The sequence below is a fragment of the Strix uralensis genome, chromosome 15 (assembly GCF_047716275.1).
Source record: "Strix uralensis isolate ZFMK-TIS-50842 chromosome 15, bStrUra1, whole genome shotgun sequence".
Taxonomy (NCBI): Eukaryota; Metazoa; Chordata; class Aves; order Strigiformes; family Strigidae; genus Strix; species Strix uralensis.
Window position 1 is genome coordinate 12,941,680 of NC_133986.1, and position 1,119,992 is coordinate 14,061,671.

The window sequence follows — 1,119,992 nt, forward strand, 5'->3', positions numbered from 1 at the left end:
TGCAGGACGCAGCAAGCAGCTGGGCACCGAGAGGGGCAGAGGAGGAACGGGGGTGGCAGAGCACTGGACTGGGCAAGCGGAGCTCAGCACGGGTACCTGCCTGCTCTGCGGGGCGGTACTGGGCTTGCCACTCCTTCAGGCGAGGGTGAAGGGCAGCTTTCTTGCCTCCTCCGCGATATCTGCCCACTGCCAGGCAGAGGCAGCTCCCTCCCAAGGCAGGCGGGAGCCCCACACGGAAGTCAAGTCGCTGCTGGGTTCACATGAGACCTCAGGCGAAGAAGCTGGGGAAGGAAACCCACACTCTGCGAGAAACCCCAGGAGCCTCGCGGCTCGTTCCGCCTGCAGCCTCAGCTTCCCTGCCTGCCGGCAGACAGCTCTGGGATCTGCCCGGGGGAGCCGAAGCAGAGAGCGGGAAAGAGAAAGGCTCTGCACGTCACCATGCAGGTAGGAAACAGAAACCGCTCAGCTGGTTCCGAGAGGTTGTTTTTCAGCACCTCTGAGACACCTGTAGCTGGGAAACGAGGGCCACACTAAGCTCCGATCTCTACTGCTCTGTGCTGTCAGCCTTTAAGGGACTCAAAAAGCAGGACAGAACTGCTGTTCCTCAGTCCAGCTGGCAATCTCACGCCTCCCGTGAGTGCGCGCCGGGGCAGCGCTGAGCCCACGCACCAGCCCGAGGGGCAGTGGGGTCACACGCGGCCCTGGGTTCTGCTACCAGAGTTCAGAGGTGCCGGAGCATGGATCAGAGGAGGATGGTTTGGACTGAGACCAGCTCTTTACCTTATATAGGCCCAGGAAAAGGCACTGTGAATAGCAGCGGAGGTGACAGCCCCGGAGGTTTCGGGAGCACTTGAAATAAAGCAAGGGGAGAGGGGGAGCTGTGAAGTTTTGTTTCTCTAGCTTGAAAGAAAAGATGCAGTTTTCTTTTAGTCAAAAAGCCAGGCAAACACTCTAACATCGGGGCGGGTACTGAATATCCAGGTGTACCGTCTGCCTGTTCACTTAAAGATTGTCCCATTTCTTAGCAAACTCTTAAGTAAGGTGGAAGTGCTCTAAGGGACATGTTCGTAAGAAAAATCCCCAAGATAAAAGTAATTTGATCATCTCAGCGTGAGTGATAGGAACCACCCAAACCCTCCCCAGTCCACAATTAGAAAGGAAAACAAGGATGCTTGATCCTATTCGGGTCCTTCGACTGAGTTACTGATGCAGGTGACTGCACCCCCAGCCCGAGGGTGCTGTCACCATTCTCTGAAGGACCCAGTGGCCCGCGCAGGGCAGCGGGTTACCCAGGGACAAGGACCCACCGGCACAGCTGGAGAGAAACCAGACACGCTTTAGGGTACACAAACCCTTTTAGCATTGACATTCCTGCTTTCGTCCTGCCGGTTACTTCTCCTACACCTTTGCAAGCTTCTCTCCAACCCTGCTCCAGCCACAGGGCAGGAAGACCGAAACAGGCACCGTCCTTGAGAGCAGGGATTAGAGTCCAGGGTTTATAGAGCCGTTTCAGAGCCAAGGTGGCCTCACTGGCACGCAGGGCTGATCGACTGCCTTGTGCTGCCAGCGCAGAGCAGCTACAGACAGTGTCGCTGGTCCCCTGGATGAAAAAAAGTAGGTGTGGGAGGAGTAGTGATCTAAAGTCCCTGCCCTCTGCAGCCGTCCCTGCGTACAAGCCACATCTGGCTCCAAGAGTGGGCTGGGCTCCCGCCCAACGGTCCGGGTAGCCAAGGCTCAGAGCCGCCTTCGCCTTGCGAGGCCGCTGGCAGCCACCGGCACGAACCAAACCTGCTGAAACGCTGCTCGTCTGTCACCATGGGCTGGCAAATCCCCTGCCTCTGCTGAATACAATTTTTTATCCGTTACCTCTCCAGAGGTGGGTACTGGGAATTGCCTGTGCTAATCTGCAAATAATCCACAAATTCCTCCCTGTTTCTCAGCCCTACCCGGTGCCTGCAGAGCAGGTACTGGTGGTAAATCACGTTGCTATGGGAACGCAGAGAAAAGCCGGACCCCGCTACCACGACATCATTATTGCCTAGAGAGCGGCCTGAGGAGCATCCCCACCGAGTCTTAGGACTTGACTGCAAAATTAGAAAGCAGCCGGTCCCTCCTGGGATTAAAATCAGCACTTGCTGTTTCAGGAACATGGAGAAGCAGGGACAGGGTCTGGCTGCGTCGGGTCTGGGTGAGCCGCAGTGTTTTGACTGGGAGTGCTGGTGGAGGAAGGATGCTGTGCTGGAGCTCTGCAGGCTCAGCCCCGGGGCTCTCCCCACAGGCACAGGCAGGGGCTGGGAGCACCCTCGGGGATCTGGGGGTACGGTTCCCACCACGCCAGCCTGGTGGCTGAGGAGGTGCCAGCGTCGATCCGTGCTGGCATCGGAGCCTCAGCGGGATCTGAGAGTCCAGAGAGGGGCCGTGGGCTGGGCGCAGGGAGAGCTGCGGGAGACCCCTGGGGAGACCCACCCAAGCCAAAACCCACTTCTCCATCCCCAAAGCCTGTGTAGAGCTTTGGCAGAGCAGATGACAGCACTGTAACCCTCGCTCTACGTCTTGACCTAATTTGGGCTAGCTTTTAGCAGGGAGAAGTTCTGGTTCTCATGGCAACAGCACCTCGGGGAGGGGAGAATATCCCTCTTCTCAAACCGTCTCTCTTTGGCTGTCTGCTGGTCAGTCTCCTCATGGATCCTTTGCTCCAGGTGAAGCCTGGGCCCTCGCTCCATGTGAGGGAGGAGATGGCAGAGCGTCTCAGCCCTTTCCTCATCCCTCCTGCTCCCACGACCTCATTCTTCCATGGAAGTTTGGGATCTAGATCTTACATCAGGGCACGGTTGCGCCACCACCATGCTGCTCCCCAGATTGCAGCTGGATGAACTGGTCTGGCTGGCCGCTCTTTCAGGACCCGACGTCTTTGGTGGCAACACCGACTGACGATATCCCCATCCCCTGGCAGCTCCTTCCCGCCTGTGTGCCGCGTCACCGTGCCCTTGGGAGCAGCGGTGTAACTGTTTGTGGGGCTGCACCGTGAGTCACATCAGAGAACTGCAAAAAAAACCCAAAACAAAACAAAAAATGCTGGGTTTAAGATGTAATCCTGCCCTTGTCACAGCACGGCCCGCAGAGCGTGTCTTTATCAAAATCACTGCGTGATTTTGAACCTGGGATCCGAAGCCTGGCATGCTCTTGCCAATCAATCTGTTAAAGGACTGGATGGACCAATCCCCTCTGCCTAGGAGGGGACCGTGGCTGCAAACCCAGGCTGAGCTCACACTCAGGAAGCCGGGCGAGAGGACAGGGACAAAGTGGTTTAGAAGCCGACGTGCCCACCGGGTCCAGGCCACCCAAGGGTGCTCGCTGCAGTGTCCTTCGGCGGCGGGGCACCCTGGGCCAGGACACGGCACTGGGCAGAGGACAGCTGCTGCTGCAGCGCTGCTTGATTTCCTTCCCACAGCACCAGCACCGCACCACTTGGCTGTCTGAGCTTAATTAGGCTTAAAGAGTGAAGGCAAGGCACGGCATTCGCCCCACGCAGCCTCTGTCTTCAGAGCCGGTAGCACACGGGTGGGAGCAGGCAGGAGCCAAGTGGCAGCAGCTCACCGTCCCCCTCCGTCCCCTGGCCACAGGCTGAGGAAGCCGAGGTGCTTTCCAAGAACTCATTTTTCACCCGCTTTGCTGCAGTGTTGTGCAAGGCTCCGATAGTCCATGCCCCGCTCTCCCTTCACTGGAATTTAAACCTACCTTCCCCACCCTTGCCAAAAAGCCAACAGTGTCCTAATCTGAAAGGAACAACTAAAGAGGGGAAAAGGTTGATTAAAGATTGTAAAAACCACTGTAGCGTGGAGAGTTGAGTGTTGACACTCATCCAGTACCAGTGTCAGGGCAGCAGGTGAAACAAGAAGGACCAAAGTCCAGAACAGAGGGAGGGTTTTGTTTTTCCCTCCCATCCGGCTCCTCTGCAACCCCAAGGTGCCATAAATGCTGGACACTCGGTGAGTTCAAGAGGAGGCTGCACACCCCCCCAGAGCCCCAGCCCCTCCACGAGCCCAGCACACGAAGCTGTGTTTGGCTGGGGAAACCCAGAGAGCAGGAGCGCAGGGGAGAGGGTCTCAGACAGGGCTGCTCCTCCCCTCCTGCCTGGGCATCGTGGCTGCAGGGAGCGGAGCGTTGGGCCGGGTGGGTCTCGATCTGACCTTGTAAAGCAGTTTTATCCACCCAAGCATCACTCACCCACACTCCCCGCTTGCAGCGGGGCCGCTCCATCCTGATGCCCCAGCGGGTTCTGGGCCAGGGCACCGCGGTGCCGTCCAAGCGTTGGCGGGGAGAGGTTCGCTCCGTGCCTGGGAGCTCCCAGGGAGCCTGCTGAAGCCTTTGCTGGGTTTCTCTTCCACAGGATGAAATTCTGTTGACTCCCTGGAGGGATTTTCCTGTCGAAGACACGGACCCATTCACCCCCCCGGTAGGCTTTGCTCTCTCTGCACTCCCAGCCCAGCTCAGAGAGGGGAGCGGGGCAGTGTCAAGGCAGCAGCTGCCTCAGTTTCCCCATCCCCATTCTGCTCACTCCCAGTTTCCAGGGTCCCTCTACACAGTCACAATGATTGTCCAAACCTCTGAGAAACTGGAGCTGAGAGGGAGAGCTCTCAGCTTGCCACCCCCTTAAATTCCTGGTGTTTTCTGTGGGCAGGATGAAGAGAAGTGGGATTTCGTCCTGGTAAGTGACATCCACGAAGTGGGCAGTGAGAAGGAGATCAAGAGGAAGAAGTTCCTGGATGAACTGAGCAAGAAGGGGTTCACCATCAAGGTGAGGGGCTGTAGGAGGAGAAGGCAGCAGGCACTTGGCTTCCTTGTGGTATCCAGGATCGAAGTTTGGGCTCTTGCACCCCAGGGGATGGGAGAGGCCTGAGCCATTGAGCTGATCATCACATCAGGGCTGGAAAATAAACCACTCGCTCAACCAGGGGAGACTCCAGCGCTGGGACTCACGCAGCCCCTGGCCCCCGCGGCTCTGCCCCCTTCCCTGGCTCTGCCATCGTTGTTCTAACAGCCCTTCTCTTCAACCCACTAGAAAATTGAGGACAAGAAGCTATTTTATGGAGTCCGTGCCCCAAAACAGATCTTCCGGAAATACCAGTGGCTCCTGAGGAACCCCGACAGCCGGCTGCAGAGCCCCGATGTCCATCATGACATACCAGTGACCACCAGGTGGGTGCTGGGCCGGGCTACTGACTTCCAGCACCTTGCACTCCGCTTTCTCCACCCAGCATCCACTTTCCAGCCCAGCTCAGAGCTGTGCCAGGCTCTTCTTTTCCCACAGAAGGCCACCTCCACCTCCCATTTGCCAGCTTCCCACTGTCCACAGCCAGCTCCCCATTTCTTCTCCGCTTCCTTCCCTGGATTTTGGTGCACACCTCTTCCCTTCCCTCCCCTGTTTCCCAACACAAGTCTGTATCCTCAGAGCAGCCATTAACCCTGGTTTCTCCTTGCCCAGGATACGGATCGTGAACTTCATCCTGCAGAACACGATGACGCCCGACCTCGGTAAGGGCCCGGGGCCCACGGCGGTGATGCTCAACCTGGATCTGCAGCCAGGCTCCTGCCCCAGGGCGGGCACGGGCACCCCCAGCTGCCTCTGCCCCCCAGGAGGATGCAGAGGGGAAAAGAGCCAGGGTGCAGCTCCAACCAGTAAACCTGCTGCTGCCTCCAGAGGCTGGGAGACTGGGCCTGCAGGAACAAGCAGCAGCTCCCTCTCCCCACACCCCTGGCCTCAGCTGCCCACCACCACTCCCCCGCATCCCCAGAAGAGCTCACCCGTCCCTGGGCAGTGGGGTGCTGGCTCACTAGCTCCCCTAAGGACCTGCCTACCTGGCTTGCTCCCAGAGCCAGCCGTGACGCAGCCTGGGGCAGAGTAGCACAGCTGCAAGGATTAGTGCTGATCCCTTTTGAACAGCTCAGCCTCTCCCAGGTGGTTTGGGATTTTTTTGCCCCCCTCAAAGGCTCCAGAAAAGGTTTGGGGTGATTCTGCCTGACAGGGAGCACATGTAGCGAGAGCAAAGCTCCACTAATCCTCCCCCTTCTGCTGTGCTACCAGAGAAGCTGCATGACCTGGTGAAGAAGAAGGTCTTTGAGACAACGTTTCCCTTGCATGAGGTGAGGCCAAGCCCACGGGTGCCTGGGAGGAAAAGCCACGAGAGGCAGAGGAGCAGGATGGGGTGGGGAGACCTTTGGGTAACGGGGAGTGCACCGAGACCTCTCTGGGTGAGGGGTGTGAGCGCGTCCCGACGGCAGCCTGAGAGCTGGGCTGGGGATTAAGGTCACCCTAATATTCCTGTATCCAACCGACTTCTCTGCTCTCCAGAAAGAAGAGTTGAGGGAATTCCTGAAGGAGAAATGGGCTCGCTGGAGAGTTATATTTTGCAAACAGCCAATTGAGAAGATCAGGTAACACAGGCAGAAGAGGCACGGCAGATCCTTCTAACCACAAGGTCCCGCCTGAAACCAGAGCGCTTTATGCCCTTTGCCAGGCTCCTCTGTTTTCTTTGAAATCATTAGTTTGAACCTGGCTCTTTTTGCAAGCATTAGGCTGCTTCTGAAGCCTGCAGAGTTCTTGGCCTAAGGGGTATCCCTGTGGCACCGAGCTCCATCTGCTAATTTTGCAGTATGGAACAACCCCCACATCCGCAGGGTTTTTAATTAGCCCGTTTCATTTTCAGCCTGTTGTTCCCACGTTCAAAGGGAAGGTGAGCGGGGAACAGAGCAGCGGCGCAGCACACCCAGCCTGGGGCAGAACTCGGGGCAGTGAAGGCAGCAAGGGGCTCTGTAACCACATTAAAACCGGGGGAAGAGCACAACTCTTGTTCTGGAGGGGGAAGAAAACGAACTCTCCATTTCAGGGGAAGGAGGGCAAAAAGAACGTGCTACTTCATAAAGTTGCCAGTAGGCTCTGTTGGGGAGGTGAGATGTTAAATGGAGACGTGCTCCCCTTCCTTAAACGTTCATTGCGGTTCACACATTGCGGCACTGGGGGCTCTTGATGCCTCCATGGTGCAAGAGGTCAGACAACTCCCCCTTTCTAAGGGCAATGCATCATGACTTGTGTCACAGAAGGATTAAGGGGCCAAGTATAAAACTGGGGGGGTGGGGAGAGTGTTGGGAGTTTTGTTTGCTTTAAACAAAGGCCAGGGAGCACATCACCACCTTTGCTGGTAGGAAGTTAATTCCTCTGGAATACAGGGGGGGAGGCAGGCCCATTAGTTCGTAGTTCCCATCATTTCTCACCGGTGCCTCCAACCCTCTTCCCCACACCACAAAATCCAAGATACTGATGCTGTAAGAATGAGACCCGAAAGCATTGCAGGGAGATAGCTGAGCCCGGAAGGAGAAATTGCTCTGGTCTGAGGAACATTGCACCTCGCAGCCCCCTCATCTTCCTCAAGCCCAGCGTTTCTAGAATTGTTCTGTAGGCACTGAGGTGGAAGAGCATTTTCTAGTGACCCCTGATAACGTGGTCCCTTCCACTGGCCACAAACCATGTCTCACCTTTCCTTCTAGGTGCTATTTTGGCGAGAAGGTGGCCTTGTACTTTGCCTGGCTGGGCTGGTACACCTACCTGCTGGGATTCGCTGCGGTGGCCGGGCTGGTGGTCTTCGTGGCTGGGATTACTGTGTTTAATTCCAGCCAGGTGAGGTAAGGCAGCTGGGGATGCCGAAGTCCCATTCGCGAGCCTTCGCTACGTGTGTGGCTTTGAGCCAGTTACTCCCCTTGGCTTCCCTCTATGCCTTTCTCTCTAGCAAGGAGATCTGTGAAGCCAATAACACCATCATGTGCCCACTCTGCGACCAGAAGTGCCCGTTCTGGCTCCTCTCCGACACCTGCACCTACGCCAAGGTAGGCGAGCCCCTTCCCAAGAGAGGCTGCAGCCCCCCGTCGCGGGGGGGAGAGGGCAGCAGGAGGAGCGCTGAGCACTGACGCCTCTCCCCAGACCCCAAGGTGCCACAGCTCCCACATCCCGCTGCCCCCATCACTCTTCCTTCATCCATTCCAGGTCACTCACATGATTGACAACGAGGGGACGGTTGTCTTTGCCATGTTCATGGCTATCTGGGGTAGGTGTCACAGAGTCACAGAATCATCGCGGTTGGAAAAGACCTTGAAGATCATCCAGTCCAACCATGAACCTCACCCTGACTGTTCCCAACTCCACCAGATCCCTCAGCGCTGGGTCAACCCCACTCTTCAACCCCTCCAGGGATGGGGACTCCACCCCTGCCCTGGGCAGCCCATTCCAACGCCCAACAACCCCTTCTGCAAAGAAATACTTCCTAAGAGCCAGTCTGACCCTGCCCTGGCGCAGCTTGAGGCCATTCCCTCTTGTCCTGTCGCTTGTTCCTTGGTTCAGGAGACTCATCCCCCCTCTCTGCACCCTCCTTTCAGGGAGTTGGAGAGGGCGATGAGGTCTCCCCTCAGCCTCCTCTTCTTGTGTCAATGTCTTGGTGCCAAGCACACGCAGCCTGGGCAAGGGAGCAGCCCGCTGTGGCTTAGGGGGAGAGTAGGTGGAGGAAAGTGGGACAGTGACACAGCTTCACCATTCAGGGTCTTTTTAGTCCTTATGTCCTCTTCTCCCAGGGCCATCAGTTCACCTTGCAGACAAGGCAAGGAACAAAATCACCCCAGCAATTTCCTTCAGCTCCCCAAACACTCCTTACCTGCCCTGCCTGAAAGCTTTTACTCCTTCACCCACCACAACCTCCTGCAAAGCACCCAAGGGCCTCTCTAGCCAGGCTTTTCTGGCAGCTGCCTGTAAATGGGGGCAGCTGCGGGACGGAGGGACCATCAGATCCCTCATTAACCTCCCGGCATTGCTGCTCAATCTCTCAGCTGCTGTGGAACGAGCACCAGAGCCCACTGGGCTCGGGGATGGTGTGAACCCACCCCAGCAGAATCCCCCACAGTCATCCCCGAGTGTCCCAGCGCTCTCCTTCCCCCCACAGCCACCGTGTTCCTGGAGCTGTGGAAGAGGCAGAGAGCCACCGTGGTCACGGACTGGGACCTGTACAGGTGGGACGAGGAAGAGGTGAGAACGTCATTGTTCCTGCTTAGTGCTTCCCTTCTCGGGGCAGGACTGAGCTGGACCCACAGAAAACACACGTCACAGGGAGCCCCTTGCCCGGCTCGATCTCTGTAGCTGTAAACATCTAATGGAGACACTTAAACAAACAGCAAAGCCAACACCTGACAGTCCTGGGAGAGTCCTGGGAGAGATGGAGCCCTTCAGAGAGTTAAGCAGATGCTAGCCACTTCTCTGCAGTGCTAGTCACCTCTCCACTGCACAAGGGCTTGGACTCGGTCAGGATTGGCCACGCTGTTGCGAGTTGGGTTGGGTGTTCATTCCTGTCCTTTTCTGGTACTGCTCATCTCACATCGACAAAACGACCACTGGGCTTTCCACTGCCTGGGTGCAGATCTGCTGGATCCTTTCTTTCTCTTTTTTTAATTTTTTTTTTTTATTTTTAAGGAGGAGCTGGCTCTGGAGCTGATCAACAACCTGCAGCACGAACCCCGGCAGTACCAGCACTCCTACTTCCGCAGCACCATCATACTCCTCTTGGTCCTGGTGATGGTACGTGCCAGGGTGACCACAGCAGGATCTGGTTTAAGGGCACACAGGCTTTGCTCCTTCCCTCCCTACTCTGCTGCAAGAACAGCACCTTCGAGTGTCCATTGCTGTAGTCAAGGCAGGCCCCAGGTTGTTCAGGCAGGTCCATGCCCATCACAAGGATCCGGGGGCCTCCCTACGCTCGCTGGGCCGGTGGGAGAGGCTGACCAGGCTCTGGGGATCTGGGTTGATGGCCCTGCTCCTGCAGCGGAAGGCAGTGAGGAGCACGGCAGGAACACAGAGGGTAGGAAGAGGCAAACCCTTGATGCCCTTGCTCCTCCCTGTGGGCCAGTGGAGTGAGTCTAGACGAGTAGTTCAGAGACATCCACCCCGTGAACCCCCCACCCTCAGCTGGAGAGCACTGGCTTGCATCTGGGGTCGTGTCCAGATGAGCTCTGGGGTTTGCCGGGCTGGTGGTCCTCAGGCAGGATGGAGCATGTGCCCCCCACGCATGGCTTCTCCCCAGCCCGCCGTCTCCTCCGCAGATCGCCGTGCTGATCGGCATCGCCCACGCGCTCGTCATTTACCGGGTGATAGTGACGGCTCTCTTCACCCAGAGCAACTTCGACTTCCTCCGCGAGCAGGCCAACACAATGGCAGTGATGACGGGGGCCGTGCTGCACTACATCACCATTGTCATCATGACCAAGGTGCGGAGTGAGACGCAGGGCGGGCAGCGGGTCTTCTTGCTTTTCCACCATCAACCCTCCCCTCTCGCTTCATCCTGCAGGTCAACAGGCACGTGGCCCTCTTCCTCTGTGACCTGGGTAAGGGAAACAGGGGGCACCCACAGCGCCCAGCATCCCCCTGGCCCTTGAATGCAGCCACCTCCCGGCCCCTCCCCACCCTTCACCCTCACAGAGCACCCACTAGGCAGCTCTCGCTGTGCAGGTCCCCATGGGAGGCCAGCAGCCCCCCAACACACAGGCTCACCCCGTGCCACCAGTCAGCTGTCCCCTGGCCACATCGTGCTTTGGAGGGGCAATCACGCTGTAGGGCTGAGGCCCAGCATGAGCAGGAAGCCACCACAGCTGCAGGAGAGCTTACGACGTGGTTTTCCTCCCAGATGAAGGGCCCCTTCTCCCCCAGCTCATGGCTCTGAGGGACCTCCCTGCCTAGCTGGGCTCAGCTCCATCCAAGGGCTCGGGTGAAGGGCAGGGAAGGCTCCGCAAGAGTCAAGGACGCCCTTCCAACCTTCAAAGAGCTGTTGTGGTGTCTGCAGGAGAGCGGGGCAAGGTCCCACTGCTCTGTGACCAAGCCCTTGGGCCTTGCTCCCTTCTCCAGAGAAACCACGGACCTTCTCCCAGCGCGAGAACAACTTCACCGTGAAGATCTTCACCTTCCAGTTCTTCACCAACTTCTCTTCGCTCATCTACATTGCCTTTTTCCTGGGACGGTGAGTGGTGGCTGGGAGCCCAAGGGGAACCGAGGTTTGGGCCGACTCTCCCCAGGCTCTAGGGACAACCCAGTCGCTCCACGCTCCCCACCAGGCACAGGGACCCCATTGAGGACCTCAGGAGGGCCGTGACTCTTCCCTGTGGGCATGGTGGGCAGGGGAAGACCCTTGCCTCTCTACCGGTGCCCCAAGGATGACGTACCTGGGTGTTCACCCAAGGGGGGTCAGCAGTGGGGCTCAACGGGTATCACCGTTGTTGCTTCCCTACTCAGGATCAACGGCCACCCAGGGAACTACGTGCGCGTCGCTGGCAAGTGGAGGCTGGAGGAGGTGAGGGACTCACCGCAGAGATCCCCAACCCCACACCACAGCTCCTACACTTCCTTTTCCTACGGCCCAGCACGGCTCTGGGAATCTCAACTTCCTCCTGTGGTACCTGCCGTGGTCAAACAGCCCCTCGGGCCAGGCCACCCCACTTGCAGGGCACAACTCCTCCCTCTTGTCCCTTGGCAGTGCCACCCCAGCGGCTGCATCACCGACCTCTTCATCCAGATGGCCACCATTATGCTGCTCAAGCAGACCCTCAGCAATGTCGTGGAGTACCTCGTCCCGTAAGCTTTCCTCCAGCCTGTGCGGTGCTCTCCGGTGCTCCTGTGCGTTCAGGACAGCTTCCCAGCTCTTGGAGAGTAACCCTGGTCTTTGGGCCAAGATTCCCTCCTCTTTCCTCCTCCGCTCCCAGGGTTGCCACTGGCAGGGTTCGGCCCTGCTGTCACCGCAGGCGCCGTATGAGTCGCCCCCTCCCCTTGCAGCTGGGTGTGCTACAAGCTACGCAAGAAGCAGCAGCGCCCCAAGAAGAGAAGCGTGATGTTAGGAGAGGAGGAGGAGGCCGAGGACCCCTGCAAAAGGCATTGGCTGAGCAACTACCAACTCAATGAGGTCAACGTCTTCAGCTTGTTCGATGAGTTCTTGGAGATGGGTATGTAGGGCAGGGGGCGGCATGAGGAGGGATGGGGGTGCAGAGCTGCGGGTGCTCCTTGGTTGGAGAGCACCTGGTACTGGGGAGCCCACATGTAGGCAGGGGAGAGCTCCGAGACCCAGCTCCATGCCCGGCCCTGCTCCGGGAGCTCTGGCACACCGAGGAGATCATTCCCAAACCCAGGGAGAGCAGACAGTGGTGCTGGCCTTGGGCCCTTGCCTCGGACCTCCCTCTCCCCCCAGGAGAGTCACCACGACGGCTGCGGCCCCGGGGCGGTCCCTCTGCCCGTCTGGCCCAACCCTGTCGGACCCCACAGATCCCCCTCTCCAGCAATCCTGTGGGGTCCCCCAGACAGGTCTGTCTCCCCCTTTCCCCCCTGCAAAGCCCCTCTGACACAAGCCACAAAGCAGGACAAACCCAGAGAGCAGTCAGGACCCGGTGGGACGTCCTCTCTGCGGTGGCTTCACACCAGCACCCAGTGTTTTCCCCCCCTCCCAGTGATCCAGTACAGCTTCACCACCATTTTTGTTGCCGCCTTCCCCCTCGCCCCGCTGCTGGCGTTCTGCAACAACCTCTTTGAGATCCACCTGGACGCTATCAAGATGATGCGGCTGCGCCGGCGCATGGTGCCCAGGAAGGCCAACGACATTGGTGAGATGGGGCCCGAGGAGCCCCCTCCATGCTGCCCGTGCGAGCAGTGCCAGTGTTCAGCCCCTTCCCCAGGGGGGAGCCCTCAAGCGTCCCTTTGCCAGGGACTGGGATCGCTTTGCTGCTGAGGCCGGGGAGCACGGGGAGAGCTGGGGGCTGGGGAAGGAGGAGCAATTTCAGACCTTGTAGAGGCTGAGGGGCAGCCCGGAGGCCTCCTTCCTCGGCCTCTTCTGGCCATGGCAAACCCAGCCTTGAGCTGGGGGCTGCAGGGAGCTGCTGAGGGGGCTCACGCGCCGCTGCTCTCCTGCAGGAATCTGGCTGCAGGTCCTGGAGGCCATCGGCATCCTGGCTGTCATCGGGAACGGGCTGGTGATCGCCATCACGTCCGACTTCATTCCCGTGCAGGTCTACAAGTACACGTACAGCCCCTGCATGATGAAAAACACCACTGGCGTGGAGTGAGTGCTGCCAGGCAGCCGCTCGCAGCTCTGCCTGCACTGCCCCTGCCTGCACTGGCCCTGCCTGCAGCGTCCCTGTCTGCCTCAGGGCTGCCAGGGCAGAAGCTCAAGGCAGTCGAGCGGTCCCCCACAGTGGGGTGGGGGGAAAGGGGAGCAGGGGAGGGTTTTCCAGATGGCTCAGCTGGCCTCCCGCTGGCATCATCCCAGTGGTGGGTGAACTGGGAGCCCTGAGGGGACAGAGCACCACACAGCGTTGGAGAGCTGCAGGACTGCGCTCTCCTGCCCTCCCCCTTTTCCTCCAAGCCTCAGCTCACTGGCGGAGTTCAGTCCAGCTGGACAGAAGTCTCAGAGATGCTCATTTCCCCCCGGCTTTGTGAAAATGGGCAGCTGGGGAGGGGAGGGAGAGCCCCACAGAGCTGCTGGCTTCCCCAAAACGGGAGGCTACAGCCTGTGCTCAGCCATACTGCCAGTCACCTGAGAATCCACACCCCAGGGAAACAGTAGAAACAAAAGCTGCAGGCAGACGGGCTTTGTAGCCATCAGAGGCTTTGAGTGCCCTAGAAGACACAAGAGCTGCAGCTTTCGGTTGGGGCGTGCCACAGCCCCACAGTGAGGCCACGGACCAGGAACTCCCCCCTTCGCCAAGCTGATCCTTCCCCCCCGCAGCTGCTCCACCGGCTACATCAACCACAGCCTCTCTGTCTTCCGCATCCGGGACTTCGAGCCCTACACGAAGGTGTCTGAAATGCTGCCGGACTTTGTCAGGGACGAGATCAAGGAGTGCAGGTAAGAGCAGCCCACGGTTGTTGCTCAGTAGCACGCCAATCCCCTGCCCCCAGCCCCTCACCGTGCTGCCCAGCCTGCAGCAGGGCAAGTGGCAGAGCAGAAGCTGCCAGGGCTCCGCGGGGACCCCATGGAGGGAGCTGAGGTGGGATGAGCTGCTGGGGCTCCCCGGGGACCCCACGGAGAGAGCCGAGGCAGGACATGATGCCCGGCACAGGGGAGCAGGGCTGGCACCGATGGGGCTGTGCCGCAGGTACCGGGATTACAGGAACGCTGATGACTACGGCTACACGGTCCAGTTCTGGCACATCTTCGCAGCCCGGCTCGCCTTCCTCATCCTCTTTGAGGTGAGGCGGGGGGAGGCTGGGGCAAGTGGTAGGGGCAGAGGGAAATGGGCCGGGTCCATGCCACTCACATGGGCCACGTTAACGGCCCGGGGGCCACTCACTGCCTGCAGTGGTTGCCTTTGCTTTCCGCAGCACGTGGCTCTGTGTGTCAAGCTGATCGCAGCCTGGTACATCCCCGATGTCCCCCAGTCAGTTAAGAACCAATTTCTGCACAGAAAACACAACAACCTTCGGAAAGAGCTGAGGTAGGTGATGCCCCTGAGGGTGCCGGGGCTGCCGTGCTCCAGCAGACCTGCCCGGCCGTCCCCGAGCCCCTCAACCAGGAGAACCCCTCCCACCACCTGGCCGTGGCTCCTGCCCTCGGGGCAGCTCCTCGTCCCCCTTCCCAGGGTCCTTCTCCCCCGGCTTTCAGCCCAGCCTCTACTACCTGGGCCCTACAGCAGAAAATGTTTTTTGAGGTGAGCTGCCTTACCCACAAATGAGGGCGTGTCTCCCCCAGGCTGTGGCTACGCTCACTCGCCCAGGTGCCTGGATTTTAGGGACTCGAGTCCCACCCGAGGCAATTCAATGCTAGTACTCACCAGAGTAAGGGTCTGCTTGGCTTTGGCTTTTTCTTCAGAAAAAGAAAAGCTCCAAGTTAAAACAAGGAGAAATTTTGCCCAAATTTTCCATTTAAACTTTGTTTAAAAAAAATATAAAGTATTTCAGCTGGAAACAGAACCAATGTAGCCGAAAGCCACAAGCTGGGGCCTCCACAGGCTGAGCCCTGCACGCAGGAGGGCTCGGTCTGTCCCTCTTCACTGCCACCTTGTCCCAGCTGCCACCCCAAACCCCAGGCAAGAGCGGAGGGAGCGGGGCGCGGGAAGCCCCATGCTGCCATGGTGCAGCGGGCGCTGCCTGCCCGCTGACGCAGGGGTTGCCCACCCACAGGGATTGCCCACAAACAGCACGTCACTCTTTATTTCTTTTTGGCAAAAGGCCCCGTTCCCACCCGGAATATTCCTCCGCACCTCCCTGTTACTTCCCAATTCAGACAGTTCCCCAACGCCCCTGTCCTTTCTCCCCCAGCATGATGGAGTACTCCACCGAGGTCTAGCCGCCGCTCACCAAGGGAATGAGAAACATGGACTCGAGCCCCCCTGCCCCGCCTGGCAGTGCTGTGGGCGTGGGAGGAACCGCGGCAGCACGGCCCCCGGAGATGGGCCACGTGTCCTGGCTGTGAGCGAGTGTGGACTTGAGCTGTGGGAAGCCACAACGTGATGGTGGCAGGAGCGGGACGCTTCCCAACCCGCATGGCCGCAAGGAGGAAGGAGGTTGTGGCAGAGGTGGGGACGGTCCTTCCCAGCGCACCGAGGTGCTGGGGGAGAGCTCTGGCACCAGGACAAACCAGGGCGCAGCATCCAGCCGCTGCCGGATGCTGGTCTGCAGGAGACAACCCAGCTTCCTCGTCAGTCACTGCCCTAACGTGCCACTCGGCATCACAGCAAAAGCCAGTCACCTCGTCCCAGGTTCCCTCTCCAGCTCTTTTTTTGTACTCTGGCCCCTTTCTCCTCTGCCTTCCGTGACCTCCCTGCTCCTGCACCGCTGAGAAACTTGAGTCCTTCCTCTTTCACCGCAGCCAGCACAATCCTCCCCTCGGTGCCAGCACCGCAAATCTGCTGTTTCCATGGACACTGACAAAAATGAAGTTTGTAGCCTGACTGGGTTTTGCTCGGTCAAGCCTCTGCCCCAAGCACAGCCAACAGTTGTGCCTGGCTCAACCACCACAAGCAAAATGGTAAATAAACGTAACACCCGCGCGGACACAAGCAGCCAGATCACCAGCTGCCATTGAGTCACTGAATTCACACTGGTACCATCTCTGCCTCCCTCCTCTGCCTCACCCAAAGAAATTGTCCCCCTGAACCCTTTTTTCTCCTAATGTGGGTGGTCAGACAAGGCTGGAGCTGAAGCGTCTGCGCGTAGCCCGGGGCCAGGGCTGAGGGCGGGTGCTGGCTGGGGAGATGCTTAAAAGTTGTTGGTGCTTTGGTCACGCTCAGTGGAAAAAACACCTGTGAAACGTGCTGGGGTAACAGAAATACTCACCCACAGACAATCCCGAGCGACAGAGCTAGAAGTGTTCTCTTGCTCCAGAACACCACCTGCAAGCCTAAACCCCAACCCCGCCAGCCTGATGCTTCCCCACCCCTTCCCTTCCACCCTCCAGCGCCAGGGGGCTGCCCCCTGCTCCCCGTGGGGTGGGGGGAGCTTTGTCTGTGGCCGAGCACCAGGGTCACCTCTCCCATGACTGGTGCCACAGCCGGCACCGGGCCTTTGGGAATATACGCACGTTCCCAGACTCCTGCCTTCGCTCCGCCTCCAGCGGTTCGTTCACCCACTCAAGGCAGAGTTATTTGTGCTGAAGGAACAAAGTCTCCATCCATTGCTGCCCAGAAACGATAATGTGCCCTCAAACAGTGCAGAAACAGCCCTTCGATGACCGTGAGGTTCCCCACGTGTTACGTCAGGCCCACGCAGCCTCGTGGAGCTGCATTTGCAAATGTACACGGATAAAGCTTTTCTGCTCATTTTCCCCCATTTCAGCTAATGAGGAAGGCAATAGCGCAGGGCCCCTGACCGCAGCTTGGTTCCCCACTTCCTTATGGACCTTGTAAACTCCAGGGCAAACCCCCTAGAGCATTCCAAAACTTTTTCTTTATAAGAACTGGAAACTTTTAACCAGTTTTCATTTAACCTTGAGCTCCACCCTTTCACTCCCTCCTTTGTAAAGTGGCAACAGGCGCCTTCCCGTGCTGGAGGTGAACTGTGGGGATAAACCGAAGCAGACATGGGAGCTGCAGGGGTGCCACCGCGTGAACGTGCGCGTGTGCGCCTGTAACAGCCCGATGCAGCTGCCCCGCGCACTCAGAGAGACGCAGACGAGCCAACAGGAGCACCACAGGTCAGGAACAGCTACTTCATTAGGGCTGATTTGTCCTATTCTGTAATTAAAAGCCAGGCTGGCCCAAGTCCCTGCCGCAGCTAGAGCCACACCGCCGCACAGAGTCTGCGCAGTGACGCTTCTTCCCGTAATTAAACCGTCTCTCGCTGAACGAAGCGCCGCGAGCGCGATGTGTGTTGTGCGAGGCCACACCATGCTCAGCTGGACGGGGCAGAGCAGCTGTGCACCGGGAGAGTCCTCGGCCCCGGCTTCGCCGTGAAGAGCCAGCGCCCACCAGACCGGCCCCCCTTTAGTTGGGACTAAAGGCCTGTGAAAGGGAGCACCGCATCCTGTTCAATATTCACATCCCGGGGACTTGGAATCAAACCCTGGCTTCATACTCTACCCACAGCCTTGGAACAGAGTCACGGGCAGCTCTAAGGAGCTTCAATTTAATTAGCTACAAGCTGTTAGATGCATCGAGAATTGGCTATTAGTGAGGGCTGTGCCCCGTGGCCGAGGCCGGCGCAGGCAGCGGGTGACTCTCCCCGAGCCAGTTCTGCAAACTCAGCCTCAAAACTTCACCCCCAAGAGCGTGGAAAGCCGCTGTCTCACGGAACAGAACCAAGCTGTGCTCTCAGCCCTCCAGCTTGTTCTGTCCTTCCACCACTGCCACCAAAACCACCTCCGCTCGTTCTCGCTTTTAACTTACCTACCCACAGGAATGACCCCGAGGGACAAGAAAGGTCTTATCAGCTCCCAGTTCACTACCAAACCACCTCCTGCCCTTGCTGCTCCCAGGACCTGGCCTTGTTCCTGGGGATCCTTCATCACCCCACAAAGCCAACAGGTTTACGCTGGCTTTCACGGCCCGTGCGCTGACGTGACCGTGGTCTGTGGAGGACGGAGAAGCCCTCCCCGAACGAGCTGCCTAAATAGCTGCTGCCCTGGACACGCAGGCAGCTGCCTCACCAGAGGGCACAGGACCAAGGGGCCGTTCCCAGAGCACCAGCCCTCCAGCACCGCTCCCACTATCCCTTTTCCCCCCCTGCAACAGGTCAACAGTACCAATATTTTACATAATAACCAAGAAGGATTTGGAGTCAGGAGTGTTTCTCCTTGTGAATAGTCCCACAGACCTACCTGTGACCTGTACCTGTGGGGGGGAGTGTGTATATATGTATATATATAAAAAATACATACGTACACTTCACCCGGGGACAACAGGCCCCACGAGATGAACATTGGCTGTACACAAGCCACAGTGCACTTTGCCAGCACTTGCCTCCCTCACCCCCAGGACAGAAGCTTTTCCCTCAGGGGGTGTAGGAGGCCCCGGCATCCCCCATTTCCATGCCTGGGGTGAAGCCCAGCAGTGGCCTGGGACAGGCGGAGAGGGCTTGGCTAAAAAAAATAAAAATAAATGAATAATTAGAAGTGAAAACACACCAGGCAAGGCAGCGAGGAGGAGGGGGTAGACCTGTCATCCATATGCCTTGCCCCGTCCCAGTGGCGCATGGCCGTGTTCAGCCCCTGCCGACAGCACCGTTCCTTCGGGGAGGGCTACTCTTTTTTGTTTGCAAAAGGGAGGTTAGAATTGGGTTTTTTTTCCAAGTCAGGGATTGTGGAAAGCTGAAGGAACCCTCCCAAGCGGCCGTTCCACCACCTCAGCCTCAGCAGGGAGGCGTGAAAGCTGCTGCTGCTGAGGCTGGCGAAGGCACCAGGGCGCTGACCCCACCCCCGAGCCTCCAACCCTGCTTGAGCCGGCACCTCGCAGGAGGAAAACAGCCTCTTTTCTTCCCTTTTTGGCCCCAAAGCACACGCTGGCCGCTGTCTGTGCTGCTGGGTGGCTGTGGGTCGGATGGGTGCTTCCCTCACGCCGGCCGAGGCTGGTCACGGTGCCAGGCGGTGCTGCCACAAACACAGCCCGTGCCCGGGGCGTGCCGGGCCTCTCATCGCCTCCTCGCTAATTATTCCAAGCGATCACCTTGCGGCCGTGGCTGCGCCCGGTTCCCCGCGGCCAGCCCAGACCGAGGAACCACCCGCGGTACCAGCTTCAATTTCCAAAGAGGCCTCTAAAACCACAGAGGGGAAGGAAACGGGCGGGAGACCCCAAGACGCCCGCGGGCACAGCCGCCAGCTGTCCGGCCTCCCCCCACCTCCCTCCACAAACAAATCTTCACGAAGCCCGAGAAAATCGAGTTTGCTGGTGCTCAGCAAACCATTCCCTGGAACGCAGGCTCTCCCCCAGCAGACTCCTGAACCCCCCAGCACACTCCAGCACAGGCCCCTGGCTGCCGCCGTGGCTCCGGGAGCTGGTATTACCGGTGGCGGCGGGCACTGGGTGCGGGTTTCGTCTTGCCCCGACACCTCCGTGGGCTCTTCCAGCCCTGGAGAGCCGGGAGGTTTCCTCCTCAGCCCCGGGAGCCTCATGCAACCAGCATGCGCCCAGCTCCCCGGAGCTGCTGGGCCAGCAGGCTGGGTGGGTTGCCTTCTTTTTTTCCTCTTTTTTTTTTCTTTTCCCCTCCCCTAAAGCCAGATTTAGTTTTTTTTTTTTAATTTCCCTGCAGGTTCAGGTGGAGACGGAGGTGGAGCAGCGGGAGGGAGGGACGGCCAACCCCTCCCGCAAGCCTGGCGCCCGGCGATTGGGGCAGCGGGAGCTCCCGGCGACGGGCAGGGGCTGAACCGGGGAGGGGGAAAAGTAAATAAATTATTTAAAAAAAAAAAAAAGAGAACAAACAAGCACTGATCTGGCAGGTCCAGTCGGCTGGAGCGGCGCACAGGGGAGGCGACGGGCAGGAAGCCTGCGGCCGGGGCGCTGGGGGAAGCTCCGCAGGTAAATGCAGCTCCCCTCCGCTTCCCTCCCCGCGGCGATGCCGCCCCAGCCGGGCTCAGCCGGGCTTCTCCCTCTTGCCCCACGCCCTGCGTTCTCCTCCCGCTCTTTGGCCGGGCTTAGACGCAGCCCTGCAGCTCCCTGGCCGCCGCGTCTGCCCACCCCGCTGCCCTGCGCCGGGGGTGTCGCAGCCCCACCATCGCCTGCCCTGCAGGGTCCTCTGCTGTGCCCCAAACCCGGGTGTCCCCACCCCGAGACGTAGGAAACGGGAGCATGCTGCTGCCCGTTACCCCGCGCTCCTCGCGGTCACCAGCCCTGACACCCGGTGACCCTTTGGGCATCCACTGCCGTTTCGTGCCCGAGAGCCAAGGGGCCCGGCTGGCTGCGCCTCTCCTTTGGGGCCTCCCGAGCCCTCTGGCCAGTCCTGTCTCGTTGGGCCTTCCTTATTTCTGACCACCAGAGTGAAACCATTCTGGAGTGACCCACCGGGCAGGGCCAAGTGGAGCCAGAGCATCCCCACCAGACAGAAAAACCTCGCTCCACCCCGGTACAGCGTCTCCCATCCCCTTCCCCGTGCAAAAACCGGGTGGGCTGGTTCACCTCCGTCCCTGGTCCCCGAGAAACCCAGTTAATCCGTCAGGAGTAAAGCGCTTTCCAGCTGCTCAGAGCATGTTCCGCTTAAGCGTCCCTCGCGTACCTTGACCCCCAGCCTCACCCCAGCCTGGCACCAGGGCTGCTGTGCCCAAGGGGAGCAACGTGCCTCCATCCCTGCTCAGAGCGGGGCAGCGCTGCAGCCCCCCCTTCCCGTTCACAGCAGCAGAGACGCGGGTTCTCCAGCGACGAGCCTGGCGTCAGCAGCCCTGCTCTTACTCAAAACCAGTTTGCGACCAAGAGCCATGAAGCTCTGGGGCAAAGAGGCAGCTGAGAGGGGTTTTAATCCCTCCTGGCCCCACAGTTACACTGGGTGTGTTTACAGTCGCACTGCCTCGCAGAAACCCCGGCAACATGACGTCCTCATCATTCCTACCCCAGCCCCAGCGGACACATCGCCCGCACCGGGGGCTCTGCGGGCGTCTGGGGTCGGAGCAGCGCGGCCCCGCTGCCGGGCTCTGCTTCGCCGTTTGCTCCCGGTGCCCCTTTGCGTGGCTGCGATTATCAGCGGAGCACGGGGTGTCCTCCCCGGGCCCCCTCTTCCCACGGGGCTATTGCCACGATGCCCGCCGGGGCCGGTCCCCCCCGATGCCCCCGGTCCCCGCGCACCATCCTGCCCGCTTGGCTTCGCTCAATGCCGCGAGAGGTCACGCGATGGGAAGCTCCTGTTTCTATAAATAAACCGCCCCGCTGTTTAATGAGCAATTTCAACGGGCACACGCCAGGCTGGAAGCGACGCTGCAGCCAAGACAGGGTGTTGGTAGCACAAGGAGGGTCCTGCTGAGCGCCCCCCATGCAGCCACGGGGGCACCTCACCACGGTCTCATGGGGAAGTATCGCACACCCCACGGCTGAGCTACAACTGTGGCTCGTTACCCCTCGCTGGCCTCTGGTTTGAGCCAAAGCTGTGTTTTTAACATCCTGCAGCCCCTGGTTGGTCATTAATCACCTCCTGCCTGTAAATTCACGGTCAGGAAAGCCAGGCTGTGAGTCGGCATGGGGAGGGCAGGTGACGCAGTGACCACCAAGCCGTGGCCAGGACCTGGCTTTGGCTTTACCCCAGAGCAGCACCCACCGCCCCGCAGCCCGAATCGCTGCAGGGAGCGATGGGGCTGCCAAGGTGCTCCCTGCGCCAGCCCGGCCCGGAGCACCCAGAGCTTATGGAGCCATTTCTGGTCTATCCCAGGCCCGGCCCGCCCTGCAGCGGCGGCCAGTGGACTTTGCCCCGCGGAAGACGCCGTGCCACGGGGGCCCTCCTGGCACGGGTGGCCTGTCGGGGATGCCGGCAGCTCCCCCATGCATCGCCTGAGCACACTATGGCAGGTAGGCTGCAAAACCAACACTTTCACCCCTTTTCAGGTGGGAAGGACCCCCCCCGCCCCGGCAGGCACAGCCTGGGGTCTGGCTCGCTGCTCCAGCTTTGCCTCATAGGGCAGGCGAGGGTCCATCCCAGCCCCGAAAACCGGCTTGGCCTGTTGCAAAACAGCCGCAAGCGCCGCTGGCTGCCAGACCCCCATGGCAGAGCTTGTTTTTCCGGGGAAGCCAGGATGGCTACAACTGTTGCCCGCCCAGCTGGGAGCTGGCTCAGCTTTCCCATCCAAAACCCCCTTCCTGCTGTGCCCCCAGACCTTTGCAGCGTTGCCCCCGAAATCCTCGTCCCGGCCGCTAACGAGACGCTGGAGCTGGCGCTGGGGAGCCGGGTAGCGCTGAACTGCACCGTGCGATGGGCAGCTGCCGAGCGCTGTGAGCCTGTCCCTGCCTGGACCAAAGACGGGCAGTGGCTGGGCAGTGGGAGCAGCCAGGACACTGCCTGGTAAGGAGCCTGCCCTGGGCTCTGTCTGTCTGTCTGTCTGTCGGGGTGGGTTGCCACACGGCCCAACCCACGGCGGCCCCGTCTCCCCCCAGGTTTGCCCAAAACGCCTCGGAGCAGCTCCTCGCCAGCATCCTGCAGCTCAACCTCACACACGACGCCGACTTTGGGGTGTTTGCCTGCTGGGTCGGCAACACCACAGCCACCTTTACCCTGCGGCGAGTGGGTAGGGACACGCTGGGGACAGGAGGGACACCTCCAAGGAGGGGCTGCTTGCCTCGGGCAGGAACCGCAGCCCCACAGGGACCATTGAGGCGGGTTTTAGGGGCATCGCCGCCTCTCCCTGGGCAGTGCAGCAGGGTGCCAGCCTACACCAAACCCAGCAAACCTGGGTCAGGGCCACCGGCCACGCTCACCGTGTCTCCGCTGTCCTTGCAGAGGTGGCAGGGCACATGCCCGCGGTGCTGGCAGCCCTCCTGGTCCTGGCGCTCCTGGTGCTGCTGGCTGGGCTCTATGTCCGATGCCGCCTGAGCGTCCTCCTCTGGTACCGGAACCGCTATGGCGAGCTGGAGATCAACGGTGAGCTGCTGGGGAAGGGCACGGAGGTGATGGCCCCCTCCCCAGGCTGGGGGCTCACCCAGGCCTAGAGCCCTCCCCAGCATCACACCCCCTTCTCCACGGCTCTCCCCAGACGGGAAGCTGTATGACGCCTACATCTCCCACGCCACCACCCCTGATGACCGAAAGTTTGTCCACTTCATCGTGAAGCCACAGCTGGAGAACCGCTACGGCTACAAGCTCTTCCTGGATGAGCAAACCATCCTGCCCAACTCAGGTGGGTGCCAGCCCTGCGCGGGGTCGGGCAGAGGGGCCGTGCCAGCACCCAGGGGCTTGAAATCCCTTTGCCTGCAGAGCCGTCAGCCGACCTGATCATGAACGTGAGCCGGTGCCGGCGTCTCATCGTGGTCCTCTCCGTCGCATACCTGGAGCAAGACTGGTGCAACAGCAGCTTCAGGTAGGAGCGGCGCCTGCCTGCTCTGGCGGGAGAGGGGCTGGCGGGGCCTTCGCCCTACTGCCACGTGCCTGTCTCACAGGGAAGGGCTCTGGAGGCTGCTGGAACTTTCCAAGAAACCCATCTTCATCGTCTTTGAGAGCCAGTACCGGGAAATCACCCACCCTGCTATCAGCCTGCTGAAGCAGCACCGCAGTGCCGTCACCTTGCTGGTGTGGCGAGCCAGCTCCATGGTGAGAGCCGAGCAGGGCCCTGTCCCCCTGGCACCCTCCTTTCCATCCCCAGTGCCACGCTTTGTGTCAGCCTCCCCGCAACGCTCTGGGGCTGCTCCCTGTGCTTCAGTGCTCCTAAAAAGCAGGTTGGGACGCTTATCTTTTAGAGGCAATTTCAAAAAAACACCCAACCACAACAGCTGTAGATCTGGGTGATCAATCCCCGGACTTGCACTGTCAGGAGCCCTGTGACACTCCGGGGCCTCCCCAAGCTGAGGCACCGGCATGAAGCCTCAGCTCTCACGGTGAAGCTTTGGCCTGTGGCTGCTCCGGCCATTTCAGGGCCAGGCAGGAGCTGGAGCCCTCCGGAGCGTTGCGGCCGGTCGGGCCGGTTTCTCAGCGGGCATGCTGCCACGCCGGGAGCGCAGCCCTCGCCTTGGCTGGGCTTCCAGCGCTGGGAGGGGTGAGCCGAGCCTCACACAGCCTTCGGCAGCCCCGTGCGGGGCCGGGCTCAGCTCTGGGCTTGTCCCAACGTGGCCCATCTCCTCCCTGCCCCACACAGACCCCGTCCTCCGACTTCTGGAAGGAGCTGTGCCTGGCGCTGCCCCGCAAAGTGGCCTTCCAGGGGACAGTGGGGGACCCGCAGACCCAGCTGCAGGAGGACAAGGACCCCATGCTGATCCTGCACAGCAGCTACCTGGACAGCGGTGGAGACCCCCACCCCGACGGGGACCTTGGAACAGGTCTTTGGCCCCTGCTGCTTCTCCCTGGGGCAGGGGGGGCAGACGTGGACTGGAGGGCACCTCTGGGCTCTGCTTCACCCTCCCGTGCCAGGCGGGCTGGGCTTAGCCCCCTCCCCACCACCTAAAACCCCTCTCCCCGCTCCTCCCAGGCCTCCGAGGGTGCGTTTTCAGAAGCCCCCTGCCTCCCCGCATCGGCGGTCCCAGTGCTCCCACGGCAGAAGAGCTGCAGCTGAGGGAGGGCCAGAGGCCAGAGCTCGACATCTCGGACCTGGGATCGCGTAACTACGGCGCCCGCACTGACTTCTACTGCCTGGTGACAGAGGACGACATCTGAGTGGGGCCGCCGGCCAGCCAAGGCGGCGTCCCCCTTCCCTGCAGGGCCGCACCGACCCGGGTCACGGCCGGAGGAGCCAGGGCTTTGCGATGGGACTCAATGCAAGGTCCCAGGGAAAGGCAGGAGCCAGCTCCTTCCAGCAGCACGGGGAGCACCAGATCCAGGGGACACCCCTGCCCGCAGTGCCTGGGCACCCCTGGGTGCTGGGCTCCCCTCCTTCGCTGCGGGCACAGGGACGTTTTTCGTGTGCTGGGATGGGCGATGCTCTCCAAGAAGCGCTGTGCCCAGTCCCGGCGACTCAGGACTGGGAAACGCCCAAAGGGAGCGGCCGCGGCACCTTCTCTCCTGTGGCAATAAAATGCTGCTGCACCCAGCAGGTCTCTTCCCTCTGCGGGGACACGGGTGCCACCGGCAGATCTCCCCACGGTGGACAGCACCGAGCTGTGTCCCCTCCCACGAGGAGCAACGCCCGGCCGCGGCGAGCAGGGTGGCACCGTGGGGTGAGCTCAGCCCCACGCCGGTGTCCCGCGGGGAGCTCTCCCCACCCCATGTGCCAGCCGAGCGCAGGGGCAAGCAGGCACCATTCAAGGGCTTTATTTCAGGGGTACACTGGGCTCGGGGAGCTGGTACACGGAGAGCTGGGGAGACAAACACACCGTGACCCCCCTGCCCGGCCTCCTCCACCCCCCACCCCTGTACCTATTCTACCTCGTTTCCCAAACGGGGCGTGCTATGCCCCCCCCAAGCACAGGGTCTCCCCACCCAGCCCCAAACCCGCCAGCAGACCAACCAAAGCCACCCCGCAGCCTACTCGCACGCCCCGGCCTGGCCGTCACCTCGCCAGGGAGAGCCTTGGACCCGCTGCCCGGCCAGGACCGGCCGCACCGGGCACTGAGGGCATCTCCCCACCCTGCGGGGAGACGCCACCCGGTAAACACTGGCTGGCCCGGCCCCAATCCTGCTTACACAGCACCGGCCAGGCCCAGCCCTGAGCGCAGCAGCCGGCAAGGAGCAACAGCGGCGGCATGGGGACAGTCCCCACGGGGCGTACGAGGTGGCTCGGAGGACTCCCGGCTTCTTGCAGCGAGGGCACGAGCCGCCTCAGTCACAGCACCCCCACCCCTGGCAAAGGGGGGACGCGGCTCCGCGCCGCTGGTGCAGCCTCCCAGCTCCCTATAGCCACGGTGCCACCCCATAAAAATCTGGGAAAGCCCCTGAGCTCTGCGAAGCCCCGTCCACACCCAGCCAGGGCAGCGCCTGCGTAACCCATGGCACGTCCCACACCAGCTCCCTCCCAGCCCCCAGCGTGCAGCGACTGGGGGAGCTGCGATGGGGTGCCCCCAGAAGCCCCCCTCCCCACCAGCATCGCTTTGCAGGACACCCCCCCCCCCCCCCCCAAGCCCTCCAGCTCCTGCCCCTCCGCTGAGACAAGCTGAGCTTTGCCTCTGACTCCCCAGGAGCAGGAAGGGTCCCTAGGGGCTGAGCACCTCCGGGTGCCGCGGGGCAGACCCCCACTAACCGGGGTGCCAGCGGGGCCCCGCAGCAGAGCCAAAAGCAGTCGCTGCATTTAAGGCTGCGGCGGGAGGGAGGACAAGTGTCCCCCCATCCGGGAATGGGGGATGGGGAGGCGAGGGACACGGCGGGGACTATGCTACGGAGCGGGGGTCCGGCGGCGAGCAGCCCCCCCGGAGGAATGTCCTGGCGGGGAGTCGGGGCTGGGCAGTCCGGCAGGCGGGGGGTGTCCTCACAGGCCGAGGAAGTCCTCCTTCCGGTAGCCCTTCTGCCAGGAGACAGGCCACTGTCACCTCTCCCGCCCAGGGACAGCAGGAACACCAACACCAACCCCGTGCCAGCACCAGCACGGCCAGGCTGTCCCCACGCCGGGCCCGTGGCCGTCCCCACCCCATTGGCGCAGATGCCACCACAGTGGCAGCGCTCTGGGGATGTTCCCACCCCTTCAGGAGGGGGGAGACGTGGAGTTGGGGCCCGTTCTCTGCCCAGAAGTGTTTGGGTGGTGTGGCTTTCTGGGGTGAAACCCCCAGCCTGGAGTCCCTTGGGATCCACCCATAGGATCCAGCGCAGGGTCCCGCCGGCCGGAGCGGGTGCTGGGCAGTGGTACGTACCGTCTTGAAGTCCCGGTGGAGCTTGGTGTACTGCCACATGTTGCCCAGGAGGCTGGCTGCGGCTCTGGAGGACTTCTCGTTGTCCGAGCTGGGACACAGACAGGACGCAATGAGCTTTGGGTACCGCTGGGCAGGGGACAGTGCCCACGGCTCAAGGACACCACCCCGGGAGGGCCCCAAGGGGCTCAGGACTTCACACCAGTGGGAAGAGGAGGAAGACTAAAAGCTGGAGCCCACCATAGTGGGCAGGGTGGCAAACACTGCTGGCAGAGGAGCTGAAAACACCCAGATGGGAAGGAGGAGGCTGCAGTGATGGGCAACCCCCTGGTGGGGTGTCTGAAGAGGTAGCAAGGGGCTGGTTGGTGGCCATGAGGCCACTCTGAGCTGGTCTGGGGACTCCCAGCACCAAGTCTGGGGAAGGGAGACTGGTTGTGACCCTCTTCCACCCCACCGGGCCAGGGGAGGAAGGGCAGAGCAGGACTGGACCCCAGGTCTGAGCTGGGACAGCAGAGCAGCTCCCACCTGTCCCTTCTCTTCTTGATGTAGAAAAGCTTCCGGAGACCGTCAAAGTAGACGATGTCACGGGCGGCCATGGGGCTCTCCACCACCAGGTTGTTGAGGACCGCAATGATGTTCACGATGACATCGGCGGGCGGCGCCTTGTCCCCGACACTCCCCGGCAGCTTCTCGATCAAGTGACTGACCACCTTGGTGGCTGGTGGGCAAAGGCAGCGTGTCAGGGCTGGTGGCCAGACCCAGGGGACATGCGGCAGCCTAGGGACGAGGCCTGCAGCCTCCTGGGGCCAAGAAGGGGACAGAGGGTCCAGCCAAGAGCCTGAGGGGCAGCACCAGGGACTACTTCAAGCCCTTTGCTCTGTGGAGTCTCTGCTGAGACTCCTCAGCACCTGCGCGAGGAGTTGGGGGACGAGGACAAAGCCGAGTGAGACGGTGGGGTTGGAGGCAGAGCACAGCGTGGGGAGGTTCAGTTATGGGGGACGGCCTGGCCACGCGCATGGGGAAAGTGCTGAGACGCTGCTGGAGGCCGGACCGAGGAGGGGAAGGGTGAAGGGTGTCCCCCAGGCTACCCTCACAGTCATGGCCCTGCCCAGCACTCACACATCTCGTCCTTGTTGCGGGCGTGGCGGGACAGGTTGCGGATGAGCCCCGTCAGGGAGCGCAGCTGGTGGTGGTCAGCGGTGCGGACGCGGTCCAGCACGGGGTTCAGGATGCGCTCCTGCTCCAGCGCCAGCCGGCTCAGCACGCCCGCCCACTGCCAAGACAAACACCCGCTGCGGACCCGCTGGCTGCTGCCACCTCCCACCCCACCCTCCTTTTCCTCCTCCTCCTGCTCAGCGCGGTGACCCGTGCCCAGGTGGTGAGCAGCGCGATGGCCACCTCCCCCACCCAGGAAATGGTGGCATGTCCCCTCCCCGGGCACGGCGATGACCAAGCGGGTGGGACGGGGCAAGCCCTAAGGGCCAGCGGCCGTTCCCCTCGCGTGCCCTCACCCTGCGGTCCCCCGCGGTGATGTTCTGCAGGGCGCCCGAGGCCGCCTCCGTGGTGTGCTTGTTGAGCTCACAGCGCTGCAGCAGCCGGTTGTAGATGCCCACGATCTGCGGGTTCCAGAGCCACTCCATGCCCTTGGGGTCCTTGGAGACCTCCGTGAAGGTGACGATGTCTGCGTTCAGGTAGTGCTGCAGAGAGGGGGGTGGGCCTGTCAGACTCGCAGGGGATGGCCCCACTGCGGCGTCTCTTGCTGCCCGTGTCCCCTTTTCCCTCAACCGTGGGGCAGCTCCAGGCTGGCAGGGACCTGGCAGGTCCCCCCCTGGCTGCGTTGCACCCCGTGGCATGGGAAAGTGAGGGTTTGGCACCCTGATTCACGCCACACACCTGATTCACCCTCCGCTGAGCTCACCCATGTGTCCCACCCATCAGCCGAGGCTGGCGTCCACCTCCACCCCAGTGTCACCTGCACCGCCGGCCGCTTCCCCGTGCCAACCCCGCCCTGATGAGGCGGCCGCTGCGGTGCCCACCGCCTCCCCACCTCTGACCTCGCGTGCTTTCTTGCTCTGGGGGCTGAAGCAGCCCACCAGCTCCCCCGTCACCACGCTGCTGTTGTTCCTCCTGTGGCCCTCCAGGCGCTGGAGGGAGGACGGGGGCATCTCGTCGTACAGGCGGTAGGAGAGGTTGCGCAGGACGCAAACGGCATTCTCCACGCTCTGGGGGGGTGGGGGGAGACAGGACACGAGGGGATCAGTCCTTGTGCCACCTGCCAGGGTGTCTCCAGCTGGCACGTCCCCTGGGGCATGATCACATGGGGCTCCACGACCAGAGTCACCCCAATGGCACCAGTGGTGCCCCACTGCACCCAGTGAGCCCAGAGGGAGCCAGACTGGTTTTCCCACCATCACAAGACGGCCAGGCGGGAGGGAGCAGGCCCCCGTCAGAGGGTACCCAAACCTGCCAGCTCCCAGGGCTCACCTTGTCCTCTGACTTGCCCACTTCCAGGGAGCTGTTCACATAGTGGATCATGGAGTCCACCAGCCCATGGCACTCGCGCATCTTCTGCCGGGTCTGCTGGCTGGCAGAGCTGAGATTCCTGCACGGGGAATGTGGGTCTGTCACAGCGAGAAGGGGCTTCCCCACAGCTACCCCCCTCCTGCCGCTGGGCACCACCGTGGGGAGGGCGGCAAATACCTCTCCCATGGGGCTGACCCAGCTTTGCCTTGACACGCGAGCCCTGCAAGGAACAGGGACCCCAGAAACCAGCCCTGGAGCCCTCGTTCCTTGAGCAGACAGCGCAGACGGGGTCTCTTCCCCCACCCAAAAGTTAACCCGCAGCAGGAGGAGCGGATCCAGCCCAGAGCAGGTACCTGAGGAAGCCTGTGGAGTTGTAGAAGATCTCCGCCTCTGAGGGGTTCTGCTGGATGACACCTGAGCCCCCCAGCCCGGAGAGGGGGACCAGGACCAGGTCCGTGAGCTGCTCCAGCGTGTCCCGGGCCAGGCGATCCTTCAGGTTGTCACTGGAGGAGAGATTCCACAGGATCCCTGCACAGAGAGGGACCCTCAGTCCCAGGTAGGGCTGGAGAGTGCGTCCCCCCCGACTCAGCGCCCCACGGGCTCACACCAACCACCTGCAGCCAGGAGCGGCCGTGGGGTGGGACAGGTGACAGTGACACAAAGAGGCCCTCCCCATGAAGTGTCAGCCCAGCTTTACTCCTGGCTGGGGGCACCACGTGCCACCCCCAAGGGAGGAGGACCCCCACCCGCCCCTGCCCTCGTCCCCAACCTGTGACGTTCTTGCGGAGCTCGTCGTCGGGCTCCCGCAGCGTCCGCATCAGCTCGTATATGCCGTTCTCCTCCACCAGCGCCAGCTTGTTCTCAGCATTGTCGTAGATGAGGTTGCGCATGGCTCCCGTGGCATGGCGCTGCACCTCCTGGTTGGGGCTGTTGAACAGCTTCACCAGCTTGGGCATGGCCTGGAGGCTGCGGGCCTGGGAGGGGAGAGCCCGGCGCGTTGGGACGCCCGGCCGCACTCCCGTTCATCCGGGAGTGGGCTCCCTCCGGCCCCTCCACCCTCGCCAGGGTGCCCCACCCCACAGAGGGGCCGGGGACAGCCCCTTCTCCCTCAGCTCCTGGGAGCTCACCTGCTTCTTGGCGTTGCTGTCGCTGTAGCATTTGTGCTGGAGGTAGGCAGCGCCCAGGACCTGCAGGTTGGGGTCGCTGGCTATCAGGTATTTCACCGCCGAGGGCAGGTCGATGTCGTCGAACCTGGAAGCCGCAGGTAGGTGAGGAAGAGCCCCAGCAGAGCATCCTACAGTGGTCCTCCACCCCTGCACCCCGCATCTCGGAGGGGACGTGGCAACCCGCCCCCTCCCCACTATGCACCTGGGGCCAGGGACCCCAGACCCAGCCAAACGGGCACTTTCTACCCTCGTGTCTCAGGATGTTCCCACAAGAGGATCTCAGGCCCCACGCAGGACACACCAGGAGGCCGACCCATGCCACGGTCCATCCCCATGGGGCCAAACCATGCCACCATCTCCCCCCTCCTCCCACAGCCCTCGCAGCGGTGCAGCGCCAGGCTGGAGAGACAGAGGGTTTGCCCTCATCCAGCCAAGCAACTGAGGTGGGAACGAGGGCTGAGCCGGCGCCGTCAGCACTCACCCGCCCGACGGGTGGCCGAGCAGCGTGCTGTGCCCATTGTACATCTCTGCGGCACGCTGGTCCTGGAGGTGGTGGCTGGACTCGGCCAGGCTGCGCACCGAGGGCGCGCGGGAGCTGTGCTCCACCATCCCCATGTACGAGCTTGCGAGACCCGCCGGCGGGGCCGCCTGGATGCTGCCGAAGGAGCCGGTGCTCAGCCGCGACCGGTTGTTGCTCTGGAAGCGCTGGAGCGTGCGCATGGCAGGCGCCCGGATGGTGCGGCTCTGGGTCACCTCACCGCCCTCCAGCCAGTCGGATGCGGGCTTGGCAGTGGAGCCGGCGCTCATCTGCCTCTCAAAGGTGTAAGAGCGGGTAAAGCCACCGTTGCCTTGGCTTTTGTAGAGGGAACGGTGACCCACGGGCTCCAGCTGCTCCGAGATGACACTGTAGCGGTCGTCCGCCATGGTGGGGGGCTGGAGCGGCCCGTCGGCCAGCCGCAGAGAGCGCAGCGAGAGGGTGTCGAAGTTCTGCCGGGACCGGTAGTTGCGCTCGTGGAAGGAGCTGGGCCGTGGCGAGGTGGTGGTGGTGGTCTGCGACAGGGCATAGCTGGCGCCATAGCCCCGGCCCTTTGCCAGGCCCCCGTTGCTGATGGTTGCCATCCGCTTGTGCGGGGTGAGGTCGACCGCCGAGCGCGAGGACCAGCTGCTGCCCTTCAGGGTGCCAAAATCCTTCTTGGCCAGCGGCTGATACAGCTGCGGGGGGGCAGGGGGGGTTAGGGGTTGCCCATGAGCCCATCCCTCCATCCCCACCCCAGGGAGTGGGAAGGATGGAGCCGAGAGCCTCCCTTGGCACAACCAAAGCTACAGCCGGCAACCAGGTGTCCACCAGATCCCCAGCAATGCGCGCTGGCGCAGGGCGGGGGCTGAACCCCCCCGGTACATACCGAGGCTTTGGGGTCCAAGCCATTGCTCTGGGAGCGGGAGCTGAAGGAGGAGCGCAGGGTTGTGCCGTACTGACCACCTGCGGGATGGAGACAGGGGGTTGGCACGTGCGATGCGGGGCAAAGGAGTGGCCTTGGGGACCGACTCATCCCGGGGGGACCTGCTCGAGGAGCCCCCAGGACCGAGGGGGACGAGGGAGGGGGAGGACGCTGTCTTTGCCTGCCTGCTGGCAGCAGGGAGCAGGAGAGGTGGCAGCAGTGCCGAGCGGCGGCCTCCCACCTTCCATCGCACCCCAACGGCGAGGGGACTAGTCGCCACCTTGGCGGGGACGCAGCAGCTCAGCCCAGTCCCCTTGGCTGGAGCTGGATCGGCAGGGCCAGGCATCCCCCCACCCAACCAAAGCCCGTCGCGGCTCCATCACCCCAGGGACCCCGCGCCGCACCCCGCGCTTCCCTCCCGCCCTGCCACCGCCCAGGGCCGCCGGCAGCGACGGGGAGGGGGACGCTGCCAGCCCCGGCGGTGACAGGAGCGTGACTCACGCCCACGCCCGGGGCAGCCCTCGGGGTGCTGAGGGGGGGTCTCCCCCCACTGCCCAGGTCCCCCAGCACCTTGGATTATGGGGGGGCTCGGCGGGACCCCGCGCCGGAGCCGGGTGAAGCGGCAGGGCGGAGGCCGCGAGCGCAGACGTTAAATGGAGGAGCTTGGAGCCCGGCCAGCGGCGCTGCTCAAAGGCTGGGGGGGGACGGGGGATGGGAAAAACCTCCCTCCCCAGCCCAAAATAGGGACCCCCCGCAGCGTAAACCCCCCCAAGGGGCAGGTGGGGAAACTGAGGCACGACCCCTGAGTGGGGTGAAATGAGCCCTCGCTGGGGCCATGCCGTCCCCATCCCCGGTGCCAGGGGGTTCGGTTGGGCTGGGGGGGGCCACCCCCTGAGCCAGGGCATGAGCCGAAGCGCGGTGCCAGCCAAGGGTCTCCCGCCTCCCGCTCCAATGCCTGCACCCTGGGAATGGTGCGGTCTGGGGGGGGATGCCCGAGGGGGGCGTTTTCTCCCACCTCTGCTGCCGTCGGCGTGGTCGGGGGCGTCGTGGCGGGCGGGCGCCTGCCCCCTCAGCATCATGCGGATGCGGACCTGCTCCTGGACGCGGGCGCTGCGCTGGGCCTCGGCCGTCTCCCGGCTGCGGCCGTCCAGCTGCCGGTCAGAGGGCAAGGCCAGCGAGCAGACGCCGGCCTCGGGCTGCAGGGCCGACAGCAGGAAGGTGTTAGTCTCCTGCATGGCGGCGGCGAGGCGAGGGGGAGGCCGAGGCGAGGCGGAGGCCAAGGCGAGCCAGGCCGCCCTGCGCAGGTGAGCGCGGCCGCCGCTTCCCTGAGCCCTGGGGAGGCACCGGGCCCGCCCCGCCGCCGCCACGCCTCGGCGGGAAGGACGGGGCCGCGCTGGGCCCCCCGCCTCCCTTCGCCGCCACCGTCACCGCCCCAGGGTGACCTCGCAGGGACGAGGGCGCGAGAGGTCGTACGTGGGGGAGAGACAGACCCCCCCCACCCTCGGGCAGCCTCCCCCTGGACCCCCAGGCCCCTGGGCAGCCCCACCAGTAACACCCAGACCTACCCACGGCCACTTTGGAGAGCCCCGGACCCCCCCATGGCCCCACCAGCAACACCCAGACCCCCATATTGTCCCTAGAGCAAGCCCCGGACCCCCACGTTGTCCTTCCAACGAGATCAAGACCCCTGGGCAACCTCCCTGGAGAGCCCCGGACCCCCACATTCTCCTTCCACTTCTCCAACCTCTCTGGAGAGCCCCGGACCCCCAGGCAAGCTCCCTAGAGAGCCCTAGACCCCCACATTCTCCTTTCATTTCTCCAACCTCCCTGGAGAGCCCCGGGCACCCACATTGTCTCTCCAACAAGCTCAAGAACCCACAGGCACCGTCCCTGGAGTGCCGCAGACCCCCCCATGGCCTCCCAGGAGAGCCCTGGACCCCTGGGCAACCTCTCTGGAGAGCCCCAGAGCCCCACATTGTCCCTCTGACAAGCCCCAGACCCCCGGGCAAGCTCCCCAGGCAGGTCCGGGCCCCCCCATGGCCCCACCAGCAAGCCCCAGGCAGCCTTCCCAGAGACCCCAGACCCCTGGGCCACCTTCTAGGAGAAGCCCAGCCCCCCCGGCAGCCCCAACACTGACCCCAGCCCCCGGGGCTGCCCACCACTGCAGCTAGCAAACCCCTCCGGCACGGGGGGCCAGCCCGCCCAAGGGCCAGAGCAGGGGCTAATTGGCAGTAATTACTGGCCTGGCCGTCCCTGCTTTGCTTTTCAAATCAGCCAGGGAATTAAAAAACAACAATAATAAAAAAAAAAAAAAAAAAGGGGTGGCTCAACTCCGGCAGGCCCAGCGGTGATGAATGCAGGGTGACTCAGCCGCTGCCATCACACAGGTACTAATTAGGCTCACCCCACCCTCCGAGCTGCCCCAGCCGACCCCAGCATGGCCGGGGTGGGGGACACCACATCCCGCCCCCCCCCCCCCAGCCTGGTGCGCTCAGGAACAGCTCCCGAAATCCCCACGGTGTTGTTTTACGCTGCCCTCCCTCAGCCCCTGACTCGCTAACAGAGCTGCTCACTCCTGAACAGAGTTGTGCCTGTTCTCAGCCACGCCCAGGCGCTGAGGCTCTGCCCCTGCTCATGGGCGCGGGGCGTTTGCCCGGCGGCTCCGGCACGGAGCAGCGGCCGGAGAAGCTTTGGCCGTTTGAAGGCGAGCGTGGCAACGCGGCCGCGGCCCGGCAGCGAGCCGGGGCTCAGCGCTTGGCGTCACCGCTCCGCACCCGCCCAGCAGAAGCGGCATGGGCTTTGCCGGCCAGGGCTGACGACACCCGGCGATGACAACGCTGGGACGGCTTTTGCGCTTTGCTGGGAGGGGGAAAAGGGCGGCTGCCCCCCAGGAATGTGCCGCCGTCAGCAGGAGCAGCAGCTGATGCCGGGGTGCGGTGGCAAGAGCCGCAGCAGGTGTTTTGGGGTGACAGTCCCCACTTGGGTGGCGTCCCCAGACCCCAGCGGGCTGCAAACCCCGGTGACACCATGGACTAGTGCAAGGGGGGACCCCCCCAAGCTCTGGGGGTGTCCAGGGACTTCACAGGTTTAGCGGAGGCCCCCACTTTACTTAGGGGTGTCACACCGGACCCTTTCAGGGTACAGCACCCAGGGATAACCCCAAGGGCCCCCCTGCTCTTCTCCCACCTCGGCACCACCCACGCGGGGAGCGTCAGCGGGTGCACCGAGTTTGGCAGAGCTCAGCGGGGCGCTCCCAACCCTCCAAGCCCAGATGAATCACGGGTTCCCCCCCGGGAACAGGCGGGGAGGGCGGTTCACTCCCCACGCAAGCTGCTGCCTGCCCACCGTCCCCGTGCCAGGTACCTGGGGCTTGGGGACAGCCCTGGAAGCCCCTTGGTCCCCAGGGGACAATGGGGCTCCAGGGATGGCCCCGAGCCCACTGGTAGCCCCCTTCCCCCAGCCCCTGCCGTGACACCGCCCTGCGGCTTCAAGATGGAAACTGGGGGGTCTCAGAGGGGTTGGGGGGGGGGGGGTGTTGAGGCAGGTTTGAAGCCAAAAGCAGCAGCGCTGACCTCATAAAGCGGCTCGTTAATAGGGGAAAGTGCTGGATGGGAGTGGGGATGCACTGGGATGCTTAAAAAGCAGCAAATTGGCACCAAAAAAAATATATTTGGAAAAAAATTGGGGGATTCCCGAGGGGATCCAGCCATGGTCAGGTTAAATAAACTCAGTCTGGGAGTCCCTAAAGGTGTCACTGACCCCCCAGCCCGGAGGCACCCACATCCCATCCTCCGTGGGGTGACGGAGCCACGTCCCTAGGGAGACGCCCCGCTCCTGGGTGCACGCTGTGCTCCCCCCCCCACCAGGTGCCTGTCCCCAAAACCAGGTCCCCAGGGGAGCCCGCGGCTGGCGCTGCCATCGGCGTCTCAAGCAGGGAGTGGCCAAGACGGCACCGCGCAGCCCGGCCACAGCGCACGTGTGCCAGGAGCAGCCACGCTGGGGAAACTGAGGCATGGGGAGAGGAGGGACAAAGGCCGAAGCTGGCCGGGAGCAGGCAGCACCCACCCTGTCCCTGCCGCCTGGCACACGAGGACTGGCAGCAGGACGGGTGCCACCGGCTTCCCCCAGGGACCCGCGTCAGGGATGGCCACGCCGAGGGGTGCGGGATGGGCTGGCACGTACCTTGTTGGGTGGCCCCAGAGGGCCGTTGCCCTGCAGCATCCTCCCGGGCAGGCGGGTGCACCCCTGGGTGCTACGCGGGTGCCGGGCGCCCCGGCACGGGGTGGGCGCTGCCGTCTGCGGCGGGCGTGGGGCTGCAGCGCGGGCCCGCCCCGGGACCTGACCCAACCAGTCTCTTCGCCGTTGTTTTTGCATGTGCGCTCCAAACCCCACGCTCGCCTCGCGGCCAAGTTTGAGCTTCTTGGGGCTCGTGGCAGCTCCCCAAAAAGCCTCAATACAGCCGGGGGGCCTGGGGGGCCCGGCTGCCCCATCACAGGCAGCGGCGCCGCATCTCCGCTGCTGTCATGATGGTCCAAAAAGTCACCATCAGTCCCCACCACCACCACGACCGTGACCCGACACATCCCCTCGAGCCCCCCCAGCACAGAGCAGCTGGGAATGCGACACAGAGGGTTGGGGGATGCTGAAAGGAGAAGATGGAGGGGAGGCAGAGCCTGGGGGGGGGGGGGGGGGGGGCACGGTTTTTGGGGCGCAGGGGTCTCCCCCGGGGGCTCCCAGGGAGCGTGTTTGTGTGCGTGGGATGGAGAAGGAGCCCTTTGAAGCCAGATAAGGAGAGGGAGCGTTTGAAACGGGCCAAACCAGTTTGGGGGCCATCGCTTCCACCGGCACAGCAGTCCGGGCTCCACACCGCACCCAGCGCTTGCTGGGGGCTGCCAAGAGGTGACCCCCCCCCCAGCAAAACCCGGCATAGGGCCGGAGATGGTCCAGGACCCTCCACCTGGCCACCACTGTCACACTTGGCCTGTTCTCAGCCCAGAGGTGTCAGTGAGGCTCCCGCGCTCCCCCTCTGCCGACCCCTCCCTTGGCCCCACGGCCGGGCCCCCACTGCCCCAAACAAGCCCCAGCACCTTGGCAGCAGCCCCTCGGGGCAGGACAAACTGCCTGGCCAGTACCTCACCCCAGCACTGGGGCTGCTCCTCCAGGATTGGGGACCTGCCTGCACCCCGCTGTCACTTGGGGCTCCGACGCCTGGCCCAGGAGCGGCTCCCTGTGACCTCAGCGCAGCACAGCCACAGAAACAAAACCCTCCAGCGTTTTGCTGCTGGCCCTACCCCGAGCAGGCACCATTGCCTGGCTCCAAATTGTCCCCAGCAGGGCTGGACCAGTGTCCCCAGTGGGGATGGCACTGGTGGCACCGGTCCCTTCCAGCATCAGCAGCAGGGCTGGATTCAGCGGCTCCCGCTTCGATGCCGGTGCCTGTGGGAGCTCTCCTGGCTGGGAAGAGGCTGGAAAGGTTGTGCCTAAGGAAAAGCGGCTTTGGGGCTCCCACTGCTGGCCCGGGGGCCACGGGGCCACCCGCCCTGCCCAGGACTCCTCAGCCCAGGGGCCAACTTCGGGCGCAGCGGGCAGAGCCCTCGCCCACAACAAAGCGCTTCCAAAGCGCTGGGAAAAGCCGGCAGCGGGGCAAGGAGAGGAGCCCGCGAGGGCCAGCACGGAGAGAAAAACCCGCTCCCTGCCGCGACCGTCCCCTCCCGGCAAATCCTGGGGCCAGAAGTACCAAATTGGGGATAAAAAGCCCCCAGAACCCCAGCTGGGGGCTGTTTTCCGATGGCAAGCAGGTTGCTGAGCCCACCACCCCAGTCCTCACCCCAAAACTCAGCAGAGGCTCAGACAGAGCCCGGGGGATTTGGATGAGGGATAAAAAAACTTGGTGGGGGGGGAGACTCCGGGGCTGTTTCAGCTCTCCCAGGGGTGCTTACAGTTGTTGAACCTCACGGTGGTCACGGCCCGGGGGATTTGCAGGGCCAGGGTGACCCGGCTGAGGAGCAGAAGGAGCTGGCAGCAGCCGGGCCCGAGGCCAAGCGGGTTTGCCGGAGCCCGGGAGGTGCCGCGTGCGGCTGGGCACGTCCACGGGGTGACGGCGGGCAAAGAGCCTGGGCAGCCACGGCCGCCCCGCCAGCCAGCGTGCGAGGGCGCACGGGAGCCAGCGCAGCTGCTCGTGGGTCTCCCCACGGCTCACCAGCCCCGGGGGCACTGGGGTGAGCCCCCCACGCAGCAGCCGGAGCCCAGGCACAAGGCGGAGGCTCAGCACCCTCCCTGCAAGCCAGGGCATGCACCAAAAACACGGCTGCTGCCTCCTCCTCCTCCTCCTCCTCACTGCACAAAACAGCAAAGGGGCCCGTTGCAAGGCCGCTGCTGCCCGCTGAAGACAGCGGATCCCTGCCCCGTGCCCTCCTCCCCCTCCTGCCTGGGGGTGTCTGACCTTCCCCCGCAGCACCAGCCAGGCTCAGCCCGACACTTCCACACACAGTCACACTTCCACACACAGTCGCTGCGAGCTCCCCGCAAGCCCAGGGCAAGGCTCCCCCTTTCCAGGGCTCCCGGCGCCTCCCCGGGCATTAGACACGGCAGTCACAACTCCGAGTGGGCAAATGTGTCCCCCCCCAAGCCAGTGCAGCCACCCTGAGGGGACTGGGGGGGCGAGGGACAGAGGCCATCCCTGCCGAGGCATGAGGGTGACAGAGGGGAGGGAAATCCCAGCCAAGACATTAATTTTATTTTTTAAGAATAAAAAAAAACCCAAAACAGACAAAACTTCCTGAAAACAGCTTCCTACCTCATAATTTCACAGAAATTAGCTTGGAAACGTCATTCGCTCTCTCCCCTTGCTCCCGTACCTCCTCCAGGCTCTGCCCTTTCCCCTCCCCACCCAGCCCCCCCGGGCACAGGCAGCACCAGCTGGTCATGCCGAGGGGCTCTGGCCCCCACCCCGAGGAGCCAAAACCTCCCTTCCCCTCCACGGCAGATCCCAGGGAGGGGAACAGGAGGGTTTGGGCAGCCCCAGTGGGCTCGTACCCCTCTCCTCACCCCTGTGGGTACTGGTACCCCCCAAAAAAGCTCAGCTCTCCAGCCTGGTGCAGTGACAAGGCACTGGGCATTTTGGGGGCGGGGGGGGTGACCCAGCAGAGTCAGCGCCGGCTGTGAGCTCGGGTACCACTTCTCTACCGCCGGCACCAGCCCGGCACAGCCCCTCGGGACCCACTGGCGCTGGGAACCAGTCTGGAGGCTTTAACCCCTCCCGACAGCAGGGTGCCCACCGTCCCGGCGCTAATGAGTTAATAAATTCATTTCTGACTAAGAAATTAGACCCTTAAGAAAAAAATCACCACCCGCTTTTGCCCTCCCCCGCCCCCCCCCCCCCCCCCCCACCAAAATAACCACGGTTCGTTTACGGGTGACCTCCGTGCCGGCACCGAGGCGTGTCGGTGGAGGCCAGGGCGCAGCGGGGGCCGGTGGTGACCTGCCTCCGGCGGGCGCAGGGGGGTCGGGGGCTTCGGGCCAGGCTGGGGGTGCTGCTAGTCCTTGGGTGGCTTCTTGCTGCGGGCGTTCCACATGCCGCGCTTGGAGTGGTAGTAATGGTAAAAGTTCCTGAGACGCAAGCGCTCCACCTCCAGCCCACTCTGAAGGACCCTGCAGCCAGATGGACGGACGGACAGACGCTCAGGTGAGGGAGGACGGGGCAGGTGGATGCGGCCCCCCACCAAAGGGAGGCTTTGCCCCCTCGCCACCACATCGCCCCAGACTTGAGCCAGCCCGGTGGAGGGGAGAGTGCTTTTCCCTGGGGGGATGCACCCAAGTCAGCGTGGCCAGCCCTGCCGGGGGATGGGGGGCTGTCAGGACCCCCTGTCTCACCTGTCCAGGAGCTCCCAGTCCTCCCCGCCCCAGCGGTCTCTGAACTCCTCCGTGTTCATCCCTCCCACACGGTCAAAGTCCGACTTGTAGATGCCGAAGAGGCCGAAGCCGTTCACCTCCCAGTAGCCTGGAGGGGGGAGAGCAATGAGGCGAGGGGTGTGGGGGGACCCCAAATCCCCAGGCCGTCACCTCTGCGCTCTCCCTGCTGCCTGGAAACCACAGAAATGCCCCATCCCAGCCCCTCTTCCCCCCCTCCTGGGTCTGTCCCTGTCACTGCCACTGTGGGGATGCACCGGGTGACAGCCCGTTTTTGGGGAGCATCACACCCAGCGTGCCTCAAGCTCCCCTGGGCTTGAATCCCACCTTTCCGCAGCAAAACCAACCCATCCTCCCCAAGCATCCCACCACAACCCAGCACAGTGGCTGCCTCCGGGCAGGTGGGGGACATTTTCCAGGCGGAGGGGAAGGGAGGGCGCTCACCGTTGGGCTCCCGCGGGGAGCTGCCGCAGCTCAGCCTCATGACGATGGGCGCGTAGGCCAGCTTCCCCTCCACGCAGTGCTTCCGGATGCTGTCCAGGATATTGGGGGGGAAATGGATGTGCAGGTCGCAGAGGAAGACGATGCTGTGCCCGTCCTGCGGGAGGGGGACAGACAAGGGGGAAGATCAGGGCAAAAAGTTGCACGGAGGCGAGAGCTGGTTCTGTTCCCCGGCTCACCTCGACTGTGTCCACGCCAGCCTGCAGCCCGGCCGAGCGCTCAAAGTTCCCCATGCGCCGCAGGTACTGGTAGCTGAGGACAGAGGACGGGGGGTTAGGGCTGGTGACCGAAAGGGACACGGCCACGAGCGGGACAGGGACCATCAGCGAGGAGAGGGGACTCTCAGGTGCCGACAACTCATGCCAAGGGTCCCCCTGCAGAGAGGAGGTTCCTGCATCCCCAACTCCTTTGCATGGAAAACAAGTTTAAACCCCTAAAAAGGAGGAGGCAAGGGGCAGCGAGGCAGAGACCCGGGCTGGGCTGGGGAAGGAGCGTGGGTCATGTGAGCAGCACCACGACAGCCTGTCCCACCAGGAGCAGCCCCACAGAGCCCCCCGCAGCCTCTGGGGAGCGGGGTGGGACCCGGAGCTCGCACGGGGGGTTACCGGGGCAGTCGGGCATCCTGCAGGGCTTTCTCAACATCCATGTCGTCGCTGTCGAAGTCCACCAGGATGACGTTGAAGTTGGTGTCCTTCGTAGCCCCGTAGAGGCGGGCCATGTCCGAGATGAACTGCTGGACCCAGCGGGCTTGGTTCTTCACTGCCAGACACAGCCACAAACATCCCTCAGGCTCGCCACGGGGGGCCCAAGAGCACCCCCCTCTCCAACCAACACCCCTTCTGAGGAGACGTGACCACCTCAGCAGCTTACAAGAAGCGATAACCCCCTTGGGCCAGCTCAGAGCATGCAAAGGGGTTGCCTTCCTCCTGCCGGAGGATGCTGAGGGCAGAGGGAGCAGCGGAGACCCCAGGGAGTCACGTCCTGCCGTCACCTACCGGGCACCACGAAGTGCACCATGACGTCCTGCTTCCAGCTGAGCCGCAGCGGCCGGCACAGGACGGGTTTCCCATAGAGGATGCTCCAGGTGCTCGGCTGGGGCTCGGTGGCCCCCAGAGCCGGCCCGTCGGGGTTGGCCTCAGCACTGTCGTCCTGCTTGCCCTGGTGCAGGAGGACGTAGACGTACTCGGAGAGCCGCACCGTCCGCTGGCCCCGCTCCGCCAGCTCCAGCTCCAGCAGGTAGCGATTCCCCCGCGCCGTGTCCCGACGCTTCTCCACGTTGACGATCCTCAGGAGGGTGTAGATGCTACAGGGAAAGGAGAAGCACTCGAACACACCAGCTCCACTCCCTGCAGCTCCCCTGCTCGCGGGGTTGGCCCCAACCCACCATCCAGCTCACCCGGCCCCAGGGAGGGCGAAGGCACCCCCTGCCCGCGCCCCGCTCCCTCCCTACCCTCCGTTCTTCTCGTTGAGCTTCTCCATGTACTGTGCCACCACGTCGACGACCTCGCTCTCACTCAGCTGCAGGTTGCCCGACACGTTGCAGCGCAGATCGTTCCAGTCAGAGCGCAGGAGCTCGAAGTCCACCGAGCTGACGCTGAACGTCCTCTGCCAGTTGATGGAGTCCTCCAGCCAGCTCTGCTGCAGCTCCCCGGTCTCGTAGCTGTAGTCTGACACCTCTTCTTCCTCCTCCTCCTCTTCCTCCTGGCCCTTTCCCTCCTCCCGCTGGGACGCCGTTGTCTCTGACATCTTCAGAAAGGATGTCACCCGCGGCCCCTCCGAGCGGGCCACCTCAGAGGAGTTGTAAGCAGCGGTGGCCGCTGTCCTGCTCGGGGCAGGAGTCGTGTCCTCGTGGGTCTCCCTGCTGAAGAGCCCTTCAGTCCCCAGGGCGAGGAGGCTGGGCAGCGCCCTCCGCTCAGTGCCCAGCTTGGGCGGCCGTTCCCACCTCCTGCCACCCGTACGGGCACTCTTCCGCCTGGCAGCATCCTTCTCCTTGGAGAGGTTGCTCAGGAGCCAGGGGCTGCGGCGGCCAGGGACGGCACGGAGCTTGCTGGAGGCCATGGGGTACTTCTGAGGGGTCCTGGAGCGCAGGTGGACTTTCTTCAGAGGCTTTGGGTAAAGGAAGATGCCGGGGAAGGCCGGCTCCTGTGCCGGGACTTTGCGCTTCCCTGGCTGCAGCCTGGTCACGTAAACCTTCTCCTGGGCTTTCCGGGGCTTCTTCTCCTCCCTGGGTGCTGCAGCCTTGCTGGGACCCGGCGTTCTGGCTTTGCCGCCAAAGATGGGAACGGAGAGGTGGGGTTGGAGGCTCAGGGCCCCAGCGTGCTTCGAAGTCACCAGCAGCCCCAGCTCATCCTCCTCACCCTCGCCAGGATCCTGGGGTAACCAACTGAGCACCCGCCCACGGACCTGCTCTGGCACAGGGCCCGCGTCTTCCTCCCCACGGAGGTCCTGGAGGGCAGCCGCTGGGCTGGCGCTGGCCCGGTGAGACGTGTCCCGTCCTCCCGGCTGCCCAGGCGTGCCCGCTTCCTCCCGGGCCTGGCCCTGCTTGCGGCGAAAGCTGTAATAGTCCAGGTCGTCTCCGTAATCCCCAGTGACCGGCGGGGTCTCTTTCCCTCTGGCTCCGGGTACCGGCCCGAAGCTCTTCTCCTTGACTTCGGGAGGTGGGTCTGTGGGCTCAGGGCTGTCCACTCCTTCCTCCTCCTCCTCATCCTCGAGGAAGTCTAGGGAGTAAAGGCAGAGATAAACACCCCAAGGGTCCCAGCCGCTGGGCAAAGCCCCTGCAGTGTGCTGGCCCAAGGCGAGGGGGCAAAGCTTGTCTGCAGCAAGAGATGAACCTGTGAGAGGCCTCTGGGCGAGGGGGCCCGGGAGCTGGCGGGCACTGAGCGATGCTCAGTGGGGCTGGCAGCTCAGGCTCTGCCCGTTAACCCCCCCAAACCTTGGCCGCATCTCGGCACCACTCATATTGCATCCGGGAGCAAGCCCAGCCTGCCAGGGCTCTGCCAGGCTGCGAGGCGACAGCAAGGCAGGCGCCACACAACCAGCTCCTGCGCATCCCTGGGAGCGTCCCCCGACGCCGTGGACAGCCCCCCAACTCCACGCTGCGTTCAGCCGCATCCTGCTGCCCCCTGACCAAGCCAACCCGGGAGATACAGGTGCTCAAGAAGCAGGGAGGGTGAATCCCAACCCCAGCATCCCGCAGCGCTTTGTGGCGGAGCCAAGCAGGATGGGCGCCCACGGAGCGCACGGGACTGCTCTGAGCAAGCTGCTCCATGCAGCCCTGCCCTGCTCGAGCCCCCCGGCACTGCCAGAGGCATCCCGGAGCCGCATCTGCGAGGGGCTGGGCTGGCATGGGAGGACACGGGGTGCTCAGCCCCATGCCACGCTGACGAGAGACGCCCAAAGAGCCGCCAGCGGGCAGCGGTGACTCACTGTCTGGGTTGAGAAAGAGAAACGCTCGCTGGCGCGGATCCTCCTCCTCTTCATCCATCTTCATGTACTTATAAAAACCAAACCTGGGAGATGGAGAGGGAAGATGAGGTCCTGGAGATACGGGAGGGATGGGTGCGCGAGGGGACATGCTCGTGCACATGCGAGCTGGCGCAGGAACGTCCCTGGCCGCGGCGCGGGCACCCGGGCACAGCCTGGCTCTGAAGGGAGCCAGGATTCCCAAAATCTGGGAGCGCTGCCAGCCCTCAGGCTGCCGCTGCCAGAGAGATGGGAAAAGAGCTGTCCTGGAGGTGGCCCTTCCACAGGGGACGGAGCTCGGGGGACACACAGCTGAGGGTGCCCCATCTCAGCACCGCTCCTCCAGCTCTTGGAGCACCCTGTTGACATCAGCCCCCTCCATGTGCCACCCCCGAACACCGGCCCCCCAACACTTACTTCTCCAGGTAGAGGGGGGACTCTCTGTAGAAGCACTTGTTCTCCGTCTCCATGTGAGTGAGGCGTGTGAAGTCATTGGGGTACACAAACGAGAGGTAGACCTGGGGAGACGACCACGCCGCTGTCACCGCGGCGCAGAGCGGGCTTGCTCCGAGGAAGTACGGGCTGGCGGGGCTAGAAGCCCTGGACCCAAGGCCCTCAACAGCAAGGTGACCCCCAAACACCCCGCAGGGCTTTTAACCCAAATCTTTTCAGGTCATGATGGGGAAGCTCAGCCTGATGCTCCATCAAGGGATGTTTTCTCCTGGATTTGAACCAGGTGTAACCATCCCTGCCCCGGGGTGAGGGCAAAGCGTTCGGCTTGGCCGCGTCTCCCAAGGGAGTGTGGCCCTGTCCCCATCCCGGGGACACTTACGAATTGCAGGCCCTGGTAGCGGGCGATGGGAAAGTCCTTCACCACGTAGGTAGGGCTGTAGGCACAGGGCACCAGCACATTCTCCACTCGCGAGGCCTCAATCGCAGGCGCTGAGGAGAAGCAGCCGCAGCTCAGCCCCAGGCCGTGCCCCGCCACCCCTGTAGCTCAACCCATGTTATAGTTTGTAGCCAAACCACCCCACCTTGTCGCCCCACAGACCCCAGCAGAGATTCCCTCCAGCCAGGAGATGGGCAGAAGGCAGGAGGGATGCGCTGGGTGCCCGTGACAGCCAGGTCCTGCCTTCTGCCTCCCCCAAAACCCCACAGAGATGCGCGAGGGCCCGGTCCCAGCCACTTACTGAGGAAGAAGGTGTCCCTGGGGTCAGACTTCAGCATGTCAGCCCCGTGCTCATCCCGCTGTGCCTCCCAGAGGTAGCTCCCGCTGTGGCTGGCCAAGGTCTGCGGGATGTGCTCCACGTGGTTCATCTTCAGGGACGACTCATCTGCAGAAGGCCAGGACAAGGGCTGAACCCCGCGGGCCTCCTGTCCCAGGAGCATCCTCCAAGGTGGCACCTCCCAACCTCTCTGTCTCTCCCACCAAGAGGGCTCAGATTGTGGATTCTTCCTGCTCCCAGGGGAACAAGGGAAGCCGATGTGTTTGCACGAGGGCAAAGCCAGCTCCGCCCGCCCTCTCACACACTTGCAGACCCCCATGACTAATCAGTCTAATGATCATTGCCATCAGCTAATGAGGACAAGGGTACAGCTGATCTTAGCCAGGCAGCCCCAGCTCCCATTACAGCATCACTCACCAAAGACAAGGGGTGGGAACGCTCCAGGGCTTTAACTCCCAAGGACACAGGAATTAAACCGTGAATGTTTGTCCCCGAAGAGGTGCAGGTAAATGCAACGTGAGCTGGTTTTGCCTCCTATTCAGGGCGAGGGTGGCGTGTCGTCCTTGGCTATCAACCAGCCCCCAGACCTCCCCGAGGGAGGTCACCTCACTCTGGTCACCTTGGCCATGCTTGGAGCTGCCTGCTCTGAGCACCCAAGGGTGCTCCCTCCCTCTCCAGGGAGCCCTGCCTGCAGCAGAGCTGCGGGGAAGCAGGCAGGTCCTGAAGCAAGCAGGAACCCCCTTCCCAAGCCCCAGATTCTCTTGCTTGTGGCAGAGAAGGGCTCCCCAAACACCTCCACGCAGCTGCAGAGGTTGGGCCGCAACCTCCGGCAAAGCCCGGAGAAAGGGAAGGAACGAGGATGCTCTGCACGTGGCCGGCGTCCCCCAGGCGGCAGGGATGGGCTCCCCACAAGGGACATGGCTTCGCCCCAGGGCTGCTGCCAGGGTCCAGGGGAGCCAGGGAGCAGGAAAGTGAAGCAGAAAGAGCCGGCAATGATGGATAGCAGTTGGGGGTGGAATTTATTTGCACGTCATCCATCTCACGGGCACCTGCATCGATACCAGCAATACCCCTCCATCCCTCTTCTCCCTGTTGATCCCCGGCTGCTGCCTATCCCCTCCCGCCTCATTGACACCTTCCAGGGCATGTTTGATAACCAGCCCTCCAGCGCATCAACCACCGGGGCAGGACCCATGTATCAAGCCCTTTCTCGCTGCCAGGAAAGGGGCAGGAAGCAGAAGATCTATAGATTTAATTAAACCTTGCACCATCCATCCCTGCTTACACAACAGCTCCTCGTAACTCAGGGCCAGGCCAGAGCCTCCGTGATCTCATTAGCAGGGACGAGGCCGGAGCACCCAGAGCGCCGCGATTCCGTGGCGTCGCCTCCGCAGCCCGTTTTTAAGAAGGTCGCAGCACTCTCCCGGAATCGCCCCTACCCCTGCAGCCCCTCGCCTCCTTCCCTACAGCCAGCAGAAGCTCTAGGGGGGGTTGAGAGGCTGAGACCTTCCCCCAGGATCTGATTTCCCAGGCTCTGGTGCTGTCTCTCCCCGGCTGCACCAATACGTACAGCCCCCTCGCCGCAGCAGCCCACAGGCACGCGAGGCCCTTACCTGTGTACAGAGAGATGTAGGAGGAGTCGATCACTTCGAACTTCAAGCTGGGGAGGAAAACTCGCCACTGGAAAAAAAGATAAAAGGAGATGGAGATTGAGTGGGAGGGTGGCAGGGGTCCAAGATGCAGCTGCCCAACCCCAGGCACCCTTGGACGGGTCCTCCCCATCCTCAGCTCCCAGAAACTTCTCTGCACTGATCCCAGCCCCAACCCTGCGGGAGGGAAACAAGGGAGAGGATTAATCCTGCCCCAGCAGAGACCCAGGCCCATCTCCTGCTCTCACGCGAGGCCGTCGAGGATTAGCAGGCACTCGCTGTGTGGTGGGAGAGGGGGAGGCTCCCACCGGCGCTCCCCTCTCAGCACCAGGGTGCTCCCGGGACAGCCCCAGCCCCAGCCCTGCATCGGCAGCGTCACGGGAGGCAGCTCAGCCGCGGGGCGGCCGTGCAGGGCAGGGGCGACACCGGGGCATGGGGCAGCTTCTCCACACACCCCCCTCCAACCTCGGGGAACAGCGCAGGGTGGCCACGGCACCCCTCGAGGGCCTGAGCCAAAGCCGAGGCGCATGGAGCCCTACAACCCCCCTCTCCCCCCGGTGAACAGCCGTTAGCAGCAGTTTGCCCTCACGGGCAGGGGTGCAGCGCCCAACCAACCATGAGCACTTTAAAAGCACATCTCGAGCCTTTGTCCAGACAAGCCCTTAAATACCCACAGGGAGAGACACATCAGGGTCCTGCTTTTTTGTTGTTGCTGTTTCTTTATGAACATCTGAAAGGCTTCCCTCCCTACAGCAAAAAAAATGTCTGCCCCCCTCTATTTGTTTTTCACAGCAGAAATGCAGATCTTATCGGGATGGAGGAGATGGAGCCCTGGGAGGGCGAGGCTGAGCGAGGGGGAGGAGAGCGCCAGCGAGGAAGGGGTGTTGTCAGCCTCCCTGAAGCCTTGCTGGCACAAGTTCGACTCCAGTGATTAATGACTGCTTGGGAGAAAGGAAACCTTTGCTAATGAGCCAACACCTTCCCCTCCCAGAGACAGCCCGAGCTCCTGACACACACACTCCAGGCTTTGCCAGGGCTGTGCAGCCAAGGCAGGCAAGTTCAGATTTGAAATTCCTGGTATCTCGAAGCGGGAAAAGGAGAAAGGGCCCCACTCCATCACCCCGGCCACCTCTCCCAGCACCAACCCTGGGACACGAGCCGGCCAGGCGGGCTGCCGTTGGAGATGAGCCCCGGCTCCATCGCAGTGACACTGGCTTGTCCCCGCTGCAGACGGAGCCACCGGCAGCCAGGAATCGTGGCTTTGCTCCAGGATAAAGCGTTTTAACACGCACTGGGAAAAGCCCCGGCGTCGGCTCTTGACAGGCCAAGCCTTGAAAGGAGCCCGGGGTGGGGACATTTACTCACGCCAACTTCCACGTGGTCTGAACCTCGGTCGTCTTGTTTGTGGAGCAGCTCGAAGTAGTAGCGTCTGGAGGACATGAGGCTGCACAGGAGGGGAGGAAGCCGGTTAGAAATCATTGCTGAGCCAACTGCTGCCGCTGCCGGGGCGATGGGAGCCCCCATGCCAGAGGAGTCGTCTCGGGACACCCTCTCTTTCTTGCTCCCCTGTGGCTAACCCTTCCCAGGGCAGGGAGACGGGCAGCGCGGGGTGGGCACCTGCTCCCCCCCCACTGCTGAGAAGCTTCGTGAGATCAGGGGGATCCCCCGTTCCCACCTCATCCTCTGCAGAGGTGGCTGCGGCCCCCAACACCTTCAAGCCATGGACCAGGGGCACATTTGTCTGAGCTCCTGTCGCGCCCAGACCCCACGTGCCGCTTGGGCAGAGAGCATGGCTGGGGAGGAGGAGCTGGCCAGAGCCAGCGTGCAGCCAGCAGCTCTGTCTCCTGCCTCCAGCCACCCGGGATGGGCAGCAAGAGCAAGGACACGCTTACCGGAGGGGCTTGGAGACTTGTGAGCTGAATTTGGTGAACTCTCCCGGCGCCGTCCACTCGGTGCCCAGCTGGGGGAAGGAAGAAGGGGCGTGTGTGAGCACCAGGGACAGTGGGGGTGAAGCAGGCCCGAGGACCAGACCCCACCAGGCCGTGGGATCTCTCCTCCACCTCCATCGGGCACTACGCCGGGCTGCAGAAAGGCTCTTCAGGCAGGAGGACATCCCGGGAGCTCCACCCCAGGGCTGCTTGTCCCCAGCTGGTGGCACTCCTGCCACAAGAACTTGTCACTGGCCAACAACACTGCGATCCCAGAAATGCACGGCTGCGATGATGGTTTCCCATTATAGGGGTTAACGCCAGGGAAATCCAGGAGCAAGTGTTAAAACTCCTATTCTGGGACATAAGCTGGTCTTTGGTAGCTACAACTAGGATGGGACCAAGGGGCAGACGGTCCTTCAGAAGCCAAACCAGGCCTGGCCAGGGGCAGAGATGGCACTGGGCCGAAGTAGCCCAGCATCTCCCATGGGGGCAAAGCAGCAGGAAAGTTGCCTCTGGCAAAGACACACACAGACCCCGCACGCTCCCCTGCAGCAGAGGTAGAATTTGTGGTGGCTGAAGAGCACGCACAGGTCTGAAACATCGTTAATTGAGCACCAGGGATCCCCAGAAGGCACTCGGGATGGTTATCGGCATGCTGGGAGCAGGGAGCGAGGCAGCCCGGAGCATCCCTGGGGCGGGAAAGGCAAAGGGCGGAGGACGAGGGCTCGTACCTTGCCCACGAACGCAGCCAGCCGGGAGTTGGAGGGACTGTCGTCAGAGCTGAGCCAGAACTCCGAGTTGTCATCTGATGCCACAGAAAACTGGAAATCCCCTGCGGAGAGCAAAGGAGAAGGTCACTGCAGCGGGACGCAGCAGCGCCGGTGGCGTGGGCCCAGCCCCAGTGCCCCGTTGTGAGGTGGGGAAACAGGGGTGGGTGGGCAGAGGTGATGGGGCCGCCCCAGACCCTGCATCCTGGCTCTGCCCTGGATGGGAGTGGGGCTTCGCCTCCCTCCGAAGCAACCAGGAAAAAGGGTCTTGGCTCCAGAAGCACCCTCCTCCCTGGGAGCCAGGGGTTTGGGGACTGTCCCTAATTGCCCTCCTGTCCTCGGGTGGCCCAAGCAGGGGGAAGGAGGCAGCTTCTCCACGTTGCTGCAGGGGGAGAAGAGGCCAGGCTCCATCACTCACCATCCTTGAAGGGGTGGATGTAGCCAAAAATCCTCAGCCCGTAGTTCTTCCACTTGGGTGACACAGCCAGCTTCTTCACTGTGGTGCGGGTCTGCGGAGGAGAGACACAGACGTAGAGGCATGAGCAGTTCGTGCCCAGGCTCATGCCTGGCACCAAAATCCCCCAGCCCACCTCCTCCTTGTTATCCCAGGGTCCCGTGCCCCTGGCACCAGAGGGGACACAGAGGGCCCATCACCACCCACCTCTCCATCCATCCCTGCTCTGCTGGGCATTTCCTGCCCTAAACCAAACCAAAAACAAGAGGGAATGGCCTCAAGCTGCGCCAGGGCAAGGTCAGACTGGCTCTTAGGAAGTATTTCTTTGCAGAAGGGGTTGTTGGGCGTTGGAATGGGCTGCCCAGGGCAGGGGTGGAGTCCCCATCCCTGAAGGGGTTTAAGAGTGGGGTTGACCCAGCACTGAGGGGTCTGGTGGAGTTGAGAACGGTCAGGGTAAGGTTCATGGTTGGACTGGATGATCTTCAAGGGCTTTTCCAACCGCGATGATTCTGGGATTCTGTGAAAAAGCTTGCAGGCAAAGTCTTGAGGACCAAGCCCACAGCCAGTGGAGATCCAGCAGCGCCCAGAGAGGGACGAGCAGACCCTCCCTCTGACCCACCACCATCAGGCTGGGACTCACGTGGGGAAAGAGTGGAAAATGGAGGTTCTTCCTCAGGTGCCTCACGGCCCCTCCGCACCAGTCTTCGAAGACGTGCAAGTTTGCCTTCCCTTTGTACTGTGGGATGAGAGAGGGCGATGAGCAGGTGTCCTCCTCGTGTCCCCCCTTGCCCCCCCAGGACAGTGTGAGGGCAGGTGAAACACGGGCACGTTGGCCCCAGGACGGCTGGTGGAGCGGGGAGAACAGCTCTAGGTGGCTTTGGAGCCCAGCACACTACAGGGACGTGGGCTGCGGGCTCCCCAGAGCAGGGCTGGGCCACCTCCTCCTCCACCCTCCCCGTGCTGCTTCCTGCCACCCACCTGCTCGTTCCAGGGCAAAGCCTGCTTGGTCAGGTTGAGCTTGGGCTGCGTGGTGGCTCGGCTGGAGCGTTGGCCTCTGGAAAACCACCCGTCCAAGTCCTGCCCATCGTTCTGCCAGGGAAGCAGGAGGGAGAGAGGAGAGATGGGGGGATCGGGGCCAGCCCAGCTGCGCTTGCAGGAGGTCTCCCTAGATCTAAATGTCTCATTTTGGATGTCAAGCATTGCCAAACCAAGACAAAAGCTTTCAAGGCTAATGGCAAAGGAAAGCAGGGGAGCAGGAGGCAGAAGAATATTGGCAAGGTGTCCTGGGGAGCAGTTTCAAAATGTTCCAGCTAAACTAATTTCCCTTCCTCTGCTGAGGAGAGAAACTTCTCCAAAACAGTGAGTTTTCTGTTCATCCGAAATGTTCAACTGGTCTGATGGGCTACTGGAAGTGGATTCTTTTGGGCTCCATCTCCAAAAAAGCAGAAGCAATCTCTATGTCCGCTCCTGGGCAGAGGAAGAGGGATGTTCCCCCACTCCCTCTCTTCCTTTGAAGGGGATTAGATTAATCCAATCACTCGTCTCCCGCAATTTAGAGAGATTAGGTGAGCGTTCACCTGCCCCCAGCTTGCTGAAAAGACGATGGGTGGCAAGGAAGAGCCGGGCACTCCTGGAGCCCAGAGCATCTCCCTCTTCCTCCACATTGGCACCCGTAGGCAGAGCGGAGCGGGACCGTGCCACCCCTGGGCATTGCCCCAAGTCTGCCATCACGTCCCCAGGCGCGCGGGTGGAGGAGGCACAAGGGACCAGCCAGCACGTGGGGCAGGAAGAGCCACCAGCCCTCTCCAAAGTGACTGCTGAGCTGCCACCCCATCCTTCCCCGGGACGATGGGAAGCTGCGCCTGTCATGCGGGGCCCTGGCTGGTGTCACAGCCCATGGTCACACTCAGCACCCATCCTCTCCAGGGATGGGGCCGAGGGGACACGGATGTCCCTGCCACCTCTCTCAGAGGAAGTCCCCGCCATCGCCCCCCACGGCAGGGAAGGACCATGGCACCCCTGAAGAGCAGAGCCGACCCTCCGAGCACAGAGCCCGGCTCCGGGGCCAGGCGAGAGCCGCAGCATCAACAAAGCGCAGCCCGTTAGGATGCACAGCACCAAAGAAACAATTAGCCAACTTTGCCTAAATGAACTCATTAGCGTCGCAGAGTAGGGGAGCGGTGCCCTCGAAAGACCTTATTAGGGAGGTGGCGTAATTGTGCCATGCTTGTTGGAAGGATTCACCCTCCTCCCGGGGAAAGCCGAGATGCTGTTCCTGCCGTCCTCACCCAGCACCAGCCCGGGCTTTCTCCGAGCACCTCGTTTTCCTCCTTTGTCCGTCTGTCCCTTATAAACGAGGAGCTGGGAGAGATCAGCGCGGGGGTTGTCCCTTCTCGCCTGTCCCCCGCCAGCCAGGCACCACCAGCCTCTCCCCATCCCTATTTCTCACGGCCTGATTGCTGCCAAGTCTGACGCCCGCTCTCCTTCCCGGCACGTGCCTCTCCACCCCAGCACCTGGAAGAGCCTCTGTCGCTCCGCCGAGAGGGACTGGGACGAGTCTCCATCCCACAGGTGCAACAGGTGGAGGGGACGAGCCACCGGCACCCTGCCCTGCCCCAGAGAGAAAGGACCGGCTGTGCCGACGAGATCTGCAGGTGGGAGCTCACCAGGAGGAAAGTTTTCTGTCTCCTTTTTTGAAGCAGTGTTTTTTCGCTCCGGTTTGCGGAGTCCCTCTGAGCCGGGCTGTTTGCTTTCAAACTGGAGTGAACTTTTCCCCCGCCCGCCCCAACAGAGGAGACTATTCACAGCCCAGCTCCCCGCAGCTGGGAACGGGGGGGTGGGTTATTTGCTGAAGGTGAGGACAAACTGGCCTTTTAATTGCAGAGCTGGGGGTGCTGCAGATGTGCAGCAGCCACAAAAGACAAGGGGCAGGGCGAGGCATGACAAGATGGGTGCCGAGGGGGCTCCAGCACAGGAACTCAGTGCTTCTCCCCTTCTCCAGACACAAACACCCACACTCCAAGTACCGGGGCTGGGGAACAGCCCAAGCAATGCCCACCCTGACAGCAAGGCGTTGCCACAGGGCCGTGCAGCAGTTTGGCAGTGACCCGCTGCTGGAACGGGCAGGGGACACCCCACGGCTTCCTACCCCCGGCACCCGCCTGCCCTGCTCCAAAGCCTCATGGTGACAACACGTTGAACGGGGGACAGCAGGGTGTGGAATGAGGGCTCAGTGACAACAGGGTGTCCTCGTGGCTACGATGCCAAGTGTCTTGGCAAGGAGAGATTCTCTCTCCAGCTTCTGCTTGGAGCCCCCACCTGGGGCACACTGGGTCCAGTTTGGGGCTCTCCAGGGCAGGCCAGACAGACAGAGGTTGGCATGAGGACACAGAGGTGGCTTTGCCCAGCAAAACGGGACCTTATCGCTGAGACAGCTCCGTGACAGGAGCAGGGAAGACAATGCCAGGCCCCTCTCAGAGGAGCACAGCGACGGGGCAAGAGGCACAACACTAAAAGTTTCAGCATGATATCTGGGATTTTGTTTAGCCACCACGAGGGTGGCTGAGCAGAAGGGAGAGGTTGTGCCCTCTCCATCCTTGGGTCTGCTCAGCAGGACCAGGCCTGGTGCTGGGAGGGGACTCGGAGCAGTGACCTGCACAGGGCCCTTCCCACCCGCCCGCGCTCCGGCTCTCATTACCATCAGCTCCTCCTCATGGCTCTCGCTGGACTCCTCGGCTTTCCTCCGCCGCGCCGATGCCCGGGCCACCGCCGGCCGCCTGACGGGATCGGTCACCTCCCCCAGCCTCTCGCCATCTGCGAGGGGAGCAGGAAAAGGAGTGAGACCACAGCTACCCGCCACGTCCTCCCCGTCCCAACACCACCCCTCTTTTGGGGACACCCCCTCACCCCGGCACGGGGAAGGGCTGGTGCTGCCAGCAGGGAGGGACACGGGACGGCAGCAAGGGGCTCTGGCTGCGAATCCCCTCGTTACATCTGTACTAAGCAGCCTGCAGCAGCTCATCAGCACCAGGTTTAACTACACCCCCCGCAGCCCAGCTCGCGGCCCTTTATGTAAGACACAGCCAGGATAAGCTCCCGTGGGATCCTGCTCCCCATCCAGCCGGGGGGACACAGCCCGGCTCTTCTACCCCCCTCCAGCTCTCCCGGGGCATCCCACAGCTCTGCCCAGAGCACACTGGCTCCGAGCCCCCCCGAACATATTCTCCCCAAACACATCTTCCCACCCCCCAACACCTTGCTAAAGGCACCATCACGAATCCCTCACCGACAGCCCCATCATGGGCGATGTCGTTACCGTGTGCTGCATTAATTACCCCCAACCTACGATCTCCCCTCTGCAGCTCACACCCATCTTCCTCGGGCTGCAAGAACAGGTTTATTTTAAACTGCCCTCGCTTCCCAGCATCAAAATAACCGACTTCCCCCAAAAGAACGGCGCAGACTTGGAAAATGTATTAGTTATTCCGGGGAGGGCACATCCCCTTTCTCTGCCTCCAAACTTTTCAGACAGGCGCCCCAAAACCCGATGGGACGGCGGGAGTTGGCGGTTCGGCCGTCGCTGCCGGCTCGGCGTTTCAAACGGGCATCGGGGAAGCCCAGCGCAACGCTGGAAGAGGCGGGTGTCTAAGAGCCACTGCCGCCACCTGTGAGTCCCCACCGCAGCTCGGGGTGCCCCCGGAGCTCCCCCCTCCCACGCCATTAGTATTCCAGCGGCCACGCAGCCGGCATCTCCTTGGAGATGGCAGCACAACTCCCACCCCCACCACGGGGACAGGAAATTAAGCTCTAAAGCCCCTTCTTCTGCTCTCAGCCATTCTTCGGCCCCTGGCAGCTCCGGCTCTCTCCTGGCAGCTCGCTGCCTCCCTCCAGCCACCCTCCTCCCCTCGCCCATCTTCATCCCGCGGCCCGAGGAGAGCGATGGGGAGCACGGCAGGGAGGAGCGGTGCCAGGGCCAGCGCTCCCCATCCCTCCCAGGGATGCTCCTGCCAGCACGGGCGGTCGAAATCAAACCTATCCTCGCTACACCAAGGCCGCGGATGCCGCTGCTCCGGCACGGAGGCAGGGGTCGGTGTTATTCCGTGCCCCCCCCGACGACGCTGACCTGTGGATGAATCACAGCCATGAGGAGGAGTTAAATGCTCCCAAGGCACCTGCCAAAGTGGGGGGGACACGCTGCAAGTCCTGGCCCCTGAATGGACTAACCCCCCGCTGCCAAGCCCTGCGTCCCGGCCAGCAAACTGAGCCAGCAGCAGCCCAGGCCACACCGCAGGGGGTAACAAAAGTGGTCACCCCTCCTCGCTCAGCCCTTATTTACCTCTGGGTGCCCCACCCGGGTTTGGGTCCCTGCTACAAGGCCCTGCGTAAACTGGAGCGAGGTTACGTGATATAAACTGGAGCAAAGGGGGGAAAAAGCCACGTGCTCCCCCCAGCGAGGCTGCGCAGGCTCTGTCCCAAAGCCGTGAGCCCCCGGCCCGCTCCCCAGCCCCAGGCCCCAGCACCATCCTCACCAAGGACCCGCTCAAGCTCAAGCCACCATAAAGGAGCAGGACAGGGCTTGTGCTCCCTACCCCGGTTTGCATCTAAACTAAATGCCACTGCTGCTCTGACAGGGTTTAAGTAATACCGAGGCTCAAAACCCGTGTGCCTTCAGCAAAACCCTCTCTCTTCTTGGCGGGGAGGCAAGTGCTCGCCCCGAGAGGCACCTGCATCCTGGGAGGAGCGAAAGCACCAGCAAAGCCCCGGAAAAAGGCTCCCAGGCTTCTGTGCTGATGTTTATTCCCCTGTAATTTAAATATTGGATAGGAAAGGCAAGGGCAGCCTTAGCCAAACACCCAACAGCTCAGCAGCCTGGGTGGGAAGTGGAAATAAATGTGGCCCTTGATAAGGGGAGGGCAAGGCCAGCACCTTGTGCCAATGAGCATCACTTTGCTCCCCCCCAGAAAATGGAGCCCCTTTGGTCTGAACCTCACCGCTGCAAGAGAGGGTGGCAGGAGAGGAAAAGGGAGAAAGCAGTGCAGGGAGGAAGGAGGGTTTCAGTCGTCATCCCCCCCGGCTCAGTTTCCTCCTGCGCATCCTCCCTGCACTCTCTGGCACCGGCCGTGGGCCATACCCAGCCCGGCAGCTCCCCCAGCACCCCCGGGATGCACAGCCAGCGCTGCCGCACCCAGTAATTCCGCTCACCTGCCTCTTTCCCTCTTTCAAGGGTCAGAAAGAGCCGCACAAAGGTGGGAAGCAGGGGTGAGAGGATGGGGGAAAGTCTGGAGGATGAGCAAGGGACCTGCTCACTCGGGGGCTGGTGTTCCTTGGGGGATGCTGGCAGGGAGGCACTCAGAGCTCTTCGCCCAGCGAACACGGGAGCGACGCTAACGCTTCCAGAGCAGCACAAGGAGGGGGCCGGAGGTGCCATCCCATGAATGTCTGAGTCCCAGCAGCCTCCAGCCAGCGAGTCAGAGCCAGGAGTGGTCCTCAGGATGAGGCTGGGGGTGCAAGGGAACAAGTTCCGACCCCATCGCCCAGTGCAGAGACCCGGGCAACGCCTCCCCTGGAGAGAAGAGTCTCCCCGTTATCACAGCCACAGAAACTCCCCCGTGCAGCCTCCCCCTCCGCCGGGAAGCACAGAGGGGCCTTTCACACAGCAGACTCCTGCCCCCCCGCCTTGCCCTCGGCTGACGGCGCGCAGCTCACTCGCCCCGAACACAGCCCCTTTCTTCGCTTGGGCGTCGGAGCCGGGATTTCTCCTGCAGCTTTCTGGACCCTTTCCAAACCCTCCAACGTGGTTAGAGATGCCCCTCACTTACGCTTCCTCCCGCATCTCCTAATTGCTCCTAAGGAGCCTCCCCTCCACAGCTGCTCGCTGCAAGCTCGCTCCGCTCTCACCCCATACCCAGACCAGGGGTAAACCCAGTGTGGGCCCAGCAAGCTGAGCTGCCTCGGCACGGAGCGGGGAAGCTCATGGGAGCATCCGCAAAAGGATCAGGGCTGGGATTCTCAAAATCCCCAGCTCCTGCCCTCCAGCTGGATGCTCAGCCCCAGTGAGCTCCAGCAGCTCCCCGGGGAGATGTGGGGTGGGATGGGCTGGGCTGGCCATCAGGCACCCACGGATGGAGCCACTGGAGAGGAACTGCCGGGATGGGACAGTGGTCGGGCAACACCTCGGCGCACTCTGCCCGGCTCCAGGTATGGCCACGACTCAGCTCCCCATCCCAGAGGTGCCCATATGAGGATGAAAACCCCCAAGCAGCAGTCGAGGACTCTGCAGGGACAGAGAGCGTTGGCTCGGCGGTGGGGAGGGTGCTGGAGGAGGCGGCAGCACCGCCCAGGACCTCAGAGGATCCTCCCATCCAGCACAAGTGCACGGTTAGAGTCCGACCCCGCGTGTCCTGGTGAGCGATGCTGAGCCCCGGGGGCTTCAGGGGTGAGAATCCTTCCCCTGGAGAAGCCTCCAGCAGCAGCACCAGACCCTCGGGACCCTTCGTCTCTCTTTTCCCTCTCAAAAGAGACCCCAAGGGGCACCAAGTGCCTGGGTCCAGCCAGTGAGAGGAGAAACAACCCCAGCCCCGAGTTCCCAAGCACATCGCTGGGTGAGATTCGAGGCATGGTCCCTGTACTATTTCCAACCCCCTTCCTACCAAACTGACGCTCCAGAGCAGACACATGGAGCCGCGCCCCGCTGAAATATAACCCTCTGCTGCCCATCCCCTGCCTGCCCCACACCTCCCTGCCCAAGCCCAGCTGCCTGCAAAGCTCCCAGCCCCAATAAAGACACAGGTGAGCTGGCCAGAACCGGGGAGGACTGAAAAAATTATGATATTCACACAAAAAAATCATGTCTGAGCTCAAACCCCCAAAATCTTGTCCTAAAAAAAAAAAACCCCACAATATTTAAGCTGCAATTTGGAAGTGCCCCATGGGGTCTCCCAGGAGCCATGGTTTGGTTTGCCAGGCCCCGTGTCGCCTCGGCCTTAGCCAGCCTCCCCCTCGGTGCGGCACAGCCCCGTGCCACAGGGGCACGCTGGTGACAGTGGCCTACAGTTCCCCACCAGCTACCCCAAGGAGCATACCGTGGCCAGAGCAATGGAAAAGGAGACGGCTGGGTTTAGCTCAGCGCTCCAAGAAATCCCCCCCGGGGTGCCCATCTGCTCTCCCGTCTTCCCATTCCTGCAGCAAAATCCGCACTGGCTGGGAGATGCCAAAGCAAAACCGGAGCTGCTGCCAGCCCAGCTGCGAGCTGCCTCACCACTGTCCATCCCTGCAGCACCAGTGGACTGGGCTGCAACAGGTTGCCAAAACCCTCCAGGTGTGTTCAGAGCTGCATCTTAACCTGGATCCCTACCCCTGGGGAAAAAGATGAGCTGGGAAGCAGCACCACCATCCACACACCGGGAACAGCCAGGAGAAACCCGACTGGAGCTTGGGGCACCCCCACCAACGCCAAGCCCTGTCCTCTAAACCAGAGCTGGGTTTTACTACTCACAGAAACACCATCCTAGGATTTGCTGCTCTGCTCAGCACCGCAGCACTGCCCCCAGCACACCCCCGAGCCCAGGTGATGGGTGAGGCATGGGCTGAGCACTGGCCCCAGGCGCAGGGTGGCTCTCCCTGCTCCGCGTGGGGAAGCAGACTGCCCGAGCAGCCAGCCCTGATGCTCAAAAAGATCAGGCAAAGCCTTCAGAGGCTGGAAAACCCAAGGCCTGGGTTAATTCCCTTAATTCCCACTGCCAGCTGCTGCAGGAAAACTTGGGACCAAGACAGGAGATTGCTGAGGGACCTTCATGGGCACATGCTGCTACCACGCCTTCCTCGGAGGATACAAACCCAAGAGGAAAGGCCAGGGAGGAGCTGGGATGGGATGGATGCCCTGCACCTCCATGCCACGGGGAAACGCTCAGGGACGGGCTGGAAACACCGGGACAACGGTCAGGATGCTGAGGACCAGGTTTCAGGCACGCTGAGTACCCTAAGTCTGAGCTGACATCCTCCACCCAAGCGAGGCTGCTCCTCATCTCTGAGCTCCTCCTGGATGCTTCTGAGCTCTCCAAACCCAGAGGAATGGGAGAGGGACAAAGCTTCTCCAGCACCCAGTCCAGCTACTCTGAGCCTGTCTGCACAGCTGGGAAACACTCCAAGTAAAGCAACCCTTGCCCATCCAGACCATCACATCCATCCCCTCCCTCCCCATGGAAAAAGAGAACTCAAATGCTACCAAACCAACGAGCCCACAAAGAAAGTGGGAGAAAAAAAGCAGCCCTTTGGGAAAAGCATGGTGGTGGAAAGAGAAGGGCCGGGGCCTCACTCATGGTGGCACGTTCAGCTATGACCGTGCCAAAGGGGAACACCAAGCCCGTGTTGGGAGGATGACAGTGAAAGAGGGATGAAGGCAGCGACTCGAGCTGGAAGACGTGCCGGGGATGCGGGAAGAGGGTGAGCAGCTCCGGGGGGACCATCCCAAGCACCTGCCGCAGGTTCAGGGAACAGAAAAGGAGAACAGCTCAACCCCGACACCTTCCCAGGGCGAGGACCGGGGCAGCTCAGGCTGACCTCTCCTCCTGTGCCCATCTTCAGTTAGTCCCAAACCACAAAGCAGGTCAGGATCAGGGGCAGAGTAATGCCCAGGGGGTGCCACCTCCGCAGGAGCCCGCAGGAGGGAGAAGTGCCCTCCCCAGGCTGCTCGTGCCCATCCTCGGACCCCAGAGAGCTGCAAATGCTCCTGCTGTCCCCTGCAACACGAGCGGCAGCATCCCTCCGGCCACGCAGGACCGCTCCACACCCCACGCCCCGGCACATCCTCCCAGAACGGGGCACAAAAGCGAGCCCACCCCCACCAAGGCTCAACCCCCCAAGGGCTGAACCTGCCGTGATAAGACTCAGGGAGCGGAATGAGCAGCAACGTGACGCCAGGTGACATTTAAACCCAGACACAGCTGCAGCAAAGGTGGCAGTGTCGGCGTTTTTATTAAACCCACCGGTTTAATTACCAACAGCCCAGCGCTCTCCAGCACAGACACAGCCTCCGAGTCAGGCGCCAGAGAAGAGAGGCATGAGCTGCTGCTTGGGAGGGGCCCAGATCTCCCCCATTTCCCCCATCTCACACCCCACGGTGCATCCATCAGCCTCCGGTCCCCAGCTGCTCCAGCATCGTTTCATTCCGCACCTGCTCGCAGCCCGAAGGTTTCGCTTCCTGGGCCGCAGCCTCTGGAGGAGGTTACTCACAGCCCGCGACGTGCCGGGAATCGGGCAGAATTCATTCCACCCTGAACATATTTCAGCCTCCACCTCACCCCGCAGACAGCCCATGGGGTTTATCAGTTCACCTGCCAGCTTTCCAACCCGTTCCAGCCAACATCTGGTTCACCTCCACCGGCCCCGGGTGCTTTTAACCTTTCCCTTCTCTTCAATTTGGCAGCGAATTCGGCTGAGCTCTACCCCTTTGCAGAGACCATCCGCTCCTGATTACCCTCACCCCCCAAATCCTCCTGCACATCTCACTCCTGCCGGTCAGCACTCGGCTCCCCCCATCTCCTCACCAGCCGAAATCCCCCCCATCCTGCCATTGCCAAGGCAACCACCCACCGATACCTCAGGGCAGCTGCTCACCCCCTCCCAAACTGCAGCTCTGGAGACACCGGCCATGGTTCGGAGAGGGGATGGAGGGGAAGGACAAAGCTCCCCAAACACCAACACCAAGAGCTCCTTGTGCTTGGGAAAAGCCTCTACCATGGGGCGTGGAAAACATTTCACCCTCCCCGAGCATCTCCAGACATACAGCGGCTACGCCTTCGGAGCAGAGAGCTTTCCTAATAAAAAAAATCCCTGCCCCGGCCCTCGCAGCTGTCACCTCCGGGCCAGGGGAAGCCGAGAGCGATGGCAGCGGCCAGGACGCATGTCACCCACAGAGACCACAAGGCCGGTAGAGAAATCCCGCAGAGCTGAGGGACCTGGCTTGGTCCCCCCGGGCTTCCCAGAGGCCCCTTCCATAGGGATCTGCCTTTTTCCCAGACACTGAGGCAGTGACCGGTGACCCCAGAGCCTCAACAGCTCTGCAGTTAAAGGAGACTTCAAAGGAAGCCCCAAGGGGAGGAAAACAGCGCAGGAAATTAACTGACAGCAAATGCCCACATTAAAGGGGATGGAGAATATTTTTTTATCAGGTTGTTTTATGTCTTTTTTTTTTATGCTTTAAAAAGGACTTAAGCTGCCAGGACTTGGAAGATCCCCCATGGCTGAGGAGAGATGAAGGGCTTTGCTCTCTTCTCCCGCCGCCACCGAGGTCCAGCGGGACCTGTTGCCCCCTCCCCGCACAGACACACGCATGTGCTGGAACCAGCCCCTCTGCCTGGGCTCCAGAGCAAGAAACGCGCCCGCAATGTCCCTTCCCTGGGGAGGGACCACGCAGCTCCCAGGAGGGCAAAGCAAAGGGCGAAGCATCCCCAGAAATAAAGCTACACCCCTGCTGCTGCTCCCTCCTGGGAGTATTTCGGGCAGAGGGAGCAGGACCCAGGGTCAGGGTTATAAAGCCCTTTTCCCCAGGCAGGGGGGCAGAGCCAGGCTCCCCCCACGCTCTGCCTTACTGGTCAATGTGGGCAAGAGGACCGGCTCCAGCACCACAGGGTCCCCACATGGTCACTCCAGCCCACCACGACCCCCAGACAGACGGTCAGAGCAGAGACAGGATCAGGCCCAGGCTCCTGCCCCCTCCCTCTCAGCGCCAGGGTGCATCACAGCCAGCCCCCAGCCCCCCCAAACCAGCAGCGAGCAGAGCTGCAGCACCCAGCAGCAGGAGGGCAGAGTTAAGGATAAATTACCCCGGCATAACCCATCTGTTTTCACTTCACTATCAAGCCCTGCGATTCCCCACCTCCCTTGGCTTCAAGGGACATTTTTGGGGGACCACACCCCCGATGCCAAGTGGGGGGGGGTCACAGCCAGGGGAGAGGTGCTGCCTCAGGGTGGTTCAAATCCAGTCGTGACTGTGAATAGCCAAATTTTTGCCTCTGAACAACCCAAAATAGGCACGTGCCAAATTTTTCCCATACTTCTCCCCCATCACCTGCCAAAAAGCCCCGAGATGCCCCCAGCCCCCCCAGCCAAAGGACAGGGCTCACTTGTCCTTCCGTCCATCCGCCTCCTTTTCCATCCGGCTCGCTCTTGGCAGGTCCGGCGCGGTGACAAAGAGCCGATTCAGGGGAGTGGGGCACCTGAGAGGAGCAGGGCAAGGAGCCCAGGGCAAACTGGGCCACAGCCCGGCAGGGAAGACAGGGGTTGCAGGGCTCCCACCTGGAGAAACAGCCCCAGTGACACCAAAATCAGCCCATCCCCCCTGCCCCAAACCTCCCTGTTGGGCAGCGGAGATGGGACCAGCCTTCCCCAGCACCGGGACCCCACGCAGAGGGGGTGTCCATCCAGGGAAAGCAGCCTTTTCTAGCAGGGGGAGGAGAGCGGGGCGATGCCGAGAAAGAAAAGCAGCCCCCAGCCTCCTCGCTAACCCTTCTGCCCTTCCTCTTCAAAGGGCTCCTTCTCATCCTCTTCCCTACCTGCTCCCGGTGTCCCTGACAAAAGGAACGAAACCCACCGTGGTTTGCAGCGTTTCAGCCTCCCAATTAAAATCAAAGGCTACATCACAACCGCCCTGTCCCAGAGAGACGTGTGATCCCCTGCAGTTCGCGGGAAACACGCCTGTGCATCATCCCAAACCTTCGCCCTCCTCCTCCTCCCCCTGCGCGAGACCCCGAAGGACAGTCCCCAGGGAGGGACAAGGCTCTGCGTGCAGCAATGGGCTGAGCCAAAGAGCACCCAACCCATCCCCACTTCTGCCTCAGAGCATTTTGGGGAGCCCCCTGGGACACGCAGAGGGGTGCCCCCCACTCCCACACGCCAGGTGAAGCTCACGAGGACGCGCGCAGCCAGACCCAGGCAGCGCCGCGCCCCGCGGGTGTCAACAACCTGGCTGGGTTTTCCTCCCCAGGCAGCTCTGCTTGAGCTGTGAATCGGCTTTCGCCTCCTCCAGCACGCGTCCTGCGCTCCCCCAGCCACCAAACCCTCCCGAAACCCTGCTCCCAGCACCGCTGCCCGTTCAGCGCCACCAATGCCCCTGCGAGATGGCTGCTGGGGCAGCAGGACCAGCCCCGCACCCCTGCTAAGAGCCATTTCAGATTTTTACTGTATTTTTTTTCCCCTTCTTCCTTTTCTTTCTTCTTTTTTTTCCATTCCACCTGGCACGCCAGCATTTCCACCCCATTGACTCGGAGCGGTTTCCAGCCGGGAGAACACCGTAATGGCCTCATTATTTCAGATGAGGAATCTGTGTGTTCAATTAGGCAGAGAAGGGTAATTATCTACTTGTAGAAGATAAGGAAAGGGGGGGTATTTTATCAGGGACACAGCACCACCACAGCTTCCAGCCAAGTCCCCAGATGCTCCAGCTCTGTGTGTGACACCAGCTGGGCCGAGGGGACACAGGTACCCCCCAAATAATCCCCCCACACCTTTGCTGTGCTCCCCAACACATGCCGACCCCACTGCCGCCACTCGGCCTGGTCCCCCCACACCCTACACCCCTCCAAGCTGCCGAAAGCCTCGTGCCCTGCACCTTCAGCCTCCAGAAGGTACCTCTGCTGGGCGACACTTCATTAAATGAGTAATTAACCTTTTTTTTTATACAACTTCTGCCAGGTGAGGCAAGCTGGGCAGCATCCTCAGCAGCAGGCAGACAGGTTCTGGCTCACAGTGTCCCCCCCCTCCCAGAAAAAAGTAATCTCCAAATCTCAGACACCTTTCAGCGCACAGCCCCCTGCGGTGGTGCTGAGGAGCCCTGCAGCCCCCCCAGGGACAAGTGTCCCCCCTGTCCCACACACCAGAGCCACCGGCAGACCCCAAGGATCAGAGAGGAGGATGGAGACGGGCCAGCCGGGAGGCCATGGTGACCCTCCCCTCCCACTCGCTCGCCCCAGCCCAGGGACACCCGCTAAGCCCGGGGGATATCAGCTACCGGCTGCTTTCCGGGAACACAGCGCACGCCACCAGCCGCACTCCCCCACCGGCTTGGGGGGTGTCTCCTGCAAAAGCTGGGAGATGGAGATGAGCAGCAGGACCCCCGTGGCCACGGGAAGGGAGTGTTTCCCCCAGCGTGGCACGAAGGTGGCTTCAATGCCAGCGAGGTGAAGGGGGAAAACATCTCTGGGTAGAGGGGGCTGCCCCAGAGCCCTCCTCCAGCACAGCTCTGCCTTTCAGCTCTCCCCACTCTCAGCCCCAAACCCTTCCCTCTCCCCCCAAGCTCTCGCACCAAGCTTTTTCTTGATTTTTTTTTTCCCCTCAGATTTTTTTTTTTTTGACTCCATTCGATATTTTTCCAACTAAACCAGCTCCCTGGCTCTCCCGCTCTGGCTCTCTGCTGAGTTGCAGCAGCAGGACAAGGGTGACTGAACCCCCTTCCCCAGCCTCCACCCAACCCCTCTCCATCACCCCACTTCCAAAAAGGCTCAGCAAGACCAAAACTCCAGCTTTGCTACACGCTCGCCCAGGCTTTAGGCATCAACTGGAAAATCCCAGTGCAAGAGGCAGCATCTCCCTGGAGTCTGGTCCCGGACAGCGGAGAGGGGCACGACCCAGCCCGGGCGAGGCCCAGCTTCCCCTGGGGAAGCACCCACCTTGCCACACCCCACGGGGCCAGAGGAGACCCCCATGCTCCCCATGGCATGGGGCAAACCCAAACCCCATCGCCGCACCAGTGGAAAACGCTGCCGGAGCGCTGAGCTGGCCCGGCACCTCCCAGGCTGCGATCCCCCCACACCATCCCCACCTCTATCCCCCCCTCCCGCGGACTCTCTTCTCCTCCAAAGCCCCCCCCCCCGGCTCGCAGCCACAGGGTTTCCCCAGACCGGGGCTGCGCATCCCCTCGCTGCTCCAGCAAACCCCACGGCCCCCTGATGGGCCGGCTGGGATGCAGAGCACGTAAGGAGGCGGTGGGGGAGAGCGGGAATAGGCACCCACCGCGTTCAGCACCCGAAAACACACCGGCATCGCTCCCTGCATCCCCCCCCCGGAGGGAAACCTCATCCCACCCTCGCACCACTGTGCCCCGACGCCCGGAGGGACCCCGACCCGCGGTGTTCACAGCCAGGCAGCCGCAGGGCCGGCGACCCCACACCACCTCCCCCCCGCTCGAGGCTGCTGGTCCCGAAAGAGGAAGGACTGAGCCCTCCTTAACACCAGGATAATTGCGGGGACGCGGGGCAGCCGCTGGCAGTTACTTCTGTAACTTGTGGCTTTTCCATTAAGCATGACCCTGCAGCAGAGAAAAGAAAACAAGCGGCGCAGCCTCCCCATAACCCCTCCTTTGAGGCGATGCACAAGCAGCCTCATTTCCTGCTTCTCTTATTAGCATTATCCCGATTTCACCGTAAGGCCCAGAAATTTGCAGGATCATGCTGCTGCTATGGTCGGAAACTTTGGGTTTGCCAGCTGAGAGGCTTCACCGGCCTCCAGAACTGCCCTGACCCGCTCGGGAAAGCCATTTCTTGCCTAAATACACACTAACTCTCAATTCTTTCTCATTTTTTTAGGACAAAAACCGCTAGGCGAGTTCAGTCCGACCAGAAATGTTACAGCTCAAGTTTCACCCAGCACATATTTCGTGTAGTTTTATGCCCCCGCGAGCAGGCCAACGAGGTCTGCAAGGGTAAAGCCAGGAGCGATTAAGCACGAAGCCAAAATCGCAGGGCGAGGGCTAGCACCTGCCCCTCCGGATTAGCCATCCCAGATGGCATCCTCGGGCGTCAGCCGAGGGCTGGAGGAGGAAGGATTTTTTTCGGGTAGAGAAGCACGGGCTGAGAAAGTGTTGGGAAAGGATGGGAGGGTTGGGTTGGCCCTTCCAGGCGGCGACGAGTGGCTATAAATGGCCTTCTTTGTCATCGCAGCCAGAGCGGCGGCGGAAAAACGAGGACGGAGCCGCTCGAGGCGGGGGGGGAAGGAAAAAACCCGCGACCGGTTTGGGGTCCCTCCTGGGTCTCCTCTGGTCACCCCGATCCCTGAAGGGGCGAGGCCGGGGCGCGGTGCCTGCGGTGGGGTCCCGCTCTCCCCAACCCCGCCCGGGCGCTGCAGGACCGACAGCCGCCGGTGGGATGGGGGGGGGCTGCCGCCACCCCGGGCCAGAGCGGAGCCGGGGAGGGGCGGGGGGGGATGCTCGGGACACCCGGCGTGGTGGCGGGCACCCGCCACCCTTTGGGGGGGACCCCAAACCCCACCGAGGGCTCGCACCGAGGGGTGATGGGGATCGGGGGTGCCCCCCGCTGCTACCCCGGCTCGGGGGGGGTATCTCCCGTGCTCCCCCTCCCGGTTACCTCTGCCGTAGGCGAAGGGGAGGCGCAGGGCGCGGCCCTGGCGCACCAGGCTGATGTGGAGGTAGGTGAACCAGACGGCGAAGGTGAGCAGCACCAGCAGCAGCAGCAGCTTCAGCTGCTTCCGGAGCTTCTTCACCGGGAGCCGCGGCATCCTGCCCCCCGCATCGCCCCCCCCGCCGCCGCCGCCGGCCTAGCCCCGGCCCATCGGGCCCCCCGCCCGCCCAGCCCGCTCGCTACGGGCCGGCTGCGAGGGCCGCGGGGCGGCGGCGCGGCTCGGCGCGGTGCCCCCCGCCCGCCCGGTGCATCGCCGCCGCCCCGTCGCGCCGGCACCCGCGGGTGGGGGAATGAATGAGCGGGGCCGCGGCGGGATGCGGAGGGGAGGGGGGGGGGTGTGCTGCGTTAGACCACACCCCCTCAGCCCGAGCGACGGCGCCTCCCGCCAATCGCGACGCGCCCAGCGCGGGCCCGCCGCCAATGGGCGTCCCGCGGGGGAGGAGCCCGCGGAGGCGCCGCGCGTCTCCACGCCAACGGGCCGGCATCCCCGCGCGGCGCCGCGGGCGAGCCCATGCGGGGCGCGGGGGGGGGCGTGAGCGTGTCCCCGTTCCCGGGCCTGCCCCTGCGCGGAGGGAGGGAGGGAAGGAGGGGCGGCGGCGGGGCGCAGGGGAAGGGCTCTCCGTGCCGCGGGCGGCCGGCGGGGCCGGCGGGACGGGTGACGCGGGTCTCGGCGGGCCGCCCCCCGACCTGTCCCCCCCGCGGCGGGGATGGTTCGTTCCCCCGCGGCCGCGGCAGGGGCTGCGGGCCCGGACCGGTCCGAGGGGGGGGCGGGAGGCGGGAACCCCCAAACTGGTGCGAGGATCCCCCCGATGCCCCTCGCTGGGTGCAGGGATCCCCGGGATCCCCCTCTCTGGGCACAGGGAGCCGGTGGGGGCTGAGGCCGCTTCTGCCGGCGGCGCCGTCTGGAAGCGCGAGGGCTGTAGCTTGCCCTGTGCAAAACCCACCAGTAATTAACAATAAGACTTAATTACGCTGACAGCGACCCAGGCCGGAGTCGCCTCGAAGGAGCCGCTCGTCAGGGCTGCTCCTCGGGGCCACGGTGCTCAGCCAGGCAGAGACCGGCCACAACTCATTTCACCAACCCACAGGCTGGTTTTTCCCTCTGCAGCGCAGCGGCGAAAACATCGGATTTTTCTTCTTTTCTCCTTTCCCGGTCCACAAGTTGAGGCAGCAGCTCCTCCTCGCTGCGGCTTGGGGCTGGGACAAAAACGTGAGAAATCAATTATTAGAGAAATAAGTACATTCACAGCTGGGAAAACTAGAGGGCACCAGTGCTCTGGTTTGTGTTTCCCTGCACTCAGCTTCCTTAAGGATGTGGAGGATTAATTAACCCCTAATTAAACCCAATTTAGACAAACAAGCAGGGAAAGCAGCAGATTGGGAAGCTCAGTCCTTGTTAGGAAGCGAACCTGCTGCAGGCTGGGGCGGCTGGGGCCTGCAGGGAGGAGGAGGAGGCTGGGACGAAGGGGAGCTCTGCACAAGGCTCTCCCAACAGATGTGGAAGATGCACATCTGGGGATATTAAGCCGTTATTTCCCCCAATTTTTGCACCTCTCCAGCAAAGGGAGCAGGCGAGGGGTTGGGGCACAGCTGGTTGCACAACTTTCGGCCAGGAGACCGAAGTTCAGCCTCTTCTCACCCCGCCAACGGCTCTGCGGGGGCCGGGGGGGTTTGGGAATGCTGGCTGGATGTCCCAAAAAGTTTGTGCCTGGCCCATGCCGACGGAGGAGCGAGGCTGGGACACAATGTCCAGCATTACAGGAGAAAATTTTCATGCCCATGGGGAGTCTGGGCCCAACCAGGGCACCCGGCGTGTGCAGGGCTCTGCACCCTTCAGTCAGCCAGGCCCAGGGCAACCTGGCAACCACCAGCACCCACGTTACCAGTCACTAGTCCCAGGCAAACTTTGCAAAGTGCCTCTCGTTCTGCAGCGTTCCCACGGCTCGTCGGTGGATCCTGGTGTCCTGGGGGCTGGACGATGCCAGGCGGGTTTCCAAGACGTGCCAGAGGGGCTGGGGTGCGGGGACCTTCGTTGACTCAGGGTGTCTTTATCCTTCATGGGCTGCTCGAAGCCTCCCAGGGGCAAAGTCCGTCTTTCCAGGAACAGGTTGTCCTTCCATTTGTTTTACTTAAGCATGAACAATCCCAGAGCTGCCAGTAAAATTTTATTACTTCCTTATATTACAGTGTATAATGTGAATTAAGATGTATTAACAAAGTTAATACACTGTCATACTATAAAGATTGGTCGGTATAATAGGGAGGGGGATTTTCGTAAGGGGGATGGTGCCCTTGGGGACCGCAGGTTTGTGCTTCCCTGCACTCAGCTTCCTTAAGGATGTGGAGGATTAATTAACTCCTAATTAAACCCAGTTTAGACAACCGAGCAGGGAAAGCAGCAGATCGGGACTTTCCACGCGTCCCAACCAATGTTCCCAACAAGTGGCACCTTCTGGCCTCACCCCGTATTTGTCGGAGAGGGTTTGGGTCCCTCCGCAAGAGCAGGTTTGTCCTGCCCGCTTGGGCCCTGTGATGGGGCCGCGCTGGAGGGGCTGGGGCTGGAGGGGACGAGCTCGCAGCCTGTCCCGGCCTTGCCTGAAGCTGCTCTCCCGCCCCAGCAGTGGGATTTCGCGAGCAGGCACAAGCCCGAGCCCTTCGCACGACATCCTGTGTCCCCCTGCCAGCAACGCGCTCGGTCCTGCCTTGATGACATTTCTGGGAACAAACCCAAAAAATGACGGGAGCGGCGATCCTTGCCGTGCCAAAGAGTCGATAATCCCGGCCAGGGCTGCTTCTGCCAAAAGCCTTTCTCCTCGATGGAGCTAGAAACTTCAGGGGCCGCGAAGCTGCGTCCCATCAGCCTCGACTGCCTGCACCCAAAACCCAAACTGCCGGCAGCGGGGAGCTGGGGCTTGGGGCTGAGAGCGGGGAGGGCAGGGGAGGGCACTTCCCAGTGCCATGCGGCAGGGACCTTATTTGGGGTTTCTTTGCCAAAAACCCCAAAACGCTCGTAGCTGACCCCAGACGGCCACCCCGGGAGGGGACAAAGGAGGGGACGAGAAAGGAGGGGACAAAGAAAAGGGAGCAAAGAAAAAAGGGGCAAAGAAGAAGGGGGCAAAGAAGGGGACGAGGAAAGAGGGGAACAAAGAAAGAAGTGGGGAAGAAGGGGACGGGGCACGACTTCCCTCGGCGCGCAGGGGGAGGGCGCGGAGCCTCTCCTCCCCGGGAAGGGGAGGGGGCCCGGACGGGGCGGCCCCAACCCCTCCCTCCCCGCCCCGTCCTCGGTCTCGGGGAAACGAAACCGTCCGCGGGTGCCCGGTGCCGCCGCCCCCCGCAGACCCCAGCCGGGATGTCGCGGTCGCTGGGGCCGGCGCTGCCGCCTTACGAGCCGCTGTCGGAGGGGCTGAACATGGAGGGGCTCCCGCCGAGCACCGTGGTGTCGGTGGAGGCGCCGCCGCCGCCCCCCCCCCGCGACCACCTCGCCTGGTCCCTCTGCACCACGCTGTACGCCAACGTCTGCTGCCTGGGCTTCCTGGCGCTCGTCTTCTCCGTGAAGGTGGGGGGTCCCACGGGGGCGGGAGAGGGGGGGAGGCAGCCCGGGGACCCCACTGAGCTCCCGACCCCAGGGACCCGTGGACGCCAGAGAGCCCCTAAAGTCGGGGAGTCCTGTGGACCCCGCAGAGCCCCCACCCCGGGTTGCCCCATGGACCCCACGGAGCCCCCGGAGCCCCCATGTCCAGGGAGACCCATGGACCCCATAGAGCCCCCAAGTCCAGGGAGACCCATGGACCCCACAGAGCCCCCGCAGGGCCTGCAGACCTCCCAAGCCCAGGGAGACCCGTGGACCCCATAGAGCCCCCACTCTGGGGTGTCCTATGGACCCCACAGAGCCCCCATGGAGCCCCCAGAGCCCCCAACCCCAGGGAGATCCATGGACCCCACAGAGCCCCAACCCTGGGGTGCTCAAAGCACCCCAGAGACCCCCCAACCCCAGGTAGCACTGTGGACCTCAGAGAGCCCCGCGCCCGAGGGTGCCCAATGGACCTCATAAAGCCCTCACTCCACAGACCCCTGGCCCCAGCTGGAAGCTCTGGAGAAGGCTGGGGTTTGGGGCAGCGGGGGCAGTTGGCACCCCAGAGTAGTGCTGGTGTTTTGGGGGGGCTCAGGCCTGCACAGCCCCTCCAGCACCTCCCACCCTGCTGCAGCCTGCAGCCCCTAGGGGGTCCCCCTGGGCTGGCCCTCCCCAACCCCACTGACTCTCCCCTCCACTCCCCCCCAGTCCAGGGACCGCAAAGTCCTTGGCGACTACAGCGGGGCACTGAGCTACGGCTCCACCGCCAAGTACCTGAACATCACTGCTCTGCTGCTAAACATCTTCCTCGTCATCCTCGTCATCGCCCTGATCGCTAGCGGCACCATCGTCGTGATGAACGTCTTCAACCAGGAGCGTCAGGCCTTCTTCAACCTGGACCATCAGTCCTTACCCGGCCCCACTTAGCCTTTCCCTTGCTCTGTGGGCCGAGCATCCCCCCCATGTCTGCTAGGAGCCCCTGTCACCCCTCAGAGCAGGGGGGGGTCGTCCTCTATGCGGCCCCCCGGAGCCGGCTGGCGTCCTGTACCGCTTTCCTCACTGCTACTACAGAGCCCTCTCCGATGGCCACCCTTGGTGGTGTCCCGGGAAGGGCCTGGAGCCGCCTCTCCCCTGGCACCAGCTGAGCACCCAAAAACTGGCCGTAGCAAGGGGAGGAATGTGCTTTTCCGCTTGCCGCTTCACTCTGATTTTGTAGCCCCAAGTGCCTGTAAGAATAATCCTAAGGGGAAGCACCTTGTTTGGAGAAAGCCTGGTTCATTCGAATAAAGTTTTCTTCCACTTTTGTCCCTGGCTCGGTTTCATTTTGGTAGGGGGTGATTCAGGGTCCCCCCACCCCAGCTTGGCCCACTGAGAAGCAGTGTCCACCCTCGGGATGCACCTGGAGAGGGAAATTGTCCCTCGACATGGAGCCTCGCGGAGAGGAGGCTCAAGGATGGGCCAGGCTCAGGGAACCTGGGCACTCGTGGGGAAGGGGCACCCACGTGGGGTGTGAAGCGCTTGTAAGGGTCACCCCAGGGATGCGGGTAGCACCTCACCTTTGCCAGGGTGTCACCAGGAGCCCCCCCATCCTCACCAACCCTCAGGAGAGGCGTAGGAGGAAGTGGAGCTGAGAGCAGGCTTGATTTTTGGGGTGGGGGGCTGTGCAAAGGGCTTGAGCGAGAGGAGCTCGAAGGTGGCTCTGTGCAGCCACGTGCGGGGCTGGGGGGGGGCCGGGAGAGGCTTCCCGAGGGAGGGGGAAGCTGGGGGGGTGCAGCTCCATCCCCAACGGCCTTGCTGCAGGACGGAGCCCTGCACCCCAGCCCTGAGAGACGGGGCAGCACTGGGGACACCAGCCAGGCAGGGCTGTGACCCCCACACACACACCCCGTCCCCCCCCCGAGCTGTTACAGCGTTGTGCCGGCTTTGGCTGGGAAAGAGTTAATTTTCCTCACAGCAGCTAGCACTGGGCTGCATTTTTGAGCTGCGGCTGGGATAACTCCGGGATGTTTAGTTCCTGCCAGCAGTGTTTACACAGCGTCGGGGGCTGCTCTGCCTCTCACCCCAGGGGGCTGGGGGGTGTCCCGATCCAATATCGAGGGAGGGTTCGATATGATCCCAAGAGCGAGATTAAGACACAAACGAGGTCAAATGCCGTATACCCAAACCAGGTTTTTATTACTAAAAAAAGTGAAGAGGGGTAGCGATAGGACAGAATGGAAGGAAAAGACAGAAATAAAGCAAGGATGTGGGATAGGGCTGCAAGAATAGTCACCACCATGGATCCAGCAGCGTCCCGTTGGTCCTCAGTCTTCAGTTCTTCGGTGGTGGGTGCACACGGATCTGGCTTCGATGGTAGATGCACACCGAGCAAAATTTTCTGATGCCTTTTTAAGCTCATCGTATCCACTGATCACCATATCTGCCCACCTTTAGTTTTTTTTTCTCTGGTCCCACAGGTTTTGTTGCATCTGGCTTCAGGGCAGGAACGTTTGCCTCTTATCAGTTCATTTGCCATGTATGCATGGGGCCTGGCCTACACAATAGAGCCACCAAATGGCTACAGGATGGGGCCAGCTCAGTACACATCCGCCCCTTTGAGGCTTGTCTAAAGGGTCTGGACAATGCAACTGCAAAGAAGTGGGGGGGTGCATCCTTCAAACAACACTCCCGCTTCTCTGGGCGACATCCCCAGACCAATTCACAGGCCGAAGCAGCTGGTCTTGGAGGTTTGCACAGACACAAGCAAGCTTTGAGACAGTCATAGGACATTTCAGTCTCTCACAGGGGGGCACAAGGAGCTGGGGGGGGGGAACACAGCCGACCTCAGCTGACCCAAGGGGTGTCCCAGACCATACGGCATCATGCTCAGTGTATAGAGCTGGGGGGGGGGGGAGCAGGAGGAAGAGGGGGCACGTTCAGAGCGATGGCGTTTGTCTTCCCAAGTCTCCGTTCTGTATGACGGAGCCCAGCTGTCCTGGGATGCAGAGGACCCGCCTGCCGTGGGATGGGGTGAACGAATCCCTCGGTCTGCTTTGCTTGCGTGCGTGGCTTTTGCTTTCCCTATTCGACTGTCTTTGTCTCAACCCACGAGTTCTCTCACTTTCACCCTCCCAATTCATTTCCCCACCCTGCCGGGGGGGCTGAGCTGAACTGGGGTTAAACCACGACAAGCACAGAGCCTCCAGGCCAGCCCCCTCTGCCCGGGGGCCAGGGCTGCGGGGGAAGCGGGCAGTGCTCCTCGTGCTGCCGGGGCTGCCGGCATGTGGCACCCTGCTACCCGGCTTTGGCCGCATCCGAAGTGACCCGGGCAAGACCCTGCAAAAATCCCGTCTGAAACCCGTTTGACAGAGCTTCAAGTATGCGCTTGGCCTTTCCCCAGCTCACTGGAAGCCTTCACGCTCCTTACCCTCGGCAGGCTCAGGTCCTCGGGGCTGAGGCCCCACAAGGATGGGAAGAAAAGCCTTTTTTTTTTCCTCCTCTCCCCAAGAACATCGGTCTCCTGCCAAGAAGCTGCGCTCTTGAGTAAGATGTCAGAAATCCCACCCGCGAAACACAACAGTTATTTGTTGCAGGATCCCTGGCACCGACCTCCTGGTGAATCATCTACTCCTCTGCGCTTCCCGTAAGAGCAAACAAGCGCACGCTCCCGGTGGCAAACGGGGCTGCTCACTGCCCGCCTGGCTCGCAGGCCAGCGACATGCCCACCGGCAGGATATGGGATCAAACACAATCTAGCTGCAGGGCTCGAGGAGTTTGTTTAAAAGGGCAGCAAACCCCGGCTCAAAAACATTGCCCCAAACGCTCAGGCTCTTGGCGGCTTCACTCGAGCGCTGGCAGCAGCCACGTCCGTTATCCGAGGGGTTGTCAGCGTGCCACGCTGGATCGTGCCCGCTCCCGCACGCTCCTTCCTTGTCCCACTTTCTCCCGACCCAGGAGCAGCATCCAGCCCTGTTCTGCCCAAGCACATCACTGCCCCGGGGGGGTTTTATGCCCATCTGGGCTGGCACAGGGGTGTGGGCTCACCATGCACCCCCCAGGAGCTCTTGCCCCCCTCCTCGATCAGCCAACATGTGCAAAAAATCCTGGGGCCTATTTTCATAAGGATGCTCTGCAGCCACAAACCCACCAGGGTGGCCCCAGGGCGATATCCCTGGACGGAGCAGGATGGAGTTGGAGAGGGAGAAGCAGCCCCTCACCCTCTGCATCGCCCCAAGACACCACCCCCCCCCCACCCCATGCCTCCCCAAAGGGCAATTGGGGTGTTTTGACACGGGGATGCCCCTCGGCGCCAGGTCCTGCTGAGTCCTGGGAGGGAGCCGGGAGGGACAATGGGGACAGGGTGGGCTTTGAAAGCAGAGAGAGCAAAGCCCTTTTTCTGGGGTAAATTCACCCAATTTGGGGGCTGCCACCCCACAGTGGGGAAGGGTAAGGCAGCAGCACTCCAAGGACACAAAGAGCCTGTTGCTGCTTTTACAGCAATTGCTTCAGGCTGTTGGCAAGTGGCCACAAAGCCTTTGAACTCCCGGCCACGCTGCCAGAAGCAAGCACTGAGCGAGCTGCTCTCAACCTACGGAACAAACCTCCCGCAGACCTGAAGGTCCCACATCCGCCTCGCAAACCCTTCCCCCCCGGGGTGCAAAAGTCACCCACCAGCCTGGTGTTTCGCTTTCCCTCACCCCCCCTCCAGCGCTTGGCCCAAAAACCATCGCCCGCTGCATCCCCTTAACTCTGCCCGGCCCCGCTCCGAGCACCCTTGGGGACCCAACTGCCTCCCCAGGGGCTGGGGGTGTGGGTGGGAGCGAGGCCGGGCAGAGGCACCCGTCTGGCAGCAGCAGTGCAGGTTGAACTTTGTCTCTCTGCTTTCTGACGTCTCGTTTGTTCAGGTTCAAGGGCAAATAAATGAAAAAGCTGGAAACGCAGGCGGGGAGGTGAGCTGGGGTCTGTGAGCCATCGGCTGCGTTCCCGCTTGTGCCAGGGGCTGCGGGAGATGGGATCCCTCAATGGACATTCGGAGCCGGTGGACGAGGAACCAAGCGGCTGCACTCGGTCCTTGGGGCTGCCGGTTGACCCTGGCCGGCATCTCAGCGCCGCGGGTCCCTCTGACTCCACACAAGCCGGAGAAGCAGGTGGTGCCCCACGGAGGGACCCCGGCACCCCAAAACGGGGAACCCTGCGCTGGGCTCCTGCAGGCAGCTTTGTCGGCAGCGTCGTGCATCGGGAGTTGGGGCTGGAGCATGAACAATCCCCCGGAAATCCCCTCTGAGCCCAAGCCCGCCTCCATCCTCCCCCTTACCCATCCCTGCTGCTCTCCCCACTTCCTGTGATTCCTTAAATATCACCAAGGCCTAATGAACCTCATTAACCTCAAGGACTGGCCCTGTGCCAATGGGAAAGTAGCTGAGGAAAAAAAAATATATATAATCTTTAATTTCCTGTAGGTTCCAGACAAGTGATATCAGGGGCTGGGACTTTCAGATCTGCACCCAAATTTCTGGTATGTCCAGAAAACCCACATGGCAGTGAGCGCAGGTGATGAACAGCTTTGTCCTTCTGGAACAAACCCTCCGCTCTTCCCACGTGGGGAAAACCCCATTTCTCAAAAACTATCAGGGCTGGGTTTCCTTTTATCAGCCTCTCACTCGGTCTCCTGGAGCCCAGCGCTAAACAGGAAGGATGTTGATGTTTCTAAAACCCCTGTAGTTTGTAGCTGTGTCTTGGTGGTTTTTTGAGTCAGATGATGGGTTTTACCACCTTGCTGCTTTCTTGAAGCTATTTTCTTTCTTTTTCCAGTCTCTCTTTGGCAGCTGCAAGACCTCATTGCAGCTGCAAGGCCTTGCTATGGATGCTGACCAAAGGGAGAAGCCCCTCGAAACCCACCGTGCAAACCCAGTGGACAGGGACCGAGCCCTTGGTGGTGGTTTGCAGATGGGGAGGGGGTTTGGGGGGGGCTGGTGGCCTCCTCCCCCACGGGTGACATGTCCCCACTGTCCCCCTGTGACAGGTCCCTGCTGCAACTGAGTAACCCCTGGGTGAGGCTCTGTCCTGACCTGCCCAGGGCAGGAATCACTTATCAGCCGGAGAGGGCAAAAAGCAACAAGGAACAGAGGAACAGGCAAGGCGCCCGCCCCACGGCATCGCCTGCCCCATGGGCATCCCCCTCCGATTGCCCCCCCAGCCATGCCCAGGGCTGCAGCTCTCCCCTGCCCCCCCCGGGGAGCCCACCCTGCCCAACAGCCCGTCCTCCAACAGACCCCATGCACCCGCCCTGGTGGCCTCTGTGGTGTCAGACGAGGGGGCCCCACCCCGGCAAACCCTTCCCCTCCCCTATAACTGCCCCAGTACCTGCGCCTCAGCTCCTCACTGGTGCTGGGCTGCCATGGAGAACTACCCCCCATCCACCAGCATCAACACGCAGCCCTATGGCAGGAACGGGGCAGGTTCCCCCGCCACCGCCTTCGGCCCCACCATCACCTCGTTTGTTCGGCCAGAGCCCGTCCCCAACCCCCAGGACTTTGTGCTCTGGTCCTTCTTCAACACCGTGTTCTTCAACGCCTTCTGCCTGGGCTTCATCGCACTCATCTTCTCTGTCAAGGTGAGGGTAGAGGTACCCCCATCCCACCGCTCCCCCGCCCGGCTCAGGGATCCCCACGCCAGGGCTGCCTAATCCCGTCTCTCCCTGTCCCCTCTTGTCCCACCTTGCCCCAAACTGCCTCAGTCCCCATCCTTCCCCCCACGCAATGCCCCCCCCACTCCCTCGGGCCACGTCCAGCCCCCCCTGCGCCGCTCTGCACCCAGCCGGGGGGTCGAGGGTCACCCACCCTCCTTCAGCACTTTGGGAGGGGGGGGCCTGGGCAGTGCGGCGGGTCGAGCTCTCCTCCTGTAGACCAAGCGAGCCCCAGACCATCTCCTGCGGGGGGATGAGGTGGGCAGCCAGCTCCCAGCCCCCTCCCACGGCACTGCCCAAACCATGGCGAGGCTTCGCCCTGCCCTGAGCTAACAAAGAGCTGCTCCCTGCACACTTTTTGCCTTTTTAATGGGCGCCCTGATCACCCCTCTGCCCCCCTCACCCGGAACCCACCCGCCTCGTGAGACGTGGGGCTCCTGCGGGACCTTTCTCCCCCACTCCCACGGGACAAGGGGGTGTCCCCAGGCACCTCCCGGTGCAGCCTGACCGAGAGAAGCCTCCTCAGCCTGAACCCGGGGGTGAGCTCACAGCAAATAAAGCTCCTGCCCCACCCTTCTCCTTGGAAATGTCGTGCTTTTGGGGTCTGGGAGGTGTTATTCCCTCCAGGCATCCCCACCTCGGGGGGCCGGGGCTACCCCATAACTCAGACGAGCAGCAGGAAAGGGGCCGGGGGAGGGGGTGCCTCCCGGGGGTTCTGGGGTGTCTAGAGGCGCTCCACACCCCTCCTGGCCTGCGTTATCTGCCCTCCCAGGCGGAGATGGCCACGGCGGGGAGGGGGACCCCCAGACTCTGCAGCCCTGCCGAGGAACCCGGGGCTCAGCGGGGGAGCAGGGGGGGTTCCACCTTTCCCTGCACCCGCCTGCCCCCCCATTTCGCCACCCTGAAACCACCCGCCAAGCTCACACCCGTCCCTGCCGCACCTCGGTGCCAGCTCCACCCACCTTCGCTGCCAAGGGGGGGGCTCTCCAAAGGGGAAATTTGGCTTTTGAGTCCCCAAAGTGCCCTTGAGTCCCCTCCTGAGTCCCCTGGAGCCCCCAAAGTCCCCTGGAATCCCCTCTGAGTCCCCAAAGCTGCCCCACACCCGTCAGCTAATGCTGGGGGTGCAGGGACACGGGTGACCGTGCCCGGGGAGGGGGCTGCGCCCCACGGAGGATCCCCGGGGGGGCGGGGGCTGCCCGGCCGCTCCGCCCGCGCTGGGAGGGGGCCCGGGCCGGCGCGGGGGGCGGTACGGGGTCGGTTTCCCTTCTCGGCGGGTTCGGTTTCGTTTCCCCGGCGCTCCCAGTCCCCGGCTCCCGGCCATGAAGCCGGAGGTCGCCATCCCGCTGCAGCCCCGCGGGCTGGGGGGGGCCCCCGCGGCCGGCCCCGCCGGGCAGCCCCGGGACTACGTGCTCTGGTCCTTCTTCAACGTCCTGCTGGGCTACGCGCTGGGCTACCTGGGCTGCCTCTGCTTCCCCGCGCTGATCTTCTCCATCAAGGTGGGGGAAGGGGGGAGGGGGGGCGCCCCGGGGACCCCCACCCGCCACCCTCGCTCCAGCCCGGCCCGTCCCCGCAGCCAGATCGTCCCGGGACCCCCCGCCCCGAGCCAGCTCAGCCCGGGACCCCCGACACGCCCCGATCCCCTCCCCGCCCCGGGACCCCCCGCCTGAGACCCCCTCGACCCAGCCCCCTCTGACGCTGGCCCCGCGCTGAGACACTGCCCCCCACCTCCTCCGCCTCGGGACCCCCCCCCCGACCCAGCCCCCTCCGACATCGTCCCGGGACCCCCCGATGCTCCCCCAGCCCCCTGCCCTAGCCTGCCCCAGATTTCCCATCCCGGGACCCCCAGATCCAGTCCCCCATCCCAGACCCCCCCCGATGCCACACTGCCCTGGGACCCCGCAATGCAGTGCCCCCCCTCCCCGATCCTGTCCCCCCCCCACGAGAGCTGGGGCTGCGGGTGGGGGGAGCAGGCAGTTCCCCAGGTCGGTGTGTCCCTGAGGTCCCAGCACCACCTCGCAGCCCCCAACTAGGTGCCCCCCCAGCTCTGAGCCCCCCATTTGCCCCCCCAGGCCCGTGACTGCAAGGTGCTGGGGGACCTGGAGGGCGCCCGTCGACATGGCACCCGTGCCAAGGTGTTGAACATCATCTGCTCCGTCCTGATGATCCTCACCGTGGTGACCCTCATCGTCATCGTCATCATCATCTTCACGTCTGTCACCACCTGACCGCCGCATGGCCGCCGACCTGTTGCTGCTACCCCGTGGGGTGCTTCTTCCTCCCCCCTCCTCTTCCTCCCAAAACGTCCCCGTTCTGGGCGCGTGGCGCAGGGGGGACGGGAGTGCAGCCCCGTCCCTTGGCTGCCGGCAGCCCTGGGTGTCCCAGCACAGCTGCCGTTGGGAGGGCACGGGTGGGCCGTGCTGGGACGCAGGGGACAGCCCCCCTCTTTCCTCTGCTTGCATGCCTTGGCAGGGAGCTGCTGGCTTCCAGGGAGCTGTGACACAACTATAGGTCACTGCTGCTGCAAATAAAGTTTTATCTTGTCATACCCCCTTGTCGGCCGCCTTATTCACAGCAGGGAAGGAGAAGCAGGTCCTTGCACATCTTCGGGGCAGCCTCCTCCTCCTCCTCCTCCTTCTCCTCCTCCTCCCTCTGCTGCCAGCTCCACAGCTCTCCACCTCCACCCCCGCCGCGGTGCAGAGCACTTCCAGCCCAGATCCCAGACAAGTTTCTTCCTAAAAGCTAAGGCACGGCAGAAGGCGGAAAGAAAAAAAAATCTCCATGTTTTTCTGGCTGTACGTACCCCATCCCGCCACACAGCCCCTTCTCCCACTTCCAGGGAACCCCGTAGAAGTAGCTCTTCCACATTTTGGTATTAAGTTCCCATTTAATGCATTATCCAGCGGCCCAAACATGCTGCAAATGAGGCATCTGCCCAGCCCAGCCCAGCCGGAGGGACTGGGCTGAAGGTGTTGAGCAGCGAGAGATCCTGGCACTGAGGGTCTGTCCCGGGTCAGCCCCTCGGGGTGACGGTCACTTGGTTTCAAGATCATCCCATGGCTCCATCCCAATGGTCCTCCCCGTGCGCTCGGCCTCTCCCCTGCTCACGCTGGAGCCGTCTGTGCTCCTCATCGCGGGAGGAAGGCTGGATATAAAAAGCCCATAGGCTCGCAAAACCCAAGTTTGTTTCTCCTAGCTCCCAGCCAAGCCTTTCTGATAACCACCGCCCGGGGAGGGCTGTAATTTCTTGGGTTTATATATAGAGGCGACGAGGTTGTGCCGGAGACGGGGACTATATAAAGGGGCCGCCCTGCCCCACGCCCCAGCCAGGCTGGTGGAGCTGCAGAGCCGCGGGGTGCCCCTCTCGGTGGCCATGGACACGTCCTACCCACGGGAGGACTACCCGTCCCACAAGCGGGAGCCGTCGCCCGCCGCCCGCGCATCCCCACCACCCCGCGACCACCTCGTCTGGTCCCTCTTCAACACCATCTACATGAACTTCTGCTGCCTCGGCTTCGTGGCGCTTGCCTTCTCCATCAAGGTACGGGCACTGAGCAGGGTGGGGGGAGTCAATGTTTGGGGTCACCTGGGAGCCCTCCCCATGGGCTGAACTTCCTGAGAGGACACGGAGCCTCTGAAATGGAGGTGCTGTCCTGGGGGGCACGGAGGCTCCCCCTCCCGGGAGCGCTGGGCTGGGGGATTAGAGCTGGTTGCAGGCGACGCCAGCTCCCTGTAAAGCCCCCACACTTTTCCTGCCACCTATTAACAAGGCTGAGACCCCCCTAGATAACCCCAGCCTCCCCCCTCCCTGGGGCTGTCACCACCTGAGGACCAACTGCTGCTCCCCAGAAGATGCTGGGGGGCCGTGGTGCCCCCACCCCCTCAGGGCAGGAGCAACTCCAGCTGGTCTGGACCAGGGTGGAAAGGTGGGGGCAAGCAAGGGCTGGAGCCAGCACGGCTCTGAAAGAAGCAGGAGGGGAAATCCCAGCAGCAGAGAAAGAAAGAGGAGCCAAAGGGGAGCAGGAGCCCGGGATGGACAGATGGATGGACGCCCTCTGGGCACTGCCCAGGGAACGAAATTGTGGGCTGCAGGGTGGCCAAAGCCACGTAGCCCGGCGGGGAGGAGGGAGCTGCGGGCGGCCCGGGCGCCGCTGCCCCGTCTCTCGGCTCTTACAGGCACGGGACCGGAAAGTGTCCGGGGACGTGGAAGCCGCTCGGCGCTTCAGCTCCAAGGCCAGGTGCTACAACGCCCTGGCCACAGCGGGGACCGTGGTGCTGCCGCTGCTGCTGGCCGCCCTGGTCATCACCGGCGTCCTCCACCTCTCCAAGCTCGCCCATGAGTCCGTCGGCTTCTTCACCTACCAGTTCAGCGGGAGTGACGACGAGGACAACTGACTAGTGGGCAAAGGGCTTGTAGAAACTCCCTTGCGTTGCTGGTGGCCCCCCCAAACAGACCACTGGTCCAGTGTAACCCACCGCTCAGGGCCACATCCACAAGCTTTCGTGGCCACGGGGCAGCACGGGGCTGGGGGGTGGCAGCCCCCAAAGCTTCTCCCACACGCTGCATCTCCCCTCACCCTCCCCTGCCTGGTCCAGCACCCCCAGCCCCGCTGTGCCTGACCCCGGCTCCTGGCCATGCTTCTCGGGGCAGCTCAATTATTTTTGTTCACCCTGGTTTCTTTTAACTCCCTCTATCCTGTGTGGAGCACGGCATCCCTCCAGCCTCGGTGATTACTATTTAAATCATTAAACCATTTCACACATGGTGAGTCTTCTGCGTGCGTGTGTGTAGCGCAGGCGGGTGCTAAGGGGACGATATAAATACGGCGTTTTCGCTCTGATCGTGCTCTTCGCAGGCAGGAGAAGTAATAATGTCTGTGACCTGTCGAGCCACTCAGCAAGTGAGGAGGGGAAAGAAGCAGGGAAGTTTCATGGCCTCGTGGGGATACGCTCCAGCAGAGTAGACATCATCCCCTCTAAGGGGAGCTGACTTGCAAACTCATTGCAGTAAAGCAGACACTTCCCAGCAGGTCCCCAGGCAAGGACAGAGGGGATGAGCGCAGGGTGCAACCCCCCTGCTCTGTGCTGGCCCTCCCCGTTGCCCTCTCCAGGCCAGAGCCGGCTCACTTCGGCAACTGGACTAAGAAGATCCCAGTTTTGGGCAGGGAGACTCCTTTTAGTGCCACCCCGGGCGTGGCTCAGAGCTGGGCTTTATCTCCATCCCCATCAAAACCCAAATCCAGGTGCAGCCCACAGGGCTGTTATGGGGGGCGAGGGGAGGGAGGGGTCCCTTTGTCCTGCTCTGCTGCCAAAAACGGCTGCTAATTAGGGGTTGGGTGACTTGAGGAGGCCTGAGGGAGAGCCAGCCTAATTACAGAGCTGGGGAGCCACTTCGCCTCCATCCCTAAGCGTTCCCACATGCTGCCTGGGGCAGGGAGCAGCCGCAAGGTTTTTTATAAACTCTGCAGGATTCGGCCGAGATTCCTGGGGTTTGCTTAGAGAGGACAGAGCCCGGGGGGGGCAGGGAACGCCTCCCACCTCCCTGGCTCTGACCCAGGTGTGTGCTAGCAAAGGCGTGGGGCCAGGAAATGACGCCCCACAACCCGCCCCAGCCTGAGGGATGCAGGAGGGGAATGTGCTGTGGGTGCAGAGCTGGGTGTGGGGGGTATCCTGCTCCCGGGGTGAGTACCGGGGCACAGCCCTTCCCCTTCCATCACCTGGGGCTTTTGAGGACATGGAAAACGCCTTAAGCAAACAGACAGCAGGTCTTGGCTCACCCTGAGGCTACTGAGCTGGAGGACTCTGCTCAGATCCCAGAAAAATTTGTCATCTGACGTAATATTAATGATAACTGATGCCTGGGCTTCCACTAGCCCTTCAAACATCAAGTTAGAAGGGCTTTAACTCCCAAACTGCTTGAAAAGAGAGATGATAACGTAGATAAGGGCTTAAAAACATGATAGGGATGTTATACGCTGAGTAACTCAAAAGAAAAGGAGCTGCATGCTGCGCTGAGAGGGCTAAAATGCTTTTGGCTGTGTATTTGGTGATCAATATTAGTGCCAAAATAATGCTCAGCTCCAGCCTTACTTCTGCCTATCCTGCCTGCTGCCCCACACGGCCTTTGCAGAGTTTCTCATTATGGGGATCAGCAGGATTCAGGGGGTCGCGGCTGCTCAGCCTATTGATCCCCCTCTTTTTGCTCAGTGGCAGGCAGGGGTGACATGGCGAAGCAGGGGTGGCTGAGCCCCCCCAGCCCTTTGAGCCCCCGGAATGAGGTGGGGGGCCAGGAGGATGCAAGAACCAAGCCAGAAGGTGCTGGAGGAGCTGGGAGTCAATGCAGGCAGGGGCTGGGCTAAGACCAGATCCATTCAGCTAGGGATGTCCCTCTAAGTGCATAAACAGGCGATGGGTGTTTAGAAAACTCGTTTAAAACAGTCGCTTTCAGGCTTGATTTCATCTCCTCTGCTAAGTGAGAGGTGTTGAAGGCGTGTGAACAGGAGTCAGCACGGACGAGGATGCTCAGCATCACCCAGGGAGCTGCTGAGTCCCAGAGGGTTTGTGGCCCAGCTGGGATCCCCCCTTCCACCCACCTCTACCTTGCCCCTCTGCCGACATCTGCTCTTCGACTTCTTTCTGCTGCTTCAGTGGGTAAAACCCAGATCAGCCAAGGTTTAAAATGTCTCAGCGGACGATCTCTGAATCCAGCCGGCTGCGGTGGGGAAAGAGACACTCTGCCCTGCAACAAAAGCCAACCCGTGTGAGATACGGGAATGGTTTCTCCCCAAATTGTCTTTATTTTAAGAAGCAGAGCAGGCGATGATACCACACCTTCACACAGGGGAAACCGCTGCCCCGACTCCTCCAGCACAGCTTCCAGGGGAGGTGCCCAAGGGTCCCGGGGAGACGCGGTCACTTTGATCCTGAGCTCTTCTTTGGTGATGGTGAACGTCAGTTTGTTGCCAAAGTAGGAGACGCCAGTGACTTTCAACTTGTTGACATCATCGGGAAAGGCTGGGTCGAAGCGGAGGCTGGACCTCGTGATCCTGGAAAGGCAGGAGCATGTCAGCAGTGGGAGCAGAGGGTGGCCCCAGAGGAAAGCAGCTCTGTGGGGTCGGCCACCTCCCCAGACCGTGCAGCCTCACAGTCCCGGGGCCCTCCTGCTGCTTCGGGGATCTGCGGGCAGGGGGAGTCCCTGGTGTATCCTGAGGATCTCCGGGCAAATCCCGAACACGCTGATGAAGCGCCTGGTGAAGAGCTACTCGAGCTGTGATTTCACAGCCCAGCACCCTAAGGTGTTCCTGTCACACTCCCAGTTCCTCAGCTGGGGTCTGCGGTTTCCATTAGGTTTAATTTTTAATTTTTTTTTAATAAAAGAAGAGAAAAAATATTTTTTTTTCTTCCAAGGCAGCTCAGTTCCCCACTCCGGTTCAGAGGTTGGCTTCAGCAGCAGCTATGTGGCAAAACTTTGGGAATGCCCTGTCCACGGTGGGATGGGGAACGGGGCACAGGACCTGGCAGAGGTGGCCAGGGACCCCGAGCAGGAATTGCCACTGAAACTGGGACTAAATGCCATGTACTGGAACTAAACTCCAGCCACACGAGGAGCTCAGAAGAGGGCTGGAGCTGGGAGTTTTAGGATGCAAGTCCAGCTTCAAGCCAAAATACCAGCAGCAAGTGTCTGCCCCCAGCTGCTGTTGCTTGGAAAGGTCTGTGACCCTGGTGAGATGGCAGGAGTTCACCTCACACCCGGTGCAGATGCTCCTGGATGTGCTGCTCACTAAATCATGAGACACGCCTGACCACTAGCACTGCCCCTCCCCTCTGTAATTTGCCATCTCAACAAAGATGCATCCGCACAGCCCAGTTTTCACTTTCCCTCTGGGCTGTGACCTTCAGAAACCCCCATCAGCTCCCACTCCCGCCAGTTTGAAGGGCTTTAAACTCAGCAGCACTATATGTGCTCCTTCACCGAAAGATAAAAGTCAAGCAAACAGCTTGAATCCTCCCTCCAAGCCCTCACCCAAAGTCAAACAGAGCCCATTTCTGAGTTCTGGCTTTGGATGAGAAAATACAGAGGTCACTGTTATCTCCTACTCAAATTTTGACACATGAGAGCTCTTGACCATCATCTCCAGTCTGTAGAGAGGGCTCAATGGTCTGGAGAGGGCTCAAGAGAGGCTGAAGAGACTGGAGAGCCTCAGCGGCAGGCCAACGCTCCGGCCAGGGTCTGTGGCTTACAACGGGCACGGCACGAGCAGCACGAGCACGGCCCTGAGGGCGGCATAAATGTCACCTCAACATCTGTGGAAATTTGGCTGGAGCCCCAAAGCCTGTGGCTTGAGCCTGTGCCGAGAGGGGCCCGACCTGACACACACGGGGCGTCTGAAGACCTTCAAGATTCGCAAAAGCTGAGATTAAGGTTTTCAGATGGGAATACAGTAGCTCACACCCAGCTCCACCAAGAAACTGGTAGGTTTCTCAGCAGCTTCTGGCCACACACAGAGAGTTAAAACACATAGTTAGTGCTCGGAGGTTTCGCTAGAAATCACAAGGCTTGTCAGTTTGATCCATCCTCAATTAAACTAAGAATACTCTCAAACTGTTGCTTCAGGATTGAAACCACCAGGCTGCTTTGGATACAAGACACAGCTTTGAAACTTTGAAATTATATGAACAGCTTAATGTTTTTTTGAAGATATTTTAATGCTGTGGCAATGCCAGCTGAGCACTTCCCTCACAGGGGCTTGCAGAGCCACACATGTGCAGCGGGCAGATTGCCTCCGGGGGGTGCAGAAGGTCCTTCCACACCACACCCAAAGGAGGGAGGATGATGTTACAGCTAAGCCAGAGAACAGACTTAGGGAATGACATTTACCTTCCCAAACACACAAACTCATTAAGTGACCCGGAGAGAGTCTCTTACTGGTTTATAATTTCTGATAACTCCACCCTGTTCTCCACCAGTGACTGGCTGCCCCCAGTACGCACAGTTCATCTGGGATCATTAATGTTCCTGTTTGTTTGTTACCTGCTGGGAGCTCTGGAGGATATTGTGGATGCTGCAAGCTCCTTTCTTTTTCACAAGTAAAACCACATTGCTCCAGCTAAACAGTAAGGTTTTGAGGGACAGTTAGCTGCCTAGAAATTTAACGTGCCATAACCCAGGTCTCACCTGAACCCTGTGTAGCCAAAGAGGACAGCTTGCAGGAATCCACCCATTCCTGTCAAGAAGTTCACAGCTCCTGATCCATCTGAGTTCTCCACCCAGATCTGCTCCAGCAAGAGAAAGAAATGACTCAACAGTTGCTTTTGGACCCTTCACACAGTTTCATGGGTTTGAATATGCTCATCCTCACCCCTCTCGCCTATCTGGGGCGCTGCAATGACCGTGCCCCGCTACCTGCCCCGGCGTGAGGCGGTGGGTGGACTCTGAGGTGTCTCGCAATACCACCGTCTCTGTTCCCTTTCCTGTCCCTGGCAGGCAGAAGGAAGCCCGGGGTGACCACGACACTGCCCCACAGCTTTGTGCTGCCTGGTAGGAAGCAGATGCTTCCTCACTGTCTCTTCTCCGCCTGCTTCCGAAGAGCAGAGTGTGCGAGCACCCAGCTCAGTATAACAGCAACCTCATGACCACGGGTCAGCAGAGGCTCCAGTCCAGCAGACGCCTCTTGGTGTGATGTTTGGGAACAGGAGAGACAGAACCAGGAGACGTTTGTCACAGGGAAGCACCCACGACACCCAGCTAACCTTGAAGGGCTCCATGATGTTGCTGAAACACTTGTTGAGTTGGCTCTGGGCTCTCTGCACCTCCTTTAGCTCCAGCCAGCCCACGGCAAACATGCTCTGCAGGAGAGGAAAACGGCCTTTCACCCACTGCTGTCTCCCCCAGGGGTGAAAACACAGCAACAGCTTCAGAGTGACACCACAGCTGCACCCTCCTGAGCCAGAGCAGACCTCTCTGGTGCACATCTCCAGCTCTGCACCGTCCTCACTCCCAGTTTAAAGCAGGTCTGACAGTCGTGCCGACGGATGGGGCCAGCAGCGACTCACTCAGATGGAAACCACCACCGCAGGCCTCACCCCTCTCCTTACCCAGGTCATGGCTGGCCCAGCCGTCTCCGTGACGGGTTCATACATCTCCAGGTCATTTCTCCGGACTTCAGAGCTCATGGGGTGCATCAGCGGGAACCCAAGCAAGACCACGTCAGCTTGTTTCACAGGCTCACCTGGGGAAAGGAGCGGGTCAGACCACGTGTGCCAGCTGGGGATAACTGCCAGAGTGAGTATTTACTCATACGGGGAACAAACCTGACTCACACAGAACCATAAACTCAGAACAACAAGCGCCATATCAACGGGGAGAAGGTACTGGAGCTGGAGGGAGGACAACTCGTTGCTGCCTTGCTAAAGGCAGACCAGAACAGCAGCTTATGGTGTGTCCTCAGTGCTGTGTCTGCTGGAATCTCTGTCGAGGACACTGGCACAGCCCTAACGTGGTGGCACCCAGACTGGTGCACTTCAGGTGCAAAGGAATAGCTCCCACCATCCCATAAAACCCAGATTAGCCTGCCCCTAACTGTGAGAAAAGGGGCACTCAGCTGGGCATGTGTGTCCACCAGAACCGGCCCCTTCACTTCCAGAGGGCCGGGGGCTGCTGGAAGGGCAACACATGGCACTTGACCTTGGAAAGAGAGACCCAACTGTCAGCAGTGGGTCCACAGCAACCACGCCATCTGCAGCCAGTACTAGAAGTCTCTTCCTACTCTCTGTGTTCCCAAATTTCCTAATTTTATGAATGCACTAATGAGAAACGATCCGCTAAGAGGCAGAAAAAATATCTACAAGCCAGGCTCTCCACACTGGCAACCCAACTGCTGCACCTGGAGAACGACGCTTAAGATCTTTATTTCAGCCAACCATTCCGCTGCTGTTTCTGTGTTTGAACCAGAGTCGCCACTTCTCGCAGGCTCACAAAGAGCGAGCAGTGGCCAATTCAAGGATCTGCTGCTGCCTTTCTGCTCACCTGGGATGTAACCGTCGTACTCGGGGTGATATTTCTTCTCCGCATCAAAGGGTACTTTGACTTTCTTGGCACAGTCCACCCACTCCTCTGGGACTGGGATCAAGAAGTCCCGAGCAACATCAGCTGCAAAATTTAAGCTGAAAAGAAGCAAGGAACAATGCTTTGTGTCAGGCATGGGTGCCCTTGACCCCCTCAGAGAGGGGAAAAGAAGAAAGGGAACAGAAAGAACTAATTGAGCCATAATGGCAAAGAAACAGCTACTCTGAAAGAATATGGGTCAAAGTTTAAGCTTGGGGTAACAGCTTTCATCGCTGGAGTTGGGAGTCCGTTCCTCTAGTTTTAGATGTCTCCAGCTGGCTAATTGCATAGACATCTCATAAAACACAGGGAGAGAAACCCTCCTGTGAAGTGAAACCCCTCTCAGTCTCGTGTGGACACCTGGCACAGGTTGGATGAACCACCGTGGGACCACCTACTTCTTCCCACTGACTGTAAAGGCAGAGACCAGCTCAGACAGAGGTGTGTGAGGAGAGGAAAGGTGTGTCCCATGCGGGAGCCCTGCCACGCTGCCAGGCAGAAAAGAAGAGAGATGGGCCAGTGCTTCAGCAAGGTACGTGCGTTACCTCCGCTGGGCCACGGCGTTGGTGTAAACAGAGTTATCAACCCGGTAATGATACTCATCTGGGGGCATGACACCTGAGGGGAGAGGAAGGGGACACTTCACACCGCAGCACACCCGAGGTCTGGCACGGCTTTGGGAACCCCTCCCGCTGCAGCGACGCCTGCCCACGCGGCGAGGTGTTGCCTCTGCTCTGGCAGGAGCCCACAGCCACCTCGGTGCAAGGCTCAGCAGAGGAGAACACAAATGGTGCTTGTTGTGAAGGAGAAACAACCCAGATTACAGATTTGGCTGATGGGCAGCAGGTGCCTCAACCTGAGGGCATCTCCCTCGCTTCACAGGCAAGGTGACCTTCAAGTCATTCATTCTTTCAAGTCATTCAGTCAAGTCAATCAAGTCATTAAAACATGAAAATAGACGTTTAAATGTGTGACTGCTCTGGGGGATTGGGGCTGTCTCCAAGGGTCTTCACACAAAGACCCAGCCTGGAGCAACCCCAGGGGCTTTTCCAGGTCTGATCACCCCAGTTCCATCGAGACCCCTCTGCTGTATCCCAGCCTTCTCCTCCTGACCCTCCTCCCACAAACACCTCTCCTTCACTTCTCCTTTCCTTCCTCAGTGCCCCCTTTCAGCAGCAGCCCATCAGCGGTAACTTGCACTCAACGTAACAAGCTTCAGCAGGATTGCTGCCTGCCAAGAGACCCCTTGCCCTGCCAGACACATCAGCGGTTGTACTTGTTTGGCACCAACAGCACCAGTTGTCCTTCAAGGAATTAAACTCCTGCAGGCTCCTGGAGGATTTAAATTCAGGTCTCTTAGAAAAGACTTAAAGAAAAATCCTTCCTCTCTAAAGCCCTCACACTCCATTTTCTCTAAGTGCCACAACAGCAGATCTGAAGGCACCTGCGCTTGTGGCATCAGCTTGTACCACCACGGAAGGAGAAATTTAGGTGTCCTGTGAGCAGCAAGGGGCTGAGAAAACAAACAACAGATACTGTGGCATCAGAAGAGAGCTGAGCATCCTGTCCCATGTTCACACGGACACAAACATTATCTGTGAGATATTCCAGAGGGCAGGGGTCTGAAGAACCTGTGTACTCCTATCCAGGCCTGGCTGGAGGGTCCCTGAGCCTCTGCTCACAAATCCCTTCCCTACAAACAGGTCTGGCTGTTGCAGAAGTACCTCTGATGTGGTAGCATTGCTCCTCCTCGCTCCACACCATCCTGCTGCACCAGTACTGAGCCACAGCCCCCACCAGCTTCCAGCCTCCATCCTCCCGGAACAGCTTTTGGTCCTGGAAGGAGCCAAAAGCAAAGAAAACCAGGGACATGAGGGAGACTCAACCAGACCCAAACTCAGCAGGAGGACAGGAGCTCTAAGGAGATGGATGTAGCAGGAGAAAAGGTCAGAAAACTGGCCTGGCTTGAGCCAACAGGATGCTGAGCCACCCACGAGGAGCAAGGACAGAGGAGGCAGGGCTGAAGAAGGAAGCCTGGGGGGCTACCAGCAATGCTGACGGGAGCAGACAACAGCAGAGCTTCTCTGGGAAGGGACAGTGACGGTCACCAGACGCCCCACAGGCCTTGCCACGGGGCCATCCAGGCAGCACGCTCTGCCGTTACCTGTGTGGTGCAGTAATACTGCTCAAAGGCCATCAAAACGTCCCCAGTGATATGGATTTCCTGGGCTCCGTAGATCTCTTCAGGGCAAACTTCCCGGCCAGTGGCTGCACTCTCCCACGGGAACTTCGCACCCTGCCAGGAGAAGGTGTTTGTGAGGCAGCGGAGCACAACACCTCGAGGTGGTCTCCCCAGCCCACCGCCTACGGGCATGAGGTCACAGCCCCTCACTAAAATTGGAGCCAGAGAGGCAGAGGAAGGTCCAGCTGCCCTCCTGCTGCACCGCCCTCAGTCCAACATCCCTGTCCCCACCTCGTAGCCCTGCTCCCGTGCGTTGCGTAAGGCTCCTTCCAGCGTGCGGATCCGGTACTCCAGGATGGCTCGGGCAGCTTCAGGATAAAACAGCAGAATGTTCGGGAACATCCAGGTGTCCTGGAGACATCCAAGCAAGGCAAGGCAGTGGGATTGGCTGGTGGGGAACACAAATGCTCCCACCAGTTTCACCCTTCAAGTCCGTCCCCATCCCAAATGCTCTGACTGTGATTTACTTAAAGGTGCTGTCCCGTGGGCTCATTAAAAGGGATAAATCCGCAAGGAACCACTCCTGCCCATGCCTGCTGCTCTCAGGTATCTCACCAGGATGAGATCAGCAGGACCCCCCATCACGCAAGAGAAGGGAGGCAGGAGTCCTCCAAAGCCAGAGGCTCTGGAGAAGGTCAAAACTACGTGCGTCACCAGGAAGAAAACACACAAGGTCCAGAGGACTGAAAAGCCCATGTCTGCTGAAAGACCGGACGAGGTTTAGCACAGGAGCCTCAGCACCACCCAGCAGTGTCTCCTGCTCACGCCACCGATAGCTATTTGGCTGCAGAGCTGTGCACCCGTTCAGCATGGCTGCTCTGAGAACAAAGCCACCCAGCCCAGCTGCCTGACTGAGTACACACCAAGCCTGTGTTTAAAAGTGGAATGTGCCCATCACAGGAAACACTTCCATTTTTTCAGTGGTTCAGCCACAACAGGGCTCGCCAATGCCACCAAAGCTGGGAGGAGAAGCACAGGTTTCAACTTGCTTTGATTTAAACAGCTAGAAGCTGGTGGCCGTGCTCTAAGCCAGTCACTGAAGCTCTCTTGGGGGAGCAACCTGAACTACCTTAGCCCCAGATCCCAGCTTGGGGAAGGGGGCTGCCCTGCAGTGGGGTCTCTCCCAGCCCCTCGCCCCCGTGCGCTATGCAGCAGCCCCAGGCATCTGGTTTTGACTTGGAAAATTTGCTTTTGAGTTAGAGGACAACGCAGAGGAGTGGCTCCAGGGATCGAGCTGGCTCTGGGTCACTCTTAGGGAAGGAGCAGGAGGATGCTCCCCAACACGAGGCTGGTGCCACGGTAACCCTGCGTGGGGGGAAGGAGGAGCCTCCCAGCAGCCTCCCGCCGAGCCTCCTCCATCCCGGTTGTGGCGCAAAGTCCTCAGCACAGCCTCCACCCACCTGGTCCCAGAAGACATGTCCCCAGTAGTCCTCGCCCCGAGTGCCGTTGGACAAGCCGCCAGGGCTGATGCCATGGAAGTGGAAGGCGGGGCTGCCGCGGGGCGGGATGGCGCTCAGCAGGTAGTAGAGGCAGCCATAGAGGGCCTGTCTCAAAGGCAGGGGCCCATCCAGGTCGAGGCAGCAGTCCCCCCACAGCGCGGCCCAGGCGCGGGTGTGCGAGGAGTGCAGGGAGCCAGCGGCGATGAGGGCCAGCCCTTCGCTGTAGCTCCTCTTCACCTCCTCCTCGCTCTCAGCCACAGCTGTCAGGAACTCCCAGGATCGCTCCCGCTCCTCCCCGCGCAATGTCAAGGCTTGCGGCACGGGAGTCCAGAGCATGTGAACTGTGGGGCGGGGCCCCCCCTCCACCTCGGGGACCCGTGTTTTCCCACAGACGTAGCTGTGGGAGATGGTGAGCAAGGGGGGAGGGAGAGCGGAGCGGGTGGGACTCGGTGCACGTCCACACGTACAGAGGGGACCCGCCAGCAGCTCAGCATCAGGCTCCCCTTCCCACCCAGGATGGAACCTCCCTCATCCCCGCACTTCAGCTCAGCTGCCATCCCACCCCCACAGCACGGGAGCCTGAAATTCATTACAACGATCCCCAGACCCAGCAAAGCATTTTTAGAGGCCACCTCCTCCAAACCACTACCTCCCCCAACTCATTGCTTCGTAATCACAGCTAGTCCCTGCCGCCTTCATTGCTCTTTTATGTGTAAGTCATAATTCTGGAGTTGCAACTAATAATAATCTTTCTATACTTAATTTTGGGTTTTTTTATACACCTGCCAGAAGCAGCAGATTCGCACAAGCCTCCCCACTACTTACCACTCCAGTCTAGCTCTAGCCTTACTTTGCAATTTATTTCCTAACGGTGAGCAGGGCAGCATGCAACAGCCCGTGAAGGATGTATTCAAGGCAAGGTCCCCCCCGTGATCCAGACTCACTGTGCTCCCTGGAAGTCCGGCCCTTGGTTCAGGTCCAAGTCCTGGCTCTCTGGCACGAAAGGACTCTGGAGCTGGACCGTGATGGGTTGGGTGGCGTGAGCCGCTCGCCGGATGGTGATGCTGAAGGCCATCAAGTGGACGAGGGAATGGTGAGCGTAGATCTGATGGGTGGCTGTGTAATCAGCGGCCTGAAGCACGTGGCTGAAGGTTCCTGTAAGCACAGCAAGTGCCGTCAGCCCTTTGGTCCTGATGTTCTGTCCTATCTACTGGTTCCTGCTGGCAAAGGAGCCACTTTTCCCAGGTCCAGATCCAAACACAGCTTTTGACCAGGCAACACTGTCACTGAATCTAGCTGAGCCGCTGAGGAGTGATTTGTGCTATAAAACATTCTATCAGGCTTCATGTTTAAGCAGCGTTTGCTGAGCCTGGCTCCAGCAGGGATTGAGATACAGTCTGAAAATCGCTCTTATTCTCACAAGAAAGGGGAATTTCCACTCGCCCCGACACAACTTCAGATGAACAACACCCGGCAGGTGAACAGAGAATGGGGAGAAGAAAGATGCGACCTCATGAGAGGCAGTGGGGGCAAAGAGACTTTTAACTTCTAGAAGAGGGTCATCAGCTAGAGGGAAGGAGCGATGGGTGCCTGAGATGGAGATCTGAAGGGAGGCAGCAGGACAGGGCGATTCCTGCCCCTGCTCTGCTGTTTACCCGTCCGGGTGTTCAAGGTGAAGGTCTCAGCCAGGCTCTCCGCACCGGGCACCGTCATCCTCACGCTGACGGGGCTGGGGATGTCGGCACGGTGCGTGTCTCCCGCTGCCCCGTTGTACACGCCGTTGACGTGGAGGATGTCCCGGTACACGCGGGTGCCCAGGTACGCGTTCGTCACTGTAGCCAGCAGCCGCGGGTCCGAGGGCAGGGAAGTGGAGGTGAACACGGCCGGGTCCTCTTCGCCATCAGCCATTTTTACCAACCCGAGCTGCAGAACAACACGAGAGTCAGGCCCGAGGGTTGAAGGGACAAAGTCAGGGCAGGCTGAGCACGGCTGTGCCAGACGCCAGCCGAAAGTGGGGGCCGCTCCTCTGTAACCTCCCCGCAATGCCCCAGGCAGCGGCAAAGCCAGCCGCTCGCCAGCCCCCAGCCCCATCGTGTTCCTGGGGTCTCTATTTCTTTTAGTCTCCCTTCTGATCACCACCAGTGCCTCTACCAGCAGTTTTCCTCCATCCCAGCTTTCCTCCCAATGCCTGGGAAGGGTCTCCTCGCCCGGGCTCATTTCCTGCTTCGCTGTTTCCCTTGTTCTCTCTTCGCTCTGGCCATCTCCCAGCCCAGCAAAGTGGCTCCTGCAGCTCACCGAAACCACAACAACTTACCGGTTTTGTCACTTCCCCAATTTTCCCCCCTTCTTCCTCTTCTGCTGCCCTCTCCGTGACAGGATCTCACCAGTTTCTCCCAATACAACACCACCACCTTCCTCTTCTTTCTTCCTCCCAACGCTATTCTGTGACACTATTAAATACTCTTCTGTGGTCTCAGCAGCTCCTCATCTCCCAGCTCACTGTACCCCTGTGCGCCCCCTCACTCTTGCATCTCTAGCTCAGCTTTGATTACTGGCTTGCTGGGGTAGGAGATTTTTATTTCATTTATATATAAAAAATATAAAAATATATATTTATATATAAACATATATATGAATACCTAATTATATATACACATACGAACAGCACATTACAAAAGGGAGCTGTAGCTGGCACCTGGCAATGCCAAGCACTAGAATAATCCAGAAATGACAGAGGAAGGCACTGAGCATCTCCCCACGTGGAGCTGGAGAGGCACCCGGGGCCACACGAGAGCTCACACGGCTCAGCCCCCAGAACCCCCCCGATAGCAGCCGGCTGCTGGCAGCTCGCGGCGTTGGCTCGGTTTCCCCACGCCAGGCAGTGCCTGAGATTGAACTGTGAGAAAAACCCTCGTCCTGCCTTCGGGCAAGTTAAAAACACCCCAACCCCAAAAGGGGTGCAGAAAGCGAGGAGGGTCGGTCTTGCCTGCGGTCTGTGGCTGAGGGCGAGCTCCGGCCGGGCGGGCAGAGGCTGCTGCAGGAGCTCCCAGGGGAAGGACGGAAGTTGCCCAACTGAGAAAGAAGGAAGGAAATCACTTTTTTCCCTCATGCCTAAAAAAAAAAAAAAAAAAAAAAAAATTTAATTAAATAAATCTTGACATGCAGGTGCTTGCCCAGACGAGCTCTTTGCCCTGGCGGGAGCGCAGAGGCCCCGGGGCCGCCGGGCGCTCCGGGGAAGGAGGAACCGAGAGGGAAAAACCCGTCTGCGATCTATGATTTCTCGCCCCGAAGGCGCCTGAGAAACGCAGCAGCGGCCGCGGAGCGGAGCTGCGGCTGCGGGGGGAGCAGCACAGCCCCGCAGCAGGACCGGCCCGCGACAGCCACCCCGTGTCCCCGGGCTGGCTCTCACCCTCCTCCTCCTCGCTCCCAGGGGGAACGGGGCCGGGCTCCGCCTTCGGGACGCTTTTCGCGGCTGCCCCGGCGCCCAGCCCCGGGCACCTCCGGCCGCTTCCCGAGCCCGAGGACAGAGGGAGCAGCGTTGTCACCAAGCTGCCCCCAGAGAGGGCCCGGTCACCTCCTGATACACGCAGAAACTCCCACCCTTGCCCGGCTGAGCTCGGCGCACCCCTCGGGCACAGCACCTCTGCCCAGCTCTGCCCTGGCGTGACCCTGCCCCAGCTCCTGCCCCGCCACCACCTGCTTCTCCCAAGAGACCCAGGAGAGCGGGACCCATGGGAGTCCTCGGGGCGGGTGGCACACGCACGTCCCCCGGCCATGGCAAAGGCTCAGGCTGTCGGTTTCCTTGCAGACCTTTTCAGAGCTGGCAAAGCTCCTGCTGCCTCGTGTCGCTGGCGAGCCGACAAGCAGATCCCAAAACTGTGGAATACAGCGGCCAAAATTCACCCCACATTGTGCCCTTCGGCAAAGGGAGATGACGGCCCCTCCGCAGACACTTTCAGTCCCCAAACACAGCAAGTTCAGAGCAGAGGGGTGAAAAACAAAAAACCAAAAGAGGAAATTACTGTGGATCTAAATGGATATTCCCGCTGAAGAGGCAGATGCTCCCTGCACGGCAGAGCCTGGCTGGACCCGTCCTGCTGCTGCAGACACCCAAGAGATGCCTTGGAGAAATCCTGAGGAGCAGCAGAGGGCAGAGCCCAACCACTGATACCTGCTCCCAGCTCTACTCCTTCCAGGTTCAAGGATCTAAACTCACACCTTGCCACAGCAAGTGTAATTTAGTCTCATCTTTAATCTTCACCACCGCCAGCTGGTCCAGACCAGGGCTGAGCCTATGGCAGAGGCACATCCAACCTGCCAGAGCAGGTGGCTCCCCCCATGTGCTTCAGAGACCTCCCCCAAGCCCCGGGCTGCCAGTGCCTCCTCCAGCAGCCGCCAGCACGCGGGGGAAGAGCATTTCTCTCCCCCAGCTGACCCAGGGGGCATGCACTCTGCTTCCTTTGCTTTAGTAAAAAATACTGAAATATTCTTTTTCAGAAAAGCCCTTTCTCACAGCAAGCCAAAACCTCCTCGAACTCTGCTGTAGCTCTTCCAAAGCAGCTGATCTTGCTGTGACCAGAATGGAGGGTTTCTGATGGCTTTTTTTTTTTTCCTTATTCATCTGCACAGTATGATTTTCCCCTGGATAAGTCAGGGCACAGACAAGTTTCTCTAAGAATTTCAGGGGAATCCGTTAACCATATCTGTTCTTTACCATCAGCTGTTTCTCCAGCTTCTCAAGGATTTTATTTGGTCCTTTTCTTTAGCTCCTGTTCAAAACAAAATTTGCAAGGCTTTACTCCTCAACAAGATTATTCTCCTATTCATAGAAAACACAACCAAGCCTTTCACAGCTGTCCCGGACCAACACGGCCACTCGTCACCCCTGTTAATCCCAGCAAGGCTCCCCAACACCAGCTTTCGCCACAGACACAAAGCCTGATCTACAGGAGCAAAAGAAGGTTTTCAGGAAGGGGCCCAGGCACAGGAATTCTTCCCCCTCCTTCACACCTGAAAACGCTGAACTTGGGAGGGTTGGTGGCCAGAGGGGATTCGAGACCCCTGCTTTGGTGCCAGCAAAGGCAGACTGGTGCGGCCGTGCTGCCGGCACACATGTGCTCTGCAGCTCTTGCTCAAGCAGCTCCCCCAGCAGACAGGCCCCTCTTTATCTCTTGGTCTGGACTAACAGAAACAGAGCTAGAACTGCTCACAGCCCGCAGGCAGCTGGGGCAAGACAGGGAGGGAGACGGTTGCTGCCTGGATGCTTCTTCCTGCCAAGGAAGAGAAAGAAGAGCTGCTCCCAACACCACACAGGTCGGTATTTCTACCACTAAAAGCAGCATAAAGAGGGACAGCGGAACAGGGGTTTGCTCCAGGAAATCAGCTAAGGCAACGGAGGAAGTAGGTCAGCGAGGGGGGTTTCCTGGAGGTCACTTGTTCCTTTCCCTTATCTCACAGAGGCAGATGTTTTGTGAAACTGCTCAAAAGAAAAATCTTTACCGTCAGAGGTTCTGCCAGCCCCCAGCTTTGTGTCTGCCGCACGGAGAGATGAGTGGCTGTCAGCTGGTTGGAAAAAGGCTCTGATGAGCGGGGAATCAAAGGGAAATCCTTTGGAATGTCAGCTGCAAGCAGCAGATATAAGATAAGAGGATTCTGTTCTTGCTTTTAAATTTCAGCAGTCATCTTTCATCAACAAATACGTGCTTGACCAGACACAGCCCACGCAGCCCATCATGCCATTATTAAGGTAAAAACCTGCACCTTCATGGGACAGTTGTTCTGGGAAAAGAGCTCTGACCTCCTTCTAAAGGCAAGACCCAATTTCATCCCACACAAGAGCCTGCTGTGACCAGGAAGCCCCAGGAGCTGCAAGGAGAATCAGGGAGAGGAAGGTGGCATTCCCAGCTCCAGAAGGAGAGCTCCGAGCAAGTCCGTACAAATCCCGGCAAACTTCCAGCAAAGCTGTTTTTAAGGGAGAGGAGGACACTGGGTTACTCAGCGAAGCAGGCACGTGTTGAAGTCGAGAGGGCACTGCCTGTGCCACCGACACACATCCATCCCCACACCAGAGGAACAAGACCTGGGCTCAAGGCTTTCAGCCACTTCTGCTCTCAGGTTGGGGCAAGTTGGAAGCTGCTTTTGCAAACTCCAGCCCAACTGGATCCAACACTGGCCACAGGTCTGGCAGCACCTCAGAGGGTCGGGGCTGACAGGCTGGACGGACAGACACCACCACGTACGGAGGGGCCACAAAGGAGATGGAGCAGCCATCACCACGGATGGGACGAGCAAGGCCCTGCTCGATCAGACAGAAGAGCAGACACCACATCTGCAACAGCTTAAAAAAATAGTACATTGTGTCTTGAGTGTTAGAAATTTTAAAAAGCCTGACAGAAAAGGTCTGCAATCCAGCAGAGCATCGCAGAGAGGTCCCACCTTGCTGGCTGGGGACGCTATTTTTGACCTTGGAGGCACAGGGAGTTGGGTGCTGTTGAGGAAAAACACACCAAATGCTTAAGGGAAGAAAAAAAAATTTAGTAGTGAGCAATTTGGGAAAACCTTGCCATTTAAGGGTTTCCCGCTGCCATGCCTTTGGGAGAGTGGCCGGCCCCGTGCCGAGGGGTGGCAGCAGCGTGGTGGCAGCGGGGGGGTGGCAGCGGGGACAGGCTGGGCAGCTGCAGAGAGAGCAGCACGCTCGCCCTGCCACCGCCATGCGGGGCTTTCAGGGGTGCTCCCGGCTGCTGGCCACCCTGCTGCAGACCCCACGCATCCCCCGGGCGCACGTCACCTCCAAGCCACCCGAACATCCAGTCTCTGCTGCTGTGAGTAGCTTGTGGGGGGGCTGAAAAGGGTGGGGAGGGCAACCTGCTCTCAGGGGACGCCCTGGTCCCCGACGGGTGCAAACCCCCCCTCTGCATTACAGCTAAGTTATTTTTGTTGGGAGTGAAAGCAAAAGGGGAGGGGGAAGAAAAAGGAGGAAAGGTGCCCCTGGAGCAGTGCAAGGTCCAGACTGCACCCCCACAGTGGGTGCTCCCCCCCCCCCCCCAGGCTCTTGCTTCCATTTTATTGTCTTTTCAATCCCTTTCGTAACCTTTGGGGCTTAAGGTACCTGCTGAGGAGCCCCTGCAGCCCAGGGGGAGGTTAAGCCACAGGGCAGCCTGGGGACCTCAGGGAGGGGGTGGCAGCACAAGGCACCCTGCCAGCACAGACAGACCTGGGCCCTGTCCCCCCCATCCCACTCACCCCACAGCGGGTGTCCCCACAGGCAAGGATGGAGTCTGCTGTCATCCTGTGGTGGTCCCTCCGTCCTTCTCCCTCTGGGGATAATCCCCACAAAAACAGGAGCCACTCCAGCCGTGGAAACTGTCCCGGGCTGGGTGAAATGGGCTTGGAAAAAAGAGCTTTTCACCAGAAATCCTGGCTGGGTTTCACCTCCTGCCCTTGCTTGTGGGGTTTATCCCCCGCTGCCTTTCCAAGGTGTGCACCAAAATGCTCCACGAGCCTGGAGACTCTTTTTCTAGACAAATAAATAAAAAGAAATAAAGGTGACAGCGCAAGGGGTTAAGTGCTGCCCTCATGCACCAGAAATATAAGAGGCTGCTGCTGGTTGCAATTCACACCTCAAAGTCATCTGAAAGTCAGGCCCAGCTGCTCTGGGAAACGCCATGGCCCAAACCTCGCTGCTGACTGAAGGTCACGAGTTGCTCTGATTTCCCAGAGAGTATCATGACAGAGAGACACGGAGTGATGGAGAGAAGCCAGCTCAGTCCGTCAGTGGTGGCAGCTGCTGTGCTTCCCCAGATCTCCGTGCCACGGCCCCAAGGAGCGTCCATCTGGCAGCTGTGGGGCTGCAAGGAACAGGGACAAGCGTGCCTGACCCATGGCGGTAGAACAGTCCCAGGAACGCCCCCCACTGCAGCCATCCCCCTAATTCTTCCAATTCTTCTCCTGCCGGCAGGAGCAAGCCCTCGCGTTCTCCGTGATGGCCGTGTGCTTCCTGGCGCCGGCAGCCTGGATCCTGGCGCACGTGGAGCACTACAAGAGCAGATCGGATTAACAAGCAGCAAGAACCACCTACACCCCGCTGGGAGCGGGCGTCTGAGCAAAGGCAAGACCACAGATCTTCGCCGGGGAGGAACCCTCTGAGTTCGTTCATTAAAATTCGCCTTAGCACTCAGCACAACGGCTTGTTGGTTTTGCTTCAGCCCCGCGCTCGCTCACAGGGGGAGGGATCTGTAACCAGCACGCTGCTTCCCCACCAGCTCGCAGCGTGCGTCCTGCTGCAGCTTTTACCTTGGGCGGCTGCAGCGAAGTACAGGGCAGGTACCAAGGAGCCACCCATGGCCCCAGAAGGAAGCAAAATCAAGTTAAATTCCCAGCAAGAAAACAAAGGCTGTGACGCTTGAAACGGGCCATGTCTGGGTGCCACAAACCTGATGTTTCTTCCTGCGTGAAGAACCTCTCCCCCGCCAAACACAGCACATTTCCTAAATGATCTGGGTTATCAGGGAAGCAGCAGCCAGCACTGGCTCCCACACAGGGAGGTTTGAGTAGCAAGTAATACTTCCAGATATATAAGTGTTCAAGGCCAGGTTGGATGGAGCTTTGGGCAACCTGGGCTAGTGGAAGGTGTCCCTGCACGGGGCAGGGGGTGGCACTGGATGGGCTTTAAGGTTCCTTCCAGCCCAAACCAGTCTGTGATATCTTGGAAAAACCTCCAAAACCACTGTCATCATTCACACTCACTTCAGTGAGCTGCCCAAGAGTTCACACAGGAGGCGGCCCTGCCCTCGGGACAGGAGGGCTCTGGGAACACTCCAAGGCTTTAGTGCCCTCCCAATGGTGCCAAACGCTTCCGGGGGTTTGATGCTCATCGACAGCAGCAGCAGCCGCCCCAGGTGAGCTTTGCCGCACGGCCAGCACTTCCTTCACTCCTAACATGCAGTGACAGGACACTACGAGGGAGATTGTACTTTTTAAAGCCTTTTTCCTGTCCTTAGCTATGAAATAAAGGAAACGTTTTCCTGATGAGAACACTCGCCTCTGCCACACGCTCTTCTGAAGTCAGTAACAGTGACATCAGGAATGAGCTCTGGGAGACAAGATGAAGCATAAACTGGGGGAAGTCAAATCAGACAACGCAGGAGCAGCAAACAGTGTGTTCAATGCACACACCAACAGCTGAACTAACACGGGCAGGGCAAAATCAAACTTACGGGCTGGACAGGGAAGAGGCAGGAATTCGGAATGAACAACTCCAAACCAGGGAGAAATTTAGGCCAGAACCGATTAGAGTGTCAGAAAGGCAGAGGGTGCCCACGTACAGGGCCTGACAATTTGATTTTTTTGTTGCTTTTAAAAAGCCTAAGTCTCCCTTGCCCGAGACATCTTTACACCTGCACAGCAGCCTGGTGTCAGTTTTCTTTTTTCCACTGCTGACTTAGTACCCTCAGAGCCAAGACAGCAAACAAGAAAAAGCAAAGTACACAAATTCCAGTAGTAGTTTGTTAGTGACGCCAGGGAATCGCAGTGATACAGCACACTTCACATTCGCTAGTGGCCATGGTAAATGATTATGCCAGTAGCTATAGTTACCATATGGGAACAATTGTGAGGTCAAGCAAGAACAAGCTTTGATCTCCAAACCTTAGAAAACAGGTGGAATGTCCTGGACCATCAAGAGAATGTCTGGGATTGTGTTGAGGATGAGTTATTTGACAACCTGGCAAAGGGACTAATCAATTAACTTGGCAATGAAACTAACTTTGGAGTATCCTGACAGTGAACTGCCTTCATTATAATACTAAAAAACACACCCCAGGTCAAAAAGCCCCCTGCCCAGGTTAAGACCCTTCCCCTGAGCACGTGTAGGAGTAGCACCATTATGTAAGCCGTATTATCGGTGTACGTTCATCACTAACCAATCAGTATCTAATAGGCATGTTTGGAAAGTACTAACCCCTGATTTTTGTGTATAAAAGCAGCACAAAAACCTGCTGGTGGTGTGCTTGATTTGTGGAAAAGTCCACCAAGCACTCAGGCCTGAATAAATACAGTGTCTCCTGAGCATGATAAGATGGGTTATTGCACACCAGGCACAAATCTGCTTTTTGGGTAACAAAAGTGGTAACTAGAGCTCTTGAGTCAGAGCAGTGACCAGACTGGTGCTGGGAAGCAGGAACTGGCCAGCTGCACTTCAAAAGCCCCTGACATCCTGAGGAATTCAGCCAGACAGGTGAACACGAGTGTTCAGTCTGAAGTCACTGTTCAGTCCCCGGGGCAGTTCCCTGTTAGTACCTGCAGTGGGGAGTTACGCATCCAAGCGGTCACTCGCAGGGAGCCCCCGTTCAGATCTGCACGTGTCAAACTCTCTGCGTGCACAGTTACCTTCCATCCCTATAAAGACATCACGGCACCAGTCAGGCAAAACAATTATGTAACAGACAGCTTTTAAAGAAGCAGTTGAGACAAAAGCAGAAAAAAATCTTGTTGTCTCAGGCCTCACTTTGGCCGTTCCAGTCAGCAAGGCTTACTCGACTTGGGAAGAGGAACTCGACAAGGAAGTACATACCAAGGTAGGACACACCAAGTAAATCACATACTAATCCCACTGGTGATTAACAGGCTGTTTAAGTCTCTGTTGTTCTTGGACAGAGGGTTTTTGTACCATGAAATTCAAAAGGAAGCCTATTTTTAAACAGATCAGAGGCTCAACCACACGTTATGAAGACAACAAACACAGAACTACAGAAAAGGGAAGGCAGAGAAGTTTATTCCAGCAATACTGCTGCACCTCACTTTAGCACAAAGTGTTCGTAAAAGACAACCACCCCCAAAAGTATATAAAAACACATCCACTAAACGGTAATCCTGGAGAAAACCCTTTGATGGAGTAAACACTCCCTCTACTGCAGATGAGGAGGAGGGGTTGTGGAGAAAGAGGGCAGAAGGAGAAAGATGGTTTGGGGAATGCTGCCTCTGGGCTGCTGCAGGGGCCAGGGGAGAGGCCGCTGGGGAAGGCCGTGCCCTCCCAAGCCGACACCGCTACGGAAACACCACATACGAGGGCCAGGCACCTCCTGTGTGTTTTCACAAAGGAGCCTTTGCTACCGCCCTACCCGAACGCGCAGCCAGCACCGCAGCCTCCGCCGGTCCCTTCACAGGACCGACCGACCCACCGCTGCAGAGCCTTCGTCCTCCTCTTCGAGAGCAGGACGGCAGCTCTCGCGGCCGGCGCCGCTCATGGTAGCGCGTAGGGAAATCTTGACTCCAAGCACCAAAGGGTTACACAGCAAAAGGCCACTTACTCCTGCGAACAAGCGTCAGAAAGCTGCTCCCCCCTCTGCCCACCCACCCCCCTCCAGTAGAACGCGGTACAGTCAGTGGTCGGAGCGCTGCTCGCCTCAGCTGCGGCAGGAATCGCTCTCCCGGGGCAGCACCAGGGCTCTAGGTGAGGATGTCATGGGCTTGGTGCTCCACCAGCATCTCCATGCTCCTCACGTCTGTGCACCAGAACTCCAGGCGGTCTTTCATTCCCTTGATCTGCAAGGCAAGCCCACAACCACCTTGGTGCCTCGACTACCGCAAACACCAACGCTCACAGACACTGGAAAGCCCAAACAACCTCTCAAAACCCCCTACCTCTAGAAAAGATGCTCCTCAGCATCTTCTACCATCAAAACAGCAGCGTTTAAACTTAAATGGCAACACAAAGGAACTGTTTGCAGTTCCATGTACTGATTTCTTTTTTTCCAGGTAAAGGCACCCTATAGAGTCTCCTAAAATGTTATCAGGATGAACCTGAGAAGCTCAGCACCTTTGTCTTTATCACCCCAAGCTCCTCTCTTCTCCAGACAAGCGTCCACCTACGACCCAGAAACACGATTTTGTCTCATGCATTTAGGCTGGAAGCAGCCACACAGATGTTCACGTCCTTCTGGAAAAGTCACAGCATTTGTGCTTCACGGTGGTTTCTGCAGCTTTCAGAAGAGAAGTGTCACCAATATCCTATTCTGTCTCCTGACGTGTTTGTACTTACTGCAGAACAGATGCAAAAGGCAGCACACCCCCAAGGTAGGAGCTACAGGCATCAGCGTAAGAAACAACGAAAAGGTGATACACTCCCTCGTCCCCTGAGCATCTTCGAGAAGCACCGAGGACACTAATTCTGACAGTGACCCTTCACAGTTCTTATTTTAACTCCCAGGCCGCCTTACAACAAAACAAGGTAGTACCGCCTTAATATCCAAGCTGGCCATTACCTGTTGTAAATCCAACACGCGTGGTTGTACCCACGTCATGTGCACCCTCTTATCGACTTCATCAATGCTGCCCTTCACCAGGCCCACCGAGAGTGCCTTCATCACCAGCAGTTCCACCTGAAAATAAAATAAATAATTCAGGGAAACAATGGAGAATCACCCAGTTTCCCCTGCAATGAATACCACGATTAGGAGGCTGAGAACTTGGCACTACGAAGAAGTTTTATTTGTTCAGCCTACAAGCGGCAGCTTGGGGATACCTCATCAGTCTTCCAGTACCTAAAAGGCAGTAACATGGAAGGTAAGAGGTACTATTTTCACAAGGAGGCACGGTGAAAGGACAAGAGACCACAGGCAGGATTTGCTTCAGCAGGGATTCCATCTGGATAACAGAAGAAAATTCCTCACCGTGAGAAAAATTAAACATCAGTGACATTTCCCCTCGCTGGAAATACTCAATCCAGCTTGGCAGGGCTCTGCATAACCTAATCCAAAGGCCTGCTTTCATAAGCAGGTGGGAACAGATGACCTACAGAGCTCTCTTCCAACTTCAGACTCTGACTAAGAACCTTCAAAAATTTATTTATCAAGAAATAGTAGCACCAAGCAGTTAATTCCTTCTTAAAAAAAGTTCTCCAAATGCACAAGAACAGGGGAGAACATTTCTACTTCAGGTTCACCTATAGGAGTCGGTCCCTCCAGACACTCTGAGAGCTTCAGAACTTCGCCATTAACGAGTTTGTCTAAACTGGAACTCACCTCATTCACAGTGACCTTGGCACTCTTAGCAATCTCTTCGAAAGTGAGCTGTCTGTGATTGGCCGGTCGGGTGAAAGTCATCTGAATTCACATAAACAAAACAAAGAAATAAATCCCCCAGTTTTAACTTCTTCCAACAGTGTGCAGAGCATCCTGCTGAGCTCTCAATCTGCAGTAGCAACTCCATTTCTCATATTTAATCAAAATACTTCAAAGAAAAATGTATTTATGTCACCAGCAAGGAGTCGTACCCCTCCCTTGCTGCAGCAAGCAGCAGATTTCCCCAGCAACATCATCATCTCCCAGTAAAGCTGAGCAGTCTGTGCTGAAACCTCTCAGTGCGTATCAAACCCCTGAGATAACACAGTACCTACAGGTGGTAAAACCCATGCACAGTAAAACACCAAGACATATACACACACATTAACATACACACGTATTGGTATGTGGCTGTGTATAAACATATGCTACACTTCAGATAACTCAATATTTAAATTTTTGAAAAAGATCCAGGGCCACGGAGGTTTCTATGCCAGCATGATTTGGTCACAGCAGAGCCAAAGCCTTCAAGTGACAGGAAAGAAATTGTTTAAACATTTAGGGTTACCCATCAGGGAAAGGATCTTCAGCCCTCAGGACACCAAGATTTTAGAAACCTTTGTCATACTGGAAGATACTTTAGGAGTTCCATTTCAGACACATCCTGAAGGCACAGAGCTTGCTCTCTCCCTCCCCACCTCCACATCGTGCCTGAAAGGGCACAGGAAGCTACAGACCGGTCCCCAGCCCAGGTTCTTCCCAGCAATATTTGCCTCTGACACCACCAGCAGGCAACAGCTGCAGGCAACTACTCACCCCCGGGAGGGACCGAACACACCCAGAGACCACGATATTTACCCGGGCTACCCCCACCAAGAGGCACTTGGGGCAGCCCCTCCCCATTTCCCACCTTCAACACATCACAGTTCTCACCTCCATAAGACACAACAGCTGAATCTTTTGCAGCAGAAGTGCTTCATTTGCAGCCAGATCTGGCTGTAAAATGATAAAATGGAATAAGTTTGTTCATTATTACCTTTTCTTTTTTCCCTCCGAGGGAGAACAGCATGCTACACACAGGAGTAAGCCACCTGGGGACCCACTACCTTCGTTTACGAGGGAGGAGGCTGCTACTTCCCACCCACTACCTGGTCACAGTTCTGTAAAACCACCTGTAAGAGCTGCAGAACGAAAGGCAGCGCCTCACATCAAAGGCCACAGCCTGGCACAAGCAGCCACATGAGTGGACCTGTAAATTACTGCAGTGCCAGTGATTTCTGGTACAGCCAGCGCAATTAATATCCAACAGAACTGTTTTCCTCAAACTGTGAGCACAAGGGGAAACCACTATTTCACAGTGGAAGCAGCTTAATCCTGGGAGCAAATGGCATCAAGGAAATGAAATCAGAGGTTATCTTCCCGTGCAGGGCTGCATTGTGTTTGCTTTGCCCCTGATCACGAGAGATTTCTCTTTACTTCTCTCCATCAGTCAGAGGGAAGCCAAAAGAAAACTAATGGTATGTATCAAGACAGAAGAAACATGACTGTGAGTCACCAGAGTCAGGCCCACAGCACCCAAGCGTCCTCTGTAAATACCGAGCCTAGGCCTTAAGCAAAACAGCAACTCATTTGCTCACCTGCTGACCCCACGCCGACTTCAGCGCCTGGAACGTCTCCACGTTCCCGCTGTTGAAGGCGTAAAGGGTGTCAATCAGCCACTGCCGATCGGTGCTCCGCAGGGACTCCAGCACAGGGTGCATGAGCTGCAGAAACCAGGCGGGACCACGTTAACCGCGTCAAATCCAGTCCTGGTCCTCAGTAGCTGAGGCAGCGCAGCACCAACTTACCAGCTCTCCGAAGTTATAAACACCTTCTCCCAGGAGCCCCGCCAGGCCCAGGGTAAAGGCTCTCTCCTGCTGCTCTGATACTGAAAAAAACAAAACAGAGAAAAAACCCAAAACAATATGAAGCAGCAGTCTAAGCCCCATCACCCCCTCCCCACCCTCCTCCCTGTGCCTGCATTAAATCCCTCCCAGCCCTCTTTCACATCCTCTCCCAAGCGTGACGTCCAGAAGGCTGCAGTGACCACCACAGTAGTACAGCGGGGCCACTTTCTGAACCCACAGGGAAGATTTTTGGGAAGTCAAAGCAGCTATCCCTTCTGGTGGGAGCACGTCCCCCCTCCCATCACCTCAAGGCAGCTTAGGAGCAGAATCCTACTCAGCCATTCCTCTTGGGGATTCCTCGTCTTTCTAGCTAGACCCTGGCTCAACCACAGCAGATTCAAAACAATGTTGAGAAAACCTGTTCTCTGCCAGGGCATTTATTTAGATTGAGATGATGGAACAGAGAATGAAAACTGGGGCTTTCTGTGCTTTGCAAAGGAGCGGTTACCCGGCAGATCTTTAACATCAATGCATCCCAGGAACCGCAGAGCGTCCTTATAGTACGAGGCGTGGTTCCCAATGGTCTGGTAGTACTTGCTGGAGAGGTCATAGAAGCGGCTGTGAACCGAGGTCACGCCCGGGAGATTGTTCAGCATCTCCTCAACCTCCTCAATGGTCTCCTAGAGGGTGAAAACCTGTTTGTTACAGACGAAGGTACAACCCCACAGGCACCTTCTCACCCAGCACCGCAGAGGTTACCGCGCGCTTGTGCGGGCCAGCAGTAACATCCACGGGGTAGTAAAGCAATGAGAGCTCAGCCAAAGCATCAGAAATAAAGCAATGGCATTCTCTTTCTACATAGTGGTTACATTAAATAAACAAATAACAACCTTGCTGCAATACTTTTATATATATATATACACACACACACGCTTTACATATACTTATACCCATCAAACCTTGTACTTGCTCTAAGAGACATCAAGCTGCACCGCATGACAAAAACCTCATCTTAGCTTTAAGAGACTGTTCTAAAACAGCCAAGAGCTGAAAACCCAACACGCTTCGCACCCGAGGCGACACACTACTTCAGCCCTCATCCGCAGCTCGCCACAAGCAGCACATACACCACTGAACTCAGGAGAGCCCCCGAGCTGGGGGCTGGGACACATCAAGCCATTGTCCCTCTCTCCCGAGCCGCGCGCTGGCAGCTGCGGTGATCAGCCACACGCAAGCAACAGCACCTCAAGGGCCACGCGCATCAGAATCTTACTGAAGCTTCAGAGGTTTGGCCGTAAGTGCTACACACATCTTTATGGCCTACAAGATGTAAAACAGAACTGCAGGTCTTCCTGGAAACCCCAGGAGCTGCACATTTATCATCTCCTCGTTCCAAAGAGGAGCACAGACGCAGGCCCGTCCGTGCTGCAGTACCTGCTGAGGTGTGTCCCAGCGCTCCAGAACGCCCCAAGGCGTGAACTGCCCAAGGCATCCCCTCACCTTGGTGACCTGCAGGTCTCCGATGTTCAGCTTGAGCGCCCCGATGGCAGTTTTACACAAGATGACGGCTTCGTCGCTGCTTTTTACCTGCAGGTACACAAAGAGACGAGTTTGGAGAGCGTTACCCTTGCGGCCAGCTGGGCTCCTCAAACCCAGACTGCGGTATTGCATTTCATTAACCTGTTCCTGCACTCAAATACAGAGCTGGTCACTGAGAAAAGGAGTCGGTACTCTCCAACACACACACAGCTGCCTCCATGCAGGCTCATATGTAAAATGATTCCTGGAGGTGAACTACTAAAAAGAGCAATTGCAAAAATACCTTTTCTCGAGTCTTTTCCAGAAAAGTAAGGGCCACATTGGGATCTGAAGTAGAGAAAAAAAAGCAGCAATATCAGGAATTCCCGTGGATCTAAATCTCAACCTAGAAATATATCCTTTTACTGGATTTGTGAAGGCTGGAATGTATTTTTCCTACAACACACCACCCAGCCTTCAAAAGGAGCTATATCACAGGCCAGGCTTTCTGCTCCCCAGCCGTTTCTCTAGCGAAGGAGTAGACTCGCTGCTCTAAGTAGCAGCAGTTATTTAAGCTCTCTGAGTTAGTTCTTTCCCTTTTCCATACACCAGAAAGACAACAGCTCGGCTGAAGATTTAGCTGTTAACTAGTTATATTTCACAGGCTTCAGTTGCTAAAAATACTGTAAGTAACTGGTAAGGACACTTACCTGTCATCTGTCTGACTACATGAAGAATGATCTCTACCAGGGACAAGGGGTTCACCCTAGAACAAAAGACTCACTGTCAGAACAGTCTCAGTCAACAGCAGTTACCTAGAAACTTGAAGGCAAACGAACTCACCTGTGCTCAAACTCACTGATGAAGTTCTCATAAAGCTGTAGGCACAAAGACACTGACAGTCAGTGCAAAAGGATATTCCGTTTCAGCTACAAAACTCACTTTTCACTGTGTTCCAATTCATGTTTCCACCAAAGCACTGGGCACCCAACACCGAAATGTCTGCACTGTACAGAATCCAGGAGCCCAAAATTGTTCATTTTAGATAATTCTATCTCTGCAGTCTGCTTCCAACTGCAAGGAGTGATTCAAGAAATGCACAGGCTGGCGGGTACTACAGCAAAACACCTGCCTGCTGCCTGTCCTCAGCTATCACTGTACAATAAGCACAGGCCAAAAGCTTTCAAGTTTCTCTCTGCACACATTCAGAAAAGAGACTGTCTCTAGAAACCCACCTCCCTTTCTCACAGAAATAACTGGTTCCTGGGAAAATGAATTTTAACATAACAACACAAAGTAGAGCAAAAATACATGATTACTTGTAGCATACAGAGAACATGGAACTCTGGACTGAGTATGTCGCTGCCTTCATAAACAGAAGCAGCTCCCAGAGGGGGTGGAATGACCCATTGACCACTCTGAAGCATTTGTGAGCACCTGACAACCCATCCTACACTTGTAGTTGTAAACTCCTTGTTACAAAAGGGAAAGAAAAAGGCTTCCCCTGCACCACCCCCCCAAAAAATAGTAAATTAAAGAATCATTTTGAAGCTTCTAAAACTGACACATTTCATTTCAGCAGAATTTTCACACACCAACCAATTCCTGCACGCTCATGTCTAGTGCATAAAGCCCAGAAAGCTGAATTCACCTAGTTTAATAATTCTCCACAGACAAGTCACAGCCTGCTTATTTTTCACTAGTACAGAAATACCGCCACTTGTCTTTGCTACAGCAAGATAAAACCTTTGGGATTAATTGAGCACCTCACCTTGATGAGTCCATCTCCTTGGGCAAAACAAGGGTCCTGAACAAAGTCCAAAACTTGCAGAGTCAGCTGGTGCCAGAGTCTTAGGAAACAAGAAGGTCATTCAATGAGTTCACACTTTACACCAGCTCCTCGACTCGTGCCCTGTCCAGCATTTCGCACGCGGAGCCTGTCGAGCTCGCCTGGCCCCATGGCTGCTGTGACTAATGACGGAGACAAATCAGAAAACCGGTGGCAGAGCCCCCCCCCGTCCGGGCGCTAACCTACGGCAAGCCCAAGGGAAGTAACACAGAAATCAGCTCCCCAGTTTTCCACAGCCACGTTCGCGCAGGCTGAACAATTGCTAAATTACGAGAAGGGCACCGGGAGCGGCCCGCCCAGGGAGGGCTCCTCAACCCGGCACCCCGCCCCGGCAGCTCCGCGCAGCCGGAGGGGGCCGTGGAACCCCCCTCTCCGCGGGACAGGCTGGGCCAGCGCACGCTCGGCCCAGGGAGGTGTGCGGAGCCCCAGGACGGCCGGGAGCCGGGCCGGCCCCGCCGAGGGCAGCGGCCGCCTCCCCGGGGCGGGTGTCACCACAGCAGCCCCCCACCCCCCGACTCACTTCTTGTTGTAGAGCTCCTCGAGGCGGTGCCACACGGCGGCCTGTCCCGGCCCCGAGCTCTGGCTCTGCTGCAGGAAGCCCGGCACGTCCTTCATGGCGGCGGGAGGGAGGGAGGGAAGGAAGGAAGGACGGAGCGAGAGAGAGGGCCGCGACCCGGCCGGCCCCGCGCTCGCGCCCGCCGGAAATGCACACTCACTTCCGGCGCCGCGCGGGGCACGCTGGGTACCGTGGGGCGCCGCGCGGGGCACGCTGGGTACCGTGGGGTTCCGCGGCGACGGCCCCTCCCGCCCCGCCCCGCCGTAGCCATGGCAACGCCTTACCCCCGGCCTTATCTCTCCCTCCCCAAACAAACACCCCCAAAATCCACGAAACGACCCAAAACAGGGGAGGGGGGGTGTGAGGCCGCGTCGCCGCCGGAGAGGCGGGCGCGCCTATTCGGGGCATTGCGGTAGCGGCGCGGCGGGAGCGCGGCCCCGGGCATGGAGCGGGGGGCGCGGCGCGGCGGCGGGCTGCTGGCGGCGGGTGAGGCCCGGCGGGCCGGGGAAGCGGGGCCGGGCCGCGGGAAGGGCCCTGAGGGCCCGCGGCTGCTCCCCGGCTCTCCCCCAGCGCCCCTCACTCGCTTTCTGCTTCCTCGCAGTATGGAGGAGCCTGTGGGAGCGCGGCCCCAGGGACGGCGGCGGCGGCCCGGGGGCCCCGGCCTGCCTCTCCCTTGGCTCCCGGGACGGCGAGGGGGCTGCGGGCACCGGAGCGCGGAGGTAGGGCTGTCTGGCTTTGCGCACCGCAGCCCGCCGGGCCTCTGCCCGCGGTGGAGGGCATCACCTCTCCCCTCTAAACGGGCAGCTGGGTCGCCATCTCTGCAGGCCAGAGCTGGCCGGGGAGCCCGAAGGGATGTACCGGAGCAATGTTAGTGTTTGCCAGGTCGTGACTTGAGTCCCCGGGAACCTGGGCTGGCGCGACAGAGCCACGTCCTCGTGTCGACCGCCCTGAGGCCGCAGCAGACGCTTACGCTCAGCAATTCCTGTTTGGGGGTTGGGTCCAGCAGCTCTCTCGGATTGTCTGGGGAGCAGCTGTTCCTCGGATGACCGTGACCCTGCTCAGCCCCGTCTGCACGCCCAGCTGACCCCTGATTTCTTTAGGCCTTTGATGTTTATTTCCCTGTGGAGCTCTGGCGGGGCAGAGCCTTTGGGGGAATGAGAGATGAAACTGTCCGTGCTAACCTGGGCAGCTGTCCCAGGGTGAGCGCATCGCCCTCTTAGAAACTTCTTGAAACCTGGGACATAGAAAAAAGTCGTCTGTATCCCGAGAGCAGTGTAAATGCCCCAATATTAGACTGGCTCTTAGGAAGTATTTCTTTGCAAATGGGGTTGTTGGGCGTTGGAATGGGCTGCCCAGGGCAGGGGTGGAGTCCCCATCCCTGGAGGGGTTTAAGAGTGGGGTTGACCCAGCGCTGAGGGATCTGGTGGAGTTGGGAACAGTCAGGGTGAGGTTCATGGTTGGACTGGATGATCTTCAAGGGCTTTTCCAACCCAGACGATTCTGTGATTCTCTAAATCAACAGACGTGTGGGTCCCAGCGCTGCTCTTCCCACAGCCCTACGTTCACCCTCTGTCCAGAAAAACTCTCAGAGCGGTACCAGTGATTTGGTATTTTTAGATCTGCATAAGAAAGCACAATGAAAAGTATCTACAGGGACATGGATTAGACTAACAGTTAAGCGTTCTCCTTGTTAAGTACTAGGACACGGTCTGGCCGCTTGAAGAGTGAAATTCTTGGGGTGGTTTTCTCTCCTGAGCGTCTTTCAGTCCCAGCCGCTGTCAGTACGCTGCCTGTCGTGCTGTCTCTCTGTTTCGAGCAGGATCCAAGGGACCAGGCCCTTCTCCCTGTCTGCTGCTGTCAGCGCCGTGCTGGGAACGGGCCGGTGGGGAGCTGGCGGCGGGGAGCAGCAGCTCACTCTGCAGGACGTGGCACAGCTGCTGCGGAAGCAGGAGTGTCGCCGAGTGGTGGTGATGGCCGGCGCTGGGATCAGCACCCCCAGCGGCATCCCAGATTTCAGGTGACACCTCCTTCGCTTCTTTGTCCTTTTTCAGTGCTGGGAGGGCTGAGATCTCCACCGTAGGTAACACCAGTGCCCACTACTCCTCTCACCCCTTGTTTCGTTCATCCGTGCCTGCGGATCCCCCTTCACCAGCCAAAGGCAGCCTGGCCTCACCAGTCGGACTTGGGGCCAGTCCTTGGCCCATGTCCTCACACCTGCTGCTTGATGCCGTGGCTACACTGGCTGCACTGCTTTGGCTACCAGAGAAGAGCCCAGGTGGCTGTGGCGGGGGCTTGAGACACTCGCAGCTGGAAGAGAGCATGGTCCTCCCCTTCCTGGGCCTGTGGGCAGCCCCCGCAGCCCGGGGAGCGCAGGGTGGCGGCGGAGCAGGTGCCGGAGGCAGGTTCTCCTGTGCTGGGGCGGCTTTGGCTGCTCTCCCAGACAGCACAAAGCAGCCAGGGAGAGCCCAGGGACCTGCCTTGGCCTGGCGCTGTGCAGGGTGGCACCTCTTCCTGCGTTCTGGCTGCCAGCCCCGCTCCCCTCTTTGCAGGTCCCCGGGGAGCGGCCTCTACAGCAACCTGGAGCAGTACGACATCCCTTACCCAGAAGCCATCTTTGAACTGATGTATTTCTGCGTCAACCCGAAGCCCTTTTTCACTCTGGCCAAGGAGCTCTACCCTGGCAACTACAGACCCAACTATGCCCACTATTTCCTGAGACTCCTGCACGACAAAGGGCTCCTCCTGCGCCTCTACACCCAGAATATCGACGGGCTGGAGAGAGGTGAGTTTTCTCTTCCCCATCTCCCAGCAGCCGAGCGCCGGGAGGAGATGAGAGCAAGAAGCAGAATAGGAGGCAGGAGCAGGGAAGCACCCAGCGAACGTGGGGTTTCTGGTTCAGTGGTCTCGTGCTGAGCCGGTCCCATCCCACGCACTGTGTCCCAGCTGCTGGGATCCCACCCGATAAACTGGTGGAAGCCCACGGCACCTTCGCCACCGCCACGTGCACGGTCTGTCGGAGGAAGTTCCCGGGAGAGGACTTGAGGGTGAGCGGTCGCAGCGGGGCATCGACGCGCGGAGCAGAACCTGTCGCAGGCCTGTTACGTCACCCTCGGGGCCGAGAGGTTTTATCGGAGGGGACCAGATCGGGGCTGGATGTTGCTGCGAGGACGCGTCGCGGTTCTGAGGCTGTTCATGTGGGTTTGTGCTGCCCTGTAACGAACGGTGCCGGGTGCTCTTGCTTCAGGGGGATGTCATGGCAGACAGGGTCCCTCGCTGTCCCGTCTGCACTGGGGTCATCAAACCCGACATTGTGTTCTTCGGTGAGGAGCTCCCGCAGCGCTTCTTCCTGCACATGACAGACTTCCCCACGGCAGACCTGCTTTTCGTCATCGGAACGTCCCTGGAGGTCTGGGACTGAGGGAAACCCCCACTCACGAGAGACACACGGAGAACAGGGCCCAAGGGGGCTCTGGGGAGAGAGAGAGGGGTTAGCAGAGAAGGCAAGAAACTGGGTTATTGGTAAAATTGGAGGCGGCAGGGTAAGAAATAAGGTGCATGCGCTCCGAGAGACCCTCTGCAACCCTGGGGGGCACGTGGCGAGCAGGAGTGACTGGTGAGAGCCGTAACCTGCTCAGAGCTGGGGCAGCTCAGCCCCGCGTGGCGGTTAGGAGCCCAGTGCGCGGTGGGTTCCTGCCTGCAGGGCCCCGCAGCCGGTGACCGTCTCTCCCTGTCCCTCAGGTCGAGCCCTTTGCCAGCCTGGCGGGAGCCGTCCGCAGCCCCGTGCCCCGAGTCCTGATCAACCGAGACCTCGTCGGACCCTTCGCCTGGCGGCAGCGCCGCAATGACATAGCCCAGCTGGGGGACGTGGTCCGCGGGGTCGAGAGGCTGGTGGAGCTGCTGGGCTGGACCGGGGAGATGCAAGCGCTGATCCGGAGGGAAGAGGCGAAGGTGGGAGGGGGGCTCCGAGCCCCCGCGCCTGGGCTCGCTGCGGGGAGTGGGGCTGCGCTGGCGGGGTTGGACTCGCACTACGGACGTGGCCGTGCTTGCGGCCTGCGTTCAGAGAAAGTGCCAAAGGTTAAAAAAAAACAACAAAGCCAAACCAAACAGCCCCTCAGAGCTATTCCCCAGGGAAGGTGCCACCAAGCAGAGGCTGAATGTTTCAGTGGTGCTGAAGGGGAGGACGCGGATCTGCCAGCCTCTGGTGAACATGGAAGAGGCCTGGCTTTGGGTTGAATGAGAGCAATTTAGGGCTTCTTCAAGCAGTGACCCACTCAATTACTGTAAAGCTTTCTGCTGATTCAGTCTGGCTTTTGGATTTGCTCCTAAACACACCGAAAAAGCCCTGTAGATGAAGGCAGTTTCCTGGAGCTGGAAGCGACCAACCATAAACCCCCCCCCGCCGTGACCTGTATCAGATTAACCCAGTACAACCCTGTAAGAGCCCAGGGCTCCCCTTTGCCCTTCCGCCACACAAGACATGGCGGTTCTCCTCTTCAGGCAGCACAGCCCCCAGAGCATGAGGAGACCAAAACCCCCCCAGCTGCTCCTCCGCTGAGCCCTGTATGCTGTTAACAGCCCATTAACATCAGTAATTGCTGAACTGAACCAAGGAGCTGAGCCCAGCAGCACCTTAGCACAGCTTTCCTCACTCTGGACTTTCACTTAATCGCTTTTGTTTCATTTCTAGTGTTTTTTCTGGTCACTGGGAGAAATAAGGGAGAGTGGTGATGGAAGGGAGGCTCTAATTGCACCGCAGTGGCCGGACACGCAACGAACAGCGGGCAGGAGGGAGGGTTCTTGCCCTAATTATTAACTAGACTTGCCTTTTTTTCCCCTGCTGATCACGTTTTTCCCTGTGCCCTTCTTGCATCTGTAACCTGAGATCTTCAGAAGGGAGAAATTGTAGGAGAGCAAGTTCTTAATTACTTTGAGTTCAGTGCTAATGTCAGTTATGCCATTACTTTGGACCTGCTGGGAAGATTTGCCATATTTGGCATCAAACACTTTTTGAATTATTTTTTTCTGAGTTGAAGCAGAAGTTGTAACTTGTGGGCTGGGCCCCCTCCTGCTGGCTGCAGCAGGGCTGAGATAAGGCCACAGTTGTATTTTTTAACAGGTACGCTGCCCCTACACGATGGCTTTGACCCAACAGAAAATCCAGCTTCGAGATTCCAATTTTAACATTCAGGTTGTTCTTATTTTCATCACATTATGGGGTAGGAATGAATAGGAATCAGTCTCTTGGTCAGGCTTTTAATTTTTCACCACAAGCCCTTTTGCACCTGCACGAGATCAGCCCTTGGTTTAACGCTCGCGTTGCCCTGACGTGCTGACGGGGAGAGCACGAAGAGCGCGGCGCTGGCCGAGCCAAGGGGGGCAGGAAGGTCCGAAACACCCTCGCAAACACCACGTGGTCTTTCTGTTTGCAGCTGGATGCAAAAGACAACTAGGAGAGCTGGCTGCCTGTGCTCCCGCCACCGGAGCTCCGCGGCCGGGGGCTCAGGGGCTCGTGCCAGCGCCTGACGAACCGTGCTCCGGCAGCTTTGTCCTCTGGGCCTCCCAGCAAGGTCGGGCCTAACCGGACAGCGGAGTGGGGCTTCCAGCCCCCCGCGCCAGGCGGAGCATCTGCTGGCTCCTCTCGCAGCTCCTCCTCGGATCTCCTCCCAGCCACGATCTTCCAGCTGCTCCAGACTTGGTGTTTATTCTTCAGACGGAATCTCTGCTCATCGGGGGACAAATGGTGCCATGGGGGGGCCACCCCCCCCTCCTGTTCAGGAACACCAGCTCAAGATGCTGGAAGAGTTTTGAATCAGTGTGGTGTTAATTATTTAATAATAAAGAGTTCTAATTCTTTTGCTGATGTCGCCTAAGGGGTTTTTCTGCAAACTTCACACTTTCCCCAGTGTTTGAACACATTCTGCCCCCTCCCCTCCCCACTCTTTCACCTGTTTTTTAATCTTTTTTCCCTTTTAACCCTACACAAGTGCCTTTCCTCCTCATAGATGCTGTCCCAGGGAGAGGCAGTGTCATCCTGTGCTCGCCCCAGACCTGCTTTGCATATCACAGGTGTCACAGAGCCTTCTCCCAGCAACAGAACACAAATTTCATTGCAACAGAACACGAATTTCATCGCTCCAGTGCCCAAATCTGGCCATGGGGACTGAAGCCACACCCAGGTGGCCCTGGCTGACCCATCTATTGATCATGGGAACTGCTCCAACAGCTGCCCTGGATCAGCACTGGCTCTAAACAAGCACAACAAGATGCAAAGCATTTTACACCACCATTCCCTTCCGGTTAATGCTAAACCACAGAAAACCCAAGCGAAGGGAATAAAAGCATTTGAGCACGCAGCTGTGTCTTAACAACACAACACTGGGATGCTGTTCTGGAGTTCTGTGCCTAAAAGCTTTTCCCAGGGCAAAGCTCTTCCCAGGGCAAACCCAGGGCAAACCTGCCCACTGGCTGTTTGCAGGATCAGAAGTGTTTGGCCCCAAAATCCAAGCAGCTGCAGGGACCCCACGGCAGCCCGGCACGGCTCCTGCCGACACTGCGGAAGGGTGCTGGGCACCTGAGCTGCTTCCCCGAGGAAAGGTTCTAGCTTAGCCCCAGTTTAATGTTATAATTTTACCTCCCAAATAAAACTGTAAAGTTCAGGGTGATCGGCGCAGAACCACATGCAGTCAGAAAAAGCCAAAGACCAGACCCATCGTGTTTGATCAATCACTGCCACGCGCCCATTTGTCAGGTTTTCTTTATTCTAGCATCACTTTTGCATTCCTACTTGTGATAGTAAGTTTTGAAACTCTGGTACATGAGACAAACTGGAAGATTTTCTTTAAAACAATTTTCTTTAAAAAGAAAAAAACAAAACAGAAAAAAAAAGACAAATCTAAGCCACAGCGAAGGACAGGACCAACACCAGCCCCCGGGCGCAGACAGAGCGGGCCTGTGGGGAAGCCAAGGCAGACGAGGCGGCAGCAGACAAAGAAGATTTTGGCCTTTCCTTTGGGAAGCGGGAGATGGGGAAAGGCTGATGCCAAAAAACTAAACTCCGTGGTAACAGGATCATCACGCAGGGCCGGAGACCTAGTATCGGGGCGTTGCCGACAGTCACCCCCGCGTCCCTCCCGCGGACGGAGCTTCACGCAAGGCTCCCCTGGCCTCCCCACAGCGCCCGCCGCAGCTCCCCCCACGCTCACGTACACACTCGCACGTCCAGGCGCTGGTTTTTGCGCGGGCACCGTCCCGCTCCCAGCCCTGCGCAGCACACACGTCTACAGCCACCTGCCGAGGACGTGGGGCACGTGACGCCGGGACACCCCGCAGATAATAACGGCTCCCCCCAACCCCGCAGCCCCCCGGGGAACCGCTCCCCCACTCGCAGCCACCTGCCCGCACGTACATGAGATGCTCCGCAGATTGCTGAGCCCTGATGGCGTGACAGGAAGATCCACCCCCACCACCCTTCTTCCCAAACATCGTATTTTTTTTTAAAAAAAAAAATCCTACTGGAAAGTCCTGGAAGCAATTTGGAGTAGGAAATCCTCAAGGCTGCTGACAGGAAAGGCCAAGGTGGAGCCAGGCGTGAGGACGCTCTGGGAGGAGCGGTGGTTGTGGAGCGGGAAAGGAGGCAGGAAGTTCCTTGGTGTGGACTGCAGGGGGTCCAGGCTGGATCCGGGTCCCCCAGGGAGTCCCAGCCCAGTACGGCCTCTGGGTGCAGCACCAGTTCCAGCGGGAGCTCCGCGGGGCCAGAGGCCTGGATCAGTCCAGCCCCAGGTCCGAGTCGGACGACGACCTCTCGTCAGCCACATCACGGACGGCGTTCTGCAGCGGGGCCAGGCTGCCGCTCGGCGTGATGCCCATGGGCTGGATCACCTGCTCTCTGCAACCAGGGAGCAAACACAGGCCTGCAGCCGGCAGCACGGGAACAGACGAGTGCCGCAGCAGAGCCCAGAGGCAGCAGAACTGCCGCTGAGAACCCCTCTAGAAGCGGGGACAGCTCTAGCCATAAAACCCCCAGCACGGGGAGCCCCTCTCGGTTCCCTGGAACAGGCTCAGTTTTGAGGCCTGTTCTGTGTGGTTTAGGGTTGCCAGAGGAGAGCCAGCACTGCCACCAGCATTTCTCCCTCTCCAACACACCGTGAAAACGCACGCGTGAAACACGCTGCCCTCGGCGGGGGCTGGACTCAGGAGAAAGGTTTGTGATAAACATCAATCACATATGCAGGCACTCATGCAGACATGAACACACATGATTTTCTAGTACCTGGACAATTTGTCAAACATGTTGACTAACTTCATGGCTTCGTACTCCTTCTGCTCTTCGGTCATCCCTTCCATGGGGTTGGGCAGTTTCTCCTCGACACGCCCCGTCACAGGGTTGATGCTGCAACAGCGAAGCCAGGGAAGAGGAGGGAGGTAAAGCAGTGGAGTGACAAAATGGCTGTTTAAAAAAAATCTTCTTTGCCTCTCCCGAGCAGAGGAACACAGCAGCGAGGCTGCTCATCGCTGATGCTCGTCTTGTTAGCCCCAAGCGCTGCCGCAGGGCAACGTGGCACTTCCTACCTCTTTCTCCACATGCCACACACCGTTGTCCCCCCTTACAAATCCCTCCCATTTCTTGGCATGAGCAACATCCCCATCCTGCTAACTCCACGGTGCAGTTTTAAACCAGATGCCCAAGGCCAGACACTTCTTCCCTTTCCTTAAGTCAGGGGGCAAAAAGCTAACACAGAAAAAAAACCCCAAACCCCCAACCTGCAGAGCACATTGAACAGGCCACTAGGAAGTACAGGACCCACAGCTGAGCACAGTCCTGGAGCTCTCCCCGCACACCCCCACCCTCCAGCTACCGCCACCCACGAGCAGGAAAGTTAAAGAACAAACAAATAAAGAGTCAGCTCGCTCCAGCAGCACGGGGCTCTGGGGATGGAGAGGAGTAACTGGCACTTCCCACCCACCCTCACCCCAGCGCAATAAAGGCCGGCTGCCGCTCCGAGGCGTGCGGGTGCCAGACAAGGGGGAAGGACACAGATCAGAGCTGCGGCCACGTGCACGCCAGAGTGGGTCTGGCTCTGCCTGAAGGAACACACTTTGCTCCAGAGCCTGTGCCCAGCTGTAGGGACCCAATATATGCACCGGTGACCGCCCACACCACGAGCAGCTCGGCCACAGAGGCATTTCACCCAAGGAATGGAGAGGGAGGAGCGGGACATCAGAAGCGAGGGTGAAACTGCTGAATAACGCCAAGGAAACATGCATGTGAAAGAGGACAAGAGAGGTGGCAGGGAGGGAGATGAAGAAAGGGACAGAGCAGGAGTGGGAAGGTGGTGCAGGAAGACAGGTGCTGCAGAGGGGGGGGAGCAGACTTCTTTACTTGGGCTTTGCCTCTTTGTACTCCTCAGTGTCCGTGTCTTCATCTTCCGAGTACTCCCCCTCTTCCCGACCACCAGCCATGAGGCCTCGTGCCGCCAGGAGCCCAGCCGCGTTCCCATAGCCCGTGTACTTCACGAACCGCGACACTGCCGGGAGATGGACAGAGAGACCACCCTATGCCTCCCCTCCTGTGCCTCCCCCGCTGCGCCTCCCCGCCAGCCCCAGCAGCAAGATCCACACGAGGCCACGGAGACGCAGCAAGGCCAGCACTTCACTGAGGTCACACAGGGAGCGAGGCTCCCGCGCTACGCGCCAGGGATGACACCCCAGGGTGGGGGTCTGAACACAGGCCGGGGTGTCCGCAGGGTGGGGGGTGTCCTCCTGCAAAGCCTCTCACTCACTGCCACGAGAGACAGCGGCTCCTTCCCACAGGCACCGGGATATCCCCGCTTTTCCCTGCTCAGCCCATCGGGCACAGGGAAGGCAGAAGCCTGGCTGCAGCAGTTGGCCCATTCCGCACTCCGGCTTGCCCAGAGGCCCAGCTCCAGGACTCCCTGTCACTGAAGCCCCCAGCAAGCCCCTGCAACTCACCGCTCTCCTTGCAGAGCACAAAGAGGAACTCCGCTGCGCAGTGCTTCACATCGGTGTCGATGTGGGTCATCAAACGCACCAGCTTGTTCCGCAGCGAGTTCCCCACCTCTGGCCGGTTCCTCACATCCCGGAGCGGTGGCAGCACCTACAAGGCCACAGCGAGGGGTGATCAGCGGAGCCGGAACAGCAACGGCAGGTCAGACAGGGGAAAACCTACGTCGTTTTACAAATCAGCCAAAACCAGTAAATCCACAGAGCGTGGGAGATGTGGGAAAAACACTGTGGGCACCAAAGGCCTCCACCACCCAAGTATCAGAACCTAGTAGAGAGATAGAGGAGGCCTGTCCGGAGGACGGTTTGCTGTTCTCCTCTCTCCTCAGTGCAGCACCATTCAACTTTCAGCTGGACTACAGCGTACCTTTGCCTTCAGGAACTTCCTCGTCTGGCGGTGGACACGGGCACTCTCCGTCAGCAGGTTCAGCACGGGGGTCAAACTCTCCTTCAGCTTGTGTCCCTGCAGAAGCGCCCACAGGACGAACACCCTGTTAGTCACACCGAGCTCAGCTCGGCTGGCCTGTGGCGGAGCACACGAGTACAGACCAGGGGAGCAGAGGGACCCCGGGGCTTTCCAGCCTCCGCTACGGGAATTTCAGCTCTGCTTCACTCCTCAAACCACATGGTTTTCTGAGCCCTGCTCTGTGGCACGGCAGCACTAGAAATACTTCTGTAGGGTAACCAGATAGAGAAGCGCAGCGGTAAAATTTAGAGGCCCTTTGGAACAATTCAAGACTGAAAACCACAGCCAGCTTGACAATGATGCACGTTCAGGCTTCCAGAAGCTGCCCAGCAGTTCACTCCAGCGCAACAATGTTTCAGTCACCCAGCTAATCACCTACTACCACCCGCCGTCCCCAAAGCAACGTCGCAGTCACCATCCCAGTCGACAGATGTTGTTTTAGTCCTACCAAGCACAAGTTTTGCCTCTGCTAAAAACTGCCCCTTCTGTAAAGGGCCATCTCCAAACTAACCATGCCTTGCCGTGCTCCTGGGGTGTCAGCACAGGGCTCTCCCAGGCCGCGCGCAGGCTGAAGGAAGGGCCTGCAGGGAGCTCATGGAAACGGGCAGTGAGGAACTCGCACAGCAGCCTCACAACTCACCCTGTCGAGGCGTCGCTCCAGGAAATCCAGCAGGATGCTGACCGCGTCCATGTTGACACCCATGTACTCAAGCGAGCCTGGCCGGACTTTTGGGGTCAGGAGGACATCCAGACACTTCAGGGGCAGGTTGCCCAAAAGGTTAACTGTATGACTAAACACGTAAAAAAAGAGAAGTGAACACACAGTGACAGATCTTTGTTCACAGTTCTTCACCAATCCAGAAATGAAGGCTCGTTACTAACTTCCAGGAGTGTGAGGACCCTGAGATCCACACTGTCTTTGGGCTGCATCCCAAGATCCTCACACACCACTAAAAGCAAGTAAATTAAACTGCTTTTTGGGGAGTTGAACCATTTTCTGGCAGTCCAAACAGACTTCAGTGACAACTGAGAAGCCATGGATCCTGACGCCGAGGCCAAGCAGGGCCAGCCTGGGTGGTCAGGTCTTTCTCCAGGGGCTCAGGGCGCCCCACTCCTCGCCCTGGCGCTCACAGCAATGATCGCTCAGGATTACTCCCAGCACTGTCATCCCAGGGACAGGATGGTGTCCCCTGCTCAGAGCTGACACCCCTGGGCCAATAATGCTCAGCCACATGACACAGGCAATTTCTCAGCAGGGCTCAAGAGACAGACAGTTAATTAAGGCCACCCCACTTAATTAAAGTACCAAGCATCTGCTCTGGCAGGCTGCCCGGGGGTGTGGCGGCACGACTGACAAGGCCTGACCAGGATATCGAATATGGCCCTCAGGGCGAGGCGGGCTGGGGGAAAACCCTTCCTGCTGCAGCACTTGTGGGGAGGGCAGGTCCGCCTCTGGATTCCAGCAGTGCCAGGAACCTGCGGGCCAAACCAAAGGCACCTGCTTGTCAGCAGTGAGCTTGACAACCACCAAAAAAGCAGAGGATGTTACTGCCAAGGTCAGGCAGGATCTGCCTCGGGAAGAGCTGTTTCTAGCGAAGATGGTGACCCAGTTATCTAACAGAGACCTGTGGAACTCCTCTGTCCGGTCCTCTCCATCTGCAGAGATCATAAGGCAGTGGCGCAGGAGGGCACCCAAGTGCCGGTACAAAGCAGCATCTTCCTGGCCCCAAAACAGAACATAGAACCTCGATCAGGAAGGGGGATCCTCCACATCCTGGAGCCCGCTGCCCCTGCAGCCCCCAGCCCCGTCCTCCCCACCAGCAGCCTGACAACCGACAGTTTCAGTGGAAGCAGCCCCCTGATTCTCCTTTTGAGGTCAACACCCAGCCTTCCCGCTGCCCAGTGCCCTTCTTCCCCTCCTCGAATACGCTGAGTCAAGGGCTGGAAGAGGCCCCAGAACTGGCCCGTGGGTTGGCCAGAGGTGTTCTCCATCACACCTCCCTATAACCTTGTCCAGAAGTTGAAAGCACCAGGCCACGCTCAGAAGTCGGTTATCTGGGGGCTCTGCTCTCGCGCAACAAATCAGGTCATTAAGAAGGAAAAATACCCAAATTTTAAGTTATAAGGCTCTAAAAGTCTTAAGGGTTAATGAGGCACTGGATAGAGGCAGTCCTCTAGGGAGGAACGTCCTTACACGTACCTGGGGGCTGCATGAGGGCCGTATGTAACACGAAGAAATGCACGTGGAGGAGAAAACCTGTAGTCAAAGCGCAGCCCGGAGACACGCAAAGGCAGTGGGGCAGGACACTCACCTCGTCCACCTCCCTCTTGCTGGAGTCAAAGGTGATATTGAAGAGCACTTTCAGGATCTCCATGGCTCGCTCCGTCTCCTGACGAGGCAAAGGTGGCAGAAGCCCCTCCTCAGCTGCAACTTCGTAGGGGTCCATCCACTTGACACCAAGGGTCAGCTCCAGGGTGTCCGTCATCAGGCTGACGCCCCGGAGCTCCTGGGCCAGCTGCTGCCGCACGTCCACCCTCAGCGCTGTCAGCAGGAACAGCAGACGCAGGTCGAAGAACTTGACCTCGTGAGGAAGGCTCCTCTCGTTGTACAGCTTGACGCGCTTGGCCAGGCCCACCACCAGCCGGGCCTCGGCTGTCAGCTCCTGGGCCCTAGGGCTGCTGAAGACAATGTTGCAGAGACATTTGAGGGATTCCAGGATTACATCCAAGTCTGGGACCTCCCGGATGAGCTCCTCTGAGTAATCAATGCCAGCATGCCTGGAGAGGGTCTTCAGGCCCTCCTTGGTGGTGAAGGGCTCAAGGCAGTGTTTGTCCCGTGACAGGATGCGGATGCTTTCCAAACACGTGACCTGGCAGGATGGCTGCAGCTCTCTTTCCAGGAACTTGATCAGTAGCTGGGCCATTTTCTGTGCGGTTGGAAACAAGGAATGCCTCGCACACTGACGCTTCACAGCGCTCCCCCCCTCCCGGTAACACTCTGCCCTGGAAGACACGAGGTCACCCAGAGATGGGTCTGCTAACGCCTCTGGTTCAGGCATGTGCTCGGGAAGTGTCGGGCTCCAGCATCTGATCCTGACCCAGTTTGAGCAAGGACACCCAGCAAGAAACAGAGAACGGCTGGGAGAGGGGACAGGGTGAGGGGACAGTGTGAACAGGCAACTGCTACTAGTGCGTATCTCAGCTCTGCCTGTGGTTAGGACGGTTGAGGTTAACACAGTTCACTAGACCGCTGCATCAAGCAAAGGGAGGGAGGGCAAAAACATCCCTTATGGCTTCACTGAGGAGCAACCACCAACGCAACAGCAGCTCTCTGCTCCTACCCAGAGCCTCGAGATTAGGCAGGCATCTGTTTTGGGTGCTCCAGAAACAGACCAAACAGGTTGAGAGATGTGCCAGAAAAATCGCCAAGGGAGGGCAGAAGGAGCTAAGCGAGGCGAGACAAGCACGTGATGCCCTAGGAAAGGAGGTGGAGAGACCTCAGGAGATTCAAATAAGCAGCATCTCTGGATCCTCATCTGGAGACCCACTAGCCCAGATCTTCAGGAGGTACAGACCGGCAGAGCTCCACTAACACCGATTCAGGAGAGCTGAAGATCTGACCCCTGGGGCTAACAGCACCGTGCGGGACAGCAAGCAACGAGGGGTGCGAGAGCAAAGGCAGCGCTTCACGCAGCGAGCACAGCCCACTTTGAACCACGCCTAGCAACACCAACAATCGCTGCAGAGACATCCACACCTCGGTGAGACCTAGCTACATCTCTCTAACGTAACGCCGTACCAGAGCACGTCTTGCCATGCATGTCACAGCAGCGAAGGAATCCCAGATTGCAAGGTTCACTGTCACTCGGTGTAACTGGCTTAACACAGCCTAATCGGTTATATTTCATAATAATAATAGAAGAACTGAAGGAAGGAATGAAGAAAAAAATGAATTTTAGTCCCTAATGTGAGGCTGGCAGAAGTGAACAAGCTTTAGCTCACCAAGCGTGCCCCACAATCACACCCTTGAGAAGTGAGAAAGTACAGTCATTCCTCTTCTCCTTCCACAGGAGGAGACAGACACAGGAGTTAAAGATACAGTCACAAGTAAAACCAAAGCCTCTGACTGACTCAGGTTGGAGGGATCTCGGAGCACGTGCCCAGGGCTAAACCTCCAGAAGAACCGAGCACCAGGAACCAGATGGTTACACTCAATCCATATTTCACAAGACACACCCCAAAAGTGGCAGACCCCAAGGCTGTGTCTGAATTCACGCCCTGTGTCCCAGCTCAAACAGCAAGTCAGTACAAGGCAGAGCTCAGATCTTGGGAGATCCCATCCTGTGCGTCAGGCTGGACCTGGAAAAACTTCGCACTAACATTAGCTGGGGCTCAGGCGAAGGAGGTCCTGTTCCCCACCCCGGCTGCCTTGTCCACACGCGCTGTGCTAACACAGGCATTAGTGCAATCAGCCAACGAATGGGACCACAAAACCGATACAGCTGGAAAATAACCCAGGAAAAAAAAAGTTATTCTTTAGGCCAGTCAGCCCACCAACCACGTGCAGCCGTGCAAAGGGCTGTCCTTGTGTGAAAGGACTGCAAGAGCAGAAACGCACAGGCAGGAGCGTCTCTTCCCATCAAGCGCCAGCTTACGCCAGCTTAAAGCATCTGCTAATTCCCAGCCTGTGCTGAACCTGGCAGCTGGCTCGCAGCAGAGCACTGACCTTCTGGGGCCCTGCACGCTGCCATGACCCTTGCCTAGCAGACCGGGCCACAAACATGAAGGATCATGCTTTTTGTACACCCATGGCTGAGCCTGTATCCATCACGGAACCCAGAGGGCTTGCTAACGCTGCAAGGATGCTGACCTGTATCCTAGAACACCAACTGCTGTTGGAAAAACTGGAGCCAGATGCTCTGAGAACACCATTCCCTAATTAAGTTAATGAAAAAACACTCATTTCTTTTCCCGTAGGAGCTGCCACCACCAAGCCCCACTGGACACGAGTACAGAGCAGCAGCAGATTTACTCATCTGACTAGAGGAAGAAAGCAAAGAGCCTACCTTCCTCTCTTCCCGCTCCTCATCGTCAAAGGTGAAGCACTGAGATTTCTGTGGGGCAAAACAAAAACAATCAAAATAAGTAATAGGTTAAAAAAAAAATCCACAAAACTGTTTCCCCCAACCAGGGGAGGGCCATTCAGCTGGAAAGGAGCAGGTCTAAAAACATCCAGCAAAAGCAAGCACATCGTCTCAAGAACAGTCCCCACCGGCACAGGGGCAGAGCATCGGCATGGCCGGGAGGGCCACAGCACTCAGGGGGGGCCGCGGTATTTGGGGGGTTTGTAAGAACCGGCGCAAGCTCCCGAGGAAGAAGATAAAAAGGAAAACTTCCCTGCCACTGGTTTTCACTTCAGTCCTGCCTTTTCTTTCCAACACTGTTCCCACCTCAGCAGCTCCAATTATGTGCTTCACAGGGAGGGGGAACGAATCTGGTTTGAAAAGCATGGAGAAGGACTACGCCACCAGGTCCAAAGTGCTTTCCTTGACCGAGGGCCCCACTGTTCCGCAGGCCCCTGCTTCTCTTTCCTCCTTGAAAAACATCCAGGATGAATATGGCCCATCGCCCTCTTCAGCTGGCTCTGCGGTGAAGGCTGAATGCCACAGGCCAAAGCTGGGCCCGTCTGATGACGGACTCATTTTTAAATACTGCAGCAGTAAAGTGGGTACTCATCACAATCCCAATATCCCATAATAGCCGGTAATTCCTCTGCTCAGTGACACCACCAAGCTGCGCCTACAAATTTCTCCTCTTGCTATTTCTTGTTCCCTTTCCTGACCAAAAGAAAGTACTGTCTCCTTGTTACTTGCCAACAGATCCCGGTGGTTATTCAGGCCACATTCTTTACCCACCAGAGACCTGATCTCTACAGCTCCACCACGTCCCTGTCCCTAACGAACAGTCCTGCTCTTTGTTCATGGGTGACATTTCTGTGTTTCTCACTATTCTGGCTGTTCCTCGATGGACAGTCTCCTTTCTGGCTACATCTGCTGCCAACGAACCAGGCACCACAGGAGCCCTGCTGAAAAGCGGCACTTCCCAGTGAATGATGCAACCCTCATTTATACCGAGAGAGCAGCTGGTCCGAGCTTTGAGAATGAAAACGTTTAAAATTTATAAAGCACTAATTATGTATTTATAGATACAGCTAAATCCATAGAGATATGCAGATATAACTGTATCATAATTCTCCCATCGTTTTCTTAGCGCTGTCAGCTGAGTTATGCTGCTTACACTTACGGAGCTGCTCGGTAATTAGTGTTACCACAATCAATCTCTCTTATACTCTGGAGTTATTCTTCTCTTGAGCAATCGCAGTTCACAGATATCCCACCTACAGGCCTGACCAGCTGAGCTCGTCTCAGCCCATTTATCACCTCACGAGTTGTGCAGTTGTCTAACTCTACCCGACTTCCCACCCAGCAAAGTCCGGGACTGACTGCACTGAGCTTCTGGAGACCACAGGTGCTCCCTGACTTGCTCACTCTGCAAACGCAGCCTCCCCTGCCGTTCACTGCCTTATTTATGTGCTGCCAATTCCTGCTGCTTAAAAGCAGGAGATACAGTTTGCAGATTAACTGTGTCACAGCCTTTCTGGCCCAGAACAAGGCGCAACAGACGGAGCAAAGCCGACAGGCTGCCTGAGAAAGCCCAGGCACGGCGGTGGGGCAGCCGAACCCCTGTGGGGCTGTGCCAGGGGCTGCCCTCTACGGCTGTAGCTCCCCGAGCTGGTCCCTGCACGGGCTGCAGCACCACGTCACGAGGCACTGGCGGTTCAGCCCTGGAACCGACGTGCTCCGCAGACAGCCACGCCACTTGTTCTTTCCCCATCGCACCCTCTTTGTGGGCTCCTGTAATCTCATTCGTGTATGCTCTTGCCATACCTGTGGTTTTGCTTTAGCTGTAGTTTATTCCTGGCAATCAAAAATTGACTGTGTCTGCAATAGTGAATTAAAACATATCCCCAGAAAAAGGACAGTACCGTCAATTTTTACAGTCAAAAATTATGGAAGGAAGTTGCTGAATTTGTCTGCAGTTTCATAATCCTCTTTGGTTGCCCCATTTCTTCTAGATGGGTTAGCAAAACCACTGACATTCTCACAAGTTTCCTACACTTGATACACTGACAAAGGATCCAGCTGGAGGAATTTGACAGAAAATATTGTGGTTTGATGCCTTGAGCTGGGTACACATCAACTTCTGCTTGCACTCTGCTTTTCTCCAGCACTTCACCTGCTGTGGGTGATGTTAATCCTGTGGACTGTCTTTAACACAGACCCGCTCCTTCTTAGCTAATATCTCCCCCGTTCCAAAACCAACTGCTGGAAAGAGTTGTGCACTCTCCCTCTTGCACACTCGTGGAAAGTATTCACAGGTTTTCCCCGCTGGCTTCCCACCTACTCCAGAATGGTGCAGAGTGAGTCACAGAGATCTGCAGGGCCAGCCCTACCCTGTGGAAACCCTCTGAAGGAAATTTCCCTGACAACCAGAGTCTACTTCAAAATGGACTTACCCCCACAGATAATCTTTTGACACTTTAAGGCTAGAAACTCTTCCATTCCTGCTTCCCAACTACTCTTTTTTTGATGTTCTATATTCATTACTCACTTCTTATTGTCAGCTTTCAGACCAGGCACCTGTATCAAATTCCAGCAGCTCCTCCTTGTCCACCTCTAATGATCTTTTACTTGCAAATCACGACAACCATTCCACCTGCAGCTCCTCCCCACATCTCAATTTTATCACCTCCAAACCTTGCCTTAACATAAAAGCTCCTCCTACTCAGTCTTCACACTGACGTTTATTTCCCTGCCAGGTTTTACTTAGGATCTGGATAGTAATAAAAAAAAAAAATCCCTTCTACATGTTTTACTTCCAGTATACGAAGGAACCAAGATAAAGAGAGGCTGCTTAGCTGCTTCCAAGCACAACAACAAGCCATAAACCATCTGCAAGTAAGAGATGAAGCAGTCTGTAACGCGCAGACAGACACGCTCAGAGGAGACAGACTGGGGACAGGCGGATGGCACAGAAATCCCCCAACACGGCAGCCTGCCCCCAGGCTGGTACACGGCAGCGGCTGATATCGGGCAGAGGTCTGATGCTCACTCACCTCCTGGTTGTAGACCTGAAGCACCTTCAGAATAGTGTCTTGCTCCCCGCTCTCCACGGTGGCTACCACAGTCCTGAGCTCCATTATCTCAACAGCTCAGCTACAGCAGGTGAAACAGGGAGGAAGGGGAGCGAGGAGGCTTCCAGGGCTGCTGGAGAACAGTGATGCAAAAGGACCTCGATGCACAAGGTCTGAGAGGGAGAGAGAAAGGGGTGAGGAAAGGAAAGAGGAGAAAAAAAACAAAACACAAAAAAACCCCAAGTGAGATTGCTCACGCCGTTGCATCCACAAAAGTAGAGCAGATGGATAACCCGAGTAGAACCAGCAGCCAGCTTCCTCTCCCTCCCTCTAATCCTCTTCTTCCTCTCTTTGCTTTTCAATGTTTAACATACGCCCTCCCAGTAAAGCACTTAGGGAGAACCTTCCCCCCACCCAGCTGGGGATTAACACAGAGCAGATAACAGCAGCTCCCTGAAATAGCTCTCTGCCTCCTCCTCCCCTGGCTGGCCTGATTTCTGTTACTGCACAGGAGGAAAAAAAAAAATATATATATCCAGAAACATTGCTGTGGAGTAGAAGGGGATGGAGAGGAAAGCCAGCCAGATAGGAAAGCATCCTCCTGGCTTAGGGTGGAGCTACCATTTAAGGTGGTAAAAAGAAAGAGATCGTCAGGATTTTGTTGCAGTCGCTGCTCCTCACGGTCAGTGCCCGAGACAGGCTGTGCATCAGATTAGGGCAGATACGCTGCCCAGGCGGTGAAAACGCACATACGGGGGCTGGCCAGCCTCCACGGCTCAAATCTTCATGTCATTACAGAAATTATGTGCCTCATGATAATAATGTAAATGAGCAGATGTGCACAGAGATGTGGATGATGAGATTATTTTAGACCCAGGCACAAGTTTAACAGCTTGTAGAGCCATGCAAGTCCACAGTGCTGGAAAGTAACTCCTAATGGTGGAAAATCTCGCAAATTTGAGTACATCTGGGAGCTCGTACATCAGTTTAGGCTCCGTGTAGCTACGTACCGTGTTCTGCATTATGACCAAGCACTGGTCACACCTAACTACAGGAAACCGTGCTGGCCCTGGGACCAGCTTCGGGAGAGGCCCTGGGAGCACCAGGTCACCCATCCCCTCCCGCCCCAACACCCCTGAAGAGGGGTTCGGTGGGATTGGGGGCAACTCCTACATTTTGGAAGCCAGAAAGCTGCGAGACCCGGCGGGTCGGTTCCCCGGGGCAGGCGGCACGGCGTCCCCAGCGCTGGGGCTGGGCTCCTCTCCGATTTTTTTTTGGGGGGGGGAAGCACAGATCGCAGCATTTGTCATAATCCCCCCCGACCTTTCCACACCCCCCCAGCTCCCTCCTCACACCGTTACCTCCTTCTCCCACCCTTTTTTGCACCTTTCTAAACCCATTCAAGCCCTTTTGGGGTTTTTTTTGGCCCAAAGTAGCCGGGCAAAGCGCTGGCGGTACCTGCGGCACGCAGTCCCTCGGAGACGGCCGAAGCGGGCCGGGGCCTTGGGGCTGGGGCCGGGCCCGACCCCGGCCCACCCGGGCGCCCTCCCGCCCTCCCTCCGGCCGCCGCCCGTCCCGCCCCGCCCCTCCGGCCCTGGGAGCCTCGGCCCCGCAGGGCAGGGCCGGCCCGGGGAGGCGGAGGCGGCCAGGCCCGGCCGCCGGCGGGGGAGAGGGGCGGCGGAGCTGGGGCGGGGAGGGAAGCGCCGTTACCTTCCTCTCCGCCGCCCCGGCTTCCTGCCTCATTTCCTGGCCCCGGCCCTCCCCCGGCGGTGCTCCGCGCCCGGGGGGCGGCAGCGGGGCCGGGCCGGGCCCAGCCTGGCGCGATAGCCCCGAGGGGTCCCGGTGCCCCCCGGGAGAGCGGCAGCCGCCGCCACCGCCTCAGGGCCCCGCGGAGCCCCGCCGCTGGGGGAGCGGGGAGGAGGGCGGCGGCCATTTTGTGGAGGCGGGGGCCGGCGCGGCTCCGCCCGGCGAGGCGGGGCCGGGGCCGCCATGGCGGAGTGGGGCCGAGGTGAGGGGCTGGAGGCGGCGACGGGGCCGGGTGGGGGGATCCCTCGCTGCCGCTGTTGCCCTTTTGGGGGGCGGGTGGGCGAGCGTCCCTGCCGCCGCTCGAGAAGGAAGCGGACGCTCCCGCCGCCGTTTGGGACCCGCCTCAGGCCTCCGGCCCGGCCTGGAGGGGGCGGGGAGCGACCCGTCTGCCCAGTGCCTCCGGGGAAGGCAAAGCCAGGGGAGCCCCGAAATGCCCGAGGGGGCGAAGTGCCCCGGGTTTGCTCGGTTTCACCCAAATTCCGTGCTGGGGCAGCGCTGGAGGCCTCACTGGGACACGAAGCTCCAGTGCTGCTGGGCGGTGGTGGCGGCTTGGGGTCGTGTTGGGGTCCGTTTGGGGAAAGTTTGGTGTGTTTTTGTCTAGAAGAGTTTCGGAGAGTTTCATGGTGCAAACCCCACGAGGCCGTAGGTGCGAGGAGGCAGCTGCAACAGCCTTCAACCAGCTCGCTCAGCCTCACCTGCCACGTTGGGTGAGCAACTGCTCCAGGACTTGCATCAGGCCGGGTAGAACTTACTCTCCTTTCTCTTCCCCCCAGGTCAGAGTCCAGGTGCTGTGGAGGATATGCTGGATGTGGAGAACAAGCGTATGGCAGACAGCCTGGCCAGCAAGGTCACCAGGCTGAAGTCGGTGAGTTGCTGGGTTCACGTCAGGTGCCACAGTGAAGGAAGGACGGAGCATCGGTTATCCAGGTTGTTCGTGCAGTGTCTTGCGGGAGAGGAAAGCGTGTGGTCAATACAGAGGCTTTCCTGTGTATTAATGGCTCTTAGTTGTTGATAATACCATGGTTAACTTTCACTTGTGAAATGCCAGGGATGGCCAGAGGTTCAGCAACATCATCTAATGGGAATGATGTGGTTTTCATGGCACTCAAGGAAGGAGTTTTAGGTGCAGAGAGAAACATAAAAGCTGCACAGAGGGTTATTGCTAAGCACACCTCCTCGGGAAAAAAGTCACAATAAAAAGGCAGGTAAATTAGTTTTGAAAAATGCACATGTCTCTGTAAGTGGTGTTCTTAAAGCTAGTTTTCTCCTACTAACATCAAATACTTTGATTTAGATCTTAATAGAAGTCAGTGACTTGCCTTGTAGAAGGGAAGGCTCTAAATTCCTGCTGTTGTGTCCCAGCGATCAAATGCTCCTGTCCTATATATGACAGTTTCAGGCAGTCAGGCTTTATTTTCAGAGCTGCAGAGCTGAAAAAGTTCAACAGCCTGAAACCAAAATGAGAATCTTGTTCCTTTACCAAACAAGCCTCTGTCTGTCTATGTGGGAGACGGGGAAGCAGGGGCTTGCTTTTCTAATGTGCATTTCAAATTTTACCAGCACGAGATGTGTCCTCTCTACGTTCCCAGTTCATTAATACTTGTTTCCTCCCTTAGCTGGCTCTGGATATTGACAAAGATGCTGACGAACAAAACCGTTACCTGGATGGCATGGTAAGGAACCAAGGGAATGGAAAAAGCATGACTTTTTTGTGCAGGCTCTCAGCAGTTACCTGAACTGTGAAAGTTTAATAGCAGTTCAAAGTTAACAGACAGAGTTAGATCCCAGTGGTCAGTTTGGCAAAGCAGGGAATGTAACTAAACCTGTTTCCAGTGGACTTCTTGATATATAAACATCGGATACTTAGCAGCTGCTGATATCACTCTGTCCAGATGGGCGACGCGGTTGGTATCTAGCATCAGGAAAGGCCGACGTGGGCCAGCACGCTTCAGAAATGCAGATGGCAATTACCTCCTTGCTGGGATTAAAGAGCTGCCTCCTGCAGCTGATGCTGGGAGATGGGCCTCGTCCTCAGCTACTCCTGTGGTGTTTGGTATTGCTGTATAAGTCTGTCAGGGTTGCTCACTGTAACACCTGAAACGCAGACTTGGTAGCACACTGATGTCTTTGGAAGGAGCAAAGCCGGTGCTCTGGGTCTGCTCAGGTCATCCGGTGCCCTGTTCTGTCATCTTCCAACACACAACACCCAATAAACCCAGAATCACTTTCCAGAGTAACCTGCCTCTTCAGATCTGGTTGCTGATGGAAAATCAGACTGCACTGGGGAAGGGCCAGAACAGCACATTCCTGCAGCAGAGGGGTTACCTGCTGAGGCCTCTCAGGAGAAAGGGAATTTGTTATCTAAGTTGTGAGAGGAAGGGAATCCAGCCCAGGGATTTGAGAAGCAGATTAGCACCACAACACCGGTGCTTGCAGAGCCTTTTCTGCATGTGCTGAGTGTTGGAGAGCTGGTGTGTGGAAGCGAGAGAAAAGATAATTGTAGGGTTGAAACCAGTTGAGTCAACCAGTGCTCAGCTTGGAAGCTTGATAACAGTGTGTGCTGCCAGTGTTGGAGTGTCTGAAATGGGTGTCTGCTCAGCCTGAAAATAGGAGAATGGAGGATCACAATAAAAGGTGTAATGATAGAAAAGCATAAAGGAGAAGCCCTCAATCAGCATGAAATTGTGCTTCTGTTACAGAGAAGGTTTTGAAGCATTTCAGGAGCAACATGAGCAGAAGCTCCGAGCAGTTTGTGGATAAGGAAAACAGACCAGAACTCAAAAGGAAAATGCCTGAACTGCATTAATTTAAAAATTGTTTGCCACCTTCTGGTGGAGTTGCACAGGCATGCTGTCCCACGCTGAAGGGAAAATAGAACTAATGACAGGAAATTGCAGGTTCTTCTGTGGTTGTGAGCCTGCCCTGGTGCACACTGATGGCACGAGCCTCATGTAGGGACGTTTCCTCTGAGTGAAGCATTCACTTGCAGAGTTGCTGTTCACAAGCTGTTCAGGCAGAACAAGCTGCATGGGTACAATGCAACAGTGCAGCAGCAGGTAGTTCCACCCTGTTTTTAAACAGGGGAGGCGGCTTGTTTTAAGTTTAGAACAGACCTTCCCCTGTCTTTTTTGTTTCCCTCTTTTGAGCGCGGTGGGAATGGTGCTGTGCCTGGAGCCTGAGCGCAGGAGGGGACAGACCTTCTGAGAGAGATGGCCAGCTGCTGTGCAGCCCCTGTGCAAATGTGCTGTAGCCAGGAAGTGGGAAATTCTTCAGGGATACCTTCATCTGTTTATAATGCCTCCATCTGAATTTTCTTTCCCATTCAGGATTCAGATTTTATGAGTGTGACTGGCCTGCTAACCGGCAGTGTGAAGCGTTTCTCCACCATGACACGGTCCGGGAGGGATAATCGCAAGTTGCTCTGTTCTGTTTCAGCAGGACTGATTGTTGTTTTCTTCATCCTCTACTATCTTGTGTCCAAAGCTGGGACTTGAGCTTGTTGTTCTGCAAGTTTTACAGAACAAACCCCACAACGATCAACAGACTTGTTCAACGCCTTTCTCGGTCTGCCCTTGGTGGAGACTCAGATGTTCCAGACAGACCTTGCAAAAAACTTTTCTCTCCACCAGCTTCTTGTCATTGTTCTGGCTGGTCTCAGACATCTCTTTATATAATGAGTATGTTTGATTCTAAACAGATTTTCATGTATAACACGATTTGATGTTGTTAAATGCTTATGCCTTTATCTCTTGCCTTGTCGTCCATGTCTTGCAGCCTGTTTTGTGTTACCTCCCTTACTGATACTCAGTACTAGGCTTGTGAGGAGATATGACTGAGAAATCCAGAAACTTGTTGATACTCAAAATTTGTTTGCTAAACCAGCCGAGCGTTGGAAGCTGTGGAGTTTAGGATGCCAGTTTATGACATTTGGAAGTATTAATATGTGATTTACATTCCAGCGTGGCCACTCAGCTGATACCTGGTCTCAGTTTCCCCTTGACTTGGAGACTTGTTGACATCATTGGTGTCCCTGGGTTGAAATCAAATCTGTACCATGTTGAAATGAAATTAGCAGTAGAGCGGGGCCCTCTTACTCTCTACTTGTTGCAGTGAAATGCTGCAGAGGAGCAAGACTATTTAAATGCTGGCTTGGTCGTCTTTATCATGCTGGGTAAAGCTGGGGGTGAACCCTGCAAGAAAGGAGGGCCAAAGTCCATAAGCCACCTTGACTTACACATGTGTAGTATCTCCCAGTACCTTCCCACGTGCTTGCAATACACTCCCTTAGACTGTTAAATCGGCGTGAAGAAAATCTGATGGGAAAAGGTCCAGTTGATTTCAGTTGTTACGGTACCCCAGTACTAGAGCACTTCAGGGAGATGTTGTGCAAATAAAAGCAGAGGTTGAGGTCAAGTGAAACTCCTGAACGGTGCTGTTGGGGTGGTGGTGGGAGGTCGAGGGAGGATTTGATCAGAGGGTTGATTTGTGTGTTTATTTATTTATTCATGTAGAAGGTAACCGAAGGAGCTCCTGCTTTGCCCTTCACAGTGTTTTGGGGATCGCAGGCTGCGGGTTGTGCGAGATGCGTGGCACAGCCCATCCCTACCAGTTCTGTTCCCAGGGCAGTTGTTTCCTGAAGGTGCAGCGTGTGCTGGGTTTCCTCTCCCGAGGGGTATGTGCAGCTCCGGGAGTGCGGCAGCCGGGAACTCCACCTTCCCTTTGCCCTCCCGGCCTTTCCTGGGGCTGCTCACGCCCCTCACGACCCCAGCTGTATTCTAACATAGCTGAATTATTTAAGTCTGCCTGTGATGGAAGTAGGAGATCTGCAGCTTTAAAAACACTGTGTCTGTTGGGAGAAAGAAAAAAAGAATTTAAAATAAAACGCTCTTTCTCTCTTCAGACAAAGCCCCACTGCCTGTTGTATAAACCTTTCCCTTTCCCAAGCAGCTGTATTTCATCTTGTCTCTTTTCTGTACCAACTGCTCATCTGTTCCGGTTTTCCTTGTTGGAAGTTTTTGCTGATTTGCTTCTCTTCCGGTAACAACCACCTCTGCAGGACTAAGGCATTCCTCCGCTGATTTTCCTGTCTTCCAACTCCAGCGACGGCTGGATGTTTCCTTTGGCCTCCCCCTTGTACCCATGAGGAATTCTTTGTGCTTGGACTAACCGGGGTCCAGATCTGTTAATGGACTGTGTTGTCCTTTGTTCCAGCTGTAGCAAACTGCTAACAAAATACTACCCTAACTGGATTAGGTGTGTTTTTTTCCACATTTGGGAAAAATGTACAGGGAAGACAAGTAGAAAGGAGGCAGCAATGACTTTCTTTGGTTCTTCTTGTTGCTGCTCTGGTAAGATGTGGCAGCTCCGAACTGTCTGTTTGGAAGAATGATGGGTGAATTGTTTTGATTTTCTGAAGCAGATGAGTTCTGATGAAAGGCCACTGGAACAGCCCGGCCTCCATAATGCTGGTGGTTCGGGTTTGCTTTTACTGTTGTAAATAAAGCTCTGGTTTTACAATTTTTTGCTCAAGTGGTTTTTTCCGTGTGCTTACATGCTAGCAAGGCTAAATACCAAGATCAAATCATGCCGTTGAACTGTAGAGAACCTTGGAGCCCAGTTTCAGCGTTACCCCAAGAAACAGCACGTCTTCAGTGACCTGAACCACGGGGCTGGGAGCGGGGCTGCCCTGGCTTGGGGGGAGCAGGTCTTCATCCTCTGCAAGATCTGCCCCTGCCGTTTCAGAAGATGACTCGTATTGGCTCTGGACGAGTGATACATCAGCCGTTTTGCTGCTTTAGTATCCAATATCTGATAATCTAGTCCTAATATTACAATGTTTTTTTCTGAGGCATAAAAATCAGAGAGAGCAGATCTTCCTCATGCACACCCCCCCAGCTCAAAGTGAACGTACAAAACATTTGGGGGTGTTTTTACTGAAGCGCTAACAAACCAAGAACTGGAACTCGGCTGTGAACCGTTGTTTTCAGCGCGGTTTTGCAGCACTGCCTGAAGGTGCATCCCCAGATCGTTACACAGAGTAACTCGCACTTCCCTTGCCTGCTCATACCACCGTTAACACGGTAGCTAGGATCACTGCAGCAAACGTAAAACAAATTATATGGTAATAATGGGACAAGATGAAATACCGGCAGTAACCGCTTTCTGAATCCATATGCCCATAGTTGTTTACTGGAATTAGTGGAATGCAGTTAATTGTCTGAAGAGGGGATTGCAGGTCTCGGGGAAACTGCAGGTGCCTGTGGCTGGATCAGCATCACCTAGAAGGGGAAAAAATGAGAAAAACCCCACAAAATGTGACCGTGGGGCCTTGTTCTCCAGCAGATCTGTCCTCAGCGAAGGCCGTCCGATAGAACAGGCAGATGTGAAGGCCGGAGAAAAGGAGTTTTGGGGCGTGTCAAAAATGTTTGTAGGCGGCCTCTGAAAGGGAAGATCTCGCGTTTGACAGAAGATGGAGGGACGTGCCCACGCCGCCTGGTGCCTCCGGCACCCCAGCATCCCCAGCATCCCGGGGCGCGGCCGCCATGACAGGCCGGGCGGTCGGTTGCCGTGGCAACGGGGACGCCTCGGCGGAAGTGACGCTCCGGGGAAGGGCCGGAAGTAGCGGGCGGGGGCGGAGGTGGCGGCGCGATGGCGGAGGTGGTGGCGGCGGGGAGCGGGGCTGGGGGCAGCCCTGAGGCTGGCGGCGGCGGCGGCGGCGGGTGGCGGCGTCCCCACGGGCCGCTCCAGCGGTACTACGGGCCGCCCGCGGCGGAGGCGACGGAGGCGGCCCCGGACCCCGCCGACATCAACGGGCCCCACTTCGACCCGGAAGTTTTCCTTACTAAGGTGACCTTTGACACCACAGTGACCTCTCCCCTCCCACCCCCTCGGGAGCCCCCGCCCGCAGACACCCCCGCAGACACCCCCAGATAGGGAGCTCCAGGGACCCCCGGGTCGGCCCCAAGGACCCTACAGCGCCCCCCCAGTTCCCTGTGGGACCCCTTTAAAAGGACCCTGGGGACCCCCTTAAGGGGCTTCTTAGGGGCGCCCCACGGACCCGGACGGAGGGACCCTCAGACCACCCCATGACTTTAAAGGGACCCCAAAAAGGGACTCCACGGGGACCCTATAGATCTTCCGTAGGGACTCTTTAGGAACACTGTATGTTTCTCTATGGGGACGGTATTGGGGCCCTCAGGACCAGTTGGGGGGGGGCGGGGGCAATTAGCACTCCTTGAGAGGGCAGTTAGGGCTCCTGGGGGGCAGCTGAGGATCCCAGGAGGCCCCCAGAGGGCAGAAGGAGGCTTTTGGGGGACATTTCCAGATTCCAGGAGGGACTCTGGGGGGGCATTTAGGGGCGTGGGGGTCAGTTACAGCTCAGAGGGGGGCAGTTGGCAATGCTGGAGGGGGGCAGATAGGGGTTCATGGGGGCAGCTGAGGAGCCCCAGAGCGTTGTAGAGGGCAGTGAGTACCCCAGGGAGGCAATTGGAGGCTGCAGGGGGTAAATCGGGGGACTGGGGGGGGGGCAATGGGGTGGGGGGCAGTTGTGCAACTGTTGCCCCCCTCCAGGTGCGCAGCGAGTGCCCCCTGGGGCAGTTGTTGGCCCGTGAGGCCGCGCTGGGGCGGGAGATCCGCGCCCTCGACAGCGACATGCAGACGCTGCTCTATGAGAACTACAACAAGTTCATCTCCGCCACTGGTGAGCGCCCGGCCGGGGGGACCCCGGCGTCTGTGTGGGACTGGGAGGGCCCCCAGGCAGCCGAGGGACCCCGGTGTCCGGTTCCTTCTCCCCAGACACCATCCGAAAGATGAAGGTCGATTTCCGGCGCATGGAGGCAGAGATGGACGATTTGGCTGCCAACATGGCTGCCATCAGCACCTCCAGCGCCCGCGTCAGCGCCGCGCTGCAGGACCGGCACCGCCGTGGCGCCCAGCTGGCTGGTACGGGGAGGGGGGGACCCTGGGTGGCAGAGCTGGGGGGTTGAGGTGAGGTCTTGAGGTTGAGGGAGGCTCTGGGGGTTAGATCTGGGGGGTTGGGGTCAGATCTTGAGGCTGGGGGAGGCCCTGGAGGTTAGATCTTGGGGTTGGGGGGGCAGATCTTGGGGTTGGGGGCCAGATCTTGGGGTTGGGGGGATCCTAGGGGTCAGATCTTATAGACAGGGGCAGGTTGAAGAGGGTTGGGGGAACCCTGGGGGACACATCTGGGAGTTATGGGGCAGAACTGGGGGTGTGGAGGGCAGATCATGGTGGGGAGGGCTGAGGAGCAGATTGAAGGGGGTGGGGAGACCCCAAGGGGGGCAGATCTGGGGGGTAGGGGCAGATCCGGGGTGTTGGTGGCAGGTAATGGGGCAGGGGGGGGCTGAGGGGCAGATCTGGGGGGTGGGTGGACCCTGGCGGGGGCAGATCCAGCTCCTAGCCCCACCCATATTTGCTACCCCCCCCCCCCCCCCCCCCAGTGGCTGGCCCTGCCCTGTGGGACCCCGCCCCTTTCTTGCCCCACCCCACCCCTTTCTTGCCTGCCCCTGACACCCCCGGCCCCCCCAGGGGTGCAGGCGCTGCTGCGGAAGCTGCAGTCCCTGGTGGAGGTGCCGGGGCGGCTGCGGCGCTGGGCGGCGCCGGGGGCGGAGCCTGCGCGGGCCCTGCGCTGCCATGCCCGCGCCCGCGCCGTGCTCCGCCACTACCGCCACCTCCCCTCCTTCCGTGCCATCGAGGACGAGAGCCACGCCATCATGGCCGACCTGGCCCAGCGCCTCCGCGCGCGCCTCCGGTGCGTTCACTCTGGAGCCTACTGACGGCAGCACTAGGAAAGGGGGTTTGGGGGGTGTTTACTCTGGAGCCTACTGATGATCTGGGAAACAGCCTGGAGCGGGGGTTCACTCTGGAGATTAATGATAGCCATTCCAGTAAACAGCCTTCTTGCAGGGGTGATGGTGGTTGTGGTATGTTAACTCTGAAACCTACTGATAACAGCTGCAGGAGACAGCTTTTCAAGGGGTCAGGGGTGTTAAATCTGGAGCCTAATAATAACAGCCCACAAGAAACATCATAGGGAGGAGGCATTTACCCTGGAGCATATTGATAGCAACCCCAGGAACCATCCCTTGCACAGAACACTCAGAGTAAGGGGGATGATTCTGACCGTTATTGAGAGCTTTTAAAAGGTTGCGTTATCTGGGGCTTTTCTCATGTGTTTATGGTAAAGGGATAGTTCTGGAGCCTGCTGAGGAGTTTTAGGGGGTTTTCACTATTTTTGTAAACTCTGGAACCTACTGATCATCTTTAGTGGGTTTTTTGTTCCTGTAACCACTGTTAACTTTGGAACATGCTGATGCCGTTAAGTATTATTTTTCCCCTTTGTCTTTTGAATAATTAGTGCTTACTCTGAAGCCTACTGATGGCTTCTACCGCTTATTCCGTGTCTTCTCACAGTGCCACTGCTCACCCCGGACCGTCCCACCACCCCCAAGTAACCCCCTCATTTCCCCCGCCCCAGGGATGACGCCTTGGACCCCAAGGAGCTCACTGAGTGTGTGGAGATGCTGTTGCAGCTGGAAGAGCCACCCGAGGAGCTGTGCGAGGAGTTCCTGAGCCACGCCGGTGCCCGCCTCGAGGCCGAGCTGGCCACACTGGAGGCCGAGCTTCCCCCGGCCGACGCCTCGGGCCCTGCCGCCACACCACCCCCCGCCTCCGACATCCTCGACTTCGTGGACCGCGGCAGCTCGGCCTTCGTGGGCAACCTGTGTCTGCTGGCGGCCTCGTACCGCAGCCTCTTCGAGGGGCGTCCCGGGGCGGGGGGCGGCCGCCTGGAAGCCTTCGCCGCCACCCTCACCACCCGCTACTTCGAGCTGCTGGAGCGGCGCCTGGCGCTGGAGCGGGGCCTGGGCGACACGTCGCTGCTGGTGCGGGCGCTCGACCGCTTCCACCGCCGCCTGCGCGCGCTGCTCGAGCTGCTGCCTGCGGCCGGCGCCCAGGCAGGAGCCGCGCTGGTGGCGCGGGCGGCGCGCGAGCGGGTGGATCGCTACCTGCGGGCGCTCCAGACCTTCTTCCTGGGCTGTCTGGGCGATGTGCGCCAGGCGCTGGCCGCCCCCCGACCCCCTGGTAAGGAGGGGCCTGGCCTGCCCGACCTGCTGGCCACGCTGGCCGCCTCCGTGCTCGGCCAGCTCAAGGCTGTCCTGGCCTACGTGCAGCTCTTCACCGCCAAGGACGTTGCCTTCGCCAGCCTGCCCTACTTCAAGGTGGGTTGGGGGCGGTGGGGGAGTTGTGTGGGGCGATGGGGGGCAGCTGGGGAGTTGTGTGGGGCAGTGGGGGGCAGTTGGGGGGGTGTGTGGGGCGATGGGGGGCAGTTGGGGGGGTGTGTGGGGCGATGGGCAGTTGGGGGGGTGTGTGGGGCAATGGGAGGCAGTTGGGAGAGTGCGTGGGGTGGTTGGGGAGATGCATGGGGTTACGTGGGGCAGTTGGGGGGGTGTGTGGGGTGATGGGGGCAGTTGGGGCGTTGTATGGGGCAGTTGGGTTGCGTGGGGCAGTTGGGGGGTCACTGGAGCAGTCTGGGGTTGGCCCCGGGAAGGCTGCAGGGTGCACAGGGCGGGGTGGGGGCCACTGGGGCAGTTTGGAGCTTGTACAGGGTAGTTTGCGTTTTTTTCGGGGCCTCAGGGTGGTATTTTTGGGGTGTAACCTCCCGTTTCTGGTGGCAGGGGGAGTTCTGCGTGGAGGCGGTGCGCGAAGGGCTGGTGGTGGCCTTCGTGCGCTGGCTGTGCCGCACCGCCCGGGGCTTCGCTGACGGCCCGGCAGAGCGGGGAGCCCCCGCCGCACCCCCAGCCCTGCTGCTGCTCCTTGCCCGCCTCTGCCTTGACTACGAGGCCACCACTGTCAGCTACATCCTCACTCTCACTGACGAGCAGTTTCCCCCCCAGGTGAGCCCCCAAAACCACCCCAATTGACCCCAAAATGGCCCTAAGGGGACCCTGGGTCCCCAGGATGTCACAGAATGGCGCTGCGTCCCTCTGCGTCCCAGCGTCCGTTTGGGACATGGTGGTGGGTACTGCAGTGTGGCAGCCTGGGGATCCTCCTTCCCTCTGTGTCCCCCAAAACATCCCTGAGTGGACCCAAAATGGTCTGATTGTCCTAAAAATAGCCCCAAGGGGGTCCCAAGTGGCCCTGTGGGACCTCAAATGGCCCCGAGTTCACCTGTGGCCCTGTGTCCACCCAGGACGTGGTGGTGGGGATGACGGTGTATGTGGAGGTGTCAGGATCTTCTCTGTGTGCCCCCAAGCGTCCCCGAGGGACCTCAAAATGTCCCCAAGTCCCTTCCTGTGCCCTGCTGTGACCCCATGTCCATCCAGGATGTGACCCTGGGGGTGGAGGCAGAAGGGTCCTTACCTGTGCCAGTGTCTCCCAAATGTCCCCAAGGACACCAAAATGTCCCCAAGGGGCTTCTGCATGTCCCCAAGTCCCCACAGATGCCCCAAGGAGATGGGGGTGGCACTGATGCTGCTGGGGGGGTGGCTGGACAGTGTCCCATGTGTCCCCTGATGTCCCTGTGCCTGCAGGACCTCAGAAGGTAGAGGCACATGGGGGTCCATCCCCACACGTCCCCTGTATCCCCAGGCCACCGGTGGTGATGATGCTGTAGGCAGAGGTGCAGGAGCTGTTCCTACATGTTCCCACACGTCTGTGTGTCCCTTTTCCCCCCTCTCCAGGACACGGGCCCGGCGGTGACACCGGGCCCAGCGCTGTGCGCTGAGGCGCGGGCGGCGGCGCAGCGGCTGCTCGACCACTACGTGCAGGTCCAGGGCGCCGCGGTGGCGCAGATGCTGCGGAAGAGCGTGGAGACGCGCGACTGGCTGGGCACCGTCGAGCCCCGCAACGTCCGCGCTGTCATGAAGCGCGTGGTCGAGGACATCACTGCCATCGACGTCCAGGTTGGGGCAGTGCCTGGACCCCAGAGGGGCTGGCGGGGGGTGGGCCTGAAGTCCTCCAGGGGGGTCCCCGATATCCCAGAGGGTCCCTGGAGAGGCCCTGAGGTCCCCTTAAGGTCCTTGAGGACTTTAGGAAGTCCCCAGAGGGCCTCTGCAGCAGTCCCTGAAGTCCCCCAGGGGGTCCCTGATGTCCCAGAGGGTCCCAGGGTGGGGGCTGAAGTCCCTGAAGGCTCAAGAGGGGATGCCCAAGGTCCCTGAGGATCTCTGGGTGTCCCAGAAGGGTTTGTGAGGGTCACAGAGGATTTGAGGGACCCTGGGTGGGTTCGGAGGGTGTTCCAGAGGGTGTTTTGAGTGGATTCTGGGACACCAGCACTGAGAGGGTGCGGTGCCACAGGTGGGGCAGCTCTTCGAGGAGGGGGTGCGGCGGGCGCAGAGCAGCGACTCGAGCCGGCGCGCCTTCTCCGTCTACAGCAGCTCACGGGCACCCGGGCGCTACGCCCCCAGCTACACCCCCAGGTCAGCCCTGTCACCCCTGTGCCCTCCGTGGTCACCCCCAGGGCCACCCTGTCACCCCCAGGGCTGCCCTGTCACCCCTGTGCTCCCTCTGTCACCCGTGCAGTAACCGCTACATCTTCCCCATGACCTTCTTCACATCCCTAGATTGTCCCAATGTTCCCTGATGGTCCCCATGTCCCCACCATCCCTGTGTTCTCCCCGACCGTCCCAGTACCCCCCAATGACCCCCGTGTGCCTTGTGTCCCACAATTGTCTCGTCTCCGTGTCCTTGACCGTCCCTGTGTTCCCTGACTGTCCCCACACCCACTGCCCATCCTCATGCTCCCTTTTGTGTCCCCAAACTCTCCCCACATCCCCTGACCATCTGTGTCCCCATCCCCGTGTCTTCTGACAGCCCCCATGTCCCTGTCCCCACATCCCCAGGCCTTGTTCCCCATACTTGCCTGTCCCTGTGTCCCTGACAGTCCTGCTGTTACCGTCCCCAGTGCCCCCATGGACACCCACCTGCTCAGCAACATCCAGAAGCTCTTCTCCGAGCGCATTGACATCTTCAGCCCTGTTGAGTTCAACAAGGTGAGGCCACAACGACATCCCCGTGTCCCCAAGAGCCCTAAATTCCCCATCTTCCCAGCTGTCCCGTGTCTCTGGTGTCCCCATGACCCAGCTGTTGGAGCCCAGGGGATCCCCAGCAGCCAGGGCAGGGCTGTCCCCTGTGTCCCTCTGTCCCACGTGTCCCATGTGTCCCCCTGTCCAGGCTCGGGAGTGGCAGCTAGGAGAAGGGTGTCCCTCATGTCACCCACATGCCCATGCTGACGGGACCTGGGGCCTCCCTGCATTTGGGACCCCCTGGTGTCCCCACACCCCATGTGTGGGGACTCGGGGGGGGATCCCTGGGGACTGGTGACCAGGATGAGTGTGTCCCAGGGGGCTGACGGCCTGGAGAGGGGTGTCCCCACCCCCCTGTGTGGATGGGATTGGGGGGACTGTTCCCACCCTGGGGGACATCCCTGTGCCCCAGGTGTCGGTGCTGACGGGGATCATCAAGATCAGCCTGAAGACGCTGCTGGAGTGCGTGCGGCTGCGGACGCTGGGGCGCTTCGGGCTGCAGCAGGTGCAGGTGGACGGGCACTACCTGCAGCTCTACCTGTGGCGCTTCGCTGCCGACGAGCGGGTGGTGCAGGGGCTGCTGGACGAGGTGGCCGCCAGCGCCGCCCACCGCTGCCTCGACCCCGTCCCCATGGAGCACAGTGTCGTCGAGCTCATCTGCGAGCGCGGGTAGGATGGGGGGACATGGCGGAGGGGGGAGAGACGTGTCTTAGGCCCTGTGACGTACCTGGGGACAGACATCTGCGCCTTGAGTCCCCACACATCCCTGGGGACACCCTGTGCGTCCTTCCCACTGCGGGGACGTCCCGTGTCCTCACACATGGCAGTGGGTGGCGACACCCCCTGTCCCCACACCGGGTCACCCTGTGTCATCACACCCACCCCCCCAACCGTGGTAACACCCCACGTTGTCCCCCCCACCCCAGTGACACCCCCAACATGTGTTGACACCCCAAGTTGTCCCTGTGGCCCCAGTGACACACCGTGTTCCCCCCACCTTGGTGACATCCCCTCGTGCCTGAGTCGGGACTATAAATAAATAAAATAGGTGTGAGCCATGCGTTATGTCCCCTGCCTGTGCTTGGGCTGGGGAGGGGACACAGCGGGGACAGATGCCTGGGGGGGCACAGGGGGGGTGTGGACGGGGGTCACTGAGGTGTCTGGGTCCCTTGGCCACCTGTGTCCCTGTGGGGAGGGAGCAGACCCGGCCCGTCGCAGAAGCACCCATCCTCTCCCTCCCGCCGAACCCTTGTACAAGCACCCAGGGCCTTGCAGAAGTGGGGGGCTGCCTCCCTGCACACCCCCACGGGCTGTGGGGTCTCAGCTGGGACCCACGAGGGGGTCCCGGGGTGCCCGGGGCTGAGGGAGGGGGTCAGGAGCGGGGCCGGGGGCACAGGTGAGGGGTTCGTGGTTGGGGAAGGGCTGAGCCAGGAAAAGGGATCCCCCGCTGCAGCGGGGGGGGGTCTGCCATCCCCATGTGGGGTAACCATGGCTACGGGCATAATTATTAACAGCTACTAGCAAATGTGAAATGCGCTGTATGGGGGGTTTGACCAAACCCATGTCCTCGGGCTGCCCTGGGCCGCAGGGGACAGCGTGGGGAGTCGGTGTCGGGGGGTCTCCCCAAGGAGAAGCAGGGGCAGCCCCGTGTCCCGCCTCAGCGGAGCCCCTCGGGCAACACAGCAGCAGCGGGACACACTGGGCAGGCGGCGGGTTGTGGTTTTATTTCCCCACTACCCAAATCAAGGGCAATTAATTACAGTCATTCCCCCCAGCTGAGTCTGTTCCGTCCATGGTTGTCTCCCCCCACGGGCTCGGTCTCCCCGGCTGAGGAACCCCACTTCCGAGGGGCTCACATGCCCTGACCGCCGGTTAAAACTCCTGCGGTTAACGGGGACGGTTTGAACAAAACTTACATCCAGCTCTAGGGGAGATAAAAGGATCAGAGAAAACCAGAAAAGAGTGGGAAAAGGTTTATTAAAAGCTGCTATTGCGAAGGAGGGATAAAAGCAAATGAAACCTGGGTTAACAGACTGCACGTTCGGTCTCTTGTGGTGCAAGAAGAAAATGTTAGAGCTTGTTCTTTTTTTCTAAAAAAGAAAAGAACCTTTGCTTCACTAATATTTAATATATGGATGGACACGGGCGCCCTCACCCTGGTCTGTAGGTCAGGACAGTCCTGTGTCACACGTGGGACACGAGGTGTCCTGGGGAGGAGCGGGAGCCCCACAGCCCGCAGCAGTTGAGAGCTTGTTTGTTTTCAGCCTGTTGCAATATATTACAGTTCACATCTGCCCAGTAGAGTGCATTTATGGTTTTTTATTTCTGATTTAGTGAGTTTTATTACCCAGTTTTAACTAAAATAACCCTGATAAAGTGCATAAAAGGCTTAAAAAGATCCCCACAGAGAAACTGCGGATTGCAGGTGGGCAAGAAGGGAATGGCAGAGCTCACACTTCTACCACAAGCTCTTTGTTAGCTCCCTGACGAGGTAAAAACTGTCATCGTCTGATAGGACCTGACAAGAAGTTGGCCAGAAAAACTTGGTTGTTAATGGCGAGTGTTGTGCCTTCTGATACTGACGGCAGCGGGGAGCCATCACAATTATCAAGACATTGTGGGAAGCTGACGACGTGTGGAGGCTGAAGAGGCATCAAGGATGACAGGGTATGGGAGGACAAAGAGGTGTGGGACAACAAAAAGTGTGAGAGACCAACAAGGTGTGGAGGCCAAAAAGGTGTGGGGAGAAGAAAAAGAAGTTGGGGAGGCTGAAGAGGTAGGTGTAAGGAGTCTTGAAATGGTGTGGAAGGATGACGAGGTGTAGGAGGCCGACGAGTTATAGAGGCCGTAGCACTGTGGGAGGCCAAAAAGTTTTGGGAGGCTGCAGAGGTGTGGGAGGCTGACAAGGTTTTGTGTCTAAAACCACTCTGAAGATGGAAGAGGTGTGGGAGGCCGAAGGGACTTGGAGAGGCCCATAATTTGTTGAGGCTGAAGAGGTGGGGGCACTGTGCACTCTCATCATCAGCTTTGCCACTTTTCCTGACTTTTTGTTTGTCCGCTGTCTAGTTCCGTACTGGCAGCAGTTTGTTGCAGAAAAAGGACACGATCCTTCCCTCACTCCTCACTGGATTTGTGGGTTCATGTGGACTCGGTGTATCTAGTAAGGTGATGCTGAAGAGAAGTGGTGGAGAAGCACTGGGCAAGATGTAGGAGGAGGCACTTCCCTGGGCGCTGGGAGGGGACACTGTCCCTTCTGGTCTCTGGGTCCCCTCCACAGAGGAGCAGCCGAGAGCTCTGGGGCGAGTTGTGGGACAGTTGTGCCGTCTGCCCACTTTTCCCCTGGCAATCACGGGGCATCCAGCTTGTTCTCAGGTTTTTACCGTAGTCAGTGCAGACACTGAGACGCTCCTTCTCCTCCTGGTCACCCTGTGCCTGCTGGGGGTGCTCTCAGGACCGTGAGCATGGTCCAGAGCGAGCTCTGTTCAGCTCAGTGAGTTTTGGATCCATTGCTCTCAGAACTGCCTCTTTTTTCAAAATGGTCAGTTGCTTTGGTTGAGGGCTTATTCCCTCGGGTCATTCAGGGTTCAGTTGCTGACCCCTGTGTGTGTTTGTGTTGTGTTGGGGGTGAGTCAGTGTATATAATAATGCTGTTGTTCAGACTTTATCAAAACAAACAGCATCTAGTCCTAACAACAACAAGGAGAAAAAAAAACCCTTTATTTATAAAAACAGAGGACAGAAATAATTTCAAAACATCAGCTGAATTTTATTTAGAACTTAGATGTTATCTCTAAAGAAATAAGATTTAAAATAGACTGGAAGGTGACAGGGTGTAGCACTCAGCACACTGAGTTTAGAAAAGCAGCCACCAGCATCCTGGTTTTCTCCATTTTTCAGGTTTGTGTTTTCCTGGAGGCTTTGGATATGAGAAGCTGGAAGTCATGGGGAAGTGTCAGCAGCTGGGTCAAGTATTTCACCAATTTAAGCCTCTGTCCGAACAACTTTCTGAAACAGAAAGAGCAGTGAGTGTGGCATGCCAAAAGAGCAAAGAGCCAAGCTTAGCTCTGGTACTTGGCCTAAACACCGAAGCGGTGACCTCTGGCAGAACTCGCTGAGGGCAAAGGCCGAGTCGCTCACCTGCGGGTGCTCGCCAGGTGCGAACGCTGGCAAAGAGCGAGTGTGTCACGTACCCCGAGTCTGATCTTGGCTCCGTCCCTAAAAACACACCTGCATGAAGCAGGCGCTGCTTCCGCGGGGGGAGTTAACATCGCCATAAATTCTAGCCAGCAAGAAACCGGTTGTAGAGACCAGCTATTGTGTAACCATCTCTCAAAGCATTTAGGAGCTTTGTGCTGGTGTGCAACCAAAGCTGAGGCCAAGGGGTGCTTAAGTTAAAGTATTTGGGTGCTCTTGGTCCAGAAGCTGGTACAAGGCTGCACGGTTCTAGACAGTTACGATCATAATAAAACGAGTGAGTTACCAGCAGATCGACGAGGGCCTTTACGTGCGCAGGAGAAAGCTCATCAATACATTCCTTTAACGCTCCCAAAGCGGCTCCGGTCACATCGTCGACGTTGTACTGAGAGATCAGCCCAGCGTAGACCTGTTCCGCGGAGCCTTCAAGCAGTGTCAGAAGAAAACTGGGGACAACGTCATGGGCAGAGCCAGCTCCTGCAGTGTGAGGGACAGAGTGGAGCCCAGCGAACAAACCTTTCACCCTTTAACCCCCTCCATCCCAGGAATGACATACACAGCACACTAGGATTTTGCTGAGCGTGTTCGCAGCTTTGCAGGCTTTTTTTTAAAGCTTTCAGAGCAATGGGGTGCCACTGCAGGATCTGCTCTGTTGCACAGGTCCCTTGGTGGAATCCCTCCATTCGTGGATAACCTTCTGCTTGCTGGTCCTCAGCCCCTCTCCCTGCTTCTTCTCAAGCTTTGTGGGATTTTTTTAATCTTTTCCATGCATCTTTGCTTCCTTACGTTATTCCCCGTTCTCTAAACAGATACCAAAAAACGATTCAACTCCCTTCTCTGAATATATTCGTGTGTTCATCACTTAGACTGTCTTATCAGTGTACAGCATATTCCTGATCACCCTGCTGCTTCTCTTACTCTAATTGCACAGAACTGTATCTTGGTTAATGACCTCAGAGGAATTACCCAGGCTGCGAGTGCTGAATTACATTGCCTCTGTTTTCATATGCATTTTCACCTTCCAAGTTTACTTCTTTCCCCGTATTTATTTTCTGTTTTCTGACGCTTTGGCAGCAGTGTTGCCTCAGATTAGGCACCTTTGTGGGCTCAAGGAGCCAAGCCTAGAGGTGCTGTTAGGTGATGGTCGTAGTTACCCGTCATTAACTAACAGAGTAATGTTGGGTTCGTTTTGCTGAAGGTTGAGTCTCCACATCTGCTCTCGCCCCTGGGAGCAGCAGGACAGATCCTCTAATCCAGGGCAGGTGCCTGTCCCGTGATGGGTTGTGTTGCCACCGACTGGCCCGACCCATCGCTTCGAAGCAGAGTCAGGGTGAGAACTCGAGCACTGGCCGTCGCATCGCAGAGACCAAATCTACTCGGATGAGCCCCGCTGTGAGTGGCCAAGTGAAAAAAGTCTGAGACCTTACATGAGCTGCTGTGATTAGTATTTTCTTGGAAGCCAGGTACCTAAATTTCCCTGTCGTCACCAGAAGTCTTTGGTGGGAATCAAGGGGGCATCATTCCTGCCAGCAGGGCTGCAGCACGCTCGCTGCAAATTTTAAACGAGGCATCAAGATGCCTTTCGGTTGCCTCCTAGAGTAGTTTCCACCAGGTGTTTTCATGGTACTCTGGGTAGTTCGAATACTTTGTGCAGAAGTTTAATGAGTTCACAGTTATTTAAAAAAAATATATATTTTGTTTTAATTGGCAAAACTTACCAAGGGAGCTGCAGAGCACCATGGTGATGAGCAGAGCAGCAGTCAGCTTCATCGCCGAGCGCCGCTTTCTGTCTGTGTGTGTGGAGCTGGGAGGGTCCGTGAGCGTCGGCTGCAGCTGGGCGCAGAAGGGCTGGGATATATCCGTGGGGAATTACGCAACGCGGCGCAGGAATGGGCCCGGCAGGTCACGCAGCTGCACTAGAATTGGACCCAGGTCATGCTTGTTTGTGAAGTGGACAGATGAGAAATGTGGGTGACCTCTGCTTTCGTGGCCGGCTGCCACACGAGCGTGGCGCTCCGCCGGGGAGGGTTCGCGCTGACATTGCTCGCGGGGTGCAGGGGTGGGTGCTCAGCACCAGGACTGAGATTGCTCTGTCCCATCAGGTGCAGAGCGGCAGAACCAGTCGCTGATAAATGCCATCGAGCCGTTTCGTCCAAGGCACTTTCAAGTTCATTTATTCCAGGCTTCTGACGTGATTTCATGCCGAACTGCTGCCACTTTTCTTGCATAATTATCCTTCTATTGTTTTCCCTGCTTCTCTTCTCTAATTCCAATTCTGCAGGGATTGACATGTCTTTATAAGCATCATGATCTGTGACCCGGAAAAAAAAATATATATATATATACATATATATATAAAAGCACAGGCTGACGCATGGATGAAAATAACCACGCATTAAGGAAGAACATTTTTAATAGCTTCTCCTATACAGCTTTTCAGCCAAGTGCACACTGTTGAGACAAGGAGAAATTGCCTCTGTAAACTCCAAACTGGCAGCTGAAGCAGATATGTTGATAATCTTTGGAATAATATCACAGTGCCACTCCTGAACTTAAAGTGAAGCATGTTTTTAAGGTCAAAATGAACAGGCTGTTGGCCAGCTGAAGCGGCGTTCAGCACAGCTGGATGATTCTTGAGTTGCAGAGCCAGCTCTGGTAGCTGGCAGGTGGGAAGGGCCGGGGGCCTCCTTCGCCTTTCCTCCCGTGTGGGGAAGGCCCAGCCGCTCTTCATCCTGCCCTGGGCTTCCCGGGGCTGGCAGAGCTCCTGGCGCACGTGTGGGCCCCTCTACAGCCCAAAGAGGGGTGGGGTAAGGAGCTTGGGAGAGTGAAGCTCAGATCCGTGGACGTTCCCAGTAGGATGCGTGGGCTATTACTGACTTTGTGGCGCCAAGTTCTGCTGAAATTACCTACTGAAATCTGAAATTACCCTGGCAGAAGGGAAGCAGTAATGGCAGTGCATGTCTTGGAACAAAATGAGACAGGAGAAAGAAAGCGTCTTCCTGTGGACATGGGGTGTCCTCCCTTCTGACTCCTCCTCTAGGAAAGAGCCTCCCCTGGAAATGTTGGGAGTTGCTTTCTGCAAAAGGAAGAGCTCTGCGTGATTACACGTGTGACGATCAACCCTCCTGGGGTCAGGATGTCATCTGATGGCTCTCGGGTAATAAGCAATGCTGCACACTCAGCATATCCCCGCTGTGAGAAAGGAGGAGGCGGTAGATCTTACAGGGCCACATCTTCAGCTGAAAAAATAGTGTATTGCAGCAAATAAAACGGGGGGAGGCTTTTCTGAATGATTCAGCCACCACGCATGTAAGTTATGACTGTAAAATGATATGACCACTCTATTGCAAAGACTACAAATTTTCTCCTATCTCCTTTCCCCCCACAAGCATCAGAAAAGCGTGCTTTACCTCTGAGATCTTCCATATTCCATGTGCAACCCACAGCATTTGAAAGAAACGCATCTCCTCTGCTGTACAGATGATCCCCTTCAGCATCCGTGCTGAACAGCTCTGCCGAGGTCTCCCCGTGGATTTGTCTGCGTAGTCTTGAGGAACTTTATATCTCAGGTTGTTATTTTGTCATTACACCTTGTTTTTAGCAAAGTCCATTGGCACTCGGGTAAAATGTGATGAAGTAGTGGAGGCACCTGAAAGATAACAGGTCCCCCACTTCCCTCTTAAAATGTTCGGTGGTTGTGGAGGGGTGTCCAGGGCCTCAAGGGATGGTTGGAGGATATAGTTTATTTTTAGATGGGTGTGAAGAACTACGTAAACTGTGAATACCTGTTGACCTTCATATAGGACTGTAAAAATATATTATTTTAGTTTTTTTATGATGTGAAGTTGATTGTCTAGGTGACTACAGTACTGAAATCTGAAATTACATTATAAAATTCCTTCCTGAAAATGTTCTCATTAGATTTTTGTGCCATTTTGGGGGCAGGTTGGCAGTAGAGGATTTCAAGTTGTAAGGGCTTAGAGAGCGTTAACAAAGTCTTGAGGTTCATTCTCCAGGGGCTTTTCCCTCTCCTGAGGTTGGGTGGGTGGCTGTTTCCCACCCACAGCCCCGGGGCTCCCTGCCGAGCAGAGGTGGGTACCCGGTGGGTGTCAGAGTGCTGCAGGCTGTAAGGAAGGGTGGCAGCCCGGCAGCTGGCAGAGGACCGCTACCTCCAGGGTGTGTAAAATTTAGGGACCGGTCCCGTGCTTTGGACAGGTGTGATCGGCTGCTGCTTACCTGGACTTCAGGTGTGACGCGCTGGGGACTCCCTGGCTGTCCTTGGGTGGACGCGCAGCTCGGGGGGGTTTGCAGAGGCTGCTCTGGGTGCTCTTCCCCTCAGGATCGGGTCTATTTGCTTGGGTTTATCTTTCTAATTTAAATTAGAAGACTGGGGGCTTCTCTGTTTTGCGCTCCAACACGTCTATGTGGCAGTCAGAAATTCCTAGGGTGCAGAAAAGCTCCTTCACGGGTTTTTGAGGGTGTTCAGAGACAGGAGTGAGCAAAGTGCCATTTGGGGTGGGCTGTGTGCTCTGGGTAATACACCAACGCGTTCCTCTGCAGCACGAGCGGACACCACGCAATCCTTGGGATGTTTTTATGTGTTGTAAATGTGGAATTTCTTGGCAGAGAATTCCAGAGAAGGGGAAAGGGGTTTTATTTTCCTTTTCGCTTAGGAAATGGCTCCTGTTTAGCCAGGAGCAAGCAGAGCCGCTGCGTAGGGCAGGACCGAGGGATCTTATCGGCCACTTGTCTTCAGTCTTCGTGCTTATTCATTATGCTTTAAAAGAAAAAAGTGTTTGACTGATGAAATAATAAACATGGTCTCAGAAGGCATCTGCCAGGGCTTGTACCTTTGGCTCTGCTCCCTCGCAGCATCACTGCTGGGGCAGCCAGCACAGGGCCACGCGCTGCCCCGTCCCCCCCAGCCCAGCTCCCCACCGCGCCGCGCTCAGGAGGTCCGGCCGCCTGAAACGGGACCCGGGCTCAGTCCGTGCTTCGGGCTGTGCCCCTTCAGTTTCTAAGCTGCAAGTTTAAGGAATTCAGTTTGAAGAGCTGTGGGGAGGTTTCACCACCAGCTGGCCTGGCAGGAGCTTCTCCCGATTTTTGCAGCCCTGGAGCGAATCCCACTGGGAGTGAACAACAAGAGTGCCCTTGAAAATGAGGTATTTTTTTCATGTTCTTCTGGTTTTAAACAAAGCATGTATATAATTCTGTTTTAAAAGAACATGAATTTCAGATTTGCCTCAATTAGTGACAAGCAGCTTAATGAGGTCTGTGATGAATGGGAGGGGAGTACATCCTTTCATGGCGAACGCATCCTGTTATTATCTTTGTGCTGGAACTATGGCACTAAATACCCCCATTCCGGTTGCAGGGACACAGCAGCGCGGTGGGGTGGCGGCGCTGCACACAACCCGCCTGGCTTTCGCGAGTTGAACCCGTCCTTATTCCAAGCACGAGCAATTCTCTGGGCACAGGCTGCCCGGGGAGCTTTCGGAGTCTCCTTCCTTGGGTTACCCACAACGCTCTCTTGTGTGACAAATGGTCCAAGAAAAGAGAGTGCTCAGCACTCACTTTGTAAAAATCCATCAGTTTTTCCTCGAGAATGATTCCTGTTTTCATTGTGCATAACTTAGTATAATTACATGACAACTGCAGTGGCATGGCACTTGTTCACCTGATAACTATAGAGGTTAATGTATATATGTTTCAGCAACTGCTTTTCTCGCGTGAGTTAGCCAGCTGGTAAGGATGATTGCAAAACAAATTACCAAATCCTACGTTTTAATAAGATTAGTAAACAAACACAGGTTTTTATTTTACTTTATTGTAATGAGAAACCAAAATTATTTTGAAATACGGTACCTGAAAAATACAGTACCATTGTAAATGTGGAGCTGAAAATGCATTGTTGGCATGGCAAAAAGATGGCTTTGTTGCATACAGTCTAGAACATTCTATTTTTTTGGTGGCAGATGTTGTTTAGTCTGAGAAAAAGCTCAAGGTTCTTGGTGCAGCTTTGGGAGAAGGGATGAAAGTACACAAAGAGCTGGGTTACCGCTGTCAGGCTGCGGCTGGAGCTGGGTCACGGGTCCGAGGTGCTTGTGGGTGAACCAGGTACTTCAGGCTGGATGCGATAAGATTCCCCTCGTCTCTACGCTGTGTGTGACAGAATCTGCGTCGTGACACAGTCGTGCCTGTGAACAGGGCCTGGACCACGTCAGAAACGTGCTCACATCTTTATGGCTGGTGGCTGCTCTCTTTGGAAGCTGGGCTGTAAGGTCCCGGAGCGGCAGTTGAGCACATCTGCGCTTGTTGGATTGAGAGGAGAGAGGTGGTGGAAGCACTGGCAAAACCCCAGCCTGGTCCTGTGCCTGCTAGGAAAGAAAAGGTAATTTGGGTGGTTTTACTGAGAGAGCACAAGGAAGCAAAGATCTAATCCAAAAGTAAAGGTCTAATCCAGCAGCTGGGTCTAATCTCCAGCCTGGAGAAGACTCCAGAGGGATCTTTCACAGCATATCTCAATACCTGCAGGGAGGGTGCAAAGACCACGGAGCTGTGGTGCCCAGTGGCAGCAGGCAGAGGCTGACACACAGGAGGGTCCCTCGGCATCAGGAAACCCCTTTTCCCCACTGGCACAGGGTGCTCAGAGCTTTTGGAGCTCCATCCCCGGAGATACTCAGAGGCTGCTGGTGATGGTCCTGTTGGACCCGCTGGCTCCCGGAGGCCCCTTCCCAGCTCAACCAGTCTGGGATTCAGTGGATCATTCCTGTGCTGGGTGCGTGGGTGCTCAGTGCTGCTGTTACTGAGGGGCTCAGTGCTCTCAAAAGGGGAGACTGCAAAAAAATCACATGTCCTATTCTCCATTACCCCCAAAAAAGAAGAAAGCTCCCCGTGAAAGATGTGTTTGCACAAAAATAAGCTTCTAGAGCCCCTAAAAAGACCCATCATGGCCCTGGAGACAGGAAACAGTATTTGGAAATATGTATCCCTTGGCAAGGACCGCTAATCTGGATTTTCGTTGTAAGCTACTTAATGTCGTTCAGGGATTTGTCTAAAAGCGTTTGTTTTAGTTTTCCTACTGCTGGCAATATTGTCAGCAATCAGGTCACTAGAATCCATTTTAATTAATACTAATATTTAATCCTGAATAATCAAAAGGTAAAGTCTGGGTCCAAACTGTATCGGCGAGACCCCTGTGTACTTTGGAGCGTGTCCTGTGGTGTGCCAGCTCAGGGAAAGCTGCCCTCTGCCCCGAGTGCACGGAGCTGACAAACTGAGGACCGTGAGAAGGGGAGGATGTGAAAACGATAGGATTTAGCATCTGCTTTCTCATACGGCCTTTCCTCTGTCCCAGCACAGTCCCCTGCAAGGACAGCAGGGGTTACCTGCTCACTTCTGGGCTGCTGCTGAGCTCCGTCCGTGCCGCTCCAGGCCAGTGCCGCGTTCCCCGGGGAGCATCCGACTGGGACAGGCAGGGTCTGCTGCCCCCGGGGCGAGGGGACGGGATGATGACAGCCAAGGGAAATGCTTGGCAGGGCTATAAATCACAAGCAGCACCTCGTGCTCCTCTGGCGTTCCTGTAGCCTTGGGTTTAGTCTTTACACCATGAATAAGTCTTGAGATTTAGTGACGATGTAGGTACAGATCTCTTGGGACACACGCGAGGCCTCCACGTCCACCTGACAGCTTCTCTGCCGTCTGCCCATTCCCCTCCCCTGCAGCACCATCAGCTCATGAAGCCACTGGGTCCTGCCAACGCCGCCACAGCTGTTTGCTGAGCACACCCCAGCCTCCCCACGGAGAAGCCAGGTCTCACTGCCGAGTCAGGGACAACCTGGAGAGTTCAGTAGCAGCTCTCCTTCTTCTTCTGCGGCTGGTAGAGAGGGAGGGTGGCAGGAAGGGATTGCGGCTGGAGGCAACAGTTATTTTCATGACTTCCTGGTATTAAGACACGGGTAAATTTTAACAAATTTGCTGTTGGAAACACTGTGGTTCATGAAAGTAGGTGATGAATGATATTTTGTTGGGTTGTGCCTCTTGGCCGTTGCAGGTTGGATAATCTAGAAAGCACGCAGATAAAAATATTAACTGCTTAATTCTCACTTATAATCCAGACATTGAAAGGTTTAGCCACTGGCTTGTCTTACAACAGATCAGCACAGAAGCTTCTGCAGCGCCTCTTCAGGGGCTTTCCTTCCTCATCTTTAGGGTGCCAGGTGGTTGGGCCAGGTCCCGATTCCTGCGCGCTCTCCCGCCTCAGGGCTGCGCAGCAGCATGGGCTGGGGAAAATGCAGCATGAAACCCTCTGTAAACGCATCTCTAGGGCATTTTGTTTTCATTTCTAGGAACTCTTCCTGCTTCTGCTTTGCAGAAGGGACCCTGGAACTAAAGCTGTTGTGTTTCAGTGGCAGCACAGAGGACGTCAGGAGCAGGACACAGCTCCAGACTCCGCCAGGTAAGGGGTTTATTTCCATGACAGCAAGGCCAGCCTGAGCTGAGCCTCCTGCACCCTTCCCACATTTCCTGTGCTTCCAGAACCATCCAAGCTACCTGGGAGGGGAAAGCAGACAGGCACATACCGCTCCTGCTCCCCCAGCCCCAAGGAGTATTTCTGGCAGTGTTGTTCGTACCAAACACAAAGCTAAACTTCATTGTGGTTTCCTTTTATTTTGTTCCCAGGTGCATGCCACTTTTACTCTTTTGCAACCATTTTGCACGCCGTTTTCTGGTATCCTGCAGGCTACTCCTCATCCACAGCAGCTCACAGGCTGCAAAATGCTGGTCCTGGGCTGTAGCCACAGACAACGACGTTAGTTGTGGGTTTGAGGCTGCATCTAGAAAGGAACTCTGAAGCCAAATCCCCTCCCGAGATCTCAGAGCTCAACCTTCCTGCAGGATGCAAGACCTACAGCTGCCTTATCAGTGAGTGATTTAGGCTAAAGGCACACAGAAAAAGGCTTAATAAACACAGTGTTCTCACGGCAAGAAGCTGCAGAATTAGGCTTGACCTGCCCCAGGGGGATGGTTGATGTGTTTGTTGTTCCAGGGTCAGTGCTTTGGGCAGCCGCCCGCCGCAGGAGGAAGGTGCTGCTGGCGCTGGGGAGTGGGAAGCTGCGAGCGGTTAGAGAAGCTGCTTTCACCAGCACAGGCAGTTTCCTCCCAGTGTCATTTCGATGGGGGGAGAGGAGGGACCCACGTTCAGGCCTTTGTGGAGAGTCCTCCCCCCAGATCTCCACTGACCCCCACGAGGGACACGGCCCCTAAGCCGGACTGCGGCTGCGCTCTCTCTTTGACACCCAGACAGGAACCAGGGCAGCTCCAATTTCTTCAGACGCTCCCGTTTCCCCCCACCACTGTGAATCCCCACCCTGGTTTGGCTGCCAGGCACCGGTTTGGTGCTGAGCAAGGAGCTACCCTGGCCAGGACTGTTCTCCTGGGCCACGGCCCCGTCCTCCCATGAAGGACCCAGAAAAGCATCAGCCACAAAAAACACAGTTGCAGGGCAGCCACATCTGCCAGATTTAATCCAAAGGATAAAGGATACTCAGAGGGTTAATGTAGCAAAGGGAACACCAGTGCAAGTCCTAAACGTAAACCAAACCTCAGCAAGGCTCTGGCTGGGATGCCAAGCTCTCATTGGGTGCTTAAAAGTGATTTTTAATAGTCCTATTTACTTGAAACTTGCTTTTCTTGCTAGATTTCCAGCACCTCTGGACCCAAAGAGGATTGGGATCCCACCTGAAACCAAACCTGGAGGAAAGGCTCTGAAAAGCTGCCCCTGGGCAGGAGACTCATCTGGGGCAGGACCTGTGGGGGGGGCAGCGTGAACTGGGAGTCCAGCCTGACCAGAAACAGGTGGGAGAGGCTGGGGAGAGGCTGCTGGGCAGGCAGAGTAACAGGAGAAATACCTGAATCAGGAGTGAAAATATCTTTCTTAAAATCTTGAGGTTGTAATTCCCTGGGATTTCTACTTGTGGTTTTTTGTTTGTGTGTTTTTAAATGCCAGTGCTGCAGTTGTGCTATGACTGAAGTTCTCGCGCCACCTGCTGGTGGCAAGTCCGAGTATTTTCTAGACTTGTACAAGTAGTGAATTACAGGGATGTAGGTTCCTTCAAGATGAATTCAGGTCATGTATTCCTCAGCAACATATCATCATGCCAGACTGTCCCTCTTCCCATTTCCAGAAACAGAAGGAAGAAAAACTAGTCAGCAAATTCTGCAGGGTTGCCAAACACAGATATTTTCCGCGGGAGTTACGAAGTTCTTACTCAACAGAACATTCCTGTCTTAAGGAAACAGTGCAAAAAGCAACTCAAAAGGACACATCCCAAAATACCGTAGATTTGTCTAATCAAAAGCTATGATGAATCCGTAAGAAGAGACCAGAGGAGATGATTTAACTCACTTTTATCAAATTCAGACATTCAAATAGCAATCAACTTTAAAGTTTTTTCCCATTTCAGCAAGCTTTCTTACAAAAAGGTTACGTTCACCCTAAGATACAAAACTCAATCTACAGAGCGTCTATCAAAGCACAGTCCCCTCGCAGATACAAACACGGACCAAAGCAGAGCATCTAGCAGTTATGTATTTAAATATAAAACCCCACGTCACTGTAAAGCCGTTCGCTTGCAAACAGTTCATGAACTACAGCACGAGGAAAGGTCGAAGCCTCCTCCCGCGCTGCAGAATCTCCGTACAGTGATTTCGAAGGACCGAGTTGTGTGTACACAAACGTGCTTTTCAGTCTCTTGCTTACTGAAATCGCAGCCACGAAACGCTCACCCGACTTTAAAACAAATCAAGCCGCAAGGAAAGATGAACCTGAGGTAAGAACCATGGGGGGTGTCTAATTTGCAGAAGCCAGACTTCCACAGCAACCTACAGAAACAAAAGTAACTGTTTCCCTTAAAATCTTCCAGTAAGTACTGTCCTACCGAGACCTCTCGCCATACAGGAGCCTGTCAGAGAAAACAAGTGTCTGTGCCATTTACGAGTCTGGTGTGGAAAGAATGTCTAAAACATCAAGTGCTCTTGGAAATTAAATTCTAAGCCGATATTTTGCTGTTCAGAGGGAACTGTTTTGGTAACAGCACATTTGACACTGTCTTACAGAATGTGTAGTGCGAAACAGGCCTAGAAATCAAACCAGCTTTGATGCTGAACAAAGGAAACGGCCAAGGGGAGAAAAGAGAAAGAGGGATGAAGTTTAAACTCATTCTTTCAATCCGGTCGATGCCACAGCCATGGAATTTAAATTAGAGAGACAAAATTCTACCAGAACCTTTGTACAATTTCTCTTAAAGCCTAGAACAAAGCTGCCTTCCACTACTCTGGGTATTCCTGGAGATAGGGTTACACCCAAGGTCACCTCCCTCTCTCCAGCACCTGAAGAAAGGTCGATAAAATTTGTGTTTTTCAGCCGGAGCTGCAGCACCATCAGCATCACCGCAGCTCACGCACACAACGGCACCGGGCGTTGGCATAAAGCGTGTTGCTGAAAAATGGAACAGTGAAGCCCCTTTGCAATTTGAGGAGATGACAAAGACCCCCCGCACTGATGTCAGGCTCCTGGGGAACGCCAGTGGCGCCCGTTCGGGTCTGACCGTGACACACGCGGTGGCCTCAGCGCTACGAGTCCTCTGGCTTCGGCCACGGACAGACGGACAGCTCCCAGCCCTGCCTGGGGAGGGGAGGGTCATACAGCTTTCAGGGATGCACTCTCCCAACCTAGAGGTCCGAATCTTTGCCAGCTTAAAGCTACGGTAAAAGGAAATGCATCGTTCTGAGGCGGTATCTCCCAAAAGCTTCCTGTTTTGCCTAACAGGGAGAAAATAAGCCCTGAAAGCAGAAAATGCAAGAGGCCCAGTAAGAGCTGACATTTATTCCACGCTAATACCTAAAGATTTACGGATACTGAACAACTCTTTTCTCACCTAGAGACAGAAGCGCACACCCCCTGCTCCGCAAGAAAGAGCCTCTGCCCACCTCAGTACTTCTTGAGGGTGTAGGGCAGAGCGAGCGCCGGCCTGGTGCCAGGGAAGGGCGGCGAGTTCCACACCGCAGAGCTCGTGCGCTTGAAGTAGCGCGGCTTGCTCTTGTAAAAGATGTCCTCCAGCTTGGGGCTTGCGATCACCCCGAAGAGCGCGTCAACGTTGGGAGGGTTGTAGTACTGGTGGGTTACAGCTTGGCTAAGCAGATTCCCTGGAGAAACAAGAGATTAAATTGGCATTAATTTTTTTTAATTGAAATTGCTGGTTTTGATTTTGAATTTCATTGAATTGATATTCAATTTGAAATTGAAGAGACTGTTTGTACACAGCGTGTCCCGGCTCTCCTCATCTCTAAACCCACTGAGATCGTAAATGGGAGAAATCCTGCAGGGTTTGGTGGTTTAAAGCACCTTGGTTAAGCCTAAAGATTCACTACAGATCGCTTGGAGCGCAAATATTGCATGTACTGAATTCTGGCCAGGAACTAGAGTAAGTTTGCAAGAGTCAAGGTGTCTCAGCTTTTCTTCCTGCAGCCTGTTAGTTTCCCCACAACTTTTTAGCTCCTCGGGGGTAGGTGGAATATGAAATCATGGAACTGAGCATTTCAGAACCAGAACAGCTGCCGGTCTGAAACCCGGCCCATGACATCTGGCATTACTTTGCTTTTTAAAGGCAAATCAGTGTCAAGCAGGCTCAAGGCACTAGTTCATAATCATTCCTTTTACACTAGCAAAATGACCCTAGCAGATCCATTAAAGCAGTTAAAAGCGTATTTTCTCCCCAATATTGTCACAAGAAGATCCCCAAGTGGTAGAGGAGCCTATGACTCGGCACAGCAGCGTGGCTGGAGGAGACCAGTACTTTTAGTAGTAGGAACTGGGCAAAATCTTACACCAGGTCTGACTATGGGTTGGAGCAAAGCTACAGCAGGGTGTGCTGGGGGCTCTCAGGCCGGACACGGGCCTGCTGACACGTACCGGTGGCCCAGGCAGGGATAGGCTTGCGAGGCTGGCTTTCGTCATCTGTAGAGTCATCGCTGTTCAGATCCAGCCCGTAGTTGTTTGGATTTGTCAGGGCGGGCTTGGGAACTTTTGGGGCCTGGGGAGTCATCTGGTATGAGCTGCAGGCAGGCGAGTTCTAGAAGACAAAGGTACCGGCAGGTGTCAGGCGCAGCAGCCAGAGGCCCAGTGGCCGGAATGCCCCAACATTCACCCCTCGCTTCACCGCACGGCTGCAAAGCCTCAACTTTGGCAGTTCCAAAGTTTTGACCCAAGAACTTGTCTCAAGTTCTAAAGTTTTGACACAATTCTGACTTTGCACTGCCTCCTCCTGTTTAATTATGCTGCTTAATTGGCTATGTACGACACGAACAAGCCAGCAATAGATGCATCTAACACACATGCAGCAGTTCCCTCTGATTCAAGCAAGGCTTAAATGCAGTTGTTACGTCCTCAAAGCTGGAGCAATGTGCTTTAAATACTCTACAGCCAAACTTCTGGGCTTGTTTAACAATATTAAACTGCTTATTACCACGTCGAGAACACACACACAACAGCTCAGGACAAGCTACTGTAATTTTTATGGGAACAGCATGACTGAGAAATGCAAGTGACAAAGAAAAACTGGGAACTGAAAATTTCCCCTTCCATGAAACATCTCTCTAGAGTTGGAAAGTTTTTCTTCCCCATAAGGCTGCCTTCATGGCTTGCGTCCATTAACTCATATTTCACTGTTCTTGCATTTAAAGATTAAAATATATAGCTCTGCAAGGAGATAAAGGTCCATACATTTGTTTTCAATGTTCATTCACCTGCACGTTTTCCTCAAGTTCTGTCAGCAGCGAGGCCCCAACACAAAACCATTACACAGGCTCTGCTGCCATCCCGTGGCTGCTCCCAACTTTGAACTTAAATAACACTATTTCAGCATCGCTCCTGCCCGGGAGGTTAATCCAGGATTTAAAGAGAAGCTCAGAAAGGCAAAGCAACTCCAACAGCCACTGCCTTTCCCTGGCGAGCAAACCCTGGCAAACACCTGCTGCTTCCCTTCCCTCCTTTCCACTCCCCAGGTCATTCCACCAGGAGTCAACCTCCAATAACAGGAAAAGTTTACAGAATCCCTTCATCATTGAAAGGGAACATAAAAAGCAGAGGGTAAAACTGCCCATTGTAACAGCATGTCATTGCTGGAATCGGCATTCTCTGATGTCATCCCTTAAAGTTTCACCAGAGAGAGCAGAATTACCTCTTTGTTTTCTAGGTGCTGGGTTTGGGCTATATCTTTAACCTTTTGTTCCTCTGGCAGTTTCTTCTGTTCTTGCTCCTGCCTCTTCACCTCTGCTAGCCTCTGCTCCTGCTGGCAAGCCGACATCACACAGGAATTAATCTCATGAACTAAACTATGCTGTTAATGCAGGGATCCACTTTTGATATGCAAAAAAATCTGAGCATCTAACTGCAAGCATTCGTTGCCTGTGATGCTAAAGAGCACTGAGCACAGTGCAGACAGTGAACAAATGCAGCAGTTCGAGCTTTCCTCGCAGTGGCACAAATCGACCTTCCCATTTAAGAGCATTAGTTGCCTTTCTCTACAAATGCAATGACCTCATGCTTTGAAAAGCTTGCTACTGACTATCTTCAGGATAGAAACATCAGAAACCAGCCAACCATCTGACTGGAAAAGCCTGTGCTACTGATCTCAGCCTCTTCTTACACTAAGAACTGTCTTTTTAGAGGCCAAGTCGTCCCACTGTACAGTAACCATCCCACACAGGTCACAAGAATCTCACCCTGCAAACGCTCAGTTCTTCCTACTGAACGTAGAGGAAACCAAGAGGCTGCTGACCCAAACAGCCGGCATCTAAAAGCAAGTGAAATAACCCCACCCGCTCAGTCGCTCCCAACAGGAACGGCTCCCGAAGCTGGCCCCACCAGCTGCAAGCAGCGCATACGTACGTCTGCCTTCCCCGTCTCCTTGGGGAGCTGTTCTTTAGCAGCCAGCGCGTCCTTCTGTGGGCAAGCGGCCTTCTCCTGCTGCTCGCGGAGCCTGAGAACCAAAGCAACAGACCGGTACTCTCAAATCCACCGGGGTACCCCCATCCAGCACCTGCCACAGCCCCCCCTTTCTCACAGCCTTTCAGGGCACTCCCCACCACACTCCCACCTCACCGAGCCCAGGATTTCTCCTCAGCAGCTTAGTACCCACAACAGTCGAGTCGTGCTGACAGCACAAAGTAGCTCTTCACTGCTTGAGCCTTTCACTAGTGCCCTCTGCTCCCGCTTCTCTTCAAAGTCCCACACAGAATTTACTACATAAATTGGATATTGTCTTACCTTTCTGCCTGGATTCTCTCCTGTTCCTTCTTCCTCTCCAACTCTCTCTCTGCAGCCAGCTGCTTCTCTCTCTCCTGTTCTGCCTGTCTCTGCTCCGCAATCTTCCTGGCACGTTCCTGCTCCTCTTCCTTCCTCTTCTGCATTAGCTCTTTGTGCCGACGTTCCTCCTCCTCCTGGTAAGCCCAACAAGGCAGTTACTCCCCTTACACCGAACCAGAACAGGCTCCAGAGTCAAGGAGCAGAAAGGCCCCATCTGACCCCAGTCCCTGGCACCTCCCGCCAGAGCAGGGGAGCAGCTCGGGGCTGCAGTCCTGGTGCCTCATCTCCAGCCACCTCAGCGCTGGCCCCTCCCTGCCCACACGGTACCCGAAGGGCTCTGGATCTCCAAGGGACAGGTTTAACTGAGGTTTAGGACTTGCCAACGCACAGATTACAGTTGTTAGTAAGAATCTGTCCAGCACCATGGAAGAACTGTGGGTCACAATCACCAAGAGCTGGCAGCGTATTGCAAGAGGACACAGGAAGCACCACACTGAGGAGAGCTTCAAAGATAAAGCCTCCCGCCACACCGATCCTGGCTGGGCTGGCTCGTGTCAGCACTCCCACGGGCTCCTCACTTACAAAGAGCAGCAAAGCGCGGCCACTCTAAATGCACTCAGGGTAAGAGGATGGGCTCCAGCACAGACCTGCTGCAGTGCTTTTTGTTTTCTAGCCTCTTCTTCGTGCCTGCGCCGGGCCTCTGCTTCTTCCATTTTCTTGGCAGCTGCTTTCTTTTTGATCTTCTCTTCTGCCAGCCTTTCTTCCCGCACCTACGGCACAGGCATAGCTAGCTGGATACCCACGTCTCAGGTGGGACAGTGCTCTGCACGTGAAATATCCTAGAGTAAGTCTCAAAGACACAGAGCTCCCTCCTCTCACAGGGCAAAAGCATCCTTTTTCGCCAGTGGGACCTGTGCTTTATTTTAAAAAGGTAATATTTAAGGAAATTACCTTCTTTTACACATCTCCACAGGAAGAGCTGATCCTGTTCTGGCCTTTACACATCTAATACCACAAAAACCATCAGATTATATTCTCAGAACCATGAAATAAGAAAATCAGATGGAGATGATTAAAGCAGACAAATGACTGCTGTGGTCACATGTGCAAATCATCCCAAAGACTCAGATACAAGAAAGGGTCTGGAGGAAGTACGTTTATTTTCACCTCTTCATCCATCAGTCAGATGGGAGAACAGCTTCGAGTAGATAAAGCCTCAGGGCCATTAGGCTGGCTTTATCTGCTTGAAGTTCTTCTCCCATCTGACAGAGCCCTAATAAAGCCCATTTAGATTCATAATTCTGGGAAATAAGGGGTTTATCTGCCATTTTCTGTAACCAAGAGAAAGGCGGTCACTCAGAATCGGCAAGTTTCTGGAAGGATCTTTATTCAACCGTTCTCCAGTTCACTCTCTAAATTTCAGCCCCTGTCTTTCTGCAAGGCACACTCATGTGGCATCATCCACCTCAACAGATTATTTATTCTCCCAGACAAACTCCACAGGTATATCGGGCCTTACCTTCTCGGTCTTCTCAAACAGAGCTATCTTCTGCTCAATGCGCCTTTTCCTCTCTTCCTCTATCTGCTCTGCCCGCTCCCGAGCTTGCAACACTTTGCGCAGACGCTCCTCACGCTTCCTGTAGGACACAGCCCAACCTGGTCATTGCAGTCCAGGCAGAGGATTCCTTACAACTCAAATACAAAGCCAGACACAGCTCCTGGGCACCATGAAATTCAATTAAGAAAATACACCATTCATTTAAACATCAGCAATTTTTTTAAGCTCCATCTGAGACAGAGGACTTAAGACGAAAAGCTGAAGAAGCACTCAGCTAGGTGAGTTACCTTTTATTTGCATTCTAGATAGATACTATGAGAACAAATACTGGCTTTGTGGTGTGAGAGCCAGCAGACAGGGATTTTTGCTGCGTGTATGGACTCTGCAAGATAAAAGACCCAGCCACAGGGACCTAGAGGTGCAGAGCACACAGGCTAGGCAGGGCAGAAAGCATATACTCACAGCTTTGCCTCTTCTAATCGCCGTTTCTTTTCTTCCTCCAGTTTTTGTTTTCTCAAGTGTTCAGCTTCTTGCTTTTTCCTCAGAGTCTCTAGCTTCTGTCTCTCCTTTTCCTGAAGTGGATTGAAATGTGATTGTACCCACCTATCAGGGCTTCCTTCTCCCTCGACCTGCTCACATTAAGGGCGGCACAGAGGTAACACCAGGGAACTGCAGCCAGCACCAGGGGACGGTAACAAGCTTGGGCCACCTGTGACATGGTCACAGATGTTTGGGAAGGAATGTGATGAAAAACGAGGCAGTGGTGTTAATCTTAGAGAGCAAGAGAAGAAGCTGGGAAGTTGAAACAGAAGCATCAGCTCCTGAAGCCCAGGCAGGTTCTGCAGAGATGGCGGGTGGACAGCACCATGATTTACGTTGGTAAAAAGAACCAAAAAAGCAGCGCTAATGCTCGGCATGATACTGACTTCCTGCGGTGAGAGCGGGGACAGATGGTGCTCCAGGAGACACCTCGCTGCTCCTCAGAGCTCCCGCCGGCACCTCCGCTTCCCGCGTAGCTCCAGCTCAGGGCAAACCACCCCCGTCCAGCCCGAGCGCTTACGGCCTGTCTCAGGCCCAGGCAGCCCCACACATCACGCAAATTCGGGCGCCTCTCTAACCCGCCCAGCTAACTCGGTCTGAGCACACTGACAATGAGGAGAGCAAGCTCCAGCCACCACAGCAAACAGGTTAAGACAAACTAATTTAATGCCAGATTTGATACTGCAGATGCCTAATTGTGACAGGCCTGGTCTCGGGACAAACCCATTGATAAGCATGGTGAAATAGTGAAGTGATAACCTTACGCTGGGCCCCACGTTGTACATGACTGGTGTTATTAGTATCCAAACTGGCTAATTTAAAACTAACGATTCTATCTTATTGCGCTGGTGCTATTTAGTTATGTCAGGCTCCACACAGAAGAAGTCCTGAGGGGAAGTGGGCCACACTGAAATGAGACCTAAAATATAACATTCAGTGAACTGACAGCGACAAAGGATGCATGAGCCAGAACACTTCTCATCATACCAGCTCCTTTGCCAACACAGGCACTAATGTCAGCAGGAACTCCAGTGAGACTGAAGCTCGAGGGCTTCACTGCTCCCCAACGACAGACCAACCCAGAGCACAGCAAGACTCCCTACACATCACAACCGTGACAGCTTTAAGCTATACAAAAGTTCTGATACAAGGTTGCTGGATATAAGCTAGATGCAGGAAAAACAGTTTCTGCAGTATGCCCTCCTCTCCCTGCCCAGCTCTCCTGCAAGTGAAAACAAGCCCTAGAACTACTGTATTCTGCAGGCACATTGCTGGGTTTCCCAAGTGTGAGCAGCCTGTGCTCACACACCAGCTCCCAGCGTGTCCCTGGGTGCCTCATGAAGCTACTGCGCCCTCATGTCGCAGCACGACTCCGGCACGGGACCTGCAGATGCTGATGGGAACCAGCTTTTCCTCGAGCACGGACTCCTCCGAGCCAAACACCAAATCTAAATGCCGATGAGGTAGAATTGAGGGCTACCCAAATCTAAATGCCAATGAAGTAGGAGCGAGGGTTGCCCAGCAGGGATATGGGTAGTATTCCTGCTGCAAGTCCAGCCAATGTAATTAAATGATCATGATTTATGACCAAACTCTCCTGTGTAAGCAGAACACAGGGAAAACCAACTGCCTTTGGAAATCTAGAAGCAGATCTCACATCCCATCTGCCCAAAGTACTGTCTGGGGTACAGGGGCTTACCGCTGTGACACTGGAACTTCGCTGGGGTTTGCCCTGGGCAGAAGCAGCCCCGCACACAGCAGAGCTGTGGTGTTTGTCTGCTGTGTGCCACCATCACACCCCCTGATAGCGATGCCCGTTAGATCTGGGCTCCGGCACACTCATCTCTCTGAACCAGCGGTCTCCTATTCAAGGCAGGCTCATGGTTCTTCCTGCTTCAAAGATCTGAAAAACCTCAGAACATCAGAAGCTTGGATTTAAGCTCAGATCTCACTCACTAGAAAGATCCCAGAATGGAGACTTTGGATGTGCAGACCTCAGTTACACATACACCTCAACTGCAGCATTCAAAATCCTCTTGATTTTCAGTTCCCAGTTTTCATTCCCAACTGTTACTTGCTAATACCACAGGGGAATGCTACAGTAATAAAGCTTAGGGTCCAAATTAGAACTCTTTAGGAAGCTGACTAATCACAGTTTTATTTAATTTATGTCAGTGTAAACAGCTTAAATTTACTTCTTAGTTTACTATGGGTTGAAAAGTTTCTTTTCCATCTGTGCTTTAACTTAGACGCTCACCAGAGCATCACATACTTGCATACAGCAGAGTCTCGTCTTACCTTGGGATCCGACTGGAGAGGAGTGTTGTACCGGATAAAAGATTTTATCACTCCGTTTCTCCCCACAGAGCTCGGCGTCATGAGGAGCTGGTTCTTCTGCACAGTGTGCAAAAACGTTTTGAAAGGACGTACAACCTGTAAGGGGAATGCCAAAAACGGTCCTCAGGAGCGTGAGTAAGAAGAGGTCTTGGTGAAGTTCACCAGGGTTACAAGGATCTTACTTTGCTGGCTGGAAAGACGGAGGATGGGGTCTGTCTTCTCGGAGGAGAAAGCCCTCCATCTTCTGCTTGCTGATGGTCATAGCGTTCGTCCACAGCTCTCTTGTAACTTGGCTTTCTCCTGTCAGAAGAATACAGTCCATCACACGTGGCAAACCCTCCCGATGGTCTCAAAGTCAGGTTTAAGAAAAGGTCATAAAGCTCTCCTAGCTGAAAAGATACTTCATTGCCTATGCACAAGTAGTTACCCAGTAACAGATTTCTCATGTGATAGAAGATACAAATTAAATCCTCTTTTTATAGAGGCAGAGAAAGCTTCCTGCAAAAGTTTCACAGTCACAGAACACTGAAGCCATTTAACAACATTTCAGCCTTGAACCTGCTTTGAACCAGAGGACAGATCTCCAGAGGCACCTTCCAGCTGGAATGATTCTACGAACATACCTGGCACTCTGGGGCGGCTCCTGGGTCTCCCCCTTATTTGAGTTGCTTTCTGAAAGAAAACAGTTACACAGTCAGTTCTAGCAGAAGAAAACTCCCTTCCAACACAGCTCTGAAAGCAGACAACAGATTTAGCAGCTCGCTAAAGAGCAAAAACCCTGCCATGAATTACACGCAGCAGGATCTTTCTTGCCTTCAGCAAGCAGCCACACAGCGCCAGTCGAACCCAGAAATAGAAAAGAAGGCAAAGCTGCCTGGTCTGCAGCACGCGGCTCGCTCTAACGCAGCGCCGTTGTGCTCAGCGGACACACCGCGACTGCTCGCTCAGGAAGGGGGTTGGACCAGGCCTCCCCCAACCCCCAGAACCCTCTGTCCTCATGCCACGCACTTCCCAGGGTGGGAAGTGACTCCAGCACAGAATCTCCTAACTGCTGATCTCTTGAAACAAATCCTCCCTTGTCAAAGATTAGAATAATCTTTCAAACTGGGCTCTCAAATTAACTAGCCAGTCTCTCAAACCTCCCAGTCAGCCTCCCAACAATGCGATGACTTTTTAAAATTTTGCCACAAAACCCCTCTGGAAGTTACCATTGTTGCTTGGCTCCTCTGGCTGTTCGTTTCTGCTGATGGTTCGAGAGCGAAGTGACATTCGCGGGCTTTGGGGATTCTGTAGGAAAAGCAAATGGGTTTCAGCACAATTCTCACACAGAAACAGCCAATTACTGTTTCAAATCGTGACATCATTCTGACAATGACACTGCAATACTGCCAGGGAATGCAGAACCACATGGCAGAAAGTATTGGAGCCAGTACTCAGAGGGAAGTCCTAACCTCCAGCTGAGAAAAATACCTCGGGACATATCTTGGGAAATTCCCTGGTGTCCTGTCATCACTAGAAGCACAGAGGTTCCCAGAACACGGGTATCTGCAATGAGGGACCGGCTGCTTAAACAGAACAAACTCATAAACTATTAAGGACAAAAGTGTTTCAAGTTGGAATCTGTTTATGCTTGCTGGACCCCCTTCACTGAGCAGTGATGAATGGGCAGCCTGGGAGACAGCAAAGACAAGCAGCCCATTTCCTTGATTTATGGGTTGGTTACGGATGCTGTTATTTGCCACCTTTGCACTTCCACTGGCACGGAATTGTTGAGATAATGGCTTTGGAGAGCAGGCAGCAGCCCGGCAGTCTGCACTCCGCTAGCAGGGCCAGTGTTAACTCCGCTCCCCGAGCCCGTGGAGGCTGGCAGGCACGGGGGAGATGGGAAGAGAATAAAGTATGGAAACTTTCTCCTCCCCAAATGTTTCTGTATGGTCTTACCCTAAGGCTGGGGACAGGAAGCATCTTGTAGCACGACAGAAGGATGTAGATCTAACGAATTCGAGAGCAGGGCTGCGAGGATCTGACCTTTGGGGAAGCACACGCGCAGAGGCACTGCCTGTGTGCCCCTACAGACATGCGTTCTCTGGGCCAAGGGGGCTGCTGCAGCACCACCCTCCACGCTGCTCACAGCTCCCAGAGGAAATCTCTGGCAGAAACCAAACCATGTTTGGTTTGCCAAGAAAAGTGCTGCTGGACGGACAGACAGATGGGGAGAGGGAACCTGGGCTAAGAGTGGTCCCACTCCCAGAGCAGCAGTAGGGGAACGAGAGGTGAGGGTCAGGGCAGATCACACACTACATGGACCAGCCTCTGTTTATAAATCCATCAGGGTACAGAAATAAGTCCTCCACTCGCAGATCTGCAGAGCAGTCCATTCCTCTCTTCTCCCCCTTTGCCCTTTAAGCTTTCTTACAGTTGTAACTCAGGCAAGCTAAAAATCCAGAGGCGGTAGAAAAAAGGAGTTTATTTGAACTTTTGCAGCTCCACTGACAAGCGCGGCCATAAAGGCATGTGTAAGCCTGTCCTTGTTTACAGAACTGCTCGAGGCACAGAGCTCTGCTCCATTAACTCAGCCTTAGCTCACTGAAAATTATTCTGGGCAAAACAGTGACATAATCCTGGGATTTCTTCCTCAGGAGGGCAGTGAGAATTGTGGAGGGATATGTTTTGACCTGGATGGTATTTATAAATTTCTGTGTTTGCCTTGAGACAAACTGACAAGCTTTGAATAATCTGCAGGACTAACAAAAAGGTCAAAAGAAGCTTTAAAAATACAGAAGTAGTAATAGTGTACAAACTCTGTACAACTGAAAAAACTTCCCTGAATTATAAGAAGGTTATTTATCTGTATAGATTCAGGACTGAATTTTCACACAACTGATCTCTATCAAGAGGCTGAGAAGCAAGAGCCGGCAGGACTCGGAACGCTAGCACTGGCATGCGTCAACCCATCACTTACATTTAAATATATTTATGCCAAGCAGCAGCAAGAATGCTGTTTTCTAGTCAAAGCTAGCCTTGCTCTGAAAGCATCTGAGATCGTAACACTGTACTGACAGAATACAGCTACCTGCATCCAAAATAAGCCTTGGGTCACCTTCCAAATAAAACTTTACTGGTTGTTGTTTTGCCGATTTTGGAACATAGTGATTAAACCAGACTCGCCAATCTCAGACTTTCTCTAGTCTGTGCATGGGAACCAGGGAGGGTAGGGACAAGCTCACACACCCACGCAGAGAGCTCTACACCTCCTCTAGCCAAGCAGCCCGTTGCCCAAATCCAGCAATCTGTGGCCAGAGCTCCCCGATTCCCCAGTAACAAATGAGAGTTGTGTTCAACACCTTCTGCTCACAAGTCCACACAAACGGAAACGCTTCTAATCTCTGCTCAAATCTTACCAACTTGGAGGGGGTACAAGATCCAGGAGGAGGCCTAGAAAAAACAAATAAAGGCAGCCGTCTTTAATAACATCAAGGAAACTGGGAAGCCATTCATTATCTGCAAGCAGTGCATTTTATACCAAGAATATCACTGTAAAAAAAAATCCTCCAAGCAGGATATTAAGGATAAAATAATATCTTAAAGTCATCTTACCCAATTTTGACAACTGTTTCTTCTTCCTCTGGCACCTCTCCAGAGCTGGAGGCTGCAGGAAAAGAAAAAAAATGCCAGAGCTGTAAGATAAGAGGTGCAGACCAAGGCTCTGAGGGAGTGAGGTTTACCCAAGACGGCTGCAGAGGCCTTTGCTCTGCCCTGTCAGTACTGCCACGTGCTGCTGCGAGCGAAGGCAGTTCAGTGCCCCCAAGCAGCACTGGAGGAAATGCTGCCTGCAACTTTAATGTAAGACAGCAGATGCTCTCAATTATAGATGAGCTCCAAGTGCTGTTCAACGAGCTCACATTAAGAGCAGCCAGGTCTGGGCTCAGCCTGGGCCGCAGCCAGCTGCCAGCAGGAGTTAGAGGCAGCGTTATTTACAGCACAAGCGCTGCTTCCCGCCAAGCATCCCCCAGCTCGGCAGTAGCCGGTTTTTAAGTACCACAGAGCCGGAAACTGCTGCTCATAATTAAGGCAGTGATGCAGCTTCAGCCTGGGCAGGGACACAGGGGCAGAGCGCAGAAGCTGAGAGAGCAGCTGCTCCCCTATTTCCACGCCGGTGTGGCCAAGGGAGCCCAGGCATGGGCGCTGTACGTGGCCAGTGCTGCAGGGACAGGGCAGACGCACTCTGCAGTCAATTAACACACTTCGAGTGTTAACGAGATCAACTGGAGCTGCCTGAAACATCACAGTTCCCCTCCTTAACCCAGAAATTTCGACTAGGCAGAAGAGCAGTTGTGTCAAATAGCACAGAGGGAAGAAGTAAAGCCTTCCTCAAACCCCCAAGTAATCCAGATCTGGACAATACTGACCAATCATTTAAACTGGGTAGATAAAGCTACTCCAGTGCCTCTTCAAAGTTACAGATGAAAAGACTTCCCTACAGTTTCATTTTTTACTGAGGGAGCCCTCAACGCTGTGCTTAAAAACTTACACAGCACTGCCCAGTACCTGTTACCAGCACAGGAAACCCTGGACTGGGGACTGCAGTGCTCTGGTTCTGGAAAAACATTCAACCAGAACAGTTAAATTGGTATGGAAAATACTACAGTGCTTGTCCAGGAATAACCTTCTACAGCAAAGAGGGCAACTCTTCAAGAAAAGCCAGTTTTATACAGCACAAACCCCACCAAACTACAACACTGCAGACTAACATGCTGTTATTTCAGCTGTACTAGTTCTCCCTTCAAACAAAAGAGCATGCTGTGCAAAAAAGCCAATCTCTCCTCAACACAAACGGCGTGGAAGAGGTTCTCTTGCATTTGAGGAGACATTTACTAGCCACTTTCCCTCAGCTTGAAAAACCAACGACGTTATATCCATCTCTGTGTTCTCCTGCCCCACATCCAACACCTGGATTGCGGTAGCACTGAAGAATATTTAAATCAGTTTGTCCTTCGCTGAAACCTGCCTCTACTGCAAACTGTAAAAGCCTGGAAGACTTTTAATAAGTTTACAAAGTTCAACCTCAAAATTCCCTTCTCAAAAGAGCTCTAGAACCAGCAGCCAGATGTTGTTTAAAGAGCAGTGGATTTGTGATGGCTACCTCATTTCCCAGAAAACAAGATGGCCTTTGTGAGAGCCCAAACCCTCCTTAGCAGCCGCCAGCAGCCACAACCCGCTCGCCAGCCTCCTCCTTCGCCTCGCGACCTGCCACCGCAGCTCGGAAGATGTTTGGGCTGTTCTCCAGAGGATTTACAAGGCCGAGACACAGGCCACGGACTAGCAGGTACCTGGGATTCTCTATTTGCGTAGGTCTCCAGAAAGCCAGTCAGAACATCTACGCTGAAGCGCAGGCGCCTGGCCAAGGAGGATCAGCTGTGGCACCCAGTTGAGGCACTAACCCCATAACACTGTTTTCCTTCAGTAGTGGATCAACAAAAAGAGCAGAAAAAGCGCAAAGCAAACCCATCTGGTGCCATTCAAACTTACCATCCACACGACTGGAGGACACGGATGACTTCCGAGCTGCCTTCCTCTTGGCCATTGCCCTGGTGACAGATTTCCGGATCATACTTTCCCTCTTGCTGGCCAGTGAGTATTTCTCTGCCAAGGAGGTTCTGCGAGTCATGGAAGTTTTGCCCATCAGGCTTCTGCGCACCGAACGCCGGCTCAGCCTCAAGCCTTTTGGAGTCCCTGGGCTGTCCCTTATGCGCTGGGGTGGCTCCTTGTCCAACCCCTCTTGTACCTGAGCAGAGTCATCTCCCTCCTCCAGCCTAGATTCCTCACTTAAAATGACTGTAGTATTAGCTGCCTTTGCTGCCTTCAGCTCCGCTGCAGCCTCACTTTCCCCTGCATCGCTTGCCTCAGGGGTGTGAGGAACCATCAGCTCAGCAGCTGCAGGCCCAGGCGGTGATTTGACAACCCTGCTCTGCCTGGGAGAGCCACCATCAGAGCTCAGGAGGATGGTGGTGGAGAGCTGCTCTGCAGGTCCGGGTGTGCTCTTCTGTAGATGTAGCTCGGCGTTAACACAACTGCTGACATCAATTTCCTCTAAGGAAACCTGCCCTTCTTCTTGCTGGGCCAAGGGGGTCTCAGGAACAACCTCCGAGCTTTTAGCAGACGTTACAGCTTGGGACCTTGTCACACGTTGAGGTGGAGACTGTTCTTTGGCCTCAGCCCTGCTTACTTCCAGCTTTTCTTTATTTTGGAGTCGTTGAGAGTATCGCATAGAGCTTACCAGTTTGAGACTGCTGTTCCTCCTTCTAGATAATCTAACAACAGAAACAGTGTGTCAGACTAGGACTGGATTCAGGAATAGACCAAAGTCCTTCCATGCAAAGGGGAATGTGCAGAAAAACAAAGTTAAAACACCTGGGATGAGCCTCTCTGAGAGCTCAATAGACACAGGGCTGCAGAAAGAGGCTAACACAGAAAGCAGCTAACAGACATAATCATTTTGGAGCAGAATAGATAGAGAACGAAGAAATGCAGCGATATAAAATGGAGGGGAGTGACAAACACTGAGCTTCCCATGAGCACCGCAGAGTGTTCAGCAGAGCGCCCGGCCGGACCTTTAACACGGGGGCGAAGGGGAGGCCTCAAGGACGCGCTCGGGGGGGGCCATTATCTTAGCGCGACTTTCACCAGCAGAGGTTTTCAGCCCCCCAAGAGCCGCCTCCCCCCTCCAGGCGCCGAGGGGACCCTCCCTGCTGCACCTTCGGCCGCCCCATCCCCTCCCAAGCGGCACTTCCCGGGTTCCAGCGCCCCGGCCTCCACCCCCTCACGGGCGGGCCTACCGCTTCCTGCCCGGCTCCAGGCTCTCCTCCTGCGGGCCGCAAAGCCGCTTCCTCCGCTGCCGGTTCTTCTGCGACGGCGTCTTGGGCATCAGCTGCGGCTCATCGCCGTAATGGCTGCGAGGGGACGGGGAGAGGCGGGGGGTCAGCGCGGGGAGCGGCCGGTAACGGCCCGGTGAGGGGAACCGTGTGTGTGGGGGGGTCGGTACCTGCTGAACACCCTGGCCGCCTCCTCGCGGATCTCCCTCAGCCACACCAGGTCGGTGTCGTCCACTTGCTGCAGGAACTCCGCCAGCCGCCGGTTACACACCACCGGCAGCTGCGCCGGTCCCGCCGCTGCCGCCATTTTCTCCTCAGCCGCCCCAGCCCCGACCAACCGCCCGCGCGCGCGCCCCCGGCCCGGCCCCGCTGCCCCGCCTGGAATTCAAACCTGGCGCCCGCCTTCCGCCCCGCCCACGTCACGGCCGCGCCAGCCTATCGCCGCCGCGCCTCCGCCCAGCCCGCCCTCCCCATTGGCTGCGAGGCGGCACGGGACAGCGCTCAAAATCGGCTCCGCTCTGCCCGCTCGTCTCTGTGGTCGCGGAGGACTCGGCTTGGAAGGCGGGGCTCCAGGGGGCAGGCAAATAGGCGGCGGGGTTTTAACGGGGGCAGCGATGGACGTGGGCAATGACCAATAAGAGACCCCACTCCGCGGGACGCGCGCTGTGATTGGTGGAGGCCGGGATGATTTCTGGGCGGGAGGGGAGGCTGCGCCTGTGAGGGTGCGGAGCGGCGACGAGGCAGGTCCTGGGGCTGAGCTGTTGTGGGCGGAGGGGCCTGGGCGCCCTTTGGGGCCGAGGCTCTGGATTTGTGCCTGCCCGGAGTGCAGCACTGCGGCTCAGCCTGCCCTCACCTCCTGCTCGGAGGCAGGAAGGGAGTCTGGTGCTTCCGCTCCCGCCCGTGGGGTGTCCTCGGGTGCCAGCCAGCCTCTATCTCTCCCTCTGCGTTTCAGGCAGGGCCATGGCGGAGGCCAGTGGTCCCGTGCGGCTGCTGGAGGTCTGCGGGCAGAGGCTCTCCCGATTCCTCCACGATGCCGAACACAAGCACTTGGTCTGGCTGCGGGAGGTGGAGGAGCAGGGCAGGAGGATGCTGGATAGGTAGGGGCTGCCCTCAGGGGAGAGCTCCCCATCCCTCAGGGAGCTGGGCTTAAGGTGCTTCCAGCCCCTGGAGCACAAGACCGGGTGTGCTCCCAGCTGCTGCTGGGCCTGTCCTGGGTGAGCCGTGGTGGGCGTTGGGTTTAGCAGCTGAGTGGCTGTGACCTGACACAGCTGTGTGGTCAGCAGCTTGCTGTGGGCCTCGCTGCCAGGTGGCTGGTGCACTTTGCTCCCTTGTTTCTCACCCAACACTCGTCCTTGTCAATGAGGGACCCTGATCTTGTGGGTAGTGTCGCTCTAGGCAGTGAGGGGAAGCAATCTCTGTCTTCTGCATTTGCCTGCCTAACAGCGATTTTGGGGCTGAACCTGAATTAATGCCCAAAACGCCATCACAGAGGAGACGTCCCAAGAAAAGGCGGTCCTCCTGCCTGAATGATGAAAATAAGGAGCCAAACAGGAGGAGGTAGGTCAGTTTGTTGTGGCTCTGCTGCACAGCCTTTAAGACGGAAACAAAATAGTAACTGTTTCCATGTACACAAGAGCATAAAGTAGCCACTTTATTTCCTGAGTTAGCAAATACATTTAAAAGGTCATGTCAGGATCAATCAATGTTTTGATTCTGGTGGAAGTTTGGGATAGAGTTGACTGGTGTCCTTCACTTTTTTTTCCTCTTCTCTGGTTAGAAACAACAATAAATATTCTATTTTCTTGTCTGTTTGGATTTGGGTTCTGTTTGATTTGATTTTGTGTCAGCATGATTTTTGGCCTGAGGTTGCTACTGGTGTTCACTCTCTAAACCTTTGTGCAGGTGCCTGAGAGATCCTGAGCATGGCGCTTGCTGCCAGGGATGTGCAGCAGCAGCGTGTCCGCAGCTGCTGTTTGAACTGTCGGGCAGGAAGGCTCAAAGGAATTAGCGGTGAAACTGAAGTGGAATTTCCAAGTGATTTGCTTAGAACCAACCATAATTGAGGGTTTTAAAACTAGTCCTAAGTAGACAACAGTTGCCTGCAAACAGATGCCAAGACAGGATGGTGTAGGGCATGATTTAATTGCATGTGTACTCAGGGATGGCTGTGATGTTAATTAACTTCCTCGATGCCGCTGCTTCTTGGTAGCTGACTGTCTGCTCTCATCTCATGGCCAGTGGCCAGGCGGTTAAGGTAGCCTTCCCCTCAGAGAGCGTGTGCTGCAAGCGGGGAGTCGGCACGCCTGTGGTGTGACCTAGACCTCATCACTGGGCACGCAGTCATTGACTGTTTATGCGTTAAGGCACTTAAATTCTGATAACCATGGTGAAAAACCCACAGAAATTGGACAGGAAGAGTTAGAACTAAAAGACTGTCATAAACCAGACATGGAGGATGGAGAGAACAGCAAGAATAGTAAGGAAGCGTGGGAAGTTCATGCGTGTGTGTGGTGAAGGAGGGCAGGAGAAGAAAATGTTGCAGATCTAAACAGGGAGAGCTCTTAAGGCATACTGTTAGTTTCAGGTAGCAGCTGGATTGCTCCCTTGAAGAAGTCCGGTCTTGCATGTATTTTTCCTCATTTAAACTTAGTTTTGAGAAAGATCTGCTGATGCGACAGAATGCCTGGGCGGGCGGTCAGTTGTCAACAGGAAGTTCGTGCTGCAGTTCAGCACGTTGTGCTCCATCCCGCAGGGTCAGGCCATTGTTCTTTTCCTTGCTCTGTTTTTCTCAGTATGTATTTTACAGCCCATTTCTTAGTGTATTGTTAATTGCACATTTCCCAGTTAATCTGTTTTTGCTAATTCTAGCAAAAAGTTCCTCTTCTTGCTGGAGGTCAGCACGAGGAGTTAAGAGGAGGCTGGAAGGAGGGCAGAGGGTATCAGCTTGAACACTGTCAGCAGGACAAGTCACTGCTCGCTGGTGGTTGTCACCAGGGGCTGTAGAACCTTGTTCCAACACCACAGGGGGTACCCTTAGCTGCCTTCTCGAACTGCTGCACACTTCCACATTAGCTCTCCGTTTCGTCTTTGCCTCCGATCTCCGCCCTTTACCTGGCTGCCTCTGGGTTGCTTTGGCATTGGAGCTGCTTCTCTCTGGACGGCCAAAGTTGCCCTCTGGTTTTGGACTTGCCCACCCCATCTCCTTGACTTGCAGATCAAGTGTGTGGCTCCATCCTCCCATGGCAAGTCACCTGATGCCCCGAGGAGGATTTTGCTGCCCGAGTTCCCCAAGCACCTGGGTAGTCGGTCAGGTTTAGCTGAAGCAATAGAGCGAGAGACCTGGTAATTTGTCTCTCAAATAACAGTAATTCAAAGAATCTGCAGGTCCTAACTACAGGTATTTTTTTGTTGCTTTCTTCCGGGTTACGCTGTCGGGTACCATGCGTGTGGCAGCATTGCTGTTTCCCAGCCTGTTCACAAAAAGTGCATTTAGAGCAGTGAATGTTTTCTCAGCACTTGGGTCCCTGCTCCCCCGTGCTCGGGGGATGTTTTATGCAGAGCAGCAGAGCCTCCTGCTTCTAGCTGGAATCTTGTAGATCTCTACAGGGGAGACTTCCACAGGGAGTTGATCGTGGACCCAAAATTGCTCTGTCTGTGGATGCCTGCGCTTTGCTCACGGCAAGCAGGAGTTGGTGGCACCGGTGTGACTTGGCTGTCCCCTGGCGTCACTCCGCCTGGGGCTGGGGGCCCTGGTGCCCCTGCTGCTACAGTTCCTGTCCATACGGTACAACCCTTATTCATGAGGCCCCCCAGCACGCCAGGCTGACGGCTGGGCTTGTGCAGTGAGGGTGTGTGCCCTGTGTTCCTGCCCATGGCACACAGGGGTAATGTCTGGCAAAAAAAACATCCTGCAGGCAGCGGGGAGCAGCAATTCCTAAATTGTTCCAGCTAGATCTGCCAGAGTGTGTCTGCGAGCTCTCAAGGTTCTGCTCCTGCATTTCACCACTGGATAGAGGTGTGTTGCGGGGGGGAATGGTGGAGAGAAGAAGCCTACAGGTTCACTTCAAAACTTGTTGTCTGTTTTTTTCCCTCTAAAAATCATTTGGGAATGGGAGACTTCTTCACAATTTCATTTAAAATTGTTTTTATTTAAGGTTGTCCAGAAGAAGAAGCAGCAGCAAGCCAGCATCTTCCAAGCCAAGTTTCCAAAGACGCTGCAGCAAAGAGCAGCCCCGGGATCCCAGCTGCCTGGGGGAAGGGGTGTCCGTGGCTGACGCTGCAGCAAGGCCTCAGGCCAGTGTCACAGCCCAGCGGCCGGCGGAGGCACAAGTTCCCATGGTGCAGGGGGGCTGTCAGGGCTGCCCTTGGGGAGCCAAGGATGGCAGCGATGCGGCAGGGGAGTGGTTGCCAGCAGGGGATGCAGCTGCTGAGCTGCACGGGGTGTCTTCTGTCGCTGGGATCCACGATGGCCAGACAGCAGGGGAGGAGGCCCCCAAAAGAGGAGCAAGTACCTCCACTCCCAAGGCTGCTAGAAAAGGGGATCCTGCCATGCTCCAAGGAGATCGGCCTCCTCAAGGCCTCGAAAAGGTGCTTTTCCAGGACTCTGACAGCAAAATCACTACAGCGACATCCAAAATGCGCCATTGCTCTGGACGCCGAAGCTTTGTGGGCGGCCCCCACAAGAGCCATCGGGCCTCCTTGGCAGAAAAATACTCGCTGGCCAGCAAAAGAGAGAGCATGATCCGGAGGTCGATCAGCAGGGCTGTGTCAAAGAAGGCAGCGGCGCGAGAATCGTCATCTGCCTCCAGCAGAGCGAGCTGTAAGTGTCTGTCAGCTGCCGGGTGTGTTCATTTGGCCAAATCAGCCTCTTGGCTTTGGTGTGGGGAGCAAGCGGCTGCAGAGCTGCTCATCTGTGTTGTCTGTGGCTTCTCTTGGTCTCCTCATCACGGGGGCCTTGTGGCTTCCACCTGTTTGGGGTGCGACCCTCAGGGCCTCACCTGCTGTTGGACCAGCCTCGGGCTGTGTTTTGCTGCAGCAGGTGAAGGAGTGTCAGCTGGGGCTCGGGCACAGGGGCTGGAGGCTGTGGATGGGCGAGAACCAGGAGTGAAAGGGAAGCCGTGGTCTGGCTGGTTCTAGCCACGGGTGTAGTCTGGCTGATCAAAAGAGACTATTGCAGTTCCTGGGGAGGGGCTTTAACTTGTGTGTCTGCTGCCAACTCATTAAAAAATCTACAGGAACTGAATGTCTCCACCTCTGAAATCTGGCTGCAATTGGCAGGGGAACTTAAATGCTTTTTGGGTGAAGACAGAGTGGCTGGACTGAGAACCAAACAGCACAACCATCAGAGGAAGCAAGGTTCAGAAATCCAGGCTATTCCTGGTAGCACCAAACTCTTCACATCCTCTGTTCCTGCTGCTCCGGGGAAGGTTTTGCTATTTGGACTTTCTCAAATCACTGCTTCTGAAGTCAGATTGGCTTCTAATAAAGCACTGAGGCCTTTGGTATTTAGTTTTGTCAGCTTTGAGTCACGCTGTATCTAGGCATTTGTTATAACACTTTCAGCTAAGTGGTGTTATGGGGGGAATGAAATCAGCCTAAATCCACCAGATCTCTGCATAAAACCGTGTGGGGAGGCAGGAGCTGGAGTCAATTGACTGGGAAACGCTGTCTCTGACACAGGCAGGAGCATGTTTGTGCAGCTGGAGCAGTCTGCAGGCAGAGGAGCTGCTGCCTCAGCTCTGCATCCCCAGCCTACACCAGTTTGTCAGTGACACTCGAGGGAGGTGGCAGCGCTGGTGTGGAAAGCTTAGATGAGCAATCGGCGTGTTCCCTGGGAGGAAAGCCTGCACAGGGACCTGAGCTCTACCACGCACACGCTGCTGCTCTTGGGAAGCCGCAGAATGAAACCCCCAAGCTAGCTTATGTTTTTCTCCTCCAGGTCAGAGCTCCTTGGAGGTTTTTGTGGAAGAAGATGTGACCAGCAGCATGAGGTGAGGCTGCCGTTCAGGAAGGAACCACAGAAAGCCCTGCAAGGGGGCTCTCTGGGTGGCTTTTATCATACAGGCACAGGGCTGGCTTTGTAAGGTGCTGTTTAGGTGACATTGTCACCTGGGGCAAGTTGAGATTTCAAAGCCTGTGCTGTTCAGGTGCAGCTCATCCTCTTCTGAGCCTGGTCAGAGCATGAGAGGTTGAGCCTGTGCTGTGAGGCCTGAGGCTGCTGGTGGCTCCTCTGCCTGCCAGTGCCTGGCACAAGGTGAATCGTGTCCTGGGCTTCCCGGCTGGTGCTCGCCCAGCTCTGCTCTGCCCCGGACGCTGCCCAGATCGGGCTGGCTCAGCCTGAGGCTCGCAGCTGCCTTTTTACTGGCTCCTGGAGTTTCTGCCGAAGGGGACGAAGCTCATCAGCCTGAGCTCAGCAGTGGAATGGTCCACTGGAAGAATTTGCAGCTCCCCTGCTGCATGGCCTGGTGGAAACAGGCTTCTGCCTCTGCTCAGGTTTATCTGCGCTTTCCCTGGGGCCCATATGCTGGCTCCATTGTGCTTTTATCACCTGTAACACCCTTCAGAGCATTGAAATAATTAAAATAACTCTTCTTTCACAGACCTGGACTGGAACTGAACCCCCCAAGTGAAAAGGTAAGCCCTAAGGAACAACCTACAAACTATCTGGACATCTTCTTGCCTGAGTTGACACCTTCTGCTGAGCGTTGCCCCAGGAGCAGGGAACGTGGCTGAGGATCTTTCTGTCAAGTCCCTTCAGGCTTGATAGTGCTGCTCATGTTGCTCTTGGGCAGGTCATGGAGCCAGGCGGCACGCCCAACTCGTGCCGGACAGAGACATTCTGTGCCTGGATAAGGCCTCTTTGAGGTGGAGCCTTGGGAGGGGCCCGGCCAACTTCCTGGGCAGCAGCAAACCTCTGTCAGCCAGGTGTGATGGCTGACCCTGTATTCATAGCCTGGCTGCTTCGAGGCACAGAAATTGGGAGGGCAGCTGATGTTAATGTGCTCTCCTCAGACACAGAGGCTGCGCACGTGATGAGCTGTCGTGAGCCTGAGGTGTTGGCAGGACGGAGGAACCTGTCCCCTTCCTTCAGCTGGGGAAAACATCGCGTGCGGTCGTGCTGCGACCTGGCCAGGCTGGGAAGAGCCCAGCAGAGATGGGGGTGGGCCCTGGGGCCCCCAGCATGCCAGGGTGCTCTGCTGCAGTGACTTCCCTGGCTTGTTGTGCTGTGAACCTACCGTAACAGCACCCAAAGTGCCTTGTGATCCTGTAGCCTGAAACACTTTACAGGGACTTGTCTTCAGTCAAGTGATTTGACAGGTTTCAAAACTGTGGTTTGAAAACCAGTGTCTCCAAAGTGTGTAGAATCTGCCTGTGGTGCTCCGGGTGCTTTGACTTTGGAGTCCAGGTTCATAAAGCTCCTGCTCTGGTGGGGAAGTGCTGAGAACTGCCCCTTCTGCAGCGGTGGCTGTTCCGTGAGCGGGCCCCTGTTACTCTGGTAGTCGGTGTCCCCGCAGTGTGGCTCTCGTCGAGGCGCAGGCCCTGGCCTAGCAGCTGAGCTGCAGTTGGAAGCAACTGTCTTTTTCAGGGCAGCAGGTCCCGGGCAGCCTCGTCCTTTGGAGCGACTGTTGTTGAACACTTGTTTCCTTTTCCTGCAGACTCCGGAAGATGTCCTCATTTCAAGCAGAAGCGTACAAGCTGCCAGCCCTCCTGCACAGCACTTGCCTCCTCCTGAGCAGCAGGCAGGGAACAAGGAAGGTAACTCTGAGTTGGTCTGCGTGAAGCCACACAGGGACCAGGGAGTCAGCGTGAGGGTTTGTGGAGAAAGTGGGACTTGTGTTGAAACGAAACCACCTCTGACCAGTCAAGGTAATTTTTCAGGTGAACTTGGGATCTCCTGAAGTGGTGAGACATGCAGTTAGATAAACTAGGACAGAAATGTGACCAAGCCTTCAGACAAATTCTGTCCTGTCCAACCTCGGTCTGCATAGTGAGTGGGGATACTCTGAAACGAGATTGCTTTCAGACCTGGCATCTTCCACACAGTGCAATGTTCTGTCAAAGCGCCTCGACATCCCTTTCCTCTGGGTTATGTGTGGATTTACAGGTCCTGTGCCTCAGAGCAAGGAGAGGGAGAGCCAGGCTCTCTGTTTATCCCCTGGGGGAGCTGTAGAATCCTGAGGGAAGAGTAGCTGGTGGCGTTTTGGTGAGAGGTTGTGCTTGTTCGGCAGGGTCTGTGCAGGTGTGTACCACAGCACGGTGTACCTACCCAACACCCATATCGCGGTGGCCATCCAGATCCCGGTGAGGTGTCACAGGGCTCAGAGCACACCAGAGCTGGAGACAAGAACTGTAGCCCTTGCCAGTGGTGCTGACGGCAGCTCTCTTCACAGGAAGCTGTGTCAATCCGAATGGCGAGACCCGGGATGAGACCCAGGAGCATCCCTCACGCATCTGGTACGAGACATTTGCAAGGAGGAGGAATGAGCCAGGGGTCTGGAAGAACTCAGGCCTGGCCTCTTCAGTAATTTGTTTTAAAAAGTTTTGGGTGTTTGTTTCCCTACCTTGCCCCCTGCCTTCCAGTGTAGCGTTGAAATAATCTTTGGCCAAATCTTGTCTCCTGGGAGGTCCTTGTGACTTCCTGAGCCTTGTTTGGGGCTGGGACCTAGGTCTGGCTTGGGAAGCAGATGCATGAGCGCCTGCACGAGGGTGCCCAGGACAGCGGTTTGATGCCTCACAGCTTAGATGTGCCTGAGGGGCTCTCGTGGTGGGCCGGGGTGGTCTCAGAGGGCAGCACGAGTAGGGACTGGCCTGTTTATCGTGTGCAAGTGTCTGGGATACCCGCCTTGTTTCCTCACTGCTTGTACTGCTGGCGTTTCACATGAGATTTCAGCTGCTTTTAGCTTTGCCCTCAGTCCCTGTCCTGGTTTTTCTGGGGTGAATTTGCTGTGGGTGGCGGATGGGCAGGGGAGTAGCAGTGACCCCCATTCTCACGCGGATGCTTAGCACCATGTGAGGGATCAGGATCTGCAGTCGCCCTTGGGGCTGCTGCTGTGTTGGGCCCTGACTGTGCAGGGAAGCGGTTCCCCCATCTGTCACTGGAATTGGGGGATGCGAGTGAAGTCCTTTCTGAAATGGGTAAATCTAAGCGTCCGAAGTATTTATAAAGCAGGTGAAACCCTGCCAGGGAGGTGAGCGGGGCTGGCTGGTTGCAAACACACAGGGGTTGTCTATCGTGTGCTATTAATACCAGATAGAACAAAGGCTTCTGCACACTGGGGCTCGGAGCGGAGGATGAGAGGGAGCGTGATGTTGTGCGTTACTGCTCTGGCGCTTGGCTGTTCCCTGCTGAGCTGCCGCTGCCTCCGCTGCCCTCGTGCCCACCACAGGGCCAGCCCCTGTCCTCCAGCAGCAGCCAGTGGGCTGAGGGAAGTGTGTAACGGTGGGTAAATGCTCCTGGCAAGACTGGGACCAACTCCTAATTAACTGATGGTCACCTAACGTGCCTCTTGTTAATGCCACCAGGACGAGAAACTATAAACAAGCGATGGGTGTCACCTGGAATGGGCAGCAGCCAGGGAGCCGTGCCCTCTCCCCTTTGGATGACAAGCACAAGAATTCTGCAAACCGGACTCCACCTTCCTCCTCTCCAGCTAGGACGGTGAGTGGGTGCTGTGGCCCTTTGCCTCCCTTTCCCTGGTGGGTACTGACTCCCTACGTCTTCTCCTCTTAGGTTGTTAGACCATTGAAAAACTTCCTGCAGGCTGTGCAGAGAAACCAGCTGCTGGCGAGCCCGGGGCCCACAGGACGTGTCATAAAGAACTTCATCAAGCGCAATACTTCCACCCGACCTGATCTGAAGGTGTGTCAGTGCCGCCTTCCCTCGCAGGGCTGGAGAAGGGGTTGGAGTCTGGGGGAGTGGCAGGAGGGACCCTTCGCTTAGAAAAGCATAAACATACTCCTAGTTCTGTCTGCGACTACAGACCAGCACAGGTCCTTGTCGCAAACTGGCCTCAGTTCCGCTTCAGCCTCCCCAGGGAAGGGAAGCTGCTCGGTGTTGCTTTGAATTGCCTGTCCACACATGCTGTTACTGGCCGGGGGCCTTTAGCACCAACCCTCAAACCTTCCTCATGCAGAGAAATCTCAGCTGCTGTAGCTGTAGTCAGCAGAAGCCCTTTATATTCTGGGACTGCTGAACCGTAGGAAAGTGGGAAGCTTTTCTCTTGGCAGTGGGACTCTGCCCTTGTCTTGTATAACTGCAGCTGCAGGGCTGACAGGCGGTGTGGGCTCTACTGCATACCCCCAACGGGTGTGTGTGCTGTGAAGGGGGGTGCTACTGTTACTTCCAAACCCTTAATCATGTTTTTTTGTCTCTTCTCAACAGGGAGACTTTGTTGTAAGTAACAAGGCCCTTAACCGTGGGGCTGGACCCTCTCCCCTCCCGCTGCTGTCCCTACAGCTCTGAGCACACGAGCACACTGGCCACACCGGCGCCAAGGGGCCGCGATCTCCCTTGCACGTGCATCCTGCTGGGGCTGGGAGCTGCGAGGAAGCCTTGGGGCCTGCGAGCTGGACTCGCGCTCTGCTGCTCCTGCCCGCGCTCCCAACTGCGGGGTAGGTAACGCTGTCCCAGGCCAGGAGCGTTTGCTGCAGCGGTTACCTACAGCAGGAGCATGCTGTTCCTTGCCTAAACATATTCTCTACAGCCGAAGGACTGCGGTGTTTCCGTGACTCTTCTGCCCATATTAGTTGAACAAGCATAGTTGCTAAACCGGTGTGTGGGTGAACGTGACTCTGACAGTGACTTCTTTGTTTAGCAGCCTGCCGGGCCTCCAGCTGCCTGTGCACCAGCAGCCTGGGGGCAGGAACAGGCCCCAGCAATCGGTACAGTCTGAACTCATCTCCCTTCAGGAGAAGGAGCGGCAGAGGCTGGAAAGCCTCAGGAAGAAGCAGGAGGCTGAGGAACAGAGGAAGAAGAAAGTGGAGGAGGAAAAGAGACGGCGGCAGGCAGAAATGAAGCAGTGAGTTGGGCCCCTTCCCTCCTGCTCTTTCCCTGGTCTAGCACCCGACGACCCCAGGGCCATTCCTGGCTGTACCCAGCTCTCTTGCTGCTGCTCTGCTGCTGGTGGCTCCTGGCAGTGAGAACCGCGCTGCTGCAAAGCACCTGCTGATGTCTGAGCTTCACCCAGAACTGAGCCGAGGCTGAGCTCAGCCAGAGCAAGTCAAGAAAATAACTGTTTTCCCCAATTAGCGTGGCAAGTCCCTGTTCCCCCAGCATCCCCTGCGCGAGAGCAGACAATGCTAACAAGCCCCTCTTGCACACACACTGCCCAGGAAGAGGGAAGAGCGTCTGAGGAAGGCCCTGCAGGCTCGGGAGCGAGTGGAACAAATGGAAGAGGAGAAGAAAAAACGGATGGAGCAGAGGATTTTACAGAATGACGAGAAGGTAAGGAGGCTGACCCAGCTTTGGGCCCCTCGGTACAGCGATGTGATCTTGGTGAGGCTGCAGACAGGCCGCTGGTGTGATCTGGGCGAGCACGGGGCTGCTGCTGGTGGTGACTAATCCGGTGGTGCGTAAGTCTGCACCAGACGCTGAAATTCTCCGTCTAACAAGAGGAGGCTTTTGTTCTCTGTACCTCTGCGGTGGTTCTAAGCACTCCTGTTGTGACATGCAGTGCTGTTGGTGCTCTGCGTTCAAGGAATGTGGCAGCACCCCTCAACTCGCCCTGCCGAGGAGGCAGCCCCGCAGCTGGCAGTGCCCTGGGAGCCAGCTGTTGGCCCAAAGCGTCACGGTTTTGCTCACAGGGAGTGGCAAAGGTGTGGAGAGAGAGAAGGGCGTATGAGGGGTACTCATCGCTAGGCTTGGCTCTGCCTGTATCTATCACGTTTGGTTTTCAAAGCCTCGTGCAGAGGGTGAGGAGCATGCCCTGATGGGCTGTTGATGGCTGTGTGCAGCCAGTGCTGCTGCTTTTGTCCAGCCGTGCAGGTTCTGTGGGGCTGGGGGAGGTGGTGCCTGGCTGAGCCTTTGGGAGGAGGATGGTTGCTTATTTTGAGGGTGGACTAAGTGACCTTTGGAAGGGGTCAGCCTTAGGAAACAAAGGAATCGTGCTCCTTCCAGCCTTTCCCAAAACCTGAGCAGCCAAAAGTGCCCCCAGCTCTGGCCAGCCCGCTGCTGCAGACACACCAGTGCTGCTGCTGGGACAGACACCCCAGGAGGGAGCCGTGTCTTGGGGGCTCGGACAGCTTTCACGCCCCGGCTCCTCCTGCTGGCGTCAGTCGGCAGCAGCACTGCAGGCACAGCAGAAACCAGCTGCTGGGTCCCCTTGTTCTGCCCGGGATCACTTACCAGATGGAGGCAGGATTTGGGTTGTGGTGTGGCCTTTGCTCCTTCCTCCTGTCAAATGATGGGCATCTCCACACGGGTGGTATAAATGGTGGTTGGTGCTATATGGTTGGACTAGATGATCTTCAAGGTCTTTTCCAACCTAGATGGTTCTGTGATTCTGTAAATCCAGTGCACGTGTGCTGCTTGCTGGGTGTTGGGCTCTCGGGCTCACTAGGACCTGGAGTATCCCAGGCTTCGGAGGCTGAGGTGTGTCCTTGGGGCTTCCTCAGGTGCACACCTCTCAAGGGCGGGAGGAGAAGGTGGCGGAGGAGCGGAGCAAGAAAAAGCTGTCGAAGAAGCACGGGGAAGCTGATGTGCAGAAGCAGAAAGGGCCAAGGCTGGTAAGAGCAACTCTAAGTCCCTCCTGCACGTAGAAGAGGAAAGGAGCAGCGGGGAACCCACGTGCTGTTCTGACTGGGGGGACAGGGAAGGGTCACTGCCACTCCTGCTGCGGGGATTTGGGGTTCATGCTGCAAGAGTTGGGTTTGAACATGAGGATACCTGTGGGGTGAGGGTGAGGTACAACTCGCACAGGCTGTCTCAGAGCATTTGCTTCATATCTTCCCACCTTTCCCCACTTGAGCTGCAGGGGTACAAGGGTTTTTTTCTTTCTTCTTCAGGAAAAAGATGAATTTGAGCCGCAAGAGCCGCTGCAGAGAAGGAGAGAAGATGGAGTGAAAGAAAAAGGAAAAGTCTTGGAACTGAAAAATCTTTTAGAGCAGCAACAGGTGGAAGAAGTGAAGGAGAGGTATTAGCTTGTTTCTATCCTGGAGGAGGGGACTTGGCAACAGGCACAGAGAAGCAGTAAATATAAATAGTATTGCTGAAATTGGGCAGTGGTGGGAGTGTCAGGCTGTCCCAAAGGTTTGGGATGCTGAAGCAAGAGGCTATAAGAACGCTGTGGGGGACAGGCAGACATGCTCTCTTCTATCACTAAATTATGACTTTTTTCCCCAGGGATCACAAACAGCGAGGGAAGGAGAAGGCCCCCCAGCCACAGCTGGAGTCAGTACTGTGCGCTGAGAAAAGCGTAAAGGTGGGGAGTTAAAGTGGTCTTGGAACTTTTCTGCTGTAAACCAGTGAGCCACAGGACACACAGACTTATTTTAAGATCAGACTTGTTTTCCAAGTGCTGTGATTAAAACAAGATTTTAACATTTGCTCTGTTATTTAGAGGAACAAATAAAACTGATGACAAGCCAACACCTTATTGTGAGGGTTTGGGGTCTGTGCACCCATGAGCTGGCTCTGTTGCTAAAGCCGGGCTTGGCTGTTCTCTTGTTAGCAGGTGAGCCTTCTCAGCCCTGTCACGAGGGGGATGGCAGCCATGCAATGGCCCTGGGAAGAGCACCTCCAAATGGCACCCACTGATACTTAATTGACTATGGAAATTAGTAAGAGATTTTATTTTTCCCTACTATGTTCACTCACTGTATTTGGAGGATGTGATCCCCATGACAAACTCCAGGTATCATATGGCTTCATATAACTTCATTTGCACTTACACAAAGAGCGGTATGGCTTAAAGTCAAGGCTCTTTGTCTCAAAATATCACAGTAACATTTTCCTTCCACTCTTTCTACTCTTAACATCACTCTTTCTTCTGCCTTCTTCATTAGTGAAAAATCAACCCCCCAAATGCTGCTCCTCTTAAGGATAAATTCCTCCTTCTGTATTTGCTCTTGCTGCTCTTACTCACTGGGTCCATGACATTCAAACTCCGATTTGTGCTATGTAATTTTAATGAAGGTTTAAATTCTTCATATGTTGCCAGCAACTGCGCTGGAGTGAGCCACAGCAAAGCTCCTCCAGATAAGAGAGAAGTTGAATATAATTCAAAGTGCTTGCAGCTCTTGCCCTCCCGTTAGCTCTTCCCTCCTGAGTAGTATGGGAGAAGAAATTCCTGGAAAAAGTGGTTGGGGTTGAAAAGGAGCTTAAGCAGTGAATTTTTTTTTCTCTATTAGGAGGAAGAGAGCCCAAAAGAGCTGCACCAGCTGCCTGGGCAGGAGACAAGAGCCAAGCAACCAGAATCCATTGCTGTGACTTCTAAGCCCTGGCTCAAAGTGGTAAAGGTGAGCGTGGGCTCTAGAGACCTTGTTGGTCTGGACCTGAGCAAAGACAGGAGTTGCTTTAGCTTTGAGTCTTGGGTTTGGGGGCGTTTTCTGCAGAAGACGACACAGAGGGACTGAGGATTTTTTTTTTTTGCAAGGGAAACATGGCTCTGTTCCAGAGACAGCCTGAACGTGAATGAAGAACGACTTAATTCTTGTGTCTTAACAGGAGGAAGACGGTCTGCAGGAGCCCCAGCAGCGGCTGGGAGAGGAGAAGAAAATGAAGCAGCTAAAAGCATGGACGGCTGCCTCTGGCACATGGCTGAGCAGAACGGTGAAGGTGAGTCCTGGCTCCAACAGAGCCCCCAGGTTACATGTTTGGGGTGTCCAGGGGGTTCCTGGGGTTTGGAGCCAGCCCGCAGATTTATTACCCATCAGTGTGGAGCAGGAAATGAAACCTGGGGTGTGGGTGGTTGTGGTTTAACAGGCACCTGTGCAGAGGACCGGGGTCTCTGTCGGCGGGGGTGCTTGGCCGAGAGCGCAGCACCGGGGGAACCTGAACGAAAACCAAGTGTTTTCTCTTGGAAAAGATGTTGGGAACGGCCACAGGATGGCAGCACGTCACGAGGCGCCGGCTCAGCGCCGCGACCGCCCGGTTCCGGCCTGCTTCTGTGCGGGAGCCTGGCTGGGCCGGGACTGCTTAAACCTGGTAACTGGAGAGGTGGGGAAGAAGCTGCTCAGAGTCGGACTCGAGTAGTGTCTCTGTCGGTTAAACCCCCGTCCTGGCTGACCGGCTCCCTGCTCCCTGCCGTGACTCACGGCAGAGCTCCAGAGAACCAAAACCGGATCCGCCATGAAGCCCGGGGAAGGGTGTGAGCGTGTGTGCAAAAGCCCAGCACTTAGACGTGCACGGTGTGTTCTTCTAAGGCTTCTCTACAAAAATCAGGAGGGGAAAAGGGTTAAAAGTAGTTCTCAGTCACCGAGCACAGTGACAGGTTTTGTGCCGATGCGTGCACGCTCCCGTAGCGCCGAGTCCTGCAGGATTAGGGTGTGGGTGGTCCCCGCCCCTGGCTGTGGAGCCCGGAGGTATCGCCGAGCTTCGGTGGGCCCCGGTCTGACCCGCAGCTTTGGTGCCTCATGGAGCCCTGGCTCTTGCCCCCCCGGGGCTTCCGGGCAGCTGGGAAGCTGCAGGGTGGGTGGGCAGCTGTTTCAGCTCCGCTGTTTGCAGTCCCTGCCACAGTGCGGCTTTTCAAAGTTTCAAAGTAAAGTTCAGTAATCAAAAAAAAAAAAAAATTTAGGCATTTCTGGGCTTTACTGAAAATCTCAACCCAAGTTACCTGTCAAGTCTGGGCATTACAGATGTCCAGCTAACGTGGAGGTGAAAGCCTTCCCACATGCAGGTCGGTGGCCTTTTTGGCTCCTGTTTTTTGAACTAGGGATGAAAATGAGCATGAATGGTGCCTCTGCTCTAGGAACTGAGCTGGCAGCTCTGGGTTCTGGCTGCCTCCCCTGCACAGTGAAGCTCCTCGCCCAGCACGTGGGATTGGGAACTCGCCTCTCCCCTCCTGCCCCACGCGAGGGGTCTGCCCCAGCCCCTCTGTGGCAGCATCCCGTGGGCTCCAGCCCAGGGCTCCAGCCCTGTCCCTTCGTGCCAGAGCCCTGCGGGGCCGGCGAGGGGCCGGGCTGCCTGTGGCTGGCGGTAGCCAGCCCCGCCAGACTGGGCCTGCAGCTCTGGCTGTCTCGCTTTCAGAAATCGATCTCCACACCCTACCTGGGGCTCCCGAAGGCTGCGGAGGGGTCCAGGTCCCCAGAGGTGGACAGAAATAACTACGGGATGGATCTGAACAGCGATGACTCCACAGACGATGAGAATGAACCTCGCAAGCCTGTCCCTGCCTGGGCGGACGGTAGGTGCCAAGTTTGGTTTGATTTCCTTTAATTCCTTCCCTGGGAAGCCGGAACTTTCCAGATTCGCTTGGTGCAGTCTCAGCTTCCCCAAAGCGCCACCCAGGAGCGGGTGAGGCTCCAGCTCTGCCGGCAGCTCCAGCTCCCGGGGGCTCGGGGGCTGGAGCCGCTTCCCTGGGGTGCTGGTGCGCTGCTGCTAAAGCCCGTGCGCATGCTTGGGATGGCGGGGGCTGCTGGGACGAGGCTGCAGGGTGCTCAAAGGGCACCTTAGGCAGAGCTCAGAAAGCTCATTTCTGGTACGGTTGATTCCGTAGGAGCTCAGCTTAACGAAGCCATTGTACACCAGTACTATCACCCGGTAAACATTGACCAGATCTTTGGGCTAATTCCAAGCCCTAAACTGGAGGATATTTTTGGCAAGAGCAAACCTCGATACTTCAAGCGCACGAGCTCGGCAGTTTGGCATTCCCCGCCTGGGACCAAACCTGCCTGTGGCACATCTTGCAGCTTCAAAAGCTGAGAACATGCAAAGCAACTTGTTTTATGATAATACAGTGTATTGGTTTGTTTTCTTAGTGTGTTTACAATTTTAAGTTTGCTTTTTGTACAAAAATGAAAATATTTAATAAAGACCTGTTGCAGTAAGGTCTCTGTGTCTCCACTTGCCCCCGCCGCGGTGGGATGGTGCTTCTGGATGGCTGATTGGAGACGCAGGGCTGTGGTTTCTGCAAGTGGAGATGCAGATGTTTGCAGACGTGATTTTGCACCATGACACGTCACCTCAGCCTGCCTCTGGAGCCTTATACGAGGGAGCTGTGAAATTGCTGCAGGGAAGATGAAATTTTTTTAATCAACCTGAGGGGGTAATTTTCATAACCCATTCTGTGCTGTATGTATGTATTTAACACTGCTGCTCTCTGCAAGTAGCCTTCCCTCAGGAATTCTTGTGACCTCTTGTTACTCTGAGCCAGAATCTTTTTCCTGCGGTTAAAAACATCTACTTGGACAGTTTAAGCCACATCTAAATGTCTTGTCACTGTTCTCTTCTAATAGAAAAATGAAGCCCAGGCTGAGTTCTTGGTCCTGTTTTTCTAGGAGACTTCAGCATACAGTCTCACTTGGGCAGGAGGCAGATTGATTTGGCAGTTGTGGCTCAAAGGGCAAGTGGTAAGTGATTTCCTTAGGACGGGGTTTTATTGCCTGCTGAGCGCTCCCTGCCCCTGCACACCCCAGGCATCTCGTGGCCATGGAGGTGGCCGGGGCTACTGGGGTGGCCGTGGAGGTGGCCAGGGCTGCATGGGGCAGCTGTGTGGCCCTGCTGTGGCTCACAGAGGCAGCCGGTGCAGCCTGCAGCATCTCCAGAGCACTTCAGCTCACGGAACCCCGCTGACAGTAGCGATGAGGAAGATGCTTAGAGAAGGGAAAGTCCCTGAGCCGAGCCAAGTCCCCCACTTGCCATAATAACCTTTCCTTCCTCTTTCTGCAGCCCTCCCATCTCAGGCTCTGCTCCCTAGCGCAGACGTGGCCCGCAGGGGAGCTCAGTCCTGCCTTAGGTGAGGGGAGGTGTTGCCTTGGGCAGGGCCATTTGCCCTCTCTGCCTGGGCAGGGCTGTGACCTGCCTCCAGGAGGAGGAGGAGGGTCCCTGGCCGGTGCAGCTCTGCACCTCAGGGGAAGTTTCAAGCTGGTCACAGTGGTTTTGTGGAGCTTTATGATGGGCTTGGAGGGTTTTGAGTAGTTCAGAAGAGTTTGCAAGTGTCTTAGTAGAAGAGTCTTGCAGGCAGTTAGAGCTTTTGATGGGTCTTCAGAGCTTTGAGCTCTGCAGAGCTGGTGCCAGCAGTTGAGCTGAGATTTGCAGAGGCACAGAGCAGCTCAGAGGGCGCGAGCAGAGCTCTACAGCAGCTCAAAGCTGCTCCTCATCTCTGTCCCGGCCACAGGATTGCCTCCCACCTCCTGGGCCCCCACAGCTTCTCTGTTCATCTTGGGCTCCCTTCCTGGCTGATGGATGTCTGGGGACTCTGGGTGCCTCTTGCTCTTCTGTCTGGTCCCCCTGAGCTCTCTGGGGTTATCTCAACGTCTTTCAGGCTCTCTTGGGTCCCTCCAGGATTTCAGTGTCTTTCAGGTCTTGCAGCCTCTCAGTAGTGTTGCCCAAAGGAGTAACTCATGAGCTATAAGCCACGCTTGACTTAGTTTTCACTGAAAGAGGCTGAGCCTGTTGGAGGGGAGATGCGCCCTTGGGGAGTGCTCTCGCCACTTCCCAATCCACGCATCAAGTTCTGAGGGCACTGAGAGTGCTCCCCAAAGGATCCAGCTGGTCCCATGGTCACCTCGGTGCCTTCCCCACCCCCCCCCACCCCTGCTCCCTGCCCAGCTGCACCCCACTCCTTTCTCTCAGGCAGGGTGCTGCAGAGCTCATTTCAGACTTTGTCTTTCTCAGATATGCTGGATGTTTTTTGGCCTTTGGCCCTCCTGGGTGGTTCTGCGCTTTCCAGGGCACTCTGGGCTCCCTTGGTTTCGCTCTCTGGGGCTTGCTTAGCATCACTTCAGCTCTCTTGAGATCTCCCAAGAGGTTTTTTCCCCCAGTTCCTCCAAGCTTTCTTGTATTCTCTTGACCCCTCTCACCAGGGGCTTTCTCAGGTGCTTTCAAGGTGGCCACGGCACCTCTGAGCTTAATCTCTGTGGACTGTCTGGGATGCTCTTGTGTTCCCCGTTTCCCCAGGCTCTCAGGCTATTTCAGGCTCCCCTGGTGTTCTGGGGCTCCCCTGAGCACAGGCTCCGGCTGTTCCCAGCCAGCTGGCTTCTGTCCCTCACTGTAATCCTCAAATTACCTCGTTAGACATCGCCAAGGAGGCAGCAGTTTCCGGACCCTGGTGGAGGATGGGAGCTGGAGGTCAGGCTCTCCACTGGGGCTGGTGCCTGGCTGCGGGAGGATTGAGGTCTGCTGGCAGGAGGGAGTGGGGGCTGCTAGTCAGTGTCATGCTCGGGGCTGAACAGGTTTTGCTGCTGCTTGTGCCAGCGCAGGGCTGAACCCGTCAAACCACAGGCGTGATGCTCGGGCGATGAGCAGGAATGTCCCCAGAGGGCCGCTGCCCAAACCCCAGCCACTGTCAGAGCGTTTCCAGGCCGGGGCCTGCAATCAGCAAAAGCTGTGATGTAGTTTTGGGGGATCTGATATTGGCTGGGCCAGGGACTTGCGAAGGCATCTGGGAGGTCTGATCCCCTGTGCAGCCACGGACCGCGCAGGGCCCGTGCTGCTGGCCCCAGGCTGGGTGCTGGCGCTTCCCAGTGCCTGGGGCAGGCAGCCACCGGTCCCACTGCCTGCAGGGCTCTGACGAGGCCTGTGCAGCACCGGGCAAGGGGACAGAGTGTGGTCCCAGGTGTCACCTCAGCAGACTCGGGGAGCTGGAGCTCAGCACTGGGGCTGAGAGACAGAATTGGGTCATGGGGGAGGAGATGCAGCACCATTCTTACCCCTGGCGAGAGCTGTGCTGGTCCCCAGAGCGACTGGGGAGTTTAAGCAGATCTGTGCTTCCTTAGCCCAACTCTGCTCAGCTGCGTAGCGATGCCCTGGGTACTGGGAGAGACAGCAGCATGCGGGGCTGCCAGCACCCCCGGGGCTGCCTGGGCCCTGCGAGGGGCAGGGGCATCGCTGCTGGCGCAGGAGTGAATGGAAATGTCACAGCATGAAGAGACTTCAGGGAGGAGATCTTTATTTAACGTGGGTGTAACACAAGCATCCTCCACAATAAATATGTGGCCAAAAAGGAGAGGGAGAATACTTTCTGGGAAACTCCAGGATGAGACAAATACAGAAACCCTCATCGATGTATGAATCACAGTGAATGAACCAGGGGTAGTGAATAAATATCTGCAGCCAAGGTGTGTTCGGGCACTCTCAACAGCGGGCACCAAACGCTCCAGTTTCAGATTCAGCCATTGCCTCGGCCCTGGCCCCTCCACCCCCCCCAGGCCCATGGAGGAGCGCCTGTCTGGGCCTGTGGTGCACAAACACGTCTCGGCTCTGGGTGGTGGTTCCTACACTCCTCAGAGCCTGGCCACGCCTCTTGAAAGGTGCTTTCAGCACTAAAAGGACCTCTCATAAATGGAAAGAACATCTCCCAGCCCCTCATCTCCTCTTAACACACGCTCAGGCGAGTCCTGCTCGTCAAATGTATCCTACGTACAGCTTGGGTTTTATTTCTTTGAGAGCACCCAGCTTCTGTAACGTCTCTTCGTTTAATCCAGATTTCTTTAGCCTTTGGAGAGGAGAAGGAAAGAGGTTAAATCTACTCAAGCTATTCGCTGTTGGCCATAACATTGCACAGCCAAAAAAAACAGACAAAAAGCAGCCTGTGGGGGGGGGTTCTGGTGTTGTCTGGCCTCTGTCCTACCCAGCTTTCTCTGCTTCAGCAAGCAGAGAGCGTGGGGGAGACTGAGGCTCAGGCTGGTCCATGGAGCCCTCTCAGGTGGGCCCAGGAGCAGCCGCAGCTTCACAGAAACCACTCTCCCACCTCCCAGGGCAGGCTGAGGCGGGGAGGCTCACAGCACACCTGGTCTGTCCCCGTCCCTGCAGGGAGCAGCCCCATGGCTGGAGCAGCCCCGCAGCCCCCAGTCCCTTACCACAGCCTCTGCAAGGCGCAGGTGGGGTGCCCAAGTGGCTCGCACAGCAGCTGCACGCCACCATCTCCCAGGTTGTTCTCGCTCAGGTCCAGGTGCTCCAAGCTCCGGCTGGTGCTGAGCACGGTGCAGAGATCCTGACAGCAGGCACCGGTCAGTTGGCACTTCCACAGGCTGCCGGGGAGGCGTTGGAGAGAGGAGATGTTTGGGCGTTTCACGCACAGGCCTTCAGAGCCAGAGACCTCGCTCACGCTGCCTGCACACCCTCCCCCCGGCTCCTCTGGGTGCCTGGAAATAAATTCCAGGGGGGATTGCTCCAGAGCCTTGCTCCAGGCTTCTTGTGAGGTCTCTGGCACTGGGTATCATCTTCCCAGGATGGGGAACATCCCTTAGATGGGCATGGGCAGGACTGGGCTTCCTCTTGACTGGGGTACCCCCTCATTATTTCTTACAACCACCAAACGCGATCAGGGTGGTTGTTAAGGAGCAAATGTCTATATATGCGCACCCGAAATGTGCTGGTGAATGGAATAACTGCAGCTGGGGCAGCGAGCATACTGCTGCTCCCCCTCGGAGGGCTTTAAATCCTAGTTATCTCATCTGGATGATAACAAATAATCTCATCTAGCTAACGAATAAATAATTTTCTATTTTTAAGCTGTTAGCACCCTGCCTATCGAGGCTCCTGGCACCCACCAGAAGGTGTCCAAGCTGCCCTGGGGAGGGATGGGGACCGGCTGTAGGAGACTCATCGGGGGAGCACAAGTGGGAGGCAGAGGGTCCCTGCAGAGAGCATCCTCCCGCCCCAAGAGCCCCGGCAGCCCCTCACCTCAGTGTCTGCAGCCGGCAGGCAGGATCCCGCAGGCCCTCGCTCAGCTGCCGCACACCACCATCCCTCAGCTCGTTGTCACCCAGGTGCAGCTCCCTCAGGCTGGGGCAGACGGGGAGCACCGCGGCGAGGGCCCCACAGCTCCCCTCCGTCAGCCGGCACTGCCACAGCCTGCGTGGGGCATGGCCGGAGAAGAGGGGCATCGTCATGGCCGCCTGCTGAGCTGCGGGGACTGTGCCCACAGCCCCCTCCACACTAACGGCACCTTTGTCCTGGGGCCGATGGGGAGGAGGACATTTCAGCAGAGAGAAACTGCCCCTGCTCTCAAGGTATCTCGCTTTTATATTTCCTCCCATATCTTGTAGCTTTTTCCTCTTTGACTCCTGTAGTTCCAGGGGTGGGCAGCACCCACAGCCCCCTGAAGGCACTGGCTAGTGGCGAGAGGGACCTGGAAGCTGCTGTCCGCCCCAGCAGAGCCACATCTCCCACCCGGGGCACTGCAGCCCCCTCCCCTGGGCTCAGCATCGCTGCTGGAGCTTAAAACTGCTGCCAGGCTGTAGGGCTGCACCGCCTGCCGCCCTCCTTCCTGGCTCCAGCGCTGTCCCGAGCGGCAGAGATGCTGCTCACCGCCCCGTTCACTCCCCTGCCCCCCGAGCCGAGCCCAGACCCCTTTTCCCGGGGGGCTGTGCAGGTGGGGGGATGTTGCCTGAGCCCTGGGAAATGCCACTGACTCCAGTTTTACCACCGCTGCTCTGCAGCCTCTCTGCAGTCTGTGCCTCTGCCTGGCTTTCTGCCACCTCTGTTTGTAGGGTGGCTGAGATGAGGCGTGTTTGTAGCCCCAAAGGAGAAGTGGGTAAAAAGCTCAAGTTTAAAAGCAGATGGGAAAACCAGAGCTGTCACAGTGGTGGTGGCCCTGCGGGTCATGGGAGGACAGCCAGCGCGCTGCTGCGTAGCCCAGGAGCACGTTATGTCCTTGGAGCGTGCGGCGGTAATTCTTTCTGGTTTTGACACTCCGCTTGCCAAGGCTCTTAGTGCCCACGCAGCGATGCCCCCGGCAGCCCCTCACCTCAGTGTCTGCAGCCGGCAGGCAGGATCCCGCAGGCCCTTGCTCAGCTGCCGCACACCGCCGTCCCCCAGCTCGTTGACACCCAGGTGCAGCTCCCTCAGGCTGGGGCAGACGGGGAGCACCGTGGCGAGGGCCCCGCAGCTCCCCTCCGTCAGCCGGCACTGCCACAGCCTGCGCGGGCGACAGTGCCGTGGCTAAGCCGGGCTCAGTGCTCTCCAAAAACCACCCGCTGCTCTTTGAGCCGGGGCAAGTGCTCAGGCTGTTTAATTAGAGCGGTTCGGGGGAGTGATGTGGCGCCGCAGGGGCAGAGCAGCCACCCGGCCGCAACCCCACCCGAAAGGCACCTACGGGGAGCAAAGCCCAACGCCCCATACCAGAGCTTCTGGACGCCACAGCTGGGCCCCGCCAGTGCCTCGCAGAGTGCCCGCACGCCGCCGTCCTCCACAGGGTTGTCACTCAGGTCCAGCTGGGCCAGGCTGGGCATCGCGCCCAGCACGGCGGCGAGGTCCCTGCAGCCGGCGGCTGTGAGGTTGCAGCAGCCCAACCTGCAGAAGAGATGGTGGTGAGGTTGCCCCGTTCCATCGCCCCTGGTCAGAGAGACCCGGCCAGTGCCCCCAGCTCGAGCCTGGGCACGGGGGTGGGTCCTGCAGAGGCTCTGGGGACACTGTTGGAAAAGGGAGGGGAACACCAGGGCCATCTCCCCATCCCTGGCCCTGAGCTGGCACGCCTGTAACTGCTGTTTGCTGCTCCTTGTTCAGCGTCCCTGGGTGTCGTGACGCTGAGAGCAGCTCAAATGTGCTCCCGAGCACAAACTGCAACCCAAATCTGCAAACTCTAAGGGACAAAATGCCGAAGTGCAGCCGCAAGTGGTTACCCGGCAGCAGCCCCGCTGTGCCGGGCGTGGGAATGGAGAGGTGAGGCGACCAGACAGCGTCCGCTCAGCCGGGGGGTAAAGGTCTGGGGGCAAACCACTAATATTGCTTGAGTGGGTGAGATCGATCTGCCTCACTCTTGAAGTTTCAGAGAGATTCCCTCTTTCAAACCTCGTTGTGCAGGCTGAATCTATACCAGGGGAAAATGCGGGAAATGGAAACACCCCCCAAAAAAAAATAAAACGGAGGGGAAAATGCAGACACCACTAAGGGATGGTTCATCCCCTTCCCAGAAATGCTCGGTGGGGTGAACCCAGTTCTGCAATTACATGTTTCTACATGGTGTGTGGCCAGCCCTGTCCCTGCCCGGGCACACAGGGACCCAAAAACTCCCACAGCAGCAGGGCAAGAGCCCGGGGAGAAGGTGCCTGAGGTGCACAGAGACACCCACAGACAAGCAAACAGCAGGGACAGTAGCACAGGCCTCTTCTCTAACTTCTCCATCTGGGCTCGGCACTGAAAATGAGCGCCCTCTCTTTCCTACAGTGTCCTAGTGGGGACTCATCCATTTAAAAATGTGGAACTAAATTATATTGATGGAAAAGGCAATAATACTTGTCACCCCTGTGACAAGTAGGTCTGTGATGCCTCAAGCTATCCTCAGCAACAGCAGCAGCAGTAAATGGGCCTTTCTTATTTCTTTTTTTTTTTTCTTCCCTCTTCCAGGCTCACAAGAAGAGACAAATGGTCCCGCAGCCTCCCAGTGCTGGCGACGTCCCTTACCGCAGCGTCTGCAGCGGGCAGGCGCCGCATCTCAGCCCCTCGCACAGCAGCTTCATGCCGCCGTCCCTCAGGTCCTCGTTCCCAGCCAGGTCCAGCTCCGTCAGGGAGGGTTTTACGCTGAGGATGGCGGCCAGAGCCCCACAGCAGGCGCCCGTGAGCTGACACCGATTGAACCTGCAAGAGAGATGCGGAGAGGAGCCACGGAGCCGCAGGGACGCACCAGCCGAGCCCTCCCTGACTCAGCCACCACAAGCCAGGTTGGTCTCCCTGGGCACCTCCCGGGAGCAGAAGAGCCCGTCCCGCCGTGCGGCGAGCCGTGGCGGCACGTGCTCATCCTCCCCATGCAGCGAGGAGACCCAGCCAGGCCGGCGGGGCTTTGCTTGCTTCCCCATTTCACCCGGCAGAGAGGAGCGATGTACCTCAGCCTCGTTAATTTACAGCCTGATTTTTCCAAGGCTTGACAAAGCAGATGGATGGGTGACTCCTTCCCCTCCTCTTGCTTCTCCCTGAAAACAAAGAGATGCATCCTATTACTATTCCTACTCCTAGCCTATTCCTATCCTACTCTATTCCTACTCCTATCCTATCCCTACTCCTATTCTAGTTCTAGTCTAGTCTAGTCTAGTCTATGTCCATGCTATCCTATTCCTATTCCTACTCCTACTCCATTCTACTCCTATCCTAGTCTATTCCTACTCCTAGCCTGTTCCTACCCTAGTCTTTTCCTACTCCTATCCTATTCTAATTCTAGTCTAGTCTAGTCTGTCTATGCTATCCTATTCCTATTCCTACTCCTACTCTATCCCTACTCCATTCTATTCCTATCCTACTCTATTCCCATCCTATTCCTATCCTATCCCTACTCCTACCCTATCCTATTCTAAGTCTAGTCTAGTCTAGTCTAGGTCTATGCTGTCCTACTCCCATCCCTGTTCCCACACTGCTCCTTGGCCACCGGCTGTGCCCCTCGGTCACACCGGTATCCCCTTGCCGGTGTCCCGGCATGGCGGGAGGACCGGCCTTGCCGTGGGCTCCTCGGCAGGGTCACGGCAGCTCTTTGAGCTCTGAGGGATTCACCGCTCTGCGGCTTGGGGCCTCACGCACCAACGCGCCTTCTTGGCCGGCTGCGGGTCCGCACAGTCCTCCGGGTCGTCCCGCAGAAAGGAGCAGTTCCCCAGGTCAAGCGACTCCAGCTTGGGGAAGTTTTTTACGCTGAAGGAAAGGACCATCTGATCGAAGCGGTTAAGGTTGAGCCCCTGTAGGTTCACCCCCATGAAAGAATCTAAGGCGGTCGCCACCAAACGCTCGTCCTGGGTCTCGTACAGACAGTGGCAGATCTCCAGCTCGCGGATCACGGCCGGCTCCTGCATCAGCAAAGCCAGGGCCGTTTTCTGGCTGTTCTGGAGCCACGCCAGTAATTCCTGCGTAATCCTGGGTGTGATTTTACACCCCGTCTTCTCCTCCAGCTCCCTCCTGCGGTCCTCATTTAAGAGCCCAAAGAGGAACCGTACGGTTAGCATCAGGTAGTTACTGGAGTTGCTGTAGCTCTCCAGCAGCTTCTTCACATCCCTGGAGGGACCAGTGGGGAGGTCCTGCGCCTCCCCTTCATCTTCCAGCAGGTAGAAGAGCGCCGCAAAAAACTCCTGGAAGCTGAGGTGGATGAAGCTGTAGGTGCTGACACAGGAGATGTCCCTCTGGAAGACGTGCTCGCTGAGGAGGAGTGGGAGGGCTTGTCGCTGGTCCAGCACATACCCATGCACCTCCTTCTCCTCAAAGAGGACCTTCTGCTTCCAGACACCATCGACTGCCAGGCAGCACAGACTCCTGAGCACCGTGGGCACGTCTGGCTTCAGCCGGCCTCTCAGAGACTGGAGCAGGGCAGAAAGGTAGAGGATGTAGATCCCCGTCGTCGTCTTCGGGCTTTGGGCGAGACCTCTTGTGCCGCTGAACTGCTTCTTCATGACGGTGCAGACGATCCAGCACACAATGGGCACCAGGCACATGGTGAAGAGTGCCTCGTTCCCTCTGACGAACTGGAAGACGGCAGCCGCCTGCTCTGCGTTGTTGAAAAACTTGTGAAAATATTCCTTCCTCTCCACCTCGGAAAACCCCACGATTTCAGCATAGCGCTCGCACTTCAGGAACCTGCTCAGTTTCCGCAGGGCGGCCGGCCTCGTGGTGATGAGCAGGGAGCTCTCAGGCAGGAACCTCCTGCGGAAGAGGCTGCTCAGAGTGATTTCCACTAGGCTCTTCTCCTTGGGCTGGGAGCACAGCTCAGGCTCAGGCAGGTGGAAGGAGAAGCGGAGCTCATCGAATCCGTCGATCACAAACAGGAGCTTCTCTGGCTGCTCCAGCACCTTGTCGAGCGGCAGAGAGCCGCTGGGACAGCACTGGGTGATGAGCTCGGCCATGCTGGCCTCTCTGGTGAGGAGGTTGCCCTCCCGGCAGTGGATGTAGAAGACGTAGTCAAACTTCGCAAACACCTTGTCAGACGCCCAGTCCAGCATGATCTTCCTGGCCGTCATCGTCTTGCCCATGCCCGCAGCTCCCACGAGCACAACCACCTTGGGGGTCCAGCCATCGGGGCCGGGATCAAAGAGGTCATCGACAGTGATGGAGGAGCTGGCTTGCTCCTTCATGATCTCCGCATGCCGCTGCCCCATGGCCATGATCTCGTGCTCCCGTTCCTCTTCGTCACGGTGCTTGTTGACAATCAGCAGCTTCGAGTACCTGCTCTCCAGGCTCACGCTGTCACCCACCCGGGCGTTTTGGTCCTTTATGTGGCTGTAGGCCTGGCATATGGCTTTTTTGTAATTCCTCTGGTAATCTGGAAGGGTGGGAGGCCTCTTCACGCACCTGCGGACCGCAGGGCAAGCCGCAGCAGAGCCCTCCCACGCTTCTCCCCGCCAGCAGCTACCTGGTGATGAGGAACCCAGCAGAGGAGCAGACCCCAGGGCAGGAAGAGAAAGGGGTGTTAGTGGGCAGCATCACTGAGCCTCTGACACCCCCAAAATCCTCTTCCACCTCCTCCTCCCTGGAGGAGCCCCCCACACCCTGCCACAGGGACCCCCAACCCACCGCCCTTTCCGTAGCATCCTCCTGGCCCCAACCACACACTCCTGCAGTCACAACCCCCAGGACACGGTGCCCGGGACCCTGCGAGATGCTGTACTCACCGGGGAGCTGCTTGGCCTTCCCACCTTTCTCCCTTTTTTCCTGGAGCTTGTCAGCAGCATTGAGGAGATGGATGTGCTTAAAGACAATTATTGCCACATCCAGGGCGTCCTCCCCGCCGTAGGAATTCATCATGAGGTTCTTCGTGTCGATCCAGTCAGCCTTTTCCAGCCGCCCCCAGGGGATGCAGCTCCTGCCTTGCAGGTCTCCATTCGCCAGCGTGTGCCGGAATTTTTTAAAGTTGATCTCGGAGAGATCTTCCAGGGCCTGGAGCAGCAGGTCCCCAGCAGTGTCCTGCGGGCCGCTGCTGCTCGGGGCGCTCTCCTTGCTGCCGCGCCCCCCCATGGGGAGAGCCCTGACACCTGGCTAATGCACGGCCCTGCGCCTGTGATGGGGGGACGAGGTTTGGGGAAAACATCCTGTAAGGAGCCTCCACGGCCCCGCAGCCCAGCCCCATCCCGGCGGGGATGTCTCTGCCCTGGGGGAGCTGTGCCCCCTGCTGCCCCCAGCCTCCCTACCCCGTGCCCCCAGCCAGGCACCACAGTCCTGCCTGCTGTACCCCTGCCTGCTCCCTGCCCAAACCATCCCCACCAGCACCAGCACAAGGAGCAGTGGGGCGGCAGTCCAGGGGCCACCAGAGCCTCACTAGAGCCACGTCCCACCATGCAAGCAGCATCCCTCCTGGGAGAGCTGTAGCCCACCAGGAGAAAAATGTCTCCACCGAGGGAGCCGTACCCCACCGGGAAAGCAGCGTCCCCACCAGCAGAGCCGTGTCCCCACCAGAAGTCAGTCAACCTACCAGGAGAACCGTGTCCCCACCAGCAGAGCGATGTCCTCACCAGAAAAGCAGTGGCCAGCCAGGAGATCAGTGTCCTGGCCAGGAGAGCTGTATCGCCACCAGGACACCCAGGTCCCCCCCAGCAGAACCAGTGTCCCCCGAGGGTCAGAGCGGGGCAGCCAGCCCTGCTGCGGAGCGAGGCTGCTCCAGCCCACCTGGGACCCACCATGCAGCACCACGGAGCCCGACAGGTTTGCAGGGACGGCCGGAGACCTTCATCGTCGGGGCAAAACCCAGCCGGTGAGCTGCACAAGCATTACGATTTCCTGTACGGGCAGAGCCTTGCTTTGAAAGCATGCCGCTGCTTCCTTCCCTCTCAGGTCAAAATTATCACATTTCATGACCTTTCTGCACCTCACTTACTTTCCCCTTCTCTTCTCATCTCTTCTTAGCACTGGCTCCTTCCTTCTCACGTGGCAGCCGAGGGTTGTGCTGAAGGAACGGAGACCCTGGTGCCCGGCGTGGCTGAGCCAGGTGGTGGGTTTTGCCACTTCTCCTTGAAATTCATCTTGCCGCAGAGCTGAACACACCCGTTCTGGTGTCCCACCCCCAGGGAAGGGTCTGGCCCACCAGCAGCCTCACCAGATGGTGGACGTGGCTCTGCTCCCCCCTGGGCAGCAGGAATGGGTCACAGCATGGGCTTTGGGGCCAAGCAAAAAGCTTCGAGAACTCAGGCTGCTGTAAGGGTGACAGACCTAAAGATAGGATCAGCCAGAGCTGCTGCCAGGGGAAGGAGCAGCCCTGATGGTGAAATTCGGGTTGAATTTGGGCTGCAACACCCCCCCAAACCGTTTGCAGGCTCCTGGCACTGAAAACAAGCCGTAAGCAAACAGCCGAGGGCAGCTTGGTCAGCCCATGGGTCGGGTCAGTGCAAAAACCTCTCGGGCAAATGCAGCCGGTGCATGGGGAGGGCATGGGTGGGCGGGCGAGTGGGGGCGAGGTGGCTGAGCCCCCCCCCCAGGAAATGCTTTTGTGGTCCCGAGTGAGGCACAGGCAGGAGCACACAGGCGTGAAGAAAAAAAAAAAACCACCCAACTCTTTCTGAGACTGAAACTGTAAAAGGGCCTGTGAAACAACTTTGTGGGAGGTCACGGTGTAGAGTGTGAGAAGAAACCAAGAGCAGGTTCTGCCCCACCTACAGCTCCTGCTGCTGTTAATGGTGTTCGCAGAAAAAAGGTGAAGTGTCCAGAGGGGAAGCTCCAGCCACTGCAGCCACAGCGTTGTCATGGCTTAAACCTGGCCGACTTAAACCACACAGCTGCTCGCTCCCACCCCCGGGAATAGGGAAGAGGGTTGGGAGGGGAAGGAGACTCGTAGGCTGAGATAAAAACAGTTTAATAATTGAAATAAAATTAAATTAATGATAATAATAGTAACAGTAGAAAATACAAAGGGGTAATGCACAGTGCGACTGCACACCACAGACTGACCTAAGCCCAGCCTGGTCCTGGCTAGTGATCCCAGAGAAGAGAGAATCCTGAAACCACCATCCCAGGAACCTGAGTGGAGCTTCCTGATCACCCCCCATCTATACATGGTGAAAAAACAGCCCTTGAGATAAACGGGCGAAGCCAGCAGCCGTGCAGATGCCTGCTTTCGAGAGACACAGAGGGGTGAGGAGTCTGCACGTCAGCCAAGTGTCAGGGACCAGCCCGAACTGTAACAGGCCCCTGTGTACAGGCGCTGGGGGAACACGGTGCGTGAGGCTGCGTGTCCAACCCGGGACCTACCACGTACGGGCAAAGCGGGTTCAGGTCCTTGCCCCAGGACGACAGCCAGAGACCACCAGAGACCCTTCCCCAGGTTTAGCAGCTTGCACAATGTATTAACATATGCATTAGATTGCCTGGAAATAGGTGGGTGCTTCTTGGAAATGACATGAATATTCATTTCTTTTAATGTATATAAGGAGTGTGCCTCGCGTGGTAAGAGGAACAATCCCCCATGCACCTAGCGCCTGCTCCCTAATGCTCAGCTGAGTGTTACAGAGTTCTGCATTTACCAGGTTTTGGTGACACACACTGAGCACAACGTTGTACAATATGGAATGTGCCAGTGGCCTGTCTGGGTCCGTTGCTCTGGCTCTGCTCCCTGCCAACTTCTTGTGCACCTGCACAGGCAGCACATGGGGACTTGGAAAGTCCTTGATTTCTTAGCAGCAGCTAAAAACATCAGTGCGTTATCAACATCCTTCTCGTAGCAAATCCTGTACTGAATGTGTAACACAGCACTATTCTGGCTACTAAGGAGGAAGGAAAAAAAACCTAGTTCTATCCCAGCCGAAACCAGGACACGTGTCCTGGGCAGCACGAAGACAAAGCAGACAAGAGCAAAACCTACTTGGCCGATGGCGAAGCCTTTCGAAGCTGTGTGGACGTGCCACGCTTGACTCAGAAAGGCACTTTGGGTTTGGGATTTCTACCAGCAGCTCGTGATTACAGGGTGTCAGCCAGAGGACAGAAGTATCTTGGGTGGAGAGACCCAAACCGACATCAGGCCAAGCCCCGTTGCTGCCGGGATCCCGGCGCGCTCCCGTTTCCCTGAGCTTTACCCATCTTACAGCGATGGCGGCCAGGCTGGGTTAGATTAGTGCAAACTCGAGCGTGGGGGGTTTTTTTAAAAAAGATAAGGGCTGGTCTAGTGTATTGAGAGTGATGCTGGGGAAGCTGAAAGCCCGTCTGATTTTATTGCTGCGGTGGCCAGCCGGCAGCAGCTGCGAAGGGCCGTGTCCCCAGCCTGGCGCGGTGCCGGCACGGCTGCCCTCAATCTGAACCTCCTGCCTGCCGTGGGCACATGGGGATGTGGTTTGGCGGGTGCTGCTTCCACCGGGGCGGGGACGGGGCCTCACCAGCAGCCCGAAACCAAACTGTGTCGTCCCACGCTGCAGTCCCAACTGCCAGCAGCCCCAGTCCTCCGGCAGAAGGTGAAACCCATGGGCGCGCTCGGCAGCGGGGGCCGGGAGAGGGCTCTGAGGTGCCCGAGCTTTTCCCGTTGCTCCCCATCACAGGAAGATGTACGCAGCCCTGTTTCATGCTGGGGCGCTGGCAGTGGAGGCAGATACAGTGAACCTCATTTTGTTTTGAGAGGCCGGAGGAGCAGCCCTGGGTGTCACCGCAGCCGACCTGCCTGTCTGGGGGCTGCGAGGGTGCTGTCCGGAAAGCGGGTTCCTCTCTTTCGGTCAGTAATCACACACTCAGGAGAGACATTACTTATTAATCTTAGGGTTGCGCAAGCCTCGGTGCTCAGTAGTTTCCTACAAATCAAGCACACCAACCGAACTTTTTGAGCTATATTTATAGACAAAACTTGGAGAGTTAGTAATTTGCCAGGTCCATCCTCTCTACAATGATTGGTCAGTAATTTACATACAATTATAATACTGTTGACACGATACTACTACGTGTGCTCAGGGGGTCTTCACTTGGGCAAGGGGCTTCTTGACCTACAGGTGTGATTTTTAATATTAGAATGAGGGAGTTCAGCGAAGGATACGCGGGCCTTACGTTTGCTTGCCAAGTTGGCAACGTACCCTCTGCAAGGTCTAACGGCGCCCGGATGTCCTTGCTCAAAGGCGGTGATCTCCTTGTCCTGCTGATTAGGGATGCTGGTTAGGAAAGATCATCTTTCTTGACCAGTTTGTGACCAACAGCTCTGACCACCCGTCAGAAGAGGGGATGTAACCGCTCCTCACCTTTCCTCCCCCTCTCCAAAGCCTGAGTGCACAGGGACTAAACGCAGGGGGCTATCAGATGCTGCCTGCCCTGACAGAGATAAAGCCCTGCCTATAAAGCAGATGTATCGAGCCAGGCTCCTCGGAGCCATCCCAGGCTCCTGGGGACCGGGGGGAGCCCGGCTGGTGGCTGCTGGCAAGTGGGGCCGGGCCTCGGCAAGCCAGCTGCGGGAGAGGGGGCTGCCTCACTGCCAACGGCCCCCCCAGAAAGGGGAGGGGGCAGAAAAATTGAAAAGGGAGGCTGGAAGCAAGCTTGGAGAAATCATCCAAAAAGCTGGCGCTCTCCCGCCTGCGTTTTTGTCCCAGAAATGCTGTTTTGGTGGGGCTGGGCTCTCGCAGGGGGGGTCTGTGGGTGAGCTGGTGGAGGGAAGCCCCCAGCTCCTTCTCACCCCGAAGCGGAGCGTCCTGACCCCGGCTCCGGGAGCGCGGGTGGCAGCTCCCCCAGGGACGATGCCTGGCCACCGCGGTGTCCCCAGGGCTGTGACCATGGGGTTTGGCGAAGGGGCCACCAGCCAAGCTCCGCTGTGGTGCAAACAAGCCCCGGTCGGGGTAATTGGCCAGCTTATTTGCTGCCAACGTAGCCCGAAATGCTGGGGGAGTGGAAAAAACCTCTGCACAAATAGATGCTGGGAAGAGATCTGCAGCCAGGCTTGGTCTTATCTCTAATTATGTGTCTGCCTGAGCTGCAGCTGGCTCCTGGGATGTCTGGCTGTATTCGGCTCCTGGAGTTTCCCTTGAAGCCTGCTGGGAGCCCGGGCTACAAGCAGCGCCAATTAATAGCCACCCTGGGGAGAGGCAGCCGCCGTGGCAGGGAGCGGCCGTCCCACGGGACGTGGGGAGCAAACAACCCCCTGGGCGATGCCGCTGAAACACCGGGATGGGGCCAGAGGTTTCAGCTGGGGAAAGGAGCAACCCCATGAAAACATCAGGAGAAAATTAAAACAAGGAAACCCCCCACCCCGAGTGCCGGCAGGCTGGGTTTTGAAAGTCCTTCCTTTTCAAAAATGCTGTAGCTGTGGTGTTGCAAAACATGGGCACCCTCGTGATCCAAAACGGCCGTTTCCACGGTCAAAAGCCAGCCGCGGGCAGGAGAGCAGCTTGCTAAAACCCGCTTCAGCCCCTCCCCACCCAAAAGGAGAAGAGAGGCAGAAATTTTCAGCTCGTGCAGAGCAAAACAACCAGCGTCAACCTGAGGCATTTTCCAGGTCTGCAAGCAGGAAAAAAAAGACCAGCAAACCACGTTTCAGCTTATAGCAGGCTGGAGGGGGGTTGTGTGCGGGTTCAGCAGGGTTTTCAGTGGAAATGCTGCAGCCAGCGCTGCTGCAGCCCCCGGGCCAGCGGGTCCCTGTGGCCTGGGTGTGCTGGGCTGAAAACACTCGGGTAATGTCGCGCCCACTTTGATCAGGGATGCCTTATTTTTCCACTCTGCCGATACGTAATTTGTTTCTGTTTTCAGAGGCCGGGAAACCCTGATTCACCCCATCCCACGGGGGATGCTTCCCAGGGCTGGGGGGTGCGGGGAGGGCTGGGGATGGGCCGAGCGCGTGGCGGGGGGTGGGATGCCACCCCTCTTCCCGCTCCATCCCACCCGGGTGCCTCCGACATTGGGGTGCGGGTCCCCCCTGGCCGGGGTGTCCCCGGGGCGGGGGCATTTCTACCCTCCGCCGTCTCCATCGCTCCGGCGGCTCTGCATCCCGCTCTCCTGTTGCTCAGAGATGTGGAGGCAGTTGCTAAGAGACACCGAAACGTCAGTATCTGGCCCTCAAGGAAAAAAAGAGAGAAAAAAAAAAAAAAAAGAGACAGAGAAAGAGAGAGACAAGGGAGGACGAGGAGGAGGAGGGGAGGAAGGAGGTGGGGAAAGACCTGCTCCCATTGCCAGGCTCGGCATCAGCCTTGGCCGCGGCTGCGGGAGCCGCTTGCCCAACTTGTCGGCCTTGGGGGCGAGGGCGGCCGCCCGGGGACCCCCCATCTCACCACCCCAGCCCCACGGCCGTGGGGAGCCCAGCTCCACTCATCCCCCCAGCTGGCGTGAGTACCCCGGGGGACCCCCGGCACTGCTGGAGGCATCGGGGGCCTGGGAAGAAGGGGGGTGGCCGTGGCGGCGGTGTCTGTCCCCCCGCCCCGGTAAGATGGGGCAGTGGGGCGAGGATGGAGCTGGGGAGGGCATGGGCGAGGGAGGAAGGAGCAAAGATGGGCAGGCGGCAGCGGGGGGCGAGAGGAGGCTGGGGGGGACCCCGGGTGGGTGCCGGGGGGGGTGCCACGGGAGAGGGCGGGGAGGGCATCCCCGGCACCGGGCTGAGCTGGCAGCAGCGGGGGCTGGCAGGGAGGTTGGGGAGTGGGCACCCCCCCGGCTCTGGCCACCGCCGGCTGGGTGAGCTGACCAAGGTCAGCAGGGCTGGGGGTTGGTTTTGGGCTGAAATCCCCAGGGCGTGGGGTTGGAGGAGTGGGGTGGCCCCATCACGGGTTGGGAGGGGGGCACGGGGAGGGAGCGGGTGCCCCACATGGCCACGAGCCGCGGCCCCCCCATCAGGGCGTGTGGCCAGCACGGCTTCCTCCCACCCCTCTTCCTCGCAGGCAGCCGAAAACGGCCCGACGCCGTCCCCACCGCCGCCCCGGGGCTCGTCGTGCCCCCGGCGGGGGGGATTGATCGTACCCCCCGAATGCCGCCGGCACGCCCGCCGCATCGCTCCGGTAGCTCGTTGCCCGGCCCCGCTCCCCACCGCCGCTGCCGGCAGCCCTCGGCCTGAGCGGGCGGGCGGGCGGCCCTTTCCCCGCGGTGTCATGGCCCCTGCCACCCCGTGAGGGTCCGGGCCTCCCCGCCGGCTGGGGCTTCGCCGCCGCCCCGCCATGCTGCTGGGCCCCTGGCTGGTGGCGGCGGCGGCGGCGGCGGTGGCAGCGGGCGCCGGGGCGGGCTGCCCGGTGCTGTGCACGTGCCGTGGGCAGGCGGTGGACTGCAGCGGGCAGCGGCTCTTCTCGGTGCCCCCCGAGCTGCCGCTGGACACCGGCAACCTCAGCCTGGCCCACAACCGCATCGCCAGCATCCCGCCGGGCTACCTGGCCTGCTACGGCCAGCTGCGGGCTCTCGACCTGCGCAACAACTCGCTGGCGGCGCTGCCGGCCGGGCTCTTCCTGGGCGCCCGGCGCTTGGCCCACCTCGACCTCAGCTACAACAACTTCAGCTCGGTGGCGGCCGACATGTTCCTGGAGGCCAGCGGGCTGCTGCGCCTCGACCTCAGCCACAACCCCGGCCTGCGGCGGGTGCACCCCCAGGCCTTCCGTGGGCTGGCGCAGCTGCGGGAGCTGGATCTCAGCTACGGGGGGCTGTCGGCCATCAGCCTGGATGCCCTGGAGGGGCTGCCGGGGCTGGTGGGCTTGCGCCTGGGGGGCAACCCCTGGGTGTGCGGCTGCGCCATGGAGCCCTTCCTCAAGTGGCTGCGGGGACGCATCCAGCGCTGCGCCTCGGGTAGGTCCCGCCTGTGTCCCCCCCTTGACACCCCTCTCGTTTTGGGGGGGGCAGCTGGCCCTGACACCACTCCCTCGGCAGATTCGCAGCTGGCCGAGTGCCGGGCCCCCCCTGAGGTGGCAGGAGCCCCCCTGCTCTCCCTGACGGAGGAGAGCTTCCAGGCCTGTCACCTCACCCTGACGCTGGACGACTATCTCTTCATCGCCTTCGTTGGCTTCGTTGTCTCCATCGCCTCGGTGGCCACCAACTTCCTGCTGGGCATCACCGCCAACTGCTGCCACCGCTGGAGCAAGGCCAGCGAGGACGAGGACGTTTAGGTACCGCCGACGTCGCCGACGTCCCCCCCGACCTGGCCACCCCCCCCGCGGGGACGCCGGACTGTGCCTTGTCCTCGTCCCCTCCCGCCGCCCCCCATGCTGGGGTAGCCCTCGAGACGCTGGCCCCACCGTGGCAGGGGAGACCCGGGGACGGATCCTCTTCCTTTTGCCCCAAAACGGGGAGTTTTTGCCCCAGCGGGCACTCTCCAGGATTGTCCCCCCCAGCACCATGAGCTTGGAACCCCCCATTCCCGCTACCCAGGGCCGGTGGAGGCAGTGGCACGGGGGCCCCACGGGAGCCTCCGCGCGGCTCCGGACAGTGGGGGCTGGGGGCTGCAGCAGGGAGCAAACCTCTCTCCTTGGGAGAGAGACCCCCAAAAATGGCCTTGGGGGACACCAGCCACCCTCCCTGGGGAAAACCAAGGAAATCCCCGCTTTCAGCCCAAAAGCAGCACTGGTGGAGCCCCACCGAATCCTGCCCATGCTCTCCTGCCTCCCCGAAAAGCCGCGGGGGGGCCAAGCCCAGGACCTGGTGCCTGCACCCAGCTCAGCACTGCCGCTCCCATGGGAGGGACCCGGGGGACGCCTGCGCCTTGCCGGTGACACCGGGCTGTGCTGGGACAGCACTGGCAGCGGGCCGAGCTGCGAGCATCTCCCTGGGGGGGCCCCTCCCGGCCACGTTTCGGTCCTTGCCTTTCTCTTCCAAAGTCTTGCGCAGGTTCGGGGCCAAACCGGGCACTGGGCATCGCCGGGGGACCCCCTCGCCTCGTCCCTGCTCGCCGATGTGGGATGGCTGGGAGGCGAAAGGAATGCCAAAAAAAAAAGACAAAAAAGAAAAAAAAAGACAAAAAAAAACAAAGCAAGCCAACGACCCCTCTGTCCGGCCAGGGCGGCCGCCATCCCCCGGGGCGTGTTTCACCCAGTCTTGGTGGCCAGTCCTGCGGCCAGCGTGCGGCAGCGGGGCTGAGGGGGCCCCGCACCCCCAGGAAGGGTCGGCCCGTGAGTTGTTTCATTTTCTTACCGCGTCCCGCCCTGCGTGGAGGCAGAGTGTAGATGTGGGTGCAGTTTAAAACCAAACCAACCACCAAAAAAAAGGCGAAAACAGGGAAAAATGAGGCAATGTGCTGGCTCGGTGATGCCACCCCCACCGCTGAGCATCTCCCGGGGCTGGGACCCCCAGAAGCACCGTGGAGGCAGCGGGTTGGGTGCAGGTGGCAGCGCCCCGGGGTTGCACCGGGGGTAAGACCCGGGGACGGGGCCTCGCCCTGGCTCCCGGGGCCGAGCTGCGGGGAGGCGGGGGGCCCCAGGACCGGCCACCCTGAGCTGTGACGAGATGGGCCTGCGCCCCCCGTCAGGCTGGACCCGCAGCAAGATGGCACCCACGGTGAGCTTGCACCCACGGTGAGCTTGCACCCCCATCGTGGCTGCACCCCAAGGCCCGTGCCCACAGGAGGGCAGCAGCCCCCAGCTCTGCGTCCCAGGATGGGGCACCTGGGCTCTTTTTCCTTTATTTTCCCTTTTTTTTTTTTTTTTTTCTTTTTGGTAAGTCTGAGACATCCCCCCCAGACACCCTCTGGACGCCGAGGACAAGACGCGTCCCTCCGTCGGCAGCTCCTGGCCGCACTGCAGGGCCAGCGGAGCAAGAGCGAACACGTCCCCAGTGCCCGGCTCTCTGGCCCGACCCGTTTTCTCTCTTTCCAAAGCAAAAATGGCCCGGTCCTCACGCTTCGCCCCGTCCCACTGCGGGGAGGGCAGGGACCCACCCTTGGGTGCAGGACTGCGCCAGCGTCTGCCCGGCCGGGCACAGTGATGTGTGTCCCCAGGACGGGTGGGTGTCCCCGTCCCCACGTCGCCGCCACCTCCTGCCCTGCAGCGAGCTGGGGAGCACCTGGCCATGGAGGTAGCCACCCTGCCCTCCCCCCCGGCTTCTCCTTCCCTTTGCCTCATCCTCATCCTCACTCTCATCCTCTTTTTCTTTTTTTTTTGTTTTCTTTTTCTTTTCTTTTTCTTTTTTTCTTTTTCTTTTATTGTTTCTCTATCCCTTTATCCCTTTCCTTTCCTTTCCTTTCCTTTCCTTTCCTTTCCTTTCCTTTCCTTTCCTTTCCTTTCCTTTCCTTTCCTTTCCTTTCCTTTCCTTTCCTTTCCTTTCCTTTCCTTTCCTTTCCTTTCCTTTCCTTTCCTTTCCTTTCCTTTCCTTTCCTTTCCTTTCCTTTCCTTTCCTTTCCTTTCCTTTCCTTTCCTTTTTTCCATTTTATTGACTGTTTTTTCTTTTCTTCTTTCTTTTCTCTCTTTTTTCTTTTCTTTTTTCCTTTTCCTTTTTTCTTTTCTTTTATTCTCTTCTGCTCTTCCCTCCTTCCATCCTTTCCCCCGCCCTCCACACTACCCCCAGCATGGGTGGGATGGGTGGGTGGGGAAGGCAAAGGGGGAAAAGCCAAATTCCCCCCCCCCAGGGTCTTTGTACAGAGCAACATTTTATAACCGCGGACTTTTGTAAAACAGCGAGCACTTTTTCAGAGCTGAACCTCAACAATAAAGAGCATCAGCGCAGCCCAGCTCGGGGCCGCACACGTGTGTGGCAGGGACACGTGTGTGCGGTGGGAACACGCGTGTGCGGCACGGACACACATGTGCAGCAGGACACGCGTGTGCGGGGCGGGGAGGGCGGTGGCCCACAACCTGCAGAAGGCATCAGTCGTGTTTTGCCCTCCCGGCGCTTCCTGTTATTCCTCCAGCAGCATCTCCCGGCCCCGGTGGGGCCCAGCTGCCGGCTGCCGGGTCACCGCCGTGTCACCTCGCTCCCCGGGACCCCCCTCCCGCCCCGGGGCCGTCGGGCGGGGGGACGCGGGGGCTCCTTCGCCTTTTGCGAGAGGTCGGGCAGCAGCTGTGCCGCGTCGGCGCCGGGGGTGGGGGGGGGGCGGGGGCAGCCCCCGCTGCCCACCCGCGTCACGGGCTGAGCCTGCTCGGCGCCATCCAGCTCACTGGCTGTTGGCAGCACCCGCCGCCACGGCCATGGGGTGCCCGGTGCCCCCCTGCACCCCCGGCGCTGCCCTGCCTGTCCCCCCAAACCGCTGCAGCCAGCCGATGTCCACCCACCCGTCCCTCCCGCCGTCCACCCATCCGTACGTCCTTCCACCCATCCACCCACCCGTCCTTCCAGACGTCCCTCCATCCCTCTATACCTGCACCCATCTTCCCCTCCGTCCCAACACTTGTCCGTCTGTCCATCCATCCACCCGTCCACATACTCTATCCCCACCTCCCTTCCCCAACCTCCCCCCATGACCCAAATTTTCCCTCCACCACCTTTTCCACCCCTTTTTCTCTGCCCTCCCTCCTCCCTCATCCCCTCCACAACCCAGGAGGATCACACCAGTGTGTGGGGACAACCGGACCCTCGGGGGTCCCACACCACAGCTCTTCCCCACCTTTCGCCCCTTGGCCGGCTGAAGGCCCTTGAACCTCGGGAAACACAGGAGAGAAAAAAAAGCCCAAACTCTCTTCTCCATTTCACCCAATTTTCTCTCTTTCAGCCCCCACCTCATCATTCACAGCCGACGCTCTCCCTCCCCAGAGCCCCCAGCACTTGCCACAACCACCTGATGCTTTTTCTTCTCTGAACACAGGGAGAATCAGCCCCCCAAGGGGTGTTGGGAGCCAAATTTTGGGTGGGCTGCCCAGGGCTTGGCGTGGTGGGGACACCCCTGAAACAGCCCCCGCTCCGTCGCCCGCTCCGAAAGCCGGCAGCTCTCACCCATTATTTTCTTGGCTATTTCTGAGCCGCAAGGTCTGTCGAAAGCTCCTCTGCGCGGCGAGGAAGCACAGCTTCAGCAAATCCACATTTTCCCAGCACAAATTAGAGCTGGACCCCCCTCCCCACCATGGCGCGGGGATGCGGGGTCCCCCCTCCGTTTGCTTTGGGGGGGATGTGTGAAGGCAGCCCAGAGCCGGGCTGTAAACAAGGAGGTCACTTCAAAGGGGACACCCGGGGACATCAGCCCGGCTTAGCACACCGCCAAATTATTTCGGCACCCCCCGGGTGGGATGCTGGGGGGGGGATTGAACCTCCTGCTTGGCCATTTGGTAGCTTGAAACAGCAGCTCGGGGCTGGGAGGCTCCCTGGGGTGCAGGGGAGCTGGCTCCTGCCACTGTCCCCATCCCCGCTGGCCGTGCTTCATCCATCACCCCGTGTCTCCCCGCTGCAGCCCCCCCACATTTTCGCTCCGACCAAAGGTCCTTGTGTGGAATATTCTCCTTTTTTTCCAGAGCCACATCCTTGCAGCACATGATTTGGGGACACACAGCCGTGCCCCACAGACCCCAGCCAGGCTTGAGTCTGCTGCAGCGAGCCAAAGCATCACTTCTTGGGGGTCGAGGATCCCAAGATTCACCCCAGGGGAGCACCCCCCTGCTCCCCGTCCTTCCCAGAGTTTCCCGAGGATGCTCCCAGTTTCAGCAGGGTCCCGCTCCCCATCCCCCTGTCCCATGGTCCTGGCTGTCCCCCCTCTATCTCCCCTCCTCATCTTTCCTCCACCGCACTGCCGCAGGAAGGCAACACCTTCCTTATCTCCTTCCGACGGGTGGTCCAGGCCCCCGCTGCCCCTTCCCTCCCCCCCGGCTCCGGCCTTGGTTTTTTTCTGAAGTGTCGCTGCATTTCCCCCCAGAGACTCCTCAGCTAAACATTTCCCTCCTGGAAGGGAAAGGGAAATCTCCAAGAGGCGGATAGAAAGTCGGCGGCTCCCGTCTCCGCTGGCAGCGAGCCCTGCAGCCATTTCCGTGCCGGCCGCCGTGCTGGGGAGGAAACCTCCCTCAGCAGCTCCCCGCCAAAAAACGGGGCCCCCGTCACCCCCTTCAGTGCTGGGTCATCTGGGGCTGGTGGTGGGATGGAGGGAGGGAAGGAGAGATGAAGGGATGGAGGGAGAGAGAGAGGAATAAATAGAGACGGATGGTTGGAGGGAGGGAGGGGAGGGAGGCTGGTGGGATGGAGGGAGAGAGAAAGGGAGGGACGGATGGATTGATGGATGGACAGATGGACTGGCAGATGGACAGACGGATGAGCAGCATCAAGGGGCCTCTCCAGGGCAAGCGAGCCCAGAAGGCACCTCGAATGTAAACATGCTTCTCTCCCAAAGTTCCCTTCAGGCCTTGGCAGTTTTTCCACCCCAGCTCCCTGCACCCCCCTGGCTCTTAGACCAAACCAGAACCCTGGGGAAACCCCCCAAAAATCCCCAGCCGGGGCGAGAAGAGCCACCACAGGCTCCCAACCCTCTGCCCCAGGCAGTTTAGCCAAACCACAGCCCCCACCAGCCACCTCCCGTTTAGTTCATTAAGACAAAAGACCGTTCCCGGGGAGGGATGACTCTGGCTGGGCTGGCTCCCAAAATCAGGTGGTGGCAAGCGGGAAGGTTAACGCAGCCCCCCCGACGGGAAGCTTCCCAAGGAACCCAGTAATGATGCCGCATCCTTTCCAAGCAGGAACAAAGGCCGAGGAGACAGGATAGTTCATCACCACTAAATGAAGGATGTAAATAACAAATAGGGGGAAGATTTATTTAGAGCAAAGCCTCAGGAAGCAGCGGGGGCCGGGGGGGGGAAATGGGAGAGGAGCCATTTGGTGGCTCATCAAAATCCCGGGGTAGCGTGGGCCGTTGTCCTGCCCGGCACCCAAAATCCCCCCGTCCAAACCCAAACAGTCCCTTGACCCCATCCGTTGGGTTTTGGGTGTTTAATAGCATCAGGGCCGCAGGGGTGAGTCACCCGGGGCTTGTTCTGGCCTCAGATAAGGAGGAGAAAAGCCCGAAAATGAGATTTGGTGAGACAGGGCGGCTGCCTGATGCAATCAGAGCTGCCGGGGTTGGGGGGGGGGGCTGGGGCAGGAGGTTGCCCACCCCATGGCGGGACACTCGGGGGGGGGGGGTTTGCACTATTTTGGTGTTAAAACAGCCACATCCCGGCACGCTGCGATGCTCGGGAGCATTGGGGTGGGAATTTTTGTGTTTCCCAAAGTGTGTGCTAGGGAAGAGACTGGGGAGGGTTTGCCCCGGGCTTGAGTCCCCAGCAGGTGCTGGGGGGGCCGGGGGGTACCCAGGAAGCGACACAGGCAGCCGCGGGGTACAGGGACACCCCATAGTGCACACACAGACACGTGCAACACCCCCCCACTCACGCACACCCTAAAACCCAGCCATACCCCCCCGCACACCTCCATGCCCCAACCCCACACCCTCCCAGCCCCCCAGAGGGAACTGCACACACCCTGCTCCTTTTTTAACCAAAATTCATTTATTTGTCACAAAATACAAAGCCCTGTGGGTGCCGGGGGGAGCCGCCCCTGCCCGAGCCCCCCAGGGGCTCCTCCCAGGGTCTGCCCAGCCCCTGCCTCAGTTTCCCCTTCCCGTGACCAGGGCTTTCCAGCGCGGGGGGGTGGGGGGTGGGGGGTGTCCCCAAAGCAAGCCAGGCTCTGGGGTGAGGAGGAGGTGGTGGGGTCCCCCCAAGGAGACCAGCTCGGGGGGCACCGGGGGTGGATCAGGGAGGAGGGGGGGTTAGGCGCGGAAGAGCGTCTCCTGGGTGGCGGGGTCCAGCTTTCCCCCCGGGACCGGCCCCCCCTTGCCGCCGGGGGGGTGGCTGTGCCCCGAGGAGTAGCTGGCGGAGCGCTCGGTGCCGGGGCCGGGGGTCCGGCAGCAGAGGAGGGCGGCGCAGGCGTGGCGGAAGCGGGGGTCGAAGAAGGCGTAGAGGAAGGGGTTGAGGCAGCTGTTGATGTAGGCGACGCTGGTGCAGTAGGGGTGGAGGTTGTTGAGGAAGGCGTGGAGGCCGCAGGACCACGGCAGCACCTCCAGGTCCATCAGGACGTAGAGGGTCTTGACCAGGTGGAAGGGCAACCAGCAGCCCCCGAAAGTGGCCACCAGCACCGTGATGATGGTGAGGAGGCGCTTGCGCTTGCGGGGCCCCTCGGCCCGCTCCCGGCGGAAGTGGCTGGCCACGGTGCGGGCAATGAAGAAGTAGCAGGTCAGCATGACGGCGAAGGGGGCCACGAAGCCCAGGGCGGTGGAGGAGAGCCCCAGCCCCACCTCCCAGGCGCCCTCCGTCCCCGGGGCGGCCAGGCCCCCATAGTCCATGTAGCAGGTGATCTTGGTGTCCCCGCCCAGGGCGGCCGCTCGCCGCAGCACCAGGGCCGGCAGGGCCAGCAGAGCTGCCAGCACCCACAGGGCCACCGTGGCCACCAGCCCGCTGACCCGCGAGCGCAGCTTGGCCGTGGCCAGGGGCCGGACGATGGCCAGGTAGCGGTCGAAGCTCAGCCCCGTCAGGCAGAAGACGCTGGCGTACATGTTGACAAAGACCAGGTAGCTGCTGACCTTGCAGGCGGCCGTGCCAAAGGGCCAGTGGTAGCCCAGCCAGGCGTAGGCGGCCCACAGCGGCAGGGTGGCCACGAAGGTGAGGTCGGCGGCGGCCAGGTTGGCGATGAAGGTGTCAGCTGAGCGCCGGCGGTCTCGGCCACCCTTGAAGATGGTCCAGAGGACCAGCCCGTTGCCCGCGGTGCCCAGCAGGAAGACCAGCAGGTAGATGGTGGGCAGCAGGGCCAGCGAGGGGCCCCACTCCGCGTACTCGCACTCCGTCTCGTTGTCCCCGTAGCTGTAGGCCTCCGCCGCCTCCTCCATCCCGCCGGCCGCTGGGCTGGGCTGGGCTCAGCTCAGCTCAGCTCAGCTCAGCTCATCCCGGGCTCACCGAGCTCCTCCGGCCCTCTGAGCCCGGCCCATGGAATCTCACCGTGTTACCTCCCCTTCCTTCTCCTCCTCCTCCTCCTCCGCCCTCCTCCGCGATGGGATGGGCAGGATGGATGGTCGGGGGGGAGCCCCCGTGGGAAATTTCACAGCTCCCCCTCCCCGCTCTCCATCTGGCCCCTTCCTGGGGGGTTTTACCACGCTCTCACCCAAGTGTCAAAGCGTCAACCCCCGAGATAACCCCCGTCCCCCCGCCGCGGGGCAGCTGCCTCCCGGGGGGTCCCGCTCACCCCCAGGCGCCCGGGCAGGGCTCCGCGGCCCCGCCAGCCCCCGTTTGCCTTCGGGATTTGCCGCGTTCGGCGTGTCGTGGCGGGGCGTCGCACATTGGGGTTTGCGCTTCGTGCGCTGAGCGTCACGTCGGCATTTCGCAGGGGGGGTGTCGTGCTGGCAGGGGCTGCAGCCCGCTTTTGGCTTTGGGGACTTTTGCATTTTGCTTCCAGGGTTTTGCATTTTCCAAACACTTGTGGCACCGGGAGGGTCCCAAATCGCCGGGCCCCTATTTTGAGCATGATATTCTGGGGAGATCTTTATGCATTTACCAAACCTCTGGGGAGGGGGAGCACCGAGACCCCCCCAGTCCACAAAAAGACTATTTTAAGGCACTTTCACCCGAAGGGCGATGAGGAGCCCTCGCTGCACCCCGGTTCTGCGCAGGCTTCGCCGCCTGGTAAAGGAGCCGAACGCAGCAACGCCTTCAGCTGAGCCATGAAAGAAGAAAAAAATTCACTGGCACCCCAAAAATAAAATATTGGGAGGGAGGAGGAGGAGAAGCTCCCTGCCACGGCGGGGCATGGCTGAGCCATGGGACAGGGTCGTCCCACCAGGGCTGAACTCTCGCAATTACGGCTTTGGGGAAAAACACCGGGGAAACTGAGCGGGACTTTGCAAAAAGTCTGAAAACCACGAGTGGGGGGGCCGGGAAAGCGCGGGGGGGGCCTGGGCTGGGCCGAGGAGTCGGAGGAGTGGCGGTGCCTTTTGCTGTCGGAACGGGAAAATCAGGAGAGGAAAGGGCTGGGAAGGCGGCAAAGGGCAAAACCCAAGCACCGGCGGTGGAGGAGCCGCGGGGGGCAGCGGGGCCGTTTTCCCGGCAAAGTGGTGTAAAGAAAGGGGGTGGTGGAGTGATTCAGTGGCTGAAGTGGTGGGGGGAAGCTCGAAGGGGTCTCCAAAATCAGAAAAAATGAGCAGTACGGGAGGGAGAGGGGCTGGGAAATGGGGGTGCGGGTCGGGGGGGCAGCGGGAGCCCCGGAGGGGTGGGCGCAGCTGCCACCAAACCAGCCCCCCCCCAACCCATCAGCGAACAGGCTGGAGATAACGAATAATAAAATATTCTAATGAGCTGGGACGGGCCATGGCAGAGGCACATGTTAACCCGCCCTAAGGCCAGCGGGTCTTTGAAGAATTGAAGTAAAAAGCTGCTACAAATTGAGGCGTGAACCCGACGGCTGCTGAACTAAGTTAAAACCCAAAGTTTGTTTAACGAAGGGATGGACCCCCCCCCACACCGAGCCTGACGAAGACGTTACTTAAGCTTATAAGCTAATAAATGGGATAAAATGGGGAAATAAAAGAAATGCTAATTAGACCCTGGGTATCGCCAGGAACTGCGACAAAGGGAGATGTTCCAGCCGGTTCCAGGATCACTATTAATAACGATTTCAGCTATTTTTGTCCCCCGTGGGTAGCGCCGGGGAACAGGTAACCCTTTCCAGGCCCGCTGTGGCCAGGCCTTGCCAAGGAGCCAGTGCTGGGGGGGGTGGAGGATCCCCCGTCCCCCCCTTGCCGCCCTGGCACCGGGGGCGGCTCCACTCATGCGCAGCCCTCGGTGCCCCCCGGGGGTCCTGGCGGGGTCCCCAGCTCCAGGGTGACCCCCGGGCTGGGTTTGCCATGGCCAGGGCAGAGGGGAGGGGTGGGTTGGGGGTGTTATCACCCACTGATAACAGACACTGTTATCTGTGATGTCAGGCAGCAGGAACGTGGCCAGGGGAAGCGGGGAGGGGGTTTTGGGGGGCTGGGGGCAGTGTGGGGCTCTGCAAGGAGCGCCTTTCCCCATGGGGCTGCCCTGGGCACCCCCAGCCCCATCCCTGGCAGCAGTGAGGGGCTCCAGGGACCATCACTCCTAATCCCTGGGCAGTAAATACCAAGGCCCGGTAGCCCGCGGCTCTGGTAGCCAGCAGCTCCCTGGGGAGGGGGGTGCAGAGCCAAGCCCAACGCCAGTCCCACCGAGGGAAGAGACCAAGATTTGGCTGCAGGGGGTCGAGATTTGGCGACTTCCTTAGCAGCCAGCTGGTGTTTGCTCATGCCACAACCCCTCAGACACATCTCTCATCCGGATCTCCCTCTTCTGTCAGGCCCTGCCGGGAAAAACAGCCCCGGGGTTCCCCTCTGGGGGGGGCACGGCCTGGCCATGATGGGTGTTGGCTGTTGGCCATTCGGTGTTGGCCATTCAGTGTTGGCTGTTGGCCCTTTGGTGTTGGTCGTTGGGTGTTGGCCATTGACAATTTGGTGTTGGCCATTCAGTGTTGGCCGTTGGCCATTGACAATTTGGTGTTGGCCATTCGGTGTTGGCCGTTGGCCATTTGGTGTTGGGTGTTGCCCATTGGCTGTTGGCCGTTGGGGACCAGCACAGCCGGTTCACACACATGGCCAGAGGCACACACGCACACACAGGCATGCAAGGGAAGCGTGCGAGGGGCTGCTGCTGCAGAGAGATGCTGGTGGAGGGGCAGGTACATACGGGGCGCAGCGCATGGCTGCGTCACCTGGGGGGGGCCCACGTGGGCCCACAATCACCACACGTGGAAGCGCACCCACGCTGCCCCTGCGCGTGTCTACCCACGGGGGGTCGGGGTGCATCCACGGAGGGTCGGCGTGCGCCTGTGGGGTGTTTCTGTCCCCCCTCACAGTCAGGCAGCACCCACGGGTGCCCCGGCAGGGCGGGGGGGGGGGGGGGGGGGGGGGCGGCCCCAGCCGCGGGCAGAGAGCTCCTCCTGCTGGCAGCGCCCGGGGAAGTGCATGCCCCCACCGTGGAGACCGAGAGAAGAGCCGGGACCCCCCCGAACCAACCAATGACGTTTTATTGTCCTGTCAAAGTGGCACCAAACTCCGTCTGAGGGCAAGGGGGAGGGAGGGGGGGGGGTCGCTGCCCACACCCCAGCCCGGGGACACATGGCCGAGGGGAGGGGGAAGGCTGGGGGGGGGCCCGTGGGCCGGGGAGGGGGGTGGCAGTGTTGGGGGGGGGGCGGAATACACGGGGACCCTGCGAGCATCGTACAAAGTGCATAGAGGTGTGTGAGCGGCCCCGGCGCGGGGAGGGGGCAGGGCCCGATCCTGGGGACAGACGCGGGCTGGAGAGCGAGCCTGGAAGAGACACAGTGGGGGGGGGGGGGTGAGGACCCCCCTGGGGTGACCCAGCCCCCCGCCATGCCCTGCCCCGGGCGCTGGGAGGGTCCCGCGTGGGTTGGGATCCATCCCTCCCCGCTCCCACACTCACCCCGCTCAAGGTTTCTTCTTCTTCAGCTTCAGCGCCTGCAGCCAGTGCGGGGGAGAGGCATCGGGCCTGGGAGGGGTCATCAGAGTGTCAGAAAGGGCCCCCCCAAAACACCCCCGCGGCCCAGACAGACCCCCGGGGGCACGGTCAAGAGGGGCCCCCCTGGCTGATCTCTGCTCCGAGGGGGATGCGGCCGGGCAGGCAGGGAGAGAGGGCAGGCAGGGAGAGCAGGGAGAATGGGGGGGGGGGGGCGCAAGCGGGGAGAGTGGGCAGGCAGGGAGAGCAGGCAGGCAGGGAGGCAGGGAGAGTGAGCAGGCAGGCAAGCAGGCAGCTGCCGCACCATCTGGGGCTTTAAGGGCTCCGTCCCAGGCAGTGTTTAGGGTGGAGCAGCCAGATTCTCCAGGCAACCCGCCCTGGGAAAGCCAGGCCCAGCAAAGCCTCCCCCCACGCCCAGCTCCAGCCAGGCCCAGCCCAGCCTCCTGCTGCCCACAACAGCCCCAGCGCCCCCCAAGACGCCTTTATGCCTCTGATGCACCCCCAAAACCCTCGTGCCTCTGGAAAACCCCACCTCAGAATGGCCCTGGCGGGGCACAGAACTGGGGAACAGCCCCCCAGCACCTCCCACCGCCTCAGCATCCTCCCCACAGCCACAGCTTCGGCCTTGTCTGTTGCCAAACCTGCCCACACACCCCCCCTGAGCCCGGCCCCGAGTGTCCCATGCCCCAACACTCACCCTGAGGACTTCTCCGGCTTGGGGGGCAGCACCAGGGGTTTCCCACTGGAGCCAGGGATCTTGCAGGACTTGGAGCGCTGCACGTGGGGGTCCTTGGGGGGGGCTGCCTTGGTGTCCCCCGGCGCCGCCCCCTCCTCGGCCGAGCGGTTTCGGACCCTCAGCTTGGCCTGGGTGCAGAGGAGTGGGGTCAGGGGGGCACGGGGTGCTCTGCCCTCCCCCAAACTCCCTCCCCACCTGCCTTTGGCCAACCCCCCCCAGTCCCAACCTGCCTCAGTTTCCCCTCCCCGCATCACTCCCTTGCTCGGGGCCCCACCTTGAGGGCAGATGCGTTGAGGCCGGGGAAAAGCGGCACCTTCACCCCCTTCCCCGAGGGGGACGCTCGTACCCGCCGGCTCTTGGGTTCTTCCACCGTCTCCTCGTCGGAGGACGCTGCTGGGCAGGCAGGACGGGGCTCTGCGGGGAGGACACGGGGTTCAGCGTCACCACGAGACCCCTCTGCCACGCAGAAACGGCCCCGCCACCCCTCTCCTCCCGTCACCACGTCCTGGGGGGGGCTCTGTCTCACCCGTGGAGTCCCGGAAGATCCAGCTGTCACCCTCCGAGGCTGCGTCGCGGCGGAGGGCCGGCGCCCGGTGCCGGCGCTTGCGGCCCAGGTTGGCCTTGCAGCGGTAGACGCTGCTGTCCAGGACCTCCGTGTCCTGTGGAGCCCACGGGGACAGGTCAGTGCCCAGCTCCGGAGACCCCCAGCACCCCCACCCCAGCCAGCATGCCCACAGACCACCCCACAACACCCCTGGGGGACCCCTTGGGGGCAGAGGGGAAAACCCCCACCCCCAGAGCAGGGAAGCCCACCCCAGACCCAGACCAGCACCCACGCGCCACACGAGGGGGCTGGAAGCGGCCCCCGCCCACTCACCTCCAGGAAGGTGAATTCCTGCCCGGCGCCGTCCAGGGGCCCCTCGGGCTGGGGGGCGTCCAGGGAGAGCCGCTCCTCCTCCCAGCTCGGTGGTCTCCCCCCGTCTGGGTGCTCTGAGGGGGCCCCTTCGCTCCCCGTGTCCAGCAGGGTCCCACCAGCAGCCTCTGGCGGCAGCAGGGAGGCCCCAGGGCTCGGCAGGGCAGCAGCCGGCTCGGGGGGGTCCCTCTCCTCCTCGGCGGGGCTGGGCGGCTCGCTCTGGGGGGGCTCCACAGCGTTGCCTGTCAGAGGGCTGGGGGCCGAGAGGCGGATGGTTCTGCTCGGGGAGACAAAGACAAGAGCCCGGAGTTGCACTGGGGTCACAGAACCCCTGCCCCTGCCCCCAGCCTCACCTCTGGCAGCCCCCAGGGGAAACTGAGGCACGGGGAGGGCAAACGCAGCTCCCACGAGGTCAGGGCAGGAGCCGGGTGCCCAGGACTCTCCCCCCTCTCCCAGGATGTCACGCCAAGGTGGGGGCACCTCTGGGAAGTTTCCCCAAAGCCCCATCGCAAAGGCTGGGGCAGAATCTGGGGGTGGGAAGGGCGAGGAGGCTGCCAGACAAATAGGGAACTGAGGCCAACTCCCCCCCTTGGGGCAGAGAAAGGGGTCGGGCCCCCCCAGGAGGGTCACCAGCCCCCCAGGAGGTGACCAAGGGGCCCCAAGGGGCAGGAGGAGGAGGATTGGAACCACCCAGGGTGCAGGAAGGCGCCGGCAGCAGGAAACCACACAGCATCCAGGGCAGGGGGTGGGGGCTCTCCGATGCCCCACACAGGTCGACCCAGCTGGGGCCTTCCCAAGGCCCATGGGGCTTTCGCTTCCCTCCTCCTGGGATCCTTCTTTTCAGGCAATTTGAGGGAATTTATCGGAAATTTATTTATTTGAGGGAATTTTTTTTTTGGGGGGGGGGGAATCCACAGCTCCACGAGTTTGGCTGAAATCAGGGTTCCCACATCCTGACGAACCGGTAATTGCACGGGGGTAATTCTGCCAGTTTTTGGGGGGGCCAAGGGAACGCCAGCACCCCCCCACATCGGAGGGAGGGTGCCCCAAAAGCATCATCCCCTCCTGGATCAGCTTGAGAGGGCAGATCCCGCTGGGACAAATCAAAACCCAGTCCCTCAAACCGTCCCCGCTGCGGCCGTGGGGCTGGCGGGGGACACAGCGGCTGGGGAAGGAGCTCTGGCAGCCCAGGGCCCACGCAACGGGCGAGGCACAGCAGGACAACACACACGGCGTCCCAAGCCCCCGCCGCAGCACGGCTCCCCTCACCAGCACCCTCCTTACCCATCGGCCGAGCTGCCGTCGCCTCCCAGGCTCTGCTCGCCGTCGCCGCAGTCCCGGCTGCGGGCCGCGCAGCGGGCGCCGAACGCGCTGGCCCACTCCCGGCGCTTGGCCTCGGCGTCGCGCAGCTCCGTGCTCCAGCCCGGCTCGCCCAGCCTGGCCTCCGGCGCCTGGCCCAAGTTGCCCACGGCAGGCAGGTTGCCCAGGCCTGGGCCCCAGCCGGTGGCCTCTGGGCTGCTGAAGGAAAGATCTCCGGGCCAGTCTCGCAGAGGCCTCCTCATGCCGGCCCAGGCCGCGGAGCCGTCGGTCGCCGCCACGGCGCTGCAGGGATCTGGTGCCCGCTCCGTCCCGATGGTGCCAAACTGGTTGTGGCGCTGGGCTCCCCCGAGCTCCCCAGCCCAGTCCCTGCTCTCGGTGGCGCTATGCTCCCGCCGGTCGGTGCTGCCCCAGCTGGGCTCCTGCGCCGGGGTGTCGGGGCCGCGGGGGCCAGGCGGGTCGTCTTCCCTGACGCCAAAGGCATCGGCCAACTCGGTTTGGCCAAGGCCGCGCTCCCCAGCCCAGCTCAGCTGGGCGGGACTAAACTCTCCATCCTCCTTGTGGGCGTTTGTAGAGCTGTACTCGCCGGCCCAGGCTGCTCTGCCGGGGCTGAACTCCCGCTCCTGAGTCTCCCCGTCCCTGGTGCCGTATCCATCATCCCAGGCCACTCTGCTGGGGCTGAACTCCCCGTCCCGGCTCTCCCCATCCCCGGTGCCATACTTGCTGGCCTCGGCCGCTCTGACAGGGCTGAACTCCCGGTCCTGGCTCTCCATGGCCCTGCTGTGGTAGTCGCTAGCCCAGGCAGGTCTGCTGGGGCTGAACTCCCGGTCCTGGCTCTCCATGTCACGGGCGCTGTACTCACCAGTCCAAACTGGTCTGCTGGGGCTGAACTCCCCGTCGTGGGGCTCATCCCTAGCGCTGAACCCATCATCCCAGGCAGGTCTGCTGGGGCTGAACTCCCGGTCCTGGCTCTCCATGTCCCTGGGGCTGTAGCTGCTGTCCCAGGCCGCTCTGCTGGGGCTGAAATCCTTCTCTGGGCTCCCAGTGTCCCCGGTGCTGGATCTGCCAGCCCAGCCCAGCGTAAAATCCTTCTCCTTGGTCTCAGCATCCCCGCTGCTGTATTTACTGGCCCAGTCTGGGCTGAGCTCCCCATCCTTCCCCTGCACGTTGCCGGTGCCGTACCCGCCAGCCCAGCTGAGCCGCCCGGAGCCCGGCCCCTTGTCCCGCCGCTGGCCATGCCCCACGCCGTAGCCACCGCTCCAGTCAGCCTCCCCGGCGCTGAGCTCCTCCCCGCCCGCACCACCCAAGCCGTAGCTCGTGCCCCACTTGGGTTTGCCGGCACCAAAGTCTCGATCCTGCCGGCAGCTCTCCCCTGTGCCGGGGGGTGCGGGCCAGTCGCCGCGGCCCAGCCTCATCTCCCCCGTCAGCTCCGTCCCTTCATAGTCGCTGCCCCAGTCCCTCCCGGCTGTGCTGAAGGGCCTGTCCTGCCGGTCCCCATCCCTGACACCATGGGCGCCGTCCCAGGTTGATTTGGTCCCGAATTCACAGTCCCGCTCTGTCTCACCGGGCCAGTCTCTCTCCCTGGGTGCAGCCTCGCGGGTCCAGTTGAAGGCGCCGGCCTGGGGAGGGTGGCCGATGCCAAACTCACTGCACAGATCCTTCCGTGACCAGCCCAGCAGGTCCTGGGGGAGAGGGGAGAAGGGGGAGAGGGGTTAGAGGGAATTCGAAGGGGGAGAGGGAATTCGAAGGGGGAGAGATGGGAGAGGGGGTTAGAGGTGGTTAGACAGAGGATAGGCGTTAGAGGGGGGAGAGGGAATTAGAGAGGAGAAATGGAATTAGAGGGGAGAGAGGGGATTAGAGAGGGGAGAGGGGTTAGAGGAGGGAATTAGAAGGGGGAGAGGGGGAGGGGGTTAGAAGGGGGACAGTGGGGAGAAGCAATTAAAGGGGGTCAGAGGGGGCAGCAGCCCCAGCCCAGGCAGCAGAGAGGAGACTTGGGGAGGAAAAGCTGGGGGGAAACACCCCGGGGTGCCGGGGGGACACAGCGCGAGCCGAGCCCCATCCCGGGCGGTGGCCAGATGCTGCCGCCTGCCCTCCCCTCCCCACCCCGGCACAGTGCGCTCCCGCTCGGCCCCGCCACGTCCCGTCCCACCGTCCGCCAGGTGCGGGGCCCAGCGCCACCCCGACACCGCAACCCCCCCTCACCTCTGGCCCCTCCGTGCCCGGAGAGGCGTGCCCCGCGGCATGGGCCCCCGGCGACGCCAGCAGCTCCGTCAGCCAGCCCGGGTCGGCGTGGGGGTCTGGGCCCCTCGAGGATACTTCGCTGTGGCCCGGCCCGCCGGGGCCTTGCAGGCTCGTGGGGCGGTTGCCCGCCGGCGCCCAGGCCGAGCCAGCCGGATCCTCCTCGGTGGGGAGGCCGGGCTGGGCGGGGGGCTCAGGCTCCATCACACAGAGAGGGGAGCGGGGCAGGGCGGCATCCCGCTCTGCCTCCTCTTCCTCCTCCTCCTCCTCCTCTGCCTCTCGCTGGGCCACGGGACCCCCCGGACATGGAGCCCCCTCTGCTTCCTGGCTGCTGGCCACCCCCTCGGATCCGCTGTCCCCCCGGGAGCACAGGGGGCTGGGGGAAGGATCCTCCTGGTCCGACTCGCCCTCTTCGGAGAGCCCTGAGTCGGCTGCCTCCCGGATGGGGGAGCGCGGGGGGGACGCTAGCCGCCGCGCCCCCCGCAAGGGGAACGTCCACTCGAAGGACTGGGAAAGGCTCCAGCCAGACTCACTGCCCAGGGATGGCTCTGAGAGGGGGTCCCCGGGCCGGGGCAGGGCGCTCAGCGAGCCCCCCAGCTCCCCCAAGCCCTGTCCCGTGGGCGGGGGCTGCAACACCCCCTCTGAAGAGCGCCGGAGCCCTGAGTCCCTGGAAGGGGGAGGAGGGCTGAAATCAGGACCCTCGGGGGACTGTGGGGACACTGGGGAGTCGTCGGGTCCCTCCGGGGAGCCAGGGGGACGGGAGGCTTTGGCAGGTGGCTCGGGGGCAGGGCTGGGGGGGCCCGGGTACTCGGGGGCAGCCTCAGGAGAGCCGGGGGGGCAGGTGACTCTGGGGGGCAGTTCAGGAGTGCCAGGGGGGCTGACAGTATCGGGGGACCCCTCCCCGGGAGTGTGGGGGGAGCCAGGGGAGCGGGACGCGCTGGGCCGGGGTTCAGCGAAGGAGGAGGAAGAGGAGGAGGAGGGAGCACCCGGGGCCTGGATGGAGGCGGCCGAGACCTCAGCTGGAGGCGGAGCAGGGGATGCAGGGGATTCAGGGGAGCCAGGGGCCGGGAGCTCAGGGGGGGCATCGGGAGAGCCGGGGGCCGAGGCAGAGGGCTCAGCCGGCTGGAAAGGAGCCCCTGGGGCAGGGGCCGGGCAGGCGGGGGGCCTCGGGGAGCCCGGGGGTCCGAGGGCGCCCGGCTGGAGAGAGGAGAGCTGTGGAAAGAGCCGGGGGGGGGGGGGGGGGGCATCACGTCACTCGAGAGGAACCTCCCAGGCATCCCCTGCTCCCGAATCGAAGCCCCCCCTCTCCCAGCCGAGGGTCCCTCAGGCCGGCCCCCCCACCTCAGGCCGCGGGCAGGAGGTGCCCACGCTTCCTGCCAGCGCCCGGCTGCTTCCTGCGTGACTCAGCCCGGGCGGCAACCGGTGGCCCCCGGCCCCAAGCCCCCTGCTGCTGCCCCCCTTGCGCGCCCACCCTCTGCCAGCGCGGAGACAGATGGAGAGGAGGAAATGAAGCAGGAGGAAGTAAAATCCAACCCCTCCCTAAGCCTGGACCCTCCCACCCCACCACGGGGCCAGGCACCCCCTGGCCAGCCGCACCCTGCCTGACGCTGTCAGGGTTTGTCCCCCTTGCCAGGGTGACCCAGTGCCTCCCTCACGGTGTCCCCAGGGCCCGGTGTCCCGGTCACCGCCCCCAGCGTGGCCAGGGGGGCCGAGGGGGGTTGGCGGGGAGCCCGAAAGGGCCTGCCCTGCCACATACCTGCCGGGTCACCAAACCCCGGCTGGTGACTCACGGCTGCTCCCTGCCCACGCCTCGGCAGCGGCGCTGGCACACGCCACCCCCTCCGAAATAACCTGGCCCCGCGCCCGGGCACCCAGCGCCGGGGGCAGGCAGCCCCCCCCGCCCCAAGGAGAAAGGAGAGACACGCACCCCGCAGAGAGGGAGCCCCGGAGGAGACAGGAGAGCCCCGAAGGAGAGAGCCCAGGAGTGGAGCTGCCGCGGCGCGGGAAGGCGAGGCGAGAACTCACATCACGGGGGGACGGTGGCCTCCGGCGTCCGCGGGGGTCCCCGGCACAGCTCGGGCCGGCTGGGGGGGAGCCGCTGTCGGAGAAAAATGGGGAAGCAGGGTGAATTCCCACCGCCCGGCCCCAAACCACCCGCTCTGGCCGCAGGATGGGGTCGGGCGAACCGCAAGAGGCCCTTCAACCACTGCAAAGCCGTGCCTGAAACCGGCACCGAGCTGCCTGGGCTGCAGAGGGGAGGGAGGCAAATCAGCTGCAATCCCCTTTCTGAGAAGTTTGCAGTCCTTCGGAGAGCGAGTTTCTCACACTCCGGTTTAAAATAGCCCCCGTCTCACTCTCCCGGAGGTGCCTGGCTCTCGGGAGCATGGCCAAGCGCTGGCTCTCACCCAGGACATCCTGCAGCCAGGAGTCCCACGGATTCACCCACGCCCACTGCCATGGCATGGCCCGCCAGGAAAAAATAAAAAAAACCAGCAAATATGGGGAAAAAAGGGGCATTTCCCAAGGGGAGCGACATCCCGCCCTGTTATTCCCAGCCCTGGGGACGGCCTGGCTCCCTTCCTGGCCCTCAGGGGCTGCAGGCGCAGAGGCAGCTCTGCCACCGGGACGTTCCTGCGGCCTGAGCCCAGACCTCAGCTCCGTTATTCCTGTCCCCGTGACGGCTCGGAGCGACACTCCCCATCCCCGCCGTCCCTCGCTGGGGTCGGTCCCCAGCCCCTCACCTCGTCTCGGCAACCGGGCATCCGTCGTCCTCCACTCCCAGCTTGTCCGCCACGGGTTGGGGTGCCTGGCGGGTTTCACTGGGGGGGGCTGCGTCCGCCTCCCCGCTGGGCCGCCTCCGGAAAGCGGTGAAGGTCTTGGAGCCGAAGCGAGAGGAGGGATCGGGGCAGAAGGGCGAGAGCCGCGCTCGGTCCGGGCTGCCCGGGCCCTCCCTGCTGTCCATTTTGGCAAGGATCTCCTCCACGGTGGTCCCTGGAAATCTCTCCGGTTTGGTCGCCACCGGCACCGGCGTTACCTTGAAGGGAGCCGGGCCCTTGCGGGAGGGGGTCGGAGGGGCAGGGGGCACCTCCTCGCCAGGGGGCAAGCCCAGGTCCTCGGTGGCTGCAACTAGAGGGGACGACAGCCCCTTCCCGTTGTGGGTCTCGGGTGACTTGAGGGTGAAGGAGGGGCGCCGGAGGGGCCCCCCCACGCTACCCCTGCCATAGGGCTGGGGCCCGGCCAGGCGGTTCATCTTCTCAGCGGAGGGCAGCTCCGGGCGCGGGTGCCGCGGCCCTGGCGGGGTGTGCGGCAGGGAAGGCTTGGCGGGCACGGCCGGCTTGGGCAGCACGCGGGGCTTGGGCCGGATGGGCGGCTTGGGGCGCGCGGTGCCTGTGGGGGGGGAGAAATACCGCGTTGGAGGAGCCCCGTGGCCCTACCGGGCTACCCCGGGCACCTGCCCGGCATCCCCAGGGGAGCTTTCCTAGCGCAGAGCAGACCGGCAAAGCCCCCCAGCACCCCAATTTCTCCCCCACTCTGGGACAGACCTTTCTCGGGGCTGCCGGCCGCCAGCCCGGCCCCCCCGGCACTGGGCAAGGTGGGGCGCAGGGGCTGCGGCTGGGAGGCCATGGTGAAAGCGGGGCCGGGGCTCGGCAGACACGGTGCAAGGTCAGCCCCTGGGGAGAGAAGAGGGAGGGGGGAGGGTTTCAGGGAGTGTCCCTTCGCCGGTGGGACCCAGCCCCGCTGCGCCGCGGCACCAACCTCCCAGCCCCACACCAACCCTCGCGTCCACCTGTGCAGCACAGCGTGCCAAACCACCGCCAACCCTCTCCCCGCCGGTACCACCCTTCGTACGCCTGCCCCGGCTCACCTGCGCCAACCGGGCACGGCGCAGGAATCCCAAACGCTGCGGCAAACCCCCCTCTGCCTGTACCCCCACGTACACGTCGGCGATCACGTGTACCCCGGCCTGACTCCCGCACACTGTGACCCCCCCAAACACCCTGCGCTTCCTCCTCTACCTGTACCGGCCCTCCTTGGCCTGTCCTCACACCCCAACACACACGTGTCACCCCCACCGACCTGTGCCGACCCCCCCAAACTCCAGTTTGCCCCACTGACCACCTCAGCCCCCCTCACTCCAGCACACCCGCCCCGTGTCAGCCCCCCGCAGCCCCGGAGGTGCCAGCCAGCCCCCCCTGACCCCCATGGGGCCGGGAGCACCCCCCAATACCCACCCACCCTCCGCTGGGGGGGCCGTGGGGTGCCCCACTCACCTTCCCCACAGCAGCCTCATGTCCGGGGCGGGTCGTGGACACGGGTGGGGAGGGGCGCAGGGCGGGCGGGGAGCGGGGGGGGGTGCCGTCCCCACGGGTCTCACGCTGCCGCCGCTCCCGTGACTCACCGGGGCTGCGGGGACAGGAAAAACCCGCTCGGTGCCTCCTCCCGGCCCTGCCCTCCCCTCCCCTCCTCCCCCCGCCTCGCTCCCTCCTGCCCCGCCGGGGTCCACCCCCCCACACACAGACAGGCCACCCCTTCCTTCCACGGGGGAACCGGCGTCACGGCCGCCCCAACCCCCATCTGGAAGCCATCGGGCCCGTTTCCCAACCCCTTGGCAGCCCCGGGACAGTGACGAGGCCCCGCTCCCCGCCCCGGGATGCGGGTCCGTCCCGTTGTGCCCCGTCACCCGCCCCAAGTCCTCCCCCGGCGGGGCCTACTCCCGTTGCCCCGGCAACGAAGGCCCCGCTCGAGTAGCTGGGTAGGCCGCAGCCCGCGGGGCCTAGGCCCGTCGCCGTGGCAACGGAGCCCCCCACTCGATTTTGGGGAAAGAGGGAAACCACCGGGCCCGCCGTTCCCGCCCGCGGGGCCCCGCGGCTTCGCCCCGGCGGCCACAGCGGGCCCGGAGGAGTGAAAAGGGGGGGAGAGGGGAGGGGAATTCCGGTTTCCCGCAGTCCCGGCCCAGCGGAGCGACCCCCGCTCACCCGCCGCCGCCGCCGCTGCTGCTGCATATTCATGAGCGCGCGCCCGCCCGCGCCCCCCCCCCCCCGCGCTGGCCACGCCCCTCCCCACCCCACCCCTCCGCCAACCAGCGAGAGCGGCGGGACAGAGCGGCCCCGGCGCCGCGTGGCCGGGCGGACCACAGAGAGGAGGGGGCCAGAGAGGCGCCGTGCCCCGCCCCTCTCCCCCTGGGTTTACCATAGAGAGGGCGCGGGAGGGGCTCCCACCGCTGCCCGACTGTTGGGGCGCTGGGGTTACCCGCCCCACCGACACCCCCCGCCCCTGCGCCAGGCCCAGCGCCGCCGGCCACTGCACCGCGGGACCTCCCTGACACCCCACTGCACTGTACAGCCGGTTCACAACACCCCAGGCTCTCCCCAGCTGACACCCCACCACAGCGCACAGCCGGCCCGCAGCACCCTGTGACCTCCCTGACACCCCACAACAGTGCACAGCCGGCCTGCAGCACCCTGTGACTTGACACCCCACAACAGCGCACAGCCGGCCTGCAGCACCCCATGACCTCCCTGACACCCCAGCACAGCGCACAGCCGGCCTGCAGCACCCCAGCTCTCCCCTGACTCCCACCCCGCTACAGCACACCCCGTCACCTCCCCTGCCCCACACCCCGCTGCAGCACACCGGCGGCTCGCGATACCCAGACCCTCCCCAGCTGACCCCCCACCGCGGCACACGGCGCCCTGCGACACCCCAGCTCCTCCGCGCTGGGCTGGTGGTGCCAGTAAGCAGCGGCGGGGGGTAGTGGTCAGGCTGGGCCTCGCCCTGTCCCGAGGGGCCGCAGGCAGGCCAGGAAGCGGCCGCCATCGCGGGGGGGGAAGCGGCGCTAATCGGATGAGGCCCCCGCGGTGGCGGCTGGGTGGGAGGAGGAGAAACCCCCAAATCGCATCAGGATCGAGCGAGGGGCTCCATTAGAGCGGGGGGGCGGGGGCTGCTAATGGACGCTGGGGAGTGAGCTCAGGCGCTGGCCCCGGTTCAAGGCAGCCGGCCCGGGGCCGCACTGCCGGGTGGGGGGGGGGCGGGAAGGAAGGGGGGGAGCCGGCCCCGCTCCCGCCCCAGCTCTGCACCCACACTCACGCCCTCGGTGGGTTTTTTTTATTCAATCGGAGTTGCCATGTGAACGGACCCAAAATACAAAAAAAAAAGAAAAATAAAATAACCAAACAAGGAAAGAAAAGAGACGGAAACAAACCCGAGTATTTAAAAAAAATAAATTGATGCGAAACAGGGCTGAGGTGGGACCAAGGCCCCTCCAGGGCCTCCTTCCTCCATGGGGTCCCGCTCCCCCTGCCAGGCACTGAGGGCTGGGGGAGCTGGGGGGCCCCGACCCCACTCCCCCCGCCCTGAGCACGGGGGCAGGAGGAGGGGAGGTGGTGGGTGGCGAGGCAGGGGGGGGAGCAGGCGAAGGCCAAGCCCCGGGTCCCTGCCGGGGGGCCGGGACACCCGCACCCCTCGCCGATCCGGGAACCAGCCTGGGGCCAGCTGGGGACGGGGCTAATCCGAGCCAGACGCCGATTCCTCCGAGCTGGGGGGCGGGCTGGCCACCCCCTCCTCCTCCGAGTCCTGTGGGCGGGGATGAGGTCAGGGCCGCGGGGATGAGGTCAGGGCCGCAGCTCCCCACCTCTCCCATGCCCCACAGTGGGGCCGGGGTGACAGCGGTGGCCTGGGGACGGCTGTAGCACACAGGCCACCCCCGCCCAGAGGGATGCGACCACGTCCCACACAGGAGGTACTGGAGGGTCCCAGCCCCTACAGGGACGGGATTGGGAGGGGGCCACCCTCTAGAGACAAGGGGAGCTGGGCCAGGAGACCCCCCGCCCACCACCAGCCCTCCCTACCTCCTTCTTGCTCTCCCCGGAGGAGCTCTCATCGCTGGAGACAAACTCTTTGCTCTTGAAGCTCTCACTCATGTTCTTAGCGGGGGACTTGGTGGAGGACAGAGACCTGGAGGTGGCGCTTTTCTTCTCCGCTTTCCCCTTCATCTGCTTCTCCTGTTTCTTCTTCTTCTTTTTCGACCTCTCCCTGGGCGGGTCGGGAGGCCGAGGAGCAGCGTTACCCCGCTGAAAGCCCCCCGGCCCCATCTCTGGCACCTTGGCGGAGCCAAGGACGCTCCTCACACCCACCCAGCCCTGCCAAGGCCCAGCACCGCCGTGGCGGGGAACACCCCGATTTTGGAGGGCGAAGCCCCCCCCGCCAGCCCTCCCCGCTCTGCGCACTCACGCCTTGGAGCTCTCCGACTTGCCGCCCACGCTGTACTCCTTCATGGCCTTCTCGTAGTCCCTCCTGGCATCTTCTGCCTTGCGATCCCATTCCTGCGGCAAGAGCACGAGGTCAGTGGGGCCGTGTGTCCCTCCCGCCCCACGCCAGCGCTCCCCCTGTGTCCCTCACGCCTCGGATCCAGCCCACGCTCACCCCGCAGCTCGCCAGCCCCAGGATGTCACCTCCCCCCGTCCCGTCTGCAGAGCACCCAGTTCCCGACACCAAGCAGGAGCCCCCCCAGGCCCAGGCTCAGCTCTCCCCACCAGCACGGTGACCCAAAGGCCCCAGGCCCCACCTCCTTCTTCTCCTTGGACATGGCCTTCCAGAGCTCCCCGGCCTTCTTGGACAGGTCTGTGATGCTGATGCCAGGGTGGTCTGACTTGATCTTCTCGCGGTTGGCGTTCAGCCAGAGCATGTAAGCTGACATCGGCCGCTTGGGCGCGTTGGGGTCCTTCCCCTTCTTGCTCTAGAAGGCAGAGAGCGGAGAGAACACAGGTGAAAATAGCGCTTCAGGATATGGCGTAGTTGAGAACGGTCAGCGTTAGGTTAATGGTTGGACTGGATGATCTTCAGGGTCTTTTCCAACCTGGATGACTCTTTGAAAAGCTGGCAGGGCACCACTCACCCAACACCCCAGGACCTGGGGCCACCCCAGGACCTGGGGCCAGGTCTCCGCTCGCCTCCCCCACCCCAGCAGCGCCGTCCAGTCACACCCACCACAGCTGTGAGGGCGGGTTGTTGGAGACGAATCCCCCAACAACCAAAGGGCCTGGCTGTTTGGCAGGGACTCCACTAACACCCACGTGTGGCAAAGCCAGGCCTGGACAACCGACCCAGGCAGGGCAGCGCCCAGCGAGGCGGCCGTGGCAGAGGGCCGAGGTGAAGCAGTCGAGGGGCTGTGACCTGCATCCCCCTGGTGCTGCTCCCCCGAGGGAGCGCGACCTCTCCACCGCCCCTCACCTCCAGCTGCTTCTTGCGGGGCTTGCGGTCTTTGACGATCTTGGCTTTCTTGGCTGGCTTCTTCTCATCACGGTCGCTGTCGCCGTCACCGCTGGAGGAGCTGGCCGAGGCATTGCTGTCAAACCTGCACAGAGGTACTCGGCTTCAGCGACAGCTCAAGACTCCCACCCCGAAAAGGTGAAGCACGAGGTGGGGGAGATGTAGCAACCGCAAGCGGGCAGCAAGACGCGCTCCCGAACTCTCCCAGCCCATAATAATTCGGAGCCTTCCTGAGCTGGAGCGGTTGTGTTTGCGCTTAACAGCTCTCGGGGGATTCTCCTTCCACGAACATGGCTCATCATTTTCTGACTTCCTGTAAGTTTTAGGCACCCACAAGGCCCCACGGCCCAGCGCCACCAGGACCCTCCTCCTCCCCTCGGCCCCAACCTGGCCCTTTGCACTGGGGCAGGGGCAGCCATCCTCACACCCCTCTCCCCCTCCTCAGGATTTTAGGGAGCCGTGTCCCATCCTCCCGCTGTTCTCCCTTGGCCAGCCCAGACAGCCGAGGCTCGTCCCCAAGCCGCCTGATCCCCCGACTGCCCTTTGCTGACCCCTTCCAGTTGGGTCATGTCGTTGGAACCGCGTGAGCCCAGAACCACACCCACGGTTTTTAAGCCCAAGGATTTATAAAGTGATACCGGCTGTGCCCGGAGGCGTTCACACAGCCCCACGTGACACCCCCAAACAGCACCTTCCAAAATCTGCCCCCAGTCAGACCCCTGCCCAGCCCCTACTCACTCTTCAGCCACGTCGTCATCCTCTTCTCCAGGGTTGAAGGACTCGTCTGGAAGGAGAGAGCGCAGGGGTCAGCTCAGAGCGAGGTGAGGACAGACAGGACTTACCCGAGAGGGGGAAAAGAACCAAGCACCCAGGACAGCCCCCCCAGCAGTCCCCCAGGCCCCCCTGGCCTCCACCCTCACCCGTCTCCTCCCCAGAGCCGTCGCTGCTGTCGTTGGCGTTCTCCTCCCGAATCTTGCCCTCCTCCTTCATCCTCTCCAAGTAGGCGTCATGTTGGTCCTCGTCAGAGTCAGCATATTCATCGTAGCTCTGCTTCATACCCTGCAGGACAGGAAGCATGAGAGCCGCTCCCCGTGGCCCCCCCCACCGGCACACACCCCCCCGGCTCTGGAAACTGCAACTCCTGGCATGCTCCTGGGCGGGCACAGCCCCCGACGCATGCACGGGTGGGGAGGACGGGACCCCCACCATGTCCCTCCTCCGCCCCGTCAGGGCTCTGGAGAGAGGGTAGAGAAGTTATGAGTTAGGGGGGGCCCCTCTCGCAAATCATGCCGGGGTTACTGGGTTTAGTCAGGGACCACCACGGCCATGCAGAGGAAACCTGCACCAGGAGGAGGAAGAGGAGAAAGAGAAAGGGATATCGCACGGACCTTTTTCCTCTACAAGGGCAAGGAGAGAAAAGAGAGGTGAAAAGAAAAAAAAAGGGGAAAAGCAGCAAAATTCTGGAGAGAAGACCGCCTGCAGCCCTCTCCCCAGGCCCCCGGCGGGGCGGCGGTTCCGGCCCCACTCCGCAGGTACCTCCTTGAGGCCTCGGTTCTTGATATTCAGCTTCTTGGCATTGACGAAGTCGAAGAGCTTCCCGTACTCCTCCCTGCGGGAGAAGCGGGGTGGTCAGGGGCTGGGTGGGGGGCAGCGGGCAACCAGGGGGGGGCCGCTGCACGCCCCGCACCCACCTCTCGATGCTGCTGAAGGTGTACTGCGTGCCCTGCTTGGTCTCGATCTCGAAGTCGAAGGAGCGGGTGGTGGTGGTGCCGCGGGCGAAGTTGACGAAGGAGATCTCGTCGAAGCGGATGTGCACGGGCGGCTTGTGCACGTAGATGAAGCCACGCTCCAGCGGATAGAGCAGCCCCGAGCTGGCCTTGTAGGAGCAGGTGATGCACTGGGCACCGGAGTGGCTGGAGGGAAACGCAGCCATCTGAGCCCCGCAGAGAGCAAACACCCCCCCTCCGCAGGACAGAGCAGCCCGGCAGCCACTCCCCGGCACGAAGCCCCTTCTCCCCAAATGCAGGAACAAGAGGGAAGGAGAGGGGCTGGTCCTGCTGCCAGGCAGGGACCTCAGAGAGCTGGGCTCAGACCACCACACCGGCAGCCCCTCCTGCCCAGGGAGGATGGGGCTTTGCTGCTCTCCCCAGCAGGGGGCTCGCGGGATGCCTCACCCCTGGAAGTTGCCAGGGACCGTGATCTTGCGGTTCACCAGCGCCTTCATGACCCGGCTGACCATCTCGTAGAGGGAGCCCGACATGTTCTTGGTGAGCCGCCCCTCGAAGCGCTTCTCCACCTCCTCCCTGCGCGGCCGAAGGAGAGGGCAGCCATGAGAGCAGGCACCCAGGAGGTTCGGTACCTCCCTCCTGGCTCCCCACAGCCCACCAGATCCAGGGAGGGCCTCGGGGACACAGCCTCAAACTCACTCGTTCATGTTGAGGGTGAGAGAAATGTCCTCATCCTTGGAGAAGAGCAGGATAAGGAAGTGGTAGCGGGTCTGGCCTTGCTTTATCGGGGGGTCCAGGCTGATCTGAAAAAGAGGAGAAAGCGAGGAGCTGAAATCCCCCAAGTCCACGGCCCTGGGGGAGGGAGGGCCCCTCGTCCCCTCCGCACCACAAAGAACATCTGCCGCTGGTCCTTGTGCGGGAGCAGGAAGAGGCGCAGCACGGTCGTGTAGGGGATCTTGTAGTCGAAGGTTTTGCCGTGGAGGTGCAGGAAGGTGGGGTAGATACGGATGTCGTAGCGCCCGCGAGGCGTGAGACACTGCAGCTCCCGGAAAATGCAGATGGCGTCTCCGGTGGCCTGGATCACGTCCGCCTTGGAGAGGACATTCTGAGCGAAGGCCTGCAAGGGAAGAGGGTTACGGGGTACCCAGGCACCTCCCTGCCTGACCCGCTGCACCCATGGCCCCCCGCTCACCTCCACGGGGTCCACACCATCCTCCTGGGTTGGGGGCACGTAGAATCGAACCTCCATGAGCGAGACCTCGGCGTCATCGTTCTGGTGGAACTCCAGGGTCACCTCATTCTTGCCCGTCGTGCACTGGGAGACGTTGCTGAGGGGGATCTCGAACACCGGCTGCTCCCCGATGTCGAAGGAGAGCAGCTGCCCTGCAGCGGCGGCAGCGGAGGCGCAGCCCGTCACCGCAGGCTCAGAGCCGCCGCGCGGCGAGGGGGGACCCCGAGGACACCACCAGCAAGCGGGTCACTGCCCGGGGCACCGTCCAGGTGCTGCCGGGAAACCGTCCCAGCCGCCAGCCCAGCCCCAGTGCCCCGCAGCCCCACAGGTTCCCATCCCCAGTAACGGCAGTGCCACGACTCACCTCCAAACCTCACTGTCCCCCAATTCCAACCCTTCACGCACAGGTCCTTCTCTGCCAGCTCCAGGCGATAGTGCGCCTTGAAGAAATCTGAGAGCTTATCAAATTCCTGGGCCAGGGTGAGAATGGGGGAACGTCTGTTAGAAACCACCACGCAGAGGCGGGTGCTGCCCAGAGCTCGGAACGGGGGTGCAGCCCTGCCCCGCACAAGGGAAACAGCAAACAAAAAGGGGGGTCGGAGCTGTTTTTGGGGGTTCAGCGCTGTCAGACGCGCAGGGAGCGCAGCTCAATGCGGGACAAGCACAAGCTGGCAAGAGAAGAGATGCCGGCCGGGGGCAAGGATGGGCCACGGAGGTGGGGGCTGGGGCACTCACCGATTCCCGGAAACCATCGTATTTGTAGACGTGGCCGTTCTTGGTGAGCAGCTTGAGGCCATGACCGAGCGCCACACGCCGCCACACGCCCTCGGCCAGCTCCGAGGCCTGGATGTTGTCCACCTTCCCCGTCTTGCTGTTCTTGAAGATGACGCCTTGGCGGCTCAGTCGCAGCCGCCCATCGTTCTGCCGGGAGAGGCAGGTGTGAGGTGGAGGAACAGCTCAATGACACTGACAGGCTCCGGAACAGGCAACCGCCGCCCTTTGGGCGCAACAGGCGGCTGCACAACCCCTCCAAGCGAAACAAAATGAGGCAACTTCCCCAACCGCCCACCAGCTTGAGTCCTCACCACCCCAGTTCAGGATTCAAGCAGCCACAAGACAGCCGCCCTCGGTCCCTCCACATCCCAAAAGCCAAAGGGTTAAAGGTGACCCAGAAAGACCACGAGCCCCCCCGGCCCGCTCCCCCGCGCTGCAACAGGCCGATGGCCAACAGGCAGCCCTCTGGCCGCAGCTCGGGCGGACGCAGCGGGCTGGCATCCCTTCTTCCCACTCCTGGAAGCATTCCCAACCGCAGCCTCGCTCGCTCTGCATCGGGCTGGCACTAAAAGTCCCCGTTGATGCTCCCCAATGCTTCAGCCCTGGAAACGCGGCGCCTCCGCTCCCCGTTCCGGGGCCAGATCAGCAAAACCATCACTGCCAGGACAAGGCGACGTTGGGGTGGGGGCAGTGCCCGGCTGGGAGAGCCAGCCTGGATGCCACGTGCCGCCCGCTGGGGCCCAAGCGGGGCTCCCCAGGGCCCATGCCCCCCCCCCAGCCCACTCACCATGGATCCCTTCACCTCCTGGTAAATCTCGTTGAACTCCAGTGTGTCGGCCATGGCGGCTGGGGGAGGCGGCGGCACCGGGGGATGGGGAGGGGAAGGAGGCCGAGCGCAGCGAGTGGTTCAGCGCCCCCCCAGCGCTCATGCCCCGGCCAGGGCAGAGGGGACGGACGGGGACAGCGGAGCTGCGGGGGGAGAGGAGGGTGAGTGGGGCTGGGCACGGCGGCCCCCCGGGGGAAGATGGCTTCCGCGGGGGGAGGCTCCGCCAGCACAGCCACGCCGACACCCCCGAAACCAAACCTCCGTCCCCCCAAACCCGCTCCCACCTCAGCCCCGCTCTCCTCTTCCCCGCCCCCCCGCCCCGCGGGACTCCACTGCCTCTGGGGGCGGCACCGACCCACTCGCGGGGGGCGACCCAGACCCCCCCGGGGCCCTCTTCTCCCCCCTCCCCAGATGGGCCGCAGCCCCACGGCCTTCCCCGGCGCCCTCCCCCCGGCTTCGGCGTGTGTGTCCCCCCGCCCCGCCCTCGGTCCCTCCAGCCCTGCCCTCCCCCTCCTCAGTGCCCCCCCGCACCCCAAACTCCCCCCCCCCCGCGCTCCCAGCCCCCAAATCCCCCCCGGCCTGAGCCCTCCCCCGGGGCCTAAAGGCCTCCCCCCCATCCCGGGCCTGTCGTTCCCCCTCCCCGGGACCCCAAACACCCCCCCCCCGGGCCCCGCGGCCCCCCCCGGCCCGGCCCCCCCCGCACCGCCGCCACTTTTCCCGCCTGCGCAACACGAACCTCGCGCGGAGCCTCCCCCCGCCGCCGCCGCCGCCGCCACCGCCGGAAGCCGCCCCCACTTCCGCCATAGAGAGGAGGCGCCGCTCTGGGCGCCACGGCGGGGCCATAGAGCGCCGGGAGGACTCCGGCTAGAGAGGACGCGGCGTCCCACGCCCGCCCCGCCATAGAGGTGGCGAAGGGGGGGGTTGGTGAGGGGCTAGAGCGGCCGCTCCTCCCGGCCCCCCCCCCCCCCCCCCCGGCGCGCTGCCTCTCCCGGTACCATAGAGAGGCGGGAGGCCTCCGGCCGGAGGGGCGCCCCCTACTGGGCAGCGCCGGGTGATCCCCGTGACGTCACCGCGAGGGGTTGGGGGGTGAGGGGGGGAAGCACCCCACAACTGAGACACCCCCCCCAAAACGGGGGCACGGAAAAAATGGGAGCGCCCCAAAAAGGAGGCGCCCCCAAACCCTGGGGGCTGCACACACGCCCCCCCATCAGCACCCACACAAACACCCCAGGGACCCCCCAAACCCGCCCCCCCTGCGCCCCAACCCGCGGCTGCCCCGGCCCCGCCCGCGTGCCCCGAGGCGGGAGCCCCGGCGGGGGGGGCCCCGCCCCAGGACCCCCCCGGACCCCCCATCCCCCCAGGAAGGGGGCGCGGCCCCTCCCTCCCCCGGGCGCTGCCTCCGCCCTGCCCCCGCCCTCCTCCCGCCCTGCCCGCACTACCCCCGCTGCCTGTACCCCTGCCTGCTCCCGCCGTGCCCACACCAGCCTCTGCTGCCTGTACCCCTGCCTGTGCCCCTGCCTGCTCCCGCCGTGCCCACATCGCCCCTCGCCGCCTGTACCCCTGCCTGTACCCCTGTCGACCCCCGCCCTGCCCGCACCACCCCTGGCTGCCTGTACCCCTGCCCGCCCTGCCCATGCCCCCCCCGCGCCCCAGCACCCGCTGGGTGACCGACTTCTTCTCCTACGAGACCACCAAGTCGGTGGTGGTGAAGAGCTGGGTGGTGGGGGCCGTCAACCGCGGCGTGCAGCTCCTCATCCTCGCTTACTTCGTCGGGTGAGACCCCCCCCCGGGGACCCCCCCACCCGCCGTCACCCCTCCTCGCCCAGGGCATCGCTTGGTGACGAGCGGGTGGCAGCGGGGTGACGGGGGGGGGCTGCCGCGAGGGATACCCGTGGGATGACAAGGGGAGTGGGGGGGTGACAGCGAGGGGACAGCCTGGACGGGGGGACAGGGCGGAGGGGGGGCGGCCGGGCCAGGAGCTGCGGGTGACAGTGCGGGTAATGGGGGCGGAGGAGAGACAGGCGAGGGGGTGACAAGTGTGTCAGCGCCGGGAACGTCAGGTGTGCCGACACGGGTGACACGACGGGGACAACCAGGGGAGCGCGTCGGTGCAGGTGACACGACGGGGACAGCCAGGGGAGCGTCTTGGTGCGGGTGACAAGCGTCTGTGGGTGACAAAGAGGGGCGGGAGCAGCAGCACGGCCTCGGCGGGTGACAGAGGGGGGGTCTCTGCACCCGGGTCCTCCCCGGGGGGTGACAGAGACCACCGGCAGGGCGCGGGGGGGTGACAAGCGCCTGTCGGAGGACCGACAGCCACTCGGGTGGGCAGACCCGGGTGCCCCAGGGCTCCGGCAGCTCCGGGGGTGACGGGGGGGGCGCAGTCAGGTCCCGTGGGGGGGGCGGGGGGATGACTGTCCCCACCCGCTGCGGGTGTCGTCCCAGCTGGGTGTTCCTCCATGAGAAAGCCTACCAGGTGCGGGACACCGTCATCGAGTCCTCGGTGGTGACCAAGGTCAAGGGCATCGGGCGCTACGCCGGCCGGGTGCTGGATACGGCCGACTACGTCACCCCCCACCAGGTGAGGGGGGGCCGGGTCCCTCCCCTGCCTCAGTTTCCCCTCCCGGATGGAGCGGGGGAGGGTGTCAGGGTGACGGTGACGTGTCCCCCCCCCAGGGCACGTCGGTGTTCGTGGTGGTCACTAAGCAGATCCTGACGGAGAACCAGGCGCAGGGCGTCTGCCCGGAGGTGCGGGGTGGGGCTGGGGGGTGCACCCCGGGCTGACACCCCCCCCCCGTGGCCCCCGCCCCGGCTCACCGCCCCCCCCCCCGCAGAGTGAAGCCGAGTACCGCTGCACGGCCGACCGCGACTGCCGGGGGAAGGGCCCCGCCACGGGCAGCGGTGAGGGGGGACCCCGCCCCGGGGCTGGGGGGGGGGCGGGGGGGTGCTGAGACCCCCCCGCGCTGATGGGCGCTCCGGCAGGGGTGCTGACGGGGCGCTGCGTCCCCTACAACGGGACCCTGCGCACCTGCGAGATCCGGGGCTGGTGCCCGCCCGAGGTGGACACCGTGGACGTGTGAGTGTGACCGGGGTGACACGGGGGGGCGGGGGCGCGTGTCACTCCACTCTGTGTCCCCAGGGACACCCCCCTCTCTTCCCCCCCCCCCCCCCCCCCCCGCTCCAGACCCGTCATGCTGGAGGCCGAGAACTTCACCCTCTTCATCAAGAACAGCATCCGCTTCCCGCTCTTCGGCTTCGAGAAGTGAGTGGTGCGGGGACACGGGGACACGGGGCCGGTGGCTGGCTGGTGGCCATGACCCCCCCACACCGTGTGTGTCCCCCCCCCCAGGGCCAACCTGCCGCCCCCCGGCAGCGGGGGGGAGCTGGGGCGGTGCCGGTTCCACCCCGAGCTGCAGCCCCTCTGCCCCATCCTGCGCCTGGGGGACGTGGTGCGCATGGCCGGGCAGGACTTCCCCACGCTGGCCGCCACCGTGAGCGGGGACACGGCGACACGGAGGGGGGCGCGGGGATGTGGGACAGGGGGTGGGGGACACGGGGATGTGGGGACACAGGGACACAAGACAGGGTGGGAGACACGGGGACACGGCAGGGGGGTGGGGGACAGGGGCTGGGGCACACGGGGACACGGTGGAGGGGCGGGTGGGGGGGTGCAGGTGCGTGGGACAGGGGGTGGGGCACACGAGGACATGGGACAGGGGATGGGGACACGGAGGTGTGGGATGTGGGGACACGGGGACACGGAGATGTGGGAGTGGGGACACGGGGACATAGACGGGGGTGGGGGACACGGTGGAGGGGCGGGCGGGGGGGCGCGGGGGCGTGGGACAGGGGGTGGGAGACACGGGGACATGGGACAGGGGGTGGGAGACACGGAGGTGTGGGATGTGGGGACACGGGGACATAGACAGGGGGTGGGCGACACGGGAATGTGAGACAGGGTGGGGGACATGGGGATGTGGGGACACAGGGATGTGGGACAGGGGATGGGGGACACAGGGATGTGAGGACACAGGGACACAAGATGGGGCGGGGGACACGGGACATGGGGACATGGGCAGAGGGTGGGGGACACGGAGATGTGGGATGGGGGACATGGGGACGTGAGACAGGGGATGTGAGCATGTGGGACAGGGGATGGGGGACACGGGACGTGAGGGAACAGGGATGTGGGACGTGGGGACACGGGGATGTGGGACTTGGGGCTGTGGTGGGGGGGCTGTGAGGACCCGGGGTGTGGGGCTGTGGGGCCGCGGAGCCGCGTGCGATGGCGGCTGACGCGGGGGGGGGCAGGGGGGGGTGCTGGGCATCAAGATCGGGTGGGTGTGTGACCTGGACCGCGCCTGGGAGCGCTGCCTGCCCCGCTACTCCTTCACCCGCCTGGACGGCCGCGCCCGCGCCCCCGCGCCCGCCCCCGGCTACAACTTCAGGTACGGCCCCACCGCCGCCCGGGGACACGCGTGTCACACGTGTGTGTCACACGCGTGTGCGCAGCCCGGCACGGCCCCACGTCCCCGCGCAGGCACGCCCGGTACTACCGCTGGCAGGACGGCACCGAGCGTCGCACCCTCACCAAGGCCTTCGGCATCCGCTTTGACGTCCTGGTGTACGGAAACGTAGGTGGGGGGCTCGGGGGGTCCCGGGGGGTCGGGGACGGGGGGGTGGGGACCCCCCCCACCAACGGGGGTCTCTGCACCCCCAGGCTGGGAAGTTCGGCATCATCCCCACCCTCATCAACACGGTGGCAGCTTTCACCTCCATCGGCGTGGTGAGTTGTGGCCGTTCTCAGCCCCTGTGTGGTGGCGTTTCCTGGGGGGGGGTGGGGGGGCTTGGGAGAGGCCCTGTGCACCCCACAAGTGTGGGGCGGGGGAGGGTCAGTGATACCCCATCATGACTGGGAGGAGGATGGAGGAAAACCACAGAGCCATGGGGCACGGGGACACAGCCAAGCCCCACAGTGACGGCAGCCTGGCTCCGGGAGGGGCTATGGGGCATCAGGGGGGTGCCCCATATTGCGGGGCCCCCCACCCCAACGCTGCCGCCCCCAGGGCACGGTGCTGTGCGACATCATCCTGCTCAACTTCCTGAAGGGAGCCGAGCACTACAAGGCCCGCAAATTCGAGGAGGTCAGTCAGGGGGACTGGGGGTGCCATGGGGCTGGGGGTGCCGTGGGGCTGGGGGTGCTGGGGGGCTGGGCGGTACGGGGGACGTGCAGGCAGGGCCCCTGCCCATCCCCGGTGCCCCGGCCGTGGGGCAGGGACTGACCCAGCGCCCACCCGCTGCCCCACAGGTGCCAGAGGTCGGGGTGCCCGCGCCCCCCGCCAGCCCCACGGCGTGTCCCCCCGCGGCGCTGGGGGGCTGCAGCCGAGACAAACACTCCACCGACTCGGGCACCTTCTCCCTCGGGCTGTAGTCCCGGGCGCCGTGGGGCAGCCCCCCCCGCCCGCCCCCCCTGCCCCCCCCTGCCAGCCCCGGGGTGCCCCAGCCCTGTCCCAGTGTCCCCAGTGCCCCCCCCCTCCCCGACCCAGGCGCCCAGCACTCCCCTCAGCCGTGGGGTCCCACCCCATGTCCCCCGGGTCCCCTCAGCTCCCACATCTCCGGCCGGGCGGGGGCTGGGGGCCCCCCAGGGCTGGGTGCTGCTTCCTGGGGCAGTGGGTGCTGTTGGGTGCCAGGGGTGACACCCCAAACCCCCCAGATGGGTGCTGGGGGCGAGTGGGCTGCTGGGGGCCACCCCTGTGTGACCCCCGTGACACCTCCCTGCTCCCAGCTGACCCCACGCTGGGGGGCCGCACCCCCCACCCCAATAAACCTTTGGCTCACAGCACTCGCCCGTCTCCAGCCTGGAGGGGGGGGTGAGGGGTGGTTGGGGGGGTCTGACGGGGAGGGTTGGGGGCGCGGGGGTAGAGGAGGGGGAGGTCAGGGCGATGCCACCGATTTGGGGTGTCCAGGGGGGCCAGTGTCAGGGCAGGGGACCCTGTGCCCCCCCCATTGCCCACACAAGGGCTGTGCAGGATACAAGGGGCACCCAACACCCCCCCCCCCGTGCACCCCTGGATGCCTCCCACCCCCCGTTACAGCCCCAGCACCCACGCCGGGGCCACCCCAGGACCCCCCACCCACCTGCCCAGGGCCCAGACACAGAGATGGGTGCTAAAAGCTGAAACTTTATTGAGATCCAGGGTGGGGGTGCTGCCCCCCTGCCGTGGGGCCGGCGGGGGCGACACAGCAGCAGGGGGGTGCCTGGGGGGGCCGCAGGGCTGGAGGGCACAGCGGGGGGGGCTGAGCCCCTCAGTACTCGCAGATGAAGGGCAGCCTCGTCTGGCAGTTCAGGCTTCTCCAGCGCCCGTCTGGGGGGGGGAAAGGAGAGGGGGGGGTCAGCCCTGGCTCCCAACAGCACCCAGCCCCCCAGGGACCAGCCCCCAGCCCCCCAGGGACCCGACCCAAGCCCCCGCTGCTGCCAGCCCCACCCCAGCCCCCCCGGGACCAGGCCTCCGCGTACCACCTTCCCATCTCAGGGTCCTCCCCCAGCATCCTCCCACCCACCCTCCCGCCCTCCCTGCACAACCCCCCCCCCAAGGCTCCGGGTGCCCCCCAAGGCGCTGGGCGCCGCCCCCCCCCGTGCCCCCCGCCACTGACCGTTGGTGCAGAGGGAGGTGCAGTAGCAGTGGAAGTGCAGGGGGTAGCCCGCCTGCCAGTTGGAATAGTTCCAGCAGCTCCGGTCCGTCCACTGGCACGACACCAGGGGGCCCTGCGGGGGGGGGGGGACAGGACGAGGCCATGGGGACACCCCCTGGCACCCAGCATGGGGAGCCTGGGGGGTGGCGGGGTGGGGGATGGGCTGGGACACCCAGGAACGGTCACTGGGACAGGGCTGGGACACCCAAGGTGAGCACTGGGGACACTGGGACAGTGCTGGGACACCCAGGATGGGCACTGGGGACAGGGGACAGGGCTGGGACACGCAGGAGTGGTCACTGGGACAGGGCTGGGACATCCAGGGTGGGTACTGGAGACACCGGGACAGGGCTGGCGGCGGGGGGGTCTCTTACCACGGGCTGGGTGATGGCCCCGATCCAGACCTGCCCGCTGTTGATGCAGAGCCGGGCCTGGTGCCACAGGCAGGAGTTCATGTGGCAGTTGTGGATGGACGCCAGCTGCCCGCGGTAGCAATGGGCACAGACACTCTGCGGAGGGGACGGACACCAGTCACGGGGATGCCCGGGTGGCAGGCGGTGTCCCCCGTGTCCCCCGACCCCCCCGGCCACCCCCTGCCCACCTGGGCAGACTGGAAGTCGTGGCAGCCTTTGACGACGATGTAGCGGAAAGTGGTGGCACCCAGCTGAGGAGGGACGCTGAGCTCCTGCGTCTCGCTCGCCAGCGGGCACCGCACAGTCTTCTCCTTCTCTTCCTCCCGCACCTCCAGCGCCGACGCCTCTGCCTCCGCCTTGGGCCTGGCAGGGCCTGGGGACACCGGCGGGTGTCACCGCGGGCACACGGGGCGCGGGGCAGCGGGGGTGTCCCCGCGGTGACCCCACGGAGTGGGCAGGGTGGGGGCACTCACAGGGGCGTCTGGCGGAGACCGATCCCAGCAGGGCCAGGATGAGGAGCAGGCAGGGCTGCATGGCGGGGCTGGGGACACCGGGGGGCTGGGGACAACGATGGGCTGGAGACAATGACGGGCTAGGGACAACGAGGGACCATGTCCCCAGCATCCCTCTGCCATCCCCAGCATCACCCCACCCTCCCCATGTCCCCTGTGCCACCCCGATGTCCCCAGTGTACCCCTGCCACCCATGGTGCCACCCTGTGCCCCATGCCCTCTACCACCCCCAGTGCCCCCCGCCCCTTCGTGCCCCCCGTGTCCCCGGTTCCTCACTGCCGTCCCCAGGGTTGCCCAAGTACCCTGTGCCACCCCGTCCCCCCCACGTCCCCCTGGCACCCCAGAGCCACCCGTGCCAGCCCCAGCGACACCCCCCCGGCCCCATCCCTGCTCCTCACCTGGGACGTGGGGGCTCTGCTCGCTGCAGGCTGGGGTGGCTCTGCCCGCTGCGCCCCTTATAGCGGTGACAGGGCCACGTATCCCCAACCGCAGCCTTGCGCCACCCCAGTCCCCACCCCACTGCAACACCCCCCCCACCAACCGCTAGGCACAGTGTGGGGGGACACCCGGGGGGACCCCGCCTGCACCCACCTGACCAGTGCACGGGGTGGGGGGTGCAGGGGGCAGCGGGAGGGGGGCGCAGGGGTTTGGGGTGCCTGGGGATAGGGGGTGGGGGCTGCGGGGGTTTGGGGGGCATGGGGCATGGGGATGGGGGGTGGGGTGCACGGGAGAGGGGTGCAGGGGGAACAGGGATGGGGCTACAGGGGTTTTGGGAGGCATGGGCATGGGGGCTGTGGGGGGTTTTGGGGTGCAGGGGGCAAGGGGGTGGGAGCCGCTGGGATCTGGGGTGCACAGGGTGGCCCTGGGAGGGGGCTGCTGGGTTGGGGAGTGCACGGACCTGGGGTGCAGGGGGTATGGGCATGGGGGCTGTGGGGTTTTGGGGTGCAGGGGGCCCCAGGATAGGGGCTGTAGGATTTTGGGGTGCAGAGGGCCCAGGGATGGGGGCTGCAGGATTTTGGGGTGCAGAGGGCCCAGGGATGGGGGCTGTGGGGGACGTGGGGTGCACGGGGCATGGGGATGGGGAGTGTGGGGTGCACAGGAGAGGGGTGCAGGGGACCCGGGGGAGGGGCTGTGGGGTGCTGAGCCGTGAGCCCCGTGGTGCCGGGGAGCTGGGGGGGTGCTGGCCACGGGGGGGCCAGGCCACGGGGGGGCCAGGCCGCGGGGGGCTGTGGGCCAACGGCCGGGCTGGACCCTGAGGGCCGCGGCCGTTGGGGAGGAAACGGCCCTTGGGCAAGCGCTGCCCGGCGGGAGATGGTATCAGCACCCCAACCGCCCCCCGCACCCCCAGCACCCCCCCACCCCCGGGACACGCTGAGCCCCACACCCCCACCCCCACAGACCCATCCCGGGGCCCCACGCACCCCCACAGCAGCCCCCACCCCGCAGCCCCGTGTCCCCATTGCTGGGCAGGGCACAGGCAGGGCCCCCCCAGGGTGCACACCACCCACCCCCCGGTGTCCCAGCAGTTGAGGGGCGGGGGCCAGGCGGGGGTGGTGCAAGGCTGTGGTGGGGACATGTGGCTCCGTCACCACTATAAGGGGGGCTGCAGGCAGAGCCCCCCCAGCCCCCAGGTGAGGAGCGGGACAGGGACAGGGACGGTGGTGGGGACTCAGCCCCCCGGGGACGGGGCTGGGGGCCGGGGGGGTGTCCCTGGGGCTGGCACGGGTGGCTCTGGGGTGCCAGGGGGATGTGGGGGGGACAGGGTGGCCCCAGGGATGGTGAAGGGACAGTGGAGACACGGGGGAGCAGACGGGCAGGGTGGGGGTGACATGGAGGGACAGTGGGGTGACAGAGGGATACAGGGACTGTGGGGGTGGCACAGGGGATGTGGGGAGGGTGGGGTAATGTTGGGGGTGGCAGAGGGGCACAAGGCACCTGGGGGTAGCTCCAGGGAGGCAGAAGGTGACTGGGGACATGGCATCTCCCAAGGGTGCCAGAGGGTGCCAGTGCCACCAGCCCCTCAGTGTCCCCAGCCCCCCGGTGTCCCCAGCCCCGCCATGCAGCCCTGCCTGCTCCTTGTCCTGGCCCTGCTGGGCTCCGTCTCCGCCAGCCGCCCCAGTGAGTGCCCCCTACCCTGCTCACCCTGTGGGGACACCACGGGGGCACCCCCCACCGCCCTGGGTCCCCCGGTGCCAGCCCTCACCCTGTCCCCAGGGCCAGCCCCCCTCCACCCCCAGGAGGTCCCTGCGAGCACGGCCAAGGAGGGACACAACTTTGTCTACACGGTGGTGAAAAAGTACCGCACCTACTCCAGTGCCAAGGTGAGGGGGACGTGGGTGCTGGTGGGTGGCGGTGGGTGGCAGTGGGTGCTGGTGGGTGCCCAGCCATGCCTTGTCCCGCAGTTGCACTGCCAGAAAGTGCTGCGGGGGCAGCTGGCCTCGGTGCACAGCGCTGCCCGCAACACGGAGCTGAAGAACCTGGCGCGCACCTACACCCATCATTCGGTCTGGATCGGGGCCGTCACCAAACGCAGGGTGAGGGGGGCCCGGACCCCGTCCCAGGGTGCTGGGAATGGGGCTGGGTGTGGGCTGCTGGGTGCTGGGTATGGGGTGCTGGTTCCCAGTGTGGGTGCAGGGGCTGGGGGCTGGTCATGAGGTGCAGGGGCTGGTGTTTGGGCTGCCAAAGGGGTGCTGCAGCCGGGTGCTGGGTATGGGGGCCTGGGCTGGTTTGGGGGGGGGCAAGGGGATGAGTTTGGGGTGCTGAGTATGGGGTGCAGGGGCTGGTTATGGGGTCCTGGGGCTAGTTATGGGGGGCGAGGGGCTGGTTATGGGGTGCTGGGGCAGGGTGCTGAGGTGCTGCTGTGGCAGGACGGGAAGTGGGGGTCGCAGTGGGAGGACACCAGCCCCTGGAACTACGCCAACTGGGCACCCACACATCCCCACCACATCTTGCCCACCTGCACCGCCCTCAGCACCCACGGTGAGAACACCCACACCCCACCCACCGCACCGGGGCACCCGGGCTCTGGGAGCCCTGGGGCGGGGGGCACAGGGCTACTGGGGACACTGGGAGGGGGCAGTGGGAGGGGGCACAGGGCTACTGGGAGTGGCACAAACCACTGGGGGCAATGGGAAGGGCATCACAGGAGGCACAGACCACTGGGAGCAATGGTAAGGGGCACTGGGAGGGGGCAGAGGGCTACTGGGGGCACTGGGAGGGGGTAGAGGGCCCTGAGGGGCACAGGGGACCACCCCATGGCCCTGACACTGGCCCCTGTGCCCAGATGGGCTCTGGAGAAGCAAGCCCTGCTTCCAGCTGCGCCCCTTCATCTGCCAGTACTGAGGACTCCTGGGGTGCTGCCATGGCCCCCCCCAGTCCCGGGGCACCCACAGGGGCCCTGTCCCCGACCCAGTAAACCAGAGATACCCTGAGGGGGTGTGTCCGTGTGTGCCGGGGGCCCATGGGGGCCCATGGGGAGGGATCGGGGCCCCCCAGCCCGGGGAGGCAGCGGGGTGCTCAACCCCACAGCAAACACTGGAGAAGCCCCAGGGGCCAGGGGCGCCAGGAGGGAGCAGCACAGCGAGCAGAGGGAGCGCTGGTGTTTATTCCCCCCCCAAACACGCCCCATCCCACCCACACAGCACCCCCGTCCCCAAGTCCAACAGAAAAATGGGGCGCGGCGGGTGCTGGGCTGGCACTGGCGGGCGTGGGGCTCAGTCGGGCACCTCGGGGGGGGCCTCGGCGCCGGGGGGGGCTGCGAGGGGGGTGCCGGCAGCCCCCAGCTCCTCGGCTCGCCGCCGGCACTCGCGGGCCACCACCACGGGGCTGACGAAGGCCACCAGCACCACGGCGATGAGCCCCACGTTCACCTGGGGGGGACGAGGAGTGTCAGGGCGCAGAGCCCGGGGTGGGGGTGGGGGGGGGAGTGCCCCCACCCTGCCGTGGGGCGGCTGTGGGGTGGACACTCACATAGAAGGGGTCCCCGTGGAGCGGCCCCCGCACCAGGGCGACGCAGGGGTACTGCAGCAGGGCCACCAGCGCCGACAGCGCCATGGCCAGCCCGTACAGCTTCCCGAAGTGCTGCGGGGGGAACCTGCCCCGACACCCCCGCGTCACCCCCGCGACCACCGCCTCACCCCGGACACCCCCACACCCTGATCCCCCAGCACTGCCACCACCCCCCACCAGCCCCACAACCCTGCCACCACCACCTGACACTTCCTCTCCATCCCCTGACCTCCCCAACCCTGCCACCGTGTCCCTGACCCCCCCAACCCTGCCACCACCCCTCTGCCACCCCCACCCCATCCCCTAACCCCCCCCAACTCTGCCACCGTGTCCCTGACACCCCCAACCTTGCTACCACTCCCTGACACCCCCTCCCTGGCCCCTGACCCCTCCCGACCCTGACATCCCCTCCCTGACCCTCCCCGAGCCTGCCACCATCCACCGCTGCCCCCTGACACCCCCACCCTGTCCCCTAACACCTCCACGATGGCCCTGCCACCCCCCCCGCCACCCTGACCCTGGCACCGTGGCGGGTGTCCCCCCCTGCGCCCCCCACTCACGCGATGGCCAGGAAGGCGGCGTTGCCCCCGTAGAGGAAGGATCGGCTGAGCACCTGCAGCGCGAAGGTGACGAACTGGACGGGCAGCACCGGCACGGCCGCGCACACGGAGAACAGCACGCACTGCGTCACCGTCACCGCCAGCGACAGCACGCAGGCCCGCAGGTCCGCCAGCGCCCCCGGGGGTCCTGCAGGCACCGGGGGACGGGGGGGTCAGCCTGGGGGCACCCCTCGGTGCCCCGTCCCCAGGGCACTGGCGGCAACCGCCCACCGGCCCCGCTGAGGGCACGGCGGGGGGACGGCGGCAGCACGGACGCTCCCCGGGGACACGCAGGACCCGGGGTGCAGGATTGGGGCAGGGGGGGTGTGGGGAGGGGAGGGGGCGTCTGGTTACCCTCAGGGCGGGGGGTCTTGCCGCGCTTGTGCCGGTCGAGGATGAGGCCGTTCCACGGGGCGCAGAGCACCCCGCAGAGCTGGGTGAAGGCGAAGGCGTTGGTGTAGGTGCTCACTGCGGGGAGACGGCGTCAGGGCGGGGCCGGGGGGGTCCCCGCCGCCCGTGTGTGTGTGTGTCCCCCGCGCCGCGGCCGTGCCATACCCAGGTGGGTGTCCCCGCGGGCCAGGTGGTGCAGGAGGGGGTTGAGGGTGCCGATGAAGAGGTAATGGCGCAGCTGCATGAGGGAGAGCCAGGCCACGTGCCAGGCGAAGAGCCTCGAGCGCACACAGGCCCCGAAGGGCACCACGGGGGGGTCCCGGCTGCCTGCGGGGGGGGGGGGGCGGGGTCAGGCTGGGGATATGCCCGCGCAGGCCCCACCCACCGCTGGCCACACCCCTGCCCACACCCATGTGGCCACGCCCCTTCACCTGCAAAGCCCAGCCCACCCTCTGGCCTTGTCCCTGCCCATCCTGGAGCCACGCCCCTTCATCTGCATAACCATGCCCACCCCCTTGTCCTGCCCACGTGTAGCCACGCCCATCCCATGGCCACACCCCCTTATCTGCATACCCACACCCACAGCCTGGCCTCGCCCATCCACCCTATCAGACCCTCCCGTCTACAGCTTGCCTCCGTGACCACGCCCACATGCCAATCACCAGCATAGCCACGCCCCCGAGAGAGCCCATCCCCACCAGCAAGACTCGCCCCCACAAGCCCCGCCCCCAGAACAAAGCCCCGCCCCCAGAACAAAGCCCCGCCCTGGCACCTCTGGGCTCCCGCGGCTCCAGCGGGGTCTCCTCGGGCCCGGCCTCCCCCGGCGGCCGCTTCTCCTCGTAGGTCCGGTACGACCGGGACCGGCCCGGGCAGCGCAGCCTGCGGCACCGCCCGGCGTCACCCCGCGACCCCGCCCGCGGGGCGGGACCCCCAACCACGGGATGGGACCCCCAACCACCCACCACGGGGTGGGACCCCCACCCATGAGATCCCCAACTGCGGGACGGGACGCACCCCACCACCATGGATGGGACCCCCAACCACCCACCCATGGGACAGCACCCCCACCCAGCATGGGATGGGACCCACCGTGGGCACCACCACCAGGACGGGCCCCCCCGCCCCCCCGCGGGGCGCAGAGCCCCCGTACCCGTAGTCGTAGTCCGGGGGCAGCGGGTAGGGGATGCGGGTGCGGGGCATGAGGAAGAGGGTGCGCAGCAGGTGCCAGGCGCTGCAGGCCGCCAGGAAGAGGAACATGGCGCGCAGGGACAGCCCGTGCTCGTACAGCACCTGGGGACAGCACGGGCACGGCTGTCACCACAGCGCCCGCGCCACTGCCCAGCCCAGGGACATGGCCCTGTCCCCACGTGTGGCCTCAGCTGTGGCCCAGCTGTGTCACTGCTGGGACCCAGCTGTGTCCCCTGGCTGTCCCCCCACCTGGAACCCAGCTGTGTCCCTGCTGTGACCCAACTGTCCCCCCAGCTGTGTCCCCAACTGTGTCCTTGCTGTGACCCATCTCTGTCCCCAGCTGTGACCCAACTATCCCCAGCCCCCCCCCGTGGTGCTTGGGACGGGGACAGGCCCCTGGGGCCACCCAGCACCACCCCCCCAGCACCACCACGTCCCCCCCCACCCTGCACCCACCTTGATGATGAGGAAGATGGCGGACGAGGAGTCAAAGGCCCCGTTGTAGAGGGTGATGATGATGGAGCGGTACTTCCCGAAGAGGTTGCCCACCTGGCACAGAGAGACCCCACACACACCGTCAGGGCCCCCCCAGCACCACGCAGGGTGCCCTGGCCAGCGGGTGGGGGTCAGGGTGCCTGGGACACTCACCTGCATGTTGGTGAGGATGAGGAGGATGCCGCCCACTGACAGCATGGACATGGCCGGGAAGAGCAGCACCGCCAGCTCTGGGGACAAGGGGGTCAGCAGTGACAACGGGGGGTCCCTGCCAGGTTCCCCCCCGGGGCTGGGCTCTCACCTGGGGTGGAGAAGGCGACGAGCAGGGTCCCGCCAGTGTAGAGGGAGCTGAGAGATGGGGACAGCAGTGACAACACGGGGATGGGGTCCTGGGGGGCAGCTGGCCCCCCCGTGCCCCCGCGCTGCTGTCACAGCGGCACTCAGCACCCCAATATCTCATGGGTGCCCCACGACCACCTGGCACCCCCAGGGCCAAGAGACGTGGGGGGCCCCTTTGGTTATGGGGTGCCCGGGGGACATTGGAGAGACCCCAGGCTGGGGGCAATGGGGGCCCCCAGGGCTGTGGGGGGCATGGGACACACTGGAGACATTTGGGGGCATGGGGAGACAGGTGCCAGGATGGGCTGTGCCACCCCAGCGCCCTGGGCTGACACGGGTGCCCCCCAGCTGCTGTGAGTGCCCCCCCCACCTCCGTGCACGCAGGGCCCTGCCTGCCCCACCCTGCCTGGCCACCTCGATAACCGCCCCGCTCTCGAAAACATCCCCAGCACCCCAACAATGAGCCCTCCCCCCCCTCCCCGGACAACGCCTGCCGGTGCTGCCCCCCCCGCGCCCACTCACATGGCGATGAGGCGGGCGACGGTGGTGCCGAAGCGGTCGAAGATGAAGCCCATGGGGAAAGTCATGAAGTTGTTCATGAAGGAGCCGATGGTGAAGACCAGGGAGAACTGCTCATCCTGCTGGCTGCAGCCTGCGGCCACCGCGGGGACACAGGGACACGGGGACGTAGCCATGGGGTCAGCGGGGACACAGGGACACAGGGACGTGGGCGTAGGGACACGGGGACATGGGGACGTGGTCATGGGGACAGCAGGGACATGGCCATGGGGACAGTGGGGATATGGGGACATGGGCATGGGGACAGTGGGGACACAGGGCACCACAGGGGCGTGAGCATGGGGACAGTTGGGACATGGCCATGGGGACAGTTGGGACACGAGCATGGGGACAGTGAGGACTTGGGGCACCACAGAGAAACAGGACACCAGGAATGTGGGCATGGGGACAGTTGGGACATGGCTGTGGGGACAGTGGGGACCTGCAGTGCCACAGGGCATCAGGACAGCAGGGATACAGGCATGGGGACAGTGGGGGCACAGGGACAGTGGGGGCACCACAGAGCATCAGGCAATGGGGACATGGGTGCCACTGGGGACAGGAAAAATCACTACCTGGGGCAGCAGGACGGGGGGGACAGGGGACACCACAGGGCACGGGGACAGGGGGGACCTGGGGACGAGGACAGCGGGAACCTGGGGCAGCACAGGGCACCAAGCAACAGGGACACGTGGCACCTCCGGCCACCAGCACCCCAGGACAGGAGCACGTGGGGACACCAGGCAGGGCCGGGGCCGCCACAGGGAGGGGGCCGGTGGCCAGCAGTGGCTGGTAGCCGGGGACCTACCGGGCAGCACAGTCATGTTGGGGCTGGGGGTGGCACTGGGCTGGCACAGGTCCCCGAAGTAGCCCAGGTCCTTGAGGACGAAGACGAGGGAGGCCCAGCCGAAGATGATGCCGCAGAAGGCGCCACACTCCAGCAGCCCCGAGAGGAGGGTCCCCAGGCGCTTGGCCACCCCTGCGCCCCCCCCCGCCATGTCGCCGGCCTGGGGCATCCCCGCTGTGCCTGCGGGGTGACAAACACCCCCCTGGTGACACCCCCCCGGCACCCAGAAAGGGGGGCTCAGGGGGTGCTGGTGGCCACCCGGGCAAAGGCCACCGTGGTCCCGGCTCGGCCCCTGCCCCCCCCCCCCCCGCACACACCAGGGCACAGGCAAGGACCGCGCTCGCAGCCGGGGCTCCGCACACGTGTGCACACGTGTTTACACACATGCACACGTGCTTACACACATGCACACACGCTCACACACACGCACACGTGCTCACATGCGTGCGCGGGCGCCGGCACCCCGCTGCACCCTGGCGTCCCCCCACCCACCTGCACGAGGCCAGGCCCTCCCGCCGTCACCACCGCCGCCGCGGAGTTTGGACCCTGGCACGGGGTGCCCGGGGTGAGCGGCGCACACCCGCACAGCGCACACGCGCAGGGCGCACACCCGCACGGCCCCCCGCGCTGATCTATCTCCTGGGAGCACCCACGGGCCCCCTCGGGGCTGTCGGAACCTGATAGTGGCTCGGCCCCCCCACCCCGCACCGTGCTGGGACCCCCCCGCGTCCCCCTTATCTGTGTGCGCCGGCTGTCCCTGGCACAGCCCCTGGGGACAATGGCACGCTGCCAGGCACCCTGCTATGGGCCCGGGGGACACCGGCACCCCCCCGGGGACACCAGAACCCCCCCGGGGCCTGGCGCAGCCACTGGGAACCTGGCAGAGCCTGCTGGGGGCCCTGGCACACTCCTTGGGGACCTGGCACAGCCCCTGGGGACACTGGCACACCCCTTGGGAACCTGGCACGTCCCCTGGGGACACTGGCACGTCCCTTGGGGACCTGGCACAGCCCCTGGGGATGTTGGCATGTGGCCGGGCATGCCAACACACCCCCTGGGGACAGTGACACACCCCCCGGGGCCCCAGCACACCCCTTGGGGACACTCTCACGTCCCCTGGGGACCCCGGCATGGCTCTTGGGGACACCATCACATCTTTGGGACCCTGCCCACACCCCCCCGGGGACTCCATTATACCCCCAGGGACCCTGGCGCACTGTTGGGGATCATGACGTGTCCCCTGGGGACCCCACTGGGGACACCGTCACCCTGCCGGGGCCCGTCACCCTCCTGGGGAGCTGCCACACCCAGGGGACACCCGAGCACCCCCTTTGTCCCCGTCAACCTCCAGCCCACGTGGCCGGGACCTCCTGTCCCTCAGTGTCACCGCCGTGACCCGCAGCCGGGCGCCACAGGCCTCGAGGCCGTGTGCCCTGCATCCCCCCACCCCACTCACCCGCCGGCACTCCGTGCCCCCCGCACCGAGCCCCCTGTCACCGTGTCCCCGTGTCCCCGTGTCACCGTCCCACAGCCTGTCCCTGTCCCTGGTGTAATGGCTGTTAATGAGGCCTCATTACGGCTGCCGCGGCTAAAGATTAACCCGCACGGGGGGGGGCCAGATCCCGGGGGGGCTGCGCCGGCTTTAGCCGCCCCGCGGAGGGGTCCCCTGAGACACCCTGTCCTTGCCTGGGGCACCCCGAGACACCGTCTGCGGGTGCCACTGGCCGCGGAGCCTGGCGAGCCCCAGCCACACTGGTGTCCCCGAGCCATACTGGTGTGTCCCAGCCTGGTGAGCCCCCCCCGCACTGGTGAGCGCCCCCCCGGCCTCGGGCCTCACTTCAGCTCCTCCAGCCCCGTTTGTTTTAATAATTAATCGTAACAAAGGCCAGTTCTTTCCTGTGGGGACTGCCTGGTCCCCCGCCAGCGTGTGGCTTCTCCAGAGGCTGCTCTGGGGCTGGGCTGTGGGTGCCCCGTGGGTTCCCCCCCTCGCCCCATCGCCCTCCCGTGTGGGGTGGGGGGTGCCCCTGGGGGGGGCAGTGCCAGCGCCCCACGGAGCGGGGTAGGGGCGGCGGTGTGGGGCAGGTGGGCAGCGGCGGCTGCCCCGGCCGTGGGGACTTTGCCCGTGCACGTGTGGTGGGGGCACGGGGGGGGGCACACACACGTGCCCCTGGGGGTGGGCAGCCGTGGGGCAGAGTCGTGACAGCGCCCAGAGCCTGCCCCACGCCACGGGGGCACCAGGGCACCCTGCAGGGCCCCAGGGCGCTCCGGGGGGCGGGGGGGGGGGGGTTAGGGCATGTGGTGGCAGAGGGACAAACGGTGGGAGGGGGAGAGGCACCCTCCGGCTCATCCCTGACCCACAGCCCCGGGGCTGATGCAGCTCCAGGGCCCAGCCTGCCACGCACCCCCCAGCACCCCCCAGCACCCCCATTGCGTCCACACAGCCCCCAGGATCACGGCCCCCGTCCCCCAGCGCCCCCACTCCCAGCCCCCGAGCCCTACGGCCCCCCCATTCTCAGCCCCACAGCCCCCACGGCCCCCCCACTCCAGCCCCACGTCCCCCAGCCCCACAGCCCCCAGCCCCAGTGTCCCCCCCCCCTCCCAGCCCCTCAGCCCCCAGCTCCACATCCCGCCGCTCCCCTCGGTGGGGGGGGGTGGGACCATCCGGGCCCCTCCGCTCCCGCCGGCTCCTCCCGCCGCATCCCGGTCGCTGCTCACCCGCATCCCGCGGCCCGGCGCGGCGGGGAGGGACCGGCGCAGCTCCCCGGCCCGCTGCCCCCGGTGCTCCCGGTGCCGCCGGTGCTCCCCGCCCCTCCGCGGCGGCGGGCGGAGCGGAGCGGAGCGGAGCGGCCCGGCCCGGACCCGCCCCCCGAGCGCGGCGGGGGGGGACGCGGGAGGCGGCCCCGGTGAAACGGCCCCGGGGGGGGTCACCCCGTGGGTCCGCCCCGGGAGGGGCTGTCCCGGCTGAGCCCTCCCCGCGGCACTGCCCGCCCCCGGGTGCGCCCCCCACGGGTCATCCCCCTGCCCCCCCCCGGTGCCACCTCTGGGTCGCCACCTTCTTACCTGCTGCCCTGGAGATCTTCTTCAGCTGGAGCCACCCCTCGGCCACCCTTCGGCCACCTTTGGGCCACTCTTGGGCCACCTTTGGGTCAACCTTGGGCCACCCTTTGGTCAGTCTTGGGCTAACTTTGAGTCACTCTTGGGTCACCTTTGTGCCAACCTTGGGTCACCTTTGAGCCACTTCTGAGCTACCCTTGGGCCAGCCTTGAGCCACCCCTGGGCCACTCTTGGGTCACTCTTGGGCCACCCTTGGGTCAACCTTGGGCCACCCTTTGGTCAGTCTTGAGTCACCCCTGGGCCACCTTTGGGTCAACTTTGGGCCCCCCTTGGGCCACCTTTGGGCCACCCTTTGGTCAGTCTTGGCTCACACTTGGGCCAACTTTGAGTCACCCTTGGGCCACATTTGGGCCAGCCTTTGGTCAACCTTGGGCCAGCCTTTGGTCAACCTTGGGCCAGTCTTTGGTCAACCTTGAGCCAGCCTTTGGTCAACCTTGGGCCAGTCTTTGGTCAACCTTGGGCCAGCCTTTGGTCAACCTTGGGCCAGTCTTTGGTCAACCTTGGGCCACCCTTGGGCCAAGTTTGAGTCACCCTTGGGTCAACCTTGGGTCACCCATGGACCACCCCTGGGCCACACCAGGCCTCATCCAGACCCTGCTGCCTGGTAGGTCCCTGGCTACCAGCCACCGCCAGCCACCAGCCCACCTCGTGCCACCCCCTGTGTGCCATCCTGCCGGTGCTCTGCCCACTCTCGCCTGCTGCTGTCCCTGCCCTGGGTGTTGTCACCTGCCTGGCCCCAGCACCCGCCCCACAGCCCCCCTGGCCCTGTGTCCTACCTGGGGCACCCCCTGGACCTCCCCTCACTCTCCCCTTGACTGCCCACCTCATGCCCGCTCCTCTGTCCATCCATCTGTCCTCCCGCCGCCCCATCTGTCCACCCGTCCATCCACCAGCGCTCGCAGCCACCCGTCCTGCCCCCACCCATCCCCACCCCTCCCGCCAGACGTTCATCTGCTCAGCCAGCCACCCATCTGTCTGTCCGTCACCCACCCATCTGTCCGTCACCCATCCACCCGTCTGTCCATCACCCATCCATCTGTCCATCACCCAGCCGTCTGTCCCCCTCCAACCACAACTCCATCCATCCCCGCACCCGTTCAGCTGTCCGTCTGTCCTGCCGCCCGCCACTCGCTGTGCCCCCACGTCCTGCCAGCCCTCCTGCCCTCACCTGCACATCCCTCCCCCTGTCCATCCGTCTGTCCGTCCGTCCTTCACTCATCCCGTCATGGACACCCACCACCCCCCTCTGCCCACCCTGGGCCTGGCCAGCGGCCTCAGGGCCCGTCCCCCATCCCCAGGCCCCACAGGGCGGGTGGGCGCAGGCACCCACGGGTGGGTACGTCCCCCCAGGACCCCCGGCATCTCCCACGGGGTGAGGGTCACCCCTTTCCCCACACACACAGAGCTCCGGGGGGTGCTCGCGGTGGTCGTGCTCGGGACGCGGGGGGCCCCGGTGGGGCGGGGAGCGGATGGCGGCCCCCCCTGAGTCAGCCCCGCGCCGCCCACGCCCCCACCCACGGGTGCCCGCCGCGCCTGCCGCGCCAGCTTGTGGTATTTCGCTCGCCGGGAGCCGCGCCGGAGACGGCGCCGCAAACACGCCGCCGGTGCCAGCTTGTGCCGCCGCAGCCTGGCGCGGCCACGCGTGCCCCCCCCCACCCCCCCCAGCCCCCACCCCACGTGGGCACCGGCGTGGGGGTCCGCTGCAAGGCGCCCACACCCCGCGGCCCCACGCGGGAGAGGGGGACACACGCTGTCCCGGGTGGGAGAGGCGCGATCGGCACCAAGGACAGCGCCGGGACCGCGGACAGCGCCGCTGTCCTGCGTGGGAGTGGAGCGGGCACCGCCCCCCCCCCGCCCAGCGCCCTCCCGGCGCTCCCCGGGGCTCCGGGCTCCCACCCGTGGGCACAGGCCACGCGGGGACCACGGCCCGTGGGCGGGAGGGAGAGACACCCCCCGCCGCGCCCCGCTCTCACTCTGCCCCCCACGCGAGCCCCGCGTCCCCAGTGGGGCCACCCACCGCCCAGCCCCGCGTCCCCCAGCGCGGGTTCCCTCGCCGTGGGTGCCGCGGCGCGTCCCCCTCTCCCCGCCGGGGGTCCCCCGTGGACCCCCCTCCCGCGTGGGGCGGGGCGGGCCGGCCCGGGAAGGGTTAAGCGGCGGGGCCGGCGGCGGGGGGCGGAGCGCGGCCGCCCCGGGATAAGGCGCGGCGCGGGGCAGGGCTCAGCCCCACCGGAGCCGCGGGCAGAGCCGTGCCGAGCCCACCCGTGCCCGCAGCCCACCCGTGCCATGCCCCGGGGCGGCGGCGGCGGCGGCGGCTGCTCCGGGCGGCGCGGCGGGGGTGAAGGGGGCGAGCAGCCCCCCCGGCACCGGCCATGAGCCCCGGGGCAGCGGGCAGCGCCTGAGCGGCCGCCCCGCCATGCGGCCCCCCACGGCTCGGGACCTGCCCCAAGGTAGGCGTGGGGACGGGCGGGGGGGCCCACGGGCGGACCCCCGGGGCGGGAGCGGGGGGGAGCCCGGTCCCGACTTGCGGTGCCCCGGGGCTCTTGGGGTGCCCGCGGCAGCGCGGCGTGTGGGTGCCCCGGGGTGCGTGGGGAGCCCGGTGCCCCCCCCCCCCCCAGCCCGGTGTGGGGGAGCAGCTCCGGGGCACCCCAGGGCGCGCCCCCCGCCACCCGTGGGGTGCTCGGGGCAGCTCCGGGGTGCGCAGCCCGGCGTGGGGGTGCCCCGGGACCCAGGGGGTGCCCGGTGCCAACCCAGCCCGGCGTGGGGGTGCCCCGCGCCCCGCGGGGTGCCCGGTGCAGCTCCAGGACTCACAGCCCCGGCGTGGGGGTGCCCCGCGCCCCACGGGGAGCCCGGGGTGCGCAGCCCGGGGGGGGGGAGCGGGCGCCCCACGACACACCCTGTGCACCACCGGGGTGCATCGCCCTGCGTGGGGGTACCCCGCGACCCGCGGGGTACCCGCTGCCACCCCAGGACCCCCAGCCCGGCGTGGGGGTGCCCCACGCCACACCCGGTGCACGCCCGGTGCAGAGGGGGCCCGGGTGGGCACCGCGGGCTCCGTGGGGGACCCACGAGCGTCGCGCCGGTTCCGGACCGGGACCTGGGCGGGGGAAGAAGGGGCGGGGGGGGGGGGGGCACGGGGCGGGGGGAAAAAACGGTGCCCGGGAACCGGTGACTTCAGCTCCCAACTGAGTCAGCCCGCGGCGAGGGGGAGTGACAGATGGGACGCGGGTGGGGGGCGCACGCCGGCACGGGGCGCCGGGGGAGGGGGGCGGCGCTGAGCAGCTGCGCCGGACGCCTCCGTGGGTGGGTGGGGGTGTGTCGTGTGTCCCCCCCCCTCCCCGTGGCGCACCGGGGAGGGGGGGGGGGCGCCACCGCGCCCCCTCCCCTCCCCCGGTACCGGCGCTGGGCGCATCCACGCATCCCCGGGCGTGGGGCCAGGCCGCCGGGCTGAATTATGGATGAGGCTCTCGGGTTGCAGGAGGAGGAGGAGGAGGGGGGGGTGGGCGGGGGGGAGGGGATGGACACGGAGGGGGGGTTGGGGCGGGGGGGAAGCGGCGCTGAACACCCGGAGCGGCGGCGGCGGCGGCGCGTGTCACCGGCGCGAGCGTCAGCCCGCGCCCACGCGCGCCCCGCCCCGCACGTGGCCGCGGCACGCGCGCACGTGGCACCGCCCCGTTGTCGGGGGGGGGGTGGGGGGTATGGACCCCCCCCCACTGGGGGGCGGGGGGTGTGTCCCGGGGGTGCGTGGCCACGTGGAGTGGGCACGGTCCCGGGGGGTCCCAGGGGAACGGCCCCCAGTGGGGTCGGTCGGTTCGGGGGGGGGGGCCCAGCGCTGTGGGGTGGGCTGGGTCCTGTGGGGCAGCAGGGCCCCGGGGGGGGGTTTGGGGAGCACAGCCCTGGGGGGCTGACGGGGTCCTGGGGGGCTCCCAGGGTGGGCATGGCCGGATGGGGTGGGCATGGTCCTGGGGGGCTCCTGGAGGTGTCCAACCCCATGGGGTGATCATGGCCTTGGGGCCCTCCTGGGGGGCCATGGCCCTATGGGGTGGTCATGGCCCCTGGGGGGCTCCTAGGAGTGTCCAACCATAGGGTGGTCATAGCCTTGAGGGGGTTCCTGGACCACCATGGCCCTATGGGGTGATCATGGCCTTGGGGCTCTCCTGGGGGGCCATGGCCTTATGGGGTGCTCATGGCCCTTGGGGGGCTCCTGGAGGTGTCCAACCCCATGGAGCAGTCATGGCTTTGGGGGAGTTCTTGGAGGACCATGGCCCCATGGAGTGCTCATGGCCCTTGGGGGGTTCTTGGGGTCCATGGCCCTATGGGTGGTCATGGCCTTGGGGTTCTCCTGGGGAGCCATGGCCCTATGGGGTGATCATGGCCCTTGGGGGGCTCCTGGGGGGCCATGGCCACGTGGGTGGTCAAGGCTTTGGGGGGGTTCCTGGGGCACCACAGCCCTATGGGTGGTCATGGCCTTGAGGTTCTCCTGGGGGGCCATGGCCCAGTGGGTGGTCACAGCCCTTGTGGTGCAGTTCCCAGGGCGCCCCGTGCCGCGGGGGTGGGGGCTGCCAGGGAGGGCCCTCCCGGGGCGGTGGGCGCGCGGGGCCGTGCGGGGGCAGCACCCCGGCCGATGCCCCGCGCTGACGCCCCGCTGTGCCCGCAGGCGGGCGCCTGGCGGCCCTGCTGCTGGCGGCGCTGGCGTGGGTGCCCGGCGGGGCGCCCGCCTGCCCCGCGCTCTGCACCTGCTACGTCTCGCCGCCCACCGTCAGCTGCCAGGCCAACAACTTCTCCTCGGTGCCCGCGGGGCTCCCGCCCGGCGCCCGCCGCCTCTTCCTGCAGAACAACGTCATCGGGGCGCTGCGGGCGGGCACCTTCGGGCCCAGCACCGTCACCCTCTGGCTCTACTCCAACAACATCTCCTCCATCCAGCCGGGCACCTTCCGACACCTGCCCGCCCTGGAGGAGCTCGACCTGGGTGACAACCCCCACCTCCGCGTCCTGGCCCCCGACACCTTCCACGGCCTCCGGCGCCTCCAGGCCCTGCACCTCTACCGGTGCCGGCTGGCCAGCCTGCCCAGCGGCATCTTCCGCGGCCTCCACAGCCTCCAGTACCTCTACCTGCAGGAGAACGGGCTGCTCTACCTCCAGGTCCGCCGCAGCCCCCGGGCTGCCCCGGCTCGGCCGTGGGGTGCCCAGGGGGGAGGCGCGTGAAGCGGGGCGGTGGGGGAGGCCTCCGGGGTACGGACGTGGGACCATTTGGGCTCTGTGATGGGTGACGCTGGTGAAGCTGGGGCGTGGGGACAAGGTGCAGGGACATGGGACAGGGCGATGGCCGTGGGGCAGTGTCATGCAGGGCAGGGACGTGGGGTTATGGTGATCCGCACAGGACAAAGTGTGGGGTGATGGGGTGGGGACACAGGGCAGGGTGATGGGTGACACCCGTGGGCAGGGAGCCGGGGCAGGGCTGGGGGCTCCCCGGCGGGGCTGCATGCCCCATACCCACCCTCCCTTTCCCCCCACCACAGGACGACCTCTTTGCCGACCTGGCCAACCTGAGTCACCTCTTCCTACACGGGAACCGGGTGCGGGCGCTGTCGGAGGGCGTCTTCCGAGGGTTGCCCAGCCTGGACCGCCTGCTGCTGCACGCCAACCGCCTGGTCGCCATCCACCGCCGCGCCTTCCGGGGCCTGGCCCGCCTCACCATCCTCTACCTGTTCAACAACAGCCTGGCCGCGCTGCCCGGGGACCCGCTGGCCGCCCTCCCCGCCCTCCAGTTCCTGCGCCTCAACGCCAACCCCTGGGCCTGCGACTGCCGCGCGCGCCCGCTCTGGGCCTGGTTCCGGCGCACCCGCGTCTCCAGCTCCCCCGTCCCCTGCGCCAGCCCCCCGCACCGCCGCGGCACCGATCTGCGCCACCTCCGCCCCCGCGACTTCGACGCCTGCCCCGAGGAGGAGGAGGACGAGGAGGAGGACGAGGAGGAGGGGGAGGAGGAAGATGGTGGTGGCGGCGGGGTGGCGGTGATGGGCACCCCCGGGCGGGCACTGGGTCGCCCCGGCACCCTTCCAGCCGCACCGCCCTCCGCCTTCTACCGCGACGGCCTGCCCCCCCACGACCTGCGGGGACCCCAGCCCCGGCCGCCCCCCCCTTCCCGCGACTCCCGCGGCCCCCCCGGGGATGCCCGTTGCCCCCAGGCACCCTGTGCCCCCATGGCCGCCGCCGCCCCCCGCCAGCCCCACGTCCTCCTGCCCCTCCTGGGTCTGCTCCTGCCCCGGCTCTGAGCCCCCCCCGGCACACCCGGGGGGGTCCCGGCTCTGCGGGGTGCCTGTGCCCCCCTTCTCCCCAGGGGGGGGGCCCCTAGGACTGTGGGGGGGGACAGCTGGGGGACGGCCGCAGGATGCAGGGGGTCCCCCCCATCCTGAGCAGGAAAAACCCCCAACAGGAACCAAAAGGTGGGAAATTATTTATTAAAAATGGTCTTATTTTGGGAGAGAGGGGCCTGGCTGCTGCAGGGGGGGTTGGGGGGGGGGGGGGGAGGGGGGGCAGGGCAAGGGGGGGGGCCGCTGCCTTTCCAGGTCACCGCCTGCTCCTGCTGAAATATTGATGGCACCGCCGCCGCGCCCGGGCGGCTGGAGGGCAGCAAGGCGTGCAGAGCTCGCTGCGGGGACGCACGGACAGACGGACGGGGGGATGGAACAGACCTCCCCATCCCCCCCCAATGCAGCGCGGCACCCCGAGCTGCAGGGTGTGCACGCACAAGCACCCGCTGCCACACAGCACCCGGTGACACGACACCCTTTGCGGGGTGCCGGCACCGCAGGCGGCCGCGGGTGTAACGGGAGCCGCGCCGTCACCCGCACCCCGCACAGCCTGACCCACTTCCCGGCAGGCGCCGGCGCACAGACAGCGTGCAGGCTGCAGACGGACGGACAGACACAGGGACACTGCCCACCCGTGGCTGGGGTCCCTCTGGGGGGGTGTCACCCCGTGGGGGGGTGTCCCTATGCAGGTGTCCTTCACCCAGGGTCAGGGTGTCCCTGCAGGGTGTCTCTGCTAGTGTAGCTCCCTGGGTGTCCCTGTGTGGGTGTCCGTGGCCCTCTCCGACTGTTCCTCTGGGTGTGCGTGTCCCAGCTGTTCCTCCCCAGGTGTCTCTGGATGTCCCCGCATGCTCCTCGTCCAGGTGTGGGTGTCTCTGGGCTGTTCCTGCTTGGGGGTCTGTCCCCAGCAGCTCCTCCCCACCTGTCCCTGTGTAGGTGTCCCTGTCCGGCTGTCCCTGACCAGGACAGGGTGTCTGAGGGTGTCCCCGCGTGGGTGTCCCTGCATGTATGTCCCTCTCTGGCTGCTCCAGGGCTGTGTCCCTCTGCAGGGTGTCCCCCGGGTGTGTCCCCCCCGGCTGGCAGACAGGGAGGGGCAGAGCCCCATCCCCACCCCGCAGGGGATTACGAGGGGCTCAACCCAGCTCTGCCTAATCCGGGGATTACATGGGCTGGGCCTGGCCAGGAGACGAGGGAGGGCACCCAGGGGTGCCCCCCTCAGGGACACAGCACGTGGCAGCTGGGGACAGCAAGGGGGGTGCTCCCCAGCAGCATCCGCCGGCGCGTATCCCAACACGTCACCACGGGGTGGCTTGGGGGGGGCGATAGAAGGAAACCAGCTGTCCCAAAGCCTCCAGTTTATTGGGGTGAGGGGGAGTGGGGGGCCGGGGGGGCTCAGGCGGTGCCCGTGCCCTGCTGCATGCGCTTGAGGAGCTCCTCATCCTGCAGCGACAGCTCCGTCAGCTTCTTGCCCATCCTCTCGTGGACCTCCAGGTACTTGGCCACGCAGCGGTCCAGGCACACGCTCTCCCCCTTCGACAGCTCCGCGTCCTTGTAGTGGGGGGGGACGCACTTTCGGTGGCACGCCTGCGTCATCCTGCACGGCACCATCAGCCCCGGGCACCCCCCAGCACCCCAACACCTCCAACGCCCCCCGGGGTCACTGCCATCCTCAGGCACCCCCAGAACCCCCCCAAGTGTCCCCCATCCTCAGTGCCCCCAAATTCCCCAGGCACACCCAGCACTCCCCTCAACACCCCTCCACCCACAGGGTCCCGCAGAGCCTCTGACACCCCCTAGTACTCCCCCCAAGGGCACCCCCCAGTGCCTCCCGCAGCCCCCAATGCTCCCCCCCCCCCCATCCCCAGGCACTCCCCAACACACCTGGGTGCTCCCAGTGTCCCCAGAACCCCCAATGCCCCCCCAGTACCACCCCCATCCCCGCGCACCCCCCACCATCTCAGCCCCACGCCCCAGAGTCACCCCAGCACCCCCAGGTCCAAGCACCTCCCCAGACCCTCCAGCACCCCCAGTGCCCCCCCCCCAAGTGCCGCTGCCCCTCCCCGCCCCCGGACGGGCGCACCGGTTGTACATGTCGGCCATCATGTCAACCTCCAGCTCGGCCGCCAGCTGCTGGGCCCGCAGCGGGTCCATGGCGGCCGGGCCCGGCTCGGCGGGGCTCGGCGGGGCTCGGCCCGGGACCCCTCGGCGGCTCCGGGCAGGAAGCACGTGGGCGCCGCGCTTCCGCCCACGCGCAGGAACGCCCCGCCCCGCCGCCGGCTTCGGCCAATGGAAACCAGGAAGGTGGGGAAGAGGGGCGCGTCCCCCACGCTGATAGGGCACCGCGGGAGGGGGCGGGCCAGGAGGGCGGGGCCACCGCCGCGGGGGGCGGGGCCGGAACTGGGCAACACCCCCGGGGGTCTCCGCGACCCCTCCGTGACCCCGCTGTGTCCCCCCTGTCCCCACGCGAGCCCGTGTCCCCCGTGTCCCCCCACGTGCCCGTGACCCCCCGATGTCCCCCCACGTACCCGTGTCCCCCCGTGTCCCCCCAGTCCCCCCGTCCCTGTCCGGGTACCCGTGACCCCCCCGTGTCCCCCCGCGGGCTCCTTTGGGGTGTCCCCGGTGCCCGGGCGGGGGTGTCCGTGTGTCCACCCCGCGCCGTCCCCGCCCGTCCCCACGTGTGTGTGTCCCCCCCACGCGTGCCCCGCGCCCCGCGGGTGGGCGGTGAGTGAAGGCGGCACCTGCCCCCGCCGGGTAAAAATAGCCCCGGGGGGGCGGGGCCGGGGAGAGCGACCGGGGCGGCGGGAGCGGGAGGGTACGGGGACAGGGGGGGCGGGGGGGCCGAGGGGGGGATAGGGGGTGAGGGGGGGGGGGGGGGGCTGGGAGGGGACACGGGGGGTGGGGAAGGGGAATAGAGGGGGGGGGGATTTGGGGGGCCGGGAGGGCATATAGGGGGGCGCGGCGGCATTGGGAGGGGAATAGGAGGGTGGGGGGGTGGGTTTGGGGGGCCCGGAGGGGACACAGGGGGGCGGGGGGGTCTGGGAGGGGAATAAGGGGGTGGTGGAGTGGGTTTGGGGGGCCCGGAGGGGACACAGGGGGGCGGGGGGGTCTGGGAGGGGAATAAGGGGGTGGTGGAGTGGGTTTGGGGGGCCAGGAGGGGACATGGCAGGGCGGGGGTGAACGTTGGGGATCGGGAAGTGGGGGGGGGGCAGTACGGGGGTAGGGGGGTGTCTGGGGGGGTGGGGGGGGTCGGGAGGGGGACATGGCGGGGCGGGGGGCTGAGAGGCAGAATGGGGGGGTGGGAGGGGATGTGGGGGGGTCAGGACGGGGACATGGGAGGTTGGGAGGGGGAATGGGGGGGGTACAGGAATGTGCAGGGGCAATGAGGGTGCTCAGGGTGGGAGAATGGGGGTGTCAGGGCTGGGGGGGGGGCATGGGAACAAGGGCAGGGTGGGGGGTAGCCGGGCTGGGGGGCTATGGGGGACACGGACAAGCTGGGGGGAGGCACCCCAGTGACAGCCCTGTGCCCCTGCAGCAGTGACCGCAGCAGCATGGAGCCCCAGGGAGACTCTGACACCCCCACCCCGGACACCCCCGGCACCCCCCCTCACCCCCCCGCGGGGCCAGAGGATGGGGGGGCGGCGGGGGGCAGTGGAGAAGCAGCAGCTCGGCCCGGCGGGGGGGACCCTCGGGCAACGGGGGGCGATGGGGGTGATGGCGAGGAGGCAGGGACAAAGGGGGACACAGCGGGGGACCCCAAGACATCTGAGGATGGGGGGGGTGACACCAAGGGAGCAGGGGACACGGGGGGGGACCCCAAGGCAGCTGAGGATGAGGGGGGTGACACCAAGGGAGCAGGGGACACAGGGGGGGACCCCAAGGCAGCTGAGGATGAGGGGGATGACACCAAGGGAGCAGGGGACACAGGGGGGGACCCCAAGGCATCTGAGGATGGTGGGGGTGACACCAAGGGAGCAGAGGACACGGGGGGGGACCCCAAGGCATCTGAGGATGAGGGGGGTGACACCAGGGTGTCTGAGAATGAGGGAGGTGACACCAAGGGAGCAGGGGACATGGGGGGCAATGACAAAGCCGCTGAGGATGAGGGGGGCGATGCCAAGGGAGCAGGGGACATGGGGGGGGACACGGGGGGGGACGCCAAGGGAGAGGCTGCAGGGGGCGATGCCAGAGCTGCTGAGGACATGGGAGGTGACACCAGGGGCACAGGGGACACCGGGGACGATGCCAAGGCAGAGCCAGCCAGGGGGGGCACTGGGGGGGAGGCACAGGAGGAGCTGGGGCCAGCAGCAGCGGGCAGCACCCGGGGCCGGCAGGTGAGAGGGGACACGGGGGGGGCACAGCCAGGGATATTGGGGGGGGGGGTGGCAGGTGTGGGGACAGGAGTGACAGTGGCCGTGCTGGCAGTGCCACCCCCACTGTCCCCGCAGGACCCCGCCTGGCTGCAGGACGAGGAGGACGAGCTGTGGCCCGAGTTCCCCCCCTGCTCGTCCCCGGGGGGGGCCACCAGCCCCACGTCCCCCATGTCCCCCACGTCCCCTGTGGTGTCCCCAGTGTCCCCCACATCCCCCACAGGTAAGGGCTGCTCTGGGCAGGGCCCTGCTGTGTCACCGGAGTCCCCTGGGGTCCCCTCCGTGTCCCCTTCTCTTTGGGGGGGATCTCCAACCCCTGATGGTGCCCCAGGGATGCCCCCACCCCCGCTCCCCCAATTTGGCACCTCGCCAGTGCCTGGAGGGGATGGGGTGCCCCCACCCCGGGGTGGGGTCACTGACCCCTCGTCTCTCCCTTGCAGTGGGTGCCACCGAGGGCTCGGGGGGCAACAAGAGGTGAGTGGGGGGGGGGGGGCACGGCCCCACGGGTGCCCCACGGTGGGCACCCCACAGCCCTGTGGGAACCCCCAGCCCACACCCCCCACTCCCCCCCATGGCTGGCCCACCCGCAGCGGTGCCCTCACCCCCACCCACGGGGCCACCCGTGTGCCCGCAGGGGTGCGCCAGCGGAGGGGGCGCGGGGCCGGGTGCCCCCCGGGAGGCCGAGGCCGGAGGGGGCTGGGGGGCGGCCACGCGTGAGTGCCCGGGCGCAGGGGCGCAGCGCCATCCTGGAGAAGTTTGGAGGGTGAGAGGGGCCGGGGGGCACGGGGGGGCTGGTGGGCATGGGGAGCATGGGGCAGTGGGGGGGTTGGGGGGGCATAGAACAATAGGGGGGGGCTGTGGGAAATGGGGGGTGGGGGGTACTGGGGGGGCTATGGGATAGTGGGGGTATGGCAGGGGGACACAGGGCAGTGGGGATTTTGGGGGGGCCATGGGGAAGTGACAAGAATGGGGGGACTGGGGGGCCATGGGGCAGTGGGGGTATTGAGGGGACACAGGGGAATGGGGGGGGGCTGTGGGGAAATGGGGGGTAGGGGGTGACTGGGGGCCATGGGGGCATGGGGATATTGGGGGGCACAGGGCAATGGGGGTTTTGGGGAGGCCATGAGGAGAATGAGGGGACTGGGGGGGGGCATGGGGCAGTGGGGGTATTGGGGGGGGACACAGGGCAATGGGGGGCACTGGTGGGGGGTCAGGGACACTGTGCAATGGGGGTCCCCTGGGGGCAGACTGTGGCCGATGGGGAGTCACCAGGAGGGTTGGGCCGAGGGGGAGCCACGTGTGGAGCAGGTGCTGGGGGGTTGTGGGGAGCCCCACGGCACCTGGCGTCCCCCCCAGGGCAGCCACGGGGCCGGCCCCGCACCTGAAGCGGTCGGGGGGCACGGCCGCGGTGAAGGCCATGCTGCTGGAGTGGTGCCGCTCCAGGACCCGCGGCTACCAGGTGAGCACCGGGGGGGGGACACACGCTCCGTGGGGTGTCCGTGGGGTGTCTTGACCCCCACCCCCCCCCCGCGGCAGCACGTGGAGGTGCAGAACTTCTCGGGGAGCTGGGGCAGCGGCCTGGCCTTCTGCGCCCTCCTCCACAGTTTCTTCCCCGACGCCTTCGACTACGGCAGCCTGGAGCCCGGCGCCCGCCGGCACAACTTCGCCCTGGCCTTCGCCACCGCCGAGTGAGAGCACCCCCGGTGGCCCCCCCACCCCCCGTCCGCGGGTGGAGGGCGCCGGGTGACAGCGGTGTCCCCGCAGGGAGCGGGCGGGCTGCGCCCCGCTGCTGGAGGTGGAGGACATGGTGCGGCTGCCGGTGCCCGATGCCAAGTGTGTCTACACGTACCTGCAGGAGCTGTACCGCTGCCTGGTGGCCAAGGGGCTGGTGAAGACCAAGAAGCGCTGAGGGGGGGTCCCCCACGGCCCCCCACCTGTGACACACCCCCAACATTTCGTCCCCCAGCAGTAAAGGCTTTGTGGTGCCGGGCTGCGGCGGCCTCGTCTCTCGCGGGGGGACACGGGCACCAAGTCCCGGCAGCGGGGACAAGCAGGCAGTGGGGGGGGACACGACAACCCCTCAGGGCTGGCAGCACCTCCCCGGTGCCCCCCACCACCCCAGTGAGGCGTCACAGGGCCAAAGCAGGAGCAGGAGTAAATTTATTAACTGAGGTGCCAGGACCCATCGCTGCGGTGCCCGGCTGGGGTCCAGGCTCCAGCACCAAGGGGAGGGCGATGGCGGGGTGCCCCCGGTGCGGGGGCTCAGGACCCCCCGGGGGGGTCGGGGCGCTGCTCGGCGTGGCGGCGGGTGTGTTCCTCCGCTCGGCGCTGGAAAACCTCAGGTTGCTGCTGGAGCTGACGGGCCAGCTCCGGGCGCAGCACCCGCTGGGGGTCCGGGCTGTCGAGCAGCAGCAGCAGGTCCTGCAGCACTGCGGGCACCACGGTGGGGGGGGGGGGGTCAGGGCAGGCCTCCCCTCCCACCGGGCCCCCCCACAGCCATCCCCGAGGTGCCCACCTTGGAGGGCGCGGGTGGAGGGCAGCCAGTGCTGGGTGGAGGTGAGGGGCTGGCAGACGCCGCCGTCGGGGTCCACGCCGGGGTGGTAGATGCTGGTGCGCAGGGTGAGGTGGGGGGGGGCCAGCGGGTGGTGGGGGGAGAAGGTCAGCTCGAAGCGGAAGGCACCCGCGTTGTACGGGGGGTTGTTCTGCCGTGGTAAGGGGGGGGCACCTCAGACATGCCCATCGCGGGGGGATCCCCGTCCCGGCCATGACACCGCCCCCCCGAGCCCCCCAGGAGGGGAACCCCCACCCAGTGCCCCCAGGGTCCCCACACAGTGTCCTCAGGGGGACCCTCCCCCGTGTTGCCACCCACACAGTGCCCCCAGGAGACCCTCCATGTCCGCAGGGCACCCCCCCCGTCCCCCCCGGAGCTCATCTCCCCCCCCAGGCACCCCGTAGTCCCCCCCCAAGCCCCCCCGCGCCCCCAGGGGAACCCCCCTCTCCCCCGGTTCCCCATGCCCAAGGGACCAACCCCTGTGCCCAGGGCCTCCCCCACCAGCTCCCAGGACCCCCCTCCCGTTCCCCAGGCCCCCCCCCTGCCCAGAGACCCCCAGGGATCCTCCCACTCCCCAGGGTCCCCCCAGATCCCCGTGCCCAGTTCCCCCCCCCGCTCCCCAAGGGACCCCCCCAGGCCCCCTTGGCCCCCCCCCCCACTCACGGGCAGCAGAAGCCCCTCCCAGCGCCGCACGTCACCGTCGAGCGGCCGCACCCCGCGGGCCCCCCCCCAGCGCTGCACCTCCGCCAGCTCCTGCGCGGGGCCGTCACTGGGCGGGGACACCCCGGGACACCCCCCCGTGGAGGGGGGGGGCACTTCTAAGCCACGCCCCGCGTGGAGCAGTTGCCACCGGGGAAACGAAACCGGAGAAACCGGGGAAACACCCCCCGCGGCCCGACACCGGCACCCCCGCACCGGACACCCTCTGCCCCGGTACCGCCGCCCCCCGCCCCGCCACCCCCGCGCCCCCCGCGTCCCCGCACCGGCACCGCGGTACCGGGACCTCCGCACCCCGAGACCGGCCACCGCTCGGTGCTGACCCCAGGACCCCCCGCGCCCCCATCCGGCCCGCCTGGTGCCGGTGCCGTCACGGGGGTACGGCCGCGTCGGTCCCCGGTGCCCCCCGGTGCCCCCCCGATGCCCACCTTGGCGATCCTCCTGTTCATGGCCACCGATGCCCAATGCCCAGTGCTGCTGGGGGGGGCTGCACCGGGCCGCGCCCCTGGGGAGGCGGGGCAAGATGCTCCAGCCCCGCCCCCAGCACGGGGGGACCATAGAGATAGGGGGGATGAGGGGCCAGACAGGCTTTGGAGACCCTGGGACCATAGAGATGGGGGGATGAGGGGCCAGACAGGCTTTGGAGACCCTGGGACCATAGAGATGGGGGGATGAGGGGCCAGACAGGCTTTGGGGACCCTGGGACCATAGAGATGGGGGGATGAGGGGCCAGACAGGCTTTGGAGACCCTGGGACCATAGAGATGGGGGGATGAGGGGCCAGACAGGCTTTGGAGACCCTGGGACCATAGAGATGGGGGGATGAGGGGCCAGACAGGCTTTGGGGACCCTGGGACCATAGAGATGGGGGGGATGAGGGGCCAGACCTGCCCAGGACCCACCCTGGGCAATGCTGGAGGGCAGAGGGGCCAGGTGGTGCCTATCCGCCCCCCCCCCCCAGGGCAGCAGAGGAGTGTGGAGGGAGTCACCCCGGGAGGGGGGGTGTCACACCACCTGGGCCTCCCCCCACGTCATTGGGGGACCAGAGGGACAAGGGCAGAGAGCTTGAGCTGGGGCTTGAGGGGTGAGACTGCCCCTTGTCCCCACGGGGGGTTAAGGGGGGGGCAGTTGGGTGCCCAGAGTTCCCCTTGTGCCCCCAGGGGTCATTGGGGGGGCAGCTGGGGGCCCAGAGCACCCCCCACCTCCCAGAGGTGGCTGCCCGAGGGGTTGGTCCTCCAGCACCGGGAGCAGAGCGGGACGCGGGGCTGGAAGGGGCGGGGGGGCCGTGCCTGGGCCCAGCTCCCCCCCCCCCCCCGCTGCCCCGGGCACCCCCCTCCGCCGGCGCGGCTGATTTACGGGAAACCTCGCGGCCTCCCGCCGCCCTCCTTAATCTTTAACCAGGCGGGGCCGGACCCGGCCAGACCCCCCCGCGCCCGGCCGGACACGCAGGGCCCCGACCCGCCGCGCACCCAGGTGAGCCCGGGGGCTGCCTTCTCCTGCCCCCGCACCCGCCTCCCCGGGGGGGGTCAGAGCGGGGGGGGCACCCCCGGGCGGGGGTACGGGTGGTGCAGGGTGCCGGGGTGGGGTGGGAGGGTTTTGGGTGCCAAGGGGGGGTGCTGGGAGCTGGGGTGGGGTGATCGGGTGCCTGTCAAGCCCTTGACCTCCGCTTGCCCGCCAGGATGCCCACCGTGACGCTCTGGCTGCCCCTGGTGTGGCTGGTGGCCACTGTCACCCCGGTAAGTGTGGCCCAGGGACACGGGCTCCCCGCACCCAGGTGCCCCCATGCCCCCCCTCCCTGAGCCCCCCATCTGGGTGCCCCTGCGCCCCCCCTCACCCCGGTCCTGGTACCCAGGTGCCCACCCCGGAGGCTTCTCCCAGCAGGCTGAAGCTGCTCAGGCAGCACCCGATGCTGCTGGTGCCCCCCCATCCCGCCCCGGGCCCCCCGGGGGATGTGGGGGCCCCCATCCTGCCTGCGCCCACCCCACGTGCCCACCCTGAGGAGCTGCCTGGATCAGATGTCCCCCTCAAGCCCACAGACCCCCCCAGCCCTGAGGTGCTCGAGGGAGCACCCCAGGAGCTGGGCGCCACGTCGAACGGCAGCACGGCAGCGCCCGCACCCAGCACCACAGAGGGACCCCTCAGCACCACTGAGAGACCCCCCAACACCACTGAGAGACCCCTCAGCACCACAGAGGGACCCCCCAGCACACCGGGCACCAGCACCCCACCGTGCCCTGGGGACGAGGAGCCATCCGAGGCCTGCGGGGCACCCACGGAGGAGCAGCGGGCAGCCGTGGCCGAGGCACTGGGCACCTTCGCCCTCCGCTTCTACCAGCACATGGCGGAGGCTGCCCAGCCCGACGCCAACCTGCTCTTCTCCCCCATCAATGTGGTCATGGGGCTCTCGCACCTTCTGCTGGGTGAGGGGCTGCCCGCCGGCACCAGCACCGGCACCGCCCGCGGCCGGCCCGGCCCGACGTGGCCTCGCTGAGCCTCCCCTGTGCCCGCAGGTGCCCGCGGTGAGACCCGTGAGCGCCTGGCCGCCGTCCTGGCACACCCCCCGGGGCTGGCCTGCCCGCACGCGGCCCTGCGGCAGCTCGCCAGCGCGCCCGGACTCTTCTCCGCCGCACAGATCTTCCACCACCCAGGTGAGGCGGGTGCCGGTGGGGCCGCCGGGGCCGGGGCCGGCGCGGGGCTGATGCCAACCGTGCCATCGGGCAGGACTGAGCCTCCGGCCCCGCTTCCTCAATGAGTCCTGGCACTTCTATGGCGCCCGCCCGCGGGCGCTGAGCGGCAACGAGAGCCTGGACCTGCTGCGCGTCAACGCGTGGGTGCGCGAGGCCAGCCAGGGGCTGCTGCCCGCACTCCTGCCTGCGCTGCCCCCACAGCCCCACCTGATGCTGCTCAGCGCCGTCCACCTCCAGGGTATGGCCCCGGGACGGGATCTGCCCCAGAATCTGCCCCCAGGGTTGGCTCAGGGATCTGCCCCAGGATTTGCCCCAGGATCTGCCCCAGAATCTACCCCCAGAATTGGCTCAAGGATCTGCCCCAGGATCTGCCCCAGGATTTGCCCCAGGATCTGCCCCAGGGGTTGGCTCAAGGATCTGCCCCAGGATTTGCACCAGGATCTGCCCCGGGGGTTGGCTCAAGGATCTGCCCCAGGATTTGCACCAGGATCTGCCCCGGGGGTTGGCTCAGGGATCTGCCCCAGGATTTGCCCCGGGGGTTGGCTCAGGGATCTGCCCCGGGATCTGCCCAGCAGCCATTGTGTGTCTGAGCCCGAGGTCGCCCCACGTGGCCCCCGGGTCCCCCCCATCCCCCGCAGCCCCGGTGCCGTGTCCCTGCAGCCACATGGCGCACGCCGCTGAAGGCCAAGCAGACGATGCCGCTGCCCTTCCTGCGCCCCGGGCGCCCTCCCCGCATGGTGCCCACCATGACCAGCAAGAAGTACCCGGTGGCCTCCTTCATTGACCCCCGCCTGCAGGTCCAGGTACCCACCACTGGCTGGGGCACAGGGGGGATGTTGGGCTGTGGCGTCACTCCCTTGGCACTTGGTGGGGAGGATAAAAGGGTGTGACATCACTGCAGCGGCACTGGGGGGGTTGCTGGGCTGTGATGTCACTGCGGTGGTACTGGGGGGGTTGCTGGGCTGTGATGTCACTGCGGTGGTACTGGGGGGGTTGCTGGGCTGTGATGTCACTGCGGTGACACTGGGGGTGTTGCTGGGCTGTGACATCACTTCAGTGGTACTGGGGGGGTTGCTGAGCTGTGACATCACTGCAGTGGCACTGAGGGCCAGGGCCCATCCGCAGGTGGGGCGGCTGGAGCTGAGTGGGGGGATGAGCCTGGTGGTGCTGGTGCCACAGGGGCCCCCGGAGGCACTGGGGGCCCTGGAGCGGGCGCTGGACCCCCCCACCTTCCTGGGGCTGCTGCAGCGGGCGGCCCACACCCCCCCCCGGGCCACTGCCCTGGCCCTGCCCCGCCTGCGCCTCGACCTCGCCCTGGACGTGGTGGCCCTGGTCCACGACATGGGTAAGGCCACCAACCCCCCCCCCCCCCGACCCAGGGCCTGCCCTGGACATCACAGGGTGGGCTGGGGGCGATGTCACTTCCTGCGCAGGAGGCGATGTGCAGTGATGTCACTCCCTGCGGGACATCACTGGCCCTTCCCTGGTCCCTATTCGGGTCCCCTTCCCCAGTGTCCCCAGTGTTCCCCAATGTCCCCAGTGTCCCCATGCCTTTGGTGTCCCCAGGGTTCCTCAGTATGCCCATGTTCCTGGTGTCCCCTGTGTCCCCAGTGCCCCTGATGTGCCCCACTGCCCCCGTGCCCCCAGTGCCCATAATGTCCCCCTTGTCCCCAGTGTCCCCCAGTACCCACGTCCCCATATTACCCCTGCTCTCTCCGGTGTCCCCAATGTCCCCAGTATCCCGGATCTCCCTGGTGTCCCCCCACATCCCTTAGGGTCCCCTGGTGCCGCCCATTGCCCCCAATGTCCCCGGTGTGCCCCTGGCGTCCCCCACATCCCCAGGGTCCCCAAGGCCCCCCACTTCTCCCCCCTGTCCCCCGCGCACCCCCCGGGGTCCCCGTGGGGGCGGCTCTGAGATGGCTGCCACAGACTACGGGCTGTTCCTGGACGCGGAGCTGTGCGGGCTAGCGCGGGGCCCGGCGGTGACGGTGGACGCGGCGCGGCACCGGGCGGTGCTGGCGCTGGACGAGGCCGGCGTGGAGGCGGCGGGTGCCATGGCCACCTCCGTGGCCCGCACGGCCCTGCTGCTGGAGGCCCTGCGCCCCTTCCTCTTCGTCCTCTGGCACGACGCCGGCGCCATCCCCCTCTTCATGGGCCGCCTCAGCGACCCCCAGCCCTGACCCCTGCCCTGACCCCTGCCTGCGCCTGCCCTGACCCCTGCCTGCGCCTGCCCATGCCCCAGCTGCCCACCTGCCCCTGCCCTCCCTCCTCTCACCCCTCCCTCCCTCCTTCCCTCCTTCCTCCTCCCCCTTGTCCCTACTTTCTTCCCTCCCTCCTCCCATCCCTCCTGCCCACGTCCCTCCTTCTTTCCCTCCATCCTTCCTTCTTTTTCCTCCCTCCAGCCCCTGTCCCTCCCTCCTCCCTCTCCCTCTTTCCCTCCAACCACCCTCCAGCCCCCATCCTTCCCTCGTTTCCCTCCCTCCCTCCTCCCTCCCTGCTTCTCCCTCCCTCCCTCCTTCCCCACCTCCCCACCCCTCCCTCCCCCATCTCCCCACCCATCACCCCTCCCCAGCCCCACAGGGCAGTGTGGGGTCCCTGCCCCCCCTGCTCCCCCCCTCCCCGTGCCTCAGGCCCTGAGGCCCCAATAAACGCACCCACCGACCACTGCGCGGCTGCTGCGTGTGGGGAGGGGTAGGGACAGCCCGGGTGCCGGAGAGGCAAGTTGGGGGCTATCAGGGACACCCCCCCCACCCCAGGGTCCCCCTGGCTGCGTGCCAGGTGTCACCCCGGGGTGCCAGGGCTGAGCCAGGGGAGGTGGCAGCGCCGGGGGCAGGCGACACCCAGCACCTTCCTAAAAAAAAAAAGCCTTTATTGCCCTAGAAAAGCCCCCACAGCCCCCACGTGCTGGTGACAGGCACCGCACCCCCCCCGGGGGGGCACCGGCCGGCACCGGGTGCCCTCGGGGCACCGGCAGAGGTGCGAGGGCGGGGGGACCCGCTGCCAGCACCCCAGCATAGGTGCCCGCCGGGGCAGGGGTGCCGCTGGGTGGGGGTGTCCTGCCGAGCCCCCGCCTCAGTCCCAGCCGTTCTCCTTCACCATGTGCGACATCTCGATGATGAACTTCCCCTCCTTGTACTTCTGGCTGCTCTCGAAGGCCTGCTCCTGGGGGGGGGTGGGCAGCGTGAGACCCCCCCCTGCCCGCAGCGGGGTGCCCTCCCCGCTGCCTTCACCGCGGTTTTGGGGTGCCCACAGCCCACAGCAGAGGTTTGGGGTACCCAGGGCGGTTTTGGGGTGCCCAGGCGAGGGATTTGGGGTGCTGGGGCAGTGCCCGCGGGGCGGACTCGGGGTGCCCCGGGAGGTGCCCGCGGCAGGAGTTGGGGTGCCGGGGTGGGGGTGCCAGGCACGGGGGCACTCACGTATTTCCAGCCCAGGGTGGTCTTGCAGCTCTGGCAGAAGATGTCGGCCACCGAGTGCAGCCCCGTCAGCAGCAGCCGCTGCTCCGCCGGGCCGCAGCCCACGTTCACCCTGCGCCCGAGAGCGGCGGGTCTGCCACCGGCACGGCACTGCTGGGACCCCCCGGTGCCCACAGCCCAGCGCCCCCCTGCCGTCCCCCCGCCCCGGGGTACTCACACGGAGTTGAACAGGTAGGCACGGCCATGGCTGCCCTGGAAGGACTGCGGGGACACGGCACGAGTCACCGGCTGGGCCCCACGTCCCCGGGGACCCTGAGGGGAGACACCCAGCACCCCGGGGACACTGTGGGGGACACACCCACCACCCTGGGGATACTGAAGGGGGACACTCAGCGGCCTGGGGACAGCATGGGGGGACACCCACCGCTCTGGGGACACTGTGGGGGACACACCCACCACCCTGGGGATACTGAGGGGGACACCCACCGCCGTGGGGACACTAAGGGGACACCCACCACCCTGAGGACAGCACGGGGGGGACACCCACCACCCTGGGGACACTGTGGGGGACACACCCACCACCCTGGGGACATCACGGGGGCACCCTTGTCACACGAGGGGCACCGTGGGGGTATCGCTGGCTGTCCCAGTGCCCTGGGATATCACAGCAGGAGGTGCTCGCTGTGCCAGGGCCACCCCGGGAGGAAGCCCAGTGCCCCGGGGTCACCGCGGGGGGGGACGTGGGGACGGTGGGGGCCACGGGCGCAGCGCGGGGGGCACCTTGGAGATGAGCTCCTCGTGCCTGGCCAGGTGGGCCCGGCAGTGGACGCAGCTGTAGGTGCGGTGGGAGCGCGGCAGGTAGCTGTGGAAGGTCCGGGGGGGCAGGTGGGCGGTGGGGGGCAGGCGGCGGCGGGGGGGGGGCATGGCGGGGGGCAGGGCCCCGGGGGGTCGCGGGGGGGCGGGGGGCACCGTGCACCCCCCGCAGAGCCGCTCGCAGGGGAAGCAGCGCAGCAGAGCGCCGAGAGCCGTCGTTCCTCTCGCGCCGAGGTCGGGGGGGCACCGCCGCCCCGGGCCCCCCCAGGTGAGAAGGAGGCGGAAAAGGGGGGCGGCCTGCAAAGGGTTAAAGGGGGACAGTGAGCGGGGGGGCGGCACTGCCTGGGCCGCCCCCCAATACCCCCAGTTCTCGGTCCCGCCTCGCCCCCCCCCGCCCCGCTGCCAGCTGAGACCGGGCCGGCTCATCGCAGGAGCGAGGGGCAGCGCGGGTGGCACCGCCCCGTCCCTGCTGTCCCCGGGGGGTCCTCAGAGAAGGGGGGGGCAGAGGGGGGACCGAGGGTCTGGGGAAAGGGGGGGGTCCTCCTAAGCGGGGTCCGGGAGTCCCGGGAGAGCGTGGGGGTCCCGGGGGGGGTATTGAGGGTCCCGGGGGGGGGTGATGGGGGTCCCGGGGAGGGGATGGGGTGCCGGGGGGGGGGCCGGGACGGGAGGATGGGGATGTCGGGGGGGACACGATGGGGGGTCTCGGGGGGACACGATGGGGGTGCCGGGGGGGCCCGATGGAGGGCCCGAGGGCGGACACCCGAGGGTTCCCGGGGGGGCCGGGGGGGCCCGGGAGCCGCTCACCGCCTGCCGCTGTCCCCGCTGCCGCTGCCGCCGCTGCCGCTGTCCCCGGGGCGGGCGCCGGGCGGGGGCACCGGGCGGCCGCGGGGGGGGCGGGGGGGCCCTGCGTGCCCGGGGACTGCATCACGGCACCGTGACTCATCCCGCCGCCGCGACGTCACCGCCCGGCACCTCCGGCGTCAGCCCGGCGGCGGGGGGCGCTGCGGGAGCCGGGCCCCACCTGGCCCCCCCGGTCCCCCCGTGTACCCAGCCCTGCCCCCCCCCCCCCCTCGGGGGGGCACCCTCGGGGCACATGCAAATGAGATGTAAATCAGGCGGGGGGAAGGGGGGCGTGTGTGGGGGCGGCTGCGTGCAGATGACATGCAAACGAGATGCAAATGAGCCCTGGAGCCATGCCGGCGGATCCGAGGGGCGCAGCCTAATGAGATGCAAATGAGGCGAAGGGATGCGGCGCGGGGTCCCGGGGCGGTATGCAGATGAGATGCAAATGAGCCCCGGGGAGCAGCGGCAGGCTCGGGCTCCGCCTCCCAGGGGGCACAGCGCCATCGCCCCACCCCCCGTGCGTCATCACGTCACCCCGGCGGCCCCGCGCCGCTGCCATGGCAACCCTCGCCGCACCTCCCAGCGCGCCCGGCGCGCCGCTCTGACGTCACTTCCGGTGCAGCCTCGCCGGCCGGAAGCACGCCAACCCCGGTAGGTGACTGAGGCGGAGGGTGGGGAGGGCCTGGGGACCCTCCGGCGGGCGGGGGGCAGGGCCCGGCGGCCTCGGGGGGCGCCTCGGCTCGGCTCGGCTCGGCTCGGCCGCCCACCCCGCAGCGGGCAGGCGAGGCTCGGCATCGCGTCATGGCGGACGACGGCGGCGAGGAGAAGAAACAGGTGGCCAAGTTCGAGCTGGAGCGGGAGACGGAGCTGCGGTTCGAGGTGGAGGCCTCGCAGACGGTGCAGCTGGAGCTGCTCACTGGCATGGCCGAGGTCTTCGGCACCGAGCTCACCCGCAATAAGAAGTTCAGCTTCGATGCTGGCGCCAAGGTGGCCGTCTTCACCTGGCACGGCTGCACCGTGCAGCTCAGCGGCCGCACCGAGGTGGCCTACATCTCCAAGGACACCCCCATGCTGCTCTACCTCAACACCCACACGGCGCTGGAGCAGATGCGGCGGCAGGCGGAGCGGGAGGACGAGCGCGGGCCCCGCGTCATGGTGGTGGGACCCACCGACGTGGGTAAGTCGACCGTGTGCCGCCTGCTGCTGAACTATGCGGTGCGGCTGGGCCGCCGGCCCACCTTCGTGGAGCTGGACGTGGGCCAGGGCTCCGTCTCCATCCCCGGCACCATGGGCGCTCTCTACATCGAGCGGCCAGCCGACGTGGAGGAGGGCTTCTCCCTCCAGGCCCCGCTCGTCTACCACTTCGGCTCCACCACGCCCGGCACCAACATCAAGCTCTACAACAAGGTGAGTGTGGGGAGCCCCAGGGGGGGTCTCGCCCTGGGGATGGGCCCAGTTTGAAGCCGGGTTCCATTGCTTCCTGCCCACCAGGGACTGTCCCGTGGCTTTTGCTGCTGTGTAAGACTGTGGCACGTCCCGGTCCTGAGCACCGTGCCCGCTTCTGGGCACTGCAGCTCAACAGAGACACAGGGAGGGCCGGGGTGGTGAGAGGAGAGGCGTGACGGAGACGGTGGCAGGGCTGGAGGAGCCTCCTGAGGAGGGTAGAAGCTCTTCATCCTGGAGAGGAGGAGCTGAGGCACCACAACTGAGCTTGTTGCTGCCCATGAGCCCCGTGCCAGGCCCTTTGCAGGCTGTGAGTCGTGGCTGGCTGCAGCAAGCGAAGCCAGAGCCACAGGTCACACCGGGCCAGCACAGCCCGTGGGGTTTGTTAGGTGACAGGGGAGCAGAGTGCAGCCGCGGGCATGGTCTGATCGCTCTCCTGTGGAGCTGGCATTAGCCAGAGCGTGGTGGCTGTCACCGCACAGTGTCCCTCCCCTGCAGGGACCTCCTCCCTGCTGCCCGCAGCCTGTTTTCTCTGCTTATGGAACTCCAGGTGGAAAGGAGCCCAGGAAAAACCTGAAGATGCCCAAAAAGCTGATGCGAATCCCCAGGGTCCTCCCACCGCTGCTGTTTGGTGACAGAGGCCGCTATGTGGCTGAAGGCCACCACGGTCCTGTGCTGGCCTTGTCCTGGCAGCCCACGGGACAGGAAGGCAGCTCTCCTGCCATAGTTGAGCAGCCTCGAGTGCTTGTAACATGTTTTAGGAATGGCTTTGGTCTCCTGCACGACAAGTCGTCCCTTTGTGGCTATCAGTGGAGGGCAGGGAGGAGAGAGGTGGCTGCCCAGGAGCCGGGCGTTGCTCCTGTGCCACAGCAGTCAATAACCGAGTGCATTAGGGACAGTACAGAGGGTGGCCATGTCCCCGAGGAGCGGGACAGGGCCTGGCTCGCTGGCCTCCTGCCCTTCTGATGCCATGCAGGGACTGCCCACCCCCTCCCCTCGGCTTCTCACCCAGTCGGTGCCAGCGTAGCGCTGCTGCGGGAACCGAGGCCCTGGGGGTATTGAAGGGGGTGGGGATGGCGTTGGAGGGGGCCCCCAGAAAGCTCTCCCTGCCCTGATACCTCCGCCCCGTCTCCCCCCGCAGATCACATCGCGCCTGGCCGACGTCTTCAACCAGCGTTGCGAGGTAAACCGCCGCGCCTCGGTCAGCGGCTGTGTCATCAACACCTGCGGCTGGGTGAAGGGCTCGGGCTACCAGGCGCTGGTGCACGCCGCCTCCGCCTTCGAGGTGGACGTGGTGGTGGTGCTGGACCAGGAGCGGCTCTACAACGAGCTGAAGAGGGACCTGCCCCACTTTGTGCGCACCGTCCTGCTCCCCAAGTCCGGCGGGGTGGTGGAGCGCTCCAAGGACTTCCGCCGGGAGTGCCGAGACGACCGCATCCGGGAGTATTTCTACGGCTTCCGGGGCTGCTTCTACCCTCACGCCTTTGACGTCAAGTTCTCCGACGTCAAGATCTACAAGGTGGGGGCTCCCACCATCCCGGACTCCTGCCTGCCCCTGGGCATGTCGCAGGAGGACAACCAGCTGAAGCTGGTGCCGGTGACGCCGGGGCGGGACATGGTGCACCACCTCCTCAGCGTCAGCACCGCCGACAGCCCCGACGACAACATCTCTGAGACCAGTGTGGCCGGTTTCATCGTCGTCACCGGCGTCGACCTGGAGCGACAGGTCTTCACCGTCCTCTCGCCGGCTCCTCGGCCCCTGCCCAAGAACTTTCTCCTCATCATGGACATCCGCTTCATGGACCTCAAGTAGTGGGGCAGCAGGCCTTCCTCCCGCCCGCCCCCCTCCTCCTCTTCCCCCGGGGGAGTCCCCTGAGCCCGCCGGCCTTGGCCCCGCTCTTCGGTTTTATACTTTTTGTACCGTTTGTTATTAAATCTCGAAGCCTTTTGCTGGTGGGTGGGTGTCTGCCCAGCGCGGGGTGGGGGGCCCGGGGCTGGGCAACCTGCTGGGGAGGGGGCGGCGGAAGCCGGGCCGCGGCGAGGGGCTCGGCCCCAGACCTGAGCTGGGACGGGGGGGTGCCGGTCCCGGGGCGCCTCCGCGGGTGCCCCGCCGTGCGCGGCGCCGCGTGCTCCCCTCGCTTCCCCGCGGTGGTACGTTCCGCGCATGCGCTCTTCGCCGCCGCGGAGCCGCCTGCGCGCCGCCGGCCCCGCCCCGCCGCACGCCCCGCGCGCATGCGCCTCGGCCCTGCCGGGCGGTGCCCGGCGCGGCGGCCAATGGGGAGCGGCGGCGGGGGCGCGCGCGGCCGGCGGGCGGTGCGCAGGCGCGGCCGTGACGTTGTGCGGAGCCGCCGAGCGCGGCGACGGTTCGTGCCCGGGAGCGTTGGTCGCGCGCTCGCGGCCTCCTGCCCGCCGCTGGTGAGTCGCATGGGCCGAGACGCCCCCCCCCCAACCCCCTCTCCGGTCCTGCCGCCGCCGCCCCCTCTTCCCCCCCACCCCTCCTCATCCTCCTCCTCCCGCGGGCACCGGCTCGGCCGCGCAGGCCCGGCCGCCCCCTCCCCGCCCCTCCTCAGCCGGCCGGTCTCCCGCGCCCCTCCCCGGGGCCTGGCTGCTGCCGCCCCCGTCCGCCCGCCGCAGGCCTCCCGTGCGCCGCCGCCCCCGTGCGCCGCTCGGGCCGTGTCCCGGTTTCCCCCCGCGCTGTGCTCGCCCCGGGACCCCGGCGACGAGCCTCCTGCCCGCGACCCCGGCACCCCGGCGGGGCCGCGGCCGCGGGGACCGGCCCCTTCCCGGCCCGCCCCGCGGAGGAAGGGCTCGGCCCACGAGCACCCCCGCGGGCCTGGCCCGGCCCTGGGGTGTCCCCGCCGCGCCGTCCCGCACGGCCGCCCCTGCCCGCCCTGATCTCCCGTAGCCCGGCCCTGCCCAGTGGCCCCGTCACCTCCTGGACGGCAGCTCCGCTTCCCCCTGCCCCCCCTGCACGGTCTTCCTCCGCTGGGCCCCTTCTCCTCGCCGAAACCCCCCTCCCGCGCCCGTCCCTTCCGAGGAGCCTCTCCGGGCCGGGCCGGACGTTGCCCGAGGCCGGGGGCAGCTGAGGGGGGGCGGCGGGGCAGGGCTGGGGGGGGAGAGCCGGGCCTGAGGGCACGGGCCGCTCCTGCCTGCGAGTGGGGCGTAAGCACACCCCGACGGGGCTCCGTCCCAGCGCCGCCGCCTCCCCGCAGCCCGGCTCGGGGACAGGCAGCACCAGGCAGCGTGCGGCTCCCTCCTGCCCGGGCGGCCCTGGCCTCCCGCACGGAACATTCACGTGGACACATTTGCTCACCCGTACCTGGGACTGCCCCCTGTGCCTCTGCCAAAATGTTAATATCTTTGTTTTTTGGAAGCCTGGCGTCTGAGCGTACGTGCTTTGACTCTTGTGGTCCGACGAGGAGCAGAAGTTAAAGCCCCGCGCTCTGGGCAGAGTCCTGTCCCACACGTGCAGAGCCTGATTCCTCCTCAAAGCACGTTTCTGCGTTGTGTTCCCAGGTTTTGGCAGTGTAATGGATTGCGTTGGCAGGTGTTCAACCTGACTTTTTTCCTCAGAAGTCCCAAATTCTAAACACAAGGTGTGCAAATCCCAATTTATTGCATCTGTGTATTTGGTCGCACCTCTCCGGGATGAGATAAAACCCTGGCGTTGTGCCCGCGTTCATCTCGCTGATTCGGGAGGTGGTCGGCTGCTCTCGCGTTCCTCCCGGGGGCTCCCTGGAAGGGGTTTACCCTGGGTCGGCCAGCTTTTGCTCGGGCACGGATCTGAATTTGGGTGTTTAGAGAAGCAGCCTTCTCTGTACTAGGTGCTACTGATTTTTGGGGGGGAGGGGGGGGATAAAGTACAACTAGAGCCTTATCTAGATCAAAACGAGGAGAGTTGATCTTAGAGTGTCTTAGCGGGCTTAATCTAATTATCACCTTCGCTACCTCCGGCCGAGGCAGCGGTTGTTCTTTAGCAGAGCGCTTTATTCCTGTTGGTTTCTGAGGTTCAAGCCTCGACTGGAGACGCAGAAGGTGGGAATTGGGTGGAGCTGGCGGGGCCCAAGGGGAGACCTTTAGCTCCTGTGTCAGAGGCCTGTTTGACGTTGACGTCTGTCGCTGTGCCCGTTGTTTCCGTTGCCAACTGTTGCGTCTCATAACGCAAAGGCAAGAGGCTGGATTTGTTCCTCGCTCACTGTGACACGGCTGCGATGGATGAGACGTTGTTCTTCCCTGCTTTGCCCGTAAAATGGGGCTAATCCTGTGTAAACCAGCGAGACAGGCGGAGGAAGGAGGATGGGAGTGGTGTAAGCCAGGCCAGGAGATAAGCACCGAGTGGATGCCAGCCTCCTAGCTGTTGTCTGCAGTAAAATATTTGTCCATTTTCTGTATCTTATTCTCCTTAAAAAACGTGTATGTCTAGCTGCAGAGCAACGAAGTTGTGAGATGCGGGCCGTTTCACTTGAAGCCTGGGGATGGCCGCAGAGGCCTTTTCCGGCTTCCAAACTTCCCCCCAGAGCAGAAGCGTCTGCTACGTGCGGCTGTGCATCTTCCTTTTGAACTAAAAGCAGGGAAGTGTCACCAAATCGTCTCTTTGAGGCAGGGACTCCTATTTACGTACAGCGCAGAGCTCAGCAAGGCCTGAGCTCTGTATTACTGTGGCACAGGCGATAAGAAAATTGTCTTCCAGGGGGAGACCCCGCTGCTTCATGTTGTGGAGGGAGTCTCGGCGTTTACTTTCCCCGTGACGGCTTTGCATTTTAGTTTGCAGTTTGCATCTTGGCAGTTGGTGTCCAGTCCTGTTTTCTGGGCTAAAAAAATCCTTTGACTTCTCGCTGGCTGGGTCCTGTGATTGCAGGCACCCCCTGTGGCAAAGGGGTGCTGGCTGGAGCCTGTTTCCCATCTCAGGGTACCTCTCCGTGCTGGAGGATGGGGAGGGTGGCAGAGAGGGGTGGTGGTCTCGTGCTGGTGGTCTCCAGTGCAGGACGTTTACTCTGGTTCAGCTGTGCTGCTGCCCGGCAGATTTGAACACTTTTGCTCTCTCTGCTGGTTTTTAGAGGCTTAAATCTCTGCGGTAGATGAGAGCAGAGAGCCTGTGGAGGGAGAAGAAGGGGGCCCTTGACCTCGGGCTGCCGTTCTTGCTTGGGCTCAGTGGTGGGAGGTTGGGGGTGCCGAGGCCAGCAGCGAGCTCTGGAACGGGCTCCTCTGCATGACTCCCGGGTGTAGTTAATCAAAGCACAGCAAGAACAGGTAAAGCACATCCTGTCTGTGTGCGATCCTGGGTCTGCCCTGCCTGGGAGTTGCCTCACGTGGAAGGAATTGCTTGTCTGTCTGACCCACGCCGCGAAACCCGGCGGCTTTGGGGCAGGTAGGTAGCTGCGAACCGCGGTGAAGCGACGCACGTTTAGGAACCAGCAACGGCGAGTGAACTCTCTCCTCACTGTGCCATTGCGCTCCTGTCCCCAGGCGGTGATGAAGGGCGCCGCGTTTAAGGGAAGCTTGTAATGTTGATGTGCATGTTTCCTCCTTCCAGGGGTAGGAGCACGTTGAGGAGCTGCAGTGATTATCGACAGCGACTGAAATAAGGAAGGGAATGTTGTGAGCTGGTTACACGTGTTTTCCCCAACCCAGCAAAGGTGGGGAGAGCCCGGTGAAGCGTGTTTTCGTGTCCTGTCTGATGCTTCGGAAAGATTGAGCCACAAAGCACCCAACTCTTCAGGCTGTGTCTGGGTAGATGTTAGAGAAGACGGTGAGAAAAGAGGGCTTGTGGCAGCCGGAGCAAAGCAGGGTGGAGAGCGCAGTAGGAAGGAGAGGAGGAGCGCAGGGCTTCAAGAAGCAAGTGCTGGAAGAAGAGGAAATTAGAGTGCGACTTTACAGGGCCTTAACTGAAGAAGAGGAGACTCAGAGTGAAAGAAATGGAAGGTGGCAGCAGTCACACTTGCAAATGTCTGGAGGGAAGGAATTAAAAATTAAAGGAAGTCCCCAGATATGGAGATGAGGGGAAATAGAAGCAGCCCCTTGTATGAGTGGGGGCAAACCCTTGAGACTGGGGAGGAGTGCTCTGGAGGTGGCTGAGGAGAGCTGGGAAAATACTCTGAAAAAGGGGTGCTGGGATTGGAAAAACAGGTGGAATTCCCAAGGGAGAGGGAAAGGGGAGTCACCGGTGACACAGGCTCAGTCTGATTGGGGGATGACGGAGCAGGGCTGAGCTGGGGGCAGGTCTGGAGAAGCTGGAAGGGAGGAGTTGCTGGGCTGGAAGCGGCAGAGGGAAAGGAGCCGGAGGCAGGAGCGGAGCCCATATAAGCTTCAGGTGAGCGAGATGAGCTGGGGACTCTTTTGAGCAGGGAAGTGTGTGAGTGGCTAGAGAGACAAAGGGTTTGGAAAGAAGGCAGAGGGAAAGGAGGCGTTGATAGGCCAGAAGCAGACAGGTTGCAGGGCTGCAGGAGAGGAAGGCTAGGGAGGGAAGCGTGGTTTTGGGAGGATCGGTGTGAACGTGGCCTAAATCAGCGTAATCTGTGGGAAATCGGTGGGTTTTGCCTGTGTTTCTCGTGCACGCCAGGGTAAACGACAAGGACAGTCAGGGTGAGGTAAGCCACGGAGCTCAGCACGGAGAGAAGAGGAGAAGGTGCCTTGGAGGTGGCAGAGCAGAGATCCCGGCACGCCCTGCCGTGCTGCACCCTCGCCGGCTGCCGTGGCCTGGCTGTGCCCTGTTCCCAGCCGCGGGAAGTCAGGACCTGCGCCGGGGGCCAGGGCATGCGGGTGTCCCGCGCTCGGGGGGGGCAGCAGCTGTGCCTCCCCGCCACCGGCTGCCCGGGCCTTTCCGGGGCGGGTGGCCTCGGCCGCAGGGCTGACAGGTGATGGAGGGGCTCCGTGGGGCTCGAGGGGGGCATCCCCAAGCTGCAGGGGGGCTCAGGGAGCCGGGCGGGATGGGCTCCACAGCCTTTTGGAGGTTTGGTGAGTTGTGGAGTTGTTCTTGGGCACAGGCGGCAGGGAGCCAGGGATTGTATTTGCGTTGTGTCTCGCTAATGACAGCGCTGGAGATTTCTCCCCCACACACGGTGCTCTTTCAGGTAGACTGTCCCATGAGCGATTATCTTGACTCGTACGTTCCTGATGCGATGAGGAGCTGCCCGGTGCACGTTCTGCGCTGAGCCCAGGGGGCACGCCGACCTTTGCGAAGGCGCCGTGTGCCGGGTCGCCCCGTGTGAGGGGCTGGAGCGCTCGAGCTCATCTCCAGGTGGGAGCTGAGGCAGGACCCAATGGAGGAGCACACACCGACTGTGCTGTGAGAGGAGAGGGGTGGAGAAGGTCTCCGGGGGAGGAGTATCGCAGGAAAAAACTTCAATTCGGCAGTATCTGTTTGAGTTTGAGGTGTGGCTTTGTTTTCACAGCGGAGCCTTTCAAAGGGCTGGAGTGTTCTGTTACAGCAGACCAGCGTGTTAGCAGATTGCTTCTGCTAAAGTAATTAGCAGTGATGTCATCTTTAAACTTCCGAGTAACCTATCCCTAGAATTGCTGTCCGCCCGCACCGCAGCAGCAGCCAGCTCAGACGACGAGCGCTTCCCCCCGGTGACGGCACGGTGGGGCTCATCTCTGTGGGGTGTCGGGCTTTGCCCCAGATCGTGTGGGCTTTGCCCCAAATTGTGTGTGCTGGGGCTTGTGCTCCGTCTCCTCGGAGCTCGGTGTCTGGCGGGGGGTAGAGCACGGCCGGGGAGCTGCTGCAGAAAACCACCGTTTTCTCTGGCGTTACTCTTAAACTCACCACGGTCAAGAGCTGCTACCAGGTGAAACCAGAGCTTTCCCCAGCCAGCACACAACCACCAGACCAGTGTTTCCCCTCGGTCACAAGGGTGAAAAAAACTTGGTTGGAGAAGTTGAGCTTCGTTTCTGCAAAGGAAGAGCCGCTCCGCAGTGGGAGCGGTTCCTTCATTAGTCAGCCAGAGTGTCTGACGCCTTGTTTTGTGACTGAACCGATTTAATTGTAATATATTCTTGTCATTAAATGTGCCTTTAATTTTGTGCTGCAGTTCTCTCAACCTTCGTGAGTGTTTAGTCAGCTCTAGATATTTGCCTGTCCACCCTGAAGAACAAAAATTTTGAGGCAGAAGAAGAGAAAACTGGAAGGAGAAGGCGAAGGAGTCGTTAGGGCTCTGTCCTTGGACCTGCAGTGCAAGGGAGGCCTGGCCACGAAACAGGGAGGCAGCGGAGCAGAGGAGGGGTGACAAACCAGGAGCAGTGCTGTAGCAGTAGTAGCTGGTGCAATATACTCCGTGTGTAGCTCGTCCCCGACGGGCTGTCAGGCATTTGGAGTCTGGGGCGAGTTGGTGCCTCCTCCTTCCATGTCCAGAAAGGTTTGGTTTTCTGTACCCCGTGGCGCTCCCTCCCGCGTCCTCGTGACCAGCCAAGGTGGCACGTTCGCAGGGCACCCAAAAACAGTTGGGGCTACCTAGTAGGCAGCTGTGAGTGCCTCTTCTGGTCGAGGGGCTGGTGTGTTCCGCGGGCTTCTGCCTTCTCCTGCCCCCCAGGAAGGGGATGGGGGTCTGGTCTGTCTCTTCCTCCTGCAGCCCCCAGCCTCTGAGCAGCCCCTTCCCCTCAGCAGGCGTTCGGACTCGAGCTGTCACAGCAGAAAGGAGCTGGGCAAGAAGTCGCAGGTTCCCTCATCTTTTTTGGGGCTCAGTGTGGATTTCCCAGGTGGTCTCAGGCGGGTTAGGTGGCTCGGCTTCCCCTGCAGCAGATGCTGCCGGGCCTGGAGGTGGGAGGGGAGACAGCGGGCTGGGGCCAGGCTCCCTTGGCTCATCGCAGCCTCCGCGGGATGGGCATTGCTCCAGCCTTGCAGATGTGGAAAGGGATGTTGGGGGATAGGCCCGGGGCTACGGCATCAGTCTGTGTCAGAGCTGGGCCTGGAGATCGGCATCTTGCTGGTGGGGACTTGCCAACAGGGTTTTAAATCTACCAGGCACTGTTTCCATCTTCCACTAATCGCCTGCTCCGTGTCCTGGGGCACTCGGTGTCATTTCAGTGAGTATTTTTACATGACTGTGTCTCTTCTCTTGCCTTGTTAATTTTTTATTTTTTATTTTTCTAGGTGAGGTGTGGCGTACCAGATGTCAAGTTTTAATGATTTTAAGTAGTTTTTTTAAAAGATGAATGGATTAATGAAGAAAAATTTTAGCAAAGGAAGGGGAGGAAAAAATGGATCCATTTGAAACAAACTGAGATCTTCCCCCACACCGCTCGGGCCATGGGTGAGACAGACACATTCAGCACCGGTTTCACCATCAGCTGTCTTCTGGGGTTGTAAAAGCACTCCCTGAAAGCTCCCCTCCAGACCTCTCCGTTAACCTACCCTGCGCTGCTTGGAAATGGTTGCTGCAGAGAAGATTTATGAAATTCCTGTCAATTCCCAACCACCGAGTGGATACTGAGCCCGTGGAAAGGCCTGTGGGGTCAGGAGAAAGGAGCAAGTAGGAAGAGGACGAAAACACACAATCTGCTGGACCTTCCCCTCCCGCCCCCCTTGCAAAGAAAGGATTTACAGCTCAACCTTGCACCAGCTGTTCCTCGGCTTTAACAGTCAAGAGAGAAATAAATAAAATTAAACAGCCACCACCAGCCAGCCGGTCCTGGATCCCGGTGAAATCAGGGAGAGTGTTCTGTGACCCCCTCCAGCGAGGGGGAGGAGGAGGAGGAGAAGGAAGCACAGCAGATTGCTTGCGAGACAACCCCCCTCTTCCCGCACAGCGACCGGAGGGGGCTGCAGCACATCAGAGGGCAGATTAAAAAAGGAGAAGTGGCTTCCTTGAGACTCCCGGCGTGGCTTTTTTGCAAGAAGTTTCCCAGTGTCTCGCTCTCCCGCGGGGTGCTGGCTGGAGGGGAAGGTGTGTCCAGCCTCTCGCCTGGCACCCCGAGCCATCCCTTCCCTTGGAGCTGGCTGCTGCTGCCAGCCGTGGGGGACCTGCTTTCTGTGGGCTGTTGCCCGACCGAGGGAAGTTCGTAAAGGCTCTCAGCAGTTTAAATCCAAATCCCATTCTCTGTTCTGAATTTTTAATGTTTTTAAACCTCCTTACCCGCGAACCCTTGCGGGGCAGAGCGTAGGCTGGACTCCTCTCCAGGGCCCTGCGCTCCTGAGGCCGCCCTGGACTTCTCCGGACTGTCGGCCCGGGTCAGAGCCCGCCCTGGGAGCAAGCGCCAAGGCTGGGTAGCGGTTTGCCCCCGTCCCTCTCCCCTCCCCTTCTCGTCTCGCTCCGAGTCCCGCTGGGCCTGGGCTATGCTGCGGGGCGGATCCCCCACCACAGCTCCAACATGCCAGCAGCATCCGGAAAGAGATTCAAACCCAGCAAATACGTCCCGGTCTCAGCTGCTGCCATCTTCCTAGTGGGAGCCACCACCCTCTTCTTTGCCTTCACGTGAGTCCCAACGACGCAGCCAAAGAGCGGGGAGGGCGAGGGGAGGCCCGGGGACCCAGCCCCCTCCGTGGTGCTGCGAGGTTTGGGGGGCAGAGGAGCTGCGACTTCTTGCCGGGCTACAGGCGGGATGTCGTGCCCTGGGTGCTGCGGGATGGACGGTGGAGTAGCCCCGTGGTCCGTCGGAGCAGTTCAGCCTTGGCTGGCCCCGTTCCGCTCAGTTTTCCCGTGGGGTGAGCCAAGGAAGCGGGGCGCAGAGGATCCCAGTGAGGCACCCTGCCACCGCTCGGCTCCGGTTCCTGGCAGCCGCTCCTCCCCTCTCTTCGGGTGTTTGCACAACTCGCTCGGCTCGCTGGCAACTCTCTCACAAATCAGCCAGGCTGGGAATTAGTTTGTGACCTGTAGGTGGAAAATGGCATAGATAATTTTCTCCTTTGGAGCTAAGTGAAGTGGTTTGGTGGACTGGGGCGGGCTCTGTGTTATTTTTAGAGTTTCGTAACTGATTTGTGAGCTACAAAAGAAAGTTCAAGGAGAAGTACTCTGACCCCTGCGTGGCTCTTGCTGCTGTTGGCGTCAGCCTTGCCCTGAGGAGACAAGGGTTTGGTCTCTCTGGAGAAGACCCGAAGGAGGTGCCTGCCGGCGGGTCACCAGGGCCTGAGGCAGACACCTGCGTTGGCTTTGGAGCCGGTGGGGGAAACTAGGGTGTAAAATGGTACCAGGTGCTGCTGGAGAGGGCCAGGCTGTACCGTAGGGATCTGCCCGGGCTGGGAGAAGGGTAGGGCTGCTGCTCACGTTAACATTTTCCCTCCCTGGGTGATAAATAGCTTATTAACGCTCGCTCGGGGCCGAGCTGAGCCGGTTCTGGGTCGGTGGCGGGCGGAGGCAGGACCTCGGGGTGCAGTGGAGGCTGCCGAGCCGGCGGTGAGCCCCTGGCAGGGAGCTGCCTGCGCTCCCCGCTCGAGTGGCCGCAGCCGAGACACGCGTGTGCCAGGCAGGAACCCTGGAGCACGGCACCGGGACTGGCTGCCAAATCCTGCAGCACATTCCTGGGGTCGGGGTCTGAGGGGGGGTGTCTGGGGGGACAGCAGAGAGATCTGATGGTGAGACCAGTGTTTTTGTGCTCACAGCATGGAGGGCTGGATGGTGGCTCCGTGCAAAGGGTTTGGGATTGTCAGAGCAGTCTGGAGATGTGCCGACTGCCGGGCTGGGGGTGCAGCAGCAGCCGCCATCCCAGGCAGCGGGGAGGAGGGCAGGGGGTCACTGCTGCCTGCATCCCCTCAGGCAGGCTGGCCAGGCGGCTGCTCTCAGCTCTGATTTGCCTCTTTGAGCCTCGCCCCATCCCTCGGTCCCTCGCCCCATCCTTCCATCCCTCGCCCATCCATCGGTTTCATCCTCGAGGCTGGGGATTAGCCCAGCTCCCTTTCTCCCCGCCTGACCATTTCTCTTCGCTGCCAGCTGCTCCTGGCAGGCTCCTGGCCGGGCGGAGAGGGAGGTGCACCCCCTGCTCCTGGGGAGCCGCTCCCTCTGCCGATTTTGCTCTTGGGGGTCACCTTTCCTTGTACCCTTGTGAGGGTTTTATGCCGGGGCTGGGCTGGCGGGGCAGCAGGAGGCAAAGGGCCCGGACGGGATGGCTGCTGCCGCTCCCTGGGATGGAGCCGTCCAACGGCTGGAAGGTCACCGTGGCTTTAACGCCTGGCAACAACCGGGCAATAAAAGAGTAATTTGAGGAGTAAAGGACAGAGCAGGAGGCAGCTGGTGGTGTCACTCAGCAGCAGTCCCCCCACCCGACACCCGGCGCTCTGCAGCCACACGTTGCTGCCAGCTCCGGGCCGTCAGACGCTCGCAGCAGTCGTTGACTCTGTGCTCCCACTTCAGGGTGATGAAGGAGAAGAGGAGGGAGCGGGCAATGTCCTCCGAGCACGTGACGCACCGTGACTTGGGGGGACAGGCGTGCCTCCACTTGGTCACGGCCGGCTGCGCTTTGGGGGGCAATAGCAGGGCGGCCCTACCCCCCAAACCCCGTCCTGCCAGCTGTGGCCGAGCCCCTGGCCCCGGGCTGGCTGATAGCAGCCGCTTGTCAGCTGCGGCGCGAGGCCGAGCCGGGAGCCGTCGCCGCGGAGCAGGTTTGTTCAGAACAGGAACACCTGGGCAGGGTCGCTTTAATTGTAGGTCAGTAGATGTTATTTAACCTACTTTAGAACATCAAATTAAATCTCGAGCAGAGCGGCAGAGCGCAGCGCACTTTCACACGGGTCGTTCGGCGGGGAGGGAATTGCGTTACTCCCCGGCCTTACAGTTCTCTTGGGGCAGCTCCCGCTGGGCCGCCAGGGTGGGGTGGAAGGACGTACGGACCCACGGCGAGCTTTGCCTCCTGCCCGCACGGCTGCTTCCCTGCTGAGCGTGGAGCCCCCCCTCCACACCTGGCCAAAGAGGCAAGCGGGATGCCAGCCCCCATCCGCAGTGCCTGCCGCAGACCCGCTCAGGAGGGTTACGCTGTCCCAGCTGGACCTAGAGCTCGTCCTTTGGGAAGTGGAAGGGGAGTTGTGCGGTGGGGAGGCGCCGGGACACCTCCCGTGGGGCTGACCCCGGGTGGAGAGCCGCCAGGGCTCAGCCCAGCTCTCTTGAACGACTCCAATTGTGTTATTTCTAGCGTATCTGCTGGACGCCTTTTGGTCCATCCCCACTGGCCCAGGATTTGTATCTCTGGGCCAAGAACTCTATTTAATTGATTAATTTAATTAGGAGATGCTGCAGAACACGTGGCAGTTGAAATTTGCTGAGGCCAATCGTGCTGGAGGGAGCAGGGATGCTCCCGTCCTCCCTCCAGAAGGAGAGGGGGTCTCTGACTCGCTGGGGTCTCAAACAGGTGCTCCTTTAGGACCGAAATTCCCCCGTGGGGTCAGTTTGTCCAGTCCTGCGTCTCCCTGCTGGCCTGTGCTGGTCCCTGCTCCTCGTGCAGTTGGTGCTTGGCCTCTCACTCCCCCGGGAGGTGGGGAACACCTTGGCGGGGGCTTTCTGGACAGAGGCTCTCTCGGTCTCCTCCTTTGGCCTCAACTCTCACCCATGGCCACGGCTCCACGTGGCTTTTGGGGCTGTATAAAAGCCTGCAAAGTATAAACTTTCTTGCAGTCGGGTGAATCTGTCTGTAAAACCTCTATCCCTGACTTCTCCAGCCGCCCTCGCAGCTGGGAAGGCTGTTTGGGGAAGGAGCTCTCGCCTCCCCCAGCGCTGGCGAGGGAGAGGACAGGGAGGTGAGGATGGGGACGCCGGGGCAGGAGGCAGCCGTCCCTGCAGCCCGCGGTGCCTCTGGCTGGACCCAGACCTGTGCCACCGTGGCGGTGAGCGGGGGTTGTGTGCGCAGCGGCCGGCGAGAGCTGGAGGGGCCACGAGGTCGGCGAGGTGAGCCCGGCCCTGGCATGGCCTCGGGTCGGAGTCCAGGGGTGCAGGCGGGGTGGGGCGGCTTTCTCCCGGGAAAGGGCAGGGGACGAGGGGCCGTGGGTGGCTCCAGGCCTGCGCAGGGCAGGGGAAGCCAGGCTGGGGAGTGACGGGCTTCTCGTGGTATGACTAGTGGCAAGCAGCCCGTCTCGGATCCAGATGTGACTCAGTTTGCCCGAGGTTCCCCGATTTCTCTCATGTGCTGCCAGAGACAAGTCTCGACAGCTCTCCCAGCGATGGGCGTGCTGGGATGCCCGATTCGGAGAGGTAACCTGGTGAGTTCTCTCCCCGGGACATTCGTGGCCACGATGACGAGCAGCCTCCCTCCTCCTCCTCCCCTGTGGACGCCCGGCTGCCCCTGGGAACCCCGTGCTCTCCGTCTGCGAGAGCAAAAGGCAGGAACACGTCGGTGTCGGTGCTTCTGATAAGGAGGTGTCCCCTCGGGGCTCGGCAGCCACCTTTGCTCCCTGCGTTCCCTCCCGCGGGGTGGGGCTGATCTCGGGGAGGCGACTCCCCTGGCTTTGGGGCCATGGACACCAGCGGGCGGTTTGGTTCGAGTAACGTATGGTTTGTGTGTCGTGAGGATTCCTGCTTCCCTCCCACAGCACGGTGGGGTCCCTGGGAGCAGAGCGGGCGGCAGGCGGTGGGCTGCCATGCTTGGGAGACCCCCGGCATTGTGCTTGCGACCCTGGGGCTGCCCTCCGCAGCTTACAAGGTCTCTGGGGAGGGCGTTCTGCTTGCCCTGGCCTGGGAAATCCCACCCCAGGGTGGCTTTGCATCCCTGGCCGGTTGTGGAGGGTGTGAAGTCGGAGCAGCCTGCCTGGCTGGTGGCATGCAGCTGGCAAGACCTGGTAGGGACGGGGGTTGTAAGCTGGCCCCGAGGCACCACACCAGCTTCTCCCATCAGTTCTCCTTTCTGAAGGCCCAAGTTCGATCTTTCATCCCCCTGCGGCGTCTGGCTGGCAGGTCGGCACTCAGAGTAATCAGGGTCTGGCCACAGGGTTTGCGGCCACCCTGGAGGCTGGGCTTGGTGGCCGCGCAGCCACGAGGCCTCTACCCCGTCTGCGGCTGAACACACGGCCCCAGAGCAGAGCTGCACTGGCGGGGGATCCAGGTCCCCAGGCAGGTCTCCTCCGTTTGATCCGCTCTGATCACTGGTCGGCCTCTCAGGGCCATGGCTGCGTCCTCCTCGGTGCCAAGGTGTCTGGGGCTGAAGGGCCGGTCTGTCTCGCGCCGGGGACCTGCCCCGGGAGCTGTGCTTCTCCCTCCTGGGAGGTGATGGAAGAGGTGTTCCCTTCACCCCAGAAGGCCAGTCCTTCCCTCTCTGCCTGCCCCAGAGCTTTTCCTCTGCGCCGGCCTTCGCTGAGGCAGCGCTGTCTTTCTCCTGCCTTGCCAGGGTCTGTCTTTCGAGGACCTGGGCTGCCCGTTTGGCTCAGCCTTGCTGTTGGCATTTCCCTTGCGCAGGGATGGCTGGCGTGCCGTGGGTCGCCCTGGCTCCCCTCCATCCCTTTCAAGCAAAGATTTGGGCTGGCATTTCCCTTCCTAGAGAGGAGCTCCTTGCTCGGGATTTCTGGAAGGGCTTTTCCTACCTTCAGGGCTCATCTCCTGCTGCTTTTCCTCCGGCAGTCTTTCCTCTGCTGCTCGTAAGAGTGGGGCTGAGAGCGGAGCTGGGGAGGCTCCTGGCATCGGGGTGCTCGGCTCAGTGACGTGGGGCGCTTGGCTCTGCCCTCCCTGGGGCACAGTGACATTATGAGCGGCCACCTTCCCCTTGGCGCTGCCCGTGTCCAGTAACCAGGGCAGGAGAGGAGAGAAACACCCCTCCAAAGGGCTGTGCTGTGCTGGGAGGGCACAGAGCAGCCCTGTGGGGACACTCGAGGACCTTGAGACCGCGCTGCTGGCAAGGCCCCGGCACTGGGAGCCGTGGGGAGCAGGTGGTTGCCCCTTGCCCAGCTCTCCTTTGGGTGCTCCCTGCCCTGCCAGCCTGCCCTGCTGCAAATACCAGTTTGCTGACTGGGAGACTTTCTCACCTTCGTTTTCTGCAAACCACTTAAACCACTTGAACGTTTCTTGCCGGTGCTGTTCCGCGGGCACAGCCTGCCCGTGGCAGGGGAAGGGGAAGAGGAAGCCGGGCTCGGTGTGAGCTCCACGCTCCTGGCGTGGCTTCCAGTGGTGCCGTCGTGCTGGGCTCGACGTGGCTACCGTGTTCTTTCCTTGCTCAGGTCTTGGCCTCGTCGTGTACGCGCTGTTCCTCTCCAAGCTGCTCTCTGAGGGTTTCGGGGCACAGATTGGAGAGGGCCCATCCCAGCTGTGTGCTGCGGAGGATCCGCCTGGCTGGCTTCCAGCAGGGACCGGCTGCCTCGGGAGGCAGAGCCGGCACGGCCGGTGCCGTGCGCGTTGTCCAGGAGCCGCTCCCGGCCCCGGAGGGGAGCTCTTGGTGAAATGCCGGGAGATGCTGCCCCAGATAGGTAGAGGTGGGGAGGCATTGCCCAAGGTGCCGGGAGGGCGAGGCTCCCACCCCAGCGAGGCACTCGGGGGCTCCTGGGCAGCGTGGAGGGACGGGGTGGGGTGTGGAAGAGGTTTTGGAGAAGTTTGCAGGTGCAGCCCTGGTCTGGTGTGAGGGGCTGGGGCCTGGAGGGGCTGCTGAGGGTGGAGGTGCGAGGAGGAGGAGGAGGTCTTGTAAAGTCGAGGGGGTTTGTCCTCCTGCTCTCCTCTGGACAGGGATGGCCATGTCCTTGGCCAGCAGAGGGCAGGTCCCGCTGCTGCCTCCCGCCCTCTCCAGCTGCAGGAAGGGCCAGGGCATGGAGCCATGCCCGCCTCGCCCTCTGCTGCCGGTGTGCCCGCTTCTCCAGCCTGGACCCGGCTCCTCCCCCACCTGCTGCTTGCCTGGTGGCAGCTCCTCCGCCTGCCACCACCCCAGTCCCTGTCCCCTCACTCCGCCCCACGGACTGGGCTGAACTGGTGGCAGAGCCCTGGGCCAAGGGTTTGTTTCCAGTCAGAGCAGACTCCGAGGGCTGCAGTGACAAGGACGGGGGGGGGGCCTCGCCCTGTCCCCCAGCTGCGTCACAGCGGGCGGTGGCGGAGGAGGGGACAGGAGGGCGCCTGCCCCTTCGCCTCTACCTGCTCGGGGCCGTGGGTGCTGGCAGCGCTGGCACCACACGTCACCCTGCCCTGTGCTCTGCCCCTCCCCACCCCGGCTGCCTAAATCCATCTGCACTTACCGCTGCGGGGGGAAGAGAGGGACAGATGCTGCCCTAGATCTGCGGGATTAAAATCCCAGCAGCAAAGCAGATTAGGGTATTACGCTGGCGCCTCTGAGGGGGAAGCCTGCTGCCCTGAGCCTGCCCGCCCGGTGGCGATTCCCCTGCTGTGCCCCCCCTGGGCCCTTCAGAGGAGCAGGGCGGTGATGGGGTCCCTGTGGCGGCAGGGTCCCGCGCTGGCAGCACCCTTGGGGCTGCGGGCGTGAGAGGCGAGCGGTGGGTTTGCTCTCTGGTTTACTGGAGCGCTCCCCCGGGGCTGGGTTAGGCTGGTCTGCAGAGGGGGGCTGAGCACTCCCGAGGTCAGGCTGGCCTGGGTGCAGCTCCGGTTTAGGTGTGGAGGGCACTGGGTGGGAGTGAAAGGAAGAGTTGGTGGCAGGGAACCTCCACAGCTGCCTGCCTGGGCAGGAGCCTGGAAATACAGCCCGAGAGCGGGGAACGTGGACGTCCCAGCCAGGCCACCGCTGAGGACAGCAGGAACGGCTCGTGGGGCCGGCTATGGGGCTCAGGGCGGGGGTCAGCACCTGCTTGGCCCTTGCTCACCCCGAGGGCTCTGTTGGAGCCTGGTGACGCCTGCCTGGGGCGATGCGGGGGGCAGCGCGGAGCGGTGGCCTGTGGAAGGGGGCCGGCGTGTCTCATTGTCCCGTGCCCACAGGTGCCCGGGGCTCAGTCTGTACGTCTCCCCAGTCATTCCTGTCTACAATGCCGTCGTCTTCCTCTTCGTGCTGGCCAACTTCAGCATGGCCACCTTCATGGACCCAGGCATATTCCCGCGAGGTGAGTCTGGCTCTGCTTGGGAAGTGTCTGGGGTACAGCTACCTCCTTCCACCCTTCCTCCGAGGTGGAGGATCCACTGATCCCACGAGGCTCGAGGAGAGCCCTCCTCACCCTGCCTGGGTGGTGACACCACGGGGATGGTAGCCCTGGGTCCAGCCTGCAGGACCAGGTGGGGGAAGCAGCGTAAGTCCTGCACCCCGTATCGGGTACCTGCGGCTCAGGCGGGTGTCCTGGTTATGGGGCAGGGCCTGGGAGAGCCCCCCCTCCTCGACCTGTATTTGGGGGTCCCAGGCTGGTCCCTGTGCCTGGCGAGATCGTGACAGAGGAGGGCGATGCTGGGCACCCCCAGGGCGGGAGGGCAGCTGGGCCCCGGCATCGCCTCCCCCCGCACCCTGACACCTGGCTGCGCTGGGCTTTCCCATCAGCTGAGGAGGACGAGGACAAGGAGGACGACTTCCGAGCTCCGCTCTACAAGACGGTGGAGATCAAGGGCATTCAGGTGCGCATGAAGTGGTGCGCGACCTGCCGCTTCTACCGGCCGCCGCGCTGCTCCCACTGCAGCGTCTGCGACAACTGTGTGGAGGTGAGGAACCGCCGGGTCTCGGTGCCTCTTCGTTTCCATGTAGATTTAACCTGGCGCAGGCTGCCGAGCCCCTCACCGTCTCTTCTCCCCACCGACAGGAGTTTGACCATCACTGCCCCTGGGTCAACAACTGCATCGGGCGGCGCAATTACCGTTACTTCTTCCTCTTCCTGCTGTCGCTCACCACGCACATCATGGGAGTGTTCGGTTTCGGCCTGCTCTACGTCCTCTACCAGGTGGAGGAGCTCTCTGGTGTCCGCATGGCTGTCACGTATCCTCTGCCAGGCTGCAGCAGCGGGGCCGAGGCGGGAGGGCGTTGGCGGGGCTGGGGACAGAGTGGGGCGGAGCAGGGCGGCGGCTCTTCCTTAGCTGGCTGCTGACAGCATGGTGGTGATGTGCGTGGCCGGCTTGTTCTTCATTCCTGTCGCGGGCCTTACGGGGTTCCACGTGGTGCTCGTGGCGAGAGGCCGTACTACCAACGAACAGGTATGTCTGCGGGGCTGCTGTGGGGCTGCCGGCCCCTACCAGGCCATGTCTGGAGATGTTTTGGGGCTCCCCGGGAAAAGACAGAGGTGGACAGGCTGGATCGAGGCACGGGAAGGGCACTGAGCTGCCTGGGGGCTAGAGCACAGGCTGTCCCCGTGGGGGGGAGGCTGGGAGCACCTCGTCTGCACAGCCTGGGGATGGGGGATCTTCACTGCTGCTCCTTGGGGGGGCTGGGGAGAGGATGGAGCCGGGGCGGCTCTTCTCGGGCAGGTGAGAAGCGACGGGCATGCCCTGAAACAAGGCAACTTCCAGTGAGACATCGGGGAAAGGCTTTTTCCCCTCGAGGGTAGTTGAACGCTGGAACGGGGACCTGGAAAAGGGGAAGTACCTCCAAGTATCTCCTTGGAGATGGTCACGAGTGAGCTGGACAAATGCTGCCCGGAGCCCTCCCGAGGTCCCTGCCCACCCCGGTATGCTGTGACGCTCCTCGTCCCGCAGGTGACGGGCAAATTCCGCGGGGGTGTCAACCCCTTCACCAACGGTTGCTGTAAGAACGTCAGCCGGGTCCTCTGCAGCTCCCCGGCCCCCAGGTGAGCCCGGCACAGCGCGGTGGTGCCCCGCCACCCTGCAACCCCCTGGCAGACTGCCCCGTCCTGAGCTCCGGGCCTTGACCCTCCTCCCGCCGCTCTCCACAGGTACCTCGGGCGCCCGAAGGCCGAGCAGACGGTGCTGGTGCGACCCCCCTTCTTGCGGCCCGAGGTGTCGGACGGTCAGATCACGGTCAAGATCATGGACAACGGTATCCAGACAGAGCTGAAGAGGACGAAGGTGAGGAAGGCGGGGATTAGCGTTCCCTGCGTTGGGGCCCTCCGTGGAGCCCAGGGGTGCGAGCCTGCATCCGTGAGTAAAGAACCGAGTGAGCCTTGTCACGTTGCCCGTCCCCCTCCGTGTCGTCCTGTTCTGTGTCCCCATGGAACAGAAACCTTGTCCCTCCCGTGCGGCAGCGACCGCATGAGGCTCTGCCCCCTCCGTTGCCCTTCCCCACCCCGTCCTTCCCCCTCACAGCGTCATTCAGAGCTCCCCCTTCCTCAGCACTTCCCGGCACTGGAGGCACGTGCCGCCTTCAAGCGCTCAGCATGTTGGATGGCCCGGGAGGCAGCGAGAGCCCCTGTAACACCGGTGCCCACTCCCTGCCTGCCGAGGGGAGGCCCGAGGCCTTGTCACCCTCTGACCCTCCCTCTGCGCTTTGTCTCTGCAGTCCAAAGGAAGCCTGGAGGTGACGGAGAGCCAGTCTGCTGACGCCGAACCGCCCCCCCCACCTAAGCCAGACCTCAGCCGCTACACGGGCCTGAGGACACACTTAACCCTGGCCACCAATGAGGGTAAGGAAGGTGTGCAGGGTCCCCAGAGGGAGCCCAGGGCTGCGCCAGGCAGACCAGGAGCCAGGGCCATAGGCGGAACAGGCTGCAGGGCAGGCCCGAAGCACATCGGCACCACCGCGCTGCGGGGCAGGACGTGCCCACGTTTCTGGGCTGGTACACGCGGCCCCTCGCACTCGGAGAAGCCTGCGGGACGCTCATAGCCAGCTCTGCTCCGTTGGAGAGGAGCAGGAGGCCGAGCCGAGCCAGTGTGGGGCTTGTCCAGAGCCGCTGCGAGCCGTGGAGGCCTGCGACGGGCCAGCTGGCGGGCTGCGTGCTGCGGGCAGGCGCGGGAGCGTCGCCGGGACGAAGGAGGCGAAGGAGTGGCAGGCCCGGCGCGGCGGCAGAGAGCACGTTTGCGGCAGCCGGCGCAGTCGCTTTCCCCGCTCCCCTGCGCGCCGGCGAAGCGGTGCTTGGAGCCGCCTGCGAGGGCTTGGCGAGAGAGGTGGGCTGTGAAGGGCAGAGCTCGGAAGCAGCAGCTCCCCGCAGCTCTCTGGGGCCGCCTGGAGAAGGGCTGCGGCACACGGGGGGGTGGCCAGCGGCTCCGTGAAGCGCCCGCCCCCGCCACCGCCTCCTGCAGTGCCCACCCCGGCATGTGGCCCAGTTGGGGCCGTGGAAGTGCCAGCCCCAAACATCACCTCGGGGACTCGTTTCCCATCCCGCTCTGTTTCGTCCGCCCCCGTGCGCCTCTCCTCCAGCCCGTCCCTCTGTCCGCCTCCCCGGTCTGTTCGCCCCAGGCTCAGGGCCGGTTCTTGGGAAGGGAGGGCAGGGCTCTGCGCCGCGTTCCTGTCCCTGCGCAGCCCCAGCCAGCCGCCGCGTCTGAGCCCCCTTCTCTCCTCTCTTCCCACCCACAGACAGCAGCCTGCTAGGCAAGGACAGCCCCCCAACGCCCACCATGTACAAGTACCGGCCCGGCTACAGCAGCAGCAGCAGCTCGGCAGCTCTGCCCCACTCCACCAGCGCCAAGGTAAGGCCGTGCCTGCCGCTGCCCCCAGCCCGGCAAGGGGGGAGCCCGGCCTCGAGGGGATGCCCCCACTTGGAGGAGGCTCTGAGGTGGGCCCTGGGAGCCTTGCAGGGGGGCTCTGTCTTTCTGTGGGTGACGGCTGCGTCTCTGCCCCTCAGCTGAGCCGAGTGAACAGCCTGAAGGAGCCCAACTCCATCTGCGAGAGCAGCCGCCAGCCCAACTACCGCTCAGAGCCGAGCCTGGAGCCTGAGAGCTTCCGCTCACCCACCTTCGGCAAGAGCTTCCACTTCGACCCACTCTCCAGCGGCTCCCGCTCCTCCAGCCTCAAGTCGGCCCAGGGCACGGGCTTCGAGATGGGCCACCTCCAGTCCATCCGCTCCGAGGGCACCACCTCCACCTCCTACAAGAGCCTGGTGAACCAGACGCGCAACGGCAGCCTGTCGTACGACAGCCTGTTGACGCCCTCCGACAGCCCTGACTTCGAGTCGGTGCAGGCGGGCCCGGAGCCCGACCCGCCGGTGGGTTACACCTCACCCTTCCTCTCGGCCCGCATCGCCCAGCAGAGAGAGACCGACCTGCACGGCCGCTTCGCTGGTGCCGTCTCCCCCAAGCACGCGCCGCCCCGCGAGCCCTCGCCCGTGCGCTATGACAATCTCTCCCGCCACATTGTGGCCTCCATCCAGGAGCGGGAGAAGCTGCTGCAGCAGCCGCCGGCCGCGGGCAGGGAGGAGGACGCGGGGCTGGCGGACTCGGGTCTCCAGTCGACGCCGGGCTCCAGCAACGCCCCCCGCACCAGCTCCTCCTCGGACGATTCGAAGCGCTCGCCCCTGGGCAAGAACCCACTCACCCGCCCAGCCCCTCCCCGCTTCGGCAAGCCCGAGCCCCCCCACGCGCTCCGGGTGCGCTCCCTGGGCTCCCCCGACCAACCCGCCGCCCCCCACCTGGGCAAATCCGTGTCTTACAGCAGCCAAAAACCAGCGTCTCAGGCCAGCGTCCCCGAGACGGAGGAGGTGGCCTTGCAGCCCTTACTGGCGCCAAAGTAAGTACCTGCCCAGCACCTGTTGTCCCCCACCTCGTTCCTCCTTCCTCCGCACCAGCTCCTGGGGGCAGCAAAACGCCCCTGTAGCCTGGAGAGGGGTGAGGGAACCAACACACACACCCCCCCCCCCCCAGAACAGAGCGGGTGCCCCTGGGCCACCCCCCGGGCCTCTCAGGGAGCTGGAGCGGCACGGGGGGGCCGGCGGGGGGCAGGGCCAGGGCTGTGCTGGCAGCCAGGGTCTCTCCCAGGGCTGACAGCAGCCCCGCGGCACCCCGCTCCCTCCCCACCTCACACCATGTCCGTCCGTCCTTCCCTCCCCAGGGACGAGGTGCAGATGAGAACAGCCTACAGCAAGTCCAACGGGCAGCCCAAGAGCCTGGGCTCGGCCCCCCCGGGCCCGGGGCCGGTGCCACTCAGCAGCCCCACGCGTGGAGGCGTCAAGAAGGTCTCTGGCGTGGGGGGCACCACCTACGAGATCTCGGTATGAGGGGCAGAGCCGCTCGCCCCCCGCCTCCTCCCCGCCCACCCCGAGGGACGTTCTGCGGCCGGACGCTCTGCGGACTCCAGCGAGAGCCGGATTGGGGGGAAACGGGCCCGCGGCCCCCTCTGCTTCTCTCTTTCTCCACCCCTCCCGGGACCTGGGGGGCTGACACCCCCCCTGCCCGCCGAGGACTGCCGCCGGCAGCCGCCCCGGCCAGGCGCGGGGCCGGGGGGGGGCCGTGTCCTGCAGCCGCACGCCCTGGCACCATCTCGGCTGGGCCAGCCACTTGTGGGCCTTGTGCAATCAATCGCTCGCCTAGCGTGGTAGGAATGGATTGTTTTTAAACCAGAATACTTTTTTTTATTATTATTGTTACGGATTCTATTTTTTTTCTCTTTCTGAGTTACCAGGTGTGTGTATATATAAATATCTATATATATAAATATAAATATTAAAAAAAAAAAAAGCAGAAATTATATATCTTACCCAGAGAGAGGAAGAAACTACCCGTTCCCTGCCCAGGGCCTGGGCCCCCGCCTCGTCCCCGTCCCTGAAGGAGGGATGTGGGGCCGGGGCTGCCCGCCGCGTTCCCGGAACAAGCTGGGGCGGGTGCCTGCTGCTGCTCCCCCCGCTCTGAAGTGGGGCCGGCAGGGCCGTGGGATGGCAGGTGCCCCCCTGGGGTGCCCTGTCCCCCCGCCAAAGACCGAGGTGCTTCCAGCCGAGGACGCTCCCCTCCCCGGTTCTTTGCTTGAGAAGCCTCCAGCCTCCAGCCCTCCCTCCTGGGGCCGCAGCAGCCCGTGGAGGAGGAAGGGCCGAGGGGCAGACCCCTCCCCGCACACCCCCAAACCCAACCGCCAGCTGGCGTGGTGGGCGCTGGCTGGCAAGGAGAAATGCTCGCAGGCTCCAGCCTTTCCCCACCTGCGGTTTTTGCTCTTTTTATGTTTCCCCAGGGTTTGTGTTGGTGGAGGTGGGTGGGGGGGGGCTGTTTTTGTTGGGTTTTGGTTGTTGTTTTTTTTAAATGGGTCTGATAGGGTTTTCTCGCTGTCACGTGGTTGTTTTTATTTCCGTTTGGGGAAGAGGAAGGCCAGCAGGGCGCATCCCCATAAAGCAATATTTTCTCATCACATGCCAAAAACAAAAATGCAGCCAAGGAGCCCAGTGCTCCCCATCCCCCGCCCCTGCCTGGGCCAACCACCCCACGCAGGGGCCCACAAAACTTCAGGCACTACTTGACTCTTTCTCTACGGCAATATCTCTCCCGTGGCCTCTGCAGAGCCACACCATTGTTTTTTTATTATTATTAGCCATTTTAAAAACGAGGAATAAAAGGATATTTAATGAGCCACCCCGGCGGGCATGCGTGTGCTTTGTTTAGCGTCCAGGAACGAAGGAGCCCCTGGAGGGCTCCTGTCCTTCAGGGTCTCGGCCTTCCCCCCTTCCTCCCAAGGGCCCGAGGAGAGCTGAGCCTGTGGTCCCGTTTTGGGGAGGCACCTCCTCAGGGTGCTTTTGGGAAAGCCCTACTCCCACGGAAGGTAAGGTTTTCTCAGGGCATGAGGAAAGCGGCTCTGGGGAATGTGTCACAGGAGCCGGTGAGGCTGGGGATCCTGCAGGAGACGCTGGCACCAAAGGAGGACGTTGGCGTCGTGCCATGGCTGCTGCCGGAGCTCCCGCGGGGACGCGGTGCCTCTCCAGGGTCACTCCAGTCCTCGCCAGGCCTGGGAGGGGCAGGGGAGCACAGAGCCCCCCAGCCCAGCTGCCAAAGCCAAGGCAGGAGCCCCCCAGCCCTGCCCAGGCAGGAGAGGGGGGAGACAGGCTGAGAGCTGGGGCAGGAGCTCAGCCACGATCTTCCACCCCAGGCCACAGTGCGTCAGGGCAGCACCGACCCCACACGCCCTGTGTCCTCGCTGTGACGGCTGAGGGTCGCAGCAGCCGCTGCCACCAACCCCTCCTTGGAGCAGAGACTTTAATTAAAAGGTGACTAAAAAAGAGAGACCCCGAAGCACAGGGTGGTTTTGGTATAAAAGCCAAGGTCGGCGACGCCAGTGCCAGCAGGGTCTGTGTCCCCTGGTCCCAGCTGGCTGCACAACGCAAGCGGGGGGCTACGGGGGTGTCCTCTCTGCTGGGGGGGGCGCAGGCCAGCCCGAGCCCCCCTGCCGAGCGCTGCAGGAGGGACGAGTCCCTCCCAGGTCAGTCAGGGCCGTTCCCGTCGGCTGGGGGATCCCCGGGGCGGCGCCGGCGCGGCCTCACCGCAAACTGCTGCTGCTGCTGGCCTGGGAGCTGCCCACCCCCGGGTGCTCCGGGCTGTGCCGGTTCTGTGGAGGAAGCACAGACACGTCCCGTGAGACCTGCGTGACAGCAGCACCCCCGGGGAACGGCCGCTCGCTGGCTCTGGGCCCTGCTGCCACCTGGGCCACGCTCACGGGTGGGCACAGGCTGGGCTGGACCCCAGCTCTCCTCACCCACCTTCTTTTTCTTCTTCTCTTTCTTCTTCCTCTTCCGTTCTGGATCCTCCTCTTTTTTCTTCTTTTTCTTCTTGTGGTCGGAGTCCGAGGGGGTTTCTGGAGAAATGAGAGCACTGGATGAGCGGGGCATCCTCCAGCGTGGGATGGAAGAGGGGGCGGCTGCGGCAGCGAGGCGCAGCCCCTCACCTGGGGGGACGGGATCCTGGGTGCGGCTCTGCTTGTGCTTGTGCTTGTTCTTCTTCTTGGGCGGCTGGATGTGCATCAGCCGGCACTGCTCGGGCAGCTGCGGAGAGCAGAAGGGGCTGGTCAGGCCAGGCCGGGCCCCTCCTGCCCCGCTGCCTCCAGCCCCAGCAGCCGCCCCCCCGCTCGCAGCCCCGCGCTCACCGGGCCAGCGTGGAGGCGGAAGCCGGTCAGCATGGTGCCGGTGAGGGGGGTGAAGGAGCTGCCGCAGATGGGGGGCTTCTCGATGAGGGAGCGCAGGCTGCTGTTGTCATGGGAGCCGGGCAGGTCGATCATGCCGGGCAGGTCGGGGAGGAAGTTGCTGAGCTTCTCCTTCACCTTCTTGCCGCAGAACTTGTTGTAGGCGTGCTCCAGGTTGTAGTGCGTGATCAGGTTGGTGCTGCCTGTCAGCTCCGTGGTGCCTGCGCCCACCGCGGGCAGGAGATGGGGGGGTGCTGCCGCCCAGAGGGGCCCCCGCCCCGCTCCCCGCCCCCGCCCCACCACTGGGGACCCCCCACCCCACTCCCCGGGCACCGGGACACCCCGGACCTGCTCCCCACCCCCCCGGCGACCCCCCCAGTCTCGATCTCCTCCCCGCCCTCAGCAACGGGACCCCCCGGCCTAGCTCTCCCGGCCCCGGGGACCCCCCGCTCCCCGGTCAGGCCCCCCCCAAGGCCCCATTTCCCCACTCGACAGCGAGCTGCTTAGTTCCGCCCCCTGCACGGTCATTGGCCTGCCGCGCCGTCAGTTCACGCCTCCCCGCCCACCATCCCCTCTCCTCATTGGCCCGCCGCGCCGCCAGTTACCGCCGCGGCCCAGCTCCGCCGCGCCGATTGGCTGAGCGAGACGCCCGCCCCCCGCGCCGCGGCCCCGCCCCGCACCTGGCAGCTCCCGCAGCAGGTAGAAGGGGCCGCCGGCGGCCTTGCGGGCCGCGTCCTCGCCCGGCGGCGGCGCGGCGGCGGCGGGGGGCGGCGCGGCCCCAGCGCCCGGCGCCTTGGCGGGCCCGAAGCCCAGGGCGGCGGCGGCGGCGGCGGCGGGCGGCGGCTCGGCCCCGCCGAACAGCGCCGAGAAATTCTCCATCTTCCCGGCGTGCCCCGCGCGGGGCCGTCCCGCCCCGCCGCGATTAGCCGAGCGCCACACAGGCCCCGCCCACTGCCCCCGTTGCTAAGGGAGACTCAGTCCCGGCCTTCTGATTGGCCGCTTCTCTCTTCCCACCTCATTGGCCCGCCGGGGCATGGGCCGTGCTTGATAGCGTCGCTCGCTATTGGCTAGCGTGGAAGAAGTTCCGCCTCCCGCAGACGAGCAGGAGAGCGACCCAATAGGCGCGTGGCGGCTGTACGGCGGCCGGGAGAGTGGAGGGGAAGATGGCGGTGCTGGCGCCGCTGCTGGCGCTGCTGTACTCGGTGCCGGGGCTGTGCCGCTGGCTGGCGCGTCCCTACTACCCGCTCTCCGCCCTGCTCGCCACTGCCTTCCTGCTCGTCCGCAAGGTCCCGCCGCTCTGCCAAGGCCTGCCGTCCCAGCGGGAGGACGGCAACCCCTGCGACTTCGACTGGGTGAGGCGGCACGGCCCTGCCCTCGGCTGGCACCCCCCGGGCCTGGGTCCCCTCCTACCCCTACAGCGCAACCCCCGGGTCTGCCGCCCGCCCCAGTCCGCGCGCCCCTGAATCCCCGGCCCAGCTGAGGGAGCGGGGAAGTGCAGCAGCCACTGGCGTTGCTCTGCCGGTGCCGTCCCACTGCTGAGGCGGGAGGGGATGGGAGGCTGTGCCCATCATGGCAGGGGCACCCCCTCGCCTTGCTGTCTGCCCCTCAGGATTCGGGAGGGAGCAGCTTCAGGAGGCAGGGAGCTGGCAGGGACTTGGGGCCAGCAGGGCCTGGCACGGCCGCTCGTCCCCGTGCCAGGCTGGGCCAGGAGCAGCCTGACTGCGGGAGGGTGGTGCGGCTGCAGCCGTGCTGGTGGCCACTCCCAGGCTCTGCAGCACTGGGCGGCAGCAGGGTCCCGTGGGTGCCTCCTGCTCATGCTGTCTCTCCTGTCGCAGCGGGAGGTGGAGATCCTCATGTTCCTCAGCGCTATAGTGATGATGAAGAACCGACGCTCCAGTAAGTCAGAGCCTGTGCTGTGGGGCAGGTGTGGGGGGCTGTGGGGCTGCTTATGGGTCCTCCCCCAAAGAGCTGGATGGGTTGGGATCCCCTCAGGATCCCCCCTGGTCCTCTGGGGGCATCTGGCCCCATCTTCTATCCCTCTCTTCCTTCCCCAGTCACCGTGGAGCAGCACATCGGGAACATCTTCATGTTCAGCAAAGTGGCAAACGCCATCCTCTTCTTCCGCCTTGACATCCGCATGGGCCTCCTCTACCTCACGCTCTGCATAGGTGAGCCGTGCCGGGGGGAGCCTGTGGCGCTGGGGGGGGCAGCGGTGGTGCCCCTTTGGCATGGCTTGGCCTGCCCTTAGCACCTGCTGTGCCTGCCTGCCCACGCTGCCTGGCTGGAAGGGCCAGAGCTCGCTCTCGCCATGGGGTTGGCCTGTGGCCTTTGTTGGTGGAGGAGGATGCAGGTGTGAGGAGGAGTCTCTGGTCTCGGGGGCAGTGGTGGGCAAGGGGGTGGCTCAGGAAGCACCTCGAGGGGGATATCTGTCTGCCCCAGAGCTCGCTCTGCCTTGGTTCCCCTGGGCTGCTCTGGGGGGCTCAGGGGCACTGTCGTTGCAGTGTTCCTGATGACCTGCAAGCCCCCCCTCTACATGGGCCCTGAGTACATCAAGTATTTCAGTGACAAGACCATAGATGTGAGTATCCCTTCCCGGGGGGGTGTCGGGGGGCTCTGCCTGCTGTCCTGCACTGAGCCCTGCGCCCCTGCGGCAGGAGGAGCTGGACCGGGACAAGCGGGTGACCTGGATCGTTGAGTTCTTCGCCAACTGGTCCAGCGAGTGCCAGTCCTTTGCCCCCATCTTCGCTGACCTCTCTCTCAAGTGAGTGGCGCTGGCCGGGGGCCTCGGCGAGTCGCGGGGCTCGTGCCCAGCCCCTGCAGTTGCCCACGGCACTCACAGCCACATGTCCCCGTCCTCCCCAGGTACAACTGCTCGGGGCTGCACTTCGGGAAGGTGGACGTCGGTCGGTACACGGATGTCAGCACCAGGTCTGGGGGCAGGCGGCCTGGGCAGCAGTGCCAGGGCAGGGTCCCTGGGAGCCCCCAGCCCCCTCTGCCCGCCTGGGGGTCACCGCCGGCCTCTCCCCCTCCTGCCACAGGTACAAGGTCAGCACCTCGCCCCTCACCAAGCAGCTGCCCACCCTCATCCTCTTCCAGGGCGGGACAGAGACCATGCGCCGGCCCCAGATCGACAAGAAGGGCCGGGCCGTGTCCTGGACCTTCTCCGAGGTGGGGTCCAGCCCCGGGGGCAGGATGGGGCTTGGCAGCCAGCCGGGGCCCGGGGAAGGGTCGGGGGGTTGCGGGGGGCCCCGGGGGTGCTGACGCTGCCTCTCGGCCACAGGAGAACGTGATCCGGGAGTTCAACCTCAACGAGCTCTACCAGAAGGCCAAGAAACAGGCGAAGCCACGGGAGGAGGGGCCTGAGGAGCCCCCCGGCCGCCCCGACGGGGAGACCAAGAAGGACAAGTAGACGCTGCCCCGCGCTGTCACCCCTCACCGTGTCACTGTCACCCGCGTGACACCGGCCCCACGGGCCCTGCCTGGGCCCGCGCTGGGTGGGGGAAGGTCCCGGCTGAGCCCCACGGGAGCCCCCCCGCCCCGTGGGGTGGGACCCGCTGCGGGCAGGGACAGGCAGGGCCGCGGGACAGACCCGGCCCTCGGTTAACGCTCATCCTCATCGCTGACAATAAACGGTCCGTGTCCGTGTCCGTGTCCGTGTCCGTGTCCGTGTCCGTGTCCGTGTCCGTGTCCGTGTCCGTGTCCGTGGGCTGGCGCGGGGGACCCGCGGCCTGTCTGGGGGCGGGGCTTACCGCCGGAGGCGGGGCCTCCGCGAAGGCGCCGCCCTGCCATTGGCTGCACGGTGGGGAGGGGGAGCGGCGGGCGCGCGGGCGGAACCACTGACTCAGCGGCGGGGGGGTTGTCAGCGCGGGCCGGGCCCCCCCCACCGCTGACGCGGGAAGGGCCGGGGGGTCCCGCGGGGAGCAGCGGGGTGTTAGCGCGGCCCGGCCCGCGGGCTCCGGAGCGCCGTTCAGCCCCGATTGCCCCTTTCCACCTCCGCCACCCCCCCCCCCCCCCCCCCCCCCCGCGGGCCCGAGTGGCGGAGTCCGGCGCGGCGCCCCCGGCACGTGGTCGGCGCGGCAGGTAGGAGAAGGCGCGGCCGGGGGCTCCATCCCCCGGTGGCGGGACCCGGGACCCCCTTTCCCACCCGCACACCGCGGCGGGATTCCTGGGGACCCCCCTTCCCGCCCTCCATCGCAGAATCCCAGTGGGGGACCCCCCCTTTCCCGCCCCTGGGGGATCCCCGGGAACGCGCCCTTCCTGACCCCCCCCCCCCCCCCAAGCAGGATCCCTGCGGGGACCCCCCTTTCGCCCCCCGCCCCCGATAGCGGCACCCCCGGGTCCCCGCCTTCCCGCTTCCCACTGCGGGACCCCGGGGTGCCCCCCCGCCCTTGCCCAGTCCCCCCCCGCCCCGCGGCTCTCCCCAGGATGGCTCCCCGCGGGAGGAAGCGCGGGGCCCAGCAGCAGCCGCCGGCGACCGAGGCACCGGAGCCGGCCGGAGCCCCGCAGAAACGGGCCCGTGCCCAGGGCGACGGCAGCCCGGGGGGCACCGGCCCCCGTGTCGTCATCGAGCACTGGTGAGCCGGCCCGAGTGCCAACGGGGCGGGGGGGGTGTCCTTGGGGCGCCCCCACGGGGGTGCTGACCCCGCCGTGTCCCCCCAGCAAGAGCTGACGAGTGTTCGGGCGCAACGCGGCGGCGGTGAGCGAGGCCCTGCGCGGGGCCGTGGCCCACCTCCCCGTGGACATCAACCCCCGGCAGCCGCGCAGGAACAGCTTCGAGGTGTCCCTGGTGAAGGAGGACGGCAGCAGTGAGTGGGGGGGGTAAGGGGGGGCGGCGGGGGGCTCCCCGGCACCCCTGACCTTACCCGCCTTGCCCTCCCCAGCCGTGGAGCTGTGGAGCGGCATTGGGAAGGGTCCCCCCCGCAAGCTCAAGTTCCCCCAACCGGAGGCTGTGGTGGAAGCCCTGAAGAGCAGTTTGGCGTAGAGGCGGCAGCCGGGTGAGCGGGGACGGGGACAGGATAGGGATGGGGACGGGATGGGGACCACACGCCAACCACCCTCTACCCACAGCCAAGCCGGGACCGGCACCCGCGGCACGAGCGTCCATGAAGAGGCGAGATGAAGTGGGGGGCACCCGCCAGCCCCAGTCCCGTCTCCGATGCTGCAGCTCGGCCGCCAGCAGCCGGACCCCCCAGCTCCCCCCGCATCCCCCCCTGTGCCCCCGTTGTTCCCCAATAAAGCTCGGCAGCCCCACGGCACAGCTCTGCCAGTTCCAGCGCTTTATTTCAACACCACGCGGCCTGGGGCTGGTGCAGCCCCTCCGCCTGGGGTGAGGGCAGCCCTGCCTGCATTGCCCTGAGCGCAGGGGGGCAGAGCCGGCCCCCTAGGTGAGAACGTCCACCTCCTCCTCATCCGACTCGGATGAGGGGCAAGGCCAGACGCAGACGGTGCCGGGGGGCAGGCACGGCTCCACCGACCCCACATCCACCTCCTCCTCCTTGGGGTCACCTGGGGGGTTTCCCAGGGGTACCACCTGCCCGCAGCTGTGCTGGGGTGTGGGCAGCACCCGGCCCTGCTTCCTCCGGGCCGCCCAGCGCGGGGAGCCCCTGCGCGCTTGCCCCAGTGCGCCCCCATCTTGGGGGGGCCGCGGTTCTGCCACACCCCTAGCGCCAGGCACGGTGGGGGACTGCTTCTCCCTCACCACCTCCCAGCACCCCTCCTTCTCCACCTTCCGCAGCTTCACCCGCCTCAGGGGGCTGGAGCACGTGGTCCCCAGAGAGTGTGGCTGCCCCTGCGGGGGTTCCCCGGTGCTCCCGGGGAGGACACCAGCACGGCCGGGCTCAGCCCCGCCAGCCGCCGCCAGGGGGGAGCCGTGCTGGGGGGGCTGCAGGCAGGAGCGGTTGAGGTGCCGCTGGGGTCCTGGCCTCACCAGGCGTCCCCCCCAGAGCTGCAGTGACTCAAGCTCGGTGATGCGGAGGCGGCGGGCAGCTGCCAGCACCTCCTGCACCTCCTCCTGCGTGGCCTCCAGCTCGGCTGTGTAGAGAAAGCCCACCAGTTTGCGCAGCACCCCAATCTTCACCCCCCTCAGCTCCAGCACCACCCTGTGACCCCGGGGGGGCAGCTCCCGGCCCAGCTGCTCCATGAAGAAGGGGCTGCAGACTGAGAGGACGCAGCAGTGGGCCACCACCGCCTCACCTGAAAAGCAGTAGCATCTGTCACTGCCCTGCAGCCCCCCCCTGCTGCCCGCTGCTCTCCCTGATCCTCCCTGGGGGGCTGCAGGGACCCTGCCTGCCGGTCCCTGAGCAGCTGGGGGGGCCAGGCTGCCCGCTCACCTTCGGCCTGCAGGACCACGTCGCAGAAGACATCGTCTCGCTGCTGCTGCTGGTGGAGGTGCTGGAAGGCCGTCCGGAGCATGCGCGTGCTGCGGTAGAGCAGCCTCCGGGTGCGCGACGGCGACCCCATGGCACCCTGCGGGGACACGGGGATCAGCTCCTGCCGCCCCCGCCTCGGCCTGGCCCGGGGGGTTTGGGGCTGGGCCGCGGTGGGGCCCGCGGGTCCGTCCAGCGCCGCTGCAAAGGCCGCGCCGGGCCCCACGGGCCGTGCGACGCCCCACGTGTTCCTGCGGCTCCGCTCGGCCACCAGGGGGCGTCAGCCACGGCGGTTTTCGGGGGAAAAAGGGCGGGTTTGGCGCCCTCGGCCTGTCCCCGGCCTGGGGCGAGGCCGCAGGCCCCTGGCCCCCGCATACCTGCCGGCGTGGAGATGGCGGGGGTGGGGGGGGTGGAGGCTGCCGCCCAGAGGCCGGGCACCGGCACCGCACGGGAAGGGGCCGCGGCCTCGCGCCCGCCGCCTCACGTGGCCCGGCGGCTCGCCCCGCCCCGCCCCGCCATTGGCCCGCCCCATCAGCCAATCGCGCCCCTCCCGCCAATGGCGGCGCGGCTGGGGCTGCGGCGGGAAGGCCGTGAGGATGGCGGGTGGCTGAGGGAAGGTGGATCACCCGCCATGGCGGCGGCAGAGCGCTGTGGGGGTGAGGGCTGGCTGCCAGACCTCCACCGCCACGGCCTTCCCGGCCATTTCCCTCAGCCCTCGAGCCGCGGTGCCTCTGCACAGGCCTGGAGACTAAAGCTCGTGGTCTGTTGCAAAATGGCGTTCCCCGTGGGGTTTTGCCAAACGCAGCCCCTGGGCTTTGGAGCCAGCAAGGTGGCAGGATGGAGCCCTGCTGCAGGCTGGTCTGTGCCCGCCCGGCCAGCACCCCCGGGGCAGGGGTGCAAGGAGACAAGCAGGGGGACGGCCCACCCTGTCCCAGGCTTCGCCCTCGCTTCTGCAGCGGTACAGGCACGGCAGCCGAGCCATGATGTGAGGTAAGAGCTCCGTGTCGTGCTGGTCACTGTCACTATGGCGCTGAAGCACACCAGATGAGTAACTGGGGAGCGTGCTGTCTGCAGAGCAGCTCTTCCTGGCAGGGTGGCACTGGAGTTCATTAGTTCGGAGCCCTGCAACGGGCCTTGTTTTGGATTTCCAAAATCTATCGCGGCCTTGTGTGTGAGAAATGGCGTTTTTGCGGCTCGCTGACGCCCCTTGGGAGGAGCGGGGCACCCACACAGGCAGCAGGCTTCTGAAGGGGAAGATTGATGGAGGGTATTTTGGAAGCAGTCCTTCATGCAAACGACACTGCCTACTTAGTTTGAAAGTATTTTGTCATTTTATAAAGCATCCATTGTAAAAACATCTGCGTCAGTCACTCCACACACATGAACAACAATTATAATAATCCCAGCCCGATTGCCCGGAGATACTAGCAGTTCTTACAAACAACCAAAGTGGGAGGAAATTTCAAGAGCTGCAGAAGAATAGGAGTCTAAATGACGCCGTAGATTTTAAACCTACAAAGTTTTCAAAGGCGGTACCATCCCCTGATATTTTCTGTGGCTTTGCAGATGGATTTTCATCTGGTTTGACATGTGAGGGTGTTTGGTTTTTTTCTCCATTTTTTCTGCATGCACAATGGATGCAGACCAAGAAGGAAAGTGCCTGATGATGGGTCTGGGCCAGCGGCTGCTGAGGTTAGTGGCAGTCTTTCCACTGACCTCGGGTGGCTTGGAGTCTGGCCGTAAATACCAAGGGATACAGCAAAACAAGTAATTTCATATCAAAGTGCTATCATATGCTCATAAAAATAGAAGAAAAATAGAGATGTTTCCTCCCCCTCCTTGCAATCTTTCAGAATTACAATGATTGGAGCTGTCACTTGGGAAGCTTGAATTCACCAGGAGCGGATGGATCCAGATACTGATTGAGGCGCCTGCCTGCCGCTTTCAGAGCCCGGCTACCGCTGCCTCATGTTTTTAAATCCATCCCCAGGCTGGTGATCTGCCTGTGGGCCCACGTCGACCCCTGCACCCTTGGTCGCATCCCTGGAAAACTCCCCATGGGAAGCACCTTCACCTCCAGAGAAGACCTCCGCAACCCGACAGAAGAGTCAGAACTGGCCCCAGGACCCAGCGAAACGTCTGGACTTCTCTGCTGCTGCGTAGTATTTTCTGTTGTGCCCCAACCACGCTGAGACGGCAGAGCAGGGAGAGGGGGAGTTTGCTGAGTGGGGATCAGAAGCAAAGCTAAGAGGAAAACCCCTCCCTCTCCATCCAAGGCCAAGGTGCAAGCGGATGCTCTGACAGGGAGCCTGCAAGTGGGGGACATCAGCACTGGAAATCACTTCCCAGCCGGGGGAGCCAACCAGGGCAGAGATGTCAAGGGAAAGACACAGAGCCAGTGTGAAGTGAAATTACGAAATCCCAAGGCACTGGCATCAGAGGACTTCCCCTCATGGTCAGCAGGTGAGGCAACGTCCTGAGGACTGGAGAAGCGCAAATCTTTGGTCCTGGCTCGGGGACAGGACTCGCTCCCCTCATCCAAGCTCGCCTGGTGCCTGCACAGCCCTGCTGCAAAGGGAGACGGAAGAGCTGCCCTCGCTTTGCCTGCTTTGCCAAGAACACCAGTCGTCAGGAGGGGAGAAGTGCCTGGAGTCTCCTCCCTTTCATGTGGCTTGAGAAATCCCCTACCGGGCCAGGAGCAGAGGCCGAGGCCTTCACCGGCTGTGGCGGAACGAGCCGCATTTGCTCGTCCACCCCAGGGAGGATGCCGAGGCACGGCTGGGCTCTTCCCTCCTCCTTGTGTCCTGCTGTGTCCCTCTTCCCACTCCCGAGGCCATTCCAGAGGCAGGGGAGATAAAAGGGTGAGCAACCCTTGTCTGTCCCTGTCCTGGGACACACTCGGGGCTACCGGCAGCTCTTCTGTCCGCAGGAGGAGCAGAGAGCTGGCCGCTGCAGCCTCGAGTGAGGGGAGAACACACCCCCTGCACCCCCAGCAGGGAGCACAGGTGGTTTGGAGGCCCCGTGGGCTCCTCAGGTGACAGATGACAGGAGGGACAAAGTCCCGCAGCTCCAGCCACGTTAGTTGTGCTCACACTGTGCAGAACAGCTCCCACGCGTCCTCCTGTGAAAGGGCAGAGTCCACCCTTGCCGCACAAGGCTCCGTGGCCCGTGGAAAGTGTTTTTCAGGTGAAACGTGGCACAGATACTCCTCTGCCTCATGGGCCCACCGTGGGCAAAGAGATCCCCATGTCCTGCAGCAGCGGCCCTACAGCCAGGGCCGGAGCTGTCGCATGGTGTGTCCCGTGGCAGCGAGTGGGAGCGGGGCCCGGCGGCGGCATTGGCAGGGTGAACGTCACGCTTCCTGCGGCGGGGGCAGAGCGGGCGGCGGGCCCGGGGCCGGGGCAAGCCTGCAGGCCCGGGGTGGGGTGGGCTCTCTGAGTCAGGCTCAGCACTGCCCGAGGGCTCGCTGTCCTGCTCACAGAGCCGCTTTCAGGCAGCCACACGCGACCCCGGGCCAGCACAGGCGACAGGCCCTCCACTTTGAGACGGTTTTAGTATTTCACAGAGGCGACAGCACTAATCCCTGTCACGCAAAGCCCAGTCCTCTGCTGCACCCCCAGCAGCTGCGGTGCCGCCTCTCCCTCCTCACCAATACCCTTGTCTGCCCTTAAAATTTACTGATAAATGCTCTGGCAATACCAGCAAACACTCCCATTGTAGATACACAAAAGAGGCCTTTTAGGAGTGTACTTTTATGAGTACCCAAACCCAAATAATCTACACTGGGAAAAGCACCGACACCCTTTTGTCCCATTGATCCCTTTCTTTAGACACCAATGTCTGTATTTGGTGACAGAATTTTCTGGCTAAAAATATGTGACTGTAGCTCTTGCCGCCACACCAGCAAAACGTGTAAGACTGTGAATGTTTCTGTCCACCTTCAGGCGCTCAGGAGCCGGCTACCTGCGGCACAGCCCTTGCCTTGCTGAGGCCAGGACTCCGGCGCCTGTCCTTGGCGGGTGGCTGGGCACAGCCCTGGGTGACTCAGTGGATCGGGAATGTCACGCCAGGTTTATCTCCTGGTGGGATTCACTGGGGAGGGGAAGGGAAGGTGGCTCAGCCCGGAGGTAGCCTAAACATGCGCTGGTTATCCAGGCTCCAGCGGCAGTTGATAGGAAGAGAAGCCTCCCCACAGGAGAAGTCCTCTCCTCCCGGTGTCTCCCAGGCCCTCAAATCAGCAGATTCTGAGCTGGTTTCTTTAAGAGAAAGGAAATTATCATCTTGGATCTCACAGCCACGATTGTTTTCCAGCAGCGTCCCCTTTGCAGTGCAGGAGCTGCCTCTGTTTCCCTGTTCTTGAGAGGTACCTCGTACCTTGCTGCGGCTGCCGCAGAGGGAAGGACGGAGGCAGAGGGGCATGGCTGGGAAAAGAGCTGGAGCTGGAGAGAGGAAGAAGCAGAGACTGTGGGTAGCGATGGATCGTTGTGGGGCTGGGAGGGAAGGAGATTTCTGTGCATGTTTCATCATTTGCATGTTCGAGCAACAGATGTAGCAGGAATTTGACAGTCCAAGGGCACGATGGGATGCGGCCGGGTCAGGTGTCAAAGGTGAACGTGGGCCGGTCTGCAGGCAGAGGAGAGCCGGGCCCAGCAGGAGCAGGCGGGGGCAGGTACCAGCTTTCCTCTGACTTGGTGCCATGCTGAGCACGTGGAGCTGCCAGACGTGGCTCCGGAAAGGTCTCAGGGTGGACTGTGGACTCGCCTTGTCGCCTGGCATCTGAATTAGGGCTGAAGGGTTCCGGCAGCCCCGGCTTCCCTCCTGCCCTTGTCCGATGGATGAGCCATTTCACCCCCCTGGTGCCACACTTCCCCTCGTGCAGGGGGAAGACAACAACCTGTCGGGATTCCCATAGGAAAGGGGCTGCGGAAGTGCCTCATTATCCTGGTGGAGAACAATGCAGGCCACCTCTCTGAACCGCCTGCGCTGGACGTGGAGACAGCAGCCTCCCCTTCCTCCTGCCCTCCGCCGCTGGGAGCACTGATCTGTCCTGTAAACAAGTCGTCTTGCTCTGTTCCGGTGGCAGCTGCGTTTTCTGGGCGTCTCATCTGGATAAGGCATCAGCAGCGCTGTAGGATGGATGAAAGGGGAGCGCAAGATGTTATTGCACGTAATTGCTGTAAAAGGGCAAATTCTCCCATGCTGGTAACACATCTCTGCTTCCCAGGAAGCAGTGGGACGACGCCTCCGGCACAGCAGTTCTCTCCAAACAAGAGCGCGATGTGCTGCTGGGTGAGCCGGAGCCGGAGCATCGGGGTTCAGCCCGCCTCCCGCAGTAACCGTGCGCGGCTGGGTGTTCCGGCAGCGGCCGCGCAGGCTGAGCCGGGAGCGGGGCTGACAGCGTGCTGACAGACCCCGTCCAGTTCCATCCCGCAGCCCTCGGGACAGGAGGAGCTCGCCCGACTTCCGAGAGATCTGACTCCAGCTCCAACTCGGAGCCGGCAGACACGTGTTCGCAACGCCACCTTTCATCTTTGAAGAAACTGAAGGCTTTGAAGGCTGTTAAATTTCTGGGCTGATTGAAATGGCAACAACGTGGCCGCGTGCCAGGCGCAGCGGAGGCTGCCCTGGGCTTTCTGCACTTGCCTGCTGTCTGTGTCGGGCGGCCGTCGGCCGTGCGCTCCCCCCGCGTCCCTGCGCTCGCCCGCAGAGGTGAGGCCTGAGCAGGGCTCCTGCACCCCGATCCTGGGCACCCGCTTCCCCCGGGGCAGGGCGGGGGCGCCGGGTCATTCGGGAGGGGGAGGAGGAGCACCGCAGGCCGCGCTTGGAATCCGCTTGTGGCCTGAAACAATTTGTGAGCGGGTGTGGAAAGCTCGGTCGGGGATTCCCCCGCTCCCGCGGCCGAGGGCTCGTGCTGGTTTCGGCCCCGCTTTGCGCGGGGCAGAGGGTCTGCGGGAGCAGCCCGGCCCGCGCCTGCGCCCCGCTTGTCCCAACAGCCAGGCAGGGCCCTCCAGGGCCTGTCCCGGCAACCGCGGGGGAGCGCCGTGCCCTCGGGGGTGTTGGAAATCCCTGGGGCGGGCAGGCGGGGACTCCTCGTCCCAGGATGAACTGCAAGAGCCTCCCTTCTCCCTCCTTGTCCCCAGGACTCCAGGGACGCACCCACCTTCCTCCCGTGTGGGCGAAGAGGAGGGGAGGGCAGCCGATGTTTATCTGCAATCTGGGAGCAGTCCTCGCTCAGGGCACAGGGCTCATCCTGGGTGACAACGAGGACGAGGGGGCACGGGGAGAAGGTCTCAGCTCCTTGCTGTGGTGTGGAGAAACCTCCCCCCTCCCCGGGGCGAGTGGGGCACAGCTCTCCCTGCTCCTTCCACCAGCAGCTTGGCTGTTCTGTTTCACAAGTCGAACGTCAGGGAGGGTTTGGGGGTCCCATGCCCTGATAATCCCCTAAATGTGCCCTTCACATGCGCTGGGTCCCATTTCTCCTCGTTATTGCCCCTTGCGTCATCCCCAGCAAACCCCACCCCCGCTGGGGCATCACCTTCAGACATCCCCGGGCTGCTGCTGCCTCCCCCCACCTCCTCCTCGCCTCACCGAGCATATTTACACCGAGAATCACCTGTCCCCACCCAAAACCTTCCTCAACTCTTCCTCTTGTCATTATCTTACCAATAGTTGGGCAATCAGGAGCGGGCGGGATTCTCCCGACCTGAACCGCGCCAGGCCAGAGAGGAGGCAGAAAACCATCCCCTTTGGGGGCCCTGGACGGAGACTCCCTCGGGTGAGCGGGAGGGGGGACGGGGCAGGCTCTGGGTCACTTCCTCGCCCCTGGGAAGGGGACACCCCGCCAGGTGCAGGAGCGCTGGCAGCAGCTTCCCGAGCTCCGTGGGCCCTGGGACCTGGCGCTGCTCCCTCCCAGAGTGATGCTCATTCTGCAGTTGCATTTCTTTGCCTGAATTAGCTGTAATTATTAAACCTCACATCTAAATTTCCCGATCTGCTGCGAAAGGCACTGCCAACGCCGCAACGAGCCCCCACGCCAGGCCCCCCGCACGCCTCCCCCCCCCATCTTATCAGTGCCAGCCCCCTGTGTCTGCAGCCCCGCGGCTGCCCACGCGGCCTTGCCCATCCGAGGGGGCCCCAGAACCGGCCACAGTCCCCTCCGCGGGGCCTTCGGGTCCCCCCGGCCAGGCTGGTGGCAGCTCGTTTGTCCCCGTGTGTCCCCCCCCAGCTGCGCTGGTGGGGGCAGAATCCGCCCGGGCCGAGCTGGGGGGCTGGCGGTGCCCCCCCCGGACGGGCGTTGGGGCTCCCACCGGCACCGCCGCCCCCGAGCCAGAGGGGCAGGGTGACCCCCGGGGGGGTCTGCACCCAGTCTGCGTCCCCCCCCAGGGTCCTGCTTCTGGGCAGATGCCACCCCGGGGGGGATAGGCCGGGCAGGGGGATAGACCCCCCGGGACAGACCCCCGGCCCCGCCCGCCGCTGAGCTCCTCCCGCCACGGGTGCGCGGCGCGCTGACGCCAGGGGGCGGAGCCGCCGCCCCGCCCCGCCCCGCCCCTCCGGACCAACTTCCATTTTAGGTGCGGGAGCGGCGCGGGGCGCACGGCGCGGCCAGGCCCGGCCCGACCCCCCCGGACCGCTCCGCTCCCCCGCGCCCACGGACCGGCCGGCGGGGCCCTAGTCGCCGCTCCCGCCCCTCGCCGGGCGCCTCTTTTCGCCTCTCGCCGCGGCGGGTCCCGGTGGAGCAGGACGGACGGCCGTGCCGCCGCGGGGCGGGACGCCCCCACTCACCCCCCCCGCCCGCCCGCCGAGGAGCCCGGCCACGGTGAGTCCGGCCACGGTGAGTCCCGCGTTCGGCGCCGCCGCCTGCCCGGGGAGGGGGGAGGGGAGCCGGTACGGACCGGCGCCTGCCGGGCGCCGCACGCCCCCGCGGCGGGAGGAGGGGGGGGGGCGGGCCGGTCCTCGCCCTTCCCCCGGCCCTCCCGGCGGGGCCGCGGCCCGGGCGCGCTCGGCTGCCGGGGCCGGTCGGTGCTGGGCCGCTGGGGCCCGTCGCTGCCCGGGAGCCGGGTGCCAGGCGCGGCCGCGCCCCGCGGGACCGGCCGCGGCGGCGGTGCCCGGCCCTGGTGGGGGCGCTGACGGGGTCCGGGCGCCAGCGGGGAGCGACACAAAGGCGGCTGGGCCGGGCGGCCGCCCCGCTCCCCGCCCGCTGCCGCCTCCGCCGCTCGCCCTGCCCGGAACAAAGGCAGCCCGTGTGCCAGCTTCCCGCGGCCGGCACCGGCCGGGCCCCCCACCCCCCCGCTCCCTTTGTGCGGGGGCCGCCGCTCGGCCCCTCGGCGGGGTCTCTGCCGGGCGCGGCCCCGGTCCCGGCTCTGCCTCCCGGCGGCAGTCCCGTCCCGGCCGCCCGGGCTCGCCTCGGCCCGATTGAGGACGGGCCTATCCTCCGGGATCTAATTTGCCTGCGCCTTTGTTCCGGCGGGGAAGGAGCCGGTGTGCCCGGGGAGGGTCAAGTGTGCGGGTGGAGCAGGCAGCTTCCTCCCGCGGCCAGTCCCGGGGTGCGATGGCTCCGAGGTTAAACCCAGCCCAGCAGACCCGTGCGCCGGACCCGCGGCTGCAAGTGACACCGAAATGCGTCCGGGGAGGCGCGACCCTGGAGCGCTCAGGCCCCGGGCTCAGCCGGCTGCTGTTTCTTCAGCTCCCGCTGGCCCCCCTGTCATTTAGCAACAGCCTCCCCCCGCTGCCCAGCGCCTTTTGTGCGAGGAGTCGGTGACCTTGTGCGGCGTTGCCTTCTGCAACGTGGGCGCTCCCCTTCCTCAGAGCGTTGCAGAGAGGAGGTTCAGCTTGGGGTAAATGTGTGAAAGTTTGGGTGGCCCTCTGTCATGAGGGCGGCTGGCATCTGCAAGGCACAGGCTGGCCCACCTGGCAGAAGGGAAGCGAGGCACCTCTTACACTCCTGGGCTTCGAGTGAGGGAGCCTGGACAACAAAGCTTCGTCTGATTGTTGGAGAAGAGGGATGGACCTCCTGGAGGTGCCTCCCTCTCTGGCAAGGGCTTGGTGCCCAGGTTCTTCCCGGAGACTGTGACAATGGCGCTAATGGGGGTTATCTGGGAGGCCTGGGCTGTCCTTGCCCTGATGGGGAACCGATGGCAGGGCTGAAGCCTCCTGTCCTCGGGCGGTGGCACCCAGCCTTGCCCAGGCCTCTGCCGAGCTGCTGGAGAGCCGGAGGGGAGTGTCAGGGCACACATGGGACTGCCTGGGCACATGGTGTGTCATGGTGGGATCTGACTACAGCTGCTCGCAGTTCCACCTGATGTCCCCCGTGCGCCGCACGGATGTGTTTGGACTCGGCTGCCCAGTTCTTGATGTGGAATCGTGAACAAGCTTGTCCTCGGCTTTGCAGGGAGCAGGGAAAGCTCAGCACCTCCAGGACCCAGGCGTGCTGGGAATCCTGTAGTCAGTGGTCACAGCTTGCGTTTGAAGCTTCCATTTCTGTGCCTTGCTTTTCCTCCTCCAAGAAGCTCTCCTGGATGTGGCAAGGTGGGGTGAGCAACTGGTGACTCGCAGACTCCAGTCTCCGATGCCCGCAGCACACACAGGAGTGTGTGACAAATCTGCAGAGCCTGCTGCTGGAGGAGCAGGGCGCGTCCCCCGGGTCCGGGGGAAGCTGTGTGCTGGGAAGAGCCCGAGCAGGGGGATCATTAGTCTTCCCCATGGTTACCTTCCCTGCTCTGTCCTGCTCCCAGTGCTTTCTTGAGGCAGGTTCTCTTACCTGTTGGTGTTTACTCCTGCACTTTAAAGAAAAAAAAAGGGAGCTTTTAAAAAGCTGTTTTCCTTCCACTTGACTGAACTTGGCCGGGACTCTGTTGCATGCAAGTGACTGTCCTTCGCGACGTGCAGCATTTGCTGGAATCTTGCACGGAGCCTTCCTGGAAGGGGTGGGAGGATGAAAGCGTTCACTTAGTGGAGCGTGCTGGGCTTGCCTGTGCTGCCACAGAGGGGTGAGCCTCCTCCCTTCCGACTCGGAGGTCAGGCCCCAATCTTTGTGGTTGAGCGGCCCTTGAGGCCATCCCTTCCCTAAAGATGGGCTGGGAGTCAGATGAATGGTCCAGCCCAGACCATGCAGCCAGTGTCTCTGTCCCCAGATTGCCTCTCATCTCTTCCCTCCCGCAGCCTCTGGCGTGGAGATAAGACCTTGGTCCATTGTATCTGTGCTGGGGGTGGCTTTAGAACACCCAGAAAATAATAGTATGTCTTGGACCATGCCTGGAAGGCTGTTGGCTTCTCAAAATAGCTTACCAATGTCTGTGACCTTAGGGGAGAGTGCTGGTTAAATCTCTTGGTTTCTCTTCCCAACAACCCCTCATAACTGTCTCTTATTTACTGCTGGCAAGGACAGAGCCCTTTCCCAAGACTGCGGTGTTACTGTCTCCAGGGAAGTACAGAGCTCTCCTCCTAAGAACCCAGCTCTCTGCAGTGTGGTTGTTTTTCCCCCATCCCTGCCTTGCTGACAGCGAGAAGTAGAACCACGGAGCTGGTTTGGGTCCATAAAAGGCAACAGGTGTTGCCTGGATGTGGTGACAAAACCCAAACCTGTTGGGTGATTCAGGCAGCTCCTCAGTGTGTGACACAGGGCTTGGCCCGCGGAGGAGGTTGTCCTCTGGCACGGAGTGCAGGAATGCGTCTCGGCGTGAGGCTGTTGGAAAGGGGCTGGATTTACGGGCTGTCGACCAAAGTCCTTGAGTTCCCCAAGGTGGCCACAGCCTTCTCTTTGCTTCTTACCATCTGAGGAGGTGATCTGGGGGGGGAGGAAACTGCTTCTTAGAGGCTGTTCTTGTACTGGAAACTCCCAGCAGCGGGCTGATGAGTCTGTCCGGCTCCTGCCTGTCTTGTGCTTGTTGCTAATCCGCCTTCCTTCCCAGCCGGGAAGGCTGCTGGTGTTGCGTCGCCTGGTGCTGCTGGTTCAGCACAGGCGTGCCTGTCCCTGTGCTTCCCCTGCCCGGTGACTGCTGCGTGCAGGGCTTGACCTGGAGATTAATTTGCTCTGTCGTGTTCCCGTGTGACCTCAGCCTGTTGGGTGGGCTTCAGGGTGGCAATGGGTGCCGTGTGATCCTTCTGCAGTGCTGCTCCCTGTCCCCCTTTCCCTGTGGAGGAAGGGAGAGTTTTCCCCGTGCGGGTTACTGCTTCCTCATTGTGGCCCGTAGGAAACCGCGTGGAGGGGTGAGGTGGCTGCTGGCTGTGGGGGCAAAACAGTGACTAAGGAGCACGGGCTGCTAGGACGGGTGACCCTTAACCAGGGTGCCCATCGCCTCTGCTTTCATCTGCTTTTTCCAGCCCAGAGCGGTGAGCTGTAGGTCGGAGGCTGGCAGTGGGACAGGCGGCCGTGGGCCTTGGACGGAGCTGGGAGTGTGCAGTCTCCATGCCAGCCTCCCCTGTTCTTGGGGAGATGAGCTCCCTGCAAGGGGGCAGTGACAGAGGAACAGAGGGTGCCCGGGAGCTTGTCCCCGTGTCCCTAACAATCCGCGGTGACTTAGCCCGGTGGAGCTCTTACCCACTGCAAAAATGCTTGTGCCACAGTGGGCCTGGGGGCCTGATCCAGGCTGAGCACTCTGCCCGTATGTTTAACAGTTCGTTACCCAGATGTTTGTGCTGATGGGCGATCAGGATCGCTTTTGTGAAACCCCAGCCCTGGCCTTTTGGCGTGGCAGGAGGTGGGGCTGGCTCTGAGGCCGCAGAGGCGCTGCTGGGGTGTGGGTGGGCGTACAGGCATCCTGCCTGGCTGCTGTGCTTAGCAAAACAGTCTTGGTGGGGTGCTTGTCCAGGCCAGGAGCGACTGGCTTTCCAGCACAAGCAAGGCAGAGTCTGGGCAAATCGGGGTGGCGGGGTGAGCCCTGGGAACAGCTCTCCTATAGCCTGGCCGGGGTGGTGCAGTCCTGGGAGCACTTTTAAACATCTGCAGCTCCCGGGCTGGTATGAGGGCATCCCCACCCGGCCGCGAGTGGGCTGCCTTCCGTGGCGGCAGCCTGCGAGGGCCAGAGCTGTTACTGTGCCTCCATCCCAGCTCCGACTGCTCCTGTTCCGCTGGGCGTTGGCCCCAGTTATAGCGAACGCTGCTCAAAGTTCACCGTCTTCCTGCTGCCAGCCCCTTCTGGGCGTGAGGAACCTGGGAGCAGTGTGAGCCTTACCTGCTGCTTCCCTGGGAGCTGGCAGCATGGAGCAGGGCTGCCCGTGCAGTGTGGGGGGTGGAGGGCAGCTGGGACATGGCGGGGAGCGGGCGCCAAGTTTCTCTCCCCTCTTGCCTCATGAGGCCTTTGCCACTGCAGAAGCATCTCCTCGAGTTGCCCTCCTCTCTCGTCTCACGCAGCTTTTGCAGTGGCAGAAGCACCTCCTGGGTAGGAGGGCGATCACCTGGGGTGAGGAGGGTGTGCTCCCTCCCGGGAGTTAGGTGGCCCTGTGCGGGAGTTGGATAGCCCCAGAGTCGATGAATATGGAGAACTGAGTCCCACCCTGGCCAGGAGGAGCAAGGTGTCTCGTTGTCCTCAGCTGACGTGTTTCCCTCTCATCCCTGTCTCGTGTGGTGCTCGGGCTGGTCTTTTCTGAGAAGAGCTCCCACATCTCTCAGCTGCTTCCCCACTGGTGCTCCCAGCTCCTCTCCTGGCCCAGTAGGAAAGGGGCAACGGTGGTGCTGGGCAGCTTGCGCGCGTGGGTCGCTGCGATGGGTGGGAGGGAGTGTGTTGAACTGCAAAGACGAGTTTTTCCGACCTGGAAGGGTGGGTCACCGGTCGTGTTTGCATGCTGCTGGCAGGCCCCTTGCCCAGTGGAGTAACACATTCTTGCGAGCGTGTTGCTGCACGCAGCGCTGCTTGCCATGCCTGGCTCTGGCTGCAGGCGGGCTGACTCGCTGCGGGGGGAGAGATGTCATCCCGCCTCGCGCTAACCGGGGTCTGATGGGGGAGGAGGGGGACAGCCCGGGGGTGCTTCTGGGAGGAATCGTCTCTGATGTGGGGAGGCCACCTGCTCCAGGCTGGCTCTGTAGCCCTCCCTCTCTGCTTCTCTTTTTCTCTCTGCTTTCACCTGCAGGAGGGAGCTCCCAGGGCCCTGCAGCTCCCCTCCAGAGCACACTGGTGTGGCAAACGGAGGGATCTGCTCTGCCTTGATCTCTGCCCTGTGTCTGTCTCCTACAGCTGTCCTGGGTGGGAAACCACTTCCCTTCTCTATTCTCCTTCCTTGGGTAGTGAGAGGAGCTGCCCTGGGCAGGGCGGGTGGATGGGCCTGGGGAGCAAAGCAGCGGCAGCAGCCCTGTGCTGTGAGGAGGGCTTGTGGCTCAGCTTCCCAGGGGTGTCCCTGTCCTGCCTCCAGGAGCCTTGGGAACACCACGGAGTGGCCCTGTTTGTGCCTTTTGGCTGGTGGAGTTGTGCAGATGAGGTGTGTGAGGGGAGGCTGGAGAGCAGCAGCGCATGCTCACGTGCGGTCTTAGTGAGCAGATGTCTCACTGGAGTTACAGTGTTAGTGCCTCCTCAGCAGGTAACAAGCCCATCTCTAGGGCACAGTGGGCACAGCATGTCCTCCAGGGGTTGGAAAACAGAGTCTTCCATCCTCTGCTTGTAGGATACTCCCGGCCCTGGACAGGAATGCGGATACCACCATGGATGAGGAGCCCTTGGATGCATTCCCTGGAGGCAGGATGCTTCCAGCACACTGGCTGGGTGCCGGGTCTCCTGGGTGGACCATGCCGACTGCCGGGCTGGTGGTGCCCGTGCCTGGTGTTCCCGGCCTGGTTCCAGGGCGTCTGCATGTGGGCTGGGGGCAGCGGGGAGCGGCCCTTGGCAGGACGTTGTGTTTAGAAGCTTACAGGAAAGGGAAGTCACGATGTCATCTCCCGTCTGACCAGGAAACGCAGGTTTCCTTCCCTTCGGCTCGCGCAGGAGCCTGGGAAGCCGCTTCTCAGCAAGCGGGTTGGGGAGCAGTAGCCAGATGTGGCACCAGCAAACAATTTGGGCAGGGGACTGGGGTAGAATGAAGTCCCACTGTTCCTCTGAGCATGGCCTGGCCTCCTGTCTTGATTGTCGCTTGCTGAGGTGTATGAGCACTGGCTTGTGCCAGCCCATGCGTGCACCTTGCCTGGCCATGGGCACTAAGGGGGCTTGGAGCACTGTGGGGGACTTGCCGTTGCCCTGCAGCAGCCCCCTTCCCCACCCCCAGCCATGATTCAGTCCCTGGCTCCTGCCTGATGCTTCTCCGGTGGCTTTCCTTCACCCATTCATTACTCCTCTTGGCAGGGCCCTCCAAGTCGGCTCCGAGTGCAGACGCACGCATGCAATTAGAGAGCAGGGCACCTGATGAGGTCATGCCGAATGGAGCTGGGGTTTTCAGCCCGGCCCCTGCGTGATTCGTGCTGTGACTCAGCCTGCTGGCTGCCCTACCTGCCCGGGGAGCCTGGGCTGGCCAGGGCGAGGGGAGGGCAGGAGGGTCCTGTCTCTCCTGGGCGGCTCCCTCGGGCTGCCCCTGCAAGGGTGGCTCGGCTTTATCTCAGCAATTCCCTGCCTGCTGCTCCCGCACCCAATGCTACTTCACCGCCTGCCTGTTTGCTCAGCCTGGGGAGGGGAGAGGTGTGTGGTGTGTCTGGCTGAGGGAGGGAGCCCTGTCTGCCTCGAGGTGACCTGTGCTCCCCAGGGTGGAGGGGACGGGAAGACCCTTTGTGGGGTTGCTGGGATGGGGGGGCCCTGGGCTCCTGCCCCTCTCCATGTTCCTGGTCGCGGTGGCTGGAATGCTCCTCACAGGGCAGGTGGGCAGCGCAGGCTGGCTCCCGGGCCGTGTGCTCTGATCCAGCCAGCCCTGCGGTTCCCATGCAGCTGGTGGTGTGATTCCCGCTATGCTCCCAGTCCTCTGTGCCTTTGTGCATTGGCCAGAGCAGAGTAATGAGCTGGGCTGGGCCCTGGGCTGCAGGTGCCAGGAGAGGAAATGATCTCAAGTGGCTTGCCTCGGAAGAGGGACGTGAGGCTGCGGTGAGGGCTGTGTGCTGGGGAAGGGGGCCCAGGTCCGTGTGTCTGGGTGCCAGGCTGGCACCGGTTGTCTTGCTGCTCTGCATCCCGGGCTCTGCTGGCAGGGCCGCTAAGCTGTGGAATGGAGGGAGCCTTCCCTTAATCCCACTGGGAATGCTGGCCCCGGCTTGCAGGCTCTGCCTGGGGGCAGCCAGCAGCAGATGTGAGCCCTCGAGGAGCTAAATCTGCCCCGGGGACAGTGTGCCGGAGCAGCTTCACCCATCTGTTGTGCCCTTGTCCCGCCACTCGGGCTGGGGGGAGGCAGCTCCTGCCGTGCTGCAGCCTCGGATTTAATGGAGGAGGACTTTGCTCCCTGGGCCTTGCCAGCACACCCCTTATCTCTGCGGAGCTGGGCTGGTGTTTGTTTTTGCTGCGGGAGAGCCGCAGCTGAATGGGAAAGTTCAGGCTGGCAGTGGGTGGGGGCAGAGGCAGTGGTGTGGAGGGAGCCTGGGGGGCAGCACTGACCTTCAGCGCAGCGCTGGGGTTCAGGCCGAGCCCTGCGGGCGTGGGGATGTCTCGTGTCCCCATCTAGGTGGCTGCCGTTCCCTGGGCGCAGCGGGGAGCCGGGTAGCTGCCCCACCATCCCACCGCTGATCTGCTGCTCCCCGGGCTGGGGTGGCGGGGCCGGGGGGCTGCTCCCTGCCCCCCGCGGGGCCCAGCAGCCGCCTGGGTGAAGCAGGAGCCCGATGGCTGCCGGAGCGCGGCCTGCCCCGGGAATGCTCTGGCCCCGTTCCCAGAATCCGGCGCTGGGTGTTTGTTTGCTGCTGCGCCCCTGAGGTCTGGTGCTACTGTGACAGGAAGCGGGAACGCCGGGGGGAGGGAGGCAGGCCGGCCGGGGATGTGCCTCTGAAATCCCTTTGTCCCTGCCGAGTGTTCAGCTGCGAATTCCCACAGAGAGGAGAGAGCCGCCTTTGTGCTGCTGAAGGGCTCCCAACATGCGAATCTCCTGGGCCCAGGGGCTGGGGGTGCGAACCGTGAGGCTGGTGCCTGCTTGGTGCGGAGGGGCAGCGGGGACCCCGGCCGTACTGCTCTCCCCGGGGTGGGGGGACCCGTGCAGCGGTACCCCGCGGGAGCGGGGCTCTTGGGGCATCCTGGGGCAGCTGGCTGCCGTGGGATGTGGCTGGCAGGAAGGCTCTGGCCCCGTGGCTGTCCCGCTCGGGGATTGTGGGTGGACGGCGTCTCCGCCTGGAGCCCGGCGGCTTGGCTGCCGTCCTGCAGGGAGGGACGCTTGTCCTCGCCTCCCCGAAACCACCGAGGGAAGCTCAGTCCCTCGCTTGCCGTGGAGCTGCCGGCGCTTCCCTGGGCAGCACAGAGTGTCGGCGGCTCTCCTGGCCTGCCTGCAGGTCTCACTCGGGCCCAGCTGGGAGGGAAGGAGCTCGTCCCGTGCTGTGTCCCGTCTGTGCTCGGGAGGGTGCAGAGCAGCCCCCCTCGCGTGCCCCGGAGGACAGCTGCTCTGCAGCCGCATGGCTGGCATACCAGCAGAACAAGCCCTGCTCTCTGTGGCCGACCCCACGCTGCTCCTTCCTCCTGCTGGCCCCGCTCGGCTGCTGCCTGCTGTCCCACCGGGGCGGTGAATGGCACCGATGTGGTGACCTCAGCTGGGCCGGGGATGGATCCCTTCCCCGGGGGATTGCTCACAGTGTTTCGCAACCCCCAGCTGTGTCCAGACCTGTCCTTCGGACCTGATCGGTATCGTGCATTCTCGGGCTGCCTGCCCTTGCTGGGGGGAGCTACGCGCACGCCTGCTTCCTCCCCTCTGCCAGCAGCGTGGCCCCACCCTGACCCTTATCTGTCCTTTATCCTTGCTGGCTGCTGGCCCGGTCCCTTCTGAGGTGCAGTGCCGCGTCCCTGCCTGCATCCCCACAGGTAACTCCCCTCTGGAGTGAGGCTTTCCCAACCCAGCGACGTGGGCTCCGTCCGCGGCGCTGGGGGCAGCAGCCAAGGCAGACCGGGTAGCCATCCCACCACTGATCCCGCTGCCGGTTCAACCAGTTGGGTGTGACGGGCGGAGGCGAGCGGCTGCTTCCCACTCCCTCCCTGCTGCAGCCCCGGGGCGGCCGCTCCTGGCAGTTCACCGGGTGCCTTGGGCATGGCTCCCCGGGGAAGGTGGGGCTGGGCCGGGGCCGGCCTGAGGCCGTGTCGAGTAGCCCTTTCCCACCCCACGGTCTGCCTGTCCAAAGTCCGTTGTGCCTGTGCTCCGTAACCTGCCCGCGGGAGAGCCCTTCCCGCAGGGCTGGGGACCCAGCAGGCGACTGAAGCCCTCGGCAGGAGGTGGGAGAGCCTCGGCCCTGGAGTGGAGTCTGACGGGGCTCGGGCAGAGCGAGCAGGAGCTGCACAACCTGGGAGCAAGGACGCATCTGCCTGGGCAGGTGGGTGCGGAGGGAGCTGGCAGTGCTGGGCGCAGGCACCTTCCTGCCTCTGGGGTGTTGGGAGAGGAACAGCCATGGCCAAAACTCTCCATCGCCCGCACAGGGATGTGGGAGCTACCACCCAGCATCAGCTGCCCTGCTTCCCCTGAGGGCTGTCGAGCTCTCCTGAGCTGAACGAAGATGCCAGTGAGGTGGGATAAGCTTGGGCCCGCGGGCTCTGCCCAGTGCCCTCCTGGCTTCCTGCACCTTGGCTCGCGTTAGTGCTTGCTGCCTTGGGCAGGCTGAGGTCTAAGGACTGATGTGTGAGCCTGGACCCTGTGCTCAGGGGGGTGGAAAGATGCCAAAGATGCCAGCTCATTTATTTTTTAGCTAATTGAGACTGACCAGAAGCCTGTGGTGAATTAGCAGGGCTGTGAACCTGTGCAGAGCAAGCAAGTGTAATGCACTGCAAGCGCTCGGACAATTGCAAGCTTGAATTATTGATGGGGTTTCTGTTTTTCCTAAGTGCATCATGATAGGCAACTGGAACCAGGAGAATTTGTTGCTTCCTCTCTCTCTCTCTTGAGGATGGGGGGTCTGGTGCTCAGCACTGTTGATGTTTGCTTTTGAAAGGGCAGCAGCCAGCTGGCTCTCCTCAGAGCCCCTCAAATTGATGGGGCAAGGAGAATTATTTGAGCAATGTTGCCATTTTTCCTGTCTAGTCGGTGCTGGGACTGCATTGGAGAAGGAACAGTATTCCTCAGGCAGTGCATCCCTTCTTGTCAGCATGGTGGGTGGGTCTGGCCGGGGACCCCAGAGCTCCTGGTGTCCCTGCAGGGGCTCAGCCAACCCGGGTGAATGCCTGGGACCTTCCTGGCTCTGACCACGCTGGTGGTGATGAACTGGAGAAGGGCTGCTTTGCTCATGGCTCACAGCAGTGGTGGGGGCTGTGAGGGGTGTCTGGATGTGGTGACAGACCTTGCTGCTTGCTGAACCAGTGCCCAGGGGACACAAATGAGCAGTAAAGCTGCGGGGAGAGCTGGGACCTGGCAGTCGGAGCTGATGTGGCTCTGTCCCCGTTCCCTGGTGGCAGAGGGCTGTTGGGAGCGGGTGCCTGGTGTGTCTCTTAGCAGGGAGCTGGGCAGAGCTGATCTCACAGAGGTGGTTTCTGGCTTTGTAGGTGCCTGGGTTGAACTTTGCCCAAAATCCTCCATGCTGAGGGAGTGGCCTTAGCTCCAGGGATCCCAGGACCGTTGGGTGATAGCTCTGGGGACTTGGGGCACGAAGCAGGGCTGGAGTGGCTCCTTGGCAAGACCCAAGCAGACGGCTGTGTGCTGGAGATTCCCTGCACTGCAGCGGGTGCTGCCTGTCAAGCCTCCTGCCTGTGTTTTATCTGCTGGATCTTGTCCCTTCTCCCTGTGGTGTACAGTTCCCCATCTGCCCGCCTGGTCTGGGCCCCAGGGTTAATCTTCCTGTGGCTGACAGGGAAGCACTCCTGGTGGGGAGCCTCCAAGGCCTGAGCTCCATCCTCCAGCAGAGGAGGGTGCAGGTGAAATCTAGGTGGGTATGGCTGTGGTTTGGCCCTGGAAACGTACCTTTCCAGGCAAAGGATTTGTTCTGCGGGATGGCAGTCGTCTTGAGAAGCAGGGACAAGGGGTTTTTGGAAAAATGTGCTGTGTCAAAGCTGCCCCCAGTGGAAGAGCTCTGGAGGGCTTGGTCTGGGTTTTGCATGTCTTTGTGGCTACCACTGAGCCTTTAGTCCAGGCAGGAAGATCACCACGGTGGGTCCCTGCAGAGGGAAGCTCTGTGCACGCACATCGGCTCACGGCTGCCTCCCTGCCAGCCAGCAGGCTCTTCCCCAAGGGCACCACGTGTTGGTCGTCTCTGGTGGACCTGCTCTGGCTTTGGGACCTCTGGGCACAGCGCAGGGTTGTGCTGGTGCCAGGAAGTTGGGAGATGACACAAGGCCGGAGGGATTTGGATGTAAAGCTTTCTGGGTCCCTGGGGGGGTCCTCTTGCTGACACACACAGGGGAAGTGCTCTGGTGCTTCTGCCCTGGGGCAGAAGCTGCTCTGGGGTGTGTTGTCTTTAGGCTTTTTGTTTTGCCCTTACTGAGCCAGCCGAAATATTTTTGGCTTGCTGGGGTTTTTAAGTAACGGGTGTGTCAGCAAGTGCCTCTCTCATGATGAAAAAGCTTTCATGCAGCCGTCCTCAAAGATGGTCAGGGTCTGGCTTTGGAAAAATGCTCTGTAGTTGTATCTTCAGAGGCTGAGGAGGAGGAGGGGGAAATGGGCACACAGCGATCCCTGGAATTTCACCCTTGCGGGATCCAGCGTGCTTAGCTTCGCGCCGTCGCAAACAGCATGCTGGCTGGTGCGATCAGGCTGCGCAGCTGCGACTCTCCTCTTCCCTCCTCTCCTGTCTTGCTTTGAAGATGCCCCGTGCCCCCAGCTGGCATCGGGAGGTGGTGAGGGGTTGCACTGTGCCTGGGAAGCCCCTGTCCCTGAGACGCTGGTGTGTGAGCCACTGCAGCAGGGATTTGGGGCAGATTCTCCACAGCTGGGAGGGTGTAAGGCTGAGTGGCTGTTTGGGGTTTGTGTGCTAGCCAGCTGTAAGGGAACGGCTGCACTCCAGCCCAGGATGGCGCTGGCGTGTGTCTGCGGGGAGAGCTGGGGACAGTGCTCGCTAACCTCTCTGGACCTGGCACTGCCTCTCGGTAATTATGTCTTTAATCTGGGACCGATGAAGACTAGATGGCTGGAATGAGAGTGGAGGGAGGTGGTGCCTGATGGCAGAGGCCCCAGGAGCAGAGCTGGGGGAGCCCCCTCCGGCAGCAGGTTCCCGGTTCTGCTGGCACCTCTGGCCCATGACGGAGCCGTGCCTGCCGCTCAGGGCAGGAGTGACAACTGTGCACGCAGGGCAGGCTCCAGTTGCTGCCCTGCTGCTCAGTGTGGCTTGATCCTGTGGAGAGACCCTCAGGTGGCCACTCCTGAGCATCAACGGTCAGTGTCGATGGGTCTGCAGAGTCACTGTCTCCACCCAGCCTGGGACCACTGCCCTGGTGTGACAGGCTCCCTGAAAGCCCCTTGGCTGCTGCCTCTCCCTGAGGCTTTCTGCTCTGACCTGGAGGCCCAAAGGGAGGCGGGGGGGGCCTGTGTGTGTCCTCACCTCCTCCAGCCTGGGCTGGAGGGACATTTGTGAGTGCAAGGAAAGGGAGACCTGGCAGGCAACAGACCTGGCCTGTTCCTTCCCCCCACTGTTGTGTTTACTCCCTGTGGAAGGGACGGGAAGGAAACAGCCTCACGGCTGCTCCGGCCCCTTATCTGGGGCCCTGAATGGCCCTGCAAGTTTCATTGTTAGCCTCCATGTTCTGCAGGCCATGTTCCCAGGGGACATGCCGAGGTGGGGACTTGGGGCTGAGGAGGCGTTGCTGGCTGTGCCGGGCCTGCCTGGCAGCCACGCAGGGCTGAAGGAATCTGCTGGGGTTGCTGTCTCTCCTCTACGTGCCTTCCCGCAGAGACAAACCCTGCTGGTCTGCGCTCGCTGCTCAGAACTGAGGCTGCTTGCAAGCAAGTGAGCTCGTTCACGAGAGCCAGGTCTCGGCTAAATCCCTCCTTGAAGCCAGCATGCTGACTCCATCCTCACGCACCCCAGAAATCTGCCTTTTCTGTGCAGAGATGAAAAGAGTGTGCTGGGGAGTGAGCTGGGGAGCTGTTACAGAGCAGCACAGCTACTTGGGCAAGCTCATGTCATGGAGGATCCCCCCTCTGTAGGGGGCTTGGTGAAATACCGCTCTGGAAATCAGTCACAACAAGCCAGTGGGGCTTCTGGCTGGGGTTTTGGATGCTCCAGTTCTGTAGGCTCTGAGTGGCAGGACCATCTCCTGACCTGCTGGAGAGGCCTGGGATGTGGCAAGGAGATGCTCCCTCTTCCTTGGGGGAGAGGGACCGCGTCAGTGGTCCAGGCTGCCTTTCCCCAGCACCTGGCTGCAGCAGAGCTCAGTGTCCATGGGGGCTGACAGTGACCTTCAGTGAGTCCCAGAGGCAGAGGGTCTGTGTCCCTGCCTGAGATGGATGGATGCCCACCAAAGATGGGCAGTGTTTAACTCGGTGAGAGCTGGGATGTGTCAGCGCTGTTCTGGGAGGCACCAAGCCTCACCTTCAGAGGATCTCTCTTGCAAATATGTGGGGCAGGTGAGACTTGGAGCAGCAAGGGTCAGAGCTGTCCCTGCATTTCCATACAAGGCTTGGAGTCAATCTGTTGAAAAAAAGCCTTAGGGCATACCTGTTGCAAGGTGGGAGGAGTGGAGAGTTGCATGTTTGAGCCAGGAGTCATGTCTGGGAGCCTCCGAAAACCTGCTTGGGCTCTTGAGCCCAGAGTGGTGGGCCGCCTGCCTCCTGGGGTGCAGACTGGCCGGCTTCATCCCAGCCCACGCTGGGCTGGGGCAGGGCGCAGGGAGCTGATGGGGCCTGGAGCGGGTGTGCATGTGCCACGGCTTCATCTCTCGCTGGGCACCACATGGGCATGAGTAGAACTGGATTTGTTATGGATGAAGGCAGATTACAGGGTGGCAGTGACCAGATGTTCAGAGGCACTGCAGGCAGCCTCCGAAAGCACTTGGAAAAAATCCACCCTTCTTCACTGGGCTCAGTCACGGTGGTGCCACGGTGTCTGGTAAATGCCAGGGCTGCCTCTGTCTGAGGGAAGCTTTGGGAGGGCAGAGACATGGGGAGGATTGGATTTGTTGGGAGTGGTGGAGGCATTTCAGGAAGGGTTTTGTCTGGGTACACTTGAGATGGTGTGGGAAATGAATAAAAAACCCAAAAAGCCCTGCTCTGAGCTCCTCTGAACCAGCATCTGCTGCAGGCTGGGACTGGAGGGCAGGGCTGCCAGGGAGCGTGGGGCTGTGGGGGTGGATGGGACAGGCCTCTGCGGGGGCAGTGGGGTGATGTTGCCTGTGCTTTTGGTCCCAGGTCGCCGTTACAGCCACACTGGCGCGGTGGCACTGGGGGAGTGGGCAGAGCTGATGCTGGAGACCGTGGGAAAGCAGTTTCTGTGCTGACTGCCTGGCTCAAACGAGTCCCCACACGCCTGCCATGACTGCGCGGGTTTGGGAAAACCTCCGGCGGGCTTGCTGGGACTCGGCTGAGCTGTGCGGGGGGCGGAGGGCTGAGCCCTTGCCGCTCCTCTCTGCCTGTGCTGTTCCCCCCGTCAGTGGGGAGCAGTCGGAGATGCTGGGGGGCCGCTGTGGGAACAGCGTATGCCACCACCAGCCCTCTCCAGACACTGCTCTATCCCCCAGAGAAGAGGGGGTGGGAGAGAGGTGCCCATTTCCCCGGCCCGTTGCCTGCCCTGCCTTCTGTTTTGAGTTCACTCATGTGATTTTTGACCTCCTCTCCTGCTGTCCCTGCAGCTCTCTTCCCTCCTGCTTCCTCACTGTGGTGGCTGGGCTATTTCTCCCATGACTATCTGCGTCTAGACCTGGCTGTCCCGTGCCTTTGCCAATCAAACCTGAACTTCCTCCTCTGACAGGTCTGTATGGAAGAATATTGCCTTTCTCTATCAAAATGTGTTGACTGTGGTGTGCTGGTTCGCCGTTCTCCTTTGGAGGGGATGTTGGAGGGGTCCAAGCCTGTCCCTAGATCTGTGGGCTGAGAAGCTCCTGGGGTGGCTGCAGCCTTGAGAACCCTGGTGAGAACCTGGAGGGTGTCAGCTTTGGCAGCAAAGGGGCTCATGGGGTCCCCTTTAGGGGGATCCCATCCCACTTCATCCCCTTTCCTGGGTAGGAAGGAGCTGTGGAGTTGCGGCTGTCTGCCCAGCTCTTATCTCACTGGGGAGGAGGGAGCAGATCAAGTGACACAGCCCTCTCCCTCAGCCCTTCCCTGGAGGAAATACTGGGATGTGGGTCACTTCTCGTTCTACAGGAGTGTCCCCTGTTCTGCCCGAAAGACATGCCCTCCCTTCCTGCCACTGACTGCTGGCAGCTTCTCCTTGTAGGGGAAGTTTTCCTGCAGCCTGAGGAGGGGGAAGAGGGAACGTCCTCGGCACACAGCAGCTCTTGTGAACCTGGCTCGATCCCAACTGCTTGGTGTGATGGGGGAGGACCTTCTGCCCACAAAGTGCCACTTCTCCAAGCTTAAGTGCTGGGGCAGGGAGTCACGCCTGGTGCTGTGCTGCTCTGAGACCCTCTTGCCAGCTCTCTGGTGGTGGGTGGGAACGGGTGTTAATGCCATAAGATAAGTTTTTCTTGTTCTGAGAATCTGTCTTAATGAAATCAGTCTCTTCTGACCGCTCTTCTCTCCTCCTTTCCTTCCCCAAATCACGTGCAGTGAAGAGAGGGGCTCCTGCCCTTCCGGGTCACTTTTCTTCCCCTCACCTTGACACCAAGCCGCCTCCACTCGTGCGTCCCTGTGCCCTCCACCCCCGCCCTGCCCGTCCTGGGCCCCCGTCACCCATGGACGACTCGGAAGTGGAGTCGACCGCCAGCATCCTTGCCTCTGTCAAGGAGCAGGAGGCACAGTTCGAGAAGCTGACCCGGGCGCTTGAGGAGGAACGGCGCCATGTCTCAGCTCAACTGGAACGAGTCCGGGTCTCCCCACAGGACGCCGGCCCGGGCTTGGCCAACGGCACGCTCACCCGGCGGCACCAGGTAAAAAACCCCCTCAGCAGAGGTGGGTGTGGAGGCTCCCAGAGCCCCCGTCCATGTCAGTCCTGCCTCGGTGGGGGCAGCCCTGGGCCCATCTCCCTTCCTTTGGCCCTCCCTGGCTGTGTGAGGTGGAGGAGGGCGAAGCTGGTCCTGTAACTGGTGGTGCTGAAGGTGATCTGGGGATGCGCAAACCTACCTCGGCAGGCAGAGTGTTCTGGGGAGGAGGAGCTGGCCTGGAGGGTCTTGTTACCAGGTCAGCTCTGGTTTGGTTTTGTGAGGCTGTCTGTATTCAGTCCTGGGCATCTTTTCTCCCCATCCCACTCAGCTTCTTGGAAGAAAAGTGGCTGAAACACAGGGGTTGGTGTATAGCTGTGGGAGAGTGTGTGTCTCCCTCTCAGGTGATGATGAGCAGGTCCCTGGAGTCTTGATCTATCCCCCAAACAGCCAAACCAGGACTGGGAGAGATCTCCTTTCTCTACAGGGCTGGCAATGTGGTTTCATCTGCCTTGGCTTGAGGTCTCTTTCCTATTCTCACTTACCCAGGCTCTGTTTTGGAGAGGGGTGCTCAGAGGGCTGGTGCGTGGTGTTGTGCAGGAGGCAGGTGCCTTTCTGGCTGTGGAAGGTGGTGGTGCTGAGGGAGACATGTGGGTCGGGGGGGTAGAAGGGATGGGCAGAGGGGAAGTACAGGAGAGTCCAACAGTAGCGCTCTGCAAACGGCCGCCTCGCAACCTGGGGGGGCCTCTGGGACATCGCTTGCAGCTCCTGTGTCAGAAGACGTGGAAGGTCTCGGGGCCGTGCTGGGGAGCAGGGAAGGGTCTTGGCCATTCCCTCAGGAGCGTGTGGGCACTGTGGGAGAGTTGGGTTGCCTGGAGAGGGGCTGAATGGTGTGTCCTCCGGCTCATCCCCAAGCTGGAATGGGGGGTGGTTTGCTGCACTTCGCACAGGCCCCCAAGGAGTGTGCTCCTCTCCTGGGAGCGACACGATGGGCGTGTGCTGGGGATCTGTCGGGTGCCAGGGACGGCCTGGCAGGGAACCCGGTGGGGTGGATATATTGGGTCCTGGCAGTGGGAGATCAGTCTAGTAACAGGCCTGCTGTGGTGCTCTGTTTCAGAACGGCCGTTTCTTGGGCGATGCTGACCTGGAAAGGCAGAAATATCCAGATCTGAAGCTCAACGGGCCACAGGTAAGAGGAGCTGAGCTCTCTGGCTGGGGGCAGCCTGCTTGCTGGTGGGGGGTGCGGGACCAGGGCTCCAGTGTCCCCACCCTAGCTGGGAGAGGGGGACTTGTTTCTGATGTGGCTGCCCTGGCTTGAAGGGGCTTTAGGTGTGGGGTTGTTGGCACCCCCTCCCGTGCAGGGAGATATCGGGGCTCCCTGAGAGGTGAGATCTCTTCACTGAATCCAGGGAGGCCCATGTTGGCAGTGGAGGGCTGAGTGCCTGTGCCTTGCTCCCCTCAGGACCACAGCCACCTCTTGTACAGCACGATCCCCAGGATGCAGGACCCGGGCCAGATCGTGGAGGAGACATACACCATGGAGGAGGACCCAGAAGGGGCCATGTCAGTCGTGTCTGTGGAGACATCAGACGATGGGACAACTCGGCGTACAGAGACCACGGTATGGGCCTGGGGAGAGCACGGAGGGACAGAGCAAGATGATGGCTGGGGTGCTATAGCTGTGATGTCTGCCAGCTTGCTGTGCTGTGAGCTGAGACGGGGTGTGAAATCTGCCTGCAGTAATGTGCTGGGCTGGAAGGGGAATCTGGGGACGCAGGTGTGTGGTGGATTTCCTGATGGGAGTGTGTCCCATGTCTGTCCCTCCAGGTGAAGAAAGTGGTGAAGACTGTGACCACCCGGACAGTGCAGCAGGTGCCGGTGGGGCCTGATGGGTTGCCTTTGGAAACCTCCCCCATCACCAGCAACTACGTCCAGACCATGGACAGGAACTTCCGCAAGAATGGCAATGGGGGCCCCGGCAGCTACCTGAGCCAGCCGGGCACGGCCACCCTCCCTCGTAACTACCACTACCCCGATGGCTACGGCCGCCCCTACGAGGACGGCTACCCGGGCAGCGATCACAGCTACGGCAGCCTGTCGCGTGTCACCCGCATCGACGAGCGCTACCGGGCCCCCATGGACACCTACCGGGCCCCCAGCCGCCAGGACATCTACGGCCCCCAGCCGCAGGTGCGCGTCGGGGGCAGCAACATGGACCTCAACCACTTCCACCCCGAGCCATATGGCCTGGAGGACGACCAGCGCAGCGTGGGCTTCGAAGATGTGGACTACGGGCTTATGTCTGACTACGGCACGGCCAGGCGGGCCGGGACCCCATCTGATCCTCGGCGGCGGCTCAGGTACGTGGGGCAGGGGACCGTGGGGTGCTTTATAACTTCCCCCTCTTCGGAGGAAGGAGGATTGCAGAGACAGTACCACGAGCTGAGTCACACGCGGCTCATGCAGGAGAAAACTTGCATCCGCTTCTAATTGTCTGCTTAATTGGTGGTTAAAGCTCAGTGCTAATTGAGCCGGTCGTCCTGCAGCAAGGAGTTCCACTGGGTGGTTGGATGTAGCTCCGGGCCCTTCCCTCTCTGTGCCGCCCTTCCGCTGGCGGGACGCGGGCTCGTCGGCACGGGGTGTGCGGCACAGCCCCGTGGCAGCAGCCCGGCCATCCTGCGCCTGCCCAGCTGGGGCAGCCCGGGGAGCTGAGTGGAGCCAGGGCCCGGCTACCCCCGGTTCCTGCAGCAGGGCCCGGCCCTCCGGGCAGGGCAGGGCGGGAGAAGCTGCTCAACCTGTTCGGCAGTAGCCACTTCTCCCCCGATTTGTCTGTGGGTGATCGGTGGCTCCTCCAGCCCCAGTGCTGAGCAGCCACCCTTGGCAGCCAGGGCAGGGTCTTGGTGGCCCTTCAGCCGCCCTGCCAGGCGTGCAGGGGCATGCCGGGATGTTACGTGCCTGAGGCCGTGACTCCTCTAGACTGGTGTCTTGTGACAGTTGTGTCTTGCACAAATGCTGCTGCCTGCCTAAGCCTCTCAGCCTGCTCTGCTTGCTGCCGGGGCTGTCAGGTGGGCTTTGGGCAGGTGCAGGAGGAGGGCTGGGAGGGTGAGGTAGGAATGGAGCGAGGGGCTGAGCCTGTCCCAGAGACGGGGGGAGGGGGCTGTGTCAGCAGGCTGGGATGGATGTACAGGCTGAGCACAGGCTGCTTAAGCTCCTAGGGCATAAAAGAGAGGCAGGAGGGAGAGACCCGAGGGAGAGGAGGCTCTTGCCAGCCTCTGCTGGAGATCTGCCCGTCTCGAGGCATGTACTGTAAATCCATGGTAGCTCCTGGCTGCTGAAGGGACTAAAGGAGGAGCTTTGTCCTTTTGGCTTGTGCCAGCACAAGTGTTTCTGTTGCTGTGCTGAACCAGTTGGGGCGGTTGTTCACCCAGATTGATATCCCCAGTCTGCCTCACCTTGAGCAGCTTGTGCTGGCTGGAGGAGGGCTGGCAGGGCTGCTGCCCGCAGTAGCTCAAGCAGCCTGCCAGAGCCAGCATCAGCAGTTGTGAGCATGTGGCTGTCATGACTATCCCCTTGGTGAGCAGCTTGGGCAGAAGGGGTTAAGCTGGCACCTCTGACCTGTGGCTGCTTCGCTCCAGCTTGCAAACCTTCCCTGGGTTCTTGTCCTGCCCAGCACGCAGGTCAGAGCCCTCCCTGGATGGCCCAGTCTGAACTGCTCGGCCTTTGAGACCATGAGGCCTCTCTGCTGGGCTGGGTGGTATCCATGCTCCTTCTGCCCCTCCAGATCCAGGAGGACGGGAGATACGGGAGCTGCAGCCGGGTGGGAGACCAGGGCACTTGGGTCACAGCAGAGGGAGAAGGTCCCACTTCCCAGCACAGCCAAGGAGCAGCCCTGGTGGAGACGTCACCTTGTCGTGCAGGGATGGTGCAGGGTATGGAAGGCGGGTTGATGTGGCCCCTGTTTGGGCTCTCCTTCCCCAGGCAGACTGATAAAGATCGCAGCAATCTGTGGAATCCAGGCACTGTTGAGCTTGGCTTGTCCCTTGCCTTCTCAGTTACTGTCCACACTCAGCTGCCTGGCTTGCAGGAATGGGAACAGGCGAGATCAGCATCCCCCCTGCCTCAGATGTTTGTCTTGAGCTGTTAATGACTTCCTTCAGGGAGGCAGCTTGCCAGGCACGGGAGATGCAGGACTGTGTTGAGCTGAGAGACGCAGCGCGTGCTGGCTGCCATCGGGTCCCCTCTCCTGTGGCTGCTCTTGGAGTTCCCTCTCTGCAGGGGAAGAGGGAAGGGGGGTTCAGCGGCAGCGCAGGGTATGTTCCCCCCTCCCTGCCAGCCCCATCTCACCTGGAGGCACAGGGTGGGATCCAGCACTGGGTGACCCTTGTGCCTGGGCAGGAGCTCCCTTTTGGGGCATGTGAGTCTTGGCATGAGAGTGGGGTCAGCTGCTGGCCCTGTTGACAAGCATCAGGTGCCTTGTTTGCCAGGCTGGCTCTCTGCTGTGTCTTTCTCCTGCCCTGTCCCGCTGCGGGGATGGTGGTGGGTGGTGTGGTGGTGTGCGGGGAGCCGCTCCCCGGCATGGCCGGACTCCTCGGCATCTCTTAGTAGCCAGGCCATGTGGCAAGCAGCACGTTTCCCTGTCAGGACACACTGGAAGCCAACCGTGCAGCCCACTGCCACCGTCTGCAGTGATGCTGTGCAGTAGCACCCGAGGGGGACGTGGCTGTGGACGTGGCTGCCACCCAGAGCCGGTGGTTTTAGCAGGTCCTGTACCAGAGGCTGTGGGGGAAGCAGTGGCGAAGGAAGCAGAACCTGCTACTGTCCTTTGTTGCAACTTTCCCTGCCTGCTCGGGGGTGGGGGCTGCCTGCACCTGATTTGGGAGCTCAGAAGGTGGCAAGCACCCCCAGGGCAGATGTGAGTCCCTCATCTGGGACCTTGGCTGTGTGTCCCCAGTGCCCTGGCACAGCAGGGCTGACAGCAGCAGCCAGGCCCTTCTGCTTAAGTGCCAAGTCCTCTCCCATCCCCTTCTGTTGGAAATCGCTGGATTCCTCTGCCTGGGTGGGGGCAGGATTATGTTGCCAGTGACTACAAAAATAGGGCGAGAATCTGGGATTTTGTGTGGAGTATGTTCTGGGGCTGTTAATGTCACCTTGGCGCATGGTGGGGGGACTAGGTGCACTCTTTCAGCTTCCATGTGCTTGCTGGGGCTCGTTCCCAGTGCTGCCAGGTCTGTGGGTGAACCCCTCCTCACCAGGGCAGGCAGTGTGGGACCACAGCTCTTCCCTGTGCCAGAGCTGGGAGCAGTGAGGCTGATCCCTGGAGCCCAGGTGCCTCTTGATGCCCAGCTAAGCCCAGCACAACTTTGTGTATGTTGCGGGGCATCTGCAGGCAAAGGAGTCTGAGCCCCATCGCTCTGGCCGTGGTGCTCTGCAGTAGCGGCAGTGGCTGGGTCTGGCAGCAGCTGGTGTGCCCGGGGGTGCTGCGGGGTGCGGCGATGGATACAGCCAGAGCTGGGTGGGCTGACACTGGACTCCGGGCGCTTGCTGCGCCACTGAGTGCTGGTGTGACCCTGGCGAGTTGCTGTCCCAGCCTTCTGCCGTGGTGGGAACTTGCCCTCTAGTGGCTGCAGGCCCAAGTGGCTTCTTGTGCCTCGGGCCGGCTCCTGCCCCCGCGGGGCTTACGCAGAGACCAGGGTCTGTCCCACAGCTAAACCCGGTGGGTGGGGAGGGAGCGGAAGAGCTGCTGAGGCTGCCTTCTCCTGGGGAGCAACCGTCTGCTTCCCGAGCAGGCCTGTGGCACGCCGGGGTGGCTGCCTGCAGCCGCGGGCTCCAGCTGGGCCCTGCGTGGGGAGCAGGATGGTGCCGCAACGCTGCTCTGCCGCCTGCTCCCGGCCCTTGATGGGTGTCTGCCCGGTGCGCTCCAGCAGGGTTGTGTGACTGGACATTGTGTGCGCTTCAGCCCATCTTACAGCGGGTCGGAGGGGGCACAGCGTGTGTGTCCCCCCAGGCCTAGGGCTCGTGCTGACGCCTGCTGCCTTCTCTCCTAGGAGTTATGAAGACATGCTGGTCGATGAGGTGGCCCCCGACCGGTACTACTGGGCTCCTCTGGCTCAGCACGAGCGGGGCAGCTTGGCTAGTCTGGACAGCCTGCGGAAGGGCGGCCCAGCCCCGGGCAACTGGCGCCAGCCAGAGCTGCCGGAGGTCATAGCCATGCTGAGCTTCCGGCTGGACGCTGTCAAGTCCAATGCAGCTGCCTACCTGCAGCACCTCTGCTACCGTAACGACAAGGTGAAGACCGAGGTGCGCAAGCTGAAGGGCATTCCCGTGCTGGTGGGATTGCTGGACCACCCCAAGAAAGAGGTGCACTATGGTGCCTGCGGAGCCCTCAAGAACATCTCCTTCGGCAAGGACCAAGACAATAAGATTGCCATCAAGAACTGCGATGGTGTACCTGCTCTGGTGCGCCTGCTGCGGAAGGCCCATGACATGGACCTCACGGAGGTCATCACAGGTAATGGCTCCGGAGGGGAGAGGAGGGACTAATCCCTTGGGCGAGGGATGCACAGTGCAGGCTTTTAAGCCCATGTGGTCTGATCGCCTCCTGCTCGTGGCCTTGCAGGAACGCTGTGGAACCTGTCCTCGCACGACTCCATCAAGATGGCCATTGTGGATCACGCACTACACGCTCTGACCGATGAGGTGGTCATTCCCCGCTCGGGCTGGGAGCGGGAACCCAATGAGGACTCGAAACCCCGCCATATCGAGTGGGAGTCAGTGCTCACCAACACCGCTGGCTGCCTTAGGTATGGAGGGGGGCTACCAGCTGCTGGCAGAGAGCTAGTGTGGGTCAGGGCTGCTGTAACGCTCCTTCCTGGCTGTTCCTGGTAGCTTCCCAGGACTGCCAGAGGAGGTCTGCAGAGGAGCTGCTCTCCTAGGACAGCTACTGGTGATGCAGTCCTTGATTTTGGAGGAGGTTTTTCTCAGTGCAGGGGAGCCACAGGAGCTTTTTTTCTGGTTTGAGCTCTGCTGGGTGTGGGCTGCTCCTCGCCTGCCCTCAGCTGCCTCCCATGATGATTCTCTCCTGCCTGCCAGGAATGTGAGCTCAGAGCGGAGCGAGGCCCGTCGGAAGCTGCGGGAATGTGATGGTCTGGTGGATGCCCTGATCTACATCGTCCAGTCTGAGATTGGCCAGAAGGACTCGGACAGCAAGGTACCACCGTGGGGGTGTTGCTGGGGCATGTGCAGAGCTCTGCCCTTGTCAGCCAGCTCTAGCAGTGCTCTGCTGTTCATGGTGGCTGAAGCAGGGTTTGTCCTAAGGCAGATGAAGAATGGACAGGGGGAATCTTCACCAGGGAGGGGTTTGGCCTGGTGGGACTAGCTTGGGAAAACCCAGTCCTGGCTCACACCTTTCCATGATCTCAACTTGGGAAGAGCGAGCCTGCGTGGGGTGTGCCTTGGGTGCTGTCTGGGCAGGAGGTGTCCAGCACCTGGCCTGCCGTTTGCAGTAGGAATGTTGCTCCTCCAAGTGGAGTCACTTGTCCCTGTGATGGTACCCCCCTGGCTCGGGGCTACCTGATCTGCCTTGACGAGGCATTGCCTTGAATTCTTCTTGAGCCTTTCCTTGGACCTTTTGTGCTGATGGCAGAGAGATTTTTGGCCCAGCAGAGTGTGAACTCATGCCTGCAGAAGTTCATGCCAGAACTGGCCACACCTTCACTGGGATGGGGGTGTGCTCCAGCTCCATCTTGGGTGGAGCTGCATATCCCGTGGTCCCCGGCCCCCTTGGCCTGGCTCTGGGTTGCAAGCTGTGATGGGGCCCTCAGACACGGGATGGGCATGTGCTGCTCCAGGTCAAACCATCTGGCTTTCTCTCTAGCTGGTGGAGAACTGTGTGTGCCTGCTGAGAAACTTGTCCTACCAAGTCCACCGTGAGATCCCCCATGCAGAGCGCTACCAGGAGACCCCTCTGGCCCCCGCCAACAATGCTGGGCCCCACGCAGCGAGCTGCTTCGGTGCCAAGAAGGGCAAAGGTTCGTTACGTGGCAGCAGCATGGAGGGAGGTGGGATGAAGAAGTTCTACAGTGGAGCTTGAGGGTGGTCTGGGGTCTTGGTGCTCCTACTCTGGCATCTCTTGTGCGAAGGCTAAACTGCAGCTTCCTCTGGAGAGACGCAGTGGCCCGTGCCTCCCCTGGCTTTGGGAGCTACTGCTTGGCTTACACAAAATGTTTGACACAAGCTAATGGTGGGTTTCTGTGGTGGTGGGATGGTGATGGATAGATGTCCACTAACTTCACACCTTCCCTTTTCTCCTGTGTTGCCCCTTCCCCTTCCCTTTGCTTTCTTGCCAAATGATCTGCCCCATGATGCTGTTGGCACTTCTCTCCTCCTGCCTCCCCTCTCTCCTGTCCTTCTCTCCGCTTCGCCAATAGACGAATGGTTCTCCAGAGGTGAGTGTGCTCTTGGTTTTAATTTTTCTGTGGTTTGATTGGGTGCTTTCTCTAGCTCTCTTTGTTCCCCTCCCCCCAGCTGGGCACGTACTGCCTGCAGTGTGGCTAATGCCCTTGACCTTCCCTCCTGGCACATGCTGGTAGCTTGACTTCAGCTCACCTCTGGGCTTGTTCTTGTAGCAAGTGGCAAAGAGCTGTTGGGCTGAGATGGGTGGGGAGAGGAGGTGAGGTGTCTTACGCCTCTCTGCTTACCCTCTGAAGGCAAAAAGCTCCCGGAAGACCCTGGTGCCGACACAGTGGATTTTCCCAAAAGAACAACTCCAGCCAAAGGTATGTGCCTCTGTGTCTTTGCTTGGGCATGTGGGGCTGCTTTTCCACAAGCAGCCCAGGAGAGAAGTGAGTAGAGTTGGCTTCCCATTGAAGTGAGCCTCTCAAATGGGCAGAGGTTTGGTTTGGAGGTGGTGTGTTTCTGGTTGCCCAAGTGCCTGTTAAAACACTCGCTCTGCTGCAGACAGTTGTGAGGGTGTGTGCTGTGCCTGGAGGAGGCCAGTGCTGCCTCGGGACCAGCTTCCTGGGGCTGCAGAGGGAACTGGGGCACAGCGTGGTGACACAGCCCTAGGACGGGCAGCCTCTATGGTGGTCTTGGACTTCTCAGTGCAGTTGCTCTCTTGCCTGCTCTGCTCTTCTGGGCACGAAGAACAGGCAGGATTTAAAGCCAAAAAACCCTGCCTTAAAGTGTTCTCAAGCATGAGGAAAGGTCATTCCAGGAAGCCTCTGGGTACAAACGTCTCGCTGCCTAGAGGGTTGTGAATTACAGCCCCGCTCTGGCTGGTCAAGAAGTGGGCATTAGCCCAGGGCTTGAGTTCAGCTGCTTCTACCCCAAATCACCACGTGGTTCCTGGGAGGATGCTGGTGCTCCCAGGGGTATGAAGAGTCAAGCTAGAAGAATCACAAGGAAACTTAGGACAGACCTGACCTTGTGAGCAGCTCAGATATGTGGTTGGTGGCTCCTCAGGCTGACCTGGGCTGTGGGAAGGGTCAGCACCCATCTCGGGCAGAAACCTGAGAAGCCATCTGCTCTTTTTGGGGGCTGGGGACATCCCTCACCACAGCTGAGGACAGAGAACAAGATGGAAAACCCGGCCTTGCAACTGTAAACTGCAGCCTCACTGCTGCTTTAGAAATCACTTCTGGGCAATATGTTTCCATGGAAAAGAGTTAATACTTGAAGGCCTGATGCCTGTCTGCTTGCTAGGGTGGTGGCATCCTGGATCAGGGCTGGTGCTGGGGGCCTGGGTTTCCGGCACTGTGGGTCAGCCTGGACCCCTCTGCACCAAGGATCTGTCCTCTGGGGAGCAGCGAGCCTGGGTGAAAGCTTCCAGCCTCATCTGCCCAGCAGTGCTCCTTTGGATTAGTCGGATGCCAGCAGAGCCCTTCAGTAAGCCCTTCCTACCTGTGTTCCTCTGGCAGGCTATGAGCTCCTCTTCCAGCCAGAAGTGGTCCGGATATACATCTCCCTTCTAAAGGAAAGCAAGACTCCGGCCATCCTGGAGGCTTCGGCAGGAGCCATACAGAACCTGTGTGCTGGCAGCTGGACGGTGAGTGCCCGCGGCACCCCCCGATGTGTGCTGCGGGGAGGGCGCCCTGGGGAGCCTGCAGAGCTCTGGATGGCCGGGGCTCTGCTGCTTCAGGCGGCTGGCTTGGTGTGGGGCTCCCTGCCCAGGGAGATGCTCCTGGGGAGAGGCTGTGCCCGCCCGGTGACGCTGTGGTGCTGTGCTCTGTCCTGCAGTACGGCCGGTACATCCGCTCGGCCCTGCGCCAGGAGAAGGGGCTCTCCGCCATCGCTGACCTCCTGACCCACGACAGCGAGCGAGTGGTGAAAGCGGCCTCCGGGGCCCTGCGCAACCTGGCTGTCGACTTGCGTAACAAAGAGCTGATAGGTGAGGGCTGCAGAGGGGGGACGCCATGCTCTCCGTGTCCATCTGGGTTAGGCAGGAGCTTCCTCCTGATATCGGCAGCTGAGGAAGCGTGTGGGCATGGTATCAGCCCAGCACCTCTCTACTGCTCCTCTCCCAGAGTAGCACGTACCGAGCTCCACTGAGAGGGACATCAAAAATTGGTCACCTGTCCCTGGTCCTTCTGCAGTGATTTTTTTTTTTCCCTTGCAGTCCTCTTCCTCGCTTGCTCATGCCCAGTTCTTTCCCCATCCCAGGTAAACATGCCATCCCCAACCTAGTGAAGAACCTGCCCGGAGGCCAGCAGACCCCAGCCAAAAACCTCTCTGAGGACACAGTGGTGTCAATCCTCAACACCATCAATGAAGTAATTGTGGACAACCTCGAGGCTGCCAAGAAGCTGCGGGAAACACAGGGGATTGAGAAGTTGGTGCTAATCAACAAATCTGGGTAGGCTCTGCTTGAAGGATAGTGCAAGGGGCAGAGAGGGGCTTCTCCGGGAGCTTGTTCGAGGCCATTGGGAATTTCCAAACGTTTCTCCCTTCACCTCTTCCTAGGAACCGCTCAGAGAGAGAAGTCCGAGCAGCCGCCCTCGTCTTGCAGACAGTCTGGGGATATAAAGAGCTGCGGAAGCCCCTTGAGAAGGAGGGCTGGAAGAAGTCAGATTTCCAGGTATGGGGATGCCCTGTTGTGGCTGGGGTAGTAGGTTGGGTCCCGCAGCAGGGAGAAGGGTGTTCCTGGAGCTCAGCAGTACTGGATTTCAGCTCTTACCTTGCTGGTGGGGTTGGAGACCCTCGAAGGTGTCCCCTCTGCTGTTTCTCAGCGCGTGACCAACAGGAAGCTTTTACAAAGGATGAAACACCTAAAAGCTTTAAGCCGTGTCCCACACATAAGCATGTGGATCTGCAGGCAGGGAAGTTTGCAGCACTAAAAGCCACTGGCAGTGCTGAAGAACAAGGCTCTTGAGGGCTCAGTTTTTCCCAAAAGCTGGGACTGTCCTTGCTGCTTAAGGGCTGGCTGCTGGAACACCCTCTGGTTGCCTCAGGCCCCTTGCTCAAGGGCTGTGGGAGGGTTCCTGGGTCTGGAGGGGTGGGATGTGCTGATGGGGAAGGAATCTCTGGGCCAGAGTGTGAGTGCTCGTTGTCTGATGCTCCAGGTGAACCTGAGCAATGTGTCCCGAACCCAGGGAGGCAACTCGTTTGATGACAGCACCTTGCCTCTCATCGACAGGAACCAAAAATCAGGTGTGTTCCTTCCCTTCAGCACCTGTCCCCACTGTCATCCTTCCACCTTGTGGGTACCCAGAACAGGTGGTCTTTGTCCCCTCCCTGTTCTTCAGCCCTGGCTTTTGTGGCAGCCACAGCTGTTCACACAAGGCTGTCAGTCTGGGCTTTAGGTGCTTCTCAGGACTGGAAATGATGCGTGCAGTTAGCATAGGTCCTGTAGCATCCTTGGGTCAACGGTGCTGTAGCTGGGTCTGGGCTCCTCTTGCTGGGGTGGGCAGTGGTTCCTCTGCTGCTCGTGGCTGCAGGGGCGGTGTCTGACCTGCTGCTCTCCTGTGCTTGTAGACAAGAAGTCCTCCCGGGAAGAGATCCAGATGAGCAACATGGGACCAGGTAGGAGAGGGACTGGGATGGGGGCGTCTTGCCTCCTTGGTGTGGTGGGAGGGGGCAGAGTTCGCCTCTTCCGTGGGGACGATGCTGCCCCTCACGGAGGTGACGTGACTGTCCCCTCTCCTGCTCCAGACAACTATTCCACACTCAATGAGAGGGACCACAGCAGGACACTGGACCGATCCGGTGACCTCGGAGATATGGAGCCGGTGAAGGCAGCGCCGTTGATGGTGAGCAGCTCTTCCTAGTGTGGGGGAAGAGTGAGTGGGACCGGGGTGCAGGAGGTGACACATCGCTGTCCTGGCTGGCAGGAGGAGGGGAGAACTGGGCTCCCATGACTAACAACCCCCCCACCTGCTCCATCACCCCTACTAACCCCTGTGTGTCTGCAGCAGGAGGAGGGGCAGGAATCGCAGCCTGAGGTAGAGGAGGCGGAGGAGGATGCTGCCATGTTTCCCCCCATGTCGGTATGTCCCGCAGTGTCCTGAACAGCGGTGACAGATCCTGCTGTGCTGTTAGGGGTGCTTTGGCCAGCCAGATTCTGCTCTGATCGCTGCTGCCCGCAATCGCTGCTTGATCCATCGGGGCCATGATCACACCTCCACTGCTCACTGGCTCCCTGGGCATGCTAACATCTCTCCTTCTCTCTCCACAGCAGAAGATCTAGCTGACATCCCCGCCTCCACTCAGTTTGGGTTGATAATATATTATATATATAAATATATATATAACTCTTCGTGGTGGAATGGACCGACTTTTACCTTGTCTTATTTTTGGATTTTTTGCTGGACTGTTTGTGCCAACTAGCCAGCCAAATGACTGGGCCTGGTCCCGCAGGGGCAGCCCGGGCCACTCTGCCTCCTCTAGACCGCTGCACCTCCCCGTTCTGGGACACCTTGACCGATAACTCTTCCTCCCTGTCCTCCACCACCTCCTTCCTCCAGAGAGTAAAAGCCTCCTGCCTGACTCTGCCGGACCGACCGGCATGGATGCTGCAAAAGGACTCCGGATCTCTGCCTTGACCAGGAGCTGCCTTCTCTCCCACGCCTTCCCTCTGCTCGGAGATGTCTGCAGGGACAGAGTCTGGGACCTCACTCGCCGCCTTTTTGTCTTGGTTTGGGTTTCTCTTTTGTTGCCTATAGGATATATTTTTGTGCGGGATCACTCTTCAGCTGGGGCTGTGGGGATAACGGGAGCATTCCCTCCCTGGCGGCGGCGGGACCAGGGCGAGGGGGGTTGGAGTCATGGAGGGGTGAGGGGAAGGAAAACCAGCAATAACTTCTCTTGCTTTGCTCTAGATGAGGCTTCGGGGACATGGGAAGGGGGATCTGGCTCTGGGTCCTGCGAAGGGGTCTGGATGGGGCCGCTGGCCCCCACCCGGTGACTGTGTGAGGAGGGATCCCTGTGTGGGGAGGATGGTCAGTGCGGGGGCTTGGGATGGGCCTCCCGGTGCTGGAGGCAGCGGGTCCCTGTGGGAGGAGACGCGACGGGGCTTCTGGGGAGAGGCTGCGCGGGGCACGCTGCGTGCCGGGCGCGAGGAGCAGGGCTGGCAGGGCTGCAGGCGGGTAGAGCCAGGATCCCCCCTCTCACCCCGCGCACCGGCCGCCTGCGGCGGTGCCCCTCTGACTTTCTCTTGACACGTGCCTTTCTTTTGCCACTGTGAAATAGCTCTTTGAATCGTACTGTCTGGCTTCTTCGCTGGGGAAGGGGTGTTTCCTGGGCTTCCGGCAGGACTGAGCTCTTCCCTTCCCCAGCGGCAGCCTTAATTGTCTGCAGTGAGGCTGGAAGCCTGTGTCTGGGGGGATCCCAGCCCCCCTGCCCTCACTGATGCGGCACAGGACTCTCATCTGCATCCTGTCCTGGGGAGACGAGGCTGCCACAGGAGCTGGGATGTACATGTCCCCCTCCCCCTCCTCCTCCTCTCTGCTGTGGTGGTGGGGGGCACATCCAAGTGCTGTGATCTTTTGGGGAGCCCTTAGGCTCCCTGTGAACTGGAAGCCTCTCTATGAGGCTGCAAACTGGAGCAGGAGCCCTCCCCAGCGTGGGGCTCCCCCGAAGCGTGGGCTCAGGCGAGGAGCGGGGAGGCTGCAGCAGACAGAACTGGTGCCTTGCTCCTGCCCGCTCCTCTGCCTGGAAGCACCTTCCGGCTCTGGCTGAGCCCTCCCTGGCTCCAGCCCCACCTCAGCGCGGTTTGGTTTTGTTCTGGGGTCTAACTCTTCTCTTTTCCTTTAAATATGTAAAACACTAATTCCTTTTTTTAATTTTTAACTCCAAATGAACCAAAAAAAAAGCTTCCCCCTTCTCTCCTCCCCTGCCCTGGCTCTTCTGGGCCACCCCTGCCCTGGCAGGGAGTCAGGCTAGGGAGGAGGGGAGTGGGGAGCAAGAAGCCGTTCCTTGTCTGATTCCTGTGCACACTCTTGTAACGCTTTTAAAACAAAATGATTTTTTTATATAAATAAAGTTTTTAAAGTGTGTCTCTGTGCCTTCCACTTAAGGCCTTGGTGTCTTTAGCTTTGCAGTGGGGAACAAATGCCTCTTCTCGGGGCAGGGCTGCGCGCTTGAGCGTTGCTTGTTTGTGTGTGGCTCTGAAAGGTGCCACTTTGTGACAAACCCTTTCTCGGGTGGGAGTGACATTTCCTCTCTTAGCAAAAGATTGGAGGAAAAATACAAAGCACCAAAACTCTGCTTTGTACTGAGCTCGCAAAAATTTTTGCAGGGCAGCTGAGAACCCCTTCTCTCCCCAGAGCATTAGGGCTTCCTGCTGGGAAGCCTTTCCCTCCGTTACCCCTCTCCTCCGGGGGCTGGCGGACTTTGCAGGAGTGCAGAAATACTAATAGTCCATCCTCAAAAAAGGGGGAGCCCTCTGGAGCAGGGGCTGCCCCCGAAGGGCACAGATGAGCTGCAAATGTGCTCATCCCTTTCTCGGGAGTACTGAAGCCAGGCTCAAACACCATGTTAACCCACTTTGCTTTCACCCCTCTGTGTGTGTGTGAAAATACAGAAAGAAATTCTGTAAATGTGTGGAAATACCTTTTTGGAAGCAGTTTTCTGGCTTCTGCTTCAACCTGTTTTTTTTCCTGAAGCTGCATTGCTGTTGGAAAGATTTTACTGCCCTGTGGCAGCGGGATGCAGTCGGGGGTGAGGCAGGGCTGGGGGGGGCTGATTTCCTGCGCAGTGCAGCCCCACGGGAGCTTGAACCGCTCTCCCAGAGCGCCTGGGGCTGCCCTCCTCTAGGTTACGGGAGAAAGTCACCCCTGGCCTGCAGCACCCTGGGAGCTGGGGACCCAGTGCACCCATGGGTGGGGGGAGCACTGACAGATGCCCCTGGCTATGGGGGTTCCAGCCCTCCCACCTTGCCTTGTAGTCTTGTCCCCAAAGCCACCAGCAAGTGGAGCAAAGGCAGGGCCAGGTGTTTTATTGCTTCAGGTTGAGGGGGCAATGCCTGGAATGCGGCTTGGCAGGGACAAGGCTGGGAACGCCTTGAGGGGAAGGGGGACGGGGAATGATGCCGGGGTGTCTGGCTTGGCAGAGACAGTGCTGGGGGCTTTTGGCTCTGCAGGACCGATGCCAGGGGGGTCGGTGGGTGGGAGGACACGAGGCACGTTTGGCTCAGCAGGGACGGCGCCAGGGATGTCGGCGTGGGGACGATACCAGGGACAGGCAGGCAGGAAGGGTGGCTGCGTGCTGGGGTGCGGCTGGGGCGCCGCGGCTCAGAGGAAGAGCTTGTCGTGGCAGGCCTGGCAGTACATCTTGTTGCCGCGCTCGCGGAAGGTGCCTTTCTGCAGCTGGCCCAGGCAGTAGGCGCAGATGAAGTGCTCGGGGTGGTACTTGCGCCCCGTGGCCGTGATGCAGCGGCCGGTTACGGGGTGGCCGCAGCCGTGGCAGATGTTGCCCTGCCGCTGGTGGAAGTGCAGCTCACAGTAGGGCCGACCCTCCAGCTCGAAGAAGGAGCCGCTGGCGAAGCCGCTCAGGCACTCCTGGGGGGAAGGAGACGGGGAAGGCTGGCACGGCCTTGGGGACACGCTCACCCCCGCACCCCCGCCGGCCCGCCGCCCACTCACCGCGCACACGAAGCACTCGGGGTGCCAGACGCCCTGCAAGGCCGACAGGTAATTGTCCGTCACGGGGCGCTCGCAGCCCTGGCATTTCGGGGCAAACATAGCCAGGAAGTCCTGGCGGCAGTACGGCTTCCCACTCCGCTCGTGGAAACCTGCAGGGAGGGTGTCGGGATGGGCACCCACCTGGGGGGAGGCTCGGGGTGGGGGGCAGCAGGGCAAGGGAAGGAGCGTGGGGGGATGTCGGATGTGGCAAGGGTGCAACGGTGGGGCTATGGCGGGGGGGGGATGCCAGGGCAGGGCTATGGCAGGGGAAATCAGGATGGGGGCAATGGGGCAGGACCCCCACTCCTGCCCCCCGGGACATACCGTCATCTCCGAACACCTTCCCGCAGTGGGCACAGAAGAAGTGCTCGGGGTGCCAGGTCTGGTCCAGGGCCGTGAGGACTTTCTGCAGGAAGAAGCAAGGTGAGGCTGCCAGTGGCGGTGGGGGGTGGCATGGGAGGCCGGGGGGGTCTTACCTCACAGATGGGGCCGGCACAGTAAGCGCAGCGGGGGGTGAAGGCCTGGTAGTAGTCCTCCTGGCAGTATGCCTGCCCACCCCGCTCAAAGAAGGGGCAGCCGCCCAGCTCCTGCCCACAGCGGGTGCAGGTGAAGTGCTCGGGGTGCCAGGTTTTGCCCAGGGCTGTGAGCACCTGTGAGGAGGTGGGGGGCAGCAAGAGCAGCTCCAGGGGATGCCGTCAGCTAAGGGTAGAGGGGCAGCAGGGTGGAGGTGCGGGGGGTTCACCTTGCCGGCAATGGGCTTGTGGCAGGCAGCGCAGATGCCAGCAGTGGCAGTGCTGATGCCCAGCTCCTGCAGGTCCTGGGTGAGACTGCCCAGCATGTTGTCCAGCGAGGATGAGGTGTCCACTGGCACCCCGGCTCCCTGTCCTGTGACCGCCAGCTGCCAGGCAGGAGGATGGTGAGAGCTGGGTGAGGGCCAGGCCCCCAACTCCTTGCCCCAGGGCCAAAGCTCACCTTACTCTGCATGTGGCCCAGGTCGGCCAGGAGCTCGTCCAGCTGCCAGGCAGCTGCTGTGGGTGGAGGCGAGGAGAGACGCGGCTGCGGGACCATCACGGAGCTGCTGAGCACGGCAGAGAGTGAGGGACGCTGCGGCTTCCAGCCCGAGGCCAGAGTGCGCTCAGGGCTGAGAACCCTCCACCCCCGTGAGATGCTGCCCTTTCCTCATGGGCCACAGCAGGGGACGGGGGACAGGGGCCTCCCCAGGGATGTGCTGGTGGGGAGCGGCTGTATGTTATGGGAGGGGGGGGTGGTCTGCTGGAAGCCCCGTCCTCACCCCAGCAGTGCTGCAGGGACGCAGGATGCAACCCCCCCACCCCAGCTTGCGGAAGGACACGTTTCTTGGGGCAATATGCATGAGGCCAGGTAACCCCGGGGAACGCGTCCAAGCAATGGAAAGGGTAGTCCCAAATGGCTTCGCTGCCTCCCATGGCTATGTTTTACCTGTACACTGTCTTCAAAGCCTCCTCTGGAGGCTGAGCCCGGGGTGGCAGCTGCACCTGGAAGGACAAACCCTTGTGACTGAGCCCATAGGATGCTCCCCTGGCACTCTTCACTGCCCGTCCAGCACCACCACCCCTGTCACAAGCTGAGCGGGGTCTCAGCCGCCAGCCCCACTGTGTTGAGGCATTACCTTTGCAGCCGCTGAGGCAAGTGGCTCATGGCCACGGGGGGCTGGGGGCCCAGCTGTGGCCAAATCCTGCTTGTAGGAGCTTGGCACCTGCAGCACACAGTCCTTGGGGGCCGGGCGAGAGCTCTGCTCCAGTTCTGCCAGCAAAGCATCTGCACGGAGAGACCCAGGTCAGACGCGCCAGCCACTGGCTGCCCCCTGCTCCTGTGCGCCCTCCTAAGCAGTCTTGTGCCACTCCTGAAATCTCAGGAGCAAAAGCAGTGTCACAGCAGCTTGGCAACCAGGTGCCAGGGCTCTGAGGGATGGTGGTGGCCCTGAGCACCCTCACCTGGACCCCCATCCCCAACACAGGATGTGCCGACCGCACTGTGCAGCCTTCCTGAAGCATGGGGGACGGCTGGCAACAGGGCTCCTACTTCCCCACATACTATCTCTGGCTTACAAAGAAACATCCACCAGCCCTTAAATTCATCCCAGCACAAGCCCTGGCACGGGAGAGCTAAATCTCAGTGCTTTCTGTGCACCCAGAGTGGCACTTCCTGCAGCGACGGTGAAGCGCTTTCTCTTTCTGCTTTAACCTTGCTACCTCACTGCCCTCATGTTGGGAAACAGGGGGGATCCCCCCCAGCAGCTGCTTCCCTGACCCCATCTCTCCCACCCCGGGCCAGGGATGACTCCCGGCACCCTTGGATGTTGTGCCACACCCTTGGGCTGCTCGGCCCGTTGCGTGCAGCCGGGATTGTATCGTTGCGGCAGCCTGTTTCCTGTCTTCAAGCGTTCTCCATTTTCGGCCAAGCGCTCGCTCGGCTGCCTGGGCCCTGTTTGTCCCCTGAGATGGGGGAAGGCATGGCAGGGAGTGTGGCTCCATTGCTGCCCCCTCTGCAGCATCCCCACCTGACCCTGAGGTAGAGAAAGGACAAGGCTCCCCTGAGCCGCCGAAGGCACAACCCCGCACCAGGCCTGGGCACGGGCCTGGCTCTGGAGGGTCCTGGCTTACCTAAATCCTCCATCCTGCCTCGGCATGGGGTCCCGGCGGCTGAGGGGCTGGGGTGGTGACCTGGCAGTCTGGGCTGCGCAGGCTTTTGGTTCCGCTCTCCAGCCTCGCCTCCACCACCCCGCCCCCAGGACTGGGGTTTGTCGCTCGGGGTTTTTCCTCTGTGGGTTGTGCGCTCTGCACCACGTGTGACAGGCAGCAGGCAGAAAGTGGTGGCAGAGGCTGGGGCAAGGGGAGCCGAGAGCAGCCCCAGGTTGGGGCTGGAGAGGGAAGAAACTGGCTAGTGGGTTGTTCAGGCAGCTCCGGACTCATAAAAACATCGGAACTCCTTGGGCATCTCGGCTGGAAGCCAGAGCGCACGCATCCTGCAGACCCATGGCCTTTCCAGAAGCCACCAGCTGCATGTGACGAGGGACGGCATCCCTGCGCCAGGGGGAAATGCATTTGCAATGGTGTGATGGAGGTAGGCACAGGACACACAGTGCTGGCATGCTCCAACGCAGCCCTGCTTTTTGGAGAGATGCTTTTGGAGCTTCCTCTTGGATTTCCAGGTAATGGCAAATCCCTTTGTGTCACTTAGAGCCAGTGTGAATGCAAGGACTGGACTTGCTGTGGCCGTGCAGGCAGCGGTGGCACTGCCAAAGCTGGTGGCTGTGCTACGCTCTCCCCGTGTCAATGCTTTGGGCCACTTAAAAGTTTCCCAGAGGTGCCATGTGCGTGACTGCTGGGCATAGCTCAGCCCTGGGGATACACCCGCCCAGCGTGTCACCGCCAGCCAGGCACAACACCCACCAGACTGGAGCACTGATCTGTGCTGGTAATTTGAGCGATTTACCCACCATTGGGACTTTTCTGCTTCTCCTGAGCCAGAGTGTTTCAGTGTCTGGGCACCCCGTACGGCCCTCTCGGCCGATAAGCCCACGAGCACCTGGATGTGTGTTGGAGGCAGGAGCGACACAGGGGTTTCTGGCAGGGACACGGGTTGAGGTGGCGGTCTGCCTGCCCTGAGATGCAGGCACGGGTCCCTCGCCGTTCGGGACAGACAGACCCACAGGTACTGCCGTTATCCCTGGTGCCCCCACTGACGCCCAGGTCCTGTGAGGGTGATCTAGTGATATTTATGGCTTGGCTTTTTAGCAGAGAAATTTTTGGCACTGCTGAGAGCAGCCAGTGGATGTTGAAACAGCTCCAAGGGACTGGTGAGTGATCTGGGGTGGGGGGATGAAGTGGAGGCCGCTGCAGTGGAGAGAGGTAAAGAACTGGCATATTCATTACACTAGCGGACAGGGGAATGGCAGGAGATGGCAGTGCAATGATGCCCGCAGTCAAAACATGGACCTGAGGAGTAGACACCTGGGATGACATGTCCCACCACAACCCTCCAGCTTGTTTCTCCCCCAGAGCTGCTTTTCCAACCTGCTGCGAAGGGGTTTTCCCCCCACACTGCTGCTGGTGCTCTCGCCCTTGCTGGTCTATCATCCCATCGCAACACCCCTGCCCCGCTTGCCTTAGAGCCGGCTGTGGTGATTAATCTCAGATGGCGTGTGCAGGGGAGGCTGCATGTGGCTTGACACATCCTTTGTGTTCTTGCTAGGGTTTTTGGAGGAGGCATCACCTTGTGGGTGCATGTATAACATCTCAGACACCTTGGCTACCAGCCCCACGCAAGCCTCACTGCATCCTTGCTAGGCTCTTCATGAGTTTGGACTACCCAGGGGTTTCAAAGATGCTATAAAACCCTTGGGAGCCAAAGTTATGAGCCACACAGAGCCCATGGCTCCCTGCTGCTTCTCCTGTGGGTGTGTGACACTTCTTGCGATGTCTCACCTCTCTCACACCTCCCACGATGTGGGTATCTCTTTGATCTTGCTCCCATACTCTCTGGGTTTGCCTCTCTGCTGCCCACCCTCCATTTCATCCCCAGGGAAGAGGCTTGTTCAGAAAAAAAACTCATCCCAGATAAAGCCAAATAAGCCTCAGTTTTTTCCCATCATTGGCAGGGGAGAGGAGGCACAGTTCCATGCGCAGCTTCACCGTAGCAGCTTTATGCCTTGTCAGGAGAGCTTTCAGGAGTCTCAAAGGTTGCAGTCAAGCACTGCACTGCCTCCAGATGTGTGATTTGCCACGAAATAACCCAGATAGATACACAAGATGTTGCTGCTTCAGAAACATTACTGATCCTGGGGAAGAAGAGGTTCACCTCAAGGCCAAATAAAAGCAGGTGGGTGTCTGTGGCAGCAACGAGCAGGATGCAGCCATCTGTCGGCACCTGGAAGAGGGTCTGCCGTCGGGACCTGTAAGCATCCTCACGGACACCCGCAGGCTCCGTCGGTGGCTGGGCTGAGCCTGCTCCTTCCAAGTCCGTCCTCTCCACGAGTCTGCTAAACCCCCGTGCAGAGGCAGCTGCAGCCTCCTGCACAGCTGAGGCACGAGCGCTTGCTGCGCAGCTCCAGCCGACACCGTCTGGGCCACCCGTTCTCACACATCGCTGACCCTGTCTGCACCATCAGGGTAGGATGGGGTTGAATTAAGCCCCTTTGTACCAAGAGGGCACGTCAAGGTTCACTTAATTACACTCCACGTAGGTGAAGCTCTTTCGTTGTCTGCTGACAGTAGAGACACCCAGCAGGGCACCGTCTCAGGAGAAGCCACGTGCGATGCTGAACGGTGAGTCCCGTGATATGCTTCAGGACAAGCAATGCTGAGAGCTACCCGAAAGTCAAGTCACTGCTTGTATCACTCCCCTGTGGCTACTTTGAGACACTTCCCTTTCTGCAAATAACAGAACCTTCCTGTCTGCGGAAGGTTTCAGGTTATTTTTAGACTTCTGAGTGATTTACTCTTCCCCTCCAGTGATAATGTGAGCCCCAGTGTGAACAAGTATTTGGAGCTGTAACTTCATGTTATAAAATTTCCCAGTACAAAACACAAGCCCAACAGATGCAAATGGCTGAGCTGTGTCCTGATCTGAGCTGTATTTCCGTGCAATGGTTTAGCCAACCTATTTTAACAAGAATTAAGCGATACCATGCCTTGCCTACAAAGGAGAAATCAACCATGACAGCGACTTGAGAATAACTTCCCACATCGAGACTCTCTAGTTTGAAATAAAGTTTATTTAAGAATAAATGCAAAGTCATTTCATAGCAAAGAGTATGAGTTAACTGTAGCAGAACAGTTAGTTTGGAAAGTGATGTCAATCACTTTTCCAGCTAGACGAGTCCTTGGGGAGAAAAAAAATACTTTCAGCCACTTACAATACAAACAGCAGTGGCAGACATTACTTAAATTCTTGCTGAGATTTCCTTCTTGAGAGAGAAACATTTCAATTGAAAGAAAACTAACAGATTGACATTGGACTGACAAAATGCAAGACCCAGCCAAACTGTCTCTGTGCTGAAAATGAGTCTCAACCACCCGGGTAAGTGACTCTGGAGAGGGTTTGTACACCACCTTTGAAACTCGCCGCTGCTCAGAAAGCGTGTTGCCACAGCTTCTGCAGGAGGCTGGACCAGCGGGCTCTTGCCTTGTTCTGGAAGGGACAGGAGGAATCCCTGTGTGAGTATCTTGAACTTTCCTGGTTCTTTAGCTTTCCCATTAGGATGTACTCCTCCTCCCCACGGCCCAGCGTCTTTGCCAAGAGGAATCAGACTACGCGGTTCTCCACAATAAGATGGTTTATTAGAGCACTCTCAGGAACTGAGGAATGGAGATTTGGACACACTTTTGTTTTCTAGTCACACGTAATAAGGTTTAGGACTTGAAACTCAAAAACAGGAGGAAATAGGCAGACCGAGTCACCTCACTGACGGGTGTCAGTTTACCAAACATGATTTACCAGCTAAATGCCTCAAGCTTTTTGAATTCCCTTTTATTTTTGCTGGATGAAGAGCACCTCCTTCTGCTGCTGTGGTGGGGCACCCTTCCCAGAAGGGCACTGCACACGCTTGAAACAAAGAGTGGACGTGAATGCCAGCTTATGCAGAGGAGCTTTCCTCTTACCAACCACGCTGGGGGGCCAAGGGGCAGCGCCCCCAGGAAGCGCAGCGTGGCCTGCCTCTCTTTGGCTCTTTGTAAAGCAGCTTCCGCCTCTTCCCCGGAAAGATTCTCCCCTGTGTAGGGTAAGTTCTCGAGTTTTGTTTGGACCTCCTCGTGGAAGCTGGAGGCTTGCAGCCAAGCAGACTGCTGTGCACCTACCCCTGAGGCAGTGGCTCCTGCCACTGTATCCCCCACGTCAAAGGCTGCTTGCACCTGATGCCTGGCCAGGTCTGCGCCCTCGAGAATGACGGCCTGGAGGGTCTGATGCTGGTCCTGGGGAAGACGTTTTGCTAGCACAGAAACTTTCTTCCAGAGCTCAGCTTTGCCCTCTGGCCATGTAGACTTAATAGTCCACAACATGAAGGGCTGCAGCTGCGAACTGGTAAAACCCTCTGGCCAAAGGAATTCAGGCGTCGCAGTTCTGGCTGTTGGGGTGCAGTGCTGTGCTCCTGGCCTGCCTTCTCCCTCACCACTGCTGCCTCAACTACCACACGCTCGTGTGCAGAGAGACGTAACTGAGCACATCCTCAGGGAGGATGTATTTTCTTTCAATTTCTTTTGACACAGGAGGAACAGTGTGGGGTGTCTGCCGTACTTTCTTTACCAGCTTGTCCAAGATAGGATGCAAGGGCATGGCAGCTCTATTGCAAAAGGACTTTTGATCCAGGTACCAACCAGTGAGACTTCCTGTTGACTCCTGGAATGGAATTAAGTGAAATCTGACCAGTTTAGCCAATCTTTTCAAGAACTGGGGGAAAGATGGATTTTCTGATGTGGAAGTATTATCTTCGTTTTGCTGTCCTAAAATGATAGGTAAGATCAGCCAAATCATCCTCTCCAGAAGAATCACAGGAACAACCCTCATCCCCGAGAGCAACACCTGGCTTCCAGCTGGCTGAGTCACAACCCACTGTTGTCAAGGTGGGGTGTGGGGACGCTTTCACAGGTGGATGATACTGGCTGTTCTGAGAGCGTTGGCAGCGGGGGCATTCGATTTAACTGCTTCATCCAGCGAGAGAGACAGCTCTGGAGGGCATCCTTGGTTCCAAACGCATCCTCGTCGTGCTGGAGCTCACCGAAGGATCTGCAGCAAGTTCTGGAGGTGGCTCTCGGGGTCTTGAGACAGCCTCAGCAATGAGGAGAGTGGATCTGGCCAGGACCAAGAGCATACCCAGAGATTCCTCCGATTGTAGTTCTGGTCCTGACACCAGGCGGAAGGGGTGGAGACTGGGACGCAAAAGTGCTTGAAGGTTGTGGCTTGTGTTCATGGGCTTGAAGCTTTTGGGTTCTCTTTGGTGCTTATGTGACAGTGCTGCTTCTGCTGGGAGCGTGTGTTGTCAGGTACTGCAGAAGTTTACTTTGGGGAGGCAACTCAGTTATTGGAGATGACAACAGCGGGTCCTTCTGCAGAGCCGCTGTCCTGAGCTCTGCCGCCAGGCCCAGTGGGGGTCTAGCGCTGGGACAGAGCCCTGGCTGCTGGTAGGGGAGGTGACCTGATGCTCGGTGGATGTCGCCTTCGCTGTCCCGCAGCTCGGCCCCTCAGGCCGCAGCTGGGCACGATGCTGCTCGGGGCCTGCCGCAGGGCCCCGAGGGCTCCCGGGGAACGCGGGCGGCACAGGCGCCGCGGCCCTGCGGGTCGCGGCCCGCTCCCAGACAGTGACACAACGGTGATGCTCACCGGCCACTGGGGCACCGCCCGGGCCTCGGGGAGACGAGCCCAGCCCAGCGGGGCCCGGGAACCCACCGCTCCCAGCGTACCCCGCGGCCACCCGAAGCCGGCGGGAACTACATCTCCCGGCAGGCAGCGCGCATGCGCGCGGGCCGGGCGGAAGCAGGCGGAGCTCCCGCCGCCGGCCCCGCCCCCTTTGCGCCGGCCGCCATTTTGTCACCGACTTTCACCCGCCGCCCGACGGGGCGTTTTTTTTTTTCTTAAAGGAGAAGCGACAGCCAAAAGCGGGCCCCGCCGCCAGGCCTCGCCGGAACCGCGAGCGGCGCCGCGGCCCCGCGGCAGGGAGCGGCCGCGCGGGGCGGGGGGGGCGAGCGGCTTCCCCTGCCAGGCCTCGCCCGCGGGGCGAGGGAACCCGGGGGCAGCCGGAGGGGCGCAGGCAGCGGCGGCGGTAGGGAGCCCGGCAGCGCCGAGGGCCGGGCGGCGGCCGCGCGGCGGACGGGCGAGCCGGGCGGCGGGGCCGGCAGAGCGGCAGCCGGAGGGGCCGCGCTCGGGTGGGCGCCGCTGCGGGGCCGGCCGGGGGGGGAGCGGGCGAGCGAGCGCGGCGGCCCCAGCGGCGCCTGCGCGGCGTGGCGCACGCTCGGGGCGCGCGGGGAGCCGCCCGCTGGTTGGCCGCGCGACAGCGCGGGGCCGGGCCCCGCCGAGCCGGGCCGCCCATTGGCCGGGCGGCGCGCGAGCGGCGGAGAAAGGCGGGAGGGCCGCGGGCCGGGGGGCGTGGGGCCGGGGGCGGGGCCGTCCCTCGCCTCCCGCCCGCGGATTGGCGGGCGCGGGGAAGGGGCGGGTTCGCCGGCGGCCCCGCGTGAAGGCGGGCGGCGGGCGGTGATTGGGCGCGGCCGGGGCGGGCGGGGGAAGGTTTGGCGGGAGGGTGGAGCGCGCAGCAGCCGCCGCGGCCCCGTCGCTCGCCGACCCGATGCCGGCGGGCATCGAGCAGCCGGGGGGCGCCGAGGAGCAGCCGCCCGCCCAGGGCCCGCCGGCGGCCGCAGAGAGGCCGCCGTCCTCGGGCCGCCGCCGCCCGCCGCCGCCGCCCGCCGCCGAGCAGGGGGAGGAGTCTGGCGGCAGCCGGGTGCTGAGGGGCGGCCGGGAGCGGGGCCGGGCCGCGGCCGCCGCTGCCTCGGCCGCGGGGGGAGCCGCCGCCGCCGCAGCCGCCTCCCGCCGCCGTAAGGCCGAGTATCCCCGGCGTCGGCGGAGCAGCCCCGGGGCCCGGCCCGCCGCCGAGCAGCCCGCCGCCGAGACGCCGCCCGCGGCCAAGAAGGCCCCCCGGGCCGGGTGAGTGCCCTGCGGCGCCGGGCTTGGCCCCCGCCCTCCGCGGGGTCGGGGCCGGGGGTGGGGGGCTGGCGGGCGGCCCCGTCCCGCTCGAGTGGCGCCTAGGCCCCGGGGTCCGCCTCCAGCCGCGGGGCGCCCCGCGCCTCCGCCTCTTTGTTCCGGGCCGGCCCCACCGGTCCCTTCCCAGGAAGGGCAGTGTCCCGAGCGCTGCTGCCCTGGCCGCCCTGCCTGCTGCACCAGACGTGCCTCCGGTTGTAAGCGGAACCGTGAGTGCCTGCTGCGCAGCCTCCTCGGGGATAGCTGCCGCCTTCCCGGGTGCTCCTTGCTGCCCAGCTCATTCTGCCTCCATACACCAAAAGTCTCAGTGAAGGAGGTGGCGGGATTTATTTTCCCGTGAGGAGATGACTGCATCTCACTGCTGCTTTATTTCTGGAGTAGGAAGCTAGCCACGTGCGTATGTACTCTTGGAGCCTTTGGTAACGTAGGTGATCTGCCGTGTTTTAACTGCAAAGCCCCTCTGATTTGGACAGGACTATTATGGGCAAGACTGGGCTGATGTATTCGTATAGTTTACCTAAGCTTTCTCTGGATGAAATAATCTGTGATGGTATAAGAGGTTGAAGCCAGCGATATGAGCACAAGGCAGCGGGTCTGTCCACAGTTGGGAATTAGGGCTCATTCTCCACACCATTCAGTTTCTTGTTTCAGCTGCCATGCCGCAGAAGCTGTCTCTTATGCTTGTCTCTTGTCTTTTTTCAGGTGCACAGATAAAGCAACTGGTAAAGGTAAGAGCTGAATTACTCCTACTGTTGTATTCCACCCAGAAAGTTAGGGCTTTCCCACGAAGGTAGCCAAACATCTGTTGGATCTTCCTTTTAAATAATACTTTGTTGCTTGACGACAAGCAGTTTCTTTCCAAGGTCTCTCTCAAGACTGTGGAGCTGCGGTAAGCTGCTGCTGATGTTTGCACGTGCCCAACGTGCAAAAACTTGTTCTTCCAAATAACCACTAGGGTATTACTTCGCTGTCAGAAGTTGAGACCACACCGCACCGCAGTTTGGCAGCTCTTGTTGCACAGTGGTCCCGAGTAGCTGGCAAAACCTGGGCTCGTGTCTGCTGCTGTCACAAATACAGGTGTAGGTCCTCAAGAGATGTGTGAAAGATACGTGGAAATAAGAGTATTCAAATATTTACACTTGTACTTTTCTAGCTTTAGGGGATGGTGAATTTTTTTATGCTTATGTGTTCAGGGATGAAAAAGAAAAGTTTTGACGGGGAGCGAGTAGCTTAATGGGTCTGATCAAGAAAGCCCGAGCTGTGGGGAGCTGCAAGCAGGAGCAGAACTTTTGTTCTTCCAGTGTGAACTGTGTGAACTCTGTGCATCTATTTAACAGCTTCTTGTACACGAGAAATGTTAGAGGGCTTTGCTCCTTACACAGTGATGACTTCTGAAACAGCTCCAAGTGAAAGGCTTTCTGTAGTGTTGGTTTTGATCTGGCACTGGAGAACTGCCACAGAATGAAGTAGTGAGGAAAGAAGGTTGTACACCCGTGCAAATGAATTCACCTTTCTGCTGGAGCTGTTCAGTTCTGGTTTGCAGGCCTTTGTGTCTTGAAGGCTGCCTTTATTCTTGTAATTGTTTAACGCTTTAACTTTGTTTATACAAGTCTATGGATTTATTTCATTTGGGTGTTGAAATCCATCACAGTTCTAGTGGCAAGGTGTATTTTTGCAGACCAAAGCAGAATTAACTGATGTGTGTTTAGCACAGACCCTGCTTGCGTGCGTTTAACTCTTACTGCGTAAGGGGTGGGCCGAGTATTGTAAGAGCTTCAGCCTTTTAGGTCAAAGCAAAGTTGCTGAAATGTGTAAAAAGGCGTGATGTTGGCACCTAATACGCATGTAGTGTTAACATCATGTTTTAATGGTGATTCTCAGTGTTTTGGATACCCTTAAGCAGAAATGTTCACATGACAGTGGTGGAAAACAGGCAGAATAGTCCTACTTTTACTCCCACTTTCTTGAGATGTGCTTGGGTACGGCAAATATCCGTCCGAAGCTTCCCAAGTTTGGTGGTGCTCTGCACTCTGGCCGTTTTAGACTTGTAGCTTTGGGCTCTTGAGTGATTCAGCTGTCCTTGAATGTGAGAGTGGAAAAAGTATTTATTAAATTTCTTGGTCTCTTTTTTTATGATTAGACTAGCAGCCAAAATGGATGGCACGAACATTTACATGGAAATTGGCACTGAGAAGTGATGACTACTTCTAGTCCAAAGGAAATCTGCCTTGGTGATTTTTTTGTTTTCTTTCTTGTTTGGTTTTTAGTCTTTAAAAATGCAGAAGCGAGAAAGCTGCACTTCTGTGTCCCAGCTGCACACTGGATGAAATCCTTGCTGTGTGTTTGTGCTTATTGGAGAAGACATGGAAACGCTGAATAAAGTGTCCTCCTCAGACAGATCATGCAGTATGCAGGAGAGAAGCTTCCCTCCTGCTCCCCCCTTCTTGGCCTTTAGCGTGAAATGTGTGAAGAAGCCTAATCAGGTGTAAGCAAACTGCAGCTTTCCTTGCACAGCAGGGTTTTTTGGTAGCTAGGAGTAATTCTGAAAGGTAAAATACCTTTCATCATTTCACCCCAGGATGGAGCTGGGTTGAGGAAGAAATCCAGTAAAGCTGCTGAGTGGTTCTGGAGAAGGGTTTGAATTTAGTGCTAGTGATTTACTGGCGTGAGTTCTGACATGGAATTTAATTCTACATGGTGATTTGCGTTATAATATTATCCTTACTGTAAAATACTAAAGCCAGTTTAGAATACTAAATTTGCATGAGCTCAGCCATAACTGTTAGCCTCTGTATACAGGGCAAATGGCCTGTGGAAGTGAGGTATACCTGGTGACATGTCCTGTGTACCTATCGGAGAAATAAAAAACTTGCTGCACCAAAGTTTATTCAGTAAGTGGTGTTGTCTTATGTTTGGGATTATATTTTGAAGTAAAGTCACCAGCGTTGCTGTTGGTAAAGAAAGCTTAGCAGTGATGGGCGTGATCATGGCTAAATTTGTGCTGTTGATTATAACCGAGTCGCTGTAACAGTGGAAGTGTCTCGCCAGGATTTACGTTCTCTGTATAGTGCCGTGGGATCAGAGGGCTTTTCTGCTCGTCCACTTGGGAGTGCAGGCACAAAGGTCTGACTGTGCAGGTCTGACGGGAAGATTGCTGGAAGGTTGAAGTCGAAGGTGTGTACTGTGTCAGAATTAGTCTGCGATTGTTACCATACTAGTGTGCACGAAGGCAGTTGCAAAGTCAGCCGTGCTGATTGTATTTCCTGTCTTGTCTGCTTAGTCATGCATTTGCAATATTTCCCTAATGTGTTCCTGTAGAAATATTAGTTACATAAGTAGAACATTTAATCTCAGTTTATAAATGAATTCATGTAGCTATAGTCAGACTGTGTAGTATAATTCACATTTGACTTCCCATGATGCTGTATATACTTGTGGAAATAATTTTCATTTTAGTTAGGCCTGAATAATTTTAATTATTGGAATATAGATTTAATGAATACACTTCATGTCCTGCCATCACTGGATTGGAAATTCACTGCTTGCTGTGACTCTTATTAGCAGTCAGACAAAACTTGCTTCTCCAATTTAATTTTACAGCCGAATCAATTTCTGACTCCATCCACCTTTTTGTAAGATTTTTACCTCTGCTGTTTAGTAACCACTTTTAAGAGTTTGAATGAAATCTTACAATCAATTACAGCTGAAAAAACAGGCTGTGAAGCTATTCTGGAGTAGTGGCTGAGTATAAGGAAGCCAGGTTTGTGCTCAGTAGTAGAGCCCCTGCCTTACTGTGTTCCCAAAACGTACGTGCTTTGTCTTCGAGGTTTTAGAGCTGCAGGTTGCAAGAAGGTTACTTCTTCCTCAGTGAGAAGAAAGAGGGTGGGATTGGAAGCATTTGTACTATTTGTGTTATGCCACGGATGAACACTCAGATTACTGAATCTCCGTCTCTAATGTTGCTCTGCCTGTGTCACACAGCTGAAACATACTCGATGTGGACCCTTTTTTATGCAAGTTATTTTTCTTGCATGTTTTCATGCAACTCTAGATTGGTATTGATGCTTTTTTGCAGTGATAAGAACAAGATCCAGTGTAATTCCTGAAGTGCACGTAGGTACACAGCTGTGTGGTAGTGCTCTTAAAAGGTGGAAAGAAGGGTTTGTTGGAGAGGTAAAACAGGGCCTTTATTTATGAAGCCTTTATTTACTTAAAAGCTGTGATCGAAAGTGATGTAGTGCCATGTGCATGGAGAGTCATCTCCTTGGAAGTCCGTTCTCAAAGCAAAGTTTTTTTTGCACAGCGTGGGCTAAAGGATAACGCCAGCAGTATTTACATATTTCCTCAGTGCATGGTTATAGAAACTGTGCGTTAGAAACAGTCATGTGTGGAATACTTTTGTTAGATATTCACACAGTTGGAGAACTATCTTGGTGATTTGTTCCGTGATAAATTTTTTTTCTCCAGTCTTTCCATATGAGGCTACTGTAATGCACTTTGTGGGTGGCTGTTATTGCAGCCGTTCTCTCACCACAGTGGCTTCCAAGCTGCGATTTGAAGGCTCAGGGGAGAGGGGAGGTCAGAGGGCTGTTTCTTCAAGGACCGTGAAAGGAAATGAGTGGGAAATACAAGCTTGCTCTGAAGCAGTCCGCTTTTAACTGCTAGAAAAACTGTAAGCTTCCATGGATTAAAAAAAGATTGGGAAAACATTAAGACTCTAGTTGGTTTTGTAGCATAGATAACTCACATTATACCTCATTATTTGTATTCTTAAAGCTTCATGCTTCTTTGGTAATGACTGCTTTCCCTTAAGACTTCGTCAGTGTTTTGAGAGAGAAATGTCATTACTTAAAATCAAACCTCATAAAAATGTGCTGAATTTAAATAACTCGGATTGCCCAAACCTACTTTCACTCCTACAAGGATTTTCCTGTGTCCCATATGTACAATTTCACAGCTCTTTGGCGGGGGAGGAGCCATTTGGATAGAGGTTTACACTAGGATTTTTTCCCTGAGTTTCATTTTTGTCTCTGCCATTAAAAAACTACATGTTCAGTGCCTTAACTGTTGTATGGTTACTATGTTAAATCTAAGTCACAGTCTGAGATGTATATATGTTGTGCATTTATTTTCATAATAAATGTTTTGTAACTTAATTCACAGTTTATTTTCCTTTCACTTAATTGTACATAGGTATTTTCTGAAAGCGTCTACTTGGCAGGGTTAGTAAGATGCTTTCAAATGCTTTATAAATTAAAGTTTAGAGAAATTGTTAGCAATCAACAAACTGTTAATTTGTACCAATAGAATGTTTCATTTTTCTGTACATCAGGGGTAAAGTGACATGGATATTTGTTACTGTTGTTATGTCAGAAAAAGAGAGGAATCTGTTACTGCAACAAGCTTACCTCTGAGCGGCAGGTTGAAAGGGGGTTGGTAAATCAAAGCTTGAACATCTGAACAAGCTGTCTGGTAAAAGTAGATGTGGAGTACCAAAGAACTCCCAGTTCTGAGAGTAATTGAGTGGATTTTTGAGCTGCCAGGATAGCAGGACTGGTGCCTAGCAATGCACTGGTTACAGAGGGCAGGCTGATGCTAAGTCTACGAGCTGTGTTGTAAGCAGCAGAAGCAAGTGGCTCTGCTTCTGGAGGGTTTCCATCCTTCATCCCCAGTGAAACCCGAGGACAGCAGTATCTCCCACCAGTGCTGCCGACTTTGCAAAATGGCATCTGTACTAGCTTTACTTCCGCACGCCTTTCCTGCGGGGAACGGTAATTCAGGTCTCCGTTCTCTGGCTACCTGCTTCTCTTTCCTGAAATACAGAGCAACACTGCATCTGCAAGCTGTTAGGGGAACGGGGGTGGACAGGCACAGCAGGATCACGCGAGGCCTGTGATGAAGGAACTGCTACTACTTCTTCAGGAAGTGAATGCAGTTGGTTTGGACTTTCTGCTCTTTGCAATGAGTAATTGATATGTGCCTGGGACTTTGTTTTCCTTCAGTGCTTGGAAAGAAAGTCTGGGAGGTGTCGGATGTGGGATATGCGTATTTACTGCTCAGGCCCTTGTCGGCTTGCTGTCAGTTACCCAGCCACGCTCTTAACACTTGCTGCATCCAGTGGTGTAAAAAAAGAAGCGGTAAGCACCCTGTTCTTGGAGCAGTGTCCTATAAAGAAAATGCTGTGGGACTGGGGAGTGAAGCAGCTGTAGATGAAGCAAGAAACAAAGCATGAGAAAGCGTGAGTGCCAGTCTCCGTGGCTTCCTGTGGGTATCCTGCCTGCAAAGTGGATTTATGATATAGGGAGGAATTGAGACTCAGAAGGGTAAGTTTATCTCCTGGTCTGGGAGACAGTGGACAAACTTTCATATTTATCTCTTTTGTTTCAGTTCGTGGCAATGCTGGTATATGTAGAAAAACGTGATACAGGTTCTGAGATAGATGCTTTTGCTGGTTTGGTCACCTTGCGTGCAGTGCTCCGGGGGCAGAGTTGGAGTGTGAATGAGAATACGTTTCTGCTGCACATCTGAAATGGGAATCTGTGCTGACTAGCGTGCTGAGTAACGATGGAGCATTACTGGGGTAAGCTCTGTTAAGAAGCAGAGCAGTGCTCAGAGTCTTGTCTTTTGTTTGCCTAAACAATTATAAGGGAGCTACAACTTTTTAGCTAGTTTCCTCCTAGATTTCCTTTTCTTGTCCCTTCTCCCAGTGACTGGTCTTTTCTTCACAAATTTTAAGGTTAAAGGACAGTTGGTGCCTCTTGTGTACCATCGCTCAAATCTATACATGTTTTCTGCCCTGGACACTGTTAAGTTTAAAGGTTGTTGGGAAGAATCAGCAGAATGGTGAAAGTACCTCAGAATGAAAGCTGTTTATCATTGACTGACTTAAGGGAGAGTTCAAGGTAGGAAGAACCCCAGGAGCCAAAAAATCAAAAGGATTGGTAAGACTTCAGAAAGTGGATTTTCCCCGTCTCTCTTGAATGACTTCCTGAGAGATGCAGGCATCCACGCAGCTCCCAAATCTAGCTTCTGCAGAGGCTACGGGATGAGGTAGGTAATGATTACCGTCAGTATTCCCACCAGGGAAGTGGTGGATTCCCCAGCATTGATCAGCAAGGTGCGGGGCCGTCTTGTCTAGACTGTGCTTTTGCCAGGAAAGGTTGGCCCGGATGATCCTTGAGGTCCCTTCCAACCTGGGTTTCTACGATTAATGTCAGTGCTGGAGAGTTGCAGGTGAGTGTGAGCATGAGGATGCTTCTTGGCAGACTCATTTTGCCAAGTTGTAGTTTCTGTTGCCCTCTCTCCATGAAATGTGATTCGGACAAAAACCAGCAGAGCTGGGTCTTAATCTGAGGTTGCATGTGGCGACTGGCCGGCAGACTCTGCCAAAAGGAAGGCATGTAATTCATTTTGCAGCAGCCGATCTGAGAAGCAAATGCTTGGTGCTGCTTTTTGCTTTGAGCTGGGGGTGCCTCACCGCTTCTTGTGCCTCGTATTCTTCTGTCCTCCTGCAGTCTTGAGTTCTTATGACCTGGTGTCTGTCACAACTGCTGACATTTGCTACGAAATAACAGGATGTGAGCCTATAATCCATTTTCTGTGCGTCTTCTGGGAGGACAGGATCCTTCCAGAGGGATTGTGGCTAGCCAGAGCTAGTGGTGTTGACAAGTTTATGTGGTTTTAAATGCAGAATTGACTACAGCCTTTCTAACTTAAATTTTTCCTATGTTTCAGTCTCAAGAGTTTCAAGCAGCATAGTTTTTGTTGGAAGAACAGAGCCCGATTATCTGTGATAGCAATGTTTATTCCCTCTATCTTGTTTCTCTTGCTTCTTTGTGCCATTAGCCAGATCCTAACTGAGGAGTGTGGCTTTCTGTGTAGAGGCGTTTGTGAGAGGAGAGGGGTAATCCACAGGATTCCTTCACAGGCTAAGCGTGATACCCAAGACAGGACTTAAAATAACGGTAAGGTCCCTGGGTAGTCAACCAAGAGAGGCAGGCATCTCCTAACTCCTTCCACTGGTGACAGAGACAGACAGGGGCAGTCGTGTTTCTGACCTAAATGCAGACACAAGTCCTGTTACTTCCTGCCTAACATCAGCAGTTTGGGGAGGAATCCTCAAACACAATTAAAATTGCAACGCCTCCAGTGACAGGCTTGTGATTACCTCTAATGCCAGGTCAGGTGTGTTAGACAAGAAGGCAGCAGGAGGAGGAAGTTCTGCTTTTGTCTCTAAGCCAGCTGCTGTCTCTGTATTTAGTGGTTTTTTCATTACCGTTTTGGTTTGGTGGTTGTTTTTTTGAGAGGCAGGCTGGATTTATCAGAAGGCTGTTTTTGTGAAGGAAAAAGGAAATTTAGGTGTGGGAAAGAGGTATAAAATTTATTAAAAATCTAGGACTTTTCTTGCAATCTTTTATTTTGGACAAAGCCTTGGTGAATGCTGATTCCAGCTGGTAGTGCAGCTGAATACTTTGCAGATACAAGTTTCCTGGTGCAGCTCTGACCTTTGCGTAGGGGCCTGTATCCCCTGTTGGGAGGTTCTAGAATTATAAGGATTTTCACCTAATAGCTCTATATTGCTTTATGAGATCTACTGCAAAGTAAATATTTGATGTTTCTCCTAACTATGGGTTTTTTTGGAGGTGCATAGGTATTCACAGCATGTTAAAATGCAATGAATCTGTTAGACAAGCATGCTGAAGTAGAGGAAGAAGTAAAAACGGAGAAATCATGGGGAAAGGCTTATTAAACACCTTCACTTCAGAGAAATGAAGCAAAATTGCTAGGTGAGTGGTGTGCTTTGTAGAAATGTATTCTGAGGGTGGTCTGTTTCAACTCAGTAAGTCTAATCTTTAAAATACTAGCTCTTGCTAAGAAATCAGTTGAATGCTCAATCTTCCAAGGGAATAAACCTCTTTAAACAGCAGCAGTGTGTGCTAACACTGGTAGCATGGTAGTGTTTGAGGGGGAAATTTCAAGAGAATGGTTTCAAGTGTCTTTGGATTCGATTTAGCATTCAAAAACATTGAGCATGTTCCCAATTAGGATTAAAAACATAAAGCAGTCATAGTTCACCTTGATCTGCTAAACCAGGAAGCCAAAAAGAAGGCGTAGTTCATGCCTGAAGATGAAGTGGACTTTATACATGCAAGACATCAGACTTAGTTGCTGTTTTACAACAAAATTGTGATGCCTCGCATCCTGTATTCCAGTCAGATTTTTTCAGTCAAATGTTGATTATTTCCATCCTGTTAATCAAGGACTAGGGAATGAGTCATGCGAAGCAAACTACATGCTAGAAGTAAAAGGATCATTTGGTTCAAAAGGCTTGATGCAAAATTAGAGATTTCAGGTTGGGAGGCACCTCAGGATATTTCTGGTCCCACCTGCTGCATAACATGGATTCAACACAGAGTCCACATCATGTTGCTCAGGGCTTTCTCCAGTCAGGTCTGGGCAAGCTCGAGAAGTGGGCCCATGGGAACCTCATGAGGTTCAACAAGGCCAAGTGCAAGGTCTTGCACCTGGGTCAGGGCAACCCCTGGCTGTGGGATGAAGAGATTGAGAGCAGCCCTGCAGAGAAGGACTTGGGGGTACTGGTGGATGAAAAACTGGACATGGGTCAGCAATTTGTGCTTGCAGCCTAGAAAGCTAGCGGTGTCCTGGGCCACATAAAAAGAAGCGTGGCCAGCAGGTTGAGGGAGGTGATTGCAGCCCCTCTACTCTGCTAAGACCCCACCTGGAGTATTGTGTCCAGCTCTGGGGTTCTTGGTACAAGAAAGACATGGACCTGTTAGAACAGGTCCAGAGGAGGCCGCAGAAATGTTCAGAGGGATGGAATGTCTCTGCTATGAGGAGGGGCTGAGAGAGTTGGGGTTGTTCAGCTCTGGGGAGGCCTTATTGCCACCTTTCAGTACTTAAAGGGGGCTCATAAGGAAGATGAGGACAGGCTTTTTAGTAGGGCCTGTTGCAACAGGACAAGGGCCAATGGTTTTAAACTAAAAGAGGGTAGATTCTAACTAGATATAAGGAAGTAATGTTTTACAATGAGGGTGGTGAAACACTGGAACAGGTTGCCCAGACCGGTGGTAGATCCCCCATCCCTGGAAACGTTCAAGGTCAGGTTGGAAGGGCTCTGAGCAACCTGATCTAGTTGAAGATGTCCCTGCTCATTGCAGGGGGGGTTAGACTAGATGACCTGTAAAGGTCCCTTCCAACCCAGACCATGCTAGGATTCTGTGGAGGCTGCACAGCCTTGCTGGGCCCCTCTTACAGTTCTTGACTATCATACTCTTGGGGAAAAATGCTGTTCCTGTATGCAGTCAGACCTCCCTGTTTCACTAGATGACCCCTGCCCCTCATCTTCCTGCTGTGCACCTCAGCAAGGAGGTTTGGTTTGCTTGAGAGCCTGTCTGTATACTGTAAGGCTGCTGCTGCTTCCCCACAGGGTTTTCTGTTCTCCAGGTGGACAAGTACTTTTCCCTTGGCTTGTCAGGTTTTGTGTTTCAGCCCCTGACCGTCTTGGTGGTCCCCCTTGGACTTGCTCAGACATGTTGACAACCTTCTTGTGGTGGTAGTCCAAAACTGGAGGGGGAATCCAAATGTCTAACAAGTGCTGAGTAAAGGACGTTAACAGTGTCCCTCTGTTTCCTGGCCCTGCTCCTGTGAATGGCCCCTCAGATGCTGTGGGCTTCCCTCACTGCCAGGGCACACTCCTGGCTCTCGATGTGCAGTTTGCTCTTCGCTGGGACTCCCAGCATAGCAGAGCTGCTCCCCAGCCAGTCCTTAGAGGACTGTCTGCTGCCTTTGCCAGCAGATGCTTGATAAATTCCCAGGCATCTCAGTGGTGCTGCTGGCTGGTGCTTAGGCAGCAGAAACCCACCTGAAACTAGACAGCAGTGCAAATGTATTTGGGTAAAAAGGAGTGGGTCAGAGCTTAGCCTAGAGCACAGGCCCTGCGGAGCACTCCAGGTGGCTTTGTGTACTAAAGCAGTGGCAAACCTGGAGTGCTGAGTGTAGCCAGCTGCTTGGAATTAATTTCTTCAGCACATTGTGACATTTCAAAAGGCATTTGAGTTCATTAAGGCCTAGTGTCACAGCAAGCACCAAAAAGTGAGATCAGGCGAACTGTACTTGGGAATTTTGGTTTTTAAGGGATGAACTTGCTCACATAGACATTTCAGCCAGTTCTGTTATCTTGCCAAAACATATCTGGAGATCAGCCATAAGCCAAAAAGAAACCACCTGTAGAAGCTATAAATGAGTGCAAAGACCTCAGGCTAACAGTGCTTGTGATGCTTTTTGCTGTAGCATAAGACCAGAAACATCCAGCTCAGATTCCTCAGGGTTATTACCAGGTGTACAATTCTGATTAAAGATGTGTTTGGGGGATTCTCCAAATGTGACTTTTAACGTGGTCCAATTTTGAAGCTAGTTTTCATAAAGCAGTTGCTGAGGTTTATGAGTGTCTATCTTGTAGTGCTTAGGGGAGATCAGAGCCAGCAAATAATCATCTTAGAAGACTTTATCAGAGGGAAATGTAAGCTGTTTTCAAATATTTGTGTCTTTACTTAGAGACAGTAGGAAATGTGATGAGAGTTTGAATGAAGGCTTGCTGAGCTGTGTCCTGTCTGGCTTGGCAGAGCTACACTCCAAATCTGTAAGAGGTAGTGGCTTCTTCGTCAGAGCAGATGGGGGCAGTTAGGCTGTTCAACATCGTGCGACAGAGAGGAGTGTGAATTAATGATAGAATTAATGATTTTTCTTGCTATTAAAGAGGTTGCAATGGGTGTTTCAGATCCCAAAGAAGAGAAGGAAGAAGAGGAAGTTTCCAGTGTCCTCAGCCATGGCTCTCCCGTCAGCACAGCCAGGCCAAGCAGAAGCTGGCGCAGCAGCAGGTCAGCCACTGCGGCCCGCCAGCGTGACACTGAGAATTCACGTGCCTCCAGATCCAAGACTGGTTCCCTGCAGCTTGTCTGCAAGTCAGAGCCAAACACAGACCAGCTTGAATACGGTACGTGGGAAGCCCTGGCATGAAAGTGTCTGGAGATAGTCAGGTCTTGGGAACCTTTGAAGGGAGCTGGATGTGGGCGTAACTTTGTGAGCTGTATGCAGACTGTGGCTGGTACAGGCGTGGTGCTTCTTGGTCATGAGTACCTTCTGCCACCAGCACTCCTGGCACTGAATGTCAACGGAGGTATCTTGAGACAGATGAGCTCACTGCAGCGAACACAGATTGAAACCTAATGGTGACTTTTCCTTTCAGAGGTCACAGAAGAGCATCGGTCTCCAGCTGGAATCAGGTAGGAAATTTTATTTTGTGGTATTTCTTCCTGTGTAATGTCTCATGAAGGGAAAATAAGGGCCTGAGGTGTTTTTTTTTAAAAAAAAAAGTGCTTCTTTTGAAAGATTCTATGGGATGGATAGTAGCTCTGTTTTCATTCAGTCCCGGACCTTTGTATTTTCAGTCCGGATTGCAGATGGACTGCAGATGTCAGGAGATACTGTAGAGAAATGGGCAGTGAGATTTGATGTGGGCACTTCACCTGGTGGCTTTTTTTCCTCAGGAGAAGATGCTGTAGTTAGGTGGGTTCACAAGAGGAGACTGCTCTGCCTAGCCTGCCTGTTTTGGCTGGCGTCATGCTCCTTAGTCAGAGCAAGCTGTTAGCTTTCCCCAGTCATGCTGAATGAGGAAGTGCTGTGTAATAGTGTCTTTCCCATCCCAGGGGATGATGCGTGAATATTCTTGCCGTAGTGCTTAGGCTGTTGCTGCTAGTCCTCTGTTCTCCTTTCTCCCAGCAGTGATGATGAGGAGATGCTCATCAGTGAGGAAGAAGTTCCCTTCAAAGATGATCCAAGAGATGAAACCTACAAGCCCCACCTAGAGAAGTATATTAGATTACGTACTTACTGTGTTTTTAGACCAAAAAAAATTGTGACATCTTAGTTGAATAAGCTTAATTTGACTGTCAGAACCTGTGCTAGCTGCTAAGGTGGAATGGCTCCCATTGGGCACACTGTTATCTAAATATTGCCCACAGCTATCAGGACTGTTCTTCTCTAACAGGCTAAAGCCGTAGAGCCCTGCTGGCTGCTGGGTTCTTCCTTAACCCTTGTTCATACTTCTGCTTAGAAGTAGGACTTGATAAATAGACCTGAACTTGGATCCAGTTTTTGCTTAAATATTTGAAAAAGCAGACAACGGAAAGAATATTGGAGTAATATGTTGTATGTGTATCTTTGTAGGGAAGCACCAAAGCAAAGGAGAAAAGCTAGCAAGGGGAAGGAGGAAAAAGAGAAACACAAAGAGATTAAAGTAGAAGTGAAAGAAGAGAGTGAGTTTCAGGAAGATGAAGAACCGCCAAGGAAGTGAGTACAATTCTGCAGTTATATGTAGCAGTGTGTATTGTATATTTTGCATTCTTGCTAGTGTGCAACCATGTTTTGTTGTCATTGGCTTCCCCTCTCCTCCTCTGGGCCTGAAAGATAATAGGGCAGAACCTTTTGTTCTGATACTAGGAAGCAGAACTTCTCTCTCGTACATGTTTGGCAAGATAAAATAGTTGGTATTTTCATTTAGTTTAAGTTGAGGGGTTTTTCTCCATACTGTGGTTTAGTCAGCCTACCTGGATATGGCCAGACAGTGTGAAATACTTCGCAGCATTCTCAAAACTAGTTTCTGTTGTGATGACTGAAGTGGATTAGACTGTATTAGAAAGCCAGTCAGAGAAGGCAACATCTCTTCTGTTGTGTGCCTGGAGGCAGACACGGGAATACTTTGTACGTGTCATGTGGTAAGTGTCCTCTTTGTATGTCTGGGACTAACATACCAGAGCTCAGAAAAAACAGCTGTGTCTTCTCTCCTTTTGGAGAAATAAAAGAACAAGCTTGCTACCTAGGCAGTCACTACTGCTTTGAGTGGAGACTCAAAACCTTTGGGTATGCTGTCACTGGAACTCAACACTGAAGCTTTCCTTCTGGCAGCTGAGGTAGACTGGATTTATGTGTCTTGTCAAAGCCATCCTTTGGTAAAAAGCAGTTTTTGTGCTTTTAGCTCCTCTGAGCAATTGGAACAAACGGGGCTCCCTCTGCTGGTCTGTGGCATGGGGCTCTGCACGCCTTCGTTTTCATTTCTCTTGCTGTTTCTAAGCTGTTGCAGAGCTGATTTACACTGGAGAGGAGTACGGATGCTGACATTTTGAGAAGTTTATTTTTTCTGTTAGAAATGGCTTTCTGAGGCTGGTGGTTATGTTGTTTGGATCAGACACTACTTTTGTGCATAATAAAACCTGTGCCTCTTCTGAAGGCTTTGGCTTGAATGCTGAGCGCCTGTTCTGCATGTTACTAGCATGGTCTTGCTATCAATAAAGATGTCTCAGTACAGGCTAGAAAAGATTTCCATCAATTCACTCTAAGGGGCTGCAGCAATATGATCAGTCAGGCACAATGTTCTGGGCAGAGGCATTGCTTGGGAGGGTGCGGTTTACATGTAAGCATGGCTCTGCTCAGACAGAGCATGGATTTTTGTCTTGGCAGGTGTGTAAGCTGCTATAGTTAATTCAGAGGACTGTAAAATGACTGCGAGGTCATTAATCCTGTTCTTCCCAGTCATGCAGATTGGTGTTCTTCACATGGTATGAAGTGCTACCCAGCAGAGCAGAGGAAATAGGGTGCACCATCAATTCTGGACTGTGTTGGCAAAATTACATGTTTATAAAAAATGCATTAGGAAATGGGAGGAGTCGTGAGAGCAAACCACATGAAGCATTTATTTGTCAAGAATCTTGCCTTCCTCTGAATCTGCCTCCAACTTGCACTCGATTGATTTTTCTAGAGCTTGCAGTTGATGAGACAATAGCTTGCTAACTGTCTGCGGCAGAAGCTTACGAGACCAGAATCTTGTGTGCTGTTGTGCAGCCTGGAGAGGGATGAATTTAATAAGGTCACAAGTTGTTTGGGCAGTTGCAGGTTTTTAAAAGAAGAAATGTGGAGTGTGTGATGCCTGGTTGAGGAGTTTTTAAAATAGCCCTTCCTCGCTCCATTGTGGCAGGAGAGTTGGCAATTTCTGACCGCAGCCTGTCGGGCTGTGGGTGTCTGATACCTGTTTACTGGTATCTGCACAGTTGTGAATAGTGGGCTGAGACACATCTGAGCGAGGCAACCGTGCTCAAAAATGTGTTGTATGCTAGACCTAGCAGGTAGTCACGCAACCGCAGCCTGGCTGTCTTGGCAGAGGCAGGGTGATTTGAGGTCTGCCACATGCCACCAAATGTCATGCAGAAAGAAGTGTCACCCAGGTATCAGCAGGGAGCGGTCTTCTGTGTGATGTGGCAGTTCTGCAAAATGCAGGGACAATTTGCATGGAGGCCTGATTACTTAACTTCTTTAGGGAACCTGCCCGTCTATTACAAGAGCGTTTCCTTAGAAACTCTTCAGGCGTTTTGACCCAGAGCAGGTGGCAGACTTGCCAGAGCAGCTGACTTGCCGGGTGCAGTGTTACTTTTCAGCCTAAAAGTGTAGAAGAGTTCTGTAGTATTTCTTATAGCATGCTCCTGCTTTATAGCATACACTTCAAAAACTCTGCCCACTACCAATGTAAAGAGGCTTCTTTCAGTTCTGTTTCTGTAACCCTGTTACAGGAGAGGAAGGAGGAGAAAGGATGACAAGAGCCCAAGGCTGCCCAAGAGAAGGTAAGTGGTCCCCTCTACTCGGTTCTGTTCTGGAGTCTTGCTTCCCTTGTGTCCTACACAGAGATGTTCATTGTCTCAGAGCTATCTCGCGCAGTATGGAGATCTGCCTTAAAGGGGCGGGGTGGGGGATAGCAGCATGCCTTGCCTTCCCTCCTTTCCTTCCTCCTTCTCCCTGTAGGTGTGGGCTTGATTTCTTCCAACTGAACCAGCCCCGCCTCCCCACTTCTGAGTTGATCCCTAGCCTGGCCATTGCCCAGCGATAAGGTCCTGGGGTTTTCTCAGCTCTGGGGAGAGCCCTCAAGTAGTGCTAGGAGTGGAGGGAACTCTTGGACAGAGCCTCCACCAGCATAGCTCGAACAGGAATATTGGAGCATAATCCTGTGCGCTCACATCACTGAGCTGCACTCACGCTCGTTTACCTTGCTGCTGCCCTGGCTTCAGATGCATCAGCTAACTACTTCGCCCTTCTCCTTGCTGACCTCTTAGGAAGAAGCCTCCGATACAGTACGTCCGCTGTGAGATGGAAGGCTGTGGCACAGTCTTGGCTCACCCACGTTACCTGCAGGTTGGTTGACTTTTCACCTCCCGAATGACATGTGTGTGGCCAGGGAAGGGCCGTTTCGAACAGGTAGCCGATCCTCCGCTGGCACTGAAGTACTCCTTTCTAATGTCTTTCTGTTAGACTTAATTGTGGCCACTTGTGGCCACGTGTGTCTCTTACCTGTCATGTTGCTAGATGTCCACATTTGTTTGGCTTTCTTCTCTCAGTGGAGATCAAAGCCTTTGTGTTCATGGTATAAGGGTGTCTTGTGAGTGATTGAAGTCTGGTGACCTGCTGGGGGCCATCTGCAGTCAATGTGTCTCAGCTGTTCTCTTAGCCATGTACAGAGAGAGTCTACAACCTTTCACTCTTCCTTTATAGCATCACATAAAGTACCAGCACTTACTGAAGAAAAAATATGTGTGTCCTCATCCCTCCTGTGGTCGGCTCTTTCGACTCCAGAAGCAGCTCCTGCGGCATGCCAAACACCATACAGGTACAGGGAGGTGGGAAACAGATACAAACTCCTCCTCAGGTCAGTGAACAGAGAGGGGAAAAAATGGAAAAGCCTCTAGGACTTCTGGGGAGGGTGAAGCCAAGGCAGCTGGCATAGATTTGCAGCAGCAGCAGGGTATTAATTCCTTCTGGATTACCATCTTTTAAGGAAATGAAAGAAATAGGCTGTAGAGCTTTTAATTCACCCCCTGGCAAGTATCACTCAGGGGTTCTGTAGAGGAATAAACCAAATCAAGCTTTATCCTAATTTGCCAGTCCTTCAGTATTGGTCAGAATGGATGATTAGCTCTTAGGAGAGTCTTAATCATGCCTTAACTCTCCAGATCAGCTGCTGTGGTGTATTGTGGGACGCCTCCTCCTTTGCTATGCCTGCTGGCTTCCCAGCCCTTCTAGTTCTGCTGCTTCTTGGGCAGCTTTACCTGCACCATGTGAGAGCTGGAAAAGGGAGCAGGTCTGTGGGAGAGTAATGCTCCAACTGGTGTTGCTTTTTAGATCAAAGGGATTACATCTGTGAGTACTGTGCCCGGGCGTTTAAGAGTTCTCATAACTTGGCGGTGCACCGAATGATCCACACGGGCGAGAAGCCCTTGCAGTGAGTACCTCTGCCTGTCTCTTGATCCCCTGCTTTGAGGGACCCTTGGGTACAGCTGTTCTGGGGCTGCACCCAGAGCAGGGGCAGCTCTGAAGTTGGGGCTGGAGCCTGTCTCTGGTGTCCCAGCTCTCCTTAAACACGCACCTGCAGGAGCGTTTGAGCTGCCACTTGTCTCGCCTGCTCCTTGAGGCGGTGACTCAGTCGAGATCTGAGGAACATAAGCCCTCTGTAAATAAAACTGGAAGAGCTGGAGCTACAGTGACACCCCATTTTAGTGGGCCCCTGCTGTTTTCCTGGGCTGCCTCTTGCTATTGCTGTCTCCCCAAGTGTGTGGGGTGTCCCTTTGTTGTGACCTCCTCCTTTTTCCCCCTCCCAGGTGTGAGATCTGTGGATTCACCTGCCGGCAGAAGGCTTCCCTCAACTGGCACATGAAGAAGCATGATGCGGACTCCTTCTACCAGTTCTCCTGCAACATTTGTGGCAAGAAATTTGAGAAGAAGGACAGCGTGGTGGCCCACAAAGCCAAGAGCCACCCCGAAGTGCTTATTGCCGAAGCACTGGCTGCCAACGCGGGTGCCCTGATCACCAGCACCGACATCCTGGGCACTAATCCCGAGGCCATCGCGCCGCCCACCGACGGGCAGGGCCTCCCCCTCCTTCCCGACCCCCTGGGAAGCGCTGCCCCGGCAGATTGCCTGCTGCTGAACCCCGACGGGATGCCGAAGACGTACTGCGGTGGGGCAGAGCGCGTGAGCCTGGTGGCTGACGGCAAGCTCTTCGTGGGCAGCGGCAGCAGCGCAAACCCGGAGGGGCTGGTCATGAACACAGAGATTCTGGGAGCCACCACAGAGGTGCTCATCGAAGATTCAGACTCCACTGGACCCTAGTGGGTGGGGAGCACGTGGGTGCTGGGACAGTTTGGACTCTGTATTTAAAAGGAGGAAAAAAAAAAGAGGCACTTACTGAAAGAGAGAAAAGTTAAACAAAACTTACAATACTAGTAAATAACCGAAGGGTCTGCTCCCCTCCAGCGTGGATCACAGCACATCCTCTCTCCCAAGCACTTCTCTCTCTCCCACTGCTCCTTTGTAGAAAGGGGCACATGCTGCCATTACCAGAGCAAGTTGGATTGAGCGACGGATTTCCCCAAGGGAGGGGAGACTGCTGAAACCCTTTGCTCTACCCCAAAGCAGATGCCTTTCTGGCTCCTTGACGTGGCCCCTCTCACAAACTAGAAAGCATTTGATGTGCTCTGGACAAGTTTCTTAGGACTCCCTCTCACCCCTGGTCCCAACTTCTATGCATCGCTGCACTCTGGTCCTTGCAGTCTCATTCTTTCCCCCGGGGCTGGGAGTTTGGCTTGGCACTTTAGGCCCCCTCAGCAGGGTGAGCTGTGAAACAGCGCACGTCCCTCTCCCCACCACGCTCCTCTGCTCCAGCTCTGGCAGGAAGTCGAGGGAACGCCCTGGCTCATAGATCATGTTTGCTTGGAGAGGCCCGGGGGCTACGGGAGCCCTGCGTGGGAGAGGCAAGGAGGAGCATCCCAGTTTGACGACAGTAATTTGCACTTTGAACATGCTTCGTTTTTGTGTTGTGGTAACAAGATTCCTTATTTATTGATTAAAAAAGGGTCGGTATTTTTTAGTTATGTTCTTAGGGGGTGGGGGCAGAAGGTGTTCAGGCTATTTCCCAGTAGGCTCCTTGGCCCTAGTGAGCGGCAGGGAGCACATCGTGCCATCATAACAGCAGCTGGAAGAGCTGAGGTGAAGGCAGCGTTGTGGAGTCAGATGTCTCTCGCAGCTTTTCCAGAGTAGAGGGAGAGCCCCTGGAGAAGAGCCCGTTTGCAGTGGGAGTCTCTGCAGCAGCGTTTTAGCAGGAGGATGAGGTGAGTGATGGAACAGCTGGCTGTTGTCTCCCTCCCTCCCAGGTCGGCGTGAGCTCCTTGCATTAAATGCTCTTTTTGCCTCCCCCTTGCTCCCTAGCCTTTCGGGGAAGAACGTCATTAGTCAGGAACTTTGTTCTCGTGACTTAGGACGGTTGTGAGCTGCTTGCTGCTGGGGGATGTTGTCATCTGACTCTGCCTCTCCTTTCCAGGTCTAGACATATACAGAAGCAGGGACTGGATGTGGTTGTCTCAGGCTTGTTTATCCAAGGCAATAGACTGACGCAGGACTAAGGGGCTGTCGGCTTCTCTCCCTGCCCCCATTCTGGGGGGAGGGTGTTGTGCAGCCATGTTCTCAAAGCTTCGCTCTTCTGCTCAAGCACCCCTGCTTTCCCTGGAGTGTGGCGGTTCAAGTGTTGCCTGCTGGTGTAGTGAGGACAGCTCTGAGCCCTTGGAAAAGCTTACATAGAGTATGATGTGTCTGCTATGGAGACTTGGATCTTTTTTTGCTCTTATCTGAAACTTTGTGTGGAGATTCAGTGGCCTTGGATTCGTAGTGTTTTTGAAAGAGGTGAAGAATAACCTGGGCTTTTTGTTTGTTTTTTCAGTTGGGTTTATGTGGTTGGGAGCAGAGCTGAAGTATCTTGTCTGAGCGCAAGATCAGCTAAATTGGTCTGTAGGACACAGCAGTAGTTTGGCGAAATCGAGTACCTGGGGTCTGGAGAATGGCAATAAAACATGGGAGTTTAATTGGAAGCTTTTTCCAGGAAACTTACTCTGAACACCCACTCTGTCCCCTGTGCTGCCTGGAAATCCAGCTATGGCCCAAGCCTGACAGCATTTATTGGGCTATTTGTCCTGATTTGCCCCCTCCCTTCCCCCCTTACACTGATACCTTTGTCAGAACAAGGTGAAACACTTCTGGTGTTGGGGCGGTTCGTGGCTGAACAGTTTGCAACCCTGTTGTCTTGTGCCCTGGATGTGGGCATCCCACGTTCTTGCACCGTGGCAGCAGTGTGGCTCCCACGCCTGCAGGAGATGTGTCCAGCCATGCCTCTCCTGGAGAGGCTCCTGAACGCAGGTCTCCTGGGACAGTGCACGTCAGGTCTGTGGTGGTACGGTGTTAAACTAAACCAGTTTCTTCACTTGGGATGATCCAGTTTCTTGCTTGGATCAAATCGTTGTGATTTCCAGCAGGAAGCTTTCGGGTGGCCATCCGGTCCCTTCCCCTTGCAAACTGAAAAGCAGCAGCACAATGAGACTTGTTCAAACCCAGCTCTGATGGTTTCACCCACCAGCAGTGTGGGTCTTCTGTCCGGGGAGGCTTGGGGCTGCCCAAGCTGCCTCGTGTGGTGGCCTGCTCCCTGGCCTGGATGCTGGCCGCCGGTAGCAGCTGCGCTGGTGTCGCGGGGGTTGGCTGCGTCGTCCCCAGCGCTCGCTGTAGACCAGCCATGCTGCTGGAGCTGCTTCCCTGCCCCTGTGCCCGGTGGGAGGCGCAGAGCGGGCAGAGCCTTGCACAGAACACTAAACGGAGAGCTCGGGGTTTTGTTTTCTGAGGGATGGCACGATAAAATGCTTTTGGGTCAGGGGCTTGCTCACCTCTGGTGACGCAACGCTTGGCACCTGGCTGGGAGGTGAGGCAGGCTGCCTTGTCCAGCTCATTTGTTTCCCAGCCTGGACGCCTCCGCCAGTCCCCGCCTTGTCCTTCCATGCACACCTCTCGTAGCTCTCCTTTTTCTTTTTCTGGTCTCGGCCAGTTGCCTGTCTGTCCTCTAACCGCAGCCTGCTAACCCCTGATGCAGGAGAGACTGGCGTAGCTCCCTTCCCACTCCTCTTTGAAACCCTAAAACTGACACAGCCCTCCTGCAGCTCCTCCTCCCTTTGATGTCTCTCCTTCACTCGCATGCAGTTCGCTTCAATAAATTATTGTAGTAGTTTGCAATAAACTTTTTTGTATTTTTTTCTCTGTATTTATTTTTTTTTTCTCCTCCCGGGGAGGGAATGAGGGGGCGCAGGGCCCTTTGTCTGCTCTCTGCCCCCCGCAGAGCTCGCGGGTGCTGTGCCCGGCGCGGGCAGGGGCCTCTCCGTTGGCCCCGAGGCGCAGGGTTTGGGCCGGGGGGGCTGTGCCAGCTGGAGGTGGGGGGCTCTCGGAGCCCAGCAGCGCTTTCTGCAGTAGCCACCAGGTGGCAACGATGCTGCTGGGTTGGCCACCGGCCCTGGAGCTGGGGCAGTCCCCCCAGCCAGTCTGGGGCAAGGCTCTGTGTACTGTGACACTAAAGGGAAAGTGCTTTTCAACTCCTGTTTTCTCTCTTAATCTGGGTAATACATAACCAAAATAAACGTACTGAGGAAAAACCAAACCAGCTAAAAGGGCTGTTTTTGTCTTGGTGCATGCAGCTCACCTGTGGCGGGTGGCCGGCATTACCCTGGGGTGGCTGGGTCCTCCTCCCCTGCCCGCAGGACCCCCCTGCGAAAGGGGGGTTAGGCCTGGGGGACCCTGTCCCTTGCAGCCGTGGGGGAATAAGAGGGCTGGAGGCGGCCGGGCCGGGCCCCTGCAGCCTTCTGTCGGGGTTCAGGTTCCAGCCCAGCCTGCGGCCGGTGCTGGGGCTCCAGCCTGGGGGCTGCCCTCAGCCCCTCACGGGCCAACCCCCGGCGCTCTGCCCTGCTCCGGCCCCAGCCCGCTGCCCGGGCTGAGATGTTGAGCAATGTCCTGGCTTTGCTCGCCTCTTCCCGGCAGTGGTTTCCCGCGCTCTGGCATGAGCTGGGGGGATTAGCGTGCTGCTAATCTCACTGCAGAGCTGGGAGGGAGGAATGGGTCAGAGCCGGGGCTGGGAGCCTGTTGCCGCCGGGCGAGACCCTTCTGGGCAAGGCACTTGGAGTAGCGATGCGTGGGGGAATTAGAGAAATAATCTGTCGCTGTTGATCCCAGAGGCGGGAATTTGCAGCGTCGTGCCAGGCCCCAGGCACGGAAGAGGGGGAGAGCCAGGCCAGCGGACGTGTGAGCGGAGCTCCCAGCTGGAATGCACCAGCTCAGCAAGGGATTGTCCTCCCCGGGCCGGGCAGGCGCTGCGCCGTGAGCCTGGTGCCCGCCACAGCTGCCCGGGCCATGGCGGCAGCAGACAACACCTCAGCCGCCCTCCGGCGCCGTGACCTGTGCAGCCGAGGCATCCGCCTGGCTGGGAAGATGCGCTCGGACGTCGTCGACCTCCTGGACACCTACGTGAGTTTGCCCGGCTCCCTCCGGCTGACCGCGGGGCTGGCTCCTGCTACCAGGGGCCGGGGGGCTCCTGGCAGCTGTGCCGGGGCGCGAGGGCTCTGGCCCACGGTAGAGATGGAGGGTGAAATGCTGCCGGTGTCCGGGCCTTGGTACTGCCGGCTGATGCTTGGGCAAACCTTGAGCACCTGGCCTTGCGCTGCCCCGAATGCCAGTGCTGGAGCTGAATCGGGGCTCCCTGGAGCCGGTGCTGGCAGGGCTCGGGAGCCCCCCCATTTCTCAAGCCGCTGCTGATCCCTGTCTGCTGTCGCCCCGCAGGTGGAGCGGCAGGGCTTGGACGCCTCCGCCAGCGTGGCGGCGGTGGAGGGGGTGCCGGCGGCAGCGGTGGAGCGCTGGGACGAGCAGACGGGGACCCAGCGGCTGCTGGAGAACCTGGCGGCGTACCGGGCCTTCCGGGCCCTGCTGGCCCAGATGCTGGAGGAGCAGCAGGAGCAGCTGGGGGAGGCGGACGCCACCCTGGGCCGGGCGCTGGCAGCCGTCCTGCTCCAGGTCTCAGCCTTCACCTACCACCTCGAGGAGCTGCTGCGGCTGGAGAGCCGTGGGCCCCCCAGCGAGGAGGGGGCCGAGCCTCCCCCAGTCCCCCACCTCAGCCTCTTCGAGAGGAAGCTGCGTGGCCTGGGGGTGCTGCGGGAGCTGGCCCAGTGGGCTGTCAGGTCTACGCGGGACCTGCGGCAGCTCGCCAAGCCCAGCCCGGGCAGCAGCTCGGCTGCCAGCCTGGCTGAGAGCCCCTGAAGGCGGCCGGGGGGGTGGGGGTGCTCGGGTCCCACTGGGGCGTAGCGGGGGGCTCCTCACCCACCCCTGCGCAGGGCTGCCGACAGCAAAGGGGATGTTCAGAGAGGGGGATGGACGGGAGGGACCGTGTCATTAACCCCCAGGCCCCCCCCACTTTTGGTGCCACTCCCTGTGGGGAAACTGAGGCACAGACCACACGCTGCCCCAGAGGGAGCAGGGACCCCCAGGTGGGGTGAACCTCGGGGGTGGCTCAGGCTCTGCCTGCCGGGGGGTTGGAATTAGCCCCTGGGAAGCAGCTTTGCCGCTCACCCTGGGGCCCGGAGGCCCTGACCCTCAGTGGGGTGCAGCGGTGCACCTTCAAAATTCCTTTGAAATTCGGTCGCTGCCTGGCTTGCCATTGCCTGGTGCTGCCTCGGACGGATGGAAGCTGCCTCGGGGCTCTTGTGGAGACAAGGCAGGAGCGAAGGGACAGCAAAATACCGCCTGGTGAAAGGAGTCTTGGGACCTGACCCCCAGCTGCAAGATGCGAGGCTTTGCCTCCTTCACGTGGACTCTTTTCTCCCACCTGGCTCGCGTTTTCTGCACCTTGAATTTCTGCTCTAACTGCTTGGGGGCTTTTTCGGGAGGGGGGACTCTGGGGGCATGACCAGGAAGGAATTTCTTAACACTCAGACAAGGTAATGGAGAGGATCTTTTAGTTGAAAGCTGTGATTCCGAAGACCCTCTGCAAGGAGGTTTGTGCCTCCAGAGGTTATTTTGGGACTGGAAACGGCATGGAGGATTAAGCAGCCCCGACCACATCACTCACCCTGTGAAGGGGAACGCTGCGAGTTTTCGCAGCTGCCCGGGCCATGGTTTTCTTGCTGAATGGATGTGATGGCTGCTGGCTGCCGAGCAAATAAAAAGGCTGGGAGATCTACCGGGGTGATGTGTCTTCTTCGGGGAGGTGGTACAGTGGGACTCAACCTCACTGGAGAGCCTGGGCTGCCCCGTCCCCACCAGGGAAGGGTTGGTCCCAGTAGGGTGAGAGGTTTGTGGGGGACAGGACCCGCTGGGAGGCTGTGGGGATGATGAAGGAGGTGGGGATGAAGGAGATGGATGTGGTGGGAGGATGAGGAGGAGGTGGGGGGGGTCGCTGGGGTTGTCCCCCTTCCTGGTGTGGCCCTGCCTTCCTCCCTGACCTGTGAGAGGGAAGGCAACATGTGGGGATGCCAGAGGCACGGGGTGGGGACGAGGCTGGGGACGTGCCTGGCCGGCCCCGCACAAAGCGGCTTTGTTGCAGCACCGGTCACAGCGCCTGCCCCAGCGCCAGCGGCCTCTGCGTGGATGGGGGGGCCCTGGGCGCCGCGAGAGGACGAAGGGCGATGCTGAGGCAGAGCCCCCAGCACCCATCCTGTCCACCCCACCAGCCACATCGGGGTAGGCAGGGCCGCAGGGCTGGGGCTGCCCCACAGGGTCGTGGCAAAGGAGGTTTGGGGGTGCCTGGTTTTTTGGTGGGTGACGCTGGAGGGGAAGAATGTGCATCTCCTTCATCGCCACATTGCCTGGCCTCAGCTTTGCAGTTCAGACTCGATTATTTGCAGTGTTTCTGCTTCCCTGCACGTGGGAGTAACAATGTCTGGCCTTTATTTTTTTCAGAATTAGTCAAAGTGAGTCCCTTTCCCAGCAAGTATTTCTCCCTCTCCTGGTCTTGTCTGCTTTGTGTGCTTGAAGTCATCTTGCTTTTCTCCCCTTGCACCCTCATGCTCAGCACTGGCCCAGTGCTCGAATCCTCACCTACTTGCTGCCCCTCACTTTCCTGAAGGTGGGCACGTACATCTCAAACCTCTCACGTCCGGCTCTGGACCTTGTGACCCAAGCAGGCAGGAGCAGACCCCTTTTCACCCACTGCAGTAGCCCCAGGTACGAGGTGACCTTCACGTCCCAGGGAGCCGGCCCCAGCCCTGGCACAGGTCCCTGCAACTCGATCCTTCCAGATCAACTGCTGGCGGTGCTCCAAGCCTTGGCCTGCTGCAGTCGCGCTCCGGGAGTCCAAGTAGCAATGGGGATTGAAGGTGGACGATGATGTTGTTCCAGGGGCTTCCCTGGGTTGTGCCCAGCAGCGCAAATTGCTACTTTTGCAACCTTCCTTACTCCTACCTTGCCAGCAGTGCTGGGCACCTCTGTGTTTGCAAAGCACCCACAACGCTTTGAAATGGCCACCATAACCAGAAACAATGTGAAAAAGCGAACCATAACCCAAACCTTCATGGTCTGGCTGAGCAAGAGGCTCCAGGTCTCGAGCTTTCCCCACCAGCAAGCCCCCACCATGCAGTAGGGAGGTGCTGACGTCTGAGCCTGCTGGGTTTTAATGCTATTTTTCAGCTGCAGCACCAAAAGGAATCACTGGTAAACTGATTTGAGAAGAACAAGGGCATCTGATGGCCGATCTCCCCTGTTGCTCGGAGGCCCTTTGGACTTGCATTGCCACAGACTGAAGATAAGTTGATCCAGGTGGCTGAAGGTGACTGAAGCTGTTGATGTTGGAGACAGAGAGCTTGAGGGAAGGACAGTTGTACCCACATGGCTAATGCTGCTGAGGACCCCAGATGGCCTCCTGCAGACTAAAAACCCACCAAAAAACCATCTGAGATTGTGCTTTGGGAAGAGAGAAAGGATTTGCAGTGCTGTGGGAAGGGGGAAGGAGGGGGGTGCTGCGCTCCTGAATTGCAGTGGGGAAGGAGCCACCAAAACCAACCCACAGATGTGTTTCATTTCAAAAACCAAATGTTTGGGCTTAACGTGTGGTTGGGTTGGGCACACGTTGTGGGGTTGGAAAGGTTTTAAGCCAACCGAGGCTGCTCCCTGACCTCAGGCATGCAGCACTTGGGTGCTGGCGTCGGCGCTGGGCACTGGGAGAGAATAGATTCACCCCTTGCCAACTGTGCCGGAGGCAGGTAGGGTTCAGCTGTGCCGGTCCCACCGGCTCTCCCGTCCCCTTGCACCATCCCCTGCCAGCATTGCAGCGCTGGCTCCTGACTTTTTGATCCTGAGCCGGGGCGGGAATGTTCACCAACACTTTCCTTTTTTAATAGCAGGAAAACCTTTTCCTCCCGCCTGAGTCAGCAGAAAAGATTTCCCTGGGTTTCCCCATCGTGGCCTTGGCTGTACTCGCCTGCCCCAAAGGAACAGGTGAAAACGCACAGAAGCAGCTCTCTGCTGCTGCGCACCCTTCCTGGGAAGGGCAAGGAGCCCTCTCTTCCTGCAAGAAAACGTGCTTCAAGCGTGGCCCTGTGTGTCTCCAAGGGGGTGAGCTGGAAGGAGAGATTTGCCTGAACTTCTGCGGTTTGCCTCCTCCTCTCTCACCACAGTGCTCGCCAGCTGGCATCACTGCAGTTAGTCCCCACCTGTTTCTTCCCCCCCTTTTTTTTTCCTTCTTTCTCTTTTTTCCTCTATTTATATCTTGCCTGATGGTTTCTCACCACAAGTGTTGCTGTCGGACGCTTGGCGGGCTGGGCAGTGCCTGGGAAACAGGTTTGTCAGGAGAGGAGCTGCATGGCCGTGGGGACCTCAGCAACATCCTGCAGCAGCACTGTGGGTCCCCGTGTCCTGGGGACGAGTCGCCCTCCGAGCTGACACGAACCCACCCACGGTGCTGGGAAACCCCTGTGTGTGGGACGTGGATGCAATTTGTACAGTTCTCACTGAGCCAGGCAACGATGGGTGTTCCGTTTAATATCCAAGAAAATTAGTGTTTTGTGTGTCTGAGCACAGGAACACTAAATGAGGTGAGACCTAACGCCGGCACTTCCCTGATGTCAACACCCTGCTGTTCAGGGCTGCCCTGGGATGGTGCTCGTGGGGCTCAGCAAAAGAACAAGCTCAGAATGAACTTTGGGCTGTGGGGAAGGGTGAGCACCAGCTGCTCCGGTCCCAGGGAGTCACCACAAAGCAGAGGTGCCCGCGGAGCACGGCCAGCGGGAGGACGCAGGGTTTTGTTGCACCGGCTTCGGTTTGCACAGCAAAGGCACCGGGTCACCCAAGTGTAAGTTGGAGGAGCGTCCTGGAGGCCTCACAGTCGCATGCCAGGGTGAAGATGCGTGAAAAATCTCCCCAAAAAGCACTTCCCAGGGAAACTAAACCGTGGCAGGCAGGTGGGAGAGCTGGGGTACAGGAGCTGGGGTTACAGCCTGGGTGCCCCTCAAGGCACGCAGCAATTTTGGGCTTTGAACCCATTTCTGTGCACTGGGGGCCGTGGCCGGGGCAGCTCGCTGGGCTGTTCCCCGGGAGTGGCAGCCGCGGGTGGGGGTGGCCGAAGCTCTTGGACCACGTTTCTCTGTTGCGGCACATGGGGCAGCACCCCACTGCCCCAGCACCCCACTGCCCCAGCACCCCACTGCCCCCAGCACCCCACTGCCCCCAGTGCACCACTTCCTCCAGCACCCCACCGCCCCCAGCACCCCACTGCCCCCAGTGCACCACTGCCCCCAGCACCCCACCGCCCCAGCACCCCACCGCCCCCAGCACCCCACTGCCGCTGCTGCGGGGCTGGGGCCGGGCCGCGCCGCGGGCTCTCGGTGAGGGGTGTGGGAGCACCGGGAGGCCCTTGGGCTACAGGGCGGGGGTGCGGAGGGCACTGGGAGGGGTCCCAAGGTGCAGGGGGTGCGGGGACCCCGGGGTCTGAGGGGTGCGGGGCGCACCGGGTCCCGGGGGCGGGGCACAGTGTCCGCGGGGTGCGCAGGGCCGAGCCACCCCCCGTCCCCCCCCCGGCAATGGTTTCTCCCGGGCGCTCGGGGCCGCCGGGCCGGGGCCGGGCGCGGTGACGTCAGGGCGGCGCGGCCCCGCCCCCCGCGCGCGGGGCGGAGCCGGTCCCGCGGCGGCGCTGAGGGGCGGCCTCGGCTCCGCGCCCGCTCGGCGGCCCCGGGGCGGGGGCGGGCAGAGCCCTGCGCCGCGCCGAGCATGCGAGTGCCGGCGGGGCGGGCTGCAGCGGCCGCGGGGCGTCTGCGGCGGCCAGCCGGGGCCGGGGCCGGGGCCGGGGCCGGGGCCGGGCCGGGGCAGGCGGCGGGCCGGGGCGGGCCGCGGCGGCGGAGCCATGCTGCTGGCCTCGGCCGTGGTGGTGTGGGAATGGCTGAACGAGCACGGGCGGTGGCGGCCCTACAGCCCGGCCGTCAGCCACCACATCGAGGCGGTGGCCCGCGCCGGGCCGCGGGCGGGCGGCAGCGTGGTGCTGGGCCAGGCCGACAGCCGCCTGGCGCCCTACATCATCGACCTGCAGTCCATGCACCAGTTCCGCCAGGACACCGGTGAGTCCGCGCGCCTCGGCCCGGCCGGGCCCCGCGCCGGGCTCCCCGGGCTGCGGTTGCGCCGCCGTGCCCCGCCGGGTGCCGCGCAGGGCGCCCGGCAGCACCGGGCTCCCCGGCCGGGGCCCTGCGTCGCTCGGCGCCGCGCCGCCCGGTCCCTCGCTGCCGCGGCTCCCCGGCCTGGCACCGCGCCGTGCCGCCGGCTCCCGGGCTGCCCCGCCCGCTCGGGCGCTCTCCTGCCTGGCGCGGCCGAGCCGGGTTTGCGCTGCGCTGCCAGGGCCCGTGTTGCGCGGCGATGGTCGGTGTAGAGTCGCGCCGAGCAGCGCTTTACTGCCGGTGCTGCGCGGCGCCGCCTGACCTGGAATCGCGTTGCGCGGTGCTGCGCGGTGCTGCGCGGTGCTGCGCGGCCAGGCCCCGTGCTGCGCTGCACGGCCGGACCCGGGGCTGGGCTGCGCTGCCTTCCCCAGCCCCATGTGGCGGTGCTGCCTTGCCCTGCGTTACATCCCCTCGCCCGCCCTGCCGTCGCGTTGCTGGCTGGAGTGCGCCGCGCTGCTGGGTGCCCCGCTGCGTTATCCTGCCTGAGCCTGGATTGCGTTGCCTTGTCCCCTGCTGCGTCTGGACTTGCCGTGCGCTGCCCTGGAATTGCACAGCTCTGCTCCTCGCTGCCCAGTCCTGCGCTGCTGCCCAAGCCCCCGTGCGTTCCTGGTCCCTTACAGGGTCGTGCCGCCTGGTCTCCTCTCCCTGCTGTACCTCCCTGGGCTCTGTTGCACACTACAGCCTTTTCCTCTCCCAGCTTGCAGTCCCTTCATGCATGGAGCTCATCCACTGCAGACCCTTCCCAGGGCCCTGCCCCACCGTGCCCAGCTCCCTCTGTGCTACCCCTGAGCCATCGTCAACCCCAAAGGCCCAGTGCTGTACGGTGCTTGAGGGCCAAATCCTGCCCTGGGTCACAACAGCCCATGGGGGTGCCCAGGCTGGCAGCACAAGCAGGTGGGGGGATGCTCAGGAAGGGCACAGGCAGATGGGGTGGTCCCCAGGGTGGTGGCTTGGACAGGTAAAGGGGGGGGGTATTTGGGAGTGGAGGGGCGACGGGCAGGCATTGGGGCCCCCAAGGGTGGTGGGGGTGTGGAAGGATTCCCAAGGTGGTGGGGCACATATGGCCCTGGCAGTGTCTGGGATGTGGGGCACAGGCACCCATGGGGGAGAGGCTGGCTCAGGGGATTTGTGCCCCCCCCGCAACACCCCAGTGATGGCCGTGGGAAGGGGACCAGCCAATGTCCCTTGTCCCTGGGACAGGGGGTGCTGGGTGCAGAGGGGTGACCGAAGCGCTCTTTTGTCTTCCTTCCCCCAGCAGCCCTGGGAGCTGGCGGAGACCCTCCCCTGCCCGGGGGTGTGGGGACAAGGGACCTCTGCGTCGGGGCTGGGGGCCAGCCTCTGAGGACTATTGTTGCTGGGGAAGGAGGCCTGAAAGGGGGATTGTTCTGTCTCTCCCTGGGTTGCTGGGGATGTTGGTATTTTGGGTCATTAAACAGCTCTGATTTGGGGGGGTCGCGACCCTGGCAGGCCCTGAATAGCTATTGTCCCTTTCTCTTCCCCTGCTGAATGGGAGGCCGGCTGGCCGCGCTGGGCTGGGGGGACGCACGGCATTCCCACACCGCCGCCCGGGGACTGCCAGATGCAGCATGCCGCCGCTGCTGCCCTCCCCGCCTCGCGCCAGATTAGAATAAATCACCGCGCCGCTCCCCTCCGGCCCCGCTTTGTGCCGCCAGTGCTGGCGGCTTTTCTCCCCCGGGTGCCCCTTCGCAGGATGGGGATGGATGGCCTGGCTTGCCTTGGGTGCAGCTGCACCCCACTCTCCATAGTAGGTTGCTTGATGTGCACCTCTCTTTAGTGCTAATAAACAGCTTTTCCTTTTTACCTCACTTTTTCATGGGAAATGGTCCTGTGCGGGGACCGATGGTGGCGGCTGCTCCCAGCGAAGAGGTGGGGGTGAAAAGGGACTGAAATTCTTGCAGGCTTTGCAAGACAGGTGGTGAAAAGCTGAAGAGGCAGGCTTATTATTTCTTCTCTTTGAGCTTTCTTGTTCCTACCGCTGGCAGCAGGGCTGAGCCGTGGGGTTTTGCAGAAGAGCGTGGAGGCAGAGATACTTGTGAGCTCATCCCACCTATTAACCAAGCAACTCTGAGCGCTAATAGCATGCTCAGGATGGGACCCTGAGGCTGAGCCTGGCCACATTCAGCCTGCCTTGCTGTGCCGTGAAACGTCCCAGAAAGGAAGGCTTTCTCCTCATTGTAGGAGTTTCCAAAATTTGTGTCCGTGCTTTGAATGCATCTTAGTCGACTGGGAGTGGTGGGAAAGGAAATGCCTAGCAAAAATAAGGACGCAAGCCACAAAGCCTTCGTGCTTTGCGCTCTCATCCCACTCTTAACGCTTGCTGATAGGGAGCAGGAGCCAGGCATGGGGTCCTGCTTGAACTCTTTTGCTTGGCCTCGCAGGAAAACCCTCTGCGCCATGGGCTGGGTTTTCATCACGGGCCAGTTTGACATCTGCAGGTGGTGGGGCTGGTGTGAGCCCCACTCCCCTGCACGTGTGGGTGCCTGTGAGTGTCACCACTGTGGGGCTCAGAGCTGCTGCTTAAATCTTTTATTCCCCGGTTCCAGTCCAGAACCAAGGGGGAGATAGGGCCATGGTGGGCACTGAAGGAGTCTGGTGCCTACATGCCTGATTTCATCAGGCTCCCACGGGAGGTCCCTGGGAGCAAGTTGGAGCGGCCGAGCTTGTGGTTCTGTGTATCCCCATCAGGGCTGAGCGGCTGCAGGCTGGGGCTGGGAGGGTGGCCACCACCATAGGCTGATGGGGGTGAATTCTGCCCTTTCCTCACCCCAGTCATGCTGGGGGTGCACCCCAGTGCCGTGCACACAGGCCAGGGGCTCCTTGGCCTTTTGGGTGTGCCGGCAGCAGGGCGGCTTGCAGGCAGTGGCCTGGGGAAACCAAGGCACACCATTCCCCTGGCAGGGCGGGGACAAAAGCTGAGCCGGAAAGCTGTCCTGTCCCCATGCCGAACGGCACCGGCTGGGCAGGTTGGGGTGGTTTCACTCCCTGCCCACAGGTGGGTGCGGGTGCCAGGGTCTGACAGCACCTCTCACCCTCCCTCAGGCACTATCCGCCCTGTCCGGCGCAGCTACTACGACCCATCCTCAGCACCAGGCAAGGGAGTCGTGTGGGAGTGGGAGAACGACAGCGGGTCGTGGACGCCCTATGACATGGACGTGGGCATCACCATCCAGCGCGCCTACGAGAAGCAGCACCCCTGGGTGGACCTGAGCGCCATCGGCTTCTGCTATGTCATCGACTTTGCCACCATGGGCCAGATCAACAGGCAGACCCAGCGCAAGCGCCGCGTCCGCCGCCGCCTTGACATGGTCTACCCGCTGGTCTCGGGCACCCTGCCCAAGTCACAGTCCTGGCCGGCCAGCCCTGGGGCGGCGACAGCTCCCCCGGTCCCTGCCTGCGCCTGTCCCCAGTGCCTCCTAGTCATGAGCGTCAAAGCCACCGTCTCGGCCGCTGGCCCCGGCACAGCCACCCTGCAGCCCCGCAAAGCACCCCCTGCGCCACCCACCGCCCCCAAAGCCCCAGTGCCGGCCCCAGGGGCCAAGGCGCCTGACGGCACAGCCGTGGTGCGTGGCTCGCTGAAGCCGCTGGCAGCCCAAGGGGGTCGGCGGCAGGCAGCCAGCACGCCCGCCCTGAGCTCGGCCAGCTCCGCCGCCAGCCCCCCGGGCGCAGGCAGCAGCAAGGTGTCTCGTCCCAGCCTCGGCACCCTGAACCGCAGCCACCTCCAGCGCCTGGCCATCGCCCAGTCCCGGGTGCTCATTGCGTCTGGGTGAGTCCTGCCGTGTGCAAGCGAGAGGGTAGTTCAGGGAAGAACAGGGGCAGTGTGGGGTTTTTTTTTTTCCCCCTCTCCACGGCACAGAGGGGCTGCAGCCCCGTGGGGTTCCCCGCTGCAGGGGTGCTGTCACCCATGAGCCTGGTGGGAGACAGACCTCCCCAACCTCCTGTGGGCAGAGGACTCTGCTGGGCCCCTTGCCTTCCCCACGGGTGCCTGGGGAGTAGAGCAGGGACGAGGTGGCTCCTGCATCTCAATGAGTAGGCTGAGGCTGCTCTTTCTCTCGGTGGCAGGGGATGGGTAGGGGACTGCGAAAGGCCCAAAGAAAAGCCATTCAGGCCCCATGAGAAAGGGTCCCTCCAGACCCCCACCCTCCAAAGACACTTATTTTTTTTTTGAGGGGGTGGGCATTTAATGAGCCTGTTTCTCCCCTTTGTCTGGCTCTGCCGTCAGCCTTCTGTCACAGCCTGGCCCCTTTCCTTTCCATCTCCGTCCTCCCCCTTCCCTCCACTCCTGACCCGCCGGGAAACTTTCCCATGGAAGAGAGCCCCAAGGGGAGGGGCGGGGGGGGGAAAAGAGCTGCGGTAGCGATGTGGCCATAGGAGAAAAGAGGGAAAAAAACAACAGACCGGCCCAGGGAGCGGTGACAAAAAGGGGCCGTGAATGGAGACGCAGGCGGGGTTTCTAAAGAGCAAGAGAAAAGGCGGCAGTGGGGCAGGGGGGGCATGTCGCCCCGTCAGGGGATTCTCTGTTTCCAGCCAGGGCCTGTGCAGTTGCTCAGGCAACTATTATCTGGCCCCTGCTGGCCCCTGGGGGCTGTGGGGACATGGGTACCTGCTGCCAGCCCTGATGTGGTCTCTGCTGGCTCCTCGCAGGGTCCCCACCGTCCCTGTGAAGAACCTGACTGGCTCCAGCCCCGTCAACCCAGCACTGGCAGGTGAGGATGGGGCCGCAGCGGGGTGCCTGGTGCCCGTAGGTGCTGGCCTCCCTAGGGGACAGTCTGCCCCAGTGGGGTGGTTTTGGGGGAACATCTGGGGTTTGGGGTGATGCTGGTTCCTCAGTGCCGTTTCGAACCTCCTTGCCTAGGGATCACGGGGATCCTGATGAGTGCGGCCGGGCTGCCCGTCTGCCTGACACGGCCTCCCAAACTGGTGCTGCACCCCCCACCCGTCAGCAAAAGTGAGATCCAGTCTATCCCCGGCATCTCCCACACCTGCCGCAAGACCACCAAGAAACAGGCCAAGAAGGGTGAGAGGCGCTTTGCTACTTGGCCCCTGTTCCTGTCCCCGCTTCCCTACCTGGTTCCCATGTCCCCCCCGTCCCTTCCTGCTGCCCCCAGCAGTGGGTTTCCCTCGTGTTGCCCCCCAGCCCCTCTGACTCTTGCTGTCCTGCAGGTAAAACCCCGGAGGAGGTACTGAAGAAATACCTGCAGAAGGTGCGGCATCCGCCGGATGAGGTGCGAGCAGTGGGGGCCACGCTAGGGTGTTGCCAGGGTACTTTGGTCTGGGAGGAGCGACTGGGGACACGGGCGATGCCCCTGTGCCGTGCCGGGGTCTCCTGCTGCCTCCCGTGGCTCTGCCCTGTCCTGCTCCGAAGAGCCCGTGTTGGCCGGCCCCTGCGGTGGCCCAGGGTGACGACATGGCACCAGGGGTGGGTGTTGGTCCCTGGGCAAATGCAGGGCAGCTCGTGAGCTGAGTGTCCTCAGCAAGGCTCTGGCTGCATCCGTCCATCTGACCCCTCCTCCCTTCTGTGCAGGACTGCACCATCTGCATGGAGCGCCTCTCCGCACCCTCCGGCTACAAGGGACCCCAGCCGGCCGTCAAGCCCGACCTGGTGGGGAAGCTGGTGAAATGCGGCCACGTCTTCCACCTCCACTGCCTGGTCGCCATGTACAACAATGGCAACAAGGTGCGAGGCAGCAGCCCTGGGCATGCCTGAGCCCCCAGCTCAGTGACTGCTGCTGAGCTCTACCTGCCCTCCGCGGGACGCTGCTCGAGTCCTGCTGTCCTGGAGGGCTCTGACCTCCCCACTCTGATAGAGTGTTTAATTTTTATCAGCAGCAAGCACTTTGGGACTGCTAAATCAGAAAACAGGGTTGCGTGGATGTTTTTTCCCCCCACTATGCCCAGTTTTATGTCCTTGCTTTCCTTCCCAGGGTTAGTGGCGGTGAACCTTGATCCGTGAATGTTTGAGCAGAGCTACCTGGCATCTGGCGCTGGGCAGTGCTTTTGCAGCGACAGGTGGGCTTTTCTGAGCCCCCTGCAAATGGCCCTTGTGCTCGACATTCCTGGAAAATGCATTTCACGTTGCTTGAGGTTTTTTAATAGCTGTTATCTTTCCCTCTTTGAAAAAGAAACCAAAACCAAACCCAAAACAGAGGTAGGGAAAGTATCAAGGACTGTGAAACTGCTGAATAGAAATGCAGACCTCAGGTTTTTGGCTAAAGTTGGATTGCTGTAGCAAATTCTCACAGTCCTAGCCCCTGCTTCCTGAGTGTTTTTGAAATGGCTGTTTTCGTGATGAAAACAGTTTTCAGTGCTGCTCAGGGACAAAGTGCCCAGTCTGGCTGGGTGCTGGGGAATACCACTTTCATTATGTTCCTCTCTTTTCCTGCTCTCAGGATGGAAGCCTACAGTGTCCTACCTGCAAAACCATCTATGGGGTGAAGACGGGGACACAGCCCCCAGGGAAGATGGAGTATCACATCATCCCTCACGCACTGCCTGGCCACTCTGACTGCAAAACCATCCGCATCATCTACAACATCCCCCCAGGGGTGCAGGTGCGGCCCAGCCCTATGCCCAGGGGGGTGCATGGGTGGTCCCCTGTCGAGGCTGGTGGCCCTTGTCACTGCTGCATCACCACTGGGTCATGCTGCAGTTCATGCCTTGAGTGAGGGCTCTGCATTCAATGATGTCTTGGGAGCTGCATGTCCATAAGGATGTTGTGGGAAGCCTGGGGTATGTCTGCATGAAAGTGTTGGCCACATCTGCTCAGTGGCCGGGGGGATGGTGGTGTTTAGGGCCACCGTGCTGGAGTGTGGCCACCCAGCACAGCAGCGAGCAGCTCTGCATCCACTGAGGTTGGGGGGTTACCTTGTGCCCAGAGCATCCTTTTGAGTTCCAGAAGGGTATTGTTCCTCTCCCATTCCACACACTGCAGGGACCGGAGCATCCAAACCCCGGGAAGAGCTTCACCGCCCGTGGCTTCCCCCGGCACTGCTACTTGCCGGACAGCGAGAAGGGCAGAAAGGTGAGGGGCTCACCCAGGCAGCTCGAGCTGGCCAAGGCATGCCTAAGGGCATATTGAGGGGGAGAGGGCGTGAGCAGCTATCTGAAGCATGGGGAAAAGCAGATGGGGCTTATGCAGGCAGATCGGGGTGGAGGTTTTCCCCATAGCCCATCTGGCATGCTCTGCAGGAGCCCAGCAACATTCCTGTGTGCTGGGGGACTTCTGCAGCCTGGTCCCGCTGTTTTGGTTGGAGTCAGACCCCATGCTGGGATCCTGAGCTCCCTGGGAGGGCTCGGCTCTGGGTTGCCCACATTGCCGTGGCATACCAGGATCAGGCGTGCCCTGAGCAGAAGTGGGTTCTTTCACCCCGTGTTTGCCTTGCTGCCTGCCCTGTTTTTCCCTTCCACAGGTACTGAAGTTGCTGCTGGTAGCCTGGGACCGGCGCTTGATCTTCGCCATCGGGACCTCCAGCACCACAGGCGAGTCGGACACGGTGATCTGGAACGAGATCCACCACAAGACAGAGTTTGGCTCCAACCTCACCGGCCACGGCTACCCTGACATCAACTACCTGGACAATGTCCTGGCTGAGCTTGCGGCCCAGGGCATCACGGAGGAGAGCCTGGTGCAGGAGAAGGACTGAGACCACGGCAGGGAGGCAAGGGAAGGGGTGCCCGTGCCCCCAAGGATAAAGCTGCTGGAGAAACCTGCCTGGGGGCTTTGCAGGGGGCACCCGAAGCCCCCTGCTGCCGGTGGCACCTGCCAAGTGAGAGCATCCCCAGGCTGGCCGGGAATGCGGGAGAAGGCCCTTTCGGCCATCCCCTTCACTCCCGCGAGGGGAGGGAGCCTCCCCCCACAGAGCCGCGGGGCTTCATGCTGGCCTGGCCATCTCCTCCAGCCGGTGTCCTATCCCCGCTGCCGCCGTGCCGAGGGCTTTGGGGGTGCCAGGCTCCCCTCCCTCCTCGTCCATCGGGCGGTCCCAGCCTGGCGCAATGCCCTTGACACCCACCTGGGGCTGGGACCTGGCCTGGGGTGGGAGCGGGAGCCGTGGGAGTCCCCCTCGCTCTGCCTCATCCTTCTGACGTCTGTTCGTTCGTTTGTCCTGTCCGGTACCTCCCCACTGGTCTCCTGTGTCCCCAGAGGTTGCGGGGGCCCGGCCTGCCTCGGCTGGCCCCCCAGCCCTGTGTCCCCTTGTCCTCTTGGCTGTGTCTGAGCTGTGCCCTGCAGGGTCCACTTGTCTGGGCTGGCGGTCCACCCCCCGCCCCGGCCCTGTGCTGGGGAGGGGTAGGCGGGTGGTAGGAAGTGAAGGGGGGGAGGCACGTTTCCTGGCCTGACTCCCACCCCCCATCTAGTGGGTTCCTTGAACTGTTTGTATGGGGGCGTCCCCGTGTTGAATTTTTATATACCTCATGTTTTGGGGTTTTGTGGTGTATGTGTACATATAGGTGGTGGTGTTTCGGGAGGTGGCCTGTGTGCTGGGAGAATGTGGTGCTGTGGCCAGACTGGGGGCTGAGCCCGGTGGCCATCAGGGAGGGGAAGCGGGATGGGGGTAGCACCACTCCCCTACTGCGGGGACCCCCCGCCCCAAAGGGGGTCAGTGCCCCATGGTGGGGCTGTCGCCTGTGGGTCCCCGTGGGGCCAGACGCGGGTGTGGGTGGGAACAGTTCCCCTTCTTGCTGGGGAGGCCCTGGGGAGGCGGGGAGGAGGCAGCTGGCTGGCAGTGAGCTGGCACAGTGGTTTTGGGCTGGGGCCGGGGGGGTTGGCATGGGGAGGGGAGTGTGGGTGGTGGTTGTGGGGTTGCATGGCATCTTGGGGTCCCTGCAGTCCCCAGGGGACTTCATAGGGCCTCTCAGAGCCAGCTGCGATGGGGTGCCTGGGAGGTCCCCACAGCTGTGGGGGCTGGCTGTGCTCCTGTCCTGGGAGACCCCCGGGCTTGGAGAGCAGAGTGGGGGGCAGCACCCGCCACTGCCCAGGCTGCCCCCAGCCCTGCACTGTTGCTTCCTGGGGGCTTGGGGCCTCCTAGCCCGTTTTGTTGCATTCCCTTCTTGGTTTTCCTGGGGGGGTCACCTTGCCCTCTGTGCCAGGTGACGGTGGTGCAGGAGGGAGACCTGTCCTGCTGTGCATCGTTCTGTTGTCGTTGTTTTTCCTCTCCCCAGCCTGGGGGGTGTGTTGCCCCTAGCTGGCCGCCCCATGGAGGTGGGGGGGGGTGGGGGTCAATAAAAGAGATGGCAGGGGACGTTCGCTGTCCCTGCATGGCCTGGCCTCTCTGTTGTCTTCTGTCCGTCGTCTGTGTGGCCAGGCGAGCGAGGGGGCACCGTGGGCAGGGCGAGGCGCCCCTTGTCCCCCTCAGTCGCCTTTGCACCGGTCTGTTCCCAGCTGTCCTTAGCATGGGATGTTATTTTCTACCTCAAGGCAGAAAAACCTCTTTCCCCATGAAAATCCCCATTTTGGGTGGCTCTGAAGCCAGGGGAGCTGCGGCAGTGCGATTTCTCCTCCACCTGAGCCCCGGGCTTCCCCCGTTTGCAGAAAAACCCTGGCTGGAGCTATGCAAAACCCTCCTGTGATCTGAGGGAGGAAGGGGGTTTCCCCCACCCTCCCTGCGTGCCGGCCGGACAGCTCTTAACGTGACACAGTCTTTTCATAACATGACTTTTTTAATGCTGTGTTGCCTACGCAATTAGTTGCTGGCTGAAATAAAACAGATCCGTGCCTCTCTGCATGTGTGTGTATATCTATCCCGATAGATATACATGGAGACAGGGGTTGCCCTCCAGCTGCAGGGGACAGAAATTGGTGGCTAACCCCGTGCACGTCTCCACGGGGCCGCCCCGCTCCCTCCTTTCCTGCAAGGCGAAGCATTGATAATGCCGACTGCGCCGGCCCTAGGTGCCTGCAGTAGCTGGGGGGACTTTCTGGGCTTGCAGGGCTGGAGGTCTTTTCCCAGGAGTCAGGCCCCAGCATGCATCCTCACCCAGTGTTTTTACAAGTAGCAAGTCTCCACCCGGGATGGGCAGGAGTCCTGCGGGTGTTTTTGTGTGTCAGGGGAGAGTAGGGGGGGTTGTGCAGCTTCCCCTGGCTTTTTGGGGCCAGCCTGGGGGAAAGAAGATACAGCTGTGCTCAGGGTTTCCTTCTCCTTGGGCACCCCAGTGTCCCCAGCAGCTGGCTGAAGGGCCATGGGCCCCCTTTTTTGGTTTTGGGGCAGGGGGACAGCTGGGGCATGGTTTGCAGTGGAAGGGAAACTCATTCATCTCTGAAGGGGCAGAGCTCCGGGACTGTTTGGAGGGAGGAGATGCCACTGTGGAGGTGCAGGGGCTGATGACAGGTTGACCCTGGGAGTTGGCCTCCAAGGTCAGCCAGAGGGGGATGTCTGAAGGGCCACAGAGCCTCCCAGGTGCGCGAGGCTGGAGCTTGGGGATGCGGTGGAGGACAAGAGCGTGTGTTACCCCATGGAGGGGTGAGCCTGGGCCCCCCCTGAGGAGAGAGACCCTTGGCTCCGGGGGGTGGGGGGCAGGGGGCTGGTGGCGCAGCGCAGCTTTGCCCCTGGAAGGGGCGTTGGGCAGGGGGCTTTGCCAGGGTTTGGGGCACAAGGCATCGCCTGGCAACTGCGGGGGGATGGGATGCTCACGCCATCAGCACCTCGGGCTCTCGCTGGTACCCCTCGCCCACGCTCAGCACAGTGCTGTCCTCGGGGCTCGCGGCGGCCGCGCTGTCCCCTTCGCCCATCGCGCGGTACCCCCTCACCTTGTACCTCTGGCGGCTGTAGTAGACCATGGCCAGGGTGGTGGCCAGCCCTGCCAGGACTGCCGCGGTGATGCCAGCCACCTCGCCCCCTGTCAGCCCCTGGCTCCTCACCATCTCTGCCGTGTGCTGGATCTCTTCCGGCTGCGCCAGCCGCCACACGTGGTTCTGCCCATCCCTGACCCAGGCGCTGTCCCCATCCCCGCTGCTCACCAGCACGGTGTCGATGGCCGGCAGGTTGGTGGGGGGCCGGGTGAAGGGTGGCAGGCGGGCGGGCGGCAGGGAGCCCCCTGTGAAGACACCAGCCCGGACGCAGTACTGCACCTGGCAGCTATCGCTGATGAGCGCCAAGTGCTGGCTGAAGCCTGGGGGGCAGCTTTTGGCGTGGGGGTCCTCGGCAGTGCCCTGGTGCTGCCCCACCAAGGGGTTCCCTGCCTGGCAGCTGAAGAAGCCCCCAAAGGGCACTGCATACTGGCCACCCACCTCATAATCCTGGCTCACACACACCCTGAGCTCATCAAAGAGCTTCAGCGGGAAGTACCCTGAGGGGCAGGACTGAGCACCAGTGATGGAGTTGGCGCTGTGGGCGCTGAACAGCCCCCCAAAGAGGTATCCTGAGCCTGGGGCCACCGGCCCGCTCGCGGCGCACCAGTAGGCGCTGAATTGCACCCGGGAGAGCCAGAAGATGTCCTGGCACACGCGGTGGCAGAAGATGCCCAAGGTGCACTTGTTGTGGCACTCCAGATGGCTGTGTCCTTCCTCCCGCTCCTGCGTGCCCAGCAGCACTGGAGTGTAGGTGGTGGGGCAGGAAAAAGCCCCAGTGAGGGGGTTCCTCTGCTCCAGTGCCCGGCACAGCGTGCTGGTGTCGGGGCCAGCCAGCCCGGCACACTCCTGGAAGACTCCCCCGAAGGTGAAGTTGGTCATGACACCCTCGCAGGAGCCATCATCAGCATTGGCATGGAAGTTGAAGTTGGGCGAGGTGACATCAGTGCAGCCCGGGTAGGTATTGAAGGTGTAGTAGCGGCGGATAGCCATCTCCACTCGCCTGGCCAGCTTCTTCACCATGGGGGTGGGCAGCTCTGGCAGGGTGCTGGGGTTGATGAAGAAGTACAGGGGCAGCCCTGAGCGGTCGAGAGCCACCAGCTGGTTTCTGATCCCCTCCTGCCAGGTCTTTAGGGTGATACCTGGGTAAAAGGGGGTGCCACCGATGCTCTCTACCCTAGAGTTGGTGCGGTTCTCTAGATACTGCTTGGTGAAGCCAGAGCTGATGTCCAGGGACTCCTCGCTTTTCACGCTGATGATGCTGTGGAAGGCCACGCCTGCCGAGGCGGTGACTGCACTCCGTGTGGCCCAGCTGTCCTTCAGGAAGGTGGCCTTGATCTGATCCTCCTGTACCAAGCTGGCTCCAGCGTCCACAGAGGTGATGGTGTGGGTGCCATAGTTAAGCACCAGCACCTCAGCCAGAAAATCAGCCATCCGCGTCTGGTTGTTCTCCAGGTGGCTGGCAATCATCATCAGCTGCTTCTTGAAGCCCTTGTCCAGGACTGTCCCTGGGTTGATCTTGGCTGTGTAAACCAGGTTCCTGACTTGCACTCGGGTGGTGACAGCATGGTCTTTCACTTGGTGGGTCTTGGTCCGGTGGAAGTCATAGGAGAACTTGCCATTGATGGAGGAGAAGAGGCACAGCTCCAGGTTGATGGAGGCAGAGGTGATGCTTTGGTAATCTTTCCAGGACTCGATGATCTCGGAGTTGAAGTCCAGGTTGCTCTGCTTGCGAGGGATAGTGAAGATCTCATCTGGGATGATATAAGATCCGTCTTCTGTGGTCTTACACAGTGAGTAGCCCAGGTTGATAACTCTGCCCATATCCAAATTCCTGAGGTTATCCCAGCCCCCCCCCGGCAGGACTTCCAGACTTGGGAGCTTCAGGGCCTGCTTGCACTCCGAAAACCCCGCAGAGGAGGACAGCTCCTGGGACTGCTCAGCCCCTCTCACCCAAGCCACTGACACCCAGGCGAGCAGGACCCCCCACAGCACCCAGCCCATGGCTGAATCGGCACAGGGCCCTCACCAGACGTCCGAGCGGTGAGGCGGGAGCTGAGGAAATGAGCTGACTGGGGTTGCAGCTGCTGGGTGGTTCCTCCTTTTGGGGGTTGAATTAACAAAAGGGAAAGGAGAAGTGAGAACTGATGAAGGTGAGAAATGACCGAATGCATCTGAGACAAGCGGGTGGGAAGCAGAAAACAGAAGTGCCCGGAGCTCATTGCCTCCCTGTTGCAAAAGCTCCTTCTCCCCATGAAAGCTGCTCTGCTGGGGATGGAGCAGGGAGAAATCTGTGTGAATCTCCCTTGGCCAGTGCTTGGGTGACTCCCCCAGATGAATCCCCCTTGTCCCTGGGTGACCCTGACTCCTTTGTGTCATACAAGGGTCCTGTCCCCAGCCCTATGGCCTTGGGGTCCCACTCTCATGACGGGGTGAGATCTGTCCCTGGTTACATGGGCTTTGTCACTGACTCTGAGGCTTTCCTCCGTGGCAAAGTTGAGGTGAGGAGAGGAAGCGTGGAGGTGGTGCAGTGTGGTTTCGGTGTGGGGGACAGTGCACAGCTTGTCTCTCTTCTCTCATGGGGAAGAGGCTGCCCAAGACCCTGGGGCAGGCACTGGTGAGTTTGGAGGTTCCCCCTCATGGGGACCAGCCCGTGGCACAGGTGTTAGTCCCCCCATACCAACATGTACATTAGGCCCCTCTGCAGCCTCCTCCACTCCATCCCTGTCCTTCCCTCAGGGTCTCCAGTGTCCCCAGCTGGGAAAAGCACCTCCTGCTCAGGATTGCTGAGCCGCGGGAGGCTGGTCCCAGTGGTACTGAGCCGGCTCTGCTCAGGGATGCTGGCGTTTGTCTGGGCCCCCATTTCAGTGGCACGGGGCAGCTGCTGCATGTTTTGGGGAATAAACAGTTAAAGCAGCTTCTGCTGTGAAAGATGTGACTCTTTCCATATGGACAGGCTCACTTCCCCTATTTTTACTGGTTAGTTCCTCTTCCCAGGATGGTTCTGGCATGGAATGAGGCTGAAGCAAGAGCTGTGATGGGGGTGGGACGACTGTGGATGCGTGTGTGCTTTTGCCAGGATAACGCTGGGATGGGGTGGGGAACGGATGACAGGAACACTGTTGGGGATGGTCTTGCTGGCCCCAATGTGGGGCTTGGCCCCAGAGTAGCTGGAAAACACTGGTGTGGGGAGCCCCTTGCTGGAGGCTCCCACACCAACCTGGAGCCATCTGCATTTCATGCTGGGCTGAGCGTTCAGCTCACCTAAAATCTAGCCATGCGTTTTGCTGTCACCCAGTTTTGAAGCCTAAGCAGATATGCTGTTTTTTGGCTGGGATAGAGTAAATTTTCTTCATAGCAGCTAGTATGAGGCTGTGTTTTGGAATATCCCTTTGGTCAGTGAGGGTCAGTTGTCCTGGCTGTCTCTCCTCCCAACTCCTTGTGCAGCCCCAGTCTACTCACTGGTAGGGTGGTGTGAGAAGCAGAAAAGGTCTTGGCTCTGTGTAAGCACTGCTCAGCGATAACTAAAACATCCCTGTATTATCAACACTGTTTTCAGCACAAATACAAAACACAGTCTCATACCAGCTACTATGAAGAAAATCAATTCTATCCCAGGCAAAAGCAGTACAGCAGTGGCCCCTGGTGCGGCAATGGCTGTGGTCCCTGGGATCGGAGGAGGGAGAGAAGCCCTGTGGGGCAGACAGGAGCTGCCTTGTCTCTCCACCATGCAGGAGCAGCTCCCAAATGGAAACCAGGGCTTCTCTATGCCGTGTCTGCTGCTGCCAGCCATCCTGTCCCGTGGCGACCAAGATGTGGCCAAGCAAGGCAAAACCTGCCTGCTGCACCCAGCTGAGGGATTAAAAAAAAATAAATTTCCTTCCTGATCACCACAGGGAGTGAGCAAATGCCGAAGTGGGAGAGCAAGCCATGCTCACCGGTTGGTGGGCGCTGGTAGGGGAGGCAGAGCCCTGGGTAGGGCTGCTGCCGCCATCCAGAGGGTGAGGAAGGGGAAGCGAGGGAGGATGGCCACCAGCAGAGGTGCAGGTGGTGGTGGAAATGTGGTTTGGACCTTCCCCCGGAAACAGCAGAGCCATTAAATGCCTGGGGCCTGGGTGAGGGATGGGACCTGCAGCTCACAACAAGCCACAGCGCTGATGTAACCCAAATCAGCAGGGCCTGGGATGGACAGGGGCAATGCAAAACCTTTTTGGTGCCACTTCTGGGCTGCTGGGTGCCAGGTCTGACTTCTGGCCCCATTGCCGGGTCTGGCAGGGACACTTGGCCACCTGAGTCCCAGCCCCAAGGACACGGTGCCCTGGCATGCCAGGTTCGTGCATCATCATCATCATGCTAGGGCTTTCCGTGGGCTGGGATTCCCTGCAGCGGTGCGTTGTGACAGCCTCGTCCTGCCGCTTGTTCCCGGCATTGGGAAGTTGAGAATAAATGAGTCTGGGAAGGTAACAGAGTTCAGTGCTCTGGCTGTAAAAAGCAGGTGGCCTTAGGAAAATGGCCAAGGGCTACTAAGATGCATCAGTTTGCAGCAAAGTTCTTGGTGGGAGGAATTAGAGATTGTGACTCAGTGAACAGAAGACCCACAGATTGTAACAGCCGAGCAGTATGAGCCTAGGGGCTTGCAGGGATCACCGCAGACCGATGTTAAACCGGGAAAGCAGGATCTATGGTACAGCCACCAGGCCTTGTGTCAGCCAGGGGTTGGTTGGCTGCTGGCTTGGATGGCTGCTCAGCATCAGAGCATGGAAATTGCTTAGGATTGATGAAAAATTGTGTATATATTGTGTCAATAAATAAACAGAGCCTATATATACACACCCACACATATAGATATTTCAGCTTTTCTTGGCTATGCAGAAACCTGAAAGAGGGGCGGGGGGATACTTTGACAAGAAACAACCCTTTTGTCCTCATTGATGTTTTATTTTTAGGCAGAGCTTGGAAAATCTTGTCACAATGAGCAGCAGAGAAATGTGAGTTCAAAAGCCATCAAAATTAACCATGTGGGATTTTCCAGTTTTGTTCCCTTTTCTGGCTGTGACTATTAGCAGTTGGTTATGGTGTTCTGAGGAGAAAGCAGGACTGAGCAATTTTGCGAGCTCTGTGCTCAACGCCTCTGCTGGTAAATGAAGAAGACAAAGTGGGAACTCGGGCCATCCAGATGCAGGTATGACTTGAGTGCTCTTAAGTGTGGTCTTGGCTGCTTGTTTTAATTTATGTCTCTGCATTAAGATGGCGATTTGATCCAGTGTCAAGACCTGCCTCCTAGAAAGACTCAAACTCAAAGCACCTTCAGGCAGAAGGGCCCTTTCTGCTGTGTCAGCTGCAACCTGTTTTTCTACAAGTGATCTCCTGAAACTTTTAGGGCCCTGTAGCCCATCTCAACTGAGTCAGGTCATTCCCCAGCAGAGAGCTGCAAAAGCAGTGAGGAGCCCAGGAGGCCCCTGGGGACAGTTTCACCACCCCTGATGGCCACCATGCAGCCACTCACTCACTCCTCCCCGCTCCCAGTGGGATGGGGAGGAGAATCAGAAAAAAAGTAAACCTTGACAGTTGAGATAAGAACAGTTTAATAAATAAAGTAATAACAATAATAGTAAAATAGAATAATAATGATAATACTAATGAAAAGGAATATAACAAAAAAGAGAGAAATAAAACCAGCCTTCCTCTAAGACGCCAAGGCCTGCTTTGTGTAAGGGGGAATTTTTACTTCATAAGATACTCTGCGTATATGGTATCTGGCGATGCTGTGAAGACTGGTGACCCACAATGCAATTGCTCACCACCTGCTGACCAATGCCCAAGCAGCGATCTGCCCCTCCTGGCCAACTCCCCCCAGTTTATATACCGAGCATGATGTTCTGTGGCATGGAATATCCCTTTGGCTAGCTGGGGTCAGCTGTGCTGTCCATGTTCCCTCCCAGCTTCTTGTGCACCTCCTTGCTGTCAAAGCATGGGAAAAGGAAAAATCCTCAATTTAGGGTAAGTGCTACTTAGCAAAAACTAAACCATCAATGTCTTATCAACATTATTCTCACACTAAATAGAAAACACAGCACTGTACCAGCTACTAAGAAGAAAATTAACTCTATCCCAGCCAAAACCAGGACAGTATGTCTCGCCTGACCTTTATGCACCAGACACCAACTTTGGCTATTTCTGCTCCCTGCCCCACCTGATGCAGACCAGTGCTTTAAGTTGCTCTTAAATTAACATAATTTAAATCCACTGTGTTTTGGTTTTTTTTTGTCTTTCTGTCCCATGCTGCTTGTGCAGCCTCTGGCATCAAAGGTGTAGAAAACAGTCTTTAAGCGCTTACAGACTGTCTTCTTCCTGGGTAGAGTAAAACTAAATTTTTTTAGCAATACCCTTACAGCACCAGGAGTGGGAGTAATTAGGGGCGTGCTAGTTATTCCCTTTGTGAGCAGGTTTCCCAGGGAATCTAATTGCAGGTGAGTGACACCATTTAATGGCCCTATAACATCCCCATCCCACAGCAACCTGTGTGCCAGCTCTGTGGGGGTCAGGTGGTGCAGCCGTGGGAGGCACTTGTGGCAGATGAGCAGCACAGATACTTCCAGCGTGCTCTTTTGGAGATTATTTCTTGAAAAGGTATTGACTGCGACTGTTCCTACAGCTTTGCTCACCTGGCTTTACAGGGCTTTCCTAGCTTTGGAGAAGAAGGGAAAAGAAACCTGGCAGGAATCACTGGGTGATTCTGCCACCACCAGGCCAGGCTTGCTCAGTACCTGAACCCTGTTATTATGGGTGTGTAATCAATATTGGATAATTCTGCCCAGGGCATTTCACTTTTCTTCATGTTGATCAAAACCTGTATTTTTCTCAGTGGACACCAACATTATTTCTGGTTGCATATAATATATGCTTATTCTCTCCGAGTGTTGTTTGAATACAGGGAGGTAGCTCTAAAACTGTGAAGATCTCAGGAAGGATAACTTTAAATTACTACAATTTGTGGGTACATTGGTGATGAGAATAGATTCAGTAGCAACACTAAAAGCAGCAGAACTTCAAGCGGATGATTTCATGGGGTTGGAAGAAGGATGAGTGAACTAGTGTCCCTGTCACTCAGTGCTACCCAGCACGGTGTGTAAGGCCTTGGGTCGGATCAACCAGGCTGCTTCTGCCATCAAACCAGAACTGTGTTCCCCCTGTGAGACATAACATTGTTTACCAAGTTATGTAGGTGAGAGAGAAATGTATTCCTGGAACATAAAACCCTAGAACACAGTGTCATATGACATAGTGCTACATTGAGACATTTGGAGCCTGAATTTCAGAGAAGCTGAGGTCAGGAGTCAGATGCTCCGCAATTCTGGAAAGCTCCGTCTTTATAATTTCTCCTTTGCCAGGCATGGTTACCATAACCTGGGTCACATTGCTTAAGGTCATTCTGTTATTTAGGTAATTAATGAGAAGACATGCAAATCCTAACGCTGAAGCAAGTGTTAATTTTATGCTTTTTTGGTCTGTTTTTCAAAACTATGTGCCTGTACTACTGATTTGCTCTCCCTTTTCCAAGCCAAATGCATTTACCACTTATCACCAGAGGATGATTAAAACTGCACTCAGAGCACGTATGGAGGACGATCGCTGGCAGTTTAAACCGTTTGACTCCACAGTACCATTAGGCAGTTTGGCTGTTGACTTGCCCTTTCTGCTGCTAACCCAGTTCAGGTAACCAAGTGGCCTTGTGTAAAGACCACATTACAAGGGAGCTGCAGAATAAATGAGAGTGCTGAACTGGTTTCTGTTCAGATCTCAACAAGTTCTCATTTGTTTTATCTTTCACAGTGTTTACTCTCCACTTTATATCTTACTAGTTTCAATTCTTTTTGATAAACACATTTTCTCCTCTAGCTTCCTAGTATTAGGGGACAGAGCTAGGGCCTCAATTCAGGGCAAGTTAGAATAAAAGGAAGCTTTCTTTATAATAGTGTAACCTGCTTAGCCTACTTACAGTGAGAGAGCAAAATGCAGAAAGAAAATGTCAATATACAGTGATCTGACCCCTTGTCTACTTTTTAAGAACCTGACAGCAAGAGGAGAGCAATCAGGTCTCAGTGAGTTCCAGCAGGTGGTTCCACTTGGGCCTTTGGGAGGATAGTGGAAAAAGCAGCTGAAAACCACCTGACTGCACTCTGCAGCAATAATTTCTGTCATTACTCCAGCAGATTAGACACTCTCAAAGCTACACACCCCGGTATGTGTTCAATAGTGGGAGGTGGCCTGAAGCTGGCTGTCCAGACCAACAATCTTTGTGAGCTATGAACCCCAAGCTTTCCAGATAAGGCATGTATAAGTATCCACATGGCTGGATACTGCAACGTGGTTACAGGAGGAACAGTGACATGGCCCACAAAAAGGTGACAGTAAAGGATGGGGTTGAGACTGGACAGAACAAGCCTCAGACACAGGCTGTTTAAATGGGCACTGGAAATCTGAATTTCTGACTTTTTTCCTGCCAGTAAACATTCCCGGTGTTACTTTTGAACAACTCTGTGGCTGTACAGTTCAGGAACTAGTCCAACAAAGAATAAACCAGCAAAAAGAAAACAGAGAGAGTATTATTCAGTGACATCAAAGGTCCCTGCTCAGGTTCACTATTCACCCCCTCCCTCTGTCAAAAGACAGAAACTTCTCCTTTGTTGATTAAAAATGGATCTGCTACTATAATTTTGTTCAAAACTTCTAAAAGGGCAATCTTACTCCTGCAGACTCCTGGGTATTGCATGCATGTACTGCTATACTACAGACCTCGTCGTTACCTCGGAATGACTGTACCGGACCCTTCTTTGCCAGTTTCTTTCCCCATCTGTGCTCCAAGAGCAAGGCCTCTGGCTACCCTCCTTTCCGAACTGGTTCAGGCAATGTACCTTCCCTTTCACTGGGATTACTGTTGTGTTTGGGAAGTCACTGTCACCTCGGCATGCAACCCCCAGCACCTATGCTGAGAGACAACTTGGCACCATCACTGAGCCGCGACAGACACAAAACCAACCGCAGATGATATGCTGAGTGCTCAGGTTTTGTCCACCCCAATCCTAACGCAGCCAGGGAGGAAGTACCAGGAAGAAAGCACCTGTGCAAAGTCCCTTTCGAGAAACGAAAGGAATGATGTGACCTATCCTACCGCCTCTGCACACGTTTCTGGCTCCGTGATGGCCTGGGGGGGGGGCACCGGCACCAGCAGGTGCTCTGAACCTGGGGGGCTGTGCAGCTAACCTCACAGCTGGGCCCTCCAACACTCCCTGGGAACGTCTCGGGCAGGCAGGTGAGCTCTGGTGTCATCTGCCTTTCAGGTTGTTACAACTTCTTTTTGCAAGTTACTGCCTCTCTGAGATGCCAGCAAAGTAGCTCCCTGTTCTGTGTAAAGCACAATCAACTGCTTTATTCTAAAGTTTAAGCTGTTAGTTGGAGCAGAGTAATTTCTTGCCATATTTATACATCATAAAAGTGTTAAAACAATGCAGTTTTCTTTTTGGTGGTCAGAAAGAGGACAATAATAGGGGAAAACAGGCAAAAAGGGTTCTAAATCTGCACCTCTCCTCCCGAAGAAATACCTATACCTATGATTTACTTATTGATTAATGCTCCTGTTTTGATAATTTTCAGTGAGCAGCTCTCAGGAGTAGGATCACTCTCAGTCTCTCTTCCTCCTTCCTCCTGCTGACAATTAGCATGACTCAGCCTACAAAGGATCAGCAGTGTCAATGACTCAGCCCTGTGACACGTGCTCCATCAGTCCATCTAGACGTGATTTAAAAAAGCAGCAAATACAAGTTTTTTTGTGCTGTGGGAAGACAGCTCTTTCAATTTGATAAAAATAAGATGTTCCATCCAACCATCCACAGAAGGAAGAGACTTCATACAGCTGACCACTTAGCTGCCGCCCTAGTAATTGGCAATGTATTTTGTTTCTTTCCAGCAGGTCAAAAAAGCATTTTTCCACTTGGTTCACGTATAATTTGAAAGAATTCATACTCTGCGTTTAAGGTGTATTTTTCAAAACCCAATTCATATAAAGCTTGTGGGTACTTGTCTCATTCAATCTATAGTGTCTAAGTGCTGCTCCCACTGGGAAAGCCACTAAGCAAACCCCAGCTGGAGACCAGAGCACTTCTATCATTGTTTCGCTGCTGAACGAAGTATTGTGCAGCGTATGTTCTGTATCAGGAGGGGCCTAGAAATAAACTCCAAAGACAGAGGAGATTTTATGTTGTTTATGAAGTTATACATTATGTATAGGGGATACTTTATACATGAAGAGAGTAAATCTAGTCTCAGTCCACAGCTATCGTTCTCTGTATGCTGTGGAGTGAAGCTGTTTCTGGCAGTGCTGATCTCAACCATGTGTCAAAAGTTTCCTTGATCACTCACTGAGTTCTAGTTACCAAAACTCTTTTTCCTCTGAACACGTAACGGATGTGGCTTATGCTGGTGTTTTTCATTCTTTGCTTTCTTTCCAGTAAATTAATCTAATTTAATGTTTTAAATAGAAGTTCTAAGTTTTTTATTTACAGAGTGAGCCCTAGGGAACGTTCCCCAGACGTGTCCCTTTTTTTTTTTTTTCTGAGTGAATGCAGAGGTTCTGCTGATATTTGTGAGGTGTGGATGTCTTTGAAGGTGACTATTTAAATTGTCAGCGGATACTAAACACCACCGACAGTTTCAAAGTTTAGTAAAATAGCCAACACATTCACAACAGCAGCATCCCTCCCCCACAAGGGGAACCAAGAAGAGCATAAAACAGACAGTCTAAGAGTCTTCTGATAATCTGTGCAGTATATTTCAACTTCAAGGTGATCTAGTTAATGAATCCTTAAATTTCACTCTGGCAGCAATTCAGAAAGCTGGACCTCCATAACACTGAGTTGATTAGAGCTATCTTCTCTATTTTTAATGAGACATATACTAACACTAGCAGAATCAGCGTCCTGGGAACCATCTGCAGGCCATACACTTGTACTAAATAGAAGGGGAAACACGGAGCAAATTTGTATTGCTGTAACTGTTTGTTGTATGTCTTACAGCGGTGTCTTGGACAGTGGGAATTGCTGAGAATATAGCAAGAGTCAGATGGTAGCCTAACCTGTGTCATCAGGTTACCTGCATTTGGGTGACACAGAGGGGCCACCTAACACAAAGCAGGTTAATTAGAAGTCACACATCCCCTGAAGGGGGCTCTGCCTGACTCCTTGGCTCTGAACAACAAACACGCCAAACTGGGATTCAGGCCTCACTGGACAAACCACTACACCAAAGTAAGAGATAGCCCTTGCAGCATTTAGTATCTACTCCACAGCTTTCAAGTTGTGGTACATACTTTGTTTACATCTTTCAGTATGTGCCTTTTCTCCTGTTTCAGGATGACTTGGTAAACATTCTTCTGCATAATAATCCAATTTACAATTTTACTCCCAACATTCTTCAGTTTAGTATCTGATGTTTTGTCAGAAGTTATCCTGACAAGGAGTAAGTCCCAGGGTTTGAATCATTTTACCTGGAGTACCAAAAGCAATGGGATAATCAGAAAGAGATGACAAACACGATGTGAATTTACAATAGGGAAAAAAAGGCTATCTGCTACAGTGTCAGCAGTTCCCATCTTGCTAGTATGTGCAATTTTCTAGTGAAAGGGTTTGAAAAAACAAAGGGTTCTGTCATCTGGCACAAATGCTGAGAGCAACAAGTTCATAGACCCGACTGGCTCCTCGAGGCACTAGTCTTTCTGAATTATCAATTAAAAATATTAAAAGAGTGAATTACATGATTTAATAATTTTATTGTAAATGTAAGAAATTCTGAGTAAATTAAGGCTTCATGTGCAATCTGCTCATGAGTTGAAGCTTTATTTGGAATCTGATCACAATTTACAGTTTGGATTATTTCCTCCCACTGGATTTGGCAGAGGCTGTACTTGTATAATAGCACATTAGACTATTTAGATCTTAAATTAATCATCTTCCTGTAGACACTTACACTGTAACACAAGTGATTTTTGTACAGTGTAGGAATAAAGCAATGCTTTTAAGAGGTCTGCTGTGGGCTGAACTGTATCTTTCTCACTGCTTTATAAAGATCTGTGATCTCAGGAAATACAATCTGTAAAATCCTATTGCTGTAAAATTACTTACCTGTTGTATCCTGTACAAGCAATTTAAAATGATATGTTTAGTCATGGTATAAAGTGAGTTGCAGTCAGAGCATTCAGGTAAGTGAGGCTGAAGTTAAATCTTAGAACTGTGTCCAGCTCTCTCACGAGAGCTTCCTTTCTAGAAAAAGACCCCGAAGAAGGGCTAAAGATTTGTAAGTAGATAGAGCTGGAAAATGGGCGAGAGGGTGGCACACTATCTCCCTCACACACCAAGTCTGTCCAGAAGCTTATGCAGTGTGCGTTGTCTGCACAGTTTCAGTGTTCCCTCTGGAGAACACTTGCTGTAACACTTCTCGCTGGCGGGAGGAGTTGAAAGGATAAGAGATGCCCTATTGCCCCAAGATTGCATGAAGAAATAGGTGCTTCGAGGTCAGATTCGGCTTGAATGCCAAGGAATCTGTGAACACGGGGACATGAGGCTCCAGCTTTTCTGAGGGATTTCAAACCGTAAGGTAATGACAGGAAAAGATACGAAGAAAATCCTGAGGCAGCTAGAGTTTTCTTTCTTCCCGGGAAAGAGCAATCCGGCTCATTAGAAACAGCGTGCTGCAGCTTTCTTCTCGAAAGAGAGAAACAGGCTCGAAAAACCTAAAAATCTAACCGTAAAAATCAAAAAGGTTTCTCCTTTTCCTGAAAGGCCCAGGCACCGCCGGAGCCGCCGCCGCGGCGGGGCGCGAGCGAGGCCCAAACGTCCCAACCGCCGGCCGAGGGGCTCCCGCCGCCCTCTCTCTGTGGGAAGCCCCAACCCCCGTTTACAGCTGTAAAGCCGCGCCCTCGCCTCACGCTGTCACCGAGGCAAAACAAACCCGCAGCCGGGTTTTATCCTGCTTCCCACAGGCAGGCTCGGCCTTTATTTCCAGCCGGGGCCGAGGGGGCCGGGCTGGGGCGCCGCCACCCCGCCGCGCTGAGGGAGCGCCCCGCGCCGTATTTACCCCTATTGAGCGCAGCCCCGATTACCGTATACACCCACATGGACGCTCCCAGAAAGGAGGCGTTACCGTATTTACCGCTACTAACGCACGACCGCATTTCAGGACGTGAAGCCCAACACGTGCTCCCGTATTTCACAGTGCGGAAGCGCAAACGCGTAATGTCCCTCACAAAAGCGGCACGGCGGGAGAGCGCATGCGCCGTGCCGCGACGGGGGTGGGAGCGCGACCCGGTGGGGTGAGGAGGAGCGGCCGGTCCCGCCTCCTTCCCGCGGCTCTCGTTGCCGGCGAGGCCTGTCCTGACCCTGTTTCGCCGGTCGGCGGGCCCCGGGATAGCGCGGAGTCATGGCGCAGCGGAGGGCGGCGGAGCGCGGGCCTTGCCAAGGGGCGGCGGAGAGCGCCAGGCACCAGCGGCAGCTTCTAGAAGGTGCCGGGGGTTGGGGCGGCGGGAGGGCGCGATCTCGTCTCGCCAACGGGCGACCGGCTGCGCCCGCCCAACCGCCCGCGCGCAACGGGGACGGCGGTTGGGCGGGAGAGCGGCAGCAGGGCGGCCTCAGGGGGGCCGGGGGGTGTGTGTGGGGATGAGGCGGGCTCCCGTTGTGGGGCCTGTCAGCCGCTACCCACGGCAGGACCGGGGCCGAAACGGGGCAGCTGCCCGCCCCCCACACGCGCGGATGAGGAAACACGCGTGGGGGGGTGTGGGGTGGGTGTGTTGTTCCACTACCGGCACGACTGTGGTACAGAAAGTGCAGTTTGCTGTGTTTTCCTTTTTCTTTCTCTAAGATTTTTTTTTTTTAATTATTACTTTTAAAATTTTTTGGTTTTTTTCCTTCTGGAGAAGATGTTATTAAAATAACCAGCGGTGAGGTATTCATGCTTGTAACATGGATGCTGCCTTCTGCCCCTTCGGCCCCAGCAGAGCCAGTGCACGCCTGGGGGATCACGCTGACCTCAAAGTGAAAAATGTTAAAGCAATAAAATTGGCAGCTCGTCCAGCTGGCTCTGTTTAGTCCGTGGGTTTCATCATCCTTTCGCCGTGTTTCACAACTGTGAGGTGGCAGTGCCACCCCATTGAGTGTTGCGCGTTGGCATTGTAGTCATGCCACTGGCATCTGCGAATGAAAACACAGCCTTGGCGTTTTTCATGTTCTTCAGGTGACCGAGACAACTTGCTTTGCTCACTGCAAAGTTGTGCTAATCTGGCAGTTTTAATATGTGGGCACATGCACACCCTTGTATGGATGCAGAGAGTTCTTACTGATTATTTCTCTGTTTAAAATTCTTTGTGCACATAGCTGCATTTGTGCTGATCAGTGTATTACATATATATGGTCGTATTGGTAAAAATCTAAAGCATAGAAAAGGCTAAAATGGGTCACTTTTTGTACTCCCATGACTTCCTCGACACAAGTATTTAACAGCTAATAAAAACTTAGACATATCCAAGAGAAGTTGTCTTATGCAAGTGTAAAATATGTGTAACTCCCAAGTTGAGACCTGTATTTCCCAGGCTGGTGTGTGTGTTTACGTGTGTTTTCTTCCAAGTGGGTCTCACCTTGTTGCTAGTGGCTGTGTCTGGTGTTCCTTCTTAGGAGGAAAAACAAAAGAGCCTGTTTCAAAGTTGTATTGTACATACATTTAACTTCAGGTTAAATTTCTAGTTGACTAGCAGATGATGTGTGGCCAAAAGGAAAAAATATGTATGCCTTACTCAGTTTTGCTCTATTTTCTTCTTTACAAATTTATTTATTAATGGAGTCGTAAATTATTAAGGATTGTAGGAGCTGACTTCTATGGGATGTTTGCCAGCCTAAGAACTTCAGATTTGTTTCAAAGCTTTCAGGGAATGTGGATGATGTGTTGTATATGTTACTGAAAGTATTGGTGGGAGGATTATGTCCATAGAGAGTTTACCTTAACATTTCCTTAAAGTATAAGTCTGAAATCTGTTGTAAGATGTGAGGGTGGTGGTGCTGTTGTTTTGGTTTGGTTTTTTTTAACTTTGTTTTTGTTTAATTTCAGGGAAAGCTCAGGCAGAAGGTGGATCAGCTCGGACATCACTTCTTATTTTAGTGTCCATCTTCTTATCAGCAGCTTTCCTTATGTTTCTGGTATATAAAAATTTCCCGCAACTTAGTGAGTAAGTATGTCAGGAAAGGTAAATTAACTTGCTTTTCATTCAGTATCAAATTGTCAAGGAGCCTACAGGGGGTTAAGTGATTTTTAAACTGAGTTAATTATAGACATAACTTTTTTTTTTTTTTTTAAATTGATTTTATAATCTAGAATGTCAGGATACAAAGTTTAATACTGAAATACTAACTGGTAGGATCTGTGTGAACAGTTGTACTTGACCTAGGGTTTCTGTTGGACAGTTGAGATATATGTTTTGAAAAGTTACCCCCTGTCACATTAGCAGTGGTAACTCACTATGTTCTTAACTTTCTTCAGTTGAGACCCAAAACGTGCTTGGTTAGGGCTAGGTTTATTTTAAAATTCCTTGTGCGCTGGTATAGCTGCAGGCTGTCGTCAAAGGGGACATTCTTTTTCATAACTAAGCTTCACGTTCTCTTTTTCTCCTTTTTGTTGCATCTAATACTTGTGTTGGGAAGGTAGATAGTTTCACAAGGTGGAAGCCTGCTTGTCTGACAATTTTCTTTTTTTCTTTTAGTATTTAATTTTCTGTCTGATTAGCTTGCTCAACAAGTTCAGTTTGCAACAGTCCAATCACTAAGTCTGATACAGAGGAAGAGAGGACACTCAACTGTGCTGCCCAGGGTTGCACCAGATTAAGGTGTGACATGAGATTCTGCTCTTAAAGCTTTGTTTGTTTGTGAGGTAAAGCTCTGCTGCTCTTGCTGCACTTCAAATGTTATGACCCTAGCGTTGAGGCAGTTATAGTTGTTTTTGGCTGAAATGTTGACTGCTGTTCAGTTGCCAAGGTTTGGTTGGAGTAATTATTTTTTGATCAGTGCGTGGTAAGAAGAAAAATGTAATCCTAGAAGTGAAGCAGATTATTGTAATGAATAAAAAAAATATGGTTTGCAAATATCTAAAACTGAGGATTTTCTAATACAAAACACCATGTAAATTCTAAGTGTTTATCTGAGAACATTATCACAATGATGATCATGTGGTTTGTTTGCTGAGGTTGTAGTTTAGTGATGTAGTGTATCTAATTATCCATATATTCAGTAAGTAATTTTACTATACCGTTTGATTATATTTACCACCATTCCTGCTTTTTTTTTTTTTTTTCTTCCAGAGAAGAAAGAGAATGTATAAAGATTCCTAGAGATATGGATGATGCGAAGGCCTTGGGAAAAGTCCTGTCCAAATATAAGGACACATTTTATGTTCAAGTATTAGTGGCTTATTTTGCCACGTACGTTTTGTATCCTTTTTCTGATATAAAAGGCTGTTTTGATGTAGTGATATTTCTCTGAAAAATCAATGAAAAATACAAACTTAAATTGCTGATCATAGGTGAAGAGGCTAACCTGCCTGGATGTGTTTATAAATAGACACAAATATTCAGAAATCTTTGAGCTTAAAAGTATTTCTTACGTGTTTCAGTATGCTTTTTGGACTGTAAGAAAGGGCTGAGTAGAAGGAAATTGGTGCATGCATGTACAGTTGTAAATGGTGCTGGGTATTTGCATGCAGCCTGACCTTGACTGTGTCTGTTGTGGACAAGATTTTGAGCTTTGATACTAGACTCGGACTCATTTTATTGCCAGTTAGAAATTACTGTTGATTCTAAAGGAAAACTGAGACTACTGCACTGTTCTTCCTTGAGACATTCAGAAGTGCCATATGTGAGTAATTTACAGAATATTTTACACCGTTTCTCGAGGAAAGCATTTTGAACCTTCTTTCATCACTGCAGTGGCAACATTCAGAAAACAAATCTCTTATTTCCTTTGAGAACACTAAATTTCTGAAGTACTTTCTGCCTAGGGAGACACAAAGGCTACCTGTGTTCTGTGTTAACTTTTTTCTGAGTGCTGAATATATTAATTAATCATTAAACACACTCTTAACTGGAACACTTAACTAAAGGTTAATAACTTTTAAAAGCCGTACAAGAGGTCTGTTTCATAGTTTAATGCGGGAGGCTTTTGTAACAGAGAAGAATCAGCGCTGAATGTGCCATTAGTAATTATCCTCTAGCCTTGTTCTTCTTACGTGAAATTCACAAATAATAGATTTATGAAGAAAATTAAAATGTTAGGCTTTATATATTAACAGGAAGGAGAACAAAAATTGGCTGTTTATTGACACTACTGTAGCAGCCAATGTGACATTTACTGTCTCAGCAGTAGACTGTGATCAGTGACAAGCATGTTGGTTATCTCAGAACCTTGACACTTGCTTAGAAGCAGCTGTATTGGTTGTAATGGACTTTATATAAAGAAAGACTACTTGGCTTTTTGATACTTGAGTCAATTCAACTCAGATAAAATAGTGTGCAATTTTTTTTTGCTGTATAAGATTTCTATGCGAAGTGGGCAATACATCATAGTCTGAAGTATCCCCTGCACACCTTAAGCTCAACAGCCTATTTGCATATGCTGCAGAAACTTAATTTTTGCCTTTTCAAAAAGTTCTGACTGATATTGGTGGTGATATATCCTAGTTATCTAGTGATTGTAGCATGCCTGTTTGTAAGGAAGTAGTAGTTGCCTTCATAAATGTGAGTCTTTTATGAAACTCATAGTAGTTACGGGCTTGGACAGTTCTGTGAGCTTTTCAGAGAGAATACCTGAAATCTGCATCTCTTGTCAACAATGTAAAAATCAGAAGTATGTGTTTCCTGTAATGTCACAATAAATCCCCAGTGTCAACTGTTGCACAGATGAAGAGAAAAATGTAGTACAGCTTTTATTATTTAGTGACTTATTTTTGTATGTGTAATAATGAATTTACCCCTTGTTTTTCTGTGCTTGGGCTTCTTGTGCTACTCTGTAATATTTTGAAGTAAAGATCTTTAGAGGCTATACCTATTTATATTTATGCTTTTTCAAATTGTAATGTGTATCTTGACTGCTTATAAAATTCAGAATTGGGTAGTTTTTTAATTTATTTTTTTTTCTTAACTAAGATGCATTCAGCTTGCAAACATTTGCTATTCCTGGGTCGATATTTCTCAGTATCCTGTCAGGGTTTCTTTATCCCTTTCCGCTGGCCTTATTTCTTGTTTGTCTGGTAAGTATGGAAAATAGTTTGTGAGGGCATATATTTCTATCTATTTGGAATACAACCAAGCATCTGAACAGCTTCCTGTTTGAAATGATCAGAGGCTGAGTGAAATAGGGGTATACTTTAGTTTCTGAGGAATGAATGAATTCTCATTCAGTTCTGTTGTGAGAATGGCATTACCCACAAAGTTCACTGTAGCATTGGGTGATGATCCAAAAGACTAAACTGTTTCTCCAATTTTCTTAATAATGGACGCACCTGAGTGTGAATCAGCCGGAGTCTCCTTTACTTTATATTTGTCTAGCATCCACCAGAACCCGATTGTAATTTCAGAACACAATTACTGCATTTTTATTATTGCACTGCAAAACACATCTGTTTTTAAATGGCTTAAATACCCAGGACGCTTAATTTAAGATATGAAATGTATGTTACTGACAATCTTCAAAACATGTCATGTACAAAAGATAGTCCTAATGAGCCTTAGTACGTAAGAACGAGATAATTGAGTACGTATGGAGGATCAAGTTGATGAATTTTCAAGTTTGAATCTCTTCAGTGCCATTGTGTCCCTTATTTGTAAAGCTTTCACTGTTCAAAATCTTAAAATAAAACTGCAGAAGCACTCCATATTAACTGATAAGTAATCAACACTGTCAATTTTGAATGTTAAGATTGATCTAAATGTCTTGGAAATAAAGGAACTCTCTTGGGTCAACAACATTCTTAGTGAGTGTATATACTGCTGAAGGAGAGCCCTTCAGCCTCAGTGGAGGGTCGCATAGAAGCAGGCCCTATCTAGCCAGTGTAGTTAGTGTTTCTGCTCATTTGGTTTTTTGTTTGTTTTTTTTCAGTGCTCAGGACTTGGAGCTTCATTCTGCTATATGCTTTCATATCTAGTGGGACGTCCTGTTGTATACAGATACTTAACAGAAAAAGCAGTAAAATGGTCAGAACAGGTAAAGCCTCTAGAGATCACAGAATGTTTTGGGTTGGAAGGGACCTTAAAGATCATCTAGTTCCACGCCCCCCGCCATGGGCAGGGACACCTTCCACTAGTCCAGGTTGCTCAAAGCCCCGTCCAACCTGGCCTTGAACCCTTCCAGGGAGGGGGCAGCCACAGCTTCTCTGGGCAACCTGTGCTAGTGTCTCGCCACCCTCACAGTGAAGAATTTCTTCCTTATATCTGATCTAAATTTACCTTCTTTCAGTTTAAAACCATTATCCCTTGTCCTGTCCCTATACTCCCTGATAAAGGGTCCCTCCCCATCTTTCCTGTAGCCCCCCTTAAGTACTGGAAGGCCACTAGAAGGTCTCCCTGGAGCCTTCTCTTTGCCAGGCTGAACACCCCCAACTCTCTCAGCCTGTCCTCACAGGGGAGCTGCTCCAGCCCCCTGATCACCTTTGTGGCCTCCTCTGGACCCACCTCGAGCAGGTCCATGTGCTTATATTGGGGATCCCAGAGCTGGACACAGCACTGCAGGTGGGGTCTCACGAGTGTGGAGTAGAAGGGAGAGAATGCTGTTTTTACCTCCCTCGACCTGCTGGCCACACTTCTCTTGATGCAGCCCAGGATATGGTTGGCTTTCTGGGCTGCAAGTACACGTTACTGGCTCATGGTAAGTTTTCCATCCACTAGTACCCTCTGCAGGGCAGCTCTCAATTCAGAGATGGTGAAATTTATGAAAATGTGTAGTGGAATAGCATGGAAAACTAGGGGGTTTTGTGCTCATGTAGCTAGTTACACAGAAAGGATTCTGACTCTTTTCTGACACTGTGTAGTTACTTCTCTGAGTGTTTTTAAACAGTGGAGAATATTCCTGGTTTTATGGTATTTCCTGTGAGGAAGCTGTTTTTACCTAGGAAGAGTTTGCAACTGATAGCCCCCCTGGTTTAGTTAATGTCAATAGGAAACCTCTCCAGTTTCAATTTAAAGTAATAGCTTTCTAAGCATCAGAACTAATGAAAGCTGGGTTTGTGTTTTTTATAGGGGAAGAAAACCCATAGCTATATGTATGATTGCAAAACCTTTATTTGAAGATGTTATTGTGCTTGAAGAATTTAGAAACTTTCTCTTATAGTATCTGGTAACATTAGTTTCAGCAAGGGTTAATTGTCAGATGAAGTTAAAGATTTTGCAATACAAAATCATAGTGTGATTAGTATTTGACTTCATGTCTCTTGCTTTGATGCTCTGAAACATGTTCAAACGGATTTTTTTTTTTTTGGCAAGTGTGAAGTACAACTAACTATTGTACTCTGTTCAAGACTGAATCACATGAAAATATTTGAAACTTGTTCCTCATTAGGTAAGATGTGGAGATGTCCTGCACAATTGCCCTTATTAAATAATATAGTAGTATTTTGACTCTTGACCCAGGTAAACCTTAATATCGCAGTAGAATCTTGAGGCTGCTCTGAGTGGCAAATGGTTACTATTTCCATTAGTAGAACTGGATATGTGATATAAATTATGTAATTATATCTCATTGTTTCCAGGTTAATTGGACTATATCATGCTTGCATTTTGAGGACTAAGATGTTTTATATACAGAATTAATCAATGTTTAAATATTTGTCTTTCCCTAAGATTAAAAAAACCCCACAATGGTATTACTGAACAATATCAGGGCTACTGACTTTAGTGTTGCAGTTAAAGCTAAAGTTGGGGGGGGGAAAACAGGGTTGTGACTGGGATGGCTTGCTGTGTGAGATTTCAGATGGAATTGCAATCAGATGATGTTTGGTTTCATCTGGGGTCAGATGACCGTGTTTAGGCTTAGGCTTAGTGAAGGTCTGCCAGGATAGGCCAGAAGTGGTGGATGCTTTATTATCCTTATAACTTGGCTTGAGGTTACAGTTCTTGTTTGAAAGGGCTGATGCGCTAAAGCCAGGCTGGAAGGAGAAAAGACTTTGATGTAGTACTAGTGTAAGGAGCTGGGCTAGACTGGAGAAACTTAATTAAGACTGTAAATAAAGTTGGGGCTATTGTGATTGCTCCTGGGTAAATGTTAATGCTGGGCATTCTAGCACATGGGTAGATAGGTTTTGCAACTGTGCTGGCAGCAGCCACCTGATGAACTTCAGAGCCATGACCTGGGTAAGTTTCCAAGTAATAAACACAGCTGTGTGTCAGGCTTGATCATGAGTTAGGACAGAACAAACTTCATTGCTAGTTCCTGCAAAAGCTTTAGGGTCAGGATGACAAGCTGGCAGTGAGACAGACAGAGGTTGCTGCACTAAAGTTAGGGTTAGGCCTGCTGCTGCGCCGAATTACTCCTTTGCTGTTTAAGTTGTCTGATTCAGACACATCATCACCATGCTCTACTACAGACTGGTATTTCCAGACTAACTTCAGTGTGGTTTAACAGGTGATTCATTGATGACTCTTCCTTGAGTCACTCATTGTTTAACTGCTTTTTATGTTTGCAACTTGTGAATTTCTACAAAAGATACACACAAACTCCCCCCCCCCCCCCCCCCCCGCCCCAACAAACCCCTAGTAGTAAAATCACTGTGTATTTTCATGGCAGGGTTTTTTTTACTGAATTTTTTTCATTTTGTTTTGGCAGGTTGAACGACACAGAGAACACCTCATTAACTACATAATATTTTTGAGAATAACACCTTTTCTTCCCAATTGGTTTATCAATATAACATCCCCTGTCATTAATGTGCCATTGAAAGTATTTTTCATTGGCACTTTTCTAGGTAAGTGTTCTGGGTAGTGAACTGCAGTTTGGGGGTGGCCAGAAGAAGGGGTATTATGTGCTGCTCCGTGTGCTATGTTCAGCGGAGATCACCACCTACTGGGCAGCCGAAAGGCTACACAAGAATATCGGGTTTGTACTTTTCGGTGTGTGGAGCTTACAGCATCGAAAGATTTTAGTAGTCAGGACTGTTCTGATGTACTGGATCAGAGGTGATGGGCTCCAGGCTAATTACTTGCTTAAGGAAACATACATTATCTGAACACTTTATTAGTAACTTTTTGTTCCACTCCATGATTATAATATTTCTGTGAACTTCTGTAAGGTTCTCTTTTGAGCTCAACATAATTGTGTGAGGATGTAGGTGACTTTATCTGAAGGATTGTTTCTTCCCACTCATTTTGTTCATCATAATATATCTTCCTAAGAGTGAATTAATAATTTAACTAATCTAGTGCTAAACACTTTGGTTTTGTAATTGGCATATTTCTGCAAATATTTTTTAATCTAGTTAGGAAACAATCTGTATTTTTCCTTTATGAATTTGAATAAAACCCGTTTGTAGAGAGACAGCTTGAAATCTGCAGAGTCTAAAGAGCAGAGATTATTTTCTTAGTCTTCTATGTTTGAGTTGGTGTTAAAAATATTAAAAATGGCATAAAACCCAATCCTTTTGATAAGGGGTTTTTGTATTTGAATTTTGTATTTACACCCCTCTTTTAAAAAGAAAAAATTGTAAGGCAACGAAGTCTGAAATTTTTGGTGTTAAAAGTTGGATGACAATTTTATGATTTTTTTTTTTTTTTTCATTTTTCGTCCTAACAAGCTGTTTTGTCTTCCTTTGCTCTCCTACCTTTCTAACTCCCTGCTCCAGGTGTGGCACCACCATCTTTTGTAGCCATTAAGGCAGGAACGACGCTGTACCAACTTACAACAGCAGGGGAAGCTGTTTCCTGGAACTCTGTTTTTGTTCTCATGATTCTAGCCATCCTCTCCATCCTACCAGCTGTCTTCCAGAAGAAACTGAAACAGAAGTTTGAATAAGGATCAGACTGGACCAGAATTTCCCATACTTCATCTCAGGATCAGCACTTCTGATATTTGTATATTTGCTTTTCTATTGGATCTTAAGCAGTTAAAGGGGAGGCCTGTAATTGATAAGAATGTCTTTGAAAGAGCACGTGGCCTAAAATTGAAGGAACTGTGTTCAGAAATGTACTGCATATAGTTTTGTAACCAAACCATCAGTGTTTTACTTTGGGAGGGTGTGTGTGTGGCCTTCAGGATGAGGGAAGTGAAAACACAGATGTAACATTTTGCTCTGATTATGTGCAGAGCAAAAATTGTCATGTAGACAAACTACAGATAATGCTTTCTAAAACTTGCAGGAAAAAGCCCTTAATTATTCAGTCCCATTTTGTAACATTCGCTGTAGGCTTGCATGTGATCTGGTCTGAATACATTTCTCCTCAACAATACTTCTCTTTTTTCGCCTTTGGGAGTTCCAAAATAATAGCATAATATAATAATGGTGCTCACTCAGAAAGAAAGGGTTTTTGCAGTACTTTAACTACAATGATATTCTCATCCTGATTGTTTACTTCTATTTATTAGTGCTGTGTGGATTTAAATACTTGAATCTACATCTGCTTTACTAACTGGATTAACAAAGGCAAAGTGTCACATCATTCCTTCTTGTGCTCTGTAGTTTTATTCTGGGAGAGGATACAGGAGGGGAGAGAGCAGGTTAGACTTTTCATTGTGGCTGGCTGATGATTCTGAAGTTCTAATTTTGATTTTTTTTTTTTTTAATGTTGATTACTTTGCCAGTATTTCACTTGTATAGATTTATCCTGCCAATTTAAGAAAATGGTCATATGACTATATACAACTTTCAGTTCTCAAGTGATTTAAAAATGTTTAGCTTTAAGCAGTGTAATCTTACCATTTCTCAAGCAATATGTAAAGAGTATGACATTTTCCATTGCAGCTCGATTAGCTAGAAGGAATGTCAGGTACACAGATTGGTGCAGTTCTTATTGAAGAGCTGATTCCAAATAATGTTCAAAGCATCACGTAACAGAAGGCTCTTGTGCCAGTGTATATAAAATTGAAAAGATGATTCCATTGTCTTAAGTCAGTAGCTGGCAATAGGCAACCAGCTATGATTTGCCTTTAGGTAGAAGCACATATATTCACTCAATAAGGTATATGATACCTCCTCTTGTATGCTTTATAACTGTTGTAGTTTGTTGTATTGTCAGTGGAATCCCATAAAATGAGGCCCTGGTCATCAAGGGACTGGCGTGCGCATTTAAGTTTTATCCTACTGAAACCAGTGCTGGTTATATGCTTTAAGTTGGTGCCCCTGAAGTATCTTGCTGAAATGGGAGTTGACACATTAGCATGTTCTCCAACTGAAGGGTTTATTTGTCTGTATCCTCATCTTAACTCATCATAGGATAGATCATTGAGATGTAACAGAACAGTTCCATGAATGTGATAATGTGAAAGGTACTGGTACCTTTAAAGGGTTTTGTTCTTTTCTAACATAACGTTAAGTGACTCCTTCATTTCATCACAGTATTACATGTAAATAGATAGTAAATATTGTTGATACACTATTTGTCTTTTATTTAAATCCAGGTTGCACAGTAAGTGGTATTTTTTTACATTGGTAAAGGAATTCATATCACTTCTGTTTGCAAGTTTATTGTACAATCATTTAGCTTCAGCATTTGTTTTGTTGCTTAGAATTTACTCTAAAAGTGTACTTCATTGGCATTTAAAACTGAACAGTGATTATTTTTATTGCTGCAGTTCTAATTTCAGAGGTCATCTACCCAGGGGATTTATTCCCTAGTAAACTTGAGTGTAAATTTAGCTCTTGTGAGCAAGCATCCCCTGGACTGTCAGTGTGAAGTTGCTGTAGATTTACAGCCTACTCTTCTACATAGTTGATTTTTCATGCAGATGAACTCTCAGAATAAATTACCTACTACTTACTGTCCTCTTCTCAAAATTTGTCTCAATTTCTGGTCAATAACAGATGCTGTTGTAAAATCCCTTTTATGCCATGTAAACCCAATGTTTTGGTGGAACCTTGACACTGAAGAAGGAACTGAACTATGTTTCAGTTTAATGTGAATCATGCTACCACTTGACATTTTCACTGAGTTATATTTCACTCTGTAGATGGGAGCAGGCTGTGTTACTGAAAAACCTGTTGTGTTTCAGCCATAGACGGGGTTCCCATCACAGTGGCTGAAAGCCTTAAGACCTTGAAAAGGTTGAAAATAAGGTTCTTCCCTTTTGTAAAATCCTAGTGTTTTTTTAACCTGTCTCTTCTGTGTTTATCTTCAGCAGCCAATGGTCTCAGGCAGTTTCCTACCCCGGGAGGACGATTTCTGAGGGTTGTGAAAAAGGCAAAAAAGCACTGTGCTGTGGAACACTGTACTAGCCTACTCTTTCCTTTAGGGAATCCAGCAAGTGATCCAAGAGAGCGCCATAACATTTTGACAGGAAAACAGTGGCTACCATGAAACAAACCAGGAAATCGGGAAGATGTGGCTTTGTTTTTAATTGCAAGGAATTCTGAACTGTTAGGTGACTTGTCTTTTGGAATTTTTTGCCATATTCTGCATGACATCCTTACTAAATGTCTCTTGCCATTTGATAATAAAGCTATTGTATAAAACATGAAACATTGTATTTTTGAGTACAATGAAGCATGCTGAACTTCCCACTAAGCTTAACTTTTTATTAACCTGTTTAAAAGGGATGAGTTCTTCTTAAATGGTATTTTTAATGACTGATTAAAAATTAAACTGAGCTGATTACATCTGTAGATGAGATTCATTCTGTTTCTACCTTTATTTCAGAACATAAATGTAAACTTGACTTCCTTTTCTGTCTGAAATTAATTTCTTGCATACAATAGTAATTTTGAAAAGTTTCTGTATTTTGCACTGGAAGGCAATTGCATCTAACTTTGTTTAATCTCAAACAGAACCATTTGCATAATTTGCTCTGTTTTTTTTTCCCCTATGAATTCCTGATGGAAGGCTCATGTGCTAAAGTTATTATTATAGCTTCATTCACGTTCCCTATTATGTCCAGTTCATGGAATTCTTTTTTTGCCTTGTATAGAAAACTAATGCTGAAAGCTTGCTGAAAGGTTAACACTAAGGAAGTAAAAGTTAAAAAATGAAAAGTCTTTAAGATGTTAGTGAGCTGTGCTATTATGCAGAGGGAAAACATAGTTTTTATCGTTAGGTAACTTTGAAGATTTTTGTGTGTGGTTCCTGAGAATATTCATCATGTATAGTTTCTGTGATAACCTAGTTTTATAATAGTAACTAAAATGCAGTGTGGATTGCTCTGCTTTGCATTAGAACTGAGGTATGCTGCCTGCCTCATACCATGCAGTTTACTCTGGATTAAGCTGAATAACCAGCAGAATCGGCTCAACCAGGTAGCTGATCAAGGACTGAAACACCCAGCAGCTACTGCAGGTACATTTTTACAAATGTAAGGACTAACTGAAATAGAAGCCTTTGCGAGAGCTGTTGCTGCAGGAATGAAATTCATACCTCTAGTGTTTTGCACTAGAAATATATTTAAAAGGAACAAAGCAGGAAATGCATTTCTTTTTGTTTTAGTCACATATTTTTTCTTTCATTCTTGTAAGTAATAACAGAGGAGTAATAACTCTGGGAATTGTGAGAGCTAAAGCACTGAGAATCATACCTTCTAGTCAAATTCTTTTATTCAAAATTAAGTTCAGCACAGTGAACAAATCCTGTCCCAGGAGTGCTGTGTGAGTGCCTGCCCATTCCTTAGCACCTGCTATAGAGCCATTGCCAGAAAGGGGAAGTCAAACTATCCCTCAAATATATAATGAACTATTTTTCATCATGTGGGACAATCTTTTTTGCAAGATTACAAAATGGGGATTCCCCCTCCCCCCCCACCCCCCCCGAAGTCTGTAAAGAATACAGGTCAAATTAGAGAACGCTTTCCTTCTGTCATAAATAGCATGAGGTTTGTGAGTCATATATTTTAGTATGACAGTGTTAAGAGGGAAATAAAATTTTGACAGGAGAGCAGGATCCAGAGCAAGCTTTTCAAGTTTCCCCTCAGAGAAAAGTCAGTTATTCCGATTATGACCAATCGATGTCTTGCAATGACACATGTTTCTATCTAACTCTCAGCTGGTGGCTTTATAGCTCCAGGTTACCCAAACTGAAAGATATTATGGCCTTTTAATAATGACAATATGCATAAGACCATAATATGTTTACTAACATACCGTAACTCCCCTTCCCGTTCTTAAAAATATTGCACCTAGTGTAATAATTCGTGTTTCATTGTTTTGTAGTACACAAGGAAGACTCTGGGTCTGGATTATGAGAGCTAATCAATGACTGGTGTATAACTATGTGAAGAGGCCTCAGAAAAGCTCCTTCCTGTAGATAATCTTCAAAAGACAGAGAATTCTGCTTCTGCACATCTCTAGGACTTCAATGATATCTTCATAGCCTTAAAAGGTTAGTAGACAGAAGGTTAGCAGGCTCTGGAGAGGAGTGGGAGTGCCACAGTGTGGGAAATGGCTTTTAAAACTCTGCATTGGAATCAAGCTTTAACATTATGGTCATAAATCCTGATTTTTCTTTCATAACCTAGCCCTTGAGCAGCTGTATCCAATAATCTGGAATTTGCAGTGTTTACTGTGCTTGAAAGAACTCCATGGTATGAAAAAGTGTTTTGAGCAGATCACTAAATCATTCTTATGTTTGACTATTCTGTGTTAAAATGATTTCTCACAGGGAATATCCCCAGGGTGGGGGTTGGAAGGGCAGAGCCCAGCTGGCCTGTTCCACTGCCTCCAGCCAGGGAGCAGGGCAGGCCGGGAGCAGCCTCAGCCAAGAGTTTGGGTCATTGAGCAAGTCTGTAGTGATGAGACAGGTCTGAGGTCAAACCAGAAACGCAAATCAGCAACCCAAGGTCAGGGTTGGGCCCAATAAGGGTAACCAGGTTCTGACACAGCCCAGCAGCCCAACTTAAATAGACCCATGGTTGTTGGGGTTGACATGTCAGCTGAGCCTGGTCAGGGCCGCTAAGGCCGGTTAGTGTCCTCAGGACCCTCTTAAGGCAGTTTTGGTCTTGATATGGTAACTTTGATGGGACTGCTCCTGAACTATATCCTCTGATTCTCCTCCAGTGTTAAGGGAGATCCTAAATGCTCAGTCTGAATACTGTAAAATCTATTAAGCACATATGGCAAATTAGACATTTGCCCCTTCGTGGATCTAGTGTCTCAACTAGGACACTAGGCCAGACAGTTGCAAGTCTTCAAACCAGACCTTGGTCTTAACCAATGTGTGACCTTGACTATGTCAATATTGTGCAGTTTCCTGAAAGGCTGTTGGTGCTGTGTTTGCCTTGGTCTTAACATCAGTGATGAAAATCAGGGTATTCTCTTCTCCATGGCTGATTCTGCAGTCAAAGGGAACCTCATAATGATACAGAGTTCATCTTACTCTGCTGTGGGGTGCTCTTGCAGGGATTCCTGGGCTGCCTTCGCAGCCACTGTGTTGTTTTGGGCCTCCCACAAGTGGGAAATGTGGAGACCTTGAAACTATGGATGTTTTCAAGACCTTTCTTGGCTGTCAGTGCCTTGGCCTTTGCCTCCACCTTGGAGGACTTGGCCTCCTTAGACTGGGGCACCAGCCTCAACAAGTGGAAGTGAAATCAGAAACAAACTAAACCAGACTGTCACATACTTGCTCTCTGCCCTCATCTTGGATATGGACAAACTCAGACCTCACCAAGTGGCCTGGTGCCACTGCCCATCTGAGGCTCTGGGAGCCCTTGTAGTAGATGCACCTGCATGACTGATCTATGACCTGTTCACAAGCTGCACCACCAGGTGTGGGCTCCTGGAGCTGGGGAGAAGAGCAACAAGGCTGTGGGGGAGCTTAGGAAATGTTCAACACCGTGATGTGACAGTTCTCCTCTGATCCGTGACTTGATGTGGGAGGATGGGCATTAGGTGATCTGGTGTGGGGGCTATATTCCAGAAGTCTGTTGTATGGATGTTGCTTACGCCAAATATGTTGTCATTAAGCAATCGCAGCCAGTTTCAAGTGTCCAGTTTTGCAGACTGGAGAGGGTTGCTTTAATATAAGTATCAGATTATTTTTTTTTTTGTTTTAAGAATCCAGGGTAAATATCTTAATTGAAGTCCTTATACAACATATACAATTAGCACCCCGACAGCTGTAGCGATCTGTTTATGCTTTGAGCTCTGTTACCTTTCTAAGCTTAACTTGTCTTGTGAAACAGCTGCACAGAAAAAAAGGCAGATACCCTATTTCGGAATTTTTCAATTCTCTGAGCAGTGTTGAATGAAATTGTAATTTGCTGTTGTGGTTTCTTACTGCTTATTAAATAAACTCTTCCAATAATCATGATTGTGATTGTTGGCAAAATAAATCTGAATTAACTAGTATGAGGAATAATCAAGATATGTTCACATTAAGTTCTGTCTTCACTATTTTTAAAAGACTTTTATTCTCTTTGACTTAAGGCTTGAGCTTGAAAATCCCAGTCTTTGCCATTGAAAACAGCAGCTGAATCAATAGTGGTAGTCTTGCCAAAGACAATGAATCTTTTTAAATCACTTCCTATTTACTAATATATCTTTATAATTCTCTGGCTAAAGCATCATAGTTTCCACAGATTTCACAATTCCACAGATTTTTTTCAACATCATAAAGAATATTTTCAAGAATTCATAATGTAGTTTAGAGTGTCATTGCCTTACTCAAGGACATCTAAGCAATTTGCAAAGTTCACTGACAGAATTGCCATATTTTGGATGTTTCCTGTGATGGGAACATTGCTCAAGACGACTGACAGATTAAAGCTATTGGCCTTTGAATCAGACGTCACAGATGTTGCTTGTGGTGACTGGGCAAGAGTATTTCAGAAATGAAATCATCGGGGAGGGGAAAAAGATACAGTGGCAAAGAGACAGTCATTGACAAAATGGGAGGAGAAAACTCTAGCTGCTTGGGTACATCTACGGGATGCTTAGATTCAAGAGAGACCAGGCTGTAAGCAGAGAATTCATCTGACAAAGTATGAATGAGCTTTTCACAGCAAAAATTGTGGTGACTGACTAACTTAAGTAACCTTTTGTTGATTCTGGTTCGTGCAGTTCCTCCCTTCTTGTTCCTTTCTTGTAGCAATTAAAAGCAAATCTGAATTTCTTAGTCTGAGACTCTCCTTTTAAATGAATATTTCTTGTCCCTTACCCTGTTGCATAGCAAGGCATGTGTACGTTTAAATATTGCTGCTCAACAGTATTTCTGGTAATCCTCTGCTTGCATACTGGCCCATCTAATTTTATTTGCTAAATCTTCTAAATACATTCTAAACGCATGGTTATTGCTGGAACAGTAAAGTGCAAGTAAGAACAATTTTTTGTTTTCCCATTTTACTCTTTATACCCCCCCCCCCCCCCCGCCAATACCTGTGCTGTTTGCCTAGTCTTTCTTGCAAGTCCTTCTGAGACCCTCAGGCTCTGACTTTTGTTTATAAGGGTTAAACTACAGTTCAGGCTTACTCAAAGGAAGGTTACCACGTGCTGAATACATTGGCCTTTGCTACATAGAAAGCAGATTGAGAAGTAAAATGTGCAAAAAATGGCTAGGGAACATAGCAGAGTAAGAGCAACCAGATTTAGCTAGTTCTGTTCTCTGTTGCTGCCTTTGCAAACCACCAGGCAGGCTCAACATAATTTAAATGTATGTGCTTACAGTAGAGACTTTCATTCTACTATTGCTCCTAATTATCCTGCTATCTTTATTGAAATCTGTCCCTCAGGTTTACTGGTGGTTTAAAATTGAACTGTCAGAACTGTCAAGCAAATCTCAGCAATACTTTCATTCATTGATAACCCATTCTATGGCCCATACAGTCTTAATCAAGTGAATACTAATAGCACCAGTGCTTCTTACAGTTTTTCCTATTTCCCAGAAGGATGGAAAAGCTCTCCACAACCCACCAGGTGAAATGGTGTAAGAACTTAGTTATTGTACTGCAAAAGGCTGTAGATCATTGACAGTGAAGTCTTACATGTGCTGCTGTCTCTAGTGCCCACGAAGAACTATGTCTTGGCAACGTAAACTCAAATATATGAAGCTTCACATCCTTGATAGTATGTTAATTAGTGTCTGATGAATTCAGCATTATGGATGCAACCTTAAGTACTTGGGCAGTCCTAGATAATAATCCTAAAGGACTGAAATGTTTTAATTTCTCTTCTTATAAGCTCTACAAGGTAGGGAAGAATTCTGATGTGAAAGCCACAAATAGAGAGCTGAGGGAGGAGAGGAGAGGAGAGGAATTGTTTACAGGCCTGACTTTAGACTGGTGAGGCTGCCCCAGGTCCCTCTAGGGTCAGAGGAAAGATGTGCTCTCCACTCAGCGCTGGGTGTGTGTCACTAGTCCCTCAGCAGCTGGGTTTGAGTCATTCTTCTTCCCGAGGGGTTGTTTTCCCTTCCCTGCTGGGCCAGAGTGGGGGGGCAGGTTTCACTCAGCTGTGCACGCCCAACTGTTAACAGAGTTGTCTGCGATGTTAATTCAAACAGAAAAAAACCCAACCAACCCCAAAAGCAAACAGTCCCCAAAGCCCTTCCCCCCGCACCCTGCCCCTCTCCCCCATGACCTGGGCTAGTGTCAGCATGCGGCCGCTCGCCAAAGCTGCGGCGTCACGACCACCCCTGGGGCGGCAGCGGGGAGCGGGCAGGAGAAGCTGCAGGTGACAGGGGACGACCCAAGTCCCGACGTGCTTTCCCCGCCCCACCAACACTAAACCGTGCCCTGCGCGGGCAGCCGCCGGCCAGGCCCTCCCGTCCTCTCCCCCGGCGGCGGGCGCAGCGCCCCTGAGGGGAGCCCGGAGCCCCTCGGCCCCGCCCCGCGGCACCAGCAGCATGACGTCATCCCGAGCGCAGGGCGCAGGCGCAGCATTGCGGCTCCCTGCCCGCGCCGCCCCCCCCGCGGGAACAGCTGGGGGCTGTACCCACAATGCTGTGCGGCGCTGCCCGCTCCGCTCCATCATGGAGGCGGCCGGCGCAGCTGGCGCAGCTGGCGCAGCCCCGCCGCCCGCCGCCGCCCGGCCCCGCACCCCCTGAGCCCCGCGCACCCCTCGGGCTCCAGCATGAGCGGCGGCAGCGGGGGCGGCTCCTCGGCACCCGGCCGCTTCGCCGACTACTTCGTGATCTGCGGGCTGGACACCGAGACCGGGCTGGAGCCGGACGAGCTCTCCGGTGAGTGGCCGCGGGCTCGGGGGGCGGCGGCCGCCGTTAATGGTCGGCTCGGTGGAGGCGGCGGGACGGCCGCTCTGGAGGCGGGGTCCGGCCTCGCCGCCTCCCCGCTCCGCGGTCCCCGGGCGCCGTCTCGGGCGGCCGCGGGGCACCGCGGGGGGAGCCGAGGGAGCCGTCGGCGCCGCCGCCCCCCGCCCCGGGTAGCGGCGCTTGTGCCCCGCGCCGGCGCCTCGGGGTCCGTGTAGGCGCCCCGGGTGCTTGGGCTGCAGAAGTGCCCGGCTGTGCACCGCCGTCCGTTTGTGGAAGCGTACCCAACTTCTGAAAAACCCCAACAAAGTGCCTCTTTTAAACGGCCCCTTCGAAGTGAAGGGTGTGCGGTGGCGGTGGCGTTATGATAGGTCATCTCTGTCTTCACAGCCATCCGCTGCGCTCCTTTCCGAGCTCGGTTGCATTTATCAACTTTTAGTCAGGCTCTTGGACATTTGAAACACGCAGGTAATCTTAATGAACCAGATTTTGCAGGGAAAGTGAAGACTTTTTGTTTGTTCTGTGTTAAGTTTTGTTGTAGCATAGGATAAGAATTCTCTTCCAGCAGTATCTGAAAAGAAATCGGATTAGGAGGTAATTACCTGTTAGATGACAATGTTTGCCCTGAATACACAGCTAAACCACATCAATCTATCCCACAACACCGTGTCAAACCTGGGCATCCTTTTGTTTTAGCAGCACCTTGTTTCAGCTTTAGTTTCACTGTACTGGCTTCAGTTAGATTGTTGCTTTAGCATCTTTAACTGTTCAGAAAGATATAGAAATGAGGTGATGGAAACCTGACCTGACATCACTACTTATTTTTTGTGTTTGAGCTCAGGACCTGACCAATGTTATGGTTTTTTTTTTTGATTAGCTTGTTTTAATAAGATGTGATGATGGTTTTTTTACATCATTGTATTTAACACCCCCACCCCCAATAAACACTTGTTTCTTGTAGAGTGAAATTTGCATTATTAGCACTGACTTCTTACATTGAGCTCTCTTAAACTTTGGCTATGATGGAAACTTTCTTTTTTTCCTTTTAATGACTTCAAACAGAATTTCTCATCAGTCCCTTATGCTGAGCAGTACCTTACCCTAGAAGAATTCATGTTTGTGTAACGTTAAAATAACTGTAAACCACAATTTGAGACTTGAAGAGTGAATACAGCATAATGAGCTGCGCTGTAATGGCACTTTAAATTACAGCATCGACTTAATTTAAGAAATGCAAGAGAACAAAATGCAATACAATTTCATTGAAGGATATGTGAGGTTCCCCAGATTTTTCTTGATTAAATCACAAGTGAACAAAGTTTCTGGGTTGAAAACAGTTTCTGATGTTAATGTTGTTATTCATTTACTATATATCTATTTGTATAATGTAGTGCAAGGCACGCTCAGTAATACTGCCTGATCTTGATAGGAACATGAATAATTGTCCTCACATAATTAAATTTAAAACTAGCAGTGTATTACTTTGAGCTAGCTATCTAATAGTAAACTGGAAGACATCAGTGCCTTTTTTTTTGAAATATTCTGTCTGAGTGCGCAGGTCTGAAAGCTGGAGCGTGATGTTCTTTCTGTATTTGCTTTCCCGGTCAAGGACTACATCTATAGTATGTAAAACTGCAGCGTGCAATGTATCTTGGACTCTGCTGTTCCACCATGATACTGTAATGGTGTTCCTTGTGACAAGGTGTGGGTTTTGGGGAGAATAGGTTTTAGTATTTATGGGGGAGGCTGATTTTTGTGTGATTTGAGGAAAGGGTTTAAAAAAAGAGTGGGGGAAATGAGGAGGAGGATAAATTCGCGATAACGTCACAGCATATGAGCTAGCTGGAATTCCGGTGCATTTTATTGAGTTTGTTGTGTTATTAATAATGCATGATAGTGTGACTGATAATGATTTTAAATTGTGTCTTAGGCTATAGCCTCCTCCAGTGTCCACTGATATAAATGGAATGGGCCTCTGTTGATTTCAGTGGGTTTTGGATAAAGCTTTGAAACACTTTGTGCTTGCTGGAAGGCTTTCTTGTTTGAATGAAAGGGTTATTGTTCACTGTTTTTTTCCCCTCCTTCTTATTTCTGTTCTGAAAAACAGATTCTGAATCCTTGTACTGTTGAAACAATTTGCTTCATAAGTGTCCATTGTTGGAAGAGAGGCGCTGGCACTTCAGCCGGTGGGTGCAGGGGTGGGGAGCGGGATGCCTCCCCGGCACGGTGAGGCCGGGCACGGCGGGTCTCTCCAGGGCTTTCCTGCGTCAGGGCTGCCGGAGCCCAGCCTGGCATGATGTCATCGCTACCCCACCGCCGCCGCAGGGAACTGGCGGTCGCTGCCAGGGCCTCCGGGGATGCTGCCGGCAGACTTTGTTCTCACCAAGCTAATAAAACTGTGTATTTCAGATATTCAGCCTTAATATTGATGATACAGCGTTTTCTGCAGACGTACAAATGAAGCATAAGATCGTGAATTGATGCTCAGTCTAGTTACTTTGCTTGAAGAGACACCTCTGATAGTGTTTTCCCTTTGTATGTTGGAAGCTTACTAAATAGCACAGCTGTAACACTTTTTCCTGATAAAGTTGTCTGACTGATGGAAAATGCATGATATGTGCATATGTGTTTGGGTTTTTTAATATAGAGAGAAGTACTGTATTTATTTAGGACTTTATTGTTAGCATGCGTTAAAGAGAGCATGTTTCCTATTGTTAGGGCTTCTTTATCCCCAAATTTAAGTGATCTGGTTATCTGAACATCCTTCCTTATTTTGATAATTTTGTTCCCACTGGGTGACGTGTTAAATCAAATAGAAAAAATTTACTAGGTGGTAGTAAAACAAAGCAAACAAACAAAAAACCGTCAAAAAATCCAACTCAGTTGCTGAACTGGACAAGAGAGGAGCTGACATGCATTTCTACATTTCCAGATGGTGTTGATGTGCCAGAAGTGATGACAGAAATCTCTTAAGTATGCTGCAAAGGTCTGTTATAGATACATTTCCTTCATAGAGGAAATCCCGGAATAGTTGAGGTTGGAAGGGACCTCTGGAGGTTGTCGGGTCCAATGCCCCTGATGCAGCAGGGCCACCTAGAACCGGTTGCCCAGGACTGTGGCCAGATGATTTTTGAATATCTCCAAGGATGGAGACTCCACAACCTCTCTGGGCAACCTATGCCAGTGCTCAGTCACCCTCACAGTGAAAAAGTGTGTCCTGATGTTCAGATGGAACCTCCTCTGCTTCGCTTTGTGCCTATTGCTCCTGATCCTGTGATGGGGCACCATGAAAAGAGCCTGGCTGTGTCCTATTTGCACCCTCTCTTCAGGTATTTCTATATATTGATTCCTCCCTGAGTCTTCTCTTCTGCAGGCTAAACAGTCCCAGCTCTCTCAGCCTTTCCTCATGCAAGAGTTGCTCCCCAGACCCTTAATCATCTTCGTGGCCCTTTGCTGCACTCTCTCCACTCTGTCCATGTCTGTCTTGTACTAAGGAGCGCAGAACTGGACGCAGCACTCCGGGTGTTGCCTCAGCAGTGCTAAGCAGAGGGGAAGGATCACCTCCCTCGACCTGCTGGCAATGCTTTGACTAATGCAGCCCAAGAGACCATTCACCTTCTTTGGAGCAAGGGCACATTGCTGGCTCATGGTCAACTTGGTGTCCACCAGGAAATAATGCAATACATCAACTACCAGAAATCTTCTGTGTGTAATATAATTTACCGTAATCCTGCAACACTATGATAGGATTTCTTAATTTAGGTTGTATGACTGTGCCCTGGAAAGGTAATGAGAATGAAGTCGTGCTTCATCTCATCTTTCAACTGGAGTCCCTTAGCTGTTGAGTGAGTTAGATGTGATCTGAATGATGGCGGAAATACTTGCACTACATGGAACTGTTGGAGTTTTTGTGCTACGTTCTTATTCACTAAAGATTTTGTTTTCTTTTCCTCCTCTGTGGTGTGTTAGTTTTTAACAATCACTTGTCAATAGAGTTTGTTTATGACAGAGTGGCAAAACAAAGGATCAGCTTGCCATTGCGTTACACTTATGTGTAATTGTAGTCTGGGAGTTGCTATTACAGAGTACAGAACTCGGACCCAAATACCTGGACACCATATTTTAATCTAAGATGTTCTGTTGCACATGCCTTAGTAGGCTTGAATGTCATATCATAAAGTTGATAATAGTTATTGTTACAAAGGAGAAATAGTGTAAAAAAAAAAAAAAAAAAGGAAAGAAAATCCGTATAATCGATTGGTAATTTACTAATAGGCTTGTTTTTAAAAAAATCTCACTCTAGAAAACTAAGGCCAGTGACTAGTCTGTCATGTCTATTTCTGCCCTTCTTCCCAGCCTGAGCTGGTCTTTTAAGTTTTGGTCCAAAATTTAATTTATTCAGTAGATGGACTTGTGTTCATTTTGCCAAGGCCCTTGTCATGGTGCTTTGAGTTGTTCGTCTGATCATGAGCTTCATCCTTAAAGGAGGATGGAAATGAGTGTTAGGTGAAGCCCAGGTGTCCAGGAAATATCCTGCCTGTATGTAGACACCCTTCATGTGCCTTTTCAGGATCCATATTAGATCTCCTTTCACTCTGGTATATGACGATGTGATACCATTTTAATTATTCTTCATCTCTCATACCTTTTTTTTGTATTTTGTTTTTAATGGTGTTGAGGCAAGAGCTGTATGTGTGTAGATTATGTAGCGTAACAGGACTGATTATGACTAAGCATCTATGTGCTGGCACAGTAATGACTTTATTAGTGCTGGTGGGTGAAATTCTAAAGGAAAAAGATAGCTGGTATGTAGTATTCACCTAGCTCCACTCAAAATTAATCTGACAAACTGATATTAGGGCAAGCATTTCTCCTCACCACTAAAACAGAGTTGTTGTCTCACCTACCCCTCTGTCTGTAATTGAAGTGCCATTATTTTTCTATTTTGTTGGCATGAGATTTAAAATGACAGCTTATCTTCATACGTTTCCTGTTGGTAGGGTTTATTTTAACAGCATTCTGTATCAATATAAACTCTTAAAAAAATGGGTGTGATGAAATGATTGAAGGCATTTGTCACATATATAAACCAAGAAATTGCTTAGCATTTCAGAATTGGGGTAGTAGTTTCCTTTGTGGTAGTCCATGTAGTAATGATGTTATCAGCACCTGTGTTAGTTTTTGAGTTCAACAGACTTAAGTAGTTGCAGGCTTTTATTTTGCCTCAAAGTTATTTATAAGGGGTAGCTAAAGGGAAAGAGGAGGAGGAAGAAGAGCAAGCTTAATTTAAATTAGCAGATATAATTTTCTGACTGGCATTTAACCTGTTTTGTATTTTCCTCTTTTGGGCATTTTTACCTTGGAATTGAGACATGACGTTAGGGGTTGGAGCCAGCTGTGATTCTTGCAGTGAAGCTCTTCTGCAGTACTGTTTATTCCTTGTGTAAATAGCGTGTGAGTAAATTTCTCTATCTTTGCTGTGGTAGTAGTACCAACAGTTGCTGCAGAGTGAATTGCCTTGGTGGGAGCCATTGCTTGATTCTTCCAAAGGCTGAAGTGTTCGGTGATTTTGCGGTTTTGTTTTTGGTGGTTTTTTCCCCTCTTCCTCTCTTTGTCCGTAATATGGATGGTATTGGTGCGAGCTTCCCACAGTTCCCTAATGGTGTGCCTCTTCCCTTGGGGATTCATTCTGAGACTGAAAGGGAGGTTTTTCAGTGTCTTTGCCTCTCTGAGATCGCTAACCAAGGTGTTAAGTCTGTGGGGGGCCTCTCCAGTAGCACCAAAGCTGAGACCACACACTGTTTTCACACAGGTCACTGTGGACCGGCAGCAGATAGCAACAACTTTTGGCTGGATTTATGCTGTCACATGTGAAACATTTTAATCCGGATAATAGTTTATTCCGCTCCTCCCTACCCCCTCTATCTTTTCCCAAGAAGCTGAAGCTGTTTGCCATGTTTGAGTGCCAAAAAGATCTTTTGTCTCTTTGGGAACTGAGGCAGACGTGCTAGGGTAGCTGATACATAGAATAAAGAATGGGAGAGCTGATGTAAGGGGGAAGCAGCTGTACTTTGCTGAACTACATTTAAAGCCACAGTTTATTAGGTGATATTTCTATAATGCCAATCTTATGATTATAATTTTTGTATTTTAGGTTAAACTGAGCTGTGTGCTTTACAGAATCATCCCCTCAAAACCCCCAAAACTCTTCATTCTTCCACCCTTCAGTATTCAGTTACAAATTCGGCTTATTTGGAAGGCTTTTAGGTAAGGTGTGGGGGAGGAGAAAATTTATAAGTTTTTGGTTTGAGAATAGGCTAAAGTTGCTAAAACAGCGTCTAAAGAATTAAAGTTTACAAGTCTGACTTTTGAAGCCTTTTAAAAAAGCCACGGTAATTTCACCTTATTAAAGCAAGTCATATATACAAAGATGGGTTGATTTGGCTTTTTGTTCCTTTGGGGGTTTTTTGTTGTTATTTTGTTTTCTTTGCAGTTTCTTTTGCAAGAGAGAAACCGCACAAAGAGAATATCTCAAATGGATTGTATGGGAAATACTGCTGTTTGCAAATAATAAAACACTTTTTTTTTTTTCCTCTCCTAAATCTTCAAATTACTGATCCTGTAGTTACAAAACACTACAGCTGTTTTTATCTGGCTTTTGACTTAGTGATGTCCTACTTGAGTGTTCTCGGTAATGACTTCTCATACTTTCTTTTGAATTCCCTCTAACCTGCAGGGCTCATGTAGCAGAAATAATGCACGTGAAGTGACAATGTCAGAAGCAATTACTTACTGATGTATGTTGTACAGTAATTATTCTCTCTGAATTTCTTGACAATCCTTTCAGATTTGTGGTTTGTAGTTACGTTTGCAGTGAACTGGAATGTTAACCCTGGGAGGCTTAAAATGCTATTGCACAGAGAAATTATCGAGCATTCCAGCAGAAACTGATGAATGATGAAGAATTTACTTGGAGTGCTTGTGCTCAATGCTTGTTTCTTAGTCTTTCCAGGAAAATGCTATTTTGCTTATGGTTTTCTGGGCCAGGTTTCAAACTTTCCTATAGAATTGTAGAGTATTGTCTTTTTTATTTTTTTTTTTTTTGTTTTTTACTGGTTGTATGATCAGCCATGATCAGGTACAATATGTACCTCTGTGTTGAGTCATTTACATATTGATCTTGAGAAAGAAACTTCAGTGCATTTCACAGAGAAGTGATTGCAGACAGATAGCATGGCAGTCATAAGCAACCTTTTCATTTTCAGATATAGCGACATTTCAATGTTTGAGTAAGGAAAAAGGGTTGGTTTTACAGAAACAGGCATTCTTTCAGCACGACTTCAGGCAAGTTTGGAAGTTTTATTGCAATTGTAGTTGCTGCTGCTTGTGTCTACAATTGCACTCTGTTGCAGAAATATGTGGTCAGAGGTCTCGAGGTTGCTGCGAGGTACTGATCTGTATACTTAGATGGTTGTACAGCTGAACTTTTTGTGTTTTACTGATCTCTGTATGTCATTGTAACCTGCTTGAAAGGTTTCATGTGTATTTTAAAATACGGCTTTCCTCTTCAATGCAATTCCAGAAGAATAGAAACACTTGGTTAAAGGACCGGACAGGTGCTTCAATAACATTTGGACCTTGTGTTTTCACACAGATGTGTCCATTAGTCCTCAGAGCTGGAGTTAGGGGGCAATGGGAGTGCAAAAAGTAGGGACATTTAACTGGAGGCACATGTCACTGTAAAAGGAGACCCACAGTGGTTCAGGAGGGTTGCCTGAGATGGTCTGTGCTTCTGTTTGCTCAGGCTTTCCTGAAGCAGTCTGACTGGGTCTGCTGATCTTAGATGGGCATGAGGGGAACAGCTGATTTCTATATTAAACGTAGTTAAAATATGCTTGTCTCCGCTTCTGCTTTATATTTCTAGTACACGTAAAAGAATTGTGTTCTATTCTGAAGATAAGCCACCCTTTTCCTTTCTCGGTGTCCTCTGTTGCGTGTATTTCATATCTACTGTGTAATGAAATGGCGCCGCCCCCTCAACCCCCGTGGCTGAGAACGTGCCTGTCATTGGAATTTTGAGTGCTGCTTCTGTTGTTTAGTTGGAAACAGATCTAAATATCCTTCTGTAAGTCTTTTTGCTGTGGCTAAAGCAGAAAAGTAGTTTAGTAAAACAATTCTGTTTTTAAGAACATTTCCTTGAAAATTTCTGCCAGGCAGTCTTGATTAAAATACATTGTATCCATCTGCCTTCCTGTGTTACATGCGTAGTTAAAAAAAAGAGTTTAGGATGCTTTTAAAGACACAAGCTGAGGACTTTTTGAGGTTTTTTTTCTTGTTTGTTTTTTAAAAAGCTGCCTTAGATTCTTGATGGTTTCTTCTGCCACTTCCCTGTTCCACCTCTTCCCGCCTTCCTTGAAACAGTACCAGAAAAATAAAAACAAAAGCTTTTGGTTTCCTGACCTTACAATCGCAGAATGCAGATGTCCTCAGCTGTTTTTCTGTGGTGCTTTAAATCCATTGTTGCAGCATTTGAAACTATTCCAGAGTGTGTGTGGCAGTGTTTTGTTACCAACTAGATGAATGCTGAAACTGAAAAGATGAGTGGATATCTATTAACTTTTTCATTTGCTGTATTTTCATTTTCGTTTGCTGTAGAGGGCTTGGAAGAATTTATGCTATCAAAGCAATGAATGATCAAGAGATCATTTGTGTCCAGTGGAGTTTGCACTAAATATCCAGTTAGTGAAGAACTCTTGTTTTTTATTTCAGTTCACAGTGAGCATTCACGTTACAATTCTTGAAACATTACAATTCTTGAATTCTGGAAAGCAAAAGAAAAGGGGAAAACAACAGGATCTTTTACAGTCAACAGATTAAGGTTAACTTGTCTCTTTGTCCTCTCACCTTTCTAGTGACTGCAGTAGGAAGGATTGTATTGTCCGCTGAAAGAAATGTGTTCTCATGGGATTGGGATAAGGGATTGTTATAATCAAGTTTGGGTTCCCTAGATGACAAACAGGCCAAAGAAAAAAAGAGCCTTTCATCACTCTGGTTATTTTTTTCTTCTTCTCTGTACTTCTTCTAAAGAAAGTCCTTCAGCTTTTACAGATGAAAGCATGGCACTCCACCCAACATACATTTGGGTTCACTTGAGACAGGTACCTAAGCAGAGGGCAGTGTGTCCATAAGGCATTTTTGCACCTTTGTTTTAGAAAGGCAGACAGCGGATTTCCTTTACCTTTGAGCTCTTTTGTCAGGGAAAGTGGAGCAGTAACTTGCATAGAGAAGTTTTTAGAGGCAGTCACAGATGTGAAAACCATAGGTTGTAGATCTGTTACAAATCCAGTGGAATGACAGTGATTGAACCCCCTGATTCATTAGGGACAGTGATTGAAACCCTGATTCCAGTTGCTTAAACAGCAGTGCTGCAGTAAAATGAAAGGGATCCTGAAGCTTTTCTTATATGGATAACCCGATGCATTTAAAAAACTATTAAAGTCCCAATTCCAGTAACAAATTAATTGGTCTAACCACCACTTCAGCTTGCGCTATGCCAGGTGGTCTTGCCAACAGGGGGAAGGGGGGTTAGAAGTGTAGGACAGAGGGTTGATGTGTTTCAGGATAAAAGGGAAGAATTCTTTTTTGTGTATATCTGAGGAAGAGGTTTGCTGGGGAAGGGAGTTCTCTCTAATGAGAAATACGTGCAGTTCTGCTTAAGGAGGAGGAACTGGAAGGAAGGAAACAAGTCATAATCTGAAGGCATTTGTGCATTCATGGAGTGACTGTTGCTTACAGATTCAGCAGCTGCAGCTTTTCTTGAATCATGCTTTTTATTCCAAGAATTCTTGTTTAATGAATATCTTACCTTAGTCTGCCAAACTTTCGATGTTTATTTCCTACATTGTAGAGGTTTTTTTTTTTTTTTTTTTGCAGATATATATGGTTAAATACTTGTTAACTTGGAATCAGAGAAATTTACTGTTTTGTTTTGGCTTTAAAATAAACTTTGGCTAATTATTAGTATATTAATAGCTTCCTAGATATGTATTGAAAGGACTTTAGTATTAGAATATGGGGTTCTGAAAAATCAGAATGGTATTGCTCTCCAGAAGGCTAGGTCTGGGGTTTTTGCCTTTCTTTTCTTGTCTGTTTTTTAAGGGCTAGAAAGAATCAACAGATTGCCATCTCATTTCGTATCTAGTATGGTACAGGCCCTATAATTTAATTACTGTTTGGATTATCCCAGTTTTGCTCTTAAGACTTGGAAATAGAATATTTGATCATTTCCATTGGCAAGTGGAAATATAGCAAGTCTTATTTCTATCAGAATTCTTTTGCCATTGATTTTAAGACACTGCTTCTTGGCTTGGCTGTCTTTCTATGCCTACATGCATCTTAAGCACCTGTATTTGCTTTTACAATGGAACCACGTCAACTCTTGGTCATCTCTCAGTTTGACTAATCAAGAAGTCCTCAAATCTCTCGGTGTACATACCAGCTCTTCTCCCCAGTGTCCCCCCTTCCCCCAGTTTGCTCTCATTTACTTCATACTTTCATCCTTTCTACAGTGTGGATTCCAGACATAGGCACGCTATCTCTTATGCCAGCTGAGTATTTTTATTTGGTCTTGGACCATGAATTTTAGAGCTGGAATAATTTTATGTTCAGTAAACATAATTATTTACCTCAATATATATAGCCTTGTTGTGTGTACTGAGAATGATTGCTGACTGAACTGGGAATCCTACTGCTGTTACGACACTAGCTGCTGGTTTTAGATTAACTTAATTCTAAATCTGTTGTGGACTCCTGCTATTCTTGTATCTTTGGAAACAATTCAGACTCTTTTTCCAGTATGTTAGGCGCCTTGACAGTTGTGTTACTGCAGTTACTCTGTTTTCACCCAAAACCCAAGAATGAAAAGGATTATTTTCAAAATGTCCTACGATGTCCGTTTTCACCTAAGTATGGCTTTGTGCTGTATTATTTTTTTTTTTAATTGAAAGCAGGATAGAATTAGGCTGTTCTCTGGATAGTATTTATAATTCATGCAGTGTTCAAATCCCCTTGTTGATTGACTTCTGACTTGCAGCCCAAGTCTACTCTTTGGCTGTCATGGTAAGCTCAGTCTTAAGCCCCCGCTCTGCACAAGTTGGGATGACTCCCACCATTGCAAGATTCTTTGAACTGTGGTGTAGAAAGTGTGGAGGTAAAGGGTATGGTTATAGGGTTCTATAGGGTCTTCTGAATCCTAAGTTCAATTTCTCCAGTGTGCTACTTAGTACAGGAAAGCTGCCCTAAGTGTATGGCTCATAGTTTCTGTTGCTGGTACTCTCATTGTTCTTATTCATTTGCTTAATTACAGCAATATGACTGTTTCATGTTGAAGCTGTTTTATATTTACTTCATTAAGACATTCATTTTAGTGGCAGCAGGAATTGCATATGCAGCCTCTGTGTGCTAAAAGATTCCTGTAAGTGTCCTATGTGGAAAATATAATGTTTTGATTGCATGCTATCTAGTATTTTTTATTGAAGATGTCATGTATACAATAAATGCACACCAAGACCAAAGGAATTGAATTAGTAACAGGCTGTATCACAAGAATTTAAAGAAAGAAGCTGCTTGGCAGGGTGAAAGCAACAAACAGCTTAATCAGAATCAGTAGAGCTTTCTGGATGTCTGTGTTGTAATTATTTTGAGCAGATCAGCGACTCAATGAACATCGAAGGTGGCAGTATTAACAATTCTTTAAAATCAGTGTTGTGCGGCCATTTAGTTCTTTTATTGGCCACTTTTTCCAATAACTAGAGTAGCTTCTTCTCACTTGCTCTTTATTGTCATAGAGGGAAAATTAAGCTAGACTCTACCTTTGAAAGAGCTGCTCAAGGACTTTTTTTCTAGCTAGTGTTCAAGGAGAAGTTCCTGTACAGTTCTTAGTCTTGCATAATTTTTAGAGTTGCAGCACTGCAGTCACTTTCTAAAAACTAAAATGAAATAGTGAATTGACACCATATACAAACGGCTGTGATTCAGTTTTTAAAAGTTTTGTTTTCAAAGTATCCCTGGCATTTTTTTTGATCAAGTTTGCCCTTTCTAATTAAGGACACCTTAAGCCACACGGTGCTGTTCTGTACTAGAGAGAACTTATTACATGAATGGAAAATTTTTGTGTCGGGGTGTATGTTACAGAGGAGAATGATTGATTGATGTATTGAAGAGGGAAAAAAAAAATCTAGGGTTAGAAGTATACTTACAAAGAAGCAAGCTACTCAGCAGGGAAAATTGAGTTGTTACAATCAGGTAGAAGTTTTCTTGGGAGTTTGCATTAGAAATTTGCAAGCAATCCTTCTGTTGCTATAAGCTACCTGAGAGGATGTATACGGTTGGCAGGCATACCTTGAATATACAGTGCATGTGTTAAGAGGTTTCAGTATAGGTCATGACTACACATGAACCGTTTGACAAGAAATATGTTACTACTTAGCAGCTAATAGTAGTGATAGCAACCATAAATTGCACTCGCCTATAGGTTCAGGTTGTAAACAGAACTTTGGAGATGGCAGTCAAAAAAGGGAAGGGGTGAGAGGTGTGTGTCTGTGGTGGTAGAGATTTAGGTCTGAATTTCCAGCCCTTTAAAAAGGTCGTCTTCCTCTTTTGTCGAGAATTCAAAATTGCATCTTTCACTTACAGTAAATCCACTTTTCAGTTGAAAAGGGGAGAGGTGATAAGTAATTGGAACTGCAAGTTGTGCAAGGTAACCATTTTTCTTATTACTGTGTTTGGAAGACACCCCCCCCCCCTTCTTTTCCTGAAGAGGACTACAGAAGGCAGTGAATCAGATTTTTCTTTGGGTAAATCAGGAAGGAGCTAAAATTAGACTTTTCAGTATTCACTCTTTTTATTCTTATTATCCCTCAAAGCTGAGGAAAGCTTGGTAGATAGCATCTTGCACATTACTGAATTGAAGAATGCTTTAGCTCATTCTAGTTTCTGTATTTTTTTTTCTCTGTATAATCTCGTAGAAAAGCGATATCCATTGATATGGATAGTTTCATGCAGATACTTCCAAAGCAATGCTGTGCTGCACAAGTTGAAAACTCTGTGTAGTATCTCTGTTTGTAAATGCTAATTCTCATCAGACCAAGACACAGACACAGCTGTCTTCTGCTCACAGGTTGAGTAGCAAGAAAAGTAATACAGGTAAGAGCAGGGAGGAGCATAAAAATGAGAGCCAGAGAGATTGCCAGCGTACACTACAAATCTACACTGTGATACCGCTTACATTCAGTATTAGGTGACTCAGGAAGGTATCACTCAGTAAAATGAGGTGTCGTTGTTACAGTACTTGAAGTGTATGCATTAGCTGTTCTAATGTGCTTGGAATTAGGAAGTCCAAATTAGACACGTAGGCCAGCATCATTTAAGGTGGTATAAATATTGTTAGAATGGGAAGTCTGTCAGGCCTTATGGCAAATTGTATTAGATGGCTGTTAAGAGGAGTGGTGTGAGCTTCAACATAGGCCTGGTCTTAACTACATGTTCCAACTAAATATAACATGTTTCAACTCTTTGGTCATCTTGAGCAGGTTTGTAGTTTCCTTTATACATGCAATACAGTCCACCAGATTCAGTTTACTGGAGAGATGTGAGAGGGCAGAGTTGGAGAGTTACCTGCCTCTTACATGAGGTTTAATCCGGGAAGCACTGAGTGCACCTCACTCCAGTCTGAGCCTGCTGTGAGCTGAGCTTGGCCTGCCACGGGAAGAGCTGGCTCAAGCTGGCAGCCTTGGTAGCAGCAGCATTCAGCATCCTGGTCATCCCTCAGGCAGGGAGAGACTGTCTCAGAGGTAATGCCTAGCTGGTGACTTCCCTTTTGATAAGCAAGCTTGCTCTAGGAACTTAAGTCTTTTATGCATGTCTTTTTAAATTACATGGTAACAAATAAGGAGAGCGCAATATAGGACTGTAATAAGGCTGACTGCCTGTATAGTGTAACAGTGGGAATAGCTTGTTTTTGCCACAGTTGAGATGGATAAAATCTTCTCAGGTCGCTGATTGCTGTAGCATCTTCACTCCTTTTTCACCCCATGGTGGAGTCTTAAGGGGTTGAAGTGTGAAAGACAGGAGAGGAAGGACAGGGCATTACCCAAACCAGATGGTGATTGCTGGTGTTGAGAAGACTATTGCCCCACAGGGCAGGAGCCCGCAGGTGGGCAAGCTGGGCCGCAGGAAGAGGAGCGGCTTTAGGAGTTACTCAGTTACCCGTGTAGGTTATTAAAACTCTGCTACAGTCCCCTGTTATCTTCAGTGCACCAATTTAAGAACTTCTGTGTCTGTGGTTTGCTCTTTGCTTCCTTCCTGTTCTGGGGGATCCGTATAAGCTAATGAAGCTGTGGACATGGGCTAAACTGGATTAGAGAAACGTGAATCTTTAACCTCCCTTCATTCTCCGTTTATTTCTTTTTAATCCAAATAATTTCACTGATCCTATTTTGAGTGGGATGCCACAGATAGTGTTTTTTCCAATGACAAAGAAATTCTGAGATTCTCTGCTTCACTGCCATTGCTCCTCTAGTTGCAACATCAGGTCTCATCCTAAACTGGTGTTTGTGGATTTGTACAGTGCCTGGTGAAATGATGTTTCTCTATGCTTTTATGATATTATTTACATTACAAAATACAATGGGATTCTTATTGTTTTGGAGGTTTGATGTTGAGAAGCATGTTGGCATGAAAATTCCTGAAATATTCCTGTTTTCTTTCATTTTTTCCTGGAATTTTGTATGTTTATGGATTGTGTATGTTGTATGACAGTTCCTGACAAATAATCTTATAGTTGTAGCTATTTGGTTACTGGTTTAAAATCCAAATTATTTGCAAGTTTGTAGTCTGTGGGGTGGTTTGTATCTTCATTTTTGCAGAGCTCTTCCTCTGTTGTGATGAACATCTTGAGCGATAATGTGTATGTGAGGAGCATCAAACGTGTTTGAAAGGCCTCCTTAGTCTTCAGCAGACAATACTGTGTTCCATTAAAAAAAAATCCCTTTTACATGGAACTTGCACAAAAGACATTATTTACAGAGAAATAATGTTTGAAGACCTCTTTGTTGTAACTTGGATCAATAAGGGAAGTACTTAGCCATCACTTCTGCTAGAGGAGAGGAACTATGAAAAACATGATCTGGAGATCATAGTCCTCAGATAGTCGTTAATTGTGGGAACTTGTACTCACTCTGAAACTTGTGGGATACATCATGTTTTTATCAGTTTATCTTCTCCTACGTCTTCATTTTCTCAGTTATTCTAGAATAAAACTGTCCATTTTTGCTGATGGGTTCATCTCATGCATTTGTTAAACCTGCTCTTGTCTTCAGTGGTTTTATTAAACCCATTTCAATTAGTACTAAATTAATCAGATGTCTAATCCACACAGATGCAGATCTTGAAACCATGAATTATTTTTGCCTGCTGGAGATGTGTGGCAGTTGGTATTTTGCTGGAGCAGGGTGTTTGTGTTTGACGCTTCTAACTGATCATAAATTTAGGGTTAATTGCTTTTTGACTCCTGATATAAGCAAATACTGTTTGTGGAATTTTTTTTGACTGTCTGTTGATGGGTGTCTAGTGGGAACCACTAGATATTTAGTGAGAGAAGTGTAGGGGGAGTGTAGGCGATGGACTCGCTGGTCCTCAGGTTCTCTTTAGTTGTAGTGGCAAGAAAACAGCGTGGCCAGTGTCCTGGAGTTGCACAGATCACCTTTCTGTTCCTGGGTTGAACTTTCCAGGTGTTGTTGGTGAGCTGTCACTTGAGATTCCCTGCCCTACTGGTATCTTTGGAAGTCAGCATTGCCCAGCCTGAAGGTCCAGTGATTTGCTGTATTATAAGCATGAAGATTCTTACAAAAAGAGATAGCTAAAGATGGAAGACTGTGCTGCCGTGAAAGAGAAAATGAGCATCATGCTCGTGCAGGAGTCAACATGAGAAATATGGTATCGGAGCTGGGTGGCTCTAGAAAAGAAGTGTAAAATGGAGACACTCTGGTAAGAGCAGTGTCTGTGCAACAGCTGAATTGTTTGATGAATTACAGGAAGGCATTTAAGTGTTGCCTTATGTTTCTGTCTGGATCAGGCCTCAATGGGTTTCCAGAAACCAATTTCAGTACTTTCATTAACTTATAGACAGACTTCAGCTCTAAAAAATTTAAGTGTGTGTTGGCCAGAATGTGTCTTTGGAGGAGATGGGGCAAGGTTCTTAAAATATATAAGCATCCATTCGGTGTTGTTTTTTTTTTAATCAGAAGGGAAGAGCGGCATCATGTATTTTGCAGTATTAATCATCTTAACAAAAAGGTCTTTGAGTCACGGATTTTAATTCCAAAATATGCATGACCTTCCACATAGGTGAACCCAGTGATTGTGGTGTGTGGTTTCCAAGTTCAGGAGAAAATTTGGCCTTCACATATTTTCTCCCTTACATGTATGCGGAAGAAAAAAAAACAGGAACAAAATAGCTTAGTAAATGTCTGAGGTTTTCCCTCAATTATCTAAAAGTTGACATTACATCATCTGCACAGATGTAAATATAGAAAATAGTAGGTGTGTTAAATCTCCTGACTTATTTTAAAACCTCTTTTACAGAGGACTCTCTTCACTTGAGTGCATGTTTGTGTCAGTAAATAGACCTGTGCTATTAATGTCCATTTTTCTTTCTCTTTCTGGGAAATTGGTTGTTTCTTTTAAATGCTTATTTTCATCTCTAAAGGTTGCTTTTAGCTCTTGTGGAAGTGCTGTTATGTTTTCTGTCATTGGCTCTGCTCTTTCCCATGATGGTTATATTTCAGTGAAGTTGTGTTCTGTTTTTTCCTAACTACCCCTCTCTCTATAAATGCTTCAGATTTTCCCAAATAAGCATTTTGTTTCTCTCTGAACAATGATATTATTGAACAAAGTAATAAATAATGTAGCTGAGTGGTTTGGTATGAAAATCAGCTGAGCTGTAGATTTTTCAGACAAACAGGAAAACAATCCCTCCTTTAAGTTCAGTGCTAAAAACCAAAGGATTAGCAAAATAGATGGGAATATTTTGGGTATTGTGAGACCTGTCCTAGGTCCTGATTCACGATAAGTTCCTGTTCGAGGTAATATTTAAGACTTAGTTTAAACAAAATCCAGAGTTACATGACTTCTCAACTGTCAAAGGACTTATTAAGCATTCCATGGAAACAGAGTTTTGTTTGGTGTAATGTGTTTGTTAGATGCTTTGTTGTCTGTAGGGAGTGTTATAACTATCTCTGTGTATGGCTACTTTGTGGAATTAAATGTTGTACGAAATAAAGATTCTAAGTTGGCTGAGAAATTGAACTTTAAATATTGCTGCAAAAGTACAGAACAAACCCAACCAATTCTGAAATCAGTTTGTATTGCCATGTAATTGCTCCATGTAAGAAAACAAGCGAGGAGTTGAAGTGTGTTTTCTCTTTTGCAGGTGTTGCTGAAATAGTTTGATTTATTTAAAGCACACGATTTCATGCAATTGTGCCTGATTGTTAGTGCAGCTGTCAACAGCTGCATGCTCATTTATCTAATTGCATTCTAGTAAGATAGCTAAGCTTATTTTAAGATATGCAGTTGTGTGCATTTTTTTTTAAAGCAACTACACACATTCAGAAGATTTACTGCAGGAAGGTCTGTGCTATCACAATGAGCAGTCATTGCTCTAGAGGAAATTTGAGAGCTTATAACCAAGACCATATCAGCCAGCCTCGTGTGTGGATAGCATTTCTGAAAAGTTGGACCATGCCACTTAAATTCATACAGTTTTAAAGCCCTGAAATGGTCTTGTCCTTGGGGTTAGTTTAATCATCTGCTCTTTGGGAGTATTTTATAGTTTAACATGTAAAACTTCCATTTAACAAGCAACTACTTCCTACTGTTGCATCAGTATTCTGGTTATATATACAGGAACTGTGAGCTTCTGTTACATACTGATCATCTCCTTCAAGAAATATGTACCTGAAATGAGAAATTTGTGTAACATGAAAAGCATATTAGGACAGTAGACTATCTATTATGCATGCTAATTCTGTATAGAATACTTGTATGTTTTTTACTGGTATATGTTAGCTACGTAATTGCAGTCGACAGTATAAAATTTATAATGCAGTGTTGTTTTTATTTGTTATATAGCTTTATGCCAGTATATACAGGCCTCTAAAACCCGAGATGGTGCCAGCCGTTTCATTTCAAGTGCAACAGAAGGTAAAGGAAAAAGCGTGGGGAAAAAAAGCGCACAATTTTTTGTTCATCTGATACCCTATCTTCGTGGGCATTTATGTGGCTCTTGATCTCCTAACCTTCTAGACTCTCTTCACAGCTAACTTCTTGTAATAGATGGTGGATACCCTTTTTCCTAAGTCTTGAAGAAGAAATTAAGTGATGCCACTTGTATGTCTATCTTAAACTTGCATCATCTTTGCATCTTGTCTATTTGTGCTTTTCTTCAGTAACGAAATTCCACCAAAACTGAAGCTTTAGCTATGCTTTAACAAGAATCTGACATATCTGAAGAGTAGCTTAGAGAATGGCTGTCATGACCACAATCTCAAGATAGTCACACTTAAGGAAAAGCACAGATACTTAATGACATAGAAATGTTACAATGCTAATCCTTGCTAATATCTGCAGTCTGACGATATGCTAACTAACTGTCTTGCATTTTCTGTTTCTCTTAAAAGGAGTGTGTGCTTAATTCACTTATCCTCACATCTACCTGCTGATGTCCTGCTTTTTGGCCTTGTTTGAGCTTAAAAAGAGAATGAAATATTTACTTCTGTATTTTTCTTTCACCTGCAGGGGAAAACTTTGAACAGACTCCACTAAGACGCACATTTAAATCCAAAGTTCTTGCTCGCTATCCTGAGAATGTTGAATGGAACCCTTTTGACCAGGATGCAGTGGGAATGGTCAGTATCACTTAATGGTTTTTGTTTTTAACACAGAAATCTACCTTAGCAATTGAAGGCATTTATCTGTGTTTTCTTTGACATAAAAAGCATGAAGTCTGTTGTAGATTGGAAATAATAACAAATTTCTCTCAATTGTGTAGGCTCTAAAGGACTTTTCATTTAATTGGGTTATTTTTTTAAAGGAAATTAAAACTTTTAAGTGATAAGTCCCTAGGAGATATTTTCGTTCCCTTACAAATTTTTTGTTACATTGTAGAGAATTGATAGAGAAATAAATTGGTCTGCAATTAATGAATCTTCTTTGCGTATGATTTTTCGGTTTAATGGAATGTGGTATGGTTTCTTAATTTAGATAAAATATAGTGCTTTTTTCTGTCAGGTTTCTGGTCTTAGTGACTAAAATACTTTCCTTTATCTGAGTTTGGATTCTGTTATTTTATTCCTGTTGAGGTTAGTAACAAAATGGTGATGAGTTTCAATAGAAACTGCACACAGCCCTTTTAATATGTTCCTTTAGTTTTTCAGATTTAGATACGTATTGCTGTATTGTACAGAGATGTAACACCTAATAGAATGTGAAGTGAGATGTGACGGCAGTCTGTGGTTTCTAAATCCTATTTTCACCATTGTTTCTGGAGTCAGGGGAAGAGAAAAGTGTGTTTTAATGGATATTATCTCCCTTCCCCCTTTTTATAGCTGTGTATGCCTAAAGGGCTTGCTTTCAAGACACAAGCGGATTCCAGAGAACCTCAGTTCCACTCTTTTATTATTACTCGTGAAGATGGCTCACGGACATTTGGATTTTCTCTCACGTTTTTTGAGGAGGTTACTAGCAAACAGATCTGCAGTGCAATGCAGACATTGTATCATATGCACAATGCTGAATATGACATTCTTCATACTCCACCCACAAATGACAAAGATAGCTGCAGCAGCACTGGAGACTGCAATGGCACTTCTGTTTCAAAGCTACAGCGTTTTAACTCCTATGACATCAGCAGAGACACACTCTATGTCTCAAAGTGCATTTGTCTGATTACTCCAATGTCTTTCATGAAAGCTTGTAAGAAAGTGCTAGAACAACTTCACCAAGCAGTGACTTCACCTCAGCCGCCACCTCTACCTTTAGAAAGTTACATCTACAATATTCTCTATGAGGTTCCTCTTCCTCCAGCAGGAAGGTCATTAAAGTTTTCAGGTGTTTATGGACCAATTATCTGCCAGAGGCCAAGCACCAGTGAACTACCATTATTTGATTTTCCGGTTAAAGAAGTTTTTGAATTGCTTGGAGTAGAAAATGTGGTTCAACTCTTTACCTGTGCCCTGTTGGAATTTCAGATACTGCTTTATTCACAGCGTGAGTACTTGGTTTCTGTTCTCTTATCTTGTAGTGTATTGGCACAAGGTCTTTTTGTGTCTTGAATTTTAAAAAACACAAGCAACAGAATAGCTGCATTAAAGTGGTATTAGCATGCTAACGCAGTCAGGCTGATCTACGTGCAGGTTTTAAGGTAAAGAAAAGAACTGGAGTTGCAGAGTGTTGCATTGGCTCCTGTTTTTAGACACCGAAACTTAAAACGTTGGGCTTTCACATAATCTTCTGTATTGATGGACTGACTGTCCCCTTTATTGTTGTCTCTGGAAATGTTGTGCTGTTGGATTGAGTAATATGCCTTCTCCCCTGTTCCTCTCCAGCTGCTTAGCTGAATTCCCTCCCCTCTCTGCCAAACTATCCATGCATTTAGAGGAGATACATAGTTAATTATGTATGGTTCTGGAGGAGAATTCACGATGCAAATATAATTTTCTCTTTGAGTACCCAAAGTCACATTTCAGTTGTTACTTTGAAATAAAATTACCTGAAAAAATTTCATTTGACGGAATTTAAATCCCAAATCTCTGCTAAGGCCTTGAAACAGTTATTGCTGAAGTCACATAGATAAAGCTTGCTTTGAAGAGGATAGGCAGCAACTAAGCTGAAATAGCATCTGTTTATAAATTAATAAGTAATGTGGTAGTGGTATCCATTTTCTGTGTTGAAATTTGTGAATACTGGGCTGCTTACTCTGCATCCTCTTACTCTAACACAGAGTATGTGGAGTTATGCCAAAAGATAATTTTTCTACTTCCCCCGCCCCCCGAAGCTGACTAACATTAGTTCAGACCCACCCATCCGTAGTGGTGTGGTTTAAAGTAGACAGACTGGATTTTGAACACTGTTTTACAGTAATGGTAAAGAAGCCTAGAAGACCCTAAGAGAAATCCTGGGATAGTCCGTGATGTTACTGAAATCTGGTTTTGATGTTTTCTTCCATTGAGCTGTCACTGAAATATGTAAAATACAAAATTTATAAAATATAACCTGCAGTTATTAGCAACATTCTTTTATTAGTATGAAATACAGATGTTTGTGTGTTGAGATGTGTGCGTAAACTAAAGCCAAAGATGGATTTTTTTTTTTGTGTATAATCTAGGGGATTAAAAGTGTATAATGGCAGCAGGGCGTTATGTCACAGTTGTTGCATTGTATAAACCCTGTTAACTACCAGAGAAAAACTATACAGTAATTCAAACACAGTCAAAAAACCTTATTGTACTCAATAGTGGTTACTCTCTTGGATTTAAAAACCAAATTGCTTTCCTTATTCATTGAAAATCTAGAAATACTTGCCTAGCAGATGAAACTTTTGTGGTTTCTTCAGAAATGGATTAGGCATTTAGTTGTTTGCAGTTTAGGAAGAGTTTGTTTATGTGGATATCTGTGTCCCACCAGTGGATGATTCAAACACCAGCTCTTCCACCTGAAGAGGAACGCAGCCCACTTGGCCTGCAGTTGTGCTTGAGACCTCCTGTGGCGGCAGCGTGTGTGCCTGACCGGCTGGAAGTGTCACAAGAAAAGCAATGTGTGTGCATTGCCATGTTGGAACGGATTTCCCTGATCTCTTGTCAGGCCATCGTCTTACAAGTACTCTTTTCTCCTGGGCTGGAACTCAGCTTGCTTCTGGACTAGGCTTCTGTGTTCTGGGTTCTCTTTCCAAGTCATATTAATAGGTTCAACATTTTTTCTTGGATGCTTTCCAAGTGTCTGATCAGTGGTTAATTGAAGAAGCTTAAAATATCTCTGGAACACTTGAGTTTCTTGTTTGCACGCACAGACATATGGAATTCAAAGGGATCCAGGCAGCAGGTTTCCTTCTTTTGCTTTGTTTTGGTTTGTTAAGGTTTTTGTGGATTTTTTGTTGCTTTTGTTTGTAGGTCTTGTGGTTTGGTTTTTAAACTGGGATATGCTCCTAATACGTTCTGCTCTTTCTTCTGTATGGTTGACTAACATCTGTTTTTTGCTGTTTGTAAAACAGGGAATGTCGAATGGAGATACAGGTGATTAGTGCACTCAATTCTAAGTGGAATCAGAAGTTGCTTGAACTTTTGTAAAGGGCTTGCTCGTGTTCTTGCACATGCAGCAATGTGAGGTCTAGGTTGTCCTTTAGAATATAAATGTTAAATTTTTTTAATGCCCTTTGGGTTTGTTAAATCTCTGGGTTCTTAAACCTGTGACAGTTGAGGTGGTTGGGATCATTTCTTGTTCTCCTAGGTTGGATGAGATTACGATACTCATTGGGTAGATGTAGATTTAGAACAGTACATGTCAGGATCAGAGGGTTTACTTGTAAGATTACTTTTTTTTAAAAAAACAAAAACAAAAAACCAAACCCCAATACTCTTGGAAGACTTTGCTGCCAGATGCAATCCTTTTTGAAACAAATTATTTGGCATCTTAAGTTGCAGTCAGTCCTTGGAATAGGAATAAGTTTGCTTGGCAGTGAATGTGTTTTGCTTTAAGATTTTGACATATTTCTGACTTTATGCTTCTGGAAATTCTTCTTTTGTCCCACTATATTGGCACAGCCTGTATGTTTTGGATCAGTGTAAGTCAAATGTAGGGAGTGAACACCTCAATTTGATTGTCCTGTTGAGGGAATTGTTTCCCGTTTAGAAAAGGGTTAGAGGAATGCAGGTGCCTATAAACCAGTGAAGAATCTGAAGTTGTTCCTAGTGTGAGCCAGTGCCGAGGAACTCTGGCAGACACAGTGGTGCTGGAGGCCTTCAGCAGTGCCCTCACCAGATTGTTCAGCGGGAGCTGGTTTGCATTCCTGCAATTTATGTTGCTCCTGTATCTGTGAAATGGACTTATTCCTTATCTCTATAGAGCACCTAGAGCTCTTCTGAAAAATGTGCACTGAGTTAAGACAGCTGTGAAATCTACTTGAAGGCTATTTTCTAAACAGCTAAAAAGGAGAATATATAAATAAAATGAAAGGAGAAATGTAATGCCCCGCTACCACAGACTTTGATCTTGAACAGTTTTTAATTTCTGGGTATTTGCTGTCTGCTGCCATTTTTAAGCACAAATAAAGGTTTTTTTCTGCTTTGCGTCTGAATCACTCCTCTCCATCTTTGTTTCACTTGCTTAAAATTATGTTCACTCTGGAGATTTAAAGTATTAGTTTTATTTCTTTACAGTATTAGTCCCATGTTGCTCAACTCTAATCTCTTATGTAGGACACTTTCTTCTTACGTCTCTAATGACTTAGGAAACTTGCAGCTTGGTGCAGGCATCTTTAATCAGCCTCTCAGACACAGAAGCGAACATGAATAGGAAGTCCTTTGACCCACTGCTTCTACTAACCACAGTTCTTTCTTACTGCAGTTAGGTTTTTTGAAGTAAAAGGCCCAATTAAAGAAATACATGTTTTGTCTAGGGAGTCTGACATACTGAATACCTGTGCTCAGAAAAATTTGTTGAAAAACGTTTCTTTTACACCATGCTTTCTGCTATGAACATGCATGCCTAAAGCGAACTCTCTAGGCAAGGCTTTATTCTAGTGGCTCGACTCCATTGCATGCTACCTGCCTGTAGGTATATTTTTCCCCCGTTCTGTTCCCCTTCAGGTTAAAGAGAAGCTTTAATCCTGGCAAGCAGCCCACCTTTCTGGTTTATCCATATACTTTCTGAAGATATCCAAACTCATCAGTGGTAATGGTCCACCACTGTAGGGGCAACTCTCTGCCTTAAAGCAGCAATATGGGGGTTGCACGTGGAATGGGCATTACTTGACAAACACATCAGTGTTTTTTGTGGTCCATGAAGTAGGAAGATTAGAAGGGAAAAAAAATACTCCAGAACGTGATCATGTAATGGTTTTAAATTTGGCCAAGTCAGAGAATTTCTATAGACACTTGATAGACTTCCGTCTGGTAGAACGTGAGAATGGAGAGGTGGAATCATGGTTCTTACAGCTGTCACCTTCTTCCCATCCTGCTCCTCTCTTTCCAGACCCAAGACCCCTCAATTCTTCTTTTTTCTGCATTTACTTGCTTTTTATAGATCAACAAAAATGTCTAGATATAGATAAATATTAGTATAAATAACTTCTCATACACGCTTTAAGGGATAATGTATTTTACTTACAGTAATTCATAGAAGAACAAATCAGCCTGTGTTCTTAAGAGGCCGTGTTAAAAAGTAATGGATTTTCTTTTCCTTGCACAGTGATCACTTAAGTACTTTCCAAACTAGTGCACTAGTGGTATGTCATTTTTTCCCTACCAATGCCCTTGTACAATACGAGGCCAAAAGACTCTGTCATTTGCATCAGAATAAGCATATTCTGGTTTCAAAAACAAGAGCAAGACAGCTACTGAAGCACTTCTTCCCTATTTTTTTTTTTGTTATTATTTTTAAATATTAGGCAATGCTTTGATACTAGAAGTGTGCTCCTTTCTTCTTTTTTAAAATAAAAAAACTCCATACCGTCTCAGGATAGGTATAACTTAAGAAAACATTTATTTTGGTTTATGTTTGCAGGCTTCTTGCCTTTGTCCTTGCCTTTTGCCAACAGCTCCTGACGTGCATAAAGCCTGTAGAATGTAGTCATTGTTACTTGCAGGCTGTGACTATGCAGGCCAAATAGTTGGGAATGGCTTAAGCCATGTGGATATCCAGGATCAGAGAGCTGCATTTGCAGATAACTCGGTTGCAGGAGGTAGCTGCTGAGTGGATAGAAATTCTGAATTATTGATGTTACTTTGTAATTAACTTGAAAGGCTAATACTAAAGTTAGCTTAATGACAGAGGGAGAAGTTGTATTTTAATTAGCCCACAGGATTAGACAGGGGGGTTTTGTGTAGTAGGAAAACACTGTTTCTATTCTGAGATGTGTTCTTTCAAATAAACAAGCTGAATACCAACCAGCTGGAATGATTGTACATCTATAGCTACATTTAAAATTCCTTTTAAAGCTGAAGAAAATAGGGTATGGAATGGATTCTTCCTCTTCCCAAAGCTTATCATTAATTCATCACTTCTTTGCAGTCAGGCTGTGATTAAAGCTGCAAACCAGTACGTAATTGTGTAGGCAGAACCTGGTGTCCAGGCAGAATAGGAGAGTGCTGCTGGTGATGTTCATTGATTGTTCCCTAACGTGTTTCAGTCCAAGTAAGCTTTTGGCAAAAACTTTAAACTGTTTAAGCTATTCTTGCTTGTTTTGATTGAAGGCTCCTTCAGTCACAGTGTATCTACTGTGAGGCAGTGACAAATAGCTCTGTGCAGTAACCTCTTCCACCGGCAGAGCTTGATCTGAAAAGAAAAATCAGAAGCCTACATTGCAGAATTATGGCAGATGTTAGAAAAACTGTTGCTGAGTTCCTCTTGGGTTGTGGGACTCCTCAGACCCCAAACTCTGCAACTTTGTCTTCAAACAAAATTAATCATCAGTGCCAGGAACTGAATTTCTTGGCCTTCTGTTTTCTGCTATCCAAAGTCTGAGTGGAGGATGGCTAAAGGATAGAATTAAATCCATAACCTTAGAAAGTGCACAGTTAAGCTTAATTTTTCTTCAGAGCGTTTTGTTTAGAATCAGTGTTATTTTTGCAGTTTTCATGTGTTCTCTGCAACAGTGTGCAACAGCTTCAGAAACCTCAACACCTGAACCCATGCATTCAAGTGTCTTTTCCAATTTCATAGTGTCTGTACTTCTACAAACATGTTAGGAGAAGACATGCATACCCCACACCCCAACACACATATGAGGGATACTGATTTTTTTTTTCCCCTTCCTCCTATTCCCCCCAGCTTTCCTGGCTGGAATTGGATATTGTTGTAGATTCATGAAAAAGGCATCCTATATTTCCAGTTTGTAGTATATTTATAGCTTGAGTGAAGGTAGGAATTGTCTTAGTCTTGTGAGCTTGTTTTATACTGTTTCCAGCTTGGCAGCTCAAAAGCAGTCTGAATGTTCCAGCAGTTGTGTTAGACCACATGCTCTGAGTTCATCTGGTGTTGCTTCCTCCTTAACGGTGCATTGATATCAAAACCTGTTAAAGACGATTCTGTAGTATGAAAGAGGAGGGCAAGGTGTTGGCCTAGCATACTGCCATGTTAACTGCTCTAGCCACCAGCTGCTGCATAAAAAGATCTTTTGGTATGCATGTTGCACAGGTGCATTTAGCACTGCTGTTAAATTCGAGGAGGAGATTAGTTTTTACGTTGAACTGAGACTTTGGTCATATGTTGCAAAGGATAAACGAAGCTGGTCCTTTTTATTCCCTACACAGTTATTTCAGTTGCACTGTTGGGTTGGCTGCTATACAGCATGCTTTATAGACATCTAAACACTCTTTTAAAAAATGTTTATCTGAGAGATACCAGATGCCTTGGGTTTCATCCAAGGTTTCTGCAGAAAGCCATAAGCACAGAGAGAAGAAATTATTTCTGATGTGGTTCTTAGTCGATTACAATGGTGCTTCCATACTCGATCTAGTGTTCCTGGTAACCCTGATATTGGTAGCAGAAGGTGACTTAATGGCTGCTAAGACTCAGTTTGCTCATTTGCATATGACTTCTAGAATGACCTACTTTGCGTTGAGCTCTTTGTTGTTTCAGCAAAATGTGCTTGGGTGTACAACTCTGGGCTTTCATTAAGGTGCCGCTCAGCTAGTACTGGGTTTTGTGGTTTCCGTTTTAAAGCAAGCTCTCATTTCTTTAACTTCAATTCATTTATTTAAAAATGTTTGTGAAAGAAATATTTTTTTTTTCCTTGGTCTTTTTCAGATTATCAGAGACTGATGACTGTGGCCGAGACCATCACAGCACTAATGTTTCCATTTCAGTGGCAGCATGTGTATGTTCCTATACTTCCAGCATCCCTCCTTCATTTTCTAGATGCTCCTGTCCCTTACCTCATGGGCTTGCACTCTAATGGACTGGATGACAGGTCTAAGCTGGAACTTCCTCAAGAGGTGAGAGGAGCTTGTCCCGATTGATTAATTATTGTACATGACTATGAGGGAAGTAAGAAATGAGCTGAAACACTAGTGCTAACTGTAACAGCCGTTGTGAAGTTCTTGCTGGCTTTGGTTCGGGAGAGCTCTTAGTTTATTTTTGGTAGATGCTGGAGAAAATCTGGTGAAATAGATAAATCCCTGTTTTGGAAATTGTATGCTCTGATAAAATTAAACTAATTTTACAGGTATTGATGCAGTGGGGTTACAGAAAGAACATTTTTGTGCTGCAAAACTTAGCCCTGTAGTGCTAGGAAATGCAAGAAAATGCAGTGTGAATTCACCAACTGTGGCCAAAAGGTCATACACCTGCTTCTGCATGGTGCTGAGTGAGCAAAGCTTGACTGGCTTCCGAGCTGGGCTGGTTCCTGGCTGCATAGCATTAGGCTGGGTTTCCTTGCACCGCATTTCTGAGTTGGGGTTGGCTTACATGGACCCAGCCTGTCGGGTGTTTTTCTTCTAGAATGCAGTCTGTGTATACTTGAGCAAACTGGTGCCAAATGGGATAGTGCTCAGGAAGTCCTCCCCTGTAGGAGGCTTTGTTAACGCCAGCCACTGTATAAAGGAGAAGCAAACGGTCTGTAAAGGTTCTGCAACTCATACCTGGGGCTGGGACTACTTCAAACTGTTTAGAGGTTGTTTTTATTTACTTTATCCCACTGTTCACAGATACTCTTTTTAGGGATGTGCCAAGAGAGTTTCAGAGCTGGTTGTGAGGATCAGGGGACCAAGAGTGGTTGAGCACTACCTAAGGTAGCAAAGGAAATGTCTGGAGGAGCTGGTAACCACCTGTGGGAAGTATGTCTGGTGGCTGGCATCTGGCTGGCTTGTGAGACAGTTCCATCAGTCATCTGAATGACTTCTGCCATCGAGGGCCACTGAATGGTTTATTTGCTCTTGTATATAGAAAATGCTCAGTGTTTCAGAATGGTCTGGCTGGCTGTTGTCAAGAAGCTGGACACCTGTATCAGGTAGCCCTGTGGGAAGCGAGTGCTTGCAGAGTTACTAGCTGTGGAACAGCACAGCTCTGGCCCCTGCTAGAGTCTGCTTACTTGTAGGTGTAACTTTGTCGGGGAGGGACTGGGTAAACTATGGGAAACACCCTACTTACGGGCACTCGTAGGATTCTTTCATCTCTGCCATTTTGTTTGTTTGTCTGTTTTCTTCTATTATCATTTACATTACTGGGAAAGCAGAAATGTGGCAGGCAGAGGGTTCTGTGGTGGTGTTTTTTATTTTCATTATGAGGCAGTGCTGCAACATAGCTTGACACAGAAAATCTTAAAAAAGCTGCATGAAATTAAAGACAAGATATTTTTGTGAACCTCCAGTCTGGTCACCATGCCAACATTGCTCTTTTTCTCAAATCCATATGCTGATAGTTTTCATTTGTTTTTCCTGGCAAGTTCAAAGGAAAATTTCTCTTCAAACTGTGTTATTTTTTCCTGTGAAAACTAAAGTATTTAATATCTTGATTTCTTTCTTTTCTCCCTCTCTTTTCTTTTGCACTGTAATAATTAATAACAGACTAGTGTATGTTCTTGCCATGAAAACACTCTATTTTTCTGGTTTACTACATTTTTACAAAATTTTGGATGTACTGATGGGCCCAATTAATATGGTTAGTATACTTTTTAGAGAGAATAGCTGGTGAAGTAAAATGCATGCGTGGATATGCATGTTAATATGCACCGCGGATGTTTTCACTGTTATAACAAACTTCTAGAAGACTATCCTCCTTTTGTAAAGAATTTCCTCATTTTAAAATCACTGTAATACTTCCAACTAAATGAACATATTTGAATTTTAAATAAGTATTTCAATTATTTAAAAGAGAAATAGTTTTATCAGCTTGCTTTGAAGATTTAAAGTAAGGTAGTTGATCTGTTTTTAGATCTTAGAATCATAGAATGGTTTGGGCTGGAAGGGACCTTAAAGATCATCCAGTCCCACCCCCCTGCCATGGGCAGGGACACCTTCCACTAGCCCAGGTTGCTCAAAGCCCCGTCCAACCTGGCCTTGAACCCTTCCAGGGAGGGGGCAGCCACAGCTTCTCTGGGCAACCTGTGCCAGGGCCTCACCACCCTCAGTAAAGAATTTCTTCCTTATATCTAATGTGAATCTGCCCTCTATCAGTTTAAAACCCTTACTCCTCGTCCTGTCCCTACCCTCCCTGATACAGAGTCCCTCCCCATCTTTCCTGTAGCCCCCTTCAAGTACTGGCAGGTCGCTCTAAGGTCTCCCTGGAGCCTTCTCTTCTCCAGCTGAACCCCCCCAACTCTCTCAGCCTGTCCTCACAGGGGAGCTGCTCCAGCCCCCTGATCATCCTTGTGGCCTCCTCTGGTCCCACTTGAGCAGGTCCAAAAGAAACCCAAACAACCCCCCCCCCCCCAAAAACCCCTCAAAAACTGCTGTTGCAGCAAGAAGTAAGTGTACCGTTTTAAAATATAAAGCAGAATTCAAAGTGCATGCTCGTCTCACTAAGTGAAACTATTGGTCAGTATCAGTCTTTCTGATGTTAATAATTTAATTAGCTTTAATATATTTAGAACTGCAGATTACACGTTCATCTTAAAACTACTTTGCTTTATAATTAGCCTTTCAGATACCCTTCGCTTAAAGAGCCAAAGGACCTCTGCACTTAACTCCTGACATAGGAAGTGACAAGGAACGTGCCTAAAATGTGGTGCTGTAGAACAGTAGAAGAGGGCATATGGATTCTATTATTTGTACTTCAATAAAGACAAATTTATCATAAGTAACAAAAGGGATATTAATATTTAACATCGCTTATCTCTAAAGTTTGGAATGTATATGATCCTTTATGAAATCATCAGGGTTATATGAGGAACTTAATTTCCAAGTTCTGCCTCTGGGCTCCTGGTTCATATATATAGTAAGTATCAGAATTTTCCTCGCTTATCACAAAGGGTATATAAAGAGCTGTTCTATCTTCTAATTTATTCTGAGTTCTGCAAAAATATTTTTTTTTCTTTGTCTTGAAACTGCATAAACTGCATCTCTGTTGCTAATCAAAAAATTTACATGGATGCCTGGGACAGCTGCTGTTATAGAAAGCAGTATCTAATTTAGACAAGGGCCAAAAGAAGTGAGCTTTGACAGAAAATCTAGTTAGTGCTTCTCAGTTGAAGGGCATTGTGGAAGAATATAATATTGCTATCTAGCATGGCATGAATGCCTCAGTGTCGCTGTAGACTTCTTGATTGTGATTTTATAATGAAGTTTTGAAAAGACTAATTTATCTTGCTGAAGTGTTTTAGGCTAATATATGTGAAAATACTATCTGTCCTAATTCTGTCAGGTTTGGTTTAAGTCTTGCACACATGCCATAGCCTTGTTTTGGTTTGCTTGTCGTGGCAGTCTCCCATATTTTGATCACATCTGGTTCTTTAAGGGAATACTTTGCCATGGGAGCATGGAAACCCAGCTATATCCTAGAAGTTGATGCTTTGTCAGATGATGATGATGATCTTCAGCAAAATTAACTGCAATAGTACAAAATTCAAGTTCAGACTATCCCTTTGGTACATCAGAAAACAGTGCCTGATGAAGAACTCATCAGCGTTCACTAATGGCTTGATGACCTGACTCTCTGTGCCCCAGTAAAATTGTAGAAAAGACTTGAGGCTTGCTGTAGACTTGAGTTTCTTGTACATGTCAGCAATACAGTGCACTTAGTTAAGCTTGTTCTTATATGTATTGCCACTTCGGTGAGGGCTCTTTCTGTATGTGTGAGCGTCCTTGTGGTTTCACTGATAGCTGCATCAGAGGCTTGTAAGGAACCCAGAAGAGAAGGGGCGGGGGGCATGGGAGAAGTGGTGCTAGAATAAGGTGCTGCAGAAATCAAAGGGGAAGGGAAGAACGTGTAGCTGTTTCAGATGTTGCTGGCAAATTGTGGCTTGTTTATCGGTCAAATTGATCAAAAAAAGTGGTTAAACTAGCTTTCTTGCAGATCATAAACGCAGCCAGTACTAAAGTAAGATTGTTCTTTTGATGTGTCTTTGAATTTCCTTTTAAAAAAACTTTTGCAGTGGTATAGCAATATATTTTTAACAAGCAAGTTAATCTGGGCCATTTCATGGTACTGGATTTGCACGTGCATCTTGCCACTCTGTAATGCAGGAAAATTGTGGAAATTGAAATTAGTTTGAGGGAAAATAAGCGACACTGAGTCTTCCAGCGCTGTTTAAATCAAACAAAAGTAGAATCACATTAAAAAATCTTGTTTTTAATGAAGTGATCCCAAGGGTCTTGGGCAATGGCTTTTTCTTTTAGAAAAGTTGAAAGATTTTAAAAGCTAAAATCTAATTCTCTGCTAATGTAAGACAGATACATCTTCTCAGTATTTTTATTTCAACCATTAAAAAGATGTTATTCAATGCTAAATCATAACAAATTCTGTGGGTTTTTATTTTTGTATGTTGTTTTAGAAGAAAGTTCTCTTGAAAAGCCTTTTTTCCTCTTGATGCCCACACATTTAGACCAGACTGACCAAGATAATTATTTTGAAAGATAATCACCGCTTTGTATGCATTCTCAGGCTATCTGGTGGTGTGATGGATCCCTGATAATATTGCAGATTTATTGACAGACTTCAGTTTTATGTTTTCCTGTACTTCAATGTTAAACAGCTGCTTGAGGAGTTAAAGTCATGTTTCTGAAAGCTGCAGATGTAAGTTGTTCTCAGTCACAAATTCTGGGTTGTCAGAAGAACAGTAGTGCTGAGAATAAATGCAAAAGGTCACCATGTGCTTACGGGAATGGCACAGGAGCATCCTTTAGAATTTAGGACCACTGTAAACACACTTTCCACAAGCCAGCTGTGTATGTATAAATTTGCATATCCCCTGTTTTCTGTGAGTTAAGTGGGTCGTTATTTGCAAGGTTGGGACCTAATGCACAAAGGTGATACATGCTGTAGAAATGTAGATGAACGGTTTTCAGTTTTTCAATGCTGTATTCAAGCAGAAGTCTTAACTCAGAACTATGTTTCAATCTGACTGTCTAGGAGAGGGTGTGAAAACCTGTATTTTACCTATACTTTGAGGACCTGGGCTGCACAGAGAATTCAAGTAGTGGTGATGGTGCTATCAGAACTGACCGTTCTAAGTTGCTGTAGGCACCTATTTGCATGCCATGTAATTATGTATTAATGTTTAAAATAAAGCCTGTTTTCTCTTTAGGATGTCAGTGGGGTGGGGACCTTACTCATTATCAGTGAATGTTAGTTCCTCCTTAGACGTCCTTTTGGCAGAACCTAAGTAATTTCCTTCTATGTTTTTGAACAGAGCTGAAAGGAAGGATATGGGCTTGATGCAGGCCTTGCTAAATCGGTGTGGGTTTGGCCCTTATTGTACTTGAGGTCAGACTAAAGAATTGCAATTGTCCTCTGGCTTTGGAATTGATGGGTGTAGTCTGGACCCCACCAAGCCAGTGGAAAGTGGTGCTGTTGACCTCAGGGAACCAGGCTTTGGCATCAGATACATGAACGTTGACTTACTTGCATCCACATTTCTAAGGTTTGTAAGACTTTCACCTGGACACCCCATTGTTTGTGATGATAAAAGTTTATGGGAAAGACACGTTTTTAAATTGGGATGTGACATCCTTGTTCCTTAGTGTAGTGTCTCCGAGAACATTTGATTGTATGATGATGTTGTGTGTCCTCTCTTTCAACAATCTGCTATTGAAGTGGTGTGTAACTATTTGAGAAAACTGATACCTCTGCAACAAATAAAAAGAACATTTGATTGTTCTAGAGACCTGAAATACCAAGCAACTAACTTAAGGATGCTCTTTAAATTATATTTCTACATACGCATGTTGCTAAGTATCTTGTCTCTATATAATTTTAATTTTGTATGCGTAAAATGATGATCAGTATATCCATAGAGGCTAACATACAGAGCTGTCACCTGTTCACAGCTCAACTGTGCTGCCTCCAGAAGCAAAATAACTAAAACTTTGTGATCAAAGAACTCCTTTATTTTTCTGCTTTGTGTACTTGCCCAGTTCCTAGCGTGCAAAATGCTTTGGATGTCCATGATTTCATAAAAAATAAGTGCGATTTCATTTCTCTTGCTTTTTAAGGGAGGGGACCCCTCTATCCTTACTGGTATTCCATTTTGTTGGACCTATAGTGTGGCAGCATTGTGAGACTTACTGTTTTGGTCTCTGTTACTGGTGGTTTATTTACTTGGGATTTCATTTTTACAGAAAAATGTTGTTTTGGTACCTCTTGAAGGGCTTGTGAAGTGAGGTGTCTGCTGTTTCTGTTCCCCGGGGAACACGGCCTTTTCAGAAGTGCTTATGCAGTTCTTGAGGATGACCTCAGTCTTGCTAAGAGAGGCTGAAGCGATCTACTGAATCTCCTTTGCTTATGCTGTTCTAGGTAGTCCTCTATGTTTTTTATTAACCAGGCACTGAATAAGTGTAGAGTGTCCCCAAAAATATTCTTTACACTCTTTAGAGTATTGCTGCAACACTAACATATTCCTTTTTTTAAAAATGCTTATATATAGGGCAAATTCTGGGAAGTAGTTGCATGATAAGCAGTCATCATTAGTGGCTTAAAGTGTTTAAACTATGTTTATTGCTCTTAAAGAGAAACTCTGCAGAAGGAATATTTAACTGTTGGAAGAATTAGCCAGATGAGCCCAGATACTTATAAGCAATTTTAACAAGCATTAAATTTGTCTTTTTCTTCATTGGCAAGGAGTTTATTTTCAGTGTGAAGCCTGGAATTTCTACATTGATAAAGTTAATGTTTGGTTACTTTTTGGCCAAGCACTTTCTAGGTACAACCAAGCTTAATCAAGAGTGATGTTTTCTGCAGGACCTGTGCTAAGGTGAGATAATCCAAAAGAGAAGGAAAATTGAATGGCATAAATTAAAGAGAGTTTTAAAGGAAGTAATACAATTGAACTGTTTGAAGAGTTTAACAAGTCTGTCTTGCCATTTCACAGACAGCTTGTGATGAATTAAATTTTTGTTTTTCCCTCAGCTCCAATTCATAGACATTGTGCCGAGTTTTAGGGCTTTGTTTCTCTCATGTCCTGAACTGCTTACAGTGTTCATGATGGAATATTAGCTGACTTGATTTCTATTCATCACAGAATCATGTGTATAGGGGGGGTCTTGAAGTTCCTAAATTCAGGTACTTACTTGAAACATGAGAGTTCTTGTGTACATACTGTTCCTTTGTGCCAAATGTTTCTGTGATGGGGGAGCAGATGCTCTCTGCGTGCATCCCTAGCCTACCACTGGAGCTGCCTTGCTGGGTGGGCACACACACCGCCTGCTGTGTTTGAGCAATGTTGATACTGGGGAAATCTAAACAAGGACGCCTGCCCTATTTAAAAAATAAAAACTTTTCCTAGGGTGCACCAGGAGCTGTTTCAGAATCAAGGTCTTAGTTCTGTTTATTGACCTTGGATTCTTTTGCAACACTTAATTAAATCTGTGATTTGGTTTACAGTAAAGGATCTATACAAGAGCTACTAAACTGTTTTATGTGCATTCCTTTGAGCATAAGAAATCAATCTCAGTATTAAAATGCTAAAACATGAGGAAATGGAGAACTGGAATTTTTCTACTTGCCTTTGTAACTATGGGTAATACTGAACTTTTTCACGCAAAGTTCTGTGCAAATCTAGTGTAGGATGTCCAGTGGAGTTCTGCTTTAAGAATGACAATGTTTTTTTAAATGTTAATGTTGAAGCTCAAGAAATCAAACGCAACAGATATTTGTGTTTCAAGGAGAATTGGCATCCTAACTTTGTTCCGTAGAAATGCCAAGAGAGCTAAATCTGTCACAAGTATTAAATGTATGTTTTCACATCAGTTTACTTAAATGAAGGGGTCTTGTCAGGCAGAGTTTATTGTAGTCTACCTATGATCAGTCCCACAACAAAATCCTACTGGAACTACTTTATTCTTACTTGATGCTTCACTGCTTGCGTACATTGCTCTGATTTCTGGGATCATCCATCATTCGTTCAGTGTGAGGTTAATCTCTTCCAAGTCTTTCTTTCCTATTAAATCGTGAGAGTGCTTCCATCCTTCTGCACTTACTGAATCATAGGAAATAACTGGAGTTCTGTTAGCTCTCATGATTTGATATGTATTTTTGCTGCAAAGCTATAGTGAGTCCTGAGTTCAGGTGTGCCTCCTAGAATAATGTGATGAAGCTAGGCTGAAATTACTCCATAATCTCGGTGGAGGGGTTTGGTGTGGGGAAGGCTAAACAGAAAAGTGATAGTCCATGTTAATTCTGCAGTGAACAAAAACTGAAATGCTTCTATAGAAGAGCAGAGTTTCAGCTGTATGCTTAGCTTTCCGAGCAGATTTCACACATGGATGAGGTTCTTGCTGTGATGTATGTAATTATGTCATGTCATGGAACCATTTGATACTGATTTTGCATTGTAGAAGCCAAAAGGGGAAAACCCCCCCTCATCAAATAAAGGATGAGGTGAGTCCTTGAGAGATGTGTAGCTTCTTTTGATGTTGCTGTGGAAGCCACATAGGTGGTTTTTCTTTCCTCCCCCCGCCCCTTGGTCTTTTTTCATGGTAAATGAGATAGAGGTTGGAACAGGAAAACAGAATTGAAACTAGTTCAATTAATTTTTTCCCCTTGGAAATAAACTGAACTCGTTGAAGGCATTGTCTTAGTTCTCAAGTTGCTCACAAAAAAGATAACTTTATTGCAGCTTCTGCAATATCAGTACACCTTTTAGAGTGGAACTTGCCAAATCTTTTAGAGGAGTGGACTGATAATCTGAGCAGCAGGCCATCGCCTGCTTATGTATGCACATGTATAAAATAGTATTGCAAATATCCTGTAGTTAAAATCCAGCTGTATGTGTATGAAGGCATTCACATATCTGTACCTAATATATGCTACAATCTCTTTTGTACCTAGTAAACAACTTTCAACTAAGAAAGAAGACTCATTTTAAAGACCGGGAACTGTAGGCCTTGTGCTGCTTTCTTCAAAGCCGACCAACCAGTTCAGTGATGGTTGGGGCAAGTCAGTTTTACAAAATAACCAAACAAATGCAAATGTATTTGAAGCTTTTAATAATTACAAAACCTAAAGATATATGAAATACGACCCTTGCGTTTAGTGATATTGTAATGGTATCCTGTTCTAAATTAAATCCCAGGCTAACCTGTGCTTTGTGGATGTAGACAACCATTTCATCGAGCTGCCGGAAGACTTACCCCAGTTCCCAAATAAACTTGAGTTCGTTCAGGAAATTTCAGAGATACTAATGGCTTTTGGAATTCCACCTGAGGGAAACCTTCACTGCAGTGAAAGTGCCTCCAAGATGAAGAGCCTCAGAGCATGTGACCTCGTTTCTGATAAAAGAAATGGGAACATAGCAGGATCACCTTTGAATTCCTACGAGCTGCTAAAGGAAAATGAGACTATTGCAAGACTCCAAGCACTTGTCAAAAGAACAGGTGTGAGTCTAGAAAAGGTAAGCTATGAAATTATCTGCACTCTCTCTGGACCTGCAGTATCAGGTGGTTTGAAGTCATGGTCCAAAGACGCTTTTTGTTTGTCTTCACGGGGAAGAACTTCATGTTAACATGTTCACAAACCTTGTGAACATCTGTAGAGACACAGGCAACCTTGGGGGAGAGAGGAGTGGGGTTTAACCCCACAACACCTAGGGGGAAGCCTTTGGCTATCCTTCAGGTGCTTCTTTGCCAAGATCATATGTTTAAAAGTGTCCCTTGCTTGTTTATTCTTGGGTTTAAGATTTATTCTAAAGTTACTAATTTGTTATGATTTACATGGCTAAAACTGTCATTCAGATAATCCTGAAGTTGGAATGCAATCTTGGTTTTTATAGGTATCTATCTTTCTCACTGTGTGTAGAATATGTGTAATTTTGCTTGTATATGATATGCTTGCCATCGGGATACTGTGATGCTTTTTTCTGAATGATGTTGTAAAGTGTATTGGTGTCTGATTCCCAGCAAGTAAATGTGCACAGCTCATGGTGACCCTGGTTGGATTCTTTTTGGCAATAAGAATTGGGAAAAAAAAGTTGTGGCCCTTTTTGCATAAAAGGTATTATTACCTGAAAGACCACTGTGGGTTTCTTGAGCCTTTGTGGAATGGAGTGAAGTTCTTCTTGGCAAACGTTTTATTTCTTGCCTGTTCAGATTATCTTGACCAGTTCATTGCTGAGTCTGATTCTTACTCATGTGATTGTAACTGGGCCACAGCTGGGGCCAAACAGACAGAAATTGTGTGACTTACAATAGGTTGGGGAGGAGACCTGCTTTGTGGGGAGGGAGCTGCAGGGGGGTTACAAGAGGAAGCATGTGGTTGCTAGACAGGATTTGATGCTCAAACCAGCTGTTCCTCTTTTCAGTTGTTTGGGTTTTTTTGCATTGTTTTCTTCTTGTTCAGGGGCAAATTGGTAAGAAGCTTTTGTTCTTTTCCTGAATGGATTGGGAAGTGATGGAAAAAGTACAGGTCTTTTGAATTTCTTGTAAGTTTTTGCACATTCAGGCCTTATCTACTCTGTACTCTCTTCCGTAATAGTTGAAGTCCCATTTTACTAGTCTTTCTTTGTGCTGATAGGAGTGTATAGGTTATAGCTGTAAAAATTTTCTTAAATAAGTAGATAAAAAACCTGCTTTAATGCCAAATAACCAATCAATGAGGAATGTATAGATGCCAAGAGCTACCTACGAGATGTGGTTAGAAGAAATGGCTGAATAGCAGAGCTCTCTCTAGCAGAGAGCATGGCTGTAGGATTCTATTTATAGCTGGCCTTGGACTGCTATACCCAAGGTGCTTTAAGAAGTGTGGGATAGCTGCAGCAACTGCATCATTGTGCAGATGTTGTAAGCTCTAGATATTGTATTTAATTATGTGTGGCGGTGCCTTTTATAATAATTAACAAAGGCAGGGATAGCAAGTGTGTATTCAAACCTAGAACATGAATGTTTGTGGCTTTGATTTTATTTCTAGATACTCAATTCCTAACAAAATTAATGTGAGTTGGATATCTGAATCTCGTATTGCTGTTTTCATAAATCTTAGCCCACATGTTAACTGAAAATGCATTTTATTTCATTAAAGATTGGGCTGTGTAGTTATGAATCGTGCATTACACTGCTAAGGACTTAGGTTACAGGAAATGTGCTATTAGACATGCACAGTTTCTTTTTACTGTGCATTTCTGTCTTCGTTGGACAGTTGGTAGGTATTGAACTGTAACAGTACTAAACCTGGGCTTGTATTACATCAGACAGAAATATGTATTTGCCTAATATGCAGGGTAGTGAAAACCCCTAAAAAGCCTATGCAGGTGATTAAAGGGTAAAAGAAAATAAGTATAGGGTAAAAGAAAATAAATTAAGTATATGGCATACATGGGCATGTATATGGTTGTTATCTGTCCTTTTGTAATCTAAAGCTATCCAGTGCAACAAGTACTAAAGTAGGTTACAGTTTATTATTGAAATTACAACTTTTATAGACAAATGTTTCTTTCTAGGCTATTTTGATGATACTGTTTTATTACAGTGCTTGAAACTGTAATTAATGCTTTTTGTTGGAATGTTGACTTGAGGAGCAGCAGCTGAATGGCACGTTAAGATCTTGTATACCTAGAATACCTGACAAAGCAACCATAAAAATTTTTTGTGTTCCCTTTCTCAGTTGGAGGTGCGAGAGGAGACCAGTAGCAAAAAGGATCTTAAAATTCAGTGTGATGAGGAAGAATTCAAGATTTACCAGCTGAACATTCAAATCCGTGAAGTTTTTGCCAACCGCTTTACACAAATGTTCGCGGATTATGAAGTATTTGTTATTCAACCCAGTCAGGACAAGGAATCTTGGTTTACAAACAGGGAACAGATGCAAAACTTTGATAAGGTAAATTATGTAATAAGAAGATATGTCAATGTAAAAAGTAAAACAGTATTCAAACCTAAGATTTTGTTTATTGGGCCATAAAATGGAAACAGGGAAACAGTACCGCCAAAATTATAATTTCTTCCTTAAATTTCAGAGTTCCCAAAAAATACACATCTTGTATATTATGTGGAAAAATATATACATACATGCACTTAGAAGGATGCTCTTTTAAGGATACTGTAGAAAAGTACAGCTTGCTGTAGAGAAATAGCTTAGAAAGCCTCACTTTATGGCTAACCTCTCCATTAAGGTTAAATATTACTACTGAAAATGTGGTTTGGATGTTGTTTTGTTGGTTTTTGGTTTTTTGTTTTTTTAACCAGAGGAATTGCTGAGTATGTTAATGAATAAAGCCATGACCTCACATAACACTTATCTACATGTGTACCAAATGTATTCCTAGCTCTTTTCTAGGGAAAAGCAAGACCCAGTTCGTCAAATTTTACTACTGTCTTCTTTACTGGAGATCAGATATTTGTCAGCCGGATAGTTCACGTGGGTGAAGATTATGTTGCAACATTATCTGCTAAAACGCTAATCTGATTCCCATCAAATCGTATGAAAAGATTCTCATCAATTTTATAAGCTTTGAGCCCAGCCAGAAGTACATAACATCCATATCTGTGGTACTGTTGTTGTGGTTTGCTGGGATTCTGTTGAAATTTTTAGAAAATCAAGGACATACTGAAATCACAGTTTAAATATTGTGTTATACAGTAGGTGATTGTCATGAAACTGGTTTCATATAGACTGCTTATTTCAGACACAGAATTGGTGTGTGTAATAAAATTAGACTTTAAGTGGCACCAAATCACTCTAATACATCATTGATTAGAAAAATTGGTGCTTTTGGTGGATGTATCTCTCTCTGCAGACTCCCCAACACTCTTATCTCTTCTTGTCTGTTAGGCATCTTTCTTGTCGGACCAGCCTGAACCTTACTTGCCTTTCCTCTCAAGATTCCTGGAGACCCAAATGTTTGCATCTTTTATTGACAATAAGATTATGTGCCATGATGAAGATGATAAAGACCCTGTTTTGAGAGTATTTGATTCTAGAGTGGATAAAATTAGGCTGCTAAACGTTAGGACACCGACTCTGCGCACATCTATGTATCAAAAATGCACAACCATTGATGAGGCTGGTAAGAGTAATAAGCCACTTTCTTGACATTTAAGAAAATAAAACTAGTCAGTGTTGTTTGTTGTAGACATTAGGTTAAAGTTAAATAACAATTCACGCTTTGAAACATCAGAAAAAATAGACCAAAAAAGGTGAGGTGTAAAGCTTAAGTGGGGGACTAAATATTATAAAGGAAGCTGAGATGTGAGATGAAATTCATTCAAAGTTTAATTGAACTCAACTGTATTCCTGCATGCTTCGTGTGAAAAATGTTTGCGCTGAAGAAGTTAACATTTTTTCTCCTTATGGTGGCGGTTCTTTTGATGTTTAGTACGCTCTTCTATTGGTGTACATGTTGGGGTCAGGAAGAAACTTCCACCTCCTCTCTTAAATTTGAGATCCACTTTTACTTGAGGATGTGTGATTATAGATAGATGTCTGATTAAGACACCTCTAAAAAATATTAACTTTCTTACTATTTCAGAGAAATCTATTGAATTAAGGCTGGCAAAAATAGATCACACTGCCGTCCACCCACACTTGCTGGACATGAAAATTGGACAAGGGAAATACGAACTTGGATTTTTTCCCAAGCTTCAGTCTGATGTTTTATCCACTGGACCAGCAAGCAACAAGTGAGTAAGCTAGGACAACAGGTTCTGCATCTTGGCAGGATGTATAGAATGGTACTAAAGCAGAGATACTTGAAAGCAAATTCAGTATCTTTTTTTTTTTTAAAGTGAGAACAAATCAAAGTATGTGGGTAGGTTGTGTGTGGTGGTTTTTTTGTGTCTCACTTTTTTTTTTTCTCTTTTAAATCTGGACTTCCAGAAGCAAATTTACTTCAGAAAGCCCTATTATGTTTGAGGTTATAGTTGATGTACTTGAGTTACTTATAATTACTGTTGATATAAAAGATGTCCTTATTGGATATCAGTTAAGAGCTAGCAAATATTTTAGGATATCTTCTTAAAAAACTTTGAAGGAAGAAGAAGAAGGTGTAAATTGTAACTGGATATCATAAAAGAATGGAAAAAAACAAAGCAAGTGTATGTGATCTAATTTTCTGAAATCCTTTGGTTGCCCAATGTTAGATTCTTCTACAGAGATTCTTTGTGTGTATTTGGAGCTGCGCTTTGTCTGATGTAATTGGTGTCAACATGTTCAGTATACAATAAGATAGAAACTTATTTCCCCCATTGCCACTGCCCTTCACCTAATTCTTGACATTTGCTTAATAATATTCCTCCATCTGTAGGTGGACAAAGAGAAATGCTCCTGCGCAGTGGAGGCGGAAGGACAGACAGAAGCAACACACAGAGCACCTGCGTCTTGACAATGATCAGAGAGAGGTGAAAATTGTTCAACTGTAGAGATCTGATTTTTTTTTCCTAATTGCCTGAATAATGCTCTGTAACCTTTGTGAAACGTCTAGACAGTTATTTGCAGTCCATCTCTGCTCTCCCTTATGTGTATTTAATACCAGTGAAGTTCTTGATGCTTAGCAGACCAAAAGTATTTAGTTTGCTTATTTTAAAAGTTACGCCACTTTAACCCCTCTCAGGACAAAATTATTTCATCCTACGTATAGCAGAGTTCCCTGAAAATGTCATCACATGCTTTAAAGTTTAAAAAAAAAAGGGGGGGAGAAGTGGGGGTTAAGGGGGGAATTAATCTTAACAGTTTTTAGCCATCTATTTCCTAAATGATGTCTCTAAATAACTTAGTCACCCTGAGCTGCTTTTGTATGTTTGATGGAAGAAAGATAGGACGAAAGATAACCACTTCCAGAAAGTGATTAATTTCATTGTAAAATCAGAAGCATTGCCTTTTGGAGTTGCCTGTTTTTCTTCTGTAGACCATAAAAGAAGTCTTAAAGTGGCATATCGACACAACCTCACGCTAAGGTGGGAATGTGAACCCCACCCACCCTGTCAGGTTTGCGTCTGCCTGTTTTTACACAGCACAGTCTGATGCTGATTTACCCACTGTCTGAACTGATAACTTCTCTCACCAGTGCTTCTACAGCTGACACAGTTATTCTTTGTGTTAAAGGGATTTTGAAGAATCTGGGTGATGTCAAGTAATTACAGTACAGTTTCTGATTTGTATGATACAGACTGCAAACTGTTACACTGGGTGTAGAAGCATGGGTAATTTCCAAGAGTAGTCTGGTTTAAAATTTCAGAATTAATTTTTTTGTTTAGTAACACCAGAGCTTTACTTTTGTTTAAATGTACGTGGTTCATTGAAGACAATATTCTTTTGCCTTGTTAAATATCTTCAGAAAAGCTTCATTTGGAATTTTAAAGTAGTCTTCTGTCTGTTAGGATAGTGTTGTCAAATCAAATATCTTTGTCTGTCCAGTTAATTCTTTTATGGTAGTGATGAGTTTAATTGCCTTTCCAGTGTACTCGTTTCCAGAATTTTCTTACTGGTTTGTTAAACTTCTGTTGAAGTGTAGTGTCATCTATGCCATCTATAACCATGTAATAGAAGAATGTCTGCATAATAAAAAAAAAACTATGAGTAGTTTCTGTCTTTGACATGTTCCCTACGCTCAGATAACTCTAAAGTACTTGTTACTTAGAACTAACAGAAGTGAAGAATAGTTGATTTGTAGCCTCAGTATTGCTTTTGACAATTATGTTTAGCACATGTAAACTTCTGAGATATCGATTAGGTACAAAGGCAAAAATCTACTTCTAGTTTCTGGTTTTGTTTATTTGTTTTTTTTTTTTTTTAACTAATTTCACAAGTTGATTATCCTATAGGAGTTATTCTGTCACATGAGGCAAATAATTCCTGAGGAATAAAAATTACAAATACATGCTCAGGCAAGGGTACCAGCTGCCAGGTTAAGCTGTGCTGATGTGTTAGGGTTTTATGCTGTACCTTTTTGATTACATAATACTGATGGAATGCTGATCCCCTCTCCCAGGTGGATGAGAGACTTTCCTATTAAGTTTGAAAGAATGGGTAGGGAGCCCTTCTGAGATGAATGCTGGGGATCAGGCTGAGCAGGAGGCAGTGGTTTCAAAGTGCAGTGTTGTGAGTTTTAGACAAATAGAAGCTTTGGGGCAGCCAACGAAAATGTGGAATTAAACTTAGTGGCTTTTAACTTGCAAATATTTGTGCCCAGTGGAGGGCAGAGTTTACACCAATCCAATGACTGAACACCATCTTTTCTTTTTTTCCTTTCAGATTCATTACTTATGAATTTATTTTTATGTTGAATGCTTGGGAGTTCTGCATTCTATTATGTCTTCACTCTTTTCCTTTTCTGTTTTGCATGCTTGCTTTTATTACTTCATATGTGCTTACCACTTTCACTTTACATGGTCTGCTTGGCTTTTTGCTACCAACTTGTCCTGCCAGCACCTGGACTTTTCCATGTCAGAGCTTCAGTTGCAGTTATGTTTAGACTGGGACCAGCATGATTGGCCCTTCATGCCCTCTATAAAATCTGTGTCAGAGCGTTATCTGGTATGTCCAATGCATAATATGACTGTAATCGTAGTTCTGATTAAAGATGCATAATTAAATGTATATACCATAGCTGTTTAGTGCAAGGCTGATGGAGAAGGTGTGGTTTCCCCTCTTTGCAGAGATCATACCATGTTTGACAAATCTGTTCAATGACTTTTCAGTTGGTCATTATTTCAGTGTAAGCTAGAGAAGTTACCTGTTAATCTGAAATATGTACTAACCCTGAGTATTCTGTCAGTGCCTCTACAGGACTTTATTACTTATTCAAAGTTAGCTTGCCCCAACCAATCTGTGATCACCTGGCTTTCAAAACATTTGTCATATTATTCTTGTCTCTGAGGTGAAAACAGTGGCAACTCCTCGATGGCAGTAACAGGAACAGAAAAGCTCTCAAAAATGCAGATGTTTCACATCTGAGAGCTGTTAGCATTTTGCAGCTGCTTCCTGAAAGACTGGGAGGGTGGGTAAGAAACAGGAGATCTGCAGGAATGCAGGGCATAGCACAGATCTCAGATGTTGTCAAGCTCTGGGCAAGGTTTTCTTGCAGTCCCCGTGTAGATCAGTCTGCCTTTTGAATTGTCTTGGTCTGGGTAATTATTACAAACTTTATTTTACATGAAAAAGTAACAAGACAGTTCTCAGTGGTGGAGGGAGTAATTGACTTATGCATCTAAATAGCCTTGGCAGTTTGTGTTGTGTTTTTGTTATTCAGCAATGTGTGTTCCAATACTAGATAGACATCAGAAATAGGGATTTGACCTCCAGTGAAATAGTACCTTAAGTGTCTCAGCCAGGTATAATGCTAGATATAAAAAGGGGCCTTTTCTGAAAGAGGGATGTGATCCTTTCCTCCTCATTGCACAGGGGGGTGGCTTATAAAGATATGTTTACCCTTTTCTCTTGGCAAAGTAGTCTCACTTGGATTTTAATCTGTATTTCTTAACTTTGTACCCCAATACAGAAGTATATCCAGGAAGCCAGGAATCTGGGCAGCACCATTCGGCAGCCCAAACTGTCTAACCTCTCTCCATCGGTAATCGCACAAACAAACTGGAAGTTTGTAGAAGGCTTGTTGAAGGAATGCCGAAATAAGGTAATACAGAGAATAATTATCTTCTTTTGTACCTCCTTTCCGTGCTTTATAGACCATTTTGTGGGAAATGTGTTTGAACCCCCCTCTTCCGCCATCTGTTTCTGCTTTATCCCTATAAAGATTCTTGCGTGGTATCCATATAAAGATTTTTGCATGCTAGTGAGAAATTCATGAAGAGATTTAGAAATTCTGCAAGGAGTGGAAACCTGCAAGCAGATTTATTATAGAGAATGTAAAGTGATAGAAAGAAATTGAATATTCTGGTAGGTCTTTATTATTCTGCTGCCCATGTCTATTGTAGCATGTTTCAGTTATCACTAACGAGACTATACTATTTCAACAAGAGTGAATATTCCAAAAGAGGAGGTTGTGGTGAAAATGCAGGAACTTTTCTCGTAACTAAAGGAAGTGGGTTAACAAACTTCTGAAATGTAAGTTTTCAAGCGCTTAAAGAAATTTGGCATTAGTTTGTAGACATGCTTTACCAGTATATATTTGACAATATATTCATCTGAATTAAACGCTGATGTTTATACTAACACAGTAAAGAGGATAATTACCAAATAGACACATTCTTGCCTGAAGTCGGGGAGGTAATAATAGCAATTGTATACAACTTCTGTAAAACCATGTTTAATATGTGCATCTACTTCTGATTTCACTTCAGTTTTCTGTATGTATGAAACTGTCCAAATAATCCTCTTCACTTAGAGGCATATGATGGTGAAAATCCTTGAAGATAGACTTGGCTCTTTCACTGTGGGAATGCAACTCTGGTGAATGTAGTGAGCCTGCTGTTAGCAGAGAGAGAAATTACCAGGGCAGGTGAGGAGGAGGAGGAGAAGCTAGAGACTAACTTGGAGTTCTTTATCTCAACTAAGACTCTGCATAGGTGCCTAAGGGAGTACTACTCATTTGAGAGCTACTCTAGAATAGCAACAAAGATGAAAAAATGTGTAAGAGATAAGCAGAAGTGATTCGTTAGTCATTTTTCCTTCCAAATAGCTATATGATGAATATATTGTGACTGGGAGACGGTACTTCAAGAGGTGTTGAGAGCGTTGTTGATCAGTATGAAATTGTGCACGATTTAGGAGAATGTGGCTCATGGGGAAACTGGAGAGATGCACTCCAGAATGGGTTTGATTTAAATGCAAATACCGTTCTGACAGAACAGGGTCTCGCAGGAATGACGTATGCCCCTGCTACTTGGAAGCACTTGTGCACATTCACCTGCCCTGGGAGGAGGCAGACATAGCGTACTGCTCCCAGTCCAGCACTCACCAGGCTTCAGAAACACCCAAGTCCTGTGTTGTAGGGCCTTGCTGCTAGGCCTCGAGCTTGTCAGTGTGTGGCCTGCTGTTGCCTCTGTTTGGGTTACTCTGTGGAGGCTTATGTGCCTGTTTGTAAGCCCCTTGTAGAAAGAAAGATGGACGGGGCTCTAAAGTGATCAACTCTGGTGCTGCCATGGCTTGAAAAACAGGGATAAAAGAAATGCAGTCCTGCACTAGTTTCAGAAATACTGTGTACACCCAGATTTTCTGCCAAATCTTTGCTATCATGTGCTTCCTTGTTGGTTATTTAAAAAGTGTTAAGTGATTTTTGGAAGTTCCTGAGGAAAGAATTAACTCTCTTTTTTGCCTTGTCCTTTTTGAGACCAAGAGGATGTTGGTTGAAAAAATGGGTCGAGAAGCTGTGGAGCTAGGTCACGGTGAAGTGAATATCACAGGTGTAGAAGAGAATACCCTGATAGCCAGTCTGTGTGACCTCTTAGAAAGGATATGGAGCCACGGTCTGCAAGTCAAACAGGTGAGGAACAAATATTCCTGTATGTTGCAGAGCGCACTTGCCTTAAGTCATGTTACGCTCTTCCTCTCTCCACTTTCAGAGGATACCTTTTGTGTGTACATAGACGTGTTAAAATACTTGTGTGCCCACCCCCTGCCCCAGCGTTTTTTGTGTCAGTTACTGCTCCCTTGTCTGTCTCCACTTTTTGCTCTGAAGTATGTGCAAGCGCACATGCAGATGTGTTCCACAGATGTCTTCTTGGAAGACTTTATTTTCATTTAACCTGGGGTTTTTGTTTGATTTGGTTTGTGGGTTTTGGTGGGTTTTTTTAATAGGATGGTAAATAAAACTATATCTGTGTTCTTAATACTTTCATTAATGAAGTTGTGTAGGCTATAAGGCAGTATATGCTACATGTGCTGTCAATGGGATATGGTATGGGGAATTTGTTTTCATGAAGGATAATGTAGAGTAAAACCCTTGCTGTTTTGGTTCTTCCTGAATGATGTAGGGATAGTTAAGTGATATTTACAAGATCATTAGTTAGAGGTGGTGGTTTTTGTATGAAATTAGTAACTGTTTGTTGTGCTTCTCTGTTTGGAGTCACTTGTGGGACTAGATGGAGTTTGGAAAGCCTTTATCCTTTCCTCTTTCTTTGTACAAAGGAATAGCAAGGATAGTTAAGATTATAACTTTTTTTTAAAGAATGTGCAGAATAAATGTATGTAATCCAGACAACTGTAATTCAGTATCTCTGTTCCCAGCACCCAAGCACCAGTGTTTAAATCTGCTCTCCTTCAAACTCTATAGCAGTTCTCTATGTGAAGATTTATCATGTGATTCTCTCCCTTCCCTCTTGTATATCACTTAGGATAGAAGCTGTACTGCTTTCGTCTTAGAAGACAGAGCATCAGTATACTCTGCTTCAACTCAGATTTGGGCCTTTCAGAGCACCAGACGGCCAACCCTACATAAGGTTAATGCTTTGGATTGATTGCAGATGTTGGCAAACAGTGCTGAATGGTGGAATAAATAGAGTGGTGGAATATAATAGAGGCCTGATGGAGGAAGTGCAGTGCATCTCATATTATGATCTACAGTTTGGGGGGGGGGAAAAAAAAAAAAAAAAAGCCCCACCAATCTCTGTGTGCTCTGGCCTTTATTAAATATGCAAAAGCCTGCTGTTTTATACATTGATTTTATGGTATTTTTCAATAATGACCCAAGGAAGACTCTTCTTTCTCAATTGACCATAGTAATGAGGATGGCTTTCCTTCCACCAATCCCTGCTTTACCTCTTCCCTGCTGATGAACCCTGATAGTCCTGTGTTTGCTACCTACTGATTCTTCTATGTGCAGTGAATCCACGCCTTCCTTTGCCCAGAGCAATGCTGGAGAGTTGTCGGATGTAGGGTCTAACGACTGAAGTAGTCTGAACTTTCAGGAGGCCTTGGTTATTCCCTTGCCCGTTCTCTGTCCCACTGCTTTCCTTAGGCCGTCTTCCTTTCCCTTGTAGATTGCAGCTTGCATCATCATTGCTATTTGGTGAAGGTAAAGGAGAGTAATATGATGGTAAAGGAATTGGGCAGATATATACTGCCTGAATTCTTACATTCATCATGGTTGTTGACATCTATTTGCTGCAGGATCCTTTGTTTGCTGCTTTATGTGATCTGTTGCAGCTTTCCTTGCCATGACAGCTAGTTGCTGAACACCAGACTGTGTGTGCATGTGTGTGTTTATTGAGAGAAATGCCATTTTGGATGTAACTGTTCCCTGGTTGATATTTTTCATGCTTTCTTTTTATGTTTTTATATGACTTGCAATTTTGGCTTTTCATGTTGGATCTGTCAGGTACACACATGAGGCGTTGAGCTTCTCTGGATTTTTTTATATCTTCACCACTGAATACGTGTTTTTAATGTCAACACAGATGTTGCAGACACTCTGGCTTTATATTCTGGAGGCATGCCACTTATGGAATAATCCCTCATGGTCATTAGTTCTTTATGTCAACTGTAGTGAGGTATAGGATTCAAGCGTTTAGAGATTATTTTTTTTTAAAGATAGGTTTCTAAAAAAATATTTCAGAGTTCAACCATAGTTACTACATCTCTGAAGACACATGATTTTAGATGACATTGATAGTGCTGAATTGACAACTGTTGCCTTATGGTCATGGTTTCTTTCTGCACAAAGTTGTAAATGAAAATATAGCTTTATGATATGACTGCTTTTCTGAAATGCAGAATTGCTAGATCTTTAATCTATAATAATTTAGGAAGATGTAGTAATTTCCTCCGTAAGTGATTGCAGTTAATGTGCTGCAGAGCCCCTCTTCAATTACTGCTGCCTTTCTGTGGCTTTACAAGCTTTTGGTTTATCATGCAGAATATTTAAGGATGGATCTAAAAATCTTTTTAGTTTGCCAGCGGAAGATTCCCTCACACTCTGCTTTAAGCCACCAGAGGTTTAAGAAAGCAATGTAATGAGCAAGGTGCACCTTTTAACATCATTTGAAGGATTTAGCTTGGCCTAAATACTGCATTCCAAATTTTAACACAAGTTGATTTTATAATGTGTGCAGCTGGAGTATTCTTGTTGATAAGCTTTCATTGTCCTGCTCGTGTTTTGGGCTGTCTTACTGTGTGATTATTCAAGTCCTTTGCCTGATAAAATTGAGGGGGATCTTTTGAGGTTCTAAAAATTGACAGCATGAATCTGTAGCCCTGAATTACCCGGAAGGGTACAAATGCATAAGACTTGGTCTGGGTATAAGATGGTTTACTCAGGCTGGCTCTGTATCTCTTGTCATTTCACTGCTGGAGAGGCAGGGAGGGAAAGGCACACAGTACAGGTTACAGCCTCAGAATTAGAACTCTACTGCACATAGTGTTTTACAGGCCTTTAGATGTTTTCTTGTCATGTTAATGAACTATGAGGAATGAAGTTCAATTGCCTTTTTCCTGTTACCAGAATCATTAGATCAGTAGTTTGACTCCTGCTTTTCTTTCTCAACCTCTTCACAGCTCCTGAGCACCTCCAACTTGTGTCTCATTTTTGTGTTTTACCAATGACTTTATAGGGAGAAACATATTTAAAACAAGTTTTTGTTATGGTTGATACTTCCAGTGATGATTTAAACTCTTTTTTTTTTTTTTTTTTAAATTCAGCTGATAGTAATTTCTTTTTTTTTTTTTTTATTTTATTTTAGGGAAAGTCTGCTTTGTGGTCTCATCTGTTACATTACTTAGAAAACAGACAGAGAAAAACTACATCAGGCAGCTTCAGTACCTCAGGTAAGATTGGCTTCTGCTAGAAGATGATAAAATATGTATAAGAGCAGCCTGCAGATTTGCACCATGCAGAGATTGTTTCCTTGAAAATATCCTTCAGTCAATATAACTGAATCAAGTATTCTATCTGCTACAGAATTAATATGGACCTGATGTATTGTCTCAATATATTGTGTGAAAAATAAACTTGTTTGGGTTTGTGGGGCAATATATGATGTTTCAAAGACAGGCTTTAAAATGGATTGCTCTGATATACCATCCTCCAAATGACACATAGTCACTGCATGACCACCAAAGCATGTTATGTTATGGGTAGAGGTGGAAAGCAAGTATAAGCATATAAAATTGTACTGTACATCCTGAAGTTTTACATTCTGTCTTGAAAAACAACTGAACAGTAAGCTTATTGTTTAAAAGAAAAAGACATTAAAAAAAATACAAAAACCACCAAAGAAACATATTTTCATTTTTGTTATATCAAGTGTTGCAGTAAAGTTAATATTGTACATAACATGCACTCATCATCTGTTTCTAAGGTTACTGTAATTTTTAAACACTACTTGTTTCAGATGAGGGCATAGTGTATAACTTTGGAGAGAACAATGGGTGCCTTTTTTTTAAGTTGCTGTAGACAGAGCTGAGCATTACTAACATGCACAATGTCCTGTAAGCAATCAAAACCAAAGATTTGGAAAGTATTGAGGTCTCCTGAATGCCCCTTGGTTTGCATATCAGACTGAAGTTACGATCAGTTTTATGCTTTCTAACTTGGGATTGAGGGCAGGGACTGTATTCAATATACAACTTGATTCCAGAGTGGAATTTGAAAGACAAGTAATAATATTGCTTAAAAACCCCAAAATGTACTATTTTTAAAAGTAGTAGTGTTACAGGAGTGTGCAAAGTGATAGATTAGTTAAGCATATGATGTGTGCTGTACTAAGTAAAACATATTGAGCACTCTTTTTTGGTGTCAACCGTGCCAGTCAGTTTTACTACACAGAAAGCAAATGGGGTAGTCTTTAGGAAATAATACTTGATTAGTATATGACTTAAGCCATTTGATGTCATACCAATTTCAGCTGAATCTTAAGCTCATTAATGTGTTAATGCTTTGTGTGTGCTGATCTGCATAACCATCTGTGTACATGTTAGATTTTCATCCCATTTGAAGTGGAAATGTGCCACAGTATCTTCGCAAAGCGGTGAATCACCAGTAACGGAAGGGTGCAAGTTGGTGTTAATTCACCTTCTTTTTTTTTATAGATTTTAAAATCTTTAGATGGATTTCTACTAACAAGAAATTCTGTTCTTCTGAATCTAGGAATACTTCTTGATTCAGAAAGGAGGAAGTCTGATACCAGTCCAGCCATGTCACCTCTTAGAATCTCTCTCATCCAGGACATGAGGTGAGTTTAAGCTAATAAAACCAACACAGAAAATCCGTGAGATTTGCATACTTGTTTCTCTGTATAATGTGTACCATACAGAAATGTCTGTGTTTCATACAGCAGGAGAGGGGTGTGGGGAAGGAACCTGCTGAACTTTTTTAAAGTATGTAGTGCAACCTTTTCGCTGACCTTTACAAAAACACGTTTCATACTGAGGAGCTTTTATACTGTCACAGCTACTAGCTTATAGAAATGCCCTGACACAGTTTTCATCTTTTTAAAGTATTCTGTATTGTTTTATTTTCACAGAGATGTGGGTGGTAGTGTATGTATTTTCCCAGTCATTGCCAAGTTGATTGTGTAGCTCTGAGCTCATTCTTGCTTCTCGGTGAAGAAAGCAGTTTAAAGAACTTTTTTAATCTAAAGAATGGGTTTATCTAACATTGAGTACTGTAGGGTGAATAAAACTATAACTTCTGCTCAATGCCTTCTTTTCAGTACATCAAAAAACAATATGCAGAACTTCTGAATTGATTTTGAAAAGATTTTTTTTTTCTGCTTTTTCCTTACCAACATCTAATTTTTTCAGTAGGGAGTAGTGAATTGAGGATTTTCAAGGGGCATACTTGTCCTTTTACAATGTACCATTTGTGTCGTGTATGCAAGAAAGGCTACTACTGAGCATGCAAAGACAGTATTTAATTTTCCAAAGCACTCAGCCATAAATATTGCAGTGATAAGGTCCAGAATGATTCTTAAATCATGTGAGGCAATGGGACTGGTTTAGAATTTTGTAAATAGGGCACTGCATTGCAGATATTTCCTTTTCAGGCTCTTATTCTTTTTGAGCTAGATATGCAAGGAATTTAGATAGCACTGAATATTAAGGTGATTGTGTCTCTTTCCAGTACTTTGCCTGATATTTTGCATTCTTGACAAAATTACTTCCTCAGCCTAGCTTGGTTCAAAAGAGCTGTCACACTTTGAAAATATTGGGCAGTGTCTTTTTTTTTTTCCCCCCCAGGCATATCCAGAACATTAGTGAGATCAAAACAGATGTTGGCAAGGCCAGAGCCTGGGTTCGTCTCTCTATGGAAAAGAAGTTGCTCTCTAGGCATCTAAAACAGCTGCTTTCAGATCATGAACTCACAAAGTAAGATGGTTTATCTTGGGCAAAGCTTTAAAAAAAAAAATTAAACCTGTTTAGTTGTTTGACTTCAAAACCCCAGAAGTGCCTGTTCTTCCATCTGCTTAGCAGTGTGCAAAAGGAAAAGAACAAAGTAGCCTTCCAAGTGTATCTCTGTACTGTGTGTGAGCTATTTGGGAATTACAATTCAGTGCTGGGGTTCTTCAGATACAGAATCAGTTCTGTCAGCATAGACTGTGACTTTGAGGTGAAGTCTTCAAAAATTGCTAGGGATGAAATGAAATGGGGTGTAAGTTCAAATGCCACTACTTTGCTGAGTCAAGCTTTTTATATTGGCTCCCTTTCTATAACTGTGGGATATTTTGTTTTCCTTGGATTGTTTGTGTGTTTTCGCAATGCATGGCAAAGTGCAGCTTCGGTCCTGTTGCAGCTCTGTCACCATATGAAGAGTATAAAGTAAAGGCACATCCAGATGTGCTTCTGTGGTTCTGGTTAGTGTGACTCAGAGTGTCTGTTCCTTAGCTTCTCACTTCTGTCTTCAAATCCTAGACATTCTTGTAACTCCTTTCAATGCCATGTAAAATAATGTAGATAAACCACACCAGAAGTTGATTTTAAGAAAGCAGATGAATGGTGGTACACGGGGTGCCTTGAAGGTGACTAGGATGGCTGTGATGACTAGTTCTTGCATCTCATTTTGAGGCAATAAGATCAAGATGAGATCCGGTAATCTTTTGAAATCTTCCATCTAAATCTTCCAGAGCATGATTGTCCACATATCTAGATCAAGCTGACAGTGTCTCAGCTTTGTCCTCTCCTACACAGTAAAGGTTTTGCATTTATAGCCTACTTAAGCACATAAGGTGAATTGCTTTTATAATAGTCAAATATTTACTATTATGATCCATTTTTTGTTTTTATTACTTCTCCTAAACATGACAAAATATGTGACTTTCAATTCCTTGCATGTGAAGTCAAAAAAAATTAACAAAAAACCCAACCATTGAGACCCAAACCACTCTTTTAAAGAATAATTGTACTATAGAAAGAAAATGGGAGAAGTATATAAAGTATGAGGGGGAAGGGGATGTGAGTGAAAACTGACGACTTGAGCTGGTAGAGAGTTCCAAATACTGCTGGCTTAAACTCTGTCAAAGTACTCTGTGCTAGTGCTTCTTATAATCTTGAAGGGCAAAAGGAGAAGTGCTCAGCACAAGGACCTATTTACCTGGTGATGTCCAGAACACATGTACACTATATTACCTCTGTAAACATAAATAATTCTTTTGTAGATAGTTGCACAAATCGGGGTACAGGCCGTATGTAATACTAATTGTTTCAGGACTAGCAATTTGAGGTTTATTTAGTATAACCTCTGCAGGAAAAAAATGTATTGCTAATAAGGTTGGATATACTGTTTACTGTGGGGAAATGAAAAGTTTTCATGTATGAGCCCCAGTAATCGTCATTAGCTTTAATTGAAGACTTCTTTCTAGAGACAGCTTAACCTGTTCTGTCTACTCTTCTTTTTCCCTCCTCCCACTTACACCACCTTCCAAGAAATGTCTTCCCCCAATCCCCCCGAAGCCCAACTGTTAATTATTTGAGGTTTGCCTTGAATTGAATTATGTTGGACTTCCTGATGAAGGTGTGGCCTTCCAACAGCAAGCAAGGCAAAGCTGAAGGACGGAGTGAGGACAGCTAATATATCTATCTGTATCTAAATTAAGGTTAAGCCTCTCCAGTGAAGTCAACAGTCCAGATCACGTTCAATTTAGCAGTGCTTGTCCCATGCAGGACAAGCGCTGTGAGAGGACTCTCCACACACCACCACACTCTCCATACCCCCCCAAAAGAGGAGGAAAAAACCCAACTCTTAACACCGGCCAATGTACTGTTCGTCTATCAGACAGATTCTCATTCTCTAGAACAGAGTGAGACAGCATATGTTTAAAATATGTTTAAAATGAACGTGGCAAGCAAATAAACAATTTGCATAGGAATGACATAAATTCTTCATAATCCCTTGTGCTTTGTGCTGCATATTTAGGTATCCTTCTAAAAGAATGGTGTTCTAGGCAGCATGGATTTGAAGTGTGCTCCGTTTGTTTTTAGAGGAAGCAGTGCCAAGTTCAGTGAGGTACTAGAAATAATTGTGCAACTTCTGCCATTTTACAGTTAATGTGATTGTGTGGTGTTCTTTTTTGAAGCAACTGTTAGATATTTGAATTAACCCATTCAGTTCACTTGGCATTTGCTAAAAAATATAAGAAAACTGAAACATGTATTGTCCCTTTCTAGTCTGCAAAGGGACTAGAGTTAGGGAACAGAAGGAAATCACATAGCTTCGCTCCCCTGAGACCGTTATGTGCACAAGTAAAGTGAGAAATCTTACACTTAGAACGGGCAGGACAGCACATACCCTTGTGGACAGGCTGTCTAAACATGTGGTTCATATTGTTCAAATGAAACATGGACACGGTCACCTGTGAGACCTTTGTGGGTTTGCTGCTCCTGTGGCTACAGCCAGGTTATGTTGATTTAAGGCTCAGTATCTTTATTTCCATTGCACATTTCCTGTCAGTCTGGAGTGTTATGTTTGTTATGTGAGAATATGTGTGTGTGTAATTGTCATTGATTTGTTTTGCAGATTTCTGGCTTGTGAGTCACTTACTGACTTTTTTGTAATTGATATCTGAAATTGAGGGGAGTTGTCAGGATGACCCCTGGCAGGAACAACCTATCCATGGCTGTGTCAGCATGTCTAGTACCTAATTCATACATTCATGATGTTTTGAATATTCCTCTAGTGTCAGTTGGATTTTGATGTATCTTGGCATGCTCTTCTTTTATGATTGTTCACCAACACTGGTATTATTTATTGGTTGCATAATTAACAAAAATAGTGGTGATTGCTACATACAAGGGAGTAACGTTAAGAGTATTTTCCAGTCCAGATTTGCACTTGAAAAGGTTGAGGGTGTAAATTCTTTTCAAGGTTTCTCAGTTGCAAGTCTTGCAGTATTAAATTCTCTAATGTGTTTGAGTAATTCCAGTAAGTATATAAGATTGTTTCTGTTTACAGTGCATTCTTCTACATAGATGTTAGTGTTTCCACTAGTGAGAGAAGGCTACTGAGCTACATCTTTTGTTATTTCCACTTTAAAAGGAGTTGCAGTTCTGTGTGTTACTGCAGTCCTAGCAAAGAGTTTGCAACCCAGTAAAAGGGAACAGTAGGACTTTAGGCCACCTTTGCATGCCTATGATTTTGGTTATTTCAGGAGCTGAGTACTGTCAACACTGAAGCTATTCCCTAGCTTAATGTGTGGGTTGTTGTAGGCCCTGGTTTATCACCTATAACCCAATACAAGCAGATAGCCCCAGTGTTTGCTCTAGTGTCCTTTGAAAACAGTCTTCTAACTGTCTTATGTGCTGGAGGACTCTCCCATGGCACCATGTGCTTGGAAGTAATTTACGAGGACTCTCTTTACTTCAGTTCTGTCATTTTATATGACCAAAAGAAGTCAGAGAATTTTTTCCAAGAAAATACAAAATTTCTTTTTCCATCTTTTGGGGTATTTTTTGGTGGGAGAAGACCCTTAGATCACCTCACACCTTACTTTCAAGAGGGGGTGAATAATGTGAAGTATTGGACTGATGCACTTGGGAGACTTCAGGCTTGCAGAGTGTTGACATATCTTGGCACGTTAAATACTGTTGGCTCTACCAGTATCACTTGTCATTTGTAAACGCTTGCATGTTCTTCATAGTTTACCTAATAAATATGCACAATAGAAAACATTTCACTGAAAGTATCTTGTTACTATGACAGATTATTTGTTTTGCTTTGTCAGAAAACTCTACAAGCGTTATGCATTCCTCCGCTGTGATGATGAGAAAGAACAATTCTTATATCATCTCCTGTCATTCAATGCTGTTGATTACTTTTGCTTTACCAATGTTTTCACAACAATCTGTAAGTATTTGCTTTCCCTGGAACTCTGATTTCCAGATTTGGTTGAGTCCTCATTCAAAATTGTAAACATCTCTGAGCAACATGCCTTAATGTAATTGTTCTGCTTTCTTCCTGGTATCCCTCTGTGTATGCTGTATCACTATTTCTGTGATCCTCTCTGGTGGACAGTAGTGTCTTTTGTCACTAAAGGCTTTCATATCTAACTTGGTAAATTATGCAGCTTTAATCCTTTTAGTTGGGGGAGAGTTCTCCACAGAAAATTTTGTGGTGGGCTTGTTTGCATCATACTAAACAGGAGCAGTATGGTTTGTTCCTTGTCAAGGTAAGAACATTAACAGATGCTAGGAATTAAAAAGAAAACAAAAAAACTTTCCCCTTTTCATGCTCAGCCTACTTTGTTGCATGCCTGTCTCTGAGCTTGGGATAACAATGAAATGCCCCTTGAGGGCTGCATCAGAATTCTGCAACACATTAAAGTACTCTTTTTTTTTTTTTTTAAAAAAAAAAAAAAAGAAAAGATGCCCTAGAGAAACTTTTGCCCTGTTGTTGCTGATGCTTAAATGTGTTGCATAGTTCTCATGCGTTTATGTGCCTGCTGCCACAGGACCTCACTTGTAAGGCAGAATAAGGAAAGACTTCAGCAAGGCTTATGAAATACGGGTGAGGGTGTGTGAAAGAATCCCTCTGGCCCCATGGCAGAAGCTACCCTTGATGGTATGTTATGATTGTATTTGTGTGTATGAAAAACAAAGCAAGCAGATGTTTAAGCAAAGTAGTTTTTGGTCTTGTTGTGGGCAAGTTCTGGACAATGCTAAAATCTGGTCTGCTAGATGCAGTTAAATTGTCACTTAGTTTAAGACTATCAGCACAGAAAATAAAAAGGGAAACATTTTAATTCATTCTTAAATGCTAGACATCAAGCTTTTAAGAAAATCCAACCACCAAATGCTTTCTTGAGGGCACTGACAGCTGAGGAGACTTTGAGGGAGAAAGGTATTAAATGCCTCAGCTGAAAAGCCCTAACTGTAATCCATTTATGCACTATAAAAGAAGGGCAGATCGCCAAGAAACACAATGACCATTCAGATAATTGGATTTTGTTATAAAAGTTTGGTTAATAGGGGGCTGTGCATGAGATGCTAAGCAATTGAAGGGCATATGCATTTCCTCAGGAGCATATGCCTCCTGAGTCAGAGAGGGGCTGTGACTCAGGTGATACTATGTTGAATTAGTCTCTGGTAAACCAGGAGACCAGAAAGCATTTGAGCACGTGTGTTGCCAGTTAGAGGGGAAAAGAGTTGTTTATTCTTTTTAAAATCAAGAAGTCTTACAGTTAGCATAGCTAAGAGCAATGTGGTACAGAGAAACTTGCAGCCTTATACTATATTTTCACTGAATTTGTTCAGCCACGGTAGTGAATGCTGCTGCAAGCAAGCCCTGCAAACAAAGGCTTTGCTTAGTAATTGAAGGGGAATTGGTGTTGGTTGCGTAGTGTGCACACATGTACACACAAAAGCAGGCAGTTAGGAGTTGAGCATTGAGTTGTATGCTGAGCTACGGTGTAGTCCTGGATACATGAATAGTCTGTCTTCCTTGTCTCTAAGCTGGGGACAAGTAAACATCTTCATGACATGTTTTGAGGCTGGTAAACAAAAAATTATTATAGCTGTATGGAGGCACTATTCCATCCACTTGATAGTGTTTTGCTATCCGCTCTGCTTCTTAATAACTGCTATGTGTACACTTCCTGATTGTCAGTCAGCGCTTAGTGTGCCAGGGTTAGCATGATTAAATAGGAGCTCTGAAGTTGTTTTAACATTTCATGGTACTGCAGTATTATTTTATGACTTATTTTTTCCCCCCTCTTCATTAAAGAGGTTACATAATTATCCTTCCTCGTTTTTGAAGTGTTATTTCTTCTTGTGTTTGCAGTGATACCATACCATATATTGATTGTTCCTAGCAAGAAACTTGGCGGCTCAATGTTTACAGCCAATCCTTGGATCTGTATCTCGGGAGAACTGGGTGAAACAGGAGTTCTGCAGATTCCCAGGAATATATTAGAAATGACTTTTGAGGTTTGTACAGCTTCATACAAAATATGCTTTGGATGTTCTGTTTGTTCAGTTGTAAATTCTCCCCTTGCTGTACCATCTTGCTGTACACTTCATATCCTTAGTCTGTATGGTTAGTCACAAAAAATTCCTGTGCCTGTACGTAGAAAATGTAATCTATATTTAATAGCATGCAGAGCAAAATGACTGACAAATCCTTAGTGCAAGGATGGACAAGACTGTCTTTATGTTACGGCTTTGTGCTGTAACGGTGGGAGGTGTCTTATGCTCTTCTACTGGAAACAAAGAAGTGATTCTGCTCTGATTTTTGTGTGTGCGTGCATACATTGGGTAAAATTTAATTGAAAAATCTAGCTCAACTGATGTTCCCGCTGCTGTTCAAAATAGTATTTAACAAAACAAAGCAAACAAACAAAAACAAATAAAGCAACTGACCCTTAAAAAGCCCAGAATCAATCATGCAGTCAGAAAAGGAGAACCACATTTCTGATTCCCCCTCTGAGCATGTTCTCTAAGTTTACTCCTCCAGCATGCTGCTTTCTTTCAGTTTACTCTGACAAACTCTTTGTTTAATTTGCAGTGCCAGAACCTGGGAAAACTGACCACAGTGCAAATAGGACATGATAATTCAGGGCTGTATGCCAAGTGGCTGGTGGAATATGTTATGGTCAGAAATGAAATAACAGGGCATACTTACAAGTAAGTATCATCCTGACATTTCATGTTGGGTAAGTAGAATATCTGCAGAGAGCTGGCACAGTAGGGCTTGTTTGATTAGAAAGGTCTTATCTCCTGGGACTCTGTGTCTACAGCTGCCACTACCTGAAGGCATAGAAAGATCATTTGGCTTCTGGCATTAAACAAGTCACGATTCTTACAAAATTAAACGGAGTTTTCAGTTTGCAGATGCTCATGTCCAGCCTCAAAACATTGGTGGAGAAGACGAGTTGACTGATGCGCATCTTAAAAATAATCTGCCTTGAGCCCAAGGAAGAAATAGCAAGTTAGAGCTTGCTGTTTACCAGATACAGGTGGTATTTTATAGTAAGGCTGAGTGCTCTAGGTGTTACAGAGAGACCTCTGAACACAAGGGTTTATGAGTGTTAGAAATCTGTGTTTGCATAATGAAAGTAAAGGAACAAGATTTACAGTAAGAATTAAATTTGTTAGTGTTAGGTACAGCATAGTTTGATGCCCTGTCCTTTGTTTAGAGAAACTGTCAGGCTCATGTTGATGACAAATTGGTGGGTGGGTGAGTCCACTCTTCATGCCAGTTTGTTGGTAATTAAATGGAGAGGCAATATTCTATTTTTGGATGCTGTTCAGTTTTCTGATTAAGCTGATTAAACTGACGTCAACATTGGTTCATAGAAAGTGATAATGAGCAAGTGAGCATGGGTGCTTTCTAGTGTCTGATTTAATATTCCAATTTCAAGAGATATATTGGTGTTTTGGCATTTAAGTATATGTTTGGGGGCTGGTTTTTTTTTTGTGGCTGGCCTGCTATGTAACGTATTCAGTGAAAGCACAGGTGTATTTCGCTACCCATCTGGTGTGTAGAAATACCTTCTACCTCTTTTCCTCTGCAGCCTTCAAATCATGTGCTACATATAGGATACAAGACAAAATCTGCCACTGTTTGCTTTGCAGATCATATCGTGCAACATTTAGCACAAACTTGGAACTGAAAAGCTGTTTTACTTTTGCTCCCTCTGCTGGCACAAGCCAAACCCAAGACTGTTATTTGTTGGTAGATGAGTGAAGTATTTCTAATAACTACACTAGCAGAATTTGGGTTTTATGCAGCTGCAGTTGAAAGTCTTTGGCATGGCATTGTTTCTGTGTTGAAGTGCTTGATCCACATTTATTCTTTATGTTCTTAGGTTTCCTTGTGGAAGGTGGCTTGGAAAAGGAATGGATGATGGCAGCTTGGAGAGGATCTTGGTGGGAGAGTTGCTGACTTCCCACACTGAGGTTGATGAGCGGCAGTGCCGAACCCCTCCTTTGCAGCAGTCACCAAGCATGATCAGAAGATTTGTCACTATATCGCCAAATAATAAGCCAAGTGAGTGGTGGGGGATGGCTTGTCTTCTAATGTTCTGCATCATTGCCTGAGGAGAGCTGCTTGCAAACAGAACTCTAGGTTTTCTTGTGTTTTAGAACTGTAGCTTGAAGAGGACCTGTGACTTAGTCCAACTCCCTGCTCAGAGTCTGGCTAACTTCCAAATTACCATCCTGAGCAATCTGTTCGAGCTACTCAAGTTTTGAAAGTCTCCAAGGGTGAAAGGAGGATGTCTCTGGACTCCTGGTCCAGTGCTTAGCTGCCCTAGTGGTGTTTTCTGTATTCTTGGCCCTTATCTGTGGAATGAATGCTATGGAGAAAGGTAGAAATTTGCTGTCCTGTCTCTTATCCATGGATGAAAAAGCTTGCTAGTGGTTTCTATTCATGGACTTCAATTTTCTGGTGAGATCACTGTTCTGGCATTGTCTTATCCCTGATAAATCAGGTGGTTACTTTGCTCCCAGGCATGCTTGGGTTTACAGTGAAACTGTCACAGGAAGTACTTCCAGGATGCCCAGATTTGGTCATCCTAATCAAAGCACAGCTCCTCTTTAGCTTTGGGCCCTGGTCTGAAAATTCACGTAACATGTAAAACTCTTTCCCAGCTGTTGTTGTTGAAGCACCACAGTGTTAAATTCAATATAAAAACAAACAATCTCCATTTCTACCTCCTCCACAGTAAAGAAAAGTAGACTTGGTTTTCGATTACCCGCAGTCCAGCACCTTTTCACTAACAGCATAAATTATACCGGTTCATGCTTCTCTTCTTTTTCTGTGGTATGCTTTATCCCTCATGCACGGGTACAATTTCTAAAGCTGTTACAGAGTGACTGGATATATTTTTTTATTTTGCAGAGTTAAATACTGGTCAGATACAAGAAGCTATTGGTGAAGCTGTCAATGGTATTGTCAAGCATTTCCACAAGCCAGAGAAGGAGGTGAGGAGGACTTGTCTGTGTAGTGGCACTCCTGTCTTAAAACGCTTACTAGTGAGCATTGGAGAATATACAACAGAAATAATTAAACTGAATGAATAGCCATCTCTTTGAAAATTCCTTAAGTGGAGCAAAAATGAGATACTGAGTCTACACTGTTGGAATAGTATATCCTCAAATACCTCAGTTTTACTGCTAACTGTAGGATTCTGTTAATTTAAATGTTAACATTCTGGTATTGGCAATTGTGTTATTAGTCAAATTCTGCCAAGGATTCTACCTATACCACTGTCAAGAGCGTTGCCTCCTGTTTAGTTTGTTCTGGATTAACTGACATTTTACATCTAGGCTGAGAACTGAGTAGGTTTTTTTATGCCTGTTTTTCATTATCTTTGCTATTTAAAACATGAAAACCCATGGGCCACTTTAAAAAAAAACAAACAGAGAAGCAAAATAGACTCACACCCAAACACCCACCCCCCCAAGTGAAGCAGAAGTGCTCTCAAAGACACTTCTATATTATACATGTAATCATCTTCACTGACGCAGCAGTTATTTCCTGAAACAAACTTAAGAAGCATGCTTCTGTCAAACCATCGCAATCCAGCCCTTGTGAACCAGGGTGGTGTAGAGCAGTGCTGGCTCCTGTATGGGTATCTCTTGAAAGTCATTAATTTTTCACAAATAGGTCCTCCCATTCCTTCTGCACCTGTCTCTTCTAAGTTCAGTATAGCACGGCAAGTTCATATCCAGTATAATTCTGGTTGATGATCACATTTACACAGTAATCTCAAGTGATCATGCACTGGTTTTGCACAATACTATCTATCATCATGTTATAAAGAAGAATTTGATTTTTTTCCTGAGGTTTAAAAATTGCATTGAATGTTGGGTTTTTTTGATAAGCAGTCTGAGGCACTGAACCTGTGATCTTTATTACTTAGTAAAAGGGGAAAATATTTTCTTAATTTTCTGAACAGTGGTCATTATTATAGGTAAAACTTGCTCATGATCTTTATCTTGCCTTTTCATGTCTTCATTTTATGACAACGAGGCCCTGAGACTGCTTTTTTCAGCCTCATTCTTAGAGAGGTCAACACATTTTTGAATGCTTAGGACTTGTGAGAACTGGGCCGTCCTATCTGGGGCCACTGTTTGACGGTAGACTGTAATTTTGGGCATCTATTTATTTAAAAACTGGCTTCAGTAATAGATGCATGAAACACTTTTGTGTCCCAGACTTCCAAACTGAGAGAATAAGTGCATGTGCTTTCTGTGTGTGCTTGGCAGAGAGGCAGTCTGACACTGTTGCTGTGTGGAGAAAGTGGCCTTGTTTCAGCTCTCGAGCAAGTGTTCCAGCATGGATTTAAATCACCAAGACTCTTCAAAAATGTCTTTATTTGGGACTTTTTAGGTAAGTGGGAGGAAGACATACCAGAGCCTGTTCATGTCTTTGAAATATATCCGTGTTCCTTATCATTGCCACTGTGTCTCAGCTGGTGTGAACAGCATACTTCTTGGAGGCATCTCAGCAGCTGAATTGCCATAAGAGCTCTTATCTCCTCATACTGTTAAGAGAAAGAGCATCTGTCTTCTGCCAAGTTGACACTGGACTTTGTCCTTCTAGCAGCAATAGTGTAAAACAAAATTTCTTAGTGAGGAAGGATTATTTAAATAAGGTGGTGAATTGACATATGGTAACCTTGTTCTTAACTGAGCGTAGTAAAAGCATTTTTAAGAGGTTGAGTTACCTTATAAAGCATGATGGATGGACATAGTGCTGTTGGTACTTACTGGATGTTGTAATAAAAGGGTTATAAGCGTACATTTTTCACACGGTGGTCTAGATCCTTTGACTTAGAGCTGAATAAACCAACTGAGTACACAAACACCTTTTAGAAAAGGGTTTATTTTTAATAGTGTTTCTGTGTTTTGAGTAGGCACTTTGACATGACTTCTCCTTATGTCATCATCTTATGTAGCGTCTCAAAATTCAGCAGATACGAGAACCTCTTTGGCACTATTCAGAGAGAAAGAAGTGGAATCCCAGTTTTACACATGGGGAACACAGGACTGAATCAAACAGAAAAAAGCAATGCTTAAATGTAATCATTCAGGAAATTCATGGATGAGCTTTGAATCTAGTCCTTTCCACTTTTAACTGTCCCCTCCATGATGCAGACACTCATGCTGATTTACCAACAGTCTGATAGGACCATCAGGTAGCCTTACGGATTTGTAAGCATGCTTACAGGGAAAGCATTATACTGAGGTGGTATAAAATTTAATCATCTAAATTTGAAGATCATAGTGCCTCATTATTTTATTCCAAGCACAGGAGAATGATATTTCAGATATTTTAGGGCTACTATATGCACTGATGAAACTTCATTGTCTCCCACCATTCTTTTAAGAAAAAGCACAAACGTACTATGAGACCCTTGAGCAGAATGAGATGGTCCCAGAAGAGAACTGGCAGACAAGGGCCAGGAATTTCTGTCGCTTTATCACTGCTATCAACAACACCCCTAGAAATATTGGGAAGGATGGCAAGTTTCAGATGCTGGTGTGTCTTGGAGCCAGGTATAGAGAAACTTCCATTGTTGTTGTTGTTATTGATATTTTAATAAAATGAAAAGGATGTTGCGTATTAGTAAGATAAAGCCACACAACTGCTGGATTCTGCAGTTTGACTATTACTTATACAGTTCTTTGACGTAACTAAAGAAGGATCAAGTGAACCATGCCCTGAGTTCTTAGGCATGTGAAATGTGGGAAGTCTGAGATAAAAAAACTGAGTATCCTGAAGAGCTGAGCAGCTGAATCAAGAGAGAAAGGTAGTAGGCTGGTGTGAATAGCCTCCCTCTCATGTACAGCTATCGAGGTCAGAAGGTAGAAACAGAAACCCATCCGTCAGTGAGGCCTCTCCAGTTAATGGCTGGGTGAATTCCCCACCCTCCACCTACTCATTGTAGGAGGTGGGTAGGAGGGAAGCTGGGACCACAAAGGCAATGGAGCAGGCTAGTGACTTTGGGCCTGCTTGGGACTTCCAGGCCTTCTGGGAACCATACCTTTTGATGTGGGGGGTGGAAAGCCTAGAAACGTGTCTCTCACAGATGCTCCCTACTTAAACAAGTTCCACAGACAGTTACTCCCCCTTCCCTTCTTATAAAAATATGCAGAGAAGATGGTAGGTCTGTTTAGAAGGCAAAGAATAAAACTCATGTCAGTGAAAATGAGAAATTAACTTGGATTTATTTTTATTTCCAAATTGCCACTTTGTCAGAGACCACCTTTTGCATCACTGGATCGCCCTGCTTGCAGACTGCCCAATTACAGCCCAGATGTATGAAGACATAGCACTGATTAAGGACCATACTCTTGTGAACTCTTTGATTCGAGTGCTGCAGACCTTACAGGAGTTCAACATTACGCTGGAGGCATCTCTTGTCAAAGGAATCGATATTTGACTTCTTGTCCTACAGGAAAAACTATCTTTTTTTTTAAAAAAAAAAAAAAAAAAAAGGCAACAAGAAGTGAATCTCGTTAGTATGCAAAATGTTCTGTCTGCCAGTACATTGTATCGTGAACTTGTTCATGGCCCTAAAATGCAACTTTGACTTTTCTTGAAGGAAACTCCAAAAATAGTACAGGCAAATGGATGGAAGCTGTAAACTCAATGTAAAAAAGAGGATTTTGGTATAAATCTATTTTAGAGTTTATTTGCTGATTTGCTTTTTACACACTTTCATGTGAAAGAGATAGAGATGAGTATTGTGCAGCTTATTTTAAAGCTGCAGTATTTCCTTGCCATAGAAAATGTGCAGTGAGCCTTTCAGCATTCTGTGAACTTGCCGTCAGATATGCTGTATGTCATAGACCCCAATGTACACACTCCATTTCTGCTGAGAAGGTCATTCTATAGTTTTTAAACTAATATTTTATATATTAACATTATTACCAATGTTTGATTTTTAACGTATTGGATCATGTTTTGCTGCAAGGGAACTACAAATCTGATGTGTGCTTTTTTTTTTAATAACTCCAAAGCACTGATTTGTCAACAAATCGTTTTTTCCTTTATTTTTGTTGTCAGTATTATTTTTAGTGAAATCCAGGAGACTGAACCGTGAAATGTGCAGAGATCAAAGTAATATTTTTCATATTGGTACGTAATTGCACAGAAGAAATTAAGCGTGTTTTTTAACTGATGTTTTTTATTTATTTAACCTATCATTGTGTTTTGTAAGTTTTGTCTTTAAAAAAAAATTCTTCTATGATACAACTGGCTATATAATGTTGCAATTCATAATTTACAGTGCAGCCCACTTAAATGAAAAACCTGGAATAATTGTTCATAACACAAAAATGTTTCCACTTGAACCAGCCTTTTGAAGTTTGCTATATGGTTGCTGCTGGTAGTTCTCTTAACCGCTAATAAAGAGGGACATGAGTTCCCCAAATGCCAGATGACTAAATAAAGATGTTTATGCCCCCATGAAATAATAATGGTATACCTTACTAACAAATATAAGGATTTCATAATTTTTCTGAAAAGACAGTGAGTAGTAAGGTTTTTTCTTTTCCTCTTGAATGAATATGCCTTTGGTCCTGTTGTCACAGTCTGCTTCATTTGGGATGCTTTTGTTTTTAGCAGAGAAAGCTTTAGTCCACTATTGCAATAAAACACAAACATTTTGAAAGCTTAATTTATTGGAGATCTGGAACTTGGCAGATGCCTAAAGGCATCTCTGTTCATTTGAATCCTGATAAAAACCTCTTCGAAGGGAGTATGTGACTTAAGAACAGGCTGATTTATCAGCGTCACAAATTACTGTACAGAAATTCAGGCCTATGTATTTAAGAGGTCTCCACTGTATAAACTTATCTCAGTATTGTCTCTCTTTTGAGAAGCAGAGTCCAAGTTTTTCAGTTCATACAATGTTGTAGCACCTTTTCTTTATCTGCAGCTTAGTCACATCTTGTGATAGTCTTATTTCCATAATTTATAAGTATAGCACATGTATTAAATTTTTGACTATTTTTACTTTTGTCCTATTTATTTCATTATTAAACTGAGAAGTTCCTTTGTCACTACTTATCAGAGCAAGATTCTTTTTTGATTTCACAGTAGCATTAGAAAGATGCAAGGGCAGTGTCCAAGCCACTCCTCATGCTGGGTGTGAATTTTCTTTCACAGTCTGGATCTTACAGGAGCATTTCACAGAAGTGTTTTGTGTGTGCAGGTTTGGTTTTGTTGGTTTTTTCCCAGCCCTGGAAGGGCAAAAATAAAGCAGATGTACTTTATTCTAAGAATTTCATGTATTCAAGTTAATATGTTGGGATAATCTTTATACACTTGCCCCAGATAGCTTGTTTATGTATTAATAATAGAAAAAAAAAAATACACAGTGCTTTTGGCTGTATTTAAGATGACTTTACCAGGCCTGTGTAATTCACAGGGAATATGTAAGAAAGGAGAGTTGGATTAATTATTGTGACCTTAACAGATTAGTTGATCCTGTTAAAACCATATCTCTCATAGTATTAAGTATGGATTAATTTTACCTTGTATAAGGTAATTAACCCTGAATTAAGGTTCTTTTGGTTTTTTTTCTTTACCCAAGTTCACATAGTGGGACATGATACCATTGGTTTAATGGCTTGCTTTGGTGTGGATCTTTTTGGCCTGATAATGACAGTTAGCGATCCCTGCGGTGGACATAGGCTGGGTCTGCTGGTTCCCGAGTGGTGGGTTCTTTTGAAGATGAAGCTGTCCATCAGTGGCAGCACCCTGTGTGCTCGCTGTCCAGATGCAAACGGAAGGTGCAGAGGTCATCTTCCCAGCTCCTCAGTTACGTTATTTTCGCAGGAAAGACCACTTTGTGATAGACCCTTCTTCCTTCTCTCACAGGGGGTCTATGCTTAATCCTATTAGGATTCAAAGCACTTTTTGCTGTGGACTTGCAAGTCTGGAATGATTTGCTCCACTGAAGGACCAGCAGAAGGTTCTGAAATGCAGCAGAAAAAAATGTTGGTTTTGTTGGATCCAGAGGCAACCAAGGAAGACTGAGGTACTAAATACAGCTACGTGGTAGCCTGTGCTAGGGTTTTGGGAAGAGATTTGGCTGACATGTCTAAGAACAGTTCAGTCTGTAGTAGCAGCCATAATCTCTACCACTCTTCAGTGTTTACCACAAACTGCCCTAGTGTCATTGATGTTGCTAGTGTCAGTCCCACAGAATAACGTTAGGATCCAGCGTTTGCTCCTTCCATGTCATTCTGCTGACCTGGATGACTCTGTATAAGAACAAGTGGTGTAGTCAGCAGCTTTTACTCTTTAACTAGAGCTTTGTAAAATCCATCTCCCTTTTTAAAAACTTGCAATTTTTGTTCAGAAATGAGCTATAGAATAATACAATTGTAACCTTTTTTTTTTTTCCTGTTACTTTTCTAAAATAAGGGAGCAGGTTTGGTAGGTGCAGGTTAATGTGGCTATGCTGTTTTGTTTTTTGTTCCTTTTTTTGGTAACAGTTAACGGGAAAAGATAGCTTTTTTTAACAGCACACATGCATTCTGTACAGAGAAAAATAATGATAAAAATTAAGTAGTTCATAATGCATTAAATACGTAGTGCTAAATTGGCCAAACGTGTTTACAGGCTGATACGTGGTTTGAGGAAAAAACCCGGGCTCACCTACCAATTGTTTATGCTTCTTTGATTAATGCTGTCAGAGTTGATGCAATGATACTTTATAGAAAAAGAAAATGCAGATTAATAAAAACTTGATTTAAATGTAATGAAATACTATGATGATAAGTTTATACAAAAAAAGTCTTTACCTGCCATAAGCTTAATCATCTGGCATTCTGTAGCTGAAAACATATTTGTGAACTGAAGACTATTCCAAAACTTTTTCCATTCTGAAGAGTATTTTTGAAATTGTTCAAATGGGACCTACTAGCTGAATGATCCGTATTTTTGATGTGTTTTGAATTCATGAATATGTTAAGATTTCTGCAGTGAAACTATTCAGAGTTAACTTTTTCTGTATATTGTCAAATGATTTTTGTTCGTAGTGCAAGATACTATAGGATACTTGAAAATACTTGAAGATATTGTACACGTACTTCACATCTTTGTAGTTCTTTATACCTAGAGATTGGCTGTTAAACTAAGATAAAACATCAATACCTTATAAACTATATATTTTACTACATGGGGAAATCACTGGCTTGGTTTTTTTTAAGGGTGGACATTGAAGTTTACATTATAATGACAAAACCAGGTACTGTTTTCCTTTTTTATTTTTCTGTGACATTTTAATCCGTTGGACATTAAATGTGAATTGGATATACAAAAGTTTTACAGGTGTAGGTCATTTGCTGAATTGCAATAAAATTTGTCTTCTAACATGAAAAATAGCATTAATGTGCTATTTCCAAAAGCCTCTCACTATAATTTGGCTAATCATCTTTTCTTCTTTGCCTGACTGCAAGTTCGTATGGCATTTTAGTGTCTGATTTCAGGAGACCTTTTTTTGTGCAGTTTTGTACCTTTGTACCTTGCAGTTTTTGGTGGCCTTCTCGCAAACGATTGTTGTTGGTCAGGCTGCCATCAGTGGAAGAGGTGCCTCCTCAGTGATCAGGGAATGGGGAGAACGGGAAGGCAAAGGGACTAATGCAGATCTTGGAAAGTGTATGTGAGTGCACACACCCATATATGCTGCTATTTATATTAGCTTTTTTCCTGCCTTAGAACAACTTTTGATCCTAATAACCAAATTTGGTGGAGGTCTCCAAATTTTATGTTCTGAAAAATACAATTAGTCATTCCATACAGAAAAGCAGGAATGATTGGAAATGTAACTATCTAATGCTTCAAATACAAGTTTAAGTGAGAAAGTAACGCTGTCCTCCATCTCTGAGATTCTGATAACATCTGTGGCACACATGCATGCCCAAGCATTATTGCCTACGTTGCCCGTTTCCTACTTTTTTAATTCCATCTTTGCCCAGGGTGAGATCTAACTTAACAGATAGTCCCATGGGGGGAATTACTGGGTGAGGGGATTGTACTGGCAGAGGCAAAAGTATGGTTCCTTCCCTCTCCATTCATTCACTTTTTGAATGATTTGAAGTATGTACCAATGTGGTGGAGCCCTGTATGATCTTGGTTCATTAGATACCGCTCTGCTTATCTCACCTTGAAACTGGCTCTGCCTGCCTTGCTGTATATTAAATCTAGTTTTTAGATTTGAGCGGAGTAGTAAACAAACGTGAGTGCAACTCATTTGTGGTTATGCTTTTGTAACTTTTCTGCTGCCTATGTTCTGAAAGTTTTATATGTCAGTTGTGTGAGAAGCAGGAAGATCAAGTCAGTTTTACTCGCTTTCATCTCCTGCTTCATCCAAAATGCCCTCTCCAGAAGGGGGGTTGGACAAGATGACCTCCAGAGGTCCCTTCCAACCTGTCACTGATTCTGCGGTTTCTCCCCATGTGCAGTGACAGGAACAGGTAAGAAGGCTGAATGCCACTTCCCCCATGTTGTACGGTTTGTGCCATTCCTTAGTAGCCCCGTGTCTGCAAAAAAGAGCTCGTCCTTCAGGTGCACTATTTTTCCTGTCTTTTTAGGGAGCTGCCCTCTCTTTTCTCAGTTATAGCTGAAGAGACTTGCTTATTCTTCTGACCTGCATGTTAACAATGGCTAACTTCTGCTTTGACAAATATCTGTTTTGAAGCTGACAAACACAGAAGGTAATTTTCTCAGCCTGGGAACAGTGGTTCAAGTTATGGCTGTTCTGAAGTTGGTGGGGTTCACTCTGTGTCAAACTGCATGAGATCATCTTTGGATGTTTTATACAATTGGGGAAAATGTGAAAGGAAAGGCATTTGATCATTATTTGGAGGTATCTCTGCTTTCTTTACCTCTCTTTGTTTCTCCCCCTACATACCCCCTGGTGTGTGGTGGAGTCTTTTTTTTTTAAGCAAGGCAAAATAAAAAATGTTAAGATCTCTCTTGGGGGAACCACATCAGTCTTCCTGAGGTGGCGGTGCTTCTGCACTACTAACAACTGATGGTATCTTCCCATGGGCTCACTGGGGGAGACACCGAGAGGGTGAGCGCAGCCTGCCCCATGCTCTGATGAGGTGGTGCGGGTGGCCTGAGCCTTGGGCAGGGCTAGGGGGGTGCAGCTGTGAACTCGGTACGTGCTGCCAGGTGTGCTGCGCTGCTGTGAGGTGCCAAACCTGCTGCTCTTGGAACTGAGATCGTCTCGGTTCCCTGGGCTTGTTAGACCCGTTGCTTCTGATTCCTCTGCAGGGTGCCACGGGGATGGATGTGGGGCAGGCCTGGATGGAGCTGTGAGGTAAGCGCAGCTTCAGAAACACATTCACTTCATCACAGGTGGCCTCGAATCTTTCAGACTTCCTGGAAGGGGAAAGAACAAAAAGAACAGGGGCCTTGGTGAGCAACTGCTGGGTTCACAGTCCTTTTCCAAATGTCAGGTCTGAGGTGGTTTTATAGAAGGTGATGCTTATTAATGTTGGAGAGGAGAATTTACGTGCTAGGCGATGATTATTGACTAACTGGTCCAAGCTCATGGGTCTAGAAATGTGTTATGATTTGTCATAGTGATGACTTGAAAGGTTCTCACAAAGAAATACAAATGTCAGAGAGCTTCACCAAGCAGGTCTTTGTCTAGAAATTATTTCACATAGCAAAAAGTCTTCTTTTTTCCCTATGAACTCAAAGATGTATATTCATTAATAGAGCAAACTGTATTTAGTCCTGCAGTGAACAGCAGCTGTTCTTCATTTCAGTGACAGTGGCATTTTAAGAATCAGATCCTACAACATTTGAAATATTACTGATGGATCTGATGTTTATTTCAGTGAAGTTTTCCTACCAGTGGCATAAAAAGACTTAGACAAGGAGTATAAATTGCGTGAGAGGGTCTTTTGGACTCCTTGTGACTGGAGGAACCCCAGATTTCCTCTCTGTTTGAGATGAGCAGGTCTTGCTCCCAAGGAAAGCCAGTGATACATTGCAAAACTGAGTGCTGATTACTGAAGATAGGTTGTCGAGTTCTATGTAAGATAACACATTTGGTGTCTTGGAAGACCCTTGGATACGAAGATGGAAAGTGTAAGTGCAAAAGTTTGAGTGATTTATTTCAAAGGAAAATGATTGTTCAAAACCCAGTATACATAACGGGGATGAGTAAGACTTAAAAGTACATCTCTGAGACATAACATGTGTGAAAAGCTTTGGAATAATTAAATATTTGAAAGTATTTCCTCACCTGTCGATCTGCCCCTTTCTCTTTTTTTGTTCTGCCATCTCCCCCTGCCCCCCCCGGTGTTTTCAGCTTCTGTCACAAGCACTCATTATGCTTGCGTTGGTGTGTTAAATTTCAGGTCAGTATGGTGCACTGTTGCTCAGCCCAGCAGACCCACTATTTCTCACTACATTAAAGTACAAATGAAATGGAAATCTAGATGTCTTCAAATAATGTTTGCTTATCATTAAACAATAAAATTTAACAAGCATTTAGAAAGCATAAAGCAATTTTTAGCCCAAATTTTCAGACAGAAGTATTCAACCCAGGAGATAGGTGCAGAGTTTCTGGAACGATTTTTGCATCCAACTGCTCTGTGGCAGCTTAGTCTGGATCTCGCAATGTGAGGCAACTTTGAGTGATACTTAACGTGGAGGCCAGGGGGGAATTGGGGATCTTGTCTGTATGGGAGAGTTCCTTTGGAGCAGCAGGCCGTGTTCATAGCAGTGTTGTGCTGCTGGCGGTCTGAAGAGATCCGACAGTGTTAGAAGGAAGAAGTTTTTGTAAGATTATGAGGTAACACACACATTGGTACAGTTGGAAAAAGCAGACAAGTTTTCTGATGTGCAGCCTTTCTCTAAACATAAACCAGCCAAACCTTCCTCTTCCTCAAAGCATCTCTGACATGTAACTGAATGTGACTCTAGTCCATGAAACATTGAGAAAACTTAGTTCAAGACTAAAATGCTGTATAGTATCAAGATGAGCAAAAACTTTGCTATTGTTTATAGGCTCAGTATGCGTAATATAGGAAAATACCCTGTTTGCATACGCTTCTTGCAGATATTTACCAGTAGCTATTTTCCTCCCTAAAACTTTGTGATTTTATTTTTAATTGCTGAAAAAACACAAATGGTGCTATTTGGGGTCTCTTTCTGTTGAGCTGCCCCTGGTATGTTTGTTTTTCTTTTATCATACTTAACTTACTGCTGAAGTTGAGTCTTAAGATTTTTTTTTTTCTAGCTTGTCTCCCGTGGTAAAGATCTTAGTACCCAGTGCTGTCATCTGTCACTGTGCTCTTTAGTTGAATAGAAATAGTTAAGAAGGCTACAGAGAGACATCTGAGTTGAGGTCTGAACTTCTCTGTTTTGTGTCTTTAAAGAGATATTTTAATGGCAATTCTTCATCATAAACAAATGAGTATTATATCTGAAATAATAGCTAGGATCTTTCACAAAGCACTTTGAGGTTTCTATATGAAATGGTTTCATTAACTGAGATAAATTTAATATTGTTCCTGCTTGTTTTCCAAGCTGTGTTGAGGTCTTTTGATCTAACTCAGGCTATATTTATGTGTCACTTTGTATTTTAGTTTGCAGAAGTAAGTAAGATGCTTTGCTTTTAATGTGTCTCAGAAAGCTTTAGTTGTTTGGGTATGTGGCTCTTCAGTGTCTCTTACTGTTTTTTCTGCTACGTTCTTCATATGTAGATTTTGTCTTTCATCGCATCTTGTGATGAATTTTAATTAAATTAATATTGATCAAGTTCATTGAGGAACCTTGACTGGAAAGTGCCTGAAATATGTTAACAGCTTTTCTGTAAGGTAGCTTGTAGTCACAGGCATTTGGGAGAACTGTTTGTAGTGACACCTTGAGTGATATCCCCAGATGAGAGGTGCGTGGATGTGCGAATTCCCGTTGTAAGTATGATTGTTTATTCATGCGATCGCGGAAACTGCTGAGAAAGCCTTCATTCATTTATTCCTTTCTGTTGGTAAGGAGAGGCTTGGGGTATGGTGTGGGACTGGAGAATCCTTGGAGTGTTTAATGAGCAGCTTTATGCATTAATAGATGAGTTTGACTAAGACTGGAACCGTCCAGGAGATACAATAGGTTGTTTCTCATTGGATTTTAAAAGAGAATAACTTTGATCATTTCAAAAGCAATGAAGCCTGATGCTCCAGTGAGAAAGGAAAGTGGTAATTTATAGCTACCATTAAGGAAACAAAGACAAAGACTGAGGGAAAGTTTCACTCTGAAGATTTACTAATGTGTATAAACCACCCTTACAACTAGAAATAGCTTGGTATTTCTCACAGAAGGAGACAAAGGGGAAAAGGCAGCGAAATGGGGATGGGAGGGAGGAGTGGAAGAGAATACTGCCTGCTTTCGCTTGCACCCTGAAAGGTCAAACAACATTTAGGAAAATATAATTTCAGCAGATAATGGATAGGCCGCTTCTACCTGCCAGAGGGAGGACAGCTGTGGCTGGGAAGGGCGGTGGGCTGGGGCTGCTGGGTTCTGGCACGGCCTTCGACGGGCTCTTCGCGCGCTGCAGGGGGGTGTAATTACTTGGTAAAAGTTGTAATACTGTATTTTTGAAGAAACGCAAGCAAGGCTGGGGTGCGTGGTGTGTACGTGGGTCGTGGGAGGATGGAGGCATCCGGGCCCCCTGCATGGGCTTGTCCCTGCTAGGAGGAGACCGTTTTAGGGGCGGCTGCAGGCAGGGGGGAGCGCCGGCTCAGATACACTTGCTGCTGGCACCCCCGCGCTGCGTGTGAGGTATCCGTGTGCCCTCGGGAGGCGCCGGCTCTGCGGGGCCGTCTGTGTTTAGGGTGTCGCGCAGGTGTTTGAGCGCCGGTGCCGCGGCCGAGGGGGGTGTCGGGGGGGGGGGGGTGGTGGTGGGGGTGAGCTCGGCGCCTGGGGGCGGCCCGCCCAGCCCCCGCCGCCCCGCGCCCCTCCGCCGGTCGAGGCGGGCCGGCCGCCCGCAGACGCCTCCCCCCGCCGCCGTATCCGCCGCCTCCTCCCGCCCGGCGGCGGCAGCAGCAGCCGCCGCCGCAGCCGCCCCAGCGCAGCCGCCGCCGCAGCGCCAGCGATGGGGTCCGGCGGCCGCCGCGGCGCGGCGGGTCCGCGGGCGCTGCCGCTGCTGCTCCTGCTGCTGCCCGCGCCGGGCGCCCCCGCCGCCCTGCCCCTGCCCCTGCCCGGTGAGTGCCGCCCGCCCGCCTTCAGCCCTGGACAGCGGCGGGCCCGGCGGGCGGCTGGCCCCGGGGGCGGGCGGGGGGAGGCCGCTGGCGAGCGGCCGCCGCCACCGAGGTGAGGGGCGGCCCGCGGTGGGGCGAGCGGGGGGCGGCTGCGGGCGAGCGCTGGTCCCGCTCGGGTGCCGGCTTCCAGGCGGTCCCGGGCACCCGCTTATCGTCTCGTAACCTCGGCGCCTGTCGCGGCTCGGTCTACCGAGACGTAAACCCGGTAACAGCTCCCGCAGCCTCCTCCGCGCCCGCCTTACTGCCAAGTTTAAGGCTGTGATGTTTGCTCACCGTCTCCCTCCTCCCGGGTCTCTCTCTCCAGCTCAGGCCACTGTCACTGCATGAGGAATCTCGCTCCCCGTGCCCGGTGGTTTTTTTCCCGGCCCTCTTTTCCGTGCTTCTCTATGCGTTAATGCTGGGCTTTTTAGCTGCCGTTCTTCCTGCAGACCGCCGAGGTTTAGTGTAAAAATAAAACTGCAGAAGGGCCGTTTTGCCGCTGGCGTGAGATCTAGTGGACGTCTCCGTGCCGTGGCTGTAAAGCAGCCCGCTCCCTGCCGTGCTCTCGGGGACCCCCCTCGCCGGGCGGCTGTGCCCCCCTGGCCGGGCTGACCCCGCGGGGCAGCGCAGCCAGCACATGCGGCTGATGCTCCTTCCTGCCCGCTGCCTTTCCTTCCCTGCCCATCCTTTCCTCCTGCCCCATCTACCTGAGTCCCACTAGCTGGAGGCCGCTCAGCAGTTCCCTGCCACCCCTCCTTGCATGACTCGCTCCCTCAATTCACTGCTTCCCCTAGTTCTTAGTGGCTTGACTTCTCCGCTTTGGGAGGAAGCGGATTCCGCGGCTCTGCGGCTGTTTTCCACCCCCTTTCTGGAGGTGATACGCGAGGACCCCATCGCTGCGCACCTGAGAGCCAGAGGAGCGCTGCTGCTCGAGCACTGGCTCTTTGCCTTGTTCCCCACTGCCAAACGCCGTGAGGAATTAAAACTACAGGAATACTTTCTGAAGTTGGCAGCTGCTGCTGTACCTACAGGCGTATTTTGTGTTTGGGGGGGGGAAAAAAAAAAAGATATGAATGCTATAATTGTAAATGGGAGAGGTGCTGGCTGAAATTCCCCATCCGAAAGTGATCCCCGCTGTAAAAAGTGGCTATTTAAGTAGTCACCTTCTGCTGATACTCCTGCAATTCTTCCTGTTATTTTAGGAGTCACTTTTTGTACCTATGTGGGGTACAGCTTCTGCAATTCTTCCTTTTAGCCAGTTGCTGGAAATCTTCCTGTTTCTGTGTTTGAATTCTCTTCTGCTGTATGGAAAGCCTCTGCTGATGTCTTTTGCTGCCCATAACTTTTCTTCCTCTTCTTCTGTCTACGCTTCTTCATCTCCAGGACTTCCTCCTGTCGGTGTTTCCCTTTCTCTTCATTTCCTCTGCTCTGAAGTTTCCACCTGGATATTTTGCTTCAGTATGCCGTGCTTTGTGATGGCTGGCCAGGTGATTTGGCAATGCTGCTCACCAGATACTATTCTTGTATTTAAAAAATTGGCATTACTTCTAAATTATACGTCTGTGTAATGGTAAGTCAGTCTTTTAACATGTTGGTGGTGACTTTGAAAGTGCATTTCTGTGAACTGCCCTTGTTAGTTTAAAAATCATTTGGCTTCCTGAGGGCGATGTCATGGATGTAACCGTTTTTTGTTAACTAGAAAGAGTAACACAAATCTCTGATGGTTCTCTAATGAATCTCTGTAAAACTGGCAGCTAAATCTCATGGAGGATCTAGCCCATAGTAGATTGGTTTGGATGTATTTCTAAGTGGGTACAAAAGCTTAACAAAAGCTTATCTGAATTACATAAAAATATATTTATATGCAGGTAGAGCATTATACAAATGTAAGTTCAGATGCGGTCTCTGCACGTTTCTGTCCTGACTCACAAGTGTGTATAATGTGTGCACACACACCACAACAGGCGCTCAGCCTTGCGCCATCGTGTCGGTGATGTGTACCAGCCACGTGCCTTGTTCTCCACCTTCTGACATCCCTTATGAATCTTGTCTTTTCACAGATGTGGATGAATGTGCCCTGGGGCTTGATGACTGCCACCCAGATGCTATTTGTCAAAACACCCCGAAGCTGTACAAGTGCACGTGCAAAGTGGGTTACACTGGTGAAGGGAAGAAATGTGAAGGTAAAGTGATGGAAGCACTATGCTCTGCCTGGGTCAGCATGGGGTATTTCTAAGAAGATGGGGCCATTAAAAGTAATGACTTAAAATATGGAGGATGATTTTTAAATCAAAATAGTCATTGTTTCTTCACCTGATTTACTTCTTGTTTACAAAATCAAAGGCAAAGAGGTTGCATGGCATTTCACCTAGTAATATCGTTTGGTCTAATAATTAGTTTGTTGTTTAACCTTAAAAACTCTGAAGTAAAGCTACATGGGAATCTCAGGACATTTTGTCACTCTTTAGAAACGTTCAGCAAGTAATGCGTTAAGTATAGTCTTTTTGCAAGACAGTGATGATTTTGGACAGCAGGTGCTGCTCACATTTTCAGTCGCATCTCTAACTGTCTATAACAAGCAAGCATCCATCATGTTGACTTTTGCTTTATTCCTTAGACATTGATGAATGTGATAACGACTTCAATGGAGGCTGCGTCCACGAGTGTTTCAACATTCCAGGAAATTACCGCTGCACTTGCTACGATGGCTTTATGTTGGCTCATGATGGCCACAACTGCCTGGGTAAGAAGTGTGTTTGTGAGCACTGGGAGTGGTGATGCTGACATAACCCTTTAGCTGCATCCCTAGGTAATACGTGGCGATCTGCTGGGCCCAGTCAGCTCAGCTGGAGGAGAATGTTACATATGGGACTAAGGAATTCCGGGTACTGATGTACCATCCCAGTGTGGTTCTTTCCCCCTCTGTAAATGAGGAGGATAATTGTGCTATGTTTCTGTTAAGTGCTTTGGATTAAAATGTGTGAAGTGCCATCTAGTATTATGCTAAATGATTTTATGTAAAAGAACATGTGCTATCATTGTCTTTTGTGTTCCAAAGTTAGTTTAGGATCAGTTCTCAGGTGTGTTTCCAGGCTTAGAAATCTTCTCTCATATATCTAGGTATGTATGAGCTTCTCACTCTTGCTGGCTGAGTACTTCCTGACATGCAAGCTGTAAGGAAAGGACAGTTAGGAGTGTGCAGTAGCTGTGATGATAGAGACCGCTGAAGTACAGGGGGATTAAGCCAAATGCTTGGAGTTTCCCTGGGTAGTTAGTGTGAAGCAAAGTACTCAACTCTGGAAACGTGTTCCATCTTGTCAACACTCCCTTGACCCTGCATGCACACGCTCTCACCCTTTTTCTTTTCTTTATTTAAGACTTGGATAGTTTCCTTCTTTTTGTGCGCCAGCAGGTGAAAATCTTTAAAAATGGGTAACAAGACCTTGTGGTTTTACTGTGATGGTATTCTTCAGCACACAGTGCAGCAGTGTACAGAAATGCCTGTGTTGCCAGCCTGTTGGCAGTGTGGTATGTTGCCGGAGTTACTTCCCTGGGGCAGAGCCTCATGTCGATGAAGCTGTCCTGTTCCCAGGACCTGGGTACCCTGTGTGGCTCTGCCCTGTGCTGTGGTACCTGTCGCATTCACTTTTTCAGAGATGACTTAGTTTTTCTCTTCTGCTGCACTGAGTGTGGATGTGCCCAGGCAGGCTTCCATGCCCACGTCAGTCAGAGGCAAACTTGCTCTCACAGCATAATTTTAAGATTGTAGTTAGCTTGGCTGGGGTATTTCCCACTCATGTATGGCGTATCAGGTCAGGGACCAGACCATCCCTAGGCTGTATCTGCTGCTGGAACGAATCAGAAAAGCTCTGGAGTCTGCAGTGGGATTGTGTTGGATTTTGCCTGCTGGGAACCTGGTGCGTGCCCACAGGTTAACTCTGTTACAGTGTAAGTGGAGGAGTCTCTAAATTCAAAGTGTTTCACTAAAGAAAGTAGAGAGGGAAGCAAAATGTCTGCTGATACTTTAAATTAATAGGGAGGCCTTCTTATTTTTCTCCAGTCCATTTGTGTAAACACACAGTGGAGTTCAGTTGAGGTTACCATGAAGGGCTGACTGTGGATGAACACACTGCCCCTTGCAGTGCCACCGAAGGGTGGATTCTCTTTGTATGCAGTAGCCCCTCTAGAGCATGCTTCAGCTGACTTGTTTGTGATCAGTAAGACCTAGACATAACTTAGACCAAAATCTACCACCTGCTATGTTACTGGGAAGCTGCTCAATATTGCATGGCAGACTTTTTAAAATAAAATAAAACGTCACTGATGTACAGTGAAGCTTTTACCACTGACCTGCCAATTTTGAGATGTGATGTAAATGTTAAATAAATATTTTGGCATGCAGCAAATTGGATCACATCTTTTCTTAATCTGTTTATTTACTTTGTTCAGCCAGGGTTGCCCTTCTCTCACCCTTAGTTTTGAAGATCTCGGCTGTGTGCCTGGGTTTAAGCCAAATAGACAATTACTTGTTGGAAAGAGATGATTTTTTTGAAAGCTTTCCAAGGGCTGTAAGACACAAACATCTGCTGGAGTTCAAATCTGTAGTACTAAAGTCTCATGGTGGCTGTTTATTCATGATTGTTTGCACATTCACATCACTGTAGAACTCTAAAATACTCCGCTTCTCTGTGATGGAGATATGTCAGCCGCTCTTTTTGCTACAGCAGGTCATTCTTTTGCATCCAATTGGCTTACTCATTGCCTTCAGTAGAAAGTAAATCTGTCGTAATACTATGTTATGCTTCCTACTAAAAGCCTTTCTCTTTCTCCTGTTTTAGAAGACAGCTGTTTTATGCCAGAAATGCTACAATGTTAAATGAAAAGCATTGTACTATTAGCACAGGGACAATGAACAGAACAGGGAGCAAACATGATCTTCCATATGAATTTGCAAATGAGACCAGTGCTTCGCCTCAGTAATGTTTTGTCCTGTTTTTTTAAAGGTCTGAGCATTTTCACTTCCGTTCAAATTGGCATTTCTGAACATTAGGGTAGGAAAAATCTTTGCTGGTGGTGGTTACAAAAACCTGCACTTATTAAGGGATAAAATTCCAAAGATTTGGAGGTTGGGATGAAAATCCTGTTGCTCAGAGGCTTATCTGAAGTTTTTCTGTTCTATGTTTTTCTTGGTTATATTGTGAGCAGAGCCTTTCTGTATTCTCTGGTATTATTGAAGCTCTGAATATTGGAAAATCAACATTAAAACTGTTTCCAGAACTTCTGCTCTTGTCCTTGACTGCAGTCAGGCAACAGAGCAGCAGGCTTGATGGTAAGTGGTGATGACCTAGAGTTGAGGGAGGAGAATAATAAATCAAACTGAGCCACAGAACAGATGTGATGTGTGAATTCTAGCTAGAGTGAAAGTAAGGAGCAGGGGATAAGTTTTAAGCTAAATTTATTTTGAGGTTTGTACTTTTCTTGTTCCACCTTTGCTTCAGAGTGGGGAGCTGTGCTGGGGTTGTGTGTGTAGCAGGGGAGGAGGTTACAGCAGTGGCTTCTGTGAGAAGTTTCTCGAAGCTCCCCGAGCTCCAAATCGGACCCACCTCTGCGCCAAGGCCAGGCCAATTAGCGATGGTGGCTGTGCCTCTGTGATAACGTATTTAAGAGGGAGGAGGAGTGGGTGTTGTGAGGACATCTGTGTGAACACCGAGGTCAGTGGAAGGAAGGAGGGGGAAGGGGGGGAGGTGTGCTGGAGCAGAGCTCCCCTGTAGCTCATGGTGAGATGGCAGGGCCACCCCCCTGTCACCTGTGGAGGTCACTGGAAGAGCAGAGACCCACGTGCAGCCTGTGGAGGACCCTGTGCTGGAGCAGGCAGCTGTGCCTGAAGAAGGCCGGGAGTCTGAGGGAAGAAGCCCCTGCTGTTGTCGTTTGGTGCTGGGAGGATGTCAACACTTGGGAGGGACCCACACTGGAGCAGCGTGGGAAGTGCTGCGGCCTGTGGGAAGGACTCACGTCAGAGAAAGTTCGTGGAGGACTGTGTCCTGTGAGAGGAACCCCACGCTGGAGCAGGGGAAGAGTCTCCCCCTGAGGAGGAAGGGGCAGTGGACTGACCGTAACCCCCTTCCCTGCCCTCTGCACTGCTGGGGGGTAGGAGGTAGGGAAATCAGGAGCAAAACTGAGCCCAGGAACAAGGGAGGGATGGGGGGGAAGGTGTTTTTAAGATGAGGTAATGCTTCTCACTGTCCTACTCTGTCCGTTGTTATTAGTGTTTGAATTAAATTGATGGTCTTTTTCTTCCCCTAATGAGTCTGTCTTTTGCCTATGACCTTAATGGGTGAGTCATCGCTCTCTGTCCTTACCTTGATTTCCAAGCCTTTTGCTTTATTTTCTTCTTCCCATTCCTGAGGGGGGAGGAGTGAGCGAGCAGCTGTGTGGTGCTCAGTTGCTCTCTGAGCTCAAACCACGACAGAAGCTTTCTAGAAAAACACCTTTTATAGCTTGGATGGATTTGGAGCTGAAGTTGCGTCCCATTGAGCAAGACAGAACCATGTATGGATGCTCAACCTAGATGTACGTGGACTAGGCTGCTGAGCGGTTACGAAGCTGCACTGAGAGTACGTTCAATGTAGGTAGAGTGTGGAGCCCTCCTTCTGGCCCCACCAAGGTTACTCTGCCTTAGTTGTAACCAGTAACTCTGGTTAGTTGGCCAGCATTTCTTGGGAGCCCTGTGACTGATGGGGCAAACTGTGAACAGGGGAAGAGCAACAGCAAAAATACACTTTCCCAAGGGTGATAGCACAACAACAGTAGGCTAGCCTGGGGTGTCTAAGCTGCCTGGGTGGTTACATGCCGAGTAGGTGTCTGTCCGTACTGCTCACTGAGCGGCTGCTGCCAATATGAGTGTGTTGGTGTTAGTACAAAGCTGATCTCTCTCTCTCTCTCTCTCTCTTTCAGATACAGATGAATGCATGTTCAACAACGGTGGTTGCCAGCATGTTTGTGTCAACACTGTGGGGAGCTACGAGTGTCGCTGTAAGGAGGGGTTCTTTCTAAGTGATAATCAGCATACGTGCATCCACCGCTCAGAAGGTACTGGCTGCTTCCCTCCAGGCACCAAGCAGGAATTTTTCACAGAAGCTAACTGCAAAATCTCTAAAGCTGCTTCAAAAGTATTTTGAGGTTGAGTTTTTCAAAGCTGTGAAGGGTCTTGAAGTCCTTGCTCCTTTTAAAAGGAACTGTGTCAGAATCTTCTAAGTGACTTTGAAGACTCTTTACATCCCTTTTGCCCCTTTGATCCCACCTGTATGTCTGCAGTGTTGTGCTTGTTAAAGGCTGTACTGCTGTACTTCCAGTGTACTGCATGCTCTGTTGTGCAGCTAAGCTGTGTCTTGATCCAGGGAATGGCAACAAATTGAAGGACTGTGAGTTCTGACCATTTCCACTGGCTTTAGTTACAGGGCAATACCTGCATTACCTTTGGGTACCTTTTAGATTCCCTGTACGGTGTTTAGGTTTCAGCTAAGAGATTTATTGTTTGTCAGCCCCAAAGGTATTCAAATCACGTTCTTTGTTTTGAGTGAAACCTTTATGAAGCGACCTCTGAGAGATCAGAGAGCCTTGGATATCTAATTAGACATCGGATTGAACAAAATTATTTTTGATGCCCTTAGGGAATACTTTAAAGTGGTTGCTCAGATCAGGGAGTTGTCCATTGAACTGTACAGTGAGTGTCTTACTAAGAAGTATTTAAAGCTGCAAAGTTTTCTTTAATCTATGGTTTATCGTTGGCATGACTCTAAGAGGAATCTGAGCATGAATAAACAAATCTCACTTTAAAAATCCCCATAGTGAAGAGATCAACATTTATAGACGTATATGGCCATCCACAGATGAGTGCACTGAGGTGCCTGTCATCTGACATAGCTGAATTGATCTTTTGTTTGAATTAAGAATTTGTATTCTTAGCTTCTCTGATACTGGGCTTGGTCTCACGGGGGTCTGCTGTTGCATGGTGATTTCTCAGGCCGTTGCTCAGCTTGGCACCGCAGGAGCTGAGCCAGGAGTGGGGACAAGCAGGAAATCTGCAGTGGTGGGGCACGGCATTTCCCTTCGTGTTGCCTTGCTAGCGGTGATGTGTGTGTTTGTGTGTGCACGTGGATGATGAATATAAGGATGAAAATCAGTTGCTTGAACTCCTTCTCTTGTCTGATGCCAAGGGAGGAAAAACTTCCAACTCTTTTTATTCTTACTTGCTGCTGCTTGAGTACTCTCTACTCTCCTGAACTAACAGCAGCAGCATTTCCTGTCATAAATATTTGTTCCCTAAATTGTGCCTTTGGAATTCTACCTCTGTTTTCTTATTTTTAAAGATGCAGTTAATGTCTTTGAACTTTTTGGCAAAAAAAGGCCTTTTTTTGCATAATACCAAATTTCCATTTAATTTAGCCTTTTGTTTTTTGAGAAAGAAAAGCAAGTGGAAAAAAAGATGCATTTTTTCCTAAAAACTACTAAATAAAATATATCTTTATGGAAACCAATCTTAAGGAAAAAAACCCTTACTAGCTTTTGCCTGAAATGCTTTTTTTCTTCATACTAAAATATAGAAGTGTTTGTTTTGTTTTCTTTAAAAACCATTTTTTTTAGGTTACCATGCTGTGACTGTTTCCCTCCCACCTCCCACCCATTACTGTGAAGAAGCGCTCCACGGGATTCCCCACTTTTTTTTTTTTTTTTTTTTCCATGGGTGGGCAGGTCTGTTGGAAGCCAAATCTCACTGCTTTATCTTTCCGCTCACTTTGTTCTCTGCTTTTCTGCTCATTGCTAGGTCTTCTGTTCTCTGCCTTGTGTATGCATCTCTCAGTGTATATACTTTATTAGTTCTCTTTTGGGACCCTCTGCTTAGATCGTCTATTCAGTTTTGCTTCTTATCTGTAATACAAGGGGGTATTTCCTCCCCTGTCTCCCAGCCCAGTTAAGAGAGTGCATACATTGATGCTTGAGAGACCTTCCTAGTGATCTGCAATACTGGCCTTTACATACACAGAAAAAGAATGAACTGGAGTTGAGATAGCCCCAAGCCTCTCTATTTTTCCTGTTGTATTCCTCCTGATGACCAGTGTAACAGGGGAGCCTAAGAGTCACCTGCCCTTCCAAGCCTATCTGCAATTATCCTCTGGTTTCCTACTGTGACATGGGACTCAAGGTCAGGTAGCTGTTAGAGGACAGTTTTATAATTAAAGTTGATTTTTCATCTGATATGACTGTTGGTCTGAAGCACAGGGGTGCTCTGAGAGGCTTGCTGGTTCTGCCTAGCTGTCGCTTAAACCACAGGAACTCAGAGTGCCTTGGGAAGTTGTGCACAATCCTATTTTTCTCCTTGTTTGTCTGCTCTGAACGAGCTCTTCTTCATCTATATGTGGGAGAATGGATTTACTTGGGGAGGCTGTTACAGTAGCTGGCAAGGCAGCCACGCACGTGTAGCTTGTTTTTGTGTTTAACTTGCTCCATATTAGAGAAGACAAAAATTTGAAGGAAAAAACCAGTTTTTCACGAGTAAATATGTACATCCTGTGGTTGCTATTGATGGCAAATCCCTTGCGGTATTTCAGAGTCATAGCTATCTACTGGTTGGGCTGAATCAATGGGAACGAATTGGACCTGGAAGATGAAAACCACATTTGAAATCACTGTGTGGACTGAAACCTCGGACACAGGGGATCATCTCCGCTATTGCTCTTAGAGCCCTTCTGACTCTGGAGAACAGTGATAACTAGAAAGCTTTTCAGAAAAAGTTGCCTTAACACAAGGATGTAGAAAGCATGAAAAAAGGCTGAAGCATTCCTGGGGTGTCCTGTGCTGCTGGCTGTGCTGATGCTCCTCACCATGTGGCTATTAGAGGGTGCTTCTGAGAATCTCTGGTAGTTCTTTGTACAATTGCATCCTCTCCCTCTGCCCTATTGAGTGCCTGTTTGAATGTACCCTAAATGGAGCCTTAATGTTCTTAACAGATTGGTGGTGGTGTCCCTACATCTTCTGTGTAAAAAAGACAAAGATTTAAACACAGATCGTACACGTAAAAGATTAATTTAACATGACCTGATAGGGAAATACCCTGCTGGCTTTTTGCCAGTGACAGGAGTGTTCAGATCTCACTGGAGTTTCCTGGGTAACTTTGTGAAGGTCCAGTCATCAGAAAGGACTCATTTGGCTTGGGGTCTGCTAGGCCAGGCGGGCACTGGATTCAGCTCTCTGGGCTGTAAGTGTGGCCATCAAGAGAGTCATCCATCCCAAGACATTCGGGTGTCAGTAGGGCAGGGTCTTCTGCAAGAGAAGTTGTGTGTCTGGGAAGCATGTGGTGGGATTTGACCAAAATTTGTTTGGGGTTTGGTTCTGGACCACACTCTGCCATTGCAACAGCTCTGGAACAAGTGTGGCCTGGGAGACTTTGTATCCTGGAAGGAGTTTGCAGTCACACAGCATTTATGGTTTTACAGACATTTATTTAATACAGCCTTAGAAAATGGGGCTGAGTAGGAATCTCCTACCACCTTTGGAAACAAGCAGCAGCTTCATGGTAAATCCTTGAACTTGTGGATGTATCTTCTGTGAAATGTTGTCTCTTGGGTCCACTAGATTTTGGTGGGTTTGGTCATGTACCTTGTTACACAATGGATACTGTGTTATTAAAATGTGCACTGGTACGGGAAGTGCAGTTTTAGCTTTCTGTGGAGACCTGATGGAATTCTGCTCACTCAAGACAGAGAAATCCCAAACTGAGCATTTAAACTATTTGTCTGTTGTCAATGAACTTTACCAAAGTACCTGCTTGAACAGTTTCCCATTTGGCAGCTCAACAGAAACAAAATAACTTTGTCAACAGAAACTAAACTGCTAATGCTTTTTAACGCCTCTGGGCTAACAGACAGAATCATATTGCATGCTTAAGAACAGAAATGTCACCAAAACACAAGAGTTAATGAGGCTAATTTGTGGCCTCATAGGTTGTCTCCTTCCTTGACTGACAGCACAATAATGGCTGATAGCTTTCATGTGGGCTCCTTGGGCTGTGTCTGTGTGCTGCAGGATTTGAAGTGTCATTGTCTTGTTAGACTTCTACTGAGTCCTCACTGTGGGAAAGGCATCAAAAAGCCAGTAGAGCAGAATAATCTAGGCTCTGCAATATCCATTCTTTTGTTGCTTAAAGCTGTCTTAATAGAGAAAGAGTACTGTAGCTTGTGCTTCAGATGGCAAGAATAGTTGTGTGCAGAGCAAGGACCTAATTGAAGTGTAGTGGAATAATTGTGACGAGCTGATCTCTGCTTGCCCATACAGTGGTTTTGTTTCATTTAGTAATAAGGCTGCAAAAAGGGCTGTGTAAGTTTAAAAAATATATAGGGTGTGGAATTGTTCACACAATCCCTTTCTAGCAGCATGGTCACCCTTTTCATTCTCTCTCTGATTGTGCATCTGCTCAGCTCAGTAGAAGTTTACTGAGGTAATGTGGGATAAGCCCTTGCAGCCAAAGTATGCTCCACTGACTCTTCTCAAATGAAGTGTTCTCGCCAAGCAAAAAAGAGCATTTTGGTGTAAAATGTCTTATAAAAGCCAGATGCACCAAGGCAGAGAATTTGATGGCAAAGGTGTGTTCTCCATATACCTGAGGAGAGCATTCAGCTGTCTTCTCTCCCAGTTTGGTAGCACTATAGAACCCTTCAGCAAAAAAACTGTGGTGTACTGTTAGAAGAAAAACCATTCCTTTAATTTGGTTGAATGATCCTGTGTGATAACTTAGCCAGCTGCTATGTAGTTTTAAGTTGTGTGTGTACAGAGCAAAGTGAAAGAAGTTTTTACAATAATTCTAGGAAAAACTCCACCCTGTTTAATTGACTTTAACTTTTTGCAAAGGCCAGACAGGACACTCTGGCAGTCATTGAGTGCTAGAGCATGAACAGGTTGTAACTGTCAGAGGCAAATATGACAGGATGTTTTTAGGAGGTGCACCAGAAGGAAGAAAGTCACTAGTGTCCCATTGCTTTTTCATTAGGTTAAAGCAGTCACTGGTGCTACATTCTGTCCAGCTGGCAAGGTGTGTAGATATACAGAACACTGTGATAATCCCCAGTGGGCTTATATTGGGAGGTATTTATTGAAATCAGGAAAAAAAAAAAAAAAAAGAAACAAAATAGTTAACAAAAAAAAGAATTGACATACAGCATATGTACAATCTGCATGTCTGCTTGGTCACTACTTGGTCACTGCTGAGGTAGGTTATGTCTTTAGGAATCTGCTTTGGAGACCAGTAATTGAAATAGGGATGACTTTTATGACTGTCAGCACAGGCATTCTTGTGCCTGGTGGCTGCTCTTTTAAGCAGAGAAATAACAACTTCACTTTAGGCTTTGATTTTGCCAGGTGTCGGCCACCTTACAATTTTTATAGAAGAAACGAGGAATTTTTATAAACACTGGCATAAAGTGAGAGCATTGGGTGAGAAAGCAGATGCTATACAAATCTAGGGATGTTGCTTTTTGACCTTGCAGTCAAAGAATATGGGCACAGAAAAGATCACAGATGGAGAAACTGTGGGGCCATTGACTTTGCAGGATTGGACTTTCTGCCTTTCCTGTCTGTAAGCTTATCCTTTTTGTCCTAGCTCTGTAGAGTCTTCCCAGAAGTAGCAGGCTGCTGTCTGTGTGTGTATTGAACTAACATTATTTGACTGTTGCCTGCACACAGAGATGCTGAGGATGCTGATATTCTTGCACTTGCCCTGTTTTGCAGAAGGCATGAGCTGCATGAATAAAGATCATGGCTGTGCCCACATCTGCAGAGAAACGCCCAAAGGAGGAGTTGCCTGTGAATGCCGGCCAGGATTTGAACTGTCCAAGAACCAGAGGAGCTGCATTTGTATGCAACATTCTGCGTATGCTTATGGTTTGCCAAAGTGAACAAATAGTGTTCTGTTTGCACTGATATGGGATTTGGTATGTTGTAGCTAAACTGGGATGACACACCTAAATTGTGAGCATTTGAATTAAACTAGAATCAATGGCTTTGCTGGACACTATCACACCACTCTATTGGTTGCTACAGCATCTGTAGTTTAGGAGTTGTGCCATCATCATTCGTAATGATGGTAAGTTCAGCTCCACAAGAGAGCTCTGCAGTGTTCCAGTCTCAGAGTTCTTCAGGAAAGAGGCATGTTTGGAAAGTGTACTGGATGGTCAAGTGGAGGCAGAATTGCACACTGTCTTTCAAAGAAGCTGGAAGTACCTGTGAGATGTAACATATGTTTTCTTCCTAGTAACGTGTAATCATGGAAATGGTGGCTGTCAACATACATGTGATGATGCTGATAATGGGCCTATTTGTGGATGTCACCCCAAGTACATCATGCACGTGGATGGGAAAACCTGCCTGGGTCAGTATACGGTGGAGGGAAGTAGTTTTCTGTTGATGACTAACTCTAGAGTGGTGTGGCGTTGCTGTGTGTGCATGATTAATGCTCCTCATGATAGTATGGCTAGAAAATGTCAAGGAATCCAAAACTAAGAAACCTGCTAGTCCATGAATGAGTTGGTTGGGTCCAGGCAACTTGTGCTTCTCTTTTTAAGTAGCTAATACTACTGCAGCCTGTAATTATCACTGGTCCCTCTGAAGCACAAGGCCTGTCGCTAACCAAAGAAGATTCCCTTCCCTCTAGAATATTTCAGGTTCAGTTTCTTGTATAGCATGAGCCAGAGAGTGTAATCAAGCAATATGTCTGTTAAAACCAGAACTCTGTATTCAATTAATGTACAGTTTTTGCAAGGCAGTTATTCAGTAAAGAAAGCACTTAAGATTTATAAACTATTCCAGTCTCTGGAAGAGTTTGTTGTCTGTTGATTGAAATCAAATGCTCAGGCATAACTGGCTAGTCCTTGTGTTAGCCCATGATAGATGATGACAGTGTGCTCTTAACAAAACAGTTCAGTTAGTTCTTTCATCTTGTTGCTGTTCACTACATCTGTAGCACATCTTCTGTTTTGTTAAGAATACTGAAGCAAACATGAGTTGTAAGGAAGCAAAGTATTCTCATGGTTTTGACTGAAGGGTCTTTGTGATTTTCATTATTACTTTATTTTTTAAAAAAAAAGTGCTTCTGCCTAGTCAGTTCTGACTGTCTCTGATAATTCAGTGTGCGATGCAGCTGTTTGCATGTGTGTACGTATTTGATATCTGATGAGGCTTTTGGTCAGGGCACCTTTACTCATTTGCTTTTTTCATCTTCCTTACAGAGAGGGAAGAGGCTGCTGTTGAAATTTCTGAGGGAAATACTACAGCAGGAGCTGATGTGGACAAGAGGGTGAAGCGACGGTTGCTTATGGGTAAAAGTGCTTATCCAGAATAATTTTGCTGTTTGCTGAAACCTTTTAGATTAAAGAATTGTTTGGGGTTTTTTTTATTTATTGTAACCATCATAGCTCTGGACTGAATTCTGCCTGAGATGCTCTGCTTCCTTTTAAGGACATAATATTATTCCATAACGTATAAAAAACTATGTACATTGTTTGTGACAGTAGGAGGTGTCAGGAACTTGCCCCTGAAGTAGTGTATGTTTCCATGGTTCTAATTCATCATGGGAATGCAGTACAATCCCTTCTGTGCTACGGTTTTAGCCAAGTGATTGTGGAGGAAGCAGCGTTTTACCTGCTTCTTTTCAACTGAAAGTATACTTCTGTGTGGAAAAGAATTGGGCCCAGTGGTGGATTGCATCTAGAAGGACATGTTAGAGTACAAGGCCATCTTGTTCTTCCTGGAGGTGTTCGCATCTGGCCCAAAGTGCCAGCCTCGGAGGGTCTGTCACTACTGGGAAGACGCTGTCGAGAGAAACAGTCACGGTGGTCTCAGGGCAGCTGGGTCAGTGGATGTCCACCTCTCAAAAGCCCTTACTCCAGGCAGGCAGGGTGATTTACTGTGGTTATTGGCATTTGCCACAGAAGTGGCATGAAGCGTGGAGGCTGAGGAAGAAACTACCAAAAGCTAGCTCTGAGCTCCTGAATCCATATTTAGACATCTAAATAAATAGCCTCATTTTCAAAAAAATGGCACTTATGTGGAAAGAAGAGGCACTCTATCTTCACATGGAGATTGGACACAGCCTCCCAATATTGAATGTGAGATGACAGACTGGGAGGGGATAAACCAGTAAAGGTCTCAAAACTTGGGAGTAAGTAGCGTATGCTTGATGCTGCAGAAAACTAAGAGACAGAGCTAGAAGGAGAGGATTTCAAAAAGCAGACGTAGAAAATGATCTTTGCTGCTCTCTGAATCAATATGCGCTGCATAAAATTGCATTTGTCCAGTCAGTGAAAAGGTTGTTTGACTGAGGTGGTTACACCGACTACAAGAGGATGATGTCAGCTAGTAAGTTATTTCCATTTAGTTGGATGTGAAGAACTGTGTTTTAGGGGTGTTTGCTAGAAAGGTTTGTTGAGATTTAGACATAGTTTGCATAGGGAGAAGTTAGAGGAACATTAGGCCGAGATGGCACCGGGGCTACAGGCCTGAAGGGAAGTTCAGTGTGAGGGTAATCCACCATGACTGGGAGCACAGGTAGCATGTGAAGGTGTGTTGGGAGGGGTTTAAGAAAACTGGTTTAGTAGTGCTGAGTGTAACCAGGTGTCTGAGCATTGATGGGAAGTGTCAGAGGATCAGCCAGGATTGAGTGTGGGCATAAGGACAGACTGACAGGAACAGATTCATCATCAAGGAGCAGGGATTTGTGTTTAAGGACAAGCATATCCAGAGCCAATATCTTAGTTTGTAGAGTCTCTGCAAAAAACTGGACACAGCTGAGGCAGGGATTTTGCCAACACATGTATTTGCTAGTTGCTCATGTATACTAGACTAAATGTGGTTGAAGAGCAGTGTGCTTGGAACCATGACTTGTATCACATGATGTTTCTTGTTATCATTATAATATCCCTGAGCAAACTTCAGCTTTATCTTGTTGGCTAGAAACATGTGCAGTAAACAACGGCGGCTGTGATCGTACATGTAAAGATACATCGACTGGAGTTCACTGCAGCTGTCCTGTTGGATTTACGCTCCAGTTTGATGGGAAGACATGTAAAGGTGAGTTAATACTTGGGGACACGTGCGTGCCAACACCTTGCTCTAAGGTATTCCTCTCCAGATGAAGGTAATCCAGTGTCCAGAGGAAAGCCAGTAATCTGACCTAAGAAAGGACTTCAGCCAGGGGTAGATGCTCATTTTCTATTGCATCAGGTGCATCATGTGCAGAGAATCTCGGCTGCTCTGCCTTCGCCCTCACCACTTCCACCCCTCCTGCCAAGATGGCCTCATTTTTCAGAGGTGAGGTTTGGTAGGAGGTGAAACAGGTCTGTGGTAAAGTAGAGGTCAGTACTGGCAGAGGTAGGCATGTAGGCTCTTACAGGCATACGGTCCAATAGTCTGCTATTTTAACTTACAGTCAGCTGGGCATTAAAGCAGTTTGTAAGTAAGTATCGGTGTGTAAACAAGATTATGTGAAGAGCATTACTTATACTGGTCCAAGCAGCTCTAATGAGAGTACTGGAAAGGAGCAAAGGGACATTTAGGTTGTATATTAGAATACATTTTTCAGTAATAGATGTTAAAGCTGTTCTGCTAGGCAAAAATGATGGAATCCCCATGCCTGAGTCAATTAATATTAGATAAAGAACTTGTTTTAATATTGGCAAGAAAAAGACAGGGTAGCTCAGGAAGTCTCCTCTGTCTGAGATTTCTGCAGAGCTTAGGAAGAGGAAATGGAGAGAATGTTTAAAAAGCTAAAAACTGTTAGAGAGCATTTAAGTCAAACTGTTTGCAAACAGAACTCAGGGAAATGGTCTTTTGTGAATACATGTACTCGAATGTAACAGTTAAATACATTAAATGAAAGCAAATAACACTGTCATGGGGCTGAATGGGACAGATCATTTTTAAGAGCTGGATCTGATCTTCCTTAAATTTTGTAATAGTCTCACTAGATTTTGTTTCTGGGCTTCTCTAACCAATTGGACGTGACTGTTTTCTGGATCTGGCAGTGGAAGTATGTTGAATGTACTGTGTTCATTTGCTGAAGCACTTCTTTTGTTACAGATATTGATGAATGCCAGTCCAGTAATGGAGGCTGTGATCATTTCTGTAAAAACACTGTTGGCAGTTTTGATTGCAGCTGCAGAAAAGGGTTTAAATTATTAACAGATGAGAAGTCTTGTCAAGGTATGTGCACTGGAGAGGCAATAGAAGTAGAACAAATCAGCGTGGCTTGGACATCTACTACAATGATGAAGTGATAATGGACTCCAGAATAATTTCCATGCCTCAGTTTTGTGTTTTTTTTTTTTTTTTTTTTTCTTCGTGACACAGCTGTTGCATTAACATGGTTGGCTTGATACTATTGTAGGAAGTATGTTTAACAGCACAGGGAACTGCTATCTGGAAGTGACAGAGATAGCATCATATTAAAAAGCTCTTTATGAGGATAATGCCTCCCCCTGCCTTCTATTAATGATCTTAAAATAATTTACAGCGGAAAATACACAATATCTCTCTGTCCATCTTACTGACTAGTTCACCACTGCAGTGAAATTATTTTTTTTTTTTTTGATAGGATATTTAGATGCCATGAGTTCATTATTTAAAGAAAAAAAGATATAACGTGATCTATGAAATTACTGGCCTGTAGACAGGCTGGAATCACTATTCCCTAAAACATCATAGAGCATTGGATTTTTAGGATGACATGGATTTCTGCCGTGAGACTTACAAAACATATTTGCTTTTCTGTATAATGGTTTGTACATACAGAGTTAGCAGTCCTGTTCAAGCTGCTTAAAGCCATTAAAATCTAAATAGCCAAATGTTCTGTGGTTTTTGAAAAGCCACAGTTTGAAACAATGTAAAGCCAATCAGCCGATTGGGAAGGTGAATAATTCAATTTCTTAGACAACCATCTGACACTAGTCATGAATTAAAGCTGAAATGACCAACAGAAAATAGTTTTCACCTGGGTTTTTGGTGTATTCTTACCGTTTTTAAACCAAAGAAGGACAACTATTTATATGGAACAAACTTACTATAAAAACATAAGATTTTCAAGATAGTTCGTGTTTTTTCTTAATGGAATCTGTTTATGAATGTGTTTTAATGACTTGTATCTCCCCTTTGTCTCTGACACTTCTGTTACTTTCCCTAGATTGTTTCAAAAGTGGTATCTTGAAGCATGCCCAAGCCCAAGAAAAAAGAACGATGTAATGTGTCAGTGATGTTCATGTGAACTTCTTTGTAAACATTCTTACATGGCGTGCATAATGTACTAGCACAGAAGTTTTAGGTGCTTTTCGTGGTATAATAAATATTCAGGGTCTCAGAAAGTGATGGGAATCTTACCGTTTTACCATTCAATTCACTGAGATCATGATTAGGCTGTTATGCTAACTATGCTTTACAAAGATGTGTGCAAAGTGATTGTAATGCCACGGAAAAGTTTCACTGGAGAAAACGAGGATCTCAGCAGCTTTTAGAGACAGACACTGAAGTCTAAATATACAGTATGATAGATAAGCGGAAAAATTCACCAAATTATTCCAGTCGTCTGTCTTCAGGCGTATCTCGGAGAACACGGTGACTTTCAGCACATTTAAATCAGGCACTGCATATTCATATAGAGTTAAAAATGTGGCCTTTGCTTTCATTTGTGGTGAAAAAACAAAGGCAATCCTTTCTTTTGTAAATCTATTTCTGCAGACCTTATGTAGACTTTTCTTAATGAAATAAGAGTTCTGTCAGCATTTTTTTTCTTGCATAGAAGAGAAATAATTTATTTTAAACATAGTTGTTAAAAATGTAGCATCAGTTTTCCTGTTTGCCAAGAAAAAGTTTGCTTGGCAAACTAATTGTTCTTTTTAAAAGTTGTCATTTCATTATGTTATATTATTTTCTTTAAAAGAATTTACTTAGTTTACATAAATCTCCACGTCTCTGTGTCCAACTTTGTTAGCTCTTCAGTGCTCCCTTGTCAGGCTGAAAGATATTGATGTATCCCTTTAAAACTTGCAGACATTGATGAATGCTCATTTGAACGGACATGCGACCACACGTGCATCAATCATCCAGGCACCTTTGAGTGTACTTGTAACAAAGGATACGCTCTCTATGGCTTCACACATTGTGGAGGTGAGTTATAAAAAGATACTACAGGCCATGCTGGTAGAGTGTTGTTGCCACAGGTGTGATTAGTGTCTGTGCAAGACACAAGCCTATGTGCAGTAGGCTTATAGAGTAAATTTTACTCTTTGCCATGATAAGGACACATAGCAAAAGTAGAAACTAATCCTGCTTATTTCTGTCTTTGCTCAAATGATTTTCCCTTCCCAGCCTGCATCCAGAAAGCACTTGTGATTATTAGAACAAACCAATGCATTTTGCACCTGGATATGAAAGCCATGATTTGATACAATTTTCATATGTAGAAGTCTCACTTAAAGAACAGGAAGCTCTGCATGACTTAGGAAAGTACAGCTTTGCAGGTTGCCCTTGTGCATATGTCAGATCCTCATGTGGTGTAGATTGGAATTTAGCTGATGTAGTACTACTGATCTACATTGGCCAAGATTAATACTCTTAAATCTTTTATGTCTTTCCTACAAGAAAAGTTCAAGGAAAGAAAGATGTTCACAGAACCTCAATGTGCGTCAAGTGCGAATATTTCTGCGACAAATTCCCAGATTTAACTTGAGAAAATGTGAATAACTGGATGCTAAATGGAATTAAATGTGTTTTATATAAGCTCTAGGCAAGACCTTACTGACTCCGTTTGCTTGCTTAATTCTGATTAAGACCTATTTATTTCTGAGGCAGAATGAGTACACTTGAACTTGGAGATAACGATTCTGAGATCTCTGCGTGCCTGATCTCTTCTAACCTCTGCCTCTAGAAAGTCTGCCAAGAAGATTACAGGGCTACAACATCACTGTGTTTTATCCTGATGAACAGGGTCTGGATGAGGAGTAACACTATTCATGTGTTCTATTTGCTAAAAGAAGTCTGTTCTCATGAATTCCCTTGCATTAATTCCATTTCTTTTGGCCGCCAACGAGGGAAAGGAACTGTAATTTTTCTGTTGGGTGCTAATTGGCCTCTTCATATCATACTCCTGTGCAGATGATGTTAATCCTTGTACCGTAGTAAGTCCTTCATTTACTGGCAATCACAGGCTGTGTCAAAGCTGATAGGGTTACTGAGTATACGCCTTCTGACCTATGTGGAAGAAGTTAGTAAGTGCTGGAGATAACAGGTGGTCATTTCATGCAGCATCCTAAAGAAAGGTCAATGAAAACCAAAGTTTTGGGCTGATTTTGTGGTATCCTAGGTAGTAGTACCAATTTAAGGTGTTCCCTTTTTTCTCCATTATCCCTCTGCTGCTCATCCCTACCCCTGCTGTCTCAGTTCTTTTAGTAGCATGTTTTTCCCCCTAAAATCAGCTCGGTTTTGTAATCTGTTTCACAGTGTTTTCTACCAAATTGTTACCTATCTAGAGGGGAGAACAAATTTGGGGAGAACAGTGACAAGAACTTATTATTCCCATTAAGAAAAGTGGATGTAGAAGTGGGTACCCTCAGTTGCACAAACTTTCTGGGACTTACAAGAGATTTCTTGATGGCAGCTTTCTAGGCTTATGTATAATTGCCATAAAGTTACTGGAGACAAGTGAAGCAGTTGTCAGGGTGCATCTGAGAAGCAGAGACATAGAACTTTGCATTTCCCTTTGTTGAAATTCATGAGATTCCTGTCGGCTGATTTCTCCAGCCAGTAAAGGTCCCTCTGAATAGTGGCACAACCATCTGGTGTATCAGCCACTCCTCCCAGTTTTGTATCCTCTGCGAACTTCCTGAGGGTGAACTCTTGTCCCATCATCCAGGTTTAATGAAGAGGATAAATAGTATTGGCCCCAGTCTTGACCCCTGGGATACACCACTGGTGAATGGTATATTCTGCATCAGTGTGCAAGTTTGCACCAAGGGCAGTATGTTGTGTTGTCAGTAGTTTCTCCTCCTATTGGCATTTATTGGGCAGGGCAAGGCCTCAAAATTGGGTAACTGGCTGAAAGGAGCAATGGTGATACAGTAGTGTTACCTGCCCACATGGAGTCAAATAGTGTTCCACAGCAGTTGTATTTATCTGAGCACTTTGGAGGATTGATCAGTATGAATTTTGTCCATGTTGCCTGTCTGTATTCCAAATTAGAAATATTAATTAACCAAACATGGTGCAATGCAGACTTGATTTGGTCTCCTTCTCTGTGAGTTGATTTGTTATCATATTGCTGAGACTGGGTATTTTTTTAATTATGTGGTTTAAGGACATACCTAACAGCTCCCCTCTGACAACGTTTGATCCATTTTGACATTTAGCAATGAATTTCCATGAAAACAAAACTATTTCAAGGTGGGTGTCCAGATAGCATTCCTAAAATATTTTCCAAACCCTACTAAGCAGTATTTGTGTACATGTTTACCTAGTGGAGTTAGAGTACAGGCCTTTGGCAAGAGTAACTTTTAAAAAGTGGTTTTTACCTTTCCTCTGTAGATATTAATGAATGTAGCGTCAACAATGGTGGTTGCCAACAGCTGTGTATGAACACACTGGGAGACTATGAATGCCTGTGTCACTCTAACTACAAATTACACTGGAATAAAAAGGATTGTGTTGGTAAGGTGCCTAGTAAATACATTTCTACTCCTGATGTGTCTGATGGCCATGTGGTTATAGTCAAATCTGAAAATCTTGATCTGTCCAGTTAAGTGGTATGAATCATTGTTCCTGGTATTCCGCTTTACTTTTTAGTGAGGCGTGATGGTACTGATGTTGAAATGGATAAAAACAAGCAAAAGCCTCCCCAAAAAACAGGAGATACTTTGAGGGATTTTGATGCTTTCTTTCCTGTGCTTTTATTTAGCTCATTCTTCTATTTCCTTTTGTTCCTCTGCATGAGAAGGTTTGCTGATGATAGCTTTACCTAAAATATGTATGTGGTACGATCTTCTAGTGATTTTATTTTGCTTTGATTTTTCTGTCTAAATAGCATATTAACTTGCATGGGTGCTCCTAGGTACCAGCTACAAAAGCAACTGCATGCTGATTTATTAGTAGAGTGTATGTAGATGTTTTACTTCTGTGAGTATTTGTTTTATCCTATTTAGAGACAAAGGGTCCCTTGCCTGGTAGTATGTCACCCAAGGTATTGCTGCACTGCATTAAGAGTGGTGGGAGCGATAGATGCTTCTTAAGCTGCTCTTCAGATGTCCAAGTATTTTCTGGTAAGTCACAAACAACAAAAACAACCGTATGATTCTGTAGAGAATGTAAGAATAGCAAACCTCTTAACTCTGATGGAAGCCCCAAGAAGTAGACAATCAACAGGGACCTTTACTCTTTCACTATAGATAATAAAGGGCTATATCCCTGCCAGTGTCCCAGGAAAGCCCCCCTTTCCTTGTCTTTTATAACCACTCTATCCTCAGATTCCCTTCTCGTGACAACTGTCTTTTTGAAGCTGGGGAGGACAGGGCAGAATTCTCCGTGCTCCCTGGGCCATTCCTTAATTGGCCCTGAGAGCCGCTGCTGAATGGGGCGAAGGCATTCCAGCCCTGCGTGGGGTCTGAGATTTTGCCCACACAGCCCCTCCGCCCCACAGGACCCAGCATGCAGACTCGGCCAGTGCTTATGGGACAGATGCTGCTTTTCTTCCTGAAACCTTTAAATTGCTTAGGAAGAGACAAGCTCTTATGTGGAGTATTTTATGAACAACATTGTTGAAAAAGGGGAAGATGATGATGCTGATCAATGAATTAAAAATGTCTTTTATACTACAGGAGTCTTCAGTCTGTGCACAGTGCCTGTGTCTTTACTGTCTGTCTGTCTGTATGGTCTGTCTGTTAGGAACACAAGACGCCTACACCCTCACCTGTGGCAGGTCATCTCAGCTTAAGAAAAAGCAGCAAAGTACAAATGCATCCAGCTGGCTGGGTAATCACTAGACTTACTGTTGCATGATTTGACTGATTTCTTTTAATAGATAACTCTGAAATAAGGGCATTCCTGTTGACTTTCTATTTTCCCTCTCCATTATATTCCCTCTGTTTTTTCTTCCTCATGATTACAGCAGGAAATTCCCCTTGTACTGCTTCATCAGCATCACTCAAATGAAGACTATTTGAAAATGAATAAGGAAAGAGAAAAAGATCAGTAGTGAAATAAACAGCTAGGCCAGGAGACTTATGCCTCTCTTTAGGCTTCCAGACTGGATAGTATTGGCAACATATAATATGTTTAGGTTAAGCTGTTGGACAGTAAACTTTAGAAAGCATTTAAAGATAAACAGATAAGAGGCACTATTTTATATAGAAATAAACTACTTTCTGAACTGGTTTGGAGTATCTCCTTTATTTCAGCTAACCTTTCTTTGATTTATCCAATAGCAGATCTGGACTTGATCTCATTTTTCCTTTTTTTTTTTTATTTAAAATAAAATCTGTCACACTTTTTTCCAATTCCAGTTGTGAACCAGCTTCACAGCAAGAGGAAGCTGTCATCTCTTTAGGTTTTCTGTGATGACTACTTTTTCACTTTATATCAGCATATTTTTTGATGTCATCAATATGATGTGACATTAGGGTTATCTAAATTTTCAGTTCCTTCTTTAAAATAACTTGCCATTGTTTCTTTCCGAAGATACTTCAGCCATCAAGATAAGCGTAACCTTTAAATTAAATGAAGGAAAATGTAGTTTGAAAAAGACTGAGATGTTTCAAGAAGGTCTGGAAGAGATAATACCAGGTATGAATATAAAAATGCAGGTAAGCCCACAAGCAAAGCACAGAGGACTGCAGACTTTCTGCTCTTCACTGACCTCATGAATCGCACGCCTTCCCAGCCATGATTCTTGCAAGAGTTACTTCAGATCACAGGACTTCCCTGTGACAACCTTACAGTCTTGCTAGGAAGGCCCTTCTCCTTTTTTGTTTGTACCACTGCCAATAAGTTCTCAGTAAAATCAACCATTCTTTTCATTCTTTTGATTTCTTCCTTTCTCTATCCCTATCCCTTCTTTCTGTTCTTTCCTTTCTCACCTGCTTCTTACTGTCTGATGCTGTAGTGAAGAATCTCCTGGCCTTTTATGCTGACTCTATTGCCAAATGGTTATTCCTTTTTTCTCTTGTCTTCCTTTTATACTTCAGCAGCCCCAGATGGGCACAGTGAAATCAACTTTTCCATCTGTTCCACAGCAGAAAGTATAGCCAGGGAATTTACAAAGTCAGCAGAAAATGAGGAGGAATACATTTCAAAAAAGACAAAAAAAAAAAGAAAAAAAAAAAAGGAGCTGGGGGAAGAAGTCACTAAACAATATGATGAATCAGCATGTCAGTTTGTTTGTCCTTAGAAGAGTAACAGTGAGAAACTACACTAGATGCTCAGTGAAGAGTTATATACTCCAGAACCAAAGCTTATTCCAGGTGTTTTCTTATACTAAACGTTATTTCCTTATTCAAACTCTGAAAATGGTCTCCAAATGTCCTGTGTATGCAACCACTAGTTAAATTAAACACCACTATAAGCTAATATGTTTTTCACATGCTTCATATGAATGCAAATTTTTTTCCCTTGAGTAGCCTGCCTGATGCAGGCAGTGTCATGGTTTTAAGATGCTTTGCATAGTGCAAAGGCAATTCATTAGAACCTGCTAGCAAAACCCAGGGGAAGCAAGCTGAGCACTGCAGCCAAGCTCTCATCTGAGCAGTGAATCATGCCTCAGATCTGCTGCCGTGCCAGAGTCTCAGCCCAACAGTACATCTGTAGGTGCGCTGGAGTCATGATTCTATGTGAAGGTGTACCAGCTGAGAAACTGGCCAAACTGTTTACTGGCATGTGGAGTTGATCATTTGCTTCCCTTTAACTTGTCATGACAACATATGTGCTGAGCACTAGTGAATGTTCAAGAACACTTCTGGCCAAGCTTTTGTTTCCTTTATTTTTTTTCATACAGAGAGACATAATTCAGTAATGGAGAGCTTCCACTATGTAAACCTAACATGCAGCTCTGGCAAGAAAGTTCATGGAGCCCTCAGTAGGCTGACAGCGACTAGAGAAATTTTTATCACTGCGGACTTTGAGCTTGAAACAAGCCGAAAGGAGGTGACAGGTTGGTTGGAAAATAATCCAAGGTGCGGTTTGAAGCTTCTTGCTGTTTGCTCCTTAATTTCTGTATTTTTCACATCTATCTGTATGCAAAATGATAATAAAAAGTATCTCCTGTTTTGAAAATGAATTTTACTGCTTCAAAAATAGTGAGGGATGGAGATAGTTTCAAAGATCAAAGAGCTGCCCATAGATTAAAGTCTTGTGGTCTGATCAATTTTCTTCTAGCCTGGTGGTGTTGTCCTTAAGGATTTCAGACTTGTTCACAGAAGTTGCTTTCTCAATGCTTTGCATTGGTTGGCCTTTTTTAATTGGGTGGATTTTTGTGCATGGTCATTTATAGCAGGTTTCACCCTTGATACTTTTCAGACACATGTGATGTGCGCTGTGCTCGGAAAAAGACTGAAAAGAGGTTCCGTAAAACCATTCGAACCTTACGGAAGACAGTCAGCAGGGACCAGTTCCGCATTCGTGTCTCTGGCATGGACCACGAAGTGGCCAGAAAGTCTCTCAAGCTATCAGAACCGCAGCAGTCTTGTGCTGTAGGACAGATGCATGTTGGTAACAGATGTGGTAAGTAAATGTAAATTAGGAACAAACAGTTATGCGTGTTTTACTGTTTTGCTCAGGTCTGGTGAGCTTGAGGGGATCGTGGGATGCTTGTCCTTTCTCCTGGACAGGAAGTAGGGCATTACTGTTTGTGCTACTGAGATCTGCCCCTCTATGTATTTATTGATGGCAGTTGCTGCGTTATAGCGTGGAATAAGGGCTCAGTGCATTGCACTTTGTTATAGTTGATGAACCGCCTACAGTAAGCTCAAGGTTAGAAAATGTGGGAGTAACGTTGGGCACTAATGGCCTTGACATCATCAGTTATTTTTAAGTCTATATTTAATATTGAGTGTAACACTGTATTTCTGAACTCATAAACATTTCATCTCTCCTTCATTGCAAAGAAAAGGCTGAGCAGAGTTTGATAGCCTCATTCTCTTTGCCGATTAAGCTCTGAGTCCCAGAGAATCTTCATGACAGTTACAAATTCATGGAGAATAGGGGTTTTATAGGCCAGTACTGAGAAAAATCTTAATTATAATGGCACTGGAGGGCACCACCATAGTGCAGCCCATAATAAATGCTTCCAAAGCACAAAAGTTAAGGAGAAGGGTCAGATGTTATCTTAACAGGGGCCTAACAACCGTGACAGCTAATTCAGGCTGCATAGGGTAGGCAGCATGTAGGTGGTTTTGTGAATCAGCAAGCCTTTAAAGTGCTTGTCAGATTGAATTAGTACATCTTCCAGCAGCAACCCATTCGGCCCCAGAATAAGTTTTCCAGTCTAGTGTTGCTAACTCTAGAAAAACTTGGATTCGTAGAATAGAAAAATGAATTGGTGTTGTTTAAAACATCTGTGCAAGCAAGCGGATTAGGGAATTACTCAGGAATTCTGCTGGAAAAAAGCTATAAGCTTTTTCTTTTCTTTTTTTTTGGTAATGTTGTGATAAATCTGAAAAACTTTGGAAAGCTCACCAAGATGAGTTTGCACGGATGTTTTCAAGCTGTTGTGTTGGATGCTGGAGGAAGGCTTTGAAAAATTGTCTCAATCCATTGTACAGAGCACAATATGGCTTTCAAGCAATTTGTGATTTCATCTGGAAAAAACAGCAATGAGTAAGCTAAAAATACTGCAGGTAGAGAAGGCAACATGAGTTACAGTTAGGAATTGGAATAACAAAGAAACAAAATTTTTTTTTAGGTAGCTGCAAAACCAGTTTAATTTCTCATTACAAATGAAGAGCTTACGTGACATTTCTGTGCTAGCTCAGATAGAAAAGGGTCTTTTTGGAGAATGCCTGGAAAACTCTTTGGTATGGTGAGCACAAATAGCCTGTCCATGGTTAAAACAGAGACACTGATCATATGAACACAAATGTTTTGAAGAACAACTTGTAGAAGTCAAGCCTCTTCTGTTGCTGAATTGGTGCTACAGTTTGCTCTGGACATCTTAACAGGTGCTGCTGTGAGCAGTGGAACTAGTAAAATATGATTCCTTGTGGGTCTCGTGCCTTACGGTTCCATTTGCTCATGCCTGAAGAGGTGTAATTAGTAAATGAATCTTCCTTTCTTCAGTTGAAGTATTCAGACCATATCCTTGTGTAGATTTGCTGTGATCAAACAGGAGATGGGACTTGCACCACAGCCTTTTACTTGCATGGATGCTAAGAAGGTCCCTCTCCTCCACTTGCACGTCCCCCACTTATTTACATTAAACATACAGAAACTTAGTGTCTTTGAAACCTCTCTGCATCCTTTGTCAGATTGCTGGAATTTGGGCAGAAAGTTCACTAGCTGCCGAGGGGACATAAAAGTACATGCAGAGGCAGTGTTGTTACATACGCCTCGTTTCCTTAGAAAAAGCTGATTGTCCCAACGTGTACTGGGGCGGCTGCTACTTTGACTGCCAGTCAGAAGGAGCTAAGAAAGAGACTGGGGAGAAGAGAATGGAGTGGGAACAGTGTGGAAGAAGAGGAAGAAGCTAGCTCAAGGGTGTGTGTGGGAGAGTTGGGTTTTGTTTTGTTTGGTTTTGATCTGATTGTTTTGTGGAGCTGCTGAGAACTTCTGGACAGGATTGGGGCCCTGCTAATGATTTGGGGAGAAAGTGACTCCATAGCAACAGATACCACATCAGCAGATGGATTCAGTGCAGGTGGTGGATGTGGTCTCTGGACAGGCAGAGAACTTTGGCAAAGGGATGTTGCTCGGTCTGACCAGAGGAGCAGGAAGCAGTGAGGGGGAAAAAAAAAAGTCTAGGGACTTACAAGTCTTCTGTGATGCAGATAGTGAATGAAGTGGAGGTTTCAGTTCATTGTTCTCAAATACATTTTTTAAAACAAAATACTTGGAGTATGGCTGTTAGATATAGTTTTATTGATTCAGATAGTCATGTACTGGTCGTTGTCTTCTTGTGGTGGACTTCTGACACAGCACTGCCTGAAACAGTTGTATCTGATTAGCATAAGGGGGAAAGTCCAGCTCCTGCTCTGGCAGCTTTTTGTCTTGGGTAACTGCAGTTGGGGCAGTAGGCTAAACCTCATTTGGTTTCACACTTTTGGTGAGGTAGTACTTTTCCTGATTATCCTGTCTTAACTCCTACTGTCTGCAGTGGGGTACAGCACAGAATAAAAACTCCAGAAAGGCACCAGGAACAGGTTAGATGTGATTTCCAAGCTATTTCATAATTTTTAATGTGCTGAATGGTTGCATGGGTGTGTCTGTTGTTCTTTAAGCATCTGTTGATGGTAAAAGGGGATTCACTGCTGATTGCAAGGGATAGTGTATTTTATTTCAAGTTTGCTGTTTAACATACAGTTCTGTTTGGGATTTTCTGATGATTTAGAGGTTCAGGTGTTGTGTTTGTCTACCTTGTTATGTGTGAGCTCTGTATCAATCAGTAAGCATATTTAGCATTGGCTCACATTGATTAATTCCATGAAGTCCTGTGAATGGCTTCCAGGGAGCAACCTGCAGTAGGTCTCTACTGATGTATACCACAGGAAATGTGTATGGCAAAATGGAACCTTCATCAGCCCTCCCAGAGAACTGGATTCTTATAGCAGGAGTGTGATCTTTCCACACTGAAGTAAATGTTATGGTAAAAACCATGTGTATTTGAATGACAGTGCTTCAAGACTGCATGAACCATCAAAGGGTGCTGGAAATGCTACATGCTTCTGTGAGAGGAGATTTGTCTTGGGGAGAATGCAGTTTCATTCACTAATGAATGAATGGCTACAAGTATTCTTTCTTCCATATGAGCAAGACTTTAGACCGATGTAACAACCAAAGACCAACTGTTTAAATACTAGCGATTCCTTATCAGAAACTGATTTACCAGGAACCTCCATACTGACAGAGAAGTTGTTCATATTTATTGGGACTCTTTTGCCCTCAGGCACTTTCCACTGAGGGAGAAACAACAAGCATTTTAGCTGCTTTTCCATTGCTTAAAACTCTGCCATACCTTGACCACTTCCCATGGAGTTGAAAGTACACCTTGCCTGTTCCATTTGGTATTTTTTTGTGTTGGATACATGAATACTTTAAGAGATGGAAGGAGGCAATGAAAAGTATTATTCCCTGACATTGCTCTGTAAAAGGACATGTGAGCGTGCCCTTGCTGCATGGTAGTCGCAAGTGGATTCATCCAAAGGGCTGTCACTTCAGAGAACAGCAAGCATAAGCAGTGCTGGTATAGGCGCTGCTCTGATGTAAATGCTGAGCAGCTTTGTCTTGTGTGGGAGGTGTTGATGCATTTCGTTGCTCAGCATTCAGCAGTTTTGTCCCTTTAGTTTAGAGGATGCAAATAAAATATTAACATTTCATACAAAGGGATGAACCACATCTCAAAGTTTAGATGTGGTGTGATACTGGCGTTATAAAAGTATGAGATTTAAAGAGAAAAGCAAAGTGCCGCCTGTCTTTGCAGTTGTTACAATTAGTAGTTGTGTTACACAACAGAGGATTGTATGTTGCAGGTTTTTTTAGAATTTTATAAAAATCTGACAAGAAGAAATTAATTATCAAATGGGAGAAAGGGTGCTATTTTTCTGCTAATCTGCTTGCTCTGACAATCATAGATTTAAGACACAAATCCTTAGGATGCATAACCATCTCATGTGACCTAAATGTGTGAACTGCTAAAACACAATAACTTAAAGGATGCCGCTTCAGAATCAATTTGCATCAGTTGTTTGTGATTTTTCCTTATAAAGTCAAGGCATCATTCTTAAGAAAATGGTGAATTGGTAGATCATGACCTCCTTTATGAGGTTCACCTTCTCAGCCACTGAGATACTACAGCATTTGTCTATAGGAGCAAATGCTCAAAGGCTAAAGTGTTGAAAAGAGGGGAAGAGCCTTTAAATGTCTTTGTAACTGTTAATCCCGGTTCCCTGTGGGCCCCTCTCTTCCCCCCTCCCCCCTTTTCTTCTTGTCTTTGCATCAGAAAAGCTTTCACGTATTTTTTTTTCCTTTAAAACAGCTGCATGAGACTCAAGACCAGGTTTTTAATGGGTATTGAAGACAAACAAAGACAGTGGCTGCAGAAATGAAGTCTACTAGAGGCAATTGGTTCTTTTGTTCATTTGGAGAAAAACAATCAGGCTTCTGAAAAAAGAGCAAGTCAGCCAGTGGAATTCTGATTTAATGTCATTATTTGCAGATCTTCAGATCTTGTTTCGACTGGGTATTTCCCATGTGTCAGGTGGGACCATGCAGTTTCTAGTTTTGTGAAATGAAGCTCATAAGCTTTTTTGATTTCATTTAAACAATTGACGGGAAAAGTTTGAACTCTTAGGGATGTTTCTTGGGTTTTGTTATTGGTTTTTGGATTTTTTTTTTTTTTTTGTTAGAGAGGGTTCATTCGTGTCATCCTAATTTCATGAACAGTCCTATGGATTTCCATGGGATTATTTATGTGTTGACATAATGTCGTTATAATTAATGTTACCGTAATTGAACCTAACACCAAGTCTGTTTGTTATGCTAAATTGGGCCCTGGTGAGTGCTGTGAGCTTCTAAACAGGCTTTCCTCATTACCCCTGCTCTGTGCTCCAGGGGGGTTAGATGAATGGCCTCTGTTTGGAACATTTCTAGGTGGAAGACGGTGAGGAACAGGGAACAGTTTACAGGGAATGTGTTTGTGGATCAAATTGTCTGGACACTGGTACCACTTTGGAAATCTTGTTTTGATGTAGTCATGTGAAGAAACTGATCTATTTAAGAGCCTGAGGCATTAAAACTTAAGCATCACTTGGAGTAATTTTAGTATTTGCATTGAATAATGAGTATTCATTAGACTGTAAATAGCTAAATCTGTATCTGGATGTATTAACCTCTTTTCTCATATGCACATAGGATCTGTTAAGGCTTGAAGTGTTTGGTGCGTCTCAGAAGTCATAGTGGGGGAAAGAGAGGGTTATGCATTCTTCTAGGCAATGCAATATTTAAAACTTAATTTTCCCAGTCTCTGTATTTTACATGCTTTATAAACTTAATCCAGAGTTGCTTGCTTTTTTTCAAGTCTCACTGATTTCAGATTGATCATGGGTGTTTGACACCCTTGAGAATAAGGCTCATTATTGCATGTAGTAGCATCAGATATGAGTATGTGTGGGGTACCCTCATAGGCCTATCCATCTTGGCCTAGTCTCTCCAGTTCCAGGAGGCATACCACGTGCTGCTTCATAAACCAGCGACTATGGCTGTAAAAGCAACTAGTGCTCCCCTCGCCCGCTTGGCCTCTGATAACAACGTGCAGTGACTTCTGAGCAGAGAGTGGCCCACTAGGGTGGTGGTGTCCTGTGAACCCAAATCCATGGGCACACAGGACAAGCCCATTGCTCATCCAGCTGGACTCCTCTGTCAGCCTGGTTTGTCTCCAGCAAGATGATGTTGCCCAAACAGGTATTCTTAATTTTAAGCAGTAGTTTAAACTGAAAGAGCTGGGTAGTCATTATATGGCTTTTCTCTTCACGTTCACAACATTCCGAGCTAGTTCACAACTGTAACCACCACACTGTACACAGCTTTTATTCAGCTGGTTTTGCACACCCTATTAGAGTGGTGGTAGCTAGTTGGACTTTTTTTTTTTTTTTAGTTTTCTTTCTGTTGTTGCTACCTTTCAAGAAAATCAAAACTAAATAATTGAATTGATTGATTCAATCAATTGATTGGCCAAATTGATTGGCCAGCTTTGACTGGCCAAAGTTTTGGGTTGGCCCAGGTTGATTTTACACAGTTCCTGCCTTTTGCTCTCAGCTCTGTGTTCCTCTGCAGGCACTGTCACAGGCATAGCCTACCATCCTGCTGACCCGCCACAGTGCATCCCTGGGGCAGCCAGTGTGAGCAGAAGACAGCAGAGAAATGGGGCCTGAAGCAGGTGAAGTGTAGATCCAGTGCAGCTTAATGGACCTCAGATTAACACTGCGCAAGGTTGAATTAAAATGTCAGCCTTCTTTCAGTACACCGAAACTGCCAAATTGCAAAAGTCCTGACAGTTGATCAGCTCTAATACTTGTGTAAACATAGTCTTTGTATCACCTGGCACTTTAGTAGTCTAGCTGCTGACCACCTAGATTGGCTTTGAATCCACAGACACAAAATGTTAGTGACCTGATATTTTCTTTCTTGTTGCTAGTTAGCTGGAGTGTCAGAATGTGCTATAATGGGAAATGAGAAAGTTGTGTTTTATGCACTAATAAAACTTAACGGGATGGGGAAGGACAAATAACTTGTGACTCTTGCCCCAGTCCTTGGAATCCTGGAAACCAAAACGTAGCTCACAGTGTGTCTCAGTGTGGAGGTAGGGCACAGAAACAGACCATCTGATGCTTCTGCTCCATCTTTCTCTTGCTTTTAGAATTCAGTTATTCAGTGCATCTAAGAATGCCCTATGTTGAGGATCTCAGTGATGTCTGAGGAGATCTTTTTAAGTCTACTTCCTCAATGTAAATCTTCAAAAATTAGGCACTTTGCTAAATAATCCTGGAAGATTTAGATCAACTCAGTTTTATTCCACAGGGAGCTCTACAATTTTACAACACACGTTTCTAAGGCAAGTAAGGTGCAGATGATAAAGTTGTCAAGAGAAATCTGATGGGATAAGTTCTCAAATGTAACATTTCAGCATAAGTGTTGGGTTTGGTTTCTGCCTGGGACAGGTTTCCTTTGAGCTCTGTTAGCTGATCTACTGTTATGCTGGACTCTGAGCAAGTTCAGGAAACCTGAAGTACAGTTTGAAGGTTGAATTTGTATGGTTTTCACATGTGTCAATTTAAAGTAGCATTCCGTTCAAAACAAAACCAAAACAAAGACACACCCCCTGCGCCCAATGCAAAAAACCCAAACCACCCCAAACTTGACATGTGATTAAAATAAAGGGAAAAAGACAAGTTAAGGGGAGATAGCAGAGAGCAGATAGTCTCTAGTGAGGCCACTCAGAGCACTGATTTCTTACAGAGTCATAGAGTTTTTTGAAGGAAGGATATTCGCACTGGTCTTTCCGTTGCTTCTGGGTTACCCATAGCCACTTCTCAAAATCACCTTTACTAATCTGGATTGTCTTTCCTTGTCACAGAATTGTAAATAGTGCTCTTTCCTTACCTTATTAGGAGTGCTGCAATGAAAGCCTTAATTCATTCATGTTTGTTGAGTTGCACAAAGAGTACAGAGATGAGTGTTCTGTAGGAATGTTTATAAAATGAAGAAAGGCTTGAGAAGTGTGGAAGCAAATGAATGTGTGTCCTTATGCAGAAGAGGTGTGTGATGGAAAAAGTTAGAACCAAGAGCTAAGACTTCTTCACTAGCTTTCATTGATAAGCTACAGAGCATTACTTAAGCTGCTGTATTTTATTTTTAAGCTAAGGAGGAACACTCACTATTCCACTCAGTGTATCAGCCATAAACAAAACTCTTCATCATTGATCATGACCGGTAGTTAATGCCCTGCTTGTTGTTAGTCATATATCCTGAAATGAAGCCAAGGCCAATTTAACTTCCTAACAAAAACGGCTATTCACTGAGTGATTTATTGGAGCTATAAACTAAAACTAACAGTTTATTATCGTAACAGATCTTTAAAAGGACAGAATTTTTCAGCACAGCTGAACAACTGCAACAGTGTTTTGTGCTTTTCCAGAGCAGGGTAATTATTAAATACTGGCACTGAAGCCAGTTCTTTTGTGAAAAGCTTGAAAACCAGAATTTCTCAAAGACACCCAGAAATATTGCTGGGCTTGTTAGATGATATTGAGATTGTGTGTTTAGGTACGATCAGTCGGACTGAGTTAGTGCTATCTACGCACCATACAGAACACAGGAATCCAGTGCACAGCTAACCATTATCCAAGATCCAGTATCAGAGGAATGGCAAGAATATTTCTGCTTTAAAAGTCTTTGAGGCACACGTGATGTTTAGTGAATTCGCACGATTACTTGTTGTGCTTGAAGTTTTCACACAATTCAGTAACACCAATGGTTATGAAGTATGAATATTCAATAATATTAAGACACTTATAGAAATCTGGAAGTACATTTTTGGCATCTTGGGTTCAATACTAAATTATTTCATTTGGGAGGAGTCCAAGAGTTCTTTAGCTAGAAAGAAGATATAATCAAACATAACTGCACTGTACAGATAGACGAAGAGTACTGGACAGGCCTAGTGTCCAGTGTAGCCTTGCAACAAAGTGTGAAATCCATTCCAGCTCACAGAAGAGCTCACTAGCAGCAGAGGTTATCGGTGTCTGTTTCAGTTTTACAGGGTGCGTTAGATGTTCTACCTGTTGCTAGCATTCAGTTCCGAAACCCTAGCTCCCACCGCCCAAGTAAGGAGGAGAGCAGTTTCATCGTGGGGTTTCAGGTCCTGTGCAGGCTCACTAACATACCTTCACCTATAATGTCCAGGTTGAAGCAAGTGTGATCTTCCTCTTCCAGATCAGTGCTCACCAGGTGAATATTCTCCTGACGGCTTCAAACCCTGTCTGCCGTGTCCCCTTGGAACATACCAGCCTGAAGCTGGGAGAGTATCCTGCTTTCCCTGCGGAGGAGGTCTAACAACGAGACATAGCAGTGCATCCTTGTTTCAGGACTGTGAGACCAAAGGTAAGGTTGAGATTTATTTGATGAACTGCATTGCTTCAAGGCAAAAGTAAGTGCTGCTGCTACAAATGGGGCATTCAAAGAAGAGTCATTTTCCTTTCAAGGATCTCTCCTTCCAGGGGTCTCGTAGTTTGCTGGCCTGCCCTGGTTGCAAGGAAACTCAATAAAGCCTCAATTCTTTTTATAACTGATTTTTTTTCAAGACTTGAGAAGGGGTTGGGAGATACATCGAAGTTGGTCAGTGAAGTCGTTGATCTGTGAAGTCATATAAAGGAACAGCAGGGAGGAAAAAAAAGTCTCAAGAGAAAAATCAAGACCAGTATGCCTTATTGACATTTTGGGTTTGAGCACAGCAGCAACGTGAAAATGTGAAGGAGGGGACTGCAGTCCTGGAGGATAAGTAAGAAAATAGTTTCTTCATGTTTATAATGAGAAACTGGCTTGGATGCCTTGGGGTATACATAAAAAGCTAGCATTCAGCTTAGCCCTGCAGTACCTCAGACAGCCCTCTAAATTTGATCACAGTGGAGCTGCCAAGGTTTTCCTCACAGGAGTGAAAATCAGGTGGGGATCATATCTTTAAAAATGAAGGAATTTCGTCAGCAGCTTAGTTATCTAAAATGTAAAAAGCTGAAAGACAGCTATGAAGTTGTCTTTGAAAATGCTGATAAAAATATGTGTCCATGGAGACATGAAATGTCAATCAGTGTCTTAAAGCATGGGCAAAAGAACATCACTTTTATCAAAATCACCTGAAGAAAAAGCATTAAGAGAAGATCTACTGCCATAGAGTAGAAATAAGAGTTAGAAATAAGGTCCTGTTGCAAACATTTGTTAGTGGTTTGGATTAAGAGATCTCTCTACTGTCAGTTAAGATATGTTTACTATTGAGAATTGCAACATAATAGAAGAATTTTGCAGTATGGTTGAAGAATTAATATTACTGGTAATAATGTAATAGCTAATAGACTTCAGTGAAGAATCACTGAATCCACAAATGCTGTTGTTTTGTACTTAATTGTGCAAAGTTAAAGTGCAAAAACACCACATTAAAAACCTTGGATCAAGATAAGAGGAACTGATTTCAGTTTTATTTAACATAAACAAAACCAGGTCTATAAATGAGGTTCAGTTTTCAAATTAGAGTGGAGATTAAAGGAATTTTTTGTGTTAACTGGAATGAAGAGCTTGGGGATTTGCGTGTGGAAGAGGCCACATGAGACATGGAATCACAGATGCAAGAACTATTTGGAACTTGTATCTGAAGCATTTGGATTGAGGGGTGGAGCATGTAAGGAAGGACTCCAGGCTGAGCTAGTTTACAAAGCTCAGCAAGACTAGAGTTATTTGGGAGTAAGCAGAGCTTAAAAAGAATAGAAAAAATGGACTGTGCAGCACAGAAGACTACATTTGAAAGGCAAAGTAGTAAACTATTTTGATGTTGAGCTGAGAGAGGTGAATTTGCCAAAGGAGGTAAAAGGAGTAGGAAAATATTTTATTTTAATTTTTTTTTAGTCCCACAAAGAAAAAGGGCAAGGATAAAGAAGCAAGGTGATGATGGAGTTAAGAGCAAAGATAGTATATGACTGATGCTCTTGACTGCTTTCTGCCAGGTTTCAGTACAGATGATGATGGACACAGATGCAGAATAGCTAAGCAAAACCAAATGAAAAGAAGCATAACAGAGATGTAAGCAAAGGTGTTTGGGGTCCTGTATTCTCAGATTGCAATGAGAGAAGGGAATGTTCCTGTCTGCATGCAGGGAGCTAGAAGAAAAGTTACAAGTCTGCCAGAAAGGATTTTGTTCCCCTGTCTGTCTATCTCATGTCTAAAACTTCCATAAAATCTGCTATGTTTATGAAAGACCTTGTATGTCAGAATGGGGTCTCACTTTGGTGACGCAGGAGGTGCTCTCAGCAAGCCCTGTGAGGGCTAATGTTTATGTGTCTAGCTTACATGATGATTTGTGTGCCACAGATCTGGTGGAGGTGGCTGTACCCTGAGTCATGGCCAGTTGTTGCAAGACAGTGTGTGATTATGACAGAAGGCATCAATATACCAGCTTAGTCACTAATACTGGTGCAATGTGCCACTTGTAGAGGGCCAAAGTCACCTCTGCTTGTGGTGAGCTGATTGCAGGGGTATACTAGGATGCGGCAGCAGTGCGCATGCTGCTTGGCATTAGCTGGCAAGAAAGAAAGATTTAGTTAGTATTTCCACATACGGTTCATCTTTCAAGTCAAATGTCAGTGGCTAGACCATTCGGTAACACACTGTTCTACTTGGCATCCTGCTTACAAAATCATGGTGGTTATACTCACACCCCCGTATCTTTTATTACTGCTTCCACACAGAACTGCTCTATAGTGTTGTGTTTGGGACTTCTGAACTTGCACAAGTGACCAATAAACTAAAATCTGTTCAATTACCTCTGCTTTATTAACCTCATGGTTCAGGAATATGGCATTGCAGTTATTGAAATTATACTAGGTCCTATAAAAATGCATTAAATCACATTCTAATGTGCTACTGTCACCTTTTTAATCATGCTGCATATGTAATTGCTCTCCAGTTCAGTGCTCACCTGGCCATTTTTATAATACCACAACTCATCGGTGTATTCGCTGCACAGTTGGGACATACCAGCCTGAGTTTGGACAAAATTACTGCATTTCATGCCCTGGAAACACCACTACTGATTTTGATGGGTCAACAAATATAACACAGTGCAAAAGTAAGTCTAGAAAAATGGTTTTGGTGATCTCTTACAAATAAAAAGACTGGGCCATTAATATTCAGAGTGGCTCTAAGGGCAAAATTTAGCTTTGCTCCAGGGAGCTTGGAGAGAAGGCAGTGGTGGTGTTCCTCTTTTGTTGCCTGCCTGCTTCTCATTCCACATGGCTTACTGAGGTCCATGAGAGACCACTTCTGCAGACTGGTTCCATCATTCTTGTTAAGGTAAGTGATTGTGTCTTGCCAGTTGGTGCTGGGTCACTCTGGGTCTTGCTATTAAATCTTTTCTCCCATGATACGGCAGACAGAGTTTGTGTTCTTGGTGCACTGATTTCTTTCCCTTCTATCAAAAGGAATGGAAGTTGGCTCACAAAACTTATTAGCCCCGGTAACCATTTTTTCTTAATAACAACCTTTGAAAGAGGCAATTACTGTTCTAGAGTATGGTAGCTGTAGTGTGGGAAGCTGAGGATAAGTTAAAGAGGGGAAAACAGAGGGCAGAGAGGTGTCTCCTTGGAACCACCTCTGGAGACACTTATATACACATACATACATAGAAATATGTTTCTGAGAACTGCATGTCTCTCACTTAAAGAATCCGTTCCCTGGGCATGTCGCGCCTGGCCATCACGGTTACAGTGCTGTAGTGCCTGGACCCTTGTGGCCACACAGAGTTGGGGAGCACAGGCAGAGTATCCTGCACTGGGGTTCATCACCTCTTACTGCCAGCAGTGCTATCTGTGCAGAGAAAGGGCCTGCTATACTTCCTGTTTTGTGCTGCTGCAGGCATGGTGCCTGAGCAGAAGCACCTCAGACACCAGTTAGACTTCTGCTGATACTTCTATACAAACGTTCTGTCTGGTACAAGCAAGTGGAACATCCTCGCTTTACCATTTCTCTGTCCTCTTACAGCTGCCTTGCTGCTTGGCTGTGGCTTGGTCAATAGCACCTGCTGTGTTAGCAGGGACTAGTCTGTATTTTCATGTCTCAACGTTGATTAATACACAAAGGCGGAAGCAGGCAGCAGTGTGAAGTGAAGCTGGCAAAGAGAACAGTACCCGCATCAGATGCAAAAGAGAAGTTTATGTGTCTGTCGCCCATGTCCTGTTTCTGACCGTAGAACGAGCTGTAGGATGACCTGACTTTGCCTAGTCTTGCATACTCTATTGCTTTTTCAGATAGGCAGTGTGGAGGTGAACTGGGAGATTACACTGGATATATTGAATCCCCAAACTATCCTGGGGACTATCCTGCAAACACTGAGTGCACTTGGAATATTAACCCACCACCAAAGCGCCGTATTCTGATTGTGGTTCCAGAAATATTTCTACCAATAGAAGATGAGTGTGGAGACTACCTGGTGATGCGAAAAAGCTGTAAGTCTGAAATATCTACTGAGGCGTATGGTATCTATCTCGGTGTGCAACACAGGTTTCTGTCATGCATTGCTGTTTACATAAACTAAATGTAGTCTGGCTGGCCTCTACTTAAGAGCAGAAATTTCTTTAAATGACAAATTGAGAAATCCTATTTGGTAATGCTGTTCCATAGGTTCAGGTGAAACAAGGGTGCAAGGCTATGATGTGTCAGTGAACTCTGAGAGAGATATTGTTAAGAAGGAGTAGGTGGTTCAAGCTAACTAGTCATGAATTATGCCAAGCAAGTCTAACCTGGGTTAGGAAGGAGGAGATGCTTGCTATTCCCTACAGGTGCCTGATGGGTGAATAAACAGCTTCAGTTTCTAGTATAGGTACATCCTTCAAACAGTAGACTGTTTTTTAGGAAAAGGGAAAATATTCCTTGGCCAAGAAATCACTCACTGATGGCTGCCATCAACTGATGGCCTGCCACATTTTGAGGAGTTCTCTTAACATCTTGCCGTGGTAGTTAAGCCTATTTTCTAAATTGTTTGTTAGTATGAAGCATTGTCAGATAACTGCCTATTGTGTGTTTTCTTTGAAAGCTTCTTCCAACTCAGTGACCACGTATGAAACCTGTCAAACCTACGAACGCCCTATAGCTTTCACTTCTAGGTCTAAGAAGCTGTGGATCCAGTTCAAGTCGAATGAAGGGAACAGCGCCAAAGGATTCCAAGTTCCTTATGTAACATATGACGGTAAGCGGATGTGAGCAGCTGAGCCGATGTGGACTAGTGCAGCTGCAGCAGTGCAGAACTCCTTGTGGGCTGCTTGACCCTGCTAAGCAGCAGGGTAACCCAGCGCTCTCAGCAGTGTCACTATGAGACTACTCCCAGTAGCTCTTTCCATTTAAAGCTAGTTTAAGGAATTCTGCATTGCACTGCAGTCTTAAGTGCCACTGTATTTCCAGTCTTCTACTGACCTAAACAAAGACCTGGGTTCTGGGTTCTGACCTGCCAAATGCAGAGTTCAGAGACAGATACAGGTTTTATGCATTTTTGTGCCTTCCTAGTTCTGGGTTGCTTCAGGTGGCAACAGAGGCCCCCAGTTAGGAATTGGGCAGAGCCCAGGTGCCTCTGATTTATTGTGTTGATACTATGATCTGTAATCTAATATCAGATAACAAACCATTTATATTGAAAAGAAGCTTAAAGGGCAAGAGTTTCACCCTATCCTTGTCAGAGTCACCAGGAGTGAAACTGGAGCTGAGGCTTTGCACTTCAGCATAAGTGATGTGAAAATGAAATGACACGTTTCTGTTCACACTGGATTAATTGTGAAGGAGTCATCCTTGCTGTGGTCTGCAGAGTTTCATCAACAGTGAATAATTAATTTTTCAGGGGACACCTCTCCTTTTAAAGCATTTCAAGTTCTTGTTGACCCAGGGGGTTTGCCTTTTAAGAAAACTTCCTCTTACCCCCCTTTTTTTTTTCCTTCTTGTAGAAAGAAGTCAATAACAGGTTGTGGGTATTTATAGATAAGTTTCTGCAGTGCAGTTGGTTTGAAGAAGGCTACTTGATTACAGGTCTACACTACACTACTGTGCACTGCAGTCTTAGGTGCATTATGATTTCTTTCACTTTTGACAGATTGATGCTGAGCAGCTCAGCAGAGTACACTGTTTTCATAGTAAACAGTATCTGTAGTTTCTTTACAGAAGAGCATTTGGAATATTTTCTGACTGCTAATATGAGGGCTGAGTACCACTGGTTCTTTTGGGGGTAGGGCTTACATGTGTAACCAAGGAGGTATTGAGTATGTAAGTGACGTGAACCTGCAAATTACTCTCTTGTGCATTCTCCATAGAGGACTACCAAGAACTAATAGAAGACATTGTTCGGGATGGTAGACTTTATGCATCTGAAAATCATCAAGAAATACTTAAGGTATATTCCTTCCTCTAAACATCTTGGTTTTGATTGAAAATGACACTCTTTTGTACCAGTGAGGTTGCCTCCTGCTCTGCATCACATCTGCTCCTTGGTGCACTAGGCACGTGCTACTTCAGGGAAGTGGGGTGAATCGGCACATCTTGATTGTGTAGAGCAATGGGTATGAGACCCTTTGCCCAGAGGGGTTCAAAGTGGATCAGACTTACTAGAGAAATCTATGGTGAAGATAGCCCCTCGAGCCTCATGTAGGCTGTGCTGGAAGGAATCAGTGAAGCAAACTGAGGGACATGGGATTTAATTTGGAGAAGCACTTGGTGCTGCTACTTGTAGCCTGTAGATTAGCAAGGGCTTTTCCTCCCTGGGTGAAAAATATCTCTTTTGTGCATTTCACTTCTCTGACCTTGGTTAGGGGACAGTTGCATGGGCAAGTTGAGTGGATGTTATCCCAAGTAAACCTTTCTTTTTCTGGATACCAGATCCAGTGTGTGTTTGGTTTGTGTTTTGTTTTGTTTTTCCATTTGCTCTCTTGGAAGTATGAGGAGGGTGGAAATCCTGGTGCTGCTAATGATAAATGTGAAACTCTAGTGGCTTCCCTGGGGTCTGAATGTCAGCCTTGCTTCACTAGTTTCTGAGCCCCTGAAACATTAGAACTTGAGAAGTAAAATGCCCGTAATCTTTTAGGAGTTAATCAGTCATTAAGCTGTGGTAATACTGACCCTAGCTCCTCTGTGGAATTACTATAAAATCTGCTTTCTGTTTTCTAGGACAAGAAACTGATAAAAGCATTGTTTGACGTGTTGGCACATCCGCAGAACTACTTCAAGTACACAGCCCAAGAGTCAAGAGAGATGTTCCCAAGATCCTTCATTCGGCTGCTGCGCTCTAAAGTTTCCAGATTTTTGAGGCCTTACAAATAGTTGGCACTGTACTTAAAAAAACTAACCAGCCCTGGGCATGCACAGAGGGGTTGTGGTAGGTGGGGCTGCTTTCTGTGTTTTACACACTGGCAGAGAAGCTCCAGGGAAGATTGCCAGCTCCATTCTTGGCAGAGTTTGGCTTTCTCAGCTAATACAAATATTTTGATGAACAGAATTTTGATTCCTTTCCAGATAATACCATTTGGGTACCCATACTTCATGGGTCTTTGAATTGGAGACTGCCCATAATTTCTGTAACTGAATGGTGCCAAGCAGAAGTTTGTAGACATCTGCCCTGTTGCTTCATCAGTAACTCTAAACGCTAATGAAGACAGACAGGCTAAGTAGTGTGGTTTGGGATGAACTCTGGTCTGCCATTAATGCATGTTACCTCAACAAAGCTGCGTTCATGTTTGATCTCACTGAAAGTGAGAATAAGAGTGGTGTCTCTCTTAACTTTTGCTATGCAGGAAATTCAGAGCCAAGATTGTAATAGTTTTAGTCCAAGCCAGTGGGTCTAAGAATCGCACAAGGTGTAATTTTTCTCTGAACTATACGTTGTATGAAGCATATGGAGGAATAAGCAAAGGGTTGACTATTAGCTTGAATGCTCTGGGTCTGGATCACACTGTGTTCATGCTAATGACGTATTGGTTTAAATGGAGTGATACCAGAATAAAACCAGGGCACCACAGTAATGGAAAACAGACCCCGATCCTCTGGACACTTCCACTTTGCGCTGGCTGCACATGTTACAACAGAACAGATCCTTTGCTAAATCCTGGTGCTTTCCCTGTGAATAGGCCTGGGACAGCATGAGACATTGGTTCTTCCAGGTAGTATAAAATTCTGTCCTCTGAGCACCTGCAGTTGAACACACAAGCCCCATTTTAAATGCAGGCTTTGTATAGATTATACACTTGTACATCACCGTTTAAACCTCTATAAGGTTCTTATATGAGCCTCAATCCTTATATTCCTTACCTTGTCTGAGCACCTTGCAATGACTTTGTTGAGCAGAGAAAGGGTGCTTTTCCCGTCTTGCTGGAGAGAAGTAGATGTACAAAAATATTCTTTAACCAGACTGTGGCCACAAGAGTTGTCTATGGCAAATGCTGTTCAAGATTCCCAGCCTCTGTGTCCTTTTCCTCAGGTTGTGTTTCTGATGTGGGAGAAGGCTAGTCTGAAAGGGCCTGTGGGGAGAATTATGTTGATCAGAATGTTGTCTCAGTGCTTTTCTGTCCACACTTACATTACATCACTGTCCTCTGGCCGTGCAAACCATTTCGTCAGTGTAATGTACCTTCTGGGCCTTCTGCCTTGTAGGGAGGTGGCTGCAGTCCCGCTCATTTGGAGGTGGATTTATGGGCTCTATCTTTCAGTCACTGGCAGTGCTGAGTGGTGCAGTGGGTGCCAAGCTTTTTCTGTGTGCCCCTGAGGAAAGGTACTGAAATTTTGCAGTGCAGCCAGGACAAATGCTCCCTTTCCTAGGGTGTGGAGTCAGATCTCCCTGGGTTTCATTGCATTGGTATGTGGTATGTAACTGTTGTATGTGAATAATACTACGTCCACAGTGTGATAGATGAAACCCTCATCAAGAGCCAGGGTCTGAATCTCTTCCCTACACGGCTAGGAGCAAATGAATACTGCCAAATGCAGCCTTGCTGAACTGTCGTGCCGTGGCAGCCCTGTTCTGTGGCCTGTGAGGCGGTGCAGCCTGTCATGTGGTGAGGACACATCTTGGTCATGGTGTGATGGGAGGGAGCAGTGGCCCTAGGCCACGGCTGGGGAGCAGAGCCTCTCAGGGTGGGGTGATGAGACGCTGTGTTCCTCTTTCTACTGCCCTAAAAGAATTGCCATGGTCTGGGTGGAGGAGGGAAATGGCTTGTGTTGCAGCCAAGGGGGAGAACTGTGTCCTAGCTGGCTGCACTGGGGCTCCTGCTCCAGCTGAAGAGCTGCTTGTGGGTTTCTGTGGCAGGGTGGTGAGTGCCCATGCCAGGAACGGGGCTGCCAGGCCTGCAGCAAGGGGAGCAAACAGGCCTGGAGGGGAGGAGGGAGGCAGGGGGGGAATTAGCAGAACAGAGGGGAGGGAACCCAAGTCCTTGTGTGCTCCTGGCTGGTGTGCTTCATCCTGAACGGGGTCCCTGCTGCCTTCGTGGGGAGGGAGGACAGGGGTTATCTGGAAGAAGGTATGAGGCAGTGTGATCAGTGAGAGAAATGGCTAAGGGATGCCAAAACAAGAGGAAGGGTGGTGAGAAAGGCTTGCTACATCTGTGGTGAAGTGTACTGTTGTGGTGAGATCCCGAGAAGGTATTTCAAGATGGTTTCCCTCTGGCTGTACAGCCCCTGCCTCCCTACTGTTCATGGCTTCCCATGCCAGATGCAGTGTGTCAGTGAGTCACAATGAGCCACCAACCATCTATGTGGCAACGGAGCATTTTGAAATGGGTGAGATGCTGCTGTTCTGCTCTGAGCGCACGGGTGAGTTACAGGCCTGCTGGTGGAGCACTGGGAGGAGAGGACCGTGGTGTGCCAGCTTCTGGGCCAAGCCCAGCAGAGTGGCTTTGCTGTGGTCTGTGTGCTCTCTGCCAAGGGAGGCAAGCCAGTTCTTGCTCTGTTCCCTCCCAAGAAGGCTACAGATCTGAACGTTTCTGTTTTGTATTGCTAAGTGACACACAAATCAGAGCGATTGGTTTCAACAAGGGTTCAGGAAAACAAAAGTTGTGAAACATCCAAATATTTTAATTGGTGAAATTGGTCTTTTTTGCTCTGTGTGTGAGTTACTGACTTGAGCTCTGGGTTCATTGCACTGCACCTCCTCTTGGCACACTGTTCTAGCTCTGCACAGCAGCTCTGGGACCAGCATCTCGCCTTTGGTCTGTACAGTGGCTCTCAACTATGCTTCTCTGTTGCCCCTGTGTGCTCAGGCCATCTTCATTGTTGTCTACGGAAGGAGTGTATCAGTGTGGTGTACAGTCCAAGGCTGAGGGGAAAAACCTGCTTTTTCTTGAAGAAGAATCCTTTTTGCTCCACAGCCCTGTTCATTTTCTGCCTAAAAAGTAGATGACTCGGAAGCACTTCTGTTACCCTTGATCTAACATTATGAATCAAAATTTCCCCTTTTACTGTAGATCCTGTGTGTGCAGTAAAAAGTGAAGAGGGAATTTTTGCCATCTTAAATATTGAAAGAATTGATAATTGTTGCAGAATGTTGTAACACTTGGCATTGTATCTTCATAGTGATGGTAGTGGCTCTGTAGAAATTTTAATTTCTACTTTCTGTGTGGTTGTAGACTGATGTTATATTTTGGCAACAAATGATTCAAAAATGTTTAACCTTATAAAACAGGATTTAACTTTTGAAATAATAACTAGCGTTAACTGGATGACAATGTCACCTATGTGAGATAAGCATAAGGATCTTTTTCATGACTGTAAATTAATGTAAAATGTTTCAGACTGTTCCTCTTAATAAGAGAAATAAACCAGTGAACTTTTAGTTGCATGAAAACCTTGGGTAATATTTTTAGTTGTCTTTGCTGTGCTAAATAATAGTTTTGTGACAAAATTAATGGTTGTGTAGCAAGTTACTGCACATCAGATGGACTTTACCCTGTGAACATCTGCTTACCATAGCGTTCTGTTTCATGTAATATATTATTTGCCTGCATCTATACCCATAAAGATACAATTCCTCATATATTTAGTCATGCACATATTTCTGGCTACTATAATACCAGAATTATCCTGGTATTAATTCTAATAATTATGCTAAAAACGTCTCCTGTATGACAAGCTGGAGTCAGTTGGCCTGTTCTAACCAGCTGTATGAAGACAGAATAAACTACTTAAACTACTTAAAGTACTCCAAAGTATTTTATTACTTTGTAGATTAATCTGATTTTTTGCTAAAAAAATAAACCTTAAACCCCCTTGTTTAAACTTAAAAATAATGGAAAAAACCCCAACAAAACAAAACAACAAGGTGAAAACCCCTGTTAAGACACAAGTTCCTGGAATATTTTTAAGATTACACCACAGTTTCATCAGAGCTTTTCATTAAATCCACTGACTTAAATTATTTTTTAATTCTAAGAAATTAAGTCATAGGAAATTATAAATTAGTTGATCTATAATAATTTTTAATACTGTTTTCCTGTATTTGTTTCTGATATTATTAGTTTTGGTCAATTTATCAAACTTTTATAAAAATAATTCCAATATCTTCTCCTTCATTTATTCAGTTGTTTGACCCTTAGCTTCCTTTGATCACAGTGACAAGGACTGATTTGTATGAAACTGCATGTAGCCATCCAGGTTCATTTGGTGCAGTTTTGGAAGATACAGCTGTATAATTCAGCTGTTAGCTGTAGAAAGCTGACATCAGTTTACATGTAGAAGACAGTAAAGTAAATGAAATACTGGAATATAGAGGTCATGGAAAAGTATGATGACTACAGACTGATCACAGCAGAAAACTCTGTTATTCAAATATTCTTCCTGATATTGTGAATACTGCCACCTGCTAGATTGCAGTGATGGACACATGGTACCCTCCAGGACAGGGAATGTCAATATGTGTTATCTTGTGAACTCCCAGAAGAGCAGGAGCTGAAATTCTGACTGGGACCTTTGGGTGTTTATGTAAGAGAAATAAGTAATAGCAGAATATAGAGAGCAAGACTTGAAGCTTATTTAAATCCAAGGAATCAGAAGAGGTCTGATGTGGGTAAGCAGGAAGGAATGGTATTACAATAATCCTTGGGAACAGAATGCAAGGATAGTGGCCCACAAATATTTCTGAATTAAATTTAAATGCAAATGCTTTTTCTATCATGCATATAGATGACATCCTGTAAATGCAGTAGATGCTGAATGTAAAACCTGTCACAACTAAAATGTACGTATACTTCCTATCTTCCTTTTTGCTCCATTCAAACTGTGTTTGGGCAAGGCTGCTGCTGGAGGAGACAAATGAGTACTTCTTAAAGAACTTGAGCCAAATTCAGGGCTGGTACAAGTAGGTTTGTTTCTAGGTGCTCCTGGAACCAGCCTGTCCTACAACACATCTTGCTACTGCCCATTTAGTTTTGCTCATAGGCAGATTTTCACTCTCTGTTGTGGAGCTCTGCTTTCTGCAATGTATATTCTGTTGTCACTGTAGAACACCCATGAGCAGTGATGCAAATGTAGCACCTGTGGGGAAAACAGGAGGAGTTAGAGTGTTCAAGGGACAGATTCCACTCTCAAAGGTAAGTTCTTCTAGTTTATCTCCAAGTCAGTGCAAATTATGTGTGACTTTCTGCATATTGCTCTCTTAAGCTACCTTATTAAGCCACTTTAAGTGTTAAAAAAAAAAATCTTTCACTGTTTAAATATATAGTGCAGCTGTGGGTCTGATCTAACAGATTTTGAAGAGTAATAAATTTTTTTGAAGTCCATGAAGTAAAGCCTATTTAGTACACAATGAAAAAAATAGGTCAGAAAAGATGACTTTAAGTCTTTTTCCTTATTGAACGTGTCTATAAACTCCCTCACACTGGCTAGCTGCTAAAGTTGATCTAATGCAACTGAAGCCTGCTTTTTTTCACTGGGAAGTTTATTCAGTAGGCAATGTAGACTTACAAACCTGGGTATTAATCATGTGCCATGAAATTTCCCACCTGTGATGATTCTGGGCATCAGGAAATAAGGGGTTCATAGGTTTAAGGAAAGAAAAAGTTGTGCTGGAAGCTGAAACATTCTGAAGTGGTCACTTGAGATGCAATTTGTTGTTTAGTAGTTCAAGAGTTTCATGTTATACCAAGAACACTACAAACATCCATGAAACATTTATGTACAACGCAAGGTTATTCTTGACTAGGTTTAGAGAAAGCTTCATCTTCTGTGCCTGGATCTAATATAGCAGTGGTAGCCTGAATGGTTTTTGTGCCTTCTTTCCCGCTTGCTGTGCTAGAAGAGATAGAATGAAATACTAAGCATGGACAGGAGCCTTGATGCGAGTTGGATAGAGAATTATCTGGAAATAAGTTCAGGAGATGGAGAAGTATAGAGGTATGTTAAATACACCTATGTATGTGTGTCTGTATATGTATTATGCATGATTTGACAATAAGATAGCCATGTGTGCAATGACTGTCATGAAAGGAGAATGCCAAAAATACAGTTCTTGAGCAGAAAAAAAAAGAGTGAAGGTTTTAAAAAAGCAGCAAGCTGACGCAGTATGTAAAACCAGGAGGAGTGGGATGCCAGGCAGGGTGGGCGCAGCGGGCACTGTGTGTGGGTGCCTGGTGGGGTGCACTTGCTGGAGGCACTGCCTCTGGTTCCTTCTGTGCCTGCCCAGGCCTCCCCTTGCCCTTTTTGGGGGCAGCCACCCACAGTGCAACAATGAGGGTCTTTTCTTCCCACAGCCCTCTCAGCGGGCTGTTGTCTTGGGGTGACCCAGGGTGCCCTGCGTGAGCATGGCAGGACTGGCTGGCCTGGAAGGGCTCCCTCAGGGGCTGCTGGAGGACCTGCAAGACTGGATATGTCTTATTTGCAGTTTTCTGTGTTCATCTACATGCCTCAAAAACAGCAGGAAAGAGTTGGGGGTTAAGCAAAAGAGCAAATGAGGCTTCAGACACACCTCACATTTGCATTTGGAGGTACCAAAATTCCTTTAGTTGTGCACTATTTGCTGTCAATGCGGTGCAGCAGGGAGCTACAGAGTTTGCCCTGGATTTAGAGCCAGAGGTTAGGAGTTGCTTGTCACTGCGTTAGCACTAGCATCTGCCTCACACACTCTTTGTGACCAGGCTCTGTAGCTACATGTGTCCTGTCACTAGTTGGAAGACCTGTGGCAAAATGCCAGCTCAACTCACTTCTGGAGGTGCTGCCTGGAGTAAAACCCAGCCATGGATAGCAGTTTAGAGTAAAAGAGGGGATCATGATTTTTCAGGGGTTTAATGTGGAAATTAAGAAAGCACTTCAGAAAACTGGGAATTCAGCATCTCTGTGTCCAGCAAACAAGCCTGTCTGTGACACAACCCTGTTCATGAACTTGGGTGGCCCCCAGTTTGCTGTTACTGATGTAGTGCTGGTGAGAGGGGCTGTGTGGAAAAGCTGAGAGGTACCAGTTATTAAAAACAGGGCTGTCAGAAAAGTGCTCAGGGGGCCTGTCTGGCTTACATAGCACAACTATTGCGCCCCAGCTCCCGTAGGTGCTAATTCTCTCAGCAAACTTACAAAAATAAAACCCTGAAAAGGCTCATCCATGCTGAGAACAGCAACTTCATTCAGTGGAAGAAGGAAGCTTAGCTCTAGGAACTGAACGCTTAACACTGCAAGCATTGCTGTCTTCCTCGGCTAGTCCAGAAAGCCCCTCAGCCAGTGCCTGTGGTGTGAGGTGAACACAGTAGTGCTGAAATAAGCACATTACAAATACCCGTCCCAGCTCTGTGCAGGACACATGTCCAACTTGACCATTTGCTCTTGGAGTGGATAACAAAGGCCCGTAGCTCTCTGTCCCAGCAGGATGTGTTTTCACATGCATTAATGGAGAAGTAAAATCTGATGCAGAAGATGGTCTGGTTTACGGATGCTGCGGGCACATGCTCTGGCACACCTTCATGTAAGATGCTAGAGCCTCGTCCCTCCTTCCGACACCTCTCAGGGTCCATTCTTGCCTGGTATTTTGGGGAGGGGCTCAAGTAAAGACATTTTTGAGGATTTGGGGAGCTGTGATAACGAGGCGTAGGTCATGGTGGCCTCCATGAAGCTGCTGTTCCTGGGGGAACCTGGCAGATGGCAACTCCCTGTTACCTGCTCTGGTTGTGCTGCCTGTGCCACAGGGCTCAGGGCTGTGCCAAGGCACCATCCGCAGGGCTCCCCACGAGAGGGCAGCATGTGGCCCTAAGAGAGGAAAGAAAAGCTGTTAAAAGCCCTGCTGACAAACAGCAGTAGGTTTTGAGTTAGGTCTTCAGTAGCAGGAGGCCTGAAACAAACAGTCTGCTGAAACTTGGGGGCTTTGTTAACACCACGGCTCATGGTGTGCTTCAGTCTCCCTGCACAGCTGTGTGAATGTACTGAGGAAAAGCATCTTGCTGTCTTGGGTTGGCTTCAGCAGCTTTAGTGAAATCTGAAGGAGTATTTCCCAGTCCACTGGCAACTCTCTACAGGGCATGTGTTCCAAGGAGTGAAATATTCCTCTGGGTAGCTGTAGCAGGAGCTCCAGGCAGTTTTTCTGAGGGCATTGGCACTTTTAGCCAAAATACACAATCCAGATTTTCTTTTTTTTTAGCAGCTCTTGGTCCCCACCACTGCCTCTGATCAATCTTTTTGAAGAAGAGTGAGTGATTTTGTAAATGACCTTATTTTGTAAATGACCATTATTCTATTTTTTTACAAAACGGAAATATGAAAGACACATGATGTTGGGCCAGATATTGCTACCTCTTCAGATTGCAGTGGGAGGACACCCTCTTCTGAACTGAATTCTGACCATCGGTCAGTGCCATTCCCCCTTCTTTTCCAAATTACTAGCGAGGAAATGTGCAGGTTGCAAGTTGGTGATTTCCAGGCAGGATAAACCTCAAAGGAAGCTGGAGGAAATGGGCTGTGAATGGGTAACTTCAGTTGCTGTTATTTAGTTCTGAGAACAGTGAGTGATTCTGGCACTCTGCCTGACCCCATCCCTCTCCTGACTCAGTTCTTATAGATGTCAATAATGGACTCTGAACATTTGTCTTTAGAAATAAAATTATGTGTATAATCAGCTACTGATTTCCTCCATTGTTTCAGGAGAGGTTGCTCAGCTTGATCACAGCTTGACTCCTATCAGTGGCTGGACAGATGATCGTGCAGTAGATTATACCCAAGGTAGGGCAGAAACACCTCAAAGCACAGGTAATCAATAGCACCGTGTGTTTCATCGTTCCTACCAGCAGTGCACATGCTCCCACTCTCCTGGGAGAGCTGGCTTCCTTTTTAGACATAGTGTGAGCTAAAGTATCTTTCAGCTGACTAGACTTGAAGGTGGAGATATTTAACCAAACCACAACATGGCAAACACAACCTCTGTGTTAGGAGAGTTACATTGAAGTACTGTTGACGATTCTGTGCATTGGCAAATATTAGCACTGAGTATCCAGTAACATGTCTCACTAAATCTTACCCGTTATGAGTTGCTGCAGTTTTGCATGTGCCGTGTGGAGGGGGATACAATGGTAGCTCACTTACATTTGCACCACTTGAGAGTGTTGGAGTCTTGGCTTCATAAAATAAACATAAGCGCTCCACAGAGGTGAGAGATCCTGTGTTTGACTATGGTGACCTCCTCTCTAATGTTGATGTAAATCATATTTTTATCTTAAATGGATACTGTAAAATATCTTAGGCTCAGATTTTGATTTCTCTTAAAGGTCCTAAATAAAGATATTTAGATAGATTCAACAAACTCAGGATTTGAATGCTTTAAGTTCCTTTTTTTTTTTTTTTTTTTTTTTTTTTTAACTTAAAGCATTCAAATCCTGAGTTCATTGAATATTGGTCTGTTGAGAAACCAGAGCAACTTGATAAAGAACCTGTACAAAACAACCGATGACCTCTTCCTCTCCTCTGAAAGAGGGGTGCAAAGCTGTCTTAGCCCTGAGCTCCATCAGAAGGTGGACATAGTTGTCAAATGAAAACCCTCTATGAATACTCCTTTAACTGGTAGAAGCAGAAGAGGTTCACAGTCAGTCTTTTAAAAAGTATAGTAAGAATGTTGTTCCTTGGTGAATCCCACATTGGCACGAGTTGAAGTAAGCACCTGTTCTCAGGGCTTTTGCAGAAGAGCTGGGAAATTCCAATTCTGTTCAACTTGCTTACTTCATCACTAGAGATACTCTGTTATTTTTGTCACCATCACCTGGTAAACTGGGTAGGCTATACAGGAACCTTTCAAAAGGCAATACTGTTTCAGAGCTGACCTGTACTACTCCTGTTCTAGAAACAAAGTGATCTTTTTTTTGCTTGGTTTTAAATTATGTTCTGAGATTTGTGTTCTCCAGGAGGTAAATGTCAGAGTTTGCCTGAGGAATTCCCACTCCCTCTCCCCGAGTACTGCTATTCAGGAATCGTACCACTCCAAAGCATCTGGAATGAGAAATACCTTTGCAGTGGATTTATACTTGGGCAGAGGAAAGTTCTCTAGCTAGAAAGCAAGCTTTTAAATGGTTTGCATAACTCCTTTCAGGACTAAGAGTTCCCCCCTGTGGCAAGGAGCTTTCAAATATCTGTGCTTCACTGTGCCTGGACGCTTCAGTGCCAGCTCTAAACTTGTCACCCAGAGCTAAGAGATTTAAAAGATCCTTTCTGCTGTATAAGCTGCCATATTTTTCTTATCTTGTTCCTGCTTGGGCTTTCTTTGTTTACTCTCATCCCCAGTTCAAGTTTCAGCAATGACTTCAGTCGTTGTCATTGCGTGGTGACGGCAGAGTGCTGAGTCTGTGGCTTCACACACTCTCACAGTGCAACATCTTTTACCCTGGAGCCAGTGTGCATTTCACGCTGATGAAGACACTGGGTTATGGGGAAGATAACCCCGGACATTGCCATCTTGGCTAACAGGCACCTTTTTAGATCCCAGTGGAAAATGATGTGATACGGTCTTCTCCTGGCCCATTGTGGGCACCTGCCCATGATGCCAGTTGTTTCTGAGAATAATTTATTAGTTTGAAAAGAAAGTACAAGGGAGAAAATGACAGCCTATTGTTCCACGTTCGCAGCAAGTGATGGGGTAAATACTTAAAACTTGTTGCTGTCAAATTAGGATCAGGTTAGTAAACTACTTCCATGGCTGTAGCTAGGCATGGATGTCATTGTGGGCATCACGTACCCCTGCTAATGTTCAAGGTGCTGACTCAAGGAAGAATTTGGCCAGCTGCCTTATGATTAATTAGCCCCACAGATCTAAAAGCAAACACAGATCTCCTAAATTTCCCAGGGTAATGTATGCATTAAGCATGAAAAGTTTTCACTTCAGTACTGTTGCTCTAACAAATATCCCATGTGATTTTTGTGTCCATACTGATATTTTGTGTACTAAGGACTGACTTTTCACCGTGCTAGGAAGGAGGAGCTTTGCCCAGAGAGCCATCTGCTTATAATCCCCATTCAGCAAAGCATTTAAGCAGGTACTTAAGTGCGTTTGTGGATAGAAATGAATTGTTATATTGGAGTATTTAGACCAAGAATGGACTCCTTTGTGTCCACAAAACACTGAAAGATTGCTAGCTGCTAGCATAAGTGGGGCTTTGTAATGGGTGCTGTGCAGAGTCTTTGTCCCTTAGGCTGAAGAAAGTGAGAAAATTGCTGAGGAGGCAAGGAAAATATGTGGGGGTGAAAACAATGGCATATCTCTGTTGGAGCAAATTCGGTGCACGGGTGTCTTAGATACTCTGCTTTTAAGTGTCATTAGTCCAATGGCTAATGACACTGAAAGCATCTCGCAGTTTCCTTGATGTGGGGAGTCCACAACCCCTTTGTCAGGGACGGCTGTAACTATTTCAAGAAGTCAACAGGAGTAGACTCAGCAAAATTATGCAGCAGCCTTGTGGGGAGGTTGCTGTTCAGCCCAGCATGCCCCTTAGGTGCCGTCTAAGCTCCGGCTTTTTACAATTTGTTGTCAAGCTCTACTGTGTCCAGGTGCCCTGAGCTGGGTCTGTGAAGCGACTCTGAACTGAGAGACTCTATTGCACAACGTCTTCCATTGACTCTAGGATGAACCAGGGCATCCCAACCACGTCGCTTGATTGTAAATGTGGTCTTTGTGATCTTTTTCATTGCAGAACCCAGCTGCGAGACTTTGTTTCCTGGGTCTCCCTGCCCTCTCCTACCCCTCAGAGCCAGCCCTGTGCCTTTCGGGGAGCAACAACAGGCTCCCTGTTATTTCTTAGCAGTTCCTGCTGGACTGATATAGGACCCGATGTGAAGAAGAGCAGCGCCCTCTTCCTCCTGCCTTTCTGAGCTCAGAAACGTCGAGCAGCAGCAGCATTCCTGCATGCCCAGCTCTGCTGCCCCTCGGTCTCTGGGTGTCAGGCTTCTGGGAAGTTAAAAAAGGAGTGCGAAAATTATGTTTGTGTAGTGTGAAATGACTCGCGCTGTTTTAGCCTTAACAAGATCCCTCCTATATCTTTAATGGCCTGAATGTAAAATTTACGGTGTGGAATGCCCCAGCAGCAGAGGAAGCCTTCAGCACACAAGCTGCCTTTTGCAGGACAGGAGGAGAAGTGAAATCCCCTGAGGTCTGGAACTCTGAATGATGTAGTTATGGTTGGCACTTTGGATATATGTGTAGCTTGCTTCAAAATAAATATTTGCAGTTCAACTTTAGCACACATGTGGGAGGATGAGAACTAGTATGTATTAATGTTTCTTACAATTAATCATTTTGAAAATCTTATACTGGAATAATCTTATTATTGGACGAAATAAGCAGAGGTTACTGTGGATACATACCGGGGAGAAACATCACCTGCACTCTACGTACAGCATTTCCTGCCCACCTGCCCAGGTGGAGTTCCTGAAGAAAGCCATGTAAGGGACATTTTGGGAGAGAAAGAGGTACACGTTTGTCGTTTTGCTTGAGAGGAAAGTTCCCTGGTGTTTTCAGCTCCATGGAAGGCTCTGAAAGGCCCAGGGGCCCTGTCTGCGCTTGTGTGTGCAGCTGGTTTCATAGCAGCAACACCTTCTGAGCTGTGCTCGGATCTTGTCTTTGAGGAAAACAGCTAGTGAGTGATGCTGGGGGCATGATCAGCCCCATTTTCCCCTACATGTGAACGGAAGTGGTGCAATTCAGCGCACAGCAGCAACTGTTACCTCTGCTAAGGGCTGTGGCCATTCCTGATGGTTCTATGATGTGGAGGTCAGGGAAGGCCAGGCTTTCTGTCCCTGACACCAGCCACCATGTGTATTGTCCTCTTATCCTTTCCTCAGTGCTTGACAAGTCACCTGCCAGCTTTTCTCCCTTTCCCCTTGGCACCCTGTCCCAAATCCCCCACCTGCCCCTTTGCTCTACATGGAACCCACAGCTGCTTCCCTGGCTCACATGGGACCTGGAAGGGGCCCAGCCTGGTTTCCCAGTGCAGCACAGTTACCAGCACAGCTTTGCAAGCTCCAGAGGCAGGACCTGTTCTTATGCTCCATCAACCACAAAGAGCTCCTAGGCAGCAGCTGGCTGTCACTGAGGTATGCGGTAGAAGATGCTAGGAAGTGTACCATTTGTTTCCCTGACCAATTCCTCCTGTGCTTTTATTTTTTTTAGAAATACATTTCAGCCTCTCTAAACCAGGAAAAATAAAGGTAAGGGAGCAAGCAAGACTTGCCATTTTAATCGCTCCGTTTGACGCATGCATTTTTTGTGTTCCTGAAACTATTGTCGACCTGTTGTCTCCATATATGAAGAGAACTAAACAGATAAATTCGGTTCGGTCTCCTATGACAAGCTGCACAATGTCTGATTCCTCTCCTGGCATCATCAGTGCTCTGCTCCGTGCCTGCTGCCACCAGCTCATGCACTGCACAGAACATGCACAGGGGGACAGGAGGATGGAGCTGCACCCAGGGTAAATAGAGGGAGCTGCCCTGGGAACAGTTGACTTCGTGAAGTGCTCCTGCTTGTGATGGGGCCTGCATCCCAGCCCAGGAGGCCCTTTCTCTTGGTCAGCACTGGAAACGCGGTGTGTGTGGAGTTACTGAACAAAATGGGCCACATCTCGGGAATCTCAACCTGCTTCTACCTTTGTATGTTGTAGGATTTCTCTAGCTCTATCTATAGTCTTTCTCTTGCTACAAATGATTAAGAAGCTCACTAAACCCTTCAGGATTTCTGTATCCAACCTTTTTTAGACAAACACTGTTTTCTAGTCTCTAAATTATTCCAGTTATTTGCCTGAATATGCTAGAGCTGACCCTTACATATCCTGCATTGATGGACAGAATAAGTTATTTTTCCACATCAATTCAATTATTGTGGTTTCTTTTTCTTGAGCTCTTCACAATCTTCCCTCTGGAAACTGACTCTTTCTCTAAAGTATTCACTTTGTCCTTGGGTAAATTATTCTTTCTGGGACCCTTGTCTGCTGCTGCTTCTGTTTCTGTTAAATTATACCACTATGCCCTTTCTTCTGAGTTTTCTGGGGCATCTCTGCATCTCTTCAGGATATGGCAACCACTAACAAATCACTTCTTTTTAAGGAAAGATGAGAAATCAAAGAAAAGAAAAAAATAAAAGGACTGACCCACTTCCTGCTTTGCCTGCTGCTGCTTCCCTTTTCATCAAGAGAAGAGATGAAATGGGGGTGTGAACAAAACTCCACAGCTCTTCTTTCCTTATTCTGATTAAGTTGCAACTGTGACTGGTACTAGGCCAGGATAAATCAGCTGTAAATGGGGGTATGAAATTGCTGGGGTTTAGCTCAGTCAGTTTACTCACGTGTGAAGCAAATTGTGTTAGCAGGCAGGACCTGTGCTGCTTCGTCTTCTGTGCAGGGTGGCTAAAAAGCTCCTGAATGTGGCATGTCCTCTCCCCTCCCTCCAAGGGCCCTTGTGCTGCTCTTCGGCGCTGCCTTCCCCTGTCCCCAGCTGTCACGGCAAAGGGCATGTTGGAAAGGCCAGGGAGAGCAGCATTTCCCTCTGTTTTCTGTTTGCAGAGAGTGTGGAAACTCTGGTCGAAAGTACCCCTGTCCTTGGCTTTGCTGGGCCAACAGATGCCCTGGGCATGCCCATGTGGCAGCTTTGCTGGTAGCTGCTGGGGCCATCTGCCTCTGATTTCTACCACGTGCTGCCCGTCCGTGCTGGCAGCGATGGGCATCCTGGCCTTGTGGCAGAGCCAGCCTGTGCTGGAGGGCAGGGCCAGTCCCCCTGGGCTGCAGGGGTTCTCTTGATCGCAGCCTTGTGAAGCCACTTTTTGACATCAGCCTTGATGTTATACTGTGCAGGGAGCTGTGTGTGCTGCTCTGGTGTCAGGAAGGAGCAAGACAGGTGGCTTTGTCCCTTGGGGCTGTTCTTGAGTGAGGGGCAATGGTCACACACAGACCCATCTCCAGTGAATGGATGGGAATTCTGCTGAAATGTGCCCCTATTTAGACACATCATACAGGGCGGGGAGCAATACCCCTGGGTAATCTGTCACAAACAAATGACCAACTCAGGAGTTAACCACTGGGTTCAAAGTATCCAAACTGGGTCCCTATTTCTGTGTGGATCCTGAGTAATTTGAGCAGACGATTTGCTGCTCCTTCCACTTTCCCAGGATTAAAAATCAAGAGGGGAATTAAGGTCTTTATCTCATTTATTACTCTTGAGCACTGGGCAAATTTTCTTCTGATCTGTTGGCACAAGGTAGGGCTCAGGCAAAATGCTTGTTTGTTGAATTAAAACGCAGGCTGCAGTCTTGGAGCTGTAGAGTGAGGGGGACTTTTCATGCTCTACGTCCTCTCGCAGCTTTACTCCTCTTGCTGTAAGCCAGAGCTGACTGGGCATTTGCTAGTATGCCAGGCAGGGTGCCACTCCTCCACAGAGCTTTTATATTAAAAATTGTCTCCTGGTTTCAGTGGCAGTCCTCCTGCTTTTTTCTGTGCCTCCTTGCCTTTGGGAGAGTGCAGATGTAGTCATATGTCTTTATTTAAAGAGTTGGATAAGTGCCAAATAGCTCCCAAGGTGAAAAATAAGGTGCTTTTATCCTCTTGGGCATGTTTGCCTGTACTGGAACAATGGTCCTGTCATGTAATGAGTCGAGTCAGCGCAGGGAGAAAAAATTATATCCCCCTTCAGTCTGTCAGCCCTGTTATCCTTCTGCACGCTGACACATTCACTGAGCTCAGGCTGGCTCACGCGTAATGGCCTTTATGTGAGGCGGTGAAGCAATGGGTATGGGTTTTATTGTATTCTGCAGTCTCATCTCTTTTTTTTTTTTTTTTTTTCCCCCTCTCTACCAGGTCATATGAGGAGGGACTGAACACATTCAGTCTGGCCATGGCTGCAGATGTCAGATGTATAAGTTTGCATGCAGAGCATTGCCACTTTGGCATCGTGGCAGCAGCTGGCATCAGCCCTGCTCGGTGTTAGCACTGCTCCTCATGTGAGGAGTTGGGGCCACAGGGTGCTGGTGGTGCGAGCATGGCTGTCAGAGACCCTTCTGCAAAGGGGCTGCTCTCAGCCTTCAGCGCCCTCACGTTAACTAAGTTTTATGTTTAAAATGTGCCAAGATAAAGAAATAGATGGTTAGTTCTGTGCCAAGGTGAGAGAACAGGGCTGGCTGCAGCTCTCAGGTGCTGGGGGCCAGATCCTGCCTGGCCCCTGCCCCGCTCAGGGCTTCACAGCAGTCTGCAAGGGAGGGAAGAAGGAGAAACTGTGGTGCTGTGGTTTAAAGCAACTCTGCCTGCTTGGTATTTTCATCACTTTGATTTATTTTTTTTCAATACATCTCAGTTGCTGTAAGGGGAATGTCTTTCCCTGGCTGCATTCAGGGGAACCCCTCTTTTTCCTCTCTCTCCTCCACATTACTTTGGGTCTCTTTCTGCAGTATTTTTCCCTGGCTTCCCCTGTCCCTTTGCTGTCAGAGACAGGAATGTTTCCCTGAAGCGGGCCAAAAGCTGATGATGTCTTGGTGAGTGGAAGGTGTGATTCCAGGCTGCATTAGTGGGGGAAAGCAAAGTGGGGTCAGCACCCCAGGTCCTACCAAAGGTTAGGAGTGCCCTGGAAGTCAGGCTTGGCGTAAATCTTGGGCCAAGCTCTGCTTTTCTCATGCTTTATCTAGCACATCTAAGGTCCCTGTTAGTTTAACAAGAATCAAACCCATGTGGGGTGTTTCTGGATCTGTACTGTCTCTCTGAGGCAGAGCTGCATCATCTTCTCCTGCACCTATTCCTTGCAACAAATTACTTGGAAAGCAGGTTCAGGTAAGTACCTGCTGCTCCAGCTGTGCTGCTGAAAGTGTGTGGGTCCTTCTGGGGAAAAAAAAAAAAAGGAATAAAAAATGTTTCTTTCTGGTGAGAGGTGATACATCACTTAAAAACTCATTATTGTAGTGAGAGAAACCCACATGGTCTGTGAGTCCTGTTAAGAAAATCCTCTTCCCTAACAATTATATCAATCAGTCGTTATAGTATTAAAGTGCATTAAGTTTATGAATGTGTATTAGTTCACGTTATACACTGTAATGTGATGAGGTAGTGGAATTTTACTGGAGACTTTGGTATTATTCATGTTTAAGTAAAACAAGTTAAAGGACAGCCCGACCCCAGAAATAAGGACTTTGCTTCTTGGAAGCCTAGAGCTGCCAATGAAGGAGAAAGGATAGCCCTGGACAACCAAGGTAACACCAGCATCCTCACCCTCTAACATGTCTTTGAAACCCTCCCAGAGTCATCTGGCATCAGAGATAAGGAGCTATAGCAAGACAGACTCCAGCGACGTCTGGATCAATAGACAAGTAGCCAGAATGCTGCAAAACTATAGTTGCTTTGCAAAGTTTTACTCTGACTAGTAATCAGTAGTGTGGATGCTAGTGATTAGTCAAATTGTGCTGCACCTGAACACTGATGGGTATAGGAACCCTGTGTAAAACCACATTTGGTGTGCCCCAATTTGGCTGGGACAATTTTCATGACAGTCCTTACCCTTTCTGGGGACTTGAGTAGATGCAGATGGGTGCCTGCAATGCTTCGGTGATCTAGAGTGGCATCCGGAGCCTGCCCTAACCCCCCTGGCCCCGGGCATAAGGTAGCAAACCTCAACATGGCCAGTTGCATGGTCCCAGCCCCGTGGGGCAGCGGCATCCAGGACCTCCTGGGAGCTGGGTAGCCATCACCTGCCGTGACACTCCGGACTTCCTATCCAGGCCAAAAAAAGCCGTGCCTGCAGAGCTTGGCTGGGAGGTGCGCTGGCTCCCGGGGCTGTTTCCAGCTCTCGAAGTCCCCCAGCAGCCTCACGGGCAGAAAAGAGAGAGCCGGGGCACTGTGCTGATGCTCTGGCGCTCCCTTTTCTGCCCTTGAGGCTGCTGGGGGGCTTTGAGAGCCGTCGGATGCCTGCAGCTAATCTCGCTTTCAGGAGAGGCAGTGAGGAGGAACAGTGCTGATTTATTCCCTTAGACGGAGCCTGAGCTCACCCGCCGTTGTTTGTGCAGCGTATTACGATGTGCCCAACCCCTCCCTTACTCGGCGGTGCTGGCTGGAGTACCTGCCGGTCTCCAGACGTCACCAGGCTCCGGTTATAAAGCGCAGGCGATAGAGCATCTCTCCGGCTCCATCCCTCCGAGAGGCGCATCTTTGAGAAGCGAGCTGTACGCAGGTGGAAAGATGTTTTACTCAGGTATCCTGACAGAACCGAGTAGAAAAGAAGTGGAGATAAGGGAAGCAGCATCTCTCCGCCAGCAGAGGAGGATGAAGCAGGCGGTTCAGTTTATTCACAAGGATTCTGCAGATCTCCTCCCTCTGGATGGGCTGAAGAAGCTGGGGACTTCAAAAGATACTGTAAGGCTTTATTGTGTTTATTGGAAGGAGACTTAAGAACCTTGTAGGGCAGGGTCTATTTTTTTGTTTGTGCCAGGAGAAGTTGGTTGTTTGTGGAAATTGATTTTAAAAATAAGGCTTTTGTATGTAAAAGAAAAGGAGTAGAAATACAATGCTGGTTATCACTAGGGTTGCTTTTTGCTAGTAGGTGCTTTCAGATGCCTGGCACTTAGTTCTGAAAGCTTTTGATTATTTTTTTTTTATATTTACATGAAAATGGGATATTGTTTTCAGTAAAAAAATCCCCTGAATCAGAATAAATCAAAATGGCTTCATATAATACATACATATAGACACATATGTTTGTCTGTGCATATATACACACAACATATAATCATGAAAGATTCAGTGAAGTGCAGTCACTAGTACTTCAAAATATAAAACTGCCAAGATTACCCTTTGATAAAGGCATATGCATATGGGGTTATTAAAATGAAGATATATAATTCTAGGTTTCAAATATTTACATATGCAATGATCTGTGTGATCCTGTAGCTGACATACAATATTATTCATTGTGTCCAGGGACTGGAGAGCATTTCTAAATTCTAATGTGCACAAACGTTTGAGCTTTCTCTAATGGGAAATTACATTTAAATGTAACATCAAAAGTTCTGATATAAGGAGCAAAACCTAGAAAATATATACTACCGAGGAACGCTCCTTTACTATTTTTTGCCCAATTGTTGCAAAATTCTTGCACCTTGTAACACACAGTATTTGTTTTTTTCAATGCTTGGTACAGGTTCATTGAAAAAGGTGAATCTTTTTCTTTTTAGTGGGGTAGTTTTGTTCTGTCAGAGCTTTCCTGCTCAGCTGGGTTAGGCTTGACTCTGCCTGGCTCAGGTAAGTGGAATGAGTTGGCGGTTCTCTGCAATGCGCATGGAGGTGATTTTTTTTGACATCCCAAATGTTTTGCAGTTGTAGGGAGTGAAGCTCCTGCCCAGGGAAAGGCTCAGAAGGAGCTGTTCTGGTCAGCATTGAACGGCAGCTCTCCATCAGGGAGCTACAAACTGCCTTTCAGAGTGTGATGGTGGTGTTATTACTATTTGCAGAGTGTAAATAATGTGTCATGGCTCAGTGACCCACAGTGTGCAGGGCTGAGACCCTGATGACAGGGGTTTCTGCTCTGCCCAGGCGAGAGGCAACAGGTAGCAGGAGCCAGGGGCACTGAGCACTGAAGCCCTTGTCCCTGCAGCAGCAAGGACCAGGTTTGGCCCTGGTGCTAGGGCAGAGCATGGGGCCCCTTGCCATGGCTCTGGTCACAGAAACCACCAGACGTTTTCTCCCTGATCCTGTGCCTGTGCAGGCTGAGCCACACTTCTCTCCTGCTGTACCACGGCCCCTGCAAGGAGGGTCTGCATGGGAGCGCTCTCTCCAGGGATGTGCCGAAGCCCTGGGACAGTCCACAGCTCCTGATCCTCTCCAAGGACAAAAAGGAGGTTTGACATGGCAGATACGTGCTGCCTGCCCTGGCTACCCTGGCTGTGGTAGGTCTCCGGCTGGGGTGAGAACTGAGCTGGTATGGGCCACCCCACTGCAAAACCATCTTGTCCCCATGCCACAGCCAGGGCTGATGGGACAGTGGGCACATGTGGCCAGGGCTCACCTTGGCCACAGCCTCCTGCCCCATAGGATGTATGGGGAGTCCCCAAAGCGACAGGACTGGCATGTGCTTAGGCCCATTCTCACAGCTGCAGAGAAGATGCCTTGAATTTCAGAGTTGTTGCAGTGGGTCATGTTGCAGAGAAGCAACACTGCCAGCACCACCATGCTCACATAGCACGTGGCTGGGACAGCAGTGAACATTGCTTCAAGAGAACCCACTGTGTCTCCTTGGTGCTGTGGCTGCCTGCATGTCACAAAACTTGTCCCAGAAGGAGCGTGACATCGTGTGTCTCTGAGACTGGAGAAGCACCAAGAGCCTCTGAAATGTGGGACCCCCACCTTGACATGGCCCCAGACCAAGAGGTCCAGGTCCAGAGGGGTTGAGCAACACAGTCAAGCAGCCCAGGGCATCGGGAGTCTTTGCCCAGGGTGTTTGCACACCTTTTGTGTGGATAACTGCGCGTGTCCTAACAAAGCAGCACATTTTCCTGTCTAAAGCTGCATGAAAGCTGTGGTGACATGGGTGGAAGGGCTTTTGATGTGACCGGTGTTATTAATGCAGGGTTTCCCATGGGGGTTTTCCAACGGCCTCAGTAGGAGAAGAGAGAAGGTAACAGCTCCCCAGAGATGGGGACAGGTCGTGAGGACAGACCCTGTCTGCCAGGGTGACAGTTGCCAGTGACCACTCTGATTCTGGGGAGAAATCCCCTTCCTTTGGCTGCAGTGCAGGGGGTGCTATGCACAGTGAGGCAGCAGCAGATCACCAGGGCAGGTTGCTGGCATCCCCCAGCTTGTGTCTTGTTACTCGGCTCCTGAAGCATCTCTCATGGTGATGCCCCATATGGGCAGGTTTAATAAATACTTGTAATTATCTATATTAAGCCTCCAATATATTTCAGTGTATTATTCTGGGTTGGGCCAAACTCTTCTAGCTTCTTACTCCCTTTATATATTACACTTTGGTTACCTAGTTGTTACGATCTGGACTGGGAGCCCAGAGAGTTGTTAAGATTCTGTGATCCCCTCAGGTTAAATTAAGGTGAAATGACACCAGACAACCAGTTAAAATGTTTTACTTGTGGTAGAAATAGCTTAAACTTGGAAAAGGGTAGTAAGCACTGCAGTCTCGTAAATCTAGAAGAAAGAAAAGAAAGGAAAGAGAAGAAAAAGAAAGGAGAGAGACCGTCAAAGAAATCTGGATCACCACCCCTGGATTCCAGCGTTGTCTCAGGTCCGGTAATTTTGGGTGGTGCGTGCACACAGAGCAGTTTTCTGATGCCTTTTAGCTTCACCTTACCAGCTGATTAGCATACTAGTCCAAGAGAGGCAGGTATTCCACAAACTCATTTCTGTGAGTATGCGTTGAGGGGGAGTGGGGTGCACTAACCCCCTCGTCCAGCTGAGTCAGTGGTCACCTGTGTCCCCCTGTCGCCTTTACTTCTCCCCTGGTTCCCACAGATTTTTGCTGACTTAGTGCTTCTTGAGCACTCATCCAGCTTCTGCTGCTGGATGCTCACCTCTTATCAGTCTTTATCACCTCTTCAGGCTTACACAATGGAGCCAGTAATTAGTGGACCTTGTGCTTTCTGAGAAACATTTGGTTTCAGTCAGTCTGGGTTTCCGCTTTGAGGCTTATCTAAGGAACTTGTCAATACAACTGTAAGGGAGCAGGACGTGCATCCTTCAATACTCTCCGCACTTCCTTGGGTGGCATTCCTTCAACTAATCACAAAGGTCACAGCTTGTCCTTGAGGTTTTCTCTGTCGATGAATGTTTGAGGCATTAATTCCTTCAGTTCCTTACGCTAGTGTAAGACCAAACTATAGCATAGCATACATTGGATTTGGCAAATGTAGGGCTGGGTATATAGAGCACAAATGGTTTTGTTTTGATACCTCACTATTAGCCTCATCTCCGAAGCCCAGAAAATTGGCACAAGATGGTTGTTAGCTGGATTTTGGGCTTCCTGACACTGTGACCGTGACCCCCTGCCAAGTTTGGGCAGGGCGAGCTGGATGTTGGCAGCTGCTCCTTGTGCTCTGATGCTTCGCCCTCGCCCTGAAACAGTCCTGCATCACTTTACAACCTGGTAAACAAAGTTATAAATAGTGACAAACAAACAAAAAAAGCATTTTTCCCCGCCCCAAAATGCCCTCAGAGCTTCCCCTGGGTGCCTGGGTCCTCAGCACAGCTCTGGGTGCCCCAGCAGCCCCGTCCCCTGCTCCTGTAGCTGGTGCAACACTGCAGTTAATTGCAGCGCATTCAGTTTTTCCTTCTTTCCCACTGTGAGCTCCCCAGAGTTTGTTGTGTCTTGGTTAAAATGCAAACAACTTTGATGGTACATGCACTGTCGTGGTCAGAGACCTGGGCACTGCCTGGGCATCCAGGGGCTGCAGAAGAGCAGCGGGCATCTCTTGTCCCACCTCATCCCCCTGCGAGAGGGGCTGGCAGCACATGAGCACAGGCTGCTGGTAGAAGAGGTGAGTTTGGATGAAGAATAGGAATAAGAGAGAAATTGGTTATTTCTTGGGATGAGCTCTGTTGGTGTGCTAAAACTCCTTTTTTCTACTGGCTAGGTACAGAAGAGAGGGCAAATGTCCTGAGATAGGTTTGGGGAGGAGAGCTGGCATCTTCACTGACTTTCATCTCCACCTGAGTGAAACTGTTGCTGACGGGTCTTGTTATCCCCAGATCTAGAAGCCAAAATCGTGGGAAACCTGCCAGAGAGATGGATACTGCAAACTGCAGCAATGCACTTGCTTATAAATTAGAGAGGAACAAAACTGGGCAGAATTATTTGTGATTTTGACAGAAAGCAGTAAATATGTTCAGTAATAGCTGGTGTCTCCACTCCTTTTAGGTTTGTACTGTGACTTTTTTAGGGGATTATATGTTTTTGCAAAGTTTCAGGGATGGAAAGGGAGATATGGAAAAAAACCTGGTTTGTAGTTATATTGTGCTGAAAGATACTAGGAAATAATATTTTTTGCACTTACACAATGGTATGTAACATTTTATCTTTTACAAAACTTTTAACAGTTTTGTGCAATGCACAGGAAGACAGTTCCCCACAATCTGGGTTACTTCAAACATCAATCCTGGCTGTGTGGCTAGCCCGTGCTGGAGGGAGAGCACAGCTGCCTTCCCCATCGCTGTCACAGGGAGGTTTTCCTCCCCTCCCTCCCTCCCTCCAAGACATGATCTGCTTACAGTTTTCCAGCAAAATGTGCATTTGCGAATGTCCCCTGGTACATTATCTGTTTACCAAGTACGTATCCATCACTTGAGTCATTGCCATGACTAACATCCCTCACTCCGTTGCACACAAGAGTCAAGGGAAATACAAGTTAAAGCAAACTAATTAATAGCCTGAGACTGAGGATGGTGCTGCAGGGAACCTTTTCAGCCCCCTCTTGATAGATTATTTCTGTACTGGAGCACAACATAAGCAACATTTGTCCCCCCGAAGGCAGGATTCGCTGCAGCTTTCAGAATAGCAAGGGTCAACAAAAGACAGTCCCATCTGCGGTGGTAACTTGTGTTTGCTGTGCGATGGATTTTTTCCTTTCAGTGATGGATTCCATATAGGATTCATAAAACCAGGGCCTGAGAAAACCCATATACATAATTGGTTAATGATCCATAGGAGAACTTTTAGTAAAAAACCACTTAGATTTAGTTCAAGGATAGATGACAGTTAGAATAGCAACGATGTGCTTGTGACTTGTTCTTCTACAGCCTGTTCTTTCAAAGGTATTTGGCAACATGATTGAGGCCAGGCAGATCAGAAGAGCACCCAGACTGTCCTGGGTGATGCCATTCCAAAATTTCTCAGTCCTAGCTGAGCGGGGCTGGGCACGCGGAGGTGACCACTGTGCAACAGGCCTCCTCTGGCCAGCTGGGAACTCCACCCATCTACTTCTCCAGTCCCCTATCCCCTCATTTGTTTTTTTTGCTGATGTGAGGAATTAGTTTTCCAGATGCGTGTCTGAGTTCCAGGCAAACATAAAGGGTAAGAAGGATGTGCCATCCCCTGTCAGCAAACCCTGGCTTGCATTTTTGCTCAGATGAGGAGCCTTGGAAGTGATCACAGTGCTGCCTGTGCACCTACAGCTTCTGCCTCACGTAAGGGAAGCCCTTGCTTCCAAGGTGATTTGCTTGTCCCTCAGCACAGGGTGCATTACTAGTGGAGCCAGTCTGCCTGCCTGGTTTCTGCTGTTCAGTCTCACCGGGAAGGTGGTGCTCACCAGAGCAGTGCTGGAGCTTTGTTACTTTTTGTGGATGAAGGAGACAGCGCAACGTCGGACCTGATTCCTCCCCATCGCTGGGAGTGCGGCTGTGTTGCTGCCTTTACACAGGACATGCTCTCTAGTGAGCTGGTCAGACATAGCTGCTGCAATTGAAAACGGTCATGAAATCTTATTTCTTTTCAAGTTTCAGGCTGTATGCAGAAGTAAGAACAGTGCAAAGTGGGGAAAAAGGAGATTACGTGTCCCAGTGACCACTGGTGTCGGCTGCATCCACCTGATCTCATCAGTCAGGTCCAGTTAAACCGCCTGTGTTATGCCTGCAGCAGGATCTGAAGCACTAACACGGTTGCAGTTATTTTAGGATGATGCCAAGTTGCATTAGTCTTTTGTAAGTGCTGTTATTTAACATGCTGCAGATTATTTTAAAGACGAGACACTGCACATGAGGATGAAAACTGGCCATCTTGGAGAACCACAGCCCGAGGTTTTCAAAGTCATCCTGAGCCCATTGAAATTCCCTTGGGATGAGGAGGTTTTCTGGTTTAGATGACTCTGCCGACACACAGCCATACTTAATGTGAATGCAAAAATTCAGGAATAAGCCAGTAAGAAGGTCTCACTGTGGACAAATTAAAATCAGGAGGAAAGGGCAGTAAAGGGGGCCGGGGGGAGGGAGATTATCCAGGCAGAGAAATGAGCAGATAATCAAGCAGAGTAATTTCACCTCCAGCAGAGTATGTGCATCCATCCATGATGAACATTAAACATAAAAAGGCTTTTGGGAAAGCAGTTGAAGGAGATTCTGAGAGGCAACATGCTTCTCACAGAGCAAACAGAAATGACAGAGAAAGCAAGAAGCTGCTGTATGAAGTGTTGGGTGTTCCCAGGAGAATACCTACCTATCTACCTCAGACTGTCTTACCTCTTCCCCTCCTTCCCTTTCCCTCCTGTGGCACGGCACCCAGTATTGGTCCCATTTACTTACCCTTAGCTGCTAAATACAAATGTGGAGGGAAGAGAGATGCAAGGCAATTTCAGACCAAATTCTGATCTAAAGGCCAGACCAGGTCTGACAATAGACACCATCTCTAGCTCCCTTCTTGCAGTTGTGCCTTGTTCACTCACACCTGTAAGAACCAAGACACCCAAATCAGCATCTTAAGTTCTGGGTTGACTCACCCAAAGAACATCGCCACATGTGGAGGCAGGACACACGTATTTCCTAAGCCAGCAATGCCAGTGCTCACTGAAAACATCTGTGTTCATTCAGTAAGTCCATACCTTTTTCATACTTAGGTGGTGCATGTAATTGGAAAGGTAATTTGTTACCTCTTAACTTCTCACATCACTGCAGAATTACCGATATCCTTATCAACAGATGAAGGCAATCATGGCTGAAACACCAGCTTGGAAAAGCCTGACTTGTTACGATTCCCATATGAAATCAAATCTTGAACTTGAATTTGGAAAAAGAAAGGCATCGTTCTAAATTCCAGCTAATATTTTGAAAGGATTATTCCCTTGCCAATACAAAGTATTTCTCTTTAGTCAAAGCCAGGTAAGCTAGAGCTGACAGGAGCAAACAGGTGTAGGCTAGGAAGAGCACACGTAGTCTGGGAATCAGAGAGAGTGAGACTTTAGGGCATCCCTCCTGTGAGAGCAGCGCTGGCCCGCGGGCACCATGAGCAGGCTGGTAATGCAGGTCACTTCACGGCTTTCCTCTGATTTCACCCTGATCTTCTGTGTGTGTTTTTTCTTAAAGCAACCGCATAATATTCTGCAGAAGCGTCTGATGGAGACAAATTTATCAAAATTACGAAGCAGCCGAGGCAGCTGGACCCCAAAGAGTGATATCTCAGTGCAGACCAACAAGCTGAATCAAACCAAACTGGGCAGCTCGGGCAAAACGGAGGATGAGGAGCTCATTGTGGTGAGCTGCCAGGTAATAGTCCTTCCCTAGCCTTCTGGGTTTTTACTCCCCAGACTTTATTTCTGACAGCATCAAGCTGTGCTCTTGTTCTCCATGTTTCCCAATCAGGGTTGCACTCCACCAGGGCTGTCACAGCTGTGGGGATGCTCTCCCTCTGCAGCTCAGGGCTGCTGTGGCAGGGATGCTCACCTGAGTGTCACAGGCAAAACTGGTCTGGTGGATGTCTTCCCTTGGACATTAGGGTGGAGGGGGTAGCCAGGCTGGGGCAGCATGCTGAAACACAGAGGAGTAATTATGCATGACAAATCCCTGTGCTCACATTCTATTTGTTTTCCTCAAGTGTTATCACTCTTTTCTTTCCCCAAGAGTAATTTCACATTTCTCCTCCTTGTCCCCACACTCTTTTGTATTTCCCACTCTCCACAATCTCCCCTCCTGCCTGGGGCTGCCCCTTCTGCTCTCTGCAGGGGCAAATGCTGCCAGAAAGGGCTCAGTACCCAACACTGTGTTGTTTAGTAGCACCACCTTATTCAAAAAGCAGCTCAAGAGCCAACTTTTGGGTGCCTGGGGTGGACGAGGTGATACCCTGCGGGCACTGAGTGTGCGCTGGAGCGGGGATGGGCTGGTGTGAAGAGATGTTGGCGTTTTGTCGGGAAGCAGCGTGTGTGGAGGGGAGACCCCGGACACCCTGCACACCCTGCACTCAGCCTGCATCCCACGCGTTGTCTCCCATCTCTGTTTGCTCTTGCAGTGTGCAGGGAAGGAGCTGAAGGCCGTGGTGGACACCGGCTCACAGCACAACCTCATGTCATCTGCCTGCCTGGACAGGCTAGGGTAAATATCCAGCTGGATTTCTGTTTTGTGGGAACTCGGGGCGCCCGGCAGCACAGGCAGTGCTCCTGGGGCTGGAGCTTCGCTCACGCCAGCAATGGCCATTCTGGAAGGGAGTGCTTTGGGCTGTGCCCGGGGAAGCCCCTGAGCCTCTGTTACAACCAAATCCTGGCTTATTCTTAAATGTCCTTGCAGGGAGCTGAAATAGAAAGCCACTTGTACCAACATACTCACCTCTGAATAAATCCCTTCAGAGGGTTGGATGCATTTGGATTTTTTCAGTGCCTGCCTGTTTGTCATTCAGTGCCTCATGAAACAGCTGAAGCACCCCCCTGCCCCCGGCCTTCTGTGTCCCCAAGGCAGATGTGGGGCTGGGTCAGCCCAGCCCAGCCCTGCAGGTCCCTGCAGCGAGGCAGGGACCTGGTGGCTGCAGCACTGCTGGCCTTGGCCCCGGGGTGTAAAGCAGCTGTGCAGTTGTGTACATGCATGTGCTCGAAATTTGGTGTCTGCTGCTACTCCCAATAACAAATTTCTCCCAGCTGAATGGAAATGCATTTACGCAGCGTTAGAGAGCTGACTGCCAGCCGTTTGCAGCAAAACTCCTGCTGATCTCCAAGGAGTGGGATCAGACATCAGCTCACAGGGTATCAAGGAGATTTTGGCACTTTATTCCCATGGAGTCATTGCTTTTTATCACCGACTTGCGGTGATTATGCAAAAACCAATTGCAGTTGCTCCCTGAGCACTACTGCACAGCTCTGAATGAATGGTGCCTGTTTTCTGTCCAGACAGTAATTACTTCTTTGCACAACAGTGTTTAGTGGCTGGAAGGTGTCTGCGCTTACTACAAACTTGTCACAGACTGTGGAGCTGCTCAGCCTAATTTATGGATGATAACAATGTATTTGGGGGGTCTCATCTTGCAAGATGCTGTATTGGCTGCTCAACATGTCCGAGTTGCACAGCGATGCTCTGTGACAGTTCGTCTGCTCTCTGTGTAACTCATGCATGCCCTGTGTAGTTTTTGCAGCACCAACCTGCTTTCACAGTCCCCACCCTTCAAAGAGAGCTTAAGAAATAGGTGACAGCCAGTTTCTGCTCTCAGGTTATGGGGATTCCCTCCTGATTTGAGCAAGATCACTTTTGCAGCCATCAGCTGGACAGCTGCAGTTAAAAGGCCCATGTCCCTCCCCAGTGTTACTCATCAGCAATGAGCAAGCTTTGGTTCCTGCCAGGTGGGACCCCACGGACACCGGTGGGTGTGCAAGGCCCACACTGTGTGTGCAGGCAGACAGCGCGGCCAGAGCGATGCCCCGTCCTGCATGCGCTGCTGGCGAGGCGGGTAGCAGGCAGGGCTGCCTTGCAGGCAGCTTCCTGCAGCTCCTTTGCTGTTTGTGTTTGCAGGGACAGAAGCTAAAGCCAGATTAACAAAGCGGGTTGAAACCAGAGCTTTGATGCCTGGCTCGCTCTGCCGTCGCTGTGGTAGGTCCCGTGCGACAACAGGCACTGCTCCAGGACATTTTACTTCAAAGCAGTCCAGCACATGTGGCAACGATAAAACACGAGTTTTGTTTAAATCCAGCCCTGGAACACAGCAGGGAAGAGGTGTGCGAGGCGATTTTGCTCTTGTTCCTGCCAGAGCAGGAGGGGCCCCACAGCGAGCTTTGCTGGGTGCTGCTGCCCACAGTGGAGGCTCAGCAGCTCTGGGGATGGGCCCTGCTGCTGAGGTCTCTGGGGACCCGGTGTCTAAAAGCAATGTGTGTGTGTGCCTGTGGCACAGGCCCAATTTCTCCCTTCTTTTTAAAAAATCTTTTTGCATCTTGTCATGGAGCCGTTCGAGCTCTTCCCCTCGCCTCTGAGGAGAGCGGTGGGGTTAGCTCGCAGGTTGCTGCAGCATAAGAAATCCCCTGCGGAGGTGTGGGTGCAGCTGTTACCTGAGCAGCTCTGGTCACTGCACCTTAGACTTTCAAACCCAGCTCCAAGATGTGTCACTGCATCATGGTCAGTGGTTCTCCTCACCTCGCTGCAGTTTCCTGGCTGGCTTTCAGCCATGCGTTGCCCACGCACTATCCATCCATCCTTGGGTCAGTCTCAGCTGTGATGAAGCGCTTCCCTGAAGGGGGCTTTACCTTGCCACTGCCCCTGCAGCCTCTCTGCAGCCCTGGTCAGGCCTGGGAAAACCATCTGTGTCAGTGGGTGCCAGACCAAGGAGCCACCTCTAGCTGTATCTTGGCTCTGTTCAGTCCCGGCTCCAGCGCTGTGGCTTGTGCCCTGTGGTGAGGACAAATGGGGCGAAACAAAGACCACAGCCAAAGACCACATGTCTTCCCTTGAGTCGATAGAGAAGCTGTTGGAGGTGTCTGCACCCAGAAAAGCTACTCCAACCTGTCTCAGGCCAGAGTAAAGCCAGCTCAGGGCCAAGGAGCTCATAAGCTTCTTCTCGATGTTTCCCCTGCTTTTTAAGGCCGGTCCCTAAGGGAAGTGGCAGAGGGGATCCAGCTCCTTCTCTCTGCTACCTCTCCTGGTCCTTGTACCTGTGCTGATGGCATGGGCAATCCCCACCTCAGTCCTGGGGCCTCTGTCTCTGCAGGGGGCTGGTTGGCCCCCGGGATGGATGGACAGACAGACAGACACACACGCACTGCTGCAGTGCAGAGGTACCTCAAATAGCTGAAAAGCAGTACAGGTTTTATCCAAGGGAGAGATCACTGCCTTGAACTGCCTTTCCATTAGATTCTCATTCAGTTTAAAAGAGAAACTGAAGCTAAATAATTAATCAGTGTTGTCAGACTCGTTCATGGGGCATAGACAGAAGAAACGACTGTACCTGAGATATTCCTGACACCCTTTTATCCTTTTCTCAGGCTGAATGTGATTGATCTGTCCCCATTTCTTCTGAATAAACCCAGCAGCAGCACCTGCTAACAAGGATGGATTGGGAGCGCTGCCCCAGCTGTGAGCCATGGGGACACAGTGTCGGTGGCTCCACTGGTGGGAGTTGGAGTGGAGTATCCCTTCCTTACACCCATGCTGCATTAGAGGCAATTTTAGATCAGCAGCTTCCCCAAGTCTTGAGGAAATGCAGGAAAAAAGAATCCTCAGGTAAAAAGCAAAATCCAGTAAGGAGCTCTGCTTGGGGCAAGGGCTGACGTGGCCCCAGGGCTGTGTTGTGTGTCATGCTATGGTCTGACGTGGGTGTAGGCTGCTGGCTGTATGTAGAGCATCACAGAAAACCTGCCAGGAAAGCGGCTTTCCAATAACAGCATGGTAATAGGGGCAAGCTAAGAGCACTTCAGGTGTAAGTACCCTCCAAACACCATTTGCTCCTCGCTGGAGCAGCCAAACCATGGCCGTTTCATGTCAGAAGTGTTTTCAATGCGCAGGTTAAAGGAGCATCTCAAAGCACTCCCTGGTGACGACAAGATGGTTTCATTGCCGTACAAGGTGAGGGCGATCGGCCAAATTGAGTGCCTTGCCCTCATGGTGGGAGCAGTCCCTGTGGAGTGCGCGGCCCTCGTCGTGGGTGAGTGTGTGTGTGTGCTCCTCCGGTCCCCTGGGTACGGGCCGGGGCTCTACCCCCTCTTACCCCAAGGGGAAAAATGAAGCTTCAGAAACACGTTACGATTAAAATAGCAATACTGCTTTTCTGCAGTAAGAGTCCCTGTTTGGCCCTTGGGATGGAGGGAGGAGGGAGGATGCGTTCAGCAGGGCTGCGCTGGTGGCACCAGGCTCACGCTCTGCCGTGCTGATGGAGTGACACTGTGTCTCCCTGCAGGTGTATCCGCCTGCCCTCGTTTGATCATGTTTCCCTCTGGAGTATCTCAGTCCCTTTATAAACAGGGTTTTATTTAGCAGGGCAGCCATGAAGGAGGGATGGAGTCACTGGAAAAAAGCACAGGAGAACATTTTGCATGTATAAATCTGAATGTTTCTATTTTTCAGAAGATAATGAGAAACCCTTCTCCTTTGGGCTGCAGACACTGAAATCTCTGAAGGTAGGGGTTTTCCAGCAGGGCTTTTACCCATTCTGGGGGAGCTGGGACCACTGTGAATTGCAGTTTTCCCTCTTACCTAAAGGCATTTATTCTCTACAGTGTGTCATAAATATGGAGAAGCACCATCTCGTCCTGGGGAAGACGGACAGGGAAGAAATCCCGTTTGTGGGCAGTGGCAGCACTGCGGTGGGAGAGCAGTAAGTTGGTTGGGGAGGTGAGCTGTGTGTGCACCGCTGAGCCCAATGGCAGTGCCCCCCGGCACGGCCACGCAGGGATCCCCAGACCCTCACTGCAAGTGAGTGAGAGCTCACCAGCACTGGCAGAAATTGTTTTCATCAGCTTGTTGCATTTTGAAACAGAATCCCTGGCTTTTTCAGCAGCATTTTTTAGCTTTTGCTGTTTTGTTTTTTTTTCCAGTAAACATTGTACAGCAAAAGGGTGTCTGAAAAGACAAGCTCAGGCAAACACTTTAGGAAATGTACTTTTTGGAGGTCACTAGGAAGACTCCTTGAGCACTGCTTTGAGAGTGTTTCCAAACAAACCTTTTTTCTGGAAAATATTTATGAAGCAAGGCAAATAAACCCACATCAATGTTTTGCGAAGTGCAGGAGAGAGATCCTGCCTGGAGATAACAGTGTTCTGCCACTTCTCCCCGCATTGCACTGGCTGTCTTCCTGCCAGCTGCTCCTGATGTCCCGGACTTTTTCAGACTTATCTCCCTATAGAAAGAGAAATCTGTGCTGTCCACTCTGGTACCTCCTAAACATATGTAGCTTGTGAGGGCTGGCTCTGCAGGCAGGCAGGCAGCAGGCAGGGCAATCCAATCCCCCTCCTTCCAGGCACTGCATGGGGCTCCTCCGCACTGAGCGCTGTGAAAAAGAGACGTACCACTGGCTCCTGCCTCTGACTTCTGAAACTGGCAGGTGCTGGGTGCCTGAGAGGGGGATTTGCACTTATGTGCTTCACAGGCAGTGCTTGTGGTTGCTCAGCAATGAGCGCTGTGGACACAGCCATCTAAAAAACGTTTGCTCACTGCATAAGAAAGAGTCTTTGGCGAATGATGTAGGGCAGCACCTTCTTTAGCTGCCTGTCATGACCAGTCACGGTCATTTTGGATGCCTTGCAGGCCCTGTGCAGCTGGAGCCTCCTGTGCTGGGCACTGCCAAGCTCGAGGAGCCTGGGCGGGAATGGGGAAGGAGCAGACCTTCCTCAGCTAATTGTATTTATGCTCCTTGGGGAGTACACGAGGGATGTACGCACTAGTGCAGGGAGTCAGGATGGGAGTGCATGTGCACTGGCTGTGGGCTCAGGTCACACACTGGCCATGAGCCCAGGACAGCTGCTAGCCATGGGTGCTGTCAGCGTGAGAGCCCAGAGAGTGCCTCGTACAGGATGTTTTCTGTGTCTCCTTTGAAATAGGGATGCGAGAGGCATAGGGTAGTTCTGCTGCCACTGCAGTGATGAATTATTTCTTGGTACTGCATTCAAGGCCAAATTTTGCTCTTTTTTTTTTTTTTTTTAAAAAAAAAATGAAAAACGCCTATTTTATTGAATGTCTTTTCCTTCCTGTTTTAGCAGTTCAGAGGCATAAAGAGAAATTGAAACACCATCCTCACACAAGAGCTTGACATCAAAGAAATCTTGTGCAGCTGTTCCAGATGAAACAGCAGCGTGCTGCTTTGAAAACATTTATACTAGGCTACAGCTTGAGTAGAGCTACATGAAATCCTGTTCAGTAGCCAGCAATTTAGAGATATTGTCATGTTTATCTATGGTTTTTGAGAAACAAACGTGTGCTTATTTTCTGGACTTTTCTATATAGTGTCCTCTTTATTACAAACAGTTGGGAAAACCTTATGAAGTTCTTCTGATGAGCAAAATACTTTTTATAGTGGCCTCGTATGAGTAATTGTATTTAGCTGTGATTAGAGGCTATCAGAATGAAATTTTTATTAATGATTTTTCCAGGGGCTAAGCATTTATATTCACTTAATTGATATTGCCACATTCAAATGGCCATTACCAGGAAGTTACTCAGAGTAAAGTAACAACGCTAATACCACCTAGGAATTACAGCTCATCCTGTTAGCATAGTATTGTTGCCATGTAATTAGGGATGCAACTGCTGGCTTGATGAGAAAGAGCAATTTACAGAATTATTAGTGGGTTATAGGCTTCTCTGCAGTGGCATGGCAGAAGCACGGAAACAGGGTTTGGGAGGGCTCCCAGGGTGATCTCCTGCAGCCCCCAGCTCGCTGTGGGGTTGGTGCCAGCACAGGGGCAGCCCATCGTGGTGCTGCCTCACTGGGGCTTGAAACCCCTCCCCCAAGGAGGGATCCTCCAGGCAGGTCTCAGCTGCCTGCCTAGTGGGAGTAGTCAAGAAAATTAATCATCGTATTGAGCCAAAAAGCAACAAACAAGCACAAAAGTATGTTGTCTGGAAAGCAGCAGATACAAAGTCTCATTGGTATTTCAGGACCTAAATGGCCCCAACACGGCCTTGGTTCACCCCTGCTGCCAGGACTGGTGCCTTCACCTGCCCACCCAGCACCCAGCCGGAGGCACCAGCAGCACCTGGGCTATGCGCTGGTGCAGGTTATCCACCCCAGTTAGACTTCAGTGCTGCTGCCAGAAATGCCATATTTTTTATATCTATTTACAAATTGCCTGGGATCTTAAGTACTCCACTAACCTTGATCACCCTCAGGGCAGGTGGGAGTTTTCGCCAGGACAAACATTTCATTCGGTGTTCCTGTCCTGTAGCAGCAGGGTTGCTACTTCACATACTGCTCGCTTGCAGACCAGAACAAATGTACAGTATCGCCTGGAGGAGTCTGGCCTCATACAAAAGCAGCTTTCTAGATTTTTTAAAAGCTAATGGGAATTAATTACTGTCATCTCCTGAAGAGGCATCTTTAAAATTCAGAATAATATCCTTGTGATGTTGTGCGTTTGCTGACGACCAGTCTCTCTGCAGCCAGATCCACAAAGGCCAGCTGTGGGCCGCAGGAGCGCGGCTCCGGCAGCTCTTCCTTAGCGAAAGCCCTTTGGCCCAGGCAGGCGCGGGCTGCAGGGCGGCTCGGCCGGGCTGCGGGGTCTCCTGTGGGACCCAAGCGGCCGCTCAGGCGCTTAAGCCTCCCCGCAGACATTCACACGCTGCTGGCCCAGGCATCCTGCGGTGCGTAGCGCCAGCCACAAGCACCAACATTGTCACTGGCTTTTCCACTTAGGATCTGTCTTGAGAGTCCTGGACGAGGACCAGTAACTTTTTCACCTTGTGGCCATCGGCTCAGGTCCAGAGCCTGTCCCGCAAGCCAGGCTCCTGCCACCTTTAGCCACTCTGTGCCCAGTAATGCCATCTCATGCCTGCCATGGCATCTAAGCTGGAACATTATCTCCTGCAGTGGGTTTGAACCTCTTTTCAATATTGGGTATGACTAGCAAATCTGAACTCTCTGTATTTTGAGCTATTTTATATTTTGGTGATAAGTTTCAGTGCTTTCTCTACAAACAGTATTTTATATAATGCAGCTCTATATATATATATATTTACAGGGTTGGGCCACCCAGGGCAGTCCCACCAATGTGTTGTAGAAATATTTCACTAAATATGAAATATATTTGATTATTTTATATGCTATGAGTTTGGTATTTTGGTACTTCTTTCTTTCTGTGCTTATTACTGTGTTAAATGTCAAATTAAATCTAAATAAAGTTACACTGTTATTGCTGTTTATTTGCTTGTACCCTGGATATGCTGGTTATTTGTTTTCAGTACATTTCTCTGTTGAGAACAGGAGTTCACTCCTTACCCTGGCGGGGCTCCACAGTGCTTTTGTGCTGCTCTTGGGAATTGCCATCAGACTGTACAGAGCACGGCAGAGGAGACGCGCTAACCAGGCAGGCTAAATGGCACGTGGCACTTGTGGTAAAATGTGAGCATTTGAAATCCCAGCCTTTGTTGCCATGCGCCTTGCTGTCAAAGGAGGTATGAGGTCCTGCTTGTGCTGCCTCGGGTTTCACCCTTTGGAAAGCTGAGTTTGTCTCTGCCATGTTTGGCTAGCTCGCTGGGGCGATGCCAGCCAGTGTAGGGGAATACCAAGATGGCTTTGTAAACTTTATGAAGCTAGGAAAAGAAAGTGGTCAGAGCAAAAGACAGGTAAGGCATGTGTGCAACAGCTATGCGACCACAAACAGAATCCTGAGATCAGGGTCTTCCCCAAAGCGTTGAATGTGGATTTTAGGGGCTTGCTGTCTCTGCCCAGGTAGGCTTTAGGCTGCTTCAGCAGTAGTTGATCTCTCTCTTACCAGTGAGAAATTATCTTTTTACCCACTCAGAGTCCCACAGCAGAAACCTTTGGTGGAGCAGCAATACTCCAAGCCCAGTAAAAGCGGCTCTCCTCAGCGCTGGGCTGCCTTTCTCTGAGGGTGGAAAGAAGCCAGACTCCAGCAATAAAGTGAAGAAAAAATGAGGAGGGTAAATATACAGGCAAAAATAACTTCTCATGCTTCCTGGAGCTGCTAGAGGTTTCTAGACTTAGATTATTCCTGATGCTAGAGAGCAGAGTCCTAGCACACGTGAATGAAAAATCAATGGGCAAAATTTTGTCACTTCTGCACAGAGTGGGGCTGGTGCTGGTGATCTGTCAGAGGTGCCTCCTGCGGGCAAGATGCTCTATTAGCCAGGACAGCTGCTATAGGAGACAGGTGCTCGCTGCAGTCCAGAGGGGTTATAGACCATGGGAGTAACATCAGATCTCTGTATCTACACAAGCACTTGCATGGCCACAGAGGTAAATGATAAAGCGGCTGAGTGTTGCAGACCAGCTGATCAAGCGCTGGGTGCTTGCTCCTGCTTATCTCCAGCACAGGCATATGCCTACGCACCTTTGGGAATCTCTCCCCAACACAGGTTTGCAGGAAGCCCAGGCATGGCTCTGCCACCGAGGGATCTGCTGCCTCTTGCAGGTGGCTGGGGGAAGAGAAGAGGGCAATGCCTGAAATGATCTGGGCTGAGAAGGACTTGGGAGATAAAAAGGCAGCTGTGAGTGGATGTTATGAGAAGCCCCTGGGGTGGTGGAGGGTTTTGCTGAATGATTTATGCCCCAGCTGGTGAATGCTGTCATGATGCAAACAAACATCTCACAGGTGAGGACAAGCACAATCCCGCAAGAAGCCAAAGTGAGCTGGCTGCTCCTTGGCCAAAGGGCTCCCCAGCACTATTGCCTGTGCTCATGCAGTCAGCAAAGCGTGGTGGGACAAAACACCTTTGCCCCTCCAATGCCTTGTCTTCATTTTGGTCATGCCTAAAGTGGAGATAAAGCACGCAAAGAGGAAGATGTTAACAAGAGACTTAGCAGGTCCATCACAGCGCTTCAAAAGCTGGTGGTGGTGCAGGATCTTGATGCTTGGGCTCCTGTAATTAAGATGGCCCATGTGATTAAGACATCAGCACTCACTGGAAACTTTAGAGATCTGAACAGCTGGTGGAGAGTGGCTGTCAGGCTCTCAATTCTATATTTCATTTTAGGTGATGCACCTGAGGCCACGCGGGCAGGCAGTAGCAGAGGAGGAGCACCCTGGGGCTGCAGAGTGGGGCTCTCCCTGTGACCCCAACATCTTCTTCTCCACATTGTTCCAAGCAGCTACGGAGCTGACCGTCCAGTTTAACTCTTTATGTGCTGGCTGCTCTGCAGCAGCACTTGCTGCTGATCCGAGCAGAAAGTCAGAGGACATTGCCGGGAGTAGCCGTACAGCAATGTTATTCACACGCATTTTGTAGCCTGCTGAGATCCACCAACGTTTTTTCATCGCCTTTGCCAGCAGAGCAGCTGATTAGATGAGACCTGCTGGGGCATCTCTCCACAGCTATCTGCAGGGTAATCTGTTATCTAATAGTTCTCCAGGGAGGTCCTTTTTATGGGCTTTTCTATTACTGTTTTGCTGATGATAATGATGCTCAACATGTTGTGGAAACAAATCTGATTCGTGTGTCTCAGAAGCAAATAACTAGATGACTTATTTCAATATAAACATACGTTTTAGGGCTGTACAATCCTTGATTTATTTTATGAGGCAAACATCAGTTAAGGTCTGTATTGCTTTACCACCTGCTCGCTTAATAGATGGATGTGAGGTATTGGGTTTCCATCAGTTGAAAGTCTGTTCCTTTTTGTAAGCCAAATTTTCTCTTTTTTCCCTTTTTCATGGGCTGTGCATTGCTGAGGCTAGCTCAGCCATGTGCTGGACTCCTCCTCTGTTAAAAACCACATCAGTGACGAAAGGCTACAGGCTTTGGAGATGACACTGTAGGTATCAGTGACATTTCACTAGAGATGGCATTGCTGAAAAAGCAATTGATTTAATGATTTTGTTACTAGAGTGGCACTGCCACCGCTTCCCCAGGATGAGACTTCATCACTCTCAAAGTGGGTGTGAAGACAGTCAACAACCTAAAAATACAGGGAGTTCAGGAATAACAGGAAGCCACGGCAGCAGGAGAACTAGCTGGGGGGACGCTGCAGGGACTTTATCTCTTTCTTTTTTTTGATTGCGGCAGGATAGATGCCTGGGGCTTGTGGCTGCCCCCGCTGTGAGACGCAGTTGGACTCCCCAGAAAAGCATCTCGTCGCACACAAGGGAAAGAGGTGCAAAGCTACATGCTCATTAAATGTAAAACCGCTCAGTATCCTAGAAACAGGTGATGTATCTGCAGAAGGTGGGGAGCTCTAATGCCACTTCAGCCCTGTGTGTCTCACCTCTGCTGTCCACATGTGCCCCTAAGCAGTGGCAGGGCCAGCACTGATTTACCTCTCACCTCTTTTCACCTCTTTCTCAAAGACCATGAAAAACAACCTCCTCCCTGCAGTGGACGTGCAGACACTGCTACTGCAGGTGAGGACACCACTACCACCCTGAGGTGCCTTTGGGGGGTTCACTGCCTGTGGGGCTGGCACCAGCCCGTGCCCCGTGCCCTGGTGTCTGGCAGCAGCGTGCTGTTTGTGCCTGGCTTGGCTGGGCTGGGCCGTGCTGCAGCCGCAGGGACCGTGCTGGAGTGCAGCGGGCTGCAGCTGCAGTGTCCCCACGCTTTTGCTGGGCAGCAGCCCCATGGGTGACATGATGGGTGTGAAAACCTTGTGCCCTAGCTTGGTGGCAGAAGAAAGGCAGCGTTGCTCCTCCCAAGTGATGAAGCATTAAGAGAGGGCTGCCAGGAAGCCTGGGACGAGCAACCTGAACTCAGCCAGCTAAAAACTGCCTGCCATAAGGAAATGGTAGGCAGGGCTAAGTATGGCTGTTACCTGCAGCCCCATGGTGCCCAGCTGGCCACCGTGTTTTTGAGGCATTGCCAGCTGGGGAGCTTCTCAATGGCAATGCCGGCAAAGGCAGTGTTGAAAATTACTGATTAAGGGAAAGAATAATACTGAGACCTATGTTCTCAATAAGAAAAACAATATGTTTTAAAGTATTGCTATAAATCTCAGTCCTCTCTTCCTTCACAACAGATCAGGTGGAGGCAGACGAGTGATCAGGTACTCGACGGCTGCAAAACACACTGAATCATGGAGAACAAGGGCAAAGGGGCTCCATCTGAGAAACTCTTCAACACCAGACAGCGCTGGCTATTAATTTCAAAAGAAAAATGTAATTGGGGGTGAGTCACTGGTCTTCCCTGTATCACAAATCCCTGGGTGGAAGACAAAGCCCAGCATGAGTGCATTGCAGCCCAGTGACCTGGTTTTGCCCAAGCCAGTAGAGATCAGGACACACAAAAAATGACCAGGATTTTGCCAGTAGCCTTTTTGGGTGCTGACAGAGAAGGAGAAAACTCATAATTGGGCAAAGCATGACTTGGAGCTGGCATAACAGAGAAACTGGGTCTCAACAGTGCAGATGTTTGAGAATCCAGTGAAGTGGGTCTGCTGTGAGTGGTGCCAGAGGAGGGGCTCTTTGGCCTTCTGGCTTGGCAGGTTTAGAGAGGAAATCTGTGGATTTTAAGCTCCTACTCACAGAGAGGTCCTCTACTAAAAACATCGTGATGCTTCTTGGTTTAGGCTTCAATGACATTTCTCAGACTGACTTTTCAGGCTAACAGAAGGGAAAAATGGGCTCTTGTTCCTCCAGAAGGAGACGACAGTATATTTTTAAAAACAAATTATGTATGAGGGCTAATTAACTTGGCATTTACAGCTTAGCATTCTCCTAGATAAATTTGCTCCAACTGAGACCACATTTTGTTACAAGGAACCTTCTGCCTAGCTCCTGCTGCTTCATATGCTGTGATATTAAGGTCACGAGCCATCTTTCAATGTCCTGTTCAGCGCTTTCCAATTAAGTAATAAGTGAACCATCCCAGGTATGGTTTAGCTGTGAGGGCTGAGACGTCTCTCAATGGGGCTCCTTATGATCCTGGTCAATGTTTTAGCAGCTAGTAAGAGCCTAGTGGGACAGGCTTCTAGAGGAGCTTGCTACAGAGCAGTGATTTAACCAGTGGAGACGCTGTTGTTTCTATTCACCTTAGAGAGGAGCTCTGAAAAGGTCGTACTAATGAGGGGAAGGAGACTATGTAGGTGAGGAATTTATCTCCCTTCTCTGGCACTAAGGTTTTGCCAAATAATTCGCTCTCTGAGCATGCTGTGGTTATGGTTAGCAGGCTGGGGGGATGGATGGCCCGGATGCATGGGCAGGATGGGGCAGGCAAAAAAAACCTCCTGTCCTTGCTGCTGCAGACCCCCCAGGCCCCCTCATCAGCAACCTGTCCCACCACAGGAGCTCCAAAATCCTGTTTGCTTATGCTGAGCATGTGCTTCAGGACTATGTAGCACAACAGGGCAGTGCTTGTTCCACTTGGTAGGGAGGTACAGCTGAAGAAAGAAAGCCTAAGCTTGCTTTGACAAGGGGTGGTGACATTATTTGGGTGTTATTTAACTCTCAGGAAAGCCTTCCTTCTCCTGCCAAGATAATTTTCCACCCCAGGGAACACCCCCTGCCCTCAGGAGTGCACCTGACAGTGCGCTACTGGGGATTTATGCATTATCTAAGTAGTTACCATAAAGAAGGGAAAACAGGTTCACCTTTACCTATCCGGAGAGCAACTGAGCAGAGTGGCAGCTGAAAAAAAAACTACTTGGAGAAAGCATTAATGTGATGAATCACTGTGGTCTGTACAAAGAGGGAGTTAATAGGATGCTCTCATTCAAAAATTGTATTAGAAGACGCGGATGGCAATAAGCCCACATCAGTTTCTCTCCCCGCACTTCCGCTCTCTGCCATCCCAAATTGAGTTAAGGTGATCCAGATGTACCTCTTATTGCTTTAGGAGAAAAATATGGCTTATTTTTTCCTGAGGGTCACAGGTAACTAACACAATACAAGCCATACACAGCAAAGATAAAGCCACATCCTCAGCGGTGTGAGCTGCCATGGTCGCAGTGAGATCAGTGGGCTATCCCCAGGGCACAGCTTTGGGAGAGAAAGTCTCAGGACTTGACAGGATGAAGGGATAAAATGCACCAACCATAAGACTGGTTTGTGGGAGGGCTGCAGGTCTGCACGACTATGTGCTCATGTGCAAATGAACTTCTTCCAGTCTTTTAGATTTTCTTCTCTTAATTTTTAAGCTTGAATTGACACATCTTCAACCAACAAGGTCAGTTATTCACTTTCCCCACTATTCCCACAATACCAAACTATAAACATAAGTGGTGGTGGTGGGTAAACAAATGAAGGAACCCAAAAGACACATATACAAAAGCCAAATAAAACATTCAATTGTTGTAAAGCCCAGAAGCTCTAATCAGGGCTCCAGTATATTAAATACCATACAAACAGAATGGACTCAGTGTCAAGCTTTTGAGGCTGGTGAGTTAAAATTAGGGCAACCTGGCTAGTGAAGAAGAGAGGCAGGATGGCAAAAGGAAGGACATGAGGTTTTAGTAGAAATAACTGTGTGCTAAAATAATCCCTAAGAGACTGGTGTTAGTAACCAACAATCCCCACAGCCCTCCTGTGTGGAATATGCTGCCTACCACAAAGCCCATCACAGCTGCATTTTAGGTGGGTGTAGAAGATGCCTCCCAGGGAGCATTGCTCAGAGTTGACTGCCTCCAGGTAAGTCCCAGTCTATAGGAAGAAAAGCAAAGCTATGTATTTAGTAGAATCACCTGCATATATTTATTGACCTGAGACTTGTATTTATTGAGCCAGAGTTCATGGCTGCTTGGCACCACTAAACCGCAGGCTAGCCCAAACAGCTTTCAAAAAAAGCCACCCCCACTCTGTTTGAAAAAGGCTCCAAATTTTGATCTTTTTCTTGATGCAGCAAAACTCCTTTCTGCCCTTGAGCTGAGAGAAGTGGCTGCTCTCGTCAGGCAGAGGACAACCACAAGCACATCTCAGAAGCACATGCTGTACTGGGCTCTCTGGAGACTGCTAATGATGTTTGATTAATTTTCATTATCAGTGTGAGCAATCTTTGGGCTCTCTCTGCATCTGTCTTATTTAGAGTTGTCTTTTCTTTCTTAGTCAAACGGCAGCTTCTACAGACAGTGATCTAATTGTTCCTCAGCACCTGCTTGAAGCCGTCCAAGTTAAGGGTGGACATTGTGTAATTTGCAGTACACGTGATTTGGTCTTTAAGGGTCGGATCAAATAAAATGGAATAGCAGATTAGGCAGTAATTGAATGAAGAGGAAGGTAGTGTGCAGGCTGATGCCGGGGTCACAGAAATGCTTGGGCTGGACAACACAATAACGGACCAAATCAAAGTATGCATGTTGCGGTCACCAAGCGTCAGGACAAACAGCTTTTCAGCAGATACCCTGAACTCATAACATGCAAACCGCTTCCTGTTTACCAGGGCAATGAGCTTTTGCAGTGGATTTTATACCAAGTCTTTGCAGTGCTATAAAACTCAGATGCATCAGCCAGGGCACAATGAGTTCAGTTCCTGCTGGTGGGGCAAATGCCTGGGGTGGGTTATGTGCTGTCACCTATGGGCCTGTGGGCATCCTCTGATGCGGTGCAGGGAGCACCCCGTGCTGAGCTCTGTGAGGGTGAACCCGGCTCCTGAGTTGGGGCCGTGCAAGCCTTTCGAGTCACGCACAGAGGCGCGAGGTGAGGGGTGCTCAGAGGACTGCTGTCGGAGGAAGGGTGCACAGAGTCTGGCTCGCTGACCAGCTACAGTGCCCTGTTATGGACACTCACCGCCGCAGGACATCACAGGTGGTAAGTCAGCCCATTGCTCACACCTCAGAAAACCTGTCCTTGGTATGGCCATGGCCATACCAGGACAGCACTTGCCCGCCCCCAGGGTTGTTCACATGCTTGTCAGTGTTCATCTGCAAGTTCCTCTCAGTTGGGCAGGCTTGAAGAAGACCTTTTTTGGGCTCCAGCCCTTCGGTGAGTCCCAGTAAGGATCCCAGCCTTTTCTTGGTTATCAAGCCAAATTTCAATTCCCTCCTATCTAGGTGACAACATGCACTCATTGAGGCAAATACTGAGCAACTGGGGGTCATACAGCCAAAGACACAGACTAAGCTCTTAGTCTACATGTAAAAAGCAAAACAAACTTAGAATCTGTACCAGAAAAAATGTTTTAAAAATGTTTTCACTTAAAAAAAAGAATACTCCAACTCACTATAGCACTGCACTGAACTGGCAGGCAGGAAAACTTAGCTCACTTTTCTCCACTGTCACCCAGCTTTAATGCCCTGAACTCATCTTTATGCTCCACATTTCTCCTCTATACAGCCAAAAGCATCAGCTCCAAAGACTTTGGCCTGGAGAACTGCTGGCTTGACTGATCTGTATTCGGCCCTTTTGAAGGCCTCACTCCTGGGGCAGTCCCAGGAGGCATACAGCTTTTGGAGGATGGGCAGGATGAGGCTTACCCCCAACAAAAGCAGATCTTCCTCTCCACAATAATTAGTCTGAGTAACTCCTTACCTTCTATTACATGAAATCAGGAGTTATCTGAACTACTGTTATATTTTAATTCACTTCAGCATACATGGAGAATGAGGCACACTGTACCCAGCACCAGTGAAAACAAATATAGTCCCTGGAGCAAAAACAAAAGTGATTCCCAATTACATTACTGAGCAGCAGGGCACAGTGTAATAAGGCAAACCGAACTCAGACATCCTCCCAGTGTTTGGGTGGTGGAGAGCTTAGTGCTCTCTGTTCTGACAATCATAATGTTGCTATTTCAAAAGGACCTTTTTTTTTTCCTTGTAAAATACTTTTTTTTTTTAACTGAAGGAAGAGGCGTTGTCCAGGGTTGAAAGTTGCAGCCTGGGCACGGCTGTCAGATGTGATGAGGCAGTCAGGGGGAAGCTTGCAGGGAGCTGCTTTGCAGGGTGTTGTCATGGGAACAGAGCAAGTAGGGCATCCGCCGTGCCGTGCCTTCCACACAAACTCTGGCAATGCAGTGGCATAAAATCAATGCCGTTCAGCAGCACTAGGAGAGCCAGCTATTAGGTTGTCTCTAGTAGAGATTTAATCTGAATGAAACGCAAAGGCCAGAGCCTCCCATTGTGTGAAAGTGGTGTCGGTCCTTCTGGTCTGAATGGAGCAAGATGTTACACCAAGGGAGCGAGCATCTAGGCACAGACATCGGAGTGAAAGGACTGACATTAAAAACACCTGGTGGAACCACAATTTCTTCTAAGAACCCTCTGAAAAAAAGGTCATGTTAGAAAGCAGTTACTGAGGGCCTTGTTTACTTAGATAACTTCGCTTGATTTGCACTGTTTGTGCACATTTTAACAGCCTATGAATTTGGCATCCATAATGATTAATGGCAGAATACAAAGGGTTGAGCCCAGTGTGTACGTCACCATGGCGTACAAGCTAAGAATACAAAATACTGCCATAGTGTCAATATTTGTGGTCATCTGAAGTATCTGATTCCCTTTGCACAATGCTGTCTTTGAATGCAACTTACCTCCTTTGTGCAGGTCTACATATGTGGAATTATTAGAATTTTCTTCATGTTTATAAGACATACCTTGTGTGATACTGTGGTTGCTAGGGACAAGCAATGGTTAAGAATGGTTTCCTGGGTAAAGAATACAGAGATTCCTGCTTCTGCAATTATAAGGGATGATGTATCTAAAAAAGAATATTGTTAATGTTACACCGCAGAGACCAGTGAAAGTAGAATCAAATGCAATAGGTAAGCCAGGATCTGAGAAAGGTTGAAAATGCTAACTGAAAAAAGGTTAAAAGAACAAAACTCAATTAATTGCCTCCAAGCTTTCATTCTGCCTTGCCCAGGTCTGCTGACAAAGTAAAGAGCTCCTAATTAAAGCAGTCATCTGCAGCGTAACCATATTGCTGCTGCTGACCCAGGCCAGCAAGATGCTGAGTGTATGCTCCTCATTTCCTATCAACACCAAAGTGTGAATGAGGGGCCCACATCCACCCAGGGCTCACTTGATGTGTGCTTTGGAAAAATGACCAAAATAGCAGGCAAGGGAAGAAAATGGAGCCAACACATGGAGGGGTTTCCAGTTTACTTGTTGAAGTTGTCGATTAAAGCCCCTTTGCTTAGCAACAAGTTTGAGAAAAGTAATTAAAAACTTTACCACAAAAAGGCCTGTAGTTGTATTGTAATCATAGTCTTGCCTTGCCTTTAACATATCTCTCACTGGCTATGGTGTTTCCATGCAGGTTGCAGCAAAGATTGGAATGAAATGGCTGGCACAGTGACTTTACTTTTAGTGCTGATCCCTTTGAATACAAAGCAGGGAGCATGAATTAATTAGAGTAATCACAGTGGATTACTCTGTATGGGGAAGAAAGTGTGGTTCCTTTTTGGGTGCAGTTGCCTCCATGCAAACATGCCTCTGGCAAAAGGTCTCCTGGGGAGAAGAAGAGGGAGTACAAGACAAAGTACGTGGAGCAGTGCCGACCTTGGCTCTCCCATGGGCAACGCACACAGGGTGCCCGAGCTCCTGCCTGGTTAGGACTGGGCCAGGCCTGGTGGAGGCTGTTAATAAATTTTGGATTGAATAAACAAATGCAGAAGCTGTTCTTCATGCTGCGAGAGATCACGTCAGAGCTGTGGACTTACAGATTGTGGTTAACCAGCTGAAGCCCCCTTCTCATCTACAAGCTGCTGTTCCTTGTATTTGCAGCACATATCCTTTGCTGAAGGAGGGGACATGCACCAGGAATTGCTTTTCAATTAGTGACATATATCACTAATTGAAACCATGTGCAGAACATGGCATGCTCCCCACATATGAGATATGGGGAGTCAGCTGGTACTAACAAAATGCTCCTGTGTGAGAGAGTACTGACTGACCTTGCATTAGCAGAGAGGGACCTTGAACTCTTACAGCCCGCAGAAAAGTCAAGAGCGGAATCACTGAGACAGAAAGATAAAATAAATGCAGAGCTCTTTCAGCACTTCCCTCCATTTGCTTCATATCATAAATATCAATACAAATATAGAAATACAGAGGTAGACAGTTTGTCTAGCTTGTCCTTTCCATATGCACATATTTCTGTTGTGAAAGGCTTTACATAACTTCTAACAGCAGATTGCAAAATAATGCCTTGGTTATGGAAGGAAGCCACCAGCCATTACACTGCATTACTGTAATGTAATGGGTCTCTGCGATGAACTATATTTGGAAAGCTTGCTTTTATTGTAAACCTTGTACCCCATCCACCCCGCTGGCATCGATTTCTCTTGGTGTTCTCCAGATACCAAAGACCATGAGGCCAGAATACCAGCTAGACCTGAACAGAGCCACTGGGGTTTTGGCCCACAACAGAAAACCATGAGACAAAACTGTGCTGTTTATTTTAAGGGATGCAGCAGCAGTGACAGAATGTATTCAAACGGATGCTGGTGACTGATCTGCTGAAAGGTGAATTTCTCATTAGCTTAGAGCAATTGACATCGTAATTAATTGCTTCCCACACTTCTTTGCTAAGTAAAGGCTGCTGTAATAACAAGTGCTGCCATCATTTTAATTTTTTAACTGAACATAGGGAATAGACAAAAAAGAATCTGTATTTACTTTGTTTTTCTTTCTGTGCAAATGTCATATTGCTTTCATGTTGGCAATGACTGCAGAAGTGCTGATTCAATCACTTATTTACATAATCCCTTCAGATTTTTCTTTTGTATCATTGTTGATAATGAAGATATTTTCTCAGTTGAGAAAAGGAAGGGAAGAAGGCATGTTCCGAATGTGAATAGGCTGAACTGACATAAAAAGATGGTAATTTGCATTAGTAAGAAATAATCATAATGCAGATGATTAAAATTATGGTAAATACTGTCTAACCTACCTGCCCTGAGGAACATCCACCCTGTGGCAGTGAATGCTCGTTCAGCTGCAGAGAGCTAAGCAACCCTAAACAAATTGTTTGACTCAGCACAAAGTCTGATGTTATTACCACTTAGTGCATAAAGTTATTTTGCAGGGAAAAGGTTTTAAAATACTCTTATTCGCATGTGAATCAGTGCAGCACAGTAAGGAGGAGGCTTAGTGCACTGTTGGCTACAGAGATGATGCTACTTTGGGAAGGCTTCTGCAACAGGAAAGGAAAAGCAGAAGCCCGCTCTGCACATACAGTGCTTGGAAATATAAAGCTCTGTATAAGCTATTTTTATAAGATGACCGAGCAGAAAAGATACGCCCCTGGAGTGGCTCCCCCCGCCTGCCCCCAACACCTAGGGATGCACTGCCTGTGCTGTGTCTTTGTTGCACAGTCTTGCCTTTTGCTCCTGAAAGCCCTGCTCAGGCAGTGCCCCAACAGCCCACACGCCTCACCCCCTCGGTGGCCAGGGTGGGACCAGGGTTTCACTCTCCCCAGAGCCTCAGAAGCAGAGCCTCTGAATGATCAAAGGGACTGCCGGCAGCTCTCGGGGCAACTAGGTGTGTGAATATTGATGATGGAGACAAATATGACAGCAGCTACAAATTGTGAAAAGCTCACTTCTAATTCAACAAAATGCACTGATTGCAAAGTGCAAGGTTTAGCTTAGAGAGGCCAGCGCATAGCTGCAACTCTTAAAACAGATCTTGTTATTGAAGCACATGCTGTTATTTTAAAAAAGCAAATTAGATGTGAGAGCTCAGCTCCATTAACTTGAAGTGAGTTGGTTGGATAAGGACTGAGTTAGCAGTTCAGGGAGCAGCCTGTACACTGCTAAAGCTCAGCCTCCACACATAAACCTTTGAGAGCTCGCTTGAAGATAAAACCTATCTTTAGCCCTTCTGGAAGATTAGATAGCTGAAGAGCAGTTATGGTCAGGGCAATAACTTAATCATTTTTTTTTCCTTAAAATCACCTTTCCTTTATAGTTTTTAACTTTTTTTTTTTTTTTTAGCTGTAGGTTAACAGTATTGCTTCTGATACTGTTGTGCTGACAAATAATTAAAAAAAAAACCTGGAAAAATCTAAATGTTAAGATAAAAACTTCCAGTACTTTTTTCTTAACTCATCCAGCAGTTTTTCTTACTAAATCACTGCTTACTGTTTTCTAGGGGAAGAATGGATTCATATTCTAGAAGAAGTAATCTTTACATTGTGCAGCACCAAGAGCCTGTGGCTCACAAGCTTCCATTTCTTTTTTTGGTGCTCCTGGATTTGAGGAAGCTCCAAGACTGGGCTTGAAGGTCCCAAAGCTGTTCCAGCCATCTAAAAAAAGCACATTTATTACCTGTGTATTAGAAGTCTTTGAGCGTGTTAGAAAATTAGTCTACCAGACTATCTATTAGAAATCTTTTCCTACACTGAGCTCTCCCAAATGCAGTGATGCCTCTGAAATGTTATTTACTTCAGCTCAAAACTTGATCTGTGTTTTTCTAAAGATTCAGCGTGTTTTTCAACTCAGCAGTCAATTTGCCCATCGTAGACTACGAGCGTGGGTGGTGAGGAAGACACAGAGCCACCTTCACGCTTCAGAACACTTTCATTGCAGATACAGTCATTACACAGACAAACTGTTTGGCTAAGGCTGAAACCTGATGTATGCTCATTATACTCTGCTGGCAATTTTCCCTGAATTTTAAATAAAGGTGTTTTGTGTTTCCATAGTAACTCAAGCTCCTTTACCAAGATGCCCAATGCACTGTTAGTATTACACAACTCACTGTATTAAAACAAAGTATAATAGCACAATTGAAAAGTATACTATATCTAAAGGATTCTTTTAGTTCCTATGAAATTACAGCCACTAACTGGGGGCTGGGGAAGGAGAGAGGGTATAGAGCAGCTTTTGATGATGTACAGTGTCATTACTTAGCAGTTTAGGGCAGAAAAAAGATACAAGACAGACACAAGGTATAAAAAAGAGGAGAGGGCACAAATGGGCTGAGTCACGCAGCCAGCTGTTCCTCCGTGAAGTGTGAGAGAAGCTGAAAGGAGCCCGAGCGGTTTCCCCGGCTGGGCTCGAGCCCTCGCTTGGCAGCGGCTGCTGTGACAGGGACAGGCTGGATCCAGCCCTGGCAGCATCAGGTGGATTTGGGGCTCCTACCCAAGAAAGTAAAACTTGGAAACCACTTGATCTGCCGGGTCGCAGGGGACCTGGAAATGCTGCTTCTCACCAACCCTGATTGCCTCTGAAAGAAGGTGAACTTTGCTCTTGGGTGGAAATAATTAACAACCACACTACAAATGGGGAACACTGCTGGAATTCTGCAACGCCTTCTCCGAGAACCATCTGTCTCTCTGTCTGTATATAAAAATGTATTAAAATTTATATAAATTGCCCTCGTATGTTCAGTTATGGAAAAACTGGATTATCTGCACCTTGGACGTCTCATTTAGAGTGCTGCTTATTATCACTTTTAATCCAATTTCAATACTTTTTGTGTTTCTCTTCTGAAAAACCACCCCGCAGTGGGCGAGCACTCTGCGATGGCTACCGCATCTGTTGGCCCGGGCAAAGCGGCTCCTCCGCTTACCCTGGGGCGCTCCCCGGGGTGTCACTGCCAGGGGACCCCGCGGCTCACCGTGCCGCCACGCCGCCGCCGCCCGCGGGCAGGAGCCGCGCGAGCTGTGGGGACCGGCGGGTACCGGCCGCACCCCCCGGGGCAGCAGGCCCTGCGCCCCGCACGGCGGGTGTCTGGGCGAGGTCCCGGCCCGGTCGGGGCCCGCCCCTCACGGCCCTGCCCGGGGCAGCGGGCCCCGCGTGGGGCCGGCCCGCACGGACGCTCCCTCTGGCCCCGGAACCCTCCGGCGGCGCCGCGGTTCCCGCGGGGACGCCACCGCGGCCGGACGCCGCCTCACGTGAGGCCGGCGGAAGGCGGAAGTGATGGCGGCGGGCGCGGCGGGGCTGGCGGCGGCGGCGCGGCGATAAAGCGGTCGGGGCTCGACATGGCGGCCCGCTGCGGGGGCTGGGCGCGCCTCTGCTCGCTGCTGGTGCTGGCTGCTCTGGCGGGGCTGGGTGCCGAGGCCAAGGTGAGCGGGGCGGGGCGGGTCACGGTGCCGCTTCCCGGTGCTCTTCCCGGTGCCGGGGCTCTCGCCTCCTCCGCCCCGCCGGTCGCTCGGTGCCCCCCGCGGCGCCTCGGCCTGCTTTGGGGCGAGGCCGGGGCCGGTGGTGTCGGCCTGGTACAGCCCCGCAGCCGCCCCGCGGGCTCCGGGAGCGGGCGGCGGCGCTTCCGTGGGGCGGCCGGGAGGAGCAGGGCCCGTCTGCCCGGGGGCGCCGGTGCCTGCGCCGGCCTTCGGTTTGCAGCAATTTGTGTCTTTTTGACGTGGTGCCCGGGGCCGCCGTCACGCGAAGCGACAAGTGACAGTCCCGTACTTGCCGAGAAGGCCGTGCGGGAGCTGAAGCTGCTGCTGTGGGGGCGGCCGGGGCCGGGGGCTGCCCCGCGTCCCTGGGCCCTGCGCGGGCGCTGCCGGCCCCGGCCGCCTCACCCGGGCGGAGCGTCCCCAGGCGCTGCTGCTGCTCCCTCCCCGTTAATACCGGGCACTGTAAGCTGAGCGTCTCCGTGGGTGACTGGGAGCATCGTGTCTCCTAACAGTGAAGGTCTTTCCTATTGTCCCAACTACCTGCGTGTCTGAATTTTCTCCTTTTTAATGGCGATCAGCCATCTGACTTTTCTGTGGTGAGACCAGAAGTGCCGTCAAGATTTTCTTAACGATCTGTACCCACTTGGTGTTACTCTGACCTGATGGTTCCGTGTAGAAGTTTATTAGCAATGTTTCTTAAGACATTCTTTTGCAATGTCGTTAGAAATTGCCCCGAACTTCAGATAAGCCATGTTTATCCTTTGTTTTTTTTTATTATTTACTTAAATAAGATACTCTGATTTGGGTTTGAGAATGCTTTTGTCTATAACCCCTTGCTGACCATCTCTGTTCTCTCCAAAGAGTTTTCGGTTCCTATGCAATTTGGGAAAGGAAGGAGTTATCCTATTTTGATGTACTACACAAAGTGGTCTTTTTCCAAAATTCCCTTTTTCCCATTAGTGGCCTAAATGTTAATTTTATGTGGTACTTCTTTCTCCCTGTCCATAACAGTTCATTTTCCTCCCTTCTTTCTGCAGTGCCTCTTGTTGCTTATGCAAATTTTAACTTGTATGTCTAAAACTTGCTTTTACGAGTTTCTATCATTTTTCACATTTATTTTGCCTTTGTTTGGAATTACAATTTTGTACTTTTTTTCTCTACCATGCAATATCCTGCTGCTGTTTAAGAGAAGAGGACTGTAGGTTGTACTAGTTCTCATAATAATTTTCCTTACAGAGCTGTTTCTGTTGTGGTCAGGGAGGATAGAATGACCCAGAGAGGTTTCTTTGCCAACTTCCATTTAAGGTTAATATTCTTTCATTGATTTTAAGCTCATCACTCTGTCTATGTTATGCAGTTGTCTTCATATTGAACAGTTGAGTATACCAACATCAGTAACTTTGGAATGTGTGTTATTTCTTAAAAAGAAAAGTGAGCATAAACTCCAGATTTTTCTCCTGAAGAATGCATTTGGTATCTAAAATAATAGTGTTACTTGACAAATTGCTCTGCTTGCTTATTAATGTTGAAAGGTTGTTTTTAAACATGAAGGAAATCGTGAGTAGGACTATTCAAAGATACTTGAATGTAGTTTGTGTTAAATATTTCAGGCATTATGTGAAGAGTGCTTTTTGTATCTGGCTATGGTTACTGATGATAATTTGTTATAAACATGTTGTTTACTTTACAGAATTCCGAAGATGTCCGATGTAAGTGCATCTGCCCACCTTACAAAGACCATTCAGGCCAAATTTACAACAAAAATGTTTCACAGAAAGACTGGTGAGTGTGTGTGGTACAAAAAGTTATAGTGAGTTTTACTAGGTAAATACTTTTTCCATAGTAATTATATGTGAGTCTCCTATAGTGCTGCCAGGAGAAATTACATCTCTTGCATAACTTCCTAGAACCTCTCTTTTAAAAGTATTCCAGAATTAAGCTCTATCAAGGGGCAAGGCTTGAAATCTATAGTTTTTGCCCTGTCTTCTGGTTTACTTGTTTGCATATTTAGTTATTTATTTAGACTTGGAAGTAGTCAAAGGGAAGAGGGTATTGTAATCTGCATTCAGTGATGTGTAAATGGTGTAAAGGCGAGGGGGCGCGACCGCGGAACTAGGGCTTGAGAGTATTGTCTCCTCTTTCATTATTCTTCAAACCCATCATATCATCTAGAGACTTTTGTTTCTGGAGACTTCTGTTCCTCGGAATTGCAACCAGAGAGTGCAGTTATATGAGATGGCCTGAGCCATCTTGCAACACGTTTTTTCAGAGAGAGAGGTCTTGCATCTCTCTGCACCAGCAACATGCTCTGTTGTATTATTTAGGCCAGCTACGGCATTGGTGAGACTCTCCTCCAAGCTGAGGACTGATGTGCGTGGCCAGGGCTTGAGCGGTTGGAGAAGAAAGGAAGCTGACAATGATTTGTTACATTAGCATATCTCCCTTGTGTAATTTCACCTTGAGTATCATTGTCTGTGTGAATCATACAAATGAAACGCCATGTTTTAGAGTTGCATTGATGTTCGAAGTGCTCGGGGATTCTTGGGTCAGCCTATAAAAATGTGACATGCTTCTTGATGTGTTAACTCTTCTTCAGTTACGTTAAGAATTTATAAAAGACTTTTTAGTCTGACGAGTAGCAGCAGGTTGGCATCTTGATTACGAAAATTTCATGTTCCTGAGTAGGCCCACAAAAATAATTATAGGAATAAAATTAGTGATACAGATATGTATAGAGTTGTGCCTTGACTTATTAGATTACTTATAGGAGACCTGTGAGAAATAACACTGTAAAATATACTGTCCAATCAAAATTACTATTTTTGTCTCACATGATTATCTTAACAACATTAGTCCTACTATGACAAATTAAGTTGTAGCAATGAAACATAGTGGGAGAATTCTAGCTGCAGCAGACATTTCAGAGTAGCAGTGTTACTGCTTTTGCTGTTCATTACTGCTCTGCAAATGGAAATGGATTTTTTTTTTTCCAGTGGGTACTGCTTAGCATGTACCTTACTAGCAGACAAGACCCTGTTTCCCTTTAAATCAATATTGGTACTGACTGAATGAAAAATGATCTTTGAAGGCTTGACTAATTTTATGGTGACAGATACTGATGCATACAGACAAATTTAATGCTGTACTTTGGCTTCTGCATTGGTGCAAGTGGCTTGTTACTGAACTGGGTGATGTACACAATCCTTTAGGTATTTAGATCAGTTACCCTTGAGACAAGAGCCAGATCAACTTTGAGTGTCTTTATGAATTATGTACAGTATAATGACCACTTAGGGCTGGCTTGTCCAGACATAAGATGAAAATTTAATTTTTCATGTTGAGCCTGTAATGTGCGTCATGATACTCTTATTTAGATGCTTCACTTCTTTCACTTGTAGTGGTCTGTTCTTCGGCTTCAGACTGGCAGACAGCACGCTATGCTGACATCAATATGGACTGGGGTGCTTTGACACCAAACCATTTGCCCTTCTAGACTCGGGTTTGGAACTATTGCAGGCAATCCCATCCTGATGGACAATGTGCTAGGCAAACATAGTGATGCCTGAGCACCTAGAGGGTTAAATAACCCACTTGAGAAGTGGTGGTATTTGTATTTTGTACTTTGAAAGTATTGCTGCACAGAGGCTGACTGCAGTGGTGGGAGGGAGGACACCCTCTCTACAAGCTGGATGAACTGGCAATCTGCGCAGAAGCTGCCCTTCTGACTAGCCTGGCTTGCCCTGGAAGAACTGCTTCCTCAGTGCTGTTACAAGGGAGAAAGTGGTTGAGTGGGAAAATTGTTTAGAAAAAGATCAGCCTTTTCTACATTTTTCTCTAAAATTGCCATGGAATCATAGTCCAAGGAAATACATCATCGAAATTCTAAGGTTTTGATAGATTTTACACTTCCTTGCAACTTGAAACACTGAACTGGAGGAAGAAAAGATGCTGATATTAATATTTGATATATTCACAGTACCAGATTTACTACTGTACTTACACTACATAGAAGCTTTCTGCTCTACTTGTGCAACATATTGATGCAAGCTCTCAGTCATATGAACAGAAATTGCTAGATTAAAACTTGCATGTATTTTTTATTCTGTAGCTTGAATGCTGCACTCCACCACAGAGGAGAATGTAATTTGGCTTTCAAATAAATGAGAAAAATAAGCCTTCCACTCCCTTCCAGAGAATGTGACTTGACACTCAATAGTTTTAGTTATAAAGAAGAAATACAAAGAAAACAAGAGATGAGTTGGTGTCTGGCCATGTGTTTGCAGGGTTGTAGTCTAGCCCAGCAGAGTGTGAATCCAAAGCTGCTGCTGTCACTTCATGTGTTTTGTTTCATTACTTGCTTCTGACTCTGCTAACATTAAGTTAACCAGGATGAAGGTGAAACATGATTTTTGTTCTGTCAGTGCTCTGCAGGGACCCTGGGATGTGAACTCTGAACAACCAACTTGAGTCAGCAGAAAGACCAAAGTGACCTAAGTTACTGGTAGAAGAAGTTGTCTCATGGCAGCTGGATTTTAGTGCTGTGATATAGAGTGCCCATAGGATTGTCAACCATGCTTTTGGCATGGGATTGACTTAGATTTTGTGATCTTTTAAGTCAAATTATGCTTTCACATCTCGGTCCAGTGCTGAAAACTGAATGCTATTTATTCACTATCTTGTTGCTTAGAGAAACAACCCATCTGACTTTTTTTTCCTTTTATGCCTGTAACTTGTGATGGCAAGAAAAAAGAACTTCTGTTCTCTTAAGGAAAGAGAGGTTAATTTCCCTTCAGATACTGGAAGGATAGAATAAGGCTGTTTTAAATATGATGAAGAAAGAAGTGTATGGCTGGAATTTACTTTCATCCATGATGTCAGTGTCAAATGATGCATTTGTGCTGGGATTCAAATCCTTGGACTTGTTATATTAACGGCTTTAATACTTTCACTGAGAAGTGAAAACATTTTGAGTTAGAAAGGTCTTAAAACTGGTTTAGCAGCTTGCCAATAGCTGAATTTCTTGTTTAAGTAAAATAATTGTGGAGTAGTGATTTTACTTATTCTTTTTTTAAATCTTTCATACCTATAACTTAGAACAGCTGAACTTAAGCAAAGGTGGCTTCTCAGCTTGTGCAGCTGGGGTCTGCGTGTGTAGTAGAACAGGTAAGCTAAAACCAGCTCAAAACTGACTAAGCAGTTTCTGTCTTTCTTCAGTGATTGTCTTCATGTGGTTGAGCCTATGCCTGTCCCTGGACCTGATGTAGAAGCATACTGTTTACGTTGTGAATGCAAATATGAAGAGAGAAGCTCTGTCACAATTAAGGTAAACAATGTAATTCTGTTGGCATATATTAAATACTTCAACTGATTAGTAAATATATCTGTTGTCTTCTAGAGAAACATTCTTTTTAAAGGGAAAATTTTTCTAAAGCAGACTAAGATTTAACTTTTTTTCGTGATAGTTGCTCACAATTTATCCTGAGTAGTAACAGCATCAAGCTATATCTGAAGGAATGGGCTTGAGATCCTTTACTAAAGATCTCCACTTTGAGATTAATATTTACACCTTGCTGAAATTGAGTGTTCTAGGGCATTTTGTCAAGCTTTGGACTTTGCTTTCATTATTATTTAGATGGCCTCTCATTACTCAGCTGTCTTGCTTACTATAAATTTTCTTTGTCCATTGGCAAGCTAAAAAGCAAAGTTGTCCATGTTTGCTCTAACAGATGATTTCTGTATTTTTCATGTTCTTATCCTATTGGAGCCATTGACCCCTAGGCTGCGGTGAATAATTGTGCAGTGCACCTTTTCTTTTATAACACAGAGTCCTTTTTTTTTGGTCTTTTAGAAGTTTGGTATTTCTTTTTGCCTTCCCATTTTTCTTAGTGACTGAATGCAGATTTATGCTAGAAAATGGAGACCATGCAGGAACCCCCAAATTTGTCACCCCAATTTAATGGCCAAACTGAACAGTTGTCTTGGTTGAGATGAAATTTAAAACACCAAGTTGTTTTAAGAGAGATAGCGTAAGATTTTTGGCAAGGCATCACTAAGAGAAACTGTTTCAAACTAACATCTGTCTGCCTCAAACCCTTTTAATACCAGGTTGTAGTTTGGTGGTTTTTCTCTGTTTGTGGGTTTTAAGTCATGTGATGACACTACCAAAGATCAAGAGGCTCATCACAAACTTTGCATGTACTCTTCTTTTGGTCCTTGCTGCCTGCTGAGAGACTGTGGGGTAATGTCACAATTGGAGCATAATCTGTGTTTGCATTGTGTAGGTTACAATCATCATATACCTGTCAATTTTGGGCCTACTTCTTCTGTACATGGTGTACCTTACACTGGTGGAACCTATACTGAAGAGACGTCTCTTTGGACATTCACAACTCATACAAAGTGATGAAGACATTGGGGTGAGTTCACCAGAGTGCTTGCCTACTTGGGTTAACATAAAGATTGGGTTGGTTAGTTGTTAAATTACTATTTGGGATGAGCAGGTTTTTTTGCCAGGCAGTGTAAATGCATTTCCTGAAGGAAGAAGAAAAGAAAACTGTGTGATGACCTCTGTGAAGCCACTCTTTCATTTTTCACTGGGCTGGAAAGTAGTAAGATGAAGATTGCTTCAGTTATCCCAGCTCTAGACTCATTATTTTTCTCAGAGTAGAAACAGAGTAGGAATGGAGGTGAGCATATAGAGGAGATACAACTTCTTCAGTGTTAATGATCCGTACAGTCTTGTTAGTGATCACCTTTATGCAGATTGCTTACTGCTTAGCTTTCTCTCTACAAAAAGAAAGTAGAGGGGTTGCATCTCCTATTGTTTCAGTTCGAATTTGTTGATGCTAAAAATTCAAGAAATTATTATAAAGAAGTAAAACAGTGATTGATGCTGAAATAATTTGTTGGTATTACAGCTAGAAACCAGAATGTGATAGTGTATTCCAACAGATAAGAACAGCCCTTTTTTGGGAGGAAGAGGGGAGTAGTCCATTAGTGACTCAGTTTCCTGTTGTTACTGGCCTTTGCAATCTCCAATACAGTGGTTCTGAGTTGTAATAAATGTGGAACAAAATTGTCTCAAGTACTGTTACATTTTTTTATGGTGAGATTATGGCTCTTTGGGTCAGAGATTCTCTTGTTCTCTGTTAGCATATTTCTTAGCCCAGTGAGGCTAGTGTATTGCTTTGGGACCTGTAGGCATCATCACTTCAGTGGGTATTATTAATGATAGTCTCTGTACTACTAAGAATTACCATTGAGCTACTCTACACAATCATGTCCCAAATAAAGTATCCATTAATGTAAATGTCTTAAGGTGTTCTGGGGGGGGGGGAAAAAGGAATATGAAGTGCAGACATACAAAAAAGTTATTTAATACAAGACATAATTACATTATTTTTCATTGTGCACTGTTTATATGATGCTTTCAGACTTAGCTTTAGTAACATGACTTTGTCCAAAACAGTTTAATAGCCAAATAAAAAGTTCAGTTCCAGCTCTTACTGTTTATAATTTGATTTTATTTACCATTAAAAAAAATAAAGCTTTGCAGGTACTGTTAGGAAACAGACAGTAAATATTAAACAAGCACTCAGTTATTGTTGAGCTCTGTCACTTAGACAGCTGTATTGACACTTTGCTTTTAGACAGCTCAGTACAATAGGTTTAGTTTAGTAAACATCAGAGTGTGTTGGTTTTATATAGAAGCTGTGTGTGAAGATCCTGAACTGCCTGATGGTAAATGGCCATGAGCTGGCACAGAACTGACTCTTTAATTCAGTTTTAAAGTGAAGTGCATTCACAACAATAACAGGAGGCTCCCAGCACCTGGGTCTGTTCTAGGCTTCTGTCCCACCAGCTGCTAATGGTTGCAAGACTGTGGTTCTGATCTTGCAGCTTGACATGATGTCTCTGGGCAGCAGATAATTGTTTGACAGTACAATGAAGTTTGGTCTATTTGGGAAACCTGTGGAGGTTACTTGGAATGAGAAATTGAATTACAGTTTTAACTATTTGGAAACTTGCTTGGTCAGTATTACTGACCAGCTCGTTGAAACAGCTTGTTTACCTTAAAACAAACAAAACCCCAAAAAAAACCCCAACCCACAAGCCAAAAAAACCCCCACATCCTTTGGAATGTAACAGCCAAAAAGACTGATGTAATTGCTCGGTGGAATTATTGAGATCTAACTAATTATTTTTGGTATTCCAGGATCACCAGCCTTTTGCAAATGCACATGATGTGCTGGCTCGTTCTCGGAGCCGCGCCAATGTATTGAACAAAGTGGAGTATGCCCAGCAGCGTTGGAAGTTACAGGTCCAAGAGCAACGCAAATCTGTCTTTGACCGTCATGTTGTGCTGAGTTAATTGTGTCTCAGTAAAATAACTACAGGGAAGTAAAGTGGACTAATTGAAAGAGCTGATTTACGTCTTCCTGATCCTGCCAATTCAGAAGGGTTTTCTTGAATGGTTCATTATTGATTTTAAAAAAAAAACTAAAGAAAAAAGTATTTGAACTTTGAAGGAATGTACTGGAGTGGAAACAATTTAAAATTATTAGTTAACCAAAAGCTAGAATCTTTACATTTTCAAATGGCTTTTATTAACAAAACTGAAAAGAAAACAAACCCTAAGATACCTTGGGTTGCCACTGTGGTACCTTATTTACAGTTGTGACTTTATGGTGGTTTTTAACTATATATTTCTCTCTACTATTTATGTGGTTAAAAAGTACCTTGGAACACAGTAATTACTTAACTCACTAATCACTTTATGTAAAGACGTTTTGTAAATATACTTGGATTTTCTGCTGACTAATGCTAGGTACTGGAAATCTAAATCTTGCTGTGTAGTTTTCATACCAGAGAATGAAATCCTGATTGGCTGTATTCATCATTTGGTTTCTTGCACTCGTACTTTCAAGATGCTTGTACGTCAAGTGATGTTTGCAGATTTAAGGCAAAACTTAAATGGACACTGACTCTTTGAGCTGCATACTTAAAGTACTGTGATGTAGATAAACTCAAATGCAGTGCATATCAAGACAGTGTTGGCATTTTGTTCTATTTTGCTTTAATAGCTTAATATATTGTATGTGTATGATATCTCTTAAAAAAGTCAAAATCTTTTTCTTTTCATGGGTAAAGTCTCAGGAGTTAGTATATGATGAAATATTTATTATAAAGATCTTTCTGCATTTGTCTGGATTGATGGTGTAAGGCACATACTTTCTCTAGCACCTGTCATCTTGGGAGTTAGGTGTATTTTTTTATCCGTGACTCTGTATTCATATCTCTTAAGAGGTATACAGTTGCTAGATGACTAACTTTCATATATCCCCTTTGGAATGTATTAATTAAAGATAAAACTGATTTTTGAAAAATGGATTTGCATTATCTATATGTCATTATTTTTCTCCCTTGTTACCCTGTGTGTGAATTCCATCTATAAAGCACTTCTCTGAAAATGCTTCAGAGTAGAAATATGTACTTGTTCAGTGCTTCAGTGCTTCGATAAAGGAGAGAAAGGCTCACCAAATTGCTAGTTGAAAAAAGTTTTTAATCCTTGATTTGAATTTAGCTATGCATATGTAGTTAGATTATTGTCTGACAGAGTTGTCAGTTCCAGTGTGGAAGGAAATGGTACATGGGACAGTACCGTATGTTGCCGGTTCTGGCTTGCTTGGCCCACAGCCTGGGGGACAGGCTAGCGTGGGAAATAAAGTGTACCCCTACACATGGCTCTGCCACATCAGGGCTGGAAACATAGTTGCCTCATAACAACATTTGCACTGACTGCGACTCTTTTGCAGAGCTTTGTTCTCCTCAGTCCTGTAGTCTTCCAAAAACAGTACATCTGGAGGGAATGATGATGGGTGGCTAATTGGTGGAGGCACGGGATTCTTTGCTTAAATTAAAAAAGAAAAAAAGGCAACAAAAAAAACCCTGCAAAAAACCACAAGGTGGATTGACAGGACAAAAAAAAAAATCCAGACTTGGGTTCAGTTACTGCATTCAACATCCTGCCCTGATGAGTCAGTAACTGGTTACAACAGTGATGTACCTAGGGTCCCCTAAAGAAAAATCATGTAACTTGTTTGTTGAATACATGCCTGCCTACCACTTCTAGCAGATGTTCTACCTTTCTGATGAGGCCTGAAGCTGGCGTGGAAAGGAGGACGCAGAGTACAGCCTTGTTGAGGTTCCACACAAGGACAGCAGAAGCAGAATGATTTCTTTGACTGACAGTCCGAAGAAGACAAGACTGGCTGTATGTAGATCTCCTGGTGGTAGTTTGAGTATTTCTAATCTTACAGTGTCTTCTGAGAGTTTTAAGATAAAATGGTTTGGTTTTGGATTTTTTTGTGTGATTTTACTTTAATCAATAGAAGGGCCGAATAGTGAGATAGTCTAAAGTGTCAAGGTAATCCTGTAAAATATCAGAGTTTTGAAGTTAGGTGTCCTGCTTCCTTGCACCTGTACAATCGGGCAGCTCTGTACTGATACATGTAGCATCCATATGCCTATATATATTTGATTATGCGATCGCTCCATACTGTGTTGCAAAGTTTAAGTAAAGCTTTACAATGTCTGTCTTGCTACCAATTGCTCACTGTTTTCAAATCTTGCCTACCTCCATAAATGCTTTATTAGAGACCTTCTATATGGTGTTATACTCCTTAACACAAAGGGAATTTCCCAAAATTGCAGGAATAATGAAGATTAAATGTGAGGTTATTAAGCTAACTAATGTGTGTCCTCACCTCTAACCTGGACACAAATCCATCACAAGATTCTTCTAAATAAATGCTGATTTTCTGTGTTTAAAATGAAGCTGTGAAAATTAGTTTGGTTATACCCTGCTGGTATTTAACTAAATTCTAGCTGACTGTTATATTTAGCATTAAAGTACAAAATGCCAATAAATGAAAATACTGCTTCAGTAGACTGTAACAGAATAAATACAGGAAGTAAACAAAGCACATACCTGATTGCTTTTTCAGGTAGTCTGGTTGTGTTCAATACAGTTTTAAAATTTCTGGCCCTTAATGCTAAGTTTTGTTGCCATCATAGCTGTGGTGTGGGTGGAAAAGCCAAACCAGAAATGAGCAGATCTAACTGTAAGCTACTTTGCATGTTGTCAATTGACTATAAATTGCAGCAGTCATTGACTCAGTGGAACAAGCTACATAATTCAGGTAAGAGAGTTGTGTATTGCTGTATCTAGCAACAGATCTTCATTGAATATCAATGTTTTTATAAATCACTTCTACCGGCTATTCAGTAACTGTGCTTCCGTAGCTTTTTAATGAATTGTGTTTAATATGATCTCTTATTAAATAAGATGTAATAAAAATGGAACATTAACTTATTTTTTTTAATATCATTCAGATATTTTCAGGTATTCATCAGTCTTAAAATAGCACGTCTTGTTTCCTTGGATTTTTACTTTCATCTGAAGATTGGTGAGTCTCTAGTCTAAAAGGCAAACAATCCTAACACTTGCATTTTGCACTTTGTGCAGGTAGTAAGGCAGCAGATAACTGTTTTATGTAACACTATTATGCAGCAGCAGTGTCAGTACTAAGCAACAAATACTGCAGGTATCTCTTCTTGAGGGGTTGTGTCGGTTTTGGTTTCTTGCTCTATAGTGATGTTTTGCTATAAAATGGGTTTTTTGCTATGTAACAGACTTTTTTTCTGAGACAATATTTTTAAGTTGTTAGCAGTAGAAACTTTTTCGACAATAACCCAACCTGTGTAGTAGAAAAGGGAAAGATAACTCTACTCTTTTCGTTTTTATAATGAGTGTATATATTCACCTCTGATTTTCTGCATGCATATTAATGTAAAATGGATGTGTGTTCATGCTTTCAGCCTACCTACAGAAGTACCAGTTTAAGATGTGTGTCTTTCTTGTCTAACAGCATAAATAATATATAAATGAACTCTTAACTCATGATTTCTGTTGTGAGATCTATGTGCATAAGAAAAACAGACAACACTGAATAGAGGCATTTTGATAGAATATGTTGTGAGGATAGGTCTATACTGAGCAAAAATTCCCTCTGTATTAAACATGGCAGGTATGAAGTAATTAGAAAATGTTAAAATATCCCCATATCCTTGTGAAGGATTAAGGGCATCCTATTTATGTTATGGAACCATGGTCAGAACACTTGAAGCTCTGCAAGGTTTTTGTGAGTATGGAATCTAGCTATTTCTAGTAACATAGTTTAATGTTCAGGTGTGTTTTCTGTTGTAAATGGTATAATATAACCAAAGTGTGTTAGACAGCAGTGTATAGAGGTGGAAGTAGATGGTGAGTATAAGAGCATTTTTGGATTGATTCTGTGTAGGCAAGTACTGCTTGCAGTCGGTGAGGCTGGATCACAGTAATTCTTTAAAAATTAACTAGTTATTTAAGTAGCTATTAGGTAACAATCATTATAGTCAGGGTGATATTTAGCTGTTTGAGTAATGATACTAGGAAGGCACTATAAGGTAGCTTCCTATGCAAGATTATCTTTCTAATAAATACATACGGGTGCCTTGAGTAGTTACACCTGCTGCAATGCTGCTCTGAAGAGAAGGTATGTGGTTTTAGTAGGCCAGTCTGAGTTACAGGCTTCTAGCAGTGCTCCAATGACTGTGTGCAGCCCCTTCATAGTAAAATAGTTTATAATTGGAACAATATTATTAGGACATGCATTTTTTTTCCTTTAATGAATTGATTATTTTATCATTCTCTATAAGTAGGATTATATTTAATATTTCATCTCTGTGTTTAATCTGCAGGTGAGTAGAGAAGGAGCATGGAGGACCCAAGGAGGTGTTAGGTTCATCCTCTATATTTTTTGTAAACCTTTCTATGTGGAATGGATGTAATACCTGACAGACATAAAATTAAGATTGAGATCCACTCCCTGCAATTTCCATCTAATTAAGATAGTATAGTGAATGAAGCATCAAATGAATAGAGAGAAAAAATAATTTGTCTTTAAAGGCTTTTTGGTATGGATAGGGAGTCTGTTACTGAAATTGTAGATTTAATTTTTTTTCAGGGAGGAGACGTGGGTGGAGAGAATGCCTCAGATGTTGGCCTGCTTTGTTTATTGTCTGTAGAGATGTAAGTTTTGGCAGATTTGGAGCAAGCTAGGCCTGTGTGGAATATGTAAAGGTAGATTTTCTTCATGTCTAAAGCTGAGGTGAAAGGATACTGTTTGTCATTTCATTTAGGAAGCTTTAGTGGCTTTATTTTCTTAAAATCTGTTGTGAATCATTTTAATCAGTGTTACTGACATGTACTTTCTTGTGTTTTCAAATGGGACATTATCTGCTCTATGTAACGATCATCCAACACCATTCTGAAATATCATGAATGCATTAAAAGTCTCTTCTGGAAAATGGCAGAAATGCCAAGTATTGGTAAGTCCAGGTGAGTTTTTTCTACTGTTCAGTGTGAGGTGTTTAAACTATTATGTAATTATGCATTTCCAGGTTAAATGCAGAACCCCATGGATGGCAAAAGCTACCGTAACCCGATGGACAAGTTGTCCACCTGTACCGAGACTCAGCGCGTACAGCTGGCTAGGCCTTTCTGTGCCGACCCAGTGGTCACGTTTCACATGTGCCCAGAAACACCAAACCAGCTCACTTGCTCTGAAGATTTGTTCCTTCCTTTCATGTCTGAGCATCTCATCATGGAGAACTTCTACAGTGAGCCCTGCACCTTTCCCTGCCAGTTGCCCCATTCCAATTACTGTAGAAGTGAATACTCCTATGGGCCAGCTTTCATCAGAAAGAGGAATGAGAGGGAAAGACAGAGAGTTAAATGTGTCAATGAAGGCTATGCTAAACTGAGGCATCACCTACCTAAGGAATACTTGGAGAAACGGCTCAGCAAAGTAGAGACACTCCGTGCTGCAATAAAATACATTAGTTACCTACAGGCTGTTCTGTACAGTGATTCTGTGATGGCAGACAAGAATGTCATGGAGCCAAGCCAAGCACCTAAAGCACTTAAACAAAACCAGTTTTTGAAGACAATCTAAACCAAGCAAAAGGTATCCACTCTGGGAACCTAGTAACCACTGTATTATTAATGACGTGTGTGTTCCTGGCATGTCTTAGGAGCAGATCATAGTATACATCAGTATCAGCCCACAGAGAAGAGTTTTTTAATTTTGCAGATAGTAACTACACTTAGATACAAAAAAGACAACTGGGAGATCTCATCTGAATGGCCTAAGTTAATTCATGGAAATAGGAAAGGATTTCTAAAATTGTCACCAAACCAAAAATGTAATATGTGTGAAGTAACTGTATGTATTGTAACCCGCATGCTTTAAAATAAAGTCTTTTCACTGATGGGATTGAGATTCCTCTCATTTTCTGTAATGTTACTGGTTTATTCACATGCATTTTCTTAAAAGATTTTTGGTCTAGTTGCCAGTGTTTCTCTTAAAAGGCCTTTTTAAAGATTCCCAGAAATGTTGTTAGATGCCAACTGAGAGGATAACTTAGTTTAAAAGGGGGAAAATAGAAGGGTAGCCGCTCTTTGAAGTACAATTGCTGAACATAGGAAGAGCATAATGTCTTGCAAGTGCTGTTCCATCCTTTTCTTATTGATGAATATTTTAATACCATTAAAAACTGTTGACTTAGCCTAATTTCTATTGAAAATTTGATTCTTCAGCTGTCAGTGCCCTTAAAAATTACTGGGACTGCTCATGCAATACACAGTATAAAGAGGTTTGTCAAGGTCTTGGCCTTGGGGGAAAAAAACCTGCAACAGAAATTTTTCAGGACTTTCACTGATAATGGTTGAGGTCTGGGGTGGTCTTTCCTGACCTCCCAGTCTGTTCTGTACTATTGATGGTTTCAGCTAAGTGGTATAGAATAGATTAATGCGAAGATGGTGAAGAGAGTGTTCTTAACATTTGCTGTATGTAAGTGAATTGTATTACTGATATTAACATTTCTGCTGACAGCATGAGAGCAGGTAGTCTGTGGGTGCAGCAGAATGTACAGAAAATGGTTACAGACTTCCTAAGTGCTGTATATTTATTCCTAATTGCAATCATCCAATGTTATCTTGTTGTTATAGCAGTGATTTGAAAAATGCCTACAAAATGCAATTAAGTATTCCACCCCCTCAAAAAAAAAAATTAACGATTGTAAAGGACAAAATGAAGATTAGGGATAATAGTAGAAATTAACAGGTAGATTTCTGCATTGTATTCTGATGTGTTTTTGATACGCACTTTGCAGGAAAAGGGTAGAATGTATTAATCCTTACCTCTTATTGTGAAAAGGGAAAGTTTGTAAAGCGGTTTGACCTCAGTTTGTCACAGCTTCAACCTTTCTGTCTGCATTTCAGAGCAATTTATTTGTCGCACCCTGTGGTGATGGGCTTTTTTTTCTAAATCTGAACTGTACCTTCGTATGATGCCCTGCAGTAGTAGACAGAAAGCCTAGAGGACACTGTGCCCTCTTATGATCTTTCTTTGCCCCTACAGTCTTTTAGTGCAATATGTAGATCACCAGGGAGTTGAAAATTGAGTGAATGCGTGGCAGACAAATTGTCCTCTCTAGTCATGTTCCACCGGTTTTTAACCAGTAAGGTCAGGATGTCTGATCCTGGTAGTAATAACTGTGGCAATCTCCGTAGCAACTAGGAAACACTGGCAGCAAATGGCTTCCTGCGTCAAACAGGCAAAAGGGTAAGATTTCTGCATTGGGACTTAATCGAAATCGACCTGATGTAGTGTTATCAATAGCTGGTAAGTTTGAAAAGCTGCTGTGGTCAAGTACTTGGAGTTATCCAGAAAATAGATCAGTGTTGTGCAACTGCCTTTGTCAGTGCCCTGTTTTATACGGAAAGGAGGGACCTGGCTCTCAGCAGTAACAGCACTGAATGGGTTTAAAATGTGCTTTAATGTAGAATTGGTAATTGCATTTCCTCACAAAGTATTACAGATTCCATCTTGTTTTGGTTGATAATAGGGGAGTTTGTGTAGTTGCGAAACAAGTGAATATATTGTGTTGATTTGTCAACTTTAAGATGCATTTTGCAGCAGTTAATCCACTTTTCTTGTTGGGTTTGGTGTGTTAGTTTTCTGAAATTGTGTATATCTGGGAGTCCTCATAAAAAGGTCTCCTAGATCATATCTCTTAGATAAGAAATAAAATAACATTTAAATATAATATGAGTGCTTAAACTGTATTTTGTAAAGTAAATTATGTGCCTAAAACTTGCATGGAAATTCAAGAACATAAATTTTACGCTAAGCACGCTAAATACTTCTAAGCAATATTTAAAAAAAAAAAAAGGAGTGAAAGCTTGTCTACTACATCTTGTCAGATTACCAGAGATAGCATCACATCATCAATTTTACTGTGACAGCCTCTGAATAGTTATCACTTGTCAAATCTGAGCACCTTATTCTTTCTTATGGCAAGCCATAATCCTACTGTTATAAAACATGACAGGACAGCTGAAAGATCAAAATATTTCCTCTTAATACATCACTATAAATAAAACAAGTAACAGGCAACTGTAACATCATGTTCAAAAACTGTCACGTTTACTCAGCTTGTCAACTTCAGCTGTAGTTTCTGGCTCAGCTTGTAAAATAAAGATTTGGCTGGGACTGTGTACAAGAAAGCTTAAAGGAGAGTGTAGGTATAAGAAAAGAGCTGGATGTTAGAGAGGGAAATAAAAGTTGGAGGGAGGTGAAAGCTATTGCTTTCCTGGGTGTTTTCACAGCATTTCTAGTTTCCTTGGGTGTTTCTGTCCCTCTGCCAGGTCAGGATTTGGGTGACTGAAAAATCACTGAAGTCAGTGGTACGGGTTCATCTGACCAAATGCCACTCTGGATATTTTGAATTCATTTTTTTAAAAATAAAAAACTAAATAACAACTACTGAGTTTTGAGGTACACTGGAAAGCATTTGCTTTTGTTGGAAAATGCCAGTACACTGTCTCTCTTCTACCAACAGATCACGCCTGAGTCCTGCAGGTGGCTGCTTTGGCAAGAATGGCTTGTTCAGAGGGGTTCCTGCCTATGGCTCAGAGGTATTGCAGTGCCATGCCAGCTCTGGACAAGTTCTTGTGCTCCAGCATCGTACCTACCGCCAACCCCTGCTGCAGGAGCTCTTTTGTAGTGCATCCCGCATGGATCGCCGAGCCCCTCGCCCCCCAGAGGTAAAATCAAGTTCTTGTTTGAGTCTGTGATTTGTTCTTTTTCATGATATCTAATACGATAAAACATGCTGGTGTGTCAGATTAATAAATTAACAGCTTGGACATCATTTGCACTTTCTCCTCCCCTGCACTGGCAGTTTTTTAGATGGTATTAACTAAAGTGATTTGCTACCCTGGAGATTGTGAAAAGCAAAGCCTGAGTAAACCTCCTATCAAAGAAACATTCCTTTAATATTATTTGGATAAATAAAAGCATCTTGTGTTAGCAGCTGTCTTCTGTGAAATGTTTCTAATGCTTTGTGACAGGGGATTATTTTTCCTGTTTTGAACTTGAACCTGTCATCAACCAGCAACTTCATTGTTTATTTTTCTGTTGTTCCCTGAATGCCCCAGTGTAAACAGTCAGCTACAGCGCTCTCGAGTGCACCTACGCTGTGCTCTGTGCTGGAGATGGATCCTTTCTCCTGATCTTAAGGGTTGCATTGGCTTGCCATGTAAACAGCAAAGGTGCTAACGCAGGTGATGGTGGCCCAGGATTCCACTGTACTCCTGGCTCGCTTCCTCTAACTCAAAACCAAAGAAATCTGGGTAGAAACAGGCACTGATGTGTTTTTCCCCAAGAGCAAGGAATTGTCCCAGCACAAACAATTTCTCGGTTTCTTCCCACATGCTTTGGCCTCTGGGAGTGCTACAAAATGAGGTGGAGTGATCCAAATCTTAAATCTTACAAGATTTTTTTTTTTTAATGACCTACAGAGGTTGTTTCTCCTGATGCTGACCCATTTTCTTTTTCTCAAGGTGCCAGTGGATTAGCCACTGCTTCCCCTCCCCTGGCCCAGCATGGAAGAGGCTGAGCGCATCGGGGAGATCAGTGGGCTTAGACAGCAACGTCCCTGTGCTGGTGAGAGGGGAACAAGATGGATTTTATTACCACGGTACAGTAAAAGAGGAGATAGAGGTGCGTGATGGTTGCTGTGTGGTAGTTGTGAGTGTGTGTAACAGGGTGTCCAGTCCACCAGCAGTCCTCATGAACCACCTGAGTTTAGTGTAGCAGTTCTGATTTCAGCTGGTGCATGAATTGGAGAACAGTTCACCAGGACAGCTGATGCTGCTGGTTATGTTGTTTCATAAAGCTCCTGACATGTCTGATTCCAGGCTGTCCTCACCTCCTGCTGCCTGGCGTGCCAGGTGAGCCTTTTGTATGCAGCACAGCCTCAGGCACCAGTAAACTAATAATGATCAGATCCTTGCTCTGCTCAGCCTTCTTCATTGAGTCCCTTTCTAGGAGTGAGCAAGCATGTTTCAGGGATCCTCATCTTGTGCAGAAGATGGGTGCCCTCCAAACTGCCAGTTCCTGGTGAGAGCAGTGTTGTGCACCTTGCAAAAGCAGGCCCTCTGCTTCTGCTGGCGCTGGGCATTGAGCCAGGCTCGGACAGCGTGAGTGCTGTTGTGAGCAGTGTACCGGCTACTGTTGTGTGTAGACACATAACCATCAATAGCACAGGAAAAGCGTTAGTGTTTTATGTACACACTTCCAGCTTGAGTCAGCTACAGACCAATGGCTTGGTGTATTTTCAGAAATGTTAGTGAAAGCTTTAATTCATTAGTTTGTTAGCACTTCAAACTTAACAGAAAAAAGAACCTATTCTTTCTCAAGAACAGGGAAGTACCTCGTTTCATTGTTGATGGAAAGCCTCTTGACAGGCCTTAATTTAAAAGAAAATAAAAATTCCCAACCTCCCCCCACCCCAAGAAGCAGAGTTAGTGTTGTATGTAATGAGGAAGGACTTGGGCATGACTGAAGAACAGGTCTGAATGGCTTCAGTGTCCCTTGTTATCTGGTGCACAGGGCATGGTTTGTAAAATCCAGTTGCACTCTATCTATAGCTTTTTATCTTGGGGAAGAAAATAAAGGTCCTAGTGGCAGTAAACCTGTACATATGCTTCACTCAGCTTGCTTTCTGGTGAGCCTCACCAGCTGTGTCCATGCCAGACTAACACTGTGTACTATTTAGCTACTGTTCAGGCTTGCTTGGTGTTTTGACCTAGCCACATAGCCACAGAATGACCTTCTGGTGAAGGTTGCATTATGGACTGTTTTTCAGAGGAACTATTATTTTGTTCCTGGTAACAGAGTGAAAGAGGCATGTTCCTGGTAGAGTTTGCCAAACCACTTGTGTCACGTGGAAGGCTTCCAGTGTGTGTGCAAAAAACAGCAAAAGATAACATCCTGGAATATGTGAATGGCATGAAGCACTCCTTACTCCCTGGAGACAAAGTGCTGGCACCCTGGGAGCCAGATATGGCCAGGTATGGCCCAGGAACCATCCTCACAGGCATTGAGACAAGGGACCCCTTACGAGGTAAGAAAGATACCACCTCCCTCTTCCTTGCTTTGCTCCAGAACATGAGTGAGAGTGTCAGGATAAACTCTTGTCATGGTGCTACTGTCAGAGAAACACCAGTGCACAGACCACAGTTTAGTGTTGCTTAAAGCTTGCAGGAGCTGATGGGACTTGCTGATGGATATTTGCATGTGACCTCACCAGTCTGACCCTAAGGAAGTTGTAACCCGTAAAAAATGTCATCTTCCGTGTCTGTGGATGTGCTGTTTCCTGTCTGCTTGGACAAGGCTGTGTCTCTCATGTGAAGGGCACTGGCCTTTTGATGAGGGATACAAGTGAGGCAGCTCTCAGGAAGCACCCATCGGTGCTTGAAAGCTCACATTTGTACCAAATGGTACATCTGGGGGTGGTTTTACCACCCAAATGTAGGAGATTTCAACAGCTCATTCATTTTTCCATGTCTGACAGTCAAGCTCCACTGACTTATCAAAATACTATTCTCAGAGCATTACTGCTAACTTTGTCAGCAACAACAAAAGTTACTTGGTCAACATTTTCTTGTGCATCTGATGACAAATTGGGAGGAAAGATGGTCCCAGGCTTGTTGTCACATTGACGGTGTCCTGGCTGCCCATTCCACCCTCCATGATGTTATGATGAGGTGTTACAGAGAGGGGTGATAGTTGATCCTACCACTTGACAGGAGTACATAAAGCTGCAAAGCCTGATCTGTGTATGTGCACTGCCCAGGCAGGCCAGCTGCTTACAGCTGCTTATTTCTTCTCTCAACAGCCTCAGAAGATGAAGAAATTATAGTCCAGTTCTGGAATGACAAGACAGTGAAACTCCCACGAGGTGTGGCTCTGTGGATCCCTCCTAGCCTGTGGGAGAGGATTGTAGAGATGATCCACATGCCCTTCACCAGCAGGGTGAAGCCCAGAGAAAGTCCAGACATTAACTCTTGTACTTTTTCCTGCAGTCCCAAAACAGCCCTGATACCTGTTTGTGCTGTACATAGCCTTGCCAAGCACCACTTGCTCTGCTCACCCTGCTGGCCACATTTCTGCTATCACTGTGATGGTACATGCTGTTTGTCAGCATATGTAAGGTGCATCTGCTGCTGCCATCCCCATGTTGATGCCTGGTGGCCTCTTCCATCCAGGTCTCTGGTCTTTCAGAGTGAAACTGAAGAGGCAGAGTCCAGCAGCGATCCCTCTCCATGCTTTCTAGAACTGAAAGGCCCAAAACAAGAAGCAGCAGCAGCTGTGACAGCATCTTCCCCTTCTTCTGATTCAGAGTGGGACCTGAAGCCATCCCCCACTAAGAGTACTGTGGTGGACAGTGCTGTTAACACAGGTTCCAGCTGTCTTGAGAAGCCCAGGCTAAAGGATTCTGCAAGACTTGAGTGGAAATATTGGAAAAGAAGCCACCACAAGTCCCATCCCACTAATCCAGGTACCTTTTAACACCCACACAGGGAAGCAGCAGCTAGAGGAAAAAAACCCAAATGTGTTCTGGGTCCCCCTCATCCGGGCAGTTGCTTTGCCTGTAGTTTATTGGTATAGATACTGTGAATTTGCATATCAGTCTCTGATACAATATTTCCCCCTCCCCAACGTTTCTGCTCCCTCATCTTGCATGCTAGCTCTTCTTTTGGCAACTCATCCAATGGAAAACTACTAGAACTAATTTCATTTGGAAGCATAGATATCCCTCTGAGTCTGTTCCCCATAATTTTCCTACACTTTTTATGATGGTAAGATCTTCATTAACCTTTGTAGCTAGTGCATGCAGAATAACCCAAAAGAATTCATTTCAGGCTTAAAGTGCATTTTCCTCTCTTCTGAAATGAATGTGTCTCCATTTCAGTTCTGGTTTCACTCTTAGACACAATGTTACTCCTTCCCAGGACTCGGCAGTTGCAGCAGCACGAAGGGCAAGCCGGAATCCAAAGCCATCTCTGTTGGGGACATGTCCTGTGTTGCCCCAAGTAATTGGAGCGCGGTGTCTGAAACCATTGAGCAATCCCCCAGAGGGCAACTCACAATGAAAGAAATGTTCAGAGACCAAGATTTCAAGCCATCATTGGGGGTAAGGTAATCTGTATTAACGCTGTATTTATGTAAGCATGGGGTTTGTTTGAATGGAAGAAATATTCTCAGTAATGGTCTAGAAGTTGGCTAGAAAAATACGTTGTTTCTAACTGCTTGCTAAGGCCATCCACCAGTTTTGTGATAGGCAGGAAACTTCACTAAAACAAAACAAAAATTCCAGAACCCTAAAAAAGGGCTGAAGCTACTTGGTGAAATGGAAAAGGTCAGTATGGAGCTCCATGCTGTATATTAGCAGGTGTCACAGCTGTGCACTGAAGTGACATGCTTTGCCTTTTGATAAAACTAAAAAGAAACCAGAGTGGTTTCATTCTAGCCTCAAACTGGCAGCATGAATCACAGCAGTGGATGCAATGTGGTAATACAGAGTATAATGACATACTTTTATTCCTGTAAAACAGCCCTTGTTGTTTTTAAACCTAGAAGGTACATTGCTACTTCTTGAGATAGCTGAAGCAGTTATATAATACAGACTTCATCAGAAGTAACTTGCCACAAAGAAGTGAAGGTAGAGACCAGGCTTCTTGGAGGTGCTCTCTGTGGAGCTAATGTCCTCCCACTGTATTCACCAAAAATCCCCCTAACTTCTAAAGGAGCAAAGGTTTTGGTCAAAGCCTAACAGTTTTTGAAAATCCTTCAGTCTTACTGTACACTTTTGTGTTTCAACAGTAAAGCTTGTACTAGCACAGAAACAATTACCATTATTAAAGCTAAGTGAGGCAGAGGTGCCTATCTTACAGCCAGGAAAGCAGCAGTTACAAGGGCACTGATGCTTTCTTTTAGAGTAGACTTCCAAGGGATTTGTTTTCTCTCCTCCAGGAAGGTTTTACAGCATCAGAAAAACAAAGATCTAAAACAGAAAGAAAGAAAACAGAGTCAGATGATAAACCTAAAGCAACTTGCATAGAAGATGATAAACTCAACCATGTCAGAATAGGACAGAAAAAACGGCAAAGAGCTCATTTGCAACAAACCAGAGACACATTATCAAACAGAATTCAATAAATGTGCAACTGATGAAGTTCAGGAGCTGAAATTTCAGGTAAACTGCTTATACTATATCAGTGTTACATTTATTAAACAAATCAAGTTCTGATTTAGGTACTGTCTCTGTAGAATATCTTTATGGATAACTGTATAACTTTAATAACTGAGAAACTCTTATTTCCACGCACATCAAATTTCAGCATCCTTATTCTTTACTCCAAGGTGTTATATTAAATTCCTAATTATTTGGACTTGACTTTAAAATTCTGGAGAGATCAGGTAAACTAGTATGAGGACTAAAAGCCTGAACAGATGCACAGCAAGGGTCTAATAAACCTCCAATTTGTCTACAGTTCTCTGGGGTCAGCCAGAGGAATTCAGCATAGTGATTTCTTTTTGCAGAAAGCCAGAAGGAATGGAGAAACAATACAAGTTGGCAGCTGAAAGTATTTTTTTCAGGATTAAAGTGGAAGAGAAAGTAGGCAGAGGGTAAAGGACCTGCTACTGTACATACAAACAACAAAATGCTTAGAGATCCAGCATTGAAGTCGCTGAATTTTATAGTCCCATGAAAATTAACTGAAACATTAATACCATCAGCTACAAAAAGATTACAGATATATATATATGTCATATCATTAATTTGAACTGTGGAACCTGATCCTTCAGGAGAGTTAAGTATCCAGGGAGTCTCATTAGTGGAACTGCTCATGTTTAAAGGGTATGAGCTTGGCCATAAGCTGCAGCGGGAAGTTGCTCAGTGGTACTTTTCCCCTGCAGGAAACAGGAGATAATTCAGAGTACCTGACTGCCCCCTGACAAAGGCAGCTAGCTGGTGTTTAGCCCAGGTAAGAGCCTGCAAAGAGACAGGACTCGAAGGGGTAATGCTTTGTGTGCCTATACTGAACATGGGACACACATTCAAGCACCTTCCTGAGTTGGGGTCCTAGACAGTGAATTTCACTGGCATTTTATTTCTTTATCAGAATAATAAAAGTACAGATAGCAGAGATGTGTTGTGAGTCAGCTGCTCTAAAATCAGTGCCAGCCCACAGAAGCTCATGTACATCCATATTTATACCACATGGATCATGCTCTCTGTGGTCAAGAATGTGACATGGACGTTCTGTCTGAGGATAATATAAAAGAAGCTGCCATCACAAAGACTAAATTATGTATTTTATTCCACTGATTGTATCTTTAATTGTTAAAAGCATAAAAACTTGGAATTACACAGTCACATAATTGGATCTAAGGCATACAATGTACAAATATTTATAAAATCAGTGTACAAAGTGGGCTGCATATAATTGCATTAAGTAGAAAAAAAATGTACAGGCATAAAAAGGGAGTCCCAAAGAGGAGGATACTATTAAAGTGCTAACAATAAAAAGATATACATAGTTCGTTACATGCATTAAAACAGCCTCGTATTTTATTCCTGTGATTGCCAAGAAACAACAAACATCATAGAACAAAAGTTAAATTAACACTTTGTCCTGCATTGACATCTACCACATGGGTTTGTTGCACCATGTCCTCTGAGGTTGCTGTGACAGAATAGGTGCCAGGAGAAACTTCAATGTAGATGTCTTCGGAAGCTTGTCTGGTCTTTAGGGGGAAAAAAAACAAGTTTCATTACTATTTAGTCATCTTAGATTTCCCACAGAAATAAAAATTTTGAATTTGGATAAAAAAAAATTACATTTCAGCTAGATAAATGTACTAACATTTTTCAAAATATACAGGCAGCCTGGACAAAACTGTAAAACATTTCTGTCAGTGCAAAAATTAGCAAGTGCTATACTCAAAGTATTTCATCTAATGTTTCAATCAATGGAAATAATCAACATGCTGTAATCTCTGCCTCACAGAACTGAAAGTTACCAACCTAAATGGTTTTGAACATAAACCTGGAAAACATCCATACAACAAGGCTGCTCTGCCTAATTTGTACTGTGGTACAGATTCCATGTTTCTCATCTTTTGTGACTTAGAAGTTCCCGAAATTGATTTGGTGAGGTGTTAGGCTTTGAAAAATAAAAGTTTTCTTTTCCTTGAAGAACAGAAGTCTTCAGAGAGACTGTAAGAGGGCCAAGCATAACTGGCTAAGCAACTGCTGCGTGCCTTGCTGCATGCCTTTCCTCAGCACAGGGAGTGTCAGGAGCACAAATGAGGTGAGACTGGAGAACTGCTGGATTATTGCTGCTGATGCAATTCACAAGAGCCTAAAGATTAATCATGGTGTTTGACATTCTGTACCAGTCCAAAATATGAAGTAGACTCTTAACTGGTTATGTGCCAGAATGACACAATCTGGTTTGTAATTAATTGTGCAAGTCTCTGTATGCCCACCTATACATACGTTAGGATTGTGAATGCACCAGTGGTAAATCTTCTGTGCCGTCGCAAAGTCTCCATACCCGATCACAAATTTTAACCAGTTTGATGCAAAATGATAAAGAAATGCTATATATCAATTGAAAAACAAAGTATCCTATAAACTTACACGTTGCTGGCAAGTTTTAGCTTGACTGGGTGCTACAGAGGCTTCAGTTCTCTGTAAAGAAAAATATACTGTTTTCTAATGATACAACACAAAGGCAAATTCAGCCCCCGAAAGAAGGATGCTTTATGTACATGAAATTTTCCCCTCCACAGAAGGACTGGTATGATACTGATTGGTGCCACCAGAAGTTACTCTGCCTCCCCCCTGACCCTGCAACAGAAGACTTGGATCAGTCCAGGTGTTCACATGCCTATGATGTCAAACCACATACATCAGTGTAAGCAAGTGTCACAGACACTAGATAGGTAACAACTGTCCCGTGGTGAGGGACAGAATAACCTTTAATCAAAACCAAAACCACCTACTTACTTCCTCCTCTTCAGAGGACTCCAGCTCTCTTTCCTCTGCTTGCCTGCCATGGTATCTGCAGATGTGTTTGATTTCATGCTCTTTGCATCTAGAGGCTGCCATGAAGCTATAGTACTTCTGGACAACAATAGAAACAGAATATTATGGAGAGAAGCATCAAAGCCATGCTCACAACTACTGTGGATTTACAATTAAAAGTGGAACTGCACAGCTATTGACCTTCTGTATTAACTGGCTGGTTTGTTCTTGTGTGAGGATGAAAACAATGCCTGGATGTGCACAGGACATCTGCGTTCTGGTACAAAACTGTCAGCCGTGGTTTTAGATGCCTGTCTCCTGACACAATACATAGGGACTCCAACACCTCAGGACTGAATTCATGAAAATATCAGGAGGAATGCTCTGGAAACATCTACCTGGTCAGGAAGAAATGCTCTGGTGGATGTGTATGCAAGCTAGGTGCTTTGCAACCTAGCCAGTGAAGACTGGTTCTGCAGGGCATGGGCAGGAGCAGTGCTCTAAAAGCAGAACATGTTAATACTAAAAAATTAGTTGGTAAAGAAGCTGAAGTGTCTTCAAGGCTGGCACCAGTAGCATAGCAGTTTTGAGAATTGTATTTAAGCCCACAGCAGCCCTTTTCTGGCTCCACAGTAAAGGTACTTGAATCTTCCCCACTGCAGATTAAATATTTGAGTACAGCTCTGCTGCCATCTGCTGTCACCAGAGAACTCCTCCCAGAGTTACCTTTTCGATCACCGGGACCAGAAGGTTCCAAAATATCTATTTAATTTCACTTCTATTTTCCTTGTCTCTGACTGTCAAGACTAAACTTAACAAAAGTAAGGCCAATAGCAATTCTTATTTCCAAATCTACTGCTGTGCTTTATTCTTTGAGGTTATGTACACATCAACGGATCTGGTTGCTCGTATTGTGGTTTACTGTGAAGCTATGTCCCAAAATACATGAAATACTCTGACCTATTGCATAATGCTTCACAGAGCATCTTTGTATCACAGGTGAGCTGGATCCTTTTACGTGATGTCACTGAGCAAATAAATGAAATCAAACTTTTGGTAAGAAATATGGGTAAACTTTAGTCCCTTAGTAACTCTAAAGAACTCAAATCATAATTTTAATCATTTGCCTAAATGGTTGTATTTGGCTGTGGATTTTTATTTGCACTTTGTAAACTTTACCCATGAACTTGTAGGTCTGAAAATTCCCCCCTCCCTCACCTTTTATGACTCTTCTCTACAGAAGATGGCTGAAACAGTATTGTCTTGGCTGATGCATAACTGTGGAAGCCACCCACTGCTTGTTCAAACTCTAATACTAACAGGACAGAGGATGAATCTCTATACACAGTTACATTTTTGTTTCATCTTGGGTAAAACTATTCTGCTAGAGTTGTTTTAGGATTAACTGGTTACTGTGTATGTAGTGCTTTGAAATGATAAAGGAGTTGCTTAAGAGCTAATCAGCTGTTGTGTGTTAAACTACTGTTTAACTTAATTGAAGACTTAGCCTCTGTTATTAACTCTGCAGACGAGGAGCTCCCTGCTGCATTATGATAACTGATTCTGAAGGGCATAGATGATGTAAACTGTGATGGGAGTTTTCAGAGACTATAATGCAGTAGTCGGGCTGCAGGGCTGCATTCACAAGGACGAGCTGCAGAGATGATCATACCCTGCAGAGTAACGACACCCAGCAGCCAGAGCCAACATGAAAGCTGTGGAGCTGTGCATCTGTGTGCCATACCTCTCCATTTCTACTTATCACAAATAAAGATGTGGTGCTGCTCAGAACTGAGCACACACTCCTTATCCAGTAGCAACTTCCCAAATCCAGTTTGCTTAAACAACACGGGGGAGGGTTAACTCTAAATTCAGAGCAAATGTGTGACACACAGCAATCTCTTTGCTTGAGATTCAGACTCTCCCTTACTTCTACCACCCAGAGCATACCGACTCTATCAGCCAGCATAAACAGCTCATGGTGGCATGATGAAAACCAAGGGTTAACTCTGTTGTAAAGCTACTTCACAGCAGAGGTGCAGAGGTACCCACCAGCACTGGAAACAACTCTGTACATTGTGACACCTGACAACCCTGCCTGCAGTGGCTGACACAATGTAATTTGTGATGTCATCTGACATTTCTGTCTCTCTAACCGTATTGCCTTTCCACCAAGAAGCGGAGGAACCCTCTGTTAAAATCCGTACTGGTACTGTCTATGGAAAACACTGATAGTGGTGCTTATCAACTCAGGGTAACACTGGTGAAACGTACCATGTAACTACCACATGATGGCAAATGCCCCAAATTTCTTAATCTAGGCTGGCATCACAGGCTCACTGGCTAAGCTCTTGCTGTGCAATGAGCAAAACTGAAGTCTAATTTCTGCAGTTTTAGCAAAAGTAGCGCAAACAGGCCTCTGCCAAGCACATCATAAACATTCTCCTTTGCACAGGCCTGGGGTTAAAACCTCACCTCGCATTCCTTTGTGGCTTGATTCATCAAGTTCACAAGTGAAGTGAATGCTGCACTAAGGCGTTCTGAATCTTCTTCCTGCAATTAAAGAAAATTTTTGTAACTCATAATGTGGTGCTAGTCGTTTAGAGGTAGAAACTGTCAACTTTAAACAGCAAAATACTCGCTAGTGCTGGAGGCTGTCCCGGGGGTGAAAGTCCCGTGCGGCCCCGCTGCAGCGCGCCCACCGGCCTTCCAACGCCCCCGACATGCACCAGGCACGGCCGGGGCACCTGCCGCAGCCAAGAGCTCACCGGTGGAGCGGCAGCCTCGCCCCGCCGTCCTGCAAAGCACCGGTAATGGAGCTGTAAGTGCCCTCGGCCGCTTCACGCTGGCCTTGACCAGATAAAACGCAGGGGAAGCAGCCAAGTGTGAAACCGCGCGATGTACTTTAAAATGCCTCTGGCTCGTTAACGCACACATCCGGCCCAGCTCCCCGCACACACACGGATACACACACACTAGGCCTCTCACGGACACGAGCGATCCCGCCACCAGTTAAGGACGCGGCTCCTCGGCACTTCCTATTCATCCTGCTGCATTTCTGCCTCCGCCGCCGCCCCGCCTTGCCGCCGCCCGCCGCGCTGACCGGGCCCGAGGCCGGGAGCCGGCCCGCCGCCGCCCGCCGCACTGACCGGGCCCGAGGCCGGGAGCCGTCCCGCCGGCCGCCGCCGCGCCCGCTCCAGCACGTCGCGCGCCAGCCCCGCCGTCCGCCCCGCGCGCGCCCGCTCCATCCCGCCGCCGCGCCGCCACAGTGCGCATGCGCGGCCGCCCCGCTCCCCCCCCTACGCCGCTGCCGTTAGGGGGCGCCACCGCCCCGCCGGTCCTGCGCTGCCCCGCCCCGCCCGGTAGCCCCGGGGCAGATTGCGCCGCGCGCCCGGTCCCGCCGAGAGGTCGGGGGGCTGCGTTTTCCCCTCACGCCACCACTGTGGGGCGGGCCTGCCCCCTGCCCTGCGGTAAAGCCGCCGCCCCGGGTGGGGGAGGGGCGTCCGTCTCTGAGCTTCCCTCAGGGGCGCCGCTCCCGGTTACGACGAGTCCGTGAGGCGCCCGGGTGCAGCTCCGCGGCTGCCCCCGTCGGGCGGCAGCGGGGAAGAGCCCAGAGCAGCTGCGGGGTGCTGAGCCCCGGCGTGCCCGGGCAGCTTCGCCCCGCGGTCTCTAGTGGAAAGCGGTACTCCCGGGTTTGCTTTAAACTTACGAGGTACAAAATAACAGTTGTGGTACGTAGTGACGGTTGGCTGAGTGAAACAGGTATCGGTGAGGGGACAGAGTGCCTGCTCTCCAAAAGAAAGCCCTTTCACTTTGGTTAGTGAAAAGAAAGCAGAAGGTGTTTTGGCCTACTGCAAGCAAGATTTACCAAACAAGATAATTTGCTCCCTGGAAGCTGCTTCTGGCCCAGGAGGGGTTTCCAGCAGGACAGCGCGTATGCATGAGGCCTGAGGCTGCGGTCCCAGCTCAGAGCTACCAGACTTGGAAAGTCACCGTGGCTACATGTAAATTAGAGCCCCTCTGGCTTTGCTAACCTCGTTTGCACCGAGGTGACAGTAAGAAGAGCAAAATAAGCACAGAAACTTTCTTGCAGTATGGCCACGGTTAACAAGTAGGCCCTGATTTTTCAAGTCTTTCATTCTTGGTTGTGTAGCTTTGCTAGCTGTAATCTCTTTGGCAAACAAGAAAAATAGTACTGTCACAGTTCACATTTTAGTATCATCTTTCAGTTGCTTAAGCAGAGCAGCAGCCAGCTACTGTAATAAACATGCCCTTCACAGGCTGCTTGTTGATTAAAACACATTGAAGGCCCCAATTCACTGTTCAAATGCATCTTAACTTTAGCTTGGGTGTCTTGTACTCAAAGAAAAATTTAGGCAGTTGCTGGGGTGCTTGAGGTCTGGGGGACTAAATGGGGAGAAAAATAATATTTGATGAAAGCAGTGTTAGCATGTTTGAGGTGATTGCTTGATGTGCTGGAGAAGCAGCCAGAGCAGACTGCTTGCTGCTTAACTGGAAGTTGAGCATCTTTCTTCAAGCATCATTCCTTGTTATCATTAGTCTCCTGGAGAGGCGGATGGGTTTGTTATCTTGCTGTGCTTGTGAAATATACTTGAAAAGACCCTCCTATGTAGTTTTCATAATGGGGAAAGAAAATTGTATTCATTTTATGTTCCTGCCAGGTACTTGTAGTGGTAGCTTGTTGTTCAGGAGGTAAATTATTCCTTGTGTGTTGAAATTTAAACTCCCACCATTTTTTGAAGTTCGGTCACACAGTACTCCTTTTTGCAGCTGAGTAAATACATCTGTCCCAAGAAGGCTGACAGCTGAAATAGCTTTTGCTTTGAAACACACATTCACATCAGACTCCAGATGAGAGTTACCCTTATTTCCTGTACATTCACTCTTTTGAAATATGATGGAGGTTTGTGAAATGCTGGACATTTACACCAGATATCCTTGTTGTGTGGGATGATGGATAAGAATATCTCAAGACAATGTATCTTATTTTGTTGAAGAAGCGGCAAAGCCAAGAATAGTTTATTCTGAGTACTCAGCTCTGGGTTGAGAAGTATCCCTGTGTAGGAAAGCATTTGCCTAACACCGAGCGCCATTTTGGTTCCATTTCATTCAATGGCAAGAAAGTAAGCATGTGTTTAAACTTCAGAAAAGGTGAATGCTGGAATTTGTATTTCTAGTTGCAGAATACGTGTCGCTCTTCGCTTTATTTTTCTTCCATTCCTATTATCATTTGGTTAATATATTGTGAAGTGACTTGTTTTATAAATGCTTACATAACACTTCAAGATTTAGGTCCAGTCTTTGTATTTTGCAGTGATCATGGTCTTGCTAACAGCTAGGATCCTGCCTCTTTTGTATGGTTTTTATATCAAACGTCTTGTGCGGGTTTCTCCTCTCTCGAACCAGCAGAAGCACGTGGACAGGCGTGGCATGGAGCTGGCCCTCATGATGCTGTTTGTGGCCTGTGTGCTTGATGGCTTGTGCCAGGTAGAGACCTTCCTCACCCTCCAGTACATGCGCTGCCCTGTGCGTTGGCCTGCGGGCACCCTGGCCTGCAGCGTCCCCCCGAGTGGGCTCCTCCGAGCGAGCAGGGCGTTACAAAACTGCCGTCAGCAGCTGGTCCTAGTAGGCTGGATCTGGTCCAAGGTACCCGGAATGAAGTTCAGAGGCGTACCGCTGCCTCCCTCTTTCTACACAGGTACTGTTACAACGGAGCTACCCCGGGGAGCTGGGAAAGCGCGGGCGCCCGCCGTCCCGGGGGCTCGCCCATCCCCGGCGCCCTGATGGAAACCATCTGCTCGGCGCCGGGCGCAGGAAGCGCGCCGCTGCTCTCCTCCTTCCTTCCTTTCTTCCCCGCAAGCGGCTCCGCGTGGAGAGGAGCCCAGCACTCGAAGTTTTTTAAATAAAAAATAAGCCGTATCGCTCCTCTGGGGTAGAGGGAGGAGGACGGTTGGCAGTTCTCCCCTCCTCCTCCTCTGCCCATCGCATCTCCCCGCGGCCCGGCGCAGCCCCGGTAGGCAGCTCCCCTCCCTCCCGCCTGGCCAGGACCCGGGTTTGGGGCCGGGGGGGGGGGGGCGCGGCGCCCACCCCTCCGCGGAGCCGGGGCCGAGCGCTGCCGACCGGAGCGGTGGCTCGGCCGCCCGGGGCTGCCCGGCCGCGGCGGGGCTGCAGCCCGGCCCTGGCTGCGCTGGGGGAGCAGGTTTCTTTGTTGGCTGCCGGGTGACTGGTTCCCATTAATCTCCCGCACTGGCCGTGGCCGTCTCCACTTCCTGCCTTTGCATACTTCTCTCTCCCTCGATTTCAGTCCCTTCCCTCCCCCTTCCCTCCCCCCTTTCTTTCTCTCCCTCTTCCCAGCTCCTCCAAAAAAGCTACAACCGCCCGGGCTGCGGGACGGGGGCTGCGGGCGTCCAACGGAGGGAGCGCATCCCGGCGCGCCTCGGTAAGGGCCGGGGAGCGGCGCCGCCGGGCCGGTGGTCGCCTCTGGGGACGCGGGCAGGGGAGCGGGGCTGGGGGGAGAAACGATTGACCGTGCTCCGGCTCGCCGTGCCCGCGCCCTGCGAGCCGCCCGCCTCCCGGGAGCGGAGTGGGGCGGGCCGGGGATGCGCGGCGGCGGCTGCGCCCCGGGCCCTGCGGCTCCTCGGAGCCCCCGCGGCAGCGGAGCCGCCGGTGGCCGCGCCGGTGCGGGGCGGCCCCGCGATCCCCGCCCGGGGGCAGCGCAGGTTGGCGCGGGGTCCTTGCGCACGGGCGGAGCGGGGAGTCGATCCTCCCGCGCCACCGCCGTGCCACCGCCGTGCCTGGCGGGACGTTTGTTCTCGGGTGCGTGGCGAGGGCAGGGGCACCCCGGAGGGACGGAGCCCAGGAGACCACCTCGGCGGGACCGGGTTGGCTGTAGCCGGGCTGGGAGCCAGCCCGCCGAGTGTGGGGCTCTGATCTGGAAAGAGACGGGGGGCTCTGGCGCTTCTTTTCCCTTCCAGTGCCCACTCGCATCGTCTGCCCAGCCGGCTGTAATGTTTGCGTGCGTGTTGAAAGGAGTAGAGGGGCCACCTGGACTCCAGCGGAAGACTTTAGGATCCCAAGACAGATTTAGCTGAAGAGCTAAGGGAGCTGCTTCAGCAGTTCACTTGGTGGGAAAATCAGATGTACTGCTCTTGGCTTGGTACCAGCTGTTTGCTTTACTAAGGAGCAGTGGGTCACCGCAATCAAAGAGTAGCGGCTACATATGAGAGAGCCTTCTTATGTTTACTTCAGTTTTATCACTCAAATGTACTTTGAGTTTTAGTAGTCAAGCTGATTGAAGCCGGATGCATAGTAGTATTGCATGGAGTATGTCAATAGCAGTGTTTTCTACACCCTTGTTTTACTGTTGCACTGACTTTGGGGAATAGGTTTTCTTTCATTTTTATCCTGAGTAGTCAGTCATTAACTTCAGCCAGATACTGAATAATCCAGTGAAAACCACCTAGAGTGATCAAAATTTGTGGAAGATAAAGGATGAAACTGTTAGTTGTAGTCTGATTTCTGGTGATGCAGAGTAGGATGAATTGAAGTGAGGTTGATTTGCTTTTAAGACTTGATGATGTTTTCTTTATATATGATTAATATATAGTCAGTAGATGAAAATATTCCATGTAGTGGAAGGGTAAGTTAACAGAGAAAAGGTAGAAGTATCTTGCATTTAAGGTGAGATTTGAAAAAATCATGTATGTTTTAGGAATGTAAATATTTAACTTTCATTTTGATGGTCAGGTTATGCAGGTGGCACAGTGGAAATCTGTTACCAGGTTGACAGGTGAGAGTAAGATTTATGGCTTTGACCAATCATTTCCCTCTTGCTTTAAGATTAGTTATTTAAAGGAAAACTGAAACACATTTAAGGAATTATGACTACTTTATCAAGTTACCTAAGAGTATGGCTGACCACCTTTTAAGGCTAGCTACACGCTATATACTGTTAAGAGTGACTAGACTGACAGGGAACTGCCATCTTGCTTCTGGAGTGGAACCAGTTTCCTCTGAGAGTATGGAGAAGTGAGGAGCAGGGCTCCTTGGGAAGAGGTGATAGGATGGGTGGTGCTGGGCCTCACCGGGATATGGAGACTGTCCTGGTCCTAAAAGCATATAGCGTGCATTCTCCTGTCATATGCAGAAATAAGAGAGTCCAGCCTGGCCTGGCTTTCTTCTGCTCCCTTCAGGGTGCTAAACTGCCCCAGCCAGCTCGCTTAGTGCAGTCACTGCCCCTCCTGGCGCTGGGGAGGAGAGGCGCCTTCTGTCCTCTCCTACCCCTACAGCACGCTTGTGCTCTGGCTGCCAGAATTTGTGGCTGCTCCAAGGAACTCAGGACCAAGCATTGCCGTTTCCCTTTAAGCAAGTGACTTTTAACATATACTGTAGCTCTTTAAGGAGCATGTGACCCCTTATTATTGGTGACCCTCTAAACCATTGTGTAATCTGTTGACTGTAACGTACCATGCCAATTTATTCTTGGTTGGGAAGTCTTGCCAAGGACTTGATGGAATAGCATGATTTTATCCACTTTATTGTTTTCATTGTGTTTCATAAACATCTAAGACCCTCTGGGAAGAATCACTGGGGCGGCTGGGCCTCCTTTTTTTAATTGCTGGTTAAATAAATGTTGCCAGTTTTAAAAAAATAAAGTGGTATGCAAGATCTCAGAATGCCTGGAACTGCTAAGCACTCATGTTTAGGAAGCAGAACTATTTTTAGTGTAGGGGCATTTAAAGAAATGATACTAGCCCCTTGTGAAGAGGTCACTGTGAAGTGCACTGAAGAGCCTGCTTTTAACTGGAGAGCAAAACCAAGTTTCCCACAGTTGAATAAAGCTAAAGAACCAGATTTGTACTTTTCCCATTTAACTGGAGAGGAAGAGGGTGGACTTTTTGTTAGCTTACAGTAGTGGGAGTAAGGAGGCCCAAATTCTTATCATACAAAAAAAATATAAAATCCTGGTCTTGGTGAGACGCTTGCCTTTCTGATTCCCTCCAGTGTCTGAAATGGAGATGTAGGACTGAAAGGCATTTAATGCTTTCTGAGAAGAGCTGGGAACTGGCAGCTGAGAATACGGTATATGTCACAACTCTCTTGAATGGATCCCTGACTGCCATCCTTATCTATAGCTAAAAGAACTGGAGTAAAACTTTTTTTTTAAAAAAAAAAAAAAAAAAAAAAAAGCAAGCAAGCATGGGTGTTGAGAACTCAAGGTGATTTGGGATCCTAAATCAATTCTGAATACAGGACTGAGGTTGCTAAATAAATTACTTTGCATCCAGAGAAGACTTCCCTCAACTCATCTGCCTGGAAAATAGAAGTACTTGCTTTTGATGGCTTAAGAGAATGTGGTTTAGGTCAAAGTTACCACTGTGTGCTAGATCCATCATGTCATCTACGTATGGTTAATGTAACCCAGTCTCTTGCAGGGCAGAGGACCAACATCTGGACTGGTCAGGCTTTCAAATGGTACCAAATGATAGCTGGGTCAAGTTGAGTTTCAGTCCAAACTTCATTGATATCTTGTTTAACATAAATTCAGTTTAGATTATGAATTACCTTTTTTTTTTTTCCTTCCCCCCCCCCCCCCCAGTGCTGAGTGCTATGTGTGTTAGTTTTCTCTCTGTGCTGTAAAGTGTGTGCAACTGTTGCTTCTCAGATTTTTTGGTCTCCAGTTGGGATTTAGTTGGCAGTGCAGATAGAGGCAAGTTTGGGGAACTGAATCCAAATATTTACATTTTCAATTTGGCCTAGTCCTTGTGCTTGTAAACACTCATAGTCATATTGAACTTTGGTGAGGTTGTAAGTGGCTTTGCCAAGCCTTGGAGAGTCACACCCTACAAGACCCGAAATTCCCCCTTTTGGGAAGAGTTTTGGATATGGTTTTTGGGTGTACGTACATCAGCTGAGAGTTAGTACTCGTCACTCTTACCCCTAATCCAACTGCAAAATCTTTTCCTGTATCTTGCTTCTTTTTCATGTAGAAATGCCTTATGCAGGTGAGATGTGCCAAGTTAAATGTCATGGAAAAGAAGTTCTGCCCACCTATGAGGTACTGTGTGGACTCTGTAAATCCTGATCACCTGTGCTGCTCTAGAGCTCTGGCCTCATAGAGGGGGGCCATGGTGGAGATCCTTCTCCCTCTGTAGCTACCATTTTCCTGGTTCTTGCTGTTTGGGTGTGCAGAAATAAGGTTTTGAGGACTGAGTTGAACAATGGGGATGCTTGCTCATGGAGTTTCAGATTTAAGTTCTCTTTTTACTCATACAGGCTTTGAACAGCTGTCAGATTTTGTTGGAAACTCTTTATTCACTGGGGACCGACCCTGAAAGATTTATTCTGCATTAGCAGTTGAACGTTCTGAAGTCCACATTACTACAAACTGTAGGGATAGGGATCAGCTAGTACATTAACACTTCATGGCCAAACCACCCTCTTGTTTGGGTATGCCTTTCTATTTGGGTGCGTTCCTATTAACCAGAGTTTGAAATTGGATTTGGTAGTTTAGTTGCAGAGAGCTAGAAACTATGATGAGGTGATTGAGCTGCAATGCATTACAGTAAGAGTTCCTACTCATCAGTTGAGGTCTGTAACTTTGTATTCTTAGCCAACCTAGTTTGGAAGAAGACTGCATTAGCTTAATCCACAGTGAACGTGTTTAGAGTAACCTAACTTGTTCTCTCTCTGGAGTGTATACCCAGATAGTTAGAACTGCTCAGGTAAATGAATGCTATAATTCATACAGCCAGTGCTTTTGATATGTTCTGCTGTAAGCTTCTGACCTTGGAGATGTGTTTGTTAGGTTGAGGAACACAGGACAAGAGTAGGTGTTCATTTCTACCACCACCTTTCACCATTCTTTGAAGATACATTTGTTTGAGCTGTGTCTGTACGCTGAAAACCTGTCAGCTGCTGCAGCGTAGCTGAGACTTAAGTGAATCTGAGCAAATGGAGAAGTCCTTGAGGGCACACTGAAAGCACAGGGAGTTTCTGTCGGAAATGCACCCTGTGTGTGGAAATGTGCCCTGTGTGTGTTCACATGTACAGGAATGGGATGTTATTTCAGATTAAGTGTAGCTGTCTCCTAATTTCTCTTTAAAATGAAGATGTAAAAATGTTTGATATATGAACATTTAGTGTTTGCCCTGGTGCCAACACAGGAAACCAGGTCTTTGAATTGAAACATTTAACATTATTCCCTAACTCCCATGTTATTAAAAACAGTCATTGTGTGAAGTTTTAATACTATTATTCATTTCATCATTTTGATGGGGTCGTCACACTGAATTACTGGTTTGCATTTTTTCCCCTTAAGAAAAAGCCTAGTTGTCTTCATGAGACATCCAGTCACAATCACAGGGAACAGATGCTAACTGGCTAGAGTTGTGAGAAGCGCCCTGCTCAGCCTGCTATTCCAAGTATTAGGGCAGAGACCAAAGTACTTTAGGAGAGCTGCCCCGGAAGATCTAGCAACCCTTTTTCAGTGAGGAGCAGATGTTCCAGACGCGGACTCTGTTCATTGTTCTGAGAAGTCCTTCAAGTCAGGAGATGGATCTGTCTCTTGGCATTTTTGCTTTCAACATTGTTACTTCTTTGAGGGCGTGCAAATAGTTTTTGCAAGATGGGGTGGAATGAATGAGGAGCTCTAATGATTTTGATCCTTTGTCCTGGTGGAAACGCTTATCACTCAAGGTCACTGGAAAGAGCCTGAAGTCATTTTCTTTCTGCGTGGGCACAGTGTGCTAAAGAAAAAAGGGGCATATTGACTCGCTGTGTGTGAAAGTGCATCTCATTTGTGCTACAAGATTGCAATGGTTGGAGTTTCCAGTTTGCCTCATCTCTTAATCCCAGATCTAGGCTCACAAGATCCTGTTAGCTAGTGTTGTTCAAATGAGCTTTATTAACTGGGAATATTGTTTTGAAGGTATGGCAGATCAGCAAAGTGTAAAAGCTTACCAAATTTCCTGTGTGATGGTAGGCTCTGATTATTTCCACTGTTAAGTTGCAAATTAGGCAGCAGTTTCACACCACGACTTGCATTTTACTGCTTGCTATATCCCTGCTATATTGTTAACTTTAGTCTTTGAGCAGAACATCCCCCACGCCATGCAAACTGTGTAAGAAATGGCTGACTTGAAAAAGGTGAGATCAGAGTAGAAAAGGACAGAAAGGGATCAGACGGAAGAGGCCTAAAATAATCTGAACCTCTCTATAGGCATTTTGTATTACTTAACAGTCTCCAAAATTGTTAAAACAGCATTCAGTACTTGTCAGTACAATTCATGCACCCTTAGGTTTGTATGCTGTTTCTCTGTTAGTGTTTTATGGATGTACCCATCACCATTTCTCCTGTGGAGGCGAGTAAATATCCTGGGTTATTTAATTATAATGCAAAGAAAACCAAGAACAAGTGCAAGGAGCTCATGCTGTCTCCTTTTTGGCACCTGCCTTGTCTGAAAGCCTATGCGACACTTATGGGTACTCCTGAGCTTTAATGGCACAACCTGGACTGGTTTTGGTATTAACAGGCCTCAGGATATCTTCTAAGCCTCCCTCCCCACTTTCACAGGTGTTGTGCTTCAGTTCTGTCCTCCCCAGTGCCAGGGATTGGTGCTGGGGGGTTTCCTGCTGATTGGCTCAGTGCTTTATTATCCTCTGAACCACCACCTTGAGCAGGACCTTTTAAGGGGTTTGCTGCCACAATTGTAGAGCAGTCAGCAGAGGAACTGGTCTTTCTCTCCAGTGATGTCCTCAGGCCTGGGAAGTAAAGGGGGATATTGCTGGTTGGCAGAGGTACCTTCTCATCTAGTGTCAAGGTGAGCTGGGGACAGTCTTCATTGGCCTGTCCTGCTTTTCCTGTGCTGACAGAACTCGGACAACACAGGTAACTCCCTAGAAGAAATAAATTCAAGAGAGGCAAGGACCTTCAGACTCCTGCCGTCTTACATGCAAATAAAGCTTCATCTAAACCCCTGTGGTTTGGGAAAGGTTGCCTTTTAGTCCCAGGAGAACGTTTGTCATTCTCTTCTCTTTGGCTTTTCTTAGTGTGTTTCTTCTTTCTCCTTTTAGCCCTTGAGCCTCCTTCTTAAAGCACTCTAAACCCAGCAGCTGGGCTTTAATGAACTGTCATACCCTCTAGCTGTGCTGCTGCTGCATTCAGGCTGTATATGGATGTGAGACCTAGATTTTGTGGGTACTGCTTTAAGTGTGGCTTGGAGTTCATTAGGCCCTAGAAAGGGGATAAATGGTGACAGAGAGATTCTTCATTTGCCTGTGAGCTTTTTGGCTTCTCATCTGTCATAGTCCCTGATAGCAGCTATTTGATCTGCAAGAAGTCAGCTGGTGACGTATTCCTCTGCTTGGCTGTTTTTTCTGATATTCAGATTTGTATTTAGTGGAACACTAAGAGAGATGTCAGATTGTGCTTTGCACTCTAAACCCAGTATCACATAAGATTTGATCGAGATTCAGCTTTAATTCTGGCTTTGTTTGCCATTGAGTTCTTTCCCTGTGAGACAGTTATCTTCAGGTTGGAGAAACTAACAGAGAAGTTGACTAATGTACAGCTAAGATGATGTGTCCCAAATGACACAGTAGGAGAGCCATGAAGTTTCTGTGGCAAGCACATGCTTCAGAGAGAAAATAACAGTGGAGGGCAAAAAGTTATGAGAAAAATACACTGTTTATCTGTTCACCTTCATGAGATTGTGTCTGGGGGGGACAGTTCAAGCTATATGGCTCAAGGGGAATGATTGTCTTATCTCTTCGGTTGGGTGGATTGTTGTATATTGCAATATTTCTGGCAACCAAAAAACTGAAGCAGTTAATACCTAGCATAAAAGCATGGCCTATAAGAAAGATTAGAGAATTTACTTTCTGCCCTGGGTGAAACCAATTTCTCTTTTGAAGATTAATGATTCAATCCATTACTATTATTTTTAGCAGAGAGCATAATTATGCAAGGAGAGTATGAGATGAAACTGACTGTAATTTTTGGCATACTAGTGTTGACCTAGAACTACTGTGGATATACGGATGTGATAGAGGAAAGAAACTTGCCTATTCTGAAGTTTGGAGAGATGGTAGAGCTTTTTGCCCTGCAGAAGTATATCTAAGGTACCAGGCTGGAAGCAGAATAATTAAATTCACTGACATATTCATGTGAGAAATTCAAATATGTAATGAATATTGAGGGACATGCATATTCATGAGTCCATGGATAAAACAGCAGGAATCCAGCCCTGGTTAGCTTAGTGCTTTGTCTTGGACCAAACCTTCCTTTTCCCTTTCCTGTATGCTTTGCAGCAGAACAGGTTGGCAACTATATCCGCTTGTCCAGCCCAGACAAACATGTAGTCAGAAGGCTAGCTGGGGTGGAGACCACACAAAGCAGTGTGATTTGGACCAGGTGAATTATCCCAGCATATAGGCAGTGCCTACTCAACTCTTCCTCACCTGGCAATCTATTTCTGGCTGTGACTTTTCAACTTGTTTCTGAATCTGGCTTCCCCCTCCCCTGCCCCAGTAGGGCAAAGAGTAAAAAGCAATTACATGTCAGCTGTTTTGAAAATACGTTTTTTGTGGAGGCTTAGCATGACCCTAAATGTTAGATAGTCAGTGATAGACTTTTTGATCCAAGACTCGTTGACATAAGTGAGATATACATTTTTTTTTTTTTTTAATACACAACAAAGGGACTTACTTTCATGACTTCTACAAACTGGATGCAGGAATCCTATGCGTGGTGCTAATGGACATGCGTTATTTTCACCTCTAGTCTTTATCATGTGGATGTTAAAATCTGAATGATGAGGGCTTCTGAATCAAATTAGGATTAGTGGTTTCTGGAGTAGGGCAAATTACAATAAAAAAAACAGGAGCTGAATTCAGACAATGGCAGAAAGATGATGAGTTATTGCAGCAATGTAGCATCTTTCGTTCGTAAATCTAAAAGCACTTAACAAAATGTGAATGAATGAAAGACTGCATATAACTTTAGTAGATGAGGGAAGCATCAATACAAATGAGAAGGTTCAGGAAGGTAATCCTGGGAACAGATAAAACCTTTCTGTTTTGAGTTTGTCTTACAAAAATCAGAAATATACTGTGAGGCAAAATATTATCTTTTATCTTAAACTGTAAATAAACACCCAGAGTACTGCTTTTGAGATGATAATAATGCTGCTGCCCTTCAGTGCTTCAAAAGCACTTTTTTTCAACTAGAAGGTGATTTCAAGTGAAGTCACTTAATTTCAAGATTTGTACGATTAGGTGCTGAGACTAGCAGGATAGTTTAGGCTTTTAATACCAAGTTTCTTAACTACTTAATCTCAAATATTTATTAATGGACCAATGTATATAGAGATACCTGATGTTAACCCATTCTTTTCTTGAAAAGCATGAGTTCTTCTGTATCTACTCATGTTTGATTTTTTTGAGACTTAGTGAACCATTATTTCTGGTTACAAGGTGGCAGATATTTTGTATCTACTATTTTTCCTTCCCCCCGCCCCCCCAAACCTATGCCAAGAGGCAAAGATACACTCTCATACATCAATGTGCAGCCCAGGTTTACATCTTATGTAGAGTATATTTATGGTAACAGTTCAAAAGATAGTAATTTATCCATATAATTTCACAAATATTCCAAGCAGAATTTTCTGTATGGTGATTAAATTAGCTGTAAAACCCTTTTTATTGATGTAAGTGGGTTAGGTTTGATACACAAGTTAGCACATTAGATGTTTTAGTTATCCCTAAACTTCATTTTGACCACGGAGTGGAGGAAACAAAGACCCTTTCTGCCTTCATGGTTTCTTATTTTTATTTATGGATTCTCAGCCCTCTATTTACAAAGCTTTAATCAGGCTAGATTCAAATAGAATAAAAAAAGCTCTGGCTTTTTGTACAACCCTGCTGAGATTTTCTAAGTCACTTGTGAGAGTTATATGCTCATTTTCCATTAAAGTCAGTTTGAACCAGATACAACAATCCTCAGTGTGGCTTTGGCCTAATTGTTTAACAATAAAGTATCCACATGTTCTTCTTAGGGGGAACTCAGGATCTTCACATTAGGAATGTGATTAAGTATTGCAAGTAAAAGTCAGCAATTCATTGTTTCAGTGTTTTCCTTGTATTAAAGATACTTACACATGTCTGATTATATCTCTACTGAAACAGAAAAGTACCTCTTTCTTAAAACAATTTTACCCCAAAATATCTGCTTTACTTTTGTTCTCAAACTTGGAAGAAAACACCTTTGGTCTGTAACGTTTTTGTACTCTTATCCCTTTGATTTTTATCCACTCTGGGAATAATTGCTCGTAAAGAGCAGGTTCATCTTTCTCCAAAATAGAATAATTTATTTTTTAGAAGAATCTACTATTAAGTACAATGTCTATAGAAAGACGTAAACTCAGGTAAAGAGATACTATCTTGCAAGTCTCTTGTCCTGCTCCCTACTTAGTTGCTCACTTGCTCAGAGGTCCTCTAAGTCATACCATTACCTGCAATCTCAGTTTCTCTGTGCATCTGTAAAGGGATAACTGATACCTCTCCACATTTTCCTGAGATCTGCACATTAGAGAAGCAAAAGTTACCAGACATTTGTATTAATCTATCTGTTATGAGATGTGCCTTTGCAGTTTGTTGGGTTTCTTTTCTAACCTGGAAAAGATGTGATGGGCTGAAATTGCACTCTGAAGGGTGATGGCAGTTTTACTGTAAAGCTTCAGTGAGCAGAAGATTGAGCCTGAAAAGTGCTTGTGACTTGGGGAGCTCTGAACTTGGAAGGCAGTACCTTGTGTTTGTTCTGCACTGACACCTCTAGCCAAGCAAAGAAAAGGTGTTGACATTGGAAGGACCTGCAGCTATGCTTCTTCGCCAAATATGAGGTGAAGCCCTGAAGGGAAGGAATAGCAATGATGTATGACCCAGCAAAGTGTATCCCAGACTACTCCCTCAAAGTAGTTGGACCCTCCAAGCCACCTGAAAATTGACCAACTGCTGGCTGGGCACTCTTGTTAGAGGCTCAAAGCATATAGGTTTTATAGGCCTGTTAAAGCAGGACTGTGCAGGGGGGCTGTTAATGTTTTTCTGTGATGCAGCAGTTTTGACTTTCCTTTTTCTCATCACATTTCCCATTGTCCAGTAATTGCAGCATCTATCAGGTTACACTTTCACTTAAAATAGTACAAATACGTTTACAGTTAAACATGCTACATAAATACCTTATTTTACTGCTTTATTAAATGTGCAGCAAATCTGTTTGGCAGCCACCTCATAGGAAATAGGTCTCTCTTGTACATTGACTGGGCTCTAAAGTTTTCAGGCTAAATTGGGTTTTAGATAACACTTTCCCTGAAAAACCTTTCAAATAACCTTATCTCTTTCTCAGTCCCTTGGATTCTGTAGGAACTCTGTTAGATTTTTATACATGCTGCCTGTTCGAATTTCTAGAGCGACTTGAGTCCCCTGAAGCAAGCCTCACTGCAACTTTTCCAAAACACATTTTTGTACAGTGTAAGTGGATTGCACTCGAGTCATTTTTTTTTTAAAAGCCATGTGGATAAAATACAGAGGGAGGCATATAAGCAGGTAACAGGAGCCTTATTTATATCCTCAACTATGCTTTGGTTTCTGCAGTGTCTTTTTACTTGTGCTTGGTACCACAGCTGTATCTTTTATTCCTGTCCCCTCCATTGTGGAGGGGATGCAGGCTGGCTAAGTGAGCTGCTCTATTTTCCTCCCACAGTAATTTTTCCGGTCCTTTTCTACATTCATGTAGACATTTCCACAGAGCTTGGATCACGGGCTGAGTTGGTTGATCTTTGATGACAGCACTTCATTGTATTTACCAAAAAGTTTCTTTCAGTACCACGCTAGATTTGTTGCTACTCTGGAAACTCTCTCTTTCCTTGTAAATCGATGGTGGGAGATGGTTTAAACAAGAGACCAGGCTGGGTGGCAATTTCTGGCTCGGATGGGGGAAGAAGGAACACTAAAGGCACAGAAAGTGGTTTCAACTGTGTATGGTGAGACTGAATGGAGGTGATTTTAGTATACTTACCGCTTGTTTTCCTCAGAGCTGTTCTCTGGCCTGAGGGAATCACTCCTGCAGTCTCCCTGGTTTAGGCAGTTTGTGACCTGCCCCCTGGCCCCACAGCTGCTCCATCCTCAGGCAGTTTGGGCATGTCTTTACACCGGGCTAAATGCCAATTGCATATTTGGGACTGAAACCCCATCTGTTTTTTTCTTTTTTAGCCAGAAAAAAAAAAATCCTGAAAATGTATTTTGTAAAGGATGTTGTTCAAAATAGGGAAAATAGAAATTTAAACCTTGAACTACATAAATATTTGAGTTATCTCAGCAAAATGCAAGTGCATTAAAGTGCATGCAAACAGCATGATACTGTGTTTCTTAGAAGAGGATAGTGAAGTAATGGAAAAAACCTCCCAACAAGGTGAAAATTAAGTTAGATCTTCCCAGTGGTTTTGTTTACCATTTGGAAACCTGATCCATTGATTGTTTTTTGTACTGTGCTTAGTAGCAACTGCAAGTGAATTAAAAAACAGGGACAAACATATGTTTTTCCATGGCTCATAGTTAACAAGATCAGGGTTATATATCCTTCTCTAAGGCTGAGCGATGCCCAGTTGTTGTCCACCTGGGAGTGCAGCTGTAAGAAAACCTACGTCTTTAATACATTGGTTTCCTGCTCCGTTTGTCTAGAAAGCAGCTCCTGGGGGATCACTGCACTATGAGGAGCATGCTCCTGGTTGGAATTTGCAATGACCACCTACAGTGTTCTTCCTTACTGTCAGGCTGAATCTCAGTCTTTTCTGCAATGATGTTTGAAAGACTGATAAAGAAAAGTAGCCTGCATCACACTCCCCTGCTTCCTGGAGTATTTTTTACTCCACTTAATATGGAAGGGTGAAAAAAAAATCCCAGTACGATAGTGTTTTACCCTTGCTTAAAGAAGAATGTAAATTTTTCAGCAGGATTGGAAGCAGTGTGGAATCTGCCTTTGAATTAGGACTAGTGGGTTTGGCAAAGTGAGGCGTGTGATGCGAAACTAGTTTTTGCAAGGTCCTCTAAGACTTTCTGACTAAACAGTTTCTCATGAGCTAAACAGTACTGGGAAAGGCTTGCTATGTGGGTAGGAGACCTCCCAAGAGCGTGTTTGGTTCTGTGATTCAGTGTATGGCATCTGTTCCCTGAACAGAGAAGGCATGTATCAGTGGTCCAGCAAGGAGCTGAAGGCACAGTCCTGTTGCAGACCATGGTTTTCAAATGAGATGTGGATCAGATACTGGACTTAAAGTGGCTTAACACTTGTGCCTGTCTGCCTGAGGAGTTATTACATCTCTTAGATTTAAACAATCGTTCTAGGCACTCTGAGCTCACAAGAATGTAATAATGATTGCCCTGCAACATTAAAGTGTCATCTAAAGATAACACAAGATCAGCCCACCAACACTATTAAACAATCATAAACAGTACAGATTAAGTTAGCCAGTAAATCAAACCAGGAAAATACCTCCCTTTTACCAACCCCTACAGAGACTTGTTGCTTTTGACTCCTCCTTGGAAGATTACCAAATTTGGAAACATGGGATATTTCTGACCAATTTGGCATCAAGTACAGGGTGCTATTTAAATTCTGGTTTGGTTAACTGCACTTTGGCCTCCACAAACTTCCACTCTTGCTCTAAATGGATACAATAATATTTTTTTCCTTTGTGCCCTCTATATTTCTGTGGCTTTGTGCTGTTAAATGAGTATTATGCTTCATTCCAGAGACAGCTGTATTTCAGCAGTAGATGAAGCAATTTGTGCGAGTACCCACTTTTCACTATTTATTTTTCAAAGGTGTTGCAAGGTTATTAATTGCTAAATGCTTTGAAAAATCTTCCTTGAGGTATATCATGTAACTTGGAGCAGTGTTTGTGTCAATGGAGGCGTAAAGATGTTTCTTGTATGTATTTTGAAGTCTTCAGGTCATAGGTCATATTTGTGCAAGTGATAATACCTAACTCTACTACAGTGGTTTTTATTGCAATTCTCCAAAGTGCTTTGCTGATCCGAGCCATTACCAGAGCTAATTGAAAGTTTTTGATTAAATGAAGCATGATTAAAATATGCTATTTTGATGGTGTTGAACACTTTGTGGAATTAAGTTGATGCTAGGAGAAGCTTCCTAAGGAGCCAGAGTGGGCTAGAGACCTAATTTAAAGAGAAACAAACCCATCAGCTGCTGTTTATGGGAAAGCAGAACGTATCAGCACAATTGGCTTATTGTACAACACAAAGTTTTTTGGTTTCATTCAAACATTAGATAAAAGCAAAGAATGAAACTGTGAATATTGTCATGTCCTTGAATGACTTTAGCCAGTATCTCCATTTTGTAGATTAAGAAATCAAAGTGGAGGGGAATAAAATTACTTGCATGACTGGAGTTGCCTGATATGCCAAAGATGGAGCTGAGGTTTTGAGTCTTCCAGCCACAGAGCTACCTCTCTGGTACTTCACTGTAGTTTAACAAGGTACTTGCTTTACCACTTTTGTGTAAGCACTATTATTTTTTTTCCAGAAATTAAACTTACAGTTCCAAGCAAAGCAAAGTGTGTAGATAAATAACAACAGTGAATTTCTCCTGTTCAAAGAAAAGGGAGGATAGGTCTACCTTAATTTTAAACGCTTACACTGTAAATGAGAAGACATTAACTGTTTCATTGCTGATATAGTGCAACAGTTCTGACTGTCTCGGATTATAATAGGAGTTTGGGAGCAAAGGTGGAAGTGGAATTAATTTCCTCAGATTATAAAAAAGCAAATGAATTCCTGCCATTTCTCAGTATCTCTGACAATGTACCTGTTAGGACACTACAGAATAGATAGCAGGAAAACACTGAGATGTACCTGTGGCAGGATGGATTTCATGTTGAAGTTATTGAAAGTAACTGATCCAGCCAAGTAATGCTGTGCTGCCCCACTCTATCTTCTTTTAGAACATTCCAAAAGACAATGCTTACTCTGCATTGCTTTGCTGTTCATGAAGTGAAAGCAAGGTACTGCCTTCAAGTCAGAGAAGGCCTTCCTCTAACAAATGGCAAGAGATTCAATGCCCCATTTACTATCTTGACATTTTGTTTTATCGTTCCAGTTTGCAGAGCAGTCTCTGGAGGTTTCTAAAGTATGCATGAATAACAGAGAAACGCACTCCTATTTTCTTTTGGGAACATTGGGGATTTTATCTTGGAGACAGGCCTGCCTGTCTATCTAAACCCATCTCTCTCATTCCTATTGGTGTTGGCAGGAATCCAGGCGGCATAGTACCCTCCTACCTCATCTATTTCCCTTGCATTTTGTCGCTATACCTACCTTCATTGTCCATGCCGTGCTGTTCACTAACAAGTCTGTGGTCTCCTTGGATGTCTTTTCCACTGGCTGACTTCTATTACCTTTATTCATATTCCAGTATTGTCTACAAGCACCAGTTAGTGATTGAAGACAGATTTCTTGGTCTTTCTACATGCATAAACTGTGTGTGTGTAAGGAATAACAAAGGTCCCTTTTTGATTGGAAAAAGGGAGATATAAGAAGTGGACAGGAGGAGGAGGAATACATGTTAACCTTCATCCATTTATTGGTAGTATACTAAAAAGTAGTCAAATATGTCACCCTCTAAAAATTATCAAAAGTTGTGGGGTAACTGGTCTCTAAGCAGGTTTATGCAGTGTTGGTCTTGAAAAATTATGTATGGGAATCTTCATTGCATATGGGAGAGAAGTTATGTTTATATCACAGAATATAAATGAGATGTTAACTTGAATAGCTTTGTAGCGTGGAATGTCTCTCTTTCCTTCATAGCTTTACATAGTTCAGTGCTTCCCCTTCTTCATGTCCTCATGCCTGAAGAATGCAGACGAATAGCTGAAAAAGGTTTGTCTCTAGTTCTGTTAGGTCATTAAGGTTCTTGGCCAAAAAATATCCCTGACCTCCATGGTCAGAGGAAACCGCATCAACAGCAATAGTTTTAAGGAGATTATAGCTAGTGTGTCTCAGCTGTTGTGTAGGAGGCCCAAGGGTGCTTAAGGGGATAGAACAAAACCTGTAACTCTTGTGTTCATCCTTAAGCATGTGTCTAGTGAAAACATTTATGCTTCATTTCGTGGAAGGATAATGCCTGCAGAAGATAGAGAGGCATTCTTCCTGTGTCTGTGTTTTTGTAAAACCTCAGGACACTGCCCATGAAAATTCTGAGAACAGAGGGTCTGTTGGCCTCTACAGTTGAAGAAATTAATCTCTTTGAAGGAGCTGGGCATCAGTTATGAAAGTCTGTAATTGACAGTGAACTGATTGTACCACAGGTTTTTGCCTTTCAAATTTCAGGGCAAAGTACTTCCAACAAATCCATGCATGTGGATATATGAAGCATCTTCATTTTTCTATCTGGGAGCAATCAGCACAGTTTTCTGTTGTATGATTAAAGCCTCCAGCAAATTTTCTCTGACCTGGAGCTGCCCTGCGGCCTTGCAGCACAAATGAACTTTTGACAGATGTCATCTTAGAGACACTGTTTATGACCGACACTGGAAATGTTGTTACGCTGCATCAGAGGAGCACCTGAAAAGCTCATACCCAATCAAGGAGAAGCATCAAGAGCCAATTCCCACCTGGAGTGCTGTGTTCAGCATTAGGGCCCCCAACATAAGAAAAACATAGACCTGCTCGAGCAGGTCCAGAGGAGAGCTGGAGCACCTCCCCTGTGAGGACAGGCTGAGAGAGTTGGGGTTGTTCAGCTTGAAGGCTCCAGGGAGACCCGATAGCCGCCTTCCAGGACTTAAAGGGGGCTACAGGAAAGCTGGGGAGGGACTATGTATCAGGGAGGGTAGGGATAGGATGAGGGGTAACGGTTTTAAACTGATAGAGGGTAGGTTTAGATCAGATATAAGGAAGAAATTCTTCCCTGTGAGGGTGGTGAGGCCCTGGCACAGGTTGCCCAGAGAAGCTGTGGCTGCCCCCTCCCTGGAAGGGTTCAAGGCCAGGTTGGATGGGGCTTTGAGCAACCTGGGCTAGTGGAAGGTGTCCCTGCCCATGGTGGGGGGGGGTGGAACTAGATGATCTTTAAGGTCCCTTCCAACCCAAACCAGTCTGTGATTCTGTGGTCTTGAGTTCCAGCCAGCGAATTGGAGTTCTGCACGAAGCAATAGAAAACTCTTGTGGAATATTCTGTATTCTGCCTGCATTACAGCAGGCTGTTTCTGTACTTCTGAATATAATCGAATACTCTAAATTGTGTAAGTTTGCAAAGAGGTTGAAAACAGTGGTGGCATATGCCTTATCTTTCAGTCTTCCTTGCAGTGGATGCTCATCCTCCTTCACAGTTCTTATTGATCTTTGGAGTTGTCTCTGCATTTATAGCTCACTGGGGTCTGTGTCCAAGTCATGTTTTAACCTTTGGGACCCAAAGCTTCTAACATTGGATTTGATGGCAAGAGGGCTCTAGGGGAACATCATCTGGGTTCTTAAATTCTTCCGTTTCTGTTTTCTTGTTTGTGGCACTCCCCTTTGTATACAGACCTCTTCCAAACTGCTCCGGTTTGATTTTTTTTTTTTTTTAAACTTTTTCCCTTTGTGTTTGCTGTCATATTTCTTTTTGCCTTTGGCTTCACGCTCCTCTGGAGAATATTTTTATTCTTTCTCCACGTCCTCCCACTTCAGTTGCCTCACACACCTGCCCTAGTTTTTCTTGTGTTATTTGGACTGTGAGTTGTTGAATGTATTTTTTAAAAAAAAAATTTATCAAGAAAGTGCTTGAATCTTATTGCTTCATTAGAAAAGCTCACAGTAAAGCACTTGATCCTGTTTCCATATGGAAGGTGGAATACACTGACTATGTATAAACTGAGCCCTCAGTAGAGATTCTGGATGCTGGGAACCTCTTCCATTGTCCCTCTGAGGAACCTGAGAAGAGTAATTGAAGAACATATATCTTAAATCCAAATAATTGTGCAACTCACATCTGTTAATTGAAAGTGTAGTGCTTCACCCTTTCTGATAAAGAACCTATATATGGTGAGTTGACATAATCTTCCTCAAATAGTTAATACCTGATTAGTTTCAAATAAAGTTTATCTTCTTGCAGTTGCTGTTGTTCCTACTCCCAACCTCTCCTGTGTTGTGAACCTTGTGGGAAGGTTTTCTCCTGTGATAGGGCCGGGCTATTTTCACCACATCCAGAAACCTAATGATTTAAACTCCTCGATTCAGTTCCAAATGACTTGTGTTCCCACAAGGCTTGTGTTCATTGCTGAGCATTGTTTTATGTGTTTTCTTTATTATGTTAAAGACCTTTTGAATGTGGTCAGCATTATGTACAAGTATCTTCAGAACTGAGTATCCTTTGGGGAAAGTGAGTTTCGGTTCTTTGAGCAAGAGTGTAATATTGAAATGGAGCAATGCAGACAGATGTCAGAGCCCTAAAGGTGTCCTCATGGAGAGAACATGCAGGATCTCTGTTCTTCCTCCAGCTTTCCCTCCTGGAAACCTGAACTACCTGTGGGACTCTCAGGGCACCCATGCCAGCCCACTTTTGCCCTTTATTATTATCTCTCATATTGTCTTCACACAGAACATGAGTGTGTCTTTTGTAGGCATGTGGACCAGAATGACCACCAAAGGCTCAAGAGGCCAGTGTTGGTGAACAAAGCTCCCTCTTTATCTTCTAGGGAGAACACAGACACACAGACACCCAAAAACCAGCCCCCCAAAACAGAATATGTAGGCAGTGATATTGCAAGAGCTTTTGCATGGCTATTTAGAGACATAACCTTTCTAAAGAAAAAAAAATCAAAAATCAGTGGTATACTTTACTGCAAGAAAATATAATTTGTCCAGATTTACCAAGGAACAGTAAAACTTACTGGTGTCTCATGAAACCATTGTGTATAATGACATGTAATACCTGAACACAGCATTTGAGCTGAAGTCTGTTGAAATAAGGGACTGTCATTCTAATGGTTTGAGTAAGTAGACTTTGGGTAAAGCTCTTGGGAAACAGCAGTGTTGCCTCAGACTTGGAGTATAGTTTGTTTTCTTTTAATGAACAGGCATTCTCCATGGCTTTTCTTTCTGAAAAGTGGTGTTTGCTATGCAGGATATGAATCACTGCAGATGGACTGGTTCATTGATTTTAAAGGTGTTGCCTCTTTACTTGACTAAGAAAGTAAAACTTTGCTACTAGCCAGGCAACAGCTTAGATTGTCACAGGCCTAACGTATTTAATGATACATCTGTTTTTTATCAGAGTGATATTCTGATTAAAAGGTAGAGTTTGGATTCTCCCTATGCACACTACTGCCAAGCACAGGAAAAGTAGTGGGGTTAGCACTTGTGTACTTTGCTAAGAGTCATGGACTTCACTGACTTTTGGGGATATCCCTATCTGAATTGCAAAAGAGGAAGGAAGATTAATTTTGGGATAACTTTTTTTTCTTCTTGAAATATAACCTCAATCAAAGGGAATGTATTTTTTTTTAATTTTGAAATTAAACTCCAGCTAAACTTCAAAGTGTTTTGAAATGAAATCTCAATGCACTTCATTTTAGAAAAGAAGAAACATGTCCTTAATTATTTACAGGAAAAATATTTCAGCATGGATTTTGTATTGCCAAATCTTACTTTTTTGATGAACAAAATGTTTAAAGCAATTCAACTTGCTTGAATATTTTTGTCCATTTTAACAGTCATAGAAAGATTGAGATAATTTATTCCCAATCTCCTGTAGATCCTAGTAGCATAGTGATTTTTAAGCCAATCTCTGCTTTCTGAAAATTGAAACAAACAAACAATGCAGGTAGATTATTTAGAAAGTAGGGAGCTGTATGTAAAATGGTACCACTCCCAAAACAAAATTATCTGTATCAAGAAATTGTATCTTGGTTTTCTGGTGCCATGTAGTGAAGCCACTATGAAGGTGTCTATGCAGTTTATACCATTTTGAAAAAAACAGATTTGAAACTCATGTGTGTAATTTCTCTGTTGACCATATGCCCCATTTCTGGCTTGTATGAGTTTTGCACATCACTGTGGCACTCTGCAGAACCTGCAATATCTTCTGAAAGTTCATACACTGCACCTGATTATTGGTGTCTTTATTGGAAATGAGCTCTCTGGATTTCTCTGCCTTTACCTATGAACAGGAAAGAAAGAAAACTTTTTTGTTTTGTTTGAAAGGATGGTGTGTACAGAGGAGTGAATCTCCAAAACCAACAAAAAACCAGCTCCAAAACCAGACTCTAGTTATTCTGCTGGTGCCTCCAGCCTGTGCTCCAAACAGGCAGAGTAATGCCAGGCTGGAGTGCTCACAAGGCTTGCCGTGTGTCCTGAGGAAAGCTCTCTGTTGTAGTTCTAGTTTTGCTGTGGGGCTGCAAAGCAGCTCCCTGGCACATTGTATTTAGTGAAAATGGCAGAAGCTTTTTCTAATTTGTTTCCCTGGGGATAGCAAACTTAAAATAATTTTTTTGTATTTATCCTCAGGTTAGCTAGGAAAATATGTGTAGCTGGGAACCTTGTTAAGTGTGAATAAATGAATTTACCCATCAGTCTTTGAGCAGGAAACTGTCTGTTTCTGTGATACTGTATTTCTGTTGGAAGGAAAGATGCTAGCTTGCAAAAGTGCCTTTCCTCTTCACTACATCTGATTGTGTAAGCAGGGATGTTTTGAACTCTGCCTGAACCAGATTGGCATCTTACCCTGGAATTAATCACCAGGAAAACCAGTGACCCAGTTCCCTAAAGCTGCTCTGATACCAGCATAGCTGCTGCTTCTTAAGCTCTTTTATGGGTCAAAAGCAAGGTGCTGGATGCCTCTGGAAAAGATGTTCTGGTACTTCTTCTTCCTCCAAAATTCACTTTTAATGCCAGCCCCCCTGGCTATCCTGTGATGCTTGTCCTAATCATGCTTCAGGGTCCATCAAGCCAGGGAGGATGCCCAGCAGATGGAAACAGAGCATTGTGTGTATGGTACTGTCAGGGAGCAGAGAGCAAGGGCTGTCCTGTGAGGGAGGATGACCCAGGAGCCGAGGGTGACCATGGTGCTCTTGCTGACTGGCGCAGTCCCACAGCGCCCGAGCGGGACCAGGTTGGTGACAGTGACAGGTTTCACTGGCAGCCCAGTGATCGCTGGGCAGATGCAAAGGGAAGAGCTGGGACCAAGTTCAATTCAGGCAGCAAGTCAGGCCCAGCAAGGACAGGTCTGGGGCTGGGCAAACCTGCAGCATGGCTCAGCCTGAGCTTAAACCAGGCTTCTGGTCTCTTGGGTAGTGGTTGTGTGGGTGCAGGTCCCAGGTAAGGCTGGTCATGGTATTTAAGGGCTGTTGGTGCACTCAGGGCCCTGACAGCTGCTGTGATGTGGGCCAGACACTCTCATGCTGATGGCACGTGTTATTTACTATGTAAGAAGTCCTTCTGGGCTCTGTGAGACAGCTCAGTGAATAAAGGGCTACTGAGTGTGAGGAAGGAACAGTAGGGCTTCCTTTCTGGAGGCCAAATTGTGAGTTACGAGTGTACCCCAAGCCAAAGCAAGGGAGAGACCAACATTTCACTTCCTGAGGGGCAGACTGAGAAATGGATTACATCTCGACAGGCTGGAGCTGCGGTCTCCTGCCTGCTGGTGTCCCCTGCAGTCCCAGGGTAAAGCTCTCTGCAGCTGGGGTGGGTGATCCCCTCCTCCCTCGTAGTGTTATCCAGGACTGCCAGCACTCTCCACTGTCTCTGCACTCTTGAGTGGGAAAAGATATGCTGAGTTAGCAGAAGCCAGTGTCTCCTCTGTGCTTCCTATAAAGGCTCAGGGGGGCAGGGAAGGGCATTGTGCATCTTTACCCGAGCAGCTGTTCTAGCTAGTCCTTGTGATAACACTTCACACGTGCGTAAGGTTGAACTGTGAACTTCTCTGCTGGCATACAGTTGCCTCCTGAGTAATGGGGACTGCTCCTCTCTGGAGATGTTTACTAGTGCAGGATAGGCATATTCTGCCCTACAACGTCTTTCATTTAAAGCTTTCCAAGCATTACTTCTGTCTGGCAAAATAAAATAAAGCTTTCCATTAAGGCAGCCTCCCCCTCTCCTGCCTTCTGTCCTGTACTGTTTTGGAGTATGGGTGGGATGATTCCCAAAGGGCCCCCAAGACTGTCCTTGAGTGGTGGCACTGGTGAACTTTATTTGTTGAACCAAATGCAACAAAGTGAAAAGCACAGCATTGTATTTGTGTTTTCATTATATCCTGCTGTTTTATCCTTTGTGTGCTAATTACATTTATGAATGCCAAAGAGAGGCACATTTTTGTGTTAATGAAGAGTTTGGGCGAATAGGAGTTTTGGAAAAGGGGAGAAAAAGTGTTCTTCCTGAACCTGTTTCTTTAGGACCAGTTGATGTTCTGCCTACACGCTAAAGGAGTATAAAAATAAATCTGGTTCAGTGTATGGTTTCGTTTTGAATATTAAATAGAGCTGCTGGAAAGTCCCGGTGCAGAATCCACATGGATGAGAAAGCTGGGGAGGGAGAAGTATCATTTACTGACCCAAGCATCACCCCTTAAGTGGCTTTTCCAACTCCAACACTGGCTTTGTTGGCATGTGGCAAATTCCCAGGGACTGGTATTTCCAAGCAACATGAGCTCAGAAAACAGTATCTCTCTCCTCCAGTTTTCTCTTCTTGGGTGTTGGATACACAGTGCTCATGAGCTGTCCTTGGCAGGAAGGGCTCAGGGTGTGAAATCGGGTTCCCACTGCCGGGAGGTTACCTGCCTGCCCTGCAGCAGTGCAGTGGTGCCTCTGGTGTCAACTGCCCGAGAAAGGTTGGGCAGTCAGAGCCAATGCCTTTCTAATGGGAGGTGGACGTATCCCTTTTAAATGATGCAGCAGGTTTGACCCTGTGGTTCTGCTTGTTGGAAAGCTGTTCTAGTACTTCGCTAGTCCAATGGTTAGAAACGTTTTTCTAATTTCCAGCCTAGGATTATTCGTGGCCAGTTTCTGTCTAATTTGTTCTTGAGGCAATGAGAAAGAAGATAATGAATGCTGAGTGCAGTGAATGAGGTCTGCCTTGAGAGCTTGTAGAAAAAGCTAGCTGAGCAGGTCACTCTCCTGGTCTTTCAGCAGTAGCCTGGTGACTCTACACTTGCCTGAAAATATTCAGTGCAGTTCTGATGTCCTTTGAAATGAAGGAACGTGGGTCTGGTCACAAGCTTGGAGAAGCCTGTGGAAAGGACCATGTTGACTTCAGTGGTCTTGAGAATTAAGCCTTACCAGGTTTGCATAGAGCTGGTGCTAGATGCGTCTCCACCCACAGTTCAGGCAATGAACATGTGTGCACAAGGCTGGTGCAATTATGAGAGAGTTCAAAGGGAGCTATACATCCAAGGAGAAATATTCATAGGCTGATCTGTGCCTCAACAGTATACTTCCACACAGCTGCCATCTGTAGTGTGGAGCCTCTCCAGAGAAGACGTGCCCTTGTTCCCCAGGATTATGAGTTGTACACACATGTTCCCTGAGGACTGGGATGAAGTTACTGCATGTGGGATTCCTGTGTGTTTATTTTGTGAAAGTCCTGGTCAGGTTGTTTAGGTCAGGAGCACGCAGTGGCTTGCTTGCTTGAAGTTTGATCTGGAAGAAGGGTCTTTGGTAGTGTGTGTTTTTGCAGTCAACAGAGATATTTTTGGGGAGTGAAGCTGAAGTATAAGCAGCACATAACGATTTGTGGAAACTACTTGCAGGAATGGCGATGGAGAGGAGTTACAAATAGAGCTAGTGAATGGGAAGATGACGTTCTTAAACACCATAACCTGTTGAGAAAAGCCCGATGTGCAGATGAATATGCTGATATTTGCTCCAAGAAGATACCAGAAATTTTTGATGGTGTGAAACCTTGTGCCTTGGGTTCGTGGATCCCATCTAAGTTGTTCTTGTTTTTCATCTCCAGAAGTGCCATTTTTGGGATATGAATTCCTCTGATTTCTTAAACACAGCAGGTGTGGGGCAGAGAGGAGTTGACCTTCAGTAGGTGGGACATGGTGTCAGAACATGGGGTTTGTCACATCCTGAATCCCTGTCTCCCCAGGGAGACTACAGCTGTATCATGTCTGCATCCTGCAAGAAGTAGTAGTCAGCTTTCACACATGGAGAGAAAGCTATCATTGAAACTACAAACGGTCATCAAATGTCTCTCATTTGTGTCATTAAATGTAGCACTGCAGACATTTGGGTCAGGATATGCTGGTGTAGCTTTCCAGTATTCAAATTCCAGTCTGGTTGATTTCTTTTCACTCTGCTTCATCTTTATGGACCCTGTAAGGGCTGCCATGTTGGGGTCCACATGCTGCCGTGTTTTGCTGGCAACTGTATACTCTGTTTACTCGTTATACAATTACAGTGGCTAAGGACATTTAAAGTGGGAGCTAGGAGTGTTTTGTCACAGTGTGCTCTTACACAGTGTGATTGTGTGGGAGACAGTGGGTGATAAACACAAAAGAAAAAACGCAACTTTTCTTACTCTTGTCAACTCTACCAATTTTAATGTGGGACTTTTTTTTTTTAATTAGTTTGGTTTTTTTCTTCCTTCTTTTAAGGTCTGGCTTCCTGGAGTTCAGTGATTATTAGAAATCTTGACCCTCTCTGGATTTTGTAGCTACGTGCACGGGAAAGCTTGGAAACATGAGTCCCAAAGGCTGTAAAGCTAATAGGAGTTCAACCTTTATTTATACCTAGAATTTTGTGATTTGTTTAGGTCATCTCAGTGTCTCAGGTACCTGTCTCAAGGCACTGAAGTACTTTATTCTCACTGTCCACTTGCTGGTGTGGTGTCAGAGGGAGAGCAGAAGATGAGCCTGTGACTCAGTCTCTCTGCCAGTGAGCTGATAGGTATGACAGGAGAAAATTGTGTTAACCTGGAGTGGTGAAGCCATTGTGGTTGCTGAATGGAAAGGAACTGTCACCTTGTCTTGGGATGGGGGTGAAGTGATACATATCTTTCATTATCCTTAACATGGATGAGTATCTACGAGGGGCAGTCAAACCCACACCTTTGTGTAACTGTTATTATTTACAGCACAGTTACTTTCCTACTGATGTCACTGGAAATATATTTAATATTGCTATCACCTCTTGGCATGACCAAAGATCTTGCCAGAAGACAACCTGGTAGTCCAGAATTCCAGCTTTGTGTAAATAAACAAATATTTCAGTAAATCCCTGAGAATGGAAGCTGGGGGCCTTGGCATGACAAGCAAGCCCATCAAAAAAGGATTGGTTTGTTTGTTTGTTTTGCATTTGATTTTAATAACAGGCAAAATTTTCCAAGCGGGAGGATTGCACATACTGTATGCATTTTGTCTGAAGAATACTTTCTCTAGGAAGAGGTGGGCGGGGGAAGAGAAAAGGAATAACTTTTCAGAGAGAATCTCCTACTGCTTTTGTCTTCCATTTTAAAACGAGGTGCTAACTCATAAGCTGGAAGCTTTCTCCTGCATCAGGATAATTAAGCTTTATGACCATGATCTCCACTTTGCTCCTGTGCCAGTAACTGCACTGAAGTCTGCAGTGAAGGTGAGCAGGGTTGTCTGACCTGGGCTGTTTGCTACCCAGGCACTCACCTCCTTTAATGCTTGGAGCAGAGCTTTGCAGGAAATCAGATGTGATTGTGCATTGAGTCTTTTTTTATTTCCTGCCAGCCACCCAGGTGAGGCTAGTCTAATTTGCTTCCAAGGTTTTTAATTGGGAACAAAGTGTTTTGAGGTTTCATTTTCAGACTCCGGAAGGTTTGATTGGTCCATAGCACCTTTCAATGCCTAACCAGTTTTATTTGGTAGAATACTAACAGTTTGAAAGCATTGAACTGTTTTTTTAAAAAAATAATAAAATTCATCCAACTCTTCCCCCAACTCCCCTGCCACAAAAAACCCTCCCAGGATTTGAAGTTTCATAGAAACTAGCCTGTGGATTCAGACAGTAGGGCAGGCATGCAGGAAGAAAGTCTCTGCATCAATAATAACCAAATGAGCGGGGTGTAGCTAGTCACTCAGCTGTGTGGCTTTCAGAGAGCCTGTTATTTGACTGCATCATTACAGCTTTAAAACTGGGCAGATTACCAGGGAGCTGTCTATATTTAAATGGCTGTATGTTCTGGGTCAGCTTTGGAGCCCAGCAGCTGGTATGGTGTTTGCGTTTTTGTGGACACATTAATGACAGGAACAATCTTTTCCCTTCAAGTGTCTGTGGATAGAGTTTCTTATCAGTCATTTCAGCACCTGATTAGCAGGTGCAAACAGGTACTTGGGCATCTAAAACCTTGGCGCTTTTTTTTTTGTAGGCATGAAGTGTAACTTCAAAACTAGGTACTTCCTGCTTAACGAAGCAGCCTCTATTTGGTAGGTGCTGTACCTTTGTAGAGAGCTAGCATGGTTTACCTTGCATTACCTTAAGGTTACAGGGTTAATCTTGTATTGCTTAGTATGTGTTTGTTTTAAAAAAAACTTTTACAGGACGTTAGTTTCATCAATGGTAGTAGTCTGCAGGTAATAGTCACAATTTTATGGGCATCCAAAGAGCATTAGTCATCTACAAATGGTAACAATCTGGTTTATTAATAACTGCATCTTTATGATAATCCATAAATTAGGCAAACAAGTGTTATAATCCTGCACTAAGGCATTGAGATTTTGATGTAATTTGGGGTAGGTTGGTGGTACCGTGTTAAAATTGCAATGTAGGGTTTGGAAAGTCTTACTCTGCCTGTGCTCTCACCAGCAGGCAACAGGCTGCACCTGCACTGATGTGATGTGCACTTGTGGGAGGGCAGCGCAAACTGGGTGAGAACTGGGATGGCAGTGCCTGGCTCCCAGCTCCGAGCTTGCCTCCAGGTGACCTTTCTTTCTAACTGAGGACTGCAGAATCTTTTTCTTCTGACAGCTACAACTTAATGATTTTGAGGAAAAGAGGGAGCAGATCAGGGCAGTTAAGCTAAATATAACATTGTCAGGAATCAGAATGGCTTTACTTTGCTGGAGAAGAGTCGTGCTTCACATGTGAATGATCTTCCTTTGACCTAAACTTAAACCATGAGTTCAGGGAACAACCATTTATAGAACTGGTTAGGTCTGTAATTCGCTGTGTGAATAACAGGATGGTCTGAAAGAGAAAACAAAGATCCTTACTTCTCAGCAAAGATGAAGAATAAAGACTATCAAATTCTCTTGGGTTTTCTTGTTGTTACTGGTGTTTTTTGCTTTTGTCTTTTTCTTTTTTTTTTTCTTGTGGAGCAGAATTGGTGGGGTTTCAGAAATACTTTCAGTCAGTGTAAACCATTTCCTATTGCGGCTGGCAGCTGTTCTCTCAGTGTTTGCAGATGAGAGGCACAGCAACACTCCTTAAGAAACAATTGCTTGTGAAAAACAGATGAGTCTGAGGTTCTGGTTAAGGGAGAATGCACCCCCATAAATTACTGCATTATTATATATCAAGAATACTTTTGTAGTCTGTCATTGGAGTGACCATTGAGTAGGATTCTGCATCCCACACTTGAAAATGGTCCCAGCTCAGCCAAATACTTGAGCATGTGCTTGAACGCTAAGCACTGAGTTCAGCAGCTTGCCTAAGGGCTGACTCAGGTTTCATGCTGTAGTTCTCACAACTGTTCTCATACAGTCTTTCCTCTGGTGAGAGTAGACAGCAGTATTTGTGTGCTTCCTGTGCTTGTGAAATACAATGATCGCTCCTCCTCCCTAGCAGTGCTAAACTCTCTTTTGCAATGTGAAGAAAAAACTTACTATTTGACTGGATCACTGGGGAGGTGTTTGTGTGGCTGACATCTACTGATGTGGTGGTGGTGGTGGAGTGAGTTGGCCCAGATTCACGTTTGCTCTAAGTTCACCAATTGTGAGTTACGGTATTGCTGCGTGCATGGCACAGGGGACAAAGTTGACGTGAAGCAAGAAGGTTATGTTAATTAGCATTGCTGCCTCCCATTAGGGAAGGAGAGCCAGTTCAGAAGATACGAAGATGATTATTCAGGATTGAATAATGCTCTTGATTTTCCATGCCACCATCTGAGACTTGTAACATGTGACTAGTCCAAAGCCTGCTAGGCAGTCTGCTGCAGGGATGATATGCTTTAGTACAATGTCTCACCCTGAATGGGCTGAGATGTGGTATTACTGTGCTGGGTATGGGTAGTGCCATAATTCCCACTCTTACCCCCCATGTTGTTTTATAGTGTGTTTTTAAGAGGAAAAGCACTAAATCAGCCTGGACATGGCGATGACCAATTGACATACCAGAAAGCTAGTTACTGTGAAGGGCAGGAAGCTGGTAATGGTTGGGGTCTGTGCAGCTGTAGGGTAGGAGTCTGGTGGCAACCTATTGAGCACAGCCATGCTGACTCAGGTTTTCATACAGATTGGAGGGAGATCAGATACACCATGAGTGTTTGTTCCTTCTGTACTGAATCAGCATGCTAAGGTGAAGACAGTTCAATACAGAGATAAGAAAGAGAAAAAACAAGGGCTGACAGATGTTTTGTCATTTTTGGCAAAAATAAATGTACAGTACAAACAAGTTCGCAGAGCTGCACGGCCCTGCCTTTGTGTTTTGAGAGTGCACATGATTTACTTCAGAAATCAGTTTGGCATAGCATAGCTGTGCAGATTCAGCAGGACCTACCATTATCTTGTCATGTTTCTTAGCAAATTGACTTTTACAAGGCATCAATTCAAAAACATAAGAGAAATGTGCTGAACAACCCATCCTTTCTTGTCCCCCCATCCTTTCTTGTCCCCCCATCCAGTGTGTGCTGGCAAATCTGCCAGAGCTGCACCCGTGGGCATGGTGGTGTTTGGCTCCCTCGCTTGCAGGCTTTGGGCATTCTGCGTGTGTGAGCTGGTGTGGGTCTTGATTTTATTATTGTGCTCTCAGACTCCCAAGTTGCTGACTTTTCAGCTAAGTATGGCAGTTCAGACATGGCTTTCTGTCATGTTTCACTTTACAGCCTTAATAGGATTTCACTGGTACAGCAAGAGTAACAAATGCACTGTTGGCAAAATTTTGCAAATTTTGCTGCTTTTCAGCTCTGCTCACCCCCAGCCTGCGGTCTCGGACGGACAAAGAAACATGGCCAAAACGCAGCTAGGTTCCTGGGCTCGCCCTGACTAGCATTGCCTTTCACTGCCTCTGAAGGCAGACTATTGAACTAGATGCACCGCTGGTCTGACCCAGAAGGGCATTTTCTGTGTTTTTAAAGTGTGTCTCTATTCAAGTATCAACACTGAAGTAACCAGGGATGCAGTATTTGTGCGTTCTCAGATGGTGGGCAAATGTGCCTGGATTTTTGTTTATTTTTAAGGGGTTAATTTAAAATGTGTAAAACTTTCCTACCTTCAATCCATGTATGCCTCAGTAAATGGCTTCTATTTAATAACATCTTTGTACGTTACCATTGAGAGATGGCTATCTCGGAGAGTTAAGCTGTGGATGTGCCCAAGGGTGGAAAAAGAACAAAAAAGTAAGTCGAAGGGGAGGGGATATGGGAGAAGGAAGGTTCTTTGTTTGTGCAGGTTTTTTCAATGGATAATGTGTGTGAAGGGTAGGGGTGGAGGTGCTCTAAGGAGCATTCTGAGATAACAAAATAGCTTGCTTGGCTGAACAGGCTGGGTTGAAATGACAGCCCTACCCATCCTCTCTTGCTCTTCTGCAAACTAACCAGCGCTCAGGCAGCAGTGCTCATGTGTGGAGTAGTGCTGTGCACAGCTCCTTTTCCTCTTCCCTTGGGTTTTGAGATGAAACTGCAGGGCTACTGGTATTTTCCCTCCAGCTCCTGAGTTTAGCAACTTCTGTGTGAAGGAAGTTAATTAATTGGCCAATACCGCTGCCTGCTCCTGCAGTTTGACAGGTCCTCTGGCACCAGCATGTCACCACACTCCATGAACTTGCTGCACAAACCCTGTCTCAAGCCACAGCAGTCATTTTCTTGAAGACATGAGTATTTTCTCAATAGAACTTTACTTTTTGTACAAAGTACTTGTCTCCTTTCCTTTCCTCTGCAGAAACTATTTGTCACTCGAAAGACCCATCTGGTTTTGAAGGTTAGCCAGGCAGACCAGAGATGCCAAGGAAGCACACCCAACCTGATGCAGCAGGTTTCAGACCCCCCTGCAGCCCAACTCCTGCGTAGATTTTACTTCCTGTCACAAGTAATGTCTTAAAATTTTTGAATGGCTTACCTGATAGAAAAAACTCTACTTTGTATTAATGGTCAATGGGTCTTTCTAGCAGATGTAAAAACCAGTGAAACATATACAATTTCTTTGGTTTTAGCAGGAACAGATGATTTAATAAGCAGCTATAAATCTCTTGGGAAGGTACAGACATAGTCAAACAGCACACTTCTGCCAGATTTTTCACTGACTAGACTTATAGCCTATGAGTCATAGCGGTCTGCTCCACTCTCCACCTCAAATGCCTGTTGTTGTTTTGGCTTTTAGAGGTGCTCTGTGCTGCATATGGGGGTTTTGATCACCTTCTGTTAATGGGCTTGCTCTTTCATCCAGGAGACAGCCTTCAGTTGACTCTCATTCTCTGTGTGTGCATGATAGTGCATTATGTTTCCATTCCCTAGCCCAGCTTGTGAATTTAAAATTGTATAGTGAAAATGTTTCTGAGGATTATATTAATACAGCCTCCTAAATGGGTTTAGTAGTGGAAATTTCGATAAACTAAAAGAGGTATAGTCAGCGTCTTTCTTAATACAATAATGTTTTCCTTCCCACAGTCTGTGGCTAACTTACGAAGTTTAATAAATTTATTCTAACAGTATTTTTAATAGATTCAGTTATTATCAACTCTTTAGAGATAAGGAAACTGAGACAGAAAGCTGTTTCAGTTACCTGTGGTTCATGCTGAATTTCAGGGGAGGGTTGTATTTCCTAAAGTATCAAAGTGCCATTCCAAATGGATGTAAAATGGCACTGTGTTTTACAACTGTCTTTTATATTGTGCTCGCTTTCCATAAGTGTCTTAGATGTCTAGGAACTGGGGTTTGCAAACTCCTGTTTTATTTTACAGTTGGTTTGCAAGCCATGTGAATTACACTTGGGATATACTCGAGAGGAGGTGAGGTATTAGAATTGCTGAGATTTTCTCCAGGTCACACCCTGGTAAACCAGAGATGAAACTAGTGATAAAACGTGAGACTTTGTATGGAATTTTTAACCATTGTGGAGGTTCTTGCAAGACAGGTGCAGTGCAGCTTATTTTGAATGCAGCTGGATGGGTGGGATTTAAAAAATGGCCCACAACATAGTTTTTTGGGGTTTTTTGGGTTTTTTTTTTAATAATGCAGTGCAGATATCATCTAATATTTTAGAGTGTGACCTGATACAAAAATCTGTCTACGAAAAATTATGCAAAGTTCTGACTTTGTCATACTCAGGCAGGGAAAATCAGGCTTTAAATCTTTCACTGGCTCAGGACTGCATTTGCATTTGTTTTACTCTGGGACTTTGTAAATTGTGAGGAAAGTTTCTTATTTCAGTGGTAGGAATGATGAAGAAACCTTGTTCATGTTTGGCCTTTTTCAGGCTGGAGGGATTAGCAAAAATACATAGATGTGAAGCAGGTTGAGAAACTGGAAACAGCCTTGGAGGCTGATTAATGTATGGAATTGTATAAGGTGATCAAAGATACATATTGTTGGAAGTTTATGGTGAGATTGCAATTTACTGAATCATTCCAACACTGTTTGCTTCTGATTTCTCAGTGCTTCAGAAAGCCAAACAGGTATTGTGCTACTAGGTGAAGAAAGCTATCCAAGGTCATATAACTGGATGGTGTCAAAATCCAGAACAACATTTGATTCTTCAGACTCCTTGTTAGGTCCCTCCACACTGTACAGGAGGCAGAGTAGAGGGTTTCCACCCTATGCATATGTGCAAAAAAAAAAAAGCCTTTTCATCTCTTTCTGGTAAACTGAGAGTGTTGCTTTATGCTTTCAGTAATCACAGAGCTTTCATGTTTACTGATGGGACTTTCACACGTCAGGAAATCAGAAAACTGGAGTATAATCAGCATGTCTGTTCTTGAATGGGGAATTTTCCCCAAAGCAAGTTGTGATGCATGCTCCTAATGATTTGAATCTTACGGTTCAGACTTTCCATAAGCTGCTTCCAGCACTGTAGGCACTAACTTGTGTTTGCAGTGAACATACACACACCCAACTGCAAGGGCAACAGCCATAAGTTACATAGGTAAATCTTGGCATAACTCTGTGATCAATTGGGAATGGCCAGTGCCTTAAAAGTCTGGTCCTACTGTGGTGTTTAGATGGAGATGTTGGTGCAGCAGTCAGTGCTCATGCTGTTACAGGCCCAGGTTAGAGGTTAGACAGAAATCAAGACTTCTAGCAGAGCTTTTGCTACCGCTTCTTCACTGGCAGCAAGGTCTTTTGCAAGCTTTCTGGTGTGTGGTCTTTGCACACTAAATGGCTAACACTCGGCCTGTGTTGTGGGTTTTCACCATTTTCACAGTATGAACAGCAAGCAGCAGCAGTTCCAGGGAGTGAGTTGTCCATCCTCTTAAAGCAATGTACATAGCAATGGGGAACATCACATGACTACGTGGACCTTATCCAGTGTTTTAAAGGAAAAATATCTGTAACACTGTCCTGGCCTATATAAGCTGTATAGTTTTCCCAGACTTGGAAGAAAAGCACTGGTACTTTCCCAAGTTCCACCCTTCTCATTTTGATGTAAAAGAAATGTTGATTCTTGTTTTTCTTTTGTCTCTAAGATGGGAAATACTTTAATTAAAAGAAGAAATTATGGTTTTTCATGGCAAGAGGCAAAATCTTATCTCAGCCATCTCTTTCGTTGAGGGTAAAGCAGAATGAGCACTTTGTTCTTCTTCTTAAATAATAGCTTCTACTGTTAGTGGTGAAGAGGAGACAGATAGGTAGGTGTGTGATTCCCCAGCAGCCTAAAAGGGGGTGTCTGGAGAGTCCTTCCTGGGGTGTGGGGCTGTTTTCAGAGGCATCCCCCAGCTCTGTTTGGAAGAGCACACAGAATTGAAGGAGGAGGAGGAGTGACCTTGCTTGTAAGGCATTCATCTGGAGCGCGGGCGCTGGGAGCTGAATTCCCTGCGCTGGGACTGGCTTCCTCTGTGGTCTGCAGTATGTTGCTCAGGGAATGTCTGTGCCGCACAATGGAGCTGGACACAGAGAGCCCGGGAGCTGACTCCAGGAGGTCTGCACAGCCCTACGGCGCAGTGGGGGCACTGTGCGGAGGCACGACCCCCTTCCTGAAAAAATACAGCTGCACTGGTTCAAGCACTGTGTTGCGCTGTTGGGGATGTGCTGCTTCCAGTTCTGGAGTTATGGTGGCTGCAGCTCATTTGGATATCTCTGTACCACACTCCATTGCTAAACCCAGGAAGCACTGAGGTACTGAGAAACCAACACTGAGATTACAAAACGTTTTTGAACTGTCTGCATGGTCTGGTTTTGGATTTCTTTTGTTTTGCACAAGCTCATCCTAGTCACTCCACTGTCACTGACTTTCATTTCCTCCATGGCACTGGAAACGAGCTAGAAGGAAAGCTTGATTTCAGCTGTTTCCCATGCCCAAATTGTTTTCCAGGAAGAAGAAAGTTCTGATATCCCTTGGAGTTTAGCTGACCCCAGCTGTCTTTCAGGTCCTAACTGTGATCTCAGAGGAGGCAGCAGATTCTGGTGGTCAGAACCCAGTTGGTGACAAACTGTGTCTGAGGGGCCAAGCCACTTAACTCCTCTTTTCCAAGCAGCCACACAGCAGTGACGTTTACTGGGCTTTGTAAAGCACGCTGAGGGCCATGAATGAAAGGAGCTGTGCATATTCAAAGCAGTATTTTGTTTATCTGCTCTATCCAAAATAGAGAAGAAAATAGCTTTATTGTCTGTGGCTTGAAAAATCTGCCTGCTGTGATGATTATGATAATATGAAAGACAAGCTTGTTGTATGCCTAAGGAAACATGCTGTCGCATTTGGCTTTGATTTCAATGGGGTGTAGGTGATGGGACTAGTACTAGGCTGGTGCTTGCAGTACCCTTCCTCCCCAGAGATGCTAAGCAGGGCTCACAGGCATCCCGCAGCATGTTACCAGCAGTTCGCAGGGTCTCCAGGCCAACTTGGAGGTTCAAGTCATGACTAACGTAAAGGAAGCCAACTGCAGAATTAGCACACAGATAAGTCATTGCTTTTTGTCCAAAGGAACATCAGGCTGACACGTTCTTCTTAGTCTCTTGGCTAATAGTCTTTGGAAGATAAGATCTATCCAGTCAGAGAGGGTTGCATAAACTTCCTGTGAACTTTCATAGTTGATGATCAAAAGGAATCACAACACATTCTGTCATTATTTATGTATCTATTTATTAATTTAGAAGTTCAAGAGCATGCAGTACTATTGGTTGTGATTTTTCTCATGTAAACAAGGTGAAATCGTACTGGATGCTCAGCCTTAGGCCCTGTTATTTTCCATTTTGAGTTTAAATTAAGACCTCTTTCGCAGTGGGGGAAAAATGCAAGAAATCCAACCACCACCCATATTCTGCTTTGGACACCAGCACTGCATTTTGAATATACCTGTCCTCATGTCCATTGCTTTGCTAAGACTCTTCCCTTTATTAGCTCTAGAGCCAACGTAACAATGGAGATGGTTCCCAACAGCACCATGTTCTTTGTCCCTCTACCTGAAGGCAAGTAGAGGAAGGGCTACCTTGACAAGTTTGAAAAGTGCCTCTTCAGGTGGGGATTTGGCTTAAAGGATCTGTGTTCCCATCATTTATGTGCTCTGAGAAGGATTCTGCCCCTCTATTCCCATTAAGTCAAAGTTTTGCAGCGCTTGCTTGGTTGCATGCAAGATTTAGTCCTTCCAGAGTTATATTCTAGTAAGTCCTCCTTGCATTTTAATTCCAGGTGTGAGGGGATCTGTTTTTTAAATTGTCTTCTAGTCCCATGTGTAGCGTCTTGTGTTGCAGGATGTGTACTGTGAATGAGGGCAACAGAAACTCGCCCTTTGGCTTTTACTTAAAAGAAACAGTAGTGAACTAAGACAAATTGAGATCTCTCGCATTCATGTAGGGTCAAATCAGAATTCCTGTGGAATTTCAAGCAACTCATTGACATCTGTCCTGATATGGCTAGTTCCCAGAGGAAGCCTGTTTGTCTCATTTGCCCTTCTTGGGACATAAATCCATGCTTGATGGGGATATATGCAGAAAAAATGGTATAGGAAGAGACTAACACCTATAAAGGGCAAAATTTTCTTGTTTTGTCCAGGCAGGACAAATAATCCCCCCTTGGGGGCTTCCCCCTTCCATCAGTTTTGGTCCTACAGCTTCCTGTCTTTCCTTTTCAGGCATGCCTGGGATACAGCACAGCCACGCACAGGAAGGGTGTTGGCTGGAGTGCAGATGGGTTGCAGGCAGGGCTGGTTCTGGAGAATTAAGGAGCAGAAGGACTGACTTACATGAGGTTCCCACCTTTTGGTTATCCCTATGGCTTGGCTTGTGCCTTGGCCTGGTGCCATCTGACACAGTGTGCAGCACTGGGGTGTTGAGGGCTGGCTGAATTGGCTGCCCGGGCCCAGAGCCAGTTTGTATGGTTTCTTTGGCTTTGCACCTTTTTCCTAGCAGGGTGAGCTGTAATATGTGTCTCCTGTCATGAGTCAGACTATAGGTATGGGTAATTCTCAAACCAGGCATTTACATGAGTTAATTCTACACTGTTCAGGTTTAAAGTTGTTTTATTAAGGAATTATTCATCTTATTGCTCAGCAGATTTTCAACGTCATTATTAGGTTTAACATGAGGAGCGTGTCCTGGTTATATCACCAAACAACATCTTAAAGCTTTAATTGCCTTTCTTTCTCTCTTTTCTGAAATATGCAACATTATTAAAGCACCACTTTGGTAAAATATTGTAGCACATGCTTGGCATATTTTTAAGCTCTTTTGAAGTCAATGTTTAAGTGCTTTGCTGAATCAGGGCCTAAAACAATAATAGCCACAAAGTTAAGCAACTTTATTTCTGAATGAGTGTTTGCACAGGAGTTTAATGTGTGTCAGCTTCTTGTCATGACCCCCCAGGTACAGATATCCTCTTAGTTTCACTGCATCACTTAGAAACTTTTACAAATTGCTGTCTTGCACCCAGCTGAGATGTCGGGGTCAGACCCAAGTATGGTAGGCTTTCATTTGCAGAATGAGATCAAACTGAAATGGGATATGGGGCCATAAAGGGATTGGCAGCATCTCAAAGAGTGTACAGCTATTAGTAATTTCCTACATACATATAGTATATGTGTGTGTGTATATATATATACTTTGTGTGTGTATATATATATACACTTTTTTTCTGGGTTAGTGAAATCACTACAGTACTTCAAACATGATCCTTGTTGGGCTATTAAAGAACTCATGGAAATTTTTAATTCTCCTGCTAGAAGAGAGAGTTGTGGAAATACTATGGGTAATAGATCTGATGCTGAAATGGAGGAAGAAAGCAAGTTCATAGGTGACTGATCTTAGACTTACACCTGGGCAGTCTCCTTGCAACCGGGGGGGGGCTCGTATGTTGGGTCAACTCCTTTGCTATTGTTTGCAGGGGTACAAAATGCTTTTGTACTACTTACTATGATACCATAATCCTAGCAAATCATGATGCAGTGAGGTAAAATTGTTAATGCCACCGAAGTCACTAAGTTTTATTTTCTCAAGTAGAATGATGCTTTTGGGGTCAGAGGTGTTATCTTGTGCAGTGTGCTTTACTGCTGTGCTCTTATGCTGTTGTGTTGGAGTGTTAACAATAAAGGCCAGTGCTGTGGGCTATTAATTCAAAGAACTCAATGGTGGTGTGGGACTGCTTCAAAGAGTATGGTGGCTGCTGTCCTGGATGTCATTGTCTTGTCCCACCTGGTAGTCACAGAACGCCCTATGCAAAAATGTTGAGGGCTGGGCCTCTAAATAAAGCTCAGAGAGCACAGTTTTTGTAGTGCATGCACACTTTATAGTATGGGCTGGTGGGGGCCTTTCCCCTTATTTCCATACCTCTGCAAGTCACTGCCTGGTGATGAGGACGTGCTGCTGCCTAGCTCTGCCTCTCCCAGTGAGGTCAGCAGGAGCTGCAGGCACTTGCCTCTTCATGGTATTGGGTTAAAAATATACTGGAACAGGGTACTGAAGCTTCATTTTTTGCTGTTGAGTCTTAAATTCATCTAAGTTCAGATGTACATATCTGTTGAGGTCACTGGAAAAATGGTCAGTAACTGTGGCGTAGAGGTGACATGAGAAGCAGAGAGATAAGGTGGCCATCTTCTATGGGAAAGGGACAGAAGCTCTGCTGAAGGGCAGAAAGTTATTCGAGGAGGGGGAAAAATCATAAATAATTTTACAAGAGTATTTTTATGTGGAACTTCATTTTGTTTAAATAATGCAAAGGAAACTGTTACTGAAGTTGTGTAGTGATTCATCTCTGTTTACACCTACCAGAGATTTGTGCTGTTGTTGTGGGCAGCTTAGCCTGTAGCTCATCTCTGGTTTTGTTTTTTTAAATCCCAAAGTTGATGTGGTGTTTTCACTTACTGAAAGAGATAAAATTTCATGAGTCATTTAGAAGCAAATCTGATTTTTGTTTTCTCTCCTGTTGCTGATGATGGCCGCTTGATTTGGAAAGTGTTCAGTAAAGATTCTCAGACCACGCAGCTTGTGGAGAGAGCGGCTCATCCTTCGCTTTTCAGTCTCAAGGGCAGAGACGCCAGGTGTGCCCGGGTGAGGACTCCTCACGACACACTCATCTTGTTAGTGCAGGTCTGCTCCTGTGCGTCTCACGTGGCTTCTGCCTCCTGCGCTTGGGACCACAGAGCATAGCAAGGAGTGTGTTCAACCCATCAGAAATGGGAAGTGTATTGGAAATAGGAAACTAAACATCAGCCATGTGTGAGTAATGGATTGTCTGTCTCCTGCAGGGGATGAGGATACGTATTCTAATGCAGTGTAGCCATGACACTGTAATTAACATAACATCAGCTGCTCATGATGTCCTCTGTTTATGATCCCAAACTCCGCCCTGATCCTCAATTTTGTTCTGAGGTCTTGATGACCATAGAAAAGCCCAGTGAGAAAAAAGTAAAAGGTAGGAATGGTTCTTGTTTCACTGGGGCAAATCTGAGCAAAATATTTCACCTTTTGGCAACAAATTGGCTTATATTTATGAGGCTTAGAACAGAAAAGTGCTTGTCCGGGGTCTTCTGTGGTAGTCACCTGCCCAAGACCAAAGCTTGGGCCATCGTTTTACTACTGTGTTTTGTACCTACGTATTTGTGCATGCATAATATATTTTAACTACTTCATTTGTTTTGGTTGGAACTTTAAACTGTAACTGAGTGTACATGTAATGCAATGAGCATTTTCAATTGTTTATAAATGTTAGCTTGCATGCTCTCCTGAGATCCTGACCATATGTGTAGATGTGGTCACCTAATGAAGTGCTACAGAGCCTTGTGATAAACTCTGGAGTGGGATGCGATGCAGATGGTTGGTACGTACTCCCATGCTACTAGTAACGGGGTCAATAGAAAATCTGAGGCTGATCAGCCATTTCACCTGTCCACTGATCAATTCCGAGGTTGATTTTTTTTTTTTTATTACTTCCATGTCTCTGACCACTCCCTCTGCAGTGCTGTAGAGTAAAACAGGCCTTTCTTGGGAGAAGCTACCTGTCTCCCTCTTTCCCCAGTTATGCTGCTGAAACTGTGCTCACTTGCAGCATGTGATGAGTTTAACTCAAGTCATACACCAAAGGGAACTTTTCAAGACAAAAACATGTCATATTTTTTTATATTTGTCTCCTGTGGTTCTGCTGGACTTCACTGGTGCATTTTTAAGGGAATTCAGTGTGAACTTGCAAGCTTAGCATGTGGCACTTTCATGTCTAGAAAAACTTTCATGTAATGCCATGTCAGCATCTTCTGGGTTCTTGACAGCTGAAGTAGCTGTCTCTATAGCCATCTACCTGTGAACAGTCTGCATGCAGTTTTTGGTAACAGTGTAAGATATGCCTCATGTACACGCCTTTGGGTAGTGTTTTTGATAGAAAGAGGTGGTTTAAGTGTACAACCTGCTGGGAGCTCTGTCACTTGCAAAAAGTAGAGGTTTCAGAAGTACAGTCAGTAACATGCTCCAGTGTAAGTTTATATCTTATAATAGCTATATGGAGAGATAGGTGTTCTCATAAGACATCTTGGCTACCTCACTGTCTAGGTTTGTTCTAATCCCACCTTTGCTATCGTGTTACAAACACAGCCAGAAGAGTATTAGGTTGGAACTCTTTTATATCTCCTCCTGTGTAAACCTAGCAGTGTTGATTATGTAATGTACATACACATTCTCTTGTATTCAGCTCCCTAAATAACATATAAAGGGTTTCATATGCTAATTTTATTTCAAGTTTTTAATGCAGGAGTAGAATATCATAACAGCATAATGAAGTGGTTGATAGAGAAAAAAGAAACTGATTTCCTCCTGAGTAGGGCATAGCCAGCTTTGCAATTTTACGCCCACTAGAGGGACTGTTGCTTACACTACTCATTGCAGAAAGCAAAGTCATGCAGTCCCTTTAGGATCTTTTATGAAGTTTTAAAACTTTGAATGACTGACTCTGGTTAAATCCTCTAAAGAGTAAGTCTCTAAGCTATTTTTTGAACTGTAAAGACTTTGGGCATGGTGCTGTTCTTCTGAGTCCAAATACTTCTTACTGAATTTCCTTACTAAATGTTCTTTTTCTTTCTTCTTTTTTTTTAAAGTATTTTCTGTTCTCTTGATTAATCAGTCCAGGCTTTACTATATGATGTTACTGGGGATTAATTTAGATTTTTTTTTTGTCATGGAAAAAATGTTGTGTTTTTATGTTTGGAATAAGTTTTGTTTTGCAACCACGGTGCCAATGAACATGGTAAATGAATCTGTTTTTGTATTTGCAAACGTCATTGAAATGGGTTTCTCCTTTAACTGGGAGATAGCGAGTTTTGGGTAAGAGTATGAGAACTTCCAAATGTATCTGTTTTTTCATGTTTAGCTGGGGGATTTTTTGTTTGAGTTGAATGTTCCTGACCTGCACATTTTACTTGTTAATTACAGAAACATGAAAGAATACGGGAAGTCCTGCATGACCACGATGAATACCTGTGCTAATTAAGTCACTGGCTGGGTACTGGGAGAACAGCAAGGTAAGCAGTCAGGCCATGCCAGCAGCATTTCTTGTAATCTGCGTGATTGTATTTCAATAAAGCCTTAGTGCTTTCAGATATCAAATTCATAACAAGTCGGGTGAAGACAAATAGCCCACAGGTTTGAATGCAATAGATTTACTTTTAGTTCAAAGCTTTGGCAAGCAAACACCTCTGTGTTCCTTCCTGGGGGAAAAAAAAAAGTACAAGCTCTGTGCTGGTTTTCTTTTTTAAAAGGCAATATCTCTAATTTGAACAATCGATTCATGACCAAAGCTCAGCTTCCTGGGCTGACTCTAGGGAGGGCTTGGAGGAGGGGTGGAATGCTTCAAAAACTTAGCTGATGAAAAGGCATGCTGTTTTGTGGATGCCTCCCAGAATTGTTTAAATCTGTGTGTGTGTGTATGCGCGCGCGTGCGTATGAAAAGAGAGAGAGAGGTCTCCATGACAACTGGCCTGGCCAGTCTGTGTTCTCTGCAATCATTTTAGCTGGAATCAGTGCTGCGAAAGGTCATATGAAGGAGTTGTGGGAAGCACAGCAGGTATTAGACGCTAATCGACTGGTTTTCTGATTGCCTCAGATAATAAGACAGAGTTTTGTCTGGGAAATACAAATCTAAGAATGGAGTGGAAAGGGAAAGGCTCCAAACTTCAGGTAACAAAAATTGCCTTTTTAATGTTATTTCCTCCCATTTTAAAGTTTGGTGTGTTTTGTTTTTCTTTTTTTCTGTGGTGTTTACTCCCAGCCGAGTGTCTGAGCAAGCTTGGATTCCCTAGCTCTGGGGAATGATGTCATGCGGCAACAGTTGGATTCTATTAGCCAGGGAAAGAGGAAACATCCTGCATTTTTGAAAAAAAAAAAAAAAAAAAAAAGATACTTTGGCTTTTTGTTGAATCCTGTGCAAAGGCTGCAAAAAGTGTGTTTTTTTTTTTTTTTTAAAAAAAGAGTTGCTAAGAAATTAATTCACAGAAAATGTAACTTAGGATCTAGACAGCACCAAACTTTAAAACCACTGCAACAATTACTCCTATACGCAAGAAAATAATTATGGAAGTGTTAGAGAATTCAGAAGACATGTTGGTCTTCTTGGATGCTCCTATTTTCATCTTTAATGAGAGAATTAATTGCACCTTAATTAAGCAGAGGATTTGGAACCTCCACACACTTGGGATCCTTTAGCAATTGTTTGGAGAATGTGCTGCTAAAGAGTCTCTTCTGGGCTGGGCTCTGTCTCAAACTGCTGTTTATGAATAGATGATGCTGGCAGCATTGTTCTCAATAAGGTTTTCAGTCCTGGACTGTATTTTTCATAGCTTTAAACCAGCTTTTTCTGGGAGAGGGTAGCAGGGGAAGAAAGTAGAAAACTAGTAATTTCGGCAATTTGAAAGGGTCTTTTTCCCCCATTTCCTCAGAGATGTTTGCTAAATGCTGTATTCAACACTCAACACTAGGATAGCATGCATAGCATTTTAAGCAGAAAAATACCTAATGATTTCTGTACAACTGCTATGTCCTAATGAAAAGACTTAGAAAATGGATATAATCCTGCTTCCGCGAACATCGCAAAAATACACTGTACTGATAACCATGATAAAAAGATTAGGTCACCCATGTGCTGTTTAAACTCCCCTATAGCAGATGCTCATTTGTACTTTTATGCTGCTTTGCTCCCTTCTGTGCGTTTCAGGCATGATCCAAAGCTTGCTGGAGTCCATGGGAGTTTTCCCGTCAACTTCAAAGGGCTTCAGATCAGCCTCTGCCTGAGAACTTCTCAGCCTCTACTTCAGTCTCTTGACTGCAGGACCAGGCCACAGGCTTTCCACTTTCTTTCTTGAACTTTCCAAACAGAAGGTCTTTTGTGTTCCTCCAAACAATGCCAGGCACTGCTGGCTGGCTTCAGGGTGGCTGCTAACACATACTGGAGATAATAGTGATGCTTATTTCCGCTTTCTCCTAAAATTGTCCTAGAGGGAGAAAGTGCAGTGAATGGAAATCAGATCCTTGTATTCCACCTCCCCTCCTCACAAGTGGCCATTGTTTATGAGTGTGTCTGTGTGTGCAAATTGTTCCTTGATTAAAGGGCAGTATTGGCTGTGCTTCAGGGAGGAGTTTTAGGAAGATTTTAGGGGGAAAACACTGTTATCGCTGTGATCTGCCAGTAGAGCAATCATGAGGGAGAAGCAGGCTGTCCTGGAGCAGGCGATCTTTCTGCAACATCTGTGCAGAACTGATGGCTGCCATCTGAGAACTGAGGGCTGATCGTGTGCCCTTCTTGCCTACCAGATTTGACCAGCTTGATTCTATAAATAAAATACTGCTGTTAGTGAATATCAATTGATAATTTGGTTAAGTGATTGGAAAATATAATAATTTTTCATCTGTTTGGTTGGGAGCAGTTTAATAAGAAATCCTTGTGCCATTCTTCACAAGAAATGAAATATCTGTGGAGCTGGTGTGTTAATTTGAACCATCCCCCTCCTTAAGAAACACTGATGATTACCCAAGTTTAAGGCTCATTTGCGGGAAAATACTATTAGTCGCTGAAATTTCTGAGACAGACAAAGATTATGATTTTCAAAATCAGAACCACTGCTTTTAAATGCTTACATTTTACAGCTGGTCAGCTTGAGACTCTTGAGAGATCTCTGCATGGTGTTGCAAATTGGGCATTTCAAAGGCAACAGTTGCTTTGTGGCGTCTATCTGTTGTGTGGCGCAATGCAGCGGGAAGCCTGGTGAGTTCTCTCCCAGTGTTTCTGGCTGAGTGGCATTTCCCTTAATGGTCCGTGTTGTAGTATTTACATATTACTTTGAAAAGTGATACAAGGCATCATTCCTGTAGTCCTTTAATATAATTTCCATATGTCCTAGCATTCTGAATGGTTCCAAATGAAGTTTTCATATGTTATACACTACATATACCTTACCAGTAGGAAATTAAAAAAAAATAATCTATAAATCATAGTATAACTACACTCATAATAACATATCCTATAGCTGACTTACTATGGTTGGGCAGAAATGTAACCAGCAGCACACAGGCATTGGCACGTTGGAGTTTTTTTTTTTTTCATCCATTAAGACACTAAGTGATTCAGGAAGGCTGCTGCTACACCTGGTAACGCATGTGGAGTTCTTGCAGCAGTCTGTGCAGGCGGCTCTGCTCAACACGGCTCCTGTGGACAGGTCCTTAGCCCAGCATTTGCAGCTTGCTGTAGTTGTCACTTTATAGGCGCATTCATTTCTTGAAGGGAGTTGCTTTATGTTGTTGTCCTGATGTAAATCTCCTTGTTGGTCCCGTGTGTTCACCACGTTTCTGCCAGTGGCTGTACGCCCACATTTTGTCAGTGGATAGTCAGTGACTCTTGAGTTTTCCGGAGAGATTAATGTGTGTTTTTGATAGGATTAGTTGTGTCCTGTCTCATTGCACTTAGAAGGAAAGTGAAAGGACGTGGTAGAAATACTTTTTTGTTCTCTTCTTGACTATCTAATGAGTAACTCATATTCTGAGTTATAATGTTTTAATTGCTTGTTTTATCTTGCATAAGATCAGTTTTTGTATAACTGCTTGCACTCCCCCTATCCATAGGTTTACAGTTTGTTTCCCTGTTGTTTGTTGCAGTGAGTTCCAGGTTAATTGCTTTATTGATGTATTTGTCTTTATTATTTGGAAATACACTGCTTTGTTTGCAAATGAGCTGAGGCTATCTAGAAGGCTAGGACTTACTTTGCATCATTCAATATTTGTTTCTGCTCTTACTCCCTTCTCTAAATAACTCCCATCTCTTTGGTTTTTCTTCTTGGGGAAAGTCTGTGAGGCACTGGAAAAAACACTGTAGTTGTCTCAGTTTCTGCTGTTTTCTTTGAAGGTTGAGTGATCTTCAGAGCACCTGGCATTACAGTTGTGGACAGATGCACCATTAAATTCTTGAACATGAGATCAGTATTTTCCATCTGTAACCCTGTGCTCACAATAGATGGAATTCATTGATTGAAAACAACAGTGCTGCATATTTAGAAGAGCTGCTCATAATGGTGCTCAAATCTTTTCTTATATTCTGTAATTTAATTTCAATTCCAGCAGTGTGAACAACTAGTTCTCACAGTTGTTTCCTCTCACAGGCTGTTTTCTGGTCTTGGTGAGTCTGTGTGACTTTCTAAGGTGTAAAATGTGACATGCAAAAGGATTTGTTCTAAGCAGCTCATGAGTGTGGCTACCTTTAATTACAGCAAGAACCTTGGAACGATTGCACTGTCATTCTGCTCCGCAGACCAGGCTATCATTAGTGCTAATCAGTGATGTCTGTTCTGCCTTTGCATCTTTGACCCAGTTACTTTGCTGAACTTAACACAGTTGCTGGTGTGACACAAAGCAGACTCTTGGCACAGCCCTGATCACAGAGCAGGGAGAGATCTGGCAACTTTCACACAAATCCATTATAATTAAGGCTTCCGGTCTGGGATTTAAACTTCTTCTTTCTCTTAAAAGCCTGAGAGGCTTTTAACAATATTTTTCAGGCTGAAAGTGAACCTACTGCTTGTAGAGGCAAAGTCCCCTGATGGTACTAGCTGCAGGCAGACCTGGAAGAGGCAGGTGCTGCTCTTGTTCCTTCATCAGGATTTGAAAGTGTGCTTCCACTCTGAGTGCTTTTTGAATAGAGCCTCCTAGTTCCTCAGCTTCGCATGACAACAGCAGAGTTCCCTAAGCAGTTAGAGGAGTGTTGCACAGTTGGCTTTCTTCCAGTGCCAGCTTTTATTCTGAGTTCAAGCCTCATGTAGCATTAATCCTCTTTGCCCACTTGGAGCCAAACTTCTGTATGCAAGGGGCTGTTAAAAAGAGTCCCATTTCCCAATCCTGCTAGAGGCAGTGCTCCGCCCTTGAACAACTTTTTCCCCCTCCACTTGCAGTTTGGTGACAAAAAGATGAATCAGAGGTTAAAACTTCTGCCAATAGCAAGAGCAAAATTTGGCATCCCTTGTGCAGCTGGCATCAAATGGATACAAGCCAGCAAATTACCTGTGCTCCTGGTCCAGCAGAGCCTGGTGATTTATGACCAGAACATCCTTCCCCTCTTTAAAGCAGGTTTGAAAGTTAAAAGGCATCACTAAGTGTTTACCACATTATGGACATGCTGAGGATAGCTGGACAATTTTGACAGAACAAAACCTGCTCCCTGCAATGCTATTTCATGCCTTTTTGGTAGAGAGCAAAAAACAATTTGAGAGCTGCAGCAGTATGGAAACATTTGCAGCTGCACAATTCGCATTCCTATGTTTCAGTCTCTCACAGGCCCATGCAGATCTTCTATTATTAGTTTTAAAAGGAGAATAGCTGACAGCTGATTAATTTGAATGGCGTATTCCAGAGAGAGCTGTTTTATGACTGAGTTGTCAAGAGCGTCAAGCCAAGAAAAGTATTGAGTAAAGTTACAAAGAAAAATCTGATGTAGAGCACAATCCTGTTTATCCAAAAGAATTGTGAAGGACAAAACCATCTTCATACCACTCTGCTGTCAACATGTTCAAACCTGTGCTGGGGGAGGTGAGAAGCTGAAGAGCTCAGCCTGTTGCATTCATCCCCCAGCAGTTCATGGGAGAGCTCCCTGGGGGTTTTCTGGCGTGTTGTCACAGGGAAGGGGACATATCACAACTCAGTCTTCAGAAACCTGCCTAAAAAATAATTTCGAGTGACTCATTCTGGTGTTGGTTTTTGGAGACAAGTTGGTTTCGGAGAGAAGAGTGGAAAAAAACCCACTTTTGGACAATGGATATGCTTTGTGTAATGAGCTGATGCTCAGGATTAGTGCTGCTCCGCTGTGCGTCAGACTGGGTTTCACCATTGTACTGACCCTGCTACACTCATGCTCCGGGCAGCAGATTGGGTTTTGGGAACATATGAAGACCTAAGAGCAAACACTGTTTTTTCAGTGCTCTTTTATTAGCAGAAGCACATGACAGTAAGTTGAGTGGTATCACCCCGGGACATGCACAGGCGGCTGTCTGGCCACCCCTTTTGTTTCCTGTGGAAAGCACTACCCTTGTGTGCCACCTGTAAGCCTAGCCTGGGCAGCTGAAGCACAGCTCTCTTCCTGATCTGAGACACCAGTGGAGAAGGAGAGCCAGTCCTGTCCCTGAAGCTGCATAAGATGATCCATTTACATCTTCTATCTCCTACAGCAGTGAGCCTCTGCCATGATGCTGTAATGTCATCTGCTTTCATGGGACTGTTCCCTCTGCCCCTGCTTGGGATGCTCAGGGGAGCAGGAGTCACAAAAGGTGAGAGCAAGGAGTAGCATGAGGTGAGAAGGTTACACTGCTCCGGAGTTGCCATGGGCTGAGAGGAGACTGCATTTTTCAGCCCAGAGAACTTGTGTCCTTGACGGTGATTGGATGATCAGCTGGGCTGGACTGCTGTTCCCATGAGCCAGGCCAGAGCTGCTGTCAAGGCACAGAGGAGGTGGTCCCAAAACACAGGCAGAGCTGAGGTCCTTATGGACCCTGACTGTTGCCGTGTGCTGCCTGCGCCCTCCTCCTCCTCACCTCAGGGACCATGGAGACAGGGGAAAGGGTAGCAATGAGAGTGAGGCTTTTTCACTTTCTATCCAGCAGTTGTGTCCAGGTTTCTTTCTCAACAGATGTCTCCCTGAAAATGAGAGGTTTTTTAGTGAAAAGGTTGTATGAAGGCAGAGGTTGAACCTTACTGCATTTTAAAATGCTCCCTTCATGCCCACGTATTTGGAGCTCTTTGTGTGTGGTGAGGGGACTGCGATACAAGCTGGTTGTACAGGGGACACCATCAGCAGGTTATAATCTCTTTTGTGCCAGAGTCAGTGGATAGTATAATATACTGTCAAATCTGGCATTTGGATTAAGATCTGCTTTCTTCTCCTACGGAGACATCATCCAGCTTTCTGCTGAGACGCATCAAGAGCTAAGGTCCCTGCTGTGTTTTATTTACTATTGGCTGACATGCATGGACAGTAGAAAACAAATGTAAGCATGACTCAGTGCTGTGTACTACAATAGCACAGAATGTTTCCTGGGGATTTATGACCATCTGGAAGAACGGGGCATCCAGGAGGCAGCCTGAGGTCATCAGCTGCAGCACCTTGTTGGCAGATCCCAGCGCAGTGCCTGTGCCTGTGGCACTGATGGCTCTGATAACATGGATGTACCTACCTGTTCTAAAAGTATGGCCAGATTCTCAGGTAGAGAAAGATGAAGCCAATGGAGTTATGCTAAAGGTTTCCATGATTTTTTTGAAAATCTATGCAGTTCATGTTCTGGATAGGGCAGACTGATTGCAAAGTGGCCATTTATCCAGAGATTCTGGGTGTCAGTCAATGGCTGCTCTGGTCAGGCTGTGTGATGTCCTGAAATCCTGAACAAATGGCCACATTACTCTTTTTCCACCTTAATAAAATTTCTTTGTGCAGAACCAGGCTGCATTAGGTGAAGCTCTCTTGTGCATCAGCCTCTTGCCAAGTTGTATTGGGTGTGTAATGTCAGTTTGGCAGTTGCGTTGCTGGTGAGATGTATGACCTTGCCTACAGTAGCAATGCACATGGGCTTACTGTCTTCTGAGATCTGGCATCACGTGTGCCCCTCAGGGACACAGAGAGAGGACAGGCTCCAAAATGAACTGCCACTGGTTCTGAGAAGGATGAATTCCTGCTTCCTGTATTGGTGCCAAATGATGTGCTGGCTTATGGAAGTATTAAAATATTTCCTTTTCTCCTGGCAAATAATTTTTAATAGTAGAAACCTGTTGCTTGCAGCGAGGGAACAGTTGGCTACTCCTGAGTCTGGGTAGAAAATGAAGATGCTAGGAATAGGTTGGAGGAAGAGTGCAGAAAAAACCCAGCTGATTATCTGTGAAAGAGGAAAGAAAACCTTGTTAAAAGGTAATTATTCTTTTGGATGAGTGGTTGACTTCCCACAAGGTGGGCAGAAGAGGAGCGAAGTCAAAACCCAGACTTCTGGCTCAGCGTAATACTTATCATTTCAACATTTGCTTACAATCTGGTTTAAAAAACAACCCAACCAACCAACCCATCATTGCAGACTGGGAATCCTGTAAAATATTTTTTCAGTAGCATGAACACATGGTGTTCCCAAAACAAAACAGTCCAGGACACTTGTGGTGGCAGGGTGATGCTGAGAGCCTGCTAGGCTGTTTTACTGCCGCCCGCTACTGAACAGGAGCAGCAAATCTGTTGGCTTGGACAGATTGCCCTCGTGACAGTGGCTCATTAACGGTTGTCACATCAGTTATGTTTCCATGACAGCCTCAGGTCTGACAAATGTGACAAAGCTGTGTTTTATCAGTAAATCCCCCAGAAAATCCCCTGCCGGCCCTAGTCAGGAAAGCATATGGATAAGAAGAGAAACTTATTCTTCCTGCTCTTTGTTACTGATTCTGCTCTTTGTATGTGAACTAGCCAGCTAGGACTAGTTGCATTCCTCTGTAATTTGCAGTACCTCCTGTACGGGGCTGAACCAGTGATGAATTAATACCTTTAAGTTTTATTCATTATTTTAGTGACCAAGGAAATAAATGTCAGATTGAAGTTTTGGGGAATGGAGCAGAAGCACCAATGTTCTATTACAGGGCAGGCTTGGGCACCCTTGAATCAAACTGGCTTTTGTGCAGAAGGGTTGTGGAGATTCAGGTAGGTATGTTGGCCACAGTTGAACCTGTCGTGTAAGCGGTTAGACTTGTTCTGTTGCAATTATTAAAAAAAAAAAAAGAGCAGGAGCATTTTATATATATTCAAGTATTCTCCCTTTGAAATTCCTCATTAAACACTACAAGATGAAGGAATCTGCAATTGTTTGTTATCTGTAGGTTATCTATTAATATGTTGCACGCCAAATCACACTCATACATAAAATGAAGAAGAGGATAAAACTATAGACATGCTGAGATCTCTTTCTATCACGAACGTATCTTGAAATCTAGCAGGATCTGTAATATAAGTATTTGACTCTCTCATGCAGGGAAGGTGAAAGGAGGGAAACACTAGTTGAATAAATTAGATAATATGACATAAATAAGAAGTTGAGGAGTGCTCCAGAGCTTTGTGTGGTGTAACATGGTTGACCTTTCCTGAATAGAATTGGATCTGCTTACAAGCATTCAGTCCATCTTTGCAGGGAATTGCAAACAGGATGCAGCTTTGCTAATATTGGCAGGTATTGGAGGTTTTTTTAACTGAAGTGATAGACCCTGGGGCACTGTATCAAAAGGTCATGAAGTTCAATCCTGGTGCTACACACTGCTCTTGTGCAGTTTAGCTGATAGCTCTGTGTGTGCCTGTATAACGTATGTATGTATGAATTACTGCTCGCTTCAGCTATCTGTATTAGCAGACTGCAAGTAGTAGAAGTCTCACCAGGAACATTTTTATTTCCAAATCAGGTCGAAACTTTTGTTTGGGAGACCCTAACTTTGCCCAAGAGAGGTTTCCAAGGGAGTAAAGGCAAACCTACTTAATTCAAGACTGTGTTCTGGGATTGAGCATCTCATTTGGCTGCAGCAAGCCTGTGCACAGGCAGTACTGAGTAATTCCCTGGCTTGAGATTTCCAGCACTATCTCTGAGATAGGAAATGGTGATGCTTCAGCTGCTCACTAGTGCACTGTTTATAGTGCCACAGTTGTGTTATACCAAACTCAGAGGTGATGATTTTGACTGAAACGCACATAGGCGAATATATTTATTTTAAAGCAATGAGTAATAAATAAATTATTATTTATGTGGTTACTGCTATAAATTAATCCAATGCTTTTTCAAGCATTGTTGGAAATTCTAGTCAAAGCTGGCAAGTGAAACGTGAATCGTATTTTATAGCTCATATCTGCTAGGTGCAGAGGGGGAAGCTGAATAAAAAGAAATCGGGATATACCTCAGAAAGACAAAATTTGTCATGTACTAATGGCAGATGTCTACTCCTGATCTCCACAGGAGCAATGGCAGAGGGAGGGAACAGATCATCTTTATGACTGTTCAGGCATAGTCAATAGGAGAATGAAAGACGAGGGATGGAAATGTGTTTTTTCTCAAAAAATGCCATGTAACTCAGAATAGCTGGGTATTTTGTGAGGGAATACCTTTTGTTTTACAGTTGTTGGAAAGACGTGAGGACAAATGCCCTGAAGGGTAAGAGGTCCTTAAAGCTGTGAAGAAATAAGGAAAGGAAAGGCTTTAAAAATAATTGAATAATTAGATCTCATTCAAGCCATGATTGGCTGTTTTTAGACAGAAACCTTAGAAGAAGCAGTAGCCAAGAGGTGAATGAAAATGCACCACAGTTCTTTTGGCATATTGCCTTCCAAAACAGATGATGAGGCTTCTTCTGATGGAGGTATAGCTGCTGTGCTAAAAATATTTCTTACCTTAGTCACAAATAAAGACACTCAGAGCTGAATTTAAAAGATGTTCTACAGCAACTGTAGTCAAAACAGGTTCATCTTAAATTGTCATCCATCCTGTAAAACAGTTGCCCAGTGTCAGTCAAAGAGAGTTTGAAGACTTGAAGGAATCTAGGCTGATTCACTGTACATGTTATTAGGTGACCAAGCAGATAAAATGTAAGAATACTATGTGAAGGAGACATGGTGGTGGTTTTACACTGAGCAAAACACATGCTTTTAACTTAACAAATGGAAAGCTTTTTACTGGCATGTGAAAATTTGGTTAATAGTTAACCAATTAATAAATTTTACTTGTAGAAGAATTCTGTACCTGATGGCTGTCATCATTTCCTTTTGACTTCATTTAAAGGTTTATGTTAACTTAAGCCTAGTTTCTACTTCTCCATGTACTGTGGAAATCTGATTTGTGGTGTGGTATGAGTATATCTTGATTGTTAGAGATTTCTAGTGCAATAAGCTTTGTGAGCAAAATAAATACTTAAAAATGACATGTTAAATCACAGATTGGATTGCTGGATTTCATCCTTGGGCTGAAGGACCATGTTATCTATTTTATAAAGGATTTGTGACTCTCTTTTTCTCTTCTTCCTTTTCCTCTCCCATGGGTGGAAATTGTGCTGGCCCATGAGTTGATGGGGGTTTGTTGTAATTATTTAAATTGCTTTTAGTTTGTGGTATCCTGGCATCAGATGCTTCTCTCACCTTGCTGTATGCAGAGAACTATTGATGAAAATTTTGTCAGCTCTGTTTCAATTTTTGGTGGGGTCTTTTTACCAGAGAAATATTTTAAGACACTGTGGAAAACTGGAGACAAATGCTGCACAAAGTAGTGAGCTTATAGATTGAAATTGGTCATACTGACCAGTGTTGTTGGATCTCTCTTTCCCTTTAATTTGAATATCAGAGGGTAGTGACTCCCTAGAGAGCCTAGGTAGGCTCCTGAGACAGCTCTGAAGATTTAACTGGTGTAAATAAGCCTGTACCTTTGTGACACATCTCAGATGCAGCATATGCAATGAATGGGAAGCACTGGTTATTTATTTTGTAGTTTGAAACTGTCAGGGAGCATTACTGTGATATTACGAAGGAGTAATAGAGCTAGCCTGCTGTATAGATAGTCTAGTGGTGAGTTAAAGGCAGAGCTGAAGTAAGTACGCTTGAGATCCTACTTATGCCGTTACTAACGAAAGGACCGTTCTGATGCCTTTCCAGCTTAAACAGTTGAAGCTGTGTGTACGCAGTAGGTTTCCTTTTCTTTTAGTCATGTGGTACATAACTGGACTTGCATCTTTGTGTGTCCGGGCAGCTGGATTCTGCTGCATTTTCCCTTTATGGATGATACTGGTTGAGAAGTCTGCTAATCTCCATTGGACTTGATGGGGAAAAACATTAGGGATATGGTTGAAATTGTGTGGATTGAAACTGAAAAGTGCAGCACTATAATAAATTGTGGCTCTCTGGTTGAACATGAGGGTAAAATTCATTCCAGACCTTGTGTTTGAATGGAACAGTTTATGAATGGAAGCACAGCCCCTGGATTGTATTTCAGCATTAGTCTCTGGTTTGGAATTGTGCTATATCCAACACAGAGAAGGATATGTATTTTATAAGGTTTCATTATTCCACTGTTCAGATTGTTCAAATGTAGAATCTCTTGTGCTGGAGATGACTGTGGAGTATGTGACATAGGAGAAACATTTTATTTTTGAAAAGAAACAGGTTAGTAACTGTTGTCTGCAGTTTATATATTGAAAATGGCTTTATATTTGGCTGAAGGAGAACTGGCTAATGCTCAGAGGCATCACAGTTGTACTTCTGCTTTAACTCCATTTCTCACTATCCATGTTTTATGGTCGTCACCTTTGTCACCTGTCAGATGGAGATGACTCTGCTAGGTGGCATCACAGGCATGCGCAGTGCTTACTATCATCTGATACAATCAGATGTTTAGATGAAAGCCACTAGCTATAGTAAATGTGGACCAGTATTGGTTAATTCAGATGGAGAAGCTGGAAGACAATAATGTTGTAGTTATCAAAGACAAACAAATTAAAAGCAAACATGCTTAAGCAGTATGTATTAGGAAATCAGGAGTCTTGGATTGAAGTCTATAAACTTTCTAGCCCATGCTGCAGAGAAGCAACAGTTGAGAAATAGATGCTTAAAGATGAAGGAGCCAAAACCTTCTGTCAGTTAACATACTGTGGTTTCACCCACTGCTTAAAGCCGTTTAGTTTTGAACCTCTCAGATTATGTTATAATGTTGACAGAAACAAAAATGAGATGCAAAAAGAAAAGAAAAGCTTCAGCAAAAAGTTTGAGATGTGATTTTATATCTGTGAACTGGAAACTTAAAATTTTTTATTTATGCTTTCTCACTGTGATATTTAAAGATGCTGAGCTGCTATAACTTTGGCTGAGAAGAGGTAAATTCTATTCTAAGGATATACTTATGTCTTCATTCTTGCTGGTTTTGCTAGGTCATAGTTTTAAAGCATAGAAATGTCAGATTTTTTTCTTTGAGCTAATAAAAAATATTTTCTAAGTAACAGTGTGTGGAGTTGGGAATAAAAGCTGGGAGAGATTTTTAAAAGCAGCTGCCCGAGTTACACCTTAGAGAAATAGAAGGATAGGGGCAATACAAACAGCTCATTTTGACCAGTTTATTAACATTGTTTTTGTCCATATTGGGCCAGCAGGGGTAAATGATCACTTGTAGATTAGATTCTATTGAAGGATGCTGGCCTACCTCTGCAGATTCCCTGTTGTTCTGAAAGCGGTGTTGTTGCCCATCCCAGCAAAAGTCTAGGAGTGAATGGTTTCATCCTGTCTCACCAACTGAATTCAATCTGCTTATACTGAAATCAGCTGAGTTAGCCTGCATTTAGTCCAGGCAGCTGGAAACAGAAATTGCCTCTTTGATTATCAGTTAATACTAAAATTATGAGCACAGATTATGAAATTGTTGAGAAAGGTTCTTCAGAAAATGCTAATTTATTGTGGTCCGTGCATCATCTTTGCAGCAAAATAGGAGAAAAATACTGTTAATAATATGGGGCCCACATATTTATTGATATATAGGAATTTCTTCGTCACTTAACAAGAGAGTTTTGGTTTTGCTTTGGTTTTAGTAATTAATAAGGAGATGAAGGAGCTCTGGTCGAATAGAACACTCAAACAATCTTTCAAAACATCAATTATTCTTATTTTTAAAATAAATGGGAACAATTAAAAATGACTCTGTAACAAGGCTTCATATTTCAAAGACCAAATTGTGATAGACTTGTAACAACTAGTTAGTAGCATGAGCTGGGCTGACCTGGACAGGTACCTAAGTATGAAGTAGGCCTGGAATTTCCTGAAGTTAGGGACTCTAGAGCCACCAAGAGTCATTCTCTCAGGAAGGGAGTCCCAGGGAATAGCCACAAAGAAGAAATAGGAAAAGTCTGCAGTGAAAGGAGAAAAAAACTCATGGGGAAATGAAGATACAATTTTGAGGTCAAGAAGCATAAACACAAAGTGAGGACTGCCAGAGGTGAAGTTGGATTAGATGCTGCTAAGGATATTAAAATAAACAAAGTATGGTTTTTTTTCCCCAAAATTTATGAAAACAGAAGTAGGAAAGAGTCATGGGATAGGTGGGATAGTTAGCATGAGAAGAATGTTTTAGTGACTAGTGACTGCTCAGAGTATGAAGAAACTGAACTGTGCTCTGCCTTCATTCCCAAGGGAGTGAAAGGGGTTGGTGAATATTTTTGACCTGATGAATAAGATTGGCCATGGAGGCAAAGAAGAAATGATAGAATAAAAGGCACATGAAAGCAGCTGGTGCAGCAGCAAACCTTTAAGGGCAGGACTTCTACCATGTGCTTGGAAATTGCACATATAGTATCTTTGTTGCAGAAGAGGAAAAAATGCAGATCAGTGATTCTGATCATGATTAACCAATTTGGAGGGAAAGAATATGTGGAGTCTTGGAGTTTAAAAGTCAAAGGTAGATTGTGGTGACTAATCTAATATCTCTCTTGTAGCTCTATTGCAGAGGCAGAGAAGTGGCAGGTTTGTTCTCTTTGGACTTCCGCTTGCCAGCAGAACCACAGTGGAAACTACTAAGTGAGAGAAATTTGGATCAGTAGAGCAACTGGGAAGTGACTTGGTAAGGATGAAAAGATAAGGGCTAGTGTTGTGAGAACAATATCATATTGTAGGGAGGTTATTAATGAACTGCCACATGAGCATCTCAAGGCTGATTTCATCCCCTATCTCCATTAAAATGTTCACTAAAAGAAATATGCAGTTAAATTTGCTTCTCCTACACAGCTGAGTTGGTTGATGGCAGTGTCATCACCTGAAGATGAGGACAAGAAACTGGGTGCACTGATTAGTAACAAAATGTGGTGAAAATGGCAAACCTAATCTAATGTGCATACTTTCAGTGGAGATAAGGAAGGCACAGAGCAGCATCCCTCTGGCAGACTGTGGGTGATTCTGGTCATCCACATTCAAATGGGTGATATTTGACCTGCAGCCAGCACAGAGAATAGCTGTCAGCATGCTCAACATCACAGAGGACCAAAAAACAGACAGAGGAGTGGAGCTTTGCAAAAAACAATGCAAAAGGAAGGCTAGGAGGGGCTTTGATATTTCTCTATAAATGAACTGAGGGAAAGAGGGACAAGAGTCAGAAGACAAGTAAACAGCAATTTAGACTGAAAACAATGTTGTCACAAGAACTAGGGAGTATCTGAAGTGACAGAAGCAGCTGTACTGGCAGATCCTTTGGGTCCCTTATTTTTTATGTAGAAGGATTACTTACACCCTTTCCTTTCAACTGATGATTATGACTTTAAATTTTGCTTGTTTTCAGCTTTTCTTAAATAGCCTTCACTGGTAAGGAGGTGTGCAGGCAGCAAAGAGGGAAAGGATGTTGCAAGTCTTTTAGTGAAGCTTTGTAAATTGTTACGCAATTGAGATAAATTAGGAGAACCAACATGCTTGTGAATTGTTCTCCAGAATGTTTTCTTAAAACAGAGGGTAGGAATCTGTCAAATCCATTTAAGTGGTGTTTTAAAATTCTTACCTTACATTACTTTAAATAGTTATTTGTACCTACATTTCTATTTCTGGTTTCTTAATGGAAGTTCCAATGTAATTTTTTTTAATGCTTTTTTGTTCATAAACCATAACTTGACTATTTTCCAATACAATTTTTAATCATAGTTTTTTCTGAAACTAGTTCTTGAGGGGTCCATTCACTGTCTGATAGAGGCAGTGTGGGGTTTTTTTGTTGTTTATAGTGCCCAAAGAGAACTTTAGTTTTCACACTCCCCAAGCCCTAACAAACCTCAAACCCCATGTATTGCCCATGTTCTAAGGGCTTACTGGGGACTTTGGTGAGAAGAACAATGGGAAGCAACTGAGACTAAAGGTGCTGATGAACTATCAAAGAGATCTGTGTAGAAAGTAGGAGCTTGCTTTAGATTTAGTCAGTGTAAAATTGTCTCTGTCATGTCTATGAGCCAGCACTGTGCACTCACAGCCCAGAAAGCCAACCATATCCTGGGCTGCATCCAGAGCGGTGTGGCCAGCAGGTTGAGGGAGGGGATTCTGCCCCTCTACTCTGCTCTCGTGAGACCCCACCTGCAGTGCTGTGTCCAGCTCTGGGGGCACCAACATCAGAAGGACATGGACCTGCTCGAGCGGGGCCAGGGGAGGCCACAAAGATGCTCAGGGGGGCTGGAGCACTCCCTGATGAGGACAGGCTGAGAGAGTTGGGGGGGTTCAGCCTGGAGAAGAGAAGGCTCTGGGGAGACCTTAGAGCGGCTTCCCAGGACTTAAAGGGGGCTACAGAAAAGCTGGGGAGGGACTCTGTATCAGGGAGGGTAGGGATAGGATGAGGGGTGATGGTTTTAAACTGAAAGAAGGTACATTTAGATCAAATTTAAGGAAGAAATTCTTCCCTGTGAGGGTGGTGAGGCCCTGGCACAGGTTGCCCAGAGAAGCTGTGGCTGCCCCCTCCCTGGCAGTGTTCAAGGCCAGGTTGGACAGGGCTTTGGGCAACCTGGGCTAGTGGAAGGTGTCCCTGCCCATGGCAGGGGGGTTGGAGCTAGATGATCTTTAAGGTCCCTTCCAACCCAAACCATATGGTTCTATGTTTCTATGTCCTTTGGACTATAAACCTGATGACCTGTCTGTCTGCTGTGTTTGTACAAAGCAGGCATCCTGGTATTTCTACAGCCATGCCTATCTTCATTCATAACAAATCCTTAGGAAGACCCTGCCTCACCTCCCCTGCCTCTACACGTCTGTGTGAAACCTTTCATCTCCCCACAGCCCTGAATAAAAGCATATAACAGAACACCACTTGTTGGCTAAGAAAAAGACTCAAATTACTTGTCCAGTGTGAACAGGGCCTTTGAGTCCCTTCATTCAAAGTCAACCTTTCTTCTCCCGTCCTCAGTTCCTGGGGTTGTTTTTTTGAGTTTGTAGAACTCACTGGTGCTATTTAAAGTAAGCCTTAGAAATAAGATTCAGACTAAAATACAGTGGCCCTTGGCCTTAAGTCCAGATGCCTGAACTCCCTGTGATGCCTAGTGGAAGCAACAGGGGCCCTTAATCATTCAGGCAAACCTCTGTTGATTTTGGGAGTAAAAGTACTTCAGGATTCAGTGTGTTGGCACAAAGACTGTATTTTGTGAGACTGTTGCTGTTGAGTAGACAGGTGTTGAAACAGTGCACCTTTCCTACTTGTGAACTATTATTATTCACAGAAAAAACCTAATAGAAATACTGCTTCTAATTTTGTGTTTACTGAGCAAGCAGACTAAAATATTTGGGTTTTGATTTCACTGAGCTTTTGGGCTGACAGCTTTATCAGTAGGGACAATTCTGTAAATTAAAAATCAAGTAGTTCCAAACTCTCTGGGCATGGTGTTTTTCCATAATGCTGGTCATGTCCTTTCCCCTTCTTCATGTCTCTGTAGCTGTTGTTTTCTGAAACATGAACCTGTAATCTTAAACTCAATAACTGATTACAGAAGCATGATGTCTTCTGCACAGACTATTTATAGACAAGAGTGTTTTAATTTAGTCTTTGTTTCTCCTTAGATGGTTGAGTTTCTAGGTGACTGGACAAGTCAGGCAGTAGTCATAACAGAAGATGGAAGTTTTGAGTATGTAGTGCTAGATATATAAAATAAACCAAACAAGTTGATCAACTTCATGGGTTTATGTGAAGCAAGTAAAGCTCTTAACTAAATTAGAACTAGGTAAACACTTCTTACCTTAGTTTACCCTTGACCTTACCACCGAATTTTTCAGATTACTGTGTTAAATCTTCTGTATGATCCATTGACATCAAAGCAATCTTGTCTAACAGCACAATGAATAATGGGGCTTGGCTGAAGCAGGGTAGCTTTGAAAGAAAAGATTTATCTGGCAAATAGCTTTTTTTTCTTCCATGAGAAAAAGAAAAATTTTTATTGAAATAGATGTGCTGCTTCTTAGCATCAGTAAAGTACCTTGCTGGCAGTGTTTTGAAAGATTTCTGTAATACATTTAGAGACATTACTAAGGTGTTTTCTCATGTGGAATTTTGGCTCTGTATTTATTGTCTATTTTCATTGGGCATTCACTTGTGGAGTTACTCTGAAAAGATGCTGTATTGAAAAGGTGTTGTACTGAATGACATACACTTGAAGTCTCACTCTTGTTTCTTGTAAGAAGTGTGATTACTTCTTGATACCTGAAAGCCTCATTGTTTTGGGAAACATGAAACTCAGCAGATGCTCCCTCCAAGGTGTCTATGCACGTACACCCTAGGCTGACTGCCTAGCTTAATACTTTTTCATTGAATGAATTGCCTGCTTAAAGCAGATAACATCCAGTTTATATCAGCTGTGTTGAGGGTGATTCACCTTTTTCAAAAGCACATAAATGATTCACACAGTTGCATTCTATTGACTTGCAAAGATATGTCAGCTCCTGAGTACACAAACCATTGCTGGGCATGGGAATAAGACTTCTGTTAAGTGTTTCTGAGAATTGTATGAAGGTAGTGTTTGGTAGTTGCCTGGAGCAGTGGTGTCTGCTGGAAGTCTGTTTTCTATCAGCAGGAGAAGAACAGATGCTATGCACCAAATCAAATGAGCAGGGAGGAGATACAAGCAGGACAGTGAGAGGCTGGAAGAAGTAGAAGCCTGGCTCTACTTCACCTGTAAGGCAGATCCATGTCCACATGTATTCCCTTGAAGCCAAGCTGCTGTCCTTACCTTGGGGATGTTCAGCCCATGCTGTAGTTCCTGTACAGAAGGTCCATTTGGTGCTTTGCAAAACTGCCTTTGAATAGTCCACATGGAGACTGTGCTGTTTGTGCCAGCAAGTCAAAGACTTGCAAGTAGTGTGTGCTTCCTTTCATGGGCCATCTCCTTCCTTTCGGTGAGCATCTCTATGTTGGCACAGGTATATGTGCCTCTCGCATAGCACTGAAAAAAAATGCTCATTTTAGCACGTGTATAGCACCATTAAGTACACAAAACACAGAAGAAACTACTCTTTCTTCCCTAAAAATTACGTGTAGGGAAAGGATGGACTGGTTAATCACAGCATAGTAAAACAGAAAATGCTGGATACATCATTGTGCATGAAATCTTCTTTAGTTATAGATTTAAGTGTTGTATGGTCATGTAAGAGTGTAGCCATAGTTAGCATCTGAAAGAACTTGCTGTCAACAGTCTGTTCAGTTTCAGCTATGTTATTCATAAGATTCATTCCTCCCTCCAGCTGTTTCCACAAATTGAAAGACTTTATTTCAGTTTATAAATGCTATTTCCCCATTGTTCATGCCCACAGCTATTTTCCATGCCCAAATATCCATCCCCCCAAGAAAAGAAATCCTGACCCTATAAAAGAAGCCATGTGGAGTGATCCTTTGAGGAGAAAGTCCAAAATGGCACAATATTGGAGTTGCCATCTGCAAAGTTTCAACAACTGGTATTTCTCCGTTGTGTATCTGTGGCTGGGTGGGGATATTGGGCACAGAGCAGAATGAGTGGGGTGTGGTCACATTACCAAAGGGCTCTCATTTTTTGTGTTGTGGCTCCAGTTTTCTTGTTAAAACTGGAAGGGCCAAAACTTGCTTCCGTGAGAAATAAATGGAGCAGTTGCTTGAAGTTTTGGTGATACAGCTACAGTACGAGGCAAATTTGTCACTCTCAGAAACTCCAACTGTATTGGCTTTTTAATAGGAAGACTGGTCAAATGGTTAAGAAAATGTCGATGTCTGGAACAGCAGTGATAATACCTTGAAACTGTGCTATGAAGTTAAACTGCAGTTTGGAAAAAAGCCCTCAAACTTCAAACTATCTTCACCTGTGTATTTTCTTTAGAGCTCCACCTAGAGTATAGCTGCTGTCAAGATTCAACTAAAGTGAATTTAATGTTTTCACACCCTTAGACTTCCTAGGATCAGGAAAAGGATCCTTAGCATGACTCTGGAATCTAAAACATAGGATGTATATGGCTGTGCCACTGTGCATTCTTCCTTCAGGTTAAACAGGAAAAGATTTGTCTGGGGAAAATGAGGTAGGAGTTCAGATTATCAAGTTATTAGGCACACACCAGAAAAGAGATGCAGTTATTCCATCAGGAAACTGCAGGAATTTGTGCTCTGTGGGAACCTGTGAATCCTGGTGCATTTATAACTCCTACAAATATCAAGGCAAATTACCAGTTAAAATACCTCAGCACCAAATAATCAGATGAGTAGATAGCCACAAAAGATATTTGAAGTGTATTCATAATCTCATAAATCATTACCTTTTGGAGTTGCACAAGACACTTATTTTGTCTAGCAGGATGAAATCTGCTGTTAGTCAGCTTTTGCCCACTTTGCAGTAGGCACAGGTAGGATTCTTTCTGCCTCTGTAATGCAAATCACTGTCTCAGCATCATAAAAAGTTTCACAGGTATTTCCCTACCTTTTGGAGGACTAGGACTGAGTTTTGAATGAACTGTGGCCAAGTTTGTGGTATCAACTAGAAACCACGTGGAATTTGGTAATGCAGACTTCATGCCAGACAAAACGGATTCATTTCTGTCTTGAATGTTTAGATTTGTTCGTTAATCAAACCCAGGAAAAAAATATGTTCACATGAAGCGGAAACTGAAGAGTTTTCACGTAAGAGATTTTATAAGCCTCAAAGGCTGTATTTGTTTTATGATGATGGAATTTTTAGTAGGAAAGCATTATTTATACTCTGTGTATACTTTCTGGCTAATTTACTTACTGGAAGACAAGTTTTGTGAATCTTATTAACAAATTGTGTGTGCAGTATTGTGCATATATGTGCATAACTGCACCTATGTATTTGTAACTATCTATTTGTAGATTCACATTTTCAGTTCTCTGCTTACTGGTATTGGAAAGATGAGTGTGCATACAGCTGAAGGAAGAACAGTGAAGGAGTAGGAGACAGGACAGAAGCCTGGGATATGATTTAATTTCTGATAGCATCCTCTATGAACACTAGCAAAGGAGTACCTGAAACCATAGAGTTTAGCTGACAACTTGCATAAGCATAAACTCTATGAAAGCTGAGTAGAATTCAGGTTTGCCCTTTCGATAGGTGAATTATATGTTATGACTGATCATTACAAATCTGTTTTGACATTTTTGTTTGTGATGTGTTGGGAGTAGACAGGTGTAATTCTGAAGGTCAGATTGATGATGCAGTGTTACTTTTCTATAGTAATCACACTTTAAAAGAGACAATAAAAATAGTCTTCTATAGGGAGCAGATCTGAATTAGACCTCTACTGTGTTCATCTTAAATCCATGAGAAAAAAGGAAGATGAATGCCAGCTTCACTGCTGGGGTGTACGACACTACCATTCAAAAGTTTGCTCAAATATGTACTCCCATGAGATGGGAAAAGTTTTAGTTAAACTTTTGCTGTAGGCCCATTCACTTTCGGAGTAAGAGCACGTGTGTTCAGATAATAGGTTTTACACCCTGGCCTTGTCTTGAAGAAGATATTTCCATATGGGTGCTATACTGAATTTACCCTACTGTGTGTGGAATGCTCTCTGCTTGGCAAGAGGCCAAAACATTCCCTGCAAGGGAGAAGGGGCTGAAATTGTATCTGATCTGAGTGTTAATCTATGTCCCTCAGGCTTATCCTGTGGCCGTTTCTGTGTTGCAAGGGCAATGCTGGATATGCTTTTTCAATGAGATCATTGCAAAATCAAATTGCTATTAAATTATATTTTACTCACAGTTTTGAATTGAGTTAAAGTAGGAACACCAGTGCTAAAACTTTGGGTAGAAACGCTGGTGCCGGAGTGACAATCCAAATATTGTCTGGAAAAAATTAATCATTTCATACAAATATTTCAAGTTCATGTTACATGTTTTAATACTGTTAAACATAAGCGATAGCCCATTACAGCACTGCAGCCAATCTGAAAACGAGAAAGGGGACTCTATTCCTGAACGCACTGGCTACTTGTTCTTCCTGGACACATCCAGCTGACTGGAAGGGCGTGGGATCACGCTTTCTTCTTGACACATTTTTGAGGCTGTGTACTCTTGTGCCCTCTCTGGCATTACAGCTGTTAAGACTTGCAAAGCGAGCAGAGAAGTGGGGTTTGGAAAGTCTGAATCACTCATGCAAGATGCAGCGTGGGAGCAGCCTGCACGATGCCGTGTGATGGGGTCTCGGTTGCAGGGCTCATGGGCGGCAGTGCTTGTCCGGCTGCTCCTGCAGGTCTTGGTCCTCTCCAATGAAAGAATGAAACAGTTAAGTCTGTAATGCTGCTGTGCATCAGGTTTACTCCCGCTCTGTGGACTGTGAAGAAAGATTGTTCCCTCAGCAGAACTCACCAGTACAGTGGGTCTATTCAAGCCTGCATCTGGGAAGATAGTTAGTGCCTTCATTTATGAAATTCCTATCATAGAAGTGTAAGTTCTTTGGAACAGCAGTTGGTCTCTTGAGAGGACTCTAACATGTCAGGTACACAGCAGTACATAAATCATTTTCATAAAAGGAAAGCTCTTTCAAATCATCAAATACCATCTCACAGCCTCGAAAGGTTTAAAAGGTATTTGATATCATTCACGGTTTGTTTGTGGGTTTGTTTTGCCTCTGTCAAAAACCCCCTCGCTCCCTTCTGCCGCTGTGAATGCGGCGTGCACGGGAACAGAGCTAGCGTGTCTGCGGCTGTTGCCCGGCTTCCTCGCTCTGCTGGGAATGGCTGTTCCTCCAGGAAGCCTCAACAGAAACCCTCTGTTGGCAGGAGCCGCAGTCCACAGCGGTTAGGTGGCTGTAGTTGGCTCCGGTGGGTGGGTGGGTGTGTGTTTTGCTGCCTCCTACTACAAGGAATGTTAAAACAGGTTTAAGTGTTTCCAGTTGTTTCACTGTCTAGTGGTTGGAGGCCTGATGAAAGGAGATTTATAACACTTATGGTTGTGGTAGCTTGTCAAAACTTTCCTTTCATGCAGATGACAAAGGTCAGTGCTATGGGAGCTGAACTCTTTTCTTGAGAAAAGCGCCTCTTCTTCTGACAGCTGCGTACACCTGTGACTGAACGATAGCTGGGAAGATGCTCTCTACAAATTCACAAACCAGCTTGTAGTAGTAAGAGAAGAAAGCTTATTTACACTGTAATTATAAAGCTAGTGGATATAACTGAGGACCATGGCACCATTTCCTTTGCAATAGATTCAGTTCTTCATCATTTTACCTTATAAAAATATCCCTTCTAGGAAGAAACAGCCCCTTCTCTATGGATCTTATTGGTATTTTTTACATTTGTGAAGGGCAACTTTTGAAATTCCTTATGTTTCTTCTAATGGCTTTTCAGTGTTGATTCACACTTTCCTTTTTTGTTTTAGTGTGGAAGAGTGAAATTCCAGCAAGGCTGACTTAGTGAAAACTGAATTAGTGTTGATGGCTGGAGAGAAATGTAACTTGATCTTCTGTCTCTAGTGCTCGAATCAGGAACTGAAATAATTGTTCTAAGACCCTGGCTGAGTTGCCAGAAAATGGAGCGGTGCTTCTGCCAGATAGTCACCGCAGAAGTGCCAGACATTCCTCCCCTCTTTCAGCTTGCGAGTGTGTGTATTTGAGAAGAAAAATACACACAGGCAGCAGGGGACTGAAATGCTTTTCTCTCTGAGATGCTTGCTGAGTGTGCAGTGCCGTGCTGTGGGCAGTGCCCGTAGGGTATCAGTGTGTGATGACTGGAAAGGGTTATATATGCACAAGGACTCGAGCCCAGGAGTTTTTTCCCTGATTTTCTCTGTTGAGCAGCGGCATTAGTCACTCTGTCATAGGGCTTGACAGAGGATATGAGGTAAAGCCACCAGAAACAGGACTGAAGGGCACATCACCCAGCAAGAGAATCTAGTTCAGTCCCTGAAGAAGTCATGGCTCACTGGAAGAGATGATGTTGTCTGCCAACTACTAAGCCCAACTGCACCGGTTAATGATTCGTGCTTTTAATTGAAACCATTGTGCACTACTATAGCACTGCCTTGTGGGAGCTGCTGGTGCAATAAATCTTGATTTTTCCATATTAGAAAGCTGTGTTCTTTGGGGATTTTAAAAAGTCTCAGGCTTTTTTTTTTTTTTGCCCCCTCCCCCCCCTTTTATGTTGCTATAGCTACTATAATTTTTGTTAACAAAAGCAATAAGAAATAGTTTGCTGTGCTTAGTTTATGTTATCGTGATTCTGGTATAGCTGCCAATATTCTTTGTCCTTTCTCCTCTCCCCTCTTTTTTCACCCCCTAGAGTCAATTCTCTAAAGAAACTGCAGGAGTCTGGGAACTGCTAGTCTCCTGCAGTCACTACAGAGCTGTATGTGTGTGTGGGATGAGGCTTCTACTCATGAATTAGGGACTCAAAAACCTTGAGTTTGGATTTGAGTTTGTGTTTGTGTATTGAATGAGCAGCTACCCAGAGTTTGGACGCTTCCCACACTTGTAGAGTTGTACCTGCTTTGCAGGACAGCAGGAGCTTCTGTCTCTTTCAGTAAAGTCTCACACCAGGTGACCACAGTATCACAGATCCCTTTTTCTTGAACTATGTTTAGGAAAATTCAAAGTTTGTTCCATGAGGAAAACTTTAGCCATAGAATGAAAACCTCGCTGAGCATGAGGAGAGATGGACTGCTTTCTCTGGGGGACATGGAATGCGTTCCCAGTGTGGAGGGAAAGAAGGGGAGCGTATTTCTATTCTCTCCTGGTGTTTCTTACTGCCTTTTTTTTCTTCTAAAAATATCTTCTCTTAAATTCCTTGTTTCCCACCTGTGTTTTTCTGACACAGTATGTTAGCTACCCTTCATCTCATCCTTGTTCTACCAGTCTGAAACTCTTTTGATGTTTGTCTGGTCCTCATCCCTCCTCCCTGTTCTTCAGTGTGCTTTCTCTGTTTCAGTGACATGGCTAGGAGGAAGGTTGAGGTTCACTCATTTTGATGTCACCATGCTTCTCTCCCATGTTTTCTTTCTGTCTGTTCAGTCATCTGGGGTGGGAGATGGAGCTTAGGCAGGCAGGGCATGGACCATACCCTCTCAGTCAGCCTGCTCACACCCCGCTGTGGCTTATCGTCCCAGGGAGCCAGGTTTTATTTGTTTTGGCTTAGAACGTGTAGTGTCTGAAGAAGAGGTAGGCAGGACCCAAGAGGTTCATAAACATGAAGGGGATCAGAATCAGAAAACCACTGTGCACAAAACAGGTGCTCATTGCCCCAGGAGATGCCAGTTTGCAGGAGGGCAGCTGTGGCAGACAGGAGAGGGTGGTTTTGATGACTGCAGAAGCTGGTGAGGGATGGTTTGTCTCTGTTACTGATATGTTTACCATTAGTGATAGCCGCATGTCTGGGCCCCAGCATGTTTCTGGAGAACTTGAACTTACAAAAGAACATGTCCTCACTGCTTTTGTGTGATGTAAGTCATAAAGTTACTCCTGGCTCATTGGTAGAGGAGTGATCAAACCATAAGTTTCTGAAGTAGCGTATGAAAAATAGGACCACTTCAGGGAAAAAGGGTCACTCAACCAAATGCCAGAATGTGGGTGATGGGGTTTACTCTCTGGCACTGAATTTGAGGATCTTGCCTCTAAGCAGCTTAGTCCTAATGCTGCAAAAGAAATCCATGTCAGAGCTCAAACACACCTCAGAGCTCCTGCACCCTGCAGATGTTGCTTTAAGTGCAAGAATATAATTTCTAAATGTAAACAGATACCTCTCTTGAAGGGTTATTGCACAAATCCCTAATACAAACAACAGACTTGCTTGGCATCTCATTTGCTGCTGCTAATGCCTGTGTCCAGGGTCACTTCTGGATATACTTTGGATACAGGGGAATTAAGATCTTCTCTGTGCCTTTCTACAGATTCCCTGGGTGACTGCCAAGAGCAAAAGAGACAGACCCAAGGTTGTTCTCATCTCTTTGTACAAGCCAAGACAGTTTTGGCTAATATTTTCTACTTACATCCATGAGCTCTCCAGCCAGTTCCTCATCCTCCCAGGATGCTCTTATATTATCATATTGAGACAGTCCATCCAAATTAATAGTTGCTTCACTAGAAGTGTTAGCATTGGCAGCTTAGGTATCACGGACAGGACCTGCTTCCTGGAGATACTGACTTGGAACAGTAACACAATTACTAGGACATAGTGATCTAAACAGAAGGAGATTCATAGTAACATCACATACCAGTTCTTGACCTTATTGAGGCACTGGTATCAAAAGATCTTCCCCTCCTGCTTGAAACTTAAAACATTTTGTGCCAATGTCAGATTTCCTTCTGCTTGTACCGATGAATTTAGTTTTCTTTTACTGCATGGTATTAGAGAGAACTCAAAGGACTTTGCGCATGACAGCATCAGTAGTTGCCATCAGGTACTTCTGCTGAAGACCTCTCTTTTTCAATCCTCCTGACACTCATGAAGCATTCATTCCACATCCCTTCTCCAGATGCTCCTTGCCACCTTCCTCTGAAGTTAGTGTTCCTGGTGACATCTGCATTGGCCAGGAGAGTTGGTTATCCTCAGGCTGTCCTTTGCTGAATGCTCTTTACAGCCTTTTCTGGGAGCAGAACACTGTTTGGATCTCTGTGCAAACTTGGTCCTTAAATGGTCTCAGATTTTCTTCTACTCCTGTTAGCCATCTTGCCTGTTCCCTTCTGCTTAGCACTGTAGAAAGGCAGTTATGTACTGATCTATATATATATACACATATAGTGCTGATCCAGGGCTTTTCCTTTATTGCTCTGACTTGAACAATGCAAGCACTTTGTTTCTCTCTCTATTTACAGCCAGGGCCACCATACTGAAGGTCACCTCATCTCTTAGCAAAGCATGCCTGAACCTGAATACTCAGTGTGGCAGAGGACCTAACTTGTCTCATTGGTTTTGGGACTAACATTTTCATCAATCCTTGTTTTATTTCTCATTTTGCTGTTTTGTTTGCTTTTCCACTAAGATCTCCTATTTTTTCTCCCCCCCCCCCCCCCCCCCCCCCCACCCTACCACATCTGTCTTTCCTTTTTCCTTTCTTTTTTACACCATTTCCTTTTTTTGCCACTTACTCTGTCAGGGGAGGAGAGCCAGGATGAGGTACAAATCTGTTCCTCCTCCCTTCCTGCCATCACCAACCATTTCTCTGTGTGGGTGTTGGAAGCAAAGTGTCTCCCTGGCCACCCCAGCCTTTGTTTGGTGTCTTTCCTCCTCTGTGATCTCAGGAAGGGCTCTGCAGAAGTAGTCTGAGGCAAACATGCTCAAAGAAGTCTCGTGGCCTTCTGAAAATAGATTAAAATAGCGCTACCAGCTGCAGTGGCCAAGCTGGCCATTTAAACCCTTCAATCTGGCACCATTGTCCACATTGTCACAAATAGTCAGTTACAAAATGAAAGTCCATTTCAAGGGTTTTCAGGCTTTGTGTCATCTTCACTGCTGTCTCTCTGGGTAGGGGAGATGCAGCTCAAGTGTCTGTTTGTGCAGGCACTGGGAAGCCAAGTTATTAATTTATAGCTCACTGCCTGCTCTGAGGTAATTCACTGGTTATATTCTTACTCCTAAGCATGCCTTTATACAAGGTAATTTGGAAAGTGTGTTACCCACCCTAAACATGTACTAAGAACATCTGCGTGGAGAGTTCTTGTGGAGTAATTAGGATACTGTAAATTCTCCTCAGCATACAGACAAGTTCTGACTTGTTTCTGCTTTATAGAGTACAAATTGAGAAATTAAAATTAAGGTAATTTGCCTACACTGGAAAGTTAATTCAGGTTTAAAGTACAGTATAATAGAGATCTTGTTAAGCTACAGTCTGTATGGCCAAGTGTGCTTCAGACATTCCTGGGTAGCACAGCTTGCTTCTAGGAAAGATGTCCATACACAGAAGTAGTCAGGAAATAGCTCAACTAGCATAACTCAAGCCATTTACCCAGTGACTCATAAAAAATGTATGACAAAATGAAGACCGAATCCCCCTCTCTCAAGTCCCTACGCAGCTGCATCAAGATTCCCCTTCCCCCCATCACATATTATTAAAACCTTGTATGAGGCATATAACTGCTATTAATTTTGCAGTTTGCGCTCTGGTGGTGCTCTGAGTGGGAGCCACATGTGTCTGGCAGGAAGGAAGGGAGGTGTGCTAACACCACCGGGGCCAGCAGCTTGCTCTGTATTATAGCTGTGACCTGTGTTTTGCCTCGCATGATGCTCTAATGAATCAAAACCAACAGTAGTTGCAAAGTCAGGAAGCTTCTCAGCTGTCCGGCAGACTGTCAGTCAGCCTTGGGGTGAGGAAGGTTCAATCATCAGTGTCAGCTCAACAGGGAAGTTCCTTTTAAGACTTACTAAGACTTGCAGCTTGGTTTGTTCCCTTTGTGCCTCCCCTGCAGCCCCTGCTCCCAGGCAGTCTGTACTAAGCAATGAACTGTGCTTGGAATTGTATTGTGATGTTTTTAGGGACTGGTGACACCCTGTGGGAAATACCAAAGGACAGTCTATTTTCTCATTTCTCATATTCTTTGTGATGCAAAAAATATTAATGAAAAAGAATCTTTGTTCATTAAAGCTAATCTACTCTCATTCCTTAGCAAAATTATAATCTGTTGTGTCACAAGAAACAATTCATTATTGTGCAAATGATGTTGATGTTGCAATTAGAGGACTATGACTTCATGGAGGAATAAGCAACAGGAGCAGGTGAGCTCCTGAGACTTGAATGGGTGTTTTCATGCAAATATCCTGAGAATGAAGGGAAAGGACAAGGAAGAATAATACCAAGGAATTGTGATGCATGTTAGACACAATTTGTAAGTAAGCTGTTTTCACAGTGATGTCTGGTTATCGTAGACATATCTGTGTTGCAAAGACAAAATATATATGCCTCTGATTATTTTGTACTAAGCCTTTTTTGCAAAATGTGATTACTAAGGGCTTTCAACAAACCAGGGTTCATTAAGTTTATTATAGGCCTTGTTGAGAAGACTTACCAGACCGTGACTGACCCTCAAGTGCAGCAGAAGGAAACCAGAAGTCACTTTTTTGTAGTAAAGTCTGATCCAGATCTGAGGTGCACACATTTTGCTTGCTGAAGCCAAATGAGAGTAAATGCAGATGCTTTGCATCTAAAACCAAATATTCATGTATGAAATCTAAGAGTTTTTGTCACATTAAATACATGAGTTTCTGTTGCATTCATGTCAGAGAGAAGATATCTTGGTGAACGTTTCTATCCTTTTTGTCTCTTTTTGTTCTCAAAAAATTAAACGCAAAAATAGCTTTCATGTTTGCAAGGCCACAATTGTATTTTATACACTGTAGGAGCCTATAACATTTAGAATGCTGTCCACAATCACGAAGATTTCTGTCTTAAATAGAAAGCATGTAAATTTAGTTTTAAGTAACACATATTTTGAAGACATTTAAAAGGTATGTTTTCCTGACAGTCCAGAAGAACCCAAATGAATGGCTGAAAATCAGCATTCCCAAAAGGGAAAAAAAACTTCAGACTGTTGATTTTCAGATGAATCAGTTCCCTGAACCAGACAGCTGTATGAAGGATGGGGTGAGAATGTGTGGCTAGCGTAGGCATGAGGAAACAAGACTGTAGCATTTTAGATTGACATCAGTTTTAAGGGCAGTATTGACGGTGTGTTTCCTGACTGGCTAAAGCCATGTGAGTTCACACTGCCACCGAAACATATAGTTAAGTTTCCTCTGAGCTTATAATAATACCAGGAAATTGTACTGTTAAGTATTGTGAACTCTTTCTACCCTGGTGTCTCAAATCAAGATAGTTAAGCTTGAACTAGTCAATGTACTTTTTAAAATACAAACCTTTTCTTCAGCCTACACAGGAAAATACTAACTTCTGATTCAATAGCAGCAATATACTTTCTTGCTTCCCTGGGGAGCAGTCACTTTTAAAGGAGTGTTCAGTTTATTCCAGTCTGATTTATCAATAAATGTGAACTTGTTATATTCAGTGAGAGCTCTTTAAGCACTGGTAGAAGTCATAGTGAAGTTACTTCCCTGCTGGTACAGCAATAGCTGTAATTTATCTAAATTGGAAGTCTTGTATAGGCTACTAGGTGAAAAGTGGCTGTTGGTGACTTTACTAGATGTGGCACAAATCAATACCTCTTTCCTGTATGCAGAAAGGAAGAAAATTTCAGTACAAAGGCTGGATTCAGACCAGCTTCTTCAGCTGAGGTACAATTCCAATGATGTAAGAGCGCAAAGCACAAACAAAACTCTATTCGTTCTTTTTAATACTGAAGCAAGCAAGATTAAGCAAACACCCTAAGCACCAGAGAGCTCCCATAATTATATTCAGAAGTTTTTCCAATACAATATGCCCTCCATAGTCTGAGAAGCATGGTCCCTAGTATTAGTGAAAATTCCTTCATAAGGTAAGCGAATCTGCACAGTAGCACTGGTGTCTTTGATTTTCACGTTGTTTTCCTTTCATTTCAAAGCTGCAATTGCCTGAGCATGCTGAAGGTAATAGAAGAGCTTAGCGCTGAGTTCTTACATTTGGACGCAAGTTTTGGACTGCAGTGTGTTTCAAGTGAGGTCTGTTCTCTCCACCAGGTATTGCCTGTTTTCAATTCAAGGGGAAAAAAATAGCTTGAGGGAAGATAAATGCCAGATTGCAATGACAACCAAGTCCACCACCACTGTTGGTTATACTAGGAAGTTTGTGTGGGAAGTAAACTTGTCACCTAGCTGTGAAAGCCTAGCAGAGAGGCTGTTCACTGACTTGATTGGAAACAGGCTGTCTGTGAATTGTAGGGAGGGAAACTTTGGATGAGATTGGGGAGTTAATACCAGTTAAGATCTATACCTTTTGCAGTGTCATAAAGATGAGAAGTTTGAAACTGTTTTCCTTTGGCTCTGTTATCCACAAACATTGTCACTTGTTCTCAATCAGGGACTTGGATATATATAGCTGTGTGAATGGCTTGATCTTGTTTTCTCACTTAGAGATTACACTAGAGTGTAACATGGCTCAGGCATGTACACATTTCTGATAGCACAAGGTCTCTTTCTCCAGTCTTTAGGTCTAGCCTTTGAAGGCAGTTAATTCTCATGTCTTGCAAGAAGCCTGTTGATGTGATCATAGTTAGGCTATCTGTGTGCTGTAGACTAAACTTGGAATGAGATAGTTGAATTAATACTTTCTGAGTATCTCCATGCCAAGTCCTTGCTGAGCAGGTCATTTACCTCTTTATGTTAGTTTGTATGGTATTGCATGGCTAAACTTACAGGGGCCCAGCTTAGAGAACAGGTATACCTGATAAAAGCATGTAGTTCTTATAAAAATGTTCTTTGGAGTCTCTATAGAAGCGCTCTCAAGACAGAAATCTTTATAGATTCTGTTGGACTTTCCAGTTCATCAGAACGGATGTTGTTCTGGGAGGACATAATTATCTGTTTTACTGGAAGGGAATAGGCAAATTGCCACAAAGCTAAGCTGTGACTCTTAAATGAAAGTTTAGCTATATAACACCTCTTGAAAGGTGGCAAGATTTCCTTTAAGCACTCAGAAAAGCATACTGTTTTAAACTTCTCAATGCTTAGAGACATTCTGCTGCAGCTACTGTTAAAAAGAAAAATAAGTAGACTAAATCAGTTACTATTATTAATATATTTCTGAGAGCTTGTCTTTATTACAAGGTACTTTTTCAAAAGCATGAGTTTGCCTTAGCAGACTGTAGTTCTTCCCTGTAATGCCTTCCTGTTATGTCTCCAGGTCTCTGCCCAGTGGGGCAGACCAAAGCATTAATATTTTCCCATATTTTTCAGATCCCATATCCGTGGAATTTTAATAGGAAAATCGGCTGTCTTAAAAGGCTTCAGAACATATGCAGATCTCAATCCAAACTATACCTTGCAAATTATATTGATTGCAGTACAGAGTGGATTGGTCTAGGACAGCTAAGTGTAGGTTAATCTTTGCAACATATGAGACAACAAGGACTTTACATACAGCAAACCGTCACCGACAAACCTCTCTCAAAATAAAAGCAGAAGTCCAGAGCAGAGAAGTCTTATGAACATGCTCAACATCCTTGCTGGATGTAATTTTCTTTGTAGAATTTGCACCTGTGTTAGTGATAATGCCAGGAGAGGGCTTGGGAGCCTACATTCAAAGGCTCCTTTATCAAGTCATTAGAAACCCTGCATATATTCTTCTTTGCCACCTTCCTAATTTCATCTGCTCTGTGCCGCAGCCTGGGTCCCAGCGAATGCCTGGATGGAGGGCTGGAGCCACGTATGCGTTGCCTTCTGTTGGTGCGAGTTCAGTGTTCACTAGCGAGCAGCAGAATCTGGATTCTTCTTCATTAAGCTGCCAGATAAACAGTGCTAGTGTTCCTGATGCTCAGAAAACGGGCTTTGAAGCATTGCAACATACTCTAAGGACTTTTTGTTGGAACTGTATATTTAATGGAAAATACGCTTTAGAAACGAGTGCAGAAAATGGAGTGCAGTGAATCTGTTTAAGACTTAAGTAGGGAAAAGGACCATATGGATAGGAAGAGATACTGAGCATGGTATTAAAACCAACAAAAAAACCCTCAACAAACAAACAAAAAACTACGCATGTCTCTTGAACTGAAGAAATTTCAATTGAAAAGCCCTCTTCTGCTCCCATTATATTAACAAAATAGAAGATGTCATGATTCAAATTATGAAAATGTTTTCTCTAAAAACATCTGTTGATTTAAGACATATATAAGACATCTGAGCCTTGACATGAATAATCTTATTCACCCTCCACGGAAGGAGTGGAGGGAATCGGTTCTTGCAATGCAGTAACTGATGGATACATTGTGTGTAAGAAAGTAGAAGGTTTTCTTGAGACCTTAGGAGGCTCTGGGATAGTACAAATAAAGCACTTCTGATTGCTGTGGCTTTTCAGGTGCTCCAAGCCTAGCTCTAGCCCTGAACCACTTGTGGTAGTGGGCTGAGGAACAGCTTGCACTGTAGTGGGACTGAGAGTGGGTGCTTCCAAAGTGTTGGGATGCTTTAGGAAATTAAGAATAATTTTAAACTGCAGTGGGAGAGGAGCATAGGATTTACACCTCCCCTGCTAACACCTGTTAATGGAATTAAAGATTCAGTGATGCTGTAAGGTTCACTAGCACAAAGTGTGATGGTTTTTAGTGCCCCATCTGTCCATAAAAAGCATCCAGGCCACACTTTCATTTTGAAGTGGAAGAAAGCCTTTAAGAGGAGGGGAGATGGTCCATAAGGAATATTCTGTCATCAGGGCTTCCTGCAATGATACAAATCCGTTAGGAAATATCTGCATTGCAGCAGCCATTTTCAGTCATGATGGTGAACCTTGCCTGGCCTCATGTTGCCATCACACCATTTTTTATATGTCTGTTGTCTTTACTCTTTGATTGTGCCAGATGGTTTGTGGAGGTTTTAGACAAAATGGATGTAATAATGAAGAAGGTCCAGATTCTACCATCTGGGCTCATTAAATTACCAACTTAAGAGTTGTCCTAGTGAAATTAGTGAGACTGTGCCTGGAGTAAAGCACAAATTATGGTTAAATAAGGGTTTCTGAGTAATTCTTTACAAATAAAACAGAATTCTGCATTGTTAGGCAAAGGGTAGTTACATGGTTAACTAGGCAATGCTGAATCTGTGTGAAACTACTATTTTTGGATTTGTTTTTAACAGTATGTCACAATACTTGAGAGATTTTGGTTTTCATTGCTTTGGAAAGAATAATTTGCAAATACTGTGATGGAGAGCGTTCTCACACAAGCCCAAGGGATGTGATTCTTACCATACAATGATTCATATAAACTTACAGGGCTGTCAGAATTGTTTGAAGGTTCTGAAATAACTTGCTACATGACCATAAAATTTAGTTCAGTTTTTTTTCTCTGTCTCCATTTTTGTTTTGGGGTGTTTTTTTTGTTTTGTATTAAGCCCTTGCTTCCAGGCACCTCTGTAAATTGCCAATTGACTATTTTTCTGCCATGTTCAAGTTATTTGTATTTTCTCTGCATATGCTGGGATGATACCAGCATCACCTGCAGTAAAACATCAATGCAAAATAAGCATTACAGAAAAATTGCACAGAAAAGACAATTGGTATCCCCATATATACCAGACTCTCAACTGCAGGGGAAGAAACACACTTATGTCACTAAATTTGATATACCTTGTGAAATTGCCTTTTAGAACTCAGTTCCTCTTTTGCTGAAAACAAACCAGTTTGGCCTATTTGACATTTAAGGTAGCGTTGAAATGTGAGGTTTAAATAACCGCTTTTTAAAATTGACCACAATGATTTTTAGCAAGCTTTGATATACAATATGTGTACTTCTATGCCACATTTATATCTCTTGTTTTTCTCACCTTAATTGTGAATAAGTGATTTAGACAGATTTCACACAGTAGTAGTAGTGAACTGGTGACTGGAAAACATTAAGAAGGCTGCTGGCTCCCTGTGGAATGTACGGTCTTAGAAAGCTTGGCCAGCATCAGCGGGTTTCCTTTCTTGTCCCAAGCAAGCCCTTTTCCAGTCGGAACAGGCAGTTCTTCAACAGTCCTGTTATCTTGCTAATGTAACACTAACAGTGAGACACTGGAGGAATTTGAGGACTTTCAGTGTAGAAAAAAATGTTACCAACTGCGGAAAAAATCTCTACTTAATCTGGGAAAATTGATACACGCAAGACAATTGGAGATGGACAAGTAGACCTGGAGTCTGTGGTCAGCATGATTGACTCTGTCTCTGGAGCTGCAATCTGCAGGAGATTTTCTGACCTTATTTGTAGCAGAACTGTTTGGAGTAAAGTGGTTTAGCGAACATCCTCTTCACCACGATGGGTCTGTTAGTACAAGGATTTTGTGTGTTGTCAGTACCCAGCTCACTTTTCAGCATCACATTACAGTTGGCTTCTCAAGCAGTCTGGACTTACTGTGGGTTTGAGTAAACAAGAAGTTTTGTAATAGTCCTTATTTTTGCATTAGCTCTGCTATTAATGGTCGTAAAACTTGGTAGTTCTGGTCAGACCCTGGGTGGCAGTGCTGCAAACCATGGTAGATATTTCAGCCTATAAACTAAGGAGCATCTCAGAAACCACCCAGAGCACATGCCAGGAGAGCCACAGAATCCTTGATAAATAACTCCTGTAGCATCAGGTGGAGTAAGTACTGTTCCGTTTATCTCACAAGGGACTCTGCTGGCATTTTAGAAATCTTACCATGACATGAAAATACATTTCTCCCTCATTTTGTAAAATATTTCTCAAGTGGTTACAATCATGGAGGTAATTGTCACTAAGAGCTGCCCTCTACACCAGAGAAACACGGTATATAGTCAACAGAGGGGCATAATGTTAGAGGTTACCACTTCTGCATCCTTAGGATTATGTCCTGGCCTATATCCATATCATCATATTCTCCCTTCAGTCGCAGCACTACGTTCCTATTAAGATAATGGGATGAAGGCAAAATAAATCATGGTACTGGGCTGTTTCTTTGTTGGTATGCAGCAATGTTACAGAAGTAAAGCCCATCTTTTGGGTGCTTAACTGGATATGCAGGTGTCCTGGTTTTACCATGGCTGAAATGAAATTTATAGTTTTGGGGGTGTTACCAAATTACTAGGAAGTAACTAGGAATTAGTAATGATTCTTTATATTACCAGAGGTCTTAAAAGTATCCTAAGACAGTTTCACTTAAAGAATTTTGGGGCCAATAGAGTAAACCATTTGTAGATATTCTCGTATCGCAAGCAGATTTGAAAATCGTACTCAACATATTTGCTATTGAATATATTTCACCATTAGAAAATATTTCCATAATAGAGCTGCATTTTAAAATTGAGAATAGTTTCTTTGTTTCTTGGAATAGCTTCTGTGTGGTCAAAATGCCAGTCATAACTATGGTTATCTGCAAGTATTACACAGTGCAGTTACTGGGTTCTCCACGTATGCTGATGGATGGAAAAACCACACCAAACCTGTGATATTTTGTGAACTTGGTATCAAGCTCTGTTCATCAGACATGCCAGAACCTAATTCCCATAAGATATCTCCCTTTATAGCACTGGGGTCTGATAAACTTGGCTGTGGATGTGAAAGAGCAGCAGTAGAGAGGTAGGTTTAGTTTTTCAGGATCGTAACTAGACTGACTGCATTTTATTGAATGAAAAGCGGCCTGGAGTTCTGCCTTTACACTTCATAGTGCTTCTAGCAGTCCTGAAGGTTAATTGTCACTTGGGCTTATTGAAGCTTAATTGACTTTTCTTCTCACAGATATCCACATTTCTAGAAAGCAGAAATGACCATGACTGCCAACAAGAATGCCAGTGTCAACAGCAGAGCTGGAGGGAGTAAAGTGCCTCAGGACACTCTGGATAGGTAAGTGGTGAACTGCAGGCTTTGTAGATTCTGAGAAAGGTTTGTCTGTGTTTGGAACAAAGTTTCTGTTCAAAGGTAAGTGACCTCTATTCTGACACAGAGAGCTTTGCTGGGCTAAGAGAAGTTTTTTGTAGGGATTGGAGGAACCGAGGTATGAGAAAAGGTCTGCTTCTGGCATATTTCTTTTAAGCTATTGCTGCTCACCAGCTGGTTATGATGAAAGTGGTTGCAAGGAAGGGCCTGTGGGGTTTGGGCTAAATTTCTTGACCATATGGCTGCATGCCAGCTTTTGTCCATTGCCAGTCTCCAGTTTGTATTTTGTATTGGTTTCTGTCACGTTTTCTCTGCTGCTCCTTGACGGACAGTGGGCAGAAACTGCCTCCTGTTGAAGGTCAGGCAGAGTGTGTGAAAGGACTGAATGTAAAGTACAGGGTTCATCTCTGTTGCTTTACTCATTTGTCCTCCTTTCTGTAGCATTAATTTACAAACTAGATCAACCGTATCATTCACAGCTAGGGGAAAACTGTAGCCAAGGACACCTTAAGTCCCCAAGCCTGGAAATCCAGAGGGAATTGGTCTGTTTAGAGTGGACCAGAAAACAAAGGGTGCTTGCAAATTTGTGCATGTTTACTTGTGGCTAAGAAACACTATCCTAATAAAGTTCCAGTCCATCAGAAGGCTGTGATGCAACTGCACACAGTGGTGCAGATGCCTGTAAATAACAGATACCTTTCACTCATGAATTAGTACAGTGAAATGGCAAGAAGGTTAGAGACAGTTATTACTCCCTTGTCCTTCAGTTTACATGCATCAAAGGCAGTGTTTTGAGGACAAGGAATTTTCTTTGGGCGACTCTGCTTTGGAATATTGCTTTGGTATGCAAGCAAACAACTCACCTGCAGCCAACAAGTTCACATACCTGTGTCAGAAGGAGTCTTGTTCTCGGCCACAGCCTTTACAAAGTAATGCTGACTGAATTCAGCCTGTGGCCTTCACACAGGACAAGCCCACCAGCCGCTCTCTTTCTGGGACTGACAGTTGCAAAACCCTCACTTAAATCTGCAGTCCCACTAGGGCAGCCTTGGTATGCTTTGACTGGGAAAGTTTAGACAGCCACTGGATTAAAGAACCTTTATAAATTAGTCATTTGAACACAGAAGCAAAGCTCTAGACTTTGGATGTCATCTTAGTGAGGTGAGCAGACTGCCACACAAACTGTGCAGGGTCTTTCTTCAAATGCATAATGTCTGTTGACATATCTCTGTCCTTGCTGTAGCATTTTGTCCAGCTCTCCAGGCATTTCTTGCATGGGTATATTGTCCTATTCTGTTTTGAGGGCTATTCTACACTACCTTACACAATAACATGTCTTAATTTTTCTTGTGTTTTGGCTCAAGACAAGACTTCAACCCCATTATAAACAGCATAGAGGAGGAACGTGCAAATAACTTGCACTGATACAGAGTCTCTGTACTGCAATAATACTTTTTGTATGGCAATAGTACCTTTATGCTAGGTATTGGACATAGAAACAAGGAGGACACTCTCTGCCTTATAAAGTTCAACAAGTAACTCTGTAAGGCATTAAGTAGGCTGCAGTAAAATGGGTCTGTGTGCAGAAATGACTCTTGTAAAGTAGAAAAGCAGTGGAGGTTGTATTTATTTGTTGGACGCTTTGGGATAGGAGCGTGGGTGTACTAATGTCAATGAAATGCTCTGACCGCTTTGGCCAGACCAGGAGGCATCTGTTCTAGCCTTACCTGACTGAGGGTACCACACCTGATACGCTGTGCCAGGGTTACTCTGAGCTGACGGCAGTACAGCATGTGCATAGGAGGCTTATACTGGGAGAAGTTTGCTGTTTCAAATACTTTAGTAAAGGCTGTGATTCGGGTGAGTAGATCATGGAATTACTGTTTGATTTTATCCACTTGAAAATGAAACGTCAGAAGCAAAAGTCCCTGTTTTGGCAGCGGCCAGGTAGAATAGCTGGCACAGATGGAGAAATTCAGACAGAGAAGTTGAGGGGAGTTGGCTTTGATCCTAGTAGGGAGCTGTAGGTCAGCTTGAAAGTGATGCTGAATACTGGCTTGTTTTGGCATAGCTGCCATTGTATGATGAACTTTTCCAAGCACAAACAATGGGAAAGGGAAAATATAAATTAAATTCTGAGATTTTTCAGGATGGAATCAATGGAAGATTTTTTTTTAACAGTTTATTTCTTTTCTGTTTTTATTTAAAGGAAAACCTCTTTTTAATCTCACATCTCTGTTTTGTGTTTAAACACTCTGGGTTTGTTCTCAGTTATGGTTGTCTTTCTGTATTTCATGCACATATGGCTGCCTCTGCATTGCCTTCTGTATCTAATAATTTATTTCTCTTTCAGCTCTCTGCCACACCTTCCCATTTATCTACACATATTATTGTATCACAATAATCTCAGGCAACTTTCCTGAGTTGGATCAAATGGCCTCATCCTGATTACCAAGGGATAGGTTGGCTTACAAAGTACTGTTGAATTAATAATTGAGAGCCTTAGGTAGAACCCTGACCCTAGTCCTGTCTCTGCTAGTGACCTCATTTGTGGCATTGTCACACCCCTCCCACATCGAAATCTTTCATTAGGTTGATTTGCCTTTCTTCCCCCAGTGCTGTTCTCCTTTCACTTTTTAAATTGTGCAGTTGTTGAAAGATACAGATAATCAGCATCCATTCTAGTGTCTTTAATTAAGCATATTATGCTGTGTTAAAACTCAGCAGAAATGGGCTTGATATCCTTGTACGCTTCCCAGTTTGTTAGTTTGTGTGTTTGGCATCTCTTAGTGCAAAACAGTAAAAACATAAAATGGGGTGGGGGAGGTGGGGGTGCGGCTAAAGGAATTTCTAGAGAGATATTCATGTGTAAATATTAAAACCAGATCCCTAATGGTATCTGGCATTCTCAAGTCATTTATCATCCTTCCATCAGTGCAGACAGATTGGTGCTGGGAACTTGGGTCTATACTTTAGCAAACTTTGGACCTACTCTTTTGTTTTAAAATATTTTTCATTCTAAATAGCTTATGAAGTACTGTGGGATACTAAGTTATTGGATAATAACTGTCAAATAAACTGTCTTTTCTTATCATCACCATCTGTTTTGATTAGAATTTGTCAGGAAAAGATTTTGTAAGTACAAATATGGACCTGAAGCTAAGGAAAATCTTTGAGTTGTACTTGCATGACAAGTGAGGAGATGAGTAGGTTGTCATGCACCAGTTTTCCATCCCTTATTTTGCCTTATGTAATCTTCTTCACCTGTCTTTGTGAAAACCTGTAAGGATGTTATTTGAGTCAACCATGAGGATTCTTCATTCTAGTCAGACTGTAAATCAGTGGAGTAAGCACTGGCGTAATAAAAGTTTAAGTCTTGCTGGATTTATTGCAAACATGTTCAAGGATTCGCTTAAACTGAACAGTCATTGTCTCTGTTTAGTATGGAATTTGACTGGAGATTTGGAAATCTTCAAATGTGCTTTCTCTGTGATTTGTGGGAGTAGGGTTTCAGTAAGTGCTGATACTAGCATAACACAGGTGTATTAGTCTCCTGGTGGCTAAGACATCTTTTTAGTGTTATTTTCTTGTCACCCCTAGTTTTATTGCAAGACTCTTTGGTTGGACTCAATGACCTTAAAGGTCTATTCCAACCTAAATGATTCTATGATTCTAAGACGCAAGGTATGTTTCATTGATGTAGAGTCACCATCTGGTTCAACCTTTTGTGATTCCTTATAGGTCAGAAGCGAACGTCAGTAAAGTTTTATAGAAGTCTTTCTAATGGCTTTGGCTGTGAATCAGACCCTTGTAGGTCATGGATTTAAATTTTAATTGTAAAAACCTTCAGTGGAAAGGAGGTGCCTACAAGTAAACAGCTATATAACCGCATGCTTTACAAGTATCAAGATTCTTGCAGTAACTAAGATTCCCTTGGTTCTCACTGAAATGTGGATTCCACTGTCATGAGGCACCACAGGCCAGTTTTCCACCAGAGTTGTGCTAATGGCAGTTTAGGAAATGAGGGAAAGACAGAGGAGCAAAGTGAGGATGTTATTTGGGAGGATAACTGTGAGTTCTCACCTGAGAAACTGGTCGTGGGATTCATAGGTTTCTGCTGTGAGCACAGGAGCAGAAAACCTTTGGATCTGAAGAAAGTGAAGTGATTTAAATGAACATCCACACTAATGCATTCTTTCTGAAGTTATCTGAGGTTCATTCATCACTTGTTACAAATGGAGATTTTTGTGTGTCTTGGGTGAGACAAACTTGACTGTGCTCTGAATAGGTAAATTGTAGAAAGATGAAAAGGATGGTTGAAGGTATGGAACACTTTCACTATGAGGCAAGAGTAGATTGACTGGTACTCTTCATCCTGGAAATGAAAGGGCTGGAGGGGAAGAAAGGGTAATAGAAGTCTCTGAAGCGATATATGGAACAGAGATGGTAAATAGGGAAAAAAATTCTTTCCATTTAACAACTGATGCAAATCAAATGAAACTAGAAGACAACAGGTTGAAAAGCAGCTGAAAAGAAGGTACTTCTCTGTTTGTATACTATGGAGCTTACTCCTACAAGATTTTGCAATCAGACAAATTCATGGAAGAAAAAAAAATCTACCCAAGGCTTTTAGCCACAGAAGCAAAATCCGTGAGTCAACAGATTGTTAAACTGATTAAGTAGCACTGCATGCTCATCTTGTTCTTACTCTCTTGTCTAGGTACCTGCTAACCATCCCAGTCAGTAACAGAGCCTGGACCAGAAATGCTCTTTGGTCCAAGCCAGTGGGGACATTCTGATGTTGTTTGGAACAAGAGCCAATTATAGGAAGCAAATATTGCAGAGTTTGCAAAAGGATTGTTATACTTACAAAATTAGACTTTCTGGCTTTTGGTGAACTTCAGGGACACAACTTTAATCCTTCCTTGTGAGTCACTGAGGTGAATGCTAAAGAACAGGAGGTTAGGAAAGCACCTTATGTGCAGCTGAAAGCAGCTTCTTAGCAATTCTGGCAGGAAGCAGCTCTGTGAAATATTAACTCTTCAACAGGAGACAAAGGAGCCCATAGCATACTTGGATCAAATGACTATTTGGTTGCACCATAGTTAAGAGGATCAGAGTAGTTATGAGGAAACGTTAAGAAAACAGAAGTCAAAGAAAATGCATAGCGGTATTTGTAGTGCTCTCCCCACAGTGTGGCTTGCTTTCCCTTAGCAAATGATTTAATCTTTATCTGTAGTCTTTGTGTTTATGCAGAAATGTTATTTGAATTAATTTATAAAGTATTTGTCCTAATTTTGTGTTTGCTGCAGTACAAAGGTAAGTATAGAAATGGCAGTACCAGCTCTAACTTAAGAATCACCTCAATGCTGTACTGTATTAAAACAGGCCTACAGTTATGTCTGTGAGGTCATGCTCTACTTAACAAAGCATAGGTTTCAAACTTAGTTTGAGATGTTAGACGTGACAAGCACCAGTCCAGAGATGAGAAACGTTTAGAGTAAGTGTGGCTACATAACTTCTGTAAATCATTCTTAATGTCTTCACCTCTGGCTAATATGCCATCTCTTAACTTGGGATCTCAGGGCACTTTATACACTTGAGCCTTCTCACCTGCTGCAGTATACTGCTGGAGTACTGGAAGTGTGGAAGTGCTTGTTTTTAGAGGAGCCCATCAATTTACATTTTTTATCTGAGGGTATTGCCTGAGGTGTAAGTAACTTCAGAATTTGCAGATACAGACTTCTTCCAATGTACTTATGAGTAATTTCCCTTTACCTCCAACATTTTCTGTGGTGCAGGCTGTGCCTGATGTATGAGTCCCACCTTGTGAGCTGGATGCAGAGCTGGAAATAGAACTGTGCTCCTGCCAGGCATTGCTGTCCCAATACAGGCAGTGTTGGAATGAGAAACAGAATAAGTATTATTTTTAAATAAATATTTTTACTTTTGGATAGGATTTTAAAATAAATTATCTGGTTATTTAAAAGTGAGCAGTATCCTTCTGGTGTAAGCACAGAATATATCCCTGCAAGCAGGATTATTTAGACATTGATTTGAGATACTTTCCTGATTAATAGCTTTCAGCTAAATTTCTGTTAATCTGGGAAAAAAAACCCTATACACATTAGTATCTATTTTTGTAAATGGAATACTTAATGTAGACAAAACTAGGAAGATATTTTGATTAATTAAACAATATAAGCACTTTAGAAGCTATCTAAAAATGATGTCATTACAGTTATTTTCAATTTCTTGAAAAGCAAGTAAAGGTGATTTGTCCTCTAATTTCTTAGAGAACAGTACAAAGTCTATCCCATGTAAAGCACATTTAAAATGTGTGCATACAAGCTTCACAATTCAAAATTTAGGAGTGAGCTTTTGAAAGCTTAAGCACATTTGTATGCCATTTACAATGTACAAAAATCAAGTTCACTGCAAGAATTTTACTAGCATGGTGACTTTAGTAGTGTGTATATATATATATATATAGGGACTGCTCTGATGAGCCAGAACAAACATCTTTTTAGATTAATGTCTCTGGGCTTGATTTGGGAAGATAGCCAAAGCAGAAACCGATCCTGTTTCTTGTTGTGTGAAAGAACTATGTGTCTGAGGAGAGCTGTTCTCAGAGGCTTATGCATCTGAGGAAAACTACATCACCAGAATCATGTGAGTTTTGGCGTGGATCGGATTTTGTTATGTGGGCTGTCGTCTTTCCACCCAGTCGGCACAGGAAAGGTGTCGTCCTCACTGAGTTGGAGAATGTTCTCCAGCTGAGCAATCATGATTTAATGACATGATAAACTGAGAGTGCTGATGTCAGTGGGTCATATAGCAAGGGATCAGAAATTTGTGCTAGCAAAGGATTACATCTGCAAATTGCTGTGAGCACAAAGTTGCAAGTTGTTAAGTTCCTAGTCTAATAACGTTTGTAAAAATTTCCTTTCTAAATACTTTTAGTTGAATCTTTGTATCAAATATACTCTTGCTTGATTAAAACTGAAATCTGATCTCTGAGTTGCATCTTTCTCCTTGCCTGGGAAGAACTGAGCTGGTATCCACAAACCTCTAAATATAGGCTTTGGTTTTTATCTCCCAGTACTGTGTGAGACTGTTCCTGCTGTTGCTGATGATTTGTCAGCCCCGTTAGTCTAACATGTACTGAGATATGTTTGTGCTGGCTTTGTGGCTCAGACCTTCTTCAGAAATTAAGTTAACAGGACAGAATTTTAATTGGCAGGAGCTAGCTTACCTCCAGTGAAGGCAACGGAGATGCACCACATAAACCAAATTGCTATCTGGACTAACAGAACCGTAGAGGTAACTAAGGAGTGTTTCAGTTGAATTGTTTATAATTGTTTAACTATCAAATAAAATGACTTCTATTTCCTAACTAAGCAAGCATGATGTAGTGTTATGTCCAACTTTATCACGAGTCTGAGATTATTTGCTGTGGTTATTCGTAGGTAATATCGCTGTTGGAAGTTCAGAGGGAAGGCACCTCAGGCTGACGCATTCACTTGCTGCTAGCTAAACCAGAGGTCAGATCTGGACCTCTTCTGCAGGGCCTCAGCTTCTGCGTAGCCATCATCAGTCATGTAGAGGGGAGGCCAGGTGCTTCTCTTTTGGAACAACAGGTCTTTGCACATGTTCTGTGCTTGCTTCTTGCTTTTTGGGGTTACAGATGACTGCAGGAGATGCAAGGCTGTGGAGGACTGATTCCCAGAGGCAGCAGAGACCTGGAGTGGTGTTCTTGTGTTCTGTTTCCAGTATCCACCCTGATTGTTTTGCTTGTGAACCTGGTAAATAATCACTGCATTTGCGTAAGCAAGCAGAACCTCTCTTGTTTGTTTTAGCAGCAGCAGTCTGGATGTTTGAGCATGACAGAACACAGCAAAGCCAGGCTGTGGAGGAGAAGTATTGTTCTGGGGTGGTTACCTGTCCCCCTCGTGCACACATACCCATGTTCAGCTACTTCATGTGCACATCAAGGTCCTGTGTTTTATTACTGCGTTTCTCTGATGAAGGCAGAAACAATAAGCTTTAAGAAAAATCTTAGTTAAAGGAAGACTTCATATCTGTGTTTCAGTCTTAAAAAACTGAGATGTACAATCACGTTCAAAATCAGTCCTAGTCAAGCCAAATTCATTCAGTTTTACAGGAAATATATTTATTTATTTTTAAGTGAAATTAATTCTTGGTCCACATTAATAAACCCAACTGAAATACTTTCTTTCTTTTGAAGAAAGGATTATGTGGCTGTGGTCTGGGCAGAGGATTAGAAATATTTTGCCTTCGGAATTGAGACCTCCAGGATTCTTAAAAGAATGTGCAGATATGTCTGGTGTTGGGGTTAAGCAGTGCTCCGCTGGTGTCAGTGCTGGAGTGTGGGTGGCAGTGGCAGTTGTTTGCTCTGCTGGTTTGTCCTGGGAGTGTTCTGTTCTCTTCCCTTTCCACAGGAAATTTCTTATTTCAAAGGTGATCTCATGTAAGGAGAAAAACCTGTCTGTATAGGGAGAAGTGTTGTCTTCAGAGATGCAATGCCTGTGCAGTACTTTTCTCTCATTTAGAGAGATCAGTTCATGGATGCAACTGCAGTGCCTTTTGCTTGCTGTTACCTGATATGTAACAATATTATTTCAACTTAATTCGTATAATTTCAATCCTTCTGCTGTTGTAACTCCCCACCCCTAATAAAAGAAAAAAACCAACCCAAACCAGTGCCCTTCAGCTCTGTGTTAGACACTGTCCAAATTTACTGTCAGGTCATTCATCCAGATGCAGTCCAGTCTGACTGCACTGACAAATGAATTATCTCACGACTAATGCAAAAGAGCTGTGTTCACCTCCAGGGCTGGATGCCTCGCGGGGCGGGGCGCAGATAAGGCAGACCCACAAACAACAGCTCCCTCGCCATTGCTGTGACAGAGCGTGGTGAGGGAGATAACTCTGTATTCACCACGATGGAGCCCTGATCCTACTGTAAGAAAAATATTAATAGTAAGATAAACAAAATGTCATTTTTTGTATTTATGTTTTTCATGTAAACATAAAGACTATGATATTTATTACATTTTCTGAGTTTTCTGAATGGAGGGCATCTTGAAGAATCAAAGGATGCATCCTGTGTTACTCTAAAACAATGAGGTTTTGGTCTTATTTGAAACTCTAATGCATACAATTTTCCCACTAATTATGTGTGATTGCCACCGTCTCAGCACGATTATGATAGAGTAAGAGATGAGAGAATACTTCTTCTTTGCTAAGGATGTGGACGGTGTTGCTGCAAGTGATAGAAAAGCTGCTTCTTTCCCTCTTGTGGATGGCTGCATTTGAATTACAGGCAAAAGGCTCTCTGCCTGCGCTCTACAGTTAGTTGCATAGTTTAAAGGAGTCTCCATAAAACATTGGTTATAGATAGCTAGAGATAGCTATACTATTCTTCACACTTGGGTAAAATTTTGTGTGGATGATGTTCCCATCTGTGCTTAATAGAATGTTTAGTGGGATGTTTGGATGCCAATTCAGTTTGTGTTATGATATGCCGTGGGAAAAAATGCTGCTGCCCCAACTGTGTGCCGAGAAGCTTACCCAGCCAACCAGGAGTGGTGTGTCTCAGTGCAAACCTTTCTCTGGGGGAGACACACAGGTTTAGATACAGAAAATAGGAACAGAGAAGGCAGAGGGTCTAAAACGGTTGATGGTTTAGCACAACCTTAGGGAGATGTGGGCACGGTGTGGTAGGTTAGCAGTTACTGTTTCATGCATATTTGGGTGTACGAGTTCTTGTTTTCAAGGGATTCTGGTGAGGGAGGAGTGAGAACAGCTTGGAAAGGAGAGCAAGCTGCATATGCCTAAAGCAGGGAGCCAAGTCTTCATTTCATACATTTTAAAATCAAAGTTTCTTTTGCTTGATCAGTTGTGGGGTAGCCAGGGCTAAAACAGCTCCCAGTTTTCCCAGTCAGAGCAGCCCTCAGGGACTTTATTAGAGCACCAAGAGGCCAGTGGCGTGAGTTCAGCTAATGTGCTCTCAATGCGTCCCAGCCTCTCCCCTCTGCCTGCGCCAGGCAGCAGATGGGCCAGGGCCAGGGCCGGGACCACTCGCCTCCGCTGCGGGAGAGCTCCTGGCAGCCGAGCGCGGCTTACGGCAACGAGGCGCTCTGCGCTGAGCTGCTGAGAGATATTTTCCTGCCAAAAGTATTTGCCTACTGCTCAGAAATACGAGTGAGAATCTTTTAAGCTCTTCATGAATTTGTGAGACAAAACCCATAGAAAATGTTTGTTACTTTAAAAAAGAATCAAGTTTTAATATTTTGACAGTGAACTTGAGAACAGGAAGATTAGTGGCTCAACAAAATTCTGCTAAGAGTAAGCAATATGCTAAGTTATTGGAGCCATAATGAGACACTGCTTTTTTAAAAAACCATTGAGGTTTAGAAAACAATACAAATAAACTTCAGCCAAACAACTGTGAAAACCAAATAACTGATGTGAAATCTATTAGCAAGTATTGTACTCCTTTAAAAGCAGAAACAGCTTGAACTGTGCAGCTGACAAATTTTCAGCAGGTCAGTTCCCAGCAGCGCAAAGTTACTTTTAATTCAGAGGGGAATAAAAGCTGTTATTTACCCTGTGAGGTTGGAGGTGTGTTTGGGACATACAGTTCTGGCAGCTCAACTCTGAACTGGGCTCTGGGAGGTGGGAGGGCACCTACTGTCATCAGGAACAGAAACATCAGCAGTGGGAACAAGTCAAAGCACTGATTCAAATGACCCTGAAACTGGGAAGAGCTTGAATACAGCTTTGACTTTATTGCTGTCCTTTATCTGGGTAAGTGACATTGGTGGGGTGCTGATTTCTGATGGTTTCAGGAATAATGTTCCCCTCCCTCACCCTGCTCAGTAATGACCTCAGGGCAGTGGATCAGAGGGCATACTGAAATCTCTTGAAATCTCTTTAGCAGGGCTGCAGAAATATTCTTGTAAGCACAGTGGTCTAGGGACATAAGAGCAGAATGGTTTGTAAGATGATGTAACAGCTTCTGATTAGATCAAGAGATAGAATTGAAGAAATAGACCTACTTTTGGATACATCCTTTAGGCTTCCTCAAACAGTTGATGGCAGAGGGTGGGGAATTTTGTTATTCCGTTTCTATTTTTGGCTATTTTGTTTCACTTTAATTTTAGGTGTCCGTTCAGGAAGAAGCATTACTTACTTTATATGCATTTTGTCAGTCAAGCAAATCGCTTTATTAGATTGAATTTGTGTTAATATATCCTTCTCATTTGCACAGGTTTTTAAGAAAAAAAACCAAACCCACCCTTTTGATTGCATTTTGCTTCATTCAGCTTCAGATCAAGTTTGCTTTATTATTACTTGGAGGCTGCAGGAATGTACCCTGGCAAATGACTTCCCATTGTAATGTAATTCTCATGGCACTTTGAATGCTTTATGCTTTTATATGCAGCAAATCATACATCATCATTAAAATTAGCTTTTCTGTCAAAGTTTATATTTGCTAAAAACACTGGAAGCTAACTAAAAAATGAAAAGTAACAAGTCTTTTAAAAAGCAGAGAGTTGTAGTTGACAAGTTAGACTAAAAGTGGCATTTTTAATGCAATTGTGTCTGTTCCAGTACAGAGACTACTTAGGCTAACACTGCAATCTTTATTTATTTAATCACTATATTTACATTAGCGTTCTCGGTAGTACTAAGACCTGAACTAAACTGTTACGTATTTTTGCAGAAAATCATTATGACGGCATGGTTTTGGAAATGTTTCTGATGTCTTTCTAGTGCTTTTTACTGCACTGAAATGTAGCGAATAAAAGCGATGAGCAAGATACTTGCTAAAATACTTACACGAGTCCCCATCAGTGTAGTATCAAAATTGGAGCAGGAGTCTTATGTGAATTTGTTTTTTGGGTGGTGATAAGAAGTGAGACGGAAGTTCACAGGGAATATAGCGTAGTAGTCATGTGCAAAGCATTTTTACATCAATGCCAATATTTCAATTTTTCTGGAGGAAGTTGTTCTTAGGAATGAAAGTCTATTGCCTTCTGGTCCAGAAAGATACTGGCAATCTCACTGAAAAGACCAACAGAGATATAAGTCATGAGCATTGCTAATGATGTTTCATGTTCTGTGAGTATCTGTCCATTAGGAGCTGGTCTAAGACCCTCATCTCTTTACACCCGAGCTGTTGAAAAGCCATCAGTATGGGAGAACAATTTCCGTTCTGTGCCCTAATCAGACTGGATTTGAATCAGCGATTTAGAAATGAAAGAGTCTGTGTTCTCTAACCAGTTTCCTGCACTGTTTAGTTATCCTAAAAAGATACTTTCCACTTGAGCAGAACAGAAAATTAAAAGAAGACATAGCAGAATTTGTAAAGACTAAGATTGAAAGGAAGATCTGAGCATAATGAAATGAAGTGAATTATTGTGCATTTCTTCCCTGATTGGAAAAAGGCAGTTTGTCCAGAGAGCCAAAGCAAGAAGTGCATTGATATAGCATCCTCACAGTCTTTTCACGTACTTTATCCTCTAAATAGCATAATAACTATTCATCAGGTAATATTGTGTACAGAAACTGGGAATTAGCTAAGTCCTTGATTCAGTCTCCACACTAAGCATCACCCTTGTATTCCCGCTTGAGGATCATTAACAACAAATGGCCTTTAAAAGCAAATGAAACTGTAAGCATTTTCCTGCAAGCAGAAAAATAGGGGCTAATGGAAATACACAGGTGCCATCCATATTATTACAGTATATACATGCAAAAATGCCCATAGTGCCTAGGAGACTTTGAGCAAGAGATGTCAGTGAGAGCCCTCTGTGGGAGAGCAACAGGTCTTGATTATTCTGCTGTCGCTATCAGCACAGAGCCAAGGACTTGCAAAAGTGTGCCTGTAGACTTCAGCTATGCATAGGACTTTGGGATCATCCATCTTTATCTTTTGCGTTAGATGTCGCTTTTTCAAAACTTATGTCATGATTCCCATCACGCACATCAGATTATTTCCATTTTGGCCAGCTCCTGTATATAGAACTGGCCCTAAAATGAGGTCTTAAAATAGGGGTGTGCCACGAGGGGATGTAATAACCATCCACCCACTGGAGCTGTTGAACAACAGATGGTAAGGTGCAGGCATCTTGTAGAATGAACTTCAGTGTTGAAAGCACAACTAAATATAACAGTTGTAAAAGATATAATGTTCCTAACAGTCAAATATCACTACTGTTTTTCTTTAAATTTTTTATTTATTTATTGAGCTAATTCATAAAATTCTGCTGTAGTCAATGGGAATGTCAGTTCCTGTGACAACCTGACTGCTTTTTTTGGGAGCCTAAATATATTGCCAGTTTTTTATTATCCAGATACGGGAGTTTTGTCCCAGGTACCCAAATGTTCCTCTTGAAGCACTTTGTCAAAGTCATATAGAAAAGAGTTAAGTAGAGAGGAAAAAAAAAAGAAATATTTTATGATTGTCATATTAATGATAAGCATATGTCTGTTAATATTTTATTATGAGAGCGCTGTAGAAAAACCCTGGAGTAAATCAAAAGGATTAATTTGTTTTCTTCTCTCCTTAGCTATAGAAAAAATATCAGGATTGCAAAGCAAGGTAAGTTCTTCAGCGTAGGCCATCAACAATACTGGCTGTACAGCGAGTATACCTTTATGACAAACGATTAACAGCAGCTAATAGATGGAAATGGTATTTACATTTTGGATTAATAGAATAAGTCTGTTTTGCATCAGAATTTCTCAGAAGTAATCTTTTCCTAGGTAACGGTGTAACTATTTGAACTGTGAAAACAGAAATTATTGCAGTGGCAGTAGCATAGAAATGCTTTGTGTTTCAAATCCTGCTAGTAAAATGTCAGAAGGCTTTTTCAGCTAATGCTGGCAGGCAGGTGGACTGCTGGTACGGGGCACACTTGTGGATTGGGATGGGGTAGTACTGATGATGTTCAGGTATGGGTAGTGTTGGTTAATCCTCCTGTTAGCACAGCGTAGGTAACTCCAGCTGACTCGCCTTTTTTCTGCACAGTGGGACACATACCCAGGGAAGCAGCTTTACGGTTGTGCAGTGACTGAGGCTGTGAGAGGACTTGTCAGTACAGACAATTGAATAAATGCCCAGTAATCAGACTGCTCTCACAGGAAACCTCTAGCCCCTTGATTTGCTGCTGATTTGGAAAACTGCTTTATGTCAACATAGGCAAACAGGGGAGATAGCAGATAGCCTGTGTCTGTTTGAAACTGTTGGCAGAGACCTGAAAGCGTTGTAATGTGGATTTTTAACCTCTCCCTTTCCTGCCAAACAGCACTGTCACCTGTGTGGACTTCAAGATATGTGTTGAGTCTGGCAGGCTTGTTCACTGTGTCTGTGTGCGTGTGGTTTGGTACCTGACACAGCTTCTTTGTGTTCATTAGCAACAGGCAGCTGGATTGCCTCTGTTCAGAGGTTTGGGAATGAATTGTAAACTGTTGCCCCCTGCAACTTTCAAACAAAAAACCAAACAAAACAAGATCTTTGCCAAGCCATGGGCAACCAGGGAGAAACTTCTAGCTTGCCAGATTTCTCACACACCTGTCCCTTCAAAGTCAGTATGTCAGATTGCAGAGAAAGGCTTTGCTACTGTTAGTTTTGTTAAACATTAATGCCGGTTTCCTCCCTTTAAGCATACAAAGGGACAGTGGTTTGATAAACGCGCTTGGACCGTATGCCATTTGTTGCTGGACGAGTGAAGCAGGCGGCATTCAGGAAGCACAGAGGCTACAGCAGGGCACGAGGGACTGAGAGCAGAATTCCTTTGTCTCCATTCTGCCTGTTTCCAGAAGGGAAGAGCTTCTGAGTAAGTCTGGGATTGGTAGGCTGAAGTGATCACAGTGATGGATAGCTGTGTGCCTGTCAGAGGCATGAGAGGAGGAAACTAAATAAAGCAGAGGTGAAGAATATGAAGTGCCATAGCACTGAACTTTTTAATGTCCTTTCCTATAAGCAGTTTTGCAGTAGATGGGCTTTCTACAGCAAAGGGCAGGAACCTGATATCAGCATTCCACTTACTAATGACAGCGATAGGAGTAGCTTTAATTTCCAGAGTTTGCAGCTCTGGTATAGGACAAGGGACTTCGTGGGACTAAAACTCATTTTTACAGCTCCTCTCTTCCTCTCCTCCCCCTACCTCTCTTGTTCTCAGACAGAACCTAATTTCTCTGCCTGGCTAAATGCATGTTTGTTGTGTAGTCTGATGAGATTCCATTTTTTCCTCTTTAATTCTTAAAGTTGATTTTTGAGTTATGCAGCTGTATTCATACTTTCCTTCACCAGATCTGCCCCTGGATGACAGTGTGTGTGAGGAATGACACCTTATTTTCTGGCATACTTTGGGTGCATACTTCGGACATACTAAGCTAAATTTTTTTTATTGTACAGAAAGAGTTAGTCCATTAGGGAGAGGCCATACTTATTTATACCTAGGCTGAATATAGCTTACACTGACTGTGATTTTCTAAATGCTGGCCAACTGTTGAGATGGAAACGCAGTGTTAATTGTTGGCATGCTTTTGTGTTTTGTGCTGGTTTTGATGCCTGGTTTCAGTGTTGTTTTTTTTTTAAATATGTTTTCTAAGAAACTTACTTTCTGGGATATGAGACAGCCTGTGTGTTTTTTCCACTGAATAAATAGCAGAAGTCTTATGGGTTTGTGCTTTTCAAGAAAAAAAATCAGTATTGTGGGCCAAACTCTGGGGGGCTCTGAGGGATATAGGTTAGGGTCAGAATCTGGACTTCAATTTGTTGCTTCAGATATTCATTAGTTGAGAGCCCATGCAAGGGGCTGGTTGTTAGTTTTTGTAGTCTTTAGAGAGCAAATATTTTCACAGCTGATGAGCTTATAAACGTTGCTAGTTGCTTTTTCTTGCTGCCTTATACATAGGTGTTGGTATTGCCTCATTTGCTCCATAACAATTTCTTTATCTTGATGCTTTGCCTGATGCTATCTATGTATCTTCCTGTAGGGACATGAGGTTTTTGTTTGTCCTGAAAGGAAAGGATGGGCGATATAAGAAATGTCTACTTGCTTTTAGTTGCTCTGAGTTAAGTTTAGTTGGCCTAAATTAAGTAAGACTTGCAGTTCCTTATTACTGGGCAGCATTCCGGTTGCACGTCAGTGGTAGCAAAACGTTTTCATCCTCAGGGTTATAATACATGTAAATTCTCTTATAAGGTATGAATAGTAAAAATGTATTGGCCAGCTCCTTATAAAACCTAATAGGCCAACAGAAGAGTGTAAAACTAAATCCAGAGTTTGATAAGAAGCCAAGGTCTTGTGAGAATGAAATGTTTATAAAGGATATATAAATCCCCCAGATATTATCCTGATTCCAAATTTAGACTTGAAATCTCACAGCTCTTATAGGTGTGGTGGTGAAATGTGGTCTGGGAGGATCATTTCAGCTGGGTGAGTAATATACACGTTTACGTTACCCTTGATCACGGTGAAGAAAGTGATGGGGAATGTCTTTCTCTGACCTAACTCTGCTCCTGTTGACAGTTGCGGTCAGTAGAAAGCAGAGAGAAGCCAATGTCTGAATCTTTTGGAAAGTTTCCTTTAGATCGTGTTTTCAATATTGGTGTGTGCAGTGCTCGAGCACTGGCTGATCGCTCTTTTGTCCATGTTCAATGACACTGAATTAGGGCCAGATGTAGCCTTTGGTCAAGTTAAATTTGGCCTCGTCTGGACACTTAGGTAAATAAGTATGATATCAACAAGCATTGCAAGTCATAGCTTGGCTTTTTTTTTTTTCTTTTTCAGTTTATGTGTGTCTGCCAACAGATCGGGGAATAAATAGATCAAAGATTTTTTCAAAGCTGTGTTCAACTAAAAGAAAAAAAAAAATGCAACAACTCTTGGCTGGCAAAGTCTTTCATATGACACTCAGTTGTGGGTATGCCCAATACATTTCCTTATTTTTCTGGCTTGTTTAGCTAAACAAAGTAGAATGAAGCCTACAGTAACCAGTCAGATATAGTAACCTAATTTAATTTTCAGTGCAAATGTTATTTAGACTGAAACTTTGGTTTTCATATGTGCATTTGCATAAGGTCAATGCCTTAAATCTTCCTTATAACAACAAGTTTTGCATCAGTTTGCATCTTTTGTGACTTCTTTTTAGTAACTCTTGATTTGTGCTGACGTAAGCCAGAAGAAAATCAAACCCTGATTCACAGATATTTAAAGAAAGTGAATGAAAATGGACCATCACTGAAACTGAAAGAAAATTCCCTCTTAAATTCAAGCAAAGTATTCAATTTCTTCTTAATCGGTACAAATCTATGCACACTGTAACGTGTACCAAGGGTCATGCTTGTCTGTCATAGCTGGAATTTATTTTGCATTCCATAAGGTCAGAGCTACTAAAGAAAATTATGATGATAAGAGAGGCCGGGGTTGTAAACCTTCAAATTTTTCTTCCTTCAGAGGCAGGATGCAGCCTCCAAAGATGAGACACATAACTCAATTAACATGTACACAGTAGACTCTTAATGTGTATTTTATGTTATTTCACCCATAGTTATGTATGTGATGATATGAGGGCCAGCGGCTCACAATTTACAGGTCAGTATAAGTCATGGCAGGCACTGGCACCTTCTGAAATGCTGTTTGTACCCTTAATCTGTCCTGATTCCAAAACTGTGCTGTAAGTCTGTATTAGCTGTTTCTGCTGAACATACGAAGTATTACATATCACTTGAGCATGTTTTTCTGGTATTTGAGAAAGCAGCAAGTTTCCATGTGTTTCCTTCCCTCTCCCTTGCTTTGGCACCTCCATGAGTCATATTTCACTTATCAGCTGGCTCTTCTATTTTCTGCTTTTCAAGGTGCTGAAAAAAAATCCTGCAGTTGTTCACACACAAGTCATGTGTTGTGAGAGATATTACTAGTGCTCCCTTCTACAAAGTCTGTTATGAATGTTGGACTTGTTCTTTTTAAAAAAAAAAAAAAAGAGTTAGGAAAAGTGTTTTGGCCATCTTCAAGGGTTGCAATGAATGCCAGCTATCAGGGTGCAATCGCATAACTAAGTGACTGGGAAGTTCACAGAGGAAGGTAATACCCTTTATTATGTTGGAAAAATAGTCCAAGTTTTAGGCACAGAGATCTTTGGAGATCCAGGCAGGTGGGAATCCACTCTCCTAAGGGACACAGGAGAGAGGGTGAAACTTATAAAATGAAGCTAAAGATGAAGAACAAGGGTACATTGCTCTTACTGTAAGAATAATACAGTAGCAAACAAAAAGCTGTCAGAGACTGCTTCGTGCATATTATAGAAACGTACAAAAAGTGCTTTTCAGAGGACAAATAAGTTTTCTTAGTGGCATGTAACTTGGAGCGTGCTGATATGCCATTATTTCAGCTTTTTGCTTACAGGGAAGTTTGCAGAGCGTTGAACTGGATTGCTGGAGTTGTCTTGGTGACAGGATGGCACCCAGCTACTGATCAGAGATGAGACCCCTCAGAGGCCTGAGCACTCTTTAGACGAAATCAGAATTACTCTTTCTCTTCCCTTGCCTCTGATAGTCCATATTACTTGTGAACTACCTTCACAATACATGAGCTTCTTGTGCGTGGCAGTCAGAGAGATTTGGGTTGGATAGGCTGTATTCAGACAGCGCTGATGTTGAGGTTGTTCTGGATTCACAGAGATAATGCAGGAGCTTCTATTCTGCTGGGATTTTAAAATTTATATTATTTATTTTATTTTATTGTATTTTATTTTTATTTGATTTTATTTTGATTTGATTTTGCAGTGCAGTAACTCTGCAAGCAGCACAGACACTTTCAGATCTTTTGAATCACTTTGATGTTATCCTGTTGTGACATACTGTATTTTCTCCAGATGTCTCAGGCTTTAAACTTGCTGGATTGTGATATTAGTAGTTGAAATGATGACATAAATTAAGAGTGCCTGTTTCATAGCAGACAGATGGATAATGTTTTTCAGTTTTATAACCTGCTCTTTTAGGATGCTTTCTCACTGTGTTAAATAAACTACTTTACAAAACTAGAAAACTGTAAAAAGCAAATCTCTACAGAAGGACCTCACTGGACATTGGCAGCCCATTGAGGACCAGAGCTAAGCTGGTGGGTCTGGAAGGAAAATGTGGATACTGGCAGGAGACACAAAGAACAGATTTTGTATTTATTCTGAAAGCAGCTTCACTGAGTGGATGAGATTGAGGATGGTTGTTAAAGATGGGGTAGAGTCCTGAATTCCCATTCTCTTTCTGTCCCTATTAGATATTTATTCTTAGGTCTACTAGATGATGTTTTGTGTGGCCTTGAAGTTGATTTATACGTAAAGCAGGAAAACCAGGCTCGAGTTGTATTCTGGATTAGTGTGCAGTCAGGACTCATGACTTTTTGGCTTCCAGTTCAGTTCTTTTCCCTTTGGGTATAGAGTATTTCAGTAAAGTATACAGTGACCTCGTAAGGTTTTCTGACTTGTCAGAGCAGAAGAGGGATGAACCTATTTACAACAACTTTTCCAAACTAGAATTCCAGACTTGGAGGTCACCAAACACAGAATGGCCTCAGATATGTGAAAACCTAAACATCACAATTTATACAGATAATTTTTAACCTTTCCCAAATTGTATGAATGTAAGTGTAGAAAACACACAAAGCTCTGGCAGAATGAGTTCCACAGAGTTTATTGTGTTGAGATTCCAGGGCAGATAAACAAGCATGTTGAAAAATCACCTGTGCTTTGAAAAAGCGAAGTTGAGAGCTTTCATGTGTGCTGGGAGTTTGAACAGTCATGTTTAGACATGCTGCTAAAGAGTAAGTTTCAGGGACTGGCAGTTCTTAAATAGACAAATAAGAGCTTGTGCATTCTGCCTGATTTAAGAAAATGCTGTCATTTGCTGTGTTGCCACTCTCCAACAAACCTCCCAAGATCTTAAGAAAGCAGGTGAGAATTAAACATGCTTGAACCATTTCCAGAACATAATAAAAAAAAGTAACAGTGGAGATATAACAGTGGAAATATCTATTGCATAAATTATTATTCAGAACATGTTATGGGAAAAGAGTAACTGTGAGGGAGGCTTCCATTTTTCAACTTTAAATCATACTACTTTTTTGAGGAGAAAATGAGAGAGGGTCTTACAGAACCAGTGCACTGTACTTCAGTGGAAGAGAGTGGTGCGCTCTGATGTTTCAGTTCTTTCTTTTAATTGTTTTTCATGTGCAGTCAGCTTCTGTTCACAGACTAGTCAATCTTCTGTGCTTTGGGTAGTTATTTGTATCTGAATAGAGGGGGTGAAAAAGGTCTAAACATGGCATTGTTTAAAAACCATCCTGCACTTGCGTTGTAACAGAGCAGAAGACTGCCATAAACCTAGAGCGGCAGGCGATCTAGCCCTCTCTGTCTAGATAATTTCACAATTTCCTGTTATCTTCTTCACCCTTAGAAATTTCTTGGCAAAGGCACGTATCTAGTGCACACGGATTGATCACATTTTATTTTACAGTCATTTGTCATTGTCAGATTTTCTTGCTGTCTTGCTTTGCAGATCCAGTCTAATTCAAGTATTTAAGATCTGACTCATCAGCTTTATTTGCCCTTTTTTTTTTGTACACTTGTAGAGCGTAGTTGCCACTTCGCGTAATTTACTTTGGCAGAAAGACTCCTGAATCTCACTGGTGTAAATCAGACATTTTGCTTCTAAGCCATAAAACCACAGTTCAACTGCAGTCAGCTGAGTTTTTTGTGTACTTCTCTTTATGAAATGACTGCAAAGACCCAGAGGTCTAGAGGGGTTTTATACGTAGGAATTCACCACAGCACTCTCGTGCATGCATACCACGATTGTTATCATTAACTCAGTACTTCTTGGGAGCACAGAAACTAGAGCTTTTAAAAACGGCACACAGAGCTTGATCTTTTTTTTTGTTTGTTTCACAGTCCTAGTGGCCTGTCATTTTGGTAACTAGTTCTGACATGGTCTCAATTTTCATTTAAATGGAAAGTATCAAAATTCCTTGGGGAAAAAAAATTCAGAAGTACAAACAAAAATAATTGGAGTTTCTATTTTTGTTCTATCTTTAAACATTTTGTGATATTCATCCACTTTGATTTTATTGCCTTGTTCTCTAAATGGTGGGACTTTTCCATGACTAGCACATGTTCATGACAGTAAGCCTATTTCAAACAGTTTTATAATGCAAATTCACTTTTCAGTTTGGAAAGTATTTTCTATCTTGTTTTTGTCACTATCTCAAAGTCAACAATAAAGGGAGGCGATTATCTGGAATGCAAAGTTTTGGGAATTTTGAGCCATACTCCTGGTGAGAGCTCAAAAATCATAAAGGGTCTGGTGAAAGAGGGGTTGCTCTGTTGCTGCTTAGATCACTTTCCTTTCCAAGTGAGAGACAAGATGCAACAAGTTGTACTACTTGCTTCATTACCAAGTTGAATCAGCTCAAAAACCACCTTACTACTATGTGCCCAGCACTGAGTGTGAAAAGTTCACCTCCTTTACTCACCATAAGCTCTTATTTAGATTTAAGATAGTTAAATATCATCTGTAGGTATCTACCTGAGTTATGTAGAAAATTACAATATTGTGTGCTATGCCAGAGTGCAGAAGATGCACTCTGAGTGCTTTGCAGTGATCAGTTACTGCCTTTCTGTCCCCACTGGTGAGGACACAGTTAGTGGTGAGGAAAGGAAATGGCACAGTGTCACAAACAAATTATGCTGAATCTTTGCTTCTCTGTCCAGTGGTTTGTTTCATAACTCATCTCAAAATGCACCCAAACCACTAACTGGTAGCATTTGGTAGCTAAAAGTGGACTTCTCATAGCTCTTTGGAGGAAAGCATAGAGGAAATTATTCCTAGTTCTTGTCCAGACAGAGGAAGAGGGAATTTCTTGGGAAGTGTCCCTCAACATTGCTTCATTCAAAGTCGTTAAGGTTTTTTGGCCTCCTTTGAATTACTCTGCTTTTTTGCACCTGAAGAGGCACAGCTGGAAGCTTGCTGTACTGCAGTAGTGTGTTCAGTTTTCATTTGTGCAAAAGTATTGATTCGTGCCAACAGCTTTCACAAGCATGTGTCCGACAGGCAGAAGAATGCTTTTCTTGGTTGGTTTGCTGGGTGATTACCTGGCAGCAGTGCCATTAGGGTGGTGTGAAACTGTGCTAGTTACAAGGAGCTGTTGGTACTGAACCTTTTCAAAAGTGCCTTTTTCTTTGTCCAGGTCACAGAAGTAATGACACAGAAACACTGGTTCTAATTTGAGCTTCTGTTGCGCTCTACACATTTTCTCTCCTCTGTCTGCTATGTCATATCAAGTGGAAGTTCAATGGAAATGGGTACCATGGCAGGCCATTACATCCTTTCTAGGTAGTGGTGCATCAAAATGTGCATGGTACACTTGGTTCCAGTGAACAGGTGAGCAGGGTGTGCTTTCCTCTCACTTTGCCTTGCTCTGGGAAGGACTGATCTCAGTATTCGCACTCACAGTGGCTGGCACAAAGTAGGAGCTGCTCCTTACACAAGGGACCTTTCTGTGCTCCTGAACCACTCTGTTACCGTCTGATTGTACAAGGCTCTGCTTTCAGATGCACATTGTCCTGCCTCTTGCTCAGTTAAAAACATGCATTCTCATTTTTGTTTCTGCATCCTGAATTATGGGTCTGGTCAGGTCTGAACCCATAATAAAATTCATTTTTAGTCTGAATACAAAAATGCAAGTACAGCTTTTTAATGTGGTGAGAAGTTATACTTGCATGGGAAAAAATACCCTTTTGAAAACCTAAGAATCCAATAAGTTATATCTTGTTCTCCAGGTTTCTTATTTCACTTGCCTTTCAACTATTTGGAGGCTCATCTAGGCACACAATAAAATCCCCAGGATTTAGGGGGTTTTCAAAATTCAGTTATAAAGACAATTTCAGTTTTTCATCCTGAAGTCTGAACACATCGATTTTGTTTGCTCAGTAGCCAAAAAGACTAACAAGATACCAGAAAGGTGTGGGCTTTACCATTCTTTCTGATGGAGTGTTAACAATAGATCTCTGAATTAGTGCTTCAAATGATCATTTTTGTGCAATCTTTTGCTTGAGAGAGGTTCTTTATTTAAAGAAATGAAGATTGTCATTAATCATAAAATGTTATTAATTTGTAGTGTTGTATGAATAATTTGAAAGTTGGTAGCTGAGGATTTCTTAGTATTCTCTCACAAATTTCCAGAGGATTTTGTAGTTACATCCTCAATTACCTGAAATCAGGGCAGCTTTAGTGTCCATATTAAAAATGAGTTTTGCTGCTCTTGCAAGGAGAAATTTCTGTTGCTTGTGTTTCAGATCTCTTTAAATGTTGGCTAAAGCAACAAGAAGCTTCTAGCCTTGTGTGGCAGGCCAAATCTGCTCAACACATGAACTAACGTGCTTATGGTCACAACTGATTCTGACATTATTGTTACTCGGGAACAGGTTACGTTCTGAGAAAAATCAGGGATAAGCAGAAAGCCTAAATAAAATACTAAGAAAGCAATATTTTCCTAGCAGAAGGGGCGAGAAAGTCCTGAGGAATAAAACCAGCGCTGTGTGACTTTGCGTGAGCTTGCCAAACATCAGTGTTCCTGTGAAATGACTGGAGCTCACCAACGGGAGCCTGGAAAGACCCAGTACCTTTTTGTCAACATGTTTCTTGCTCTTTTTTCAGTAAATGGGCTCCCAAGCATGAGCATGTTGAAGTGGGAAATTCCCTGGGTCAGCGAGCCAAAATCTTGTTTTATTATTCTGTAAGTGTTGGTTTAAGCAGGGCAGACGGGATTTGCAGAACTGAAAGATTGCTGAGCAGCTTCTGCCAACTTGTCTTTCCTCAGCACAGGATGATCTGTGGAGTCACTCCGGATGCTTCAGGAGAGCTAAAACAGTGCTGTGAAGTCTGAGCTGCTTACCTCAGAGGTCAGAGCAGGGCAGTGAGAGTTAGGAGTCCTGTAACTCTTTCAAGGCAAATCACTTAACCACCCTCATCGCCTTTAATCCCTGGTCTGAAATGCAACTTAATACTGTTATTAACATTTATAAAAAGTGTGTGGATCATGGATGAAAACTCTTCAATAAATTCACATTCTTATTATCCACTGTACTCTGATTTGCAAAAGACTTATAAAGCCAGCTCTTTGGCCACCATTCTGGCTGCCTTCTGTTGTTGAAAGCTATCTTATGAAGTTGTGGGAGTTGTCTGCACTCATTTCTCCTCTTCTGGAGTTGATGTTTGGCAGTGGAAGAAGGCAGGAGCTGTGCTTCTGCTCAACTGGATCAAAGGCCAGGCTCACTGCTTTTGGTACTGATTTTCTACTGCCCACTTTCAGAGTCATCTCCAGGAATTAAATTCTCCCTCTTCTACACACAGCCAAGTGCTAGCACCTACGTTCTGCAGTTAGGAGAAGATCTGTGTCTTGTCCAAAATTACAGACTTTCTGACCTTTGGGTCAGCTACAGGGTGAGGGCTCAGGCATTTATGGCACCAAGAACCAGCCCTTCTCCATCACCATAGGTTTTTAGTACAAGTCAGTCTTGCTAGAGGCTTCACAAACAGGGCAGGTACTCATTTTCTTCATAGACTCATAAAATGGTTTGGGTTAGAAGGGACTTTAAAGATCACCTAGTTCCAACCCCCCTGCCCTGGGCAGGGACACCTTCCTCTAGCCCAGGTTGCCCAAAGCCCTGTCCAACCTGGCCTTGAACCCTTCCAGGGTGGGGCCAGCCACAGCTTCTCTGGGCAACCTGTGCCAGGACCTCACCACCCTCACAGGGAAGAATTTCTTCCTTACATCTGATCTAAACCTACCCTCTTTCAGTTTAAAACCATCACCCCTCATCCTGTCCTTACATTCCCTGATACAGAGTCCCTCTCCAGCTTTCCTGTAGCCCCTTTAAGTACTGGCAGGTCGCTGTAAGGTCTCCCTAGAGCCTTCTCTTCTCCAAGCTGAACAGTCTCAACTCTCTCAGCCTGTCCTCACAGGGGAGGTGCTCCAGCCACCTGATCATTTTTGTGGCCTTCTCTGGACCCCCTCAAGCAGGTCCGTGTCCTTCTTATGCTGGGGGTCCCAGAGCTGGACACAGCACTGCAGGTGGGGTCTCATGAGAGTGGAGGGGCAGAATCACCTGCCTTGACCTGCTGGCCACACTTCTCTTGATGCAGCCCAGGATATGGTTGGCTTTCTGGGCTGCAAGTACACATTGCTGGCTTGTATTCAGTTCATCTTTTCATGTTTTGTTTTTTGATGAGTAGGGTGCAAATTAGCTCAAAGCAATGTGGCAAATGAATTCTGTTCTCGGTGCAGATGAAATAGCTCCTTGTGATCCACAGATGTTCACTGGAACTGGTAAAAGGAGATGCCTGTTGACAACCAGCCTTTATTAGAGAAAACAATATGAATACATACATTGATCCATGGAAATCATGTATTTATTTGAGAGTGGGTCTGGAGAATTACAGGTTTTGTAAATTTAAAGTTTTTTCTATCTTTGGGTGATAAAAAAAGAAACTGGAGAGAAGGACTGAATCAGAATTTGGAGATAATTTGTATCTAGAGTTCAAACTCTTACAGAGTGTGACTGATACTATCAGTTTTCTCCTACTGCGGGTGATTCTGCTGATTTCTCTGGGAACAACTCACAACAGCAAAGCTAAGCATGGTCTAGAGGGCTTGAAACCACCTCTCGAATGCTGTCTGCTTCCCTCACTGTGCAGCAATGAGTCCCCCGAGGAAGGTAGTTTCAGGGTCTGTGACCTGTTTACAAGACATTGTGGGCTGCTTGGCAGGTGATTTGCCTTTGAGACTGCAGTTCACTGCTGACTTGCCAGTTGGTTTGAGAGCTGCACACATAAGGCTGTGTTTTGGAAGAATATCCTTATCAGATAGGCAATGGGAGCAAGTTATTTCAATGTGTTTTGTGAAATGCTGATGTTCTCAAAGAAATGTCATTGCCCAGAAAGAAGGTGCTCTTCAAGTGAACTTGTTAAGAAATCTAAACCTGATTCCATAATCTTTATTTATGCTGTTTAAACATAATATTTTGAAGGTGTGTGTTAATGATGTGCTTTGTAAGGTGCTGCATGTACCATTGTGTATGTAGAAAACTTCAATAAAAACATTTTGCTTTACAATCTTTGTATGGACGATTGCAAGTTATTTAATTATTCGTCTCTGTCCAATAATACTAGTTTTAAAGCCATGTGGAACTATTGTGCCTTCAAGAGAATAATCTTCTAATGGAAGTAGGTTTCTTGGGGAAGGACTATTTTATTATCTACTGATCAACTTTTGGACTACTCTTTTTTTCATTCTGTTACTTGCCACTGTCCTTTAGAGAACACATGCCTGAAGCCATACAAAGCTTGCTTTCTTTTTCTTGTTGAATTAGTCCTATAGCTTCTATCCAGATTACTTAGTTTTACAGTATAATGCGATGTAAAACAGAATCTTTTTCTTAACTATGGTATCCTAAGTATTTAATAGCATACAGCTCCAGAGGGCCTGTTGCTTTGCAACCCTAATCTTGCACAGTGGAAGTGGGTGAGAGTTTTGCAACTGAATTCAGGGGTTTCAAGATAGAGCCTTAAGTGCAGTTACCTTATGAATGGCTCATATCTCTAAGAAGAAACATTGTGCAACTTCTGCAGGTTATGCAAATCATGCTTCTCCCCTTTTCCTCCTCTCCTGATGAGTCAACAAACCTTTTCCTGACAGTGAAAGCAACTGAAAAGATGTTTCGTATGAGTGTAAGGAGTTGAGGGACTATGCCTATGGTATTTTCTATATAGTGAGTCAAAGGCAGAGAGAGGATTGTCAGCATGTCCTTCACCTTTGCTGTCCCATTATTGACTGTACCCCAGTCATTTTGTATTTTATTCTTGCTATTGTCAATACAGATTGTAATTTAGAATCTAATAAATAAGTTTTACCATGGTAAAGCATTCTGCATGGCCTCTTTGCTGAATCAGTCCCTATCCCCTCACTGAAGTCTTTATATGTAAAATACACTTCCACCGGGTCATACTTGTTTCATTGAGAGAAATGTCAGTGCAGCTCTGGAGCAGGCCTGAGTGACATACAGGGATTAGGAGAACATGATCTCAAGTCTAAGCTAAAGGAGTGTTAAGAACAATATAAAACTTATGACTTTGTGGTATTAAACTGAAGAAATGAAGACAGGACAGACAGGAATTGTGAAGAATCAGGGCACCCCACCAAGTCTGAGGAGGCCGATTTAGGTTGCATCTTCAGGCACGGTAAAGGTATGTAGGCCAAGATAATTCTACGTAATTCACTACAAACTCTATGCTGCAACAACCAGCCAAAACCACTCCTCACCTGTCACCTGCTTTTGATCTTCTGAAATCTCTTATGACACCTGCCTGAAGCAGTATAGAATAGCAGGAAATTTAACTTCTAGGATGAAGAGAGTATATTCTGACATGCATCCCTTCTGTCCTCAAATGAGGAAGCTTTAAGCAGTTGTTGGTGAAGTATTTGCCACTGTCTTTGGCCTGAGATCTCTCTTTTCCTATAGGCGGGTTTATTTTTCAAAATGATGAAGAAACAGAAGTCACCAAGAAGTACAACTTCTGTGCCAAAAAGGCTTGATTATCACAGGACTCTAAAAAGACGTAAGATCCCTTCTGTGATAATTTGATCAGTGTCCTTTTCTGACCAGAACTTCCCTCTTTTGTGATACTTCTGAGCTTTGCTTGTAAAGTATCCACTATAGGAAACCAAAATGAAATCTAATAATTTGGTTTGGGGATGTGTTTGAAGGAGAAGAAAATATCTCCTGTGCAAAGCAAATTTTTCAGAAATTGCCCCAGTGCTCTAGACTTTCAGATTAATGCCCAGAACTTGGCACCTGTGCCTGTAGGTGTTGGCTGACTGTTGGGGAGAAAACCCATAGCATCAGGGATCTTCTGAATCTTTTCTCCCTTTGCTATAGAAGAGACATTTGCTCCCATGATTCTTTCGGTCAAATAGGTCTTTCATTTGGATTTTGTGTGTACAGGAAAGTTTATAAAAAACCAACTTGTCCACAGTCTTCATAGAACAGAACTTAACTGCTTATGCAAGGCACTACTTTTGGGTCTTTCCTCCTCTTTCAGTACTGTTTGGAACAGAAAGGTTGCTAAGGGCAAAATGTTAAAGGAGTCATGATTATTTCTGCTATGGTTTGTTTGTATGTACGTATTGTGGCAGAGCAGTAAACCCCCTTTTTTTGACATGGTTTTGAGAGCTGAGACAGCTGATTAATGTGTTGTTTAATTTCCTATTGTCTTTCTGTTCTTAAAAGTCTTTACAACAATGTACAAACCCCCAGTAACAATGGCTGATCTTGCAAACCATGGCAAAAATTTGTTCTGAGGGTTTTTTCCAGGGTAACACTGAGACCTTTCTGTATAGTTTATATTCTTCAACACGTAGTGTGGACAGGTTAATATGTTTTTTCAGTCTGTGATACTCTTTCAATAAGAAGTTATTTCTGTTATTTTTGATAAGGAGAATTTAATCTGTTGGCCACAACATCAGACCAAAGACAAAACAGGCCTTCCTTTTGCTGTTTTATTTAGTTTACTGTATGCATCAGTGGTTTGAAATGCTGTGGCTAAAATACTGCAGCACCTGAGCACGGAGGTATTTTGCTTCAGATGTTATGAATTAAAACCTGACATCTTTTTAAATTGGTTTCCTCACTGCAACCAGTGAGTAAACTGTCCTCCTTGCTGGTCAGACTTTCCCATTTTTATTGCAGGGGGAATCTTCTCCCTGACAGTACCCTTTTTCTGCAGAGGGACTCCTTAATTTGGGAGGTCAGGGCGCTGTTCTGCTGGAGGTGGTAAATGCATTCAAGGCAATGGTTCACTGAGTGTCTCTGCTGCCTTTAAACTCAGGAAACTTGGAAAAGCTGGGAGTCAACAGAGGTGAGAAAACTGGCTTTGGAGGTGCTGAATGCTCTGCTCTTCATCAGCTCATCACTGACATCAGTTAATTGCTGCCCCCTGCCCCCGACTCTGTGGCTGAATGGTATTTGGTGTCTTAGTGATGCATTGGGGTAGTTTTGCAGCATGCAGACATCCTCTGCTTTACCTGCAGCCAGAAGATGTTTGGCAAATAACTCTAGTTTCCCCAAGGACTTGATTTTCTATTTCTTTCTGCTTCTAGGTGTCAGTCAGTCTCTCCACCGCCTCTTTTGTCCCCCCGAAGAAGCCCAGCCTACCCCCTCAGCGATAGTGAGGACTCTTGTCGCTCTGCTCGACTCACCAAAGTCTCCAGCTCCAGACTACGCCTCAAGGACTGGAGCAGCCGCACATCTACGCTGCGAAGCACCTCCACGAGCCCGTCGGACACTGACTCCCCGAGCCACCCTCTAAAAGCCATTAGTGTGGGTGCTTTGGATAAAAGGCTGTCTGTATTCAAGGCTGAGGACCAAAAGGAGAGTCCAAAGGAGGCTCAAGATGGGGACACAATAGGGAGCCATCCACTCGCCCGGAGCACGTTGTCCTTGGGCACTGCCACCAACTTGAGGAACCTCTCCCTCAGCCGGGCGAGTGTCCGCTCCCAGGCGCTGGACATCAGGCAGAAGATCACAGAATGGGAGTGCCGCCGGGAGCCGTCCCCCAGGATGAGCATGTGTGTGGACAAGAGGGATGCTGGGGAGAGGTCGGGCAGTGAGAGCTGCCCCAGTGTGCTGACCTCTCCCTGCAGCGAGAAGACGTTCGATTTCAAAGGGCTCAGAAGAATGAGCCGAACGTTTTCTGAGTGCTCTTACCCGGAAACGGAGGAGGAGGAACTGCAGGACAGGGATTCCTGCCATCGGTTCGAAAAGAGACCGGGCAGGAGCGAGCCTCCTTCTGCTGCATTCTTCAAGGGCCATGTGAGGAAGGAGTCCTCTGCTGTGCTCAACAGAATACAGAAGATCGAGCAGGCACTGAAAGAGCAGCCCGGCAGAGGCCTCCCCCAGTTGCCAAGTAGCTGTTACAGTGTTGACAAAGGGAGAAAAAAGTCTGTGACTCTGAGTACTGTGGAGGGACTGAGTGAAACCCTAACTGATAGCAAAGGAGGGAGTGTTATTTTGGGGAGTGAACCAGAAACACCTACTGAGGCTGAGAAAAGCAGTAAGACAAAACAGGGGGTTACTGCAAACTCGGCTGACCCTAAACTGCTGCTCGAAAGCCCAGCTAACACCGCGGTGAATCCTGTCCCCAAGCCCAAACGCACCTTTGAATATGAAGCAGACAAAAGCCACAAAAGTAAACCAAGCAATGGCCTACCTCCATCTCCTACACCTGCTGCTCCTCCTCCCCTCCCGTCCACCCCTGCACCCCCTGTGACCAGAAGGCAGAAGAAAGACTCACGCTTTCACAGAAAATCCCAGAATAGGTAAAATTCAAGGAAATGTCTTGTACTCGATCTTCAAATAAATAAATGTGCTGTATTTTTTAAGTAACAATATTTTAAATTCTTCCTCTAATGCAATGTTTTTGAACTGAGAAATGCTAGGAATAGCGTGCAAGACAATTATTTTTTCTGCTGGACTGCACTGATTAGGTACACTGGTACAATACCTTTACATGGCTACAGTTTTGGAGTTCTCCAGCCTGCATTCCTCAATCCCTGGAAAAGACTCTAGGTCGTGTGTGCTAAAGGTTATCTTCCTCATTTTGGCATATAAGCCCTTACTTGAGATGATTAATGGAGCATAATTTCCTTATCCTCTTGTAGCGGGACCATAGTTGATCTGTCATAGTTCTGTCTGCCTGTTCACTGCAAAACATACCTGCAGAGGGTTTGTGTTTCCAAAGCTTGTTATCACAGCAGTTGTGTCAGTTTTATGCAATGTTGGTGATTTAATTTAATTTAGTGCTTAGAAATGTTGTCCTAAGTTACTCTCAATAGCTGTAGAGGATTAATGCTGAGAAAACTGTGTTTTAGTACAGAAGGGCCTTTATATCCTTCCTGAGTTAGTAATGAGCAGAGTATATGGCTACGTTTCCACAGCAGTCTGTGAGCTTGACTTGTTTTAATTACATGATTCCTCTTGAGTTTTGGAAATGGTAAAACTCATTCAGCTCACCACTTAAAAAATTGTAGGCGTAGTTGTTGATAAGCATTCAAAAGTTCACCTACCTGTGCATGTGTAAGATACACACCATGCTCTTGTTATTTAGTGATGAGCTTTGCAAGTAACTGCTAACTGGCATCTCAAATGTGCGCTAACAATTCAGTGTCTGGTGCTTGTTGTTGGCTCAATTAATTAAATGTTTATGTCAGCACAACCTGACCTGTATGCTGAGGCAGAAAAAGGAGAAGAGGAGCCTTCAGATGCTGTTCTTTACTTTCAAGGGGCACCTGCTTCTGAAAGGGATCAAACAGCTCTGCTGATGTGCGTTGTTTCTCTGAGAAAGGCAGCGTGGGGGGGAGGAATGTGGAAAGCCCAGCTCTGATTAGCAGTGCTTATCTTTGAGTTCTGGCAATAATCTCAGTTAGAGGAAGTAAATCTAGTTTTTAACAAGAATTTGTGAAATAAAGTTGACCTCGTTTTGTTCAGCACAGCATTTCCAATGTACAGAAGACAAACAACAATTTTTAAATGTTCTGCTGTAAATGATAGCCTTTATTGGAAAATGAAGGGGCAAGTGATAAAATGGTCTGTGGTGGGTGGCGGAGAGGAATGAGTAACAGGAGATAATTATTGCACCAAATCACCATGTGACCTATAGCTAAGTGATCCAAGCCAGTCTCCAAGTACACACTCACTGAGTTTGAGACCATACGAGTCATCTAAGAACCACAGTATTTTGTAACAATGAGTTTGTAAAATGAAGTTTTGAAGCTTCCTTGAAGAAGAGGTACGATTCATGCTTGCACCCACTGTTCTGCAGGTTCAGTCTCCTGTCATAGCACAGTTAGACAACAGCACGGTTCAGCAATGGAGCCTCAGTCCTGGGTGGGGCTAGTAGGTATGAGACCAAAACAAAAGCAATATTTATCAATTTAAGTTGTGATTAGTGGAGTACAAATTGTAGGATTTACAGTGTTATCATTGTACCTGATGATTCTTGCACATCAGTCTGACATTGTACAGTGTAGATTTCCATTTATTTGTAACAGCTTTACCCTACTGCAGTTTAGTGATTTCTCTGGATTTACCTCTGATTAATGATCTAAGTAGTTTAAATCAAGCTCCCAAAATCACAGTTTGCCCTCTGATTTCAAGGCTGGGTGGAAATGCTTTACAAAATCTTAATTGTCTTTGCTACTGTCCTTCCTTTAGTTACAGTAAGGAGAATTCCAGCATTTACAAAGAGCTTGAGACAATACAAATAATCTAAGAATTATAGTATTTTTTTAATATTAGTTATTGAAATCTCAGTCTCTAAACTGTTCTCTTTTTGAGAACAGACATAATTCATTATGTCTACAGCTTGTAGCTGTGTGTCTCAGATTGAACATACATGTGGTTTGCACGCACTAGAATGTCATGAGAATGGACTGTGGATATTTATTCTTCTAATATTTTGGTTAAGAATGCTGGTTTTCTTTGTGGTGGCTAATGCAACATTATAGTAAAATGGAGGAAGTCTCTGACATTTGCCTGCTAGCGTAGAGCTGGTCTGTGTTGAGAGGACCTGGTGCCAACAGTAGCTTTTACATTTCAGATTGGTGTGAGCTGGATGTTTCCTAGTGGTTGGAGATCCTCTGGCCCAGACATGGCATGGGAGAGGAGTGCTGCAGGATAGGCTTGGGACACATGGACAACAGCTGAGTGCTGGTCCACAAAACCATCACGTGCTCCTATGCAGTGTCACTGCATTGTAGTGTTGCCTTGAAATCTGTAAGAGTTGGATATTTAACTGCTTTAGAAAGTCTCATTTCATACACAGTGAGTGTCTTCAGTGCATAAGCATCTTTTATAACTGCGAGTAGGTGTGGAGGAGATGTCTGGATATGAAACGTACAGCTTGTTTCTGCCATGATCCTGATGTACATACATGGACCTGGATATTCTTAAGATTAGAGAAAGGAGAGAGAGGGGGCTTCTAAGCCTGCCCCAGACCCATAAGTCTGCTCCAGCAGGAAATGCCCTTGTCAAATGCAGTGTCTGTCCGATAGCCACTGTATTGCCTGTACAGATACTCCTGAGCCAATTAACAGGCTGAAGTATGTCTCATGAGACTCTGCCACGGCTGTATGGATGTGCTATCAACGTATGGTTCACTCCAACTGGGGAGAAGAGGAAAGGGGGTTGATGGCAGGATGATTTACTGTTAATCTAGTTTGGGTATTAATGAGTGAAGTGTGGGCATCAGCACAGTCTCCGCAAGCCTTACAGCACCCTGGGATTTACTCTCCAACCTGAGACCATTTTTCATACCATTTCATCCTCAGCAGTCAATCAGTCAGATGAATGCTAGCCCCTGGACAGCTGACAGTGCAAACCATGCACCCCCCAACTTTGGTTTAGATATTGCCTCAGAGAACAAGTGCTGGGCAAACTAGAGAATCGGGAAGGCTTGGTCTCCTCTTCCCCTAGAGCTGCTCAGCAGCACTGGGGCAGGTGTGGTTGAGAGGTGGTGAATTGCCCCTCCTTTGAGTACCTGGGGGGGAGACAATTGTATGGGTTCATCTGACCCAGTGGCCCCTCACCTTCCTGCCAGAAAGCCTGAATTTTCAGGCCCCTAGCTATCAGCCTGGGTTGCTCGTCCACCCCAGAGAGCCTTAATTTCCTCAATGCTTTGTCCTTTGCTGCCAGTGCTTGACACAGAGTATGCAAGGAAAATGGGTGACTTTCACACAAGTCTGCCTTTGGCATTTGTGCACTGACCTTTATGCAGGAACATGTCTGAAGGTTCAAGACATGTGAATGTTTTCAAACTAAGGGCTACGTCTCCCAGAGCAACCGGTGGAGGAATGCTTTTCAAAGAAATGTCTGTTTTGAGGAGAGAGGGCCACATGTTTCTGGGACTTCTGGCAAAAGCAAAGCAATTTTTAATCTGAGGACTGTGCTTCTAACTTGCTCTGTAACGTTTGAAAAATATCACATACTTTCTTTGTATTTTCTCCCTGTCCGCATAATGGGGACAACAATACTTCCAACCTCATAAACGTGTCACAGATTGCTATACTAAAGACTGCTGTGAGCACAGGACTTGAGGTCCTCTAAAAGTTAGTCCTTAAAGCATAATGTATGATTTTTTTGTTGTTGGTCATTTTATATATAATTTTAGCAGACAAATACTCATCTAAATATTTGAGTCATTTTGCATTCTAGTTACTAATTACTTATTTTTTAAAACTTTAGAAAATCCTTTGAGTTTGAGGATGCGTCAAGTCTGCAATCCCTGTACCCTCCTTCCCCAACTGAAAATGGGACTGAGAGCCAGCATAAATTTGGATCCAAGAGCACTTTAGAAGAAAATGCCTATGAAGACATTGTAGGTAAGAACCTGTTGCAGTACATGGGCTCACAGCAGGATGTTGAGCAGTTGTGGTCAGACTGTGTACTGTTGGAACACATGCCCCTGTGCAAGAATGTTCAGTGCTGTCAGTAAAGAGAGATTAGATGGAGGATAAATGGGTTTGATGCATCGGTGCGAACATAACTCTCAGTCTGCATGCAGGAGGTCTTGATTCCTTCAGACTTCATTGGGGTGGTATTGGAAACAGACTGTTTGGTCAGCTTTTTGCCATGCTTTTCAAGAACCAAATCGTTCTTTTTATCAAGACCTTGGCTTGAAGCCTTCAGTGGTGTAAAAATGTAAGAACTGAACTTGAGATAGTGTTTACAGAACTATCCAATAGAAGGATTAACCTCACAGGCCCTGTGTGGTCAGCCTGAGCTTTTCAGGACTCCTGTGTGGACTGCCCCAAAGCAGTTGTTCGTAGTGCTGTTCCTGGTCTCCCCTAAGTCCCAGTTGCTGGTTAAAGAAAAATTAATTTCCTTTAGCTATACAGCCATCAGGAATGCGCAACAAAAACACTGTTTTGATTAAGCTTCACAAGAAAAACATGTTTCTTTTGGTCTTAGAAGGAAATGTATGGCCTATGCATACATTCTTTTAACATCAAAAAAATTGTTATAATTACCGAAAATTGGGCAGCCCTTCAGAGCACAGATTTTCCACACAAGTGATGAATATCTGCATTGTTTTTAACTCTTTCAGTGTTGTATTATTACAACAGATACAAAGGGTACTTCATTTTACTTTGGACAATGAATCTTTATCTACTGAAAACTGGAGGGCTACCAAGATAGTCAGGGGCCCTAGAGCACATGTTCTCTGAAGAGACACTGACAAGCTGGGCTTGTTTAGTCTAGTAAAAAGGAGGACCAGAGGCACTCTAATACTGCTTACAAATGTTTGAAGGGCAAACAAAGACAATGGAACAAAACTCTTCTTGGTCATATCTGTTGATACAGCAAGGAACAGTGACCACAAATTGCAGCTTGGGGCTCTTTGTCCTTATACCCAAATTCTGTCTCTGGCTTGTCAGCCTCAGTGAAATCAGGAATTTACTCTTTCCATTTTCAGCTGTATTCTCCCTCTATGTAATTCAAAAATATGCTTTCAGAACACAAAAAAATGCTGCTGTTCCGTGTCTGTTAATAAAAATGAGAGTTTATGTACATACTAAAAAGTTTTTTTCTGTGGAAAGCGACCTTATGTAGTCATCAGCCTTCTCCATCAACAGTCAGACCATGGTGCAATTCACACTTGAAAATGTATTGTGCATTAATGACAGTGCTCATCTTTGCTCAGGACCTGTCAACATGCTGCCAGATGTTAGGTGATAATGCTTCTTTTCCTTGCTTTGGCTTGTTAAATATCAAAATAAAATGTGCAAGACTGGTAAGAATCTTTCTTCAGATAAGAAGAAATCTTGGATTCAGTAAAACAAAGTCATAATGGACTCTTCCAACTCATGGGAACTATAAGCCAGCTCCCTGCAGATTATAATTTGGGTATTTTGGCAGAGCAGTGGGAAGAAAATGCAAAATTTCAGATCTGTGGACAAACACAGAACTTCATTGTTTTGTACTGCTTTTTAACAGCCACTTTCGAAGTACTTCATTCAATTCAGGCAGTGCAGGGGGAATACCAAATCAGTATAATTCTTATAAACTGTCAAGAGTGATTAAAGACAAGCCAAAGTAGTTTGATCTCCAGCTTTAAAGAAACTATCGTAGTTTTGTGTATCACATCTGCATAATTTATACCAGTAGTGCTAGATTCCAGTCTCTAAGTAGCACTTTTGTACTCATGCAAACCAGGTGTCTGTAACAGTGAGTTTATTTTACAGATTTACATCTGCTTCAAAGCTATAAAGGACTCTGTCACTGCTGCTTTGGGTTTTCTTTGCAAACAGTTGCCCTAGAGGTGATGGTGGGGTTTTTATATATACCTGGTTGAATCTCCTAATAACTTGTAGGTATTTAAAACATTGTCACTGTAGTAATAAACTTAATAAAGTGTTTTATCGTCTGCCCCCCCCCCCCCCCCCCCCCCCCGTAGAATTAAAACGTTTAATGCAAGTAAGTGTTAAAACACAAGACAAAAAGGCTGTGAATCTGAGCAATGCTCTAAGCACTCTACTGTGAGACAAAATAAAAAAAAAAAAAAAAATCAGGTTGGAAGGGACTCTGGAGTCAGCTGTCCAACCTCTGCTCAAAGCAGGGCTAGTTTCAAAGTTAGATCAGGTTGCTCAGGGCTACATCTGGTCGAGATATCAAAATATCTTAGGAGGATGGTTCCACTGCCTCTCTGTGCAGCCTGCTCCACTGCTTAACCTTCACTATGAAGAATTTTTTCTTGATATCACTGTGAACGAATTTTTCTTTCTATCCAGTCAGAATTCTCCTTGTTGCTATTTGTGACCATTGGCTTTCATCCTTTCACCGTCCACCTCCAAGAAGTGTCTGGCTCTGCCTTTTCCATAACCCCTTCTAGGCAGTGGAAAACAGCAGTTGGGTTCCCCTCCCAGGCTTCTCTAGGCTAAACAGTTCCAGTTCTCTCAGCTGTTTCTCATTTATGTTGTGTGCTCCAGCTCCCAACAGTCATGGTAGCCTTGCTCTACACTATCTCCAGTCTGTTGATGTCTCTCTGGTACTGTGAATACTCCAGATGTGGCCTTGCAAGGGCCAAATAGAGGGGAATTGCCACTTCCCATGACTTGCTGGCCACACTCTTGCAGGCCAAGGTGTGGTTGGTCTTCCTTGACCCTACTGTCGCAGGTTTATTCTGACCCACATGTGGGACTGTATTTGTCTTTCCTAAACTTCCGGAATTTCCTGTTGAGCTGTTCCTTCAGTTTGCTGAGGTCCCCCAGAACAGAAGCCCAGGTCTCCTGTCTGTCACTGTGTCCCCCAGCCCGCTGCCCCTCAGCCTGATATCTCTCCCTCATTGAAAAGCAGAGGAGAGCTGTAGATAAGTTGTGAATTATCTATCAAAGATATCTTCTAAAAAGAATATTTAATGTTAGATATCTACAAGATACTGTGTGGGGTACTGAGTTCTGTCACTCAGACTTGTGCAATGATGAAAATACAGCTGGTAGGCACATAAGTGCTAGGACTAGCGTAATTGGTTTTTTGGTTACTGTATGATCTCCTCATGTAATGCATGTGCACACTAAACCTTTGTCATTCTCCTGGTGCTCTTACACTGTTTCCTTCTTTAATGACCAGGACAATGATGAACTGCTATGGCTAGTTTATGCTATTTTTGAGAGCTGACTTAAAAAACAAACCCCAAAACCAGTTTTAAGGTACATTGAAACAAAAAATGATTGTGCTTTGAAATCCAGTGACATCATGAACCAGATGTTTTGTTTAATTTTGTAATATTTTTGTACACTTTAATAGATGGAATACCTGCATGTTAAGTTCAAGACAGGTATTGGATTGGAACATAACGATCCATTCTGCATTAATCAAGAAGCGGTTGTATAAAGGGATGCACATTCCTAATACTAATCAGAGCTGTATTCCATGTGCAAGGAACCATGTGGACTTCATTCATCTTCTGTACTAGCACTCACAGGAATGTGGCAGTCATAGCATAAACTTAACATTGTTTTGCTTTTTGTGGTTTTGAATGAGTCTTTAATCAGACCAAAATTGATGTGGCTTTATGAATCCAGTTGGGGAAACCATGCTTGGCTTTGTGCAAATTCAAGGAACTATTATAGTATTAAGAGATGTCTGAGACGGTTGCTTCTGCTGTGTTTGTGGACAACAGTATTTCCTGATCATATGTACCATACAGTTTCAGTTTTCCAGTCTGTTCCCCTAAATGCAGTTGAGATTTGAATATTGTTATTTAAGGTCTGGTGTCTCTGAGGCATTTTCCACCTGACATCTAGAAGACAGCACTTACCATCACCAAAAAAGTTGAATGAGTAAGGTGAAGGCAAGGTTAAGGGCAAAATATTAATTTTAACTTGAGAAAATCCAGTAAACCCATGTAAATTATAGTTTGTGTTTGTAAGAGAAATTGCACTCACAATTCAGAAATTAAATATAGTGGAAGGAATCTTTGACAAGCCTTTTTACTCTGTAACTCCTCAGAGTGCTGGACGCAGTAGAACAGGTGGAGCTTTTCTCTAAGACGACACTACAAAGATGTGTAGGAGACCCATTGCTCAGCTGGGATGTGCGGGTTGCATTGAAGATTGAGAATGTTTCATTTGAGGTTGCACAATTCCATTTGCCCTGTCCAAGCAAGGGCCGTTTGCTCTTATAGCTGCCTGGCCCTCGTTTAAAACTGTTTTTTTCCCCAAGAAGAAAGTAAGTGATTAAAATGCTTTTCCTCCCTGAAGATCTGTGACTAACAGGGTTTCTTGCTTCTCTGCTGTTTTTGAAGTCACAGGTGGACTATTCTGCATGTAGCCCAGGTGTATGAGTATCAGAGTATTCATCTTCTAATGGGTGTAGTCTCTTACTGTGCAATAAGAATTTGTGTAAGAATGGGTTTATTTCAGCCACATATATTACTGGAGAGAGGTCTTGCTCCAGTAAGGTTCCTGTTCTGACTGGCTCACATGCAAGACTGGTGTCCTCCTTTTGGTGTAGCCATCTCTCCTTGAAATTAGTGAGGGCCGGGTTGTTGTACTTGGGTAAGTACAGTCTTTTCCAGAGCAATGAAAACAGACAAATCTGGGTCTCTGAGCTATTTCCCAATATGTCAGAACTCATAAGAGAGAAGATGGAGCAATATGTCTCAAATCAGCATTATTAAATGGAGTGTCAGGGCAGCCTAACCCAGGTGGGGGCCTGAGCAGTTAAAATAGGCAGGTGTGGACCTACAAGCAAGATCCTGAGTCGGGAGGAAATGTCAGTGACTTAACCTTCCCCGTGGAGTCCAGAACAGCATGTCACTCCCTTTATGCCTCCTGGTAAGGCACCTCATCTCTCTTAAACCAATTAGTTGTTTTGAATGCTGATGTAAATTGGACATAGTGCATGTCATGTAACAAATGGGATGATTTAGCTGTTTTACTGAATCCTCCACTGTGTGTGCCAAGAGCTGCAGAAATGATGACTGAGGTCCAGTTGGAAGATGTTCCAGCTTGACATTGCTTTCAAATTAGAACATTTGCAAAGTTCTTCCAGTAAATGTGGAAAAAGGTTAGAAAGACAGCAAGCTGATCTTTCCAGTAAAATCACATAATCACATGCCACATTATCGCCTGTCATGCTTTCGTATTGCATTATTGTCTGTCACGTTATCATCTCGCATCAAAAGGTTTGTATAAATCTGGGAGAAACTGGAATTGCTGGGCTGCTGTGAAGCTGAAGCAAACTTAGAGAGATTGCACCTCCTCCAGCATTGCTGTTGCTTCTCTGAAAACATTTTGGTTTTTTAGTCAGACCCTTACCAGGAGGTCTCTGGATAGTTGTTAGTCAAAGACAGAGCTAGGACTGATACAAAATGATGGTGCAGGCTGTAATCAGGGAAACGTATGTTCCTGTCTTCTTCCATACCCCTAGTCTGCCTCTCACAGTCTAAAAACATGTGAGTTTTTGGAAAGTGTACTAGTGGCAAATTTAATAATAGACACTGTAGGGTAATGGCAGCCAGAGCACATTAAATCAAACAGTATCCATATGGGCCTGTCAGAGAAAGGCCAAATACTCTAGCTGTCTGATCCTATTGACGATCAGCCTGCTGCTTTGTCACTACATTGGGATACATGGATTTCAGTTATTTTTAATAATCATCTCATGCTTTATTTAGATCTCCATTTTTCTCTGTGGAGTCTGTCTCACCGCTATACCATCCACTACAGCTTCTTTGGATGGTCTCTGTCAGCTTTATTGCCTGGTTTTCTAGTCAGTATTGCAGGTTAGTAAAACAGAGAGTAAAATGACCATGAGGCTGCTCTCCTGATTCCTAGTTTAAATTCAGAGACTGTGTTGAAGTCAGCAGGGTTAAACCTCTGTGAGGCACAAGCAGTTTAGGCATGCTGATGCTGTATTGTGCTAACAGTTGCTCATCAGATGTTTTCATGCACATGATTTTGGACTGAGTGTTAAATGGATGATTTTGGGGGGGTGAAATTTCTTATTCTGTTTATCAGCCTTACTAATTTTTCTCCATCTAATGCTTTGTTATGATTACAGCTCTAAGCTCTTGCAGTCCCCAAAGAGATAGCAGGGAGCTGAAAGTATCTGCAGTGCTCTTCTGCTTATTGCAAGGCAAAGCAAAACTGGAAAAGTTCAGAGAGCAGAGGCTGTTGCCTACAAACTCCATGGACCAGGGCTCAAAAGGCTGATCGCGTTTTAGACTTGTCACTCTGCATGTTGCAGATGCTCTACTACTTTTATGAGAACATGGTACTGAGCTGATACAGAGTGGTAGGATTATAAGTAATGGTCTGTAACTTCGTACTGTTCAGCAATAGCTTTTCAAAGCAGATGTAATGTGTTTTAGCTGTAATTTGATATGGAAAAAGTTCCTCTTTCTACAGATTCCTGGAGTAAATTCCTCAGCTAAGATGCACAGTTGCAGCTTCTCTGATATTAAAAGAGCTCATCTATGTACTAAAGCTCAGATACTTTATGAGAATGTGGAGATTTTGTGGTTTTCATCCATTTGATCTGAACATGCTCATAAACATCCCAGTGGCTGAGTTTTCCTCCAGCACTGGTAGTGTGAATCTGCATCTGTGTAATTTTATGAATAAAATGAATGACTAATGCATATGCATTGCAATGAATGCACCTGGAGTCTCACCACTGAGCAGTTCTTTGGGCTTAAGTGCCCAGAGATGCTGTGGAGCTGAAAGGCTGCACAGCACATGAATCGTGCTGTTCCCTCATGCAGTGCTTGCACTCAGAGGTTCATTCCCATTGCTTCCTTTTCAACAGCAACAAAAGCAGAAATCCCCAACCACCCTTCTCTGCTTGCTTCTTCCTTGCCCAGTTGTATTTTACCTTGATCTTCTGCAAGGGCTTGTGTGTACCAAATGTGCATGGGCTGGATGAAGTGGGCTGTATCTACAGCTGAACAGAGGTCATGGGCAGAGGGCAAACCAGGTAGTTCAAGGATTTGTAGGTGCCATTAGAGGGATTATGTGTGGAGAGGAGTTGATGTTGCGCCTTCTGTCTGTTGTTACAGAAACACTGCAAAAGGCTGAGGGGAGGTTCTTACAGACTGCTCACTTGGGTGTTTCTGCTTGTCTGTTATTCAGTTCTGATTCTGCCTATCTGGGCCTCTTTTCCTGCCCGTTTATTGCCAGTATTTCCAGTTCCTTGCCTCTGGAGGTATGCGCTGCTTTTCCCAAATGTCTCCAGGGACGGCAGCTGAAGCTTTCATCTCCCAGTTCATTATAATGTAAAATACATTAATTGCGCTATATTTTGTGCACATGCTCTAGTATGCAGGAAATACTTTGTCATCTGTGAGGTGCTAACTCTGCCTGACTCAGCAGTACACCTCAGGGCTCTGGGCTTTCTATGTAGCCATCAGGGAAGGCGGTGGGTTCTTAGCCTGGGCACTCAGCATCACGCTCTGGAGACAGTATCTCCTCTGCAAGCACTGGCTCCTAATTTAGGCACCCAAGTTAACACAAGTTGATGAGCCCTTTTGCTTACTGTATACCTGCTGTTTGGTTCTTCTCACTTCCTGGCAGTGCCAAAGGCAGGAGTTATAATCAGCACTCAGTGAATCACTTCATTCCTCTGATAATTATTTCTCCCATCTAGAAAGAAATGATGCATTTCCCTGCTTTCTGCCATTTATAGAGAAGTGTCTGCCTGCATTTTTTTTTTCCCCTCAGCCTTACTTTTCACTCCTTTCTCAGCATGAGACAGGCTTGCTGAGTCTGCCTCTGCTTCCCATTTGCCACGTGTGAGAGGCTGAGCAGAGGAACATTGTGTGCTGCCTCAGGACTCAGTGGGGCTGACTCGCAGAGCATCACGGAGTGAGGAATTGCAGCCGCTGGAGGAAACTCATTGATGCTTAAGCTCAAGGCACTGCATTCCTCAGGACTTTTCCAAAGATCACTGGTTATTTGATTTTTTTTTTTTTTCTTTCCCCTGTGGACCAATCATTAAATTGCCTGTGAGATCTCCTGAAGATAAATGTCGTGTAGATAAATGTCCTGTGTTAACTCATCATTTCGGTACGTAAAATTCAAGAGAATGGGAAACTCGAAAAACATGCTTGTAAAAGGAACTGATCCAGAAGCAGGGATGGTGATTAGAGACAGTATTTGCCAAAGACTTGCTATTTCATGTGACCATATGCATTCTGGGGGTCTGATTCAGCTTCTTTTGAAGTCAGTGATAGTCTGCTGTTGTCTTGTGTGGCAGTTGGATCAGCCTCATTAAGACAATCCTGGCCTCTGTAGTGCATAATGTTTCTCCTTTTGGCTTCCAATAGAGACATCCATATGGAAGGAACAAGATTGTTTCCTTGCTCTTTCATTGTAAATGTGTTTTCCTTTTGCAGCAAATCCAAATTAATGCAAAAACACTGCAGCTTGCAGATTGTGAACATGCCTTGCCAGGGTCTTGGGACTAGAGAAGTGATGGTGTTGAGGAGAAATGCAGAGATCAAAGCTGTAAACCTCTGAGCCAGCCCAGCTATATGGAAACTTCTCTCATTTTTGTGCTGCAGCAGTAGCAGCAGTTCATCCCCAGAGCCTCCCTCCGGTGTGGGACCCACACCTGCTGGTGGCCACCAGTTCCAGGTCTTTCTCCCATGGAAGGGAGTCCTTGTGCAGTCAGGTGAGGTTAAATGCTGCTCTAAGGCAGTTCAGGGTATCTTCCCACATATTTTTAGCTTACTTGACATCTTGGGTTTCTTGCCAGTCCATCTGGGCTGCCTAATGCTCTTTTTGCATATCTGGTCTTTTGTGTCTCATTTACCAGGGAGAGCATATATACTAAACAATGGTGTTTGTCTAAGGTTTGAAAATTGCTGAAGACTTAGACAAATAAATTATCTCTTCTAGTTCACTGGCTGAACCAGATTTTTGGTTCAAATGCCAAATCAGCAAAACTAGGTTGTTATGGATTGATCAGACTATTTCATTATCAGAGATTTGGTGTGGAAGGAGGTTATTCTTCAAAAAAAAAGAATAGGTGAGGCACATTTGGTCTCAAGGCATCATTTCAAAAATGAAAAAAAAAAAACCCACTCTGAAATAATTTTTAAGGAAATGAGAAAAATAAAAGAAACATGTTCTTGAATATCAAACCAGTCATCTAAAGAAGCTCTCTCAGCTCTAGGGAAAGGGTTAAAATCCCTGTGGTGTCTCCACTGACCTCCACATTACACTGAAGAGGAATTTGGCCCAAGCTTTCTTTTGGTAGAGAATCTGAGTCAGAAAAGCAGCCTCTGCTCATGGTTCCTTGCTCCTCCCTCTTCTCTCGTCCAAGACTTCTCTGGGCCTGTTTCTGTACTTAATATTTTAGGTCAACATTAGTAATGTTGAGTTTAACTCAACATCATTAAATTCAAGCAATTGTGTTTTACATTGTGTCTTGGAAAGAGGATCACCCTAAAACTTTTAAATGCTTTACATTTAAAAAAGGTTTCTTTTCAACTGATGGGCTTGTTTCTTCTCGGAAGTTTGGGTATTATGCAGACTAATGTAATAACATTTGTTTTCACAAGGAAGGATATGTTTAAGCACTGTCTCATGTAGCTGCGTATTTTGAAATCTGTTAATCCATTCTAAAATGCTTGCTGACCTATACTTGACTTGGGCTTACAAGAAATTTTATTATGCTAGTACAGTCCACTTAACTGTAAGTAACAGCATTTTGCAAAGTTGACTATTTATTGTTGTTATGATTATTATATCTAGAGCTCTAGAGTTTACAAGTAGCAGAATTAGTGTGCAATATCTATTTATTTTTCTTCCTACAGAAGGAATCAGTCAATTCCATAGTCCTCCCAGGACATTTGTAGCTTTAATTTTTTTTAGGAATATTTGTTGCTTAAGATTTATCCTGTTCATTGCATTCATCAAAAGGTCTGTCTTCTAAGTACCTCATGCACCTGAAGGTGTTTTTTCCATGTGGCATGCGGATTGACTATGATGATAGTGCAGCCTCTAGAATCAGATTCCCTCTGGATGAAATAATAAGCTGTGACTGCCAATTCAAACATTCTTCAAGAGCAGCAGTTATTCAGGCTTCTAATTAAAACAAAGCTAAAACATTCACTCTTGTGCTTATATTTGACTAGAAATCTTAGTATGATGCACTACCGAAGCAAAAGTGTATTTTTACTTGTATTGTGAATATATGAACTTGCTAACCAAAAGCTCTTATCACTATAATTGATGAATCAAGCAGTTTCACTCTTCCAGGCCTAACAATAAAGTAGAAAGCACAAACTGCTGTTGTTTTCTTTTGTGAAATAAGGAAAAGTAATATTCTGTCTAGAACAAAAAACTTGGTAGTCAAATGAACTGGGTATTAATCCAGGCCTTGCTTTCATTGAAAACACCTATGCATCAACTGTCATTTCTGTAAAGCAGTGAATATTTTCTGTAACAGTGTGAATAATAAACCATGCTATAGCATTCTGTCCTCAATTCTTAATTGATACAGTATGTAGTAAAATCTGAATGTCTTAGTATAGCTTGTATTGCAATATATTTATACTAAAACCATGAGTTTTAGAGTCATCTTTAGATATAAAACCAAAAGCAAGTTGGTTCAAAAGCTTTGAACTTCATGCATGTTTCAAGTTTCTGCAAATTCAAGTCTTGAATTTGAGTAGATCGCTTTTTGGGGATGATTTGCTGTGTAAGATGATTGGAAAACTGGAAGGACTCTGTGTTCGAAAAACCTGAAGTTCTAAACCAGTTGCTGATTATGAACTGTCTGAAGAAATGAATACAAAATGTTCATTTTACTGATGGCATTCATTCATGTTCATGCTTCTTAGTTCAGTGAATAGGAGTGCGTTCAGGAGTTCTGAGAAGATGGTGGGTTATTCCACTGGTCCTTAGGCTGCCGAAGGGTATTGGATCTCACTTAAATCTGGACTAAAAATTTTGGTTCTGATTTTCAAATGCTAAAATTTCAAAGATTGCAGTCTACTTTTTGATGTATTTTTCATTTATGTCATATTTAGTGATTAACTATTCAAGCTTCTATATATTATTGGCAGGATAAATTTCCTTCTGGGAGATATTAATTTTACATAAATTGAACTGAATAGCTGCTTAATTAGAAAGCAAGGTGTGTTTTAAAGAACACTTTGAGGGTGCTATATGGTCGGGGCAGAAATGCTTCCCTCATCTTTACATTTCCTATCTTCTCTCTTGGCACTGCTGAGATGAAGTGTTTATTCTTTCTTTGCCTTCTCTCAGGGGAAGAAGAAAATGAAGGTAGCATCAAATAAAAGTTGTCTTATTGTGTGTAAGGGTGGTATGTTGAGAACAGTTATTTATTGCTATTCATTTCACCCTGTGAGTGGCTGCTATAGATTTATAAAATCTACTGGTACACTTTAAAGTAGTTGTGTGCCTTAACTTTTATATATCAATAAATTTTCCACAGCTGCAGATGCTCAGACGCATGTCTTGTGAAATCTTTGCATTTTATTTAAAAAAAAATTAAGGCAGTTAAACCCAAAGAAACTTGTCGACCTCATAGCCAAGTTCTCCTCCAAATACTTCCAGCTGCAGCTAGAGGGATGAGTCATGCTGAAAGCCGAGGAGCTCTTCTAAAAGCCTTTCACTTGGTTCACATGATTTTTCTTTTTTTTTTTTTAACTTTACATTCCTGTCTGTTTTTCTTTTCTTGAAAAAAAAACAAAACCATGAAGGCGAGTCACCCAAGGAAAACCCGTACGAGGATGTGGAGCTGAAAGGCCGTCACGCGGGCCGAAAATCCCATCAGCTCTCCGAGAATTCCCTAGATTCTTTGCACAGGATGTGGACGCCGCAGGACAGGAAATACACATCACCTTCCCAGGTAACGGCATGACAGCACCGGTCTTTCTGTGCTTGAAGCTTATTTAAAACTTTTGCAAGAAAATCAATCATGGCATAGGAGGAAGAGCAGCCGTACTGAATGAGAAAAGGGTATCTGGAAAAGAGTGCGCTCAAATGCGTAAATCGTTACTGGGAATGCTCTTGGCAGCTGTAGCTCAGCTTCTCAGCGCTGTGCTGCAGAAGCCGATGGCTCTTTGTGCTGACTACAGCCTGATGAGTTTAAGCAGAATCCTTCCACTGGTTGGTTGTGAGCTGAATCTGGCCCTACATTATTTGTATTGCTGCATGTCTTTGTGAATTGCCTGCGTGTTTGCTGCTGGGCTTTTAGTAGGGACAGGAGGGAAAAAAGTCAGCTGCTTAATCTTGCCCATGTATTGTTACATGAGGCCTATAGTGGCTTTGCTCATGTGAAGTGTGTAGTGTGGCATGGTTTATTATAAAATGGAGAAGGCCAAGTATGCCCTCCCAATAAATAAATGAATAATAAAATAATCAGAAAAACCTGAGTGTCTGCATTTAACAAGGCTGTATAAGTTGTGTTTATAGCATAACGTAGAAGACCGGGAACTCTGCAGACTTTCCATTTTGTAGTGAATTTTCCAAAGCAGTCTGTTTTTTGTGAACACTATGAAATGCCAGGTTGCTTTGTTGTTTATGGGATCATTGTGTTCATAAGGAAAAATATAAATGTCATTACATACTTAATTTTGAGATTCAAAACACCTTTTAAAGGAACTTTGTTTTGCACTGAATCAACAGAAAATTTGCAGTTGAACAAAAGGTCACAATAATTTATGTTTTAATCTTGTAAAGAGATCTAGAACAAAGCCGAATATATTTTCTTTCACTTATTTTGTGTGCCTGTGAGCATCACAGTCCAAGAGACAAAATAAGTATAGTCAGGATTCTTAGTATGCACCTAGCACATCATTTGAAAACAGGAATGTTTTCAGCAAAGCTGCTGAAAAGGGAACAAGTGGAAAGTAGTAATCAGGCAGAGTAAAGAGAATCAGAAACTGCAGCCATGAAGATAACCTTGTAGTGAGAGACATACTATGCATACCAATTATTTTTGGCTGTGTGTGTGTGTTAAGAGGAATTGTGTAGCATCTAAAGATCCAAGAGGGTGTATCATTAAGGTAGGAATCATATAGGTCCATAGTAAGATCCTGACCGCTGTTCTCTGTTTTACACAGGGTGACCAAAGAATATACAGATTAAAATGACTTCTGTAGGGTTGCTCAGTAAATAAGTATTCTCTGGTATCTTTGCAACAGGGCTATCTTTATTCTGGTAGCTTCTTTTTGAAATGCTGCCAGGAGTCAGTCCTGCCATAACTGCGCTGTCATTGTGCTGATATTTAAAGCAAAGAGACACTAAGAGCAGGTCAACTGTGGGCCTGGGTAATTCTCCAATGACCAGAAATAGAAAAGTCTCAATTTTCTGAAGAATGGCAGCTTTGGCAATGATTTATCACCCAGTTTTTCCATCATAGCAACATAGCTGGATTAGCAACATGACTTTTCAGTCATGGATGATGATAAACAAGATGGAAGAGATCAGAAGGTCAGCAGACTTTCAACAATCATCTCCAAAAAGAATTCATTTCATTAAAGTATAGACTGCTGCAGATTTTCCTGGCATGCTAACCTGTGGTAAGCAGAGACCTCAGAAACACTGGCTTGTGGTCATTTGAATCCCATTGTGTCTTCTCCTTTCCCATTTGTTATTTTCACTTTTGGAAGTCATCAGATATAAAAAGAATGTTTTATTGATGACATTGTATTTGTGATGCAAAACCCACACATACAAAAACACGTATGCTTAATCCCAGATAGTGCGGCCCTGTAATAGGTAAGCCCTCCAAGTAGAACAAACAGGACGTTTACTACTGCATGTTTATAGCTTGTAATACTGCTAATAGAATATTAGTAAATGCCAATAGGCAGTTGTTTGACATAATAGTACTTTTTTCTAGACATGCTGGTTAAGCTTCTTACAGTGTTTGTGTTTGAGAGGAGAAGGCAGGGACCCGACCTTACCAGCCTGCTGATTAACCTTCCTGAGAGCTGAGCAGAGCTGCTCGAAGGACTGCTCCAAAAGAGCCCCTGTTTTTTAAAAACAGCTGTTACTTGGTGCTTAATCCTGTCAGTGAGTTTTTTCCTTCCCCCTGCAATGATAACGATTTCATGTTTTAAAGGGAATTCTTTGGGAATGCAGGACAAAGCTGTAACCACTCCTCTGCACACTGACAGATCTTAAAACATCTTAATGCCCTGGAAATAGAGCGAGCTTGATTTTCTACATTTTTTTCTAGGATAAAATAGCAACTTCAGTGTAATTGCTCTTGATTTTCACTACTGCAAGTGAAAGAGATGGATCAGACCCCTCGGGTCAGTGTTCTGATGTCAGCCAACCCTTTAAGTTAGGTTTGAAGGCTCATAGTATTGATGTGATGTAGGTGCATGGAAATGCACCAAAGCTAAAAGTACTATTGTTTTCTTTGAACCTTAAAGTCTTAGATATTGACCCCTGTCCCTTTGTTTTAACTTTAAACCCTCTCTTCGCACGTATCCTGCAGAGCAGTGGCTCACCTGGTGTGATGTCCTTGTGTAGCCACCACTCACTCACAAAGACCTGCTTCTGCACTAAGTGTTGCTGAGGAGGGGAAGAGCTCATGCTGTTCTTGTTCCTGCAGCTACCTTCAAAGCCCAGCAGCCAGTCTCTGCGCATCGGGAACTGGTCAGAAAGGAAGAGCCACCGCTTACCACGGCTGCCCAAGCGGCACAGCCACGATGACATGCTGCTGCTGGCTCAGCTTGGCATTCCCTCCTCCCCTTCCAGCCTCAATGAGGACAGCCTGAGTACCACAAGTGAGCTGCTGTCTACACGGCGGGCCAGGAGGATCCCAAAGGTACTGGCAGGGTGATGAGGCTCATGCTGAGGATAGGTCACCTGTCTGCAAGAGCCTGCACAATTCTACCCAGCCTTTAGCGGGATCTTTCTGTATCCTAAGGAAAATTGAGAATAAAACAGAAACAGTAACTCTCAGGAGCCAAGACTTACTTCTTTTTCACATACAGCTGTACTGTCAAAATCCCTTCCCTAGAAGTGGGTAACTCTGCCCTCGTCCAAGAGCAGTGAACATCAGATTGCCATCTTTGCACAGAGTGGATTTTAAGCCAGTTCTGTTTTCCACACTTTTCTTTAAGCTCTGTGGGCCAGAGCATTGTTCTGTACTTAACTTTAGCATTTTGAATGGGTGATGGCCAAGCAATTATTTCTAACATGCAGCAGCATCTGAAGTGGTTTTTTTTCACCATCATTTGTTTACCTATCTCAGGAAAATAACTGTTATTGGCCTAATATGTTTCCCGTCACTTACTCACAACCTACCCCATCCTGATAACCCCGTTGTCTTGATGGATTTGAAGTAAAAATTAATTTTCCATTTTTCAAGGAGTTTTCCAATACAGAATGGGATGTGACAAAACCCCAAGCCACCAAACAACAACAAAACCCCCAACAAACCTTTCCTAGTACAATAGCAACAGAGAGAGGGAGAACTGCCAATATATTTATTTTTGGCTTGTGAACAAAGTTGATTTTTACTGTACATTCAGCTCTTCCCTGTTCTTATTAGAGAGCATATTTTAAAGGACATGGTTGTAAATACTGTGAGTAGCAGGAGATTTTTATGTTCCTGTCAGTTAGTCTGAAATTCTGTCTAAGCAGGAAACAAACAAAAAGGAGGAAATTAATCCTACATCCTTAATATTTACTGTATTTTTACTTCCTTGGAATATACTATTTTACTGCACAAATGAGCATACATCTGTGAAGGAAGTTACAGAGTAACTTACAGAGTAGATTACTATTTGGTTTTGAGTAAAACTTGGAAAGTTTGGCTGTTAGTTTTACACCCAACTTTTTTTTTTTTTTATTTAAGGGACAGACATTCTCCTTATATGAAATTACGTTTTCAGCATATGAATGTTCATAGTTTTATCATGAATCTCATGATAATTTCTATTTTTGACCTCTCCAGCTCCTAGAATCACATATTACTGGAAAATCTCAGGTTTTTATTGAGAAAATGTTTGTTATTAGAGGGAATAACTAGAACCTGAGAAACTCTTGTTCCGTACCAGCTCCAGTGATTCTTTGTGAAGCAATATGCAAATGCTTTAAACATCTGGGCTTTTCTCACCACAGCGCAGGTATTTTACCCCTAGTGAAGTAGCTCAAGCAGAAAAAGTGCCAAGCAGCACAGCGAGAGGAGTGAGCAATCCCAGCAAGACCCCTCACTCCTGGTTCCTGGTGCCTTGTTTATTGCTTACGTGCAGGAGTTTCTGGGCCAGTGCATGTGCTGGAGCTGGGCAGGGTTTCATCCTGCTGACTCTGCCGTGGTACTGGGCAGATTCCTGGCAGACAGAGCCAGTTGCACGGCTACAAGAAGAGAAGCTCCACCTGAGACTTGCTGGTGGGATGCCCATGGCTCAGCACGTAGAAGCAAAATCCCTGACACTGCTTCAAGTGGGAGAACAAGCGAGGATTTTAACTCTTCAAACTGTCCATTCTGGGCCAGACCTTCTTCCTCTGTTGTAGGGATTGCATGAGGTTTTGTTCCAGTTTGTGCTCTGTTACTGACTTTCTACTGTGTCTACAGTGAATTAGTTTCTCTCACTGAGTTTATTTCTCTCTGCAAGCTGAGGTAAAACACCTGTTGCAAAATGCATTATAGTTCTATGAGTAAAGCTGCTATGGAATGAAATATACTATTCCTGGCTCATAAAACATTATGAAGATTAATTGTTACATATTTAGGACTCTCCAGAAGTTATAATATTCTGTTTAATTATGAATTCTTAGTAATCCCAACCTCCTGTTGAAGACACTAAACACAAGTTATCTCACTGATATTTTCCATCATCTCAGATTTTTTTTAATAGACAGTTATCTGCATTAGTCCTCCTGAGGAAAATCATGAAGATGATTACCAGGAGTTGAAATTCTGGCTAGTGCTGGTTAAAGCCAGCTAAAGCCAGCACTAGTAGCTAACTTCAAAATACTTTTGTAGATAAGGATAAGATTGGAGACAGTAGATAGAACACCTCTGAACTAAGGTAAGTACAGCACAAGTTGGAAGTGGAAGGGAGGAGAAATCCATATGGGCCAGATCCTTAGCTGTTATGATACAGCTTCAGCTGTTTCACTCTGTAGCTGAAAAAGGCTTTAAAAAGTCAGAGCTATCTCCTTCTGTGCTTATTTGAACACACTAATTCAGAGAGATGCTAACACATGTGTTACTCCTATATTCAGTGTGATCTTAAGATCCATGAGAGTTTGGCAAAGTTGGATAACGGATCACTGTTACTTAGTGCAAGTGAAGAGATTAACAATAGCATAGAGAGAGAGGAATGAGGTAGTAGAGGATAACAGCTACCTTTGAATCCTCAGGCTCATTGTGCTTTTATTGCAAATATCTATGAGGTTTTTGAAAATAGAAATCAGGTTTCTGAGTTATTTAATAATTTTTTTAAAATATGTCCATAGGTAAAGGAGTGAGGTTAAAAATAAGTGATTCAAACAAATGGGATTCAAAATGAGAGAGATAAGAAATGCCTTTTGAAATAGTAGAGGCTTTGGGGGGTTCAGCTGGCCTGTCATCCATGGTCAAATTCTTTGTTTGGATAGATTTATTAAAAGTCTTCTGGCAGAGAAGTGTTTGGTTTTACTGATTCCTCATTTTCTTATTTTACAGCTTGTACAAAGAATCAATTCCATCTACAGTGCAAAAAGAGGAAAAAAACGACTGAAGAAACATTCTATGTCCAATATTGAGACAGCGTCCCTACGAGGTATGTTACAAACGTCATGGTTCAGTGAATCCATTTGAACGTTACAAGAGTAACAGATTCCCTTCTTTCGTCCACACCTACCCCAGGCTTTGTTTAGAACTTTCGTCTATGAACAACTTTCTGTCTGCAAGAAGAGAAAATGGGGATGAGCTAAAAATAAACGGGATTCTCCGCATTGTCTATCCTATTAATCCCATGATCAGCTAGACTTACCCAGCTGCTTCTTTAGTTCACTTCTTGAGTAATTTGCATCTGTAAGTTTTGTCCAAAATTCACAGTTTTGACCTTGTAATTCATTCATGCTTTTTTCTGGCATGTGAATGTAACTCACACTGTGCTTCAGACTGCTTCTGAAAAAGCAGGGGCCAAAAAGACATTCAGGCCATGTTTGTAGTGGGAGCAAAATAGAGCTTTAATGCAAGTACACCTCAGAAATGAGGTTGCCATAAGGTTACTTTTGCATGTTACTCTCACTCAGTTTGTGAGTTCTGATGATTGAAAATGTTGCCCAGACAGACAAAGCTCATGAGGTTTACTTTGACTTCTCAAGTGCTGCGTAACATTTTTTTGGAAAAAATTAAAGTCTGAAAAAGAAGTGGAAGGGTTAAAATCCATTTTCCAAATGACACATTCACCTCTGTAGCTCAGCATAGATGGGGGTTCAGTGCAACCAGTTGCTGTTATGGAGAATGAATTTTGCACTTGCATCAAAACAAAGCTCTTATTCTCAAGCAGTATTGAAACTTAATCCAAGGAAAATGCAATATAAGAAGTCATTCAAGCTGTTTATTTCAAGATATTTTAAAACTGAGGAGAGAGCATGAGTGGATCACAGGCTGCGTGAGCTATGTTTTTTCCCGATTTCACCATGGTAAACTGAGTTTGCTTTCGTTTTGTGTTAACTGATCCCTCTATCTCCTTTGCAGATGAGAACAGTGAGAGTGAGAGTGACTCAGACGACAGGTTTAAAGGTAAGGGATCAGCCTTCAATAACTTCTAGTCAGCCACCGTCACAGACCTTATCAACATACATTCTTCTGCTACTGTACGTTGTTCCTGTTCATGGCCTATATTTTCCATCCTGAACTGTGCTAACTCCATTACTGCAGAGCTCACAAAGTTTCCAACACAGGAGCATGAATGTGGAAAGCAAGGACAAAATGAGCTGTGAGGATCTAACAAGGATTTGGCAACTGTGTCATATAATGAAGAACAGGACCTTTGATAGATCTGCTTTGTCAGCCGCTTCACAGATGCTGATGTTTTCCAGACTGACTACTGGGTGCAAACTTAGAGGGATGAGATTGGATAAATATGCTCTCTTCTTCTTATTCATACACTGCTTTAAGTGTTTACTGCTAGCTGCTGTTGGAGGCAAGATTCTGGGTCTGATCCAGCATAGCGGTTCTTATATTCTTTTATAAGTCTGCAGTCTCCAAATTGTAGAAATTCCTTTATCAGTGTACAGCACCTGCACAAACTCTGCTTGAGCCAGGCCAGTAAAAGTCCCTCATTTTCAAGAGTCCTGATACACAGAGAGGGCTATAAAAAAGTTGAAAGCAGCAACAACAGATTTTATTACTAAAAACCTATCATGTTATTAGTGAGGGGGGAAAAAAACCAAGAGTGCAGAGCTGTGGTTATAAGATAAGGGGCAAGCAGTCATGTCTATCTACTGCAGATGTCACCTGCTTGCTGTTCATGCAGGAAAACTAGCTGGAAAAAATGTCTTCGAGAAAAAGATTTGTTCCAGATAGGTGGTGGTAAGACCACCCAAACCAGGCTGTATGCAACATTGTACAGTGATGTGTGGAAGAAGTCTCATTGCTCCTTTGTAGACAGGTACCAGCCCAAAAAGCACTTTCAGTTCTGTTCCTCTTTGCATCAAAAAATGTAAGGGTTGCTTTTGCTCGTAGACTCTGAAAGAAGACAGACAGTGCCTGGCCTCTCCCTTGTTATTGGGAGGATATTCTGATTTCACTGGAAACTGGGAAGCTTTCTGCCCCGTTGTGGAACAGAGGACCTTCATTCTGCTGGCTCCCTAACCGACTGCTCCGGTGTGACCTTATATTTGCATTGATGCTCTTAGGGCATCCTGAGACAAAGATCCAGTTGTCATGTGTAACGTGACAGGATTCGCTGGGTCCCCATCTGTTGGGGTGAGGGGGGCTCTTTGGTTTCACCTCTTGCAAATATGAAGCACTGGCCAGCAGTGTGGAGCTATCTCAAGGCAGGATGAGGCAGGTTATTTCTTGGGATATAGCTTCCCTAGTTGTGTGGTCAAACCAAGACCCAAGTGCTTTATCAAAATAATTTTTAATTTCTGTGTTGTTGAACCAGTTGTATGACATCTGGTCATCAAGGGGTTTTCCTTTCTGTCACTTACTGCTGTGATCAAGTGCTTGTGACATCTTATTTCCCTACCACGAGGGGCAGTCTGCCTTTTACAAACTGTGAGCAGTGTCAGTGAATATAGCCTTAAGGGATTGATACATCGTTCATTTGCCATCACACAGAGATCCTGGTGTGAAGAGGTGGGAAAAAGCATGCAGGAAGCTGGTTTTACTTAACTGTTTTCACTTATTGGTCTACCAGAACTGGTGATGATGTTACTGACTAGTCCAGCATAGATGTTTAGCAACAAGTTGCTGGATCAAGGCATATCTTTGAATTGGGACTGGACATGACCATGAATCTAAGATTTCCCCTCAATTGAATTAGCACAAGCAAAGCAATCCCACAGGAGGCAATTTGTACATCTTTACTTTCTTTCCCCCTTCCCTGGAGATCATTCCATGGCTTGTATGCACTATGCCTGTGCTGTAGAGAAGGAGAAAACACACCTTCAGTGACTCTTAGCATAAAGCTGTGCTACGTAGGGACAGGCCACAGACCTGTTTTTCACCAATGTAAAGCAGGTCCAAGTCAGGCCTGAGATATGTCACCCTGGAGGCCCTAGTGCGTTTGCACACCCACATAAGGGCTTATAATCCACTCTTATGTGCGAAGAAGAAGCAGACCTTTGGCATGGTAACAGTTATGAACTGCAAATTATTTCAGTGACTTAGTGTTGCATCACTTCAGTACTTGGAGAGAGTTTTGATTTATGGGTGCAATTAGTGAGGGGAGACTACAATATGAAGGTTTGCTTTTGAAAGGAGAACACGCTTGGAATAATATGCTGGCAAATTGAAAGTCCTTTGTGAACGACTGTGGCTTACACAAACACATTACAGTCCCAGGTAATGATCGGTCTTTTTTTTTTTTTTCTTGTTTTTTTTTTTTTTAATGCTAGCTCATACCCAGCGTCTAGTACACATCCAGTCGATGTTGAAGAGGGCTCCAAGCTATCGAACCCTGGAACTGGAGCTGATTGAATGGCAGGAACGGGAGTTATTTGAGTATTTTGTGGTAGTGTCACTGAAAAAGAAGCCCTCTAAAAACACTTATCTCCCAGAAGTGACATATCAGTTTCCCAAGGTAAAAGAAAAATTCTTACTGACAGTTTATTCTAAGATCAATAAAGTGAATAAGTGGGAAGATTAATAGAAATCTATTTTTTTAAATGGAGTTAATCATTCAGCTTTCATAATTGTTCCAAAGCAATCTGTTATAAAGTGAAGGGCATAGAGAAGGTGACTGAAAGCTTTCGCCGTTTATAAATTCACCTTTTCCAGTGCTGAAGAGTTTGGCCTGATGGTAGGTGCTTTAAGGACTGTGTTTAAATTCAGTTTCTAAATATTTCACTTTTAACTCATTTTGGCTATATTAGGATTTGTTCCAAAACTCACTGAAGTCAATGGAAAGACTTTTGCTGATCTATGGCATTTCTCTTGTGCTCTTGCAGCAGAACGGAATTTGAGTTAGGACTGTGTTTTAAGTGGCCGTTGTACAACAAGGGACTTTCAGGCAATTTAAAAAAAACATGAAGAAAACCCACAACAGTGATTATTTCTATTGTACTAGCATCTATAAGCCTGTCCTGGGGTCATGCCTCACTCTGCCAAGCACAAATAAAGAACAAGCTGATGTGCCCTTGCTCTTCAGAGCTCATTAGTAACCCCCCCGTCTTGAGAGGAGCTGTGAAGCTGGCACTAACAGTAACTGACTGAACCTCAATTTTCTGTCCCGCAGCTAGAAAGACCAACCAAGCAAATGCGTGAAGCGGAGGAGCGTCTCAAGGCTATCCCCCAGTTCTGCTTTCCTGATGCCAAGGACTGGCTCCCTGTCTCTGAATACAACAGGTAATCCCTCCGGTGTTCCTCTGCTGCACAGTGCTGATGGAGTGCATCTGGAGCAGCCACAGGCTCGCCGATGCCCAATTAAGGAAGTAGCAGTTTGAGTCTTGGCCACTTCAGGCTTGAGCAGCTGTATTTAATTTTTTTTTTTTTTTTAAAGTTCTGTATTATTTTTCTTCCCCATTCTGCCTGCCTACAGGCCTGTGTGGCTGAGGGGAAGAGGTTTGAAGGTTCCTCTCAGTGCTAAACCCAAAAGCATAAATGGAAGTATTTCAAATAAATCTTAAAAGAACAGAGCCCTGCCCACCACCTAGTCATTTACCCCAGAACGCTTGTCTAACATGGCAGGATACCTCTTCATTTGTCTCAAAGCAATGCTGTTCTGAGAACTTTTTAGGAGCCGAGCTTTATGCCAGCAGAGGGGCCCTATCTTCCTTCCCTTGGAGATGAATGACCACAGAAGGGCAAAGGAAGGGAGAGCCAGGCTTGCATTTTCTTTTTCATTCAAAAGAAACCTCAAAAAATGTTTTTTTTTTTTTTTTTCTCCCCTGCATCGATGTGTCAGAGCCTGTTGATCTGAAGGTGTAGAAGTAGTAGAATAGGCAGAAGGGATAGAATCACAGAATGGTTTGGGTTGGAAGGGACCTTTAAAGGTCATCTAGTCCAACCCCCCTGCCATGGGCAGGGACACCTTCTACTAGACCAGGTTGTTCAGAGCCCGTCCAACCTGACCTTGAATGTTTCCGGGTACAGGGCATCTACCATCTCTCTGGGCAACCTGTTCCAGTATTTCACCACCATCATTGGAAGACTTTTCTTCCTTATATCTAGTCTGGATCTACTGTCTTTCAGTTTAAAAGCATTGCCCCCTGTCCTTTTGCTACAGGCCCTATTAAAATGTCTGTCCCCATCTTTCTTAGAAGCCTCCTTTAAGTATTGAAAGGCCGCAATAAGGTCTCCCTGGAGCCTTCTCTTCTCCAGGCTGAACACCCCCAACTCTCTCAGCCTGTCCTCACAGGGGAGGTGCTCCAGCCCCCTGATCATTTTTGGGGCCTCCTCTGGACCTGCTCCAACAGGTCCATGTCCTTCTTGTACTGAGGACTCCAGAGCTGGATGCAGCACTGCAGGTGGGGTCTCCCCATATTCCCCTAGAATATGAGATGGCTTTTTAAGATGCATGGTCTGAGACGTGTAAATGAAGTAAGACTTGCTCAGAGTGTGTCTAGAGGGACTTTCAATGATGACAAGGAACTGGCACTCACCTGCAGGAATTACTGTAGCCAGGAATATGTATGGAACTTCTTATTGGCTTACGTATGGCACATGCAACATAACCATATTATATTCTGTGTTGCTTGGCTGTATTATTCAGTACATGGAAGCACCTGAATAGTGACTTACTGAAAACACTGAAGGAGAAATGGACAACTGTGTGGGCTACATTGGCATGAGAAGCACAGCCCTGCCTACACAGCATTTCACATCTTTTGCTGTCACTCTTCTAGACAGACCCTTTGTGAACCAATGTTTGTGAAACAAGATATCCCTCCCATATACAGCTGTAATTATATAAACCCTGGCATTCCAGCACAAAGAAAGTGTTTTATACAATGACATTTAAAACTTGCAAAACAGTCAGGAATATTTCTCAGTCCTGGCACAAATTCACAGACCAATCCCTTTACCTGTGCTGTAATTATAGTCTTAAACTGTTGTTTTACTCCTCTGTCACGAATGATACTTATCCTAGAGCTGGATTTTGGAAATCTGTGATGTTTCTGGATTAGCAAATGATTTCTTTATTCTTAGAGAATATCTAAGGTTCTCCCTTTAAGAGCAAAGCACAGTCCAAAGACGGGATCTAACTAAAAGGTAAGGGAGATAGAGCATTCGAATACTGTCCTCAAAGTCTGATTCTTGCGTTCCTTCTGCAGTACAAAGGGACTGCCATGTCACTGAAATGCAGCACCCATCTCTTCTTATAAGATAGCTAGATTGTCCACAACCATGCAGATATTTTTTATCTACTGCTGATGGAATTTGTCCACAGAGTATGCCCAGATGATGGGCAGAGGAGAGAAGACCCTCCAATGGGTAAAATCTCTCACTGGATAAGGCAGTATCCCTTTCTAAATGATGTGCCTTGAAGCTATGCTGTAGTTCTGATAGTAACATCTGGGCTATTTTCTTCTAGTGAGACTTTCTCTTTCATGCTGACTGGGGAAGATGGGAGCCGGCGGTTTGGTTATTGCAGGAGACTGTTGGTAAGTACATCATCTTCACCTCAAAATGCAGAATTCAGTTTAAACAATCTCAAAACTGTAGTCTGAACTTAGAGGGTGTGTCTCATGGTTTTAAAAGAAATTGGAGTTACTTACTCTGAAATTTGGAAATGTAAGGAGCTCAAGTAAAATAAGAATTTGTAATGGCTGTCTCAATCAAACAATCCCAAGTCTTGTAGGAAATTCATAAGAATGTGGAAAGTTTCTTGTGTGAGCACTTACTTTTTAAATTCTTTATATTACATGCTTTCAAGCAGAATGAGAAATACTGCAACACTGCAAACAAAGGCAAATGTGGTATTTCTAAACATTTGTGAGTAGCATTTATCTCTTGGACAGCTGCTTACATCTCTGAAGTACTCTGCCAGCACTGCCTAATCGGTCTGCAGCAGGGCTGTGATGTAGGTAAATAAGCCACCCTGTTGAGTAGGAGGGCAGCAGCGGTGGAGAGCACACCACCATCACCATTTGCTCAGCACCATGCAGTAAGCTGATGCCAGTGCCAGGAAGTCCAGGTCCTCAGGCTTCTTTTTAGTCCTCGTGACCAGGGGTGGTCAACTGGTGATGCGGGAACCTGACTCAGCCTACCAAACAGTTTTGTCTCATCACTTGGAAAATCACTGGTCACCTGATAAATTGAGAGCATGGCAGAGAGAGAGAGTGTGTGTATATGTGTGTGTCTCGGGGTGGGGGGAGAAAACTGCACAAAGGCCTGCAAAGTGTATTAAGGCAGGTGAAGCACAGTGCAAACAGGGATTTTTCTGTCCATCCTGCAGGCCTGAGTGGATGGCAGCAAAGCATAAAGCAGTTGTTTTTCCTGCACTACCTTGTGCTGTTCACCTCTCAGATAGTTTTGGAGCTGGTTGTGAGTGACTAGGTGGGGAGCCATGGCTTTTGTACTGTTCACATGACATGCTGGAGAACTTACATGGATATTGGATGCTGCAGGAGCCTTCTGTGTACTCTCTGTGCAAAATGAATATCTGCAGCAGCATTGCAAACTTATAAATAGGTACCCCCTGTCTAAGAAGTAGGGACACTGGCACTTTTCCTTCCCTCTCTGGCATGATTTCTCATCCTTCCAAGCAGGGAGCACCTGCCTTCAGTAGCTTTCAGTGGCTTCCAGTAAACAGAGCAACTCACCGTCCTTAGAACAGCACTCTCCATCCTGCATGCTGCCTATGCCTGACCCTGCTCTTACCCTGCTCTTTGTCTATGGCAAAGCTCCTTGTCGTGCAGACAGCAGATGCTCTGTCTGGGAGGTATTGCTGTGTGTGGTTCCTCTATTTGTAAGAAGTTTCATTTAAACTAACATAACAGAAAACTTGTTTATCAATTCTGTGGGCGGTATTTGCCATAGGTAGCATCACAGAGACTTGCTTACTCTGTATAACACAGTGTGTAAGTGTGGGCCACAACAAGGTTTATATGTGGAAAGGAAATGTCAATGAAGGATTGTGCTGCAGTAAATTTAGGGCTGGTCAGGGGGTGATTCAGAGCTAAAGAAGTGGAGCACCTAGAAGGTATCTTTGCTGGTGTAAATAAGCATGACAAGATGTAGGGCAGCAGTACAATTCAATTACTTTTAATGTGTTGTCATTTAAAAGGATATTAAGGTATATTTGGAAAAATAACAAAACCTCTGAAGATGTTGGCTGGAATATAAATTATGGAATGTTTTCACTCTACCAGGTAAAGCAAGTTTAAGACTTTTATTTTTCTGGGAATGTTAGGAAGTTTGGAGTCATGCACAGAACTTACATTTGTGAAATGCGAAACAGTTGATCCTGGACCAGGCTGAGACTGACCTAATTAGCCACAACAAAAAAATGTATACACAGGAGTGTTGAATTAGTTTGTCAATGAAGGATTAACATTGGCTTTTTTTACTCACTTAAGGCTCAGTGAAATCCACCCTACATTAAAGGTGGCATAAAAATAGAACACTGACTTTCAGCTGGTGCAGAAGATAGGTTAGTGTAGTAGGAAATACTGGGAACAGAATTAAATCATTAATACACACTTTTATAGAAATGGTGTTCTGGGACAGCATTGGAGATTGCTTTTATCCTCCACTGGCTATGGCAAAAATCAATCAACCAGATAGCAAAACATAATTTAAAAAAGGGAAAAATAAGTACTGTCTTGCTAATTTTATCTAATAATTATAAAGCTGATCTGCTGCTGTGGGAGGTTGCTTAATTCAGGACGTTTCATCCGATTCCAAAACCTGACAGGCAGAAGCTGACATGTCTCATCTCACTGGTAGAGCGCACCCAGCAGAGGAAAGTGGAGTGATACCAAAGTACTTTATCAGCTTGTCCTTTTCTGGGGCAAATCCTGCTGTGCCTTCTAAGAGCGAAACTGGCAAGTCTGGGGCTTAGAAAGAAAGAGGATTTTGGAAGCTGCAGAGAAGCATCTCAGCATTTCTCTGTCTGGGGAAATGGCAAAAGTAGCAGAGATCTACTGTTATTTGGATCCTGCAACTTCCTTCTGTCCTGCTGGGAGAAATGGTGGAATTGGGGTTGTTACCTGAGGTGTCTTCTCCATAGGGATCAGCTGTGCTCACAAGGCATAACAATTTCTTATCCCCTGCAAATGTCAGTGCATGGGTGGAACAGCCTCACTGATGTGTACCTCGGCGTGATATTTCTGTTTACAGTCCTGTGCACACTTTCTTATTTTATATATGCAAATACAGAGTTTGTACAGGCAACAAAGAGCAGGTAAATTCTGCAGGCACTGTTTATATGCTAGAGGCTTGGGTTCTAAAGCAGATTTTTGTATTTGGGTATCCAATTTCCTGACCATTTCCTGAAAGCTTCAGTCAGGGTGGCTCTGATGTCCAGGAGTGCACAGCATCTCCTCCAATTAGTCCCATTCCTGACCCACAAGTTCTGTCAAATGCAATAACCATAATTCGGGAACTACATGCAGTTTTTGGCAAACATTACATAAGAGAAAGGTGGGGCCATACTTTGTAATATAGAACCATAAGAAAACCCTAAAATCATTATAAACTGCTCTGCTTCAAGACAAGCCAACTGCTGTGAGGCTAATTCCTTAGAAAATATTCCCCAGCTGTCCTGGCAAGAGATGCTCTTGTAATACGCAGCGAGAGGTGTCTCACACCTTCTAGAGCATTTGGCAGTCCTCGGCAGTGGGCTCCATGGCTGCACGGGCCAACCAGCCTGACCCTGTGAGGGTGGCTATCTGTGTCTTCTGCAGAGGCTGCTGTTCTGATTCCTTTGTGCATGAAACAGTTTCTTTTTGTCAGCCTTGTTCTTCTTTGGCATGTTGTGATACGAACAAACTGCTCCATTTTTTCTTTTCTGCATTCAGATTTCAGATTCTTCCAGACCCTTTTTTTGGGGGTGTGTGTGCTAAACCCCTGCCAAAACTACCTCAAGGGATACAGTGACAATTATGTTCTGTTTGTACTACAAATCCTGTACAGTATCCCCTTTAAATGTATTTATATTGTTTTGTTTCATTTTGGAACAGGATTAGAATGGAATGTAACCTATTGTACCATAGCAAACAGTCTGCACTTTCATAGTTAGCATGAAGTTTTCCAGTTACATCTTGATACCTCCAAGGCAATCGTGTAGCAGCTTTCCTAGTGACCTGATGTGAGAAGTATGCATCTTCATATAAAAAGAAATGGGCCAATATATACTAGAGATATTAACTCTCACTACTGTGCCATTTTACTGCAAAAAAGACATTTTTCTTTAACTCAGATTAATTTAACTTTCTTTTCCAAGCTAATGAATCCATCAACTTGCTAGGCTCTTTTCTAGAGCTGTTTGTGGGCTGTGGCTCTGTGATACGCACATGTCAGCAGCAAAGATGATTTGAGTGGTTCCTGCTGAGGGCTTAGCCTCACCTCGCCAGTCACGGCCCTCTCCAGTAGACGTGACAATGCCCTCGGTGCTATGGGGCAGCAACCTGGGTAGGGGCAGAAGGGAGAGCAGGAGCACAGGAACAGCAGGAGCACGTGGTGGGGAAGGAACAGGGGTGAAGCTGCTGTAGCGTGAATCTGAGTGTACCTTGGAAAATACAGATTTTTAATTTGGTTTAGTGTAGAATTTTGTTTTACTAATTGTCTTGATTTAATATGTTAAAAAATGGCTTTCTAAAGGGTGTGACTGAAGTCTTAGCTGTTCTCTATCTGTGCAACCCACTAAGCTTGTGACCAGTAAGAGCACAGTGGATGTACAAGGATCACAATGGTGAAAGCAGGGACCTTCTCAGTGGGTTTCTGCTGACAGAGTCTCAGCTGCAAGACCCACCAGTACTGGAAAATCTGCAAAATTTTCCTTACTTGGAGGCTATGAACAGTCTCTGCAGCTCAGAAAGAGGGTGTAGACATCCAGAGAGATACCAGGCCTGTATCCTTTGGGAGGTGCTTGGATCCAGTGCAGCTCCTTGGCAGCCTGGGCTGTCAGTGGCCTTATGGCTGGGATCCACATCTGTGCCAGCCCCTGTCCCCTGGGACAGTCATGGCATGTAAGCTGCTGGTTTATGGAATCTTCACAATTATCTTGGGATTTACTGCCATGGGAGTTGCTGCAGATGCTGAGGGGTGCTAGTTCTAGCCAGTGGGGTAATACTGGAGTATAAGATACTGCATCCTCAAAACAATGTCCTGCTGTTTGTTGCCACAGCTGGCAGCTGGTTCATGGGAAGAGTAGGACACACACTTCTATCATATAGGGCAGAAATCTGAGAAGACCCAGTTCTCAGAGCAGAAAGCTTGACAATATCAGAATTTTCTGGCTGGTAATTTTGTACTTGCAGAAATAAGATGAAAACTTTCAGGGTCTGTTTCACCCTATCCTACCTCTTTCTTCCCTCTCGCATAAAAAATGTTCCTCCACCACTTTTTAGGCTAAGACTAGTCAGCCCCAGGAGTCAGTGGAGGAGCAAATGCCTGAACATGAAGTGTGTACATTAAAACATGAAACAGTTGTTAGGTGGGACTAGTTCATCCTGCATTTACTGGGGCAGGAGAAGGGAGTTCATTACACCGTGAAAGCAACTTTTGTGGGATGCAGACTAATGTTTATGGAACTGAAAAAAGCTCACTGGAAAACCTTTTCTTCCCCTTGCCTTCTTCCCTCCATCCTGCTCTGCCCCAAGGACCTTTGACAGCTCTGTGCACATTGAGTGCTCTGACATTAAAAGTTAATGTTTCGCATATAACAAGAAGACTTTAAGACAAGCTCTTGGATTTAAAACACCCACAGTTTTCTCATAGTCTGAATTTGGATTGACCCTAACAAGGAATCAGGAGCTGCCACAGAAGCTGGCTTGTGACTGACGTATTCATTTTAGACTCCCAACATTTGAATTGTTCTGATTCCTGACACCATTAAGGAACATCTCTGTTTCCAAGCCTTATCTAGTATGTGCAGAAAAATGTTCATGGGAGGCATCTCCTCTATCTTCTTGATGTCATACATTCAAGCTACGCACCCCATCAGTTTGTGTGTGGCTCTAATATAACTGAGCAGGAGGAATGTGCTGGGAGGTTATTCAGGAATACCATGTTTCCCTGTTTAAGCTTTGGATTGAATCTGCATCTTTCATTGTTCGAAGATCAAGACAGTCCTAGAGCCAGGTAGGATTAAAATAGTGTCCTTTTCACTCTCTTGCAGAAAGGAATGAACGTTACACAACATGCGTGTGAAAATGGCATTTGTATTGTCATTTAGAGTTAAACATTTTTATGTACTATCTCTGTTATATGATCATTGCCTTAATTACAGCTAATTGCAATTGAAGCATCTACAGTTCTGGTCTCAAAGGGAGCCCAGGGTGTCAGAAGCTTACGCAGAGCTAATGCACGTGCTTTGCAAAGGCCAGTTCCTTCAGACAACTCAGCTACTGCTGTGCATTTGTGATAGTCCTTTTTCACCTGGCCTTGGGGCAGCCCTTACTGCTTCCTCCGGTTTTCCAAATAATGCTCTCTGGTGAATCATTTAGAAGATCTCAGGTGAGATGTTCTGTCCCATTTTGGGTAGGAAGGAGCACAGACCTTCTGGAGTCTTCAGGTTGATGCTAGTCTGTTTCTTGCTGCACTTTTGCTTCTTTGAGATGACAGGTAGGACTGGTGCATGTTTCTCTTTCTTGCTGTTTGGTAGGTCTGGTTTTGCTGCCTTTCCTCTCCACACAGTGTATCTTCAGGTAGATGGGAGAAGCTGGGAGGAGAAGTGCAGGAGGAAAAATGTTATGTTTGGTCCCCACTGCTTTGGTTCCTCTGATGTCAGCATGCTGGGACTAGCATTCTCCAGTTATTTCTGGGGCTAGGAAACCAGGAGCTTTCCTGACACCCTGCAGCCTCCCCAGTGTCTTGAAAAACCCAAACCACTGAATTATGTGTCTGAATGGCTGGCGACTATGCAACTCTGCAAGGACAGCCTGCCCTGCTTTGAAAGCAGGCGTGTACAGTGTGTGAGAGACTCTTAAGTGTTATGTCAGACTGGGAGGAGATCTCTGAAGCCTCCCCTAGATTTCAAGCACATGGGCAGGGAGGTGTGATTCGAAAGAGAAAAATGGCAGACTTATTTTCTGGAGCAAAAGCCTCCTGTTTCTCCTGCCAAAGCAGGTTTTAGAGTGAGCTTTAGTCAGTAAACTTCAGATTAAACTCACTATAAAAAAACCTGTCCTGAGCCACTTGTGGACCAGCCCTGATGCACATTTCAGCTTCTCCATCTCATAGCCAAGTTCTTGTCAGTTTATGTTCATCCTCTTGGGAAACTGTCTCGTTATCAACAAAACTCATTAGCATTTTCATTTATGATACTGGACTAATGCTGAAAATATCCTGGGCTCCATGAAAACAAATTGAAAACAAATCAAAACCAAAACATCATCCTTGCCATTCCTCTTCTTCCAGGAGGAGGAGTGCAGTGCATCAAGGCAGAGTCACTCAGATGCCTCTCAGCTGTGCTGCTTTACCATACAGCTTCCCTAAACTGGACCTATTCATCGTGTGGAAGACTGAGCCTTGAAGGACATGACTGCAAAGCTTTGTAGCTGCATGTATGCTTGTAGAGCACAGCCTGCAACTTGGAAGCACTCTCTTCTGGGAAGAGAGTAGGTTAAACCAGTACTGTTGGCCAGACCCAGTGCCCAGGTCTCCCCTAGTGAAGAGAGATGAGTCCAGACAGAGAAGGGAGGAGTGTCATGTCCCGTATGATGTTTTTCTGGGAAAGAAGCAAAGTAAAGCGCAATGAGCAGGTGTTTCAGAGCCATCTTTGAGGTGTAGGCTAATGGCTGAGAGGGGAGGTTATGTGAAGAGTTGCCAGTGTTAGAAATTTGAGAAGCCCTGCCCCTCAGAATGGCTCAGCCTGAGGCTTTTGCTTGCTGCCTCTTACAGATGATTTGTATGCATCTGGGAGGCTGTGCTGTTTGCAGGAAAAAGTCTCTGAAACAACAGAAAAGGATGTCCTATATGATGAGTGCAAGGAGGGAAGAATCCCAGCTCTCAGAGCCATGTAGCCTTTAAGACGTTTGAAAGCAATGATATTTCATAAAGGAGAATCTTTGAGTAAGTGCTAAGCAGTTATTGTTTCTGGTCTTATAGATGACCCAGGAATGTGATGTTTTTACTGGCACTCAGTGAGACAGCTCTCGATTGGGAGCTATCCAAGGCTCCTGGCATGGCTTCGGCATTCCTGCAGATTTGACACAATGATTTTAACCAAAATCCCACATGCTTGATATAATCACTCAGTGCCTTTAGAAAGGGTTTTATACCTAATATGGACAAAAAAGGGCTCTGCTTTTTCAGAGATGTGACGTGTAGTGAGCAGGTTTGGATCCAGAAATAGACTCATCTGTATTCACTTAGCTGTGGTATTTTTTTGTGGTCTTTATTATAACAGGCAGGCACCTGCTGACGGTCCCAAGTCTAGATTGCAATATTCAGATTTAAAAAGCACAGCTACCTCTCAATTTCTCTTGACTGACATCTGTGTGGCATGTAACTGTCAAACACTCCGTGGGGAAGTTAATCACTGTATTGGCAGAGTCTGATATGAGACAAAGATAAAAATACACTGTCCTTCTACGTGGATACAGAGGAGATGATCAGCCACTTTGGCTAAATGTATGAGTGGGCAGAAGCTGATGGAAACAGTGACTGAGCTCCTTTATCACAAAGTTGTTATTAATGGAGATGGTTTTGTCACTGCTGCATATCAATAATGTACAGCTGCACAAAGAGGCCAAGTGATGCCAAGTGATTCTCTTACAGCTGCTTTTCACTCCACTGCAGCACAAGCACAGCTGACTCCAGGAGATGCAAGGAAGTAGGCAGCCTCACCCATTGTCTCAGACCCCACTTTCAGCTTTTTGCTGCTGGGGTACTGGGGTTTGCTAGTGTACCTGCAGCCCTTCTGTGCCAAGATGGACATAGCTCCTGGGCGAGGCAGCGCCAAGATTTCCATGTATTGTGTCTTGGGACTACATATGACTGCATCTGAAGTCAACAAGCTGCCTTATTAAAATTAGAGCCCCTAGGAAGTGTGTGCCTGCTGATCTGGTGAAAATCAGTTGCAACTACACAGAACTGGAATGCTGCATCACAGCTTGTTGAAAATACTGTGGGAAGCTGCTGTACACGGATGTCACTGCCATCTGTGTGCATTGTACACATGCAGGACACAGGCAGACCAGCTCTCTGCTCTGAGGACCTTGCCAGTGAGGATGGTTTTTCTAAAGTGCTCAGCATTGGCCTAATTCTACTTCTTTTCCAGTAAATAAGCTGAATCCAGCCAGCGGTTGTACCCTTTTTTCACATACAGTGCTGATGGGCCTTTCCCTGCAGTGGTATAGGCAGGGTTGCAGAGTCCAGCATGCTGAGGGCATACACATCAGTCATGCCAGTTTAAACCATTTCTTCTTTAGGAAATATCTTCAGTAGGATAGTTATAGAGGATGATCTTTATAGTTGTTTTTTTGGGGGGTGGGAGGGATGTGCGTCATTTATTCATGCTTGCCACTGTTTAAGTTATTTAAGAGTTTCATGTTTATCATGCATTAATCTGAGGAAGTTAATGATTTAGCTTATGCAGCTTGTCTTTATTTAGGTCTATGAGCTTGCTTTCTGTAAGTTGAGCTTTCTTTGAACATCATGGAGTGAGTGGGGAACTAAAGCCATCATAACCTCCCTTAGCATTGTAGTTCTCATCTTCCAGCTCATCACCCCAGCGTGGCCCCACTCCTCGTGCCGCAGCAGGAGCAGAGGACAGTGATAGCACAGGCATGAGTTACAGTTGTAGTTAAATGTGCTTTTATGGCTGCAAGCTGGAGTGATACTGGAATATAGCTCCAGTGCGCTGTGATTTCCAAAGTGGATAAGAACTATTTATGCTTTTTAGTTTCCTGTCTTATGGAAAAAATATGATGCTTTTCCAAGAGTAGCTATTTTGATGGAGAAACGGATAGTGAGAGATGTCACATGATGGCCAACTGTGTGATCAGAGAAGTGTATTTCCTTATGACTCCAAATTAATATGTAATTTCAATCTTCTTCTTACTGTTATCAGCCAAGTGGAAAAGGCCCACGCCTACCTGAAGTTTATTGTGTCATCAGCCGACTGGGGTGTTTTGACTTATTTTCCAAGGTAAGAAGATTTTTTTTTTTTTTTAGAATTGCTTTTTAATTTGATTGTTTACCGAGACACATCCGCAGTGATGAACCAGACGAGAAGAATTTCTTCCTTTGATGGGAGATAACTGTATTTTACAGTTGCTGTTTTGGATATTCCATCCCTATTATTTGGTTTATCAAAGAATGTCTTATTACTTCTGTGACTGAGGCAGAACTTGATTCAAAAAACATCTGGGTGTCTGTATGATCTGGCTAACTGAAGTTTTTTCCGTTGTTTTCTAAAGCTGTTCTGTGCTGAGCTGTAATTCTTGGCATCTGCAGTTTGAATGATGGGCCAGTACCACTTTTACTCCAATACCCTGTGGAATGATGAGGTTAAGAAAAAAGATTATTTGATAAGTGAATTCTATATGCTTAACTCTATTGACGTGTTTTTTTATCCTAGGAAGCTAGGAAAGCATGGATAATCTTTTAATTGGCCTCCACATTAACAAATCCAAAGCTGTATTGTATGCTGATGTGGCTTACTTAGGTAATACATTTCTTAACACAAGAGTTTCAAGACATTACACAGGGCATTGCAGCTAAGCTGAGGGATTGAATAGCCATAGAAACAGTTAACTGCCAGTCTGCTCCAGAGCCATAAGCATTCTTCTTTTGTAAGACAAAAGGTTATTAAAATTAACTAGTAATAACATTTCTGATTGATTAACATTTAGAAATATCTCTCCAGCTGCCAGTTTAGGGCCTCCTAGTCCTCTGAGAATGTCCTGCAAAATCCAGTGCACACCTCAGAATATTGTATAGGATTTGCTGGTGATCTTGGAGAAAAATATGTCTAATGTCAAATAGCTGCCTTCCCCTTTTCCAATTTTGATACAGTGTTCATAGAAATATTGTTTTAATTTGCCAGAGATTTTCACTTCAGTTACAGGAAATCTCACAGAACTTAGACAGATTTTTCTTGTTCATTTGTATAGGAATAAAGTGGAAAAGAACAAGTAAATCATAGAAGTTAATAAAAATCATAGCATTTATATTATTCGTATGGTCTAATAATCGTACAGAATGTTATCTTCAAAGCAGTTTTCAAGCTTTTCTAGATAAAACTTTAACACAAATCTTGTATGAAGAAAAACCATTGGGTTGCAATAATTAATTGCAGTTCTGCTTCTGACATCTTTCATAAAGCTCTGAAATCAAGAGTTTATAACAGTGTCTCTTAAACATAATATGTATCTAAACACAGATATCTGTGAGCAAAGTGGAATGCATTGTTCTGGGAGGATAACACCGCTCACCAGATCTGTGGTATGGAGGGATGTCCTGAGGCTCTTTGCTTGCTTTTATGTTTTTATCTAATTTTGATAGTGCTCTAATTTTCAAAGGAAAACTTGGGAGAGGGGAAAAAAAAAGGCAAAAAAATGGGGAAAAAAAAAAAAAAAAAGAAAATTTAAGTATTCTCCTTACAACCAAGTATCACTGCAGCTGAGGTATACATTCAGACAAGGAGGGTCATTGCACCACAATTGCAAATAATCTGCTTTCCCAGTTCAATATGTAACTTGAAAAAAAAGTGTCTGATCGTCCAGCCAAAGTGAACCCAAAGTTGACGGGTGAGTGTAATTTCATTGGCTTCAGCAGGGGCTGTTCCCAGGCATTGTGGCGGGCTGGCCCTGGCCACACGGGTCTTGCCTTGCTGCTTTTGGTCTGTGTGGGAAGGAAGGCTCCCACCCAGTTGCATATTGGGCCCTGAATGGGGTCGTAACACACCTGTGCTCTTCTTCAATTACCGGGCTTGTGGAGGGGCTGGGCCACGAAAGGACCCTGTCCGTGCTGGAGTCTGGCCACAGCGGTGCTGCCCTGCAGAGGGCTGGTCACCTCCCCACGGTACTGGTGCAGGGTGGGAGCAGGGTGTTTGGCAGCACGCAGGGCTGACTCCAGCCCTGGGCTGGATTTAGCACAGCTCTTCAGCACACTCTCCAAGCACCGCATTTGGAAAGAAAGGGCTTGGACAGAACAGCTGTTAAATGAAGGAGGAAGATTTGAGCCTTAGCATCCCTGTTGGTTTTGAAGACAGATGTGGTGTGGATGGAGACAGAAGTTCTTGAAAAGTGAGACGGTCTCTTTTTCCAGCCTAGTAAAAGGAACCTGGGCTGTCCTAACTGATAAATCCAGTGAAACAGGAAAATGATCATGAGGGTGCACTTTGCTGAATTAGTCAAAACAAGCAACAATTGTCTTTACAGAAAAATATGAGTGATGAAAGACCACAAGATATTAAACCTCGGATATTATTTATCAGAAAAGCAAAAGGAGTCCTGTTTTAAAATGTTTATCATCCTGTTTCTGATAACCTGTGTTATTTTAATCTTCCTCAAAGCCTTTTATGCTTACTGTTGTAATACCTACTGCTAAGACAGACGTGAGAACCACAGATATCTTTACTTCCAGCCAGTTCATTTGGTCATGGTTTCAACAGATGTTTTTGACCATTTTATCTCCTGAGATCTCTGCTGAACTTTTATTTAGTTTAAACGCTCCTTTTTATTTGTGTTGTGAAGGTTCTCGGAACAGGGTTATGACACACACACGGCCCCCACCTCCAGCAACATAAAACATCAAATAGTGACTGCAGAAGAGGAAATATGTGTTGGGCACACTACAGCTGCATGCCGGCAGTGTGCAGGAGCACTAAGGGACCCGGGGCATAGCCTTGGTTCATTACTACTTCCTGTTTGGGTAGCTGTTTTTCTTTGGTGAGGATAGTTGTGCTGCAAATTACATCAAGAATGAAATTAATATCTTCATTTATGGTTATCTGCCACTTCCATGGACTGGAATGCAAGCTATGTATATGGGGTCAGCTTTGCTTTAGTTAGGTCTTTACTGTGTTGCAAGGAGGAAGAGGAAACTATGCACCAATGAATGCCTCTGTTGGCATTTGGTGTCACTAGCTATCATAAGTCACCATGTTGTGCTTAAGTATCTTTTAATGTTCTGTTTCAGTGAAAAGCATTTCCAAGAGAAACAAGGGAAAATGCCTGGCTCAGACCCACTAACTCTTGTATGGCCTTTTGCTCTTGAGTGGTGGTTAAAAGATCACCATTTCAGGTCAAACCACTAACTGCTTTGAAGCTTGCTTTCTCGTCTTCTTTAGGTTTATCATCTATATGGTCTGTCTAATGTGGGAAAACTTAGCTGTGATCTAATTTATGTTGGCCCATGTGACCAAAGAGAGAAGAAAATAATAGTCCTCTCTATCTGTAAGAAGTTCCATCTGCTTATTTCGAAACTAGATTGCCTGCTCTGCATCATGTCAAACAGAAAATGACCTTAATCAGGCACCCGGTGTAAACAGCTGGGCATGCTTCATGAGGCTGCTGGGGGCTGGCTCCAGCTCAGCACAGACTGCAACGTGACTGCTGCCACCATGGCCGGGACTCTTCCAGGAGCTCTTTCCTGGTGGACCTCTGCTGTTATCATAGTGTGGCAGCGTTGCTTTTCTTGCTGGTCTGGCTTTTTCCTGCCCTCTCAGTTGAAATGGAAGAGATGCCCAGGGCAGAAGAAAGTGTTTCTCCTTAATACAGATTTCAAGATGTACCACTGAGACATGATGCTGACCTGCTCAGTGATCATGGGATCTGTCTTGATCTTTCTCTCCTTCAGCTCACCCTGTTGTTCAGGCAAAATCCCAACAATACAGATCCCTTTTGCCATGCTGTCTTCTTTCTTCTTTCCAATTTCTTCCTTGTCTCTGTGTTAACTGCATTCACCAACAGGCTCTATTTTGTAACTGGAAAATGTATCATTTTTAGAGTACGATTGAATCCTGTGGCTTTAATGGTAGTGAAGAAATGCATGGCAGAGGAAAATTAAATATAGATCTGCCATGTATTTACACACATGTGGGTCAAAAGATGCTTCAAAAGTGTATGTGGTGCTGACATGTTCTGTCTCTTTCTCTCTTATGTCTTACTAATGGATCAGATCCTGGATGAGGTTGAAAGGAGAAGGGGAATATCTGCTGCCTTGGTTTATCCATTTATGAGGAGTCTGATGGAATCTCCTTTTCCTGCACCTGGAAAGACAATTAAAGTCAAAACCTTTCTGCCTGGAGCTGGAAATGAGGTAAAAAGCAACTGCAAACATTAAGAGTCAAAGCCTCCCCCCTCACCACTCCAATATCAAACAGCAAAAGAAAAACAGGAGGAGACACACGGATACTGCAAGGCGTGTGAGGTGGCACACTCTCAAAATGAGCAGCGCAGGAGCTGCACCAGTGTTGATATGCTAATGCTAGTTCCCATTGATGATTATAAGCCAATTTATTGTTATGTATTTGTTTATTTTACGTTTATTAATAAGTTGTGTTTAAGAAAAAAGCACAAACAACACAAATGCCCTAGTATTCCTGGTCTAGTGTAGTTAACAGACGACAGTGTTGCTGGACTTTATCACAGTGATAACAAGCAAGTGTAAGTTTCCCATGCTGACTGTGCTTGAACAGGTCAGCAGCTGGTTGTTATTGCAAACCTCATTACTGCTGGTCCTGGCCTTGGTAGGAGGAGTGACCAGCAGCATTTAAATGGCTCTTTTTGGCAATAAATACCCTTTAACTGGCCCTCAAAGAAATAGTCTATATTTGGAAAAGCATGTCATATAAAAGTTTGTGTGTGTGTGCACACATATAATGGATTTCATTTCCTTTTATTACTGACTCAAGTACATACAACATATGCCTTACTGGAAAATGGCAATAGTGGTGCCTTGCTTAAAAAGTTCTTTGTAACTTGAGACTTGTTAGCCATTCGCCGTGTCAAATTCTGCTCTCTGCATGTTCTTCTGTAAGTATACAGTAGCTCCACTCAGATGGGCAAGCATATAGAGGAAATACATTACTGCAGATAAGAATTGAATTTGGCCCAGTTAGTGAAAGCAGGAAAAAAATTCCCCTCTAGGGTTATTTTACACTCCTTAGGGTTAGTTTTACAGTGCTATTACTATTTTTACATTGAATCATATTTTCCTCAAGTGTAATGCCACCGACTTCAACGGAGTGGGCCTGTAATGTCACTTGGTACAAAATGTGAAGGGTTCCTTGTGTAAGTGACTTGCAAGGCATGTTTAAGTCACAAGCATTTTCTTCTGGAGAAGCAAAGGAAATCTGAAAGGCTGCCTGGCGTAACAGTGGTGAGATCTGATAATGCTTTTTTGATGTGAATATATCTGGGAACCATGGATCTGCAACTTCTCTATCCTCTGCTCAAGCTTCTGAACTCTCCCAGAGAAAAACATTGAGATAATTCCAAACAAACAAACAACTCTCTTCTGGCTGAGCTTTGCTCTCTGTTATGCTAGTACAAACTCGTTATTTAAATGGAATGTGCTGGCTTAATTAGGAACAGAATCTTGTCCTTCCATTGTGGCTCCTCTGGCCTAAACAAAGATGATGATTAATTGGGAAGTAGACAGTATATTTCTTTGTGATTAGCAGACTGAAGCAGAAGGCTTTGCCAGGCAACAGAAAACATCCACGGCATTCGTAAAAGCTGCTGTAACTTGCATTGCATCCTACCCCGCAGCAAGATTTTAGCGTTGGAAGTTTTGCAGTAAAACCAGCTCCTCATGATTTGGCACATAAATATGATTTGAGCTTGCAATCCCAAAGCTAAGGAATGGAAGTGGGCACCTTTACTGAATATGAGAAAGAGGTAGGCAGAGGCAGCATGTCCTGAGGAGGTATTCATGGTACACCATCGCTCCACAGTTTGATTCTTACTGCTGTTTGGGGCAGCAGCTGCCTGATGGGTATCTAATACTCTTGGCACCATAATGTTTCTGTATTTCAGCCTCAAAAAATCAAATCTGTACACTAATACTGTTCTAACGCTTATTTTCTTTTTACAGTCCTGTGTACTGATCACAAATAATATTACAACTAAACTGGTATGAACTGGTTTTGTTTCCAGTATCCTGTGGTCTTGATCATATCCTTAAAACAGTGTGTTTGTGAGGAATTTTGTAAGGGCTACTCCAGTTTAAACCCAATACAGTATGCTCATGGAATGTGGTGTCATGTGCATGAAAGCATAAAAGTGGTCTAAAGCAATAAAGTGACGGTGATTTTTGGACATATGGAAAAAGGAGATGTATATATGTTCCTGTTAATATGTCTTCAGAGATTTCAACACAGCTTCAAGTTGGCCAACTTTTCCCCTTTCCCTTCTGTTTCCTCAAATTCCTCAGTAGTTCATCATTTGCTGTCTTGCACTTCATATTTTTCTCCCTCTGTTACTCTCTTCTTCATGTTATTTTTCCCTCTTCTTTTTTCTGTCCTCCACCTTCAAGTTCCACATCTGAGCATGTCAATTGCAGAGTAAAAGGAAGATATAATAAAGGAATCAAGCAAAAGGCATTTGAGAAAAGGAAGGAGAGGGCCTGAGGTCATGGATGAAGTATGAAAATTAGACTTTAAAGGGATGTCACAAGTCACCATCTAAGACCTTGTCCTGACTCCCCAGTTAAGTATATATATGTATATATCTTTATGACAAAAAAAAAGGTTTTAACATTACCTAGTGAATTATGCATCATAGAGGAGTGAAAATGAAGTAAATTGAGTTTAAATTTTCCTGGCCTTTAAGTTCAGACCCTGGCTTCTATCTAGATGTGAATTTGAATTGCTAGCCAAGTTTATAACCAAATTTACCTTGTCTTTATGGCTGGTTTAACCCTGTAAGCTTCAAGCTCCTGTGTTTCCAGTTTGTTGCTTCATATGGTTGACTCAGCCAAGCTTTACATCTCTGACAGGGTGTTTAGAAGGCAGAATTATGTTTCCCTTGGAAATGACAGCAGATTTAATGCGCACAACTGTATTCTGGGAAGAATGACTTGATAGTGAATTGTGTAATATGCCATTTCTCTGGAGTGCTGTGCCTCCAGCCTCAGTTTGCAAAAGAGGAGGGGGGTCATTCTCTGTGTCCCCCCAACAGGAAGCATGAAGCGGTGCTGGAGGGCCCGGGCTGGGGTGCTGGGCACCCCTGGTGCTGTCAGCCCTGACCAGTGATGCTGACTGATGTTTGTTGGATGTGTTCAGGTCATTGAGCTGCGGCGGCCCATGGACTCGCGCCTGGAACACGTGGACTTTGAATGCCTTTTCAAGTGCCTCAGCGTTCGTCAGATCATCAGGATCTTTGCTTCTCTGCTGTTGGAGCGGCGTGTGATTTTTGTAGCTGATAAGCTCAGGTAAGCGTCAAAGGGACCTGAACCATGTGTTCAGGACAGTGCTATCTCTGGATACAAAAGCTTTACGAAATGTCCAGAATGGTTGTTAGATGTGAAGATCCTCTCACTGTACGATTTAAATAATTTTTTACATAAATGGAAGTTATTTGCATTAGCTGGGGCACACATTCGCTAACAGTCACTAGCTACCAGCCGCTTGTTCTGACTTACCTTCCCATCTGTAAAATGGGGACACCAATACTCACCTGCTTCATAGTCAACAAACGTTTGCACAGCATTTTGAAGCACTATAGTCCTAGCAATATTTCATTTCAGGTTTTGGAACAGAGTACTCATAAACAGTAGCAGAGATTGTCATTGAGGTGCTTTACCTTGTGGCCATGCAGTACAGCCAGGCAGGGAAGTGGGGTGCTGAGAGTTCCCCTGGTTTTCTCCATACAGGACAGAGAGTTTATAATGGGGCTAGGTTTCAAATCCTGCCCTGCCAAATCTATCCAGTGGGAGTGTTAAGAATGCTATTATGGTCCATCCCAACTAGTTAGGATATTTTTCCTGGTGCTCATGTGACCTGAAAACAGTTCCTTTCCGAAGCTCCATCTTGGGCTCCTTGCTACATCCTTTCAACATACCTGTTACTTCCCTGCCCTTTGATTGCAATCTTCCCTCTTTCACTCCTCTGAGGCATGAACGCACCCAAAGTGTGAGAACAACAGGTCACAACTTCACATGGCCTTTACCAAGGAAATGGGAGCTCTCTGTAGGCTGCACCCCTGCCCCACTGCAAAGAATCATCCCTTTTTTAGATGCTTGTGTAATCCATATAGAAAAGCATGGACACTGTAAAGATGTTCTTTGTTGTGGCATGATAAATAATAATAGATGGCAAATAAAAATAAAGACTGTAATTTATTAGACTTGGGAACATCCAGTGTCTTTTAAAAGGACACAAAAGACTATATGGGTGGTTAAAAACACAGATGGATCTACCCAAACAAACTCTGTTAAACACTTTATCAGCCCCGACCTTCTCTGAATGACCGCCAGAAATAATAGCTGCACTTAGTGGCCGCCAGTGTATATAATAGCAAAAATACTTTGCATAGTAAAAGCTTTACAACCTTTAGGGGAGAATTTCTTAAAGCTGCAGACCCTTCTCAGGTTATAAAGTTACTTCCTTTGCAGTCTTTTTTGTTGTCTAGAACAACAGGAACATTTTATTTCATCCCTTCCCTTGTCAGTAACCCTTAGTTTGAATGACCATTTGGGATGACTTAATTTCACATAAACTCCTGGTGAGAATTGTGTAGCTAGTCCAGGGTTTCTGCAGTACTTTAGTAGAAATGTGAGTCACACCATGAATATTGGGGCAGGTGGCTCTTGAAAATACTGTTGGCGTGTTCCTTCTGACTCTTTCTACAGCATGCTTAATCACATCGTTCTGTCTGTTTCTATTTTACTGTTCATTTAGCAGAATTAGTGGCACCCACAAGTCTGACTGTAACTCAGAATGACACAGGTCTGCATTCCTTCAAATGGCACGGTGATTTGAGTGGAAAATCACAGAAATGGTGCAGAGAAAATGAGGGCTGTGCTGTGCTTCTGCCAACTGTTGCTCTGCTTTGGAGTTCCCAGTTACTCCTTTGTCCCGGTTTGGCAAAGTACCCCAAGCCTCGATCCATGGGCCGCGGGCACAATACTGTGGGGATGGCTTGCTACAGGAGACATCCTCAGCTGTGAGGGCTGGGACAGAAAGCTTTCCCTGGAGCATTTCTCTGGGACAGCTGGCCTAGCCAATGTCATATAACACTTCTGGGCACTGTTCAGAGAAAAGAAGTAACAATTAAACCTACTTTGACAGGCTTAAGGCAGCTTAGCTTGGAAAACACTCATGTCGCTGATGCTGAGGGCTCATGGCAACCCAGGACTTCATCAGGCAACCAGGGTTTTATACACACTGCAAGCCTGAGTGGAAGCTAACAGCTCAGGCTTGCCCATGCAATTACTTTTCTCCTGATAGCTGCCTAGTCCTACGGGGCTCAGAGCAGAGCATAACAGAGTCCCACTTCAGGCAAAGTACTGCTGCTCTCTCCCTTTTGGCACACAGAAATAGGGCACCAGGACAACAGGAATCAGAAATGTTAAAGATCCCTTTCAGTAAACACATATCCAAACATTGCACACTCCTGCAAAAACTGTTCTCCAGCAAACTGTTCTTTCTGTTGTGAGAGTGAGCCATTGGGTTAGGGGCCATTAGCACGTACTCTGAGAAAGGAGAGGATTCAGATGGATTCAAGAGGCTTATGAGGTTTTGTGGTTGCTCCTCTAAGAAGGACAGAACCTTTCTTTCAAAAAGATTTATATTCATATTTATTATATCTGCATGTACCCTTTATTTTTTATATATATATATATACATACACACTTTGTTTTGTTTAAAAAGGGTATGACAAAATCTGATGTGGTAGATAAGCCCTGGATTAAGACCTGTGAATCCTGAGCTCTCCTGAACCCTCTGACCTGCTCTGTGATGCATGCTGGAAACGTAGCTCCTCTTTCTTATCTTTTGTCTGGTCTGTCTGGGATCCTAAACGCTACAGGACAGAGACCGCTTCTTGCTCTGTGTGCACGCAGCTCTACTTGAATACAGTGTGGCCCCTCTCAGCATGGGGATCTAGAAGGTACTGTAAAATAGAAACTAATAATGAGTCCTTTGACAAAGGCCTGGAGAAAGTGACAGTGGATTTAAATTCAATACTTACTGAGGTTTTCATGGTTTAAATGGGGATGAAGTCTAAAATGAAACACTCTGGCTTTGAGCTAATAACTGTCTGTCTTGGAACCTTTGCCCTGTCTGACGTGAATTTTGTTTATGGGCATCACGGCTGAAACTGAAGGAGTTTACCAGTAATGTGGAAAAAAAGACGTGAAATATCTTACAGGTCCAGTCTGTGGGCCCAAAGAATGAGAGCAGGAAATTAAAAAGCTTTTACAAGGGTTTGATTTCTGCATGTACCCAAAAAATAGCTTAGAAATAAATGCTGTTGAGGTTTATGCTTCAAACAATGAGATGCAATGGGCTTTTGTGGCTGCCTGTTTAACAGGTCTCCAAGCAATAAATGATTTCACACATTATACAAGTTTGGGATAGTCATGCCTAGTGAAGTGAGTTTCATTCAATAAATTGTTACTTATGGTTCTTATAGTGCCCAGAATGTGAAAATTTATAGTCCTTGATCTTTGTGCAGAAGAGGTTGCCATTTTTCGACACAGAAAGTGATGCTACCAGCAATGAGGAAACAATAGTAAAGTTTTGAATGACAGGACTGTGAGGTTGCCTTGGTTAGATATGTGCAGTTAGGTTTGGGGTTTTTTTTCCCAATAAGTTGCTTATATATATTTTTCTGCTTGAAATTGGGTGAATAAATCCCTGTGGCTATTTGCTGACCTTCAAAACTTAATTTGAATCTGCCAGTGACCTTTCAGTATTTTGACTTTCCATGAACAGTTGAGAAGACAACAGAGAAATAAAGATAACAATAGAGAAACTTGGAAGAATAATAATAAAACAACTCATAAAGAGGTAACTTAAAGCTCCAATTCCTTAAACGTCTGCTGAAAGCACAACTGAGGTGGTATGTCCCATCCCAGTTCCAATACCCAGCTGGGAGCCTCTATTTATGTTCCAGGCATTCTGCCTGTTCACCCCAACTCTGAAACAATCCCATGACTGCCAGCTGCAAAGGGAGAGCTGCTCGAGTGCAGTCCTCTGGGGTTTGAAAGGCTGGGCAGCAGATGCAAAATGAGTGGGTTCTGGGGCTCAGGGAACGTTGGTGTTGCTGCAGACACAAAGGTAGCAACAGAAAATAAATAGAAAGCAAACACTGGAAGAAAAATATTTCTCTGCGTGTTTTAGTTTTATGCTGGGGAAACAAATTTGTGGACATATTTGCTGAGGAGGTGATGTATCTATGCGTGTGAGAACAAGTCTCTTTGCCTTTTCCCCTGAATGTTTAGAGAAGGGGAAAGGAAGGCCTTGAGCATCTCAATGTCCCTTTGTTATAACCCCATTTTTGATAAATAAAAAACACTCTTGCTGTAATCCACTATATTGTGAAGGACTTGGAGCATATTTTGCTTACATTTCACATGTGGGTCCAGTTCAATGCCAGCCAGAGTCAGTGGGAGTGTTTGGATGAGGCTTGTCTTTCGCTGTGGATTTAAATCCTAGAATATCCCTTTCAGTGCCTTTCTGAAGCTTTAGGGGCTGTGAAAGGCTTCTATAGAGAGTCGCTGCTCTTGTAAAAGACAAAATAACTTCTCATTGTTGTAAATTTTGTTTTTATATGAGATATTTCAGCTACTTCTCAGTAAAGCGGGAGCATGGGCCTCAAGGAAAAAAATCTCTCTTGACAGCAGTGGGTTTTATGCTCTTAAACCGTATAGGTGAACTTGGAAATGTACCCCAAGGCGAAGGTGGGCCAGGGGTTTTTCTAAGTGGCAGTGCCAGCTCAGGAAGTCCCCCCTCCTGCTCCCCTTGTTTGCTCCTGTCCTGTGCCATTCTCCCTCACCCAGGAGGCTGTGCTGGCCCAGCCGCAGTAGGAATTACTCCTTTTGCAGAGTTTCTCCAAACCAGATGGGCCTCTTGGCCATGTCACACCAGAAGCTCCTGGGCTGGGAGAGGGGCAGAGCAGGGTGCTGGGGATGGGGGTGGGCAAGAGCATTGGGATGGGCACACTTCAGGGTGGTGTTGCCACTGAAAGGTGTCTATCATGCACCATCCTTAGGTGTGAGCCAGCTGAATTTACAATATCTCATGAGATATTGTAAATAAACCCACAAGTTTTTACCTGTGTGCAGGGGAGATCTGAGGGAATGAGGCTGAAGCAATGCTGGATGACAGCGAACTTCAGTGCAGTTAAATCTCCTGCACATCAGTGTCTTCCTCCCTTAGGCATGGCCACAGATGACTTTGTCTTCCCAAGGAGAGTTTTTTCCCCTCTATGTTTCTCTTCCCCTCTGCCAGCACACATCCCCTGGCCCAACACAGACCAGCAGTCTCTCACCTGGTGTGCTGCAGCCGCCTGAAACCCTCCTCTGCAGCACTCGTCCCATGAAGTCAAGAGCTGCAAGCAGAAACTAGGCACCTATGAGGTGGGAAGACTTTATCCTGTTAAGGACAAAAACCTACCTACCTCTCCCCAGAGTATTTTGGACTGCCACGAGGAATCTGTCTTCCAGCACAACTGTAGAAAGTCCAGGCAGATCCCAGACCTGACCAAAGGTTATGGGCTCCAGACAGAAACACTGACTAATACAGGACAGAAGCATAAATATGTAAATACTGGGGGAAGTCATCCCGCAGGCATGTCTCTGTTAACTTTGTGGAGCAAAAGGGGAGCAGTGTGTTCTCGTATTCAAGGGCAAATGCTTTCAGAACAAACAATGGCATTTTCCTAATCTCATGGACAGAGACAGCTTTGGGCTGTCCCTGTTACACCCGGGATATTCGGGGAGCGTTGACGCTTCTCCTCATATTTGAAATCTGTTGTTTTGAGAATCGTAAGGCCACACTAGAAGGCAGCACAGTTAGCAGTTGAGAGGCAGCCTGATCCCCGTCTCTCAGTGCCTACTTGGAAAAATAGTATTAGGGATCCTTTAACCTAACAGACAAAATCATAGCATGATCTTTTAGCTCAAGTTAGAATACTCAAACTTAAGTAGGAGATAAGTGGCAGTGTTTTAGTAGTAAGAGTAAACTATTGTTCCCCAGTCCTGTAGCAAGGTCAAGTGGAAAAGCAAGAGTAGCTAAACTTCTGGGCAGGTTACTAAAGTGAAAGCTCATTCCCTATTTCCTTATTGTTAGTAGGATATAATTCTTACAAACTAATCATGGCAATGATGGACCTGCCCAGGCTCACCTGCTGCCTGGGAATGCTCCTTTCCAGTAGTCTGACATATCGGAACACTTGTAAAATCTGCCAACCTGCAGGTTAAAACGTAAAAACGCATATGTTAGGACAAAGAGGTAAAGTGTGCTCAGTAAACAGACAGTGAGCTTTGGCCAGTAATAAAGATTCTCTTTACTTTCCCTTGTCACAAAAACCTCCACCAAAAAAAAGGTGAGAGAAATTTGACAACACACACATGCCAGAAAACAGCTCCTGAGTGAGAATTTACTGTTGCCAGTCTCTAACTGGTCTGTACCATTTCTGAGCACAGACTACAGGAGACGCAACTATGTCCTCTCTTGGTCACATCTGCCACAGCCCTGTATTGAGCTAGAAGTCCAGTTCTTTGTCTCAGGGAAAACATTTTTAGTTATCAGCTCTGCATTGAAGAAGGAGATGTTTAGAGGTGCAAGCTACTGTACCTGTGGAATGTGTAATAGCTCCCAGATCTTATGTCTAAACCCAGGGGAAGCATGGATGTCTGAGATTTCTTCTGGTATTTTTTTATCCAAAGATCGTGAAGTGCTTTCTTAATACTGTCAGGATTATTGTGCTTGTCTGGTCTGACTTGCTGAACATAAGCTAGAGAATTTCTTCCACTAATTTCTGCGGTGGAAGGAATGAGCTCTTGTATAATTATCCAATACGTAATCATGCCTAGTAGACAGAATTTATTCTACAGCAAAAACATCCATTTCTCATGTAAGTAACTAGAGAGTTTCCATTTCCTACAGTAAGAGCCAGATCAGCCCCTGTTGAGAAGTGATTTAGAACCTGCAGACCACCCCTGCTTTACCTAAGGGACAACAGCTTGCAGCTCCCTTCATCTTTTATAAAAGAAGCAGCCTCCAGAGTCTGTCTGAGTCTCTGTTACCTACCTGCAATTGCTTTCCTTTTGTGAGACTTTGGTTTTTCTCAGGCTGCTTGTACTATGAAGCATTGTTAAGTAGAAACATATATACTGAAAAAAACCCTTAAACCTTCTGTAAGGTATGTGATTATCTGGCCTGATGTGGCTGCAATTTCTTGATATTCTGCTTCTTTCTTTCCTACCAAATATAGCTAGTAATCTTTGAGTAGGATGTTTCTATGTAGCCCAGTCCTGCAAAATGCTGAGTGCCTTGTTTTACAGTCTTTCTGACTGTCTCTCAAGATTTTTGTGAGAAATTTTGCACTTTATTCTCCCCTCTCAAGAGATACTTACATTTTGTACCACTTGGATTACATTTCTCTGGCACTCGGATTGTATGATGACTGATGCCAACAGAGGAGCTGTATGTGGACGGTAGGAAAATGTGTGTCAGTCAGAAGAGACAGCCTGAGAAACAAAATGAACTTTCTAAGTCTCTGGCTTGTTTAAGATTCTGCAGTCCCAGAGAAAAGCAATCTAATAATAACATTTTTAATATGCAGTAACCTTCGATGGCATTTTTAATAAGCCATATCACAAGAAGGGTAGAGCCTGTGTGATCTTCCTTTTCCTCCTTTCCTCCTGCCCTCCTTTCCAGTGATATTTATTCATGTCACTTTAGGCTTTGGCCAACACTCTACAGTGGGAAAACATTTTTCCACTTACAATTTGCACAACAAAATTCTCTCTCCCTTCCCCTCCCCTGTGAAAGGGAATGGGATGAGAAGACGACCATGTTGTTTGGTAATTCTCTTCTGGATTGCTTATTGGCACAATAACTGTATGACAGTAAGTTGCAACATTTTCCCAACTTGGCCTCTAGCTCCTGCAAGGGGATTCATACAGATTCCCTCTTTTCAGTTTTTGAATGAGAAGGATTAGGGGATTGGGATTGTTCTTCTCCTTTGTTAGTACCTGGAAAAATTCTTCATTGTACTTTACAGCTGTCATGTTGTTAATAGTGCAATGATTGCCTGCGAATCTGAAACCACCAGTGTGAACATTAACAAGGACTGGTGGGATCAAAGGTCCCGGTGTGGAAAGAACAAGTAGTTAATACTCCTCTGGAGCACCTGGGCCAGAACCACTTTTGTTACAGATTTCTGCTAAGAAACTGTCCTGCTGGAAGGGACTGGATAACTCTGTGCGCACTAAATATTTGAAAAGTTGGGTTTTTTTCTTGTAACCACCTGACAAAACTCGGGCAGGTGGCTGATGTGTCAAAGCAATGACTTATGGCCAAAAATCCCATTTGCTTGAGGTTTGTGGAAAGTATGGTTGAATGCCAGTTGCTTGAAAAGCCAAGTGCTCGTTCTGAAAGGCACTTTGCATGTGTCTTTCTCCAGGGGCTTTCATGTGCCTCTCTTATACACAAGTATTATGGGAGCAAAAAATAATGTCCTCGTTAAAACCACATTCCCCTTTGATCAACTTTCCTCTGCTTTCTTTTAAACTAAGTACTTCAAAGCTATTCTCCAAGAGAGCGATCTCCTGACAGTGCATTCTCTGGTCTGCAGCTCCCGGCTTCACATGATGCAACCCTTGATCTGTGCCATGAGCCAGGGTTGTGCTTTGCAGGTTATCTGTGGGACCTCAGGCTGTCTGTCACTCAGGTGTTCCAGGAAGGTGGGAGCTGGGTTCTGAAAATGTAGCTCTTAGTGAAGCAAAATAATGTACCAATTTGTGTAAAGTTATGATAACTTTTGGAAATTTTGCATAAATTTTGCACTTCTTTGGTAATATCCTCTAATGAGTTGTGTAATTATAAAACATTGAAAAATTGAATTACTTTGACTGGCTGACAAATTCAGTGGCTTTAAAATAGGAATCCCTGATAGCACATCATATTTCAGTCCATCTCTGTTTAGCTAGGAGACATCATCCCAGCAGGGTAGACAGCTACTGGGTGCTGGCTGTTCCTGACATCGCCTCTGGCTGCGCTCCGGCATTGTAACATACCTGCTTGTTCCTTAAGCCATTGACTGTAAATTGCAGTTGGATACAGATTGCTGAAGCAGCCCTCCTGCATAACAACATGAGCTGCCAGGAGCATCACAGGTATAATGTTTGGTCTCTTTGTTGTCATCTTGTCTTTAGTATTTAGAAAATACTAAAATTTAAGTTCCTTGTTCTTACCATGTATCTTAGCACAGTGCCCAGTGTATCAAAATTTAACTTGAAGTTCTGTGACGTTCTCTGTTCTGGTATGATGGGACATTTACAGTGACAAAACAGCTTTTCTGTCCACATGCTTATGAACAAACTTTCATGGGAGAGGGATGAAAGGACAGGCAAGCACCGTGACAGACCCTCGCCCCTTCTGCTCCCCACTGCTTGGTGTACTCGTGATGCACTGCTCAGGTGGTTACAGTGAGGCTGCTGATGCAACCATACTGGCAGGATAAGATAGCACAAGACAGGAGAGGATGTTGCAAGCTTAAGCTAAAGGGAAAGTGGTCAGAGAAGAATTTATGGATGAAGATGTTGCCCACTCAATTTTCTGTAAAATATGATAAGGAGGGACCAGAAAAGGGACACAGGTGATGATGCAAACTACTGGGCAAGTCTGCTCCATGAACTGTACTCATTGACATGGCAGTGTGGCAAAGTGTGGCTCCATGAATTTAAGTCAGAGAAAACAAGTCCAGAAACTGGGTTGTAACCACTGTGTTTATCATAAAAAACCTACCTGGAATCATCAATGGCACAGAGAAATTGGTGCCCGAGCTCTCTGTAACTCACCTTCAGTAGTCACTGGAGTGTGTCCCAGCATTAACTGGTCACTGGTGCCCCATGGATAAGGAACTGCAGCACTGCCTTTGCCAGACAGGTGAGGTCATATTGTGATTCCTTTATGAGAATTTTACAAGCTTGGCTTTTCTCAGACTGCACTGTAGAAATCACCAGATAAAACCCGAAGTGTGACTCATTTCTTGCAAAAACGAGGTTTGGGTTTGGCTTGTTTTCATGGGGAGAAGAAAACACCTTTTGAGGGGTGTGACTGCATCATGAGTACACCAAGCAATGGGGAGCAGAAGGGGCGAGGGTCTGTCACGGTTAAGTAGCTACACTCTTTGAGTTGTAAGCATAGTTAAAAAGATTCTGCAAAGAACCATAACTGATAATTGGGCTGATGTGATGTGAAAAATATGCATTTCCTTCTCAGTCTGTGCCCTCCTCTCCCTGCCAGTGTTATCGCTGAGGCCTTGTTTGCATTCTGTGAGATATCACAAAGCTCACTTGCAGCAAATGTGTCAGCATTCAAATTAGGGGAGCCACTGTGACTTGACTCTGCCTTTCACCCCTGGCAAAAGCACAATTTTCTCACTTTTGCATCAGGCTTCTGCTTGCCACCTGGGGGAAGCCTGGCTCAGGAGAGGAAGAAGCAGTGGATGGACCGTGGAGGCTGGCAGGCACGGTGCAATAGCAGTGTTTCTGGTTTGCTAAATCAGTCACCCACCCTGGGAAATGTTAATCTCTTGAATAATATTTTTCCTTTGTCAAGTTCCTGTGCAGAGTGAGGGATTTTTACTAGCTTCTGGACAAAAGTGAGTCGTTAGCTAACTGCTAAGACTGGGTAATGTATGTTACACTCTGTAACAGACAGGGGACATCTCTCATCTCTTTATCCAGTTGCACAGATCGACTGTAGCAGTGTTTGTTGTAGTGTGTGTAATGATTAAGTTATGAAATGTTCAGGACTGGCTGCTGCATTTGAGTTGGCCCGAATGGACTTGGCTCATCATGATCCTCACATGAATTATACGTGTTCCTCTCCATCATGATCATATTTACACTTGAGAATTCCCTATTTTATTTAGACACTAGGAGCAGAGCTTTCTATTGGCAGGTCTCCCCTGACATCAAGAGAAAAAGTAACCTAAAATATGCCCATAGAGATTTGTCCACATTTCCTGAAAAGAAGGATGTCGGGTATTGATCAGAGGTATGGTATCAGCTGCATACTTTAGGCCAGCTACTAAAGTCATGTCATGACTCTTAGTTTGCCTCTTAAGTGTTTGCTTTAAGAATAAATTAAAATGCAAACTATTAGTCTGGCTTTTACAGCCTAAACTCACTCAATTGTCCATGTAATATGCACCCACTACTTTGATTTTAAACATCTAATTAATTATTCTAGAGAAAAGTCAGATTTAGTAACAGGAAATTCATTAAGTTCAGAACCCTCTTTCAAGTCATGTATGCAACCACTCCATCCTAAACTTCCTGCAGCTACCTAGATTTTCACAGATTTACCCGAAGGTCAGGTGAGGAGAGGTGCCTTGGCAGTGGCAGGGGTGTCCTCCTTCCTGTGTACCCCACATGGAGGTGGGCCCTTTGTAGAAGGATTCTGACACAGGGAATTCTCAATCCAGGAGGTTGGAATCGAATTATTTAATTAAAAATTAAATTAATGTATCAGAAGTTAATAAATATATTAATAATTTATTAAAATTATATTATTTAATAGCTTCAAAAATTAGTCTCTACTTCCAAACCACCTTATAAAGGCTTGAAAGATTCTCTGTAGTTTGCTTTACCACTGAAGGGCTTCTAGAAAAGTAAAAAATTATTCAAATTTCAGAAGCTGAAACATTCCTTGGTGCCGAGAGAGGCTGACTTTACAGCCATTTGGACAGCACTCTTCCACAGCAGTCAGGGTACTCACGGTTCAGAAGGGGCTATCATGTCTTGTGTGTGTACCTGCGGGCTGATCTGATTAAAATAGAAGTGGAAAAACAAAAGGTCTTTGAGGCTTCATTTCATCAAAGTATTTCAGCACAATGAAAGTAGCTTAAGGCTGAAACTTGTACTGAAATATTTTGCTGAATCAAAGCCTAAAACAGTATTTTGCCTGTCCCCTCGTGCTTTGTTTTAATTGATGAAGCCAGGCATGAACTGACTATAATTTCTGCTGCTCTGTAACCATTCATTTTTCTTTCAGTGGCCAGATAAATTACTGTATTATAATTAATTTGGGTCAAACAGCACTAAGCTGAGCACAGATTCTGGTGTTTGCTTTGATTATAATCTTCTGTCTCTCACAAATGGGTAAATATAACTGTTGCGGAGGAAACTTGTCTTTCAGTTTGAAAATTATTCCCGATAGAAACTGTGGTTTTGTGTTGGCTTATCAGCAGGCTGTGCATAGTGGGGCAAGGGGGAATCTGTACAGAAGTGGCTGAAGTGTACAAGCACTGGTTATATTTGATTTGCATCTGTACCACGAGTGGGCTTTGAGTCTGTCACACACCTTCAGCTATGCCGGTGTCTGACCTTCGCTCTCAGCACCTCTGGTACCGAACAAGGATGGGTAACTGGCATCAGGCAGCCTCTCAGTCCTTCCATCTGCCTATAGCAACAGGGAGGAACAAGTTTCACAGGGACCTAATAATTTGGCCACATGTGTGTGACGGATCTTTATCTATGTTCATATTAAATTGTTTTCCCTGGTGCTTGCTTGTGTTGTTCAGCCCAGCCAGCCACTGTCTTGTCCCTTAGTTTTGCATGCCAGACTCTTTGCCCTCAGCTCATGTTTCCTTTTCACCTGCTTGGCAGGCTCATTTTGTCTTCCTCCCTTCCTAGTTCTGCCTCACAGGTCTTATTTTTACCTCTTTGTATTTCACTCAGCCTCCTCCCTTCCCTTCCTTCCTTTCCTTCTCTTCCCTTCCCTGGGTTCCCTGCAGGATGAAGATGATTTTCCTCTCCCAGATGAGCCTCCCATTTCTATGTGTAGCCAAAGGCTACAGTGGAAAGGAAAGTGCTGCTTAGTGCAAACAATTTCTTCTGAAGAAATTAGCAGCTAAATAAGTCTCTCTTTAGTATGTACAAGAACTATTTTAAGGTGGCTTCTAACATAAACAAATCAAAGTGAGTTTAGACATCACTGGTAGAAGTCCTTGGCAGACAGGATACTCCTTCCTGCCAGCCTTCAAGTCCTTGCCACCAAAACATGCCAGCCTTTCGCAGAAAAGGGCAGCAAAGATGTTTTATATAACAAAATAACATGTTTTTTTATCTGCCTTTGGAAGCAAACTGATCTGATGCTGAGCAAGGGGGTTGGATCAGCTGACCTCCTTGAGGTTTCTTCCCACCTGAATTACTTTATGATTCTATATAATTTTGCCTGAAATTGGAAAACAAAGTAGTTATCCAGAGGCAGACACATAAGCTTAAAAACTTCAGTGAAGATAAGTTAAATTTTGAATCCTGATCATGTGAAAACAGTGCCTTACAAATGCAAGCAATGCTACAAATAGGCAGGTCTCCCAGACCCGTCATTAGTTGCAGCCCTTATGTATGAACACACAGGTATCCTTTAATCAGCAGTGATGTTACCCGTGACAGCTTCGCTTCTCAGAAAATCTCCATTTCAGCTTTGCTTCAGTATTCGTTTACAAGCACAAAGGTATTTATTACTTCAAGTTGTTCCCGATGAGAAGGTTATCCCATACACTTCCTGCAGTTGTCTTCTGCCAGGGCTCCCTCCCCAGCCCTCTCTGCATCCGATGCTGCGCCTCTGAATGTGCCTGTTGTTCCTGAGCGCGTGTGCTTGCACATTCCCTGACTTGGGGCCGCAGCCGTGCAGTCTGATGGCTCCATCGCCATGCTCTTTTCCTCTAACAACAATAACTCACATGATTTTATTTTGAAATATTCATGGGGTAGGTCTTCTTGCTAAAAAGCTGCGAAAACATGTAATTTCTTTGGTTTGAGTCAAAAAAAAGAGGAATTGAAGGGTTTTTTCCCCTTTTAAACATTCTAGAGTGGTAACAGAAACAATCAGCAATAATTTTGCCCAGGAAGGAATGCTGTGATGTCTGACACTTTTACACTGGCTAGAAAACTGGAGATATCCTTCACCATTGTATCAAGTACTTTATTGAATTCTCATTTTATTCCTTCCTGCCCTATTTGGTGAGTAGTCGGTGGTATCTGGGTTAATGAAACACGTGCCTTCACAGCACAGCAGCCCCAGGAGCAAAGCACAAGCCATTGATCTGGGGGGCTGTGGGGACACACAGCCTCAGAAGAAGAGCGCCTGGGGGTCAGGGTGGGTACTGGAGCTGAGCACACACACAGTGGAGCAGGGAGAAAGTGGTAACATCTCCCTGTTGTCAGCCAGCTCTTCCAACTGGCCAGGGATCCTCAGGGGCTTGCTTTAAGAACTACTTCCTGCAGGAATGCCGCAGGAGCTGATTACAGCGAGACAGCTGGGGTATGGAGACTGTCACTTACAATACTGATACGTTTTCATTTATATCTTGTCCCTGATGCTATTACTTAGTCTTATCCACCTGAATAATAGTGCTGCTATTGTTTATTGTTATGTACCCAGAGAAACCTTTATTTTTTCAGAGCTCAGCTGTGTATTGTATCCAGTACAGCACAGTTCTGCTCTAAATGACTGCCTGCCCAGTAACAGCAAGCTATATGCACTCCACCTCCCACCCCAACTGTAGCAGTATGCTACAATTTTTACTTCCATTTTCTCTTTACTTGATGCTTTTCAAGCTTTCTGCTTTGTCCTTCCCCTCTGCCTCTGCAGTCTGTGTGTGTTGGAGGACAGATGGGCTGAATCCTTGGTTCCATAGCCTTTTCCCAGAGTCTTTTACAGAGACAAACCTCTCAGACCATTTTATCTTGCAGAGTTGTCACAGACTTCTCTCTCTCTCTGTCAGACTGGAGTTAATCCAGGATCTGGGGAGGTGTTGAAGGGTATAGGAGGGAAGTGTCAGGCATCTGGTTTTGCTACACAGTTCATCAACGGCACAAGGGTAGGAGCTATCACAGAAAAGCACAGCAGTGGCATGTGATGAGGCATGTGGGTGTGTAATACCCACCTGAGTGGAGGTATTACACCTGGGATGGATGGAACCTCCAGTCTCCAACCTCAAGTGGGAAGAAACTCTCCCGAGCAGACGAGAAGATGTGGGTCAGGGAGGTAACTCGGTCACAGAGCAGTTGTGGGCTGGAGCCTGTATGCGTTAACACAGCAGATGAAAGAGTTCAGCAAATGTGGACAGAGTAACATAATTAAATCAGCAGGGAGAAATGAGAAACATGAAAAGGTTGTGGAAAAGTAAACACAGGCATTGGAAACACTTCTCTGTGAATTTACATTTTTGGCTACATTTCTCCACTGAGGAAGCAGAGGGACCAGATTCTAACAATCGATCCCAGTCCTGTGCATGGTCCAGAGCCATCGGCATAGCAGAGCTGGCACCAGCCCTGGGGTGACGGAGCTGCTGTGTGGCTTGGCCCCTGCACCTAAGGGGTGGTCCTCCCTCCTCTCCTGGCTGAGTAAGCTTGTCTGTCCCTTGGGAAAGGAGCAGGAAGGGATATTCTCACCTTCCCCTCCTTCAATGCAAATACCAAAATGACTGTGGAGGTGCACAAGAGTAGCAAGGTAGGATGAGGGAGCCCTGCCAGTAAGCAGTTGTCTGTGCTAGAGGCTTAGTCCTGGACTTAGGAGATGCTCAGTGTGTGAGGCTCCCTTGGGTCTGTGAGAAATTGTAGGTGGTAGAGGGGGAAGTGAGAAGGAATATAACTATTGGCTATTGCTATAGACAAAAGAGAGTTATTAAGCATATCTGTGGAATATTTCCAACATGAGTAGTATGTGTAACTGAATGTGACTTTAACAGTTCATGAGAGTTGGTGACTTGCAGTACGCAGCGAGCCATGGTCCTCTGAAACAGGCACATCCAGCATCAGCAGCCACATCGGCAGTGCCCCCCACAGCCGGGGCAGTGCCCATCCACTGTGCAACAGCAGACGTGTATTTCTCAGAATATGGTAATTGTGTTGTGATTAGATATTAATATAGCCTAGACTTGGGGTTATTTGCTGGTTGACTGACCCAGAACTTGATAGCAGACACCCTCCTATCTAAAGGACAGTAAATGTTCTTGTTAAGCCACAGTAATTTGCTTTTGACATGGGCCTAAACCATGTTCACAAGCAGTCTCCACAATTCAGCTGAGTCACGGTAATGTCTGCAATTCCTGTGCCTTGGCTGTTAGTCTGAGCTTTGTGTCTCCATGCCAAGTACACAACAAAGAAGAGTTTCTGTGTGCCATCATGAGACAATGATTTAGAAAACAAAATAGCCCAGAGGAAGATAAATCAACTTTGAGTTGGAAAGAAGCGCTGTCAACTTTTGTCTGTAACATGATAAAAGTTCTCTTCTTTGAGAGAAATTTGTGATTAAGAATGTCTCAATAAGACTACATAATCTCTGCTAATGCTTTCATGGGGAGAAGATCAAACCCTGAAGGGTTTTTTAATCTAGTGAATAAAAGGCATAGGAAGAACCAAAATCTGGACAAATTCCAAATAATTTTTAACAAGATGATAACCATGGAAAAAGAAGTGGAAGGAGAAGTGGTGGATTGCTTGTGTTTTGAATTCAATTGGAACTGGGCATTTTTCTAGAAATTGTTCCCTAATTTTGCTTTAGTGGAGTGCAGTTATTGGGATGAGTACAGGCTAATGGGATGAGTTCCACGGCGTAGGCTGCGTAGTATGGCTAGATAACTGCCTTACATACAGATATGTAAGAAAATTGCCTTAACCCCACAAAACTTGCAAACACAGTCACCTTTTGACAGTCAATTACTGTTAGTAGACTTATTCTGCGTGTAGTTACGTGTGCGTGCGGGACAGCCTGTAGCTGACAGAGCAGAGGGATGTGCTGGGTTTAAGGAGAAGGCTGCCTCTTCCCCAGAGCAGCTCTGCAGAGACAGCACATCCCAGGCCAGTGGAGGGGTCCACATCTCCGGGGTGGGATGAGGCGTTAGTGCTGCCGGCATGGGGCAGGGCACTACCCGTGTGTTGGAGGGAAGGAGGGAGGCACCCGCCAGTGTGGTGCTGGGAGCCCAGGCACAGCTGGCCCCATGCCGTACGGGGGTGCCTGGAGCCCTGGGATCATCATAGCGTGTCTCCCACTTGTGCACGGTTCCGGCAGTGCTTCCCCTCTGAAGTATGTGATGAAACGTTTATGCTCCTCGTTAGTGTGTGACTCATGCAATGGTTTTGTTTCTTGTGCCCGTGTATAAAATTACCTGCAGATGGGTAATATAAGAAGTGTTTTCCAGTAGAACGACAGCTAGAACATTATGCGGTGTTCCTGTAAAACTGCACAGACCAAATGAAAAAGCCCACTCTCAAAGCCAGCTCTCTGGATTACTATTAAAAGTGAAAATATTTTGAAAATATAATTTCTTTGTCTATTCTGTTGCTTTATTTGTGTGCTTCACACACCTTAAAGAAAATAAATCATCTGACCGACCTTTTTATTTCTCATAAACGAGAACAGTGGGACAATGTGTGGGTTGCACATCTCTAAAGGAAAAACTGGAGTGGATTTGGTTTCCCAGGGTAGGCTTTCTTTTTTAATTTACCAAACATGCTTCTCATGAATAATACCCTTTTAAAAGGACCTGAACCATATTTTAGAGATTTAAACTGGAGGTTCCCTTACATCCATGATCTCTGAATTTTACCTTATAGAATCTAAAAACCTCACACTGAAGTGAAAGATGTGTATCCTTTCTAAATATGAATCTTTCTAGCTGTGGAAGAGACACAGACACTTTGTAGAAGCAGGAGTTTGATAACAGCGTGTGAGGCTCCTGCTGCCTTCTGCACGAGCAGTGTCTGGGAGGGAGGGCAGCAGGAGATTCTGGGGACTGAAAGTTCAGAGTGAGTGTTTCATCTCAGAGTGAAAGATTTTCTGAGGCTGAATTTTGAAAAACTGTGTACAGAGACAAAATGCACAGGCCACGTTGCTGACAAGGGTGATGGTGTGACCCGGGGGGCACTGGCAGAGCAGAGCAGGGTGCTGCTGCAGGACATCCCCCTGCCATGGCCGCTTGCTGCGTTCAGCTGCTGCCTTGCCCCAGCCAGCTCCCAGGAAAGCTCTGGAAGAGAAACCAGTGTCCTGGGCCGGAGCCTGAAGCCTCTCCTAGCGTGGGAATAGCACGCACAAGAGGATGCAGGGGCTGATTTACGTCACAGCACTGCGTGTAAAACAACAAGTTACAAAAGGGCATTCTATAGAGAGGAAAAAAATACTAACTGAGTATCAGAAGAATGTTTGTCTTCCTGCTTTTAGCTTAACGTGGCTCTTTTTTTAGTCACTTCGCTAAGATGACTGAATTTGTAGTAGTTGAAAATGCCACAGAGTTATTAAAGTGAGCTTGAGAAAGTGCTGGGAGTCTGTACCATGCTCCACAGCTCTTCTGAAACATACCACTGTGCCTGCTATGGTAGATGCTCGAGACCAGAATATGAGGCAACGGCAGCACCATTGCCTGCTATAAAAAAAATAAATGAGAGAAACACATCATTTTCCAGGAAATCTGTGTCAGGCAACATATGTTACAAAAACACGCTGTGATTGATAGATCTTAAAGGAAATGTCAAGTAAAACCAATGCAACAGATTATTTGCAGTAAAAGACAAGCATTTGCTCTTCCCCAACCTTTTATCTCTTTGTCCTCTAGTTCTCACTTTTCCCATTCAGCTAATTTCAAAGGTTAACTGACAGGAACAAACAGGTGAAATCTTTCTCCTGGTCTTGGAATAATCCACAACTAAAAATGCTCGCGAGGGTTATTCCAGTGGAGGTCTGATGCCACCTAAAGTCTCCAACAAGTCTTGCAGTAGAAGAAATCGGCATTTCTTGCCAGCATTCTCAAGCAGTAACAGCTCTGAAGTTATTAGTTATTTATAGTTCTTTGTGGCTACATTAGGCACAGCAGAAGTTTGCCCTGTGAGAAAATTAGCTCAGTCATGCTGGGCTGGGTAAAAATCCAAATTTCTGTCATCCTCGGCCTGCAAGAAGCAGACGTTGTAACTCAGTCCAAAATCAAAGCTCTGAAATGGAGAGCCTGTCTTTATTCCCCCGATGCTAAAACTAGCTTGGTAATGATGTTCCTTTATTTTTAAAACTTAGAAACCATGTGACTGCAAAAAGGAATCAGATTCAGTAGATGGAAGGACAATGTATGCAAGACATTTTCCACAAATGATATCAGGCCTTAATGTTTAGGAGATACCAACATGTATTTTAGAGTATTCTACTGAGCAGGGTTAATACCTTTATCACTAGAGTTGGTCAATAAGCCTGTTAAAATGTATTATAACAAAAATATGCTGTTGTCGCCAAAATATACAAACTTTGAAAAATGTGTTGCTTTTACTAGATTTCCTTTAGAGTAAGTATTGATTGTTGGGGTTTTTTTACATCTGATTTAGTAGAGTTTTTCTTCAGGATTTTTTTTTCCCATTTCATTCTCATTTTCCCTTGTTTGTGCATTAGTGCTCAACACAAGAGTATCAGTATTACACGTTTTATACTGCTGACATGGTTGTAACAACTGAACTGAACTGAAAAGAACTGAAGTTGCTTTTGGATTTTAAGCATCATAGAGTGGCTGCTACTGAGTGCCATTGGGAACATTAAACCTTGTCCTCTAGATCAAGTGTCTCCTCACTGCTATAATGAAACAAATTGATTCTAGTGTTTTACCTTTCGTTTCAAGTCACCTAGAGGCGAACGGGAGGAACTACCACACTGCACAGTACAGAAGTGGTAGGGAGTGGAAGGGCCGCCTGAAGTCAGAAGTGATAGAAGGGCAGCCCCTTGGGCACTCGCATTTTAACACACCAAATTTATTAGCAGGTGGTAGGTGTTGTGGACAAAAAGAACCTCTGCTAATGTGGTTGTTCCTCTTTCTCCAGCACCCTCTCGAGCTGCTCGCACGCCGTGGTGGCCCTGCTGTACCCCTTCTCCTGGCAGCACACCTTCATTCCTGTTCTGCCCTCGTCCATGATTGACATCGTGTGCTGCCCGACCCCCTTCCTGGTGGGACTGCTCTCCAGCTCTCTGCCCAAACTGAAGGAGCTGCCCGTAGAGGAGGTAGGAGCTGGCACCACAACTGTTTGCCTGGAGTAAGGCTGGCCTTGTCCTCAAGAGGGCCTGCCATTCGCACAGAAATCCGCACGTTTAATTTTTAATCTGCCTCTTTGTTTCTTCTCTGCCTAGTTCTCATGGGCAACTGCCTCTTGGTAAAATTAGTAGGTAGTAGGTTTAGTTTTTTCTTTATTCTGCCCCTCTTCCCATAGCTGGCACCTTGACAGCGAGAAGTGAATGTTAACCTGGTCAACAAGTACACTGTAAATAATGCTGATTTGTTTTGATTTTGTGGTACCTGAAACAAGAAGAGGAAGACATGAAGTGCTATCTGCTATGATACCTATTAATGCTAAAGTTGTGCATGAAACCATAGTCAGCACAGAAAATAAAACTTTAAAGATTTTTTTTTTTTATTACTTCTAAGACTGTTAATACTATATTGGAAATCAAATGAGAGTTGCACTTCATCAGCTCTTCCAGTAAAATACCACAAAAATACTCAAGGGCACACTCTTCTCTCTTACTGCTATTGGTTTCCTGTCATTTTTCTATGAAATCTTATCTTCCTGTGGTCACTTTCAAGGCTCTCTGTGCCTCTGGTCCATGTAAATCTCTGCTCTGTTTTCCTCCCACTTTCCTAACATTGCTCTCCCACATTTCGCAGCTCTGTCTCTCAGCTTTGTTGCTTCATTATCATCAATATTTCACACCCTCGCCCTTCAGAAGCCCCGCTGCCTCAAATAACATCATTTTCTTTAAACCCCTCTGAAATACTTTTCATCTGCACATTAACAAAAATGATTAGCAGTAACTTGCTTAGGTTTAAGAAAAAAGACCTGCCTAACCTTTCAGCTTTTTTTACATATTAAACCTAGTGTGAGATCTGTTGCATCTAACTATGTTAAATTAGACTTTAAGGTCTAAAGAAAAACTTCATCTTCTTGTTTTATAAAGCACACAACTTGTTTCACAGTAGGAATTTGATTCATGCTGAGGCTTGGGACCATTCAGATGATCTTTCACTATTAAAAGGCAGACATAAATTAATGTTTTCTGTCTCTTCAGGTATATTTCACTGTAGTGTTTTCTTTTCTTTAGGCTTTGATGGTTAACCTGGGATCCGATCGATTCATCAGACAGGTGAAGTACAGCTCGAAATGTTGCCAGGCAGTTTAGCAAGCTGTTTACTCCTATAGTACGATTAGGTTTCTTTGATTAGAGGTATTTGGCAGGGATTGTGCAGTGGGAAAGAGATTAGAAAAAAAAAGTGCTCATTTTCTGTTTCACCTGCAAATAGGTACTACTCCTCAGGTATGCAAAAGGGATTGAGGCTGTGACTGTCAGAAGAAATCGAGAACTGTATTCACAGTGCAAAGAAAACATCCAAAGATAATAACATCATGTTAGCCCAAAAACTCACACTGTTGGAGGTAAAAAGGACAAAAATTGCAAAGAAAAGTTTCTGAGTGAGAGAGGAAAGGTGAAGAATAGTTTAATGTGGTAGGGAGAGCAGGAGCCTTGTAAACAGAGTGATGAAGGATCACCACCTCCTGATAGTAATGTGGCACTAAATAATTTCAAAACTAACAATCTGCAGGTTGGATGGGTAAACTTTCTTGTACAATTCGCTGCAAGATACGGCTGGTGAATAGTGGTTGCAGAGCTAAGATTCTTGTGTCTACTCGCTTTTGCTGAACAAGCATTAAATAAGATGAAGAGAGCAACAGGGGGAAAACCCAGAAAACAAGATATACTAAAATAAAAGTAAAAACAACTGTCAAGAACCAAAGAAGCTGCCTAAAACCAACTAGAGCAGCTGTGTGTACATGTAGCTAGGCTTTGCATGGTCTGTATTTAGTTAAAAACAACTATTTGGACTTTTTATCATATAAAGAGCTGATTCCAAGTTTCTGTATGTTTACCTTGCTCTTTGGATTATCATTCCTGACTTTAATCTCATTAAGAGTGACAAGAAATTTTGTTTAGAAATATATGATAGTTGCACATAATTTTCATTATTTTGTTTATGTAGGTATGACAGTAGCTGATACAAAATGCTTTTCTTCTGAATTTTAAACCTTGCAAAAGTATTTGCTGTAGCTGCTGCATAGATTAATTGATCGAGAGGTTTTTTTTTTTCCTCTGCCAGATGGATGATGAAGACACACTATTACCTAGAAAATTGCAAGCTGCTCTGGAGCAGGCTCTAGAGAGAAAGAATGAACTGATAAATCAGGATTCAGATAGTGATTCAGATGATGGTAAGTTCATTTGGAAACAGGGACTTGTATAAACAAGCACGTAGGTAGTATTGTGACTTTCCATCCAGGCAAAAGAAAGATGGGACTTCAGTACTTAAATACCTTTTGCGACATCAAAGATAGTTTTTGAACACACAGGGAATGGGACTGATAGTATCAACCCACAGTAATACATTGTCAGCGACCTATTTCAATTTCTTTGTAAATGACATGCACTCCCATGAGTACCTCTAAACCTTTACTCAAACAGAGGTTTGTGGTTAACTTGGCCCTAATTCAATCCAGATAACTATACATGCTTAGGGGTGTGTCTGAGTTTGGAGTTGCTCTTGGCACTCGGTATATTCAGAGGAGAGAAGCAGGTATTTCCAGAAAATAGTTTCAGTGCAAGAGGGGCCAAGTTGCCTCTGAAGGTTCATATTTCCCTCCAGCAATTATAAAAACAGCCCAGGGTGAATTTAAATGCCTGTGGTTAAAAGGTATGAAACTGGCCCCTGTTCAGTTTTTGAAATTTATTTTTACTCATCTGTGTTACATATGTAAAACTATTTTAACACCTCAGAAATTATGAAAACCTAAACTTTACAACATACTCTTTTTGATCAGTTCTTGGTAAAGACGACTTATCCCCAGAGCAAATATTTTAATTCTGTCATTCAGAAGCTTCTCAGGAAAACTTACTCAAGAGTTAAAATATGAAGTATAATTTTGATGAACCACCCATAAATTTTTTAATTTTCTGAGCTGTTTCCTGAGGATTTGTATTTCTCATTGACTCTTGGTTATGATACACCAATTATATGCGGACTGGCACTCTTGATTATGAAGCTGTTACCTTATCTGATGTGTATCCAGGTCTGCATGGAGCGGGTACAACTCCCTTCAGTTACTATCATGGCATCAGTACACCGCTCGATGACAGTACCTGGCCCCGTGTGGATGACAATGCTGACAGCTCTGGTAGCAGCTGATTTTGGTGTTTTATTGCGCCTTATTTTGCAGAATGTAACACCCTGAATGGATTAGTGTCTGAGGTTTTTATCCGATTCTTTGTGGAGACAGTTGGCCATTATTCCCTGTTCCTAACCCAGAATGAAAAAGGAGAGCGTGCCTTCCAAAGGGAGGCTTTCCGTAAATCTGTGGCCTCCAAGAGTATCCGCCGCTTCTTGGAAGTTTTTATGGAATCCCAAATGTTTGCTGGCTTCATCCAGGACAGAGAGCTGAGAAAATGCAGGGCAAAAGGTAAGGGTGGTTTTCTTCCCTGCAGTGCAGGTTACTTGTGTTTTGCACTGACCCTGTGGTTACCGTCCCTGTGTACCATCACGGCTGAGCAAATTCTGTACGGCCGACAGATCTCCCAAAACACATCGTCTGCTGCTTGTGGGCCTATGGTGGCTGTGGCGGTGAGAATGCAAAGCCTTTAGCCACAAGAATATTCACATCCGAGCGCCTTCAATCACTGAGGCGAAAAGGGCACACTCCGACCAGGGGCGCAGCCCGTCCCTGAGGGCAAACCACCCCGCGGCGGCCTGCCGGCGCTCCCGGGAAACGCTGAGAGCGCTCCCAAGAGCAGGCCAGGCGGGCAACCGGCCCGCCGCCCGCGCGAGCCACACCGCAGCCAGGCCGCGCCTGGCGCTGCAGCGCCGCCGGCGGGAGCTGCGCGGGCACCGGCGGGGGCCGGAGCCCAGGCCCAGGCCCAGGCCCAGGCCCGGCTCGCGGGCGGTGCCCGCCGCCGCAGGGCGCGAAGGGGCTGTGCAGCCGCGACCGCCTCTGGCGGCGGCAGGGAGCGGGAGGCGCGGCCCAGCGGCCCGGGGCGCTCCGACCTTGCTGGGGCGGCCGAGCCGCTTCCCGGGCTGCAGTCGCGGTGCCGGCATCACCCGGAGCGGAGGCCGGAGTCGGCGGAAAGCGCGGCCGACATGAGGGCGGGCGGCGCGGCAGCAGCGGCGGGCGGCGCCGCCCTCCAGTCCGTCACCCCTCGCGTCACGCCTGCGGCTCGCCATACCTGCCCTGGCGCCGCGGGAAACTGAGCAGCCCCTTACCGGCAGTAAAATTTTACAGCGTTACAGGGGCGAAGGACTGCAAAAGTAAAAAGCTGGGAGTGCGCAGAGGGGCCGGGGGAAACGGATTCAGCCTGACAGAGCTCGCCCCAGCTCCCTTTTCTCCCCTCTCCCACAGGTCTCTTCGAGCAGAGGGTTGAACAGTATTTGGAAGAGCTTCCAGACACGGAACAAAGTGGAGTAAACAAGTTTCTGCGAGGCCTTGGTGAGGAAAATCTGTAGAAGTATTTCTGAAATGAATTTTCATGTATTTTTCTCTCTTTTAATTTTAAAAAAAGCCTTGGCTGAGATGAAATCAGATAGTCAAGCAGTTTCAATGTGATAGGATATAAGAAAACAATGAAAGCATACTTAAAGCTGACAAAACCAGTCTTAATTATGATCTTTGTTAACGCTTCGGGGGAACCAAACCATAATGGCAGAAGAGAAAAGGCAGGCGGCTGACCACTCAGGATTAGTTGGCTGTTCCTGCAGGTATTAAGTAGAAGAGTTACTCTACAGCAATTACCTTACAAATTAGACCTATTTGTTAAGTCACCTTTGATTGCCCTTGGCTTTTCAGTATGTGCTGGAGACTGATGGTGTGCTTTCTTTAGGCAACAAAATGAAGTTCCTTCACAAGAAGAACTAAGGCCTTTCTGCGGAAATACCAACCCAAAGACTATTCAAGACACGTTTCAGAGTTTGGTGCGGGAGGAGAGTGGAGCAAGCTGACCACAGCTTTAAGTGCCAACTGATGCTGTTAGTGTGCCAGATCATGGCTCCTTTATGTATTTGGGTAGAATTTGTACATAATGTGCTGTAAGCTTTTGTAACTGATTTTGTAATGAGCAAGGAAAACTGTGGTAAATATTTGTATATTCCTGAGAATAACAGGTGCTTTTTTTTCTTAGTATGAATTGAGTTATGCTTGGTGCAAAACTGAATAGCTGATTATGTGCAGCTGACTGTCTCAGCAGAACCACTGACTTCATGGGATGTTTGTGAGAGCTACACTGATGCCTGGATACTGCGGGGGTGAATGAACTCGGGTACGTGGGAGAGGTTGTACGCACAGGGGCTGCTTTCATGTGGCGGAGTTGGCATTTTTTTTTCCTTCTAATTAATTTTAAAAGAAATAACAAAGTAACTTGATAATAAGGTACTTGGTTCACAATACAAAACTTCCACTTGGTTTGAACTATGGTCAGTAAACTACTTGTAATCCATTCTGCATTAAGACTGCTAAACCTGAGGAGATCTCAGTTCTTTGACATGCAAGCTGCAACGAGTAGGTACAGTACATCCTTTCCTAGTGTATGTATGTATGGTTTCTAATAAACTCTGTAAATATACCTGTTTGTTTATATTCCTTGCAAACCTCTGCAGTTTCTGATGTTGAGTAGGTACAAACCCAGTAACTTTCCTGTGATTTTTTAAATGAATTTGTAATTAAAGTATAAAATGGTTATTATGAACCTGTCTTTTAGTAGGTTTGCTATTTCATGACATAGTTTGATTTTTCTTCAATGTTTTTCACTAGGGCTGAGACAAGGCGTTTTATATCCCTGTTAATTTTTTTCTAACAGAAGCATCTCTTTAAAGCATTTTTTTTTTCTTGGCATGGGTTAGCAGCAAATTACTTTTTGTCATTGTATCATAGATACTGCTCCTGATCTGTGGTATTTTCAGGCTGGTTTTGTGCTACCTTGGTAGATGATCAGAGTAGAGTATGAGCAGCTTGTAGCAGACAGACTTATTTCTGATGAGCTGATCACCTACGTTTCTTGAGAGTCTGCTTTTCTTTTGCATTAACTTCAGTCTGCTCAGGTGGTGTTTCCATTTCAGTGAAGGCTTTTCAGCAGGACAGCTTGCCATGGCCTCTGCACAGCTGTGAATGTTGCCCAAGTACCACATTCATCTTTGGTCTGGTAACATAACTCCTGTTGAGATTCTTTAAGTTTTCCCTTAGTCTGAAGAAGAAAATACAAAATACTTGAATATGTTTGCAAGTCTGACAGCTAATGAAAATTAGATAAAGCTTCTTACCTTTAAAAAAAACCCCCAAACCAAACACTATTTTTTTTCATTTGCAGCATGACTTCTTTAGTTAGATTGGCTTTGAGGCTTGCGCAGTTCCTAACCTGACAGTGGTTCTGGTTTGCTATCAGCCTCATAGAACAAAATTGAGGGATTATTCGCAAAAAAGGTGAAGTAATTTCCTTTTTTTCTTCCCTCCCTCACACTTGTGTATATACAAAAGCTTCTTAAATGTACATGAAATGTCTGTAAATTATCAAGTGCTTTTGATTCAATGGAAATGTAATCACAAACATTAATTTCCATTACTTTTACACCATGATATGCTGTAAGGTCCAGAATGACTTCGAGATGTAGTTCTTCAGAGTGGAAGGAGTAACTTCACTTGTACAGGTGGATTGTGGCCATTTTATAAAAAGTTGCTAGTAACCATCTGGGAAAATACATACTCTTCTTAAGAAAATTATGAATAAAACATCAGCTGAAAGAAGTGCTGCAGAGTTGCTAGAAAGGCAAGAAGAAGCCACGGAATGCTGAAGAATGTGGCACTGTAAAACCCATCTCCCACACCAAAGCTGTTTGCCTCCATCTGCACTTTAAAAATCTAAGTAGAAAGCTTTTGAACATATTACCCATCGACATGTTGTTCCAGTTTTTGTAATGTGAATCAGAGGAGAATACTGGACAAGGTGAGATGATGTTTCAAAAAATTTGCAGGTGCCTTCTGGATCCTCAAACTATGGCTATATAAAACAATCCCAGTGTTACCCAGAGGGCAGCATTTGAAAGGATCAGAATGAAAAATAGGAGGTGTATTATTTTGCCTTCTATAGTCGTTGTTAAAACTAAGTGTTCCTGAGCATGGAACATTACTAGTGCACCATTTAACTGAGAAGGAAATGCCAAAGTAAAACAAATCCAGTACTGAGTGCCATGTTTTCGATTGGTGAATATTTTTTTAAAGTCTTATGGTATAAATACATAGAAAACAAGTTTGAGAATCAGTAACACTCTCCAGGAATTGTTACTCTAGTGTGGCAGACAGTTGTGTTCAAGTACATAGTATTTATTTTCCCATTGTTGTTGGTGCTTAATAAAGTGACCAAGCTTGCCTATTTTCCGAAGTTCTGCTCAAAATCCTACTTTTGCTACGGACCACAGCGGGCAGAGAAAGCAAGCTGTGCCTGTCAGTAAGCCCGCTAAATGCAAGGCCCGGAGCGGGCAGCTGGCCAGGGCTGCTGCCCCAGCCGCAGGCGCGGGGCGGGCCCAGCGGTGGCAGCCGGTGCGGTGCCCGCAGCCCTGGCACCGGTGCGTCCCGTCAGCCGCGGGTGACCGGCCAGCTGTGCCGGCGCCGCGCCCCCAGCCCGCTCCCGCTTCAGAAACCGCCTGAAACGCTGCGGAAGCGCAGGTCGGCTCGTCCTGACCGGCCACCGGCGCCAGTCTCGCCCGGCCCATCCCGCCCGCCTCTACCACGCCGCGGCGGATCTCGCGAGACTCAGCCCCCACCGCTCCGGGTGCTTCCGCGAAGCCTCGCGAGAGCTCGGCCCGCCCGGCCCCTCCCGTCGCCCCCGCGTGCCTTTCCCCGCTCTCGCGAGGGCCGTGCTCTTTCTCTTCCCTCGCGCACGCCGACAAGATGGTGGGTGCCGCCGCCGGGGCCGGGCCGGGCCGGGCTGGGGGCCCTGTCGCCACCCCTGCTGTCGCGGCGGGACGTGGCTGGGGAGCAGCGGGGGGTGGGGGGGAGGCGATTCTCCGACCTCGCGGCCCGCTCAGGGCGCGGCGAGAGAGAGCGGTGCGCTGAGGCCGCTTGGGCCTTCCCCCGGCGGGGCCGGCCCGCCATGGCGCCTGGCTGCGCGGCCGCCGAGGGGACCGCGGCCTCGGAGCAGCGCCGGCCCCGCGGGAGGGCGGGTGGTAGCCCAGCCTCTTGCCGCCCGTTTTGCTCATGGCTGCTCTTTTCACTTTCCCGCAGCCTTCTCGCCTAAGGAAGACCCGGAAGCTGAGGGGACACGTTAGCCACGGCCACGGCCGCGTTGGTGAGTGGAGAGGCGGCTGCTGGTGGGCTGAGGCCCCTCAGTGAGTGTGTGCCCGTCGGTGCCTCCCTGGTGCTGAGGGCTGCTGCGGGTCTTCGCGGGTCGCAGAAAGATGCGCAGGGTCTTCACACATTGTGGGTAGTAACGAGCAGTGCTGAAAGCTGTAGCGTGTGCGGATGATGTTCGCTCTGTGAGGGGCAGATGCCGCAGTGATGGGCTGATCCGAAGTCTTGCACATTCTTTTAGACTTCGCTGGACTGGTAACTTAACTTCAGAGTAGTACTGGGGCGAGAAGTACTATTTGTGTGACAGCTTGAGCTTATGGGGCACTGCTGTATCCCTTCTAACTCTTTGGCCATTCTTACCTTCTCACACCACTTGTGCTAGCACTTGTGTCTTCTTGTACTCCTGCAAGCTAATCAGAAGCGTGCTATGGTTATTTTTTTTATGTTGGCTCATCTCCCTGAATTGAGCAAATTCAGAAGAGGGGATAGAATCAGAGTAATTGGCTTAAACTGACGTTGAACATACCTCTATGCTCAAGTATTATGTGTAATATTCTTAGTGTAACAACGTTAAATTTTTCTTTTTAGGCAAACACAGGAAACATCCTGGAGGGCGTGGTAATGCTGGTGGTATGCACCATCACAGGATTAACTTTGATAAATAGTAAGCTAATATTTGAAATATATACTAGCAGAATGTGTGTTCCTGAAGTCGAAACAACTTTTATATGTGAACAAACAAAATTCCCTGCAATCCTGTGTGTTTTTTCCTCTGACATGAGGTGTGGCATTATAGTTACAGTCAACTCATGTCCCCGTTTATCCTAAAATCAAAGGCCTTTTCACTTAAACCAGATGTCTTTGGGAGTTCAATGCAGCGTATGGTAAACTTGACCAAACTCACCAGTTGCAGCATGGTCCCTGCTTAACTATGCACACACAAAATGTTATGTAAATTCAAAGTGTTATGTTAAATCCAAACTGCATCCTATTTAGCTGCATACTGTAAAGGTAAGGGATGTTGTCTGCACTTCTTGCCGAGACTAGAGTCACATCTGGACACCGCCTGTTGTCCTGGTGTGCTAGAGTACTCGGACAGTAACCACTAATCTATATTCACTGGCTGTGACCGATCTCGACTCAGTCAGTCACCAGGTTAGTGACAGGAGTGCTGAAACTCCTCAGGCAATGCAGACCTCCCTGGATTCACTGAGCTGGGGTTGCCCTGGAAATACAGGGTGGGACCAGGCTCACCAATGAGGGGGAGATAGTTGTGAGTTCAGTGGAGAATAAAATACTTCAAGAGAAAATAATTTTCCCTTGGTTTGGATACTAATGATTATTACACTTAAATACTAAATGTATTAATATGAATAAAAGCATAATGTGACATTTTGATTGATTGCTTTGATCAAGATGCTTGTTTCAGTGTTAATTTGTAGTCCTACTTATTCAGCATAAATTAAAAATGTGATCTAATGAGAAATGTGTTTCTTTCACAGTCATCCTGGTTACTTTGGAAAAGTAGGCATGAGACACTATCACTTGAAGAGAAACCAAAAGTTCTGTCCTACTGTCAATTTGGACAAACTATGGACGCTTGTCAGTGAACAGACGAGGCTCATTTACGCAAAAAAGGAGTCTGGCCTGGCCCCAGTCATTGATGTTGTGCGCTCAGTAAGTTTCTGCTCTTGTTCAAACCTGAAGTTCCCGGTCACTTCATGCATAGCTTAGCTTTGCATATCCAAGTAGGAAAATGGTGAACTGTAAGTTACAGCGCTTGAATATTTGTGAACTTCTCAGGACAAATATCTTGGCATATAAGTAGTGACACAGGTACTTGCACTATTACGTTTTGTCCTTTAAAAACTTTTTCTCATACTTGTGTGTGATTGTGGACAGGGACTTCCCTTACTTTTGAAGGTGGTGAAAGATTGCATGTTTAAAATCTTACTGAAAGGATGTATAAAAACATGGCAGAACTAGTCTTATTGATATATGTCACTTGTGTAATATCGAGACTAGAGTCACATCTTCACATGTTTGATTGTCTTGGTGTGCTATAGCTCTCGGACATAAACGCCTGATCCGTATTCGCTGGCTGCCATGTCTCGTATCTCAGCCAGCCACCGAATCAGTGACACCAGCTGGTCTGCCAAGTGGGTGTGTTGTGTGTCCCAGATCATTGCCAGTGCATTGGCCAGTTAAGCCACTTCTAACAAGCGATGGCTTCAGTAGCTGTAGTGTAAACAGACCTTGTGCCGTGATTGTCCTTTTAACGTAAAGGACAGGAATGAAACGAGAGGATTCCAGTAGTAGAGAACAGCTATTGCTGTGAGAGCTTGCAAAAGCTTCAGCTGTACGTTTTAAGATGTGCAGAGAATCCTCTGCTGTTCAGAAGCACCAGGATGTCCTACAGGTACAGGGCACCGACCAGAAGTCACTGGGTAGTAGATAGCTTTGGGAGTGCAGCCAACTGCTTTCTCCTTTGGAGAAGAGGGGAAAGGGTGGTTTTCACAGTGTTTTCTGTATATGGAGTATGGGGAGGAAAAAAAAAAAAAATCCAGCTTCTAAATAACAGGAAAAGTTCAGTTTACAGTTTCCACTTTTTTTTTGAACAAGTGCAACTCAACTAGGTCATGCAGGGTATTTTTCTTTCATTCATACCAATTTTATATTGGAGACAGACACTGAATGAAGTTGTGGTGATGATGGTTTTGGTTTTAACTGCAAGACAGGTCTCAGTGTAGGAGGAGCCTGCAAGCTGATTACAAGCACTTAATGAGTTTTTTCATCTTTCTAGGGCTACTACAAAGTCCTGGGCAAGGGAAAGCTGCCCAAGCAGCCTGTCATTGTGAAGGCAAAGTTCTTCAGTAGAAGAGCAGAGGAGAAGATCAAAGAAGTTGGTGGTGCCTGTGTGCTTGTGGCATAAAGGCCTTTGTTTTATTCAAATTTTTTGAATAAAGACAGTATGTAAAATGTGCTGATTTACAGAGGTTTCTGATTATTTTTTTCCTGACTTGTGCAGAGACTGTTCACACTTAAGTCTTGTCTGCTTAGTTATTTCTGGCATTTTTGATTAGTGGTTTGACTGCTTCTTACTATCGTTTGAAACTGCCTGACCAGTGTCCAGCATTTGACATGTACAAATACCTCCTTGTTTTTATGGGGTAGCAAAATACATCGGTTCTTCCTGTATTTGTGCAGCTCTTTCAGTTGGTGATCCCCTCTACAGCTGACTCTGAAAAGGTAACTTCCTGTTCTGTTGATGGGGATTTTTGTACACTAAAATGACATCTAGGTGAAATCTGGCAGGATATTGCCTTGGCCTTTGGGAATGAAACAGCAAGAGTGTGGACAAAGAAATGCAATGGAACAATGCAAAGTGAGTAGTAGCGTGCCAAAGGTTGCTGTGTGAAAGAGACTTAGTGTGGGAAATTGCTCTCAGTAAGTGGTGTGATCAGTAGGCTTCTTTCTGTGATAGCAAAACAATTCTAGTCCCATTTCCACTAGGGTGGGGTATAGGAGGGAATGAAGGGGGAAATCCGTGGGAATAGCTGAAATAGGTGGGAAGAAAGAATTCAAGTTTTCCACCCTGTTACTGCCAGACTTTGGTCATGAGCAGGAGTTCAAGCAGGTTTCTGCAGACACAGGGTCTGCCTAGTACATAGCTTTCTCACAAGTAATACTGGGTTTTGTGCAGAACAGTTGTGTGTGGTGTGTCTGCAGAACGGCAACTGTGCCTCCGAGAAAGAGCGATCGGTGTTTATCAGCGTTATGCACAGAAATAAGATGTATTTTGAATTTAGTTCAACAGTGTGGTTACTTTGCTTTTGCATGGCATTGTTAATGAAAGGCCTTTCTAACTTAACAGCGCTTGCATTTGTCCCTCCAGTGCTTCAGCTGCTGTTAGATGGATGACAGCTGTCTAGCTTCTGATCGCAGCCAGCATACAAAACGCAGACCATCTTAATCCATGTGCTTTTTAGAAACTGCCGGTGTAGTACTGAGTACCAGCTGGGGTGTTTGCATCCTGTAGTCATCAGAATGTGAGGCTCATAGTCACCTCTAGCCTAAGTTGCCTCTTCACTGATAGTATAACACTCCATTTTTGCAATCTTAGCCAGAGCACAGCTTGTGAACACGTTGGATTTCTTTGAGATCGGGCTGACTTCTTCCACCCCAGGATGAAATTGCTTCTGCACATACTAATTCTGAATTTCACTAATTGATAGCAGTTGTAGCAGCAGCATGCTGGCCTTTTGGTAGTTGTGGCACACTAGGCTAAAAGCTTTTAAAGCTTCCTGCCAGTGTTACTGGACTGATAGGTGGCAGTTCGGAGTTGGTGTGCTTTTAAGGGTTAATAACAGCAGTAATGTACTGAAACTTGCTTAATGACTGAGCTGATACAGTAACTGTTCATTAACTTTTGCGGTTGATACCCTCCTCAAGTAGGGTACGTAATTCCTGACCTTACCATGTGTGGGACAGAAAGGGTGCCAGCTAGCTTCAACGTTCCTTACAGCTAATAGGAAGCAATGCCACAGCTCTAGAGCTGCGCTGTATGAATTTCTGATGCATTTGGCTTAAAATGACTACATAAAATAATGCTTGCTTAGTTGTAAAATCAAAATAGGACTTACAGTTGCTAATGCAAGGCTTGACCCTGCATGCCAAAGCAGACTTTATCAAACGATTACTTAAAGCTAATGAGTTAGCTCTTGTTTTGTGTCAGACTAAAAGCATATAGAAACTGTCATGTAATTTTTATTCTCACTGCTAGAAGTCTTGAATTACTGCTCATAGCTGCAAATTACCTTCTAGTACATGTGATATGATCCTAGATAATGAACTAACCTAGTGTTTGGCAGTAATTTCAAGGCCTTTTAGGGTAAATCTGACATGCGCTGCTTTGATAAAATAGTTCATTTTAGCCAGCGGTACTGCTAGTTGTGAAGATCTATAACTTAAATGAACAATTTTTAAGATACTGATGTAAGAGTACGTGAACTTTATTTTGTGACCACTGGAACCCCTGTTTCCTAATATGTGATGCTGTTTGTCCACTGCCAAAGCAAAACCGTTTCAATCCTCAAAGGTAAGTTGTGTGGGACTGCAAAATAAGGAGCGTTGTTACTCCCTCGTGTCAGTAACCAGGTCGCTGACCAGATCATAGGGACAGTGAAGGCTCTACTTTGGCTGAAGTGCCCCGTGCACACCACGAGAGGTAGGTGACGCTGGCTCACTAACACACATAGCAGACACCACTCTCAATTCTTTGGTATTTAATTCTTAACATATTTATGACTTAAGTAATTCTTCCATATTGTGTAGTCTTGCGTACAAAAAGTTCTTTGTGGGAAGCATGCAGGCTCCACCAGCTCTGACCTCTGCTCTGCTGAAGCCTGGGTATTTTGTGTGGGTTTGGGTTTTTTGCATAGCTGAGTCTGTAACATACTACACCGAGGCTGGGACAGGACTTCTCCTTCCTTGGTGGCTGCCTGTCCTTGAGCCGACTTCCGAAATAACAGTCTGGAGGAATAAATCCAGCTTTGGTTTTGAGGTCGAGCAGTTCGCGGCCTCCCGCTCCCACACAGCCCTTTTCCCAGCTGACTCGCCGCTACTGCCACGCGTCCAGCCGTTGGGCTCCGCTGGCGCAGCCCGGTGAGGCCGGGCTCCTCGCAAGCGGGGCCGGCTTCCGGGAGGCGCCGTGTCGGTGGGGGGACCCGCTGGGAGCCACCGAGCGCTCCGGGGAGCGGCGCCGGGCCGGCCGCCCCTCGCCATGGCAACGGCGTCCCGCTCCCGGCGGCGCCTCGGGGGAGGCCGCTTCCGCCTACGTATGGGCCCCGCCCCCGGCCGGGGAGCCCCGCCCTAGTCCCGCCCCCCAGCTGTCACTCATGGCCGTGGGGCGCGCGGGGGCGCCCGTTGGGCGCGCGGGGGCGCCCGTTGCCGCGGCGGCGGCGGTTGGGCGCGCGCCCTCCCCTCAGAGCCAGCAGCGACCCCGCGCCGCGCGGCGCCGGCTCCGTCCTTCCCGCCGGAGGGGCTCGGGCAGGCGGGGCTGCCCGCTGCCCACCCGCCCTTCTTGGGGTAAAATACTGGCGGGGAGTCTTTCCGAGGTGCGGGAGGGCTGTGTAGTCACAAACAAACTGCATTTACCGGCTTAACAAGAAGCTCCTGGGAGGGCTGATAGGAAACCCCCGGGATGGCTGTCCGCGATGTCCAAATAAAGGATTTTCCTACATAAAAATAGGAGAAATGAGGAGGCTAAATAAAGACTAACTAACTTCTTAAATGTAAAAGCTCTTCCTTTTTATTTGTTTGGCTATTTTGTTTTTTTTTGTTATTTGGGTTTTTTTTTAAACTGATAAACATTATGCTTTGGTAGATGGGGATATTTTTACTCCATGTTTTCCAAATTCTTGGCAACTTACAGTACTGCTAATGAAGCAGTTATAGACAAAACTTGTAAAATTGATGTTATAATGTTTTAAAATGCTGTAATGAGCCTTGTATAGCAACATCCACATTTAATGGAAGAAGATAAAAAAGTCATCAGATTAAATCTGACAAAAAGGAAATGGAAAGACTTGCACAGAGCATTTATCCCTAAAATACAGAAAAGATAAAGTGATAAAGTTATGAGAGTGTGTCATTACAAACCTCTTGTATGAAATGCATTAATGCTTTACTGGAAGTTCCGGTCCTGGATGCTTCCCTTTGATTTGTGTTGGGGTGGCCGTTGCATTCCCAAGGCCACGACTGCTCTTTTGCTCTGGGCTGACACACCAAAAGCCAGCATTTTTCTTCCTGTTCCAGCTGTGACAGCCTGCCAGCTGCCTTCCCAGCTCTCCCCATCTTCGTTTCTGTCCTGCGTCCTGCCTCGTTACCCTCACATCGCCAAATGCAATTAAGTTTTCTTTGTAATCGCCGCTGCCGGACTTGGTGTTTCCCATCAGCGTAGCCAAGTCACTGGTAATGCAGCTGCCTGACAGCTGATTTGCATACCTGTCTCAGCAGGAAATTTTGAACACTTTTATATCACCTTCATCCTTCTCCCTCTTACCAACAAACTTGTACATAGTTTCGTATGTTATGCAAAAAGCATAAATCAAAATGTATGGTAACCCGCTTCTGCTCACTCAGCCACAGGTTTGGCCTTTATGGTGATACAGCATTTCCCAGTGTTAGGCTTTGTTTGCTCTGATTCTCTGTGTACGGATGCCTTGGCCCTGGGCTGTGGTTTCTCTGTCTAAACTATGTGATAGTCTAAGACCTCAACTTCCTACTGCAGAAATGACATGTTTTTGTAGGTGCTGCTTTGTCTTCTTAGCAACAGTAGTTGCAAGAAACAATAGAGATGGAGCGAGCTGAGAAGCTGTGCTGCTCTAATGACATTTGCCTCTGAAAGATGGTTGATGAAGATGCACTGTAAAAAGTGAGCTCATATAATAAGCACTGATATAATGCTTATTAGTTAAACCACAGGTACAATTACCACAGCTCATTTCTAAAGGGACCTCTAGTTTTGAAATTGCAATCATAAATTTTAGTGGTCGATTGGAATTTGTCTAAGTGAATTCAGTAAAGTTGGTGGATATCTACCTATTTTCATTTGTTCCTAGAATGGGGTCTTGGGTGTGAAATATGATGCAGACTTTAACATATGGTCCATTTTTTCTAAAATATTTTAAATAGCAATGACTTCAGGATGCCACACTTAAAAAATTCCTGGCTGTGAATTTCTGAGACATTCATAATTTTTTGCATTGTGGAAAATAAACCTTAGTATCCATAAAGCTTAGTAACCATTTCTACTGGAATCTACCCCGAGACAGAATCGCTCAAGAGAATACATAGCCCTAAGATTAGAGCTGCTGCCTTTCTGTGCTGGGGAAATCTGAAGATTGTAGCTGCAAGTTATGTACTGCTGGTAGCAAGGTCACCATGCCAAGGCAATGGCAGCTACATGGGGCTCCGGCCCCAGGAGCTTCAGTCAGCGGGAAGGGTGATTCCAGGGGAGATGAGACTCTTATTTTCTTTTTCTCCTCTGATGCAACTTTCAAGTTTCCCTTTGCAGGCTGTACCTGATCAACATCTCTCAAAATCTCAGAACCGAGGATGGAACATGAACTGCAAAACTCTCAATTTACTTTGGGGAGCTTAGGTTGGTAAGAGGAACATTGTCCTGCTTGTGGAAAGCTCAGGTTTGGTCTCTAATTCGATCTGTGGTCATCCTGACAATTGAAATTTGATTACTGCAAAGTGCATTTAATTAAATTTCTGTAAAGAAGATTGGCAGAAGATGCTGTACATTTATCAAGGCAGCTTTCTAACATGCATTGCTGAAACGATGGACATATGAACAGTTATGCTTATTTGTTTTACCTGAAAACTGTAAAATATTGAGGTGAAATTGTAAAAGCAGTAAGAGAATATAATCATTTTTACTGCTCACTTTCAGTGCGTCTAGCAGGAAATGTACATCGTGTGACAATTCATCCTGGTAACAGCTTTGTAAGTAGATCAATAGAACAGATTACTTCAGTTTTTACAGAAGTTGCAAGTACTATAGAGAGATAGTGGGATCATGGTTTGTAAACCTTAAACCACACTTTCCTGCACAACAATCTGCAAAGATACTCTTTTTTGTGAAGCAGGTATGTGATTTTCAGCTGCAAGGAACTTCCTCTTCACAAGGACTAAATAAATGTTTCTGAGAACATGCATCCCGCTGTTGCCTTCTAGTTTGCACTTGAGTGATCAGGTGTTTTGTTAAGTGAAGGGGTTGTCATGAGCCATTTTGTGACTCTTCGAGTTTTCGATGTCAAACTTCAGCCAGCAGAAATGGAGACCCTGGATCTGTTGAGGAATTGTTCGGTGTGCAAATGGGACCTGCGGAGGAGAGACCCCAGGATGCTCCCTTGCCTTCATTCCTTCTGTAAGGACTGTCTTCCGGATTTGATTCAAGGATATAGCTGTATTCCCACTGAGTATGAAGTTCTATATGAAGGTAATATTTAGGAAACTCTGGCTTGTGCTCTTTGTATTACAGTATTATAAAAATAGATGTATTGAGAAGTACTTTTTGTAGCCTGTTCCTTTACAGAACTACTTTAAAAGAATAAACTAGGAGACTCAAGATTTGTATGAGCAGAGGGTGGGTTGGGAACAAGCCTCCTCCATTATGTTTTTCATCCAACAGCAATGTTTTGAAGAGAAATGTCAGTCATTTAATATTTTATTATTTTCTACATTTTATTTATGTATTTATACATTTAATGTATACATTTGTACATTTAATATTTTCCAGAATGGGCTAAGTTTCAGTTACCAAGTGTGACATTATGAATATTTGATTTACTTAGCTTAATAAATGAATAGATGCTACATCTAGGCTACATCTTTACCTAATCTTTCAGACATGCTGGACCTTTTGATGGTAACAGTTGTAGTGCTAGCTCTATTCTTCCTTCTCTCCCCCTTCCGTGTCCTCCCCCCCGCCCCTCCCCACCAACACCAACACAAAAACATCCGGTTCTTTGTTCTCAACAGAGGTCATAATAATTTTTATTAGAATATGTGTACCACGGTACACTGAAACTCCATCTTTTATCTCATTGTAAATGTGGTTTCTCTCTATCTGAACCCTCTGACTGTAGGATATACTGTGACTCAACAAGCTGAGTAAACTAGTGAGGATGAGAAGCATTTTGTGACGGTGGCTTTTGAAATCCTGAAGTTATTTGTACAGTGTTTGGTAGTGATGTTAATAGAAAATAAGTAACTTTTTTGGAATAAGACAGGACTTAGATCACAGAATAGAGTCATTTTAACTGAATAAGTCTTAATTGCCATGGGGAAGCATTCCAGACTCATTACTAATTTATAAGAAGAGCAAAGGCATGTAGATTACTTGTATTTTCACAGGCTTTGAACTTTAGATGAATAAGAGGCATCATTTATTATCTCTTCCATAGCAGATTTCAGAAACATGTAGGAAGAGAAGATACCTTCCCTGAGGTGATGGTAATCTGAATTGATGAGGTAACATAAACTAGACAAGTTCAGGTTTGAGAACAAATGGAAACAGTGTTAGGAGATCACTGTTGAAAAGCTAACGAAACACAAAAGATAAAGGAAAAGGGGTTAGCTTAATGGCAAAGGAGAAAGGCTGTTCATGCATAGGGTACAGACAGAAAAAGAAATAAAGGTAAGAGAAGAAGACAAAGAGAGCAAAGCAGTCATTTCAAGTAAATGTCTCCTTAAAATTTTTAATGCCCAATCATAGTGGGCTTAAAGTCTGAGGGACCTACTTCCTAATAAAATGCTGCTGAAAACAACCACTCCATTACTTTTTATGTATCCTCATTTGACAGCTAAGCCATTCCTCTCTCCTCCTTGTGTCTGTTTGCCAAGTGGAAAAGTGCATTTATACCACTTGGTGATCTTGGATGAATTGTAAGCTCCTGAGTGGATCGGGAATTATTTGTCTATAGCGAATTGGAACAAATACTAGTTTATTTCTGTATTCTTGAAGTTTCTCTGTTTGCTTCCTCATTCTCTTGTAAATAGGGAACTTCTATGGGAAAGAACAAGCCTAAAGACATAATGAACAGTGATGACCCAGTAAATGAAGTGAGACACCAGGTGCAGAGACTCAGTTAATATATGAGCAAGGAGAGCAGCAAAACCAAAACATCTGTGTCTCTTATTTAAGTCAATGACAGAAACTGCAACCACTGTAGGTCAGCCAGGATCAATTTGTGAAATCTTCTGATGGCATGATGCTAAACGTTGCTTGTCTTATCTGCACTGATTGCTGAGTTATGGGCAGTACAATACCAACTCAATTTTCAGTTTTATTTTTAAGTATGATCGTATATAAGTGCCAATGATAAACTGTAAATACAAGTGCTAGATAATTTTAGCTGAGTAAACATGAAATACTGCCTCTAGGAAAAATGTGTTCCTTACTCACGATGAATTCTTTAAGCAAAATATAAGAATGGAAAAAGTAAATATATTTCCAAGTGAAGTCAATCTGATATTTGCTACAAAAGCATACTTGAATTTGTGCTTTTTGGTATGTTTAACTATCAATAGTACCATACTAACATAAAGCTCTTTTCTAGTTTATTGTTGTATTAAGATTGCCGAGAAGATGAAGGTAAGTGGTCATGATATTTGGTGGGGGGTGATGTTGGAAACTTACTTTTATACCTATATGTGTTGAAGATGACTCATGAATGAAAGCTCTGAGATAGCCATGGAAAAGCTGAATACACATCAGAATTTGTTCAAAGCTGTGAGAACTGACAGTTTGGAATTAATTTGAGTGAAAAAGAAAATTATCTTTGTGAGTTTGGCTCCTGCGTATGCTTCTTATATGAAGGGGACTTTAGGATTCTCAGTCTTTCTTTTCTTTTTCTGCAGGCCAGTGTCACTTTCCTTTCTTTATTCCCTCTCTTCATGTAACAGAGAAACCACATTCTTCTCCTCTGCAGCTCTGCATGTTGTGTGCTTCCAGTCTGTTTAGTGTACGGGAAGGAATAATTTTTAAGAAGAGGGAGTGGGTAAGAAAAAGAGAGAGAAAATTCCCTCATCTCCTGAGATGGAAATTTCTCAGATGGGGACTTTTCCAGGCTCCTACCTGTGTGAATTGCCACTCGCAGTACAATGTGAAAAGATACAAAATTGGTTCTTGCATGCTGCCTTGGCTGCTTAAGTCTGGCTCTTTCTCACTGAGTTCTGGATACATTCAAAACTAGATCCATCTGGGTTCCTGTGCTTATCCCTCCTTTCTGAATTGGAGGTGGGTGCCAAAATAAATTACCCTTTATCTGCAAATCTTCCTCTCCATAAGATGTTCAATGATTTAAATTGTTTTAGTGCTTTAAATATCACCAACATATTAATTTCAAAAGTAGCTAAATGGGGAGCAGTGGAGGTGCATTGTTGTGAGAAGTTCATGTTTTTGCAAGACTCAGTTACTTTTGTTGAGGTTTTTTTTCTTAAAAAAACCCAAAACACAGGTATTCACTCTTTAGTCATAATTTGGACTCCTGAGAACAAGGCAGATCAGGAGAGATGTGCTGGAACACCTTGCAGATTTCTGCAAACCGATATCAAGCCCTGGCATTATTTACCTTTTGTGACTGAATTGGGTAATTTGTCTAACCTGTAAGTTACACTTTATGTTTGTAAAATGTGATTAGTAGTTGCCCAGCTTTGTGAATTGCTTTGGGAAGTGGTAGATTTAATTGTATCATGCTTTTATATTGAACTTGTGTGTTCAGCTATTTTTTCCGAAATTCTATTTTAAAAATATGCTTTGCCCTTTTGTGCTTTTCTAGGTTGGATAATAAAAATCACAGAAAATGATTGCATAATTTCTATCCACATTCTGTGCATAAGTCAAAAACTGTCCACACTTGTGTTATGATAGCTTCCCACATACAAGAGAGGGTCTGAGATCCCCACTTAAATGCCAAGAACTGTAACAGGGTTATATATTAGAGAAATGCAAACCGATCAGATAAAACAAAGAGAGACTATTAAAGAGAACAAATGTGACTTCAACTGGAACTGTTGACAGATTTCCACTTGCTGCATATTATTACTTCCATTGAAAATATATGTTTTTCTTTAGCTTCTAAGGTAGGTGCTATATATAACCATGGATCTCTAATTGTGAATGCTTGTTAGTGAGGCACATCCAAAACTCGGCCAAGCATTGGTCACACTTGCATTTAATGTATTCAGAGATATCTTCAGGGGGGTTTATTTCAAGAAAAAGATTGAGCTCTAGGACTCCTTTGGCTTCGGGCTCGTTTTCAGTATGAAGTTTTGGCATAAGAAGTATGGTGTACTGGCTTAAGGAGACTCCAGGTGTCAACACAGAATGCTTTATCTTGTACTAAGTCTGTATATTAAAAAAAAAAAAAAAAGGCACATCTACAGAGTTCTTTAAACCGTATTTTGTCTCACCGTGGAGTACAGTTTGGCTGCCTTGGTGCTACAGCTGTTATATCTCCAGGACCCAAATAACCTTGTTTTGATGCAATCATATAAGGTAAGTGATGCAATGCATCACGCCTATTAATTCTGAAGGAGAATACTCATTTGCTTTAATTAGATCCACAACACCAAATACATGTTTTATTTCTAAAACGGGAAGTAGAAAGGTAATTCTAAAGAGGGAAATGGTTCATAATGTATATATTTAGTAATTTTAGAATGGATTTAAAGTTAGTCAGCCCTTCTCACTTTGTTGTTCAGTTACCAGATCCAAAAGACAAGTGAAACAATGGGGGGTTTAGTTATATAAATATGAAGCTGTAGAGTGGGAGGTTGTCTTCAGAACTGTTTCCTATAACCTATAATTGGGTCTCCAAGGAAGTGTAAATTATGCCTGCAGCTTGAGCTGTAGCTAATGCTCTCTGAGAATAATTATTCTGATGGTTGTTGGAGGAAAAAGAGCGGAGGAATAGGTGCAACATGTGGACAGCAAATATAAATGTGGTGTGTATGATAGCTCCACTGTTTGTTTCTTTATGCTAATCAATTCTCATGATAATAATAGGTTAATTATCTGCATTGATTTATTTCTGAGACAACCAGCTTGAGGGTTCTTTCTATTTAAACCTGACCAGACTGGAAGACCTTGAAACAAAACTGTGAGCTGCGGCTTTTGATGTTCAAAAGGTCTTTATACTCAGTTTCCATATGCGGTGGAGAGGTTGCAGTTTGCGCTTTCAGAGATGATTGCTGCAAGTTATCCACAGCTCTGTCACAAATTAGATTGATGCAATAAAGGTGGAGTACAAACTTGAGAGAACTCAGAAATTTTAGCTCTTTCTTTATTTGTGTTTCTACAAAGGAATGCTCTGTATGAGGGTCACTACCTTGATGTCTGCTTACTATTCCCTGGGGCTGATGCAGTGTGGCAACTCTCATTAACAGAAATGAAAATGCTGTGTGATGTGAGAGAGCTGACCTGTGGGGAACTAGGGCTTGAACAGTATACGGCAGAACCTTGTCTTCCTGAAAGCTGATTTTGGATATCCCAGGCGTAGAGTTGGAGAGTCCAGACTGGGTATCTATGTCTGACTACTGGATCCACTGCATTTGAATTTCCATTTTTCCCAACCTGCTGTCTAGTTACTCTTGCTGATGGGAGTGTGAGAGTGGAAATAAACACGTGGCTTATGAAAAAGGGTTGCAAACTGATTCAGCAAAGTAAACATCTGCTGCTGAAGCTTTTCAGGGTTCAGCTCTGTGTGTATATAAATGTAACACAGACACGGAGATACGTCTGTGTGCATGTTGCTTTCTAGTGCTGGTGGCTTTTGTGGTGGTGTTCAGGTGCATTAGCCTACTATAGATGGTAGTTAAAGGAGTAGTGGAGCCCTGGAAGGATGTAGGTGTAGGACTATTCCTCCCCATCCCTCATGTGATGAAACTTCATGGGAGTCTGTTCAATACAATGTGGTCTTCAGTGATTATTCAGTACTAGCTGATAACTCAAATGCACTGAGAATAGCTTATATGTGGTTTATCCTACATATAATTCTGAAATAGGGTTTTATTCCACATATCACAATGAAATGGGGCTTAAAGCCAACATTAGGATTCTTGATAGCCTTTCTAAATTCATGGTCATCTCTTTAGCAGTGAAATGTGATGTCATAAATAATGATTGCAAATGATAAACAGCAGGAGGTAATGAGCTTCTAAAAAATAATTTATGCTAATGTTCCTACCTCCTTCCTACCAATACAATTTCCATACAAAAATAGAGCATGTCAACAACTCTCTTAGCTTTTTGCTACATCTAGAGGTTTTGATAACAATAATGGACTTCATTGAATATCACGACTGCACCATATCTGAATTTGGCCTCTGCTCTCTTAGTATGTGAACTGTTGTTTGAATCCTGTAATTCCATGTTGAATTGCTATTTAGATCCAGAAATTGCATCATTCTCATACGTACAAACAGTGAGTCTCTAGGGCTTCTGACTACTCTTCCCTTCACCCACAGTGCTGTAATAATAATATATTTAAATGAGCTGTCTGCAAAGTACAGGTTCTTAAAACAAATTAACAATGTTGTTTAGAGGCAGTGGTAAGGTAGGAAGGCAAGAAAAATATTTAGGGAATGGTCTGCAAAATACACTGTGGAAGTGAATGGAGTTGTAAGACCTGCTGCTACCTGAATCTGGAAAAGCTCTTCTCTGTCCTTCTGCACACTTGTTCCTGGTTATTCTGAGGACTGAGAGAAGACCCAGACAAGAAGGAAAGTAGGACACTGCTATTCATTCTCACGATGAGATTTTTGTTCCACCACTTCAGGAAAAGTACTACCAAGGCAAGTTAACAGAGGCCTGGATGAATCTGAGAGGCAAGGACAAGAAAGAAGGAAAGAAGAAAAAAGAAAAAATGCATCTTGTAGGGGCCCAATACATCTTTCCGCCCTGCTGATTTGTCAGCATTTCTGGCTGAAGAAGGGGGAGCAGCCCCAGATAGTCCGTGTAAGGTGTAGTGACTTCAATCTGCAGCGCGGCAAAGCCTGATTCCAGCGAGTGCACGGTGTGTGCAGTTCTGCTTAATAACCACCCACTTCCCGACACAAGTGACTGTGTTTGTAGCTCTCTAAGTGACTGTTTATCTGCAGGACAGGTAAGGGGTTTCTAGGCAATTGTACTTTACTGGTGATTTGCACTCTGAGCACGAGCACAGCATAGTGGGCTTGCTTTGTGTTGTTGAGGTAGCTGCTGCTAGTGGCTATTTGTAAATATGAGTGTAAGGTTTGTTTAATTTCAGGGTTATTGCTTCACAAACCATTCTGTAGTGTATTTATTATGCCAAGCCATCATTAGATTCTTTTGGGAATTTATATTGAAAAAGGTTGGGCATTTCCAGGGAGTCTAGGTTTTCATTAAACAGAAAAGGAATCAAATAAGAAGCCCAATTAGCTGACCAAGTATGATCTCTGAAGCTACCACATTCAGGGAATCCCTCTTTTACCAACACGCAAACCCATCCCCTGTGCTTTTAATAGTCTTAAATACAGAATTCAGTACTATGACAGGTGAGAAGGTGCTTACTGATTAGTCCTCCTACGAGTAGGAAACTACTTCCAGTACAGTATTGCCATGGTATCCCCATTATTATTCCTGTTAACTGTTAGGCTATTTGTTCTGATTTTTTTATTAAGCTAAGGGCTATACATGTCTTGTGTTCATTGCAAGGGAGCTTTAGATTTGAAATCATTATGAATTCACAGTTACTTGGATAATTAAGACACACTTTGACATTTACACAATCGAAGCTGTACTTGATGGTCTGTGGTAGTAGTCTAATACAATGTTCTGACCTCTGTGTGTGTGTGAGACACACTCCATGTGTATCTCTGGAACAACACTGATTTCAATAGCATAACTTGGATCTAAAACCTGGCAAAAAATTGTCCCATGACATCCAGGGCATCACTTTTAGATGTCCCCTAATATTAATCAGCAGTGATGTCATCTACCTCCAAAATCATGACTGTTCCATATTTCTTAATACCACTTCATTTCTGTATATAAGGAGACTTTTTCTTAGGGTGAAAATTATTGAAGTTTTCTTTAAATACATTTGAAAACATTAAAAAGATGGTCTCGCCCATTGTCAAATTAATGCATTCTTTATACAATGTATTTTATACTTCACTGGTTTGTAACAAATTAGCAGAATTTAAAGTTCACATGAACATGCCTGAGGTCATGAGCATTCCATTAAATATCATTCAACTGGTATAATTTGATTTAATATTCTGCACTAACTGAATAGTGCTAGAAAGTAATAAAATAGTAACTTCCATATTAACTTTTTTTACCTTATGTGGTGTATAGACAGAAGTTGTCCTTGCTATGGCAAAGTCCAAGCACTGCTTTTGGTTCCCAGGAAACAGCTGTTCCAGAAATGTTTTGTGTAAGACTGTGTGCTCGCCCATATGGCATGTAGATGAAGGAATAGCTTTGAGAGTCATGCATTTCTTACTTCAGAAAGTAACCTGTTGATAATTTCCCCTTTGGTCAATTTGTGGCATATTATGTAGTCTCAGTATGGAGGTTTTTCTCTCTGTACTAGCCAGATCAAGAACTGACACTGCTTGGGCAATGCAGTTATGGGAGTAAGAAACTGGTTCAAAGTCTCAAAGGGCTAGAGGCAATTCCCTGTAAAGTCAGTAGATGGTTTCCTATCGACTGCACTGAGAATTAGAGCATGTCCTGTGAGACTTATTTGAGAGCTGATTGCAAAGTAGGTATTTTGCTTCCTAGTTTATCAATCAAAATGTGTCTGACTATTTCTGCTGCTGTTATAACCATATCACTTTGTAAGGTGCTCACAGGGAAACTTAAAAACTGTTTCATCTTCTAGGAATTAGCATTACAATTCACTGGCGCTTGTACTATGCACCATTTACAAGGAGTAGGAGGCTACTGTCTGTATCACACGTCTTAGGTACTGCAGTACTCCTACTGTTTCTACATTTCTCTAGAGAACTGAGCTGTTAGCAGATATCTAAAAGACACAATCATAATTTGGGAAAGCATGGAGAGGTTTCAGTGTGACTAATATAAAAGCATTATATTGTCCTAGGGTGTAACATATGAAGGTGATTAGCTACAAATATTGTAGGTAAATAAGATACCTTTTCAGCTGTGCTCCTTGTATTAAGGATGCAAAATAAAGGGAGAGTTTAAGAGACTTTTACGGCTTTCTGCCATCATGGGCATCTCTATCAGATGAATTTTTAGCCTCTTTGTAACTCCTGTCACCAGAACACACCTAAACAAGACTCAAGTTACATGCCTAGAAGATGAGCAAAGCATTGGCAATTGCTTGTGTTGACCTTTCCCCTGGGGTTGCTTGTAGCCGAGTAGCACAGGCACCCGTGGATACCACCTGTTCCTTCTCGCGTCTACGTGAACGCTCGGTGTTGTATGAAATGCGCAGTTAAACAAGTATGAGGTAGACCCTAGTCTGCCACTTGGGCCTCCAGATCACAGTTCTTTTGTAAATGCAACCTTGGAAAACAGTAAACAATATACTTTTGCTTTTATAACAAGATTTGGGCTAAAGAAGACCTAAACCTCATGGAAGTGGTTCTTAGTAAGATGTCCTCTTCAAAGGAGATGTAGCAGAACTCAAAAGTTTCTTCAAAACTTTTATGAATGAAAGTGAATGTGTTCAGACATCTGACTGCATAGTGCTTTTGTCAGAAGTGGTAATGTAGGAAGGGTTTGGGGTTTGTGTGCCTCTGTAATGTAAAGTGCTGCTGTTAAAATAACAGTAGCCTGCTTCTGAAAATGGGAAATATTCAGAGTTAGAATTGTGCACCTGGCCAGGGACTGCAAGAGCCATGTCCCAAGGGCAGGTAATACTAAGCACCTGGAAAACATGAGAGTCTCTGTCTAATGCGAAGAATAATAGACATCTTAAGATTTAATTAATCTACAGGCCACTCTTCTTATACAAAACTAATTTTAGTTTAGAGCACATTGAACATTGTCAGTCCAGCAGAAAGTTGTCATTGATCTTGCTTTTAAAATCTTACTTTGAGTTTGCATCATTTAGTCATGGAAAATACTGCTGTTAGTTATCATAAATAAATCGCTTGGCAAGGTGAGCATAGCACTGAAATTCTGTTCTCAACAGAATGGAAAAACTTCGATTAAAAAAAAGACTTGATAAGATAAGGTAAAAATAGACTGACACACCCCCACCATCTCTAAAGTTCTGTATTCACATCTACAGTAGTCTACAGAAATGTGGTCAGAAACATACACGCTCCTTTTTTTAAAAAAAAAAAAACACTAGACCTTCTAGAAAAATGTAAGTCCTAGCCCAAGAAATCTAGGAATGAAATAGCAGAGACACAAAAATGCATGTATACAGTTATGGACACCTTCTTGAAGTGTTAGTTCTCAGCCCAGGCAAACAGTAAGATTCATCTCAGTTGCACTCAGTAGCTAATGAAGGTGGGGCCAGGTTTTGGTGCTCACTTTGCTTTCCTTTAGGGGCGATCACATTTTGCCACCTGTGGATTTGTTTTAATAGATGGTTTGCAATTCTGACTTCTATTTATGAAACTTTTTTTTATCCTTTATTCTGACTTGTTGCTTCTGCTAGCAGCATGTTACTCTCTTTCACTTCACTTGGACAGCATGCTGCACTGTAAAACTAGCATTAGGCAATGTGTGTATTATGCTTTGATATACCACTGTAATGTAAAACTGGTCTAGAAGAACTGTAGCAAGTATGGGAAAGTGCAAGTAGATCTGTAACAAAGGAATACAATTTAAAGTGCAGCTCAGTTTTTATCAAAGCAGTAAACCCTAATGAGTTCATGGGAATTTGGACATGCGGATATCATTGAGAAATGCTGAAGTAAGTCAATGGAACTATAGTGTATTTCTAGGGATTTTGTTGCTTTATTTTTCTTTCCTGTGTATTAAACTAGATCTAGCCACAAGTAATTTGTGTCTTGATTTGTGCCTTTGTTTGCTGGAACTAAGTGTGTCTGTGTGATATAAAAAAGCCAGCAATACTGAAGTGCAGTTTATATAATTTCCTGGTTCACATGGCTGGTGTGCATTGTTTTATTTGTGGTGGTTTTGTTTTTTCAAAAATTCAGGTATCCTTTCCTGCCCTGTGTGCAAACAGACCTGCTTTGCAAGGGATGTAGTTGAAAGTTTCTTTCTCAAGGACTTTCCCACCGGTAATTCAGCTATGGCAAAGGTAAGTAAAAACTGCTGAGTTGGGTGCCTTGTGAGTTGTTGAAATACTACCAGATGAACACTGTTTGAAAACAGAACAAACTTCGTATTGAACAACAGACGCTCTTGCAGTTTGTTTATGCGTCACTGTAATTTCTTCACTGCTAGAGATGGACATACTGCCTTCATAGTATTTAACTTTATTTGAAGAATGAGTTTGACTCTATGTACTTAAAATAGAGTTGATTCAAAAATATTGATACTAGTGGTGTAGGAATGGATCTGTGACGATCAGTATATTAGGAAGATACCAAATATCTTCGATTCCTCATTGTCCCATTTCTGCTCTCAACACAAAGTAATCAGAAGCAGACTATTGGCTGAATGGTTACACCAAGATTACCCATTAGATCCTGTAGGCAATTAGCATTTTCTGATTGTCTGTTTTAATGATAAAAAAGGTCACATCATATTTCAGTTTCCTATTGGGGAGTGGATGCAAAGGGTAATTGGAACATGTAGGATTACTTCCTTGGCCTTGTATTGACACTGTACATAGATGGACTTAACTTCTGTTAAATACCCAGTTAACAGGCAGGACTATTCTCACAGTTTTTTAGTTGCTACTACTTTGGGCCACGAGGAGGGACAGAGAAAAGTGGGTATTTCTGCCCCCCTCTGTTACAAAACAGTATTCTATTATTTACATGAATGAGTTCAGAATGTGGTAGTATTGCCTGTAGCTGGAAGTTAGAACAGGTGAAAACTTGTCAAAACTATTCTGTAATCTGCTGACTGTTTTATCCAAAGTGTGATCCAAAACAAGGGAAGAGTGACAAAGAAGCAAGGGTGCTGGACTTCACCTTCTGAACCAGCTCCTGGACCTCAGTCTGTCTCTTTTGCACTTTTGATTCCTAAGTAAACTGGATAGCCACTGGAGATTCAGTTTCAGGGCCTTTGGGTGGGGGGAACACTCTTTCCATAATGCAGGACAGAAGATATATCTTTCCACTCCTCTTAACTCCTGTAGGGGCAGCAACAGTTTGTAGGTCAGTTCTGTCCCATGCAGAAGGCTTGAGACTGCTTTAAATTGTGCAAGTGACTTGCCCAGTGACATCATTGCAAAAAAGTGTAGAGGGGATGTACTTCTTCCCTGTCAGTCATTTCTGTGTTTCATTTTCTCCATTGTTAAAAAGGAAAGAATGTGTAACCTAATCCATGGAGTGTTCTGGAGAAATTAAAAAATTGATGCAAGCAGAGTGTGTTGATATCTTCAGGTGTAAGGTGCTTGAAGAGTGCAGCATAACTTTATCTAAAATAGGAAGTGGTCTATTCACATGCACTCTTCAAAGAGAAGAAAATTCATATTGCTGAATGTTTAGAATGCACTTATTCTACTGGGATTTCTTAATTACCATGACTCACATCATTTACCTTTCAATGAGAATGTGTGTAGAAAGAAAATCCAATGAGAATATCTAATGCCTTCAAAAGCACTAGATTATTTTTTCCAAACCTTCTTTAAAAGAAGGTTTTTCTTTTCTGTAATCCCTTAGGAGTCCTAAGCACAGTTCAGCAAAGCAGATATCTCACTGGAGCATAGGAGTACCCTAGAGGGACTCACAAACCTTCCTCACAGTTTTTGGCTTGCTTCCTTTTTATTAACAGTCAAGTCATGTATCAGTGAAACTTGCTTACTATCTTTTAACCACTGCCTGCCCGTCAGACTGACAGCCAATCAACTGTTCAGGTAAACTTGTGATTAAGCAGTTTTGGTTATTGCAGGGAAGGCAGAACTTCCCTCAGCTTTTGACCTGTTCCCTAAGTTGGCCTTTCATGCGTACATTTTAAATTAGACACTTCTTTTTATGTAACAAGCTTTGCTTCCCAGCATAAATATCCTTTTATTTTGGTTATATAAGTTTTATATTAGGCTTTTTGGTTTACATTATTACATGTATCTTTTGGAAAACATTGTTGATAAACAAAGGTTTAAAATAGCAGAATGGCTTACACAAATACTTCCCTGCCTAGACAATCAGCACATTTAAAAATTTGTTTTGTTGACTTATGGTCAAGAATTGCCCAATCTCTTTGAAAAAGTTTGGGAATACTTAGAAACTCTTGAACAATGAGTTTATTGTTGATTGTTCACCTGGTGTGAAATTCCAGCCCCACTGAAGGGAATGGTAAAATTTCAATTAATTTCAGCAGAACATAAACTTTTCTTCTTGTGCTGAAGTGAATCAGAACTTGACTCACTTGCATCTCAGAATTTAGGTGGATATAGATGTTCCACTTAAGGTTAAAGCCATGATTTAAAACTAAGATGACCAGCAAAGAACCATGATTTTTCTTTCTTCAGGCTTTCTATTCCCTGAGACACACTGCAAAGAGAAACTCTTCCATTAAATTCCTCAGGGCTTGCATCAGGGCTTATGTACTGAGTGCATGCTGCTATATCCTTCTCTTCATGTTTCCCATCAGAATAACTGGGATGTAATAATAGAGCTGAATTGAAGATAAGCTGATGCCCAACAGAAAGGACACAGTAGGAAGTAATTTTGCCATCTGTTATTAGTTGCTTGAGTAGCCCTGAGTAGCAGCAATATTCAAGAACTATGCATAAGTACAGTAGATATATTGTAACCTTGTAGGAAATGTTTGAGTTTGATAAACTGGTGGCAAAGCTTTTATGCTTTGATGATGGTAAAATTACATCACTCTGTTCACTCTGCCTGCGTAGATAGTACCTATTTGTGACTATGGTAAGTCCAAAACATTAATATTAGGAGTTTTCAGGCAAGGTATTTTCTGCCTAAAGCAAATACTTTTTAAAAGAAGTATTGTTATAGCTATCTTGAAATAACTCTTTGAGTTCGCTCTGGATACCAAAGATCAAATTATCCACTTCATTTACGTGCTGCTTTATTCATTTCCCCTTTAGTGACACTTCCAGACAGCATGGCCTGTATAACAAAGGGCATTTCCTAAATTGTTGAATTAGTAGAGACGATAGTTAATCAAGGTTTCCAGTTCTTCTCATGTTCCCGTGTCTTATGTTTCCAGTTCACCACATGTGATACCAAGATATAAATGGAGCTTATTTCTGGTCAGTTCTTTAGGGAATAGGAAGTAAGTTTTTCATTAATAGTATGTGGGTGTCCCCATGTTGTTTTCTAAATTGCCTTACTGTTGGCATGTTTCATGTATTTTCCTGACAGTCACACTGTATCAGAGTGGTTTGTACAATGCTAAAGCAAATAGAGTAAGCTCTAATTTTAAATAAAGCAATGTAGATTTAGAGAAGCTCTGCCGAAGTGGTTCTGATTTATACTCATATACATGAAAGCAGAAGTGGATTCTAGACTATGGAATTTTTAGTTTGTTAATAAATAATTAGTAATGGACAGAAATTAATGAATGACACTGAAATGATATGGTAAAATGCTTCTGCATAATTTTGTGATTAGAAAGGAAATAGTAGTTGGATTAAAAAACTTTTTGATGGGCTATGTTTGACTCTATTATTTCACATACTTACTAGGCAACCTAGACTACCTTTCCTGAAGTAGAAAATATATATATCTATCTAAACATATATACGTGTGTGTATATATATATATCTATAAAAGTAAGGGGTACATTCATGTGTTAAAGCCATCAGTAAATAGTACAACACTAACAGAAAGGGATTACAAAGTACACCAGTCATTTTCAAAAGTAACTTTTAACCTAACACTCCTTAACTGAAATAAGACAAATCTTATTTCATAGTTTCATGGCTTTTTCAGTTCACAAGAAGCAAGTCATTATGATTATTTCTTCTGACTTCATATGTAACATGGACCCTAGACGTTTGCTGAATAATTCTTGTATCATGTCATAATCAATGCTTGATTGTGCTAGAGCACAGAAAGGCAGCCAATTTGATTTAAGAGCTTCAAATCTTAATTTTATTCTGTTCTTAACTTTATGATGTTCTGTTCTTAATTTTATTCTGCTCCTTTACAACAATAACCAGACTCTTAATATCACTTGAATTGCATTAGCCTGAGGAAGAAAAATATTAAGCTTACCAATCTGAATCATAGTCTATTAAAGATAGCGGTTTGTATGGCTAATTTGTTACCCTTGTATGTAATTGCACTTTTTGTTCTTAGAGCTGCTCCACATGTAAAGAGAAGAGACCTGCTCACAGTCTCTGTACCAGCTGCAATAAGTGGCTGTGCAGCTCATGCACAGAGGAGCACAGGCATGGCAAGGAAACTGGAGACCGCTTCCTGCCTGTATCCCTGAAGGGCTGCACAGGTACTGAAGACACACTTTGAAATTTTGTTTCTTCTCGTATCAGTTATTCAGTTGAAAAACAATCAGTTGCAGGCTCTGTACCACAGACACCACGCTCTGTGTGTGGGATTCGGAAGGATATGTATGTGTCGGTTAAGAGATGGTGATTTTTCTATAACTTTTGCCACAATTAACATTTCACAGTATTTGAAAAATTTTGGATATTTGCATTTCACAGAGACTATCTTTTCTACATGCTTTTTCAGGTTGCAGAGTGATGGGCTAGGCTTTGGTAGGCTACAACAGCAACAGGCCAAGGCTGTTTCTGTGTTTCTGTCCTCTTTTGGGTAATTTCCCTCAGGAAACTACCATAAAGCATCCTGTTCTTATGAACAAGGTGTGGGAGGGAGAGTCCCAGACAGCAAAAGGCTGTGATCGCTACAGGATGTTCCTTTTCTAAGCCTGCAGTGAAAAATGTGCTTCCTGATTGTGACCATTGTATTGCCATCAGCAAGCACAAATGGAGCCCACTGACAAATATGTCTCATCCCTGTACAATGATGATCTGCAGAAACGATTATCTTCTCCTACTACTGCTCATTATTTTCTTTACTTATATGTCATAAATCTGCTGAAGAGTGTGCTAACCTAAACTTATGTAAGCAATTTGTAACCTAAAAGAAGAGTTTTGAAATTTAATACAATGATTTAAGTTTACACGTGGCTCACATACAAAGTTATTTGTGCTAGAGAGTTTGTGCTGCACTATCGTTCTTCTTCATAAGGAAGATGAAAGACAGAACAAGGAATAAACGTAGGTGTAGCCCACTGATTTTACTTTTTATATTATTGGGGTTTTTCTGGCTTTAGGATTTTGCTTGTAGGAGGCTATACTTTATGCTTGCCATAGATGGAGTTCTTTTAAGTCCTGGGTGTTCATATCAAACAGTTTGAGGCACTTGAGACATGATATGCCATTGCCAAATAGAGTGTAAACAAAAAAAAAAGTCTGTAAGAATAGTAATAACAAAAACCCACAGATGACATTTAAGAGTTTTCTGGGTCTCTTCTAGAGAATAATATAAACTGAAGTCCCCCCAGTCCCCCCTCAAATGCCCTGATTGGTTGGACAATATATTTTTCTTCTTGAGTTGATGGCAAGATAAGGACTGTGGTTTTGAGGCTCCAACTGTTTATAATTTCATTTCACTTTGACTAAGATTACTAGCTCATATTGTTGACAAATAATGGTAAGAAAATATACCTGTGGCTTAGTTGTGGTTTTGTGTGTGCTGTATAAATAAAAAAATGCAAACTAAAATGCTTTCTCATCTTTTTAGTCCTAAATTCTGTGTGCTGAAAAAAAAATTAACAAGAATGCTGGTAGTGTATATATAAGCTAGTTACTCTAAAAAATGATTGGGGATGTAATCTGTGCTTTTAAAATTATTATTATTTATGTATATATTATTTATTTAGGACATAGATATCCCCTCAGGATATTTCAGAGAAAGCAAATACTAGGATATGCTAGAACTCAGGCTGATTTTTTTTGAATATGATTTTTATGAATATGAAGAGATGCTGAGATGTGGTTCACAGACGAGTTAAACTGCACTACTGGCAGTTTTTCGCAGACAATAATTTTTCCTGACTTTTTTTAAAAAAAAGGCAACCCAAAAAACCCCTGAAAAGTTTCTGGATCTGTGATCACAAGATGTGGAAACACCGAAATCTGCTTCTGGGATGAATTAGCTGAGCACTGGAGATCTAGGTGCTCGGAACATGGGCCAAAGCTTTATGACAGATTAAGCAGGAATAATCTCTGAAGAACAAAACTTTCACTGGAGTGCTCTGCATTAGCACTAGGAATAAGTGAACTTTGCTAAATTCAGAGCTCTTGAACTTCTTACAGTCATAACACCAGAACTTCTTCCTCCCTTAGTCCCATCTTTCTTAAAGGACATTCAGTCCAGACTCTTTCCTCATTAAGTGAAAATCTGTGGTTTGCAATTGAGTAGAAACAATGCTTTCCCAAAACTATGTTAGAAGTAAATGATCTGGTACTGATATACCAACTATTTATAGGCTAGTGCACAAACTGAATAATTTTCTCTTTGCTATACTATCATTTTCTTTCAGTGTCTCAAGGCTGAGTATGAACCTATAAGACCAAAGTTTATGCAAGTTGAGGGAGGACTCTGTTAGCCAGGATGAGATTGCTTTTCCACAGTCGACACCAACTGGTCAGAGGAACAGAGATTTAAAGCTTTCTGTTAATTTTTCAAGAGATCCACCCAAGATAAAGAAAATATAGGCTGTAGAAAATGGTGACTCAAATGATGTTAATTCAGAAGTCAGGGCAACTGAACTTTCCCTGTTCTTCAAGTGAGGATCTTTTCAAGAAGCTAACATGGGTAATGGTGGTCAAGATGTCTCCTCCTAGGAGAAGCAGGCTTGTGCACTTCTTTAGTGTCTGACTTAAAAGAATCCAACTTATTTTAAAACTGAAGAGTGCAGCTCTGAGCTGAGTATAAAGTAGATTGAGAATACCATGGCTCAGTGGCAGTTCTCACTGATATGTCAATTGAATCAGGGAATTAATAGTGGCAGAGGCAGTGGATCTGTGTTGTAATTAGATAACATTGGTTTTTATCCTTAGTTTGCATCTGAAATCTGCTTGTCTCTTAAATCTGACACAGTAGGAAAAACCCCACTGATTTCTCTGGGATGATACCCAAAGGCTAAAGAACCCTCCAGACAGAGAAAGATGGAGAAATCGTTATATAAGATTGTGACTAGGCTTCATTATACTTGGACCTTAAAGACCATATCTCACTATAAGTTGGAGTTTAATATGGATAATTTGATCCTGAGTTTTCAGAAGAACAGCTTGCATGCTCTGCGGGTACTGAACACTTAGAGGGGCTTTTCCAACTCATGAAAATTGAGAGTTATTATGGGCTTTTTACTTTTCTTTTAAGATAGAATATCTGACCCCATAGGAAAGGAAAATATGATCTTCAACATCCACCTTGGTTATATATTGTTTATATGACCTGCTTGGTTACATATTATTTGCATTGTCAGCTGCAGGTTCTAATGCAGAAGTACCTATTTGCAGTACAATCAGAAAAATTCTGGTGAGTTCAGTTTGTACCTTGAAAAAAATACCGGAGTGGGCTAAAAAACCAAACCCTCTGATCCAATATCCTCTTTTAATAATGCTATCTATTAGCATTTGATTCAATAATAATATAAACCAATAAACTTTCCCGAAGAATAAAGCATGATACTACTGTAAATAACTCATAACAATGTAAACTATGTAATGCTGTTACAAAAAAATCTTGGCCTAATCTATCAAAAATTATCTTCTTGCACATGATATTAAGAAGGCAGATGGGAAAGCCAATTGAACTGGAGGAAGTAAATCTCAGAAAAATTTAGAGTAGATAGCAGTCCAAAAAGAAGGAAATTTGGCATATTTTCTTTAGAGCACGGCATGGATTTTCTCCATATCTTCATTCTCTTTGTCAGACATCAGATTTTCTTAGCCTTTCTACTTCTATATTGCGCATTTTCCAATTTGAAAATAAAGTGACTGAATTAGGATAGCTTGTTGTACGCTGTGTGTCACAGTACCACTTCAGAGTCTTGATTCTATAAAGGGCTCCATTTAGCTACAGCATGAGAGCATGGTCCCTGCCACAAGTTGTTTTTCTTAAATGTTTAGATAAGATAGATAGGTTTGGTGTGGGAAAATTGAAGCATTTTTCTCATTTTATGTGAGCAAATAATGGTATATAAATAAGTAATTTTTTATTTCATTTCAAGCTTGTATCAATAAGTGTTATCTAACAATGATTGTTTTGTTTAATTTCTTGTGTGTTGGTAAAAAATAACAGGATAGTGTCTGTAGGAATACTTTGAGGATGCAATCATGTGCTTTTCTTGTTGTCCCCATATATGTCCTTATGTGCTAATAAAGTTGATGGTTCTGTGGACAGAGAATTTGAGTACTGACCTGCAGAAATCTGTCACTGTACTTTAGCACTGCTTGTGCTTTTTGACCATTTTGAGAAAATAATGTTTTTCACTAATAATAATGATGGGTGGTCCTTACACTGGTTAATAAAATAAGGGTCTGAAGTCTGTGGTTTTTGGGATCCAAGAAAAGAGCTTCCCCTTCCCTGCCTTAACTATTAATGTAGATGTGAATGTCTAACTTCAGTGAAAGGGTTTTTTTCATGGCGGCTTACCTTTTTTTTTTTTTTTTTCTTTCTTTCATTGTCAGTCTTCCTTCTTTCTAAAACAATTCTACTGTATGCAGGAAAGAAGGCAAGAATAGATTGTACAGGAGCAATGCTTCCACTTTACATATCCACTGTCCATTTTTACTCTTCATTACATTACACTTCAGAAAATCCTTTTAAGAACAGGTTTTAGTGCCTAATGTCAATATCCCCTAGCTACTGAAGTTTATGCACTTCATTTACAACAAACACAAGTTTGAAAAACAATTCCTCATGCCACTTTTTAAGAACAAAGGGTTTCCTTGCTTCTGCTGTGACTACAGGTTTGTTTAATATATTTTCTTTTCTACATTTTACAATACAGTTTTATTGACTGGTTTGCCAACCAGGGCGTTCAAAGTCATGAGGCAAGTGCCCAAAATCATGAGGGATATTTAAAACTCATGAGAGTTTAGAGGACTATACAAATTTGGTGATGACTTGTTTCTGAACCCCTTTGATGTGCTCAGCTTGTAGGATGTATAAGGCCAGGGAAAATAAAAACAAACCCTGGTTCATATAATCAGATGGTTCCAGGGGTTGGGTCTTTTAAAAATAACATCAAGACTTTCAATAAAACTGTGACAGTTTGACAACTCTTTCTGAGCTGTAATAGTAATCCTTGTCAGTGACACCATTGGTTTATGTTCCTTAGCAACTGAAGATGAAGCAAGTGAGTTTTCCTTATATTGTCCAGTGCACACTCAAGAACCACTCAAGCTGTTCTGTGAGACCTGCGATACCCTTACGTGCTGCAGCTGCCTCCTGACAGAGCATAAGGAACACAGGTACCACACATCGATAGCTTAATCATAATCCTGTATAAAACGGTAGATAATTTAGATTTAAGACTGTTCATCTGCGTTTCCCATCAGCTGAAGTTGCAGATCAGTCCAAACTTAAAAGCCACAGCAAACTCAGTTCAGTTGTTTTGTGCCCAAGCAGTGTAACACATGGGTTACTGCCCTCACAGAATCACTCACTGCTCTCAGCAGTGTGTACCTTCCCAGTTTTATTGTCAGCCCAGCTGCTATGTGTGCATGCATATAGTTCCTTGTGGTCCTGCTCAAAGGCACAAGTTAAACTCAATACTTAGCATGTTTCAAATACTTCTGTTTGTCCTTATCTGCACAAGACCAGTGTTACCAACACTTAAGTATGCTGCTTGTCTGTGGAAATGTGTGAGCCATGTAAGGAATTGTCTATACACAGTAACGCTTTCTGTGAAATGAGCCTGCCTATATGAGGGGGGATAAAGTTTAGCAGTTCACAGAGAACGTTTGTAGTAGGACATGTCCCGTTATTAAGGCAGCTGGTCCCCTAAACTTATCAACTGATAAGCTGATTATTTATCAACAGGAAAAAACATGGTGTGAGAATTTTCCCTTCTTTCACAGGTTCAGACATCTCAATGAAGCTTTGCAAAATCAGAGAGTTATCCTGGAAAATGTCATAACTAAAGTGGAAGAGAAAAAAAATGGGATTCAGCTTTCAGCTAAAGAGACTGAAGACAGGTAATTGCTATGCTTTTTTTTTTTTTTCCATGAAAGTGGGTGATCAGTAAAAATACTATTTTCACTAAATGTAGGTTAATGTAGAAGTTAATGTAAATGCTATATTTTTTTTTTCTTGGAGCATAGGAAATAATAAGAAGATTAAAAATATCAAATTCATGTTTAAGTGGCGTTGTAATACATGATTCCATAGTCCTTGTAAGACATGTGACAGCTGACTTTAGATTTCTTTGTACAATCTGTTTCCAGACTAGAATATGAAAATATTAGAAATGAAGACTATTTTAAAAATACCCTACTTCTTCAAGAAACCTCAAAACAAGCTGCAATTCCCATCAAGACCAGTATAAAAATGAAAATATTTAATTATAGGAACTGGATTTTGGCTAATGGTTATGTATTTGTTAGCTGTTGGATCTCTCTTCTGCATTAATAAAACCATTTCAAACACCTTGAAAGAGTACAAATCTATTTATGTGATTTATACTCTAGTATAAAGTGAAAGGTTTTTTGATATTTCTTCTGCGTGTGTTTGATGACAAAGAACTTAAGACTTCTTGGCGCGATGTTTGAGAGAGTCAATCAGCATTAGCATGTCGCATCCAGAGTGGTGGTCAACAGCTCAGTGTCTGTATGGAGATCAGTGACAAGTGGTGTCCCTCAGGGGTCTGTACTGGGACCAGTACTGTTTCATAACTTCATCAGTGACATAGACGGGATCAAGTGCACCCTCAGCAAATTTGCAGATGACACTAAGCTGAGTGGTGTGGTTTACACACCTGAGGGATGAGATGTCATTCAGAGGGATCTGGACAAGCTTGAGAAGTGGGCCCACGTGAACCTCATGAGGTTCAACGTGGCCAAGTGCAAGGTCCCGCCTCTGGGCTGGGGCAACCCCCTGTATCAAGACAGGCTGGGGGATGAAGGGATTGAGAGCAGCCCTGAGGAGAAGGACTTGGGGGTACTGATGGGTGAAAAGCTGGACATGAGCCGACAATGTGTGATTGCAGCCCAGAAAGTCAACGATGTCCTGGGCTGCATCAAGAGAAGTGTAGCCAGCAGGTTGAGGGAGGGGATTCTGCCCCTCTACTCTGCTCTCATGAGATCCCATCTGCAGGGCTGTGTCCAGCTCTGGAGTCCTCAGCACAGGAAAGACATGGACCTCTTGGAGCTGGTCCAGAGAAGGCCACGAAGATGATCAGGATGCTGGAGCACCTCCCCTGTGAGGACAGGCTGAGAGAGTTGGGGGTGTTCAGCCTGGAGAAGAGAAGGCTCCAGGGAGACCTTATTGCGGCCTTTCAATACTTAAAGGAGGCTTCTAAGAAAGATGGGGACAGACATTTTGGTAGGGTCTGTTGTGACAGAACAAGGGATAATGGTTTTAAACTAAAAGAGGGTAGATTTAGACTAGATAAAAGGAAGAAACATTTTACAATGAGGATGGTGAGACTGGAATCAGTTGCCCAGAGAGGTTGTAGATGACACACCCTGAAGACATTCAAAGTGAGGCTGGATGGGGCTCTGAGCAACCTGATCTAGTTGAAGATGTCCTTGTTCATTGCACGGGGGTTGGACTAGATGACCTTTAAAGATCTCTTCCAACCCAAACCATTCTGTGATTCTATGTTTGCAGAGAAGTGTGGGAGAATTTATGGGAAATGGTACAACCTTCACTGGAGTTCTCTGTCAATAGTTAGATAAGTTCTTGTAACAAGTAACTACTAAGCTCTGAATAAATGACATACCAGTTGGCTCATCCAGGGATGTGTATCTCTTGCCCATAGGTTGCTTGAAGTAAAGCATTTATACAAAAAGGTAGAAAATCAAATAAAAATGGCCAAGATGGTTCTGATGAATGAAATCAATAAACGAACAAACACCCTTCTTGAACAACTTGAAGTAAGTAAGGCTAGTTTCTTTGATACCTTGGGAAATTAAACTAAATTAAATTTAATCCCAGTGCCAATGGAAAGAATATAGACTGTGAGAGTTATTGTCCCTTTGTTTATATTTTCAAATATTTCGGTGTTTTTTTTTTTTTTTTTTTTTTTTTTTTTTCCCTGCAGAATTTTATGTGGAATCAATGGTTAAGAAAGATTTGGGATGAAGTGGCAAAATGTTTGCTTATCATGACTTAACCACATTTTCTAATGCAGTTACAGAGAATATGTGTGCACCTTTTGAGTACTTACAAAAGAAACCAGCATCTGGTTTTAATGTTTAATTCATGGAAGACCATTAGCAGCACATTTAATATCCTGTTTTGAAAATGATCCTCTGGTCTACTTTCTGTAACAGAGCCTGCAGTTGTGACTCTTCAGATTTTGGATGTCCAGTTGAAGTATATATGATTTTATTCTGAAATGTGCCAAGCACAAAAATTGCTATCAGATCTGATCAGAATTTCCAGGTCTCAGTTATTCTTGGGTAATTTTAGCAGGTATTGGAAAGACAAGGCAGTCAGCACTTGCTGCCTACATTTGAACTTACATATTTGACTCAAATATGGCAACTCAGCTAAGTAGCTTTATAAAAAAGAGAAACATATGTTCTCATTTCAGAATTATTAAATATTAAGTAAATTCAGTGTTCATGTGATCCGAGAACATTTCAGTGTTTGCCTGAGTTATCTATAACCACAAGCAGACTGTCCGTACACTTGAAGTATATGCACAGTGCTGTGTTGAAGTGCATGTAGGGGGCATCAAATACAATCGGGAGGTGCTGAGTTCAAATCAAACAAGGACAGATAGTTCTTCACATAAATGGTAAATAAGTGTGGAACTCCTTGCTGCAAGATATTGTGCATGGGTCCAAAAGTAATTAGACAAATTCATAGAAAAATATGCTGAGGGTGATAATGTAGCCTCTGTCTTTGTGATCCCTAAATCATGAATTGCTGGAGACTGGAAGACCATTCTGAGGAAATGGTGCATGATTGCCCTCTTTTTATATTCCTTCTTGGGTCTCTTCTGTTGTGTATTGTAAGAGACAAGAAAGCAGTCCAGGTGCAAATTTGATCTTCTGCAGCTTTCCTGGGCTATGCGATTCTGTTAAACCAAGGCCAGAATGATGTAGGTTATTTGCTCCTGGAGAAGTAATTGTTTTTCCTGAATTCAGACATATCTGTTGAATAAGATTTGCTTTCTTTTTATGACTGATGGTTTAAAGAAATTCTAAATAAGTGTCCCTGCAAATAATGCATAATGTAGTGCCAATGATTGTATGCATTATGTGTGTCTGAAGAATGACAAATATCTTCTACTGATTCACATTATTAACAGAAAATCACCAGTGAAAGGAAGCAGAAATTGGAGCAACAGCTGCAAGGTATTGTGGTTTTGAGCAGACAGGTAGAACATGTGCAGAACTTCATCAGCTGGGCAGTGTGCAGTAAAAACAGCATACCATTTCTCTTCAGTAAAGAACTGGTAAGAACAATATTTATTTTCTCAGTAAATTGAAATTGTGCAGTAAATATGAGAACTGTTTTAAGGATTTAATGTTTCTCAAATAAAGTATTTTTCATAGTCTTATAATTGTGAATACAATCATCATCCTTTGATTTGTTACCAGATTGTATTTCAGATCCAGCGCTTGTTGGAGACAAACTGTAACACAGACATAGGCCCTCCGCTGAAGATCAGATTTACTTGGGATCCCTCCTACTGGACTAAGCAACTGTCCAATTTGGGTAAGAAAAATATATTGTTGTTTGTTAGGCAAGTGCCAAAAGCTAGACAAGACAGATATAGACAAGACAGTACTTTCCCTAAAGTGCTCTCTTTGGTGTTTTATTTATTTATTTATTTATTTATTTTGACTTCCAGTTTTGTATCTTTTGTCACATTCTGAAGAAAAGCTAGTGTGGCTGAACTTTCCTTTTTTTCTCTCCAGTTATATCAATTCACCTATTAAAAGACATTGTTATATGTAAATATTACCTTATAAACATTACCTAGAAATATACTCTATAAACATCATCTTTGATGGTCTTACAAAATCACAATGTAAGAACACAACTACTAGTTTCGTGGAAACACTGTGCAGGACTAAACAAATAACTTTTAATTGAAATGACTTTAAGTGAAGCGTCATCGGCTATCAGACAGCCTTGACTTTGCCCAATGTATTTGAAATTCAGTTCCGTGCCAGCAAGCAATAGCTCTGTACTGCACTGCGACTCTGGCAGTCCTGTAAGGAGTACCCTGGGTGAAATGGAGTATCTCCAGTGGGCCTTGTGCTATTTCCTCTGCCTTACCCAGGGGGAGCTGAGCTCAGTCATGCCCAGCTCCTCAGGTCCTTTAGTATCTTAGTGGCCAAGGGACCTGAGCAGTGCTTGAGACACAATTAATGGGCACAAAGATGGCTTTAAGACATTGACTGTATAAAAATTACAGTGTTATTTATATAACGAATGTGCATACTGTGACTTTGTTTCCCACCAGCTATAAATTTCCCAACTGCATTGGGTTTTTACAGTAAATTCAGCTCGGTGGGCTGATCAATGGTCTAAAAGATTAGTTCTCTTCCCATTTTAAGATATTTAAAACTAGATGGGGCAAAACACTATCAAAAGTATTACAAGGAATAATCTTCTCTTGACTAAAAGCATGGACAAGGTCAGTTCATAGGTCACTTCTATTTCTAGCTTTTATGATTCTCACCTACATAGCATCAATCTCTTATTTTTGTCACTTTCACCCTGGAAGCAGTCTTTTGTACCTGTGCTTATGGATGAGAAGATACGCTCATACTTTAGTAAAAAATGGAAGTATAAGCCCTATCCATCAGTTAAAAGAAAATAAATTGAGGTCAATTTTTCAAAGCATTTGCTGGTAATTCAACCATGAGTTCTGTTGACATCAGTGGGAGTTTGGTATGATTTTAAATCACAGAAAAATCTTGAAAAATTTGTCTTGAAGGTATGTCGAAGGACTGTCTGGATAGGATATTTGAATATCTTTTATATTTGAAATGAAGACAAGGAAATGGCCATTGTTCACAGTTTTTATTGTGTAAATTTGTCAAGATCATAGGAGGGAGTAATTTTGCTGTTTTTTCCAGGAGCTTTCACTATGGAAGGTGGACACATTTCTCACTCAGATGTGCTACTCTGTGGAAATGTGTCAGGATTACAGACCTCCTTGTATCATGGACACCGTTCACCAGCAGCACAGCTGGAGCCTGTGAAGAGCCAGTCACCTCAGCTTCCACCTGCAGTTCAGTGTCCTACGCCTGTGTGTTGTTCGCACTGCCTCAGCATACCTCACCCAAACAAAGCTCAGCCTTCTTACCAAGACATAAACCGCTATCAGAATTTTCGGCAACCTCCCGAACTGCATGAGCAGCCCTTTCCTCTGCAGTACAGCATGCAGCAACATGACAAAGAGCAAAGGTGTGCCCCCCAGCCTATGAAGCTAATGCAGTCTGGACTGGAGCAGCCACGGTCAGAGCCAGAGAACGTGTCTGGGAGGATGAGAACGCACTTACCATCCCAGCAGCTGCAGCAGGCTGCACCCCTGGGCTATGCTGTTGTATCACATGAGGCTCAGCAAGTTCACATGAGCCATCCACAGCCATTCCGCACACAGACTTCTTTGCAGACATCAACCGTGCAGGTGCAACTTGGTCATCTCCAGAAGATGAAATCTAACCACTTGCAGCAGCCACCACAGAAGCAGCAGCTGCCACCAGCATCGCCACCATCAGGTCAGAATGAGAACACCCACAAACAAGTCATCCAGCAGAGCCTGGACATAATGCATCACCAGTTTGAACTGGAGGAGATGAAAAAGGATCTGGAGCTTCTTCTGCAGGCCCAAGGACAGTCCAGCTTGCAGCTGAACCAAGCCAAGCCACCTCAGCATGTTCAACAGACCATAGTTGGTCAAATCAACTACATAGTGAGGCAGCCAGCCCCAGTTCAGCAACAGATCCAAGATGAAGCACAAGTAAGTTCTCTAAAAATTCTTTCGTATTGTGTTTAGTCAGTGTAAGCTCAGAAATGGGAGACACCTTTGACATTTCATGTATTTGATTGAACTTTCTGTTGCTGTCTTGTCTATGTTTGTGGTTCAGCAGAGGCTTCATGTCTCATGCAGATTGGGCCAAAATTTTCTGTGAAGTGCTGCATAAACAACCTGAGTCCCAAAAATCTGAATTTCTAAATAGACAAGATGAGCACCAGGTGGGAAAATAAAAGCATCACCATTCTTCCTTTGTAAATAGGTAACCGGAGGACTGCAGTAGTTTCACTCTGCATTTCAACTTGTTTTTACTGGAAATTTTAAGTCCTGAGTCATTGAAAAAGATTCACTTTTGATTCTGAATTATTAGTGAAAAGAGAGTGAAGAACATATTTTCTTTGGTCTAAGAGTTATTTCCTATTCTACTAGTAACTGCTCTTGCTACTGCATCATGTCCTTTAAGATTTTCATCAGTATTCATACACACTGTTCTGTTACAGTTTTGTCAGCAGGGCTAGTTTCTCCCCTTTTCCTCTGTTGGTAAGAATCCTGCTTTTGAAAAAGGGACAGTGCTGAGAAGTGAGCATCCAAACTACAAGTCTGATAAGGTGCACAATAAGGTGGCTTTGAAACTCAATCAGAACAGTGGGGATTGCAACAGAAAGGTGGCTGGGACTTGCCATTACGTAAATTCTGTGGAGTTCCACCTTGAATAGCTCTCAAAGTGGTTTACCTCTAGGGGCACACTGGAGGCTTTTGGAATAGCTGTACACTTCAGCAGCTTTATTGACTAATTTTTCTTTAATTCATTAATGTTTGAGAGAAATCTTTCTCTATTCATTTATCTCTTCACTTAGGGTTACTTTGAACATCTTTGTTGTTTTGGAGCCTTTCCAGTCTTGTCATATTGTGTATGCTGTGAGTTGATGTGAATTTATTGCCATTTATCTTTCTGTGATTTTGAAAACACAAATTCTTAATTGTGATTTATAGGTCTGTGAGAGTTCCACTGAACTTGATGCCCAGAAGCCTGTAATTCCTCTTGACAAAAGTGATAGTCCCTCCCTGTCACAGGCACTAGATGAAGAAGCCAGTGTCAGCAGTCACTCCCCTGAGAACACATTGCAACAATCACCTTTCCATCCAGTGAGAAAGGTATCAAGAATTTTTTTTTAAAATATTTTAAAGGGAAAACATGAGTTGATAATATTGAATATAGTATGTCATTGGAATTTGCAATCAGATTGAAAAAAATAAAATACAGTAAAAGTCGACAAAATGGCTTGTAAATCTTGGAAGACAGTCATAGCCTACCCTAGTGTGCATCTCCCCGGGGAGATGCCTACACACTGTGCTATAGCCAGGATCAGCAGCTCTTCTATAAGCTGGTAGTGTGTAGATCTGGCTGACGTGATTGTTAAGCATGAACTGGCAAATAAATAGAAGACCTATTTCTTCACTGAGTAAATTCTGTCCAGTCCCTATCTCTAGGGATTTAACTATCAGCACTTGCTAACTGCCATGCTAGCAGCAGTTAACTTACAAAAAAAAAAAAAAAAAAAGTCAGAGATTCTGATGAAATCAGGCCTGAGAAACATCCTTCAAAATAATTGACCTGGAAATAACAGCTAATTATTACTCTGTAAGCCAAAATGTCTTGCTAACCTTTTTTTCATCTTGTGGAGATGTGGTGTCTGAAAGGTTGTTATACTCCTTCTCCTTGTTCATGTATAGGTTCATGTGTAAGAAAATTCATAGATTTCTGTATCTCTAGAATATTTCAGCACATAATAGAGCCATGTTTTGATCCTTTCATCTACCAGAAGGCCCTAACTATTGAAGAAGCAACATAAACAAACCCAGGAGTGCTCATCTTTATCAGTAGTTCCTTGCTGGCTCTGGATATCACCTATGCATTGGAGGCAGAGAAGCTGCCTCTTACCTCTCCATACTGTTTGTTTAAAACACTCTAAACAGCACTTCATATTCTGGTTGCTCAAATCTGTTTGTTACTTCTGTTCGTGACTCATGTTGTGTACCATATACAAGTCTTTCATGGATATTTTTTCTTGGAATTTGGGTGTGGAATATTGTGGAAGAACTTGTCTTTCCTTACTAGCCCCCAAAAGGAGGTTATTTTCTCCTTCTTTAGCATTTAGCTTTGTTGACTCAACATATTTATCATGCAATACCCATTCAGAGAGTTGTTGGAGATCAGTTTGGGAATTGTGGAGACGTGGAAAGGTAATGATTACTGAGGGTCTGGAAGCAGCATCCAAATCAGATTTGGAAGCCACAAAGAAATCTGTGATTGCTAACTTAATTCTGTAGATATGATGAAATTTCTGGATCAGGCCGATGGTATCACAGCATTCTGAGATGATGCTCTTTGGCTCTGAACTTTCACATGTGGAAGCAGATCTCCCTTAACTTCTGGTGATGGAGCACAGGACTGGGGAAAGCTATGCGAATTTTGTAGGATAGGGCTATCTTTACTTTAGCATATGACTGTAAAAATTGAAGATGTGTATTTAAGGCCTGGGCAAGACCATGAACCTGAGCACATACTTTGTGAAAATACCATAAACATGTATTTTATTTGTGAAAATTAATGGTGATGCTAACCAACTAGCTTTCAGAGGCTTTTTCTACATGTACGTTGAAGAAGCTGTCGTTTGTCTTCTGGACCTGTAAAGGAAGCTTACTCCCAACAGCTTAAGACAAGTCAGAAAGAGGGAAGGAAATGGAAGGAGATGTGCAAGAGAGAGACTAGTGTAGTCTGATGGGAAAAGGAGGAGGAAAAAAGGAAGATGGGCTGATTCATTGCTGTACAAGTTGAGAGGGCAACAAGAAGAGGATACTTCTTAAAAAAAAAAAAGGAAATTTTTCTAATGGTGCTGAGAAGTATATGCTCTTGTGCAGAACACACAGGTTTGCCTGTTTTTTACTAGTTTACTGGTACCTCTGCAAGAAATGGGGACATTCAACAGATACAGTACCCCAACTTTTCTTGTATTTATCTCTTGTAATGAGCTGTTCGGGATGAAACCATAATGTACTGACAGCACTGGCAATGGCTAACTGGAAATGATGAAGGGGAACCCTTGAAATATATTCTTCATGAATGCTGTTTAAAGATGCTGCTGACAGCAGATGCTGAAACTGCTTTTGCTGACAGTTATATTAAATCTAGGTTCAAATGGGAGATCAGTTCCTGTTTAAGAACAAAGGGGTGTCTCTATTCATTCTCATCTCTGTTTCACCTGATTAAATATTTTCACGCTCATCTCCAGACAAAAATTTCCATATAGGTGTTTGTCCATTTATTTTCACATGCCCTGTATTCAGAACATTTCATCTCTCTCAAGTTCTTGGAGGACACGGAAAAAGTGAATGTGGAGAAGTCCAAAATATTGTACTTGGAAAACATGGTAGAGAAAATGGCTAGAGAAACCTTTTGCTACCTGGAGAAGAACTGTATTCTGCCTTTTGGAGAGTAATTGGTATTGGACTTCTTGGTCTTGTGTTGCAGTTCTGCTGAGCTCTGACAGCCTTCGTTGTGCACAGAATTGCTGGTGGAGTAGGTAATTCTCTGGCTTCTAAGATTCTTTCATTAAAGAGAAACCTGCATGTGAACCAGAATGAAGCAAAGTTCAGAATTAACTGTTTAATGATATGTTTGCCAAGATCTGTCAAAAAAGAAAAGCTTCCATTAGCCTAGTGGTTTCCTTTATTTTGGAGGGGGGCAAGGCTTGGTTGCCCCTGTAATTAAACATCTGTACATTAATTTTGAAACATGTTTACAGTATGCATTTGATACTATTGATTGATAACTAGATGAGTTGTCTGCATATGGGATCATATTTATGTGTGAAGCAGTATAGAGCAGATGCTATTAATAGTTTGGGATCACAACATTACTCATAAACAGGGAAACCACAAGAACGTTATTCAGATCATCCCAGACAAGTGCTAGTGTAGCCGTTACACCACGGTGTGAGGCACTCGTATGCCATGTGAGTGCCTGTGAGTTCAAAGAATGCATTTTCAAGTTACTTTGATGAGCACTAGTTTCCATCCCTCACATTTAAAGCTGGTTATTGATAAGCAGAAGTAGAGAAGCAAGGATGAAACACTTCAAGCACTTGTAAAATGTCCTCATGTGTTACTTTTCACCATCTATCAGCACAAAAATTAAATCTAGCTTCACTGAGCAGACAGAATTTTGGCTTTCCAGTTGTATGAAGAAGGGTTTTCTAGCTGGTGTTGATCAGAAATATTGGCATCAAGGCTACTGCTGTCTTAAAGTTCAGAGTAATTCCTGTCTGTGGCCACATGCTCTGTATGCATGTATATAGTATTGTGTTGAAACATGTAACTTCAGTTATGTGTGGGCTTTTTTTTATTTCACTGTTTTTAGAATGGTGATATTTTTTCAGCCTTTCTGTCTTCCTGTGTATTGCTCTAACTAGTCTTTCTCTGTGAATTGTATTTTTTGTGCGGAATACATGTTTCTATACTTAGAAGATTGTTTGATATAAGTCAAGGACTGCACTTAGCATAATTTTGTCTTGATTAACACCTTTTAAGAATGCAACACTAGAAATGGAAGTTTTCTGTCTGTGTGCAAAATGGATATAATTTTCTCTTCACTCTCCCCTGTCAGTATACTTCACTTACATAACCAGGACCTCCATTTTGGATTGTGGAGTTATTCTGTCTCCATGCCTGTCAAGTACCCAACCTCTCCAGTAAGAACGCCAGCAAGACAGAGGACGAATCTCAGAATAACTTTTGTGATACCTGCACTTTTGTTCTGGGGAATTGTGCCTAGCTCTAGCAAACAGATTTTATAGAAGCTGTTGAATTGCTAAGTTTAAGTGTGAAGGAATGAGTACTCAATTAGACTAACAATTCTGTGGAAAGGGTTATCAACCTTCTGCAATGATATGGTCCTCCTGTTGTTTTTACATAGTATGGTGCTCGGTTATTAATTTGCACGCAGGACTGGAGAGGTCATCTATTCTGGAGCAGAGGTGAGAATAATAAGGTATTTTTGACCTAATTGTGTTTTCAGGATTAATAAAGGACATACAATCCCTGTTTTACTTACATGTATCTGTCATTTGTGGCGGGGATGAGCAAGAGGTCTAAAGGTCGTACCTAGCATTTGAAGAAATGTCATAATTACTGTAGATCTGTATCACAGATTTGTAGTTTGAGCCTCAGGTCCTGATGCAACAGATATTGGTGGTGTTGCAGGGCCAGCTGGACATCTCTCTTCCTCAGACTCCTTAAGTGCACCTCTTTCTCTAGTTAGGAGCAGGGGCTTTACTTCTGGGAGGGAGGATTCCTTGTCTTCTCCAGCTGTTGAGTTGGGTCCAGGGCGGTGAACACTCTGTACCATCCCCACTCATCCTAAAAACCTAACTGGCTTGGGCACTTGTGCTTCTGCCTTCTGGGACCCTGATCAGTTGTGAGGAGATTGGATGTTTTCAAACTCAGGTTTGGTTATGTTCCTTAACAACCTTTGAGGGTTTCTCCCATTAAGCTATTATTTCATGTTCTTTTCACCTTCACCACCTTCATAATAACTATATTTTACAGATCTATATTGAATTTCCTCTCAAACATTTCTTTTTGAAGCTGAAAAGTGATTGCTGGTCTCTCTAGTGTCTCTTTTTTTTTTTTTTTTTTTTTTTTTCCACAGAAGACATTCTATACTTTAGTCCTTTATATCTTTGGCCATTTTCCCTATATTTTTTGGTTTTGATAAATACTTTTTGAGACAGGGTGACCAGAAATAATAATCAAGGGTCAAACACAGTGCTATAATTCTGATTTTTGTGTTGTTTTTTGATTCATAGAAAGTCCCAGCTTCTTAGTTCAGGAACTCTGTTTGTCTCAAGCTCCATAAAGTACCTGAAACAGAGAAATCCTATAAAATATTCCATGCCATCCAAGGAGCACTCTGAGAGAGGCTTCTGTTTTATTCCAGTTATATGCAATAGTGGCATTTCATGCAAGACTAACATAGCGACAGTTCATGGTGGAACCTCTCAGTCTCTCCTGGGGCTTGATGCTTGTGAACTTCTAGGCTCTGACATGCCGATGCTGCTGTTACAGGATTATCAGAGAGAACAGTTGATCTCAGTCTGTTGTAGGTAGCATTCTTGGGTATTTTGCCCCAACACATCTCTCCTAAACTTTATTAATGACAACTCTTCCATCTCAATGGCAAGTGCTTAACTAGTGGTTTGGGTTTTTTTCTCTAAAAGCATGTGAAATTTGTGGGAGAAGAGTTGAGGGGCACAGCACAAGTTTTATTTTTGTTAGTATTGTACTGAGCATGTTGTGATTATTTAGTGACTGACAGTAATAATAATTTAATACCCAACCCTAGGACTTTGAATTTGAGCTTGGGACCGGGGTGGGTTTGTTGTTGCTGATTTTTTTCTAATTACTGTTAATTTTAAGGGGATTAGAGGTGAAGGAAATAATAACAACAGCCTGGAATTTAGGGTCCTGCAAATTCCTAAAGTATCAGATTATTTTTTGACTTTAAAGACTTGAGCTGCTTACAGCACAAATGTGTTCATGCTTCATGCAATTAGGTGCATTTCCCAGAATGTTAATTTAACAAAACCTTTTCCTTTGACCTGGAAAAAAGGATAAATAAAACATGATGCTGCTTGCTCCATACAATCTCTTCCTCCTTCCGCTTTAAGCCAGCTCCCGTTTATTCAGACAAAATGTTAAGGAAGATTTGGATTCTTTTTCTCATGAATACAAAAAAGAAATCCTTTGGATTCTATTCTGAAATTGGGAAATATGAATAGGAAGCATGTGTAGACAGCGTTATCGGTGCTGCTGTGCGCGGTGAGTTAAACAACTGGATTGGAGTAGTACATTTGTTTAACCTCCTAGCATAATGAGCTGCCAGGGGGATTGCTCCACTTAATAGCAGCCGTTCATTACTCTGCAACCATTTGCAGCGTGTTATTTCTCTTATAGCAAAGAGAATTGGCAGTTCCTAGTTTTAGCTTTCTTTATCTGTGACACTTAATGTCAACAGCCTTGAGACTTTGCCAAAACAATCCTAACAAATCCTAATCCCAGTGTTTCAAGGTAAGTATTTGCTTCTCAGAATTCTTCTGTATTAGTGCTGCATGTTTACACTGGACCTTTTTAAATGCAACAGTGATCAAAGAAATATTTGAACTAAACAGTATGTTTATTTTTTGTTCTCTGAAGGCACTTTGCATGTTCTTTCTTCTTACCTTTCACTACCATAGCTATGAAATTTGTGGTAAAAGGCATTTTGGGGTGGTGATGCTGCTGCCATTATATTATAAGGACCATCAGACCACAATTAATTATGAGGCAATGAGAATTCCAATTATAATGACACAGATGTAGTTTGATATGCCAGGCTGTACATTAAAATGTCAAAAGTTTCAAAATTAACCTACAGCTGAAGCCACCCTCTACCCAAGAGCATAATTAATGCTTGTTGTTGTTCAAAGGGTGCAATGTAAAAGCAATAGAGCTTTTATAAAACAGAGATCAATTCTTTAAAGGCATCCCATTTGCAAAAACTAGCAGAACTGTCAAGGGATAAGAGAAATTTTTGCTAATGGCAAAAGAAATGATTATTTTAGGGAGTGAATTAATAGGCTATTAATGAGCCTTGTTCCCAGTGCATTGTTCACTTCACACTTGACAGCAGCTCCAATGGATCAGAATGGAATGTGTCTGTTCTTAACTGTGAGTTTTAATATTTTGCACTGAAAGATCATAATGTTGCTTCATCATTAAAATAACCACAAAATTAACTTTTGCCCCAAGGGAAAGACAGATGGCAGTTTGATGGCCTCATTATTCCTTTTTCTTTTTAACAAGAGTAAGGTTTTATATTGGCTTATATAATCTAAAAAGATCTCTGAAGAAACTGATGCTAGCTAGAAGAGTAAAAAAGATATAGCCATACAATGCAACTGAATTTCACCTTTCTAAAAATTTTAGTTATAGCAAAGTCGTATGCATGTGCCTATATTTTTTTTTTTTTTTTTTTTTCCCTGCATTAGGAATCGTCCCAGCAGCTCCTCCCAGTAAGTAAACTTGTCTCACTGAAGCCAGGAGTAATCCTACCATGGTCTTAGTAGGGCTAACATTTCACCTGCAGTATATACAGTTACACACAGATGAGTCTTCACCAGGTCAGGTCTCAATACGTAATAGATGATGGCACGCTCTTGGAACATAAGTAAGGGAAGATGCGTGTAGTGATTAGAAGAGAATAGCCACAAGGTCTCCAGTTAAGTTGCTGTGCAGCTTTGGGTGGTGTGCCCACCACGTGTGTGCCTCAGCATGCCCATTTCCAGTGGAGCACAGCATTAGATAGTTCTTATTGACTTGGACAGGAATTTGTGGATGCTTCGTGCTTTTGAGAATCTAACTAATTCTTTAAGTACCTCACAGGGACTTAATTAATGCTCACAGTGGACTTTGAAATAAGGGGAAAAGGCAAGGCTGATTACAGTTCATCTGCTCAGTTCAAGCACTAATTCTGCTTCTTTGTTTTATTTTCTATAAGTGATATGAGAACAATTCACATGTTTATTTTGTCATCTGAAAAAGGTTTGTGATAAAAAGAGTGATGGAATGAAAAGTAAAATGTGTACTCGATAGGCCACAATTGTCACTGCATGTGCAGGAACCTGTTACAAGCAAATTATGACAGCAAATGAACATTTTTTGATCTTTGGGGACGTCTTTAGGATGTGTGACCATGAAAGCTGGATTCCTTTCTGACCTACATATATTCCTTTGGTTTGAAACCTGAGCATTCTTAGGAATGCTCTATCAGAGTATATGGAAAATTGTGCCTCCACCAATGCATTTCCTCATTTGCTGTGTTCTAGTTTTCAGCTCAAATGTAAGGTAGGAAGAAGGTGTTTGACTAGTTCCAGCTGGTTCCAAGAAGTTGTTATAGCTCAGACTGCTTCAATTCAGGGACACTCTGCCTCAAGAGGAGGAAAATACCCTGGCTGCAGAGACCAGGGTCTCTGGGGTGCCTTCTACATGAAAGTACTGTTTAAAAAGACTTACTAGAGCACTGTGTGGTAGAATGGCACAAACCTTCCCTAGCACTGCAGGAGAACTGACCTCTTTCTGTCCCAAATGCAGCCTATTTTGTCTCATTGAATATGAGTGGTCACTGCTGAGGGAAAGCTCCTACTGTAGTGTCTATTGCAAACTGAGGAAAAGGAAATTAAAACATCCTTAGGTGGAAATTAGTCTGTGGGCAGAGTGTTCTCTTAGCACACAGGTGATATGCATTGCAAGCAGAGGAATTAAAGACTGACTTCTTTGGCATTATGTAGGATTTACACAGGCACAACTGACAACTCAATCTAGTCGACTGTCTTTACGACTGTTGGATTAAGATGGACAAAGGTATCAAAATCCAAAATGGAGTAACAGTTGAGAAAAATACTAATTAAATCTAGAAAATGGGTCCTGTCTCAGATTCACTTCTAATTCACAGGCCCCTAGCAGAAAAATAAGTACAACAATGAAATTAAACTCTAATTCAGATGCAATCAACACATTTCTTTTGTCTTGATTTATATTACAATGATTGATACTGTATTGTAGACAAATGAAAAGGATTTATTCAGTCAGTTATCAAGGGTGAAACAGCAATGAACTATAATGAAATAAATGGAAAATTACATATTCAAATGACACTGATCTGCATGCTGCTTAAGACTGCTTATATTTGCTTCATATGGATGCTGGAAGAGTCCTGATTTCAGTACACGTTCCCGGATGTAAGGCAGCTTAAGGAAGTCACCTAGACAGGTGGATTTGCTTTGTTTTGCATGACAGTATTTCTGTGGTTTTGACAGTGACAAATCACGAGACAGTAGAAAATGCATGTTGCTAAAAGTATTCAGAGACTTTGGTAAATATTCCCCTTCTTTGGAAACTAGACATGTACATCCTTTCCTCAGTACATGTAGGATGTTTCTGGATTTACACTATAATATTTAAAGGGCAGGTGCCTTAGGTTTTAATGGGGCAGACTCACTAACTAGCATAAAGTTTTCAGCATCATTAACAGTATCAATAGTTTCATCCACTTGTGTCAGATCTGAATCTTATTTCTTCTAAATCTTCTTTCTGAATAGTGATCTGATGATTTTTGAATAAAATGATAAGATTTCTGATCTGAATCTTATTTTGTCTGGAATAACTTAATGGAAGCTAATAGGGTTTATATCAAGGATTGATTTAGTACAATATTCTACATGCTTAGATTTTCCATTCATTGTAGGGAGTTAAAAATCAGGATCCCTTGGACTGGTTGAAGGAAGACAGGTTTTGTAAATCACAGAGGAGTAACCTAGGTGTCTCCTTTTCCAGTTTTCAGTTTTAATGGTGGAAACTCTAAAGCTTTTGGAAATGGTGTAAGATTACAATAGATACTTTCAAGGCCTCATGACACAACTGGTTGATTATGTATAGCTGAAACAGTGTCTCATCCATTATAGAAAGAACAGTAGCATTTTGCTGATGAAAAGCTTATTAACGTATTGTGTTTTGGTTTTTGGTTTTTTTTTTTTTTTTTTTCTTTTCCCAGCGTTCAGCATCCTTAAGCATTGTGGGCTTTTCGAACAGTTTAGAAATGGAATTACCTTCAACAAGGTTATCTAGCTTGGCTGAGCCACAGATGCAAGGTGCAGCTGCTGTAACACTTGTCCCATCCCCGAACGCCCTTTGTGACTGTGATGCTCCGCCAGAGTCGGTGCCCAGCTACAGCTTGGCGTTGGGCAGAGCACCAAGTGACCTGAGTCCTGGGGCTGTCGCTGGCCTCGCACTAGGAGATGCCCTCCAGGGCAGCACTAACTGCAAGGTAGGAATTTTTTGCACTAACTGCAAGGTAGGAATTGCGCAAACTCCTCTACTGAAAGGGAATTCACTTTCATTGACAGCACATGTTATTGTTAGTCAGTCAGTCAAAGGCAGCTATTTCAGAAAGCTTTCCTTATTTGGTCTTTGAAGACTGATTACAAATTATTTTCTTAAAATGGAAAGAAAGAAAACTACTAATAAAATTTGATTATTTTTTTTTTTTCCTTTGAAGCTGGAAAAAGAAGACTTCAGTACTGTAGATCATCCTCTAGAAAACAGCTTGGCTAGTGCTGGGCAAGATGTATTTAATGAATTAACTCTTTCTATGCAAAAAGTGCTGGAAGAACCTATTAATCTTTCAATCAAAAAATCTCAACATTGCACTTCTGAACTGCTCAGCAACACTTCTTTCCTGCCCATGAATGCCAGAATGACACAACTTAGAAGCAAAGAAGGTACCAGGCTTTTCATTATTTCATTTAGGTTTTTGGTCTGTCTTTCTTAGGACTGTGCATTGCAAGCATTGCAAAGCAGTGTGCTCGTTAATGTACTTACATATAAATGTGTATTTGCAGCAAGCTTCAAATATTATCAGAGTACTTAATCCAATGGAAAAGCATGTTTGATCTCATTTGTGGAGGAAAAACATGGAAATGATATGCCTTGAAATTTTAACATCCTTCATCTATGAACCAGAAATGAGTATGTCTGTGTGAAGTACCTGGAGTATTAGTTCTCTTAGAAGCACTCCTGTTAATGAGACCTGCAGTTATGACTATTGAAGAGCTGGTTTGAAGAGTCCAAATTAATTAAAACCCTCCCTACTTCCAAAGTGTAATGTGCCTTCACATCAGTAGCATAGCAAATTTTTGTTAGGTTAATATATTGCACAGTATGTGCATTTGCTTGGCTCTGTCTACTGTGGAACATTCCCTTCAGCCAAGGCCTATTTCTTCAGCCTTGGTGGAGAATTAGACCTTGCTTAACTCTTTTCATGGGCAAATTGCCAGCATCCTTGTGCTACAGTGTAAAGCCTCATTCCTGCAAACACTAAAAGTCAATGGGACTATTCATGCAAGCAAGGGATTGCAGGATCAAGCTGTTATCCTGTGACTTATGCCAGTATTTGGCTGCTTTTCTCTGTAAAAGATGAATTAATATTTCCATCTCTATGCTGTATTTTTATTCAGAGAATTCTAATTAGTACAAAGGAGGCCTAGCTCAGTGAGCCAAGGAGATGGATTTGTCTTCTCTTACGTGTACTATGCCAAATTGTGACAATTATGCCACAATCATTTCTGTGAGTTGTAAGAATCAGGTGCACCCCTAAAAAGCTGTGCCTCAGTCAGTCTTAAGTGTCTCTGAGAGGAGCAGCTTTGTAGTATCTGGTTTGGGCCATGTGACACTAGACACAGAAAGCAGCCCCAACATATAGAATCTCACTATCTATAACAGATGTTACAGATTTGCTCTGTGCAAAGGGCAGGTCCTGTTGTGCAAGAGGATGGAAAGACAGGAGCATTGAATTCAGTTTTCACAAGGAAGGATCAGAAGGGAGCAATTCCCATCCTGCTCTCACTGTTTAAAGGTGTGCAGTGAGGGGACACCTGAGGAGATACAGTCACCATGTGCAATGTGCACCAGTGACAGAGATTAACTGTTGCAAAGGCACGTTATCTTAGCTAGCGGCTCTCAGTAGGACTTGATGGCTTCAGCAGTGATGTGCTGCCAAACCACACTGCTTCTGGTGTATATCTCCAATGACTCATCCTTTTCTAATATCAAATCTAAACATTTCAGCTTAATTTACAACAAAATACTTCTTATCCTAGCCTCAAGGGATGTGGTAAAAATTGTACATAATTTCATCATTTTCCCTCTTACAGCCACTTTTCTTCTTATCATGGCTTGCATAAACCCCTTCCGCTTCTCTTCCCTAGACTAAACAAATCTGATGGTTTCAGTCTCTCCTCATGGCTCAGGGTTGTGCTTTTTAAAACCACTTCATTCCAGCTGCACTATTCTGGGTGCTCCGCAGTGAAGGATCGCTGCCCACAGCTGCGGCTGAGGCCTCTGGGGTGCCATGCAGAGGCAGGGTATCAACTTCTTGTGTTTTACATTCCTCACTGCTGGTAATACACTGCAGGATGGCATTTGCCTTTTTTGTAGCAGCAGCAGCAGCATTATGTGGTCGACTTGCATGTAGTGAATGGTCCACATTAACCCTTAGTTCCTTCTACAGAACAGTTCCCTAGTCAGTTATTTTCCTTTGTTATTACATTCATCTGATCCTTCATACACATAATACTTACAGTTACCTCAGTTCAGTCTTACTGATTTAGGAGATTTTTTTCTCTGATGTATTAAGTACATTTTTTAATTGTCAACATCGCTCACAGTGTTTGCAACCCCTCTACTTTTATTTTATAGGTACTATTATTTAATGAGACAAGTTGCTGATGGAAATGCTGATTAATATTAGGAACGCAGCACTACTGGAACATCTTCTGGCATGACTGTGCCACAAGAACTGCTCCTTCAGCTCAGTGTGCAGTCACCCTTTAGTAATTCTGTCCAGAGCCATGACTACCACCCTTCACCTGAGAAACAATCACAAATGCATAACACTTTAGGAATGACGTAAAATGCACCTTTCCTTGTCAGTTTTGATTGTATTGTTTCCTGTGGCTGGGAACAACAGGGTGTCTTAGAGGCACAGTGCTTTCAAGCCATGGGTTAGGTACCATTGACCTGAGCTAGATTTTCTTTAAAAAAGCATGTTTTCCTGGCACTCACTTATCTGCGGATAGCCATGATACATGGTTTGTTTTCCTGTTAGTATTGTCTATGTCAGACTAATTCCTAACAAAAGGAGGAGTTACTATGAAATTTGTCGGTGGACTGGTATTTACAAGGGCATCCACTGGGGCATTCATCTCTACCCCATCCCATCTCTCCAAAGTTGTTTTATTACTTTTGTGTCTAGTATCAGTCAAGAGCTACAGTTACTTGTGTGCTTATACAATGATAGTTTTGAATTCGTATGATTATATGTTACATATGTTGGAGGAGAGAAAGGAATCATACAGTGTAGCTTTCATCCCTCAGTGGCAGATTTCCTTTCTGTTTTCAAGTAACTAGAATTGTCCAGAAGCTTCTTAGCGTGGAGCAGGAGACTGCAGAGACTTCCTGAGCCTCAGGGGTTCAGACCTCAGTAGGTCTGTTTTTCTCAAGTGAAGGCTGTATAGCAAAGGGATTACTTATGTTGTTCCATGTGTATAGATGAATATGGCATGGCTGTGTACATATATAATATGTACATATAATGCCCTGGGAATGTAACCATTCTGACAAAATATTTTAGAAAGGCTCCTCATATTCAGGACAGAAGCTGTGGTTGAAAGCAAAGAAAAAGACAAAGACTGTATCCCAGAATAGAAAATAGCATACACATTTTCTATACATATAGATGAAATGATTCCATAATTCACTTACGCTATCATATTAAACACCAGTCAGAAGTACATGAATATTGAAGTACTTTCTACCCTAATCTGACTCTGATATTATAAATATTTTATTCATTTTCTTATCTTCTGTTCCAGATTCCAATAACTGTGAAAAGGAACATTTTGAAATGGATATGAAAAGCAATCAGAATGTCAGGTAACAGAGTCTTTTTTTATACAAAAGCACTGGCCATGAAATTTTATGCACGTATTTAGAAAATTTGTCATACTTAATGGTAATGGAGAACTTAAAAAGAATGTAAGATTCTTTAAAGATAATAATTCTGTAAGTTGTAAAGTATTCTCTTAAACTGGAAAACAATTTAAAAGAAGTGGTGAGTTCATGTATTTTTGTTATTCTATGTAATTTTCCAGAATGAATAAAAAATTGCAAACTTATTTCACTTGATTAGAAACTGTTTAGTCCCAATTAAACCTAAAAAATGTAAGGGGAACAGGATTAACATTATCTCAAAAAATTAATAAAATTTTGATTTCAGCTCCTGCTGTGATAATATTTTAAAGTAAACTTGATGATGTGCTGTGTTCCTGCTTGAAGCCAGCTACACTGAAAAGTATCAAGCACAACTTAAATTGGAATAATTAAAACAAAAATATACAGAGCAGGGCAAAGTTTTAGCACAGAAGTTAGTAATGCATTTAGACATATGATTAAAGTGGTTGCATTCACATTTCTTAAAGAAGCAGCCTGTGAAAAAAATCTAGATTTTCAATGTTTAGCCATCAGAGTCACAGTTACAAAGGAAAAGAAGCACAAACAACAGTGCGTGAAAAATGTTGAAACTGAGTAGGGATGAGAATTTTGTGGAGTATGACTGAATTTAACCATGTCTTATTTTGGTTGTAGAGCTGGCCCTAAGGAGCAGAAGATCCCCTATGTGCGACTGGAACGTCTGAAAATATGTACATCAGAAGTGGGGGAGCTCCCGGTGTTTAAGCTCCAGCCACAGGACAATGAGCAGGAGGGCAATTTCCTCCTGATAATTGAATGTGGGACCCAGTCTTCAAGTATGTCTATAAAGGTGAGTGGAATTTCCTTGAGGCTTTACCTGCTTTTTCCCCTTTATCCCACTGACTTGTACTCAGAGTTTCTGGAAGTTATTATATGCTGAACAGGTCTGTTGATTCATTTCACCCTTGGACACTTCTGTGATCGGTCGAGGTAACAGAGAATGCAGCTTTTAGTTTGCAGTGTAGCTCCCTGATACTTCCCTTTCTGAGAAGTCTGTCTCTAGGACTGGATAGCTGTAGTGTTTTTGTGTTCTAGCAAACAACCTGGCTTATCTGTCTAGTTACAACTATAGGATAAATAGCTTAAAACTGACCCGAATGCATATTTGAGTGATAGGAACCGATTCCAGAAATCACAGTGTAATAGATTTTCAAAATCTTTATTTTTTGTTGCTTCATAGGAGTCTTGAGCTTCTTTCCACAGAAGGAACTGGGAATTTCTGATGGGAATAAAAAAACTATACTCCCTTTTTTTTTTTTTTTTTTCAGCTGTTTAATGTAAAATTTGCAAATAATATTGTAAAGTATCTTATTTCTATCATCTGTGATATGAAGTCTGTTCAGCTATCTCAGTGATATTGCATTGTGATATGTGGTGGGAATGACTTGACCAAGGTGATCTGGCCAGCCCATGGCAGACGTCGAGCCAAGCGTGGGCCTGCTGAACCCCAGTGCCCTCTTCAGTAGAGTTCACTGCAGAGAAACCATTTTGTCTGCAGATAACCACTGCTGTCACATGCTTATAGGATGATTGTATGATCCCAAATTTTTCTTCCTTTAAGATAAATAAAGATAGACCACCTGAAGGAGTGAAATCCAAAGAGGAGAACTCAGAGGACAGAAAATTTCTCATATCCCAGGGTGCAGGACAGACACATTCTCCTCCTGTAGATCCTCCGTCTGTTGATCAGAAGCTCAGCAATGGCATCTCCATCATGAAAAAATCTCCAGTTACTCAGGAAGTCAATCCAATTGAAAATGAGGATTTCTGTGCTGTGTGTCTTAATGGAGGAGAACTGTTGTGCTGTGATCACTGCCCCAAGGTCTTCCATCTCTCCTGCCATGTTCCAGCCCTGCTCAGCTTTCCAGTGTGAGTGTGTATGACATTTCACTAATGTGCTCTGTTTCTGCTCACTGCCTTGGGGCAGAATATATTCTCAGGGATGTATGTGTCAACCTTAAACAAGGGCAAGATCACATCTCTTACTTGTCTTTTTTGTTACTTTTCTTGCAAAGGGAAGAATTGTCTTACATACTAGGAACTTGATGAATTATTAGCAAGAACTGTTTCCAGCTATGTATGCCCTTTCTGCGGTTAGCTGGCCAGTACAACAAAGGAGGTGGCAGACCTGAGCTCTGAAAACATTCTTACCACTTACTAGAGAAGAATAAAATCCTAACATCATGTAACATCTGTGGTGTAGATGTCAACTCTTCTCTGCCAAAACAGTGACTAGCGCAAGGAAAGGGCAATCAGTGAGTTCCTATTCAGTTTTCTAGCCAGTTTTATGGGAAATTTAGGATTGTTTGGGCTTTTGTGGAAATGTCTAGGATATTGATTTCCTTAAGACACAGATTCCCTAGCAACTTGTCACAGATGAATTATATGGGACAAAGAGCCAGAATTAGGTACACGTCGACATACCAAACTTTAAATTGAGGTGGAATAATATGTATTACTGATGGTGTATAATTCTGAATTCTGTTACAAATCATTACCAGGTGGGACCAGAGGCTACTTCATTTGTGTCAAGCCCAAATAACTGTCTCAGCTGAGAAAATATGTTGTGAGATATTAGTTTGGAGATTTTGCTTTGTTCTTCCTGTTCAAAAAGCAGGAATTTCCATCTCCTGGGGTTTTCACTCTTTTCTCTAACAGCTAAGTCATTAAACTTCTAGATTCAAAACAACGTGAAAATCAAGTTTTGGTTTTAAAATAAACTTCCTTGGCAAAATTAAATTCTAATGAAGTGAATTAATTCCTTTAACTAAAGTTCTGTATTCATAGTTCTTTCATATACCTTCATCGATGGCTATTCATGCCCTGATGTTGCAGAAGTTGCATCACTGCCTTCATGAAATTCTTAAAGAAGTTTCTGAAAATGCATCTGCTAGGAAGGGCGCTTATGCACATGAAGAATTACGTCTCTCTGGTTTGGGAACCTGTGTACTAGCACACTTTATGACCGCTTCTGATAATGTTGATTTCTTAAATAAATATGTCAGTTATCATATAAATTGATAATAAATATATCAATTATCAAATGGATCTGGTTTTGTCTTATGAACCAACTGTTGGATATTTTTCCTTAATATTTTTATTTTAAAAACAGCACTTGAATCAGTGCAGCTGCACACACTGCTGGCCCATGATTTCAAACACTTACTATTTTGTCTTTTTCTCTGTGACAGAAAAAGTGCAATGAGTAGAATCTGAAAATACTAAACTTCTAATTAAATTCAAATCTCTTGAAGAACATCTAGTATGATGGATGGTTTCAGGTTGCCAGCTATTGTAATATTACTTAAGGATGAGACTTGTTTCCAAATACAGTGATTACTGAGGTTTGTTATTTGACGAGGTTGCTCACAAAATTTGACACAAGTTTTTGGTTTCTTGTTTTGCAGGGGAGAATGGGTGTGCACGCTTTGCCGTAATCCAGTGAAGCCAGAGGTAGAATATGACTGTGAAAACACACGCTACAGTCACAACTGTAATGCACAATATGGCCTTGATGACTACGACCAGAAGGTGTGAATAACTATATACTGTACTATTTAAAAAAGGACATAGGATCTCAGCATGAGGCTTTGCCTCTTCGTTGGAGATGACTGTTTTGACTCAGTTGCTACTGAATGTTTCAGAGAGTAGTAAATACAACAAAAGCATTGTTAGTATTTAGTTATATCACCCTCTTCTATCTAGACATTGCTGTTCGATTTAAAAATGAATGACATTTTATAGAAAGATGAAACAGATCTGGGATTTCTTTCTCCTTTGAACAGGGTGGTTGCACTCAGCTGCAGAGCAAGCTTTCCTGAGTCAACTTGGCCTGGCTTTTGGCCACTGAATCTTTTTCCTTTAAGACTTGGCACCTTCTCAGACATCTTAGGCCAGTTGCAATGACATTTTTGTGATGTAGACACTTTCTGACTTTCAGTTGGATTGAAATCATCATACAGTCTTCATATGTACCATTAATTCCCTTGAAGATGACATTTAGGCACTGTTAACTCATCCTAGATGAAAGCTTATCTCTTTACATCCCCATTACCAATTTCCTTTACCAAATCTCCCATGAAAAAATGCCTTTTCTTAAAGTCCACTTGGTACTCGGAAGCCACAAGTTCCAAATAAATATCCTGTGTATATTGGTGACAGCTGGACAGGGAGGCTAAGTCCACACAGCTGAGTGCAGGTGCTGAGCTGGCCCTGCACAAATGAAGCCTAGAATAAGGCAGCAGTCTAGTCTGGGCACCACACATAAAGACAACAGCAATGGTTCTCAGAGCACTGGGGCCCCCTGGCAAGGCCTATGAGTATAGCCACAGCCCTGCTCAAATTCATCCATGCTGTTCCCAGGCCCGAGCTACTCTGTCCTTAAAGAGCTGGACATCTTGACACTGACGCTATCCCTGTTTCTATTGCATTGGGTACAACTGGCCAGAAATAGTTGGGATCCGGGTCTTGATTAGTGAGGTTCTATTTCGAAAATGGAGTTGATTAGAAAGTCCATTGCTTGTGAGAAAACGTGGCTTATAATGTTTTTGTAGTGCATATTTTGTATCAGTGAAAAAACTGAAGGCTAGTATAAGTATTTTACAAGTTAATGATGATTAAACAGAAGTGTTTTCATACAGTACTACCAACTACATCACTTACATCCATTTGTATGAATGGATATGAACAGTGTGAAGCATTTTCCATTTAACTGTTCCCACACTGTTGCTGCTGTTCTTTTAGTCAAGATTCAAGGGATAGATCTGGAGTGCAGAAAGGAAATAGTGATAGCGATGAATTCCCAAATGTTTACAGGAAAGATACATGCATATGAAAATTTTTACATAATATTTCTTCTCTTGCATTTCTTGACTATCCTCACTTTCAAAGCTATAAAATGCGATGAGGCAAAACATCCCCCAGGTTAGAGTGAACTGTGCCATTTTACATCAGAAATGCACAGACTACATGAAAAGACCTCTTGTTGTTAGTATTATGATTAACTAAGGGCAAGAATGAAACTCTTTTTTTGAATTAAAATGCATTTCAAATTTGTCTTCTACAGAAGTGTGAAAAGCTGGTGCTTTCCCTGTTCTGCAGCAGTATGAGCCTCCCATTCCATGAACCTGTTAGCCCCCTGGTAAGTACTGCACATGCATGGATTAGAGGGAATCCAAAGAATACTCTGGCACACCTTGCGAGTTTCTCCTTCATCTTCTTGAAAGATATTCATTAGCTTTTTTTCTGAACAGTATTGCTTCCTAGGGAAGAGTAGGTGTTTCACTCTTGCAAGTGCTTTGAAGGTGCCAGGCTGGAGGCATGTAAATGCTGGCCAATGTTCTCAGGCCAGGTTTGGGTGCTAATTTAAGATGTTGGTAGGACACTAAAGGTATATGAGGCGTTCCAGTGATTAAGAAAGTTGACTTGCTGCATACATGATGTCACGTCCCGCCCAGACTAGGACGTGTTTTTAGGACCTGTTTTTGCAAGATGTCTCTCACACATGGAGAACTTGCACTGCCATAGGGGAGGTCTGCTTTAGAAATAACCCTGGACACCCTCTTTTCTGGTGTTTTGCACAAAGGTGGTAATATGACTGTTTTCAGGGGAAGATGTAGAGACTCCTGCTTCGTCCATGTACTCAACATTTGCAATATTAACTGGCTATTTTAAGGAAGATGTAAATTCACGCTACTGTAACAATAGAACACAATGTGAAACAAGTTAGAGGAGGAAAATAAGAGGGAAAAAAAAAAAAGGTTTTATGGGAAGGAATAGTCCAAATAACAATATAAAAATCATTCCACCTAATAAAGCTTGCAATGAATTTATGGAACACATTAGCTAACAAGAAGGTTTTGACCCAGAAAGATTTAAAGAGTGGGATATCGTGGTAGCTGGTGCCCATTGAAAAAGACTTTGGTTGAACTTTAAAAAGAGTACATAGTAGCATATTTTTAGCCAATCTTGGCAGACTACTTCCCACCGTATCAGCTGCCAGTATCTCAGCACGTTATTTTTATAACTGCTTGGGGGAAATGTTAGCTAATTGTCAGTGTTACATATATTACTGATTACAGTCAAATGACGACATTTATATCTGGGGATAAACTTTAGAAAGTGCAAATAGCAAAGTAGTCACTGAAGTGTTCTATTTTCAAGGTCAACCTTGCAAGCAAATATGTTTTTAATCAAACCAAAAAGCACCCAGGAAGAAGATATGCAAGTGTAGGCACCAAAAGTCTAGAGCTCTTACTTGATGCAAGAAATCCTCTGCAGTGACTGCTGTCCAAATTTGGATAGAAGTCATTGGAGAAGAAATGTTTTCATTAAAAAGGTTACAAACCTGCATTTTATTCTTATTGCAGGCTCGGCATTATTATCAGATCATCAAAAGGCCAATGGATTTGTCAATCATACGAAACAAGCTGCAAAAAAAGAACAAGTCCCACTATTCTTCACCGGAGGAACTTGTGACTGACGTGCGTCTCATGTTTTGGAACTGTGCAAAGTTCAATTATGTAGGTTTCTCTAATATGCATGGGTGGGGGGATACAAACCACAGAGTTGCTCTACACACACCGGTGTAACTATTGGTTCCATTGACATCAGATATGGGATTGCAATAAGCAGAAGTATTAATCAGTTTTACTCTTTGGAAATGATGTGATTTTTTTTTTTTTTTTTTTTTTAATGACAGAAATGGAGATATATATGGATCTGTGAACATGAGGTACAAATGGATCTAAAATTAAAGAGGGACATCTTAGTGGACAACTTTTTGGAATGATGCTGCGTTTTCTGTGAGAAGCCAGTCATAGCCAGCAAAATAGCTAGGGAAAATTCAGGTGCATAGAAATTCCTAAGCAAGGATGACTGCTATTCTTTCTAGTTCACTGCACATCTCTTCTTCTTAGAGGTGCAGAAATGTGTTCCTTAATAGCAGCTTCTGGTTTGTACTTACTTTGTAAATACAGAGGGAATAATGGGCTGTAGAAAGTGTGTAGGAGACTAGTGGAGATGCAGCAGACAGAACCAAGGCGAGACATTAGGGTAGGGTAGTCATTTGGTTTTGATCCTTAATGATTTCTGTGGGTGGTAACACTGAATGGTTATTTATTCTCTTACAGCCAGATTCAGAGGTTGCTGAGGCTGGACGATGCCTAGATGTATTCTTTGAGGGCAGACTGAAGGAGATTTATCCAGATAGGCATTTCCCTTCAATGGAACAAGAAGACTCTGATTCTGAAGAAGTGGAGAGTCAGAATAGCAAAATGCTGCCCCAGGATTTTCAGTGGCCATCATATGGACAGGACTGCATTCAGCCTAAAAGGAGACGGCGCCATGCTGTAAGATTGCAAAAGCAAAAGCACTTGGTTGCTAAGTGGCCACCCTGCTAATTCTGTTTACAGCTACTGATGGGAAGTTTTGACAGGGCTGTGTGGGAAAACTGTCAAGCTTCTGTCACAGAGATGTGATCGGTTCTACAATTTTATGTCAAGATCCTCTGAGTGGAATAAAGTGTCAGTTGTGTATAAATGTGTGAACATGAACAAATGAAGTCTCTCAGGCCATGCAGTTATCTTCCTAGCAGAAAACTCTGTCAAGATTTTTAAAAAGACTGAGCCCTCTAGCTATTCATTGTTTGTTTTCTTTGTACACAGGAAAGTGAAAAAACTAAAAGAATGATGTTTCAGCCAGCTAACAGTCTTCCTCAGGTTTGACCTCCTCAAGATACGAGATTTGCTATGAGGAATCCAGCAGCATAACTGACAGAGTTAAGGTGTGTGGGAGGAAAGCAAAGCACTTGGGCTGTTTTTTTAAACTCTCCTATCTGCTGACCATATGCCTTATTTCTAGATCTTGTAGATAGATAACAGATCCAAAATGTTTGAATCTGTCAATATTCCATCTGTTAAATCATGTATACGTTTTGCAGTGTTTACACTGAAGTACTAACGTTTTGGTGATAGGTAATGAAGATTAATAATAAAAGTAATATGTTAATAATGTCTAATACTGCAGTACCATTTTATAATCTGTTCAACATGATATCTCTATTTTATAGAGCACAGGTAGCCATGTAATAATCTTGCAGCCTCAGTATGAATGTTGGCCGTGCTTTGTGATAAATACAATGTGTAGTCATAAAACCATAATCCTGTTGTTTTATTCAGTGATTTTTTTGGGAGCTTGACTGCTCAAGGCCTATGAAATACAGTCTGATTATCTGATTAGCTGTTTCTTTTGAAGCAGAGAATTTTCATTAAATCACGAAAGAACAAGTGCTAATACTTAAGGCTCTGTTTCTGAGTGCATACTAGATGCTCTGTTTGGAAGGAATGATTCTTCCGGTATCTAATTCATGCTTGGTAAAGCAGTGTGGGATTTCTTGGGTCTCAAAGGTAGCATTTTTATACAACCCAAGCCAGTTGTTTTTCTTTAAAGCAGATATTGAAATTCGGGAAATTAACTATGAAGCAAATTACATGGTTATAGAAGTGCCTATAAAATAACATCATATATTCCTGATTTTCTCTTTGCTTATTTCTTGTAGTTGTGATTACCAACAGTGCTAGAAGATGACGATAATGTGTATATGTAGAAGCTCAAACAGAATGAAAGGATGTCTAAGATTTTTTTTCTTTTTTGGCTAAATTCCACGATGTCTTGGCAGAACACCTACAAGGGCTGGAAGAGCAATTTTAGAGTTCAGTTGAACAAAGGGTGGCATGTAACTGTAAAGCCTGAGGGGTGGGATAGGTAACAAGACATGACATCTGATCAGAGAGTGATGGTTTGCAAGATTCTTCCCACTTCTTCCAGAAGCAGGTGAGCCAGATCTTTGTGTAGCCAATGCTTTCTTTATGTGTGTGAGGGGCATCTTCCTCCTTAGAGCTCTGCCCAGCAGCATAAAGCTGGGCTGTGGTCTGGCTCTGGAAGAGTAGGGTTGTTGCAGTTCTCAAACACAGATAAAGTTCATTTTAATTAGGTTCCTGCAAATAAAGATGATATTTTCAGCATAGATTATATGGGCTATTTGGTCTGGTAACCATGTATGTTATTTTAGATAACACTTTAGAGTAAAGATTTATATATGAAATAATAAGACATGAATATAATATTCTATCTATGTGACTTACTGTTTGCCACTAACTTGGTAGTCAGCTAATGTTTTATTTTCTTTGAAGAAATGAAAATCTGGATATTATGAGCTGACTGGAAAACTGTGAGATGAAGGGACAGCCTTTACATTTTCTATATGTGAATTCCTGTGTGTTTGCTTTCTGTCAAACTCCTGTTCTCAAAACAGTGTCTTGGCACAGGGAAATGAGTGCAGGTTTGTAACTGAATTAATCACCCTTATCTGTGCTACAGGTATCACCTTTTCTCAGTTGGTAATTAATTCCTCCACCAAAGACCTATCTTTTACCATTAATAGCACAAAACCTATGTGCTGTATAGCTTTCATCTAGGGGCAAAGGTAGAAATGAGAGACTACTGATGATTTCCTCTTTTCCTGGAAAAGCAGAGCCAACAAGAGCCTTCTATTTCTTAAAGGCTGTAAGTTTGTTAACTGTACCATTAGTTTTGGAGAACACCTGTTTTAATAAAATTGACCCAGGGTATATTATACCTTTATTAAAAGTAGAAGTGTACCAGTTTGTCATCATATATAATACCTTTTGTATGTGTGCTGGCAGGACTCGAAGGCCTGAGCACTCTTAAGGCTAACTTTGCTTTTTATTACTTCTCTAAGACATAGTAACAGTTAAAAAAAATACTTGTAAACTTTATGTCACGTTGGTAAGCAGAACAAAACCTGAAACTCATATGTATGACTTCACATACTTTCAAACACAAATCTGTGTGTCAGCAACTTCACAGTACGTTGCATGTCATAAGAACAGCATTATCCATCTTGGATGTTGCCTTAAAACAGCTGGCTTGTGATGCTCCTGCTGCTGGACACCATAGCACCAGGGCCTGAAATACTTGGGGCATTTACTCTGTTGAAGCCCAATGGCACACTGGTCACGGCACTGACAGGTATGAAAGGAAGGGTCTCTCTTCTACAATCTGACAGCCCATGTAGCCCAAAGGAAAAGTGATAGGGTATGTAGTTACTTTTTCTTTTATCATACAACCTGTTTCACAATCCAGAATGTGTAGAAAAGGAAGCAAGGAGGAACCCCTGAAGTTTTTCACTGGAAGTAACTATAGCAGAAACAAATGCCAGGAACACGGTGGAAACCCCAGAGAGTGCACTAGACTCCTGCAAATGTAACCAAGGGCACAATTTTCCTTGTCTTTAGTAGTGGGTTACATGTAGAATGGGAAAATCCTCTTTGTGCTTAAGCAGTTGGAGAAGAGATTAATTACACTTCAGTAATAGGTCTGTTGAAGAAGAAATGACAGCTACAAATTTGACTTTCATTCCCCTACAGACAATTTCAAAGACATACTTCTTCCAGTATCATTCGAGCAGAATGGCGTTAGAGTTAACACAAACAGGTGTTTAACAATTCACATTATTGAATGACTGCATGTTTATATGTGTAATGTGCTTTGCTGAACAATAAAATATGTGAAATGTATTTTTTGCACATCAATCTCAAATTTTTACTCTGAGTACATCTGCTTTCAATTAGTATATGGATTATGTAATATCCTTTAACACTTATTGGCTAAGTTGGTAACTGCTGGTGGCAAAGCAGAATGGTTACAAAAGCAGCTATGCTGACACAGGAGATCAGCTTATTATTTGTGATGGAGTTTTCAATACCAAGTAGATATTTTGCCTTTTAGTTTTTCAACTAGTGTAAGTTAGTAAGAACCAAACATGCCATGAGCAAATAACAAAAAATGTTTGTAGTTTAAATGTATGTATACATTAAAGTGCCAAGGAACATACTGTTTACTAGTGAGATGAAAAAACTATTGCAGTATATTTAATCAGAAGGAATCAGAAAAGATATTCTAAAATCAACAATGCTAGAAAATGAAGAATTATGGAATAATTTACAAGAAATAGAACAAAAATACTCTGTTGGCAAAAAGTCAAGCAGACACTGCAGGTGTTTTTCTATCGTTATTTGTTCCTCTCAGTTTGGTTTATGGGAGTATAAAACTATCAGCAGCAACTTTCTGACCTGGAGGTCTACTGGCTTGAGGGGTAAGGAATCCTTCTTTCAGGGTTACAGCTGTGCTGTTCTTCAGACATGATTAAGAGAGATTTTGTAGATAGAGGTAACTTTTTTATTGTATAAACAGGAAAATGTAGAAAAACTTTTGGGCATGCAATTCTTTCAAGTGTGAAATACAGGCAATAGACTTAAAATCTGAATAGCAGCTGAGTTTCTCTGACTTTAATTAGATATCAATGAGATAATCTGAGGGAAAATAAAGATAGGCAGTAGTTGTGGGCTAAGGAGGATGCAAATCTTTTGAAGCTGTCTTTGTAGATCAGGAGCAAGAAGTGAGAGGTGGAGTGATTGTTTTTTGAGAATTGTTACTGCACTGTCTGTTCCCGTCCTTCAGTAAATGTTTATGAAAGTCCATTTTAGTGTGTAGTTATGTGCCTTTTCATGAGATTGTTTAGTAGATTGGTAGCATTTAGTCTACTAAGTAGACATCCGTAAGAGTTCATATTAGGATGTGTAACAGAAGGAACATGGTGTTTGGATGGCTTTGTTGTGAAAAGCGTTTACTGCTGTGGGAATACTTACTGTGGAGATGAGAAACTGCAACGTTCAACTCTGCTGTCAAATATCTAGCTCCACTTGCTCCATTTTCATTCCAAGTGTCTGAAAAGAGGTTCTTGAAAGATACTTTTCAGATAACTTCTTCCTGCATAGGATGTAATTTGTAACAGTTTCCTTGTAAATTCTATCTCACAGTATATTTTTGCTGTAGAGAAGTCCTTTTTTAGGTTAAGGAGATAAGACATGCAAGTGTTTTTCCCAGAGCAAATAGGGTAGTGTCTGAAGGTCAGGGAGTATTTTACTGCTTTTGGAGAGTGTTTGAGATGGTTACCAGTTTTATGGAAGCAGAAACACTGATTTATAGTTGTGCTGTGGATGTTAGTTTGTAAGTTACTATTCTTGATCTTGATTGTAGCACCTAGGATAATTATGTCAGTATAGAAGGGTTCCAGAGGCAGTCTGATACTGAGGCAATGCTTATGAAATTTGTTGTGAAAGTCTGTGAGGGAATCCAGGTTTCTGGTACAGATGATAGAGATGTTAGTTATTTTAGGCATACCATAGATGCTATGTTCCTACATGGTCTGTGCTGAGATTAGATATCTGTCCTTTATTCCAACATTCCTCCCTTACCTGATGCACCTGATTGTTTGTCACAATAGAATGACTTTTTGATAATGTTTCTCAATAACAGTCATGAGTTCACTTTAGATGGAAAAGCCCCCCAAATCTATTTTTATACACTGACATTTGGGCAGGAAATGAGACATACTTGAATATTTTTCCTTGTTTGCTTATCAGCCTGCTCTTGATTCTGATGACATTAGTAAGAGCAGAAACGGTCCTTACACCTCTTATAAATTCAGTACTTGCTCATTATTCTATGGTATCCTGCTCTAGGAAAATGTGTTGGTGCCATTTCATTTTTTGCGATAGACTTACCTGCACTACATCAAGAAACTCTTGTATGGGACAAACAGGGAACTCATGAGAAGCCTTATGGGAAATTTACAGTGAAAACATTGTAAAATATTCAAATCAGAGCTAGTGTTTGGATTGTACCTCTGAAACAGAGATTTGCTCCTGTGGATAGACAGACTTAGCTGGTTGCCAGGTCTTGTGCTGACTGCCTGCACTGGACTGAACTTCTCCCCTGGCTGAATGAGCACACACGGTGCCCCAATAGTTTCAAATGTTGAGTTATGCTTGTAGAAACTCATAGAACTTAATCTGGTTTTATATTTGGCGCAGCAAATGTCAGCATAGAGTGACCATGAAAAAGCAGCAGAACAGTGCTATCTTCAGACTGGAAAGTAAAACAGATAAACTGTGTTGTAGTAGGAAAGTTCGGGTATTGGAGTGGTGGGATATTTTATGTAGTCACTTCTGGATTGTACAGTAATTTATAAGTCAGTGTGTTCATTCTATAAATAACTGCATCTTTCTATTTACTACACTTTTAATGTTTCTTGCAACAGCATTTAAACAGACCTAAATTTAAGTCAAGGAAACAGTTTATGCACATGTCTATACTATATTGTGTAGTCTGTGGTGCATAGTGCAATGCTTCTGAATTTACAGATCACTGGGCCAAGCTAATCAGTTCTCTCCTGCAGCCGAGCAGCAAATGGAAAACACCCTTAATCTCTAATAATGAAAATATTAATAGAATGGGATGATAGCTATATAACCAGCAGACTATGCAAAAGTGTTCTGTAAATCAGAGAAATTAAACAAAAAACTTACAGGATATTTTATTTTATGGTATAAATAAAGAAACAATATAGAGCTTAGATAAAGTGAAAATCAATTCGAAATTTATCCTTACATCCTACCCAAACTCTGTGCTGCATCTTACACGTAATTGTAGATACCTCAGGCACCTGCAGTGCAGTATATTAACACATACAGGTGAGGTTCAGTTTAGGAGAAATAACATTAAAAAATTCAGTGTTTTAAGCAAACACTGGACACTCCTCTGTTTCTTTTTCCCCATGGTCTCTGAGGGCTTTAGAGACATTGGCAAACTGCCTCTCATCCATGTTTGTGATGTACTTACAAATATTTCCCATTTATAACTGTGAAAAACAGCATGATAAGCTAATGGAACAAGTGAGCAGCTGTTGTGGATGAGTGACGCATTTCACTCGTAAGAGAGAAGCAGCAATATGTTTATTGATATAAAACAACAATTTAGCAAAGTTTGGTAGTAAATGTGACAGTGGTTTAACAAGATTCAACAGCAAGGTACACCTGAGTATTTACAAAACTGTCAGGGAGACCCTGCCGTTGAGTCATGAGATTCAGAAAGGGCCCCCTTGAGTTCTAAACTCCTTCTCAGAGAGGAGTTTAGGTGCGGCTGGATCCAGACTTAGTCCCAGCCTTGGTCAATGGTTTATGTCTAAAGGATTATATGTGTGCAGTCAAGCCTTTATATCACTTAGTTAGGATTTCAAAGTGTAGCATGCTATTAATCCCTCACCAAGAACCTGTTGGGACTCTCTCAACCTCAAGGAGTAACCTTGAGAGGTGTTCCTGCTCAAGGGGAGATCCTGGTGTGCAGCCCACTGCTGTGCAGGAGAGCTCAGCAGGCCCTGGCCTCCACTGTTTGTGGAGTAAAATGATTGACTTAAGTCATATTTACATACCGACTACAGGCGTTAGCTTCTTCCAAATTTGGCTTGAGTCAGGCATTGACCAGCACTGTGGTTAGGTGGGCACGTTGTTCAAATTAGCCCTTGGCTACTGTGGTGTTACCTGTCTTCCCCAAATCCACCTTGAGCCAGGTGCAGCCATCACAACCAGTCGCTGCCGTTAGACCACCACTGGTGGTTATCACTTGGGCAGGCAGGTGGGAGGCAGGAACAAAACACACCACAGCAGCAGGGATGGAAATTTAATATAGCCCTCGGATCTGGTCGCAGGGTTGTCACCTAGCACTGTTAAATGAAAGTATTGTGAGACATTTCAGGTTTGGGATGCCCAGCTAAAACCATTCATTATGGAGGGGATTTGGCTCTGGCACTGTGCTGCAAATGGGGCTTGAGGTTAGCATCTCCAGTCCTGGAGCGGTGCTGAGAATCACACAAACCTTTTCTTACCTACAGGGAAGTTTTATCCAGTGAAGGGGTATAGGGCAATGCTGAACCCACTGCTGCAAAGCTACCAATGCCTTCCAGCATGGGAGCAGTCACAGTGGCCTAAGCAATGCAGATACTATAACGATAATCTCTGTCTGAGTGAGGTTATCTCAGGGATATTACAAACAGGCTGGATTTTCTCTGGAGAGTGAACCTCATAAAGGCTACCCAGAAGTAATATTCCATACCATTTGAGGAAAATGAAAGTCTTCATCTTTATTTTTGATCCTGTAAATGCCACAAAAATCTCTGCAGTATTAGCACTATTGATTGGCATGAGTCTGCTGGACAAGGAAATCACAGCAATTGTCTTCTGTGGTGACAGTCTCACTGCTTGGTGGTAGCTCTTGCATCATGTTCAAAGCTCTTTCCAGACTGCTGGCGCTGTGCTATGCAGTGTTGTGTTGCATCATGCCAGCCTGAGCCCTGTGCCATGGGGGTGCCATGGGGCCTGTAATCCCCGGGGCAGGGGAGAGGCAGCCTGCTGCTGTGCTGCAGGCACGTGCTGGAGCACCCCGGAGACATTCAGCCCCTGAGCTGGGAAAAGTGTCGCTCCAGCAAACCCTTCATCTGCTGTCTAGATGACTCATATGGCAGAAGGATATTTAATGGAAGGAGAATATATAATTTCTCTTCTTTCACTGGTCCTAATTAGGAAATGCTGTAAATATCTGAGTATATTTATAGCCACAGAACTCAGCCTTCTACTCTTCTGCCTAGAGAAGGGAAGATACCTGCAGAATTAATCTTATTCTGCATTTACTGGATTTTACTGCTTCCAAATAACATATGTTCACTTTACAAATAAATTCACATTGGTTGCCTCACCTCTTCCCAGCTGTCAGTCCTATACCACCCTTCTCATTTTGAGTTCAGTTCTCCTGTGTTATTAATTCAGCAGTTTGTAATTAAATGATTAGCTAATCAAACTGTTCCCTCAAGAGTACCTGTGTAAATGCATTGAAAACTGATTGATTTAACTGAGGTCACTCAGAGATAGTTTAGCCTTCAAACCCACCACTCTGAAGGGTGGGAAATGAAGAGCAGATGTCATGAGGAAAAGGCTCGCTGAGCTGGGGGCAGGAGGACTGTGTCTTTTAACTTTGTACATGTTTTCTTGTAATTCCTGTGGGGGGAAAAAATATGGTTCTGGAACTAGAGATCCAAAAATCACATGGACATTTGTGTTCATATTACCTTTACCTGTCTTACCTGCAATTCAGATTTTAAAATGCATCATGATGATTATTCGCTTTCTTTGTTGTTTTACACCGTCTCATTATATGGGAACAAAAGGAGAATTCCTTTAAAGGATTTAAAGGTGAGTAAGCACAGAAGGGTGATACTATGGGGGTGGTGTTGCAGTATTGTTATTGCTGTTTTTGTCAGAGAAGTTAAGTGGTATGTGTAACAGTCCCCACTGATTTGAGTAAAACTTCTGCAGCTTGTATGAAAAGATAAAATGCCTGCACAGTGTAAAGGTGTGGGAGGAGGTTTTTTTAGGGTTTTTAGTTTGTCCCTCTGTTAGCTTTTGCAATCAAATGGGTGTTTTCTCAGGTTCCTCAAAAGCATTAGGTACTGGTCACTTCAGAGGTGGTGGCACAGCCTGGATTGGTCAGTAAACTTTAATGATGCAGCAAAGCTCAGGTTTTCCCAATATTCCCTTTAGACCAAATAACACAGCGAGACAACCTACTCCTCTCCGGTAACGGGAGATTCACCACCCTGTAGTAAAGCAATGCAAAGATGCGGCCCGCAGGCTGCTGGGCTGCCTGTAGGGTAGCAAGCAGAATTGGTACATCTAAAACAAGGCAGTTGGCTCCCTCTGCTGATTTTGCAGCATGATTTTAGTTGTTTTAAGCAACGAGCACTCTCCTGGTTTAGGTCCTGGAGGTTCCAGAGTCATTGTGCCTTCTGGTTTTGATGTGGTTTCTTTCCTGGTGAAGTAGCTATGAAGCTGTATGTTCCCCTTTAGCTTAAAACCTGTACAGACCTTTATAAAGATTAATATATGTATTTATAACTGAAAATCAAACTGTAATGTGGCAGCTGAGTATAAGCATTTTAGGTAAGACCTCCATAAAACCGTAATTACACCCATCTGTTTCCCTTAAGTATCCAGTAGAAAACAGTTAGTGCTTATATATCTCTTGATAGCTCTCTCTCAAGCTGGTGTTATGGGGAAAGAGGGAAATTAATTTCCCCCTTTATTTTCTTTCTAGAAAAAGATAGTGCTTCAATTCAAATATATGAGTAAACCAAGCTTAAAGTATTTGTCAAAGGAGCTTTATTTGTATACGGATAGTGTCATACACAGCAGTGTCTTCCAAAAGTTTCCCTAACCCTCATGCACCAATTATGGAAAAGACACATACCTACTAAAGCTGTGGCCCTGTAAGTAGATATTAACAAGAATCAAACATACTATTTCTTAAAAATACCTACAGTTGCATCAAAGCTGTTGGATATAAAAAGAACTTTGTAAATAGCTCGTAAACTGAATTCTCATTAAGGAGATACACAGATAAGCCTTACTGTTATGGCCTGGCTGTTATTTGGTTATTTTACCTGGGGTAAATTGGTGAACACTTCAGTGGAGGGCTGTGAAAGGCCAGTTTTCATGGGGGCCAGACTGATGCACTGACTGTGACATTGATATGTTTCTATAGGCAAAAAAGGAACTGATTTGAGATGCTATTGGGGGAAGGAAAAAAAGCAAAAAAAATTGGACTAAGGGAACTTGTCTGCTCATAAGGTTTTTACCACTTATTGGTAACTATTTTAGGGACATGAGTGTTAGAATATTTCATATTGCACACTTTTAAAAAGGGTCGCCTGCAAGAATTTGACAATCTAGGTGCAATTGAGTTACCTTAAACCTAAGCTCATGTGCCTTTTGAAATGTCCTCATGTACCATATTGCTTGGAAGTTACTGTGGAGTCTCAGTGATTTTTGACGTCATTTGCAAGTACTAAGCCTTTCCCCACCCCAGTGGAGCTGACACAGTCTGTCTCTCCTGTAGACACCCACCCAAATCTTTCCGGAATGAATCTGCCGTGTGTCAGGTACTTGCGCGAGCCTTTCTCGAGGCCCAGACGGGTGACCCTGGCTGAGGGGACAGCCTGGCTGTCAGGGGCTGACACCGTGTGCGGGGTGCCCCCATGTCGCGGGGGATCCTCGGACCCTGCACCCCGTTAAAGGGGGGGTGGCGGCTCCCACAGGCTGCTGCGGGACGCCGGGGACCACCAGATGGAGCCAACGGATCCCGCGCACCACAGAGGCGGTAAAATTAATCTCCACGGTGCAGGCCCAGATTCTGCATTTTCGTGTGCTGCTAATATTTGCCCTTTGCTATTACATTTTTTATTTTTTTTTTTTTTCCCCCTGAATGAACCTGCACTGAGAAATTGTATAGTGGAGCACTTTACAAGATTTGAGAAGTCAGGTTGTCTAAAAAAATTTAGATAAGCATTTACTGCTGTGTGTCTCTGTTCAAACAATGCTTCCTGAATTTCACCTATTGTCAGTGATGCTGCAGCTCTTAATGTCATGTTGTCACTGTCATGGCAATTAGTTAAAGGTGCTGGCACTTGATAAGCTTATTATGCTCTGTACTGTGAAGGAGGTAAAAATTTCTGTGCATCTGTATATGGGCTCTTACTAGTGCCACTGCTGTACATCATTTTACATCTCTGTTTCCTCTGGTGTTGCTATTGATGGGGGGATGGAGGTGGCTGGTGGCACTTTATCTACTGTGTATTTAATGCCATACCTATCTAAGACAAAAATAACTTTCCGCAGGCCCTAAGGAGAGAAGCGGGTATACTCATACATCACAAGATAAATATTTAGATAAATAGCAAGGATATCTAAAGCCATATCTAAAGCTTTCCCATGGACTTTCCGTTAGTACAGACTTATGCTGGATTCTGTTCAAAGCACAGCTAAGTAGCACAGAGGAGTGAGAGCTTTGCTAAAATTCCCCTTTCAGATAAAGAAGTTGATATGTCACATGTCAAACGTAATGTGACCTCACGGGTTTCAACCTAGTCTTTAACAGGCTTTTCTCACCCTTGAAGAAAACGTCTGGCTTTTGAAACAATGCCTCCCTCTCAAGAACTTCGGCTTAATATTATGGCATGAAGGTCAAGATTGTCTTGTACTGACTGAGAGGAGCACAGCAGCGTTCTCAGTGGTTCCTTTCTTCGTATGTGGCTCTTACTTGTACTTAATATTTTGAACTAAAAAATGAAATGAAGCATGAGAAAGTATCATTTTCTGTGTGAGGCTTTGATGTGTTTTGTCTTTTAGCCTCGCTATTGTTGTCATATTGTCGTAATACTGAAGGCTTGTACTCTTATTAACTGATGCCCTTTATTTCACAGGACTATTTACTTTTGTTGGTCTTAAGTTTCCTGGCAAGGTACACAGACAATTTCAACTGGAACCTTTCAGTGGAAGGAACACAGAGACAATTCAGTGTGTCTCCTCTGTACAGCTACCAATGGAATAAACAAATGATGGATCTGTAGGAGACTGAACAAGCCAGGTCAGCTCAACCCAGGCACGATGAAGGTAAATTACAGCACAGGCAGGCTGGGAGTAACCACCAGAAGGGCTGGAAAAGGTCATATTAAAACCTCTCAGATCTTAATAGAGGGATTACTTGCGGTTATAAAAAGAGTCTGCACATTGTATGTGTGCAGTTACTTCAGAGAAGCAGTCCTGCTCTAGTTGTCCCAAAAAGGCAGTTAACTAGTTATACAGCCAGCCAGGGACAGTGGGGCAAAACCCCCTGAAAACAGCCCTGCATTAGATTAGATTTAGACATATTTTTGTTATCACCCACCCTGTATGAAGACCTCTCGCTCTTACCACATGACTGTTGGGTGGCTGTGTGAGCTGACTCTTGGCCTGCTTTCTTTGGGATGGGTGGACATGCTGGAAATAATGCCCTTGTTAGGCCACTGCGGATTGGAACATGGATCTGCAATGTAGGTATCTTAGAGGAGTCTGAGTTGCTCTTGATTCACAAGCCACAGTGGTCAAACAAACAATTTTTCTTCTGTAGCTGGCACATTATGTATGACCTCTTCTACTGGAAGTGGCCTTTCTCAGACATATCTAAGTCACTCACTGTCGCCTTGGGCTCTGCTTGCTGTGATGTATTTTTTTTTCTCAGGCTGAAACTGAAGTAATCTGGAAAGGATGCCTGAAAGGACAAGGGAGAGAGGTGGCTTAAGTAATAGAGCTCGTCCGAAACTGTTAGGGATAACAAATACTGAGGGATTTAAATATACTTACAACTGGTTCCTTTTTTTTTTTTTTAAAGATACCTTTTTGTCTGGAAGGCCTTGTTTTTTATTAAATAAGCCTTTGAGAAAGCTCTCTTGGCATTGGCACTCCTGGTCACCACTAGTGGAGTCAGTGGGAACAGAACTGGAGGTCCTGTGTCCAAGTTAAATGAAGATTGTAACTGGGACTCCACCCTGAGGCTCACTCTGTGCAAGGAAAAATTCCCTAAAGAAAGGACAGCACAAGTGCTCAAACTTTAGTGGGAGTGCCATGAAATTGTACCCAAAGCAAAGACAACCCCAGTTTGTCCCTAAATTGTGACAGGAGCCAATTTCACTTTCTTTCAGATTATTCCAGGGCTGACAAATACATACCCATGTCTTTAAGTCTAGGAAACAAAGAATCTTGAGGAAAAAAATAGTGACAGCTACACTGGCATACAAGGAATACATAATAATTTACCTGGACTAACTGATGCATCTATTACCTTAGTCCTTAAAACCTCAGTTACTTAATGGGCAGATATCTGAGATCTAATACTAAACCTCAGTAATGTGGCCTGTCTATTTGAATAATACTGGTTTCAAAGGCCTGTTTAATGTGGTGAAACCAAGTGTTGTGGAGAATGTTTTTAAGCCTGGCTTTTTAAATTTATCATCTTTAGGACCAATTCTTAATGAAGGAAATTGTGGGAGTCAGTACTGGTTTTGGTAGGAGCTGCTAGACTCTTAAAAATGTACTGGAAGTCCAGGCAAGGGAAAAAAACGGACATCTTGAAGATCCTCGTTGGCTCTGTTAGGTTTGACTTGCATTCAGATACCTTTTGAGATTATACACCTGCTTAAGTCCAGTAAGTTAATACAGCAGTTTTCCTTTTTTGCCCTAACTATTCAGCATTCTCTTTACTTTGTCCCTTTATTTTTTTCCTTGTTCAGGTAAGACAGTCAAGCTTTAAAACAGTGTACTGCCTGTGCTGAGGGAACCTCACCAAAGCCACTGTCATGCACTGCTTTGCAATGCAGAAATTATTTTTTTTTTCCTCCAGCAGCCTTATAATACTGTGTTTCTTTTCCTGCCTTCTGAAACGTGAACAGGGGTGCATGCCACCATCCTGGGTTGACATGGATCCTCCTCACGTACCACAATGGGAGAGGCCACTGAGGTGAGCCACTTCTACTCAGCACGAGCTGGAAATAAGTACCCTGTGGTACTTGAGGGAGACTGCAGCAACTTCAGATTCATATCTCATAATGTATAATGAGCAGCTTTTTATAAAGCACTTTTAAAAATAGAACCTTTTCTCTTTGTTTTTTACTGGAAAGTCAAATCCATTTCAATCAGGTACTTCAGGCATTTGTATCTATGAAAGTGAAATTACAATGTTTTTGGCATGGGAAGAATATTGGAAAATTCAGAAAAAAAAATATAGTTACTGCTTGAACATAGCTTTTAATGTTCTAATCCCCAGAGGTGCTGCCTCTTGAGCTGGGAGCTGACTGTCGGCATAAGCGTTGCTATGACATTGCGCACCTGCTGGCTTTGCTGTCTCTCCAGCGGTGAGCAACTTTGGGGAAACAAGTGTAATTAGCTGAAGTACGCTTATATGTGATGTTCTGAACAAATTAGAAAATACCAATTTTTAAGAATGTTGTGTTTTTTTCTAAGATAAATCTATCTGTGTCTGAGATAATCTGATGCCAAGGATTAAGCTCTTTGTTATAGGCAGGCCAGGCAGTAACTCTTACTGTTCAACTTCTCCCACAGAATTTTATGAACAGACCAGAATTTATGAATACACAGCACTGGGCCTGGATTTACCTGCAGGATATAGCCCATGGCTACCAAAGAACAACCCAAAAATACAGTGATAAATGGAACACAGCAGTGGGTCAGAGCAGGTGAGTGTGCCTGTGCATAGCACATCTGGGAGGTAGGTGAGACTGGTCCAGCGCTGGGCTGGAAACTGGGACAGCCACGGTTCAGCTACTGCCTGGGCTGGGGTGATGAGGTGTAGCCGGGCGTAGCAAACCTCCGTGAGGGAGCCTTCCAGGGAGTGCTCTGAATTTCAGTGTTACAGAGGGGCAAGCAGCAACTCCATAGGTTTAAAGAAACCTGCAATAACAGATGTAGGAACAAATTAAATTTAAAAAAAGCACACCATTGAGTTAAGGGCACCATAAGCCGTGGCATGTGTGGAGGGCCAAGGTGGGCACAGGTCTCTGGACGTGGGTCTGAGTGCCACCCATGCAATAGCAATTTCAGGGAACAGAACACAGTGCTTTTGGTAATTGTTGAGCAATTACTGCATCCACCCAGGACAGCACCCTGGCGCTCGTGGGTGCTACTGCAGCTCCGACCAAAGCCTGGGGTGCAGAGGGCCACACAGGGCGGTGTGGGGTGGGGGAGGCCACTCTTGGGCCCCTAATGGTGGGAGAGGGTTTGCTTGGTAAGGCGGCTTCTCGGCCACTGGGCACAGAGTGGCTGAGCCAGAGCTCGGGGTCTGACTTTGTGGATGGTGTGTGCCCAGGGAAAGGTGTGGGCTTAAAAAGCACTGCAAGAGTTAGGATTTTAATTTTTTTTTTTTTTTCTCTGCCCTGAATTAACAGCATCATCCCTTAAATAATTCAAAGAATTTTAGTCCTTCTTGTCCAGGTGAGATCTTCACATTGCCCTCGCATATACTCAGCTGCTGCAGGCACGTGTGGAGCCACATGTGAAAACCCCACGCTCTGGCTCGTAGTGGCCTCTGCCCCTTTGCCTGCTGGTGGACATGCCCAGACCTCCCTTGTGCATCTGAACGTCGGTCCGTGACTGCTGAGGGAGGCAGCAGGCTGCAGAAGGATGCTCTCCATGAGGCAGAAGCACCTGGGCCTCTGGCTCTGCTGCCTGTGAGCAGCGAGAGGCTGTGTCCTCGCCTTCATCTCCTCCTGCCCTGCGTGCCCAGCCCTGCACCCACCAGCCCCTTCTGCAGGACCCTGTGCCCCACGCTCGCAGGGGAGAGCGCACGCGGTGTGCGGCTCCCGTTGTTGTGCAGTTGCTGGGGGATATTTTTGTATGGCTCTGAGTTTATTTACACATCAAATGTGATTTACGTGTCATGAAATTTATTTTAAATGAGTTGAAAATCACAAAATTTATCTCAAAAATGAGTAAATTTTAACTATCTAGATTTTTCTGGCTTAGTAGCTGAAGACTTCAGTATTTTCTCATATTTAATGGTATGTCTTTTTTCATTATGAACTGAATTTGCGATAAAGTACAGGGTTTAATTTTGATATTAAAAGTATTCTTAGGTAACGTGTATTGCTAACTTTCTCTGTTTGCCGTAATAACCCAGTTTATCCAGAGATTACAGAAAAGGTCATCTAAAAGTTACTTTACTGAAATACAGCATATTGGTGATATGAAATGACAATTTACTAAATCAAGCCATAAATACGTCCTTCAACTTTACTGCTACTTTTTCTCTCTTTCCCAATAATGTAGCTATGGCCTGATTACACTGCAGTATAAACATTCAAATTCTTGATCAAATCTACTTTATAATTGTGTAGACCCTGATCCTATAAAGCCCTTGCATTCTTCACATAGGAGCTTTGTCTCGTGTTGTATTATTCATTTAAACATGGAAATAATACTTTGCCATCGGTTTATTTTGATATTCTAAAAACAGTAAACAGTGTCCCTGTCAGGGCTAAGGCACAAAGGTTAGCTGCAGAGTCTTGCTTCTGTTGCCATAGCTGTTTTGTAGTTAAGATATGTATTTCATTTTCTAGAACTCCGATACTATTCATAATTCTGGAGAGAAAAAGAAAAGTCAGCTAATTAAAAGCAAAGATTTTGATTTATGTAAAAATGTCATGCAAACGGCATACAATGAGAAGGTAGGACTGCATTTGAATGTTTTTTCAACACTGAAAATGTGGCAGAAATGTTATTCCTCAAAAGTAAGATACTCTTCCTAAAATACATTATTTAACCAGAGACATGGAATATGTGGGGATTTGTGTTGGTATGGCAGTGATTTTAAACCTCCATCTGCCTCCCCTAGACCCTAGTAGCCCTTCATTTATTTCATGTTCAGTAGGGCTTGGAAAATATTCAGGGTGTTTAAAATATTAGGTAGTTTAAACAGAACTAGGTAAAAGAAAGTATAATTATTACATATAGATGGAATAACAGTAAAATTTTTTTGAGTGCTTTCCAGGAGGACACACAAGCTCAGACTTGCCTGATGTATTTCCACCCATGTCTCTGCACAGATTCATTTGGGAAGCTTCCTTATCTGTGCATTGCTCAGTAAGGGGTATGCCATCTGCATATTATTGTAAATTAGAGGATTCATCCATCTACTATCTTAGATGAGTATGGTTTTCCTGCAGGAATTTGTTAAACTGTATAAATTTAATTCTCATATCCCTTCTGGAATATTGAACAAAACTCATTTTAGGACTGCAGGGTTTGAAAGCAGAAGGGGCAGTAAACTAATATAATTAATCATTGTGTCATTGCTACAGAATAATGGACTAATTCTCTTCCTAATTTCCAGTTACTTATTTTAAATCTCACAGGGAAAGCAGCACTGTATAGAAAGCAACAAGGAACAACCAATTAAAAAAAGTGTTTTGTTTCACCATCTTAAGCAAGTGTACTAGAACTGAGGAAACTCCAGTTGTGATTTATTAGTTTGTTCTTTGAGTTTTCACATACAGTTAGATATTTCACTGAACTGTTTCACATTGATAAAATAATGAATTTTCCCATATTGACATATTTTGTGCATCAAATTTGCATTTTTAAAAAACACTCAAGTACACAGAATAATTGGCTTGAGCTAAAATGAACAAAACAAGCCATCTAAAACTCTTAGTTAACAATTTTTTTATGCCAACCGTGAAAAATTTAAAAATTCCTGCAGTTACAAAAACCCATTTGTAATCTGACACGGTCCTAATTTGGGCCACTTAAATGGAATACTTAATGTTTTTTACTTACAAGACTGTTTCAAATATTTAATTCACAGCTGAATTCAACTCTGGCTTTACAGGTTGATGAGTACATTCTTTACCAGCTGATCATTTTAACTGTATCTACTACCTGTCACTAGTTTTGGTGTGATACTGTGGGCTCTACTGAATCCTTGCAGGTTCAAGTTTAGACTGACGCAATAAAGATGACTAATACCTCTGGTATCTCCCACTGGGATGGGAATTTGGATGCTTTTAGAGAGATTTTGGCCTTTTCTTCTAGAGGCAAGGGGAGAATATCGAGAAAGTGAAAGAGAATGAATAGGGATGAAGCATTAGGAGAAATTGGTTCAGAGATAGCTAAGGAAGGAGCTGGAAAAAGAGCATCACTGAAGTGACTGTCTGGAGCCTGTGAAGATGCTAGTGAGTACTAGATGAGGTTATGGAAAGGCAGAGTGGGAGTGCAGGAGGTAATAGGAGGTGCTTGATGGGAATAGATAAGCAAGTTTTGGCACATGTGAGATAAGACTCCATGGGATGGGTAGGACAGAAGGAGAGATGGCCAGTGATCACTGACCGAAGTGAATAGAGGAGAAAGATAAATTGGTAGGTCCTGTTGCTGTACAGAGTTCAGCATCATTTCTGGCAGCAAGCTGGAAAGCATTTAAAGGCTGAGCTTTCAACTAAAAATTCTCAGTAAGTAGAGGCCCAGTAACTCTATCTGAAAGGCTAGAAGAAAAACAGCAAACAAGGCAGCATTTTTTTTCCACTGGTTTTCATATAAGCACAGGTAATTGAACTGAAGCTAGAGGAAGTACTGATGAACTTTTTTTTTTTTTTTTTCTTGAACAGGAATTCAGCATGAACTGTTTGTTACTTCAAAGTTTTGTTAATCTGGAACAACTTTAATCACTGCTGAACCCAAATTAGAACCTAACTGAATGATTAACATATTTGACCCTCTACTTAAATGCAAGAAATCTCAGTTTTAGGCAATACTGTTTTCTGGATTCCCCAGTTCAGTCCCACTTGTTTATCCTGCCCAGGTTCCCTTCAGCCTTCTGCTTTGAATCAGGTGGTGCTGTAGGTTGTAGAAGACCTTCGGGTGGGATGAGTGGGAGAAAATAGGTAGGGTTTGGACTGTGTGTGTAGCACTGCTCAGAGTTTTCTTTTTTGGTATTTCTCTACTACTGCTTCCATCCTCATGAGAAACTTCATGAAGGCTGGAGGGGAATGACCTACCGGCCTGTCAGACACTAGGGAAAATATGTCTTCACATTCTGCTGCACTGCTAAACTAGCTGCCCTCTGTGCCTAATCATCAGAGGAGCACTGCTGTGACAAGCCATTTGGAAAAAAAGTAACAGGGATTTTGTGGTTTTTCATCTAGAACTGACATCAGGTGTTTAAAACATTTTAAAGAAAATGCTGGGAAATTCGTATAGAAATTGCCATGCAACAGTTCATGCCAGTTATGTTGTTAGTAAACTTAAATGCTGTACAAGCAAGCTTTTTGAATTTGATTTTTATTTTACTCTGTCTAGAGAACATGGTGTCAAGTGCCCATTTTTTATTTTAAGAATAGTCTTAAAGACTTGATTGCTCTTTGATCCTAATGTTGTATTGAAGGTAGTTCAAAGTTATAAGGAGTTATGTATGCTGTATCTTAATGAAATGCTTGTCTGAAATTGTACTGATAGCCTGCTGTGAAAAAATCAATTTGCCATCAGCAAACTGAGTGTACTTGATGCTCAATTTAGTTCACCCAACTATTTCACATTCTTTCCCTACAGTAAAACAAAAGGGTCCTGAGAATTAATTACACTGTTAGCAACTGCTCATGGCAGCTTTGCTGATATACTTAGAATAAGATAGTTAAGGCGGGAGTGAGATGGAGTGTAAAGTTTTTCCCATCACCATTTCTTATGCAAATATATTTTAAAGGAATCTCTGTTGATTCCTGTACATACTTTTTCTTTTTGAAATGGAGTACCCAGTTGTGTATACAATCAGCAAATACTGAGAGCTTGGAAATAATTTGTTATGTCAATTTTTCATGGTTCGTATTCCTATAAATATTGTGGCTGCAAAGTGGGGTATTGTTTATCTGAATACTGGTAATAACATTTCTTTCTTTAAAGTAAATTCCAAACTGTTTTGGGATCAGTAGATGAATGAGAAATTTGCTGAGATTACAGATTCCTGATGCTGAATCTCGTATTAGTGTAATTCCAACCTGCTGTGCCGAGTACACTGTGGAGCAACCTTGAATGCTGGACAAGCAAACATCTGTGTTGTGCAAAATCTTCTTTGACAGTTTCATCTTTATTAACATTAAAAAATGTTAGTGTGCTGACATGCCAATCTAAACTGAAGTTTTAGTGTGCTAAACACAGACTGAGCTGCCCACAAAATATTGGTGATTTTAGTATTCTATAATTTTGTATTTTAAGGCATATTCAGGTAAATAAATCTCACTCACTTGAGCTAGAAGAAGGATCAGGTCCTGTGTTTTTTGGCTAGACTTTTTGCTGAAACATCACAAGGTGTAAATTACCTTTCTTGGAATGCCCGAGAAATCATGATCTCTCAAACCCAAGGGATTTTAATTATTTGTAACTTGTCTATGATTTCTGTCACGTTGGATTTGAAATGTGTTCATCCATATCACTGTATTTTGGAGAGGATAATCTTAGATTTCTGTGGGAGAATGCCTGAAATTTGGTCTTGTCATGAACAATTGTGATGCCAGTAATGGTAGTAGGTTAGTTCTGTTTGCGTTGGAGAATGATTTCAGTTCACATAATTATAATAAAAACCCCAAAGTTTGGTGAAGTAAGAACAGGTTCATTGTCTTCAGTAATTTGAAGGAGGAAAATTATGGCCAGAACCAGAGGGAATTCTAAATGTTTTTAATATTTATTGTTTCGTATTTTCTGACAAACTGCAAGCACGAATGGGAAAATTGTGTTTGCATGTTTGAAGGTGTAATATATTCTCTAAGCCTTCAGAAAAATTGCATGTGGTCTGTTAGTTGCTTGTGGGTTTTGAATGATAAATCATTATGCAAAGAAATACAATTCAAACTTCCAGTAGATTAAGCTTTTTCTCTTGAAGACACTTCAGTATTCTTTATGACATCATTTATTCATTTTATTCTTTTCTATATATATATATACAGCATTGTCATTAATGCTTCAGCTTTTATATTGGATACAATTCTGAATGTTATGTCCATTAGGTTGCTTTTAACTTCTTAACTCATAAAAAAATTGTTAAAGCAATGCCTGGCACTGGTCAGGTGCAGTGATAATTAATACTGAAGTGAAAAGAAAAATATCTAAATTATGTGTTTCATAAATTAATACCCTTATAAAGCTGTAGTAAGATAGTGTGACATTTAATATGCATGCCTGCACATCTTGTTTCTTCTATCAACTAAAATTTTAACTAAGGATTAAAAAGAGTGGGTCTTGCTCCCTATCCACCTAGCAGTTGAAAACCATTTCTGTATTTTGTAGATATGCTTTATTAGAACATCACATGGCATGAAATTTAAACTCTACATATGCATAACCGTCTTTGAAAGAACATGTGGTTTGCTACTCTTCCAGAGCAAACATCCTCTAAATAATAACCATTTTGGTAAATACTTTGAATGATTCCTGAGTATGTCTAGAGAAACACTTGAAAATAGAAGGTGGTCTAAGTGAAATGAAACCACAGCTAAACTATTAATAACCCTGGTAATAAAAGAACAGCCTGTCTGGATCTCAGAACTGGGCTGTGCACCCCCATCCTTTTCTGTTTGTCAAAAATGCACCACAGTTATGCAAACAGGGAGGTAACAAACAATGTTAAAACTAAGAAATCACTTTTTCAAAAAACTGGATTAAACTTGTGCTTTATCCCCAAGTCTGAGAGAGAGTAGGATCTGCTAGATGTGTGGGGTAGTTTTACTGAAATTAGCAGATTACTGAAATCAGTGTGGTTCTCTCCCTTCACCTTGAATATATTTAGTTGGCAAATGTCATAAATACAGAGTTTATAATGGATCAGTCATTTTTGTTAGTTAAGCTTCCATTTAACATACATGGACTAACATGTTAGACAAAATATTTGATCCGTTGCATATAGAAAATGCCTTTGTCCTTCAGAAAACAGACTTTCTTATTGTTTTACGAAAATAGCTTAATATCATGAAATGTTTTAGCTATTACCTTTCTTTTTGTCATATAAGTAGTTCCAGTTGTGTACATGTAGAAAAAGTATGTTGAACTTGAAATAAAATCTTCATACTTTGTTATTCCTTTTTAAAAGTTATTTATCATTTTGTATCTACTTAGAAAGCCCATGTTAATTAGGAAAAAAGTCATATTTCATATTAATAAATAAGATGGTTATTTATTAAAATTGCTGGTAAGAATGTTTGTGATCTCTTTGGATATGAATACTCACATGAACTGACAACTAGTGAATATAGTTCCAAGCAAAGTATATGTTTTATATGTCATTTAGCAGTATTGAGGGGAGGGAAAATGGAAACATGTTTTATCATTCTAGAATTTTTATGGCACATGGTAATTGTTACCTTGAAAATAGTCAGGATACATTTTCACATAAGCTGTAAGACTTCTAAAGCTATCTTTTTTCTGTTAGATTTGGTCCAGGAGGTGTGCAAAATCTTGTGATCTTCATTCCTTGTATTTATGTGAGAAATAATTGTCAGAAAGAAGTACTTTTTTTAAATGCTTCAACAAAAAAGAAATGGAAACTCCTATGCAATGTCTTCTGTGCTTTCAACTTCGTAAGAAGGGAATCAATTTAGTAAATTTTTCTTTGGTGTGGGAAAAGCATTCCTGATAGTGTAATATTTCATACAGCTGGGAGGAAATATTGTAAGTTTTGTACACTGCTTAATTTCTCTAGATGTTGAAATGTTTTCATCTGGAGAAGCAGCATATTTTGTGTCTAGCATTTTCATTACAGATGCTAATTAGCAATAGCTAGCAAATGATGGTGTTATGCATTAATACTCAGAAGAGCATCCAGGAGCTCCAAGAGCAATTGGATCCATCGCTGGGATTGGGGACATCTGCTCTCAGAGGCTCTCAGCAAAATACCAAATTCATAAATGGTACTGAAATAGCACATAGCTTTGATTAGAGTACGGTATTTATATAGAGTTTTAAATATGAAAAGTGAAAGGAGTAGAAGTCATAAAAGAGAATGGTAGGAAGGGAGATTTTATTTAATAAATTATTTGTTGCAATAGCTCTGGATATTTTTATTTTAAGAATAATAACCACTTCCTGTGGTCCATTATAGTTGATAGTTTTGGTTAATTCGGTTAACTTCTACAAGAGATGCTCTATTTGTCACGGGATTTGAAAAATGTTTTCTGGCCTATAGGGTATATTTTAGCATGTGGATTAGATTGTTTTGTGGAATTTTTTGAAGTAAGCATCCGTTGTGTGGTTGCCTGCAACTGCGTGGAATTGAACTTGATGAATCAGATAGTCCCAGGTATAAGCTCCAGTGAAGGGGTGAGGGGTCTATTATCTTTACCCATGTTTGATGCCAGTAAAATATGGAATATTTTGTTACAAGTAGCTCCTATTTAACATATGTCAGAAATGTTTCTGTAGTTTATTTTTCAAACCGCATCATTGTTCTGATTGACTCCTTGCTATACTTCTTTATTTATCTCTGTGGCAAAAAGATTTTTCTGTCAGGTTTGAAGGGCTTTCATTGTCTTTCTGAAATCTATGATAGCTAGATACATCACACTGTAAGCCTCACCTTCTTTTATAGTAGTAAAAGGTTTTCAAGTCCACCTTAAAATACTTGGGGAATTTAACCCATGCATGTGGTTGAAAAAAAAAAAAATCAATAGAGGTCCTTCTTTCAAATAATGCTCTCTCTGTTGACTGTGACTGGACACATAGGGTGATTGCGCACATAACAGAAATCTCCTTTTTTTCTGTTCTCATAGTAGTCCAGCTCACAAATTTGACAGTTTGTTTTGTTTTTTTTTTCTTGATAAATTTTCACCAAGTAATAAACTCAGACTAAAATTATTTATGAGGTTACAGGGTGGATGCTGATTCTTTCATGCTCCTGTACCTGCTACCAAAGGACCTACCAAATAGACGTTTAATTTGTTGGTTTGTTTGTTTGCTCTTTTGTTTGCTGTTTTTCGCTGATATGTGTTTTCAACTTTTTCCTTATCAGGGCTGAAACGTCTTGATTTGAACTTGTCTAATTTCTCACGGTTTCAGCATGTAGGTGTAGAAATGTTATAGGTTTTCTTTTTCATCTACTGTCAGCCAAGCCAGAAGTTTAGAGGGAAGGTATGAAATTATATTAGAACAAGTCTTTAATAAACCATCACAACAAGTGCATATAGTTTATTGGAGGCTATTTCATTGCCACAGGCCAATGCCTAAGATAATTATTTTACTATGTAAGAGGGCACTTTTTTCTTGCATATCCAATTTCACTTACACTAGTTTTTTAACTATGGAAACAATTTCATATACTTTATACAGCAGTCTGTGCAAAATTTCTGAAACAGTTTGTGTTGTTGCTGAAAAGCTTTTAGAGGTCTTCAGATGGAAGAAGTTTGGAACAAGTGTATGACATTTAATGGCAGGCCATCTTTAAGAAGGAATACAGAAAGTTGTGTTGGATGGGCAAAGTAGTGTAGCTGTAAGAATTAACTTTTACTCTTGACATTTCTATTCAGTAAATACGATCTTACAGCAGTGCATACAATTCACTTGCCCCTGCTGGTATTCTTAAATTTTGATAGAGTTCAGGTTTTTATGACGGTTCAAATTGCATGTCAATGGCAGTATAAAAAATGAATGACGTTTAATTTGGCACCACTGAGTTTTCCTTTTCAAGAAAGATCTAAGGAAAATGCGTGAATGTGATACACTCAGGAAGATCCTAGGAATGGTTTTCTGTACCCTTTTTCCCCCTTCCAAACTTCGAGAGCCAATCTTTGAAATTAGAGTTGATATTTTGAATTTTTTTGCATAAAGTAGTTAGCTTAGCATGTGTTTGTGTGCATGCAGCCATGTGTGTTCCTGTGAACTTTTTTATTTAATGTAAAAGAAAAATTGGTACCTTCCCAGATCATGATAACAAAGTATGGAATTAAGGAATACATACGTTTGATTATGGCAGAAAACCAAACACAAAAGAACAGCGATGAAAACAAGACAGCAGGGTTAACATAACCTCTAGGGAGAAAGGCATGTTTGGTTTCGTAGCTTTTTCCTCTTAATATAAGTACTTTATTTGTGACCTTGCATTAAAATCTGCCTTACTGTCATCTAAGAAATCTTTGGTTAATTTACAATTAATTTTTAATTAGTGCTACCTTCAGTGCATTTTCACAGACACAGTAAGTCTGTAATTACTTGTAATTTTATAATTTAGTTTAAATACATCATGATATAGCTGTTTACCTATGAAATATATGTACTAGTAGGTAACCATGCAGCACAGAATGCTTTTTTGGCAGGCACATATTTAAGTGAAGTTTGATTTTAATTTTTAATTATAAACTTTTTATAACTTTAAAATTCAGATCTTTGGGTGTAAGTATTGAATGACTGGTCTGTTTTGATCAGTGTCAGACAGGTGTAAGGCTAGCTTTACAGGTTAAGCTAGTTTTATATGTGTTTATACAGTTTTCATTTTTAAAGCTTTAATACTGAGAATACTGATATTAGTACATATAATACCAAGAGAATTTCTGCAATCATGTCTAAAGCAATTTGTCTTTTATATTTAATAGGTAAGTTGAATTGGAAAAATGTTGAACTGGATGTCATGACTTGCAAATTGATTCCTATCTCAGTGCTAAAGTCAGTAAATGTTTGATCTTAAAGGAAGAAATAGTGATGAATTCTGAATATAAATTCCAACATATCTTTGTACAGTGGCCTCCACTTTTCATCTGAGGTTATGGTATTTTTTATAAAGGCTAGGTTGGTCCTATCTAGGCTATTAAAGAAAGAAATTGTAGAATAAAGATGCCACCTTGTGGGTGAAATAAATGATGCAGTAGATGATTCAAAATAACTTGTTTACCAAATAGATTCTATGCATTTGTGACTGGTTGCTAGAATTTGAGCTTGTATTTTCTTAAACATTTACAGTTATTTTTGGAGTTTATGTTTGGTGATTTTGTATGAAGTATCTAATAAACCGCAGCTGAACCATTCTGGTCTTCAGTGCTAAATCACTGCGAAAAATCACACAATGTGGTTTCATTCATACCCCTAATCACCATATAATTTTGGCATCAAATTCACTGTATTGTTCTTAATGTATTGAAGCACAACTTTAATGCCATCATCCTAACCTGAGTGGGTAACCAAAATTAATGGTTTTTTAGATATTCCCTGTACGAAAACAGAACAGTGACACATTCAGGTTCCTGTGCTGGAATTCTTCTCATTACATACCCAGATTAACATGGTACATGTATAAATTTGTCTTTCTTACCTGCATGTCATGGATTTCTTATTGCTGTTATTGAAATACCAGGTGGCTACAGACCTTGGTGCCATGGGTTTGAATCACCTTTGTCTTGGGCAGGTTTATATATCATGTTCTGAATTTTGAGGACATTATTTCAATGGGGATTTTCCTTGTTCAGTGGTAATGACCTCTCATGGATGCTGTATATGGGGAAGACAATTAAGAGAAGTGGTATCAATACTTGAAAAATATGACCAGCAGACTATGGCTGAGTCAGCTACCAAGAGCTCTCAACTGAAGGCAGGAGTGATGCTTGGTATCCATGCCACAGTCCAGCTGGGTACCAGAAATTCCCCAAGCAGTTTCAGTTAGAGATCTGATTTCTGTTCCTGTTATGAAATACTGTGTTGTGGTCATGTATTCTGTTTGTACAGCTTCCACAGAGTGAGAGGGGTCTGTGAAAAGCTTCAGGTGAAAGACTCCAGATAAAACCTGTATTACTCTTATTCTGGCCATTTTACCTGAATTTACTTGTCCCCTTTATTCTTGCAGAGATTCTTGGGGACTCATTCATTTTGGTCTTTTGCTTTGGTAAAGCTGTGTTTGCTGTTCAGCCCAAGTTTATTGCATAAGAATCTCATAACAAACTCTTCAGAATCAGTTAAGCTTGTTGTGGCATTGTGAAACTTTGATGTGACAATGGCATGGGGAACACTTTCCAGTGTTGTTAGAAGTTTTTTAAAAGTACTCCTGCAACTATATGCTGTACAAGATCTTTTTTTCATAGGTCATGTTGGGGAGATCACAGTTCTGTGACCCACACAAGTCCCAGTTTGAATGTTGTTGCCGTGCAGCCACTGTGTTTTGTTGCTGGTTGAGGGAGTATGCATGTGGGAGAGCATCTGAGTTACCCAGATCTCAGACGTAGCAAGAAATAAGCTAATGGGGGTTACCAAGACTGGTGTCAGGTTGTCCTGGAAGCCAGCTGCAAGTCAAAATCTAGCCTCTAGTGAAGTTGTCTACTCTGTGAGCTCTGGTACTCATCCACCTAGGAAATAGCCCCCTAAACTTCAGTCTTTGCATTACTCGTCTTGACTTGTCCACAGGGTTGTTAACTCCTAGGTGTTCAGATTTGCTTTTCATGAGAACACTTTTATTATGGTTTTTGAAGATGGTGATGATGATCTACAAGGAGGAAAAGGTTTAATTTTGCAAATAGCAAAGACAGGTCACACGTGCAACTGAGACTTTACATTCATCTACCTGCTGATAACTTACCTCTCCATGATACTGTCTAAGCTGGAGAAGGCTGCTTAAGAGTTCCTGCCTTCTGCTTTGCCCCTTCACATATTCCAACATGTGCAGAGCAGGACTCAGCCTCTCCTGAAGCATCCATTTCCATAAAAACCTGATATGTGTACTGGAAAGCAGCCATGGCACAGTCCAGTTCCTGATGTGAATTACTGAAGAATCAGGACTTCATGGTGCACAGTAGGAAGTACTTGCCCCTCAGTTTGGCCACAGTCTCAGTGGCCTCAGTAATCTAATTGGTAAATGCATTTTTATTGTAGTAGCTGGTTTTTTTGTGGTTTTCTGTTGCTCTAAATTCAGAAACAGATATCCAGAAATATAGGATACAATTATTTTCAACTTAGACAAATAAATAAAGTACTCTACATTTCCAGTGGACCATAGAGTAGTAGACTTGTGCCAAACAGTTAATAGGTCCCTAGCTTGATGTGTTTATAACCTCAGTGCACAAAGGAAAAAAAAATCAAGTTCTACATGAACATAGCACATGATAAAGTGGGGTCTTGTGACAGCACTTCTAATATTTCATGGAGATGGCTAGCCAGACATTTCCTGGAAAGAGGCTGCAATGTTTTGATATTATTTTTCATTTTACAGTCTTCAAATGAGGTCTTATTGGCAGCATTCTTTCAAAGGTTAGTAGATACTTTTTTTCTTTTACGTTTGAGATTTTATGCCTAAAACAGTACCCCATTTAAAATGTATCATGTGTACCTCAGGTACCTACTGGAAACCAGTTTGCTAATCTCAATGAGCCTCTAAAGGAAGGGTTAAAAAATCCCAAATTCAGTCAGAGGGGAAAAACCCAGAAGTTGCTTAAAGCTGCTTTCTTTAGCATGGCTCCAACTAAAACAAATGTAGTACCTGGTCTTTCTGCTCATTTGAAGTACCTAGGAGCAACAGAGTGTTCCTTTGGCTTTGGATTCAGTTCTTGTCGGTTTGTCTGTAGATTTTGGGAGGATCATTAATGTAACCTATGTAAATACCTAAGCAGGTTTCTTCTTTTCCATGACTAACTTTGGTTCAGATTAGGCAGAGGCAATTTCTGTCCAATTCCTTTTGTATGGACAACTGGAGTAATGCAGATGGGAGTTCTGCTGTTCAGCTGAGCAAGTCATGGTTGGCAATTACTTTCTCCATGTCTGACATCTCAGATTATTTTATAAAGGACTGGTTTTACTTCTAGGCAAGAGATGGAGTTAGACCTTCTTTATTTGGTAGCTGGGCAAGTAGTGGGATTCCTGACCCCAGGTCACAGCTCTGAAATGTGTTACTTGCTCACGTGCTGTCACCACAAACTGCAGAGCAGGCTGCAGGGTGTTGTAGTAGCACAGGCTCTTCCCTGTGCTGTCAGGGCTCAGACTGTCAGAAATGCTCTCTCTGGTCTCTCCTGGGGGCTGAATAATAGTGTGGTGGCTTTTCTTGGCTGATGTTGACCATAAGAGATCAGGTATCTAAAAAAATCTATTGCAGCATATTAAAAAAATTCCTAGTCTGAAGATGTTTTAGGCTGTTCTCTGTTATGCTTTAAGTCAACTGGTTTGTGTACCCTTAGGAAATAATTGATGACATTAGAATCATCCAAGAAGCCAGGCAAATACTCTGGTAGTAACTGTCAGATGCGGCTTTTTCTATATGGTTGTGCACATCTTTTAAGCATGCCAAGCTCTGCCCTATAACCCCTTGACCTCTTATTACTATGATGTTTATGTATATTTAAACACTAATGTAGTGCAAGAAATTAACATCATATTTACTGGTTCAAAATATATTACTTGAGCTGTCCATTCCTAATGTCCTGTGAGAGTGCCTTTGTTTTGAAAGATTTGTTTTTCCTGTGGCAGCTGAGTATTCTGAACTTAATACTTTGCAGCCTGCTCAGAAATTACAGGGTATACAAAACATACTCTGGAATTCATTCAAACTTTTAAAACTTATTATGTCTAGGAGAGACAGATTTAAGATTACTGAGGTTTCTGGTTGAAGTACTTCAAGCAGAAATCCATACTCCATTAGGTTTTGTAACATTATGTGACCTTAATTTTCCAGGTATTTTGCCCTTCAAATTGAAGATAGTATTTTAATACTATTTAAGTCTCCTGAAGAGCCTTGTATTATGATAGGCTTAAGTTGTGAAACATTTGAACAAAATGAAAGATAAAAGTAATTTAGGATTTTGGTTTTTTTTAAATGTATAGCAACATAAAAATACATGTAAAATAATACATTGAAATAAGTGATAAAAGTTTTTTGGGGGACACTTTTATCACTGAAATTATGTGTACATGCAGTCACCCATGTTTCCTGTACGAAGGTCTTTCTTTGCATTTGATTATTTTAGGCAAAGCCATTCCCAGCCCTTTGAACTTAGGGATTTGTCTCTTATGTTGTGGTGTACTTCAAATAAAATTCTGTAGGATCCCATCTCAGGAGATTAAATAGATTAAACAGAGCTGCACTGACTTGTTGGGGAAAAAGATGAAGAAAAACATAGGGGAGAAACTTACATTTTCTTATTAATAAAGGTGATATATTCTTTCAATAATATTAAATATGAGGAAATGAAAATTATCAGCAGCTAGTGTGCGCAACTCCATAATATGTTAGAACTGGACCTAATGAATTACAGTGATAGTTTCTGATGTTTTACCCCTTTTAATGTACTCCTCGAGCAGTCAAATAACTATGCAGTATGGCAGATGCAAAACATCACTTTTGAAAAATCTCAAAAAAAGTAGGAACAGTATGTAATTGAAGTGTAATGGCACTTATGGTGGTTGTGCAATTATATATATTCACATGTATATTTGTACATTTTTCTATATATATACAAAACACTATATATTAATATATATAATGTAATATAGTAATATATATTACATTCACATGTATATTTGTACATATTTGTACAAGCATGTATCTGGATGGTTACCCTAGCTGTTGGGTTTTTTGTCTAAAAATCATATTTTTTTCATACACACCAATAGTATCAATTGCTAGGTTTTCTGTAACTGTCTACAACACTGGTCATTACTATATACTGTAACAACTTAGCACAGATTACCTTATTTTAAGATTTTTCATTATTCTGCTGATAAAATATTATTTAACAGAATATCCTTTTTGCAGGCCTTTGCACTGATAACTGCCTAACAAATTATATGAATATTACAATGTCAAACAGAATCACCTGAGATGTGGGTATTAATACCGAGACATTTTTCAGTCCCAGCTTCAGGTTAGGCATTCTAGTTACTGAGTATGGGAAGGAATTTAAAACACAACTCACCAGGCAATGATTAATTACATTTTGCTTGTCTGAACTGTTGTTTTCTTGTTCTTGGCTGCCAAACATTGAGACTTTCCCAGTATTTCATTAGTTGTTTCCCAGTCCCTTGGGCTTAGGTGTATATTTGGTATACTTTGATAGTTTCAAATGTAGTGATTGGTAGTGGCTACTGAATTTGGTCTTACTGGCTGCTCCAGTTTTGGTGGAGTCAGAATGAATTCCCTTTGCTCATAAGACTTCCAGTTCTGATTTTAAGCATTGCAGTCTGCCTTGGCACTTGATGAGTGTGAACATTCACCCTGAATTCCTGCCAAACTTGGAGTAGGACAACTGTGAGTGCAGAAAGGCAGCCAGAAATCTTGAATCAGAGCTGTGAAACATTAAGTCTCCTTTTGTCTATGCTTCTGGGCACTATTTTGCCAAAAACTACCAACCTGACCTCTGCTTTGCTAGATTTTACTAACTAGTAACTGTGAGTAATCTAAAAAAGTTACAGATTAATAAAGATTGCATATTTGCTGATTTTTTTTTTGTTTCTTTGTTTCAGCTAGAAAGCTGCAAAGTTTTGTGTTTACTTTACTAACTCAGAGTAATTAATTGAGCACGTTAGCACTCTGGAATGCACAGAGCAAGGGTTTAGGAAGATTGTGGAAAGGAAATTGCAATCAAAATATGAAAAGGTTAAAAACATAAACAGATTTCCAGTGTTGGTGGAGTTAAGGAAAAATCTTTGTCAGATATCTAGAAGTACTGAGTTCATACCATAACACTTCAACTTACTTTATCTCTTAGAAGTTTCCCGAGCCAGAATTTTTGTAATTCCATTAGTCTTTATTGAGACAAGCTTCTGTCTGAGTTTGGAAGGATGAATATGTTTTTTATATCTTACCATCACTAAGAACTATATAAATTTGTGGCCGCTGTTTCTGCCATTTGACACACAGTGTTGTGTCAACTGTAATAGTGGTATTGACAGTCTTGTGATCTCTGATGGTGTTGCATGGTAAGCACTGAATGGCATTCTTAAGTAAAATCAAACTTTCATGCTCTTCACATTCCACTCACAGATAAAAATATTTTTTCTGGTAAAATACAGGGCAAAAATGTTTCTGTCTAGCATTTTACAAGCGAAGAACAAAACTTAGTTTTAACTTTGAAGAAATGACATAGTCTTGTCCTTTTAATTGAAAGAAAAGATCCTTTGCCTGTGAAAATTAAATCCTCCACAGTTTGTAGTTTGCTTTTCAAACTCATCAACCTGACAGTGAAATCATGTAACCTGATAATAGCATGCTTGAGGCTTATTGCAGTTTTTTGGGCAGTGGTATCAGCAGATGATGTGCTCTGTTGATTTTAATCACTTAGGGTTTGATTCTGATCCCACTGACCTGAGTGTAAATGCAGAGTAACTTCATTGACTTCACTGGAATTACCAGAAACATCTCAGTGTAAATGAAATCCACATTTATTTCATTGCATTTATGGTTTCAGTAGAGGATCTTCACAAGTGACCAAAGAAAGAAAGGTATAGATGACTTTTCCCATCTCTTTGTGACAGCTTTCTTATTCAAATAGCATTCATTGCTGACCAGTTGTTAAAATTGTCATGTATCTGTCTGTGTGTTTGTACTGATGACTCAAGGTCATTGTGTTAAATGCACACACTAGTTGACTTTTTATTGTCTTACAGCCAGCTTGAGCTGCTTTAAGATTCCTGCAGCTTGTCACTAGAATTTCTCTTTATTCATGAGCTTTTGCACTGACTTTATAGTCAGTTTGAAACTGATATGAATATATTTGAGTGCCTTTGGATGGATGGAATAATTGGACATGTTCTAGAATACTTTTGGTAAGTGGCCATAAATAAAAACTATAGGAAATGTAGGATCTAATCCTGCAGTCATTTTTTCCACCTCTGATACTGCCAACAGGAGATCTGTCTTCATAGCAGGGACTAAGGCGTTAGGCCTGTACAGAACAGAAATATAGCGTGTTCACAGCAGATTTTATAGCACTGATGTCTTCAGGGGCACAGACGTGAATGTTTGCTATTTAGTGAAGGCTTTCTCTTAACACTGGAAGCCTGCTTTTCAGACTTGTAAGCCAAACTCTCCACAGCAGACCCTTCAGTAGTTTTTGTTGTTTTTTCTTTTAATAGGATAGGACCAGTTAATGTAATGCTGAGCCTAATGTGCTTTTTTCCTCCTTTATTTTACTGACCAATGAAAATTAATGGGAATCCTGTGCCTGTTTGTTACTGGTGGTTCTCAAAATCTCCCGCTTCGGTATTTTAAAATGTTAAATAAAAGGTGCTAATTGATGAAGGTCAAGGATATCTGTGTTAATAACTACTGACTGCTACTTGTAACTAGTAATTAAGTAGTAACCAGTTTCTGTTATCTCTGTTAATAAATAGGTCCATTGTATCTTTTATGCATGCTCAGTGTAATTTAGGGATAATACAGAAATGTTAAACAAAACCAATAGGGAAAAAAAGGAGAAGCATGAAAAAAGTGAGTATGGGCTGTATTTTTACACCAAAAAATACCTGTTTATTGTAACATGGTAATACATTTTAGTTGAACATCTGTCCTAGATTTGACTAAGGTATGGGTATGGGGAAATAATTACCTGTAAGTTATTTCTAAAGCCCTGAACCACTGGCATATTTACAGTTAGATCAGGAAAACACTTGAAGTATATTCATGGTCAATATTTTACTACATCACGGTACTTCTAGGTGTTTAAGTTATGCAGGAGAGCTTAAGATATTAATCTGTTGTCTATGGGGAGACATGTCTTGTAGTCTTGTAGTAGTGTTTGTTTTGCAGAAAGGGATGTGTCTTTGGTCCTTTTTGTTCCCAGGGCTCCGGTTGCCAGACAGCCCTGAATCATTCCCCTCAAAGAACTGAGGAGATCTTCACCTTCCTTTAACACATGGCCAAATGAAGAGGCATGGCGCACACCCTATACAGTCACAACAGAAGAGCTGGTGGAGTCTGTCCTGATCCCTGATGAGCCTAAAACATCCCACTCTTCAGGGAGAGTGCAAGATGTGCACTTGGGTCTGTCAGTGATAGGGGGGCTGGTGTCCCCCACGGCCTGCCTGTGTGGCTGTGCTGGGCACAGCAGCCTGCTGCTGGGCTCCCAGGGGTGAGAGCACTCCGACAGAAATGCTTTGGGTGCTTTCTGAGCATCTGTAGCCAAGCAGCCACCCGGACAGACTGCATTGGAAACCCCATTTGGATTGAGATGCAAGATAACTTTTGAGCTGTTTTCTTCCTGGCACAAGTGGGGCAGCTGGGGGCATGTGTGAAAACAGAATTTTAGGCGTGTTCAGACTTTGAGCACCTGCAACACAGGGTAGGGAAGATCACCCCTACCTTCTGCCTCATTTCCTTTGTGTATCTGACCCTCAGTGGCCGCAGAAGTAAACAGACAGCTCAGTGTGGAAGAGAGTCTCTAGCAGTATTTGACCTAAATGATGGCTCTATCTTTGCACTATTTTTCTTATTTTGGCACTGAGGGAAGGGGTGATAATGTATCCTGGCACCTCTGGTCTCTGCTTTCTAGGAATTTTCTCTGTGCTTTCCAGATATTTTCTCCTGTAAATTAAAGGAATTTCCCTTCTACTTTCTAAGACATTTTCTATGTTTTGTAGAAATTTTCCATGTTTTTGAGGAATTACACCTCTTGCTAGGAATTTATCATGGGCTTTCTTGGAATTCACCTTTCACTTCCTAGGAATTACATTCCTTTCATTTAAACTGAAGGTAAAAACATATTTCTTATGAATTGTTATGTATTAATTTATTAACCAATAGGATCAACTGTTTTTATAGTTTATATTTGAGGCCTTCTGTGCTGAGCCTTTACTTTTTGCAAGAGGGTAGGATTAATTCTAGCTTTTCTTTCTAAAGAATGGTGCACTGTCAGATTTTGGGAAAACCTACATAACATGAAAAGATATTTACTGCTTTATTAGAACAGTTTGTAGTAAGCTGTGTGTAGACAGAGACCGTCATCTTGCTTTTGTATGCACACACTGCCAGCTGCAATGAGGTCCTGGCTCTGCTTTTGTGTGTTCTAGGTGTTGCTCTTCTATAAATAATTGCAGGAGGAGGCCACGGTATTAATTCATAGCTCTTGCAGTACTTGTCTTCCTGTACAAATGATTTTTCATGTATTAATATTTTATAACATTAGTTGTGATAAGTGACATTATCTTAACAGATAAGGAAAAATGTAGCAGGAGGGTGATGTAACTTCTCAGCTCCCAAAGGAGGTGCTACGCCTGAGAGAAGATTTAATTTCTGACTCAGTTTAGAAGCAGTTACGCCAAAAGTAGAAATGAGCAATCAGTAAGGCTTTAAACCCAGCATTCTGGTTTGTTTTGTTTTTTAATCAAGTTCAGGTATTGCAGATGCTAAAAATCTTAGAGGAATTGAAATAAAAGATCTACGATGTTAGATTCTAATATATGGGCTATGTAGCTCCTACCTTTCGACACCAAAAAGTAGAAAGTGGGAATTCCTAGCGTGTGACCATTCTTTATTCATGATGGACAGTCTATCTATTAGTGTATCTGCCTTGGCCAGTAACAACTAAATATATCAATGTGAGCTCGCATTCCCTTTGGATCCCTCACCTTTGATCAAAAGCACTTAAAAATACTTTTGAGTTGGGAAGGAAAAATAACTTCAAATTGCTTTTTGATCACATTGTCCACTCACAGTGGAAAAGAAAGCAAGCTGCAAATATGATAGGGAAGTGTTTCTAGGTGCCTAAAGCTGTCATGTAACGTTTCCTCCTCTGCTCTTTCTCTGTTTGTATCACATGCAAGTTATATTGTCCCCGTTTATTAAAAACAAAGCAAATATTCATCTGCTTCTCCTGTACAGCTTTTAATTGTATAAAATGTGCATTTGTCATAGTTACTTAGAGCAGTTAAGGCAGATAATTCACAGCTTGAGCGTTTGAGTTTTTGGGTATTTATTACCAAAGGATATCTAACAACTGTACTGTGTATTCCAGAGTACTGTCTCTTCTTGCTGTATGCTAGATTCCTCTCAGCCACACTCATTTCTATCTGTCCGTAGGACTGTCTGCCATGCTATCTGTTCATTCTTTAATTGGTTAATTAAATCTGTTGTTATAGTTTCTAGTTGAAGTGAATACTAAAACCTTGCAAAATAATCTGTTAGGTGCTCAGAGACATTGTGGTAGGCTTTCCTGATGTCTTGTCCTATGGTACTGACCCCCATAAGGGTCTGAGGCTACATGACTCTCGTAAGATGATTAAAGTATCAATAATAGGAAGTCTCAAGCAAAAGCTAATGTATAATAATTTTTTTTTTTTTCTGTTGGTGGTAGTTTGATTTAAAGCAGTTGTAGGTCCCTTATTTATTTATTTATTAGTTTATTTTGAACTAGTAGCACCTTCTTGTGGCTAGACAAAGGGTTCACAGAGGTTTTGCTGGAAAAGTAAACCCTCCCTTTTCTTGCATAGTTTTATTGATAATGTTAAAAAAATATATCCTTCAGTTTATTGATTTGTCAACAGAAAACTTTATTCATTCAGAATTTTTTAATGCAAAAATTTTGTCCAGAAGCAAAATGTAAAATAAATTCAGGATTTTAGCCTTTTTTTGTATTTCCAGAATATCTTCAAAAGAACAAAAATATTTCTAGGTGTCATTAAGCTTATCTCTTCTTTGTGCTGGTTATCACATTTTTTTTTTTCCTGGTAAGTTTCATAGAATCAAAGATTGTAATACTTTTATCATATTACAGTTTAAAATTTCTTATATAGTAGGAATAAGAATACTAATATTGTCAGGGACTTAAATATGGAAATAGGCTATTAATCACATTTCATGTAAATTGCAGAATGTAGGCTATTGAGTGAGATTAGAAGCTACGTCTCATTATAAAAGCACTATATCAGAAAAGAACATTCTCTTAAGTATTTTTTTGCCTGCATATAAGGATTTTGTACTATTGTTTTCTAATAAGCCACCTGTCATTCAAAAAGAGAAGTCCTAGATCTGGGAAGTGAGGAGACAGGGAGGAACCAAAGGGCTTAAGGATGTTCAAATGACATCTGAGTTTATCTCTGAGGTGCATCAAGGTATTGGAGCAGAGTAGATTTTGCAGAATACTTACTGAAAATTTGGTCCATGTTTTCTGCAGAAATTCATGTTGTGCACTCCCAGGTTAAGCCAATATTTTCCATTTTTTGAAATCTGGATCTTTCTTTTAGCTCATTTATCTCTCTCAGTCCCTAAAATACCATCACCCTTGTAGTCTCCATTGCCTGAGATGAGTGATGTTGCCTTTCACAGCCGGGCAGGGCAGCAGCTGCTTCAGTGGGGGCAGTAGACGCTTGGTGAGGGATGGCCACATGTGTGTCTGTGCCTCACTCACGCTAGCCATCTGGAATGCAAGAACAACTCCCTTTTACAAAGTTGGGCGTCTTCAACTTGATGGTTTTCCAAGAGTTAAAGGTAGTTACTAGTTTCCTAGTTAATTCCCCAACACTTTCAGGTATTGTCTCTTCTCTGTTCTCCACCCTGGAGGAACTGTGAGTTCTAGCCTTCTTGCCTGATAAGCATGCCTTCTTTAGTGCATTTTAACTCCCTCTGAGCCTTTTTGTGCAGCTTCTTTTTTTAAGAAAAGTAGACTTTGAGGAATCATGTGCAAATCAGTAGCTCTCCAGGGGAATTACAAGAGTACCCAGAAATACTTGTGTTATTATCACTGTCTTGGCAGTACTGCTGAAGTATGTCCTCACATGGTGTCAGTTACAAGCAAAAGTTCATTTTTATTTGACACTCCAAATCAACAGCTTCCCAGGTTTAATGAAGTATGTGTTGTATACCATTTGCTTTGAAGGAAAAATGTATTATAGTTTTGTACTGTCTGGTGGAAAAAATGGTTTTTTCCATCTCTGAATGCAACCAGCATTCTGTAGATAGACAAGCTGAAGTATTATTTTTTACTACATTTTTTTGTTTGTTTTTGCAGATCTGCTGTCCAAACCAGTATGCTGTGTTATTGCCAATCTACTTCCTCGTCAGTGTGGCAAACAGCTGTAGTTAGACTACAAGGCTTTTTGTGTTCCACCAGCCCACTTGTCTGTCCAGTTTTATTCCATTTCTTCAAGCAGTGGACACATTCCTGCCAGTCTCTGTGCCTTTATTTAATTTGGGCAGAGCCTATATAAGACTGAACATAAGGCTGAAAGCAGTGAAGAGAAGACCATAAAATGCACCATGTGCTCAGCCTCACTGGAACCAAGCAACATTGTATTTTTTGTCCCTATTGCAACAAAGATCACATGTGTTTTGGAGGTGAGCTAGCAGAGGCATCCAGCCAAGCAGCCAGTGACAGAGAGGATAACAAACAGTCTCACCTTCTGAAGGATCAAAAGCCTGTATAGAGGAGGTAAACAAACTGGAGTTGGACCTATCTTTCTTTGCTATGTATTTTTGAGGTGTGTTTTCAAGAGGAGGTATTGCTTCATATTCTACAGTTACTAGTGTTCATTTCTCTGAATTAAAGCAAGGATTATATTTCCCACTGAATTCTTTAAAGTATTATATAATAGAGTAAAATCTCTTCCACAGAGAATTCTTTTTTTCAATTCTAACACCTAATGAAAACATGACATTACTTTCAATGGTCATAGAAATTGCTGGTTTCCAAGTAATTAATGAAAACACATATCAGGTAGGCATGACAGGAATTCCACAGCAGATACGTTTCACTGTTTGAAAGAATCCCATTCACTGGAAGATATGTTGAACAAATTAACTTAAAATAGTGAACTTTTAAAAATAGACTTTTAGCATTATTGTTTTATCTCAAGGGAATATAATAAATGGAATGAATTACATAATGTTTTGAAATGGTGTAGTTGTTTGTAGTGATACTCCTTTGGTGATATCATGCCTTAATTCTTAAGATTGAGTCAATTCATGCAGAAGGCTTATCTACGCACCCAGTAGATATATTTTCTTACCACTGTATAAACCGATGAAGAAACACATGCTCTGAAAGGGCTTATTAGTTCTACAAGTAGCCTAACATATGTTAGATTATGTTTATAAGCTTTAAAGTTATAAATTAGTCTAAGGGTTTAGGTCTGGGTAACAGTAAGGAAAACAATAAAGTTAAAGAAGTAAGTAAAACTCTATTAAATCCATGTCAGCACTGATCAGGTGATACCCAATTAGTTAATCCATCGTGTGGTCAGTGAATACATGCTCAGTCTTTTCTCAATTTGGATTCTTTGTTCATTCAACTCCCGAGGAATTGACCTCTGAGGTCACATGCTTTACAGCTCTGTTGAATAGTATTCTAAGTACAACTAGATAGAAATACTGGGTATGCACACATTCAGTTGAAGTTAATGAAATTTGCATGTTCCTCATATTTTGAAAAACAAGCTTTTGTTTTAGGAGTCAGAGTTTGCATGTGTGAGCAATTTTCTGTTTTTCCTACCACTCACTTGTACCCTTGATATCTTTCAAATATGGTACTCTTCAGCTATATAATATTGTGTAAATGGTAATACTATATTGATAGTAGGTGAAAGAATTTGGAGAGTTGGATTTGAAATTTATTGTCTTTAATTTTTCTGTAGTTCATTCTTATCAATGTACGGAGTTTCTTTTTTTATCATTCCTGCAGCAGTTAACACATTGATGGAGACATATTTATCTTGTATCATAATCCCTTCTTTAGTACTATAGGCTTTAAAATAGTTTGGTTGAAAACTTTAAAAGCTTTTGTTGGAGGAGTTTGTATTATATGTACACCTAAAAAAAAAAAAAAGCACTGAAACTGAAATTTCAGAATGAAATCCATCATTCTGGATATTAACATAAATGGGTCCCCTTTCAAGTAGCATTCCTACATATACAGTTCTTTATATTCATATACATGGCTATAAAGTAACTATCATCCTAAATTAGTCATGTCTGAATATACAACCAATTATTTGCTTTTGTGAATTATGTGAGAAATGTGGTTAGTAGGAGGACACACAGTCTCAACCAGGACGTTAGAGATGTGTAGCTGTTTGTCACTACTGCAAGAGCAATATCAGATTATAGCAGACAGGCAGCCTTATTACCCCTAGCAATTGAACATGTAGTAGCTCTCTCGTTGGCTATTTCATTGCTGGCATCTAAACAGTATCCACTTTTAGATCTTGCAGGAGTTCCATGAAAATGCATGAGAAAGTTTGATTAAATGACACTTTTTTTTAGGAAACATGCTTGGTTTTTTCAGTATTACATTCAGGGAGTGCCACTTTATTAAGAACAATTTTTAATATGTAAATTCTCAATTACAGATGGTTTTTGAAATTCCTAAGCCATAGGCATCATGGAAGGTAGTTTGTTTTGTTTTATTTACTACTAGCATGTATATAGTGACTATGTACTCACTGTCTCAGTAGCTGAATTGCTAGCAGTCATTATCCCAGGTTTCCCAGAGAAGCCAGTGGGGTTTTGTTCGACAGCAGATGAGGGAAGCCAAGCATTTCTCTGTGTTTGATTTCCATCCTTTGCAGATTATTACATCACCTGCTGCCACTTAAGAATTTGCTTCCCCCTCCTGTTCCCTTCACAACCTTTGTAGTACCTCTGGCAAAGACAGTGTCCTACTCAGCAAAACATTTTGGAACCAACAGTTCTGGATATTCGAGGTAAATATGTGAAGAATAAAGGGGAAAATTCCTGTGAAACAATGGGGACACTTCCTAGAAAGCACATGGAATATTTCCTAGAAAGTGCAAGGTAAATTCCTGGAAAGCAAAAGTGAGATTTCCTAGAAAATGGAGCAGATTTCCAGGAAAGCATGAGGGTAGTTCCTGGAGAGCAGTGGGGAGGGTTCCTACAAAGTAGAGGTGGGATTTCTTATTAAGTCTATGGACTGGAAAGGAGTGAATGGAAAAAAATCCTAGAGTCAATATGAATATAGTGGTATAACTTTATGCCTGAAGTTTTGTGGCTGCATGATGAATCCTGAAACTCGCAATTTACCCACTGAAAATTCAGATACATTATTTTGTTCCTCTTGATATTCTAAACTTTTCAAACAGTTAAACAGGCAATAGTAAATTATTTTAAGTTTTGGGTTATTTAATGGGTTTGAAAAATACTGCACTTTGGTCATTGTTAGCACATGGCAGCTGTGGCAATACTGGGTATGATTATGTTTAAATGGGATATCCTCATGTTGGGTAGACTGAGTTGTTTCATCTCATTGATACCAAAATCCATCATATAATTGCTAGTTACTGGGATGCCTGGTCCTCTGTAAAATAATTTTTTGCTCATTTGGTCTGCTCATGTATTTGTGAGATCATGGGTATTAGCTCCACTGAGCTTGCTAGTTTCCAATGTGAATAATTAATTTTTTTTTTAACTCCATTTCCCTGACATCTTTCTCTCGTGTTCATTTTATATGCTTATTAAACATCACCTATTCTATTTAAGTAAAATCTTTTTTTATTTTTGTTTCATAGGTCCATGGTATGTTTAGATAGTGTGAAAATGGTTGCATACAATCACAACCATTTTCACCGTACTCAAACTTGAAGGTTTACAGGACATTTCATGAAATTGCATATTTAAAACTGTAAAATGTTACGGGCCAAATTTATTAGATCAATGAAAGCAGTTCTGAAAGACACTAGGATTTACTTGGTAGTCATATTTCTGAATGTAAGACCCATTCATTTCTTCAATACATCCTATAGCTTTTTTAAAAATAAATTGCTGTTGTTGAAAAAAATAATATTGTGATTTTTGTAAAATGTGCTTCCCATCAATAACTAAGGGTGGAAGTTCTGCCATGAAGCTTCTTGAACAGGAGGTGAATATCTTAAAGAGTGAACCGTGATCATGTAATACACTTAAAAGAGATATTTGAGACACCAAAGGTAAGATTTCATTAATTGCTGCGCTAGTGTCCATAGACTGAAAAACAAACAAAAGAACCATCTCTGTTTCATGGTAACTCATCATGTATGTTATTTAACAATTTTATAATTTGACAGAAATCTTGCAGATCTTGACCAAAACATTGTGGAAATATTTATATTTTATTTTCCTCTAAATTCCTGCTAAGCTGCTGTTGCCAGAAATATAAACTAGCAGTTCAACAGAGGTCAAAACCAGTTTATGTCAAGGGAAATCCCTGACTAAGACTGCTTTGTTTGCTGATCTTTGATAGGCAGAGACAGTTACTACAGCCTAGGTTTTCATTTCTTCCTTCTTCCAATTCTCATCTCTCCCCCTCACCACCCTCCCCCATTCTATTCAGAACTATTGAAACAACAATTAAATACAGTCACCATGGAAATTGGAGGGTTGTTTCTTTCCTCTGCTTGTTTGCTGTAGTGCTCTAGAAGGGAAGAAGTCCTCTTGTGTGTCCATAGGATTTCTAACAAGGGGAAACATCAGCCCATAAGCAGTCTTTCCATTTTTTTTATAGATGTCTGTTTCAGAAATTGTTATAAATCCGAAGAATGGTGGAAATCTTGTTTTTGAGGTTAAATTACTACTATTCTGTCTTTAACTTACTGTAACTTACTGTATTACTTGGAAACGTGTTATTGTTGAGCTGAACAGAAAAGATCTCAGGACTTTATAATGACAACACTATATTATAAATATTGCAGTGACACACGTAAAGTAGTATTTGCTGTTAGCTGTAAGCATAGTTTTTTTTTCTTGGGGTATTGAATTGGTCAGAAGTCTCATTTGAGTAATGTATTACAGTTTTCATTCCTAGTTGCTGAAAAGTTGTGTTTTATGTTGTTTCAAATATTGGTACTTGTTTAGACTGTCTGTAAAAGCTGTTGATAATGCATTGAATGGAAGAGACTTTAAGCTAAATCCAAATTTAGTCCTTGTTTTGAACTCATAGTAGTTTTATATATTTTAAAAATGTATATCCTTTGAAAGCTTGAGAGCTTGTTGTAGTAAACACTGGCAGTATTTGTGGGAGGTCAATTGTCTTTTGCCTCCTGTTCATAAAATACTAAGTGAATTGGGGTTCTATGTCATCACTGCAGCTGGAACACTATTAATTATATATATTGTTATTACATTAAAAGAAACTAAAATCAGAAATAACAAAATCGTTACATTCTCTCTTTATTGATATTAGCAGATGTATCTTGCAACGGAACTGTGTGAGGATGGAGAATTTAAAATAATTCTTTGTAGTAAAGGACATTTTACAGAAAATGAGACAAGGCATATCATTCAGAGCCTTGCTTCAGCAATAGCGTGTCTTCACAAAACTGGTAATTAAGTGCCTCTCTCTCTCCCATATGTTCATTGATTTCAAGTGTTCATACATTTAACAACAGTTACTGATTGCTATTCTTATCTATTATTTATTTCAAAGGAAAAAAGTAGTTCAGTAAAGAAAAAGTAAAATATACTACATGAATGCTTTTTTAGAACTTTATTTTTCTTACAGATGAAATTACTGCTAACATTTTTCTTTTATTTCTTTCTGCACCAGCTATGATAATAACATGTATTATTATTTCCCAACTTGCAACTGTTTTGCATTATAACATTAACTTAGTTTAGTTGTGAAGTGTGTAGTCTATTACACGAGATAAAAAAGCAGGAGTGGATGGTTTCTGATACTTCTTAACAGTAGGTGTTGCATTTAGGATTCTGTAAATATCAGCATTTTCATGCAACACACAGAAGCATTATAATTCTGCACAGTCCACAAAAGAATTAACCTATCCAGCCAAAAATTTAAATTGGTAGATAGTGTAGGATTGTGAATAATTCTGGAGTTTTTTACACAGAAATGATTAATTGCTCTGTTACAGCATACTACTAGGAATCCTTCATTTACCATTTTTTCCATAGAGATATATGGGGTTATGGAATGGTACCTTGTTTAGAACCTTGCTTCTTTTGTGTATTCATTGAAAGGGCAAAAACTTCTACTGGTTTTGGATATGAAAATGAACTGCAGGTATGCAAATTTGATAATTACACAATATAAACTCTACTTTTTTGTTAGATGATGTTGGGTGATCTACTGATTAAAGACTGAACCAAGATGAACTTTTCCCTTTGTTATGGGATTGTGGGGAGGAATGAGATTTGAAAATTTGAAATACATGATGCCTTGGATGAAATGGGAAGGATGCTTTTGGTTAGGCTTCCAGCAGTTCAGAGTGAAATGCACTGGAACTGCTCAAAGAAATTACTCAACTGAAAGAGTTTAAAACATTTCTGTCAGAATATCTTCACTGCATCTGATAACATTTTATTTCTTAATCTCGTTTGGCAGATATTGTTCACAGATATCTCAAACTGGAAAACATCTTAGTTAAAAGCAGTGACATCGATGAAGCAAATGAAATTAAACATAAAGGTAAAATGACAATTGTAGCAGTTCTGCTTCAGGAACTGGTTTTAATACCTCCCAGGTATTACTGGGAGACCTGACTTTGATACCTATTAGCAGCTTTTGAAATGGGCTACTAAATGGTGTTATTAGGGAAAAAAAAAAATTTTGGAAGATAAGTGCCACTGCTGAAAAAGGCTGCTTTTTTTTTTTTTTTTTTTTTAAAAAAGATAAGTATATATCTAGGCCAATTAAAAAAAAAATTCCTTACAGTAACCCTACCTTGTTCACGTAGATCTATATTAGCATAGTCCCAAGGCATTAGATACAGGAAGCCAGCAGGTGCATGAGATGTAATTAATATTTAAATTAGGAATATTGTCAATTTAATGTAAATCTGTTAGTAATTTAGGGAAAAAAAAAGCTATTTAGACTGTGCCTTGATTGAAATACAAATATATTATAGGATTCTTTTGATATTAATAAATATTCACTACCTAAACACAATGTGCCATATGCTTACCTCTTCTTTTTATCGAAAAAAAATACTCTTTGATGTTTAATAAATCATATGCTAATTCTCTGTTGCTGACTTGCTGTTTCAGTAGTAGTTACTGTGAAAATGTATCATCCTCTAAAATAACCTTGCAGAACTGAATTATTGGATCATGAATGTACTATCTTGGGTAGAAAACTCCATGTTGAGAAACATTTCAGACACTGAAGAGTGCGGACAACTCAGTAATTTATGGTGGGAGAAATCCAGGGTGCAGAACTCTGTTTGCTCTGTTTCTTAGAGTCTATGTATTTTTATATAATAATATACTCTTTTTAAGAAGGATATAGGGAAATCCAAAATTATTCTTCAGTTTGGGATGCGCTGCAGAAACTTTTTGGAATCTCCAGCTAAACAACAGGATTAAACTCTAAACCAGTTTTTTCTTAGAAAGTTTCCATCCAAACAATGTGTCTATCCTAGTGCATGACACTGATTACTATTTGGTGTTGAAATGGAAGTTGAAAAAAGCCACAAAAGCGGGTAATTATGATATAGCCTGTCCAAAGGGCAAGCTTTTCAGGGTTTTTTATTTGCCTATTTAGGCAATGAATGCTTTGCATTCCATAATGTAAAGATTTGTACCCCTTTCTGATTTATACTGCATGCTATAATACACTTCATTATCCAGTATAGCATTCATTTTTTAATTCTGTGAAGTTCTTTTCCTCAATGGTATATACCAGCAATGCATTTCACAGCTTGCTTATAACAAACTGGAGCAAAAAAGAAATCCTTTTAGGAGGAAGATAATTAGTCCTTCTGACATTTTGATTGATGAAATACTAGTAGTATTAAATACTTCTTTAAGTGAGGGGGTTCCATGGGATGAAATTACTTTCCAATTTACTAATCATGACAGAAACATAGAGTCTCAACACTGGAAGGGACCTAAAGTAATTTGATTTATTTCTCTGTCCAAAGAAAGAAGCAGCTATACTTAAGTCATTTCTGATGAATATTTGTGTAAAGTGTACTTAAAGTCCTCCAGTAATGGAGACTCTGTAATCTTCCCAGGCACTCTATTCGGATGCTTCATTATCCTCCTAGAAATTTTTCTTCCTGTCTGCCCTGAACCTTCAGTATGACAATCAGCTTAAACTTATACTTACAGGCCATGATCTAATCACTTTTTTCATTATAAATTTTCAGTTAACTCACCTGCAGCCACATAATTGCTAGAGCTGACCTGAGGGAGGTGGTGGGAGCCTATGCGTGGGGCTAAGGAAAAGGGTGGATCTGCACTTCATATTTTCAGACTATTATTTCTCGCTATATCCATCATGGATATGAAGAACAGGTAGACACCTTCTTATTTTCAGCAATCTGATATCACACTTCTCCCTTGGTCTCTTGTTCTTTAAACAGGATGAATTTTCTCAGTCCTGTCCTACATTTCCAATATTTGTGATTGACTTGCCATGCTCCATTTGGTACTATTATGTCAGAACAAGAGTATCCAAAACTGAGCACAGTATCTAGTTGAAGCCTCACTAGTGCTGGGCTGAGTGGAAGGATTGCTTTGTATGTAGTACAGACCTTAGGCTTGCATATAAAAAACACAGGTGATGACTGTCTTTTTGTAATTCATTTAAGGACTCTAAAGTCCACATAAAAGTATAAGGTAAGTGCTGGGAACCAGGCCATTGCCCTGTTTTTCATATTTAAATAGGCTTCTAACCCTTTCAATACACTTACAGTCATTCCTGGCTTGATGTTGTCTTCAGAATTAATAAGCGTGTTCTCTCTTGGATCATCCAGGTCATCAATTGTAATGGTATCATGCCTAGGACAGACACCTACAAAACATTCCTTGCTGCAGCCTTCCACTTTGACAATGAACAAGTTACAACTACTTTCCGAGAAGCATTTTTTTATAAGCGCGCGTGCACTGTTCCTGTGATATTTTAATGTAGACAGTATTATGAAAAAAGTTACATGAAACAGTATCAAAGGCCTTAATAAGTTAGAGACATGTGATATTTAGCATTTCTCCTCTAACCCCAAAGCCTGTCAACCTGTGTGGCATGGAAATTTGTTCCTGACAGGTGCGTAATGGCTGTTACTTACCGCTTTGTTATCTTCTAGGTGCTTATTATTACCAGTTTTTTCCTGGGAATTAAAATTAATGGGACGCATCTGTAATCCTTTGATGCCAGCTTTTCCATCCTCTTAGATACCATGAATCCCTTTTTCAATTTTCAAGTATTTTACCCACCTTCCACTAATAGTTCTTGAACCACTAATAGCTCTGAAAAGTCTTGTCAGTTTTTAAAGTACTCTAGAATGAATTTTATCGGTTACAGCTGATTTTAAAATTTCCAACCTAAGTACTTGCTAACCTTTTGCTTCTCTGTAAAAAACTGAGGTCTTGCCCCTTTGTCATTGATATTGATTGTGCTATCCACTGCTTGCAGTTGACATTTTGGTTAAGATTGATGTAAGAAGACATTAAATACATTTGCCTTCTGAGCATCATCTATCAATTGCATTCTTGGTTGAATACAATACCAGCCTCTTTACTCATTGTCTTCCTACTCTTCATATACTTATAGATTATTTCATTTTTAGTTTATGTCCCTTACTAGTTGCTCCTTATTTTTCCTTTCTGATTTTGCCCCTCTATGCCTATGTGTTCCTTTTGTTCTTATTACCATGCTTTGTATGCTCCCTCCTTATGTGTGAGACTGGTGGAAATTCACAATTTAACCAGACTGGTTTAGTAATAAAAAAAAATAAATAAAAGTAATAGCACTTTCCTGATTCAGTCATTTTATTTTGTGTAGGATATGTATACAAGGATATAAACTTATATAAGTCTTTAAGTTTTCCCAGGATGTTAATAGCATGAATTACTGTTGGTTTAAAATGTTCTCAAAACAATCAATTAAAAATGAGACAATACCGTAGATTTTCTCCGGTTTGGAAATATTAATGTTAAGAATCTCCTTTAAAGTCTTGTTTTACCAGTTGTGGTATTATCAAACCATTAAGTTAACCGTTTTAAGTTCCTTGACATAATAATAATATCTGAAGCTTGGTACCTACCTAAAACATAAAAAAACTGAGATGCCAGTTAACCAGACTTTTTGATTTAGTGGGACACCACCAAATAAAATAGTCCCTGTCAATCTCCTGTTCTGTTGTGTGAAGGTTTTTATCTTCTATTCCTTACTGGGGCTAAGTATGTCACCTCCATTCATTCTGGAAGTGAAAATCATAGATCTTGCTGTGAACTCACAACCACATCTCCCATGATGTAGTAGATAAAATATCTCTAAGATGGCCCAAAAGGAGCATTTTCTAATATGTGACTGAAATAATATTAAGTTATTAGTGAATAGATTATAATTTGTGAATTGTTAATCTAAGATATAAATAAATAGGTTTGAAAAATTTTTATTTTAGAGTATTTTGGTACTGATTTTGTTCATCACATGTATTCAAACTAATATGTGCAAACAGAGGCTCTTGTGTTTTGCAAAAACCCTGTGGTGTTATGTACTACACTTATATCTGGGGAAAAAAGAAAAGTTTGTATGGTGTCTTGCAGTACTCTAAGTCAGTGTGAATACTTCTTTAATAACTTATTGTGGGGATAAAGGATACTAAGTTTAATCATACAGCTAATGACACAATGTCACCACCCCCTTAACAGCTAAATGATAAAAGTGAGAACACATCAGCATGAATTGTTAAGGTCTGTACATTATTCATTTAAACATCTGCTGTTGGTTCCTCTTTACATATGGGAATAAATTATACCACATCAGCACATTCTTCATGCTTTGTGTTTAAGCATTTAAAAGTTGTTGTTTTTTTTTTTTTCTATTATTAATACAATTTTTTCTGCTTGGTTGGCAGACCCTGAAGTTATCAGTGCCTATGACTACAGCCAATGGTGTGACATTTGGAGCATAGGTGTCATTATGTACATGCTGTAAGTAGCTTGTAAAAGTAATATAAAATGTACAGACCCATTTATAATACAAGTACTTTGCATTGAAATAAAAAATAAACCCGTGTGCTAAACCTTCACAGAAGACTGAACTCTTATAATTGCTTGTATGTAAACATTACAAATTTCTATGAAGAATAAAGTAAAAGATACAATTCAGTGTTAAAAATGGAGTATTTGACTTATGAAACACATTATAGTCCTGAAATAACAGAATATTACAGAATATTGCAGTGAAACCCCGTAAAACTAAACTGAAAGTTCAGGCCTCTCTTTTTTTCATATGTTGGCTGGATCTACATAGGAGAACAAAGTTCCTGATTTTCAGATTATTGGTCAAATCCTCAAACGGATTGCACAAACTGTAATCAGGATAAGGGCTTTTCTTCTGCACCTCTGACTGTGACAGCTCTGTAACTGTGATGTCTGAGTGCTGCCAGGTCTCCCTGTAGAGGTTTTCTGTGTCCTTTGAAAGTTTACTAGTCTACTGTTATTAGAGGAAGGAAAAAAATGTCTGCATTTGTTAGAGTACATGCATATTTTTTGCGTTGAAGTTTTTAATAATTTATAACATTTGTCTTAGTTGCAAAATAGTAATTCCTCTCTGAAAATCTTATCCTGCCTATACTAGCTAAATAATATAAAAAGGTACCACAGTAATTAAAAATAAATTATAGCAACGTACATAAATTACGGTTCATATGAGGCAACTAAAATGTCACATTGTATACACAGACTTTTTTTCTTTCATAATGTATTTGCATGTTTTTTTCCCCACTTTCAGTCTTTTTCTTCTCTCAGTTGCCCTCAGATGATGCTTTAATGCCAGCGTTCTAGAGCATTGCCACTTGCCATTTCATTTGTTATTATTTCTGTCCTCTGTTTTAGTGTTGTTGCACACAGCTGAATTCTTTTATAACTTAAGACTTCGTACACGAGCATGACACAGGCACACAGTTTCATGACCTCCTCTTTTCTGGATTTTCTTAGTTTTTTTCTTTCTACTTTTTTTGGCTCCTCAGTTTCTTTTCTATACAATTAGCTCACTTTTCTTCTTGTGTCAGTATGATGAAGTGTTCATAGCTTTATTGCCTTTTTTTTAATTTCTAAAATCCATGTGTAATTTTTATGCTGATACAGAATGAGTTTTATTGTTGTACTTCATGATATTAATGTTTGTATCACAGTAGTAGGATTTGTAGAACATAATACAATAGAATATATTATAAAATGGTTGGTAGAAATGGGATGGTTTGGCTGGCTAATAAGAATCCAGAGCAGGGCCTGCAATCAGCACAATTCACAACTCAGAACTTGTAAAATTCAGAGCAGTGAATTGTGTTGATTGCAGCCAGAGTTTAGAATGTCTGACCTTCTTCCTTAATTAGCAGTATAAATATTTTTTAAAATTAGCATTTTGTAATCACAACAGTGTCAGAGCAAAGTACCATTAATTCACCCCTTGTTGTATTGACTACACAAGAATGAAAATACTGTGTATGAATTAATACAATTCACACTCCTTTTTATTGCTTAATTTGAAAATAGTAATACGAAAGCCGTAAGATCATCTTCTGATTTTAATTCTGGTTTTGCAAATTGCTTTTCTTCCCACCCTGAAAAATAGCTTGTGCTCCTGGTGCTCCTCTAATGGGCTTAAGGATACTGTTACAGCCATTACTGCTACCGTCCCAACTTTGACCCTTCTAGGCTACAGCTAATGCCTCCCTGGTAATTTGCTAGCTGCCAGAGCTCTTTTTGCAGTGCAGATGGCATGCTCCATCTCAGTACCAAGGGTATTATTGCCACGACAGGCTCAGTCTCTACCTATATGGGGAGCATAAGCCCTGAGGTGACTCATGAACTCTGTTTTCATGAATGTTAATGCACAGGGTTGCCTCTGCATAATGGGGCAATGCCGGTGTGATGGATTTTTATATGTAATTTAGACCGCGGTGTACTTTATACTTTCCATTTCATTTCTATTTTAACATATACTAATAGAAGCATACACAATAGTAACCAACAAAAATAAAATCCATTAAAATACAAAAGTATGTCAGCATATTGAAAGAGTAGTGCTGTCTGTCACACTCCGAGAGTATGGCCCATATGCTGCTCTCTTATAGGAAAGGGTCAGGGGCTTCTTTTTCCTGTGCAATCTACACTATTGGATTTCTTGCTTATTCTTCCAAGTGTGCTCAGAGACTCTGGTCCCTCCAATAGTTCTTGAAAACCTTTGTGCAACTAAAGAAGTCTAGGATGCCTAATAAATTACTTCCTGCACTGCAGCAGTAAGAAACCTATTAAGAAAATGTGGTACTTTTTGCTCATTTCTAAAGGAACAGAAAATTTCTTTACAGATTTTCAAGGTTTCATGTGATACATTTCACCTACTTAACTTGATTTCTTTAGCTGAAGTTATCTGTTGTCTGTCACTGTCTTAGCCCGGAGAGAATTTAGTCCTATCTGTGCATAACAGAGTAACGGGCGTTGTCATCAGCCAATACTTACAGTATCGTGTCCTGAAATGAATGCATTCTTCCCATTTTCTGTTCTTCAAATTGAGCTCCATGTGGATTTAAGTCCTGAGGGAGATTGGGAAGGAGAATTGGAGGATAAAAGAAAACAGTAATTTTTATTGAAGACATTTTGAGATTAAAAGTTTTGGGGAAAATGCACTAAAATATTAATTTTGTGTTTTACCTTAAAATTAAAAATTAAAGCCATGTGAATGAAACTCCAGAGTATTTTACTTTGATATAAAGTGACAGACATCCTTCACTAGGATGTGACAGTTATATTTTCAGTAGCTACTTCTGTGTTTTGGGAGCAGAACTAAAAACACAGTTTGATGCAAATAATTTATTTGAAGGAGTTAGCTTCTTTTTTGTTTTAAAAGGCCACAAATAGGTGTATTAATTTCTTGAAAGTATTTGCTATGCAATTTTTGCATGTCAGTTGTGCATGAAGAGTATGATGTAAAATCTATTAGAAATTTAATCTGTCTTTATTAGTTTTGATTGAAAACACAGATCACATGATACAGTTTTTCATTCATTATGTGATTAGTAGAACACAGATCAATATTTGCTTTCAAAGTATATTCTCTAATAAACATTTACAGTTGATGTTTCTGGTTAATACTTCCTTTGGTAGATAGTAATAGTCACAGAAACCAAATACAAAGCAAGTTTAAACACTGGCTTTCATAGTAACACAATTTTTTTTAGGAATGCATTTGTTTTAGTTTCATATATATTGCCTTTTTTTTTATTGTTACCACATCATTAGGAATACAACTGGCATAAAGGAAACAGGTGATACAGAAAGAGTAAATTGAATTTACAGACATTCAGACACCACACTTACTGAAATATTTTACTCAAACTAACAAGAAATAGATACAGGACAAGAATTCAGTCCAGGTGTATTTTTATGAATATCTGTACTCTTAATATATACACTTATGTGTATGTCTTAAAATTTTTTTGAAATTTCTGATATCTTCGCTTTTTTATTATCCTATATCTAGTCATACCTTAGTTTAGATGAGGCCAAATAAGGCAATGTTCACACTATGTAGCTAAAGGAGATACAGCTTGATACCAGAACAAAAAGTGAAAAATTAAAAATTATGTTTTACGTTGTCATAGTATTTTCTGCTTTATGTTTTTGTTCTGAAAAATACATATTTTGTAGCAGTAAAAAGATATTATACACGCCTATATTTTTCTGTGAATCACACGCTTTAATTTACTGTCATTCAATGAAGAATAGCACCTTAGGTTGAGAATTGAACACATTTTATAGATTGTAAGAATTTGGAACCAAGTTTATCAGATTTTGAACAATACACTTGTCTTTAGGGACACACGCAACCACTATGTATGACTAAACTGAATTCTTCTATAAAATAAGGCTACAGAATAAAATGTATCTAATAATTCTTATACTGAGTCAATGAACTGTGTTTGATCCAAAACTTGTTTTTTAGAAAGACAGGTGATTGGGACTTCAGTGCCTAAATTGAGAGCAGTCTGTTCTGTCTTGTTGCTGTTTCAGTTCTTGTGACTGCTGTTAACTCAATGGAGTTTTAGTTCCCTAGTCTAAAAACAGTGTGACATGAATTAATGATGATTCTTATTACTGAAATGTAGTGGTTGCTAGGACAGAATTGTTGAATTGTTTAATGGAAAATATTACTTTGACATGAAATCAAAAGAAATGGTAAGTATAAAGTGTTTGTAGTAAACAAAATTTCTGTGGTGGAAATACTGCACATGGTGGCAAAAGGTTAGCTTTCAGTTAGCAACGTGATTTGGATGAGTGAATTACAGAATAGCAAAATACTATATTTTCAGTTTAATTTTTTTCTAGCTCCTACTTCAGTTGTTGTATCTTTTAAACCTTTGACTGATACTTTAAAAGTCCATATAATATCAATTATCTTTATATGGATAACTAGTGAGCAAGGTAGGTCACTAGGTATCAAAATCATCTTTTAACCTCATAACCTTTTCCCTTGTCCCTGAGACACATTTTTCAGAATTTGAGTCACTTTTGTAGAGTTCTTCTGAAGCTTTCCCAGTCCTGCAAACTATTTGATTTCACAGTGATCCCATAATACATAGTTTTTGCCTCACCAGTGCAAAATAGTAGGTATCTGTTCACTGACCCTAATTTTCTTACACTTTTTATAGCAAGCTTAGAAGAAAAGCTTTTTGAACTAATAAGAAAGGGAGACCTGTGCTTTAAAAATATGGTCTGGGAAACAGTTAGTGAGGCTGGTAAGTATACAATGCTCTCACAAAAATGCTGACCATATTGCAGTGAATTCCACAAATGTAGTAGTTTTGATCTTTTTTTTTTTTTTTTTCTTTTAAGTAGTATGCATTTTCTGAAAAGGAAAATGATGTTAAAAAGTAAATTGACATAAGTGATATAATGAACTAATTTCATAGCGTTGCAAGTAAACTATTCTCTACTGAAATAAAGCACTCAGTTGAAAATGTGTTAGCAGAAATGACATGTATCAAGTTGTGTGGTTTTTTCCTAGCCAATCAAGTAGTGAAACTACACCTGAAAGCGGATCCTGCTCACCAAATCACAGCTAATGAATTACTTGGTAACCAGTGGATAACAGTTAGTTTTGAGGAGGTATCATTTCTTCACCTTGTGTTCTACCTCTTACTTATCTGGTACATAAAGATGCTGTATTGACTCAGTGGAACCCAGTAGGGTGGAAAATTAAAAAAAAAAAAACCAACACAATAAGCAACAGAACACTTGTAGGGGCCTTATCCAAAGCTCCCAAATCTATTAACATGTTTTGCTTGTATCCCATGGGCTTCTGATAAGCCTGTTAACTAGGAGCAGCTTTACATTGTGTTCCTTACCCAAACCAACTTTACCTGACTTCCCATATCTTTTGACATAATATGAAAGTATGGGTTCAGGTCAGGTTTAATTAATTCTCACATCATTCCTCTTACTATAATAAAAGTATTTTTTTTTTAGTTTAAAAACAGAAGATTGAGCTACTTCTCCCCCAAGCAAATGTGTAACTCCACAATGGCCTGAAAAATGAGACAATTTTCATCCAGTTCTGCTCTGTCATACTGTGAGTAGCATACTGTCCTTGCTTCATAAAACTGAAGATATGGAAAACTACCCTCAGTGTGATTTTATGACTTTTCACCATGAATATTCATGAAGTCTGAAACTAAATTCCATATGATAACATAATTGTATATAACAAGACCTTTCTATAGTTCATAGTAAACCATTCCTTCTCTCCATACTATAGAACATTTCCAGCCCAGTAGATTTTAATTTATAATGCTTTTCTTAATTTAAAAAGTAGGTAGCAGACTGGTTATCTTAACTATAAAATATCTCCAAATGCAACCCCATATTAGTTGTCTCTCATTTGCACTTTCACAGTAAACGTGCAACACCTTTAAGCATTAGTTTCAATGCAGAACTACATTTTAGATTTTTTCATCAAGTTTGAATGTTTCTAAATGTTGAGAGTTGGCCACCACAGACTGACGACAGAATTCCCTCATGCTGGGGAGCTCGCCCTGGTCTGCTCTTATGGACAGCTTCTGCAGACATTATTTGATCAGGAATCAATACTACCAGAAATGAGCTCTGGAAATACACTGAATGCATTTGTTCCTCCAGCTGTTCTACTCCTAGCAGTTTTAAGCTGCTTCCTTAAGGGAAAGCCTTCTGGATGAGACAGTGCTTCAGACAGTGATCTTGCCTTCCTGTATGTAACCAGACAATGTTTTCTATTACAGTAGAGTTGCAAAGAGGCATTTTGGCCTCTTATATGTCTCTACGTTAGCGTGAGCCAACTTTCAGTGCCATTTTAAGGCTTGGGCTTTTGTGTCTTCAGTTCTAAAGGAGACTTCGGCAGCCATCTGCCTGTAAGCAGTAGCTCCAATGTTAGATGCTTTGAATCTGTTGTGTAGGAACACAGTGTGCAGCTGCTCTACTCACAGACGGTACTTGGTTGAACTTGTGCCATGGGCTGAGTACTGTGCATGTGCGGTGCCCAGTGACCTGGTGCGGCTCTGCTTAATTTCTTGAAAAATGGTTTCAAGTAATATGTCTGTTTTCTTGAATACTGATGGACCTTGTTTAGCATGTTTACTACTAAATACAACCCCATCTCTGTTTAGTACTGACACTTCAAATAAACTTATTTATTTATGTAATAACATTTTGGTTTCGTTGACATAAATTATTTATTTTGTATAAGGAGCTAAGAACACGTGTATGGTCATACAAGGTAATGTCAAAGGTCTTTCTCACATCATCTTCAGTGGCCAAGGATAGATGCTTAGAGGATAGAATAGGAAAAGCATTCAGTACTGGAATATTATACAAGTCTTCAGTCACTTGTTGCTCAGGGTTTGCTGAACCAAAAGAGATTAGTGGTAATAAATCTCAATCGTCTTTTTTCTGCTGATTTGTTCAAATGTTTTTAAATATAAAAATTTACGTGTGGCCAAGAATTTCCCAGCTTCAGTAAGCGACTGTGAAGGAGAGTCTCCCTGGTTGCTCTGTACCCTCTACCTTCCATCTGCATGTTTCATTTTAAGCCCCTGGTTGTCTTATTTGCATTCTCTTATGCTGCTTATGGTTTTCATACGTATTACATATTGCTGTGTTCAAAGTGGTACTTAAATGTTTTTCCATTTCTAGTAAAAACCTTAGGCTTTTAGAGGAGTATAAAGGGAAGAAACAGGGACTTAAAGTGATAAGTGACACTATGCAGAATTCTTTAACAAATGCTCATGAAGACGTGAGCCTGGTGGCCTGGTGTCAGAACTACTGAGCACCTGTGGCTCCATCTTGCTTCGGTGGGAGTTGCAGATACTCAGTACCACTGAAAATCAGGACATCAATTTCTACTTCATGCTTGTGCCTTCACAGCCTTTGCGATTTTACAGTAGCCAGATGGGGAACATGAAAGTGCATTATCATGTAGAGAATTCTGCGTGTAAAAAAATTAACCCCTTGGTGCCATGTGACACATGGACTTCTGCATAGGAGTAAATGCATTTGGCACCACAGTCTCCCACCAGGAAATCCCTACCATCTGTACCAAAAATTTATGAAGTCACAAGTCATTCTGTATGAATAAAACTGGCATTTCAAGCATAGGTGCAGCAACTTCATATTCCAGAACAATACCTTAACAAAAAGTTTAATATAAAAGTTACCATGTACTTAATAGCTAAATAAATGACCTCAAGCTCAATTCAAGTTAGTGAATACCTCTGGAGGTTTATGTGTTGTCAGTTTGAGACCATATATAGTTTTGGCCGGGGGCTATGCAAAGGGTTGATGATTAATTATTTACCAGAAATACTAATTAATGCGGCTCTGTTACTAGTTTTGATTATTCTGATCTTTATATCAGTTAAAACTTTTCCAGACGCATGTAACTTTTTACATCTGCTACAAAGTAGGAGCAAAAAAGATGACAGGATAGCAGAATATTTTTAAGTTTCTAAGAATCACAAAGATTATATTAGCACTATGTGTTGTTTCTGCATAATCTGTAGGAGTATATTACTTATATACTGAGTATAATATTCATGAAATATAGGGTAAACCTTATTTTGTGATAAATATTTTTATGGATACACATCTGGTTTGATACTATAATTTCCAATTACTTTAAGCTAGATTTTAAAAATGTGCTCTTTTCCATTTTTTTCTACCAAAGATTATATTTTGTATGGACTGTGATATATTTTAACTATAAGAATACTCTGCCTCATTTTCTTCACTTCCCACTAGAAGAATTTGATATTCTTTTAGGTCTCCTTTAATGGAAGGTGGTTGTTTCCTTTCAGGTAGTGAGGTTGTTTTCTTCTTCTTTCCTCTCCTCTACTTATTTTTATTTTTCTCAGAAGAGCTCTTGAGCACATTGAAGGTGAGTTCTGGTTTAGAATTCTGTGTTATTGCTGTGATTTTTGGTGAAATTTACAGGCACATGATTATGTTTGACTGAAGAGTTAGAAGCAAGACCCTAAATATAACATTTATGTGTACACAATGTGAGGTTTCTTGTTTCTTTTGGGGGCAGATTGACTTTTATAAGCAAATGAAACGCCTAAAGCTGAAATCCTTGTGTGCCTGACTTACAACCTCAGTTCAGCAAAAAACATATACCTGCATTCCTGTTCTACAATTTAAGCATGTTTCCAAAGTTATGTGAGAACTTGAAAAATTTGATCCGGTGAAGGACTGAGATGCCTAAGGTTGCCTAATTATTTTGGGAAGAAATCTGTTTAGAGCTATCATTTTAACAAAGTGGACTCTCACTTTCCCATCTTAAATTTTCTTAGCTATCTGGAGTTGGATCTTTTTGTGCATCTAGAACTCCCTCCCTTGGCAGTGCTGGGCAGTTTGGAGCAGAGTTACAGCCAAACCAGACAGTTTCCTGGCAGAATGCAGTAAAAATCACAGTTTTCTTTTAGTATCTGGCAGAGATATAACCTATTTGTGTGGCAGCCTAGTGTTAGGCTACTTGCTGAAGATGTAGGAGGCCCAGGCTTGATATACAGTATGAATTTGCCTAGAGACAAAAGCTTGTGCTGGGTGAAAGCACGGCATTGCTTTTTCTTCCCTTGACTGAAGTGATGACATTGAGGTTGGATGGCTTGCGAGAGGATCACTTTCCATGATTCTGTAGAGCAGGCATCTGACAATAATGATAAGGGCTAAAATATGTACTGCATTTAGTACACATACACCTTCTCTCTGCACAAAATATGGAACTTGAAACCACTTCAACATTTTTCTACCAGCAAAATAATGCATTCTGCTGTCATATATCGATAAAACAAAGAGCAGTTGCACTCCATGATATTTTTCTAATATAGAAGTTCCCTTTTGTTTATATTGTCTGTAATTACTTGTGGGTTTATCACTGTCCTTGTAAGTTTATTCCATCTTAGTTATGTTTAAATTTTCCACTTCTGTGGATCAGTCTCCTTTCTTAACTGATGGTTGTATTCAAGATTTCTCTGAACTAAATCAAAAGCATTGTCTCTAGCTTTATTCTGTATAGAAAAATCAAGAAACCAGCCAAGACAGTTGCTCCTTTTTGCCTTGTCTGTAGTTACATTGGTTTTTGTTTTTAAACTCTAAGATCTTTCTGTATGCATCAAGGCTTTTCTGTCTCTGTCAACTTTCCCCATAGTATCAGAAGTGTTTTTATTATTTCCAGACATCTTGTTCTTCCATTTGCTATGTATCATACCTAATTTGAAGGTTCTTCTGTTCACCTCTACAACATTTTAATTGTTTCAGTGGAATGCTTATTGGATTCTGAATGTCTGATAATGAATCAATGACTTAACCGTTCTGTTTCCTGCTCTCAGTTTACTGGTGTTACCTAAAATTTTTTTTTTCCCCCCAATACAGTAACTGACTTTTTGTCCCCTAAAATCTAAATCTAAAATACTCTAGACAAAGGCTCTGAACAGCTGTTGAAAATGATCACTTCAGCCTGTCCTTCTCCTTTGTGTTTTTAAGTTGTTGTATGTGCCACTGAGATCAACAGAATAAAGGTGCTCATCAGGCTTGAAACTTTGTATGTTAGATGTGTTCATGGAGAAAATGCTTTATTTTATTTTCCATAAGTAGCTGGATATCTCTGCATTTTTGTCTTGAACCCTACAAAAGTTGCTTTTTAAAAATTGAGCAGAAAAAAAGTTGAAATGGAAACAAAAGAAATGGAAACAACACAGTCTGTCAATCAGTAGACCTCTACTTCTTTTACCCACAGTTGACACCAGGTGCTAGTGAATTAAACCCAACAGGTGTTCAAATGAGCCAACACAGATAATGAACATAAATGGTCCTATTTTCTTAAAAACTGTCAGGAAATAAAATCCCTCTTCTCTTTTATGTAGTATACAATTATCTGGCACTCTGTAAGGCCTAGATCTTTTAAAAAAGCCTAAACTCAGCCTCTGATTTTGTGGGTGCAATTCACTGCATGCTACATATTTAACTACATAATTGCTCATGCAAGAAAGGTAGTTTAAATGTGTGTCATCAGTTATGCCCACAATTGTCATAATTGCAGATGTAAATCTGCATCTGCAACAGATGAGATTGTTTTGCAAAATCAAAACTTACCTTTCTAATGGATATGAGTCTTTTTATGCCTTGACCATTTGGTACGTAAGTGTACACAGCTATCTATTTCAAACAAAGGAAATACTTTCTAAATACCAGTTCCCATGTAAAAGAAAACAAATAGGAGTTTGAAATATGAATTACTAGTCTGATAAAGTGGGGGAAAGAGCTCTAAAAAAGTGTCTTGTCTGTGACCTCCTTCCGCTGTTGGATTCACTGTGTGACCTCAGAAAAAGCCATTATAAATTCGTTTTCCGTGTTGCAGTGTAGCATTCTGTACAGTGCAGATAAAAAAACTACCTAGTAATTATATATTATTAATTCATATTAGAAAAAATTATCTCTGCTATTATGAAGGGCTCTAAGAGCATCAGAAGATTGATAGTATTAATGCAAAATATTATGCCTTAAAAGAAACAGGATAACTCTAGTTTTCAGAGTTGTGTATAAATTTTGCATATAGTATGCACTTGCCTTTCTCTCCAAACTTTCAGATACATAATTGTCAGCTTTACTGAACGGCCAAAGGAGTCAAACCAAAATTATTTCAAATCATTTAGTGTGAGCTGAGAGGACAGAAGTTTAAGGACAGCAGTTTAAGAAAAAAAATTCCTTCTGGACCCATAGATTGTTGCACTACCCATTCTGGATTAGGCTAATTAAAATGGGAGTTTTTTCTAGGCACATTCATTTGCTCAGTAATGTAAAGAAATACTGATGGATACAGAAACAGGGAGAAGCAGGGGCAGTGGAAAATCTCAGAGCCGTTCTCTAACTTTTTGGCTTCTCTGTTGTTACTTTTGTAGAAAGAGCTAAAAATTCTTTGCAGATTTTTGAGATCCGTAGTTGAAGGAGTTCTGGGGAAAAGATCATCTGCTTCCCTCCTGACTATAGTAAGGAGAATAGTAGTAGTAGTGCTTGCAGGGTTGTGCTTACAAAGAGATAACAGTATTTGGAAAACATTTTTTTTGTATCTGACTGTGGATTAAAGTGCGGGGCTTAAAGCAAATAGGGCTGTTACACTGGTGTTACGTTTTTAATAATAGTTCCTAGATTTGTTGAAGTCAAACTTCAATAAAATTTACTGTCATGTCTAGGGTGAAACACACGTTGTCCAGAGACCACATCTTGGAGTTAATGAAGGAATAGAATAATAATCGAGACATTAGTGAGGAATACAGTATACACGAAGAATCAAGTAACCCTGCTAATACATGTCAACAGGATGAAACCAGTGAAGCATAAGAAAGCTCTACCAGTAACAATGGTAGCATAGAAGTTGGTGCAGAAATTGAAATAGAGAACGGGGGCCACAAATCCTCCACACCAGCAAAACAGTAAACTAAATAATAAGTAGAATTGAGAGTGAATTAGGAAATGTTGAGTGTGACCTAGTGCAAAGAAAAATTGCTGATATCTGTTGAAACATTTTAATGTAGTATAGGAATAGAAATAAATACTAGGACATAAGGTGAACTCTCCACCGCACAGCTGTCATGTAAGTACTGTGCACTGTAAGAAACCATTTTGACTTAGATACCAGGTCCATAACAGGTAATGTCTCCTGTTTATTCTCTTCAGGTGTAGGGGGTACATGTATATAGGGCATGGGAGGAGGAATGTGGCAGAAAAATGTAGAATCTTAAGATAGCAATATTTAGGGGCATTGAAGAGGAATCTTTCACAAGACAGCCAATTTTCTGTACATATGCTCTCTAAATGTAAGTAGCCATCTTGTGATGCTATCTTGGGGTGGGGGGGAAGAAAAAAAAAGGAAAATAATTGTTCATAAACAACAAATGTATAAGTCCCCAATTAATACTGAAGTCCAAAGTTTAACATTTAAGATAGTAATTTGATTTCTTCAGATAATTGCCCAAGATACTGAATTTTCTTTCATAGTGGCTCTCTTGAAACTTCAGCTGAAGCAAGGAAAAGTCATAATGCAAATACTGATTCTGCATTAGCTGTGACCTCTAAGACTCTCAGATTTATCAGTCACAAGGTAGCTTGCTGTGCTGCAGTCTGAAAGCATCATTGTTACATTGGATGGTTTCTGCTTTCAAAGAGGCTACTTAGCAAAGAATGAGCTCTTAATACAGAGTAATAATGCATATTTATTACAGCTGAATATTCTTGTATGAATTAAAAGTGAGCAGTCTATATGCAAAAAAGGATTTAAATACACTTTATATGCCAAAATCAAGTTCTAGAAATTCTGCTTCATGCTGCCCTAACTGAAGATATGGAAACTGCCATCCTTACTTCCAGGCTCCATGGACAGGAATGACTTTGTCTGCTGAGCATCCCCAGAAATGTTTGGCCTTGGTCTTTGGCCTAGGCCAAGAGCTAGGTCAGGGAGTGTTTCTGGAGTGTCACATGATAGGATTTATAAAAAACATTGAAAACTACACTTTCTCAGAAATGGGCCCTGCGGAAGTAGAGGTGGTGATGGTAGTGCTACTGCTCTTTTTTTATGCTAGCCTAGGCATGGAGTATGAGAAGCAGGAGACTTCAGCTTCCTCTTTTTTCTGAGCACGCTGGTTGCAGGCAATTCCTTTCTCAGGGAGGACTTTTCTTTAATTTCTTATCATTTCATATCTCCTTTCATGTCATTCATCACTATCAGTCAGAGAACCCTAGCGCTTCTTCCACAGATAGAGGACAAATGCTACATTTTGGATTCCACTGCATGGACCGTGTATGCACAAAGTACTTGTGGCAATGCCTGTGTTGGAATTTGCTTATATTTCCCTTCTCTTCCTCCTTCTTTCCCCCACAAGATAAAAGACAGGACTTGGCACAAATATTTTAAAGTGATAGGGGAAAAAAAAATCCCTAACCTTTCCATACCCAGCATGCAGCACTGCTGTATGGAGATGATTGCTCCTGCTGCTAAGTTGGTAGTTGATCACCATGCCTAGCAGACTTACACAGGATGCCTCTCCAAGGGACCTGTTTCCTTCCAAATCAACTAAATAGGATTATTTATAATATATAGGCTATGTGAGATCATCTAGCTCGGTGCTCTCTCTGACAGTGACAGGAAATGCTATTTAGGGAGAATATAGAAACCTGGATATTTCCTCCCATGTAGTATCAAGCCTGGATATTTCCTCCCATGTTGTACCCTGGCATCCAGAATTGTCCTTAGGCTTATTAGAAGACACATCCTAACATAATCCTTTTCGTATTCATTATGGACCTGTTGTCAATTAATATGTCTGATTCCTTTTTGAATATGCTGATACCATCTGCCTCTGCAGCTGCCCATGGTTGCAAGATCCAGAAATGCTCCATTTACTGAGTAAAGAAATATTTTTTTTTTCTGTTTTAAACTGATCTCCTACTTGGTTCATCAGATGGTCCTTATTTCTAGAAGTATGGGATGTGGCTTACTTTCATTATTAAGTAAAATCTCAGTCATACCCCTTGTCAGTCACCTTTTCACCAAACTGAAGAGTCCCAGACTTTTTAATCTCTTCTCATATATGGGTGCTCTATTACTATGGTTATTTTAATTGCCATTCTCTTTACCTGTTCTAACTCCACTATGTCCTTCTTGAGACGTGGAGACCAGAAGTTTGTACAGTGCAAAGATGCAGAGGCACCAAGGTTTTATATATTAGGAACATGGTATGTATTGTTGTCTTCTCAATACAACCTCAGCAAGGCCAAATGTATTTGTCTTTCTAGGTACCACTGTTTGTTCAGCCACTGATGCCAAGACAGCCCTCAGGGATGGCTCCGAGATTGCTTTCCTGAGTTGTGACTGTAACTGCCACTTTGAGTTGAGCATCATGTAGACCTGCTTTAAATTATTTTTCCATAAGTGTATAATTTTTCTTCCTCCCCCTCTTTTTTTCCCTTTTTTTTTTTTTTTTTTCTTTTCTGAAGTCTGTTTCTCTGTGTTCTGCAAGGGAAAAGAAATATGGCTTTGCCCAAGGGTAAAAGTGTGCATACAAGATTTCCAGGAGTTTAGTTGTATAAGAATTTTACTGATGATAAACATACAGATGTTGTCACTTACCTGGACTGCTCTTTTCCCCCAGATAGAGCCATGTCCATTACTTATGAGCCATTATTAGAGCCATATGTCCATTATTAGAGCCAATTACTTAATCGATGCTAGTTCTCTCAGCCTATTTAATCCTACAAAGTGTATCAGCTGATTGCTTCAGTACCTTCAGTCTTGTTTCACTGATTGGCAAGAAAAAAACTAGCACACCTTTTTTACCAAATGCAACACTTGGAAAGAAGAATACAACCCATAAGGCTTAGTGTTGCAAGTACCTTATCAAGTGCCCTTGCTAACATTTTATTGAAAGTTTGTTTAAATTGAGAGATAAAGTAATATTTAAGTAATAACTGGTTGTTTCATATCTCCCTGGTAAAATACTATTTTGCATTCAGGTAGGAAACACAATGCAGAGGAACCAGTATTTCCTTTTGAGATGACCAGGGTCTTAGATATTTGGATTTCTACCTGTACATTTAGGAGTATTATTTTAAGCTTCAAAAATATCAGACTGCTTCATCTGTTAGTACTGAATACTATTTGTGTTAGCATGAGCATTTAGAGAAGATATTTCTGAAAGTCAAGAAATTGTTGTCATTGTACTGACGTAAAAGGCTTAGCTTTTCAGTAGGTATAAATTGTTATTATGTTTATTATCAAAATCACTGAATCTTATCAATTAAAGATCTGCACCAAGGAATATTCAGCTGTTTTGCTAGCTTTGTCTTGTTTTCTGAAGAGATAAATCTTATAGTAAAAGTTGGATTTCATCCAATGAAGACCATTGATCCTGTCTTGGCTGAATTTTAACCATGAAACAGATCAAAGAAAGAGATACAGAAGAGCATCATTTTTATGAGAGATGAAGATACAGTTCTTCATCTCTCATTTTTATAACATGAAGATACCATTTTAAATTGTATTTGAATATTTTGATGAGTTAATATCTGTGATTTAGATTCAGAAGCCTAGTTAGTAAAGATTAAAATCAAGAAAATAGTTGTATATAGTTGTTAAATCAAGAAAGTTCTGTCTCAGATTGGAATTAAAATTGAAATGTAAGAAGCTTGTCTCTGTGTATGGTAGGAGAGATTAAAAATTATCTGTTATAATGCAGCTCTTATTTCTATGTGATCTTATTTTTACATATTTTATAAGATATACAACAGTAAAGTTACACTAGAATAGTATTTTGTAATTGTTCTCTGTTGCACTACTTTGTTCATATCTGTTTTCTTCCCACCTTTTCAGTGTGTTTATAAAGTTGTAGTCTTTATTTTTAATTTTTTTAAATTCTAGTCCCCTGCAGGTAGGTCAGTATCTCCAGTCTCAAATTCAAAGAGGAATCAGGATTGCCGAGAAAAGAAGGGAGAATTGGACAAGTCCTTGGTGCCTTCCACCCAGGAACTGGGAAATAAAAGCCTACTGAAGTCTGATGTTTCATTCAGAACCAGGAAGAAATCATAGGACATCCATCAACTCTGAACAACTTAAGAGTAAACAACTATTACTTGTACCAAAATGAGCAGACTATATAAAGATGGACAAATATATCCTGAAGTGTTTGCCTCTTTACTCTCCTGAACCCTTTAATCAGAAAGCTTTAGCTTTCCTTTAGCACTGAAGAAAATCTAACAGCAGTGTGAACTCCTAACCTGTAAGAGGACATCCACTGACAGTATTTTTGTCAGAATACAAATTACAGAATTGTCTAAAAATGTATGTAATTTATTTGTTCTATACTAATAGGCACCATGCCAGGTAGGCAGTCTGCTTTCACAAATCCATTCTGCTGTGTTTTACTTGCATTTACTTTCTTTACTTTTGTCACAAACATTTAGGGGGAAAAAATGAGGCCAGAATCTGTAATAGGGATTCCTGATAACTGCATGCTTTACACTCTGAGAATACTCTAGGAAATTGCTTATAAATTTGCTTGAGGCATTATAGCACAAGCGCTTCAGTCTATGGAATTTGTTACTGCTATTTTAGGTTGGCTGTCAATTGCTTATTTTTAAGCAGAACTTATTTAAAGCTTGACAAATAGGAAATGTATTTTAAGTACAATGGAATTGCTATGGTTCTCACTACTGAATTTCTGGTGCGTTGATTAAATTCTTTAAATAAAACAGGTGTTAGAGAAATGGCCTTTACAAGTTAATTAATCTTCATTTTCAAAAGGATGAGCTACCATTAAGCTTAGGTTTATTATACATATGTGTAAATTGCAATGTGATTTACTGTTTCAAAGACAAAGCCATCTCTAAGGACAGGTCTTTCCAGTAGGCTGCCATTGTGAGCAAAATTTCCTTAAATATATGTACATTCTGTGTTATGGCTTATTCAAGCAATTCTGCTGAGAATATCAGTCCGAGGAGACACTACGTTCTTAAATATCTTCTGATCTCCACAATAATCTTGAAATTCCTCTTACAGTCATTACAGCCTTGATTTTATTTAGGTGTGAAGTATTTCTATTATAAGGCCAAAATCTTTCTCTGTACATATGTGAAAACTTGGAGAGATCTTATTTACAGTAAACTAAGTAAAAGATTTTTTTGACATCATATAATAATAAAAGGGTAATATATCACTCATTCTCACTGAAGAACATAGCTGTATAATCCGGCACCTTTTGGGGAGTATTTATCTTCTAGTTTCTGTTTTTCAGATCAGATCAAAGTCATGTCTGTTGAGGAGCTGGGCACAAAAGGTGCATTCTACAAAACGCAGAGTGTAAGGAAGTCACAGATTTCTATACTTTTCTGTCAGAATTCAATAAGAATTTCACTTTAAGCAGGAAGTTGTCCCTTCTCTTTTTGTTGTGCACTCACACAGTAGCGAGCGAAGTCTACTTCACATATGAGCTCTAATAGTCACAGTGGTTTTATTTGATGTGGTTCAAATCTCTTACAAAGTCCAGACTGCTTTCTGCTTCTCATGACACCAAAATGTTAGGTCAGATTGTGGCCTGAATAACTATCTCCTTGGCTATTAACCGACAGTGCTCATTCTTTTCATTTAGTGAGACAGTCGTTTGAAGGGCGTGTCTGGACTCACTATTAAAACACTGGCTGCATCATTAGCCAACCTCGTGGCAGTCCTACCTGATCACCGTAGTTGCATAGTGGTAAACTTCTTTCCCTGACAGGGCACAGTATTGAGGGTGCTGGTATTCTGTTATCAGACACACTTTTTTGTAAGACAGATAAAATTTCCACAAGCCCAGCAGACGTGCTGACACTTTCTACCACTGCTGCTCTTTTGAACCAAGGAAGCTTGAAAATGTACTGCTTCACATCAAAGGGTTACGTCATTTTTACAGCACTAACAGAACACACTAAGCATAATTTACCTTTAGACAGTGAGCTCTTTACTTGTCGTGGGTGCATTCTCCTGTCCTGAGGTATTAAATCATTTTCCAGCTTCGTTAATCTTAAAATGTTTTGGTTAGAGCACACTTTTGGGGCTGGCTCCTCAACAGACTTGACTTTGAACTCACCTGTTCTGTCTTCATTCTCCTTTCCTCTGCACTCCTGGATTTATTTTGTATGTTGTTCTGTTTTGCCTAGGTACATTTCTGTTTCCACAACTCCTCACAGGTTTTGCCACAGACAAGATGTATGCCCTATGTTGCCCTGTGTAAGTCTCACGTATGTCCAGCGTTGTCCTGACATACTGGTGTGTTTTGATGATGTAAAGTGGAGGGCTGTGGGGCTCACAGGTCAGCAGCCTGTCAGATCCCTGGCTTGTAACCTGCCTCCTGCCCAAAACTGAGCTGTATCAGGTTACAGGGAGAGAAGGGGGTGAGGAATTAGGATACAGGCTGGATGTATCTCAAAGGCAATGTTGCCAGACTGCTTGTGGATGGGAGTGATTGGGAGGTGCCAAGCTGTTGAGCTTGTGTTGGAATTGCAGAAGAGTAGAACATCATCTTCCCAAACACTGGAGAAGAAACTTTCATATCAGTGACTCCTAGCGTTAAACCTCTTGTTAAACAAAACAGAGCTCTTATAATAAGCTCCATGCATTTTTCCTTTTTCTTCCTTATCCTCTTCTTTATGCCTTTTTTCACTCCTTTTCAATACCTACATTTTCTCTGTTGATTTTTTTCATTTGTCAAAAGATTTCTTTTCTTCTTCCACAAATCTCTTTCTTGTTTCTCCTTTTGATGTGGCTTTTCTCTGTGTTTCCCTTTCAACCCTCAGAGCTTACTTTAGTCTCTTCACTGTATTTGCTACATGGAGGAGTGCTATTGAAAAATTAAAAGTAGCTTGCATAGGAACTTCTTATTTCTCCTTTTCCTCTAGAGGCCTGTTTCTTTTCCCTTCTATTTCTATGAAGTTTACCATCCTCAAATGATTCCTCCCTCTACTTCCAAATAATTTTATTCATCTTTCCCTCTCTTGCTCTGTCCTTCCACTTCATCTTCCCCTTCACTTACTGTTGCTTGACATTTAACTTCTCAGGTAGGGTGAGAATTTGTGGTAGCATTCAGATTGCCATGCTGTGCATAAATACTCTGATCTGTATCTCAGCTTTACTGACAAGTACCAAATTTCCGACTGTATCTATACTGGCTTTTTGTTCCATTTTTTTCTATTACACTCAGTAATGGTAGCTAGGTTAGCAGTATTAACTGTTACAGCCACATTATAACCACAGTCTTGTATAATCCATTACAGATCAGGTCTGTATGACATTGCAATTTAAATAGCGGTTGCTGGCAGCCTATGTCTGCTTGTCCTATTATTACAACAACCAGTAGAGCTGTTCTACTGGGAAATTTCAAGTGTAGACAAAGCTTTAATCAACAGTAATCTGATCCTTTAAAAATGCAACATCAATTCATTTATTTCTCATTTCACATATGAAATTTTAATAGGTACAATCACCCTTAAGGATGTTTCAAATATTAACATTATGCACAATTACAAAACAGAATCTTTTTTTCTGTATGAAACTATCAGCATCTTTGAACCAAGTAAGTAGTTTTCTGTGCAGACATCAGGTTTACTATCAATCAGAAACTTATTAACAGCTATGTTAGCCCTAATTAAGTGCAGAACAATGGCAGACTTTTTAATTAAGTCTTATTTTCCTAAGAGGAGACTGGTGGGGTTTTATTCCATTCTCTTCCCTACCTCCATCCTTATTTACTGGATAAAGCCTTCTTTAAAAATAACTGGGACACAAGATGGGGCCATTGACATGGGGCCAGGACACCAGGAAATACTTCCTTTACAGAATGTCTGTGTGATTATACTGACCATATTTTATTCCTTTGGTTTTGTAAAATAATTCCAAATTTTTTAACTGTTCTGCAGTGTTTTTTCAACTAGATTTCTTTTTTAGTTCTCTTCCTGTCTGAAGTGTATTTCCCACACTGTCAGTGTCAGCAGGAGTATTACTGAAATTAATTTTAGTGTATAAATTCATATGAAAGTGGAGATATGTGACATCATATGCACCAGAAAAAGGTTCTTCTTGCCTGAGTAGACATCTGGATGTGTACTACAATGTGTAAAGTATTTAGTTTTTATAAGAAAGAATTGACCTCAGAGGTAAGTTGAAATTTAAAAGTCTCTACGAGTGTTTGATTTTCTTAGTCCTGAGCGGTGCCGAGTGGTATATGTGTACACGTGAAGGAGGGAGAGAAGTACCTTGAAAAGTCTCTTAATCTGCACTTTCTACCTGGCACTGGAGATCTTCTGTAACCACAAACAATTGCTGGATTTTTACTTTGCTCAGAGGGTAAGCAGTGTGTACATGTAAGAGGGCAGACTAATCTCTTACTGCTCTTGAGAGTACTGTCAAGCCTGAATATTTTTATTTACCATTACAGGTATAAAAATGTCTTTACCTGAGCTCTGTTCAGTTTATATTTTAATTTGAGAGACAAGATGACTCGAGGCAAATCCTGACCTTCATACGTTGACAGTTTACACCAAGGACTCCAGTGCAATGCTGACAGTTTACATGGGGTGAGCATCTGTCCCTTATAGTTTAAAGACGAGGTGGATCACCACATGAGATGAATTTTAAGGGTTCACTTCTCAAACTGAACTGAACTCAGAACCCCTGGGTTTGCCTTTGCACTTTTTAAGCAACAGCAATATGTTCAGCAGGAAGAACTTAACATGTTCCTGGAAAAAAGTGCTCCAAAGGTGCTTTAAACAAAAAAACCAAAACCAAACCAAACCAAACCAAAAACAAAAAAAAAAAAAAAAGGAAGGGGTGGGGGGGATCAAGGCATCGGCCAGCAAGTTCAAAAGGAACAGTAGATCATTGGAGCCTAAAAGCCATAAAACTCATGGTGTTGCCTAGATAGCCTGAACACTGTGAGCTCCTGGGAGCAGGAATTGTCATTTTCTAAGGGTTTACAGAGCACTTGTTGCAACCTGAGCTGGCTTGAGCCTAAGGCACTGATGTAACGTAAGCACTGAGGTCAGAAAAATCATAGTAACAGTTGTGGCCAGTAATGGCTTTAAAATACTATGTCTCGATTGTACCAGTAAATCCAAGTCTAGATACAGCAGTTCTTCATTTATGGGCATGCAGGTATGTCCTAATTGTCTCTAATATAGTATGATGGAAATTAAAAGGGCAGGGCAACACTACCTCCTGCTTTGTGAAGCAAACTAGTTAATTTTTTGTACCTACACCTATTGTGTAGTTTCTGTGTTTCCAGCACGGATTCTGGGTTTGTGTATTTAGAAGTTTCTATTTAGTAACCATACGTGGTACACTCTGGTTCATTACAGTCAGAGGGGTTAATGAATGACTTTATATGTTTATATGTTGTCTGGATATTAAAGCTTAATCCATATTTGAGTCTAACCCCAGCTTTGTTTCCAGGGAGAAAGCAACTGAGATAACACCCAGGCATATTTAAAAAGAGAATAAGTTTTTTCATAATGGCTATGGATCATTTTTATACTTAAGTTTTCTTGAATATATTAGACCTATATGTTTTAGGAATGTCCAAGTTTGATTACTTTTGTGCTCTTACTTTGATAAAAAGCAGAATAAGCTAATGAATTTCTTCTGCTTCTGCTCTCTGTCTCTCATCCACTTATATTAGGTTCATATTCAGAGTGTAAGAAATGTTTATGTCCTCTGAAGATTAAATTAAAAAATGCCATTTTGCTTCTTTTGATGGCAATAGCGATGATAGTTTAAGGTGGGATCCTTGATGTTTGAACAGGATGCTCCACGGTGCTCTGGACAAGGCAGCTGCTTGTGACCCAACGTGTGCTAGCAGCTGCTGGTTGGTAAGGAGTGCTGGAGTAACCAGTGCAGCAGGAAGGACTTTCTTGGAAGAGGACTGGAGTTTGTATGAGATATGGCTATGCTGGAAGTGAGTGCAAGGTAGCACCCTCTCCTGGGTTTGCTCCCTATTTGGTTTAACTGAGGCCTTGGAAAGGACTTTTTGAAAACAGCTAGTACTGTAAGATTCTGGAAGCTTCTGTCCCTTTTTCATCTAAGATACTTCCTTTCCAAAAGTGGAAGTTTACTGTGGTAACTCCTAGATTACTAAGAGCTCTACAACACTTAGCCTGTGCTACTCTCCCATGTTCAGTGAGGAGTTTTAGCTGTTGGAGTTACTTTGCTTTTCTGTCCCAATTAAACATATTAAGGACAACTATAAATGACACACTGTTTATCTGAGTGACTACTGTTTTCTGGCAACATTTGAATTTAGTATAGAATTAAGGTTTAATTAAAATATGTGTTAAAAGTGAAATTATCTTTCAAGTTGATACTGTGAAGAAGTGCAGCACATCTTATCGTGCCTCTGCTTACAATTTGCATGAAAAACAGAAAAGTATTGTGCAAACATTACTATATCCCAGTTCAGAGTCTGCAAATAAAAGATGGTGATTAAAAATACCAATCACTCCCTTCCCATAAGGAAGTGATTTGCTAGTTATCTATAACGATACAAGGCTAGGGCACTCATAATCTAAGTGTGACTGTTGTAGAATGCCTTACAGAGTGTTGGAAGCTACCTGGCATTAAGTAGGAAACATTTTGAAAAAGATGGTGCATCGCTACATATCATCAAAGGAGACTGTAGGGTGAAAGAGCAGGAAGAGAAAACAGAAGCATAGGGCTGACTGCTGTTACAGGTATCTGAAAAGAAAGAAGACTTCTCTACCTGGAATGAGGAAAGTCAGCAAGAACATATTTGAAAGAGATGGACTCTCATCTGCCTTTTCTCCCTTTATTTATTCAGTGAATTTCAGTCCTTGCAGAAAGCACCTGGTTGACAGCTCTGTACCTTGTAGTCCTTGGCTTAATCCCAGCAGGACAGACAGTACAGACATTTACAGCACCAGTTTTCCCTGTTTGCTCTCCTAATGGGTAATGTAGGGTATGCTTTTATTTCCAAGGTGTGTTCAGTCCTGGGCCTGTCTGCCCACTTCTGCAGTGGTGTAGGTACAGGCTGGGGTGTCTGGCAGACTTGGTGGCTGGACTAAAATGAGGCAGCTAGTGCTGTTACTGCCCCAGCCATCATCCCCATCCTTGGGTGGATGTTGCCACTCCTGAGGCAGTGATGTCTAATCCACTCATGAATCAATTATTGAACTGTTGCATTTTTCAGCCTGGCCTATTAAATTAAACTGACATCAGTCTCATCTCACAAAGACATTAGATAGTGATGAATTTCAGGTACTGTTAACCTGGTTTTGAATTGGCCGGCTAGAGACAGACAGATTCATTTTTCATCCCAGCTGCCAGAACCACTGTCATGTCCTATCTTGCTGTTGCTGTTGTAGCTTGTTGATTAATGGGTGGCCTTCCTTGCCAACTCCTGAGAAGGGGCAATTTCATAAGGAGAAAGGGAGCATAAGAAAGACAGAAAGGTCAAACCCTGGTTTTTTCCTGTCTTCATTAGTATTGTGAGGAAGAGAGGGCATATGTAAACAGTGAGATTGGCTAGCTGGTTAAAAAAGCTTAACTGGAAGAAAATACTACCTATATGGACTTAAAAAGGCACTGCATGGAATTAATGCAATTCAAGTTAGGGGAGCTTACATCCATGGAAAAATGGAAAAGAAATGTTCCATACTGCCAACTGCATTGCTTTATAGCTACAGGTACCTGCCATGTATAGGCCCTGCTTGCTCTTTGCTGTACTTCCATTCACTGGGTGCACAAGCTAAGGAAGCTGTGAAAACCTTTTTACTGTCACTTTTACTGTGACTTGTCAAAAGGTGAAAGGTCCTCAGACTGCTCTGAGCTGAACCTGCATGCGTTTGGCTTTGTGCATACTCGTTCCCTTCCTGGCTTCTGATTTTACTTGTGACTGAAATAAAACAAAAAGGTGTTCAAAGGGGAGTTGACTGCTCCTACAGTTTATCCTGTTTTCACTACCCAGGACTTAGGGAGAATTGGTAAGTGTCTGTGTGCTTCATTTTGACTCCTCATGGCAAGATGGAGCCATGGGAGACCGGTCACATATAGCCATGAATGGCCAGAGGGGCAGCGCACTGCAAAGTGGATGCTGACCTGTGCCAGCGCCCCATAAAACCTGTGTTTGTGAGTGCACTTCTCTTCAAATGCACTTTTCTTTTTCACAGTGGAAAAAAAAAATCAACAAGGAAATCCTGGCAGATATTTCCTGCTGGAGCTGTGGATTCGTTCCTATTAATAGAACTCTTAATTGACTACTCTAGAGCAGCTATAAAAATTGATTAGATGCATAGGAGAAAATAAACATGGGTCAGGCTGTAGTGGTGCAATGATATGAATTTGATGACCTATTAGGACGTTTTTGTGTCTAACAAAGGATTTTTTTAATAAACATTAAACACTTAGCCCGAATTCTGCCCTCCAGCTCTTCTCACAGACTAATGAATGTATAATGAAAGCAAATATTTGGTATAGCAAAAGAATCCCATTTTTAAAATCTCATTCCTGTATATTTTCAAGAGGTTAGGTTACTTGACATGTAAAACATCTATGAATTTTAAGTGAGGCCAGATCAGTAAAACTCTACAGTTGGTCTTTCATCTTGATGTGACCAAGAATGTCCTTTAGCCCACTCTATTTACTAAGAAATTAAAAAATAGCAAATTGCACATCATCACATGCCATATGTCCATTCCTCTCCTGGGCTCTGCTCTACAGCAATGTTAATTGACTTGCCTAAACCCTCTTCTCCTGAGTTGTGACCACTCCTGATGAAACAATCAACAATGCTTCTGAGAAGATTAGGGAATGAAAAAAACAAAGCATAACATTGAGCCATGTTAAGAATAAATGCATTTCTGCAAAATGAAGATAAAAATGACATACTGACATATAACCTATGCTTTCAAAGGTAGAATCTTCAGTTTTGGGTGCTCATTTAAAAAAAGATGGGTTTTCAGGCTCAGCATTGCCAGAAAGTCAGAGACTTTTTAAAGGCACTTTACATTGAGGAAGCAAAACAATTAGTGAGTAGAAAATGTACTGTTATGCACATTTGTTTCTGTTTTAGTAGACTTTGAATAAGGCACCCAAAATTAAAAAAAACCCACCGCTTTAAGGGCTGTTAAATGAAGAACATATATTCTTCTACTGGGGAAATGAGTTATTTAATAAATCTGTATGTAAAAGGTAAATTGGATTAGAACAAAACTAAATTGAACAAAAATAATAAGGACCATAAGCTTGCAGTATGTTAACTTACTTTTTACCTTTTCACTCTGGTTTTCAGACAACCTACATTAAGTTACAAGCTTTATCGTTTATATTTAGATGATGATGGTGTATTACCCCAGCTTCACTTCCTACCTCACTGTGAAATGCTAGTGGACACACCTAAGTGCAGCAGTCAGGTGAAGCCTGTTTTCACCACAGCCTGTTGGTGGGTGGGGGTGCTGGGAGCTGCCCTGATTTGCCCGGGCTCCTTGCTCAGCCCATAAGGAGGTAGCAGGCTCCCATCCTCCCTGGAAAGCCAAGCCCCTGTCCTCAGGCCTTCTTCTTAGCTGGGCTAAGCATGGCTGTGGAAGGAGAGAGGAAGAACCCCTGGGAGGGATCTGAGCATGGCAGGAGCCCAGGCTGCCACCCTGGAGGTACCTGCACTCCTATGGGCAGCTCTAACTCAGCCCCCAGCATCTGCAGACACAGGCTGGGGGAGCTCACCTACAGGTAGTTTTTCAATGTTCCTTCTAATGCTTACCTTTGAGGGTGTCTCTGTTGGTGTTTCTCAGTGTACTTCATCCAAACCAGATGCTCACCATGGGGTTTTCCAGTTTCTCTGCAGCTTTCCTGTGTTACCACCTCTGTTAAGCTTTATGCAGGTTACTTGCTGTAGTAACATTGGAAGTCTCTGATAGAGGTGTGCTGTCCCTTTTCTGTTTTGAAGACTGCTGAGGCACGCTAAAGAGGGGGAAAAAAAATCTTGCTCTGAACACCCGCTAGTCCTCAGAACCTTTCATGTGCATGTAACTCCTGCTGCTATAGCACCTGGGAGCACCCACCCTGTGCACTTCTAATGAACTGATGAGCTGTGCACTTCTAATGGCTGATGAGCAAACATGGTCAGTTGAGGGGAAAAAAATAGAAATGTAACCAACTGTCAACTTTTACCAAACTTTTTTCTTTCTTCTTAGATAATGTGATCAGGTCAGAATTGCCTACACTTTCCCTTTTATACAATTAAAAAAAAAAATACTAGGTCTTGTGGATGCAGAGAAAATACTGTAATTATGAAATCTGAAAGGACTCAGAAATGAAAAAGTGAATATATTGAGTGTGATTTTATTATCATTAATAGTCTGATCATTTTCTGTAGCAGTTTCATAATTTTTGACCCCTCAAAGCTGGCAGTGAACAAAACTGGAGCACAATTACAGCAGGTTTATTCCAAATTTCCTTCATAATATTATTTATTCAGTGATACTACAAAGTAGCTATGAAGTTAGAATTTTAATTTTAATAGCACTTTTTTCTAGGTATGGTCAATCTATCTTTTTATTATGACAAGTTATTTTAAACTACTTAGTATTCAGGATATTTGCACTTGCAATGAACAAGTTCATTTAAACACCAAATCAATCAGTATTTTCACTAGAGAGAAATTTTTAAGTACCAATTAAGAATGAAAAAGCGATCTACATCCTCTAATACAATATTAATGTGCTGAGAGGGGTGATCCCAACTGCATGAGAAAAAATGCAGCTGTGCATATGCTTGCCTTAAGAAAGGGTTTTTTTCTGTCACTTAAAATAATTTAATGAATAAAAAGTGGTTCTTTTATTACTACTAATGAACAGAAATCCCATCAAATTGCAAGGCATCAACACATGACATTACTCTTAAACTAAAAGTGCAGTAGATTATCTCAGTGATAATGGAGGCTATGAGCACTTTGTACGATAGATGGACTCTACTTGTCTTGCTATGGTATACTGTTACCTTTCAGCAGTGCATAGATCACAGTTAAGAGTTATGTTAGGTGCTTAATTCTGTTATTCTCTGTTGAAATATCAACCTATCTGCTCATAATGAGACAGTTTAAAAAAAAAAATAAAATTACAGAGTCACAAGGGAAATCATGTCCTTTAGGTCGATCAGGATGTGCAATGATCTGCTGAGGGAGTGGTGGCAGTCTTGCTGATGAAGTAATTTAAACCTGAACTGATCAAACAATCGGACATGTAACGGTGGGAAGGATCTTGCCCTGGCACTATGGTCTAGAGGCTGTATTCTCCTCTGGTATCTCCAGTTTGGGGTTTGTCTGCTTTGAAGTAAGGAGAGGGGCACATGAAAAAGCCTTGGAGGAGGGGAGCCAAGGTTTTTACAGGAATAAACCTTGGATGGGGGCCACCCTGTTTATGTGGGATTAGGTTGCATGGAAAAAAGATTTTACAAGTGCCCAACAACTGGAGGGTCAGGTCAGGAGACATTTACTGAAAAAGAAGGAACTGGTGCTTTAACCAAAAGAGGTTTTATCACCTTGACTTAAATAGCTTTGTTTCTGTTTAACACCTGCTTGGTTCTGTAGCAGTTGATCTGCTGGGGATGTTGCTGAACAATAAGGTGACAACCCCACCCAATCAAAATGACATAAAATACATTTTCTTTTAAGTTTTGTTTGAACTTGTCTCATCATAAAGATATTTTCAGAGCACAGGCACCTTGGGGAACATCTGAAAATGTGAAAAGAAAAAAGAAAAAGAACCTGAAGTTGAATTGTTGAACTAAAGATTGTCTAGTCTCTCCAAGGATTTCATTAGTGACTTTCCTTTGAAACAGTTTCAGAAGCCTATTTACAACAATTTTGGTCTTCTTATTCTAGTGACTTTCTTGCATTAATTTGTATAAATGCTTTCTTTCCTGTGATATTTCTGTAAGTGTTATCTAAACGTGCAATTTAGAGGACAGTTGGTTTAACTATTTTAAGACAGTATCTTTATGAAATAGATTTATCCTTTTTAGGACAGCAAAGGATACGTAATCTCATTCTGATTATCTGGGGAAAAAAGTATTTATTATTCATAAACGCAGAATAATTTGTGAATATAGAACTAGAGCCAGGGAAGTTAGCTTGATTTACACAAGTTGGAAATCAATCCAGTTTGTTCTTAAAATACTTGTTTTGCAGTTTTTGCATGGAGACTCTGTAAGTAAAACAGTACAGCTTCTTCTCCCTTGCTGGGTTATAAATAGTTTATAAATTAGGCATTTAGTATGCATTTTTTAATAAATCATCACTTGTCCTGAAATTCAGGATGCTTTGATCTGTGCACGTTTTTGCAAATATGTAGCACCTTTATGATGACCCCACTGCTGATAGCAAACTACATGGAGGGCTTTTCATAAGAATATTCAAAGCTTTTGCTGTTTGGTTGGCAGCAGCCTTGGCTATATGCCACATCACTCTTTCCCTGTGCACCACCGAGTGAGTGTTGTTGGAGGTACCACAAAACCAGGCTCAAAGTTACCATGCACAGGATAAAAACACCTTTGTGGAATGTTGCCATGATAAATTCAGCCTCACAAGGTCTCTTCAAAAGAGAACAGGGAATATAGTAATTGGGGAAGTGAGTGGAGTCATGTGGGAAAATATATGTACTAGATGACTCTTCCAGCACTGCGGATGTTACATTAGAGCTAATGTGTAAGTTAATGCTGCCTGAGGCAGGATTAACTTCTAATGTGTAGGATCTGAAGATTGCTAATGGCCTAGCTAGCATGAAAATCAGTTTGTGCGGGAAGGTGACTTACTGTACTTGTACCTGTCATCTGGCCTTTGCTAGGTTTGTTATGCTGAGAACCTGCCACCAAATTCTCGCTGCCTGTCCAACTTCTGAGGAGGACCAAGGTCTGTCACAGGATCAGCCAGATCCAAGGCAGGGCAGTTGTACCAGTGGTGGTGCAACTCATGTATGAGGCCAAATCAATGTGACTGCCTGCCTTCCTGATCTCTCACTCTTCTTGAGCTGCTGGCACAAAAGAGCTTGTGCTACTTTCCTGGATCAGACCTGTAGTTGTTGTCAGTCAGAGAATCCCAACGAAAATGACAAATACTTGCACCCACTGAGGCTGTGGTGGTTCTGTGTACAGATTCACTCTGCTGTGGCTTCTCAGGGTGAGAGAAGGTGTGTTCTTGTGTTGATAGAGGGCATCCGTCAGTGGCAAATCTCACAATGGATGGAGATAAGAGGATACCCTCTTCCAGGCCTGTACCCAGCTCTCAGTCCTCTGTTGTGATCGGGTGGCTGGGGTCCCTCTGGTGCACCCCAGGTATTGGGTGGAGGTAGATTCCCATGGGAGTGTATTACCCTGTGCCTCTGTCCAGTTTAGGTGTAAGGAAATGGGCTCACAGCATTGGCTTACACAAGCAGCGAGGTAGATTCAGTGTGGGTGGCAGTTCTCTGGGAACGCTTGCCACAGTCTTTTGTATTGCTTACTGGATGCTCTTTATAGGGACTCTTGATTGTATGTCTTCCTCAAATGTGCTGCTGGGCTCTTACTCTGATCTCAGTTCCTTCTTTGGAAAACCACTTCAGCGTGCTCAGCTGTGCATAAGGCACTGCCTCTTCAGCTCCTGGCTGGTTTCTTGCCTGAAGCATTTTGCTTCTCCTGGTGTGGTGGCAGAGCACCTGTAGGTATCCCAGCTGCGTGCATGACAGCTTCCACCTTCCTTTTTTAGCAGTAGTTTCTGCTGATTTGTGTCTCTGTGTTGGCAGTTGTGCAGTTAATCCACCTGAAGTGCATGCTGTTTTAATATTGCTATATAACTACCCTCTTAGGATAAAATAGAACCTCAAACAAAAAAAGATTAAAAGCGAGAGATGGGCTAAAATAAATGTTTTTTCCTCCTTTTTATAAAGTGTCTTAATTGTGGGTCAAAGAATGTAGTTGTTTGATTCTTGATGGAGAAAGTGCTTGTACAGACTCAGCAGTATTGTGTTGGTTGTTTTTCTTGAAAAGAGTTTTTCCAAATAAGACCTCAACATTTGTACCTAAAAATAGTATTTCAAATAGAGTATCTTTTTCTATATGTTGCCCTTATGGGAGTATACTGTCACTCAGGTGTTGCAGAGGCACCAAGACCCATCAGTATCTGTTAGTCAGTCTGAAGGTACCTTTCTAGTTGCTGTATTATAAATTTCTGTTGTTGTTCATCTTTCAGGTTGAGTGCAGAACATGGAATATTTCTCTAGTATGTGTGTGCACAATGGCTGTGTGAGGAAAGAGGGGGGTAAGTGGTGTTGGTGTGAAACAGAGGAATTCCTTCAGCAGCACCAGGCTGTGTTCTCCTCCCAGTGAACATGGATAACTCAAATTAACGCTAATGGGTGTTATGCACAAGGGAGAGTATGATCTACCCCATTGCATGCACTGGGAAGTACAATTTAAAGCTTTCCTGAGGCGTCTTTAAATTAGATTCCTTGGAGCTTTGAGTTGTCTCACATGCAGAACTCCCACTGACTCAACAGCTTGCTGCACACAGATCGATGGTAGGGGATGTCTCCTTTGTTGTATCTTTTCAAGAGGTGTAAAATAGAGGCAAAATTGTTATTGGTATGATATACAGATGCTTGCCTGTGTATGTGGTAGTGATTCACTTCAAGGCATGCACTTACAGGTTACATGAATGCCAAAACACTGGAAAAATAAGCCCATTAAAAAATTGGTGAGGAATTTCCTTTCCTTCAGTCTGTAAGATTGTAGATCTTGTGATCTTGATTGCTGACAGGAGTTGCAGGATAGATCGGTCAGATCAGCTGTAAAGACTGGATGTTTAAATGGCTAGCAGAGGCATACAGATTTGCTGTGAGAAGAATTATACAAACCAAAATCAAATCTTCAAGGCCATAGGACTTGGGTGGCAGAGGGATGTACCTATAAAATGGTAGATTCTGTAATGGCTACATCAGGGCTTTTAGCACCTTCCTTGAAAGCATCTGGTATTAGCTGTGGTCAGTGATTACAGTGTGGGATTCAGCTGACCTCTGAAGTTGACCAATTCTTATGTTCTGTTTTTATCCAATAGGAATCACAGAGTCGGATGCTTTTAACTCTGTAGAAGATGGACTTGTGCTATCACAGTTACACAGTGTTATGTCAGACCCCTGCATTTTGCTTGTTAAATGAAGGAGGCAGTATGTGAATTGTTCTGTTGAAACCAGGTCCTAAACCGAGCTAAGTGAAGGAGAAATAATGTCAGAATAACATCCTCATACGATGCTGGTGTCTGCAATGCCAAACTGCCACTTTATGGTCTTACCTTATTTCTTTTTCCTTTTCTAAACACAAGGGAAATTTTGAAAGGATATATTTTTCTTAAACAGCTTTTTGAAACCAGTGGGGGTTAATTAAAAACTAAATTTGGAATCTACAAACACCCAGAAATTATTTACTCTGTTGTTAATTTCTTCTTTAATATTCATAACTGTTTTCTGTTAATTAAGAAGAGAGGGAGAACATGAAGAAAGGCTTGGAACAAAAGCAGTCTGCATACAGATAAGGGGCTGAGTTCCCAAAGAACTGGACTAAATGCATTCTGCCTGCACTGAGTGAAGAATTTATATGCAATGATTGTGTATTGCAGCTGAAAAATTGGGTAGACTTATGTATGAATCTTACCACATCAGCATTCCGTGTGATCCTCTTACCACCATGGTTGCCACTTCCCTGTTTTTTTGGCATTAGACATTCTGCAGTCCTGAAGCAGTTTAATTAGCTCTTAAAAAGTGGGGCTTGTAGTTGAGAAATATTTCTAGCTTTTGAAGTAGTAATATATTAAGCATTTTTAGGAAATAAGGCTGCATAGCTTAGGATAGGATGCTGCTTTTCCTTTATACTGAAGAAATCATGATCCTGCTGCTAATCCTTTCAGACGTATTAGCCATTATTTTAGCAGCATCTAAAGGCTGTGGTCAAGATCAGGGTTTCACCATACAAGACATTTCACATAAACATATAGACAGCCAATTTCTTGATGTCACGCAGTATTGGCCAGCAGACACAGGTGCTGTTACCCTCTGTGTGAATGGCAGGTTGCTCCCTTTTCTCATATGTGGAAGTATTTGCAGACTCTCTCACATACAGGACCTTCATCAGCTTTCTTCTCAGTTTTTAGTAACAATTGTTTAGCTTCATCCCTACAGTGTTACCTTCAGTCTTGAAACAATCCTCTAGTGTAAATCTCTTATTGGAGCTGTTTTGAATACTGACCTATTTATGAATTGGGCTGCTATCTCTAATCAATTTTGCACTGTGTGCAATTTGTCATCTCTGTAAGATCTGGGTGAGTTTGAAATAATATATTTTAGAATATACTCATGAATAAAAGTACTGTATTGCCCAAGAAGATTTGGGAGCCCATGTTAGTTGTGAATAGTAAGAGCAAAGCTGCTTAATAAATGCTTGGAAACAGAAGGGTTTCATGAATGTTAGTCCATCAGCTTAGTATGGCCCAGCTCACTTTCTTTTCCAAAGGGACAAGAAAAATGATACTGCTTTTTGTTGGAGGTCAGTTGTTACCTGTCTCTTCATTTCCTTCAAACCCTTTTGAAAACCCAGTCTTAAATGATTTTGTAATAGTTTGCTTAAAATGTTCAACTTGGTCAGAAAAGATGCAACAACAATTCTGTACAGCAACAGGTGAGCAAATCACATGCATGTGATCAGCACATGACTGAGAAACGCTTCATTTGCAGAGGCTGGAAATTTAAATAATCACAAAGAATGAATTGGATCAAGAACAGCAAGGGTAAACTAGCTTGAAGAGAAACCACTGCATTCCCCTCTTACTTTAGCTACACTCCCAACCCCTTGTAGTAGTAAATAATCTATTTCATAACACATTCAATACATTACAATACATGTTGACCTAAATGCAAGGTTAATTGAGACTGCATTTCGTGTCCATCAGTAGAAGTAACAGCAAAATAAACAGTGCCTTGTGGCCAGTCAACAGACTTTCTGCTGGATCATGCTTAGAAGAGGCTGTTTCTCGTATATATGTATAAAATGTATAGCACACTATGCTACACTATGCCTGCAATATGAAGAGATGACAAGGTGATATGAAGCGCCTGGTGCAACATACTTAGTGAAAGACAACCTTGTTTCATTCCCTTCCTTTTCTTCGCCTCTGTATGTTAGCAGGCACAGTTTGAAAGACTGTTTGTCATTGTGAAAATAGATGACTAGTATCCAGATGAGGCATGTGAGAGAAGACTAGAGACAATTAGCGCAAGCCAGGATCATTAAGGTTTATGCACCAGGATAATCCAAAGGTATATGATCTCTTGAAATAATTAATGCGATGTTTGAACTTTGTTACTGATAAAATCTTGCTTTTGTTCTGCGGGCCTGTGCGCTACTGATGTTTGTTGATGCAGAAGGTTTAAGTTGGACTCGATGCCTGTGTTGATTCTTAGTATAGAAATCAGATTGAAAGACTGTTTGACCTTAGCTAAAGGTAGATTTCATTTAGGATATTGAATATACCTGTGTCTGATCTGTTCCAGAAGTAGAAAACAGGAAAAAAAAAAAAATCTAGGCTTTTATGGAGCCCGCTATGTAAAATAGCCTGCATGACTGCCATTCCTACACTGATGCTCGCTGTCTTGCAGTGATACTAAGACAGGCTCATTTTCAGGTTTCAGACTCCACCATCCCTAGCATCATAGCAGTCTTCTAAGAATGAGCTATGGGGATAATAGAAAACTGGAAGTAAGGAAACAGCACTTCTAAATGAAAAAGAAATGGATTGTAGTTCTTACCTCAGATCAAAGGTAGCAAATGTTTTTTTTTTTTTTTTTTTCCAAGGGTGGAGAATCGGGAATGGAGCTGAGGGAAGAAACAGAATTAAAAGAGAATCTGAGTTTCCCTGTGCTCCAGGGAGGCTGTTGCATGCTCTGAGCTCATTGCATTTAGGATTTTAAGCTGTGACAATAGGTTAAAGTTGCAGAAAAATTATTTTAGCAAAGGTTTATGGAAGAAATGCAGCATATAGAGGAGTCTGGAGATTAGAAGCAGACTTCAGACTCTGGCAGACTGAACACAAGTTAGAGACCTGGATTTGAGATGAGTGAGCTGTATGTACAAATACATGTCTGTGATCTTTTTGATATGAAAAAGATCACAAATTATATCAGAAAATACAGGGTCAACAGTAGCAAGAATACCTCGAGGGAGACAGGAGTTACAGTAATATCAGAAGACAGCTGGTAATGGGGCAACAGCAGATATTTTTTTTTTTTTCCCCCCTTAGGGACAATGATGGGACAGTAATTACTGAGAAAGCCAGCAACCTGCAGAGTGTAAGATTGTCTTGCTTGTAGTTAGAGATGCTGAAATCTGGCATATATAGGAATCAAAATTTGATCTCTGAACAATTGAATCTGCAAATGGTGGACAGGTAAGAAGGCGATGGGGTGGGGAAGGAGGAGAAGGAAATGAACACTGTGATACAGTACCTTCCTCAAAGGTCTAATACACAGTAGTTATGTCCCTTCAAAGACTCATCTGTTAATGAAACTGCATCTCTCTAACCCAAATTTTATCTAAAATTGAACCCATGAAAAGAAATAGTCCAGGTATAAATGGATGTAGTTGGATCAGTCCACTATGTCCCAAATAAAGCAGCTCGTCTGCGCTCTTTGATCTGTGTTCTTCCCCCATCTCCTTTACAATATTGTGCTGGCTTAGTCAGTGATCTCTAACCCCTGATGCTGGAATTGCAGACAGCATTTGTGTGGATTGTTGGTGTGAAGATGAAATGGGTTAACTTTGCTATAAGTAATAAACTGCAGTGTAAAAGGAACAGGCATATATTATTTCAAGTGACTGTGATTTAAGATGCTTGAAGCCCAGTGTGAGAAACCTGAAAAGGGACTGAGATCTGGGGACTGCTCAGACACTGCTAAAAATCAGCCCTCCCTACACTGTCCCAAGGAGGTCACCTAACTAGATTAGGCATCAGTAATCTCATCTGAAACTCTGTGCTGGTTTGTTCTAAAAACACTGTTTCCCAGCAAGACAGTTAAAAGTGAATGCCCGGGAAACAGTGTTCCAGTGTGCTGTAAGTGTTTCCTTTCATGCTGATTTCTGTGGCTGGAACTTACTGATGCTTGTCTCTGTCCTCACCAATATTTCTGTCTCCCTTACAGAAGTAAATGTGGTTTCTTTGGGGATCTCATTTTGTTATTATCTGTGCCAGTGAACTCCAGAGCAATCTGCAAACCTAAAAGCAAACTTGAAGTCTGAGGTTTCAGTGGAAAATTGCCTGTTTCCTCTTGTCCTGCAGGTGACCCTGGAGTTGCTCACCCCAATATCACTTGCCCTATTTCTCTTAAAAAGACCTTCTAATAGCTTCCTTTCTGCTTTATGCTAATGGAGTCCTATGTGACTTTTGTAAGTTGTTATACTGTATTTATATGTAAGCGCGAACCATTCTTCTCTTTGAATAAGAGATGAAACAACTGACAATGAAAATGCAATTGAAACAAAATCCTATACAGCTGAATAAATACTGTCCTTTGCATATTAATGAAATCTGATGGGATCAGCAGAAGGTACAGGAGTGGAAGAGAAGTGTTTGAGTGTGTCCAACCCCACTGTGAGAGTATCGAAGGAGACAGGAGATAAATGCATTTAATGTAGAACAGAGTTTAAATGCCACAGATTTTAAAAAATCACAGCTGTTGGGTTTTTTGTTGTTTGTTTTAAGAGAAATAAAGCAACTGATACTGCTTTTCATTTTTTAGCTATGGACAGAAATAATTTAACATCTACATTTGTCTGTCAAGAGATCACTGCCTGCTTGTGCATGTAGTTGAAATCTATCTATATAATAAAGCTTTTCTAAGTGTTAAAGCGTTAAGTATTGAGTAGCTTTGAAATGCATACTTTTTAACTGAGATCTTTCAAGACATAAAATTAACTGCACATCAGTATTTAAGGTATGAAACCCTGATTTACTGTCCTGAGAACTAATTTTGGCTCGATGCAGAGGTAAACTCTCCCTCAATTAATGTGCTACTGGGCCTGATTCAGAGATGGGTGAAGTCAGCAGGTCTTTCCAATTACTTTTACAGATATCAGATGAAGTCTTTAATTAATGCATCACTGAGTGCTCAGACTCATTTAAAAAAATTCTCATTTCTAGATATAATGCAGATCTTTCAAAATGTCACTGTACTTTAAAGCTGTTCTGCTCTCTTGGATGAGAACTTATTTACACTTGTGTGAATACATCTGATATATTCCTTCTTTCCTCACACCATAATATGCCTACAGTATGTGTTTTGATATATTATGTGTATCTTTGAATACATAATATATTACCAGATGGTATGTGATTAGCAGGGTACACTAAAGTAGAAAGATGTCTTCTGCCCTGGGTACATGTACACAGTCTGGTAGTGTACATATTTAAAGTGAATATTTCAGGATGTATTTTTAGGAGAGAAAATAATCTGTTGATACATACAAAAGTTCTGTATGCAGTAAACGAGCTACCCAGGAAAGTTTCATATCTAACGTGCTACTTGAAGTATTGGAAAACTAACTCTGGCTCATGAGCTTAGCCTGGTGAAATTTTGACTGAGAAGACTTATTGTTCAGATGCTGTTGACATGTTTTCAATTCCAGTGGCTTAATAGTTCAGATTTGGAATATGAACTACCCAATGTTCAAATGACTTTTTTTCCAGATCTCAGCTGTTCTTAATTTGTAGAGGAGCAAGAAAAAAGTTTCTGATGGGTTACTGCCTGCTTGGGTGAGAGCATGTGAGAGCCATTGTTTTCTCAAAACAAATAAGCAAAATGCCAGCTTTGGGCTTGTAAACAAAGCTCCACTGTCAAGGAAAACTTATGGACATGTTTCAGATTCCTGAAAATTCAACATTTAAATCAGAAGCATTGATATAGTCTTGCCTGAAATCATGTAATTTGCTGTTATAATTAAGGCTGGTGTTGTGAAAAGACCTGAAGTTTTGGCCACCTGTTCCCAGCATAGATTTCAGTCATCAGAAATTGAATGCCATGGGCCGAACTTTCAGCTCTTAGTAATAAAAATTACACAGTGAAGAGAAATTATAGACATTCCAGAAGTGTACTCTTTATGGGTCGATTGAGGTCTGGAGGTAGCTTTAGGTTGGTAACTGATAGAAAATTCATGTAAAAGCTTTGTCTCACCTAAATCAATAAGGCTTCCTTGATTGTAATGAGCTAATGCCAATTTATACCACCTGAAGAGCTATTGCCTAGATTTACAGTGTAAATATAATTACTATGACATAGATTTGCTTTGGTTCACTGAGCTGGCAACCAGCAAGGTTTACAGTATTGTGTCTTTTTGTTCTTGCTTAAACTGCCTTTCTGGAGGGTGGCTGGAGTTAGAACCCAGACCACAGTTTCTCTCCCAATCTGCTGTTTTGACAGTATTAGCATGTAAAGTAGATATCATTGCAGAGTTCGGGGCTTGCTCCTACAGGCCCTGTGTACTGCCAGCACGGCAGGGAAGGTTGGTTTCAGTGTGTTGTTTGGCACAGCGGGAGCCCCCTGACTCGGCAGTACCTGCAGGAGACTCTGTGCTTTTCAGTGCCGGCTGCTGTAAGTGGTTGCAATTAGGTTTTGACGTTAACATCCTACCCTGCGTCAGGCTGGCTGGGAGAGTGGAGCAACTTGCTAGATATGATTGTCTTCCTGGGCTCTACCAGCAGACTCAGTGAGACAGCAGGGTATTGATTTAAAGATGCGAGGCTAGCTTTGCAATCAGATGGGCTAGAAACATTTTTGAAACTAAATATTGAAATGCTGGAGAATACAATAAGATCTCTGAGTAGAAGTGAGGAAATATCTGAGCTTAGGTTGTTGATTCAGACCTGTAAACTGTGAAGAGTGGAGGATGGTTACTGCAATAGAAACAGAGAAGGCAAAAGTATCACCTTGGGTTTTCTTCATTAAGGTTATATATTGTGTAAGTTGAAAGACGTTTCATGTCTCTGGCCACAAGCTTTCATGGACTCCAAAGTGTAATGTCAGCACAGGTCTCTCTTTGCCTGGTTGCAAGCTGTCATTTAATTTCCATTACTTTTCCCCTTCTCCATTCATTGTGATGTCCTTGCAGACAGCTAATATCAGTAAAAGAATCAATAAAGAACTATTAATAATGGGCTGCCCATGCTTTAATTATTATACTGAGTGGACTTAGTCCCTCCAAGTATAGATTCTGCACTCAGTTTTGCAAGTGCAGCTGAAGAGACTTGGTGCAACTTCAGTGATGTCTGGATGCAACTGGGAGCAGGATGTGGACCCTGGCTCTAGGAGCTATTCTTCTAAATTATTGTTAAAAGCAGGAAATCATGACTTCTGGTTCTAAGTGGTTGAAATGTCATGTAACTCGGAAAATTGCGAGAAGAGGAAGAGGGCTGAAGTGAGTCAGTGAGCAAGCTTTTTGTGATTGGAAAAGAGTGAAACCTGTTTTCAAGTGCTCTTTATGCCACAAATAAGAGAGCAATAATTTCAACACTAGCATCTAGCAGTCATTTTCCACAGCATAAATGCACCATAACTTAGCATGATTTCTATGCTCCTGGGAGGCTGTAGACTTGAATAACAAGGGTGCTCCAGGTCACAGCCAAGATGCAATTAACCCTGAGATTGAAGAAATACCTTCTCACCTGCAGGAAGGATTCTCATTTTGAATAGCTTTCCATTAGTTTTCCTGTGGGAATGACACAATATTGGCAGTATTTCTGGAACTAATATGACAGTGCTAGCCAGGGAGCAGTTTAGGTCCTTAACACTTCTGTGGTCACTGGGGGTTCTGTGGGTTTTCAGTCAGGCTCTGACCATCTTCTGGCTATTGGGAAAATATTTTGTCCTTCTGTGATCGAGGTAATTCCATGTGGCAAAAGAAATGCCATGTCTGTAGTTTAGCAAGGGGTGCATTTGTGTGCATCTACGCTGTGACTTTTGTGGTTTAACTCCTCCTTCTCTCTCGAGTGGCACATAAACCTAATAATGGTTGTGTTTTCAGCTGATCCAAAGTATTCAGATGTGTTTCAAATTCCACAAAACAAATTTATTTGTATCTGAGTAATAACCTGATAGATAAACCATTGAACAGGAACACTCATAAGAATCAGAATTTCTGATTATTCAACGTCGTATAGCTAGTATTAGGAAAACTTTAAGAACTTGAAAATGATAATTTATGGTGAAAAACAACTGTTTTTTTGAATTTACTGTATAATTTCCACCCATCTGTAATTTGATATGCATCAGAAAACTGTCAGCTCACTGCATTCTCTGCATTCCTTTGCCTCTTTCTCAGGGATTGGTTGCATGTTGTCTACTACTGAATTTTTAGATAAACCAGTGTATCAAAACTCTAATCCTGGTTACTACTTAATTACTTAAATGTTCTTTCATCTTTTTTTTTAGTTTTGCATAACTCTTTATTGCAAACCCACTTCTGCAGAGGGAGACACAGAATAAAAATGAAATAAACTAGAAAAAATTACTATGGAAGAGACTTGGTTTAGATCAGAATGCTTCAATGAAATTTGGAAGACGTCCTTTAAGTCTTAGGAAACGTGGGTTCTTCCAGCATGAGATGATCCCGGAGAGGACTGTGTTCATCTGGAGAATGGGTTTGTGATGACTAATGGTTCATTTTATAGCTACTCCTACAAATTTTCCTATCTGGGACATGCAATGCCAAAAGCCACTGGCTAAAGGAAGAGGCTGACTTCAGCTGGTGTTTGTGAAATCTTTAGAAGACATGGTCAGTGGACTGAGTTGCTGATACATGAGAACAGGACTGCGGTGAATTCAACGTGCAGGTGATAGAGGTAAAACAGCCTTTGTGAAATCAAGTGTTATGTATCTGTTGGCTGCCTTCCTCCCCCCCCACTGTAGAGTTGAACCTGTTTGACTGTCTGGGATTGTGACCTGATAAGTGCTACTGTCGTGTACGAGGAGATTATAGGCAGTGTTGCCACTGGCTCGTGTTATCTTTGTAAAGCATAACCTGCAGGATCCTGTAGAACAAAATGGGACAATATTGAAAGCAGTGAGATGTGGCTGTAGTGATGGGGAGAAAAATGATAGTTGTAAAAACATCGTAGAGGCACTCTGGCTCATCAGATGCTGCATGCTGTCATGTGTGTGTTTAGGAAGGGATTATTCCTAGTGATCAGTTCCCACTCAAATTATCAGGTAAGTCAGAAAGTGAAAGTACTCAGAGGCATGAAAAAAAGCATAGAGGATAAATACTTTCATCACATGAAACTGAAAACAGATTACTTGGTTTCCTTAAGGGGTCATGAGAGGGGTATAGAATGTTAGGAACACTTATTTACATATATAGTGATCATTGAATGAACATCAAAATTGGCTTTGTTTTGGGAAGTAAGGGGACTTGGACCAGATGACTTTCTAAGGTCCCTTCTGACCTAATCCATTCTTTGATTATCACTTTTGATGAAGCCAAGAGGCAATAAACTTTTAAAGGATGTTCTGGCCTGTGGACCCCATTGGCACAGCATACTACTGAGTCCGTGACGTTAAATGAAGAAAAAATGGATTGATACAGATGAAAAAAATCCTCCATAGTCACGTTGGATGGGATACCTTTTCCCAAGGGCTGGATGTTGTCAGGCCAGCACAGCTTGCAAAGCATTGAAGAAAATTTCCTAACAGGTAAAAAGGAGTTTCCTCTCCTTTCCCTAGTGTAGTTGGTGTGGGCCATGGACAGGGACAGCTCATCTGGTTTGTCAGGACATGCTCTATGCAGGGTGATGCTCAGCTTTCAGTTACAAGAGTTCTAGTAACTTCAGCATGGGAACTTCTTTGTAAGGCAGTTTGACTTTCATGCAAAATTATTGAAAAAAGTCAATGTATAACTTGGCCCTGGATTTAAACCTTGCATTTTGCATTGACACCAGATTTACTATCTTGCACAGGTGGAGGGAGGGTCCAATTCATCAGTATTTATCAAGATAGCTGTGCTAGGCTGAGAAATGTAAGAAAGAATTAACTAGGGAAATGCTGAAGTCCCTGCCTTGCAGAGGGTACAGCCAACTGTGTTACACTGGTCTGTGACCCCTAGAGTAGTTACCCCTAATGAAGCCAACGGTTTCCTATTTCATGCAAACTAGGTCAACAGATTCTTGAAGCGTTAATAAAATTTCATTTCTTCTTGGGTAAAAGCAGATTAAAAGAAGCTGGTTAGCTGTCTTCTACAATAAAACCCACCAACCTGTCCTTGTCCAGAATTTATTTCAATAACATGTTCACTTCAATAGTGGGTAATAAGCAGATTATTTTTGAAAAGTAAGAGGAAAAGAATATAAGCCTGAAAACCACTTTTGTTAGTGCTGCAGTATGCATCTGTTGCAAGGTTAATAATAGAGTTATCTCTGCCGACAAAGGAAAGAGCCTGACAACAGAGAAGAAATCCAAATGGGTTTGAGTTCCTTGCATAATTGTTATTTTAATTGCCATGTTCAGAAAAGGCTTCAGAGGTTCCCCGAACACTGCTCATCTCCAGATGAGATTTACCAGTGCACCACTCACAAGCTTTCTTTTGAAAAGTCCCTTTCTTGTTTTAACATGTTTACAAAAACTGAAGTGAGTTAGTCATGAATCTTCTGTTATTTGAGTTGATGGCAGATGCTAGAAAGGCTTTGCTGTGTGATAGAGTTAAACTCTCTGGGACTGATTACAAAGAAATTCCATTAGCAATATTTAAATGCTATCTTTGAAAGGCACTCAATAATATGTGTGTTGGCGCTGATCAAGAATAGTACCTTTTAAAAATGAAAAAGTAATGGGACTGTTAGTTTAACATAAAAATGTCAAACTGTGGGCAGTCTCTTGTCAATTAAGGAATCTGGGCTATTCCTAATGGGAATAAGGATGAAGGGGACGGGGGGGAGAAGTGGGTACTAAAAATTGCAGATGTGCAGAACTACTCGGAGATAATTTGTGCTGGCAAATAACACTGTCAGCCAGTTTGGGAGTAACACAGGCAGCTTGATACCTGTTCTTCCTGAGCTACCTTAGTGATTTCTTTTTCTCAGTATCTTCTTTAATAGCTAGCAAGGCTTTACAGCAAGCAGGGCTACATTAATGGTGTGCTGAGTGGAGGTGGATTTGTCCAGGTTTAAAGAATGTGCTTTAGCAAGTTCATAAAAATGTATTAAAACAGCAAACCTGTTTGTTGCTGAATGGAGGAATATACCTGTGGGAGGGGAAGGAGGATCCTTAAACTTTGGAAACTAGTGGAGCTGGTGCTTAGATGATGCGCATCTCTGTTACCTGTCAGTTCCTGTTAAGGTTATGTCTCACTATAAATAAAACACCGCAGTCAAGCATCAACCCTTGCCTCATCTAAAAGTAGCTTCCAAGGAAACTAAAGACTGGTAGAAGTTCACTTGGAGGGAATGTCATATAACAGTTCTCTTTATTAGCTGGTACAAGGTTGCTTGCTTTTGGGAGGTCAGTGCCTGTTTTATTCTGTTAAATTAACATGATTTCCATTGTGTCATTCACATCCACCCTCCCTCCTTTTTTGTTTTTCTTTTTTTATTTTCCCCACTCACCTTTAAACTAGGCTATGTATCCAGTGTTCTCTTTATCTGGGCATGTTTTGAATTTCTTCTCACTGTCTAGACAGTCACTAAGTGTTTGCTCCAAAAATGTCCCAGCTAGAATGTGACCTGTGCAACAGCTGATGCTGTGATAGCATGTGGCTGTAATGTGTAAATTAGAAAGGAAGCATTAGCATCTCCATTTTGCAAGATGGGAGCTGAATGTTAGTGTGATTTGACCAAGGTCATGCAGGTCTGTGACAGATCTAGAAACTGAACATCCCAGTCCGTTGTGTGAGCTCTGAGACATTCTTTCATTTTAATCTTTATATCTTAATGACAAATTCTGACTTGTTTATCTAACCAGTTGGCCAGGCTGAAACAGATTCTTTCTTATTTTTCCTATTTTTCCCTTTCTTTTATTCTTCATTTTTTTCAAATCTTTCCACTGTTTGGATTTGGTTACAAATTAAAGTTTGTTCAAGTTTATTATCCTAGTGAAGCCACTATGTCATACGTCTGTAACACCTCTAAATGCTACTTAAAAATTGCCTACTGTACTTTTTCTTTTCAACCCAATAGTTTGGATCTTCCTCTTTTGTTAATCTATTTCTCTTTGCACCTTTGTCTTGTTTTAATGCCTCTTTTATCCCAACTTCTTAAAAGCATTTCATCCATAGATTTGATGCCTTTTCATGTCAGCTTAATATTTTTTCCTCCCTTGGGGCCACCAGTTGTTGGCTCACAGTTTTTGTCACTGCCAATTGTTATACTTTGTTTTATTGCTGTGTCCTGTTATCCTTTCCCAATACTTTGCTCAAAAGTGCTATATAAATAACTAAAATATAGTGTAATGGACCAACTGTAAATTAAATCCATGGACAACCTTGCTGCAAGGCCAAAACCTGGGGTCCCCTAGAACTATGCTGCAGAAGGCTAGCTAAAAGTTGAGTGCCGTTTTCTCTTAGCACCACTACTATCATAATTTCTCAGTGTTGTTAATCCCTGATATTAACATTTTTTTATATGCTCTCTAACACAGAGGATAATTGGAAGGTCTGATAGAAAGCAGGTGCAGTAGTTAGTTTGCAACACAAGGCTTGTCTTGACATACTCCTAAAAATGAAACCAAGTCCTGCAAATGCTGAGGACCAAATCCAAGAGGGTTTTTGAGTGACTATCAATTGAGGTATTTAAGGAAATAGTTGTCTGCAGAAGCTACAGTTGAACTGGATATGTAATGAGGTCACTTGAATACCATTTCAAGCTCTTGCATCAACTGTCATAAGGATGTGCCTTACTTTTGACAGGCAATTGCTGTGGAGTGCTTGGCTTAACTCTTAGCAAGGGCTGACCAGATTTGTTTCTAAGCCCACCATTAAGGCAGCTGTGGATGGGAGTCCTACAGATGTTGGCTTGTTCCTGTGGACTAGCAGGTGAAGTAAGGATTTCAATAATTAGTGTGAGATTTTTAGCATTTCTGTTGTGCTTCAGAGGTCAGTGCAGTGTGGTTGGAACTACTCTCTCCAGAACAAAAGTAACCAGATTGAAGCAACTGGGTGACATGATATATGTGACGGGTTCTAAAAGATCTTTGGCACATCAATAAATGTAACATGACACTGTAGCACAAATTTGAGCTCAAATGATTAAGGCTTGAGGGAGGAGAAAATTTAGCTCTTTGAATTCAATATAATCTTACAAACTAATTTGCCCAAACCAGCATTTTTCCTTTTGTTTTTTATGTTTAAAAAACCCAACACCATCTATTGGATGAAAGAATTAATTTTTTTACATCTGGCTAAAAATTGAAAATGCAGAGAATAGAACAAATTATAGGAAAAAATAATTATTCTGCTATAGTTGCTGGCATGCCATGGGAGTATGCCAGGGGAGATCAAAAAGATTGTTCTGCTGTGCGAGGCAAGTGCTGGTCCAAGAAATGTGCATGCAGGAACAGTTTGAGGCAGAACTGTTTGTGCTCCTGATTTCAAGGTCGAGAGGTGTTTTCAAGTGCAGTTGGAAAGAGAATTGTTGTGCACAAATAGTGCTTCTGTGGAACTCGGGATTTATTATATATCATAATATTGATATAGTTGATAATGGCTGTGAGGCCATTCCTCCTGAGGGGTGTCAATAATGCTAGAGGTCTTGATAAGACATGAGAGGGGGCTGTGATAAGATAGCACAGAGTGTTCTGGAAGGGTGCGGGAGAACTTCCCACTGATGGACAAATTGGAGGGAGATGTGTCCTGCAAGGTCAGCAGTGTAAATAAATGTCCAGAAACTCTAAGACTGTCCCCAATCTATTTCTCAAACTTACCAGTACAAGTGGTGCTGGGACCTCCAGATGCTGTAGGGGAATTTTAAAACTAGATACAAGTGATTGGCTTCATAAGAGGTATATGAGCATGTACATTTCCCTAAAAAAGCAGGAGGTGGCATCAATTTTGCTTCTTTATAGGAGCTGTGAATGTGGATGTTCAAATGCAAACGCAGTTCTCCCAGTGTTTGGAGCTTGTTAGGGCAGATGTTGCAAAGCAGAGAGAGGATGCAGTGTGAGTAGACATGGGGCAGGCAGTGGGTGGTGTATGTCCCTCTGGCAGACTTAAGACTGTCTATTGAAGTCTAAGATAATTTTGTAACTTTTGCAAACCCTATGCAATCAGTAAAGCAAAAATTTTTCACACAGCTGAAACTTTGGGCAGCGTTTTGAAGGAAAATGTATCTCATTAATTTGATGCAGGAATGTGTGAGCCTATAATTAGGGACTCTCTAATGCGAGCAGCAGCGGACTTCCCCTCGTGTAAATGCTGTGGTGGAAACTTGTTCTCCTGAGTCTTAGATGTGTACATTTTTTTTATTATTGCATTTTATCTTTAACTAGGGTATAAGTGTGTTTATTAAGGTGGTTGTATTTACCCTTAATGTAATGCATTAAGTATCTATTTATTACTAAGAAGTCTGTTTTAGCAGAGTGTGTGCTTGTAGAAAAGCAGAGCTATCGATTAGACTGCTTCTGAGGCACTTTACTCTCATTAGAGTTGGAGTAGATTTGGTGTGGTGTACTCTGGTTTCTACAAGCAGTGTACTATGCATGTGTGTTTTGTCCACTGGATGCTTAATGGTTGCTGTTAGAAGTGATTTTCTGTCTTACATGGCATTGGTATTGTTTGAATGGTGGCATTTTCTTCTCCTTTCCACTTGCTCTGTTAATGGTAATAATTAACCAGCTCTCTGCTTTCATTTTTACTAATATATTGATGACTCGAGGATCTGAAATGGGATCTTAGTATATATACTCTTGCATGAAATGACACACCCGGTAGCTCTCATATTTATTCCAAATAGCTTTTAGAAACAAAAAAAGAGAATCTTGCAGCACAAGTGTTCTAAAATTATTTAGGAAAAAAGGGTTCAGAAACCTGGACACCAATATATGACTACAGAGATTTTTGTAACTCTTTTATCTGTGATGTTGAGAATAGAGGCCTGGGTATGACTTGTGTACATTACAGCTTTCACAGATTGCAGTGAGAGTAGGACTGAGCAAACTCATTTAGTTTTGTTAATTTTGTTGATATTTTTGAGATCTCAGAATCATCATAGAATGGTTTGGGTTGGAAGGGACCTCAAAGATCATCCAGTCCCAATCCCCCCACCGTGGGCAGGGACACCTTCCACTAGACCAGGGTGCTCAAAGCCCTGTCCAGCCTGGCCTTGAACACTGCCAGGGAGAGGGCAGCCACAGCTTCTCTGGGAAGGGAAAATATGCTGGAAAACTAGCTTATTGACTTTTTAATATTTTTTTGTTTCCGTTTGAGACTTTTGATTGTAAACTAGCTTTGATTTTAATTTTAGGAAGACTTTGGAAAACCTCCATCCAGATATTTTTCCTCTTTTGAGCTCCACAAAAATAATTTTTCTTGAGGAAGCTGAAACAGTCTGTTTTATTTTTTTTTCCCCCTCTTGACACTGTTTTTCCAGCTCTTAACTCTTCTTTTATCCCATACAGTACCCCAGGTTCAGTGCAAAATCACTTACAGGTTTCTAACTGTGAGTTTCACTATTTTTGATCCCTTGCTTCCAGTCTTTTAACCCAAGGTTCTCCATATAATATATGTGAAAGAAACTTGTTTCATGAAAACTGATATATTCCCTGTGTGGGAAACATTGATTTGCTGCTTTACAACAAATATAACATTTCTGCTCTGTGGTGTGGGGGTTTTCTTTGTTTATTTTGGGTTTTTTTTGGGTGCACGTTTGTAGGTGTAGTGTTGGGGTTTTTAAACCAAAAGCTAGCGTTATCTTTGGAAACCAGGGGGATTTGAGTTCATTTTTGGAGACTTCTGCTTCCTCTCCTTTCTTGCCCAGAATGCAGCACATGCAGCAGTGGCAAAGTCTGTGCTGTGCACAAGCATGGCAAGGTATGATTTGGAGAGGTGGGGAAAATCAGAAATATAACAGTAATTTCCATACCTAGGAAACTTATTTCACCATCCTTGTACTGATCTGCAGCAGCAACATCAGAGAATGAGGGATGTAAAGTCTATGTCTCTTGTTGTCAACAGTCTTCACTTCATTTTTGAGACAAGTCTGGGAGATTTTGAGCAGTATGGTGTCATGTCACAGTACTTTTCTTGTCAGTAGTCTTAGGAATTCTAGAGCTGTGGGCAAGTTCGTAAACAAAAAACCTTAAAATATTAGCCTCTAGAAAGCCTGAAAATAAGAGCTTTGGACAGCTTCCTCTGAGTTAGAAAATAAAGGAAAGAATGGAAATTTAAGTCAAGTTTCCTTTCCGATCCTTTATTTGTAGGATGTGTATGGATTTCTGTCCTGGGAAGTTACCTGTGTAACTTTATCTTCCTTTCACATGCCTGAAAAACTGGGTGAAAAGGTTCTGTGCTGTCTTCTCAGCAGGGCAACTGCCAGTACTTGAACAGCTGCAACTTTGCAACTGCTATAGCAGGACTGGGACTTGTTGCAAAATCAAGGCTGAGCATAAAATCAGGTTTGTTCCAAAAAAGCCTTCAAGTTTCTGTAGTAGAAAGCTAAATATATATTTTTTTTTTTTTTTTGGTTCTCCAGTGATTGAGAAAGAATTATTTTTTGAAGGACAAGAACATTTTAATTAGCAGAAAAAGTAGATTTCCACTAAAGGTATTGATATGGGTGGATGTTCTTTCTCTGTTCTAAGTAGTTCCTGCAAACTTTTAGCTGAGGAGCCTAAAACTTCTTTGTTATAATGAATGGGTACAGTTTTGTCACATGGGTTACTGCCTAGGTTTCAAACAGTGTAACGAAAGTAGAAGTCTGCAAGAAGTGTTAGAAAATAAAGAAATGAAAAAGGAGAGTTTAGGAAAATGTAAACCCTGCCTTGCCATTTGCATAACCAGTGCCATATATTGAAGCAGTAGACATGGATGATACTGCTCAGTAAGCCCAGGTACAGACTCAGTACTTGGTTTTGCCCTTTCGATGCATTCTTTAACCATATAAAATTGCCAGCCTTGGACTGAATGTTATGTTAAACCAAACCCCAACTGTTTCAGTGTGTCTGGGTAATGCAGTAATTGAAGCAGACTGTAACAATTGCAAATAGCTACTCCCAGCATTTGTGTCTCTGTTGTATTTGGGATCTTCATAGTACTAAAAAAGCTAGTTAGCCAAGAAACTCTGTGTGCATGAGACTGGACAACAAAAATTGGTCTTAGCCCTGGGATGTCTTTTTGATAATTACTATAGCTTATTATTTTCTTCAGAAATGTTATTTATTAAAAGCATTTGTTAATGATTCCTTCTGCCCCAGCAATCTCTAGCCATAGGGTAATGCCAGGCAATTGTGCCATGGTGAAGATAGCAGGCATGGCTGTATCCTCAAAGAAAGTGTGGCCATTTGCTCGGAAAACATCTGAAATCAGGGAATTCTACACAAATACCTTGCAAGGCTTACCAGCTTTTTCACCAGAATCCCTCATCATTCCTGAAATGATTTTATAGCCACATTCCTCTAGCCAACCTGCCATGAGCACAGGAACAAGAACAAACAGAAAAGTGTTTTCCATACAAATCTTCTTTCCTAGATTGAAAGACCCTTAAGGACTTTGTTTTTCCTTGCTGCACAGGCAGGTCCATACTCACAAATGTTTCTTTAGTAGCAAAACTGCATGTCACAGACGTGTCTGAGCGGCAGGGTGGTGTGTGGAAACTCAGTCCTGGGAAGGTACTTGAGCTCAGGTTGTCACAGTGATTATATGTGTCTTTAACCTAATAACACTGAAAGTGCTTATGCACATATTTAATAACATCAGTTTAAATCCATTTGTTTGCTTGCTCCATACTGCTATGCCTGGCTGGATTGGGAGCCTTCCTGCAGCTGCTGCTTCTCTTCCTGCTCTTTTGAGGCTGGCAACCATTTGGGCAGCTCAGACTTGCCGCCAAAACCTTGCAGTGGTCTCCTTGCTGCTAGTTTCTTTCAGTTTCAAGCTTCTTCCCTCACCACGTGTACCCCAAGGCCACTGTTTGTCAGTCTTTGCCTTTGGGGGGGAAGCCCAGGTTTTGGGGCTGGGCAGTGGTTTTCTCAGCTGCCTGAGGGGAGCCTGCCCTGGCCGCTGCCTGCTCTAGAAGGTTCTGTGGAGAGGCATTGCCTGTCTGCGCCTCAGGGCAGAGCGCCTTGCTTACAACCTGTGACTGACGGTGCTTCCATACCCCTTCAAAAAAGGATCAAAAGTGTTAGAAACAGCCCAGTTCTGGAAGAAGTGTGCTCTCGCTTAAGTGGAGGTTTGGTCTGGGGGCCGTCCCACTGCTGTGAGAGCAGGGACCTCAGGGCAGCGGACCGCAGTAGCGGGGACTGCCTGCTAACATGGCGGGAATGGAGCGAGGTGACAGGCCGAGCAGCGAGCAGCCCAGGTAACGCGAACCAAAACCACTGCTCCCTGGCCATGGTCTGCTGGGGATGGAGGTGCTGTGGGGCGCTCGGTTATCCCGGGACTGTGGGGCTGCTGCCAGCCACAAAGGGGAGAAACCTCCTGAGGACAGTCCCACAACAAAGTATGCACAGTGAGATGAAAACCACTGAACCAGGCTAATACCATGTCACTAGCTCTGCTATCTGTGCTGATTCTTAAGTTTTCACTTACAGATTTCTTTTTAAGACTTAAAGATTCTTGCCTTATTTTTTTTCCCCTTTTGTAATTATGTTTTTTTGCTGCAGCTGTGGAGCTGTGTGCCTCTCCCCCTGGGCTGAGGGGCTCAGGTAATGGCAGCAAGCGCCTCACTGTGGGTCAGGGAGCAGGCAAGGGAAAGGCTTGCTCCTGGCAGAATTGTATTTTATTCCACGGGGAGACAACATTTCTTTGCAAAACACTTCTCTGACTTTAAAATAATACATAATAACTATAAAATTACCAAATGTCAGGTAAACAAAAAGTTATTAAGGATGACCTTATTAGTTCTATCTGCAATTCACAGAGCGAGGTAATTGTCAAGTCTCACTGTTATTAGGTTGAAATAATAGTTTGGGGACCATCAACATTAAAATTTCATTATGATGGGACAAAAAGGCTCATGTATAATCGATAGTAAGAATCCATTATTATTGACTTGGAATGAATGAAGCATGAACACATTTGTGCAGATATGAACAGTTAGCAATCTTTTGAATAATAAAGAATTAACACTACACAGATAATGTCATTCTGGGAATTGGACTTGATCTCAAATTGGTACATGTCTCTCTGTTATAAAGTCAGATTCACATCCCTTGATAACTTCCATTAAGCTGTTTCTCAAAATACTCCATGTCTACAATTTTGTATTCCTCGGCTCTGGCTTGTGAGGGAGGTGGGCAAGCGGGTCAGGGTTGTGGTGGAGTGTGCTCTGTTGCTCACCAGGTTCAGTGACGGTGCTGGGAATAGGACTGCACTGGGACACTTAATACAGGGGGCATGGGTGGGTGGGAGCAGGTTGGGAAGGTGCTGTTGCCGTCTGCCATCCTGAGCTTGGTAGTGGTGTTTCAATGAGACAGTGTGTTCCTGCTTGCATCGCAGGCACCAGGTTGAAATAGGTAAGGGATGGTGAATGCTGAACAGAGAAGAGAAGCACAGAGCCTTTGGAGCGTGCTGGTTCCTGGGGAGATGGCCAAAGCCGTGGATGTGGTATGACGTTACCTTGTCTACTGTACATGATGTGCTGAGACAAGTTGTTCCCAGCATGTTCTTTTCTGTCACTGTGGGATATGTCACATTGGCAGTATCATTAGTCTCTTATTTTCCACTGAGGAGGTGGACCCAAAATGCACTTTCAAAAAAAAAAGTCATTATGTGCTAAATCTGATGCATTTAAAATTTTTCAACCTCACTTTGAGTTTCTATATACTAAGTGCCTTTGAAAGGTGTTATTTAAGGGTATTTTAACCCTGTTTCCAGAATAACAGCTACTTCTCAGCGTTATCTTCTGGCTGTGGTTTACCTGCCGCTCATGCTGCTTCCCAGCTGCTGTGATACCCACAGTACTTTGAATCTGAATTAGCTGTTGACTTTAGACTGAAGTTTTACAGGGAAGGTTTGACTTGCTCCAAACCTGCCTCTACTATTACAGTGAAAAACCTTGGACATGTAGTGTTACTTTGTGTGTTATGGCCTGTTCCTCAGTGCTCCTACTGCCATGTCTTTCAAATTCCCAATCATGGAGCACTACAAGAGAGATTCTGGCCTTCTACTTTGAGGTGTCCCTGCTCTTGTTATCAGATGTGCAAACTTGCAAGCCCTCCCTATGCTTGCTAGCCCAGCCACAGAGCACCTAGGAACAGTCTTCCAGAAACTTGCCCTGTTTTCTCCAGTGGCTTCCTGTGGTAACATGCCCTATTTCTGAAGGAATTGTGAAAGTCACCCAATGCCTTAAAAAGAAGTGAAGAGATCTTGTGGCTGTGGCACTTGACAGGCTCAAGGAGACTTTCTGGGGAATCTGGGAAGTCATTTATTGTTTTTTCAACTGTGAAATGGGAACAATCATTTTCTTAGTCAGTGGAGAGGGAATAATTATTTATTACTTGCATTACAATAGCACTAAGGACTGGTTGGGCTAAATGCCCAGAAATTGAAAAAGTTATTTAAGGAATTAAGTGTACCTTTTTTTTTTTTTTGAAAAGCATTGATAATACTTTAGATGGAAGCCCTACAGGGGAATGAGTGGTATATTGCAGTGGCACCTGCTTTAATGCATTAGAATGGGTATAATTATGAAGGAAAAGAGAGAGTGTTATTTCCTTTCAACTTTTACCAACAGTACATTTCTTTTTCCCTATACTTAACTTTCAGCTGCTTTTCAGGGGTAAGAAATGAAAATAATTGAGAGACAAAGGGCAGTAACCCAGCTGAGCAACCCATCTGTTGCTGAGAGGGGCATGGAAAGGAAGGTAGGCACCACTGGTAGGGCCTTTAGATTCTGTTCCCTCTGCCTCGCTGTTGGGGAAGAGGGAAAAATCGGACCTAATCCTTGGAGAGAGGGAGGATTATACTGGCATATTTCCAGTGTCCCCTTTTCTGAGAAGGGGGCTAGAAGAGGGGGAAGCCTTTATCCTTTCCAGCAATGAAGGGTAGACATCTAAACAGTCTTGGAGCATGTGAACATGTATTTAACTTGACTTAGTACCTGAAGCCTGTCTGAAGTGATGTGCATGCTTTCTTTTTCATCATTTGTCCCTGTGAGAGCAGATGTAATAGACAACCTGAGATGTCTTCAGTGAGAAACTGAGGGGAAATGTGCAGAATTATGAGAGGTACTGAAAATTTTTGGCCTGCCAAAGGCATGAGTCACTTTCTCACTTGCTTTTTAAAAAACCTTTTTTGTTTTGTTGACCCATGATGTAAGGCATTGGCATTTCCTTTACCTGCCTGATGGTGAGGAATAAGGAATATATATTTTTTTTAAATTTATGAAGAAAGAATCAATTTATATTACTTTTTGGGGGGCTGAACTTAATTTCTGAAACAGTTCTTCAATTTTTAAAGTTTTTTTTTTAAAGCAAGAGATATATTCAGGGCACATAGAAACATTAAAACGGTTTTACAGAGCACATACCATAAATCAATGAGTAAGTTGTTCAGAACAGCACTAACAATGAATATAACTGAGCAGATATAAATCTAGGGAGGAGGAAACCTTTTTTTACTCATCTTATCAAGCCTCCTGCTGATTTTTAAAATAGGTAAGTAGCAAGAAAAATCATCAAAGTATGCCCAGGAATTATGCAGTAGTTTAAAAATACAATACCATTGTACTCACAACACAGAGTATTCATCACTGATACAGTTCCATAATTATAATTGTTAAACATAAGTCCCCCAAACCAAATCTACTACTTTATTAGATTAAATGGTCACTGCGGAGTTTGTCTACCTAGAAAAATCCTATTTTTTTTCACACTGAGTTGCATCAACCTGTTTTCCTTTTAGTGCTAAAATGAATTTTAAGTAATCCATTTCAAAGCTGCCTTATTAGCATTACTAAGTTTTCAGTTAAGTTGTAATTTTAAACCCCAAGTCTTTCATGTTATTTTTCATATCTAAAACTAGGAAACACGCACGCTATAAAACTTTCAGCTCTTGTCTTCTGCTTCTTATGGGTGTCTGCTTCCCTGTTGTGCTGCTTGGTCCCTGTTGACTTCTGTGTTAGTGTTTTCTTTCCATATGTATGCAAAAGTTCTTCTTGTACCATTATCAAGAACAGGTAATATCTGGGAAAAGACTTACATACTTGAACTCTTTTCATGGGCAAAATATTTCAGTTCTGTTTTTCTTGTAATCTATTTCTGAAACTTTAAAGTGAATGATAAAAGTATAGTGTCTGCCATAAAAAGTAACATTTCAAGTAAAAGCATTTACTTATAGGTCATAATTGTTTTTAAGTAGTATTTATAAGGGGTAAATGCACTGCAATTTACAATAGTTTAAACCAACCATGAGAATACTTCATGCTCGTAAACTGCATTTCACTTCTAAACTGTTAAGAATACCCAAGAGACAATGAATTTGCACACATACATTTTAAAACCTGGGTTTTCTTTCCTTTTCTGTATTCATTGAAACTTGTTCCTTGCTGAAGTGCTACCTCATGTCTCTGGCCTTGTTTTTATTGCTGTAGTATACCTGCCCCCAAATAATTGCAAGTATAGGCAAGGTCTAATTTTACTCCTCCTTATTCTTACCAGTTGGAGAGCACATAATATTGCTGAAGAGACATAAAGAGAAGTTTCAGTTCTATTAAGAGCATGTCTGAACTCAATAGAAGCCCTTTTTTGTATGACCCTTCCACTAATGCAGCCCTTTGGATTAGAGAGAAGGATTTCTTTTTCCTTAGCAATAAAGCAACCTACTCACAGAACTGTTGGTACTGCTATTTCTTCTTCTGGATAGAAGCCAGTATGATGACAGAAACTGTAAGTTGTTACTTTTAGTGGCTTATTTTTATTAGATGAGAGAAATAAGTTTACCAGTTTTTTTGTGGTCTAGCATCCTTCATATTTAAAAAAAATAATGACCTTCCTTATCTTTCTCCCAACCAAAGTGTCCAAGCTCAGACAAAACCTGTTGGCTTGTCCAGCTGACTCTTTTTAAGACAATTCACAGAAACTTACTCTTTTTATTAAAAAGAGATGAGGCAGTTGTATTGGTTCGATACGAGTCTATGCAAACAGTTCTAAAGGTTTTGTAATCACTCCAATCAAGTTGGAAAGAGCTGCCGTGTTTAATGTCCATCAAGTGAAGAAGAGGTGTGAGCCACTGAGAAATGAAAGTCTAGTCTTCAAAAACAAATCTGTTACATTTTTTTTTGAGTGCAAAAAGCATCTTAAAAAATTTAACTTCTATTTCTTTGTCACTTTTATAACTCAGAAATGCTAGACAAGTTTTCTTGAACTTCAGGAAAACTTCATCAATTTTACTGAATTTTGAATGGTGGCAGGAAGATCCTGAAGAGAAATACTTCTGCTCGCATCAGCTTCCAAAAGTTTAGATCCTCATTTAAATTTGTTCCAGTCTTTGATCTGACAGATGGACTGGAAGTCTCCTGGCATCTGATAATTTAATTTTTTTTTTAATTTCTACCACTGTAAAAATTTTGTGAGAAAACTCTATCTCACTTGGCTGCTTTCCTTACTGCTGTCAGAGAAAGCAGGTGATTGAGAGACCTTGACTTTAGTGGGACTTAGATCTGGACTTCAAAAACATGTGGGATGGAGGGAAGAAAACTTTCAAAACTGAGTTTTCCAGAGCATTTTGATCACATAGAATCTCCTTAGCCAAACCAGAGTTTTTTTGATATAGGCTTGTATTACTTAAACTGTGCATGATTCTTTAGTAACTTCTTAGAATAGATGGCGTCTCACAAATACTTCAGCTGTTTACCTCTCTTAGTTATAATTCAATGAAAAATGATTCTGCCTGTCATAGGTAACTGTTTTCCCTGTGATGTTTGAACTTCCATTATGGCATTCATTATATCATGTAATATATAGAGTTCTGTATAATTACATTTTGACAAATACACATTTCATGTTCATAACCTTAGAAAATAACTTGCCTTTGTTTAACTCTTTAGCTTCTGCCCTGTTTTTATTTCACTATGCAGTATGATTTTACTATTCTTGGGCAGCCTTTTTAGGGAATGTGTGTATGCCATATGTAAAAAGAGTGCAATTTTGAACCTTATGTATGTTCATATTTGTCATATTCACAGATCAGAGCCTTAACTGCTTATGTACTTGACCAAAAGTTAGTCAGAAAAAATAATATCAATGGCTGTGTCATGCCAAGTTAGTTTATTTAACAAAGTCTTTGGGTCTTTAATTCCCAGTTTATTTTCACATATCAGAAAACTTTTAGAATGGAATTAATCTCATTTAATATACCCATTAAGAAGTTAAGTACTTAGGCTAAGCTACTCTTCTGGGCTCACACTGTGAATATCAAAAAATGCTTCTGGATTTGTCCCACTTACCTTTGAAATCTTACCCTACTGATTCCTCTCCTGTGCTTATTGAATGCTGCTGCTGACTATATTAATAGAATAGAACTGTGCACAGTTCTGGGTTCCACAACTTAAGAAGGATGTGAAGGTCCTTGAGTGTGTCCAGAGGAGGCCAGCAAAGCTGGTGACGGGGCTGGAAGGCATGTCCTGCGAGGAGTGGCTGAGGGCTTTGGGTTTTGTCTAGTTCGCAGAAAGGGAGGCTGAGGGGCAACCTCATCATTCTCTACAGCTTCCTGAGAAGGGGATGTGGAGAGGAGGGTGCTGATCTCTTCTCTCTGGGATCCAGTGACAGGATGCGTGGGAATGGTTCAAAGCTGTGTGAGGGGAGGTTTAGTCTGGACGTTAGGAAGCATTTCTTTACTGAGAGGGTGATCAAAGACTGGAACAGGCTTCCTAGAGAGGTGGTCGATGCCCCAAGCCTGTCAGTGGTGAAGAGGCATTTGGACAATGCCCTTAACATGCTTTAACTTTTGGTCAGCCCTGAATTAATCAGGCGGTTGGAGTAGATGATCGCTGTAGGTCCCTTCCAATTGAAATAGTTTATTCTAAAAGAAACTAAAAGGGACATCTAAAAGAATTAAATCCTTGCATGTAACCTGGATGACACTCAATGACAATGTATTATTGGAAGCACAGGGCTAATGCATAGTGTCTGTGTGGAAAGGTTTGAGGAAGGATAAAAAGTGCTTAAGGTAGCTGAATATTACGGCAAAAAAGTTGTTAGTAGCAAAATATTATCCTTTAAAAATTGAAATTGAGTCCAGATGAAGAAAACAGAAAACATTATAAGTTATGGTGAATTTCAAAATAGAATGGGGTAACCTGAAAAGGACCTTAAGCCAATGTGTCCTCCAAACATTAGGAAGAGGAATGTATGCTGATGACACAAAGCTGTTCAGAGTGGTATGGACAAGAGCTGAGTATAAGGAATTGCAGTAAGAGCTTATGAGACTGAGTGACTGGGCAATGAAATGTCACATGATATATAGTAGGTGAGATACACAGGGGAAAATAATCCATTTCACATTTAAAACAGTAGGCTCTCAGATGATTTTTCTTCCTTCCGAAGAAGGATTGGTTTGTCTTGTGTTGTGGAGGAATCACTGTGCTTTTAGTGGTGTCTGGAAGTCTTTTCTGGGATGACTAAGCACTAAAGGGTCATCTTTTTTTGTTGGTTTTTCTCTCCCTCCTATTCTGGTGAAAGAAAGGAGGATATCAGTGTTGAGAACCACTTGTTGATTTTGTTTGGGTTTGGTTGTCTTTTTCTACATACTCAGTTCCTCAGGACATAGACTCATCCTTTTTGCATACAAATTCTATTCAAGCAAGCCAGTGTGAGTTGAGTTTGTGTGTTTTAAGCAAGAAGGATTCCCATTGACTGAGACAGATTCTGCTGATTCCAGATGACACTTTACCTGGTGTTTGGCCATCTCTGGAGATTGCTGACAGTAAAGGGTGTATTCTGTATTTAATCCTTGGAGAATTAAAAGGAGTTAATTCCTCAGCTGAGCACAAGGATAGATAAAATCATATATCAGCAGAATCCCTTAAATCCTTATAAAAGAAGAGGTGCAACTTTTTAAAGTTGCCTCTAGTATTCAGTGTTGTTTCTCAGCATTTTTTGCTCATCTGGATCTATTGAACTGTTCTATGACTGGTGAGGATTTACCTCATGTTTTTTCCCCATTTATTTCACAGGAAAACATTCTTATGGTTTCTCCACTTCTAGGTTTTACACTTGTCATTTTGCTTTTGCTGATTGCCTTCCACTCTGCAGATCATTCATGAATGAGGGCTGGTAGGGCTTTTAGGACTGATACCTCTGTGCTGAAATGAGTGAGCAGTTATTGTGTTCAGTACCCTCTGTTTGGTTTTGAAATCTGTCTTTGTTCCTATAGAACCAACTGTATCACTCAGCTCTGTCCATTAACAGTAGACCACATGGTATCATATTTATTTAAAAAACCATGGGAATATTGTTAACCAAAATAGCAAAATTGGAATACATTCAATCCAAAGAGATTTTTCCCCTCTGCATTCAAGACATCAAAATTATTCTGCCATCAAAACATAACAATTGTTATGAATGATATCATAATACTGTGAACTGCTTAAGAGCTTCCACTTTAAAACTGTAATGGGCCATGCAGACAGAAGGGAAAAAAAGGCTAAAAGCATAAATTGAAGATAATCAATGTGAATAGACCTTACCCATTGTGCAGTTTGAATAGGATAAGCACACATTATCTGGCATAATTGGTTCATGCGATTTTCTAATTGAAGAGAAGAAGTAATTAGAGCCTAATTGAAGCAAAGTAACACAATGTCTGTCAGCATTTCTACTTCTACCACACATTATATTATTACCTGTCATCTTTTACTTTAGTGGGAGTGAAAAAATGAGAAAAAAACACAGTATAAAGCCTTTGGAGTTTACCTAGCCAAAGCAAAGGTACAGATAAAAGACACTAAATAAAAGCAAGTGGGGCTGAGATTAACTGTGTACACTCACGGGTGCTTCCAAACTACGAGTGTTCAGTTTGCCTAACTAAGAAATTGATTGCTTTTTGTAAAATGATGTTAGAATTTCATTCTTATCAAACTTTATTTAGAGGAATAAACTTTATTTAGAAGAATATTTAAAACATATTTGATTTGACTCAGGGCTCTGTACTTTCTGCTTTACATTTCTAAGTGAGGAATTTTGCAGTTTGCAGTGAAAAAGAAAATGGTTGCTATCTTTAGCAGAATGGTGGAGAACACATTTGCAGCCCTATCCACCAAATTTTTTTATGGAACAATTTTATTCCAAAAGCTGTCTAACATGAGAAGACCAATTGCTGCCCATGCAGAAAATTGTACTTGGAAGTTGTCTGGGAAATGCTTTGAATAAAGAGAGAGAAGATGTTGCAGGATATTCTCCATCTCTTAGGAACAGAAATATGTTTTAGGGCTTTTTATTTCCTGGAGGGAGAGAAAGGAACCTGGGTGATGGAGTAATTTTTATGTCTCTACGCACAAAAATTTGGATGTGACTTGAAAATGAGTTTCTTGAGACAATATACAGTTATTCTTACTAAGGGTAGGTGATATCTTAATGTAATAAAAGGTTACATTAAGTAAAGATAGAAGAATATTTTTGGTAAAGAAGTTGTAACTCATCTCCACTTCCCTTGTTACTATCATGTATTTAATATTGCCATTGCCAGTGGAACAGAGTAGTGAAAATTAGAGATCGATCATCTTCATGTTGTAAGCCCTGTCAGGTTTGTTGATGGACATCCTGACATTGGTTATTAACCCATACTGTTAATAAAAGATATTGCATCTCAGTATCTTTTCAGTGCATTTGTAGCTACTGCTATCACTTGTCTCCATGGCTGGGTCTGATGTCACTGAAAGATTTTCAGACCAAAAGGTATGTTATAATCCTGATTTCTCTCCTTGCCACCTGTAGTAATACCTGTTGCTATTGCAAAGAGAATGCTATGTTTCTTTGCTCTTATCTGTAGAAGAAAAACACGCATCTGTTGGAAACAGTGACTCAATCTTTACTACCTACAATGTGCTTGACTTGTTGGTATATTACAAATATGCCATCAGTCTTTAACCTAAGTATCTGAATCGTTACTGGATAGTGGCTAGCTCAAGTGTTTAAAATGGCCACAGGCAGCCTGGCTTTGATTAGTGTATAGTAGTCTTCAAAGTGTAATAAACTCTTATTAGTATTCTGCTGCAGTGAATTGCAGAGATCTGAGGTCCTTTGACAGTATACGACGATGTCCCAGGTCTTCAAACAAAAGCTGCTCTCTGTTCTGATGTTGAGTTGCTCTGAAGGTCATTAATATCTTGTGCTGGTGGAAGTCGCAGCTGTTTGTCTTTGTTTTCTAACACGGAACTGTTTTCTGTAGGGTGTTTTCCAAGTTCTCAGTTAAAGAGTATCCTTTCTCTCAAATGTACTCCTCCTTTGCAGAGGTAAAAGGAAGACGTTTGTGAGGGTGGGAGACTGGGAAGGCCTGGTAAGCAGCAGCTGTGCTTTGTAGATCTGAAAACCTTTTGCAGGAAGCAGTGAGAACAGCACTGCGAGACAAACCGGTTAACCATGACTATGGCAAAGCAGCCAGTTTGTAGCCAGCAAGTTAAGAAAGGCTTACTTGGGCATCTTCCTAAACTAGGGTGAATATAGAACAGCTAAAGACCAGAAAGGCAGAGGGATTGCTAAAAGGGTTTTTTTTTTGTTGAGCTTTTGTTACTGAAGGGCCTAAATTGATTAAATTGAATTGAAAGGAGCTTTGTTTTCATCCTGGTGATGTTTGAGATTCAAATAAGACATTTCACAGTATAACTGTGTCACTGTCTGGTGAAAACCATGCTATCCTTGTGTTGATGCTGGGTAGGGTTGTACCATTCAGCAGAAAGTGAAATTTTATTGAGAACAGTGGGAAGCAGTGGAGGAAAGAGTCTGAGTAGCAAAAGTGGGTAAAGCTATGCAGGCTTATATGCAACTCCAGGGTATACAGTATGGAGTGGGTTTGCTTGGAGCTAGGCAGGCAAATAAAACTGAATGACTTATGCAAAAAAGAAATGAAAGTGCTCACTTTTGTTCCTTAAATAAAATGCTGGAAAATAACTGTATTGCTTGATGAAATCTGAGGCAGTTCCTATCTCTGCTGATGCCCTTAAAGAAATAATTTTGATGGGAAGTCTTTGCAGAATCCCTTTCATTTTTATTCTCTGTGGTCACAACTTGCCATACAGCTGCCTAATAATGTCCTGGAAAGGTTAGAAAGACATTGCCCATAGACATTGTCCTCAGTTTAGTTCTTTCTGTAAGTTATTTTAATGGTGTTACTGATGTTAAAACAAAGAAATCATGGGCAATGAAGGAGAGTAAGAGTCTGCTAATGAGTAAAAAGTCAGAGCTTCATGAATTGACTATACCTGAGGCTTTGCCTGCCAAATTCCTTAGGCTGAGCAAGATGCGCTCATTTGGGAAAACTGATTTTTTTTTTTTGTTTTGTTTTGTTTCCTTGTGCTGGAATTTGGTTCACTTTCCCCGAGAGGAAAGATATAAATTAGGCTCTCTAAACTTTTGGTCAAACTTTAACTTTGGAACTGAAACTTCAAGAGATTTGTGGCCCATAATATTTCTTTCACAACATGGCAATGATGTAAGGCTCTGGATGCTATCTCTGCTGCCTTTCAGTTTTTCACATGTATACACTTTCCCATTTTATGCTGCGTCATTGTAGGTAGAATCTGTTACCCTCCCATCTGTTTTTGACCACCGCTGGGGCCAGGCGCATTTCTGAATGTCATTTACTATTCTGAAATACATGTTTAGCAGTGAATCTGTAAAAATGATTTGCTACATCATGTTGCTTTTCTATAGAGGTGAGAAAGAATTACACTTTTTAAATAAAACACTTTAGATAAAGTAAATATTAAAATAGTAATGCCTCCAGATGCTGGCACTGTCAGATGCATCCATTCCATTTATCAGTCCTTTAACATGAGGGCTGCTTTTTCTCCTGTCTCTCTTGAGTAAATGTGGTGCACTTTGTCTGCATGGAATAAAAACTGAATGTAATTGAATGCTTTGCACAATCTGATGAACACTAAGGAATTAAATCTGTTGCCTGGCTAGGTGGAAATTCCCAGTGTGAGAAGCTCTAACACTGAGCCAAACACCTGACTTTTCATCACCCCCTGTTTGCTCTGATGTAAGGCATATGTTAGCAGGTGAGCATTGGACCCTGTCTTCCTGACCTGATCAGCAAATGCATCTTCCCAGCTGATATTAGCTCTCTTCCTCCCTGTCCCCCTGCTCCCCCCTGCCTGTGTAGCATATGTAGGGCACAGATCCTCCCTAAAGACTGAGGAGTTGCAACCGTCCTGCTGACAGCCAGTACACATGGGAGGCACGGATGGCAGTAGCGTAGGCTCTGCAGGCTTACTGGATACCCTGCTGCCTTACTGCTTACCCTAAGCTTGCATTTAGCCTGTTCTACTGTGTCTTCCCTTCTGGTGATTAAATTAGCTTGATTAAGCATATCACATATATGACTGTAGACTCCAGCCATACATCCTGGCTGACTGCAGTGTCAATATGTGTATAGTTAAACTCCCTTTTGGTTTGCTTAAGCAGTGTAAAACTTTGACTAAGTTCTATCTTTAATAGCTCTACAACTTATGTCCACTGGCAATGGATGCAAAACAAAACGAAATTCAGATCGTAGTGGACAGCCTCTCTCAACCTGTTTGTGAATGAAATGGTTCTCTTCAGGAACACTAAATATGAAAAACTTCTTAGCAGAAGAGACAAGGCTGCCAACATATTATGTAGGTTGTGCACACTGGAAGTGAGGTTTTGATCTCTGTATATATTTTTGTTTGACAATATATCTCAATAAGGCTTCACCACCAATGCCTTCAGTTCTCCTTGAGGCATATTGTGCTGATATTTGAATGTGTACTTACTTTAAATGTTTCTCTGCCTTGTTGTCCTTAAGTGTGGGTGGAAATGTGTAAAGATCAAATGGATATTGTCTGTGTATCGTCTGAACGCTTTTCATCTAATTCTTCCAGAGTCTGCAAGAAACACTGTTGAGGACATTAACGTGGAAGAGTAATCTCAAATGAAGTCAAAGGCCAAGCTGTTTTTATTTTTCAATACAATGAGCCTCATTCATTTGGAAATTGACGGGAAAATTAAATTAAGCATTTGCATGTACTGTAGATTGATAGAGGTCATATTTCCAGCTTGCTTTATGATTACTTACATTGCAGACTTCCTTACAAAACAGATAAATACTGTAGGTAGTATTGCTTAGGGCAGACATGGCACAGATAGCTGTTTGCATGGGCTCGTAATATTTAAGTTGTATTTTTTCAGTGTGGAAACACCAAGTGCCAAACCTGGGTCCTAGGAGTACCCTTTTGCCCCACATACAGCTGCATCAAAAGACAGTCTCTTATGTCTGAGGAAGGTTGGATATATTTTGTGTTTACTCAATCACAAGTTGTTATAGTTTGACCCTGTTCTTTTTGTTAATAGTTAAAAGGGGAGAGGGTGAGAGAACCTAATAAGTGATTGGATTGTAAAGATCTCCTTTATGAGTCTTCTTCCCATTGGTCTCTCCCAGTGCAAAAGAGGAATCAAATAAAATTACCAAGAAGTAAACTGAAGGAAAACACAAAGAAACCAACAATAGTGTTGTTTCTTTGCATCACCAAAGATGAGAGGAGTGTGGGGGAGGTGAGGAGAGAGAATGAATGAGCAAACTTATATCCCAATCTTTTCCTCTGATAATTGAGGACCCTTAGCTTATAAGGCTTTTTAATGGTCAAGAGCATCAAATAGGGAAAATGAGGAAATCTTGGCAAAGAATGTTCTGCAATGAAGACTGACATTACATAATGAATCCTTTTGTGAGCTTGAGAATTATGATCTTTGAGAATATTGCATATTGTTTGTCTTGTACTACTTAGTCATATTATGCCAAAATAAGTGTACTAATTCTAAATATCCTGGGGTTTTTGAGGCTCAGGTTATACCTTTAGGACTACAATTTCAGCCTACCCTCCAACGTGTCTCTGTAAATTATAGTGAGGTACAATCATATATTTAGCCATCTGTGTGTGATAGATTGTGCCAGCAAATAATTGCATGTGCAAAAAATGAAAGCCAGTGTTTGAAAACCTAGCTCTCTCTTATTCTGAAGTAATTTTCCATTTGTGATACATAATAGTATAGTAGCAAGTTAAAGCGAGTGCTAACAACTATTTGGACAAAGCATTTCGGTTTGCTGAAGGTACCAATGTTGAAAAACTATAAAATAGTGATGTGAGGGAGAAAGAGGAAAACACTGAGCTTGGTCACTTTGCAGTCAAGAGACTACTCAGTGCAAAATAGAATTTAAAGTTACTGTGTTTACCTGTGTAAACATGTTAAATGTGTTAAAAACAACCAGGGGTAAAAATGCTTAGGAACAATAAACCAAAGCTGGGAATATGCATTAGTCAGAGCAGTTTTGCAGCAGTCCTGTCTAGAGAAGGACTGAAGATGTGGGTTGTTTTTTTTTTTTTTTTTTGGGGGGGGGGGTGTCTTGATGACATCAGCCCACTACATGGCTGCAGTAAAACTAAGGCAAATGGATGCCAGCAGGCATTACATACATGGGACAATAGAAAGATTCAAAGATGTTTGTACGCAAGGAACATATCGGAACTGACCTAGAACCCTGCTGTACAGGAGGACTATTAGAAAAGATGTTTAAAAATGACTAGTGAGGAAGAAACCCACAAAGATGCTCGTCAGCTCCAATATCTGTCAATTAGCAATATTATTAAAATAACTCTCAAATAGGATTAATTTCTAGTATTTGTCTACCTATGTTTAATTTTGGCTTCCTGACACTAAGACTTCATGGTTTTTCCCTCTGAAGACATTTGTTACCAAAATTTGTTCCTCATTTATGTACTTACAGACTGTAGTCACAGTTTACATCTCAACTTCTCTTGTTCAGGTGCAGATTCAGCTGTACATTAGTGATGATTATCTTCCAAATTTTCATTATTCTTGAGGCTTTTCTCATCTCTAATAACATTTCTGGACTATGGATATTAAAACTAAAGTCTGTATTCCAATGCAGATTAACCTTATGACAAACTAAGGGACATAAAAGTTCTTGATTCCATCTTGCTATTTGTTCTTTTCAAACCTTTTAGGATCAGATTAGCTCTTTGGCAGCAGCAGCTTTGTTTAGGATCCATAGTTGGTTGATTATTGACATTGGCTCTGAAGCCTTAGTCACAATTTGTGCCCCACAGCAGAGAAGCCCACAGCCTGCACATCTACACACTGTTCCCAGATCAGTAGCTTTAATAGTGACATATAAATATGCTCACTGGGCAGCAGGTTGTTCAGGTTCTCTGCAGCTCCCGTATTAATTAGTGGTAAAGATTTCAGCACTAGATAATATGAAGTGAGATGATGGAGACCTTAAACTGTAAAAGCTGAAATTTTCTGTGCACTAAGTCAAGGTGATGATACATTGCCTCTGTGCCAGTAACTGCCTAATTAGTATGCATAGTTACTGCTAATGACTCCCTTTCTCCTCCATTTCAGGCCCGTTCAGCAGCCCTATTGGTGCCTCAACACCATGAGGGAACTTTCAAGCAACATCCCATCAGCAAACACCTCTGAGCTACCATCTGTTTCATAAATGAAGGAATCAAATGGTGCTTAAGAAATAAAATAACACGTTATGAGTAATGTGATGCAAATTGACTTCAGCCTCTATAGGCAGTCCTCCAAGCTGCATCCACTCCTAAGGATTTCCTGGTTGGTCTTCCAATGCTGAGGCAGATGCTTCTTGTGACTGTGTTTCCCTTCCTTGTTTTTTGTGAGGTGGAGCCTCAGCTTTAAAAGCAGAATAAGGATGATAAACAACTGTGTTCCATACTTCACGTGCATGTGAGGCTTTAGTAAAATCCTTATTGGTTCTTATGAAATGTCTCACCCCTGACTGGCTGCTGTTGTTACTGTAACTTGTCTCATGTATCCCACTTCTTGAAACTCTTTAGAGATGGAGGCTAAAGGTTTTCCTGAAGTTCATGTGTTTACTGCAGTGATGAACTGCAAAAATAAACTACAGAAGACTGCCAGCTCAGGAATAGGTGTGATCAAATGCATTTGGACTGCTCTGTGGCAACTTCATCTTTTTTCCTCCCTGTCTGTGTATGACAGGCTTCCAGCCCCACAGAGGGCCATGTTTTCAGTTGACCTGTATAAACCATTGAGCAACACAGACTAAGAGCAGCTGGAGATCTGAACTCCTTGATATTTAGCCCATGTCTTTTGTGAGATTTGACTTTAATAGTAACTCAGATAAGAATGCAAGAGTCTCTTGCCTTTGTGTAGTCTCTGTGGATATGAAGTCTTGTTGCAGAACTCTCCTGCAAGTGGATGTACCTTACACGCTTACCCTGAATTAAATTAGGAGGTATATCTTTCTAGGAAAATGGAGCAGGAAATGGCCAAAATATTTTCCCAAGGTCTCTGTTCCTGTTATGAGGTTGTATTAGCAGAACTACTATGGTACTGCTTTTAAAATGTGACCATTTTTGTGGGTAAATAGGAAGTTATACAGAACTGTCTCTGAACCTATCCTTGGTTTGTGTTATTTTATTATATAGTCATACAAGCTAGATGATTAAAGGCAATATGTGTTATTTGCTATTTCATATTTGGCATTGTCTCAGAACAAATATAGCATAGCTTGAAAATACAGTTTTATGGGTTTGTTATTTCCAGAAAGTGACAAAAGTTGCATCTTGGAAGTTCAGTCTCTGTAATAATGGGAAAACTTTGTATACAATGTTTCAGAAGCCCTAAAAAGGCTGAGGGGACTGATAAGGCATAAAGGGTACACTCATAAGGTAATGTCCTCATAAGGTAACTACACTCGTAAGTAACTAATCAGTTACAAAATGGACAAAGTCAAACAAGAATATATTGGTAATCAAAATTCTAAAAAGAAAATTTGGGTTTAGATATGTTAATGAAGAATCAAAGTCGCTGCATTTGGATTTAATGCACTTTGTTTAATTGCTCCCAACATGCTGAAAAGCTAGAATAAAATATGTAGCTATTGCTAGTATTCTTGGGCCTTTTCCAGAAACAAGTCTAGGCAGCACTGATCTTTAGTCTCCTTTAGAAGAATATAACCCTGGAGTCAATTACTCAACATTTAGATTTAAACTAATGTAGAAGAGAACAAAATATGTATCCCAATGTGAGCCAAATGATACTTAAAAGGAGTCTAAATTTGGTAAAGTCATGCTGTCTTTCATGTCCTGCATTATTAGCATTACGATCACAGGGATTTCTTGTATACTATATGGTATCAGAAACTTACAGCTGCTATACTTTTGCTGGATCTGGCTTTAATTTATCACTACTTAATTTACCCATATCTACAGTTGGCTCTGAATTTGGCCATTCTGTGTTGTTGTTATTTCAATGCCTTTTTTTGTTTCAAATAAAAACAATCAAAAAACCCAAACCAAAAAAACAAAAAAAAAATCCCTGTTTCCCACTTACTACTTTTAAGTCTCAAATTTCCTCTCTCTGTTTCTGTTACTGACTGGAGTTTTTCAAATCATTGGAGCTTCTCCTTCCATCTTGATCACTTCATTGCCTTGAAATACAGAAGAGCTAGTGATCTTTTTTCCTTTTGAGTCATAGGTGAAGGCTCTGGGGACAACAGAGGAAATTATGCTGGCAGCTTAATACAGGTCCATCAGTAAGACTTGGTATTGATAGTATGCATGGAATGAATCTATTAAAAAGTCAAAGAATAGCATTTATGAAAATACAGCATCTATAGCAATATTTTGCCTTGGCATCAACCAAGAAATATATTCATGTAGAGCGACATAATATTCAGTGGAGTGGAAAATAGTTTATGTAAAATTGTCCTCACTATGAAATTGTATCAATACACAGGAAAAAAGGAGATATTTTTAAAGGTAAGAAGCAAAGCTGTTCTGTTGCTTCATGAAAAGGCTTTTACATGTGATAAAAATTAGTTTAGACAGCTAAGCAAAAAAGCTAATTCACGGGAATTACTAAAGAAAACAAGTCATAGGCACTGTGAAGAAAGGTTACATTAAGGTCAGGACCTCATAAATGATCATGACAGAAAATCGTATGCTCTTTGTGTCTGACCTGCATGAAATATCCATGTCTGCCCTAACTCATAAATGATATTAGGTCTGTAGTCTGACTCATTCATAAACCAGTCTTTGATAATCCTCTGATGGATGGTCATGATTTCCAGTGCTGAGAAGATATTAATGGTCTGGTGTTTTGGGTGTTCCTCATGCAGATAATCTCTTCCCACAGAAATAAGGGAGGGTAACAAGACAAAACCATTCAGTGAATAGGTTTGATTCCTGCCCAAATCTTCCAGCCCCTGGGGATGTGTGGAAGGCCGGAGATGTGTCTTTCAAGCCTGAGTTCTCGCTGTTCTCCAATGCCACTGGAGTTGTGGCTCTGAGGTTCTCATCAGCTGTTGCCATTGCTCTTCAAGGAAATATAAAAGGAGGTATAGAGCAGTCAATGCAGCCTCAGGCTTAGGCTGTGTGGTTGTCAGCTCTATTCACTTGTTTTTCCCCTTCTGACTGGGCCTACAGCCAGATCCCCAGACTTTCATCTTTAAAGAAATGGTGCTGGAAGGGCATGGATGTGAGTGCAAAGGATTATGCACTCAATTACTCTTAGCCAGATGGTTTCTGTGAGCCACAAAATCCCTTCCAAAGGGATGGAGAGAAAGGTGGGTGTGTTTTTTTAAAAAATGCCTTTTAATATCAAAGATCATTGCCTTATATCTGTAATTATATAATACAGTGGTCTCAAAGAGATTTTACCTTAAAATAAAATAGATTACACGTTTACCTTTCTAGCTGTTAAAATACAGTGGTCTACTACAAAAGCTAAAACTGTCAGGAAGTTCTCAGTTCTGGTATTATGCAGTTTGCATGCCCTGTTTTTTACTGACCTTTACCATGAGTAACTTACAGTAGCTAATTTTACTTGGAAATGCTGGTTAGCTTATGAGAGCAGCCTTCCAAAGTTTAGCACGGAACCCTGTGATTTTATACAAAAGATCTTGTTAATCTGTTTCTGGGTTTAAAACAAAAAACTCTTTGAACTTGAAACCTATAGAAACTGTTTTTTCCAGTTGTATCAACCATATTAACTAGTGTTCTACTGATGTCTTAGCTATTTCATTCTAAATCTTCTTGTTGCATGACCTTTCACATGTATCCTGTTATTATATAACTTCGTCAGATATTTGATCTATGACTTCCTTGGGTTATGTAAGCACAAAGCCCAAACTATTCCACAGTAGGGTTACTATGACAATGCTCTGATAATCTCAGAAGGGTATATTAAACTCCAGAATGGTCTTTCATATTGGCGTTTTCTTTATTTGACCAATATGTGGGAAATCAGAGGAGCTGTCTGAGTATAGGTAAAGTTACCTGTCTATCTCAGAATATCTTCAGTGCCTGCCTTTCATTTCCATGGTTTTCTCTGAACTTTGCAGCTTCTTATACTGGCCAATAGAGGAGATGTACCTGTGCAGACATCTAGTGTCCAGGTATATGTGAAAAAGGCTCAAGGGATCAGTAATGAGTCTTGCTAAAACAGTGGATATGCTGCATGGAGCTGACAAATACTATCTTAGCTTTTGGTGGAGAAATAGTGTGCTCAGTGAAACTGTAAAGTTTTGCATTCTGCATTCTGCAATCCTGATACAGGCAGTTATCTTCCATGGGCTCATCTCTGGGTGCATTTGATTATGGGGTTTATATGGGTCTGCCATGTTACATTGAAGTGATTTTCCTGTTCAGGTAGTGGTAATGTCTATAAACACCTGGACATACCACCATTCCAAACCAAGCACTGCAGCAATAAGGATTGAATGACTCGGAAACCAGCCTATTGTTTTAATTTGAGGCAATAATGTCACTTTAAACAGAGATTTATAATACTTCCTTAAATATTGCACACCGAGTATTTTGATCCAAGAAATATTTTGTAAAAAGATAATAATTCTTTACTGGCAGCTTAAGAAAAGGGATGGGAAGGTGGACTCATTGTCTGTGCCCACATGGCACCAACTTTCATGTCATAAGAAGTACTATTGTACCTTAAAATCTGTCTTCAGTTAATGCACATTCTTTGCATGCTGCTCCTGGATAGGTCTGTATAGTGCAAAGTAATTTTTTTTTCCTAGGGATTGAATAGGTTTTTTTATGCATAATTTCCTTCCTTCCATGTACTTTGTGGATCTGATATCATTAAATTAATGCTACCTTCTTTGCACCTGATGTTACAAAGAAAATGCAAAATTCCCTCTTCCCACTTATCCTGGTCAATATGGTCAACTGTGAGCAATGGCTAGGTTATATACAGACAGCTTATATTGTCTTTCCCTTAAAAGATCTCAAGCCAAGGCAGCTTTAATGAAGCGTATGTGCCAGTGAGTACAGAAGGTTTTTTTGGTGTTAATTTTTCTTTGTTTTTGTTTGATTTTGGAGTTCTTAAGTGGTTAAGAGGGAAACTAAATTGCTTGGACAGTCAGAGGAAGATGAGGAGGCACAGGTGAAAATAGGGATGTGAGAGTAATTTTGTTTTTCTTGAGAAATAAGAGGAAGAGGGCTGCTAACACCATTAAAAAATGACATGATGGGATTGGCTTGAAGTATTTAGAGTGAACATGATACAGTCATCTTGGGAGCAGAAGTTATAATGTTGCAGGAATCAAGGTGTCTCCACAAATTGATTAAATGAAATTTCCTGTAGAAGGGAAAGTGGGGGGCAGAATCAGATGAGTAACACTGCAGGGTCTGACTTTTCAGAGCTCAATTTGTACCAGTCCCACAGAATCACTTCCTCCATCTGGTAGTTGGGGCACACTAGAACACTTTCTTGTTCTCCATTATTTACAAAACCACAGAGTAATTACGATGACTGTAAGGAACCTGCTCAGTGATGAGGAGACCAAGGGTTTGGTATCCTTGTGTGATACTTGAAAATAGTATGGGGAGTCATGAAACAATGTTGGGAAAAAGCCTGGTCATACAGAAAAAATTGCTATTTACAGGATGAGCGTCCTCAATGTATAAAAAGTTGTCCCCAGAGAGAAAGCCAAGACTGATTCACTCTTGCTTTAACCTTCTGTACTGAAAGCAGACAAGCTTAAGGTACAAACAGATTGGGAATTAATTGGTGTAACTAACATTTTGTGATTATAATGACTTCTAATCGATACTTTATGCAAATAGCTGTATTGATGTGTTGAACAAAGGGTGCTAGTTGTATTTGGATGGGGGGAAAAAAAAAAACACTTTAAAGCCCTAATGAAATTCAAACCTTTCAGCTCAGGTAAAGTCCTGACCACATTTTTTTTCAAGGTAAAAAGAAGATCCTTTAGTGACCTATTTAATTAAAATGGCTCTGATACAGCTGCTGACTAAACCTCAAAATGAGGTGACTGGAAGATGAAGCGCATTCCCTTGCTGGCTGTTCCCTCTGTTAAACCACTGTGTTTCATCAGGTTAACAAAGCAAAACAGAGAAACTGGCCTGATCTGAGCTCACAGCAGTAGAGACTCCTTCCCATGCCAGGAGTAACCTGGGACTTGGTTCAGATGTCAAAGAAGCAAATGGGATATCAAGAAGCTTTCAAGGCCATGGGGAAAGGGTTAGAAGCCTCTTCTACGATGAGCAAATGGGGTCTGACTTCTTTCTTTGTTCTGGAAATCACCTTCAAATTGTTCCTCAGTTCTTTTTCATTCTGAAGTTGTATTTAGAATGGGTAGGTTAGTGATCAGAAAAGGTTAGATAGGAGCTGCCAGCTTTCCCACACTCCAACCTTCATGTGGTAAATGGTACCTTTAGCAAATCTTATTTGCCAGTGGTTCCAAGTTTTTCCTCTTTCAAATAAGAATTGGAGGTTGGGCAGCATAAAATAGCAATCACTGCTAAACTTAACTCAAATACTTCCTGAGTCATCTATTTAGGTATATGATGTAATAAAAAAATCTTTTGCTTTGAGTCTTGATGATCAGAAGTAGCAGGAATGGATTTGGAATAGTGGTTTGTAAATCTTCAGACATAAGGAGGCCTCAAACGTCACAGAATTAGTTCTTTGTAATTAGAGATCAGCATGCATTTATGGTTGGACTTGATCTTAAGGGTCTTTTCCAGCCTAAATGATTCTATGAAATATATTTCAGGCTTTCAGTTTGGGTGTTAATGGATATCTTCTCACAGTGGACAGGAGACCATGAGCGACAGGCCTTCCTCAGAGCAGTCTGAGGACAGTGACAAGTCAGGATTGACAGATGATGGAAATACTATGTTATGAATAATTGCCTTTGTGAAAACCCTGCACTTGATCAACACTTTTCAAAAGAGAAAACAGTGACAAACTAAATGACAAGGACTTTGCATATACAGGGTTGATCTTGTTTTTAGAGATGGAACAAAAATGCTTTTGTTACTGTTTTTGTATTCTCAAAGGAAGAGCCACCTTGGTGCCTTACTGCTAGGAATGGCTGCTGGAGTTTGTCATTAATGCAATGTTAGTTTTGTAAAACTCGCAAGTCTTTTGGCGAGTCATAATGAAGCATTAAACTTTTCAAGACAGCCTGATATGCAAACTCCCTTAGTCCTCAAAGAGGAGGCAGTTCATGCCAGGTATCGGCCAAAAATAGCTGTTGGGATTTCACCCAGTAAGCGTGTGTCTCATCAGCATTCTGCAGTGCTGCCAAAGTTTGCTATAGCATGAAGGAGAAAGAAACAAAGAAACATAAGGAGAAGGGGGGGAAAGGAAGCTAATGAGAAGAAAAATTGCTTTTTAGCTGTTCATTGGAACTATTTTCGTTTCCTAGTGGACCTGAAAAACATCTTAGGTGATAATGTGGGGAAGCTAGTGTTTTTGGCACCTGAGTAGGAAACATTTGCCGTTTGGGCACTCTGAAGGGATGGAAAGAGCTAGTTTAAGTGCTTTGCTGAACAGTGATAGAATGAAGTTTTTGTACATTCCCAGTGTCTTGCTGAATTGGGACCTTAGTCTGGCTCTAGTGGTAAAAGTGCTCAAAACAAATCACGGGTCTTAGACTTGAACTGCTATTGACCATGCTGCCTTCTTAATGCAGGGCTCATGCTTCAGATGTACATAAATGTGCATTTAACTGCCCTGGATGTATAAAGGGACCTTGAAGTGGCTGTAAATGCCACATGGTACAAGACTTTCTTCTTAAATGACAATCAAAGAATAGGTAGTTCTGTTTGTATAGAGGTTTTCTTTAGCATAGGACAGCGTAGAGTGCAGTTACCTGGAGAGAAGAGACATTCAAAGGAAATTTGAGAAGAGTCCTGCTTGCGTTTACCTTCATCTGATACTACTTTTGCTGTGTCACTTGGAACAGCAGATATCGAGTCTCCCTCTGAAGAGTTCCTCTCTCTTTTTGCAACTGGTAATGCTCTCACCATTCTGATGGGGCTGACAGAAAGACTCTGTTGAAGTCAATGTGTTAAACTCCAATAATCAGAAAGATGCCAAGGTGTGTGTCACACTTTTTAAAGATGTGAAGCTGAGAAGTTCAGAAAGTCACTTAGCAGGACATGGGTGGCAGCCACACTGCCATTCTCTTTTTCTCAGAGAAGCAATGCCGATGAATTTTTCTCTGTGTAGATATGGCCTTTTCTGTGCATTTGTCCTCTTATACCTCGTCTCCTGCTAATAAATTTTGAATTAAGTGGTTAGTTAGAAGCACAGTGGTCTCAAAATATTAAGTTATTAGATATTTCATGAAGCAGATGTTGCTAGTGCCCTAACATACATACAGGCTGTTGTGCAACCCTCATCACATACTGAAGATTCCTTGTAGCCAAGAGTCCTTATGAACCATAGGAGAAATTTTTTTGGCACATGATCTACTAGGTGTGCTGGACACAAGTGTTTGGGAACTTTATTTGACCTGCTGCTTCCAGAACTGCTTGTCTGGAGACTGGGAGTGTTATGCTGCTTATTGCAGGTAGAATAAATGAATTTTCTGGCTTCCCAGTGTTATAAAGGTTCTTCACAGTTGTATCTATGATATTTGCTATCATACTGTAGCCTTGCCTGATGGCAATAAAAGTTCTAAAGTTCTGCCTGCACTTACATTATAAGAAGGATTTGACTAATAGCAAAATTTACAGGCTCTAAAGTATGCATACTAAAATTTGGTTGCTCAAGGGGCTCTTCTGCTTTGTCCTCAACACAGCATAAATTGTCAGGCAAGATGGGATCCAACTGAAGGCTCTAATGTTTCAGCTTTGTTAAAAGGGAAAGTACAAAAAGCCTTTTCTGGGGATGCCTTTGATTTGACTAAGGAAGTGGAGACTGCTCTGTATCTACCTGAATCCTACTTCTGAAAAAGATGAGATAAAATATTTCTACTCTTTGTACTTGTAAAAGATACAAAACTGAAATCTAAGGAGTCCCTATAGACTTCAGGAGTATTCTTCAGTCCATTTACTGGCTTAGCCTCTTATTTGCTTTCAGACTTGCTTTGTATTTGACAGAAATAAAAGTGGCTTAAAATGAAAATACTTTCAATACTCTGTCTCAGTAACTTGCTGCATGCATCTCGTGTGCTACTTACCTTCCAGAGGATTATAGCCATATGAAGGCAGGCTATTCTTTCCGCTGGCTTGTGTCATGAAATATCTTCACTTTGTGTAACACTTTTGACTATTGACAAGTGACATTTGTTTCCAGCATACCTACAGCTTTACTTTTACTGTAGAAGCATGTAGTAGGTATTCTGTAAACACTTCTGAAAGGCAGGACTGGGAGTGGGGCTTCTAAGCCACTTTGGTACTTTTGATGTCTTTAAAACAATAGTTCATATTTATTTCTGCAACAATGATCCATGCTATTGCCAAGAGCCACGCTAGAAATAATAGCCACATTAATAGCATCAACACCTTTTCAAATCAATTAATCCCTTTGAATTCTCTTGAGGGGAGGGAAGAATGAGGGGAAGAACAGCAAACCCAAAAATATCCCTTTGAAAAGAATTGGCTTGAGACCATAAGATAAATTAAAAGATAAACCTGACAAACTATACTGGGCAAGTACAGATGTACAGTATCTTGCAGCCTATAGAGAGCTGTCAGGCTGGAACATGGTGCTTATGGTGCAGAAGCTGGAATTGTGAGTGTACGTTTAGTAGACAGAATAGATGGTTTCTTGTGACCTGGCACAGGATTCGTAGAAGCAAATCAAAGCATTTGGCCAGAACAAGGTGTTTTAGAGTTTTTTGCATGTGTGTGCTCTGTGAACCATTGTCTCCCTGAGCTGCATAGATGAGAGGGGCCACCCGGTACTGCAATGGAGGCAAACATGCAGGAGAGATGGCATCTGGGAATCCTAAAAGCTGGTCTGGATTCCTTATAACTTGAAACCAGGCAAATTTTTATTTCTGCTTTTTTGTTCCTTGGCCTTAAATTGGAATAACAGTCATGAAGCCTTCACAGTTCACTTTGTTCTGCTGTGGGTTCTTTTATTTGCCTCTAGGTGAGCTCTGGGAAATAACTGAGGTTGAACCACTTTTATCCCACTGTGAGCCTGTGCCTCCATTTATCTCTAAGAACTCCTCCTTGCACCTGTCTGCCAATACTGGTATTGGCTGGACTGAAGGCATTTTTCCTTTCCTTTTCTGAGTGAGGATGAGAACAGGCATTTGACTGAGCTGGTACAGTACTTGGTAGGAGTCTTGTTGCTGTGGTATTCTCCTCCTGCCTCTACCCAAGTTCATTGCCTATCCGGTGTCAACCTGATGCTTAAAAAACTCAGATGTAGTCCTCTCTCCTTAGAGTAGGAGTAGTCAGTGCATCTTTGAAGAGACTTCAGTGACCTGAGGAAGAGATTTTAGGAAGTCTGGGGCTTGTTTACACCTCATGGTATAAAATGAGGTCAGGCAGTTAAGGTAAAACTTAGGACTTTCTAAATGTTTGCCACTTTGGCCATGTAATGAAGACACATGTTCGTCTGTTTCATTAGCTAAAGGTGTGTGGGACAGTTGTCTTCATGATGCTCTATCTCCACTAGGAAAAGATGCTTTGAAATGATGATTTGTACTTGAAGCTTTCCATGGGACTGTGTCCATTGCATTGTTCTACAGTCACAAATAAAGCTCTGAAATATCTTAGCTTGAAAAAAAAAAAACCAAACCCACCAACAGACAATACATAATTTTTTTCCTTCTCCGTAAGTGGAGAGCAAATTTTCACAGGCTTTTCTTTTTGTGACAAATATATGAACAGATCACAGATGATTAAATAGTAAGGTTTCCTTCAGAGAAAGAGAAGAATATTTATATGGTGGACTGTTTAGAAATGGAGATCTTCTGATTGTTAATTAAATCAGACAAAGCAAATCAAGTGAAAATGAATTAGAGCTGATGCCTGGCAGACTACTTGTTTACAAGATTCTTCTGTGTGCTCTATTGTGTGGGGTATTTTTGCCAAGACTTACTAAATGATGAAATGATACTGCAATTAGAATTAAGACTGGCAGAGATGTTTGTTAAAATTCTGCTATTTGTTCTTCAAAACACAATAAATTAAAAAAGGGCCTTTGAAAATAATGAGAACAAATGAGAAGTCAGGAAATAGCCAAATAATCACTTGACTGCTTCTGTTTAGAGAAACCAGAAAATTCTTCCCAGTTACAATTAAAAATTAAATTATGCAAATTACGTCATCTGTCCTGCAAGTTCATGGAGTGTATGCATCTGCAAGAGAGAAACAGCTGTAAAACTGACTATCTGCAGGACAGAGGTCAATAAAGGTCAGGTTTAACCTTCCCTATAACCAAAACCAACACGTTCTGAATGAATGATTAAAAAAACCCCATTTGCTGCTCCAAGTATTCACTATCACCAAGTGAGACCCTTTGAGATAGCTGATGATTCTGGAATGAATCTATTCCCAATTATACACTTATAAATATTATTAACAAATTACTGATTTGCATAGCCTGAGCCTACAAAGCATCTACCTGGATTAATGTCTTATTGTTCCAGGGATTACATGAATAGAATGAAAAAGGGAGACCATAGTAAATATTACAGTCCGAAAAGAGAAATATGATATCTCAGGTAAATATAGCAAAACTCTGAAGAGAATGTAGATGAGTGGTTGTGTCTTTTTCTTTTTTTTTTTCCTGTGTGATTAGATACTGAGGTTCACCTGTTACATCACACTCTGCTTCCAGATCATACAGCTTCACTTGGGGATTGAGCAGCCTAGTTGTCAGTAGTGGATTTTTGAGATGTCCCGCTCAAGAAGTCCTCACAAGCTTTTCAGAGAAAAATAGCTACTCAGTCTTCTGGAAAACCTAAAGGTTTTAGTAATTAGACCTGAATTTGATGTCATGTTTTGGAAAGAAAACAAAGAAACACGTTTTGGTGTGTCATGTTTGCTCTGTGTCCATGTCTGCCCGCCACCCCCCCCCCCCCCCCCCATTCCTGTGCTTAGACACTAAAAATTGGAGAAAATTCAAGTAACTTTGGAAAACCAGACTTGAACCAAATTATTTGTTGTAAAAATGGGAGTCTGGAGGATTTTAAGGTGAGATCTCTAAAAGCTCTTTAATTTCATTGCCACTATACTTATATGCAAAGCTTTTGAGGCTAGGAGGATTGGCAACAAGATAGATTATTCCATTCACACAGGATAATAGTAATTAAATGTTCAGTGAAAGCCTTTACAGGATTCTGCCAAAATTACTGAAATTGTATTGAGCCAAACTCATGTCTAGTGCAACTCCATCTGTGTCAGTGGTCCTGCTACATCTAAGCATGGAGAGATGATGAGTCATGAGGAAATGTGTATTTTCAAGGAAACAGAGGGTAAATGGGTTATTGTAGTACAAATATGAAGCAAGTTTCTAAAATTATGTTTGACAAAAGATGGTATCTTTCATATTTTCCCAGCTGGTTAAAATTTAACTGAATGATTTTAGTTTCAGGAGACAGCATACAGGGTTTGGTCAGAACTGGTGTAGGGAGGGGAAACCTTTCATAAAGAATTGCTAACAAATGGGATTCAACACTCAAGAGGCTCAGATGGCCTATTAATTCTGTTTCTGGCTTTCTTCCAAAACAACTGTGCTTCTCTTAATTCATGGCTAATTTCTATCAGAGATACCAAGAGACCATTTCTTTTTTCGACAGGAAGCATCCACATTGCTTAAATGGATTCATGCGAGGGGCTTTAGTGAGCAGACATTGATTGGCTCGTCTCTGGGGCCTGGCAAAGGCCTGACGGGTACTGGTTTGACATAGGCAGCAAATGAAATACGACCTCCTGTAAACAGGCCTGAGCTTTTGGGCCTTTGTGGAATCCGGTAGCTAAGGACCTTTTCAATCCCTTTTAATTAATGAAGTGATTTGACTTGACTGAGATTACACTTACAATAATGAATTAAAAAGTAATAAAAAGAAATCTCTTAACAAATATGCAACAGGGAACAACGACCAAACTCGGTACATATCTGATCCCCATTGTATATCTTATTTCTGTATGCATTTCAGATCGATGATTTTAAAAGGGAGGCTTTTATTTTCCAAGCACTGACATCTGCATACTCTGTATTTTCAAGTGCTTTTGTATAGAAGATTAAAATGATGATGATCTCATATGCCTAGATGATTAGTTTAGTCCTTTCTTATCTCTGTTGTGCTAAATCTCTCTATTCCTCAGGATTCTTGACATCTTATCCTAGCCACTTTCATGCAGTATTTTCTCCTGTGGTATGGCATGTTTTTAGCTGCCTTTTGCTGGATACCAGTAAGCAATGGTCATGGCGTATATTTTGTAATGGGAATGCGGTCATCCAGTGTCACTTCTGATGGGCACATATAGTGAACGTGAATCTATGCCAGCCTCGTTTAAATGATTCCCCTCTGTATTATGTCTGAAATCACTCTTGCTTTTTTTTTCCCCACTCACACTGTACTTTAAGGTGACATGCAATAGAAATTATGCTAAATTTAATTAGAGAACAGTCACATTCTAACTCTGATGGGTACATTATAATTTTGGAGGTGTAACTCACTGTCACTAGCTTTTCTTTTGCTCTGTTTTGTGTTCAGGTGTGATTTAAGTTGTTGCAAGTCTAGAAAAGCTCCAGAGTAATAGTTTGGGGCCATTCTGATCCGAGGAAAGAATTGTGGCTATGTTAGACTTCTCGCTGATGTTATTGAAGGAAAATATGGGTTGATGGAATAAATGGATCAAAGCTTCTGTATTCTTAGCTAAAATTGTGATGCCTAGGGGCTTCCAAGAATGTCAAGTATATTTAAGTGCATAGATGAGGTTAGCTATGCAAAACCATGGAGGAAACTTCCATACCAAGAGTTAGATTTGCCCACGGTATTGATTGTTTGGTGATGGGTGCTCATAAAGCACCGTGTGTGAGCACACTGCAGTGAAACACGACGCTTCCATGCACTCATGATTTCCACTGTGCAGGAACTGCAAGGTCACTGTAGTCATCAGTCTACTTTATTATATTATAGCATGTGCTTAAATTTTCAGTTAATTCCATTTCTTTCCCTTTATCACAACAAATTGTCTTCATCTGCTACACCATAGATTTATTCTGTTTGTCAGAACCTGAAATTGCTCTTTCATATATTGGCCATGGAAGCCACTCTTTTTTCTGCTGTAAAAAAAAAAAAAAAAAGCCATTGATGTAAGATTGAAGCAGAAAACTTAAAATTGTTTGTCAAATTTAAAAAAAAATATTTCATCATTTGACAGAGACTAGAGCAAAAGAGGAGTAGAGATGTCATAAAGGCCTTGCATATATAATCCACTGGGAGCTCATTAAAAACCAGTTACACTTAGATACTATTAGGTTTTTAAGATGAAAGGCGCCTTAACATGTAGAAGAGGAGGATTTAGAGTGGTAAACAATGAGCAGTAGTGTAGCAGTTGGTTAAATAACAAAGCATAGTTTCTATTAAAACTTTTCAGCCTTTACAGCTTGGTTAAGATGCCACTTTAATTACACAAATTTGTAAAAAAACATCTCCTTAATTGCTAAGGTAGTGGGAGAATTCACAGAGAGGCGCTTATCATCTACTTTAATTTGTTCTCTATTGCTTAAAAGCAAGTCAACTAAAATTAAAAAACCTTCCTGCTGTCCTGAGAAGTTTTATTGCAGATTTAAGCTTGGAACTGCAATAATTTTAAATTTATGTGTAGACTTTTAGCCTAATTTGAAATTAGGTGTCATCAATGAAGGAACAGCTGCGCTTAATAAATGTGATTTTGCTGGTCAGGGATACTTATTGATACTCTGAAAGAAGAATTAGTCCGTGGATTATAAAGAATTTTTTAAAAAATCTACATTCAGTAGGTTTAACTATATTTGCCTTTGAAACTTCCTTTCAGTTCTTTTAAGCTAACAGTATCCATTTGGCAAGCAATCTCACTGAAGATTTATTAACTCTCTTATTTTCATCATTATCCTGCGGTAGCTACTGGAGTTCGGAACTTGCAGCCCTGCACGGCACCGTGCAGCTCCCGCTTTGCAGCGGGTACCCTTGATGCTGGCCCACCCTGCGCTTGGCTCCCGGGGCGGGCAGGCTCCGCGGGCGACGCTCCCCCCGCTCCGCCGGCGGGCGGGATGCCCGACACCCGCGGCTGAGTTTCTGCTGCCCTATCCGCGAGGACGGAGCGGCTGCCCGCACCCCACCGCAGCGTTACGCTGCCGGAACGTGGGTCCCCGGGCGGGAGCCAGCCCCAAGCCTCCGCCGTGCAGGTGCAGCCGGGGCGGGGCGGGGGACGGGCCGGGCGGCGGCGGCGGCGCGGCAGCAGGTGGCAGCAGGTGGCAGCACCGCACCGGCGATGGGGGCCGCGGGGCGGTGGAGGGCGGCCCCGCCCCGCAGGTGGGGGCTGGCTCCGCGCCCGGAGTCGCCGCTGATGGGAAGGTCCGAAGGAGCGGAGGCCGCGGGCTCAGCTTGGCCGTGCGCCTCCAGAGATGCCATTGCCCAGGGTGGTTTGAGCAGCCTCCTCCGGGCGGAAAGTCCGTGACGAGGGAAAGGACGGCAAACAAGAAAATGTGTTGATGTCTCAGCACCGTAGAGATACCGAAGTCAGATGGCCTTACTAAGGTGCTGCTTATAGCTAAAGCACCTACTGTGTTGGTAGGTGACTGAAAGAAAAAAAAATCACAAAAGACTTATCTCTGTGGGTGATGGCAAGTTGACTTGAGCGTGGGAAGATGGAAGTTGCCCATAAGTTACAGATAATCACACACGCGCCCACCTTTACACTTGCATATGATTGTGGTAGCTCAGTTTAGTTATCTAAATATCCTGGTGCCAGGACTTTCCTGTGAAGTATATATGTATTCATTCCCTGTAGATGAGTCTGCTGGATTTGGTTTTTAGAAACAGTTTGATGTAACTTGAAAAATACACTTGAGAACAGAGGAACAAGCCAAACCGGTAGAGTAGAAAGGATACAGAGATATCGGGAAGGAGGGGAAAGAAATAAGAGATGTGTTTATTTGGCAAAGTGGTAAGAGAGCACTATGGTTGGATGCCCACCAGAGAAGGCAGTGGTAGCAAGAAGGTTTTTTTTAAACTTTTGATTATAATCAAGTGTAGAATGGAGAAATGATACCAAGGAAGGTGAAGGTATGTGAGTGAGACTATCTTTGAGTACCTTATTAATAGCTTTTTAGACCATCTAGATTTGAGGAAATGGCTGTTTAAAATAGTGTAGAAGAAAAGATTCAGCAATGTCAAAATAAGTGAGTAAAAACTATTTCCTCTTCCAAGACTTGGGAGCAGTGGAAGAGGGCTGGGAGGCAGCAACAAAACTTCATGGAATATAGTAAAGACTTCAGTGTAACAGAAAGAAAAGCCTAGAGATTATATGGAAAGGAGAGTTGAAGGATTACACTGAGAATGAGGAAGGACCAAGAGAACTGACCTATCTTTCAGGAGAACTGTAAAAGAGGTGGGAAGAATTGGAGAGGGCCACTCTCAAACATAAAGTGTATTCCATCCTTATCAGAGTCCATTAGCCGGTGAATTGCTGAGTTCGGAGAACCTGACAGAGTTTGGCATTTGGAAACTGAGATCCTTGTTGGAGATGTGTGTTTTATTTTCTAATGTGGAAACTTTCTGAAGTGGGCCCTGTGGCTCATTTATCTTCAGTTTCCCTTAAATCAGCTCTTTAAGTATCACTAGTTTGATATTTTATCTGAGGTTTATTGATGAGATTTGTGCTGTGCTGCCATATTCCAGTTCCAATGTGTGCTGCACTTCCTGGCAGTACTTGTTTCTGTGATCCCTCCAAAGCCCTATGAGAAGGTGATGACAATATTTCATGAGTTTCCTTCCATGGATCTAATAGTGCTTTATGATAGTAGTCAGCATCCTTATTCTCACTGTATAAACAGAAACTCTGTGCCAAGAATTAAAGAGAGTCCTGAAAGATAGGTCCATTGAGTCACTATTCAACATGACAGTCTGCATGTACAGTAATCCTACATGGAAAAATTTCTGACTTAGTATTTGCCAAGTACACCCAAGGAAAGATGTCAATGCCATCTACACCCTCTTAGAAGTCTGCTCGTCTTCACTGATGAAGACAGCTTGCTGGGCTATGCAGGCTGTGATCTGACCTGGCATATCCATTTTTGTGACTTCTGTAGCTTTAGATTATGTACATTGCTTTTTACGATAAAGCAGATAATTTAAAAATTAAAAAGCATAACTTTGGGGAACCTGAATGTACTGCTAATTCACAGTGTTTAATGCAGCACTCACCTGTGGCAATATTTACATTTTGTTGCATCTTCCCTGCCTTGTGCCATGTGATCACCTCTCAGTACATTGCCCTCTAGTATTGCCTAAATAAATACAAGAAAAGTCAGCTTTAGAAACTGAGTTATTTTTACTATTTTCATGTAATAACTGTGAGCCCTGCAGGCCTAGTGCTGGCAAAATACCATAGATTTGTCATTTAGAAGCAGAAATTTCTGTATAATTTCCCAAATAAAATTTTGGTCCCCTCTGCTGCACTGGATTTGTTATTGTCGCATGTTTTTCCTGGTGTTTCTAATGAGCTGTTAATGAGCTGCTAACTATGTATGTAAATTAAATGGGGTTAGACATTGAAAGGTTATCAAGAAATAAAATGCCATATAATACTTCAAAGTGTTATAAAATAAATTAGTGTCTTTTAATTTTGCTGGCACAAAGTTGATATTTAATAACCTATAGTCTCAATTCTTCTAAATGATGTTAATGTAAGGCATTTTCAATCTGTACCCTGAGTGACATAGCAAACAAGTTCTTTCATTCACCCTTCATTACTAAGATATATCTATAGTGTATGTGTGGGTTCCCGTGTGCCTCAACTGAATGATCAAGTTATTAAAGATAGTTCAAGATCAGTGGAGCTTACTGTAAATATTTTTGTCACGATTAATATGGCAGGTAAGAATGTGGCAATGTTAAGTGCTTTGGCTATTGTGATCTTTTAGAAACTGTGATACTGGCAGCTCCAGTTATCTTGCTTGTCAGTTGTGGTTGTGTTTTAGCACCACAATAACAGCCTTGTGGAGCAGGCTTTACACAACATGAGGGTGCTGTGGTGCAACTGCCTACTGCAGGCCTCCATCACCTTTGCAAAGAAGGGACAGCATGGCCTTTCCTTTAATGTTGCAGCAGACTGATCCTAAAGAGCTGGTGAGGCACAGCTCTGGAGGTTCACTGATGATATCAAGATATATTGTGTAAATATGAAAATTTCTATTAGATGTATTGGTATTGCAGGAAAAAAAGCTCCTTGTTCTCTCTCAGTGCTGACCTCAGAGCTTGCAACTGAGAGCTCAAATGGCCTCCTCACCTGTGGGAAGCTGACCTTCTCCAGGTATGGGACTGGGCAAGCATTAGTTGAGCTGAACAACCTGTACTTTAATGCAGTTTTCACCTGGACCTTGTGGTATATACAAGGCTACTATGGAGCAACCAGGCATCAGCTCAGGGCTGTACTCCTCTCAGTGTGATAGGTATAAAAACAGTCCAGACTAATTTTTAGTTTGGGCAATTAGGAAGCTGTGAAACACTACCAGAGTCAAAAATCTAGGATTCTGCATCACAAAATGTAATTTAGTCATTTGTCTGACAAGTGTAGTTTAGCTTAAATAATTTACAATAATACTTCAGAGTATGCTAGCAAATGTTCTGCAGTATGTTTTGTGAAATTAATGAGGTTGTGGTAATGTGAGACCTCACTACCACACTTTGTCATTAAATGTTTCCTTAAAAGTAGGACAGAGCACAGTTCTTCGTGGTGGCTGACTTGTGAAGAAGTCTGGTCAGTCTGCTAGGAATCTGCATTATTCTGCCAGACTTCAACATAACTGGGTATTTGCTGTCTCGTGTTGAATGCTACGGTTATGTACAAAGTGTTTAAACCTGGCTTTCTCTGTCATGATTTGAATGTTTAAAGGTTTTGCAGACTGTTATGGTTTTATTAGTAGTAGTATTTGAATTCTTTTGGAAAACAAAAGAATTAGTAGACAAAAAGAAGAAAAGCATATATAAGTATGCTGTGTTTGCTTGTCTTTGTTTCACAGAGTAGCTGAAGGAATTTCACCATATTCCATGATGTCTCATGCCATACCATATCTTACTGCCATACCTAGCCCAGAAGGATGGACTTGTTCTGAATTTCACTTGACTTGGAGGTCTGGGATTAGATTCTTAACTATATTTTTCAGTGCTTTCATGCAACTATCGTGTCACTACGTGACACTGAAGCAAAGGGTAATTTTATTTTTTTTTGTACTGTGCCATCATTGTTCCTTGCAGAAAATAAGATACATAATTTATGTTCATTTCCCAGGGGATTGACAATTTTGTCCTAAAAGCCTGTAGGGACTTCAGTACTCCGAAGTCAGCACTCCAAAGGCTAGTAACATAAAGCAGCACTCCACTGCAGACAAACTAATCCTCCAACAATGTTTCATTCAATCAGAAAATGCTGCAGATTGAAGGTGTTATTGCATGCCTGTGTTTTCAAGACATTATTGTGAATGAACCGCATTTTCCACTGAATAGTAACAGCAAAACAGCCTACCCATCTAAATGTTTCCTGTGGTAATTTTGCCCTAAATGAGCAAAGATTGGGAAACAAGTAATATTTTTTTGTCTTAACCTTTCTCCCTTTGAGTATGTGAATAAAAGCTGTTGTGAAAAAAAAAAATTAATATTTGTGGTTTAAACTTCTGAAGTTAAATTAATTTTATATTATGTGGTGCTAGTTAGTTCTTAAGCTGATTAGATCCTGAAAACTGTATCTGTTTTTGTCTTAGACTAAGTGTGAAAAAAAATTGCTGAGAAATCTTGTTATGACACATTTGAATTTATTTTGCAACGTTAATCTCTAGAAAGCAGCCACTTTTCCCCATGTATGTGTTTTCCTTTGCAAAATCAATACCTGATTGATCTTTTCCAGTGTGCACGGTTTTCTACGAAATTTGCATTAACAAAGTATTCTGCTTTGGATAAAATCATGTTTCTGATATTGCGATTTTAGTGGAGTGTCCATATCCTGCTCTTTAGATGCTCAGCTATGTGCTTTTGTGTCTGAAGGCATTCACGTGTATCCTGATGATAGACCTGAATATTTTAAAAAACCAAGTTCTGTCTGCAGAAGGAGATAGCGTGGCTATAATGCCTCCATGGATGAGATGACGGGTCAATTCCCAATTCTGCCATTCCCTTCATTAAAGGCTTGAGGCTATCAGAGGGGGCTCACATAAGATGTGAGGCACGTAGCCTTGTGCTAGTCACAGGATAGGATGAAAGTTACTGCAAGTTCTCCCCAAAAAGGTCTGCAGTGAAACGAACAAAGATAGGTGATGGTCCTATTGGCATTCCCAGTGAATGCATTTTTTTTTTTTTCCCATAGCAAAAAATCTTGACACCTTGCAAAGTTATTGTCAGATGTGAAGGGGACCCATAGAGTTGGCTTATGGGCTTGCTTGCATCCCCCTGTTGAATGGCTTTTCATGTTGGGAAAAACAGGCCTGTCAGGTGTGTCTGCTTTGGTGAATATTGAGAAGTCAGACTGGGTAGCAGTCAGCTGGATGCTTTATCACAGGCCCATAGTTCATTCTTGAAAGAAAAAAAACAAGGTAATGAAACCAGCCAAACAGCTAATCCAAAGCCAGGGATGCGTCGGTACCTTGTGAAATCCATGTCACCAAATAAGCTAATGACACAGTGACTGCTTTAGCTGTGGACTGTTCTTTATTTCTATTCATGTCTTACTGCTTCTTAGCAATTAAATGTTTTGTTTGTAAGGTTCAGAGCCCAGCTTCACAGAGCAGAGGTGAAGTTTCAGTCTAGATTAAAAAGGTTTTTACTGTGAGGTGCCATAAAGTACTGCAACACTACAAATGGACACTTACAGCTTATTAAACTGGAAACAACTCCACTGATGCACACCATCCCATTTGGCATTTTATATGGCTGTGATTGAAGATGAGGGGATAAAGGTGTGATAATGAAGGCAGTGGGGGTAGGGAAGTGGTGATGATGAAATGTTTGCAGTGGTAATTGTTTTATGAAGAAAACAAAATTAAAAAGGGAGGAGAAGGAAAAAAAGAAAAATTAGTGTAATGGATGGTGTATTTATGAACTGAAGCCTTCTTTCCATAAAGTGAGGGGGGAAAAAGGGTCTTTTAGCCAAAGGAGGTCATTCCATGCAAACCTCTAAAGGAAAGAGGATTTTGTAACGATAAAAGGAGGGGAGAGTATGCTTCTTACACTTTAATGATTTCTTTGCTGCTCAGAGATAGGAACTGGAACTCCACACTATTAGCCACAAATGGCATTTTGAAATGACTTTTTTTTTGGGCAAACCCAAAAGACATTGCTAAGATTTACATTTTCAAATATATGCTGACCTTTTTTTCCTCTTTCTTTTAGTTCATTTGTCATCAGTATGTAATTGAATCAATATATTTCCTGATCAACCCAAAGATTGAATAAGGTCATGGGAAGCCATGTGTGGACATTAAAAATCATTATTTTACTCAAAATGAGCAGAGATGGCATAGACCATTCAGAGTTCCAAATGAAATTCTATTAGATTCTATTACACTTTTACAATTATAGAGACGTTCCAATATTACAAGGGGAAATGAAGTCATAATAAAAAAGCCCAGAGGTGTATTACAAAGAAATGGGCATACTATTTTTCTAGTTAAAAACTTGATGAAAGGAGCTCTGCTACTTTTCAGTTGCTGAGATGTGACCTTGTTCTTAAAAAAAAAAAAAAAAAAAAAAAAAAATACCAGGAGCCAGTTTCCTTTTTTACTCACCTTTTATACTTCTTGTTTCACAAGATGTTTTTAAGGAGGACAGGCTATTTAAGCTGTATTTTAGTGTAAATATATTTAGAGAAAGATGCACAGTAATAAGTTTGATATATTTACACATGTATCATTTTAGTATCTGTCTTTGGAAAAGTAATTTTGGGGGGCTGCTTGCCTGTTTATGGAAGTTAAGATAAGAATCTTATGAAAAGATAAGAGCTTTTGGCACATAAGAGACACTGATTTGATCATTTTATATGCTTTCCCTAATGGTTCCTCTTTCCTTCATCCCTCCACCATCATTAAAATGTTTGGTCAAGCTACAAATCTTGGATTTACATGAACTTCTTTTGATTAGAATTTGTTTGGAAACCCCAAAGCAGTGTCTATAACAGAACACAGTTCTACCTCTAGGAACACCTGCAGCTAAGAATGAGGTTCCTGTAGAGTTTTAAAGGCACAGTCATTATCTGACCCAGGGTCAGCTCATCTTGGCATTGCATGGAGAAGAGTGGAAGAAACCAGTTTGCTTTGCAGATTTTTTTACTCCATGGCAGAACTGCAGGAATGGGGCAGGATTTGGGTGTAACCTTTTTCCAAGAATCAAACACACTGTTTGCATTAGTTCTATACCTAAATGTTGGCCTAGACGTTAGTGAACTGCTTCTCTACTACCACATCCAAAGAAATAAGGCAAAGTATTGAGACTGTTCAGAGGCAAGTTAAATGAAAAATGAAGCAATGAGATGTTGTCTGAGATAACATGAGAAACAGTGAAAAATTATATGTTCCAGTCTCCTATCTATGTAACAAAGTTACTAATACTAAGGAAATACAAAACTGAGAAATGGCAACATAGAAATAGCATAGATCAAGCATAAAGTTGGCGTCCTACTCCTTATGTAAGGTTTCTGGGCATCTGCTGAGAAAATTAGGGTTGTGCTGGGAAATACTCTTTGGTATGTATATGGATGTATGTACATACAGGATTCTAGACTGACGTAGGCTGCAAAGGTAGCTGTTTCCATGGGGGCATGAGGAAGAAAACAAAGTCTTCCACAGAACTCTTCTAGACTGTAAAGTCAGATAGCAACTTCAAAGGGCATCTATTAAACCCTAGAATAATGCCTATTACCCATCACAATAAATCATAGTCATTTTTAGAAATGAACACTTCAAAGATCACCAAATGGAGCAACTGAAGGGGTAGGATAAGAAACATAGTATCTTTTCAAGGTCTGGGACACTAGCAGAGCCATTCTGGAAGAATTCATAGTAATTAGGTCACTACTTGTTTCCTTTCTGCACGGTTAAAGGCAGAAGCTGTGATTCAAGACAGAGGAAGTACTTGAAGAGCCCCCCGGTAATGTCAATGAGCGTTAGAGTGTTAATCTTCCCTAATGTTTCCAGTGTTACCTTTTACAATATTCCCTCAGTACCTGAGCTTGTTTCTGCAAGCTATGAAGTCATCTAGGGACCCTCCTGGTACTTCCAGCATTACTACAGCGTTACTACAGCTTAGACAATGCAACAAACAGTGGCCATATTTCCAAAGGCAACCAAGCTGTGCTGCTGGGTGGGTGCTTTCTGAGCACATTTATGATTTAGCCTTTATTTTTAATCACTACATCAATTGAATGAATTCCTAACTTCAGGATATAGATCACAGGTTTACACTTGTCTCATTTTGAAGCTACCAAGAAGTCTATTTAAATATGCAGTGAAAGATAAGCTCTCTAATGTGTTTCATTGGTGCCATTAGGGTTTTTTTTTCCAGATACTTGTTATGTATGCGTGACAGTAAACATTATCCTTTGGCTGCTGCTCTTAACTGACTTCCTTTCAGAGCAGTAGCTGTTGTCTTGGGTTTGCTTCTTGATAGCCACCCTGTATCTGCCATTTTGACCTCATGAACTGCAAATCTGGTTTTCTTCATTTTTTTCTGTTTAATGGTGGTCCTTTTGTCACCTGGGGAAGAGACTTACTCACAGCTTGGTGTTTTTTGGCACCTCCTCAGGATTTAGACAACTTCACAGCTTTCAATCAAATAGTTGCAGAATATGTTGTAGCAGTATGAATGGCTATTGCAAATGAATACAAATCTAGATTAGTTCACCTGTCTCATGGAAGTGGTTTAAAGTGGTAATCCTGATAATGTATTTTTACTTTTCTTCTTAAAGCATCTTGCTTGGATAAATGTATTTTGAACTGGCATTGGTTGCATATACCTTAAAGTCTTGTGCTAAGCCTGTCAGAAGGGGTTAGTACAGAATGCAATGAGGAGGAAGTAAAATCTCTTAATGAAGTGTGTAGTCTGTATTAAATTAGGTTGAAGTCACCTCCAAAGCAAGACACTGATGTTGAAGCTTGAGCATAGATTTCTACAGGTTACCTCGAAGCTGGGCAGTGAGGTTTGTTTTAAGTTGGTTGTGTAATGAAAATATATGCAAATGTCTAGCAACGTTTAAATGGGTAAGTAATAATTGATGAAACAGTCAATTGCTGGAATGACCTCCCCAAACCCTCCTAGCAGTTACCGAGACATTAAAGTGACAGAGATGGGTTCAAGCTAGCAAATGAGAATGTGCAATGCTGTCCTCTCTCTGAATGATTTCCAGTCTGAGCAACTATTTTGAGCTCAGTATATTGTGCAATAAGTTTGAAAGCAAATGCCTAATGAAAAATTGCATTTAAATGCCATGACTGTTTAGGGGGCTTTTTCACCTAAAAATATTTATCATTTTGTCATTATTCTTACCCTCTTTGTTCATCTGTCGATGTGTTGTTTCTATACGGATAAAATGGAGAAAACAGGAAAATTTAGAGTAACGTGTTTGCAAAACTATTTTTATTGCGTGCGTTTCCAAAAGCTTTTTTATCTTAAAACTTGCAAAGTCCTTTTTTTTTTTTTTAGCCAAAACCTTTGTCCAGCTCTATTTGATATTCTTCATTCTTTCCAAATGTTATCTACAATAATTCATTTTGGCAACTACCTTTCAAGAAAATAGGTGAATATTTTACACTAGTTTCACAGAAGCCGACTGATTTGAAGGGCAAATTTTGCTTTCCTCTCTTGTACTGCGTAGTACCTGCCCTCCTTCATGAGAAGAGCTATTCAAGTCTGACCTTAAATGATATGTTGAAAGCCAGAAAAGGAGTCAGTGTTAGAGTGGAGGAATTTTGGCTTCTAATCCAGAGTTCAAATGACTAAACCATACATCTGATAAAACGAAACTTAAACCTGTGATACTGCATACTGTACAGCACATTTAAAATGCATTTACTTCCCCACCCCAGGAGCTTCAATAGCTCCAAAATAACTTTTAAAAATAAATTGTTTATTGAAAGATTAAGAGCATTTTATTGACTTTGCAGTTATGGCCAATTTCAGTGCATTTTTGTGACAGTATCTAGTCATAGATAGTCTCTTTCCTACGTGTGATGGTTTTATTATGTGAAAGAAGCCTACCTACTGTTTATCCTTTCCTTGTTCTCATCCTCACAGTCTCCCATGTTCCCCCGGTGCTTTGTATGTCAAACGATCTCCCTGTCTCAATTCAAATCCCTCCTTAAGAGGTGACTTCTGTGCAGATTTCCTGTAACGATTCCCCCAAGATATCCATACTGATTTGAGACAGGACTTTCATCTATTGTAGCATGTGTGGTTGATGACAATTTCTGAACCTAATACTGCTGTGTTCAGAACAATTTTGAAAAAAATCTTTAAGAAAAAAATCAAACACTTTTTTTTTCCTTTTGCTTGTCTTTTTTCACTGTGCCTCTAACAAAAAAGCTTATTTTAAAAGCATGGTAAATGAACAGATTAACCTCTAAATATGCAGAATAAATGATAATTAGTTCACAAATAATTTAAAGATGAGCATCTTTATTAAAATCTCGTCACGCCCTCCACATCCAAGTGCATGTAGAACTGCAGTGAAACTGAATGCCTTGATAAAACTTGGCCCTCTTGAACTTTCCTTTCCTGCTTTTGCAGCATATATATCCCTCTAAGCTCAGGGGTGGGTGGGTGTGTTCAGGGCTGAGTATGGTGCTGGAGTGCTTTTGCAGCCAGCGTCTACATCACGAAGAACAGGGGGAGTCTGTCTTCTGTGGGAGGTTCCTGACTTGGGAGTTTGATTTTGCTCGTTTTTTTAAAGTCAGGGTTTAGTATCCTGGAGTGTGGTGCCAGATCTACCTTTTCAGCCGAGCCTTTGCCAAACATTAAATTAAAATACTACTTTCCTTTCTTACTTTTTACTTAGCTGATTAATTTCTTCTTTCCCTACTCTACAAACTTTTGTATTATCACAGATGAATTATTATTTTCTTTTAAACTAATATGGACTGCTCCCCTTCTATGGGCACAGGTGCACAATAAATTGTGAAAATAAAGGGGTGGATTATTTGGTAGTTGCACATATGACTATTGAACAGTCTTCTGAAGCACCTGTATGCTGCTAATTTCTGCAAATGAGAGAAAATTAATTGAACTTTGGTCTGCTCTGGTATGGCAGTTACTATGTTCAAGGTACTTTCTGGTAATGTGCTACATGAAAACACAGAAAATGAAGCGGGGGAAAAAACTCTTGCAAATGTTTTTGTTCTGTTAGTTTCTAAACTGACTCACTTTTTTTAAAAAAAACGTTCATTACTTTAGGGGAAAAAAATCGACCAATAATAGTAATGATGCAAATGGTACCTTCTCCTAACATAAACTGGATGGATATGAAATCCCCAGGAGCCCAATAACTCAGAGTTCTGTAAAATGGCATGTTGCTGCATGTGGGTTTGTGACTTATGACCACTGTGCAAGTATGAACAAGCACACTTTGTGAAATTGTAGTTTTTAATCATAAGCTTAAAATGCTTATAATATTTCAGTCCACTCTTGTTGAATTTTGGACTTGTGTCTGTCCTGCAGCTTCTGTTTGGAACAATGTGCAACAGAGGTGGAGTCATGGCTTTTCAATTCCAATCCAAGAAAAGTTAGCTTTTGGCAGGTGGTCTGAAAACAAGCAAACCAAAACACTCACTCAAAAAAAAAAGATTTCTCCCCCCACCCCCGATTTATTTTGGATCCTTTGAACTGAAACCTCTGAGGTAATAGGTATATCATGGATATAGATCTATAATCCATGACCTTATTACAAGTGATAAATTAATATTTCCAAACCTAATTGCCTCACTAATGTGCACCCACACCTGTCCTAACTCACTACTTCCATTTTTCAAACTGCCAGTGAAAGCAGCTGATCACCATTCTCTGCTGAAACAAATCTACATCTAGTAGGCAGAGTGAAAAATAGTATCTCACACAAACAAAAAAAAAAAGTGCCATATGAAATGTAGACAGAAATGTTCTGAAAGAAAAGTTGTTTAACCTAAAAGCTTTGAACAGAAAGCTGCTTAACTTACAGGCTTCACAGATGTACCACCTTGAAGCTAATGGACCGGGACCAGTATAAATGAGAGAAGAATCTGGTCACTTGTGTCAAAATACCCAGGACCTCTTTTCTCTTGTGTGCTGGTTTCATTCCACAATGACTGGTGCTTGGCATCCTTCTCTCAAGCTACAGAGGCTGCAGCCTCTCTGATTCCTACCTATGCCTTTCTCCGACAAGCTCACATTATAAGTCAGCAGGAACCTGACCAAGTAAAATTTGAAACAATAAATGTTCCTTTGTCATTTAGCAAAGCATGTCTCTGCAGGATTTGGTCCTGTTAGATTTCCTGAGTGAAGCTGAATTAAATCACAGTGTGGCCTCTGTGTAACCTTTCAGTGATGCAGCAGGTTTCATAGTAGTCATATCTCTAGGCTTCTTTTTAGATATGGTGATCTGTAATATTGTGGTTCAAGGGAACACATACTTTCCTCATTGCTTCTCACCTCAATTCTAGTCCAGAAATCCAAAATATATTTCAGTTCATTTGCATATGATCTATATGGCTCCTCATACATGCAAAGTTTCAGTTTTCTCTGTTTGTTTTATCTTTGTAAACCAAGTATTAATCCCACTGTGCAATGTTTTCTCTAACGCTTTTTATTCTCCTAAAAACTAAGTGTCTAGTATGTATATTGGTCCCAGTGCACGTGCTGTTTGGGACAAAATGGTAAATGGGAATACATTGACTAGGAAAATCACTTAGCTCGAATTTCTCAAATGTCACTGAATAAGAGATCACTCTCGTGTAGCAGGGTTGTCTAATTCAAATACTTTTAGGATTCTTCTGTAATCCCAGTATTCCATTTCAGAAATCAGTATTCTGTTGTTAATAACAGAGCAGGGTAGTATCTCTTCAGTGTCTTCAGACATCCTTCCCAAAACCAAACATGTACCATACTTGAAAAACAAATAACAAAACAAACAAAAAAAACCCCAACCCCCCACAAAACCACCCTATGTAATATTTCACCCTAATGCTGCAGTCCTTAAAAATGGAAAGATCCTTCAAACCACAACAGATATGAAATCAGAGTTGGGTTGGAAAATGTGGAGGGTTATGGTGTAGAGGTGTAGGGAATCAAATGAGAATTTCCATAAAGAAAGTTGGTATACCTGCAGAGGCATACAGTGGCCTCTTTTAAAAGCTGACATTGAGAGAGAACAAGATATGGAAAATCAGAGCAAGATAGTTAGAATCCTATGTGTAAAAGCCACAGGTGATTCTTAATAGGCAGTAAATTAGCTGAAGGATAGAGAAAAGTACTTATTTTTGTGGTGGTAGCAATGCTTTCATTTTCCAGCAAGTTTTTAACTGAAAAAATTAACTGAAAAGTAATGCAAAGAATAGGAGGATAATTGTGAATTAGGAGCCAAATTATGCCAGGCACAATTGAATAAGTTCTGACTTTTCTTACTGACAGACATGTATATTAATAGTTGGCACTTATTGAACCAAATATGAATATTCATCTTCATTTATATTTCAAGGCCTTTCATTCCTCAAGGACCACAGTGCTTTTGACCAATTTTCATCCACATTACTAAAATGACAGCTTTCACTCCTGGGCCCTGACAGAGGTCTGCAGAATTCATTGGAGGTCCTGGGAGGAGGGAACCAGCTCCCGCTCCCAGCTGTCCACAAACACTCATTAAGAGAGGCAAATATCCAGCAGAATCTCTGTGAGAATTTTTAATCACGCAAAGGCTCTGCTAATTAGGTAGCTGATGGGGCATAGAGAGCACAAGGACGAATTCTTTAAACAAAGGACTAGAAACTTTAAGAGCTTTAATTACTTGGGCACAGAGTTCATTTCAGAACTTGGGAGCAAATTATTCTAATAACAATAAGACCAAGTAGCAGGCCATATTAGTGAGAATTGTGTAGAAAAGTTCAATTTTCTTGGGCTGTCACAACTGCAATTGGAGCATATTGGAAACTGAGGGAGCTATAAAGGTATTAATAATAAACTTTATTGTGAAATGGATTTGATGCAGAAGATTTCCTATCAGTGTGCATTCTGTTCCTCTTTTCTGTGAGTACTGCTTTGCCAGGGAATATTGTGCTGTGTCCTATATATACAAAATGCTCATGTAGCTCAAGAGGTGGATACTTTTACACAAATGAAGAACAATGGCTATTTTCAAAACAAAATCCCCTCTTTTGTTTAGTGCAGCAAACTGTCTCCAAAACCTAAAAACTGGAAATATGTTGCTTTCTTGCAGGCTGGAAGAAAATCCATTTCACTGGCTGAAAATTATGGGTTTGTTTTTTGCTTGCTTTGTAAGTGCTTAAATAGCATGGCTGTTTTGTATGGACACAATTTAGGCTGGAACAATTTCCAGGATCCCTTTCTCTTAGGTGGAATAAGGAAGAGACAGAAATTGCTAAGGAGAAGGAAAAAGCAGAGAGCTTGAGGATTCAAATTAGGAAACTGTGCTCTCCTACCTGTCAAGAGAAGAATATAGAAAGTATACAGCTCTCCCCTGGAAAATGGAAAACAGCTGATGTGCTACTCTTGTCATTGCAGCTGAGAAATCTTAGCAAGCTTGTCTATAATTGAGCACAAGGGGCACATCCTGCCTGTGTGCTGGATGAAAAGCTGATTTCCTTTGGGCAGAAACTGGGGTGACTAGGAAGGAAGGAAAGGAGACATTTGCTGTCTGCTGCGACAGGTTTGCTGGCCTTGGCCGTCTATGCAGTCAGGGTAGGGGGAACCACTGCACAGTACACCTGCTGTATATTGGAAATCTCTGTGAAGGTACATGTTGAACTTTCTTCCTTTTTTTAGGAAGGGAGTGAAACTTGTCTGGGGGTCATTTTCTGACAAGGAGGAGGCTGATAGCTTTTACTGTGTGTTTATATACCTTTAAAGAAAACTAGGTTCTAAGCAAGGGCTTTTCAGTAGGTTTGGTGCAAACCACATACAATGATTACTCATATGTTAAATGCTAATTAAAACTTTAGTATCTAAGAACAAATTTTATAGCCCAGGGACTCTACTCACTGCTGGTGGGGAAATGGGCTTGAACATTTCAATTGAACATGCAAGAAGTTCCAGGGAAGTTGCAAAGGGAGAGGTGAAAATGTAACTTGTGATAATTGAGGGCTAATTATGCTCAGTGAGCAAGTGGCAGACTGGTGTTCAGAGTTGCAGAAAGAAATTAGAGAAGAAAGAAAGATATATCTCCTCAGAAAATTGGTCTGAGATAAAGGTTCCAGATTAGTCTTGAAACTTGAACAAATCTTCTGCTTGCGTTTGATATCGCATTTACTGCATGTTTTAGGCACTGCAGAGGAAAGGCATTGCTTAAGAGAAACTGCTGCAGTCTGTGGTTGTAGACAAGCTTTCATTTTGCGTGGACTTTCCCCACATGAATGAACAGAGGTCTGAGTGCAATAAATGTAGCTGAGTCGTTCCATTAGGAAGTCATTCTGCCCACTGTGTTCCCTCAGCCATTTGTGAGAGCAGCTAGAGTAACAAAATGTAGTACTGACAGAAGAGCTTTTTCTTCATTGTCGCTTTTTGGTTTTGTTTTAATTCCCAGGAAAGCAGGCTAAGCTGACATGCAGGAATAATTCTGTTGCCTTAGTTCCTAATATTTCTGACAGCAGTTACAACAGAATAAACAAATAGGTGAGGGAGAAAATGTGAACAGAAAATGGGGAGAGCAGAGCCCCATATAGTATTTTCTTTTAAAACAAATCCTTTTGTAATTTTGAAAAGCACTTAAGCTTCAGGTACGCTGTGCTGCTGTTCTCTGCTGGATCCATTGCAGGAGTGGGAATAAGTGTAGTCTGATGCTCACTTCATGTGTTGTTGTTTTTCTGGCTGTTGCTCTTACCTACTTGCAAGACTGATCTTGGACACGCAGCACACAAACTACTCTCCCCAGTTCAATCATACTGTATTGATTTAAAGAAAAAAAGGTTTTTTTATGGCACATAACTTTTAAACGCCCATGATTTAGCAGTTCTGCAGAGCTTAAAGGCCAGAATCCAGGAACCTAGCTGAAAGTAAGGTATTTCTTTTTGCATAAAAATATATGCAGTGTACTTCTAAAATAAGTGCTGTTATAAATATTACTTTAATATCTTAGTCTCAAAAAGTAATGCAAGACAAACATTGCACACTTCTGTTTAACTTGGTTTTTTGAGGAAATATGATTTGTGGCAAAGGTGCATGGCCCTGCTGCATCAGTTTAGCTGTTATGACTCAGATCAGAAATAAAGTTCCAGTGTTTCAGCAGTTCTGCACATCAGATCTCATTACAGTTTCTTTTCTTTATAGGTGTAAGTTGGGTATCTTTGTTCTTTCTGTCCTTGTTTAGTACAGATATTAGTTGCCCATTTTGTAAGTGTATTCTGAAGCTACGGCCCTTCATCATGTAGAGATCCTTAGCAGAAAGAAAATGTGTAAGAGAAGACATACAAAGAAATGGTTTATCAGCACTGCACTGAAGTTTTAAGTGGATCCATTTTAGACAGATTGTCAATATCAAGATACCAAAATATGAACATTTTTGCTCAGAAAGGTAGTTGTCCATGCACATTTGTCAACTGTTATGTTCTGTTTTCTATAGGAAAAAGAATCATTCATCATGTTTCAATCACTGTCTAGTGCAAAGCTGATCAAGAGGCATAACCATTAATTCATATCTGTCCATAGATGTCAACTCTAAAGATGCATGTAGTTTGTATGAAAATAATAAAAATATTCAAATAGTCGAATACAAGAGTCTTTAGAAGCACCCTCATGTAATTTTGAGGGAATTTACCCTGAAATGGGAATGTGAAGGAGTTAGTTTAAATTGCTGCATGCTGGGGAAGATAATCTTGAAACTGCAAATGGCTCTTGAATGTGGTCTCTTAGCTGGAAAGGGACATAGAAGAGAGAGATTTCTCCTGATATTTTAAAGTATTTTGCTAGTTTTATGTAAAGAGTAGCTCTGACAGACTTTCATGATGCAAAAATGCTAGAATTCCTAATGCAGAAAGAAGAGCTGCTTTCATATTCATATCCTTACCAAAAAAAAAAAAAAATTCCTCCCCTCCATTTTAACAGTTAAAAGTTAGATATATTCTCTTCAGGTAAAAAATGTTGAAATTATGAATATCGGCAAATTCATTGTCTGATAGCAACACTGAAGAGATCAGCAGGTTTGTATGGACAAGGCAGACCTAATGGATCCCATACTGATTATGTGTTTAAGAGGCTGATTGGGAAGAACTTTCACCCTAACTGATGGGATAGTCCTATTCTTCTCCTCAGTAGGATTTCCCTCTCTCCATTTGGAGCTGTGACTGGGCCTTTGACAAATGCTCAATTTGGAGTACTCAGGCTTAAAATGGAGACTTTTAAAAATCTTTAATTGGGGCTAAGCGCTAGTTCCTCATGCAGTTCATTGTTTTGAACAAGGAAGCAGGACTAAAGAGTTAACTGCTTCCAATTGTAAATACATCAGTGGCAGGCACATTACAAAGCTCTATACAATCCTGTAGAGTAAATGGTGGACAGCTCATCACAATTAGCCATGGTCATAATGAAGAGCCAGAAGAGAGAAAAGAGGGCATGGGGAAAAACAGACCTTTTACAAATGTTTTATATGAAGAGAAATTATAGCTAAAAGGGATAGTTAATTAGTTTAAAGAATAGGTGGTAATGCCTTCTCTTTGCAGAAAAAGAAAACTTTGAAACCATGGAAAATGGGTGAGTTTCTAGCTGCTGATCTGGAAAAGGAGAAAACAATTCAAAGCAATACTGTACGTGGGTGTTTCTCAAAAGAGACTGTGGTGGGAAGTGTGTGATCTGAGTAATTTACTCTTAGCAGAGACAGTAGGCACTGTTGTGTTTAACAGAGACCCTGCATGTAGCCCTGTTTTCACTGGAATGCATCTGTATTATTACAGGTGCTTATCAGGGACATAGATGCTTATGGTTTGCTTCCCAGTTTTGCATACTGCTTGGGAAGGCAAGAACCCATCTGGCTTGTGCAGAGAAGATTGCATGGAGGAGCAAGGTTACAGTAGAGCTTGCTCTGTAGCCTTTTGGCAGTGTGCTGTCTAACCAGTCACCTGTAAAACAGCGTGCATTCTGAAATATTTGGGGAAGAAATGAAGAATAGCAATAATCTGTATCAGGTTACTGAACAAGTAAGCACATGTGATCTGAAGTATTGTGATGCCTATGAGATACAGCCTGTGGGACACTACCTGGAGATGAAGATTTTCTAGCATCAATGAAGTTTGCAAGTGTCTCCTCCTACCACCATTCCCATTGTGTGTGTCTTGGATGAGATGGATCTGTGTGTTGTGAACAGAAATACATACACTCCACATAGACCCTCCGGTGTTTGGATATGCATATACTGCAGTTATTTCCCACCAAAGTCAGTTGAGTTTCATGCTGCTGGGATGAGCTTACTTCTACAGCTGGCTTGGGTATTTCTGTGTTATGTTACAGTTGCTTCTGAGAATTGCAGAGTAGATGCGAACTTTATTTTGTAGTCTGGGATTTTGGAACTACAGTCATTACTCCCTATGACAACTATGGAAACAATGTTGTTGGTTAGCACTGTCTGTGTCTGTCACATAGCACAAAATAGATTATGTTATAGCTGTGAATGGTGTGAAATGATTATTTCTCAAGTGTTGCTGCATATAGTAGTATGTGTATCATGCCTTGTTCTCACAAAGAGGAAACGTTCGTAGTAAAAGCCTGATTCTCTGTTGGTAAGTGGGTGACTGTTAGGGGGCTGCTTCAGTCCCTTTTGTCCCAGGGAAAGAAAAATGGCATGTAAGGAAGTAAGGAGGAGATTGGTATTGCAGTTGTGTTTAATCTGTCTCCTGGCTCACCTGAGTTCTTTCAGTACCCCTGTGACCTTGCTTTTGCAAGTTACCTATTTCTACCACCTCCCTCAGTCTCCAAGGGTAAATAATATTCAACTACATATCTCAGGAATTGTGGTATTGCCTCAGCAACCCATAGTTTCCGTTGTGGTTTTTGTGGTCAAAGCTGGGATATATAAGACAGAATTTTAAAACAGACTTGGTATTAGTCTAGCTTTACTGCTATTGAAATTAGTGGTAAGACTTGTGTGGGAACAAAGTTAGGCCTGTTCTCAGAAACCTTCCTGTAAAATATTTTATTCTTTTCATTCATTGTATGTATTTGCTTGTCTTGGCTTCATAGACAATGCTGTAGCAAAAAGATTATCTTTCAGCATTGTTCTCTACAGACCCAAAATCAACATTTCTGCAACTCCCCTTTTCTTTAAATCCCCTATGATAGTCTGCTTTAGCATTTGAATATGTGCAAATAAAATGGATTCATGCCCCCAATTACATTTGTCTTGTACATGAGCAAACAGTAGGATTAGAAATTTAAAGGATAAAACCTGTGTCAGTGGCTTTATCAGGAGTTTTGTGAATAAAAGCCCTTTAAAAATGACACTTCATTGATACAAATGGATGTAGAAGGGAAACCAGAACCACAGAAGGCAGGTGTACTGCTGAATGCTCAGGAGGGCAAATGCAGGAGTGTAAAATTGTAAGTAGTATATGAATTAGATTTTTCAGGTCTTTTCAAACACTTCTTAAATTCTATTTTGTAGGAAAAAAAGATATATTTCTATCATATAATTTAAAAATGAAGCAAAGCAACATTTCCTGGGGTCTTGTGTTTGTGTAGATTTAACATAAGGCTGATGTAGGCTGTGGGATATCAAAATGGGAGAATAGAGGATGCTGCTAGAAGGGTAACAGGCACACAGTGTTATTCTGAAAGAGACTTGTGTCCCTAAAATAATATTATGCGGATAAAACACTGGAAGAAAAGTCTGTGTGAAAATGCGGAAAGAATGAATAGGGTTTTATACCATATTAATACACATAAAATCCTAGGGTAAAATAAGAAGTTGGAAGAAAATGTATTTTTCCACTCGGCCTTCTAAAAGTAAATTATTATTGCTTTCATAGCTATGGTTATGTAGAGACTACAATTTCAATAATTTATTCAGCTTCTCTGCAGAAAGGTATCCTCAAGCTGTAAAAAAAAAAAAAAAAATCTCTTTAACTCTAGTCTTTAGGTGGATAGTGCATCCATACCAGTTCAGTCCACTTCCATCATTTTACAGAAATATCCATCTCAACGGGAAGACTCTGAACCTTGAGATAACAGAAGGAAAGCTCTTTCATACACTATCCAGGAGCTGGGACAGAGAACTAAACATCTTTAGAAGATTGTTTCTGTGAGATTTATTGTTTCTGTGAGGTTGTTTTTTTTTTTTTTTTAACTGGATGGTTAATCAGGGAGACAGTTGGAGGTGATCCAAACCCAAGAATATGTAACATAAATTACCAAGGCATATGAAGAACGTATTTGAAAAAGAGAGCAAGAGATAGGAGCAAATAATGAGAAAATTTAAAATTTTTAAAGGTCATATTGACAAGGAAAGGTAGCAATTGAAGAAGGCCAGACCTATAATACTTCCTTGCAGTTTAAACAAAGTTTTAGTGAGTTCTTCCACTGGTCTGTGAAGTATACATGAGGTATTTTGGGAAGATCCCCCAGTCAGTCATCTGGTAGAATCGCAGTGCAAAGATGGCAGAGATGAATGGATCAGGACAAGACCAAGGTCTGTGGATAACAAAGTCTCTTCTGAATTGAACCTCAGCTATGGGCAGTTGCAATGCAGAAATCTCTGTTTCAAAAAGTTTGGTTCTTCTGTGGGGTTATTTGGTAAGATTGAACACAGCAGGCTGATCACTTTGCCTCTGTCGTGATGGTTAGTGGTGTTCACATTGTTTGTTGTATCAGAGTGTGACTGTAAACCACGTTTTTTCGTGGGCTACCATTTACAGAAACAGTAATATTCCTGTTAAGCTTCAGTGTCTGAAAATGCTAGCCTTTAAATGCTAGCATTTAGCTAGAAAGTGTTCTTTGTGACCAGGTATCTTTGTCACATCAAAACCTGTCAAAATTACTCTAACTGTAAGATTTATTAATAATTGAAAATTTGTTATTTAATCTAGAGTTTAAATGTAGTTACATATGCCAACTTAATGCCACAAAATAGCCCAAGAATATTCTTAAGCAGTATGTCAGCTAAATTTTATTGCAGGTCCATTAGTATTACCATTAAGCAGCTGACTAAAGGTCATAATGAATACTTACTATTTTATATCACCCAGGAGGTACTAAGCACAGCTGGAGTCTATTTCACTACTTGAACACGTATAATACTCTACAAATTGTCGATCAGTGGATATGTCCATCTTATCAAGGTACTTTGCCCAAGTATGTAGCAATTCTTCTAGTGTGCATTGCGTAATAGACTGTGGGATTTTTTAAAAAGAGAGTTCTTACTAAATGGCTAGTGTTTACAGTTCTATTTTAGGTACTGCCTATAATTTTGTGATTGCACTGATATTTCAGAAACCCAGTCAGATTTTACATGATTCTTTCTGACCAGTTTAACAAGTGGGAAAACAACTATTGAGATTTCTGATGATCAAGATGATGAAAAATGACTCTGGAGTTTTTATTATATTGATGCTTTGTTGATATTGTTTTTCATACTTTTCCAACCATATAATTCCTCCTACTGATGTCACGATCTGCTGGAACAGCAAGAAAATTATGCTCTTGTAAATTTTTTAACAGCTGTTGCAAAATAGGCCTTAACCCTTCACAAATCAGTTCTGTGGGTTTAGAATGGATTTTCTTTATGATAGTTTGAAGAAATTACCAAAATAGATGGCTGGCTTTTATATAATGACTTGAGCTTACTTAACTGTTCTTTCATGTGAGAAGATAAATAAGATCACGCGGAGTTGTGCAAGCAGGATGGACTTAGGATCTCTTCAGCTGTTATTATCCATCTAATGGGTTCTCTGTAGTTCAACATAATTTGCAATAGGAAAGCCCTGACTTTAAAGTAAAAATACTTGATCTTTTCAAGTACTAGTTTCTGCTGTTTCCAGTGGATTTTATGAGTACACAGCTACACAGGACAAAGGAACAACTTCTTTATGAAAGAAATGTTGCACAATCCTCTTGGTCCTATTTCTTTTCACTACAGAAGGTCTATGAAACTTCAGACTACATTCAATTTCCCATTCATTTCAGTGGCCATGACACTGTAAATGTACTCATTTCCTACAGGGCTTTTGCAATATGTATTTTAGCACAGACTTTCAGCAATGACTGACTTTTGATCTAAAATAAACTAAAAATACTTTATCAAAAATCACGTGTGTGTATGTGAATGAAGGAGAAAGGTTAGCACTCAGCTGTGTTTTGCTTGAGTGTCTTTTGACATTAACTTGTTCAAAAGAGAATAATTTACACTCAAATACGGTTATATTAACAAGCAAGAATAGGAACCCCATTCAGAAGTTTATGCTGTAAGGCCCTTAGGTGTGTGAATTTCTTTCCTTTTCCTTCCTAAACACATTTTTTTTTTTCGGTCATACCTCTTTCCTTTTTACCCCATTAGCACTAGTCAATCTCTTGCTATTAGGAGCAAATTGCAAGGTAAGAAAGAGTTAAATTATTATGGAAGAATACCTCCTTGGCCTTATCAGTCTAAGTAATTAGATAGTTCAGCAGCCACAGTTTAATGGGACTTAGTGTTTGAATGTAGCTGTTCTCTACACCTCATCCTGGCTGAAGCTAGGAATGTAACTGAGGTCACAGAAGAAAAGGGATGCCTCAGAGTTGTCCTGAATCTCATAGTTAATGCCAAAGAATGTGCTTGTCAGGTGGTCAGCATCTCTGGTGGTGCATAGCAGAGTTACAAGTTGAAATGTTGCCTTCCTGTAAAGGGACAAAATATAGATTAGACTTAAATTAGACTTAAAACTTACTTCCTTGTCAGGATACTCTAAACTGAAATATCTTGATCTGGGGAGAATGGTGAAGTTACACTGAGATGCAGTGGAAATTGAAGAATGCAGGCAGAAAAATAGGAATTGAAATTGAGTTATTTTAAGAGTACCAGAGACTGAAAAAGCCAGAAGTTCTGTTCCGTATCAGAGATAAATAGAGGCCACACTTGTAATAAATGACTGTTATGCTATATATACACTTATATATCAATTGATATCTCTATAAAGTTCTTACAAACTAGTAGTAATGAAGTATAAAAATTGAAAAGGCGTGAGGGATCCTGCTGATGGGATCAAGAACAGTGGGTTTTGTAGCATATTTAAAAAAAAAAAAAAAAATCCTCAAACTATCCAGAAACCTGAAGAATTGTATAGATCATTTACTAGATGGAAACTTCCAAATTCTTAATACTGCAGAAAAAACCCAGATTAAATAAATACTTATGCTGCATTTGGAAAGAAACATGGTATTGTGTCCAAATACTGTATCAATGAAATGAACCACTTTAAAACCCATTAGTAGTTTCGTTAGAGAAGGTCTTCTAAAAATACTTTTTTTTTTTTTTTTTTTCAGTTCAAGCAGGCTTAGGTGACCTCAGTGCAAGAGTCCTAAATGACTTTGAGGTGATTTCTGGCCAACCTGTTTATTTTTATTAAAGCATATGATTTTGTGCATATTTTAAAACAGACGTGGTAACATTGTGCTAGTTATCACAACTGCAAGCAGAATGGTTTTGATTTGTATAGATTCGTTAGCTTGCTATTGATTGCAGGTAAACTAACGGAAAAGCGGATAGTGAATTTAATAGACAAAGAATCACAGAATGGAAGCCTAGTTAATGGCTGTCAACATAGTTTTATGATGAAAAGACCTCGTCAAAGAAGCTTTCAGTTTTCTCATGTGAGAAATCTAATGAATGTACCGTGTAGACATAGAGTATTTAGGCTTCAAAAAACTCTTGGTGCCATGTTGGAATTAAGAGGAACAGGAGGACTTCACACTGTCACTGCAGTGTCTAACAAACAAACTGAAAATGGCCTCACTGGCAGATGCCAAAGAGTAGTTTTCGGTGAAGTGTCCTTACTACATGGCATGTTTCCAATGCCATTCTGCTAGGACTGATTCTGGCAGTGTTTGCTGTCATCTTCAGTGACTGGACACCAAGCCACAACAAGAACATTTTTGGACAAAGACTGGTGGCAAATTATGAGGGAGAGCATTCTCAGGTTTTTATCACTTCACATCACATAGACTCTGTCTTCTTGGAATAAAATGCCTTTTAAACACCCAAGAATAAGGTTGTACAAAGGAGACGAGTGTCAACAGAAATGGCAACTGCATCCTGTGGAACAGTCATCTTAAAAGATCTTGAGGTCACAGTGGCAAGAGTGCTGAACTGGGGGTCCTAGGGAAATGTGCTCAGAAAGGCCAGTGGGATCCCTGGATGTGGCAGTAGTGGGCTGGGAAGTAGTTTTTACCTCTTACAACTGAGTAACTGTTTTGCAATCAATACTTTTCTAATTGTTCTCTTACAGATCCTTCATATTATCTGTGGAAGCATCTTGTCTTTGTCATTGTCTTTCATGCTTCTTTAGCTCAGTGTTATAGGCAGAATGTTATGAAGCAGAAAAACTAAGGCACACAAGTGATTTCTTGGGAAAAAAAATAAGTACAGAAGCATTCCCCTGAGATGGCCTGTGGTCAAGGCAGTAAAGGAAGACTCACATGTCCTGGAGCTGTTACTGGTTTCACGCAGCTTTTCTGCATGACTTTGAGCCATTTTTAACGTACTGGAAGGTGCAGTGGTGGTGAGGGAGAGGAGATTCTGATCTCTGCTCTTGGGGTGGATTTCCTCTGGGATGTTGTAGAAATCATACTCTGTACATTGGCTTTCCATTTGTAAAGTAAGGCCAATGCCTTTTCCCAGTCCTGAAGGCAGTCTGAAGGTGAACATGAGAGTGCTGCAACAGTTAGCACCTTGGGGAAACTTTTTAAGTAAATGAGAAGAATGTGTCTTGTAGGAGGATATAAATGACTCTGCAAAGAGGAACCTCTTCCTCATAAATGCTACAGACAAATACCAGCCAGTCTACCTGAAACCTGACGCAAGTTTGTTTTAAAGGTATTTTTAAATGCGTAAGAGTTAATTTTGAATGCATTGGCATTTGTGTATTCGTAGAAATGCTTCAGTTCTGTTTAAGCATTGGATGTCCATTTACACTCAAGAATGTATTACTCCTTTATTAAATATATATTCTGAGGTCCTAACATACTGGCTCCAAGTAACAGTTCTACATTCATATATACTTTATCCCTTCTGAAACATTTAGTTCTGTGTAAAACCTTTAAGTCCTTTGCTATCTGTAAGTACTGTGGTAGCCATGTGCATGGCTAGAGAAGACAAAGATTAGCTGTTTATTAACATGTTAATTAACATTTTAAAACTCGGCAAATCTTTTCATTTCAGTGATGTAGATGCAAAGACATCTTCATACAAAAATGTTTTTGGACTAAATATAGCTTACTGAAAGACAGTAAGCTTACGTATGTGGGAAAACCAGAAAAATGCTCAAACTTGTCAAAATAAGGTATATATTTGTCTTAAAAATTGTTTACTGGTAAAAATTCTGATGTTAATTTCTTGCTTTTAGGTAGCCAGAATCTTCTTATTAACATTTTTCCCAGATTCTTTGCAAGGTGTAGTAGCTAAGTTATTTGATAGCTAACTGACAATAATTAGCCTATTATGATGATTAATGCTTATCCAGGACACTTAATTTGCATGCTATAAGCACAGTGAGACAGCTAATTTGAAGTTATGCCAAATGCAGTATTTAGTTTTTATATAGAACATTTGTTTGGCTTTCCCAATGTAAAATAATTGACAAGAATAATCATAGCCATGGATGTTAGGTCAGCAAGTTTTCATTTCTCCTTTTAATAACAATGATGTGTTACTTAGTGAACCAATTAGCAAGGTAAACTTTACTTGCATTAAAAAATGCGTAAGGCTAAGGAAGAATTTCTAAATTGTAGTTAATGGAATGTCAACCAAGATGCATATTCTGTCATTTTCGCTCAGGTGAAAACCATCTGTCCTAGATAGATAGCATTTCTCCAACTTCTCACAAGGAAGAAGGATACAAGGTCATTTTTATGCACCTTGTGATCAGGATTGACTTTATATATTTATTTATTTTTTTATTTATGAAAGTCAATTAAACTACTAGGCCTCAGCCATAGGTTCAAATAAATAGTGAAAGAATAAATTTCTTTAATGATGGTTACAACAAGCGTTCACTTTTTTTCTCAGGAAAAGCCTACACATTCATGTGGATCTTGCATCTTGTTCAGCATATTTGGAGTGGCAAAATTTATTTGCTGCATCTGATTGCACAGGTTCTTTGAACCAAATAACAAAACACATTTTGAAATGTGTTGCTATTTACCAAAGATTTCAGTGTCCCTGGATTTGAAACTGAAGTCTCCCTAAGTGTGCTCCAGAAGAATAAACCAATAGGGGAAACATGCAGGGGCTTGTAGGGGAAAGAAAATGTCTGCAGTTGTGTCTGGAAAGCAATCTGATGCCTTTAGAAAATAAGGGAAAGACGTGTTTCTTTGCTGTAACTGTTGATGTTTCAGCCTTTGAGACAGAATACATTGCAAGTCCTCCATGGACATTACAGAAAAGTAGATAGCACATCTAAATCTATGTAACAGTCAAACCTGTAGTCTAATCATCTCTGCTTAGTAAATATTTCTGCTTGTTTTCTACAAAAGGCATTTCTGGCTGTTCTCTCCAGCTAAGCAAATGGCACTGGCTGGACTGTGGGTCATTGATGGGAAGCAGAAGAATCTATCTTTTGTGAAGTGCCTTAATTTACTTTTTTTTTTACCATCTAGCAACCACAAATTTGAAATACCTAGGATATGTTGCAGGATATTTGTTCTTGTTCATGCCATTGTTTCCTCAAACTGCTGAGAAAGCAAAGTGTCTGGATGCTTTCTGACTCTGAAGAATAAGAGGACCCAATGTCTCTGTCACTTGCCCAGGGTCCTTTTAACCTTTTGTTATTTGGAGGAAGCTGGCAGTCTGCATTAATCTGTATAAAAATAGTGGACCTATTTCTGTCCACTTGATCTCCCCTACCCTGAAATGATCACAAGCTAGTAGCGCAGGTTATAGCCTGCATTTATCCCAGCACTCCCACTTTCTTGCTGAAGCACAGTCATAGCATTTACCACTCTCTTGCAAGGAGCCAATTAGTGTGTCCTGAATCCAGTTAAAGTAGAATAGAGTAGCTATGTCTGCACTAGTAAACTAAGCAAGACCGGGTATGGACTCGAATACGCACTACAAGCATTCATAGGGCTTCACTGCTGCCACATTTATGGCATAGTTTTTGTTGATGCCAACTAGCCCTCTCCTCGATGATGCCCAGGTGTGGGCCAGGGGTTTGCCTAGGCCAGAGACTGTTTCTAATAAGCAGGATGAATGAGGGCTGCCCCCATGGTGGGGGTGGGAAGAATTTGGCCCACAGACAGGAGCCATGCCACACCACTTAGGCCTTTGTCCCTTTTTGTTTACAATTACAGCCATAGACAAATGAGAAACTGTTCGCTCTCTTTCTCAGTCAGAACATGGGGAATCACTGGTTATCCACCACCTACTTAGATCCACTTCATTTTCTTTTTCTATTAGCATCTCCCAATACTTCATTACCACCTTTGTGACTTAGAGGAGTACAGGGACCAATTTAAAATCCATTGAAAGAGCCTTCAGCTTTCTGTAGTGGATCCTGGATCAGGGCCAGGGGGTATAAACTGCTAGTAGCAAGTTTGCAACAGTGCTCCCATTGTGGGTGCCACTGCTGGGGCTTACTGAGGTGCCTGAAGATTTTAACAAAAGTGATTTTGCAGATTAACCCTGTGACAAGCTGTGTGTTCTCAGTGGGAACTGTTCCCAATTTTTAAAAACAATTATAGTTCCCTATCCATGTCTGCTGGACTATTGTATACTTCCAACATAGGGAAGCTTGATAGAGGATTTTTTTGGCCACACTCAAGCTCCCTGTCTTTGTAGTCTAGCTAATCTAATCAGAGGTTAATTTCCCTCTTATTTTATTAGCTCCATATTCAAACAGACACAATGTAGCTATTTTTTAGGCTTACTTCTGAAATAGATTATAGCAAGGTTAAAAAAAATAGCCTAACATTGCATATACTTTCACTTAGTACTACATTAGTCATGCATTAAAAATACTTCTGATCTGGTATTACCAGGGAGAGTTAACTGAAAGGAAAAGTGGTGCATCTCACTTCAGTCTCAATCCTACTCTTTCAGTCTTGGATTTATTCAGATCTAGTGGCTGAGTAATTTAAGTACAGGAGTTGCTAGTTTGGTTCTTACTTGTTTACAGGCAAAAATCATAGTTTTCTTAGTTTGATAAAAACTGTTCTGATAGAAATGCAAATCTTCAGGAAAAGCACTGACATGGTTTAATTAGTCCATTGCATGTTTCTGATCACTTACATGGGGCCAAGGACTACCCCAGTAGAAGCAAAGCTCTCAGTTAAACCAAAACATGAAACATGCTCCTGGGAGAGCAGCTGTCTAAGAAAAGTCAGTATTATATTAAATTCTACCTATGCTGGGAGTTGGAAAGGAATAAGGTTACATTACTAATAAATAAATCAAACTGATGAATTATTGCAACAATTTCATTTTTAAAAAATTAAAACAGTTCATATTTGAAACATGTTGAAGCTCAGAGTAAGGCTCACAGTAGGCTTTCTAATGAAGGAATTTTTTGTTTTTACAGATGTGATCCTTTGTGGTTGGGTTTCATTGTTGTTGTTGAAAACTTAGTTCAAACTTGTCCTTGTGAAACTTGTAAGTGTTAGATGTAGTTGTGCAGCCTTGAATTCACCATGCACAAGCTAAAAATCAAGTGAAATGAAAGTTGTGGTGATGATTTGCCAGTAACTGGCGGCTTGTGGCTTACAAAACATTTTTTTACTATTTCAGTTGTGATTTGTTACGTCTTGCTCTCCTTTTTTTAAATAACACGTAAAGGTCCCTTCTTGTTTGTGTATCACTGATACAATTCTTTTTCAACAAAAAAACAAAAGAAGGCACTGGTGCTTTCAATAGAGGGTGCCTGATTGATAAGCTAGTTGCAGCCAAACCTGCTCTGGCTAATTGTCTTTCAAATGCCCTCATTAATCAAACGGAGGAGTAACTCTGACAGGAGGGCTGTCACTGTTTTCATGATTTCCTACCACTCACCTCACAGTGTGAGACCTGGCTGCGTACCCAAATCATGGCCTTTAAAGCAGTTTTAATGCCTGCTCGCTGCAGAGCACACCTGGCTTTGGTGGGATGGGGGCCTGCTCAACTCTGAGGCATGATCTATCCCAGGAGACCAATTTAGCAGTTATTTAATGATTCATAGCTTGATGTCTGGAAATGAGTGCTCCACACGATAACATACATAAACAAATTTAATTAGTTTTTGCCTTTTTTGCATAAGTAGCCACCAGTGTATTAAAGCTGCAAACAAACCAGGTAGGCTGCCTGCAAAGTCATTGAAGCAGGTTAAGAGCCAATCTTTGAAAAAGGCTATGGTGATTTCTTTCATCTGTTGATAGTCACTGGTGCCTGTTTGGTCAGGTCCTGAAGTTGCCCGGTTCACTTATTAAGAAAGAGGGAAGCAGCTATCACAATTATCTTCTACCTAGATGTTAGAATTACATATATACAGGAAAAACTGTCGGTCGCTTGTCCACTTCCATTCAAAAGTCACAGAATATAGCATTATCTTGGAATTGTTTTAAAAAGACATTCTTTATATATTCCAAGTATTATTCAGTGAACATCAACCTGTTGTTCAGATATAGGGCTTTTTATACTTTTGCGTTTTTATTGAACATACATGAAAATATTGTAAAATTATTTCTAGTTATTATTATTTCTGCAGCTAAAAAATAGGGTGAAATACTTAATGCTTAAGAAAGCAAATTGAAAGCTTAAGGGACAGAAAGTTTTTTTGGCTTTTTTTACCTTCTTTTGCAACATTGCATAATTAGCACCGGTGATGTGTGAAGTCTATGGGGATTTTGTTTCTCTACTGTTAAGTGTTTCATATACTCTGCGGGGTAGAATTCTAGACTTGATAGTCCAGAGTAATATATTGTCATTCTCCTAAGCAGTATAAGTGAATATATTTTGCATGAAAAGAATGTTGTATTTTGCATATATTCATATTAAGTGAAATTCTTACTTTAATAACCTTTCATAGGGCTGAAAATTATTCAGTGAAATGCATAGAAACATTTTATACTGGAGGGTTCTTGTGAACTTTAGACAGCAGAACAATATAGCTGGTCTGGTTGTCTTCATTTGGGAACAGCTTCCACCCACCAAGTGCAATATTTATTTGTATGAGAGGTGCCTTTTTCTTTAATCTTTGTTTTACATTGCATACAGCCTAAATCAGACACCTTGCTTTCCTGAGCATGAACAGGAAAAACACAGCATGGAACATGTACTTCCAGTTATCCTGCAGTCATCACTTTATAAACATGCTTGATCTCAGACTTGAGCAAGGGGGACCAAACCTTGATATTTTACTCTCCACAAGTGAAATTCTGTCTCCAGCAAGTTCAGTGGAAACTTTGTTGATCTCAGTGGGGCCAAACTTTATTTCATATCTTTACCATTGTTGAGGTATTGCCAACATGAAAGCAATTTGGACTGGGAGAGAAGGTGGAGACTGGGGACAAATTGCTTTTGACCACTTCTTTTATAAATTTAAGAGACCATTATCTCGTTTGTGCCAGTACCTCCCAACACCCATCAGAAAAAGTATTTTCTCTGAGTCACTATTAATTTTATATCAAGGCATTCTATTTTATTATGAGAGCCAGGGTTCCAAGTGGTGTGATTAACAGAACATGTATACCTGGACAGATACTGCCTCCTCTTTTTCTGTCCTCAGTAACCCACAACAGAGAGCTTTACGGGGATATATTAAAAACTAGTACCTGCTCCTAGATTTTGACTGACTTTAACCAAACCAGTAGCATGTGGGTAAACATTTCCAAATGCCCATGATTAATTTTGCAGACTCATTCAATGCCTTTAAGTTGTGCTCTATGGACACTCCTAAGGATTTCTAATTAGTGTCACCATGCCCCCTATAAATCTGCATTCTGAGAACTTTATATCTTTGTAATAAAAACTTGTCCTGCTGTGAAAAGTCTCAGCATAATGGCAGAATTATTATTTATTGCATTTGAAAAGCAATTCTTGCATCTTGTCCCCATCCTCCAGAAACATAGTCTTCATTTTTTTTTCTGTAAATAACATAAACAATACATTTGTGTTTTTGTAATTGAAATTTGTAGGTCATTAGCTACTATTGTATTGAGAGTGTGAAGGGGAATTAAACCTAAAGTCATCTATAAAAATAATGCTATGAACAAAATAGTCGCTGCTTTTCTTAAGAAAAATATTTGATGGTGCATTAGTGCTCAGAGAATATAACACCTCCTACAACAGACAGAACAAAGCTGAGGGATTTGGGAATGTGTAGGAATGAGAGACCTTCAGGCAAAGGAGCAATTTTGTCAAGTTCAGTTGTTAACTTTAATTAAGCAATCTTAATCAGTATACACTTCCTTTCTGCTGTAGTTTATTGTGGGCTGCACAAGTTACAACGTAGTAACTGTTATCTGGCTGCTTGTACTGACCCCTGTCAGACTTAGTCTATAGGGCCCTTGCTGGGGAAAAGCTGTCTGCCTCTGTTCATGTTGGCTCCTTCAGACTTGGGGTCCCAAATTTGGGATGGCTCTTTAAGATACAGTGAAGAATCAAACTTTGCGTTTAAATGCTTTTTCAAGAGCTATGAGAGCTCACTCCATTTTAAGCCTTTGTTCTGATGTGAACTGGAGCCCTTCCAGGCTTGGTCATCTGAAGTTTTGTATATGTTGAATTCGGCTGATAGGTCTGTTAAGGAGCACAGAGATTATTATTCTTATACATGATCCACTAACTAGGCGATACAATTGCTTTTGAAACTGGGCAGAGCCTGATGCTCAGGGTTGGTACAGGTACCACCTTGACAATTAGATGTTGCTGTACCTGCTCCTCAGGGAGGTTTCTGACTGCTTTGAAGGCTGCTCTGTGGAACGGTGCTTGACAGCACTGCCTCCAGTGTAACAGGTGATGTTTTCACTATCCAGGTAAATGAAGAGTTTGGTTTTGTTCTGTCCGGTCTCCTAAATTCAGCATGTAGTGGTAGTGATTCCACCTGATAACTATGCAGCCAAGTAAACAAAACATTTGCTTGGGAAATAAATTGTTAGAGATTTATGTTTTAGATCTGTCTGTAGAGCATTCAGTGGTTTTGTTGCTGAGGAAAACACTATGGCATTCCCATTCCAGATCAGCCGTGGGCTTTCAGCTAAGCCTATGCTTTAACTATGTTTCTTTGTGGGACTGTTATTATGAATCATGGCAAAAATACTGCAGAGTGCTTCCTTAAAAGTACTGTTAAGTGCAGCATCTGATTGCAGGTAGTTAAGGACAACAGTGTTTAAAATATGCTAAAATTCAGGAAGTGAATAGGAATTGGTAGATGGCAGTTCCAATTTCAGTTAGACATCTAGAGCTAGCATCACTCACAGCTTTGTGCACGCTGGGGTCTGGATTCTGCCTTTGTGTGAGTGGGAGAGGAGAATCTGCCACAGGGTAACTGCAAGAAGATCAGTAATCAGGTACCTAATAACTTGACTGACTGCTGTAGGCACATTTTTTGGCAAATAGATTGCACTGTAGCAACACAGTATAGAGTGATATTGTAGGTAAGGCAGACTGAAATAAATGGATAGACTTGAATGAAATGTTTTTTTTTTTTAAATTGTTTTATTTGGTCATGTGTCAAAACTTTTTATTTAGTGGTAATAGTTGTGATATATTAAAAATGAACAAGATTCTAAAGGAGCTCTCATTAGTAGTAAATAGAGTATTTCTTCTTAGTTTTCCTTTTGTTTTTCCCATTTTGTTTTTCTTGTATATAATTTTACCTACTATTCTAAGAGTTATTTCATTAGCTACAGCTTTTTTTTAAAAACAAGAAAAAACTTCCAAAACGTATAAAGTGAACAAGGTGGTAATATAATACTTAAAGGAACATTTTATGTTTTTGTATTACAGAAACAGTGTTACTAGTTCAGATCTGGTGAGAGAGATGGGAATGCATCGGTGGAAAAAGACATATATGGTAAGAATTTGTTATTAAAGAAAAAACATATAGGACTGTCATTTAAGTTAAATGCTGATGGATCATGGATGAGATTCTATCTGAAGGGTCATTTAGCCTTAAGGTATAGAATATATCCATGAGTACAGTGCTAATGATGAGTATTGCTCTAACGGATTGTCTGTCCAAAAGTAATAATTGAAAGGACCTTTCTGAATTTGTAACATTAGCTTATCCCATGGCAAAAATGCATAACTGGAACCCTCTGTTATGAAAGGAAGATGCATGAAACAATTTCTCTCTTTTGATGGTGTCCTGTACTTAATTTGTATGTTGCTGTGAAGTTATGAAGGCTAAAAACTACGAATTGAAATCTTACGTCAGGCTGTTGAGCAGAAAAATGTAGTTACTTATGAAAGATGCTTGTTGCATTTTGGTTTATAATAACAAAAGTATTTGTACTGAAAGTGCTTCACTGTTGGATTCAGAAAAGTTATCTTGTGGCAGTCAGGTCTGAATAAGACAGAAGAAACCAAAGCATTATTACTGCAGCAGAGTTAAACTCATTTTTGCCTTTTATTTTTTTTTTAATTGTGTCAACTTACTGGCTTGAAACTGTGACTGGCAGTGTTTTTATAAGGGACAGGATTGTGAAAGTCAACTGAAATATAATCTGGGAGTTTGATGTGAAAATTTCAGTTTCAAGGAACAGATACTTAACACCACTAATTTGTCAGAGATGCTGGATTTGAGCTCTGAAAATTGTGGGTGAAATTCAGATGTCTTCACCAAGGTATCAGAAATGTAGATATCAAAGTCTGGGGAAGTCACCCTAGATTCATGTTACAGTCAATTGAGGAAAAATGGGCACCTTCAGAGAGTGATTCATCTTAGCCTAAAATAGGCAGGTCAGAAGACTTGCCCCCTGGAGATGCCTGTTTCTCTCCATTGACTGTAGAAAAGCCTGCAGTGACAAACTCGGAATTAAATGTCTAACCTTTTGATATCTAAAGCTAGGTTAGATGAATCTCACCATGTGTTAATAAGGACAGTCTCTGCCAGCCGTACTGGTATTGAATAACGGCTCCCTCAGACGTACTCCAGTGGGGCTGTTTCTTGAGGGAATTGGAAGGTCTGACTGAGAAATTCTGGGGTTCCCCAAGCAGAATGATCCCAATAATGGTTTTAGGTTTTTCTTTCCTTTTTAGATTCATTGGTAGTAGGTGCTTTTATTTTAATTGGAAAAAGAAAATCCCAGGGTTTTTTACTGTGGAATCTTAAAAGTGAAGGTTTATTTTATTCCGTTGAGTGTTAAAAGTTGCTGTGGGACTTTTTCAAAAGCAGATGAGTCTATTATGTGTTGCCCAAATTTCCTTTCCCCATTTGTTTTGTTGCACGGTGTAGATAGATAGTGGCTACCCTGCTAGTCTGGTAAACATAGTGAAACGGAGTGGGAGAAGAGGGAGTTTTTTAAAAGCTGGAAAAGTACGCTGGTCTTAGAGAATGTCTGTGAAATTGAACACCTAGCTACATTTGTAATCAAAATCCTTGCTGTATTTCAGAAAACACATCTGTTTAAAAAAAAAAATAAAATTGAGAAGGGTATGAGAATGAGTGGTGGTACTCTTGTATAATAGTTGCTATTAACAGAGTTAATCCAGGAAGGATATAATGTTACAAATATATTTAGAGAAAAGTTATGATTGTGTGTAGTTTACAAATTAGAAAAACAAGAATGACCAGAAGACCTTTGCTTAAAAAGGAAATGGCCTGAGCATTCAGCCATATTGTGATAGAATATTTTCAGCCTTTTAGGTCACAGGATACTTTTCATGCTGAACTACTGTAAATACAAACCAATTTGAACATAATAGAAGTAAGAAGGCTTTTTGCTTCTGCCAGAAATCCCCAGATGTGGGAGGATGAAAAAAGCCCCAGTAGTATCTACAACTTCTTTTATATTTTCTGTTGTTCAGAGAACCTGCCAAGCATATAATAATTAGAACTTTGGGCTTGAGGTCATACTGGTTCAGTGAATTTATACCTGAGCTGATGTTTTCGGTTACAGGCTGTTCTGAATTTTCTGACAGTCATAGATGGGGCAAAGTGGCTCAACGGTTCAACATACTTGTGACCCTTTGTGACCCTTCTTTATCTTTTTTTTTTTTCATGTTTTGACAGATTCTAAAAATAGAACATAGATTGTCCCAGCATCTTGAATATACCAGAGGATTTTGTTTTCTTAAAAAAAAAAAAAAAAAGTCTGAGCAGATATATAGGAAGAAAGCTTAAACTTTTACAACTCTGGAAGATACAAATTTGCACCTTCTCTTGCTTGTACGTCCACCAAGTCTCTTTTTTAAACATTGCCCAATGTTACCTACCATGCCAAATACTCCTCTATGGAGAAATATGTGTATGAGTTTGGCTACTTGCAATTTACAAAGAAAACAAAAAAAATGCATAGAAGGCAGGGTTCGTGCTTTGAATGGGAGTTGTTTGATGACTTCAGTAATAACAATAGGATCTCTAAAGAGACAACATCAATAAACCTTTGTATAATTTAAATTTAGCTAAGTGTGTTGTATAACACTCTGTATCCCTCTTTGAACAATTCAGAAATGAGTCAGTTTTGAGCATTTGCTGGAGCTGCACGCATGTTGCTAATCAATCTGGTGTGTACAACCATGTTGACGAAGGAGGTCCTGGACTTCAGTGAGGAATTCTTGCATTAATAAAAATGCTCAACAAAATCATCTCCATGCAGTGGGCTGTTTCACCTACATTTATTTTTCAATTAGCCCTGTGTTAAATCCTCAGAAATAATCTTTGAAGACTGTTTTTCACTCCTATCATCTCTCTTCATTGAAAATGAGTGACCACAAAGAGAACTGGAATAGAATTCAGACTCTTCTGTGTAAGAGCTTTAAGAACTGGAAAAGCTGGACTTTAATACAGCTATGTGATAATATTGCTGTTATAAGGCACCTTTTGACCACGTAGAAAAACAGCTGAAATGTAGTCTGGCTTTTTAATTTCTGTTATTGAATCTATTTTTTATCATGCAAGGCCTTCTTAATTAATGGGGAAAATCCTTCATCGGAAAGATGAACAAACGGGAATAAAACTGAGTATATTAATCTTGTGAAAGGGCAAACTTCCCTGTGCTTCTGTGGTCATTACTATTTGCAATCTGGAGGCAGGTAAGACTGTTGAAATAGGAACATTACTTTCAATGCAAGTGAAAACTGGGGGAGTGGGATAATTCTTTTGAGAGTAGAGAAAAGCATTTTAACTTAACTAAAAATCAGGGATTGTGTTCCCTAGATTGGGATGGCAGGCAAGTAACTTTATATACCTATTTTTGACTTGGTTCACTTGGAGTGTAACTTATTTACTTGGAAATTGTTTATATGGGAACATATTGGAGCCTTTCTAGCTACTCTGAATTTCAATACAGTGGCAGGCTTGATAGCCTTCTTCCAGGACTGCCATGATCAGAAAAGGTCTATATTCTGATTTTACTGAACATCTTTCTGAATTCAATTCCAGAATAATCACAGCACTGTTATGCTTTGAAAATAATATGTATTTGCATGGGGTTTAAGAGGTATTTCAGGGCCTGACATCCAGTGAAATTTCTTAGGCTGTTGAAAGGATAGTACGAGCAACTCTTTGAGAAGCTCACTTAATGCAAGAGCATGGTAATTTTTGCCCTCACAAGAGTGATGACAGGGTTAGCCTGTTAAGAAGGCTGTGCCGTCACTAGGCAGGTATTTCTTTGTTGTGAACCCTCTAAGAATTAGAATATTCATAATTTTGAGAATATACTCATCACTGTTGGATTAACCAGAAATTTTGGTCTTTTTCTGGTGTTATTCCAATGTTCTGTTGATGGAAACTTTATCTAATTCTTCTGTGTTGATTCAGTGACTGCATGTGATTATTTTCCCATAAATTCCTTTAAAAATTATTTCCTTGTGTAAGTGGATTTATCCCTATCAGTTATAGCAAAGAATAATGCCATATGTTTAGAAGTAAGAGTATTCTGGCTATAGAAATTGAATACTCAGACTTGACAAGGTTACCCTGGAAAAATTGGATACAGCATGGCTGCTGGCCTAATTACCTTGTTCTTGTTGAATTCAAATTCTATCGTTAGTAACACACAGTGACTCCAGCAAACACAATGGAAATTTTCTTGAAGAAACAAGACAAGAAGTGAAATGGAAGGACGTATAGCTGCTATGTTAGTTGTTCTAGTGAAGGCAGTATTTAAATGATGGCAGTCTTCCTTCTAAGTCCCAGAATTTTCTCTAAGAGTACATTTACATTAGTGTTTTACTTCAGGTGAAAAGTCTACTTTGTTCTCACTTGCCCTGCTTTGGTAGTAGTAAGGAAGCCCTGGAAGTGAAATGCCCAATACATCCATGTGGGTACAAAGCCTAGGAGGCCGAGGTGAATTTATAAGGGCTAATACAAGTCACCTTACTGCATGGGTACTAACTGTCAGATCTTATTCTCTCTGTGCTTAGCAAATAACTGTTTTGAAAGACAGACATCTTTGTCAGCGCACTTGGTTATCTTGACCCAAAGCACTCTTCAAAACTCACATTGCCAGATGCGATGAATTGATGTTCTCTGTATAGTATTCCTTTTTGTGCCTCATAAAGGGAATGCAGTATAAGGTGAGCTTCTAGTGTTTTAACTTACTAAACATGTTTGTTTTGCTTCAAACACCACCTACCTTGTTTTTACTTTATTTCCTTTTCCCTGTCTTATCAGATTTGTCTTTCATTAACACGTGTCTAAAATATATTTCCAAGTGAGCTTTGAAAAAAACCACAAACAACATATTATGGGAAAAACTTTGAATGCAAAGTTAATTTATTGCAACTTTTTTCTTGAACATAATTGCCTAATTTCTGTATAAGGTTGCTGCTGCAGGTACTGCAAAATTTTGCTGTACATTGCCATGATGTTAAATGAAAAACTCAATAGTTGAAATGTAATATAACTGCCTATAATGAGAGAAATGGAAATGGCTGAATACTGACGATACAGAACAGAAACAAGTTCTTGGCTGGGAAGAGCAGTAAATCCTTTAAAAGTAGATGGTTTAGGCATTTAATGACCTCTAACTGCTGTCTACCTGACAAATATAATCTAGTGCTGGCTAGAACTCTTGACCACCTTTGTTGTTTGTAATAAGGAAGGATCAGTTCCCTCATCCATAGGCACAGTGTGAGTTGTAAAGCATGTTGGTGTCATTTGGGAAGCCCTGGTGATAAACACTTTAGTTGGTAACTGACAGGGTGGGGTGTAGAGAATCTTAGCACTGAAATGTGTCTATGGCCTTTTCTGCAAAGCAGAAAAGTTTGCTTACATTACATGAGTGTTGAAAATATTTCCAATTTGTTGGATTTTTCTGAGAATAGTGGTGAGAGGTAAGCAGAATGGCTGTGTTCTCCAGGAAAATGGTCAGTCTCTTTTTCTTGTCTGGTAAAGCCAAAGGGTGAGAAGTTAGGTGTTTCTTACTGGAGTGGTCTTCATCAAACACAAGTCAGCATAAGCCCAAACTCTCCGTCCTTTAGTACAGAAACTTTTTGCAGGACTTACAATAAGTACGTATTCAGATAGTCATGTATACTATTCTGTTCCACTTTGGAGAATATGAGCCCATAGCCACAACAGTACAAATAGGACAGATTTTTAAGAGCAAAACTTCATAAAATTGCAGTATCCTTTTAAAGTTGGAATTGCCACAGGCAGAAATGTCTCCCTTTGCTTTAGCTGAGGCCTTTGTGGTCCATCATCTTAAAGAAAACACTGCTGGTCCTTGGAAATTGTCTGAACCAGTTATTTATCCCCTAATGTGTTAGGATAGCTGAAAAATAGTGTTGGTAATATTTTTTTAGGTAGTGCTGATTCATGATAGGAAATAAGATGCCAGTCAAGCTACGTCATTCAAGTCTTTATAACACTTCTTTCTTGCCTGCATTGATCAGCAATGAACTGACATTTAAACTACCAGTGTTAGAATTCATGGCTAAGTCTCTGCTGAAATCAAGGAGTCATGCCAGCCTTTCCTCTGTTTTGGGTGTGTGCAGACTAAGTTTGTTTAGGAGATTTTCTTCCCAACCAGTTCTAGAACTTATTTGGAAAAGGGAAATACAATAAAATAGACTCTAAAAATGATCATAAGGATTGAAAGCATACAGACCAGACACTCACAAAAACACCAACTTGATAAATAATATTCTAGGCTTATTGAAGCCAGCAATAATTCTATATTTTCAGAATTGACAAACTAGTATTTCATTCAGATTTGGGTTTGAAAATTCATTTTGGACTAATATTGATTTTTTTTTTTTTCTTTAATGTTACCTTATTTAGCTGCAGTTCTAAATCACTGCATGCTCTGGGTTTGTCAGTGAAGTGCTAAGTGTCACGTTTTGTTCCTGGTGAAACTCGTGTATGTGTTTGTGTGTAGCCTGCAGTTTAACATGCTGTCCAGAGATGGAAGCTGCTTGCTTTGACAAGGTCAGGTTGGAAAGGTGGCCACATTCCCTGAATAAGGAAGCCAGAAGGCCAGAGCATGCCATTTCATGGCATGACAGCCCAGGACTCACTTCTCACAGAAAAGGAGGGAGAATGAATGCTGTGGAATTTAAAATAACTATTTCAGCTCTTCTGTAGCCTAGAAAATGTTACTCTTGGGCAATATTTTGTTAATGATCACTATTGGGCCAGATGTTCACCACATGTAAATTAGCGTATTTCCATTGACTTCAGTGGAACTAGGCCAGCTTATGCCATCTGAGGATCTGTCCCCTCAGCTTTCCTTCTAAACCAGTAGTGATTTTAGATAAGGAGACACAGTATTATATGTCATAGTTCCAGTTTCTAGCAGAGAGGAAAATGAAAATTAATGTTCATGTTTATCTCATCAACTTGAGAACAGATGAAACTGTGACAAAGAATCAAAGTAATTCAAATAATCATATTTAAGAATGCTAAATGTAACAGACTTGCTTTGTTTTGCAATGACTGTTTTCTTTGCCAAAACAAAACTAGTTTCATCTAGTTCTCAAAGCTTCTGATATCACTTAGACCAGTAGAATAGAAGTTGAACATATTAACCTGAAAAAGATCCCAAATTTTTGTTGCTGAGCTTTTTAAATTTATTTTTTTTATGTTAAGACAGACTCATGCAGGGGCTCTGAGAAATGGGACGAGCTCTGTGAACTGGGTGCATTCCTTCTGCCTTTCTATTCTGCTCCCATTCAGCACTTATAATGGTAATGAAGTCTAATTACAAATGCATGTGACTGCCTGTTGTAATCTGTCAGTGTGTTTCTGAAAAACCTTGTGCCAGTTCAGTATTGGTCATTAGATAATAAGGATTGATAAAACGTAAGGGGCAAAATGTTAAAAATGCTACTATCGATTAGAACGCACCTTAATAATGAAACCATGGGCCTGGGGACGAAAGCCATGGATCATTTTGACAATTCGGCCTTAGATTGTGGATGAGACAGAGTGGGGACAATTAATCCCTCAGAGCCACAAATCACAAATAAAGTAGTTGCAGCTCATTACAACCTGACCTTGCTAAACGGCCTTGAAAACATAAGTGACCTTCTAGAATTTGAAAAGATTACAAAGCTCTATTGAGAATTTTTTTTTTTTAAAAAATGTTTGGGAACCACACGACTTAATTTTAACAGAACTGTCTTGATGAAAGAAGCTTTTAACTTCACCATCTTTCATGGACTAAATTGTTAGCAATTCATGGAACTGATGGCAATAATGTAGGGGAATGTTCGGGAAAGATCTTAAAAGTCAGAAGTCTTGCTCTGTGCAATTAATCAGTAGAAGATTGTGCTACAATAGCTTTGAAGAGACAATAGTTTCAATGAGCTATCTAGTAATTCCAGTTAGGGCTTTTATAAATGTTCTGGCATTATTGGAGCACTGCATAATTACAGGAAAGCATACTCTTTGGCTGCATTGCAGTCAAATCCAATTCCAAAATTTGGGAATATGTTCAGCAAAGTATTTCATGAATTCTCCTCATGTTCCCACCGTAAGTGGGAGTAAGGAGAGGACATGTATTTTCCATTTCTGTCCATTCACATGCACTGCAGATGTTCTTTGGCTAAGTGAAGTCACAACTTGAATGCCTTGTCATGGGCTAGTGCGTATAGAAATCACAAGGTATTAAGCTAGTTTATTGCATGACTAATCAAAGATCCCATGATAAATAGCTAGATTCACATCCCTAAATATTCTGCTTAGAACTGTACACAAAGAACTGAGTTTCTAATAAAATAGTCCACATTAATTTGGCCCTTAATATTGAGTCAGGCTCAGCTCTTGCATCTTCTTCCTACTGACTGTGGTAGAAGGAGACATTCTTTCAGCTCATTCCTGAGAAGAGGCAATGACCACAGTCCCTGATGTTGTCTTAACTGTGCAATGAGTTTGCAGTGCTAGCTGATTTCCTTGTGCTTTGAACTAGGCCCATGTGTGACTCTCTGCTTATTACTCTTTCAATGTATCTGAATGAGATGCTTCTAAATGTCCTCATTATACAGGAAATTAAGCCTCTCCCTGAGTACTGCATCCTCTCCACAGCATAAATGCAATTTCCCTTAAGACCGAACTTCTCTATAAGTACAAGACACTTGTAGCTTTTGTGAGGATCAGTGGTTTTTGCCTATTCTAGACAAGAGGGTCTGCTATAGCACTGAGGGCTACTCATTAAGAATGCTCTACCCACACACCTCATGGTCATGGTAAGAGAGACGCAACTAGCATGACTTCAGTGATGGCTGTGTGGCTGTGGGAGATGGAGGGAACAGCTCCAAGTTCCCCAGTTCTTCAGTGTTCAGGCAAAAGCATCAAGTTTCTTATGGTAGTGGGGAACCACTACAATAGATCATAGATCTACTGAAGCATGCTGAGTCTGGAAAAATAGCACTTGATAGATTATATTTTCTGCAGAAGCAGAGTTTTCAAGATAACCCTAAAATACAGCCCTACATAGAGGACATTGCAAAAAAACTCTGCCGAGTGTATCATGAGTACAAATGAGCACTGTGTATGAAGTAAATTATTTCAGTCCTAGCTGTGTAGGAAGTGAAGTGAAGGAATCTCCATGCTGCTGCTAGAGGAACTGTGATAGCCCACTCTCCCAGCAGCTGGATTGGGGTGCAGCTGCCAGGTTGCTTCATCCTGGCATTGCCAGGCTGAGCTTCAGCCATGGTAGAGCTCTTTCCTTGACACCACTGGGCTTGGATGACAGTGCTTTCTGCATTGGGAGTGACAGAGAGAAGACTCTGTGGTATCACCATATGTAATACACTGATATCATCTCTCTGCCTCTGTTATCAGCCTGGAAGACAGATGAACAAAATGGATTCTTCTGAAGCTCCATTTGATAATTTCACAGTGACAGCCAGGGAAAAACTCAGCCTATCCCCTAGATGTAGCAGAGTTCCTACTTCTGTTCAGAAAGCATTGCGGCATTTTAACACCTCAGCGGCTGAGCAGTCCCACTTTTTGAGTTAATATTTCATCTCCTGACCTTCCAGTGAGTGAGCAACCCCAGCTGATTTTTGGAGACTTCTCCTCAAGAGCTTCAGCTGTAGTAAAATTCTCACAATGGTGATAGTCATGGCTGTGCACTTGTAGGTACACAGAGCAGGGTGTGACACAACTCAATTACTGGAAGTAGGATTGGGAATCAACTGGAATAAAATGATTCCTTTTAAGATAAAATCGTTCAACCATTTATTAAGTACAGTAAGATGCTGCAGGTAATCTAGTATAGAAGTGCGTGACCCGGACAATTACTTTGTCACAGAGCTATTACTTTGACACTTCAAACTTTTTGAGTGGGGATTTAAACAGCGTTTTGGATAGCATCAAAGCTGATTTAAGAATCAAAACAGAAGTTTCCTTTACCTTTCTTACTTAGTAGCTCCACTTAGTGGCTAACTGGCTAAAACACTGTTTCTTTTAGCATCTGTGTTACCTGGTGCTATGGTGCACATTGCTCTTTCCCTCAACCCTCACATCTTCTGTAGACACAGGGTGCTGATGAACACTGCAGTAGTGTCAAAGACAAAGAAGTGCTCTAACTGCAGAGCCAAAAAAAAAAAATCCCTGCTGATTCTCTGCTGAACTGAGTTATCCTCGTATCAAACCTTATGTCTATGAATGTATCTGTATTGAGTTCTTGAGTAGTTCTAGTTTCCTTTGCAAATTCATCGGTCATATGGAGCACTGCATCATAGCAGCTCAGCACGCAGCCTTCCACCTTCATGAACGACACTCTGCTCTGATTCAGTCTGGCCTCCTCTGCAGGCTTTCTGCTATTTGAATCCTCATTGTGCTTCATTAGATTTCTGTCTTCCAGGGATTAATTTGTCTCTCAGTATATTGAATTTACTGAGGAAACAGATTTTTAAGAGATATTAGGCATGCTTGAAGAATACTTTGGAGGACAAATTCTTCAGACGAGCAGAGAGTTTCTGGCTTCAGTAAGGTGAGGTGCCAGTTTGTTCATCTCATATAAAAGCCTGAAGTACTACTTCAGAGCTAAAAGTAGAAATAATTGAAGCAGACGAGGAATTTTGGTGTTTCCAACATGTGGAAGGAGCTGAGAGTGGTTTTCAGGTGCATAGATGTGGACATAAGTAAATACTGGTCTTTCAAGGATGTGATACCTAATTTCTCCAACCAGGCAAACTCCTAATAGCTTTCCTTAAGAAGTGGTTGTTTTAGAGAATGGAGTTAGTGTTGTAGGTGTACATTTGGCATTTGTATGTATACTCTGCCTATGCTCTAAGCATGGCTGCATATGGCTTGCTTTCTAATTCAGGTAATGTTCAGAATACTGGCTGTGTAATATATAAAATATTTGGGCATGAGGTTCCTGGAATGCATTGATGATAACTTCCTTCACCAAGGGATAGAGGAGCCAACAAGGAGAAGTGCTATGCTGGACCTTGTTCTCACCAACAAAGATGGGCTGGTGGGGAGTGTGAAGCTCAAGCCTTGGCTGCAGTGGCCATGAAATGGGGGAGTTCAATACCCTCAGGGCAGCGAGGAGGGCGCACAACAAGCTTGCTACCCTGGACTTCAGGAGAGAAGACCTGCAGTCTTGTGTCCAGCTCTGGGGTCCCCAACATAAGGAGGACATGGACCTGCTCAAGCAGGTTCAGAGGAGGCCACAAAGATGATCAGGGAGCTAGAGCACCTCCCCTGTGAGGACAGGCTGCGAGAGTTGAGGTTGTTCAGCCTGGAGAAGAGAAGGCTTTAGGGAGACCTTATAGCAGCCTTCCAGTATCTAAAGGGGGCCTAGAAGAAAGCTGGAGAGGGACTTTTTACAAGGGTGTGTAGGGATAGGATGAGGGGCAATGGTTTTAAACTGCAAGAGGGTAGATTTAGATTAGATATGAGGAAGAAGTTCTTCACAGTGAGGGTGATGAGGCCCTGGCACAGGTTGCCCAGAGAAGCTGTGGTTGCCCCCTCCCTGGAAGTGTTCGAGGTCAGATTGGACGGGGCTTTGAGCAACCTGGGCTAGTGGAAGGTGTCCCTGCCCATGGCAGGGGGGTTGGAACTAGATGATCTTTAAGGTCCCTTTCAACCCAAACCATTCTATGATTCTATGATCATCTGACTGCAGGATAAGCACTTTTATATTATGTGTCTTTGTATCCAAAGTAATCTGTTTTCTTGGTTCTTTCCATTTTTATAACCGAGTTCATTCATGTTTATTGCGTGAATTTCCAAGTATTTGTGTCCAGTGTTCTTTACTACTTAGAAGTCAAATAATGTTTTTCACAGTGCAAGCCAAAGGTGGTGCTTGGGCTTCCTTTAAGTTGGTATTTGACCTGCATATTGAATTAATGTGATGAATGACATGGATTTCAGGACAGGTCTAAGTCTTGTCAAATACAAGTTCTTGGTACCTAGCTCAGGTACTTGATTTTTTTCTTACGTCATTCTTGCATATACAAGCTCTTTTTCCCCTCCTGCTTATACGTACAATAAAAGAAGCTAATGGCATAACAGTTAATGTTGTCATAAGTGACCTATTTTAAAACATTACTTAGAGTTTCTTATTTCAGCACTATCTGTGCTGAAATCTTCTCTTCTGGATGCCTGCATCAGCCCACTTCTCTCTGTTTGCAATTTAAAAAAAAATTTCCTATTCTTTCCAGAAGTAAAGAAGGCAAAGTACATCTTGTGTGTTCTTGTATGTATTTAATAAGATCTATCACACTGTTCTTCAGCCTTAATCTAAAAATTTTGTGGGGTCATTATCTTTTGCTATTCCAGTGAAAATCTATTAGAAAAAACACTGAAAAATCTGTTTTTTCACTTGATCAGTAGAAATTTGATAGTAGATGAATTCCCTGAAATTATTGTCTGTACAGTGCATGCCAAGCATCATATCGCAGGTGTTGAGCAAAATCTTATTAGGGATTACTTTTCATAGATTTTTAGGCTACTGTGGCATCAAGCACTGGAAGTTCAAGCGTATGTCTGCTTGGAGCAGAGCAGCATGCTGCTGGGGATGCTGAGGAGACGAAGTCAGCTCCCTGCTCTGAGCGCAGTGCAGGCCAGCAGGGCTGAAACCGAGGAGGTGCTCTTGGGGTTTCAAGGTTCTCTTTACTGTTGCTTATACTGAGGAGGAGAATCTACTTAACTGCAGAGCTGAAGAGCTGTAAAAAGACTTGGCTATGACTGGGACCTGAAAGAGAGCAAGAAAGATCTGGTGTGGAGGTAAGGATGGGAAATGCTGCTGTTGACATAAGAGATGACAGGAAAAGTAGAGGAGTGTGAATGCAGGTTGGGGTAGGACACAGCAAAAGAGGTAGGATTGGGAACCTTAGGGTAATGTGTAGGAGAGAGACCAGAACTAACAAATAGGAGTAAGAAGAGAAGTAAATACTACTAGGGTGAATCTGAACAAGCCATGGAGTACAGTGCTAAATAGAAGGCTGGGATGGGAAATGGACTGGAGGAGTTTAGGGTTGAATTTGCAAAAATATTGGCATAAGGCAAGGACTGGGAGTGGGGAAGAACATGAGAGAAAAGTATTTGCAATGGAAAGTAGTAGATGGCGACCAAAGGTCATTCACCTCTAGACCTGAGAGGGAAAGCCAAGATACATGGTGCCCTGCGTTCCCGTGCTGCAGCAGGTCCCTGGGAAACCTGTGTGCCTCTCAGCCGTCCCTTCAACCTGCTCTGTGTGCAGGCTACCATTGATCTTACCACTCACGTGGCCAAAGCCTCTGCTATGGACCACGAAGCACCACCCCTGTATTTCAGTATCAGTGCCATTCCATACAATAGATTTTTTCAGGCTTTTTTTTTTTCCTCTCCCCTTCTGTATTTTTTTTTAACAACCTATGAAATTATAGATAAAAGGGTACAAAACCATGATTGTTGCAATAAAACCAAGCACTAAAAAAAAAAAAAAAGAAAAGAAAAAGAAAAAAGAATAATGCTGTCTATGAAGCCTTAATTGGGCCCCCTTGTGTGTATACATTTTGATACTGTCCCTAATTACACGGTCACACACTGCTTTTTCCCATGGACCCCTGCATCGTTCTGTGCACTAAGTAGAAGGTGTTTGCTGAATGAGTGCAGCTTGATGTAGTTTTATTCTCACTGTGGCACAGGTAGTCCCAGGCTTGCCTTACTGTATACTGCTCAAGACCAAGACTGAACACAGAATTACTGATTTCCTTGTGGGTTTTTCATTGCATCCTGTTTTGCAAACAGTAACATTTATTTTCAAAGTGCCCTTGCTCTGAGATTAGTGGTAAGGCTCCCTTACTCCTGCACATGGAAGAAGAGGATCAGGGCGGTTGAGTCTGAGATAGCGGAGGCCTGATGTTTTCCCAGCTCTCCCCAGCGTAAGTCACGCTATGTGTTCAAACCAGGCTGCCCACTGACTCCAGTTTGCGGCTGATGGGTGCAGAGTCTTCTATGATATGGACTTCTTTCTTGGGTACCCTTTCCCAGGACACAGAAAGTGAAGCTACTGCAAATAATGAATGCTATGAGAAGGTGAGCACAAATAACTTGCAGGAGATTTTGTAGGAACTGGTGGTAAAGACTAGCTGTAATCTGCAAGGGCAGAACTCAAAAGAGTTAACCCTGCGACCATTCATTCCCTGGCTTAGTCCCTTGCTTTATTTATCTGCCATTTCCTGGTCTCTGCAATGAGAGAATTAAGATTGTGTACGCAGGCAGTCTTCTTCACTGCTCAGGACAAATTCAGAGTATTGGTTTGGGATGAATGATGTCGGGATCATCTGGGGAAGAGGTTGTTGTGCAATGAAAAAGTGTATCATCCCGGTCATGCACAGGGTGGGGGCCGAATTAAGATTGTGCAGAGGATCTTAATTATGGCATCTTAAAACTTCTGGATGCTTTCCTTTGCAACCTTAATGTCCTTCTAATGTAGTTTGTGTGTACATGTGTTTAATATATATGGTTTTTTCACTTATAAAAAGATGTTAACAGGCTGCACTCTTCAAATACTTGTATAAAAATTCTGAGTTTAGCTTTCTGAACAGGTTTTTGAAATCAATACAGAGAGAGCCGCTAACAGGAGGTAAACTACAAACCACAAACACTTTCAATAGGATAGCTCTTTTTATATAACATTTGATATCATTTTCACAGCATGATCTCTACTTTCATACTGTGATAGCTTTTACCTGGAGTTTAGATGATTCATTTTTGTAGTGGATACTTAACTTTTATATGAGGAAAATGCAAGAGAAGCCAGCACAGCATTAAATGAACTATAGTTGCAGCATTAAATGAACTACAGTGCAGTAATAATGTAGAATGCTCAGATCCTTGCCATTGCACAGGGTTGGATTCATGAATGCTCTATCGATCCATAAGTGAGGAGATATGGAGGCCTGGAATTTTTCTCACAGCTTTTTGGCATATCTAATTCAGTTTTTAAAAGTAGATTGGGCACTCAGAGCTTGTTTAGTAATTGTTAGAAATCCTTATAGGATTCTGCTTGAAAATTGACTACAATTTCCTGTTGGTGTGGACCTTGGAGAGTCATGTGACTATATCAGTGCATTTTCCTCATCTTTTCTTTCTCTGAAGTTTCTAAAATGAATTTAGAAATCCTAGCTTTACAGTGACTCCTACACTAGCCACTGATAGGAGGGAGAACATCTTTTTAAACTTTCATGTTAATGATGATCATTCTTTCAAAGAGATCCAGATTTTTATGTGGTTTGTATGGAGTGTATAAAATTAAGTCTCTTGTTTTGGCTTTTCTGGAAAATGATTACTATGGTTGAGGATTTTTGGGCTACTCTTCCAAACTTCTGTTTTCACATGCTTTAACTTCTTATGAATCATTTAAAAATGAAGTTTTCTATATAGGATTCCCAACCAGTTTTCATGTCTACTTATTTCTGAATAAAGTAAAAATGGAAAAAAACAAATAACATTGTTTTGATCCTGCTGAAGGATAATTTAAAGATAAAAATTGAATAGTTTGCCTTATCTCCTCTGTTCAGCCCATCATCAACCTCCTCCTTTTCTTCAGGTTTCCATCACTCTCATTTCATTTTTCCTCTCCAAGAAACACACATGTAAAAACATACATGTGAAATGGCCTGACAGTCACATGGTATTAGAAATCTGTCAGACTTGAGGCTAGTCATCTGAAATAATTTCCTCAGAGTTTCTAGAGGGAAAGAACAAACTGATTTGTAGATAGGTCAGATAAAGTTGAGCTGGACTAATTTTTTTTTAAATTCTGGTTAAGATTTTTGTCTAATTTAGTTCTTGCTTTAGAAACCTTTCCTCCTTCCTACAAACCAAACAGCCTTTGCTCATTTCAAAACAAAAAATCTTGTAGCTCTTCTGCTGTTTTTATGAACTGAGGATCAACCTGATTCTATATAGTATCTTGCAGGACCTGCATTGCACTTGGTCAAGGTGAAGGTATTCAGTCCTTTCTACATTTGTCATAATTAAATATTATAAAGCCATTTTAAAATGAATGAGACAATTGTTTGAGCACTACAAGCTTTGCTAATAGTTGCTGAAAGTCCAACCCTGGGGTTTCATGCACATTTGAAAGCATCTACCCTTGATGATTATCTCCTGTACTTTTCTGTACTGAACAGCATACTGTGTTGAATCGATATTTTTTCTGCTCCCTGAGGTTCTTAATTCACGTGTTCAGAAAACTTCATATTTTGTATTCCTTGAGATACACTCTACAAAACCTCAAAGACACACAGAAGCACACAGAAAGGCCCCCTGCTCGCACCCCATCTGTACGAGCTTATCACCAAGAATGACTGAGTGAGGTTTGCTTTACAACTCGAATTTTTGCGCACAGGCACTCTCCTCCCAGCCTAGCTCTGTCTCGGGACTCTTCTGTTTCTCCTGCTGGAACTCAGGAGACTGGTTTTACCTGCAGCATGTTTTCCAGTGCATGCATGACTGCAGTGCCTGACTTCTTCCCACTCTGCTGTTTAAGAATTGCATATCTGAACTCATTTCTAGGAGGTTAAATTATTCCTAACCTTAAGTAGAATAATGTTCTTTCCAGAGCTTCCGAACATAATTTTTATTTCTAATGGCATAGGGATCCTAGTCAAGGTCATAGCCTGGATATGCTAGCTGCTGTACAAACATATTATGACAGTTGCTCTCCAGAAAGGAGCCATAACTGCTAAGAAGATGGTTGACTGTGCTTTTGGGTTTCTGTCCCTTAATGTGAAGTTTCACTGCAAACACTGGGATTGGTGAAACAGGGCTGATTTACACCTGCTGAGACTCTGCTCAAGAACAGTCAAATTTGAGACTCTCTCAAATTTAAATTTAGTTGTTTAAAGCAACAAAAAATCTTCAGGATCTTGCAGGTGATTTACACTGTCTGTAAAGTTTCTTGAAGGGAAATTGAATCCATTTCCATCAACTTATCTCTTTCTTGAGCTGTACAAATTCAAAAAGATCCTCTTACAGGGAGGGAGCCTGCCATATGTTTAAAACATTATAAGACATGGACTGAGGGTAAAAAGGAGGGAAAACTTAGAGGATAAGCAAATACTGGGTTTTCTGACAACCTTTTGGGAAGTGGAGCCAGATACATATTTTGCTTCAAGAAATTACTATGCGTGGCAGACTTAACATTACAGTCTTCCTTTACCTTCACAGAATCTCCTTTCCAGTCTAACTTTCAGTGTCCTCCTGTTGCATCTCAAAAGTGTATCCAAACTGAGTAGTGCTCAGGACAAGTATCTTTCACCATTCTCTCATGGAGGACATGTGCTTTGGGAGGGACATTAAGGATTATTGCGCTGAATGGAGAAGGCTCTGGGGCAGAGCAGCGTATAAAGCAAAAGCTGCTGTAAGTCACTGTGCTTGGAAACAAAAAGGTAACTCTTCTCTGGGAGGTTTCTGCACCACAGCAAAAGCATGGGCTGATAGCAAGCATCTTCCAATGCAAGCAGAAGTCAGAAAGGAGCCTTGGCAGGGAAGAGACATAGGTGCTTGGGAGTTGGTCCTTACAGGCATTGTCAGTGGTAGGAGCTGCCTGCCACTGTGCCCTGAGTCCCCTGCTCCAGGCTGCTTCTTCTAAGTGAGCAGCACAGCAGAGCAGCTTCACAGTAAAGCTATGGTCAGGCCTGGAGGTTTGACATCTACCTCTGTGATGGTTTTGCATGAGGTAGGGAATCTAGTAAGAATCAAAGGTGGCCAAAGGGGAATCCCTAAGCTTTCAAATCCTGGAATCCCTGCAGTGAGACTTCAATCACCAGTCTTAACTTTGAACAAACAGGTCAAAGACACTCCCTGTGAAAACCTTTTCGTTTAATTAGACTTCCTCATGTGATTAAAACTGCCTTTGGTATGGTTTATTAACCGTTTCAATCCCAAATTAACATTTTACCACTACAAATTTGGACATTGGCCTCTGACCTCTCCTTTTTTTGTTAGGAAAGGTTTCAAGTGAGTCTGTATCTTGCTAAGAAAGAGAGAATGCAGGGTGAACTAAACAACTGTGTCCTGCAGAATATCTGCTCAGACCCTAAGGGTTAAGATCTGTCTTTTCTTGTGTGCAAGGGTTCTGCAAATGATAAAATTATGTGTTATCAATGGAAGGGTAGTTTGGCCTGTTTTTTTTCTTTTCCCCAGTATGAACACTGGAACATACAGAGACTGTTGTTAATTGAATAAGAACTGTGTCTACGCTTGTAAGACCCTTGTTATGAGGATTTTAATTGTCTATTATTAATTGTTCATTATTTTAATTTAATTGTCTATTATTAAAGCTCTATTTCTTTTTTTGTAAAAGGCGACAATCACAACAGAACCACAGATGAAGTTGCTGAAAAGCCAGATAGTTTAAGTCTTAATATCAGTGCTGAGCCTTAGAACAAGATTTCAGTCCAAGTCAGAATCTACATATTCTTAAAGTCCCAGGCATCCTGATGAGATGCTGTAAAGAGGGCCAGGCACAGAGTCATTTCCTTTCATCTTCAAAAGAAGCATGATATCAACTTCACCTTGAGCTAAAATTTGTCCTCTGATCTGATCAAATCATTATTTGCCAATAAAATATGGGATGATTCTCCTACCTGCTCCCCCACCCCCTGCAGTGCACAGTGGCACTCTGTCTTCAGTTACAGCCTCATGTGGAGTTGTACCTTGGTGTGAAAGCAGCTTTTGATTGCAAGCAGAAGCTGCCACGTTACCCGAGATGATACCTCTGATTAACTGTCTCATAGTTGTGGCCATAGAGGGCTCGACATCACAAATTAAGGACAGTGTTTCACTCTCCATCTTGAATCTGCCATTTGCTGACTGCATCCAAGAATTAAACTTTAGTTTTACTTATAGGAGTTGTCAATAGGAAGAATAATTAGGCTTCTGTCATCGAGTGAGACTTAATAAAAATACACCAAGAGCTGTTGGTCAGACTGATTTTCAATCAGAATTAGAGAAATGATTGTTATGGGTGTTCATCCCTCCACTTCTCTCATTTTGTCAGGTGCAGCCCCTCATCTCATCACAAGGAAAATCCTCCCTCGGGCAGAACAGCTGACAGCAACTCTTTAATCTGCTGATTCTGATCCCAACAGCATTCTGAGTGAGGGGAAAAAAACCAAGTGTATTTGACTCTTAACAAACTGAGTTGCAGTGTTTACCAGGGCTTTAAATGATTGTCTTTCAAAAGATTTAAGTATGAGCAGGTGTTTATGTAAATTATGATTCTTTAATGTGTGTAATAGTGTTGTTTTTTTTCCCTTCCTCCTATTATTCATTTCACTATTTTGCTTGTGGCATCCAGCTGTGATCCAGATTTACAATCAGACCATTGTTTTTAGTCAAGTTCATCAAAAGGTAACATTGTATCTAGTAAAGTCTAATAATTGCATTTGTATTTTTCTGTATGTAAAACTCACTTGAAAGAGCTCTGCATGCACAAGGTAGAGTAAGTGATCAAGAAAGGTAACGATAAAGATGACCCGTTCAGCTCAATTTGTTCAATCAAATAAGCAGCATGACATGTTGGAAAATATAGAAGACTACTAGAAACTACTGCTTAGAGAAACTGCCCTTCATAGTTCTTAATAATACTTGTAGTGGGCCTATATATAAAGATTTTGTGACTTAAGCACATGTTCTTTTAGTTATACAGCAAACTGAATGCATCCCTGGGGATACATCATATCATATAGATATACATCATATCACATAGACAGTATGCACCCAAAGTAGAGTAATAGGTCTGAGGTAGTTATTTGTAACTGGTGGTGTTATCATAACAGAGGTAGCTGGGCCATCATTTTGTGTTCATTTACCTGAATAGCAAGAATTTCTTTGGTCTGGCCAAGCTCATCTTAGAGTCACAGAAACTGCAACTAAGGAGAACGTGTGACACATGACTCCAGAGTGTCTTTTTGTAAACCCCCAGTTGTGAGGCATTTCAAGGGCTTGAGCATTGCTGCTCCTCTTCTTTGTCCTGCGATGGCCCCAAGCACTATCTGTTCAGGCAGTAGATGATCTCTGGATCTCAATGAAATCTGACCACACCCTTTTCCTGATTACTGTCCTTGTTCTGCAAAATAAGTGGCACAGAACAAGTTCTGTAGGTCTCTAACATCACAAGACTTTCAAAATAGAGTTACTCCTTGCTACTTGTATAAATGCAGGTCAGGCACAGTCAGGGTGCGTGTTTTGGTCTGTGTTGTTCTAAATCAGATTTGACTTTCTATACCACACAGCAGCTGATGTGCGGGAGCAAGGTGAGAAGGCAGGGTGAGGCCTGTTCTGCTGTTCCAGGAGTCAGTCAGTGGGATATTACCATTATATCCTATGTCTAACAGTTACACCGAGCTGATCAGCTGCTCATTTCATAATCATGCCTAGTCAACACAGTAAACTTTTTGGCAAGGATTTTTATTTTAATATCCAGTTTTGAGAAAGTAACATGAACATTAAGACAAAGTGATTGTCATTGTGCTAATGCAGTCAAACTGCTTTTCACTCACTTTTACCAGGAATATTTTCAAACTTTAGTTTTCAGAAAAACCCGAACTGCTGCTGCCCAGAGAGATAGGGAATACAACAGAGGATATGACCTTTCTGAATGTTTTCTTATCAGGCAGCATAAGTACTGTATGTCCCACTAAGCTGCTTCAATAGAACCTTGTCAAGTTATCACATTACTCGACATGTTGCTGATAATGAATACATAAAAGCTTTAGATATTGAGGACTCAGAGGAAATAAATAAGATTTACTGAAAAACTGCTCAACATATATCCCAGGGCCACATTTTTTTTCCATGTGGGTTGTGTGCTGCCTTTGGTCCCTTAGATAAATGGGATGATGCAAGAATTTCAGCTTCTTGAAATGTAAAGTGCAGATGTGGGTAGATAAATGAGGAAAGTAAATGGTCATCTATCTCCATTGTGGAGAACTCGATCACATTGTAATCATATCAACCGTATTCTCCAAAACTGCCTGATATTCTGCTTTTCTGCTACCACATGCTCCTCTAACTCTGGATGGTATCTGCAATATCTTCTCTTGTCCTTCACTATGATGGCTCGGTGTTGGGGAAGAGTTCATATTCATCTTTGTAATTTTGTCTTAATGTAGATCAATTCTTGTGACTTTGAGAAATTAAAGAAAAACCAACAAAACAAAATCCAGCCGACAGAACTAGGATCAAATGCATCAGTTCTTTGTGTCACTGTGGTAGAAGGCAGCCTTCACACAAAACTGCACGTTTTTGAGTGTCACCACCCAGCTGATTCCTTATCAGTGGTCAATCTGTCAAATCCATGTCTGTCCAATTTAGAGACAAGAATGTTGTGTGGGTCAGTGTCAAATGCTTTGCACAAGTCCAGGTAGATGATGTCAGTTGCTCTTCCCTTCTCCATCAGTGCTATAACCCCATCATAGAAGGCAACCAAATCTGCCAGGCACAATTTGCCCTTAGTGAAGCCATGCTGGCTGTCACCAATCACCTCCTTATTTTCCATGTGCCTTAACATAGTTTCCCAGAGGATCTGCTCCATGATGTTACTGGGCACAGAAGTGAGACTGACTGGCCGGTAGTTCCCCAGGTCTTCCTTTCTTCCCTTTTTAAAAGTAGGGGTTATGTTTCCCCTTTTCCAGTTAGTGGGAACTTCACTGGCCTGCCACAACTCCTCAAATACGATGGATAATGGCTTTGACACTTCATCTGCCAGGACCATAAGGTTCTGTTGGGACCTGTGGATGCATCTCATCAGGTCCCATGGACTTGTGCACTTTCAGGTTCCTTAGATGTCCTCAAACCTGATCTTCTCCTACAGTGGGTGGTTCTTCCTTCTCCCAGTCCTCGCCTTTACCTTCTGTGTCTTGGGCGGTGTCGCTGGAGCACTTGCCAGTGAAGACTGAGGCAAAAAATTTGTTGAGTACCTCAGCCTTCTCCATGTCCTGGGTAACCAGGTCTTCCGTTTCCTTCCGGAGAGGGCCCACGTTGTTCCTAGTCTTTCTCTTATCACCCAAGTACCTATAGAAGCTTTTCTTGTTGCTCTTGACATCCCTGGACAGATTTAATTCTCTCAGGGCTTTGGCTTTCATAACCTGATCCCTGACTGCTCGGACAATTCCTCTGTATTCCTCCCAGCCTACCTGTCCTTGTGTCCACCCTCTGTAGGCTTCCTTTTTGTGTTTGAGTTTGTCCCAGAGCAACTTGTTCACCCATGCAGGCCTCCTGGTGTTTTTGCCTGACATCCTCCTTGTCAGGATGCATTGCTCCTGAGCTTGGAGAAGGTGATCCTTGAACATTAACCAGCTTTCTTGGGCCCCTCTTCCCTCTGAGGCTTTATCCCCTGTTACCCTCCCAAGCAGATCACTGAAGAGCCCGAAGTCTACTCTCCTGAAGTCCAGGGTAGCAAGCTTGTTGTGCGCCCTCCTCGCTGCCCTGAGGGTATTGAACTCCCCCATTTCATGGCCACTGCAGCCAAGGCTTGAGCTTCACACTCCCCACCAGCCCATCTTTGTTGGTGAGAACAAGGTCCAGCATAGCACTTCTCCTTGTTGGCTCCTCTATCCCTTGGTGAAGGAAGTTATCATCAACGCATTCCAGGAACCTCATGGATTGCTTATGCCCTGCTGTGTTGTCCCTCCAGCAGGTATTGGGGTGTTTGAATTCCCCCATGAGAGCCAGGGCTTGTGAATGTGAGGCTGCTCCTATCTGTCTACAGAGGGCCTCATCCGCTCAATCTACCTGGTCAGATGGCCTGTAGCAGACCCCCACTATAATGTCTCCTGTCCCTGCCCTCCCTTTAATCCTGACCTATAAGCTGTCAGCTCCTCACCCATCCCCAGGCAGAGCTCCATGCACTTCAGCTGGTTGTTGACATAGAGGGTGACGCCCCCTCCTCGTCTCCCCTCCCTGTCCTTCCTGAAGAGTTTTGTTCTATGTTTGCTTTATTAGCAGTCTTCCAGTATACCTGGGCAATAAGAGCTGATAGTGTGTTGAGAAGATGATTTGTTGCAAAGAAGTATCTGAACTTTGGATGCAGTTTTTGATAGCTATCAAGGATTTATTCAACAAGAACTGTTTGTGTGCCTTTGACTGTAGAAGGTAGTTTAATGCCTTCTGAATCTGATCACCGCAAATTCTGACTTGGAAGAGCTGTAAAATTCATGACAGTTAGCTTCTTAAATAAATACCTAATAAAGTATTTTTAGTAATCTCTTCTTCAAAAATATGCATGCTCTTGTGTCTCTCATTCCTAATTTTTCATAGTTCGATTAAATGTATTTACTCCCTTAGTGAAGATGACTTTGAGATTTACTTCAAGTTTACTCATTTAGTAGACTACTGTATGCTTAAAGCAGAAAATAAGAAACTAATATTTTCCCATTTTAAAATGACTCCAAGCACCTATAAATTACTAGCTTAAGAAAAGGCACCCATAGATGTTGTTCTTTATTTCCAACTAGTGCCCTGAGAGCCATCTTTCTCCAGAAGGCTGTGCTTTCATTCTGGGCTCCTGTTGTATGGAAAGAAACAGCCTTATATCTGGTATCTTGGCTGGTTGAGATTTTCTTCTTGTGTTTAAAGTCACCTCTTGTATTTGACTGATCAGGAGGAAGTGGGAAGTGCTATTACAGCACAGTGGCTCACAGTGGCTGTAAGCAATGATATCTAACAATGCCCTAAGGAGCTAGTTAAAAAGTGCCTCGTGCACTCAGGAAAGCACTTTAATGTAACTGCATTAGAAAGCTGTCAGTTGCTTGTTGGGCAAAAGAGACTTTTTTTGCGCTATAAGGATTATTGAAGCATTTGTTACACAGTAATTTGGAAATCATAATAAAACATTTCTAATTTTATTTCCCCCAGCAAAGAACTAATGGATCTAGCACATAGGAAGCCCAGACAGCATGCTATAGAGCCGTGAAATCTTGTTCATTCTCCTAATTGGGAGGGCAGGGGATAGAAACTGTGGCTATTTTTTTTTTAAAGTGTCCTTCCCAGAAATAGAATTTTCAAAGGCAGAGGTAGGAAATAACTTGGTATCTTTGCAATTTTTCCACTGCCTTAAACTCTTGGTATGTTTGTGCAAATACATTTTAGTGTTGTTCAAGTGACATTTTAAATGCTGACAAAGTGTCAGAACTCTAGTAGGTGACTTAAATGTTCTCAGTACTCCCCCGTAACAGGAACATTGGCAAAATGGTGACAGATGAATAGAGGTTAGATTTTACAAAATCCTAAGAGGGTGAGTGGCAAAAAGTGGTTTGTAGAGGACATCCTTCAGCGCGCTCTACAGGCCAATGTCTTACGCGGTTGAAGAGAAATGAGTGATACTTAAAAAAATTTCTTTTTCTAAACTGCTTCTTTAGACTGGCTAACTTGTCTCTTTACTGCATTATGATTTCCTTCATGAATTCTTTGGAATTGGAGAAGTAGAAATCTGATCCAAAAATTGTGGACAGGCCTTTAGTAGCTATTATAAAGCTGATGTTGGATATGCTTAGGTCCAGATATCCGAAGATGTATCTTGATATTCTTCAGTTAAAACTTTAAATCCAGATCTATAATTAAAAAAAATAAGAATAGCCTCACGTCAAGGAAGGGAGAAGACAAGAGGAAAGTAGTGAAGTGTGATGATTTGCTGAATTTCAATCTTAAATCATGGTTAAACCTGATCAGATACCACTAATAATGTCAACTGATATTGTTGTGTGAATTTTTGTGGAATTAGCATTCCCATGCATCAAAAAGGTCACAGGCCTGAAGATATGGCAGTGACAAAAGTGCATCAGGGAATTCATAAATCTGTGTAATGGGTTTGCATCTGGAAATCTAGAACACTTAGATGCATCTGAGCAGAGGCTGGTTCACTCTGCTTATTTTTCACTACCCTCAAAAATTTCAGGCAAAGTTTTCCTTTAAAATTCTCCCAAAACAACAAAAGCACCCTGTTATGGGAAGATCGTTTAAAAAATAGTCATACAGAAATAATTTTTTTTGTCACCTAAGACAAAATCAATTTATTACATCATATATTCTGAGAAATACTTGCATGCAAACTTTCTCTCTGGAATTCTGAGATCAAGATGAAAATTGTCTTATGTTATCCATCAGTCACACTTACTGGAACAGCTCTTCATGAGCTAGGGCTTATATTGTTCAAACCTGGATATTAGATGATCTGTAGTAGAGTTTGAGTCATAGAACTTGAGCATGAAAAACTCTGGACAAGCATGTATTTTAGCTGAAGAGGACATGAACCCTTAGCTTCAAAGGGGCCAGCATCAATGCCTATGTTTAAATCTCTAAAAAGCAGTCTTTGTCACAGAGGACAGAATTAAAATCTGAAACTGAAAACCCTACAATTCCTGGCTGATACACAATGGCTACTGTAGAAGAACCTTTTTTTATTTTTAATTCAGAGATTTTCATAAAATTTGTCATTTCAATTTCAGTCCCTCAGTAAGTTAGACTTGAAAAGCTTGGAAATACTCTCTTTCCTAAATTGCTTATGTTTCATGTCAAATATCATGATGAAACATAGTGGTGAATACATTTATTTATTCTGGTATTTTCAATATATGCTGTTAAACAGTGGCTATTCAGTTAACCATATGACACACAATGCAACATGTGACAGAATGCAGAGAAATGGAGAATGAGATGGAGGTCTGGACAGAAAAGATGAAATACCTGATTTTATTTTTGAATAGCAGCACGCTTGAGAGATTTATTTAAGAGAGCATTGTGGCAGAGAGGAGGAGGAGGAGAAGACAGAAGGCCCTGGAAGAAAGTGGAATCAAGTTTCTGAAAACTGCAGCCTTTACAAAGAAGGTCCTTTAGATACGAATAGCGTACAGGTTTATAAGAGAGAGAAGTGGGTTTAGAATTAGGAACTCAGAATAACAGTGAGCATCCAACAATGAATCTCAGCAAAGAAAAATACCTATTGCTGTAGGAGCTCCAGTTGTGCCTTCAAAGTACAATGGAGAAAGGATAGAAGTGAAAAGACAAGTCTATTCTTCTTTCTATTCAGGAAAGGACTGGTCTTTCCTTCTGACAACTGTCATCTTGGTTTGTGCAGTGTAGCCCTTCATGAGACCTGGAAGGATGCTCGATGGTAAACTGTCTTCAAGAAAGAACAGTTCGTTGCAAAAAGCTTTAGAATTTGGGCCTCCTTAACAGCCTTTCAGATAAAAGGGACAGACCAGTCTTTCTTATATGATTTAAGTAAGAGTGTGATCACTGAATAGGTCTGCAGGATGGCAGCAAGGACAGAGATTTATATAAGAGCTTTAAGAACAGAGGTTTATAATTAATTAGTCAGTGGTGAATCGGTGGAGCATTGGGAAGGAGAAGTAGAGACCCACAGTGCTTCTTGCAGGTTAGTCTGAAGTGAAAGCTCTTGGGGTGTGGGCCAGACCAACAGAGTTCTGCTAAAAGGAAAGAAAAAGCATTAACCTGTGTTCATACCTGGATTTAATTCCACAAGACACTGCAGGACCTAAAGCAAACCAACTGGGACCTAAGGTACATCAAGTAACATTTAACCAGTTGTATGTTCTTTTTATGACTTCTGTTTGTGAGGGAGATAAATGCATGTCTTAGGCAATAAAACATTTCCCCAGATTCTAGCAAATGGTGTTTCTTTTCCCTCGTGGGATGTAATAGGAATATCAATGTTTTATACCTCATATTAAAAAAGACCAAGTTTGATAAAAAATGAAACACATTTAGTAGAGTTGTTATCCCAGGTAAGGTAAAGTACCATTATACAAAGTACAGTGGATTCACTTACTCACTGTGAATCCAACCACGCTTCTGCATACTACATCCAAAATCCAGATGATCTTGGAAAGAAAGGCTAGTGACCAGGCAAAGCTAGGTGTTACCTTTTATGAAAGGTCACACCTGTCTCAATAAATGCAGCAAATGGAATTTTAAATTGGGATGCAGAGGTATATAAGGGGTGGTGGGGAAGAAAGCATCTGAGAGTGAGAAACAGAGGAGAACCTGCTCAGAAAACTAATCCTGGGAAGTGTGTTCTATTTTTCTAACATTTCTAATCACTTCTCCAACAGTTGTATGGGTATCTGTGAAAGTAGAATTTGTCTCCAGCTGAGTTGGAATAGTGTGTTAAGCAGAAGTTTTATTTCAGGAATGTAAACATGTAAAATATATATGCCAAAATATTTTCTTTGATGTGGAATAATAAAATCAAAAGAAAGGGTGATATAAGCTTGCCTTTTATTTGGTATCATGAGCTGCAGTTTTACATTTAGGAGTAGAGTTGTATGTCTTCTGGGGGAAGACTTCTCCAAGACTTCAAAGCTTCCAGGATTTCAGGTCTTTTCCCTTTCTGTGTTGTGACAAGACCAAACTCTCCCAATGTCTGCATCCTGTCTGTCCAGCAGAGACACCTGTGCTAGTGCAGCCAAAAACCCACTGGCTTGAGAGTTTGCCTTAGAGGAGGAAGTCTCTCCCTCAGGTGGTTTGGAGCAGGATCCTCACCTCTGGGGTACCCACCTGCAAGGTGAATGCCCTATCACCAGCCTGCTGTGCTGGCTCTTTTGACAGGGCCATCTACTGGCAAACTCTTGTGTTAGATGACAGCAATGGGAGAGCATGTGTGTGGGCTGGAGGACTGTAACCCACTGGGGCATGCACTTGTGGGAACCTGAGGTACCCTGGTCCCTCCTGCAATGAGCGTTTAATTGTGTCTGTGCAGTGAGATAATGCCAACAGGAGGAACGGAAGGACCATCAAGACTGTTCTTTTTTGTTTCAGGCAAAGGACTTGAAGTTAAACATTTCATCTTAGGTTTTATACAAATGGATATTTTCAGAAAAAGAAAAATGGCAACCAGTGAAGAATTGGCAGTGGGTCTCCTTAAAGATTATTCTCTGAGTTTTCATTTCAACACCCTAGAAATATTGTATCTCATTGCAGTAAACAAGAAATTTTCTGTATGCTTCTAGGGGAGCATGTGCTATATTTGACAAGTTCTGCGTATCCCTTAACTCTCTGGTTTTGCTACCAGACTAGATCCTATTACTTGTCAAAACACTGTTTTCCAAATACCTGGTTATAATATACAACTATAAGCAGAAGTTTTGTGTATATCAAGGCAGTGTTTTCATGGGTCCATATTTCTGACTGGAGGTGTTTACTGCTTTACTGTTTGAACTGGGATTTCACTACAAAATTAGGCAGAATAGTTTTCATGGTTAATTCTTGTGATACAAGATTTGTTGTAGTGGGTTTTTGGTTTGGTTGGTTTGATTTGGTGTGTTGGTTTTTGAGTGGGGTTTTTTTGGTAGAACAGTATTTATAGCAACCAAGGCCTATCTGGCATGGAAGAAGTTTTTGAAAATAGCATATTAGTGCAGTATTGAAAGAGAGCATGGCATAATTTAGTTAGGACCTGTCTGGGATACAGCACATGCAAAGACCTGAGAACTGGGCTGATGGCAGCCATCTCAGGTTTGGCATTTCATGATGCCAGTGTCCTTCAGTCCTGCCTTGAGTGGAGTCCAGCAGGATGTAACAGAGATCCCAGCCTGCCAATCCTTTCTCTGCATTGCTTTTAAGGTATAAACTACAATATCATTAAAAAAACTTGGCTGTAGTCTGTATTTTATGGAATATACATGAAGTTCAAAGAACAGATTTCAGGCATTGTACATTGGCACGATGTAATTTATTTCATGTTTTATGTACGCACTGAATTCAGTATACTGTAGTTTTACATTTGTGCTAGTTTATATTAGCTGTAAATGTGACCTCAGAGTGTTTATATGTAATGTACTGAAGCTTCTCAAGTTGACAATTACCAGGATGTTTCTCATGCCTCACTACAATTGAGAACCACAGATCCTACGAGATAAATTCATGTAGAATTTTGTTTATCTAGAGTTGCAAAACAGTTAGTTTAGCTTATCTCTTGTCAAGTTTTCTGCTATGCCAGTTGGAAATTTTTCACTGGTAAAAACTTGTTTCCTTTTAAAAAAACCTGTCTTCCATTTTTGTGAAAGTGAATAATTGTTTCCTGAAGATTAATCCCACAAATGTTTATACTCAGTAAAGTCACTTCTGACCTCCACTTTTATGGGCTTTTGCCAGTAAAAAATTGAAAACCTTACAGAACTTGCAGAAGAAGCCATGAGAATAAATTTTAATATCAAAAGATGATACAGTTATGCAGAAATATGTAGTCTCTGTTTTTTTAGTACCATTATTAGATGCTTTAAGTTTTGCTCACCTCCCTCCCCTCCAAATGTTAGAACTGAGCTAAACTAAACATTATCATATTTTTTAAAATACTGTGTTTTAACGTACATCATATTTACAGATGATCTAACCTCCTTTAGGAGAACTAGTCCCTGCAAATGTGACTGTGATAGCTTGCATTCTCATTGAACACACACTAAATCGAAGGTAAACATATTTTACTACCACGGCTGCTAAATTAAAGACCTTTTTTTTATATTTTAAAAGATAACCTCATATGTTAACATTTTTACACATTTAAATATTTGTGAAAGTCTGGGTGATGAAAACCAGCCCTTTTAGCCATATTAATTTCTTACACTGTCTTTGAAAATCCTTTGTAAAATATTTACAGAATAAAAGGGATGTAATAGTTTTATATGGTTACCAAACCCCCCAAATTCACCAGGATTGCTTCAATTCTGAAACTCTGTGTTCACACTGTGTGTGTATATACAAATGCCAAAATAGTGCAGAAGACTGCATGTGACATCGTGGCAATGCCACAGCTATGGCAATAAAGTCACATCAAAGACTCGGAGCTTTGCTGTACCTTTGCAGTCACATCAGAATCGCAACAGATAATAGTCAATCTGTAGTCGTAGCACACCACAGACACTTCACATTCATAATGCACCACAGTCACCTATTAGGACAATCATAGACATGCTAGAGTATCATTACTTACTCTCTAGTAAAATTTTAGTTGCATCATGTAGTATTCATGTCAATCCTGTGGATTAGAAGATTTTACTTAAATTTCCTTGTTTTTCTTCCTCTGTAAATAGAGTTAAAACACCAGGTAGAAATATCTTTTTATATAAATCTGTTATATGTCAGTTCTGGTTTTGTTTACAGAAGAGACATTTCTATTTCTAGAAGTTTACAGAATACTGCAGTGATTTTTTTTCTCCCTGTATCCATTTAGTTTTTTTTTTTTAAAGGAAAAGGAAAGAAAAATCACTGCAAAATATGTTATCAGAAATTACATTACGTATCTTTTATTATAATCATTGGTGTTGAAGGCCTGAGGTATAATATTTACATTTTGAAATTTTATTCAGAAATTAGAACTAGCAGTGTTGTTTCTAAACATTTTGCATATTTATTAAAAATTAAAATATTCCTTTTTTTTTCTTAATGATATTTTAAAACACTTATCGTTGGAAAATGCCCACCAGAATGTAACTCTGTGTTTTAATGGCAGTGTAAGTTTCCTTGGTACAAGTTCTGGAATATCAGTATAACTAATATTTGAACCACACTAATTTAGGATTGTATCATCCATTTCTTTTCAAGTGCCTACAGAGATGAAATAGCTCTACGTAAGATGTGTACAATGTACTCTGCCTCACAGTACCTGTCACAGGATACGTGCTGTCTATGGATCAAGCAGCAACTGTGCTTTTTCCATCTGTTTTAGGATTTCTTTTTGCTTGCAATGATTTTGTTTGAATCTGTGGCTGAAATTTCAGGAGTTCAAATGTTTGTTTAGAAATCAAGGTAAAACTGGATTTTTGTGTTTTTCAATGTAACAAGTGCGCAGAAACTTATTCAAGTGGAACAAGGCATACAGATTCAGAACTAGAAGTGCATTGAAGTATGGTACTAAGGAGTTGATAAGAAGAAAAGGAAAGCATGCTTTTTCTGTGTTTTAATTTATGTCGAAAGTCTGACACTCGTAAACTAAAACTGCAATTGTACAATATCATGTATGACCCATCAGAGTTCCAGCAGGTACCACACCAACTCTTGGGGCCACCTATGTTAAGGGTCAGCTGTACCTTATCCTCTCTGGGAACAGGCAACATTCTTTTGCCAATGTCTTTTTTTTTTTTTTCTTTTGACTGTGTAAAGTGAAACTTGATTTCCCTGGCAAAGTTACATACAGTTGAAAACAAACAATGATAGCTTTTCTATAAGATTTTGAAATCTTTCTAAAAACGTAAACCAGAACTGTATGTCTGTTAGAGCTCCCCAGGATAAAAAATTCCTAGAGAAAGGTCATCCATTTTTATTAAATTACACAGATCTTGGAAGACATTTTGTAGAAGCCAATTGTATTGTGTGGAACCCAATTTGTGGTGTCGCTCTTTAAATCCTGTAGGATTTTCCATGAAGTTTGTTGTTCAGTGCAAAGAGCCCGGTTGTTGTTCACCCTGAGCGCGAGGGTTGCTCTCGCCCCACGCTCTGTTCCCCCGTTAATGACCGGGTTTTCATGTCTCTTGCATCTGTCCCAAGGGAGGAGCTCGTGGGAACGAGGGGGCAGGTCATTCTCAGCGACAGGCTCCTGGCTCGGCATCTCGCTCCTGCCAGAAATCTGTCTGAGCCTGAATCTGGCAAAGTTTAGGAAGCGGTGTTAAATGCACCTCTTTGTTCAAGGCTTCCACTAACGGCAGGCACAGGAATTTCACTTGGCAATCGGTATCCTGGCTACCCTTTTCAGGGTACTTCTATAGTTGTTTCAATAGCTAGGAGGGGCATGGAGCAGTTTTTGTGGTGATGTAGATTAGAGGTACGTTATGTAAAATGCATCCAGGTACTGTGGTAATTGTCCTTGGTGATTTAAATATATGTGTGTATATATATGATATTGGTTGACTGGTTTCTAATTTTAATTAAAAAAGAGAGCCTTTAGGTTATATAATTCTAGAAAAGTATTAAACCTGAAATTTATGCAGAGGTATAAGATCTGTGTGTAGGAGCAGTTTGCAGACTTTTTATCATGGTGTGTTTTCCTTTACTACTTTGGATAAGTGCTACAAGTCCGAAGTAAAGAGAGAGTAGAGATTTTTGAAAACAAAATTTATTGTTTAGCCTGAGGAACAAATGTAAGAATTGGGAATTTCTCCTTTATTTTCCTTTATAGAATACGCTCTGGATTTAGATGCTGATTTCTATAGTCAAAATGTGTAAAAGTTTTTGCACAGGACAGATTTTCCTATGGATAGAAGCACAGTAGCATTTTGATACTGAACAATAGCTCTGAGGGTGCCAGAGCCTGCCTTGGGCATTAGCTAATTCCATTGCCAGAAGGACTGCTGGTTTAGCCCTTTTCAGAAATGAGCTGATGTCTATCTCAGCAGGCAGAAGAGCATTGTCTGTAGGAAATTCACAACGGTGCACGAGTGCATTGGGGTCTATACATTAAAACAGGCCCTCGTGGAGGAGCACTGGCATGTGCCTTTTCCAAATTCTGATTGACTTTGTCAATTCTGTTATTATTTGTTTTTATTTCACAACTGCTAGGTACTGTTGTCAGCACACATAGACAGTGCTTTCACCTAAAAAGCTGCTGCTGCTGAAGTTAATGCAAGGGTCCCTTTTGAAAATTGTTGTTACTTGCTTACTCTGTTGTGACTTTGGTACATTGAAAGGTGCTCATGCATGAGCAGCATTTGTTCTGTTGCTCTGCATGTCTGTTTGTCAGGATAAGGCTAAACCATATGAGAATAATACCTTAGTTCGTATCCGTGGCTAGATACAAGTCCCACCATTCCCCATCCCCCAGAGTGTCTATCCAATAACAACTGGATACTTCCTTATAGCTCTTGTGGCAAAACAAGATCCTGAAGAGAGGTGGAGAAGGGGAGGAAGAAGGAGGAGAGACAAGTAGAGGGACTTTGATATTGCTTCTGTTGGCAGAGAGAAAATGCCACAGGTAGTGTTATAAGACAGAGGTCAGACAAACATAAGAAGTGTTTAAAATTTCCATGATGCTGAAGAGGGGCTGCTTGATCTTTGCTGTAGGGGTAAAGGAAAAGGCAAGTAGGAAGGAATGTGTCTGGGTGGCAGGGAGTTGACATAACTGACGTGACAAGTGAGCGGCTGAGATCACTGAGGGTGGGTGGAACCTTTTTTTTTTTTTTTCTGAAGTTACAGGGAAATCGTTTGGAAAATAACACATCTCAAGCTTGCATCCCCTGCAACTTCTTTTCTAGCTTGAATCACAAAAGAAAGTTCAGAAATCAGAGAACAGGTTCTTCTATTATACTATTTCCAGCCTAACTTGAACTGGAGAACATTTGCATATGTGTCAAGTCCTCATGAGGACTGCAGCACAATTGTTGAGAATCAAGTATCTTTAGATGTCTCTAATCTTGAAACATTCACCCATCAAGACACAAATGATGAAATCGCAATTGCTCACTGTGCTTACATCTATTTTTAAAGAACATTTTCTACCATGTCCTATTGCTTTTTCAACAGCTTTTTGTGAATAATGCCTTGTCCTCTTATCACAAGAGAAGCGTTCTACCAGACTCCCCAAATACGTCCCTTCTCAAAGTTGACTCCATCCCTATTGAGTCCAGGTACCCAAAGGATCACAGTGTGAAAAACTACTTGTTTTTACCTGTTGCTGGCAAGGAGACCATGCCCAGTCCTGTTGAGTTAAATTCTTGGTCACGTTTGCACATGTGCTGTGCTATCATGGATCTTTCTGAGGAAGGAAGCCTCATGTCCAGGATGCCAGATTTGTTCAAAGGATCCTAGGTGTTTAGCAGCTAATAGCTGGGACACTTCTTACTGCATTACCCACTGCTGACTCACTCCTTCTTAAAGACAGAGTATGGTTCAAAATCTCTGCCAAGATTTTTAGACTGTGGACATGTGTTTGCTACTTTGGGACCACATCTTCCTGTGTTAGTGTGATCTTTCCTTCTTCACTGTCACCAGGAGATAGGAATCACATTGGGACCTTGTGTCTCTAGGAGACAAAAGCTTCATAAGAGGCTGGTGAGAACTGCAGAACACTTGGCTGGGATGGCGTTGTCCCCTCCACAAGATGGCTTACCAAAATGCCAGTCTGATCCTTGTTGGGAAAAGGAACATGGAGAAAGAGAGATGCGAAGTGTTTACCTACTTGAGTTAGCAGAATGCAATGACAGTGATGTTCCTAAATAGCAATACTTCTATTTCACTCATTTCAAACAACTTGGAGGATTTCTTCTTTTTAAGTCGTCAGTACCTATTTTTAGGTTGCCTTTTTTACTAATTCTTATGCTGACTAACAGTGCTAACAAAGCTTTTTACACAAAGCAGGCTGTCTTACAATTTGATTTTTTTTCCTTCTGATTTATACATTTTAATTAGTAGTAAGTGTTATGAATGAAGATAATTGAAACATTTCATCACTACATCCTTAATCCTTAGATTTGAGATGGACCCTGGGGAAAGAGTTTGCATCTAGACCTAATGGCATAAACACATCCTTGCTTTAATTGTCAGAAAACAATTTAATGATTTCTGGTTTAGGGAGTCTTTGGTTATACACACATTTAGAAACCTTTTTATTTGACCGAAGTTTGCACGTGTGACAATGCAATTGTCTTGCTGCATACATTCTCATCCTGTTAAATTTCATATCATTTCTCTAGGATCTCAGTCTAAAGGATTTTTCTCTTATCATTCTTTGGGCTTAATTTTGCTTTGGAAAATCAAGCTCTGTGCTCTTTTTGTTTCATACCCTGTCATTTAGAATCAGACAACAATAATTCTGGAATCGGAATGTGCTTTCTGTTATCTGGCTGATTTTGATGGATTGTCATGCGTCGGTTTGACTTTGCAGGGGTTGAATATAGCATTAAAATGTTTTGAGCAGTTAACTGAACAAACATGCCATGGAAACTAGAGAGAAAGGTCACTGGCACAGTGTTTGGCGAACAAAGCTTTGTAGGTTTATGTTTTTTTTTAACTTGAGAAAAGCTTTGAAATAGTGTATTGTAACACAGTTTGCAGATCACTGAATTATGTACTGTACACATGGTTAACGATTTATGGGGACATGAGTTATTTAATCGGGTAATGCATATACTTTGTACGACAAGCAAGCAGATGAAAACTCTGGAAGAAATTGTTCATCCTCTGAATGACACGCATTATAATCTGTGTTATCAGAAAATAATATGACTTTTTCCAGCCAAAAGTTGTCATTTCCAGTGGCCATTGTCTCATCTGAAAACATCAATTAAGCAAAAATGTGTAATAAATAGTGCCTTTCACTTGGGGTGTGTTAAACAAGTGCAAGGCAAAATAGTGTGATCTCAGATCTCTGGCATTAGGCTCTTGTGTTGTCATTGTCGTAAATTTTGTTGCTTTGCAGAAAGGACACAGCCTGCAACAAGGCACTTGGTTTTAATACCTGCTGGAACTGAAGTATGTTCTTGCAGTAGAAGAGATTTTAATCCTAATGAGTGGGAGGTGGTAGATAGCTGTAACAATGTGTTACAGTACAGGATATAAAGGGTAAGGATAACCAAGGAAAAGCATTGTACTGTTCACAACAGAGATGGCTTTTTCACAGTGTTGGCACAGCACTTAGCACACTGGGGCTCTTATTCTGGATTGGGATTTGTTGGTTACATAAAAATGAAAGGACAAGAAAAGGAAGAAAAAGAGTGACAAGCATGATGAGGTAGGAAAATAAAGGAACCGATTAGAGAGGAACAGAGGTAAGGTGCAGATGGTGGAAGCAATGTCTCAAAAGAGATGTGATGTGAGGAAGAATTTAGAACTTTTTATGGTTGGGGAAAAGCCTTAATCTTCAAAATTGTGTCGGACAGAAAGGGGGGAGTGGAAAGGGAAGATCAGCTCTGACTGCTACAAAAGGGACTGTTTTTTGACATAAGAGTGTTGGACACGAAGGAGCAGGGTCTTGGCCTGCTTATTACATCTCAGTGTCCATCCCAGCAACTAAAGCCACAGATCAGATCAGATCAGACAGGATGACAAGAAGTCCTTTAAGAATAAAAGCAGAGGCGTTGTGTCAAAGGAGGCATCCCCAGAGGAAATAAAGCAGTATCACAGGTTTGGACCCTTCCCTGTACCCTAGAAGAGTAGTCTTGTGGACCCTTGAGGGCTGATCACACTCAAGAGCTATGGATATAACTAGGCACTCAGTCTTCTATGAACTGAGACAGTCTGGATGTCATGTTCTAGATGTGAGTAGTGTGGTCAGAGCATCGCTGAGCGCTTGTGCTCATGTAGAAGGCTAGAAAGCTGCACTGAAGTGACTGGCTGTCACATATAGCAGTGATGATATGCCACTCTTCAGATATATGTTCTTTTCCTCTACTTGAAGCCTGAGGACAGTGCACAGTTTTCTCCAGTGTTGCTGCTCAAAGCAGCCTGAGGAGCGGTGTGCCCTGCTGGGAAAGCGAGAGATGTGATGGAGCAATGCAGACAAGCGTGGAGCCTTCTCTGTGCCACAGTGTCCCCCCGTGCTCAGCAGAGCTGCCCGTGCCCTGCTGTGCTCCCTGCACCTTTCTGTGAGCAGCTCTGGCTCATGATGATCCTTTCAGGTCAGATTTTTCTCTCAAAGCTCTCTGGGAAGCGAGGGAGGTGCCCCAACCTGTCAGAATGGCATTGCTGCACATGTACTTCTGGAACGGCTAGGCTCTCTTTATATTTTTCATAGAGTTTGGATTTTTTTTTTTTTTTTTTTTTTTGAACTCCTGAGAAAGCATCCAGCTTTGAAATTATGAAGATGCACAGGTCTTCCTTCATTCATATTTCCAGCATCTGACTTCAATAAAAATCCCCAAGGTTTTCTAGTTTCAAATTGTACTTTTGTGAATAATGGTGACTCAAATATTCCAAAGCAATTTTAATGCTCTCCAAATCCCTCAAAATACTGCAGCTTGGTCCATGCAACTCACTTCAGAAAGCCACGTGAAAATGCAAATGTTTGCTTTCTCAACCAGAACTGAAAAATACCAAGCATTTCTAAAGGAGAAACAGAACAGTATGTTCTACTTTCCTTATGTATTTTATAAAAAATGCATATATAAAAAAATGAATATAAATTCTTTTAGGAGCAATTGTTTCATAAAAGAAACATGAGTTTGCTTTGGCAAAGATGTCTGTGATTTATGGTTCATTCTGTAAACTTGGCCAAACAATTTCCTTCTCCCTTTTGATTGGAGAGCAGAGCTGTCGGGGGCAGGGAGTTACAGGATGGCATCTGTTCTTAGAGCAACACGATTATGTTTATTCATGATTAGTTTATGCAGAAAATGCATCAAAGAGTTTATTTGAATTTTTGATAAATTTGTGTTGTAGAAAGGAAATATTGTTCTTAATTGGACCTTGTAGGAAAAATCCCAGTAATTGAAAATGTAAATGAGAAATAATCTAAATTTAAAGAGCTTTTTTTCCAGAACCTCTAGTTCTCAAAGTAGGGCGAGGCCACTGTCTTTACACTTTTTAATAAAATTGTGGGCTTTTCTTCTCCCCTTTAATTCTATAACATGTAGCTTCTTTATGTTTCTTTACTGAAAGCAGGAGGTAAGTTGATCAGTATATTGCTCAGTAGCTTTCTTTTGCTGCTTGCTTTTTAGTGTTGAATGAGGTTGTATAAAGTGCCACCAACCATGCCAGTTTTCCATGTTTTTGACTCTATGTAAATTTTTGCAGAGAGGTAGGGAGAGCAAATGAAAGATTGACACTGGTATCTTCTGAAATGTTCACTGTTTTTTTAAGTAGCTTGATTCTCCTTATAGTGTTGCCAAAAACCTAACAGATGATGTTTTCAGGATCAGAGACAGGAGATTGAAATGTTGCTAATGTCTGTAGCACTTAAGTCATAGAATTCTGTAAAGAAATGTGCCATGATTGATCTGATTAATCTTTTAGATGGGTGGCGAGAGAGAAAGAAATTTCTTCACCATACTAAATTTTTATATTTATATAACTGCTTTTTAGACACTGAGCTTCAGTGTCCTTGTAATATTCTGACATGGGTGACTTGTACTCAGCAATTTCAGTTGAATTGAGTACTCTTCCTTTCTGCTGCAAAGTTTTCTACATCAGCCTGGCTGTAATAGAAATGTTGTTTTTCACAATTCTCTCCCATGAGCGAAGTCCTGTGGATCCTTTGGGAAACGTAAAGCAGTGTGGCAGACAGGCATGCTGTTAGTGTGCAGAAGCTGTCCACTCACTGCAAGGAGGTTCTCAGCCTTTACTCAAATTGATGGTTTGTTGCCAAAAAGCTTCAGGTTATATCTCATCATTCTCAAGATTAACTGTAATTGTGGATGAACACAGACACTGTAGCTGAGCTGGGAAAGCTCTCATTTAACTGGCAGTTACCCCTCCCATCATGATCTGCCACAGACTTGTGGATCAGCCTTCATTCGGTCTAACGAAGCTAGAAGACCTGATGTTTGTGCTGAAGGATTCCAGTCCTTCCTCAGCTCCTTACTGCTGTACCGAGGAAGGAGGGCAGGTACATCTCATGCTGGTGCTGCCAGCTGCAGCCGCAGGTCTCTTTTTGCAATCCAGATGAGCAATTGTACCTGGTGGGTACCTCATGTGGAATTGGGTCTTTCCAGCCCTGTCTTTCATCTTCAGAAGGTGCAGTACTTGATAAGTGAAGCTAAAGACATGTTCCTTTTCACGTAAGTTCTAGTAAGTTCTCAGCCTCTCTGGGCAGATATCAGAGGGCAATATTAAAGTGTATATGTAGATACACGTGCACACAATTATTTCTTTAACAAGACCATGGATCTTTAGCAAGGATGTCAAAAAGCCAACATAATGCACTGCAACCAAAGAGCAGAACTGGTCAGATATTACAATAATATAGTTTTATTTTGGGAGGAAACAGACCTAAAAAAAAAGTTTCTGTCATTCTCTACACCAGTCAAAGAGCAATAAATGAATTTGTCACAAAAATTTAGAAAATTCAAAATATTTGCTCAAGTCTATTTGGTTTTCTCTCATTGGGAAGCTGCTAAGTGAACACCAAGAACAGTATACATGAATAATAGGCTTCCATACTGTTTGAGTTCCAACTTTATATGTTATTTGTCCAGTGCCTAGAATGCCATGCAGAACTTAAAGAACATGTTACAATTAATTACATCATGTTGGAATAAATAATTTCCTAAATATACACTCTGTCATGGTGGCCACTGATAAGGAATTTAATTTGAAACTCAGCTCTTGGATTCTGAAAATCAGCTTTAACTAAATTGTCGCAGTCATTACACGTTGTAAAGCCTCTATATTTCACACTTCATTTTCTATCCAAATGGATGACAGCCTACTTCAAAGGGAAAGAAGCAAACCTGTGGTCAGAGTGTTCACCTGAACAGCATGCTCTCCCTAGATCCCACGTCTAGCAGTTGCACACATTTTGAATTCCTGCAGGTTTACAATTTAATTGGTCAAAAATCAAAGGATGTCCAGTTGAACTGTACCCCGTTATAACAGGGTCAGAGATTGGGGGATAATGTTTGATGCTCCACCTTTCCTGACATTTCACTGTTGAACAAAAATGGGAAAGATGTTTGAATGAGCTTCCCAGGCTAGAAATGTTAACCCCAAGTGTTCAAATCTTGTGAACATGAAGTCTATATGGAAGAGAGACAGTTTCAGAGCCCTATTTGTGTGCCTACTAGAGGCTACAATACAAGTGAAAATAAGATGCTAATTTGTACTTTCTCATAGTCTGTATTATCAGCCCAAGTACTCAGATCCTCATTCAGCCTCTGTGAATGGTCTCAGAGTGTCCAGTAGGACTTTGTCATGGAATATAACATGGTAAACATACAAGGATTTCAGACTCCAGTGGCAGGATCTAAGTGACCCTCAACATTGTCTTTTCCATGTCCAGTCCAGGAGGACTGGTTATGTTCCTTGTTATACACACCTCTGTGTCCCTGGGTACTTACTTTGATTTTTTTGGTTATGTTGAGATTGTTGAGGGAAATACTCAGAGATAGAAGGTAGGAAGTGTTGAAAGAAGATTGGAAATAGAGTTGGTAAGAATCTGAATGGGAAATTAAGGTTCATTGCTGCCATGAGGTTTACTACCTAATTACTGTGGGCAGTTTGCTTTAAGTCACATCTTCTAAAACAGGAGCATGTTTTGGGTATACCCTGTTCATGGATCCCTGGGCAAAGTGCAGTTGGTGTGGCCAAGGACAGGGGTTCCAAACTTCCTTGCTCTCCTCTTTTCCATGCTTACTTCCCTGGGCAGTGGGAGGCCACAGCCTGGCCTAAAGTGAGCAGAAGGCAATCATTGAATCATGCTGAGGTTCGGAGGAACACTGAGCTCTACCCCACCTTCCTGTTGCCTTTACTGGTCCTGTCTACTGAGATGGAATGTAACAGGAGATTTTTGCTGGTGGTGACATCTCAATTGAGGCTGTGCTGTCTGGGGCTGTGGTGTCAGAGTTATGGTGTGTGTGATTTGTAAACAGTGAATTGGCAAGAGAAATGAAAACTGTGAAACTTTGCAGTGGTTGGCTGCGTACTGCTGTTTCACCAAATGTTCCATTTTGAGGGATGGTGTTGGCCTGTCTTCATTTCAGTTCATGCAATATTTGTGTCAACACACATAGTGTACAGCTCATAGAAAGGGAGATGCTGTATTGCAGTGGGAAATATGTATAATGGCTATATAAATGGAATTTGTATGGGGACCCAAAAACTATTCATTTTTACATTTTTTTTTTTCTTTCCCTCAAAACTTACATTGTTTGAGACTGTGTCGCAACTGATAGCAGTGTTCTTTGGAGGCCTCAATGTCATGTGCAAGCAATAAAGACATTGTCAGTGTTTATCTGGTCAGAGATTGATAGTCCAATACCTTTCAACTTGTCTGGGCAGGTAAGGTGCAGGAATTTTTAAACTGTGTGTTTCTATCACAGAACTGGTTTGGGCTGGTTATTGGTAACACTGTTCATATGTAAATGTCTGCTTTCAAAATCACATGTGTTCACATAGGAACCATTTGCTTCCCTTTTTGAAAAAAAACAGGGAGATTCATTTACATAATCAGAAAAGCATGGTTATGCTAGAAAATACAGATACTTAAGATTGTTAATCAGTGCTCATACTAAAAGCAGTAACATACATTTTTTGGAGTATGTGTCACAGGAATTGGCCACCCAAGACAGACCGGGTAAGTGGAGCCGGCCTCTGGTGCTTTGATTGTGTTCTCTGAAGCAGACTGCACATGCAGGAGCTGAGGCATGGGCTGTTTGCAGCTGTACCTGCCAGTGCCTGAGAAGAAGAAAGGAAGGAGAGTGTGCCGATAGGGAAGTGGAAGGCAGTTGTATGTATGGCTTGGAGAACGCAAAGGTACAGAGCTCTTCTGGAGGTCTTGAACTGCTGAGCAGGATGCGACATGTTCTTGTATCTGTGATATTCGGGGAGACAAATCTTTTATAAATTTTGTTTTAAAAAGCAAGTTTGTGCTGAACAATGTCTGTTAGCATGCACTTCTCTTCCTAAGAGCAACTAACTAGTAAGGCCTTAAATACCATTTGAATTAAGAGGAGCAGCATACAAGTAAAGACAAATAGGTCTAGTAAGTCCAACTTGCAGGTTATGGGACTGAGACAAGGCACATCATAAGAGGTTTTTAGGAAAATAAGCTTAGCATGTGAGCTTTCCAAAATTTCATTCAAATAAAAAATTGTGTTCTTTTAAGTATCACTCATTTATAGGAAAATAATGTTGATTTGAAGAATTCTTCTTTTCTACTTGGGTTTATAGTCCCTTCTCCTTTACTCCCAGTTCAGACTATTCATGCAAAATCTGAGGTGTTATGCAGGAACAGATGCTGCATATTCCTTTATTAATTTATTTTTCAGGTTTGTATCCAACACTTGGTCCTTTTCAGGTTATAACTGTCCTACTTGGTATAGCTTTTAAAAATCTAACCAACCTTGGGGTGGAAAGTGCATTATATAAAGTTACCCTCTCATGCACCCCGCCTTTCTACTAGCCACCATTTCACAAACAGGTATTTAAACCTGGCTTGACACAATATCATTATTCTGTAGCAGGTGTCAGTTGGGAGTTTTTTATATTTCAGGATCCCTTGACCTTTCTTCTGGGCACACGTACAGTGTGTTAATGATGAACAATGTCCACACATCAGCACTAATTCAAACTTGAGCTCTTCCAGAGTTTGAAATATGCATGGATAAAGTCTGTGCAGATGGTCCTGAATTTTAATATATAAAAGTCACAGTAAAACAAAGTTAACTTTTAAAATTCTGTAATAAATCACAAAAAGCTGAATATGATCCTCTGGATATCTTAATTAGATGAATTTCTTTCACTTAATCAGACATTGAAAGTCAAAGGGACAAAAGACAGTGCCTTTCTTAGACACTAAGGCCTGAATAATGTCTCAGTGGTCAGAAGAGCTGATCAAACGACTTGCTGTCACTCATGTTTATATTTGATTGTATTCTTTTTCTGAATAATAACTTGAACATCACTCTTTCTGGTTTTTTATCAGTCACAATCAAGAATATTCCCAACAGCCTTATTTCTGGGCTTCTTCCTGCCATGCAAGTATTTGGCATCGTGTACATTTACACTCAAGTATTTAAGGAATGGTTAGTTGCAAGCTGAACTTCAAAGACAGGAAATAGCAGGATCAAGATTATCCACATAACCCACTTTTGTAGGTATCTGTGATAGGAATCACACCAGTAGCAGTAAGAAGGGCAGAGGTGAGGACATGGGGTGTCCTCTGGGCTCGGAAAGGTGCACTACACCCGCTGCATGTCATTCAGAGCTCAGGCCTGTGGGTGCCTGAGCTTGTGCAAAGCACGTGGAGGCCTTCAGTCTTGAGCAACTGGACTCTGAAGGACTCCTATTTAGCACATGCAGATGGCATTTTTAAGAAACTTCACATATGGCTAAATTAAGAGAATTTTTTATGAGGAAATTAATAAATGTCTGTCAGCCTCGACGCTATCTCTATGCTGAATTCCCATGTTTCTTCTCCAAATCTTCAAAATGTTCTGTTTTGTTTTAAAAAAATGGTTTGTGCTGGCAATCTCTCCAGATTTTTCTAGCCTTATTGAAAACAGCTGTGACATTTTTGCTGAAGTGGGATGTCTTTGGTTTTGTGTGTTATGTTTTGTTTTGTTTTTTTAATTAAGCTAGAGGTAGAGCTGGAGCACGGAACCATCAGTTGCAGCTATAAACAAAGTTTTTAGAAAACGGGGGAAGGAGAGAGAGCCAGAGAGCAAGGATTTACAATGGGGAAGTATTAGGCAGGATTGACTCTAGGTGTCACTGTGAGCTGTGCCTATAATTCTGCAGCTCCATTCCCACTTTTATCCAGTGACCCCCACTTTCCAGCCTTCTTCCTCCTCTGTTTCCCCCCAATCTCTTTCTCTCTCTGATTCTCTCTCTAACACACGCATATTCATGCAGAAAAGTGTATGATGAATAATAATAGCTGGGAGCAAGGAAATTACTGTGCCTATTAGAGAACATGGCATTGATATAAGTTAATAGATACTTAATAAAAATACTGGTTAACTGAATAGTCATGATGTGTGATATCTCACTTATATGAAGCCCTGGAAAGCAAATAATTAAAAAAAATAGCTAAACTTTCTTTTGTCCATTTGTATATGGCTAAAGGTAAGAGCAGAAGGCAAGCACCAGCAGACAAGATACTCTAACAGTCTTACTGGTCTGGATTGGGCAGAGGCAGTGCTAGATCATTTTAGGGATTCCAGGCACAAGGAGCTCTGGCAAACTTTGAAAACATACCCACCTGTATATATACCTGCGAAGCCACCTCTATCTCTTAATGTTTTCTCTTCACTAATATTAAGTTAACTTCCCCATTTATAATTTAGAATACTTTCCTGTAAGATCCACTTAGAGAATACTAACTAATGACATACAGCAACATCATTAAACACTTTAGTGCCTCAGGGTAACAGACTACAATGCATCCTGCGAAGTAGCACTTAGAGGCTGCATGAACATATTCTGTCACCTTGCAATCTTTTATAGCATAGCCCTGGGAATGTGCAGGGAGATAACATGCAGCGGAATAGAACAAAGTCTGCTGGAGTCACACTCTCCTTAACGTGATGAATTATCAAGATGCCGTACGTTTCCCGGTTAGGTCCCAAACAGATGAACTTTTGTAAATGAGCAAATTTAAATGCCTTCTTATCACACATAGGCAGAACGCTGTTTTCGTGGTGTTACTAAGAGTCTGATGTTACTTTTAAGTGACTTTGTGCAGTGATCAGTACTTTGTCCCTAATTAGTAAAAGTAGTAAGAGCCTTAGATTTAAATCATATAACAGAAAAATAGGTCATCTAATATTTTAGTCACCCCCCTGCCAACCCTAAATTATTCCTAGCTGTATATATTCTAACTTTTTTCCTGTATTGCTTTAAATTTCCTAAGCAACAGCTTCCATGACTTCATGCTTTTTTCTTTTGAGTTTGCTTTTTTTACTGAAATTTAGTAGGATTCTCCTGAAGGACAAGGGCAATTCTTAAAGCTGCTTTGTAGAACTCCATTTCCTTTTTGATTCGGGCTCCTCTGACAGTGCTAAATCTTGAATTTTTATAACATCCTGTGGGAAAGGGAAGGCAATCTACAAAGTACAAATTCTCCTGGCAAATCTTGCTTGTTGCTAGATGCAACTTCTAAACCATCTCTCCTTGGTTTTCATCCTTGCCTGATGGTTGCATTGTGTACTGTACATTCAATATGGTGATGACTCTGAGATGCACCCTGTCACTAATCTAGTCACTCGTAGCTGCTGTGATTATCCACTGTCTCTATCAAATTACTCTTGGACAGTGTCATCAGTGTAGTCTCACCTCTGAATGGAACAACCCTTTTTTCTTTTTTTTTTAAAAATCGGGATTAAGCAGTCAGATCTGATGACACTTCACACAAGTATAGTTGTTTGAAAACATACTGTCCTTTCAATCACAGTAAGTGACAGTGTGCACAGTGTGCACTCCACCGATGCCACGGCTGCCTTTGATGCCTGCTCTGACATGCTTTAAGATAAATAGTTCAGAGAAAAATTCTTTACAGTAGCAAACTACTTTTGCCAAATGGTTAGCTCTATATAGTTCTTTTTCCCCCCCCTTATTTTTTTCTTTTAAAAAGAAAATATAACAGGGATTAAAATGGGGGAGAGTTGAGTAACTGTTTCCTAGGATGAATATTTTTTTACTGGGGACAGGCTTAAATTCCTATATATTTAGAGCAAAGGAGTGGGTGTGAGGAAATATGTCTAAGCTCCCTGCTCCCATCTCTATGCCCAGTTTCTCTCTCATAGATATTATAGAGGTTTGAGTGGGAGTTTGGGATTTTTCAGTACGTGGGAGGCAGTTAGTGGCAAAAGAAACCTGCAGAGCTAAGTAAACCACACGACTGCATCTCACTAACTTCTTCTCTCGTGGTGTCCTTTGGGTAATGAGACGGGGGAGATGAGCCTTATGGACTGTACAACAGGGAAGAAATGTCAGTGCTTGGCTGTGCTGGGGCCTTGTAGGGGGTTTCCTTTGGCCATGGAGCTCCCTGAGGGCTGAGGCGCAGCCGGGGCTGGACGTCACAGGCTCCAGCTGGGGTGCCAGTGGTGGGAGGCGGGCGGGGGGAGCAGGGGGAGAGCACCAGGAAGGTGTGGGAATTGGTCAGGTTACACTACAGACTGGTCAGGGGGTGAGAGGGACCAGCAGCGTGTGTCTCGTTGTGTGTGAGTAAGGACTTCCCTGGGGAAGAACAGCATGCAAGGCGTGGCATGGGGGTCTAGAGGAGAAACATTGGTTTAAGCCAACTTTTCATCATCCCAGATTCAAAGACATGATCCGAAATCACAGCAGTTTCTCATGCACTGCCTGTGTCATGTAGTAAGAAGACCTGAGGTCACCCCTGCTCCACCACTGATCTGTGTGGTCACTGCACCACACAGAGATTGTGGGGAGACCAGAGCATGACCTGCACTGACCTGGGGCAGGTGCCAAAGGCTGGGGCAATGTTTGCTCTGTCTGGACTGAACGCTCAGTGCCGGGCTGGGGGACAGAGGAAAGATGCCTTCCAAGAGCTGCAAGTCCTAAAGTTCCAGGAAAGAGCTATCAGTATTGTAGGAGAGATGCAGAGGTGTATAAGATACTTCCCTACAGGTCTGGTGAAGTGTTGTATGGCTTTTGTAGCACATATTTGTTCTTACAGCAGAGTTTGGGATGAGGAATGTTTTCAGCAGGGGAAATGGAGAGGAAGAATCTTACTGGAAAATGTTCTTAATCATAGCAGAAATTTTCAGTAAGTGTTTTTTTCTATTTTTTTTTTTTTCTGTAACGTTTTCTGGTGCTGAGTGCAAGTAATGCAGCATTTAAATTCTCTTCATCTCAGATGATTCACTGAAGGTCAGGTCTCTTGAAGTAATATTTTCTTTCTTATCTGCACCTAATCAATCATGTCATATATAAAAAGTCCAAGTAGTTGTATCGGTGCTTTAGTACAATGTAACAATATTAGACCAATCAAAATAAACTAATCACATATTAGAAATTATTTTAAAGTGATACTGCAAAAAAAAAAATACGCACAAGCTACCAAATCACACAGATAAAATAATTCTCATCGGTCATTGCAATGGAGATAGTTGCAGGGTTTTTTCCTTCTTCTAGGATATTTAACTGACTGGCTTCTAATATTTCTTTTAATGTTTGCTTTTGCTTGGCAGGAATGTGATAAAATTATGCAAAGCTATGATTCACATAGAACAAATACAGATTGCAAACTATATAATGTTATCCTGGCCTGCTGTTTATAAAGCAATGAATATGCCTGCTAACTCTGTATGCTGATGATATTTTGAAGCCAGGTCTATATCTGGATGAATGACCTTTACTTTTTCTAATTATTATTTTACACAAGCAAATCATTTACCTTTATAATCATAAGCAATCATCAAGAAAGACCCTTGGCAGGTGCTGGCATGTTGTATTGTTCATATCATTCAGTAAATAGCCTTTATCTGGTTTGGGTATGGTTTCCAGGCTTTATATGTTGCGCTGCACAGAAATAATGTGAATTAAAACTTAAATCAAGGCAAATTATCTCAGTTGTTTATATATGAGTTGTTTGCATAAAATCACAGGCTGTCCTAGTTGCTGATACAGCCCTGTTGGGTAAATGGCCTAATGGTTCTGACTTAGCCTCCACTCAAGAATGACTGAAGAAATCAGACTCTTCTCACCAGAGCAGTTGTCAGCCTTACACAGAGTCTTAGGACTTGGAGAAAATCTGAGAGTTTCTCATTCAACGCGCCCGGAAGGCATTGTAACCAAGTGGTCAGTTTGCTCAGCCATAGCCAGTTAAGCAGAAGCACGTAAAAAGGCTTGCTCAGTTTTTCTCTATTTGAGTATTTCTGAGTGTCTTAAGGGTCAGATTCTGTTTTAAAGCGCTTACAATAGAATGACAGTGACTGAATTGCTGACAGCATAGCATGCAATCTTGCTCAAGAAGTGTAGCGTTAGTCTAGAGACAACATGGGGTAGTTCAGAGACACCTGAGCTGTTTCAGCAATAACACTGAACTTTCATGCTTCAGCTCTTTCTGATACAGCTGCTTGTTTCACAAACAGGTGTCTAAAACTGCTGTGAAAGTCACTTCAGCTGCAGACTGAGCAAAAGTCTACTGACTTTTCACGTAATGGTATAGTGTCAAGTAATAATGTGCATGTTACTGTCACTTGGGAATTTCAACTTGGGAGCCCCTGATCTTTGGAAATGAGAAGAGACCTGTGCTTTGGAGGAGCTGGGAAAGAAACCTGCTGCAGGGTGCCTTTCATTTCACTCTGACCAGTTGTGCAGTTGCTAAGGCTGCTAGCAGAGGGACTAATTCTGCTGTCTGTGCTACAGGATTTTTCTCATTTCTTTTCCATCTCAGGAACATATTAACTGTTCTTTCCAGTGAGTACATAGAAATGCCATAAACCCCATTCTTTCTGCAGAATCTGCTGCTGCTCTGCATTTCTGCATAAGAGTGAATATAATAGCCATGTGACATGTTGACAAGAGTAATTATACCCGGAGGGGCTGGTAATTTGTGTTGGGTAGCAGGTGGTATCATTTCCTGGTTAGTTGGTACCCTAACTTGTTATTATCTATGGCCATCAGCAGCTAGAGTGACTCCTACAGAGGAGACCTCGGAGCTCTCAGCAGGAGCCAGAGTTGTTCCATTTGACTGTAGATTGAAGGAATTCCTACTGACCTTCATACTGTGTGTAACATAACCTTTGATAACCTAGTAGGCAAGGCAGAGCATGGCTTATCTCATTGACTTTCCCCTCTTGTACATGACTATTTTACAGGTTATGCTTGACATAGAAAGCGTCGCTTACTTTCGACCACCATCATTATGCTTCTGACTCCGTCATATATAGCACACCATCTAAATAGCTACTGTCCCTAAGGAAATATTTTTTACCACAATGTTTCTTTGGTTTGGCAAGTTACTTCATTGATGTTTCTGAGATGAGCACCCAATTGTTTTGATATCTGTACACACACATAATTAGGGACAGAGTCTTGCTCTGACAAGCTTTTGCCCTTATAAGAAAAGAGGAAAATCTTGCTTCTATTTTGCAAATGGAAAAATCGATGTGACAAAGAGGTGAGGTCAAATAAATTGCCAAAGAAGGTCATGCGAGGGATCAGTGACAGAGCGAGGGGTTGATCGAGTTCTTGGAAGAGCCAAATACATTAGCCTTAATAACTCACTCATCCATATTTTCCCCATTTATTTTTTTTTTACCAAGCCTGTTCCGTTGGCTTGGCTTCTTTAGAATCCTCCTGAACTGTTACATTCTAGCTCAAGCAATTCATCACTGTCCTAAAACTGTAGTACAACCTTCTTAGTGTTGTGAATCTCTCTGGACTCCTGAGCACATGAAAATCTAGATCCATAGTCATCTTTGAGGTTTTGTCAGCTTCTCCCATTTCCAGTTTTAGCTTTCTCACCTCATTCTTTCCAATTCTTCAATCCCTCCCTAATCCTTGAGATTCTTACTTTTTCCTTCCTCCTTCCCTTACCAGCCCTGGTAAGGCTTTTTCTCATAACTGGAGTCATAAACTTGTTTTATCTCCTCTCAGATCCCATCTACTTTCCCTTTCCTCTGTGTTCTTCTGTTGATTTTTCAAACTTCATTTTCTGAACTGCCTTAAAATGTAGCCACTGTTTGTGTCATTCACTTATTTTATCAAGTGAGAAGCTCAGCATCTGAGGTCCTGCAGGTTTGTTCTAATCCTATGTACTTATTTAAAATCAATCAGCAGAATTTTCTTGGTCACAGGTCCACATATGTGATCCTGAATTGAGGGTATTTACAGTAGCTGTTTTTCTGCTTCTGTGTGATTTCTGTGCTGCATACATCTGCTGTGTATGGGTATCCAAGTTAGCTCCAAACAAGTGTACCTTCTTGGTGCTAGAGCTCTGCCTAGCACCACATATACATGGCTATAGTGCTTAAATTATTCTGTAGGTGAGACTGTGTGTTCCTTAAGTAGTTGTAAAAGTTTTACCCTACACTTGGATTCTTGACATTTACCTTTTATAGCTGTTACGATCCTTGAGGTGATCTTTCTTTTAATCCATGAGATGGAAATCTTACTGAATGTGTTACGTTTTTTGTAGGGTTTTTTTGAGGAATTTTTGGAGAGGTTGGTTTTGTTTTTAGAGAAACTATAAAAAATCTGTTTAAAGATAATGGCAAAGAACTCACAGTGACTGTCAGGGATGTCTTTACTTTTTTTCCTTTGCAACTAGAAGATAACATTAGCAGAGCATTCACAGTATTCCTCAGACCAAATCATGGAATGCTTAGTATGGTGTCATCCTTTCTGTTGATGTTAATTAATTGCTAATACATTAGTGACTGTTATATACTTATATAGGGTCTTGCATCCTGAATCCTCTAAAAGCATTTTACAAACAGTGGTCTAGGACAAGAAATGAGGAGCACCAATACCTCACTAGGAGCACAAGAAAAGTAGCAGTCAGTGGGGAATGTATTTCCCTCAGCGGGAAAACATGATTGTGGGGTTCACACCCCACTCTTAAAAACAGTGCCTGAGTATTAATAATGTCCACGTGTGTTCGTATGCCAGTGAATAGAGCCAAGTGAACAAGCCATGGCTGGTCATTGCCAGGTTCACCACATGAGGGTGAGATGTATCTTGTAGATGTTCCTATACCTCTTCCATTGTGCTGTAGGAAATGGAATGCTCTTATGTGAACAAAGAGGAGGAGGAGAAAATTTGTGATCAGACCTTATCCTGGAGAGTGGTATTAGTTTCATTCAGTACAGGTTCTTGTAGGAGTAACTTCTACACTAAGAGTTTAGGAGGCTTGCCTGGGTATTGGGAAATGTTTGACAGGCACAAAACGTCTGTGTGTGAAACTAAAATAAAATCTGAGACCACATGTTTGAGAAGCATCATTCACACACAGAAAGACTGGGATATCATGCAGGAAGAACTGGATCATCTTCAGGACTGGAGAACTGGAAATTTGTATGAAGTACGTAAGGTCAAATGACAAAATTCTTTCTATAGACTCATTAATTGGTAATGCCAAAAGAAAAAGAAATGCATAGGTATTTCACAGGACATACCCTTGTGAAATGGTTATGTAAAAGGCAAATGTGATCTTAAGATGTTTCAGATGAAATATTTCTGTTGACGATAAGAATGTGAGTGTAGTTGTACAAGTCCCAGGTGTATAACTCTGGGCATTTGTGTTTAAAACAGAAAGTGGAGATGCAAGAAGAACTTATTTTGATCAGGAGAATGGAAAACCATTCTTAGAGGAGGAAATAATGGAATCTGATTTGCTTAGCTTAGCAAACTAAAACCGATAAAGATTTTAGTGACTAAAATCAATGAAGAAGAAAAATAACTAGTAACAGCAGTGACTGTGAGTAAATGTGAACCCAAATAGAAGACCACTTAGCCATTAGAGGAGCACGTTTCTTGAATATCTTACCCAAAGATTATGTTTTCCCTGAGAAGATGGTAGCGGCAAACAGTGAACCAATTTTGAATGTTACAAAGTAGTTATATGAGTTTGCTGCTGCTACTGGAACCTAAACCCAGTGTCCCAGGAGAAGCCATTAATTTCTGCACTCTAGTGCCATAAACAGTTTTAGCTTAATTTAAGGAATCCATAATATTCCAGCACTTTTTATTTTTTAGTGTCTCTTTTACTGGACTGAATAATGATCTTGAATTTTAATGTCAATTTAAGAGTTTTCAAGCTAACTTCTCCCTTCTGAGGTTCCTCAATTTACCAGCAGTAGCTGAATGAACCATTTGGTTTTGTCTCATATTCTGCTCTAGTTTTCACATCAGGAGTACTAAATTCTGTACCAAAGCCTGAGTACTTACTGATAGTGCAGTTCCCCACAGGGGCCTCTTGTAGCCCTTCTAGCTGAGTTCAGCTGCAATCCATTTTTCAGTTTACATTTTTTAAAACTTGATAATACCTGAGGGAATTAGTTACCTAATTCTTATTGAACTACAATGTGAGTTGGATGAATAATTTCTTTAGACTTGTTTGAAAATCTCAGATTGTTATTCTAATATTATTCATACTACTGCATGTGTTTTCATAGCTAAAAGTCTCCAATAAATAAGTTCCTGGAATCATATTAATTACAAGAATATTTACTAACAGAGTCATTTATAAACAAAACTCATACCTGTATTAGGACGTATAGTTTTAAAAAAAGTAAAACTGACTGTTAAGAAGTTGGGGATACTGGTTTACATAACAGTTGCAGACCCTATAACAGCTGTAATTTCCATAGTACTGAACTTTAAATGAGAGGAGACAAAAAGGTTGTAACAAAGGACATACTTTGAAGTTGCAGTGCCTGATTCTGTAAACTGGACAAATAAAGGTGAATGGCATTTATTATAAAGCAGACTAATTATCTGTCTGGGTTATCCCCAGTTAATGGTTTCTTCAACATTATGGATGAGAATAGGAAGTGTGTATGTCAAGGGCATCATATTCCCTTAGCAGAAGAGGAATAGATGCCTAACTGTAAGTCTGCATATCCCTACTTTCATAGAATCATAGAATGGTTTGGGTTGGAAGGGACCATAAAGATCGTCTAGTTCCAACCCCCCCACCATGGGCAGAGACACCTTCCACTAGACCAGGTTGCTCAAAGTCCCATCCAACCTGGCCTTGAACACTGCCAGGGAAGTGTTTTTATTGCTGTGGGACTTGTCAGTTCTAGGTTCAAAGCAGCATGCTAACTAATGGGAATGAAATGGAAAAGGAAGGTAGAAAGATGAAAGAAAGAGATTAAATCAGTAAGAAAGGGTTCAAAACATGTGCCTGATGAGCTCTTTCTAGTAGATAACAGTGTCAAAGAATAAAACTGAGCTGGGGGGGTAACATGCTACCTTTCTGTCCAGTCAGTTCACTAGAAAACACTATATTTGATTCAAAGCTCTGTAGAGACATCTGAGAGATGCCGTTTTCCATGATGTGCCAGAAATTCTGATGGAATTAAAATACTTTTGGTGAGCTAGATTATGCTGCATTCTTCTCATTAACAAGGAGACTGACAGAATTTGATGGTGTCTCAGTCTTTGACTTTTCTGGAGATTAAGGTATTTCACATCGTTTGGTGTGAAAATAGTCCTGCTCTCTTCAAGGGAGGATAAGACAGTGGATAAATTACCACCATGTGCTAAGAAGCTTTGGGATAAAACCCTATTCCCTGAATGAGAATTGCTAACAGAGATTCCAGCAGGATTAGTACAGCCCTTTGCTTCCCACATTTTTTGGGCGATCAATTCTTTATGATATTTCATGTAGTTTACAAGTGTTCAGAAAGGCCTAACATAAAATGTTTCTCAATTAAATCACATCTTGTGATATCACCTGATAGCATTTTCAGGTCAGAACAGTACAACAACTTTGTTCTGGATTTGCAAAGAGGGTGATCGGTTTTACAAACAGCAGTGGAATTCTTTCTACTGAATTTGAGGTGTTTGTGGAAGCAAGTTACTTGAGATCCCCTGTCATTGCTGCAGAGCCCAAGGCACTTTGAGAGCAGAACTCACATTGCCTATGTAAGTACTGCTTTTGAGATGAATTGCATTTGGTGCTGTTTAACTTAGATGAGACGCCTAACTTTCAGAGGGCTGGAGTTAGGTAAGAAGAATCCAGCAATCCAGCTCTGCAAACTGATTTCTCTGAGACCCAGGAAATGAGGACTGGACAGCACTCACCACACAGATCTGCTTGCTGGGTAGATCCTTACTATATGTGTCCTTTATTGAATACATTATCCAGACTCTGCTTGGCTCATGAATAAATCCAAGTCTTCTATATCCTTGGATTTTTTTGGCTCAGTCCTTTATTCTGCACAGAATGTGCTTCTCGGAGTAAAAGGTTAATGATCTTTGGGGCTGGGCTGACCCAGGATCAGAGCAGCAGTTTTTTCCTCAACTGCAGTGGGAGGTGAATTCGGGGCCTGTTTGAGAACCTGGCTTTACATGCAGCTCAGGTTTAGACAGGGGAACCTTGTGTAGTGCAAGTCCTCTGTGAAATTAGGTGACTCTATGTTGAAAGAGGCAATTTTTTGATTAAAAGAAAAAAATCTGATAAAAGCATGTGTTTGTTTTTGGAGAACAGCACGACAATGTGTATCGTTTTTATCTGTCAACAGCCATCACCTTGTCAGAGTTTGGCTGCTGTTGATTTATTACAACCTATGCGAATGTATAATTGGTAGGCTGGTCCTCAGATCTGTGGAGGAGAGGCACAAATTTGGAAGCCAGATGTCCCATGGTAATGTGCTAAAAGAGAGAGATAATCACCGAAGAGCTGAGGAGCCCTTCAACTCATTACTCTTACATACTCTCTTAGCCTTAAGATTTATCAGTGTTTGTAATGAAAGCATCTAAAATGAAAACAACATATTAACTTCACTAAAGACATCATCTTCCACTCCCCACAAATAAATCTTTTATCATAATCTGCACTGCAGAAGTCCCAGCTTTTTAGTCAGAAATAGGGGGGAATTCACTGAGGCATGCTTATTTAGCATTGCTGTCCCAATGCCCAGGATGACCTTGACAAGGAGAAAAGCCTTTGGAGTTGGAAATTTTCTGGCAAAATAATTCGTGCAAGAAAGTATTACACTCACTCATGGCGTTCAGGGGTTGTTCTTGGAGCTATTTCATCAGGGCTTTCTGCTATTTTTGTGCCAGTACTGAACTCATGCAAACTACTCACAGAAGTATGGTCTGCCCTTAACATTTATATGGCCAAGCCTTATAGTCTTGGTGTCAAAGACCATTGTACCTGAAAGGCATATCCTGCCAGATGGAAGACAGAGTAGTAGTTCTAGTAGAGCTTTTTTCCAGCTGAGGTGAAGGAACATTAACACTTAAAATAGTGATTTGTACTTTTAATTCACTATTAATCACAGTGGATTTTATAACAGTTGAGTTTCATGAGGAGGCCATGTCTTTTCAAAGGTGATGCTATTAACACGGAACTTGTTCCTGGTGTTGGAGTACTGTCTGGTAGAGGGGAGATCAGTGGAAATCTTCTGGGGACTGCAGAGGACTTCTGTAGGGGAACACTTCTGTTGAACTCGAAAGTAGGAGCAGGAGGGCAGAGCTATAAAGCCTGCGTGTAAAATATCATTTGTCTTTTCCCTCTAATTCAGTCCTGATCTGGAGAGAGGAAAAAGCTATATGTCATTAAATGAGTCTTAGTGGGTTCCTAGACCAAGTGATGTACATCCTCTATTTGCCTCAGACAACTACATGTACATCTTTCTAATGTGATTAGGCCGTCATACAGGGCAAAGATCAATTTATTATTCTGCCTGAGAGCGTCATGTTCCTCTTTTAAAAATTGTTACTCCTGGAGTTGGCAATTACTTTAAAATAAATTTACCAAAGACAAAATTGTGCCTCTTGGGTCAGTAAATGACTTCCCTGTATTTTCTTGAAGAGACAAGGTGTTTATTAAAGACCTCCTTAGTTTACTATGTTGGGTTTTTCACTTTGAATAATTGTCCAATTAAATATAATTTGGAAGTCCATGCTAACCTACTGCTTGAATTGTACAAGTAAGAATATCTCTGAAAGATGTGCATTAATAAATCCCACTGAGCCCTATCTCTTTTAAAAAATGGCTTCTTTTGTTTAATTTTTAGAATTTTTTAGCAGGGCTCTAAGCCTTACATTTGGAAATGCCGCTGTTTTCACACAAATAATTTATACAGTTCATTCTTTCAAATTCTGTAGAAAACATTTTTATCATTTATTGTAAGTTAGCTTAATTTTTTTTATTATTATTTTTAAGCTATTTTTTAGGTTTGGAACATATTTGAGAGTCTAAAACTTTACAGATTCTATTCTTTTTTTTGTCTAGGGATTTCTATTCCTACTTTGCAAGGGGGAAATAATATGAAGTTAAGTGGATTCAGAACTATAACCTCCTTATAACTAAGAAAAAAAAGTTGAAATTACTTTTACCAAACATATACTTAATGTAGACCTTTTCTTTCTTTTTCCTTCTTTTTTTTTCATTTCCTAGATCAGGACTGACAACAATTCATTTTTCCAAACAGGTCAGACAGTTTGTATGTTGGAGAACTAACAAGTGTAAGTCAGCGAAAGGATAAAAGAAAAGTGATTAAATGTAGCAATTAGATGAAGTTCTAGAAATCCATGATGGAATTGGTCAATAAAAGATATGTAGAAGGCTAAAGAAAAGTTATCTTGCCTGATGTAACCTGTTCCATAGACATATAGTCATGCACAACCTAGCAGTCTGAGCATGAGGCTGGCAGCGTGACCTCTCACTGGCTCAAACACAAAGAGCATTGATGTTTCTTTACCTACTACGATCCAAGTCACTCCAACTCATTTTCTCCTGTGGATATAAGGCTTTTATTCCTAATGGGAATATAATGAGTATTGATTAGTTAATCATTCTAATTAATAAAGTTTTTTAGAACTGGGAAAATAACAAAACATATGGGGAAAATTTTATCTCTTTGACGTATTGAAATTGAGTAGCAAAAACTGCCATAAAATGAATCCCCAAAACATTTTATGCTGTTGTAGTTACACTTTTAATTGTAGTTATCATTGTTGTTATTGTATTAAAAGTATCTTTTTGTTTTGATATAAGTAGGAACAGGCATGACATTAAATTGACATTAGGATTGAAATTAACTGCATACTCTGTCCTTTATATTGTCTGCCTTCACCCTCTAGTGAAACATAAGGAGTTGGAAAGCTTATTTGCCTTTCCTGGTCTAGCAATGCACAGAACACCTAATTTATATTGAGATCAGCCATATAAGTTGCTGTTCCTGAAGAGTTAAGATCCAACAACCGTCCATACACAAGCATAAGCCCCAGCCAAGTATTTTCAGTCTGTGGCATCCAAAATAAAACAGAAGTTAAACAGTACTGCCCTCTCCAATATAATACCATCCATGGACAGGAGGGTGCGTATAACTGCAGATAAATAACTGTAGAGATCAAGTACATCATTCAGTTCCAGCTGACATGGGGAACTGTTTAACTTCACTGAAGATTGACTGGAATAGAAGTAGAAGTGGACTTTTGTTGTCCAGTAGTTCGATAACATAATTATTCAGGGAAGAGTCCTTACAAAAAAAATAGCTTGGTTGCATCATGGAATCAGAAGGATTTGGAATAGCAGGAGGCCAGAGGAAAGCGATGGAAAGCTTCAAATGAGGTGAGTTCCTTGCCCAAAAAAGTTCCGTTACATACCTTTTTCTTCCTTTCACAACCCATGACATGCAGGTCCAAACTGGTTGTGGTGTTCTATAGGTGAAAAGCCTGATCTTTACTGAGCATCATGACAAAATATCATGCCTTGTTTTGGGACGAGGAGCCAGTAATTGGAGGCTGCCCTTATCCGAGCAGTACAGACCCATGTGCTATTGTGATTTTGGGAATGGACAATAGGATAAAGAGTAGATTTTGAAGAATTATCTGTTTGGGGAGGATCTTAAGATGAGGAGAAATTGTAGAGAAGTAAAACAATTTGAAAATCAAGAGTAAGGATGCTAGAGTTTTCATCATTTTTTTAAAAAAAAAAAAAGATACTGAGAGAAAAGAGCTAGCTATTTCAGCTCTTTTGCTGCATGCTTACATATAAAGAATCCCAATCATCTGTATTCTGCTTTGGAATGATGTATTGATTGCATTAACTACACTTGCAGTGCAGCTAGCCACTAAGTATAGTCTTCTGCAAGAGTTGTTCCATTTTCCAGAAATAATTTTTTATGCTGATTCAGGAGAAAACAAGCCAAACATAAAGCCCCCAAAACTGGGTGGAAGGATTGGCTTAAACCACGCCCTGATTCCTTTTGGAAAGATGGAAGAATGGTACTTTTGGAACTAAATGCTTTCCTAGCTCCTTAGTTTCTGCCTGACAGACATGAGCAGCAATGGCACCCCTTAAAAGCATCCATATCAAACAGCCTGCAAGGTTTTCATACATCCCTGGTGTGCTCCACATCCCAAAGGCCTGTTTGTCTGTTGAGGAAAAAGTGGAAGCCAGAAGTTTGTTGAAATTGTGCCATTTTGTGAAATACTACTCTGGTGAGAAATAGGAAAATTCAGACCATTTTTTATCAATATTTTCCAGCCAGCTCTTACTTGCTCTCTCTCATGAGCAACTTTACAGAATGCATTGCTCAGTTCATGCCATGGTTACTCAGTTAATCACTAAAACCTGCCTTTCTTCTCAGTCTTCTACATAAGCATCTACTTCACAGACGTTTAGCTAAGTGCTGATAGTCTGAGGTTTGCAAGAGTACATAAGCAAGACATCATATCTCTGTTTATGCTGAAAAAGTCCTGCATGAGCTCTTCTTACATTAATAAGCTTAACCAGGCTCTCTGAGTAAGGTTAGGTGGATTCTGACAGTGCTTCTCTGAACTGAGCAGCAAGTTTCTTACTTGGAGCAGTAAGAACTTGCCAGTGTCTCATGTCAATGAGATGCACTAGGGACTGCCTGGAGAGTGGGAGCAGATTCCTAGAATGGATTTTTGTAGGGTTGGAGGCTGGGTAACAGTAATTTGCTATTACAGACTGTAGATCGTCACCGTCCATCAGTGTGTGGGGTATTGCAGAGGTGTGTGTGAACTAATAACACCTAACAGAACTTTTATCAATGCCAGGAAGAAAGGAATTGGAGTCTGGTGTAATACACCACTTAATTCTCTCAAAGTACATTTTGTTTCAGTGTGTATCAGCTCTTCAGGACCACTGTTGTGCCAAACAGATAAGCAGTTTGTTATTGTAGACAAGACCGGTGCTGAGGTTGTTTGTTGTGATAATTGTTAGTTTTTAATGACTGGGCCAGTTGACAACTTGTAAAATTTTTCAGTTTCCAAATTAGCAGAGTCTGAGCCAGTCTACAATAGCTTAATGGGTAAGTGAATAGAGACAAAAGCTCCCTCATGTTGTGTTTAGATCCATTTATACAAGGTACTGATATAATGTTAGGCTTGATTGTAAATCAAATGGTTTTATAATAATTTTAAGCTCAAGCACAGACAGTGATTAATAGGCAACAGATGCAGCAGTTTGCACAGCAAAGGGCCACATGGGTGATTAAGGGATCTGAGCATCTGACATGAGGAAGAGATGGGATTGCCTAGCCTAGAGAAGTCTCAAGGGGATCTTATCAATACATATAAATAATAGAGAAGACAGAGAAAGACTCTTCTCAGTGGTGCCAAATGATAGGATAAGAAACAATGTGCACAAATATAAGTACACAAAAATCCATTTTCACATAAGAAGAGGGGTTTTGAATGTCTCTAAGGATGGAGACTCAGGGCAACCTGTGCCAGTGTTTGACCACTCTCACAGTAAAAACTTCTCTGCTTTACGCAGAGCAGGAGCAGACTAGACAATCTCTAGAGGTGGCTTCCAACCTCAACAGTTCTGTGATTCTGGCCACTTCTGATGTGTAATTCAGTACTAACTGAAGTCGACTGGTGTCTTTACATCAGCTTCAGTGAATATGGTTTAGGTCAAGCATGAGAGGGAAAATTATATTAGTGGAGATAAAAAGTGAGATGAGATCTAGAGCTGGATCTGGGAGCAGAAGAATTAGAGGTACCAATATGATCAAATGAATAACTGCTAAAAAGATACATGCAAAAAGGTCCAGAAACGGGTATTGAAAGAGATGCCAAAGGGGAGCAGCACTAACATTTCTGCTCAGTTTACCTCTGTTGTAATAGAAGGACTGGATTCTAGATCTCAACCTATTTTGTTTTCTTGGTCTCCTGGGTCTTTTCAAAAGCAGCTTCTGTGCTAAACAGCACTTCTACTTCTCAGTTGATCAAGTGTGTGACTTCTTAAAAAGCTTAAAGAAATTTCCTGGACATCAAGTATGCCATAGTATGCTTTTAATAGTTGCTAGATTTTCAGTCCAGTCTCCATTTTAAGTTCTTAAATTACAGCGAACATAAAAAAAGGAGCTGAAGTTCTTATTTCCTTCAGACCTGTACTTTGTTCAATAAAGCAGCTGAATATGTATTTACCATTAATCTCATTCTTGGTTGCAGACACTTTTTAAAATTGAGGACAACAAATTTTGACCTGGTGCTTAAGTCTAATCACAGTTCTTAAGCTTTTTTTGAGGACAAAGATTGTCTTAAACATCTCTCAGAGCTTCTAGGGGACCTACTGGGTATTTGACTTCATTTGTTTCCTTGTCATGAATGTGCTGCTGAGTATGTGGGTGGCTTTATGCATTTTCTTCCTTCTGAGGTAACATGATTTATGTTATCTGTTTATAGAAGAAATGTGCAAGTCAATGGTCCATCTTCTAAAACAGTGTGTTGGTTTTTAAGTATGGATGATGAGAGCATGGTAAACAGCTCTGTGTTTTATAAGGATTTCTGCTCTTGGACAGGTGTACTTCTTAGATCTGCCTATGAAGGTGTAAGCCATTGGTGTAATTTATTTTTAGCTGATGGAAGGTTTATGAATCATGTACCATAACAGTATTAATTACTTTCTCACAAAGATGCTTCTGAGAGAGTTATACTTCACTGGGGCATCAGAAACTGTGGGTTACTCTTCTTTAAGAACAGTTGGAAGTCTTGAATAGTACATGGACATGATGGTAATTCATCTTGTTGAATGGTTTAGGAAGTGAAATGAGACAGCCAAATGTAATACTCAGGAGGCAGTCAGCACCTGTAAATTCTCTGCCTTGCTCTGCTACCAACCTGGCACAAATAAGATTTCTGCTGGAAGTAAGAGACAGAGATGTCAATGGTTAAGAACTGTCGACATGATATGGCAGTGGAAGTGGTTGAAATGGCTCTAAGATGCATAAGTTGAAGTCTTGCCGGTAGAGATTAAGAAAGTATTGAATGATCTTGTAAGTCATGGAGCAACAATACAGTTGTGGCTTCCCATGTTTAAGGATTAACTGGGTTTGGAAGAGATGCAGGGAGAGCTTAACCTTAAAGAGGAGACCATATGTTTGTCTTGTTAAGCTGTGCAGAACAAAAGCTTGGAGGAGTTAGTATTTTTTATAAAATACCAAGGGCAAAAGCTGGGAGCTGGTAAGAGCAGTTTAAGCTGGAGGTCAGTGCTGGCACAGGAATGAATGGGTATGAATCAAGCATGGAAAAAATGGCTTGTAAATAAGGAGATTTTTAGTCCTCAGAACAGACTTAGTGAGAGTGACTGGCACAAATGACCAAAGTAATTTTAAGATAGAACTGATACATTTGAGAAAGGGATTCTATGATGCCTTTTACTATGAAAGGGGGAGGGGGACTTCCTGGCCCAGGAGGTCACTCACAGTCCTGGGTTCCTACATCCTGGGTTGTTGAGTACATTTCCTTCAAAATCCATTCTTTACACTTTGTTCCAAACTGGTGGTCTCTTGTTACCATCTGTCACCTGCATCAGGACTAAATTGTGTCTTACTTTGTGAGACATTGAACGTGTGATTTGAAAGTTAATGCAGTATTTGTTCAGTGTATTTGCATTTTTGTGCTTGATGCTAGTAGAAGATACAGCCTTAGATTCCTCCTCTGTGGGCTATGATTCACCTTCATTATAAATATTTCACATCAGCCTCATGTTTAATGATGCTGTTGGAAGGGGGAACATCTGGATTCTTCTACCAGGTGCTGTGGCTGGATCTTACAAGTTGTATGCATTGCTTTTACTGTCTCTATTAAAAATTAAAATGGGAAAATATGCCTAAATTCTTCTGAACAGCCAATCTTGAAATTACTATATTAGATTATTGTATAATTCCCACTACTGCAATATTTGACTAACACCCTACAATATTCATATGTACTTAGAGGAACTGATGTACTGAAGAGATAAGGATGTGTTCAAGGTTATACAAGAAGTCTGAGGTGAAAGAAAGCCTGAATATGTCTCTAAGTATGTCTGACTAGTGCTCTGTCTGCTGGGCAATTAGAAAGGATGCCATCTTCCTGGAAAGGATGCTATTGCAACCTCAGTCACTGGTCATTTGACTCTTCTTATGGAATCATCTATAATTTTGATTCTTGAGGAGATTTCTCAGTTATAGCACAGGTCATTCCTTTTGACATTTTTGTACATCCACAAGTCATGGCTTCCTGCCTAACTACACTTCTGTTCTTCATACCTATCTCTTGTTCCTTTTTTCAAGTACTATGCTATGAACAGCATGATATCTGTCATTGAAATATTTACATGAGCTGTTTGCAGTGTTTTGTTTTCCCTCAGTATTCCTGTGGACCTTCTGATCAGTGACTGTATAGAGTATTCACAGAAATGGAGAGCACAGAGGTGATGCAGGGCTTGGTGCTAGCTTGCTGGGCGAATTCTGACTAACAGCATCACTTGCTTGGATGGATATTTGTGGGAAGAATTATTCTGAGATATCCCCCAAGTTCTATCCACACTGATATCAGAATTACTTTGTGAAATGACCTAACTAGAGGCCAATATAAAACCAGATTGTCAAGAAACTTAGAATTTGTTCTGCATCTTCCAAGATCCCATTTGATGTTGTTCAAAACTTGTTTTAAATAACTGAAAATATAGTTACTGATGTCTAAACATTTCATTAAAAAGAACTAAAAGTCTGCTGCTGATGTACTCATTTCTGGAATTTAATGTAGTTAAACTACTAATGACCTAGACCTTTCCCTTCATACTGTATGAGTGATGTTAATTTTATGTGGTAGAGACTGAACACTGGGACAGAGTACTTTGCATGGGGTGTTGAGAACCACTAGAGAAATTCAGCTCATTACAGCTGTGATGATGTAGCTCTGGGGATAGTAATAAGACGGTGGTGGGTTTATTATGTTAGCATTAGTTTGCTGGTGCAGTCTGCTGATAGGTGTAGTTCAAATCCTTTAACGCAAAACAAAGTCTTTTAAACCCTGCTCTTTCAGCAATTCATTTAACAAGGAGGAGTGCTTTGAAATTAGTCCTTGGATATCGTGTCTTCAATTTACGTCCTCAGTGCAGTTAGCACTTAATATATCCCTTTCAGAAGCAGATTGTCACTGCAAAGTGTCTGTACACAGTCTAATTCATCCACAGAGGTCCCACTGCATTTCAATTGTGTCTTTTCTATTGCTTTTAGGAGCAAAGCTTGGGGTGCTGCACATTCTTGCCACCTTTTTCCACTTCACTGAAATCATTCACTTGATTTAAAAAACCCTACACAACTAAATTGATTCAGTAAATCCCTTTTTCATGTACAGTAAGTGGTTTGGTGTAAGGCACAAAAATCTTTCTACTTTTACACTTCCTTTCATTTCATACAATTGTCCTTAGAAAAGTAAGTCTATAAATGATAAAAAAAAAAAAATACAAAGTGGAGCCAAGTTAGAAGGAAAAAGTTTTAACTAGCTTTTTTGTCAAGCTTCAAACAATGCTTTCTCTGATTCTGACTTTCTCTTTCTGACCAGTGTCTGTTTACAGTCACTCGTCATTAACTATGTGTATTTATCAGGGTTTGCAGCCATTGCTGGCCTATTTGATACTTCTCTTTTTAAACAAAAACACCCTCAGAAATTGATACGGTAACCAAAATGATATTCATAAAAAATTTAAGAAAGGGCTCTCAGTGTTAAAAAAAAAATTTTTTTTGAAGGAGCTGAAAAGAAAAAGGTCTTGGAATTACAAGCAGTTAGACTTGGGTTTTTGCGTAATGACTCCTGGTATCCCACTGTGAGAAGACTTTCCCCAGCTTCTCGTCTGCATTCTTCCTCGTTCCCTGCGGGAGAATGAGTTGGATTTGTCTGCCATATTCACAGCAATCGAGGTGATCCAGGTTGAAAGAAAATCAATAAGATGTGTCCATTTATGCCTCACAAAGGAAGAAAGGTCCAAAGAACAGACATGGGACGTGATTCAAGCACTAGAGACTTAATAAGACTTCTACTTGTGTTTGAAGGGGATGGTAATTTATATTTTACTTTGAACTTTTTTTTATGCTTCATAACTATTGGGATTCGGGCTGACATGGGAAGCAAGGAAAAGAAGGTTTGATGCTGTCTTAGAAGACCTAACCCATTTGGGAAGGCCATGCTCAAAAGTTCAAAAAATTTTGTTTTAGAAAAGATTAAAGAGACATCATATCATCATACTGATTTATCGCTATTGATAAAACTGGTTTAAAGTATTTTGGATTGGGGTACAATGAAAAAAAGTCTTTCTTCGAGAACAGCTGCAAGTTTCTCATTATTGCCTGTCTTTTCTGTGTGTTTGATATCATTTTGCTTAGAAATAGAGGAGCAGTCATAATAGGTACCCTGGTGCCACTTGAAGCTTTGTCAGGGCAGCTCCCCAAAAGTGGTTGTTGTTCTCCTTGATGTCTGCCATGATAGCCACCAGGGCCCTGCTGTCCCAAGGGTGTACCCTGTCAGCCCTCAGCAAAAATGCTGTCTCTGCTCTAGCATACGTTGTTTTTTCAACCCAATCTTATGGTGTACTTTTGCAAGTGAGATGTAAGCATGCTCTTATTCAGCAGGAATTAGAACCTGTGGGACTTTCAGAAACAGAACCCAAAAAGCTTAAAATAAAATAAACCAAGACAGGCTGCAGACATGGGTCTAGTTATTGCAATCTCTTTGTTTTGTTGTAAAAGACAAAAACAAAAGCAACCCTTCTTACCAAAGGAGTAATGGCCTCAGAAATTATGTTTCAGCAAGGCATGAAATAAAAGCTTGCTGACCAATGATGTAGTATGATAGTGTGGTGGAAGAGGAGATATTCTTTCTTTTTCTTCTCTTCCAAATATTTTGGCTATACATTCTCATCAAAATGAAGGCCGACACTGAACAGACCCCAGATGAAACATCTGAAATGGAGATGGTGTACCCAAGGAAAAGGAATTAATATTCTGAAATCTGACTGTTCTTGCTAAGTAGCTCTTTAGGAAAGTTTCAATTATAACAGCTATTTCCAAGAAGAAAATTGTGCTTAGTGCTTTATGCAGGATAAAGTTAAAGGTGTAAAGAGGATAGAGACAGATTTAGAGCCCACTTTAAAGGTATGCAGAGGTTTATCGTTATTAAAACTACCATTTGTTCCAAGTCAGCCCCTTTTCACTGAATCTTTGGCAGATTTTTTGCAGTTTCATCCAACTTTGAGTCTTTTCAAAATAAATTGCAAAGTGAGTTTGAGAAGCATTCAGACTATTAATGGATTTTTTTTAAGGCTTAATTGGTATCAAACAAGATTTTAGTGAACACAGCCAAGTGTGCCCATTGCATCGTTAAATGAGCAAAGCTAGTATTTAACTGAGATTGACTTACACCACTGTCCTTCACTTTCAAGAACTGTACTTAAGTGGGGTGAGATCAGAATATCAAAGCAGCCTGTGCAATCACAAATTTTTTTTTAAGGTTTCAACACAGTGCTGTTGTGGAATGACCACTGTTAAAACAATTAATAAATAAAAAGAGGTGCTAACAGAACAATTGTGCAACAGTGAATGAAAACTGACATGGACCAGGCTGTATTGCCTGGAAAGGAAACATAAAAATAAATCCCAGCAAATTGGAAAGGGATTGGATGGACCAGCTGACTGGCCTGCCACACAGAAGTGAGATTTTGCAGTTCACATGCAGCCCTTTTGCCTTAGAGGATCTGAGATGTGTTTTAGTATCTCATTTACATAACAAAGGAGGTACAAAATCAGCTTTGCATACAGGGGACTACACAAGTCTGCAACTGAGTTGCACAGAGCAGGAGAAGCATTGAGAGCAATGACTGCTTGCCAGGCCCCTGACGAAAGTTGCCAGCAAGCACCATGTCTGATAGAGGTATTTCATAGCCATTTAGGGCTGGTGAGCTGATATTCTCCAATGGCCGTTGCCTCTTTGGCTTATACCAAACAAATGTAAATAGCTGTCCTGCTTCTCCAGAAAGTCTCACCAGAGAGAACCTAGTTTCCTGGCACCTTGTCCTACGCTGCCTTTCATCTCCCAGGGGATGAAGTGGATTCCTCTCATACAAAGCCACAGTGACAGTAAGAGGGAGCCTGAGGTTATTTCTATTGATGGGTGTTTCTGTTCAGCCCTTTCCGGAGCTCTTGGCAAAAGTGATGTAGATTTGCTAGACCACCCTCGCTACTGTGCTGCTTTTCACCCTTCCTCCTGCAGCTGTCCTTGATTTCCACATAGCTCTTCTTTACAAAGAGTTTCCTAACTTGTGGTTTAAATAAGTAACTGAAGAAATTGATAATTCAGGGTCTGCAAATTCTCCGCTTCTGTAAGCTACTAACAGGTAGACAGAATCTCAACAGTCCCACCTGTGAGACATGCAGACATTTTTATCTGTCTCTGTGCCTTGGAGGAGAGGAGGACTCCTGAGGCAGTGTTAGAAGAGGTTTGCATCAGAAAGGGGAATGATACTGCCATTTCAGCATTAATTCATTGGTAGAAGCTGGGAGTCTGGAAGCTCCAGTATAGTTTTATGAACAGTGTCAAGTGCATTGTTATTTCATGGTATTTCATTTCTTGTTAGTACTATTGAAAGGAAAGAAACAACAGTACTCTGAAAGGACAAAGAGATCTGTCCTACAGCAAGGCCATGGGCCACGCTGGTGCTTTACTTGGAAATGGAAAAGCACCTTCCCTCATCTGTGTGCAGCCACTGTAAAGAGCTGGCCAGCAGTGGTCTTGGCACTCAGAGGTGCACTGCATTTTCTACCAAATGGCTCTTGTTCCCAAAAGCAATTTATCAGTGGGAATGGGTTAGGTTGGACAAAATCAGTGCTCTGGCCCCCTGGGGTGAGCTGCCAGCCCTGGCTCTGGGCATACAGGCCTGTAAGGGGGAGTGAGTTTGTGTGTGCATGCCTGCAAGCTCAGGGTGTCTTCAACTGCCCCTAAAGAGATGTTGCAAATATCTTTAGAACTTCAGGTATTTTGGTGTGATTCAGGGTTTGCCATGCTGAGGTCCCCGACTAAAGACAGAGCTCCTCACTGCCACCACAAATGCAGAAAGGAAAAATACTCAAAAAAGCATGCGCATTATGAAAAGCAGGTTCATTCATTGCCCATGCAGTCTCAGCTGCCACTGAAAGCTAGGTCCAGTTCCCAGAGCAAAACATTATGTCTCCATGGAGTACTCGCCCAGGAAGGCAGTTGTAGGACTATATGTATTGATGATGATCCTGGACTTTCATTCATTCTGGGGGAAATTCTGAAGAAAAATGAAATGGTTGGGTTTTGTTGATGTGTTTCTTGATTTGGTGCAGCGTTTTTGCCCAAAAAGTAGCAAAAACTTTACTGAATAATGGTGAATAGGAGTTCTAAAAAACAAAACAAAACCAAACCCCACATCCCAAACCCCCAAAACTTAAAGTAAGTGAGCTCAGTTCTCCTTTACAGAAGAACTGAGAATTATTCTTCTTTATTAAAAATAAACTCTCATTGGAATGCAAATTTTGATTTTCATTATCTGTCACGGCCTGCTTTGAAGTTTTTCAGACAAAAATAAATATCTCCATAACAGAGAGGATTATAGTAGTCTTGTTTAGAATCATCTGACTAAGAGTGACATCTAATCTCAGAATATATAAGGTTTTATTGAGGCCACAGAGACTTTGAAAGAGCTTGACTCTCTTCTGTTTTGTAAATTTTCTATAAATGGTTTAATAAGATTTTTAGTTCAACCCCCAAAAAACAAGGACTAAAACATTTCCATCAACCATATTGTTGAAGAAATATAAAAGACACATAATTCAATTTAAATAAAGCTGTAGCTGGGTTATATCATCCTTATCTCAGTAAAAAGTATTTTCTTTTACAATCCTAAATAAATAAATAAATATCTGTGACTCGGCTTTGAAGGCTTCGCTTGGATAAATCAGGTTTTGGCAGCTCTGTAATTCATGAAACAATACCTCTAGCTCTACTGGAATGGGAGTGGGATGTTTCAAGCTTTATGATTCTGTTCAATTCTGGAGCGTTAATGGGGCTATTTGTAAAGAAAGAAATATAATGAGTTATCACAAAACACAGCAAGAACTCTAGAAAGGGGCAGCCTCCCATCCATCACCCATTCTAGCGTATTCACAAAAGAACAGGGCAAGAAATCTTGTGAGGACGGTGGGGAATTTTCCTTTTACTCTAACCTGACTTTCACAAATTGTGATAGGCCTGGAACATTATTTTCTTTACAAAATGACCCCAAACCAATCCTAAATTCAAAGTGGGAGAGTGTGTGACACGGATTTTTGTGGAGGTTTTTTCCCTACCTTCCTCTACTTTATGCTTTGAGAAGAAGTTATCTTAATTAAGATTTATTTATGAGAATAAAAGTATTAGATCATTTTAATCTGATATAGAGGCTAATTCAGGATGCCGACATTGCCGTATTTCTGTGGCACCTTCTGGTAGGGCTATAAGTAAAGTTACCTGTCGTTTCTATTCTCTTCTCCTCTATTTTGGAAGTTTATGACTAAACCTTGAAAAGTTCTTGTGGGTTCACACTTTGACATATGAGTTGGGAACCTGAGACCAATTTTATTTTGAACATTAAAAAAAAAAAAAAAGGCAAACCCACACTGAGCTGTTTTTTTTGTTTTGTTTTTTGTTTGGTTTTTAAGTTGTAGAAGCACAAACAGAACAAAAATTTTAACTGGTGTGAGTTCTGATGTAGCTGCAGTCCTGTCCTCTCTCATAACACTTGGAATCGTTAATGAAGCCCAGAGAAGGTTTTGACTGAATATGGTTTTTAAGAAGGACTGAAGGTTTTGCCCCAAAGATAATGAGATAATTAATGTATTTCATAGTGTAGTTGAGAGACGGTGAAACAGCTTGGAGTAATGAAATGAAACACGCATACCAAAACAAAGGGCACAGCAGGAAATAGTCTAAAGTACATGATAATCAATTTTCACATTATAAGCTTTTACATCTCTCCTTCCATATATCCCATTATAACAGGGCCTGTTGCTTATTAAAAAGGAAATTGAGATGTCACTAACTGTGGAAGAGCAGATCCTCAGGCAGCATAAATCAGTGTAGCTGCACTGAAGTCAGTCACACCAGCTGTGGATCAGACTTGGGATCCATTTGGTGTGATTGATCAGTTTTAATCTGCAATCCAGGAGTCTCGCTCTTAAAACTTTCTGTGTTTTGAAGTCTGAAAGACTAAGGGAGGCTTTTTGGAGCTTCACAATCTAGGAACAAGAGTTGTGCATACTAACAGCAGAAGCTTTGGGAAGAGCAGAGAGAGCATCCCGCCCTCTCCTGATGCTCAGGAAGTGATGCTGGAGTGGGGCCCCTCCAGTGGACCCTATTTACATCTGCTACACTTCCCTTTACATAGGGCCATTTCCTTCAGTAGTGTATTTCCAATGCCTAGGAGTGTCTCACTTGCTACCATCTGGCAGATATTGGCAAAGGAAAAAAGACCTTCTAGTTCTCTCAGCTTGCCTGTGGGAGAAATTGTCTTTGTTATGTACAAGGAGATACATGAGGGAGATACTGGTTTTGTAGCTGAAGTGTTTTTCCATCTGAACACGGTAAAAACTTGCCAATTTCATAGAGTCCACTGTACCAAGTATATGCACTAAGCTCTTTATAGAAAATGAAGCTCAAAGACTTTTACTGCAGCATCTCTCCGTATGAGATTCTCTGAGCTGATGCCCCTTCTCCTCCCTGCCTCAGTAGTTTTTCCTCAAGTTAAACCAGGAAGCAGAGGGAGGTATCCAAGCTCTTATAGCAAGACAAATGTGTCCTGAAGAGTTTTATTATTTAAATAAGGCACATCTGAGAGTTGACCCTGTGCAGTGGTATCTGGATGGTGTACTTCTGACCCAGCTTGGTCATCTTCCCAGGATTCACATTGCTTTTGCTCTTCTTCTTCCTTAAGGCAACAGGCACAGACAAACCATTGCAAAATTTCTCCTGTGATTTCAGTGCTTCTAGGACAGTGCTGAGGCTCTTGCTGCCTGGGTTGTGATTAGGTGGCATGCTCATTGATCTCCTGTCTCACAGAATTTGTACAGATCTACAGTCCTGACCAATATATTTTTTCAGTGATGAGTCCCTTGTGTTTTCCAATGAGAGAATTACTTTTAAACCTGGGCTTTATGGGATTATGCTCTCTACAGTATACAGGTATATCAAGCTATACATGAGAAATGACTCATGTGCTTCGACTCTTTAGCTATCCCCTTAACACTAATGAAAATAGTCTCAGCTGTCATTCATCAAGTACTTGGCTCCATGGGAGTAAGGAAAATTCACACATGAACATGAAAGGTTATGGCAAAGTGTTCAGCATGCTGCATCATTTTGAGATGTCTTATGTGCCATAAGACTAAAAGCATGATAAAAACCAATGTGAAACTCTTGATTTCACAGTATCATGAAGCAGGACTTGAGAGGGCAGTGTGCTGTGGCCTGTAGAGTTGGTGGCACTAAAATGCTCTTGGATGAGGTTGTGTTTGGTACTGTTTTCTGTGGAAGGATATAACCTGTCTTCCACAACCATCAAGGCCTTCTGCTCTGGATGGGTAAGATGAGTTAAACTGATTCTTCCTTCCTTAGAGCAGCAACCTGAGATCTCCGCTCCCTTCTCATTCAAGCAAAAGGCTACAGTTTGCAGAACTGTAAAATTATACAGCTTTTGAGCCTGTCAAATATTGAAGTCTATGTGGCTTATTCTACCAGTCTTCATGCAGCAGCATCTGCAAAGATTCTTAATTTTCTTTCAGAAAAAAGAGCATTTAGTTGCTAGTGGCCATCACCATATTATCTACGTTCCATCTTTCCCTTCACAGCTAAACAATGTATGCTATAGTATTTTTGCACTTTTGCTACCGATGCCACGCTCAGTATAACCACCTGTGATTGAACATAGCTCTTAAGTGAGTCATTTCAGGGACTCTCTTGTCCATAGCATCTCACTGACCATTTTCCCAATCAAGGTGTAAGGCGAGAAGGATTTAATCTTGGTACAGCATTGGAAAGGACCCAGAGCAATATTGAATCCTATCCTGTGTCAGAGGAAACGGTGATGACTCTGCCAGCAAGCAACCTTTTAGAGGTAAAGTTATATAAGTCTAAAATGCTTCTATCTGCAGTGGCAGAAAAGCAAGGCCATATGCCGAGCCACCTGGTTGTACGGGGCTTGTAAAGCCCCATGGCCAATGAAAGGAGATTGTTCAGGTGGCTTTGAGGAGGAGGCAGGCAGGATTGCTGTATACATTATACATTTCTCAGGCAGAGGAAGCATATTAAGCCTACTGAAGAGGGACTTCCAAGTCAAAGTTATATCAGTTGCTTATATATACGGTGCAACCTCCCCCCCTCCTACCTTGCCTTGGGGGAAGAAGTGTTTTCTTCTTTTGCAAGTTTTGAGACACTTTCAGAGCCACAGAGGAACCCTGTGGGACGAGAAAGGATTTGGATGTATTTAGAAATATTACAATATAAACATAAATGTAGAAGATATTCCTCTTCCTTTATGAGGACTAAAATGTAACTTCTGGCTGCAGCCAACATTTTGAGGCAATTACATAGTACAGAGAGCGATAAGAAAGTGCCCTAGCTCTTTGTCCCAGTGCTAAGGAATTGAAGCTGCTTAGAGATGCTGTGTAGAAGTTGAGTCCAAATTGTTTAGTTTTTTTTCCTTTCAGACTTTGATTGTCAGGGTTTTGAATCTGGTCTCTGTTGTAGCCCTTACGTTGTCTCTGCAGAGATCACAGCAATGTTCCCAAAGTCAACTCGAACAGCCCTTTAGGGAATGTCCTGGTGTTTGGTGCTTTTCCAAACAATGCACAGCTACTGAAATGGCTTTTTTCAGTTCCTTGTATCGTGCCTCTTTCCTCTCCCATGGTATGATAGATGATATGGATGAGTGTTTGAAGAGGTGTTTTAGATGAGGTGTAGGTGACTCACTGCACTCTGTTCTTACCTGTAAAGAATAACCCTTATAGTTAGAGGTTGGGCACTGCTCTAGTTTGTTAGGAACTAGGTGAGTCTTCCCTGACCAGGCTCAGACATAGCCCTACATCAGGGCCTTGCTATCTACCCAAATCTCAATTCATGATCTAGACAAGCAGCACTAAATAAGTTGCATATATATATACTTGGGGGAGCATTTCATCCTGCTCACCTATGTGTGTCCATTCCTTGCCCCCTAACTGCTCCTCAAAGGGACAAAAAATGCTTAGAAGCACCTCTCAGCCTCTGAATGCCAAACAGATGCTACTTCTTCCCTGCTCTCATAACACTTGTCTCCCTGTTGTATGCACGCACATGGAGCACATGCAGAGTTAGTATCAATGAGAATACTGTGGGGCAATCAAAAAGAAGAATTAAGAAGTGTTTTTCAGCCATGTGCAGGCAAGAAGAGCTAGAAGGAGGAGGAATGCATGGAGCTGGTGCCTGAGACATGGACAGTGTGCACTGTTCAAGGAGTGATCAAATTGTTCCTCCTGCGGCAGTAAGGACTGCATCTTTCTCGTGGTTTGGGGAGAAGCGGTGGCACACTCAGTCTTCAGAGGGATGAGGTCAGCTAGAAAAAGTCTACTCTGGGTGCACTAGGGAAGAAAATCCATCTGTCTGAGTAGTCTTAATAGGGTCCAGGGACCCACCACTCTGCCAGACAAATTCTTGGCACAGGGCTGGTGTTGCCAAGAGCTCTGCTTTCCTCTGTCTATTGTTGCTAGGAGGATAGAGGAGAGATAAGAGCTGAGCAGGGTTCTGTGTAAATGGTCCTTCCTTAGCGTCTTTCAGTTTAGCTTTCACTGACTGAGGCCCCCAAAGTACTTAGCATGAGTAAAGTTTTCAAAAGCATGAGTAATTTAGGAGATTAAAAGGCATTTTCAAAAGTGTCGACTTTTCAAAGTGCCTAATTTCCAGCGACTTTCAATGAGGTTTGGGAATCTTAAATCATCTGGTTGCTTCAGTGAATAGCGCTGTTGATTGCGGCGTAATGCATCATCGGTTGGTATCCTGCTTATGTCAGAGGTCAATGCTGAGTGACTCTGAGGAGGGTGTACAAATCCCCATCACTGCGCAATGGCAGGGAAATTCTTCCTGTCCCTTCCTGGAGGTGTCTTTGAGAGCTCAGAGCTCTTCTGAGTTTCTGCGATAATTACACGGGGATACTGTGGGAGGAGTTCAGTCGGGCTCCTTTTTAAATTGCCTGTGTTTTCTTCAGGTTTTAATGATAGGTGCTCTATCAAGTTTTACTCTGACCAATTTGGCACCTTTTTTTTCTTTTCTTATTTTGCTGTATATAACTTTCACTCATGTCTTTGTTCTCTTTTGTGCTAGGAGGCTCTATCTATCTATGTATTTTTATTAAGATATACAGATATAATTTAATATATGAAAACTCTCAGTGTAAAAATTCTTGATTTCCTATGTGTGTCTTTGGTCTTTGATACAGTCATGTGAAGCACTAACTTAAATATCTTGCTGAACTGTAGGCTCACAGAGGGAGAGATGCACAAGTTTAGGAGGAGGGAGGGGCTCAGCATTTGCATTTGGATGCATGTCTTATGGCTTCAGAGCTCTTTAGACTCCCAAGTGGAGCAACTTCGAAGTTCAAAGCGGTGTGATTTTTGGCAGAGTTTTTTTTCCTAAGACGACTTCTTCAGGGCATAAAATATTCTGCCCTCAGTGCATGTACATAACTCTCATTGGCCTTAAAAGAAGTTACATGCCTACATCAAAGGAAGGATTTACCCCGTAATGATTCATCATGAGCCTGACAGGCAAACACAACAGTGGAGAGCTCACAAGCCAAAGCTCCTGAGCTAGGGGGACGGCAGAGTTCAGATCTCTGCTGATCAGCCACGCTGCAGCTCTGATTTTCAGCAGTTTTTAATTTTTATAATTGTTTAAGTATAGTAGGGATCAAACCATGTGTTTTCCATCCGGTAGAAGAAACAGTAGGAATCAAGCAGAGGAGATAGCCCTTTAGCATCTTATGTGGGAGGTAAATCAGGGTCAGATTAAATCGTGATGCTTTTTTCCTGGAAAATGGATCTCCTTATCCCTAGTGTTACGCTGGAGACACAGAGCCACAATATTCTAAAGCAAATTAGAAATACCTTTTTATTAAATGTGATTGCAGAAAGTCCTGGGAAGGAATGTGTTAATGACTGGTGATTGAATGCAGTGGTTTGCAAGCTCTAAGCAGCTTTAGTGTCTCCTACCACAGCCCTGATTTAAAATTCATAAATGCTAATCCTCCATAATTTACGGTTTAAAAAGCAGCCCCACTCACAGGCCCTGTGGCTACAGCTCTGTCAGAGTAATTATGCCGCCAAGCTGAAATTGGACTACTAACTGAGATATTAAACAGGGTAGGAAATCCTCTTCCCTGGCAGCCTACCCAATTATTCCAAATAAGCAAACAGATTAGTGAGTAATTTTCCAGTTAAATCTGGTGATTGGTGCCAGAATTGTATGTTAAATATTCAGAAGTAAATAGATTAAAGATGAAATGTCCCCTTTTCTGAAGCTTAATTTAGTGTGTATATTAAAACTTTTTAGGGGGAAAAAAATCTTCATTGAAGTGCAATACGCTTGCTTTGAAAACAGAACCTTTCCCGGCTTGTTTGCACTTGGGGCAGTGCCGTTCATTAGCTGGGGCACGTTGTGCTGAGGGAACCTTGTGCCACATTAGACACAGTATCAGTCCTGCTGTTCCTTTATCCCTCACCTTGGAGAAGCCCTCCTGGGTGGCAGTGCCGCGAGACTGCATGCAGCTCTGCTTGGGACCGTCGGGGACAGCTTTTCACCAGGGACTGCATGGCAGCAGTGGGATATAGGGTGCTGCCAGTTCAGTATCAGCAGACAGTTTAAGTGTGGGACTGCCAGCTGCCCCAGTCATTTTGGCAATCCATTTGGTAGTGTGATTTGTAAAAAAACGTTAATAGTAAATATGGGCATTTCTTATTTATTCTGGTTCTTGGGGTGGGAGAGTATTTTTTTGTTTCTAAATTCAGTTTGAATTTCCCTACTGACCTGCCCAGAGTTCACATTTTTTACCTTTCCACACTCCTTATAATGCAGTGTTTGACTGGGACCCAAAACAGCAGACAGGCAGGGGCAAAAGGAAGGAAAACATGCACTGAATGCCCAGCACGCACAACTTCTGTGTACAGGGGCAAGTGGCAGGGGAGGACGCAGGGCAGCTCAGCTGCCGTAGTCCAGGAATGTGAGCAGCAGGTCTGTCCCTCTGCTGTCCCTGCACCACAGACCACATGTGGTCACCCTGAAGAGCTGCGTCAAGGAGAGTGAAGTACGGGGCTGTGCCTTAACCAAAGAGGTCAGGCAGCCTTCAGCAGCTGAGGGTGCTGCCCTGGGAGTGGCCTGGCTCCGCTCAGGAGATGCTGTGAGGACACCTGGGCCACTTCAGAAATAGGCCTGTGGCACCTCTCAGGAAGCCGGGCTAGCATCTCTCCGCAGAAGGGCTGGGGCAGTAGTTGCTGCACAGACCTGGGGTTGGTTGTTTGCTGCAGGGACTACGATGGTAGACTCTGGGAAGCCCAGGTGGCACACACTGCATTTTAGGACTGCAAAATTATTTCTAAAAGGAAGTCTGAGGGAAATGTTTTCACATTCATGGATTAAAGCAAGGACTTGTACCTATTTGATGGAAACATGTGTGTAGATTTCCATATGCAACAGCACTGAGGAAAGGGAAGCTGCATTTGGGAAACTGGAATAGTTTTAGCACCTGGTGGAATTTGCTTTGAAGTTGTTCCAAGGATCCCAAATACTATGAACAGTGTTGTATGACATTTCTAGTGTTTTCTTCAGGCACTAAAAGCTTGTTCTACTAAGGAAGTGTACAATCCTCTTATTTGTCAAGTGACTTGGGTAGAGCAGCACCTGCTTACCAGGAGGTTGGGGTACAGTAGCCCTTGGGCTTAGTTCTGCATAGCACCTCCTGAAAAGGCAGAGCTCTGGTCTCTGCTTCAGGAAAGGGTTAAGCTGAAGTGGGGTAAGGAGGTTAGTGTAGTAGGGCTGCATAATATTGCTCGATCACCCCCCTACCCAATTAAGCTTGCACCAGCCCTCGTTCTTGTTTCTGTCACTGGGGAAGGAGAGGGGTCAAAGGGCTTCATGACCTTCAGTGTTAGTTATGGTTTGGTCTGTCAGGCAGGTGAGAGGAGCAGGTCATTCTTAGGTCTGAGTTTAATATTTTCAATGTTTTAAGTCATGATACATTCTCTAGAGTGAGCAATTTAGAGTTTTTAAAAACAAACTTGCCAGCACTGGCTGCCTTGGGATACACGAGGCACATGATCTCTGTCCTTCCTGAGAAAGCCCAGGTTTTGGTGATGGACTTGTGGTGAAGGGGCTGGGTCCCCAAGTTCATGAAAAAGTCTGCAGCTGTTATGCCTGAAGGAAGGTTTGGATCAACTCCCTCTCACACCTGGGCATGGTGTGCCAAAGGAGGCAGAAAATTCCTAGCCATGGGTCCACAGATTTGCTTTTCCACTGGGAAGTGCGAGAGCTGCAAGTAGGTAATGCCGAACACATGACTAGAAAGGATTAGCTCAACTTCTGCACATCCCAGAGGCTTTTTCTTCTGCTGCATCCTCCCTGGAGAGGCTTTTTCACCTCAGCCCTCTGCTGGAATGTGCCTTAAAGGCATAATCGAGCTCATAAAAATTAAGTGGTGTGCAATCGTTAAAACAAAACAAAACAAAAAGACCCTAACTAAATTTTGTTCAATAAATTCTCTAGAATCAATCCAGTTATGTTTTTATTACTGTCAGAGCTCACAGCACAGTTTCCCTTTCTGTGTTTCACAAGGCTGCAGGGGCTTTTGTTAGTTGTTGTTTTTTTTTTTTTTTTTCCCCACACCACTACACATGATGACATTTTGGCTTTGTATAGTGAAGTGTTAAAGCCAAAAGTACAATTTTTTATTTTTTTTTAACTTTTGAAAATCTTTCATATCAAATCTAAAGGCTTACCTGTTCAAAACTGGAATAGATTGATGAATGTGGAGGGATCCAGGATGCGTTACACTGCTGACAATAGGATCCTGTGAATGCCAGGTAGTTACATGATGCTAGAAATATAATTGTACACAATTTCTGCCTCTCTGATAAGTTCACCCAATAGTGCTAAAGATGTTTTCTTGCTTATTTTTGACGGTAATAGTAACAAAATGGGAGAACTTGTGGCATCCTCTGTGCATAGATCCTTACCACACCCTCTTGCTGCCACAACCCTGATGGTTCAGCATGTGTTGCACATTTTAGACCTTTTCTGTCTTGAAGGAGAGTTGAGAGTCTTATTGCTTCAAAGTACTCCAAATGTCAGCACATTCCAAGTATGTCACATCTCCTGCCTGCTGCCCTGTCCCTCCAACCCAGGGATGTTACATTTTTTCTAAATATGACAGAAATCACTTAAAGAATGTTGTTCTCGGACAGGTTTGTCAGAAGCCATTTGAGTCTCCTGCACAGTAAAATAACATGTTTTCAGTTGGTTCCTGATTCTTTGCATTTGAAAACTTTCCTATATGTATGCTGCTTTCAACTTGTTTGTTAAGCCTTTGTGGTCAGCCTGGGGTTTATGTACTTTTGATTAGTCTTTCTAAGGTTGTGAAAGGCCATCACTTGGGAGCTAGAAATGGACATGAAGCAAAGAGCTGGACACAAAAATTGCCATAATGGAATAGGTCAAATATCCTTTCACCAACTGTAGTTTCTATTCCCGCCTCTGTGAGTGGCTGTTTCTGAAGATTTTAAGCAGTCTGAATTCATCTTATTGGTTTTGTCCATCATATTCACATACCATTTGGTGAGTGAAGAATTTGGTATTAGTCCCTGATTTTGCTTGTTCTTGATTCCCAGCACAGTGCTTAGTGACTGTTACCAGTGAATTCTCTGTAGTGAAAATACTGATAATATTTGATTGCGTCCTTAGAGTTGCTTATATACAATCCTTTTTAAAAAATGAAAATCTCTCTCGTATGCTTCCTCAATGATATCCTGCTACAGTGAGTTCCAAAGGTTAATTATATGTTTTGCTCAAAACTACTTCTCTAATAGGGTCCTCGGGATGAAGGTTGTTGACCCTTTTAAGCCAGTGAACTAAAGCAAACAGCAAAACAAACCACTGAGGCTGTTATCCTCTGGGTGGCTATTTGTCTCTCTCAGTTCTTTTTCATCAGGGCAGCCTTACTGAAAAGACAAGTAATCAAGCTTCCTCTCAAGAAGGTGACCAGACAGTCTTTGCTGGCATCATGGAAATAGAGATTAAGGCAATGGTTTCCTTGTTGTTTTTCCTAAGTGTCAGTTTTTTGGTTCTGAGAAGAGGTTGTGCTGAGAGATCACCTTTCCTCCCTGCTAGGGACCCCTCTGGAATCCCATGGAGGGGCCTGCGCAGCCCTGCCCTGAGTGGGCTCAGCTGCCCTGGGTGTTTCCTCTGTTGCCTTCTGAGGTTTGGGGGTAGCCAGGAGGCAGACCTCAGTTCTCTGTTGCCAGTTATGTCCACAAATGCCTTCCTTCTTTGCTGTGTTTTAAATGCTTCTAAATGTGAATGTAAGTAGAAATTATTTTAGAATCTTGGAACAGAATGCCATGAACAAGAGTTCCTTAAAGGGATAAAAAGCATATAATTTAATCTGTGTTTATAGCGTTTAATCTTAAAAACCTGCAATCTTATGTACTTTATGTATCTGTTTCCCTTGAGGAAAGCAGATAAAGGCAGCCAGTGCTTCAGCAGCTCACGCCAGTTAAAACGAACCTGAAATGGAGCATGTGGCTGTAAATAAAATACAAGTGGTCAGGACCCACTCTTGTTAGCTAAGATGTGCCAGTGGCACTGTGAGTAATTTAAGGGCGCCTTGCTGGAGCTGGGCTCAGCAAGGGTTTCCAGTCTCTCTGGTGACATTACCTGGATGCCAGGACAGCTCAGACTTTATGGACAGGTGGTGCATGTGAGAATGTGATTTTTCAGTCCTTACACTGTTCTGTGGTTATAGGACGAAGAGAGAAAGGTTTCTGGAATAGCTTTCCTGAACACATGGCCAGCCACAGCCAGGCCCTCTGTCGCTAACATGATGTAAAAGATCACTCAAGAGATTAACTGATGTTTGTCACACTGAAGAGACCAGCTTCATATTTCTCATTGAAATAGTTCTCTGAAGCATTGCTGTGAGTGAAGGCTGATGAGGACAGGTTCCAGGCTCATGCATCTCCCATTAAAGACACCCCACTGTCCACCCAGGTAAAGAACAACTGGTGGTTCCGAATTACCACATAAGATTTATAAGAAGAGATGATATCTCTTAAGTAACTGGCTCCCAGACCATTTAGGGCATTACAGACTTTAATCAGTGCCTTGAAATGTATTTATAAGCAAATAGAGCCAGGAGTGTTTTGTGCTATTAGGCCAGTTCAGCAAATCACTTAAGCATTACTTAACACATGCTAAGTCCACTGCACCCAAGGCAAACTCTGGTTATGATAAACTCCTTGTCCATAAAATGTCCCCCTCTGGATAATGTAGCACCACTTTATTGCTAAGGGTGATTTTGCATCTGTCTGTCTCAACAAGAAAAAACCTGGTAGTAGAGCCATTGTGCTGTTCCTGTATTGTTTGTGTGATTGGTTTGCTAAGTGTATAAATCTTAAGTGATAGAATTTTGTAATATACAGTATAACAATTGGCAAGTGGTGTACATTTATTTTCACAAGTGAGGGAGTGACCCATAACTCACATCCATCACAGTATATGAAAGCACAGCTCACTGTAGTATAGCAAGCAAGGGAATCATTCATACGCAGGACGTTATTCACTTCAACCTTTCCCCTTTTCTGAACACAGTCAGGATCTATATGTCTATTGCTGTATGTTCTGTGTGCTGGCATAGATGTATGATGGCATCACAAAAACTGGAAGGGGAAGAAATGAGATAGGAACAGAAAGGGGTGTGGGTAAACGTTGTCTGAGCTGATAGAAATTTAAGTGGTCAGGCTTGTCAAGGAGAAGGAAAACTGCAGGGCTGGAGAGAGACTGAGATTAGAACTGACTTTTGGTGAAATGAGAGTTGAGATAATACCTTTCAGTTCAAAAAACATGGGTGATGGCACAGGGTAAGCATGGGAGAACTGGAAATTAAAACAGTAAATAAAATGGAAATGTGTTTGATGTAGGGAGCAACAAAGTACATTTCATCCTTTTAATTCTGCTCTGATTCCTCTGACATTATTCCCAAATTTAACGCTGTACTTTTCAAGGGGACCTCCATCCTGTAGCAATCTCTGTGAAAAATCTCCTTCGCAAAATGGCCAGAGCAGCACTGCATTAGTTTTTGGAACTCGATCGGTGCTTGGTACCTGCCTGCTTTCATCAGGCTTGCAGGGTCCCTGTGTAGTCTGCAGAAAGTCTCTATCTTTTCCTCTGTACTGTGTGGATAGTAAAATTAGCTTTAATAAGTTGTACACTGAACCACCAAGCTACCTAGAGGGATTGTGACTGGGCACTTCTTTGCTAGAAACTGCGCACAGCAAGATGAACCCTGTCCCAAATTTCTGAACAAGCAGGAGAGACAATGGAGGAGGTATGGTTATTTCCCATGTGGAATGATTTCACAGATTTGCCAAGGGACATACCGGAATCATGTGTTAGAAGGAAAAAAATGAGTCTGGATCTCCCAAATCCCAATTTAGCAGCATAACTGTAAGATACACTTCCTTTGTACTTGCATCCAATTGTAGCAAGGTTGCCACTCCATGGGTTATACTTGGATAGATGGTTTGGGAGATCCCCTGGGAGATGGAAGAGGAGGCCACAAGGATAGGCAGCTCCAATAGGAAAGAAAAACTCTCTTGGTAAACAAGTTGAGAGCTGCTGGCTTGCTTTTAAGAGTGTAACCAGGTTGCGAATTCTGACAGAGTTTAGTAGGAGGTTTTACTCTCCACTCAGGCCCTGGCCTGTGGCACACATCACAGGTAATAACTCAGCACAGCTCAGGCACGAGGGATCTCATGTATACCACATGGTAGGAGGAGGTAGCACCCAGGCATTTCTGACCTTGATGCTGAAGCAATCTCTTTTTCTCGGGACTGACTTCCTTTACAGTGAGCATAACCCTTTTGTCATCTGCATCGTGCTCCCCTTTGTCATTGCACTGCTGGACTCACATCCTTGAACTTAGAGCATAAAAAACCCCTCTGGTTTTTTAACTGATGGTTTGTTTGTTTTTCCTCTTTGGTCGATGCTGGGATCAGTGATGTCAACTTGTTCTATTTGCTTTGACAGGAAAATGTTTTCAGAGTTCATTAGGATGGCATCAATTCTAACATTTGGCACACAAACATTTGATGACCTTCATGTGTGGGAAGAAATATGTAGGCAAAACTTCCATTAGTTTGAAAAAACGCTTCCACTCAGCACTGTTCCAATTCCTGAACCGCAGCTTCAACCAGAAGTTTTGAGCAGTCCCTGTTCATGATCTGTCAGTGGGCTCCAGACATGGAACTACAACTGAAACTACTGGGAGCATACTAAGGCTGGACTAAGGTTACAGTTAGATCCAGGTCTCCACTTACCTGTAACGAAGGTCCTGCCAGCAGCTGGGCTCCTCTTGAACACTGACAGTGCAGCTCCTTGGTCCTGGTCAGCTGAGCTGGTAGTCAGTCCGGTGTAAATGCAATGGCACCTGCATCCTATGCCTACAAGTGCAGAATGTTCCTAATGCTTTCCTGGTAGTTCCCCTCAGTGAGATGATTTCATTTTTCAACTTTGGGCTCATTTTCATCAATTACAGGGCTCATTAAAAGAGCTGGACTGACTGGCATTGCTAGCAGCTGAACCTCTGGGCTTATCCACAGGAAAGGAACAGCGGGTATTGGCTTTTCCCTCTTCAGGGCATCTGCCCTACGATAACAGAGTCACTATCTCTCAAAGTGGGAAGGAGGGTGAAATGTTTGTGGCTTCCCATGGCCTCTAACTATGAGAGGCCGGTATTAGCAAGAACTTTTGCAGTGAAGAAACCCACCAAATTACTCTCACACTGACCACCGCATGAGTTGCTGACAGCCTCTGGTTACTGCTAGCCCGTAGGATTAGCAAGGACAAGGCAAAAATGAGAGGCCATCTATTTGCCACCCTTTGTCCTTTGAGCCTTCCCGCTCCCTTTGGCTTAGAGCTGTGCAAGTACTGCCAAACTGGTCTGTTTTTCCTAGTGCCTGACTCCAAACCTTTCCTCTGACCTATCTTAGCTCTTATTTACTCTTTTTAGGATTCACTGTGTTTTTATGTTTTTCTCTCATATCCTGTAATCAAGTGAAAGGTGTCTCTGTGGATAGAGGGGATTTGTACTCAGCCTTTGTTTGATGTTTGCTCTTTCCTAACAGTGCTGCCTGCTGTAAGAAAAGCCAAATGCTGCCCATATGTTGCCGTGCTCTTTTAAATTATGGAGGGTGAATGTTTATGGCTGCTCTCGCTGTTGCTTTCTCCATACTTTTCTAAATGATATGTTTTCACAAGCAATTACTGAGATAGGGAGTCAGGACTGGTTTTTGAGGTATGCCACTTAGTGGCCTACACATAAAAATGGGAGACAGGAGGAGGAGGAGGATGGCAGAGACTTAATACCATGCCTTGCTTAAGAGAATGTCCTTCAAGTGAGCAGAATTCTGCACCTTGTAAAAGTATGACTTTAATTTTGCCTTTCAAATATGAACTAAGCAGGGCTGTCAACACATACTGTGTTCTTCCTTGTCAAACCATTTCACTTACCCTGTCAGCTGTAAACAGCTTAAGAGGCATGTCATTCCGGCATTATTATAGCACTTTTAGATTTGTTTTTAGATTGGCTCTGTATCTGTTCCTGCAAAAGGTGTAGATACAGAGATGACATGGGTTATTTATTGTGTTACTGCAAAATGCTACTTGCTGTTTTGTGGTAAGCACAGAGTAACTCCATTTCAAATAATGGGTACTGCAGAGTAATAATCCTGTAGTACCATGGTAATACCATTGCCATACTTTGTCAAATCAGTTGTGTCAGCAGCGCAGTGTACTTCACTGCTGGTGTATATGGCCTTGCACTTCATGTGAAGTTTTCTTTCCCGGGAGATCTGGGAAGCAGAATTAAGACGTCTGGAGAAAAAACTCTGATCAACAGACTCTGTACTTTTGGTTTTTCAAAAAGTTGCTTTACATATTCAAATAAACAGTGTTTAAGCTGTCGATGACAGCTTAACTACTTCATCCCAGAACGTTTTGACAAGTGATTTTCAACGTTTTGGTTTCCCAGGATTTTGACAACCCCCAAAAAACATGAACTGATTTTATATGTCACACGTTTAATTTATTTGAGATGCATGTATTATGTTGCAAAAGCAATAAGGAGAGAGTTAAAGGACAGGGTGATACACTCCATATTTATGATCATCGGCTTCTTCACTGTGTCATTACAAGAGAAAAAATGTTCAGAGATATGGAGTATGCAAAGCAGTCAAACTTTTGTTGCCAACCAATCTGGATTGTGATTTATAGAAATTGTTGGTGTGATTTCTCTATGACTGCACTGAAATCCACAAAAATGAACCCATTCTCACCACAGGGAGCCTTAGCTGCCTCCCTTGTACTCAGCTTCTGCCTTGTGTGTGTTGTCCCCACATTGCTGGCTGTGGAAGGTGGCACAAAGAGGGTTTAATGTCACCTGGATTCTGAGCAACAGTGAGGGAGAAAGGTAGATTTTTTTCTCACTAGAAATGAGTCAATTTCTGTCTGTATATATTCCATGGATTTGTCATCAAAAATAACACAAATATGTAAACTGATCTTCACTTTAATCCCAAACTGAAATGGAGCCTGAATGTTTTAAAGAAAATTTGTTTTAGCTCTTTTTTTGGGACTTTTCTCAGGTGTTCTCCAATTTTGAATTGCATCTTTTTCTCTGCCTGCATTAAAGCTGAAAAAAGATAGGATGCACCCTGTACCTTCCTGGGCCCTCGAGCAAGAAGTGGGGAAAAATACAGGGAGAGAATTGCTTTGTAAAACTCCTAGGGTACAGTAGATATTGGGAAATGTGAATAATTTAACTCAAAAAAACTTTGTATTTCAACATCATACTTTGAAACTCGATATTACCGAGTATCTATTTGTTGGTACTTCTGTCATGAGTGCTTGATATGCTGGCATATTAGAATAATTGAAAAATCCTTGTTTATCCTTTTCAAAACTCAGGGTATCACTATCCTTTTTCTACACCAGAATGACACAGAGTTATTTCTATCAGTACTAAGCAGCACATGCCCTTAAAATTTTAAATAGGAGGAGCTATTTTATTTTAACTAATCATTGACATCAAGTTAAAACAGGGCGGTATAAATTATTATTTTATAATAATGCTGTATATGCACAAAGGAAACCCCATGCATTCTAAATAAAATTTGAAACTTTAACTTTCCTGAAGCTGATGTTTTTCCCCTAAACAAGCACTGTTTGGATTTTTTTTTCACAAAAAAAATCTCTTACAGGTTTGATCTAATTGTAAATTTGTGCTTTTTAATTATCAAAATTTCTGATAAATTGAAAAATCTAATTTCGGTTAAGCAAAGTGCTAATGATGGAGATCATAGGTGACTTTTCAGACATCCTAGGGCCAAGATACCAAGGCTGTTTAAGACAAACATTCAGGTATTTGAAGATAAAGCTCAGATAAATAACTTTACCCAGAGACCCTGTGAGCAGGGCAGAGGACAGGTGTGATTTGCTTACTCTAGGGTTAGTTGCTGCAACTTTGGTCTGATACCTGGTAAGTAGTATCTTTCTGATATTTTGGGAGTTTTAGCAGATACTTAGTATCTGACTACAACGGCTCTGAATTAATTGCCTTGACAGGCTACAGTGCTATCTGCAGGCTGGTACTTTTGGTGGAAGAAGTGTAGGGTTAGGAGGGGAGGCAGTGCAGCAGTTTCAGGGATACCGGAGCTTGATGGAGAGGGCAAAGGGAGAAGGGACCAGCCAGTGACCTCTGTTCATTCTTTAAGAAGTTGTCTTTTCTGTCAGCTATCAGAAATTAATACTTTCATTAGCAGAGAGAAGCAGGGAGTTGTTGAGGAGCACAATGAAGCTAAGTGCATACCACAGGATGTTGGTCAGAGGCTGTCACGGCGTCTGTTAGTGTGCATATTGCCAACACCCGGCTCTGATAAGTGCTACCTTAATCGTAGTGTGGGGCTGCCTGAGTAAACACTCCCCACCAGTCCCTGACACTGCAGTGTAGCACGACCAGCAGACGAGTCAGCCCTGCTGTCTGCCAGGAATACAGGTGTCCATGGTAGCTTGCTGGCAAGCCAAGAGCAGGCACATTTTTTTGGTTTTCCCCTAATGGAGAGGGGAAAATGGGAGGAGACATGACAACTCTTGACAGTGAGAGGGAGATAGAGTTGCCTGTGTCAGGAAAAAAACAGCCACTTTTGCAAGAATGAGTGGTTAGAAAAAGAAAAAATAAGCATTTTCAATATATTACAAACAAAATTATCTGCCAAATGGAGAAGATAATTATCTTAATATGATTTTTGACCAAGATAAATTTATCTTATTTTATAAACTGGGTAACAATTTGAATCTTATGCAAAACCTAGAAATAAATCTAAAAAATATGATAATGTAATAAAATTGAAATTATTAGCAGTCCAAGTGCCATACTTGAGGCAGTAAAACCTTTTAAGTTCCAATGGAAAA

At 48.0% G+C, this 1,119,992-nt stretch overlaps 54 protein-coding genes, 2 long non-coding RNA genes and 2 other non-coding genes across 105 annotated transcripts; 38 read left to right on the forward strand and 20 right to left on the reverse strand.

The window, feature by feature from the left end:
- Nucleotides 1-334: 334 nt before the first annotated feature.
- Nucleotides 335-16,064, forward strand: ANO9 (anoctamin 9). The gene is made up of 24 exons (XM_074885061.1): nt 335-444; nt 4,391-4,456; nt 4,682-4,798; nt 5,063-5,199; nt 5,486-5,535; nt 6,086-6,144; nt 6,353-6,435; nt 7,546-7,680; nt 7,785-7,881; nt 8,039-8,099; nt 8,985-9,067; nt 9,509-9,613; nt 10,135-10,299; nt 10,380-10,416; nt 10,934-11,045; nt 11,318-11,375; nt 11,559-11,656; nt 11,855-12,021; nt 12,520-12,672; nt 12,980-13,127; nt 13,794-13,913; nt 14,164-14,257; nt 14,390-14,502; nt 15,326-16,064. The coding sequence occupies exons 1-24, from the start codon at nt 439-441 to the stop codon at nt 15,351-15,353; spliced, it is 2,292 nt and encodes a 763-aa protein (XP_074741162.1). The 5' UTR covers nt 335-438; the 3' UTR covers nt 15,354-16,064.
- A 3,347-nt stretch (nt 16,065-19,411) lies between these two features.
- SIGIRR (single Ig and TIR domain containing) lies at nt 19,412-25,145 on the forward strand. Its single transcript, XM_074884630.1, has 10 exons — nt 19,412-20,013; nt 21,848-21,984; nt 22,288-22,474; nt 22,567-22,697; nt 22,910-23,050; nt 23,163-23,306; nt 23,384-23,486; nt 23,566-23,716; nt 24,258-24,438; nt 24,588-25,145. Exons 2-10 carry the CDS (start codon nt 21,978-21,980, stop codon nt 24,770-24,772), a joined length of 1,230 nt encoding a protein of 409 aa, XP_074740731.1. The 5' UTR covers nt 19,412-20,013; nt 21,848-21,977; the 3' UTR covers nt 24,773-25,145.
- A 1,103-nt stretch (nt 25,146-26,248) lies between these two features.
- PKP3 (plakophilin 3) lies at nt 26,249-33,255 on the reverse strand. The gene is made up of 13 exons (XM_074884659.1): nt 33,024-33,255; nt 31,985-32,061; nt 31,063-31,793; nt 30,543-30,666; nt 30,185-30,389; nt 29,769-29,943; nt 29,377-29,494; nt 28,947-29,114; nt 28,404-28,589; nt 28,012-28,165; nt 27,418-27,610; nt 26,896-26,983; nt 26,249-26,552 (listed from the first exon to the last, which is right to left on the reverse strand). The coding sequence occupies exons 1-13, from the start codon at nt 33,253-33,255 to the stop codon at nt 26,517-26,519; spliced, it is 2,487 nt and encodes an 828-aa protein (XP_074740760.1). The 3' UTR covers nt 26,249-26,516.
- Nucleotides 33,256-39,428: 6,173 nt separating this feature from the next.
- On the reverse strand, nt 39,429-66,430 carry B4GALNT4 (beta-1,4-N-acetyl-galactosaminyltransferase 4). Its single transcript, XM_074884442.1, has 20 exons — nt 66,274-66,430; nt 53,616-53,731; nt 50,897-51,007; nt 50,559-50,654; nt 49,883-49,973; nt 49,429-49,529; nt 48,659-48,726; nt 48,132-48,210; nt 46,731-46,797; nt 45,082-45,225; nt 44,724-44,833; nt 44,309-44,409; nt 43,856-43,938; nt 41,880-43,146; nt 41,425-41,732; nt 41,035-41,188; nt 40,609-40,681; nt 40,373-40,526; nt 39,893-40,019; nt 39,429-39,670 (listed from the first exon to the last, which is right to left on the reverse strand). Exons 1-20 carry the CDS (start codon nt 66,422-66,424, stop codon nt 39,556-39,558), a joined length of 3,516 nt encoding a protein of 1,171 aa, XP_074740543.1. The 5' UTR covers nt 66,425-66,430; the 3' UTR covers nt 39,429-39,555.
- A 3,171-nt stretch (nt 66,431-69,601) lies between these two features.
- On the forward strand, nt 69,602-71,203 carry LOC141950080 (dispanin subfamily A member 2b-like). The gene is made up of 2 exons (XM_074884480.1): nt 69,602-69,883; nt 70,607-71,203. Exons 1-2 carry the CDS (start codon nt 69,677-69,679, stop codon nt 70,823-70,825), a joined length of 426 nt encoding a protein of 141 aa, XP_074740581.1. The 5' UTR covers nt 69,602-69,676; the 3' UTR covers nt 70,826-71,203.
- Nucleotides 71,204-76,239: 5,036 nt separating this feature from the next.
- Nucleotides 76,240-79,107, forward strand: LOC141950150 (interferon-induced transmembrane protein 2-like). Of its 2 annotated transcripts, none has more exons than XM_074884596.1 (2): nt 76,240-76,490; nt 78,632-79,107. In XM_074884596.1, the coding sequence occupies exons 1-2, from the start codon at nt 76,275-76,277 to the stop codon at nt 78,785-78,787; spliced, it is 372 nt and encodes a 123-aa protein (XP_074740697.1). In that variant the 5' UTR covers nt 76,240-76,274; the 3' UTR covers nt 78,788-79,107. The 2 variants fall into 2 exon arrangements, with proteins under 2 accessions (XP_074740697.1, XP_074740698.1); XM_074884597.1 differs by lacking the exon at nt 76,240-76,490 and adding an exon at nt 77,826-78,058.
- Nucleotides 79,108-79,376: 269 nt separating this feature from the next.
- LOC141950369 (interferon-induced transmembrane protein 5-like) lies at nt 79,377-82,862 on the forward strand. The gene is made up of 2 exons (XM_074885103.1): nt 79,377-80,100; nt 80,736-82,862. The coding sequence occupies exons 1-2, from the start codon at nt 79,933-79,935 to the stop codon at nt 80,952-80,954; spliced, it is 387 nt and encodes a 128-aa protein (XP_074741204.1). The 5' UTR covers nt 79,377-79,932; the 3' UTR covers nt 80,955-82,862.
- A 135-nt stretch (nt 82,863-82,997) lies between these two features.
- PGGHG (protein-glucosylgalactosylhydroxylysine glucosidase) lies at nt 82,998-103,720 on the reverse strand. Of its 4 annotated transcripts, none has more exons than XM_074885098.1 (15): nt 103,605-103,720; nt 94,331-94,455; nt 93,000-93,267; nt 92,289-92,499; nt 91,306-91,741; nt 90,137-90,256; nt 89,828-89,959; nt 89,388-89,499; nt 88,209-88,281; nt 87,586-87,722; nt 86,655-86,788; nt 86,310-86,405; nt 85,735-85,832; nt 83,391-83,605; nt 82,998-83,298 (listed from the first exon to the last, which is right to left on the reverse strand). In XM_074885098.1, exons 2-15 carry the CDS (start codon nt 94,451-94,453, stop codon nt 83,234-83,236), a joined length of 2,220 nt encoding a protein of 739 aa, XP_074741199.1. In that variant the 5' UTR covers nt 94,454-94,455; nt 103,605-103,720; the 3' UTR covers nt 82,998-83,233. The 4 variants fall into 4 exon arrangements, with proteins under 4 accessions (XP_074741199.1, XP_074741200.1, XP_074741202.1 ...); XM_074885099.1 differs by lacking the exon at nt 103,605-103,720 and adding an exon at nt 101,641-101,757; XM_074885101.1 differs by lacking the exon at nt 103,605-103,720 and adding an exon at nt 98,587-98,795 and having other exon boundaries at nt 94,331-94,416.
- Nucleotides 96,643-99,520, forward strand: LOC141950370 (uncharacterized). 2 transcript variants are annotated; one of them, XR_012631015.1, is made up of 3 exons: nt 96,643-96,657; nt 97,020-98,165; nt 99,302-99,520. It is a non-coding gene; the product is annotated as an uncharacterized LOC141950370 (long non-coding RNA). The 2 variants fall into 2 exon arrangements; XR_012631014.1 differs by lacking the exon at nt 96,643-96,657 and having other exon boundaries at nt 96,849-98,165.
- On the reverse strand, nt 102,089-110,373 carry PSMD13 (proteasome 26S subunit, non-ATPase 13). Its single transcript, XM_074885102.1, has 13 exons — nt 110,176-110,373; nt 109,578-109,656; nt 108,650-108,684; nt 108,517-108,572; nt 108,111-108,154; nt 107,789-107,875; nt 106,797-106,968; nt 106,250-106,329; nt 106,040-106,165; nt 105,336-105,398; nt 104,364-104,444; nt 103,605-103,721; nt 102,089-102,885 (listed from the first exon to the last, which is right to left on the reverse strand). The coding sequence occupies exons 1-13, from the start codon at nt 110,268-110,270 to the stop codon at nt 102,790-102,792; spliced, it is 1,131 nt and encodes a 376-aa protein (XP_074741203.1). The 5' UTR covers nt 110,271-110,373; the 3' UTR covers nt 102,089-102,789.
- Nucleotides 110,374-110,523: 150 nt separating this feature from the next.
- On the forward strand, nt 110,524-116,071 carry SIRT3 (sirtuin 3). 4 transcript variants are annotated; one of them, XM_074884757.1, is made up of 8 exons: nt 110,526-110,697; nt 110,813-110,930; nt 112,031-112,228; nt 112,761-112,993; nt 113,155-113,255; nt 113,456-113,617; nt 113,950-114,159; nt 115,641-116,071. In XM_074884757.1, the coding sequence occupies exons 1-8, from the start codon at nt 110,655-110,657 to the stop codon at nt 115,659-115,661; spliced, it is 1,086 nt and encodes a 361-aa protein (XP_074740858.1). In that variant the 5' UTR covers nt 110,526-110,654; the 3' UTR covers nt 115,662-116,071. The 4 variants fall into 4 exon arrangements, 3 of the variants coding, with proteins under 3 accessions (XP_074740859.1, XP_074740858.1, XP_074740860.1); XM_074884758.1 differs by lacking the exon at nt 113,456-113,617 and having other exon boundaries at nt 110,525-110,697; XR_012630958.1 differs by lacking the exon at nt 115,641-116,071 and having other exon boundaries at nt 110,524-110,697; nt 113,155-113,824; nt 113,950-114,087.
- An 880-nt stretch (nt 116,072-116,951) lies between these two features.
- RIC8A (RIC8 guanine nucleotide exchange factor A) lies at nt 116,952-130,810 on the reverse strand. 5 transcript variants are annotated; one of them, XM_074884260.1, is made up of 11 exons: nt 130,602-130,810; nt 128,874-129,064; nt 125,764-125,811; nt 123,010-123,624; nt 122,323-122,417; nt 121,338-121,488; nt 120,599-120,694; nt 120,181-120,325; nt 119,591-119,735; nt 118,481-118,600; nt 116,952-118,096 (listed from the first exon to the last, which is right to left on the reverse strand). In XM_074884260.1, the coding sequence occupies exons 2-11, from the start codon at nt 128,955-128,957 to the stop codon at nt 117,976-117,978; spliced, it is 1,620 nt and encodes a 539-aa protein (XP_074740361.1). In that variant the 5' UTR covers nt 128,958-129,064; nt 130,602-130,810; the 3' UTR covers nt 116,952-117,975. The 5 variants fall into 5 exon arrangements, with proteins under 5 accessions (XP_074740361.1, XP_074740360.1, XP_074740362.1 ...); XM_074884259.1 differs by lacking the exon at nt 130,602-130,810 and adding an exon at nt 130,350-130,565; XM_074884261.1 differs by lacking the exon at nt 130,602-130,810 and adding an exon at nt 129,149-129,170.
- Nucleotides 130,706-136,214, forward strand: BET1L (Bet1 golgi vesicular membrane trafficking protein like). The gene is made up of 4 exons (XM_074884264.1): nt 130,706-130,899; nt 131,471-131,562; nt 132,314-132,370; nt 134,024-136,214. The coding sequence occupies exons 1-4, from the start codon at nt 130,881-130,883 to the stop codon at nt 134,189-134,191; spliced, it is 336 nt and encodes a 111-aa protein (XP_074740365.1). The 5' UTR covers nt 130,706-130,880; the 3' UTR covers nt 134,192-136,214.
- Nucleotides 136,215-137,328: 1,114 nt separating this feature from the next.
- VPS51 (VPS51 subunit of GARP complex) lies at nt 137,329-144,794 on the forward strand. Its single transcript, XM_074884844.1, has 10 exons — nt 137,329-137,543; nt 138,267-138,396; nt 138,492-138,638; nt 139,242-139,464; nt 140,191-140,932; nt 141,389-141,607; nt 142,394-142,615; nt 143,007-143,128; nt 143,614-143,701; nt 144,147-144,794. Exons 1-10 carry the CDS (start codon nt 137,346-137,348, stop codon nt 144,405-144,407), a joined length of 2,352 nt encoding a protein of 783 aa, XP_074740945.1. The 5' UTR covers nt 137,329-137,345; the 3' UTR covers nt 144,408-144,794.
- A 2,685-nt stretch (nt 144,795-147,479) lies between these two features.
- On the reverse strand, nt 147,480-150,133 carry SCGB1C1 (secretoglobin family 1C member 1). 2 transcript variants are annotated; one of them, XM_074884513.1, is made up of 3 exons: nt 149,647-150,133; nt 148,215-148,405; nt 147,480-147,739 (listed from the first exon to the last, which is right to left on the reverse strand). In XM_074884513.1, the coding sequence occupies exons 1-3, from the start codon at nt 149,696-149,698 to the stop codon at nt 147,716-147,718; spliced, it is 267 nt and encodes an 88-aa protein (XP_074740614.1). In that variant the 5' UTR covers nt 149,699-150,133; the 3' UTR covers nt 147,480-147,715. The 2 variants fall into 2 exon arrangements, with proteins under 2 accessions (XP_074740614.1, XP_074740613.1); XM_074884512.1 differs by having other exon boundaries at nt 147,480-148,405.
- An 8,188-nt stretch (nt 150,134-158,321) lies between these two features.
- Nucleotides 158,322-174,909, reverse strand: INCENP (inner centromere protein). Its single transcript, XM_074884931.1, has 16 exons — nt 174,773-174,909; nt 174,567-174,680; nt 173,260-174,041; nt 171,328-171,379; nt 171,132-171,165; nt 168,939-169,017; nt 168,354-168,402; nt 167,913-168,030; nt 167,692-167,826; nt 165,316-165,425; nt 164,815-164,932; nt 163,943-164,065; nt 163,257-163,429; nt 162,879-162,969; nt 160,902-161,061; nt 158,322-160,135 (listed from the first exon to the last, which is right to left on the reverse strand). Exons 1-16 carry the CDS (start codon nt 174,907-174,909, stop codon nt 159,921-159,923), a joined length of 2,490 nt encoding a protein of 829 aa, XP_074741032.1. The 3' UTR covers nt 158,322-159,920.
- Nucleotides 174,910-175,562: 653 nt separating this feature from the next.
- Nucleotides 175,563-191,585, forward strand: LOC141950412 (inner centromere protein A-like). The gene is made up of 19 exons (XM_074885157.1): nt 175,563-175,699; nt 176,046-176,159; nt 178,757-179,421; nt 180,541-180,592; nt 181,202-181,235; nt 182,258-182,357; nt 182,993-183,056; nt 184,125-184,260; nt 184,333-184,461; nt 184,984-184,995; nt 185,511-185,620; nt 185,934-186,045; nt 187,215-187,325; nt 187,605-187,732; nt 187,942-188,020; nt 188,949-189,056; nt 189,265-189,375; nt 190,786-190,942; nt 191,255-191,585. Exons 1-19 carry the CDS (start codon nt 175,563-175,565, stop codon nt 191,458-191,460), a joined length of 2,565 nt encoding a protein of 854 aa, XP_074741258.1. The 3' UTR covers nt 191,461-191,585.
- A 3,045-nt stretch (nt 191,586-194,630) lies between these two features.
- On the reverse strand, nt 194,631-203,618 carry NLRP6 (NLR family pyrin domain containing 6). Its single transcript, XM_074884898.1, has 11 exons — nt 203,480-203,618; nt 203,078-203,382; nt 202,281-202,663; nt 200,209-202,021; nt 199,524-199,610; nt 199,105-199,278; nt 197,824-197,994; nt 197,450-197,620; nt 196,384-196,554; nt 195,558-195,728; nt 194,631-195,193 (listed from the first exon to the last, which is right to left on the reverse strand). The coding sequence occupies exons 3-11, from the start codon at nt 202,621-202,623 to the stop codon at nt 195,103-195,105; spliced, it is 3,192 nt and encodes a 1,063-aa protein (XP_074740999.1). The 5' UTR covers nt 202,624-202,663; nt 203,078-203,382; nt 203,480-203,618; the 3' UTR covers nt 194,631-195,102.
- Nucleotides 203,619-209,677: 6,059 nt separating this feature from the next.
- LRRC55 (leucine rich repeat containing 55) lies at nt 209,678-213,122 on the forward strand. The gene is made up of 2 exons (XM_074884541.1): nt 209,678-210,309; nt 210,391-213,122. The coding sequence occupies exons 1-2, from the start codon at nt 209,694-209,696 to the stop codon at nt 210,624-210,626; spliced, it is 852 nt and encodes a 283-aa protein (XP_074740642.1). The 5' UTR covers nt 209,678-209,693; the 3' UTR covers nt 210,627-213,122.
- A 3,778-nt stretch (nt 213,123-216,900) lies between these two features.
- Nucleotides 216,901-219,042, reverse strand: APLNR (apelin receptor). Its single transcript, XM_074884561.1, has one exon. The coding sequence runs from the start codon at nt 218,276-218,278 to the stop codon at nt 217,166-217,168; it is 1,113 nt and encodes a 370-aa protein (XP_074740662.1). The 5' UTR covers nt 218,279-219,042; the 3' UTR covers nt 216,901-217,165.
- Nucleotides 219,043-221,457: 2,415 nt separating this feature from the next.
- On the reverse strand, nt 221,458-231,434 carry TNKS1BP1 (tankyrase 1 binding protein 1). Its single transcript, XM_074884795.1, is given in 13 exon segments — nt 221,458-221,758; nt 221,892-221,957; nt 222,622-222,788; nt 222,935-223,074; nt 223,187-223,319; nt 223,538-223,850; nt 224,858-226,572; nt 227,093-228,340; nt 229,154-229,226; nt 229,870-230,515; nt 230,671-230,799; nt 231,400-231,415; nt 231,417-231,434. Coding segments are annotated over 12 exon segments (4,644 nt in total). The 5' UTR covers nt 231,420-231,434; the 3' UTR covers nt 221,458-221,758; nt 221,892-221,896.
- Nucleotides 231,435-233,333: 1,899 nt separating this feature from the next.
- Nucleotides 233,334-240,821, reverse strand: SSRP1 (structure specific recognition protein 1). 2 transcript variants are annotated; one of them, XM_074884762.1, is made up of 17 exons: nt 240,691-240,821; nt 239,916-240,097; nt 239,090-239,275; nt 238,719-238,824; nt 238,316-238,506; nt 238,010-238,240; nt 237,823-237,926; nt 237,571-237,699; nt 237,088-237,309; nt 236,933-237,005; nt 236,317-236,455; nt 236,135-236,180; nt 235,358-235,481; nt 234,693-234,863; nt 234,359-234,450; nt 233,977-234,160; nt 233,334-233,701 (listed from the first exon to the last, which is right to left on the reverse strand). In XM_074884762.1, exons 2-17 carry the CDS (start codon nt 239,967-239,969, stop codon nt 233,633-233,635), a joined length of 2,121 nt encoding a protein of 706 aa, XP_074740863.1. In that variant the 5' UTR covers nt 239,970-240,097; nt 240,691-240,821; the 3' UTR covers nt 233,334-233,632. The 2 variants fall into 2 exon arrangements, with proteins under 2 accessions (XP_074740863.1, XP_074740864.1); XM_074884763.1 differs by lacking the exon at nt 240,691-240,821 and adding an exon at nt 240,658-240,675.
- A 597-nt stretch (nt 240,822-241,418) lies between these two features.
- Nucleotides 241,419-245,512, forward strand: P2RX3 (purinergic receptor P2X 3). Of its 2 annotated transcripts, XM_074884559.1 has the most exons (12): nt 241,419-241,727; nt 242,397-242,532; nt 242,628-242,699; nt 242,786-242,852; nt 242,934-243,027; nt 243,136-243,213; nt 243,301-243,442; nt 244,263-244,399; nt 244,492-244,585; nt 244,672-244,737; nt 245,018-245,095; nt 245,260-245,512. In XM_074884559.1, exons 1-12 carry the CDS (start codon nt 241,588-241,590, stop codon nt 245,380-245,382), a joined length of 1,227 nt encoding a protein of 408 aa, XP_074740660.1. In that variant the 5' UTR covers nt 241,419-241,587; the 3' UTR covers nt 245,383-245,512. The 2 variants fall into 2 exon arrangements, with proteins under 2 accessions (XP_074740660.1, XP_074740661.1); XM_074884560.1 differs by lacking the exon at nt 242,628-242,699.
- A 605-nt stretch (nt 245,513-246,117) lies between these two features.
- On the reverse strand, nt 246,118-249,145 carry PRG2 (proteoglycan 2, pro eosinophil major basic protein). Its single transcript, XM_074885158.1, has 9 exons — nt 249,078-249,145; nt 248,332-248,467; nt 248,111-248,225; nt 247,968-248,023; nt 247,531-247,615; nt 247,246-247,430; nt 247,019-247,153; nt 246,606-246,717; nt 246,118-246,316 (listed from the first exon to the last, which is right to left on the reverse strand). Exons 1-9 carry the CDS (start codon nt 249,143-249,145, stop codon nt 246,258-246,260), a joined length of 951 nt encoding a protein of 316 aa, XP_074741259.1. The 3' UTR covers nt 246,118-246,257.
- Nucleotides 249,146-249,626: 481 nt separating this feature from the next.
- Nucleotides 249,627-251,064, forward strand: LOC141950082 (bone marrow proteoglycan-like). The gene is made up of 3 exons (XM_074884481.1): nt 249,627-250,103; nt 250,437-250,548; nt 250,853-251,064. Exons 1-3 carry the CDS (start codon nt 249,627-249,629, stop codon nt 250,909-250,911), a joined length of 648 nt encoding a protein of 215 aa, XP_074740582.1. The 3' UTR covers nt 250,912-251,064.
- Nucleotides 251,065-251,152: 88 nt separating this feature from the next.
- Nucleotides 251,153-258,847, reverse strand: SLC43A3 (solute carrier family 43 member 3). Of its 4 annotated transcripts, XM_074884655.1 has the most exons (14): nt 256,995-257,390; nt 256,486-256,953; nt 255,955-256,173; nt 255,111-255,240; nt 254,551-254,597; nt 254,403-254,479; nt 254,211-254,303; nt 253,717-253,856; nt 253,339-253,445; nt 252,732-252,893; nt 252,531-252,644; nt 252,138-252,324; nt 251,539-251,662; nt 251,153-251,438 (listed from the first exon to the last, which is right to left on the reverse strand). In XM_074884655.1, exons 1-14 carry the CDS (start codon nt 257,032-257,034, stop codon nt 251,283-251,285), a joined length of 2,064 nt encoding a protein of 687 aa, XP_074740756.1. In that variant the 5' UTR covers nt 257,035-257,390; the 3' UTR covers nt 251,153-251,282. The 4 variants fall into 4 exon arrangements, with proteins under 4 accessions (XP_074740756.1, XP_074740758.1, XP_074740757.1 ...); XM_074884657.1 differs by lacking the exons at nt 256,486-256,953; nt 256,995-257,390 and adding an exon at nt 258,709-258,847; XM_074884656.1 differs by lacking the exons at nt 256,486-256,953; nt 256,995-257,390 and adding an exon at nt 258,709-258,847 and having other exon boundaries at nt 255,955-256,195.
- A 2,562-nt stretch (nt 258,848-261,409) lies between these two features.
- RTN4RL2 (reticulon 4 receptor like 2) lies at nt 261,410-265,525 on the forward strand. Its single transcript, XM_074884604.1, has 3 exons — nt 261,410-261,554; nt 263,762-264,246; nt 264,624-265,525. The coding sequence occupies exons 1-3, from the start codon at nt 261,521-261,523 to the stop codon at nt 265,374-265,376; spliced, it is 1,272 nt and encodes a 423-aa protein (XP_074740705.1). The 5' UTR covers nt 261,410-261,520; the 3' UTR covers nt 265,377-265,525.
- A 1,227-nt stretch (nt 265,526-266,752) lies between these two features.
- TIMM10 (translocase of inner mitochondrial membrane 10) lies at nt 266,753-267,651 on the reverse strand. The gene is made up of 2 exons (XM_074884664.1): nt 267,493-267,651; nt 266,753-267,006 (listed from the first exon to the last, which is right to left on the reverse strand). Exons 1-2 carry the CDS (start codon nt 267,561-267,563, stop codon nt 266,805-266,807), a joined length of 273 nt encoding a protein of 90 aa, XP_074740765.1. The 5' UTR covers nt 267,564-267,651; the 3' UTR covers nt 266,753-266,804.
- Nucleotides 267,652-267,781: 130 nt separating this feature from the next.
- On the forward strand, nt 267,782-271,770 carry SMTNL1 (smoothelin like 1). 2 transcript variants are annotated; one of them, XM_074884605.1, is made up of 8 exons: nt 267,793-268,163; nt 268,945-269,743; nt 269,858-270,002; nt 270,220-270,253; nt 270,414-270,542; nt 271,136-271,238; nt 271,316-271,467; nt 271,544-271,770. In XM_074884605.1, the coding sequence occupies exons 2-8, from the start codon at nt 268,961-268,963 to the stop codon at nt 271,686-271,688; spliced, it is 1,491 nt and encodes a 496-aa protein (XP_074740706.1). In that variant the 5' UTR covers nt 267,793-268,163; nt 268,945-268,960; the 3' UTR covers nt 271,689-271,770. The 2 variants fall into 2 exon arrangements, with proteins under 2 accessions (XP_074740707.1, XP_074740706.1); XM_074884606.1 differs by lacking the exon at nt 271,316-271,467 and having other exon boundaries at nt 267,782-268,163; nt 271,635-271,770.
- A 152-nt stretch (nt 271,771-271,922) lies between these two features.
- Nucleotides 271,923-273,552, reverse strand: UBE2L6 (ubiquitin conjugating enzyme E2 L6). Its single transcript, XM_074884602.1, has 4 exons — nt 273,476-273,552; nt 272,994-273,083; nt 272,295-272,481; nt 271,923-272,208 (listed from the first exon to the last, which is right to left on the reverse strand). The coding sequence occupies exons 1-4, from the start codon at nt 273,494-273,496 to the stop codon at nt 272,042-272,044; spliced, it is 465 nt and encodes a 154-aa protein (XP_074740703.1). The 5' UTR covers nt 273,497-273,552; the 3' UTR covers nt 271,923-272,041.
- On the forward strand, nt 272,015-278,397 carry SERPING1 (serpin family G member 1). Its single transcript, XM_074884483.1, has 11 exons — nt 272,015-272,222; nt 272,276-272,489; nt 273,000-273,263; nt 274,448-274,519; nt 274,725-274,782; nt 274,899-275,466; nt 275,557-275,694; nt 275,768-275,971; nt 276,394-276,536; nt 276,859-277,078; nt 277,663-278,397. The coding sequence occupies exons 1-11, from the start codon at nt 272,015-272,017 to the stop codon at nt 277,911-277,913; spliced, it is 2,340 nt and encodes a 779-aa protein (XP_074740584.1). The 3' UTR covers nt 277,914-278,397.
- Nucleotides 278,398-278,585: 188 nt separating this feature from the next.
- YPEL4 (yippee like 4) lies at nt 278,586-280,198 on the reverse strand. Its single transcript, XM_074884603.1, has 4 exons — nt 279,927-280,198; nt 279,364-279,407; nt 279,150-279,258; nt 278,586-278,895 (listed from the first exon to the last, which is right to left on the reverse strand). The coding sequence occupies exons 1-4, from the start codon at nt 280,068-280,070 to the stop codon at nt 278,806-278,808; spliced, it is 387 nt and encodes a 128-aa protein (XP_074740704.1). The 5' UTR covers nt 280,071-280,198; the 3' UTR covers nt 278,586-278,805.
- A 1,292-nt stretch (nt 280,199-281,490) lies between these two features.
- CLP1 (cleavage factor polyribonucleotide kinase subunit 1) lies at nt 281,491-284,194 on the forward strand. 3 transcript variants are annotated; one of them, XM_074884599.1, is made up of 3 exons: nt 281,491-282,209; nt 283,387-283,428; nt 283,558-284,194. In XM_074884599.1, exons 1-3 carry the CDS (start codon nt 281,604-281,606, stop codon nt 284,056-284,058), a joined length of 1,149 nt encoding a protein of 382 aa, XP_074740700.1. In that variant the 5' UTR covers nt 281,491-281,603; the 3' UTR covers nt 284,059-284,194. The 3 variants fall into 3 exon arrangements, with proteins under 3 accessions (XP_074740700.1, XP_074740701.1, XP_074740699.1); XM_074884600.1 differs by having other exon boundaries at nt 283,387-283,764; nt 283,881-284,052; XM_074884598.1 differs by having other exon boundaries at nt 281,494-282,209; nt 283,387-284,194.
- Nucleotides 284,195-284,531: 337 nt separating this feature from the next.
- Nucleotides 284,532-306,430, forward strand: ZDHHC5 (zDHHC palmitoyltransferase 5). 3 transcript variants are annotated; one of them, XM_074885319.1, is made up of 13 exons: nt 284,582-284,660; nt 287,779-287,881; nt 291,331-292,651; nt 299,993-300,114; nt 300,540-300,697; nt 300,796-300,968; nt 301,081-301,183; nt 301,682-301,773; nt 301,879-302,011; nt 302,442-302,565; nt 303,456-303,568; nt 303,724-304,604; nt 304,926-306,430. In XM_074885319.1, the coding sequence occupies exons 3-13, from the start codon at nt 292,548-292,550 to the stop codon at nt 305,089-305,091; spliced, it is 2,169 nt and encodes a 722-aa protein (XP_074741420.1). In that variant the 5' UTR covers nt 284,582-284,660; nt 287,779-287,881; nt 291,331-292,547; the 3' UTR covers nt 305,092-306,430. The 3 variants fall into 3 exon arrangements, with proteins under 3 accessions (XP_074741419.1, XP_074741420.1, XP_074741422.1); XM_074885318.1 differs by lacking the exon at nt 287,779-287,881 and having other exon boundaries at nt 284,532-284,660; XM_074885321.1 differs by lacking the exons at nt 284,582-284,660; nt 287,779-287,881; nt 291,331-292,651 and adding an exon at nt 299,184-299,556.
- Nucleotides 306,328-308,850, reverse strand: MED19 (mediator complex subunit 19). The gene is made up of 5 exons (XM_074885323.1): nt 308,648-308,850; nt 307,932-308,188; nt 307,734-307,830; nt 307,549-307,643; nt 306,328-307,397 (listed from the first exon to the last, which is right to left on the reverse strand). Exons 1-5 carry the CDS (start codon nt 308,844-308,846, stop codon nt 307,329-307,331), a joined length of 717 nt encoding a protein of 238 aa, XP_074741424.1. The 5' UTR covers nt 308,847-308,850; the 3' UTR covers nt 306,328-307,328.
- Nucleotides 308,851-309,078: 228 nt separating this feature from the next.
- Nucleotides 309,079-311,614, forward strand: TMX2 (thioredoxin related transmembrane protein 2). The gene is made up of 8 exons (XM_074885322.1): nt 309,079-309,319; nt 309,803-309,863; nt 310,022-310,135; nt 310,469-310,545; nt 310,622-310,728; nt 310,830-310,895; nt 311,006-311,135; nt 311,248-311,614. The coding sequence occupies exons 1-8, from the start codon at nt 309,131-309,133 to the stop codon at nt 311,374-311,376; spliced, it is 873 nt and encodes a 290-aa protein (XP_074741423.1). The 5' UTR covers nt 309,079-309,130; the 3' UTR covers nt 311,377-311,614.
- A 206-nt stretch (nt 311,615-311,820) lies between these two features.
- On the forward strand, nt 311,821-313,222 carry SELENOH (selenoprotein H). The gene is made up of 5 exons (XM_074884633.1): nt 311,821-312,047; nt 312,392-312,541; nt 312,627-312,772; nt 312,848-312,961; nt 313,035-313,222. The coding sequence occupies exons 2-4, from the start codon at nt 312,393-312,395 to the stop codon at nt 312,946-312,948; spliced, it is 396 nt and encodes a 131-aa protein (XP_074740734.1). The 5' UTR covers nt 311,821-312,047; nt 312,392; the 3' UTR covers nt 312,949-312,961; nt 313,035-313,222.
- An 8,687-nt stretch (nt 313,223-321,909) lies between these two features.
- CTNND1 (catenin delta 1) lies at nt 321,910-352,832 on the forward strand. 6 transcript variants are annotated; one of them, XM_074884287.1, is made up of 20 exons: nt 321,910-322,163; nt 337,120-337,238; nt 338,036-338,355; nt 339,464-339,535; nt 339,809-339,967; nt 340,174-340,706; nt 344,391-344,854; nt 344,963-345,146; nt 345,436-345,553; nt 346,220-346,373; nt 346,773-346,790; nt 347,052-347,120; nt 348,261-348,388; nt 348,580-348,730; nt 349,003-349,195; nt 349,303-349,417; nt 349,902-349,989; nt 350,314-350,361; nt 350,491-350,588; nt 351,014-352,832. In XM_074884287.1, the coding sequence occupies exons 3-20, from the start codon at nt 338,161-338,163 to the stop codon at nt 351,023-351,025; spliced, it is 2,799 nt and encodes a 932-aa protein (XP_074740388.1). In that variant the 5' UTR covers nt 321,910-322,163; nt 337,120-337,238; nt 338,036-338,160; the 3' UTR covers nt 351,026-352,832. The 6 variants fall into 6 exon arrangements, with proteins under 6 accessions (XP_074740388.1, XP_074740389.1, XP_074740384.1 ...); XM_074884288.1 differs by having other exon boundaries at nt 351,017-352,832; XM_074884283.1 differs by lacking the exon at nt 351,014-352,832 and adding an exon at nt 350,751-350,992.
- A 925-nt stretch (nt 352,833-353,757) lies between these two features.
- On the reverse strand, nt 353,758-357,208 carry LPXN (leupaxin). 2 transcript variants are annotated; one of them, XM_074884291.1, is made up of 9 exons: nt 357,101-357,208; nt 356,107-356,255; nt 355,917-355,972; nt 355,431-355,533; nt 355,201-355,356; nt 354,935-355,108; nt 354,783-354,864; nt 354,420-354,568; nt 353,758-354,335 (listed from the first exon to the last, which is right to left on the reverse strand). In XM_074884291.1, exons 1-9 carry the CDS (start codon nt 357,111-357,113, stop codon nt 354,069-354,071), a joined length of 1,149 nt encoding a protein of 382 aa, XP_074740392.1. In that variant the 5' UTR covers nt 357,114-357,208; the 3' UTR covers nt 353,758-354,068. The 2 variants fall into 2 exon arrangements, with proteins under 2 accessions (XP_074740392.1, XP_074740391.1); XM_074884290.1 differs by having other exon boundaries at nt 355,431-355,536.
- A 6,321-nt stretch (nt 357,209-363,529) lies between these two features.
- On the forward strand, nt 363,530-385,362 carry ZFP91 (ZFP91 zinc finger protein, atypical E3 ubiquitin ligase). Of its 2 annotated transcripts, none has more exons than XM_074885179.1 (11): nt 363,530-364,127; nt 364,884-364,909; nt 375,979-376,194; nt 376,447-376,483; nt 376,980-377,069; nt 377,427-377,549; nt 379,820-379,870; nt 380,357-380,435; nt 380,793-380,907; nt 381,420-381,519; nt 381,896-385,362. In XM_074885179.1, exons 1-11 carry the CDS (start codon nt 363,772-363,774, stop codon nt 382,404-382,406), a joined length of 1,704 nt encoding a protein of 567 aa, XP_074741280.1. In that variant the 5' UTR covers nt 363,530-363,771; the 3' UTR covers nt 382,407-385,362. The 2 variants fall into 2 exon arrangements, with proteins under 2 accessions (XP_074741280.1, XP_074741281.1); XM_074885180.1 differs by having other exon boundaries at nt 363,538-364,127; nt 376,983-377,069.
- Nucleotides 385,363-386,187: 825 nt separating this feature from the next.
- On the forward strand, nt 386,188-388,324 carry CNTF (ciliary neurotrophic factor). The gene is made up of 2 exons (XM_074884637.1): nt 386,188-386,621; nt 386,934-388,324. Exons 1-2 carry the CDS (start codon nt 386,508-386,510, stop codon nt 387,405-387,407), a joined length of 588 nt encoding a protein of 195 aa, XP_074740738.1. The 5' UTR covers nt 386,188-386,507; the 3' UTR covers nt 387,408-388,324.
- Nucleotides 388,325-392,412: 4,088 nt separating this feature from the next.
- DTX4 (deltex E3 ubiquitin ligase 4) lies at nt 392,413-402,517 on the forward strand. Its single transcript, XM_074884422.1, has 9 exons — nt 392,413-392,689; nt 395,843-396,566; nt 397,445-397,506; nt 397,656-397,817; nt 397,964-398,025; nt 398,325-398,477; nt 399,190-399,351; nt 399,732-399,821; nt 400,210-402,517. Exons 1-9 carry the CDS (start codon nt 392,479-392,481, stop codon nt 400,441-400,443), a joined length of 1,860 nt encoding a protein of 619 aa, XP_074740523.1. The 5' UTR covers nt 392,413-392,478; the 3' UTR covers nt 400,444-402,517.
- MPEG1 (macrophage expressed 1) lies at nt 402,436-405,620 on the reverse strand. The gene is made up of 2 exons (XM_074884421.1): nt 403,542-405,620; nt 402,436-402,891 (listed from the first exon to the last, which is right to left on the reverse strand). The coding sequence occupies exons 1-2, from the start codon at nt 405,582-405,584 to the stop codon at nt 402,781-402,783; spliced, it is 2,154 nt and encodes a 717-aa protein (XP_074740522.1). The 5' UTR covers nt 405,585-405,620; the 3' UTR covers nt 402,436-402,780.
- An 11,298-nt stretch (nt 405,621-416,918) lies between these two features.
- Nucleotides 416,919-433,896, forward strand: TMEM41B (transmembrane protein 41B). The gene is made up of 7 exons (XM_074884579.1): nt 416,919-417,132; nt 418,728-418,845; nt 419,971-420,099; nt 421,820-421,913; nt 422,762-422,866; nt 425,480-425,618; nt 426,492-433,896. Exons 1-7 carry the CDS (start codon nt 417,051-417,053, stop codon nt 426,659-426,661), a joined length of 837 nt encoding a protein of 278 aa, XP_074740680.1. The 5' UTR covers nt 416,919-417,050; the 3' UTR covers nt 426,662-433,896.
- Nucleotides 433,897-435,714: 1,818 nt separating this feature from the next.
- Nucleotides 435,715-504,848, forward strand: DENND5A (DENN domain containing 5A). 7 transcript variants are annotated; one of them, XM_074885064.1, is made up of 24 exons: nt 435,741-435,954; nt 454,168-454,239; nt 454,834-454,943; nt 455,643-456,303; nt 463,057-463,244; nt 472,475-472,792; nt 474,997-475,212; nt 476,164-476,398; nt 476,861-477,011; nt 477,635-477,728; nt 480,827-480,958; nt 482,615-482,767; nt 483,618-483,722; nt 485,961-486,045; nt 487,367-487,451; nt 488,458-488,586; nt 492,435-492,556; nt 494,489-494,634; nt 495,212-495,330; nt 496,515-496,696; nt 497,549-497,631; nt 498,919-499,042; nt 500,043-500,211; nt 500,915-504,848. In XM_074885064.1, exons 1-24 carry the CDS (start codon nt 435,846-435,848, stop codon nt 501,096-501,098), a joined length of 3,972 nt encoding a protein of 1,323 aa, XP_074741165.1. In that variant the 5' UTR covers nt 435,741-435,845; the 3' UTR covers nt 501,099-504,848. The 7 variants fall into 7 exon arrangements, 6 of the variants coding, with proteins under 6 accessions (XP_074741166.1, XP_074741169.1, XP_074741170.1 ...); XM_074885065.1 differs by lacking the exon at nt 454,168-454,239 and having other exon boundaries at nt 435,715-435,954; XM_074885069.1 differs by lacking the exon at nt 472,475-472,792 and having other exon boundaries at nt 435,740-435,954.
- A 449-nt stretch (nt 504,849-505,297) lies between these two features.
- On the forward strand, nt 505,298-506,389 carry LOC141950350 (uncharacterized). Its single transcript, XR_012631006.1, has 3 exons — nt 505,298-505,331; nt 506,057-506,145; nt 506,263-506,389. It is a non-coding gene; the product is annotated as an uncharacterized LOC141950350 (long non-coding RNA).
- Nucleotides 506,390-512,920: 6,531 nt separating this feature from the next.
- Nucleotides 512,921-553,012, forward strand: SCUBE2 (signal peptide, CUB domain and EGF like domain containing 2). The gene is made up of 21 exons (XM_074884484.1): nt 512,921-513,110; nt 513,545-513,670; nt 517,882-518,016; nt 523,708-523,833; nt 524,231-524,347; nt 525,204-525,293; nt 526,927-527,043; nt 528,052-528,174; nt 530,014-530,130; nt 532,543-532,665; nt 533,157-533,273; nt 533,896-533,982; nt 534,688-534,792; nt 536,000-536,155; nt 536,521-536,724; nt 545,644-545,811; nt 548,381-548,542; nt 549,720-549,917; nt 550,505-550,657; nt 551,766-551,845; nt 552,616-553,012. The coding sequence occupies exons 1-21, from the start codon at nt 512,921-512,923 to the stop codon at nt 552,766-552,768; spliced, it is 2,847 nt and encodes a 948-aa protein (XP_074740585.1). The 3' UTR covers nt 552,769-553,012.
- A 17,918-nt stretch (nt 553,013-570,930) lies between these two features.
- On the forward strand, nt 570,931-587,658 carry NRIP3 (nuclear receptor interacting protein 3). 3 transcript variants are annotated; one of them, XM_074884971.1, is made up of 7 exons: nt 570,931-571,259; nt 578,919-579,098; nt 579,838-579,920; nt 583,301-583,440; nt 583,860-583,912; nt 584,012-584,126; nt 585,491-587,658. In XM_074884971.1, exons 1-6 carry the CDS (start codon nt 571,086-571,088, stop codon nt 584,111-584,113), a joined length of 732 nt encoding a protein of 243 aa, XP_074741072.1. In that variant the 5' UTR covers nt 570,931-571,085; the 3' UTR covers nt 584,114-584,126; nt 585,491-587,658. The 3 variants fall into 3 exon arrangements, with proteins under 3 accessions (XP_074741072.1, XP_074741070.1, XP_074741071.1); XM_074884969.1 differs by having other exon boundaries at nt 584,012-584,109; nt 585,488-587,658; XM_074884970.1 differs by having other exon boundaries at nt 584,012-584,109.
- A 14,462-nt stretch (nt 587,659-602,120) lies between these two features.
- On the forward strand, nt 602,121-611,779 carry TMEM9B (TMEM9 domain family member B). Its single transcript, XM_074884403.1, has 5 exons — nt 602,121-602,338; nt 604,080-604,171; nt 607,604-607,712; nt 608,671-608,805; nt 610,605-611,779. Exons 1-5 carry the CDS (start codon nt 602,255-602,257, stop codon nt 610,758-610,760), a joined length of 576 nt encoding a protein of 191 aa, XP_074740504.1. The 5' UTR covers nt 602,121-602,254; the 3' UTR covers nt 610,761-611,779.
- A 148-nt stretch (nt 611,780-611,927) lies between these two features.
- Nucleotides 611,928-616,767, forward strand: ASCL3 (achaete-scute family bHLH transcription factor 3). The gene has a single exon (XM_074884404.1). The coding sequence runs from the start codon at nt 615,898-615,900 to the stop codon at nt 616,444-616,446; it is 549 nt and encodes a 182-aa protein (XP_074740505.1). The 5' UTR covers nt 611,928-615,897; the 3' UTR covers nt 616,447-616,767.
- On the forward strand, nt 616,380-624,044 carry C15H11orf16 (chromosome 15 C11orf16 homolog). The gene is given in 7 exon segments (XM_074884402.1): nt 616,380-616,458; nt 619,397-619,601; nt 620,400-620,559; nt 621,736-621,964; nt 622,739-623,343; nt 623,345-623,401; nt 623,856-624,044. Coding segments are annotated over 6 exon segments (1,359 nt in total). The 5' UTR covers nt 616,380-616,458; nt 619,397-619,434; the 3' UTR covers nt 623,997-624,044.
- Nucleotides 624,045-624,416: 372 nt separating this feature from the next.
- Nucleotides 624,417-631,204, reverse strand: AKIP1 (A-kinase interacting protein 1). Of its 3 annotated transcripts, XM_074884406.1 has the most exons (6): nt 631,090-631,204; nt 630,416-630,493; nt 627,923-628,039; nt 627,554-627,604; nt 626,560-626,655; nt 624,417-624,907 (listed from the first exon to the last, which is right to left on the reverse strand). In XM_074884406.1, exons 1-6 carry the CDS (start codon nt 631,186-631,188, stop codon nt 624,884-624,886), a joined length of 465 nt encoding a protein of 154 aa, XP_074740507.1. In that variant the 5' UTR covers nt 631,189-631,204; the 3' UTR covers nt 624,417-624,883. The 3 variants fall into 3 exon arrangements, with proteins under 3 accessions (XP_074740507.1, XP_074740506.1, XP_074740508.1); XM_074884405.1 differs by lacking the exon at nt 624,417-624,907 and having other exon boundaries at nt 626,212-626,655; XM_074884407.1 differs by lacking the exons at nt 624,417-624,907; nt 631,090-631,204 and adding an exon at nt 630,933-631,030 and having other exon boundaries at nt 626,212-626,655.
- A 3,012-nt stretch (nt 631,205-634,216) lies between these two features.
- DENND2B (DENN domain containing 2B) lies at nt 634,217-812,015 on the forward strand. 8 transcript variants are annotated; one of them, XM_074884443.1, is made up of 21 exons: nt 634,217-634,400; nt 674,183-674,271; nt 710,516-710,620; nt 739,903-741,120; nt 745,043-745,179; nt 757,035-757,183; nt 759,902-760,117; nt 762,968-763,064; nt 763,991-764,035; nt 766,360-766,544; nt 767,199-767,308; nt 769,497-769,566; nt 779,145-779,222; nt 783,200-783,340; nt 786,309-786,457; nt 806,066-806,243; nt 807,339-807,380; nt 808,390-808,501; nt 809,504-809,743; nt 810,677-810,763; nt 811,155-812,015. In XM_074884443.1, the coding sequence occupies exons 3-21, from the start codon at nt 710,541-710,543 to the stop codon at nt 811,187-811,189; spliced, it is 3,369 nt and encodes a 1,122-aa protein (XP_074740544.1). In that variant the 5' UTR covers nt 634,217-634,400; nt 674,183-674,271; nt 710,516-710,540; the 3' UTR covers nt 811,190-812,015. The 8 variants fall into 8 exon arrangements, with proteins under 8 accessions (XP_074740544.1, XP_074740547.1, XP_074740546.1 ...); XM_074884446.1 differs by lacking the exon at nt 739,903-741,120; XM_074884444.1 differs by lacking the exons at nt 634,217-634,400; nt 674,183-674,271 and adding an exon at nt 674,792-674,926.
- Nucleotides 812,016-814,015: 2,000 nt separating this feature from the next.
- RPL27A (ribosomal protein L27a) lies at nt 814,016-817,600 on the forward strand. Its single transcript, XM_074884452.1, has 5 exons — nt 814,016-814,213; nt 814,544-814,607; nt 815,198-815,273; nt 816,112-816,286; nt 817,413-817,600. The coding sequence occupies exons 1-5, from the start codon at nt 814,211-814,213 to the stop codon at nt 817,539-817,541; spliced, it is 447 nt and encodes a 148-aa protein (XP_074740553.1). The 5' UTR covers nt 814,016-814,210; the 3' UTR covers nt 817,542-817,600.
- LOC141950508 (small nucleolar RNA SNORA3/SNORA45 family) lies at nt 815,646-815,777 on the forward strand. The gene has a single exon (XR_012631048.1). It is a non-coding gene; the product is annotated as a small nucleolar RNA SNORA3/SNORA45 family (small nucleolar RNA).
- Nucleotides 816,624-816,755, forward strand: LOC141950509 (small nucleolar RNA SNORA3/SNORA45 family). Its single transcript, XR_012631049.1, has one exon. It is a non-coding gene; the product is annotated as a small nucleolar RNA SNORA3/SNORA45 family (small nucleolar RNA).
- A 5,766-nt stretch (nt 817,601-823,366) lies between the features above and the next one.
- TRIM66 (tripartite motif containing 66) lies at nt 823,367-872,878 on the forward strand. Its single transcript, XM_074884460.1, has 20 exons — nt 823,367-823,619; nt 834,296-834,399; nt 838,541-838,688; nt 843,618-843,750; nt 844,360-844,476; nt 846,261-846,375; nt 847,761-847,907; nt 848,053-848,170; nt 849,544-850,430; nt 851,439-851,600; nt 861,094-861,366; nt 861,598-861,820; nt 864,971-865,031; nt 865,743-865,917; nt 866,689-866,996; nt 868,535-868,658; nt 870,193-870,267; nt 871,496-871,648; nt 872,258-872,476; nt 872,792-872,878. The coding sequence occupies exons 1-20, from the start codon at nt 823,400-823,402 to the stop codon at nt 872,849-872,851; spliced, it is 3,822 nt and encodes a 1,273-aa protein (XP_074740561.1). The 5' UTR covers nt 823,367-823,399; the 3' UTR covers nt 872,852-872,878.
- Nucleotides 872,879-914,257: 41,379 nt separating this feature from the next.
- Nucleotides 914,258-921,234, forward strand: STK33 (serine/threonine kinase 33). Its single transcript, XM_074885071.1, has 4 exons — nt 914,258-914,287; nt 915,520-915,658; nt 916,678-916,761; nt 921,155-921,234. Exons 2-4 carry the CDS (start codon nt 915,523-915,525, stop codon nt 921,232-921,234), a joined length of 300 nt encoding a protein of 99 aa, XP_074741172.1. The 5' UTR covers nt 914,258-914,287; nt 915,520-915,522.
- The last annotated feature ends 198,758 nt before the right edge of the window (nt 921,235-1,119,992 follow it).

Coding starts and splice junctions, on each gene's coding strand:
- ANO9 (XM_074885061.1), top strand. Junction 6,145..6,352: donor CAACGTTTCCCTTGCATGAG/GTGAGGCCAAGC, acceptor TCTGCTCTCCAG/AAAGAAGAGTTGAGGGAATT. Junction 14,258..14,389: donor CCTTCCTCATCCTCTTTGAG/GTGAGGCGGGGG, acceptor TGCTTTCCGCAG/CACGTGGCTCTGTGTGTCAA.
- SIGIRR (XM_074884630.1), top strand. Junction 22,698..22,909: donor CTTTACCCTGCGGCGAGTGG/GTAGGGACACGC, acceptor CTGTCCTTGCAG/AGGTGGCAGGGCACATGCCC. Junction 24,439..24,587: donor CGACGGGGACCTTGGAACAG/GTCTTTGGCCCC, acceptor CGCTCCTCCCAG/GCCTCCGAGGGTGCGTTTTC.
- PKP3 (XM_074884659.1), bottom strand. CDS start 33,255: ATGCAGGAGACTAACACCTTCCTGCTGTCGGCCCTGCAGCCCGAGGCC. Junction 32,062..33,023: donor CAGCAGAGGTGGGAGAAAAC/GCCCCCCTCGGG, acceptor TCCATCCCGCAG/GTGGTCAGTACGGCACAACC. Junction 28,590..28,946: donor AGAGCAAGAAAGCACGCGAG/GTCAGAGGTGGG, acceptor CCCTCTCTGCAG/CACTACCTGAACGCAGACAT.
- B4GALNT4 (XM_074884442.1), bottom strand. CDS start 66,424: ATGCCGCGGCTCCCGGTGAAGAAGCTCCGGAAGCAGCTGAAGCTGCTG. Junction 41,733..41,879: donor CTCAACGAGAAGAACGGAGG/GTAGGGAGGGAG, acceptor CTTTCCCTGTAG/CATCTACACCCTCCTGAGGA. Junction 41,189..41,424: donor GGTGCACTTCGTGGTGCCCG/GTAGGTGACGGC, acceptor TGTGTCTGGCAG/TGAAGAACCAAGCCCGCTGG.
- LOC141950080 (XM_074884480.1), top strand. CDS start 69,677: ATGTCGCGGTCGCTGGGGCCGGCGCTGCCGCCTTACGAGCCGCTGTCG. Junction 69,884..70,606: donor CGCTCGTCTTCTCCGTGAAG/GTGGGGGGTCCC, acceptor ACTCCCCCCCAG/TCCAGGGACCGCAAAGTCCT.
- LOC141950150 (XM_074884596.1), top strand. CDS start 76,275: ATGGAGAACTACCCCCCATCCACCAGCATCAACACGCAGCCCTATGGC. Junction 76,491..78,631: donor CACTCATCTTCTCTGTCAAG/GTGAGGGTAGAG, acceptor TTGCCCCCCCAG/GCCCGTGACTGCAAGGTGCT.
- LOC141950369 (XM_074885103.1), top strand. CDS start 79,933: ATGGACACGTCCTACCCACGGGAGGACTACCCGTCCCACAAGCGGGAG. Junction 80,101..80,735: donor CGCTTGCCTTCTCCATCAAG/GTACGGGCACTG, acceptor CGGCTCTTACAG/GCACGGGACCGGAAAGTGTC.
- PGGHG (XM_074885098.1), bottom strand. CDS start 94,453: ATGAGGGAAAAAAGTGATTTCCTTCCTTCTTTCTCAGTTGGGCAACTT. Junction 87,723..88,208: donor AACGCCGTGGCCCAGCGGAG/GTAACGCACGTA, acceptor GCTTCTTTTCAG/CTTAAATTTTGCAGCTGATG. Junction 83,606..85,734: donor TTTGGCTACACAGGGTTCAG/GTGAGACCTGGG, acceptor CTGCCTTTCCAG/GATCACGAGGTCCAGCCTCC.
- PSMD13 (XM_074885102.1), bottom strand. CDS start 110,270: ATGAAGGACGTGCCGGGCTTCCTGCAGCAGAGCCAGAGCTCGGGGCCG. Junction 106,166..106,249: donor TTTATAACTTCGGAGAGCTG/GTAAGTTGGTGC, acceptor TGGTTTCTGCAG/CTCATGCACCCTGTGCTGGA. Junction 104,445..105,335: donor AGCTGTTGTGTCTTATGGAG/GTGAGAACTGTG, acceptor ATGTGAATTCAG/ATGACTTTCACCCGACCGGC.
- SIRT3 (XM_074884757.1), top strand. CDS start 110,655: ATGGAGCGGGGGGCGCGGCGCGGCGGCGGGCTGCTGGCGGCGG. Junction 112,229..112,760: donor AGCGGCATCCCAGATTTCAG/GTGACACCTCCT, acceptor CCCTCTTTGCAG/GTCCCCGGGGAGCGGCCTCT. Junction 112,994..113,154: donor TATCGACGGGCTGGAGAGAG/GTGAGTTTTCTC, acceptor ACTGTGTCCCAG/CTGCTGGGATCCCACCCGAT.
- RIC8A (XM_074884260.1), bottom strand. CDS start 128,957: ATGGAGCTCAGGACTGTGGTAGCCACCGTGGAGAGCGGGGAGCAAGAC. Junction 122,418..123,009: donor GCAAGAGGGAGGTGGACGAG/GTGAGTGTCCTG, acceptor TTTTGGGGCCAG/GAAGATGCTGCTTTGTACCG. Junction 120,695..121,337: donor TGGAGCGACGCCTCGACAGG/GTGAGTTGTGAG, acceptor GCGCTTCTGCAG/GGACACAAGCTGAAGGAGAG.
- BET1L (XM_074884264.1), top strand. Junction 131,563..132,313: donor AGGTCACCAGGCTGAAGTCG/GTGAGTTGCTGG, acceptor TTCCTCCCTTAG/CTGGCTCTGGATATTGACAA. Junction 132,371..134,023: donor ACCGTTACCTGGATGGCATG/GTAAGGAACCAA, acceptor TTTCCCATTCAG/GATTCAGATTTTATGAGTGT.
- VPS51 (XM_074884844.1), top strand. CDS start 137,346: ATGGCGGAGGTGGTGGCGGCGGGGAGCGGGGCTGGGGGCAGCCCTGAG. Junction 139,465..140,190: donor CGCCTCCGCGCGCGCCTCCG/GTGCGTTCACTC, acceptor CCCCCGCCCCAG/GGATGACGCCTTGGACCCCA. Junction 143,702..144,146: donor GCCCTGTTGAGTTCAACAAG/GTGAGGCCACAA, acceptor CCTGTGCCCCAG/GTGTCGGTGCTGACGGGGAT.
- SCGB1C1 (XM_074884512.1), bottom strand. CDS start 149,698: ATGAAGCTGACTGCTGCTCTGCTCATCACCATGGTGCTCTGCAGCTCC. Junction 148,406..149,646: donor GGTGCTCTGCAGCTCCCTTG/GTAAGTTTTGCC, acceptor CTCACACTGCAG/GAGCTGGCTCTGCCCATGAC.
- INCENP (XM_074884931.1), bottom strand. CDS start 174,909: ATGGCGGCAGCGGCGGGACCGGCGCAGCTGCCGGTGGTGTGTAACCGG. Junction 171,380..173,259: donor GTCCTCCAGTCGTGTGGATG/GTAAGTTTGAAT, acceptor CTTTTCCTGCAG/CCTCCAGCTCTGGAGAGGTG. Junction 163,430..163,942: donor AACAAAAAGCACTGCAGCAG/GTCTGTGCTGGA, acceptor TGGGCTTACCAG/GAGGAGGAGGAACGTCGGCA.
- LOC141950412 (XM_074885157.1), top strand. CDS start 175,563: ATGGCGGAGGCCAGTGGTCCCGTGCGGCTGCTGGAGGTCTGCGGGCAG. Junction 175,700..176,045: donor GGCAGGAGGATGCTGGATAG/GTAGGGGCTGCC, acceptor CCTGCCTAACAG/CGATTTTGGGGCTGAACCTG. Junction 185,621..185,933: donor CGGCAGGCAGAAATGAAGCA/GTGAGTTGGGCC, acceptor CACACTGCCCAG/GAAGAGGGAAGAGCGTCTGA.
- NLRP6 (XM_074884898.1), bottom strand. CDS start 202,623: ATGGGGGGGCGCGGCAGCAAGGAGAGCGCCCCGAGCAGCAGCGGCCCG. Junction 202,022..202,280: donor GAAGGCCAAGCAGCTCCCCG/GTGAGTACAGCA, acceptor CCTCATCACCAG/GTAGCTGCTGGCGGGGAGAA. Junction 196,555..197,449: donor TGCCGGCTGCAGACACTGAG/GTGAGGGGCTGC, acceptor TGCCCCACGCAG/GCTGTGGCAGTGCCGGCTGA.
- LRRC55 (XM_074884541.1), top strand. CDS start 209,694: ATGCTGCTGGGCCCCTGGCTGGTGGCGGCGGCGGCGGCGGCGGTGGCA. Junction 210,310..210,390: donor CATCCAGCGCTGCGCCTCGG/GTAGGTCCCGCC, acceptor CTCCCTCGGCAG/ATTCGCAGCTGGCCGAGTGC.
- APLNR (XM_074884561.1), bottom strand. CDS start 218,278: ATGGAGGAGGCGGCGGAGGCCTACAGCTACGGGGACAACGAGACGGAG.
- SSRP1 (XM_074884762.1), bottom strand. CDS start 239,969: ATGGCCGACACACTGGAGTTCAACGAGATTTACCAGGAGGTGAAGGGA. Junction 237,700..237,822: donor CTCACCCTCAACATGAACGA/GTGAGTTTGAGG, acceptor TCGGCCGCGCAG/GGAGGAGGTGGAGAAGCGCT. Junction 236,181..236,316: donor CGGCTCTGGGGAGGAGACGG/GTGAGGGTGGAG, acceptor CTCTCCTTCCAG/ACGAGTCCTTCAACCCTGGA.
- P2RX3 (XM_074884559.1), top strand. CDS start 241,588: ATGCCCCCCCCGCGCCCCAGCACCCGCTGGGTGACCGACTTCTTCTCC. Junction 242,533..242,627: donor ACTACGTCACCCCCCACCAG/GTGAGGGGGGGC, acceptor TCCCCCCCCCAG/GGCACGTCGGTGTTCGTGGT. Junction 244,586..244,671: donor ACGTCCTGGTGTACGGAAAC/GTAGGTGGGGGG, acceptor CTGCACCCCCAG/GCTGGGAAGTTCGGCATCAT.
- PRG2 (XM_074885158.1), bottom strand. CDS start 249,145: ATGTCCCCACCACAGCCTTGCACCACCCCCGCCTGGCCCCCGCCCCTC. Junction 248,226..248,331: donor CCATGCCTCCCAAAACCCCT/GTAGCCCCATCC, acceptor CCCTATCCCCAG/GCACCCCAAACCCCTGCGCC. Junction 248,024..248,110: donor CCCCCACACTGTGCCTAGCG/GTTGGTGGGGGG, acceptor CACCGCTATAAG/GGGCGCAGCGGGCAGAGCCA.
- LOC141950082 (XM_074884481.1), top strand. CDS start 249,627: ATGCAGCCCTGCCTGCTCCTTGTCCTGGCCCTGCTGGGCTCCGTCTCC. Junction 250,104..250,436: donor GGGCCGTCACCAAACGCAGG/GTGAGGGGGGCC, acceptor CTGCTGTGGCAG/GACGGGAAGTGGGGGTCGCA. Junction 250,549..250,852: donor CACCGCCCTCAGCACCCACG/GTGAGAACACCC, acceptor CCCTGTGCCCAG/ATGGGCTCTGGAGAAGCAAG.
- SLC43A3 (XM_074884654.1), bottom strand. CDS start 257,185: ATGGAGTCCCCGGGGGGGTGTGGGCAGGGTCCCAAAGATGTGATGGTG. Junction 254,304..254,402: donor TCATCCTCACCAACATGCAG/GTGAGTGTCCCA, acceptor TCTCTGTGCCAG/GTGGGCAACCTCTTCGGGAA. Junction 252,894..253,338: donor GGAGCCGCGGGAGCCCAGAG/GTGCCAGGGCGG, acceptor CCCCCCCCGCAG/GCAGCCGGGACCCCCCCGTG.
- RTN4RL2 (XM_074884604.1), top strand. CDS start 261,521: ATGCGGCCCCCCACGGCTCGGGACCTGCCCCAAG. Junction 261,555..263,761: donor GGCTCGGGACCTGCCCCAAG/GTAGGCGTGGGG, acceptor CTGTGCCCGCAG/GCGGGCGCCTGGCGGCCCTG. Junction 264,247..264,623: donor ACGGGCTGCTCTACCTCCAG/GTCCGCCGCAGC, acceptor CCCCCACCACAG/GACGACCTCTTTGCCGACCT.
- TIMM10 (XM_074884664.1), bottom strand. CDS start 267,563: ATGGACCCGCTGCGGGCCCAGCAGCTGGCGGCCGAGCTGGAGGTTGAC. Junction 267,007..267,492: donor ATGGCCGACATGTACAACCG/GTGCGCCCGTCC, acceptor GGTGCCGTGCAG/GATGACGCAGGCGTGCCACC.
- SMTNL1 (XM_074884605.1), top strand. CDS start 268,961: ATGGAGCCCCAGGGAGACTCTGACACCCCCACCCCGGACACCCCCGGC. Junction 269,744..269,857: donor GCAGCACCCGGGGCCGGCAG/GTGAGAGGGGAC, acceptor CTGTCCCCGCAG/GACCCCGCCTGGCTGCAGGA. Junction 270,254..270,413: donor GGCTCGGGGGGCAACAAGAG/GTGAGTGGGGGG, acceptor GTGTGCCCGCAG/GGGTGCGCCAGCGGAGGGGG.
- SERPING1 (XM_074884483.1), top strand. CDS start 272,015: ATGGCGGGGTGCCCCCGGTGCGGGGGCTCAGGACCCCCCGGGGGGGTC. Junction 274,520..274,724: donor CCGACCCGCCGCGCACCCAG/GTGAGCCCGGGG, acceptor CTTGCCCGCCAG/GATGCCCACCGTGACGCTCT. Junction 276,537..276,858: donor ACCCCCGCCTGCAGGTCCAG/GTACCCACCACT, acceptor GCCCATCCGCAG/GTGGGGCGGCTGGAGCTGAG.
- UBE2L6 (XM_074884602.1), bottom strand. CDS start 273,496: ATGAACAGGAGGATCGCCAAG. Junction 273,084..273,475: donor TGAACAGGAGGATCGCCAAG/GTGGGCATCGGG, acceptor GGCCCCGCGCAG/GAGCTGGCGGAGGTGCAGCG. Junction 272,209..272,294: donor CTCCACCCGCGCCCTCCAAG/GTGGGCACCTCG, acceptor TGGTGCCCGCAG/TGCTGCAGGACCTGCTGCTG.
- YPEL4 (XM_074884603.1), bottom strand. CDS start 280,070: ATGCCCCCCCCCCGCCGCCGCCTGCCCCCCACCGCCCACCTGCCCCCC. Junction 279,259..279,363: donor GCCTACCTGTTCAACTCCGT/GTGAGTACCCCG, acceptor TCTCGGGCGCAG/GGTGAACGTGGGCTGCGGCC. Junction 278,896..279,149: donor CCACCCTGGGCTGGAAATAC/GTGAGTGCCCCC, acceptor ACCCCCCCCCAG/GAGCAGGCCTTCGAGAGCAG.
- CLP1 (XM_074884598.1), top strand. CDS start 281,604: ATGGCGGACGACGGCGGCGAGGAGAAGAAACAGGTGGCCAAGTTCGAG. Junction 282,210..283,386: donor ACATCAAGCTCTACAACAAG/GTGAGTGTGGGG, acceptor CTCCCCCCGCAG/ATCACATCGCGCCTGGCCGA.
- ZDHHC5 (XM_074885318.1), top strand. CDS start 292,548: ATGCCAGCAGCATCCGGAAAGAGATTCAAACCCAGCAAATACGTCCCG. Junction 300,969..301,080: donor GGTGTCCGCATGGCTGTCAC/GTATCCTCTGCC, acceptor GGCTGCTGACAG/CATGGTGGTGATGTGCGTGG. Junction 302,566..303,455: donor AACCCTGGCCACCAATGAGG/GTAAGGAAGGTG, acceptor TCCCACCCACAG/ACAGCAGCCTGCTAGGCAAG.
- MED19 (XM_074885323.1), bottom strand. CDS start 308,846: ATGGAGAATTTCTCGGCGCTGTTCGGCGGGGCCGAGCCGCCGCCCGCC. Junction 307,644..307,733: donor CCAGGATCCCGTCCCCCCAG/GTGAGGGGCTGC, acceptor TCATTTCTCCAG/AAACCCCCTCGGACTCCGAC. Junction 307,398..307,548: donor AAGAGAAGAAGAAAAAGAAG/GTGGGTGAGGAG, acceptor CTTCCTCCACAG/AACCGGCACAGCCCGGAGCA.
- TMX2 (XM_074885322.1), top strand. CDS start 309,131: ATGGCGGTGCTGGCGCCGCTGCTGGCGCTGCTGTACTCGGTGCCGGGG. Junction 310,546..310,621: donor TCAGTGACAAGACCATAGAT/GTGAGTATCCCT, acceptor CCCCTGCGGCAG/GAGGAGCTGGACCGGGACAA. Junction 310,729..310,829: donor TTCGCTGACCTCTCTCTCAA/GTGAGTGGCGCT, acceptor CGTCCTCCCCAG/GTACAACTGCTCGGGGCTGC.
- CTNND1 (XM_074884283.1), top strand. CDS start 338,161: ATGGACGACTCGGAAGTGGAGTCGACCGCCAGCATCCTTGCCTCTGTC. Junction 338,356..339,463: donor CGCTCACCCGGCGGCACCAG/GTAAAAAACCCC, acceptor GCTCTGTTTCAG/AACGGCCGTTTCTTGGGCGA. Junction 348,731..349,002: donor GCGTAACAAAGAGCTGATAG/GTGAGGGCTGCA, acceptor TCCCCATCCCAG/GTAAACATGCCATCCCCAAC.
- LPXN (XM_074884290.1), bottom strand. Junction 355,973..356,106: donor TTGCCTCAGCGGCTGCAAAG/GTAATGCCTCAA, acceptor TTGTCCTTCCAG/GTGCAGCTGCCACCCCGGGC. Junction 355,357..355,430: donor TGGGCCACATGCAGAGTAAG/GTGAGCTTTGGC, acceptor CCTGCCTGGCAG/CTGGCGGTCACAGGACAGGG.
- ZFP91 (XM_074885179.1), top strand. CDS start 363,772: ATGCCGGCGGGCATCGAGCAGCCGGGGGGCGCCGAGGAGCAGCCGCCC. Junction 377,550..379,819: donor GATGAAGAACCGCCAAGGAA/GTGAGTACAATT, acceptor ACCCTGTTACAG/GAGAGGAAGGAGGAGAAAGG. Junction 381,520..381,895: donor ACGGGCGAGAAGCCCTTGCA/GTGAGTACCTCT, acceptor TCCCCCTCCCAG/GTGTGAGATCTGTGGATTCA.
- CNTF (XM_074884637.1), top strand. CDS start 386,508: ATGGCGGCAGCAGACAACACCTCAGCCGCCCTCCGGCGCCGTGACCTG. Junction 386,622..386,933: donor TCGACCTCCTGGACACCTAC/GTGAGTTTGCCC, acceptor GTCGCCCCGCAG/GTGGAGCGGCAGGGCTTGGA.
- DTX4 (XM_074884422.1), top strand. CDS start 392,479: ATGCTGCTGGCCTCGGCCGTGGTGGTGTGGGAATGGCTGAACGAGCAC. Junction 392,690..395,842: donor CCAGTTCCGCCAGGACACCG/GTGAGTCCGCGC, acceptor ACCCTCCCTCAG/GCACTATCCGCCCTGTCCGG. Junction 398,478..399,189: donor TGTACAACAATGGCAACAAG/GTGCGAGGCAGC, acceptor TCCTGCTCTCAG/GATGGAAGCCTACAGTGTCC.
- MPEG1 (XM_074884421.1), bottom strand. CDS start 405,584: ATGGGCTGGGTGCTGTGGGGGGTCCTGCTCGCCTGGGTGTCAGTGGCT. Junction 402,892..403,541: donor ACAGCCGCCAGAGGTACAAG/GTGAGGGGGTAC, acceptor TCTTTCCCCCAG/GCTGGCCCCAAAAAGCCAGG.
- TMEM41B (XM_074884579.1), top strand. CDS start 417,051: ATGGCGCAGCGGAGGGCGGCGGAGCGCGGGCCTTGCCAAGGGGCGGCG. Junction 417,133..418,727: donor CCAGCGGCAGCTTCTAGAAG/GTGCCGGGGGTT, acceptor GTTTAATTTCAG/GGAAAGCTCAGGCAGAAGGT. Junction 422,867..425,479: donor CAGTAAAATGGTCAGAACAG/GTAAAGCCTCTA, acceptor TTGTTTTGGCAG/GTTGAACGACACAGAGAACA.
- DENND5A (XM_074885064.1), top strand. CDS start 435,846: ATGAGCGGCGGCAGCGGGGGCGGCTCCTCGGCACCCGGCCGCTTCGCC. Junction 463,245..472,474: donor AGCTGGAACTTCCTCAAGAG/GTGAGAGGAGCT, acceptor ATTAAATCCCAG/GCTAACCTGTGCTTTGTGGA. Junction 499,043..500,042: donor CTTTATTTGGGACTTTTTAG/GTAAGTGGGAGG, acceptor CATTCTTTTAAG/AAAAAGCACAAACGTACTAT.
- SCUBE2 (XM_074884484.1), top strand. CDS start 512,921: ATGTGTACCAGCCACGTGCCTTGTTCTCCACCTTCTGACATCCCTTAT. Junction 536,725..545,643: donor GCATGTTGGTAACAGATGTG/GTAAGTAAATGT, acceptor TTCCTCTTCCAG/ATCAGTGCTCACCAGGTGAA. Junction 548,543..549,719: donor AAATATAACACAGTGCAAAA/GTAAGTCTAGAA, acceptor TTGCTTTTTCAG/ATAGGCAGTGTGGAGGTGAA.
- NRIP3 (XM_074884969.1), top strand. CDS start 571,086: ATGTTTTACTCAGGTATCCTGACAGAACCGAGTAGAAAAGAAGTGGAG. Junction 579,099..579,837: donor TCATTGTGGTGAGCTGCCAG/GTAATAGTCCTT, acceptor TTGCTCTTGCAG/TGTGCAGGGAAGGAGCTGAA. Junction 583,441..583,859: donor GTGCGCGGCCCTCGTCGTGG/GTGAGTGTGTGT, acceptor TCTATTTTTCAG/AAGATAATGAGAAACCCTTC.
- TMEM9B (XM_074884403.1), top strand. CDS start 602,255: ATGGCGGCCCGCTGCGGGGGCTGGGCGCGCCTCTGCTCGCTGCTGGTG. Junction 602,339..604,079: donor GGCTGGGTGCCGAGGCCAAG/GTGAGCGGGGCG, acceptor TTTACTTTACAG/AATTCCGAAGATGTCCGATG. Junction 608,806..610,604: donor AAAGTGATGAAGACATTGGG/GTGAGTTCACCA, acceptor TTGGTATTCCAG/GATCACCAGCCTTTTGCAAA.
- ASCL3 (XM_074884404.1), top strand. CDS start 615,898: ATGCAGAACCCCATGGATGGCAAAAGCTACCGTAACCCGATGGACAAG.
- AKIP1 (XM_074884405.1), bottom strand. CDS start 631,188: ATGGAGCGGGCGCGCGCGGGGCGGACGGCGGGGCTGGCGCGCGACGTG. Junction 627,605..627,922: donor AGTCCTCTGAAGAGGAGGAA/GTAAGTAGGTGG, acceptor TTTTCTTTACAG/AGAACTGAAGCCTCTGTAGC. Junction 626,656..627,553: donor CTAAAACTTGCCAGCAACGT/GTAAGTTTATAG, acceptor TTCCCCCTAAAG/ACCAGACAAGCTTCCGAAGA.
- DENND2B (XM_074884443.1), top strand. CDS start 710,541: ATGACCATGACTGCCAACAAGAATGCCAGTGTCAACAGCAGAGCTGGA. Junction 710,621..739,902: donor CCTCAGGACACTCTGGATAG/GTAAGTGGTGAA, acceptor TTCTGCTTCTAG/GTGTCAGTCAGTCTCTCCAC. Junction 757,184..759,901: donor AATACACATCACCTTCCCAG/GTAACGGCATGA, acceptor TTGTTCCTGCAG/CTACCTTCAAAGCCCAGCAG.
- RPL27A (XM_074884452.1), top strand. Junction 814,608..815,197: donor CCACGGCCACGGCCGCGTTG/GTGAGTGGAGAG, acceptor TTTTCTTTTTAG/GCAAACACAGGAAACATCCT. Junction 816,287..817,412: donor TCATTGATGTTGTGCGCTCA/GTAAGTTTCTGC, acceptor TCATCTTTCTAG/GGCTACTACAAAGTCCTGGG.
- TRIM66 (XM_074884460.1), top strand. CDS start 823,400: ATGAGCCATTTTGTGACTCTTCGAGTTTTCGATGTCAAACTTCAGCCA. Junction 844,477..846,260: donor GCTAAAGAGACTGAAGACAG/GTAATTGCTATG, acceptor TCTTGCCCATAG/GTTGCTTGAAGTAAAGCATT. Junction 871,649..872,257: donor ACTGTGCAAAGTTCAATTAT/GTAGGTTTCTCT, acceptor ATTCTCTTACAG/CCAGATTCAGAGGTTGCTGA.
- STK33 (XM_074885071.1), top strand. CDS start 915,523: ATGTATCTTGCAACGGAACTGTGTGAGGATGGAGAATTTAAAATAATT. Junction 915,659..916,677: donor AGCGTGTCTTCACAAAACTG/GTAATTAAGTGC, acceptor CTCGTTTGGCAG/ATATTGTTCACAGATATCTC. Junction 916,762..921,154: donor AAATGAAATTAAACATAAAG/GTAAAATGACAA, acceptor CTTGGTTGGCAG/ACCCTGAAGTTATCAGTGCC.